This window comes from Mytilus californianus, unplaced genomic scaffold, assembly GCF_021869535.1.
Source record: "Mytilus californianus isolate M0D057914Y unplaced genomic scaffold, xbMytCali1.0.p SCAF_4, whole genome shotgun sequence".
Taxonomy (NCBI): Eukaryota; Metazoa; Mollusca; class Bivalvia; order Mytilida; family Mytilidae; genus Mytilus; species Mytilus californianus.
This window is the reverse complement of record NW_026262690.1, coordinates 98,649,975-99,643,760: the sequence shown is the minus strand read 5'-3', so window position 1 is coordinate 99,643,760 and position 993,786 is coordinate 98,649,975. Positions and strand designations below refer to the sequence as shown.

General features: G+C 33.4%; 3 protein-coding genes and 12 long non-coding RNA genes across 23 annotated transcripts; 4 read left to right on the top strand and 11 right to left on the bottom strand.

Moving 5' to 3' along the window:
• Positions 1-69,956: 69,956 nt before the first annotated feature.
• On the bottom strand, positions 69,957-281,198 carry LOC127698983 (alpha-soluble NSF attachment protein-like). 2 transcript variants are annotated; one of them, XM_052202774.1, is made up of 9 exons: positions 281,013-281,198; positions 272,449-272,528; positions 222,375-222,491; positions 197,103-197,149; positions 156,197-156,274; positions 148,059-148,114; positions 104,678-104,762; positions 89,881-90,054; positions 69,957-71,588 (listed from the first exon to the last, which is right to left on the bottom strand). In XM_052202774.1, exons 1-9 carry the CDS (start codon positions 281,102-281,104, stop codon positions 71,442-71,444), a joined length of 876 nt encoding a protein of 291 aa, XP_052058734.1. In that variant the 5' UTR covers positions 281,105-281,198; the 3' UTR covers positions 69,957-71,441. The 2 variants fall into 2 exon arrangements, with proteins under 2 accessions (XP_052058734.1, XP_052058735.1); XM_052202775.1 differs by lacking the exon at positions 281,013-281,198 and adding an exon at positions 275,561-275,749.
• On the bottom strand, positions 82,022-82,866 carry LOC127699007 (uncharacterized). The gene is made up of 2 exons (XR_007980992.1): positions 82,722-82,866; positions 82,022-82,196 (listed from the first exon to the last, which is right to left on the bottom strand). It is a non-coding gene; the product is annotated as an uncharacterized LOC127699007 (long non-coding RNA).
• Positions 117,877-120,586, bottom strand: LOC127699027 (uncharacterized). The gene is made up of 2 exons (XR_007981018.1): positions 119,307-120,586; positions 117,877-118,116 (listed from the first exon to the last, which is right to left on the bottom strand). It is a non-coding gene; the product is annotated as an uncharacterized LOC127699027 (long non-coding RNA).
• Positions 178,938-197,096, bottom strand: LOC127699008 (uncharacterized). The gene is made up of 2 exons (XR_007980993.1): positions 195,466-197,096; positions 178,938-179,312 (listed from the first exon to the last, which is right to left on the bottom strand). It is a non-coding gene; the product is annotated as an uncharacterized LOC127699008 (long non-coding RNA).
• Positions 249,587-564,519, top strand: LOC127699011 (uncharacterized). Of its 3 annotated transcripts, none has more exons than XR_007980998.1 (3): positions 249,587-256,782; positions 358,742-358,837; positions 563,469-564,519. It is a non-coding gene; the product is annotated as an uncharacterized LOC127699011 (long non-coding RNA). The 3 variants fall into 3 exon arrangements; XR_007980997.1 differs by lacking the exon at positions 563,469-564,519 and adding an exon at positions 525,633-526,607; XR_007980996.1 differs by lacking the exon at positions 563,469-564,519 and adding an exon at positions 447,823-448,021 and having other exon boundaries at positions 358,742-359,328.
• LOC127699051 (uncharacterized) lies at positions 301,479-309,901 on the bottom strand. Its single transcript, XR_007981051.1, has 2 exons — positions 309,574-309,901; positions 301,479-302,246 (listed from the first exon to the last, which is right to left on the bottom strand). It is a non-coding gene; the product is annotated as an uncharacterized LOC127699051 (long non-coding RNA).
• Positions 320,030-589,915, bottom strand: LOC127698964 (adenylosuccinate synthetase isozyme 1-like). Of its 3 annotated transcripts, none has more exons than XM_052202747.1 (13): positions 589,679-589,915; positions 552,448-552,550; positions 548,988-549,101; positions 530,326-530,383; positions 515,302-515,347; positions 472,865-472,926; positions 441,045-441,126; positions 434,996-435,119; positions 414,685-414,839; positions 379,519-379,643; positions 357,076-357,173; positions 329,411-329,560; positions 320,030-322,619 (listed from the first exon to the last, which is right to left on the bottom strand). In XM_052202747.1, exons 1-13 carry the CDS (start codon positions 589,829-589,831, stop codon positions 322,561-322,563), a joined length of 1,329 nt encoding a protein of 442 aa, XP_052058707.1. In that variant the 5' UTR covers positions 589,832-589,915; the 3' UTR covers positions 320,030-322,560. The 3 variants fall into 3 exon arrangements, with proteins under 3 accessions (XP_052058707.1, XP_052058708.1, XP_052058709.1); XM_052202748.1 differs by lacking the exon at positions 589,679-589,915 and adding an exon at positions 573,627-573,688; XM_052202749.1 differs by lacking the exons at positions 320,030-322,619; positions 329,411-329,560 and adding an exon at positions 349,098-349,309.
• LOC127699021 (uncharacterized) lies at positions 341,717-344,409 on the bottom strand. 3 transcript variants are annotated; one of them, XR_007981009.1, is made up of 2 exons: positions 343,751-344,409; positions 341,717-343,584 (listed from the first exon to the last, which is right to left on the bottom strand). It is a non-coding gene; the product is annotated as an uncharacterized LOC127699021 (long non-coding RNA). The 3 variants fall into 3 exon arrangements; XR_007981010.1 differs by having other exon boundaries at positions 341,717-343,418; XR_007981011.1 differs by having other exon boundaries at positions 343,917-344,409.
• LOC127699043 (uncharacterized) lies at positions 406,234-408,393 on the bottom strand. The gene is made up of 2 exons (XR_007981040.1): positions 408,014-408,393; positions 406,234-407,429 (listed from the first exon to the last, which is right to left on the bottom strand). It is a non-coding gene; the product is annotated as an uncharacterized LOC127699043 (long non-coding RNA).
• Positions 505,010-512,989, top strand: LOC127699033 (uncharacterized). Its single transcript, XR_007981028.1, has 2 exons — positions 505,010-505,074; positions 512,051-512,989. It is a non-coding gene; the product is annotated as an uncharacterized LOC127699033 (long non-coding RNA).
• Positions 518,091-518,953, top strand: LOC127699032 (uncharacterized). Its single transcript, XR_007981027.1, has 2 exons — positions 518,091-518,664; positions 518,827-518,953. It is a non-coding gene; the product is annotated as an uncharacterized LOC127699032 (long non-coding RNA).
• On the bottom strand, positions 540,011-542,147 carry LOC127699024 (uncharacterized). The gene is made up of 2 exons (XR_007981014.1): positions 541,238-542,147; positions 540,011-540,578 (listed from the first exon to the last, which is right to left on the bottom strand). It is a non-coding gene; the product is annotated as an uncharacterized LOC127699024 (long non-coding RNA).
• A 55,964-nt stretch (positions 589,916-645,879) lies between the features above and the next one.
• On the bottom strand, positions 645,880-991,724 carry LOC127698940 (acetyl-coenzyme A synthetase 2-like, mitochondrial). 2 transcript variants are annotated; one of them, XM_052202708.1, is made up of 14 exons: positions 991,338-991,724; positions 963,016-963,112; positions 946,862-947,061; positions 927,531-927,706; positions 913,865-914,017; positions 841,497-841,644; positions 836,479-836,616; positions 832,420-832,512; positions 814,939-815,051; positions 793,855-793,981; positions 742,419-742,546; positions 713,980-714,043; positions 686,777-686,898; positions 645,880-647,818 (listed from the first exon to the last, which is right to left on the bottom strand). In XM_052202708.1, the coding sequence occupies exons 1-14, from the start codon at positions 991,672-991,674 to the stop codon at positions 647,633-647,635; spliced, it is 2,082 nt and encodes a 693-aa protein (XP_052058668.1). In that variant the 5' UTR covers positions 991,675-991,724; the 3' UTR covers positions 645,880-647,632. The 2 variants fall into 2 exon arrangements, with proteins under 2 accessions (XP_052058668.1, XP_052058669.1); XM_052202709.1 differs by lacking the exon at positions 686,777-686,898 and having other exon boundaries at positions 647,603-647,818.
• On the top strand, positions 673,321-722,132 carry LOC127699042 (uncharacterized). The gene is made up of 2 exons (XR_007981039.1): positions 673,321-673,473; positions 722,017-722,132. It is a non-coding gene; the product is annotated as an uncharacterized LOC127699042 (long non-coding RNA).
• On the bottom strand, positions 948,221-950,430 carry LOC127699020 (uncharacterized). Its single transcript, XR_007981008.1, has 2 exons — positions 950,283-950,430; positions 948,221-950,146 (listed from the first exon to the last, which is right to left on the bottom strand). It is a non-coding gene; the product is annotated as an uncharacterized LOC127699020 (long non-coding RNA).
• Positions 991,725-993,786: the final 2,062 nt, after the last annotated feature.

Genomic DNA, 993,786 nt, shown 5'->3' with positions numbered 1-993,786 from the left:
CCGAAGGCCACCAATGGGTCTTCAACACAGCGAGAAAATCCCGCTTCAGCTACGTGCGATACCAGAATACCCCAATCCCCTACTCTTTTCTGTCACACTCATAAGGGTCTACGGTATAAGTGCTATAGACCATTTTAGAGGCCATACCTACCTTTATTCTGGTACCACGGTCCACACGAATTATGTCTTAGTTTGGCCAGCGGAAAATAGTAGAGTTGGACTTTGAGCCATACCAGGTTACCCCAACCCCCACTCTTTGCCCTCAAATGCTAATGTATAATTGCTTTGGGACATGCCTACCTCTACCTCTATTACCATGGCCCACGTGAAAAATCTCTTAGTATAGACAGAAATTATAAAATTTGGACTACTAGTATGTGACACCCTCTTCTGACTGATGGAATTCCGAAGAACTCAAAAAGAAGCTAGATCGGATGTGTCAATGAATCAACAACCGAATAACATAATGACTACATAATATCATCTAGACTTTTATATATAGTCTTTTAAAATATAGTATTGACTATAGGACATTTATAGAGTACCATCTATGACTATATAGGACATTCAACAAGTACCTGATAAAACTTAATGACATTCAACAAGGACCTGCTATAACTATAGAACATTCAACAAGTTCCTACTATAACAATAGGAAATTCAATACGTACCTGCTATATCTATAGGACATTCAACAAGTACCTACTATACCAAAAGGAGATTCAACAAGTACCTGCTATAGCTATAGGACATTCAATAAGTACCTGATATGACTACAGGACATTCAACAAGTATCTGTTATGATTTTAGGACATTCATCGCGTCCATGCTATAACTATAGGACATATAAAAACTTCCTACTATAAAAATAGGAAATTCAACACATTCCTGCTTTATATATAGGACATTCAGCAAGTACCTACTATACCAATAGGATATTCAACAAGTACCTGCTATAGATATAGGACATTCGACAAGTACATGCTATAACTAGAGGACATTCAACAAGTTCCTACTACAACAATAGGAAATTCAACACGTTCCTGCTTTATCTATAGGACATTCATCAAGTAACTACTATTTCAATAAGATATTCAACAAGTACCTGCTATAGATATAGGACATTCAACAAGTACCTGCTATGAATTAAGGACATTCGTCAAGTACCTGCTATAACTATAGGACATTCAACAAGTTCCTAGTACAACAATAGGAATTCAACACGAACCTGTTATTTCTATAGGACACATTCATCGAGTGCAATATATAACTATAGGACATTCAACAAGGACTTGCTTTAACTAAAGGACATTCAACAAGTTCCTACTATAACAACAGGAAATTCAGCATGTACCTGCTTTATCTATAGGAAATTGACAAGTACCTACTATACCAATAGGATATTCAACAAGTACCTGCTATATGTAAAGGGCGTTCATTTAATACCTACTTTAACCCTAGGACATTCAACAAGTACCTCATATGACCACAGGACATTCAACAAGTACCTGATATGACTATAGGACATTCATCGAGTACCATCCATGACTAAGGGACATTCAACAAGTACCTACTATACCATTAGGATATTCAACAAGTACCTGCTATAGAGATAGGACATTCAACAAGAACCTGCTATGAATACAGGACATTCAACAAGGACCTGCTATAACTATAGGACATTCAGCAAGTTCCTATAAGGTATAACAACAGGAAATTCAACACGTACCTGCTTTATCTATATATTTCCGACTATAGGACATTCATCGAGTACCATCCATGACTATAGGACATTCAACAAGTACCTACTATACAAATAGGATATACAACAAGTACCTGCTATAGAAATAGGACAGTTAACAAGTATCTACTATATGTAAAGGACGTTCATTAAGTACCTACTTTAACCCTAGGACATTCAACAAGTACCTGATATGACTACAGGACATTTAGCAAGTACCTGCTATGACTATAAGACATTCATCGAGTACCATCCATGACTATAGGACATTCAACAAGTACCTGCTATAACTATATGACAGTCAACAAGTACCGGATATGACTACAAGGCATTCAACATGTACCTGCTATGACTATAGACATTCATTGAGTACCTGCTATGACTATCGGACATTCATCGAGTACCATCAATGACTATAGGACATTCTTTAAATTATGGACATTCATCAAGTACCTAATATAACTATAGGACATTCAACAAGTTCCTACTATAACAAAAGGTATTCAACAGGTACCTGCTATATATCTATAGGACATTCAACAAGAACCTACTATACCAATAGGATATTCAACAATTTAGTGCTAAAGCTATAGGACATTCAACAAGTACCTGATAAATGTAAAGGACATTCATTACGTACCTAGTATAACTATAGGACATACAGCAAGTATCTGCTATGACTATAGGACAGTCAACAAGTACCAGATATGACTACAAGGCATTCAACATGTACCTGCTATGACTATAGACATTCATTGAGTACCTGCTATGACTATCGGACATTCATCGAGTACCATCAATGACTATAGGACATTCTTTAAATTATGGACATTCATCAAGTACCTAATATAACTATAGGACATTCAACAAGTTCCTACTATAACAAAAGGTATTCAACAGGTACCTGCTATATATCTATAGGACATTCAACAAGAACCTACTATACCAATAGGATATTCAACAATTTAGTGCTAAAGCTATAGGACATTCAACAAGTACCTGATAAATGTAAAGGACATTCATTACGTACCTAGTATAACTATAGGACATACAGCAAGTATCTGCTATGACTATAGGACATTCATCGAGTACGTGCTATAACTATAGGACATTCAACAAAAACCTGATATGACAAAAGGACATTTAACAACTACCTGCAATAAATTAAGGACATTTATCAAGTACCTGATATAACTTTAGGAAATTCAACACGTACCTGTTATAACTATAGGACATTCATCAAGTACAATCTATGGCTATATGACATTCAACAAGGACCTGCTATGAATACATGACATTCAACAAGGACCTGTTATAACTATAGGACATTCAGCAAGTACCTACTATACAAATAGGATATACAACAAGTACCTGCTATAGATATAGGACAGTCAACAAGTATCTACTATATGTAAAGGACGTTCATTAAGTACCTACTTTAACCCTAGGACATTCAACAAGTACCTGATATGACTAAAGGACATTCAACAAGTACCTGCAATAAATTAAGGACATTTATCAAGTACCTGATATAACTTTAGGACATTCAACACGATCCTTATATCACAATAGGAATTCAACACGTACCTGTTATTACTATAGGACATTCATCGAGTACAATCTATGGCTATATGACATTCAACAAGGACCTGCTTTAACTAAAGGACATTCAACAAGTCCCTACTATAATAACAGGAAATTCAACATGAACCTGCTTTATATATAGGATATTCGTCAAGTACCTACTATACCAATAGGATATTCAACAAGTACCTGCTGAAGATATAGGACAGTCAACAAGTACATGCTATATGTAAGGGACGTTAATTAAGTACATACTTTAACCCTAGGACATTCAACAAGTACCTGATATGACCACAGGACATTCAACAAGTACCTGATATGACTATAGGACATTCATCGAGTATCATCTATGACTAGGACATTCAACAAGTACCTGCTATAACTATAAGACATTCAACAAGTACCTGATACGACTACAGGGCATTCAACATGTACCTGCTATGACCATAGGACATTCATTGAGTACCTGCTATGACTATAGGACATTCATTGAGTACCTGCTATAACTATAGGACATTCAACAAGTTCCTTGTATAACAATAGAAAATTCAACACGTACATACTTTATCCATAGGACATTCAACAAGTACGTACTATACCAAAAAGATATTCAACAAGTACGTGCTATGACTATCGGACATTCAACAACTACCTGCTATATCTATATGACATTCAACAAGAACCTACAATATCAATAGGATATTCAACAATTACCTGTTATAGCTATAGGACATTAAACAAGTACCTGCTATATGTAAAGGACATTCATCAACTACCTGCTATAATCATAGGACATTCAACAAGTACCTGTTATAACTATAAGACATTCAACAAGTTCCTACTATAACAATAGGAAATTCAACACGTATCTGCTATATCTATAGGACATTGAAACCAGTAACTACTATACCAATAGGATATTCAACAGGTACCTGCTAAAGATTGAGGACATTTAACAAGTACCTGCAATACGTAAAGGACATTCATTAAGTACCTAGTATAACTATAGGACATTCAACAAAAACCTGATATGACTAAAGGACATTCAACAAGTACCTGCAATAAATTAAGGACATTTATCAAGTACCTGATATAACTTTAGGACATTCAACAAGTTCCTTATATAACAATAGGAATTCAACACGTACCTGTTATTACTTTTGGACATTCATCGAGTACAATCTATGGCTATATGACATTCAACATGGACCTGCTTTAACTAAAGGAAATTCAACAAGTTCCTACTATAACAACAGGAAATTCAACATGAACCTGCTTTATCTATTGGATATTCGACAAGTACCTGCTGTAGATATAGGATAGTCAACAAGTACCTGCTATATGTAAAAGACGTTCATTAAATAGATATAGGAAGATGTGGTATGAGTGCCAATGAGACAACTCTCCATCCAAGTTACAATTTTTAAAAGTAAACCATTATAGGTCAAGGTACGGCCTTCAACACGGAGCATTGGCTCACACAGAACAGCAAACTATAAAGGACCCCAAAAAATTACTAGTGTAAAACCATTCAAACGGAAAAACCAACGGTCTAATCTATAAAAAAACGAGAAACGAGAAACACGTATGAACTACATAAACAGACGACAACTACTGTAATCAGATTCCTGACTTAGGACAGGTGCAAACATTTGCAGCGGGATTAAACGTTTTAATGGTACCAAACCTTCTCCCTTTTCTGAAACAATAGTATAACATCACAACATAGAAAAACACACTATAAAATATCAACTGGAAGGCTTAACTCAATCAAAAAACGTAAATTAACACACAATGAACGAATAAATTTGACCTGTGACACCTGAATGCAAATATACAGTTAATAAAAAATTACAAGGGATAAATAATTAAAGTCAAAAGTAAATAAACAGGTTTAAACAAAGTTAAAGTATGATATCACTGTGAAATGTCAAACAATTTTTAGAAAATCATCACTTTTGAAGAAACCTGCGTCATATTATACACAGGTAAATGAAAACAATTTTGTTGTTAAGTATACTTCTTCTTCTGTGTGTATAAAATCTTCCGTTTAGGAATACCAAGAAATTTCTTTAATATCAATAAAACTAATCTAACACTTGGTACATATAGGGTGAATATCAACAATAAAACTATACCATTAGTGCTAGATAAAACTTCCTGTACAGGTCCAAGAACAGCATCCAAGGAAAAATGAAATAATTTTGATGTTCATAGTATGAAGAAGTGAAAATTTGTAGTAATACCAAATAATCAAAGCTGGTATATAGACAAGATCTATGTTAACATTAAATAACAAAAAAGCATTACAAATAGTATCAACAGGTCAAATTAAAAAGAAAGTACAATTTGAAAGTACTCGCAGTTACTGACAGCTAGTTAAAAGCCAAAACAATTAATAATAAAAAATCATGCATCAGAGACTAAAATCAACTAAAATACATACCAGGGATACATACTTTAACCCTAGGACATTCAACAAGTACCTGCTATGACTATAGGACATTCATCGAGTACCATCTAAGACTAAGACATTCAACAAGTACCTGCTATAACTATAAGACATTCAACAAGTACCTGATACGACTACAGGGCATTCAACATGTACCTGCTATGACCATAGGACATGCATTGAGTACCTGCTATGACAATAGGACATTCATTGAGTACCTGCTATAACTATAGGACATTCAACAAGTTCTTACTATAACAATAGGAAGTTCAACACGTACCTGCTTATTTTCATAGGACATTCAACAAGTACCTGCTATATGTAAAGGACATTCATTAAGTACCTAGTATAATTATAGGACATTCAACAAGTATCTGCTATGACTATAGGACATTCATCGCGTACGTGCTATAATTATAGGACATTCAACAAAAACCTGATGTGACTAAAGGACAGTCAACAAGTACCTGCAATACATTAAGGACATTTATCAAGTACCTGATATAACTATAGGACATTCAACAAGTTCCTTGTATAACAATAGGAATTCAACACGTACCTGTTATTACTATAGGACATTCATCGAGTATAATCCATGGCTATAGGAAATTCAACAAGGACCTGCTTTAACTAAAGGACATTCAACAAGTTCCTACTATAACAGGAAATTCAACATGTACCTGCTTTATCTATAGGATATTCGACAAGTACCTACTATACCAATAGGATATTCAACAAGTACCTGCTGTAGATATAGGATAGTCAACAAGTGCCTGCTATATGTAAAGGACGTTCATTAAGTACATACTTTAACCCTAGGACATTCAACAAGTACCTGATATGACAACAGGACATTCAACAAGTACCTGCTATGAGTATATGACATTCATCGAGTACCATCTAAGACTAAGACATTCAACAAGTACCTGCTATAACTATAAGACATTCAATAAGTACATGATACGAGTACAGGGCATTCAACATGTACCTGCTATGACCATAGGACATTCATTGAGTACCTGCTATGACTATAGGACATTCATTGAGTACCTGCTATAACTATAGGACATTCAACAAGTTCTTACTATAACAATAGGAAATTCAACACGTACCTGCTTTATCCATAGGACATTCAACAAGTACCTGCTATATGTAAAGGACATTCATTAAGTACCTAGTATAATTATAGGACATTCAACAAGTATCTGCTATGACTATAGGACATTCATCGCGTACGTGCTATAATTATAGAAAATTCAACAAAAACCTGATATGACTAAAGGACATTCAACAAGTACCTGCAATAAATTAAGGACATTTATCAAGTACCTGATATAACTATAGGACATTCAACAAGTTCTTTGTATAACAATAGAAAATTCAACACGTACCTGTTATTACTAGAGGACATTCATCGAGTATAATCCATGGCTATAGGACATTCAACAAGGACCTGCTTTAACTAAAGGACATTCAACAATTTCCTACTATAACAACAAGAAATTCAACACGCACCTGCTTTATATATACAGGATATTCAACAAGTACCTTCTATACCAATAGGATCAAGTACCTGCTAAGAGTAAAGGACATTCATTAAGTACCAACTTTGACTGTAGGACATTCATCAAGGACCTACTATAACTATAGGAATTCAACAAGTTCCTACTATAACAATAGGAATTCAACACGTACCTGCTGTATCTATAGGACATTCAAAAAGTACCTACTATACCAAAAGTACATTCAACAAGTACCTGATTTAACTATAGGACATTCATCAAGTATAGGACATTCATCTAGTATCATTTATTACTATACTATAGGACATTCATCAAGTAGATGCTTTAACTATGGGACATTCAACAAGTACCTGCTATATGTATAGGACTTTCATTTTTTACCTATTATAACTATAGGACATTCAAGACAACAAGTACCAAATATGACTACAGGACATTCAACAAGTACCTGCTATAACTATAAGACATTCAACAAGTTCCTACTATAACAATAGGAAATTCAACACGTACCTGCTATACATATGATATAGGACATTGAAACGAGTACCTACTATACCAATAGGATATTCAACAGGTACCTGCTAAAGATTGAGGACATTTAACAAGTACCTGCTATATGTAAAGGACATTCATTAAGTACCTAGTATAACTATAGGACATTCAACATAATACATACACTTTTTTCTGAAGAAAATTGTTTAATTTGTCCAAATTTAGAAGAAATTTACTTTTTTTAATTGTTTGCTTCCAGCCAACAATTCGCCGACATGTTTTCCGTATGCAGTTACCTCAGCGTGACCTTTCTCGTAAAAATCCGTTGATCGCAATACGCAAGTGCGAAGGGGGAAAACCAAATTGGCAGAGAGAGTCAACAAACGTAAACATCGTTCCGTCATCCAAATAAACTGGGGCCAGTTTCACGAAGCTGTCTTGGGACTAAGAAATGTCTTAGGATGGTTTTACGACATATCTTAGACCTAAGTGGGTTTCACAAAGTGGTCCTTAATTAGGACATCTCTTGAAGTTGGTCATAAAGTTAGGACTACACGAGAGGTGTCATATGATGGTCTTAGGATAGTCATAAGTTTATTTATATAAATAACACTCATTTTTTATATTAATTTAGCAATTTATCTTATTATTATACTAATTATCTATTCTCCTTTTCCTGCTTATAACTAAATCTTTATAGGTTTATGAATTATAATGATTTGTCAACAATGAACATTCGATGTATTGATATCAAGAATGCACGATTTTATCCTTTAACCTTATTACAATCGTACCGATATAGTAAACAAATTGAATTCAACTCACTTGTACAAAAAAGGATGTCATCATTTTCTTCTTTTTTTTTCTTCTCAATTTTGTATTTAAAGTTTCATATGTATATTGGTGTATTATTTAGATTATTTTTAAATAAATAAATTACACTTATTTTTTATATTAATTTTGCAAAGTATCTTATTATATTAATCAATACGTTTAATTATTTATGGGAAAGACATACTTGATTTTCATAAATTTTTCCATAAATCCATGTTAAAATTTGAAAATTTAAAGAACTTGCGACAGGTTTAGGATATCTTTGTTATGATAACCATAAGACAGCTTCGATGCGAGGTCTGAGATATGTCCTACGATAGTCATAAGAGGACTAAGATATATCTTATAACAGGTCTTAGGATAGCTTCATGAAACCGGCCCCTGTATCTTATTGTACATGTTATACACGTGCTTACCTGAATATCCATGCTTCTTTGTTGATTGTTTACAAAGGTGACAATCGGTAAACTTCGTTTTCAAAAACACGACCATTAATTAGCTGCCATATTTTCACAACAACACTGACCAAGTGAAATATTTTTTTGACGATAATACGATATGGATACGTAAAAAATGAAAAAATCGTGCACAGAAGATGAAGTTTATGATAAATGCATGCATTGGTTCAAGAATTGGATTAACATTATTTTTCACCAGTCACTCGTTTCATATGACTTTAAAGAAAAAAAATGTTTTTGAATATAAACTGCCAAAATGTGTGGATGACGCTTTAGTTATTTGCGTCCATGTCACCTCCTTCTAAAATTTAATAACTGTGTTTGAATACTAATATCAAAGTTTTAATACTTCAAAAAGTCGAAATTTCAAGGTTTCAGAAGACAAAATTTCGGGATTTCAAAAGTTAAGAATTCGAAATTAAAGTCGAAATTTTTAGATTTTGAAATGTCCAAAGTTTGACTTCGAAACAAATGTGCACATTTTATTTTTTACTATGTCCCTATATTTTTCTCATTGTTGATGGACGCACAGTTGCCTATATTTGCATACACCAACTTCATTTGAACTTTGGTGGGATAGATGTCGTATTGGCAATCATAGATTACCACATATCATCTCCTTATTCTTTATATTGCTACGAAGAAATATCGTGTCACTGTAATACTAGTTTAACCTAGACACGTCAATTTTTTTTTGATAGGAGAAACAAGGTAACTGTATGCATGGGACTAATAGTTTGAGGGAAATCGTATTACAAAAATTTGAATGTAAAAAATGGAAGGATGGAAATTCCGTGTCTTATTTGACTAATAAAAAAAATACCTACAAATCGCTTATGCGGCGACCCAAGTAAAAGAAATCGATCCGGAATTTAGACGGTGGTAAACATGAATGTGACACACTACGTTTTGATTTTTTCCTGAACTTTAATACTGATATGAATAGATCTTTTCAAAGCTCTGATAGGGGCAATGCAGAATATTTAACCACGTGGCTATCGCCAGAAGAGTAAAAATTTTAAATTCAGTGGTATGATAAATTCCACAACGGCTTGCCATACGAAACAGTTGCTTAGTCTATATGTTTGCCTCTGGGGACCTACAAATGTAGGTCAATGCCAATTTGTTTTGTCCCTAATACGCTTCCGTAGGATTGAGTCCATTCACATGGATCAAATTATTAATTTGAAATTATTTTGGCAAATTCAGCAACATTTAAAAGATATTTTAATTCAAAATTCAATATTAAATGGTTTATAATTATTAAATAGTTCAAACTTTCTTTAAATACTTGTCTGGGTCGATATAAGATGGTCCGAGTTGACTGAACATAGCCGGTCCAAAATTTCTCCGGACCGACTTGTCCAATGATCATCATTAGAGCATTTGGCAGATATTGATTGGTTTGCCTTATATTAAACGCTAAGGTAACATTGATGTTGATTTTTTAATGTTAAAAAATCAGCATATTATTTGATATTAAAAAATCAGCATATTTTTTAATATTAAAAAATCATTTACATGATTAATATTAAAAACTCCGAATGAATATTTAATATTAAAAAATGATTTTTTAATATTAATAAAAAAATTAATGATTATTTAATATTAAAAATTCATTTATTAATATTACATAAACTGCTTCGCTGAGCGCAGCTGGATAAGCCCGCAGAGGTCCAACGATGAACAGTTGGGGCAAAAATGGACACAACATTCAAGATTGATACAGGTCTGAATTAGGATTGTAACTAAACATTTGATATATTACATGTTTCTGAATAAATGTAGTCAAAGAACTTGAAATTGGTTATATGAAAGATTTCTTGCTGTTGTGCAATACGCAATACTTAGTAAATCTGTTGTCAGACTATAAACAAATAAAATCTTTTAACTCGGAAACATAAAATCGAAAATTTATAAAAATCAAAAGGGAGCTTACAAAAATAGATATGTACAATTTACCAAAGTTTCATAAAAAATGCTGAAAGCATTTTTGAGTTATTATCCGAAAACTGGAAAATCCCCCTTTTTGAAATGAATAAAACCCCATAAATCTGAAACGTATAGTCTGAAATTTATAAAAATCAAAAGGGAGCTCATGTCGATAGAAATAAACAATTCACCAAAGTTTCTTGCAAATTGGTGAAATTGTTTTTGAGTTATTGTCTAAAAACTGGAAAATCCCCCCTTTTTTAATGAATAAAACCCCAAAACTCGGAAACGTTAAATCCGAAATTTATAAAAAAAACGAAAGGGAGCTCACGTCAATAGATATGAACAATTCACAAAAGTTTCATGCAAATTGGTGAAATTGTTTTTGAGTTATTGTCTGAAAACTGTAAAATCCCCCCTTTTTTAATGAATAAAACCCCAAAACTCGGAAATGTTAAATCTGAAATTTATAAAAAAACGAAAGGGAGCTCACGTCAATAGATATAAACAATTCACCAAACATATCATCATGCATATTGGTTTAAGCGTTTTTGAATTAATGTCCGACATGTTGACGACGGACGGACGGACAGACGGACGGACAGACGGTCAACGGTATACCATAATACGTCCCGTAAACGGGCGTATAAAAATCACAGGATATTCAGTATTAAAAATTCGATTTATTAATATTAAAAAATGATTTTGTAATATTAAAAAATGATATTAACAAATGATTTTTTAATATTAATAAATAAGGAATAAATTCCACAACAGCTTGCCATAACAGCTCCCTTTATGCCTAAAGGAACATATTTCTTTGCAAAAAAAAAAGAAATTTATAATTTTATTAAAAAATATGCTTACCTGTTCCAATTGGAAGGACTAGTCCATGAAGTGTATTTATAGTTTCCACATTAGACAGGGACAGTTCTCTGTCAGATCTTCTTTTAGCATGAGACTGTTCATGTGAGTTGATAAAAAACGGAACTTTACATAATTTTCTCCTTTTTTTTTTCATTTGTTTCCAAATACTAAGAAACATGGCTTGAACATATTTTCAAATTACATGTCATGATGAAGGCGACGGGAGCAGACCACATTCTGTACAAACAGCAACTTGTTCATCGTAGTAATGTTCCCTTAAGTTAATTATGTCCTCTGGACATTGTAAAGCCTTATCATTGTTATAAAATTGGCAAGCCATCATGAAACATGTATATAGATATATTTAAAATTAGATATAAAGTGTAAAAGATATTGATTAAAAGTAGAAAAAGTTGTAGCAGACGTCTGTCTCCATTGTTGTGTAGATAAAAAATTAACTTTTTCTATTTTTATTCTTAGGTGAGTTCTTAAAAGGGAAATAACTCTTGTAGAATTCAGGCAATTTTTTGCACTTTCATCCCATTTTTATAAAAAAAAATCTTAATTAGACCCAAAAATGTTTTTGCATTGATAATAATCTTTATTGTCATATAAACAAATTAAAAACATGTTTGTGACAAACTAAAAAAAAAAACCAACATACACTCATACATATAATACGAAATACGAAATATTTTATTAAAGAAAGCTCAATTATGAACATAATCATTAATAGCATAGATACAACAAAGAATAACATTGAAACGATCTAGCTAAAATTAATACTACACAAGTGTCAAAATATTATGTGTTCCAGGGGGAGTAACTCTAGTAGAAAAAAGATAAGTACATTATCAAATGAAAATATTTCACACTTTTATTCTAAGTAAAAAACACATGTTAAGGTACTTAGCTATACTTTTGCATACATCAGTGTCTTCATTACTTAACAACCACATAAACTGGGAATTATTGTTTGTAGTATTAGTAATGTTTTTATTTAAACAGTTGTACACTAACTCCTTGTTTAAATGAGAAAATTTTGGACAGTTTAATAGAAAATGTAACTCATCTTCCACCAAATTTATATTACAGATCTTACAAATCCTGTTATCTATGGGAGTTTTTGGTAAAGTGTATCTACCAATTTCAATATGAAGTTTATGACTGCTGGTTCTGAACCTTGACATACTTACTCTATCATTATCATTATTTACAACAGATAAATATTTTTCAAATTTACAAATATTCTTAAATAATCTATAAGTTCTCAATTTATCACTAGTTTGTAGTTGCTGAGACCACTGTTTTTCAAATTTACACTGAAGACTCGTTCTTACCACTAACAAAAAATTATAATATATGAATTATATATACATATATATATATATATATATCAATTGTTGCAAAGTATATAATATAGTGACAAATCAAAATACAAATTACAACATATTATACCACAAAACTTTTAACCATCGGTAAATCAAGAGTACCCTGTCCTCAGTTCCACTGACTGTTTTAAAAAGGAACCTAAACTTTGTACCTGTTGAACATTTGATGGATTGAGTATATATTGTAGTTTTTTTTTTGTTAGTGCAACTCATAAAGCCAGTATTTTGAGAAGCAATTTCAGAGAAATATATTCGCAATGAAAGAAGAAATGAAATTCATCATCTATATCTTTAATAGGGCTTTTAGCTGCCAGTATGGTTCAATTTTGTCAAAATAAGCTAAGAAACATTGATAATGAATTATTCACTTGCAAGTGAATAATTCGACCTCATTGAATCCGTATTCATGTGAACTTTAATTTAACCCCTTAGCTAGAGATGAATAACGCATGAATCGTGTGTGATCAGTTATTTAAAGGAAAAGAATGTCAACATTGTAAGTGAAACAAAGGTAAATCATTTGATTGACTGGTTCGATCCACAAAAAATCATTCTTATACAGGTAAAAACGACGATTAACATATATTTTTAATCTATAATAAGAAATTAAATAGACCTAGAAAAATCCAATTGCACGAGTTCGCCTAATCTATTTATATCTATATTTATGTTTATATCGCTTATATGATAGTCGGAGGTCTTCGGAGGTCAACTCGATAGTTAATTAGATGACGTCTAGAATAAAATATTCAGAAAACGAAGCTACATATTATCGAGCCCATGCCCTGTAAATTGTTTATTTTAGAATTTTAATAATTTGGATAAATGTTTTACATTGTTATAAATCAAATATGAGAATTTGAATCAAATCGGTGAACATGAATTTGACAGCTAGTGCCCCTTTAAGTAACTGAAAATATTTTTGTTTGAGGTTAAGATTAAATGGGTTTCGTCTTAAATCTTGTCCTACCCTATTAATAATACTTTTATGCTTTTTCATTGAATCATCAGACCAATTATTCCTCTTATATGTTTTATTTTTTAAATTTTTCACTAATTTCTTTAATTTACAAGATTTTTCTGTAATTTTTGATAAAATATCTGTTAAATCAGTACAAGCTTCATCTAATCCTTCTTGGCAGAGAGAAAATGGTTTAAATTCAAAATCAATAATATTATTCCGTAATGCATCAGTTTCTAGACTCTGTAAATAAAGGCAACAGTAGTATACCGCTGTTCGAAACTCATAAATCGATAGAGATAAAAACAAATCCGGGTTACAAACTAAAACTGAGGGAAACGCATCAAATGTTAGAGGAGAACAACGACACAACAAAAACACAACATTAAAATGTAACACACACAGAAACGAACTATAATATAACAATGGCCATTTTCCTGACTTGATACAGGGCATTTTAAGAAAAAAATTCGTAAGGGTTCCACGGAACCCAGTGTCTCGCCTACTTTTGCTGTTAATCGCAGGCTCAACAAAAATGAGAAAAAATTAATAAAAATATTCCTCTCTATACTATCTTTTGATTGTAAGTAGCTTCTGTCCAAGTTTGGTAAAAATCCAGGATAGTTTATGAATCTAATAAATGTTTTTAAAACTTAAACTGCAGACTGTATGTAATGTTAACTGGAAGAAAAACTAAGTCCATCTATAAGTAAAATACGGAAAAAATGGAACAAAATTTAAAAAAAATTTCCTTCTAGATACTAGCTTTTAATAATAAACAAGTTTCTGTCCAAGTCTGGTACAAATCCAAGATAGTTTAAGAAAGTTGTTAAAATTTTAAAAACTTTAACCACAGAGTGAATGTTATGTTAACTGGCAGAAAAACTAAGTTCATTTATAAGTAAAATACGGAAAAAATGGAATTTTTTTTTTACAAAATTTACTTCTGGATACTATCTTATGATCATAAACAAGCTTCTTTCCAAGTATGGTAGAAATCCAGGATAGTTTAAGAAAGTTATTAAAATTTCAAAAACTTTAACCACAGAGTGAATGTAATGTTTCCTGGCAGAAAAACTAAGTCCATTTATAAGTAAAATACGGAAAAAATGGAATTTTTTTTTACAAAATTTACTTTTGCATATTATCTTATGATCATAAACAAGCTTCTGTCCAAGTTTGGTAGAAATCCAGGATATTTTAAGAAAGTTATTAAAATTTCAAAAATTTTAACCACAGAGTGAATATTTGTGGACGCCGCCGCCGACGACGACGACGACGCCGACGGAATGTAGGATCGCTATGTCTCGCTTTTTCGACAAAAGTCGAAGGCTCGACAAAAATGGTGGGTTGAACCTGGTTTTGTGGCATGCCAAACCCTAAGATTTCTTGTTCCACTTGTATGATAAAATATCTGTAAAATCATCTGGTAATTTGTGTTTTCAAGTTTCAACTGAGAAGAAGAGACTCTCACTTACAACTGCATAATCAACTGTGCTATAACCATTAGGAGTAGTACATGTAAAGTATCCTAATGAATCTCCAATGAATCTTCCATTTAATATTCTAAGTCTTGCAGACATATATATATCCAGTAAATTTTGACCCTGAATATTTAGAACTGGGTCCTCATTGTTTCTAGGAATAACTTGATCGACATGATAATCTTCTGGGAGTAAATTAATCATATTTAAATCATTTAAATCTAGAGAATCATTTTCAATAAAGTCTGCAGATTTTGCCATCCTTGAATTAAAATCTCCAATAAGTGCAATTTTTCCAAGATTAGAAAATTTACTAATTTCAGACTGTAGATATTCATAGTCATTGTCATAGTGTGTGGAATTTATTGGTGGGATATATATAGCACATATAAAAATATCAAACTGTAGTCCAAAAAAAGTTTTATCAAATTTGAGCCAAGCTCTATTATTTGATGATGACCCATTTTTTTCATAAGACACCCCTTTAGCAATGTTTTTATTAATGTATATCAATATTCCACCACTATGACATTTAGCTTTTTTATTCTTTTTTTCTAATTTTTGAAAAGGAAATGTAACCTGGAATTTGTGTTTCTTTACTATCCCCTTTCCATGTTTCCAGTAATATATTAATATCACTTTTAATCTTTTTTGTAAAAAAATCATCATCTATTTTGTCTGCAAGACCACGAACATTCCAAGACGATATGCTAATTTTATTACAAACAGTGTATCTATTTATATAATGTATTGTAAACATAGGGATATTAAACCCATAAGCATATCCAATTTGTCTTTAAAGCAAGAATGTATAACCATATATTGGCTTAACATATCTATTATGTCTATTCAAATAAGCATTTAATTTAAAAAAATTTGAGAAAAAAAAGTAATTCAGTGAAGAAATAAACATCTTGATTTATTTGCTTGGCAAAACTCACTGTTTAACAAACAACATTCTTTTACTTACTAAAATTTATAATTTTATAGCTATAAGTTCGTTACCATCATAAATTCTGAGTATACCCCAACTGCGTCATAAGGTCAGATGGAATATCCCCGACTAAAAATAAACGTACTATCACTGGTCCGGACATATACCCCTGTGTACCCATATTCTCCCATTCAATTACCATCTGCGACATTGGTCACACGTGTATTTACTATTACAGATTTAACAGAGAAGAATTTTGTAATTGGAAAGTTTTTGAATTGCTTAATTGCTTTTCAAATTTATATTGTGTATTATTGGAAATTATTCCCTTGTTTAGTATTAATTTCTAGACAAATTATTTTTTTTGACTAAATTTATTATGGACTTTAAATTGAATAGTCCTTTCGTCACTATTCCTGGTTCGGACTATCTCCTGGATGGGTCACTACCTTTAAGTCCCCCCTTACTACCAGTACATTAACCGGAGTTTCGACAACTGTGTCTGGTAATGCTAACTGTCCGACCCTTTTACAAGGTTCGGCATTTTTTTTTGGGGGGGGGGGGTCCCTACGTCAACTACGGTGACTCATACCTTATCTAGGCCTGTTAATTCATCGGGTACTATTCGTTCTGTCCCAGGTACAGCTATGGGCTTGAACTTGCCAGGTTCTAGACCCCTAGTACCGGTATCCTATTGTGGGTAAATGCTTCCAAACTCGGACACCCAACCTTTACCCTCATGGTCTCAGCCACCTTGGCCACATTCTTACCCTTATGGTGAGTTTATGTCAAACCAACCTGGTTTTGGCCTAACAGGGACAATTTCTATGGTCCCCCTTCTGGGGTAGCTACTGCTCCACCTTTAGCTCCTGCTCCACACCTGTAGCAGTATCTTTGACTCCTGCAGTACCCCCGTACCTGACTCTCGAGCTTAGTCTTCTAGCTCTTCTCATGGTACTCAGGGTTCTGATTCTGCACCATCCTTAGATGGTTTTCAGAAGTTACTTTTGGACTTTGGTGAGTCTTTCAAGGCTGAGTTTAGTACTCTATCCAGTCGTATGTCTCACTGGAGAATAGAGTTTCTTCTCATCAACCTTCTCCAGCTTAGTCTGTAGAATATGATGAGAGGGAGGATGACGAGCTTTCTGTTTCCCAAGAGAGTCAAGAAAGGGCTTTCCTCACTGATGAGGATGATGAGAGTTCTTCTTCTCCCAAGGTATCGAAGACGGCCCCTGAGCCTTCTTATAAGTCAGCTCGCCAACCTGCCACCAAGGAGACTGAGGATCCTTCTTCATCTTTGAAGGATCTTAAGGACAAGGTGTATACCTTGATGAGGGATGAAGCACATATCCCTTTTGCCTCTCCTCCCAAGCCGAAGAGACTTTCTTCAACTTTTGAAGCTTCCTGTGGTATTTCTCAGGATTCTGTGACTTCTCACAATTCTTTTCCTGAATCTGGCCATATGGCATTTGCTTTACAAATTATCAATGAAGGTATTGCTAATTCTGCTAGTGAAAAGGTTGCTAATAACCAAATCTCTGGTTTTGGTATGTCTTCCTTTTCTGATCAATTCAAGTACAAAGATTTTGATATCTTTGATTCTTCGTTGGATAGACTTGTTCCCACTTGTGACAAATCTTTTTCATCTTTATTGGGAACAAAGCCAGTTGATGGTCTTCGTTTCACTCAGCCTGTTCGGGCAAAGACTGAGAATCTCCTTCGTAGTGCTTCTCAAGTTCTTGGCACAGCCGAACATTTTCTAGCTGCAACCGGACAATTGCTTAACAGCGAAGATTCGGTTGTTCCAGCGGAAGTACGATCTTTCCTACTTCAACTGGATAAAGCTCTAGGTTCATCTCAGTTGCTTTTAATGAGTTCTATTGTTAATTGCACCCTATCTAAAAGAGCAGAGTTTCTTGAAAAATACTTCTGTTGCTGAGTCTTTAAAAGATTCTTTACTGAAATCTCCACTTTCTGACAAGATTTTTGGTTTACCCGTACAGCGGGTTCAAGAGGAACTCAGTAAAAACCCTCCTCCCGTCAAAGTTAATGTACAAGTTAACAATTGCAAGAGGTCGGTTAATGCTACCTCTAGTTCTACTAGTACTTCTGCTTCTGGTGGTCCTCCTTCTTCTGCTAAGAAAAGGAAGAATCACTACGGCAAACCTCAGAATAAATCCCTTAACTCCGGTAAAAGCTCAGGTAAGTCTTCTGGTGGTTTTAAGGGCCCCAAGAAATCTGGGTCTAGTACCTAGGTTCTTGCCCCCTCGTACGTTATTGACAGCTTACCCAGGGGAAAATTTACAACAAATTCCTCAAAAATCCAGTAGGGGGGAGATTAGGTTTTTCCTAAATCAGTGGAAGAAAATAACCTCAGACTGTTATGTGCTGTCAATAATTCGAGGGGGATTAACACTTCAGTTCAAGAACCCACCTCCTCTGTCTGCAGTTCCGATAAGTTTGTCTCATACTCAAGACCCAGTCAAGTATCAACTTCTATCAGTAGAAGTAGACACAATGTTACAAAAATCTGCAATAGAGGAGTTGTCGCTCTTAACTCTGTCTCCGGGATTTTATTCCCGTCTCTTTCTGGTTCCAAAGAAGACGGGAGGAATGAGGCCGGTCATAGACCTATCTATTCTGAACAACTTTCTTATTGTTCCCATTTCAAAGTGGAAACCAACAGATCAATCAGGGCTTCAATCCTTCCAGGAATGTGGACTACCTCTCTGGATCTTTCAGATGCTTATTTCCACATTCCCATTTCCCATACTTACAGGAAATACCTTCGCTTCGTTTGGAACAAAGTTTTCCAGTTCAAGGCTCTCCCTTTTGGCCTATCGACAGCCCCTTTGGCTTTTACTAAAATCATGCAGGCAGCTATAGCTCACCTACATTCCCTGTCTATTCAGATTCATTGCTACCTGGACGATGCCCTTCTCAAGGAATTTTGCCCAATCAAATTGAGGGTTCAGACATATTTGGTCATCAATTGCTTTCTGTCCCTAGGCTTCCTAATTTCCTGGGAAAAGTCAGAGATAGTTCCTTCTCAAGACTGTTTTCCTGGGAGAACATTTCCTAACCAATCTAAGCCTAGTTCTCCCCCCCCCCCCCCCCTGAGGAAAATTTTACAAAACTATGTCAGAAAATACATCTATTCCTGACTGTTCAATCAGTCACAGGACGTCAATTCTTGCAACTTCTGGGTCTATTGAATTCTCTGGCAGATGTAATTCCATTGGGACGCCTTCACATTCGTCCTCTTCAGTTTTATCTGCACAAGTTTTGGATTCCAGCTTCACATGAATGGGAAGCATTGATTCCACCCTCTGTTGGGGAGCTTATCTGGAGGGGCTTACAATCTCGGGAGTCTGGACTCCAGATCTTTTGGAAGAGCACATCAATGTATTGGAAATGAAAGCAGTTCTGTTTGCACTGAATCATTTCCAACTGTATCTAAAGAATCAGTCTGTCATTCTGGCCACGGACAACACAACAGTTGTAGCTTAGGCATGGACCATTTGTCTTTCGGGGGGGGGGGGGGGGGGCGGGGGGGCTGGGTTTTTATATCAAGCCAGACTTTTTTTTATCATGCAAACCGAGCAAGAATATTTTATTTTTTTTCAGTCAATCCAAAGCAAAAATATTTTTTTTCAACATTTGTAAAGACAAAGGAATAGGACATGAAGCCATTTTTTTTAGCAACTGAATAGGCCAGAGTATTTTTTTTGTCAAAATAGAGGCCAGATTATTTTTTTTTCAAAAAAAACCCAGCCCCCCAGAAAGTCAAATGGTCCATGCCTCATCGCAAGAATCAGGGAGGAACTCTCCTTCTCTTTATCAGATAGCCAGAGACATTCTCCTTCTGTGTTTTCAACTCCAGGTTCATCTAGTGGTGAGACATATTGCGGGGCACCTCAATATTCTAGCCGACACTCTATCCAGATCCCTTGCTCCAGTAAACACGGAGTGGGAACTACTTCAAGTAGTTTTCAAAGCTGTGACTCTTCATTAAGGTCACCTCAGATAGACCTGTTTGCGACCAGTCTCAATCACAAACTTCCCACATTTGTGTCTCCGGTTCCAGATCCAAAATCGTTTGCGGTAGACACAATGAGCCTATCTTGGAAAGGAATGTTCGGGTACGCCTTCCCTCCTTTCAGGTTTCTCTCCCCAGTACTTCAGAAAATAGCAAAGGAGAATTGCAAGATCATAGTTATTGCTCCAGCATGGCCCAAACAGTCTTCGTTTCCAGACCTTCTCTACCTATCAGGTGCTTGTCCTCTAGTTCTTTCTCTGAGACCAGACCTTCTGTCTCAAATCAAGGGCAAGGTTCTTTATCAAAATCCAGAAAAACTTCATCTACACGCCTGGCTTCTCTCAGGGTTAGCCTCAGAAAGAGAGGTTTTTCTGAAGGAGCAACCAAGCATCTCACAAAGTCTGTCAGAGACTCCACTAGCCTTGTCTATGATGCAAAATTATCAATCTTCTCAGATTGGTGTAGTGAGCGGGAAATCGATCCTTTCCAAGTCACTGTACAACAATTAGCAGACTTTCTAGTTTTTCTTTTTGAATCCAAAGGTTTATGTCCCTCTACTATTAAGGGATATAGATCAGCTATTTCAAGAACTATTCATATTTCTGGTGGTCAAGATTTTGGAAACAATGAGCATATTTCTCTTTTGGTTCGTAGTTTTAGTCTTGAAAGACCAAGACAAAAAAACTTTAGTTCCTAAGTGGGACCTTAGACTAGTTTTATCCTTTTTAAAACTTTCTCCTTTTGAACCAGCAGAAAAAATAGATTTAAGGTTTCTTTCCTATAAATGCTGTTTTCTTGCAGCTTTGGCTTCTGGGCAGAGAAGGAGTGAAATCCATGCCTTCTCTATTTCTGATGCTTACCTTCGATTTAACAGGGATAAATCTTCCGTTACTCTTTTAACTGATCCTGCTTTTTTGGCAAATACCGGTATTGATGAGTTTGTACTGGCTTCCTGTAATCATTTTAATTATGTTCAGATCTTTCTGAAAAATATAAATCTTTTTGAATAAAAGCTATTGTTCTTTTTATTCAGGAATGGCTGCGTTTCTGCATAAATTATGAAGAAAGTTAGTACATAATTGCATTAGAATATCCTCAAATTCATACTACTAACCTAGATTTAAAGGGTGTTGTATATCAGAAAAAAGGGTAAAACTTTCATTGAACAAGTATTTAACAAATTTTGATATGATACAAACTGCAACAAACATATTTTTTTCTACATAAGTAGCAAAATTCATCTATTTTCTACATTTCAAAGCCTGTTGCCATGGTAACCATAAACAATTCAGGGTGACATGTACAGACTTTTTTTCATATTTAGGTCTTTCCACTTTTCTGTGGAAAGACCTATTGTTGTTTTTTAGGACTTTCCACTTTTCTGTGGAAAGACCTATTGTATTTGTTCTGATTATTAGGTCTTTCCACTTTTCTGTGGATAACCTTTTGGTTTTCTTCTGATTATTAGGTCTTTCCATTTTTCTGTGGAAAGACCTATTGTATTTGTTCTGATTATTATTATTTTCTTCCGCCAAATTTTGTTCTCGCGTAAAATTTTTGTTTCGCAAGATGTCGCTTAGATATTTCTTATATAGTATCATACAGTTTATGCGCTTTTTATTTTCACCCATTCAAAGCCGAACAATTTTCTTTGTATGAGTTATCTCTCCGAACACTGTTTTCCTTGTGATTGCATCTCCTCTGTAACCGTAAAAGAAAGCCACAAATTTATTTTATAAAATTGCTTGTTATATCCTTTGCATGATTTGTCCTATTTTGACCGAAGTGATATGAATATTCCATATGAGAGTTATTTCCCCTTATGCATTTGATATAAGTGATATGCATTTCTATCTTGTAAACCATAAGTGATAGAGACCTAGGATCTTTTGATTTGAGGTCCTTGATCCAAAAATAAGAAAATTAGGTCAAGGTCAGAGATCAAGGTCATATTTTAAATTCTGATTTTGGCTTATTTTCAATTCTTTTCAAAAACCGTATAAGATATCGACAACATATTTTTACTAAATTGTAAGTTGCGACATGTCGTAACACATAAATTTTTGTTAAAAGGGTACGCTAACATTAAATTGGAGTTTTCTCCCCTCTTTTATTAAAAGTTAAGCATATAGTGATATAACTCATTAACCATATATAATTAAGACCTATAGTCTTTTGATTTGAAGCCCTTGGTTTATGACCTTGAAATTGAGCTCAAGGTCATAGGTAAAATTGATGTTCTAGATTTTGACCTTTGCTTTTACCTCATATGTATACATGATAAAGCCATGGGACTTTTTGCATTACGTGGCAATCCACTTGACTATGGAAAAGCCAACCGGAAGTAACCTGGTGTAAACCGGAAGTAGCTATTTTTTGTACTTATTTAATGTAAAAGTATATTGAACCATATATTTTTGGAATCAGTATCAAGTAAGCTATCAAATAAAACCCCAAAACATCAAACGAAAAGGGATATAATGAATATGGAATAAGCATTGAAAGAGCCAGTAAAATACGAAATGCATTCATTATATCAGCTGGTGATTTCAACCTACCAGGCTGGGATTAGACTAACAAAGAGATCAAGATGCACACCCAATGTGCAACAAATCATGAAAAATTTGCTGATATATTGGATGATAATGGGATGGCACAGCTTGTAAATAAACCAACCAGAGGACCCAATACTCTTGATCTTGTTGTAACAAATCATCCTGAAAGCTTCATGAGAGTTGAAACCTTACCTGGGCTCTCCGACCATGAAATCGTTTTCACAGAAGTTAATCTAAACCCCCGGAAATCTATTCAAAAACCAAGGATTATACCGTTATATAGAAAAGCAAATTGGGAGAATATGAAAATAGATATGAATAATTTACACCATGATATCACCCTAATGAATGAACAAAAGGCAGGAGTAAATACATTATGGACACACTTCCAAACCAAACTTGAAGAGAGCATAGAAAAAAATGTACCGAAAAAGACCGCTAGGAAAAAGGATGGTAGTCCCTGGATCACATCTGACATCAAGCGTCTCATACGAAAAAGAGACAGATGGTTCAAAAGAATGAAAAAATCGGGTAATGGAGGAGATAGAGACAAATTTAAAGAACTTAAGCGTCGTACACAGAGAGAAATTAGGAAAGCTTACTGGAATTACATCGACAGTATAGTTTCACCACCAGACCTAATTAAACCTCAAGAAAGACCAAACTGTATGAAAAGGTTCTGGACCTTTATAAAACACAAAAGGTCAGATGGGAGTAAAATACCACCTCTAAAATCAAATGGAACTTTACATTCAGGGCCAACAGAAAAAGCAGACATACTCAATGGCCAATTTCAGAAAGCCTTTTCAGACAAAACCACCATAACAGAAAAAGAATTTCAAGAACAGTGTAACATGTCCGGAAACTTTGAACAAATCTTGGACATCAATATAACAGAAAATGGTGTGTACAAACTACTAAATAACCTTAATCCAAATAAGGCAGCTGGGCCAGACAATATAACACCAAGAGTCTTAAAGGAACTTGCATTACATATAGCACCAATACTGACAACATTATTCCGCTGCTCATATCAGACAAGCGAAGTACCTTGTATTTGGAAATCTGCAAACGTCTGTCCAGTGTATAAGAAAGGGAAGAAATACGATCCGATAAATTATAGGCCTGTCTCTCTCACTTGCATAGCATGTAAACTAATGGAGCACATCATAACTAGCCATATCATGTCTCATGCAGATACTCACAACATCATGTATCCACTTCAACATGGGTTTCAAAGGGGATTATCATGCGAATCACAACTGATTGAATTTATTGATGATGTAACTAAAAACTTAGATCAGGGGAAACAAACAGATTGTCTCATAATGGACTTCTCCAAGGCATTTGATAAGGTTAGTCATAGCCTTCTCATCCACAAACTGAAGCATTATGGGATAACCGGTAAAACAAATGAGTGGATAAACAACTTCCTCAGTGATAGAATACAGTCAGTAGTTGTAGAGGGTGAAACATCGACCTCCATACCTGTAGAGTCCGGCGTACCACAAGGATCCGTCCTGGGACCTAGCCTATTTTTGTTTTATATAAACGATATGCCCCAGGGGATTCAATCAACTGTACGACTGTTTGCTGATGACACTATTGCTTATCTCACCATCTCATCCAATGCAGATGCCGCAAACTTACAAAAGGACCTTGACCAACTGGCTGTATGGGAAACAACATGGCTTATGAAGTTCCATCCAGACAAATGTAATGTACTCACCATCTCCAAGAAGCGAACTCCATCAAAGTACAATTACACACTACATGGCCATAACCTCGAACATGTAACATCAGCTAAATACCTGGGATGCACTATTTCATCAGATCTTAAATGGGGGAAACACATAAGCTCCATCTGCTCCAAAGCCAACAACACCATGCTTCTTAAAAAGGAATGTTAACATCTCAAACAAGTCAATTAAAGAAAAAGCATACATGTCCCTCGTCAGGCCTACTTTAGAATATGCTAGTGCAGTATGGGATCCATACCAACAAAACGACATCCACAGATTGGACATGGTGCAAAGACGGGCAGCAAGGTATGTTACTAACAGATATCACAACACCTCATCTGTTAGTAGCATGCTTGAACATCTTGAATGGTCTACCCTACAAGAACGAAGGAAACATAGCCGCTTAATAATGATGTATAAGCTACAAAACAACTTTGTCAAAATCGATACATCCAGTAAGCTAATACCGAATGAACGCCTTCCAGAAATAATAACGAAAAGGCACTTAGAATACCATCGTGTAAAACAACTGTACGGAAGGAGTCGTTCTATCCCAGAACAATCAGAGAGTGGAACACCTTGCCCAACTCTACTGTCTCCGCCCTGAGTCCTGAATCCTTCAAGGCTCAGCTCCGTCATTAGATTAAATGCCATGTTTTTAATTGCACCTGTATATATATTAAATTGCACCCATTCTCTTTTTGTTTAATAAATTTCAAAAATATTTCATGCGCTCACTCCAAAATGTGGCAGAATAGTCAACCAGTTGACGGTGGCCGCTTACCGGAAGAAGAAGAAGTAACAATTTATCTCCCTTATTTAGAAAAAAATGTATAGAAACCATATATTTTTGGAATCAGTGTACAATAAGCTATCACTTTACGCTGGATATGATATATCTAACTGAGTTTTAATATTTCAATATCAAAATTGATCTTTATGGGTGGAAAGACCTTCAATTGGTCTCTGAACAATTGGTTTTTAATTTTTTTTTTTCTTCCACCAAATTTTGTTCTTGTGATAAATTTCTGTTTCGCAAGATGTCGCTTAGATGTTTCATATATGATATCAAACAGTTTATGCGCCTTTGAAATTGACCCTGCTTAACCGAATACTTTTCTTTGTAGGAGTTATCTCCCCGAACACTGTTTTCCTTGTGAGTGCATCTCCTCCGTGACCGTAAAAGAAAGCGACAAATTTATTTTACCAAATTGCTCGTTATATCCTCAGAATGTTTTGTCTAATTTTGACGATACGTAAACTCCAAATGAGAGTTATTTCCCCTTCTGTATTTGACATAAGGGATATATAAATGTATAGCATGAATGGTAAGTGATAGAGACCTAAGGTATATTGATTTGAGTTCCTTGGTTCATTTAAATGAAATTGAGGCCAAGGTCAAAGGTCAAGGTCATATTCTAAATTTTGACTTTTCTTTGTTATTTGATCTCCTCTGTCACTTTTAAAATTACAAATTAAAGAACTAGTGAAAAATGTTTGCTTAATTGTGATTGAGATATGATACATTTGGTCTGAAACAATCCAATGATATTTTATAGGAGTTATTGTCCCTGAAATGATACAATTAAAGGTTAATTGATTATTACTCCAACTTGGTACATGATAAAGCCAAAGGGTCTTTTGCAAACTGTTGGTTGACATATGACCTTGAAAAAAGTTAACCGGAAGTGACCTTGAGTGAACCGGAAGTAGTATTTTTTGCACTTATTTCATGGAAAAGTACCTAGAAACCATATATTTTTTGAATGATCATAGGTTAACCTATCATTTGAGACCGGAAGTGACATTTTATAAACCGGAAGTAGCATATTATCTTCCTTATTACAGGCATAAGTATATACAAACTATATATTTTTGGAATCAGTGTGAATAAAGCTATCATATGAGACCGGAAGTGACATTTTCTAAACCGGAAGTTGGCAATTATCTCCCTTATTTCAGGCAAAAGTATATAGAAACCATATATTTATTGAATCAGTATGAAGAAATCTATAATTTGACGCTATAAACAACTTTGAGTAAACCAGAAGTAGCTTCCTATCAATTATTTAGAAAATTGATGTGGAAAGACCTTCAATTGTTCTTTGAACAATTGGTTTTTAATTATTATTTTTTTTTTTTTTTTTCCGCCAAATTTTGTTCTTGCGATAAATGTTTTTTTTCGCAATATGTCGCTTAGATATTTCTCATATTGTATCGTATAGTTTATGCGCTTTTAAATTTCACCCTGCTAAGCCGAACCATTTTCTTTGCAAGAGTTATCTCCCTATTCACTGTTTATCATCTGTGTGCATCTCCTTCGTAACAAAAAAAGATATCGACAACATTCTTTTTCTAAATTGTTTGTTACATCCTCAGGAATTTTTTCCTAATTTGGATAGAAGCGATCAAGTGAGATCTTAAAGGAGTTATCTGCCTTTACCAAATAAATTTGTCGCTATGTTTTTGTAACACGTAAACCGTAAGCTGTATAAAAAATTTTTGACCAAAATGTTAGTCGCGACATGATATAACTGGAAAGTTTTTGTCAAAATGGTTTTAGGGGTTCCATGCCAATGAAATAGTAAAATGTACAAAATGAACTAATTATAGCCTCAAACTTTGCAGCTATCATGATGTATACATGCATCTTATCTTAATTTATCAACCAAGGTCCACCATCCTCCACCTCTCCCCCCCCCCCCCTTTTTTTTTCTTCTACTTTGAGGAATCCCATTTCGCCTTGAAGTTCAGTCCTGTACATTTTACTGTAAAAATGCAATCCTTCTGATGTACAAACTTGTTAAATAGAAATTCAATCCTGCAAAAATCGGCTCCAATTCATGTTCCCGTTAGACGCGGTCCGCTTGATTGAGAAATAAAATTCAATGACGTAGAAAAATCGTAAATATTGCTGAAATCCTACAATCAAATTTTTTAATCATGCATTAAAATACAAATCTGTGCTCCCGTAAACATGTGTACGTAAGCTGCATGCATGATTCGTCATCAATGACCTGTAAATAATAAAACCAATAGTGATCATGTTTGTCCGATCAGTACACATGTGATCTGTTCAACGGTCTCCCCTGAAAAGAAATTAATATTACTCCAGACATATATATTCGAGGGTCACGTGACTTCACAACACCATCTCTCGCGCGGACCTAAATTTAGAATAAAACATTCCATATCCAAATAAGGAAAATAAAACTTCCAAGATAAAATTTACTCCGTTTTCCTACAAATTCAATCAAAATGCATACACAACAAATAGATGAAAAATGGAAGTCCGAGGTAACATAGAAACTAGAGAAAATTTATAAACGAATGATGCTAGGATCAATTTTTATGAGGACATCTCAGGCGTCCATTTGGCTGTGCGGAATGTATAAGTACGCAGCCACGTTCGGTCAGAATATAGGCGTTATTTAAGTTAGCTGCGTCGCACAGAGAAAGTGCCATGCAATCAATCAATCAATCAATCAATCAATCAATCGACCAACCAACCAACCAACCAACTAACCAAAAAACCAATTAATCATGTTTCGGAGGGGAAAGACCGTTTAACAATTGTTTTTAAAACAATTGATTTATATTTTTTTTTTCCGCCTAATTTTGTTCTTGCTATAAATATTTGTTTCGCAATATGTCGCTTAGATATTTCTCATATTGTATCGTATAGTTTATGCGCTTTTAAATTTCACCCTGCTAAGACGAACAGTTTTCTTTGTAAGAGTTATCTCCCTATTCACTGTTTATCAAGTGTATGCATCTCCTTCGTAACAAAAAAAGAAATCGACAAAATTCTTTTTCTAAATTGTTCCTTTCATCCTCAGGAATTTTTGGCTAATTTGGATCGAAGCGATTCGATGAAATTTTATAGGATTATCTACCTTTACCAAAAAAATTTGTCGGTATGTTTTTTTTAACTCATAAACCTTTAACCGTATAACCCTGGAATGTTTTTATTTGAGGCCCCTAGGTCCTAACTTAGAATATGAAGTCAAGGTCAAAGGTCAAGGTCAAGTTCTAAATTTTGACTTTTCCTTGTTTTTGCATTTTCTCTGACACTTTTAAAGATATATATAAAAGAACAAGTGCAAAATGTTTGCTTTATTGTAATGACGATATGTTACATTTGGTCTGAAACAATCTAATGACATCTTATAGGAGTTAGTGCCCCTGAAATGTCTAATTATAAGGTTAATTGATCATTACTTCAACTTGGTTCATTATAAAGTCATGACCTTTTATAAAAGGTTGGGTGACATATGACCTTGAAAAATGACAACCGGAAGTGACCTTGAGAAAACCGGAAGTAGCCATTTTTGCACTTTTTTCATGGAAAAATACTCGGAATCCATATATTTTGTAATTTTAATACATTAACTTATAACTAAAGACAAGAAGTGACTTTCGAAAAACCGGAAGTGGCCAATTATCTCCTTGTTTACAGGCAAAAGTATATATAAACTATATATTTTTGGAATCAGTGTGAAAGAAGCTATCATATGAGATCGAAAGTGATATTTACTTCACCGGAAGTAGCACATTATCTCCCTTATTTCACTCAAAAGTATATAGAAACCACTTATTTATCGCATCAGAATGAAGAAACTTATGATTGGATGCCAATTTTAACTTTGAGTAAACAGGAACTAGCTTCTTTTCAATAACTTTGAAAATTAATATGGAAAGACCTTCAATTGTTCTCTGAACAATTGGTTTTTAATTAGGTCTTTCCACTTTTCCGTGGAAAGACCTATTGGTTTTGTTCTGAGATTTTATTTTTTTCTTCCACCACATTTTGTTCTTGCGTAGTATTGTGGTTTTGCAAGATGTCGCTTAGATTTTTCGTATATGATATCGAACAGTTATTGCGCTTTTGGAACTGACCCTGTTAAACCATACACTTTACGTTGTAAGAGTTATCTCCCCGAACACTGTTTTTCTTGTGTCCACTACTCCTTCGCATCCGTAAAAGATTACGACAAATTTATTTTACCAAAGTGCTTCCTATATCTTCAAGATGATGAGTCGGTTTGCACCAAAGTTCTCCGGAGTCTCCATATGAGAGTTATTTCCCCTTATGAATTTGATATAAGTGATATGCATATAAACTCATAAACCATAAGCCGTATAAACCTAGAGTCGCTTTATTGAAGGTCCTTGGGTCCCAACTTAGAAAATTATGTCAAGGTCAAAGGTCAAGGTCATGTTCTAAATTTTGACATTCACTTCAAACTGCTTTTACTCAGAAAAAAGTTCGGGGTAAAATTGAAAAAAATGTGAGCAAAATGTTAGTCGCGACATTATTTATGTCGTGAATATTTGGCGAAATAATACGCGTAGTATTTTGGGGGTTTTCATGCCACTGAAATGGAAAAATCAACAAATTGACTAATTATAGCTTCAAACTTTACAGCTCTCATGATGCGTACATGCAATTTATCTTTGTAAATCATCCAATGCCCACAACTACCCTCATCTGGATTGAGAAATTAAAATCAATTACGTAGAATTTCCTCCAAAGTTCGTAAATAGTAGTAAAATACTAGAATCAAATGTCTAAACATGCATTAAAATGAAATCTGTGTTCCCGTAAATATGTGTACGAAAAAAGCATGCATGATCAGACTTCAATGACCTGTAAATGAAAGAAAATTAAATCCGTTTGCACATTCTTTAAACATAGGTGTGGTCAGAACGACGTCTCTCTCTGCAACCAAATTAAATAAACATCTTTCTTTGTATATCAATCAGCTTGGTGACGTCACAATCATGTCAACCATCCGGTGCAACGTCTGCTACCTAAAATAAAATAGGGGTTTCCCCCTTTTCGGAAAGAATTAATAACATAGGTTAAAAACAAAAGATCCATGCAGGTCAGGTCGGGCCATTTTAAATACAAAATTGAATATAATGCACACACAATAAGATCAATAAGTAAAAAATAAGACACAAATTCAGGGAAGCACTATAAAAAAAAAGAACATTTATAAAAGAAGATGCAAGGATATTTTTGAAGGCTTGTTTAAATCCTTGCATGTTCCTACAAATATCATAACTTGAATATAACTAAAATGTTGCACGGACCCGTTTTCGTGTGCTCCTAGAGCCTAGGTCTCAAGTGTTTGAACACGGGCACTAGGCTCTCAATGCCTTTTTCACGTGTTTCTAGAGGCTAGGTCTCAAGTGTTTAAAAACGGGCACTAGGCTCTCAATACCTTTTTCACGTGTTCCTAGAGGCTAGGTCTCAAGCGTTTAAACACGGGCACTAGGTTCTCAATGCCTTTTTCACGTGTTCCTAGAGGATAGGTCTCAAGTGTTTAAACACGAGCACTATGCTCTCAATGCCTTTTTCACGTGTTCCTAGAGGCTAGGTCTCGAGTGTTTAAACACGGGCACTAGGCTCTCAATGCCTTTATCACGTGTTCCTAGAGGCTAGGTCTCAAGTGTTTAAACACGGGCACTAGGCTCTCAATACCTTTTTCACGTGTTCCTAGAGGCTAGGTCTCAAGCGTTTAAACACGGGCACTAGGCTCTCAATGCCTTTTTCACGTGTTCCTAGAGGCTAGGTCTCAAGTGTTTAAACACAAGCACTAGGCTCTAAATGCCTTTTTCACATGTTCCTAGAGGCTAGTTCTCGAGTGTTTAAACACGGGCACTAGGCTCTCAATGCCTTTATCACGTGTTCCTAGAGGCTATGTCTCAAGTGTTTAAAAACGGGCACTAGGCTCTCAATGCCTTTATCACGTGTTCCTAGAGGCTAGGTCTCAAGTGTCTAAACACGGGCACTAGGCTCTCAATGCCTTTATCACGTGTTCCTAGAGGCTAGGTCTCAAGCGTTTAAACACGGGCACTAGGCTCTCAATGCCTTTTTCACGTGTTCCTAGAGGCTAGGTCTCAAGTGTTTAAACACCAGCAATAGGCTCTGAATGCTTTTTTCACATGTTCCTAGAGGCTAGGTCTCGAGTGTTTAAACACGGGCACTAGGCTCTCAATGCCTTTATCACGTGTTCCTAGAGGCTATGTCTCAAGTGTTTAAAAACGGGCACTAGGCTCTCAATGCCTTTATCACGTGTTCCTAGAGGCTAGGTCTCAAGTGTCTAAACACGGGCACTAGGCTCTCAATATCTTTTTCACGTGTTCCTAGAGGCTAGGTCTCAAGCGTTTGAACACGGGCACTAGGCTCTCAATGCCTTTTTCACGTGTTCCTAGAGGCTAGGTCTCGTGTTTAAACACGAACACTAGGCTCTAAATGCCTTTTTCACGTGTTCCTAAAGGCTAGGTCTCGAGTGTTTAAACACGGGCACTAGGCTCTCAATGCCTTTATCACGTGTTCCTAGAGGCTAGGTCTCAAGTGTTTAAACACGGGCACTAAGCTCTAAATGCCTTTTTCACGTGTTCCTAGAGGCTAGGATTCGAGTGTGTAAACACGGGCACTAGGCTCTCAATGCCTTTTTCACGTGTTCCGTGTTTAAACACGGGCACTAGACTCTCAATTCCTTTTTTGCGTTGTCCTAGTGGATCGGCCCCATGTGTTTAACCAACCAACCAAACCACCCACCTACCAACCAACCATCCATTACATGCTTGTTGTGGTCCCTTGTGTTTAATACAGGTCCAAGATTTGTTTCGTGTTTGCTTGTTTCAAGCGACCCTATCCTACGTGTGTAATCAATCAATCAATCAATCAATCAATCAATCAATCTATCAATTAATCAACCAATCAATCATGTTTCGGAGGGGAAAGACCGTTAACAATTGTTTTTAAAACAATTGATTTATATTTATTATTAGGTCTTTCCACTTTTCGGTGGAAAGACCTATTGTATTTGTTCTGATTATTAGGTCTTTCCACTTTTCGGTGGAAAGACCTATTGTAATTGTTCTGATTATTAGGTCTTTCCACTTTTCTGTGGAAAGACCTATTGGTTTTCTTCTGATTATTAGGTCTTTCCACTTTTCTGTGAAAAGACCTATTGTATTTGTTCTGATTATTTTTATTATTATTAGGTCTTTCCACTTTTCTGTGGAAAGACCTATTGTATTTGTTCTGATTATTAGGTCTTTCCACTTTTCTGTGGAAAGACCTATTGCATTTGTTCTGATTATTATTATTATTATTATTATTAGGTCTTTCCACTTTTCTGTGGAAAGACCTATTGTATTTGTTCTGATTATTATTATTATTATTATTATTATTATTTTTTTTTTTTTTTTTTTTCCGCCAAATTTTGTTCTTGCGATAAATATTTGTTTCGCAATATGTCGCTTAGATATTTCTCATATTGTATCGTACAGTTTATGCGCTTTTAAATTTCACCCTGCTAAGACGAACACTTTTCAATGTAAGAGTTATCTCCCTATTCACTGTTTATCAAGTGTATGCATCTCCTTCGTAACAAAAAAAGATATCGACAAAATTCTTTTTCTAAATTGTTCGTTACATCCTCAGGAATTTTTGGCTAATTTGGATCGAAGCGATTCGATGAAATTTTATAGGAGTTATCTACCTTTACAAAATAAATTTGTCAGTATGATTTTTTAACTTATAAACCTTTAACCATATAACCCTGGAACTTTTTTATTTGAGGTCCCTAGGTCCTAACTTAGAAAATGAGGTCAAGGTCAAAGGTCAAGGTCAAGTTCTAAATTTTGACTTTTGCTTATTTTTGCATTTTCTCAAACACTTTTAAAGGTATATATAAAAGAACAAGTGCAAAATGTTTGCTTTATTGTAATGAAGATATGTTACATTTTAGTCTGAAACAATCCAATGTCATCTTATAGGAGTTACTGTCCCTGAAATGTTTAATTATAAGGTTAATTGATTATTATTTCTACTTGTTTCATTACAAAGCCATATGACCTTTTACAAAAGGTTGGGTGACATATGACCTTGAAAAATGACAACCGGAAGTGACCTTGAGGAAACCGGAAGTAGCCATTTTTGCACTTTTTTCATGGAAAAGTACTCAGAATCCATATTTTTTATAATATAGATACATAAACTTCTCACTAATGACCACGAGTGACTTACGATCAACCGGAAGTGGCCAATTATCTCCTGTTTTACAGACTAAAGTATATAGAAACTATATATTTTTGGAATCAGTTCGAAAGAAGCTATCATATGAGACCGGAAGTGACATTTACTTCACCGGAAGTAATTAATTATCTTCCTTATTTCACTCAAAAGTAAATAAAAGCCACTAATTTATCGTATCAGAATGAGGAAACTTATGATTGGATGCAAATTTTAACTGTAAGTAAACAGGAACTAGCTTGTTTTCAATAACTTTGAAAATTGATGTGGAAAGACCTTCAATTGTTCTCTGAACAATTGGTTTTTAATTATTGTTATTTTTTTTTTTTCGCCAACTTTTGAAATTTTTGTTTCGCAATATGTCGCTTAGATATTTCTCATATTGTATCGTATAGTTTATGCGCTTTTAAATTTCACCCTGCTAAGCAACACAATTATCTTTGTAAGAGTTATCTCCCTATTCACTGTTTATCAAGTGTTCATCTCCTTCGTAACAAAAAAAGATATCGACAAAATTCTTTTTCTAAATTGTTCGTTACATCCTCAGGAATTTTTGGCTAATTTGGATCGAAGCGATTCGATGAAATTTTATAGGAGTTATCTACCTTTATCAAATAAATTTGTCGTAATGTTTTTGTTACTCATAAACTCTAAGCCGTATAAACCTATAGTCTTTTTATTTAAGGTCCTTGGATCCTAACTTCGAAAATGAGGTCAAGGTCAAAGGTCAAGGTCATGTTCTGAATTTTGTCTTTTGCTTGTTTTTGCATTTTCTCCGATATTTTTAATGTTATATATTTAAGAACAAGTGAAAAATGTTTGTTATATTGTGATAAAGATATGATACATTTGGTCTGAGACAATCCGGCGTCATCTTATTGGAGTTATTGCCCCTGAAATGTTTTATTTTAAGGTAAATTGATATTACTTCATATTGGTACATGATAAAGCCATAAGATCTTTTGCAAAATGTTGGGTGACATATGACCTTGAAAAATGTCAACCGAAAGTGACCTTGAGTGAACCGGAAGTAGTCATGTTTGCACTTATTTCATGTAGAAGTACATAAAAACCATATATGTTTTGAATGTCATACATTTATCTATCATTTGAGACCAGAAGTGATATTTTATAAACCGGAAGTAGCATATTATCTCATTTTTTACAGGCAAAAGTATATATAAACCATATATTTTTGGAATCAGTGTAAATAAAGCTATCATATGAGACCAAAAGTGACATTTTCTAAACCGGAAGTAGCCAATTATGTCCCTTTTTACAGGCAAAAGTATATATAAACCATATATTTTTGGAATCAGTGTAAATAAATCTATCATATGAGACCGGAAGTGACATTTTCTAAACCGGAAGTAGCCAATTATCTCCCTTTTTACAGGCAAAAGTATATATAAACCATATATTTTTGGAATCAGTGTAAATAAAGCTATCATATGAGACCGGAAGTGACATTTTCTGAACCGGATGTTGACAATTATCTCCCTTATTTCAGGCAAAAGTCTATAGAAACCATGTTTATTGAATCAGTATGAAGAAACCTATGATTGGACGCCAATAGTAGCTTTGAGTAAACCAGAATTATCTTCTCATCAATTATTTAGAAAATTTATGTGGAAAGACCTTCAATTGTTCTTTGAACAATTGGTTTTTAATTTTTTTAATTTTTTTCTTCCGCCTAATTTTGTTCTTGCGATAAATATTTGTTTCGCAATATGTCGCTTAGATATTTGGTATATGATATCGAACAGTTTATGCGCCTTTGAAATTTACCCTGCGAAACCAAATAATTTTCTTTGTAGGAGTTATCTCCCCGAACACTGTTTTCCTTGTGACTGCATCTCCTCTGTAACCGTAAAAGAAAGCGACAAATTTATTTTACCAAATTGCTTGTTATATCCTCAGGATGTTTTGTCCAATTTTGACCGAAGCGATACGTAAACTCCATATGAGAGTTATTTCCCCTTCTGTATTTGACATAAGGGATATATAAATGTATAGCATGAATGGTAAGTGATAGAGACTTAAGGTATATTGATTTGAGTTCCTTGGTTCATTTAAATGAAATTGAGGCCAAGGTCAAAGGTCAAGGTCATATTCTAAATTTTTTGTTATTTGATCTCCTCTGTCACTTTTAAAGATACAAATTAAAGAACAAGTTCAAAATGTTTTCCTAATTGTGATTAAGATATGATACATTTGGTTTGAAACAATCCAATGACATCTCATAGTAGTTATTGTCCCTGAAATGATTCAATTTAAGGTTAATTGATGATTACTCCAACTAGGTACATGATAAAGCCATAGAGTCTTTTGCAAACTGTTGGTTGTCATATGACCTTGAAAAAAGTCAACCGGAAGTGACCTTGAGTGAACCGGAAGTAGTATTGTTTGCACTTATTTCATGGAAAAGTACCTAGAAACCATATATTTTTTTAATGATCATACATTAACCTATCATTTGAGACCAGAAGTGACATTTTATAAACCGGAAGTAGCATATTATCTTCCTTATTACAGGCATAAGTATATACAAACTATATATTTTTGGAATCAGTGAATAAAGCTATCATATGAGACCGGAATTGACATTTTCTATTTTGGAAGTTGGCAATTATCTCCCTTATTTCAGGCAAAAGTATATAGAAACCACATATTTATTGAATCAGTATGAAGAAACCTATACTTTGACACTTTTAATAGCTTTGAGTAAACCAGAAGTAGCTTCCTATCAATTATTTAGAAAATTGATGTGGAAAGACAATTGGTTTTTAATTTATATCAATGTTTGTTGTCAGAAAGTTTCAACAAAATCGTTGACCACCCGTGCCAAACTTTGGTTGATGGTTTCAGAGAATGGGTGTTAAATGTGAAAAGGACATCCAGGGGTTATGTCCTTATGTACACATAAAGCAGAATTATTTGAGTAACATTTTACTCATTGTACAAATATTGTATTAAATTAACCCAATTTTACACTGCATATTTATCAAGTCAGTGAACAAAATTCTGTGCTCTTTGAGCAGTTAAAATGCATTGACTGGGCAACTATTTCAGTTTTTTGAAAAATATTTATAAAAAAAAAAAACAACAACAAGAAGAAAATGGAGCTATATCTAAATTTTGCCAAATTTTTGAGGTGTTATCTATTGAAAAATATTTCATTCATGAAAATGTTGTTATTATGAATTTCAGAAGTGAACATCTTACTGCTAGTATTAAAGAACACATTATTTGCCACATTTTTATGTAATTGTTTGACTGTTAAAAATAAGGTATAAACGTGAGAATGAAAATGGGGAATGTGTCAAAGAGACAACAACCTGACCAAAGAGCAGAAAACAGCGTAAGTCCACCAATGGGTCTTCAACACAGCGAGAAAATCCTGCACCCGGAGGCGTGCTTCAGCTGGCCCCTAAACAAATATGTGTACTAGTTCAGTGATAATGGACGTCATTCTAAAGTTCGAAATATATATATGAACTAAAATTAAAAATCATACAAGACTAACAAAGGCCAGAGGCTCCTGACTTGGAACAGGCGCAAAAATGCGGCGGGGTTAAACATGTTTTGGGAGATCTCAACCCTCCCCCTATACCTCTAGCCAATGTAAAAAAAAAACAAACACACAGCAATACGCACAGTAAAACTCAGTTTAAAAGAAGTCTGAGTCCGATGTCAGAATAGGTAACAAAAGAAACTAAACAAAATGACAATGATACATAAATTAACAAAGGACTACTAGCAGTTACTTTGTACCTTTTACTTTGTTCACAAAGAGTTGTTAAAACAATGGGAGATAACTCCATTTATGCAGGAATGTAAATATTTTACTTCCAAAAAAGAGCCAAAAAGGGGATAACCAGTTCCTATGAAACAGCAATGAAAAGAACCCATGTTCTGTACATTATGTGCTAATTGTAAATTTAAAAGATAAAGGAAACAGTGTAACTGATCATGCATTTTCTTTTATAAAAGGTAAAAATATTTCATGTAACTAATTAAAAAATTGAAAATATTTATAGATTATAAGAAATTATATGCATATTGTATGTTAATTCCATTGATGTTACATGTACCAGAAACCAGCTTTTTATAAACAACTCTAAAAGAAAGGTTTACTGTGGACTGTTATATATCAAATATCACCATAAACCAAAGGTGGAATTATATTTGAAAAAATAATGATGGATTGGACAAATGCTATAGCATTTTTTAATTAAGAATACCTGTCATAAAAATATGGAGATGTGGTAAGATTACCAATGAGACAACTCTCCACCAAAGTTCAAAAGAAGTAGATGTAAGCAATTATTGGCAACCATATAGCCTTCAACAATGAGATAAACCCATACCTTATAATCAGCTATAAAAGGTCCCGCTTGAAAAATAAATTGAGAAAACTAACTGCCTTGTTTATATCAAAACAATTTAAAAAAAAAACAAATATGAGAGACATCAACCAACGACAACCACTTAACTACAGGCTCACGACATGGGACAGGTACATAAAGACTGTGGTGGGGTTTAACCAACATGTTTGCTGGTATCAAACCCTCCACCTAACCGGGGAAAGTGGTGTAATTATCAAGTACAACATACAATGTAAGAACAATCTACAAAAATCAGATGAAATATCTTCACTCATCAGATCAATACAAAGAAAAAAAAACAAGTACCTGTAACAAAAAAACAAACTGGACCTGGCAGGGAATTTATACATCCCTCACAACAAAAAAGACACAAAGTACAGACTTGATAGTCATTATATTAAGTTTAGTTCCCATTTAACTTTTCTGGTATTGATCCAATTATGACATCAAGGTTTTGAACAACAGATGATGAAATTTCTCCAATAGATGAATGTTTCCTACCGGGTTGACTATGAAAAGGTCTTAAATCTCTTAAATCTGACAGAATAGCCAGTTCATCTGCCTTAGAGGATTTGTCGGAATGTTTTTTTTGGAGCTTATAATTACCCCTAACTGTTTGTCAAAATTTTCTGAAATTTCATGAATTCCAGATATTGCCCTGGTATGATTTGAAATGTTCTATTCTGTTTTGTTGGAGTACATATGCTTAACATGTTGTTTTACTTCTTTGACAAGGTACTCCATCCTTCGGTCAGCAGGAATATGTGTGTCAAATTTGCCACTAGTATTAACAAACATGGAGTAGAACTTCTAATTGGACCCTTTCTCAGACAAAGTGCATAGTTGATGGACCAGAAGTCTGGGTATTTCTAAGGCGTACTTAGATAAATTATCATAAACTTTGAAATACATCATGGCCAGTTTTAACAAACGTATCCCTCTTACTCTTTCAGGCATATGTATCATGGCAATCCTAGCTGAAGTATTTGATTTCCATAATTACTAATTATTCACCTTTCTTTGACTTAGATATTGTTTTCTTCATGAATGTAATGGTTTTCCCATTTTCAAAAACTAATTGGAAACACTGACCATCAACTGTAAAGAAATAGTTTTCAAAATTAGATATATATTTTAAATCAATATCACAATCATATTTGAAAAAGATGACTACCCAATAATTTTGCATTTAAGATTTGAATGCATGTCTTGTTAGTTCTTTAATAGACTGTAAAAGTGTAAATTAAATAATATATGTATGTGGGGCAGCAAAGGGTATAAATAAAACTGTAAGAAGTTATCTCTCCAAGCCAGAGGCGGATTTAGGGGGGGGAACGGGGCCCCCCCTTTTGAGGGAAAAATTTTGTTGATTATATAGGGAATCACTGAAGCATGACTGGAGCGGGCCCCCTCTTATGAAAATTTCTGGATCCGCCACTGCAAGCTTCTGAAAGACCAAAATAAGTGTTTGTCAAACTGCTAATATATCCAATAAAATTATTCCTAGTTGTTAGATGAAAAACAGAAATCTACTTCATATACATTAGATATATATCTTTGCTAAGATTTCAAACTCCTCTGTGATTTAAAGCAATCTTTAGAATTGCGAAAATGAGGTCCATGTCCATCAAAGGTTACATTACCATTTATAACATGTTTTTTATGTTTATATTTGTAATTCTTCAATATCTGTATTAGATATGTTTGTATTTGTGTTTACTTGACCCATATGGGTGTATTTTGCAAATAAAATTATTATATATTTGTGAAAAAAATGACCCCCTTTTTAGAGAACTTCAGTAGGCATAAAACGTGATCACCCATGCATTCAAATTGGATTCCTTTTGGTCGGTATTTGTTGTTAGAGGTATATAATGTTCTATTATCTAAGCACCAAGTGATAGCGTCAATATTTTCCAGGGAGATTGTGAAGACCACTTTGAACAGTTTGAAAACGGATGTTGACAACTTGAGTGGGTATAATATTTCCGGAGACAAGGGCGGATACCCAAGACCGAAATCCGAATCTAATTCACCAGTGTTGGGTGTAATCAGTGGATTCAATATATGATAGGAAATGATGAAAAATGGGATTTCATGTTTCATATAATTTTACACTTAGTTTTTGCCGTTTAAATCATTTCTTCGGATCACACTTATTTGAAAATAATGGGAAGGTCTATTAACAGGACAGATAAAACCAGGACAGTTATTTTCATCTGCAACTTTTGTTTTACTCAACATATTGTTAAAATTTAAACTGTATAATAAAGAACAGGGTATTTACTTACATTGTTTGTAAAAAAAATTAAAATAAAAAATTAAGAAATCCGCCAGTTAAATTTTAAGAAAAAAATGGCTGAAATTGCCAAGAAAAATTTACTTATAATTGAAATAATTTCTCCAAAACAACTGTCTAGCATAATATTTTTATGCAATTATAAAGTTTAGGGAATAATCATTCTAAAAATTTATAATTCAATATTTATTTCGTCTTTTACAGGTAAAAAAAACTGCCAGGACAGTAGCCTATTGCGTTAGAAATTTTGTTGAAATTAGCTCAAAATCAAAGTATAACGTTAAATATCTTCTTCAAAATGAATGTCTGGTAAGCGAATTTTGGTTCATTGGAAAGTTTAAAATATAATCTTTAAGAAAATGTAAAAAAATATGGACTTTTATTTCATTAACACGAAAAAAATCTGCCAGGACAGTAGCCTTTTGCGTCAGAAATTTAGTTGAAATTCTCTCAAAATCAATGGATAAATTTGAATATTTTCTTCAAAATGCATGTCTGGCAAGAACATTTGTGTTCATTGGAAAGTTTGAATTATCAGCTTTATGAAAATATAAAATTTTATGAACTTTTAGTTTGTAAACATAAAAAAATCTGCCAGGACAGTAGCCAACTACCGGTATGTTAAACTTTTGTATAAATGGCGGAAATCAACGTAATTTTGTAATTATAAATGAAATAGTATCTTTATTACCATTGTCTGGCATATTTTTTTGATATTATTATAACGTTAAGACCAAATCATTCAAAAAATCTATAAATTTATTTTTTAGTCATTTCTCTAAGTACAACAAATCTGTCAGGACAGTACTTTATTACATTGGAACTAGTTAAGTATTTGTTTCAAATTTAACAAGAGGCTGTCAGAGTGACAGCAAACCGGATTTTCCTGCAGAGGTCGAACCCTGAACAGTTGAGCAAGTATGGACACTACATTTAAGCTTAAAACAGCTCTGAATTTGGATTGTGATTGAATATTTGACACAGCATAGGTTTGTGACACAAAATGAATGTGGTCAAAGAACTGAAATATTTGAAATTGGACATTTAAATACCTATTATGGTCCAATATCCAAAATCTAAGTACATATTAGAATCAGCATATCAAAGAACCCCAAGAATTCAATTTTTGATGAAATCAGACAAAAGTTTAATTTAGGACCCTTTGGACCTCAATGGGGACCAATTTGATAAAGGAGCCCACAATCCAAAATCTCTCAATACATGGTTAGATTCAGCATTTCAAAGAACCCCATAAATTCAATTTTTGTTGAATCAAACAAAGTTTAATTTTGGACCCTGATTTGGACCAACTTGAAAACTGGGCCCAAAAATCTAATATTTAAATACAGGTTTAAATTCAGCATTTGAAAGAACCCTATATATATTTAATTTATGTTGAAATGAAACACAGGTTAATTTTATCCATAATATTTTCTGTGCAAAGGGAAATAACTCAAACTGGATAAATAGTTCTCTAAAATAAGATATGATGCAATTTTTCAAATTATAATCAATAATATAATAACAACAACCAGTGATGACTAAGTTCTCTAAAATTAGATATGATTTAACACTCAAACATTGTTAGAATCAGAATATCAAAGAACCAAAGAATTCAATTTTTGATGAAATTAAACAAAAGTTTAATTTAGGACCCTTTGAACCTCAATGTGGTATTATCTTATTAATAATGAAAAGAAATACAGGTTTAGATTGAGCATTTCAAAGAACCCTATATATATTCAATTTATGTTGAAATCAAACACAGTTTAATTTTGGACCCCGATTTGGACCAACTTGAAAACTGGGCCCAAATTCAGAAATCTAAATATATGTTTATTAATAGACAATATAAGCTTAGTTTTTAAAGGAGTTCACTTCATAAAAAAAAAATATATAGCATTCAGAAAATTAGTTTTTACAGAATAACAAACAAACTTGCCACAAAATTCTTCAAACAATTTACCAAAGAAAAGAAGAAAAAAATCCAAAATTTTATGTATCATTAATACAATGTCTTTTCAAAATTTATAAAACTTATAAGTAACAAGAAATAATTGTAACAGAATGCTGTTACGAAGTCTCCCAAACAAAGCTCCAATAATTCGTCATTCCCATGGCATTTGATTTGTTTTATTGTCCCATTCAAGAATATATATGGTTTAGGGGTGGGGATCTCGACCGTTTACAAGTTATAAAAAAGAGGGGGGGGGGGGTTTACCACCATGGACTTCCCATATATTTCATTTGATTTGTTTTATTGTCCCATACAAGAATATATATGGTTTAGGGGTGGGGATCTCGACCGTTTACAAGTTCTCAAACAGGAGGGATGGGGGTGACCCCAGGGGACTCGCCTTTGATTTCATTTGATTTGTTTTATTGTCCCATACAAGAACATATATGGATGGTTTCGGGGTGGGGATCTTGACTATTTACAAGTTTGCAAAAAGAAGGGGGTTGGGGGTGACCCCCCTGGACTTCCCCTAAATTTCATTTAATTTGTGTTATTGTCCCATTCAAGAATATATATGATTTAGGGGTGGGGGTATCGACCGTTTACAAGTTATCAAAAAGAAGGGCCCAGGGTGAGGGTTACCCCCATGGACTTCCCCTATATTTCATTTGATTTGTTTTATTGTCCCATACAAGAATATATATGGTTGAGGGGTGGGGATCTCGACCGTTTACAAGTTATCAAACAGGATGGGGTGGGGGTGACCCCAGGTGACTCGCCTTTTATAACATTTGATTTCTTTTATTGTCCCATACAAGAATATATATGGTTTCGGGGTGGGGATCTCGACCGTTTACAAGTTCTCAAACAGGAGGGGTGGTGAAAACAAATCATCACAACGTTTTCATGTTATTGAAGAGACACTGTTTGGTAGCCGCCCGTCCGCCCGCCCGACCGCCCGCCGTACATCCCCAAATCAATAATCGATATTTCCTTCGAAAATCCGGTTAAAAATTATTTTCATAGAATGATTTTTTTATTTTATTCAAAGTTTGCAGTTTAAGCTTTATCAGTGTTAGAATCATTAAAGTGAATATATTTAGAAAACATAATTGTTGGTGTGTTCATTAAAAAAAATTTTACTTAAGGGAGATACCATTTGATTTTTATGGGGGCTAGGATGAAATTTGAAAAAAAGGCAGGACATGAGTTTTGAGTTAAAAAAAAGGCAGGATGAGCAACTTAGCAAAAAAAGGCAGGATGACAATTTAGGTAAAAAAAATCAGGATAAACTAATGAAAAACAAGAGGCTCTCAAGAGCCTGAATCGCTCACCTGTATTTCAGAGGAGAAGATTTTTAAATGTTAGCAAACTTGATGAACAAATTGTGTTAAATTGTCTTTAAAGGGCAATAACTCCTTAAGGGGTCAATTTACAATTATGGTCATATTAACTTTTTTGTAGATCTTACTTTGCTGAACATTATTGCTGCTTACAGTTTATATATATATATAATAATATTCAAAATAATAACAAAAAACTGCAAAATTTTGTTAACAACTACCAATTCGGTGGCAGCAACCCAACAATGGGTTGTTGGATTCGTCTGAAAATTTCAGAGCTGATAGATCTTGACCTATTGAACAATTTTACCCCATGTCAGATTTGCTCTAAAAGCTTTAGTTTTTGAGATATAAGCCAAAAACTGCATTTGACCCCTATGTTCTTTTTTTAGCCATGGCGGCCATGTTTGTCGATGGATCAAAACTTCGGATTCAATTTATAAACTAGATATCCTAAGGAACATTTAGTTAAAGTTTGAAGGTATTTGGCCCAGTAGTTTCAGAGGAGAAGATTTTTTAAATAGTTTACGACGACAGACGACGACAGACGGACGACGACGGACGCCAAGTGATGGCATAAGCTCACATGGGGCCCTTCGGGCCCCGGTGAGCTAAAAAGGCAGGACCGAATAGAGTGAAAAATAAAAAGGCAGGACAGAGATTACAACTGAAAAAAAAATGCAGGACAAAATTTTTCATCCTAGCCCCCCCCCCCCCCCCCCCCCCATAAAAATCAAATGGTAGCTCCCTAATTAATTTGATCTCTTTCAGTTTATTAAAGGCAGCAGACAAGTCATTGAAAAGGCATGGGCTTATATTTTATTAGTCAAAAACATTTTTTACACATACATATATATAAATAATCACACAATACAATAAAAAACACACAAATGTTAAAAACTGCAAAATTGTTTTTTATCGGAAGCAAAATCTTAACAAATTAAGTCAGGTAAATTATGTTTTGACAGTAATAAAAACCTCAAAGTCACCGATTGAGGTCAAATCTTTCAAAAGGTGTTTATTCACTAATTAGTTATGTGTTTAGAGCACAGGAATGTGTCATCTTCTTTTATCCCCGTACACGAAACGTGTTTCCAAATGTTGCATTTTTTAACTCCTTTCTGCCATTCACACCCTAACATGTCTTCTACTGAATCACTCAATCACATTTGCCACACTCACAATTACATTCCACCACACTAGTTTTATATTTCGGTTTACCTTTCATGCTATTTTTTTTCTTTGGAAATGGAATAAATTCACCTTTTTCCAAACAAATCACAAGATGTTCTCTATTGTCATATTCTACATGTATCCCACCTGAAAAACTTGTAAAACAAAATTCTCCAGCATTTGCAATTGCAAACAACCATGCACAATCTGTGGAATAAGTTTGTTTCTGAACTTCTGGTATCTTGACCAACAAACGTTTTTTATCATTTGGATATATTTGTGAAAGTTGTATTTCTGAAGATGTTGTTGGTGTGCTGTACATGCTGTCCAATAGATAAACATCATTTGATTGTTTGGTTAAGAAGTGACCCAGTGTGAATGCCCTGTATGATGAATTTGTACAGCTGGGCCCTGTGAAGGTGTAAAACTTGTTTCAGAAAACCATTTTTGTTTGTTGATTGCAGTACACTGGAGCACGGTACGTCTAAACACTGATAAGGACTCCTTAGTGCACTAAGGACTTATGATATGCCACTAAGGACTAGAAGGGGTGCTGTTACATGTACATGGTTTTCATATTATGGTAGAGATTGATATTTAATACATAAATTCCATATTTTATAGAAAAAGAACCACAAATAAATGAGTCATTGAACAATGTTTAGGCACGTTATTCTTTGATATTGCTGAAAATCAGTGAACCGATAGACACGAGCCAACTTACATAACAACTGATTATACAATCATTATCTTTTTATTTTAAGTAATTAACAATTGTAAAATAATATATTGTTAAATATGTATAATCAAATGTTTTGTTATCATTTACAAAGATACATATAATGGCAAATGTTGTATCGACTGTTTGCTTGTTTATGGCAGTCAGGCCTCTGTCTCTAAATCTCTACAATGATATGAAATTTGTTTACATGTAATAGCACCCCTTCTAACCCGAATAATTCAGTCGTTATATTCCGCTGATCTACGATGGCTGCATTCGCGTGGAAGAAAATCGGACACGGAGAGGGATTGAATTATTCGAGTTACACCCCTTCTAGTCCTTACTTACAGTAGGACAACCGGATGTGCCTTTTTGGCCAAAATGTGATTCGGCGGCGCTCAGTAGTCCTACGCGCAAAATTGGACTATTTTGCGTCGGCCGACATCAAGTGAAAAATGGCGCGCTTTTGTTATTATTTTTCATTCGTTCACGGCAAAGTACCGACGGTAAATATTGTTTAATTTTGCTCTCGTATACATTTCTGTTTTTAATATCTTCGGATTTTCCGATCTTTCTTGAATTTGGTACTTCTGTTCCTTTTCAAATATATAACTCAAATCCGAAGATATTAAAAACAGAAATGCAAACAAAATTACTACTGAATGAATACCACATATCTAGAATTTTCGAAACATAAGGCACGGTTCAAAAAATTATCTGGTGTTTATCAGGAAGTTTAAATTATGTTTAATGTAATGGCAACCATCCAAGCGAAAATATCAAAAGGATTGTAAAAAAATAAAAAATTTGCAAATTTTAAAATTTCACATCTTTCTCGTTTTTAATTGTCAAATGAATGCCTATAATATTTTCAATTAAGCAATAAATATTAGGTAACATGACGTGTTTTGAGAACATATATAATTTTTTTGAATCTTCAATTGTTATTCATATGTATAATAAAAATAACATAATTGTTAAAATAGTTAAAATGTTAAAATGTATAAATTTGTAAGGTCGAACCCCGAACAGTTGGGGCAAGTATGGACACAACATTCAAGCTTGATACAGCACTGAATTTGGATTGTGATTAAATATTTGACACAGCATAGGTTTCTGACACAGAATGAATGTGGTCTAAGAACTTAAAATTTTTTAATTTACCTATTCAAACCATATCATTATTATTTGCTTTTATATATAAATCAGAAATAACCAATTTAAAATGGAAAATTTTAAAGAAAAAAAAATCCCTCCCCCAAATTTTTTGAACCCCTTATGATTCATCACCCCCAAAATCAATCCCAGTCTTTCCTTTGTGGTATGGTACCTTGCAGTACAATTTCAGAGAGATCCATACACTTGAACACAAGTTATTGTCTGGAAACTAGAAAAATGCTTATTCATGGCCCCTTTTAGGCCCCTTATTCCTAAACGTTTAGGGCAATTACCCCCAAACTCAAACCCAGCTTTCCCTTTGTGATATGGAACCTTGTAGTACAATTTCATAAAGATCCATACACTTACACACAAGTAATTGTCCTGAAACTAGAAAAATGCTTGTTTTTTACCCCTTTTTTGGCGCCTAATTCCTAAAATTTTGAGGCAGTTACCCCAAAATCAATCCCAGCATTCCCTTTGTGATATGGAACCTTGTGGTACAATGTCAGAGAGATCCATACACTAACACACAAGTTATGTCTAGAAGTTACACAAATGCTTATTTTTGGCCCCTAATTCCTTAACTGTTGGTACCATAACCCCCAAAATCAATCCCAACCTTCCTTTTGTGGTATTGAACCTTATGGTAAAATTTCATAGAGATCCATTCACTTAAACTAGAGTTATTGTGCGAAAACCAATGTGTCTTCGGACGACGACGACGACGACGCCAACGTCATACCAATATATGACCGCAAATTTTTTTTGCGGTCGTATAAAAACTTTACAAGCTTATTTTTTATGAATTTGATTTGAATGAAAGGACGTTTTTTCATTTATTAAATATTGTATTCGAATTTTTAAGCGATATTAGGAAAAAAATATTTATTTCACTGAAACCAACTTATTTTTTCAAACAAATTCGCATAATTTATTAATAAAGTGGGATTTGTGACACATAAATAATTGCCTGAAAAAAAAAAATTGAATTGGTCTGGTGATAAAAAATAAAGTTTTTGCGCGAAAAGCCTCTGTTTCAGAATTTATTAAGTTAAATTGGTTTGTTACTAAGTTATCAAACTTCACACACTACAAAAGTATCAATCATTATTATTTCTTCTATTTGAAAAACATTTTTTAGACTTATTCTTACTTTTGAACTGAGTAAAAGTTGCAACGTCTAATGATGGTCGTTGTCAACGACATTGCATCAAAACAAATAAGGGAATTCGTAGAAGATTTTAATTTTAATGTTTTCCTTATTTCTTACTTGATTTCCATAAAAAAAGGGTCAATGATAGCTCTACGGGAGAATAAATTATAAATTAATTAAATCAAACATGTATTTGCTATTTGATTCAATTTAAATATAGTTTTTCAACTATGAACATAATTTGAAAAATATCAAACTTTTTTTTACAGTATTGACAAATATGCATAGTGTTTTGTACTTGGAATTCTTACTGATTTTTTTTATCAATCCCGGATTCATTGTACTCATCTTTCCAAATTTATGATATTCCGGCACGAAAGTTTAACAAAAGTAATGCAGTCTGAACGTTTTAACCTTTGACTGTACGAAATAATATCCAAATAGTATTTTCTATAAAAAAATAAAAACAAATACATTTTATCTGTATAATCCAGTTGATTTCAATTTAAATGTTTCTCAATTTTGATGATAATGAACTATCTGTCCAAATCATTATAATATAAAGAGATGTAGTGTGATTGCTTATGAAACTAACTGTCTTTTAGAGTTCAAATGACGTTGGTGGTCACTAAACGTCCATCATCAATGAGAAATTTTGCAAATTTTCCATTGAGGTTACATGAAAGTTGATTAGGTGACGATGTAAAATAATCCAAAATGTTACTACTTGTATTTGATGTCAAAAGAGGTCGTTAACGAGCAGTTAAAGAAACAGATTCTGGGCCGATGCCCAAATATTCCAAATAATCGATTCAGATTCAAAATGCAAAATGCAAAATAGAAGACCAGCATTATTCCATTCTAAATAATGATATTTTCAAATGGGAAAATGCCAGTCCTAAAGGACCATGTTGACCCGGGGTGTGAATCTTTTGAACATGAAAGATATGTTGCGTCTTGATCTTTGTCGAGTAACTATCTCTAAACAATTTCTCATTATTGTTAAATATATATAAATTGGAGCATTCATTATCTGGACAAGTTACCAATTATTATTATAAAAAAGCCTAAGATCTCTGAACACATACATATCGGAATTTGTATAAAGACAAATGAATCCTTTAGCAAAGCTCAGTTCATCCCCAACTTGCTTCAATTGCCTTCTCAACTTAAAATCAGGTGCTTGCCTATCAAACTTAACATGGAACATAATTTTTCAGCATCATAATGTCCAAATTTCCGTTTATCTGTTTAATATTTACATAAACTGTTATCACAGAGATATGTCTCGCCTTTTTGTAATTTTGATAATGCAAATGTTGAAATTAAAATAGCAAATACTTTAACATGTAAGTTATGCAAAATTTTAAAGTCGATGAACCATGACTGAAGGAACATGGCTAAACAATCTCCATGGAATGAGATGTGCCAATGCTAATACAACTGCATACCAAATACTATTGACTTATTATAAGTCGTTCCCTTTAAACAAACCTAAACACAAACATTAACTTGTAAACTATGTAAAAGTTTCAAAGTCAATGAACCATGATCAGGGGTGGGTCTATATAATCTCCATGGAAGTGATACTTGCAAATGCCAATGAATTTGCATACCAAATATCATTGACTTAACATTAGCAGTTCATCTTAAACTGATCTAATCACAAACTAATACATGTAAACTAAGCAAAAGTTTCAAAATAAATAGACAATGACTGAGGGGGCGGGGCCAAATATTCTCCATGGAAATGAGATATGCCAATGCTTATACAACTGCATACCAAATATCATTGACCTATCACTAGTGGTTCCCTATAAATTGACCTCATCACAAACTAATACATGCAAACTATGAAAAGTTTCAAAGTCAATAGACCTTGACTGAGGGAGCGGGGCCAAATAATCTCCATGATAATGAGATGTGCCAATGCTAATACAACTGCATACCAAATATCATTGACCCACTACTAGTGGTTCACCATGAACTAGACCTAATCACAAACTAATACATTGTTGACGCCGCCGTCGCCGTCGCCGCCGACGCCGGAAACAGCACACCTTTGTCTCGCTTTTCGACTCCGTCAAGGCGAGACAAAAATGGCAAATCAATCGAAAATCGCACTTTCACTAACAAAAAACGTTTGTCTCTTTCATTGACCTAATATACGCACTTACACATCAGTGTAGAACTAGTATATCATCTTAAGAGATACTTCAGTTGGAATCAAATAATGGACTTATAGGACAATCATTTGTTGAAACATAATAATTTTTGTCCCAAGTCGTTAGCTTATTAAAAAGTAAATTAAATAAAATTAAAAACCAATTGTTCAGACAACAATTGAAGGTCTTTCCACTTCTAAAGATTTATTTTGATATGAAAATATTAAAATTCGGTTAAAAATGACATTACCAGTGTCAACTGATAGCTAATTGTTGCTGATTTCCGGTATTATTTGATAGTTTATTTGAAACTGCTTTCAAAAATATATTGTTCTATATACTTTTACATGAAATAAGTACAAAAAATAGCCACTTCCGGTTTGCTTTTTCAAAGTCATATGGCTTGTAACCTAATGCACAAAGTCCTATGGCTTTATGATGTATAAATATGAATTTAAAGCAAAGGTCAAAATCTAGAACGTCAAATTTACCTATGACCTTGACCTCAATTTCAATGTCATGAACCAAGGACCTCAAATAAAAAGACACTAGGTCTTTATCATATATGGTTATATCATCATACGCGTAATTTTAAATATAATAGAGGAGAAAACTCCCATTTAATGTCAGCGAACCTTTCAACCAAAATGTATGTGTAACGACATATCGCAAATAACAATTTAGTAAAAACATGTTGTTGCGATATCTTATATATGGTTTTTGAAAAGAAGTGAAAATAAGCCAAAATCAAAATTCAGCATATAAACTTGACCTTTGACCATGACCTAATTTTGTTTTTTTTGGACCAAGGACCTTAAATCAAAAGACCCTAGGTCTCTATCACTTATGGTTTACCAGTTGGAAATGCATATCACTTATATCAAATGCATGAGGGGAAATAACTCTCATATGGAGTCTACCGGATAGCATCGGTCCAAATGGTCATCCTAATTCTGAAGATGTAACGAGCAACTTGGTAAAATAAATTTGTCGTAATCTTTTACGGTTGCGAAGTGTGGACACAAGAAAAACAGTGTTTGGTGAGATAACTCTTACAACGTTAAATGCTTGGTAAAGCGGTGTCAGTTTTCAAAGCGTATAAACTGTTCGATATCATATATCAAATATCTAAGCGACATCTTGCGAAACAAATATACTGCGCAAGAACAAAAATTAGGCGAAAAAAAAAAAAAAAAATGAAAAACCAATTGTTTAGAAAACAATTGAAGGTCTTTCCACCCGAAACGATATCTTTTGATACGAATATATTAAAATCCAGTTTAAAATATATGGTTTCTATACACTTTTGTTTGAAATAAGGAATATAATTTGTTACTTCCGATCTGAAAAATGTCACTTCGGTATTATTTGATAGTTGACACTGATTCAAAAAATATCTTGTTCTATATACTTTAACATTAAATAAGTACAAAAAATAGCTACTTCCGGTTTACGTAAGGTCATTTCCGGTTGGAATTTTCAAGGCCATATAACTTGCAAACTGATGCAAAAAGTCCAATGGCTTTATCATGTATAAATATGAAGTTAAAGCAAAGGTCAAAATCTAGAACGTCAAATTCAACTTTGACCTTGACCTCAATTTCAAGGTTATAAACCAAGGACATCAAATCAAAAGACCCCAGGTCTTTATTATATTTGGTTAATGAGTTATATCACCATACCGGTAGCTTTGAATATCATTGGGAGAAAAGTCCCATTTAATGTCAGCATACCCTTTCAACCAAAATGTATGTGTTACGCCATGTCTCAACTAACAATTTAGTAAAAATATGTTGTCGATATCTTAAAAAGAAGTGAAATTAAGTCAAATCAAAATTTAGAGTATGACCTTGACCTTTGACCATGACCTAATTTTCTTTTTTTTTTACCAAGGACCTCTAATCAAAAGACCCTGGTCTCTATCACTAATGGTTTACCAGTTAGAAATTCATATCACTTATATATAATGCATTAGGGGGAATAACTCTCATATGGAGTCTCCGGATAACTTCTGTCAAAATTATTCTCAACATCCCGAAGATATAAAGAGCAATTTGATAAAATAAATTTGTCTTAATCTTTTACGGTTTCATGTGAAGGAGTAGTTGACACAAGAAAAACAGTGTTGGGGGAGATAACTCTCACAATTAAAAGTGTTCGGTTCAACTGGGTCAGTTTTAAAAGCGTATAAACTGTTCGATATCATATTTCAAAAATCTTACCGACATCTTGTGAAATAATAATACTGCGCAAGAAAAAAAATTAGGCGGAAGAAAAAAAAAATTAAAAACCAATTGTTCAGAGAACAATTGAAGGTCTTTCCACATTACATTTCTAGATAATTGATAAGAAGCTACTTCCGGTTAACCCAAAGTTACTATTGCCATCCAATCAAAGGTTTCTTCATACTGATTCAAAAAAACATATAGATTCTATATACTTTTGACTTAAACTTGGGAGATAATTTGCTACTTCTGGTTAAGAAAATGTCATTTCCGGTCTCATATGATAGCTTACTTTCCTCTGATACCAAAAATATATGGTTTCTATATACTTTTTTTCAAATAAGGGAAATAATTAGCTACTTCCGGTTTTCAAAAGGCGACTTTAGGTGTCATTAAATAAATAAAATAAATAAAAAAATAAGCTTTATTTAGAGTCGGCAAGGTATACAAACAGAGACAACATAAGCTCTAATGAACTTTAAATAATTAAAACGTTATTGTATGTTGATTTTAAAAATATGTAGTTTTTGAGTATTTTTCCCGTGAATTACTGCAAAAATAGTTACTTCCGGTTTGCACAAGGTCACTTCTGGTTGACATTTTTCAAGGTCATATGTCACTCAACACTATGCAAAAGACACTATGGCTTTATTATGTACCAGCATGAAGTTTTATTCGATTTACCTTAAATTTTAACATTTTAGGATAAAGATAACTCTTACAAAGAAAATTGTTCGGCTTAGCAGGGTTAAATTTAAAAGCGCATACACTGTACAATACAATATAAGAAATATCTAAGCAACATATTGCCAAACAAAAATTTATGGCAAGAACAAAAATTTGGCGGAAGGAAAAAAAAATAAATTAAAAACCATTTGTTCAGAGAATAATTGAAGGTCTTTCCACTTCTTACGATTCATTTTGATATGAAAATATTAAAATACGGTTTAAAATGTCATTTCGAGTGTCAAATGATACCTTAATGTACGCTGATTCCAAAAATATATGGTTTCTATACAATTTTGTTTGAAATAAGAGAGATAATTTGTTACTTCCGGTCTGAAAATGTCACTTCCTGTATTTTTTGATAGTTTACTTGACACTGATTCCAAAAATATATGGTTCTATATACCTTGACATCAAATAAGTACAAAAATAGCTACTTCCGGTTTACACAAGGTCATTTCCGGCTGGATTTTTCAAGGTCATGTAGCTTGCAACCTAATTAAAAAAGTCTTAAGGCTTTAGCATGTATAAATATGAAGTTAAGGCAAAGGTCAAAATCTAGAACGTCAAAATCAACTTTAACCTTGACCTCAATTTTAAGGTCATAAACCAAAGACCTCAAATCAAAATACCTTAGGTCTTTATTAGATATGGTTAACAAGTATATTACCATACACATAATTTTACATATAAAAGGGGAGAAAACTGCCATTTCATGTCAACGTACACTTTTAACTTAAATTTAAGTATTACGACATGTCGCAACTAACAATTTAGTAAAAATATGTTGTTGTTATCTATACAGTTTTTTAAAAGAAGTGAAAATAAGCAAAAATCAAAATTAAGAATGTGACTTTGACCTTTGACCTTGACCTAATTTTGTTTTTTTTGGACCAAGGACCTCAAATCAATGGATCCTAGGTCTCTATCACTTATGGTTTACCAGTTACAAATGCATATCATTTATATCCAATGCATAAGGGGAAATAATTCTCATATGGAGTCTCCGGAACGTTTCGGTCCAAACCAATCTCAACATCCTGAGGATTTAACGAGCTAATAGGTGAAATAATTTTGTCGTAATCTTTAACGGTTGCGAAGGAGTAGCAAACACAAGAAAAACAGTGATCCGGGAGATAACTCGTACAAAGAAAAGTATTCGGTTAAGCAGGGTCAGTTTTGAAAGCGCATATACTGTTCAATATCATATACCAAATATCAAATCGACATCTTGCAAAACAACCAAACAGCGAAAGAAAAAAAAGTTGGCGGAAGAAAAACAAATATATATAATTTTCTAAATTATTGACGAGAAGCTACATCCAGTTTACTCAAAATTACTATTGGCGTCCAAGCTTTGGTTTCTTCATACTGATTCAATTAATATATGGTTTCTATATAATTTTGCATGAAATAAGGGAGATTATTGCTAACTTCCGGTTTAGAAAATGTCACTTTCGGTCTCATATGATAGCTTTATTTACACTGATTCCAAAAATATATGCTTTATATATACTTTTGCATGTAAAAAGGGAGATACTTAGCTACTTCCGGTTTAGAAAATGTCACTTCCTGTCTCATATGATAGCTTTATTCACACTGATTCCAAAAATATATAGTTTGTATATACTTTTGCCTGTGATAAGGGAGATAATATGCTACTTCCGGTTTATAAAATGTCACTTCCGGTCTCAAATAAAAGGTTAATGTATGTCCATTCAAAAAGTATATGGTTTCGAGGTACTTTTCCATGAAATAAGTGCAAAAATGGCTACTTCCGGTTCACTCAAGGTTACTTCCGGTTGATATTGTTCAAGGTCATATGTCAACCAACAGTTTGCAAAAGACCCTATGGCTTTATCATGTACCAATTTGGAGTAATAATCAATTAACCTTAAATTGCATCATTTCAGGGACAATAACTCCTATAAGATGTAATTGGATTGTTTCAGACCAAATATATCATATCTTAATCACAATTAGGCAAACATTTTGCACTAGTTCTTTTAAATATATCTTTAAAAGTGACAAAGGAGATCAAATAACAAGGAAAAGTCAAAATTTAGAATATGACCTTGACCTTTGACCTTGGCCTCAATTTCATTTAAATGAACCAAGGACCTCAAATCAATATACCTTAGGTCTCTATCACTTACCATTCATGCTATATATTTATATATCCCTTATGTCAAATACAGAAGGGGAAATAACTGTCATATGGAGTTTTTGTATCGCTTCGGTCAAAATTGGACAAAACATCCTGAGTATATAACGAGCAATTTGGTAAAATAAATTTGTCGATTTCTTTTACGGTTATGGAGGAGATGCACTCACAAGGAAAACAGTGTTCAGGGAGATAACTCCTACAAAGAAAAGTATTCGGTTAGGCAGGGTCAATTTCAAAAGCGCAATAACTGTTCGATATAAAAAATCTTAGCGACATCTTGTAAAACCACAATACCCTGCAAGAAAAAAAAGTGGCGAAAGAAAAAAAATAAATTAAAAACCAATTGTTCAGAGAACAATTGAAGGTCTTTCCAAATCAATTTTCAAAGTTATTGAAAAGAAGCTAGTTCCTGTTTACTCAAAGTTAAAATTGGTATCCAATCATAAAATTCTTCAAACTGATGCGATAAATGAATGGTTTCTATATACTTTTGAGTGAACTAAGGGAGATAATGTGCTTCTTCCGGTGAAGTAAACGTCACTTCCGGTATCATTTGATAGCTTTTTTTACACTGATTCCAAAAATATATAGTTTCTATATACTTTTGCATGTAAAACAGGAGATTATTGGCCACTTCCGGTTTATCGAAAGTCACTTTTGGTCTTTAGTGATAAGTTTATGTATTTATATTACAAAATATATGGATTCTGAGTACTTTTCCATGAAAAGTGCAAAAATGGCTACTTCCGGTTTTCTCAAGGTCACTTTCGGTTGACATTTTTCAAGGTCATATGTCACCCAACTTTTATAAAAGGTCATATGGCTTTATAATGAACCAAGTTGAAGTTATGATCAATTAACCTTATAATTAGACATTTCAGGGGCACTAACTCCTATAAGATGTCATTAGATTGTTTCAGACCAAATATAACATATCTTCATTACAATAAAGCAAACATTTTGTACTTGTTCTTTTATATATATCTTTAAAAGTGTTGGAGAAAATGCAAAAACAAGGAAAAGTCAAAATTAGAACTTGACCTTGACCTTTGACCTTGACTTCATGTTCTAAGTTAGGACCTAGGGGCCTCAAATAAAAAGATTCCAGGGTTATACGGTTAAAGGTTTATGAGTAAAAAAAACAAACTGACAAATTTTTTTGGAAAAGGTAGATAACTCCTATAAAATTTCATCGAATCGCTTCGATCCAAATTAGACAAAAAAACCTGAAGATGCAACGAACAATTTAGAAAAAGAATTTTGTTGATATCTTTTTTTGTTACGAAGGAGATGCACACACTTGATAAACAGTGAATAGGGAGATAACTCTTACAAAGATAATTGTTCGGCTAAGCAGGGTGAAATTTAAAAGCGCATACACTGTACAATACAATGTAAGAAATATCTAAGCGACATATTGCAAAACAAATATTTATCGCAAGAACAAAATTTGGCGGAAGAAAAAAATAATAATAATTAAAAACCAATTGTTCAAAGAACAATTGAAGGTCTTTCCACATCAATTTTCTAAATAATTGATGAGAAGGTAATTCTGGTTTACTCAAAGCTACTATTTGCGTCCAATCATAGGTTTCTTCATACTGATTCAATAAACATATGGTTTCTATAGACTTTTGCCTGAAATAAGGGAGATAATTGTCAACATCCGGTTTAGAAAATGTCACTTCCGGTCTCATATGATAGCTTTAGTTACACTGATTCCAAAAATATATGGTTTATATATACTTTTGCCTGTAAAAAGGGAGATAATTGGCTACTTCCGTTTAGAAAATGTCACTTCCGTTCTCATTCGATAGCTTTATTCACACTGATTCCAAAAATATATAGTTTGTATATACTTAAGCCTGTAATAAGGGAGATAATATGCTACTTCCGGTTTTAAAATGTCACTTCCTGTCTCAAATGATAGGTTAATGTATGACCATTCAAAAATTATATATTTTCTATGTATTTTTACATAAAATAAGTGCAAAAATACCTACTTCCGGTTTACTCCAAGTAACTTCCGGTTGATATTTTCCAAGGTCATATGTCACTTTACATTTTCTAAAAGACCGTATTGCTTTATCATGTACCTATCTGAAGTAATAATCAATTTACCTTAAATTAAAACATTTCAGGGGCAATAACTCCTATAAGATGTCACTGGATTGTTTCAGAAGAATGTATCATATCTTCATCACAATACAACAAACATTTTGCACTAGTTCTTTTATATATATAACGTTAAAAATATCAGAGAAAATGCAAAAACAAGCAAAAGACAAAATTGAGAACATGACCTTGACCTTTGACCTTGACCTCATTTTCTAAGTTAGGCCCCAAGGACCTCAAATAAAAAGACTATAGGTTTATACGGCTTACGGTTTATGAGTTACAAAAACATAACGACAAATTTATTTCATAAAGGTAGATAACTCCTATAAAATTTCATCGAATCGCTTCGATCCAAATTAGTCAAAAATTCCTGAGGATGTAACGAACAATTTAGAAAAAGAATTTTGTCAATATCTTTTTTTGTTACGAAGGAGATGCACACACTTGATAAACAGTGAATAGGGAGATAACTCTTACAAAGAAAATTGTTCGTCTTAGCAGGGTGAAATTTAAAAGCGCATAAACTATACGATACAATATGAGAAATATCTAAGCGACATATTGTGAAACAAATATTTATCGCAAGAACAAAATTAGGCGGAAGAAAAAAAAAATAAAATAAAATATAAATCAATTGTTTTAAAAACAATTGTTAAACGGTCTTTCCCCTCCGAAACATGATTGGTTGGTTGGTTGGTTGGTTGGTTGGTTGGTCGATTGATTGATTGATTGATTGATTGATTGATTGAAAGTTTGCATGACACTCTCTCTATGCGAGGCATCGGACTTGACGTTCATATTCTGACCAGGCTGCGTACTTGTACATCCCGCACTCCCAAACGGACAGCTTCAGGATTTCCTAATAAATAAAAATCCTAACATCTTTTTTTCTAATTTTCTCTATTTGCTACGAGAACTGATACTTCATGGTTTCTTTTATGTGTTGTGTGTACATTTTGTTTCAACTTGTAGGAAGAAAAAAAATGAGTAACATTTTGTCTTGGAAGTTTCACTTTCCATATTTGGATATGGATCTCGAATGTTTTATTCTAATTTTAGGTCCGCGCGCGTGATGATGTTTTGAAGTCACGTGACGCTCGAATATATATGAGGGGAGACCGTTGAACAGAGCACATGTGTACTGATCGGACAAACATGATCACTATTGGTTTTATTATTTACAGGTCATTGATGACGGATATCATGCATGCATCTTACGTACACATGTTTACGGGAGCACAGATTTGTATTTTAATGCATGATTAAAAAATTTGATTGTAGGATTTCAGCAATATTTACGATTTTTCTACGTCATTGAATTTTATTTTTCAATCAAGCGGACCGCGTCTATCGGGAACATGAATTGGAGCCGATTTTTGCAGGAATGAATTTCTATTTTAGAAGTTTGTACATCAGAAGGATTGCATTTTTACAGTCAAATGTACAGCACTGAACTTCAAGGCGAAATGGGATTCCTCAAAGTAGAAGCAAAAAAAAAAAAAAAACCATTTTGACAAAAACTTTCCAGTTATATCATGTCGCGACTAACATTTTGGTCAAATTTTTTTTATACAGCTTACGGTTTACGTGTTACAAAAACATAACGACAAATTAATTAGGTAAAGGCAGATAACTCCTTTAAGATCTCACTGGATCGCTTCGATCCAAATTAGGCAAAAATTCCTGAGGATGTAACAAACAATTTAGAAAAAGAATTTTGTCGATATCTTTTTTTGTTACGAAGGAGATGCACACAGATGATAAACAGTGAATAGGGAGATAACTCTTGCAAAGAAAATGGTTGGGCTTAGCAAGGTGAAATTTTAAAGCGCATAAACTATACGATACAATATGAGAAATATCTAAGCGACATATTGCGAAACAAACATTTATCGCAAGAACAAAATTTGGCGGAAGAAAAAAAAAAAAAATATTAAAATTAAAAACCAATTGTTCAAAGAACAATTGAAGGTCTTTCCACATCAATTTTCTAAATAATTGATGAGAAGGTAATTCTGGTTTACTCAAAGCTACTATTGGCGTCCAATCATAGGTTTCTTCATACTGATTCAATAAACATGGTTTCTATAGACTTTTGCCTGAAATGAGGGAGATAATTGTCAACATCCGGTTTAGAAAATGTCACTTCCGGTCTCATATGATAGCTTTATTTACACTGATTCCAAAAATATATGGTTTATATATACTTTTGTCTGTAAAAAGGAGATAATTGGCTACTTCCATTTAGAAAATGTCACTTTCGGTCTCATATGATAGCTTTATTTACACTGATTCCAAAAATATATGGTTTATATATACTTTTGTTTGTACAAAGGGAGATAATTGGCTACTTCCGGTTTAGAAAATGTCACTTTCGGTCTCATATGATAGCTTTATTCACACTGATTCCAGAAATATATGGTTTATATATACTTTTGCCTGTAAAAAGGGAGATAATTGGCTACTTCCGGTTTAGAAAATGTCACTTCCGGTCTCATATGATAGATTTATTTACACTGATTCCAAAAATATATGGTTTATATATACTTTTGCCTGTAAAAAGGGAGATAATTGGCTACTTCCGGTTTAGAAAATGTCACTTACGGTCTCATATGATAGCTTTATTTACACTGATTCCAAAAATATATGGTTTATATATACTTTTGCCTGTAAAAAGGGAGATAATATGCTACTTCCGGTTTATAAAATATGACTTCCGGTCTCAAATGATAGATTAATGTATGACCATTCAAAAAATATATGGTTTCTATGTACTTCTACATGAAATAAGTGCAAAAATGACTACTTCCGGTTCTCTCAAGGTCACTTCCGGTTGACATTTTCCAAGGTCATATGTCACCTAACATTTTGCAAAAGATCTTATGGCTTTATCATGTACCAATATGAAGTAATAAACAATTCACCTTAAAATAAAACATTTCAGGGACAGTAACTCCAATAAGATGTAGCTGGATTGTCTCAGACCAAATGTATCATATCTTCATCACAATATAACAAACATTTTGCAATTGTTCTTTAATATATAACACAAAAAATATCGGAGAAAATGCAAAAACAAGCAAAAGACAAAATTCAGAACATGACCTTGACCTTTGACCTTGACCTCATTTTCGAAGTTAGGATCCAAGGACCTTAAATAAAAAAATTATAAGTTTATATGGCTTACAGTTTATGAGTAACAAAAACATAACGACAAATTTATTTGATAAAGGTAGATAACTCCTATAAAATTTCATCGAATCGCTTCGATCCAAATTAGCCAAAATTTCCTGAGGATGTAACGAACAATTTGTAAAAAGAATTTTGTCGATATCTTTTTTTGTTACGAAGGAGATGCACACAGATGATAAACAGTGAATAGGGAGATAACTCTTACAAAGAAAATGGTTGGGCTTAGCAGGGTAAAATTTAAAAGCCCATAAACTATACGATACAATATGAGAAATATCTAAGCGACATATTGCGAAACAAACATTTATCGCAAGAACAAAATTTGGCGGAAGAAAAAAAAAAAAATAATAATAATAATAATCAGAACAAATACAATAGGTCTTTCCACAGAAAAGTGGAAAGACCTAATAATCAGAACAAATACAATAGGTCTTTCCACAGAAAAGTGGAAAGACCTAATAATCAGAACAAATACAATAGGTCTTTCCACAGAAAAGTGGAAAGACCTAATAATCAGAACAAATACAATAGGTCTTTCCACAAAAAAGTGGAAAGACCTAATAATAATAATTAAAAACCAATTGTTCAGAGAACAATTGAAGGTCTTTCCATATTAATTTTCAAAGTTATTGAAAAGAAGCTAGTTCCTGTTTACTCAAAGTTGAAATTGGCATCTAATCATCAGTTTCTTCATACTGATGAGATAAACAAGTGGTTTCTTTTTACGTTTGAGTGAAATAAGGGAGATAATGTGCTACTTCCGATGAAGTTAATGTTACTTCCGGTCTCATATGATAGCTTCTTTTACACTGATTCCAAAAATATATAGTTTCTATATACTTTTGCCTGTAAACCAGGAGATAATTGGCCACTTCCGGTAACGAAAGTCACTTCTGGGCTTTAGTGATAAGTTTATGTATTTAAATTACAAAATATATGGATTCCGAGTACTTTTCAATGAAAAATTTGCAAATATAGCTACTTCCGGTTTCCTAAATGTCACTCCCGGTTGTCATTTTTCAAGGTCATATGTCATCAAACCTTTTGTAAAAGGTCATATGGCTTTATAATGAACCAAGTTGAAGTATTAATCAATTAACTTTATATTAAGACATTTCAGGGGCACTAACTCCTATAAGATGCCTTTAGATTGTTTTAGACCAAATGTAACATATCTTCATTACAATAAAGCAAACATTTTGCACTTGATCTTTTATACATATCTGTAAAATCGTCAGAGAAAATGCAAAAACAAGGAAAAGTCCAAATTGAAAACATGACCCTGACCTTTGACCTTGACCTCATTTTCTTAGTTAAGACCCAGGGGCCTCAAATAAAAAGGTTCTAGGGTTATACAGCTTACGGTTTATGAGTTACAAAAATATACCGACAAATTTATTTGGTAAAGACAGATAACTCCTACAAAATTTCATCGAATTGCTTCGATCCAAATTAACAAAATATTCCTGAGGATGTAACTAACAATTCAGAAAAAAATATTTGTCGTTACCTTTTTTTGTTACAAAGAAGATACACTCACAAGATAAACAGTAAATGGGGAGATAACTCTTACAAAGAAAATTGTTTGGCTTAGCAGGGTAAAAATTTAAAAGCGCATAAGCTGTATGATACTTTGCAAGAAATATCTAAGCGACATATTGCGAAACAAAAATTTTACCCGACAACAAAATTTGGCGGAAGAAAAAAAAAAAAAAAAAATAATCAGAACAAATACAATAGGTCTTTCCCTAGAAAAGTGGAAAGACCTAAAAATAATAATCAGAAGAAAACCAATAGGTCTTTCCACAGAAAAGTGGAAAGACCTAATTAAAAACCACTCTGAACAATTGAAGGTCTTTCCACTTGTTACGATTTATTTTGATATGAAAATATTAAAATACGGTTTAAAGTGTCATATACAGTGTCAAATGATACCTTAATGTACGCTGATTCCAAAAATATATGGTTTCTAAACAATTTTATTGAAATAAGGAAGATAATTTGTTACTTCCGGTCTGAAAAATGTCACTTCCGGTATTATGTGATAGTTTACTTGACACTGATTCCAAAAATATATGGTTCTATATACTTTAACATCAAATAAGTACAAAACAAAGCTACTTCCGGTTTACACAAAGTCATTTCCGGTTGGATTTTCAAGGTCATGTAAATTGCAACCTAATGAAAAGAGTCCCATGGCTTTATCGTCTAAATATGAAGTTAAAGTACAGGTCAAAATCTGGAACGTCAATTTCAACTTTGACTATGAGCTCAATTTCAAGGTCATAAACCAAGGACCTTTAATCAAATTACCCTAGGTCTTTATTATACTTGGTAAATAAGTTATACCACCATACATGTAATTTTAAATATAAAAAGGGAGAAAACTCTCATCTACGGTCAACGTACCCTTGCAATCCAAATTTACGTGTTACGACATGTCACAACTAACAATTTAGTAAAAATAATTTGTCGATATCTTATACGGTTTTTGGAAAGAAGTGAAAATAAGCCAAAATCAAAATTAAGAATATGACCTTGACCTTTGACCTTGACCTAATTTTCATTTTTTTGGACCAAGGACCTTAAATCAAGAGACCCTAGGTCTCTATCACTTATGGTTTACCAGTTAGAAATGCATATCACTTATATCAAATGCATAAAGGTAATAACTCTCATATGGAGTCTCCCGATAGCTTCGATCCAAATGGTAATCCTAATTCTGAAGATGTAACAAGCAATTTGGTAAAATAAATTTGTCGTAAACTTTTACGGTTGCGAAGGAGTAGAGGCCACAAGAAAAACAGTGTTTGGGGAGATAACTCTTACAACGTAAAGTGTTCGGTTAAGCAGTGTTAGTTTCAAAAGCGTATAAACTGTACGATATCATATTCCAAATATATAAGCGACATCTTATAAAACAAGAACACAACGAAAGAAAAAAATTAGGAAGAAGAAAAAAAAAATAGTAATCAGAACAAAATCAATAGGTCTTTCCACGGAAAAGTGGAAAGACTTAATAATCAGAACAAAATCAATAGGTCTTTCCACGGAAAAGTGGAAAGACCTAAAAAAAAATAATAATCAGAACAAATACAATAGGTCTTTCCACAGAAAAATGGAAAGACCTAATAATCAGAACAAATACAATAGGTTTTTCCACAGAAAAGTGGAAAGACCTAATAATAATCAGAACAAAATCAATAGGTCTTTCCACGGAAATGTGGAAAGACCTAATAATAATAATCAGAACAAAAGCAAAAGGTCTTTCCACGGAAAAGTGGAAAGACCAAAAAAAATCTTGATATCTATTAATTCAAGATTTTATCTATGCTTCCATCAGCTTATCTCTTCTTTGCTTCACTTCTAAAACACCGTTTTAGTGTCCATAGTGTCAACACGTTGTTCCTAGTGCACCAAGAAAACCTTTGCTTTATTTCTATATCATACCTTATGAATGTTCTTCTTCTTTATGTACAGAAAACCATAAACATTTTGAAGATTACTTTCCGGCGCATGCCTGAGTGAGGTTGCTTTAAAGTTAATTTCAATTTTTCTTTTATTTATAAACTTTACAATTTTTATTTAACTTTTAATTTTACATTTTTTATATTTATTTTCATATTAAGATAAAAACAATAGTAATTTAATTTAAGTGAGAAAAATGTTTTAAGGAGGACTTCATGAGTAAGTGCATCCTTAAAGTTGTCTGTAGAGGTTTGGTTTGAAATTTCAGGTGGTAATTTATTCCAATCTTTAATTGTTTGGCTGAAGAATGAGAATTTAAAACTGTCTTTGTTGCATGGGAGTTGTCTATATGTTTGTTAATGGGTAGATCTTGTTTTGAACTGGCTTTTTATGAGAATATCCTGCGATGGTATTGCAATTTCATTGTTTACAACTTTGTGGAACATTTGAAGTCTGGTTTTTAGCCTGCGTTCTTGTAAGGTTTGCCAGTTTAGATTTTGAAGCATTTCAGATACACTGCTGGTGTTTTGAAATCTGTTGCAAGTATATCGTGCAGCTCTTCGTTGCACTTGTTCCAGTCTGTATATGTTTTCTGAAGTGTGTGGATCCCAAACTGTGCAGCAATATTCTAATTTTGGTCTTACTATAGTTTGATATGCTCTTTCCTTTACTAATTTTGAACTAATTTTTAGATTTCGTCTGACGAATGATAAAGATTGATTTGCTTTTGCTGCTGATTGTTGTATATGTTTGTTCCATTTAGGATCTGAAGAGATTGTAATGCCTAGATATTTTGCTGATTGTACTTGTTCTAGGATATGGCCATGCATGTTATAACAAAAATGTATTTGTTTTCTCTTTGTTGAGACTCTTAAGATGTTACATTTGTCAGGGTGGAATGACATGAGCCAGTCTTGCTCCCATTTTATAGCTGCTTCTATGTCTTCTTGAAGCTTAAGCCAATCGTTTTGGCAGGTAATAGGCCGGTAAATAATGCTATCGTCTGCAAAGAGTCTTATTTAGCTGTGTTTAAGGTAGTCAGGTAAGTCGTTAATATAAATAAGAAAGAGTATTGGTCCTAGTACAGTGCCCTGAGGAACGCCTGATGTTACTGGAATTTTTTCAGATGTTGTGTTTTCGAGAAGGACTTTTTGAGTTCTGTTAGATAAAAATGATTGAATTGAATTTGTTGCCTGATCTGAGATGCCATAGTGTTTTAATTTATAAAGTAAGCATTTGTGTGGCACTTTGTCGAATGCTTTGGCAAAATCCATGATAACCAATTCAGTTTGTATATTTTTATCATTGTTTTGAGCTAGTTGGTGTATAAGAGATATTACTTGAGATTCGCATGATCTTTTTGCTCTAAATCTGTGTTGTAGTTCATATAGTATTTTATCTGATTCGAGGAGTTTCATCACGTTGCTAGCTAGTATATGTTCAAGTAATTTACATGAGATGCAGGTAAGTGAAATTGGTCTACAATTACCAGGATGATGTTTGTCTCCTTTTTTATATACTGGTGTAACGTTTGCATGGTTCCAGTCTGATGGTACTTTGCATGTTTCAAGAGATTTGCCGAAAATGATTGTAAGTATGTCTGAGGTTATTTCGATGTTTTCCTTCAGTATTTTGCCAGCGATAGTATCTTGTCCTGTAGCTTTGTTGGTGTTTATGTTTTTTATGAGTTTGTATACACCTTCCCGACTGATGTTAATTTGTTCTATTTTAGGGTGTGTACTAGATTCTTTCGTTGGTATTTCTGTATTAGTTTCTGATGTGAAAGCAGATTGAAATTACTTGTTTAATATGTTGGCTTTTTCAGAGGGGTTTGTATGGAGGGTACCTTCGCTTCTTGAAGATGCAATGCCGGTGTTTTCCTTTCTTTGGCTTTTTATATATGAGTACAGCTTTTTGGGTTGTTTGTTGACGCATTGCTGGTCTGCTTCTTTTATGTCGATATCAAAGATCATATTTTCAATGTATGCCCATAATGCTTTTCTCATCTCTTTTTGAAGTTTGGTCTTTATCTCTTTGTATTTATTTTTGTAAGAGAGTCATGATTTTTCTTTTAGTAGAGTTTGTTTTTCTTTCTGATGAGTCTTTTTAGGTCTCTATTTACGCATGGTAATTTTGATTTTTTCCCAATTACTTTAGTTGGTATACTTTTGTTGATGGTCTCTGTCATTTTGGTTTTAAAGGTGGTCCATAGATCATCGACAGTCATATTTGTCTTGTTTACTTTTAAATAATCATATGTTAGTATGAGATCTTTCTTTATGTTCTCCCAGTCTACTTTTTTGTATATAAGTGCTTTATGTGGTTGTTGTTTTGGTGTTGGTATAGCAAAGTTGATTTCACAAAAGACAATGTCATGGTCACTTCCTCCTATAGGTGGGAGGGTCTCAACTCTGTTTACAAAGGATGGATTTGTCATGCACATTAAATCTAAAGTTCTATCATTTCTGGTGTTCTTGTTAATTACTTGTGATAAGTTATTATCGTCCAGAATATTAAACCGTTGTTGGTGTGATGCTGGATCAGGTTTGTTTGGTAATACCAAGTGTTTTTCCCAGTTTATGTGGCCTAGATTAAAGTCACCACTTAGCCAGATGTTTGCATTTGTTTTCTTGCATGCAGTATTAAGAGAGATACCCATGTTTTCTAATGATTACCCTTTGTCTGAAGGTGGTCTATAGTATGCACCTAAGTATAGTGTTTTACTGTTTGGGGATGTTATTTTTGCCCAGATTATTTCACAGTCTGTGTCAAATTCATTTACTTGTGATGAGATGTATTTATTTGAGACTGCTAGTAGTACTCCTCCATATCCATCTTTTCTATTTTTGTTGTATACAGTGTATTTTGATGGTGATGTATACTCGTATGGTGATATTGCATTTGAGAGCCAGGTTTCTGTGCCATAAATTATGTCTGGTTCACAAGATTCGATTATTTGTTCTATTTCAGGTTTCTTGTTTTTCATTGACTGGAAATTAATGGTTAGTGTTCTCAGTGGTGTTATACATGTACCTGGATTAGGTTTATTTTTGTGATTTCTATATTTACTCTGGTTTTTTGATAATGGTGATGATGTAAAATTTGGTGGACCAATGTTTTCCACACCATTTGGCTCATTACTTATGTCTAATTCTGAATAACTGTTTGATGTCTCAATAGTGGTGTTGAAAAAGGTTGTGGAAAAATTTGGCATGCCACAGTTGATGCAATCCGATGAGTTGTTACTATTTCCTAATATTTCGTACATGGAGGGATTTATTTGTTGGCAGTTGATGTGATACCACTGTCCACAGCTGTCACAGCAGACAGCTTCTGTTTTCCATGTGACTGCATGTTTGCATGTTCCGCAAGGGTATTTTGGTGTACGTGGCCCTGGGTTTGGTTCAGGGGCATATGAGTTGGTAAGTAGCAGACTACACAAGTACATAAGTACTAGTTTGTCATATTTTATCAATGATTTCTTTGACTGTGTATTAAGCATAAATGTAGAAATGTTTGACTTACTTGGTTCTTGAGATGACAAAGTTACTGATTAAGATCGATCTGGAGCTTCACTGTTAAGCTGTACATGTGTGTTTTTTGCCATCACAGTGTTGCAGTTAGTATGCATATCTAAATTTAACGATTTTCCAATGCAAGTCGATAGAAGGACTGTTGCAAGTATAGTTTTAATTGTATTCATGTTGTTTGTGGCAGTTGGTAAAAGAATAGAAAATAGAAGGATGTAAATACAGGTAGACTTACAGAGTTAATCTTCGTCCCTTGGGCGACTCAAGGGTGAAGGTAACTGTCTCTTGGTTTAGCCTGTTTTGTTTTGGATAGAACGTGACAAGTTTGTTTACTTCCGGTTTTACGGTTTTTGATGGTCACATGATATATTTAGCGGTAGCAACTGTCAAATTTGACAATTTTTATAGTTTTGGATTTAAATAGATTTTAGCATTTAGTTTTTGACCAATATGTGTATTTTCTGAATTTACATTTATTACGATGATCTAGATAAAGAAAATGTCGTGATTTAAGTGAAAATTTATATTTTTTCGGAGAGCCCAAAGTTTGACCTACTTCCTCTTCCAGGCATGCGCATATTACGGACACTCGTATTAAGTTTTTGTTGATGATATACCTTTTTATGGACTCATTTAGTAGAACTCTATTCATTCGTGGTAGATATTTTAGTTTTTTTATAAGGATGTATGTTTAATCATTACAGTCCTATGTATATAAAACGTTTACTAGGAAAAGAATATCAGCAACCAACAATCAATCAATCTAAGGGAGCTACCATTTGATTTTTATGTGGCGGTGGTGGTGGTGGTGGTGGGGGCTAGGATGAAATTTGAAAAGCAGGACAGAAGTTTTGAGTAAAGAAAAGGCAGGATGAGCAACTTGGCAAAAAAAAAAAAGGCAGGATGACAAATTATGTATAAATTAATAAAAAAAAAGGCAGGACCGAATAAAGTGAAAAATAACAAGGCAGTACCGAGATTAAAACTAAAAAAAAATGCAGGACTCAATTTTTCATAAATCGAAATCTAAATAGAGTGTTAGATTCAGCATATGAAAGAACCCTAAGAATTCAATTTATTTTGAAATCAAACAAAGTTTTATTTTGGCCCCTTTGACCTTAATGTAGACCAATTTGAAAATGGGGTCCAAAATTTAAAATCTAAATAAATGGTTGGATTCGGTTTATCGAAGAACCCCAAGCATTCAATGTTTGATGAAATCATACAAAGTTTAATTTTGGACCCTTTGGACCTCAATGTAGACCAATTTTAAAACAGGGCTCAATATCCAAAATATTAATACATTTTGTACACGGTTAGATTCAGCATATTAAAGAACACCAAGAATTCAAGCCTTTGAATTGAAATTGGTCAAGAAATAAGCAATGTATACAAAGTATTAGAAAAGTATTGTTAGAGGTCCCTTTTTCCTTCTTCCTTAACAAACAGGGCCATAACCCCCAAAATCAATCCCAACCTTCCTTTTTTGGTATGATACCTTATGGTACAATTTCATAGAGATCTATAAACCTATACTCAAGTAATTGTCCAGAAACCAGAAAATCCCTATTTCTTGGCCCCTTATTCCTAAACGGTTTTGGCTATAACCCCCAAAATCAATCTCAACCTTCCTTTTATGGTATGGAACCTTTTGGTACAATTTCATAGAGATCCATACATTTTTACTCAAGTTATTATCTGGAAACCAAATGCCTTTGGACAATGACGACGACAACGTCATATTATTCAATTTTGCTGTCGTATAAAAACATTTCCCAACCTTCCTTTTGTGGTATGGAACCTTGTGGTACAATTTCAGAGAGATCCATACACTTATACTCAAGTTGTTGTCTAGAAACCAAATGTTTTCCGATGACGACAACAACATCATACCATTATTATACCATAAGGCCGCAAAATTGTTTGGTTGTATAAAAAAATGAATAGCTTATAAACCAAAGAGTATAGCCAAAATCGGGCTAAAACTGTTCTCTATCTATCATCTGGAATCCAAAAGTGTGAAGGAGGGAGGGACAGACATATTGACATGGGGATTACTATATACCTCAGACTCCATAATAAATATGAATAGATCTTGGTGAAAATTAATGAGATACCAACACATGTTAATTGGAAGGATTTTTCCTGAAAAAAAAACACCATACATTTTCAGTTGTATATACATTACTCAATAAATTGCTTCGCCGAGCGCAGCTGGATACGACCGCTGAGGTCCAACCCTGAACAGTTGGGGCAAAAATGGACACAACATTCGTGCTTGATACAGGTCTGAATTTGGATTGAAACTATATGTTCGACACATAATAGGTTTCTGACACAGAAAAACTGTAGTCAAAGAACTTAGAATTGGTTATATGATTTGAATTTATATTCCATTTTTTGCTTTTCTGCAATACACTATGCTGTTGCAAATTGCCCCCCCCCCCCCCAAAAAAAAAATATTTCTTTATACATAGTTTTAAAGCTGTGTAAGGGAGGTAATCTAAATTTAACATTGTACTTAAAAGTGATTGTCCATTAACAAGGAAACCCTTGTTTTTTCCACTAATTCCTAAACGGTTTGAGCCATTACCCCCCAAAGCCAATCCTAACCATCCCTTTGTGGTATGGAAAAATTGTTGTACAATTTCCGAGAGATCCATAAACCGTTCCACAAGTTATTGTCTGAAAACTAGAAAAATGCTTATTTGGGCCCATTTTTTGGCCCCTAATTCCTAAACTGTTAGGACCATAACCCATTAAATCAATCCCAACCTTCCTTTTGTGGTTATAAACCTTGTGTTTAAATTTCATAGATTTCTATTTACTAATACTAAAGTTATTGTCCGGAAACCAAATGTCTTCGGACGACGACGACGTGATACCAATATACGACCACAAAAATTTTTTGCGGTCGTATAAAAATTTAAATGTACATATGAAACTGAAGAAATAATTTGAATATATAATCTTTATCAGAACATATCAAAAGCCTGTCATTCTTAACATGAAGGGGGAATATACTTTTACAAAAACAGTGCATGTCTGTCTATATAAGGTTGTATGGGAGTTTTCTGCCATCTTGTATGTAAAATAGCAGAACACAATTCAATAAAGTCAGGTAATATGAATGCAGGAGTGCAACTACTAATAAGAATTTTTTAAATGATCAATTTAACTGATTCTATCTTAAAATAATTACTAATATTTTTACAAAGGTAGACTACTTTTGCTTGATTTCTTTTTTTCCAACTTAGCATATTAAGAACTGTACAATCTATAAAGGAATCTACATGGAATTTTTATATTTTTATTATAATTTTAAATATATCACAAAGTATAATACATTTTGGCAAAGTATGAAAAAATTCTATCATTTGATTGTTTATACTCCCATACTACCTTAATTTGAGATTTTCCATGCATTTCATATTTTTTTTAATCAAGTTATAAATCAAAAGAATGCTTTGACCATTGTGACACCAGTAATAAACAACTTATCATTGTAATCACAAAGTTCCATATAGTCACACATTTATGTATACATCATTATCACAAAAAAATTAACATAATTGCATGAATGATTAATGAAAAATTAGTAATGATATAAATTAACGCAAGTCTTCATCACTGACATTTTTCTTGATCCTTAGTAATATTGTTGTAGTCCACTGATCTAGTCGTGAAATACTATCATACTCTTTAACAGCATCTGTAAAAGCATCAGCATTTTCTTCTTCCACTGCTTCCATTAATTTCTAAACAATATAAATACAAAATCATAAAGTAAGGAAGGGTTTTTTAATTTGTTGTTTAATGGATCCGCCAACCCATTTTTCCAGATTTGCAAAAAAAAAAACAAATTCATTATCCCTGAACTATAAATACAAATGTGGATTGTGGACACATGTGGACACATATGATGCCCCCGCTTGCATATCATATAGTTATAAAGGGACATAACTGAAGAACGGTAAAAGTGACGCTAAATTTGAACTTGATCTGAGTTTTGTGTGTAAGTCTCATAATATTTGGTTGAGGCTAACTTAAGTAGAGAACAGAAACTAATAAATTGCTTCGCCGAGCTGGATACGACCGCAGAGGTCCAACTCTGAACAGTTGGGGCAAAAATGGACGCAATATTCGCGCTTGATACAGGTCTGAATTTGGATTGTAATTAAATATTTGACACATAAAAGGTTTCTGACACAGAATAACTGTAGTCAAAGAACTTAGAATTGGTTATATGATTTGAATTTATATTCAATTCTTGCTTTTGTGCAATACACTTTGCTGTTGCGAATTGACCCCCCCCCCCCTCCCCCCACAAAAAAAAATAAAAACTTTACCCCCATTTTTTTTGGTTTTGTGCAATACACTATGCTGTTGCGTATTAACCCACCCCCCTAACCACACACACACACTTTTTTTTGGCAAACAAAATAATATTTGAAGAATTTTTCTTTTTATTTCTGAAATCTGAAATCAGAAAAAATTGACCCCCCAAAATTTCTTTTTACCCCCCCCCCCCCACACCCTTTTTTCTCAAAAAAAAATTCTTTCCCTCAAGATATGGTCATAATCTCAATTCAAATTTCCAATGGAGTTTGCAACCATAATTACTTATTTTTAATTTAAATTTACCATAGTGCTAACTTAATCTATTTTATAATAAAATTTAAAATATGGTGTCAAATCTTTCATATGGATTTTTTTGTAAAAAAAAAAAAGATGCAACATTTGCAGATATTTTTACTGGTCTTCCTTTATAAATGTGCATTTCTTTAAACATAATTTAAAAGCAGTGTAAGGGAGGTAATCAAAACGTTGTATTTGGAGTACCTCCCTTACACTGCTTTTAAATTGTCTTAATTGTTCATTAACCATTACTTTATACATAATTTAAAAACAGTGTAAGGGAGGTAACTCAAATGATGTATTTGAATTACCTCCCTTACACTGCTTTAAATTATGTTTTGTACTAAAGTATTTGTCCATTAACCAGGACAACCTTGTTTTTCCCCTTTTTTGCCCCTAATTCCTAAACTGTTTGAGCCATAACCCCCCAAAGCAAATCCTAACCATCCCTTTGTGGTATGGAAACTTGTGTTATAATTTCAGAGAGATCCATACACCGTTCCACAAATTATTGTCTGGAAACTAGAAAAATGCTTATTTTTGGCCCCTAATTCCTTAACTGTTCGTACCATAACCCCCAAAATCAATCCCGACCTTCCTTTTGTGGTATTGAACCTTATGGTAAAATTTCATAGAGAAAACCAATGTGTCTTCGGACGATGATGCCGGCAACGCCAACGTCATACCAATATACAGCCGCAAAAATTCAGCAATTTTTCTAATTGTAAACACGCATAACTCTAGAACGGTTGTGTATATGTTTTATAACATTTGGTTGAGACAAACTAAAGTTTCAGCAATTTTTATGTTTATAAAGAGACATAACTCTAGAATGGTAAAAGTGACGCCACAAAATTTCGTACTTAATCTGTATTATGTAGTAATAAGCATTGTGTATAAGTTTCATAACATTTGGTTGAGGCAAACTAAAGTTAGAGAACGGAAACAAAAAAATTGTACTTGATCTTAGTTTTGTGGTAATGAATATTGTGTATAGGTTTCATAATGTTTGCTTGGGGCAAACTTAAGTTACAGAATGGAAACTAAAAATTTTGCAATCTTTCGATTTATAAAGGGGCATAACTCAATAATGGTTAAAGTGACACAACCCAAATTCAACTTGATCTGTGTTTTATCAGTGGAAGGCAAAATTAAACATTGCATTGTATAAAGCATTGATTTTATTTCATTCAGTTATAATCATGGACAAAGGAAGATAACTCCAAATTTAATAAAATGCTCCGCTGGGGCGCAGCTTGATACGACCGCAGAGGTCGAACCCTGAACAGTTGGGGCAAGTATGGACACAACATTCAAGTTTGATACAGCACTGAATTTGGATTTTAATTAAATATTTGACACAGCATAGGTTTCTGACACAGAATGAATGTGGTCTAAGAACTTAAAAATTTTTAATTTACCTATTCAAACCATATCATTATTATTTGCTTTTATATATAAATCAGAAATAACCAAACGGAAAATTTTAAAGAAAAAAAATGAAAAAAAAAATCCCCCCCTCCCAAATTTTTTGCACCCCCTTATGATTCATCACCCCCAAACTCAATCCCAGCCTTCCCTTTGTGGTATGGTACCTTGCAGTACAATTTCAGAGAGATCCATACACTTGAACACAAGTTATTGTCTGGAAACTAGAAAAATGCTTGTTTTTGGCCCCTTTTTGGCCCCAATTCCTAAACATTTAGGGCAATTACCCCCAAACTCAAAACCAACTTTCCCTTTGTGATATGGAACCTTGCAGTACAATTTCATAAAGATCCATACACTTACACACAAGTTATTGTCCTGAAACTAGAAAAATGCTTGTTTTTTTGCCCTTTTATGGCCCCTAATTCCTCAAATTTTGAAGGAATTACCCCCAAAATCAATCCCAGCCTTCCCTTTGTGGTATGGTAATTTGCAGTACAATTTCAGAGAGATCCATACACTTGAATACAAGTTATTGTCTGGAAACTAGAAAAATGCTTATTTTTGGCCCCTTATTCCTAAACGTTTTGGGCAATTACCCCCAAACTCAATTCCAGCTTTCCCTTTGTGATATGGAACCTTGTAGCACAAGTTCATAAAGATCCATACTCTTACACACAAGTTATTGTCATGAAACTAGAAAAATGCTTGTTTCTTGCCCCTTTTTGGCCCCTAATTCCTAAAATTTGGAGGCAATTACCCCCAAAATCAATCCCAGCATTCCCTTTGTGATATGGAACCTTGTGGTACAATGTCAGAGAGATCCATACACTTACACACAATTTATGTCTGGAAGTTACAAAAATGCTTATTTTTGACCCCTTTTTGGCCCCTTATTCCCTAACTGATGGTACCATAACCCCCAAAATCAATCCCAACTTTCCTTTTGTGGTATTGAACCTTATGGTAAAATTTCATAGAGATCCATTCACTTAAACTAAAGTTAGAGAGCGAAAACCAATGTGTCTTCGGACGACGACGACGACGACGACGACGACGCCAACGTAATACCAATATACGACCGCAAAATTTTTTGAAAAAATTTAAAAATTGCTTTAATTTATCAGTGAAAGGTAAAATTAAACATTGCATTGTATAAAGCATTGATTGTAGTTGATTCAACTATAATCATGTAAAAAGGAAGATAACTCCAACTTTAAATCTTTTGCAATTTTTCCATTTGTAAAGGGCATAACTCTAGAGCAGTACAAGTGACGGCACCAAAATTCTAACTTGATCTGTATATTGTGGTAATAAACATTGTGTATAAGTTTCATAACATTTGGTTGAGGCAAACTTAAGTTAAAGAACGGAAACGAAAAATTTAGCAATTTTTCCATTTGTAAAGGGGCACAACTCTAGAACGGTAAAAGTGAGTCACGCCACCAAAATTCAAACTTGATCTGTATTTAGTGGTAATAAGCATTGTGTACAAGTTTCATAACATTTGGTTGAGGTAAACTTAAGTTAGAGAACGGAAACAACTTTAGGACGTACGTACGGACTTACGTACAGACGGACAAGGGTAAAACTTAATGCCCCGTCCAATACGGCGGGGGCATAAAATCTGTGAAGTAGAATTCACCTCAAGTTACTGTAATTTGTGTTTGTTTTGATGCTGTTTCATCCTCATTTATGAAATGGACCCATCCAAACGGGAACGATGATAAGTAAAAAGTAAACAAGCATTCTGTGAGTATTGGCTGGCAATACATAGTCCCCTACCGGTTAAACATTCATTGTACTGGAACAAAATGCTAACTTGATTTATAACTTGTCATGGTGTAAACTATATAACAAATATCAAGTCAATATGTCTTCAAATATCTTCAAGCATGACGAAAAAAAATGTGGAAAATGGATTATTTGAGTGAATTTTCTAAGTCCAAGGAACATAACTCTGCACAAAATCATCAGACCGGAACAAATTCGAACTTGATCTGTAACTTGTCATGATAAAACTATATACCAATTATCAAATCAATATCTTCACGCATGACGAAAAAAAGTGCAGAAAACTGTTTATTTTAGTGAATTTTCTAAGACCAAGGAACATAACTCTGCACAAAATCATTAGACCGTAACAAAATTCGAACTTGATCTGTAACTTGTCATGATAAAGCTATATACCAATCATCAAATCAATATCTTCAAACATGACAAAAAAAAGTGCGGAAAACTGATTATTTGAGTGAACTTTCTAAGTTCAAGGACCATAACTCTGCACAAAATCGTCAGACCGGAACAAAATTCGAACTCGATCTGTAACTTGTCATAATTAAACAATACACCAAATATCAAATCATTATCTTCAAGCACGAAGAAAAAAAATGTGGAAAAATTATTTGCCAGACTGACGGATGGACAGACAGACAGACAGACAGATGGACGGAGTGCAAACATAATGTCCCTTTCAACTTCGTTGGTAGGGGACTAATAAGTTGTCAGACCACCAATTCAAAACCCCTATATAATCAACCAAATTTTTCAATTTTTACAGCTTTAAGTTTTTAACTTCATAGAAACCTACGGAAGCTGGTTAGTGTCAGGGTTTTGTTTTATTTGTAAGACGTTATTACGACTAAGCTTACCTAACTCGCTATAACGACTTTGCTAACTCATTAAAACATCTTAGCTAACTTGTTATAATGACTTAACTAACTCATTATAAGAACTTAGCTAACTCGTTATAACGAATTAGCTCACTCGTTATAACGACTTAGCTACTTTCTCAATTCCAGGACTTCAACTATACCCATCTTCCAATTTCTATTTCTAATTAATGCGCACTTATAGATGAAATTTAGAAATCTATAAATAAGACGACAATCGAAAAATAAATGAAGACCAAAATATAAGGGGGTATAGTTAAATCCTGGAATTGAGTAAGTAGCTAAGTCGTTATAAGGAGTTAGCTTAGACATTATAACGAGTTAGTAAAGTCGGTTAAAACGAGTTAGCTAAGTTGTTATAATGGGTTAGCAAAGTCGTTATAACGAGTTACTAAGTCGTTTTAACGAGTTAGCTAAGTCGTTATGATGTGTTAGTTAAGCTAAGTCATTATAATGAGTTACTAAGTCGTTAAAACAAGTTACTTAGTTGTTATAATGAGTTGTTAGCTAAGTCATTATGACGAGTAAGTTAAGCTAAGTCGTTTTAATGAGTTACTTGGTCATTAAAACAAGTTACCAAGTCGTTATAACCAGTTAGATAAGTCGTTATAACGAGTTAGCTTAGTCATTTTAACAAGTTAGGTAAGCTAAGTCATTATAACGACTTAAAAATAAAACTACACCCTGACACTAACTGGCTTCCGTGGAAACGGTATATTCTGAATTGTTCATGTATCACCTTTTTATACGCCAATGTTTAAAGTCTTGCAGTGAACAGCACCGTTTGGAAGTCAAGTGCTACTACAAATAACCCCTGGTTTTTCTGGAAATCTTGCATAAGTATACTATGGAACCCATTAATCCTCAATTTCTAACGCAAAATCATGGACAAGTAAATATTGGCTCAAAATGGTCTATAAATATCTATTTCACCAAAAGTTTCATTTCTGCAAATTTGTTTGTTAGTTTAAGTAAACATGACATCAAAAGCACTATTTTTTGTCAGGGAAGCACTTCTTTAACATATGTTCTAAATTGAAGTGGGTGAATTGGTGGTCTGAGAAAGGAAGATAAATACAAACAATTTTGAATTTTCTATGTCTCATAAGTTGTACGAAAATTTTTCCTTCATTTGGATATCAAAAGCGGGGTTGAATGGCAGAATCTTTCACATACAAAATCCGTAAACCAAAAAATTAAATAAACTGTTATCACAGAGATATGTCTTGCCTTTTATGTAATTTTGATTATGCCAATGTTGAAATTAAAATTGCAATACTTAACAAGTTAGGCTAATATTCAAAGTCAATAAACCATGACTGAGGTACATGACTAAACCATCTCCATGTAAATGAGATGCGCCAATGCTAATACAACTGCATACCAAATATCATTGACTTATTATAAATTGTTCCCTTCAAACAAACCTAAACACAAACATTAACTTGTAAACTATGTAAAAGTTTCAAAGTCAATGAACCATGAAGAGGGGGTGGAGCTATATAATCTCCATGGAAACGATACTTACAAATGCCAATAAATTTGCATACCAAATATCATTGACTTAACATTAGCAGTTCATCTTAAACTGATCTTATCACAAACTAATACATGCAAACTAAGCAAAAGTTTCAAAGTCAATAGGCCATGAATGAGGGGATGGGGCCAAATATTCTCCATTGAAATGAGATGTGCTAATGCTTATACAACTGAATACCAATTAACATTGGCCTACCACTAATGGTTCCCCTTGAACTGTCCTAATCACAAACTAATACATGTTAACTAAGCAAAATTTTCAAAGTCAATAGACCATGACTAAGGGGGCTGAGCCGAATAATCTCCATGAAAATGAGATATGCCAATGCTTATACAACTGCATACCAAATATCATTGACCTACCACTAATGGTTCCCCATAAACTGACCTAATCACAAACTAAAACATGTAAAATAAGCAAAAGTTTCAAAGTCAATAGACCATGACTGAGGGGGCAGGGCCAAATAATCTCCATGGAAAATGAGATGTACCAATGCTAATACAACTGTACACCAAATATGATTGACCTACAACTTGTGGTTCACCACAAACTAGACCTAATCACAAACTAATACATTGTTGACGCTGCCGCCGCCGACGCCGGAAACAGCATACCTATGTCTTGCTTTTTGACTCCGTCAAGCGAGACAAAAACCCTGTCCTAAGATGGTTGATTGACTATAGGACCATACCGAAAGAAAGGCTTAACTGATTGCGGCATGATACTACCACAACAACAGTAGAACACACTAATGTGAAACACTTTACATGGTACATTTGTTCAATATAACAAGAGGCTCCTAAGAGCCTGTTTCAATGCAATTTTTTGTGTAGATCTTGCATCAATGATTATTTTGCTGTTTAATGTATATTAATGCGTGTTTAAACATGCATTTAAAAGATTCTCTCTATCTATCATAGTTTCTGCAAAAAACTTTAAAAAATGGTAAAAATCCTCTTTCAAGGGCAATAATTCCTTTTAAGGAATCAATTGACATTTTAGTCAGGTTGACTAATTTTTGGTCTCACTTTGCTGAACATTTTTACTGCTAAATTTATCTTAATCTATAATAGTTTTCAAGAAAACAACCAAAAACTAAGAAATTTCCTAAAAATTATTACTTCTGGGGCACCTACTCCGAATTGGGTTGTCCGATTTGTCGGAAAATTTCCTCACTTATAAATCTTGACCTGCTGATCATTTTTATCCACCATGTCAGTTTTGCTCTAACTGTTTTAGTTTTTGAGATATAAGCCATAAACTGTATTTTACCCCTATGTTCTATTTTTAGCCATGGTGGCCATGTTTGTTGACTTACAGGAATAAAAAACACAAAAATTATACTAAATATCAAAAGGACCATTCCCACCATGTTTGGTTGAAATTGGTTCAGTAGTTTCAGAGGAGAAGATCTGTGAAAAAGTTTACGACTACGATGACAACGCCGGATGCCAAACGCCAAGTGATGGCAATAGCATACATCGCCCTGTGAGCTAAAATATGGAGATGTGGTATGATTGCAAATAATCAACTATCCACTAGAGTCCTAGTGATGTGGACTATAAAGCATTGTTTTAAGTTTTCAAATTCCATATTTGATGGCAACATTTGATCATAAGTAGAAGTATGTTTCAAAGGCACCCGTTGTTTGAGTTTTCCTCACATCAAATTTATTGTATTCCATGCCTTTCTTCAATCCTATTCAGTGGCGGATCCAGAAATTTTCATAAGGGGTGGGGGGGGGGGGGGGGGGGGGGGGGGGGGTGGGCACTGACTGCCTAAGAGGGGGCCCGCTCCAGTCATGCTTTAGTGATTCCCTAAATAATCAACCAAATTTTTCCTACAAAAGGGGGGGGGGAACCCTCTAAATCCGCCTCAGCTATTGTGGTCTTTTTTTATCTTATAAGTTCTGATTCATAAAGGTTTTTGAGTTTTTTTTTTATCACTTTTCATAAATTCTCTGTAAATAAAGGTAACAGTAGTATACCGCTGTTCAATAGTCATAATTCGATTTAGCAAAAACAAATCTGGGTAACAAACTAAACCCCAGAGGGAAACACATCAACTATAAGAGGAAAACATATGTTTATAAAAATAAATAAATAGGGAATGTATCCATGGGACACAGATGATACCACTGCTTGCATATAATGTTATAAAGGGACAAAACACAAGAAATGTAAAAGTGACGCTACCCAAAGGAAAAGGTACGATAAGGCCCGTTTTTGGCCCCCCTATTTTCTCATTTTTCAAATTCTGTTTTGGAAAGCTACTTATCACGTTAAAATATTCCCTTAGGTTTGAAGTTTGTTTGGATGAACTTCAAAACCATTTATTTCAGAAAATAGGTTAGTATAGGGGGGTCAAAGGGCATCAAAAACGCCAAAAGAAGGAAAAATTACGATTTTTGGTCATTGTTTCCTAAAATTGAATAGGGTGCGCCTACGTGACCCGGAGAACATTACGGCGATTTAGACAGCAAAAACAGTGCTTATGACATTGGAATAAAAAAATTCCTGGGTCACGTTGGCGCAGGCACTTAAAAACTAAAAATTCGTCGTACGGAACACCTGCAAAGTGAATAATATTGACAATATTTGAATAATAACAGAAAGTTTACCCCCCTCACCTCACCCAGTTGCTAAAATAAGTGGTTTTGAAGTTCATCCAAACAAACTTCAAGCATCTGGGAATATTTCAAAATAATAAATAGGTCTCCAAAACAGAATTTGAAAAATGAGTAAATAGGGGGGGCCAAAAACAGGCCTTATCGTACCTTGTCCTTTGTACTTGATCTTAGTTTTGTGGTAATAAGTATTGCGTATACGTTTCATAACATTTATTTGAGGAAAACTTAAGTTAAAGAACGGAAACAAAAAACCCAGCAAATTATACCTTTGTAAAGGGGCATAACTCTAGAACAGTAAAAGTGACGCCACCAAAATTCAAACTTGATCTGTGTTTTGTGGTACTTTGCATTGTGCATAAGTTTCATAACATTTGGTTAAGGCAAACTAAAGTGAGAGAACAGAAAGGAAAAAATCAGCAATTTTTCCATTTGTAGAGGGGCATAACTCTAGAACAGTAAAAGTGACGCCACCAAAATTCAAACTTGGGATGTGTTCTAAGGTAATAAGCATTGTGTATAAGTTTCATAACATTTGGTAAAGGCAAACTAAAGTTTGAGAACCGAAACGAATAATTTAGCAATTTTTCCATTTGTAAAGAGGCATAAATCTAGAAAGGTAAAAGTGACGCCACTAAAATTCAAACTTGATCTGTGTTTATTGGTAATAAGCATTGTGTATAAGTTTCATAACATTTGGTTGAGGCAAACTAAAGTAAGAGAACGGAAACCAATTTTGGGACGTACGGACAGACGGATGGACGTACAGACGGACAAGGGTAAAACTTAATGCCCCCTCCGCTACGGCAGGGGGCATAAAAAAATCATTATTTTACATTGGGAGGATCAAAGATGTATCAATCCATACATTTATGGATATGAATTTAATTAATTGCTGCGCCGAGCGCAGCTGGATACGACCGCAGAGGTCCAACCCTGAACAGTTGGGGGCAAAAATGGACACAATATTCGCGCTTGATACAGGTCTGAATTTGGATTGTAATTTAATATTTTACACATAGGTTTCTGACACAGATTAACTGTAGTCAAAGAACTCAGAATTGGTTATATGATTTGAATTTATATTAAATTTTTTGCTTTTGTGCAATACACTATGCTGTTTGGAATTGACCTTCCCCGTCCTTTTTTTTGGAAAAAAAAAAAATATTTGAAGAAATTTTCTTTTTAATTTCTGAAATCTGAAATGAGAAAAAATTGTCCCCCCCCTCACATTTTACCCCCCCCCCCCCCCCCCTCCCGAATTTTTTTTCACCTCCCCTTTCTAAAAAAAAAAAAATTCTTTCCCTCAAGATATGGTCATAATCTCAATTCAAATTTCCAATGGAGTTTGCAACCATAATTACTCATTTAAATACATCATAAAAGTCTTAAAATAGAAAATGACATACATAATCATGTCTAAAATTAATATTCCTTAATCAGCATTTTTAAATAGTAACTTCTATTGATAAATTGACAGCTAATCATCTCAAGACAATACAACATTTCGTTATACATAATTTAAAAGCAGTGTAAGGGAGGTAATCCATACACAACATTGTACTTTTTTTTAATTGTCCATTTACCAGGAAACCCTTGTTTTCCCCCTTTTTTGCCCCTAATTCCTAAACCGTTTGAGCCATAACCCCCCAAAGCCAATCCTAACCATCCCTTTGTGATACGGAAACTTGTGGTATAATTTCAGAGAGATCCATACACCATTCCACAAGTTGTTGTCTGGAAACTAGAAAAATGCCAATTTGGGCCCCTTTTTGGCCCCTTATTCCTAAACTGTTAGGACTATAACCCCCAAAATCAATCCCAACCTTCCTTTTGAGGTTATAAACCTTGTGTTTAAATTTCATAGATTTCTATTTACATTTACTAAAGTTATTGTCTGGTAACAAATTTTTTTTCGGACGACGACGACGTGATACCAATATACGACCGCAAAATTTTTTGCGGTCGTAAAAAAACAGATCAAAACACAATAAAATGCTCCGCAGGGCGCAGCTTGATACGACCGCAGAGGTCGAACCCTGAACAGTTGGGGCAAGTATGGACACAACATTCAAGCTTGATACAGCTTTGCATTTGGATTGTGATTAAATATTTGACACAGCATAGGTTTCTGACACAGAATGAAAGTGGTCTAAGAACTTAAAAAATTTTAAGTTACCTATTCAAACCATATCATTATTATTTGCTTTTATATATAAATCAGAAATAACCAATTTAAAATGGAAAATTCTAAAGAAAAAAAAAATCCCCCCCAAATTTTTTGAACCCCCTTATGATTCATCACCCCCAAACTCAATCCCAGCCTTCCATTTGTGGAAATTTGCATTACAATTTCAGAGAGATCCATACACTTGAACACAAGTTATTGTCTGGAAACTAGAAAAAATGCTTGTTTTTTGGCCCCTTTTTGGCCCCAAATTCCTAAACGTTTAGGTCAATTACCCCCAAACTCAAACCCAGCTTTCCCTTTGTGATATGGAACCATGCAGTACAATTTCATAAAGATCCATACACTAACACATAAGTTATTGTCCTGAAACTAGAAAAATGCTTGTCTTTTTGCCCTTTTATGGCCCCTAATTCCTAAAATTTTGAGGGAATTACCCCCAAAATAAATCCCAGTCTTCCCTTTGTGGTATGGTACCTTGCAGTACAATTTCAGAGAGATTCATACACCTGAACACAAGTTATTGTCTGGAAACTAGAAAAATGCTTGTTTTTTGCCCCTTTTTGGCCCCTTATTCCTAAACATTTTGGGCAATTACCCCCAAACTCAATTCCAGCTTTCCCTTTGTGATATGGAACCTTGTAGTACAATTTCATAAAGATCCATACACTTACACACAAGTTATTGTCATGAAACTAGAAAAATGCTTGTTTTTTGCCCCTTTTTGGCCCCTAATTCCTAAAATTTGGAGGCAATTACCCCCTAAATCAATCCCAGCATTCCCTTTGTGATATGGAACCTTGTGATACAATGTCAGAGAGATCCATACACTTACACACAAGTTATTGTCATGAAACTAGAAAAATGCTTGTTTTTTGCCCCTTTTTGGCCTATAATTCCTAAAATTTGGAGGCAATTACCCCCAAAATCAATCCCAGCATTCCCTTTGTGATATGGAACCTTGTGGTACAATGTCAGAGAGATCCATACACTTACACACAAGTTATGTCTGGAAGTTACAAAAATGCTTATTTTTGGCCCCTTTTTGGCCCCTAATTCCTAAACTGTTGGTACCATAACCCCCAAAATCAATCCCCACCTTCATTTTGTGGTATTGAACCTTATGGTAAAATTTCATTAAAATCCATTCACTTAAACTAAAGTTAGAGTGCGAAAACTAATGTGTCTTCGGACGACGACGAGGCCAACGTCATACCAATATACGACCACAAAAAATTGTTTGCGGTCGTATAAAAAACTGCAAAATTTTGTTAAAACTACCAATTCCGTGGGTTGTTCGATTCGTCTGATAATTTCAAGGCCGATAGATCTTGACCAATTAAACAATTTTACCCCATGTCACATTTGCTCTAAAAGATTTAGTTTTTGAGATATAAGCCAAAAACTGCATTTGACCCTTATGTTCTATTTTAGCCATGGCGGCCATGTTTGTCGATGGATACAAATTTCGGATACAATTTATAAACAAGATACCCTAAGGAACATTTAGTTAAAGTTTGAAGGTAATTGGCACAGTAGTTTCAGAGGAGAAGATTTTTAAATGTTAGCAAACTTGATGAACAAATTGTGTAAAATTGTCTTTAAAGCGCAATAACTCCTTAAGGGGTCAATTGACAATTATGGTCGTATTAACTTTTTTGTAGATCTTACTTTGCTGAACATTATTGCTGCTTACAGTTTATATATATCTATAATAATATTCAAAATAATAACAAATAAAAAGCTCTGCAGGGCGCAGCTTGATACGACCGCAGAGGTCGAACCCTGAACAGTTGGGGCAAGTATGGACACAACATTCAAGCTTGATACAGCTCTGAATTTGGATTGAGATTAAATATTTGACACAGAATAGGTTTCTGACACAGAATGAATGTGGTCTAAGAACTTAAAAATTTTAAATAGGACATTCACCTTATGGTCCAATATCCAAAATCTAAATACATGGTTAGATTCAGCATATCAAAGAACCCCAAGAATTCAATTTTTGATGAAATCAAACAAAGTTTAATTTTGGACCCTTTCGACCTCAATGTGGACAAAGTTGATAATGGGGCCCAAAATTCAAAAATCTAAATACATGGTTAGATTCAGCATATCAAAGAACCCCATATATTCAATTTTTGTTGAAATCAAACAAAGTTTAATTTTGGACCCCGATTTGGACCAACTTGAAAACTGGGCCCATAATCAAAAATCTAAATACATCTTTATATTCAGCATCTCAAAGAATCCTAAGAATTCAATTTTTGTTAAAATCAAACTAAGTTTAATTTTGGACCCTTTGGACCTTAATGTAGAGCAATTTGAAAACGGAACCAAAAATTAAGAATCTAAATACACAGTTAGATTCGGCATATCAAAGAACCCCAACAATTCAATTTTTGATGAAATCAAACAAAGTTTAATTTTGGACCCTTTGGACCTCAATGTGGACCAATTTAAAAACTTGGCCCAAAATCCAAAAACTTAATACACGGTTAGAATCAGCATATTAAAGAACCCCAAGAATTCAAGAATAAAACCCCATTGAAATTGGTCAAGAAATAAGCAATTTATACGAAGTATCTTCTTTTGCACAATACTGTGCAATTGAATATTTCTTGCAATTGCGCAATACTGTACAATTGACAATTTCTTGCTATTGCGCAATATTGTGCTATTGGATATTTCTTGCTATTGCACAATACTGTGCAATTGAAGATTTCTTGCTATTGCGCAATACTGTGCAATTGAAGATTTCTTGCTATTGTGCAATACTGTGCAATTGAAAATTTCTTGCTATTGCACTATACTTATTATATAATAATTTACACATCCTGTTTGGTGTGTATCTCTTACCATATCATTATTATTTGCTTTTAAATATAAATCAGAAATAACCAACTTAAAATGGAAAATTTTAAAAGAAGAAAAAAGGAAAAAAAGAAAAAAAAGGAAAAAAAAAAAAAATCCCCCCCAAATTTTTTGAACCCCCTTATGATTCATCACCCCCAAACTCAATCCCAGTCTTCCCTTTGTGGTATGGTACCTTGCAGTACAATTTCAGAGATATCCATACACTTGAACACAAGTTATTGTCTGGAAACTAGAAAAATGCTTATTTTTGGCCCCTTTTTGGCCCCCTATTCCTAAAAGTTTTGGGCAATTACCCCCAAACTCAATTCCAGCTTTTCCTTTGTGATATGGAACCTTGTAGTACAATTTCAGAAAGATCCATACACTTACACACAAGTTATTGTCATGAAACTAGAAAAATGCTTGTTTTTTGCCCCTTTTTTGGCCCCTAATTCCTAATATTTTGAGGCAATTACCCCCAAAATCAATCCCAGCATTCCCTGTGTGATATGGAACCTTGTGGTACAATGTCAGAGAGATCCATACACTAACACACAAGTTATGTCTGGAAGTTACAAAAATGCTTATTTTTGGCCCCTTTTTGGCCCCTAATTCCTTTACTGTTGGTACCATAACCCCCAAAATCAATCCCAACCTTCCTTTTGTGGTATTGAACCTTATGGTAAAATTTCATAGAGATCCATTCACTTAAACTAAAGTTAAGAGTTCGAAAACCAATGTGTCTTCGGACGACGCAGGACGAAGCCAGACGACGACGACAACGACGACGCCTTCATACCAATATACGACCGCAAACATTTTTTGCGGTCGTATAAAAACTGCAAAATTTTGTTAAAACTACCAATTCGGTGGCAGCAACCCAACAATGGGTTGTTCGATTCGTCTGAAAATTTCAGAGCTGATAGATCTTGACCAATTGACCAATTTTACCCCATGTCAGATTTGCTCTAAAAGCTTTAGTTTTTGAGATATAAGCCAAAAACTGCATTTGACCCCTATGTTCTATTTTTAGCCATGGCGGCCATGTTTGTCAATGGATCAAAACTTCAGATACAATTTATAAACTAGATACCCTAAGGAACATTTAGTTAAAGTTTGAAGGTATTTGGCCCAGTAGTTTCAGAGGAGAAGATTTTTGAAATAGTTTACGACGACAAACGACGAGAGACAACAACAGACGACGACAACAGACGACGACGATGGACGCCAAGTGATGGCAAAAGCTCACATGGGGCCCTTCGGGCCCAGGTGAGCTAAAAATCAGCAATTTTTCCATTTGTAAAGGGACATAACTCTCGAACGGTAAAAGTGATGCCACCAAAATTCAAACTCGATCTGTGTTTTGTGGTAATTAGCATTGTGGATAAGTTTCATAACATTTGGTTGAGGCAAACTAAAGTTAGAGAACGGAAACCAAGTGTGGGACGTACGGACGTACAGACGGACAAGGGTAAAACTTAATGCCCCCTCAACTACGGTGGTGGCATAAAAAATATTTATTTACAGAAATGTATGTTAAGGGGGTACCTAACACTTTGACTTAGATTTGGCTCGTTTAATTCTAATAAAATTTTGACAAAATAATTTCTTTGACCTGTTGACAAAAATATGAAAATTTAAAAATTTAAAAAAAATATGAACCACACAATTTAAAGGAATAATTTCATTGGATATATAAATAGCAGTTCAACAAACACTAGTTTTGATCATTGAGAAGTTTTTTTAAGTTCTGTACCAAATTTCAATTCTGTTTTTGTTTTCAATAGTTCATCCTTAAAAGATCTAAATCTTTGCAATATAGTGCGATTTTGAAAATTGTAAATGAATCCGGAGTCAACCCACATGAGGTTGGTAGTTTGACATCAGAATTCAACTACTAGTAACTTTAGATTGAGCATAGAATAAATATCTGTGATAAGTAAATGCATATTCTTATCCAGGATATCAGTGCCTATGCTTTCCATTTACTATGTCTTGTGCAAGAAAATATGTGCACGCATCAATATTAATTTCACTCGCTGCATTTTTTTATCTTAATTCAGCACTAGCCAGTAAGAGCTTGACAGCTGACTTTGAAACATGGTCATCATTAAGGTAGTCTGACCTCTAGTTGTTTCTCTTTTTTTCATATTTTTTTGAGTGACTGTCCTCTCATAAACTTTGAAATTTCGAAATACTAAGGATTTTCTACCCCAGGAATAGATTACCTTAGCTGTATTCGGCCTTTTGGAATTTTGGGTCCTCAACTTCATACTTTATTTGTTCTTTTTAACTTTTTTGATTTTAGCGTCACTGATGAGTCTTTTGTAGACGAAACGTGCGTCTAGTGTTCATAATTTTAATTCTGGTATCTATGATCATTTGACTTTACCAAACATATATTTTTATACAAATTGGTTCTTTTGGGACCATGTTCAGGTATTCATAAAACTTCTAAGAACCATAACTCCACACAAAATCATCGGAGGGAAAAAAAATTCAAACTTGATCCATAACTAGTCATGATAAAACTATATACCAAAAATAAAATCAATATCTTCAAGCATGACACAAAAAAAGGGTTGAAAACTGATTTGCCGGACTGACGGATGGACAGACAGACAGAGTGCAAACCTATAGTACCCTTCGACTTTGTCAGTAGGAGACTAATAATTGAAGGCATCTAAGAAACAAAATATGAAGATATGAAAGATAAAATAAATGCATATTATAATGCAAACTGAGTGCTGAAGTTTATATTGCAATTTGCATTAGATATCCGGTTTGCCTAAACTGGGAATTGCAATACTAAGGATAAAATAGTCAATTCTTAAAAGGTAAATTCAAATGGTAGCTGTTTACACTTTCTTCTATTTACAACTAAAATCCAACAGTGCTTTTAATTGACTTGCGCAAGAACCTACACACAATTACATGTTTTCAATAAAGGTGTTTTAACATCATCATTACCTTATTCTACTCTGTCCATTATTTCAAATCAAAAGCAAGTAAACAGCTGCGCCATGATACGCCCGTCGCATTTTTTACAAATAAAGTTCAATAACTTCTCAATGTCACAGAAACTTGTGAAAAACTAAAGGGAGGTTATCTTAATTGATATAAACCAGTCACCAAAGTTTAATGAAAACTGCCCAAAGCACTTTAAAGGTATTGACCGAAAACTAGAAAATCACCCCTTTTTTATGAATAAAATCCCATAACTCAGAAGTGTAAAATCTAAAATTTATAAAAAATTGAAAGGGAGCTTACATCAATAGATATAAACAATTCTCCAAAGTTTCATGAGAACTGCTGAAAGCAATTTTGAGTTATTGTCTGAAAACTGGAAAATCCCCCCTTTTTTTAATGAATAAAACTCCATAACTCGGAAACATAAAATCTAAAATTTATAAAAATCAAAAGGGAGCTCATGTCAATAGATATAAACAATTGACCAAAGTTTCTCGCAAATTGGTGGAAGCATTTTTGAGTTATTGTCCGAAAACTGGAAAATCCCCCCCCCTTTTAATGAATAAAACCCCAAAACTCAGAAACGTAAAATCTAAATTTTATAAAAAACGAAAGGGAGTTCACATCAATAGATATGAACAATTCACCAAAGTTTTATGCAAATTGGTTGAAGCTTTTTTAAGTTAATGTCCGACATGTTGACGACAGATGGACGGACAGACGGACGGACAGAGGTATACCATAATACGTCCCGTAAACGGGCGTATAAAAAAGTCAACAATCTTTTGGTGACCATTCAGAGGTCTCAGTTTCACATATTGCTTTTCTTTTTTTAAAGAAAGTAACTTGTTTTTTATTGTCAAGAAATTGATTAAAGAATTTCAAAATTAGTTAATACCATCTGAGAAACAAACTAAATCACCAAAACTTAACGTTGACCAATGAACAATGAAAATGAGGTAAAGGTCAATTGAACCTTGCAAGACATACATGGACCCCTTACAATCATTCAAAACACCAAATATAGTCGACCTATTGCCTATAGTAAATGAGAAATTGACCTAACCACCAAAAACTTAGCATTCATCACTGATCTATGAGATGAGGGAAGCTGTTAATGATCTCGTCTTACCTTTACTAGTTTATATTCTCTAGAATCTGCAAACTGTGGAAACATTTCCACATATTTTTGTGCAGCCTGCTGACCATTCAATAGATCTACACACAAGTGACATAACAGAGCTTTAAAGAAATGATCCTTAGCACTGTATTTCAGTAACTGATTATCCATACAGGAAATGGCGATCTGCAAGTTTGAAAGTAAACAAGTTATAATACCACTAAAAAATTTACTTCAATAATATTACAATCATGACCTATATATGTCTTTTCTTAATTTTTTGTGTCATTGGATTGCTTTCTCATTGACATAACCCCATAAATCTGTGTTTATTCCCTAAAACAGGTGTTATTCCATGACATTTATATTCTAAATGTTTTACACTGATAGTGGATGAACAAGGATTGTACATAGTGAATCTTTTGAATTATTTCCTCTCAACCCCATGGTTGTCAAAGATTGTTATTTATTTCTTACGTACTCACATTGATTATTTCCACTTATTTTCATAAAAGCTTCCAAGAAACCCTGTGTCTCGCCTGCTATTGCTGCTGTCAGTGTTTAAGTGTTATGATAACTGCCAACAAGATTGTTACCCTGTAGCTAAATTTCCTCTGCACTGTATAAACGAGGAATTAAATTGTGTGTCACAATGTGTCATTGTGGAAGGATAGTCAAAATATAGTAAAATCCCATAACTATACATGATTGCAAACAATCCAACCTAGTATGAGACTTTCTGTCAAATGGTATAAGAGGAGTTGTGTTTTCAAGGTGACACTATTACAATAATAGTTCCATAACTCAGGTAATAAATTGCTTCGCTGAGCTCAGCTGGATACGACCACAGAGGTCCAACCCTGAACAGTTGGGGCAAAAATGGACGCAATATTCGCGCTTGATACAGGTCTGATTTGGATTGTAATGAAATATTTGACACATAAAAGGTTTCTGACACAGAATAACTGTAGTCAAAGAACTTAGAATTGGTTATATGATTTGAATTTATATTCAATTTTTTGCTTTTGTGCAATACACTTTGCTGTTGCGTATTACCACCCCCCCCCCCCCCCACACACTTTTTTTTTGCAAAAAAAATAATATTTGAAGAATTTTTCTTTTTAATTTCTGAAATCTGAAATGAGAAAAAATTGACCCCCACAATTTCTTTTTACACCCCCTCCCCTTTCCCCCCAAAAAATTCTTTCCCTCAAGATATGGTCATAATCTCAATTCAAATTTCCAATGGAGTTTGCAACCATAATTACCCATTTAAATTTACCATAGTGCTAACTTAATCTATTTTATAATAGAATTTAAAATATGGTGTCAAATCTTTCATATGGATTTTTTTGTAAAAAAAAAGATGCAACATTTGCAGATATTTTTACTGGTCTTCCTTTATAAATATGCATTTTTTTAAACATAATTTAAAAGCAGTGTAAGGGAGGTAATCAAAATGTTGTATTTGGATTACCTCCGTTACACTGCTTTTTAATTGTCTTAATTGTTCATTAACCATTACTTTATACATAATTTAAAAGCAGTGTAAGGGAGGTAATTCAAATGATGTATTTGAATTACCTCCCTTACACTGCTTTAAATTATGTTTTGTACTAAAGTATTTGTCCATTAACCAGGACACCCTTGTTTTTCCCCCTTTTTTGCCCCTAATTCCTAAACGGTTTGAGCCATAACCCCTCAAAGCAAATCCTAACCATCCCTTTGTGGTATGGAAACTTGTGGTATAATTTCATAGAGATCCATTCACTTAAACTAAAGTTATTGTGCGAAAACCAATGTGTCTTCGGACAACGATGACGACGACGCCAACGTCATACCAATATACGACCGCAAAATTTTTTTGCTGTCGTATAAAAATGGTCTGATCAAAATGACGGAATAATATGGTCAACTACACATAATGGCAACCAATCTTACCAAATACCAGAGGTGTAAAACATTATCAGAGGAGTTGTTTTCAGAAGTTGTAGTTGTTGGATTACTCCAGCAATAGTCAAAGTCTCAACCCTTATACAAATGGTCAAATCAAAATGATGTTACAAAACTGCACATGATGGCAAACAATAGAACCAAGTATGAGAGCTTTCTTTCAAATAGTCTGAGATCAGATCTGTTCACAAGGTATTAGTATCACAATACTCCAAATAAAATGCTCCCTGGGGCGCAGCTTGATACAACCTCAGAGGTGGAACCCTGAACAGTTTTAGGCAAGTTAGGACACTACATTCAAGCTTGATACAGCTCTGAAAAGTTAAATCACAAAAATACTGAACTCAGAGGAAAATTCAAAACGGAAAGTCCCTAATCAAATGGCAAAATCAAAAGCACAAACACATCAAACGAATTGACAACAACTGTCATATTCCTGACTTGGTACAGGCTTTTTCTTATGTAGAAAATGGTGGATTGAACCTGGTTTTATAGCGCTAAACCTCTCACTTGTATGACAGTCGCATCAAATTCCATCAAATGAATTTTGATTGTGATTAATTATTTGACAGAGCATAGGTTTCTGACACAGAATGAATGTGGTCAAAGAACTGAAATTTTTTAAATTGGACTTTTACCTATTATGTTTCAATATCCAAAATCTAAATACATGGTTCAGCATATCAAAGAACCCCAAGAATTCATTTTTTTATGAAATCAAACAAAGCTTTATTTTGGACACTAAGGACCTAAATATGAATCAATTTAATAAAGGGGCCAAAAATTCAAAATCTTACTACACGGTTATATTCAGCATATCAAAGAACCCCATATCTTCAATTTTTGGTGAAATAAACAAAGATTAATTTTGGACCCCGATTAGGAACAACTTGAAAACTGGGCCAGAAATCAAAAATCTAAATACACGTTTAGATTCAGCATATCAAAGAACACCAAGAATTCAATTTTTATTAAATTCAAAATAAGTTTAATTTTGAGGATCCTTAGGACCTCCATGTGGACTAATTTGAAAATCGGGCCAATTCTCAAAAATCTAAATACTCGGTAAGATTCAGCATATCAAAGAAAAGTTCAATTTTGGACCCTTTGGACCTCAAATTCAATGTGGATCAATTTAAAGCCACATCAAAAACCTAAATACACAGTTAAATTCAGCATATCAAAGAACCCTAAGAGTTCAATTTTTGTTGAAATCAAACACAAAGTTCAATTTTGGACCATTTTGACCTTAAGGTGAACCAATTTGAAAACAACGCCCAAAATTAATAATCTAAATAATAAGTGAGATTTGGCATATCAAAGAACCCCAACAATTATATTTTTGATGAAATCAAACAAAGTTTAATTCTGGACCCTTTGGTCCTCTATGTGGACCAATTTGTTATCAGGATTTTAAATAAAAAATCTTAATACACAGCTAGATACAGCATATCAAAGAAACCCATATATTCAATTTTTGTTGAAATCAAACAAAGTTTAATTTTGGACCAACTTGAAAACCGGGGACACAAAATCAAAAATCTACATACATGTTTAGATTCAGCATATCAAATAACCCTGAGAATTCAATTTGTTTAAATGAAACAAAGATTAATTTTGAACCCTTTGGACGTTAATGTGGATCAATTTGAAAAAGGGGCCCAAAATTAAAAATCTAAATACAAATCTAAATTAAAAATCAAAATTAAAAATCTAAATACATGGTTCATTCAGCATATCAAAGAACCCCAATAATTATATTTTTGTTGAAATCACACTTAGTTTAGTTTTGGACCATTTGGACCTTAATGTGGACCAATTTAAAAACGGGGCCCAAAATCCCAAATCTAAATACACTGTTAGATTCAGCATATTAAAGAACCCCAAGAATTCAAGACTTTGATTAGCCCCATTGACATTGGTCAAGAAATTAGCAATTTACACAAAGTATTTGAAAAGCAGTGTTTTGGCCCCTTTTTCTGACACCAAAATCAATCCCAACCTTCCTTTTTTTGGTATAGAAGCTTGTGGTACAATTTCATAGAGATCCATACACTAATACACAAGTTATTGTACAGAAACAAGAAAAATGCTTAATACACGGTCAGATTCAGCATATCAAAGAACACCTTGAATTCAATTTCTGTTAAAATCAAACCAAGTAAACTTTAGACCCTTTGGACTTTAATGTAGACCAATTTGAAAAACCATCCAAATTCAAAAAATATATACACAGTTGGATTCAGGAAATCAAAGAACCCCATGAATTCAATTTTTCTTTAAAAATCAAACAAAGTTTAATTTTGGACCATTTGGACCTTAATGTGGACCAATTTGAAAATGGGCTCCAAAATTTAAATCTAAATACATAGTTAGATTCGGCATATCAAAGAACACCAATAATCATATTTTTGATGAAATCAAACAAAGTTTAATTGGACCCTTTGGTCCTCAATGTGGACCAATTTGTTAACAGGGTCTCAAATCAAAAATGTTAACACACAGTTAGATTCAGTATATCAAAGAATCCCATATGTTCAATTTTTGTTGAAATCAAAAAAAGTTTAATTTTGGACCAACTTGAAAACTGGGCACAAAATCAAAAATCCAAATACACTGTTAGATTCAGCATATCAAAGAACCCCAAGTATTCAAGACTTTGATAAATCCCATTGACACTGGTCAAGAAATAAGCAATTTATACAAAGTATTAGAAAAGTCGTGTTTTTGGCCCCTCTTTTTTTTACCACCAAATCAATCCCAACCTTCCTTTTTTGATATGGAAACTTGTGGCACAATTTCATAGAGATCCATAGACTTATACTGTTATACTAAGTTTAATTTTTGACCTTTTGGACTTAAATGTAGACCAATTTGCAAACGGGTCCCAAATCAAAAAATCTAGATACACAGTTAGATTAAGCATATCAATGAACCCCATAAAATTCAATTTTTTTTAATATCAAACAAACTGAAAGTGGTCAAGAAACTGAAATAGAGGCTCTAAAGAGCCTGTGTCACTCACCTTGGTATATGTGCATATCAAACAAAGGACACTCTCCAACATTGTAGAGGAGAATAGACTTCATGACAAAAATCTCTATTTTGTTGATCTTGCATTACTGATCTTTAAGTCTGTTTAGTTTCTCTCTATCATCTTTAGTTTTTGCTCAAAACACAAAAGAGGGTAAAAAAAATCCTCATTTAAGGGCAATCACTCCTATGAAGAGTGACAGTCTACTAACTATATAGGCAAAATTTGACTTTTTAATAGATCTTGCCTTGCTGATCAATTTTGTGATTTAAAGTGTTTATTTATCTATCATAATTTAAATCATATAAGGCATAACGGAAAAAAAAATGTTTCTCTCTAAATGTCATAGTTTTCATGATAATAGGCAATAATGAAAAAAAATGGTAAAAGTTGTCATTTATGGGCAATAACTCCTATAAGAATTTGTCTAACAGTTTTGACGTATATGGACAATTAGTAGAGCTCATTATTCTGAACATTTTGCTCCTTTCAGATTTTCTCTATTCATAACGGTTCAAAAAATAATAGACACAACTTGCATTTTACCCCCATGTTCTATTTTTAGCCATATTGGTTGGTATGCGGGGTCATAGGACACATTTTTAAAACTAGATACCCTTATAATGATTGTGGCCAAGTTTGGTTAAATTTGTCTCAGTAGTTTCAGAGGAGAAGATTTTTGTAAAAGATTACATAAATTTACAAAAATTCTTTAAAAAATTTTACTATAAAGGCAATAACTCCTTAAGAGGTCAATTGACCATTTTGGTCATGTTGACTTATTTGTAGATCTTACTTTGCTGAACATTATTGCTGTTTACAGTTTATCTCTATCTATAATAATATTCAAGATAATAACCAACAAGAAATGATTGTAACAGGATGCTGTTACGAAGTCTCCCAAACGAAGCTCCCATAATTCGTAATTCCAAGGGTCACCTGACATTGGGCAAAGTCCAGTAAAAATTGGTTTGGTCCAGTAAAGTTATATGCATTAAAGATGCCTGGGGACTAACCCTGTATATCATTCAAATCATCTTGGCATGACAAACCAGAATATATATGGTTTAGGGGTGAGGATCCAGGTCTCTACAATAACTTTTCTTTCAACTTGCCCAATAAGACAAGTACATACCAAAACTTACTTGTCCGAATGGAATTGTAACTTGTCCAAAAAAAACAACCTTTATATTAACCTATTTTTGCATTTTAGGTTAATTCAACATGTTCAATGAACAAAATGAATTAAATCAAGACAACATAATTTGATTTATATCTCTTGATATCCTTTTCAAAAATATGAGTCGAAAACAACTGAATCTAGTCATGTCTAGTCACAGGACTTAGGTTCTAGTTTTCATGAAAGCCAAAGTCTCATCAGACTCTGCACATCAGGCACAGTCTGGTAGGCCTGTCAGTCTACAATAATTAGGTTTGTATCCTGGTCTTTTATGCTGATAAAATATTGATTATTATGATAAATGCCTCACTACAATCAGCTTTGTTTTAATATCTTAAAATGTTTATTCAAACACAATCAAATATTGTTTGTCTAAATATGATCAAATATGATTTTCTGAATTATATGGTCAATAATTTCTTCATTTTTATTTTTAAAATATCTTTTTGAATAAAATTTATCATATATTTATTATAAAGCAACAGAATAAGGTAGAGACAAGGTACTGGTTTGTCTTTGTCCCGAAATGTCGCCAACAGTGCCGAAATGTCTATTAAACATGGAGCTGATTCGTTTCCGTGCCGGTGCCAAACTATCTTGTTACCTTATATACAAAGCGCACAGCTGATTCCGATTGGTAAGACTGGTTTCCGAGAATAATATGCCTTTTATCTGTTATAAGTATCTGACAAAGAACCAGTTTTAAACCCCTGGGGACGGACCCTATATGTCATTCAAATGTTCGAGACATGACGAACAGGAATATATATGGTTTAGGGGTGGGGATCTCAACCATTTACAAGATATTAGAACTTTCTCAAATGGCAGGGGGTCGGGATGACCCCTGGTGACTAACCCTGTATATCATTCAAACTATCTTCGCATGACAAACCAGAATATATATGGTTTAGGGGTGGGGATCTCGACCATTTACAAGATACTAAAACATTGGGGGTGGGAGGAACCCCTGGGGACTGACCCTATACGTCATTCAAATGTTTGAGACATGACGAACGGAAACATATATGGTTTAGGGGTGGGGATCTCAACCATTTACAAGATATTAGAACATTAGGGGGTGGGGGAAACTCCTGGGGACGGACCCTATATGCCATTCAAATGTTCGAGACATGACGAACAGGAATATATATGGTTTAGGGGTGGGGATCTCAACCATTTACAAATATTAGAACTTTCTCAAATGGCAGGGGGTTGGGATGACCCCTGGGGACTAACCCTGTATATCATTCAAACTATCTTTGCATGACAAACCAGAATATTTATGGTTTAGGGGTGGGGATCTCGACCATTTACAAGATACTAGAACATTGGGGTGGGGGGAACCCCTGGGGACTGACCCTATAAGTCATTGAAATGTTCGAGACATGACGAACAGGAATATATATGGTTTAGGGGTGGGGATCTCAACCATTTACAAGATATTAGAACTTTCTCAAATGGCTGGAGGTCGGGATGACCCCTGGGGACTAACCGTGTATATCATTCAAACCATCTTCGCATGACAAACCAGAATATATATGGTTTAGGGGTGGGGATCTTGACCACTCACAAGATATAAGAACTTTCTTAAATGGCAGGGGGTGGTGGTGACCACTGGGGACTAACCCTGTATTTCATTTGATGTGTTTTATCATGAGAAACCAGAATATATTTGGTTTAGGGGTGGGGATCTCGACCATTTACAAGATATTAGAACTTTCTCAAATGGCAGGGGGTCGGGATGACCCCTGGGGACTAACCCTGTATATCATTCAAACCATCTTAGCATGACAAACCAGAATATATAGGGTTTAGGGGTAGGGATCTTGACCACTTACACAATATTAGAACTTTCTTAAATGGCAGGGGGTGGGGATGACCCCTGGGGACCAACTCTGTAATTCATTTAATGTGCTTTATCATTTAGAACATTTTCAATAAAAAAGATTGTGTCTATCACAAACGGTTTTCAATTTATAATCATTTGAAAATTTTAAAAAATAAAATCCCATAGGGTTCTATAGTAAAACCCTCCTTTCTTTTTGCCCCTCAAAGTACCCCTTTATAAACCCCATTGCACAAACAAAAACCCTGATTGCACCACTAGACATGTTAGTCTAAGATATTGTGAAACCCTAAGTTAATCTGACAAGCGATTTTGGAGAACGGGTGCGGACAAGTTCAAATTTAAAAGCGGCGGAAGAAGAAGAAGAACTGAGCAAAAAGAAGAAGAAGAAGAAGAAGAAGAAGAAGAAGAAGAAGAAGAAGAAGAAGAAGAAGAAGAACTGAGCAAAAACAATAAGTCTTCCCAAACTTCGTTTGGGAGACTTAATAAACAGCTGCGCCATGAGCGCATGATAAAAATCGAAAGGGAGCTTTTGTCAATAGATTTAGACAATTCACCAAAGTTTCATGAGAACTACTGAAAGCATTTTTGAGGTATTGTCCGAAAACTGGAAAATCCCCCCTTTTTTTAAAGAATAAAACACCATAACTTGGAAACGTAAAATCTAAAATTTATCAAATTCGAAAGGGAGCTTACATCAATAGATATAAGCAGATATAAGAAGATGTGGTATGAGTGCCAATGAGACAACTCTCCATCCAAGTCAATTCACCAAAGTTTCATGAGAACTGCTAAACGCATTTTGGAGTTCTTGTCCGAAAACTGTAAACTACCCCTTTTTTTAATGAATAAAACCCCATAACTCAGAAACGTAAAATCTAAAATTTATGAAAATGGAAAGGGAGCTCATGTCAATAGATATAAACAATTCGGCAAAATTTCTTGCAAATTGGTGAAAGCATTTTGGAGTTATCGTCTGAAAACTGGAAAATCCCCCTTTTTTAATGAATAAAACCTCATAACTCGGAAAAGTAAAATCTGAAATTTATAAAAATCGAAAGGGAGCTCACGTCAATAGATATAAGCAGATATAAGAAGATGTGGTATGAGTGCCAATGAGACAACTCTCCATCTAAGTCAAAACAATTCACCAAAGTTTTATGCAAATTGGTTAAAGCGTTTTAGATTTAATGCCGACATGTTGATGACGGACGGACAGACGGACAGACGGACAGCCAGAGGTATAACATAATACGTCCCGTAAACGGACATATAAAAAACTGCAAAATTTCCTTAAAATTACCAATTCAGGGGCAGCAACCCAACAACTGGTAGTCTGAAAATTTCAGGGCAGATAGATCTTGACCTGATAAACAATTTTATCTATGTCAGATTTGCTCTAAATGCTTTAGTTTCAGAGATATAACCCAAAATATACATTTTACAACTATGTTCTATTTTTAGCCATGGCGGCCATCTTGATTGGTGGAAGGGATCATTGGACAATGACGACAAACGCTAAGTGATGAGAAAAGCACACTTGGCCTTTTAGGCCAGGTGAGCTAAAAATTTGAAATCGAAAATTTACCTATTATGGTCCAATTTCCAAAATCTAATAACATTGTTATCATAAGCATATCAAAGAACCCCACGAATTCAATTTTTGAATTGTTGATTAAATCAAACAAAAGTTTAATTTAGGATCCTTTGGACCTCAATGGGGTATTATCTAATTAATAATGAAACTAAATACAGGTTTAGATTCAGCTTTTCAAAGAACCCTATATATATTCAATTTATGATGAAATCAAACACAGTATAATTTTGGACCCCAATTTGGACCAACTTGAAAACTGGGCCCAAAATCAGAAATCTAAATATATGTTTATTAATAGACAAACTAATGGGCTTTACTCATTGTTGAAGGCCGTACGGTGACCTATAGTTGTTAATTTCTGTGTCATTTGGTCTCTTGTGGAGAGTTGTTTCATTGGCAATCATACCATCATACCACATCTTGTTTTATATAAGCTTAGTTTTTAAAGGAGTTTGCTTCATAAAAAAAAAATATATATATACATTCAGAAAATAAGTTTATACAGAATAACAAACAAACCAACCACAAAATTCTTCAAAACAATTTACAAAAGAAAAGATGAAAAAAAAAATCCAAAATGTCATTTATCATTAATACAATATCTATTAATAAGAGGCTGTCAGAGTGGCAGCAAAGCGGATTTTCCTGCGGAAGTCAAACCCTGAACAGTTGAGCAAGTATGGACACTACATTTAAGCTTAAAACAGCTCTGAATTTGGATTGTGATTGAATATTTGACACAGCATAGGTTTGTGACACAAAATGATTGTGGTCAAAGAACTGAAATATTTGAAATTGGATTTTTGAATACCTATTATGGTCCAATATCCAAAATCTAAGTACATATTAGAATCAGCATACCAAAGAACCCCATAAATTAATTTTTTTGTTAAATCACACAAAGTTTAATTTTGGACCCTGATTTGGACCAACTTGAAAACTGATCCAAAATTCTAATATTTAAATACAGGTTTAGATTCAGCATTTGAAAGAACCCTTTATATATTTAATTTATGTTGAAATGAAACACAGATTAATTTTATCCATAATATTTTCTGTGCAAAGGGAAATAACTCAAACTAGATAAATAGTTCTCTAAAATAAGATATGATGCAATTTTTCAAATTATAATAAATAATATAATAACAACAACCAGTGATGACTCAGTTCTCGAAAATTAGATACGATTTAACACTCAAACATTGTTAGAATCAGCATAACAAAGAACCAATGAATTCATTTTTGATGAAATTAAACAAAAGTTTAATTTAGAACCCTTTGGACCTTAATGTGGTATTATCTTATTAATAATGAAAAGAAATACAGGTTTAGATTAAGCATTTCAAAGGACCCTATATATATTCAATTTGTGTTGAAATCAAACACAGTTCAATTTTGGACCCTGATTTGGACCAACTTGAAAACTGGGCCCAATATCAGAAATCTTAATATATGTTTATTAATAGACAATATAAGCTTAGTTTTTAAAGGAGTTCACTTCATAAAAAAAATATATATAGCATTCAGAAAATTAGTTTTTTACAGAATAACAAACAAACTTGTCACGAAATTCTTCAAACAATATACCAAAGAAAAGATTTTGATTTTGTTTTTTGGGGTTTTAATGCCACTTTTAAGCACCGATTTTGAAATCTTAATATATGTTTATTAATAGACAATATAAGCTTAGTTTTTAAAGGAGTTCACTTCATAAAAAAAATATATATAGCATTCAGAAAATTAGTTTTTACAGAATAACAAACAAACTTGTCACGAAATTCTTCAAACAATGTACCAAAGAAAAGATTTTGATTTTGTTTTTTGGGGTTTTAATGCCACTTTTAAGCACCGATTTTGGGGTTTTAATGCCACTTTTAAGCACCGATTTTGGGCTATTTCGTGGCGGCCAGTTTTAATTGGTGGAGGAAGCCGGAGAGTGCCCAGAGAAAACCACTGACCTTCGATAGGAAAACTGACAATCCTAGTCAATTAAGATTGGAGTTGAGTGCATCCGCATGAGCGAGGTTCGAACTCACAACCGCAGTGTTGACTGGCTAGTGATTACAGTAGTAACTACTTAGACCACTCGGCCACCGAGGCCCCCCCCCACCAAAGAAAAGAAGAAAAAAATCCAAAATTTATTGGTTTAGGGAAGGGGGATCTCGACCGTTTACAAGTTATCAAAAAGAAGGGGGTGGGGTGGTGGGGGGTTGGGGTTACCCCCATGGACTTCCACTATATTTCATTTGATTTGTTTTATTATCCTATACAAGAATATATATGGTTTAGGGGTGGGGATCTCGACCGTTAACAAGTTCTTTAACAGGAGGGGGTTGGGGTGACCCCAGGGGACTCGCCTTATATTTCATTTGATTTGTTTTATTGTACCATACAAGAATATATATGGTTTCGGGCTGGGGATGTTGACCGTTTACAAGTTTTCAAAAAGAAGGGGGTGGGGGTTACCCCAGGGGACTTCCCCTCAATTTCATTTGATTTGTTTTATTGTCCCATTCAAGAATATATTTGGTTTAGGGGTGGGGATCTAGACCGTTTACAAGTTATCAAAAAGAAGGGGGATGGGGGTTACCCCCATGGACTTCCCCTATATTTCATTTAATTTGTTTAATTGTCCCATACAAGAATATATATGCTTTATGGGTGGGGATCTCGACCGTTTACAAATTCTCAAACAGGAGGGGGTGGGGGTGACCCCAGGGGACTTGCCTTTTATTTCATTAGATTTGTTTTATTGTCCAATACAAGAATATATATATTTTCGGGGTGGGGATATTTAGCGTTTACAAGTTTTCAAAAAGAGGGGTGGGGTGACCCCCTGGACTTCCCCTATATTTCATTTGATTTGTGTTATTGTCCCATACAAGAATATATATGGTTTAGGGTTGGGGATCTCGACCGTTTACAAGTTCTCAAACAGGAGAGGGTGGGGGTGACCCAAGGGGACTCGCATTTTACTTCATTTGATCAGTTTTATTGTCCCATACAAGAATATATATGGTTTTAGGGTGGGGATCTTGACCCTGTACAAGTTTTCAAAAAGAAGGGGGTGGGGGTGAACCTTGTGACTCTCCCAATATTTCTTTTGATTTGTTTTATTGTCCCATTTAAGAATATATATTGTTTAGGGGTTGGGATCTCGACCATTTACAAGTTATCAAAAAGAACGGGGGTGGGGGTTACCCCCATGGACTTCCCCTATATTTCATTTGATTTGTTTAATTGTCCCATACAAGAATATATATGCTTTAGGGGTGGGGATCTCGACCGTTTACAAGTTTTCAAAAAGGGGGGCGGGGGTGACCCCCCTGGACTTCCCCTATATTTCATTTGATTTGTGTTATTGTCCCATACAAGAATATATATGGTTTAGGGTTGTCCCATACAAGAATATATATGGTTGAGGGTTGGGGATCTCGACCGTTTACAAGTTCTCAAACAGGAGGGGGTGGGGGTGACCCTAGAGGACTCGCCTTTTATTTCATTTGATTAGTTTTATTGTCCCATACAAGAATATATATGGTTTAGGGGTGGGGATCTTGACCGTTTACAAGTTTTCAAAAAGAAGGGGGATGGGGGTGAAGCCGGGGACTCCCCCAATATTTCTTTTGATTTGTTTTATTGTCCCATACAAGAATATATATGGTTTAGGGGTGGGGATCTCGACCGTTTACAAGATAAAAGCACATTCTCAAATTGAAGAGGGGTGGGGATAAGAATATATATGGTTTAGGGAGACTTAATTATCTACAAAATGTCTAATAATGAACAGTAAATTTCAAACTTCATTTATACAGTCCTACTAGTAAATTTCAAACTTTATATATACAGTTCTACAGATCTTATCAGGAAACAGAAAATTTTCAAATAAATCTGTCACTCCAATTTTTATTGTGAGATAAGACATTTTGCTTAGTCCTAATATGATAACAAGAGAGAAAAATATTTAAAAATACCAATTTTGGATATTAAAAATGGCGATAACTCAAAAAGGAGATATACTAAAATCTTGAAAATTGAACTAGACCTTCATTAAGTCCCAGGAAACAACATATTTAAATTTGAAGAAAATTTGTTAAAGCGTTTTCATGTTATTGTGGAGACACTGTTTGGTGTCCGCCCGACTGCCCGCTGTACATCCCAAAATCAATAACCGATATTTCCTTCGAAAATCCGGTTAAAAATCTATAAAACTTATCTGTAATTATTTTCAAAATGTCTAATAATGAACAGTAAATTTCAAACTTTATTTATACTGTCCTACAGATCTTATCATCAACACTTAGGAAACAGAAAATTTTCAAATAAATCTGTCACTCTAATTATAATTGTGTGATAAGATATTTACCAGATGTTTTGTTATCTATTAACAGGTGAAAATTATTTAAAAACACTTAGTGTAATCAAACTTTATATATATAATTAATAGTTCCTAATATTTTTTCTTTGATTTATCACAAACTAATATAGATCTGCAACTTATCTAACAATGTCATCAATTTTATCTACACAATGTAATGTAATGAAATATATATTTTAATAAAAATAGATTATTATCTAATGAAAATGATATTGCAAATCACAATTTCTGTTCAAAGGGAAATAAGTCAATCATATAATAGTATATATTTGGACTTCTAAAAAGTTGAAAACTCAAAAACGAGAGAAGCTAAAATCGTGAAAATTGAACTTGGCCTTCATTTAGTCACAGGAAACAACATATCAAAATTTGATGCTGCTGTACATCCCCAAATCAATAACCGATATTTCCTTCGAAAATCCGGTTAAAAATGAAAATAAATATTTTCAAATATACTGAAATGTCTTTTGGTAATAAACTAACTTCTGTCCAAATTTCATAAAATTCCACGAAGGCTGGACAAAGTTATTGATGTCTAAAAAAACTTTAACCACATACCGAACCTAAATAATGACGACGCCGGCGGAATATAGGAATGCTATGTCTCCCTTTCGCGACATAAATGTGAGATTCATTATGCATGTAGTGTTTTCAGCATTTTGTAAATGAGATGCTTTGGAATTCTCCTAATCTTAACCTATCCACACATTCAGGAAATGGCCTTAATCAAAGTAGGTACAACACAGTTGTCTCACTGACAAATATATTAAACATATATATAACGTTCAAACATAAAAAATAATCATACTTATATGAGTTACCTGTTCATACAGCTCGATGGCCTTCTCATAATTTTCTAACTGTGCAGAAAAGTGTGCAACTTTCAAATAACATTTATTTGCTGAGCTGAAATAAAGAAGAAAAAAAATAAGACTATTCTTTTTCCTTTTTATCTGTAATTGTTCAAAGAAGAGTTCTTTTTTAAGGTCTTTCCTGTCAATAAATTTTCATATTTTTATTTAAACTATTGTTCATCAAAGCTCAATGCTTTTCGATATTTTAATTTTCTGATGGGTTATACTTTTTATTACAGGGACTTTTAATGTAAATAAAGAAAAAAATGCATGGAATTGTATCTTCTTATACCTTCTCTCTTCATTTTATGTAATGTCATTGACATTGACAACTCTTATTGTTGTATAACGCCAAGGGAATGAAATTATAGGACTAATAACATGTGTAATAGCCCAAAACACAGAAAGGGTTAAAATCATCAGTTCAGAAAAATAACTCCTATAAGGAATCAACTGACAATTTCAGTTATGCAAACATATTTGTTGATCTAACTTTAATTTACTTATCAGAATTTGCTGTATAAATTTTTTATCTATTTATCATTAAGTCAGAAAGCTGACCCTGGTTTGACCCCATTTTAAAAAGCAACAAAGACGTCATTGTCACCTTTTTTGGTTCACTTGAGACAAGTCAGTTACTTTCAAACAATCACCTCAAATCAATTCAAATCATTTTGTATGTTATACATGACACTCTCATGTATTTTTTATAATATTGATTAGGTTGGGTACACTACCTTATACCGGTATGCTTAATTTAGCATACAAATGTTGCCTCCAATATAATTGTTTGTTTACATTGACTAATCATGTCAATGAGTTGCAATGCATGATGGACTACTATGTGTTTACAATTTAGGGAAAACATGTGTTTTTTACTGACATACAACAACACAATTTTTCACACATTGCCCGAAAAACATTTACCTTTCTTTTTCTTTTTATGCGATTACTTTTACAGACCATGATATAAAGTATTAGTTCTATGCTCAGATTAACAAATAATTGTTTTTGTCCTAAGAAAATAAAGTTTGAAATGCTTGAACCATAGCCACCAATATTATGGATAAATAAACAAAGATTTCAGACAAAGTCACATTCGTTCATGAAACACCAAACAACAAGAACAAGAATGCACACGCTGAAATGTCTCGCCTTCTTTACTTATCATTGATATTATGTTGATAGTCCTAAATATAAAGCTTTATTACAACTGTCACATAAACTTAACATTAACCAAGTTAACTGAACATTGACCAATGAACCATGAAAATGATGTCAAGGTCAGATGAACCATGCTAGGCAGGCATGTACAGCTAACAATTCTTCCATACAACAAATATAGTTGACCTATTGCTTATAGTTTAAGAAAAACAGACCAAAACACAAAAACTTAACACTGAGCAATGAACCTTGAAAATGAGGTCAAGGTCAAATAAAACCTGCGTGACTGACATATAGATCATAAAATATTTCCATACACCAAATATAGTTGAACTATTGCATATAGTATTAGAAAAAAAGACCAAAACTCAAAAACTTAACTTTGACCACTGGACCATGAAAATGAGGTCAAGGTCAGATGACACCTGCCAGCCAGACATGTACACCTTACAATCATTCCATACATCAAATATAGTAGACCTATTGCATACAGTATAAGAAAAACAGACCAAAACACAAAAACTTAACTATAACCACTGAACCATGAACCTGAGGTCAAGGTCAGAAGACACCTGCCAGTTTGACATGTACACCTTACAGTCCTTCCATACACCGAATATACTAGACCTATTGCTTATAGTATCTGAGATATGGACTTGACCACCAAAACTTAACCTTGTTCATTGATCCATGAAATGAGGTCGAGTTCAAGTGAAAACTGTCTGACGGGCATGAGGACCTTGCAAGGTACGCACATACCAAATATAGTTATCCTATCACTTATAATAAGAGAGAATTTAACATTACAAAAAATCTTAACTTTTTTTTCAAGTTGTCACTGAACCATGAAAATGAGGTCAAGGACATTGGACATGTGACTGACGGAAACTTCGTAACATGAGGCATCCATATACAAAGTATGAAGCATCCAGATATTCTACCTTCTAAAATATAAACCTTTTAAGAAGTTAGCTAACGCCGCCGCCGTCGTAGGATCACTATCCCTATGTCGAGCTTTCTGCGACAAAAGTCCCAGGCTCGACAAAAACTGAAAAAGATAGTTTTACTTGCATTCAGGTTCTCAAAATGGGAGGCTCCTGAACTGTACAATTATCTCGTAAATTAATGGAAGCAAGTATCTCACTTAAGTATCCATAAAATGCACTCACAAATCTTTTTCTTTGGCACATAATATATTTTATGATATTTTACCTACTTCTGCTGTTGCAATGGTCAATAAAACACAATTAACTTTATAAAAAAGAATATTAAATCCAAATGCTGCACACCCTCAGAGATCATAAGAAAATATTTTCTAGTGTTACCACCTGCAATGAACATTGAACTATCTTTGTTTTATACTAAATACGTATTGTCTCAGTAATTGTTTAATAGGTTAATGAGAATATAATTCCATTCTTTAATCCCCAATTTTTTTTCTTACTTCTGGAGTCCCAACATGTTTACAAAGGCTCAACTGTTTGTATGAGATGAATATTAAACAACAATAAAAGTGCAGTTCTTTTTTTTCTTTTTTTTCCCTTTTGCACATCCAGATTTTCCTTTTCTTTTGCTGCATATTCTCCTATACGAGTATATGCTGTCATTTCATATGTTTTAAACTTGAAATTAAAAGAGATGTGGTATTTATGTCAATGTTACAGCTACCAAATGACAAAAATAACCAAAAGACAACTAGAGGGCAGCATAAAGTCTACAACAATAAACAGGTGTCACAGTCTATTTATATAACAAGTTATTAAGAATGATGAATTAAGACTAATAATTTAATGTTAGTAATTAAATAGCAGGTCTAGTCAAAAAGTCAACGCAAATTAAGTGCAGATAGATTCCATGTCTATCTTTTATCTCGTGGTGCTTTGTTGCCTGTTATGCTTGACATCATGTAGGACTTCCGTCCCATATTCTCTTTGCATTATGAAAGAGCATTGTTTTTGGAAAGACATAAGCAAACAGATTACTTAAATTCCTTAAGCAAATATTATCATGTTACCCACTACTTTAACTGGTTTTAAAGAGCTCAAAGGAGTTTTTAGGAATATGACAGTTGTTTTTCATTCGTTTGATGTGTTTGAGCTTTTGATTTTGCCATTTGATAAAGGACTTTCCGTTTGAATTTTCCTTGGAGTTCGGTATTTTTGCTATTTTACTTTTTACTGTACAATGAACACTTCATTATTGTTTCACGTGAAATGAATGCACAGGTACAGTGCATAACAATAGACAAAACCTGTTCTTACTTACTTTGACAAGACAAAAACAAATTGAAAAGTGAAGCTGTTGAACAATACTTTTAAAATCTGAGCATTCAAATTGAAGATTAATATGCCATTTACATTACATGTATTACAGAAGATGAACAAAATAAAATGCTCTGCCAGGCGCAGCGTGATACGACCACAGAGGTTGGACCCTGAACAGTTGGGGCAAGTATGTACACTATATTCAAGCTTGATACAGCTCTGAATTTAGATTTTGATTAAATATTTGACACAGCATAGGTTTCTCACACAGAATGAATGTGGTCAAAGAACTGAAAAATTTGAAATTGGACTTTTACCTATTATGGTCCAATATCCAAAATCTAAATACATGGTTAGATTCAGCATATCCAAGTACATAGTGAATTTAATTGATTAATTTATTGATGGACAAAATTAGCAAAATTTTTAAAGGGGTTTGCTTCATAAAAAAAAAAATTATATATAGCATTCTGCAAATGAATTTATACAGAATAACCAAAAATAGAATCCATCATTAATACAATGTCTTTAAAAAATCTATAAAACTTACCTTTATTTTTCAAAATATCTAATACTGAACAGTAAATTACCAAACTATATTTATACATAATTTCTTCTCTTAAATTAAAATTTGATGCTTCATCTATTTTTAACTATGAATCTACTTACAATTTCTATCAATTGTGCAATACAGCTCTGAATTTGGATTGTGATTAAATGTTTGACATAGCATAGGTTTCTGACACAGAATGAACGTGTTTTAAGAACTTTAAAATTTGAAATTTGACATTTACCTATTATAGTTTAATATCCAAAATCTTTTTTCAAGTTTTAAAGAATTCAAACAAAGTTTAATTTTGGACCCTTAGGATCGTAATGTGGATCACTTTGATAACAGGACCAAAATCCAAAATCTAAATACATGGTTAGATTCAGCATATCAAAGAACACGATATATTTAATTTTTCAAGAAATCAAACACAGTTTAATGTTTGACCCCGATTTGGACCAGTTTGAAAACAGGGCCCAAAATCAAAAATCTAAATACGTTTAGATTCAGCATATCAAAGAACCCCAAGACTTCAATTTTTGTTAAAATCAAACTAAGTTTAATTTTGGACCCTTTGGACCTAAATGTGGACCAATTTGAAAACCGTGGCCCAAAATCTAAAATCTAAATACATGGTTAGATTCAGCATAACAAGGAACAAAGAATCCCATATATTCAATTTTTGTTGAAATCAAACAAGAGTTAAATTTTGGAACCTTTGGACCTTAACGTAGACCAATTTGAAAACAGTCCCAAAATTTTAATTTATGTATTAAAGAACTTCAAGAATTCAAGACTTAAACCCATTGAAATTAGTCAAGAAATAAGCAATTTATACAAAGTATAGAAAAGTATTGTTTCATGCCCCTTTACTTAAACGGTCCAAAATCAATCCCAACCTTCCTCTTTTGGTATGGAACCTTGTGGTACAATTTCATAGAGATCCATAGACTTATAATCAAGTTATTGTCCAGAAACCAGAAAATACTAGTTTTTTGGCCCCTTATTCTTAAACTGTTTGAGCCATAACCCCCAAAATCAATCCCAACCTTCCTTTTGAGGTATGGAACCTTGTGGTACAATTTCATAAAGATCCATTATACCACCGCAAAAATTTTGCAGTCACATAAATGAAACCAACACATTATAAATTTTATGCATCCGAAAAGCTTTTCTGGATTTACCTTCGTAAGGCATGCTCTAAGCCGAATATTTGAAAGCCAAAGATGTATAAGAACTGAAACAGTTGAAGAGCTATATGAACAATAAATGGGTAATGTGTCCATGGGACACAGATGATGCCCCCGCTTGCACATAATATTATAAAGGGACATAACACAGGAACTGTAAAAGTGACGCTACCCAAATTTGTACTTGATCTGAGTTTTGTGGTAATAAGCATTGTTTAAAAGTTTTATAACATTTAGTTGAGGCAAACTTAAGTTAGGGAACAGAAACAAAAATTTCAGCAATTTTTCCATTAGTAAATGGGCATAACTCTAGAACGGTATCAGTGACGCCACTAAAATTCAAACTTGATCTGTGTTTTTTTGGTAATAAGCATTGTGTATAAGTTTCATAACATTTGGTTGAGGCAAACTTAAGTTAGAGAACGGAAACTAAAAATTTTGCAATTTTTCAATTAATAAAGGGGCATGACTCTAGAACGGTTAAAGTGACGCCACCAAAATTCAACTTGATCTGTGTTTTGTGGTAATAAGCATTGTGTATAAGTTTCATAACATTTGGTAGAGGCAAACTTAAGTTAGAGAACGGAAACTAAAAATTTTGCAATTTTTCCATTTATAAAGGGCATAACTCTAGAACGGTTAAAAGTGACGCCACCAAAATTTAAACTTGATCTGTGTTTTGTGGTAATAAGCATTGTGTATAAGTTTCATAACATTTGATTGAGGCAAACTTAAGTTAGAGAACGGAAACTAAAAATTTTGCAATTTTTCCATTTGTAAAGGGGTATTACTCTAGAACGATAAAAGCGACGCCACCAAAATTTAAATTTGACCTGTGTTTTGTGGTAAATAAGCATTGTGTACAAGTATCATAACATTTGGTTGAGGCAAACTAAAGTTAGAGAACGGAAACGAAAACTTCAGCATTTTTTTCATTTGTAAAGGGGCATCACTCTAGAACAGTAAAAGTGACCCCACAAAATTCAAATTTGATCTGTGTTTTGTGGTAATAAGCATTGTGTATAATTTTCATAACATTTGGTTGAGGCAAACTAAAGTTAGAGAACAGAAATCAATTTTTGAACATACGGACGTACAGATGGACAAGGGTTAAACTTAATGCTCCCTCCGCTACGGCGGGGGCATAAAAATATTCAGACAGGAGCACATGCAGGATTTTCAAAAGAGGGGAGAGTAATTCCAGACAACGGAATATACAAAAAAAATTTGGACGATTTTATGATAAATAAATGGGGAATGTGTCCAAGGGACACAGATGATGCCCCCGCTTGCATATAACGTTATAAAGGGATATAACTCAAGAACTGTAAAAGTGACGCTACCCAAATTTGTACTTGATCTGAGTTTTGTGATAATAAGCATTGTGCCTAAGTTTCATAACATTTAGTTGAGGCAAACTAAAGTAACAGAACAGAAACAAATATTTCAGCAATTTTTCCATTTGTAAAGGGGCATTACTCTAGAACGATAAAAGTGACGCCACCAAAATTCAAAACTGATCTGTGTTTTGTGGTAATAAGCATTGTGTATAAGTTTCATAACATTTGATTGAGGCAAACTTAAGTTAGAGAACGGAAACTAAAAATTTTGCAACTTTTCAATTAATAAAGGGGCATGACTCTAGAACGGTTAAAGTGACGCCACCAAAATTCAACTTGATCTGTGTTTTGTGGTAATAAGCATTGTGTATAAGTTTCATAACATTTGGTTGAGGCAAACTTAAGTTAGAGAACGGAAACTAAAAATTTTGCAATTTTTCCATTTATAAAGGGCATAACTCTAGAACGGTTAAAAGTGACGCCACCAAAATTTAAACTTGATCTGTGTTTTGTGGTAATAAGCATTGTGTATAAGTTTCATAACATTTGGTTGAGGCAAACTCAAGTTAGAGAACGGAAACCAATTATGGGACGAGGGTAAAACTTAATGCCCCCACTGCTACGGCGGGGGCATAAAAAGTGTGGTGTCTGTGAACCAGCTAAAACTATCCTAGTTATGGGTCAAATAGGTACAGTAATGGAAAGGTACAGACAAATATACTTTTCATGAAATTATGTATAAACAATTATCCTTTTATCCACAAAAAGTACGTTATTTTTAGAAAATTGGTGGAAAAAGTGGCCAGTGTGTAGTGATTCTAACCATCATCATTTCCTTTTTCCTAATAAAAGAACAGAGTTCCAATGTCCCCAGCATTGCACATATTTTATCTTTCCAAGATACAAGGGCAATAACTAAATAAAACACTTTTTTTTCTTTAAAACTTTTCATAAATATCTTAGAGAAATGAAGGCTTCAGAGCAAATGCAATGCGATTTCCATTATAATTAATATTTCCAAGGAGCATAACTCGTTGAAAATATTTTATCAGTACTTATTTTCGAAAGTGTCCAAGACATTGCTCGTATAAATATATGATATAAGTTTCATAAAATTCTGGCAAGAATTGTACACATGAGAGCGCTAACAATGCAATTTTCCATGTAATTAATATTTCCAAGGGGTATAACTCTTTTAAAACTAATTGATCGGCACTGATTTTCAAACTCATCAAAGACATTGCTGATATAAACCTATGATATAAGTTTTATAAAATTCTAACAAGAATTATACACATGAGAGCACTAACAATGCAATTTTCCATATAATTAATGTTTCCAAGGGCATAACTCTTTCAAATAAATGGAGAATGTGTCCCCATGGACACAGATGATGCCCCCACTCGCATACAACATTATAAAAGGACATAACTCAAGAACAATAAAAGTGATGCTACCCAAATTTGTACTTGATCTTAGTTTTGTGGTAATAAGTATTGTGTATAGGTTTCATGTTTGGTTGGGGCAAACTAAAGTTACAGAAAGGAAACTAAAAATTTTGCAATTTTTCGATTTATAAAGGGGCATAACTCAATAATGGTTAAAGTGACACAACTTCATACCAATATACGACCACAAAAATTTTTTTGCGGTCGTATAAAAATTACTTGAACAATGACATCATTGATATTTTTAGAAAAAAAATGAAAAATTTAGCAATTTTTCCATTTGTAAAGGGGCATAACTCTAGAACAGTAAATGTGACGCCACCAAAATTCAAACTTGATCTGTGTATTGTGGTAATAAGCATTGTGTATAAGTTTCATTACATTTGGTTGAGTAAAACTTAAGTTAGAGAACAGAAATGAAAAATTTTGCAATTTTTCCATTTATAAAGGGGCATAACTCTAGAACGATTAAAGTGATGCCATCAAAATTCAAACTTGATCTGTGTTTTGTGGTAATTAGCATTGTGTATAAGTTTGATAACATTTGGTTGAGGCAAACTTAAGTTAGAGAACGGAAACCAATTTTGGGACGTACGGATAGACAGACAGACAAGGGTAAAACTTAATGCCCCTCCGCTTCGGCGGGGGCATGAAAATAATTGATCAGCACTGATTTTCGAACTCATCCAAGACATTACTAATATAAACCTGTGATATAAGTTTCATAAAAATCTGGCATTAGTTGTACACATGAGAGTGGTAACGAGGCAATTTTTAATATAATTAATGTTTCCAAGGGGCATAACTCTTTAAAAATAAACTGCTTGCTGAGCGCAGCTGGATATGCCTGCAGAGGTCCAACCCTGAACAGTTGGGGCAAAAATGGACACACTATTCAAGCTCGATACAGGTCTGAATTTGGATTGTAATTAAATATTTGACACATTATAGGTTTCTGAATAAATGCAGTCAAAGAACTTGAAATTGGTTATATGAATAGAATTTTTATTCAATTAAAGATTTCTTGCTATTGTGCAATACACTGTGCTGTTGCGCAATACTTAGTAAACCTGTTGTCAGACTATAAACAAATAAAGTTCAATAACTTCTCAATGTTATATCAGAAATTTATAAAATAAATGTGGATAGTGTCCACATGTGGACACAGATGATGCCCCCGCTTGCATATCATATAGTTATAAAGGGACATAACTGAAGAACGGTAAAAGTGATGCTACCCAAATTTGAACTTGATCTGAGTTTTGTGGTAATAAGCATTGTGTGTAAGTCTCATAACATTTGGTTGAGGCTAACTTAAGTAGAGAATAGAAACTAAAAATTCAGCAATTTTTCCATTTGTAAACACGCATAACTCTAAAACGGTTGAATATAAGTTTTAAAACATTTGGTTGAGATAAACTAAAGTTAGAGAACGGAAACGAAAAATTCAGCAATTTATATGTTTATAAAGGGACATAACTCAAGAATGGAAAAAGTGTCGCCACCAAATTTCGTACTTCATCTGTATTATGTAGTAACAAGCATTGTGTATAAGTTTCATAACATTTGGTTGAGGCAAACTAAAGCTAGAAAACGGAAACAAAAAATTTGTACTTGATCTTAGTTTTGTGGTTATGAATATTGTGTAAAGGTTTCATAATGTTTGGTTGGGGCAAACTTAAGTTACAGAATGGAAACTAAAAATTTTGCAATCTTTCGATTTATCAAGGGGCATAACTCAATAATGGTTAAAGTGACACTAACCAAATTCAACTTGATCTGTGTTTTATCAGTGGAAGTCAAAATTAAATATTGCATTGTATAAAGCATTGACTGTAGTTGATTCAACTATAATCATGGACAAAGGAAGATAACTCCAATTTTAAAAATTACTTGATATTGAGAAGATAATAAAAATTTTGCAATTTTTCCATTTATAAAGAGGCATAACTCTAGAACGGTTAAAGTGACGCCAACAAAATTCAAACTTGATCTGTGTTTTGTGGTAATAAGCATTGTGTATAAGTAACATAACATTTGGTTGAGGCAAACTTAAGTTAGAGAACGAAAACAAAAAATTTTGCAATTTTTCCATTTATAAAGGGGCATAACTCTAGAACGGTTAAAGTGATGCCACCAAAATTCAAACTTGAACTGTGTTTTGTGGTAATAAGCATTGTGTATAAGTTTCATAAAATTTGGTTGAGGCAAACTAAATTTAAAGAACGGAAACCAATTTTGGGACGTACGTACGGACGGACGTACAGACGGACAAGGGTAAAATTTAATTCCACGCCGCTACGGCTAGGGGATAAAATTCTTAATTTTTTTTCAGGTAGTCACTGAACCATGAAAATGAGGTCAAGGACAATGGACATATGACAGATGGAAACTTCATAGCATAAGGCATCTATATACATAGTATGAAGCATCCAGGTCTTCTACATTGTGAACTATTAAGCTTTTTAGTTAACAGTGCTGCCGCCACCGCAGCCGGATCACTATATCTATGTCGAGCTTTCTGCGACAGAAGTTGAAGGCTCGACAAAAATCTAAATACACATTTAGATTAAGCATATCAAAGAACCCCAAGAATTTAATTTTTGATAAAATCAAAATAAGTTTAATTTTGGACACTCTGAACCTAACGTGGACCAATTTGAAAACTAGCCCCAAAATTAAAATTTTAAATACACGGTTAGATTCGGCATATCAAAGAACCCCAATAATTTAATTTTTGATGAAATCAAACAAAGTTTAATTTTGGACCCTTTGGACCTCAATGTGGACCAATTTAAAAATGGGGCCCAAAATCCCAAATCTAAATACACGTTTAGATTCAGCATGTTTAAGAACCCCATGAATTCAAGACTTTGAATTAAACCCCATTGAAATTAGTCAATTAGCTTTTTCCTAAATATTTAGGGCCATAACCCCCAAAATCAATTCCAACCTTCCATTTTTGGTATGGAACCTTATGGTTCAATTTTTTAGAGATCCATAGACTTAAAATCAAGTTATTGTCCTTAAACCAGAAAATCCTAGTTTATTTTCCCGTATTTGGCCTTCAAGTCCTAGATATAAAATGATAATAAAGACAATACCCATCAATTACCGCATGGTAAGAGTTTATTCTGGTCGACATGTTTCGCCATCAAGCGTGGTGTCTTCAGGACAATATTACATATGAAATCCAACAGTGAAGTACAAATTTTGTGGTTCATGCAGTTCGCCGGAAGTAATGTTACAATAATGGTTGTTATGGCGACTTTATAGATTTAAATAGAAAGTGAAATAAGAATGTAGTTAAGTTAAAAGTGAAAGTTAGTCAATAAAGTTATTAACGATGTGGTTAGCTGCTATTCACACACGTCTGTGTAGTTATTCTCATGAAGGTTTCTAGTGGTATTGTTGTAGAAATGATGAAAGTAGATCATAATAAAATGCTCCGCTGGGCGCAGCTTGATACGACCGCAGAGGTCGAACCCTGAACAGTTGGGGCAAGTATGGACACAACATTCAAGCTTGATACAGCTCTGAATTTGGATTGTGATTAAATATTTGACACAGCATAGGTTTCTGACACAGAATGAATGTGGTCTAAGAACTTAAAAATTTTGAATTGGACATTCACCTATTATGGTCCAATATCCAAAATCTAAATACATGGTTAGATTCAGCATATCAAAGAACCCCAAGAATTCAATTTTTGATGAAATCAAACAAAGTTTAATTTTGGACCCTTTTGACCTCAATGTGGATAAAGTTGATAATGGGGCCCAAAAATAAAAAAACTAAATACATGGTTAGATTCAGCATATCTAAGAACCACATATATTCAATTTTTGTTGAAATCAAACAAAGTTTAATTTTGGACCAACTTGAAAACTGGGCCCATAATCAAAAATCTAAATACATGTTTAGATTCAGCATATCAAAGAACCCTAAGAATTCAATTTTTGTTAAAATCAAACTAAGTTTAATTTTGGACCCTTTGGACCTTAATGTAGACCAATTTGAAAACGGAACCAAAAATTAAGAATCTAAAAAATCGGTAAGATTCAGCATATCAAAGAACCCCCAAGAATTCAATTTTTGATGAAATCAAACAAAGTTTAATTTTGGACCCTTTTGACCTCAATGTGGACAAAGTTGATAACGGGGCCCAAAAATCAAAAATCTAAATACATGGTTAGATTCAGCATATCAAAGAACCCCATATATTCAATTTTTGTTGAAATCAAACAAAGTTTAATTTTGGACCCCAATTTGGACCAACTTGAAAACTGGGCCCATAATCAAAAATCTAAATACATGTTTAGATTCAGCATATCAAAGAACCCTAAGAATTCAATTTTTGTTAAAATCAAACTAAGTTTAATTTTGGACCCTTTGGACCTTAATGCAGACCAATTTGAAAACGGAACCAAAAATTAAGAATCTAAATACACGGTTAGATTCGGCATATCAAAGAACCCAAATAATTCAATTTTTGATGAAATCAAACAAAGTTGAATTTTGGACCCTATGGACCTCAATGTGGACCAATTTAAAAACGGGGCCCAAAATCCAAAAACTTAATACACAGTTAGATTCAGCATATTAAAGAACCCCAAGAATTCAAGAATAAAACCCCATTGAAATTGGTCAAGAAATAAGCAACTTATAGGAAGTATCTTCTTTTGCACAATACTGTGCAATTGAATATTTCTTGCTATTGCGCAATACTGTACAATTGACAATTTCTTGCTATTGCGCAATATTGTGCTATTGGATATTTCTTGCTATTGCACAATACTGTGCAATTGAAGATTTCTTGCTATTGCACAATACTGTGCAATTGAAGATTTCTTGCTATTGTGCAATACTGTGCAATTGAAAATTTCTTGCTATTGCACAATACTTATTATATAAAAACTTACACATCCTGTTTAGTGTGTATCTCCTACCATATCATTATTATTTGCTTTTAAATATAAATCAGAAATAACCAACTTAAAATGGAAAATTTTAAAAGAAAAAAAAAAGGAAAAAAAGAAAAAAAAGGAAAAAAAAAAATCCCCCCCCCATAAATATTTTGAACCCCCTTATGATTCATCACCCCCAAACTCAATCCCATCCTTCTCTTTGTGATATGGAACCTTGTAGTACAATTTCAGAAAGATCCATACACTTACACACAAGTTATTGTCCTGAAACTAGAAAAATGCTTGTTTTTTGCCCCTTTTTTCTAAAATTTTGAGGCAATTACCCCCAAAATCAATCCCAGCATTCCTTTTGTGATATTGAACCTTGTGGTACAATGTCAGAGAGATCCATACACTAACACACAAGTTATGTCTGGAAGTTACAAAAATGCTTATTTTTGGCCACTTTTGGCCCCTAATTCCTTTACTGTTGGTACCATAACCCCCAAAATCAATCCCAACCTTCCTTTTGTGGTATTGAACCTTGTGAAAAATTTCATAGAGATCCATTCACTTAAACTAAAGTTAGAGTGCGAAAACCAATGTGTCTTCGGACGACGCAGGATGACGCCAGACGACGACGACAACGACAACGACGACGCCAACGTTATACCAATATACGACCACAAAAATTTTTTTGCGGTCGTATAAAAACTTAATACACGGTTAGAATCAGCATATTAAAGAACCCCAAGAATTCAAGAATAAAACCCCATTGAAATTGGTCAAGAAATAAGCAATTTATACGAAGTATCTTCTTTAGCACAATACTGTGCAATTGAATATTTCTTGCTATTGCGCAATACTGTACAATTGACAATTTCTTGCTATTGCGCAATATTGTGCTATTGGATATTTCTTGCTATTGCACAATACTGTGCAATTGAAGATTTCTTGCTATTGCTCAATACTGTGCAATTGAAGATTTCTTGCTATTGTGCAATACTGTGCAATTGAAAATTTCTTGCTATTGCACAATACTTATAATATAATAATTTAAACATCCTGTTTGGTGTGTATCTCCTATCATATCATTATTATTTGCTATTAAATATAAAACAGAAATAACCAACTTAAAACGGAAAATTTTAAAAGAAAAAAAAAGGAAAAAAAAAAAAAATCCCCCCCCAAAATTTTTTGAACCCCCTTATGATTCATCACCCCCAAACTCAATCCCAGCCTTCCTTTTGTGGTATGGTACCTTCCAGTACAATTTCAGAGAGATCCATACACTTTAACACAAGTTATTGTCTGGAAACTAGAAAAATGCTTATTTTTGGCCCCTTATTCCTAAACGTTTTGGGCAATTACCCCCAAACTCAATTCCAGCTTTCCCTTTGTGATATGGAACCTTGTAGTACAATTTCAGAATGATCCATACACTTACACACAAGTTATTGTCATGAAACTAGAAAAATGCTTGTTTTTTGCCCCTTTTTTGGCCCCTAATTCCTAATATTTTTAGGCAATTACCCCCAAAATCAATCCCAACATTCCCTGTGTGATATGGAACCTTGTGGTACAATGTCAGAGAGATCCATACACTAACACACAAGTTATGTCTGGAAGTTACAAAAATGCTTATTTTTGGCCCCTTTTTGGCCCCTAATTCCTTAACTGTTGGTACCATAACCCCCAAAATCAATCCCAACCTTCCTTTTGTAGTATTGAACCTTATGGTAAAATTTCATAGAGATCCATTCACTTAAACTAAAGTTAGAGTGCGAAAACCAATGTGTTTTCGGACGACGACGACGCCAACGTCATACCAATATAAAAACAAGCATTCTGTGAGTATTGCATGGCAATTCATAGTCCCCTACCAGTTACAAATTCATTGAAATGGAACGAAATTCTAACTTGATCTATAACTTGTTATGGTGTAAACTACATAAAAATATCAAGTCAAAATCTTCAAGCATTACGAAAAAAACCATAACTCTGCACAAAATTATCCGACTGGAACAAAATTCCAACTTGATCTGTAACTTGTTATGATAAAACTATATACTAATTATCAAATCAATATCTTCAAGAATGACAAACAAACCTACTACTAAATTCTTCAAACAATTTACCAAAGAAAAGGATAAAGATCCAAAATGTCATTTTGTCTTCTGAAAGTCTTTTAAAAAATGAGTTATTTCCCTTTGAACAGAAATCTACAAATTAATAAGTATTTCATCAAAAATTTAATTCTAGGGAAAGGGCTTTAACTAAACAAAGAGAAAAGCTAAAATCGTGAAAATTGAACTTGACCTGTAACTTGTCATGATAAATCAATAAACCAAATATCAAATCAATATCTTCAAGCACAAAAAAAAAAGTCTGGAAAACTGATTTGCCGTACTGACAGACGGACAGACAGACAGACAGACGGACAGACTGACAGACAGACAGACGGACGGAGTGCAAACCTAAAGCCCCCTTCGACTTCGTTGGTAGGGGACTAAAAATAAAAGAACATATTCCAATGTCCCCCGCATTGCACATATTTTATCTATCCAAGTTACAAGGGCAATAACTAAAATAAATGGGGAATGTGTCCATGGGACACAGATGATGCCCCTGCTTGCATATCATATAAGGTTATAAAGGGACAAAACTGAAAACGGTAAAAATGACGCTACCCAAATTTGTACTAGATCTGAGTTTTGTGGTAATAAGTATTATGTATAAGTCTCATAACATTTGGTTGACGCTAACTTAAGTTAGAGAACAGAAACGAAAAATTCAGCAATTTTTCCATTTGTAAACAGGCACAACTCTAGAACGGTAAAAGTGATACCACCAAAATTCAAACTTGATCTGTATTTTGTGGTAATAAGCATTGTGTATAAGTTTCTTAACATTTGGTTGAGGCAAACTAAAGTAAGAGAACGGAAACGAAACATTCAGCAATTTTTATGTTTATAAAGGGGCATAACTAAAGAAAGGTAAAAGTGATGCCACCCAATTTCAAACTTTTGATTTGTATTATGTGGTAATAAGCATTGTGTATAAGTTTCATAACATTTGGTTGAGGCAAACTAAAGTTACAGAATGGAAACGATAAAAATTCAGCCATTTTTATGTTTATAATTGGGCATAACTCAAGAACTGTAAAAGTGACCCTACCTAATAACGAACTTGATCTGTATTATGTGGTAATAAGCATTGTGTATAAGTTTCATAACATTTGGTTGAGGCAAACTAAAGATGGAGAATGGAAACGAAAATTTCAGTAATTTTTCCATTTGTAAAGGGGCATAACTCTAGAACGGTTAAAGTGACGCTACAAAAATTCAAACTTGATCTGTGTTTTGTGGTAATAAGCATTGTGTATAAGTTTCATAACATTTGGTTGAGGCAAACTAAAGTTAGAGAACGGAAACGAAACATTCAGCAATTTTTATGTTTATAAAGGGGCATAACTAAAGAAAGGTAAAAGTGATGCCACCCAATTTCAAACTTTTGATCTGTATTATGTGGTAATAAGCATTGTGTATAAGTTTCATAACATTTGGTTGAGGCAAACTAAAGTTACAGAATGGAAACGATAAAAATTCAGCCATTTTTATGTTTATAATTGGGCATAACTCAAGAACTGTAAAAGTGACCCTACCTAATAACGAACTTGATCTGTATTATGTGGTAATAAGCATTGTGTATAAGTTTCATAACATTTGGTTGAGGCAAACTAAAGATGGAGAATGGAAACGAAAATTTCAGTAATTTTTCCATTTGTAAAGGGGCATAACTCTAGAACGGTTAAAGTGACGCTACAAAAATTCAAACTTGATCTGTGTTTTGTGGTAATAAGCATTGTGTATAAGTTTCATAACATTTGGTTGAGGCAAACTAAAGTTAGAGAACGGAAACCAACTTTGGGAAGTTCGTACATTTGTACGTACGGACAGACGGACAAGGGTAAAACTTAAGGCCCCCTCCACTACAGCGGGGGCATAAAAAAAAAGCAATTTATACAAAGTATTGGTTTTGGCCCCTTTTAACTAAACCAATAGGGTCATATCCCCTAAAATCAATCCCAAACTTTATTCTATGGTAAAACACCTTGTGTCACAATTAAATAGCAATAAATAGACTTAAATGGGAATTTAATGTATTAAATTGGAGTTTATACATTTTTGTTCATGTCCTCATCATCTTTTACCCTGTCCCATCATGTGTTTAATATTAGCAAGACCTTTGATAAGTTATTTTTGTCTACATAGATAAAATAAGGATTTGACCAATCACATTATAGATATTGAAGGGATAGGTGGTCATTTTATAAAGCTTGTAGCAGTTTCAGCAGCCATATTTTGTTTCTCTGAGATTTAATTTGAATATTCTATTCTATTTGCTATTTGGAGTTATATATATACAGTATTCATATGTTTATTTTAAACTGACATTCGTTCACTACCAAGTCAGGAATATGACAGTTGTTATCCATTCGTTTGATGTGTTTGAGCTTTTGATTTTGCCATTTGATTAGGGACTTTCCTTTTTGAATTTTCCTCGGAGTTCAGTATTTTTGTGATTTTACTTTTCACTAAGTATATGTGTTTCGTTTCCAGTAATTCGGATTTACGTTTTTAAACAATTCAGAATAAGCCACAAAGGTACTTTTTTTTTTTAGTTTGTGCTTCATACTCATGATAGTGCATCGTTTTCTCCAGAGTTAGTAACTTTCAATTTATCATCAAGACGATTCTAAATTGGATTATATTTGTATTCTGCTTTAATTTTAAACCTCTGTGATTCGTCATCATGGGACCAATTCGTAAATCAATATCTTCAAGAATGACAAACAAACCTACTACTAAATTCTTCAAACAATTTACCAAAGAAAAGGATAAAGATCCAAAATGTCATTTTGTCTTCTGAAAGTCTTTTAAAAAATGAGTTATTTCCCTTTGAACAGAAATCTACAAATTAATAAGTATTTCATCAAAAATTTAATTCTAGGGAAAGGGCTTTAACTAAACAAAGAGAAAAGCTAAAATCGTGAAAATTGAACTTGACCTGTAACTTGTCATGATAAATCAATAAACCAAATATCAAATCAATATCTTCAAGCACAAAAAAAAAAGTCTGGAAAACTGATTTGCTGTACTGACAGACGGACAGACAGACAGACAGACGGACAGACTGACAGACAGACAGACGGACAGACTGACAGACAGACAGACGGACGGAGTGCAAACCTAAAGCCCCCTTCGACTTCGTTGGTAGGGGACTAAAAATAAAAGAACATATTCCAATGTCCCCCGCATTGCACATATTTTATCTATCCAAGTTACAAGGGCAATAACTAAAATAAATGGGGAATGTGTCCATGGGACACAGATGATGCCCCTGCTTGCATATCATATAAGGTTATAAAGGGACAAAACTGAAAACGGTAAAAATGACGCTACCCAAATTTGTACTAGATCTGAGTTTTGTGGTAATAAGTATTATGTATAAGTCTCATAACATTTGGTTGACGCTAACTTAAGTTAGAGAACAGAAACGAAAAATTCAGCAATTTTTCCATTTGTAAACAGGCACAACTCTAGAACGGTAAAAGTGATACCACCAAAATTCAAACTTGATCCACAAATGAGGACATGAACAAAAATGTATAAACTCCAATTTAATACATTAAATTCCCATTTAAGTCTATTTATTGCTAGCCACAAAGGTACTTTTTTTTTTAGTTTGTGCTTCATACTCATGATAGTGCATCGTTTTCTCCAGAGTTAGTAACTTTCAATTTATCATCAAGACGATTCTAAATTGGATTATATTTGTATTCTGCTTTAATTTTAAACCTCTGTGATTCGTCATCATGGGACCAATTCGTAGATCGGGGACAAGGACACACATGCATTACGATCCGGAAATGCCTGAAAACTGGACTTTAATCAGATTAAGACACGAACTAAACGCAAGAGGGATTAGAATTCCTCAAAATTCGAGGAGGATGGCATTGGTCAGGCTTTTGCGAGTCTGGAGAAAATGTTAATTCTGATGCGGGGAGAAACGCAGAGGACCACGCTGACACCATATTAGGTAGAGCGCGATCCCAGAATTCCACTGCCACAGACACCACCATCAACGACCACGTGCACGACACCTTATTAGGAATTGCGGCATCCCAAGATGCATTTGTAGAGACAAACAATAGAACTTAAATAAACATTGTTTCAAGGCTGTCTACCAAATTTCGTACTTAACCTGTATTATGTAGTAATAAGCATTGTGTATAAGTTTCATAACATTTGGTTGAGGCAAACTAAAGTTAGAAAAACAAAATATTTGTACTTGATCTTAGTTTTGTTGAAATGAATATTGTGTATAGGTTTCATAATGTTTGGTTGGGGCAAACTTAAGTTACAGAATGGAAACAAAAAATTTTGCAAACTTTCGATTTATATAGGGGCATAACTCAATAATGGTTAAAGTGACACTACCCACATTCAACTTGATCTGTGTTTGATCAGTGGAAGTCAAAATTAAACATTACATTGTATAAAGCATTGATTGTAGTTGATTCAACTATAATCATGGACAAAGGAAGATAACTCCAATTTTAAAAATTACTTGATATTCAGAAGAAAATAAAAAAATTGCAATTTTTCCATTTATAAAGGGGCATAACTCTAGAACGGTTAAAGTGACGCCACTAAAATTCAAACTTGATCTGTTTTTTGTGGTAATAAGCATTGTGTATAAGTTTCATAACATTTGGTTGAGGCAAACTTAAGTTAGAGAACGGAAACTAAAAATTTTGCAATTTTTCCATTTATAAAGGGGTATAACTCTAGAACGGTTAAAGTGAAGCCACCAAAATTCAAACTTGATCTGTGTTTTGTGGTAATAAGCATTGTGTATAAGTTTCTTAACATTTGGTTGAGGCAAACTTAAGTAAGAGAACAGAAACAAAAAATTTTGCAATTTTTCCATTTATAAAGGGCATAACTCTAGAACGGTTAAAGTGACGCCACCAAAATTCAAACTTGATCTGTGTTTTGTGGTAATAAGCATTGTGTATAAGTTTCATAACATTTGGTTGAGGCAAACTCAAGTCAGGGAACGGAAACCAATTTTGGGACGTACGTACCGTACGTACGTGCAGACGGACAAGGGTAAAATTTAATGCCCCCACCGCTACCGCGGGGGCATAAAAAGCGCTTAATTATTGATCTTTCAGCACTACATGAGGATGAGGACAATCCAAGTCTAAATGAACTGATAGATAAGGAAGAATTTTCTTTGCAGTATGTTTCTATTGATTATGCTACTCATATTATTAAGCAGTTAGGTAGAAAAAGTTGGCTTCTAAAAACAGATATTTGCGATGTGTTCAAAATTATCCCACTTAAATCAGAATAATGGCCTTATCATGGTTTACAGTGGAACAAAAAGTTTTATTTTTTTTAAGAGATTAGTGTTTGGGTGTAGATCAAGTCCCAAATTTTTTTATACACTATCCAGGGCAGTTTGCTGGATAGCTAGAAATAACTATGGTATTGTAAATATTTTACATTTGTTAGATGATTTTTTAATTATTGTACCAAGAGCAGATAATGCTCATCTAACTAGGAGCAATGTGTTAAAAATGTTTTCATTTTTGGGTATTCCTTTGTCAACAAAGAAAACTGAAGGTCCTTGTGTCATTTTAGAATATTTGGGCATTTTTCTTGATACTATAAAGATGGAGGCACGTTTGCCTAAAGAGAAAATTGCAAGAATTCAAATAACTATTGAATCTTTTTCTAAACGCAATACATGTACTAAAAGGAAACTTTTAAGTCTGCTAGGCCACTTAAATTTTGCAAGTAGAGTTATTTTACCAGGCAGATCATTTGTGTCTCACTTGATTAAGCTTTCAACTACTGTTAAAAAATTGTCACACCATGTACATATTAAGAATTGCAGATCTGATTTGGCAATGTGGTCTCAATTTCTTAAAATGAAATATCATTTTTCATTAATGACAACATTATTAAAGCTGCAGACATTCAACTTTACACAGATGCTACACATAAATCGTTCGGGGGATTCTATCAGGGAAGTTGGTTTCAAGGCGAATTTACACCAGAACTTTAAAATGAACAAACGTCTATGGCTTTCTTTGAACTGTACCCTATAGTGATGGCCTGTGCTCTATGGGGTCACAACTGGAGTAGAAAATGTATATTATTTTACTATGACAATTTAAGTACCGTAGAGATTATCTCCAAAGGAAGATAAAAAGTCCAGAGTATAATGAAACTTATGAGGAAGCTAACTTATCTTTCTGCTCTATATAACTTTGTCATTCATGCACAACATATTGCTGGTGTCGAAAACCTTGTAGCAGACTCTATTTCTCGTTATCAGATGAGGAAGTTTCGCTTACTACAACCACTGGCAGATCGAGAACCAACACCTTGCCTGAAGACATCCCAGTTAATGATGAGTTGATTTAACAAGTTGAGGAATTATGGGAAGCCTGCCTTTGTCAGAGTACAAAGCAGGCATATTTGACTGGTGTTAAATGTTTTCAAAACTTTATGGTTATGAATGGAAAAGACTGTTTTTTAAATGCATTGCCATATATAGATGAAAATTGTTTGATTTTTTTTTTTGCCTTTTGTAAAAATTCGTTAAAACTAGCACATTCAACTGTTAATTGTATTTAGCAGGTATAAGACACTATATTTTAAAACAGGGTCATTCAGACCCGCTTGCAAATACTGTTTGTTTGCAGTGCATTCTTAGAGTCTCAGTGTAATATACGTCCTAAACGAATGCCTATTACTTCTTCGATTTTAAAAGAACTATGTAATTTGTTAATATCTGGGGTATTTTCTCCATTGGTTGATTTAATGCTACAAAGCGCATTTAATTTAGCTTTTTTGGATTCCTCCGATGTGGAGAATTTACTTGTCTTAGTAAAGACTTTTCTAAGGATACCATTGTTTCAATTCAAGATATTTCTTTAGATGTGTCACTAAAAAATTTAGTTTTCCATTTACATTCTTCTAAGTGTGATCCATTCAGGCAAGGTGTAAATATTACTATCTTTGAAAACAATGTTTTTCACCCTGTAGCTACTTTGAGAAAATATATCAAATTCAGAACTGATTTAGGAGCTAAGCCTCAGTCGCCTTTGTTTGTTAACGATGACTATTACCATACTCCCTTATCAAGGGATCGCTTTATTTCTTTGCTGCAAGATTTACTTTTTAGACTTGGGTATAAATATGATAAATTTTGTGGGCATTCATTTAGAATAGGAGTAGCTACATCTGCAGCTGCTGCAGGAATTGAAGACCACATTATTCAAACTTTAGGTAGATGGTCATCTGATTGTTACATGCGTTATATTAGAACCAACCCTAAAACTATACATGCAGCTCAAGATAAAATGTGTTTTTAAGTGAACATTTCTCTTAGTAGATTTTATACATCATTTCATATTGTTTGTACATACATGTGAGGTTAAATATATGTATATGTACATATATATATAATTTGTATTTTTTTTTGTACTGAGCTGGTTTGTTGGTTTGGTTTTTTTTTACTTGTTTTATCTTATAAGATATATACAAGGATTTTTTTTATTTTTTTTTTTCAGTTACTATTATTCATAGTTTTTTTTTATCATATCTGATGTATCTTTTCTTGGGGACATTCACTCATTAATTTCGTTCATTTTGGCCAACATAATTTCAGGGAAATTATTTCCCCCAATTCATTTATACATATTTAAAACTATTAAGTACATTTGTACACCTGCTGGCATCTACCGCAGGATCTATTTTTATTCGCATTAGGTAACCTGCTGGCATCTACCGCAGGATCTATTTTTATTCACATTAACCTGCTCGGATCTACCACTTGTTCTCGAAATTAGTTTTGTCTGCTCGGATCTACCACAGGCATAAGTAATATATATTTTTTGTATGTTTTGTCTGCTCGGATCTACCACAGGCATTAGTAATATATATTTTGTGTATGTTTTGTCTGCTCGGATCTACTACAGGCATAAGTAATATATATTTTGTGTATGTTATTCGTCAGAAACTGTAATGAGTAGCCCCCTAGAAAGCCAAATGTTACATCAAGGTATTAATATGTAAATGTTTTACTATTTACTATGTTTTTTATATTATATGAAAATGTTTTAGTCCTAAGGGAGTTTTAGTTTTTTGTTTTAATAAATAGTTTACTTTTACATCTTATCTTTGTTATATACAGTTAGTAATTGTAGTTTTGGTATATGTTGGTTTGCCAAGATTATTCAGAACCACAAGCGACAGTACACACACTCTCATACATACTGGTGCCCTTAGTCGTAGGCGGAATTAATCTTATTGATGATATATTTTGGTTGTTTTTTATTCAATGATTAAGCTAATAGATATAAGAAGATTTGGTATGAGTGCCAATGAGACAAATCTTCATACAAGACTAAGTCCATCATAGTACCAAACATACAAACTCTAACAGAGTTCTGTTTAAGTGGGGTATTTTCTAATCTGGAAAATTATGTATAAACTCAAGTTATTGTCCAGAAATCAGAAAATCCTAGTTTTTTTTGGCCCCTTTTCATCCCCTTATTATTAAACAGTTTGGACCATGACCCCTAAAATCAATCCCAACTTTCATTTTGAAGTATGGAACCTTGTAGTAAAATTTCATAGAAATCCATACTCTGATACACAAATTAGTGTCTTGAAACATGAAAAATGCTTGTTTTTGACCCCTTTTTGGTCCTTAATAACGAAACAGCTACAACAATAACCCCCAAAATAAATCCCAACCTTCCTATTGTAGAATAGAAGCTTGTGCTTAAATTCAATACAGATCTTTACAGTTATACTCAAGTTATTGTCTGTGAACCAGATAAATAATCGTTTTTGTTAGGCCCTTTTTGGCCCCTAATTCCTTAACAGCTACTATAATAACCCCCAACCTTCCTTATTTTTGTGGTATGGAACATTGTGCTAAAATTGAATAGAAATCCATACACTTATACTCAAGTTATTGCCTGCAAACCAGAAAAATAGTTGTTTTCGGCCCCTTTCAACCCCTTATTATTAAACAGTATGGGCCATGACCCTCCAAAAGTCATTTTAAACTTTCCTTTTTGAAGTATGGAACCTTGTGGTAAAATTTCATAAAAATCTATACTCTTATACACCAATAATTGTCCTGAAACATGAAAAATGCTTGTTTTTGGCCCCTTTTTGACCCCTAATTCCTAATCAGCTATGACAATAACCCCCAAAATAAATCCAAACCTTCCTATTGTGGTATGGAACCTTGTGCTAAAATTTAATAGAGATCCATACACTTATTGTCTTTGAACCTGACAAAATATTGTTTTTGTTAGACCCTTTTTGGCCCCTAATTCCTAAACAGCTATGACAATAACCCCCAAAATTAATCCCAACCTTCCTATTGTGGTGTGGAACCTTGTGTTAAAATTTTGACCAAAGAAATATCTCTTATACTCAAGTTATTGTGCTTTGTGGTAATTGGCATTATGTATAAGTTTCATAACATTTGGTTGTGGGAAACTAAAGTTAGAGAACGGAAACCAATTTTGGGACGTATATACGGACGGATGGACGTACAGAACGACAAGGGTAAAACTTAATGCCCCCTTCGCTATGGCGGAGGCATAAATAATCCAAAATGTCATTTATCATTAATACAATGTCTTTTAAAAATCTATAAAACTTATCTGTAAGTGTAATCAAACTTTAAATATATAATTAACCATTTCTGTTCAAAGGGAAATAACTAAATCACATAATAAGTACCACTTTTGACTATTGGAAAGGAATATAACTTAACAACGAGAAAAGCTAAAATCCTGAAAATTGATCTTGACCTTTATTTAGTCACAGGAAACACCATATCTAAATTTGAAAAAATTTAGCAAAGCATTTTCATGTTAATGAACGGACACTGTTTGGCAGCCGCCCGCCCGCCGTACATCCCCAAATCAATAACCGATTTTTCCTTCGAAAATCCGGTTAAAAACTATTGCAGAAGTCAATATAGCAAGTTTTAAGTTCTGTTATAGGTGTACCAACACTAATTCGGGCCCTGTCAGTAAGAACATACCAGAAAATAGTACATTCAAAATAAAATAGTTTCTACCCATGGGTTGAACTTTCAAAATATGTAAAATATTTTGGTAATTTTGGTATCAAATGAAAGCTGAATTACTGGTGATCATTGTAGAACACTTTTTGACTTAAAACTTTGAATAATAAAAAAATTGTATGAAATTTAATAAGGAGGGTACATTTTGCTTGTTTTTCAGATCTGAAGTACCTGTTTTGATACTTCCAAAGTTCTCCCTGGGAACCAGTACTCACTTATATGCAATTAAAGGTATGTTGATTTTTTCAGTTCAAGACGCCATATGGTGTTGATTTGACATGCAATGTCAATCACTTTATTTGAACTTTTAAGACAAAAGAGCTTTGACTGCTTGAAATTGGGGAATTTAACGTAGAAAGCAATGGGGCGATAAATTTGTGGTGAATCTGATGAGGTCAAACATTGTAGGTGTATTGAGTGGTCTACCTTGTTATGTATCAACTCAACAGTTATGTAAATTAATCAATTATGATTGGTATCAAGAAGATGGGTCTATAAACAATTCCAATTATTGCCCCATCCATTGTGTTTAATTGTTCCTTGATCATGATAGTTGTCAATCATACTGACTATTATTCATGAAAAATGCTTGTACCTGTCCTAAGTCAGGAATCTGATGTTCAGTAGTTGTCGTTTGTTGATGTGGTTCATAAGTGTTTCTCGTTTTTTATATAGATTAGACCGTTGGTTTTCCCGTTTGAATGGTTTTACACTAGTAATTTTTTGGGGCCCTTTATAGCTTACTGTTCGGTGTGAGCCAAGGCTCCGTGTTGAAGACCGTACTGTGACCTATAATGGTTTACTTTTATAAATTTTGACTTGGACGGAGAATTGTCTCATTGGCACTCATACCACATCTTCTTATATCTATTGTAATCAAGATGTAACCAAATTTTTCACAGTTCATTTGTGCATATGTACACAGATATGAGAAAAATTGGGAACTATATGTTAGTCTGTATAGATTTTGTTACTGATTCGTTTGATGTGCTTGAGCTTTTGATTTTGCCATTTGATTAAGGGACTTTCCGATTTTAATTTTCCTTGGAGTTCGGTTTTTTTGTCATTTTACTTTTTTTATTAGCTAATCTGTCTACTTTCTGTTTGGGAGGCTGGTGCCTTAGGAAAGAATTTGGAACAATAGTTCCAATCTTTCCAAAAACCTGGTTACAAACCTAACTTTGACAAACGAACCCTGAAAATTAGTTCAAAGTCAGATAAACCCTGTATCATTTTATATTCAAAAATACTTCTCGGTCTTTCAAGAAAACCTATCAATTTGGCTCTCTATCCTAGAGGTAGTAAGAAAACTATAGTTTGTTATCCTCCCTAGTAACTATTCATTTATGGTTAGTTATGGAATAATTAGGGAAATAACACGTTTCCCTGATGTCATTTCTGTCATTATAAATATTGGTTTCAGAGATTATGTCCGGTACTTCAGCTTTCATTCTCTCCCTTTGCCCAGTCACATTTTGACTGGTCAGAGAGATATTGATCAATTTGCCAAAAAAATAATAAATAATTCTTTTTGTCAAACAAGGGCTCTCTTCCAGCCAGTGAAAGTTACCATTAACTACAAGGCTGTTTTAGTTTTGTAGACTTCAGTTGCTCAATGCATTACAAATAAAACAAAACATTATGATATAATATGATCCTTGTTTTTTGCCCCTTCTTGGCCCCTAATTCCTAAACAGTTTGGGTGATAAGCCAAAATCAAACCCCAACCTTTCTTTAGAGGTATGGAACCTTGTGGTAGATCCATACACTTATACACAAGTTATTGTCCTGAAACAAGCTTGTTTCTGCCCCCTAATTCCTAAAAAGTGAGGACAATAACCCCCAAAATCAATCCCAACCTGCCTTTTGAGGTATGGAACCTTGTAGTATAATTTCATAGAGATCAATACACTAATACTCAAGTTATTGCCCTGAAACAAGAAAAATGTTTTTGGCTTCTAATTCCTAAACAGTTAGTACAATAACCACCAAAATCAATCCCAACCTCCCTTTTGTGGTATAGAACTTGTACTACTTTCATAAACGGACAGACAGACGGACAGACACCGGACATTTGTATGCCATAATAAGTCCCGTCAAAATTTTGATGGGCGTATAAAAATCTCAAAAAAATCTGTTGTGTTTGTGAATTCTTAAAATAGGCAATCGAACAGATCTGGAAATGTTGTTTCCTCAAATAATTTTCTGAACAAAATCTTATGTTAATAGCCCTTTACACAAAGTTTGTTTCCTTTATTGTCATTATTCTACAAATTTTTTTCTGTCATCTAGATTTCAAAAGCTGGGTTAAGGCCTCAGACCATATTTATTTTTACCATTGGTTAAAATGCATTTCTTTGTAAAAGTCAAATTGAATTAAAAAAAATTGCATTGGTTCAAACATGAAATACATTTTACTGCTTATAGACCATTATCATTCTAATAAAATATGCTTGTCCCAGGATAATCCATTGCTGCTTTCTCTTTTGAGAGCCCTGAAAACATGCCAATGATAGTTTAATCTTGAATAAATGCCGCAGGCTAATTTCTACCCTACTTTCACTTGCAACAATAAATTTTTTCCACATGTAAAAATACTTATTTTGATATATATGCAACTTACAGGACCACTTAAATAGTAAACTTTTCATAGAAAACAGTAGCTTGAAAACTCTTGAAGAAATACCCCATATAATACTTGGGAACTATATTCCTAGACCAAGAAAAAAGGGAATTAATTGTGGTCTGAAGCCTTAAATGGCAAAAAGGACGAAACCAATATCCCCATCTGTCACATTGGACGGGTCTACTTCCTGAGTGGTTAACTACTTTATTTGAGTTTGGAATTCTATTTCACATGCTTCCAAGCACGAAGCTCATTATTCACTGTCTTTCGTGAAAATTGATAGAAAGCAACATATAGCTATTTTTCTTTCACCATGAAAGGACCATTTATCTCCCGTTTGTACATGCCCATAACTCCCCTTTTTACGAACTTTTCTGACTATGACAAACATTTTAAACAGTAGCGAAAAAATGTTTGGCACTAAAATAACACAAATATTGTTATAAAGCTGAAGTACAAAGTAATTATATACATAGTTGTGTGTAAAATATTTAATTTTTTCCCCCTGACCGACCTGAATCTTTTACATAAAAACTTGTAAACAAACAATTACAAAACACTGGACTTACTATCATTCCATACATAGTTGACATACTATTTACATAACTTTAACCTTGATCACTGATCCATGAAATGAGGTTGAAGTCATGTGAACCCTATCTTACAGACATGCAGACCCTGCAAGGATCCAACTTATTAAATATTAATTTCTATTACTCATAATAAGTGAAAAATTCACATTACAAAAAAATTGTACAGTATATATATAATTATTTAAAGCGTCTCTGAACCATGAAAATGAGATCAAGGACAATGGACATATGACAGATGGAAAAATTGTAACAGAAGGCATCTATATACTAGGTATGACGCATCCAGGTCTTCTACCTTCTGAATATAAAGCTTTATACATGTAGTTTATGCAGCCGCAACTGATGCTACCGCTGCCAGATTAGCATACCTGTGTCTCTCATTCTGCGATTTTTGTTGCAGGTGAGACAAAAATGCTGACAAGGTTTTGTTCAGTCAAATTTTCAATATTAAATGAACATAATTTGATATTATGTTGAACAAGAGGCTGTCAGAGTGACAGCAAACCGGATTTTCCTGCAGAGGTCGAACCCTGAACAGTTGAGCAAGTATGGACACTTCATTTAAGCTTAAAACAGCTCTGAAGTTGGATTGTGATTGAATATTTGACACAGCATAGGTTTGTGACACAAAATAAATGTGGTCAAAGAACTGAAATATTTGAAATTGGACATTCAAATGCCTATTATGGTCCAATATCCAAAATCTAAGTACATATTAGATTCAGCATTTCAAAGAACGCCATAAATCCAATTTTTGTTGAATCAAACAAAGTTTGATTTTGGACCCTGATTTGGACCAACTTGAAAACTGGGCCAAAAATCAGAAATCTAAATATATGTTTTTTAATAGACAATATAAACTTAGTTTTTAAAGGAGTTCACTTCATAAAAAATAAAATGCTTCGCTGGGCGCAGCTTGATACGACCGCAGAGGTCGAACCCTGAACAGTTGGGGCAAGTATGGACACAACATTCAAGCTTGATACAGCTCTTAATTTGGATTGTGATTAAATATTTGACACAGCTTAGGTTTCTGACACAGAAAGAATGTGGTCTAAGAACTTGATTTTTTTCAATTTACCTATTACGGTCCAATGTCCAAAATCAAAATACATGGTTAGATTCAGCATATCAAAGAACACCATATATTCAATTTTTGTTGAAATCAAACAAAATTTAATTTTGGACCCCAACTTGGACAAACTTGAAAACTTGGTCCATAATCAAAAATCTAAACACATGTTTAGATTCAGCATATCAAAGAACCCCAAGAATTCAATTTTTGTTAAAATCAAACTAAGTTTAATTTTGGACCCTTTGGACCTTAATGTAGACCAATTTAAAAAACGGGACCCAAAATTAAAAATCTTAATACACGGTTAGATTTGGAATATCAAAGAACCCCAATAATTCAATTTTTGATGAAATCAAACAAAGTTTAATTTTGGACCCTTTTGGCCTCAATATGAACCAATTTGATAGCGGGGCCGACAAATAAAAAATCTAAATACATGGCTAGATTCAGCATATCAAAGAACCCCATATATTCAATTTTAGTTGAAATCAAAAAAAGTTTAATTTTGGACCCCAACTTGGACCAACTTGAAAACTGGGCCCATAATCAAAAATCAAAACACATGTTAAGATTCAGCATATCAAAGAACCCCAAGAATTCAATTTTTGTTAAAAATCAAACTAAGTTTAATTTTGGACCTTAATGTAGACCAATTTAAAAAACAGGACCCAAAATTAAAAATCTAAATACACGGTTAGATTTGGAATATCAAAGAACCCCAATAATTCAATTTTTGATGAAATCAAACAAAGTTTAATTTTGGAACCTTTTGGCCTCAATATGAACAAATTTGATAGCGGGGTCCACAAATAAAAAATCTAAATACATGGTTAGATTCAGCATATCAAAGAACCCCATATATTCAATTTTTGTTGAAATCAAAAAAAAGTTTAATTTTAGACCCCAACTTGGACCAACTTGAAAACTGGGCCCATAATCAAAAATTTAAACACATGTTTAGATTCAGCATATCAAAGAACCCCAAGAATTCAATTTTTGTTAAAATCAAAAAAAGTTTAATTTTGGACCCCAACTTGGACCAACTTGAAAACTGGGCCCATAATCAAAAATCTAAACACATGTTTAGATTTAGCATATCAAAGAACCCCAAGAATTCAATTTTTGTTTAAATCAAACTAAGTTTAATTTTGGACCCTTTGGACCTTAATGTAGACCAATTTAAAAAACGGGACCCAAAATTAAAAATCTAAATACACGGTTAGATTTGGAATATGAAAGAACCCCAATAATTCAATTTTTGATGAAATCAAACAAAGTTTAATTTTGGACCCTTTTGGCCTCAATATGAACCAATTTGATAAGCGGGGCCCACAAATAAAAAATCTAAATACATGGTTAGATTCAGCATATCAAAGAACCCCATATATTCATTTTTTGTTGAAATCAAAAAAAGTTTAATTTTGGACCCCAACTTGGACCAACTTGAAAACTGGGCCCATAATCAAAAATCTAAACACATGTTTAGATTCAGCAAATCAAAGAACCCCAAGAATTCAATTTTTGTTAAAATCAAAAAAAGTTTAATTTTGGACCCCAACTTGAAAACTGGGTCCAAAATCAAAAATCTAAACACATGTTTAGATTCAGCATATCAAAGAACCCCAAGAATTCAATTTTTGTTAAAATCAAACTAAGTTTAATTTTGGACCATTTGGACCTTAATGTAGACCAATTTAAAAACAGGACCAAAAATTAAAAATCTGAATACACGGTTAGATTTGGCATATCAAAGAACCCCAATAATTCAATTTTTAATGAAATCAAACGAGGTTTAATTTTGGACCCTTTTGACCTCAATATGAACCAATTTGATAGCGGGGTCAACAAATAAAAAATCTAAATACATGGTTAGAATCAGCATATCAAAGAACCCCCTATATTCAATTTTTGTTGAAATCAAACAAAGTTTTATTTTGGACCCCAATTTGGACCAATTTGAAAACTGGGCCAAAAATCAAAAATCTAAATACTTGTTTAGATTCAGCATATCAAAGAACCCCATATATTCAATTTTTGTTAAAATCAAACAAAGTTTAATTTTGGACCCTTTGGACCTTAATGTAGACCAATTTGAAAACTGGACCCAAAATTAAAAATCTAAATACACGGTTAGATTCAGCATAACAAATAAATAAATGTGGTCAAAGATTTTACAAATCTAATGTGCCATACTGTGCAATTAAAGATTACTTCTTGAAATTTTTCAATATTTGAAATTTGAATAAAAAATAATATTTGAAGAATAATTCTTTTTAATTTCTGAAATCTGAAATGAGAAAAAATTGACCCCCCACAATTTCTTTTTACCCCCCCCCCCCTCCCTTTTTTCCCCCAAAAAAATTCTTTCCCTCAAGATATGGTCATAATCTCAATTCAAATTTCCAAAGGAGTTTGCAACCATAAATACCCATTTAAATTTACCATAGTGCTAACTTAATCTATTTTATAATAGAATTTAAAATATGGTGTCAAATCTTTCATATGGATTTTTTTTGTAAAAAAAAAAGATGCAACATTTGCAAATATTTTTACTGATCTTCCTTTATAAATATGCATTTCTTTAAACATAATTTAAAAGCAGTGGAAGGGAAGTAACCAAAACATTGTATTTGGATTACCTCCCTTACACTGTTTTAAATTATCTTAATTGTTCATTAACCATTACTTTATACATAATTTAAAAGCAGTGTAAGGGAGATAATTTCAATGATGTATTTGATTTATCTCCCTTACACTGCTTTAAATTATGTTTTGTACTAAAGTATTTGTCCATTAACCATGACAACCTTGTTTTTCCCCCTTTTTTGCCCCTAATTCCTAAACGGTTTGAGCCATAACCCCCCAAAGCAAATCCTAGCCATCCCTTTGTGGTATGGAAACTTGTAGTATAATTTCAGAGAGATCCATACACCGTTCCACAGTTATTGTCTGGAAACTAGAAAATGCTAATTTTTGGCCCCTTTTTGGCCCCTAATTCCTTAACTGTTGATACCATAACCCCCAAAATCAATCCCCACCTTCCTTTTGTGGTATTGAACCTTATGGTAAAATTTCAAAGAGATCCATTCACTTAAACTAAAGTTAGAGTGCGAAAACCAATGTGTCTTCGGACGACGACGACGACGACGCCAACTTCATACCAATATACAACCGCAAAAAATTTTGCGGTCGTATAAAAATATATAGCATTCAGAAAATTAGTTTTTACAGAATAACAAACAAGCATATCAAAGAACCCCAAGAATTCAATTTTTGATGAAATCAGACTAAAGTTTAATCTAGGACCCTTTGGACCTCAATGTGGACCAATTTGATAAAGGAGCCCACAATCCAAAATCTCTCAATACATGGTTAGATTCAGCATTTCAAAGAACCCCATAAATTAAATTTTTGTTGAATCAAACAAAGTTTAATTTTGGACCCTGATTTGGACCAACTTGAAAACTGGGCCTAAAAATCTAATATTCAAATAGAGTTTAGATTCAGCATTTGAAAGAACCCTATATATACATTTAATTTATGTTGAAATGTAACACAGGTTAATTTTATCCATAATATTTTCTGTGCAAATGGAAATAACTCAAACTGGATAAATAGTTCTCGAAAATAAGATATGATGCAATTTTTCAAATTATAATCAATAATATAATAACAACAACCAGTGATGACTAAGTTCTCTAAAATTAGATATGATTTAACACTCAAACATTGTTAGAATCAGCATATCAAAGAACCAAAGAATTCAATATTTGATGAAATTAAACAAAAGTTTAATTTAGGACCCTTTGGACCTCAATGTGGTATTATCTTATTAATAATGAAAAGCTCAACCATTTACAAGTTCTTAAACAGGAGGGGGGTGGGGTGACCCAAGGGGACTCACCTTATATTTCATTTGATTTGTTTTATTGTCCCATACAAGAATATATATGGTTTCGGGGTGGGGATCTTGACAATTTACAAGTTTTCAAAAAGAAGGGGGTGGGGGTTACCCCAGGGGACATTCCCTTAATTTCATTTGATTTGTTTTATTGTCCCATACAAGAATATATATGGATTAGGGGTGGGGATCTAGACCGTTTACAAGTTCTCAAACAGGAGGAGGTGGGGTGACCCCAGGGGACTTGTCTTTTATTTCATTTGATTTGTTTTATTGTCCCATACAAGAATATATATGGTTTCGGGGTGGGGATCTTGACCATTTACAAGTTTTCAAAAAAAAGGGGGGGTGGGGGTGACCCCCCTAGACTTCCCCTATATTTCATTTGATTTGTTTTATTGTTCCATACAAGAATATATATGGTTTAGGGGTAAGGATCTCGACTGTTTACAAGTTCTCAAACAGGAGGGGGTAGGGGGGAACCCAAGGGGACTCGCCTTATATTTCATTCGATTTGTTTTATTGTCCCATACAAGAAAATATATGGTTTCGGGGTGGGGATCTTGACCGTTAACAAGTTTTCAAAAAAAATGGGGGTAAGGGTTTCCCCAGGGGACTTCCCCTCAATTTCATTTGATTTTTTGTATTGTCCCCTTCAAGAATATATATGGTTTAGGGGTGGGGATCTTGACCATTTACAAGTTATCAAAAAGAAGGGGGTGGGGGTTATCCCCATTGACTTCTTCTATATTTGATTTGATTTGATTTATTGTCCCATACAAGAATATATATGGTTTCGGGGTGGGGATCTTGACTGTTTACAAGTTCTCAAAAAGAAGGGGGTGGGGGTGACCCCCATGGACTTCCCCTATATTTTCATTTGATTTGTGTTATTGTCCCATACAAGAATATGTATGGTTTAGGGGTGGGAATCTTGACTGTTTACAAGTACTCAAACAGGAGGGGTTGGGGTGACCCCAGGGGACTCGCCTTTTACTTCATTTGATTAGTTTTATTGTCCCATACAAGAATATATATGGTTTCAGGGTGGGGATCTTGACCGTTTACAAGCTATCAAAAAGAAGGGGGTGGGGGTTACTCCAAGGGACTTCCCCTCAATTTCATTTGATTTGTTTTAATGTCCCATTCAAGAATATATATGGTTCACGGGTGGGGATCTCGACCGTTTACAAGTTATCAAAAAGAAGGGGGTGGGGGTTACCCCCATGGACTTCCCCAATATTTCATTTGATTTGTTTTATTGACCCATACAAGAATATATATGGTTCAGGGGTGGGGATCTCGACCGTTTACAAGTTATCAAAAAGAAGGGGGGTGGGGTGACCCCCTGGACTTCCCCTATATTTCATTTCATTAGTGTTATTGTCCCATACAAGAATATATATGGTTTAGGGGTGGAGATCTCGACTGTTTACAAGTTCTCAAACAGGATGGGGTGGGGGTGACCCCAGGGGACTGGCCTTATATATCATTTGATTTGTTTTATTGTCCCATACAAGAATATATATGGTTTCAGGGTGGGGATTTTGACGGTTAACAAGTTTTCAAAAAGAAGGGGGGTGGGGGTGGTCCCGGGGACTCCCCCAATATTTCGTTTGATTTGTTTTATTGTCCCATACAAGAATATATATGGTTTAGGGGTGGGGATCTCGACCATTTACAAGATAAAACTCAAATTTATTTCCATGAACCAGTAACAAAACACCAAAATAATTCTCTAAAATTAGATATGACTTAACCACTCATAAATCTCTAAAATTAGATATGATTTTATATATATCAATTAAACAAATCACTTTTCAAAATAAATAACTCAAACTTATTTCCATAAACCAGTAACAAAACCAGCAAAATACTTCTCTAAAATCATATATGATGTTATATCTATTTCCATATTATAATCAAATTTAATTAATAGTTGCTAATATTGTTTCTTTCATGTGTCAAAAAATAATACAGATCTGCAACTTATCTATCAATGTCAAAAACTTTATCTCATATTAAAAATACATTATTATCTAATTAAAAACAAGTTCAGATTCAGCACTTGAAAGAACCCTATATATATTTAATTTATGTTCAAATATAACACACACAAACTGATTAATTTTCCCAGGGGACCTGCCCTTTATTTCATTTCATTTGTTTTATTGTAACATACAAGAATATATATGGTTTCGCGGTGGGGATCTTGACCATTTACAAGTTTTCAAAAAAAAGGAGAGTAGGGGTTACCCCAGGGGACTTCCCCTCAATTTAATTTGCTTTATTTTATTGTCCCATACAAGAATATATATGGTTTAGGGGTGGGGATCTTAACCGTTTACAAGTTTTCAAAAAGAAGGGGGTAGTGTTTACCCCCGTGGACTTCCCCTATATTTTATTTGATTTGATATATTGTCATATACAAGAATATAGATATAAGAAGATGTGGTATGAGTGCCAATGAGACAACTCTCCATCCAAGTCAAAATTTATAAAAGTAAACCATTATAGGTCACAGTACGGTCTTCAACACGGAGCCTTGGCTCACACCGAACAGTAAGCTATAAAGGGCCCCAAAAAATTACTAGTGTAAAACCATTCAAACGGGAAAACCAACGGTCTAATCTATATAAAAAACGAGAAACGAGAAACACTTATGAACCACATCAACAAACGACAACTACCAAACATCAGATTCCTGACTTAGGACAGCTGCAAACAAATGCAGCGGGTTTAAACGTTTTAATGGTACCAAACCTTCACCCTTTTTCCTGAAACATAGTGTAACATCACAACATAGAAAGACACACTATAAAATATCAACTGAAATAGCTTAACTCAATCAAAGGACATATTAACACCATTGAACATACACTGAACAAATAAATTTGACCTATGACACAATGTAAATACAAAATAAATAAACTAAGGGAAGAATAATAAAAGTAACATGTTATATCGGTAAGAAATGTTAAACAATTAAAGAAAAACAATATGCTCGAACAAAAATACCATCCATTTGCAATAACTTTAAACACAGGTAAATGAAAATAATTTTGTTGTTAGGTATACCTGTACAGTACCAATAGAGAAAGGAAATATATATGGTTTCAGGGTGGGAATCTTGACCGTTTACAAGTTATAAAAAAAAGGGGGGTAGGGGTTACCCCAATGGACTTCCCCTATATTTCATTTGATTAGTTTTATTGTCCCATACAAGAATATATATGGTTTAGGGGTGGGGATCTCGACCTTTTACAAGTTCTTAAACAGAAAGAAGGTGGGGATGACCTCAGGGGACTTGACTTTTATTTCATTTGATTTGTTTTATTGTAATATAAAAGAATATATATGGTTTCAGGGTGGGGATCATGACTGTTTACAAGTTTTCAAAAAAAAAAGGGGGTGGGGGTTACCCCAGGGGACTTCCCCTTAATTTCAATTGATTTGTTTTATTGTCCCATACAAGAATATATATGGTTTAGGGGTGGGGATCTCAACCGTTTACAAGTTTTCAATAAAATGCTCCGCTGGGGCGCAGCTTGATACGATCGCAGAGGTCGAACCCTGAACAGTTGGGGCAAGTATGGACACAACATTCAAGCTTGATACAGCACTGAATTTGGATTGTAATTAAATATTTGACACAGCAAAGATTTCTGACACAGAATGAATGTGGTCTAAGAACTTAAAATTTTTTAATTTACCTATTCAAACCATATTATTTTGATTTGCTTTTATATATAAATCAGATATAACCAATTTAAAATGGAAAATTTTAAAGAAAAAAAGGAAAAAAAATTCCCCCCAAATTTTTTGAACCCCCTTATGATTCATCACCCCCAAACTCAATCCCAGCCTTCCCTTTGTGGTATGGTACCTTGCAGTACAATTTCAGAGAGATCCGTACACTTGAACACAAGTTATTGTCTGGAAACTAGAAAAATGCTTGTTTTTTGCCCCTTTCTTGCCCCAAATTCCTAAATGTTTAGGGCAATTACCCCCAAACTCAAACCCAGCTTTCCCTTTGTGATATGGAACCTTGCAGTACAATTTCATAAAGATCCATACACTTACACACAAGTTATTGTCCTGAAACTAGAAAAATGCTTGTTTTTTTGCCCCTTTATGGCTCCTAATTCCTGAAATTTTGAGGCAATTACCCCAAAAATCAATCCCAGCCTTCCCTTTGTGGTATGGTACCTTTCAGTACAATATCAGAGAGATCCATACACTTGAACACAAGTTATTGTCTGGAAACTAGAAAAATGCTTATTTTTGGCCCCTTATTCCTTAACTGTTGGTACCATAACCCCCAAAATCAATCCCCACCTTCCTTTTGTGGTATTGAACCTTATGGTAAAATTTCATAGAGATCCATTCACTTAAACTAAAGTTAGAGTGCGAAAACCAATGTGTCTTCGGACGACGACAACGACGACAACTTCATACCAATATACGACCACAAAAATTTTTTTGCGCTCGTATAAAACGAAGGGGTCGGGATTTACCCCCGTGGACTTCATCTATATTTCATTTGATTTGATATATTGTCCCATACAAGAATATATATGGTTTCTGGGTGGGAATCTTGACCGTTTACAAGCTATCAAAAAGAAGGGGGTGGGGGTTACCCCAATGGACTTCCCCTATATTACATTTGATTTATTTTATTGTCCCATACACCGTTTACAAGTTCTTAAACAGGAAAAAGGTGGGGTGACCCCAGGGGACTCTACTTTTATTTCATTTGATTTGTTTTATTGTAATATACAAGAAGAAAAATGGTTTCAGGGTGGGGATCTTGACTGTTTACAAGTTTTCAAAAAGAAGGGGGTGGGGTTTACCCTCGTGGACTTCCCCTAAATTTTATTTGATTTGTTTTATTGTCAAATACAAGAATAAATATGGTTTAGGGGTGGGGATCTCAACCGTTTACAATTTCTCAAACAGAAGGGGGTGGGGGGTTACCACAATGGACTTCCCCTATATTTCATTTGATTTCTTTTATTGTCCCATACAAAAATATATATGGTTTAGGGGTGGGGATCTCGACCGTTTACAAGTTCTCATACAGACACGCTGGGGGTGACCCCAGGGGACTCACCTTTTATTTCATTTGATTTGTAACATACAAAAATATATATGGTTTCAGGGTGGGGAGCTTGCACATTTACAAGTTTTCAAAAAAAAGGAGGGTAGCTGTGAACCCGAGGACTATCCCAATATTTCATTTGATTTGTTTTATTGTCCCATACAAGAATATATATGGTTTAGGAGTAGGGATCTCAACCGTTTACAAGATAAAAGCACATTATCAAATTGAAGGGGGGGTAGGGGTAAGAATATATATGATTAACGGACACTTAATTATCTACAAAATGTCTAATAATGAACAGTAAATTCGAAACTTCATTTATACAGTAATACTAGTAAGTTTCAAACTGTATATATACAGTCCTACAGATCTTATCAGAAAACAGAAAATTTTCAAATAAATCTGTCACTCCAATGATTATCATATGCTAAAATATTTCAAAGATCTAATTAATAATGAAAAATCATTATCATATGCTGAAATATTTATAATATCTAATTAAACAGAACTATGGTTGTTTAACATAGTACTCTAACATAATTAATAATGTAATAATCTTCAAAATGTCTAATGATATAGCTTATAATCATTACCACTTAGGAAATAGATAATTTTCAAATAAATCTGTCACTCAAATTTTTATTCTGAGATAAGACAAATCATAACATAATAACACCAGTAAAATATTTAAAAATTCTACTTTTGGATATTAAAAATGGCGATAACTCACAAAGGAGATATACTAAAATCTTGAAAATTAATAGAGACCTTCATTAAGTCCCAGGAAACAACATATTTTAATTTGAAAAAAATTTGTTAAAGCGTTTTCATGTTATTGTGCGGACACTGTTTGGCAGCCGCCAAACCGCCCAGCCGCCTGCCGTATATTACCATTTTAATAACCGATATTTCCTTCAAAAATCCGGTTAAAAATCAGCTCAATATGTGAAGGCGTTTAGAAAAAAAAGTTTGTTTAACTGTTATTTTCAAGAAATTTTTAAGTCCAAAGCCCATAATTTCAGCAAAATTTAGCAGAGCGGAACCAAACATAAACTCGTTGTGTAACTCATCATAATAGACTCGCAATCTTAAAATCAGCTCAATATGTGAAGGCATTTAGACGATATGGCCCCGACCTAAGTCGGCGGGGCCATAAAAATATAGAGATGATGAAAACGCAAATTTTCTATGTAATCTATTTAAAACATTTTAAGCAATTGGTTAACATCTAAAAATGCAAAATACATCAATAAATAAAATGCTTCGCTGGGCGCAGCTTGATACGACCGCAGAGGTCGAACCCTGAACAGTTGGGGCAAGTATGGACACAACATTCAAGCTTGATACAGCTCTGAATTTGGATTGTGATTAAATATTTGACACAGCATAGGTTTCTGACACAGAAAGAATGTGGTCTAAGAACTTCAATTTTTTTAATTTACCTATTATGGTCCAATGCCCAAAATCAAAATACATGGTTAGATTCAGCATATCAAAGAACCCCATATATTCAATTTTTGTTGAAATCAAACAAAGTTTAATTTTGGACCCCAACTTGGACAAACTTGAAAACTGGTCCCATAATCAAAAATCTAAACACATGTTTAGATTCAGCATATCAAAGTACCCCAAGAATTCAATTTTTGTTAAAATCAAACTAAGTTTAATTTTGGACCCTTTGGACCTTAATGTAGACCAATTTAAAAAAACGGGACCCAAAATTAAAAATCTAAAAACACGGTTAGATTTGGCATATCAAAGAACCCCAATAATTCAATTTTTGATGAAATCAAACAAAGTTTAATTTTGGACCCTTTTGACCTCAATATGAACCAATTTGATAGCGGGCCCACAAAATAAAAAATCTAAATACATGGTAAGATTCAGCATATCAAAGAACCCCATATATTCAATTTTTGTTGAAATCAAACAAAGTTTAATTTTGGACCCCAATTTGGACCAACTTGAAAACTGGGCCAAAAATCTAAAATCTAAATACATGTTTAGATTCAGCATATCAAAGAACCCCATATATTCAATTTTTGTTGAAATCAAACAAAGTTTAATTTTGGACCCCAACTTGGACCAACTTGAAAACTGGTCCCATAATCAAAAATCTAAACACATGTTTAGATTTGGCATATCAAAGAACCCCAAAAATTCAATTTTTGTTAAAATCAAACTAAGTTTAATTTTGGACCCATTGGACCTTAATGTAGACCAATTTAAAAAACGGGACCCAAAATTAAAAATCTAAATACACGGTTAGATTTGGCATATCAAAGAACCCCAATAATTAAATTTTTGATGAAATCAAACAAAGTTTAATTTTGGACCCTTTTGACCTCAATATGAACCAATTTGATAGCTGGCCCACAAATAAAAAATCTAAATACATGGTAAGATTCAGCATATCAAAGAACCCCATATATTCAATTTTTGTTGAAATCAAACAAAGTTTAATTTTGGACCCCAATTTGGACCAACTTGAAAACTGGGCCAAAAATCTAAAATCTAAATACATGTTTAGATTCAGCATATCAAAGAACCCCATATATTCAATTTTTGTTGAAATCAAACAAAGTTTAATTTTGGACCCCAACTTGGACCAACTTGAAAACTGGGCTCATAATCAAAAATCTAAACACATGTTTAGATTCAGCATATCAAAGAACCCCAAGAATTCAATTTTTGTTAAAATCAAACTAAGTTTAATTTTGGACCCTTTGGACCTTAATGTAGACCAATTTAAAAACGGGACCCAAAATTAAAAATCTAAATACACGGTTAGATTTGGCATATCAAAGAACCCCAATAATTCAATTTTTGATGAAATCAAACAAAGTTTAATTTTGGACCCTTTTGACCTCAATATGAACCAATTTGATAGCGGGTCCACAAATAAAAAATCTAAATACATGGTTAGATTCAGCATATCAAAGAACCCCAAGAATTCAATTTTTGATGAAATCAAACAAAGTTTAATTTTGGACCCTTTTGACCTCAATGTGCACAAAGTTGATAATGGGGCCCAAAAATCAAAAATCTAAATACATGTTTAGATTCAGCATATCAAAGAACCCTAAAAATTCAATTTTTGTTAAAATCAAACTAAGTTTAATTTTGGACCCTTTTGACCTTAATGTAGACCAATTTGAAAACGGAACCAAAAATTAAGAATCTAAATACATGGTTAGATTCGGCATATCAAAGAACCCCAATAATTCAATTTTTGATGAAATCAAACAAAGTTAAATTTTGGACCCTTTGGACCTCAATGTGGACCAATTTAAAAACGGGGCCCAAAATCCAAAAACTTAATACTTGGTTAGATTCAGCATATTAAAGAACCCCAAGAATTCAAGAATAAAACCCCATTGAAATTGATCAAGAAATAAGTAATTTATACGAAGTATCTTCTTTTGCACAATACTGTGCAATTGAATATTTCTTGCTATTGTGCAATACTGTACAATTGACAATTTCTTGCTATTGCGCAATATTGTGCTATTGGATATTTCTTGCTATTGCGCAATACTGTGCAATTGAAGATTTCTTGCTATTGCGCAATACTGTGCAATTGAAGATTTCTTGCTATTGTGCAATACTGTGCAATTGAAAATTTCTTGCTATTGCACAATACTTATTATATAATAATTTACACATCCTGTTTGGTGTGTATCTCCTACCATATCATTATTATTTGCTTTTAAATATTAATCAGAAATAACCAACTTAAAATGGAAAATTTTAAAAGAAAAAAAAAAAGGAAAAAAAGAAAAAAAAAAGAAAAAAAAAAAAAATCCCCCCCCCCCCAAATTTTTTGAACCCCCTTATGATTCATCACCCCCAAACTCAATCCCAGCCTTCCCTTTGTGGTATGGTACCTTGCAGTACAATTTCAGAGAGATCCATACACTTGAACACAAGTTATTGTCTGGAAACTAGAAAAATGCTTATTTTTGGCCCCTTTTTGGCCCCCTATTCATAAACGTTTCGGGCAATTACCCACAAACTCAATTCCAGCTTTCCCTTTGTGATATGGAACCTTGTAGTACAATTTCAGAAATATCCAAACACTTACACACAAGTTATTGTCATGAAACTAGAAAAATGCTTGTTTTTTGCCCCTTTTTTGGCCCCTAATTCCTAAAATTTTGAGGCAATTACCCCCAAAATCAATTACAGCCTTCCCTTTGTGATATGGAACCTTGTGGTACAATGTCAGAGAGATCCATACACTTACACACAAGTTATTGTCTGGAAGTTACAAAAAGCTTATTTTTGGCCCCTTTTTGGCCCCTAATTCCTTAACTGTTGGTACCATAACCCCCAAAATCAATCCCAACCTTCCTTTCGTGGTATTGAACCTTATGGTATAATTTCATGGAGATCCATTCACTTAAACTAAAGTTAGAGTGCGAAAACCAATGTGTCTTCGGACGACGCCGGACGACGACGACGACGACGACAACGACGACGACGACGACGCCAACGTCATACCAATATACGACCAAAAAATTTTCAATTTTTGCGGTCGTATAAAAAATGATTTAAACACTACACTGTTGCTTTTATATGGAATTTGCTATTGCTTTATCTGAGGGTACCAATTTTGTATCAGAAACTCCTCCTTAACCCCTGATGACAATTTACTGAAATATAATGCTATGAACAATCTTATGTTGATGAGGACTTTAATTCAGTATGACAGCTTCAGACATACTATTTTTTTTCTACCTTTTTCAACTAAACCAAATCACTATTTTACCTTCAAATGCATTTCTCAAATTTTGATACTGAGTACTTTCATCTCCTTCTTGTTTTTTAAGACATACAACGTGAATATATTGGTAAGGTGTCTGAATCTTTTTTTAGGTGAAATACACACTAGGAACTATATCTGTAGACAATGAAAATCAAAGGTCAATAATTGTGGTTAAAGAGCAATTCCTATAAACAGAACACATATCTGCTATGCTACAAACCTGTTCGATTCTTCTCCTTTGAAGTAATCAGCAGCTTGTTCATAATTTGTTATTGCCTACAATAAAGATTAATTTACACATTATTACACTGATTATTTGAATTTCAGACTGGTTTGCACATGTTGATATTTTCCATGTCTGTAATATTTATCCTCCTGTCCCCTGAAATCAGCCATCTTTTAGAACCATGCTTTATACTTGACATTTGTTATCACTTAAACTGAACATTGTAAAAGACTAATGTAAATGAGGTCAAGGTCAGATGAACCCTGACAGACATACATTTGTATATACACCACAGATGAACACCTTACAATCCTTCTATACACTAAATATAGTAGACCTATTGCGAACAGTAACTGAGAAACGTATCAAATCATGAAAACTTAACCATGAAAGTGAGGTGAAGGTCAGATGAATCATGCCAGACAGATATGTACACCTTAAAATCATTCAAATGTTACCCAAATATAGTTGACCTATTGCTTATAGTATCCAAGAAACAGATTAAAACACAAAAACTTAATGCTAGCTAATGAACCATGAAAAATAGGTCAAGGTCAGATGGAACCTGCCAGAAGGATATGTACATCTTACGATCATTCCATACAAAAAATATGTATGATCTACTGCTTATAAAACTGAGAAACAACCTAATCACTAAACTATAACCTCGATCACTGATCCATGAAATAAGGTCAAGTTAAGGTAAACTCTGACATATAGACCTTCGAGGATCCCATATACAAATATATTATTATCCTATTACTCATAATAAGTGAGAAATTCACATGACAAAAAACTAGTTTATATAAGCAGTCGCTCAAGCATGAAAATGAGATAGTGGAAACTGGACATATAACTGACTTTGCAACATAGGGCATTTATAAGGTATGAAGCATCCAGGTCGTTTGCCTTTTGAAATATGAAGCTTTATACAAATAGTTAACACGGCTGCATGGCCACCTGATTAGCATCCCTATGTCTAAATTTCTGTGACTTTTGTTGCAGGTGAGAAAGCAGGCAAGAATAAGTTATGATAAATTTGACTGTTAACTGATGTTTTTGTTCATATAACTAGAGGCTCTAAAGAGCCAATGTGGCTCACCTAGGTCTATTTGCATCTTCAACAATGGACAGAAGATGCACATAGACCTTTCTCTAACATTGTGGACTAGAATAGAATTGATGACAAAAATAACGTTTTTGTTGATATTTTATTGCTGATGAATGAGTAAACAATGCAGGAATGAAGAATGTAGTAAAGTTCCAGTTGAAGTAGGGATATGTGCATGTTGATTCTATGGAAGAATTTCAGGACGTGTTTTTCGTCTGTATGTGGAGAGAAAATGCCTTATTCTTTATTTTGAAATAAACATTTAAAGGCTAAAATCAACGTTTATTGGTACTCATAATTATGTATGGTAGTAAAAACCAGTAATTCTAAATATTAGCTTGCTTTATATACATATTCAAGTTATGATTTCATGTCTAACCAAAAAGGATGTCTGTTGGTTGATATTAAACTTCATATGTACAAGGAAACCAGAGTGCATATGCTGAAATGTCTCGCCAGTTTAATTTTTTCCATATACCAAATATTGCTTGTAGTATCTAAATATAAAAATATCAGGAAAGCTTTACATGATCAAAGACTGTGAAATTGGGTATAGGGTCAGATGACAGATGTCAGACTATAAAGTTTTGTATTTTTGGTATATATCCCATATTCTGTCTACTTAGTACCTTCAGATGAATCCACAGAACAAATATCATCGACCTACCATGTATAGTTACTGAGAAACTGACCTAATCATAAAAACTATACCTCCTCACTGGACCGTGAAAATATGTCTAAGGATGGGTGACAGGTGACAAACTCATTGACCTTCCATGTACAGTTACTGAAAAACTGACCTAATCACCAAAACTTGCATTGTGTATAAGTTTCATAACATTTGGTTGAGGCAAACTTTAGTTAGAGAACGGAAACTAAAAATTTTGGAATTTTTCCATTAATTTAGGGGCATAACTCTAGAACGGTTAAAGTGACGCCACCAAAATTCAAACTTGATCTGTATTTCGTAGTAATAAGCATTGTGTATAAGTTTCATACCATTTTGTTTAGGCAAACTCAAGTAAGAGAACAGAAACCAATTTTGGGACGTACGGATGTACGTACGTACTTACAGACGGACAAGGTTAAAACTTAATGCCCCCTCCGCTATGGCGTGGGCATAAAAATCAGTTGAAAAAGGCTTAATCATCAGATGGATACATATAGAAATACATCTAACAATAAAATGCTCCGCAGGGGGCAGCTTGATACGACCGCAGAGGTCGAACCCTGAACAGTTGGGGCAAGTATGGACACAACATTCAAGCTTGATACAGCTTTGCATTTGGATTGTGATTAAATATTTGACACAGCATAGGTTTCTGACACAGAATGAATGTGGTCTAAGAACTTAAAAATTTTAAATTGGACATTCACCTATTATGGTCCAATATCCAAAATCTAAATACATGGTTAGATTCAGCATATCAAAGAACCCCAAGAATTCAATTTTTGATGAAATCAAACAAAGTTTAATTTTGGACCCTTTCGACCTGAATGTGGACAAAGTTAATAACGGGGCCCAAAAATCAAAAATCTAAATACATGGTTAGATTCAGCATATCAAAGAACCCCATATATTCAATTTTTGTTGAAATCAAACAAAGTTTAATTTTGGACCCCGATTTGGACCAACTTGAAAACTGGGCCCATAATCAAAAATCTAAATACATGTTTAGATTCAGTATATCAAAGAACCCTACGAATTCAATTTTTGTTAAAATCAAACTAAGTTTAATTTTGGACCCTTTGGACCTTAATGTAGACTTATTTAGAAACGGAACCAAAAATTAAGAATCTAAATACACGGTTAGATTCGGCATATCAAAGAACCCCAATAATTCAATTTTTGATGAAATCAAACAAAGTTTAATTTTGGACCCTTTGGACCTCAATGTGGACCAATTTAAAAACTTGGCCCAAAATCCAAAAACTAAATACACGGTTAGATTCAGCATATTAAAGAACCCCAAGAATTCAAGAATAAAACCCCATTGAAATTGGTCAAGAAATAAGCAATTTATACGAAGTATCTTCATTTGCACAATACTGTGCAATTAAATATTTCTTGCTATTGCGCAATACTGTACAATTGACAATTTCTTGCTATTGCGCAATATTGTGCTATTGGATATTTCTTGCTATTGCGCAATGCTGTGCAATTGAAGATTTCTTGCTATTGCGCAATACTGTGGAATTGAAGATTACTTGCTATTGTGCAATACTGTGCAATTGAAAATTTCTTGCTATTGCACAATACTTATTATATAATAATTTACACATCCTGTTTGGTGTGTATCTCCTACCATATCATTATTATTTGCTTTTAAATAAAAATCAGAAATAACCAACTTAAAATGGAAAATTTTAAAAGAAAATATAGGAAAAAAGAAAAATAAAATGCTCCGCAGGGCGCAGCTTGATACGACCGCAGAGGTCGAACCCTGAACAGTTGGGGCAAGTATGGACACAACATTCAAGCTTGATACAGCTCTGAATTTGGATTGTGATTAAATATTTGACACAGCATAGGTTTCTGACACAGAATGAATGTGGTCTAAGAACTTAAAAATTTTAAATTGGACATTCACCTATTATGGTCCAATATCCAAAATCTAAATACATGGTTAGATTCAGCATATCAAAGAACCCCAAGAATTCAATTTTTGATGAAATCAAACAAAGTTTAATTTTGGACCCTTTTGATCTCAATGTGGACAAAAATGATAACAGGGCCCAAAAATCAAAAATCTAAATACATGGTTAGATTCAGCATATCAAAGAACCCCATATATTCAATTTTTGTTGAAATCAAACAAAGTTTAATTTTGGACCCCGATTTGGACCAACTTGAAAACTGGGCCCATAATCAAAAATCTAAATACATGTTTAGATTCAGCATATCAAAGAACCCTAAAAATTCAATTTTTGTTAAAATCAAACTAAGTTTAATTTTGGACCCTTTGGACCTTTATGTAGACCAATTTGAAAACGGAACCAAAAATTAAGAATCTAAATACACGGTTAGATTCGGCATATCAAAGAACCCCAATAATTCAATTTTTGATGAAATCAAACAAAGTTAAATTTTGGACCCTTTGGACTTCAATGTGGACCAATTTAAAAACGGGGCCCAAAATCCAAAAACTTAATACACGGTTAGATTCAGCATATTACAGAACCCCATATATTCAATTTTTGTTGAAATCAAACAAAGTTTAATTTTGGACCCCGATTTGGACCAACTTGAAAACTGGGCCCATAATCAAAAATCTAAATACATGGTTAGATTCAGCATATCAAAGAACCCCATATATTCAATTTTTGTTGATATCAAACAAAGTTTAATTTTGGACCCCGATTTGGACCAACTTGAAAACTGGGCCCATAATCAAAAATCTAAATACATGGTTAGATTCAGCATATCAAAGAACCCCATATATTCAATTTTTGATGAAATCAAACAAAGTTTAATTTTGGACCCTTTTGATCTCAATGTGGACAAAGTTGATAACGGGGCCCAACAATCAAAAATCTAAATACATGGTTAGATTCAGCATATCAAAGAACCCCATATATTCAATTTTTGTTGAAATCAAACAAAGTTTAATTTTGGACCCCGATTTGGACCAACTTGAAAACTGGGCCCATAATCAAAAATCTAAATACATGGTTAGATTCAGCATATCAAAGAACCCCATATATTCAATTTTTGTTGAAATCAAACAAAGTTTAATTTTGGACCCCATTTTGGACCAACTTGAAAACTGGGCCCATAATCAAAAATCTAAATACATGGTTAGATTCAGCATATCAAAGAACCCCATATATTCAATTTTTGTTGAAATCAAACTAAGTTTAATTTTGGACCCTTTGGACCTTTATGTAGACCCAATTTGAAAACAGAACCAAAAATTAAGAATCTAAATACACGGTTAGATTCGGCATATCAAAGAACCCCAATAATTCAATTTTTGATGAAATCAAACAAAGTTAAATTTTGGACCCTTTGGACCTCAATGTGGACCAATTTAAAAACGGGGCCCAAAATCCAAAAACTTAATACACGGTTAGATTCAGCATATTAAAGAACCCCAAGAATTCAAGAATAAAACCCCATTGAAATTGATCAAGAAATAAGCAATTTATAAGAAGTATCTTCTTTTGCACAATACTGTGCAATTGATTATTTCTTGCTATTGCGCAATACTGTACAATTGACAATTTCTTGCTATTGCGCAATATTGTGCTATTGGATATTTCTTGCTATTGCGCAATACTGTGCAATTGAAGATTTCTTGCTATTGCGCAATACTGTGCAATTGAAGATTTCTTGCTATTGTGCAATACTGTGCAATTGAAAATTTCTTGCTATTGCACAATACTTATTATATAATAATTTACACATCCTGTTTGGTGTGTATCTCCTACCATATCATTATTATTTGCTTTTAAATATAAATCAGAAATAACCAACTTAAAATGGAAAATTTTAAAAGAAAAAAAAAAGGAAAAAAAGAAAAAAAAAAATCCCCCCCCAAAATTTTTTGAACCCCCTTATGATTCATCACCCCCAAACTCAATCTCAGCCTTCCCTTTGTGGTATGGTACCTTGCAGTACAATTTCAGAGAGATCCATACACTTGAACACAAGTTATTGTCTGGAAACTAGAAAAATGCTTATTTTTGGCCCCTTTTTGGCCCCAATTCCTAAACGTTTCGGGCAATTACCCCCAAACTCAATTCCAGCTTTCCCTTTGTGATATGGAACCTTGTAGTACAATTTCAGAAATATCCAAACACTTACACACAAGTTATTGTCATGAAACTAGAAAAATGCTTGTTTTTTGCCCCTTTTTTGGCCCCTAATTCCTAACATTTTGAGGCAATTACCCCCAAAATCAATTACAGCCTTCCCTTTGTGATATGGAACCTTGTGGTACAATGTCAGAGAGATCCATACACTTACACACAAGTTATTGTCTGGAAGTTACAAAAATGCTTATTGTTGGCCCCTTTTTGGCCCCTAATTCCTTAACTGTTGGTACCATAACCCCCAAAATCAATCCCAACCTTCCATTCATGGTATTGAACCTTATGGTAAAATTTCATGGAGATCCATTCACTTAAACTAAAGTTAGAGTGCGAAAACCAATGTGTCTTCGGACGACGCCAGACGACGCCGGACGACGACGCCAACGTCATACCAATATACGACCAAAAAATTTTCAATTTTTGCGGTCGTATAAAAAGGAGAAAAAAAAATCCCCCCCATCCCAAATTTTTTGAACCCCCTTATGATTCATCACACCCAAACTCAATCCCAGCCTTCCCTTTGTGGTATGGTACCTTGCAGTACAATTTCAGAGAGATCCATACACTTACACACAAGTTATTGTCTCGAAACTAGAAAAATGTGTTTTTTGGCCTCTTTTTTGCCCCAAATTCCTAAAATATTGAGGCAATTACCCCCATCATCAATCCCAGCCTTCCCTTTGTGGTATGGTACCTTGCAGTACAATTTCAGAGAGATCCATACACTTGAACACAAGTAATTGTCTGGAAACTAGAAAAATGCTTATTTTTGGCCCCTTTTTGGCCCCCAATTCCTAAACGTTTCGGCAATTACCCCCAAACTCAATTCCAGCTTTCCCTTTGTGATATGGAACCTTGTAGTACAATTTCAGAAAGATCCATACACTTACACACAAGTAATTGTCATGAAACTAGAAAAATGCTTGTCTTTTGCCCCTTTTTTGGCCCCTAATTCCTAAAATTTTGAGGCAATTACCCCCAAAATCAATCCCAGCTTTCCTTTTGTGGTATGGAACCTTGTGGTACAATGTCAGAGAGATCCATACACTAACACACAAGTTATGTCTGGAAGTTACAAAAATGCTTATTTTTGGCCCCTTTTTGGCCCCTAATTCCTTTACTGTTGGTACCATAACCCCCAAAATCAATCCCAACCTTCCTTTTGTGGTATTGAACCTTGTGGTAAAATTTCATAGAGATCCATTCACTTAAACTAAAGTTAGAGTGCGAAAACCAATGTGTCTTCGGACGACGCCTGACGACGCCAGACGACGACGACGACAACTACGACGACGCCAACGTCATACCAATATACGACCACAAAAATTTTGTTGCGGTCGTATAAAAACACAGAGTGGACCAAGTGTAACTTTTCGATCTCGAAAAGCTGATAACAATTTTCATCCATTAGTTGGTCTGGTAATCTGTACAGCTGATGTAGCTATGTTTTTTTATTTACAATTTCGACAATCTCCTATAATCATATTTGTGGATGTACTTTCTTGACAGAATTTGTATATGCTTGACAGACTTGAACCTGTATAAAATAAATGGGGAATGTGTCCATGGGATACAGATGATGCCCCCACTTGCATATAAGGTTATAAAGGGACATAACTCAAGTACAGTAAAAGTGACGCCACCAAAATTCTAACTTGATCTGAGTTTTGTGGTAATAAGCATTGTGCATAAGTTTCATAACATTTGGTTGAGGCAAACTAAAGTTAGAGAATGGCAACAAAAAATTCAGCAATTTTTCTATTTGTAAAGGGGCATAACTCTAGAGTGGTAAAAGTGATGCCACCAAAATTTAAACTTGATCTGTGTTTTGTGGTAATAAGCATAGTGTATAAGTTTCATAACATTTGGTTGAGGCAAAACTGCATGTTTAGTTAAGTATTTTTAAAGTTTGATAAATATTTAAACTATTAAATTTTAAAAGCACATTTCAGAATTTAAAAATTTTGATTATTTGGTAAAATTTGCAAAATTTAAAAAAAAAAAATTTTTTGAATTGTTAATTGTTACCTGCATCACCTATAATAATGCCTGTAGTTCAAACTCGCAATGTGATTTCAAAGAAGATGATGAAAATGTAATAAAGTGATGGTTATGGCTCAATAAGCTCTATTTGCCAGGTAGAGCCCAGATGACTTAAAAAGGGTCTTTGTATGAGGGTGTGTGAATAAAATAATATTATAGTTACCTTATCTATATCAACTAACTCTGTTTCATATATTTCTGCAACAGACATGTGATGTTTTGCTGCTATTGAAAATCTACCCTGAAAATACATAAAAATATTAACACAAATTATAGGCAAGTGCATACATGCATATATATAAACAAGCATAATACACCCTCATTGAAATAGTTGTAAGAATAAAATGTGATATTTAGAAGGCATTTAATCATAAGCAAATAAAACTGCTCTGTAGAAAAACATGCCAGAGGATACAGTTAGGCATAATAATATTGCTTCAAAGGTGTCTTCCCGATTGTCCCACTTTTTAAAATTACAGGTAAAAAAGTAGTGAAATGATATGGAACATTCAGGAAGATCACGGTAGGTATAGTGTCCAGCTTAGATCGTGTTTTTTTTAGTGAATATCAGGTTTTTTCGAGTGATATTGCATGCGATCAGATCAATTTACTGCTATTTCGCGACTTTAATACTTTTATTCATCTTATTCTGAATGCTATACATGTTATGATCACAAACGTTGCACAATTTCCTTGTAATTCACTTACAATTCAGTATTTTATATTGTCTGTGTTTTTTCGAGAGCAATATTTAAATGGTCAAGGTTTTTTAACAGATGTTCCTGTTAATAAAAAAGAAGACATTCTTGGGCTTGAAACTGACTTTTTCTAGTTTTTAACTGTAATTTAGCAATGGACAATTTTAGATATTCTTAAGTCCCAATAAAATGCTTCGCTGAGCGCAGCTGGATACGACCGCAGAGGTCCAACCCTGAACAGTTGTGGCGAAAATGGACACAATATTCGCGCTTGATACAGGTCTGAATTTGGATTGTAATTAAATATTACACATGATAGGTTTCTGACACTGAATAACTGTAGTCAAAGAACTTACGGTAGAATTGGTTATATGATTTGAATTTATATTAAATTTTTGGCTTTTGTGCAATACACTATGCTGTTGCGAATTGACCCCCCCCCCCCCCCCCCCCCCCCAAAAAAATAAAAAAATTACCCCCCATTTTTTTTGCTTTTGTGAAATACATTATGCTGTTGCGTATTGCCCCCCCAAAGAAAAATAATTTTTTTACCCCCCTTTTTTTTGCCAAAATAACTAGAGGCTCTCAAGAGCCTGTGTCGCTCACCTGTATTTACTGATGCTTTGGAAATCATGTAAAATAAGGTTAAAATCATAATTAATAGTATTAGATATTAGATATTATAATGATATCTAAGATATTAACAAAAAACTGCAAAATTTCTGTAAAATTACTAACTCAGGGACAGCAAGCCAACATGGGTTGTCGGATTCGTCTGAAAATTTCATGGCAGATAAATCTAAATCTGATGAACATTTTTGCCACCTGTCAGATTTCCTCTAAATGCTTTAGTTTCAGAGATATAAACCAAAAACTGCATTTTACCCCTATGTTCTATTTTTAACCATGTCGGCCATGATGGTTGGAAGGTGTGGTCATTGGACAAATTTTTTAAACTAGATACCCTAATAATGATTAAGGCCAAGTATGGTTAAATTTGTCTCAGTAGTTTCAGAGAAGAAGATTTTTTGTAAAAGATTACAAAAATTTACGAAAAATTGTTAAAAATTGACTATGAAGGGCAATAACTCCTAAAGGGATTGACTGACATTTTTGGTCATGCGACTTATTTGTAGATCTTACTTTGCTGAACATTATTGCTGTTTACAGTTTATCTCTATCTATAATAATATTCAAGATAATAACCAATAAAATGCTCCGCAGGCGCAGCTTGATACGACCGCAGAGGTCGAACCCTGAACAGTTGAGGCAAGTTTGGACACAACATTCAAGCTTGATACAGCTCTGAATTTGGATTGTGATTAAATATTTGACACAGCATAGGTTTCTGACACAGAATGAATGTGGTCTAAGAACTTAAAAATTTTAAATTGGACATTCACCTATTATGGTCCAATATCCAAAATCTAAATACATGGTTAGATTCAGCATATCAAAGAACCCCAAGAATTCAATTTTTGATGAAATCAAACAAAGTTTAATTTTGGACCCTTTTGACCTCAATGTGGACAAAGTTGATAACGGGGCCCAAAAATCAAAAATATAAATACATGGTTAGATTCAGCATATCAAAGAACCCCACATATTCAATTTTTGTTGAAATCAAACAAAGTTTAATTTTGGACCCCGATTTGGACCAACTTGAAAACTGGGCCCATAATCAAAAATCTAAATTCATGTTTAGATTCAGCATATCAAAGAACCCTAAGAATTCAATTTTTGTTAAAATCAAACTAAGTTTAATTTTGGACCCTTTGGACCTTAATGTAGACCAGTTTGAAAGCGGAACCAAAAATTAAGAATCTAAATACACGGTTAGATTCGGCATATCAAAGAACCCCGATAATTCAATTTTTGATGAAATCAAACAAAGTTTAATTTTGGACCCTTTGGACCTCAATGTGGACCAATTTAAAAACGGGGCCCAAAATCCAAATACACGGTTAGATTCAGCATATTAAAGAACCACAAGAATTCAAAAATAAAACCCCATTGAAATTGGTCAAGAAATAAGCAATTTATACGAAGTATCTTCTTTTGCACAAGAATATTTCTTGCTATTGCGCAATACTGTACAATTGACAATTTCTTGCTATTGCGCAATATTGTGCTATTGGATATTGCTTGCTTTTGCGCAATACTGTGCAATTGAAGATTTTTTGCTATTGCGCAATACTATGCAATTGAAGATTTCTTGCTATTGTGCAATACTGTGCAATTGAAAATTTCTTGCTATTGCACAATACTTATTATATAATAATTTACACATCCTGTATGGTGTGTATCTCCTACCATATTATTATTATTTGCTTTTAAATATAAATCAGAAATAACCAACTTAAAATGGAAAATTTTAAAGGAAAAAAAAAAGGGAAAAAAAAAAATCCCCCCCCCCCCCCAAATTTTTTGAACCCCCTTATGATTCATGACCCCAAAACTCAATCCCAGCCTTCCCTTTGTGATATGGAACCTTGTAGTACAATTTCAGAAAGATCCATATACTTACACACAAGTTATTGTCCTGGAACTAGAAAAATGCTTGTTTTTTACCCCTTTTTGGCCCCTAATTCCTAAAATATTGAGGCAATTACCTCCTAAATCAATTCCAGCCTTCCCTTTGTGGTATGGTACCTTGCAGTACAATTTCAGAGAGATCCATACACTTGAACACAAGTCATTGTCTGGAAACTAGAAAAATGTGGTTTTTTGCCCCTTTTTGGCCCCCAATTCCTAAATGTTTCGGGCAATTACCCCCAAACTCAATTCCAGCTTTCCCTTTGTGATATGGAACCTTGTAGTATAATTTCAGAAATATACAAACACTTAGACACAAGTTATTGTCATGAAACTAGAAAAATGCTAGTTTTTTGCCCCTTTTTTGGCCCCTAATTCCTAAAATTTTGGGGCAATTACCCCCTAAATCAATTCAAGCATTCCCTGTGTGATATGGAACCTTGTGGTACAATTTCAGAGAGATCCATACACTTGAACACAAGTTATTGTCTGGAAACTAGAAAAATGCTTATTTTTGGCCCCTTTTTGGCCCCTTATTTCTAAACGTTTCGGGCAATTACCCACAAACTCAATTCCAGCTTTCCCTTTGTGATATGGAACCTTGTAGAACAATTTCAGAAAGATCCATACACTTACACACAAGTTATTGTCATGAAACTATAAAAATGCTTGTTTTTTGCCCCTTTTTTGGCCCCTAATTCCTAAAATTTTGATCCAATTACCCCAAAATCAATCCCAGCATTCCTTTTGTGATATGGAACCTTGTGGTACAATGTCAGAGAGATCCATACACTAACACACAAGTTATGTCTGGAAGTTACAAAAATGCTTATTTTTGGCCCCTTTTTGGCCCCTAATTCCTTTACTAATGGTACCATAACCCCCAAAATCAATCCCAACCTTCCTTTTGTGGTATTGAACCTTGTGGTAAAATTTCATAGAGATCCATTCACTTAAACTAAAGTTAGAGTGCGAAAACCAATGTGTCTTCGGACGACGCCGGACGACGACGACAACGACAACGACGACGACGACGCCAACGTCATACCAATATACGACCACACAAATTTTTTTGCGGTCGTATAAAAACAGAAGGGAGCTCACGTAAGTAGATACAAACAATTCACCAAGAGTTCATGAAAACTGCTCAAAGCATTTTTGAGTTATTTCCGAAAACTGGGAAATCCCCCTTTTTTAGTGAATAAAACGCCATAACTCGGAAACGTAAATTCTAAAATTTATAAAAATTGAAAGGGAGCTCAAGTCAATGGATATAAACAATTCATCAAAGTTTCATGAAAACTGCTCACAGCATTTTGAGTTATTGTCCGAAAACTGGAAAATCCCCCTTTTTTAATGAATTAAACCCCGCAACTCGGAAACGTAAAATCTAAAATTTATAAAAATCGAAAGGGAGCTCACGTCAATAGATATAAGCAGGTCACCAAAGTTTCATGTAAATTGGTTAAAGCATTTTTGAGTTATTGTCGGACATGTTGACGATGGACGGACGGACAGACGGACGGACAACGGTATACCATAATACGTCCCGTAAACGGGTGTATAAAAATGAAAACAACACTTTATAAATTTCATGCGTTCGAAGCGCTTTTCTGGATTTACCTTCATCCGGAACGCTCGAAGCCGAATATTTTAAAGCCAAGGGTGTAGAAGAACCGAAACATTTGTAGAGCTTTATGACCAAAGGGACCTAAACAATAGCCAAATCCATCTAAGGTCAACTTTGCCTGATGGAATTGAAACCTTAGTTTCTTTATGATTTTTAAATTTATAAACGGACAATTTTTAATGATTGATTGTTGGTTGCTAAACGTCCAGTGGAAAAAATATTCAATGCATATTCAAGACGAGAACAAATTAATTATAAAGTAGGATCTGTAACAGAGGACGTGCAGGATGAAGGTCGGTAAATTTAGACTGTCACTGAAAATTAGGGTATATTGGATATGGACAGAAATTTTGCCTTGCAACAAGCCACCTATGGACCCCCTTAACGTGCAGTGAGCGTGAAACTCTCTCCACACGCCCCATTCTGACCGGACGTAGCTGTGTACTTGAACATCCTGCACAAACGGATGCCGCACTTTGGCAAGAGTTTTACTGCCAGTTGGAAGAGGACCTAAGTGACTATTTTTCTATTGCCCAGTCACCCTTGGAGATAAACAATTTTAGAAAGGTTTGTTATAAATCATATCAGTACCGAAATGCTAACTTGATCTGAAACTTGTCTTGGTAAACTATATACAAATATCAGGTCAATATCTTCAAGCATGAAGAGAAAAAGGGCAGAAAACTGATAACTTGTGTGAATTTTTTAAGTCCAAGGACCATAACTCTGCACAAAATCATCAGACCGGAACAAAATTCTAACTTGATCTGTAACTAGTCATGATACAACTATATAACAAATATCAAATCAATATCTTCAAGCATGAAGAAAAAAAGTGTGTAAAACTGATTTGCCGGACTGAGGGATCGACAGACAGACAGACAGACAGAGTGCAAACCTATAGTACCCTTTGACTTTGTCGGTAGGGGACTAACATCTAACCCCCTTGTTTTATTAATTTTGCATTTACATTGTGTCATAGATCAAATTTATTCGTTCAGTGTATGTTCACTTGTTTTTGTTAATATGTTTTTTGATTGAGTTAAGCCATTTCAATTGATATTTTATAGTGTGTCTTTCTATGTTGTGATGCTACACTATTGTTTCAGGTAGGGTGAAGGTTGGCGCCTATTAAAACGTTTAAACCTGCTGCATTTGTTTGCACCTGTCCTAAGTCAGGAACCTGATGTTCAGTGGTTGTCGTTTGTTGATGTGATTCATAAGTGTTTCTCGTTTTTTATATAGATTAGACCGTTGGTTTTCCTGTTTGAATGATTTAACACTAGTCATTTTGGGGCCCTTTATAGTTTGCTGTTCGGTGTGAGCCAAGGCTCCATGTTGAAGGCCGTACTTTGACCTATAATGGTTTACTTTTACAAATTGTGACTTGGATGGAGAGTTGTCTTATTAGCACTCATACCACATCTTCTTATATCTAATAAAACATATTACCATCAAGATACATAGTAAATGAAACATTTAAGATGTATTTTCTGTTAAAATAAATGGGGAATGTGTCCATGGGACACAGATGATACCCCTGCTTGCAAATAACCTTATAAAGAACTGTAAAAGTGAAGCTACCCAAAGGAGTAGGTCCGGTAAGGGCCGATTTTGGCCCCAAATTTCAGGTTCATCTGATGAAAGATTTTGGACACTTTTTAAACACTTAAGTGTCTACTTTAGTAGAATCAATTTATTTATGTGAAAGATTTGAACTGATTTAGTCATTAAAGACGTTCATATTCAAGCTTAAATGTTATAAATCTATCAAATATGCCAGAATATGTCACTTTTCAGATGGTTTTTGTCAAAAATGAAAGTGGCCGCATCCGTGTTCATCCTCAACCTTTATATATGGTATGTATTATCATCAAATACAACTTACATTTAAATATTAAGAATGAACACAAATGCGGCCACTTCCATTTAAGACGGAAACGCCTAAAAATTAACTCAAATGCAAAAATTATGAAGATTTCAGTAATTTAGCATGACTTAATGATGCTAGTACCCGATAAATATGCATTGTATTATCAAAAACAGCCCATAAGTATGTAACAGAAGTATTCTAATTTCCAATGAAAAGCTAAAAGTTTACATTTTAACAATTTTGTAAAACTGCTATATTTTGGGGCCAAAAAGGGGTCTTACTGAACCTACTCCTTTGTACTTGATCTGAGTTTTGTGGTAAAAAGCATTGTTTATAAGTTTCATAACATTTGGTTGAGGCAAACTTAAGTTAGAGAACGGAAACGAAAAAATTCAGCAATTTTTCCATTTGTAAAAGAGCATAACTCTAGAACGGTAAAAGTGACGCCACCAAAATTCTAATTTGATCTGTGTTTTAGTTTAAACATATTTTATTGTACAAAACAAATGGATTAGACACAAGTTTTTCAACTTAGTTCCGTCTTCTCTGTGTTTTGTGGTAATTAGCATTGTGCATAAGTTTCATAACATTTGGTTGAGGCAAAATAAAGTTAGAGAACGGAAACGAAAAATTCAGCAATTTTTCCATTTGTAAAGGGGCATAACTCTAGAACGGTAAAAGTGACACCACCAAAATTCAAACTTGATCTGTGTTTTGTGGTAATAAGCATTGTCTATAAGTTTCATAACATTTTGTTGAGGCAAACTAAAGTAAGGGAACGGAAACGAAAAATTCAGCAATTTTTCCATTTGTAAAGGGGCATAACTCTAGAACGGTAAAAGTGACGCCACCAATATTCAAACTTAATCTGTGTTTTGTGGTAATAAGCATTATGTATAAATTTCATAACATGTGGTTGAGGCAAACTCAAGTTAGAGAACGGAAACCAATTTTGGGACGTACGTTCGTACATACAGAAGGACAAGGGTAACACTTAATGCCCCCTGGGCATAAAAACATACATTTACCCTTTTTTCAAACTATCTTCTTTTTTTATATGTGTATGTATGTCTTAATCTAACATATCTGAGCTAACATAGAGATTGTTTACTTCACTAAATATTTACTGTATAAAATCCATTTCGGTACACTGTCACTAACATGAAGAATACAAATGAAGATAACTTTTATGAAATGTACGTGTTAAAGTAATACAGCATTATCAAACTGGTTTAATGCATTGTTTCGTGTTTTGAAAAGTACTTGATTTGGACCTTTTCATTTTTTTTAAAATATAAATGCACCGACATATTACATTTTAAGCCATAGGAATTTTTTTTTCACTCAATAAAACAAGGATGCACTCGAAAAAACACAGACTGCTCTCCAAAAAAACGTGGACATATCAAAATGAATTTACTCTCCAAAATGTCCTTTTCATTGCAAAAATAAGAATTTTTGTAAAGTGTCTGTATATCTAAGTATATATATATTCCATGTATCCGTTTCCATTGACATGTGTAATATATTTGCTATATAATAATACAATCCAGTTTCTATAACTAATTTATTAACAAGTACATCGTTTGATGGTCAGACTACAGAATGACAACATGTGTATAAGAACTTCAATTGATCTATTTAATTATGTTTATTCAAGAACGTGCAGACATGTGAGAGTTGCTGATCTGTCAATTATAATTACTGTAACAGATGATACTGTAATAAAGTGCGGTGAACTTTATAACACTTCTCCGGCCTTAGATTAAAACAAATTTAAAAACAAATTAACTCAATTACAGAAAATTAATGTCTTTTCACGGCTACTGATTGATAAGTCCATATCAGATTGAAAACAAATAAAAATGTCAGATCACAAAGATTCATTCGTTAAAGTTTGTCTGCACTGAAACTATAATGTCCTCCTAAGAAAATAAAATAAAAATGTTCGCACTGGTCTTGTTGTTATTTCTTACACTAAATGATATGTACACACATGCACTGCGAAGTACTTAATGCACTTCAAACGGTTGTGAGGATTATTATGCCTCTTTATAAATCAACAATTTAATTCAACACAAAATCCTTAAAATGCGATGGTTCTTTTCTTATTCTCTTCGGATAGCGTGGTTCCATTTGTTCATTCATGTTTGATGGTTTCTCGATTTGCGGTTGTTCGGTCTCAGGAGTACTTATCGGTATAGTTATTTCTGGCTCAAACAATTCACTGTCATTGTCACATTTTTCTTCATTTTCGTTGTTTGTGCAATCAAACTTTCGTACTCTGATGTGATCAATATGTCTACGAATGACACGTCCATCTGGCAATTTGATATGAAATGAGAGTGGTTCTGATTGTTTTATAACTTCTCCCGGAATCCATTTAATCTTTGAACCAATTGCGAAATTTCGGGCAAATACTCCCTGTCCTACATTAATTTGTCTGTTCACAGATTTCTTGTCGTGATAATGTTTTTGATTTTGTTGTCTCTCCTGAACTCGCTTCTCGATATTTGGAAAAACTAAATCTAGACGTGACTCGAGTTTCCTTTTCATCAGCAATTCTGATGGTGCCAATCCTGTCGTTGTTTGTGGCGTAATATGGTAGTTGAAAAGAAAACGGTTTAACTTTTCCTGGACAGTTCCTTCTTTGATTTTCTTCATACCTTCTTTGAAACTCTGAACTGCTCGTTCAGCACAACCATTACTAGCTGGATGCCACGGCGCGGAAGTGCGATGTTCAATTCCATTTGATTTCACATAATCGGCGAATTCCTTACTAGTAAATGCGGCTCCATTATCACTAATAATGAGATCACATAATCGGAAGCAAGTTAACTCGTACCATTGTTAACTCGTACCACGTAAGCTCGTACCAAAAAAGTTAATTCGTACCAACGTAAACTCGTACCACTGGGAAGTCGTACCAATCAGAACTCGTACCACTGCAAACTCGTACCATTAAAAATATTCAAAAATACGAATGTTTTATGATTTTTTTTTTTGGTAAACTAAATAAAAAAAGTTGAATTACTTGAATTTTATACTAGATTTTAATGAAAACTTAGACAAAAATACGAATGTTTTTATGATTATTTTTTTTTTAAGCTTTATACAAAAAATTAAAATATCTTTGAATTTTATACCAGATTTTAATGAAAACTTAGACAAAAATACGAATGTTTTTATGATTATTTTTTTTTTTAAGCTTTATACAAAAAATTAAAATATCTTTGAATTTTATACCAGATTTTAATGAAAACTTAGACAAAAATACGAATGTAATTTCTTAATTACCATGCTTATACATATATTAAATTCCTTTGATTGTGTGATTATTGGTTGATTATTAACTAATCAACTTGTTTAATCATATTAGCATGATCATATTCTGCTAAAATGTGCTGAATATTGTATAAAAATAAATTTCATACTTTCTAACTGTTGGTCATAAACAATTTTAAACCTTTAAAACACAATAAATAAATTCTTTCATTAAATAAAATTCCTTTTAGAACCAATAGAAAAATACTATTCAATGTTACTGATTTGGAATGATTAAAAATTAAGTCAAATAGTTGTCAGTAAAAGTTTAAAAAAGAGTCTATTCAAGGGAGACAACAGAGCCAATCTGCCACGGTTTTCTCTATCCAATTAGACAAGGAAAATAAGCTACAAATTGGTCATTGTAATTTCAAATTATATACATTTTACAGACTTAAGAGGTATTGAGTGAAATTAAAGTATATATTCATCATTAAACACCATTTGAATGCATTTAAATAAGTTGGTACGAGTTTACAATGGTATGAATTTACCGTGGTACGAGTTAGTAGTGGTACGAGTTTGCATTGGTACGAGTTTTTTTTAGTGGTACGAGTTGACATTGGTACGAGTTTACAATGGTACGAGATAACTATAATTCACATAATCCATGTGTTGCAAACGTTTGTTGAAGTTTTGCAATCGTAGCCTCGGATGTTGTAGAATTCATGACGTGTATGTCTATCCATTTTGAATACGCATCAACCATAATTAGAAATGATTTGTTCATGAATGGTCCTGCAAAGTCTATATGTATTCTTGACCACGAATGGCTCGGATAACCCCACGGATGTAACGGTGTAATGGTAATTTTCGGTTTTCCTGACAACTGTAACAGTTAACTACAGTTAATTCCAAGTCATTGTCCATTCCCGGCCACCATATATAGCTTCTTCCTAGACTTTTCATTCTAGAAATCCCTGGATGTCCTTGGTGTAATTCATTTAACATGGCCTCACGTCCTGGTTGTGGTATAATTATACTCTTCCTACCCACAATATGCATCCGTCCTGACTACACAGTTCATTTTTTCTACTATAATACGGTCTTATGTCTTCACTGGGACATTTTGACGGCCATCCATTCAAAATGTATCTAAGCACCATAGACAGTATTGTGTCTTTGCGTGTCCACTTTTGAATTTGTTTAGCATCAACTGGCGTAGTGGCTCAATGTTCCATTAATAATATAGTATCACCTGGCGTTGGTGTCTTTTCAATGTTTGTTTTCAGCGGTAGTCTACTTAGTCCATCCGCATTACCATTCAGACTCCCTTCTTTGTAAACAATCGTGTACTCATATGCAGCTAAAGTCAGTGCCCACCTTTGAATTCGAGATGCGGCCATTGTCGGTATAGGTTTAACTTCTCGAAATAAACCTATGAGCGGCTTGTGATCGGTTATGATTGTAACGGGGTGTCCATACAAATACTGATGAAATTTCTTGATACCAAATATTATGGCCAGACTCTCCTTCTCAAGAACGGAATAATTCTTCTCTGCTGATGTAAGTGTTCGAGATGTATAAGCTATTGGTTTGTCACTGCCGTCGTCCATTTTATGCGAAAGTACGGCCCCTACTCTATACGGAGATGCATCACATGCTAAGATTAATTTCTTTTTCGGATCGAAATGTACAAGTACTGATGCGGATTTCAACAGCTGTTTTGATTCTATGAACGCTTTTTCCTGTTCTTTTCCCCAACTCCATTTTGTGTCTTTCTGTAGAAGTACATGTAGCAGCTTTAATAAGTGAGACAAATTTGATAAAAATCTATTGTAATAGTTCAGCATTCCCAGATAAGCTTTCAATTCTGCCACGTTTGTCGGACTTGGGGCTTTATCTATCGCCTCAACTTTACTCTCCACTGGATAGATTCCGTGTTTGTTTATTTTAAATCCCAAATAAACAACTTCTTCGGCCATAAACACACACTTTTGTCTCTTTAACCGAATTCCTATTCTCTTGAATCTAGACAAAACCTCAGAAAGAGTACTTAGATGTTCCTCCCTTGTTTTACCCGTTATCAGTATATCATCTACTCGAACCAAAACATTTGAGATACCTTGAACAACATTTTCAAGTGTTCTCTGAAAAATACCTGGGCTGGACGCTACACCATACGGAAGTCTATTGTACCTGAATAAACCCTTATGCGTGTTTATAGTCACATACCTTTTACTGTCCTCATCAAGTTCAATTTGTTGGTATGCTTGATTCAAATCCAATTTTGTATATTCTTGTCCTCCTCCAAGCGTTGCGTATAAATCCTCAGTTTTAGGAATCGGATAATTATCCAACTTTGAAACGGCATTAACGGTTACCTTGTAGTCACCACAAATTCTAATAGATCCGTTCTCCTTAACTACAGGTACTATTGGAGCGGCCCAGTCGGAAAATTCCACTTGCTGAATTTGACCCTCCTTCTCAAGACTTTCAAGTTCCATCTCCACTTTATCCTTCAACGCATACGGCAAAGGGCGAGCCTTGAAATATTTCAGTACAGCACTCTCATCAACATAAATCTTGGCTTTCATGCCTTTTACAGTTCCAAGTTCATCTTTGAAAACCTCCTTATTTGCTTCCAAGATCACATTTAAATCACTCGGTTGATTATCAGTTCCAACGACGGAGAAAATATCCTTCCAATCCAGTCGGAGTTTGTTCAACCAGTCTCGGCCAAGTAAATTCGGACCTTTACGCTTCACTATCAGTATTGGCAATTTTGCGCTTTCCTTCTTGTAATTGACATTGACGATTGCACGTCCTATTACAGGAATCTGCTCTCCCATGTATGTTCGGAGTTTAGCACTTGTCGGTTCGATTCTGAATTTAGACTTGTATTCCTTGTAAGTATCCTCGCTCATGATAGAAACTGACGCTCCGGTATCTATCTCCATGGCTATTTCACATTCATTCACATTGATTTGCACTTTATATGCCTCATTAGATTTATTTCCAAAATGAAAAACTGAGTAAACTTCATTTTCACTTTCACTTTCGCTACTTTCATCCTGCTTCATGAAATGAGCACGTGGTTTAAAATGTGATTTGAACTCTCTGTGATTTTCACTTAAATTCCCATTGGCAGATTTGTTACGGCATTTTTGCGATATGTCCTTTCTTTTTACAACTGTGGCATTTTGCATCCTTAAACCTGCAATCGGCGGCTAAATGATTTCCTCCACACCGGTAACAATCTCCTTGTTTCGAATTTCCAGAGTTGTTTCTTGTATATGATTTTGAAACTTTGTTGACTTGTTTCTGAAATGTTGCATTTGTCCCACTCGCTTGGATGTCTTGTGCGTTCTTCTCAGCAGTCTCCATAGCGGTAGCAATTTCCAATGCCTTGTCAAAAGTTAAATTTGGCTCTGCTAACAGCCTTCTCTGTATGCGGTCACTCTTTATTCCGACAACTAACCTGTCTCGTAACATCGCGTTTAACGTGTCACCATAATTACAGTGTTCTGTCAGACTTCTTAGTGCTGCAATAAATGTCCTCACTGACTCATCGCTGTGTCTTGTTCTACTGTTAAATTTAAATCTTTGAATAATTTCTAATGGTACTGGATCTCGGTGGTCTTTCACTAGTTTTGTTAAATCGGCCAGTGATTTCGTTCCTGGTTTGGCTGGTGCTAATAAATCGCTTATTAATTTGTAGGTATTCTTCCCACATACACTTAAGAAAATATCCTTTTTCTGGTCTTCTTCGTCTATCTCATTAGCATTAAAATAATGTTCCATACGTTCTACATATTGTGTCCAATCTTCGGATTCATCAAAAGAGTCTAATTTCCCGTAAGTCGGCATTGTCACTTGTAGAAATTCACATTTATTTTAATATTCAGTTTTTTCCTCGTCGCCAAAATGTGTAATATATTTGTTATATAATAATACAATCCAGTTTCTATAACTAATTTATTAACAAGTACATCGTTTGATGGTCAGACTACAGAATGACAACATGTGTATAAGAACTTCAATTGATCTATTTAATTATGTTTATTTAAGAACGTGCAGACATGTGAGAGTTGCTGATCTGTCAATTATAATTACTGTAACAGATGATACTGTAATAAAGTGCGGTGAACTTTATAACAACATGTGTACAAAAAAGGCTTTAATCCATATTTTGGAATAAAGCATTGTAAAGCTAAATTAAACATTTTTAAAAGAAAATAATGTAGAGGTTGATAATATCTTTTTATCTCAAATACAAATTTACCTTCTATGATCTTGTATATAAGGTTCTAGCATCTTTTTTTACGTCTTACCAAAAAGGAAGTCTGTTTGTTTACATTTTTGATAATAATCACTCGAAAAAACATGGTCACGTACATGCACTTGATAAAACCCGATCAAATCACTCGAAAAAACACGATCCCAGCCAGACACTACACCTACTATTACAGGTAATTAATCATTGTAACTTATAAAATTTGAAATAAACATGCAGAAAAATTGGTATTTACATATTCTATTACATTTGTCATATTTTGTTAAACTACTGTTAAAATTAAGAACAATATAATACAACAAGAGTGCACACGCTGAAATGCTTTACTGACCATTGATTTAATGTTGATAGTCCTAAATATAAAGCTTTACTTCAAGTATCACATAAACTTAACATGATCCAAGAAAATGAGGTCAAGGTCTGATAAACCAAACCGAAAATACATGTACGCCTTACAATCATTCCATACACCAAATATAGTTGAGCTATTGCTTATAGTTTCCAAGAAACAAACTTAACCAGGGAAACTCAACATTGACCAATGAACCATGAAAATGAGGTCAAGGTCAGATGAACCATGTCAGACAGACATGTACACCTTTCAATCAATCTATGCATTAACTATAGTTGACCTATTGCTTATAGTATCTAAGAAACAAACTTAACCATGAAATATAAACATTGACCAATGAACCATGTAAATGAGGTCAAGGTCAGATGATAACTGCCAGACAGACATATACACCTTACAATCATTCAATACATCACATATAGTTGACCTATTGCTTAAAGTCTCAAGAAAAACAGACCAAAACACAAAAACTTAACACTGAGCAATGAACCGTTAAAATAAGGTCAATGTCAAACAAGAGGCTGTCACTCTGACAGCAAACTGGATTTCCTGCAGAGGTCGAACCCTGAACAGTTGAGCAAGTATGGACACTACATTTAAGCTTAAAACAGCTCTGAATTTGGATAGTGATTGAATATTTGACACAGCATAGGTTTGTGACACAAAATGAATGTGGACAAAGAACTGAAAAATTTGAAATTGGACATTTACCTATTATGGTCCAACATCCAAAATCTAAGTACAGTGTTAGAATCAGCATATCAAAGAACCCCAAGAATTCAATTTTTGATGAAATCAAACAAAAGTTTAATTTAGGACCCTTTGGACCTCAATGTGGACCAATTTGATAAAGGAGCCCAAAATCCAAAATCTCTAAATACATGGTTAGATTCAGCATTTCAAAGGACCCCATAAATTCAATTTTTGTTAAAGCCAAACAAAGTTTAATTTTAGACCCTGATTTGGACCAACTTGAAATCCAATATTTAAATACAGGTTTAGATTCAGCATTTGAAAGAACCCTATATATATTCAATCTATGTTGAAATGAAACAGTTTAATTTTATCCATATACTTATTAATTTTCTGTTCAAAGGGAAATAGCTCAAACTGAATAAATAATATAAAAAATAGTTATCTAAAATCAGATATGATGTTATTTATATCTGTTTTCAAATTATAATCAAAAATAGTTCTCTGAAATAAGATATGATTTAACCACTAAAACTTTGTTAAAATGAGCATATCAAAGAACTCCAAGAATTCAAGTTTTGATGAAATTAAACAAAAGTTTAATTTAGAACCCTTTGGAACTCAATGTGGTATTATCTAATTAATAATGAAAATAAATACAGGTTTAGATTCAGCATTTCAAAGAACCCTATATATATTCTATTTATGTTAAGGCGAAGTGTACGTAATTGCACGCCTCTAGCGGAATTCGGGATACAAAACGTGCATCGTTAGTTACGCAAGTTATCTCCCCTACTCCAAGAACGGGAAATGGGCACATGAAAGAGAAATCATCATTTTAATGACTTTATGCGGTCTATCCTGAACCCAAACAAGTATTCCTGTGCTATGTCAAAATTTCAAAGAAATTAGCGGACTCCAACCAGAAATCTTTTATAGTAGCCTATTGGGTGTTAGTCTGCAACTGTTTTTGTTTTAGCCTCAAGCAGGAGCGGGTACATAATACCGCTCGTATTTATTTCAACAGAAATCAAAAATAAATAAATAAACTAGTGACAATTCTGCTTCTAGTCGTATCATACTCGTTAAAATCAATCCAGAATTGACCCCACAATATCATTTGAATGAATAGTTACCTGTAAATCGCATGTAAATATGTATGTTGAACTAGAAAGGCGTTGGCATGTCCCGTTTTTTAAGCAATTGAAAATTTTAGGATAATTTAAATTTGTGTGAAAAGTATAAACGATACTAAAGGGTAATCGACCACACGTGAAACATTTTTAACATGTATACATAAGTGGAAGGACAAAGCTTACAGAAAAAAAAACGAACACAAAAATCAGATTCCGTCTACAAAACATTACACAGAAACTAAGAATTTAGCACTGTGACATTTATCTCAGAATAAGTAAATCATCTATCTCATCCGAATCTCAGTTCTCAAAGAGCAGAAAATAAACAGGTGTCTTCTATTCCGTCCGCATTTTTTTGGGAAAGTAAAATCTAAATTTAGAACCATGGTTGAAACTGAAACTACACATGTATGATAAAAATAGAACATGCAGTTTTTTTCTTGATCAAATTCCAATTTCGAAAGGATAGAGAAATTTGCATTCTTGTGTTGTTCTTTTGTGTATCATTCAGAAGTAGAGAATACAATTTTGAAGTAATTTTTCTTCTCAAGTCTCAATATTGAAGATTACTAGTATTATAGAATTATAGAGTATAAGGTATAGGGAAGAAGGGAGAGGGTGAAGAAAATAATGTTACTATGTCGGGGCCTTTTATAACCGACTAAACGTTAGGGATTTTTCTCATGGTTGATGGCTTTATGGTTGCCTATTATAATTGCTTATATCCACTTCATTCAATAAGGCAGCTGGGGTGTCAAAATTTTCGGCGATAAATGTTTCGTCAGCTTCTGTAAAAGACTTTTCGGTCAAAGTAATTTCAAATTTCAGTATAAAAACTGGGGATCGCAGACCTTGTTTTTTCGTAACAATACATTGAAAGTAACCACATTCAGGGTATTTTATTTTGTTTATATAGGGGAAACTTAAGTTTTCTTTATTGAAGAAACATTAAACGATAGAATTGTCTAAAATTCGAAGAGATAATCTCATTAATTAATACTTCTGAAATATATAATTATATATATATAAAAAAAAGGGGGGAGGGTCACGGGCCTAATTTTTCTTGAAAACAAATATTGATAGTTCAATCTTTAAATTTCAAGTTGTAGGTATTTTGTTGTATATTGAATGATACTTGGTAAACTATTTGTAAAACAAATAAGTAATTTTGCAACATGACCAGAAAGGACGCTCAGAAAAAATACACCCGATAGATCTACCTTAAACTGTGGCAAATAGTTGTCCAATTTGCAATGATACCACATCTCCTTATTTCTATATCACATTAAAAAACCCAATTTATTTGCATTAGATACAGGCACAATACGCAAGGAAAACTCATATAGCATTATATTATGAAAAGTCTCCTTGCCAACTTCCGAAGCAAGGTTGTCGGCTCTCCGAACTTTCTAGAGGTCCTGATTTTATTGCCGAGTTTATGAGCTTGGATTCTTGCTTAGAAGTGGTCTCCTTACATTATACTGGATACAATCTAATGAATTTACACTAGAAACATTTTTAGCATCATACTGGATGATTACATTATCATAACATCGCCCTTGGTACATTCGTATAGCATTACATACATACATTAGTATAGCATTACATACGTACATTCGTATATCATTACATAGGAACATTCGTATAGCATTACATACGTACATTTGTATAGCATTATATACATACATTTATTTCATGACACCAGTTCATTTATATCATGACACCAGTACATTTATATCATGACCGTGTGACCAGCAAATTTACAGCATATAACTATAATACACAAAGCTTTAGACTTAGACTTAACAATACCGCTTTAGCATTACAATATACCCAATGCTAAGGCATAACACAGGCAGTGATCTATGCAACGGGAAGTTAAATAAAAAAAAAACTCCGATCTGTTTTATTTTGTTGAAATTCATATACGGGTTCTTCTTTTGATAATATTCTCAAGATAATATGCATTTGCGGATTTCTTATTTTTTATGAGTCGTACATGTGGAAATTTAAGAAATAATGGTACAAGAAATTATTTCCTTTGTTAATGAATCTCCAGCAAACATTATATCATGTATAAAATCTTGTCGTGTAGTTAAAGAAAAGGGAAATCTATCGAGACAGGAAATTTTCAAGAAAAATTGTAGAATCACGTGCATGTGTGTGAACTTGACAAATAGAATGGGTTGTGTATGCAATACCTCGCATAGTTCCGGAAATGGTGAGGATGAAAAGAAGCGATCCCAATATTATAACCGAATTTTTCAAATATGTATAGAATCATTCTGTACTAATCTGGACAACTCGATATTTTATTTAAAATTATTAGAACAACACATATATTTAAAAGAAAAGATGTGGAACCCTGTCTAATCAATAAAAGATGGAGTTAAAGTCTATACAGTCACTTTCTTTCACTTGCAGTATATTTATTTGCCAATTTGCATTATTTTGGCAGCAGAAATATCCTTAAACATTTTTCAGTTTGTATCATTATCAACCATGTCAACCGATTACGCTTTTATTTTTTTGGAGCATTTCCAATACTTAGGAAAATGTGTTACACACACTCACGATTTGTATGACAATACTGTACAGTACAATGGGTATACTAGCGTTATAGAGTAGAATTTGCGGTGATGTTACAGCAGACATCAATAACGTTGCCGAATATTTTATAATTTCCCGCTTAAAAAAATACTTCAAGAGAATATAGCTTGAAAACTAGCATGGTTGCTAAGGACTTTCTTTGCACCAATGGATTCAACGTTTATTTTTGAATCGCATTTCAATTTAAAAAAAATTCTGTTGACCAACGAATTAGAAAATCATGATAAAGTAAAAATATCATGATGTTAGTTTTAACAGCTTGTATCTGAAAAACGAAAAAGGTTACACCCTTTTTTTATTTTATATTCTGATGTAATTTTACAAGCAGAATCCACATGTAAAATATAAAAAAATTCTGTGGAGTAGTTATATTACGTACACTTCGCCTTAAAATCAAACACAGTTTAATTTTGGACCCCGATTTGGATCAACTTGAAAACATGGCCCAAAATCAAAAATCTAAATATATGTTTATTAATATTTGGACCAACTTGATAACTGGGCCCAAAATCAGAAATCTAAATATATATTTATTAATAGACAATAAGCTTCGTTTTTAAAGGAGTTCACTTCATCAAAAAATATATTTTTTGGTCTTTTGGAAAATGTTGTTTGTGCTGTATTTAGACCCCTCTACCAAGAAATTTGTTTTGCATGTACACGTATAAAAATTGCGGTTTTTATCCAACGCAATCATAGGTTTGAACGTCGTTTTCAATTTAGACTTGTTTATATTTTTCGTTTGGGCTTGTATTATATTTTCCTTCGGGTTTATATGATCCGTTCATCCTATTTCGACTCTTTAAAATTCAAGATTCTATCCTAAATTGAGGTAAATTTTATGGCCTTCCAAATACTGTTTCGATCCCTAACATCACTGAAGAGACATTAATTGTGGAAATCCGGATATGGTGTACTAATTTTTGCACCTTTTGTTTGCGGTATACCATCTTTTCCGCAAGTTTATTGTTTTCTGTTTGGTATTAGATTATTAATTTTTAAAGATCCATTTTGTTACATCTTGTGATCCGTTTATTTGGCAATCGCCAATGGCAGTCAGCAGGGTTTAAGAACATCAGTTGTTCGACCTGTTAGTCAAATGCGTTTTGTTAAAATATACTTTTTCACTTTTTTGGTCTTTTGGAAAATGTTGTTTGTGCTGTATTTAGACCCCTCTACCAAGAAATTTGTTTTGCATGCACACGTATAAAAATTGTGGTTTTTATCCAACACAATCATAGGTTTGAACGTCGTTTTCAATTTAGACTTGTTAATATTTTTCGTTTGGGCTTGTATTATATATTTCCTTCGGGTTTATATGATCCGTTCATCCTATTTCGACTCTTTAAAATTCAAGAGTCTATCCTAAATTGAGGTAAATTTTATGGCCTTCCAAACACTGTTTCGATCCCTAACATCACTGAAGAGACATTAATTGTCGAAATCCGGATATGGTGTACTAATTTTTGCACCTTTTGTTTGCGGTTTACCATCTTTTCCGCAAGTTTATTGTTTTCTGTTTGGTATTAGATTATTAATTTTTAAAGATCCATTTTGTTACATCTTGTGATCCGTTTATTTGGTAATCGCCAATGGCAGTCAGCAGGGTTTAAGAACATCAGTTGTTTGACCTGTTAGTCAAATGTGTTTTGTTAAAATATACTTTTTCACTTTTTTGGTCTTTTGGAAAATGTTGTTTGTGCTGTATTTAGACCCCTCTACCAAGAAATTTGTTTTGCATGCACACATATAAAAATTGTGGTTTTTATCCAACGCAATCATAGGTTTGAACGTCGTTTTCAATTTAGACTTGTATATATATATATATATAGCATTCAGAATAGTATAATTTATACAGAATAACAAACAAACCTACCACAAAATTCTTCAAACAATTTACCAAAGAAAAGAAAAAGAAAATCCAAAATTTCATTTATCATTAATACAATGTTTTTTAAAAATCTATAAAACTTATCTGTAATTATCTTCAAAATGTCTAATAATGAACAGTAAATTTCTAACTATATTTATACAGTCCTACAGAGCACACAGCTTATAATCATCAACACTTAGGAAACAGAAAATTTTCAAATAAATCTGTCACTCCAATTATAATTCTGTGATATTTACTACATGCTCTATTATCTGATAACAGGTGAAAATTATTTAAAAACACTTAGTGTAATCAAACTTTATATATATAATTAACAATTTCTGTTCAAAGGGAAACAACCCAATCACATAATAAGTACCTTTTTTGGCTACTAAAAAGTGCTTAAATTCAACAACGAGAAAAGCTAAAATCGTGAAAATTGAACTTGAGCTTCATTTAGTCACAGGAAACAACATATCTAAATTTGAAAAGATTTCGTCAAAGTGTTTTCATGTTAATGAATGGATACAGTCCTTCGAAAATCCGGTTAAAAATCATCTTTAAAGGGCAATAACTTCAATCACAAGTCGACTGAAGATTTCAGCTATGATGGCTTATTTGTAGATCTTGTTTTGTTGATCATTTTGGCTAATCAATGTTTTAATCTATCTATTACAGGTTTTAAGATATTAGGTAAAAACGAAAAAAAAAAATGGTAAAAATCGTTATCAAAGAGAAATATCTCCAATAAGGAGTTGTCTGACCATTTAAGTCATGTTGACTTATTTGTAGATCTTGTCTTGCTGATCACTTTTCTTAATTGAAGATTCTATCTATTATAGTTTTCAAAATAATAAGCAGAAATGAAAAAAAATGGTAAAATTTGACATTTAAAGGCAATAACTCCTGTATGAAGTCGTCTTTATCTACTATAGTTTTCAAAATAATAGGCAAACATTAAAAAAAAATGCACATGCTGAAATGTCTCTACTGACTGGCTTTACTGACCATTGATTTTATGTTGATAGTCCTAAATATCAAGTTTTACTACAAGTATCACATAAAATTAACATGATCCAAAAAAAAAAAGGTCAAGGTCAGATAAACCAAGCCTAGACAGACATGTTCACCTTACAATCATTCCATACACTGAATATAGTTGACCTATTGCTAATAGTATACAAGATACAGACCAAACCATGAAAACTTTATATTGACCAATGAACCATGAAAATGAGGTCAAGGTTAAATGATACCTGCCAGACAGACTTATACACCTTACAATCATTCCATACAACAAATATAGTTGACCTATTACTTATATTTTAAGGAAAACAGACCAAAACACAAAAACTGAACATTGAGCAATGAACCATGAAAGAGAGGTTATGGTTAAATAAAACCTGCCAGACTGACATGTACATAGTAAAATATTTCTATACACCAAATATAGTTGACCTATATTGCATGCAGTATTAGAATAAAATGCTCCGCTGGGGCGCAGCTTGATACGACCGCAGAGGTCAAACCCTGAACAGTTGGGGCAAGTATGGACACAACATTCAAGCTTGATACAGCACTGAATTTGGATTGTAATTAAATATTTGACACAGCATAGGTTTCTCACACAGAATGAAAGTGGTCTAAGAACTTAAATTTTTTTAATTTACCTCTTCAAACCATATCATTATTATTTGCTTTTATATATAAATCAGAAATAACCAATTTAAAATGATAAATTTTAAAGAAAAAAAATGACCCCCCCCCCCCCCCCCCCAATTTTTTGAACCCCCTAATGATTCATCACCCCAAAACTCAATCCCAGCTTTCCCTTTGTGGTATGGTACCTTGCAGTACAATTTCAGAGAGATCCATACACTTAAACACAAGTTATTGTATGGAAACTAGAAAATGCTTGTTTTTTGGCCCTTTTTGGTCCCAAATTCCTAAACGTTTAGGGCAATTACCCCCAAACTCAAACCCAGCTTTCCCTTTGCGATATGGAACCTTGCAGTACAATTTCATAAAGATCCATACACTTACACACAAGTTATTGTCCGGAAACTAGAAAAATGCTTGGTTTTTTGCCCTTTTATGGCCCCTAATTACTAAAATTTTGAGGGAATTACCCCCAAAATCAATCCCAGCCTTCCCTTTGTGATATGGTTCCTTGCAGTATAATTTCAGAGAGATCCATATATTTGAACACACGTTATTGTCTGGAAACTAGAAAAATGGTTCTTTTGGCCCCTTATTCCTAAACTTTTTAGGCAATTACCCCCAAACTCAATTCCAGCTTTTCCTTTGTGATATGGAACCTTGTGATACAATGTCAGAGAGATCCATACACTTACACACAAGTTATTGTCATGAAACTAGAAAAATGCTTGTTTTTTGCCCCTTTTTGGCCCCTAATTCCTAAAATTTGGAGGCAATTATCCCCAAAATTTATCCCAGCATTCCCTTTTGGCCCCTAATTCCTTAACTGTGGGTACCATAACCCCCAAAAACAATCCCCACCTTCTTTTTGTGGTACTGAACCTTATGGTAAAATTTCATTGAGATCCATTCACTTAAACTAAAGTTAGAGTGCGAAAACTAATGTGTCTTGGGACGACAAGGACGACGCCGGACAACGACAACAACGCCAACGTCATACCAATATAGGACCACAAAAATTTAGTTAGTCAATGCCGCCATCACCACCGCCACAGGATCACTATCCCTTTGTCTCGCTTTCTGCAAAAGTCGCAGGCTCAATAAAAAATTGTAAAATTTGACAAATAAGGGCAATAACTCCTATAAGAAGTTGTCTGACAGTTTTGATGTAAATGGACAGCAGGTAGATCACAACATTTTGAACATTTTTGCTACTTTCAGATTTTCTCTATTCATAATGGTTTCAAGATAATAGAAAAAACTTGCATTTTACCACTATGTTCTATTTTTAGCAATGTGGGCCATGTTGGTTGACAAGTTGGGTCATCGGACACATTTCTCCACTAGATACCCAAATGATGATTGTGGTTAAATTTGGCCCAATAGTTTCAGAGGAGAAGATTTTTGTAAAAGTTAACGACAACGATGCAGTGATCTCCCCAGGCCGTTTGAGCGTCGCTGTCCCGTGATGCTATAATTTTTTACCGTGACGCTATAATAATTTCCGCGACGCTATAATTATTTTGAGGACGCTATTTTTTCTTGCCGCAATATCGATGTCCTAAACTTCGAACTTTCATCGAATTGCCGCTTGTGATCATAAAAATTATATCACCTTTAATTGTAATCCCTTCAAATCGGACATAAGAGGCAATTAAGATTGATTAAATAGGTGTTAATTGCCCTTTGGGTGATAACTGTTTGGATACAAATACCCCAAGCTGACACTTATGACATGACTGATAACACGTGGCCCAATTGCAAAATTTTGACATCGAGAAAATGGTAAACAATTCGAAATCTACGTTTGAATCAAGGCAAATTCGTCTCCTAAGGGAAGAAAAAAAACCCAAAAAAAACGAGCGAACTTAACAGGCTGGTCGTTTGTTATTTCAAACTAACAACTTGGCAAAGAAGTGTTTTCTTTCCATTCCGGTACTTGAGAGCGTACATAAAACATTTCGATTCTGGGCAAAATAAGTTCTATACTTCATTAGAACGTGATGAAAATTGCTTTTAGGTAATGTTTCATCTATTTATTACAGTAGGCCACAGACCACAATTAAATTCCCCTATTAGTTCTTTATAACGTTTTGTTTCATTAAAAAAATTGCACCTTGCATTTTTGTCAAATCTTTTGTGTGTGTAATGTATAGTACTAGTCCAAAAATATATCCAAAATTCAGAAAGATTGAACCAATGACTCTTACAAATTTAGCCAATACACATCCATACCCCTATGGACAAGTCAAGAGATGTTCCGAAAACTGTAAATATCACCTTTTTGCACCTGGCCTAATCACTCTTTCCATATCAAAATCAGTTAAAATACAACATCCAAAAGTTTATTTCACCTCTCTTCTTTTATTTCCACCCACAAAAAACTAAGAAATGAGTGAGGAAGGGAAAGAAAAAAAAATAAGAAAAAATACACTCTAATTAAAAGGAACTATATTCGTGGACAACGAAAAGCGGGATCATTAATTGTGGTCTTGGGCCTATTAGGGGTCTAAAACTTGACCAATTCTAATAAAACTTGGCATGATTTAAGCTTAGTGTATTATAAAACAGTTTACAAAGCCATATGATACCAATTATAAAAAATGTGGCATTTTTTATATCTGAACTTCGGGTGCTGAATTGTGGCGTTGAATTAGAACAATTTCAACTATCAAATTTGGGCTTCTAAAAACCAAAATATACCAAAACTTACATTTTTTAATGTTTCTATGTATAAGTTATCACCTATTAAAAGCAACAGATAGCATACTTCATGTTTCAGACTTATCAAAAATGGCAAGCAGTAAATTTTATATGAGCCTGTGCCAAAAAATAGAGGTTATCAAATGAAGTGAGGCCTTATATAAAATGTAATATTTTTCACTTACCACAATTTTCTGAAGTTGTTAAGTTATAAAAAAACCTTTTACATGTTATAAATGTATTTTTAATGGAAATATAAGTTTCAAATAGCATAACACATGTGAATAAAATTGTCTTCAGCAATGTCAAGCTTAAAAAAACAGGTTGTCAATTTAGGTCGTTCCTCACATTTGCATATTAAAAAGCATATAAATGATATGGTAGATAGAGATATGCTTCTTTTTGCTCAAATCTTTGTTTAGATATGATAAAACATGGAGCCTGGATGTAACATGACTGTCACTTTCAACTATATATGTAGACAGTATGATTTGATGCAAAGTTATTTACTTTACTTTTTAAAACCGGCATGAAATTTCAGCCTCAAAAGGCCAATATTTTAACCACTAGCTATCAAACAAAAGAAAATAAAGGTAGTCTGTGAAACAAACAAGGTCAAACAACCAGTAATAAGTGCTTTTGATACAGATTCAGTGAAATCTGCTAAAAGGAATTCAACTTGTATGTGCATAGAACCTCATTTTTCACTTGCTTCATACTGACCGTTAGACTAAGACTATTAAAGCAGCACATTTTGCACTCTTATTCTGATTTTATCTACTTTTTTTGTGTTCAGTGTTCAAAAATGAGTTAAACATCTACATTAGATACCACAAACACAAATAGAAAACCAGAAAAATCTGTCAGAGAGAAAGTAAGCATGCTACTTTTGTAAAAATATTGAAACAACTGAAAAAGTTCAATTTTGGGCATGTAGGCTGAAATGTCACTTTTTTACAAAATTTCTATCAAATAAAAGTGGAAATCATTTATTCTCATGTAGTTTGACAAATTAATACCAATCGATCATTCAGGGAAGTTGTCAAAGTACAAATTCAATATTTCCTGAATTCACCTCTTAGGCCACAGACCACAATTAAATTCCCCTATTAGTTCTTTATAACGTTTTGTTTCATTAAAAAAATTGCACCTTGCATTTTTGTCAAATCTTTTGTGTGTGTAATGTATAGTACTAGTCCAAAAATATATCCAAAATTCAGAAAGATTGAACCAATGACTCTTACAAATTTAGCCAATACACATCCATACCCCTATGGACAAGTCAAGAGATGTTCCGAAAACTGTAAATATCACCTTTTTGCACCTGGCCTTATCACTCTTTCCATATCAAAATCAGTTAAAATACAACATCCAAAAGTTTATTTCACCTCTCTTCTTTTATTTCCACCCACAAAAAACTAAGAAATGAGTGAGGAAGGGAAAGAAAAAAAAATAAGAAAAAATACACTCTAATTAAAAGGAACTATATTCGTGGACAACGAAAAGCGGGATCATTAATTGTGGTCTTGGGCCAGTAAAATCGTGATATATTCATCCAATTGGCTTCTCAAACATTGTTTATTTTCGTAAATTTTTCTTCGACCGCCATTGATATTTTTGTACTAATTACGGATTGGAAGCGGACCAGCTATGATCATAATCCGCATTTTAACGTTAATAACTACAGACGCAGAAACGGCACAGCTGACAGAATAATAATGATCCCAATAGGGAAAGCTACTCATTCCACATGAATTTACAGACTATTTGTTAGATCTCCTTGCAAAATATATTTATTTCTAAGTAAACGCATTGTTTTAATTAATTTACTGATTAAAGTAGTTTAACAAAGTTAAAAACATATATCTGTTTGAAACAACTGGGACTGATACATTGAGTCACAGGAAATAATGAATTTCATAAACATGATAAACAGAATAGTTTTTAATTGAAATGGTATTACTATATGATACTTTCTTTTCCTTTTTGATATAAAAGAAGTTCTCTTTTGTACTAGATTTTTAGTTGGTAATTAGTTTCTAACAAGAAAAATATAATTCTGTAACTATAAATGAGTATTAAAGAAATAAACTAAAAGAACAGTTATACTTTAATTGTATTCTCAGTTATGAATTGAAAAAAATCAACATAACTTAAAAGAAAGAGAGCATCGCCGCGACGCAACAAATGACATTAAAAAATAAATACAATTTTTTTTTACGCCAAATGTGATGCTATCCAAAATTCCTGGGGAGAACACTGCGATGGACGACAGATGATGGACCAAGGACGCCAAGTGATGAGAAAAGCTCACTTGGCCTTCCATACAGGTGAGCTAAAAAACAAAACCTATAAATTGAAACTCAAACATATTTGAGACATAATTAATTAAGTTATAGTTCCTAAATGTCAAAATAAATGGCAAGAAAGTTTTGGGTACGATTTTAATTGGAAACAAGTATGGGGCAATCTGAAAAAACTAACATTGGCAATTAGATAAAAGAATTTCAATGGAAATGCATTCACAATATTATATATAAGGAAAGTAGGCTTCAAAAAAAGAGATTGTCAAAAGTAAAATGTCATCTTTGCACAATGGTAAATAAAACTGAAAATTTGCAATATTTATTTTTCACTTGCAGTACAACCAAAATAATCATCAACAGATATTTTCAATTAAATTATGAATAAAATGCTTCGCTGGGGCGCAGCTTGATACGACCGCAGAGGTCGAACCCTGAACAGTTGGGGCAAGTATGGACACAACATTCAAGCTTGATACAGCTCTGAATTTGGATTGTTATTAAATATTTGACACAGCATAGGTTTCTGACACAGAAAGAATGTGGTCTAAGAACTTGAATTTTTTTAATTTATCTATTATGGTCCAATGTCCAAAATCAAAATACATGGTTAGATTCAGCATATCAAAGAACCCCATATATTCAATTTTTGTTAAAATCAAACAAAGTTTAATTTTGGACCCCAACTTGGACAAACTTGAAAACTGGGCCCATAATCAAAAATCTAAACACATGTTTAGATTCAGCATATCAAAGAACCCCAAGAATTCAATTTTTGCTAAAATCAAACTAAGTTTAATTTTGGACCCTTTGGACCTTAATGTAGACCAATTTAAAAAACGGGACTTAAAATTAAAAATCTAAATACACGGTTAGATTTGGAATATCAAAGAACCCCAATAATTCAATTTTTGATGAAATCAAACAAAGTTTAATTTTGGACCCTTTTGACCTCAATATGAACCAATTTGATAGCGGGGCCCACAAATAAAAAATCTAAATTCATGGTTAGATTCAGCATATCAAAGAACCCCATATATTCAATTTTTGTTGAAATCAAACAAAGTTTAATTTTGGACCCCAACTTGGACCAACTTGAAAACTGGGCCCATAATCAAAAATCTAAACACATGTTTAGATTCAGCATATCAAAGAACCCCAAGAATTCAATTTTTGTTAAAATCAAACTCAGTTTAATTTTGGACCCTTTGAACCTCAATGAAGACCAATTTAAAAAACGGGACCCAAATTAAAAATCTAAAAACACAGTTAGATTTGGCATATCAAAGAACCCCAATAATTCAATTTTTGATGAAATCAAACAAAGTTTAATTTTGGACCCTTTTGACCTCAATATGAACCAATTTGATAGCGGGGCCTACATATAAAAAATCTAAATACATGGTTAGATTCAGCATATCAAAGAACCTCATATATTCAATTTTTGTTGAAATCAAACAAAAAAGTTTAATATTGGACCCCGATTTGGACCAACTTGAAAACTGGGCCCATAATCAAAAATCTAAATACATGTTTAGATTCAGCATTTCAAAGAACCCCATGTATTCAATTTTTGTTGAAATCAAACAAAGTTTAAATACTGGACCCTATCTTGGACCAACTTGAAAACTGGGCCCATAATCAAAAATCTAAACACATGTTTAGATTCAGCATATCAAAGAACCCCAAGAATTCAATTTTTGTTAAAATCAAACTAAGTTTAATTTTGGACCCTTTGGACCTTAATGTAGACCAATTTAAAAAACAGGACCCAAAATTAAAAATCTAAATACACGGTTAGATTTGGAATATCAAAGAACCCCAATAATTCAATTTTAGATGAAATCAAACAAAGTTTAATTTTGGACCCTTTTGACCTCAATATGAACCAATTTGATAACGGGGTCCACAAATAAAAAATCTAAATACATGGTTAGATTCAGCATATCAAAGAAAACCATATATTCATTTTTTGTTGAAATCAAACAAAGTTTAATTTTGGACCCCAATTTGGACCAACTTGAAAACTGGGCCAAAAATCAAAAATCTAAATACATGTTTAGATTCAGCATATCAAAGAACCTCATATATTCAATTTTTGCTAAAATCAAACAAAGTTTAATTTTGGACCCTTTGGACCTTAATGTAGACCAATTTGAAAACTGGACCCAAAATTAAAAATCTAAATACACTGTTAGATTCGGCATAACAAATAAATAAATGTGATCAAAGATTTTACAAATCTAATGCGCCATACTGTGCAATTAAAGATTTCTTCTTGAAATTTTTCAATATTTGAAATTTGAAAAAAAAATAATATTTGAAGAATAATTCTTTTTAATTTCTGAAATCTGAAATGAGAAAAAATTGACCCCCCACAATTTCTTTTTATCCCCCCCCCCCTTTTTTCCCCAAAAAAATTCTTTCCCTCAAGATATGGTCATAATTTCAATTCAAATTTCCAATGGAGTTGGCAACCATAATTACCCATCTAAATTTACCATAGTGCTAACTTAATCTATTTTATAATAGAATTAAAAATATAGTGTCAAATCTTTCATATGGATTTTTTTGTAAAAAAAAAAGATGCAACATTTGCAGATATTTTTACTGGTCTTCCTTTATAATAGGCATTTCTTTAAACATAATTTAAAAGCAGTGTAAGGGAAGTAACCAAAACGTTGTATTTGGATTACCTCCCTTACACTGTTTTAAATTATCTTTATTGTTTATTAACCATTACTTTATACATAATTTAAAAGCAGTGTAAGGGAGATAATTTCAATGATGTATTTGATTTATCTCCCTTACACTGCTCTAAATTATGTTTTGTACTAAAGTATTTGTCCATTAACCAGGACAACCTTGTTTTTCCAACTTTTTTGCACCTAATTCCTAAACGGTTTGAGCCATAACCCCCCAAAAGCAAATCCTAACCATCCCTTTGTGGTATGGAAACTTGTAGTATAATTTCAGAGAGATCCATACACCGTTCCACAGTTATTGTCTGGAAACTAGAAAATGCTTATTTTTGGCCCCTTTTTGGCCCCTAATTCCTTAACTGTTGGTACCATAACCCCCAAAATCAATCCCAACCTTCCTTTTGTGGTATTTAACCTTATGGTCAAATTTCAAAAAGATCCATTCACTTAAACTAAAGTTAGAGTGCGAAAACCAATGTGTCTTCGGACGACGACGCCGGACGACGACGACGACGACGACGCCAACGTCATACCAATATACGACCACAAAATTTTTTTGCGGTCGTATAAAAACTAGAACATTTTATGCTTTTGGGAGATAAAAGTGGTCAATCGAACCAAAATTTAATCGTAAATCTCATTTTTATTTTGACGAAATGGTCCTTCTGGAAAATAAGAAACAAATAAATGGGGAATGTGTCCATGGGACACAGACAAGGATCCGGAAATTTTTTCACACAATTTCGGTCATTTTGAGATGACTTTAAAGTTGGTGCCCTTTTTTCAAATTGTCGTAATCACACATAGCATCAACTAACTTGTATCGACTGTTTCATCGCATTTACTTCATGAATTTTCTTACCATTTTTCTAAAAACGTTCAAGAACAGTTTAGGGAAGGCAACAGTTTAAAATTGAAATTATTTTAATGACTCAAAATGGTAAATTTCTCAGACATCTCTAACGTTTCTTTCGATTTTGAAGACGAAATTAAAACCGGAAGTTTTGAGACAATACTTAAAGTACGAGTAATTCCGGATTCATTTCCGGGATTCGTTTTGTTTATCAAATTGACAGGAAATCACCGACTTTTTTAATTTATTACCTTTAAAAGTGTTTGAATATTACAGATAATAGCTGCATTCGTATAATTTATCATGAAATCATTTTGCATTTTACGATTAAGTGTCTCATCTACTGAAGACAATATGCACGCATGTGTATTACACAGTTAATAAAGCAAATGTGTAACTCGTGAAAAATTACTTTTTTCTACGTAAATTAAATTAAGTGTTAATATTGAAATCAGAATTGACAAATGTCTTTGCTGAAGTCTAGGTTAGTCTATGGAAAGGTATATACTATGAAATTTAGAGCGAGGGGCTTACCCCGAGCTCTTAATTTCATAGTATATACCTTTTCATAGACTATCCAATTTAGCACATATTTACAACTCGAGTAATCTTTTAATTGGTCTATTGATAGTTTATTTTGGCTGACTACTTGTATCACAGGTGTTTGTAAAACGCAGCTCATTAACGAAGTTTTGTAAATCTACTCACTAGTATCAATGTAAAATATGTGATTTCAAAAGGCCCTCGACTCCAGAATGAAAAGATGGTAGCTGCTGGTGTAAGTATATTTATTGGTATAAAGCGGTGTTTTACTATACATGTACTTCTTTACATGGTAAGATGACAAAATAAATTGACCAAAAGTAGGCAATAATTAAATTGCAGTGGAAGCTTTAAATGTCTTGAAAACATTTTTCAATTTCACAGTAAAACTAAAGCTATAATAAATTTGAAACATATAGATAGTATGCAGTGGCGGATCCAGGGAGGTGGTTCCGGGGGTTGAAAGTTTCCAACTTTGAAACCCCCTTTTTTGGATGATCAATGCTTTTGAATGGGGACGTATGGTTGGAACCCCCCCCCCCCCCCTTTATCCTGAGTTGAAAACCCCTTTTAAAAAAGGCTGGATCTGCCCCTGGTATGTCCCCATAGATAGTCTAGCGGATAGTCATTAAAAAGCAACTACCAATAGATCAAAGATATAGGGTTTATGTTTTTTTTCGAAGTAAAAACTAAAAGATGTATCAGAACATGTATATACATAAATACATGTATATAGGTGGCACATTCTCTTCAGACATTATTACGGGATTTCAATTCATGACATTACCTGAACATGCATGAAATATTTGCCACTGGACATTAAGCAACCAATAATCAACAAATCAATCAATTTATGACGAAATAGATCAAGTTACCTTAATTTCCCTTCACAAGGTTTCATAGTACACACTTTTTTGTGTACAAAGTAATTGCATGGATGATAAATCATAATTTTAAGATGGCGTTGTTCTCTAATCAAGGTATAAAGAGCAATATATGTTACTCTTTATTTAAATGAAAGAAACTTGCAATCGTCAAACACTTTTTTTTTTAGAACTAAAGGTATTTAAAAATCAATGTAAAAACTAATTACAAACTATGTTATTTAATTTGGAACACAGCATTTAATTCAAAATAGCCAGTGGCAATTTTTGTTTTAATATCTTGATTACGATACAATGAAATCTTACCCCTGTGGTCATTCATGCGTATTAACTTAGTACACGGAAAAAGTATGTACTATGAAAATTAGAGGGCAAATTCAAGCAATTTGAATCGACGAGAAGTTGTAAGTATGTGCTAAAAGTAATTAAATAATGAAGGCATTTGTCATGGAATTTTAATTTCTTTATGATTAAATTAGTTGTGAGCTTGTGGTCAATGTCAGGTGTGAATTTAAAACACAGGTAAAAAGTGATTAGCGATCATAAGCCAATATTTCCTGCAGGCATTAATATAGTTATTAGGAGGGCCCTCAGGATTATCATACTATACTGGAGTGGCAGTTTTATTACAGGAAAGGGATTACAAAACAAAAACAAGTGTAAAATGGCGATTAGTAAACCCGATCTCAATGAAATGACCGAAATTATTTCTGTAAAAAAATAAAATTTGTCCTAAATCCCAATCTGCCGTTTAGGACAAATAGCTTCCAGTTTAGGTCGTGACTGGCAAATATGACCGTTTCCGGACCCTTGGACACAGATGATGCCCCCGCTTGCATATCATATAAAGTTATAAAGGAACATATCTGAAGAACGGTAAAAGTGACGCTACCCAAATTTCAACTTGATCTGAGTTTTGTGGTAATAAGTATTGTGTATAAGTTTCATAACATTTTGTTGAGGCAAACTTAAGTTAGAGAACAGAAACGAAAATTTCAGCGATTTTTCCATTTGTAAACAGGCATAACTCTAGAACGATAAAAGTGACACCACCAAAATTCAAACTTGATCTGTTTTTTGTGGTAATAAGTATTGTGTATAAGTTTCATAACAATTGGTTCAGGCAAACTAAAGAAAGAGAACGGAAACAAAAAATTCAGCAATTTTTCCATCTGTAAAGGGGCATAACGGTTAAAGCGACGCCGACAAAATTCAAACTTGATCTGTGTTTTGTGGTAATAAGCATTGTGTATAAGTTTCATAAATTTTGGTTGAGGCAAACTTAAGTTAGAGAACTGAAACCAACTTTGGGACGTACGGATGGACGTACGGACGGACAAGGGTAAAACTTAATGGCCCCTATGCTACGGTAGGGGCATAAAAATCAAATATGATGGGATAAAAATGCCATCTACATACAGATATTTTGAATCTTTGGAAATCAAACAATATTAACAATCTGAAATCTGTACCCAGCTATATATCTAATAATACAATAGACAAAGAAAAATTAAACACATTCGTAGGTTTCATATTGAGTGAGAATTGGATATCGATTAATATCAACCAGCTGATATCAACTCCATCTATTTAATTTCAATATAATAATAAACAAGCCTTCAACCAGTTTGTTATTACTATTTAAATTAAATAACGAGAGTTGATATCAAGCGATATCCAATTCTCAAGAGTTGTTAAACCTATTTCTCTTATGTGCAATACTCTCATTGTGTTAAATTAAAATACAGCAAATCTTTGATCTAGTCTTTTGCACATACTAGTATGATGTCATATGTCCTGTTTCGGCGTCGAACTTTAACATCGAACATTTTAAAACTTTTTGAACACTTCAGAATGTAATAAAATTTGACAAAAAGAATATTTTCAAGTAAAAAATGTGAGTGTTTTGTATATTTTTGAAGAAATCATATATGTTCGATGCCATTGTTGAAAAGTACATCGTCTTAACCTTTGTAAGTCATCATTGACTTAACAAATAGCCAATGGAAATGTTGTAATATCGTCTCATGATGCTGGATAAGATAATCAAATTAACGCAGTTTTTGTATCACACTCCATGCAGTGTAATACGAGAAATATCTCTTCATGCAAGAAATAGATAACAGGCCACAATCATAAGAGAATTATTAATTATATATATATAACTAACCATAAAGGAGAGAACAGTCACGTTGTTAAGTGGTCTGCCTTTTATGTACTCATTAATTTGTATTAGGTAGTCCATTGCTCAGCGGTGCACTTGCTTATGTTATATCATTTAGTATTACTACCTAGAAACCTGGTTTTTTTTATTGATTGTCATATAATAGAATATTTATTATTATTATTATATTAATTTTTCATGTAATAAATAGTGAATTTGTTTTATTTTAAAGAACAAAGTGGACTTTTTTTAGCCTCCTGCTTCCCGGGCAGTTGGTTTAATTGTAAATAGGGATCCTTAGTCTGCATCCTGGCCAACTGAGGAAATTTTTAACATAAACAAGTAAAAATAAAATGCTCTGCAGGGCACAGCTTGATATGACAGCAGAGGTCGAACCCTGAACAGTTGGGGCAAGTATGGACACAACATTCAAGCTTGATACAGCTCTGAATTTGGATTGTGATTAAATATTTGACACAGCATAGGTTTCTGACATAGAATGAATGTGGTCTAAGAACTTAAAAATTTTAAATTGGACATTCACCTATTATGGTCCAATATCCAAAATCTAAATACATGGTTAGATTCAGCATATCAAAGAACCCCAAGAATTCAATTTCTGATGAAATCAAACAAAGTTTAATTTTGGACCCTTTTGACCTCAATGTGGACAAAGTTGATAACGGGGCCCAAAAATCAAAAATCTAAATACATGGTTAGATTCAGCATATCAAAGAACCCCATATATTCAATTTTTGTTGAAATCAAACAAAGTTTAATTTTGGACCCTGATTTGGACCAACTTAAAAACTGGGCCCATAATCAATAAACAGCTGCGCCATGAGCGCATGATACACCTGTCGTCTTGTGTGTGAATTTTTATGCAATAGGCATAAATAGTTTCTGACAAACGGCGTGACATGCGAAAACCCCCCTTTTTTTTTAACAAAAAACTCAATATCTCTAAAATAAAATTTTGAATCAAAACCAAAAAGTATACAGATCTTAAGATTAATATAACTAAAAAGTGTGTAAAATTTTAAGCAATTATCATAAATCGTTTTTGAAATACAGCGCGACATGTGAAAACCCCCCTTTTTAAAAAAAAAAAAAAGTCAATATCTCAAAATTAAAATTTTGAATCAAAACCAAAAAGTATACAGATCTTTAAATTAATATAACTAAGAAGTGTGTAAAATTTTAAGCAATAATCATAAATCATTTTTTGAGATACGGCGCGACATGTGAAAAACCCCTCCCCCTTTTTTTACAAAATACTCAATAACTCAATTTAAATAAAATTTTGAATCATCATCAAAAAGTATACAGATCTTGAGGTTAATATAACTAAGAAGTGTGTAAAGTTTTAAGCAATAATCATAAACTGTTTTTGAGATACGGCGCGACATGTGAAAAACCCCTCCCCCTTTTTTAACAAAATACTCAATATCTCTAAAATAAAATTTTGAATCATCACTAAAAAGTATACAGATCTTAATATTAATATAACTAAGAAGTGTGTAAAGTTTTAAGCAATAATCATAAATTGTTTTTGAGATACGGCGGGACATGTGAAAATAAAATGCTCCGCAGGGCGCAGCTTGATACGACCGCAGAGGTCGAACCCTGAACAGTTGGGGCAAGTATGGACATAACATTCAAGCTTGATACAGCTTTGCATTTGGATTGTGATTAAATATTTGACACAGCATAGGTTTCTGACACAGAATGAATGTGGTCTAAGAACTTAAAAAGTTTAAATTGGACATTCACCTATTATGGTCCAATATCCAAAATCTAAATACATGGTTAGATTCAGCATATCAAAGAACCCCAATAATTCAATTTTTGATGAAATCAAACAAAGTTTAATTTTGGACCCTTTTGACCTCAATGTGGACCAATTTAAAAACGGGGCCCAAAATCCAAAAACTAAATACACGGTTAGATTCAGCATATTAAAGAACCCAAAGAATTTAAGAATAAAACCCCATTGAAATTGGTCAAGAAATAAGCAATTTATACGAAGTATCTTCTTTTGCACAATACTGTGCAATTAAATATTTCTTGCTATTGAGCAATACCGTACAATTGACAATTTCTTGCTATTGCGCAATATTGTGCTATTGGATATTTCTTGCTATTGGGCAATACTGTGCAATTGAAGATTTCTTGCTATTGCGCAATAATTTATACTGTGCAATAGAAGATTTCTTGCTATTGTGCAATACTGTGCAATTGAAAATCTTGCTATTGCACAATACTTATTATATAATAATTTACACATCCTGTTTGGTGTGTATCTCCTACCATATCATTATTATTTGCTTTTGAATATAAATCAGAAATAACCAACTTAAAATGGAAAATTTTAAAAGAAAAAAAAATAGGAAAAAAAGAAAAAAAAGGAAAAAAAAATCCCCCCCCAAAATTTTTTGAACCCCCTTATGATTCATCACCCCCAAACTCAATCCCAGCCTTCCCTTTGTGGTATGGTACCTTGCAGTACAATTTCAGAGAGATCCATACACTTGAACACATTATTGTCTGGAAAATAGAAAAATGTGTTTTTTGGCCCCTTATTCCTAAACGTTTAGGGCAATTACCCCCAAACTCAAACCCAGCTTTCCCTTTGTGATATGGAACCTTGTAGCACAATTTCAGAAAGATCCATACACTTACACACAAGTTTATATTGTCCTGAAACTAGAAAAATGCTTGTTTTTTGCCCCTTTTTGGCCCCTAATTCCTAAAATATTGAGGCAATTACCCCCATCATCAATCCCAGCCTTCCCTTTGTGGTATGGTACCTTGCAGTACAATTTCAGAGAGATCTATACACTTGAACACAAGTTATTGTCTGGAAACTAGAAAAATGCTTATTTTTGGCCCCTTTTTGGCTCCCAATTCCTAAACGTTTCGGCAATTACCCCCAAACTCAATTCCAGCTTTCCCTTTGTGATATGGAACCTTGTAGTACAATTTCAGAAAGATGTATACACTTACACACAAGTTATTGTCATGAAACTAGAAAAATGCTTGTTTTTTGCCCCCCTTTTTTGGCCCCTAATTCCTAAAATTTTGAGGCAATTACCCCCAAAATCAATCCCAGCATTCCTTTTGTGATATGGAACCTTGTGGTACAATGTCAGAGAGATCCATACACTAACACACAAGTAATGTCTGGAAGTTACAAAAATGCTTATTTTTGGCCCCTTTTTGCTTTACTGTTGGTACCATAACCCCCAAAATCAATCCCAACCTTCCTTTTGTGGTATTGAACCTTGTGGTAAAATTTCATAGAGATCCATTCACTTAAACTAAAGTTAGAGTGCGAAAACCAATGTGTCTTTGGACGACGCCGGACGACGACAACGACGACGACTACGCCAACGTCATACCAATATACGACCACAAAAGTTTTTTTGTGGTCGTATAAAAAACACACACCTGTTTTAGTTACTAAGTCCCGTAAATCAAAAAGTTTTAATCTTATTTTCACCAAAAAGTATACAGATCGTTTGACCATCATAAGAAAAAACTATGTTAAGTTTCATGAAATTTCGATAAGTCATTCTCAAGTTACGGTGCGACATGTTTACACCAGACAGACAGACGGACAAAGGACGGATGGACACCGGACATTGTATACCATAATACATCCCGTCAAAAATTCACGGGCGAAAAAAATCTAAATACATGTTTAGATTCAACATATCAAAGAACCCTAAGAATTCAATTTTTGTTAAAATCAAACTAAGTTTAATTTTGGACCCTTTGGACCTTAATGTAGACCAATTTGAAATTGGAACCAAAAATTAAGAATCTAAATACACGGTTAGATTCGGCATATCAAAGAACCCCAATAATTCAATTTTTGATGAAATCAAACAAAGTTTAATTTTGGACCCTTTGGACCTCAATGTGGACCAATTTAAAAACGGGGACCAAATTCCAAAAACTTAATACGTGGTTAGATTCAGCATATTAAAGAACCCAAAGAATTCAAGAATAAAACCCCATTGAAATTGGTCAAGAAATAAGCAATTTATACGAAGTATCTTCTTTTGCACAAGAATATTTCTTGCTATTGCGCAATACTGTACAATTGACAATTTCTTGCTATTGCGCAATATTGTGCTATTGGATATTTCTTGCTATTGCGCAATACTGTGCAATTGAAGATTTCTTGCTATTGCGCAATACTGTGCAATTGAAGATTTCTTGCTATTGTGCAATACTGTGCAATTGAAAATTTCTTGCTATTGCACAATACTTATTATATAATAATTTACACATCCTGTATGGTGTGTATCTCCTACCATATCATTATTATTTGCTTTTAAATATAAATCAGAAATAACCAACTTAAAATGGAAAATTTTTTAAAGAAAAAAAAAAGGAAAAAAAAAAAAAATCCCCCCCCCCAAAATTTTTTGAACCCCCTTATGATTCGTCACCCCCAAACTCAATCCCAGCCTTCCCTTTGTGGTATGGTACCTTGCAGTACAATTTCAGAGAGATCCATACACTTGAACACAAGTTATTGTATGGAAACTAGAAAAATGTGGTTTTTTTCCACTTTTTGGCCCCAAATTCCTAAACGTTTAAGGCAATTACCCCCAAACTCAAACCCAGCTTTCCCTTTGTGATATGGAACCTTGTAGTACAATTTCAGAAAGATCCATACATTTACACACAAGTTATTGTCCTGAAACTAGAAAAATGCTTGTTTTTTACCCCTTTTTGGCCCTTAATTCCTAAAATATTGAGGCAATTACCCCCATCATCAATCCCAGCCTTCCCGTTGTGGTATAGAACCTTGCAGTACAATTTCAGAGAGATCCATAAACTTGAACACAAGTTATTGTCTGGAAACTAGAAAATGCTTATTTTTGGCCCCTTTTTGGCCCCCAATTCCTAAACGTTTCGGGCAATTACCCCCAAACTCAATTCCAGCTTTCCCTTTGTGATATGGAACCTTGTAGTACAATTTCAGAAATATCCATACACTTACACACAAGTTTATATTGTCATGAAACTAGAAAAATGCTTGTATTTTGCCCCTTTTTTGGCCCCTTAATCCTAAAATTTTGAGGCAATTACCCCCTAAATCAATTCCAGCCTTCCCTTTATGATATGGAACCTTGTGGTACAATGTCAGAGAGATCCATACACTTACACACAAGTTATTGTCTGGAAGTTACAAAAATGCTTATTTTTGGCCCCTTTTTGGCCCCTTATTCCTTAACTGTTGGTACCATAACCCCCGAAATCAATCCCAACCTTCCTTTTGTGGTATTGAACCTCATGGTAAAAATTTCATAGAGATCCATTCACTTAAACTAAAGGTATAGTTCGAAAACTAATGTGTCCTCGGACGACAACGACCATGACGCCAACGTCATACCAATATACGACCGCAAAATTTTTGCGGTCGTATAAAAAGAAGAAAACAAGCATTCTGTGAGTATTGCATGGCAATACATAGTCCCCTACCGGTTAAAAATTCATTGTATTGGAACAAAATTCTAACTTGATCTATAACTTGTCATGGTGTAAACTATATAATAAATATCAAGTCAATATCTTCAAGCATGACGAAAAAAAGTGTTGAAAACTGATTATCTAAGTGAATTTTCTAAGTCCAAGGACCATAACTCTGCACAAAATCATCAGACTGGAACAAATTTCGATCTTGATCTGTAATTTGTCATGATAAAACAATACACCAAATATCAAATCAATATCTTCAAGCATGAAGAAAAAAAAGTGTGGAAAACTGATTTGACCGACTGACGGATGGACAGACCGACAGACAGACAGCCAGACGGACGGGGTGCAAACCTAAAGTCCCCTTCGACTTCGTCGGTAGGGGACTAAAATTCAAATAGTTTACGCTGCCGGTGCTGGATTATAATCCCTATCTTGCATTCTGTGCAAGCTACTGCTCACTGATGATACCCCCGCCCAAATACTTGACGGTAAACAGGAAGTTGTTGAGTGATGAATCTGAAAACACATCATACGGTATGGCTGACTTATATAAACCCTGAAACCAAATTTCAGAAATCCTTGTAGTGTAGTTCCTGAGAAAGATTCGACGAAAATATTCATGGGACGGCTGGATGGACCGACGGACGGATGGATGGACGGACGGACAGACAGAGGTAAAACAGTATAGCCCACTTTTTTAAAGCAGGGGTCTAATAAAGATGAGAAACACAATAAGGTCTCACCTTTGGGAACAAGAAAAACTTTGATTATAGCATTTTATAGATACATGCCATTGCTTACCATATCTGTAAATATTTCTATGGCCTTAAGTAAACAATTCACAGCCTCTGTAAAAAAGAAAAATAAATTATGTTGAAATCAACAAACTGTACAGCATTTTTACATTTTGCCTTCAACTGCAAAATATATAGCAAACTTAATCGTTAAAATGCACAAATATAAGCAAACTTACTTCTATATTAAGCAAAGGTCATAACTATTCATCTTTCATCCAAATATATGGAATTTGTGAAAAAAACTGTTACAAAATTATATAAAATGCTCCGCTGGGCGCAGCTTGATAGGACCGCAGAGGTCGAACCCTGAACAGTTGGGGCAAGTATGGAACATTCAAGCTTGATACAGCTCTGAATTTGGATTGTAATTAAATATTTGACACAGCATAGGTTTCTGACACAGAATGAATGTGGTCTAAGAACTCAAAAAAATTTTAATTTACCTATTATGGTCCAATATCCAAAATCTAAATACATGGTTAGATTCAGCATATCAAAGAATCCAAAGAATTCAATTTTTGATGAAATCAAAAAAAGTTTAATTTTGGACCCTTTTGACCTCAATGTGGACCAATTTGATAACGGGGGCCCAAAAATCAAAATACATGGTTAGATTCAGCATATCAAATAACCCCATATATTCAATTTTTGTTAAAATGAAACAAAGTTAAATTTTGGACCCCAATTTGGATCAACTTGAAAACTGGGCCCATAATCAAAAATCTAATCACATGTTTAGATTCAGCATATCAAAGAACCCCAAGAATTCAATTTTTGCTAAAATCAAACTAAGTTTAATTTTGGACCCTTTGGACCTTAATGTAGACAAATTTAAAAAACAGGGCCCAAAAATAAAAATCTGAACACATGGTTAGATTTAGCATATCAAAGAACCCCAATATAAGCGGGGCCCACAAATAAAAAATCTAAATACATGGATAGATTCAGCATATCAAAGAACCCCATATATTCAATTTTTGTTGAAATCAAACAAAGTGTAATTTTGGACCTCGATTTGGACCAACTTGAAAACTAGGCCCATAATCAAAAATCTAAATACATATAATAGATTCAGCATATCAAAGAACCCCAAGTATTCAATTTTTGTTAAAATCAAAATAAATTTAATTTGGGACCCTTTGGACCTTAATGTAGACCAATTTGAAAACGGGACCAAGAATCTAAATACACGGTTAGATTCAGCATATCAAAGAACCCCAATATTTCAATTTTTGATGAAATCAAACCATATCATTATTATTTGCTTATATATAAATCAGAAATAACCAACTTAAAATGGAAAATTTTAAAGAAAAAAAAAAAAGGAAATTAAAATGTCAATTGTTCTTGAACAATTGAGAGGTCTTTCCTTTTCATTACGTAAAATGTATGTTTAAATAAACGTATAATGCATTGAAAAGCTCTAAAACACACACAAAACCCTTAAAATATGGTCAAAAACACATAATTCCAAATTTTGGACATGACCTTGACTTTTGACCTGATGACCTTTGTCAAGGTCATTGGTCCACGATGTCACAAAAAAAGACCCCATTGGTCTAGGACCTTTAGTTCATGAGTTTAAGCTTATTTTGTCTTTTCTAAAACAGTTAACAGGGGTTATGCCCCTTACAGATAGGTCAAATCTGTCAAGGTCATTGGTCCCAAATGTAAATGTTGACGACCCCATGGGTCTAGGACCTTTGGTTATATAGTAAAAGCTGATTTTGTCTTTTCAGAAACCTAAAACAGGGGTTATGCCCCTTACAGAAAGGTCAAATCTCTTCGGTCGAAATGTAACAAAGTTGCGCCTTAATGACCCAAACATTTTCCACTATTCAAAACTTCTGTAAGTATGATGGTTTCTGAGATTATCCCATAACAAGGTGTAAGGTCAAAGGTCAAGGTCAACATACAAATTTGACCTTGAGGCATTTTCAAAGTCACATGAATTGATGATCATTGGTGAAAGATCCTAGGTTGCTACGACTTACCGTTTCTGAGTTTTGGTGGCCAACCGACACCAGTTAATTTTCAAAGGGGCATAACCCTACCAATGAGTCGCTGAATCTTTTCGATCCAAATGTAGCGAAGAACTGGGGTCTGGTCCTGAACAAATTTCACCCTTTGCTTTTTTTCTACCTATTACAGTTACGGTGTTTGAATGATAACAAGGTTTTTAGGTTTCGGAGGGATAACTCCGGACCGACAAAATTTTTCGACTCACAGGGTGAGTTCCGGTTAGGTATTTGTGACACCGATACAAAGTGTGAACCTGAAAGCGACATGGCTTACGGTTACGGAGGGAAATTTTGTCAAAGTTTGGCGGAACAAAAAGAATAATAATAATAATAATCAGAAGAAGAAATACAGTAAGGTCTTTCCCTTTTGGAAAAGGAAAGACCTTAATAATAATAATAATAATCAGAAGAAATACAGTAAGGTCTTTCCCTTTTGGAAAAGGAAAGACCTTAATTAAAATGTCAATTGTTCTTGAACAATTGAGAGGTCTTTCCTTTTCATAATGTAAAATATATGTTTCAATAGGTGTAGAATGCATTGAAAAGCTCTTTAACACACTTAAAACCCTTAAAATATGACAAAAAACACAAAATTCGCTATTTGGGACATGACCTTTACTTTGACCTTATGATCTTTGTCAAGGTCATTGGTCCAGGATGTCATTACAAAAGACCCCATGGGTCTAGGACCTTTGGTTCAAGAGTAAAAGCTAATTTAGTCTTTTCAGAAACAGTCAATTGGGGTTATGCCCCTTACGGATAGGTCAAATCTCTTTGGTCATAATGTAAAAAAGTTTTGCCTCTATGACCCAAACATTTTTCACTATTGACGATTTCTGTAAGTATAATCGTTTTTGAGTTATCCAACTAGAGGCTCTCAAGAGCCTGTGTCGCTCACCTGACTCTACTTTGGTTTTAGAAATCATGTAAAGATAGATAAAAATCATAACAGATACCCAAATAATGATTGAGGCCAAATTTTGATTAATATTGGTCCCGTTATTTAATAAAATATCCTGGTGGCCATCTTGAACAGTAAATCGGCAACAAAGTAGCAACACTTGGTCAGCACTTCATAAGGAACATTCATGCCATGTTTGGTTTCATTCCATTCAGTGGTACTCTAAAAGAAGACATTTGTATGTATTTCCCAAAGGGTCCTATGTTAAACTAAGCCCCCCCCCCCCCTAGCGGCCATCTTGGATGATGGATCGACTGCAAAGTAACAACACTTGGTCAGCAACTCATAAGGAACATTCATGCCATGTTTGGTTCAATTCCATTCAGTGGTTCTCTAAAAGAAGACAATTGTATGTATTTCCCATAGGGTCCTATGTTAAACTAAGTCCCCCGCTGTCGGCCATCTTGGATGATGGATCGGCTGCAAAGTAACAACACTTGGTCAACATCTCATAAGGAACATTCATGCCATGTTTGGTTCCATTCCATTTATTGGTTCTCTAAAAGAAGACATTTTTATGTATTTCCCAAAGGGTCCTATGTAAAACTAAGTCCCCCGCTGGCGGCCATCTTGGATGATGGATCGGCTACAAAGTAACAACACTTGGTCAGCATCTCATAAGGAAGATTCATGCCATGTTTGGTTTCATTCCATTCAGTGGTTCTCTAAAAGAAGACATTTGTATGTATTTCCCATAGGTCCTTTGTTAAACTAAGTCCCCTGCTGTCGGCCATCTTGGATGATGGACCGACTGCAAAGTAACAACACTTGGTCAGCACCTCATAAGGAACATTCATGCCATGTTTGGTTTCATTCCATTTAGTGGTTCTCTAAAAGAAGACATTTGTATGTATTTCCCATAGGGTCCTATGTTAAACTAAGTCCCCCGCTGGCGGCCATCTTGGATGATGGACAGACTGCAAAGTAACAACACTTGGTCAGCATCTCATAAGAAACATTCATGCCATGTTTGGTTCCATTCCATTCAGTGGTTCTCTAAAAGAAGACATTTTTATGTATTTCCCATAGGGTTCTATGTTAAACTAAGTCCCCCGCTGGCGGCCATCTTGGATGATGGATCGGCTACAAAGTAACAACACTTTGTCAGCACCTCATAAGGAACATTCATGCCATGTTTGGTTTCATTCCATTCAGTGGTTCTCTAAAAGAAGACATTTGTATGTATTTCCCATAGGGTCCTATGTTAAACTAAGTCCCCCGCTGTCGGCCATCTTGGATGATGGATCGGCTACAAAGTAACAACACATGGTCAGCACCTCATAAGGAACATTAATGCCATGTTTGGTTTTATTCCATTCAGTGGTTCTCTAAAAGAAGTCATTTGTATGCATTTCCCATAGGGTCCTATGTTAAACTAAGTCCCCTGCTGGCGGCCATCTTGGATGATGGATCGGCTACAAAGTAACAACATTTGGTGAGCAACTCATAAGGAACATTCAAGCCATGTTTGGTTTCATTCCATTCAGTGGTTCTCTAAAAGAAGTCATTTGTATGCATTTCCCATAGGGTCCTATGTTAAACTAAGTCCCCCGCTGGCGGCCATCTTGGATGATGGATCGGCTACAAAGTAACAACACTTGGTCAGCACCTCATAAGGAACATTCATGCCATGTTTGGTTTCATTCCATTCAGTGGTTCTCTAGAAGAAGTTCAAAATGTAAAAAGTTAACGCCGACGACGGACGACGCCGGACGACGGACGACGGACGCCAAGTGATGAGAAAAGCTCACTTGGCCCTTCGGGCCAGGTGAGCTAATAAAAAGTGGTTAGGTCAAAGGTCAAGGTCAACCTTAAAAAGCTTTAAAACACACTGAAAATACTTTAAATAAGGTCAAAAACACATAATTCGTTATCTGGGACATGACCTTGACCTTTGACCTTGTGACCTTTGTCAAGGTCATTGGTCCCAAATGTCATTGCTGAAGACCCCATGGGTCTAGGACCTTTGGTTATATAGTAAAAGCTGATTTTGTCTTTTCAGAAAGCTAATACAGGGGTTATGCCCCTTACAGAAAGGGCTAATCTCTTCGGTCAAAAAGTAACAAAGTTGCGCCTTATTGACCCAAACATTTTCCACTATTCAAACTTCTGTAAGTATAATGGTTTCTGAGATTATCCCACAACAAGGTGTAAGGTCAAAGGTCAAGGTCAACATACAAATTTGACCTTGAGGTTTTTTTCAAAGTTACGTGAATTGATGATCATTGGTGAAGTTCCTAGGTGTCTACAACTTATGGTTTTTGAGTTTTGGTGGCCAACCGACACCGTTTAATTTTCATAGGGGCATAACCCTACCAATGAGTCGTTGAATCTTTTCGATCCAAATGTAACGAAGAACCAGGATCTGATCCTGAACAAATTTTACCCTTCGGTTTTTTTCTACCTATTACAGTTACGGTGTTTGAATGATAACAAGGTTTTAGGTTTCGGAGAGATAACTCCGGACCGACAAAATTTTACGACTCACAGGGTGAGTTCCAGATAGGTATTTATGACATCGATACAAAGTGTTAACCTGAAAGCGACATGGCTTACGGTTATGGAGGGAAATTTTGTCAAAGTTTGGCGGAAAAAAAATAATAATTTAAATGTCAATTTTTCTCGAACAATTGAAAGGTCTTTCCTTTTCGTAATGTAAAATATAAGTTTCAATAGGCGTAGAATGCATTGAAAAGCTCTAAAACACACATAAAATCCTTAAAATATGGGAAAAAACACATAATCAGCTATTTGGAGCATGACCTTGACTTTTGATCTTATGACATTTTTCAAGGTCATTGGACTACGATCTCATTGCAAAAGACCCATTGGGTATAGGACCTTTGGTTCAAGAGTTAAAACTAATATTGTCTTTCCAGAAACCGTTAATGGGGGTTATGCCCTTACGTATCGGTCAAAACTCTTCAGTCAAACTATAACAAAGTTGCGCCTTAATGTCACAAACTTTATTCACTATTTAAGATTTCTGTAAGTATAATGGTTTTTAGATATCCCATGAAAAGTTGTTAGGTCCAAGATCAAGGTCAAACATAAAAAGCTTTAAAACACGCCTAAAACCATATAAATAGGTCAAAAACACATAATTCATTATCTAGGACATGACCTTGACCTTGTGACCTTTGTCAGGGTCATTAGTCCCCAATGTCATTGCTGAAGACTCCATTTATGTAGGACCTTTGGTTTAATAGTAAAAGCTGATTTTGTCTTTTCAGAAACCTAAAACAGGGGTTATGCCCCTTACAGAAAGGTCAAATCTATTCGGTCTAAATGTAACAAAGTTGCGCCTTAATTACCCAAACATTTCTCACTATTCAAAACTTCTGTAAGTATAACGGTTTCTGAGATTATCCCATAACAAGGTGTTAGGTCAAGGTTAACATACAAATTTGACCTTGAGGCATTTTCAAAGTCACATAAATTGATGATCATTGGTGGAGACCCTTGGTGGCTACGACTTACGGTTTTTGAGATATCCAATGAAAAGTGGTTAGGTCAAAGGTCAAGGTCAACCTTAAAAAGCTTTAAAACACACTGAAACTCCTCTAAATGAGGTCAAAAACACATAATTCGTTATCTGGACCTATGGTTATATAGTAAAAGCTGATTTTGTCTTTTCAGAAACCTAAATCAGGGGTTATGCCCCTTACAGAAAGGTCAAATCTCTTCGGTCAAAATGTAACAAAGTTGCGCCTTATTGACCCAAACATTTTCCACTATTCAAAACTTCTGTAAGTATAATGGTTTCTGAGATTATCCCATAACAAGGTGTAAGGTCAAAGGTCAAGGTCAACATACAAATTTGACCTTGAGGTATTTTTTAAAGTTACATGAATTGATGATCATTTCTGAAGATCCTAGGTGTCTACGACTTACGGTTTTTGAGTTTTGGTGGCCAACCGACACCGGTTAATTTTCATAGGGGCATAACTCTACCAATGAGTCGTTGAATCTTTTCGATCCAAATCTAACGAAGAACCGGGGTCTGATCCTGAACAAATTTCACCCTTCGGTTTTTTTCTACCTATTACGGTTACGGTGTTTGAATGATAACAAGGTTTTTTGGTTTCGGGGGGATTACTCTGAACCGACAAAATTTTTTGGCTCACAGGGTTAGTTCCGGATAGGTATTTATGACACCGATACAAAGTGTGAACCTGAAAGCGACATGGCTTACGGTTACAGAGGGAAATTTTGTCAAAGTTTGGCGGAACAAAAAGAATAATAAATATAAATCAATTGCTTTAAAAAGCAATTGTAAACGGTCTATCCCCCTTCTGAAACATGATTGATTGATATATGTGTTTGTTTGTTTGTTTGGTTGGTTGTTTGTTTGTTTGTTTGTTTGTTTGTTTCTTTCTTTCTTTAAAGGGTCCATATTAGAGTGTTTGGTTAAGTTTCTATATTTAGTTTGGAAAGTTTATATTCTATTTCATGGTCCGCACGCGTCTTTGTCTCGCGCCAGGTTGTGGCGTCACGTGACGAGGCTTTATATTAGCGAAAACTTAGTATTTTTATTTCTTTTTAGGTGGGGACATTGGACAGACAACATGTATAGCGACGGAATACACACAATGTATTTCTTTTGTCATTGTAGGTAATTGACGTTTCGATCACAGTTCACGAGCAGTGCATGCTTTGGATTTAATTGATCCTGTGTAACTTTAAAACACGTTTATCGATTATTTTCATACAATGTACATTTTTCAGCAGCAGTTTGTAACACAGATTTGTATTTCAATCTAGGAGCAGACATTTTATTATAGGATTTCACTGAGATTTACGGAGCTAGCAAGCGATTTTTACGGCATTGCAATTTCTTTTCTCTACGAAAATTCTTGGAAGGTAGCTGCACCACGTTGTTCTATAAGAAGTAATACATGTATACCCTACTGACTGCAAATTTTGAGGTCAATTGAAGATGTAGTTTCAGAGAACATCTGATAACAAGCATGTGGATTTTTTTTTTCAGAACAGATGTAAGAACAATATTAAAATGTCAATTGTTCTTGAACAATTGAGAGGTCTTTCCTTTTGTGATGTAAAATACATGTTCCAATAGACGTAAAATGTACTGCAAAGTTCTTAAACACACAAAAAACTGTTAAAATATGTTAATAAAATGCTTCGCTGGGCGCAGCTTGATACGACCGCAGAGGTCGAACCCTGAACAGTTGGGGCAAGTATGGACACAACATTCAAGCTTGATACAGCTCTGAACTTGGATTGTGATTAAATATTTGACACAGCATAGGTTTCTGACACAGAAAGAATGTGGTCTAAGAACTTCAATTTTTTTAATTTACCTATTATGGTCCAATGTCCAAAATCAAAATACATGGTTAGATTCAGCATATCAAAGAACCCCATATATTCAATTTTTGTTGAAATCAAACAAAGTTTAATTTTGGACCCCAACTTGGACAAACTTGAAAACTGGTCCCATAATCAAAAATCTAAACACATGTTTAGATTCAGCATATCAAAGTACCCGAAGAATTCAATTTTTGTTAAAATCAAACTAAGTTTAATTTTGGACCCTTTGGACCTTAATGTAGACAAATTTAAAAAAGGGACCCAAAATTAAAAATCTAAAAACACAGTTAGATTTGGCATATCAAAGAACCCCAATAATTCAATTTTTGATGAAATCAAACAAAGTTTAATTTTGGACCCTTTTGACCTCAATATGAACCAATTTGATAGCGGGCCCACAAATAAAAAATCTAAATACATGGTAAGATTCAGCATATGAAAGAACCCCATATATTCAATTTTTGTTGAAATCAAACAAAGTTTAATTTTGGACCCCAATTTGGACCAACTTGAAAACTGGGCCAAAAATCTAAAATCTAAATACATGTTTAGATTCAGCATATCAAAGAACCCCATATATTCAATTTTTGTTGAAATCAAACAAAGTTTAATTTTGGACCCCAACTTGGACCAACTTGAAAACTGGTCCCGTAATCAAAAATCTAAACACATGTTTAGATACAGCATATCAAAGAACCCCAAAAATTCAATTTTTGTTAAAATCAAACTAAGTTTAATTTTGGACTCTTTGGACCTTAATGTAGACCAATTTAAAAAACAGGACCCAAAATTAAAAATCTAAATACACGGTTAGATTTGGCATATCAAAGAACCCCAATAATTCAATTTTTGATGAAATCAAACAAAGTTTAATTTTGGACCCTTTTGACCTCAATATGAACCAATTTGATAGCGGGCCCACAAATAAAAAATCTAAATACATGGTAAGATTCAGCATATCAAAGAACCCCATATATTCAATTTTTGTTGAAATCAAACAAAGTTTAATTTTGGACCCCAATTTGGACCAACTTGAAAACTGGGCCAAAAATCTAAAATCTAAATACATGTTTAGATTCAGCATATCAAAGAACCCCATATATTCAATTTTTGTTGAAATCAAACAAAGTTTAATTTTGGACCCCAACTTGGACCAACTTGAAAACTGGGCCCATAATCAAAAATCTAAACACATGTTTAGATTCAGCATATCAAAGAACCCTAAGAATTCAATTTTTGTTAAAATCAAACTAAGTTTAATTTTGGACCCTTTGGACCTTAATGTAGACAAATTTAAAAAACGGGACCCAAAATTAAAAATCTAAATACACGGTTAGATTCGGCATATCAAAGAACCCCAATAATTCAATTTTTGATGAAATCAAACAAAGTTAAATTTTGGACCCTTTGGACCTCAATGTGGACCAATTTAAAAACGGGGCCCAAAATCCAAAAACTTAATACACGGTTAGATTCAGCATATTAATGAACCCCAAGAATTCAAGAATAAAACCCCATTGAAATTGATCAAGAAATAAGCAATTTATACAAAGTATCTTCTTTTGCACAATACTGTGCAATTGAATATTTCTTGCTATTGCGCAATACTGTACAATTGACAATTTCTTGCTATTGCGCAATATTGTGCTATTGGATATTTCTTGCTATTGCGCAATACTGTTAAATTGAAGATTTCTTGCTATTGCGCAATACTGTGCAATTGAAGATTTCTTGCTATTGTGCAATACTGTGCAATTGAAAATTTCTTGCTATTGCACAATACTTATTATATAATAATTTACACATCCTGTTTGGTGTGTATCTCCTACCATATCATTATTATTTGCTTTTAATTATAAATCAGAAATAACCAACTTAAAATGGAAAATTTTAAAAGAAAAAAAAAAGGAAAAAAAGAAAAAAAAAAAAAAAAAAAATCCCCCCCTCCAAATTTTTTGAACCCCTTATGATTCATCACCCCCAAACTCAATCCCAGCCTTCCCTTTGTGGTATGGTACCTTGCAGTACAATTTCAGAGAGATCCATACACTTGAACACAAGTTATTGTCTGGAAACTAGAAAAATGCTTATTTTTGGCCCCTTTTTGGCCCCCAATTCCTAAACGTTTCGGGCAATTACCCCCAAACTCAATTCCAGCTTTCCCTTTGTGATATTGAACCTAGTAGTACAATTTCAGAAATATCCAAACACTTACACACAAGTTATTGTCATGAAACTAGAAAAATGCTTGTTTTTTGCCCCTTTTTTGGCCCCTAATTCCTAAAATTTTGAGGCAATTACCCCCAAAATCAATTACAGCCTTCCCTTTGTGATATGGAACCTTGTGGTACAATGTCAGAGAGATCCATACACTTACACACAAGTTATTGTCTGAAAGTTACAAAAATGCTTATTTTTGGCCCCTTTTTGGCCCCTAATTCCTTAACTGTTGGTACCATAACCCCCAAAATCAATCCCAACCTTTCTTTTGTGGTATTGAACCTTATGGTGAAATTTCATGGAGATCCATTCACTTAAACTAAAGTTAGAGTGCGAAAACCAATGTGTCTTCGGACGACGCCGGACGACGACGACGACGACGACGACGACGACGACGCCAACGTCATACCAATATACGACCAAAAAATTTTTAATTTTTGCGGTCGTATAAAAATCAACAAATTCGCTTTTTAGGAGATGACCTTCACATTTGACCTTGTGACCTTTGAGAAGGTCACAATGTCATTGTAAAAGACCCCATGGATCTAGGACCTTTGGTTCAAGAGTTAAAGCTAATTCTACCTTTTCAGAAACCGTTAATGGGGTTATGCCCCTTAAGAATATGTCAAATCTCTTCGGTCAAAATATAAAAAAGTTGCACCTTAGTCACCTAAACATTTTTCACTTTTTACTATTTTTGTAAGTAAAATCGTTTTTGAGATATCCAATAAAAAGTTGTAAGGTCAAAGGTCAAAGTCAACCTTAAAAAGCTTTAAAAGACACTAAAAATCCCTTAAATAGGTCAAAAACACATAATTCGCTATCTGAGACATGACCTTGACCTTTAACCTTGTGACCTTTGTCAAGGTCATTGGTCCCAAATGACATTTGGTTATATAGTAAAAGCTGATTTTGTCTTTTCAGAAACCTAAAACAGGGGTTATGCCCCTTACAGAAAGGTCAAATCTCTTCGGTCAAAATGTAACAAAGTTGCGCCTTAATGACCCAAACATTTTCCACTATTCAAAACTTCTGTAAGTATAATGGTTTTTGAGATTATCCCATAACAAGTTGTAAGGTCAAAGGTCAAGGTCAACATATAAATTTGACCTTGAGGCATTTTCAAAGTCACATGAATTGATGATCATTGGTGAAGATCCTAGGTGGCTACGACTTACGGTTTCTGAGTTTTGGTGGCCAACCGACAGGTTAATTTTCAAAGGGGCATAACCCTACCAATGAGTCGTTGAATCTTTTCGATCCAAATGTAACGAAGAACCGGGGTCTGGTCCTGAACAAATTTCACCCTTCGTTTTTTTTCTACCTATTACGGTTATGGTGTTGGAATGATAACAAGGTTTTTGGGTTTTGGAGGGATTACCTCGAACCGACAAAATTTTTCGACTCACAGGGTGAGTTCCGGATAGGTATTCATGACACCGATACAAAGTGTGAACATGAAAGCGACATGGCTTACGGTTAAGGCTGCTAACTTCGTCAAAGTTTGGCGGAAAAAGAATAATAATAATAATAATAAACAGAAGAAATACAGTAAGGTCTTTCCCTTTTGAAAAAGGAAAGACCTTAATAATAATAATAATTAAAATGTCAATTGTTCTTGAACAATTGAGAGGTCTTTCCTTTTCATTATGTAAAATATATGTTTAAATAAGCGTATAATGCATTGAAAAGCTCTAAAACACACACAACCCTTAAAATATGGTCAAAAACACATAATTCTGAATTTGGGACATGACCTTGACTTTTGACCTTATGACCTTTGTCAAGGTCATTGATCCATGATGTCATAACAAAAGACCCCATCAGTCTAGGACCTTTTGTTCATGAGTTAAAGCTTATTTTGTCTTTTCTAAAACAGTTAACAGGGGTTATGCCACTTACGGATAAGTCAAATCTCTTCGGTCAAATGTAAATTGATTGAATATTCGACATAGCATAGGTTTGTGACACAAAATGAATGTGGTCAAAGAACTGAAAAATTTGAAATTGACATTTACCTATCATGTAACATGTACCTATTGGTATGTTTCAATATCCAAAATTTAAGTACATTGCTAGAATCAGCATATCAAAGAATCCCAAAAATTCAATTTTTGATGAAATCAAACAAAAGTTTAATTTAGGACCCTTTGAACCTCAATATGGACCAATTTGATAGAGGAGCCCAATATCCAAAATACATGCATGGTTAGATTCAGCATTTCACAGAACCCCATAAATTCAATTTTTGTTGAAATCAAACAAAGTTTAATTTTGGACCTTGATTTGGACCAACTTGAAAACTGGGCCCAAAAATCCAAAATGTAAATACAGGTTTAGATTCAGCATTTGAAAGAACCCTATATATATTCAATTTATGTTCAAACGAAACACAATTTAATTTTTGACCCCGATTTGGACCAACTTGAAAACTGGGCCCAAAATCAAAAATCAAAGAACCCCAATAATTCAATTTTTGAATTGTTGATGAAATCAAACAAAAGTTTAATTTAGGACCCTTTGGACCTCAATGGGGTATTATCTAATTAACAAGCATTCTGTGAGTATTGCATGGCAATACATATATATATAGTCCCCTACTGGTTAAAAATTCATTGTATTGGAACAAAATTCTAACTTGACCTATAACTTGTCATGGTGTAAACTATATAACAAATATCAAATCAATATCTTCATGCATGACGAAAAAAAGTGCTGAAAACTGATTATTTGAGTCAAGGACCATAACTCTGCACAAAATCATCAGACCAGATATAATGAAAATAAATACAGGTTTAAATTGAGCATTTCAAAGAACCCTATATATATTTAATTTATGTCGAAATCAAACACAGTTTAATTTTGGACCTCGATTTGGACCAACTTGAAAACTGGGCCCAAAATCAGAAATCTAAATATATGTTTATTAATAGACAATATAAGCTAAGTTTTGAAAGGAGTTCACCTAATCAAAATAAAAGTGTTGCCACCTAATTTTGTACTTAATCTGTATTATGTAGTAATAAGCATTGTGTATAAGTTTCATAACATTTGGTTGAGGCAAACTCAAGTTAGAGAACTGAAACAAAAAAATTGTACTTGATCCTTACTGAGTTTTGTGGTAATGAATATTGTGTATAGGTTTCATAATCTTTGGCTGGGGAAAACTTCAGTTACAGAATGGAAACTAAAAAATTTTGCAATCTTTCTATTTATAAAGGGGCATAACTCAATAATGGTTAAAGTGACACTACCCAAATTCAACTTGATCTGTGTTTTATCAGTGGTAGTCAAAATTAAACATTGCATTGTATAAAGCATTGATTGTAGTTGATTCAACTATAATCATGGTCAAAGGAAGATAACTCCAATTTTAAAAATATATTATATAAACTTGATATTTAGAAGAAAATAAAAATTTTGCAATTTTTCCTTTTATAAAGGGGCATAACTCTAGATCGGTTAAAGTGACACCACCAAAATTCAAACTTGATCTGTGTTTTGTGGTAATAAGCATTGTGTATAAGTTTCATAACATTTGGTTGAGGCAAACTTAAGTTAGAGAACGGAAACTAAAAATTTTGCAATATTTCCTTTTATAAAGGGGCATAACTCTAGATCAGTTAAAGTGACGCCACCAAAATTCAAACTTGATCTGTGTTTTGTGGTAATAAGCATTGTGTATAAGTTTCATAACATTTGGTTGAGGCAAACTCAAGTTAGAGAACGGAAACCAATTTCGGGACGTACGTACGTACGTACGTACGTACAGACGGACAAGGGTAAAACTTAATGCCCCCTCCGCTACGGCGGGGGCATAAAAATATATATAGCATTCAGAAAATTAGTTTTTACAGAATAACAAACAATTTACATTTTACCAAAGAAAAGAAAAAAAAATCAAAAATTTTATTTATCATTAATACAATGTCTTTTAAAAATCTATAAAACTTATCTCTAATTATCTTCAAAATGTCTAATAATGAACAGATAATTTCTAACTATATTTACTACTGTATAGCTTTTAATCATCAACACTTAGAAAACAGAAAATTTTCAAATAAATCTGTCACTCTAGATAAGACATTAACCATATGTTTAGTAAACTGATAACAGGACATATAAGCAGGTGAAAATTATCTTTAAAGGCTTAGTGTAATCAAACTTTATGTATATAATTAACAATTTCTGTTCAAAGGAAAATAACTCAATCACAAAACATACCACTTTTGGATATTAAAAAGGGCGATACAAACGAGAAAAGCTAAAATCGTGAAAATTGAACTTGACCTTCATTTAGTGGCAGGAATTAACATATCTAAATTTAAAAACATTTTGTCAAAGCGTTTTCAAGTTATTAAAGAGACACTGTTTGGCAGCCGCCCGTCTGCCCGCCTGCCCGCCGTACATCCCCAAATCAATAACAGATTTTTACTTCGAAAATCTGGTTAACAAAATGGCATATAGACAAAGCACATAAGCAAAAACGAATGACAAGAATACAATAAATTGCTTCGCTGAGCGCAGCTGGATACGACCACAGATGTCCAACCCTGAAAAGTTGGGTCCAAAATAGACACAATATTCACGCTTGATACAGGTCTAAATTTGGATTGTAACTCAATTTTTGACACATAATAGGTTTCTGACACAGAATAACTGTAGTCAAAGAACTTCAAATTGGTTAAATGATTTGAATTTATATTCAATTTTTTGCTTTTGTGCAATACACTATGCTGTTGAATATTAACGCCCCAAAAAAAATATTTGAAGAAATTTTCTTTTAATTTCTGAAATCTGAAATGAGAAAAATTGCCCTTCCCTCCAATTTTTTTCACCTCCCCCCTTTCCCTTATTCCCAAAAAAAAAATCTTTCCCTCAAGATATGGTCAGTATCTCAATTCAAATTTCTAATGGAGTTTGCAACCATAATTACCCATTTAAATACATCATAAAAGTTTTAAAATATAAAATGACATACATAGTCATGGCTGAAATTAATATTAATTAATAGTAACTGCTAATAAAATGCTCCGCTGGGCGCAGCTTGATACGACCGCAGAGGTCAAACCCTGAACAGTTGGGGCAAGTATGGACACAACATTCAAGCTTGATACAGCACTGAATTTGGATTGTGATTAAATATTTGACACAGCATAGGTTTCTGACACAGAATGAATGTGGTCTAAGAACTTAGAAATTTTTAATTTACCAATTCAAACCATATCATTATTATTTGCTTTTATATATAAATCAGAAATAACCTATTTAAAATGAAAAATTTTTAAGAAAAAAAAAGGGGAAAAAAAAAAATCCCCCCCCAAATTTTTTGAACCCCCTTATGATTCATCACCCCCAAACTCCCAGCCTTCCCTTTGTGGTATGGTACCTTGCAGTACAATTTCAGAGAGATCCATACACTTGAACACAAGTTATTGTATGGAAACTAGAAAAATGCTTGTTTTTTGCCCCTGTTTTGCCCCTAATTCCTAAAATTTTGAGTCAATTACCCCCAAAATCAATCCCAGGCTTCCCTTTGTGGTATGGTACCTTGCAGTAAAATTTCAGACAGATCCATACACTTGAACACAAGTTATTGTCTGGAAACTAGAAAAATGCTTATTTTTGGCCACTTATTCCTAAACGTTTTGGGCAATTACCCCCAAACTCAATTCCACCTTTCCCTTTGTGATATGGAACCTTGTAGTACAATTTCAGAATGATCCATACACTTATACACAAGTTATGTCTGAAGGTTACAAAAATGCTTATTTTTGGCCCCTTTTTGGCCCCTTATTCCTTAACTGTTGGTACCATAACCCCCAAAATCAATCCCCACCTTCCTTTTGTGGTATTGAACCTTATGGTAAAATTTCATAGAGATCTATTCACTTAAACTAAAGTCATTGTGCGAAAACCAATGTGTTTTCAGACGGCGAAGACGATGCCGATGCGGATGACAACCCCAACGTCATACCAATATATGACATACATGTGATGGACTGTGAAACTCAGATCAGGAGATTGGGAAATTTTGGTCAGGAGATAAGGACTCAGATCAGGAGGTTTTTAATCGACAAAAATTTTTTGGCGGTCATATAAAAATTGCAGAAAAAGGCTGCAAGACTAATTTTAGATGCTGATCCACTTTCAGCATCAGCACCTCTGTTTAAACAGCTTGGGTGGATGACAGTAGAGAACAGAATCTCATACCATCAATCTGTTTTGATGCATAAATGCATTAAGAATGAAGCCCCTGTATATTCAACTGAAAAATTCAAAAGAAATGCCAGAAATAAACCAATATTATTTCAGGAATACATCTTGCAAATAAAATGCTCCGTAGGGCGCAGCTTGATACGACCGCAGAGGTCGAACCCTGAACAGTTGGGCAAGTATGGACACAACATTCAAGCTTGATACAGCTTTGCATTTGGATTGTGATTAAATATTTGACACGGCATAGGTTTCTGACACAGAATGAATGTGGTCTAAGAACTTAGAAATTTTTAATTTACCAATTCAAACCATATCATTATTATTTGCTTTATTTTAAATTGGACATTCACCTATTATGGTCCAATCTCCAAAATCTAAATACATGGTTAGATTCAGCATATCAAAGAACCCCAAGAATTCAATTTTTGATGAAATCAAACAAAGTTTAATTTTGGACCCTTTCGACCTCAATGTGGACAAAGTTGATAACAGGGCCCAAAAATCAAAAATCTAAATACATGGTTAGATTCAGCATATCAAAGAACCCCATATATTCAATTTTTGTTGAAATCAAACAAAGTTTAATTTTGGACCCCGATTTGGACCAACTTGAAAACTGGGCCCATAATCAAAAATCTAAATATATGTTTAGATTCAGCATATCAAAGAACCCTAAGAATTCAATTTTTGTTAAAATCAAACTAAGTTTAATTTTGGACCCTTTGGACCTTAATGTAGACCAATTTGAAAACGGACCCAAAAATTAAGAATCTAAATACACGGTTAGATTCGGCATATCAAAGAACCCCAATAATTCAATTTTTGATGAAATCAAACAAAGTTTAATTTTGGACCCTTTGGACCTCAATGCGGACCAATTTAAAAACTTGGCCCAAAATCCAAAAACTAAATACACGGTTAGATTCAGCATATTAAAGAACCCCAAGAATTCAAGAATAAAACCCCATTGAAATTGGTCAAGAAATAAGCAATTTATACGAAGTATCTTTCTTGCTATTGCGCAATACTGTACAATTGACAATTTCTTGCTATTGCGCAATATTGTGCTATTGAATATTTCTTGCTATTGCGCAATACTGTGCAATTAAAGATTTCTTGCTATTGCGCAATACAGTGCAATTGAAGATTTCTTGCTATTGTGCAATACTGTGCAATTGAAAATTTCTTGCTATTGCACAATACTTATTATATAATAATTTACACATCCTGTTTGGTGTGTATCTCCTACCATATCATTATTATTTGCTTTTAAATATAAATCAGAAATAACCAACTTAAAATGGAAAATTTTAAAAGAAAAAATAGGAAAAAAAGAAAACTAGAGGCTCTAAAGAGCCTGTGTCGCTCACCTTGGTATATGTGCATATTAAACAAAGGACAAAGATGGATTCATGACAAAATTGTGTTTTGGTGATGGTGATGTGTTTGTAGATCTTACTTTACTGAACTTTCTTGCTGCTTACAATTATCTCTATCTATAATGAACTTGGCCCAGTAGTTACAGTGGAAAATATTTTGTAAAAAATTTACAAAAATTTACAAAATTTATGAAAAAATTGTAAAAAATTGACTATAAAGGGCAATAACTCCTTAAGGGGTCAATTGACAATTTTGGTCATGTTGACTTATTTGTAGATCTTACTTTGCTGAACATTATTGCTGTTTACAGTTTATCTCTATCTATAATAATATTCAAGATAATAACCAAAAACGGCAAAATTTCCTTAAAATTACCAATTCAGGGGCAGCAACCCAACAACGGGTTGTCCGATTCATCTGAAAATTTCAGGGCAGATAGATCTTGACCTGATAAACAATTTTACCCCATGTCAGATTTGCTCTAAATGCTTTGGTTTCAGAGATATGAGCCAAAAACTGCATTTTACCCTATGTACTATTTTTTAGCCATGTCGGCCATCTTGGTTCACGGGCCGGGTCATCGGACACATTTTAAACTAGATACCCTAATGATGATTGTGGACAAGTTTGGTTAAATTTGTCTTAGTAGTTTCAGGAGAAGATTTTTGTAAAAGATTACTAAAATTTACGAAAAATGGTTAAAAATTGACTATAAAGGGCAATAACTCCTTAAGGGGTCAACTGACCATTTTGGTCAAGTTGACTTAATTGTAGATCTTACTTTGCTGAACATTAGTGCTGTATACAGTTTATCTCTATCTATAATAATATTCAAGATAATAACCAAAAACGGCAAAATTTCCTTAAAATTACCAATTCAGGGGCAGCAACCCAACAACTGGTTGTCAGATTCATCTGAAAATTTCAGGGCAGATAGATCTTGACCTGATAAACAATTTTACCCTGTGTCAGATTTGCTCTAAATGCTTTGGTTTCAGAGATATAAGCCAAAATCTACATTTTACCCCTATGTTCTATTTTTAGCCATGGCGGCCATCTTGGTTGGTTCGCCAGGTCACCGGACACATTTTTTAAACTAGATACTTGAATGATGATTGTGTTTAAGTTTGGGTGCATTTGGCCCAGTAGTTTCAGAGGAGAAGATTTGATGAGAAAAGCCCACTTGACCTTTCAGGTCAGGTGAGCTAAAAAAGGAAAGAAAAAAAATCCCCAACCCCAAATTTTTTGAACCCCCTTATGATTCATTACACCCAAACTCAATCCCAGCCTTCCCTTTGTGGTATGGTACCTTGCAGTACAATTTCAGAGAGATCCATACACTTGAACACGAGTTATTGTCTGGAAACTAGAAAAATGTGTATTTTTGGCCCCTTTTTGGCCCCAAATTCCTAAACATTTAGGGCAATTACCCCCAAACTCAAACCATCTTTCCCTTTGTGATATGGAACCTTGTAGTACAATTTCAGAAAGATCCATACACTTACACACAAGTTATTGTCCTGAAACTAGAAAAATGCTTGTTTTTTGCCCCTTTTTGGCCCCTAATTCCTAAAATATTGAGGCAATTACCCCCATCATCAATCCCAGACTTCCCTTTGTGGTATGGTACCTTGCAGTACAATTTCAGAGAAATCCATACACTTGAACACAAGTTATTGTCTGGAAACTAGAAAAATGCTTATTTTTGGCCCCTTTTTGGCCCCTAATTCCTACACGTTTCGGCAATTACCCCCAAACTCAATTCCAGCTTTCCCTTTGTGATATGGAACCTTGTAGTATAATTTCAGAAAGATCCATACACTTACACACAAGTTATTGTCATGAAACTAGAAAAATGCTTGTTTTTTGCCCCTTTTTTGGCCCCTAATTCCTAAAATTTTGAGGCAATTACCCCAAAAATCAATCCCAGCATTCTTTTTGTGATATGGAACCTTGTGGTACAATGTCAGAGAGATCCATACACTAACACACAAGTTATGTCTGGAAGTTACAAAAATGCTTATTTTTGGCCCCTTTTTGGCCCCTAATTCCTTTACTGTTGGTACCATAACCCCCAAAATCAATCCCAACCTTCCTTTTGTGGTATTGAACTTTGTGGTAAAATTTCATAGAGATCCATTCACTTAAACTAAAGTTAGAGTGTGAAAACCAATGTGTCTTTGGACGTGTGGTTATAAACCTTGTGTTAAAATTTTATTGATTTCTATTTACTTATACTAAAGTTATTATCCGGAAACCATCTGTCTTCGGATGATGCTGACGACGATGCCGGACGACGACGACAACAACGTGATACCAATATACGACCAAAAAATTTTTCATTTTTGCGGTCGTATAAAAACTGACCACAGCACAACAACACAATGGCGGGATGCATAAGTACGGAGCCATGCCAAAAAGGATATTACCAAAAATGGACTAAACAGTAAAGGTTAATAATTTACAAAGACCAATAAAAGAACACTATTACACGTAATTAAGATGATAAACAACGTCAGTACCTAGAATCTATACTTCAAGACCATCATGTATTATTTTTGAAGTTGATACTGAATATTTATCAACAAGGTCTTGGTATCTTCCGATGAACTTTTTTAGAAAAAGGACGAGACATTCTTTGACATAACCCTGGTTCATCAACCTTCTGCTCAGACACTGGTGATGTTTCATAAAGTCTGAGTAGCAGCTGCAAGCTCTTGAATACTGAATGAGTTAGGAAATGTATATCCCATATACAGGTGAAGTTGGTATATTGCTACTAAGGTGGGAAAAATTGATAATTTAAATGTTAAAATCGTCTCGTTTGTCATAGATTCTGGTACTGAGATGACCGCTTATGTCAAATTCGAGGTATAAGCCAAAAAATGAGGCAGAGAAAGCTCTGTGTGTTGTTTCTTTAATTTCTAGTTCTGGAGGATATATTAATGGAACCCATTGAGAAAAGTTTGGATTGTTAATGGAAAGAACATCATCAATATATCTGAATGTAAAATTAAATGATCTGGCTTCTTTGATCTTCTTGTTTTTGACAAGTGTCTAAAGGAACTCTGACTAATATGAAAATAAAAAGAGGTTGACAAGGAGAGGCGCACAGTTCCTTCCCATAGGAATGCCAACAATTTGTTGAAAAAAGTCTACCTCCAAATTCAACAAATATGTTGTCAATATGAAACTCCAGCATTGACTGATCACTTGTTCCTCTGTGAAGAATGATTTACCTTTTTGTTCACTATTAACAAAATATGCCGTATTGTATCCCAAAGTAATAAATTTATAGCATATGCATTGAAAAGCTTTGTGGATTATTTCTTTTAGATGATTTTTCAATTTCACATGGGGAATGGTGGTCTACAGGGTGGAAAAATCAAAAGTTTTGATAGAATTAATTTCGGAGAAAGATCAAGATTTAAAATTATCCAGAAGTTCTTTACAGTTTTTTAGAATCCACATTGGTTATTACCACTAGTACTACGCATGTAAACAGTTTCAAAGTATTTCTGAAGATCCTCTTTCACTGCGGACAGAATTTTTGTCAATCTAATGGACAATTCCTTAGTAGAACATGCAGATGAGCAGGCAATGTACCGTTGTTTGTATGGAATTTTGTGAAGCTTAGGTATCCAATACAAACAAGATAAGTCCTCAGATTTGCTGTTCAATGTAATGTTCATTGAAGCCATGAAGGACTTATGATTCACCAAAATCTCATCCTTGTAAAACGATGTTTTTGTATGTGGGACTACCTGGAAAGAGCTATGCCCATGAGAAGGATATTTACAGGACTTGTATGTTTATCAAGCACAATTCAGTTTAAGAAGTCGTTCCATGTTATTTCTAAAACAAATAAATAATTACGACCGCAGAGGTCCAACCCTGAACAGTTGGGGCAAAAATGGACACAATATTCACGCTTGACAGAGGTCTGAATTTGTATTGTAATTAAATATTTGAAACATAATAGGTTTCTGACACAGAATAACTGTAGTCAAAGAACTTAGAATTGTTATATGATTTGAATTTATATTCAATTTTTAGCTTTTGTGCATTACACTTTGCTGTTGCAAATTGCCCCCCCCCCCAAAAAAAAATTTTTTTTTTACTCCCCCCTCCCTTTTTTTGCAAAAAAAAAAATATTTGAAGAAATTTTCTTTTTAATTTCTGAAATCTGAAATGAGAAAAAATTGTCCCCCACAATTTCTTTTTTACCCCCCCCCCCTCCCAATTTTTTTTCACTTCCCCCTACCCCCTTTTTCAAAAAAGAAAAATGTTTCCCTCAAGATATGGTCATAATCTCAATTCAAATTTCCAATGGAGTTTGCAACACATCATAAAAGTCTTAAAATAGAAAATGACATACATAATCATGGCTAAAATAATATTCCTTAATCAGCATTTTTAATAGTAACTTCTAAAAATAAATTGACAGCTAATCACATCAAGACAATACAACATTTCTTTATACATAATTTAAAAGCAGTGTAAGGGAGGTAATCCAAACATAACATTGTACTTTTAATTGTCCATTAACCAGGAAACCCTTGTTTTTCCCCTTTTTTTGCCCCTTATTCCTAAACGGTTTGAGCCATAACCCCCCAAAGCCAATCCTAACCATCCCTTTGTGGTATGGAAACTTGTGGTCTAATTTTAGAGAGATCCATACACCTTTCCACAAGTTATTGTCTGGAAACTAGAAAAGTGCTTATTTGGACCCCTTTTTGGCCCCTAATTCCTAAACTGTTAGGACCATAACCCCTAAAATCAATCCCAACCTTCCTGTTGTGGTTATAAACCTTGTGTTAGATATAGAAGATAATTTTTACATTGTTTGATGATTTATCCCTTAATTCAGACGACAACGGAATGTAGGATCGCTATGTCAACAAAAATGGGGAAAAAATTATTAAAACTTTTCCTCTAGATACTATCTTTTGATTGTAAGAAGCTTCTGTCCAAGTTTGGTAAAAATCCATAGATTTCTATTTACATATACTAAAGTTATTGTCCGGAAACCAAATGTCTTCGTACGACGCTGACGATGACGACTACGTGATACCTTTGCGGTCGTATAAAAACTTGAAGGTAAGATAAATGTTTACATGGGGTTTTTACCATTTTTGAAGAATTGGGATGCTTAATTAAATCTCATGCTTGCACACATGCGCACACTTGTACTGGTTCAAATAACCTGGTTCTGTCAATTTTTTGAGGGAAACATCTTTTACTCCCTCTATTTATTTACTACCTAATTACTTTTTATAGATATATTTGAAAAAAGGCTGATAGATGTCCTGTACAAAATATTCTACCCATGGCCTTAAGAGGTAAATTTCAGCTGTCAGATATATAGTAATTAACCTTGATTGTTACATTTGTAATGATGGGTATTATAGCAGGTTTTGCTTTTAGAGTTCTTATTTATCATGTCACAGAAACTTGAATTGTAGCTGATTAAGGCTTAAGTTCAGGTCAAATAAAAAGCTGTTTACTTTTATTATCTTTTTTTCCTCGATTTTTTGTTTATTTTAAAAAAAAATCATAATAATTAAGGAATTTGACTTTCATTTCAGTTTTTTATTGAGTTTGTATTTTGCCTTTTTTTTACATATGCTAACCATGTGTAACATCTTGAAGAGTCAAGATACATTAATTGGACATTTACCTATTATGGTACAATACCAAAATCTAAGTAAATAGTTAGATTCAGCATATCAAAGAACCCCCAGAATTTAATTTTTGATGAAATCAAACAAAGTTTAATTTTGGACCCTTTGGACCTCAATGTGGACCAATTTAAAAACCAGGCCAAAATCCAAAATCTAAATACTGGATTAGATTTAGCATATTAAAGAACCTCAAGAATTCAAGACTTTGAATTAAACCCCATTGAAATTGGTCAAGAAATAAGCAATCTATTCAAAGTATTAGAAAAGTATTGTTTTTGGCCCCTTTTTCCTAAACGGTTAGGGTCATAACCCCCAAACTCAATCCCAACCTGCCTTTTATGGTATGGAACCTTATGGTACAACTTCATAGAGATCCATAGACTTTTTTTTTTACATATGCTAACCATGTGTAACATCTTGAAGAGTCAAGATGCTTCAATAGTATGAATGCCCCATATAATAGAGGATTAATACAATTATTTAAAGGCCTTGCCTGTTTATTTACTTTTGACTTTAAATATTTATCCCTTGTAATTTTTTATTAACTGTGTATTTGCATTCAGGTGTCACAGGTCAAAGTTATTCGTTCATTGTGTGTGTTAATTTACGTTTTTTGATTGAGTTAAGCCTTCCAATTGATATTTTATAGTGTGTTTTTCTCTGTTGTGATGTTATACTATTGTTTCAGAAAAGGGAGAAGGTTTGGTACCATTAAAACGTTTAATACCGCTGCAAATGTTTGCACCTGTCCTAAGTCAGGAATCTGATTACAGTAGTTGTCGTCTGTTTATGTAGTTCATATGTGTTTCTTGTTTCTTGTTTTTAAGTAGATTAGACCGTTGGTTTTTCCGTTTGAATGGTTTTACACTAGTAATTTTTTGGGGCCCTTTATAGCTTGCTGTTCGGTGTGAGCCAATGCTCCGTGTTGAAGGCCGTACCTTGACCTATAATGGTTTACTTTTATAAATTGTAACTTGGATGGAGAGTTGTCTCATTGGCACTCATACCACATCTTCCTATATCTACTTGCCGTATATAACAAACTTTGAATCTTTATTTTTCAATTCTAAAAGATGATGGCCTCATACTATAATGCATTATAAATAATTTGACACAACAATTATTATCTTAATGTCATTTCTGTGAAAACTGATATTACCAATGCGTTTTGAATATTTGTGTATATATATGCAAATGTATCAAGTTTGTATGTTTTCATTTTCAAAATCCTTTTGATACGACTACAAGGCTAAATTTTTGTACACCTTTATCATGTTCATAATTCCTACAGAAAAGAATGAAATCAGAATTGTAACATGCATCTGATACATTAATAAATTTTGGTTGTCTTTTTAAAATGTTGTTTTCTTCATGATTAGTGCCACAATGAGGCAAATTTTATATTGTACTTAATTCAAGGTGAAGAGAAATGATTGTTCTTAGGAAATTTTTCTTACCATTAGGATCTCCTTTTTTATAACAGGTAGAGGCATTCACATATTCTGAGGCAGCTTGGTGTTTGCTTTGTAGTTTAATCTGTATTACAGCTGCCTTACAAAAACACTGGCCTGCCTCTGTAACATAGAAGAACAATACAGTAATCTGTCAACACTAAAAAAATAAAATGCTCTGCAGGGCGCAGCTTGATAAGACCACAGAGGCCCAACCCTGAACAGCTGAGGAAAGTATGGACACAACATTCAAGCTTGATACAGCTCTGAATTTGGATTTGAAATTGTACATTTACCTATTATGGTACAATACCAAAATCTAAGTAAATAGTTAGATTCAGCATATCAAAGAACCCCCAGAATTCAATTTTTAATGAAATCAAACAAAGTTTAATTTTGAACCCTTTGGACCTCAATGTGGGCCAATTTAAAAACCAGGCCAAAATCCAAAATCTAAATACAGGATTAGATTTAGCATATTAAAGAACCTCAAGAATTCAAGACTTTGAATTAAACCCCATTGAAATTGGTCAAGAAATAAGCAATATATTCAAAGTATTAGAAAAGTATTGTTTTTGGCCTCTTATTCCTAAACGGTTAGGGTCATAACCCCCAAACTCAATCCCAACCTTCCTTTTATGGTATGGAACCTTATGGTACAATTTCATAGAGATCCATAGACTTATACTGAAGTTATTGTCCGGAAACATGAAAATCCTTGTTTGTTTGCCCCTTTTTGACCCCTAATTCCTAAAAGGTTTGGGCCATAACCCCCAAAATCAGTCCAAACCTTCCTTTTGCGGTATGGAACCTTGTGGTAGAATTTCATATATAGAGATCCATACACTTTTACACCAGTTATTGTCCTGAAACAATAAAAATGCTTGTTTTTGGCCCCTTTTTCCTAAACAGTTATGACAATAACAGGGATGGGGTAATTGAAAATGTAAAGGTTATTAAGTGTAATGCATTACAATTTTCCATGTAATTGAATGTAAGGTGTAATTGAGCATTTTTTTAATTACATGTAATGGTAATTTAATTAATTACAACGAAAAAAGCATGTAATGCTAAATTACTTTTGAATTACATTTCAATTACATGTACTTTTATGGTGTTAATGATAATAAATTATGGTAATATAGTATTTAATTGATATACAGAAATGTTTGCTTAATAGTCTTATAACTTTAAAAAATATGAGAATCATATATTAGTGTTGTTCAGTTTTTAAGAAAGATCTTTATCTAAATAGATTGATAACATGTATATATACATTCCATCAATACATGTATTTATGGTCAATCAAATGTGTAACTCTTTCTTAGACAGTTCATTTAGAATTTTAAATCACTGCACAAAATCATTTTGTCAAATTAGTATACACAAATGGATTATAGAAATAAAAATTCGTAAGGGTTCTGCGGAACCCAGTGTCTCGCCTACTTTTGCTGTTATCTATGTTTTCAGTGTGATAGGGGAATGCACATAATAGATTTACAGTTAATGAAATAAAACGTTTGAAATGTATGAAAAAAGTTATGCTTGTAAAAATGAATACAGTATGGAATCAAATCTATAGATTTATAAAAGAGATTGAATGAACAAATGATAAAGAAGATAATTTTTACATTGTTTGATGATTTATCCCTTAATTCAGACGACAACGGAATGTAGGATCGCTATGTCAACAAAAATGGGGAAAAAATTATTAAAACTTTTCCTCTAGATACTATCTTTTGATTGTAAGAAGCTTCTGTCCAAGTTTGGTAAAAATCCAGGATGGTTCATGAATCTAATAAATGTTTTAAAAACTTTACCTGCAGACTGTATGTAATGTTAACTGGAAGAAAAACTAAGTCCATTTATAAGTAATATACGGAAAAACAGGAAATAAATTTTTACAAAATTTCCTTCTAGTTACTAGCTTTTGATCATAAACAAGCTTCTGTCCAAGTTTGGTACAAATCCTGGATAGTTTAAGAAAGTTATTAAAATTTTAAAAACTTTAACCACAGAGTGAATGTAATGTTAACTGGCAGAAAAACTAAGTCCATTTATAAGTAAAATACGGAAAAACAGGATTTTTTTTTTCAAAATTTACTTCTGGATACTATCTTATGATCATAAACAAGCTTCTGTCCAAGTTTGGTACAAATCCAGGATAGTTTAAGAAAGTTATTAAAATTTTAAAAACTTTAACCACAGAGTGAATGTAATGTTAACTGGCAGAAAAACTAAGTCCATTTATAAGTAAAATAGGGAATAACTGGAATTTTTTTTTTACAAAATTTACTTCTGGATACTATCTTATGATCATAAACAAGCCTCTGTCCAAGTTTGGTAGAAATCCAGGATATTTTAAGAAAGTTATTAAAATTTCAAAAACTTTTAACCACAGAGTGAATATTTGTGGATGCCGCCGACGACTACGACGACGCCGACGGAATGTAGGATCACTATGTCTCCCTTTTTCGACAAAAGTCGAAGGGTACAAAAGTTATCAGCTGTAAAAACAAACAGCAATTAATCAGATTAAAATGTGTAATAAAACAGCCTAGGGACAATGCCAATATTACAATGTATTCTATCTAATTAGCAAAATAGTGCTGATATTTAGACAATACACACTGTTTGTACTAAAAAATAGTTTCAATATTGTGACAAGCATACTTTTGAATATTTGTAAAGTAAAAAAACATGAAGACATTTTTAATTTATTTATAATTTTTTTATTTATATTATGTTGAATTAAATGACTTCATTTCTGAGTTGTCAAAATACCCCTTAATTTATTGACAAGTTGATAGGAACACATTCCCTCTTCCATCAACACATCTTATGATCTAGCAATACCAGCCACATCAGCTCTTGTCCAAACAAAGTGTAACGACCAGAGAGATGTAGACTAAATGACAAAACATTAAAACTTCTTATGATGATCAAATGCAATGCTAAAACTATGTTGTAAGCTTACATGAATATTTTACACATGCTATATATACATGATATATATTGTAAACAATGTTTAAAAAAAATATGATAAAATGTAATGTGTAATTTAATTAATTACTTTAGTAAAGTAATTGTAATTTAATTAATTACATTTCAAAAACTCTGTAATGGTAATAAGTGTAATTGATCATTTTTGCAATGTAATGTGTAATTTAATTAATTACATTCCAATGTAGTTGACCCCAAGTCTGGACAATAACCCCCATAATCAATTATAACCTTCCTTTTGTGGTATGGAACCATGTGATACAATTTCATAGAGATCCATACATTTATACTCAAGTTATTGTCTGGAAACCAAATGTCTTTGGATGACAACGGCCAAAACATATAAAAACAAAGTTAGAGAATATGCAATGATTTCTTTTAGGCTATGATTCTGATAAATAAGCATTGTTGTGATAAAAAGTGTTTTTTACAAATTTATCAATTTGAATAATTGTTAGTATAGATTGCGCAGGTGTCTCTGTTATGTTTAAAAAGGGTCTGGATTTTGTGGTACATAATTCTATTATTGATGACAATGGTCGTTACATTATTTTAGATAGAACTATTTTTTCACAAAGATTTAGTTTTGCATGTTTGTATGGTTATAATACAGATGAACCTTCATTCTTTGACACAATAATGCAGAACATTTTAATCTTTAAAAGTACCAGTATTTTATTATGTGGTGACTGGAATGTTGTATTAGATAAATTTATGGATACATATAATATCAAACATAATAGAAACCCTAACTCCCGTAAAAAAATTGATGAAATCATTGATGTTTTTGAACTACTTGATCCTTGGCGTACATGCTATCCAAAAGACAGGAAATATACCTGGCGTCAGTCCTCACCCATAAAACAAAGTCGCCTTGATTATTTTTTAATTTCAGAAGACCTTTTTTCACTTATGAAAAATACCATTATCATACCGGGTTATAGAACAGACCATTTGGCAATTCTTTTCACCTTCTCAGCTTGTTTAGAGAAACGGGGCAAAAGTTATTGGAAATTTAACTCTCAGCTACTCAGAGATGCAGATTATATACAAAGGGTTAAATCCTGCATTAAGGATACTACTTTAGAATATCATCTGTCAGGTGATATAGAAGATCTTCTTTCTGTTGAGTTGTCATGTAATGATCAAACATTTTTTGAAATATTGAAAATGAAGACTAGATCCTTGTCCATAAATTACAGCATAAATAAATCCAGAGAGGAAAAAAATGTCACTCTCAAACTTGAAAATGATATTTTATATTTTGAAAGTATTATGAATCATTCTCCAAATGATGAGGTTCAAAAATCTTTATTTGAAAAAAAACTTGAACTAGATTTTGTAGACAAAAGAAAGTTGAAGGCTTGCTGCTTAGATCCCGAGCTAACTGGCATGAGAATGGTGAAAAGTGTACAAATTATTTTTGTAAATTAGAAAAGAAAAATTTTATTAAGAAAACCATAACAGAACTAATAGATGATAAAGGTCAACATATTTCAGAGCAATCCAAAATTCTGATGGAAAAACAAAATTTTTATAAAAATTTGTACTCAAGCAAAAAATTAGATTGCAATGATACATCATTTTTTAATCATAACATTAAGCTTACAGAAAAAAAAGTGATCTTTGTGAAGGAAATTTAACTTTTAAAGAATGTGCTGATTCTTTAAAATTCATGACAAATGGTAAAAGTCCTGGTTCTGATGGGTATTCTGTAGATTTTTATAAATTTTTTGGGAAAGATATTGGCCCTTTTGTCTCTTCACTTTGGATATGAGGGGGGAAAATTTTCTGATTTTCAGTATCAAAGTATAATAACTTGCATTCCTAAAGAGGGAAAAGACAGACAGTATATTAGTAACTGGCGTCCTATTAGTCTTTTGAATACTGATATGAAAACAGCTTCTGCTGTTATAGCTAATAGACTTAAACCTGTTTTACCATTTATCATAAGTGATACACAAAAAGGTTTCATTAAAGACAGATTTATGGGTGAGAACACACGTCTTTTATATGATTTGATGCACTATCTTGAGGAAAATAATAAGACAGGTCTTTTATTACTTGTTGATTTTGAAAAGGCATTTGATTCCTTGGAATGTTTATTTTTAAAAGATTCCTTGAAAAGCTTTAATTTTGGACCTTCGATATGTAGATGGTTTGAAACTTTATACTCAGGGGCATCAAGTTGTGTTATAAATAATGGACACATGTCTAAGTTTTTTCATTTAGAAAGAGGTTGCAGACAAGGAGATCCTCTTTCTCCTTATTTATTTATAATTGGTGTTGAATTATTATCTTTGAAATTAAAAGATAATCCTGACATAAGGGGAATTACTATCAATGATAATGAATCACTTTTAAGCATGTATGCAGATGACACATTTCTTATGTTAGATGGAAGGGAAGTATCGTTGAGGGAAACACTTTCATGTTTTGAATCTTTTTATAAAATTTCAGGTTTGAAAATAAATGCTTCAAAGACAAAAGCACTATGGGTTGGAAGTAAAAAATATTCGGATCTTATTTTATGTCCTGACTTAAAACTTCATTGGTCACATTCAAATTTTAAACTTTTGGGGATTGAATTTTCTTTAGATTTAAGCTGTATCACAGAAATTAATTTTGCTAAGAAAATTAAAGAGGTCTCTGCATATCTGAAGAGCTGGCAACATCGAAAACTCACATTATTGGGAAAAATTACAGTAATTAAATCACTTGCTCTTTCAAAGTTGGTCCATTTAATGACTGCATTACCAAACCTATCACACTCCAGGTTAACAGAGCTCACTTCATTATTTTATGATTTCATATGGAATGGAAAACTAGACAGAATTAAGCGAAACACACTTATTGGTGATATTTCACAAGGTGGACTTAATATGGTACATCTTCATTCCTTCAATATCTATTTGAAAATTAGTTGGATAAAAAGACTGCTGTCAAACCCCAGTGGTGGCTGGCAGCAGTTGTTACTGGCAGACCTTATGCGGTATGGGGGTGAAAGGGTTTTACATCTTCAGAAAGAAAAAGCTGATTGAGATTTCTAAAAGATGTAAAAATTCTTTCTGGAAGGATGTTTTATTATGCTTTTCCGCTGCAAAACCTATTGCTGAGATTTCTGTCAGTGACATTTTATCCTTAGATATTTTGAACTTTTCTTCTTTGGATGATTTCCTGTATTACATTCTATGGGAAAAGGGGGGTGTGCAGTCAGTAAGTGACCTTATTAATCATGAAAATATGAATTTTTACAAATTTGAGCAATTTCAAGAAAAAGTACAAACCAACAATTTTATCAAATATTATGATCTGATTTCAAAAATCCTTAACACTATGAAAAAATGCCTTAAAGAGAACTGTCTAAATAATGATTTTGATAAGTCTAACACTGGTGATACTTTCTTAAAAAAAATCATGTGTAATGTGAAAGCCAAATTTGTATATAAAAACTTAGTAGATGTAGTTATTCAACTACCAACAATCAAATTTTTGAAATGGGAAGAACTGTTAGTTATTGATACTATAGAATGGTCAGAATATTTCATGATAACAAAAAAGTCTTGTAGAGATGCTTATTTAACAACCTTTCAATATAAATTTTTGCATAGAATTATAGCAACTAATACCTTTTTGTACAAAATTAAATTAAAAGATAACAAGTTGTGTACTTTTTGTAAACTTGGAGAAGAAACCATTGAACGCCTGTTTTTTGAATGCCCAATAACTTTTCAATTGTGGCAGTCTTTTTCAAATATTGTGAAACTTTTTTTTGTAAATTTTGATCTCAACAAAGAGAATGTGTTTCTTGGTTGCAAACATGAAAGTTAATTATTGAATCTGCTAGTCATAATTACAAAGAATTATATATATAAATGTATATTAAATGAAACAAAACCAAATATGGTTGAGTTAAAGAATAAAATAAAGAAATACCAATTTCTTGAATATCATATTGCAAAGAAAAATGATAAAGTCCAAGTTTGTGAAAAATTTTGGTCTCCTTTACATGTAATATTTAACTAAGTGTTGTTTTCATATTATCTATGTTTAGTTAAGAGAAAAGAAATAAGTTATAAACTATGAGCAAATTTATGTCTGTCTTTAAAATAGTTGTATTAAAAAGTAAGTCATGATACATATTGTAGCAAAACAGATGAGTGAAGGTGTTGTATGTGAGAAAGTCAGAGAGAGAGAGGAGAGATTAATCAAATACAATTTATATGTAACCTAAACAATATACGACCAAAAAATTTTTAATTTTTGCGGTCGTATAAAAATTCTTATTGCTAAAAATTAATTAGTCAGAGATACATGTTGTATACTGTATTATTATTCTATATTTAACCCTTTGATACCATGGTCAGGTGGTAGTGTATTGGGAGTATGTAAAATTCTGACTATTGAAAAACAAATAAAAGATAAAAAAAAAAAAGAACATGAATCCCAACCTTCAAATCGAGGTATTGAATCTTGTGGTATAATTTTAGAGCAATCAAAATACTTTGTTTTGGGCCCCTAATTCCTAAACGGTTGGGACCATCACCCTCAAAAACAATCCCAACCATCCTTTTGTGGAATTGAAACTTTTGGTAAAATTTCATAGAGATCCATACACTTAAACTTAAGTTATTGTCTAGAAACCAAATGTCTTCGGAAGACAACAACGACGCCAATGAGTCAATGACGACACGATAGCAATATACGACCCCAAAATTTAAAAAAAAAATCCAAAACTTTATTTATCATTAATACAATGTCTTTTAAAAATCTATAAAACTTATCTGTAATGATCTTCAAAATGTCTTAAAATATAGCTTATAATCATCAGCACTTAGGAAACAGAAAATTTTCAAATAAATATGTCACTCCAATTATAATTCTGACATTTACCAAATGCTTTGTCATAATCTGATAACAGGAGAAAATTATTTAAAAATATTAGTGTAATCAGACTTTATATATAATTAACCATTTCTGTACAAAGAGAAATAACTCAATCACATTATAAATACCACTTTTAGATATTTAAAAGGGCACTAACTCAACTAGGAGAAAAGCTAAAATCGTGAAAATTGAACTTGACTTTCATTTAGTCACAGGAAACAACATATCTAACATAACTACATTGTACTGGTATTTAAAAGAGCCTCATTTTCAACAGAACAAGTAAAGGTCGTTTTTCAATGGCACTAACTGATAAAAGGCCTGTGTATGATTTATAGGTTTGAAGAGTAACCAGACCTTTACCTTTAAAGTGAATACCTATTCAGTTTAATTCCTGTCATAATTGAGTACTATTGGTTATCCCTAGATTCCCTACACTGCTTCAGCCAATCAATACACCTTGAACTTAATCAAAGTGATAGAAATCACTCATGGAAAGATTGGAAGAGTAGTTTGAATAATTTCAAATTATATTTAGGTATGGTGTGGACAAAAAAACTAAAATAGCACTAGTGCTGAAAATTGCATTAACTGTAGGTCTTTAGAAGGATAAGCACTTTTTCAGTAGATGAAATGAGCTAAATGTGAATCAATGATGGCAGGTCCGTAGTTTGCACAAAATTTGCATGTAAATTGCAATTTCATATCTTAACCAAATAACCTTCCCTGTTACATGTTACACCTTTTATGTTTTATCTTTAGAAACAGAAGAAATTACCAAATAAAGATACATCTAATAAAGTTTATCAATTATCTTTGTAGGACATAGGTCCAAAAGATAGACTTGAAACTAAGATCCAAAAGATAGACTTGAAGCTAAGATCTTTATAGTCTCAAAAAAAAAATAATCTGAAAAGGTTGTTTTGGGGGCATTTTGTAAGTTGAAACATAGCTATATTATCATTATTATTAATTGCTTATTGATTTTGAAAACAATTATCATGATTATATATATTATAGTTGTAGAGTGTATTTTAATTCAATTTTAATTTAACAATTTACGGAAAAGGGCATTGAATATATGAACTTTTTCAACGTGAACAAAATAAATAAATGGGGAATGTGTCCATGGGACACAGATGATGCCCCCGCTTGCATATCATATAAAGTTTTAAAGGGACTTAACTGAAGAACGATAAAAGAGACCCTACCCAAATTTATTATTGATCTGAGTTTTGTAGTAACAAGTATTGTGTATAAGTTTCATATCATTTGGCTGAGTCAAACTTAAGTTAGAGAACAAAAACAAAAAATTCAGCAATTTTTATACGACCGCAAAAAAATTTTTGTGGTCGTATATTGGTATGATGTTGGCGTCGTCGTCCGGCGTCGTCCGAAGACACATTGGTTTTCGCACTCTAACTTTAGTTTAAGTAAATGGATCTCTATGAAATTTTACCACAAGGTTCAATACCACAAAAGGAAGGTTGGGATTGATTTTGGGGGTTATAGTACCAACAGTTAAGGAATTAGGGGCCAAAAAGGGGCCAAAAATAAGCATTTTTGTAACTTCCAGACATAACTTGTGTGTTAGTGTATGGATCTCTCTGACATTGTACCACAAGGTTCCATATCACAAAAGGAATGCCGGGATTGATTTTGGGGGTAATTGCCTCAGAATTTTAGGAATTAGGGGCCAAAAAAGGGGCAAAAAACAAGCAATTTTCTAGTTTCATGACAATAACTTGTGTGTAAGTGTATGGATCTTTCTGAAATTGTACTACAAGGTTCCATATCACAAAGGGAAAGCTGGAATTGAGTTTGGGGGTAATTGCCGAAACGTTTAGGAATTGGGGGCCAAAAATAAGCATTTTTCTAGTTTCCAGACAATAACTTGTGTTCAAGTGTATGGATCTCTCTGAAATTGTACTGCAAGGTACCATACCACAAAGGGAAGGCTGGGATTGATGATGGGGGTAATTGCCTCAATATTTTAGGAATTAGGGGCCAAAAAGGGGCAAAAAACAAGCATTTTTCTAGTTTCAGGACAATAACTTGTGTGTAAGTGTATGGATCTTTCTGAAATTGTACTACAAGGTTCCATATCACAAAGGGAAAGCTGGGTTTGAGTTTGGGGGTAATTGCCCTAAACGTGTAGGAATTTGGGGCCAAAAAGGGGCCAAAAAACACATTTTTCTAGTTTCCAGACAATAACTTGTGTTCAAGTGTATGAATCTTTCTGAAATTGTACTGCAAGGTACCATACCACAAAGGGAAAGCTGGGATTGAGTTTGGGTGTGATGAATCATAAGGGGGTTCAAAAAATTTTGGGGGGGGGGATTTTTTTTTTTTTTTTTCCTTTTTTTTATTTTTTTCCTATTTTTTCTTTTAAAATTTCCATTTTAAGCTGGTTATTTCTGATTTATATTTAAAAGCAAATAATAATGATATGGTAGGAGATACACACCAAACAGGATGTGTAAATTATTATATAATAAGTATTGTGCAATAGCAAGAAATTTTCAATTGCATAGTATTGCACAATAGCAAGAAATATTCAATTGCACAGTATTGCACAATATCAAGAAATCTTCAATTGCACAGTATTGCGCAATAGCAAGAAATATCCAATAGCACAATATTGCGCAATAGCAAGAAATTGTCAATTGTACAGTATTGCGCAATAGCAAGAAATATTTAATTGCACAGTATTGTGCAAATGAAGATACTTCCTATAAATTGCTTATTTCTTGACCAATTTCAATGGGGTTTTATTCTTGAATTCTTGGGGTTCTTTAATATGCTGAATCTAACCGTGTATTTAGTTTTTGGATTTGGGCCAAGTTTTTAAATTGGTCCACATTGAGGTCCAAAGGGTCCAAAATTAAACTTTGTTTGATTTCATCAAAAATTGAATTATTGGGGTTCTTTGATATGCCGAATCTAACCGTGTATTTAGATTCTTAATTTTTGGTTCTGTTTTCAAATTGGTCTATATTAAGGTCCAAAATTAAACTTAGTTTGATTTTAACAAAAATTGAATTCTTAGGGTTCTTTGTTATGCTGAATCTAAACATGTATTTAGATTTTTGATTATGGGCCCAGTTTTCAATTTGGTCCAAATCGGGGTCCAAAATTAAACTTTGTTTGATTTCAACAAAAATTGAATATATGGGGTTCTTTGATATGCTGAATCTAACCATGTATTTAGATTTTTGATTTTTGGGCCCCGTTATCAACTTTGTCCACATTGAGGTGGAAAGGGTCCAAAATTAAACTTTGTTTGATTTCATCAAAAATTGAATTCTTGGGTTTCTTTGATATGCTGAATCTAACCATGTATTTAGATTTTGGATATTGGACCATAATAGGTGAATGTCCAATTTAAAATTTTTAAGTTCTTAGACCACATTCATTCTGTGTCAGAAACCTATGCTGTGTCAAATATTTAATCACAATCCAAATGCAAAGCTGTATCAAGCTTGAATGTTGTGTCCATACTTGCCCCAACTGTTCAGGGTTCGACCTCTGCGGTCCTATCAAGTTGCGCCCTGCGGAGCATTTTATTCCATTTGTAAAGGGGCATAACTCTAGAACAGTTTAAGTGACACCTCCAAAATTCTAACTTGATCTGTATTTTATGGTAATAAGCATTGTGTATAAGTTTCATAACATTTGGTTGAGGCAAACTTAAGTTAGAGAACGGAAACAAAAAATTCAGCAATTTTTAATTTTGTAAAGGGGCATAACTCTAGAACAGCTAAAGTGACACCACTAAAATTCAAACCTGACCTGTATTTTATGGTTATAAGCATTGTATATAAGTTTCATAACATTTAGTTGAGGCTAACTTACTTTAGAGAATGGAAATGAAAAATTCAGCAATTTTTCCATTTGTAAAGGGGCATAACTCTAGAATGGTTAAAGTGACACCACTAAAATTCAAACCTGACCTGTATTTTATGGTTATAAGCATTGTATATAAGTTTCATAACATTTAGTTGAGGCTAACTTACTTTAGAGAATGGAAATGAAAAATTCAGCAATTTTTCCATTTGTAAAGGGGCATAACTCTAGAACAGCTAAAGTGACACCACTAAAATTCAAACCTGACCTGTATTTTATGGTTATAAGCATTGTATATAAGTTTCATAACATTTAGTTGAGGCTAACTTAATTTAGAGAATGGAAATGAAAAATTCAGCAATTTTTCCATTTGTAAAGGGGCATAACTCTAGAATGGTTAAAGTGACAACTCCAAAATTCAATCTTGATCTGTATTTTGTGGTAATAAGCATTGTGTATAAGTTTCATAACATTTGGTTGAGGCAAACTAAAGTTAGAGAATGGAAACCAATTTTGGGACGTACAGACGGACGGACAAACGTACAGACGGACAAGGGTAAAACTTAATTACCCCTCCGCTACAGCGGGGGCATAAAAACTTCTTTTATTGAAATGGGGATTCGTTCTTAATTGCAAAAATACACTTCCTGTATTCAAATGACTATATTGTTAAAGGGAAAATTCGCGATTTTTTACTTTTCATCATATTATGTTCATAATACCATAAAAAACATATTTACCCAGTTTTATCTGGATATGAACACTAATAAAGAAGAAAATTGGGAATTAATAATTTAATTTATTCCAACTTCCTGACTTATGTGACGTAGTTTAAGTCTTTTTGCATGCCGGGAGTGAATAAATCTCATTGTAAGTCTTGTTCGTTAATCATCTAATAACGCGATTTAAAGCGTATCGACGACTTTTGCCGTAGCTATTAACCAACTAATAATTAAGAAAGTAAAGTGATCAGCCGTGCAACTTTCAAAATTAAAATATACAATTTATATTTAAAGGATTTCTGATATGATTATAGTAATAAAAGTAAATCATACAATAGAATATATTTTTATGAATTGTTTTTCCGACGGATATTTTGAACAAACATATATAACTGATATTGTTTTACAAATGCATGTTTGTATTCTCACCTGAAGGCTTTTACTTCAGTCTAGCAAACATTTCCCACTAGTACTGTGTAAATACAATGTGTATTGTACTGTGACACTTAGTGAATACCTGTTGAATGCGTGGTTAAATTCAAGGTAATTAAAAGATTAGCATTCTGTAATTCTATTCTTTTGATCTTCACTCAGTGAATTTTAGCCAACACGGTTCACCGTTACAGGTGTGAACAACATTTCGTATGAATGATAAAAACATTAATTATTTGGGGAGGAATATGGTGGCAAAATACCTGAATCGCCGTTATATACATGTATATCTTTTATATTTTGCGTAAGCTTAATTTTAAAATAGATAGGCGAGTATTTTGTTGTAACATTGAAATTCTGAATTACTTTCAATTAAATAATTTTGTAAATAAAATGGCCCACGTAAACGAACGTATAAACCAAACACTGTACTTACTTTTTCAAATTATCATGGGTATTAACCTTGAATATTTCAATGTTTAGAGAAAATTATCACGGTTACATGATTAATATAGCTTGGTCCGTCCACAGCGATCTACATTTACCTAATCGGGAATGTCCTTATTAAAATATTTAAAATCTCACAACGTATACATACTTAAGCTATTTGACCAACGATGTTTAAAAAAAAATAACAGAATCAATCTAACGTCAACTTTCCTTTTTTGAATAAAGACAGACCGGCGGAATCAATTTTCAATGTCCTTTATATCTTGTACCTTTGCAAGACTTATCATTCATTCATAAACCCACTATATACCAGAGACATATATGTCAGTCTTAACTGACAAGAATACACCTAAAGCGGACAAGCAGTATATTCTTTAAGTTTCTGTGATTTAATACCAAGAAAGAAAAAAATCCCGAAATTAATTTGATACTTTGATACTCAATATTTTTCGTGGAAAATATTCACATCCTCGTTTAGTCTGAAAATAAGATAAGAATTTGGTATACAGAACATGCAGAAGTGTGAATGTCATAAAACCTTGTTATATCAGAAACCATTATAAATGTGCACCTGTATACGTAAGACCTCATGGGACGTCACCTAACCACATACATGTAATATACAAGTAGCTCTGTTATACCCGGAAATGTCAAGGTAAATCACTACCGATACAGAATGTACCAATGCAAAGAAAATTCTGATGATTGTGAAGCATGACCATTCATGATTTTAGAGGAGTCTTAGGTGGAAATTGCCGGTACGATTTAAATTCTGACTAGATTTTTTTCTCTCAATTTAAATCACTGAACTTAAAAAAAAAAAGAAACCTACGCCCAAGATCAGAATTCTTCATGTAAATTCATAAATACAACGTTCTTATTTTGTAACTTTCGATATACTTCACCTCCAACCACCGCCCCCTCCCAACCTGGGAACAGTATATCTAACATTACAATGTATGTGTACCTGTCCAAATCAAAAAAAAAAAGAAGAAAAAAAAAGAAAGAGATGAATGGTAAGTCACATAAGATTCAAATATTTATATGGTTGATTGTCGTTAACTAGAGATGTATAGTAACATGTCTCTGCGTTAACTTATAAGAATGACAGGAAAGTATATACTTGAAATAGATTTATGATGAATAATATGCAACTGCAGCACCCCTTTTTATCAAAGTGTACATGCATGTATTTTAATGACTGTCCGTTATTTCGATTAAGAATGACAATTGTACGTGAAATTCTATAGTTGCCAGTGAGACTTTTTTTTTACCAGATATGCGACTTTTCGCATTTATATTTTCTCTTATATTACTCTCATTTAATATTTTATGCATAAGTGCAATATTAGGAATGGTTTATCCCCTCTCCCTTTTAAGCTAACTAAATAAATTAATCAACCCTCTAGCTGACCAGATGTTAATACATCTACTATCAGTCTATTCGGAGTGAAGTTTCTTTATTTCTTCAAATAAGCTTTTTGGGGATCATAAGTGTACGTCCAGTGGCATATATATTACATGCAAGTCGGAACAGGAAAATTGACATGAGGTACTACCGGTATAATAGAACCATGTTCACATTATTACATTATTATACATAATACACAACCATTGAGATGATGACGACTTTCTAAAACTGTTCAAAATAATCTAATTGAAATAAAAATCTGTGATTTTACTATGTGCATAACTTCGATGAACCAAAGCAAGTTAGATATCGACCTGTATTTAAATCAGGTTGGTTTTGGATGTTTCTCACGTATATTCAATATACATGTATATATTCTAAATTTCGACTACCTATAGTTCCGTAACCTTCTATCTAGGCGTATAATCCAATGATCGACAAAGTGCGTACATTTTGTTAAATCAATATTTGTACGTTTCAAAATGTCCATAATTGTTGACAACGAGTAATTACTTACATTTTCCCCAATTTACGTTTGGAAAATATGTAAATATATTTTTATTTTATCAAGTCTTTTTTTTGGAATTATTTAGATTTTCATAAATATTCTTTACACCATAAATGTTATTTATAAACAAGCGTATGAGTTTAGTCATATATATAATGGCTATTATATCTATGGTTTAGTAAAGACTAGCATATCACTATCGGACACGCAAGACAAAGATGTATATTCACCTGATAGTTTCAAAATGGAAAGTTACAAGTTATCGGCCGTGTACACTTCTCAATACCCTCAGAGGTGAAGTGGTGCACGAACTTGCTTTATGTAATTGTGTAATAAGAGTTTTAAAGCCCGACAGGAAATCGCTTGAATACCTGGACGTGTCAACTCACAATACCTCTGGGAACAATTCCTTTAGCCATGCTGGTGATCAGATAACAGCTGGATAAGGGAAGGTCCGAATTTATTTAAATAAGATTATTACATAAATGAATTATGAACACACTAGATTTTCGAAAACATTTTTACACGGAACACTTAATTTATCACTTTGAACTTTTTAAATAATTTCCATTAAATTTTCTTGTTTCAAAAACTTAGTAAAAATAAACAGTTTTAAAACGACAGACCATAGTACTAGTTATTCAAAAAATTTATATATAATTACATTTTCCGTATCAAGTTAGTTAGGAAAGGTTGCATGCACCACCATGTCTATTATAATCTTTTTTTGTGACCCGGGAAACTGTTTAGGCTTTCCTTGTTGGGTAAAACAACCGTACGCTTGACAAGATATCGACACTCAATTACGACTACGTTTGGTTACTGCTTGTTTTGGTCCTTTGTGGTTTATAGATACATCATGGTTTCTATTCAGGGATGATGTCAAAATGGCCGCACGCGGAGAAGTGATACTCTAAATTTAAAATCGATGGTGATCTCTTATCTAGCAGAATTAAACTTTAATATTTATGAATTTGTGGTTTTTTATACATAATCAACATAATATCATTTTTTTATTTTTTTGCGAAGTATCCCTTTAAAGAAAATTGATGGGGAATAAATTTAAAAAAATGGGGAATGTGCCCATGTGACACAGATGATGCCCACGCTTGCATATAACGTTTTAAATGGACATAACTCAAGAACAGTAAAAGTGAAGCTACTCAAATTTGTACTTGATCTGAGTTTTGTGGTTATAAGCATTATGTATAAATTCATAACATTTGTTTGAGGCAAACTTAAGTAGGAGAACAGAAACTAAAAATTCAGCAATTTTTCCAATTCTAAAAGGGCATAACTCAAGATAGGTAAGAGTGATGCCACCCAAATTCAAACATGATCTGTGTTTTGTGGTAATAAGCATAATGTGTACAAGATTCATGACATTTTGGTTGAGGCAAACTTAAGTTAGATATAGGAAACGAAAAATTCAGCAATTTTTCCAATTCTAAAGGGGCATAACTCAAGAACGGTAAAAGTAACACCACCAAAATTCATACTTGATCTGTGTTTTGTGTTAATAAGCATTGAGTATAAGAATCATATCATTTGATTGAGGCAAACATAAATTAGAGAACGGAAAAGAAAAAATCAGCAATTTTTCCATTTGTAAAGGGGCAAACACTTGAAAGGTAATAGTGATGCCACCCAAATTCAAACTTGATCTGTGTTTTGTGGTAATAAGCATTTTGTATAAGTTTCATAACATTTGGTTGAGGCAAACTAAAGTTAGAGAACAGAAACCAATTAAGGTACGGACGGATGAACGGACATACAGACGGACAAGGATAAAACGTAATGCCCTTCCACTACGCCAGGGGCATAAAAAATATCAGATTACTCAGGTTAAGAGTATTGAAATTTTACTTACTGTTTCAAGCCAATCACTGATAAGTGTAACCTAAATTCTTGATTAATTACAGATGAGGATTGCACAGATCAAGTAAAATACAGACCTTACTTGAATAACTTTTTTACATCTAGATTTCATATTTTTTCCTCTCTTTTGAAAAAATATATATTGTTAATCCTTAATCATTTATCTTTCAGACATAATTTATAGAATCACTTTATGTAGTGTAGATCAAAAGTATTAATAGGCAATGAATAAATCTATCATTTCTATATATATATATATATACATTTGTGTATTCAATAATGAGGTCAAGTATTTTTGTATTGAGATGTATAATGAAGGGTCTGTTTAATTATGTAAGACTGAGGATGATTAGTAATTTGGTTAATATGATTGGCATTAAAGGAGGTGGGACATTGTAATTAAGGCCCCACCTTGTCTCTGATTGTTTAGTGATCACGGCAGTTGTCAATCAAACTGTGTATTGTATCATTACTCTTACCTAATTAAAATGACAAAATAAATGTGGATAGTGTCCACATGTGGACACAGATGATGCCCCCGCTTGAATATCATATAGTTATAAAGGGACATAACTGAAGAACGGTAAAAGTGACGCTACCCAAATTTGAACTTGATCTGAGTTTTGTGGTAATAAGCATTGTGTGTAAGTCTCATAACATTTGGTTGAGGCTAACTTAAGTAGAGAACAGAAACTAAAAATTCAGCAATTTTTCTATTTGTAAACACGCATAACTCTAGAACGGTTGTGTATAAGTTTTACAACATTTGGTTGAGACAAACTAAAAAATTCAGTAATTTTTATGTTTATAAAGGGACATAACTCTAGAATGGTAAAAGTGTTGCCACCTAATTTCGTACTGAATCTGTATTATGTAGTAATAAGCATTGTGTATAAGTTTCATAACATTTGGTTGAGGCAAACTCAAGTTAGAGAACTGAAACAAAAAAATTGTACTTGATCCTTACTGAGTTTTGTGGTAATGAATGTTGTGTATAGGTTTCATAATCTTTGGCTGGGGAAAACTTCAGTTACAGAATGGAAACTAAAAAATTTTGCAATCTTTCTATTTATAAAGGGGCATAACTCAATAATGGTTAAAGTGACACTACCCAAATTCAACTTGATCTGTGTTTTATCAGTGGAAGTCAAAATTAAACATTGCATTGTATAAAGCATTGATTGTAGTTGATTCAACTATAATCATGGTCAAAGGAAGATAACTCCAATTTTAAAAATATATTATATAAACTTGATATTTAGAAGAAAATAAAAATTTTGCAATTTTTCCTTTTATAAAGGGGCATAACTCTAGATCGGTTAAAGTGACACCACCAAAATTCAAACTTGATCTGTGTTTTGTGGTAATAAGCATTGTGTATAAGTTTCATAACATTTGGTTGAGGCAAACTTAAGTTAGAGAACGGAAACTAAAAATTTTGCAATATTTCCTTTTATAAAGGGGCATAACTCTAGATCGGTTAAAGTGACGCCACCAAAATTCAAACTTGATCTGTGTTTTGTGGTAATAAGCATTGTGTATAAGTTTCATAACATTTGGTTGAGGCAAACTCAAGTTAGAGAACGGAAACCAATTTCGGGACGTACGGACGGACGTACGTACGTACATACATACGTACAGACGGACAAGGGTAAAACTTAATGCCCCCTCCACTACGGCGGGGGCATAAAAAGCCTGCAAATTGACATAACTTAAAAGATATACATACTTCAATGAACTGTTCCAAAGATATAACACAAACTTTTCACGGTTCATATGTGCATATGTACACCGACATGAGAATTATAGGGAACTATATTTCAGTGTGTTTATACATTTTGTAAATTTAGTAGCAAACCTGTGCTACATTTTGCACTTCTTGTTTGGTAATTTGGTGCCTTAGGAAAGACTTGGAACAATAGTTCCAATCTTTCCAAAAAGGAGAAACAATGTCATTGATTTTGTAACATTTAATTGGTTAACAGCACTTGTGGAAGGTTATATACAAATTAAAAATTTTAGCCTGCAATCAGCTAACCCAAATCAGTCCTTATATTCCGCTGATCTACGATAACTACATTTACACCTGAATGCATAGACAATGAAAAATCTTCAATCAATCATTCGGAATTAGTGAAGGATTTCCAATCTCGATAAAATTGAGCGGCTTGGTCACCTTTTCTACAGGGCACCAATCAAAATCCAGGATTCATGAAGAGTTTTTAGCATGTCAGGAATTCAGGCCCTCGCAAGTAGGAGAGATCGATTACAGGAGGGACTGAATTATTTGGGTTAGCAATCAGCCAACTATTGTACAAATTAAATAACCTTTGTTCACACTCACATACCCCACTACCCCACATTGTCTTTGGGCAAACAAAATCTCACCAGATTCCTAAGTTCATATGTTCATCTACAAATTATGTCCTTATTATCTACAAAGTTTCATACAATTCTGTTGTGTTTTTTCAGAGGAGTTGCAATGACAAACGGTTGCAGTAGTATATTTCGGCCAAAATTTAAGTTCAAAGGGGCATAACTCATAGATAAAAAAAACTTAATCTTAATTTCCTGCTGATATGCAGATCTACATAGTATGTCCTTACTAACTACAAAGTTTCATGAAATTCTGTTGTGTGGATTCAGAGGAGTTGCGATGGAAAATTATTGCAGTAGTATATCTAGGCCAAAATTCTTAGTTCAAAGGGGCATAACTCCTAGAAAAAAAGTTGAATCATAATTTCCTGTTGATATGCACTCATCTACATTCATAGTATGTCCTTATTAACTACAAAGTTTTATGAAATTCTCTTGTGTGGTTTCAGAGGAGTTGCAATGACAAACAGTTGCAGTAGTATACTTAGGCCAAAATTCTAAGTTCAAAGGGGCATAACTCCTAGAAATAAAATGCTCCGCAGGGCGCAGCTTCATACGACCGCAGAGGTCGAACCCTGAACAGTTGGGGCAAGTATGGACACAACATTCAAGCTTGATACAGCTTTGCATTTGGATTGTGATTAAATATTTGACACAGCATAGGTTTCTGACACAGAATGAATGTGGTCTAAGAACTTAAAAATTTTAAATTGGACATTCACCTATTATGGTCCAATATCCAAAATCTAAATACATGGTTAGATTCAGCATATCAAAGAACCCCAAGAATTCAATTTTTGATGAAATCAAACAAAGTTTAATTATGGACCCTTTTGACCTCAATGTGGACAAAGTTGATAACGGGGCCCAAAAATCAAAAATCTAAATACATGGTTAGATTCAGCATATCAAAGAACCCCATATATTCAATTTTTGTTGAAATCAAACAAAGTTTAATTTTGGACCCCGATTTGGACCAACTTGAAAACTGGGCCCATAATCAAAAATCTAAATACATGTTTAGATTCAGCATATCAAAGAACCCTAAGAATTCAATTTTTGTTAAAATCAAACTAAGTTTAATTTTGGACCCTTTGGACCTTAATGTAGACCAATTTGAAAACGGAACCAAAAATTAAGAATCTAAATACACGGTTAGATTCAGCATATCAAAGAACCCCAATAATTCAATTTTTGATGAAATCAAACAAAGTTTAATTTTGGACCCTTTGGACCTCAATGTGGACCAATTTAAAAACGGGGCCCAAAATCCAAAAAATAAATACACGGTTAGATTCAGCATATTAAAGAACCCCAAGAATTCAAGAATAAAACCCCATTGAAATTGGTCAAGAAATATTCAATTTATACGAAGTATCTTCTTTTGCACAATACTGTGCAATTAAATATTTCTTGCTATTGCGCAATACTGTACAATTGACAATTTCTTGCTATTGCGCAATATTGTGCTATTGGATATTTCTTGCTATTGCGCAATACTGTGCAATTGAAGATTTCTTGCTATTGTGCAATACTGTGCAATTGAAGATTTCTTGCTATTGTGCAATACTGTGCAATTGAAAATTTCTTGCTATTGCACAATACTTATTATATAATAATTTTCACATCCTGTTTGGTGTGTATCTCCTACCATATCATTATTATTTGCTTTTAAATATAAATCAGAAATAACCAACTTAAAATGGAAAATTTTAAAAGAAAAAAAAAAGGAAAAAAAGAAAAAAAAGGAAAAAAAAAAAATCCCCTCCCCCCAAATTTTTTGAACCCCCTTATAATTCCTCACCCGCAAACTCAATCCCAGCCTTCCCTTTGTGGTATGGTACCTTGCAGTACAATTTCAGAGAGATCCATACACTTGAACACAAGTTATTGTCTGGAAACTAGAAAATTGTGTTTTTTGGCCCCTTTTGGGCCCCAAATTCCTAAACGTTTAGGGCAATTACCCCCAAACTCAAACCCAGCTTTCCCTTTGTGATATGGAACCTTGTAGTACAATTTCAGAAAGATCCATACACTTACACACAAGTTATTGTCCTGAAACTAGAAAAATGCTTGTTTTTTGCCCCTTTTTGGCCCCTAATTCCTAAAATATTGAGGCAATTACCCCCATCATTAATCCCAGCCTTCCCTTTGTGGTATGGTACCTTGCAGTACAATTTCAGAGAGATCCATACACTTGAACACAAGTTATTGTCTGGAAACTAGAAAAATGCTTATTTTTGGCCCATTTTTGGCCCCCAATTCCTTAACGTTTCGGCAATTACCCCCAAACTCAATTCCAGCTTTCCCTTTGTGATATGGAACCTTGTAGTACAATTTCAGAAAGATCCATACACTTACACACAAGTAATTGCCATGAAACTAGAAAAATGCTTGTTTTTTGCCCCTTTTTTGGCCCCTAATTCCTAAAATTTTGAGGCAATTACCCCCAAAATCAATCCCAGCAATCCTTTTGTGATATGGAACCTTGTGGTACAATGTCAGAGAGATCCATACACTAACACACAAGTTATGTCTGGAAGTTACAAAAATGCTTATTTTTGGCCCCTTTTTGGTCCCTTATTCCTTTACTGTTGGTACCATAACCCCCAAAATCAATCCCAACCTTCCTTTTGTGGTATTGAACCTTGTGGTAAAATTTCACAGAGATCCATTCACTTAAACTAAAGTTAAAGTGCGAAAACCAATGTGTCTTCGGACGACGCCGGACGACGACGCCAGACGACGACGACAACGACGACGACGACGACGCCAACGTCATACCATAAAAAAAACTGAATCATGATTTCCTGTTGATATGCAGATCTACATAGTATGTTCAAATATACTACAAAATTTTATGAAACTCTGTTGTGTGGATTCAGAGGCGTTGTGATGACAACCTATTGCAGTAGTATATCAAGGCCAAAATTCTAAGTTCAAAGGGGCATAACTCCTAGAAAATAAACGTGGATAGTGTCCACATGTGAACACAGATGATGCCCCGCTTGCATATCATATAGTTATAAAGGGACATAACTGAAGAACGGTAAAAGTGACGCTACCCAAATTTGAACTTGATCTGAGATTTGTGGTAATAAGCACTGTGTGTAAGTCTCATAACATTTGATTGAGGCTAACTTAAGTAGAGAACAGAAACTAAAAATTCAGCAATTTTTCTATTTGTAAACACGCAAAACTCTAGAACGGTTGTGTATAAGTTTTATAACATTTGGTTGAGACAAACTAAAGTCAGAGGACGGAAACGAAAAATTCAGCAATTTTTATGTTTATAAAGGGACATAACTCAAGAATGGTACAAGTGTTGCCAGCAAATTTCGTATAGTAATAAGCATTGTGTATAAGTTTCATAACATTTGGTTGAGGCAAACTAAAGTTAGAAAACGGAAAAAAAAATTTGTACTTGATCTTAGTTTTGTGGTAATGAATATTGTCTATAGGTTTCATAATGTTTGGTTGGGCCAAACTTAAGTTACAGAATGGAAACTAAAAATTTTGCAATCTTTCGATTTATAAAGGGCATAACTCAATAATGGTTAAAGTGACACTACCCAAATTCAACTTGATCTGTGTTTTATCGGTGGAAGTCAAAATTAAACATTGCATTGTATAAAGCATTGATTGTAGTTGATTTAACTATAATCATGAACAAAGGAAGATAACTCCAATTTTAATAAAATGCTCTGCTGGGCGCAGCTTGATACGACTGCAGAGGTCGAACCCTGAACAGTTGGGGCAAGTATGGACACAACATTCAAGTTTGATACAGCTCTGAATTTGGATTGTGATTAAATATTTGACACAGCATAGGTTTCTGACACAGAATGAATGTGGTCTAAGAACTTAAATTTTTTTAATTTACCTATTATGGTCCAATATCCAAAATCTAAATACATGGTTAGATTCAGCATATCAAAGAATCCAAAGAATTCAATTTTTGATGAAATCAAACAAAGTTTAATTGTGGACCCTTTTGACCTTAATGTGGACCAATTTGATAATGGGGACCAAAAATCAAAATACATGGTTAGATTCAGCATATCAAAGAACCCCGTATATTCAATTTTTGTTGAAATCAAACAAACTTTAATTTTGGAACCCAACTTGGACCAACTTGAAAACTGGGCCCATAATCAAAAATCTAAACACAAGTTTAGATTCAGCATATCAAAGAACCCCAAGAATTCAATTTTTGTTAAAATCAAACTAAGCTTAATTTTGGACCCTTTGGACCTTAATGTAGACCAATTTAAAAAAACGGGACCCAAAATTAAAAATCTAAATACACGGTTAGATTTGGCATATCAAAGAACCCCAAGAATTCAATTTTTGATGAAATAAAACAAAGTTTAATTTTGGACCCATTTGACCTCAATATGAACCAATTTGATAGCGGGGCCCACAAATAAAAAATCTAAATACATGGTTAGATTCAGCATATCAAAGAACCCCATATATTCAATTTTTGTTGAAATCAAACAAAGTTTAATTTTGGACCCCAATTTGGACCAACTTGAAAACTGGGCCCAAAATCAAAATTTTAATACATGTTTAGATTCAGCATATCAAAGAACCCCATATATTTAATTTTTGTTAAAATCAAACTAAGTTTAATTTTGAACGCTTTGGACCTTAATGTAGACCAATTTGAAAACTGGACCCAAAATTAAAAATCTAAATACAGGGTCAGATTTGGCATAACAAATAAATAAATGTGGTCAAAGATTTTAGAAATCTAATGTGCCATACTGTGCAATTAAAGATTACTTCTTGTAATTTTTCAATATTTGAAATTTGAAAAAAAATAATATTTGAAGAATAATTCTTTTTAATTTCTGAAATCTGAAATGAGAAAAAATTGACCCCCCCCCCCCCAATTTCTTTTTACCCTCCCCCCCCCTTTTTCCACCAAAAAATTCTTTCCCTCAAGGAATAATCTCAATTCCAATTTCCAATGGAATTTGCAACCATAATTACCCATTTAAATTTACCATAGTGCTAACTTCATCTATTGTATAATAGAATTTAAAATATGGTATCAAATCTTTCATATGGATTTTTTTGTAAAAAAAAAAAAGATTCCCTTTGTGGTATGGTACCTTGCAGTACAATTTCAGAGAGATCCATACACTTGAACACAAGTTATTGTCTAGAAACTAGAAAAAATGCTTATTTTTGGTTCCTTTTGGGCCCCTTTTTCCTAAACAGTTTGGGCAATTACCCCCAAACTCTATTCCAGCTTTCCCTTTGTGATATGGAACCTTGTAGTACAATTTCAGAAAGATCTATACCCTTACACACAAGCTATTGTCGTGAAAGTAGAAAAATACTTGTTTTTTTCCCCTTTTTTGGCCCCTAATTCCCAAAATTTTGAGGCAATCACCCCCTAAATCAATCCCAGCATTCCCTATGTGAGATGGAACCCTGTGGTACAATGTCAGAGGGATCCATAAACTAACACACAAGTTATGTCTGGAAGTTACAATAAAATGCTTCGCTGGGGCGCAGCTTGATACGACCGCAGAGGTCGAATCCTGAACAGTTGGGGCAAATATGGACACAACATTCAAGCTTGATACAGCTCTGAATTTGGATTGTTATTAAATATTTGACACAGCATAGGTTTCTGACACAGAAAGAATGTGGTCTAAGAACTTGAATTTTTTAAATTTACCTATTATGGTTCAATGTCCAAAATCAAAATACATGGTTAGATTCAGCATATCAAAGAACCCCATATATTCATTTTTGTTAAAATCAAACAAAGTTTAATTTTGGACCCCAACTTGGACAAACTTGAAAACTGGGCCCATAATCAAAAATCTAAACACATGTTTAGATTCAGCATATCAAAGAACCCCAAGAATTCAATTTTTGCTAAAATCAAACTAAGTTTAATTTTGGACCCTTTGGACCTTAATGTAGACCAATTTAAAAAACGGGACTTAAAATTAAAAATCTAAATACACAGTTAGATTTGGAATATCAAAGAACCCCAATAATTCAATTTTTGATGAAATCAAACAAAGTTTAATTTTGGACCCTTTTGACCTCAATATGAACCAATTTGATAGCGGGGCCCACAAATAAAAAATCTAAATTCATGGTTAGATTCAGCATATCAAAGAACCCCATATATTCAATTTTTGTTGAAATCAAAAAAAGTTTAATTTTGGACCCCAACTTGAACCAACTTGAAAACTGGGCCCATAATCAAAAATCTAAACACATGTTTAGATTCAGCATATCAAAGAACCCCAAGAATTCAATTTTTGTTAAAATCAAACTAAGTTTAATTTTGGACCCTTTGGACCTCAATGAAGACCAATTTAAAAAACGGGACCCAAATTAAAAATCTAAAAACACGGTTAGATTTGGCATATCAAAGAACCCCAATAATTCAATTTTTGATGAAATCAAACAAAGTTTAATTTTGGACCCTTTTGACCTCAATATGAACCAATTTGAAAGCGGGGCCTACAAATAGAAAATCTAAATATATGGTTAGATTCAGCATATCAAAGAACCTCATATATTCAATTTTTGTTGAAATCAAACAAAGTTTAATTTTGGACCCCAATTTGGACCAACTTGAAAACTGGGCCCATAATCAAAAATCTAAATACATGTTTAAATTCAGCATATCAAAGAACCCCACATATTCAATTTTTGTTGAAATCAAACAAAGTTTAAATACTGGACCCTATCTTGGACCAACTTGAAAACTGGGCCCATAATCAAAAATCTAAACACATGTTTAGATTCAGCATATCAAAGAACCCCAAGAATTCAATTTTTGTTAAAATCAAACTAAGTTTAATTTTGGACCCTTTGGACCTCAATGAAGACCAATTTAAAAAACGGGACCCAAATTAAAAATCTAAAAACACGGTTAGATTTGGCATATCAAAAAACCCCAATAATTCAATTTTTGATGAAATCAAACAAAGTTTAATTTTGGACCCTTTTGACCTCAATATGAACCAATTTGAAAGCGGGGCCTACAAATAGAAAATCTAAATATATGGTTAGATTCAGCATATCAAAGAACCTCATATATTCAATTTTTGTTGAAATCAAACAAAGTTTAATTTTGGACCCCAATTTGGACCAACTTGAAAACTGGGCCCATAATCAAAAATCTAAATACATGTTTAAATTCAGCATATCAAAGAACCCCACATATTCAATTTTTGTTGAAATCAAACAAAGTTTAAATACTGGACCCTATCTTGGACCAACTTGAAAACTGGGCCCATAATCAAAAATCTAAACACATGTTTAGATTCAGCATATCAAAGAACCCCAAGAATTCAATTTTTGTTGAAATCAAACTAAGTTTCATTTTGGACCCTTTGGACCTTAATGTAGACCAATTTAAAAAACAGGACCCAAAATTAAAAATCTAAATACACGGTTAGATTTGGAATATCAAAGAACCCCAATAATTCAATTTTTGATGAAATCAAACAAAGTTTAATTTTGGACCCTTTTGACCTCAATATGAACCAATTTGATAACGGGGTTCACAAATAAAAAATCTAAATACATGGTTAGATTCAGCATATCAAAGAACCCCATATATTCAATTTTTGTTGAAATCAAACAAAGTTTAATTTTGGACCCCAATTTGGACCAACTTGAAAACTGGGCCAAAAATCAAAAATCTAAATACATGTTTAGATTCAGCATATCAAAGAACCTCATATATTCAATTTTTGCTAAAATCAAACAAAGTTTAATTTTGGACCCTTTGGACCTTAATGTAGACCAATTTGAAAACTGGACCCAAAATTAAAAATCTAAATACACTGTTAGATTCGGCATAACAAATAAATAAATGTGATCAAAGATTTTACAAATCTAATGCGCCATACTGTGCAATTAAAGACTTCTTGAAATTTTTCAATATTTGAAATTTGAATAAAAAATAATTTTTGAAGAATAATTCTTTTTAATTTCTGAAATCTGAAATGAGAAAAAATTGACCCCCCACAATTTCTTTTTATCTCCCCCCCCCCCCTTTTTCCCCCAAAAAATTCTTTCCCTCAAGATATGGTCATAATCTCAATTCAAATTTCCAATGGAGTTGGCAACCATAATTACCCATTTAAATTTACCATAGTGCTAACTTAATCTATTTTATAATAGAATTAAAAATATAGTGTCAAATCTTTCATATGGATTTTTTTGTAAAAAAAAAAGATGCAACATTTGCAGATATTTTTACTGGTCTTCCTTTATAAATATGCATTTCTTTAAACATAATTTATAAGCAGTGTAAGGGAAGTAACCAAAACGTTGTATTTGGATTACCTCCCTTACACTGTTTTAAATTATCTTTATTGTTCATTAACCATTACTTTATACATAATTTAAAAGCAGTGTAAGGGAGATAATTTCAATGATGTATTTGATTTATCTCCCTTACACTGCTTTAAATTATGTTTTGTACTAAAGTATTTGTCCATTAACCAGGATAACCCTGTTTTTCCCCCTTTTTTGCCCCTAATTCCTAAACGGTTTGAGCCATAACCCCCCCAAGGCAAATCCTAACAATCCCTTTGTGGTATGGAAACTTGTAGTATAATTTCAGAGAGATCCATACATCGTTCCACAGTTATTGTCTGGAAACTAGAAAATGCTTATTTTTGGCCCCTTTTTGGCCCCTTATTCCTTAACTGTTGGTACCATAACCCCCAAAATCAATCCCAACCTTCCTTTTGTAGTATTGAACCTTATGGTAAAATTTCATAAAGATCCATTCACTTAAACTAAAGTTAGAGTGCAAAAACCAATGTGTCTTCAGAAGACGACGACGCCGGACGACAACGACAATGACGACGACGTCTTACCTATATAGGACCACAAAATATAAACAACTTAAAATGGAAAATTTAAAAGAAAAAAACCTAGAGGCTCTGAAGAGCCTGTGTTGCTCACCTGACTCTACTTTGGTTTTAGAAATCATATAAAGATAGATAATAAAATGCTCCGCTGGGGCGCAGCTTGATACGACCGCAGAGGTTGAACCCTGAACAGTTGGGGCAAGTATGGACACAACATTCAAGCTTGACACAGCACTGAATTTGGATTGTAATTAAATATTTGACACACCATAGGTTTCTGACACAGAATGAAAGAACTTAAAAAATTTTAATTTACCTATTCAAACCATATCATTATTATTTGCTTTTATATATAAATCAGAAATCAGAAATAACCATTTTAAAATGGAAAATTTTAAAGAAAAAAAAGGAAAAAAAAATCCCCCCCCCCAAATTTTTTGAACCCCCTTATGATTCATCACCCCCAAACTCAATCCCAGCCTTCCCTTTGTGGTATGGTACCTTGCAGTACAATTTCAGAGAGATCCATACACTTGAACACAAGTTATTGTCTGGAAACTAAAAAAATGCTTGTTTTTTGGCCCCTTTTTAGCCCCAAATTCCTAAACATTTAGGGCAATTACCCCCAAACTCAAACCCAGCTTTCCCTTTGTGATATGGAACCTTGCAGTACAATTTCATTAAGATCCATACACTTACACACAAGTTATTGTCCTGAAACTAGAAAAATGCTTGTTTTTTTGCCCTTTAATGGCCCCCAATTCCTAAAATTTTGAGGGAATTACCCCCAAAATCAATCCCAGCCTTCCCTTTGTGGTATGGTACCTTGCAGTACAATTTCAGAGAGATCCATAAACTTGAACATAAGTTATTGTCTGGAAACTAGAAAAATGCTTATTTTTTGCCCCTTTTTGGCCCCTTATTCCTTAACGTTTTGGGCAATTACCACCAAAATCAATCCCAGCATTCTCTTTGTGATATGGAACCTTGTGATACAATGTCAGAGAGATCCATACACACAAGTTATTGTCATGAAACTACAAAAATGCTTGTTTTTTGCCCCCCTTTTTGGCCCCTAATTCCTAAAATTTGGAGGCAATTACACACAAGTTATGTCTGGAAGTTACAAAAATGCTTATTAAGGCCCCTAATTCCTTAACTGTTGGTACCATAACCCCCAAAATCAATCCCCACCTTCCTTTTGTGGTATTGAACCTTATGGTAAAATTTCATTGAGATCCATTCACTTAAACTAAAGTTAGAGTGCGAAAACTAATGTGTCTTCGGACGACTTCATACCATTATACGACCACAAAATTTTTTTTGCGGCTGTATAAAAATCATAACAGATACCCAAATAATGATTGAGGCCAAATTTGGTTTAATATTGGTCCGCGTTATTTAATAATATTTCTTGGTGGCCATCTTGAACAGTAAATCGGCAACAAAGAAGCCTATAGGGTCCTATGTTAAACTAAGTCCCCCCTGGAGGCCATCTTGGATGATGGATCGGCTGCAATGTAACAACACTTGGTCAGCACTTCATAAGGAACATTCATGCCATGTTTGGTTTCATTCCAATCAGTGGTTCTCTAAAAGAAGACATTTGTATGTATTTCCCATAGGGTCCTATGTTAAATTAAGTCCCCCCTGGCGGCCATCTTGGATGATGGATCGGCTGCAATGTAACAACACTTGGTCAGCACCTCATAAGGAACATTCATGCCATGTTTGGTTTCATTCCATTCAGTGGTTCTCTAAAAGAAGACATTTGTATGTAATTCCCAAAGGGTCCTATGTTAAACTAAGTTCCCCCCCCTTGGCGGCCATCTTGGATGATGGACCGACTGTCAAGTAACAACACTAGGTCAGCACCTCATAAGGAACATTCATGCCATGTCTGGTTCTATTCCATTCACTGGTTCTCTAAAAGAAGACATTTGTATGTATTTCCCATAGGGTCCTATGTTAAACTAAGTCCCCCGCTGGCGGCCATCTTGTATGATGGACCAACTGCAAAGTAACAACACTTGGTCAGCACCTCATAAGGAACACTCATGCCATGTTTGGTTCCATTCCATTCAGTGGTTCTCTAAAAGAAGACATTTGTATGTATTTCCGATAGGGTCCTATGTTAAACTAAGTCCCCTGCTGGCGGCCATCTTGGATGATGGATTGGCTACAAAGTAATAACACTTGGTCAGCACCTCATAAGGAACATTCATGCCATGTTTGGTTTTATTCCATTCAGTGGTTCTCTAGAAGAAGTTCAAAATGTAAAAAGTTAACAACGATGACGGACGACGACAATGACGACGGACGCCAAGTGATGAGAAAAGCTCACTTGGTCCTTTGGGCCAGGTGAGCTAAAAAGATAAAAAAGGAAAAAAAAATCCCCCCCAAATTTTTTGAACCCCCTTATGATTCATCACCCCCAAACTCAATCACAGCCTTCCCTTTGTGGTATGGTACCCTGTGGTACAATTTCAGAGCGATCCATACACTTGAACACAAGTTATTGTCTGGAAACTGTAAAAATGCTTGTTTTTTGGCCCATTTTTGGCCCCTTATTCCTAAACGTTTAGGGCAATTACCCACAAACTCAAACCAAGCTTTCCCTTTGTGATATGGAACCTTGTAGTACAATTTCATAAAGATTCATACACTTACACACAAGTTATTGTCCTGAAACTAGAAAAAGGGTTGTTTTTTGCCCCTTTTTGGCACCTAATCCCTAATATTTTGAGGCAATTACCCCCAAAATCAATCCCAGCCTTCCCTTTGTGGTATGGTACCTTGCAGTACAATTTCAGAGAGGTTCCATACACTTGAACACAAGCTTTTGTCATGAAACTAGAAAAATGCTTGTTTTTGCCCCTTTTTTGGCCCCTAATTCCTAAACGTTTTGAGGCAATTACCCCCAAAATCAATCCCAGCATTCCCTTTGTGATATGGAACCTTGTGGTACAATGTCAGAGAGATCCATACACTAACACACAAGTTACAAAAATGCTTATTTTTGGCCCCTAATTCCTTAACTGTTGGTACCATAACCCCCAAAATCAATCCCAACCTTCCTTTTGTGGTATTGAACCTTATGGTAAAATTTCATAGAGATCCATTCAGTTAAACTAAAGTTATTGTGCGAAAACCAATGTGTCTTCGGACGACGACAACGCCGACAACGCCAACGTCATACCAATATACTTTTGCAGTCGTATAAAAATGAGTTAATTCCCTTTGAACAGAAATCTAGTAATTAATAAGTATTTCATCAAAAATTTAATTCTAGGGAAAGGGCTGTAACTGAATAAGGAGAAAAGCTAAAATCGTGAAAATAGAACTTGACATGATAAAACAATACATCAAATATCAAATCAAAATCTTTAAGAAGATAAAAAGTCTGGAAAACTGATTTGCCGGACTGTCGGATGGACAGACGGACTGATGGATGGACAGACGGACAGAACGGACAGATTGCAAACCTAAAGTCCCCTTCAACTTCGTCGGTAGGGGACTAACAACCAGTGATGACTAAGTTCTCTAAAATTAAATATGATTTAACACTCAAACATTGTTAAAATCAGCATATGAAAGAACCCAAGAATTCAATTTTTGATTAAACAAAAGTTTAATTTAGGACACTTTGTACCTTGATGTGTGGTATTATCTAACTAATAATGAAAATAAATACAGGTTTAGATTCAGCATTTCAAAGAACCCTATATATATTCAATTTATGTTGAAATCAAACACAGTTTAATTTTGGACCCTGATTTGGACCAACTTGAAAACTTGGCCCAAAATCAGAAATCTAAATATATGTTTATTAATAGACAATATAAGCTAAGTTTTGAAAGGAGTTCACCTAATCAAAATAAAATGCTCCGCTGGGGCGCAGCTTGATACGAGCACAGAGGTCGAACCCTGAACAGTTGGGGCAAGTATGGACAAAACATTCAAGCTTGATACAGCACTGAATTTGGATTGTAATTAAATATTTGACACAGCATAGGTTTCTGACACAGAATGAATGTGGTCTAAGAACTTAAAAATTTTTAATTTACCTATTCAAACCATATCATTATTATTTGCTTTTATATATAAATCAGAAATAACCAATTTAAAATGGAAAATTTTAAAGAAGAAAAAGGAAAAAAAAATCCCCCCCCCAAAACTTTTTTGAACCCCCTTATGATTCATCACCCCCAAACTCAATCCCAGCCTTCCCTTTGTGGTATGGTACCTTGCAGTACAATTTCAGAGAGATCCATACACTTGAACACAAGTTATTGTCTGGAAACTAGAAAAATGCTTGTTTTTTGGCCCCTTTTTGGCCCCAAATACCTAAACATTTAGGGCAATTACCCCCAAACTCAAACCCAGCTTTCCCTTTGTGATATGGAACCTTGTAGTACAATTTCATAAAGATCAATACACTTACACACAAGTAATTGTCCTGAAACTAGAAAAATGCTTGTTTTTTTGCCCCTTTTTTGCCCCTAATTCCTAAAATTTTGAGACAATTACCCCCATAATCAATACCAGCCTTCCCTTTGTGGTATGGTACCTTGCAGTACAATTTCAGAGAGATCCATACACTTGAACACAAGTTATTGTCTGGAAACTAGAAAAATGCTTATTTTTGGCCCCTTTTTGGCCCTTAATCCTAAACGTTTTGGGCAATTACCCCCAAACTCAATTCCAGCTTTCCCTTTGTGATATGGAACCTTGTGGTACAATGTCAGAGAGATCCATATGCTTACACACAATTTATTGTCATGAAACTAGAAAAATGCTTGTTTTTTTCCCCTTTTTGGCCACTATTTCCTAAAATTTGGAGGCAATTACCCCCAATTAAATCAATCCCAGCATTCCCTTTGTGATATGGAACTTTGTGGTACACTGTCAGAGAGATCCATACACTAACACACAAGTTATGTCTGGAAGTTACAAAAATGCTTATTTTTGGCCCCTTTTTGGCCCCCAATTCCTTAACTGTTGGTACCATAACCCCCAAAATCAATCCCCACCTTCCTTTTGTGGTATTGAACCTTATGGTAAAAATTTCATAGAGATCCATTCACTTAAACTAAAGTTAAGAGTGCGAAAACCAATGTGTCTTCGGACAACAACGACGGACAACGACAAAGACGACGCCAACTTCATACCAATATACGACCGCAAAATTTTGCGGTCGTATAAAAATATATATAGCATTCAGAAAATTAGTTTTTACAGAAAAACAAACAATTTACAATTAACCAAAGAAAAGAAGAAAAAAATTAAAACTTTTATTTATCATTAATACAATGTCTTTTAAAAATCTATAAAACTTATCTGTAATTATCTTCAAAATGTCTAATAATGAACAGTAAATTTCTAACTATATTTACTACTATATAGCTTTTAATCATCAACACTTAGAAAACAGAAAATTTTCAAATAAATCTGTCACTCAAGCTAAGATAAGACATTAACCATTAACCATATGTTTAGTAAACTGATAACAGGACATATAAACAGGTGAAAATTATCTATAAAGGCTTAGTGTAATCAAACTTTATGTATATAATTAACAATTTCTGTTCAAAGGAAAATAACTCAACCACAAAAAAATACCACTTATGGCAGATTCCAAATAAGAAAGTTGAAAAATTCCCAAAATTATATTTAACAAAATCAACACCAATAAGGTTCTGTTTTGGAATACATGTTATACTTATATAAGTAAACACTTTTTGACAAAAAATAGATCTATTCACATTATATTTTTTAAATAAAGGACACCTTAAAAAAATGTTGCTATCATAACAAAATTGACAGACATTTTGACGGAAAATTCTTATGTTAGCAACACAAGCAATCCTGATATCTTCAGTATTTTCAAGGTTTGGATGTATATCTTGCTTAAGTATGAAAGGCAAATTGGAATAAAATATTTCTTAACATCTGCACCAATAAAAAAGGAGTTGTAATAACTTTAAAAAATAAAATGCTCCGCAGGGCGCAGCTTGATACGACCGCAGAGGTCGAACCCTGAACAGTTGGGGCAAGTATGGACACAACATTCAATCTTGATACAGCTCTGAATTTGGATTGTGATTAAATATTTGACACAGCATAGGTTTCTGACACAGAATGAATGTGGTCTAAGAACTTAAAAATTTTAAATTGGACATTCACCTATTATGGTCCAATAACCAAAATCTAAATACATGGTTAGATTCAGCATATCAAAGAACCCCAAGAATTCAATTTTTGATGAAATCAAACAAAGTTTAATTTTGGACCCTTTTGACCTCAATGTGGACAAAGTTGATAACGGGGCCCAAAAATCAAAAATCTAAATACATGGTTAGATTCAGCATATCAAAGAACCCCATATATTCAATTTTTGTTGAAATCAAACAAAGTTTAATTTTGGACCCCGATTTGGACCAACTTGAAAACTGGGCCCATAATCAAAAATCTAAATACATGTTTAGATTCAGCATATCAAAGAACCCTAAGAATTCAATTTTTGTTAAAATCAAACTAAGTTTAATTTTGGACCTTAATGTAGACCAATTTGAAAACGGAACCAAAAAATAAGAATCTAAATACACGGTTAGATTCGACATATCAAAGAACCCCAATAATTCAATTTTTGATGAAATCAAACAAAGTTTAATTTTGGACCCTTTGGACCTCAATGTGGACCAATTTAAAAACGGGGCCCAAAATCCAAAAACTTAATACACAGTTAAAATCAGCATATTAAAGAACCCCAAGAATCCAAGAATAAAACCCCATTGAAATTGGTCAAGAAATAAGCAATTTATATGAAGTATCTTCTTTTGCACAATACTGTGCAATTGAATATTTCTTGCTATTGCGCAATACTGTACAATTGACAAATTCTTGCTATTGCGCAATATTGTGCTATTGGATATTTCTTGCTATTGCACAATATTGCACAATACTGTGCCATTGAAGATTTCTTGCTATTGCGCAATACTGTGCCATTGAAGATTTCTTGCTATTGCGCAATACTGTGCAATTGAAAATTTCTTGCTATTGCACAATACTTATTATATAATAATTTACACATCCTGTTTGGTGTGTATCTCCTACCATATCATTATTATTTGCTTTTAAATATAAAACAGAAATAACAAACTTAAAATGGAAAATTTTAAAAGAAAAAAAAAAGGAAAAAAAGAAAAAAAAGGGAAAAAAAATCCCCACCCCCAAATTTTTTGAACCCCCTTATGATTCATCACCCCCAAACTCAATTCCAGCTTTCCCTTTGTGATATGGAACCTTGTAGTACAATTTCAGAAAGATCCATACACTTACACACAAGTTATTATCATGAAACTAGAAAAATGCTTGTTTTTTGCCCCTTTTTTGGCCCCTAATTCCTAATATTTTGAGGCAATTACCCCCAAAATCAATCCCAGCATTCCCTGTGTGATATGGAACCTTGTGGTACAATTTCAGAGAGATCCATACACTTGAACACAAGTTATTGTCTGGAAACTAGAAAAATGCTTATTTTTGGCCCCTTTTTGGCCCCTTATTCCTAAGCGTTTTGGGCAATTACCCCCAAACTCAAACCCAGCTTTCCCTTTGTGATATGGAACCTTGCAGTACAATTTCATTAAGATCCATACACTTACACACAAGTTATTGTCCTGAAACTAGAAAAATGCTTGTTTTTTTGCCCTTTTATGGCCCCTAATTCCTAAAATTTTGAGGGAATTACCCCCAAAATCAATCCCAGCCTTCCCTTTGTGGTATGGTACCTTGCAGTACAATTTCAGAGAGATCTATAAACTTGAACACAAGTTATTGTCTGGAAACTAGAAAAATGCTTATTTTTTGCCCCTTTTTGGCCCCTTATTCCTAAACGTTTTGGGCAATTACCCCCAAAATCAATCCCAGCATTCCCTTTGTGATATGGAACCTTGTGATACAATGTCAGAGAGATCCATACACACAAGTTATTGTCATGAAACTACAAAAATGCTTGTTTTTTGCCCCCCTTTTTGGCCCCTAATTCCTAAAATTTGGAGGCAATTACACACAAGTTATGTCTGGAAGTTACAAAAATGCTTATTAAGGCCCCTAATTCCTTAACTGTTGGTACCATAACCCCCAAAATCAATCCCCACCTTCCTTTTGTGGTATTGAACCTTATGGTAAAATTTCATTGAGATCCATTCACTTAAACTAAAGTTAGAGTGCGAAAACTAATGTGTCTTCGGACGACGTCATACCATTATACGACCACAAAATTTTTTTTGCGGCTGTATAAAAATCATAACAGATACCCAAATAATGATTGAGGCCAAATTTGGTTTAATATTGGTCCCCGTTATTTAATAATATTTCCTGGTGGCCATCTTAAACAGTAAATTGGCAACAAAGAAGCCTATAGGGTCCTATGTTAAACTAAGTCACCCCTGGTGGCAATCTTGGATGATGGATCGGCTGCAATGTAACAACACTTGGTCAGCACCTCATAAGGAACATTCATGCCATGTTTGGTTTCATTCCAATCAGTGGTTCTCTAAAAGAAGACATTTGTATGTATTTCCCATAGGGTCCTATGTTAAACTAAGTCCCCCCTGGCGGCCATCTTGGATGATGGATCGGCTGCAATGTAACAACACTTGGTCAGCACTTCATAAGGAACATTCATGCCATGTTTGGTTTCATTCCATTCAGTGGTTCTCTAAAAGAAGACATTTGTATGTATTTCCCGTAGGGTCCTATGTTAAACTAAGTCCCCCGCTGGCGGCCATCTTGTATGATGGACCAACTGCAAAGTAACAACACTTGGTCAGCACCTCATAAGGAACACTCATGCCATGTTTGGTTCCATTCCATTCAGTGGTTCTCTAAAAGAAGACATTTGTATGTATTTCCCGTAGGGTCCTATGTTAAACTAAGTCCCCTGCTGGCGGCCATCTTGGATGATGGATTGGCTACAAAGTAACAACACTTGGTCAGCACCTCATAAGGAACATTCATGCCATGTTTGGTTTTATTCCATTTAGTGGTTCTCTAGAAGAAGTTCAAAATGTAAAAAGTTAACAACGATGACGGACGACGACAATGACGCAGGACGCCAAGTGATGAGAAAAGCTCACTTGGTCCTTTGGGCCAGGTGAGCTAAAAAGATAAAAAAGGAAAAAAAAATCCCCCCCAAATTTTTTGAACCCCCTTATGATTCATCACCCCCAAACTCAATCACAGCCTTCCCTTTGTGGTATGGTACCCTGTGGTACAATTTCAGAGCGATCCATACACTTGAACACAAGTTATTGTCTGGAAACTGTAAAAATGCTTGTTTTTTGGCCCATTTTTGGCCCCTTATTCCTAAACGTTTAGGGCAATTACCCACAAACTCAAACCAAGCTTTCCCTTTGTGATATGGAACCTTGTAGTACAATTTCATAAAGATTCATACACTTACACACAAGTTATTGTCCTGAAACTAGAAAAAGGGTTGTTTTTTGCCCCTTTTTGGCCCCTAATCCCTAATATTTTGAGGCAATTACCCCCAAAATCAATCCCAGCCTTCCCTTTGTGGTATGGTACCTTGCAGTACAATTTCAGAGAGGTTCCATACACTTGAACACAAGCTTTTGTCATGAAACTAGAAAAATGCTTGTTTTTGCCCCTTTTTTGGCCCCTAATTCCTAAACGTTTTGAGGCAATTACCCCCAAAATCAATCCCAGCATTCCCTTTGTGATATGGAACCTTGTGGTACAATGTCAGAGAGATCCATACACTAACACACAAGTTACAAAAATGCTTATTTTTGGCCCCTAATTCCTTAACTGTTGGTACCATAACCCCCAAAATCAATCCCAACCTTCCTTTTGTGGTATTGAACCTTATGGTAAAATTTCGTAGAGTTCCATTAACTTAAACTAAAGTTATTGTGCGAAAACCAATGTGTCTTCGGATGACGACAACGCCAACGTCATACCAATATACTTTTGCAGTCGTATAAAAATGAGTTAATTCCCTTTGAACAGAAATCTAGTAATTAATAAGTATTTCATCAAAAATTTAATTCTAGGGAAAGGGCTTTAACTGAATAAGGAGAAAAGCTAAAATCGTGAAAATAGAACTTGACATGATAAAACAATACATCAAATATCAAATCAAAATCTTTAAGAAGATACATTTTTTTTGTAAAAAGTCAGGAAAACTGATTTGCCGGACTGTCGGATGGACAGACGGACTGATGGATGGACAGACGGACAGACGGACAGAGTGCAAACCTAAAGTCCCCTTCAACTTCGTCGGTAGGGGACTAACAACCAGTGATGACTAAGTTCTCTAAAATTAAATATGATTTAACACTCAAACATTGTTAAAATCAGCATATCAAAGAACCCAAGAATTCAATTTTTGATTAAACAAAAGTTTAATTTAGGACACTTTGTACCTTGATGTGTGGTATTATCTAACTAATAATGAAAATAAATACAGGTTTAGATTCGCATTTCAAAGAACCCTATATATATTCAATTTATGTTGAAATCAAACACAGTTTAATTTTGGACCCTGATTTGGACCAACTTGAAAACTTGGCCCAAAATCAGAAATCTAAATATATGTTTATTAATAGACAATATAAGCTAAGTTTTGAAAGGAGTTCACCTAATCAAAATAAAATGCTCCGCTGGGGCGCAGCTTGATACGAGCACAGAGGTCGAACCCTGAACAGTTGGGGCAAGTATGGACAAAACATTCAAGCTTGATACAGCACTGAATTTGGATTGTAATTAAATATTTGACACAGCATAGGTTTCTGACACAGAATGAATGTGGTCTAAGAACTTAAAAATTTTTAATTTACCTATTCAAACCATATCATTATTATTTGCTTTTATATATAAATCAGAAATAACCAATTTAAAATGGAAAATTTTAAAGAAGAAAAAGGAAAAAAAAATCCCCCCCCCAAAACTTTTTTGAACCCCCTTATGATTCATCACCCCCAAACTCAATCCCAGCCTTCCCTTTGTGGTATGGTACCTTGCAGTACAATTTCAGAGAGATCCATACACTTGAACACAAGTTATTGTCTGGAAACTAGAAAAATGCTTGTTTTTTGGCCCCTTTTTGGCCCCAAATACCTAAACGTTTAGGGCAATTACCCCCAAACTCAAACCCAGCTTTCCCTTTGTGATATGGAACCTTGTAGTACAATTTCATAAAGATCAATACACTTACACACAAGTAATTGTCCTGAAACTAGAAAAATGCTTGTTTTTTTGCCCCTTTTTTGCCCCTAATTCCTAAAATTTTGAGGCAATTACCCCCGTAATCAATACCAGCCTTCCCTTTGTGGTATGGTACCTTGCAGTACAATTTCAGAGAGATCCATACACTTGAACACAAGTTATTGTCTGGAAACTAGAAAAATGCTTATTTTTGGCCCCTTTTTGGCCCCTTAATCCTAAACGTTTTAAGCAATTACCCCCAAACTCAATTCCAGCTTTCCCTTTGTGATATGGAACCTTGTGGTACAATGTCAGAGAGATCCATACGCTTACACACAAGTTATTGTCATGAAACTAGAAAAATGCTTGTTTTTTTCCCCTTTTTGGCCACTATTTCCTAAAATTTGGAGGCAATTACCCCCAAAATCAATCTCAGCATTCCCTTTGTGATATGGAACTTTGTGGAACACTGTCAGAGAGATCCATACACTAACACACAAGTTATGTCTGGAAGTTACAATAAAATGCTTCGCTGGGGCGCAGCTTGATACGACCGGAGAGGTCGAACCCTGAACAGTTGGGGCAAGTATGGACACAACATTCAAGCTTGATACAGCTCTGAATTTGGATTGTTATTAAATATTTGACACAGCATAGGTTTCTGACACAGAAAGAATGTGGTCTAAGAACTTGAATTTTTTTAATTTACCTATTATGGTCCAATGTCCAAAATCAAAATACATGGTTATATTCAGCATATCAAAGAACCCCATATATTCAATTTTTGTTAAAATCAAACAAAGTTTAATTTTGGACCCCAACTTGGACAAACTTGAAAACTGGGCCCATAATCAAAAATCTAAACACATGTTTAGATTCAGCATATCAAAGAACCACAAGAATTCAATTTTTGTTAAAATCAAACTAAGTTTAATTTTGGACCCTTTGGACCTTAATGTAGACCAATTTAAAAAACGGGACTTAAAATTAAAAATCTAAATACACGGTTAGATTTGGAATATCAAAGAACCCCAATAATTCAAATTTTGATGAAATCAAACAAAGTTTAATTTTGGACCCTTTTGACCTCAATATGAACCAATTTGATAGCGGGGCCCACAAATAAAAAATCAAAATTCATGGTTAGATTCAGCATATCAAAGAACCCCATATATTCAATTTTTGTTGAAATCAAAAAAAGTTTAATTTTGGACCCCAACTTGGACAAACTTGAAAACTGGGCCCATAATCAAAAATCTAAACACATGTTTAGATTCAGCATATCAAAGAACCCCAAGAATTCAATTTTTGCTAAAATCAAACTAAGTTTAATTTTGGACCCTTTGGACCTTAATGTAGACCAATTTAAAAAACGGGACCTAAAATTAAAAATCTAAATACACGGTTAGATTTGGAATATCAAAGAACCCCAATAATTCAATTTTTGATGAAATCAAACAAAGTTTAATTTTGGACCCTTTTGACCTCAATATGAACCAATTTGATAGGGGGGCCCACAAATAAAAAAATCTAAATACATGGTTAGATTCAGCATATCAAAGAACCTCATATATTCAATTTTTGTGGAAATCAAACAAAGTTTAAATTTGGACCCCAATTTGGACCAACTTGAAAACTGGGCCCATAATCAAAAATCTAAATACATGTTTAGATTCAGCATATCAAAGAACCCCATATATTCAATTTTTGTTGAAATCAAACAAAGTTTAAATACTGGACCCTATCTTGGACCAACTTGAAAACTGGGCCCATAATCAAAAATCTAAACACATGTTTAGATTCAGCATATCAAAGAACCCCAAGAATTCAATTTTTGTTAAAATCAAACAAAGCTTAATTTTGGACCCTTTGGACCTTAAAGTAGACCAAATTAAAAAACAGGACCCAAAATTAAAAATCTAAATACACGGTTAGATTTGGAATATCAAAGAACCCCAATAATTCAATTTTAGATGAAATCAAACAAAGTTTAAATTTGGACCCTTTTGACCTCAATATGAACCAATTTGATAACGGGGTCCACAAATAAAAAATCTAAATACATGGTTAGATTCAGCATATCAAAGAACCCCATATATTCAATTTTTGCTAAAATCAAACAAAGTTTAATTTTGGACCCTTTGGACCTTAATGTAGACCAATTTGAAAACTGGACCCAAAATTAAAAATCTAAATACACTGTTAGATTCGGCATAACAAATAAATAAATGTGATCAAAGATTTTACAAATCTAATGCGCCATACTGTGCAATTAAAGATTACTTCTTGAAATTTTTCAATATTTGAAATTTGAAAAAAAAATAATATTTGAAGAATATTTCTTTTTAATTTCTGAAATCTGAAATGAGAAAAAATTGACCCCCCACAATTTCTTTTTATCCCCCCCTCCCACCTTTTTTCCCCCAAAAAATTCTTTCCCTCAAGATATAGTCATAATCTCAATTCAAATTTCCAATGGAGTTGGCAACCATAATTACCCATTTAAATTTACCATAGTGCTAACTTAATCTATTTTATAATAGAATTAAAAATATAGTGTCAAATCTTTCATATGGATTTTTTTGTAAAAAAAAAAGATGCAACATTTGCAGATATTTTTACTGGTCTTCCTTTATAAATATGCATTTCTTTAAACATAATTTAAAAGCAGTGTAAGGGAAGTAACTAAAACGTTGTATTTGGATTACCTCCCTTACACTGTTTTAAATTATCTTTATTGTTCATTAACCATTACTTTATACATAATTTAAAAGCAGTGTAAGGGAGATAATTTCAATGATGTATTTGATTTATCTCCCTTACACTGCTTTAAATTATGTTTTGTACTAAAGTATTTGTCCATTAACCAGGACAACCTTGTTTTTCCCCCTTTTTTGCCCCTAATTCCTAAACGGTTTGAGCCATAACCCCCCAAAGCAAATCCTTACCATCCCTTTGTGGTATGGAAACTTGTAGTATAATTTCAGAGAGATCCATACACCGTTGCACAGTTATTGTCTGGAAACTAGAAAATGCTTATTTTTGGCCCCTTTTTGGCCCCTAATTCCTTAACTGTTGGTACCATAACCCCCAAAATCAATCCCAACCTTCCTTTTGTGGTATTTAACCTTATGGTCAAATTTCAAAAAGATCCATTCACTTAAACTAAAGTTAGAGTGCGAAAACCAATGTGTATTCGGACGACGACGCCGGACGATGACGACGACGACGCCAACGTCATACCAATATACGACCACAAAATTTTTTTGCGGTCGTATAAAAATGCTTATTTTTGGCCCCTTTTTGGCCCCCAATTCCTTAACTGTTGGTACCATAACCCCCAAAATCAATCCCCACCTTCCTTTTGTGGTATTGAACCTTATGGTAAAAATTTCATAGAGATCCATTCACTTAAACTAAAGTTAAGAGTGCGAAAACCAATGTGTCTTCGGACAACAACGACGGACGACGACAAAGACGACGCCAACTTCATACCAATATACGACCGCAAAATTTTGCGGTCGTATAAAAATATATATAGCATTCAGAAAATTAGTTTTTACAGAAAAACAAACAATTTACAATTAACCAAAGAAAAGAAGAAAAAAATTAAAACTTTTATTTATCATTAATACAATGTCTTTTAAAAATCTATAAAACTTATCTGTAATTATTTCAAAATGTCTAATAATGAACAGTAAATTTCTAACTATATTTACTACTATATAGCTTTTAATCATCAACACTTAGAAAACAGAAAATTTTCAAATAAATCTGTCACTCAAGCTAAGATAAGACATTAACCATTAACCATATGTTTAGTAAACTGATAACAGGACATATAAACAGGTGAAAATTATCTATAAAGGCTTAGTGTAATCAAACTTTATGTATATAATTAACAATTTCTGTTCAAAGGAAAATAACTCAACCACAAAAAAATACCACTTATGGCAGATTCCAAATAAGAAAGTTGAAAAATTCCCAAAATTATGTTTAACAAAATCAACACCAATAAGGTTCTGTTTTGGAATACATGTTATACTTATATAAGTAAACACTTTTTGACAAAAAATAGATCTATTCACATTATATTTTTTAAATAAAGGACACCTTAAAAAATGTTGCTATCATAACAAAATTGACAGACATTTTGACGGAAAATTCTTATGTTAGCAACACAAACAATCCTGATATCTTCAGTATTTTCAAGGTTTGGATGTATATCTTGCTTAAGTATGAAAGGCAAATTGGAATAAAATATTTCTTAACATCTGCACCAATAAAAAAGGAGTTGTAATAACTTTAAAAAATAAAATGCTCCGCAGGGCGCAGCTTGATACGACTGCAGAGGTCAAACCCTGAACAGTTGGGGCAAGTATGGACACAACATTCAATCTTGATACAGCTCTGAATTTGGATTGTGATTAAATATTTGACACAGCATAGGTTTCTGACACAGAATGAATGTGGTCTAAGAACTTAAAAATTTAAATTGGACATTCACCTATTATGGTCCAATATCCAAAATCTAAATACATGGTTAGATTCAGCATATCAAAGAACCCCATATATTCAATTTTTGTTGAAATCAAACAAAGTTTAATTTTGGACCCCGATTTGGACCAACTTGAAAACTGGGCCCATAATCAAAAATCTAAATACATGTTTAGATTCAGCATATCAAAGAACCCTAAGAATTCAATTTTTGTTAAAATCAAACTAAGTTTAATTTTGGACCCTTTGGACCTTAATGTAGACCAATTTGAAAACAGAACCAAAAATTAAGAATTTAAATACACGGTTAGATTTGGCATATCAAAGAACCCCAATAATTCAATTTTTGATGAAATCAAACCAAGTTTAATTTTGGACCCTTTGGACCTCAATGTGGACCAATCTAAAAACGGGGCCTAAAATCCAAAAACTTAATACACGGTTAGAATCAGCATATTAAAGAACCCCAAGAATTCAAGAATAAAACCCCATTGAAATTGGTCAAGAAATAAGCAATTTATACGAAGTATCTTCTTTTGCACAATACTGTGCAATTGAATTTTTCTTGCTATTGCGCAATACTGTACATTTGACAATTTCTTGCTATTGCGCAATATTGTGCTATTGGATATTTCTTGCTATTGCACAATACTGTGCAATTGAAGATTTCTTGCTATTGCGCAATACTGTGCAATTGTAGATTTCTTGCTATTGTGCAATACTGTGCAATTGAAAATTTCTTGCTATTGCACAATACTTATTATATAATAATTTACACATCCTGTTTGGTGTGTATCTCCTACCATATCATTATTACTTGCTTTAAAATATAAAACAGAAATAACCAACTTAAAATGGAAAATTTTAAAAGAAAAAAAAAAGGAAAAAAAAAAAAAATCCCCCCCCCCAAATTTTTTGAACCCCCTTATGATTCATCACCCCCAAACTCAATCCCAGCCTTCCCTTTGTTGTATGGTACCTTGCAGTACAATTTCAGAGAGATCCATACACTTGAACACAAGTTATTGTCTGGAAACTAGAAAAATGCTTATTTTTGGCCCCTTTTTTACCCCTTTTTCCTAAACGTTTTGGGCAATTATCCCCAAACTCAATTCCAGCTTTCCCTTTGTGATATGGAACCTTGTAGTACAATTTCAGAAAGATCCATACACTTACACACAAGTTATTATCTTGAAACTAGAAAAATGCTTGTTTTTTGCCCCTTTTTGGGCCCCTAATTCCTAATATTTTGAGCAATTACCCCCAAAATCAATCCCAGCATTCCCTGTGTGATATGGAACCTTGTGGTACAATTTCAGAGAGATCCATACACTTGAACACAAGTTATTGTCTGGAAACTAGAAAAATGCTTATTTTTGGCCCCTTTTTGGCCCCTTTTTCCTAAACGTTTTGGGCAATTACCCCCAAACTCAATTCCAACCTTCCTTTGTGATATGGAACCTTGTAGTACAATTTCAGAAAGATCCATACACTTACACACAAGTTATTGTCATGAAACTAAAAAATTGCTTGTTTTTTGCCCCTTTTTGGGCCCCTAATTCCTAATATTTTGAGGCAATTACCCCCAAAATTAATCCCAGCATTCCCTGTGTGATATGGAACCTTGTGATACAATGTCAGAGAGATCCATACACTAACACACAAGTTATGTCTGGAAGTTACAAAAATGCTTATTTTTGGCCCCTTTTTGGCCCCTAATTCCTTAACTGTTGGTACCATAACCCCCAAAATCAATCCCAACCTTCCTTTTGTGGTATTGAACCTTATGGTAAAATTTCATAGAGATCCATTCACTTAAACTAAAGTTAGAGTGCGAAAACCAATGTGTCTTTGGACGACGGCGGACGACGCCAGACGACGACGACGACGCCAACGTCATACCAATATACGACGGCAAAAATTTTTTGCGGTCGTATAAAAATGCTTATTTTTGGCCCCTAATTCCTTTACTGTTGGTACCATAACCCTTAAAATCAATCCCAACCTTCCTTTTGTGGTATTGAACCTTCTGGTAAAATTTCATAGAGATCCATTCACTTTAACTAAAGTTAGAGTGCGAAAACCAATGTGTCTTAGGACGACGCCGAACGACGACGACGATGACGATGACAACGTCATACCAATATACGGCCGCAAACATTTTTTGCGGTCGTATAAAAAGGATTATCTTGGAGTTGCTAACATAAGATTTGACAGACATGAACAATGCTGCTAACATAAGATTTGACAGAAATGAAGTTGTTGCTAACATAAGATTTGACAGACTTTTTTGTTGCTAACATAATATTTGACGGACTTTTTTGTTGCTAACATAATATTTGACGGACTTTTTTGTTGCTAACATAAGATTTGACGGACATTATTGTTGCTAACATAAGTTTTGACAGACTAAATAGTGTTGCTAACATAAGATATTGACGGACTTGTTGCTAACATAAGATTGTGCTAACATAAATAAATTTGACAGCCAATATATATTTGAGATTTTTAACTACCGTAACATTGGAGATCTTATCCTAGTTGAAAGTCATATTTAGAACTCCTGCAAAATAACGCCGCCTGACATTTAACAAGATTTCAACCCAGGACAGATAACTCTTACCGGGTAATTTGTAGCACATCCAAATGTTGCTAACATAAGATGACAAGTTTGACAGAACTTATGTTAGCAACAGATTTGATAAAACTATTGATTGAATAAAGTAAATTGAAAGATCCAAAATGTGTTTGATTAATGTACATTATATTATGAAATACAATTTTAACAGGCTTATATAAGTACCTACAATGATGTGGCAAGATTTTATGAACATGTTGCTATCATAACATTTATTGACAGACGAGCATCTAATAAGCAAGGTGTTTGAAATTGAAAAAAATATATATAACAGATGTTTTTAACAAAAGATAAGCAAAAGATTTGGAAACAGGGATGTTTGAATAATCAGACTACACTAATAAAAACCATTATACCAGTGTCAATTTAAAGCATTGTAACACATAAACCTTGTGTCAATAAATGGGAAGTAATTTCCGTCAAACATTTCACATTTTTCAACTTGTTTTGATCATTTCTACTTTTAATGGAAACAATCATATCCAATAATTGGTTTTCTTGCTTTATTTAACATTACTATTCAATAAAACATTCACATATTATCATTCAAATAACAGTTAGTATTATTTTTATTAATTTGTTCTTTTTGACGGAAATTTTCTTTTCTTTATGGAATCTGCCTTATGGATATTAAAAAGGGTGATAACTCACAAAAGAGAAAAGCTAAAATCGTGAAAATTGAACTTGACCTTCATTGAGTCGCAGGAAACAACATATCTAAATTTTGTCAAAGGGTTTTCATGTTATTGAAGAGACACTGTTTGGCAGCCGCCTGTCCGCCCGCCCTGCTTACATCCCCAAATCAATAACCAATTTTTACTTCGAAAATCAGGTTAAATATCCTTTGTAATTCGAATAAAATGCTCCGCTGGGGCGCAGCTTGATACGACCGCAGAGGTCAAACCCTGAACAGTTGGGGCAAGTATGGACACAACATTCAAGCTTGATACAGCACTGAATTTGGATTGTAATTAAATATTTGACACAGCATAGGTTTCTGACACAGAATGAAAGTGGTCTAAGAACTTATAATTTTTTAATTTACCTATTCATACATGTGATGGACTGTGAAACTCAGATCAGGAGATTAGGACTCAGATCAGGAGGTTTTTAATCGACATAAATTTGTCGTAAATGTAACCGTGTGCTGTAAAAATGGTCTTTTAAAGTGTGTTTTCTTCAACTTTCCATCCAATTTATTATGTTATAGTACCCTTGTACTTATAAAGTTTCTCCATCTTTATATTTTACATGTTCAATCTAACATTTATTTTTTTCAGTATGTTCTTTAAATTTTTTACTTCATATTCTATAAAACATTTATTGCAACCAGAACATTTGTTTAACCATCTGCAAATAGCTTTTGTTTGCATACTCAGAAAATCGTTCTAACTGTTAAACAAGGGTCATAGTTAATATATAAATTTCAATTTAAGCCTTGAAAGGAAGTATAGAATCCTCAAATAATTTTCAAATTATTATTTTTTTATTTGTCCTAAGACATTTAAAATCATTTATTTACCATCCTTTTATGATTATTTGTTCAATTTATATTTTATTTATATTCTTTTAAAAATTTTCATTATTAAAAGGAAAGTAACTTAAAACAGGATAAATCAAGGGAAGTAACCCAATAAATACACAGTTTTTGTTACACAACGGCAGTTAGCCTGAGGTAAAAAATCATTGATTACCAGTATGTTTGACACCCAAGCTGACAAGTGAAGCCATATAATTATGCATGTTAATTGATTTACAGGTAAAATATAACTTCAGGTAATGTGAGTTACACCAGATGCCTGAGATGATATGTTGGGCAGAAATTTTTCATTCATGAAAAATTTCATACACAGGATTATAATTTTCCTCTTCAACCGGAGGTCGGGAGGAGACTCCTGAAAACAGGATTATTGTACTCCTGTCGGGAGGTTCACATGTATGCTATTCAAACCATATCATTATTATTTGCTTTTATATATAAATCAGAAATAACCAATTTAAAATGGAAAATTTTCAAGAAAAAAAAGGAAAAAAAAATCCCCCCCCCCCCAATTTTTTGAACCCCCTTATGATTCATCGCCCCCACACTCAATCCAAGCTTTCCCTTTGTGGTATGGTACCTTGCAGTACAATTTTAGAGAGATCCATTCACTTGAACACAAGTTATTGTCTGGAAACTAGAAAAATGCTTGTTTTTTTGTCCCTTTTTGGCCCCTAATTCGTAAACGTTTAGGGCAATTACCCCCAAACTCCAACCCAGCTTTCCCTTTGTGATATGGAACCTTGCAGTACAATTTCATAAAGATCCATACACTTACAAACAAGTGATTGTCCTGAAACTAGAAAAATGCTTGTTTTTTGCCCCTTTTTGGCCCCTAATTCCCAAAATTTGGAGGAAATTACCCCCAAAAATCAATCCCAGTATTCCCTTTGTGATATGGAACCTTGTGATACAATGTCAGAGAGATCCATACACTTACACACAAGTTATTGTCATGAAACTAGAAAAATGCTTGTTTTTGGCCCCTTTTTGGCCCCTAATTCCTAAAATTTGGAGGCAATTACCCCCAAAATCAATCCCAGCATTCCCTTTGTGATATGGAACCTTGTGGTACAATGTCAGAGAGATCCATATACTTACACACAAGTTATGTCTGGAAGTTACAAAAATGCTTATTTTTGGCCCCTTTTTGGCCCCTAATTCCTTAACTGTTAGTACCATAACCCCAAAAATCAATCCCCACCTTCCTTTTGTGGTATTGAACCTTATGGTAAAATTTCATTGAGATCTATTCACTTAAACTAAAGTTAGAGTGCGAAAACTAATGTGTATTCGGACGACGACGCCGGACGACGACGACGACGCCAACGTCATACCAATATACGACCACAAAAATTTTTTTGCGGTCGTATAAAAATGCAAAGTTTTCTAAACAGTTATCTTATAATTATGAAATCATCATTAGTATAGACATTTTGTACAAGTTATTTATATAATAACACCCACTTTCTTTTCTAAGGTAATGCAAGTTTTTATTCATTAACTAACCAGCTTAATGTTTTTCTCCCAAATTTATATACTTCAACCTAACATCCAGCACTGCACTCTATCCAAAAAATCCTACAAATGAGAACACTAGACATGGTTGGATTCTATTCATTTTTTTTCCCACTCACACCAGATTACAAGACCTTAAATTATTTCATTACTTTCTTAAAATTTTGTTGCAGTTTATGTAAAAGACTGTACATAGCAAATAGTCATGCAAATATGTTAGTGATAAGCTAAATCAAAAATATGCATATTCTCTATATGTGTATTTTACTTACCTGCCCACTTTTTACTCATTTTAAATGCATTTGCTGCTCTCACATAAAGCTCACAAGCTTCTTCTGTTTTACTGGATGATCTAGATAATAGAAACATGGGTAATCCTTGGTTAATAAGTTTGCCTTGTTCTTGGTAATGCAGTAAAATCTAATTTCAATACTAACATGTACAGGATTGATGATGATAAATTGCTGTTAAAGTTTCAGTGACAAATGGGATTTTGATACCATAAATTACATTAACTTTTTCTAAAGTCACTCATAGATTCAAATATTTGAATTGAAAGTTTGACTGTACCATCAGAAACATATAACATCACATACAGCTTGATGTTTTACTCGCAAATTCATATACTTTAACCTAACATCCAGAATTGCACTTTATCCAATAAACCTAAAAATAAGGACACTACTGACTAGACATGGTTGGATTCTTCTTTTTTCTTCACTCACAACAGATTACAAGACCTGCTGGTTAACAATGTAGCAGTCTGTAAGAAGACATGGCAGCTTACCCCAACACATTAATCTGAATCCAAGCAGACCAGTCTTTGCTCTTACTCCTAAATGCTGTGTGCTAAATGACAGCAAATACCAATTTTCAAGTCCAGCTGTAGATCAATCAAATTTGCACATTCATAGAACAAGAATGGTAAGGTCATGTCTGATGACCATTTGATATTTGGAAAAAGGAGGAGGGGGGGGGGGGAGGGGGGGAGGGACAGAAGAATTTTTTAGTTCATTATCACTCTGCGTGCAATAAATTTGTTTTACATTTTACTACTGACCCTCTACAGATCCAAATTTGCCTTAAGCCTCAACCCCTATGGATTTTACTAACCTTCTATGGATCTGTAGTGGGTCAGTAGCAAACCATATAACTTATAGTATAACTGGAGATATAAGAGTAGTCTAACTGATTGAGTTAGGAAAGATCTTCTTTAGCTCACCAGCAGGTCATTAGGCTTAAATCAAAATATTGTTTGTTTGCAGTTTACCGACCGACCATGGAAAATCCGCCCGACTGTGAAAATTTTATTGCTTTTAATTTGAAGAAATTATTTTTATTTTTCTATTGACGCAATCCGGAACTTCTGGTCGTTTCCGGAATTAATTTAAAGTCTGGGTCGATTACACGTTTCAAGTTCGGTTTTTATTACCTTCTTGTCAAGCGTACATGGGACCGTTTAATAATAAAGCACATGGAGATTGTTTACAGGTATTGATGAAGACATGGAGTGGTAGGTCTTTTCACCACCGAACACCACCGCACACCGCCGAACACCACCGAACACCCCAAAAATTATTTTTTTTTAACTCTTATTGTTATAAATGTGACCTAAATATAATATTTAAGTTATTAATTCAACAAATAATAAGGTTAAGAGAACAAATATCTACATCGAACAAAAAAGGAGAGTCTATAACACTACAACTCTGCAAACCACCACTGGACACCTCAAATAATTTTTTCTTCATTTTTTTTCTTCTTTTATAAAATAGTTGTATCAATAACAAGAAAAGAGACATGAACAAATGTTAAATATTTCGGGTAACTAATATCCTTCATCAGTAATTGATGTCAAATGATTCTTATACACAAACAATGTAATCCAGAAAAATAGTGATGAATCCGGAGACGTTTTTCTTTACATGTATATGGATTATATTGATAATCGACTTTAACAGAAAAATGATGCATATAAACGTCTAAAAAATTGTTAAATTAGACGTAATTTAATTGATTTTACCGATTTATTGTAAAAAATCACTAATTTTCTCAGTGGTTGATGGTTTTTTTGGGTGTTCGGCGGTGTTCGGTGGTGTGCGGTGGTGTTCGGTGGTGAAAAGACCCACCCGACATGGAGGAGTACTTTGCGCTGTCGTTTTCTGTCAACTTTAAAACAAATAACAACCAAAAAAGTTTAATAGTAAACTGTTTATACAGATTCAGACAGATATCATTGACGATTTGAGAACGCATGATGCAGCGGATATTCATAAAACCGACATGATAACCGTTTCCATCTCAAACAGATCGGGTACAGAATCTCTTGAGCCTGACTTTATGGAACCAATATCAGTGGTTAAACAATTTGACAGCAGCCTGAAGTATGCCATAGTTTCCATAAAACCTCGTGAAGACAACAAGGATGAAACCACTTCTCCATGACTTCATGGATATCTGTAAACACGCCAGGAAGGGCGCATTTGAAATTTATAATCGATAGACAATGCCAAATCTATAAGAAGCCACAGAAACTACACAAAGATGTAAAGAAAATGAATGGTTGGCTTGTAAAAATAATATACTTTCTCTATGTTAATTCTATCTTCTATTGCAATGAGTATGCTCCTTTAGGATAAGGGGAGCTACCCCACTCATTGCAATTCTTCTCCCTCTTACAATATTAAATATACCCAAACAGTGTGGCTTGTGTGAATTGAATTAAAACATGTCCTTAGGAGCTATGCTGCCAATTTTTTATGCAGTCAAAACATTTCAGTACAGACCATTTACTTTTAAAGGGGTGCCATTGATTTCACCCTGAAGTCTAAGATTTTTTTTGGTTTTAATTAAAGCCTGATCCCATCAACATATCTTTCAAAATATAACCTTATTACATATAATTAAATATTGTTAGATTTATGAAAACAGTCAGATGTCAAATATATTTTTTCAAGTTTCCTTTTTTTTTTAATTGAGAAAGATTCAATGGTTAATTTCTTTTATTGATAACACTCTTACATTGTCTTATGAATCTTTGATATCTTCATTTTCCTAATGAAAATACTCTACTCATGAAAATGTTCTAGTAAAGAAGCATATGTCAGTGAACAATTTCTTTAAAACAATTCTAGTCATTCCTTGTTTATAAGATCTTATAAGTGTTCCAGTACTAGTATTTAATAATGTCATAAATTGGATAATCACACCATATTATAGTTTCAATTTTGGTTGAAAAGTTTTTATCTGAAAATGCCTGTTCATTTCATGTTGGTTTTCAGTGTTTGTTGTTTTAAAAAAAAAATTTCACAAGAAACTTGGTTTGTGTAACTGCTTGTTTAAACTTCATTTTGGCTGATAAAATAAAATATTTTTCCTACCTACCGACCCTTCAGTCTGAAGGTACAGTCGGAAAACTGCAAACAAACATATTTTTAAGGTTGGCCTTAAGTATGATAGACCTCATGGAACTGGCCAGTGGGTTTCCGAGTGAAAGACTCAGGAGTTGACAACTTGTCCAGCAGTTGATCTGTGAGCTGCTTGGATGGATGGTACGCAGACCGGAAAAAGAAAAGAGAGAAGAGTGTTGTATAACTGGAGATATAAGAGTAGTCTAACTGATTGAGTTAGGGAAGATCTTCTTTGGCTCAGCTGGTTAGAGCACTGCCTTTAAATCCCGAGTTTGAGGGTTCACATCTAGCTGGTAACATCCAAGTATTTTCACATAAACATAACAACAACACAATGTAAGATCATGTAAACATAGACACAAACATTGTTGTTAAGTCCATAATTAATCAGTTCCCAATCCTACTTTGCATTCCGCCAATTAGTCTTAAACGTTACAATAATTTTTCATTATTGTTTACATTTTCAATGTAATCGTTAAGTCAGGAAGCAAGTTAACTCGTAACACTAAAAGTCAACTCATACCACTGCAAAGTCGTTCCATTGGAAAGTGTAAAATACGAATGTTTTTAAATTTTTTTTTTAAATAACATGGATTTTCTTTATACATGAATTAATTACTGTATTGACCTAACTTAATTATCGTAGACCTTTTAGTTAAATGAAATGATTTTTATCTCCTACATTTCTTTCTATCACCATTCTCATTCATAAAGTAAATTCTTTTAATTGTGTGATTATGTTTTTCGTTAAATAAGGAAGCAAGTCAACTCGTACCACTTAAAGTAAAAAGTCAACTCATACCAATGAGATGAGAACTCATACCATTGCAAACTCGTTGTATTAAATATATACAAAATACAAATGAATGTTTTATGAATTGTTTTTGCAAATCTTTATAGAAAAAATATCAATTTTCTTGAATTTCTTAAGACTTAAATTGAATTGTTTGTTATCTTTACATTACTTTCTATTACCATTCTTATTAATAATCTAATTCCTTAAATTGTGTGATTATGTCTGTACCAGGAGGTTGTATGTCATACAACCTCCTTGGTCTGTATTTAACTAATCAAATTATTAAATTTTGGGAGACAGATTTATAAAAGTTTTTCCAAACTTGTTTCCAAATCCCATATTTGAATTTAATGTATAATTGTACTACTTCATTGTTATGATTTTTCATAAATAAATACTGTATATACTAAATTATGATTGTTTTTATCCTGAAGACACCGAAACATGTCGATCTCATTAAATTACTGCAGCAATTCCTAAAGTGTTGTTGTTATAACTGCTTTCACATTCAAAATTTAATTAATTCTATAATGTCTATTATCAAATACAATTCTTCATTATCAAAACAAAAGCTGATATGAGTCGTCTCAAAGCCACATTTTTCACACTTTTGTGATATAAACATTCAGTGTATGTTATAAAAAAAATTATAATAATATTTGATGTTTTGCTGATTTTATATACAAGTATGTAAATGAAATGGTAGCCAATAAAGAATCAAAATTAAACTTTATTTTTTGTTATGTTCTCATGCCTACTAGTCAAGATACAATTAGACACAACACAAAAAACATATCAAAACAAACTTAACTATTTGTTTTCTTCAATCTTCCAATTAGCCAAGGAACAATCAGCTACAAATTGGTCATTGTGACTTTGAACATTTAACACCATTTGAGAACATTTAGATAAGTTGGTACGAGTTTGCAATGATACAAATTTACTGTGGTACGAGTTAGCAATGGTACGATTTTGCAGTGGTATGAGCTTTCTTTTAGTGGTATGAGTTTTCAAAGGTACGAGATAACCATAATCCGTAAAATAATAATTATCAAAACACAAGCTGATATGAGTCGTCTCAAATCAACAGAACACAACAATTTAATTAATTCTATTTTGTGCCAATAGATGACTTAGACATTAAGCGCTTTAGTTTTATGTTTGAAAACATGTTAAACTCTTTAATGCTAGATGATGGTTGAAAACATGTTAATATTCATTATGTAATAAATATAATTTGATATGTAATATGTTGATGAAAATGTGGACATTAAACCTAAATAAGCTGTATGTGTTGGAAAGTATGATAATATTTGATGTTTTGTTGATTTTAATATGTATGTTGATGAAATTATGGACAATAAAGCATAAAAAAAAAACTTAATCTATGTTGGTATCAGATCGTTCCGGCCCAAAAACCAATCTCGCCCAAAGTCCAAGTCCATTCAACCCAAGTCTTTTCATGGTACATTTTGTAAGTGGAATTTGCACATTGAACATTTGTGTTAATCTCGACAATGTACTCATTTTGGGTGATAAATTGATTTGAATATAAATATTTTACAATAAACAAGCATTCTGAGAGTATTGCATGGCAATACATAGTCCCCTACCGGGTAAAAATTCATTATACTGGAACAAAATACTAACTTGTTCTATAACTTGTAATGGTGTAAACAAAAAGAAAATATCAAGTCAATATCTTCAAGCATGACTAAAAACAGTGGGGAAAACTGAATATATGGAGTGAATTTTTTCAAGTCCAAGGACCATAACTCTGCACAAAATTATCAGACCGAAACAAAAATTTGAACTTGATCTGTAACTTGTCATGATAAAACTATATACCAATTGTCAATCAATATCTTCAAGCATGATGAAAATAAATGTGGATAGTGTCCACATGTGGACACAGATGATGCCCCCACTTGCATATCATATAGTTATAAAGGGACATAACTGAAGAACGGTAAAAGTGACGCTACCTAAATTTGAATTTGATCTGAGTTTTGTGGTAATAAGCATTGTGTGTAAGTCTCATAACATTTGGTTAAGGCTAACTTAAGTAGAGAACAGAAACTAAAAATTCAGCAATTTTTCTATTTGCAAACACGCATAACTCTAAAATGGTTGTGTATAAATTTTATAACATTTGGTTGAGACAAACTAAAGTTAGAGAACGGAAACGAAATATTTAGCAAATACACTATGCTGTTGCATATTGACCCCACCCCCACCCCCCCAAAAAAAAAATTTTTGCAAAAAAAAAAAATATTTGAAGAAATTTTCTTTTTAATTTCTGAAATCTGAAATGAAAAAAATAAATTGCCCCCCACAATTTCTTTTTTACACCCTCCCCCCTTTTCCGAAAAAAAATTCTTTCCCTCAAGATATGGTCATAATCTCAATTCAAATTTTCAATGGAGTTTGCAACCATAATTACCAATTTAGATACATCATAAAGGCTTAAATAGATAATTTAAAAGCTGTGTAAGGGAGGTAATCCAACATTGTACAATTTTGTTTTTGGATTACCTCCCTTACACTGCTTTTAAATTGTCCATTAACCAAGAAGGCCTTGTTTTTTCCCCTGTTTTGCCCCTAATTCCTAAACAGTTTGAGCCATAACCCCCAAAAGCCAATCCTAACCATCCCTTTGTGGTATGGAAACTTGTGGTATAATTTCAGAGAGATCCATACACTTGAACACAAGTTATTGTCTGGAAACTAGAAAAATGCTTATTTTTGGCCCCTTTTTCCTTAACTGTTGGTACCATAACCCCCAAAATCAATCCCAACCTTCCTTTTGTGGTATTAAACCTTATGATAAAATTTCATAGAGATCCATTCACTTAAACTAAAGTTAGAGTGCGAAAACCAATGCGTCTTTGGACCACGACACTGACGACGCCATACTAATATACGACCGCCAAATTTTTTTGCGGTCGTATAAAAATACATTGGTATTGTTTGCATTGATTTCTACACAAGTTGTATTGAAATGTTCTTAAAAAAGAAGAGAAAACAAATGAAAAAACAATCTAGGTTGGTAAATAAGAGTAGTTCATTTTGAGTATTCATCATTTTTGTCTGTCCTTGTTCTTCCAACACCTAGCGTTGGTACTCATAAAGTTATCTTTCCTTTAATATTTATTGAAATTTTAAAGATTTTCCTACAATTTCAGCACATTCATTTAAATATTCATGCAATTTGAAAAAGCGGCATTGAATATCAATTTTTCATTTATTTGCGAAGTTTCCCTTTGAATAAGTTGGTAAGATTTTGTAGTGATACTAGTTTTCAACAGGTTGGGACCAAAGCCCCTATATGTTGATAATACATGTACCTGCATAGAGTGATTACCCTCTATAGAGGGATATATTTGTTTAGACTGGATTTAAAGCAGGAAGATGGCAAAAGTGCATTTTCTAGTTATATTGGCTATAATCTATAGCATTATAGGTATCAATTATTGCACTTTTCTAAAAATTGGGCTATGGCATGTGCAGTTTTCTTCTAAAATGACAGAACTTGCAATCTATTGTGTACCTATCTGAACACCTGATCAACAACAATATGTCAATAGGGACAGCTGATCTTTAAATTTTATGTTAAATCTAACACTAAAAATCTGTTCATTGAAGCATAACTGAGTGGAATTTACCGGATCATCAAAGCTTTCAATTTGGATGAACAATAGATTGTATATTCAGTCAGTTTAGCAGTAAACTAGACATGTGCATATTCAATTAAGTACATCAATTGGTGCATCCAATGTTGCAGGTTACTGCCATATGTATGTATGTTCGGGTTGATACCTCCGTTATTCAGAGCTCCCCTCGAAAGCTGCGAACAGTAGTATCCATGAACTCTCCCTAACAGGATTAATCATGTTAATGGAGATGTGTCACTAACATATGTACAACCCACCACCAAGGACAATTCCTCAACCCAACACCACGGGAGTGATAGGAAACCAGGAAGTCTGTTATTATGGTAAAGGAAGCCGAAGTACGAGAAAATCACCGGGCATCAAGGCGGGAACAGACAAACCGAAGAGATATCTGAAGATTGATCTCCTGGTCAAAGTCAGGGCCAGTTTGACCAACCGAGGCCCCCAAAGTACACATTCTAGTTTAAACTCCAGTATGGGTACCAGAGATGTGTGGAGGGTGAAAATCACCCCTCTAAATCTAATGTACTAAAATTTCCAGCACCCTGAGTCAGGATTGAACCGGGACCTTCAGCACTGTAGTCATCAGTCTTAACCACTAGACCACCAACCCCCATAATAAGTAGAAAATGCGCATTTCCCATGTTCTGCTTTAAATCCAGTCTAAACAAATATATCCCTCTATAGAAGGGCAATCACTCTATAAAGGTATTATCACCATATATAGGGGGTTTGTTCCCAAAATGTTCAATGATACGAGTTTGCCGTGGTACGAGTAGACATTGGTAAAAGTTAACTATAATATATCGTAGCTACTTTGATTGAATTCAGACTAACAATACGGCAGTATAGTAGTTCTTTTCTTAACTCTAGAACAAAAGTAACACTTTTTCGAGATAAAAAAATTATCATAATTTAAGCTCCCATTATGAATTACACGCCAAGGGTATATTTACCCAAACAATGATCCCAAAAAACCTTGAGCAGACTTCTCTTTCTTCTCGGCCTCACCAACTAACTGTCGAGCTTTTTGTTCGTTATCTGCCATGATTTTATTTATATTCTTTACGTGTATTTGTTAGTGAGTCACACCACTATTTACGTTTTGACATCACTGATTTTCTTGCTCAACAGAACGCTTCAAAATGGAATATGGCCAACTCGGACCAAGACTATGGTGTCCCATTTGATTCAAATGATATATGTATTAGTTATTCACTATAACTTGCCAGAATATTCATCATGTTGAATGTGGGCAGTATTTGGAAGAAGACTAAAATCTGGGACTATTATACTACAACTAGAACACACATACACATCCGCAACATCGCGGATTCGTGACTGAATTTAAGTACCTATGCCTTATTTTTAGTCTGGATTTTTAGTATTCGTATATTGTGATCTAATAAAGTCTACGTTAGTGCCTGTTTGTTTCGGTACTTTGTAACTATGTGATATCTATAAACCACAATCATGCTGATTGTAAGGTGCAAGGTTTTTCGGCTTTGCTTTCAAAATCTTTCTGTTTGAACCCTTCCTGGTTTTCTAACTACAATAAACTTACTATCATAAGATAATATAATAAAGGCAATAGTAGTATACCGCTGTTCAATAGTCGATTTAACTGAAACAAATCCGGGTCACAAACCAAAACTGAGGGAAACACATCAACTATAAGAGGAAACAAAACGGAACAACAGAAACACTGAACTGCTACAAAAACAAACGGCAACATACATAGAAACGGGCTATGTAATAACAACTGCCATATTCCTGACTTGGTACAGGACATTTTAAGAAAAAATGGTGGGTTGAACCTGGTTTTATGCCGGGCTAGCCAATCCTCCCGCTTATATGGCAATGTTAACTAAATAATCATGCGCAACTTGCCAGAATATTCATCATGTTGAATGTGGGCAGTATTTGGAAGAAGAAGAAGAAGAAGAAGAAGAAGAAGAAGATGAAGGAAGAAGAAGAAGAAGAAGAAAAATACCGCTAAAATGACAACATTACGTGACAGGAATACAGTACAAAGAAATGCAAGAACATCTAGGACAGATAAATACATAAGTAAATAATAGAATTATAGTCCATTTCAACTGAATGGAAGACTGAATAGAAGACTGGAAAAAAGCTCTGGACGACAACAAATTTATTCCTGCAATTCTAATGGATCTATCTAAAGCATTTGATTGTTTCAAGTTACCGCACGATTTACTTTTACTAAAATTGGAAGCATACGGTCTGTCTAAAAATTCTCTAAAATTATTACAAAGTTATTTAGAAAACAGAAAACAACGTATTAAAATTGGAAGTTCCTACAGCATGTACAATGAATGGGATCGTATGTTTAAAGTTGTACCACAAGGGTCAATTCTTGGTCCAGTTCTTTTCAATGTCTTCTTAAATGACATATTTCATTTTGTATAAAATAGCACCATTTACAATTATGCTGATGGTAACATTGTATCATATAGTGATTGTGATATAGATAAAGTTGCTAAAAGTTTAGAAACTGATAGTTTAAAACTAATAAAATGGTTTTCGATAAATTTAATGAAGGCTAATCCTGACAAGTTCCAGGCTATAGCCATTGGAAAAAAACAAATAAACATAATTTGATATTCAATTCAAATGGAAACAATTTTTTTTGCGAGAAAATTTTAAACCTATTGGAATAGCTATAGATGCGGACTTAAACTTTAACAATCATATATCTGAAATATGCAAAAAGGCATCAAGACAATTAAATATTCTAAAACGAATGGGTCAATATTCAAAAAGGCTAGATAGGTTAACAGCATACTATTCATTCATTCTTTCGAATTTTAACTATTGTCCAGTAATTTGGCACTACTGTCTTCAACATTAATGTTGAAAGTAGACAATTCCTCTTTCACTAATAGGCCAACACCTCCTGAGCCTTCTTTAAACAAATGCTAATGAATTTTTTGATACACTTAAGTCTCAAATATACTCTATTCCGAATGGATGTCAATTTTACATATGTGGTGCTTTTAACAGCATGATTGGAGATATAGTGGATTATATTCCAGGGGTATATAATTAGCCAGAGCGTGCATTTATTGATTTTAAGGCAAATAGTTACGGAGAAATATTTTGTGAATTTTTATTTAATGTTAATTGTTACGTATTTTAAAATGGTCGTTATCAAATAAGTAACGACTACACATGCATATGCATCAACACGAGGATCATCAGTGGTTGATTATTGTATCGCCACATTTGAAAAAATAAATAGTTTAAAAAATTTTGAAGTCGTTCGTGCAAGTGTGTTAGCAAATAAAAGATTAACAACAGGATCAAGTGAGCCAAAACACATACCTGAGCATTCAGTTCTATGCTGGGAATTGAAAAGTGCAGTATGTGAAAATATCAATAAGCAAAGTTTAAATAGTTGTGATAACAGAATTAATCATGTTGTCTATAATGTGAAAAATATTCCTGATACATGGATGAATGATGAAAATATAATAAATCTTATTAATTCATGCATTGCAAATTTAGAATCTTGTAATGGTGTTCAATCTGAATTAGACAATATATATCGTGAATTTGTTGATATTATGCATTATGAGATGAATGTTAAATTAGACAAAAAGATAAATTTTTTTGAACTGTGTTAATAACAAAGAACGACGTTTAAAAAAAGATGGTGGAATGATGAACTAACTGTAAATTGGAATCAGGTATGCCTAGCTGAAAACCAGTATTTACATTGCTCAAAAATTAACAGACAAAAATGGAAGGACAGTTTTCATAGTTTGTTGAATACCAATATAGATAACAATAAGAATTATGGTGTAGAAACATTAATTGTAAAGAATGATATATTTTGTAATGATTTAGATGCTTATATCTCTTTTGAAGAAGTTTATAAGGTATCTATGTCAGCCGAGAATGGGAAAAGCCCAGGTGAAGATTGTATCATCAGGCAGATACATGTAATAAATGCAGTAATATATAAATACAAAGGGATTCGGAAACAAGGGAGTAATTATTACACTCAAGCAGAAAATGCTTACTGCTCTCGATTCTGTCGCAAGTACAGTTCTTACTTTCTACAAGATTTCTCTCAAATAAATGCTCATTTAGACTACTGCAATCCATCCGAAGTCTGGCATGAAGTATTTGTCCCTTCCTTTCTCCACAAAGATAATAAATTGGTATTTTACTTAAGTTTTGATTTAGGTAACTTTTAAGTTTAAACTTAGATGGACTTAATCTGATATCTTCCAGAATATCGTTCCAAGATCGAATAACTGATGGAAGAAAAAAATTCTGATAAAATGCTGTTCTACGGTTTATATGTTGCGTGTCAGTCGTTCGCCTTGTGTCAAAGTTATGAATATTAAACAAATGTTGGGGATAATACCGGTGGTTTTATTGTGAAACTTTTTATGTTTTCTGCGTCTTTCTGATAGTAACTACCACCCCGTTTCGTCGTACAATTTGTTTTTGGATGATAGCTTGGTACCATCAGTAACTATCCTAGCTGCTTCTTGCATATTTTCTAGTTTAAGTCTGGAATATTGTCCCAAATAATATCTGCGTATTCAAATAAAGGTCGGATAAAACTTAAATATATAGTTTGTAAATGCTTTCTTTTCAATTTGAATTTTAATGCACGAAATAAGTTCAATCTGGGTGTTAACTTTTCAATTATTTTATTGAGATGAGACTGCCACAAACCATCCTCATGAAAAATGAAACCAAGGTGTTGTACTGATTTCTTAGAAATTGTCATAGCTTCAGTCTTTTTTGTATTGAAGTTTACTAGCCATTGGATTGACCAATTGTTGATAGTCTCTATGTCAGAATTATGTTTGCTCGCTGCTGCATATTCATCTTCAACAACTATGAAAAGGGACGTATTGTCAGCATATAGTTTTATATTACAGTCTATGTCGCATACAATGTCATTTGTATATACAAAGAAAAGTAAGGGGCCTAATATTGATCCTTGAGGGACGCCAGCATTTACTCTAAAATTATCCGAGGATTGACCTGAAATAACAACTTTTTTTCCGATTTGAAAAATAGCACATAAGCCACTGTAAGTGTGTCTTCCTCCATCTTGGATTTTGAAAAGCAGATAACAATCGGTCTAGATCTTTAATGAAATGTGCAAATTTCGAGAGTAGTATGTAATTCATGTGCAAGACTTTTTGTGTTAATATAGAAAATTATTTGTTTTATGATATTTTACGGCTGTATTTTACAAAAAAACAGAATTTTTTTTTTTCTATTTTTTTCAACTGTGCCACATAAGGGGAGATAATTTAGATAAAGTAACTTTTATAATAGAATGTGTTATGAATTTACCTATTCTATGATGTAACAAGAAAACGAGTTCGGTGACCCCACATTTTCTGTTTCTTATCTGAAAGCATATTATTAGAGCTATATATCTTCTCATATTTCATCTTAAAATTCTATGGTTTAGTTTTCTTTTTATCACAAAAAATTGTGTTTCCCATGCATAATCTACACAACCTGTAGCTCGAAAAAAAGCCCGGTGACCAATACTTATATTATATTTTTGAAAAAAAGCATGACATAAACTACTTTTTGACAAATTATTAAAAAATTCTATGGATTTTAATTTAGACCCCCATCTACCTTATTAGGTTTCCTCTTATACCAAAATTTTTAAGTTTATAGATAAGACCTTCATGTCAGACTCGATCGAAAGCACGACTTATATATAAAAAAAAAGATAACACGAATCTCTTTTCCTGAGTCAAGAGCTTTGCCATATAAATCTGATATGTGTAAAAGTTGGTTAATTGTAGAATCTCCAGGCATGAAAACTGGCATTTTTTTATTAGATTATTTTTTGTTAAAAAGTTAAAGAAATGCTTAAAAACACAACGTTCCATACTCTTACCAATGATATATAGACAATAGTGATATCGGCCTATAGTTTGACACCAGTGATCACCAGTCCCCTATCACCACTCTTGAATACTTATATAACGCCCGCTTTTCTGGATAAACATCTTCCCGTAAAGATTTAGTGAAAAGCTGAGCCAGGGGCCAACTTAACTCACGAGCAGCATACTTCAGTAGCCTACAACTAATTTCACCAGGGCCCGTCGCTTCAGTGAAATCTAGCGTAGACAAGTGATCAAAAACTTCCTCTTCTGTTATTATAATATTGTTTAAGATTGGTAAATCATCGGACAGGGGGTATTAGGAAATGACGCTTCAGAATCATCCACGGTCGGTTGCTGACAAAAGAAGAATTAAATGCATTTGCTTTTTCATTATCGTCTTCTATATATTCATTATTTACTAACAGAGGGGGGTAATTTGATGCTTTCGAAGGCTGCCCAGATAGGTTTCTCAAAAGCTTCCACCAATTCTTTACATTTGTTTCTGGATTCTCTAATATATTTACTTGCTTGTTTAAAAGTCAGGTTTAGCTGTTTTGATTAAATTTATGCACTGTTTCCTAACATATCGAAATTGCCGCCAAGAATCAGTAGTATTCTTTTTCTTTGCCATTTTATGAAGTCTTTTTCGACGCCGAATTAGTTTCTTTATATGACCAGCTAGCCATGGCGGGTCTTGAGATCTAACTTTGACAAATTTGAAAGGTATATGTTTTGCAGCTATTTTTAATAAAGTTTCTGTAATGTTTGTCACGGCAACATTTACGTCATTATTGTTAATAATATTATCCCAATTGACTTCACTTAGATCACTTTTGTAATCAGTAAAGCATGATCCCAAATCTTCCTACTAAAAACCTTATTTGGTGTTTTTTAATGTTTATAATGCCACTCACGGGACAGTGATATCTTACGTTAGCTTCCAAAATGTTATCACCGACTTCAGTGAATAAAAGTATGTCAGTATCATTTACTAAAATTAAATCCAGTAAAGATGAACTGGTTTCGCAAAAAAATGTAAGATTTTCAAATGCTTGATTAAGACAGTTTTGCAAGATAACATTTGTATAGAGTCGTGTGTTACGAAAATTCAATATCATCCCAGTATTGCGCATTAGAATCAGGGGGTCTGTAAAATACTCCAAACAGACATTTACATTTTTTTGTGTTATTTTTCTATCCAAAGACACTCAAGCTGTTGTCTTTCAAGATTATGACGTTGTTTATTTGGTATATTTTCTCAGTTTACATAAACTAGGACCCTACCACCTATTCTGTCTCCATCCCGGCCGATCCTTTCGATACGGAGTCTTAAAATTACATAATTTTAATTTCCTATCAGCAATATCGGACTTTAGCCATGTTTCGTGTTTCGGTAAATCAGATTATGTCCCTGTTCTCCACCTCAGCTTCAACTATTGATTTTTAGGGAGAAGACTTTGTACGTTCAAGCAAGGAATTGTATATTTAATATACAATTCCTTGGTTCAATACTTCCATGGTTCAAGCATGAAAAAGTCAAAAGATTTTTATCTAAATCTAAATCCAGGCCCAACACTCGACTCACCAGATAACTGCTATCGTTATAAAAATCCAACATATCAGTTGAACTATCATTATGCAAGCAGTTATCTGGTGAGTCGAGTGTTGGGCCTGGATTTAGTTCGATATCACTTGCCGCATAAATAATAAGAAATAGATATATAATTGTCAAATCACTAGGCAAGTGTCATAAATATATTCATATCTACCCAACAAAGGAATTTATTTTTGGTTTCTAAAAACCTCCTGGTGCTTATTACATACGAATTTAAACTTGAGAGCAAACATGTTGAACAACTCGGATTTTCTAAATTTGTTCAGTAATTGAATGTGGTTTAGGTAGTCTCCCTTTAAATGTTTCAGAATAGTATTTTCTTAATTAAATGTTTATTTTATGTATAATTTGATCTAGACAGGCTAAAATACAAAGTAGCTTTAATAATTTAACTATTAAAGAATTTAAATTTCATATTACTTTATATATTTGATGAATATTAATTCATTCAAGTTTTCTTCAATACCATATTTTTATTTATATCTTTGAAATTCATAAGATTTTCCTTATCACATGAGTAGGTGTTGCTGCGGTGGGTTTGAACAAAAAAAAAAAAAAAACAACTCTCCTCACGTATATATGAGCCGGCAGTGTATCACTGCCACCCTTCTCTATATACCAGCTCGCCGGACTGAATCATTCCATTCGAGTTAATCAACAGCAACTACAATGGCATTAATTTGTTACGATTTTCTAAATTCTAAAACACAACACGAAGTATACAGTTACTTTTTTATCTAAGTTTTTGATTTGAATAACTATTTTATTTTCATTCATTTGACCGGAAATACTTTTCTTTTCCATTTCATATTTGAAATAGTATTCTTTTTCATTTTATTTGACTGTTCTAATTGAATGTTGTACATTTGTAAATAAATTGTTGAGTTCTATTTGATTTGTGTCTCTATTCTGCCAAAATCTGATATCAGGTATCCGGAGGATCGAATAGGGACGAAGTACTAGCCACTACACGTCACGGAAGGTGTCGTCACCGACTCCCTCCTGTTACAAATGGTGTCGTGACCAGGATATCTGATCCCTCAGTTTTGGTTTGAATATTTTTGTTTTAAATCTATTTTGGATTTTGTTTAAATTTTGATTTTTCAAATGATTAGGTTTGAAAAGAAACCTTGTACTTTTGATGGTTCTAATGTTGATGTACAAGATTATTCTATTCAGTTCGAGGCAGTAAGTTTATGGAACAGTTGGAATTCAACTGAAATGGCTTGTCAGTTATATAAATTTAAGACGAGAAGCACAAACGCTTTTACTTGTACTTATATTATAGAGAAGTTTTCATTTAATATTCTTCAAAGTTTGAAATATAATGTATACATAGTTTAGTTGCACTTGTCCATAGATAAATGTCCATGTATAAAGTTTTATAGACCATGTACAAATTTAGCCAGTGGGGTTTATGATGTAAGTAAACACTCGATTCAGATTACTAAATGACCATGTTGCGTAAACCCCATTACACATGTTACTTTTAAGTGTATTGGGAAGGTTAAGAGTTTAAATAAGGGTATTTCAACGGTCACTTCAAAGATGCAAAATTTTAGTACCGACGTTTATTACTTTATTTGATTAATGGGATAATTTTTGCGGGTACTATATAAACAAGTTTGTTCAGTTGGTGTACTATCTGTGTATTCCAACTGAACAGAACTTTGTGTTTTTATTTTAAAGGTTAGTAGACTTTACACATTTTTTGGAACGACTTAATCATTTAAATTGGGAAAGTATTTATGGTTAAGAGTTTATTTTTAAATTCATTTATTTTTATACATGTACTTTTATTTTAAGAAAAGTGACAACATTAGTTTTCTATTTTCATGCTTAGAATACAATATAATGAAAAGTAATACTCTGGATTTAATTTTCAAATATATTAAAGTATTTTATGTATTTTGTGTATATTCAATCTATGTATTGTTTTTAAAGTTCAAAATCAAATTTAACATATTATTAAAAGTTTTTAAAATGAAATACTAATTAGATTTATTTTTCAGGTAACTTAATACTTAATTCATTTTCAGGAAATGAACAATATACATGAACAATAATTTTTAATGGAAAGCTTAAATTATTCAATGTTATTTGATTTATTTACAATTTTATTGCATTTGTTAATTATTACTTTGATAATTTGTATTTCAATTTGATGTGTAGTATTGTACAATAATAAACAAAACAGATCTGTGTATTCCAACTGAACAGAAATTTGTGTTTTTATTTGAAGGTAACCTAATAACCGGACAATTTCAGAAACCCTAGTGGTATGATAAAAGTCCTAAAAACACAAATAGCAAACAGTTACTTGTCGTCTACATATCCCTACAAGTTTCATCCATCCTCTCACCACACCAAGTCGAGTATAGTCTCACCCCAACCAACACCAAACCAAATATAAAAAGTGGTGCCCGGGTCCTCCGCCATTTTTTATATTTGGTTTGGTGTTAGTAAACCAGATAAGGTTAAAAGAAATACCATGATAAAGGCATACGAAGAAGGGGGGTTACAAATGATCGACATACAAAGTTATTTTATGTCTCTGAAAGCATCTTGGGTAAGTAAATTCATTAGTAATGATATTTCAAACTGGAAGTTGATTCCATTAAAATATCTCAGTGTGGTGGGTATTAATCGGTTGATTTTTAAGATGAATTTTGAAAAGAAGAAAATTCTAGAATATATAAAACACATCCCTGAATTTTATAGAGAAGTATTTAAATGTTGGGTAATATCAGGTGGTGGACAGACAAAAAAACCTACCAACTTCACAGAAATAAGAAAACAGGTAATTTGGGGGAACAAACTGATTAATTTCGAAAATAAAACCATTATTTTTGAAAATTGGATTAAGAGTAACTTGATATTTGTCAATGATATTATAGATGACACTGGTAATATATCTCAACATTTTATTCTGCAAAAATTAGACTGCAAGAATAATTGGATTGCAGAAATAAATATTTTAAAAAAGGCCATCCCAAAAGACTGGCTTCAGATGTTAAAGTCTGAAAATTCTATTAAAAGTATTGTAAATATTCCTAGACAGAAACTGATCTGGAAAGGAAATTACATTGAGGCTTCAAGCTTTTCAACAAATATATTATATAAGTCAATTTGTAAAGATAAAATTGAACCATCAATTGGTGTTAGCAAATGGATGCGTATTTTACAAATTAATGAGAACCTTAGTATTAACCAACTATATGTTTTCATGTTTCATTATTTAGAAGAGAATAAGTTAAAAATATATAGATGGAAACTTTTACAATTCATATTACCAACAAAACACTTATTGTTTAAATGGAAACAGAAGAATGACGGTCTATGTAATGTATGTAACGAAGAAGAAGATTATAACCACTTTTTTATTTCTTGTCGATTTTTAGAAAAATTTTGGAAAAGTATTTATGAGTTAATGATAAAATCAAATTTAAATTTTAGAATATCGTTAAAGCAATTAGTCTTCGGATATAAAATTTTTGACAAAAATTATTTTGGTCTGAATTATTTCCTAACAATTTTAGGTTTTTCTATTTATAAATCATATTATGTATCTAATCAGAAATTGACAAATGTAAATGTTTATCAAATTTTTGTTCAAGAATACATTAAAAGATATAACGAAAACAGAACAATGAAATTTAATCCATTACTTAAGTCACTAAAAAGAAGTTTAGACGATTGAATAGAATAAAACATAATGCATTAAAATGTTGTAAAATTGTATTTCAAGAAATTTATACATATTATTATAATATATACATATATACCAGCAGCTGACTACTAACCTGGGTAATCAGTGGAATATAACAGGATACATCAAGAAATGCTTGGTTTCTTGGTGTAACAATGTAACAAGCATATTTGGTGAATAAATATATAATGTCGTTAAAAAAAAAAAAAAAAGTTCTGTTCAGTTGGAATACACAGATCTGTTTTGTTTATTATTGTACAATACTACACATCAAATTGAAATACAAATTATCATAGTAATAATTAACAAATGCAATAAAATTGTAAATAAATCAAAAAACATTGAATAATTTAAGCTTTCCATTAAAAATTATATTGTTCATGTATATTGTTCATTTCCTGAAAATGAATTAAGTATTAAGTTACCTGAAAAATAAATCTAATTAGTATTTCATTTTATAAACTTTTAATAATATGTTAAATTTGATTTTGAACTTTAAAAACAATACATAGATTGAATATACACAAAATACATAAAATACTTTAATATATTTGAAAATTAAATCCAGAGTATTACTTTTCATTATATTGTATTCTAAGCATGAAAATAGAAAACTAATGTTGTCACTTTTCTTAAAATAAAAGTACATGTATAAAAATAAATGAATTTAAAAATAAACTCTTAACCATAAATACTTTCCCAATTTAAATGATTAAGTCGTTCCAAAAAATGTGTAAAGTCTACTAACCTTTAAAATAAAAACACAAAGTTCTGTTCAGTTGGAATACACAGATAGTACACCAACTGAACAAACTTGTTTATATAGTACCCGCAGAAATTATCCCATTAATCAAATAAAGTAATAAACGTCGGTACTAAAATTTTGCATCTTTGAAGTGACCGTTGAATTACCCTTATTTAAACTCTTAACCTTCCCAATACACTTAAAAGTAACATGTGTAATGGGGTTTACGTAACATGGTCATTTAGTAATCTGAATCGAGTGTTTACTTACATCATAAACCCCACTGGCTAAATTTGTACATTGTCTATAAAACTTTATACATGGACATTTATCTATGGACAAGTGCAACTAAACTATGTATACATTATATTTCAAACTTAATATTTAATGAAAACTTCTCTATAATTATATCACTACATCAAGTCGAGTATAGTCTCACCCCAATCAACACCAAACCAAATATAAAACTTATTCCAACTCAGTTGCAAAGTTACAATTTTTTGAAAAATTTATTAATGCAACGTTTTAATCCTAAGGAGAGAATAGATTTTCATAAATTTCAATTGAAAAGTTGTAAAATTATGCAAGATGAATCGGTGACTGATTTTGGACATCGATTTAAATTTTTGTGTCATCGCGCATATCTAGAACATTTTCATCAATTAGAATCCTATTTTATTGATCTTTTTATTGGTAAATTGGATAAAGAAATGGGAAAATATGTCCTTTTCAAGCATCACAATACTTTAAATGATGCTATATATTTGGTAACAGAGTTTGAGTCTGTGAATATGTCTATTGACAATGTTGAAAGTAAAGTTGAGGATAGCAAAGCAGATTCTTAAGTTAGTTGTTTGAAATCTGGTTTTGAACAAATTTTTAAATTGATAAAGAAATAAGTAAACAAGAGATCCAAGGCTAAAAGATGTTTTAATTGTTCGGTATTTGGCCATATCAGAGCTAATTGTCCCAATAAGATTTGTAAACGTGTCAATTTTGTTCATGTTGTTCAACCAGAAAGACCAGTTTCTGCTACAGTTAAAAAGAATGTAAAAAAAAATCATGCAAAGTTGTCAAAAGAGTTCAAAGTTTATTTCCATCTGATTTGGATGACTGTTTTTCTGATAATTTGAAAACTACAGTGTATGAATTTTCTTGTTTGGGGAATAAGCTAGTTGAAGTTTGGATATAACAGTTTTTATGCGTTTTAATTTGTATGTTTAGTGAATTGTTTTAATAGTTTAATTTGTTTAGTATATCTGCTTTCATGGTTTAAAATAATTTGTCGTGTATAGTGGTCTCGTTATTGAGCCGGCATAGTATCAATGCCACTTCTTAATGACGATGTGTTAAGGGTATTTGTTTATTTCTTTTCATGTTGGTATGTTCAGTTTGTTGATTAGTTTCTTTGATTGAATTGGTTTATTGATGGGTTTGTCCATTGGTTTAAGATTTTTAACCCTTCTGAACAAAATGTCTTTGTTTAGTGTGGTTATGGTATTTCCTATATTGTGACTTTAATTAGTGATGGCAGAAACCAGTAGTTTGGCAGCTAGATGGGAGACGAACATGACCAGCTGATAAAGTAAGCCGTTCTTGAATCGAGAACACCTTTCTTACTTTTGGTACAACGATGGATCTCATAGAATCCGAAAACACACGCTAAATGTGTTGTAGTGATATTTACAATGGTGGACATTGCCTGGTACAACGATGAATCACATAGAACCCGAAAACACATGTTCAAAGTGTTTTTGTGAGATCGACAATGGTGGACAATACCTGGTACAGCTTTAACTATGCAGATAGACCGTTACATTCTGTTTCCGTTTAAAGGAACTTCCTTATTTATTTCTGTATATATATGTGTCCGTTTACCGTTGGAATATATTCAATGGATGCCCGTACTGTTTAATTTGTGCCGTAAAATTAACTCTTGGAGGATGATATACAGTGATGAACTTTACCGGTAAATGGACTACTTCTATGTGTTTATTGGTGAAGTAACATTAACATTATATTTGCATTTTTTTTATTGTGTTTCGATATAATAAAACATTCATTTTAAATATTTTCTTTTATCCAAATGATTAACTTCATTAACATTTGTCCTTAAGGGGGAGGAATGTAATAAATGTGGTTTAGGTAGTCTCCCTTTAATTGTTTCAGATTAGTATTTTCTTATTTAAATGATTATTTTCTGTTTAATTTGATCTAGACAGGCTAAAATACAAAGTAGCTTCAATTTCATATTACTTTATGTATTTGATGAATATTAATTCATTCAATACCATATTTTTATTTATATCTTTGAAATTCATAAGATTTTCCTTATCACTTGATCAGGAGTTGCTCCGGTGGGTTTGAACACCACTCCCCTCACGTATATATGAGCCGGCAGTGTATCACTGCCACCCTTCTCTATATACCAGCTCGCCGGAATGAATCATTCCACTCGAGTTATTCAACAGCAACTACATTTTAAAATACTTTTCTTTTCCATTTCATTTTTGAACTCAACTGTTAAATAGTATTCTTTTTCATTTTATTTGACTGTTCTAATTGAATGTTGTACATTTGTAAATAAATTGTTGAGTTCTATTTGATTTGTGTCTCTATTCTGCCAAAATCTGATATCAGGTATCCCGAGGATCGAATAGGGACGAAGTACTAGCCACTACACGTCCCGGGAGGTGTCGTCACCGACTCCCTCCTGTTACAGTATAAACATATTGTAATAGACTTTGTGCCAATTTGAACAATGCATATTAACTAATTTAACGGTATCTAAGTCGATCAAGTGAGACAGTCGAGTAGACCTGAAATAGTGTAGCTCAACACGTGTCCTATATGTATTTAGGTCACTTCCCATTGTTTACATCCCGGCGGCGTAAGAATACATATAGTACAAGTCAGAACACATGTTGGGAGCACTACAATAATAATTGTACTGGTAAACAAAATATAAGTACAACACTGATTCACACAACCGACGCCGGGACAACAAAAAGAAAACAAATAAACTGTAAGTAACAAAATGTAATTATATATACAAGTTTCAGCATTTTCTTTGAGAGTTCCACCCATGACAGGAAAATAAATAGTACACAAATTATAATGCAGGGTAAACAAATATAGGTGCACATTAATTCTAATGGGCCTTATCAAAAGGAAGAGTAACCCTTGATTAAGTAATGACTGATTGACTGGTGATTATCATTTAGAAACGACCATCTCAAATAGCCACTCCCAAAACCACCCGTCCACCTCTACACGCACACACACACCTCTCGTTCTCACAGAACCCCGGCACCACTTAATAGAAAGAGAGAATAAGATTAATTTGATTTTGAAATATCTTATATGTATTCCCGATCGCCATTTTACAAAGGACTTCCGAAAATTAGCCCTATGGTTATTTGGAGACAAAAATACAACATTTAAACACACCGACACACCGACACACATTGTATATACAAATTCAAAATTCAATAAGGAAAACATACAATGGTTATTATAATGTAACAAGTAATATTATTAGCAGAAAGCTTAAAAAAAAATGAGAAAAAGTCAAGCTGAACATGGATAATTTTATTAGCGTCCATCGTTTCCAACATCCCCGTTATTGACAGACATGGCACCATCATCATTTGTTGCTAAGCGTTCTCTATCGTCACCTTTGGCTTCATCCGTTTGTTCGGACCATTCAATTGGGGTTCGATTCCAAGCTCATTTAACATTTCACAGAAATCATCATTATTTCGAATAATGTGTTTGTCATCTTTGGTGTCTGTAATGTATATTTTGCCGTCGACCACCCATGTTGATTTCAGCTTCTTGCCTCGTACAAAAAATCTTGCATATTATGCCAGTTTACTTCTTAGTCTAGTTAATTCTTGATTGATGGAGATGTTAGCAAGATACGGTTTCTTTTTAATGTATCTGCTCAGGCGAAGAAGAGATTCCCTAACCCCGGGACTGGCTAGACGTATGATAATTGGGCGCGGACGATCAGGTTGTTGTTTTCCAGTGCGGTGACTTATTACTATATCACTTTGCAACATTGGGATTCATTTTGCTTGCAATTTGTAGTGGGAAATCTAGTGACAAAATATTACCTCCCCTGTAAACCTTCTCAATGTTTGTCCAATTTAGCAAGGACGCTATCAATTATGAATTCACGGGAAAACGTTCTGGTAAATAGTAAAAATAGAGATAAGTTGAAATTAAAAGTTCGATTTAATGTTATCACTTCCCTCCTTAAGTAGCAAACGACGAGTACAGCAGGCTATAGGAGCTTGATGTAAAATTGGTTTAAAATGTTGCTATGCGAATAATTTCCTGTAGCACCAACTTCAATTTATTTTTCTACTGGCTGTATACCTCTGTGGAACATGCTAATCATCCTTATATATATACACTAGATCAGAGAAAGTCAGGGAAATAATTCCAAAGGAATCGATAGTTATGCAGCAAAGATTGGCACTTTTGAAATTAAGCTACTAAGCAAATTCAAACGGACCTTATCTCGATATAAACATCGAATGTGAATAGATCGAGAATACCGCAAATGCATGTACAAAAATCGAGACGACCTTTTCTTAAAATTGTATAAAAATAGTAGAAAGGTACTTACTTTATAAGAATAGTTATCTTTTATTTCTTAACCTGCACAGACAGACTTTAAAATTTTATATTCACGAAAAGACAATATTTCTCTATTGAATGTACATGTGACAAGAGCTGACCGGTGTGCTCGAAAACTTCGGTGTGAAAAAATGAGTATACTTTTGGGAAATTGTAACATGCTAAGGACTTTGTGGAACACTCCGAAAATTAGTGACCCGAAAGATCTTTAGATTTTGTATGTACATGATTTTTTCCAATTTGTATTATCAATATGCAGCAAAGATTGGCATTTTTTAAATTTCAATTTCACAAGCTTCTAATGCAATTATCTCGATAAATACTGAACATAAAACATCGTGTATTTGCATGTATATTTCTAATAACACAGTTTAACAAATAATTTCTCTAATATGTACAATTATTATTTAGAAATAACTTTTGATCAGTATCGTCACCGTCATTGTTTTATTATTGACTTTCTCGACGGTATCATAAGAAGAGTGAATTTTCTTTTGTTTTCGTTCACTGTGTAGTATTTTATGGTCAGTGGTTTCTCCATAAGCCGGGTACTCCTATAACACGGACCATTTGTTTCCTGCTATGCTGCTCTATGTCATCGCTTTTTTCGCAGAAATTTTATTTCTGCCTTTAAATTGTTGCTGGCCTCAGAACTTTCATGAACAGTAATAATTTCCTGAAAACTTTCTTTTTTTTGGTCAAGGTTGGCATATTTGATTTTTAACTTTGTTAATTCACGTAGAATAGGTTTTTGTTTTCTTCAACTAGAGTATGTAGGTCACCAATGAGAATTTCTTTTACAGTTTGGGCTTTCTTACAATGTCTTTCTGGCTAATGCTGACTACAGGCGCTGTGGGATTCCATAAACACTGTCACACTCTTCTTCTGATAACAATTTATCTGATACAAGCATGAATTAAATTGTTTGAAATTTTTTTTTAATTTTGCAAAGTTCCAAATATGTGGAATAAAGGTATAATAATTCCTATGCCAAAATGTGCAACTGCAGATCCTAGAGATCTTTTATCATACAAAGGTATTATGTTAGCACCTTGTGCGTGGTTAGATGAAAGGGAGATAATAAATGATGAACAAAATGGGTTTATTAAAGGCAGCGTGAAGTACAATAGATCATATCAGCACGGTACATTAACATCTGTTATTAAAACTAGAAAAAAATGTAAATTGTCAACTTTTGTATCTTTCATTGATTTTACGAAAGCTTACGATTTTTTTCGACTACCAATTAATGGCAAAAGCTGTAACCAGGTCAGCAAGTAGGCTATTAGGGTTACTTATAGTTAAATGTAAAGTACATGGAGGTTTTCACCACAATATCTACACAAAGCTGTTTGATACGATGGTTTGGTCGGTCATGAATTATGGCTCATCTATCTGGGGCACCAGAAATTTTTATACCCCCAGACGATGCTGTGTCAAGTGATATGGGTTGGAAGCCACCTTGTGTTAAACAGTGGACAAATATTTTTAGACACTGGTCCAGATGTACAAATATGGAAAATAATATAATAAATTGTAAGGTTTTTAAATGGTCAGTGACGAGGGGCAGTTGTTAATTGAAAAATTGTAACAAAGATATGGAAATGTTGAAATCTTTTGATTTTGAAATATGTTGTAAAATAAATGATGATTTTTTTTTATAGTTATAGTATATCTCAGTTAGAAGAGAAAATGTTTGATAGATATAAAAGAGACTGGTGTACAAGAATCTTATCATATAGCACTGTTAGTAAATTGAGAACATATAAACTTTTTAAACATATTTATAACACTGAGGAATATTTGCTACAGAAAATGCTACTACGTCATCGCAGTGTTTTTTTCAAGATTTAGATGTGGTGTAACACCATTAAAAATTGAAAATGGTCTGTATGAAATGAAAAATCTTCACGACAGAGTTTGTTTTAACTGCAATATTTTAGAGGATGAAAAGCATGTACTTTTAAATTGTCCATTATATGAGGATCTAAGGAATGCTATGTTTATTGATATATTGTATTATAATGATATGTTTTTAAATTTGTCTGATGAAGAAAAAAATATATATCGTTTTAAAAATATCAATATTTGTAATATTGTTGCCAAAACCTACAATAACATTTTAACAAGGAGAAACAGTATTTCATATTATTAATTGCTATTTGTAGTATTTTTAATTTAAATTGGTATAGATATGTATTTAAATAGTCTCTCGTAATTCTTTTTAAGAATGGCACATACATATATTTTACTTGTTTTTATATATGTTTACTGTATATTTTTATTCAAGACTTGAAGAGTCAGTCCTAAATTGAGGTAAATTATATGGCCTTCCAAATACCGTTTCGATTCCTAACATCACTGAAGAGACATTAATTGTCGAAATCCGGATATGGTGTACCAATTTTTGCACCTTATGTTTGCGGTATACCATCTTTTCCGCAAGTTTATTGTTTTCTGTTTGGTATTAAATTAATAATTAAAATCCATTTTGTTACATCTGGTGATCCGTTTATTTGGCAATCGCCATGACAGTCAGCAGGGTTTAAGAACATCTGTTGTTCGACCTGCTAGTCAAATGCGTTTTGTTAAAATATACTTTTTCACTTTTTTGGTCTTATGGAAAATGTTGTTCGTACTGTATCAAGACCTCTCTACAAATAAATTTGTTTTGCCTGCACACGTATAAAATTTGCGGTTTTTATCCAACGCAATCATAGTTTTGAACGTTGTTTACAATTAAGACTTGTTAAATAATGTTAAATTATATTGCAACAAATGGCAACTCTCTTTAAATACAAACAAAACAAAATCCATGATTTTCAGTCAGTCCAAACAAAACGGTGAAACATCACATATTTACTATGAGAATGAAGCCATAGAGAGCGTATCAGAATATTCATTTTTGGGAATGTTGATAAAATGTAATGGAAATTTATCACAAAGTACCTTAGAGCTGACAAATAAGGCAAAAAAAGTATTTTTTGCAATAAAATCCAATACTAAATCATTGATTAATCTACCTATAAAAGTAGCAAATAACCTTTTTGATTCTTTAGTAAAACCAATTATGACCTATAGTTCAGAAGAAACATATTTGGATACATATATTTCTTTTTATAGAGCCAAAAACAGAGCCTTATCTTCAGGAAAACAAATTAATCAACTGGATTTTACAGACAAAACCCCTATTGAAAATATGCATCTTAAATTTTGTAAATCTACTCTAGGAATAAGAAAAAATGCATCCAATTTAGGAGCAAGAGTTGAATTAGGAAGATTGCCTATAGAATATTTTATTAAAACACAAACCCTTTTATATTATTTTAATAATAATATTAATCCATTGATAAAGGAAGCTTTTTCTCTAGCACAGTCTCTAGATTTGACTGGAACTTATTCATGGTATACATATGCAAAAAATATTGTTGAAGAGACTAATATTGACCTTAATATTTTTTTCTAATTGTAAGGACATAAAAGATGTAAATAAAATAAAAAACGATATAAAGTTAAAAATGAAAATTAGATATGAAGATTTAATTGAAACTAAATTTGAAAACATTGATGACAAAAGTAAATTTTATCTATATACAAAACTTAAAAAGGATTGCAAACTAGAATCTTATCTAAATATATCTAATTTTCAGATAAGGAGATTGATCACTAAATTTAGACTAAGTGATCACTCCCTCTTAATTGAAAAGGGGAGATATTTTAAAATCCCAAGCGAGGAACGACTTTGTCATAAATGTAAAATACTAGAGGATGAGAAACATTTTTTACTCTATTGTGATTATAATAAAACACTAAGAAATGCCTTTTTTGAACACATATGTACTGAAAATAATAACTTTAATAATTTAAATGAAGAAGAAAAAAATCATTATTTACTAAATCCATCAACGCCTTTACAACCAAATAAGTTAGGATCCTTCTTGAAAAAGTCATTAGAACTGAGGGCAGGGGACTCTTAACAACATGTTTGTTTTTATAAATTTTGATGCTGTTTTTATTGTGTTTGTTTGATATGTATGTATATATGTTTCTTGTGTTAAGGTCGCACTACAGTCAGAATTTTCTGACTCCAACCAACAGTCTTTACAGATTAATTTCTCCAAAACTACCTGATGGATTTTTAAAATCTTTAACTCATTTTAAAGCTGAAATATTACTCTTTCTTAATCTATAGATAAATTTATTTTTGTTATGATAAATCTCAAAATATAGCTCATTAATTGCCAAAAAAGTGGTCTTCCTACTTGGATGAAAATGGCACATTCAGGTCAAATGGTAGTAAAAATTTGTTTTCATCCCTTTAATCAACCATATACAAGCTACAAAACCGTGTCTCAGATTTTTGATATATGCTTCCAGTAAGAAGATATATTGATTTAACTGCTGGGTTCCAAACCTCATTTCACCTTTCATCTTTGGAGACCTATAAATTCATTTAGAAACAAATTATCCAAAAACTGGGACACGGTATTGTAGAAAATACTCCCTTTAATCACATATATCAAAGTCAAGCCAAAGGGGGTACCCATAAAGTTTATATTTTCATTTTTTCTTAACAAATCTCACGAAAAATTGTTCTGAGAAATGACCTAAAAACGGAATTTCCCCCTAAGAACCCCTATAAATGCAACATAAATACAAAAATTCCACTGAAAACACCCCAGGGGTGTTCTGACACCATTATTTTATCAATAGAACCACACACTTTGTGTCTTTGATGCTCTGATGCTGTAAATTTTGCATTAATCAAAGAATCAAGTTTCAGGCAAAAACATAACAAACAAATAATTAATGTGGAAATAACGGCCACAGTTCACTTTGAATGACGAGGTCTGACATGATAACAGAATGCCGACATGATTGATTTAACTGACAAATCTGTGCACCATTGGTAGCAATGGATGCTCAAGTTCCTCAAGGTTTATCCTAAAGAGAACGAGGGTTATGATCCCCAAATACGTCGGGTCTTATTCGCATCACCCCCTGGTTTCAGGGGAGTAAAGATTAACAGTTTCTATATCATAAAACTCTATATGCACGCTGAATACATAGTCCATACTATGTATCATAAAACAGTCAAGCTCGAACTGGTACCAATTCAGAACCGGCCACTCAGGGTAGACATGAGATGGTCTCAACAGAACTTCCTGCGGTACCGCAGGAAAGTAAAAACCTAATATGATCCGACGTACAATTACGGGAAACGATCATAACCCCTTAATCTTGCCAGATCCCGACATCCTTTTTGACTGTGACGAATGATTTTATTACAAAATAATGGACAATTAGAATCAAGTAATCAAGATAAATGCTGATCTTTATCCAAATAAAGTCAAAAGTTAAATGCATTCCAGGCGAAGAACTAATAGCAGGTATTGATAATTCTATTTTTACACTGCTGGTGTCTGAATATGTAGATAAAAGTGGTAGCCATTCATGAAAATTAGCATTAACATATATAGTTCTCGAACGTATGATTCAGCAAGCAAATCCATCGGCTTGTTTGTCTCCTCTTTTTTGTCCAAAATGTTATAGATCCGGCCTATTCTGGTCATTCTGAAAAGATAAATAAAACAGCAGCAGACAAAAGAATTGTTATTAGATGGAAGATTGCAGGGGAAGGTGGGTGGGTTTTTGAAACTTTTACATATCTACAATAGTGCCTAGTTCAATGTAATGCTGAAGAGTCATGTGACGTTGATTATCGGGAAACGAGAACCGGATCCTAATGACGCAGTAATCATTTCTCTTTCATTAAATTGGTTTATCTTATAAATGAGATAAACCGTATTAATCAAAGAATCAAGTTTCAGGCAAAAACATAACAAACAAATAATTAATGTGGAAATAACGGCCACAGTTCACTTTGAATGACGAGGTCTGACATGATAACAGAATGCCGACATGATTGATTTAACTGACAAATCTGTGCACCATTGGTAGCAATGGATGCTCAAGTTCCTCAAGGTTTATCCTAAAGAGAACGAGGGTTATGATCCCCAAATACGTCGGGTCTTATTCGCATCACCCCCTGGTTTCAGGGGAGTAAAGATTAACAGTTTCTATATCATAAAACTCTATATGCACGCTGAATACATAGTCCATACTATGTATCATAAAACAGTCAAGCTCGAACTGGTACCAATTCAGAACCGGCCACTCAGGGTAGACATGAGATGGTCTCAACAGAACTTCCTGAGGTACCGCAGGAAAGTAAAAACCTAATATGATCCGACGTACAATTACGGGAAACGATCGTAACCCCTTAATCTTGCCACTTGAGTGTGTCTATACACACTCATCAGAATCCCCCCCCTTTTTCCACAACCTAAAAGTCCATTTAAGTGAACTAGCTAAGAAGGCATTACTCTTTGTTAATACGTTTGAAACTTGGACAATAATATTTTTCCTTTTGTAATAGCTTTGTTATAATGGGGCTGTTATCCTTCCATAATATCCCCTCAGCAAAATTTGTTTTGGACGATATCACTTCTCTTGTTGTATTATCCATGTTATATATATATTTAATATCATCATAAAAACGCAATATTTTAGCAGTAATACATCCACTGATAAACCGATCATGAATTATCAGGAAGTTTTCTTCATAGAGATAAACAGTCTAATCAATAACATTGAACATCTGTCTACAAATTCGGAGATTTGGGTAACAACTAGACTGATTGTTCACTGCAAAAGTACAATCCAAGATGGTGGTATAATACCATGAATCTACCTAATTGCTTTGTTAATCTGCAATATGCACTATTAGATTTGCAAATCTATGTTCCTCTACAAAGTTTACGAAAATGCATTACCTGTATATATAATTCATGCTATCCAGGCACCCCTTCGAAGTCGTGTACATTTGTATATATTTAATTTTTATTTTCAACAAGTATCGTGACCAATATTTTAAAACCATGGGTGTATAACGTACACTTTAAAAATTAATTTATTCGTATCAATCAATATATAGAAAGTACCAAACTTCCTGTACTAAATCGACAATCACATGCATTCCTACTAGTACTTAAAATTCGGATACAGCTAAGCAGTCCGTGCAGCTTTTTGGAAAGTTCAAACTTGAATAGTTTTACGTCGAATATATTTTGTGACCTAAAAGAACTAGGTGCTAGAGTGAAATTCCATGTATTACTCTAAGTAATGGGTGTATATAGATGCATAGTTGATTAATTCCGACTAGAATTAAAAAGAAAGAGTCCATCAGCTCTGTGAATAGATAGGAATGCTAAATGTTCCTTTTAATAGAAGGAAATAGATCAAGAGTATTTGAAATAAATTTAAAAATTCATTGAGGCTCCCATCTGGATAATATACGTGTTTGTCTGTAAAAGTCCGTAACTTATATACCACATATTTGTTTTGTTTCTAAAAATAGTTGTGGGAAAGCCCATAGTTCGTGCTGACATGTAAAAGAAATGTGATAGTAAAATACAAAGGTATCCTCAATGTTCACATATCCGTGTTAGATGATGATGACAATCAAAAATATTATAAACAATACATGTATATATACAATAACATTATCGCACTTCAAAGAAAAGAGGATATTGTGTACCATGCTCTGTCTGCTGCTTCGTGAGTTTATAAAGTAATTTAATAATTGTGTCAAAAGTGCAGATAATTCACTTATTTGCTCTAAGTTGACTTGTTGATAAATTAATTGACCTGTCCATAGTTGCCTATTAACTACTGGTTTGAAGAAGACGTAGTTTATCTTGTGAACTGATTAAAGTGTGAATTTTGGCAAGGTATATTCTGATCGTATTAAATTCATTCGTAGCATGTTATGCTGTTGTTCTGGAAGTCCAGTGTCTGTTGTGTATATATATACTATCAAGAACAACGGTAAATGAGTTTTAGTGAGCTATCTGAATAACCTATACCAATAGTAATAACATATCATATGTTGAGGTCTTTTTTGAAAATATCAACTCAGCTTAATTGCTTGTTTAACTATATTTGCTTGTATAACTATATTAACACTATTTGCGTAAGTAAGAAAATTTAGGGTCGGGCATAATACATGTATGTATGATTCAACAACGTAAACATGAGCTCTGTAGATCTCTCAACTGACTTGATATTTAATATAAAAATCAAATATCAAATTATAAGCATATTATACAACAAGAACACATGCATATAAATGTAAATAGCTAGGCAAACATGCATAAATTAAAGCAAGCAAGCTAACAAGAAAAGAAACGGAAATTGAAAAGTATATATATATACATGTAACTGAGTAACTCACTCATGTAAAAAACCAAATGGCAAAGAAATCAACAAGAAATGATTGTAACAGGATGCTGTTACAAAGTCTCCCAAACGAAGCTCCCATAATTCGTAATTCCCAGGGTCGCCTGACATTGGGCAACGTCCAGTGAAAATTGGTTTGGTCCAGTACAGTTATATGCATTAGTGATGCCTGGGGACTAACCTTGTATATCATTCAAATCATCTTGGCATGACAAACCAGAATATATATGGTTTAGGGGTGGGGATCTCGACCATTTACAAGATACTAGAACATTGGGGGTGGGGAGGAACCCCTGGGGACTGGCCCTATACGTCATTCAAATGTTCATTACATGACGAACAGGAATATATATGGTTTAGGGGTGGGAATCTCAACCATTTACAAGATATTAGAACATTGGGGGTGGGGGGAACCCCTGGGGACTGACCGTATACGTCATTCAAATGTTCGAGACATGACAAATAGGAATATATATATGGTTTAGGGGTGGGGATCTCAACCATTTACAAGATATTAGAACTTTCTCAAATGGCAGGGGGTCGGGATGACCCCTGGGGACTAACCCTGTATATCATTCAAACCATCTTCGCATGACAAACCAGAATATATATGGTTTAGGGGTGGGGATCTTGACCACTTACAAGATATTAGAACTTTTTTAAATGGCAGGGGGTGGTGGTGACCCCTGGGGACTAACCCTGTATTTCATTTGATGTGCTTTATCATGACAAACCAGAATGTATATGGTTTAGGGGTGGGGATCTCGACCATTTACAAGATATTAGAACTTTCTCAAATGGCAGGGGGTCGGGATGACCCCTGGGGACTAACCCTGTATATCATTCAAACCATCTTAGCATGACAAACCAGAATATATATGGTTTAGGGGTGGGGATCTTGACCACTTACAAGATATTAAAACTTTCTTAAATGGCAGGGGGTGGGGGTGACCCCTGGGGACTAACCCTGTATTTAATTTGATGTGCTTTATCATGACAAACCAGAATATATATGGTTTAGGGGTGGGGATCTCGACCATTTACAAGATATTAGAAACTTTCTCAAATGGCAGGGGGTCGGGATGACCCCTGGGGACTAACCCTGTATATCATTCAAACCATCTTAGCATGACAAACCAGAATATATATGGTTTAGGGGTGGGGATCTTTACCACTTACAAGGTATTAGAACTTTCTTAAATGGCAGGGGGTGGGGGTGACCCCTGGGGACTAACCCTGTATTTCATTTAATGGGCTTTATCATTTAGAACATTTTCAATTAAAAAGATTGTGTCTATCACAAACGGTTTTCAATTTATAATCATTTGAAAATTTAAAAAAATAAAATCCCATAGGGTTCTATAGTAAAACCCTCTTTTCTTTTTGCCCCTCAAAGTACCCCTTTATAAACCCCATTGCACAAACAAAACCCTGATTGCACCACTAGATATGTTAGTCTAACATATTGTGAAACCCTAAGTTAATCTGACAAGCGGTTTTGGAGAACGGGTGCGGACAAGTTCAAATTTAAAAGCGGCGGAAGAAGAAGAAGAAGAAGAAGAAGAAGAAGAAGAAGAAGAAGAAGAAGAAGAAGAAGAAGAAGAAGAAGAAGAATAATAATAACAAGAAATGATTGTAACAGGATGCTGTTACGAAGTCTCCCAAACGAAGCTCCCATAATTCGTAATTCCCAGGGTCGCCTGACATTGGGCAAAGTCTAGTGAAAATTGGTTTGGTCCAGCAAAGTTATATGCATTAGTGATGCCTGGGGACTAACCCTGTATATCATTCAAATCATATTGGCATGACAAACCAGAATATATATGGTTTAGGGGTGGGGATCTCGACCATTTACAAGATATTACAACTTTCTCAAATGGCAGGGGGTCGGGATGATCCCTGGGGACTAACCCTGTATATCATTCAAACCATCTTAGCATGACAAACCAGAATATATATGGTTTAGGGGTGGGGATCTTGACCACTTACAAGATATTAGAACTTTCTTAAATGGCATAGGGTGGGGGTGACCCCTGGGGACTAACCCTGTATTTCATTTGATTTGCTTTATCATGACAAACAAGAATATATATGGTTTAGGGGTGGGGATCTCGACCATTTACAAGATATTACAACTTTCTCAAATGGCAGGGGGTCGGGATGACCCCTGGGGACTAACCCTGTATATCATTCAAACCATCTTAGCATGACAAACCAGAATATATATGGTTTAGGGGTGGGGATCTTGACCACTTACAAGATATTAGAACTTTCTTAAATGGCATAGGGTAGGGGTGACCCCTGGGGACTAACCCTGTATTTCATTTGATTTGCTTTATCATGACAAACCAGAATATATATGGTTTAGGGGTGGGGATCTCGACCATTTACAAGATATTAGAACTTTCTCAAATGGCAGGGGGTTGGGATGACCCCTGGGGACTAACCCTGTATATCATTCATACCATCTTAGCATGACAAACCAGAATATATATGGTTTAGGGGTGGGGATCTTACCACTTACAAGATATTAGAACTTTCTTAAATGGCATGGGGTGGGGGTGACCCCTGGCGACTAACCCTGTATTTCATTTCATGTGCTTTATCATGACAAACCAGAATATATATAGTTTAGGGGTGGGGATCTCGACCATTTACAAGATATTACAACTTTTTCAAATGGCAGGGGGTCGGGATGACCCCTGGGGACTAACCCTGTATATCATTCAAACCATCTTAGCATGACAAACCAGAATATATATGGTTTAGGGGTGGGGATCTTGACCACTTACAAGATATTAGAACTTTCTTAAATGGCATGGGGTGGGGGTGACCCCTGGGGACTAACCCTGTATTTCATTTCATGTACTTTATCATGACAAACCAGAATATATATGGTTTAGGGGTGGGGATCTCGACCATTTACAAGATATTACAACTTTCTCAAATGGCAGGGGGTCGGGATGACCCCTGGGGACTCACCCTGTATATCATTCAAACCATCTTAGCATGACAAACCAGAATATATATGGTTTAGGGGTGGGGATCTCGACCATTTACAAGATATTAGAACTTTCTCAAATGGCAGGGGGTTGGGATGACCCCTGGGGACTAACCCTGTATATCATTCAAACCATCTTAGCATGACAAACCAGAATATATATGGTTTAGGGGTGGGGATCTTGACCACTTACAAGGTATTAGAACTTTCTTAAATGGCAGGGGGTGGGGGTGACCCCTGGGGACTAACTCTGTATTTCATTTAATGGGTTTTATCATTTAGAACATTTTCAATTAAAAAGATTGTGTCTATTACAAACGGTTTTCAATTTATAATCATTTGAAAATTTAAAAAAAATAAAATCCCATAGGGTTCTATAGTAAAACCCTCTTTTCTTTTTGCCCCTCAAAGTACCCCTTTATAAACCCCATTGCACAAACAAAACCCTGATTGCACCACTAGACATGTTAGTCTAACATATTGTGAAACCCTAAGTTAATCTGACAAGTGGTTTTGGAGAACGGGTGCGGACAAGTTCAAATTTAAAAGCGGCGGAAGAGGAAGAGGAAGAGGAAGAATAATAATAATAATAATAAGAACTGAGCAAAAACAATAAGTCTTCCCAAACTTCGTTTGGGAGACTTAATAAGAACTGAGCAAAAACTAATAAGTCTTCCCAAACTTCGTTTGAGAGACTTAATAACAATAAGTCATCGTACTGCCTTCAACAATGAGCAGGGCCCATACCGCATTAATAACAATAAGTCATTTTACTGCCTTCAACAATGAGCAGAGCCCATGCCGCATTAATAACAATAAGTCATTTTACTGCCTTCAACAATGAGCAGGGCCCATACCGCATTAATAACAATAAGTCATTGTACAGCCTTCGACAATGAGCAGAGCCCATACCGCATTAGTGAGTAATTAAAAAACCCCAAAAGAAAAATGTTAAATAAGTCAAACGAGAAAACTGTAGGCATAAATTATGTACATTTTATTTATAGTAATGCCGATTTAAGTGTATCAAACAGTATTAGGAAATATTTAAGACTGTTCAAAGAATTTGCACGTGTAAATACTTTAATCGAAGCCATCGACTCTGATTGGATTTATTCTAACGCTATAGCGTCATCCGCCACAAAATTTGTCATTTGTCTTCTAAATCTCATATAGTGTATTTCATTTACTACGTCAGCTGAACCATCTAACACATAGTGTATAATTGTGTATAATAAGTGGTATAATGTTATTAATAGATAAAGGTTGACGAATTTGCACTTATTGCCCTCGTGTGTATCTTGTGTGTAATAGCGCTAGGTGCGTCTTTCAAACGACTGCATGCTGATATAACATATTGTACATTGAAGCAGAGACATGTAAAACTTACATATTATGTCTCTGATTAAAGTCTCAGTGCGATCATATTGCTCATGTGAAATTCAAATTAAATATATGACATCAAATAATAATAATAAATAATCCTTTCAGTAATCTTATGTTTATCACTATCAGATTAATCTTATTCGTTATGAGATAAATTTCAATTAGAATAATTATACGCCGCAAAACATCAACTTTTTTATAAATTCAACATACCAAGATTAATGTTTGACGAAATCTGCAAACCGCTGGAACCAGGTTATGAATTCTTTGGATCAGTGGTTCTCCTATTCTTTTGAATCGTGTTTTCCTTGTGCATGTTGTGTGTGCCGTGTGGAATTATAAATGGGGGCTCCTGGTGTGAAGATTTTGTTCTGCCATTAAATTGATCACCGGTCCATGAGCCACTGACAAATTGGAAGCTGTCCCTGTCATTGGTGCATTGTATAATTTTTATGGCGAAGATACATTAATTAAATTGTTCTATGATCTTTACACATCCATACAATGTCGAAAGAAACTGGAGGTGTTCCTCGTGTTGATGGCATCGAGTTCGGTTTACCTTTTAATTTCGTCATTTGCTGGCCCTTGCAAATGAAAATCCTTTCTTGGAGAATTACCTTGTCTCTTCGATAGTTTCATATCAAAATATTGTAATATGACATGCGGATGTCAATGATTTTTTACGATTGCATTTTTGAAACTTTTACATATCTACAAGAGTGGCTAGTTCAATGTAATGCTGAAGAGTCATGTGACGTTGATTATCGGGAAACGAGAACCGGATCCGAATGACGCAGTAATCATTTCTCTTTCATTAAATTGGTTTATCTTATAAATGAGATAAACCGTATTATGTGTGGCACTGTGCAACACTAACTTGGCATTTAGCGGGAGTTTGACGTCACAGATTTGACCAACATCTGTGATGTAGTAATTAAACAGAGACAAAGCTCCACCTCTGTCCAGACAGTCTAAGATAAGAGAATAACAAGATTGACCAGCTGCATATAATCAATATTTAACATCATTATTCTCACTATAAAGAATAATTTTCATTTGTATTTTAAAAAGAAATATACTATTACTGAAATTAGCTAGAACATTAAAATTGTGCATCAAAAGACATCTTCATAAAAAGATCCAAGACCATCCCCTTCTTTTGAGTTTTATGGAATAGAAAAATTTCAAATAAACTTAAAATTGGTTAAAATGCCTAAAACTGTATTTAAATGTAGAAGACCAAATAGAAGAAATTTATACAGGTAGTCGCAGGTTTTCAAAGATACTTTCACACTATTTTCCATATTTTTTTTCATTTTTGGTAGATTTCTTCCCTTTAGATTTTTCCTTTTCATATCTTTTTCTTTTTCTCTGTTGATAAACATGTTATATAAATTACTTTTGTTGCAATACAATGAGATAAGACCACAATATTTATCTTGTGGTCAGGGATTAACAGCTGGACACTGGTATCAACAGATGATTGACATATTAGCCCCTCCTAAATGCATATATATTTAGATTAATTACCATGTGCTTTTATTTACATAAGTTCATTATCAATTTACTCCCTGTTGTGATATGAGAATGACTTTGGGATTTTTACAAACTGTGCAGAATAATACTTAATTCAAAATTATGTGATAAAAAAAATATCTTCAAAAAATCATTGTTAGACTGTAGTGCTACCTTAAAGGTTTTTAGAAGGGTTTATAGAGCATTTTGACCATTTTTGCATTGTTTCCATGGTAACGGCAGCCATTTTGGAAATTCCAACGCCAAATGCCACATCTACAAATACTGCTCATCATTACTGTGAAGTTTCATCAAGTTTGAAGCATTATGAAATTTTTGAAACTTTTGCTGCAGTTTCCATGGCAACATAGAAGTTCCGATCATTGTCAAAATCATCCAAAACCTGTATATAGTGTACAACTACATTGATTCAAAATTTGAAGATTTTAAGTTCAAGCATACCCAAATAATTCACCAAACCCTAAAATTTTATTTTTTCACCTTTTTTCGGTTTCCATGGTAATAGCAACCATCTTTTAGTTCCAAAGTTGCACTGCAACTCTAAAGTTGGTGTTCCTTGTTATAGTGAACAATCATTTAGATTGGTTCCATTGACTCTGAGAAAACTCCCGGACAAAATTAGGTGGAATAATAATACTGAAAAAGAAACAGAGGAAAAGCAATATGTCACCCGAAATTGTCGATCGGGTGACATAACTAGATTTGCCATTGCAAGCAATAGCGGATGTCACCCTTCCCCCATTGACACTAAGCCGCAGCCATTTCGAAAATTTTAAACAGTTATGCACATATATGCATTGCTATACATATTTCTGTAAATTTTCAGTACATTTAAAGCATTTTGGAATTTTTCACATTTCTGTCGATTTAATGGCAACGGCAGCCATTTTGGAAATTATAAAGTCAAAAATCTCAACTATACTTGCCAGTTAACAATTGTATTTAGTTTCATTAAGTTAGAGCAGATTGTTACCCCTCGAAAAGAAATTGTCAACCTTGGCTTCGCCTCAGTTGACAATGTTTTCTCGGGGTAGCAATCTGCTCTATCACCCTCTCAGCTATGTTTTATTTATATAATATAAACTCTTTAACTAAGCGTCTTTTTCAACATTCGCCGCTCCACTACTTTAACCGACTGATATATATAGTAACATAAACAGGATCAATCTTTCAAAATTACAATATAAACAAACACTTTCAAAGCAATGCAAAAAAAAAGAAGAAAGACGCTTTTAGAATTAAATAAAACTTAAATATTTAGCTAATACGCATACCAAAACTCAGATTACTGTATCCGCAGCTGGTAAGAATAGTCATTTCCAACAACAACAAAAATACAAATAAAACAAGAAATTAGATTAACTTTCAATTTCATATAATAAAAATGCATTTTTTTTACATTAAAATTTAGTTGTAACTCAGATTTTGAATTGATTGATTTGAACTGCAAATAAATAATAAAAAAAAAGAATTCCTCACTAGCATATTACATAGTAACATGCATACTCACAATTAGAAACTATAACAAATTTCTACCATTTCATCGTACTGATGTGGGAATCTAATGTCTAAAACACAATTTATTACAATTTCCCAAATCAGAAAGTCCGTACATCACTAAGAATGATCCATAAATGAAATGCCTAATAAGGGAGTTGCATTAATTATAAACATTGCACTGACAATGAAAAGAATTCTTGATTAAAACCAATCTTCTACTTCTGGAATTCTTCTGTCCACGTCAGGACAACCCTAAATGAGTAGGTATATTTCGGTTATCTCTATGAACATTAAATCCTCCACCATATTAAAACTATCACCATATATACACTAAAAGCATCAGGGTTGATCTATTAGTAATTGTTCATGGCGCAGTAGCAATGTAGTAAAGTTTTATAACAGTTATTTCTTCTTGATATCTAAAGTTCTATATCTAGCCACATGAAGAGCATATACCATATGTCTTGATATGTCTTCTTTTCGTTGGAGTAAGTGAATCTCTCTTGTATACCGGGAAAGTAGCACGGAGCAATCCAAAATTATTTGTATTTGGTCATCGGTGGGTATGTCTCTTATTCTGATGTTTAAGCAGTCGGAAATTAGTTCATCAATTTCGTTGAGATATTTTTCTCTAATGTATTGAAGTATTTTACAATTTAGTAAAAAGTGAGAGCGATCTTCGATATCTATATCACATAGTTTACAGATATGGGTTTCGTTCAGGTTATATCTTGATCTACGAGATTGTAGAATGTAAGTATCAGTAATAAGTTTTAATTTCACGTACATACAGACAGCCTCTCTGGTTGGGTCACTTGTATTACCAATGGATAATAAAGTATGACATTTTCCTGGGCCATAAAAAAGAATATGTTTGTTTGCCCTAACAATACCTACCCAGAAAATAGCTGCCTACTCAAAATCTTTTATTGCCCTGATGTGAAAAAGTTTTTTTTTTATCAAGATAGGCATGAAGACTAAAAAACATCTGACACTTCAATTTCTCTTTGCCAAAAAAAAAAGAAAGAAAATACCTACCTACCTACCTTTGAGTAGGGTTTGGGCAAACCAAATATTTTTAAGTGTGGCCCTGGTGATAAGTTAAATGTTCCAAGGTATTTCAATGAAATATAAGTACGACTTTTTTTGTATTAGTAGATTTCTCCAATAGCGGTCGATTGCAATACGGACGGATTTCTTCCATGAATGTTTCGTTGGTGGATCATTCAGAAGTAGGATTGGTGATGGGAATTCGTATTTGAACAGTATTCTCTTGATCGCTATGAACCAGCTGTTACTTTCTTCACTTTTAGTAATTAGTTGCCTTCTTGCTATTTTCTTTTCCAAATTTTCCTCATTTTGGTTACATATGTTATTAAATAGATTTAATTTAATGATTTCTGATCGATTTGAGCTTCATTAGGTTGGATACCAGATAGTATGTAAATACTAGGATCTGGAGCAGATATTGGTACAGATAATATTTGTTTTAATAGTTTCTTCTGAAATTTTCCCAATTTAAGTAGGTTTTGAGATGTTGGTAGTATAACTTCTAGACCATATGTTAGGATAGGTTGTATAAAAGTTCTTACTAGTTGTATAGCAGTTAGTACTAGGATCAAGGCCGTTTTCTCCATGCATACCAGCTGACATTAAACTGTAGGCGGCTCTTCTTGATTTTGTGAGTATTTTGTTCGACAGTAGCATCTTATGTTTTTTGATTCGTTGTTGATCTTAAGATGCCAAATTGTGGAGATTTTTTCAGTAACTGGCATAGTATTATTATTTATACATATGAGTACCGGATCGTCGGTTTTTTGCGATTTGAAGGTTGTACTTGTAGGACTACACTTTTCAGAGGTTGTAAAAGGTAGCGATGGTTTTCACTGTATTGTACAGCTATATTCACTAGATATTGTAATTCATGTGGATATTCACTTACGATAGCTACATCGTCAGCACATGCTACTGCATTTATCAGTGTTTCACCTATCTCACATCCAGATGTAGTATTTTTAAATGTATTGAGCTGATCTTCAATATATACTTTATATAGATCGGCGCTTAATATTCAGCCCTGTTTAACGCCTTGTAGGACTGGAGATTTCAGTTGACCATTTTATGCGAGGTTCTGTGTTCCTATGAATTTCCTCAATAAGGAGCCATGTTGATGGATCGGTGCCTGATATATATATACTTTTCTTAGCAGCATTTTTACTACGACTACATCGAAGGCTGATTTTGCATCCACTAGGACTACATAAAAAGGTGATTTTCTTGTCCATACTTCTAAAATGATGGCAGCATTTAATGGTGAAGTATTTGCCGTAAAGCCTTTTTGTAGGATAGACTGTAGCTTTAAAGAACCCGATCTTAATTCTATTCGTAAGATGAATTCAATGATCTTCAGTAGTATGGGAAGAACTGTAATTCCATGATATTTTTTTGCATCGTTTTGTCTCCTTTGTCCTTAAATACGGGTGAAAATAAACCGGTTTTGATGATGTCTGGGAGTAATTTTTTTGGAACATAAGATTAATCAGCTTCTGTAAAAATGTTTTAAACTGATGTCCAGCAAATAGGAAGTTTTCAATAGATATTTCAAATATATCGTCAGCTTTTCCTCTTATGGTTTTCTCAATAGTATCTAGATCTACGCGTTTGGTAATATAATGCTCACTTATCCTTTCTTTTTTAAAGAGTAATTATCCAGTTCGCATAGAGTTAGGTGTTGGTAGTTAAAGTCCGGGTGTTCTGAAGGAACTGCTTGTTTGTTGAAGTGTTGATTCCAGCCGTTTATTATATTCTATCTTTCAAAGACTTCGTTGTCAACATGTAAGTCATTTATGAATGTGTTCCCCTTTTGTCTTTGTTTGCGTATTAGTTTGAAAAATTTCTGTTTGTCGTTCTGATTTTAATTGATGATGTCATTTCTTTCATTATGCTTCCTTTTAATTTCTTCGTTTCTAATGGCTGTCCTGAAAGATTTACGGGTGAGTTTCTTCTCCTTTAAGAGTATATTATCTATATTGGTAGGTCTACCAGCTGTTTTCCAGTTTTTATATGCTAATTCGTTTGCTGCTAAAGATTCCGAAATTTCTTTGTTCCAGATATTGAGTTTCAATTTATTTTTGCCATACGTTTTCTGCGGGTCCAGCTGTTTCGCAGTGTTATTTAAGAGGTCCATTGCCTGTAGGATGATCAATTCTATATTGATGTCATCAGTGTTCAACATTTCAACATAATCTCCAATCTCTCTTCTTATAGTCACTTCTTATCTAGATTTATCTACTTTATCCCATTTAACTTTCCGTTTTTGTTTTTCAGGATTCTTTGATTGTTGTTCTTGTGCTATGTTGCATTTAATTATCAGTGATATAGGATGATGAAGATCAAGAGATCATTTGAGCCTTGAGCACTTTACAATATTCTTGATTCAGATTCAGATCCAATAGGTTATCAAAGTCGCACCTTGCAACAATGAAGCCAGTTAACCTGATTAATGCTCCAAAACAAAAACCATTATTTTGTTTTTTAAATTCCCCATGTTTATTCATGAATTTGGAGATTTTTTTATAAAAATTAGGGCGGACTCTATAGGCGAACGGACTCAGGGCAAACGGACCCAGGGCGAACATGTAATTAGGGCGAACGGACCCGATACCAGTCGGACAGGATATCATACTTACCTATTACAGCCATCCACCAAAGATTGTTGGAAATGGTCCTTCTTCATAAATACCGCCAAGGATTGGAACAAATTGCCGCCAGATATCGCCACAGCAAAGTCTCTTGAGATATTAAAGTTTCAAGTGACCAAAACCTCTAACTAACTCAACTCAACAATTTGTTCAACATTATTATTCAATCAAATTATGTCGAAACTGTTTGTTTGGGTATAATGGGGTATGTTGGGGTATATTGGGGTAAAAAGTCACGCCGGTTTTGAATCATGCGCAACTTGCTAGAATATTCATCATGTTGAATGTGGGGAGTATTTGGAAGAACTTGCTCTTGTTTAAAACACTTTCTCACATTTTCTGGAAATCAGTACCATCGTTTGAGCTTACATTTGGTCGTCTGGATTTTCTTCAAGTTTTTGGATGAATTGTTTCTTTTCTGTTGTTCCCGGAAATTCCTATAGCTTGTTTTTATTCCTAAAAGAGAGGATGGTTATCTTTTGGTCTCACAGCATATTTCATATGAGAAGCTTTTTGTTTGGATCCCTGCCTTAATTCAGTAATTCTTGAAGGTTCATCTGTTTAAGTATCTTTATGTAATATTTCCATAAACTGTTATCACAGAGATATGTCTCGCCTTTTTGTAATTTTGATAATGCAAATGTTGAAATTAAAATAGCAATACTTTAACATGTAAGTTATGCAAATATTTAAAGTCGATGAACATGACTGAAGGTACATGGCTTAACAATCTCCATGGAATGAGATGTGCCAATGCTAATACAACTGCATACCAAATATCATTGACTTATTATAAGTCGTTCCCTTTAAACAAACCTAAACACAAACATTAACTTGTAAACTATGTAAAAGTTTCAAAGTCAATGAACCATGATCAAGGGTGGAGCTATATAATCTCCATGGGAACGATACTTGCAAATGCCAATAAATTTGCATACCAAATGTCATTGACTTAACATTAGCAGTTCATCTTAAACTGATCTAATCACAAACTAATACATGTAAACTAAGCAAAAGTTTCAAAGTAAATAGACCATGACTGAGGTGGCGGGGCCAAATATTCTCCATGGAAATGAGATGTGCTAATGCTTATACAACTGAACACCAATTAACATTGGCCTAACACTAATGGTTCCCCTTGAACTGACCTAATCACAAACTAATACATGTTAACTTAGCAAAATTTTCAAAGTCTATAGACCATGACTAAGGAGGTGGAGCCAAATAATCTCCGTGGAAATGAGATATGCCAATGCTTATACAACTGCATACAAAATATCATTGACCTACCACTAGTGGTTCCCCATAAATTGACCTAATCACAAACTAATACATGTAAACTATGATAAATTTCAAAGTCAATAGACCTTGACCGAGGGGGCGGGGCCAAATAATCTTCATGGTAATGAGATGTGCCAATGCTAATACAACTGCATACCAAATATCATTGACCTACCACTAGTGGTTCACCATGAACTAGACCTAATCACAAACTAATACATTGTTAACGCCGCCGCCGCCGTCGCCACCGGAAACAGCATACCTATGTCTCGCTTTTTGACTCCGTCAAGGCGAGACAATAAAACGGTTGGCTTATCATCAACTGTTGTTTCATGGGTTGGTAGCTATTGCAGATATTTGTCAAGTTCATTTATATTTAGGTCTGGATCTATTTTTTCCCATATCAGTAATTTATAGGCTGCTATATAAAAATAAGATGTGGTATGATTGCCAATGAGGCAACTCTCCACAAGAGACCAAATGACACAGAAATTAACAACTATAGGTCACCGTACGACCTTCATCAATGAGTAAAAACCAGAAGTCCATTACTAGAGCCCTAGTAATGGACTTCTGGTAAAACCCATTCCGCATAGTCAGCTATAAAAGGCCACGAAATGACAAATGTAAAACAATTCAAACGAGAAAACTAACGGCTTGAATTATGTACAAAATAATGAACGAAAAACATACATGATATACAGCAACAAATGAGAACCACTGAATTACAGGCTCCTGCCTTGGGACAGGCACATACAGAATGTGGCGGGGTTAAACTAGTTTGTTGGCGCCAAACTCTCCCCTAACCTGGGACAGTGGTGTAACAGCACAACATAAGAACAAACTATGCAAAACAATAAACGAAAAAAAAAAAGCTATGTCTGTTTTTCTGTCCTGTCCTTGTATATTTCTAAATTCAGATTTGTACACTTAGGGAGCTACCATTTATTGGGGGGGGAGGGGATGAAAATTTTGTCCTGCATTTTTTTTTCATTAGTTTATCCTGACTGTTTTTACATTAATTGTCATCCTGCCTTTTTTTCTTTTGCCAAGTTGCTCATCCTGCATTTTTTTTCAAATTACATCCTTGCCACCCCATAAAAATCAAATAATAGCTCCCTCATATTAGTATGTGCGCTGAGGTTCAAACAGCAATTGTACTGTTATTGCTGAGGTTCAAACAGCAATTGTACTGTTATTGTTGAGGTTCAAACAGCAATTGTACTGTTATTATTGAGGTTCAAACAGCAATTGTACTGTTATTGCTGAGGTTCAAACAGCAATTGTACTGTTATTATTGAGGTTCAAACAGCAATTGTACTGTTATTGCTGAGGTTCAAACAGCAATTGTACTGTTATTGTTGAGGTTCAAACAGCAATTGTACTGTTATTATTGAGGTTCAAACAGCAATTGTACTGCTATTGTTGAGGTTCAAACAGCAATTGTACTGTTATTGTTGAGGTTCAAACAGTAATTGTACTGTTATTGTTGAGGTTCAAACAGCAATTGTACTGTTATTAGTACTTTCATCTAGTTCATGCTCACCTGTGACGTTAAAAGTCCATTAACACCAGAAATACACAACTGGACAATGTTCAAAATCAAAAGGGAGCTTCTTTTTATCTCAACACCTTTGTAAAGCTTGAGAAAGTTAATCCATACTAATGTATGATAAGTGAATAAGAGTGCACATGCTGAAATGTACACCTTACAATCATTCCATACCCCAAATATAGTTGACCCATTCCTTATAGTATCTGAAAAACAAACCAAATCACGTTAAAAAATAACATTGACTAATGAACAATGGAAATGAGGTCACAGTCAGAAGAAACATGCCAGACAAACATGTCATTCTATACAACAAATAAAGTTGACCTACTGCTTATTGTATCTGAGAAACAGAACTAATCATTTAACTTTAAACCTGGATCACTGATCCATGAAATGAGGTCGAGGTTAAGTGAACACTGTCTGACAGACATGTAACCTTGCAGGGATCCCATATACCAAAAATATTATTAGGTAAGAAATTGATATGACAAAACAAAACAGTCACTGAATCATGAAAATGAGGTCAAGGACAAAGGACATATGACAGACAGAAACTTGGTAACACAAGGCATCTATATACAAGGTTAAGCATCCAGGTGTTTTCCCTTCTGAAATATAAAGCTCTATAGAAATAGTTACGCTGGTGCTGACGGATTACTTCCCTATGTCTCGCATTCTAAGTCCCACAACTCTGGAAAAACAAAAGTGAAAATCATGAAAATGGACAGGGAGCTACTTTGATAATTCTAGCCTTGTGATAAGATTTCAGTAAAAAGTATCACAGCAAAGTTGAGTTATTGTACACATTAAAAAAAGATTCCAATTTCAAATAAATAAAGACCCATAACTCTGGAATGATGAATTGGAAATCATGAAAGTCAATGGAGCTTTCTTTTATCAATCCTAATGTTGTGATAAATTTCATGAGAATTGGTTGAAACATATCTGAGTTAGGGTACAAATGGTTTACATATGGTCTACTGAACACCATAATACATCCTGTCTAAAATGGTCGTATAAAAAGGAACAACCTTAGGGGTCCTACAGATGTCTCAACTACAAAGAACTTTTTTTAATTTATATGATTTCTCAAAAATTAAATAGCTTAGTATTTTATTGAAGAAAGTAGAGACATGATTGATACCACATACATATACTATCATGATATTAAGGTAAAAATAAAATAAAACTGGAAAACTTATGATGCTTGCACATAAACAAATAATTAATTCTGATACAAACAAACCAATACATTTAATAGGGTTTCAAGTTTCATAAATCTTGAACTGACTATGATATCATTATGTATTAGGGCAGCCATTTCAGAGATGGTGGTCGATGGGTAATTTTTGACACAGGAAATCAATTTGGAATAGCATCTTTTACATATAAAAATTTTCATTGAAATCTTAGAACAAAAAGATGTTTCTCAAAATTTGTGATTTTTAACAAATATAAAAGTTTTTACTTAAAACTTGACACTACTAATTGATTTCGAATAGCATTGTGTACCTTTAAAATAATTTTCGTTGCAATCTAAGCAATCAAATATGCTTTTCAAAGTCTGAGATTGATTTAAGCAAAAACTATTTTTACTGTAAAAAGGAGAAGGTTCAGGAAGGGATAAAACTGACCCCAAGATATTTTTTCTCTTTTAATCAGGCCAAAATACTACAAATTTCACGTAGATAGAGTTATGTAGATAGAGTTGTGATGTTACTATTAATACAAAATAAGTTCTTTTGGCAACTCACATTTTAAAATATAAAGTTATGACCCCTTAATTATGCATTATATTTGTTGTAACATCAGTTTTGGTCCCATTTTCCCGTAATTTTAATATGACAGTTTTAATCATAATCAACTTTGGCTGCCATACCTGATCCAGAAAATGTTTGTTTTTAGAATTCAATATAAACATTGGCACCTTTTGTTGCAGAACATTTTGGATCATGGGTTGTGACCAAGGTTTTCCAAAAGCTTTCAGGTCCGAAAAATGCACAAAATCATTGTATTTTGACAACTTCTCCATTATGTGCTGACTTTGGAGCCTATACTTTTATGATGAAATTTGATTTACCTAGCATTTAAGCTTTTGAAATGACTCTATTTAAGAACCAAATTGCAACCTTTGTGATATTTTATGATGAAGTTGAAATTCAGGCCATATTTTGCAAAAAATGTGCTTCGCCAAGTGCAGCTGGATACGACTGCAGAGGTCCAACCCTGTACAGATTGGGCAAAAAATGGACACAATATTCAAGCTTGATACAGGTCTGAATTTGGATTGTAATTAAATATTTGACACATTATAGGTTTCTGACACAGAATAAATGTAGTCAAAGAACTTGAAATTGGTTATATCATGGAAGTAAAATAATACTTCCATGGTTATATGATTTGAATTTATATTCAATTGAAGATTTCTTGCTATTGTGCAATACACTGTGCTGTTGCGCATACTTAGTAAATCTGTTTTCAGACTATATATATATATAAATAATTAGAAAAATAAATTGTGCCTCCCAATTTTTTTTGTGTGGAAAATTGATAATTTCTTAAATCTTGAGGAAAAAAAATTGACCCCCCCCCCCTCCACCAAAAAATAATTATATTTGAAGAAATTTTCTTTTTGTAAAATGTGGTACAATTTAAGAGACATCCATACACTACACAAGTTATTGTCTGAAAACTAGAAAAAATTGCTTGTTTTGGCCCCTTTTTCCTGAACGGTTTAGGCAATTACCCCAAAAATGAATCCCAACCTTCTACTTGTCGTATTGAACATTGTAGTACAATTTCCAAGCAATCAAAATACTTATACACAAGTTATTGTCCTGAAACTAGAAAAATGCTTGTTTTGGGCCCCTTTTTGGCCCCCAATTCCTAAACGGTTGGGACCATTACCCCCAAAAACAATCCCAACCTTCCTTTTGAGAATTTGAACCTTTTGGTTCCATACACTTAAACTAAAGTTATTGTCCTGAAAAAAAATGTCTTCGGACGACGACGTGATAGCAATATACGAACGCAAATTTTTTGCAGTCGTATAAAAAGTGAACCTTGTCCTTTGAAACTGGGAATCAATTTGGAATACCATAGTTTACCTTAAAATCAATTTTCATTGCAATCCTAGCACATAATAGTACTTTTTGTGATTTTTTTTTATTTAGACAAGACAAAAATAGTTAACTGCAATTCTCCCCCTCCCATAAGGGAAACAAAAAAGAATCAATTTTTTATTGACATCCTAGCACAAAAATGTGTTTCTTAAACTTGAGATTGGTTAATAATGTCACAGTATTTCCAAAACTAATGGCCTGATTTTCACCAAAAATGATATGCACATTTACGTTATATGCAAAAACCAGTGCAAAATTTCATTGACCTCCTACCAATTCTTTTGGAGTATTTGAGTTTACAAACATTGTTGATAGATGGACAAAGTGAAAACTATAGGGCTCCAACATCCTTGTGCAGGGCCCTTATTACAGAGTACAAGAAAGCAAAATACAATATAAGCATCTCAGTCATAAAAACCTCCAAAAAATTTATTAAAATATATCAGAACTAATTGGAGTAAAACCCTTTATAAAAATAACGATTTCTTTCATCAGATTAACTCTGTTATATCTGATCTACTTCTATAATGGATTCTCTGGCTTGTCCTACACCAATCCATTTAACTGAAAAAAACAAAGAAATATTTTCAAAAACAAACACCTCATACATATAATATTCCTTAAAATCATTTTAAAGTTCTTATACATTTCACATAAAAACAATTGGCTCCCAAGATAAATACTGCCATTTTGATATGTTTAATTATTTAGTGGCATTTTTGTAGATTTTGTATTGATGATGATTTTCACTTTTTACAGTTACTACCTATCTATCAACATTTTTGAGATAATTTTGGCCATACTGACTTGTAGATCTTATTTTTTGCTCTTTCAAGTTTCTAATACATCTATAACTTGAACAAAAATACCAAAAAACAGTAAAAATCATCATTCAAGGGCAATTGATCATTTGCCAAGTTAGTTGACATTTTTGGCCATGTTGCTTTCAGGGTGTTCACTTCATTCTATTTTTTAGGGTATGTTATGTTTGCCTAATTTTAAATCTTATATAGTGACATTTTTGTAGATTTTGTATCTATCAATTTTTCAGAGGTCAATAAATCCTACATTTTCAGAGAGCAATAAATCCTATAAAGAGTCTGACAATTTTGGCCATACTGACTTGCTTGTAGATCTTATTTTGCTCTTTAATGTTTTTTCTAAATCTTCAATAATTTAAACAAAAATGCCCCAAAAAACGGTCAAAATCATCATTCAGGGACAATTTATCCTATAAGGAGTCAGTTGACAATTTTGGCCATGTTGCTTTCAGGGTTTTCCGTTCATTCAATTTGAGGGGTCCAATATCATTTTAAAGGCCTTTAATTTTTTTTGGGGGGGAGGGGATATTACCCCCTAGGATTTTTTTAAAATCTTGCATTCTAGTGCATTCTTAGCATTAGAAGTAATGCTTGAAAATGTCAGTTCTGGAATTTTTTTACAGTATGTAGTCATGTAAGTGCTACTTCATGCATTGAATTGTTGAATCAAATTGTTTGTAATTAATTGTAAAATAAACTTGTTAATTTAGATGTATTTTTTGTTTGTTTTTGTTCAATAACTTGGTGTGTTCTTTTCATCTTTTAGGTTATGTAAATGATCGTCACGTTTAATATGTCCTTTTCATTTTTTTTTCTAATATTTATAAATATTACTTTTAAGATAATATCTGCAGATTGATGTTTACCCATCAACTATATCCACTCTCATGTACCTTTACCATATGTATTTATAATAAAAGAACAGAGTTCCAATGTCCCCCTACGATGCATATATTTTATCTGTCCAAAGCTAATAACTAAAAAAATAAACAGCTGTGCCATGAGCGCATGATACGCCCGCAAAATTTTCAAAGAATAAAGTTCAATAACTTCTCAATGTCATATCAGAAAGGGAGGTTATCTTCATAGATATAAATCAGTCACCATAGTTTAACCAAAACTGCCCAAAGCACTTTAAAGATAATCACAGAAAACTAGAAAACACCCCTTTATTATGAATAAAATTCCATAACTCGGAAATTTAAAATCGAAAATATTTAAACATCAAATGGGAGCGAAAGACAACAGATATAAACAATTTACCAAAATTTCATGAGAACTCCCGAAGGAGTTTTTGAGTTATTGTGCGAAAAATGGAAAATCCTCCCTTTTTTAATGAAGAAAACCCCATAACTCGGAAACGTAAAATCTAAAATTTATAAAAATCAAAAGGGAGCTCACGTCAATAGATATGAACAATTCATCAAAGTTTCATGCAAATTGGTTAAAGCGTTAATGTCCGACATATTGACAATGGACAACGGTATACCTTAATATGTCCCGTAAACGGGCGTATAAAAAACCTTAAATCAATCCCAACCATTCTATTGTGGTATGGAACCATTGTCTAAAATTTCATAGAGATCCATACACTTATACAAGTTGTTGTCTGCAAACCAAACTGTCTGACGCAGACATCGCCATAACATAATACGAACACAAAAAATTTTGCGGGTGTATAAAAATGAAAATAACAACCATCAAATATCAAATAAACAGGCTTTCAGGCATTTAATACATTAAAAAATAAAATGCTTCGCCATCGCATCCTGATACGACCGCAGAGGTCAAACCCTGAACAGTTGGGGCAAGTTTGGACACACTATTCAAGCTTGATACTGTCTGAATTTGGATTGTGATCAAATTTTTGACATAATATAGGTTTCAGACACAAAATAAATGTGGTCAAAGATCTTAAAAATTTGAAATGGGACATTTAATTTACCTAGTATGGTCTGATATCCAAAATCTAACAACATGGTTAGATTCAGCATATAAAAATAAACTGCTTCGCTGAGCGCAGCTGGATACGCTTGCAGAGGTCCAACCCTGAACAGTTGGGGCAAAAATGGACACAATATTCAAGCTTGATACAGGTCTGAATTTGGATTGTAATTAAATATTTGACATATTATAGGTTTCTGAATAAATGTAGTCAAAGAACTTGAAATTGGTTATATGAATTGAATTTATATTCAATTAAAGATTTCTTGCTGTTGTGCATAGCTTTGCTATCCATCTATACACTAAACAAATACATACTGGTAAGATATAAGTATCTTATTCGAAACCCAGATGGTGTAGCTGGGGACGGTGGGTGGGATAGCCGATTAAAAATGTATACCAGTTCAGCTTGTTACTTTATAATAAGGTCATCAAAACACATACCCCCTCTAGGATTAATCGCTAATTGTTAAGCCTAATCACACATTTTTTGCAAGAACTTTTGTCAATTATTCAAAAAACTTGATTATTTACAATCTTTAATATATACTTTCACATCCAACTAATACAGGGGGAGGTACCATTTATGGTCACAACAGCCATTCAGATGTCATCTACAGTAACCTTCACAGATATACATATGCTTGACCAAGAGGAACATTTTTAATCTATATCTAAAGTATGTTTTATATAATTGTTAATAGAACTCCTGATCAGTTGCTGTCACAGTTAATGCATTCACTTCATTGTCTTATATTTACCACGACGACATATTTTTAACTTAAGACCTTATTGACAACTTTTTCTTTCTTAAAAAATTTAACGATTAATTTAAACCCGATTCCTTTTATAGCTTACCAGCTGAGACAAATATTACATGTGAGTTTGTAGATTAATATTTGTAAGCACTACATAAAGATACTCTTCAAAATAAACACTGTAATTAAACAAGAGTGCATACAATAAAATGTCTCACCTGCTTTACTGACCATTGATGTTATGTTGAAAGTCTTAAAGATAAAGGTTTTACTACAAGTATCACATAAACTTAACATTTTCAAAGATCCATGACAATGAGGTCATGGTCAGATAAATGCTGTCAGACAGACATGTACACCTTACAATTATTCCTTACACTAAATATAGTTGACCTACTGCTATTAGTATCTGAGAAACAGACCTAATTACGTTACTTTAACCTTGATCACTGATCCATCAAATGAGGTCAAGGTTAGGTGAACCCTGTCTGACGGACATGTAGACGTTGCAAAGAACCCATATACCACATATTATTATCCTATTACTCATAATAAGTGAGAAATTCACATGAAACAAGAGTGCATACAATAAAATGTCTCACCTGCTTTACTGACCATTGATGTTATGTTGAAAGTCTTAAAGATAAAGGTTTTACTACAAGTATCACATAAACTTAACATTTTCAAAGATCCATGACAATGAGGTCATGGTCAGATAAATGCTGTCAGACAGACATGTACACCTTACAATTATTCCTTACACTAAATATAGTTGACCTACTGCTATTAGTATCTGAGAAACAGACCTAATTACGTTACTTTAACCTTGATCACTGATCCATCAAATGAGGTCAAGGTTAGGTGAACCCTGTCTGACGGACATGTAGACGTTGCAAGGAACCCATATACCACATATTATTATCCTATTACTCATAATAAGTGAGAAATTCACATGACACAAAAACTATAATTTTTTTCAAGTAGTTGCTGAACCATGAAAATGAGGTCAAGGACAATGGACATATGACAGACCAAAACATTGTAACATACGGTATCTGCATAGAAGGTATCACTAGGAAGCATGCAGGTCTTTTACCTTCTGAAATATAAAGCTTAATACAAATAGATTACACCACCACCGCTGCTAGATAGTAATCCCTATGTCTTGCAAAACTGAATTTATAATAACCTCACTCAAATGGACAATACCTGTTATGGTGTCTGTAACATGTAAAAAAGTTGTCAGCTTAATGGAGATGGCTTAACAGGAAGACAGTAACAATATAATATTGAACTAGAGGCTCTCAAGAGCCTGTGTGGCTCACCTGATTCTACTTCGGTTTTGGAAATCATGTAAAAATAGATTAAAATCATAACAGATACTCTCATAAAGAGACCAAATTTGGTTTAATATTGGCCCAGTAATTTAAAAAAAATCCTGGTGGCCATCTTGATCAGTAAATCAGCAACAAACTAGCAACACTTCATCAGCACCTCATAAGAAACATTTATGCCATGTTTGGTTTCATTCCATTCAGTGCACCTCTAGAAGAAGCATTTGTATGTATTTCCCATAGGGTCTTATGTTAAAGGAAGTCCCCCCGCTGGCAGCCATCTTGGATGAAGGATCAGCTTCAAAGTAACAACACTTAGTCAGCACCTCATAAGGAACATTCATGCTACGTTTGGTTTCAATCCATTCAGTGGTTCTCTAAAAGAAGACATTTGTCTTTATTGTCCATAGGGTCCTTTGTTAAACATTGTCCCAAGCTGGCAGCCATCTTGGATGATGGATCGGCTTCAAAGTAACAACACTTGGTCAGCACTTCATAAGGAACATTCATGCCATGTTTGGTTTCATTCCATTCAGTGGTTCTCTAAAAGAAGACATTTGTATGTATTTCCCATAGGGCCATATGTTAAACTAAGTCCCCCGCTGGCGGCCATCTTAGATTATGGATCGGCTTCAAAGTAACAACTCTTGGTCAGCACCTCATAAGGAACATTCATGCCATGTTTGGTTTCATTCCATTCAGTGGTTCTCTAAAAGAAGACACTTGTAAATATTTCCCATAGGGTCCTATGTTAAACTTAGTCCCCTGCTGGAGGCCATCTTGGATTATTGATCAGCTTCAAAGTAACAACACTTGCTCAGCACCTCATAAGGAACATTCATGCCATGTTTGGTTTCATTCCATTCAGTGGTTCTCTAAAAGAAGACATTTGTATGTATTTCCCATAGGGTCCTATGTTAAACGAAGTCCCCCGCTGCGGCCATCTTGGATTATGGATCGGCTTGAAAGTAACAACACTAGGTCAGCACCTCAAAAGGAACATTCATGCCATGTTTGGTTTCATTCTATTCTGTGGTTCTCTAAAAGAAGACATTTGTATGTATTTCCCATAGGGTCCTATGTTAAACTATTAAAGTCTCCCGCTGGCGGCCATCTTAGATTATGGATCGGCTTCAAAGTAACAACACTTGGTTAGCACCTCATAAGGAACATTCATGCCATGTTTGGTTTCATTCCATTCAGTGGTTCTCTAAAAGAAGACATTTGTATGTATTTCCCATAAGGTCCTATGTTAAACTAAGTCCCCCGCTGGCGGCCATCTTGGATTATGGATTGGCTTCAAAGTAACAACACTTGGTCAGCACCTCGTAAGGAACATTCATACCATGTTTGGTTTTATTCTATTCAGTGGTTCTGTAGAAGAAGTTCAAAATGTAATAAACTGCTTCGCTGAGTGCAGCTAGATACGCCCGCAGAGGTCCAACCCTGAACAGTTGGGGCAAAAATGGACACAATATTCAAGCTTGATTCAGGTCTGAATTTGGATTGTAATTAAATATTTGACATATTATAGGTTTCTGAATAAATGTAGTCAAAGAACTTGAAATTGGTTATATGAATTGAACTTATATTGAATTAAAGATTTCTTGCTGTTGCGCAATACTTAGTAAATCTGTTGTCAGACTATAAACAAATAAAGTTCAATAAATTCTCAATGTCATATTAGAAATTTATCAAAATAAAAAGGGAGCTTACATCAATAGATATAAACAATTCACCAATGTTTCATGAGAATTGGTGACAGCATTTTCGAGTTATTGTCCGAAAACTGGAAAATCCCCCCTTTTTTAATGAATAAAACCCCATAACTCAAAAATGTAAAATGTAAAATTTATAAAATTCTAAAGGGAGCTTACATCAATACATACAAACAATTCACCAAAGTTTCATAAGAATTGCTGAAAGCATTTTTGAGTTTCTGTCTAAAAACTGGAAAATCCCCCCTTTTTTTATGAATAAAACCCCATAACTCGTAAACATAAAATCTAAAATTTATAAAAATCGAAAGGGAGCTCATGTCAATAGATATAAACAATTCACCACAATTTCTTGCAAGTTGGTGAAAGCATTCTTGACTTATTGTCCGAAAACTGGAAAATCCCCCTTTTTTTAATGAATAAAACCCCATAACTCGGAAACGTAAAATCTAAATTTTATAAAAAACGAAAGGGAGCTCACGTCAATAGATATAAACAATTCACCAAAGTTTTATGCAAATTGGTTAAAGCATTTTTGAGTTAATGTCTGACATGTTGACGACGGACAGACGGACGGACAGAGGTATGCCATAATACGTCCCGTAAACGGGCGTATAAAAAGTTAACGACGATGACGAGGGACGCCAAGTGATGAGAAAAACTCACTTGGCCCTTTGGGCCAGGTGAGCTAAAAATGGGGCTGTTTAATCACATTGTCAACACCATCTTGTTTTCTCTGATAAATGAGAACTATTGAAAGCTCTGTTTCTATAAACTCACCTGGTACATTCATTAACTCCTGTATTTTCCTGACATAAGCCTGAGCATTAGGAGGAAGATCACTAAATGATCTAGCTTTTGAAGTGTCCAGATTCCAACCAGGAAGGGTGATATACTCAACTGTTACATGCTTTAAGTCTTCCGCTAGAGCTATAAAAAAATAGACATACTATAAGAAACTAATCATCAATATAAACCACAACTTGCATATATCATATGTATATTTATCAAGTACACCATCAAATTCAAATTGTTGAATATGCATCAGCACGAATAACACTAATAACAAATTCAAATGTAATATATGGTCTATACCTATTTTCTGATTATATTTAATTTTATCCGTACTGATATGATTTATAACCTACTTTCTTCAACTATTCATTGATAAATTTAGAAGTTATTAAAAAACTTTCCTTGGGTAAAGTTGACCTTTGGCGATTATTATTAGATTCCTTTGAGGCATATATAGCTCTCATGTATTCAGATATTCATACATCCTTGGCTATCAAACATTTGGGTTTGAGAGTTCCTGAAGAAGGTAAATCAAGAAAAGCGCTTCAGTCACACCAAATTTAGAAACACATTTTATTTTCATATATTAAAGTTTTATGAAAATCCTGACCCATATATTCTCACATTGGTACAAGTGGATTATCTGATTTATCCAATCGAGATAGTTAAATTATCGAGTTTTAAAACTTGAGCATTGGCGAGGACTTTAAAACTCGATAATTGAACTATCAAGATTGGATAAATCCTATAATCCACTGGTATTATGTAAGAATCTGTTTCTCTAATATAATGATTATTAAATCAATTTTCATTTTTAATAAAATAAAATCCACTTCCAATGCCATCCACATTCTGAATTTCTATGTGATTCAAATGTTAAGATGTCAATTTTTCTAACACCTGTTAGCACTTTTCCTTTCATCCAGGGAGCTGATAAAGGTTTGTGACCTTTTAACTTAGCCGATCATCTTCTGACATTATCGGCAACCACACGTTGATTAACTTTTTTTAATCAATGGATTCGGAAAGGGTGAAATTGCCAAAAAATTAGAGAAATAATTAAAACCCAATTGTTCTGAGAACAATTGAAGGTCTTTCCACATTACATTTCTAGATAACTGATGAGAAGCTTCTTTTGGTTTACTATTGGAGTCCAATCCTAGGTTTCTTCATACTGATTCAAAAAATATATGGTTTCTTTATACTTTGTCTTAAATATGGGAGATAATTTGCTACTTCCGGTTAAGAAAATGCCATTTCCAGACTCATATGACAGCTTTTTTTGCACTGATTCTAAAAATATATGGTTTCATATACTTTTGGTCTCAAGTATGGGGATAATTTGCTACTTCCGGTTAAGAAAATGTCATTTCCGGTTTCAAAAGATAGCTTATTTTCCACTGATTCCGAAAATATATGGTTTCTATATACTTTTCTTTGAAATAAAGGACTTATAAGCTACTTCCAGTTTAAAGAAGGTGACTTCTGGTGTTATCTAAAAGGTATGCTGATTTTAAAAATAAATAGTTTATTTAGTATTTTTTCCTTAAATGAGTGCAAAAAAACCTACTTCCGGTTTGCACAAGTTCACTTCCTGTTGTTATTTGTCAAGGTCATGTGTCAACTAACCTTTTGCAAAAGTCACTATGACTTCATCATGTACCAGAATGAAGATATATTCGATTTACCTTAAATTTCAACTTTTAAGGGGCAATAACTCCTATAAGGTATAATCAGATCGCTTCAGACTAAATGTACCATTTGTTCGTCTCAACAACCCAAACATTTAGCATCAGTTCTTTTATATGTAGCTTTTATAGTATAAGATAAGATGCACACACAAGCAAAGGGCAAAATTTAGAAAATGACCTTCACCTTTGACCTTGACACAATTTTCATGTTGGTGTACCAAGGACCTCAAATCAAGATACCCTAGGTCTCTATCACTTACGGTTCATGAGTTACATTCATATATCACTTATGTCAAATACAAAAGGGGAAATAACTCTCATATGGAGGCTCAGTATCGCTTTGGTTAAAATAGACTGAGGCATCCTGAGGATTTAATGAGCAATTTGGAAAAATAAATTTGTCGACTTCTTTTACAGTTGCAAAGGAGAAGGAGTAAACTGCTTCGCTGAGCGCAGCTGGATACCCCCGCAGAGGTCCAACCCTGAACAGTTGGGGCAAAAATGGACACAATATTCAAGCTTGATACAGGTCTGAATTTGGATTGTAATTAATATTCGACATATAGGTTTCTGAATAATTGAGTCAAAGAACTTGAAATTGGTTATATGAATTGAATTTATATTCAATTAACGATTTCTTGCTGTTGCACAATACTTAGTAAATCTGTTGTAAGACTATAAACAAATAAAATTTATAAAATTCTAAAGGGAGCTTACATCAATAGATATAATAAATTCACCAAAGTTTCATAAGAATTGCTGAAAGCATTTTTGAGTTATTGTCTGAAAACTGGAAAATCCCCCTTTTTTAATAAATAAAACCCCATAACTCGGAAATGTAAAATCTAAAATTTATAAAATTCTAAAGGGAGCTTACATCAATAAATATCAACAATTCATCAAAGTTTCATGAGAACTGCTGAAAGCATTTTTGAGTTATTGTCCGAAAACTGGAAAATCACTGTTTTTTTTATGAATAAAACCCCGTAACTTGGAAACAGAATTTAAAATTTATAAAAATCAAAAGGGAGCTCATGTCAATAGATATAAAAAATAACCAAAATTTCTTGCAAGTTCGTGAAAGCATTCTTGAGTTATTGTCCGAAAACTGGAAAATCACCCTTTTTTTAATGAATAAAACCCTTGAACTCAGAAACGTAAAATCTAAAATTTATAAAAAACAAAAGGGAGCTCACGTCAATAGATATAAACAATTCATCAAAGTTTTATGCAAATTGGTTAAAGCATTCTTGAGTTAATGTCCGACATGTTGACGACGGACGGACAGACGGACAACGGTATACCATAATACGTCCCGAAAACGGGCGTATAAAAACAGTGTTCAGGGAGATAACTCTTACAAAGAAACTAGTTCAGTTTAACAGGGTCAAATTTAAAAGTGCATAAACTGTTCTATAACATTTACCAAATATCTAAGCGACATGTTGCGAAACAAAATTTACACGCAAGAAACAAATTTGGCGGAAGAAAAAAAAAAATTAAAAACCAATTGTTCAGAGAACAATTAAAGGTCTTTCCACATTACAGATAATTTATTCATAGTAAGCAGCCATTTTTGATGGTCTTTTGTAACATAGTCTCACTCAAATTTAAAAGAGACCACAAAAAAGGGACCTAATAAACAATTGCTCCTTGTATGCATTCTGACCAATTATGCACGCTATCCCACGTGAATATCAGATATTTATTTGAAGTTACCCAAGCTATATTATTGTGCCAGATAGTTTTGTTTCATATTTATTTCAGTTTTCATAGAAAACAAACATTTGTTCTGGTTGAATGTCACGGACAGTATACACCATGCCCTCTCATGGCGTCGTAATTTTTATTTTAATTGAAGAAATATTGAAAAGCTTATTTAACCACTGTTCAATATGATATCAAAATTCTCTAGTGGTTTCTTCTTATGTCCTACGATTTTCTACGTATGTTATTTTCATAGTTCTGTAATTTATTTACACCATCTGTAGTAATTATTTAAAATGTTAACTTGGCATGCCATACATGATAGAAAATGCGGATGTGAAAGAAAGCACTTTATCAAAGCGTCAACATGAGATTACATTCCGCAGAGGTTACATTTCGACGATTTCGTCTTTAAAAAACAAAATACATGTATCTAAAAGGACATTTGTACTAAATTTTTATGTTGACACCCATATCGATCTGCTGGATGTAGAATTTTACGGAAAAAAACTACGACTCTTATTTAAAACTGTCATATTTTTGTTTGCATAGCACATACCGGGCTAATTATTAAAAAATAACGTGAAAATGAACTTTAAAATAATTTGCAAATTCATAATTTTTATTTCCACCAATTTGTCTTGTTTTCTAATAAAAACAGTTATGTCTTATGAGGACGTATCTATCTGTGTTTAAAAACCTCTCCGGATCGGTGGTTAACTAAGCTTCGCTAAAAACAAAGACTTGTTATTCCATTTTCTTCTTTTTTGTTTGTTATAAATAAGAAAATAATAAATTATAGAATTTCTTCTATTTATAGCAATTTCACAAGTTCTTGGCAGTGGCGGATCCAGAAATTTTCAAAAGGGGGGGGGGCCTACTGACTGCCTAAGAGGGGGCCCGCTCCAGTCATGCTTCAGTGATTCCCTATATAATCAACCAAATTTTTTCCACAAAAGGGAGGGCCCGGGCCCCCTGAAAAACCCTCTAAATCCGCCTCTGCTTGGTACAGTTATTTCGTCACTGAGAATCTATGAGGGGCCTGATGGGTTATTTTCGTTTTTCGTGATCGGCACATTTTTCGCTATCGTGATCCGTTTTTCTACAGATTTTTTTTTTTTTTATATTTTCGTGATCCGTGATCATGGAAATTTATTTTCTGTGAATCGTGATTGACAAAAAAATCAACTCGTGAATCGTGATGAGACCCCCCCATCAGGCCCCTCATCTATCGTACCTCGGAAATGGTGGCGTTGAATCAGGATTTGCTTGTTAGCAAAAGTTAAATTTTCGATGTGGCCACAGGCCTGGACCACGCTAAATATTGTTGCAAACTGAGTCAAAGTGTCAAACAATCAAAATAAGAGTAAAATTACTTAGGTCGACGCCTGTGGCCAATGCGAAAGTTAACCAGGAAGTGTGAAATTCTTTAAGAATTTGGACATTTTGAGCGTTCCGGTTTGATTCCGGGTATTAAGTCACATTAATGATGTCACAAAAATACTATTTTATACTATAATAACAAATAACGATATACGTAGATATGTTTTAGCAATAAAGGATCCACCTTGTTTCTCTTTTATTTTTTGTCACCTCACAGGGCCAATATCGGCACTTCGTGGTCATACTCCTAACTACACCCAACTGTCACTATCTTTCTCTGCTTCTGTAGCTAAAACTGCTCAGTTTATATGTGTTTTCAAATGTAAAGAGAATATATTTTTATTGAACATAAACATGAAAGGTCAGAGAGCCAGAATTTACATCTTGGGAAGAAAGAAATAAAAAATTGTCAAAAACAGTGTACCACTGAAAAACGAGCACAATTTGAATGTTAAAAGTCTCAAAGTAATTTACAGTTTGTTATAAATTCCCATGGTTATAAACCAGATCGTTTCACAATGGTTCAGGTTGTCTGAAGTTGATCATGGTCACAAAGGCAGTAAACCATGGTTGTCAAATTGACCATGGTCACAAAGGCAGTAATCAATGGTTGTCAAATTGACCATGGTCAACCACAGTTGATTAGAGCATGTTAAGTGAAAGAAGATGACGTTTGTAATAATTATTTACTCTGATGTTTTGATATTTGAAATATGTTAATTGTCATTCAATAGAAGATAAATTATTACTACACAGCATTTTAAAAAAGGACATGAAATAAACATATCTTTATATCATGCATTATTTTTATTGCTTTAATTGTGTAATCCAAGATATATTTTATATTCATGGATTAAAGAAGAAAAATACACAAAATTCAGGTTTTTCACAGTACTTTATATCCAGGATATATTTTATGTTTCCAGGATTATTTTTTTTTAAATTTCACACAAAATTCTGGTTTATGTTTTCCCGTTTCAATTAGAATGGGATCCCGGCTTCAGACAGTTATCCCGAATGGGATCCCAGTTTCAGATATTTATCCCGAATGGGATCCCGACTTCAGATGCTTATCCCGCCAATTTCACCGGGATTTCATTGGGATCCTGATGGATCCCGTCTTCATTTTCTCTTGGGTATTCATTAAAAAAAGGGGGATTTTCCAGTTTTTGGACAATAACTCAAAAATGCTTTAAGCAGTTTTCATGAAACTTTGGTGAATTGTTTATATCTATTGACGTAAGCTCACTTTCGATTATTATAAATTTTAGATTTGACGTTTCAGATTGATTCATAAAAAAGGGGGGATTTTCCAGTTTTCGGACAATGCTTTGAGCAGTTATCGTGAGACTTTGGTGACTGGTTTATATCTATTAAGATAACCTCCCTTTAGTTTTTCATGAATTTCTGGTATGACATTGAGAAGTTATTGAACTTTATTCTTTGAAAAAGCGATAGGCGTATCATGTGCTCATGGCGCAGCTGTTTATTAATATTGTAATTACAATTCTTCTGGAAAAAAAATGACCACAGGCAAGTTATGTGATCTACTCTGAAACTACATGTCCAATTAACCTCAAAATTTGCAGTCAGCATGGTATACATGTATTTCATCTTCATATAACAACGTTGGGCAGCTACCTCCCAAGAATTGTCTTAGCGGGAACAAATTTCAATGGTGTACAGTTTTTCTCGGAAAAAATGGACCAAATTCTTGTGTCCGCTACTTCACTAAAACTACATGTCCAATTGACCCCAAACTTTGCAGCCACAAGGATATACATGTAATTCATCTAATTTTCACAATGTTGTGCAGCTACCTCCCAAGAATTTTCGTAGAGAAATTTCAATGCCGTAAAAATCGCTTGCTAGCTCAGTAAATCTCAGTGAATCCTACAATAAAATGTCTGCTCCTAGATTAAAATACAAATCTGTGCTACAAACTGCTGCTGAAAAATGTACATTGTATAAAAATAATCGATAAAAGTGTTTTAAAAGTACACAGGATCAATTAAATCCAAAGCATGCACTGCTCGTGAACTCAAATCACCTAAAAAGATATAAATATGCTAAGTTTTCGCTATTATAAACCACCCTCTCAACCACAATCTGGCGCAAGAGACGCGCACAGGACCTGAAATAGAATTAACTTTCCAAACTAAATATAGAAACTTAACCAACACAATAATATGGTCCCTTGTATGAAAATGAGGACTTGGGTCCCTCCCCTCTTTTTATTAAGGGGGTAATATTAAACCTGTTTCTTTCTGTTACTTGTGGTTTTTTCTCTTTCTCTCTCCTTGTAATGTGAACAATTGACTGGTAGACGTTAAAACATTCATTGAACAAAACAAAAAAACATACATACATTACATACACACACACACATACATACACACACAAACAAACAAAGCAATCAATCATGTTTCAAAGGGGAAAGACCGTTTACAATTGCTTTTTCAAAGCAATTGATTTATATTTAGGTCTTTCCACTTTTCTGAGGAAAGACCTATTGTATTTGTTCTGATTATTATTAGGTCTTTCCACTTTTCTGTGGAAAGACCTATTGTATTTGTTCTGATTATTATTTTTTTCTTCCCCCAAATTTTGTTATGGCGTAAAATTTTTGTTTCGCAATATGTCGCTAAGATATTTCTTATATATAGTATCATACAGTTTATGCGCTTTTTATTTTCACCCACTCTAAGCCGAACAATTTTCTTTGTAAGAGTTATCTCCCTATTCCCTGTTTATCAAGTGTGTGCATCTCCTTCGTAACAATAAAAGATATCGACAAAATTCTTTTTCTAAATTGTTCGTTACATCCTCAGGAATTTTTGGCTAATTTGGATCGATGCGATTCAATGAAATTTTAATGGAGTTATCTACCTTTACCAAATAAATTTGTTGGTATGTTTTTTTAACTCATTAACCGTTAACCGTATAACCCTGGAATCTTTTTATTTGAGGTCCCTAGGTCCTAACTTAGAAAATGAGGTCAAGGTCAAAGGTCAAGGTCAAGTTCTCAATTTTGACTTTTCCTTGTTTTTGCATTTTTTAAACACTTTTTAAGATATATATGAAACAACAAGTTCAAAATGTTTGCTTTATTGTAATGAAGATATGTTACATTTGGTTTGAAACAATCTAATGGCATCTTATAGGAGTAAGTGCCCCGGAAATGTCCAATTATAAGGTTAATTGATTATTACTTCAACTTGGTTCATTATAAAGCCATATGACCTTTTACAAAAGGTTGGATGACATATGACCTTGAAAAATGACAACAGGAAGTGACCTTGAGAAACCGGAAGTAGCCATTTTTGAACTTTCTTCATGGAAAAGTACTCGGAATCCATACATTTTGTAATTTTAATACATTAACTTATCACTGAAGACTAGAAATGACTTTCGATAAACCGCAAGTGGCCAATTATCTCCTGGTTTACAAGCAAAAGTATATAGAAACTATATATTTTTGGAATCAGTGTAAAAGAAACTATTATATGAGACCAGAAGTGACATTTACTTCACCGGAAGTAGCTAATTATCTCCCTTATTTCACTCAGAAGTATATAGAAACCACTTATTTATCGCATCAGTATGAAGAAACTGATGATAAGATGCCAATTTTAACTTTGAGTAAACACGAACTAGCTTCTTTTCAATAAATTTAAAAATTGCTGTGGAAAGACCGTCAATTGTTCTCTGAACAATTGGTTTTTAATTTTTTTTTTTTTTCTTCTGCCAGATTTCGTTCTTGTATGTAATTTTTGTCGCAACATGTTGCTTAGATATTTGGTATATGTTATCGAACAGTTAATGCGCTTTTTATTTTGACCCTGCTTAACCGAACAATTTTCTTTATAAGAGTTATCTCCCTAAACATTGTTTTTCTTGTGTGCGCATCTCCTTTGCAACCAAAAAAGAAAGCAACAAATTTATTTTTCCAAATGGCTCGTTAAATCCTCAGGATGCTTCGAGGTCCTTGGTCCACCAAAAAGAAAATGGTGTCAAGGTCAAAGGTCAAGGTCATTTTCTAAATTTTGTCCTTAGCTTGTGTGTGTCTCTTATCTTATACTATAAAAGCTACATATAAAAGAACTGATGCTAATTGTTTGGGTTGTTGAGATGAACAAATGGTCTGAAGCGATCTGATGATGTCTAATAAATAAGAGTTATTGCCCCTTAAATGTTAAAATTAATGGTAAATCGAATATAATTTCATTGCGAGCGTCTTTTGCAAAGAGTTGGGTGACACATGACCTTGAAATATATCAACCGGAAGTAGCTATTTTTGCACTAATTCGAGGGAAAAATACATAGAAACCATATATTTTAAAAATCAGCATACAATAACCTTTTATTGACACTGGAAGTCACCTTATGTAAACAGGAAGTAGCTAATTATCTCCCTTATTTTAAATAGAAGTATATAGAAACCATTTATTTTCGGAATCAATGTAAAGTAAGCTATCTTATAGCACCAGGTGTGACCTTCTGTAAACCGGAAGTGGCTGATTATCTGCCTTATTCCAAGTAAAAGTACATACAAACTATATATTTTTGGAATCAGCGCGTAGCAAGCTGTCATGAGGCCGTTAGTGCCATTTTCTTTACTGGAAGTTGCAAATTATTTCCCTTATTTCAGAAATTAGTATATAGAAACCATATATTTTTTGAATCAGTATGAAGAAACCTATGTTTAAATGCCAATAGTAAATTTAAGTAAACCGGAAGTAGCATCTTATCAATTGTATTTATATTTAATGTGGAAAGACCTTTTTTTTTCTTCCGCCAAACTTTGTTCTTGCGATAAATTTTTGTTTCGCAATATGTCGCTTAGATATTTTTTTTAATGTATCATATAGTTTATGTGCACTAAATTTCACCCTGCTTAGCCGAAAATTTTCTCTGTAAGAGTTATCTCCCGATTCACTGTTTATCTTGTGTGTGCATCTCCTTCATAACAAAAAAGAAACTGACAAAATTCTTTTTCTGAATTGTTCGTTACATCCTCAGAAATTTTTGGCTATTTGGATCGAAGCAATCCAGTGACATTTTACAGGAGTTATCTACCCGTAACTATTTATTATATCTGTATGTCAGTGTAATTCATTAACCGTTAGCTGTAAAGACCTAAGGACTTTTGATTTGAGATCCTTGAGTCATAACTTGGAAAATCAGGTCAAGGTCATATTCTAAATTTTCCCTTTGATAGTGTGCGCATCTCCTCTCAAACTATGAAAGCTAGATACAAAAGAATTGATGCAAAATGTTTGGGTTGTTGAGAGGAAGAAATGGTATATTTGGTCCAAAGCTATCTGATGATATCTTATTGGAGTTATTGCCCCTAAAATGTTAAAATTTAAGGTAAATTACTTCATTCTGGTACATGATAAAGCCATATTGTCTTTTTCAAAGGGTTGAGCAACATATGACCTTGAAAAATATCAACCGGAAGTGACCTTGTGCAAACCAGAAGTAGCTATTTTTGCAGTAATTCATGGGAAAAATACTATATATTTTTAAAATCAACATACAATAACCTTTTAATGACACCTAATGTCGCCTTTTGAAAACCGGAAGTAGCTAATTATCTCCCTTATTTGATAGAAAAATATATAAAACCATATATTTTCGGAATCAGTGGAAAGTAAGCTATCATATGAGACCAGAAATGACATTTTCTTAACCGTAAGTAGCAAATTATCTCCCAAGTTTTAGTCAAAAGTATATAGAATCTATATATTTTTTTAATCAGTATGAAGAAACCTATGATTGGATGCCAATAGTAACTTTGGAATTATATATTTTTGTCGCCTGTATATGTTCATGATGTTGTATGATTTTATTGGTCATATGATTCTCTATTGCTGCAATTTTTTGTTTCCTGTTTGAAATAGATTCTCTAAATTGTCCTCCGTCATAAATATGAATGAAGTATTTGCCACTGGACGTTCGTCAAACAACTATCAATCATAACTCCTCTAAAGTTACAGTACAATTATGACTTTAAACATGATTAAATAAATGATTAAACATGTTCAAATCTTTTGAGAAGATATTTACGCGTCTATTATTTCACTTTTTGGGAAAAAGGACAAAAAAAGGATAATTAATATCAAAGAAACGCAACATTTTACTACATGAGTTGTTTGTCTCATGATGATGGATGACTGTTTAACGTCCATTGGCATGTTAAATGCATATTCCGGACGAGAACATGCTAATTTGCGCACATTGCCTCTAGACTCTGGTATCTAGAGTATACAAGACATAATCTGGACATCACACATGGAGTCCAGAATTGAGGAGCTTCTCTTGAAGATGCAGCATTTATCCCACATGCCATGGACGAAAGTGACAGTGAGCAGAGTGTAGTTGAAGAATAGAATATTAATTTTATCATTGTTAGGTAGCTGTCACATTGAAGTTTATCTCAGAATTCCTCTTGTTCATCTTTTTGAAACCTATTTGTTTATATCGTACTTTTTGTAACTAAGCAAACTTTTTGAAAACTCTTAAAACATGTTTACAGGTTAATATAACATATCCATGAGAAATAGTTCATATTTCATTTCACTTTAAAGAAAACAAACATTGTGGAGAGTTGTCTCATTGGCAATCATACCACATCTCCTTTTTATATATAGAGGAAAATAATTGATCTTGTATATTAATTATAGTCATAGATAATACATTACTTGAATGGACGCAGCTTACATACACTTATATTGTTACAATCAACGCCAAATAAAAAAAAACTGATATTCATAGATTTGTATTAGTTTTAAAATGAATCCATGCACGTCATTCGGTATCTGGTTGAAAGTTGTCTTCTTTGCAATAATATCACATCTTCTTTTTTTCATACGGATTGAGGCATGAATCTGTTTAATTTGACCAAATGATGATAAAAATAATAACAAAGTACACTCGAACTTTTTTCGAGATAGAATGATAGTTGTATGTGGAATACCGGAACACTTTAACCACGAGCAAGACTAGTTAAGATTACACGATAAAAACTAATTAAGAATAAATTGACTATTGTGAAAACCTTGAAAAAGAATTTCAGTTTAAAACTTAAAGGGGCTTTAGCTGTCAAATTCATGTTCACTAATTTGACTCAAATTCTCATATTCGACTTATAACATACTACATGTATGCATAAAAATAAAATCTCAAATTGTTTAAACTATGCTGTAAAAAAAAAAAGAAAGACAAAAATCTCATAGCATATCAATATGAGAAAAAACGTTATACAGTCTAAAAAAATCAATCACATAGCTTCAAAATCAAAAATGTTTAAATTAAATTTAGTTTTGAAATAATAGTCAGTTTTGAATTGCATATCTGTAAACAAAATCTTTTTTTTTTACTGGCATGCTAGCTTCCACTTACCGAGAGTTGGCAAAATAGCATATTTTCAATTTAGGCAGCACCGGCAAAATAGCCACTGCCTTTAAACTATTACTTTGTCTAGTAAAAAAGTTCTGGGAAAATAAAACTAGAGGCTCTCAAGAGCCTGTGTCGCTCACCTGACTCTACTTTGGTTTTAGAAATCATGTAAAGATAGATAAAAATCATAACAGATACCCAAATAATGATTGAGGCCAAATTTTGATTAATATTGGTCCCGTTATTTAATAAAATATCCTGGTGGCCATCTTGAACAGTAAATCGACTGCAAAGTAACAACACTTGGTCAGCAACTCATAAGGAACATTCATGCCATGTTTGGTTCCATTCCATTCAGTGGTTCTCTAAAAGAAGACAAATGTATGTATTTCCCATAGGGTCCTATGTTAAACTAAGTCCCCCGCTGGCGGCCATCTTGGATGATGGACCGACTGCAAAGTAACAACACTTGGTCAGCACCTCATTAGGAACATTCATGCCATGTTTGGTTTCATTCCATTCAGTGGTTCTCTAAAAGAAGACATTTGTATGTATTTCCCATAGGGTCCTATGTTAAACTAAGTCCCTCGCTGGCGGCCATCTTGGATGATGGATTGGCTGCAAAGAAACATCACTTGGTCAACACCTCATAAGGAACATTCATGCCATGTTTGGTTCCATTCCATTCATAGGTTCTCTAAAAGAAGACATTTTGTATGTATTTCCAGTAGGGTCCTATGTTAAACTAAGTCACCCACTGGCAGCCATCTTGGATGATGGATCGGCTGCAAAGTAACAACACTTGGTCAGCACCTTATAAGGAACATTCATGCCATGTTTGGTTTCATTCCATTCACTGGTTCTCTAAGAGAAGACATTTGTATGTATTTCCCATAGGGTCCAATGTTAAACTAAGTAACCCGCTGTCGGCCATCCTGGATGATGGAGTGACTGCAAAGTTACAACACTTGGTCAGCACCTTATAAGGAACATTCATGCCATGTTTTGTTTCATTCCATTCAGTTGTTCTCTAAAAGAAGACATTTCTATGTATTTCCCATAGGGTCCTATGTTAAACTAAGTCCCCCGCTGGCGGCCATCTTGGATGATGGACCGACTGCAAAGTAACAACACTTGGTCAACATCTCATAAGGAACATTCATGCCATGTTTGGTTCCATTCAATTTATTGGTTCTCTAAAAGAAGACATTTTTATGTATTTCCCAAAGGGTCCTATGTAAAACTAAGTCCCCCGCTGGCGGCCATCTTGGATGATGGATTGGCTACAAAGTAACAACACTTGGTCAGCATCTCATAAGGAACATTCATGCCATGTTTGGTTTCATTCCATTCAGTGGTTCTTTAAAAGAAGACATTTGTATGTATTTCCCATAGGTCCTATGTTAAACTAAGTCCCCTGCTGTCGGCCATCTTGGATGATGGACCGACTGCAAAGTAACAACACTTGGTCAGCACCTCATAAGGAACATTCATGCCATGTTTGGTTTCATTCCATTCAGTGGTTCTCTAAAAGAAGACATTTGTATGTATTTCCCATAGGGTCCTATGTTAAACTAAGTCCCCCGCTGGCGGCCATCTTGGATGATGGATCGGCTACAAAGTAACAACACTTGGTCAGAACCTCATAAGAAACATTCATGCCATGTTTGGTTTCATTCCATTCAGTGGTTCTCTAAAAGAAGACATTTGTATGTATTTCCCATAGGGTCCTATGTTAAACTAAGTCCCCCGCTGGCGGCCATCTTGGATAATGGATCGGCTACAAAGTAACAACACTTGGTCAGCACCTCATAAGGAACATTCATGCCATGTTTGGTTTCATTCCATTCAGTGGTTTTCTAAAAGAAGACATTTGTATGTATTTCCCATAGGGTCCTATGTTAAACTAAGTTCCCCGATGGCGGCCATCTTGGATGATGGATCGGCTACAAAGTAACAACACATGGTCAGCACCTCATAAGGAACACTTATGCCATGTTTGGTTTTATTCCATTCAGCGGTTCTCTAAAAGAAGTCATTTGTATGCATTTCCCATAGGGTCCGTTGTTAAACTAAGTCCCCCGCTGGCGGCCATCTTGGATGATGGATCGGCTACAAAGTAACAACACTTGGTGAGCACCTCATAAGGAACATTCATGCCATGTTTGGTTTCATTCCATTCAGTGGTTCTCTAAAAGAAGACATTTGTATGTATTTCCCATAGGGTCCTATGTTAAACTAAGTCCCCCGCTGGCGGCCATCTTGGATGATGGATCGGCTACAAAGTAACAACACTTGGTGAGCACCTCATAAGGAACATTCATGCCATGTTTGGTTTCATTCCATTCAGTGGTTCTCTAAAAGAAGTCATTTGTATGCATTTCCCATAGGGTCCTATGTTAAACTAAGTTCCCCGATGGCGGCCATCTTGGATGATGGATCGGCTACAAAGTAACAACACTTGGTGAGCACCTCATAAGGAACATTCATGCCATGTTTGGTTTCATTCCATTCAGTGGTTCTCTAAAAGAAGTCATTTGTATGCATTTCCCATAGGGTCCTATGTTAAACTAAGTTCCCCGCTGGCGGCCATCTTGGATGATGGATCGGCTACAAAGTAACAACACTTGGTCAGCACCTCATAAGGAACATTCATTCCATGTTTGGTTTCATTCCATTCAGTGGTTCTCTAGAAGAAGTTCAAAATGTAAAAAGTTTACGCCGACGACGGACGACGCCGGACGACGGACGCCAAGTGATGAGAAAAGCTCACTTGGCCCTTTGGGCCAGGTGAGCTAAAAAGGATTCATTGAACCATATGAAAGGATTATATTTCAATTTTTACAGATGACTACATATTTCATGCGCTTTAGGTACAATTAGAGATAGCAGTACTATGTAATGTGGTCAGTGAAGTATGAATGACAGTATTATATGAAACTATTGTTCATTGAAGTGTTTAATTCTGAATGTTGCTTTGAGGGTAAACATGTAATCCCCCGGAATGAGAATGACGTTTTTGAGTGCACGTGTGGTTCTGGTGTCTGGTGATTTTTGTACAATTGTAATGTGTTCTATGATTATTGAAGTACATGTAATGATATTTACTGTCTATACACAATGTTTATCTTTATCTGTGTTTTCATCTTTTACTTCTTTACTAGAAAATAAAGTGTGTTTAAGTGAATCACGGTTTTCTTTCCAAATACACATAAGATGATGTGGTGTGATCAACTATCCTCATACTTTTTTACGACTGTACTTTGCTCGCCAAGATATTTTACAGCTTTCAATCTAAATTTCTTCTGCCCAATAGAAGACATTCATTGCTTACGTTTTAAAATCCTTAATTTAATCTATCTTATAGAATTATGTTTGTTTGCATAGTCTCTGCAATTTCTATTTCGTGAATATCAATACAGAAAACGAGTATTCGGGCCACTTATACACAATTTAATTGAAGCGCTTATGTGCAGCTTAAATCTTAATATTAGTAAGTTTCTGTTAATAGAACTTTAAAAAAAAAACAAGATATATGGACGAGATTCACGAAATATTTTGTGAAAAAACATCTTGATTATAAAGTTACTAGAACCTTAGTGAAAACAATTGTAACGTTACACGCAAATGGCTGAAATGCCATTGTACCTATGTCTTTACTGACGCCCTGGAAAATTATACAAACACAGTTACAAGTCTAATGGTGATCGTTTTATGAACTACACTAGTTAGTGATCCTTCTGCAGTAATTTCATCAATTTCTGAGACAGGGCCGTTTTAACCCTTTGTGGCCCTACTCCTTTGGGACTTTTACAAACTGAAAGTTGGAACTTACTTTCAGTATTCAATTTCTACTAGTTTTTTAACAGTGGTACACTGTCAAACTATTATTCATTTCTTTCAAAGACGTAATTTCTGACTCTCTCTCCAAGTTCATAAATCTGCCTTTCTTTATCATTATACGGCATATTTTAAGAACTTGAAAACATTTCAGATTAATGATAATGATCCTGTTGTTGTTTTGTCACCGGAACACATGCGATGTCATGGTCAATTATTATCACCAACCATTAACTAGGATTCACTCAGAGTGAAACATTTAAATGACTTGGAACAAAAGCCACGTGATGTGACAAAATGTTATTTCGCGCTTAAAGTTCAAGTGAAGAGATTGATGTCCAGGATTGTCAGGTAAAGCAGATTTGTTATCAGATAAGTATAGTTACAGGAAATCTGTTTGATATTTTGTTTATAAGATATGAAAATTGTTACGGTATTTGATATGGCTTTCATTAATTGCACGCATCAGAAAGTGGTCTTTGTCTGTCAGCATCTTGATGTCAGCATAAAAAATAAACTGCTTCGCTGAGTGCAGCTGGATACGCCCGCAGAGGTCCAACCCTGAACAGTTGGGGCAAAAATGGACACAATATTCAAGCTTGATACAGGTCTGAATTTGGATTGTAATTAAATATTTGACATATTATAGGTTTCTGAATAAATGTATAGTCAAAGAACTTGAAATTGGTTATATGAATTGAATTTATATTCAATTAAAGATTTCTTGCTGTTGTGCAATACACTGTGCTGTTGCGCAATACTTAGTAAATCTGTTGTCAGACTATAAACAAATAAAGTTCAATTAATTCTCAATGTCATATTAGAAATTTATGAAAATGTAAAGGGAGCTTACATCAATAGATATAAACAATTCACCAAAGTTTCATGAGAACTGCTGACAGCATTTTTGAGTTATTGTCCGAAAACTGGAAAATCCCCCCTTTTTTAATGAATAAAACCCCATAACTCAGAAATAATAAATGAAAAATTTATAAAATTCTAAACAGAGCTTACATCAATAGATATAAACAATTCACCAAAGTTTTATGCAAATTGGTTAAAGCGTTTTTGATTTCATGTCCGACATGTTGACGACGGACGGACAGGGCTCCGTAACAAGTAGACGATCTGTTTCAAGATAATTGAAGATTGTAGGAAACATGCATGGTTGAATATGGTAGGAAGCATAGTTGACCATGGTTGGACATTTAACGTTTTTAACATGATAATTCCAGTATATCCTGCTGGGATTTATTTCGGGATCCCCCCTTTTTTTCCAGGAATCCCAGTAAATTCCAATCAAAATCCCACAATATCCCAGTATATTTCCACTGGGATTTATTTCAGGATCCCGATTTTTTTCTGGGAATCCCAGTATATTCCAATCAAAATCCCACAATATCCCAGTGGGATCCCAGTATATTTCCACCAGGAATCCGCTTCTTTTGCGGGAATCCAAAAATTTTATCCCAGTGGAATCATCCCATCAGAATTCCAGTGGGATCCCAGATTTATTTTCTCTTGGGTAAAACCCAATAACTCAGAAACGCAAAATCTAAAATTTATAAAAATCAAAAGGGGGCTCATGTCCATATATATAAGCAATTCACCAAAGTTTCTTGCAAATTGGTCAAAGCATTTTTGAGTTATTGTCCAAAAACTGGAAAATCCCCTTTTTGTAATGAATATAACCCCAGAACTCAGAAACGTCAAATTCATAATTTATAAAAAACGAAAGGGAGCTCAGGTCAATAGATACAAACAATTCACCAAAGTTTCATGCAAATTGGTTAAAGCGTTTTTGAGTTAATGTCCAACATGTTGACGACAATTTTTGCTGATTTCAATGTTTATGGTCAATCTACTTTTTTTTTTTTTTTTTAGGTCAAAGGTCAAAGCCACAATGACTTAATCTTACTGACAAATCACCTTCCCATAATGCATCTGCACACTTAGTTTGGTTAACCTTAGTTCTCAAGAGAACTGTTATGCCTAAAACACAAATAGCTATAAATAAAGGTCAATGTCAGATTGACTGGATTTTGCTATTGGACACTTCTAAATACAGTTTTGTCAATCTAAGTACTGTTATCCACTTTACAGGTTGCATTTCTGAAAATTTAGACAATGCAATTTCCCATAGGAACTCCATTTGCAGCTAAAACTGTGCCACTTTTACTATGAAGTTTCATAAAAAATTATATCCTAGAATGGAAAGTTGATATGCACTACTATTTAATTCAAAGGTCAAAACATAGCGCTGTGCGGCATATTTTCAACATTTAAATGCCCCGAACTTGTTAGAGTTTAAACTTATACTAAAATTCTGTACTACCCCTACCTTCACGTTGTGCCTACTTCAGAACTCAATTTTCACCGCAACAATATGTTTTTATACTGGTAACATTCCCAAGTTATGTCTCTATGAGATGAAACATAGAGATCATATCTGGGAACCAGTACGTAAACAAACCGAAATATCTATGAATATTATATATCTCCCCAAAAGAGCTGTATTTTTAAAGTGCAACCTACACAAATCACACATTGTTTTACTATTAAAATCAAGGTCAGATTGGCTTACTTTCATGAAAGACCCACCCCTGTCCCATGATGCATACCAAGTTTGGTCAACCTAAGTACTATGGATCAAAAGTTATCCACTGTACAAAAATCAGACAATGTTTACTATCATCGGGGCAAAAGGTCAAATTCAAGGTCAAGTGACCTGACTTGGTATACGACACCCCCCAATCCCATGATGCATCAGCATATTTAGTTTGGTCATCCAAATTTCTATAGTACCAAAGTTATTTGCAGGACACTAATCAGAGTTTTGCTATCAGAGTGACCCGACTTTGGTATATGACACATCCCCAGCACATGATGAAACAGCATGCCAAGTTTGGTTAACCTTAGTTTTTATGGTACAAAAGTTATGAGCGGAACATGGATTGGACAAGGATTTACTTTAATAGGGGTCATAGGTCAAAGTCATGGTCAGACTGACCTGACTTTGGTATAATATGATATCCCCCAGCCAATGATGCATCTGCATACCAAGTATAACCAACCTGCATTCAATTTTTAAAAGTTCAGATTTTTTTCAATTTGCACATTTTCTTGAAAATGAACCTTTCAAGTGCATATCCAATTTTTTTTATAAGGGAAAATTTATGCGTGACTTGTGTTTTAGACCACCTCTATGCTGGTTATTTCCACCTTTTCAATTATTTCTTCTTAGTGAATGTTTCTCTTAATATAAACAACTATTTCATAAGCTGTTGACATGCCTGCCAACTTTTGAAAATTCCCATGGGGTTTTTAGTGCATGACACAATTTTCAAAGGTTACAATTTTTGGCGGCATTTTTGTGTGCACTGTTTTGTACTCCATTTACATAAATGGTGTCATATCTTTTTATTTTCTTATGGTATACTGATGATAACTTAATAAACCCTTTTCTTCTTTTCATTTGCCTGATTCTTGTACTTATATTATTGTGTATAAAATAAATTACATGAAACTTAAGCTCAGCTAGAATACCAGTTTAAAAATATGGACAAAGAAGGATATTTATCTGATTCCCTGTGAAAATTTAAAGACAGTACTTTCAATTATTTGATAATTTAATAATAGGAATGACAACAAGATAAACATTCCTTGCATGCTTTGATTTGTCATTCAGGCAATCATGGTCAGTGTTCTGCACTCTATTAGTCTATATTGCAGACTTCACAAAAGGCATGTGATATACCCATCAATGAATTTGTCAATCTGCCACACTTTTCTTCTTAAGCTGCATAAGAACCTTCTTGCAGATGAAAATTTGTCAACCATAGTCACGATTTTTACAATTCTGAAATACAGACAGAGTATTACAACTCAAAAGTTCCAAACAAGTTCAAATTGTTTCCATGTTTGTAATGCCACATAATCATGGGAAACATCGATTTTGATTGGCTGATAATGATCATCTCCCTTGGGAAAAGTTTAAATCGGGAACTAACAAATTTTACATGTAGAATTTCACAAAAACTGTGTTTGAAAGCTTTTTTTCAAATCACTATCGTGCAATCAGAACATGGAGTCAAAGTCCTGTAGTTCACACCTAAATTGTGAAGGTTGGCAGGTAAGTGTTGGAAATCTTTTCTATTGGTATGATTTAGTATGAAATTCCCCTGGAATATATTACTTTGTATATCAATTTAACACACTGATGTATTGTGCCGCATGAGAAGATAAAATTTAGTGTCCTAAAACTGAACCTTTTTACAAAATTCTAGGCAACAAATTATAGACCAATTTCTGTACTTCCTGTTTTATCAAAACTTTTAGAAAAGCATGTTTCAAAACATTTGTATGATTATCTAAAAAGACTTAATCTTTTACACCTAGCACAGTCTGGGTTTAGACAAGAACACTCTTGCCAAACTGCCCTTATCAATATCATAGATAAATGGGTACAGGAGGTGAATGATGGTAATATCAACTTAGCAGTCCTATTGGATTTTAAGAAAGCCTTTGATGTAGTACATCATGATATTCTCTGTAAAAAACTTTAAATTTATGGATTTGGCAATGCTGCTGTTTCTTTTTTCAAATCCTATTTGAATGAAAGAACTCATCAACTACAAGTTGGTAATGCTCATTCTGAAAAACTTAATATCAAGAATAGTGTCCCAAGGCTCCATATTAGGGACTCTTTTGTTTTTTTTTATACATAAATGACCTTCCTATCAATATGAAAAATTGTCACACTGACTTATGTGCTGATGATTCAACTTTACATATTTCTGGTAGTTGTTATCAACTCTGCAGTCAAAGGTACAAGAAGATTTGCATGGTGTTGACAATGGTTGAGGAATGGTGTAATGATAACAATATGTTCATCAATAAAAATAAAACAAAATATATGATTATTGGAACAAAGCAAAAAGCAATGCCACATTACAGTGAAAGTTGTTTAACTATTAACAATCAAGTGACACAATCTTCCACGTATGCGAAAATTTCTTAGGCATTAAAATTGACCCTTCCCTCACATGGACAAACTAAATTGATTTGATCTGCTCAAAAATTATATCTAGGCTATATCTACTATTAAAGATTAAGAAATTTCTAAATCTAGACTGCAGAAAATTATTTTATAATGGTAATATCTTACCACTAATTGATTATTGTTGTATAGTGTGGAGTAGTTGTAGCAGTGAGGGTTTAAAAAGGATATTAAAATTACATAAATGTGGATAGTGTCCACATGTGGACACAGATGATGCCCCCGCTTGCATATCATATAGTTATAAAGGGACATAACTGAAGAACGGTAAAAGTGACGCTACCCAAATTTGAACTTGATCTGAGTTTTGTGGTAATAAGCATTGTGTGTAAGTCTCATAACATTTGGTTGAGGCTAACTTAAGTAGAGAACAGAAACTAAAAATTCAGCAATTTTTCTATTTGTAAACAGGCATAACTCTAGAACGGTTGTGTTTAAGTTTTATAACATTTGGTTGAGACAAACTAAAGTAAGAGAATGGAAACAAATAATCCAGCAATTTTTATGTTTATAAAGGGACATAACTCAAGAATGGTAAAAGTGTCGCCACCAAATTTCGTACTTAATCTGTATTATGTAGTAATAAGCATTGTGTATAAGTTTCATAACATTTGGTTGAGGCAAACTAAAGTTAGAAAACGGGAAAAAAAAATTTGTACTTGATCTTAGTTTTGTGGTAATGAATATTGTGTATAGGTTTCATAATGTTTGGTTGGGGCAAACTTAAGTTACAGAATGGAAACTAAAAATTTTGCAATCTTTCAGTTTATAAAGGGGCATAACTCAATAATAGTTAAAGTGACACTACCCAAATTCAACTTGATCTGTGTTTCATCAGTGGAAGTCAAAATTAAACATTGCATTGTATAAAGCATTGATTGTAGTTGATTCAACTATAATCATGGACAAAGGAAGATAACTCCAATTTTAATAAAATGCTTCGCTGGGGCGCAGCTTGATACGACCGCAGAGGTTGAACCCTGAACAGTTGGGGCAAGTATGGACACAACATTCAAGCTTGATACAGCTCTGAATTTGGATCATTATTAAATATTTGACACAGCATAGGTTTCTGACACAGAAAGAATGTGGTCTAAGAACTTGAATTTTTTTAATTTACCTATTATGGTCCAATGTCCAAAATCAAAATACATGGTTAGATTCAGCATATCAAAGAACCCCATATATTCAATTTTTGTTAAAATCAAACAAAGTTTAATTTTGGACCCCAACTTGGACAAACTTGAAAACTGGGCCCATAATCAAAAATCTAAACACATGTTTAGATTCAGCATATCAAAGAACCCCAAGAATTCAATTTTTGCTAAAATCAAACTAAGTTTAATTTTGGACCCTTTGGACCTTAATGTAGACCAATTTAAAAAACAGGACTTAAAATTAAAAATCTAAATACACAGTTAGGTTTGGAATATCAAAGAACCCCAATAATTCAATTTTTGATGAAATCAAACAAAGTTTAATTTTGGACCCTTTTGACCTCAATATGAACCAATTTGATAGCGGGGCCATCAAATAAAAATTCTAAATTCATGGTGAGATTCAGCATATCAAAGAACCCCATATATTCAATTTTTGTTGAAATCAAAAAAAGTTTAATTTTGGACCCCAACTTGGACCAACTTGAAAACTGGGCCCATAATCAAAAATCTAAACACATGTTTAGATTCAGCATATCAAAGAACCCCAAGAATTCAATTTTTGTTAAAATCAAACTAAGTTTAATTTTGGACCCTTTGGACCTCAATGAAGACCAATTTAAAAAACCGGACCCAAATTAAAAATCTAAAAACACGGTTAGATTTGGCATATCAAAGAACCCCAATAATTCAATTTTCGATGAAATCAAACAAAGTTTAATTTTGGACCCTTTTGACCTCAATATGAACCAATTTGATAGCGGGGCCTACAAATAAAAAATCTAAATACATGGTTAGATTCAGCATATCAAAGAACCTCATATATTCAATTTTTGTTGAAATCAAACAAAGTTTAATTTTGGACCCCAATTTGGACCAACTTGAAAACTGGGCCCATAATCAAAAATCTAAATACATGTTTAGATTCAGCATATCAAAGAACCCCATATATTCAATTTTTGTTGAAATCAAACAAAGTTTAAATACTGGACCCTATCTTGGACCAACTTGAAAACTGGGCCCATAATCAAAAATCTAAACACATGTTTAGATTCAGCAAATCAAAGAACCCCAAGAATTCAATTTTTGTTAAAATCAAACCAAGTTTAATTTTGGACCCTTTGGACCTCAATGTAGACCAATTTAAAAAACAGGACCCTAAATTAAAAACCTAAATACACAGTTAGATTTGGAATATCAAAGAACCCCAATAATTCAATTTTAGATGAAATCAAACAAAGTTTAATTTTGGACCCTTTTGACCTCAATATGAACCAATTAGATAACGGGGTCCACAAATAAAAAATCTAAATACATGGTTAGATTCAGCATATCAAAGAACCCCATATATTCAATTTTTGTTGAAATCAAACAAAGTTTAATTTTGGACCCCAATTTGGACCAACTTGAAAACTGGGCCAAAAATCAAAAATCTAAATACATGTTTAGATTCAGCATATCAAAGAACCTCATATATTCAATTTTTGCTAAAATCAAACAAAGTTTAATTTTGGACCCTTTGGACATTAATGTAGACCAATTTGAAAACTGGACCCAAACTTAAAAATCTAAATACACTGTTAGATTCGGCATAACAAATAAATAAATGTGATCAAAGATTTTACAAATCTAATGCGCCATACTGTGCAATTAAAGATTACTTCTTGAAATTTTTCAATATTTGAAATTTGAAAAAAAAATAATATTTGAAGAATAATTCTTTTTAATTTCTGAAATCTGAAATGAGAAAAAATTGGCCCCCCACAATTTCTTTTTATCCCCCCCCCCCTTTTTCCCCCAAAAAAATTCTTTCCCTCAAGATATGGTCATAATCTCAATTCAAATTTCCAATGGAGTTGGCAACCATAATTACCCATTTAAATTTACCATAGTGCTAACTTAATCTATTTTATAATAGAATTAATAAAAATATAGTGTCAAATCTTTCATATGGATTTTTTTGTAAAAAAAAAGGATGAAAACATTTGCAGATATTTTTACTGGTCTTCCTTTATAAATATGCATTTCTTTAAACATAATTTAAAAGCAGTGTAAGGGAAGTAACCAAAACGTTGTATTTGGATTACCTCCCTTACACTGTTTTAGATTATCTTTATTGTTCATTAACCATTACTTTATACATAATTTAAAAGCAGTGTAAGGGAGATAATTTCAATGATGTATTTGATTTATCTCCCTTACACTGCTTTAAATTATGTTTTGTACTAAAGTATTTGTCCATTAACCAGGACAACCTTGTTTTTCCCCCTTTTTTGCCCCTAATTCCTAAACGGTTTGAGCCATAACCCCCCAAAGCAAATCCTAACCATACCTTTGTGGTATGGAAACTTGTAGTATTATTTCAGAGAGATCCATACACCGTTCCACAGTTATTGTCTGGAAACTAGAAAATTCTCATTTTTGGCCCCTTTTTGGCCCCTAATTCCTTAACTGTTGGTACCATAACCCCCAAAATCAATCCCAACCTTCCTTTTGTGGTATTTAACCTTATGGTCAAATTTCAAAAAGATCCATTCACTTAAACTAAAGTTAGAGTGCGAAAACCAATATGTATTCGGACGACGACGCCGGACAAAGACGACGACGACGACGACGCCAGCGTCATACCAATATACGACCACAAAATTTTTTTGCGGTCGTATAAAAATTACTTGATATTTAGAAGAAAATAAAAATTTTGCAATTTTTCCATTTATAAAGGGGCATAACTCTAGAACGGTTAAAGTGACGCCACCAAAATCCAAACTTGATCTGTGTTTTGTAGTAATAAGCATTGTGTATAAGTTTCATAACATTTGGTTGAGGCAAACTTAAGTTAGAGAACGGAAACTAAAAATTTTGCAATTTTTCCATTTATAAAGGGGCATAACTCTAGAACAGTTAAAGTGACGCCACCAAAATTCAAACTTGATCTGTGTTTTGTGGTAATAAGCATTGTGTATAAGTTTCATAACATTTGGTTGAGGCAAACTCAAGTTAGAGAACGGAAACCAATTTTGGGACGTACGTACAGACGGACAAGGGTAAAACTTAATGCCCCCACCGCTACGGTGGGGGCATAAAAATAGAGCTGCTAGAATAATACTAGAAACAGACCATTTCGCTCCTTCTGAGCCCTTATTTAAATTGGATGACAGTTGAACAGAGAATAAAATATCACAAGTTTGTGATGACATTTTAGTGCATCAAAAATTATGCCCCATCATATCTTACTAGCAAGTTTCATTATGTTTCAGACAGAAATCCATACCCCTTGAGAAATGCTGTTCAAGGAAACCTCATACTCCCTAAACCAAAAATAGAATTGTTCAAGAAATCTTTTATGTGTTCTGGACCATTCTTGTGGAACAATTTGCCTATATTTTATGAAGCATTACAAATGTTAATACACAATGCTTATTACCACAAAATGTTAATCTTTCAAATACAAAATAATCACTTATTGAAATTAACCAGTTGAAAAAATATTGAATATTAATTATTTCATCATGTTTATTTTTTCATAACATTTTATGCAGTTGTATTGAACATTATCATACTTGACTTTTATACTAATGTATGCCATGTATATGTTTGCATTTTTCATTATGCTTTTTCTATGATAAGGGCCTGAGGGAAGATTAGTTATATAGCTAACTGTGTAACTCTCTTAAAATAAAGAACAGAGTTCCAATGTTCCCCATGTTGCACATATTTTATCTATCCAAGGTACAAGGGCAATAACTAAATAAATTGGGAATGTGTCCACGGGACACAGATTATCTTGAGGGTTATTAACTTTGTTAGACTTGTGAAAGAAAATAACATCTTGCTAGTTGAGATGCTTTATGATTCGTAAGATAAATAGATACGTAACAATAGCGATACGTTACATTACAAAAGTGTGCGCGAAAGTACAGGAAACAATTACATAACATAACATACTAAAGTCTCTTGGACTATATTCACGACACAGATGATGCCCCATTTGCATAAACGTTACAAAGGGACATAACTCAAGAACGGTAACAATGACGTTACCCAAATTCGTACTTGATTTGAGTTTCGTGGTAATAAGCATTGTGTATAAGTTTCATAACATTTGGTTGAGGCAAACTCAAGTTAGAGAACGGAAACTAAAAATTTTGCAATTTTTCCATTTATAAAGGGGCATAACTCTAGAACGGTTAAAGTGACGCCACCAAAATTCAAACTTGATCTGTGTTTTGTGGTAATTATCTTTGTGTATAAGTTTCATAACATTTGGTTGAGGCAAACTCAAGTTAGAGAACGGGAACCAATTTTGGGCCGTACGTACGTACAGACGGACAAGGGTAAAAGTTAATGCCCCCTCTGCTAGGGCGGGGGCATAAAAAATAATTTCATCTATATTGAGAATATGTTCGACTTATTTTGAAGACCCCTTTAGATCATTACTTCATCATCCTCTCGTTTTACTTATCATTATTACTAGTGTCTTTACTGAAGATGGACAAGTAATGGATTTAAAAATACACCCACAAAAGAGGAAAGGTTTGCCCTTGCTGTTTTTTTGTCACAATTCTTCATCGACTCCTTCTTTTCCCTTTTCCCTTGTTGTTTGTCAGTCCCCCCCCCCCCCCCCCCCCATGATACTATGAAAGCACTTTTGAGATCCAGGTTTCTGATCAGAATCATCACAGTGTTTGTAAAACACGTGGTTTTCAATGTATTAAGTACCATCATTGTTTTTGTTTCTTTCCCCTCCTCAAAAAGTACCTTTCATGTTTAAAATGTCTGACAATAAAAAAGTCCGAAAAATATACTTGAATAAACTGTACAGTAAAGACAGCAAAAAATCTGGGATTTGTTGACAAGTAAAATTTTATGAAATTCCTAATTTTAAAAAAAATTTTGACTAGCCCGTCTGACTACTGTGATGAAAACTTTACTAGCCCTCCCTAAATTTAACTAGCCTCGGGCTAGTGTCGAACCCTGATAACAAGGCGTAGATTCTTTAATTCAGTCACGGACCCGCGATGTCTCGGGTGTGTTCTAGTTTTACAGATGGAAACATCATAACATTAGGCATCTTCATACAATAGTATGAGGCATCCAGGTCTTCTAACTCCTAAAATATTAAGCTTTTTACAAATAGTTTATGCTACAGTTGCCCCTGTATTAACATACCTATGTCTCGCATTTTGCAATTTTGGTCGTAGACCAATCAAAAAACCATGCATGCCATAACTTGAAGGTTAGTCAGACCTGTCTGTTTATTTCTGCAAGGATTAATGTAACATAAAAATGGCTCTTTTAGCAATTTTCATCCAATGCAAGACAAATATGACAAAAAGTTCGTTTTTATGGAGCAGGGCAAATGCGTCATCTCTTAAGTGCCAACACACAGAAATTATGCTATAAATTTACCTGGGAAACTTTCCAATTTTTTACCATTCAGATAATAACCTATCCCAATCTTGATCTCTTTAAAGATGTCCAAAATGTCAAGCTTTGTTATGGCAATCCTGAAATAAAATAAAAAGATCCTAGTAGGTTACATTGCTCAGTTTTCATTTTCATTTCAAATTTTCATCAAAATTCAAATATTAATTCATTGAAATACCATTTTCCCATTTAGTTTTCATAAAATACATCAATTATGCAACAATTAATCTATCTATAAAAGGTAGATTAATTTTATCAATTTTCTTCTTCTGGAATCTCCATTTATTTGAAAATTGCCCCCCTTCTTTCAGAACAATTGTAAGTTCCTGAGTTTTCTTTCACAAGCTGGTTACATTCAGGTGAGTACACGTCATATTTTTTTGTCATTTAAAAAAAAAAAGAAGCCTTTCTTTTCAGAACCAGAAAGGACACACACACAAAAAAAAGAGAAATATTCCTGTAAATATTACCCAGTATGGACAAAAGCTTTCGATTGTATACGGCCAAGTGGTGCGAAATAGCTCACTGCAATTTATGCAAGTTTAAGATTTTGTCAAAAGTAGCTTAAGCTTGCCTTTAGTTACCAGTCAGTAATGCAGAATTTGAAAGGATAATTTCAACATGAAAAAATAAATTGCTTCACCGAGCGCAGCTGGATACGACCGCAGAGGTCCAACCCTGAACAGTTGGGGCAAAAATGGACACATCACGCTTGATACAGGTCTGAATTTGGATTGTAATTCAATATTTGACACATAATAGGTTTCTGACACCGAATAACTATAGTCAAAGAACATTTTGCTTTTGTGCAATACACTATGCTGTTGCGAATTGACCTCCATCCCCCTTTTTAAAAAAAAAAAAAAATTTGAAGGATTTTCTTTTTGATTTTTGAAATCTTGAGAAAAAATTGTCCCCCCCCCCCCAATTTTTTTACCCCCCCCCCAATTTTTTTTAACCTCCCCCTCCCCTTTTTCCCAAAAAAAAAAATTCTTTCCCTCAGTCATGGTCATAATTTCAATTCAAATTTCCAATGGAGTTTGCAACCATAATAACCCAATTAAATACATCATAAAAGTCTTAAAATAGAAAATGACATACATAATCATAGCCAAAATTAATTTACCTTAATCAGCATTTTTAAAATTATTAAAATAATAACTTCTAAAAAAAATTGACAACTAATCACCTCAAGACAATACAATAATTCTTTATACACAATTTAAAAGCAGTGAAAGGGAGGTAATTCAAAGTTGTGTTTGAATTACCTCCCTTACCCTGTAATTTGTACTTAAGTGATTGTCCATTGACCAGGACACCCTTGTTTTTCTCACTTTTTTGCCCCTAATTCTGAAACGGTTTGAGCCATAACCCCCCAAAGCCAATCCTAACCATCCATTTGTGGTATGGAAACTTGTGGTATAATTTCAAAGAGATCCATACACCGTTCCACAAGTTATTGTCATGAAACTAGATCTAGAGGATCTCAAGAGCCTGTGTCGCTCACCTGTATTTACTGATGCTTTGGAAATCATGTAAAATAAGGTTAAAATCATAATTAATAGTATTAGATATTAGATATTATAATGATATCTAAGATAATAACAATGAAATGCTCCGCTGGGCGCAGCTTGATACGACCGCAGAGGTCAAACCCTGAACAGTTGGGGCAAGTATGGACACAACATTCAAGCTTGATACAGCACTTAATTTGGATTGTGATTATATATTTGACACAGCATAGGTTTCTGACACAGAATGAATGTGGTCTAAGAACTTAAAATTTTTTAATCTACCTGTTCAAACCATATCATTATTATTTGCTTTTATATATAAATCAGAAATAACCAATTTAAAATGGAAAACTTTAAAGAAAAAAAATGAAAAAAAATCCCTCCCCCAAATTTTTTGAACCCCCTTATGATTCATCACCCCCAAACTCAATCCCAGCCTTCCCTTTGTGGTATGGTACCTTGCAGTACAATTTCAGAGAGATCCATACACTTGAACACAAGTTATTGTCTGGAAACTAGAAAAATGCTTGTTTTTTGGCCCCAAATTCCTAAACGTTTAGGGCAATTACCCCAAACTCAAACCCAGCTTTCCCTTTGTGATATGGAACCTTGTAGTACAATTTCATAAAGATCCATGCACTTAAACACAAGTTATTATCCTGAATCTAGAAAAATGCTTGTTTTTTGCCCCTTTTTGGCCCCTAATTCCTACAATTTTGAGGTAATTACCCCCAAATTTAATCCAAGCCTTCCCTTTGTGGTATGGTACCTTGCTGTACAATTTCAGAGAGATCCATACACTTGAACACAAGTTATTGTCTGGAAACTAGAATTTTTTTTATTTTTGGCCCCTTATTCCTAAACGTTTTGGGCAATTACCCCCAAAATCAATTCCAGTTTTCCATTTGTGATATGGAACCTTGTAGTACAATTTCAGAAAGATCCATACACTTACACGCAAGTTATTGTCATGAAACTAGAAAAATGCTTGTTTTTTGCCCCTAATTCCTAAAATTTTGAGGCAATTACCCCCAAAATCAATCCCAGCATTTCCTATGTGATATGGAACCTTGTGGTACAATGTCAGAGAGATCCATACACTAACACACAAGTTATGTCTGGAAGTTACAAAAATGCTTATTTTTGGCCCCTAATTCCTGATCTGTTGGTACCATAACCCCCAAAATCAATCCCAACCTTTATTTTGTGGTATTGAACCTTATGGTAAAATTTCATAGAGAGACATACATTTAAACTAAAGTTAGAGTGTGAAAACCAATGTGTCTTCGGATGACGACGACGACAACGCCAACATCATACCAATATACGACCGCAAAATTTTTTTGTGGTCCTATAATAAACAGCTGCGCCATGAGCACATGATACGCCCATCGCTTTTTCAAAGAATAAAGTTCAATAACTTCTCAATGTCATATTTAGAGAAATTTATGAAAAACTAAAGGGAGATTATCTTAATAGATATAAAGTATTAAACCAGTCACCAAAGTTTCATGAAAACTGCTCAAAGCACTTTAAAGATATTGTCTGAAAACTGGAAAATCACCCCTTCTTTATGAATAAAACCCCATAACTCGGAAACGTAAAATCTAAAATATATAAAAATCGAAAGGGAGCTTACATCAATATATATAAACAATTCACCAAAGTTTCATGAAACTTGCTGAAAGCATTTTTGAGTTATTGTCCGAAAACTGGAAAATTCCCCTTTTTTTAATGAATAAAACCCCATAACTGGGAAACGTAAAATCTAAAATTTCTAAAAAAAGACGTAAAAATAAGATAGGGAGGGAAACTAAAACATCAGCTTTTTTATTTAGACTATAGACTCAGTTTAAGTATTTGTCATGAACTGGTTTACGAGCATGAGGAATAAAACTGATATTATTTCATCTCTATGAAAAATAAGAGATATAATCATATACAGAAAACATAATTGTCTTTCTTGGTATTATGATATTTTTTGGTTGCTGCCACATTGTTATTTAACCAACAAAGCCAAACATGGCATCAAAAACTGGACATAACAAGATACAGCTTTCAACACTGAGCTGGTGCCAATATGAAAAGCTCAGTAGAACAGATAACATGAAATTAGGTAAAATATTGCAATTTTTAAAATTTTAGACTGTTCATTCAGAAATTTCTGGGTGCATTTATTATTGGGATCAATTATACTCATAATGTTGTTAACAATTAAAATAATGCTATGGAAATTTAAAATGCAACATTAACTATTAAGATTTCAGGAAATGTTATATTCAAATAATGCCATCAAAATTTACAATGCAAGTTTTAATTTTAAAATTAAGAAATCTTTTCTTTTGCAATTTTCAGGCAATAATAAAAACATCACAAAAAATTCTGAATTCACAGTTATACAAAATAAAAAAGAAACTACATATGTTACAAGGTCTATCAATACATAATATTAACAACGAAAATATAATCAAAGAACAAATATAATAACATTTTTGTATACTCATTTATTTTTACAAAAGATTTTTTAAACAAAGCATTTTATACAACATGTTTTGTTTCATCACAAAAAGTTAATTTCAGTGGATATATGGGGCCATTATCCAAATTAATTTGATTAACAGCTTGAAAATATTAAATACAAAATATACTGATGTAACAGACCTTGAATATTGAATGCATTAATTAATAAATGGAAAATTAACAATAAAAATCTTATTCTGCAATCAATTTTATTAAGTTCGTCTAAAAACTTTATGTGTTCTATTAAATAAGAAAATTACACAATATAAAAATCTGCATAGATTTATTCATAAATAAAATGCTTCGCTGGGCGCAGCTTGATACGACGGCAGAGGTCAAACCCTGAACAGTTGGGGCAAGTATGAACACAACATTCAAGCTTGATACAGCTCTGAATTTGGATTGTGATTAAATATTTGACACAGCATAGGTTTCTGACACAGAAAGAATGTGGTCTAAGAACTTGAATTTTTTTAATTTACCTATTATGGTCCAATGTCCAAAATCAAAATACATGGTAAGATTCAGCATATCAAAGAACCCCATATATTCAATTTTTGTTGAAATCAAACAAAATTTAATTTTGGACCCCAACTTGGACAAACTTGAAAACTGGGCCCATAATCAAAAATCTAAACACATGTTTAGATTCAGCATATCAAAGAACCCCAAGAATTTTTGTTAAAATCAAACTGTTTAATTTTGGACCCTTTTGACCTCAATATGAACCAATTTGATAGCGGGGCCAACAAATAAAAAATCTAAATACATGGTTAGATTCAGCATATCAAAGAACCCCATATATTCAATTTTTGTTGAAATCAAAAAAAGTTTAATTTTGAACCAACTTGAAAACTGGGCCCATAATCAAAAATCTAAACACATGTTTAGATTCAGCATATCAAAGAACCCCAAGAATTCAATTTTTGTTAAAATCAAACTAAGTTTAATTTTGGACCCTTTGGACCTTAATGTAGGCCAATTTAAAAAACGGGACCCAAAATTAAAAATCTAAATACAGGGTTAGATTTGGCATATCAAAGAACCCCAATAATTCAATTTTTGATGAAATCAAACAAAGTTTAATTTTGGACCCTTTTGACCTCAATATGAACCAATTTGATAGCGGGGCCCACGAATAAAAAACCTAAATACATGGTGAGATTCAGCATATCAAAGAACCCCATATATTCAATTTTTGTTGAAATCAAAAATAGTTTAATTTTGAACCAACTTGAAAACTGGGCCCATAATCAAAAATCTAAACACATGTTTAGATTCAGCATATCAAAGAACCCCGAGAATTCAATTTTTGTTAAAATCAAACTAAGTTTAATTTTGGACCCTTTGGACCTTAATGTAGACCAATTTAAAAAACGGGACCCAAAATTAAAAATCTAAATACAGGGTTAGATTTGGCATATCAAAGAACCCCAATAATTCAATTTTTGATGAAATCAAACAAAGTTTAGTTCTGGACCCTTTTGACCTCAATATGAACCAATTTAATAGCGGGGTCCACAAATAAAAAATCTAAATACATGGTTAGATTCAGCATATCAAAGAACCCCATATATTCAATTTTTGTTGAAATCAAACACAGTTAAATTTTGGACCCCAATTTGGACCAACTTGAAAACTGGGCCAAAAATCAAAAATCTAAATACATGTTTAGATTCAGCATATCAAAGAACCCCATATATTCAATTTTTGTTGAAATCAAACAAAGTTTAATTTTGGATCCCAACTTGGACTAACTTGAAAACTGGGCCCAAAATCAATAAAATGCTTCGCTGGGGCGCAGCTTGATACGACCGCAGAGGTCGAACCCTGAACAGTTGGGGCAAGTATGGACACAACATTCAAGCTTGATACAGCTCTGAATTTGGATTGTTATTAAATATTTGACACAGCATAGGTTACTGACACAGAAAGAATGTGGTCTAAGAACTTGAATTTTTTTAATTTACCTATTATGGTCCAATGTCCAAAATCAAAATACATGGTTAGATTCAGCATATCAAAGAACCCCAAAAATTCAATTTTTACTAAAATCAAACTATGTTTAATTTTGGACCCTTTGGACCTTAATGTAGACCAATTTAAAAAACGGGACCCAAAATTAAAAATCTAAATACACGGTTAGATTTGGAATATCAAAGAACCCTAATAATTCAATTTTAGATGAAATCAAATAAAGTTAAATTTTGGACCCTTTTGACCTCAATATGAACCAATTTGATAACGGGGTCCACAAATAAAAAATCTAAATACATGGTTAGATTCAGCATATCAAAGAACCCCATATATTCAATTTTTGTTGAAATCAAACAAAGTTTAATTTTGGACCCCAATTTGGACCAACTTGAAAACTGGGCCAAAAATCAAAAATCTAAATACATGTTTAGATTCAGCATATCAAAGAACCTCATATATTCAATTTTTGCTAAAATCAAACAAAGTTTAATTTTGGACCCTTTGGACCTTAATGTAGACCTATTTGAAAACTGGACCCAAAATTAAAAATCTAAATACACTGTTAGATTCGGCATAACAAATAAATAAATGTGATCAAAGATTTTACAAATCTAATGCGCCATACTGTGCAATTAAAGATTACTTCTTGAAATTTTTCAATATTTGAAATTTGAAAAAAAAATAATATTTCAAGAATAATTCTTTTTAATTTCTGAAATCTGAAATGAGAAAAAATTGACCCCCCACAATTTCTTTTTATCCCCCCCCCCCCTTTTTTCCCCCAAAAAATTATTTCCCTCAAGATATGGTCAAAATCTCAATTCAAATTTCCAATGGAGTTGGCAACCATAATTACCCATTTAAATTTACCATAGTGCTAACTTAATCTATTTTATAATAGAATTAAAAATACAGTGTCAAATCTTTCATATGGATTTTTTTGTAAAAAAAAAGATGCAACATTTGCAGATATTTTTACTGGTCTTCCTTTATAAATATGCATTTCTTTAAACATAATTTAAAAGCAGTGTAAGGGAAGTAACCAAAACGTTTATATTTGGATTACCTCCCTTACACTGTTTTAAATTATCTTTATTGTTCATTAACCATTACTTTATACATAATTTAAAAGCAGTGTAAGGGAGATAATTTCAATGATGTATTTGATTTATCTCCCTTACACTGCTTTAAATTATGTTTTGTACTAAAGTATTTGTCCATTAACCAGGACAACCTTGTTTTTCCCCCTTTTTTGCCCCTAATTCCTAAACGGTTTGAGCCATAACCCCCCAAAGCAAATCCTAACCATCCCTTTGTGGTATGGAAACTTGTAGTATTATTTCAGAGAGATCCATACACCGTTCCACAGTTATTGTCTGGAAACTAGAAAATGCTTATTTTTGGCCCCTTTTTGGCCCCTAATTCCTTAACTGTTGGTACCATAACCCCCAAAATCAATCCCAACCTTCCTTTTGTGGTATTTAACCTTATGGTCAAATTTCAAAAAGATCCATTCACTTAAACTAAAGTTAGAGTGTGAAAACCAATGTGTATTCGGACGACGACGCTGGACGACGACGCCAACGTCATACCAATATACGACCACAAAATTTTTTTGCGGTCGTATAAAAATCTTAACACATGTTTAGATTCAGCATATCAAAGAACCCCAAGAATTCAATTTTTGTTAAAATCAAACTAAGTTTAATTTTGGACCCTTTGGACCTGAATGTAGACCAATTTAAAAAAAAGGACCCAAAATTAAAAATATAAACACATATTTAGATTCAGCATATCAAAGAACCCCAATAATTCAATTTTTGATGAAATCAAAAGAAGTTTAATTTTGGACCCTTTGACCTCAATATGAACCAATTTGATAGCGGGGTCCACAAATAAAAAATCTAAATACATGGTTAGATTCAGCATATCAAAGAACCCCATATATTCAATTTTTATTGAAATCAAACACAGTTTAATTTTGGACCCTTTGGACCTTAATGTAGACTAATTTGAAAACTGGACCCAAAATTAAAAATCTAAATACACGGTTAGATTCGGCATAACAAAGAACCCCAATAATTCAATTTTTGATGAAATCATACAAAGTTTAATTTTGGACCCTTTTGACCTCAATATGAACCAATTTGATAGCTGGGCCCACGAATAAAAAACCTAAATACATGGTTAGATTCAGCATATCAAAGAACCCCATATATTCAATTTTTGTTGAAATCAAAAATAGTTTAATTTTGAACCAACTTGAAAACTGGGCCCATAATCAAAAATCTAAACACATGTTTAGATTCAGCATATCAAAGAACCCCAAGAATTTTTGTTAAAATCAAACTGTTTAATTTTGGACCCTTTTGACCTCAACATGAACGAATTTGATAGCGGGGCCAACAAATAAAAAATCTAAATACATGGTTAGATTCAGCATATCAAAGAACCCCATATATTCAATTTTTGTTGAAATCAAAAAAAGTTTAATTTTGAACCAACTTGAAAACTGGGCCCATAATCAAAAATCTAAACACATGTTTAGATTCAGCATATCAAAGAACCCCAAGAATTCATTTTTTGTTAAAATCAAACTAAGTTTAATTTTGGACCCTTTGGACCTTAATGTAGGCCAATTTAAAAAACGGGACCCAAAATTAAAAATCTAAATACACGGTTAGATTTGGCATATCAAAGAACCCCAATAATTCAATTTTTGATGAAATCAAACAAAGTTTAATTTTGGACCCTTTTGACCTCAATATGAACCAATTTGATAGCGGGGCCCACGAATAAAAAACCTAAATACATGGTTAGATTCAGCATATCAAAGAACCCCATATATTCAATTTTTGTTGAAATCAAAAATAGTTTAATTTTGAACCAACTTGAAAACTGGGCCCATAATCAAAAATCTAAACACATGTTTAGATTCAGCATATCAAAGAACCCCGAGAATTCAATTTTTGTTAAAATCAAACTAAGTTTAATTTTGGACCCTTTGGACCTTAATGTAGACCAATTTAAAAAACGGGACCCAAAATTAAAAATCTAAATACAGGGTTAGATTTGGCATATCAAAGAACCCCAATAATTCAATTTTTGATGAAATCAAACAAAGTTTAGTTCTGGACCCTTTTGACCTCAATATGAACCAATTTAATAGCGGGGTCCACAAATAAAAAATCTAAATACATGGTTAGATTCAGCATATCAAAGAACCCCATATATTCAATTTTTGTTGAAATCAAACACAGTTAAATTTTGGACCCCAATTTGGACCAACTTGAAAACTGGGCGAAAAATCAAAAATCTAAATACATGTTTAGATTCAGCATATCAAAGAACCCCATATATTCAATTTTTGTTGAAATCAAACAAAGTTTAATTTTGGATCCCAACTTGGACTAACTTGAAAACTGGGCCCAAAATCAAAAATCTTAACACATGTTTAGATTCAGCATATCAAAGAACCCCAAGAATTCAATTTTTGTTAAAATCAAACTAAGTTTAATTTTGGACCCTTTGGACCTGAATGTAGACCAATTTAAAAAACAGGACCCAAAATTAAAAATATAAACACATATTTAGATTCAGCATATCAAAGAACCCCAATAATTCAATTTTTGATGAAATCAAACGAAGTTTAATTTTGGACCCTTTGACCTCAATATGAACCAATTTGATAGCGGGGTCCACAAATAAAAAATCTAAATACATGGTTAGATTCAGCATATCAAAGAACCCCATATATTCAATTTTTGTTGAAATCAAACACAGTTTAATTTTGGACCCTTTGGACCTTAATGTAGACTAATTTGAAAACTGGACCCAAAATTAAAAATCTAAATACACGGTTAGATTCGGCATAACAAATAAATAAATGTGGTCAAAGATTTTACAAATCTAATGCGCCATACTGTGCAATTAAAGATTACTTCTTGAAATTTTTCAATATTTGAAATTTGAAAAAAAAATAATATTTGAAGAATAATTCTTTTTAATTTCTGAAATCTGAAATGAGAAAAAAATTGACCCCCCACAATTTCTTTTTAACCCCCCCCCCCCCTTTTTTCCCCCAAAGAATTCTTTCCCTCAAGACATGGTCATAATCTCAATTCAAGTTTCCAATGGAGTTTGCAACCATAATTACCCATTTAAATTTACCATAGTGCTAACTTAATCTATTTTATAATAGAATTTAAAATATAGTGTCAAATCTTTCATATGGATTTTTTTGTAAAAAAAAAAGATGCAACATTTGCAGATATTTTTACTGGTCTTCCTTTATAAATATGCATTTCTTTAAACATAATTTAAAAGCAGTGTAAGGGAAGTAACCAAAACGTTGTATTTGGATTACCTTCCTTACACTTTTTTAAATTATCTTAATTGTTCACTAACCATTACTTTATACATAATTTAAAAGCAGTGTAAGGGAGTTAATTTCAATGATGTATTTGATTTATCTCCCTTACACTGCTTTAAATTATGTTTTGTACTAAAGTATTTGTCCATTAACCAGGACAACCTTGTTTTTCCCCCTTTTTGCCCCTAATTCCTAAACGGTTTGAGCATAACCACCCAAAGCAAATCCTAACCATCCCTTTGTGGTATGAAAACTTGTAGTATAATTTCAGAGAGATCCTTACACCGTTCCACAGTTATTGTCTGGAAACTAGAAAATGCTTATTTTTGGCCCCTAATTCCTTAACTGTTGGTACCATAACCCCAAAAATCAATCCCAACCTTCCTTTTGTGGTATTTAACCTTATGGTAAAATTTCAAAGAGATCCATTCACTTAAATTAAAGTTAGAGTGCGAAAACCATTGTGTCTTCGGACGACGACGCCAACGTCATACCAATATACGGCTGCAAAAATATTTGCGGTCGTATAAAAACTGCAAAATTTCTGTAAAATTACTAACTCAGGGGCAGCAACCCATCAACAGGTTGTTGGATTCGTCTAAAAATTTCAGGGCAGATAAATCTAAATCTGATGAACATTTTTGCCACCTGTCAGATTTGCTCTAAATGCTTTAGTTTCAGAGATATAAACCAAAAACTACATTTTACCCCTATGTTCCATTTTTAACCATGTCGGCCATGATGGTTGGAAGGCGGGGTCATCGGACAAATTTTTTAAACAAGATACCCTAATAATGATTATGGCCAAGTATGGTTAAATTTGTCTCTGTAGTTTCAGAAGAAGATTTTTGTAAAAGATTACAAAAATTTACGAAAAATTGTTAAAAATTGACTATAAAGGGCAATAACTCCTAAAGGGGTCGACTGACAATTTTGGTCATCACGACTTATTTGTAGATCTTACTTTGCTGAACATTATTGCTGTTTACAGTTTATCTCTATCTATAATAGTATTCAAGATAACCAAAAACTGCAAATTACCAATTCAGGGGCAGCAACCCAACAACGAGTTGTCAGATTTGTCTGAAAATTCCAAGGCAGATAGATCTTGACCTGATAATCATTTTACCCAAAGTCAGATTTACTCTAAATGCTTTGGTTTCAGAGATATAAGCCAAAATCTACATTTTACCCCTATGTTCTATTTTTAGCCATGGTGGCCATCTTGGTTGGTTGGCGGGGTCATCAGACACATTTTAAAAAAAATTCGTAAGGGTTCCGCGGAACCCAGTGTCTCGCCTACTTTTGGTGTTAATCGCAGGCTCAACAAAAATGAGGGAAAAAATTAATAAAAATATTCCCCTCTATACTATGTTTTGATTGTAAGTAGCTTCTGTCCAAGTTTGGTAAAAATCCAGGATAATTTATGAATCTAATAAATGTTTTAAAAACTTAAACTGCAGAATGTATGTAATGTTGACTGGAAGAAAAACTAAGTCCATTTATAAGTAAAATACAGAAAAAATGGAACAAAATTTTATCAAAATTTCCTTCTAGATACTAGCTTTTGATCATAAACAAGCTTCTGTCCAAGTGTGGTACAAATCCAGGATAGTTTAAGAAAGTTGTTAAAATTTTAAAAACTTTAACCACAGAGTGAATGTAATGTTAACTGGCAGAAAAACTAAGTCCATTTATAAGTAAAATATGGAAAAATGGAATTTTTTTTTTACAAAATTTACTTCTGGATACTATCTTATGATCATAAACAAGCTTCTTTCCAAGTTTGGTATAAATCCAGGATAGTTTAAGAAAGTTATTAAAATTTCAAAAACTTTAACCACAGAGTGAATGTAATGTTTCCTGGCAGAAAAACTTAAGTCCATTTATAAGTAAAATACGGAAAAATGGATTTTTTTTTTTTTACAAAATTTACTTCTGGATACTATCTTATGATCATAAACAAGCTTCTTTCCAAGTTTGGTAGAAATCTAGGATAGTTTAAGAAAGTTATTGAAATTTTAAAAACTTTAACCACAGAGTGAATGTAATGTTAACTGGCAGAAAAACTAAGTCCACTTACAAGTAAAATACGGAAAAAATGGAATTTTTTTTTTACAAAATTTACTTTTGAATATAATCTTATGATCATAAACAAGCTTCTGTCCAAGTTTGGTAGAAATCCAGGATAGTTTAAGAAAGTTATTAAAATTTCAAAAACTTTAACCACAGAGTGAATATTTGTGGACGCCGCCGACGACGACGACGCCGACGGAATGTAGGATCGCTATGTCTCGCTTTTTCGACAAAAGTCGAAGGCTCGACAACTAGATACCCTAATGATGATTGTGGCCAAGTTTGGTTAAATTTGGCCCATTGGTTTCAGAGGAGAAGATTTTTGTAAAAAGCTAACGACGAAGGACGAGGACGAGGACGGACGCCAAGTAATGGGAAAAGCTTCGGGCCAGGTGAGCTAAGAATGCTTATTTGGGCCCCTTATTCCTAAACTGTTGGGACCATAACCCCTATAATCAATCCCAACCTTCCTTTTGTGGTTATAAACCTTATGTTTAAATTTCATAGATTTCTATTTACTAATACTAAAGTAATTGTCCGGAAACCAAATGTCTTTGGACGACGACGACGACAACATGATACCAATATACGACCGCAAAATTTTTTGCCGTCGTATAATAATTCAAATTGGCAATGATACAATTTGTTCACTAGGCGAGGGTTTTTTAATTTGTTGGTTTATGGATCAGACGACCCTACTTTTCCAATTTTCAGAAAAAATATAACTAGAGGCTCTAAAGAGCCTGTGTAGCTCACTATGGTTTATGTGCATATTCAACAAAGGACACTCTCCAACATTGTAGATGAGAATAGAATTAATGACAATAAAATGCCTCGCTGAGCGCAGCCTGATACGACCGCTGAGGTCTAACCCTGAACAGTTGGGGCAAATTTGGATATAATATTCAAGCTTGATACTATCTGAATTTTGATTGTGATCAAATTTTTGATATAATATAGGTTTCTGACACAAAATAAATGTGGTTAAAGATCTTACAAATCTATTGTGCAATACTGTGCAATTGAAGATTACTTCTTGAATTTTTTACAAAATTTGAAATTTGAAAATTTTTGAAAAAAATATGAATTCCTTAAAAAAATTGGAACCCACCCCCCTCCCCACGCCGCGACTTTTGGAATTCCCCCTTGGAGCAATTACCCCAAGACTGGATCCAATTCTTTCCTTTGTAGTATGGAACCTTGTAGTACAATTTCAGAGAGATCTATACACATCTAACACAAGTTATTGTTTGGAAACTAGAATAATGCATGTTTTTGGCCCCTAATTCATACATGTTGAGGCAATTACCCCCAAACTCAATCCCAGCCTTCCCTTTGTGATATGGAACCTTATGGTACAATATCAGAGAGATCCATACACTTACACACAAGTTATTGTCCGGAAACTAAAAAAATTGTTGTTTTTGGCCCCTTTTAAGCCCTCAACTCCTAAACTGTTTGCCCCATAACCCCTAATATGATTCCCTACCTTCTACTTGTGGTATTAAACATTGTTGTACAATTTCAGAGCAATCGAAATACTTATACACAAGTTATTATCCTGAAACTAGGAAAATGTTTATTTTGGGCCCCTAATTCCTAAACGGTTGGGACCATCATTCCCTAAATCAATCCCAACTTTCCTTTTGTGGTATTGAACCTTCTTAAAAAATTTCATAGAGATCCATTAACTTAAACTAAAGTTATTGTCCGGAAACCAATGTGTCTTCAGACGACGACGCAGATGACGACGACATCATACGATCCCAAAATTTTTTTTGCGGTCGTATAAAAATCTCTGTTTTGTTGATCTTGTATTGCTGATCATTAGGTCTATTTAGTTTCTCTCTATCTTCTTTTGCTCAAAACACAAAAGAGGGTAAAAAAAAAATCTCATTTAAGGGCAATCACTCCTATAAAGAATGAGTCTACTAGCTGTATTGGCAAAATTTGTTAGTAGATCTTGCCTTGCTGATCATTTTTGTGATTTGAAGTGTATATTTATCAATTATAATTTTTAAAATATAAGGCAAAACGCAAAAAAAAAAGTGGTAAAAATTTTTGTGGTCGTATATTGGTATGACGTTGGCGTCGTCCGAATACACATTGGTTTTCGCACAATAACTTTAGTTTAAGTGAATGGATCTCTATGAAATTTTACCATAAGGTTCAATACCACAAAAGGAAGGTTGGGATTGATTTTGAGGGTTATGGTACCAACAGTTAAGGAATTAGGGGCCAAAAAGGGGCCAAAAATAAGCATTTTTGTAACTTCAAGACATTAACTGGTGTGTTAGTGTATGGATTTCTCTGACATTGTACCACAAGGTTCCATATCACAAAGGGAATGCTGGGATTGATTTTGGGGGTAATTGCCTCAAAATTTTAGGAATTAGGGGCCAAAAAAGGGGCAAAAAAAAAGCATTTTTCTAGTTTCATGACAATAACTTGTGTGTAAGTGTATGGATCTTTCTAAAATTGTACTACAAGGTTCCATATCACAAAGGGAAAACTGGAATTGAGTTTGGGGGTAATTGCCCAAAACGTTTAGGAAAAAGGGACCAAAAAGGGCCAAAAAACAAGCATTTTTCTAGTTTCATGACAATAACTTGTGTGTAAGTGTATGGATCTTTATAAAATTGTACTACAAGGTTCCATATCACAAAGGGAAAGATGGAATTGAGTTTGGGGTTAATTGCCCAAAATGTTTAAGAAAAAGGGGCCAAAAATAAGCATTTTTCTAGTTTCTAGACAATAACTTGTGTTCAAGTGTATGGATCTCTCTGAAATTGTACTGCAAGGTACCATACCACAAAGGGAAGGCTGGGATGGATTTTGGAGGTAATTGCCTCAAAATTATAGGAATTAGGGGCCAAAAAGGGGCAAAAAACAAGCATTTTTCTAGTTTCAGGACAATAACTTGTGTGTAAGTGTATGGATCTTATGAAATTGAACTACAAGGTTCCATATCACAAAGGGAAAGCTGGGGTTTGAGTTTGGGGGTAATTGCCTAAATGGTTAGGAATTTGGGGCCAAAAAGGGGCCAAAAAACAAGCATTTTTCTAGTTTCCAGACAATAACTTGTGTTCAAGTGTATGGATCTCTCTGAAATTGTACTGAAAGGTACCATACCACAAAGGAAAGGCTTGGATTGAGTTTGGGGGTAATGAATCATAAGGGGGTTCAAAAAATTGGGGGGGGGGGATTTTTTTTCTATTTTAAGACTTTTATGATGTATTTAAATTGGTAATTATGGTTGCAAACTCCATTGAAAATTTGAATTGAGATTATGACCATATCTTGAGGGAAAGAATTTTTTTTGGAAAATGGGGGGAGGGGGGTAAAAAAGAAATTATGGGGGCAATTTTTTTTTTCATTTCAGATTACAGAAATTAAAAAAAAAAATTCTTCAAATATTTCTTTTTGCAAAAAAAAAAAGGGGGGGGGGGGGGGGGGTCAATTTCGCAACAGCATAGTGTATTGCACAAAAGCAAAAAAATTAATATAAATTCAAATCATATAACCAATTCTAAGTTCTTTGACTACAGTTATTCGGTGTCAGAAACCTATTATGTGTCAAATATTTATTTACAATCCAATTTCAGACCTGTATCAAGCGCGAATATTGTGTCCATTTTTGCCCCAACTGTTCAGGGTTGGACCTCTTTGGTCGTATCCAGCTGCGCTCAGCGAAGCATTTTATCTCTATCTATTATAATTTTCAAGATTAATAGGCAAAAAACAAAATCGGACACATTTTTTAAACTAGATACCCCAATGATGATTGTGGCTAAATTTGGTTAAATTTGGCCCAGTAGATTCAGAGAAGATTTTTGTAAAAGTTAACAACTAAGGACGAAGTTGACGGACCAGGTGAGCTAAAAATTGACATTTCATGTTTTTTTTTTTATTCCTACTAACCCTTACAAATACATTATCCCTGAAATATAAAAAATACCAAGTGAAACTGCGAGCTACTGCTCACTAATGATACCCCCGCCCAAATACTTGACAGTAAACAGGAAGTTGTTGAGTGATGAATCTGAAAACGCATCACACGATAAAGCTGACTTATATAAACCCTGAAACCAAATTTCAGAAATCCTTATGATGTAGTTCCTGAGAAAGATGCGACGAAAAATATTCATGGGACGGATGGATGGGCAGACAGAGGTAAAACAGTATACCCCCACTTTTTTAAAGCGGGTGTATAATAAATATCTGCATTGTAGCATTTTCCTAAAATTAAATGCATTATTTTAACATGTTAAATGATTACTCATTGTGTTCTTAAAATTAAAAATTTACAAAATAATCTGTAGATAAGATAAGATAAGATAAGATATTTTTATTAACAAATCATGGTGCCAAAAATTGGAGCAATACAATCAAATGAATTATTACACAAATAAATGGGGAATGTGTCCATGGGACACAGATGATGCCCCCGCTTGCATATCTAATAAAGTTATAAAGGGATATAACTGAAGAACGGTAAAAGTGACACTACCCTAATTTGTACTTGATCTGAGTTTTGTGGTAATAAGTATTGTGTATAAGTTTCATAACATTTGGTTGAGGCAAACTAAAGTAAGAGAACGGAAACGAAAAATTCAGCAATTTTTATGTTTATAAAGGGGCATAACTCAAAAACAGTAAAAGTGACACCACCCAATTTCAAACTTGATCTGTATTCTGTGGTAATAAGCATTGTGTATAAGTTTCATAACATTTGGTTGAGGCAAACTAAAGTTAGAGAACGGAAACGAAAAAATTCACCAATTTTAATGCTCATATAAAGGGGCATAACTCAAGAACAGTAAAAGTGAGACCACCCAATTTCAAACCTGATCTGTATTATGTAGTTATAAGCATTGTGTATAAGTTTCATAACATTTGGTTGAGGCAAACTAAGGTTAGAGAATGGAAACGAAAAATTCAGCAATTTTTATGTTTATAAAGGGGCATAACTCAAGAACGGTATAAGTGATGCCACCCAATTTCAAATTTGATCTGTATTATGTGGTAATAAGCATTCTGTATAAGTCTTGTAACATTTGGTTGAGGCAAACTAAAGTTAGAGAGCGGAAACGAAAAATTCAGCAATTTTTATGTTTATATAAAAGGGGCATAACTCAAGCACGGTAGGAGTGACGCCACCCAATTTCAAACTTGATCTGTATTATGTGGTAATAAGCATTGTGTATAAGTTTCATAACATTTGGTGGAGGCAAACTAAAGTTAGAAAATGGAAACGAAAAATTCAGTAATTTTTATGTTTATAAAGGGGCATAACTCATGAATGGTACAAGTGAAGCCACCCATTTTCAAACTCGATCTGTGTTTTGTGGTAATTAGCATTGTGTATAAGTTTCATAACATTTGGTTGAGGCAAACTAAAGTTAGACAACGGAAACCAGCTTTGGGACGTACAGACGGACAAGGATAAAACTGAATGCCCCCTCCGCTGCGGCGGGGGCATAAAAAGCCAAGTAAATGATTTGATTGGAGTACATTTAAACGAAAACAAGTAACACATTTAAACAAAGTTACATATAAACAATGTCATTGACAAAACATTAAGTCTGATGAAAGCCAATGTGACCTGGAGAAAATACGTTTTCTTATTCAATTCATAGGCAGACTGATTTTTTTAATCTTTTTTCCAAACATGTATTTTACCCCTATGTTCTATTTTTAGCCATGTCAGCCATGTTGGTTGGCAGGCAGGGTCATCTGACATATTTTTTAAACTAGATACCCCAATGATGGTTATGGCCAAGTTTGCTTAAATTGGACCCAGTATTTTCAGAGGAGAAGATTTTTGTAAAAGTTAACAGTGACGGACAACAACGACGGACGAGGGACGCCAAGTTATGAGAAAAGCTCAATTGGCCAATTGGGTCAGTTGAGCTAAAAATAAACCTAATGAGAAAGATTACTATTATCAAGACTTTGGCAATTGGCAATCATTATTATTGAAAACCCTTGATCAGTATGGTGGCATTTTCAGAAGGAGAAACTTTAAAGAAAATATCTTTGATCTATCACAAGTAGTTCCTATCAAACTAACTTAAGCAGAAAACTTAACATTGAAAGTTGTTAATTAATTCAGTCACTGGAACATGACCAGGGGCAGGGCCAAAAATAGTTAACAAACTGATATCTACAGATAGTAATGCAACTTCATACAAAATATCATTGATCTATAATGTGGTAGATGATAATTAATTCAAAGTCACTGGACTATGACCAAGGGGCAGGGCCTTAAAATAGTCATCTAATTGATATCTACTGATAGTAATGTAACTTTATACAAAATATCATTGATCTATCACAAGTAGTTCAAAATAGTCGTAAAACTGATATGTATTAATAGTAATGCAACTTTTCACAAAATATCATTGATCTATCACACGTAGTTCCTATCAAACTAACTTAAGCAAACAAACCTGAAATTGAAAATTGAAAATTAATTCAAAGTAATTGGACCATGACCTACGGGGCAGAGCCTCAAAATGGTCGTCAAACTGATATGTACTGATAGTACTACAACTTTATACAAAATATCCTTGATCTATCACGAGTAGTTCCTATCAAACGAACTTAAGCAAAAAACTCAATGCCGCCGGAAAAGCAATACCTATGTCTCACATTGTCGCAGGCTAGACAACAAAAAGGACAAATTTATATAAAAAGATCTTGTTGACAGATTTGTGCAACTGCCAAAAGAAAAGTTCTTGCAATGGGAGGAATTACTAGGTATAGAAATTGCAGAATGGTCAGAATATTATATTATTTTAAGAAAATCATGAAAATTTTTCAATATAAATGTTTGAATAGAATAATTGCAACTAATACTTTCTTGTATAAAGTTAAACTTAAAGATTCAAAGCTTTGTACATTTTGTAAGGGTTCTAATGAAACCATGGAGCATTTGTTCTATGAACATCCAATACCACATCTTATATGAGAATCCTTTTCACGAAAAATGAAACAAAATTTTGTGGATCTTTATATTATAAAAGAAACAACATTTTTCTTGGCCTTAAAAATGAGAGTCTACTTTTGAATTTGATGATTATAATTGCGAAGAACTATATATACAAATGCAAATTGTATGAAAAGAAACCAAGTCTTATAGAGCTAAAAGCAATAAATTGCTTCGCCGAGCGCAGCAGGATACAACCACAGAGGAAAAATGGACACAATATTCACGCTTGATACAGGTTTCTGTAGTCAAAGAACTTAGAATTGCCATTGGTTATATGATTTGAATTTATATTCAATTTTTTGCTTTTGTGCAATAAACTATGCTGTTACGAATTGACCTCCCCCCTCTTTTAAAAAAAAAAAAAAAAAATTGAAGGATTTTCATTTTGATTTCTGAAATCTTAAGGAGAAAAATTGTCCCCCCCCCCCCCCCCCCCCCGGCCCCAAATTTTTTTTTTACCTCACCGCCCCCCACCCCCACCCACCCCTCTTTTTCCAAAAAAAATTCTTTCCCTCAGTCAGGGTCACAATTTCAATTCAAATTTCCAATGGAGTTTGCAACCATAATAACCAATTTAATAAAATCATGAAAGTCTTAAAATAGAAAATGACATACATAATCATAGCTAAAATTAATTTACCTTAATCAGCATTTTAAAAATTATTAAAATAGTAACTTCTAAAAATGAATTGACAGCTAAACACCTCAAGACAATACAATAAAATGCTCTGCCGGGCGCAGCTTGATACGACCGCAGAGGTCGAACCCTGAACAGTTGGGGCAAGTATGGACACAACATTCAAGCTTGATACAGCACTGAATTTGGATTGTGATTAAATATTTGACACAGCATAGGTTTCTGACACAGAATGAATGTGGTCTAAGAACTTAAAGATTTTTAATTTACCTATTCAAACCATATCATTATTATTTGCTTTTATATATAAATCAGAAATAACCAATTTAAAATGGAAAATTTTAAAGAAAAAAACAGGAAAAAAAGGAAAAAAAAAATCCCTCCCCCAAATTTTTTGAACCCCCTTATGATTCATCACCCCCAAACTCAATCCCAGCCTTCCCTTTGTGGTATGGTACCTTGCAGTACAATTTCAGAGAGATCCATACACTTGAACACAAGTTATTGTTGTCTGGAAACTAGAAAAATGCTTGTTTTTAGGCCCCAAATTCCTATACATTTAGGGCAATTACCCCCAAACTCAAACCCAGCTTTCCCTTTGTGATATGGAACCTTGTAGTACAATTTCATAAAGGTCTTCGGACGACGACAACGCCAACGTCATACCAATATACAACCGCAAGGTCGTATAAAAATTCTTTATACATAATTTAAAAGCAGTGTAAGGGAGGTAATTCAAAGTAGTTTTTGAATTACCTCCCTTACACTGTAATTTGTACTTAAGTAATTGTCCATTAACCAGGACACCCTTGTTTTTTCTCACTTTTTTGCCCCTAATTCTTAACGGTTTGAGCCATAACCCCCCAAAGCCAATTCTTACCATCCCTTTGTGGTATGGAAACTTGTGGTATAATTTCAGAGAGATCCATACACTGTTCCACAAGTTATTGTCATGAAACTAGAAAAATGCTTATTTGCACCCCTTTTTGGCCCCTAATTCCTAAACTGATGGGACCATAACCCCCAAAATCAATCCCAACATTCCTTCTGTGGTTATAAACCTTATGTTTAAATTTCATAGAGATCCATTCACTTAAACTAAAGTTATTGTGCGAAAACCAAGGTGTCTTCGGATGACATTATATATACATTTGTATAGCAAATAAAAATGGTACCACACATATTTTTTATCTTTACTCATTAGTAATAGTTACTAATAGTTCAAACTATATATAAAAGAAAAAGATCTTACAATTTATAAAGGGAAGATCTTTACAAAGACAACATTTTTCTTTGCAATATACAAGTTGATGTATGCTATGTAAATGCAAGTGCAAGAGTGTGTGTATGTGTTTGTAACTGTTCTTGTCCCTTTTTGTTATAATGTTGATATATATATTCACAGTAGTAGAAAAACTGTAATCAATTATTTAATTTTTGTTTTATTAATCAAAACCCTTAACACCATAGCCATGTGGTAATGTGAAGGGATTGTAAAAGCCGGACTACTGAAAAAACAAATTAAATAAATGGAGAATGTGTCCCCATGGACACAGATGATGCCCCCGCTTGCATACAACATTATAAAGGGTCATAACTCGAGAATGGTTAAAGTGACCCCACCAAAATTCAAACTTGATCTTTATTTTGTGGTAATAAGCATTGTGTATAAGTTTCATAACATTTGGTTAAGGCAAATTTAAGTTAGAGAACGGAAACTAAAAATTTTGCAATTTTTCCATTTATAAAGGGGCATAACTCTAGAACAGTTAAAGTGACGCTACCAAAATTCATCCTTGATCTGTATTTTGTGGTAATAAGCATTGTGTATAAGTTTCATAACATTTGGTTGAGGCAAACTCAAGTTAGAGAACGGAAACATAAACAACACAATAGTCAATAAGCTTTATAATTAATTGATTTTTTTTTTCGGACGGACTAAAATCTGTTCGGTCAGACAAAACCTACAACACTGTCTGACCAAATGTCAGACAGAAACCAAAAGAGCTTGGCACAGACTGCTAGGGGTATCTAATTTAACATCCCAAAACTAGAAATGACTACATACTTATTCATCCAGCAAAGCAAAAAGACTTAACCTCTTCATTAAAGGTCTTACTACCATTCAAAAGAAGTCATGATAACCCTATCTATATGTAGAAATAAGAAGATGTGGTATGAGTGCCAATGAGACAACTCTCCATCCAAGTCACAATGTGAAAAAAGTAAACAATTATAGGTCAAAGTACGGCCTTCAACACGGAGCCTGGGCTCACACCGAACAGCAAGCTATAAAGGTGTCAATCACCATTTGCATGTCATCATATAAACTTACCCAGTAAATCCACTTATCATATTTGAAAAGTTTAACATCACCATATCTAACCATCCGACACGTCTTTTTCTACCTGTAGTTACACCATATTCGTGTCCTCTATTAACCAACAAGTCTCCAGTCTCCTAAAAGTAGTTTCAGGAAAGAAGTCTAACTTTATGCATATGTTCAACAACAGACTCTCTCCACCATTAAAGAAAAGTATATAAGGAATGACTAAGATCTCATTTTTGTTGATCTTCTTTTTTCTGTTTTCATTTTCTCTCTTTCAACTTGATTTCCCCCCCAAAATATAAAAAAAGCGTTCTGAGAGTATTGTATGGCAATACATAGTCCCCTACCTGTTAAAAATTCATTGTACTGGAACAAAATGCTCACTTGATCAATAACTTGTCATGGTGTAAACTATATAACAAATATCAAGTCAATATCTTCAGGCATGACGAAAAAAAGTGTGGAAAATTGATTATTTAAGTGAATTTAAGTCCAAGGACCGTAACTCTGCACAAAATCATCAGACCGGAACAAAATTCGAACTTGATCTGTAACTTGTCATGATAGAACTATTAACCAATTATCAAATCAATATCTTCAAGCATGATGAAAATAAAATGCTCTGCTGGGCACAGCTTGATACGACCGCAGAGGTCAAACCCTGAACAATTGGGGCAAGTATGGACACAACATTCAAGCTTGATACAGCACTGAATTTGGATTGTGATTAAATATTTGACACAGCATAGGTTTCTGACACAGAATGAATGTGGTCTAAGAAGTTGAAAATTTTTGATTTACCTATTCAAACCATATCATAATTATTTGCTTTTATATATAAATCAGAATTAACCAATTTAAAATGGAAAATTTTAAAGAAAAAAAAGGGGAAAAAAAATCCCCCCCCCCTAATTTTTTGAACCCCCTTATGATTCATCACCCCCAAACTCAATCCCAGCCTTCCCTTTGTGGTATGGTACCTTGCAGTACAATTTCAGAGAGATCCATACACTTGAACACAAGTTATTGTCTGGAAACTAGAAAAATGCTTGTTTTTTGGCCCCAAATTCCTAAACGTTTAGGGCAATTACCCCCAAACTTAAACCCAGCTTTCCCTTTGTGATATGGAACCTTGTAGTACAATTTCATAAAGATCCATACACTTACACACAAGTTATTGTCCGGAAACTAGAAAAATGCTTGTTTTTTGCCCCTTTTTGGCCCCTAATTCCTAAAATTTTGAGGCAATTACCCCCCAAATCAATCCCAGCCTTCCATTTGTGGTATGGTACATTGCAGTACAATTTCAGGGAGATCCATACACTTGAACACAAGTTATTCTCTGGAAACTAGAAAAATGCTTATTTTTGGCCCCTTATTCCTAAATGTTTCGGGCAATTACCCCCAAACTCAATTCCAGCTTTCCCTTTGTGATATGGAACCTTGTAGTACAATTTCAGAAAGATCCATACACTTACACACAAGTAATTGTCATGAAACTAGAAAAATGCTTGTTTTTTGCCCCTTTTTTGGCCCCTAATTCCTAAAATATTGAGGCAATTACCCCCAAAATCAATCCCAGGATTCCCTTTGTGATATGGAACCTTGTGGTACAATGTCAGAGAGATCCATACACTAACACACAAGTTATGGCTGGAAGTTACAAAAATGCTTATTTTGGGCCCCTTTTTCCTTAACTGTTGGTACCATAACCCCCAAAATCAATCCCAACCTTCCTTTTGTGGTATTGAACCTTATGGTAAAATTTCATAGAGATCCATTCACTTTAACTAAAGTTAGAGTGCGAAAACCAATGTGTCTTCGGACGAAGACGACGAGGCCAACATCATACCAATATACGACCGTAAAGTCGTATAAAAAGTGAGGAAAACTGATTATTTGATTGAATTTTCTAAGTCCAAGGACCATAACTCTGCACAAAATCATCAGACCGGAACAAAATTCGAACTTGATCTGTAACTTGCTATGATAAAACAATACACCAAATATCAAATCAATATCTCGAAGCACAAAGAAAACTAGAGGCTCTCAAGAGCCTGTGTCGCTCACCTGTATTTACTGATGCTTTGGAAATCATGTAAAATAAGGTTAAAATCATAATTAATAGTATTAGATACTAGATATTATAATGATATCTAAGATAATAACAAAAAACTGCAAAATTTCTGTAAAATTACTAACTCAGGAGCAGCAACCCAACAACAGGTTGTCGGATTCGTCTGAAAATTTCAGGGCAGATAAATCTAAATCTGATGAACATTTTTGCCACCTGTCAGATTTGCTCTAAATGCTTTAGTTTCAGAGATGTAAACCAAAAACTGCATTTTACCCCTATGTTCTATTTTTAACCAAGTCGGCCATGATGGTTGGAAGGCAGCGTCATCGGACAAATTTTTTAAACTAGATACCCTAATAATGATTATGGCCAAGTACGGTTAAATTTGTCTGAGTAGTTTCAGAGAAGATTTTTGTAAAATATTAAAAAAATTAATGAAAAACTGTTAAAAATTGACAATAAAGGGCAATAACTCCTAAAGGGGTCGTCTGACCATTTTGGTCATGACGACTTATTTGTAGATCTTACTTTGCTGAACATAATTGCTGTTTACAGTTTATCTCTATCTATAATAATATTCAAGATAATAACCAAAAACTGCAAAATTTCCTTAAAATTACCAATTCAGGGGCAGCAACCCAACAACAGGTTGTCAGATTTGTCTGAAAATTTCAGGGCAGATAGATCTTGACCTGATAATCAGTTTTATCCTAGTCAGATTTACTCTTAATGCTTTGGTTTCAGAGATATAAGCCAAAAATTTACATTTTACCCCTATGTTCTATTTTTAGCCATGGTGGCCATCTTGGTTGGTTGGCGGGATCATCGGACACATTTTTTAAACTAGATACCCTAATGATGATTGTGGCCAAGCTTGATTAAATTTGGCCCAGTGGTTTCAGAGGAGAAGATTTTTGTAAAAAGCTAACGACGACGACAACGACGGACGCCAAGTGATGAGAAAAGCTCACTTGGCCCTAAGGGCCAGGTGAGCTAAAAAGTGTGGAAAACTAATTTGACAGACTGACGTATGGACAGACAGACACAGACAGACAGACGTACGGAGTGCAAACCTAAAGTCCCCTTTGACTTCGTCGGTAGGGGACTAATAAATGGAGAATGTGTCCATGGGACACAGATGATGCCCCCGCTTGCATATAACATTATAAAGGTACATAACTCAAGAACGGTAAAAGTGACGCTACTCAAATTCATGCTTAATCTGAATTTTGTGGTAATAAGCATTGTGTATAAGTTTCATAACATTTGGTTGAGGCAAACTTAAGTTAGAGAACGGAAACAAAAAAATTCAGCAATTTTTCTATTTTTAAAGGGATATAACTCTAGAAAGGTAAAAGTGACGCTACCCAAATTCCTACTTGATCTGAATTTTGTGGAAATAAGCCTTGTGTATAAGTTTCATAACATTTGGTTGAAGCAAACTTAAGTTAGAGAACGGAAACGAAAAATTCTGAAATTTTTCTATTTGTTAAGTTAGCTTGATACGTACGCAGAGGTCAAACCCTGAACAGTTGGGGCAAGTATGGACACAACATTCAAGCTTGATACAGCACTGAATTTGGATTGTAATTAAATATTTGACACAGCATAGGTTTCTCACACAGAATGAAAGTGGTCTAAGAACTTAAAAAATTTTAATTTACCTATTCAAACCATATCATTATTATTTGCTTTTATATATAAATCAGAAATAACCAATTTAAAATTGAAAATTTTAAAGAAAAAAAAGGCAAAAAAAAATCCCCCCCAATTTTTTGAACCCCCTTATGATTCATCACCCTAAAACTCAATCCCAGCTTTCCCTTTGTGGTATGGTACCTTGCAGTACAATTTCAGAGAGATCCATACACTTGGACACAAGTTATTGTCTGGAAACTAGAATAAAATGCTTCGCTGGGCGCAGCTTAATACGACCGCAGAGGTCGAACCCTGAACAGATGGGGCATGACATTCAAGCTTGATACAGCTCTGAATTTGGATTGTGATTAAATATTTGACACAGCATAGGTTTCTGACACAGAAAGAATGTGGTCTAAGAACTTCAATTTTTTTAATTTACCTATTATGGTCCAATGTCCAAAATCAAAATACATGGTTAGATTCAGCATATCAAAGAACCCCATATATTCAATTTTTGTTGAAATCAAACAAAGTTTAATTTTGGACCCTTTTGACCTCAATATGAACCAATTTGATAGCGGGGCCCACAAATAAAAAATCTAAATACATGGTTAGATTCAGCATATCAAAGAACCCCATATATTCAATTTTTGTTGAAATCAAACAAAGTTTAATTTTGGACCCTTTTGACCTCAATATGAACCAATTTGATAGCGGGGTCCACAAATAAAAAATCTAAATACATGGTTAGATTCAGCATATCAAAGAACCCCATATATTCAATTTTTGTTGAAATCAAACAAAGTTTAATTTCGGACCCCAATTTGGACTTGAAAACTGGGCCAAAAATAAAAAATCTATATACATGTTAAGATTCAGCATATCGAAGAACCCCATATATTCAATTTTATATTAAAATCAAACAAAGTTTAATTTTGGACCCTTTGGACCTTAATGTAGACCAATTTGAAAACTGGACCCAAAATTAAAAATCTCAATACACGGTTAGATTCGGCATAACAAATAAATAAATGTGGTCAAAGATTTTACAAATCTAATGCGCCATACTGTGCAATTAAAGATTACTTCTTGAATTTTTCTCAATATTTGAAATTTGAAAAAAAAATAATATTTGAAGAATAATTCTGTTAATTTCTGAAATCTGAAATGAGAAAAAATTGACCCCCCACAATTTCTTTTTACCCCCCCCCCCCCCCTTTTTTCCCCCAAAAAATTCTTTCCCTCAAGATATAGTCATAATCTCAATTCAAATTTCCAATGGAGTTTGCAACCATAATTACCCATTTCATAAGGATTTTTTTGTGAAAAAAAAAGATGCAACATTTGCAGATAATTTTACTGGTCTTCCTTTATAAATATGCATTTCTTTAAACATAATTTAATAGCAGTGTAAGGGAAGTAACCAAAATGTTGTATTTGGATTACCTCCCTTACACTGTTTTAAATTATCTTAATTGTTCATTAACCATTACTTTATATACAATTTAAAAGCAGTGTAAGGGAGGTAATTTCAATGATGTATTTGATTTATCTCCCTTACACTGCTTTAAATTATGTTTTGTACTAAAGTATTTGTCCATTAACCAGGACAACCTTGGTTTTCCCCCTTTTTTGCCCCTAATTCCTAGACGGTTTGAGCCATAACCCCCCAAAGCAAATCCTAACCATCCCTTTGTGGTATGGAAACTTGTAGTATAATTTCAGAGAGATCCATACACTGTTCCACAGTTATTGTCTGGAAACTAGAAAATGCTTATTTTTGCCCCTTTTTGGCCCCTAATTCCTAAAATTTTGAGGCAATTACCCCCCAAATCAATCCCAGCCTTCCATTTGTGGTATGGTACCTTGCAGTACAATTTCAGGGAGATCCATACACTTGAACACAAGTTATTCTCTGGAAACTAGAAAAATGCTTATTTTTGGCCCCTTATTCCTAAACGTTTCGGGCAATTACCCCCAAACTCAATTCCAGCTTTCCCTTTGTGATATGGAACCTTGTAGTACAATTTCAGAAAGATCCATACACTTACACACAAGTAATTGTCATGAAACTAGAAAAATGCTTGTTTTTTGCCCCTAATTCCTAGACGGTTTGAGCCATAACCCCCCAAAGCAAATCCTAACCATCCCTTTGTGGTATGGAAACTTGTAGTATAATTTCAGAGAGATCCATACACCGTTCCACAGTTATCGTCTGGAAACTAGAAAATGCTTATTTTTGGACCCTTTTTGGCCCCTAATTCCTTAACTGTTGGTACCATAACCCCCAAAATCAATCCCAACCTTCCTTTTGTGGTATTTAACCTTATGGTAAAATTTCAAAGAGATCCATTAACTTAAACTAAAGTTAGAGTGCGAAAACCAATGTGTCTTCGGACGACGACCCCAACGTCATACCAATATACGACCGCAAAAAAATAAAAATGCTTGTTTTTTGGCCCCAAATTCCTACACGTTTAGGGCAATTACCCCCAAACTCAAACCCAACTTTCCCTTTGTGATATGGAACCTTGCAGTACAATTTCATAAAGATCCATACACTTACACACATTGTTAAGTTATTGTCCTGAAACTAGAAAAATGCTTGTTTATTTGCCCTTTTATGGCCCCTAATTACTTAAACTTTTAGAGAATTACCCCCAAAATCAATCCCAGCCTTCCCTTTGTGGTATGGTACCTTGCAGTACAATTTCAGAGAGATCCATACATTTGAACACAAGTTATTGTCATGAAACTAGAAAAATGCTTGTTTTTTGCCCCTTTTTGGCCCCTAATTCCTAAAATTTGGAGGCAATTACCCCCAAAATCAATCCCAGCCTTCCCTTTGTGATATGGAACCTTTTGGTACAATGTCAGAGAGATCCATACACTTACACACAAGTTATGTCTGGAAGTTAAAAAAATGCTTATTTTTGGCCCCTTTTTGGCCCCTAATTCCTTAACTGTGGGTACCATAACCCCCAAAATCAATCCCCACCTTCCTTTTGTGGTATTGAACCTTATGGTAAAATTTCATTGAGATCCATTCACTTAAACTAAAGTTAGAGTGCGAAAACTAATGTGTCTTCGGACGACGACGACAACGCTGACGTCATACCAATATACGACCACAAAAATGTTTTTGCGGTCGTATAAAAATTTGGTTGCTGAATCTTTATGTTAAGTAGTGATTTGGTCCAGTTAAAAAAAGGTCAAAAACTAATATATATAAAAAAGAAGATGTGGTATGATTGCCAATGAGACAACTCTCCACAAGAGAACTATAACAACTAGAGGCTCTAAAGAGCCTGTGTCGCTCACCTTGGTCTATGTGCATATTAAACAAAGGACACAGATGGATTCATGACAAAATTGTGTTTTGGTGATGGTGATGTGTTTGTAGATCTTACTTTACTGAACATTCTTGCTGCTTACAATTACCTGTATCTATAATGAACTTGGCCCAGTAGTTACAGTGGAAAATATTTTGTAAAAATTTACAAAAATTTACAAAATTTATGAAAATTGTAAAAAATTGACTATAAAGGGCAATAACTCCTTAAGGGGTCAATTGACAATTTTGGTCATGTTGACATATTTGTATATCTTACTTTGCTGTACATTATTGCTGTTTACAGTTCATCTCTATCTTTTTGCCCCTATGTTCTATTTTTAGCCATGGCGGCCATCTTGGTTGGTTGGCGGGGTCACCAGACACATCTTTTAAACTAGATACCCCAATGATGATTGTGGCCAAGTTTGGTTAAATTTGGCCAAGTAGTTTCAGAGGAGAAGATTTTTGTAAAAGTTAACGGACGACGGACGCCAAGTGATGAGAAAAGCTCACTTGGCCCTGTGGGCCAGGTGAGCTAAAAACTAGTATGTCTGAAGCTGTCAAACTGAATTTTAGACCCCCTTAACATAGAATTGTCAATATTTTGAGTTAGAACTGGTAGACTTTTCTATAATTTTGATATTATTTGTCCCAATAGTAGTACACTACACTGTAAAAATCTTTTTGAGACAGAGCAGGTGCGATTTTTTTTAATTTGACTTTATTGTCTAAAAGAAATACACTACGAAATAACTGTGTTCTCAGGCCGACTGATCAATTTTGCTGCTTAGTTTCTCTTAATCTTTAATCTTTACCTAACATAAAAAAAGAGTTAAAATAAATGTGGATAGTGTCCACATGTGGACACAGATGATGCCCCCGCTTGCATATCATATAGTTATAAAGGGACATAACTGAAGATCGGTATAAGTGACGCTACCCAAATTTGAACTTGATCTTAGTTTTGTGGTAATAAGCATTGTGTGTTAGTCTCATAACATTTGGTTGAGGCTAACTTAATTAGAGAACAGAAACTAAAAATTCAGCAATTTTTCTATTTGTAAACATGCATAACTCAAGATTGGTTGTGTATAAGTTTTATAACAATTGGTTGAGACAAACTAAAGTTAGAGAACGGAAACGAAAAATTCAGCAATTTTTATGATTATATAGGGACATAACTCAAGAATGGTAAAAGTGTCGCCACCAAATTTCGTATTTAATATGCATTATGTAGTAACAAGCATTGTGTATAAGTTTCATAATATTTGGTTGAGGCAAACTAAAGTTAGAAAAAGGAAACAAAAAATTTGTACTTGATCTTAGTTTTGTGGTAATGAATATTGTGTATAGGTTTCATAATGTTTGGTTGGGGCAAACTTAAGTTACAGAATGGAAACTAAAAATCTTTCGATTTATAAAGCGGCATAACTCAATAATGGTTAAAGTGATACTACCCAAATTCAAAATTAAACATTGCATTGTATAAAGCATTGATTGTAGTTGATTCAACTATAATCATGGATAACTCCAATTTTAACTAGAGGCTCTCAAGAGCCTGTGTCGCTCACCTGTATTTACTGATGCTTTGGAAATTATGTAAAAATAAGGTTAAATCATAATTAATAGTATTAGATATTAGATATTATAATGATATCTAAGATAATAACAAATAAAATGCTTCGCTGGGCGCAGCTTGATACGACCGCAGAGGTCGAACCCTGAACAGTTGGGGCAAGTATGGACACAACATTCAAGCTTGATACAGCTCTGAATTTGGTTGTGATTAAATATTTGACACAGCATACGTTCTGACACAGAAAGAATGTGGTCTAAGAACTTCAATTTTTTTAATTTACCTATTATGGTCCAATGTCCAAAATCAAAATACATGGTTAGATTCAGCATATCAAAGAACCCCATATATTCAATTTTTGTTGAAATCAAACAAAGTTTAATTTTGGACCCCAATTTGAACAAACTTGAAAACTGGTCCCATAATCAAAAATCTAAACACATGTTTAGATTCAGCATATCAAAGTACCCCAAGAATTCAATTTTTGTTAAAATCAAACTAAGTTTAATTTTGGACCCTTTGGACCTTAATGTAGACCAATTTAAAAAACGGGACCCAAAATTAAAAATCTAAAAACACGGTTAGATTTGGCATATCAAAGAACCCCAATAATTCAATTTTTGATGAAATCAAACAAAGTTTAATTTTGGACCCTTTTGACCTCAATATGAACCAATTTGATAGCGGGCTCACAAAATAAAAAATCTAAATACATGGTAAGATTCAGCATATCAAAGAACCCCATATATTCAATTTTTGTTGAAATCAAACAAAGTTTAATTTTGGACCCCAATTTGGACCAACTTGAAAACTGGGCCAAAAATCTAAAATCTAAATACATGTTTAGATTCAGCATATCAAAGAACCCCATATATTCAATTTTTGTTGAAATCAAACAAAGTTTAATTTTGGACCCCAACTTGGACCAACTTGAAAACTGGTCCCATAATAAAAAATCTAAACACATGTTTAGATTCAGCATATCAAAGAACCCCAAAAATTCAATTTTTGTTAAAATCAAACTAAGTTTAATTTTGAACCCTTTGGACCTTAATGTAGACCAATTTAAAAAACGGGACCCAAAATTAAAAATCTAAATACACGGTTAGATTTGGCATATCAAAGAACCCCAATAATTCAATTTTTGATGAAATCAAACAAAGTTTAATTTTGGACCCTTTTGACCTCAATATGAACCAATTTGATAGCGGGCCCACAAACAAAAAATCTAAATACATGGTAAGATTCAGCATATCAAAGAACCCCATATATTCAATTTTTGTTGAAATCAAACAAAGTTTAATTTTGGACCCCAATTTGGACCAACTTGAAAACTGGGCCAAAAATCTAAAATCTAAATACATGTTTAGATTCAGCATATCAAAGAACCCCATATATTCAATTTTTGTTGAAATCAAACAAAGTTTAATTTTGGACCCCAACTTGGACCAACTTGAAAACTGGGCCCATAATAAAAAATCTAAACACATGTTTGGATTCAGCATATCAAAGAACCCCAAGAATTCAATTTTTGTTAAAATCAAACTAAGTTTAATTTTGGACCCTTTGGACCTTAATGTAGACCAATTTAAAAACGGGACCCAAAATTAAAAATCTAAATACACGGTTAGATTTGGCATATCAAAGAACCCCAATAATTCAATTTTTGATGAAATCAAACAAAGTTTAATTTTAGACCCTTTTGACCTCAATATGAACCAATTTGATAGCAGGTCCACAAATAAAAAATCTAAATACATGGTTAGATTCAGCATATCAAAGAACCCCAAGAATTCAATTTTTGATGAAATCAAACAAAGTTTAATTTTGGACCCTTTTGACCTCAATGTGGACAAAGTTGATAACGGGGCCCAAAAATCAAAAATCTAAATACATGGTTAGATTCAGCATATCAAAGAACCCCATATATTCAATTTTTGTTGAAATCAAACAAAGTTTAATTTTGGACCCCGATTTGGACCAACTTGAAAACTGGGCCCATAATCAAAAATCTAAATACATGTTTAGATTCAGCATATCAAAGTACCCTAAAAATTCAATTTTTGTTAAAATCAAACTAAGTTTAATTTTGGACCCTTTTGACCTTAATGTAGACCAATTTGAAAACGGAACCAAAAATTAAGAATCTAAATACACGGTTAGATTCGGCATATCAAAGAACCCCAATAATTCAATTTTTGATGAAATCAAACAAAGTTAAATTTTGGACCCTTTGGACCTCAATGTGGACCAATTAAAAAACGGGGCCCAAAATCCAAAAACTTAATACACGGTTAGATTCAGCATATTAAAGAACCCCAAGAATTCAAGAATAAAACCCCATTGAAATTGATCAAGAAATAAGCAATTTATACGAAGTATCTTCTTTTGCACAATACTGTGCAATTGAATATTTCTTGCTATTGTGCAATACTGTACAATTGACAATTTCTTGCTATTGCGCAATATTGTGCTATTGGATATTTCTTGCTATTGCGCAATACTGTGCAATTGAAGATTTCTTGCTATTGCGCAATACTGTGCAATTGAAGATTTCTTGCAATTGTGCAATACTGTGCAATTGAAAATTTCTTGCTATTGCACAATACTTATTATATAATAATTTACACATCCTGTTTGGTGTGTATCTCCTACCATATCATTATTATTTGCTTTTAAATATTAATCAGAAATAACCAACTTAAAATGGAAAATTTTAAAAGAAAAAAAAATGGAAAAAAAGAAAAAAAAAAAATCCCCCCCCCAAATTTTTTGAACCCCCTTATGATTCATCACCCCCAAACTCAATCCCAGCCTTCCCTTTGTGGTATGGTACCTTGCAGTACAATTTCAGAGAGATCCATACACTTGAACACAAGTTATTGTCTGGAAACTAGAAAAATGCTTATTTTTGGCCCCTTTTTGGCCCTAAATTCCTAAACGTTTCGGGCAATTACCCCCAAACTCAATTCCAGCTTTCCCTTTGTGATATGGAACCTTGTAGTACAATTTCAGAAATATCCAAACACTTACACACAAGTTATTGTCATGAAACTAGAAAAATGCTTGTTTTTTGCCCCTTTTTTGGCCCCTAATTCCTAAAATTTTGAGGCAATTACCCCCAAAATCAATTACAGCCTTCCCTTTGTGATATGGAACCTTGTGGTACAATGTCAGAGAGATCCATACACTTAGTTATTGTCTGGAAGTTACAAAAATGCTTATTTTTGGCCCCTTTTTGGCCCCTAATTCCTTAACTGTTGGTACCATAACCCCCAAAATCAATCCCCACCTTCCTTTCGTGGTATTGAACCTTATGGTAAAATTTCATGGAGATCCATTCACTTAAACTAAAGTTAGAGTGCGAAAACCAATGTGTCTTTGGACGACGCCGGACGATGACGACGCCAACGTCATACCAATATACGACCAAAAAATTTTCAATTTTTGCGGTCGTATAAAAACTGCAAAATTTCTGTAAAATTACTAACTCAGGGGCAGCAACCCAACAACGGGTTGTCGAATTCGTCTGAAAATTTCAGGGCAAATAAATCTAAATCTGATGAACATTTTTGCCACCTGTCAGATTTGCTCTAAATGCTTCAGTTTCAGAGATATAAACCAAAAACTGCATTTTACCCCCATGATCTATTTTTAACCAAGTCAGCCATGATGGTTGGAAGGCGCGGTCATCGGACAAATTTTTTAAACTAGATACCCTAATAATGATTATGGCCAAGTATAGTTAAATTTGTCTCAGTAGTTTCAGAGAAGAAGATTTTTGTAGAAGATTACAAAAATTTACGAAAAATTGTTAAAAATTGACTATAAAGGGCAATAACTCCTAAAGGGGTCGACTGACAATTTTGGTCATGATGACTTATTTGTAGATCTTACTTTGCTGAACATTATTGCTGTATACAGTTTAATTCTATCTATAATAATATTCAAGATAATAACCAACAAGAGGCTGTCAGAGAGACAGCAAACCGGATTTTCCTGCAGAGGTTTAACCCTGAACAGTTGAGCAAGTATGGACACAACATTTAAACTTAAAACAGCTCTGAATTTGGATTGTGATTGAATATTTGACACATCATAGGTTTGTGACACAAAATGAATGTAGTCAAAGAACTGATATATTTGAAATTGGACATTTAAATACCTATTATGGTCCAATATCCAAAATCTAAGTACATATTAGAATCAGCATATCAAAGAACCCCAAGAATTCAATTTTTGATGAAATCAGACAAAAGTTTAATCTAGGACCCTTTGGACCTCAATGTGGACCAATTTGATAAAGGAGCCCACAATCCAAAATCTCTCAATACATGGTTAGATTCAGGATTTCAAAAAACCCCATAAATTCAATTTTTGTTGAATCAAACAAAGTTTAATTTTGGACCCTGATTTGGACCAACTTGAAACTGGGCCTAAAAATCTAATATTTAAATAGAGTTTAGATTCAGCATTTGACAGAACCCTATATATATATATTTAATTTATGTTGAAATGAAACACAGGTTAATTTTATCCATAATATTTTCTGTGCAAATGGAAATAACTCAAACTGGATAAATAGTTCTCTAAAATAAGATATGATGCAATTTTTCAAATTATAATCAATAATATAATAACAACAACCAGTGATGACTAAGTTCTCTAAAATTAGATATGATTTAACACTCAAACATTGTTAGAATCAGCATATCAAAGAACCAAAGAATTCAATATTTGATGAAATTAAACAAAAGTTTAATTTAGGACCCTTTGGACCTCAATGTGGTATTATCTTATTAATAATGAAAAGCTCAACCGTTCTACAAGTTCTTAAACAGGAGGGGGGTGGGGTGACCCAAGGGGACTCACCTTATATTTCATTTGATTTGTTTTATTGACCCATACAAGAATATATATGGTTTCGGGTGGGGATCTTGACCATTTACAAGTTTTCAAAAAGAAGGGGGGTGGGGGTTACCCCAGGGGATTTTCCCTCAATTTCATTTGATTTGTTTTATTATCCCATACAAGAATATATATGGATTAGTTGTGGGGATCTCGACCGTTTACAAGTTCTCAAACAGAAGGGGGTGGGGTGACCCCAGGGGACTCGCCTTTTATTTCATTAGATTAGTTTTATTGTCCCATACAAGAATATATGTGGTTTCAGGGTGGGGATCTTGACCATTTACAAGTTTTCAAAAAGAAGGGGTGGGGGTTACCCCAGGGGACTTCCCCTCAATTTCATTTGATTTGTTTTATTGACCCATACAAGAATATATATGGTTCAGGGGTGGGGATCTCGACCGTTTACAAGTTATCAAAAAGAAGGGGGGTGGGGGTGACCCCCTGGACTTCCCCTATATTTCATTTGATTAGTGTTATTGTCCCATACAAGAATATATATGGTTAAGGGGTGGGGATGTCTACTGTTTACAAGTTCTCAAACAGGATGGGGTGGGGGTGACCCCAGGGGACTCACCTTATATTTCATTTGGATTGTTTTATTGTCGCATACAAGAATATATATGGTTTCAGGTAGAGGATCTTGACCGTTTACAAGTTTTCAAAAATAAGGGGGGTGGTCCCGGGCACTCCCCCAATATTTCGTTTGATTTGTTTTATTGTCCCATACAAGAATATGTATGGTTTAGGGGTGGGGATCTCGACTGTTTACAAGACAAAACTCAAATTTATTTTTCATGAACCAGTAACAAAACACCAAAATAATTCTCTAAAATTAGATATGACTTAACCACTCATAAATCTCTAAAATTAGATATGATTTTATATCTATCAATTAAACACATCACTTTTCTAAACAAATAACTCAAACTTATTTCCATAAACCAGTAAAAAACCAGCAAAATACTTCTCTAAAATCAGATATGATGTTATATCTATTTCCATATTGTAATCAAATTTAATTAATAGTTGCTAATATTGTTTCTTTCATGTGTCAATAAAATGCTTGATACGACCGCAGAGGTCGAACCCTGAACAGTTGGGGCAAGTATGGACACAACATTCAAGCTTGATACAGCACTGAATTTGGATTGTAATTAAATATTTGACACAGCATAGGTTTCTGACACAGAATGAATGTGGTCTAAGAACTTAAAATTTTTTAATTTACCTATTCAAACCATATCATTATTATTATTATTTGCTTTTATATATAAATCAGAAATAACCAATTTAAGATGGAAAATTTTAAAGAAAAAAAAAATCCCCCCCAAATTTTTTGAACCCCCTTATGATTCATCACCCCCAAACTCAATCCCAGCCTTCCCTTTGTGGTATGGTACCTTGCAGTACAATTTCAGAGAGATCCATACACTTGAACACAAGTTATTGTCTGGAAACTAGAAAAATGCTTGTTTTTTGGCCCCTTTTAAGCCCCAAATTCCAAAACGTTTAGGGCAATTACCCCCAAACTCAAACCCAGCTTTCCCTTTGTGATATGGGACCTTGCAGTACAATTTCATAAAGATCCATACACTTACACACAAGTTATTGTCCTGAAACTAGAAAAATGCTTGTTTTTTTGCCCTTTTATGGCCCCTAATTACTAAAATTTTTAGGGAATTACCCCCAAAATCAATCCCAGCCTTCCCTTTGTGGTATGGTACCTTGCAGTACAAATTCAGAGAGATCCATACACTTGAACACAAGTTATTGTCTGGAAACTAGTAAAATGCTTATTTTTGGCCCCTTATTCCTAAACATTTTGGGCAATTACCCCCAAACTCAATTTCATAAAGATCCATACACTTACACACAAGTTATTGTCATGAAACTAGAAAAATGCTTGTTTTTTGCCCCTTTTTGGCCCTTAATTCCTAAAATTTTGAGGCAATTACCCCCAAAATCAATCCCAGCATTCCCTTTGTGATATAGAACCTTGTGGTACAATGTCAGAGAGATCCATACACTTACACACAAGTTATTGTCATGAAACTAGAAAAATGCTTGTTTCTTGCCCCTTTTTGGCCCCTAATTCCTAAAATTTTGAGGCAATTACCCCCAAAATCAATCCCAGCATTCCTTTGTGATATGGAACCTTGTGGTACAATGTCAGAGAGATCCATACACTAACACACAAGTTATGTCTGGAAGTTACAAAAATGCTTATTTTTGGCCCCTAATTCCTTAACTGTTGGTACCATAACTCCCAAAATCAATCCCCACCTTCCTTTTGTGGTATTGAACCTTATGGTAAAATTTCATAGAGATCCATTCACTTAAACTAAAGTTAGAGTGCGAAAACCAATGTGTCTTCGGACAACGACGACGCCAACGTCATACCAATATACGACTGCAAATTTTTTTTTGCGGTCGTATAAAAAATAATACAGATCTGCAACTTATCTATCAATGTCAAAAACTTTAGCTCATAATAAAAATAGATTATTATCTAATTAAAAACAAGTTCAGATTCAGCACTTGAAAGAACCCTAAATATATTTTATTTATGTTCAAATATAACAAACTGATTAATTTTCCCAGGGGACCTGCCCTTTATTTCATATGATTTGTTTTTTTGTCCCATACAAGGATTTATATGGTTTAGGGGCGGGGATCTCGAACATTTACAAGTTCTTAAACAGGAAGAAGGTGGGAATGACCCCAAGGAACTCACCTTTTATTTCATTTCATTTGTTTTATTCTAACATACAAGAATATATATGGCTTCGCCGTGGGGATCTTGACCATTTACAAGTTTTCAAAAAAAAAAGGAGAGTAGGGGTTACCCCAGGGAACTTCCCCTAAATTTAATTTGCTTTAATTTATTGTCCCATACAAGTACATATATGGTTTAGGGGTGGGGATCTCAACCGTTTACAAGTTTTCAAAAAGAAAGGGGTAGGGTGGACTTCCCCTATATTTCATTTGATTTGATATATTGTCCCATACAAGAATATATATGGTTTCTGGGTGGGAATCTTGACCGTTTACAAGTTATCAAAAAAAAGGGGGGTAGGGGTTACCCCAATGGACTTCCCCTATATTTCAATCAGAAAACAGTAAATTTTCAAATAAATCTGTCACTCCAATGATTATCATATGCTAAAATATTTCAAAGATCTAATTAATAATGAAAATAAATCATTATCATATGCTGAAATATTTATAATATCTAATTGAACAGAACTATGGTTGTTTAACATAGTACTCTAACATAATTAATAATGTAATAATCTTCAAAATGTCTAATGATATAGCTTATAATCATTACCACTTAGGAAATAGATAATTTTCAAATAAATCTGTCACTCCAATTTTTATTCTGAGATAAGACAAATCATAAAAAGATAACAACAGTAAAATATTTAAAAATTCTACTTTTGGATATTAAAAATGGCGATAACTCACAAAGGAGATATACTAAAATCTTGAAAATTAATAGAGACCTTCATTAAGTCCCAGGAAACAAATTTGAAAAAAATTTGTTAAAGCGTTTTCATGTTATTGTGCAGACGCTGTTTGGCAGCAGCCAGAGCCGCCCGCCGTATATAACCATTTTAATAACCTGTTAAAAACTGCAAAATTTCCTTAAAATTACCAATTCAGGGGCAGCAACCCAACAACAGGTCAGATTTGTCTGAAAATTTCAGGGCAGATAGATCTTGACCTGATAATCAATTTTACCCAATGTCAAATTTACTCTAAATGCTTTGGTTTTAGAGATATAAGCCAAAATCTACATTTTACCCCTATGTTCTATTTTTAGCCATGGCAGCCATCTTGGTTGGTTGGCAGGGTCACCGGACACATTTTTTAAACTAGATACTTGAATGATGATTGTGGCCAAGTTTGATTAAATTTGGCCCAGTGGTTTCAGAGGAGAAGATTTTTGTAAAAAGCTAACGACGACGGACCAGGGATGGGGTAATCGTAATCTGTAATCGATTGTAATTGATTACATTTTTTCCAGTAATCGACAGTAATCTGTAATCGAAGACATTTTCGATTACATGTAATCGTAATTTAATCGATTACAGCAAAATCATGATGTAATCATCGATTACTTTCGATTACATTTCGATTACTTTAGTAAAATAGTTTGATGAAATATAACCTATTTTAAATGAAAACATTTATGTATTCATCACTTTGAAGTACTGAAATGACTTAAGAGTTTATCAACTGCCTTTATATTTCTATCTATTGTCTCAAGCTGCATTATGATCAACCAGATCCCCTACCATAATTTACTTTATATCTAGCTTTTGAAACAAATGGATTTATGTGCTTGTCAATAAATCAACACCTTTTATGTTAATATAAGAAAATAGATTTGAAATAAGAAAATAGATTTAAAATAAGAAATGACTGTCTTAAGTTAAGTTCTGTACTTCCTTAAAGTAGTAAGCTTATTTGTATTAAATTTCCTAAAAGCATACTTTTCAATAAGATTTAAGCTTAGAATAGATAAACAGTTGATTTCTTATAATGTTATGATATACATGTATATAAAAAATAAGTACACAAAATCCTTTTAACAGTGAATCAATGCCTATGCATTGAAATTCTTTTCAGAAAAAGATACATGTATCCCTCGTTGACACTATAAATATATACTGTTTATAATTTTATTATAGAATAAAAAAATCTTAACAAACTTCTTGTCTTTACTAATCAGATGATCAAAGTCTTCTAATCACTATATAAGACACATACTTTGTTTTTATTTCAATTACTGCTTGTCTAATTAAGATGGAGATTTACAATGTTTTGCCCCAGGTTATAAATTGTACTCCATTGGCAGTTTTATAACCTATAATTAAGGTGGTTTTCCAACAAAAGGATTAAATCATGTTTGTCATTATAATTATAAATTTTGATCCTTAAAATTAGCTGAACTAATTAATAATTCTACTTTTTTATACTTTCTTCAGAGAAAACTTCAAACATTAAAATATACCTGCTTTTAATGAATAAAAACAAAAAAGCTACCTTAAGTCAGTACAAAAGCAAAATTATTGAAAAAAAACCTTAAACATATATATAAGTGATTGATGGAATGCAATGTCATCTCTAATTCATGTTGAAAGTCAAATTTCAAGATTTTTAAAAATAATTCTGATCCTCAGTAAGAGATTCCATCTAGATAACAACTGTCAACTTACAATTTGGAAACAATGATTTAAATGCTGTTTTTTGGTAAAGTTCTAAATATCTACTATACAAACGTTGATCAACATAATAGTTTTTAACTTACTTTTTTTTTGTTTTAAATTTTGAAGCATGTAATTGACAGTAATCGAAAAGTAATGTAATTACTTTTGATAAAGTAATCGATTGCAATCGATTACATACAAAAATCTGAGTAATCGATTATTAATCGATTGCACAAAATACCTAAATGTAATCGATTATTAATCGATTACATTTGTCAGTAATCGTGCCCATCCCTGCGACGGACGCCAAGTAATGAGAAAAGCTCACTTGGCCCTTCGGGCCAGGTGAGCTAAAAGTTACTTGATATTAAAAAGAAAATAAAAATTTTGCAATTTTTCCATTTATAAAGGGGCATAACTCTAGAACGGTTTAAGTGACGCCACCAAAATTCAAACTTGATCTGTGTTTTGTGGTAATAACCATTGTGTATAAGTTTCATAACATTTGGTTGAGGCAAACTTAAGTTAGAGAACGGAAACCAATTTTGGGACGTACGTACGTACGTACAGACGGACAAGGGTAAAACTTAATGCCCCCACAGCTACGGCGGGGGCATAAAAAGCATTTTTAAAGCCATTTAAGGGCAATTACCCCTCAAAGATGTCAACATATAATTTTGATAGTGTTGACTCATTTGTAGATCTGGTCTTGCTTATCATTTTGCTATGAACAGTTTTTCTTTATCTATAATAGAATTTATAGTTTTTGCTTAGTATGCACCAATTATAGCCTGTAAGAAATCGACTGACAATTTCAGTTATGTTGACAAATTAGTAGGTCTTGTTGATCATCAAGATGATTTGTTGCTGATAACAATATTCCTTTATCTACCATATTTTTGGAAAAAAATACAAAACTGTGAAAATAAACTGTTGACACAGAGATGATGTCTCGCCTGTTGGCATAAAATTCAGAAAAAGACTATCTGATGGACAGCAACATTGGTAATTAATTCAAAGTCGCTGGACCAACTAGTGGGTAGGGTCCCGAAATCGTTGACAAACTGAGATGTACAGACAGCAATGTAACTCTAAAGAAAATATTGTCTATTGTAAGTAGTTCCTATCGAACTAACTTAATCAGAAATTTAACATTGAAAAATGTTAATTGATTGAAAGTCACTAGACCATGACCTAGGAGGCAGGGCCTTGAAATAGTCGTCAAACTGATATGTACTGATAGTAATGCAACTTTATTGAAAATATCATTGATCTATCGCAAGTAATTCATATCAAACTAACTTAAGCAGAAAACTTATCAGTGAAAATTGCTAATTAATTGAAAGTCACTGACCCATGGCCTAGGGGGCAGGGCCTCAAAATAGTCGTCAAACAGATATGTACTGATAGTAAATATCAATGATCTATCACAAGTAGTTCCTATCAAACTAACACTCAATCAGTAAACTTATGATTGAAAATTGCTAGTTAATTCAAAGTTGCTGGACAATGACCTAGGGAGCAGGGCCTGGAAATAGTTGTCAAACTGATATGTACTGATAGTAATGCAACTTTGAATTAAATATCAATGATCTATGATCACATGTAGTTCCTATCAAACTAACTTAAGCAGAAAACTTAACAATTGTTGACTCCACCACTGCCGCAGCCATCTCAAGAAAAGCAATCCTTTTACGGACAATTACTCCTATAAGGGTCAACTGACGATTTCTGCCATGTTAAACAAATTTGAAAATCTGGTCTTTTCAAGACAATATTAGACTAGATGTGTCGGAACAACATGAATGGCCCCGCTCACAAAAAAAGCTCAAGCCATTTTTAGAGTGGAAATTTGAGAAGAAAAGTCAGTATAATTGTTATTTTCACAAAATTTTCAAAGTCCAAAGCCCGTAATTTCAGCAAAAATCAGCAGATTGTACAAACTTAAATTCGATCTGTAACTTATCATGGTAGACTCACATACTAAAAACAGCTCAATATGTGAAGATGTTTAGAAAAAAAGTCTGTACAACTGTTATTTTCACGAAATTTTCATAGTCCAAAGCATGTAATTTCGACAAAAATCAGCGGAGCGGAACCAAACGTTAACTTGATCTGTAACTCATCACAGTAGACTCACATACTAAAAATCAGCTCAATATGTGAAGGTGACTCTTCGAAAAAAATTCTATAACTGTTCATTGTGGAATGACGGATGAGGATAACATTATATGGCCCCGACCTAAGTCGGCAGCGCCATAAAAGTACACAAAAAAAAAAAAAATGTGTCTGAAGACACAAATGCCCCCACTCAACCTTGCTTATAATACGTGAAAATAACGTCCAAAGCCCGTAATAGTAATAGAAGTTAAGTGAAGATTGTTAAGTGAAGATCACACTTTTTGTCCTCTGGTTTATTTTCCTCCATTTTGATATTATAAAGGTTGTTATTCACCAAATACATAAAAGCTATTTCATTGAAACAAAATAATCATAATATGATGGTCACATTAAGAAGTCCCAAATTCAGCAGTGTCTTGTAGCTGCAGTAAGAAAATAAACTGTTAACACAGAGATATGTCTCGCCTATTTGTTATTTTGATAATGCAAATGTTGAAATTAAAATAGCAATACTTTAACATGTAAGTTATGCAAATATTCAAAGTCAATAAACCATAACTGAAGGTACAGGGCTAAACAATCTCCATGAAAATGAGATGTGCCAATGCTAATACAACTGCAAACCAAATACTATTGACTTTTCATAAGTCGTTCCCTTTAAACAAACTAAACACAAACATTAACTTGTAAACTATGTAAAAGTTTCAAAGTCAATGAACCATAATTAGGGGGTGGGGTTATATAATCTCCATGGAAATGAAACTTGCAAATGCCAATACATTTGCATACCGAATATCATTGACTTAACATAAGTGGTTCATCTTAAACTGACCTAATCACTAACTAATACATGTAAACTAAGCAAAAGTTTCAAAGTCAACAGACCATGACTGAGGGGTAAGGACCAAATATTCTCCATGGAAATGAGATGTGCTAATGCTTATACAACTGCATACCAATTATCATTGACCTACCACTAACAGTTCCCCTTAAACTGACCTACTCACAAACTAATACATGAAAACTAAGCAAAAGTTTCAAAGTCAATAGACCATGAATGAGGGGGCGGGGCCAAATAATCTCCATGGGAATGAGGGGGCGGGGCCAAATAATCTCCATAGAAATGAGATATGCCAATGCTTATACAACTGCATACAAAATATCATTGACCTACCACTAGTGGTTCCCCATAAACGGAAACAGCATACCAATGTCTCGCTTTTTGACTCCGTCAAGGCGCAACAACAAGATCTATCATTGTTCCTGATATGGTTGTAGGTTTTGAAATCAACTGTTCATATTTCTAAACACCAACATTTTGGTATAACTGATTGAATGCTATTTTCATGTTATCTGGATCAATGTTAAAATCACAAAGAAAAAAAATACAATTTTCCAAGTTATAAAGAGCATATCTCTATAACAGTAAGTGATTTACTGCCCAAATTCAAACTCTCTCTGCGAGTTTTGGTTCTTAGTATTATGTTTGAGTTTCATTAAATTTGGATGAGGAAAACTTTTATAAAAGTTAGAGTGCGGAAACCAAAATGGGACGGACAGAGGATCAAGGGGAATACTCAATGCCCCTTGGCCTTACAGCGGGGCATAAAAATTGGAAATATCGTTATTTGTGGACAATAACCCCTATAAGGATTCGTCTGATAGTTTTGATGTAAATGGACAGTCAGTAAAACACATTGTGTATACAATGCAGATTAAGCAAAGGGAATACGTACTGGTAATAATAAAAGCATCATTTTGAACTATCAGCACTTATCCAACAATGTGTATCAGACGTGATCCTATAGCAATGTAATGCATCGATCAAGTCTAGAATACCCTTAATATTAGTTTATTCAATATGGATTCTGATTTTCAATGCATAAGTCCAACTAAATTTAATTAGATTTTCATCCAGATTTTTGAAAAAAATGGGGCAGGTGGGAGGATTTTATTTTTTAAATTTTATTTCATATGAAACACTCTTCTGATGTGTTCTTCATACATGCAAGTGTAATAATAAGCTAATATCATGTATATACATGTAGAAGGAATCGTACATTTTTTTTAAAATTCTTAAATAAATATCTCTGATTGGCAACCACTGTTCTACATGCAATTGCCGCTTTAGAAACCTATTAATAGTATACAACAACAACAACGTGGATAAATATGCTCTCTTCAGTTGGACTGCCTACACCAAATTTATTTTGCTTTCCAAGCTACGGTTTGTAGTCCCCATAAAATGAAGCAAATGCATTGGTATGCAACACAAGTATTATGAGTACAGTCTGAGAGTAAAATGAAAACTCAAACAGTGTTGAAAAAAATAGGGTTGGTGCTTATTCAATATGCAAATATAATATTACAATGTAAAACATGAACTTAACAAAAAAAAAGTTGTTTAATGACTCTACTGAGGGTATAGGGACAGAGGGTGTTTGCTGTTGTCAACAAAAAAAGACAGCCATGTGTAAATTTTAAGGGCTTTGTTGACTTTTTGAACACAATATATGGTCATAAATCTAACAACTTCGTGCTTGTGTCAATTTCTTTAATCCAGTCATGTTTTTTGTACCAATGTGTTCCACGATTCTTGCACTTTGGATATCATTCACAGTCCAAATTTCCTGACACAAAGTCATTGTATAAATACAAAAAATCCACGGTTTTCTAATCATAGAAATTTGTGAAATACCGTGATTTGCATTCTTAGACACCGCGTATTACTGGTAACCCGAATATTTCACGCCCTTCTCATAATCAATCTCTATTCTCAGTAGATGATCATATGGTGTAAAGGCAGTTAATTACAGGTTGTGTGTATTTTTAGTCCAGTTATATCATTATCTTGCATAGTACATTGTACTTATCAGAGGTGGCTTTCAGTATTTAAGATTTAGAGTTCTCTAATGATATTGAACAAGTTTTATGAATGTCATATTCTGAGCACTATATGAAGGCGATTGTTCTCATTTGTTTATGAACTAGTGCATTATGTCCAGTTTGTACCTTTTTTATCTATGTTTATAGTCAAATACTGTTAAAAATAGTTTGGCATTTTCTTTTTAGTAATAAGTAAATGTTATCAACTGTATTTTATTCAACTTTGCAAATGTGGTTTGTTACTGGTAAGTACAATGTATGGGTGATAGTTGTTTCATTGGCAATCATGACACATCTCCTTATTTATATAATGATCTATATTCAACGACCTCAGGTACAAAAAAAATGTATGTAACTAAACTATGATGGGAAAACTTTGACTTCTTTCTTTTATATAAACTTTTGATTTGGTACCATAAAACTATGTAGAATAAATGTACATTGCAACATGTCAACTCTTTCAATGACAATACTTTTTTTAGAAACTATAACTCCAAGCAAAATTATATTTCCAAGTATAATGTAATTTATGAATGAAACAAGAGTGCACACGCTGAAATGTCTTGCCTTCTTTACTAATCATTGATATTATGTTGATAGTCCTAAATATAAAGCTTTATTACAACTGTCACATAAACTTAACATTAACCAAGTAAACTAAACATTGACCAATGAACCAAGAAAATGAGGTCAAGGTCAGATGAACCATGCTAGGCAGGCATGTACAGCTAACAATTCTTCCATACAACAGATATAGTTGGCCTATTGCTCATAGTTTAAGAAAAACAGACAGAAACACAAAAACTTAAAACTGAGCAATGAACCTTGAAAATGAGGTCAAGGTAAAAAAAAACCTGCGTGACTGACATATAGATCATAAAATATTTCCATACACCAAATATAGTTGAACTATTGCATATAGTATTAGAAAAAAAGACCAAAACTCAAAAACTTAACTATAACCACTGAACCATGAAAATGAGGTCAAGGTCAGATGACACCTGCCAGCTAGACATGTACACCTTACAATCATTCCATACACCAAATATAGTAGACCTATTGCATACAGTATAAGAAAAACAGACCAAAACACAAAAACTTAACTATAACCACTGATCCATGAAAATGAGGTCAAGGTCAGAAAACACCTGCCAGTTGGACAGTCCTTCCATACACCGAATATACTAGACCTATTGCTTATAGTATCTGAGATATGGACTTGACCACCAAAACTTAAACTTGTTCACTGATCCATGAAATGAGGTCGAGGTCAAGTGAAAACTGTCTGACGGGCATGAGGACCTTGCAAGGTACGCACATACCAAATATAGTTATCCTATTACTTATAATAAGAGAGAATTTAACATTACAAAAAATCTTAACTTCTTTTTCAAGTAGTCACTGAACCATGAAAATGAGGTCAAGGACATTGGACATGTGACTGACGGAAACTTCGTAACATGAGGCATCCATATACAAAGTATGAAGCATCCAGACCTTCCACCTTCTAAAATATAAAGCTTTTAAGAAGTTAGCTAACGCCCCCACCGGATCACTATCCCTATGTCGAGCTAGGCTCGACAAAAAGGAGTTCTTAATTAAGAAATAAACTGATTCGCTGAGCGCAGCTGGATACACCTGCAGAGGTCCAACCCTGAACAGTTGGGGCAAAAATGGACACAATATTCAAGCTTGATACAGGTCTGAATTTGGATTGTAATTAAATATTTGACATATTATAGTTTCTGAATAAATGTAGTCAAAGAACTTGAAATCGGTTATATGAATAGAATTTATATTCAATTATAGATTTCTTGCTGTTGTGCAATACACTGTGCTGTTGCGCAATACTTAATAAATCTGTTGCCAGACTATAAACAAATAAAGTTCAATTTCTTCTCAATGTCATATTTGAAATTTATGAAAATCAATAGGGAGATTACATCAATAGCTATAAATAATTCTCCAAAGTTTCATGCGAACTGCTTAAAGCATTTTTGAGTTGTTGTCCAAAAACTGGAAAATCCCCCCTTTTTTAATGAATAAAACCCCAAAACTCAGAAATGTAAAATCTAAAATTTATAAAATTCTAAAGGGAGCTTACAGATTGATAATTTAGTCTTAGATGCAAGATTTTTTTATCAGTTGTTAGTGGCTTTGAACTAGCTGTCAGTAAATGCGAGTACTCTCAGATCTGTACTTAGTGTCTTGTAGTTGTTTGGATGTACAACTACCCGGCCACGTCCACTTGTATTTGTATTTATCCATCTGATGAGTTAAGCCTCTTTCAACTGATTTTTATAGTTCGTTCTTATATTGTACTGTTACACCACTGTCCCAGGTAAGGGGGTGGGTTGGGATCCCGCTAACATGTTTAACCCCGCCACATTCTGTTTGTACATGTATGTGCCTGTCCCAAGTCAGGAGCCTGTAATTCAGTGGTTGTCGTTTGTTTATGTGTTGCATATTTGTTATTTGTCCATTTTTTGTACATAAATTAGGCCGTTAGTTTTCTTGCTTGAATTGTTTTACATTGTCATTTCGGGGCCTTTTATAGCTCACTGTGCGGTATGTGCTTTGCTCATTGTTGAAGGACGTACTGTGACCTATAGCTGTTAATTTCTGTGTCATTTGGTCTCTTGTGGAGAGTTGTCTCATTGGCAATCATACCACATCTTCTTTTTTATATTTACATCAACAGATATAAACAATTCACCAAAGTCAAACTTAGTTGTAAGATCTCTGAAATTTTTTACACGGTACAAGTTTTTCTTATTGTTGGAGATTGTACGGTGACAGTAACACCTGTAACTGCTTAACCCATTTCTTATGCACTTTGGTTCAATAAACTCACTGAATATCATACCACATCTCCTTATTTTTTAATGCATTACAATTTACATGTGCATGTAATTGTAAATAATATTTATATATATATATCAGAACAAACTTCATTGCGTCACTTTTATTTATGCATCCTTTGGCACAATACAAGTTCTAAAATTACACAACATAAAACAACTAAATGTTATTTCAGATGAAAGTTTTGTTTCAGTTCCATTCATAGGATTTATTAGAATTTTGTATGTTTTGCCAAGTTCAATAATTAGCTCTATGTGCACGTGTTAATTGGAGACTTTTCTATCCCGTATAAGAGTTTTGGAACTTATTCTGTTTCTTTTTTTGAAAAAAGTGAGCAAACAAATCTTGCACATTTAAACCTTTGTCTGCCATCACACTGTCACCTGGATCACATAATTGAACTACACATGTATTCTACATATTTCAACTATATCACAGTCACTGGTACAACCAACATATGCATTAGAGACATACATTTTTGTAGTTGACTAAACCACCAGGTGTCGAACATACAAGTATTTTCAGTGTTTCTATTTTTATATGATGAAAAGGTTACCTGAGCTCTAGGATCTTTATGTTTTATCACGGGATATTCTGTGCTGTCAATAATAATCCAAGTTGTAGGAAACTTTACTTTGAAGTTGGATGGCGAAAAATAACTGACTAAACCACTAAATGGCCAAGTGTTAGCCTCACGCCACTGTTTAGACATAAAAACAATCCATGGTTACACAATATTCTTAACACTAGTTTCAATCTAGAATCTAGACAGTTCAAAGTTGGTTGTATAATGCCTCAATTTCCTCAAAGTCATAAAAAAAATGATTTTCAAATGACACCCTATCAATTTGAAAATATATGTATCTCAAACAATGTGCTGCTGGACCAAGTGTGGTCAAAACAAATAAAAATTTAGTATACAACTCTAAACTGGTATAAAAATGCATGGCTGTGTCACGTGTCTTCATTTCAAAATTCTCTGCTGAAAATATAGGCATTGATATGATGGTGTTTGCGTAATTCCATCTGTGAAGCTTAACATTAGCTCGGCAGTTGGTGGTGGACAGTCATAAATCCTGTCTGCAGTATGAATGACTTCTTCAGGAAAACCAACTTTACAATCAAAACTTTCCTCTAGATTTCTACTACAATATTCATCAAGTTTAGTTCTTTTGTTTTCACAGGAAACTGCCCTGATTTTTTTTTTTGCGGACGATTCAGTCTCTTGCTTGATCCAGGAAAATAGGCTGGGAATGGCAGTAGACTTAAGTCTCTGTATGGAGGGTTTGCGCTCTGAAAAAGGTTATAAAACATTAGTTTTTTGATAATTAAATGAACTTCCATTAGCAATGCATACTTTGTACTACCTGGCAAAATATTAACTAGATTTATTCATTACAATCTGGATAAAACTATGTTAGCCTGATTCAATGTACATCAAAATGTATGTTATGTAAATCCAAAGGACAAACAATGAGAGACGTATGCAACGAACATACATTGTTTGTACCTAAATAACTATAATATAGATGAGAGCATGTCATTGTTTTGTTCCTGTTAACATTGTCATTGATATTTTTCAAGAAAGTCTATGAGGCATAGCTTATGCATTCCTGTCGATACTACATTAGCATAATTACTGCTAAAATAATTCTCAGTATGATATACCTCTTGTAAGAAATCATTATAATTGTAGCAAGCACCAAAAAATCTCAAACAGATGATCCATTGAATCGTAATCCAAAAAATTATGACGTCTTGAATTAACCACCCCCTTTTATTCTAAAACGATAATTGCGGTTGTAAACAGACTTTGGTTTATTTGCATGGCGATTACATATATAACTATATATTTTAAAAAGAAAATAGAGTTTTACCATGAATAGTTTCCTGCAGGTAGTCTTTTTCAGTAAAATGTGCCTTGCAAACAACAGCTGGTTGAGATGGACTCCACGATTTCACCGTGTTCTCGTCCAATCTGCGTATGGGCCATGGCGTTGATCCAACTTTTCCTTCTTTTTAAGACATTTGGAAATGCATGTCCTCCTCTTAAATGACATCCAGGTACACAACAACAAGTACTTGGCATCGTTAATTAAAAATGCAACTGTAATAGTTGCACAGTGCAGAAACCGGAAGTTGAAGAACAGGATTGGCTACCACGGCGCCACCTATTCAGGAACGATAATTTGCTACTTTATATAACTGCGAAATAACAATAACGTTAGACGGCTTCGCGTGCATAAACAGAAATGCGCTTTAAATTGTATAATATAATTCATGTTCAGTCGACCTTTAATCATTATATCAACGACTGAAATGATTTATAAACATCTAGATTGCAGATAACACTCGAAATTAACCCGACCTCTTTACACACGGAATTCAAATAATTCTAGTTTGTCAATCGGTTGACTGCTTATAATGTAAAATACAAATATATCAAAAGTTTTTAAAACTAACAAAACAAAATGATCGTTTCTCTATTTCCCAATGTAAATGAAATGAAACAAAAAACATTTTATATCACAATAAGAAGAGGAGAGAATCAACATTTTCCGGATCTACTTGGAGTCTAATGACCCCCCACGTAGATAAGTTGGATATTGCGGAAAGAAAGATTAACACGGCAACTAGAAAGGCATTAAAGCACTGCTTTTAAAAACATATGTATGCATTTTTTAAATGGAGAAAACTTAGAATTGACTGAAGCAATTGGTGTGAAATTTTCAGAGGATGTAATGAGATCATATATGTTTGATAAGTATAAATATGTACATGTATATATAAACATGTGGCAGGGTATTTATACATCCCAAAATACAAAAATAGACACAAAGTACAGAAACGAGAGTACTCCCAGTTACGGACTGTTAGTTCAAAGTAGATAACAACTAATAAAATTAAATGCTCAGTAGAACGCAGCTTGATACGACTGCAGAAGTCAAACACTGAACAGTTGGGGCAAGTATGGACACAACATTCAAGTTTGATACAGCTCTGAATTTGGATTGTGATTAAATATTTGACACAGCAAAGGTTTCTGACACAAAATGAATGTGGTCTAAGAACTTAAAAATTGGAAATTGGATATTTACCTACTATGGTCCAATATCTAAAATCTGTATACATGGGTAGATTCGGCATACATATATCAAAGAACCCCAAGAAATCAATTTTTGATGAAATCAAACAAAAATAAATGAAAAATGTGTCCATAGGACAGATGCCCCAGCTTTTAAATATACAACAAATTCAGCAATTTTTCACAAAGGGATGTCACATAGCATCGAGAACAATGAAAACGACACCACTAAAATTAAAACTTGATCTGTGTTTGGTGGTAATAAGCATTGTGCATAAGTTTTATAACATTTGGTTGAGGCAAATGAAAGTTAGATTGCTGAAACAGCAAATTTGTCAAATTTTCCTTTGATAAAGGTACATGTACATAACACGTGAACGGGGAAAATGAAGCCACCCATATTCAAACTTGATCTGTGTTTGGTGGTAACTAGCATTGTGTATAAGCATGATAAGTTTTATAAAATTTGGTTGGGCCAAACTAAAGTAAGAGTGCAGAAATGGCAAATTAAGTAATTCTTCCCCCTTTGCCATGGCAGGGGTGTAAAAAATTGGCATTTTATGGCTATGTTCTATTTTTAGCCTTGTCAGCAATGTTGGTTGGCAGGCGGGTTGACCACATTTTAAACTAAATACTGCAAGAATGACTGTTGCCAAGTTTGGTTCCAATTGGCCCTGTAGTTTCAGAGAAGATTGTTGTAAAAGTTTAAGGAGGACAACAGACGTCAAGTGATGAGAATAGCTCACTTGGACTTGTGGGTCAGGTGACAGAATTATTGATGTCTAATAACCCCACATACACTGTATTATAATGTTCATTGCTAAAAAAATCTAACATGACTTACAACTGGTCATGCTTCTTTGTCATTTGGTCCATTGTGGAGATTTGTCTCATTGGCAATCATACCACATCTTCTTATTTTTATATTGTAGATGTGATCAAAACTATTTCAGTTATTCTCTTATTAAAAGGGGCATTACATGTAGCTACAATTTAGACAAAATTTAAAATACCATTCTTTTTGTTTCAAGTATTAATTAAAAGCGGAATTTGAAATAATATTTCACAGAACGGACAGACGGACGGGTCAAAAACATTATACCCTCCGCAACTCGTTGCATGGGGTATAATAACCTCAAACCATTGCTGATGTATTATTGACTTGTAATAAGTAAGCCTCATTTCAATCCATATTAATGGGACCTTTAATTTAACCCCTTAGCTGGAGATTGGACACGCTTGCACTAGGCGTGTTCAGCTACATGTATTAAAAGGAAAAGAATGTCTACACTGAAAGTGAAACAAGGGTGAACTATTTTGTTTACTGATTCGATTCCCAAAAAATCATTCTTAGGTAAAAACGATGATTATCATATTTTTTAACCTATAACATCTGTCTGTGATGTTAGCCACTACTACTAGCCCAACGCCCCAGATTAGTAAATTTCAGCTCGGACTAGTAAATTTCATTTATCACTAGCCCGACCGGACAAGAAAGAAAAATAAAGTCCTTTCTATGTTATTTGAAATTTTGATCATATTTGAAGTTCAAATTGACAAGTAATGCAGAAAAGATAGTCAAATTAATGTGCAAAGTCTATACAAATCGTGGTCAATGCTTCATACATTTATCCTGAGATAGTGTAACCCCACAGAAACAAGTTGCGAGATTTACGGTTTTTCGATCCTTCTTATTACCAAAAGTATGCCAACACAGTCAAAATAAATTTTCCAATAACCAAAACAATTGTTTATAAAACAAAAAGACTATCATGTTATTTTCGATCCATTACATATCTTAAATGTTTAAATCATGTTTGAGTTTTACTTCACATGATTAAATTTATGAGTTTATCGTGAAAATATCATGCTGTTACCCATCAGGCTTTTTGGTATTAAGAACCGAAGACCATGTGAGCGTGCTATATCTTGTGATCAAATTGCTCTGGTGAAAAGACGGGGCAAAGCCAGCAAAGGCTTTAAAAAGAATAAAAGAACAGAGATCCAATGTCCCCAGCGTTGCACATATTTTATCTATCCAGGGGCAATAACTAAAAAAAAAAACTTTTTTTTTGTTGTTCTTTAAAACAATTTATAAATAAAAAGCGTGCGCGGGGGACAAAAAAGTTTTTTTATTGCATACTAAATATTTCAAACAGACCTTCAAGGGCATTACTTATAGTATACTACAAGTTTTATAAAAAAAATTATAAACTGACATAACCGAAGAACGGTATTAAAATGTGACCCTACCCAAATTTGAACTTGATCTGATTTTTGTGGTAATAAGTATTGTGTATAAGTTTCATAAATTTTGGTAAGGGAACGGAAACGAAAAATTCTGCAACTTTTCCATTTGTAAAGGGGCATTACTCTAGAACGGTTAAAGTGACACCACCATCATTCAAACTTGATCTGTATTTTGTGGTAATAAGCATTTGGTTGAGGCAAACTAAAGTTAGAGAACGGAAACCAACTTTGGGACGTATGGATGTACGTAGACGGACAAGGGTAAAACTTAATGCCCCCTCCGCTATGGCAGGGGCATAAAAATGTATAATTAGTTACCCTTTAGACCTCAATGTGGACCAATTTGATAACAAGGCCCAAAATCCAAAATCTAAATACACGGCTAGATTCAACATATCAAAGAACCCAATATATTCAATTTTTGTTGAAATCAAACAAAGTTTAATTTTGGACCCTGATTAGGACCAACTTGAAAACTGGACCATAAATCAACAAGAGGCTGTCAGAGTGACAGCAAACCTGATTTCCTGCAGAGGGTGAACCCTGAACAGTTGAGCAAGTATGGACACTACATTTAAGCTTAAAACAGCTCTGAATTTGGATTGTGATTGAATATTTGACACAGCATAGGTTTGTGACATAAAATGAATGTGGTCAAAAAACAGAAAAATTTGAAATTGGACATTTACCTATTATGGTCCAATATCCAAAATCTAAGTACATTGTTAGAATCAGCATATCAAAGAACCCCAAGAATTCAATTTTTGATGAAATCAAACAAAAGTTTAATTTAGGACCCTTTGGACCTCAATGTGGACCAATTTGACAAAGGAGCCCACAATCCAAAATCTCTAAATACATGGTTAGATTCAGCATTTCGAAGAACCCCATAAATTCAGTTTTTGTTGAATCAAACAAAGTTTAATTTTGGACCTTGATTTGGACCAACTTGAAAACTGGGCCCAAAAATCTAATATTTAAATACAGGTTTAGATTCAGCATTTGACAGAACGCTATGAAACACAGTTTAATTTTATCCATATAATTTTCTGTTCAAAGGGAAATAACTCAAACTGAATAAATTATAACACATAGTTCTATAAAATTAGATATGATGTTACACAATGTATATCTACTTTCAAATTATAATCAAATATAATTAATAGTTCAAAATATTTTTTCTTTCATTTGTCACAAACTAATAGAGACCTGCAACTTATCTATCAATGTCAACAACTTTATCTACACAATGTAATGTAATGAAATATATTCTGTAATAAAAATAGATTATTACCTAATTAAAGGAGTTCACTTCATCAAAAAAAATTTATATATATAGCATTCAGAAAATTAGTATATCATGTTTATACAGAATAACAAACAAACCTACCACAAAATTCTTCAAACAATTTACCAAAGAAAAGAAAAAAAAATCTAAAATGTCATTTATCATTCATACAATGTCTTTTAAAAATCTTTTAAAAAATGAGTTATTTCCTTTTGAACAGAATGGAGTAATTAATAATAATTTCATCAAAAATTGAATTCTTGGGAAAGGGCTATAACTCGACAAGGAGAAAATTTTACCTTCATTTAGTCACAGGAAACAACATATCTAAATTTGAAAAAATTTTCGTCAAAGCGTTTTCATGTTAATGAACGGACACTGTTTGGCAGCCGCCCGACCGCCCACCCGCCTGCCCCAAATCTATAACCGATTTTTCTTTTGAAAATCCGGTTAAAAACCAAAACTCATGTTTACATATAGCATACCAAAGAACCCCAGGAATTCAATATTAGTTAAAATCAAACAAATTTTAATTTTGGACCCTTTGGACCTAAATATGGACCAATTTGAAAACCTGGCCCAAAATCCAAAATCTAAACACATGGTTAGATTCAGCATATCAATGAACCCAAAAAATTCAATTTTTGATGAAATCAAACAAGTTAAATTTTGGACCCTTTGGACCTCAATGTGGACCAATTTAAAAATGCGGCCCATATCTAAAATCTAAATACACTGTTAGATTCAGCATATTAAAGAACCTAAAGAATTTAAGACTGAGAATTAAACCACATTGCATTGAAATTGGTCAAGAAATAAGCAATTTATACGAAGTATTAGAAAAGTATTGTTTCTGCCTTTTTGGCCCCTAATTCCTAAACGGTTTAGACCATAACCCCCAAAATCAATCCCAACCTTCCTTTTGAGGTATGTAACCTTGTGGTACAATTTCATAGAGATCCATAGACTTATACTCAAGTTATTGTCTGGAAACTGAAAATCCTTGTTATTGGCTTCTTTTCCCTAAACAGTTACTAATAACAATAACCCCCAAAATGAATCACAACCTTCCTTTTGTGGTATGGAACCTTGTGGTACAATATCATAGAGATCCATTCAATTCTACTCAAGTTATTGTCTGGAAACCAAATGTCTTCCGAATGCGACTACATCGCCATACCATTATATGGCCACACAAAAATTTTGCAGTCGTATATAAAACATGTATCTAAGACTAAAATATCAATCAGTACACATCCAACATCCAATGGATTTAGTGTAAAGACGTTATTAACAGTCTGAGAAAAAATATGTTGTTTGTTATGAGGGTATCATGTTACCAGAGTATATATAACAAAATCGCAAAATGAGTTAATTTTATCATTGTTTTATGGCTTGGGTTCCAGCTTGGGTTGAAAACATCACAAGTGTGTTTCTTACTTTTAAACATTTTCTACTGACTGCATATAATGTCGTGATTAGGGAAAATAACTTTCAATCAGTTGTACATCAAAGGGCTTTGCATACCTTATAAAATCGACAAGAAATTATAAATTGTAAAACAAACAAATAATTAGTTGCCTTTGTACCCGCTGGTAATCAAAGTTTTAAATGAACATTTTAACATAGAATGACCAAGTAAGGATTTTGAAGATTCAAAAAATTTTCATTATTCATCAAACAGGGGTCCATGAATTTATGTATCTGAAACTTTTTTATTTTATTTTTGAAACAGTGATCCACGATTTTAAGTATCAGACGAAATGTCTTTTTTTCTCTATCCACGAAAATTGATACCCACAAAAAATAAAGGAATCCACAGTATTTCTTAATTTAATGAAATAGGAACCCCACATATATTTTCATTTGGCCTAATGAACTTTTTAACTTCAAATAAAGCATAGTTGTTACTCAGTTATATTTACATTGATAAGTTCAGTTGGGAAACCTCCTCGTCCAACTCGTGTGAGATAAGCCTTGACCACTCCATACACTTCACCAAGGACATGAGGTGGTATACCTAGTCCTGTACAAACACCCCCAACACTGCAGTTAGATGATGTCACAAATGGATAAAGACCTGTAAAAGTAAGGAAGCATCCAAGATTAGTTAGACAATTTTTATTTGTTCATTAAATTTTAAATCAGGCCATCAGGTATAAAATTGCCTGTTGTACCTTCTCATCATAATTTTTTTTTTATATCTGAAATCGGCATCCTAAAACAAACATTTAGAAGCATTTTAATACACTTTGAAATAAATTGCATGATAACAAGTTTTTTTTACATGTACTTGCAATATTCTTACATGCAAAACACAATGTCTTTATAAAGCATGCAATTGAACAGTCCAGTTGTTGTGTACCATAAATCACATATAATTGAAAATTCTGTAGCTCGTCAACAGCAAAATGAGGTTTATGGGATCTTTTTGACTTGACCTTTTGCCTTAAACAGCCTTACATTTCCAGTCATAAAAGTGACATGATGAATAATTACTATCAAAACAAACCCTCAGGGATGATTCCAGGTGTTTTCAAATGGGTCCCTTGACTATCAAATTTGGGAATTTTTATCCCAATTGGGAATTTTTTTATGCATAAAATCTTAGACGAAATAACATTATTTCCTATAAAAAGGGAAAATGTATTAAGTTTTACCTGTACACTGCTTTACGAAGTTGTAACATTTGGAATAATCCTGGACAGGCTATTGATTATGATATACATATGATTACCAGATCACTTGGCATTTAGTGGATTGAGACGAGGGAAGTTGTTACATGAAAATCATTACACATGATGCACTATCTTTTGAAGGCATGCATCTTAGTTAGGTGTTACCTTTTACATATAAAGCAGCTAAGATATACCACTGAAAAAAATCATCCATTGGGAATTTTTTTCAACAACAGGTCATCTTTATAAATTTACCTTGGTGTAAATGGATTTCAAATTGAAATGGACAACTGTTAAATTCAGCAGACAAGTAATTACAGGGTACAAAAGTTTTAGTACATAATTGATAAGATATATTTTTGTGATTTTTGCTTGCTGTTTAATATGTAGGAGGTTGCCATAGTTTTACTCTGGGATTATTATACTAATGTCCCAGTTTAACCTTAGGTGTAACTCTAAGAAACAGGAAATTTAAGCATTGAACCATTGTATATTATAATATTATTTGGATCATCTTCACAACTTTTGAAACAGTTCCTCAATGTGTCGACATCCTATTTCATGAATAATCTATCAACATGTAATTTCAAAAAAAGTTCAGACAGTCAGACTTTTGTCTTGAGGAAATAGAGCCAGAAAAATATCAAATATAAAACGTTTCCATCATATTACATAACCGGTTCTGCTGGGCGATCTGCTTTTACAAGTTCGGCACCCATTAAATTCATCAATGTTATATCAAAATTTAAATTTTGCTCTTTGCCAAGGTCTGCTTTTACGAGACCCATTTTGACAAAAATCATCTTTTTTATCAACCTGCTTGGCGATCTGCTTTTAAGATAGTCTAAATAATTATGATGTCTTGAAAGGCTATTTAATTGTTTTTGCTGTCGTAGTAAGGCGTTACAGCAAAAAAATACAAGCATTCTGAGAGTATTGCATGGCAATACATAGTCCCCTACCGGGTAAAAATTCGTTATACTGGAACAAAAAGACAACTTGTTCTATAACTTGTCATGGTGTAAAAAAAAAAGAAAATATCAAGTCAATATCTTCAAGCATGACTAAAACAGTGTGGAAAACTGATTAAATGAGTGAATTTTTCAAGTCCAAGGACCATAACTCTGCATAAAATTATCAGATCGAAAAAAAATTTCGAAATTGATCTGTATAACTTGTCATGATAAGACTATATACCAATTATCAATCAATATCTTCAAGCATGATGAAAAAAAGTGTGGAAAACACTTTAACATTAGATATGATTAATAGTTCTCTAAAATTAGATATGATGTAATACAGTGTATATCTATTTTCAAATTATAATCAAATATAATTAATAGTTCCAAATATTTTTTCTTTTATTTGTCACAAACTAATATCTATAAAATGTCAACAATTTTTATCTACACAATGTAATGTAATATATACATTAATTTTGATTATTATCTAATTAAAGGATTTCACTTCATAATTTTTTTTATATATATATATAGCATTCAGAAAATTAGTTTATACAAAATAACAAACAAACCTGCCAAAAAATTCTTCAAATAATTTACCAAAGAATGTCTTTTAAAAAATGAGTAATCTCCCTTTGTACAGAAATATGGTTTAACATAGTACTCTAACATTAGATAGGGTCCAGAGTTATGGTCCATAACTCTGGACTAAATCATCAGACCAGAACAAAATTCGAACTTGATCTATAACTTGTCATGGCAAAACTATATACCAAATATCAAATCAATATCTATAAGAACGAAGAAAAAAAGTGTGGAAAACTGATTTGCCGGACTGACGGATGGACAGACGGACGGACCGACAGACCGACGGACAGACAGAGTGCAAACCTAAAGTCCCATTCGACTTCGTCGGTAGGGGACTAAAAATTGACCTTTCAAGATGTCATAATTATTTAGATTACTTTTACGAGATCAAATACTCCCATATTGTATTTTCGTCAATTGAATATGAGGGGTCTTATTCCGCTGCATGTTTACCACATGTTGAAATAATTGAATCATTGTTAATAAAATGCGATTGTTGACACCATTCTTATCTGGATTTTAAAATGCTTTGACGACAAAATTAGAAAATTATAGTTGCCTAAATTCCGAAATTATCAAATTTTATTTCTTTTCTTGAATTGGGAATTTATGTTTGCATAAATTTTTTTGGGGCCGCCAGCCGACTTTAGGGCCGCTAAGCAGCCCTAATTTATATTGTAGAATCATCCCTAAACCCTAGTTTAACACCTTCTCATTACAATCAAGGTTCATTAGTTATCTGACAGCTGAAATTTATCTGTTCAGGCAACAGATAAACTATTTTGTACCGGACAATGATCGGACTATTTAAAGTTATTTTCATAAATTTCAGCGGTTTGCATCTAATCAATTTAGTCAAAAAGATTTAGATTATCAGAAAAACGTATATAAATATAATTTGATGAAAAATTTAAAAAGATAGTGATAAAAGTGTTAAGCGAAAAATCATCAGAACCACGTTGTTTAAAATAGTACAAGTGTGCACATGTGCCCAGGTGTGAGATTTGATTATGCATCCAAATTTCAAAAATGTGAAAAAATTATCATTGATACCTTTATCTAATGTTCATCTTGAGTATTTTCCTGAAGAAATAATGTGGAAAGAGCTAGTTAAACTCAATCGTGCTTTGTTAACGTACACACATTTTACGTATCTGTCTCTGTTCCGTGTTTTAGCATTGTAATATTAGAAAAATGTTTTTAAAAATGAAAGTGAAGATGTTGACAGCGTATTTTTGCACAAATAAAGAGTCTAAGGCAGATATTAGTATGCTGATGTTGCACACTTCGAATGATGCAGTCAATTTAATAGTTTACGCCAGAGCATCGAATTTAAATCAAAAGTCAAGTTTAATATTGTTTTGATGTCAATCATCCTTTATAAGATGCCCAACTGATTGCCTTTTGTTACCCAGTCTTAAGGGATTAAAATCGGAATAAGACAAAATATGTCTGGCTGGCTCAAATATTTTTTGAAAGCCCTGTGTAAAACCCAATAAATTCAGGAGCTTGATGGTGAAAAACCCAAACTTAATAGAAACTTCACTGATCTATCACAAGTACATGTAGTTCCTATCAAACTAACTTAAGCAGAAAGCTTAACATCAACAAGACAAGAGTGCACATGCTGAAATGTCTCCCCTTCTTTACTTACCATTGATTTTATGTTGATAGTCCTAAATATAAAGCTTTACTATCACATAAACTTAACAAGACCCAAGAAAATGAGGTCAAGGTCAGATAAACGAAACTGGAATACATGTACACATTTCAATCATTCCATACACCAAATATGCTTTGAATAAAGCTGACCTATTGCACATATTATTTAAGAAACAAACTTGACCAGGAAAACTTAACATTGATCAATGAACCATGAAAATGAGGTCAAGGTCAGATGTACCCTGCCAGACAGACATGTACACCTTACAATCATTACAGGCTTTAAATATAGTTGACCTATTTCATATAGTATGTAAGAAACAAACTTAACCAGGAAAACTTAAGATTGACCAATGAACCATGAAAATGAGGTCATGGTAAGATGATAATTTCCAGACAGACATATACACCTTACAATCATTCCATACACCAACTATAGTTGACCTATTGCTTAAAGTACAAGAAAAACAGACCAAAAACAAAAACTTAACATTGAGCAGTGAACCGTAAAAATGAGGTCAAGGTCAAATAAAACATGCCAAACTGACATGTACATTGTAAAATATTTTCAAACACCAAATATAGTTGACCTATTGTATACAGTGTTAGAAAAACAGACGAAAACACAAAAACTTAACTATAACCACTGAACCATGAAAATGAGGTCAATGTCAGATGACAGCTGCCAGTTGGACATGTACACCTAACAATCATTCCATACACCAAATAAAGTAGACTTATGGCATACAGTATTAGAAAAACAGACCAAAACACAAAACTTAACTATAACTGCTGAACTATGAAAATGAGGTCAATGTCAGATGACACCTGCCAGTTGGACATGTACACCTCACAATCATTCCATACACCAAATATAGTAGACCTATTGCTTTAAGTATCTGAGAAATGGACTTGACCACGAAAAATTTAACCTTGTTCACTGATCCATGAAATGAGGTCGAGGTTAAGTGAAAACTGTCTGACTGGCATGAGGACCTTGCAAAGTACGCACATACCAAATATAGTTATCCTATTACTCATATTAAGAGAGAAATTAAGAATACTAAAAATCTTAACTTTTTTTTCAAGTAGTCACTGAAACATGAAAATGAGGTCAAGGACAATGGACATATGATGTACAGAAACTTCCTAACATAAAGCATCTATATACAAAGTAGGAAGGATCCAGGTCTTCTTCCTTCTGAAATATTAAGCTTTAAAGTAGTAAGCTAACGCAACCGCCGCCGGATCACTATCCCTATGTCGAGCTTAGGCTCAACCAAAAATTGCTTATTAATAGAAAGTCGCTGGACCATGACCTAGGGGGCAGGGCCTCGAAATAGTCATCAAACAGGTATGAACTGATATTAATGCAATTTTATAGAAAGTATCACTGATCTATCACAAGTACTACCTATCAAACTAACTTAAGCAGAAAACTAAACATCGAAAAAAGCTAATTAATTCAAAGTTACTGAACCATGACCTAGGGGGCAGGGCCTAAAAATTGTCGTCAAACTGAAATGTACTAATAGTAATGCAACTTCATACAAAATATCATTGACCTATCACAAGTAGTTCCTATCAAACTAACTTCAGCAGAAAACTTAACAATATTTAAGTCTGTTGTTGATGGAAAAGCAATACCATTGTCCTACCTGTCAACTGACCTGTATCCTGCGGGCAACACCCGTAAATTTCACCCCCTCCTGGGATTTTGTAACTACCTGTCAAGTCTTCAAATAACTTAGGAATTCGGAAACATTCATAAGGGTTCCACGGAACCCAGTGTCTCGCCTACTTTTGCTGTTAATCACAGGCTCAACAAAAATGAGGAAAAAAATCAATAAAAATATTCCTTTAGATACTATCTTTTGATTGTAAGAAGCTTCTGTCAAAGTTTGGTATAAATCCAGGATAGTTTATGAATCTAATAAATGTTTTAAAAACTTTTAACTGCAGACTGTATTTTATGTTAACTGGAAGAAAAACTAAGTCCATTTATAAGTAAAATATGAATAAACAGGTACAAAATTTTAACAAAATTTCCTTCTAAATACTATCTTTTGATCATAAACAAGCTTCTGTCCAAGTTTGGTACAAATCCAGGATAGTTTAAGAAAGTTATTAAAATTTTAAAAACTAACCACAGAGTGAAAGTATTGTTTCCTGGCAGAAAAACTAAGTCCATTTATAAGTAAAATACTGAAAAAATGATTTTTTTTTAACAAATTTACTTCTGGATACTATCTTATGATCATAAACAAGCTTCTGTCCAAGTTTGGTACAAATCCAAGATAGTTTAAGAAAGTTATTAAAATTTTTAAAACTTTAACGACGACACCGACGGAATGTAAGATCCCTATGTCTCGCTTTTTCGACTTAAGTCGAAGGCTCTACAAAAATGACCCGTTTTCACCTGGATTCTTGAACCTTTAGTTCAATGCAAATTTAATGCAAATACATATCAGAATATTACTTTCAATTTTTTTTCTACCTTAGGACAATTAAAAAATTAATATTTCAAAATTATTTTTTTCATCTATACTTCCTTTAAATGCTTAATTTTTTTTATTATATGTATTCCAATATCAACTACTAACATGGAATTCAATATACAGCTAATTATACTGAGTAACATGTGGCTTGTGAAAGATTTAATTCTTAGAATGAAACAATAAGAGGGGGTATGGCTTGGCTTGAATATTGATATAGTATAATACATTAATATTACAATGGCCTATTAATGCAATGTAAAAATAAAATTAAAGTTTTAAATTATTTTCAGTTAATACTTGATCATGTGAACATGATTTGGAAACTGTTCGATTTAAAATATAAAAAAATGTCTCCTAAATACTTAAATTCAGCTGAAAAAAAGTTTGTACACGTTAAGACCTGAGATTTTCTTCTTCAATGCAAGTCATGACCTGCATTTTCATTTTCATAGGTTGACAGGTATGAACCTTCCACGACAGTCGTCGCAGGCGAGACAAAAAATGGTGGGTAGAAACACCCAATTTGTAAATTCTTATCAGGAGCTCTGAGTAAGACTAAAATTTTAACTCATATTCATCGAAAGCAAAACTAGCACAAGATTTTTATTCTGATTAAAGCCATAAAATACAGTTCATGTGTGTGCCAAATTTTGTGGGTGCAATTCACTGTGAAGAAATTAGCAATTGAAAACACATCAAGTCAACACTTTTGCATTGTTTCAACACAGGTATTTTGACCCCGGGGTCATTTTTCCAATATGGTATTTTAACTCCTGCCATGGTATATTGAACCCCCTACGCCAGTGTATTGTATTGATTACATGTATTGATTTGTATTATCTCCCTTACTCCATGTGTCATATACATGTATGATTATTGATGGGTTATTTCCCTTTATTGTTTACCGCCTCAAGATCATTATTAAATGTGCCTTTCTAACGATCACATGTGTTATAGTTTTCTCTGCTTACTGGTGTGGCGGCAGCGGTTTAAGAAACCCACATCTCAATTAACTCAAGAATTTGAACATTATTCCACTTTAGAAGTAAAAGGTGAGCAGGAAAAATTGTCATTTATTTTGACTAACACGACAACATTTTCTATTGTTGGACTTAACTGATCTTTACAAAATGGCAGGCACACGTGCTCCAAAACAATGGTCACTCTCAAAAGTTGAAACAATAACATCGTTTGAAGCGTGGAGACAAAACTTACAATATACCTTGTCCCTTGATCAAAACTTCGCAGCGTTCCTTGTAGATGGATTTACATGGCTGAACAAAAAACCAACGCCAATCCTTTGCGTGGCATTGCTGACGATGGTGAGGAGGTTGCCGAAGCTAACCGACGAACAGCAGCCCAAAAGTGCACACATTTGGACCTTATGCTTGGTCAAATAGCAAATTACTGTCCGATTATTTCAAGAAACACTATAATTAAAAATTCAACATCAATTAATTTTATTTGGCAGTCAATACGTCTACACTACGGATTTCAGTCTACTGGTGGACACTTTCTTGATTTTAATAGCATCTTTTTGGAACAAAATGAGCGTCCTGAGGACTTATTTCAGCGATTGGCTAGTTTTATTGGACAATTTGCTTCGTGCCGGTGGCAATATCCATCACCACGGAGAAGTACCTGAAGCCGACGAAGAACTATCGCCTTCTTTGGAAAACCTGATTGTACTTACTTGGTTAAGACTTATTAATCGTGACCTACCCAACCTAGTGAAGCAGCGATATGGAACTGAATTACGGTCAAAAACATTAGCTTCTTTGAAACCTGAAATTTCACAGGCACTTGATAGTTTACTTGACGAAATTCATTCAGCCACTGATGCCAAGGTTTTACGGGCGTCAATAAAAGACAAACATTTTGACAGAAGTGCAAAGAAGACAGGTAGTATAAGAACTGGTCGTCAAATAAAGTGTTGTGTTTTATGTAAGCAAGCAGGTCGTCCGTCCCAACATTTTTTAAGTACTTGTAAATATTTACCTGATGAAGACAAACAATATATGTCCAGAGTTAGGCAATCTTATTGTACAGAAGTAGGTGATAGTGAGTCTGAGGACAATGTTGATAATGAACAAGTCTCATTTTTAAATGCTAATGTAGGTCCTAGTAAGCTTAGAGTTGTATCTGCTTTAAGACAGTGAGCACTAAACAGTCCCCTTACTTTAGTTTAAGGCCTTTTATAAAAATTTCCCGCTTGAGCTAACACTAGACACGGGTGCTGAGGTGAGTATGATAAAAGCTTCTTCCGCGGATTAAAACATAAAATCGTCATACGCGACAAGGTAACTGTTATGTATGGTAGCCCAAACGAGGAACTTAACTCTAGTAATACTCGCGTACGTAGAACACAAGCCTTTCTTATCTGGGCTCCATCAGCAAGTTCAGTAGTTTGGCCAGGATGTTACGGCGAATACGACATCCCGTCGGAAATAGAATCGGATTGCATTCTCGCGATCGAGCCTCACACTGACGCTTCTCGTACGAAAGATTGGCCCAGTCCGCAAATTGCTCAGTCTGTCGCAGGCAAAATACGCATCGTGAATAACACGTCAGTACCGCAATTCATACAACGAAATGAACATTTCTGTCGAGTACGACTTACGACTACCGTAGACAACGCACCAGAGGCTCCCGACAATATCCGTGACCTAAAAACAACAAACTACATAGACACAACACATACTTCCCACTTTTTCAAACAAGTCTCTGTAGACCCAGATAATTTACTTAGTCCAGATCTCCAAACCAATGAACTGCGAAAGTTCAGTGAAGTTTTTAGTCCTAATTTTGAAGGGTATAATGGGGCAATAGGTCCCTTTGAAGCATCTGTTAATATGGGTCCTGTCCAGCCTCCCCAAAGGAAAGGTAGAATGCCACAGTATTCAAAAAATAATTTGGTAGAACTCCAAAACAAATTTGACGAATTGGAAAGTAAAGGAGTGTTCCGTAAACCCGAAGACGTCGGAATTTCAGTCGAGTATATTAACCCTTCATTTCTTGTCAAAAAAGCAAAAAGCTTCCGGTGGTTTCCGACTTGTAACGGCATTTGCCGATGTTGGCAGATATAGTAAGCCGCAACCCTCTCTTATGCCCGACGTGGATTCCACACTCCGTACGATCGCACAGTGGAAATATATAATCAAGTCTGATCTTACAAGCGCATTTTACCAAATCCCCCTGGCAAAAGATTCGATGAAGTATTGCGGAGTCGCGACCCCTTATCGTGGAGTTCGCGTATATACACGTTGTGCGATGGGAATGCCTGGTTCCGAAACGGCTCTTGAAGAACTAATGTGTCGTATTGTGGGGGATTTCTTACAAAAGGGTTGCGTAGCTAAATTGGCAGATGACTTATTTTGTGGCGGTAATACCCCGGAGGAGCTTTTATACAATTGGGAATGCGTTCTTCAGTCGCTACAAAAATCAGGAATATGTCTATCACCTAGCAAAACTGTTATTTGCCCAAAATCGATAACAATCCTAGGTTGGATTTGGTCACAGGGTTCAATTTCCGCTAGCACACACAGAGTAGCAACACTAGCCTCGTGTCCCGTACCAGACACTGTGCGGGGTCTTCGATCATTTATCGGTGCTTACAAGATGCTAAGCCGCGTTATACCGAATTGTTCCAACTTAATAGCCCCATTAGAAGAGAAAATAAGTGGTATGAAATCAGCTGACAAAATTATTTGGTCCGACATGCTAAGAGAACATTTCGAGTTTGCCCAAAAGTCTCTGAGCTCCTGTAAAGCCATCACGCTACCTAAATGCAGTAATCAACTGTGGATAGTCACAGACGGATCTGTCACTAAACGCAGTATCGGAGCGACCCTATACATAAACCGTGACGGTAAAGTGTCCTTAGCAGGATTTTTCAGTGCTAAGTTGCGTAAACATCAGGTGTTGTGGCTACCGTGTGAAATCGAAGCGCTTTCCATTGCCGCTAGTGTCAAACATTTCAGTCCCTTTTTATTATTCAGTCAAAACTGCAAGCTAATGTGTTGACAGACAGTAAACCATGCGTACAGGGCTTTGAAAAACTAAGTCGTGGTGAATTTTCGGCCAGTCCGCGTGTCACATCGTTTCTTTCCGTTGTAAGCCGATACCAGGTCAGCGTCAATCATTTATCTGGTCGTGCAAATATTCCATCCGACTTTGCAAGCAGAAACGCACCCGTATGTACAGAGCCTAATTGTCAGGTTTGTTGCTTTATATCGCGTACCGAAGATTCTGTCGTACGAGCCGTAAGCATTCAAGACGTTCTCAATGACGAATTTCGCCTACCTTTCACCACCAGGTCGGCCTGGATTAATATTCAATCAGAATGCCCTGATCTTAGGCGCACTCACGCTCATCTAAAACAAGGCACTCGGCCCTCCAAAAAACTGACAAACATCAAAGACGTCAAACGTTACCTAAATGTTGCATCAATCGCCAAAGACGGTTTGTTAGTTGTTCGGCGTTGTGATCCTCTTGCTCCACCCAAAGAATTGATCATTATTGATTAGATGTAAAGAGAGAGAGAGAGAGACTTTAAAGGAGAAAAGAAGTTGCGCCAGTGTATTGTATTGATTACATGTATTGATTTGTATTATCTCCCTTACTCCATGTGTCATATACATGTATGATTATTGATGGGTTATTTCCCTTTATTGTTTACCGCCTCACGATCATTATTAAATGTGCCTTTCTAACGATCACATGTGTTATAGTTTTCTCTGCTTACTGGCGCTATAGCTACTTTAAAAAAAAGTCATAGCCAACAAATTGTAAATTAGATAATCTGCAATACTATTTATCTAAAACAGGCTATGGTGGGGTTCAAAATATCATATGGGAAAAATGACCCCGGGGTCAAAATACCATGCAGTATAATGACCCCAGGGTCATTATACGGCATGGTATTTTGACCCTAGTTTCACTTTTTAGGAGGTTCAAAATACCATATGACACTGGTACGACAATATCGTAATGTTAATTGTTGGGGAAAATATTTTATGTTATTATATCTTCCGTATATTTCCTATAATTCTATACATAGCCAAATCTGCAAACAATTACCTGGTATAATTTGACAATACCACTATATAATTTTTACTTAATTGTCAATTTTCTGAAACGGTTAAGAAAACACAACATGGATTTTTATTCACACATATCATAAATATGCCAGGCTATTACTGATTAGACGCTGTTATTGGTAATTAGAATATCAAAACTCCTTGTAATCCTTTATCTTCAATTAATTAACATGTACTGCCAGAGGCATAAGGATTAAATCGTCAAAAGATTAACATGTACTGCAATAGAGAGGACTAAAATTTATTTCATATGATATTTGTAAATGAAGAACGGTAAAAGTGACGCTACCAAAATAAGCATTTTGTGTAAGTCTCATAATATTTGGTTGAGGCAAACTTAAGTTAGAGAACGGAAACTAAAAATTTAGAAATTTTTCCATTATAAAGGGGCATAACTCTAGAACCATTTAAGTGATGCCACCAAAATTCAAACTGGATCTGTGTTTAATGGTAATAAGCATTGTGTATAAGTTTAATAACATTTGGTTGAGGCAAACTTAAGTTAGAGAACGGAAACTAAATATTTTGCAATTTTTCCATTTATAAAGGGGCATAACTCTAGAATTGTTAGAGTGATGCTACCAAAATTCAAACTTGATCTGTGTTTTGTGGTAATAAGCATTGTGTATAAGTTTCATAACATTTGGTTGAGGCAAACTTAAGTTAGAGAACGGAAACTAAAAATTTTGCAATTTTTCCATTTATAAAGGGGCTAACTCTAGAACGGTTAAAGTGACGCCACCAAAATTCAAACTTGATCTGTGGTTTGTGGTAATAAGCATTGTGTATAAGTTTCATAACATTTGGTTGAGGCAAACTCAAGTTATAGACTAAAACCAATTTTGGGATGTACGTGCGTACAGTTGGACAAGGGTAAAACTTAATGCCCCCACTGCTAAGGCGGGGGCATAAAAATCCTATTTTTGATTTTTTATATATCTCGTAGCTAGTGCCCCTTTAACAGCTGAATACATGCATAACCCATCTCCAGCTAGGTGGTTAAATTGAAGGTCACATGAATATTGATTCAATGAGGCCGAATCATTCACTTGCAAGTAAATAATTCATCTTCTTTTGACAAAACTGAACCAAATTGGCTGCTAAAAGTGAATTATTATTTTACTATTTCACTTTCATTAATGATTGAAGAAAAAAAAGTTCATATTTTAATTTTTTTTATGTCTCGTAGCTAATGCCCATTTAAACAAGACAAATACCGGGTCTGGACCTGCATCGCTGCATGCAACTGATTAAGGTAACATTTATACTGGAGCATAACTGATTAAGCCATAAAAACTTTGATTTAAATTTTCCTTATACAATGAATGTTGTAAAATTTCAAACTATTGGCAAACAGGAAGTGGCTACAAGAGAGACGAAAAAATTGTTAATTAGCTACATCTCAAAATTATTAAAACAAGCGTTGTTTTTAGATTTCCCTGTAAAGCATCAAACATTCTTTCAAAATTGTCTTCTTAAACTTGATTTAATTGATCAATTCAACCCATTTTCTTTCTGTGAAAAAAAATGTATGCTCTAACATCATTTTTGACAACTGCACTTAAATGTCTCTGACCTCTTAAATTGTAATAAAATGCTCCACAGGGTGCAGCTTGATACTTCCGCAGAGTTCGAACCGTGAACAGTTGGGGCAAGTATGGACACTACATTCAGCTTGATACAGCTTCAATTTGGATTGTGATTAAATATTTCACACAGCATAGGTTTTTGACAAAGAACGAATGTGGTCAAAGAACAGAAAAAATTGAAATTGGACTTTTACCTATTATGGTCCAATAACCAAATCTAAATACACGGCTAGATTCAGCATATCCAAGTACACCAAGAATTTAATTTATTTATTAATAGACAATATTAGCTAAGTTTTTAAAGGGGTATGCTTCATCAAAATATATATATATATATATCATTCTGAAAATTAATTTATACAGAATAACAAACAAACCTACCACGAAGTTTTTCAAAAATATTTACAAAAATAAACTGTTGGCACAGAGATATGTCTCGCCTATCGGCATAAAATTCAGAAAAAGACAATCTGATGGACAGCAACATTGCTTATTAATTCAGTCACTGGACCATGATCTAGTGGGCAGGGCCTGAAAATGGTCGACAAACTGAGATGTACATACATTAATGTAACTTTATAGAAAATTTCATTGTTTATTGTAAATAGTTCCTATCAATATAACTTAATCAGAAAAACTCAACATTGAAAATTGCTAATTAATTCAAAATAACTGGACCATGTCCTAGGGGGCAGGGCCTCAAAATAGTCGTCAAACTGATATGTACTGAAAGTAATGCGACTTCATACAAAATATCATGGATTTATCACCAGTATATCCTATCAAACTAACTTAAGCAGAAAACCAACAATTGTTGACGCCGGTGCCGGAGCCTTGGTCGTCGCGGGAAAAGCAATCCCTATGTCTCACTTTCCACGACCTTTGAGACAAAAATGAAGAAAATAATTTCCACAATATTATTTCTCATTAATAAAGTCTTTAATAAAGAGCTGCGCCATGAGCGCATGATACGCCCATTGCCAACTGGACAGTTTTCGACAATTTTCAACTAATAAAGTTCCATAACTCCACAATGTCATATCAGATATTTATAAAAAAACAAAAGGGAGCTGATTCCAACAGATATAAACAAGTCACCAAAGTTTCATGATAACTGCTAAAAGAGTTTTTGAGTTATTGTCCGAATTACTGGAAAATCACCACTTTTTTATGAATAAAGTCCCAATACTTCAAAACCTTAAAATCAGAAATTTTTTTAAAATCGAAAGGGAACTATGTCAATATATATAAACAATTCACCAAATTTCATGAAAATTGTTCAAAATATTTTTGAGTTATAGTAATAAAATTGAGAATGGAAATGGGGAATGTGTCAAAGAGACAACAACCCGACCATAGAGCAGACAACAGCTGAAGGCCACCAATGGGTCTTCAATGCAGCGAGAAACTCCCGCACCCGGAGGCGTCCTTCAGCTGGCCCCTAAACAAATATGTATACTAGTTCAGTGATAATGGACGTCATACTAAACTCCAAATTATACACAAGAAACTAAAATTAAAAATGATACAAGACTAACAAAGGCCAGAGGCTCCTGACTTGGGACAGGCGCAAAAATGCGGCGGGGTTAAACATCTCAACCCTCCCCTTATACCTCTAGCCAATGTAGAAAAAACAAACATACAACAGTACGCACAGTAAAACTCAGTTTAAGAGAAGTCCGAGTCCGATGTCAGAATAGGAAACAAAAGAAAATAAACAAAATGACAATAATACATAAATAACAACAGACTACTAGCAGTTACTGACATGCCAGCTCCAGACCTCAATTAAACTGATTGAAAGATTATGTCTTCATCATATGAATATCAGGCACAATCCCTCCTGTTAGGGGTTTAGTATTATACCATCATAAAATATATGAGAAGAACATAACCTGTGTCATGCCAGCAACTGGTTTTAGAATAAATATATTTAATTCCGATGCAAAGACCCTATAAGTGAATCAATATTAAAGCCAAAATATGCAATCTTTAATGACCTGACAGTATCGTAACTATATCCCTTCTTAATAAGTCTGTTTAAAGGTTTTGTTAGCTTTTGAGGTGAATACTGACATTTTTGTGCTTTGTAAAGAATATTACCATAAAAGATTGGATGTGAAATACCCAAACGTATACAATGTCTGCATGTTGAGTTATATTTACGAATAAAATCCCATAACTCGGAAACTTACAACTCAAATTTATAATTAACAGCTGCGCCTTGAGCGCATGATATGCCGTCACATTTTTTAGGAATACAGTTCAATAACTTCTCAATGTCATATCAGAAATTTGTGAAAAACTAAAGGGAGGTTATCTTAATTGATATAAACTGTTAACACAGAGATATGTCTCGCCTATTTGTTATTTTGATAATGCAAATGTTGAAATTAAAATAGCAATACTTTAACATGTAAGTTATGCAAATATTCAAAGTCAATGAACCATGACTGAAGGTACAGGGCTAAACAATCTCCATGGAAATGAAATGTGTCAATGCTAATACAACTGCAAACCAAATACTATTGACTTTTCATAAGTCGTTCCCTTTAAACAAACCTAAACACAAACATTAACTTGTAAACTATGTAAAAGTTTCAAAGTCAATGAACCATAATTAGGGGGTGGGGTTATATAATCTCCATGGAAATGAAACATGCAAATGCCAATACATTTGCATACCGAATATCATTGACTTAACATAAGTGGTTCATCTTAAACTGACCTAATCACTAACTAATACATATAAACTAAGCAAAAGTTTCAAAGTCAATAGACCATGACTGAGGGGTAAGGACCAAATACTCTCCATGGAAATGAGATGTGCTAATGCTTATACAACTGCATACCAATTATCATTGACCTACCACTAACAGTTCCCCTTAAACTGACCTAATCACAAACTAATACATGAAAACTAAGCAAAAGTTTCAAAGTCAATAGACCATGAATGAGGGAGTGGGCCAAATAATCTCCATGGAAATGAGATATGCCAATGCTTATACAACTGCATACCAAATATCATTGAACTACCACTAGTGGTTCCCCATAAACTGACCTAATCACAAACTAATACATGTAAACTAAGCAAAGTTTCAAAGTCAATAGACCTTGACTGAGGGGGCAGGGCCAAATAATCTCCATGGTAATGAGATGTGCCAATGCTAATACAACTGCATACCAAATATCATTGACCTACCACTAGTGGTTCCTCATAAACTGACCTAATCACAAACTAATACATGTAAACTAAGTAAAGTTTCAAAGTCAATAGACCTTGACTGAGGGGGTGGGGCCAAATAATCTCCATGGTAATGAGATGTGCCAATGCTAATACAACTGCATACCAAATATCATTGACCTACCACTAGTGGTTCACCATAAACTAGACCTAATCACAAACTAATACATTGTTGATGCCGACGCTGGAAAAAGCATACCTATGTCTCGCTTTTTGACTCCGTCAAGGCGAGGCAATAAACCAGTCACCAAAGTTTAATGAAAACTGCTCAAAGCACTTTAAAGGTATTGTCTGAAAACTGGAAAATCACCCCTTTTTTATGAATAAAATCCCATAACTCGGAAGTGTAAAATCTAAAATTTATAAAAATCGAAAGGGAGCTTACATCAATAGATATAAACAATTCTCCAAAGTTTCATGAGAACTGCTGAAAGCATTTTTGAGTTATTGTCCGAAAACTGGAAAATCCCCCCTTTTTTTAATGAATAAAACTCCATAACCATGATAACTAGGAAACATAAAATCTAAAATTTATAAAAATCAAATGGGAGCTCATGTCAATAGATATAAACAATTCACCAAAGTTTCTTGCAAATTGGTGAAAGCATTATGAGTTATTGTCTGAAAACTGGAAAATCCCCCTTTTTTTAATGAATAAAACCCCATAACTCAGAAACGTAAAATCTAAAATTTATAAATAACGAAAGGGAGCTCACGTCAATTGATATGGACATTTCACAAAAGTTTTATGCAAATTGGTTGAAGCATTTTTGAATTAATGTCCGACATATGAAGGCGACGGACGGACGAACGGACAGACAACAGTGTCCCGTAAACGGGCGTATAAAAATAGAAAGGGAGCTTATGTCAATAGATGTAAACAATTCACAAAGTTTTATGAAAATTGGTGAAAATGTTTTTGAGTTATTGTCCGACATGTTGAGGACGGACAGACAACTTAATACCATTATATGTCCCGTAAACGGTCATATAAAAAAATCTATAAAACTTACCGTTAATTGATTTCCAAAAAACTCTTGTAATGAACAGTAAATTTCAAACTATATTTCTACATAATTTTTTCTCCAAAATTAGATTTGATGCTGTATCTATCATTAACTATGACTTTACTTACAATTTATATTAATTGTGCATTACAGCTTTGAAGTTGGATTGTGATTAAATATTTGACAAAGCCTAGTTTCTGACACAGAATGAATATAGTCTAAGAACTTAAAAATTTTAAACTGGACATTTACCTTTTAATGTCCAATATCCAAAATCTAAATACATGGTTAGAAACAGCATATAAAATAACCCCAAGAATTTAATTTTTGATGAAATCAAACAAAAAAGTTTAATTTTAGACCCTTTGGACCTCAAGGTGGACCAAATTGATAACAAGGCCCAAAATTCAAAATCTAAATACACGGGTAGATTCAGCATATCAAAGAACCCCATGTATTCAATTTTTGGTGAAATCAAACAAAGTTTCATTTTGGACCCTGACTTGGACCAACTTGAAAACTGGGCTCAAAATCAAATATCTAAATACATATCTGGATTCAGATTATCAAAGAACCCCTTCAATATAATTTTCATTAAAATCAAACTAAGTTTAATTTTGGACCCATTGGACCTTAATGTGGACCAATTTGAAAACCATTCCCATTATCAAAAATCTAAGTACATGGTTAGATTCAGCATATCAAAGAACCCTAAGAATTACATTTTTTTTTAAATCAAACAAAGTTTAATTTTAGATCCTTTGGACCTTAATGAGGACAAATTGGAAAATGGGCCCGCAAATTAAATACAAGGTTAGATTCAGCATATCAAAGAACCCCAAAAATTAAATTTTTGATAAATCATACCAAGGATAATTTTGGACCTTTGTGGACTAATTCAAAAACGGGGCCCAAAATCCAAAATCTAAATATGCAATTAGACTCAGCAGATTAAAAAAATTGAAATTGGTCAAGAAATAAGCAATTTATACAAAGTACTAGAAAAAGTATTGTTTTTGGTCCCTTTTTCCTAAAATGTTAGAGCCACAATCCCCAAACTACCTTTTTTTGGCATGGAGCCTTGTGGTACAATTTCATAGAGATCCATAGACTTACACTCAAGTTATTGTCCGGTAACCAGAAAATCATAGTTTTTTAGCCCCTAATTGCTGAACGGTTTGGGCCATAACCCCCAAAATTAATCCCAACCTTCCTTTTGAGGTATGGAACCTTGTGGTACAATTTCAAAGAGATCTATACACTTATACACAAGTTATTATCTTGAAACAAAGTCATTAAATAAACTGTTAACACAGAGATATGTCTCGCCTTTTTGTAATTTTGATAATGCAAATGTTGAAATCAAAATAGCAATACTTTAACATGTAAGTTATGCAAATATTCAAAGTCAATGAACCATTACTGAAGGTACATGGCTAAACAATCTCCATGGAAATGAAATGTTCCAGTGCTAATACAACTGCATACTTAATACCATTGACTTATCATAAGTCGTTCCCTTTAAACAAACCTAAACATAAACATTAACTTGTAAACTATATAAAAGTCTCAAAGTCAATGAACTATGATGAGGGGGTGGGGCTATATAATCTCAATGGAAACGAGACTTGCAAATGCCAATAAATTTGCATACCAAATATCATTGACTTAACATTAGCTATCTTAAACTGATCTAATCACAAACTAATATATGTAAACTAAGCAAAAGTTTCAAAGTCAATAGACCAGGACTGAGGGGGCCGAGCCAAACAATCTCCATGGAAATGAGATATGCCAATACTTATACAACTGCATACCAAATATCATTGAGCTACCACTAGTAGTTCCCCATAAAGTTTTGTGGTCGTATAGAAACACTTTAAGTGTGTGAAAATCCTTATTTAAGGGCAATAACTCTTTTAAGGAGTAAACCAAAGGAGAATGTCCGGTAAGGCCCGATTTTGGCCTCAAATTTCAGGTTCATCTGATGAAAGATTTTGATCACTTTTTAAACACTTAAGTGTCTACTTCAGTCGATTCAATTAGTTTATGTGACAGATTTGAACTGATTTTATCATTAAAGACACTCAGATTCAAGCTTAAATATGAAAAATCTATCAAATATGCCATAATATGTCACTTTTCAGATGGTTTTGTCAAAAATGAAAGTGGCCGCAACCGTGTTCACTCTCAACCTTTATATATGTTATGTATTATCATCAAATACATCTTGCATTTAAATATTAAGAATGAACACAAATGCGGCCACTTCCATTTAAGACGGAAACCGTCTAAAATTTAACTCAAATGCTAAAATTGTGAAGATTTCAGTAATTTAGCATGACTTAATGATGCTAATATCCGATATATATGCATTGTATTGTCAAAAACTGCCCATATTTATGTAGCAGAAGTATTCTACTATCCAATAAATAGCTAAAAGTTTACATTTTAACAATTTTGTAAACCTGCTATATTTTGGGGCCAAAAAGGGGTCTTACTGGACCTACTCCTTTGTGGTTGAAATGGAATGGGTTTAGTTAATCTTAACATTCTTATATTTTTCACCAAGGCAAATTTCCACTATCTATTGCAGTTTTCAAGTAAGACAATTGATACAACCTACCAAAATAAATATTTAATATTGTAGACTGTGCCCCTACAATCAAAATGCATTTTTTTCAATTATTTTTCATAATTTCTGTTCTCATTTTATGTAGTATGTCAACTTTGCTATGTTACTGACTTCACATCGACTGGAACATTCTAGGTTTCTGCACTTCATAACCAAGACTATACCAAACAATTTATTTAACAGTAAAATGAATATAATGTTTTTAAAGAATAGAAGAGTTTCAATATATTCACAAAAGATTACAATGTCAATCCATTTTGATACAACAACATACCAAAATCAATATCTAATATTGTAGACTGAGCTCCTTCTATCAAAATGTGCTTCCCATCTTTGATTGCTTTGTGAAGGAATGGAACAGTATCTCTGACTAAAGGACTAACTCTTTCTCTGTACACCTGTCAAAAATATTCATAAATATCATATTTAATGTTTGTAATTCACAATTCTAAAAAATTAAATAAAAATTTGAACAATTGAAAGTCTACCACCTATTTCAAATTCATGTTATAAGAAAACTTGAATGAAAAAACGCCTTGTGCAACACTTCCAGTGTCAGAATAAAGCTTATAATTATCTTACACCGATCTTAAATATAAATAGTTAATACTTTTTAATCAAATACACCCTGTCTAAACTACCTGGTAATTTTTTAAGGACTTAATAGTATCTAATATCCATTACCATGACAAACCACTTACAGACAGAGAAATGTAAGGATTTATGTTTATTCATTTGAATATGAATAAAAGAACAGAGTTCCAATGTCCCCCTTGTTGCACATATATATTATCTATCCAAGGTACAAAGGTACAAGGGCAATAACAAAAACAAAAGGTGTTTTTTTTCTTTTCTTTTAAAAACGTTTTATACATATCTTAGAGATATGAAGGCTTCAGAGCAAATGCAAAGCAATTTCCGTTATAATTAAAATTTCAAAGAATTGTACACATGCGAGCCCTAACAATACAATTTTCCATATAATCAATATTTCCAAGGGACATAACTCTATTAAAAACAAGCATTCTGAGTGTATTGCATGGCAATACATAGTCCCCTACCAGTTAAAAATTAATTGTACTGGAACAAAAACTTGATCTATAACTTGTCATGGTGTAAACTATATAACAAATATCATGTCAATTATTTTCAAGCATGACGCAAAAGAGTGCGGAAAACTGATTATTTAAGTGAATTTTCTAAGTCCAAGCACCATAACTCTGCACAAAATCATCAGACCGGAACAAAATTCGTACTTGGTCTGTAACTTGTCATGATAAAACTATATACAAATTATCAAATCATTATCTTCAAGCATGATGAAAAAAAGTGCGGAAAAAAGAATATTTGAGTGAATTTTCTTAGTCCAAGGACCATAACTCTGCACAAAATTATCAGACCGGAACAAAATTCGTACTTTGTCTGTAACTTGTCATGATAAAATTATATACCAATTATTAAACCATAATCTTCAAGCATGATGAAAAAAAGTGCGGAAAAAAGAATATTTGAGTGAATTTTCTTAGTCCAAGGACCATAACTCTGCACAAAATTATCAGACCGGAACAAAATTTGAACTTGATCTGTAACTTGTCATGATAAAACAATACACCAAATATCAAATCAATATCTTCAAGCATGAAGAAAAAAAGTGTGGAACACTGATTTGCCGGACTGACGGATGGACAGACAGACAGACCTAAAGTCCCTTTTGACTACGTCGGTAGGGGACAAATAATTGATCAGATCAGCACTGATTTTCGAATTTGTCCAAGACATTGATAATATAAACCTATAATATAATTCTCATAAAAGTCTGGCAAGAATTGTACACATGAGAGCGCTAACAATGCAATTTTCCATATAATCAATATTTCCAAGGGGCATAACTCTTTTAAATATAATTGATCAGCACTGATTTTCAAACTCGTTAAAGACATTGATGATGTAAACCTATAATATAAATCTCATAAAATTCTGGCAAGAATTGTACACATGAGAGCGCTAACAATGCAATTTTCAATATACTAAATATTTCCAAGGGGCTTAACTCTTTTAAATATAGTTAATCGGCACTGATTTTCGAACTCGTTAAAGACATGGCTGGTATAAACCTATGATATAAGTTTCATAAAATTCTGGTAAGAATTGTACACATGAGAGCGCTAAGGATGCAATTTTCCATATAATTAATGTTTCCAAGGGGCATAACTCTTTTAAAAAAAATTGATTGGCACTGATTTTCGAACTCTTTCAAGCCATTGCTGATATAAACCTATAATATAAGTTTCATAAAAATCTGGCAAGAATTGTACATGTAAGAGCGCTAACAAGATCGGACGGATGCCCTGTATTTCAATGTCCCCCACAACACTTTGCTCGGGGGACAATAAACATATACCATTTTCAATTGTAAGAAGTAATAATTTCTATAAATATTCTAGATTTATGAGAAATAAATAAAAATGCACTGCAACAAGATGAATAGAGAAATTTGAAATTAGACATTTACCTATTATTGTGGTCCAATATCCAAAATCTAAATTCATGGTTATATTCAGCATATCAAAGAACCCCATATATTCAATTTTTGTTGAAATCAAACCAAGTTTAATTGTGGACCCCCATTTGGACTAACTTGAAAACTGGGCCCAAAATCCAAAATCTTGATACAAGGTTAGATTCAGCATATTAAAGAACCCAAGAATTCAAGACTTTGAAATAAACACCATTGAAATTGGTCAAGAAATAAGCAATTTAAACAAAGTATTAGAAAAGTATTGTTTTTGGCCCCTAAAAATAAACGGTTAGGGCAATAACCTCCAAATCAATCCCAACCTTCCTTTTTGGTATGGAACCTTGTGGAACAATTTCATAGAGATCCATAGACTTTAATATACTCATTGACAAGTTATTGTCCGGAACCGTAAAATACTTGTTTTTTGGCTCCTAATTTCTAAACAGTAAGGGCAATAACCCCCCAAATCAATCCCAACCTTCCTTTTGTGGTATGGAACCTTGTGGTACAATTTCATATAGATCCATTCACCTATACTCAAGTTACTGTCTGGAAACCAAATGTCTTCGGACGACAAGGAAGAGGAAAACAACGACAACATCGCCATACCATTATACGGCCGCAAACTTTTGCAGGCGTATAAAATTGACATAGTTTCAGGTTATCAATAATAAAAACTTGCATCCATAATCTCATTAGTGATTTTCCTTCTCAAATTTTTTTGCAATCGCATTAATTAGAACTCATATTTTTACCAATAACAGGGTTCAACATTAATTTTTATACCAACTTGTCCAGTTGGGCAAGTGCCCTATTACTTTTATTTGTCCGAAAGTGAAATCTGCATGCCCAAACTTTTACATGCTATTTTTGTGGTTGTAATGTAGTACATGCAGATAAAATATAGTTATCATGTATATGGGGTGTAAATTGATTATGGAGTATAAATATTGATGAATTGAGAGGTCAATAATATTTCCAGAATCCCCTTCTTGATAAACTGACAACAACTGACAAATTTGTTAAAGTTTAATTTCATTTTCTCTTTCAAGCTTTTACGTTTTTCCATCTTAGGGAAATACACATCCGATGTCAAATTCTAAAGTTAGAACAACGAAAATAGACCTCCGCTTTCCATTGGTCTGTGGGAATAACACATGCGTCGGAAACGCCCGAGTGGTGTCCCGATTGATAACAATAATGACGAAGCAACGCCGCCTGATTGGCCAATATTTTTAAACGTGATCTATTTTTGGTAAAATGGGGAATTCAGTGCGAACAAATGACGAAATATACGCATTGAAGGGGGGTTAAGCGCACTTTACTCGACCGTGCAGTATTATCACTGAGTTATCTATGGACAAAACAACAGACTCTATTGATTTTGTGAAATTTTAATCATATAACACTTTTTTTTCACTTGCCCGATCATACAACTAAGATGATGTTTTTACTTGTCCGAATACGGCATTAACTTGCCCTGGGGAATCGGACAACAGTAAGTGTCGGACCCTGAATAATCAGTCATTCGCCATAATAAATGCACATTAATTTCTGAATATACAGTATTTGTATTTCTATTCATAGAACAAAAGAAATTGGCCATGTCAAAATGGAAGGACCTGGTTTTGTCGGTTTACAGGACCTGGTTGTTTTCCCCTTTAAAACCCAAATTTATGAAAAGAAACAAAGATCTGAACATTTTCTGTCGAAAGGAATTCTATATATTTTATTTTAAAACAAACACGTCATGTTAAGATTAATTTTCCATGGTAACTTTTCGAAATAGGAAGTAAATTAAGGTGACAGTAGTTAACCAATGTTCAAATCTCGTAAACTGATAAAAGACATATCAAGGTAACAAACGGGCCTGTAAAAATCATCAGCACAGGCCAACAGAGTCTAACTAAAATTTTCCGGGCCTGTAGATTTAAAAGTTTATCGTGAAGACTGAATAAGTGAGTATTTCACTTGACAAAATAAAAGAAGAATGTGTCTGAGGATACAAATGCCCCCGCTCAAGCTTGCTTATAATACGTGAAAATACTTTTTGAGAGCATTTGATGTCAGTGCCAATTTTTAAAGAGTTCAATTGATCTAGTCTTAGGTATTTATGTGCATGTGTTATTTTCATATTTTCACGGTTTTGTTTTTATTTCTTATGTAAAAAGTTTTCTGATATGTTCCATTGTGTCCATTTCTGGAATAATGCTTTGGTTCTTATACTTATAATCTCTTTGTTAGCTTTACTTGTTTATTTGGTAAACTAAGCATTTATGACCTTAATAGTAGTTAATAGAAGATCACACTATTTTTCAACTGGTTTATTTTTATGCATTAAGATATTATAAACATTGTTATTTACTAATACATAAAAGCTATTTCATTGAAACAAAATATGAAATTTTGATGGTCCCATTAGCAGACTGCTGCATTCATTTCTATTGTACTTTTGTGTATTGCTGAATAAATTTTTAATCACTGATGAAATAAACATGTTAACTTATAATTGCTATATCTTTGTAAATATTGAGTATTCATCAATAAAAGTTATATAAAAAAGTATTGTTAGTTTCTGTATTTTTTATTTCTTTTTATATTTTGTTTGTCTTCGTACATTTTTTACCTGTACAGGTGCAAATAGAGGTAAACAAAGGTATATTTAAAAATTTTTATGTTTTATTAACGAATCCATCAATGTAAAAACTTTACAAAAGTATCCATCACTTTAGAATTGGACCAATATAGTTGAAAATCTGTTTAATGAACTAGTTCCATTGTGATTTTATGAGACTATTTTCCTTCCGACTTTCACTGTGCTGACGTTTACTTCCATGTACAAATAAGTTTAACCAACAGGTTCATTGATAAAGGTTTCGTCACTAAATAATCTAAAACAAAGAAAAAGTTCGTAACTAACGATGTCTGTGATCAATTTTGTTTCACAGTTGAACGGCACAAGGATAAACATCACAATCCTGTCTCATGTCCATCTGTTTCGTACATCGTCTGGGAAATCCCAGTGGCAGTGGTTCTCGCATGAAAAGTATTGTTGGCAGATTTGCTAGGATGTTTCTATTTCCATTTATCATATCTTATGTTCTCATCCGAATCCTTCAAATCGGCCGCCACTGTCACGTCATTTTCATTGAAATAATTCTGAATTTGTTAGCCATCACTCCAAACAATATCTGCCATTTTGTTACTTTATTTTATCAAAATTTTTCACTTTCGGTTTTATCGCTTATACCTGATTTAAAGTCAAGAGAAACTCGAAAAAATGCTGAATTTTAACCAATCGAAAGTGCTGAAACGAAAAAAATTGCAATTTTCCAAGTTAAAAAGGGGCATAACTCTAGAACTACGGGTAAGTGACTCGCTGCCAAAATTTAAACTCTGTGAGTTTTGACTCCCAGCATTGTGTATGAGTTTTGCAAAACTTGAATGAGGCAAACTTAAAAGTTAGAGTGTGGAAACAAAAATGGGGGTGTTGTCGCATTTCAAATGAAAGGTCATAAAGAGTACATTACAAATATCAGACTTTTAAAGGACAGACCTTTCAATTGTTTTACAAACAATTGAGATACTAGTTTGTTAATGTTATCTTTCTTGCTAGTAACATTATATTAAATTTTACCAAGTATCTGAAAATGTTTTGATAAATTTAAATGTATGTCTCTATAGACGTTGCATTGTACATACTAGATTAACATATGAATATTTTAACAAACTGAACAAAAACTTGAATGTATTTTATATTGCAATTGCATATCATGATATTTTGTGTTCAAGGTCTGTAAGTTACCTTTAGTTTTTTAAGATCTTCTTCCACATTTACTCTGATATCAGGATGATGAGATGTATAATAATCTATAAGTTTTTGATACCTGAAATAAAATTTGAAACCATATTTTTACATTTATATATATGCAAATTTGGCTCTGTTTATAATTTGTACTGATAATTTTTTTTATCTGTTACAAATATATGTTGAGTTGCACACCATATCCTACAAAGTATATCACAATTTTTTGTTGTGAGACATTCATAAAATAAAAGAAAAATGTGTCGGAGGGCATGAATGCCCCTGCTCAAGCAATTTTCCAAGTTAAAAAGGGGCAAAACTCTAGAATGGTAAATGCCTTACAACCCAAATTTCTGTCTACATGTTGTAGTTCCTATCATTTTGTATGAGTTTCATAAAATTTGGATGAGACAAAGTTGGAGTGCAGAAATGAAAAAAATTGTAATTTTCCTAGTTATAAAGGTGCTATAACGGTATGTGACTCACTGCTCAAATTAAGATAGAGTGCAGAAACGAAAATGGGACAGACGGTAAAGGGTAACACTAAATGCCCCCGTTCCAAGTTCAATGGGCAAGATTAAAATTGAAAGTGTACTGAATGCAAGTAAAACAAATTACCAAAGGACAAATGGACAGTCAAAAACTTTAACCACAGACTGGTCATATAGCTCCTCAAGTATAAGTATTTAATATACATCACTGGCTTTCAAATTTTTGGTCTGGAGTGTTCCTGATGAAGGCTAATTCAGAAAAGCACTACCTTTGCACCAAAAAGTGTTATTTTTATTAATTAAAGTCATACATGTTATAAGTACTCTTTCTATCATATATTTTGTCTTTTCTATTATAGTCATTATAACTTAGGGTCAACATCAAAAGATTGATGTAGGATAAATAAACTGCTTTACCGAGCGAAGCTGGATACGACCGCAGAGGTCCAACCCTGAACAGTTTGGGCAAAAATGGACACAATAATCAAGCTTGATACAGGTCTGAATTTGGATTGTAATTAAATATTTGACACATTATAGGTTTCTGACACAGAATAAATGTAGTCAAAGAACTTGAAATTGGTTATATGATTTGAATTTATATTCAATTGAAGATTTCTTGCTGTTGTGCAATACACTGTGCTGTTGCACAATATTTAGTAAATCTGTTTTCAGACTATATACAAAGAATTAGCAATTTTTTTTGAGGGGAAAATTGATACATTTTGTAATTTCTTAAATCTTGAGGGGAAAACCCCCCCCCCCCCCAAAAAAAAAAATTTTGAAGAAATTTTCTTTTTGTAAAATGTGGTACAATTTAAGACCATACACTTAAACACAAGTTATTGTCCGAAAACTAGAAAATTGCTTGTTTTGGCCCCTTTTTCCTGAACGGTTTGGGCAATTACCCCTAAAATGAATCCCAACCTTCTACTTGTGGTATTGAACCTTGTGCTACAATTTCAGAGTAATCAAAATACTTATACACAAGTTATTGTCCTGAAACTAGAAAAATGCTTGTTTTGGGCCCCTTTTTGGCCACTAATTCCTAAACGGTTGGGACCATCACCTTTTGGTTAAATTTCATAGAGATCCATACACTTAAACTTAAGTTATTGTCCGGAAACCAAATGTCTTCGAACGATGACAACGACGTGATAGCATTATAAGAACGCAAATTTTTTGCGGTCGTATAAAAACCTAATTCACATAGTTAGGGGTGGGGGTCAAACTGGCTGCAAGTTTTGTTATCCTACATTGATTTTTTCGAGGTTAAAGAAATACATATGAAAGTTCCATCTCAAATGTGTTTGGACCTATCATGCAAATAAAATGTAATAAATCATATAGAATCGTCATTTTGGGGGCAAAAAAACTCACAAGAAATACCAGGGTACTCCAAAAGAGTGTTTCATTAAAATGAGAATCAGTGGTGCTCTAATCAAAGCAGTTTGAAGGCCAACTAGAATATGAAGTTGAAGAGCATTAAAAACAGAAAAGTTCAATACTTATAATTAAATGGTAATTCTAAATCTCAGTGAAACATACATGTAATACTGATCAAAACAGAATTGTCTCACTTAATGAAACAAGAGTGCACATGCTGAAATTTCTCCTGTTTTACTGACCATTAATTTTATGTTGAAAGTCTTAAAGATAAAGGTTTCTACAAGTACTGTATAGCGGGTTATTTTCGCGGGGTGTTTATTTTTCGCTTATTTTGGTGGATAAATGAAAATCACGAAAATAAATTCCGCCAAAATTTATGCATACATTCGGTACATTCTAATAGCTATATATCGTTTTGTGAATTATCTATTTTTTTCTGGTCGGCAGGTCAATAACGGTATGTGTTTGTTTGAACAACATTAATGCCAAAGGGCACTATACATACAAGTATTTTATAAAAGGACTTCATGAGAGCTAATTAAACAATGCATATGTATACTCTTTTTATTTTGTGTCAAATAATATAAGAGAGTAAGGTACTCTCAGACTGTTAGGTATTTTACCCTTCTTAATTAGTGTCTAATTATATAAGAGTTGTACGTGTAAGTCACTCATGATAATTTTATAACCTAATTAGTACATCAAAGGTCCCGTCAATTTCATAACTAATCAACCCTAACATTTACAATACGTTTGTACACCTGTGACAAATATCTATGTCACTGGTATTTTATTGAATAACTGTATCTGAATATATTCAATAAATAAGACGTCATTCAGCAAAGATATGTTTAACTCTTTTCTGCCTGCCACTTTTTTACAACTTTTTAATAGCAACCAATTCAGTATCCGCCAAAATATTTAATTGGAAATTAAGAATCCGCCAAAATAAAAACCGAAATTTTTTTTCGTATACTTTGTTGCCCCTAAATCACGAAATTTTACACCCGCGAAAAAAAAACCCACTATGCGGTATCAGATAAACTTGACATTTTTAAAGATCCATGACAATGAGATCAATGTCAGATGGAAACTGTCACACAGACATGTACACCTTACAATTATTCCATACACCAAATATAGTTGACATATTGCTTTAAGCAATATGGTAATTGAAAAACAGACCAAAACACAAAAAACTTAATGTTAACCAATGAACCATGGAAATGAGGTCAAGGTCAGATGATACTAGCTAGACAGACATGTACACCTTACAATCATTCCATACACCAAATATAGTTGACAAATTGCTTATGGTAATTGAAAAACATACCAAAACACAAAAACTTTATGTTAACCAATGAACCATGGAAATGAAGTCAAGGTCAGATGATACTGGCTAGACAAACATGTACACCTTACAATCATTCCATACACCAATTATGGTTGAACTATTCTATTATTATTTGAAAAACAGACCAAAACACAATAAACTGTTAACACAGAGATATGTCTCGCCTATTTGTTATTTTGATAATGCAAATGTTGAAATTAAAATTACAATACTTTAACATGTAATTTATGCAAATATTCAAAGTCCATGAACCATGACTGAATATACAGGGCTAAACAGTCTCCATGGAAATGAGATGTGCCAATGCTAATACAACTGCAAACCAAGTCATTCCCTTTAAACAAACCTGAACACAAACATTAACTTGTAAACTATGTAAAAGTTTCAAAGTCAATGAACCATAATTAGGGGGTGGGGTTATATAATCTCCATGAAAATGAAACTTGTAAATGCCAATACATTTGCATACCGAATATCATTGACTTAACATTAGTGGTTCATCTTAAACTCACCTAATCACTAACTAATACATGTAAACTAAGCAAAAGTTTCAAAGTCAATAGACCATGACTGAGAAGTAAGGACCAAATATTCTCCATGGAAATAAGATGTGCTAATGCTTCTACAACTACATACCAATTATCATTGACCTACCACTAATGGTTCCCCTTAAACTGACCTAATCACAAACTAATACATGTAAACTAAGCAAATGTTTTAAAGTCAATAGACCATGACGGAGGGGGTGGGGCCAAATAATCTCCATTGAAATGAGTAATGCCAATGCTTATACAACTGCATACCAAATATCATTGACCTACCACTAGTGGTTCCCCATAAACTAACCTAATCACAAACTAATACATGTAAACTAAGCAAAGTTTCAAAGTCAATAGACCTTGACTGAGGGGGTGGGGCCAAATAATCTCCATGGAAATGAGATGTGCCAATGCTAATACAACTGCATACCAAATATCATTGACCTACGACTAGTGGTTCACCCTGAACTAGACCTAATCACAAACTAATACATTGTTGACGCCGCCGCCGCCGGAAACAGCATACCATGTCTCGCTTTTTGACTCCGTCAATGCGAGACAAAAACTTAACATTGACCAATGAACCATGAAAATGAGGTCAAGGTCAGATGACACCGGCTAGACAGACATGTACACCTTACATCATTCCATAAACCAAATATAGTTGACCTATTGCTAATAGTACTTGAAAAACAGACTAAAACACAAAACACTTAACATTAACCAATGAACCATTAAAGTGAGGTCAAGGTCAGATGAAACCTGCCAGTCTGACATGTACCCCTTACAATCATTCCATACACCACAGATAGTTGACCTGCTGCTTGTAGTATCTGAGAAACGGACCTAATCACGTAACTTTAACCTTGATCACTGATCCATGAATTGAGGTCAATGTCAGGTTAACCCTATCTGACGGACATGTAGACGATGCAAGGAACCCATATACCAAATATAGTTATCCTATTACTCAAAATAAGTGAGAAATTCACATGACAAAAAAACTGTAATTTTTTTCAAGCAGTCACTGAACCATCTAAATGAGGTCAAGGACAATGGGAATATGACAGACGAAAAACTTCGTAACATAAGGTATCTGCATACAACGTATGAAGCATCCAGATCTTCTACCTTCTGAAATATAAAGCTTTATACAAATAGTTTACGCCGCCGCCTGCCGGATAGTAATACCTATGTCTCGCATACTGCGAGACAAAAAACTGTGCTAAATAAAAAATTTAAAAGTCATAGAAATTCTGGGAACAGATGAAAAATATGTTATAGGATATAGATTTAAACTATATGACCATGACCACTCTCCATATATAGTGGGCACAATTGCACAGCCCACTCTAATAACTAGAGGTTCTTTAGTAGAGCCTGTGTTGCTCACCTAGGTCTATGAGCATCTCTAACATTGTGGACTAGAATAGAATTCATGACACAAATCTTTTTTTCCGTTGATCTTGTATTGCTGATAATTTTTTTGTTTACAGTTTCTCTCTTTTTCGGCAAAATTTTACTTATTTGTAGATCTTGTCTTGCTGATCATTTTTTGCTGTTTTCAAGATATTAGGCAAAAACGTAAAATATTGGTAAAAATCGTCATGAAAGAGCAAGAACTCGTACAAGGAGTCGACTGATGATTTCTGCTATTTGACTTATTTGTAGATCAAGTCTTAATGATCATTTTTGCTTATCTAAGTTTCTATCTATCTTAGCATTACAGTTTTTCTGATAGTAGGCAAAACGCAAAAAAAAATGGTAAACATCATTATCAAAGGGCAATAACTCCAATAAGGGGTTTTCAGATGATTTAATTATTTTAACTTATAAGTAGATCTTGTCTTGCTGATCACTTTTGCTTATTTAAGTTTCAATCTATCTATACTAGTTTTTCAGATAATTGGCAAAAACACAAAAAAATTGATAAAACTCGTCATTAAAGGGCAATAACTCCAATAAGAAGTTGTCTGACGATTTCCACATTGGGGGACTTACTTGTAGATCTTGTTTTGTTGATCTCTTTTGGTGTATAAAGTTTCTCTCTATCTATTATAGTTTTTCAGATATTAGGCAAACATGAAAAAAATCAGTAAAATTTCAGGGCAAAATTTCCTACAAGATAAACAAGATACCTAATGATGAATGTGGCCAAGTTTGGTTAAATTTGGCCCATTAGTTTCAGAGGAGAAGATTTTGGTAAAAGGTTAATGACGACGATGGACAACAGATGCCAAGTGATGAGAAAAGCTCACTTGGCCTTTTAGGCCAGGTGAGCTAAAAATGGGTCCCTACTTTAATTTTAAGCTACACATCTATTAAACAATGAATTTGTTTAAATAATCTTTTTTTAAGAAATAATAAAATGCTCCGCTGGGGCGCAGCTTGATACGACCGCAGAGGTCGAACCCTGAACAGTTGGGGCAAGTATGGACACAACATTCAAGCTTGATACAGCACTGAATTTGGATTGTAATTAAATATTTGACACAGCATAGGTTTCTCACACAGAATAAAAGTGGTCTAAGAACTTAAATTTTTTTAATTTACCTATTCAAACTATCATTATTATTTGCTTTTATATATAATCAGAAATAACCAATTTAAAATGGAAAATTTTAAAGAAAAAAAATGAAAAAAAATCCCCCCCCCCCCAATTTTTTGAACCCCCTTATGATTCATCACCCCCAAACTCAATCCCAGCTTTCCCTTTGTGGTATTGTACCTTGCAGTACAATTTCAGAGAGATCCATACATTTGAACACAAGTTATTGTCTGGAAACTAGAAAAATGCTCGTTATTTTGGCCCCTTTTTGGCCCCAAATTCCTAAACGTTTAGGGCAATTACCCCCAAACTCAAACCCAGCTTTCCCTTTGTGATATGGAACCTTGCAGTACAATTTCATAATGATCCATACACTTACACACAAGTTATTGTCCTGAAACCAGAAAAATGCTTGTTTTTTTGCACCTTTTTGGCCCCTAATTCCTAAAATTTTGAGGAAATTACCCCCAAAATCAATCCCAGCCTACCCTTTGTGGTATGGTACCTTGCAGTACAATTTCAGAGAGATCCATACATTTGAACACAAGTTATTGTCTGGAAACTAGAAAAATGCTTATTTTTGGCCCCTTATTCCTAAACTTTTTGGGCAATTACCCCCAAACTCAATTCCAGCTTTCCCATTGTGATATGGAACCTTGTAGTACAATTTCATAAAGATCCATACACTTACACACAAGTTATTGTCTGGAAACTAGAAACATGCTTGTTTTTTGCCCCTTTTTGGCCCCCTAATTCCTAAAATTTGGAGGCAATTACCCCAAAATCAATCTTAGCATTCCCTTTGTGATATGGAACCTTGTGATACAATGTCAGAGAGATCCATACACTTACACACAAGTTATTGTCATGAAATTAGAAAAATGCTTGTTTTTTACCCCTTTTTGGCCCCTAATTCCTAAAATTTGGAGGCAATTACCCCCAAAATCAATCCCAGCATTCCCTTTGTGATATGGAACATTGTGGTACAATGTCAGAGAGATCCATACACTTACACACAAGTTATGTCTGGAAGTTACAAAAATGCGTATTTTTAGCCCCTTTTTGGCCCCATAATTCTTTAACTGTGGGTACCATAACCCCCAAAATCAGTCCCCACCTTCCTTTTGTGGTATTGAACCTTATGGTAAAATTTCATTGAGATCCATTCACTTAAACTAAAGTTAGAGTGCGAAAACTAATGTGTCTTCAAACGACGACGCCGGACGACATACCAATATACGACCACAAAAGTTTGTTTGCGGTCGTATAAAAATCCAATATAGTTAAAATAAAAGAACAGAGTTCTGATGTCCCCCGCGTTGCACATATTTTATCTATCCAAGGTACAAGGGCAATAAATGGTTCTTTAAAACTTAGAGAAATGAGGCCACAGCAATTTAATTTCTTGTTCTACGGATTTTTCCACTCCAGAAATTGGGGCAAACAAGCGATTTGAAAATTTTAATAAATTTTTTTTTATAAATTTGCCAATTTTTGAGGTGAAGCTTGAAAAGTAAAGGCGAGCGATTATATTTCTTTTTGTAAGCATAAAATCATAGGTTCTGACAATATTGTTTAAAACAAGATGGTATGAAACTTGATTTACCCCTTGGACTTTGATATTTCTTTAATTTATCAACTGCTGAAGTGTTTTTTTTTTTTCCTTTTTCACCAAGACATGTAATACCCACTTTGAATTGCAGCATATTTATGACTTCTTGTATTACTGTTACTTTCTGAGGACATCAGATCTTCAACTAATTAATTGAAAAATTATTTCAACTGTCTTAAATGATCTCCATTGAATTGTAATCGATGTCTTTCCTCCTTCACTGGGCATAACTTATAAATGGCAACATGGCGGGTGTCTTGCAAGATGCAGGAACAGCTCATCCTTCCGGAACACCTAAGTTCATCCCCAGTTTTTAGGGGTTCATGCTGTTTGTTGATGTGTGTACTTTTTAGTTTTTTGTGTTATATGTTGGTTGTCTGTGTCTCCACCGTTTTGGTGTTCTCATTTCTGTTCTTTGTCTTTTTGGCACTTTGTATATAAATAAGATGTGGTATGAGTGCCAATGAGACAACTCTCCATCCAAGTCTCAATTTATTTAAAGTTAACAATTATAGGTCAAAGTACGGCCTTCAACACGGAGCCTTGGCACATACGGAACAGCAAGCTATAAAAAGCCCCAAAATGACTAGTGTAAAATAATTCAAACAGGAAACCCAACAGTCTAACTGTCTAATCTATATACAAAACAAGAAGCTGTCAGAGTGACATCAAACCGGATTTTCCTGCAGAGGTCGAACCCTGAACAGTTGAGCAAGTATGGACACTGCATTTCAACTTAAAACTGCTCTGAATTTGGATTGTGATTGAATATTTGACACAGCATAGGTTTGTGACACAAAATGAATGTGGTCAAAGAACTGAAATATTTGAAATTGGACATTTACCTATTATGGTCAAATATCCAAAATCTAAGTACATTGTCAGAATCAGCATATCAAAGAACTCCAAGAATTCAATTTTTGATGAAATCAAACAATAGTTTACTTTAGGACCCTTTGGACCACAATGTGGACCAATTTGATAAGGAACCCACAATCCAAAATCTCTCAATACATGGTTAGATTTCAAGGAACTACATAAATTCAATTTTTGTGAATCAAACAAAGTTTAATTTTGGACTCTGATTTGGACAAACTTGAAAACTGAGCCCAAAAATTTAATATTTAAATACAGGTTTAGATTCAGCATTTGAAAGAACCCTATATATATTTAATTTAAGTTGAAATGAAACACAATTTGATTTTATCCATATATTTTCTGTGCAAAGGGAAATAACTCAAACTGGATAAATATATATGATTATAATCAATAAACCAGTGATAATTAAGTTCTATAAAATTAGATATGATGTTATTTTTCAAATTATAATCAATAATATAATAACAACAACCTGTGATGACTAAGTTCTCTAAAATTAGATATGGTTTAACACTCAAACATTGTTAAAATCAGCATATCAAAGAACCCAAAAATTCAATTGTTGATTAAACAAAAGTTTAATTTAGGACCCTTTGTACCTCGATGTGGTATTATCTAACTAATAATGAAAATAAATACAGGTTTAGATTCAGAATTTCAAAGAACCCTATATATATTCAATTTATGTTGAAATCAAACACAGTTTAATTTTGGACCCCGATTTGGACCAACTTGAAAACTGGGCCCAAAATCAGAAATCTAAATATATGTTTATAAATAGACAATAAAGGCTTAGTTTTGAAAGGAGTTCACCTAATCAAAAAAAATATATATAGCATTCAGGAAATTAGTTTTTACAGAATAACAAACAAACTTACCTCAAAATTCTTCAAACAATTTACCAAAGAAAAGAAAAAAAAATCAAAAAATTTATTTTTCATTAATACAATGTCTTTTAAAAATCTATAAAACTTATCTGTAATTATCTTCAAAATGTCTAATAATGAACAGTAAATTTCTAACTATAATTACTCCTATATAGCTTTTAATCATCAACACTTAGAAAACATATAATTTTCAAATAAATCTGTCACTCCAATTATAATAGTGAGATGGCCCAAGACCACAATTAATGATCCCGCTTTTCGTTGTACACGAATATAGTTCCTTTTAATTAGAGTGTATTTTTTCTTAATTTTTTTTCTTTCCTTTCCTCACTCATTTCTTAGTTTTTTTTTGGATGGAAATGAAAGAAGAGAGGTGAAATAAACTTTTGGATGTTGTATTTTAACTGATTTTGATATGGAAATAGTGATTAGGCCAGGTGCAAAAAGGTGATATTTACAGTTTTCGGAACATCTCTTGACTTGTCCATAGGGGTATGGATGTGTATTGGCTAAATTTGTAAGATACTCGGGAGCAATCTTTCTGAATGTTGGATATATGTTTGAACTAGTTCTGTACTTTACACACACAAAATATTTGACAAAAAGATTCGGTGCATTTTTTTTAAATGAAACAAAACGTTATAAAGAACTAATAGAGTCTGTGGCCTAAGAGAGGTGAATTCAGGAAATATTGAATTTGTACTTTGACAACTTCCCTGAATGATCTATTGGTATTAATTTGTCAAACTACATGAGAATAAATGATTTCCACTTTTATTTGATAGAAATTTTGTAAAAAAGTGACATTTCAGCCTACATGCCAAAAATTGAACTATTTCAGTTGTTTCAATATTTTTACAAAAGTAGCATGCTTACTTTCTCTCTGACAGGTTTTTCTGATTTTCTATTTGTGTTTGTGGTATCTAATGTAGATGTTTAACTCATTTTTGAACACTGAACATACAAAAAAAGTAGATAAAATCAGAATAAGAGTGCAAAATGTTCTGCTTTAATGGTCTTAGTCTAACGGTCAGTATGAAGCAATTGAAAAATGAGGTTCTATGCACATACTAGTTGAATTCCTTTTAGCAGATTTCACTGAATCTGTATCAAAAGCACTTATTACTGGTTGTTTGACCTTGTCTGTTTCACAGACTACCTTTATTTTCTTTTGTTTGATAGCTAGTGGTTAAAATATTGGCCTTTTGAGGCTGAAATTTCATGCCGGTTTTAAAAAGTAAAGTAAACAAGCATTCTGAGAGTATTGCATGGCAATACATAGTCCCCTACCGGGTAAAAATTCATTATACTGGAACAAAATGCTAACTTGTTCTATAACTTGTCATGGTGTAAACAAATAGAAAATATCAAGTCAATATCTTCAAGCATGACTAAAAACAGTGTGGAAAACTGAATATATGAGAGAATTTTTTCAAGTCCAAGGACCATAACTCTGCACAAAATTATCAGACTGAAACAAAAATTTGAACTTGATCTGTAACTTGTCATGATAAAACTATACACTAATTGTCAATCAATATCTTCAAGCATGATGAAAAAAAGTGTGGAAAACCTATAACACTCTAACATTAGATATGATGTAATACAATGTATATCTATTTTCGAATTACAATCAAATATAATTAATAGTTCCAAATATTTTTTTCTTTCATTTGTCACAAACTAATATAGATTTGTAACTTATCTATAAAATGTCAACAACTTTTATCTACACAATGTAATGTAATGAAATATATACTTTAATAAAAATAGATTATTATCTAATTAAAGGATTTCACTTAAAAAAAATAATACATATATATATACATGTAGCATTCAGAAAATTAGTTTATACAAAATAACATATAAACCTGCCACAAAATTCTCAAACAATTTACCAAAGAAAGTCTTTTAAAAAATGAGTTATCTCCCTTTGTACAGATATATGGTTTAACATAGTACTCTAACATTAGTTATGGATTTTTTTTATGGACCATAACTCTGGACTAAATCATCAGACCGGAACAAAATTCGAACTTGATCTATAACTTGTCATTATAAAACTATATACCAAATATCAAATCAATATCTTCAATAAGTAAGAAAAAAAGTGTGGAAAGCTGAGTTGCCGGACTGACGAACGGACAGACGGAAAGAGTGCAAACCTAAAGTCCCCTTCGACTTTGTCGGTAGGGGACTAATAACTTTGCATCAGATCATACTGTCTACATATATAGTCGAGAGCGACAGTCTTGTTACATCCAGGCTCCATGTTTTATCATATCTAAGCAAAGATTTGAGCAAAAAGAAGCATATCTCCATCTCCCATATCATTTATATGCTTTTTAATATGCAAATGTGGGGAACGACCTAAATTGACAACCTGTTTTTTTAAGCTTGACATTGCTGAAGACCATTTTATTCACATGTGTTAAGCTATTTGAAACTTATATTTCCATTTAAAAGTACATTTATAACATGTAAAATGTTTTTTTATAACTTAACAACTTCAGAAAGTTGTGGTAAGTGAAAAATATTACATTTCATATAAGGCCTCACTTCATTTGAAAACCTCTATTTTTTGGCACAGGCTCATATAAAATTTACTTCTGGCCATTTTTTATAAGTCTGAAACATGAAGTATGCTATCTGTTGCTTTTAATAGGTGATAACTTATACATAGAGACATTAAAAAGTGTAAGTTTTGGTATATTTTGGTTTTTAGAAGCCCAAATTTGATAGTTGAAATTGTTCTAATTCAACGCCACAATTTAGCACCCAAAGTTCAGATATAAAAAATGCCACATTTTTTATAATTGGTATCATATGGCTTTGAAACTTTGTAAACTGTTTCATAATACACTAAGCTTAAATCATGCCAAGTTTTATTATTAGAATTGGTCAAGTTTTAGCCCCCTAATAGGCCCAAGACCACAATTAATGATCCTGCTTTTCGTTGTCCACGAATATAGTTCCTTTTAATTAGAGTGTATTTTTTCTTAATTTTTTTTCTTTCCCTTCCTCACTCATTTCTTAGTTTTTTTTGGATGGAAATGAAAGAAGAGAGGTGAAATAAACTTTTGGATGTTGTATTTTAACTGATTTTGATATGGAAAGAGTGATTAGGCCAGGTGCAAAAAGGTGATATTTACAGTTTTCGGAACACCTCTTGACTTGTCCATAGGGGTATGGATGTGTATTGGCTAAATTTGTAAGATACTGGAGAGCAATCTTTCTGAATGTTGGATATATGTTTGGACTAGTACTGTACTTTACACACACAAAATATTTGACAAAAAGATTCAGTGCATTTTTTTAAATGAAACAAAACGTTATAAAGAACTAATAGAGAATTTAATTGTGGTCTGTGGCCAGATAGGACATTAACCATATGTTTAGTAAACTGATAACAGTACCAAGGCTTCCAAAACGGTTATATATTCCAGACATTTGTATAATGTCCGGTAAAAGTCCGGCTTGGCAAAGCATGAAACAGTCATCTACTTTTTAGTTTTCAAGGCTTTCTTAAGAGACGGTCATTTTTACATAATTCCCGATCTTTTTTACCCAACCTTTTGCCTTTAACAGCCACACATTTCCGGTCATAAAAGTGACATGATCATTAAGTACTATCAAAACAACCCCTACTTTAATACCTCTCATTTTAATCAAGGCTAATTAGTTGTCGAACAGCTGAAATTTACCTGTTCAGGTGACAGGTAAACTATTTTGAACCAGACATTGATCGGTCTATACAAAGTTATTTTCTTACATTTCAGCAGTTTGCATCTAATTAATTTAGTCAAAAAGATTTAAATTATCAGAAATACATTTACAAATATGATTTGAGGAAAAAATTAAAAATCGTCATAACCACGTTGTTTGAACCAGAGACATGTCTCTGTTTGAACTAGTACACATGTGCGAATGTGTGAAATTTAATTATGCATCCTAATTTCTTCAAAAAATGCTTAAATTGTCATTGACGTTTATTTCGAATATTTTCTTGAAGAAATAACGTAGAAAGAGCTACGTTCACTCATTTATGCTTTGCAAACGTACACGGAATTTACATATCCGTCTCTGGTCCATGTTTTACCATTGTCAAGATAACATCCGGTTTAAGATTTAAAACGAAACTAAAGTAGTAAAGTTTTTGACAACGTTATTTTGCACAAATAAAGAGTCTAAGGCAGATATAAGTACGCTGATGTTGCACACTTCGAATGGTGCACTGCCAATTTAACAGTTTACGTCAGAACTTCGAATTTGAATCAAAGAAAGTTTAATATCGTTTTTTTTTTTTAATATCAATAATTGGGATGGCCAACTCGGCAACTGAATACCATAATTACCTTTTGTTTATTTAGTCTTAAGGGATTAAAATCGGGATAATATATAAAATGTCCGGCTGGCTAAAAATAATTTTGGAAGCCCTGAACAGGACATATAAACAAGTGAAAATTATCTATAAAGGCTTAGTGTAATCAAACTTTATGTATATAATAAACAATTTCTGTTCAAAGGAAAATAACTCAATCACAAAAAAATACCACTTATGGATATTAACAAGAGGCTCTCAAGAGCCTGAATCCCTCACCTGTATTTCAGAGGAGAAGATTTTAAAATGTTAGCAAACTTGATGAACAAATTGTGTAAAATTGTCTTTAAAGGGCAATAACTCCTTTTAAAAGGGGTCAATTGACAATTTTGGTCATATTAACTTTTTTGTAGATCTTACTTTGCTGAACATTATTGCTGCTTACAGTTTACATATATCTATAGTAATATTCAAAATAATAACAAAAAACTGCAAAATTTTGTTAAAACAACCAATTCGGTGGCAGCAACCCAACAATGGGTTGTTCGATTCGTCTGATAATTTCAGGGCCGATAGATCTTGACCAATTAAACAATTTTACCCTGTGTCACATTTGCTCTAAAAGATTTAGTTTTTGAGATATAAGCCAAAAACTGCATTTGACCCTTATGTTCTATTTTTAGCCATGGCGGCCATGTTTGTCGATGGATACAAACTTCAGATACAATTTATAAACAAGATACCCTAAGGAACATTTAGTTAAAGTTTGAAGGTAATTGGCCCAGTAGTTTCAGAGGAGAAGATTTTTAAATGTTAGCAAACTTGATGAACAAATTGTGTAAAATTGTCTTTAAAGGGCAATAACTCCTTAAGGGGTCAATTGACAATTATGGTCATATTAACTTTTTTGTAGATCTTACTTTGCTGAACATTATTGCTGCTTACAGTTTATATATATCTATAATGTTCAAAATGATAACAAAAAACTGCAAAATTTTGTTAAAACTACCAATTCGGTGGCAGTAACCCAACAATGGGTTGTTCGATTCGTCTGAAAATTTCAGAGCTGATAGATCTTGACCATTTGAACAATTTTTCCTCATGTCAGATTTGCTCTTAAAGCTTTAGTTTTTGAGATATAAGACAAAAACTGCATTTGACCCCTATGTTCTATTTTTAGCCATAGCAGCCATGTTTGTCGATGGATCAAAACTTCGGATACAATTTATACACAAGATACCCTAAGAAACATTTAGTTAAAGTTTGAAGGTATTTGGCCCAGTAGTTTCAGAGGAGAAGATTTTTTAAATAGTTTACGACGACAGACGACGACAGACGACAACAGACGATGGACGCCAAGTGATGGCATAAGCTCACATGGGGCCCAAAGCCCCGGTGAGCTAAAAAGGGTGATAATAGAAGCTTATATTACTTATATAAGCGTTGTTTATTAAAGAGTTATCATAGTATGCACGTGTGTAGCACATGTTTGCTACTGACATGCCTCTGGCTGCATGAGCACTCCTTATTTGGTCATGAGACATTGCCCCTTCTCAAATTTCCCAAGGAAGCTAGGTAGTTGTTCAGTTTGAGTTTTGTTGCTGACAGGGAAAGTCATGCATACATTAGTTATTGTAAAAGTAACAAAATATCGTTTTCAAGTGATACTAACTATTTGTTTAATATCGTTGGCTTATTGCTTTCAATCATAGGACTTATGCGTTTGTCCGTTATATATATGTGAGTACGAACCAAAGGAAACTTTGTGCTTCAAACTATTTTTATTTCACGATTATACAGAAATTCCACGGATAATTTGTTTAACGTTACCGAAAAGTTTTGAAAAGATATTGAACATTCATCAATTATGACTTCCAGACGCAATTCCAAGGAACCATCCATATTCAAACAGGAATTTAGACTTAAACAATCCAGAAAATTGGACGTCTCAACAATTAAGAGAGAAACTAGAACAGTTGGCGATCGTTGTGCCTAAAAATGTTTCGAAGTCCGTTTTGAAAAATTTCTATATGGAAAACAAAGATCGTCAAAACAGTCACAGGAGCACAAGCCAGACCGAGGACCAGAATAATTAACCAGAAACATTCGTGAATCCCGCCGCTATTCCACTACAACATGACATTGCTCCCAACAGACCCGCAATAGCGTCAGAAGATTTACGTAATCCTGTAGTTGGAGAAAATAGTCCGCGGATGAATACAAATGTTTTGACCGGAAATACACACGAAAGCGTTGGTGACAACAACATGGCCGCCATCATACAGTCGTTCAGCATGGTGTCACAGTCGGTAGCCCAATGTGCTTCTGGTATACAACAGACAGTTAACCTCATCGCAAACCAAAAAGCTCCAGAAAAGGACCATACCAGGAAATTTGATCTGGCCCAGTGGTATCACAACAGAAACGCAGATGATGCACCACTCTTCGGGAATGGAGCCATACAAAACATAATAAATTTTTTTTTTTGGAACTGAAAGCAGCTTTTTTGACATTAAAAGTCTTTTGTGACAGAACTCGTAATGAACATGTACAATTATTTCTTGATAATACAAATGCCATTAAGTATTTGAATAAAATGGGAGGAAGAAAAGAGGCATTAAATAATTTAGCTAAAGAGATATGGTTGTGGTGTATACATAAACAAATTTGGCTTAGTGTATTTCATATACCAGGAAAGTTAAATATAAAAGCAGACCCATTAAGCAGACACAAGTCAAATTCAGATATGGAATGGATGATTATTGATAGTATTTTTGAATGTATTATGAATAAACTTGGTCCATGTGATATTGATTTATTTGCATCAAAACATAACAACAGATTAGAACAATATGTATCATTTGGTCCGGATGTGAATGCTTTGGCTGTAAATGCATTCTCTTTAACTTGGAATATATTTTATGCTTATATATTCCCTCCTTTCAGTGTGATCAGTGCAGTGATACAGAAAATTTGTCAGGAAAAAGCAACCACATTAGTTATTACACTTTTATTTTCAACACAGCCTTGGTTTCCTCAGCTACTACAAATGATTTGCGATCAACCATATATTTTGCCAAAAGTGGAAACGATTCTAACGAATCCCAAAACAAATCAAACTCATCCTTTGAAAAACATGAGATTGGCGGCTTTCAAGATCTTCGGAATAAAATGTGTGAGGGAGGAGTATCAGCAGAGGCTGCAGACATCATCATCAATTCATGGAGAGATTCTACCAAAAAAAACAGTATGGGACATACTTCAAATAAACTGCTCGCTGAGCGCAGCTTGATACGCCCGCAAAGGTCCAACCCTGAACAGTTGGGACAAGAATGGACACAATATTCAAGCTTGATACAGGTCAGAATTTGGATTGTATTAAATACTTAACATATTATAGGTTTCTAAATAAATGTAGTCAAAGAACTTGAAATTGGTTATATGAATTGAATTTATATTCAATTAAAGATTTCTTGCTGTTGCGCAATACTTAGTAAATCTGTTGTCAGACTATAAACAATTAAAGTTCATTGAATTCTCAATGTCATATTAAAAATTTATGAAAATGTAAAGGGAGCTTACATCAATAGATATAAATAATTCACCAAAGTTTCATGAGAATTTCTGACAGCATTTTTGAGTTATTGTCCAAAAACTGGAAAATCCCCCCTTTTTTAATGAATAAAACCCCACAACTCAGAAATGTAAAATGTAAAATTTATAAAATTCTAAACGGAGCTTACATCAATAGATATAAACAATTCACCAAAGTTTCATAAGAACTGCTGAAAGCATTTTTGATTTTTTGTCTAAAAACTGGAAAATCCCCCTTTTTTTTATGAATAAAACCCTGTAACTCGGAAACTGTAAAATCTAAAATATATAAAAATCAAAAGGGAGCTCATGTCAATAGATATAAACAATTCACCACAATTTCTTGCAAGTTGGTGAAAGCATTCTCGAGTTGTCCGAAAACTGGAAAATCCCCCTTTTTTTAATGAATAAAACCCCATAACTCGGAAACATAAAATCTAAAATTTATAAAAAAACGAAAGGGAGCTCACGTCAATAGATATAAACAATTCACCAAAGTTTTATGCAAATTGGTTAAAGCGTTTTTGAGTTAATGTCCGACATGTTGACGACGGACGGATGGATGGACGGACAACGATATACCATAATACGTTCCGTTAACGGGCGTATAAAAATGGCTGCTTTTTTGTGACAAAGAAAAAACAGATCAATTTGATCCATCTGTAAATAGTGTATTAAAATTTTTGTTAGAATTGCATATGAATGGGTTAGGATATAGTGCCGTTAATACTGCTAAATCAGCAGTATCTAGTTTTGTTTACTTAATTACTAATGTGCAAATTGGAAAACATTTTCATGTAAAACAATTTATGATGGGAATATTTAACAATCAAAGTGCTGGATAGCACCTGTGGAAAGTTTGCAACGGTAGATGTGTAATATTTCAAATAGGTTTCAAATGTGTAGATTGGGTGTTTAACTTTTTTCCGACTTTAAAAAAATTTATTTAATACAAGAAATAATTGTAACATGATGCTGTTACGAAGTCTCCAAAACAAAGCTCCCATAATTAGTCATTCCCAGGAATGGGGTGGGAGTGACCCCAGGGGATTCGCCTTTTATTTCATTTGATTTGATTTATTGTCCCATACAAGAATATATATGGTTTCGGGGTGGGGGTGACACCCAGGGACTCCCCCTATATTTCATTTGATTTGTTTTATTGTCCCATACAAGAATATATATGGTTTAGGGGTGGGGATCTCGACCATTTACAAGTTTTCATAACGAAGGGGGGTAAGGTGACCCCCGTGGACTTCCTCTATATTTCATTTGATTTGTTTTATTGTCCCATACAAGAATATATATGGTTTCTGGGTGGTGATCTCAACCGTTTACAAGTTCTTAAACAGGAAGGGAGTGGGAGTGACCCCAGGGGACTCGCCTTTTATTTCATTTGATTTGTTTTATTGTCTCGTACAAGAATATATATGGTTTCGGGGTGGGGATCTTGACGGTTTACAAGAACTCAAAACAGGATGGGGTGGGGGTGACACCCAGGGACTCCCCCTATATTTCATTTGACTTGTTTTATTGTCCCATACAAGAATATATATGGTTTAGGGGTGGGAACCTCAACCATCTACAAGTTCTCAAACAGGAGGGGGTGGGGCTGATCCAGAGGGACTCCCGCTATATTTCATTTGATTTGTTTTATGATCCTGTGATCATTACTGAAAACCGTGTGTGTCTATCACTTCCTGTTTTCAAGTTATAGTCATTTGAAAATTAAAAAAAAATAAATCCCATAGGGTTCTATAGTAAATCCCTCCCTTCTATTGGCCCCAAAATACCCCTAAATAGACCTCAAGAAGAAAAATAATAAGAACTGAGCAAAACAATAAGTCTCCAAACTTTGTTTGGGAGACTTAATAGCAAGTAGTATAATTACGAATTTTGTTATAGTCCGATTTTCTGATGCCGATTATGTAATAGGCAGAGTTTATTATAGTCCGAGTTTGTTGTGGGCCGAGATGAGATACCGAGATACTTTCGATACACTCGGGCTTTTACGTCTTTAATAAACATTGTAAAAATTGTTGTAAGTCGAAAAATGTTCATTCATGAAATATTTTAAACATGGTATTTATTTTCTCTTCAACCGGAGGACGGGAGGATACCCCTGAAACCGGGATTATAGTACTCCCGTTGATATGGATCTCAGGCATGTCTGGGGAATACCAATAAAAGCATAACGTAGAAACTGCTGTCTCGTGTAGATGTGTATTGATTTTACTTTCCGCACAGTGCAGATCCGCGAAGTAGTGTTTGTGATAGCCATTTTCAAAATGAAGTTGAGTTATTTGAATTATCGATGAACATTCAGGACATTTTAATTCAAACTGTAAGCTAATCAAAATAGAATTAACTCAAAATTTCAAAAACATCTTCCTAGAATTAGTTGTCAAACACCAGTACTTCATTATCTAGGAGTAGAACACACATCCTAAAGTAAGATAGTCTGTCACTTCTGGTTTGAGGCCGATGCCTTAGGAAAGTTTTTGCTATAGCAAGCTATAGCAAACTTTCCAAAAAACCGGTCTTACCTAAATATAATTGTACTTGGAATGTGGAAACTGTTTTAAGTCTATTAAAGACTTGGAAACCAGTTAAAGATATCACTTCAAAAAAGTTAACATTTAAATTGGCCATGTTATTAGCATTGACAACAGGTCAAAGAATGCAGAGTATTTTCTTAATAGATATTAGAAATTTGGAACTTGATACATGCTCGGTTAAAATTAGATATTGAGACTTGCTTAAGCAAACTAGACCTGGATATCAGTTACCAGAGATATTTATAGAAGCATTTAAGTAAGATTTAAAGATTTGTGTGGTTTATACGTTACATGAATATTTAGAACTCACAAATAAGTTGAGACTTAATAATACTCAATTGTTTTTGAGTTTTCAAAAACCTTATAAACCTGTTAAAAAGGGTACCATTGCTAAGTGGATAAAACAAGTTTTAATTTTGGCTGGAATAGAAAGAAATCTTTACACCTCATAGTACAAGAGGAGCTGCTTCTTCCTATGTTAGTGGACAAATTCCAATAGCTACTATTCTTCGCACAGCTGGGTGGAGGAAAGATAGTGTGTTTAGAAAATTTTACCAAAGACCAATTACTAATGACAGCTTCTTCAGTAAAGAAATCTTATTGGCCAAAGGAAAATAAGATAGTTTTGTGTATATATTATATGGATGTATATAAATTTCCAAAAATTTAGAATTATTAGTGTTTTCAAGTAGTGAAAGTATGTAGTGTTTATAGTATAACTGTTGCTACTTTTTAGATTTTTACTGAAAGTGCAGAAACTGAACTCTAAAGACTCATGTGATTCTATAGGTAGATTGGACTTATTAAATTAACAAATTAAACAAAACTTACCTAAGTTGTAGTTTGATGTTAATTTGGTAAGATCCAATCTACCAGAATCAAATGCCCGCCTGAGTTGTGATTTGTGCCCTCCCTTATTGAAATATGGAAATTTCAGTTCCTGACTTTCTTCAATCTGAAGTCTGATTGCATCATGTGATCATCTGTTCACTCATGTGATTCTGGTAGATTGGACCTTACCAAATTAACATCAAACTACAACTTAGGTAAGTTTTGTTTAATTTGTTAATTTCATAAAAATCTGGCAAGAATTGTACATATGAGAGCACCAACAATGCAATTTTCCATATAATTAATGTTTCCAAGGGGCATAACTCTTTTAAAAATAATTGATCGGCACTGATTTTCGAACTTGTCAAAAACATTGTTGATATAAACCAATGATATAAGTTTCATAAAATTCTGGCAAGAATTGTACACATGAGAGCACTAACAATGCAATTTTCCATATAATTAATGTTTCCAAGGGGCATAACTCTTTTAAAAATAATTGATCAGCACTGATTTTTGAACTCGTCCAAGACATTGCTGATATAAACCTATGATACAAGTTTCATAAAAATCTGGCAAGAATTGTACTAATGAGAGCGCTAATGCAGCAATTTTCCATATAATTAATGTTTCCAAGGGGCATTACTCTTTTAAAAATAATTATTCAGCACTGATTTTTGAACTCCTCAAAGACATTGCTGATATAAACCTATGATACAAGTTTCATAGAAATCTGGCAAGAATTGTACATGTGAGAGCGCTAACAAGACTGGACAGACAGTTGGACGCCCAGTATTTCTATGTCCCCCGAATGTGTGACAAAAAAAACAACATTCAAACTCTATGCAATTGCCCACAGTGGGCACATAGAAAATGCAGGTTCCTAACTGACTGTAGTGTAGGTAAAAAAAATTATTCACATTACAAGTATAATTTTTGATGCATCAGCATATGCACATCAATATTTTCAGTCATATATGCCAAAATTCAATACAGACAGAAGATACCATTCACTGTTGAGGAACCACAAAGGTGATTGGGGAATAGGCAATGGTCAAACTTTGTCTTCTTCTGACTGGCAGCAAAATCCTTGCAAAAGTGGGGCTTCCATTTGGTTGTGTGGTATGTACAAATTCGCAGCCACGGCCGATCAGAATGGGTATGTTAAATCCAATACCTCCTGTAAAGAGATTGCCATGCTCTTTTCATGTTTAGAACCCTTAAAACAACTGTTTCAGGGGTGTAGGTGGCCTGTTGCTAGGCTAAATTTTTGTCACTATTCAGTTTTTCACTCGAATTCTAGTAGCAGTAAAAATTTCCAACCCTTCATCCCAGTTGACCCTTATTACAGAACCTACCTTTTGTATCACTGGTAGACCTATTTGGCAAATGTGCCCTATTTTTGCAAATCTATGATGTCCGTGGCGAATCTGCGAAAAACGAATAATTATTATAGGTTCTTCATAGATTCACGGTGTCAAAGAAGATTAGGATTGTCATCCCGAGATTTACCATGTCCACAGGAATTAGCCGTTTGTCCGATAAAACTGGTGTGTATGAGTCATCAATAGAACCAGTGATGCGTGAGCGACGGTTATTAATAGATTGTTGAATTGTGGTACAGATATATAGATGTTTACAGAATCTGTTAAAAACAAAGTAACTATAATCGTTTGAGATAAACGCTATTTTCGAAAATATATTATATAATTTATCTGTAAATTTAGACAGAAACAGATTATATATATCTCTGGATTAGATGGTTACTTTTTTAATCAAAAATAGATTAATAAAGAACTATAAAACTTGATGTTGTTGAGAGTGTTAATTATTTTCATATAAAGCTATTTCAGGGATCAATATTTTGTATTTGACCGAGGCCTCAGATCATTTAAATTTCATTTGCAATTTGGAATTTTTAATACGATCTGGTTTACCTGTGTGGTCCATTAATATGATTGCAATTGTGAACAATGTTTTCATCGTAATTACTTCAGAAATTCAAATTGCTTCAAGAACCGTTTATCAGAACAAAAATAAACAATCTGTTTATTTGGTACAGGTGTCAACATTGAATAAAGCTTTACATTTCTGACGGCCAATGGAAAGTTTTAACCTTAGTTGATATCCAGGGTCAACGGGTAAAGCAGTATTTTGGTAATACACGGACCCGTCTTTGCATAATATATATATATGTATTTACGCACAATGCAGTGCATGCAAACTCGATTTCGCAAACTCGTGGGTTGTCTTTTGGACAAAAAAGTTCCATTTAAAAGATATGAAAGTTGTGTACATGTATACCTCAATCCACATCTTGTAAACTAATGTGTTACATTTTGGAAAAATAAAGAAGTTCTATTTTAAAGATTGAAAGGAATTTCACATGAATAAAAGTTCTTTCGATCATTATTGTTTTTTTAATTATTTTTGAGAATGCGATCTTTAAACTATAAAGTTTGTCCTGACATGCATGGAATATTTGCCACTGGAAGTTAAGCAAGCAACAATCAATCATCTAAAAATAATTAAATATGCCTGAGCGATAATATTCTTTTAAATTTTAATGTGAAAAGACAATTCCACCATTTATTAGATTGCACTTTCAAATATAATAGTAGGTGTTGTAAGTGGTCTAATGTGAAAGTGTATAAAAATTCCGGGATGAGATTAATCTAGTATTTGCAAAAAAAAAAAAAATGCTTCGCTGAGCGCAGCCTGATACGACCGCAGAGGTCGAACCCTGAACAGTTGGGGCAAATTTGGATATAATCTTCAAGCTTGATACTGTCTGAATTTTGATTGTGATCAAATTTTTGACATAATATAGGTTTCTGACACAAAATAAATGTGGTAATAGATCTTACAAATCTATTGCGCAATACTGTGCAATTGAAGATTACTTCTTGAAACTTTTACAAATATTGAAATTTGAAAATTTTTGAAAAAAATATGAATTCCTTAAAAAAATTGGAACCCCCTCCCCTCCGGAGCAATTACCCCAGTAGTACAATTTCAGAGAGATCCATACACATCTAACACAAGTTATTATTTGGAAAGTAAAAAAATGCATGTTTTTCGCCCTTTTTTGGCCCCTAATTCCTACATGTTTGAGGCAATTATCCCCAAACTCAATCCCAGCCTTCCCTTTGTGATATGGAACCTTATGGTACAATATCAGAGAGATCCATACACTTACACACAAGTTATTGTACGGAAACTACAAAAATTGTTGTTTTTGGCCCCTTTTAGGCCCTTAATTCCTAAACTGTTTGCCCCATAACCCCTAATATGAATCCCAACCTTCTACTTGTGGTATTAAATATTGTTGTACAATTTCAGAGCAATCGAAATACTTATACACAAGTTATTATAATGAAACTAGAAAAATGTTTGTTTTGGGCCCCTTATTCCTAAACGGTTGGGACCATCATCCCCAAAATCAATCTCAACTTTCCTTTTATGGTATTGAACCTTCTTAAAAAAATTCATAGAGATCCATTAACTTAAACTAAAGTTATTGTCCGGAAACCAATGTGTCTTCGGACTACGACGCAGACCACGACGACATCATACCATTATACGATTCCAAAAATTTTTTTGCAGTCGTATAAAAAATTGATGTTACGTTTCTTTTAATAAAAATTTAGAAATGTATGTATTTAACAAATGTAGATTTGACTTTTAAAGGACATTTTAATAATGAAATAATGCACGTGATTTATATATCTGTAATCAACTTGATCTCTAACTTGACTTCGCTCACAATAGAGAATGTTAAAAATAGCTGACATCAATTGTGTCGACTGCACAAGATTTTCCTACGGCGGGAAATATCATGTAACTGTAAACACAGGTGATGTTACTGACCATTGTGGAATGTCAATTCAGGGTTAAATTTGATGTGTTATGATTGACATTATTGTGCGTTAGTGTTGAGGCTCTAGAAGGTTCATTTCATTTGATTTCCAAGAATCTAAAATTAAGTCTTTTTTTTTCGAATCAATGTTTAAGTTTTGGATTTTGTGGGAGGGAAAGTTTATTTGTTTGTTTTTTAGGGGTCAAAAGGGGGGGTTACCATAAAAGTCTATAGGAAAGTTGAATAAAACAATTTCGAATGGTCACAACTTGTAAACTAATGAAAATAATGATAAGGCGTCTTTAGTAACTGTTTAAAGATTACAATTAGATGACGTGGGTTTTTTGTTTCGGGAGGGGGAGTGAGATTACCTTATACTTGAGATGTTCCTTTTTCAGCATTATTCAGTTTTTGTTCTCAGTGGCAGATCCAGAATTTTTTATAAAAGGGGTGGGGGGGGGGGGGCACTAACTGTGACTGATTGTGGTCAAGCAGATGACAAAAAAATATTCGGAATCCAGATTTTTTCCCATACTTAATAGGGTGCCCAGGTCCCTCCTTATGAAGCTACAATTATGGTAAATTCAGACTTTTAATTACTTGTTCCACTTTTACCCAAATAATTCAGTCGTTATATTCCACTGATCTACGATTACTTCATTAACAAGTATATGAGAGATTGATTACGGGGAGAGACTGAATTATTCGGGGTTAGTTCCACTCCGACGTTGTTTAGTTTGTACAATATAGCAGGTCAATTTAATCCATTTTCCCAGCTGTTTTAGTAATATAGCACTTTCGTCATACTTAGGCTAGGTCTCAAAGAGTGGGTCATAAATATGAACCTGTCTAGAAAAAAGCCGGGACAGGTAATACCTTGGATGCCAACTAATAAACTTGTCAACGCGGTACCACAGGTGTCCTTGTGTAATGAAATTGCAAGGTATTGGTGCATGGTCAAGTGGTTAACTTAGATAATCAATGAGCGATAATTAATGGCTATTCTCTTAGTTAATCATAAGATTATGTTGATTGAACTTTTTTTATTATCAAATAATGAAATCTTTTTCAGATATATTTATAGGGAGTGACGGACAAAGTTTGAACTCTAAACGAAAGTGTTCTTTAATTCATAAAAAAAACAACATAAAATTAAAGGCATTTTAGGCCCTTCTGTCAAACTGGAAAGATGCGCATGAAAAATTAGTGACTGGGTACGAATTAATTTTAATAGTAGTTCACCAAGAAGACAGAATGTATAAATAAACATTATATTTTTGAAAGTGTTACTGGAATAGTCTGCTAGCTAATACAGGATATATTCTTTTTACTTCTTTCATTTTTTTTGAATCCTTGGTCCATCTATGTGAAATAATCTAGCTTCATCAGGTACACTTGCAGAGAACAAATATTTCAAAGTAAATAGATATAGGAATGAGAGAGAGAGTTTCATTCCAATCATCAGTACCGATATATTTATTACATGTATATGTCTTCTTGGAAGCTGGTATCCCTGGGGGGATTAATAGATTGAACTCGTGTGTGCCGGAATATCTTGATAATGAAATCGAAGGATAATAAATATATTTCATTTTACAAATTTAATGATTATTAATCAACTTTTGGTACGGTAATAACTGTTATTTTTCATTTTCCTTTTTTTATTTCAATTTGAAGTTTTCCCTCGTTCTGTGAACAAAATAACACTGCTACACATTTCAAGACAAAACACAATTATAGTTCGATAAACACTTGGACTATTATACTAACTTAGTATAATCAGAGACATATAAATTGTATTATATGTCTCTGGTATAATAAACCCAGATAAACGTGATGCATGCTTCTTTAAAATCATTTCAGATATTCTATGGAATTTTTAATTCACCAGTAAATCAGAAATGTCCAACTTTAACATTTCTTTTTCATTTGATGTGTGTTATATCATTTTAAATATCTAGCAATGCACATAAAAAAGTATCAGATTTTTTCATTGTCCAATATCATGTGCCGCTGTCTGCGTAGCTGGTAGATACTACATGAATTACAGCATTTTGATTATCTTGGAAATCACAAGTACACTCACAAGTGGCGGTTTTTTACACATTACATACAATATATGACTTACCTGGGGCAATTTATACTTCCGTTTATTGTTCCTTAAACTAGTCACGATGTAAACGGCCTAATCTCTGGCTCCATTGACAGACTCCTATATAGTCGAGTGTGGAACCCCGGATTTAGAAAAAAGGGAGTGGGATTACGAAAAGACAACGTTAGAAATTGGACTTGTATTAAGTTTATATGCATTTACCATCAGTGTTCTAGCTACAAAGTTTGAACAGGGCGCAACGCCCACCCTTTTTGGTGACGCCCGTGCCTTTTTTCTGCCGTTTCTCTGGTGCAGTGTCATTTTTATCGCGAAATTTGCTTTTTCTCGGATGAGTTTTGTCGAAATGTTCTTTGCTAATTTTTTTCCTTGTTGACAATGCGTAACGTGCCACCTATAACTAATTATATGTAGCATAAAAATTTGCATAAAAAGTGTTTACCTTGACTATCGATCAATTTCGTGATTAGAACTAAACTGAGAACTTAATTAAGTCCAAATAAATTTTAAATCATTATTTTCCAATACCAACTCGAGATAGACGCCTGAAAGGTGAAACCAAAAAGAATGCTAGCCAAAATAAAACTTTGACATCGTTCTTTACAAGTGGAAATTATTTTTAGAAAAAAAAGTTTATCATTTTGAAATCTTTTACGTCGCTTAACTCCACCAAATTAAAATAAATTGCTTCGCCAAGCACAGCTGGATACAACCGCAGAGGTCCAACCCTGAACAGTTGGGGCAAAAATGGACACAATATTCGTGCTTCATACAGGTCTGAATTTGGATTGAAATTAAATGTTTGACACATAATAGGTTTCTAACACAGAATAACTGTAGTCAAAGAACTTAGAATTGGTTATATGATTTGAATTTATATTTATGTTTGATATTTTTTGCTTTCGTGCAATTCACTATGCTGTTGCGAATCCCCCCCCCCCCCAAAAAAAAAAATTAATTTCAGCCCCTTTTTTTTTTTGGCAAAAATTTTTTTTTTCACCCCACCCCTTTTTTTGGCAAAAATATTTGAAGAAATTTTCTTTTTAATTTCTGAAATCTGTAATGAGAAAAAAAAAATGTTCCCCCGCCCCAATTTTTTTTCACCTCCCCTCCACCTACCCTTTTTCCCCAAAACAATTTTTTCCCTCAAGATATGGTCATTATCTCAATTCAAATTTCCAATGGAGTTTGCAACCATAATTACCCATTTAAATACATCATAAAAGTCTTAAAATAGAAAATGACATACAAAATCTATGTCTAAAAATAATGTATCTTTAATCAACATTTTTATTAGTAACTTCTAAAAATAAATTGACAGCTAATCACCTCAAAACAGTACAAAATTTCGCTATACATAATTTTACAGCAGTGTAAGGGGGGTAATCCAAATTTAACATTGTACTTCAAAGTGATTGTCCATTAACAAGGAAACCCTTGGTTTTTTCCCCTTTTTTGCCCCTAATTCCTAAACAGTTTGAGCCATTACCCCCCAAAGCCAATTCTTAACCATCCTTTTGTGGTATGGAAACTTGTTGTACAATTTCAGAGAGATCCATACACCGTTATTTATTACACAAGTTATTGTCTGAAAACTAGAAAAATGCTTATTTGGGCCCCTTTTTTGGCCCCTAATTCCTAAACTGTTAGGACTATAACCCCTAAAATCAATCCCAACCTTTCCTTTGTGGTTATAAACATTGAGTTTAAATTTCATAGATTTCTATTTACTAATACTAAAGTTATTGTCCGGAAACCAAGTGTCTTCGGACGACGACGACATGATACCAATATATGACCACAAAAATTTTATGCGGTCGTATAAAAATGAAAGATATTTACATTTTTTTGTAGAAGAGAACCACTTCAGGCGAATGTCTCATCAGTTAAAAGAAAATTACCCTAAATTAGCCAAACTAAAACAGAATCTCCGCGTAAAAGGCACAACAGTGGCCATAGTTTAGGCTTTGATAGGAGTTGGCAAATCGGCAGAAACTGGTTACAATGTGTTGATGATACCATGAAATGTTCACAGCAGGTGTTAATTACAATAGGACAACTGTCGGACCAGTCTGACATATTGCCGGATTAAGGCATCCATAGTAATAAGACTCTACCAGCACTGTTTCTGATTTTTTTTTCTAAACATGACAATTAAAGACAAATTTTATTTGGTGAGAACAAAGTTTCACATTTTGACCCAAACTATCGGTTCACATTATGGATCTATCATAAATAGTAGTTTAATTTACATTTTTTTTAACGTAAAACGACTTCCATTCATATAATAAATAATAAGCATTGTGTATAAGTTTCATAACATTTGGTTGAGGCAAACTAAAGTTACAGAATGGAAACTAAAAATTTTGCAATCTTTCGATTTATAAAGGGCATAACTCAATAATGGTTAAAGTGACACTACCCAAATTCAACTTGATCTGTATTTTATCAGTGGAAGGCAAAATTAAACATTGCATTGTATAAAGCATTGATTGTAGTTGATTCAACTATAATTATGGACAAAAGAAGATAACTCAAATTTTAATAAAATGCTCCGCTGGGCGCAGCTTGATACGACCGCAGAGGTCGACCCTGAAAAGTTGGGGCAAGTATGGACACAACATTCAAGCTTGATACAGCACTGAATTTGGAGTGTGATTAAATATTTGACACAGCATAGGTTTCTGACACAGAATGAATGTGGTCTAAGAACTTAAAATTTTTTAATTTACCTATTCAAACCATATCATTATTATTTGCTTTTATATATATATCAGAAATAACCAATTTAAAATGGAAAATTTTAAAGAAAAAAAATCCCTCCCCCAAATTTTTTGAACCCCCTTATGATTCATCACCCCCAAACTCAATCACAGCCTTCCCTTTGTGGTATGGTACCTTGCAGTACAATTTCAGAGAGATCCATACACTTGAACACAAGTTATTGTCTGGAAACTAGAAAAATGCTTGTTTTTAGGCCCCTTTTTGGCCCCAAATTCCTAAACATTTAGGGGAATTACCCCCAAACTCAAACCCAGCTTTCCCTTTGTGATATGGAACCTTGTAGTACAATTTCAGGAAGATCCATACACTGACACAAAAGTTATTGTCTGGAAACTAGAAAAATGCTTATTTTTGGCCCCTTATTCCTAAACGTTTTGGGCAATTGCCCCCAAACTCAATTCCAGCTTTCCCTTTGTGATATGGAACCTTGTAGTACAATTTCAGAAAGATCCATACACTTACACACAAGTTATTGTCATGAAACTAGAAAAATGCTTGTTTTTTGCCCCTTTTTTGGCCCCTAATTCCTAAAAATTTGAGGCAATTACCCCCAAAATCAATCCCAGCATTCCCTTTGTTATATGGAACCTTGTGGTACAATGTCAGAGAGATCCATACACTGACACACAAGTTATTGTCTGGAAGTTACAAACATGCTTATTTTTGGCCCCCTTTTGGCCCCTCATTCCTTAACTGTTGGTACCATAACCCCCAAAATCAATCCCAACCTTCCTTTTGTGGTATTGAACCTTATGGTAAAATTTCATAGAGATCCATTCACTTAAACTTAAGTTATTGTGTGAAAACCAATGTGTCTTCGGACGACGACGATGACGCTAACGTCATACCAATATAAAAATGACTTGATATTTAGAAAAAGTATATTGTGGTTATAAGCATTGTGTATAAGTTTCATAACATTTAGTTGAGGCAAACTTAAGTTAGAGAACGGAAACGAAAAATTCAGCAATTTTTCCAAATGTAAAGGGGGATAACTCTAGAACTATTATAGTGACGCCACCAAAATTCAAACTTGATCTGTGTTTTGTGGTAATAAGTATTGTGTATAAGTTTCATAACATTTGGTTGAGGCAAACTAAAGTTAGAGAACGGAAACCAACTTTGAGAAGTACGGACGAACGTAGACAGACAGACAAGGGTAAAACTTAATGCCCCCTCCGCTATGGCGGGGGCATAAAAATTATATATTTGTAGTTGAGTATTGCAAAGTTACCACGTGTATTCATCCTGTCCATTGGTCGTATTAAAATAGATTTTTTTTATTGACCAATGACAAAATTCGATAATTTAATTTGGCAATTAATCAGGAAAGCCATGCTTAAAAACGTTTTGTATTTCTATTTCGATGTTTCCCCTTAATTTGAAACTTGAAACACTGAAAAAAGAATCTAAGAAAAATATTTAATCATCTAAACCACACATATAAATAATCTGTTTCTGTCTTAATTTACAAGTAACTATATTATCAAAAACACCGTTTATCTCTACAGAAAAGGAAATAAGACAGTTATTTTCATCCGACTGTAAACATTGTATATATCTGTACCCATTACAACGATCTATTAATAACCGTCGCTCACGCATCACTAGTTCTATTGATGACTCAATACACACCAGTTTTATAGGACAAACAGCTAATTCCCCTCAAAAATAGCGCACATTTGCCAAATAGGTCTACCAGTGTATGTATTGTTAATTTGTCCTCATCCTGAACATGAATGAAATATTTGCCACTGGACTTTAAACAAACCCTCATAAAACTTGCAAGCTAAAATACATTTAAAGACATTCTTTCAATGCATATGCATGTAACGTTAATCAATATTTTCCAAATCAAGTTACAAGGTGGGGGGTCCAGGAATGATTGATCTATGTGAATTAGTCCTACATATATTGAACTTTTGATGTGGTCCCTTATAGAATATATAATTACATGAACTTCCTTTGTTAGCCATATATAAGTTGAAATATGTGTGGTCAATCAAAGTTTTTAAATCATTGTCACTTGAGTTGGTTTTAACTGAGCCCTGTTTACGTACTTACTTGTCTGAAAAAAGTGTAAAATCACCCAATAAATCACACATTCGTAAACCATTTCTTGTTGCCTGAAAAGAAACAATGTCACTGAATCATCTTCAATTCATTCAATGATTACAACTTAACTATTTGATTCATTGTTACTTGTTCATGACCTTGTGACTGCGCTTGGATCAAATTCTCAATTGTTATGAGTATTAGGTCAATCATATTTGGGGTACAGAATTGTTACATCAAGTTTAGTGATTAGATTAGTTCCTGAATTACTCTATAAATAAGATCCAATATCTATACTTGCATTTTACAACTATGCTTTATTTTTAGCCATGTTGTTTGGCAGTCTGGATCATCAGACACAATTTTCAAACTAGATGCAGCAGTGTGTGAAACCTCTGCTCGCCAACTCACCAAAGGCCAGTACGAAACATATATGGCAAGCACTGATACTTGGGAAATTGCAAATGTGGCAAGTGACATTTATCTCCCAAGTTGAAGTAATTTGACAGTTGCAAGGCCTTAAAATTCATGAATTTCAAGTCTTTTGAACTAATTTCAATGTTACTAGTAATTATATTCCTAGCTCCTAAACAGTTTATTTATTTATCGCGATTGACAAACTAAAACATTATTATGACAACCTTGACACTTCAGCATGTTAAAACCTTTCATACGATCCCTATCTAACTGGTTTTAATTTCTTGACATGACTAAAATAAATGTATTATGCATACAGTGGGGGTATGAGTGGATTACAAATAAAACATTTCATAATGTTTTACCTTCCTATGGTCCATGTATGTTTTTTCTTATCAAATTTCAGGATTGACATTACATTTCTTGACCAGATTTGAAAGCCATTCTTTTATACCTCTCTGAATGTTAAACAAGTTAGATCTGGAGGCAAATAGAAAAGATTTTAGCCAAATTAGGGCTAAATAATTTAAATAAAATGCTCCGCTGGGTGCAGCTTGATACGACCGCAGAGGTCGAACCCTGAACAATTGGTGGAAGTATGGACACAACATTCAAGCTTGATACAGCTCTGAATTTGGATTGTGATAAAATATTTGACACAGCATAGGTTTCTGACACAGACTGAATGTGGTCTAAGAACTTAAAAAATTTTAATTTACCTATTATGGTCCAATATCCAAAATCTAAATACATGGTTAGATTCAGCATATCAAAGAATCTAAAGAATTCATTTTGATGAAATCAAACAAAGTTTAATTTTGGACCCTTTTGACCTCAATGTGGACCAATTTGATAATTGCTTTTATATATAAATCAGAAATAACCAACTTAAAATGGAAAATTTTAAAGAAAAAAAAAAGGAATAAAAGGGGAAAAAAATCCCTTCCCTCAATTTTTTTAACCCTCTTATGATTCATCACCCCCCAAACTCAATCCCAGCCTTCCCTTTGTGGTATGGTACCTTGCAGTACAATTTCAAAGAGATCCATACACTTGAACACAAGTTATTGTCTGGAAACTAGAAAAATGCTTATTTTTGGCCCCTTTTTCCTAAATGTTTTGGGCAATTACCCCCAAACTCAATTCCAGCTTTCCATTTGTGATATGGAACCTTGTAGTACAATTTCAAAAAGATCCATACACTTACACACAAGTTATTGTCATGAAACTAGAAAAATGCTTGTTTTTTGCCCCTTTTTTGGCCCCTAATTCCTAAAATCAATCCCAGCATTTCCTTTGTGATATGGAAACTTGTGGTACAATGTCAGAGAGATCCATACACTAACCAACAACTTATTGTCTGGAAGTTACAAAAATGCTTATTTTTGGCCCCTAATTCCTAAACTGTTGGTACCATAACCCCCAAAATCAATCCCAACCTTCCTTTTGTAGTATTGAACCTTATGGTAAAATTTCATAGAGATCCATTCACTTAAACTAAAGTTATTGTGCGAAAACCAATGTGTCTTCGGACATCGACGTCATACCAATTTTTGTGGTCGTATAAAAATTTGTAAGGGATTCCACTGCTGTCAGTCCTTTTTTCAGTAAAATACAGAATTAAAACAAAACAACTTTTTCTTTAGAACTATCTATGCTATTTCCTTGGGCTTGAAGATTAGCTTCTGTCCAAGTTTCACAACAATCCATGAAGATTTACAAATTTATCATGTCTAAAAAATTTAATCCCAGACTGTTTGTATTGATTGATTGATTTTTGGTGTTTTAACGCCACTTTTAAGCACCGATTTTGGGCTATTTCGTGGCGGCCAGTTTTTATTGGTGGAGGAAGCCGGAGTGCCCGGAGAAAACCACCGACCTTCGATAGGAAAACTGACAATCCTAGTCAATTAAGATTGGAGTCGAGTGCACCCGCACGAGCGGGGTTCGAACTCACAACCTCAGTGTTGACTGACTAGTGATTACAGTAGTAACTACTTAGACCACTCGGCCACCGAGGCCCCTGGGAAGACTGTTTGTAAATGTTAACTGTAATAAACTAAATCCTGAAAATGAAAATATATTATCAAAAGTTTGCATCAGACATTATCTCTTAATCAGAAAAAGCTTCTGCCAAAGTTTCATAAAATTCTATGAAGGTTTGACAAAGCAATTGATGTGTAACAAACTTTATCTACTTGTTAACAATAAACAACATCAAGTCCATTTATCAGTAAAATACAGGAAAATGAAAATAAATATTTTCAAAATTTGCTCTGGATACTGTATTTTGGTAATTAAACAAGCTTCTGTCCAAATTTCATAAAATTCCATGAAGGTTTGACAAAATCATTGACGATTGAAAAACTTTAACCTCAAACTGAATTTGAATGTTAACTGTAAAAATAGTAAGTTCATTTATCAGTAAAATACGGAAAAAAGAAAATAAAAATTTTCAAAATTTTGCTCTGGATACTGTATTTTGGTTATAAACAAGCTTCTGTCCAAATTTCATAACATTTCATGAAGGTTTGACAAAGTTATTGATGTCTAAAAAAACTTTAACCACAGACTGAACCTAAATGTTGACGCAAACGATGTAATCTTTGATCGCTATGTCTCGCTAAAAATATGACAATTATAATAGAAGAGGCCGCTCAATAACTCCAGCATTTGTACTAAGATTAATCCATAATCATTGGAATAAGGAAATCTGGTAATGACATAAAAATAACTTTTGAATTGTCAGTTTCGGTAAAAATCTATTTGATACCCCTCCCCCTCGGTAATCGAAAGATAAGTTCGACTGCTACTGATATAACTGAAACTACTATAGAGAAATAGTAATTTAAATTGTCCAGTAACCAGTTATAGATTTCAAAAAATATACACAAGTACAAACATTTAGTAAGTGGACTTGGAATAATATCTTTTAATAACTATGTATGAAAAAGACAGCGAGTCCCAAAAGTAAGTCATTCGCCAAGCTGGCAAGTGGAATTTCAATTTGGCCAGTTGAAATGAAAATTCGTAAGGGTTCCGCGGAACCCAGTGTCTCGCCTACTTTTTCTGTTAATCGCAGGCTCAACAAAAATGAGGAAGTAAATCAATAAAAATATTCCTCTTGATACTATCTTTTGATTGTAAGAAGCTTCTGTCCAAGTTTGGTAAAAATCGAGGATAGTTTATGAATCTAATAAATGTTTAAAAACTTTACCTGCAGACTGAATGTAATGTTAACTGGAAGAAAACAAAATTTCCTTCTAATTACTAGCATTTGATCATAAACAAGCTTCTGTCCAAGTTTGGTACAAATCCAAAATAGTATAAGAAAGTTATTAAAATTTTAAAAACTTTAACCACAGAGTGAATGTGTTGTTTCCTGGCAGAAAATCTAAGTCCATTTAAAAGTAAAATAAGGAAAAAATGGATTTATTTTTTTACAAAATTTACTTCTGGATACTATCTTATGATCATAAACAAGCTTCTGTCCAAGTTTGGTACAAACCCAGGATAGTTTAAGAAAGTTATTAAAATTTTAAAAACTTTAACCACAGAGTGAATGTAATATTTCCCGGCAGAAAAACTAAGTCCATTTATAAGTAAAATACGGAAAAAATGGAATGTTATTTTTACAAAATTTACTTCTGGATACTATCTTATGATCATAAACAAGCTTCTGTCCAAGTTTGGTAGAAATCCAGGATAGTTTAAGAAAGTTATTAAAATTTCAAAAACTTTAACCACAGAGTGAATATTTGTGGACGCCGCCGACGACAACGACGACGCTGACGGAATGTAGGATCGCTATGTCTCGCTTTTTCGACTAAAGTCGAAGGCTCGACAAAAAGCTGCGACAATTTGGCGAGCAAGAAAAAAATAAATGGGGAATGTGTCCATGGGACATAGATGATGCCTCGCTTGCATAGAAAGTTATAAAGGGACATAACTCAAGAACGATAAAAGTGACGCTACCCAAATTCATACTTGATCTGAGTTTTGTGGTAATATGCATTGTGTATAAGTTTCATAACATTTGGTTGAGGCAAACTTGAACAGAACGGAAACGAAAAAATTCTGCATGTGAATGGGCATAACTCTAGAACAGTAAAAGTGACACCACCAAAATTCAAACTCGATCTGTGTTTTGTGGTAATAAGCATTGTGTATAAGATTCATAACATTTAGTTGAGGCAAACTAAAGTTAATGAACGGAAACTAAAAATAAAGGAATTTTTCTATTGGTAAAGGGGCATAACTCTAAAAAGATAAAGGTGACGCCACCAAAAATTCTAACTTGATCTGTGTTTTGTGGTAATAACCATGCATAAAAGTTTCGTAACATTTGGTTGAGGCCAACTAAAGTTAATGATCGGAAACAAAGGGTTCACGCATATTTATTAGTTAGAAATATAGTCTATGGAGGAATATTCGGAAGCTAAATTATTGTTCATTCGGAACACCTATTCATCTTATCTGTATTAGCTTCCTGCAATTAAAAGCACCTCCATACGGTGTATCTAAGATTTTTAAAACATGGCAATTAAGAATTTTCACAGATCGCTAATTCACTTATCTGATATATGATAATAAACAATCTATAGATCCTTTTCAAACATGTATATTTATTGTAAAGCTACATTTTTTGCATTGCAAGGGTTTACTGACTTGAGCAAAGTTGATAGTTGTACCCTTTGATAAACAAGTGAAAGTTAAATGGTCAAGATTTTATTATAACGACCTATGGTATCAAACATCTGTGTCTAGATATTCACAGAGAGATATTTTAAAATAGTGCTGTGGTTTCTACATAATGAGTTATGGTGGGCTTTGGGATTTGATTTGTAACAATAAAATCATTATGCACACTTGTCATTTTGACAAATCAGATAAAAAAAATCTGTTTCAAATGAAAATAAAACAATTAAATAAAGACTGTTCGTTAATCTACATTTTTACAACTTTTACTGTTTCCTTTTTATAGTATTCTCTATCAATTAAGTTATCTTGTAAGTTAATAAAATGTTTATTTAATTCATTGATGTCACTATTATTTCAGTGACCACTGCAGAAAGTCTTGACTCATTCAAGAGACTACTGCATGCACATTAAATTTCAAGTCCCATGTTTTTATTTGCACCATGTATAAATGTTATGTACAGCACAAATTATTTTCTTTCTGTTAAAATTATTTTTGGACTTGTTAAGTATGCAAGCGCACACCAAACAGTGACAGGATAGTCAACCAAATGAAGGTGGTCACTTAGTGGTAGAAGTAGAAATTTCTTATATTATTCACACACTGTAATGCTCTTACTTTTATGTCTGTTTTGGATGTGCACTAGTGATTGGTAAATATTGATACGTTTCTGTGTTTTTAATATATGTGATTTAACATCAAGAATACCATTTTTATGGAATCATTCACTTTTGTACACATTGGTATCTAAATAGAGGGTGGTAAAAGGGAGGGTCTGAACACGGAAACACGAGAAACAACAAATCGTAAAAACGTTGCACGGAAAAAAAACACTCTGGAAAAACGAAGCCAAGGAATAAAATCGTAAATATTAAGGAAAAAAGTACAAAAAGTTATTACTCAGCCGTTCTTGGAGATCATGCAGTCATTATAAATGGACATGGCGCCCCTGCATGTGGTCACCTTTTAGCGTCCGTTAGTTGCATCCGATTTATCATAGTAATACAATACGCTATAAATAAATAATTTGGGACCAGTTAATTAGTTTTTAATTTAAAACAATATTTGGGCTGACTTTGAACTAGTCCCGGTTTACTTTTTAATCAAATGCGGGACAAGCACGAGAAAATAAGAGTACCGAAACGAAACACGGAAAATAATTAAGGGAAAACACGAAACACGCACATTGAACCAAACACGAGAAAACGGGAAATAAAACGTCGAAACACGGAAACACGTGAAATAAAAAGGCCGAAAACGTTGCACGAAAATAACCCTTTACCACCCTCTAAATAGGCCATACTAGATGTCGACACCTCATATTAGAACTTAAGTAGATGGTCAATTTCGTTTGCAAGGTTAAATAAATCTTCAACTTGCTCTAATTTGCCTGTGAAGACCATAAAACCGTCATCCCTATTGACAGTGTAATTTGATGTTTTCTCTCCATTGGAACTTATCTAAGATTTTAATGAATATGACAGACAGATGCAGATCTGTGCATGTTGGTGACAATGGGCGCTCCTATAATGTGTTTGTAAAACAGTCCATTAAACTCAAATTCATTGATTCTAAGAATTAATTTAACAAATGCAGTTAAATCTATTTTGTTGAGAATCTTTAAAGTATATTCTCCTGTGTGTCATTAAATTCTAATGCATTGATAACAGTTTCTTCTAAATTATCAATGATCATATTTGTGTACATTGACGTACATCATAGGCAATAAGAATGCATACTTTTTTACCTCGTGTGACTCTATTTTATTAATGTTTTTTTTTGTACCTTGAATGTAAAAGTTATGCCTCTTCAATAACTGGATGTTGGATGTAAACTAATTGATAATTTAGTCTTAGATGCATGATTTTTTTTAATTAGTTGTTAGTGGCTTTGAACTAGCTGTCAGTAACTGCGAGTACTCTCAGATCTGTACTTAGTGTCTATTTGTTTTTGGGATATACAAGTACCCAGCCACGTCCACTCTGTGTAGTATTTCTGTTCGTATCCATCTGATGAGTTAAGCCTTTTTCAACTGATTTTTATAGTTCGTTGTGGCCTAAAAAAATGCCCAATAATCTTAAGGATTCCAGGCATTTTTGCCAAAAATAAATTAATACAACACAGCAAGATTATTTGATGAAAAAGGTCGGAAGGCTTTGACATTCTGAGCAGTTTTGGTCCCATCAGATTTTTTCTACAAATGTTTTCAAGACATTATACGACATTTAAGGGTGTTATACCCCAACTAATGAAAGAACAGAGTTCCAATGTCCCCCGCGTTGCACATATTTTATCTATCCAAGGTACAAGGGCAATAACTAAAATAAGCACTTTTTAAAACTTTTTATTAATATCTTAAGAGAAATGAAGGCTTCAAGCAAATGCAAAGTGATTTCCATTATAATAAATATTTCCAAGGGGCATAACTCGTTAAAAATATTTGATCAGAACTTATTTTCAAAAGCATCAAAGACATTGCTGCCATAAACCTATAATATAAATTTCATAAAAATCTGGCAAGAATTGTACACATTTGAGTGCTCACAAGGCAATTTTTCACATAATTAATATTTCCAAGGGGCATCACTATTTAAAAATTATTGATCAGCACTGATTTTCGAACTCATCCAAGACATTGCTGTTATAAACCTTTGATTTAAGTTTCATAAATTTCTGGCAAGAATTGTACACATGAGAGCGCTAACAATGCAATCCTCCATATAGTTAATGTTTTCAAGGGCATAACTCTTTGAAAAATAAATAAAAGCACTGACTTTCGAACTCCTCCAAGACATTGCTGATATAAACCTATGATTTAAGTTTCCAATTTCGAACTTGATCTGTGTTTTGTGGTAATAAGCATTGACTAGAAGTTTAATATCATTTGGTTGAGGCAAACTAAAGTTAAGGACGGAAACGAAAAATTCAGCAATTCTTATGTTTATAAAGGGCATAACTTATGAACTGTAAAAGTGAGGCCACCCAATTTAGAACTTGATCTGTGTTTTGTGGTAATAAGCATTGTGGATAAGTTTTATAATGTTTGGTTGAGGCTAACTGAAGTTAGAAAGCCGAAACCACTTTTGGGGACGTACGGGACAGACAAGGGTAACACTTAATGCCCCCTCCCCCATGGCAGCGATAAAAAAGAGAAGCAATAAGTGAAGATTGCTGACTAGTCACCAAAAAATTGTTTCTGAATTTTTTTGCTTTTGATTTGAAATAATTTACTGTGAATAGAATAAGGTAATGAAATGATGTTAAAACACCATTATTGAAAATATGTAATTGTGTGTACATTCTTGCAAAAGTCAATTGAAAGCAATGTTGGATATTAGTTGTGAATAGAAAAGTGTATATATACAGCTACTATTAGAATTTATTTTTTAAGGCTTGACTGTTTTATTTATTACTTGGGAGTGCACATAATTTTTTCTTAATCCTATTGCAAATCCCAGTTTCTGCAAACCAGATGTCTAATGCAAATTGCACAAACCAATCGCAATATAAATTTAAGCACTCAGTTTGCTTTATAATCTGGATGCATTTATTTAATCTTTCATATCTTCTTATTGTTTCCTGGATGCCTTCATTTATTCTTATACTTGTTATTGAAACTGTCCATACTCATGAGTCATGGTAGATGTTGTTTAGATAAATTTAAAGTCCAATTTTCAAGTGAAGTGAAACCCTGTATGCAACTTTCGTATATTTTTCTTGAGAGTAACACAGAGGGACCTCTTATATACTGCCAATTATTTTGATCTAATAAAACATCTCAAATTTTAAGGATTTCCTGAAGTTAGGGAGCTACCATTTGATTTTTATGGGGGGCTAGGATGAAAAATTTTGTCCTGCATTTTTTTTTACTTGTAATCTCTGTCCTGCCTTTTTATTTTTCCCTCAATTCGGTCCTGCCTTTTTTTTAAAAGTTTATCCTGACTTTTTTTTACCTAAATTGTCATCCTGACTTTTTTTTTTTGCAAGTGTCTCATCCTGCCTTTTTTTTTTACTCAAAACTCCTGTCCTGCCTATTTTTTTCAAATTTCATCCTAGCCCCCCCATAAAAATCAAATGGTAGCTCCCTTACTTCAATCAAAATATTCCACAGGAAAACTTGGTTTTGAAGAATATCTTATTTTCATAAGTTTTAGGAATACCTGAACATACTCTCAAAAGAACCAATTTATATAAAAAGTTATGTAGATGAATTAAAATGTTGTACACCATATACAAGTTTAGTCTACAAAAGACTCATCAGTGACGCTCGAATAAAAAAAAAGTTAAAAAGGCCAAATAAAGTACGAAGTTGTAAGACATTGAGAACCCAAAATTTAGAAACAAAGGTTTTGCAGAATACATCTTAGGTATTCTATTCCTGGGGTAGAAAATCCTTAATATTTCAAAAATTTCAAAGTTTACAAAAGGACGGTCGCTCAAAAAAGAAAAAGAAAAGAGGAACAGATAGAGGTCAGAATACATTAAGTAATGATGACCATGTTTGAAAGTCACATGTAAAGCTCTTACTGCCTTGTCCTGAATTTAGATAAGAAATGCGAAAATTCACATTACCGAGTGAAATTAATATTTATGCATGCACGTGGTTTTCTTGCTTAAGAAACAGTAAATGGAAAGCATAGGAACTGATACTCTAGATAAGGATACGAATTTGCGTCATCACATATAATAATCTAGGCTCGAATCTAATGTTTAATAGTTGAATTCAGATGTCAAACTACCTACCTCAAGTGTTTTGACTCCGGATTCATTGCCATTTAAGCCAGAATTTGTGTGAACGCAAAGGGTCGTTTATAATGTAAATGAACCAAGATATAGGATACCTGGTCAACACAATGAATACAATTTTCAAAATCGTACCATAATGCAAAGATTTAGATCTACATGTATAAGGTTTAACAATAAATGGGGAATGTGTCCATGGGACACAAATGATGCCCCCGCTTGCATATCATATAAAGTTATAAAGGGACATAACTGACGAACAGTAAAAGTCACGCTACCCAAATTTGTACTTGATCTGAGTTTTGAGGTAATAAGTATTGTGTATAAGTTTCATAACATTTGGTAGAGGCAAACTTAAGTTAGAGAACGGAAATGAAAAATTCAGCATTTTTTTCATTTGTAAAGGGGCATAACTCTAGAACAGTAAAAGTGACACCACCAAAATTCAAACTTGATCTGTATTTTGTGGTAATAAGCATTGTGTATAAGTTTCATAACATTTGGTTAAAGACAGGGTCTGACCTAAAACTTTTACATACATGTGATTCTTCCGGCGGGAGTCAAAATCTCCCGCATTTCAGACCCTCTTCTGTCCCTCCCGTTAAAATTTGAAATCTTCCGCTTTTTGAAAATGTCAACCTCGTAAAATTTTCATTAGACATTTTTGTTTACAAAATCGATACGGACAGAGAAAAAGTCCGAGAAACTCGAAATTGATATGGGAAAAGTCCGAGAAAAACGGAAGTTTCCTGTAATGGATTTTGTGTCAAAAGTTAAAATAGGTAAAATTAGCCTGAGGTGTTTAGGATTAAACTGTATATACAACAATAAATAAAAGATAATAGGCAATTACCTAGTGATCAACTAGCTAGTTTAAGACACAAGCAAGGTTGATTAAAAGTGAAATACTGACAAAGGATTAAATTGTACAAGTTGTATAAACAACAATTTAATTTGATGCTGTTGAAAACATGGAACGTTTACTGAACCTCAAAGACAAATGAAATCAACTCAAATATGATATTTATGGCTTGTTTTCTATCCAAGCCAATGGAATACCTATATAAGTACAGTTGTCTTGGACTATTCTAAAATTTTAGAATTTGACAAAATGCAAACCGTATTTTTATATCACCAAATACCCCAGCAGCAAATAAAAGAAGACCAAGTATCTAGCCAAATTCAACTCTGCCTGGAGATCTGATTTCAAATGATGCAGATCCAGTACCAAGGGTCAAGACCATGCTTACTACACTTCATGCAAAGCTGACTGTGGTGGCCCTAATGATTTGACCAAACTTATGGGGACAGCTACCCACCAGCAAGCCTACAACTCTATCAATTAACACCTTCTGTTACAAGCATGTTCAGTAGTAGTACCAAAGTTGACAATGTAGCTGAATCAGGGGTACTTTTTGCCAACTCTGTATGATGGCTGATCGCTTTATCTTGAATTATATATAATGAATAAATATTTGAAACCCCTTATCTTCTATTTCTATCAAGTAAAAATGAATATGGAGTTGTTGAAAGGTATGGAATTATTGTTCTTTTAACAAACAAAAAAGAAGATATGCAGTTTAAACACACAAAAAACCATTGCGTACGTCGATAAATAGGTCGATAAAAAATCTCCAGTTATGAAGCCCAAACTCCAGCTGAAAATTTCCAAATCTCCAGTTGTGGCTTGACAACTCTGTCACATGTCTGCTTTTACCAGGTGGTAAGTGATTAAGCCAATATGGAAATGAGGCAGAGCTTGCCAGTGTGTTATCATAATCTGTGTTAAAAATAGTTTGTTTATGTGCAGAGCACATGGCTTATCAATTTAAGTGAGAAAGAGATTTATACTCTCGTTTATACTAACCATTCATTTAATGCAGTACTATTTGTTAAATCCAGACTGACAATAGGTATAAAATAAACACTTAAAATCATCCAGTTATTAAAAGTAAAAGTAGAAAATAAAATAAATTCAAACATTAAATGTGCAATTTTGATGATATATCATATAGTTATACATATTTAAGAACTAATTCCTCCTGGTTCTTTTCCTTGAATATACAACATTTACAAAAGTTTTCCATATATTTCCTCGAAATTTAAATGTTTACTGTTTATAATTTTTCTTGCCTCTTACACTTCTAGGGGTTCTAGGATTTCGCGAATTTGAAATAGAAGTGAAGTCCCTGTCAACATTTTCATTCCATTGACAAACTGCCAAGTTTGAACGTGCATTGTACTGTTTGTCACCAAACGCAATACGCTTATCCTGATAAATATTTATAACGTTGTTGAAACTTTCAACATAAAATGCGTCTTTTCCTAAAACATAATCCTGAGGATATTTAAAAATGTTGGAATTTAAAAAGTACTCCAAGTAACAGTTTTTCAGCCACTGGATCAGTCAAAACAATTCTTGATGGTTCATAATTTTTATCATATTTACATCTAGAGGAAGGATCACAAGATAAATGTCTGTTTTTGTAATGGTCAACTACATTCAGAATTGATGACTTTAATTTCTCTGAATCATTGTTACAATTTCTGATTGCCCAATGAATATGAGTTGATACAGGTTCCACTTTATCACTTAGTTGAAAGGACCACGTTTTTCTTTCAGATTTTGCTGTTCCAGATGCAACTTTTTTCAGATCTGTTTTTACTGCTTTAACACAATGCCATGTATCGTTTTGATTAATTGCATCATTTTCTTCACGAATGTATTTGTTAATAGATAGGTTCCTGTCATGGCAATGGACACCTACAGCAACCTCCTTTTCAGCCAAATATGTATATACCCTATCAGTACCAATACGTTCGTGTCTTTGAGACACAACATCGTCAGCTTTGGTTACATGTTGACAAGATAAAACTTTGTGTGTTTTCTCACCAATCGCAACAATACTTGCATCTTTAGCGTTTTTACACCAGCCATGCCTTGCGTCAGTTAAAATATCTATTTCTCCAAATTTGTCATCATAATATGAGGCTGATTCTTCAAACAAGGCTGTTGTTGTAGACTTGTGGTATTCTGTTTGAATGTGGTTTTCATATGAGTTGAAGAACTTGTTTCGTTTTTCCTTATTAATTTTACCGATTCCAGCACCATCTACAAACTTGGTATAATGTGATGGCAACATTCCACTACAGATCAGACCATGTTGCACTTTGTTATTCACCAAGTATTCCTTGTTCTGCATGTATGGCGAAGAAGACCACAGAAAAGTGTTAGAGGATTCACATTTCATTCTTGTCATAATTAAATGTCTTCTTGTTGTCCATTTTTCTATAAGGTTGTGTTTACAGTACCTGGAATGAGCTTCCACCACTTGTTTGTAACGTTTTAGTGAGTCCTCAGCACACATGAATATTTTTTGGTTAACATCTTTTTTCCTAGCTTTAACGTAGGTACTTATTATTGGATCTGGTACATGTATAGATTGTTCATCAGATGCATTCCCTACTTCCTGACTAGACCACATCTCCAATAAAGTTTCTAAAACTTGCAAATTTCCTGTAGGTTTGTTTAACCTTTGAGTTAATATGTTCCTAATTTTCCAGTATTTTACCAAGAATTTCTGCCTTCTTTTCATCACTTCCTGAAAACTCCATTCTGAAACTTGGGGTTCTTTTTCGTTTTTTTTTGTGTGGACTAGCCATAATTTTGTCTTTATAGATTTTTATTAATATTGAAATGACCAAGCAGTTGAGTTCCCATACAGATTATGGATGAGTTTATATTGTAAATTGGGTGAAAGGGGAGTGGTGGATAATATATATGACAAAAAACATAATTATAATCTAAAGATTATGTCTGTATCTTATTTTTATATTTTATTTCAAAGATACATGTATAAGAATTCTTTTTTTATGAAGTATTAATGACTAATGACAAAAACAAATAATATGTAACAGGATAAGATTACATTCTCCATCCCTTTTTGTAGATTGCACTTGTCCTGAAATATAATATCACACAAACATACACATAAGTAAACAGTTCCCGCCAAAATAGTGGAAATTCTTTGAGAGATAATTTATGATGCTGGGGTTTATCATTACTTGAGGTTCTTTCAGGATTTATTACCTCAGTAGAACAGCATGTAAACAAATAAATAAAAAAAAATTTATTGGAAAAAATTATTTTATCTAAAACAAAATAAAAAGCAGTTACAAACATTAATTAGTACCTTTTACTTAAATAAATGTGGAGAGTGTCCACATGTGGACACAGATGATGCCCCCGCTTGCATATCATATAGTTATAAAGGGACATAACTGAAGAACGGTAAAAGTGACGCTACCCAAATCTAAACTTGATCTGAGTTTTGTGGTAATAAGTATTGTGTGTAAGTCTCATAACATTTGGTTGAGGCTAACTTAAGTAGAGAACAGAAACTAAAAATTCAGCAATTTTTCTATTTGTAAACACGCATAACTCTAGAACGTTTTATGTTTATAAAGGGACATAACTCAAGAATGGTAAAGTGTCGCCCACCAAATTTCGTATTTAATCTGTATTATGTAGTAATAAGCATTGTGTATAAGTTTCATAACATTTGGTTGAGGCAAACTAAAGTTAGAAAATGGAAACAAAAAATTTGTACTGGATCTTAGTTGTGTGGTAATGAATATTGTGTATAGGTTTCATAATGTTTGGTTGGGGCAAACTTAAGTTACAGAATGGAAACTAAAAATTTTGCAATCTTTCGATTTATAAAGGGGCATAACTCAATAATGGTTAAAGTGACACTACCCAAATTCAACTTGATCTGTGATTTATCAGTGGAAGTCAAAATTAAACATTGCATTGTATAAAGCATTGATTGTTGTTGATTCAACTATAAAAATGGACAAAGGAAGATAACTCCAATTTTAATAAACTGCTTCGCTGTTCGCAGCTGGATACGCCCGCAGAGGTCCAACCCTGAACAGTTGGGGCAAAAATGGACACAATATTCAAGCTTGATACAGGTCTGAATTTGGATTGTAATTAAATATTTGACATATTATAGGTTTCTGAATAAATGTTGTCAAAGAACTTGAAATTGGTTATATGAATGAATTTATATTCAATTAAAGATTTCTTGCTGTTGTGCAATACACTGTGCTGTTGTGCAATACTTAGTAAATCTGTTGTCAGGCTATAAACAAATAAAGTTCAATTTCTTCTCAATGTCATATTTGAAATTTATGAAAATCAATAGGGAGATTACATCAATAGCTATAAATAATTCACCAAAGTTTCATGACAACTGCTGAAAGAATATTTGAGTTATTGTCCAAAAACTGGAAAATCCCCCCTTTTTTAATGAATAAAACCCCATAACTCAGAAATGTAAAATCTAAAATTTATAAAATTCTAAAAGGAGCTTACATCAACAGATATAAACAATTCACCAAAGTTTCATGAGAACTGCTGAAAGCATTTTTTAGTTATTGTCAGAAAACTGGAAAATCACCCTTTTATTTATGAATAAAACCCTGCAACTTGGAAACGTAAAATCTAAAATTTATAAAAATCGAAAGGGAGCTCATGTCAATAGATATAAACAATTCACCAAAATTTCTGGTAAGTTGGTGAAAGCATTCTTGAGTTATTGTCGGAAAACTGGAAAATCCCCACCTTTTTTAATGAATAAAACCCCAAAACTCAGAAACAGTAAATCTGAAATTTATAAAAAAACGAAAGGGAGCTAACGTCAATAGATATAAACAATTCACCAAAGTTTCATTCATATTGGTTAAAGCTTTATTGAGTTAATGTCCAACATGTTGACAACGGATGGATGGACAGATGGTCAATGGTATACCATAATACGTCCCGTAAACGGGCGTATAAAAACAACTTGATATTTAGAAGAAAATAAAAATTTTGCAATTTTTCCATTTATAAAGGGGCATAACTCTAGAACGATTAAAGTGACGCCACCAAAATTCAAACTTGATCTGTGTTTAGTGGTAATTAGCATTGTGTATAAGTTTCATAACATTTAATTTGGTTGAGGAAAACTTAAGTTAGAGAACCGAAACTAAAAATTTTGCAATTTTTTCCATTTATAAAGGGGCATAACTCTAGAACGGTTAAAGTGACTCCACCAAAATTCAAACTTGATCTGTGTTTTGTGGTAATAAGCATTGTGTATAAATTTCATAACATTTGGTTGAGGCAAACTCAAGTTAGAGAACGGAAACCAATTTTGGGACATACGGACGGACGCACAGACGGACAAGGGTAAAACTTAATGTCCCCTCCGCTACGGGGAGGGCATAAAAATATGATTTATTTCCCCCAAGTAGTTCCTTTTATTTTCAATTTCTCTTGGAGCATTTGGTTCACATTTATGGAGGGCAAAGTTTCTGGTCATATCTATGCTATCAAATGACAAGAGGCTGTCAGAGTGACAGCAAACCGGATTTTCCTGCAGAGGTCAAACCCTGAACAGTTGAGCAAGTATGGACACTTCATTTAAGCTTAAAACTGCTCTGAATTTGGATTGTGGTTAAATATTTGACACAGCATAGGTTTGTGACACAAAATCAATGTGGTCAAAGAACTGAAATATTTGAAATTGGACATTTATTTAATTACCTACTATGGTCCAATATCCAAAATCTAAGTACATTGTCAGAATAAGCATATCAAAGAACTCCAAAAATTCATTTTTCAATGAAATCAAACAAACGTTTAATTTAGGACCCTGTGGACCACAATGTAGAACAATTTGATAAAGGAGCTCACAATCCAAAATCTCTCAATACATGGTAAGATTCAGCATTTCAAGGAACCACATAAATTCAATTTTTGTGAATCAAACAAAGTTTAATTTAGGACCCTGATTTGGACCAACTTGAAAACTGGGCCCAAAAATTTAATTTTTAAATACAGGTTTAGATTCAGCATTTGAAAGAACCCTATATATATTTAATTGAAGTTGAAATGAAACACAATTTAATTTTATCCATATATTATTTTGTGCATAGGGAAATAACTCAAACTTGATAAATGATTATAATGAATAAAGTGATGACTAAGTTCTATAAAATTAGATATGATGTAATTTTTCAAATTATAATCAATAGTATAATAACAACAACCTGTGATGACTAAGTTCTCTTAAATTAGATATGATTTAACACTCAAACATTGTTAAAATCAGCATATCAAAGAACCCAAGAATTCAATTGTTGATTAAACAAAAGTTTAATTTAGGACCCTTAGTACCTCGATGTGGTATTATCTAACTAATAATGAAAATAAATACAGGTTTAGATTCAGCATTTCAAAGAACCCTATATATATTCAATTTATGTTGAAATCAAACACAGTTTAATTTTGGACCCTAATTTGGACCAACTTGAAAACTGGGCCCAAAATCAGAAATCTAAATATATGTTTTTTAATAGACAATCTAAGCTAAGTTTTAAAAGGAGTTCACCTAATCCAAAAAATATATATAGCATTCAGAAAATTAGTTTTTACAGAATAACAAACAATTTACAATTTACCAAAGTAAAGAAAAAAAAAATCAAAAATTTTATTTATCATTAATACAATGTCTTTTAAAAATCTATAAAACTTATCTGTAATTATCTTCAAAATGTCTAATAATGAACAGTAAATTTATAACTATATTTACTACTATATAGCTTTTAATCATCAACACTTAGAAAACAGAAAATTTTCAAATAAATCTGTCACTCAAGATAAGACTTTAACCATATGTTCAGTAGAGGATTACAGGACTTATAAACAGGTGAAAATTATCTATAAAGGCTTAGTGTAATCAAACTTAATGCATATAATTAACAATTTCTGTTCAAAGGAAAAAAACTCAATCACAAAAAGGACCCCAGGGGGACTCGACTTTTATTTCATTTGATTTGTTTTATTGTAATATACAAGAAGAAAAATGGTTTCAGGGTGGAGATCTTGACTGTTTACAAGTTTTCAAAAAAAAGGGGGTGGGTTTTACCCCAGGGGACTCACCTTTTATTTCATTTGATTTGTTTTATTGTCCCATAAAAGATTATATATGGTTTAGGGGTGGGGATCTCAACCGTTTACAAGTTTTCAAAAAGAAGGGGGTGGTGTTTACTCTCGTGGACTTCCCCTCAATTTCATTTGATTTGTTTAATTGTCCCATACAAGAATATATATGGTTTAGGGGTGGGGATCTCAACCGTTTACAATTTCTCAAACAAAAGGGGGTGGGGGTAACCCCAATGGACTTCCCCTATATTTCATTTGATTTGTTCTATTGTCCCATTCAAGAATATATATGGTTTAGGGGTGGGGATCTAGACCATTTACAAGTTATCAAAAAGAAGGGGGGTGGGGGTGACCCCCATGGACTTCCCCTATATTTCTTTTGATTTGTTTTATTTCATTCAAGAATATATATGGTTTAGGGGTGGGGATCTTGACCGTTTACAAGTTATCAAACAGGAGGGGGTGGGGGTGACCCCAGGGGACTCACCTTTTATTTTTTATTCGATTTGTTTTATTGTCCCATACAAGAATATATAAAATTTCAGGGTGTGGATCTTGACCGTTGACAAGTTTTCAAAAAGAAAGGGGGTGGGGGTGACCCCCATGGACTTCCCCTATATTTCATTTGATTTGTTTTATTGTCCCATACAAGAATATATATGGTTTAGGGGTGGGGATCTCGACCAATTACAAGTTCTTTAACAGGAGGGGGTGGGGGTGACCCCAGGGGACTCACCTTGTATTTCATTTGATTTGTTTTATTGTCCTATACAAGAATATATATGGTTTCAGGGTGGAGATTTTGACCGTTTACAAGTTTTCAAAAAAAAGGGGGTGGGGGTGATCCCAGGGGACTCCCCCTCAATTTCATTTGATTTGTTTTATTGTCCTATTCAAGAATATATATGGTTAAGGGGTGGGGATCTCGACTGTTTACAAGTTATCAAAAAGAAGGGGGGTGGGGGTGACCCCCATGGACTTCCCCTATATATCATTTGATTTGTTTTATTGTCCCATTCAAGAATATATATGGTTTAGGGGTGGGGATCTCAACGGTTTACAAGTTCTTAAACAGGATGGGGTGGGGTGACCCCAGGGGACTTGCCTTTTATTTCATTAGATTTGTTTTATTGTCCCATACAACAATATATATGGTTTCGGGGTGGGGATCTTGACCGTTTACAAGTTTTCAAAAAAAGGGGGGTGGGGGTGATCCCAGGGGACTCCCCCTCAATTTCATTTGATTTGTTTTATTGTCCTATTCAAGAATATATATGGTTAAGGGGTGGGGATCTCGACTGTTTACAAGTTATCAAAAAGAAGGGGGGTGGGGATGACCGCCATGGACTTCCCCTATATTTCATTTGATTTGCGTTATTGCCCCATACAAGAATATATATGGTTTAGGGGTGGGGATCTTGACCGTTTACAAGTTCTCAAACAGGAGGGGGTGGGGGTGACCCCAGGGGACTCGCCTTTTATTTCATTTGATTTGTTTTGTTGTCACATTGGTTTCAGGGTTGGGATCTTGACCGTTTTCAAGTTATCAAAAAGAAGGGGGGTGGTAGTTACCCCAATGGACTTCCCCTATATTTCATTTGATTTGTTTTATTGTCCCATAGAGAATGAAAACCAATTTTGGGACATACAGCATAGGTACTTACAGACAGACAAGTGTTAAACTTAATGCCCCCTCAACTACAGCGCAGGCATAAAAGTGTGGCAAACTGATTTGCCAAACTGAAGGACAAACAGACAGAGAGACAGACAGACACACAGCCTACCAAAAAAGTTTCAAACAATTTACCAATGATATTTCGCCAATAACTCAAATTTATTTCCATGAACCAGTAACAAAACACCAAAATAATTCTCTAAAATTAGATATGACTTAACCACTCATAAATCTCTAAAATTAGATATGATTTTATATCTATCAATTAAACACATCACTTTTCAAAACAAATAACTCAAACTTGTTTCCATAAACCAGTAAAAAACAAGCAAAATACTTCTCTAAAATCAGAGATGATGTTATATCTATTTCCATATTATAATCAAATTTAATTAATAGTTGCTAATATTGTTTCTTTCATGTGTCAAAAAATAATACAGATCTGCAACTTATCTATCAATGTCAAAAACTTTATCTCATAATAAAAATAGATTATTATCTAATTAAAAACAAGTTTAGATTCAGCACTTAAAGAACCCTATATATATATTTAATTTATGTTCAAATACTACACACACAAACTGATTTATTTTTCCAGGGGACCTGCCCTTTATTTCATATTTGTTTTTTTGTCCCATACAAGGATATATATGGTTTAGGGGCGGGGATCTCACCCATTTACAAGTTCTTAAACAGGAAGAAGGTGGGAATGACCACAAGGAACTCACCTTTTATTTCATTTCATTTGTTTTATTGTAACATACAAGAATATATATGGTTTCGCGGTGGAGATCTTGACCGTTTACAAGTTTTCAAAACTAGAGGCTCTAAAGAGCCTGTGTCGCTCACCTTGGTCTATGTGCATATTAAACAAAGGACACAGATGGATTCATGACAAAATTGTGTTTTGGTGATGGTGATGTGTTTGTAGATCTTACTTTACTGAACATTCTTGCTGCTTACAATTATCTCTATCTATAATGAACTTGGCCCAGTAGTTACAGTGGAAAATATTTTGTAAAAATTTACAAAAATTTACAAAATTTATGAAAAAATTGTAAAAAATTGACTATAAAGGGCAATAACTCCTTAAGGGGTCAATTGACAATTTTGGTCATGTTGACTTCTTTGTAAATCTTACTTTGCTGTACATTATTGCTGTTTACAGTTTATCTCTATCTATAATAATATTCAAGATAATAACCAAAAGCTGCAAAATTTTCTTAAAATTACCAATTCAGGGGCAGCAACCCAACAACGTGTTGCCTGATTGGTCTGAAAATTTCAGGGCAGATAGATCTTGACCTGATAATCAGTTTTACCCCATGTCAGATTTGCTCTAAATTCTTTGGTTTCAGAGATATGAGCCAAAAACTGCATTTTACCCTATGTACTATTTTTTAGCCATGTCGGCCATCTTGGTTCGCGGGCGGGGTCATCGGACACATTTTTTAAACTAGATACCCTAATGATGATTGTGGACAAGTTTGGTTAAATTTGTCTTAGTAGTTTCAGAGGAGAAGATTTTTGTAAAAGATAACAAAAATTTACGAAAAATTGTTAAAAATTGACTATAAAGGGCAATAACTCCTAAAGGGGTTGACTGACAATTTTGGTCATGACAATTTATTTGTAGATCTTACTTTGCTGAACATTATTGCTGTTTACAGTTTATCTCTATCTATAATAATATTCAAGATAATAACCAAAAACTGCAAAATTTCCTTAAAAATACCAATTCAGGGGCAGCAACCCAACAACAGGTTGTCAGATTTGTCTCAAAATTTCAGGGCAGATAGATCTTGACCTGAAAAATCATTTTTCCCCTTTGTCAGATTTACTCTAATGCTTTGGTTTCAGAGATATAAGCCAAAATCTACATTTTACCCCTATGTTCTATTTTTAGCCATGTGGGCCATCTTGGTTGGTTGGCGGGGGTCATCGGACACATTTTTAAAACTAGATACCCTAATGATGATTGTGGCCAAGTTTGGTTAAATTTGGCCCAGTGGTTTCAGAGGAGAAGATTTTTGTAAAAAGCTGACGACGACAGACGACGATGGATGCCAAGTGATGAGAAAAGCTCACTTGGCCCTTCGGGACAGGGGAGCTAAAAAGGGGTTGGGGGTTACCCCAGGGGACATCCCCTAAATTTCATTTTATTTGTTTTATTGTCCCAAAAAAAGATTATATATGGTTTAGGGGTGGGGATCTCAACCGTTTACAAGTTTTCAAAAAGAAGGGGGTGGGGTTTACCCTCGTGGACTTCCCCTAAACTTTATTTGATTTGTTATATTGTCAAATACAAGAATAAATATGGTTTAGGGGTGGGGATCTCAACTGTTTACAATTTCTCAAACAGAAGTGGGGTTACCACAATGGACTTCCCCTATATATCATTTGATTTCTTTTATTGTCCCATACAAAAATATATATGGTTTAGGGGTGGGGATCTCGACCCTTTACAAGTTCTCAAACAGACACGCTGGGGGTGACCCCAGGGGACTCACCTTTTATTCCTTTTGATTTGTAACATACAAGAATATATATGGTTTCAGGGTGGGGAGCTTGCACATTTACAAGTTTTCAAAACTAGAGGCTCTCAAGAGCCTGTGTCGCTCACCTGACTCTACTTTGGTTTTAGAAATCATGTAAAGATAGATAAAAATCATAACAGATACCCAAATAATGATTGAGGCCAAATTTTGATTAATATTGGTCCCGTTATTTAATAAAATATCCTGGTGGCCATCTTGAACAGTAAATCGGCAACAAAGTAGCAACACTTGGTCAGCACTTCATAAGGAACATTCATGCCATGTTTGGTTTCATTCCATTAAGTGGTACTCTAAAAGAAGACATTTGTATGTATTTCCCATAGGGTCCTATGTTAAACTAAGCCCCTCCCCCTAGCGGCCATCTTGGATGATGGATCGACTGCAAAGTAACAACACTTGGTCAGCAACTCATAAGGAACATTCATGCCATGTTTGGTTCAATTCCATTCAGTGGTTCTCTAAAAGAAGACAATTGTATGTATTTCCCATAGGGTCCTATGTTAAACTAAGTCCCCCGCTGTCGGCCATCTTGGATGATGGATCGGCTGCAAAGTAACAACACTTGGTCAACATCTCATAAGGAACATTCATGCCATGTTTGGTTCCATTCCATTTATTGGTTCTCCAAACGAAGACATTTTCATGTATTTCCCAAAGGGTCCTATGTAAAACTAAGTCCCCCGCTGGCGGCCATCTTGAATGATGGATCAGCTACAAAGTAACAACACTTGGTCAGCATCTCATAAGGAAGATTCATGCCATGTTTGGTTTCATTCCATTCAGTGGTTCTCTAAAAGAAGACATTTGTATGTATTTCCCATAGATCCTTTGTTACACTAAGTCCCCTGCTGTCGGCCATCTTGGATGATGGACCGACTGCAAAGTAACAACACTTGGTCAGCACCTCATAAGGAACATTCATGCCATGTTTGGTTCAATTCCATTCAGTGGTTCTCTAAAAGAAGACATTTGTATGTATTTCCCATAGGGTCCTATGTTAAACTAAGTCCCCCGCTGGCGGCCATCTTGGATGATGGATCAGCTACAAAGTAACAACACTTGGTCAGAACCTCGTAAGGAACATTCATGCCATGTTTGGTTTCATTCCATTCAGTGGTTCTCTAAAAGAAGACATTTGTATGTATTTCCCATAGGGTCTTATGTTAAACTAAGTCCCCTGCTGGCGGCCATCTTGGATGATGGACCGAATGCAAAGTAACAACACTTGGTCAGCATCTCATAAGGAACATTCATGCCATGTTTGGTTCCATTCCATTCAGTGGTTCTCTAAAAGAAGACATTTTTATGTATTTCCCATAGGGTCCTATGTTAAACTAAGTCCCCCGCTTGCGGCCATCTTGGATGATGGATCGGCTACAAAGTAACAACACTTGGTCAGCACCTCATAAGGAACATTCATGCCATGTTTGGTTTCATTCCATTCAGTGGTTCTCTAAAAGAAGTCATTTGTATGCATTTCCCATAGGGTCCTATGTTAAACTAAGTCCCCCGCTGGCGGCCATCTTGGATGATGGATCGGCTACAAAGTAACAACACTTGGTCAGCACCTCATAAGGAACATTCATGCCATGTTTGGTTTCATTCCATTCAGTGGTTCTCTAAAAGAAGACATTTGTATGTATTTCCCATAGGGTCCTATGTTAAACTAAGTTCCCCGATGGCGGCCATCTTGGATGATGGATCGGCTACAAAGTAACAACACTTGGTCAGCACCTCATAAGGAACATTCATGCCATGTTTGGTTTCATTCCATTCAGTGGTTCTCTAAAAGAAGTCATTTGTATGCATTTCCCATAGGGTCCTATGTTAAACTAAGTTCCCCGATGGCGGCCATCTTGGATGATGGATCGGCTACAAAGTAACAACACATGGTCAGCACCTCATAAGGAACATTCATGCCATGTTTGGTTTTATTCCATTCAGTGGTTCTCTAAAAGAAGTCATTTGTATGCATTTCCCATAGGGTCCTATGTTAAACTAAGTCCCCCGCTGGCGGCCATCTTGGATGAGGGATCGGCTACAAAGTAACAACACTTGGTGAGCACCTAATAAGGAACATTCATGCCATGTTTGGTTTCATTCCATTCAGTGGTTCTCTAAAAGAAGTCATTTGTATGCATTTCCCATAGGGTCCTATGTTAAACTAAGTCCCCCGCTGGCGGCCATCTTGGATGATGGATCGGCTACAAAGTAACAACACTTGGTCAGCACCTCATAAGGAACATTCATGCCATGTTTGGTTTCATTCCATTCAGTGGTTCTCTAAAAGAAGTCATTTGTATGCATTTCCCATAGGGTCCTATGTTAAACTAAGTCCCCCGATGGCGGCCATCTTGGATGATGGATCGGCTACAAAGTAACAACACTTGGTCAGCACCTCATAAGGAACATTCATGCCATGTTTGGTTTCATTCCATTCAGTGGTTCTCTAAAAGAAGTCATTTGTATGCATTTCCCATAGGGTCCTATGTTAAACTAAGTTCCCCGATGGCGGCCATCTTGGATGATGGATCGGCTACAAAGTAACAACACTTGGTCAGCACCTCATAAGGAACATTCATGCCATGTTTGGTTTCATTCCATTCAGTGGTTCTCTAGAAGAAGTTCAAAATGTAAAAAGTTTACGCCGACGACGGACGACGGACGCCAAGTGATGAGAAAAGCTCACTTGGCCCTTCGGGCCAGGTGAGCTAAAAAAGGAGGGTAGGTGTGAACCAGAGGACTATCCCAATATTTCATTTGATTTGTTTTATTGTCCCATACAAGAATATATATGGTTTAGGAGTAGGGATCTCGACCGTTTACAAGATAAAATCACATTATCAAATTGAAGGTGGGTAGGGGTAAGAATATATATGATCAACGGACACTTAATTATCTACAAAATGTCTAATAATGAACCGTAAATTCCAAACTTCATTTATACAGTAATACTAGTAAGTTTCAAACTTTATATATACACTCCTACAGATCTTATCAGAAAACAGAAAATTTTCAAATAAATCTGTCACTCCAATGATTATCATATGCTAAAATATTTCCAAGATCTAATTAATAATGAAAATAAACCATTATCATATGCTAAAATATTTCTAATATCTAATTGAACAGAGCTGTGGTTGTTTAACATAGTACTCTAACATAATTAATAATGTAATAATCTTCAAAATGTCTTATGATATAGCTTATAATCATTACCACTTAGGAATAGATAATTTTCAAATAAATCTGTCATTCAAATTTTTATTCTGAGATAAGACAAATCATAACATGATAACAAGAATAAAATATTTAAAAAATTCTAGTTTTGGATATTAAAAATGGCGATAACTCACAAAGGAGATACACTAAAATCTTGAAAATTTATACAGACCTTCATTAAGTCACAGGAAACAACATATTTAAAATTGAAAAAAATTTGTTAAAGCGTTTTCTTGTTATTCTGCTGACAAGCTGATTGGCAGCCGCCCTAGATCCGCCCAGCCGCCTGCCGTATTTCACCATTTTAATAACCGATATTTCCTTCGAAAATCCGGTTAAAAATGGACGACAGTATAAATCAAGGAAAATCTATCTTGGCTCTTGAAGTTACAGAAGAACAAAAAGAAACTATTTATAATTTATTTGCTCACCATAACTGGGATTATAAAGAAATTGAAATTAATGAAAATTAATGAAAACAAAGATGAAAATAAAGACACAAATGGGGTAGGAAATTCAGAAAATTTTGATAGAGCACAAGAGTGCACACACTGAAATGTCTCGCCTTCTTTACTAACCATTGATTTTATGTTGATAGTCCTAAATATAAAGCTTTACTACAAGTAACACATAAACTTAACATGATCCAAGAAAATGAGGTCAAGGTCAGATAAACCAAAAGAGAAATACATGTACACCTTACAATCATTCAATAAACCAAACATAGTTGACCTATTGCTTATAGTTTCTAAGAAACAGTCTTTACCAAGAAAACTAAATATTGACCAATGAACCAAGGTCAGATGATACCTGCCAGTCAGACATATACACCTTACAATCCTTCCATACAACAAATATAGTTGATCTATTGCTTATATTACTAGAAAAAAAAGACCAAAACTCAAAAACTTAACTTTGACCACTGAACCATGAAAATGAGGTCAAGGTCAGATGACACCTACCAGTTGGACATGTACACCTTACAATCATTCCATATACCAAATATAGTAGACCTACTGCTTATAGTATCTGATATATGGACTTGACCACATAAACTTAACCTTGTTCACTGATCCATGAAATGAGGTCGAGGTCAAATGAAAATTGTCTGACGGGCATGAGGACCTTGCAAGGTACGCACATACTAAATATAGTTGACCTATTGCACATAGTATTAGAAAAAAAGACCAAAACTCAAAAACTTAACTTTGACCACTGAACCATGAAAATGAGGTCAAGGTCAGATGACACCTACCAGTTGGACATGTACACCTTACAATCATTCCATATACCAAATATAGTAGACCTACTGCTTATAGTATCTGATATATGGACTTGACCACGAAAACTTAACCTTGTTCACTGATCCATGAAATGAGGTCGAGGTCAAATGAAAATTGTCTGATGGGCATGAGGACCTTGCAAGGTACGCACATACTAAATATAGTCGACCTATTGCACATAGTATTAGAAAAAAAGACCAAAACTCAAAAACTTAACTTTGACCACTGAACCATGAAAATGAGGTCAAGGTCAGATGACACCTACCAGTTGGACATGTAAACCTTACAATCATTCCATATACCAAATATAGTAGACCTACTGCTTATAGTATCTGATATATGGACTTGACCACATAAACTTAACCTTGTTCACTGATCCATGAAATGAGGTCGATGTCAAATGAAAATTGTCTGACGGGCATGAGGACCTTGCAAGGTACGCACATACTAAATATAGTTGACCTATTGCACATAGTATTAGAAAAAAAAGACCAAAACTCAAAAACCTAACTTTGACCACTGAACCATGAAAATGAGGTCAAGGTCAGATGACACCTACCAGTTGGACATGTACACCTTACAATCATTCCATATACCAAATATAGTAGACCTACTGCTTATAGTATCTGATATATGGACTTGACCACATAAACTTAACCTTGTTCACTGATCCATGAAATGAGGTCGAGGTCAAATGAAAATTGTCTGACGGGCATGAGGACCTTGCAAGGTACGCACATACTAAATATAGTTGACCTATTGCACATAGTATTAGAAAAAAAGACCAAAACTCAAAAACTTAACTTTGACCACTGAACCATGAAATTGAGGTCAAGGTCAGATGACACCTACCAGCTGGACATGTACACCTTACAATCATTCCATATACAATATTATCCTATTACTCATAATAAGAAAGAAATTAACATTACAAAAAATGTTGACTTTTTTTTCAAGTAGTCACTGAACCATGAAAATGAGGTCAAGGACAATGGACATATGACAGACGGAAACTTCGTAACATAAGGCATCTATATACAAAGTATGAAGCATCCAGGTCTTCTAGCTTCTAAAATATAAAGCTTTTAAGAAGTTAGCTAACGCCGCCGTATCACTATCCCTATGTTGAGCTTTCTGCGACAAAAGTTGAAAGCTCGACAAAAATGATAATTTTGAAGAATGTCAGTACTGTTTATGCATAACACATGAACATAACAGACAAATGGGGTGGGAGAGTGAAATACAAATGGCACATATAAGAAATTCTTCCTTGAGAAAAACGGACTATAAACGTTTCTGGACAAATCTTTTCCATAGAAGTGTATGGCAGGATCCTAGATATCTAGAAAGAAAACGTGCAGCTCTCCGTCAGGATCCCAGAAAAAGGAACTATGTTTATCATAGGCGAGACTTGATGCCAAAATGTGTCATTGAATTAGTAAGATCATGGTTGCCCAATTTACCAAATGTACCATACATGGGCCACATGTGGTATTCTGTAACCTCATTGGTCATTTTATAAAGATTGTTTAATTATATTCTTAATCTGTTTATGCGTTCCTGACCTAGGAGGATTATTCATCGTTAAACCGTATAGAATGTCAAAACATCGTATCATTGTTACCTTTCCCTTTCTTACACGTACCTCGAACTGAATACCGCAAGGTCATCTCAGTACCGGAGAACATTCTGAGGACAAACATCATATAGGACACAATTCATGGCTAACCACAGAGTGAGTTACATTTACACACAACTTTGTATTTGATGCCTTCAAATCGTTCTTCACATAATTGAATTCTTTTATTCGTGATATACTGGAAACTTCACCTTTAATAACTGCAGCTTTATTTCGCATTCTATGGACTTTTCTATTGTCTACACTTGACATTCATACATTATAACATTAATTGAACACATTGTAATATTGTATTTTATTTTGTATTTTCAGCTTTTTACCATTTGTTACATTGGTTTGAGAATAAATTGTCATCACCTGATAGTCTTATTGCTTGAGCCAAATCGTGGTTATACTTAATGGTCAGGCCATTACAGTAAAAAGTCTACAACTTGCCTGTTGTGTCTCACAGATAACGCCACTCCACGTCAGTTCTACAGCTACAACCTGCCTGTTGAGCCCTGCAAGAACGCGTCATCCCTTGACGTACAGTAAATTGACGACAACCTGTCTGTACATATCCAGACAAGGAATGACAACGTAGCATCGCTCGTACCTGTTACATCGACAGTACGCAACACAGCTTGTGTGTACCAGGCAGCAAACCACCAACGTTGGCAACAGTTTGTTTTAATCTTACTATCCGTTAGTAACTTTGATTAAAAAACATGGATCCTGAACACGCAGAACGCCAAGACGACCCTGAGCATCAAGAAACAGAACTTCAAGCAAGAGCGAAACTGCCTATAAATGCCAGACAGCCTGTCGATACTCCGTCTGACGTTGCACACCTAGAGGAATTTCCCGAGACTAGGCGAGTACGTGAACTCACGGATAAAGGTTAAGGAGCATACACCGAAAAACGTGACAAGTTATATCAAGAACTAGAGGCCCTCTGGTCAAGTATTGAATTCCAGTTATTAGAAGTGGCCACGCCTCCTAGCGAGCTGCAGCAATTGCTAACAGCACAGGACAAAATCGTACAAGCCTGTACTAATTATCGCAGGCTCATAGACGAGTACCTGATATTTCTGAAGAATACCAAAACATTGGATAGTCTTAAAGACATTGATACATGTAACCTTTCAACAGATATTCGTCTGTCGAAAGTGGACCTGGTCATGGAAACATTACACGAGCACCGCCTCGCCCTGACAAAGGCTAAATCCACTAAAACGAGGACTTCCAAGAGTAAGAACACCTCACACAGCGGAAGCTCCAATGTCTCTGATATGTCAAGCCTAGCACGGAGGAAGCGTGCCAAAGCAGAGGCTGCGAAGTCAAAAATAGCCTTTGCCGAAATACATGCCTTGATCATTTAACAAGAGGCATTATTGGAGGAACAGGCTCTGTTCAGACAAACTGAAATCAAAGCCGAAATGGAGCAACAAGCCATTCAAGCAACACAGGAAGCCTTACGTAAAAAAAATCAAATGGAACAAGAGGCTGCACAAAGAAAGGTTCAAATGGAACAAGAGGCTGCACAAAGAAAAGTTCAAATGGAACAAGAGGCTGCACAAAGAAAAATTCAAATAGAACAAGAGGCTGCATACCTGAAAACTCAAATACCTGAAAACTCAAATGGAACAGGAGGCAGCACAAAGGAAAGCTCAACAAGAACAAGAGGCCATACGCAGAAAAGCTCAACTGGAACAAGAGGCTGCACGTGTAAGCCGGGAAAAGGCTGAATTAAAGGCCAATTTGAACCTTCTCGCAGCACAGAGAGAAGCTGCAGCTGCAGAAGCCGAGGCTCGTATCCTGGAATACGACGGCAGCCAAGCATTTAGCGATCTCCCTGACAAAACGGAAGACCTGCTGCAGCGTGTGCAAGATTTCGTCAATCAACATCCTGTACCAACTGCTGTACAGGAAGTAGCAGGACCTCAAAAGATAAAACAAATTCCTGTTAAGATTGAGCTGAGTCATGAAGCACCAGCGTTCGTGCCATCCGTGGCACTGAACTTGCCGTCACAGACATCTGCTGTCTTGCCTTGCGATACTAAGTCTACGCAAGTTACCTTAATCCCAGATCTGGGAATAGTAACCGGCATACAAAAACTAGGCCTTTCAGAGGAGATCCCTGCTGAACACCAAAAACAGGGTGTTAAAGAAGAGATCCCTGCTACACACCTGCAACCAATTAATCCTACATCAGAGATAACTAGATTTCTTCTACGCAAAGACCTACTATTCTCCCGGTTAACAAGCTTTAATGACCGGGCAGAATCCTTCCATACATGGAAAGCAAGCTTTAAAAACGTGACAGACGAGTTACAAGTTTCTGACTCGGAACAGATTGATCTTCTGATCAAGTGGCTCGGTCCAGAGTCTGCTAAACATGCCATCAGCATAAGAGCGTCGAACACAAATAATCCTACAAAAGGCATACAAAGATTATGGAAGAGGCTTGACGAGCGATATGGTGCTCCAGAAATGTTGGAGGCTTCTCTCACTAGTAAACTCGTCAATTTTCCTACCTTGACAAATAAAGACAATGCACGTCTCTATGAACTGTCTGATATTTTATCAGAAATAGAATATCACAAGGAAAATCCCAAGCTGGGATGCCTGCTGGCTTATTTCGACTCACCGTCTGGAATAAACCCTATCATTGAAAAACTACCCTATGGACTTCAAGAAAAGTGGATAACTAGGGCATCTTGATATAAATCGAACCACGATGTTGCCTTTCCGCCTTTTACGGAGCTATCTGCATTCATCAGTGAAATAACCAGAATTAAAAACGACCCTTGGTTTATCTTTGGGTCAAAAGCCACACCTAATACAAAAGGTGCTGCACCTAGGTTAACGTCTCACCCCAAGACTAAAGTTGGTGTTCATAAAACAGCGGTTGAGCAGCAATCTGGAGACGCCAGCAAACAAGATCTTTGTATTCTGCACAATACAAAGCATTCTTTAAATGAATGTCAAGCGTTCCGAGCCAAGTCAATAGAGGAACGCAAAGGTCTTTTGAAACAAAATAATGTCTGTTACAAGTGCTGCGATTCCACCACACACAGAAGCCGGGAATGCAATGCACGCATAAGTTGTAAAGAATGTGGAAGTAAACAACACACTACTGCACTTCACATCACTAAACCACAGCAACCTGCAAGTTCTCAGTCTAGCCCGCCCAGGCAAGCCTATGGCGGGGAGCCAACAGAATCTGCTGAAACTAAGTCAACCTCAGTAAACTCTACCTGTACTGAGATCTGCAAGGATATATATAGTGGGAAATCTTGTGCTAAAATACTACCTGTGAATGTTAATCACAAGGAATAAACAGGACAACGTTATCCGGATGTACGCCATCATTGATGACCAAAGCAACCGGTCACTAGCATCGCCCAAATTCTTCAATCTTTTCGACGTAAAAGATAAACCAGAGAACTATACCTTATCAACATGCTCCAGCAGAGTAGTTACTTCCGGGAAAAGGGGAAGAGGTTTTGTCATGGAATCAATAATGGTAATGACAAATTTGACCTTCCGGTACTAATAGAATGTGATCATATTCCCAACAATAGGGACGAAATACCTACTCCTGAAGTCACAATGCATCATCTTCATTTAAAAGAACTCATCAGAAGTAGCATTCCACCAATAAATGAAAATTGCCAAATTCTTCTCTTAATTGGCAGAGACCTTATAGAGGCACACCACGTCCTTGACCAGCGCAAAGGACCACCCAGAACTCCATATGCACAACAATTGAAACTGGGTTGGGTAGTGATAGGAGAGATTTGCAATAACAAGCAGCACGTGCCCTATGAATTAAACGTCAAAATAACTAACATTTTACCTACAGGACACCCATCAACTTTTCAACCATGCACAAGCAAGTTTGACATCTGGGAAAATTTAACAGACCCTGTAAAGAAAGATTTACAATCGTCACTCTTTGAAATAAAATGCTCCGCTGGGGCGCAGCTTGATACAACCGCAGAGGTAGAACCCTGAACAGTTGGGGCAAGTATGGACACAACATTCAAGCTTGATACAGCACTGAATTTGGATTGTAATTAAATATTTGACACAGCATAGGTTTCTGGCACAAAATGAATGTGGTCCAAGAACTTAAAATTTTTTAATTTACCTATTCAAACCATATCATTATTATTTGCTTTTATATATAAATCAGAAATAACCAATTTAAAATGGAAAATTTTGAAGAAAAAAAATCCCCCCCCAATTTTTTGAACCCCCTTATGATTCATCACCCCCAAACTCAATCCCAGCCTTCCGCCTTCCCTTTGTGGTATGGTACTTTGCAGTACAATTTCAGAGAGATCCATACACTTGAACACAAGTTATTGTCTGGAAACTAGAAAAATGCTTGTTATTTTGGCCCCTTTTTGGCCCCAAATTCCTAAACATTTAGGGCAATTACCCCCAAACTCAAACCCAGCTTTCCCTTTGTGATATGGAACCTTGCAGTACAATTTCATAAAGATCCATACACTTACACACAGTTATTGTCCTGAAACTAGAAAAATGCTTGTTTTTTTGCCCCTTTATGGCCCCTAATTCCTAAAATTTTGAGGGAATTAACCCCAAAATCAATCCAAGCCTTCCCTTTGTGGTATGGTACCTTGCAGTACAGTTTCAGAGATTTCCATACACTTGAACACAAGTTATTGTCTGGAAACTAGAAAAATGCTTATTTTTGGCCCCTTTTTCCTAAACGTTTTGGGCAATTACCCCCGAACTCAATTCCAGCTTTCCCTTTGTGATATGGAACCTTGAAGTACAATTTCATAAAGATCCATACACTTACACACAAGTTATTGTCATGAAACTAGAAAAATACTAGTTTTTTGCCCCTTTTTGGACCCTAATTCCTAAAATTTGGAGGCAATTACTCCCAAAATCAATCCCAGCATTCCCTTTGTGATATGGAACCTTGTGGTACAATGTCAGAGAGATCCATACACTTACACACAAGTTATTGTCATGAAACTAGAAAAATGCTTGTTTTTTGCCCCTTTTTGGCCCCTAATTCCTAAAATTTGGAGGCAATTACCCCCAAAATCAATCCCAGCATTCCCTTTGTGATATGAACCTTGTGGTATAATGTCAGAGAGATTCATACACTAACACAGAAGTTATGTCTGGAAGTTACAAAAATGCTTATTTTTTACCCCTTTTTGGCCCCTAATTCCTTAACTGTTGGTACCATAACCCCCAAAATCAATCCTCACCTTCCTTTTGTGGTATTGAACCTTATGGTAAAATTTCATAGAGATCCATTCACTTAAACTAAAGTTAGAGTGCGAAAACCAATGTGTCTTCGGACGACGACAACGTCATACCAATATACTTGCGGTCGTATAAAAACAAGGGACGATGATAAGCCTGGAATGTCATATGAAGACAAAATGTTCATGAAGCAGATGGACAACGAATTTGTGAGGGACTCTGAAGGAAGTTGGGTAGCACTGTTACCGTTCCGAGTGCCAAGACAGCCATTGCCAAGCAACAGACCACAAGCTCTTCATCGTGCTAATATGTTAGACGCCAGTCTGAATAGAAACCCAGTAAAGCGGGAACACTTTCTTACATTTATGAGTAAGATCCTAGACAAAATCATGCAGAGCTCGCTCCACCGTTAGACGACCATGAAGAGTGCTGGTATTTCCCATTGTTTGGTGTCTATCACCCAAAGAAACCCTATCAGATTAGGGGTGTGTATGATTCTTCCGCAAAATGTAACAGAGTCTCGCTTAACAGCGTCCTGTTAACAGGTCCCGACTTGACCAAAGATCTCTTAGGAGTATTGCTGCGTTTCAGGAAAGAAATGGTCGCAGTAACTGCAGACGTCCAACACATGTTTCACTGTTTTGTAGCCAGAAAAGACCACCGAAATTATCTGAGATTTTTATGGCATAAAGACAACGACCTAAAAGAGAACCTTGTCGAATACCGCATGAGACTTCATGTTTTCGGAAATAGTCCGTCACCTGCCGTTGCTACGCTTGGTCTCAGAAAAGCAGCTCAGGCATCAGAACAAGAGTTTGGCAGTCACGTGACTAGCTTTGTTACAGGAGATTTCTATGTCGATGACGGTCTTACGTCATGTCCTACAAAGGAGGAAGCTGTAAAGCTCATGAAGGACACACAGCAAGCATTAGCAAAATATGGAAACTTAAGGCTTCACAAGTTCGCCTCTAATTGTGCAGAAGTTATGTCTGCGTTTCATGCCAGTGATTTGCCTTCAAATCTAAAGGATCTAGACTTAGAATCCGACAGCAAACCCTTACAACATAGTCTTGGGCTCAGCTGGGACGTCAACACTGACAACTTCTTATTTCAATTATCATCAGAAAACAAACCGATCACGCGGAGAGGAATTTTATCAACGATAAACAGTCTCTACGACCCTCTTGAATTTTTGGCTCCGGTGATTATACAAGGGAAACTCCTACTAAGGAAGATAGTATCAGAAACCGTCGATTGGGACCAACCTCTCTCTGATGAGACAGCAATTGAATGGAATTTTGCTAGTTACATTTATAACTTTGTATTTGATGCCTTCAAATCGTTCTTCACATAATTGAACTCTTTTATTTGTGATATACTGGAAACTTCACCTTTAATAACTGCAGCTTTATTTCGCATTCTATGGACTTTTCTATTGTCTACACTTGACATTCAATACATTATAACATTAATTGAACACATTGTAAAATTGTATTTTATTTTGTATTTTCAGCTTTTTACCATTTGTTAGATTGGTTTGAGAATAAATTGTCAGCACCTGATAGTCTTATTGCTTGAGCCCAATCGTGGTTATACTTAATGGTCAGGCCATTACATGTGGGAATAATTATATATATACAAATTAAGTTTGTGAAAAATATCATTAAGCCAATCTACACATTTTCAAACATATTTTGAGAATTTCTTTAAACTATAAATATTCTGAGGAGGTATATTGTATTTATGAAGGAATTAATCTAGTTGCAAATATTCTTGGATCTATGTGAGGATTGTATTTTGTCTGTGCAAAAAGGTAGGGTTTTCATTTATTTTTAGACTGTAGCATGTGCATGCTGTTGTGTTTACAAACATTAGAAGGCTCCGCCTCAAGTGAGTCAATCAAACCATTTGAAATTCAAAATATTGACCACTTCTGAATTTTATTTTACAATTACATAAAAACTAATTTATCAAATCACTTTGTTTTAACTTATATTTTTTCAAAAGTATGTACTGCACTTATGAGAATAATATCAAGTGAAACTTTATATTATTTATTTAGTAAAACACAAAAATGCTTCCCAATCATGAAACCTGCAAAGAAACTTGAATTTCCCTTCATTTTTCTTATTGGCTGCTATTTATACTCCAGACCCGGTCTGGAAGGCTAACTTAAATTAGAGAACGGAAAAGAAAAATTCAGCAATTTTTCCATTTGTAAAGGGGCATAACTCTAGAACAGTAAAAGGGACATGACCAAAATTTAAACTTGATCTGTATTTTGTGGTAATAAGCATTGTGTAAAAGTTTCATAACATTTGGTAGAGGCAACTTAAATTAGAGAACGGAAACGAAAATTTCAGGAATTTTTCCATTTGTAAAGGAGCATAACTCTAGAACAGTTAAAATGATGCCACCAAAATTCAAACTTGATCTGTGTTTTGTGGTAATAAGCATTGTGTATAAGTTTCACAACATTTGGTCGAGGCAAACTAAAGTTAGAGAACGGAAACGAAAAATTCAGCAATTTTTCCATTTGTAAAGGGGCATAACTCTAGAACGGTTAAAGTGATGACACCAAAATTCATACTTGATCTGTGTTTTGTGGTAATAAGCATTGTGTATAAGTTTCATAACATTTGGTTGACGCAAACTAAAGTCAGACAACGGAAACCAACTTTGGGACGCAAGTACACGGACAAGGACAAAGGTAAAACTTAATGCCCCCTCCGCTTCGGTGGGGGCATAACAAAAAAAGAAATGAAATTTAATTAACATATATTCCTGATAATGAATCTTTTTCGAAAATTTAAAATATAATATCAATAAACACAAATGACATGCATTTTCTGATGGATATTTTATTTATCAAATCAATCTTTTCTTAAAGTCTAACTTTCTATTATATGAATATATTGATATACAAAATATAAGCAAAGATTTATAATACCATACTAAAACAGTATAAAATAATTAACATAGTAATTTTTTTATGATTATTGTAAAACATTAATTAAGTTTTTTGTGAGATGCAAGGATTTAAATTCCTTGTGAATTGAAACTACGAAAGTATTTTTTCATTCACTATATACCGTTTAGATACTAACTTATGTGTACGCATCTCTGCTCATTGGTGCTCATATATGTTGCATATAATTTTCATAAATGTATTCATTGTTCAAACCTCTTCGACCTAATACAATGTTATGATGTATAACAATTTTAATTATATTCTATTAAGGATAAATTTAGTCCAGTAATAACTTAATAATTTTGATGAATATTCTCTTGGTCTGTTAGTATCTATTAATGAAATTAATTTTTTTTGACAGAAAAATCCTTTTGTTTAAGTATCTTTCTGCTTTCCAACCACTGTGTTTCCGACCTAAGATAAATATTTATAACAGAAATATTGTTTTGTTAATTTTCTTCTTCATGCTTTCCGATATTTTCCCAGGCTATGATTGAGATACAAAATATCACGTAGTAAACGTTCAGAAATAATCAGTTTACTCTGGGACATTATATATTAATAAACTATTCCCAGGTTTATTGTCACAATGCACAATAGCACGTTGTATTAAATACTACACACACAACGCGTACAGGGACTGTCTCAAAACATGAATAATATAATTGCGTTATCATTATACTTGATATTCAATAAACATTCGCATTATTAACAAAAGGCTCTCAAGAGCCTGAATGGCTCACCTGTAATATTTTGGCTTAAATCTTTCATCAATGATTATTTTTGCTTTTCAATATATATTAATGAGTGGCTTAATAAAAGTGCTGGATAGCACCTGTGGAAAGTTTGCAACGGTAGATGTGTAACATTTCAAATAGGTTGTAAATGTGTAGATTGGGTGTTTCACTTTTTTTCCGACTTTAAAAAAAATTTACTTAAAACAAGAAATAATTGTAACATGATGCTGTTACGAAGTCTCCAAAACAAAGCTCCCATAATTAGTCATTCCCAGGAAGGGGATGGGAGTGACCCTAGGGGATTCGCCTTTTATTTCATTTGATTTGTTTTATTGTCCCATACAAGAATATATATGGTTTCGGGGTGGGGATCTTGACCGTTTAAAAGTTCTCAAAACAGGATGGGGTGGGAGTGACATCCATGGACTCCCCCTATATTTCATATGACTTGTTTTATTGTCCCATACAATAATATATATGGTTTAGGGGTGGGGATCTCAACCGTTTAAAAGTTCTCAAACAGGAGGGGGTGGGGCTGATCCAGATAGACTCCCGCTATATTTCATTTGATTTGTTTTATGATTCTGTATCATTACTGAAAACCGTGTGTGTCTATCACTTACTGTTTTCACGTTATAGTCATTTGAAAATTTAAAAAAAAAATAAATCCCATAGGGTTCTATAGTAAATCCCTCCCTTCTGTTGGCCCCTCAAAATACCCCTAAATAGACCTCAAGAAGAAAAATAATAAGAACTGAGCAAAACAATAAGTCTCCAAACTTTGTTTGGGAGACTTAATAGCAAGTAGTATAATTACGAATTTTATTATAGTCCTTGATGCTGATCATGTAATAGGCCGAGTTCATTATAGTCCGAGTTTGTTGTGGGCTGAGATGAGATACTGGGATACTTTCGATACACTCGGGCTTTTACGTCTTTAATAAACATAGTAAAAATCATAGTAAGCGTCGAAAAATGTTCATTCATGAAATATTTTAAACACGGTATTTATTTTCTCTTCAACAGGACGGGAGGAAAAGCCTGAAACTGGGATCATAGTACTCCCGTTGATATGGCAGCCTGGCATCCTGACCCAATCTAATACTTTGTCTACTGTCAAGCAGCTGGCCAGGATCCCAGGCTAGTTGATATGGATCTCACGCATGTCTGGGGAAAACCGATAATAGCATAACGTAGAAACTGCTGTCTCGTGTAGATGTGTATTGATTTTACTTTCCGCGCAGTGCAGATCCGCGAAGTAGTGTTTGTGATAGTCATTTTCAAAATGAAGTTGAATTATTTGAATTATCGATGAACATTCAGTACATTTTAATTCAAACTGTAAGCTAATCAAAAATAGAGGAAACTCAAATTTCAAAAGCATCTTCCTAGAATTAGTTGTCAAACACCAGTACTACATTATCTATGAGTAGAACACACATCCTAAAGTAAGATAGTCTGTCACTTCCGGTTTGAGGCCGATCCCTTAGGAAAGTTTTTGCTATAGCAAGCTATAGCAAACTTTCCAAAAATGCCATTTAAATGTTCTTTGTATCTGTGTCATATTTTCTTCAAAATCAAAAATATGCATTTTACCCCTATGTTCCATTTTAGCCATAGTGGCTATGTTTCTTGACGTACAAGGTTATAAAATACATCATTTATACTAGATACTCTGAAACTCATTCAGTCCAAGTTTGGCTGAAATTGATTCAGCAGTTTCAATAGAGAAGATTTTTTAAAGTAAGCAAACTAGATGAACAAATTGTGAAAAATTGTCTTAAAAGGACAATAACTCCTTAAGGGGTCAATTGACCATTTTGGTCATGTTGACTTATTTGTAGATCTTACTTTGCTGTACATTATTGCTGTTTACAGTTTATCTCTTTCTATAATAATATTCAAGATAATAACCAAAACCTGCAAAATTTTCTTAAAATTACCAATTCATGGGCAGCAACCTAACAACGGGTTAATAAAATGCTCCGCTGGGGTGCAGCTCGATATGACCACAGAGGTCGACCCTGAACAGTTGGGGCAAGTATGGACACAACATTCAAGCTTGATACAGCACTGAATTTGGATTGTAATTAAATATTTGACACAGCATAGGTTTCTGACACAGAATGAATGTGGTCTAAGAACTTAAAATTTTTTAATTTACCTATTCAAACCATATCATTATTATTTGCTTTTATATATAAATCAGAAATAACCAATTTAAAATGGAAAGTTTTAAAGAAAAAAAAAGGGAAAAAAAATCCCCCCCCCCAAATTTTTTGAACCCCCTTATGATTCATCACCTTCAAACTAAATCCCAGCCTTCCCTTTGTGGTATGGCACCTTGCAGTACAATTTCAGAGAGATCCATACACTTGAACACAAGTTTTTGTCTGGAAACTAGAAAAATGCTTTTTTTTTGGCCCCTTTTTGGCCCCAAATTCCTAAATGTTCAGGGCAATTACCCCCAAACTCAATTCCAGCTTTCCCTTTGTGATATGGAACATTGCAGTACAATTTCATAAAGATCCATACATTTACACACAAGTTATTGTCTAGAAACTAAAAAATGCTTGTTTTTTTGCCCTTTTATGGCCCCTAATTCCTAAAATTTTGAGGGAATTACCCCCAAAATCAATCCCAGCCTTCCCTTTGTGGTATGGTACCTTGCAGTACAATTTCAGAGAGATCCATACACTTGAACACAAGTTATCGTCTGGAAACTAGAAAAATGCTTATTTTTGGCCCCTTTTTGGCCCCTTATTCCTAAACGTTTTGGACAATTACCCCCAAACTCAAGTCCAGCTTTCCCTTTGTGATATGGAACCTTGTAGTACAATTTCATAAAGATCCAAACACTTGAACACAAGTAATTGTCATGAAACTAGAAAAATGCTTGTTTTTTGCCCCTTTTTTGCCCCTAATTCCATAAATTTAGAGGCAATTACCCCCAAAATCAATCACAGCATTCCCTTTGTGATATGGAACATTGTGATACAATATCAGAGAGATCCATACACTTACACACAAGTTATTGTCATGAAACTAGAAAAATGCTTGTTTTTTGCCCCTTTTTGGCCCCTTTTTCCTAAAATTTGAAGGCAATTACCCCCAAAATCAATCCCAGCATTCCCTTTGTAATATGGAACCTTGTGGTACAATGTCAGAGAGATCCATACACTTACACACAAGTTATGTCTGGAAGTTACAAAAATGCTTATTTTTGGCCCCTAATTCCTTAACTGTTGGTACCATAACCCCCCAAATCAATCCCCACCTTCCTTTTGTGGTATTGAACCTTATGGTAAAATTTCATAGAGATCCATTCACTTAAACTAAAGTTAGAGTGCGAAAACCAATGTGTCTTCGAACGACGCCAACATCATACCAATATACGGCCGCAAAATTTTTTTGCGGTCGTATAAAAACTGCATTTTACCCCTATGTTCTATTTTTAGCCATGGCGGCCATGTTTTTTGATGAAACAGAAAATAAAACACAAAATTTATTCTAGATACCCTAAGGACTATTCAGCTTAAGTTTGGTTGGAATTGGTTCAGTAGTTTCAGAGGAGAAGATGTTTTTAAAGTTAGAAAAAATGATAAACAAATTGTGTAAATTTGTCCTTAAATGGCAATAACTCCTTAAGGGGTCAATTGACAATTTTGGTCATTTAAAGCTTATTTGTAGATCTTACTTTGCTGAGCATTTTTGCTGTTTACAGTTTATCTTTACCTATAATAATATTCAAGATATAACCAAAAACTGCAAAATTTCCTTAAAATTATCAATTTAGTGGCAGCAACCCAACAATGGGTTGTTAGATTCATCTGAAAGTATCTGATAGAACTTGACCTATTGGACATTTTTACCCCATGTCAGATTTGCTCTAAATGCTTTAATTTTTGAGATATAAGCCAAAAACTGCATTTTACCCCCATGTTCTATTTTTAGCCCTGGCGGCTATGTTTTTTTTACGAAACAGTAAATAAAACAAGCTTTATTCTAGATACCCTATAAGGATCATTCAGCTTAAGTTTGGTAAGAATTGGTTCAGTAGTTTCAGAGAAGATGTTTGAAATAGTTTACACCGAAGAGACGATGACGACTGACGCCAAGTGATGGCAAAAGCTCACATTTGCTCACATTTCCTTTGGAAAGGTGAGCTAAAAACACATATGTTTCGTCAAAAGGCAAATAGGTTCCAAAAATCATAAATATAAATGATTTTTTGACTGCAATCTAGTCCTTATTTTTTTTCACTTTTCAATTTACAAATGAACTGTGTTGAAATATACCAAGTCACGTGGTAGCCTATCCATAGAGGGACTGTATCAAAGACAGAAAACTACCTGTATAAATGATGGAAAATTTTAGAGAGATTCCAATCTTGTTTCCAAAGATATCCGAATGACCCATAGAAGCTACCAAAACTCACCAATATATAGACATGAACTCCTCAGGGGTTCAATAAGACCACATTATTTTTCTTGTGGTCAGAGATTAACACTGGACACTTGGTATCAACAGGTGATTGAATGATTAGCTCCTCCCATATGGTCTTATATATAAAGTATTGACCATGTGCTTTTATTTACATAATTTAATTATTCATTTACTCCCTGTTGTGACATCTTAATGACACTGGGATTTTTACAAAACGTTCAGATGGATAAATACTTTAAAATAATGTGATAAAAAAAATTTCACCAAAAAAACTTCATTAGACTGTAGTGATACCTTAATGAAACGTAAGGGTCATTGACATATCTTGACAGGTATGTATCAACTACAAAAACTTTTTTATCAGCGTCTGTCAGTATACTTACTACATGTATAAACAAAAATAAATTTTTGTTAGCATCTTTGTCAAATTTACTAACAACTGCAACACCTTTTATGTTAGATTTATTTGTATGTTTGTTTGATTTTTTTGTCAGTTATGATTATGTATGTTTATACAATTTTGGCTGCTGGTCCCAATTATTGCCACATAAACCTATAATGTCTGTTCGGGTTGCTCACCCAATTTTGTCAATATAATGGAACTATAAACAACTGTCATATAAGTAGGAGGTTTAGCTAGCTATAAAACCAGGTCTAACCCACCATTTTCTTTGGAAAATACCTGTACTAAGTCAGGTATATGACAGTTGTTTTTCACTCGGACTTCCCCTTTTTCAATTTACCTTGGAGTCTGGTATTTTTATTATACTTTTTTCCTTATTAAACAACAGATTCTCTTAATTAAGGGTATGATGTGCATACCTTACATGAATATGTTGGACCAATTCCTTTCTTTGTGGTTCCAATACTGAAAAAGAAAAAAGCATTTTAACTTTTCAAGTTTTCACCCTCATGTCCTTTAAACAAAATTTAAAAGTTTTAATTGGAAATATGTTCCATTTCTTATACTTCCTGGTCAGATCTTTGCAAAACTTAAATTGACTGATTTCAATTTCCTTAGTGCATGCATCTGAAATTAGAACAGCAAATATTTAATCAGTCCAAAGGAAACAGGAAACAGGTTGAACTGTGAGAAATTGATACCTTAAACAGGAAGTTGATAAGTAAAAACACATCAAACAGTATAGCATGCTCACAAGAATCCTGCTTTAAAATTTAAAGTAGTTTCTGTGGAAAAATTAGACTTAAAATTTCAAACATGAGCCAAAATGTGTAGGAATACTAAGTATTTGGTTAACAGGAAGTTGATGAGTGATGAATAATAAATAAACGAGGAATGGATGGACACAGATGGTGTCCAAGGGACACAGATGATGCCCCTGCTTGCATATCATATAAAGTTATAAAGGCACATAACTGAAGAACGGTAAAAGTGACACTACCCAAATTTGTACTTGAACTGAGTTTTGTGGTAATAAGTATTGTGTATAAGTCTCATAACATTTGGTTGAGGCTAACTTAAGTTTGAGAACAGAAACGAAAAATTCAGCAATTTTTCCATTTGCAAACGGGCATAACTCTATAAACGTAAAACTGACATCACCAAAATTCAAAATTGATCTGTATTTTGTGGTAATAAGCATTGTGTATAAGTTTCATAACATTTGGTCGAGGCAAACTAAAGTTAGAGAACGGTAAGGAAAAATTCAGCAATTTTTATGTTTATAAAGGGGCACAACTCAAGAACGGTAAAAGTGATGCCACCAAATTTCGAACTTTATCTGTATTATGTAGTAATAAGCATTGTGTATAAGTTTCATTACATTTGGTTGAGGCAAACTAAAGTTAGAGAACGGATATAAAAAATTCAGCAATTTTTAACTTTATAAAGGGGCATAACTCAAGTAAAGGGGCATAACTCAAGAACTGTAAAAGTGACGCCACCCAATTTCAAACTTGACCTGTATTATGTAGTAATAAGCATTGTGTATAAGTTTCATAACATTTGGTCGAGGCAAACTAAAGTTAGAGAACGGAAACGAAAAATTCAGCAATTTTTCCATTTGTAAAGGGGCATAACTCTAGAACAGTTAAAGTGACGACACCAAAACTCATACTTGATCTGATCTTGAACGGAAACCAACTTTGGGACGTACGGACGTATGGACGTACAGACGGAAAGGGTAAAGCTTAATGCCCCCTACGCTACGGCATGGGCATAAAAACTCATTATAATGCATGCTCATATGAAACTGGCTACCAAATTTCAAAAAGCCCTGATCTGTTCCAGGCAACAAAATAAACAGCTGCGCCATGAGCGCATGATACGCCCGTCGTCTTGTGTGTGAATTTTTATGCAATAAGCATAAATAGTTTCTGACATACGGCGTGACATGCGAAAACCCCCTTTTTTTTTTACAAAAAACTCAATATCTCTAAAATAAAATTTTGAATCAAAACCAAAAAGTATACAGATCTTAAGATTAATATAACTAAGAAGTGTGTAAATTTTTAAGCAATAACCATAAATCGTTTTTGAGATACGGTGCGACATGTGAAAACCCCTCCATTAAAAAAAAAAAAAAAATCAATATCTCAAAAATAAAATTTTGAATCAAAACCAAAAAGTATACAGATCTTTAGATTAATATAACTAAGAAGTGTGTAAAATTTTAAGCAATAATCATAAATTGTTTTTGAGATACTGCGGCGACATGTGAAAAACCCCTCCCCCTTTTTTTACAAAATACTCAATAACTCAAAAATAAAATTTTGAATAATCACCAAAAAGTATACAGATCTTAAGGTTAATATAACTAAGAAGTGTGTAAAGTTTTAAGCAATAATCTTAAATTGTTTTTGAGATACGGCGCGACATGTGAAAAACCCCTCCCCCTTTTATAACAAAATACTCAATATCTCTAAAATAAAATTTTGAATCATCACCAAAAAGTATACAGATCTTAAGATTAATATAATTAAGAAGCGTGTAAAGTTTTAAGCAATAATCATAAACTGTTTTTGAGATACGGCGCGACATGTGAAAAAAAACACACACCTGTTTTAGTTACTAAGTCCCGTAACTCAAAAAGTTTTAATCTTATTTTCACCAAAAAGTATACAGATCGTTTGACCATCATAAGAAACAACTATGGTAAGTTTCATGAAATTTGGATAAGTCATTCTCAAGTTACGGTGCGACATGTTTACGCCGGACAGACAGACAGACGGACGGACGCTGGACATTTGTATACCATAATAAGTCCCGTCAAAAATTAAACGAGCGTATAAAAATCATTACTGATATTCAAACTTTTCACAAACATTACTAATAAAATACTTTTGATATAAATTTCCTTAAAATCTTATCTAATAAAATGCACCGCTGGGCGCAGCTTGATACGACCGCAGACGTCGAACCCTGAACAGTTGGGGCAAGTATGGACACGACATTCAGGCTTGATACAGCTCTGAATTTGGATTGTGATTAAATATTTGACACAGCATAGGTTTTTGACACAGAATGAATGTGGTCTAAGAACTTAATTTTTTTTTAATTTACCTATTATGGTCCAATATCCAAAATCTTAATACATGGTTAGATTCAGCATATCAAAGAATCCAAAGAATTCAATTTTTGATGTATTAAAAACAAAGTTTAATTTTGGACCCTTTTGACCTCAATGTGGACCAATTTGATAACGGGGCCCAAAAATCAATAAACAGCTGCGCCATGAGCGCATGATACGCCCGTTGCCTTGTGTGTGAATTTTTATGCAATAAGTATAAATAGTTTCTGACATACGGCGTGACATGCGAAAACCCCCTTTTTTTTTTTTACAAAAAACTCAATATCTCAAAAATAAAATTTTGAATCAAAACCAAAAAGTATACAGATCTTTAGATTAATATAACTAAGAAGTGTGTTAAATTTTAAGCAATAATCATGAATCGTTTTTGAGATACGGCGCGACATGTGAAAACCCCCCTTTTAAAAAAAAAAAAATCAATATCTCAAAAATAAAATTTTGAATCAAAACCAAAAAGTATACAGATCTTTAGATTAATATAACTAAGAAGTGTGTAAAATTTTAAGCAATAATCATAAATCGTTTTTGAGATACGGCGCGACATGTGAAAAATCCCTCCCCCTTTTTTTACAAAATACTCAATAACTCAAAAATAAAATTTTGAATCATCACCAAAAAGTATACAGATCTTAAGGTTAATATAACTAAGAAGTGTGTTAAGTGTTAAGCAATAATCATAAACTGTTTTTGAGATACGGCGCGACATGTGAAAAACCCCTCCCCCTTTTATAACAAAATACTCAATATCTCTAAAATAAAATTTTGAATCATCACCAAAAAGTATACAGATCTTAAGATTAATATAACTAAGAAGTGTGTAAAGTTTTAAGCAATAATCATAAATTGTTTTTGAGATACGGCGTGACATGTGAAAAAAAACCACACACCTGTTTTAGTTACTAAGTCCCGTAACTCAAAAAGTTTTAATCTTATTTTCACCAAAAAGTATACAGATCGTTTGACCATCATAAGAAACAACTATGTTAAGTTTCATGAAATTTGGATAAGTCATTCTCAAGTTACGGTGCGACATGTTTACGCCGGACAGACAGACGGACAGACAGACAGACGGACGGACGCCGGACATTTGTATACCATAAAACGTCCAGTCAAAAAATTGACGGGCGTATAAAAATCTAAATACATGGTTAGAATTAATACACGGTTAGATTCAGCATATCAAAGAACCCCAAGAATTTAATTTTTGTTAAAATCAAACTAAGTTTAATTTTGGACCCTTTGGACCTTAATGTAGACCAATTTGAAAATGGGACCAACAATTAAGAATCTAAATACATGGTTAGATTCAAGCATATCAAAGAACCCCAATATTTCAATTTTTGATGAAATCAAACCATATCATTATTATTTGCTTTTATATATAGATCAGAAATAACCAACTTAAAATGGAAAATTTTAAAGAAAAAAAAAAGGAAAAAAAGGGAACCCCCCCCCCCCAAATTTATTGAACCCCCTTATGATTCATCACCCCCAAACTCAATCTCAGCCTTCCCTTTGTGGTATGGAACCTTGTAGTACAATTTCATAAAGATCCATACACTTACACACAAGTTATTGTCCTGAAACTAGAAAAATGCTTGTTTTTTGCCCCTTTTTGGACCCTAATTCCTAAAATTTTGAGGCAATTACCCCCAAAATCAATCCCAGCCTTCCCTTTGTGGTATGGTACCTTGCAGTACAATTTCAGAGAGATCCATACACTTGAACACAAGTTATTGTCTGGAAATTAGAAAAATGCTTATTTCTGGCCCCTTATTCCTAAACGTTTTGGGCAATTACCCCCAAACTCAATTCCAGCTTTCCCTTTGTGATATGGAACCTTGTAGTACAATTTCAGAAAGATCCATACACTTACACACAAGTTATTGTCATGAAACTAGAAAAATGCTTGTTTTTTGCCCATTAATTCCTAAAATTTTGAGGCAATTACCACCAAAATCAATCCCAGCATTCTCTTTGTGATATGGAACCTTGTGGTACAATGTCAGAGAGATCCATACACTAACACACAAGTTATTGTCTGGAAGTTACAAAAATGCTTATTTTTGGCCCCTAATTCCTTAACTGTTGGTACCATAATCCCCAAAATCAATCCCAACCTTCCTTTTGTGGTATTGAACCTTAGAGATCCATTCACTTAAACTAAAGTTATTGTGCGAAAACCAATGTGTCTTCGGACGACGATTACGACGCCAACGTCATACCAATATACGACCGCAAAAATTTTTTGTGGTCGTATAAAAAACTTTCTATGTCTCCTACTATGCATGTCACCGGGTAAAAATCGGAGGCAAATCAAAGGCTCAAATTGAAAACTTCCCAGAATTTGCAGCATTTGTTAGATGTTTTTCTGCTTTGTATCTATCTGATGAGTTAAGCCCTTATCAACTGACTTTTATAGTCTGTTCTTATGTTGTATGTACTGTTACACCACTGTCCCAGGTTAGGGGGCGGATTTGGCATCAGCAAACATGTTTAACAAAAATCAACTTAAAACTTTTAGTCATCAACAAGAAGTAATTTACAGTATCAATGCACATGTTTCTCCACTGGGGGTTCATTTTAGTAAAGGATACATTAAATCTTGGTTTAACAAATCAATTAAATCACTAAAATGTACAAATAAAAGGTAATTTTGATTACTGGCTACACCATTTTTCAAGAAAGGCACTGAACTTAAACAAAAGAAACAGGGCTCGACATAACCGCTTTTCCAATTGTCCAGAACAAGTGGGCATAAGTGTTGAACACATGTTAATCACACCATTTTATATATCAAAGAGGCAATCAGCATATATAAAACAAAAGAGTTCTTTACAAAGTAACTAGAGTTATCTTTCTTGACACATTAATTTGGTCATCAACATTAATCAAAATGTCTTCTTTTGTAACATGAATCAGTCTTTATGATATTACACAGTTCGGTAGCTGAATATACATGATAAAATAATAAAATATTTTTGAAGTGACCATCATTGGATTAGACTATCCTCAGGTCACAGGGATTATTCTGCCCCATTTCAGAAAACAAAGAAGTCAAAATATATTTTTGAAGTGATCGTCATTGGATTAGACTGTCCTCAGATCATGGTGATTATGGCCCTTTTCCGAAAAAACAATTGAAATTAAAAATGCAAAAGTAAAACTGTCATTTTGTTTCAGTGCTTTCACACAAATTCTTCTGGCATTTTTCCTTTCTGCAGCACATTTAAAAGTTCCAGAAGCTCCTCTTTTGGTCATAGAATTTGCAAGCTGAACTTTCCCTGGACACCATTTTACCTCAACATAGTTATTTTGTATCATTTCACATATAGCTGCAATATCTATTCTTAACCTTTTGTCCTCTATCAAAATGGTTGATTTTAGTGCCACAGTAACACTTTTGTTGTCAATAAAAGCTGTAATAGGTATAGTTCGTTGCCCAACTCCACAAATGTCTTAAATGATTTTACGAAAATATAAAGCCATTTCCAATCCATCTTGTAAACTTCCGCTGCTATAGTAGAATGAACTACCCTTTTAATCTTGTTGGCTTGCCATGTAATTGGACAACAAATTCCAATTCGATCTTTTATCCAAACAATGTGAGCTCCTGTACTCCCTTTAACAACAACAATACTTTATTTTAAGAGGGTTACACAGTTAGCTATATAACTAATCTTCCCTGATGCCCTCATCATAGAAAAGCATAAACAAAATGCAAACATATGCATGGCATACATAAGTATAAATGTCAAGTATGATGATAATGTTCAATACAACTTGATAAAATGTTATGAAAAAATAAACATCATGACATAATCAGTATTCAATATTTTATTTTTTTTTTCAACAGGCTGATTGCAATAAATGATCTGTTATTTTGTATTTGAAAGAATTAACATTTGTAATATTTCTTAACGGTATTGACAAATTATTCCACAAGAATGGTCCAGAATACATAAAAGATTTCTTAAACAATTCTATTTTTGGTTTAAGGAGTATGAGGTTTCCTTGAACAGCATTTCTCTTTATCATCATTAATACTTCCTAATGCAGCATCACTAAAAACAAAAATTTCCCAGTCTTCTGTTACATTTCCTTTTAAAGTGATTGGGAAAAACTGAATAGGCCTTATGTCCTTTAACTTTCCAATGTTTTTAATAGCACATAGAAGATCACATACTAATGCACTTTTCAGTTTAGTACTTAAATCAAGTTCAAAAGCTAAATCTGGTCTTGATCCTTGCACTGCCCAGTTCAATTCCCCTACCATACTGCGATAATCTTTCTGCTCTTCTTGGGTAAGTTGTTTCAATTTCTGAAATGCACGCTGTGGCTCTATGTGTTGGTGATCTAGTTTTTCCATGTATATTGAATGATATATTTGTATACCTTCATTGTTTTGCTTTATCATGAAACCAACATAACGAAAATCCTCTTATTCAATTTTTCCTGCTATGAACCTCTTCCTTAATTTTTCCATCAGTTTCTCAAATTCTTCATTTCCTGCATGGAGAAAGTCATCTACATGGCAACAGAAAATACCTTGGACAGATCCCTTAACTGGGTCAATATCCCTAATGCGCCTCAAAATGAGGAACTCAAAAGTTGTGTGTAAACAAAAAATTTCTGTGTAGTGATATATGACACGTTTCTATGATAAACAAGTGACTGAGCTTATCCATTTGTGTTGATTTAAAAAGTAGGGGAACATAGAATAAATGTGTAAAAAAACTATGGAGCTATTAAATGTGTTCAAAGTATTAAATTTTCAAAGAACTTATTGTGTTAAAAAAGGGATTTTTTACGACGAGGCGCCGCATCATGAAAGGATTTTTTCGGGGTTTGCTAATTTACGGAAAAAGTAATCTCACTTCGTACCCCTAAAATTTAACCACATATGTGAAAATGTCTCAGCTTCGAAACAAGCCATCATACATATCCAAGTTAACGATATGGACTGAGCAACAGAAGAAAACGTTACCATTACCGCCTATGGAGAAACAATTGCGAACATTGACCCAACTGTCAGGATAAACGAAGCAGGATCAAGTTTACATTGTCTACATCCTAAATTTAAGAGTTCATCTTTAACACTTATATAGAACTACCTAGCTCCATCCTTTAGTCCATACAATCCATGTTTTAGTTTCCAAATGAATTCTTTTGGTGTATCACTTTCAACTGGAGGTTTAATATGGACATCATGATCTAATTTCTTTCCTTGTAAGAATGCTGATTTTATATGGGTAGTTTGTATTGTCCATTTCTTGCTTTCCCATGGCTTTATCATGTATACATATGAGGTAAAAGCAAAGGTCAATATCTAGAACGTCAAATTTACCTATGACCTTGAGTTCAATTTCAAGGTCATAAACCAAGGGCTTCAAATCAAAAGACCATAGGTCTTAATTATATATGGTTAATGAGTTATATCACTATATGCCTAATTTTTAATATAAGAGGGGAGAAAACTCCAATTTAATGTTAGTGTACCCTTTCAACCAAAATTTATGTGTTACGACATGTCGTAACTTACAGTTTAGTAAAAATATGTTGTCGATATCTTATACGGTTTTTGAAAAGAATTGAAAACAAGCCAAAATCAAAATTTAAAATATGACCTTGACCTTATTTTCTTTTTTTTGGACCAAGAACCTCAAATCAAAAGATCCTAGGTCTCTATCACTTATGGTTTAAAAGATTAAAATGCATATTCACTTATATCAAATGCATAAGGGGAAATAACTCTCACATGGAGTGTTCGTATGGTTTCGGTCAAAATTGGACAAATCATGCGAAGGATATAACGAGCAATTTTATAAAATAAATTTGTTGCTTTCTTATACAGTTACGGAGGAGATGCAGTCACAAGGAAAACAGTGTTCGGGGAGATAACTCCTACAAAGAAAAGTATATGGTTACGCAGGGTGAATTTCAAAGGCGCATAAACTGTTCGATATCATATACCAAACATCTAAGCGACATCTTGCGAAACAAAATTTATACGCAAGAAATAAAAGTGGCGGAAGAAGAAAAAAAAAAAGAACAAATACAATAGGTCTTTCCACCGAAAAGTGGAAAGACCTAAATAGATGTAATAGCTTGGTTCTATAATAGGGATTAACCGGGGAAAAAGAGGGGAATTTCAACAGTCACCAGCTGAAAATGTGGGTATAATGGATAGGGCATGAATTTTCTCCCTTGCATCAGGCTACCCACGGGGTCATATGGGTCATAGCTGCAACTTAGGTAGATTGTTACAAGTATGCACATGTACATTTGTACCACAACAATGAAGAAAATAGCATACTTTACCAAAACCAATAAAATTGAGAATGGAAACGGGGGTGGCCAAGGAGACAACAACCCGACCAAAGATCAGAAAAAAGCCGAAGACTACCAATGGGTCTTCAACACAGTTAGAAAATCTCGCACCCGGAGGCGGGCTTCAGCTGGCCCCTCAATAATAATGTATACTAGTTCATCGAAATGGACACCACACTAAACTCCAAAGTAACGCTCCTTCTTGTATTTCAGATACAAATCATTTTAGTTATTTTAAGGATGTCTTTCAATGCAAAATTTTGAATATCATTTTATAATATTTTGTTTATACATACTGTTTTAAAACTGTCCCCTATAACAATATATAGCACAGAATAACCTTTTGAATTAATAGATAGATATGTGTAAAATTGTTTGTAAAATCTTCAATATGTATTGGTTTAGACTCTAGAATACTTCAGATTTGTAACCTCCAAGTAAAAAAACTTGTTGAATAATAAGATGTTATTTTTTTTCAATATTTAATCGAAATATTACAATGCATGTATTTGAATAAATCCGTGTGGTGGTGGTGGATGAAAACGACAACTATTTCACATGAAGGAGTCAAACCAGCTAAGAAACTCTTATTCATCTGTAGATTGATCTTTATACATGACACGATATGGGGTTTATAATTATAATTAACTTAATGTCCAGTGGCAAACATTTCATTTATGCTCAATAAGTAAACAAATCAAATTATTCATTTATTTATGGTCTTCAAAAATAGACGATCACGGAAAGAAGGGCAGGAAATTAAGACTTCAAACATTATAGCGGGATTGTTAAGTATGTGTGTGGCCTTGCAGAAAGATAAATGCTCTCCGCAAACAAGGCTTTAAATTTAAAGTTGACATACTGTTGCTTCATATTTATGCATCCGATATACCAAACAGCTAAAGTACAGCCACCTCAATAAGGGTCTTACATCCGAAAAACCTGGGCCAACAATTTGGTTTGGAAAAGGGATAGTATAGGCATGCATATTTTTAATTCAAGTTACAAAATGTTCAAGCTTAGAAACATTACATCTGGATTAAAAACAGCTAGATTCAATACAACTTTCTTTAATTTATATATAATATATATAATTTGAAAGGAACTTTAAGATTTTCAGGGATATATAGTTTTAACAAAATGCTCCGCAGGGCGCAGCTTGATACGACCGCAGAGGTCGAACCCTGAACAGTTGGGGCAAGTATGGACACAACATTCAAGCTTGATACAGCTCTGAATTTGGATTGTGATTAAATATTTGAAACAGCATAGGTTTCTGACACAGAATGAATGTGGTCTAAGAACTTAAAAATTTTAAATTGGACATTCACCTATTATGGTCCAATATCCAAAATCTAAATACATGGTTAGATTCAGCATATCAAAGAACCCCAAGAATTCAATTTTTGATGAAATCAAACAAAGTTTAATTTTGGACCCTTTTGATCTCAATGTGGACAAAAATGATAACAGGGCCCAAAAATCAAAAATCTAAATACATGGTTAGATTCAGCATATCAAAGAACCCCATATATTCAATTTTTGTTGAAATCAAACAAAGTTTAATTTTGGACCCCGATTTGGACCAACTTGAAAACTGGGCCCATAATCAAAAATCTAAATACATGTTTAGATTCAGCATATCAAAGAACCCTAAAAATTCAATTTTTGTTAAAATCAAACTAAGTTTAATTTTGGACCCTTTTGACCTTTATGTAGACCAATTTGAAAACGGAACCAAAAATTTGGAATCTAAATACACGGTTAGATTCGGCATATCAAAGAACCCCAATAATTCAATTTTTGATGAAATCAAACAAAGTTAAATTTTGGACCCTTTGGACCAATTTAAAAACGGGGCCGAAAATCCAAAAACTTAATACACGGTTAGATTCAGCATATTACAGAACCCCATATATTCAATTTTTGTTGAAATCAAACAAAGTTTAATTTTGGACCCCGATTTGGACCAACTTGAAAACTGGGCCCATAATCAAAAATCTAAATACATGGTTAGATTCAGCATATCAAAGAACCCCATATATTCAATTTTTGATGAAATCAAACAAAGTTTAATTTTGGACCCCGATTTGGACCAACTTGAAAACTGGGCCCATAATCAAAAATCTAAATACATGGTTAGATTCAGCATATCAAAGAACCCCATATATTCAATTTTTGATGAAATCAAACAAAGTTTAATTTTGTACCCTTTTGATCTCAATGTGGACAAAGTTGATAACGGGGCCCAACAATCAAAAATCTAAATACATGGTTAGATTCAGCATATCAAAGAACCCCATATATTCAATTTTTGTTGAAATCAAACAAAGTTTAATTTTGGACCCCGATTTGGACCAACTTGAAAACTGGGCCCATAATCAAAAATCTAAATACATGGTTAGATTCAGCATATCAAAGAACCCCATATATTCAATTTTTGTTGAAATCAAACTAAGTTTAATTTTGGACCCTTTAGACCTTTATGTAGACCAATTTGAAAACAGAACCAAAAATTAAGAATCTAAATACACGGTTAGATTCGGCATATCAAAGAACCCCAATAATTCAATTTTTGATGAAATCAAACAAAGTTAAATTTTGGACCCTTTGGACCTCAATGTGGACCAATTTAAAAACGGGGCCCAAAGTCCAAAAACTTAATACACGGTTAGATTCAGCATATTAAAGAACCCCAAGAATTCAAGAATAAAACCCCATTGAAATTGATCAAGAAATAAGCAATTTATACAAAGTATCTTCTTTTGCACAATACTGTGCAATTGATTATTTCTTGCTATTGCGCAATACTGTACAATTGACAATTTCTTGCTATTGCGCAATATTGTGCTATTGGATATTTCTTGCTATTGCGCAATACTGTGCAATTGAAGATTTCTTGCTATTGCGCAATACTGTGCAATTGAAGATTTCTTGCTATTGTGCAATACTGTGCAATTGAAAATTTCTTGCTATTGCACAATACTTATTATATAATAATTTACACATCCTGTTTGGTGTGTATCTCCTACCATGTCATTATTATTTGCTTTTAAATATAAATCAGAAATAACCAACTTAAAATGGAAAATTTTAAAAGAAAAAAAAAAGGAAAAAAAGAAAAAAAAAAATCCCCCCCCAAAATTTTTTGAACCCCCTTATGATTCATCACCCCCAAACTCAATCTCAGCCTTCCCTTTGTGGTATGGTACCTTGCAGTACAATTTCAGAGAGATCCATACACTTGAACACAAGTTATTGTCTGGAAACTAGAAAAATGCTTATTTTTGGCCCCTTTTTGGCCCCCAATTCCGAAACGTTTCGGGCAATTACCCCCAAACTCAATTCCAGCTTTCCCTTTGTGATATGGAACCTTGTAGTACAATTTCAGAAATATCCAAACACTTACACACAAGTTATTGTCATGAAACTAGAAAAATGCTTGTTTTTTGCCCCTTTTTTGGCCCCTAATTCCTAACATTTTGAGGCAATTACCCCCAAAATCAATTACAGCCTTCCCTTTGTGATATGGAACCTTGTGGTACAATGTCAGAGAGATCCATACACTTACACACAAGTTATTGTCTGGAAGTTACAAAAATGCTTATTGTTGGCCCCTTTTTGGCCCCTAATTCCTTAACTGTTGGTACCATAACCCCCAAAATCAATCCCAACCTTCCTTTCATGGTATTGAACCTTATGGTAAAATTTCATGGAGATCCATTCACTTAAACTAAAGTTAGAGTGCGAAAACCAATGTGTCTTTGGACGACGCCGGACGACGACGACGACGCCAACGTCATACCAATATACGACCAAAAAATTTTCAATTTTTGCGGTCGTATAAAAATGATATTATTATGAATGAACGCTGTTACATGTAAATCTAAATCACATTAATATAAACTGTATCGTAATTCAACTTGAAAAATGTTGTTAGATTTTAAACATATACATGTAACACTTTGACATACGCTTGGTTCAAATAAGTGCAGCAATTTTGCAATTTCGAAATGAATTTAGTGAGTGGTTTAGTGTTTTCTGATTGGAAGCATTTATGTAACTTTCTAATACCCTGTTTACACTTGGAAAAAAGATCGATCTAAAAAATCTTAAATCTGACTTAAAAAGTCCACCTCCAGAGGTGGTTTTAAAAAGATCGATCTGATTTGAATCTATCTTTCTTCAAGTGTAAACGCTAAGATCGATCGCGATTGATCTTTCTTCAAGTGAATGTTATATTTAGATATGAAAATAAATCTGTGCATATTCGGCGGCAAAAACTCGCGTGTTTAAAAACGATGGATGGGAAAAGATTCCGCAGTTTTTGGATCATTCTTCTGAATCGATAAATCAGTCTAGTTCTTTGCTGCAAATCCTCATCTTCAAAGGCATTGACAGTTTGTTTTTAAGTGATAGTCTTCTCGCATTTCTTTGTTTAATGACTTGTGACGTGTGAACCAAAAAGATAATTGATAACTGCATACGAAATTCCAATGATCCAACTATTTTCTCCATAATTTTGCAGTGTGTGATAGTCCGCGCGAAATGCACTCGTTATTATTCAATTTTATTTTTACGATTATTTGTTTACGAAATGTAAAGTAATCAGGTCAGACCGGTTCTGTTTATGTTGCAGTGTAAACGCACTAGATTAAACAAGAAATGATTGTAACAGGATGCTGTTACGAAGTCTCCCAAACGAAGCTCCCATAATTCGTAATTCCCAGGGTCATCTGATATTGGACAAAGTCCAGTGAAAATTGGTTTGGTCCAGTAAAGTTATATGCATTAGTGATGCCTGGGGACTAACCCTGTATATCATTCAAATCATCTTGGCATGACAAACCAGAATATATATGGTTTAGGGGTGGGGATCTCGACCATTTACAAGATATTAGAACTTTCTCAAATGGCAGGGGGTCGGGATGACCCCTGGGGACTAACCCTGTATATCATTCAAACCATCTTAACCTTTTTTGCTTTACTTTTAACAAAGAATTCATCAGGATTTATAGCTGGGATCAAACCCTCAACCACCTTGTACAGTCTTGCTTGTTCTTTTGGACTGCAGGTTGTCTAATTCTAAACTCAGTAAGGATTTTGATGACCTATCCCTCTTCTCTTGATTTATAGTCCCCTGTAATAAATGTTGCAGCTCTACGTTGGATCCTTTCTAGCTAGTTCATGTCGTTTGATGTATATGGATCCCATACTATTTGTTTCGATATTTCGTACCGCTAGCAACATGTCCGCAAAGTAATGTTTTTGATACACATTTTAATTACCTTGAATTTTGGTAAACATTCAGTTCATTTTTGTCAAAGCAATTGATTATTTCAACCATGTTCACTTATTTGTAGATCTTTTTTTGCTGAACATTTTTGCTATATTTTGTTCTCTTTGTTTCTACAAAAAAGTCACAAAAAGGGTACATGGGGTAAAAATGGTCATTCAGGGGCAATAATGGAGTCAGTTGACAATTTCTTCCATGTTGCATTATATGTAAATCTTATTGTACATTACATCTTTGCAATTACAATTTCTCTCTGTCTATAATAGTTTCTGGAAAAAATGAAAAAAAATGATGAAAATCTTCCAAGGGCAATAACTCCAATAAGCAGTCAATTTGGTCTATTTGTAGATCTTATTTTGCTGAACACTTTTGCTTTTTACAATTTCAATCAAAACACAAAAAATAAGTTAAATTAGTCTTTCAAGGGCAAAAGTTATGCACAAGACACAAACCGGGAGTGATAGATAGATGGAAGGACAGACAGACAGATGGACAGTGGTATTCCTATTTACCCCCAAAGTTTGTTGCAGGGGAAATAATTATGTATTGTAATTATGGTATTAACACTATTGCTTCTACATCCTATCAAGACTCATATTATAGCTTTGCACAAGTAATTTAAATAAAACTTAATTTTCTTCAATACAACTGAACATTGTTCAAACTTACACATGTTGGCCTCTTCCAGACTCCTGTATTCCATCAACTATCTGATGTATATCAAATACTGAAATAAGAAAAGAAAAACTGATTACAATATAAAAGCAGAAGGCCACCAGGAGCTTTTTGCTAAAAATAAATTGATACAATGCAACAACATTATTTGGTGAAAATAGAAGGTAGGTAGATATTGACATTCTGATCATTTTTTCCCCTGTCAGATTTTCTCCATCTCTATTATGGTTTTCAAGATATAAAACATCTAATGAATTTTATCCTTAAGTTCTATGATTAGCCATTGCAGCCATGTTTGCTGACTGTTGGAAGAGGGGGGGGGACACAAGCTTCAAAGTTTAGTTAAAATTGGTTCAGTAGTTTCAGAAGGTGAAGATCTTTGAAAAAGTACATGACAGTCACAAAAATTGTCTTTTAAAAGCTATAACTTCTTAGGAAATTGTCCAATTGTTTAGGTTGTACTGGCAGCTTTGGAGATCTTGTATTTCTGATTATTTTTAGTTTCTACCTATCTATAATAGTTTTCAGATTAATAGGAATAAAACCACTTTTGCATAGGGCCATTGCTTTCTATGCTAAATTCTGCAATTTCAAGCAAGCATAGCTATTTTGTCTTAAAATTCAAATAAAGTGAGTCATTTCAATTCGAAACTTTACCTTATCCTAACTTCCACTGAAAAATTCTATATTCCTTTGATTCCTCAATTGCATATTAGAGGGCACAGGTTGCCTGATGTTTTGTACTACAAAAACAGATACTTTTGATCTTAGCAACAGGCAAGTTCATAATTTTTTTGATTATTCAAAAGAAACTTCCCATAAGAGTTCTACAGTGATGCTAAGTAATTTTAATATACATGATGATGTTCAAGAAGATTTATACAGGGTTGAAGAGTGGTGCAAAATGAATAACATGTTCATTAATGCAAATAAAACAAAATGTTTGGTTACAAGTATGGACACAACATTCAAGCTTGATACAGCTCTGAATTTGGATTGTGATTAAATATTTGACACAGCATAGGTTTCTGACACAGAAAGAATGTGGTCTAAGAACTTGAATTTTTTTAATTTACCTATTATGGTCCAATGTCCAAAATCAAAATACATGGTTAGATTCAGCATATCAAAGAACCCCATATATTCAATTTTTGTTGAAATCAAAAAAAGTTTAATTTTTGACCCCAACTTGGACCAACTTGAAAACTGGGCCCATAATCAAAAATCTAAATACATGTTTAGATTCAGCATATCAAAGAACCCCATATATTCAATTTTTGTTGAAATCAAACAAAGTTTAATTTTGGACCCCAACTTGGACCAACTTGAAAACTGGGCCCATAATAAAAAATCTAAACACATGTTTAGATTCAGCATATCAAAGAACCCCAAGAATTCAATTTTTGTTAAAATCAAACTAAGTTAAATTTTGGACCCTTTGGACCTTAATGTAGACCAATTTAAAAAACAGGACCATAAATTAAAAATCTAAAAACACGGTTAAATTTGGCATATCAAAGAACCCAAATAATTCAATTTTTGATGAAATCAAACAATGTTTAATTTTGGACCCTTTTGACCTCAATATGAACCAATTTGATAGCATGGTCCACAAATAAAAAATCTAAATACATGGTTAGATTCAGCATATCAAAGAACCCCATATAATCAATTTTTGTTGAAATCAAACAAAGTTTAATTTTGGACCCCAATTTGGACCAACTTGAACACTGGGTCCAAAATCAAAAATCTAAATTCATGTTTAGATTCAGCATATCAAAGAACCCCATATATTCAATTTTTGTTAAAATCAAACAAAGTTTAATTTTGGACCCTTTGGACCTTAATGTAGACCAATTTGAAAACTGGACCCAAAATTAAAAATCTAAATACACGGTTAGATTCGGCATAACAAATAAATAAATGTGGTCAAAGATTTTACAAATCTAATGCGCCATACTGTGCAATTAAAGATTACTTCTTGAAATTTTTCAATATTTGAAAGTTGAAAAAAAAACAATAATTGAAGAATAATTCTTTTTAATTTCTGAAATCTGAAATGAGAAAAAAATTGACCCCCCACAATTTCTTTTTACCACCCCCCCCCCCCCCCCCCTTTTTTCCCCAAAAAAATTCTTTCCCTCAAGATATGGTCATAATCTCATTTCATATTTCCAATGGAGTTTGCAACCATAATTACCCATTTAAATTTACCATAGTGCTAACTTAATCTATTTTATAATAGAATTTAAAATATAGTGTCAAATCTTTCATATGGATTTTTTTGTAAAAAAAAAAGATGCAACATTTGCAGATATTTTTACTGGTCTTCCTTTATAAATATGCATTTCTTTAAACATAATTTAAAAGCAGTGTAAGGGAAGTAACCAAAATGTTGTATTTGGATTACCTCCCTTACACTGTTTTAAATTATCTTAATTGTTCATTAACCATTACTTTATACATAATTTAAAAGCAGTGTAAGGGAGATAATTTCAATGATGTATTTGATTTATCTCCCTTACACTGCTTTAAATTATGTTTTGTACTAAAGTATTTGTCCATTAACCAGGACAACCTTGTTTTTCCCCTTTTTTGCCCCTAATTCCTAAACGGTTTGAGCCATAACCCCCCAAAGCCAATCCTAACCATCCCTTTGTGGTATGGAAACTTGTAGTATAATTTCAGAGAGATCCATACACTGTTCCACAGTTATTGTCTGGAAACTAGAAAATGCTTATTTTTGGCCCCTTTTTGGCCCCTAATTCCTTAACTGTTGGTACCATAACCCCCAAAATCAATCCCCACCTTCCTTTTGTGGTATTGAACCTTATGGTAAAATTTCAAAGAGATCCATTCACTTAAACTAAAGTTAAGAGTGCGAAAACCAATGTGTCTTCGGACGACGACGCCAACGCCAACGCCATACCAATATACGACCGCAGTATAAAAAGGAAAGGGGGATGGGGTAATCAAAAACACAATATCTACAAATGTATTTCAATATTAAATATAATAAAAGTGCAACTTTTTCTGTTTCTGTTAATGCATTATGTATAAAAATGAAGTACATATTTTACTTCACGTCGGAAAATGAAAGGTGAATCTGCCTTATATCGAGCACTTAACACAGTCCTATAAAAAAACTCTAGGGCCAACACTGCACTATTGTAAAAAACAACACATTAAGACACAAATGTAGGAAAAGTTTGAGTACTATAACTGCATATATTATTTGGAAAGAACAAAAACTACATATAGGATATTAGTATATGAAAAGTTCATTCAAGTTTTATTAGTATAAAAACTGGTTGAGCAACTTAAATTTCAACTGGGCCCCTGAAAAAAAAATTTGGGGGCCCAGCTGGCCCCTGGACAAAAAGAGTTAAGTTTAGTCCCTGAAATATAGTCACAGAACTTGAAACTGGTTATATGAATTGAATTTATATTCAATTAAAGATTTCTTTCTGTTGTGTAATACACTGTGCTGTTGCGCAATACTTAGTAAATCTGTTGTCAGACTATAAACAAATAAAGTTCAATTTCTTCTCAATGTCATACTTGAAATTTATGAAAATCAATAGGGAGATTACATCAATAGCTATAAATAATTCACCAAAGTTTATGAGAACTGCTGAAAGCATTTTTGAGTTATTGTCCAAAAACTGGAAAATCCCCCCTTTTTTAATGAATAAAACCCCATAACTCAGAAATGTAAAATCTAAAATTTATAAAATTCTAAAGGGAGCTTACATCAACAGATATAAACAATTCAACAAAATTTCTTGCAAGTTGGTGAAAGCATTCTTGAGTTATTGTCGGAAAACTGGAAAATCCCCCTTTTTTAATGAAATAAACCCCAAAACTCGGAAACGGCAGGGCTCGTCATTACCGTTTGTCCGATTGTCCTGGTCAAGTGGACATGGGCGTTGGGCAAGTAGATTCACCATACTACTTGTCCGATGGGACAAGTGCCGTGAAAAATCGAGGTCAGATGTAAAATAGGTCAAATTCAAGACTTATACATTCCCAAAAATATGAATGATTGTTTTATCAGTCTGGTTTTATTGATCATACAAAATGAAATAAATATTCATTGATTGTACCAGAGACATATAATACTTGTATTTTATGTCTGTGATTGAACATATTTGAACATGCTGGCAGCCATTGACCAGGGGAATATAAGTAAGGGGGAAAGAAACCAATGTTAATGCTTCTTTTTAGTATAAGCCTCCTTGAATTAGGAGCACCTCCATATGGAATTTTACCTTAAGTTTAAAATTTTAAATTAAAGTATGTTTCATTTGATTTTGCTTTTATGCATAACAATACATTAAAAGAGGTTTTATTGAATAAGATCTATATATTAAAAGATGTAAAAATTAAATAAAATCTAAAAAGACAGATTTTTTAGTGAAATGTTTTATGTACTTCATGATCATATATCAATGTATATAAAAATCAAAATAAATTGTAAAAGATTCTTTTGACACCATCAATAAATTAGAAAGGTTTAATTATATACAAGGTGGCCAGGTGTATTTACATCCTTGGTTTAACCCATACCACTACCACAGAATGATTATAGGTCCATAGGAGAACCTAGTGATTTGGGATTAGAGATGATAATTTAATGATCGACACATGATAGTGACATTGAGTCAGAGAACTCAGTCTTGTAAATAATCTTTCAGTCTGAAATAATAAAATTTATTTTGATGTGGTATTCATATAACAAAACAAAATGCTCCCTTTATTAGGTACAATCAAAGCGCAAGTGTTATTATTGCATATCATCAGTATGTAAGATTTTCAATTATGAATTCGGACAAGTGAGTTAAGAGTTCGGACAAGTTGATTTTCTTGCAACTTGTCCGAAGGGATAAGTTAGAAAAAATGATAATGTAGAGGCCTGAACGGTAAATCTGAAATTTATAAAAAAAACAAAAGGGAGCTCACATCAATAGATATAAACAATTCACCAAAGTTTCATGCATATTGGTTAAAGCTTTTTTGAGTTAATGTTCGACATGTTGATGACGGACGGATGGACAGACGGTCAACGATATACCATAATACGTCCCGTAAACGGGCGTATAAAAATGCTTATTTGGGCCCCTTTTTTGGCCCCTAATTCATAAACTGTTAGGACCATAACCCCCAAAATCAATCCCAACCTTCCTTTTGTGGTCAAGTGTCTTCGGACGACGAAGTGATACCAATATACGACCACAAAAAATTTTTGCGGTCGTATAAAAAACATCTATTTTAGATATATAATAATGTGTATATGATATGGCCAATTCAATATCACACACCGTATCAACCCTCAACCAATACAATCCCTCAAGCAGAGATCTTGGGATTATATTAGTGTCTCAGGTTGATACGGATGTGATATTGAAAAAGCCATATAATATTCACTATCTACACACCCTGTTTGGTGTGTATCTCCTGCCATATCAGTATTTGTTGCTTTTATATATAAATCAGAAATATATAAATCAGAAATAATCAATGTAAAAATGGAAAAATTTTGGGAAGAAAAACCCAAAAAATTATGAAAAAATAAATCCCCCCAAAAAAATGGCCCCTAATACCTTAACAGTTAGAACAATAACCCCCAAAATCAATCTCAATCTTCCTGTTGTGGTCTGTAACCTTGTGGTACAATTTCATAGAGATCCATACATTTATACTCAAGTTATTGTCTGGAAACCAAAGGTCTTCAGACGACGACGACAACACTGACAACATGTTAACATTATACGAACAAAAAAATTTTGCATTCCTATAAAAATTGCTTACTCACTACAACTCAACATTATCAAACTGCAGATCAAATTTTAAATCATTCCAATGAGTGTTGCAAAGTTTCAAACTATCTAAAAACAGTAAGTGGCTACACAGCACATGTAAAAACTGCTTACTTGCTACAAAAATAAATGTGGATAGTGTCCACATGTGGACACAGATGATGCCCCGCTTGCATAGCATATAGTTATAAAGGGACATAACTGAAGAACGGTAAAAGTGACGCTACCCAAATTTGAACTTGATCTGAGTTTTGTGGTAATAAGCATTGAGGCTAACTTAAGTAGAGAACAGAAACAAAAATTCAGCAATTTTTCTATTTGTAAACACGCATAACTCTAGAACGGTTGTGTATAAGTTTTATAACATTTGGTTGAGACAAACTAAAGTTAGAGAACGGAAACGAAAAATTCAGCAAGTTTTATGTTTATAAAGGGACATAACTCAAGAATGGTAAAAGTGTTCTCACCAAATTTCGTACTTAATCTGTATTATGTAGTAATATGCATTGTGTATAAGTTTCATAACATTTGGTTGAGGCAAACTAAAGTTAGAAAATGGAAACAAAAAATTCGTATTTGATCTAAGTTTTGTGGTAATGAATATTGTGTATAGGTTTCATAATGTTTGGTTGGGGCAAACTTAAGTTACAGAATGGAAACTAAAAATTTTGCAATCTTTCGATTTATAAAGGGGCATAACTCAATAATGGTTAAAGTGACACTACCAAAATTCAACTTGATCTGTGTTTTATCAGTGGAAGTCAAAATTAAACATTGCATTGTATAAAGCATTGATTGTAGTTGATTCAACTATAATCATGGACAAAGGAATATAACTCCAATTTAAAAAAAAACTTGATATTTAGAAGAAAATAAAAATTTTGCAATTTTTCCATTTATAAAGGGGCATAACTCTAGAACGGTTAAAGTGACGTCACCAAAATTCAAACTTGATCTGTGTTTTGTGGTAATAAGCATTGTGTATAAGTTTCATAACATTTGGTTGAGGCAAACTTAAGTTAGAGAACGGAAACTAAAAATTTTGCAATTTTTCCATTTATAAAGAAGCATAACTCTAGAACGGTTAAAGTGACGCCACCAAAATTCAAACTTGATCTGTGTTTTGTGGTAATAACCATTGTGTATAAGTTTCATAACATTTGGTTGAGGCAAACTTAAGTTAGAGAACGGAAACTAAAAATTTTGCAATTTTTCCATTTATAAAGGAGCATAACTCTAGAACGGTTAAAGTGACACCACAAAAATTCAAACTTGATCTGTGTTTTGTGGTAATAACCATTGTGTATAAGTTTCATAACATTTGGTTGAGGCAAACTTAAGTTAGAGAACGGAAACTAAAAATTTTGCAATTTTTCCATGTATAAAGGAGCATACCTCTAGAATGGTTAAAGTGACGTCACCAAAATTCAAACTTGATCTGTGTTTTGTGGTAATAAGCATTGTGTATAAGTTTCATAACATTTGGTTGAGGCAAACTTAAGTTAGAGAACGGAAACTAAAAATTTTGCAATTTTTCCATTTATAAAGAAGCATAACTCTAGAACGGTTAAAGTGACGCCACCAAAATTCAAACTTGATCTGTGTTTTGTGGTAATAACCATTGTGTATAAGTTTCATAACATTTGGTTGAGGCAAACTTGAGTTAGAGAACGGAAACTAAAAATTTTGCAATTTTTCCATTTATAAAGGAGCATAACTCTAGAACGGTTAAAGTGACACCACAAAAATTCAAACTTGATCTGTGTTTTGTGGTAATAAGCATTGTGTATAAGTTTCATAACATGTAGTTGAGGCAAACTCAAGTTAGAGAACGGAAACCAATTATGGGACGTACGTACGTACAGACGGACAAGGGTAAAACTTAATGCCTCCACCGCTACGTCGGGGGCATAAAAAGAATCTGATGGACAGTCACTTCTAATTAATTGAAAGTCCCTTGACCATGAATTAGTAGGCAGGGCCTCAAAATGGTCTACTAATGTGAATTTATGGAAATATCATTGTCTATTGTGAGTAGTTCCTATCAAACTAACTTACTTAAGCAGAAACTTTAATTCAAAATGGGTAATTAATTCCAAGTCACTGGACCATGACCTAGGGGGCGGGGCCTCAAAACAGTCGTCAAATTGATATGTACTGATTGTTATGAAACTTCATACAAAATATTATTGATCTATCACATTTAAATAAAGAATTTATTATTATTATCACAAACTAACTATTGTTGACGCTGCTGTTGCTGGAAAAGCAACACCTACATCTTGCCTTCTGTGACTGCTAGGGGGTTGGGGGCGAGGGGGGAATGGATGCCCACCCAGAAAATATTAAACTGGAGACTCTAAAGAGCCTGTGTTGCTCACCTGCATCTTCAACAATGGCCACTTTTAAGTATAAATCATCATAAAAGGGGAATAACTCTATTAAGAGTTAACTGACAATTTCAGTCATGTTTACATGTTTGTAGAAATTATCCTGCTGATAATTTTTCCTTTACAGTTTTTATTGTCAGACTATTATAGTTTTCAAGATAATAGCCCGGTGACCCGAGTCAGAATGTTCAAAATTTAATCGTCAAAACTACTACACGACTATATTATATATCATTCGATTCGAAATGTGTGTACTTTAAAATTAATTTGGACGTCAAAAGAAAATATTGTGCAGTTTTTCAGAAATCAAGATCAAAAGTCACTGACCATTTTCATGGGAAAATCAAAGTGATGGAAATCACTTATGGAAAGATTGGAAGAGTAGCTTGAATAATTTCAAATTATATTTAGGTATGGTGTGCACAAAAAAGAACATTTATATAGCACTATTGCAGAAAATTGCATTAACTGCAGGTCTTTAGAAGGATAAGCACTTTTCAGTAGGTAAAATGAGTGAATCAATGATAGCAGGTCCCTTAACTTGCACAACAATTTCATTTAAATTGCAATTTCATATCTTAACCAAATAATGTTCCCTGATTAGGGACTTTCCGTTTTGAATTTTGGAGTTCAGCTTTTTTGTTATTTTACTTTTTACATGTTTCACCTTTTGAGTTTTATCTTTAGAAACAGAAGAAATTACCAAATAAAGATTCTTCTAATGAAATTTATCAATTATCCTTGTAGGACATGGGACCAACATGCAGATAGACTTGAAACTAAGATCTTGATTGTCTCCAAAAATTTATCTAAAAAGGCTGTCTTGAGGGCATTTTGTAAATTGAAACATAGGTATACTATTTTTCTCCTATAAGAATTGCTTATTGATTTTATAAAACAATTATCATTATTTAATGACACAGAAGATTTAGAGTTGTAGGGTGTAATATTTTCAGAAAAAGGCATTGAAAATGTACTTTTTTTTAACATAAACAAATTTAAAAACTTATTTTTATTGAAATTGGAGTTTATTCTTCCTTGCAAATAAACACTTCCTGTATTCAAATGATTAACTTTGCAAAAATAAATTTTATGGAGAATAAACTAAAAACTAGACAAAGTGATGCCCCCCGCTCCACTCTGAACTTGAAGTAACTGTACGTGTATTATAACATAGTCAATGTAGGACTTTCATTGAGATTTTATATTGTGTCTGGGAGACACAAATGATGCCCCCACAGATGCAAAGTGTTATTCTAAAATACACAAAGTTGAGCATGGGAGCACATAGGTCTATGGTTCACTGTAGGAGGAGTTATCTGGAAACGCTATGCACCTCTTATGCAAGTATATACTCCAAACATGACAAAGTTCAACTATCTCCTAAAAGAGCAAATATTAATAAAAATTCGTAAGGGTTCCGCGGAACCCAGTGTCTCGCCTACTTTTTCTCTTAATTACAGACTCAACAATAAAATGCTTCGCTGGGCGCAGCTTGATACGACCGCAGAGGTCGAACCCTGAACAGTTGGGGCAAGTATGGACACAACATTCAAGCTTGATACAGCTCTGAATTTGGATTGTGATTAAATATTTGACACAGCATAGATTTCTGACACAGAAAGAATGTGGTCTAAGAACTTCAATTTTTTTTAATTTACCTATTATGGTCCAATGTCCAAAATCAAAATACATGGTTAGATTCAGCATATCAAAGAACCCCATATATTCAATTTTTGTTGAAATCAAACAAAGTTTAATTTTGGACCCCAACTTGTACAAACTTTAAACTGGTCCCATAATCAAAAATCTAAACGCATGTTTAGATTCAGCATATCAAAGTACCCCAAGAATTCAATTTTTGTTAAAATCAAACTAAGTTTAATTTTGGACCCTTTGGACCTTAATGTAGACCAATTTAAAAAACGGGACCCAAAATTAAAAATCTAAAAACACGGTTAGATTTGGCATATCAAAGAACCCCAATAATTCAATTTTTGATGAAATCAAACAAAGTTTAATTTTGGACCCTTTTGACCTCAATATGAACCAATTTGATAGCAGGCCCACAAAATAAAAAATCTAAATACATGGTAAGATTCAGCATATCAAAGAACCCCACATATTCAATTTTTGTTGAAATCAAACAAAGTTTAATTTTGGACCCCAATTTGGACCAACTTGAAAACTGGGCCAAAAATCTAAAATCTAAATACATGTTTAGATTCAGCATATCAAAGAACCCCATATATTCAATTTTTGTTGAAATCAAACAAAGTTTAATTTTTGACCCCAACTTGGACCAACTTGAAAACTGGTCCCATAATCAAAAATCTAAACACATGTTTAGATTCAGCATATCAAAGAACCCCAAAAATTCAATTTTTGTTAAAATCAAACTAAGTTTAATTTTGGACCCTTTGGACCTTAATGTAGACCAATTTAAAAAACGGGACCCAAAATTAAAAATCTAAATACATGGTTAGATTTGGCATATCAAAGAACCCCAATAATTCAATTTTTGATGAAATCAAACAAAGTTTAATTTTGGACCCTTTTGACCTCAATATGAACCAATTTGATAGCGGGTCCACAAATAAAAAATCTAAATACATGGTTAGATTCAGCATATCAAAGAACCCCAAGAATTCAATTTTTGATGAAATCAAACAAAGTTTAGTTTTGGACCCTTTTGACCTCAATGTGGACAAAGTTGATAACGGGGCCCAAAAATCAAAAATCTAAATACATGGTTAGATTCAGCATATCAAAGAACCCCATATATTCAATTTTTGTTGAAATCAAACAAAGTTTAATTTTGGACCCCGATTTGGACCAACTTGAAAACTGGGCCCATAATCAAAAATCTAAATACATGTTTAGATTCAGCATATCAAAGTACCCTAAAAATTCAATTTTTGTTAAAATCAAACTAAGTTTAATTTTGGACCCTTTTGAACTTAATGTAGACCAATTTGAAAACGGAACCAAAAATTAAGAATCTAAATACACGGTTAGATTCGGCATATCAAAGAACCCCAATAATTCAATTTTTGATGAAATCAAACAAAGTTAAATTTTGGACCCTTTGGACCTCAATGTGGACCAATTTAAAAACGGGGCCCAAAATCCAAAAACTTAATACACGGTTAGATTCAGCATATTAAAGAACCCCAAGAATTCAAGAATAAAACCCCATTGAAATTGATCAAGAAATAAGCAATTTATACGAAGTATCTTCTTTTGCACAATACTGTGCAATTGAATATTTCTTGCTATTGTGCAATACTGTACAATTGACAATTTCTTGCTATTGCGCAATATTGTGCTATTGGATATTTCTTGCTATTGTGCAATACTGTGCAATTGAAGATTTCTTGCTATTGCGCAATACTGTGCAATTGAAGATTTCTTGCAATTGTGCAATACTGTGCAATTGAAAATGTCTTGCTATTGCACAATACTTATTATATAATAATTTACACATCCTGTTTGGTGTGTATCTCCTACCATATCATTATTATTTGCTTTTAAATATTAATCAGAAATAACCAACTTAAAATGGAAAATTTTAAAAGAAAAAAAAAAGGAAAAAAAGGAAAAAAAAGAAAAAAAAAAATCCCCCCCCCCAAATTTTTTGAACCCCCTTATGATTCATCACCCCCAAACTCAATCCCAGCCTTCCCTTTGTGGTATGGTACCTTGCAGTACAATTTCAGAGAGATCCATACACTTGAACACAAGTTATTGTCTGGAAACTAGAAAAATGCTTATTTTTGGCCCCTTTTTGGCCCCCAATTCCTAAACGTTTCGGGCAATTACCCCCAAACTCAATTCCAGCTTTCCCTTTGTGATATGGAACCTTGTAGTACAATTTCAGAAATATCCAAACACTTACACACAAGTTATTGTCATGAAACTAGAAAAATGCTTGTTTTTTGCCCCTTTTTTGGCCCCTAATTCCTAAAATTTTGAGGCAATTACCCCCAAAATCAATTACAGCCTTCCCTTTGTGATATGGAACCTTGTGGTACAATGTCAGAGAGATCCATACACTTACACACAAGTTATTGTCTGGAAGTTACAAAAATGCTTATTTTTGGCCCCTTTTTGGCCCCTAATTCCTTAACTGTTGGTACCATAACCCCCAAAATCAATCCCCACCTTCCTTTCGTGGTATTGAAGTCGAACCTTATGGTAAAATTTCATGGAGATCCATTCACTTAAACTAAAGTTAGAGTGCGAAAACCAATGTGTCTTCGGACGACGCCGGACGACGACGACGACGACGCCAACGTCATACCAATATACGACCAAAAAATTTTCAATTTTTGCGGTCGTATAAAAAAATGAGGAAGTAAATCAATAAAAATATTCCACTTGATACTATCTTTTGATTGTAAGAAGCTTCTGTCAAAGTTTGGTAAAAATCAAGGATAGTTTATGAAATTAATAAATGTTTAAAAACTTTAACTGAGACTGAATGTAATGACAAAGTTTGGTACAAATCCAAAATAGTATAAGAAAGTTATTAAAATTTTAAAAACTTTAACCACAGAGTGAATGTGTTGTTTCCTGGCAGAAAATCTAAGTCCATTTAAAAGTAAAACAAGGAAAGAATGGATTTATATTTTTACAAAATTTACTTCTGGATACTATCTTATGATCATAAACAAGCTTCTGTCCAAGTTTGGTACAAACCCAGGATAGTTTAAGAAAGTTATTAAAATTTTAAAAACTTTAACCACAGAGTGAATGTAATATTTCCCGGCAGAAAAACTAAGTCCATTTATAAGTAAAATACGGAAAAAATGGAATTTTATTTTTACAAAATTTACTTCTGGATACTATCTTGTGATCATAAACAAGCTTCTGTCCAATTTTGGTAGAAATCCAGGATAGTTTAAGAAAGTTATTAAAATTTCAAAAACTTTAACCACAGAGTGAATATTTGTGGACGCCGCCGACGCCGACGGAATGTAGGATCGCTATGTCTCGCTTTTTCGACTAAAGTCGAAGGCTCGACAAAAATCAAAACCCTGACCACATGCACACCTTCAATATATGTACAAACAGCCAGCAAAGTGAAAACTTCCAAGCATTCAAACTGTAGGAGGAGTTATCCGGAAACGCTATGCACCTCTTATGCAAGTAAATACTCCAAAAAATGACAAGGTTCAACTATCTCCCAAAAGAGCAAATATTAATAAAAATCAAAACCCTGACCACATGCACACCTTCAATCTATGTACAAACAGCCAGAAAAGTGAAAACTTTCTAGCATTCAAACTGTAGGAGGAGTTGTCCGGAAACGCTATGCACCTCTTATGCAAGTAAATACTCCAAAAACTGACAAAGTTCAACTATCTCCCAAAAGAACAAATATTAATAATCAAAGCAGTGTTGATGTTGTGATTCAGCCATATTCATAGCTAGTCTGATATTCTTTCTGACCATACTTTTTTCTAAATTTTTTCTCTTTTCATTTCCAATCTTACTGTAAAATTTCTCTGTTATTGTCCAAAGGTAGGGAATTTCGCAATATTGATGCAAATATAAATATATATACTGATCTTTCAATTTTAGACTGTGTCAGATTTTATTTTTGACAAGAATGGAAAGGAAAATCGTCAAACAAGTAATATATTTTTTATATGCCATTAATAATGACAGGTTTAATAATTTCCAGAAAGAGGCCTTATAAATGCACTTTCTCAACAACAAATGTTAAAAAAAATAAAACTATTTTTTATCTAAATTGGTGTTCATTCTTCATTAACCCTTTCGCCGATGAGTCCTAGTTTACCGGGAATCACGCTTCAGACAGCTGACGATGAGTCCCGTTTTACCGGGATCGGAATACCTCTTTTATATTTCCCGCTCAAAACAGTGCAAACACGAGTTATCTTTGTTTGTTGAATACCCGGATGAAAGTGTAAACATAGCGCTTCCATTTGTTGAAAACCGTGTCAAAATCAGAGGAAATTTACGGAATTTACGAGAATTTAAAATGAGGGAACATTTTTTTTGAAAGTATATGGAAAAATTGAAGCCAAACTAGTATACTTTTTTGACATAAAATGTCGTTTTATGTACAAAACACTTGGAATGGACATCGTTCAGTGTAAGGAATTTGTACAGCCTCATTAAATTTTTCAAAATTTTGCCGTTTTGGGTTTAAAAATTACGATTTTGGGTCAAAAAGTAGAATTTTGAGAATTTCACCTAGATAATGCCGAAAATTTGAAAATTTGAATATTTTATGAAGAAAAAATTATCAAAACATGAACAAAACTGTGAACATGGTGTTAGTGAATGAAATAAAGACACAAAATACTACAGACAAGTTTTTATTGACATTTATTATGAAGATCTCCCACTTGAGTAATAGTAGCCAGGGAAGCCATCGTCTCAGAGTAGCTTCTGTCTGGGCAGCTATCGGTGAAAGGGTCAAGAAAAATACATTTCCTGTATTCAAATCTGAATGTACAAATACCTAATGCTGAGATATTTCCAATTAATGTTAAATAGCAATATAATGGGATATAAATGTAAAACAAACAAATAAATTTTATTGCAGAAAATGTTCAGGTAAGAGTTATGCCATTTTGTTTTATATTTCAACAAAATTTCTGATAATAATTGTAACTAATTAATTAGAACATGATTATTGACTTATGCCAGATGATAATGGCACTGATTTTACAAGTAAAATAAAAATTGCTTGCATTTTTTATACATATTTTTTTCATTTTAAGTGTTTTCTTTGAAAAAAAAACCCACATCAGATTAATTATTCAGCTAGCTAGCAAAATTAACAGAATATTTTAATGTAGTGTAGATCAAAATAAATAATACATTTGTAGGTTTACTATTGAGGTCAAGAATGTGTGTATTCAGTTAGGTGTGTAATAAATTGTGTCTATTTAATTATGTAACAGGTCATGAGATATTAACTGTTTTGAATTAAGCCTGGGGTTGTTTCCAATTAATACTTAATTGAAAATCATGACAGTTAATAATCATTCTGACTCTTACTTGCCTATGGAAAGAATTGGAGTAATACCATTTAAAATAAAATGCTCCGCTGGGCGCAGCTTGATACGACCACAGAGGTCGAACCCTGAACAGTTGGGGCAAGTATGAGCTTGATACAGCACTGAATTTGGATTGTGATTAAATATTTGACACAGCATAGGTTTCTGACACAGAATGAATGTGGTCTAAGAACTTAAAATTTTTTAATTTACCTATTCAAACCATATCATTATTATTTGCTTTTATATATAAATCAGAAATAACCAATTTAAAAAGGAAAATTTTAAACAAAAAAAAGGGAAAAAAAATCCCCCCCAAATTTTTTGAACCCCCTTATGATTCATCACCCCCAAACTCAATCCCAGCCTTCCCTTTGTGGTATGGTACCTTGCAGTACAATTTCAGAGAGATCCATACACTTGAACACAAGTTATTGTCTGGAAACTAGAAAAATGCTTATTTTTGGCCCCTTATTCCTAAACGTTTTGGGCAATTACCCTCAAACTCAATTCCAGCTTTCCCTTTGTGATATGGAACCTTGTAGTACAATTTCAGAAAGATCCATAGACTTACACACAAGTTATTGTCATGAAACTAGAAAAATGCTTGTTTTTTGCCACTTTTTTTGCCCCCTATTCCTTAAATTTTGAGGCAATTACCTCCAAAATCAATCCCAGCTTGTGGTACAATGTCAGAGAGATCCATACACAAACACACAAGTTATGTCTGGAAGTTACAAAAATGCTTATTTTTGGCCCCTTTTTGGCCCCCAATTCCTTAACTGTTGGTACCATAACCCCCAAAATCAATCCCGTCTTTCCTTTTGTGGTATTGAACCTTATGGTAAAATATCATAGAGATCCATTCACTTAAACTAAAGTCAGAGTGCGAAAACCTATGTGTCTTCGAACAGCGACGCGGACGATGACACCAACGTCATACCAATATACGACCGCAAAATTTTTTTGCAGTTGTATAAAAAGTGTTGGAATCAACTTAGATATATTAATACACATGTTGACCTACATTTCATTGAAAAATAATTTACACAAGCACAAGATACTAATATAATACTTTCAAAATTCTTATCAACTGATTCAATTGATGTACAAATACTTTTTCAAATTAATTCATAAATAGTAAATCATCATAAATTTTGATTTAGAGAGGAACTATATGCAAGTGTATATCTAAAATAAAGTCACTATTCAACCAATCTTTTCTTATACAAATATATGACAAATAAGATGTCAAAAGTTTGCAGTTGATGATTAAAATGGTGAAGAAAGTTTCTGCAAGTCATAAAAACACATAATTAGTTTCATGATATGTCTTCAATTTAGTATTCTGCACCATCTCCAAAACCAGAGTGATCGCATAGATCCAGCATGGCTGAATCAAAAATCAAAACCCTGACCACATGCACACCTTCAATATATGTACAAACAGCCAGAAAAGTGAAAACTTCCTAGCATTCAAACTGTAGGAGGAGTTATCCGGAAACCCTATGCAACTCTCTTCTGCAAGTATATATTCCAATAAATGTGCTTCTCCGAGCGCAGCTGGATACGACCGCAGAGGTCCAACCCTGAACAGTTGGGGCAAAAATGGACACAATATTCAAGCTTGATACAGGTCTGAATTTGGATTGTAATTAAATATTTGACACATTATAGGTTTCTGACACAGAATAAATGTAGTAAAAAAAACTTGAAATTGGTTATGATTTGAATTTATCAATTGAAGATTTCTTGCTGTTGTGCAATTCACTATAAACTATCCCTCCGACCCCCCCCCCCCCCCAAAAAAAAATTAAATAATATTTAAGAAATTTTCTTTTTAATTTCTGAAATCTTGAGAAAAAATTGTACCCACCCCCCCAATTTTTTTTTACCCCCCACCCCAATTTTTGTTTAACTCCACCCCCCCCCCCCCCTTTTTTCCAAAAAAAAATTCTTTCCCTCAAGATATGGTCATAATTTCCAATGGAGTTTGCAACCATAAAAACCCATTTAAATACATCATAAAAGTATTAAAATAGAAAATGACATACATAATCATGGCTAAAATTAATATACCTTCATCAGCATTTAATACTAACTTCTAAAAATAAATTGACAGCTAATCACCTCAAGACAATACAACATTTCTTTATAACAAAACCATTGTAAAGGAGGTAACTCTTAATGCTAAAAAAACAAATGATATTGATCACAAACAAACAAATTTATTACCACTGAACCCTTCGATATACACTATTATATTATATATACTTCCATCACTGTATTTGATGTTTCTAGAATCAGCTAATAAATAGCTTCGCTGAGCGCAGCTGGATACGACCGCAGAGGTCCAACCCTGAACAGTTGGGGCAAAAATGGACACAATATTCGTGCTTGATACAGGTCGGAATTTGGATTGTAATTAAATATTTGACACATAATAGGTTTCTGACACAGAATAACTGTTGTCAAAGAACTTAGAATTGGTAATTTGATTTGAATTTATATTCATTTTTTTTGCTTTTGTGCAATACACTATGCTGTTGCGTATTGCCCCCCCCCCCCCCCCCCCCCCCCCTAACCAAAAAAAATTATTTTACCCCGGTTGTTTGCTTTTGTGCAAAAAAAATACTATTTGAAGAATTTTTCTTTTTAATTTCTGAAATCTGAAATTAGAAAAAATTGACCCCCCACAATTTCTTTTTAACCCCCCCCCCCTCCTTTTTACCCCCCAAAAAAAATCTTTCCCTCAAGATATGGTCATAATCTGAATTCAAATTTCCAATGGAGTTTGCAACCATAATTACCCATTTAAATACATCATAAAAGTCTTAAAATAGAAAATGACATACATAATCATGGCTAAAATTAATATTCCTTAATAGTAACTTCTAAAAATAAATTGACAGCTAATCATCTCAAGACAATACAACATTTCTTTATACATAATTTAAAAGCAGTGTAAGGGAGGTAATCAAATCGTTGTGTTTGGATTACCTCCCTTACACTGCTTTTAAATTGTCAAGTAATTGTCCATTAACCAGGACACCCTTGTTTTTTCTCTTTTTTGCCCCTAATTCCTAAACGGTTTGAGCCATAACCCCCCAAAGCCAATCCTAACCATCCCTTTGTGGTATGGAAACTTGTGGTATAATTTCAGAGAGATCCATACACTGTTCCACAAGTTATTGTCATGAAGCAAGAAAAATGCTTATTTGGGCCCCTTTTTGGCCCCTAATACTAAACTGTTGGGACCATAACCCCAAAGAATCAATCCCAACCTTCCTTTTGTGGTTATAAACCTTATGTTTAAATTTCATAGATTTCTAGATACCTGCACTTTCTGGCTTATACTAGAAATATATGATATAATTATATATTGTACACAAGCTCATGTATTGACATACCTAGATGTGCCCTGTCAGATATGATCAGTCTGTTTTTCCAATCTTCTAGTCCTTTTTGAACATTTTTTTCAATTTCTTCAAATAAATCTGGTAAATGAACAACAACACCATTTCCTGCAATACAAGAGTGGCAGAATTGCCTATCAGCATAATCATTTTTCAGATACAAACAAGCTAGATTTCCAAGAAAAAATGGAATATTTTAGGGTCAATACTTGGATAATAAGTGAGAAAACTATTGCATACAATGGATATGGCATAGACTGTCCTTGAAACCAATGTTATTGTCATGACTACTGGAGGTCAGTTGTCAAAATATCAAGTCATTATAGCAATTTTACTACCAATACTATTATAATATATTCTAATGAGTATCTTGATTTAACAAACGGATCAGGATTTCAAATTTCTGCTTTGGAAAATAGCGTTTAAAATACCATATGACTGCAGTATCATATTTCTTTTTTATTTGGCCTTACTTTAGAAGCACCACTAATAATAGGTATCTACTCTCCATAGATTTTATTAGTTACACAGTGATCTACATGTTATACAATATATATGGGGTCAGTAAATTCCATATGGGGCAAGAGTGAGAAGCTCGAGCCCCATATGGACCCTGTATATACCGTATTAGGTCACTATAGTACACTGTGTAATGAATTATCTTAATATGGGGAATTTAGACGAAAGTTGTCAACCTTGATATCACAATTTTACTTTCAATCATTTCCAGTGAGAAAGCCCTCTCTAAGACATGTTTTTGTCTAAAAGTATGAAAAAAATATAACTATGTATGTTTACAATACTAGCCTTTGTTAGTCTTGTGTTTTTTTTATTTTGGTTGATTTGTATATTTTGGAGTTTAGTGTGGCTTTTATTTTGCTGAACAAGTATACATTATTGTTTAGGGACCAACCAAAGCCTGCCTCTGGGTGCTGGATTTTCTCCCTGCGTTGAAGACCCCTAGGTGGCCTTGGGCTGTTTTCTGCACTTTGGACGGGTTTTTGTCACTTTGACACATACCCTGTTTCCATTCTCTTTTCTTGACTGGTATGTTAATTTAATAACACTGTTTTGGTTTTTTTTAAAAGAAACGTAATTCTACTACTAACCGTGTACCTAAAAGAAACCAGGCCGACTGACCAAATATTAAATAAACACAGTTCCCATGTGTTCCCTTTTAACCAGTAAATTCCTTGAAGTGTATATGAGGTAAGATAATATGGTACAACATGATAGTGAGTCAGTCCATCCATTCACCTGTCCTTTCGTCGGTTCAACATTTCACACAATAACTCAAATTTGCTTAAAAATCATCAATTCTCATGCAATTTTAACACAGACTAAAGATTGGCGGAAGAAAGCTCCCTTTCAATTTCAGAAATTTCTGTTGTTCCATTAGATTTAAGGCAATTTTTCACATATCAGATTAACTCCGGTATGCCTGGATTGATTGCCTCAAAACTACATTATGTTGGGATTGATAAAAGGTAGCTCCCTATTAGTTTTTGAAATTTTTGAGTTTGTTATTCCAGAGTGACAGGATTTCCAATTGTCAGATTTATGCTAATATTTCACATGTTGAACCATAACTTCAGTTTGTTTGGATTGATTGACTTGAAACTTTACATAATTGTTAGAATTGGTGAACACAACAAACCATTTTATTTAAAAAGTTAGGGGTAAATTAAAGGCATTTTTTAAATAGTCATATTGAAACTTCATTTTAATTGCATTATTTAAATGTATATATTAATTACGTTATGTAACTTTAGAACAACATTAATAAAGATCATGAGCTCTTCTTAATTAAATCGGACTGTTAAAGGGCCATCGCTATCTGAGGGATTATAGGAAAAAGTCGAATTTGCCGAACGGAAAGACGATAATTAGTGAAAACGGCGAAAGATAGCGCCAGACAGCTAATTTTGAATACGAAAGCTAATAAAGATGCATAAAGTCAAAAAAGTTGATCTTTTCACTAAAGAGCGTGTTCCGCTCGGCATTATCGATAAGCGGGCGTTTTCAGGATTTTGTTTTTCTAGTGCATGCACTAGCTCTAGTATGCTTGAATCACTACAAACTTAAGGCTGAGATTGGATGAATGGCTTTTAAAGGTCCAGTGGCAAATTAACTGCATATTCAGGACGTGAACATGATTATATGATACGAGTATAAACTTTGCTTTGTACTAGACTAACACACTGAGCTGGGTTGTGGTTGGGATTGGTGAATGTAGGTTTTGACTTTGAATATTTTCTGGCTTGTCTTTCCAGAGTAATGGGACTTTTAACAATCATATCCGACACAATATTTATAGGACTTAGGATATCCTCATGCATGTTGTTCTACAGATTCTTTTAAATATTACATTTTATTCATGCAACAATTTCAATATGCACAATAAGGGCATATCATTGGATCTTTAAACATTGTAATCAGAGCTCCAGATAAGAATTCACAAATTGGGGTCAGAGGCGGATCCGCCCCTGGGATTTTTTACCCACCAATTTTGATGTAATTGAGTGAAATAGTTTTTTCAATTGCATTAATTCCAATTCACCCCTCATGCAAATAAATATCAAATTGGGTTTTTTCACCACCTAGCTCCTGAATGTATTTGTCTATTTTCATTGATCTTAATATTGAATTGAGGCATATGTCATAATGTAATCATATCAAACAAAGTTATCTTAAATATCTTTCTTTCAAGTATGTATGTGATAGTTGTTTTATTTGGTTTCAACACTGACAAGCAATTTTTTTGTTGTTGTTTAATTTGTGTCTAGTTTGTTTCAACTGTTCTGCCAGTTTTGTATTTTCTGTCAATTTATATAAACTGGTGTTACTAGTGGGGCAGTAACTGATTACCTTCTAGAGCACATACGATCACCCCTTGTTTTTGTTGGGGTTATATATCATAACAATCCCTTGACATTGCTTGTCAGCATGTTATTTTTTCCAAGTATGGTAAATAGTTTTGAATAAAATGTTTTCATGATTTATAAGAGTGAAGTGTGAGTCAGACTCTGCTTCATTATCATCACATTCAATATCAGAGGCAACTTTGGCAATTTGTAAATTTTTATTGATGATATCTGAGACTACTATAACACAGACATGTCCCAACAGGGACCCAGATCAGATATTTGATGTAACGCTCTATTTTAAGAACGAAAGTAGATTTCCTAATATTACAAAAATAGATTTACGTGACAATAATTTATCAATTAGGGTAATTAACACACACAATAGAGACAAATAGGATTGAGAATGCATAGTTTTGACATAACATTGGGTTTTTCTATGCATGAATTGGGTTTTTGAACGCTGCAATTGTCAATTGAATTGGGTTTTCATTTGTTTTTATTGTGTAATCACGCAAATATGCAGCTTATCTGGAGCTCTGATTGGTAAAGCATTGTTTATTTTTCAATAGAACCAGTATATCTATTACCAATGACAGCTGTACAGTCGGGGTTAACAATTCCACTTGGCAGAATATGAAAATCATACATTTTCTCTTCAACTACAACTGTATGTCCAGCATTGTTTCCTCCCTGAAATGAAAATGGATAAAAATTTACAAAGTACATGTACAAAAATATTATTGACATTGAGGTTTCAATTTTTTAACTGGTCTGTGTATATTTGCGTCCATTTGTTTTTCATTAATAGATATAGATAAATCAAACACAAAAAAAAAAAAAAAAAAAAATTCAATTTCATTAAGAGGCACACCTGTGCCTGTATCGCTCACCTGGAAGGGGGGCTTGGCTTATTAGGAATTTTATATGAACATACTATAGTTTACTTTTTGTGTTGCTGATTATTTTTGCACTTTACAAGTTTAACCTTAATAGCTCCTATACAGCAGGGTTCTCACTAGGACATTTTGAGTGAATCCAGAGGACAGTAACTCAAACAGTTCCTATCTGACCATCTTACTTGGCCAAGTTGACTTTCTCCAATATTAATGGAACGATCTTTTATAACACTGGATTAGACAAGTTTATATGACATACATGTATATGTAGGACTAGGAGGGGGGATGGCCTGTAGACCCGGCCTGAAGTGCGATGGTCACACTGAAATGCGATGGTCTGCACCGAAGTGTGATGGTCCTTTCGCTGATGTGCAATGGTCTATTAGACACATGATTACTAGTTTAAAATCTACAGATATCCAATTGTTATGAGAGTTTACATTTTTTATAGTTAGTACAGTATATATAAATACTAAACATTCAACATTTTCTCCAATTGCAGTAAAAACGATCTACTGGGTGATCTCTCTCATTTCTTGTTCTCATTCACAGCAGCCATATATATATATATGTTTTGTGTATTTTGTTCCGTTCGGCCTATTCAAGTAGTATTTTCATTTTAAACAACTACCACGTTTTCAGTCATTGTAATTAGTACTGGTTGTAAAGGAAAATAACCTTTGTATGTAGCTTCTCTAGTGGTAATTTCTGAACGGTTGTATGAACGACTGCATTTTTTTGTTTATCTACGTTATTTACTAAGTACGTTATACTACAACGTTACAGTTAGGACTGGAGATGCCATGACTGTTTTAAATTAAATGTTTTCCTTTAATCAAAGTGCTGGATAGCACCTGTGGAAAGTTTACATCGGTAGATGTGTATTATTTCAAATATGAATTTAATCACAGCTTTGATGTTTGGTACTAAATCATTGTCTCATCAGCAATCATCAAAATTCACTTTTATTTTATATGTTTATCATGTAAAATTTTGTAAAATTTTGATATTGCAACCTTCAACTGTAGATTTAAAATAATTCAGTACTCAGAAATCTGTTACATTCTTTAAAGTGCCCATCCCATGTCAGGGGCCTATCATTTCTGTCATGTCCTTCATATTTGTTTTTTGTAAATTGTATTGTTATTAATTAATAAGCCGTTAGTTTTCTTGTTTGAATTGTTTCACATTTTTAATATCAGGGCCTTTTATAGCTGACTATATGGTATGAGTTTTTCTCATTGTTGAAGACCTGTATGGTGACCTATAATTGCTTATATATCATCCTCCTTTGAACTCTGGTGGATAGCTGTTTCATTGGCAATAAATGACACATCTATTTTTAATAAAACAGCAAACTTAAAACCAATACAACCGTAGTAAAAGTGAATTTATATGAAAGTATTTAATCAACAATGGCAATATGTAGACAGAATAAAAAGTTAATATCCACTAGATTCGTAGAGGTACTTATAACCCTGTAATACATTTTAGTTGCTGTTGTGAAATTCAGCATTGAGGCAATGACATTTTGAGATTTTTGGTTTTCAGCCATTCATTTTATATAATCATTGCCTCTGTGTTGAATTGACACGTGGACATTGTTAATTATAGGCAAATCTGAAAGACTCTTACTGACCCAGGAACAAAGTGTGAGGTTTGCATACTGTAAATTCTGAAATTGAATGTCAAGGTCAGTATGATGCTTCTGCGTACAAAGTTTTCTTAATTTTTTAAGTGCTACAGTACAAAAGTTATGCACCAAACACAAATCAGAAACTGTTTAACTATCATAGGGATCAAATGGGAAAGGTCCGAATGATCTGACTTTGGTATATGACATACCCCAAGTCCATAATGCAACTGCATACCATGTTAGGTTAACATGGTTAACCAAAATTTTAAGGTACAAAAGATATGATCCAGACACGAATTGGACAAGGTTTTACTAACATAGTATCAAATGACAAAGTCAAGGTCAGAGTGATCCGACTTTGGGATATGACACCTCCAAAGACCATGATGCAACTGCCTATCAAGTTTGATAAACCAAAGTTTTAAAGTACAAACTTTATGAACCAGACACAAATTGGATAAAGTCAACTATCATAATGGTCAAAATAAAAGTCAAGGTCAGAGTCGACTGACTTTAGTATGTTTTACAGTACAAAAGTTATGAGCAGGACACGAATTAGACATGGTTTTACTATCAAAGGGGTAAAAGTCAAGGTCAGAGCAACCTGACTTTAGTATGACACACCCCAGCATGACATCTTGTGTATTTAAGAAGACTGCGACTCTTTTCACAAAAAATCTTACGATTAAAATTGATCGTAAGTTATACTGAAATGTGTATGACTTACAAGTATTTTTACTCTTAAGATATTTTGTGAAAAGAGACGCTGGTTATTAGAACAACTTCGATGACTGGTTATTGTTTTAAGATATTTTGTGAAAAGAGACGCTGGTTATTAGAACAACTTCGATGACTGGTTATTGTTACTGTTATTTATATGAAGAAGTGGTATCAGTTAATCAGCTGTTTATAAATATGGCTTCAATGTTGAGGTGGTCAGATAGTGCGAGACCAGAAAAGGTGGCAAAAAGGCTGTCAGCAAATTGAAAATAAAATGCTTCGCAGCCTGATACAACCGCAGAGATTGAACCCTGAACAGTTGGAGCAAGTTTGGACACAATCTTCAAGCTTGATACCGTCTGATTTTGGATTGTGATCAAATTTTTGACATAATACAGGTTTCTGACACAAAATAAATGAGGTCAAAGATCTTAAAAATCTTTTGTGCAATACTGCGCAATTGAAGATTTCTTCTTGAAACTTTTCAATACATTTGAAATTTCAAAAATCTTACAACAAATGGAAGTTTTTAACGACCTTGACTGGCTATACAGCCCTTGCGCGGTCGGCCTAAAAAATCTTGAAGAAAAAAAAATATGAACCCCCCCCCCCCCTTGGAGTAATTACCCCAAACTCAATCCCAGCCTTCCCTTTGTAATATGGAACCTTGTAATACAATTTTAGAGAGATCCATACACTTAAACACAAGTTTATTGTTTGGAAACTGCAAAAATACTACTCTTTTTTGGCCCCTTTTTCCTGCATGTTTGGGGCAATTACCCCCATACTCAATCCCAGCCTTCCCTTTGTGATATGGAACCTTGTGGTACAATTTCAGAGAGATTCATACACTGACACACAAGTTATTGTCTGGAAACTACAAAAATGCTTGTTTTTGGCCCCATTCCTAAACTGTTGGTACCTTCCTTTTGTGGTGTTCGACGTTTTTGTAAAATTTCATAGAGATCCATTCACTTTAATTAAAGTTATTGTCCGGAAACCAAATGGACAACATCATAGCATTAATTATACGAACCCAAAAAAATTTTTGCGGTCGTATAAAAATTATGAACAATTATGAGGAATAAAATATTGAATGATTGATATGAGCTTTCTTCTTTTCTTGGTCTGCAGCAGAAAGGATTATCTCTTAAACCATGTAAACTGAAGTCAAATTTGAATGAGAAATTAATTCAAACAAAATGTAGCAAAGAGTATAATATATACATTTAATTTACATGTACATGAATGTTTAAAATTCAAAGAAAAGAGCCTTGAACAGCCTTGTCAACAGTTCTGAAAAGATTTTTATTAAGGAAAGGAGAAGTTTTCATCTGACCTGCAGAAAAAAACAACATCATAAGTTATATACACTTCCAGATACAAAAATGTAACCTCAGAATGCAGGATTTATGTCTAATTGTCCAAAATGTTTTTTGGGGTGGGGCATGCCCAAACCCCCTAGCAGGTTCGGATCATGAAACCCGTGACCGTGCACACAGATCGATAGAAATGAAAACTTCCGGGTAAAATGTTTACTCTGAAGTATGTTCAAGGGGCTATCCCCGGTAAGCCCTTGAAATGTAACGTGACTGACGAAGGAAGCAATCATGACAAAAAGCTCAAATATGAGGAGCACAGACCAGATAGAAAATTCAATAATGAATGGAAGGTTAAAAGACCATGGCTGAAGTTCGACGACATAAAGAACCTGATGTCATGTGCAGTTAGCACAAATCATTATGGTAACAGCGCAAATGTATCTAAAAATTTGAGAATCCAAAACACTTAAGCTTTCATCACAGGCTGCTCTAATTTTAAAATGTTCCTGTTCGAGTCATAAAATAAACTCTAATATATACATTCAAATATTTAATAAAATTTATCAACTGCTTTCTGAAATGCAATTTTGCCATGAATATCATCATAAAACAACACAGTACATTTAAAAACATAAACAACACAATAAGCTTAATTAATTGATTTTTTTTCGGACAGACAATAATCTGTTCGGTCAGACAAAACCTATAACACTGTCTGAATGTCAGACAGAAACCAAAAGAGTTTGGCACGGACAGCTGCTTCGGATAGTTTTATTTTTATTCCACCAGCCCTATGGGCAAGTGCTTCAATAAGTTTTTGGCACAGACTGAGAAGGATATAGACAGATCTTGAGTTGGTCTATCAGTATTGAGAAAAGGATAAATTTGAGTGATCTTTCTTGGAACAGAGGTGCTCCTACCGGCGGAGACTTATACACAGTAGAAATGAATACAAATGGCGTCGATCAGAATTGGACAGAAGCACATCTGATTTTTAAAATTATAACTCATGTCAAGATACACGATGTTTCCTAATGAGTTCATAACAGTTTTCGTCTTTCAGTTAATTACATTTGTACAATGTACATGTATCATGAAACTGTTGCAAATAGTGATTGTATGATTGATTAAAATTGAAAATGCTGATGGACCGATTCTATTTACAAATTATTTCCTATCGGAATTATTTCCTATCCGATAGGCAGTTTACCTGTAACAACAAATTATGACACCTGTTGCGACTGTTGATTAGCTTTGGGGTCGTAAACTTGTCATAAAAATGTTGCCAGGTAAAATTGTAGATTTTTGTAAGAATATTTCCTTTTTTACTTTTACAAATATATTAGTGAAGAAATGGATCAAAAAAACCTTTGTCATTTAGAAAATCATTTTGTAAATGGTGAAAATGACAAGCGCTGATTTTTGCTTCAAGATCGGTACTTCAAAGGGCTGCTTGTATTGTTAAAAGAATACATTCACAAACTGTAAGTTTATATCAGCCTGAACTCAGCTTGGGTCCTGGTAGTTATCAAAAAGCATAATTAATACTTTAGTTTTATCAAAGAAATGAAAATAAAAAATTAACAAATGATCAGAGGAATCATTATTCTGTGTTAGCAGTAGTCAAAAAGTGACAAAGTGGCTAATCAAATTTTTTTGCCTAGCCACTTTTCCTATGAGTAGCAACAAATTTTGTGTCACCGGTGAGGATCACGTAGTAGACCGAACTTGCTAGGGGGGTTTGGGGGCATGCCCCCCACCCCCACCCCCAAGAAAATTTTGGAAAATTAGATGTTAAATCCTGTTCTGATGATACATATTTATACGACTGCAAACAAATTTTTGCGTTCGTATCATGCTATCATGTCGTCATCGTCCGAAGACACATTTAGTTTCCGGACAATAACTTTAGTTTAAGTGAATGGATCTCTATGAAATTTTACCAGAAGGTTCAATACCACAAAGGAAAGTTGGGAGTGATTTTGGGGGTTATGGTACCAACCGTTTAGGAATTAGGGGCCAAAAACAAGCATTTTTGTAGTTTCAGAATAATAACTTGTGTGTTAGTGTATGGATCTCTCTGAAATTGTACCACAAGGTTCCATATCACAAAAGGAAGGCTTGGATTGAGTTTGGGGGTAATTGCTCCAAACGTTCAGGAATTAGGCAATAGGGACAAAAAAAGCGTCCAAAAACAAGCATTTTTCTAGTTTCCAGACAATAACTTGTGTTTTTAAAGTGTATGGATCTCTCTGAATTTGTAATAAAAGGTTCCATACCTCAAAGGGAAGGCTGGGATTGAGTTTGGGGGTAATTACTCCAAGGGGGGGATCAAAAAGTTTGGAGGGGATTTTTTTGGGGTTCATATTTTTTTTCTTCAAGATTTTTCAAAATTTCGCAATAGCACAGTATTGTGCAATATCGCAGTATTGTGCAATAGCAAGAAATCTTCAATTGAAAATAAATACAAATCTTTTAACCAATTTCAATGGGATTAATTAAAATTCTTTAATTTTGGGGGATTCTAACCTTGTATTACTATTTTGGATATTGGGCCCCATTTTTAAATTGGTCTAAATTTAGGTCCAAAGGATCCAAAATTAAACTTTGTTTGATTTCATCAAAAACTGAATTATTGCAGCTCCATGATATGCTGAATCCTATTGTGCATTTAGATTTTTTATATTGGGCCCTGTTTTCACATTAGTCCATATTATGGTTTGAAGGGTCCATAATTCAACTTTGTTTGATTTCAACTAAAATTAAATTTTTGGTGTTTTTTATGTGCTGAATATAACCATGTTGTTAGATTTTGGATATCAGACCATACTAGGTAAATTAAATGTCCCATTTCAAGTTTCTTAAGATCTTAGACCACATTTATTTTGTGTCAGAAACCTACATGTATATTATGTCAAAAATTTGATCACAATCCAAATTCAGACAATTCAAATTCAAGCTTGAATATTGTTTCCAAACTTGCCCCAACTGTATAATTTAAAATTTTATCTGAAATGTCGAATGATACGAACCGGCACTAACAACAGTCTCTAAAATTTGGAGTGAGGTGAGAGTGTTTGCTCTGCGTTAAAATCCTCACTGTAACTTTGATATGAAGATCAGCAATGAAAGTGCTGTTCCTTTGCTCTTTTTATTTTTCCTGTTCATGTACTGATCTTGTGTCATGACGATGGGTAAACCATATCCGATGTCTCTTTGTATTGCTTTAAGTGAGTTAGTGATGTCTTCGTATCATTGAACCATATCCGTTCTTTTTGTTTTTCATAATGTAAAATGAACAAACACCCATTTGAAATTATGTAACACTTTATCAAACTACAGAATCAACAAATTTAAAACAGTTTATCAATTGACTAGACAATGAATACAGTAATTTTAACTGTAAAAGTACTTGATCTGAGTTTTGTGGTAATAAGCATTGTTTATAAGTTTCGTAACATTAAGTTGAGGCAAACTTAAGTTAGAGAACAGAAACATTTTGCCATTTGTAAAGGGGCATAACTCTAGAACGGTAAAAATGACGCCACCAAAATTCGCACTTGATCTGTGTTTTATGGTTATTAGCATTGTGCATAAGTTTCATAACATTTGGTTGAGGCAAACTCAAGTTAGAGAATCGAAACGAAAAATTCAGCAATTTTTCCATTTGTAAAGGGGCATAACTCAAGCACGATAAAAGTGACACCACCAAAATTCAAACAGTGAAACTTGATCTGTGTTTTGTGGTAATAAGCATTGTGGATAAGTTAGAGAACGGAAACCAATTTTGGGACGTACGTACAAACGGACAAGTTGAAACCTCTGCAAAGAGTCACAAGTGCTTCTGGTGGTGGAACAAGTAACTGTGAAGATGGTTCCTCAACCTCCAATTCCAAAGATGATCGTCCAAGGGGTGTACCGATGAATTATACTCACCATGACTCAATTGATGACATTTATGATGCATTAAGTGATGTAATTCAGTCAAATATTTTGTCTTCAGTGAAGTCATCCTGGTTTTTTTCAATTCAAATTGACGAGGGCACTGACTGTTCAAACAGAACAACTCTAATGATTTTTATTCGATATGTTGATATTCATGGTAAAATTCAGTCACATTTTCTAGCTGTCAAAGAATTGTCTGGGTGTACATCAAGTGAAATCTATGATAGCTTACAGTCTGCGAAATCTAATAGGACATGTGCAGAAGCAATGGTGATTGCCCCATCGGTCTAGTGAACATTTGAAATCGTTTGGGAACTTGTAGCCGGTATTTTATTGCATCTATGAGAACAAGTTACAAATTTGTCGTCGACCTTGTTTTCATCCGTTTACTGGTATCCCTAATTTATTATATACGTTTTCATCCGTTTACTGGTATCCCTAATTTATTATATACGTTTTCCAGGTATCGGGTCCGTTTGTGCCCAAAACACGTTCGCACCCCACACAATTGCCCCCTGGATCCGTTCGCACCCTTTTTTTTTTATTCAAAAACCTGATGAATTATTAGATGTTTTTTAGATGTTTATATCAAAATATTTTTGATTAATGATTATATGTTAATTATGTATGATTACTGTTAATTATATGGTGTTTACACAGCTAAATTTGGTGTTATTGTTATGTATTTGAAAATCGTGATTGTGGTTTTAACTAGCTTTGATGTTAATTCTGCATGTAGTAAGCATGTATTAAGCTTGGTATGAGTAAAAACAATGAAGATTCAAAATGTTATTGTTGTTGAGTGAAATAGCGGTTTGGTATCTTAACATTAAAAAAACATTCAACACAAAAAAATCTTTTTAGAAAGTCACTTTTTAAACCAAAACAAGATTAAATAAAATGCTCCGCTGGGCACAGCTTGATACAACCGCAGAGGTCGAACCCTGAACAGTTGGGGCAAGTATGGACACAACATTCAAGCTTGATACAGCACTGAATTTGGATTGTGATTAAATATTTGACACAGCATAGGTTTCTGACACAGAATGAATGTGGTCTAAGAACTTAAAAATTTTTAATTTACCTATTCAAACCATATCATTATTATTTGCTTTTATATATAAATCAGAAATAACCAATTTAAAATGGAAAATTCTAAAGAAAAAAAAAGGAAAAAAAATCCCCCCCCCAAATTTTTTGAACCCCCTTATGATTCATCACCCCCAAACTCAATCCCAGCCTTCCCTTTGTGGTATGGTACCTTGCAGTACAATTTCATAGAGATCCATACACTTGAACACAAGTCATTGTCTGGAAACTAGAAAAATGCTTGTTTTTTGGCCCCTTTTTGGCCCCATATTCCATAACATTTAGGGCAATTACCCCCAAACTCAAACCCAGCTTTCCCTTTGTGACATGGAACCTTGTAGTACAATTTCATAAAGATCCATTCACTTACACACAAGCTATTGTCCTTAAACTAGAAAAATGCTTGTTTTTTGCCCCTTTTCGGCCCCTAATTCCTAAAACTTTGAGGCAATTACCTCCAAAATCAATCCCAGCCTTCCCTTTGTGGTATGGTACCTTGCAGTATAATTTCAGAGAGATCCATACACTTGAACACAAGTTATTGTCTGGAAACTAGAAAAAATGCTTATTTTTTGCCACTTTTTGGCCCCTTATTCCTAAATGTTTTGGGCAATTACCCCCAAACTCAATTCCAGCTTTCCCTTTGTGATATGGAACCTTGTAGTACAATTTCAGAAAGATCCATAGACTTATACACAAGTTAATGTCATGAAACTAGAAAAATGCTTGTTTTTGCCCCCTTTTTAGCCCCTAATTCCTAAAATATTGAGGCAATTACCCCAAAAATCAATCAAAGCATTCCCTTTGTGATATGGAACCTTGTTGTACAATGTCAGAGAGATCCATACACTAACACACAAGTTATGTCTGGAAGTTACAAAAATGCTTATTTTTGGCCCCTAATTCCTTAACTGTTGGTACCATAACCCCTTAAATCAATCCCAACCTTCCTTCTGTGGTATTGAACCTTATGGTAAAATTTCATAGAGATCCATTCACTTAAACTAAAGTTACAGTGCGAAAACCAATGTGTCTTCGAACGACGACGCCAACGTCATACCAATATACGACCACAAAATTTTTTTGCGGTCGTATAAAAATTATTTCAACACACAAATAGTTTTTAGAAAGTCACTTCATTTTGAAACAATGAACAAAAAAATATTTATAGCAATACACTAACCAAAAAACGATTGACACTATATTTAACACAAAACCAATAAAAGGGGTGAGAACGGACTCGGGGTGCGAACATGAAAGGGGGCGAACGTGAATGGGAGCGAAAGTGTTTTTGGGCGATTTCCAGGCCTTCTCTTATCAAAGGGACCCAGTCGTCAACGCGATATAACTAATTACCAACGAAATCGAGAACGAGGCTCAACCATGTGTTTGCAATAAACACAATCTATAAATACTACTCAATGCAAACCAACAATCAAGGATTCCATTTTATATTATTATATTTATGCTGAAATGGTAACAGGGGGCTTATCCCAGGTAAAACATTGAAAAGTTGAAAATGCATACACGAATATCCAGAGAAGTTTCGAGTTGAAAAAAGCTATGCTGAAAAACGATCTAGGTATTTTTATTATTTCAAACAAAATTATGGAGAGTGAAGGAGGGTGTTGATAGGGGTTTATAGAATAGAGAATGTTTGGCAAAAAACATAAAGAATATTTGTTTTAGAGAAAAATTGACCAAAAAATAAAGAATTGAGAAAAATGAAGTGTTAAAATATAAAGAATGGAGAAAAATGGCATAAAAAAATAAAGAATACAGAAATGAAGGCCCCCCCCCTTCCAGGGAATTAACTTAAGACCAAGGATTTGTATTATACAAATCCTTCTTACGACAAAAAAAATAAAATGCTCCGCAGGGCGCAGCTTGATACGACCGCAGAGGTCGAACCCTGAACAGTTGGGGCAAGTATGGACACAACATTCAAGCTTGATACAGCTCTAAATTTGGATTGTGATTAAATATTTGACACAGCATAGGTTTCTGACACAGAATGAATGTGGTCTAAGAACTTAAAAATTTTAAATTGGACATTCACCTATTATGGTCCAATATCCAAAATCTAAATACATGGTTAGATTCAGCATATCAAAGAACCCCAAGAATTCAATTTTTGATGAAATCAAACAAAGTTTAATTTTGGACCCTTTTGACCTCAATGTGGACAAAGTTATTAATGGGGCCCAAAAATCAAAAATCTAAATACATGGTTAGATTCAGTATATCAAAGAACCCCATATATTCAATTTTTGTTGAAATCAAACAAAGTTTAATTTTGGACCCCGATTTGGACCAATTTGAAAACTGGGCCCATAATCAAAAATCTAAAAACATGTTTAGATTCAGCATATCAAAGAACCCTAAAAATTCAATTTTTGTTAAAATCAAACTAAGTTCAATTTTGGACCATTTGGACCTTAATGTAGACCAATTTGAAAACGGAACCAAAAATTAAGAATCTAAATACACGGTTAGATTCCGCATATCAAAGAACCTCAATAATTCAATTTTTGATGAAATCAAACAAAGTTAAATTTTGGACCCTTTGGACCTCAATGTGGACCAATTTAAAAACAGGGCCCAAAATCCAAAAACTTAATACACGGTTACGGGTAGATTCAGCATATTAAAGAACCCCAAGAATTCAAGAATAAAAACCCCATTGAAATTGATCAAGAAATAAGCAATTTATATGAAGTATCTTCTTTTGCACAATACTGTGCAATTGAATATTTCTTGCTATTGCGCAATACTGTACAATTGACAATTTCTTGCTATTGCGCAATATTGTGCTATTGGATATTTCTTGCTATTGCGCAATACTGTGCAATTGAAGATTTCTTGCTATTGCGCAATACTGTGCAATTGAAGATTTCTTGCTATTGTGCAGTACTGTGCAATTGAAAATTTCTTGCTATTGCACAATACTTATTATATAATAATTTACACATCCTGTTTGGTGTGTATCTCCTACCATATCTTTATTATTTGCTTTTAAATATAAATCAGAAATAACCAACTTAAAATGGAAAATTTAAAACTAGAGGCTCTAAAGAGCCTGTGTCGCTCACCTTGGTCTATGTGCATATTAAACAAAGGACACAGATGGATTTATGACAAAATTGTGTTTTGGTGATGGTGATGTGTTTGTAGATCTTACTTTACTGAACATTCTTGCTCCTTACTATTATCTCTATCTATAATGAACTTGGCCCGGTAGTTACAGTGGAAAATACTTTGTAAAAATTTACAAAAATTTACAAAATTTATGAAAACTGTAAAAAATTGACTATAAAGGGCAATAACTCCTTAAGGGGTCAAATGACCATTTTGGTCAAGTTGACTTATTTGTAGATCTTACTTTGCTGAACATTATTGCTGTTTACAGTTTATCTCTATCTATAATAATGTTCAAGATAATAACCAAAAACGGCAAAATTTCCTTAAAATTACCAATTCAGGGGCAGCAACCCAACAACGGGTTGTCCGATTCATCTGAAAATTTCAGGGCAGATAGATCTTGACCTGATAAACAATTTTACCCCATGTCAGATTTGCTCTAAATGCTTTGGTTTCAGAGATATAAGCCAAAATCTACATTTTACCCCTATGTTCTATTTTTAGCCATGGCGGCCATCTTGGTTGGTTGGCCGGGTCACCGGACACATTTTTTAAACTAGATACCCCAATGATGATTGTGGCCAAGTTTGGTCAAATTTGGCCCAGTAGTTTCAGAGGAGAAGATTTTTGTAAAAGTTTACGGACGACGGACGCCAAGTGATGAGAAAAGCTCACTTGACCTTTCAGGTCAGGTGAGCTAAAAAGGAAAAAAAGAAAAAAAAAGAAACCCCCCCCTCCCCCAAGTTTTTTTAACTCCCTTATGATTCATCAACCCCAAACTCAATCCCAGCCTTCCCTTTGTGGTATGGTACCTTGCAGTACAATTTCAGAGAGATCCATACACTTGAACACAAGTTATTGTCATGAAACTAGAAAAATGCTTGTTTTTTGCCCCTTTTTTGGCCCCTAATTCCTAAAATTTTGGTGCAATTACCCCCAAAATCAATTACAGCCTTCCCTTTGTGATATGGAACCTTGTGGTACAATGTCAGAGAGATCCATACACTTACACACAAGTTATTGTCTGGAAGTTACAAAAATGCTTATTTTTGGCCCCTTTTTGGCCCCTAATTCCTTAACTGTTGGTACCATAACCCCCAAAATCAATCCCAACCTTCCTTTCGTGGTATTGAACCTTATGGTAAAATTTCATGGAGTACCATTTACTTAAACTAAAGTTAGAGTGCGAAAACCAATGTGTCTTCGGACGACGACGACGACGCCGACGACGCCAACGTCATACCAATATACGACCAAAAAATTTTTAATTTTTGCGGTCGTATAAAAATGAAATATTAGGAATAAACAGGTTGGGGACATCCATTAAATAAGGGAATTTCCCCCCAAAATAGTAACAATCCCTAGGTTGAGTAATAATTTACTAGTGCTAAAAATGTCTTTTTACTTGAAATGGTAGTACAAGTCTATAGAAAAAAGACTTTTTTTTTTTGGCAAAATAACTATATTAATTTTCTATTGGAGAAAATGAGAATTTTTCATTTGACCTGGAGAAAAAAACAACATTTTTTGATAAGTTATATATATTCACTTCCAGATACAATAAAATGCTTCGCTGGGGCGCAGCTTGATACGACCGCAGAGGTCGAACCCTGAACAGTTGGGGCAAGTATGGACACAACATTCAAGCTTGATACAGCTCTGAATTTGGATTGTTATTAAATATTTGACACAGCATAGGTTTCTGACACAGAAAGAATGTGGTCTAAGAACTTGAATTTTTTTAATTTACCTATTATGGTCCAATGTCCAAAATCAAAATACATGGTTAGATTCAGCATATCAAAGAACCCCATATATTCAATTTTTGTTAAATTCAGCATATCAAAGAACCCCAAGAATTCAATTTTTGCTAAAATCAAACTAAGTTTAATTTTGGACCCTTTGGACCTTAATGTAGACCAATTTAAAAAACGGGACTTAAAATTAAAAATCTAAATACACGGTTAGATTTGGAATATCAAAGAACCCCAATAATTCAATTTTTGATGAAATCAAACAAAGTTTAATTTTGGACCCTTTTGACCTCAATATGAACCAATTTGATAGCGGGGCCCACAAATAAAAATTCTAAATTCATGGTTAGATTCAGCATATCAAAGAACCCCATATATTCAATTTTTGTTGAAATCAAAAAAAGTTTAATTTTGGACCCAACTTGGACCAACTTGAAAACTGGGCCCATAATCAAAAATCTAAATACATGTTTAGATTCAGCATATCAAAGAACCCCAAGAATTCAATTTTTGTTAAAATCAAACTAAGTTTAATTTTGGACCCTTTGGACCTCAATGAAGACCAATTTAAAAAACGGGACCCAAATTAAAAATCTAAAAACACGGTTAGATTTGGCATATCAAAGAACCCCAATAATTCAATTTTTGATGAAATCAAACAAAGTTTAATTTTGGACCCTTTTGACCTCAATATGAACCAATTTGATAGCGGGGCCTACAAATAAAAAATCTAAATACATGGTTAGATTCAGCATATCAAAGAACCTCATATATTCAATTTTTGTTGAAATCAAACAAAGTTTAATTTTGGACCCCAATTTGGACCAACTTGAAAACTGGGCCCATAATCAAAAATCTAAATACATGTTTAGATTCAGCATATCAAAGAACCCCATATATTCAATTTTTGTTGAAATCAAACAAAGTTTAAATACTGGACCCTATCTTGGACCAACTTGAAAACTGGGCCCATAATCAAAAATCTAAACACATGTTTAGATTCAGCAAATCAAAGAATCCCAAGAATTCAATTTTTGTTAAAATCAAACTAAGTTTAATTTTGGACCCTTTGGACCTCAATGTAGACCAATTTAAAAAACAGGACCCAAAATTAAAAACCTAAATACACGGTTAGATTTGGAATATCAAAGAACCCCAATAATTCAATTTTAGATGAAATCAAACAAAGTTTAATTTTGGACCCTTTTGACCTCAATATGAACCAATTAGATAACGGGGTCCACAAATAAAAAATCTAAATACATGGTTAGATTCAGCATATCAAAGAACCCCATATATTCAATTTTTGTTGAAATCAAACAAAGTTTAATTTTGGACCCCAATTTGGACCAACTTGAAAACTGGGCCAAAAATCAAAAATCTAAATACATGTTTAGATTCAGCATATCAAAGAACCTCATATATTCAATTTTTGCTAAAATCAAACAAAGTTTAATTTTGGACCCTTTGGACATTAATGTAGACCAATTTGAAAACTGGACCCAAAATTAAAAATCTAAATACACTGTTAGATTCGGCATAACAAATAAATAAATGTGATCAAAGATTTTACAAATCTAATGCGCCATACTGTGCAATTAAAGATTACTTCTTGAAATTTTTCAATATTTGAAATTTGAAAAAAAAATAATATTTGAAGAATAATTCTTTTTAATTTCTGAAATCTGAAATGAGAAAAAATTGGCCCCCCACAATTTCTTTTTATCCCCCCCCCCTTTTTCCCCCAAAAAAATTCTTTCCCTCAAGATATGGTCATAATCTCAATTCAAATTTCCAATGGAGTTGGCAACCATAATTACCCATTTAAATTTACCAGAGTGCTAACTTAATCTATTTTATAATAGAATTAATAAAAATATAGTGTCAAATCTTTCATATGGATTTTTTTGTAAAAAAAAAAGATGAAAACATTTGCAGATATTTTTACTGGTCTTCCTTTATAAATATGCATTTCTTTAAACATAATTTAAAAGCAGTGTAAGGGAAGTAACCAAAACGTTGTATTTGGATTACCTCCCTTACACTGTTTTAGATTATCTTTATTGTTCATTAACCATTACTTTATACATAATTTAAAAGCAGTGTAAGGGAGATAATTTCAATGATGTATTTGATTTATCTCCCTTACACTGCTTTAAATTATGTTTTGTACTAAAGTATTTGTCCATTAACCAGGACAACCTTGTTTTTCCCCCTTTTTTGCCCCTAATTCCTAAACGGTTTGAGCCATAACCCCCCAAAGCAAATCCTAACCATCCCTTTGTGGTATGGAAACTTGTAGTATAATTTCAGAGAGATCCATACACCGTTCCACAGTTATTGTCTGGAAACTAGAAAATGCTCATTTTTGGCCCCTTTTTGGCCCCTAATTCCTTAACTGTTGGTACCATAACCCCCAAAATCAATCCCAACCTTCCTTTTGTGGTATTTAACCTTATGGTCAAATTTCAAAAAGATCCATTCACTTAAACTAAAGTTAGAGTGCGAAAACCAATATGTATTCGGACGACGACGCCGGACGACGACGACGACGACGACGACGACGACGCCAACGTCATACCAATATACGACCACAAAATTTTTTTGCGGTCGTATAAAAATGTAACCTAAGAATGCAGGATTTTACGTCTAATTTTCCAAAATTTTCTTGGGGGGCATGCCCCCAAACCCTCCTGGGAGGTTCCGATCACTTCGTGATCCTCACCGGTGACACAAATTTTTTCAGGTCTAGTAAAATGAAATTCGGGCTAGGATTTTTTAGTGCTTCAAAAAGTTTTTGGCACAGACTGAGCTTACAGTCAGCTTTACATGAAAAAGGAATGGATATGTCTAAAATGATAGGATTTGCATCTGATGGTGCTTCAGTCATGACTGGTGTGAAGAAAGGTGTTACAACACTTGCAAAAAATGCAAATACTCTCATTTTTACTGTTCATTGCCTTGCTCATAGACTTGTTTTGGCCAGTGATCATTATTTTAAGCCTTTAATATAGCATTTTTTCCAACAAATTTAATTTACAGATAAATGATTGCATCAAAGGCATAAACCTTGCTACTTAAAAGTAGCAAAAAGTCCATGTCTTTTTTCAATTCTACTAACAATTAGAAATAATCTAAACCTGTGTGTTTAAAATTTTGGTAAAACTACAAATTCACAGAATTTATACTTAAATTCCCCTGACTGGTAATAAAAATATCCTACTGTATATTGCTCATATTTAACTTTATTTCTTTGAGTATTGTGTATTTTCACTAAAAACTTGCATGTTTTATAATAATTATTGTATTACAATGTTTATGTATCTTTCCCGACGAGGGCCCATCATTGGTAAATAAAATAATGTCTGTCTATAACATTAATAAATGTATTTTTCCATTAATTTATTTTTTAACGTCCGTTTCTAAAATCAATTATATTTTCCTCCCTTTATAACAAAAAAAACCATGGCTGTATGGACTTTACAAAGTATGGCAGAACTGGCAATATAGCTGAAACAACTTTGGGCGAACTGGCAGTGTGGCCAAAATGTCTTGAATCGCTCTGTGTGACCCCAAAGCATGCAAAGGGAGCATTAAAGGGAAAATCCGTGATTTTTATACGACCGCAAAAATTGAAAATTTTTTGGTCGTATATTGGTATGACGTTGGCGTCGTCGTCGTCGTCTGGCGTCGTCCGAAGACACATTGGTTTTCGCACTCTAACTTTAGTTTAAGTGAATGGATCTCCATGAAATTTTACCATAAGGTTCAATACCACGAAAGGAAGGTGGGGATTGATTTTGGGGGTTATGGTACCAACAGTTAAGGAATTAGGGGCCAAAAAGGGGCCAAAAATAAGCATTTTTGTAACTTCCAGACAATAACTTGTGTGTAAGTGTATGGATCTCTCTGACATTGTACCACAAGGTTCCATATCACAAAGGGAAGGCTGTAATTGATTTTGGGGGTAATTGCCTCAAAATTTTAGGAATTAGGGGCCAAAAAAGGGGCAAAAAACAAGTATTTTTCTAGTTTCATGACAATAACTTGTGTGTTAGTGTTTGGATATTTCTGAAATTGTACTACAAGGTTCCATATCACAAAGGGAAAGCTGGAATTGAGTTTGGGGGTAATTGCCCGAAACGTTTAGGAATTGGGGGCCAAAAAGGGGCCAAAAATAAGCATTTTTCTAGTTTCCAGACATTAACTTGTGTTCAAGTGTATGGATCTCTCTGAAATTGTACTGCAAGGTACCATACCACAAAGGGAAGGCTGGGATTGAGTTTGGGGGTGATGAATCATAAGGGGGTTCAAAAAATTGGGGGGGGGGGGTTTTCTTTTTTTTTCTTTTTTTCCTTTTTTTTTTCTTTTAAAATTTTCCATTTTAAGTTGGTTATTTCTGATTAATATTTAAAAGCAAATAATAATGATATGGTAGGAGATACACACCAAACAGGATGTGTAAATTATTATATAATAAGTATTGTGCAATAGCAAGAAATTTTCAATTGCACAGTATTGCACAATTGCAAGAAATCTTCAATTGCACAGTATTGCGCAATAGCAAGAAATCTTCAATTGTACAGTATTGCACAATAGCAAGAAATATTCAATTGCACAGTATTGTGCAAAAGAAGATACTTCGTATAAATTGCTTATTTCTTGATCAATTTCAATGGGGTTTTATTCTTGAATTCTTGGGGTTCTTTAATATGCTGAATCTAACCGTGCATTAAGTTTTTGGATTTTGGGCCCCGTTTTTAAATTGGTCCACATTGAGGTCCAAAGGGTCCAAAATTTAACTTTGTTTGATTTCATCAAAAATTGAATTATTGGGGTTCTTTGATATGCAGAATCTAACCGTGTATTTAGATTCTTAATTTTTGGTTCCGTTTTCAAATTGGTCTACATTAAGGTCAAAAGGGTCCAAAATTAAACTTAGTTTGATTTTAACAAAAATTGAATTTTTAGGGTACTTTGATATGCTGAATCTAAACATGTATTTAGATTTTTGATTATGGGCCCTGTTTTCAAGTTGGTCCAAATCGGGGTCCAAAATTAAACTTTGTTTGATTTCAACAAAAATTGAATATATGGGGTTCTTTGATATGCTGAATCTAACCATGTATTTAGATATTTGATTTTTGGGCCCCGTTATCAACTTTGTCCACATTGATGTCAAAAGGGTCCAAAATTAAACTTTGTTTGATTTCATCAAAAATTGAATTCTTGGGGTTCTTTGATATGCTGAATCTAAACATGTATTTAGATTTTTGATTATGGGCCCAGTTTTCAAGTTGTTCCAAATCGGGGTCCAAAATTAAACTTTGTTTGATTTCAACAAAAATTGAATATATGGGGTTCTTTGATATGCTGAATCTAACCATGTATTTAGATTTTTGATTTTTGGGCCCCGTTATCAACTTTGTCCACATTGAGGTCAAAAGGGTCCAAAATTAAACTTTGTTTGATTTCATCAAAAATTGAATTCTTGGGGTTCTTTGATATGCTGAATCTAACCATGTATTTAGATTTTTTATTTGTGGACCCGCTATCAAATTGGTTCATATTGAGGTCAAAAGGGTCCAAAATTAAACTTTGTTTGATTTCATCAAAAATTGAATTATTGGGGTTCTTTGATATGCCAAATTTAACCGTGTATTTAGATTTTTAATTTTGGGTCCCGTTTTTAAATTGGTCTACATTAAGGTCCAAAGGGTCCAAAATTAAACTTAGTTTGATTTTAACAAAAATTGAATTCTTGGGGTTCTTTGATATGCTGAATCTAAACATGTGTTTAGATTTTTGATTATGGGACCAGTTTTTAAGTTGGTCCAAGTTGGGGTCCAAAATTAAACTTTGTTTGATTTCAACAAAAATTGAATATATGGGGTTCTTTGATATGCTGAATCTAAACATGTATTTAGATTTAAGATTTTTGGCCCAGTTTTCAAGTTGGTCCAAATAGGGGTCCAAAATTAAACTTTGTTTGATTTCAACAAAAATTGAATATATGGGGTTCTTTGATATGCTGAATCTTACCATGTATTTAGATTTTTTATTTGTGTGCCCGCTATCAAATTGGTTCATATTGAGGTCAAAAGGGTCCAAAATTTAACTTTGTTTGATTTCATCAAAAATTTAATTATTGGGGTTCTTTGATATGCCAAATCTAACCGTGTATTTAGATTTTTAATTTTGGGTCCCGTTTTTTAAATTGGTCTACATTAAGGTCCAAAGGGTCCAAAATTAAACTTAGTTTGATTTTAACAAAAATTGAATTTTTGGGGGTTCTTTGATATGCTGAATCTAAACATGTGTTTAGATTTTTGATTATGGGACCAGTTTTCAAGTTTGTCCAAGTTGGGGTCCAAAATTAAACTTTGTTTGATTTCAACAAAAATTGAATATATGGGGTTCTTTGATATGCTGAATCTAACCATGTATTTTGATTTTGGACATTGGACCATAATAGGTAAATTAAAAAAATTGAAGTTCTTAGACCACATTCTTTCTGTGTCAGAAACCTATGCTGTGTCAAATATTTAATCACAATCCAAATTCAGAGCTGTATCAAGCTTGAATGTTGTGTCCATACTTGCCCCAACTGTTCAGGGTTCGACCTCTGCGGTCGTATCAAGCTGCGCCCAGCGAAGCATTTTATTTACTTATCATCTAAATATGTTCATCTTAACATAAAAAACACATTCACAAAGTTTTAAATTTGTATTCCTTCTAATAACGGAGAAAATCGAGTATTTGTAACTTTTTTGGTTGACATACATTAGTGGGTTGTGACGTTTTAACCCGATTTATTGAATGCTGGGAAAAAATTAAATCTGTTAAAGTCTTAATTGCTTATCGATATTTTACGTAATTAAAAGCGCACAAATGACCATTTCTCGTAGCTAACATGGCTAATGACCACAATATAAGAATGAAAGAAAATGAACACACGTGTACCGTTTTGCATTGATTGAATAAAACTTCCTATATGAAATATATAATTATTTCCGAATTAATTTCATAAATTGTTGTTGAGATTTTTGCATAAAATATCTATTGAACATTTTTACTGATGTTGAACTGAAAATATTTTCAGCTTTTATTTTCCTTAATAATTTCGGCAGAGACATGTAATATATATATGTCTCTGATTTCGGCAACCATTTCAAAGCAAAATCTGTGTGAAAAGAGAGTGTATATTATTTTGTAAAGTCATTGTCTATTTCTCGATTTGAGGACAATTTGTTTGAACTTTACCTTGGAGCAATTTAGTCTCAAGCCATACACAGGTGTGAATGTTGTCATTTTGAATGGATTAACAGAAAGATCTAGAGTATGGCGTGTTTAATACACCAAGATCGAATAACCGATGACAATAGAGATACAATAATAAAATTGTATAAATTATTTGAAAATAACATTCAACTTTTTAATTCCGGAAGTGTATAAAATTAAAATGAAACAATTTTTGATTACGTTCTATGCAATTAGCATAAAGATTCAAATATGAAGTTAAAAGAATAGTACTTTTAATCTTAACTAGAGGCTCTCAAGAGCCTGTGTCGCTCACCTGACTCTACTTTGGTTTTAGAAATCATGTAAAGATAGATAAAAATCATAACAGATACCCAAATAATGATTGAGGCCAAATTTTGATTAATATTGGTCCCGTTATTTAATAAAATATCCTGGTGGCCATCTTGAACAGTAAATCGGCAACAAAGTAGCAACACTTGGTCAGCACTTCATAAGGAACATTCATGCCATGTTTGGTTTCATTCCATTCAGTGGTACTCTAAAAGAAGACATTTGTATGTATTTCCCATAGGGTCCTATGTTAAACTAAGCCCCCCGCTGTCGGCCATCTTGGATGATGGATCGACTGCAAAGTAACAACACTTGGTCAGCAACTCATAAGGAACATTCATGCCATGTTTGGTTCAATTCCATTCAGTGGTTCTCTAAAAGAAGACAATTGTATGTATTTCCCATAGGGTCCTATGTTAAACTAAGTCCCCCGCTGTCGGCCATCTTGGATGATGGATCAGCTGCAAAGTAACAACACTTGGTCAACATCTCATAAGGAACATTCATGCCATGTTTGGTTCCATTCCATTTATTGGTTCTCTAAAAGAAGACATTTTTATGTATTTCCCAAAGGGTCCTATGTAAAACTAAGTCCCCCGCTGGGGGCCATCTTGGATGATGGATCGGCTACAAAGTAACAACACTTGGTCAGCATCTCATAAGGAAGATTCATGCCATGTTTGGTTTCATTCCATTCAGTGGTTCACTAAAAGAAGACATTTGTATGTATTTCCCATAGGGTCCTATGTTCAACTAAGTCCCCCGCTGGCGGCCATCTTGGATGATGGATCGGCAACAAAGTAACAACACTTGGTCTTACCTCATAAGGAACATTCATGCCATGTTTGGTTTCATTCCATTCAGTGGTTCTCTAAAAGAAGACATTTGTATGTATTTCCCATAGGGTCCTATGTAAAACTAAGTCCCCCGCTGGCGGCCATCTTGAATGATGGACCGACTGCAAAGTAACAACACTTGGTCAGCATCTCATACGGAACATTCATGCCATGTTTGGTTCCATTCCATTCAGTGGTTCACTAAAAGAAGACATTTGTATGTATTTCCCATAGGGTCCTATGTTCAACTAAGTCCCCCGCTGGCGGCCATCTTGGATGATGGATCGGCAACAAAGTAACAACACTTGGTCAACATCTCATAAGGAACATTCATGCCATGTTTGGTTCCATTCCATTTATTGGTTCTCTAAAAGAAGACATTTGTATGTATTTCCCATAGGGTCCTATGTTAAACTAAGTCCCCCGCTGGTGGCCATCTTGGATGATGGATCGGCTACAAAGTAACAACACTTGGTCAGCACCTCATAAGGAACATTCATGCCATGTTTGGTTTCATTCCATTCAGTGGTTCTCTAAAAGAAGACATTTGTATGTATTTCCCATAGGGTCCTATGTTAAACTAAGTTCCCCGATGGCGGCCATCTTGGATGATGGATCGGCTACAAAGTAACAACACATGGTCAACACCTCATAAGGAACATTCATGCCATGTTTGGTTTTATTCCATTCAGTGGTTCTCTAAAAGAAGTCATTTGTATGCATTTCCCATAGGGTCCTATGTTAAACTAAGTCCCCCGCTGGCGGCCATCTTGGATGATGGATCGGCTACAAAGTAACAACACTTGGTGAGCACCTCATAAGGAACATTCATGCCATGTTTGGTTTTATTCCATTCAGTGGTTCTCTAAAAGAAGTCATTTGTATGCATTTCCCATAGGGTCCTATGTTAAACTTAGTCCCCCGCTGGCGGCCATCTTGGATGATGGATCGGCTACAAAGTAACAACACTTGGTCAGCACCTCATAAGGAACATTCATGCCATGTTTGGTTTCATTCCATTCAGTGGTTCTCTAGAAGAAGTTCAAAATGTAAAAAGTTAACGCCGACGACGGACGACGGACGCCAAGTGATGAGAAAAGCTCACTTGGCCCTTCGGGCCAGGTGAGCTAAAAATATAATGTTACATTTTCCCAATTTAATAGAGCGATACCATTGCATATCTGTTTAATTTACCGGAATTCTTTAACTTGTATTTAAATCTTTGACGAATTATTTGTGAAAAGAATGACAATTATCATTTATTTCATTAATGGATTCACATTCATTATAAATCTACACTGTGTATCATCGCCACCGGAAATTGGGTACTAACGAAGCGGAGAGAAATGGAAAAAAAGGTAAACAAGGTAAGAATTCATTCAATTTAAAGCATTTCTGCTGATTTGACGAGGGTACCGTTTAAGAAATGATTTTCTGATATATAATTCTTTTAAGTATTAGGCCGATAAGTACAAAATTAAGACAAGATTTTGTGTTATACTCAAGAACTTGCCACTTAGTACCTGAAAATTTCGAGGTCGATCGTCCTCTGTCGCCCCATTGGCAAGATATTCAACTGTTTTTCATTATTTTTCCAGACACTTTTTTAGATTATTATAGTGTGGCATCATATTTACTGAAATTTGTTGTCAAAATGAACGTTTTTAAAGAATATAGACCATAAAAAATAAAGTCTAGGGTACGGCAACTTGCTCATGTTGACAAATTTACTGTATGGCAACTTGTTTTCAACTGTATGGCAACTTGCTAATTTCAAAATATTTATTTGCCGTCTTTTTAAAGAAAATAAAGTATTAGGTTCAAATATCTAATTATGCATTTGATAAAAATACAATTCGCTTGACACCATTTAAGATGTATACACAATATAAGGCTTGAAAACAGTCCTATTACATCTTTTACATACCTGATGTATACAATATGAATACGGCATATACAAAAGCTGGCAAATGTTGTAACTTTTGGAAAGGCATGTCACTGTTTTACTGACCTGTTGTTCTGCCCTAACGTAGCGTTAAATGTTACCCATGTCCGTCCGACCCGTCTCTCCCGTCCGTCCAGAAAGTCCCAATAATTGGTTTCCGTTCTCTAACTTTAGTATGCCTTAACCAAATGTTTTAAAACGTACACGAAATGCTTATCACCACAAAACACAGATCAAGTTATAAATTGGGTAGCGTCACTGTTACCATTCTTGAGGTATGCCCTTTTATAAATGAAAAAAAGCTAAAGCTGTCGTTTCTGTTCTCAAACTTTAGATTGCCTCAACCAAATGTTTTAACCATACAACATTAGTCAGCATTTGCATATAAGTGATTAACATTTCGGGAATGGGTTGTGGGTGGAGGGAAGGAAGGAGGTAATGGCAGGAGAATTTTTCCGCATTGAATATTTAGAACCATTAAGTGAATGAATTCTCTTTCAACTTTCAGATAAAATGAAATATAAATGAATTATCATTCTCTGCAAAAAAAAATGTTGTATTGCTACACCACGGCACCATGTCAAGGGAGGTTTGAGTGCTCACAAACATGTTTAAGCCCGCCTCAATATATATGTGTCTGTCCCTGGTCAGGAACATGTAATATAGCGGCTGTCGGAAGTTGCTGCCTGACATATTTGTTTTATGATTTTGTCATAAATCAGGCAATTTTGATACGGTATGGGTTTTGTTCATTGTGAAGTGTATAGTAACCAATAGTTGGTCAAATCTATTTCATTTGGACTTTGTTTGAAAGTCCTCTCAGTGAAAACCATTCCACGTCTCCTTTTTCAATTAATGTTATTGTCTTATTTGTAAAAGGCAGATACAGCCAATATATTAGAATAAAGAACATTAATTTTCTAAAAAAAAAAAACTTCATCTCTATATAGTAAGAAATGAACAAGCTCGGTGGCTAACACTGTTTAAATTTAAACAAAATATTAACCTTAGATTAATCATTTTTGGAAAGAATGAAAGAAGAATCCGATACAAGGGATGTGGCTACGGCATAAACTATTTATATAAACTTTCTACTTGAGAATAAAGATGACCTTGTATGAAGTTTTTTTTGGTTGTCATCTTAATATTATATACTTAATAATACAATTCACAAAAGCTAGCATCTTCGACTTGTAAGTTTAAAGAATTATAATGAAATAACATCTAATAAGGACAGGTTGAAATATTTTGAATCCTGATGGTGCATACTCATAAATTCTTTTGGAAAAATCCACGTAAATTTATATGTTGAATTGATAGCGTTCATTTATTTATTTGCCCTCGTAAACAGTTTTGTTAAATACCGAAATCGGTAAATTCTTATCGTGAACGAATAAGTCGGGTACACCTTTTTACATTCAGGCGTGCTTAAGTTGCACTTTTTTCTTCGTATTAAGAAAAATGATTTTAATTTTAGCATCTATCTAAAGATTAGATTATTTACACACACACAAAAATAGGGCTTACTGTTGATTTTGAAACTCTATGAATTCACATTTATATTCAACCAAACAGATAGGCCGAGATCCGTACCTTTATAAGTTTCAAAACAGAGAAGGTGTGTTTGAAAACAAATAGTCACGTACTGCTATATCTTTTAAGGCAAATGCAAGTCTTACTTGTATTAATTATATAATTTTAATTGGCACAATATCACATTAAAATTTACTGAGAAATATTATACATAGTAATCATGAAAATGTACTGCTGTAACAATGAAAATTCGGACGAATACACTCCTTTTCACTACCCCTCCATCTACTCATTTAAGTTTATGCAAAACAGCCTTAGCAACAGTCTTTTATTTTTTTTTCCCTGTAAATAAAAAGATTGATTGAATTTACTGAAACTAAAAAAAAATACAATCTTATTTTCAATAAGAAACAAAAAATTTAATTCGAAACACAATTCATGATTTATTTCTCCCAATTTTCAATGAAAACAAAGTATTTTCTTCACTTTTCTTTTAACAAATTATTCATTTCAGAAATTTAAAAAATAAACAATAAACAATGTTGAAGACCGTACCTTGACCTATAATGGTTTAATTTTATAAATTGTGACTTGGATGTAGAGTTGTCTCATTTGCACTCATACCACATCTTCCTATATCTATTTAACCCAGCACATTATTTCTTTATGTGTCTGTCCGAAGCCACGAGCCTGTAGTGGTGGTTGTCGTTGGTTCATCTCTATCATATTTGTTATTTTTCGTTAATTGTTTTGTTATGAGTTAGGCCGTTAGTTTTCTTGTTGAATCCTTCCACAATTTTCATGTCGGGGCTTTTTATAGCCGACTGTAAGGTACGATTTTTCGTTGTTGAAGGCCAAACGATAGCATATAATTGCTTACATACACTTTGTTTGACCCTGGTGGATAGTTATCTTATTTGCAATCATACAACATCTCCACTGTTTATATTTAAAAAAAAAAACAGCGCCAACAAAAGATGAATGGTCGTTTTTTTTTATTGAACTTACAAAATTTCACCTTGACAACAAATAAGACAACAATCGTTAGTAGTATAACGATATATGAATGTATTTAGGATAATATGGTTGAAAAAAACCTTTTTGTCTTTAAAAACACAAAGTCAAATAGAGGTACGCAACGACGACTTCTGAACGAAATTAACGGCATATATTTTATAATATTTGATAAGTAGTTTATTTTGTATATTTGTAAGCCGGTAAAGCTTTGATACAGCCAAAATTTCGTCACTTGATATTATCTAAACAGTGATTAATTTCATCTTTAAATTACAATATATAGCAAGACGCCGTACAGACAAAAGTTGTTATTTTGCAATTCGCCGTACAACGTTCTGCAATTCGCCGTACAATAAACAAACAATGTTTTGGTCCATATTCTTTAATAACATCTTTATGACAACAGATTTCAGTCAATATGATGTCACACTATCATAATCTAAAAACGTGTCTAGAAAAATAATGAAAAACAGTTGAATATCTTGCCAATGGGGCGACAGAGGACAATCGACCTCGAAATTTTCAGGTACTAAGTGGCAAGATTTGGAGTATAACACAAAATATTGCCTTAATTTTGTACTTATCGGCCTAATAATTTAAAGAATTATATATCAGAAAATCATTTCTTAAGCGGTACCCTCGTCAAATCAGCAGAAATGCTTTAAATTGAATGAATTCTTACCTTGTTTACTTTTTTTTCCATTTCTCTCCGCTTCGTTAGTACCCAATTTCCGGTGGCGATGATACACAGTGATCTAAGCTAATAAATTAATTATTTATTTTGTATGATGATTTTTTACAAGTTAATTCGAGATCAAAGGAGACTAATTTCCCAACAAATGAACTTTTACTCGCTTATTTCCATTCTCAATTTTATTTTACTCGCTTATTCGTTTTCTTATAATCTTTTTTTATGTGGTGTTTACTGTTATAAATGTCTTTAAGTTTGAGAACATGAAAATTAAATATAACCATTTTTATATTCTATGATAATTTAGTGCAATGCTTTACAAGGTAGCCGTCATTAATCCAAACTAGTAATAGTGGCAATTAAAGACATAGCTTAGTAATGTATTTCTGATATTGACGATTTTCGTCTCAACCTCATTGTTCTTGAAACAAGCCTTTCCTAGTATAAGTTTACTTTATATATATATATATATATATATACATACTGTTCCTGGAGTAACTGACGGACTTAACAATGATCTACAGACATCAACCTCTAATTCTTGATATTATAAACAGCATGCATGTACGTTTATGAGAGTGATTATTTATCTTGTGCCTGACGAAAACTAAATGCCTGCATGGTTATATCTTGCCATACGTTTTTATTGGTTTGGTGGAAGTTCACTCAAAATCGTATTTCGATCAAAAATAATGTTTGTGAGATGTAGATTCAATACCGAAGTTCGTATATATATATATATATATATATATTTCACAGGTGTATACCACGGAGAAGCTCCGATTGTAAATAACTCCTAATATTTGTAAACAGCAATATTTGATGAATCAGATAACGTGGTATAAAGAAATATGAGCGTCATGATTTTTTTTCCAATACAGTAGACTCCACCTAATCGGATATCGGCTAAACGAATATATCGGCTATTGTAATATTATTTCAAAACACCAAACCCTTCCCTATATGTTTAATGTTAATTTTATCGTGTAATCGAATATCGGATATAAAAATATATCGGCAAATCGGATAAGAATATTCAGGTCATTTTGTTCAAAACCATGCACAATCGGATATTTTCAATGTTTTTCTGACAGGAAATGGACCCGGAAGTTACGAATTTACAATCTTGCAGACAAGAAGATTTTGTTTTTACTTAATAAAAGGAACTGTTTCTTAATATTGTTGTCTTTAATCATTGTCTTCCTTTGTCATATGAATTAGATGCCCTTTTACTTCAAATGGTTTGAATTTATTTATAAAATATACAAGACTCAGTTGACAAGTTGACGACAATGACGTTGCTGTTTGGAGAATTTTGATTAAACTCTAAATGTTCACAGAATCAGAAATATAATCTAAACTGAATGTACCTCCTTCTGAATAATTTATTGCAATATAAATATAAATCCCTTTTGACAAGAGAAATCTGACTTTTGTCAGATATATTTGTTTCACATGTGCAAAAGTAACCACATGTCATGGACGCCATTTTGGTTGTTTACAAATTTGAGAGGAAGCCTCTAGAACTATGACCTAAATATAAATAGTCTTCAGAAAACGTAAACTTTATGCAATAATATTTTATCAATCATGATTATTTTCATAAATTTAAATTTGATTATTTAAAGAAATAAAATTATAACAAATACGATTTTAGTTTGGAGATTCTACACAGACATGCTTAGATCTATTTATAGCCAAATTAGTTTACCTGCGTGATAATGTAAATAATGGATATTAATTTGCTTACAAAACAAATAAAGACAAACTATGGATGGTAGATAATAATTCACATAAATATTTCAGGACATTTCATTTAATTTAATAAATAAAGGATTTAAAAACTGCAAACAAATTTTATCATTACATAATCAGCTGATAATTTTTTACACAAACATCGTGGTGATGTAACTGATAAAAATCACTCCATCAATCCTCCAGCCCTTTCACATATTTAGCAATTGTCAGGGTTAGTAACATCTCAGGATTATATCTACTCATTATTGCAGAATATTCAATGAATATACATTCATCGTCTAATTGAATATATCGGGTAATCGGATATTTTTAGCTGACATTTTCGGTATCCGATTTGCCGGAGTCTACTGTACAACCATATTGAGTAGGAATTTGTACATGCTATACTCACGAGTACAAGTATTACAGGGTTCTCATGTCATTTGACTCCGACACACATCTTTTACTTTAAGAGGTATGAAAGGTTCTATATACATTGTATATACCACTAATCAAACTCCTAGGCAATAACTAAACGAGTTTGAAGTTTTCATGTATACAGATTTATTCTTATTTACACAATCATTAACAAACTAATTAAATTTAACACAGTGAAACTACGATATAACAAATGAGATGCATAATTATTTTGCTATGCAGAAACTTAACACATCAAGTGTAGTGCATGTGAACACCAATTAGGTACACGATGTGTGATTTTGTATAACAAAAAATATATAATCGAGAAATAACTTTGTCAAGCAAACATTTTTTTTCACAATGCCTCTCTTTATCTCCGCTTCCTTACAATCACTATCTCCCCTTTCTTCTCACATTCTCTATATTGTTCTCTATTCGCCGGTTAATTTATTTTTTTTCACTATGCCACACTTTATCTCCGCTCCTTTACAATGACTATTTCCCCTGTCGTCATAATCCTTATAAAGATAGGGACATTACACATGGAAGGGGCTCTCTAATCTTCGATAGTGATGATAAGTGCTGCATTTCTTTATATCTGCATGTTTGCCAATTGACAATTTTTAAAGGTCATGTCTATAATTTTGTTTTTTACTTATTATCAGCAAAAATAGTGGATAATTAATATCAGAATATCATTCATTAACAGGTGGAATTTATAATTTCAATCACGCACACGATTAACATCGTTCATTATGCCTTTTCAGACACAAATATATAAATTGTGCGCATGATGTATATTACAGCTGATAGTTTTATGGTTCTATAACACACTGCCGGGTACCTCAATAGAGAGGCCATGCATGGACCTGTATTATTTAATTGTGTAATACGAATGTTTAGTCGACAGGATGTCACTGGCCATGGAATACCTACCTGAATGTGTCGCTTTGACACGACCTCAATCAATAATTCATTTAGTCTGACATGCCGATTATCAATTCGGGAGGAAGCCAAAACATTTATAAAAAGATAACGTAAATAAAATTTAAAAGAAAAAAAACCTAATAATTTTACATCGAACATACCAGATAGGGTCACACGTTAAACAATTTAAACCTGTAAAGCATCTTTCTAAGTGACCGTTCTGAACTGATCCCGTATCAATTTGATATCATATAAAGCTTAGTTAAAAAAAAATAAAATGCTCCGCTGGGGCGCAGCTTGATACGACCGCAGAGGTCGAACCCTGAAGAGTTGGGGCAAGTATGGACACAACATTCAAGCTTGATACAGCACTGAATTTGGATTGTAATTAAATATTTGACACAGCATAGGTTTCTGACACAGAATGAAAGTGGTCTAAGAACTTAAAAATTTTCAATTTACCTATTCATACATGTGATGGACTGTGAAACTCAGATCAGGAGATTGGGAAATTTTGGTCAGGAGATTAGGACTCAGATCAGGAGGTTTTTAATCGACATTAATTTTGTTGTAAATGTAACCGTGTTCTGTAAAAATGGTCTTTTAAAGTGTGTTTTCTTCAACTTTCCAACCAATTTATTATGTTTATAGTACCCTTGTACTTATAAAGTTTCTCCATCTTTATATTCTACATGTTCAATCTAACATTGTTTTTTTCCAGTATGTTCTTTAAATTTTTTACTTCATATTCTATAAAACAATCATTGCAACCAGAACATTTGTTTAGCTGTCTGCAAATAGTTTTTATTTTTTTTTTTTTTCTCTTGCAAATAGTTTTTATTTGCAAACTCAGAAATTCATTCTATCTGTAAAGTTAGGGTCGTAGTTATTATATAAATTTCAATTTAAGCCTTAAAAGGAAGTATAGAATCCTCAAATAATTTTCAAATTATTATTTTTTTATTTGTCCTAAGACATTTAAAATCATTCAATAACCATCCTTTTATGATTATTTGTTCAATTTATATTTTATTTATATTCTTTTAAAAATTTTCATTATTAAAAGGAAAGTAACTTAAAACAGGATAAATCAAGGGAAGTAACCCAATAAATACACAGTTTTTGTTACACAACGGCAGTTAGCCTGAGGTAAAAATCGTTGCTTACCAGTATGTTTGACACCCAAGCTGACAAGTGAAGCCATATAATTATGCATGTTAATTGATTTACAGGTAAAATATAACTTCAGGTAATGTCAGTTACACCAGATGCCCGAGATGTTATGTTGGGCAGAAATTTTTCATTCATGAAAAATTTCATACACGGGATTTTTTCAACGGGAGGGGGGGAGGAGACCCCTGAAAACGGGATTATTGTACTCCCGTCGGGAGGTTCACATGTATGCCTATTCAAACCATATCATTATTATTTGCTTTTATATATAAATCAGAAATAACCAATTTAAAATGGAAAATGTTAAAGAAAAAAAAGGAAAAAAAAAATCCCCCCCCCCAATTTTTCGAACCCCCTTATGATTCATCGCCCCCAAACTCAATCCCAGCTTTCCCTTTGTGGTATGGTACCTTGCAGTACAATTTCAGAGAGATTCATACACTTGAACACAAGTTATTGTCTGGAAACTAGAAAAATGCTTGTTTTTTGGCCCCTTTTTGGCCCCAAATTCCTAAACGTTTAGGGCAATTACCCCCAAACTCAATTCCAGCTTTCCCTTTGTGATATGGAACCTTGCAGTACAATTTCATAAAATCCATACACTTGCACACAAGTTATTGTCCTGAAACTAGAAAAATGCATGTTTTTTTTGCCCTTTTATGGCCCCTAATTACTAAAATTTTGAGGGAAAACCCCCAAAATCAATCCCAGCCTTCCCTTTGTGATATGGAACCTTGTAGTACAATTTCATAAAGATCCATACACTTACAAACAAGTTATTGTCATGAAACTAGAAAAATGCTTGTTTTTTGCCCCTTTTTGGCCCCTAATTCCTAATATTTGGAGGAAATTACCCCAAAAATCAATCCCAGTATTCCCTTTGTGATATGGAACCTTGTAGTACAATTTCATAAAGATCCATACACTTACAAACAAGTTATTGTCATGAAACTAGAAAAATGCTTGTTTTTTGCCCCTTTTTGGCCCCTAATTCCTAAAATTTGGAGACAATTACCCCCAAAATCAATCCCAGCATTCCCTTTGTGATATGGAACCTTGTGGTACAATGTCAGAGAGATCCATACACTTACACACAAGTTATGTCTGGAAGTTACAAAAATGCTTATTTTTGGCCCCTTTTGGCCCCTAATTCCTTAACTGTTAGTACCATAACCCCCAAAATCAATCCCCACCTTCCTTTTGTGGTATTGAACCTTATGGTAAAATTTCAATGAGATCCATTCACTTAAACTAAAGTTAGAGTGCGAAAACTAATGTGTATTCGGACGACGACGCCGGACGACGACGACGACGACGACGACGACGACGCCAACGTCATACCAATATACGACCACAAAAATTTTTTTGCGGTCGTATAAAAACACTTAATAAAACACACCATATATGATAAAAGTTGAGATGTCCGATATTCCGACATTTATATACAGGGTTGGACACTAACGCTAGTCCGCTAGCCCGAGGCTAGTAAAAATTAGGGAGGGCTAGTAAAGTTTTCATCACAGTAGTCTGACGGGCTAGTCAACATTTTGTTTATAACTAGGAATTTTACAAAATGTTAATTGTCAACAAATCCCACATTTTTTGCTGACCTTTGCTGTCTTTGTTGTACAGTTTATTCACATATATTTTGATTATCAGACATTTTTAACATGAAAGGTACTTTTTGGGGAGGGGAAAGAAACTGAAACAATGATGGTACTTAATACATTGAAAACCACGTGTGTTACAAACACTGTGATGATTCTGATCAGAAACCTGGATCTCAAAATTGCTTTCAGAATATCAAAATAATAACATGACAACGAAATTTACATCCATTACTACCGATGCCATCACTGTTTGGGAAAATTGTACAACTTATTGGGAGGAATTTTAAGCCATTTTTTTTAGTAAATGGGAATTTTCTTTAGGGGAAAAAGCTGTATTTCGGATGTAATTTGAGGCAAACAATATCACTGACTAAATTATTGTAAGGACTCTGGTAATATACAGATTTTTAGGAATAAAATTTCGTCCTGCAAAAAAAAAAACAACTGACAAACAACAAGGGAAAAGAAGATGTCCATGAAGAATTATGACAAAAAACAGCAAGGGCAAACCTTTCCTCTTTTGTTGGTGTATTTGTAAATCCCTTACTTGCCCATCTTCATTAAATACACTAGTAATAATGATAAGTACAATGAGGAGGATGATGAAGTAATGATCTAAAGGGGTCTTCAAAATAAGTTAAACACATTCTTAATATAGATGATTAAAATATGAAATTTGTTTTTTTTTTGGTAATTTTTATTAGCAAACCAGTGAAATTTCATGAAACAAAACATGTTCAAAACCCTCTGGAAATGCTCCAGAACACAGGATTTTGCTTCATTTGTATCAAAATTTTCTGGGGGCATGCCCCCAAACCCTCCTAGATAGGGTCGTGCCAACGGAGGGCTAGTGATTTGATAAGAGGACTAGTACATTAATAATTTCACTAGCCCTGCAGGCTAGAACATACATTAAGTTAGTGTCAAACCCTGATATATCCTGGGAATATTATACTATATCAACATGTTATGTCCCAGCTTAAACCTCTTCCTAACACTGCTCCTTGTTATTAGCTGTTAATTATCATAATAAAAAAAATGTTATTCATCCGACGTATAACTTTATTAATTAAAAAAATCTTGTATAAATATGGAATTATCCTATATATGACAAGACATTTTGACACTGAATGACGACTACGGTAATCCCCGATTGATGATGGGAGTTTTTAATGCACGGTCGGTAAATCCCCGATTCTTTTGGTACTTTGTGGTCTATAGATATCTCGTGAGTTTTTAAATCGGGGATGCCGACAAAATGGCGGCATGTCGAGAACTGATAGTCAATTTCAAAAATCGATTTTGATATCTTTACCAAGAGAATATAACTTTTTTATTTATGAACATGTGATTTATTATGCTTAAAGAACAAAATATCAATTTTTCATTTTTTTATGGAGTTTCCCTTTAAGGAAATCTCAAATACCGTAGAAAGGCTTGTATAGTCCGCGGTTTTATTCTCCAAAATTGGACCTTCCAGACGGGGTGCGGACTATAGAGTACAATAAGCAAGAAATAAGAGAAAAATTTCAATTTCGCGGGCGAGGTGGTTTGTTTACGTTCCGCCATCTTTGTTATTTATATTGTAGAGGCCGCTCTTATCATTTTTCAAACTAATAATTTTAACTCATCCATATTAATAAGTTATTTCTATTCAATATCAAATTAATACTGAAAAATATAAAAACTAAATCTTTCATTACAAATTTCTCGTTTCTTTTCAATGCATTGGTTGAAATAAACTGGTATCTACTTGATTGAAACGATACAAACATAGTAAAAAAGACAACCGTAAACCAGCTTAGAATTTGTAAACTACAAAACGTAATCGGTTATTGTTCGTTCCGTTTTGGTGTTCATACTGACTAATATGGTTTGTATTAGCTTAAGACCCTTCAAACATTAATGTGATAGATATATTAAAGACTGTTTTACAAAAGGATGGAACTGTTTTACTTTCAAAGTCGTATTATAGTGATATCTGTTATGTACGGATTTCGACTCTCACCGGTTAATTTCTTCTTTTACACGTGCTTTTGAAACTTCCTGTTTAAACAAACACAAGTTTCTAAATTGTTTTTTAAGTGAATTAAACTTATTTTAACAATCATGAAGCGTTCTAGAATCATTTACAAGCAGTTTCAGCTTCTGTTTGATGATGGAAAACAGGTTTTTCCAAGAAAATACCGCAAACGACCGCACAGGATTTGAAATTAGACCTTTTCTAACAGTTACAAAAAGTTTTTTTACCTAAAATTTCGTGGGGAGAAGGGGGTGCGGACTATGTACCAGTGCGAACTATACAAGCCTTTCTACGGTATACTTTTATCAAGTAAAAGTGACATATATATCGGAAGCCTTTAATATCGATATAAGCAGTATTACACTATATATACAAGTTTTCGACTAATGTCTATCAGTTCAACTTCATTGGTTTTAATCAGTTTTTGGGAGTTTTTCAGGATATCATACTACCATGACCGGGGAAAAAAATAAAATTATGAATATATATCAACATATAAATTTGGTGGTCTGTGGAATATCTGTGGTAGTCTAAATAATAATGACGTCTGGAAAGTCTATTTTATTTTTTGGCTGCGGTCTCACTAATTAGCGACAAGAAGACTATTTAGCGACAAGAAAACATTTTTTTTTATTAAAATTACTTATTCCAAATAAATATTAAAAGAATATGCAAAAGAAAACAATTTTAGCGACAAGAAAAATAATATTCTATCAATAAATAGATAGAAAAAAATTTTGAAACATAGATCTAATTGCGACATTTATTTGTGTTAGATATTTTATTATTTATTATGTATAAAGCAAGTATAACGTTTACCCTGTCGTATTATGATATTAATTTTACTTGTGTTTTAGAACAATAATATATTTATCTTATAATTTGTTTTTAAAACTCTCTTTGTACAATATATAATAAACTTGCAAAATGCATTATTTGTGCATCATTGTCCAGAAAATACAGACACAAATTGTGAAATACAAAGAACTGAAATCAAACAAGAGGAAAACATAATTAAGATGTGAATATTTTTCATCATTTTATTTTGTGTATTGCCTCATTTAACAATATTTATCATGTTTATGCTTAGTTTAATGTTGATTGAAGATTGAAGGAAAATAATGACAATCTTGAGTTTTCAACAGGTGTTCACTATTTACAATGATTGTATATTCTGTCGCGTGTAATTGTATAGTCTGACGCGTGTACAAAGTTGAAGGTGTTACATTTTGTAATTGGATGTTATTGTAGCGATAAAACAAGGGACACGGGCCTCGTTATCCCATTCTTCCTCACAAATGTTTAATTTCTTCATCTATCAATATAATAATAAAAACTACATAATCCCTTTCTTCCTCACAAATGTTTAATTTCTTCATCTCTCAAAAAAAAATAATCAATTTATTTCTGCCCATATATTAAAAAAAAATTAAATGCATAATTTTTAATATTTATTTGGAATAAGTAATCTTAATAAAAAAAATATGTTTTCTTGTCGCTAAATAGTCTTCTTGTCGCTAAAATTATGCTTCTTGACGCTTCTTGTCGCCAATTAGTGAGACCCTTTGGCTGTGATGCCATCGTCACAGCAAAAAATTAAAATAGCTTATTTGTGGTAACAAGACAAACCTTTGCAACTAGCGTAATGACCTTTCCAGACATTTTGTTTACCAAAGGCTCCAGTCGAATTATTAGATGTGTTAGGGAAAAACATTTGAGCAGCATAAAAAATAAGCCAATATTCAATTTCTTTTCATGTGACCTTGCGAAAACAGTAACATGAGTATTGATAAACTGCAAAAAAACGCACCTGACAACGACAACAGATATCCGCATCTGATGCAAGCATGTCGACAATCTTTCCCTTTCCTTCATCTCCCCACTGAGTACCTAAAACAACAGTCACTGGCTTTTTCGCTATCAGTCGTTGTTTCTTGTTAGGAACTAGCCCGTTCTGTTCCATATTTGCACAGTCAACTGTTACCTTTCATTTGGTATACATGACGTCAGATGTTGGCGGGAAGGCCTAAAATGATATATCTTAAAACCCAAATTGATTTAGTAAAGATAATGTAAATTGACGGACTAAAATTATTATGCCCCACCTACGATGAGGGTGGTAAAGGGTTATTTTCGTGATCGCCGTTTTTTATTTCACGTTCAACGTGTTTTTACTTTTTTATTTGACATTCAGTCGTGCAAGACAGGTGCCTCGTTCAACGTGTTCTGCTTATTTAATTTTACAATTTTTCAAATGCTTATTTTGCGTGCTCGGTATTTTTCAAATAAAATTCAAATACTTGGCAGGGATCGTTAAGAAAAAAATGGATTCAATTTTGTTTTTTGATAAAGCGGAAAGGCCTTTGGTGTTGTTCTTTATCGATTTTGGAGCTCCCAAGATATACTGTACTGGCCAGTTTGGCCTAACTTATTGTTCATAAAGTATTAAGTAACTACTCACACTGACATTTTATTGTCTAAACAAATTTGTAACGGGCCATACATATTTATTTTTGTCGTATTCTTTCGATTTGATTCAGTTTGCGATAAGTTCAAAATCGTTGTACCACTGACTGATATGCTACTATAGTCCTCTGGTATGAATATGTTGATGGATTGCTGTATTGCCATATATGTCTCTAGTTCATGATTGTAATGTAAGAAAACATAAAAAAAATAAAAGGACTAATGAGACCTGCATGGTATGAATTACTAGGGAAAGCTGTAGGATTAGGGATATATTACAATCAACTTGTGCTTCATTTCGTGGGAGCGTCTTTTTACCACAGAACACCACAGAATACCACAGAACACCACAGAACACCCAAAATCTACCTCAGAACTTCGAAATAATGATACTTCAGACATTATTATCGTGTTATTGTTCATTCTTTTTATAATTTGACAATTATTATTCAAATAAATTTATTTTTTTTATTTAGGGTCGACTCACTAACGCTACGCCCCCAACTGAATAGCCAATATAAATTGGGATCATACCGCAAACCCCTAGCTTTTAAAACCATAATATATTTATATTTGTGACATTTATATTTTAAATACATTTTAATCTTTTTTTGTAATTTTAATTCATTTTATACGCCCGTTTGCGGGACGTATTATGGTATACCGCTGACCGTCTGTCCGTCCGTCGTCAACATTAATTCAAAAATGCTTTAACCAATATGCATGAAACTTTGGTGCATTGTTTATATCTATTGACGTGAGCTCCCTTTCGTTTGACATAAATTTCGGATTTACCGTTTCTAAGTTTTGGGGTTTTATTCATTAAAAAAGGGGGCGTATCCAGCTGCGCTCAGCGAAGCAGTTTATTGAAAATGTTTAGATGCATTACGTAATTATTTGTTAAATTTATTTTGTTTTAGCAGGTGTTTTTTTTGGTCACTTTTTTATGAATTCTATGTTAAGAGTTGTTACAATAAATAATCAAAATGGTTAATGTGACATTTTATTGAAGTTGTTGTCAACAAATAATTAAACTTTATTAAAGTGATTAATGAAGTAATTTGTTAAGCTGATATCTAGAGTTGTTAATACAATTGGCTAATGTTTGTACATCAAAGTTTTCTCCATTTATAGAGTTATACATAAAACTTCAAAAAGATATCTAAAGTTGTTGTAGGACAGTAATATTTGAGTTGACTTATAACATATTATAAGTGCGTCTTTTTGATTGTCAATTAAAAGTTCAAGCTCAATGACTGTTTTTGGAATCTTATGTTGTGTGTGTATCTTCTCCAATCATTTAACAATATTTCGGATTTTTACCAAATTTTGTATGCATTTTGAAATTGTTGAACTGAAACTTTATATCGAAAAAAAAAAACTGGTATATATGTAGCATTTACAAATATATTCTTTATTTTTTAGTCCAAAATTAATGTTGACCATAGCAAGTTCACCGACACAATTAAAGTACCGAATGTTAATTAGATTAACCAATTTTGACACTTGTGGTAATCACCAATCAAGCCAATTAATATGTCATTTAAATTATCACACCTGTGACATCAAATACATTTAATTGAAATACCTTATATAATCAGGTGGCAACTTGAATCCGAACAATGAAGAATTTTGTAAATATTCAATTATTGATGATAGTATATTATATCAAATAGAATATTGAAAGCAGTCTTCCTGTTCTAATTATTGTGAAGTCATTTCAAGAATACAATTTTTATGATAATACAAATTTAAGATTAAAATGTGAACCGATGATCACCATCATTTTAGTAGAAAAATTAAAATTATTGTCTTATAGGTTTATTAATTTCACAGAATAAATAGTTACATATGAGAAATATTAACTCTTTCATAATTTCACGAAAAAATATTGTAACACAAAAGAGATATTAACACTTTTTATCGATCAGTTCGATATATTCAAAGCGTATATTGATCAGCGACTGAGAAAACCGTACTGTATTTTTTTTTTTTTCTTTCTAAAAACTCTTTTTTTTAATGTTTATTTTAGATTTTCATTATTACAATGCATTAGTTTAGTGTCTCAAAGGTCTCCAAATGTAAACAAAATATGCCAAATAACAAGAAAGTTATGATCATTTTTCTCTCATCCAGTCAATCATCATGTCATTGGTGTAACCCGAATTAAAGAAATAATATAATTCTGAATTATTAGATTGGCGTTTTATAAAGTAATTTAACTGTTCTGTGGCAAACTTTAGTAGTTTTGTTGTAATTTGTGTAGTTCTGTGGTACATTTTGAGTGTTCTGTGGTACATTTTGAGTGTTCTGTGGTATTCTGTGGTGTTCTGTGGTAAAAAGACGCTCCGTCATTTCGTCAATCCAACAAATATTTCCGTCAGATTTTTTGAAGAAACAACTTTACATAATGACTTCTTAAGTTCAAATCTGATATGTTTTTAACTTGTGAACAACTTTCGGATCTCCTAGATACATGCTGCCTCATTGCCGATTCTTTGCGGAATTTTTCAAGTTGGTAAAATGAAAAGAATGACTTTAAATAGAATCGACTTTAACGTGTTTGCACTTTCCATCATCTGTCAGTTCAAACTTCCTATTTCTGATACTTTTAACCACGAGTCGTGGTAGGCATGGATAACATGACAACGAGTTTATTCTTGTTAATAAAGACAATGAAATAGATCAAGAATACACTTTCGTGTCTGTGGTATATTTGCATTTTAAAAGTTAAGAAGATCGTTATATACTTTTTTAAAAGCCGTAAACCATTTATATTATAAATGTGTATACTAAATCGGGAATATCAAGTAAAACAGAGTTTATAGATACAAGAAGACAGTAACTCAGTCACATAAGGTTCACATCAAAGTCTTTATTTTTCGTGCAACGTTCATGACAGAAATTATTTCACGTTCAACGTGAAATTATGTCTTATTTCACGTTTTTTCCGTGCAAGCACCCCCCTTTACCACCCTCTACGATAGTAGTAGGAATATTATGTTTTCTGGTCTGTGCGTCCGCCGTCCGTTCGTCCGTCCGTCCGTCTGTCCCGCTTAAGGTTAAATTTTTTGGTCAAGGTAGTTTTTGAGGAAGTTGAAGTCCAATCAACTTGAAACTTAAAATTGAGAATGGAAATGGGGAATGTGTCAAAGAGACAACAACCCGACCATAGAGCGGACAACAGCCGAAGGCCACCAATGGGTCTTCAATGCAGCGAGAAACTCCCGTACACATGTTCCCTATGATATGATCTTTCTAATTTTAATGCCAAATTAGAGTTTTGACCCCAATTTCACGGTCCACTGAACATAGAAAATGATAGTGCGAGTGGGGCATCCGTGTACTATGGACACATTCCTGTTTTACGTATATCTTACATTTCTAGTTTCCAGGATTTCAATATTTCCCAGTAAGACATATATTCAGACAAAATTTTTGAACAGTAGTCGCATATTCTTCGTCTTCTCCGAGGGTCTTAACTGTCTGGAATCATGCAAAGGACAAAGGAGTCGGAGCAATTTATATATTCTCATTTTGTGCACTGAATATCCAATTTTCTATTCATTTTTTATACAACATACTTAACATTTCTTAGCTCTTGAACAACCCCTTATTTCACTGTCCATGCTTTAAAAAAGCTTATAGTATTTAAAAAAAACGGCGGCAAAGATGGCCCAGTGACAATATATAGCTTCTATGTTATTTGGAATATTTGTACGTCTAACACCAACTAGCTAGTGACTATATATATACAATTATTGCTTTAAAACATGAACTGCAAGAAAATCTCGGCTACTATTCATGTACAAACAACAAATGTAGGTAAATACAATTTGTTCTACTGACAAAAGCTTTTCCGAATGAACTCGATTACTCAATATGGCCGACCAACAACAACTATGATACAACGTAAAGTACAAAATCCATCTAAGTATTTTTATAATTTTATCAATTTTATTGAGCGGTGATATTCATCAAAATGCAGATCCAATTAAACATCCCTGTATCGATTGTAATAAGCCGATCAAATGTATCCAGACCTGACCTCTGGACTCATTAAATGATGTAATCCTTACAAACAAGCCTAAAAATTGCCAAAATGTAACAAATTTTAACTGTGGCTTGAGTGATGTCCACAACTTAATATCAGTACAGATAAAAGGACAAGCCTCCAAGATAAAAAATGAACCTGTTAAATATAGAAGTTTTAGAAATTTTGATCATGACAAATTTTTGGAGGATCTTAAATCAGAACAATTAGAAATTATAATTGAACATGCTGACACTGATACGTCATATGAAAATTTTGAAAAATCTTTTTTTAAAAGTGGTCAATAAGCATGTCCCCTTAAAGACAAGAAAATTTATACCAAATCCTGCCCCTTTTATGAACAAAACCTTACGACAAGCAATTTACAAAAAGAAAATATTGCATAATAAATTTTTAAAACATAGATCGAGTAAAAATTGGGAGAATTACAGGCAGCAAAGAAACTTGGTAACAAAAATTAAAAAGAAATCGGTGCAAAATTATTTTTTTGAACGATGTATTGGCGGACCAAAATCAATCGATTTCTGGCCTACTATCAAGCCATTTTTGTCTAATAAGAGATCTCGATCCGTAAACTGCATTACAATCTGCGAAAATGATGAAATCATAAATGATCCACATAAAGTATCTGAGGTATTTAACAACATCTTCATTTATGCGGCAAAAAATATTGGTAATGTAAATACAGTCATTGATTAAAATCATCCTAGTATTAAGTTAATTAAACGCTGTAAACATGAGGGCGAAGAACTTACTCTCCAGCCTGTGACAGATGACTTTGTCAGAAAGCAAATACATGTAGATAAGCTTAATGCTAAAAAGGCTACAGGGTATGATGGTATTTCGGCTAAAATGCTAAAATTGTCAAAACCTATAATTACTAGTCCTATTAAAACACTAATCAATAAAAGTTGTAAAACTTTAGTTTTTCCAGATAAGCTAAAGGTGGCCCAGGTTAGACTACTATTTAAGAAAAACAATATGCTGGACAAAGGAAATTATCGCCCAGTTATTGTGTTGCCAAGTATATCCAAATTTACGAACGTGCTATTTTTGATCAACTAGCTGAGTTTTTTGAAAAACACTTTAACCCCCTGTTATCTGCATTCAGATCAGGATATGGGTGTCAAACTGCCCTCCTTAAAGTTATTGAGGATTGGAAGAAGGCACTGGACGATAACAAATTTGTCGCAGCAATATTGATGGACTTATCAAAGGCATTCGACTGTTTGCCGCATGAAATATTATTATTAAAAATGAAAACTTATGGTTTATCAAATAGTTTTATAGATTTATTACAGAGCTACTTACAAAACAGAAAACAATGTGTAAAGATTAATAATATTTGTAGTAATTTTGAAATTATGTTCAAAGGTGTTCCGCAAGGTTCCATACTTGGACCTATGTTTTTTTTAATATATTCACAAATGACATTTTTGGTGTAGTTGACAATAGTACTATATATAATTATGCGGATGACAACACCTTATCCTATGCTGATTTTGATATACAGAATGTCATAAAAAATTTAGAAAGTGATAGTCTTAAAAAGTTCGACTGGTTTGACTACAATTTAATGAAAGCTAATCCAGATAAATTTCAAGCTCTGGCAATTGGCAAAAAAACTTCTAATCATGATATTGTTTTTAATCTTAAAGGAAATAGAATAGAATGTGAAAATGATATAAAGCTACTGGGAGTCACACTAGATTACAGATTAAATTTTGATAAACATATATCTGAGATTTGTAAGAAGGCCTCTCGTCAACTTAGTGTTCTTAAACGTATTGGTAGATCTGAATAGACTTGGTCGTCTAACAATTTATTATTCTTTTATTTTGTCTAATCTTAATTATTTTCCAGTCACCTGGCATTTTTGTAGTGAAAAAAACACAGTTAAGATGGAAAAAATCCTAGAGAGAACCTTGAGATTTGTTTATGAGGATTATAATAGCTCCTATGAAGATCTTTTACACAAGTCAAAATTTCCATCTCTTAAAGTCAGAAGATTACGAGCAATAGCTATAGAAACTTTTAAAATTATACACAAAAAGAGTCCATCTTATTTACATGATTTGATTTATATAAAAAATCACAAATATTCCTTCAGATATAAAAATACAGTTGAACAGCCCCAGGTGAGAACAACAAGCTATGGCATCAATTCTTTTAGTTACACAGCTGCAAAATTTTGGAATGAACTACCCCAGAGTTTTAGATATGAAAACAATTTTAACCAATTTTCTAAACTTATTGTTACCTGGAATGGTAGTTCATGCCAATGCAATGCCTGCAAATAATTAATGCTTTATTTTTTAGTGCTTTTTTTCTGCTTAATGTGCAAGAATTGCTTATGTGTTTTAAAGTGCTTTATATGTTTTTAATATTGAGTTGCTTATTGTACTTTTAATATTTCCGCATGGTATTACATACTTAACTTCTTCATGTCATGTATACTGTATATGTATGCTTCAATGTAATGATTTGCTTTGTGTAGCTTGTGTGTGTGTAGCATGCATGCTTTGTTTTAAACGTGCACGTTTTAGATGTTTTGTTTGTAACAAGACGATATGAAAGCTCAATAGAGCTTATTTTTTCTGTATAATGATCTCGTCTATTAAAAAAGCTTTTGAACTTGAACTTGATGTAAGAGTAGACATGTAATATGTTAATCACTTCTCCCGATTTCATTAGTAACTTAACGGGAAATATTTATTATACAAAATCTTTTGAGCCTCACGAACACTGTCGTTTACGGAATTGAAAGTACTTTGTGTGGGCTACTTTATGTTGGTGAAACTCGACAAACTTTGCGTAAAAGGATGAATCAACATCGGTCTGATAAAAAGGTGCTTCAGGGTTCTTTAAAGCCATTGTAATCAACCGGACCATGATCCTTCTTTATCTGTGAACCATCATCGAGAAAAATTATCATCACACCAATAGCCCTATTCTAAGTACTCCTTTCCGAAAAGATAGAGAAAATTTCTGGATAAGGGAACTAGGTACTGCAATGCCATATGGTTGCAATGATAACATCAAAGGAGTAGGAAATTTGTCAAGTCCAGCCTGCAGTGATGTAAATGTAATGAGCTTATTTTATACTACCTCAAGACCCCAGCGTAGTCATGGACAAAAACATTACCATCGGCCCAATGTAAAAAAGTCTTTCAAATCTAGATCGCCCTCTGGGAGCTTCGATGACCTTCTTTCACATCTTCATCAGCTGCTAGGGTTACATTACATTAGAACTATTATTTTTTCACTGCCTGTTAATTTTCTAAAATGTTTGAAAGATTATGCACTTGACAAGGGATGCATAATATACATTTTCTCCAATATACAGACTGAAAAATCTCTTGATTCTTATTTAAATAAATGTATGAATGTTGTGGATATTCGAATATCACATTTTGAAAATACTTCAGAAATGAAGAAAAAGAGTACATAATACACCTATTTCTAGAATAAGAAACAAACTTCAAGTACTTTCAAAGCGGTGTGTGTTTGTACCGACCGACAAAGCAGCCAACAATGTGGTGGTGGTATGCCGTAAATACTACACGGACGTTCTTAAGAATGAAATTTTAAATCTTCTACATTCAAGTCCGTGCGCTCCACAGAGAGTCATATAGTAAACAAACATATCATAATCACATCACAGCTTAAGGCTTCTTCTGAACATTTGAAGGTCCCTTCTATGTATTGGTTACCTAAACCACACAAAAAACCAGTAAAATATCGTTTTATCTCGGCCTCTAGTAAGTGTTCTACAACTAATCTTTCAGTGTTTTAACTATTTCTTTAACTACTGTTTTAGATAAGTTACGTGCTTTTGATGGTCCTTATGATTCTTTTGACAGTTTTGACTTTTCAACTCTTTGCACTACACTTCCACCCAATCTTATCAAACAAAAGTTTTCCTATTTAATTAAATGGTCGTTTGGTAAATCTGAATGCAAATATATTTGCTGCAACTCATTTAAAGCCGTCTTCTCTAACGAGAAAGGTAAATATGCTAGATATACTTACTGGAGGTGTGATGAGTTGATTGAAGCTGTTAATTTTCACCTTGATAATATTTATGTACGTTTCGGCAATAAAGTTTATGGACAGGTTGTAGGTATTCCTATGGGCACCAATTGCGCCCCTTTAGTAGCAGACTTGTTCATGTACTGTTATGAATCACATTTTATGACCAAACTCAGTAAAGACCCGTCTAAAAAACCGATAAATTCAACAACACTACTTACCGTTATCTTGATGATTTTTTTTTCAAGAATTTTCTAAATATACTGCCGAAATTTACCCAAAGGAACTTACTTTAAATAAATCAAATATAAACGGCAATAACTGTCCTTTCCTAGATTTAGATATTTCAGTTTTACACGGGAAACTTTACACTAAAATTTACGACAAAAGGGACGATTTTTCGTTCCCTATTGTTAATTTTCCTTTTTTGGACGGTGATGTTCCTTTGGCACCATCTTACAGTGTTAATATATCACAACTCGTTCGCTATTCCCGTGTCTGTTGTGACGTTTTGGATTTCAATGAACGTTATCTATGTATTACTGGTAAATTATTAAGTCAGGAATTTCGTTACCACAAATTACTTAAAACCTTTACTAAATTCTTCCATAGATATAAAGATTTGGTTTTGAAGTTTGGTTGTACCTGTAGAAAACTTATTTCAAACGGGAAAGCACATCCTCATTTTCTAAAAGGTTACCAATTCAACACTATGATTAGATCTTTGAATATTGTTTTTATTGGTATTAATATTGATTTTGTTATCAGTAAATTAAAATCAAGCTAAATATTATTTTTATATACACATGCACATTCTTGGCTCTACAATCTGTCGATACCTGTATCTTGGCATTGCACTAAGTCATGTTTTTCTCTGACTGTTTATGTCGTCTTTACACTAAATCCATTGGATGTTGGATGTGTACTGATTAAGAAATAATTCTTTCGTGCCATGCTTTATGCTCATTTTAACATGCATGGTATGCATTATATTTGTCAATATCTTTATACCGAGCGTTAGCGAGGTGTAAAATATTTACAAATGTAATGCCTACCCATGTTGAAATTAGCATAAAGCATGACATGATAGAATTATTTCGATTCTAATAGGAATATTAAGAACTTTTGTACTTCGAAGCGGACCTATAATACACATTCGAAAGGCAGCCATTTTGATTTGATGAACCAAAAACGTTATCGAAAATGAACAGTTAAAAAAAATAAACATGTATACGTAAACTTACTTTTAGAATGATTTTATTTAATTTCCTAGCGAGCAACACCAACAAAACTGTCCATTTCGACCTCCGGTGTTGTTCAAAATACAACTGACGTTGCAATTTCAATAGTGACGTCAATCACGTGCAGCCCATGTTTTATTGTAATTAGAACCATGTAGGACAACCGGATGTGCCTTTTTGGCCAAAATGTGATTCGGCGGCGCTCAGTAGTCCTACGCCGAAAATTGGACTATTTTGCGTCGGCCGACGTCAACTGAAAAATGGCGCGCTTTTGTAATTTTTTTTCATTCGCTTACGGAAAAGTACCGACGGTAAATACTGTTGATTGTAAGCATATCTATAAGAGAAAAATATATGAGTTTACATATTATTTTCATTTTCGAACATTAAAATAAAAGGAAATCTTATTTTTTTATATCTGAACATAGAATTTCGGATTTAGATTTTATGCACTGTAGAAGTAAATAGCGATATTAAAAATGGGAACAAAAAAATACATATCTTTCGATTTTCTAAAAATTTTTACATCCTATTCTCGCTAGTTTTTGGCATCGAAATTCGTAAAGAACAGGGGTGTTCAAGCCAGAACAAAAATTTGTACTCATTTTAAAGTAGGGTCTCAATTTTTTATTGGTTTTTCCTTGCAAAGTCGATAGATTTAGAAATTGGAACAGTTTCAGTTTTTAAAGGAAATATTCATTCAACTGTCATGAAAAGGTGAATCCTTAGATATTTAACCCCTTTGAAAATAATAAAATGTGTCCATAAACAGTAGGACAACCGGATGTGCCTTTTTGGCCAAAATGTGATTCGGCGGCGCTCAGTAGTCCTACGCCGAAAATTGGACTATTTTGCGTCGGCCGACGTCAACTGAAAAATGGCGCGCTTTTGTTTTTTTTTTTTTCATTCGCTTACGGCAAAGTACCGACGGTAAATACTGTTGATTGTAAGCATATCTATAAGAGAAAAATATATGAGTTTACATATTATTTTCATTTTCGAACATTAAAATAAAAGGAAATCTTATTTTTTTATATCTGAACATAGAATTTCGGATTTTGATTTTATGCACTGTAGAAGTAAATAGCGATATTAAAAATGGGAACAAAAAAATACATATCCTTCGATTTTCTAAAAATTTTTACATCCTATTCTCGCTAGTTTTTGGCATCGAAATTCGTAAAGAACAGGGGTGTTCAAGCCAGAACAAAAATTTGTACTCATTTTAAAGTAGGGTCTCAATTTTTTATTGGTTTTTCCTTGCAAAGTCGATAGATTTAGAAATTGGAACAGTTTCAGTTTTTAAAGTAAATATTCATTCAACTGTCATGAAAAGGTGAATCCTTAGATATTTAACCCCTTTGAAAATAATAATATGTGTCCATAAACAGTAGGACAACCTGATGTGCCTTTTTGGCCAAAATGTGATTCGGCGGCGCTCAGTAGTCCTACGCCGAAAATTGGACTATTTTGCGTCGGCCGACGTCAACTGAAAAATGGCGCGCTTTTGTAATTTTTTTTCATTCGCTTACGGAAAAGTACCGACGGTAAATACTGTTGATTGTAAGCATATCTATAAGAGAAAAATATGTGAGTTTACATATTATTTTCATTTTAGAACATTAAAATAAAAGGAAATCTTATTTTTTTATATCTGAACATAGAATTTCGGATTTTGATTTTATGCACTGTAGAATTAAATAGCGATATTAAAAATGGGTACAAAAAAATACATATCCTTCGATTTTCTAAAAATTTTTACATCCTATTCTCGCTAGTTTTTGGCATCGAAATTCGTAAAGAACAGGGGTGTTCAAGCCAGGGTAAAAATTTGTACCCATTTTAAAGTAGGGGTCTCAATTTTTTATAGGTTTTTCCTTGCAAAGTCGATAGATTTAGAAATTGGAACAGTTTCAGTTTTTAAAGTAAATATTCATTCAACTGTCATGAAAAGGTGAATCCTTAGATATTTAACCCCTTTGAAAATAATAATATGTGTCCATAAATTGTAAAATTATAGATTTTTTTCGAAATTGAAGAAGGCGCCATTTTCGTCTATTTTTCTATTACGTCTATTGGTCTGCTATAATTATTAGATGTTTCTAAAAAAAATCTCCGCCTCGATTTTTTTTATACTTTCATATAATAATCTTTGGTACATAATGTATATGTTATGAAAAAATTAGGCATTTCTATCGAGTAGAAATGGAGAACGGTCATCTTTATTTTGTATGTCCCCACTATGGGGGCGTGGTCCTCCCTTAACCTTGTTTGATAGCTATTCTTCTCTCGAAAATAATTATCAACTAAAAATTATTGAAACATAACAAATATATTTTAAGACATCAATAAGTTTTAAGTGCTAGTGATTTTTTGAAGCAGAATTGGCGGAATCGACCTCATCCGAAGTTGTGTCAGTACATAGATCAACGTTGTCAATTTCCGGCGCCGAAAATGTCAACGTAAAATGTAATTGATAGTTGGATTCTTCTTTTCTTTGTAGCAATTTTGTTTATCTTAATGTCATGTTTATGTAGGTCTAAAGCTGTTATTTTACCAAGCTCGGCCTTTTTTGGTATAACGTTGATATGGATTCAACATATCGCATGACTTCCTTGATAAACCATACATATATCTTTGACCTCGTACTTCGTGTATCCATATTTATTTCGTGAATATTGTTATCGGCCGATGAGTCTTTTATGAATATCTACTCTGAATAGGTTTATAGATAAGCTATCTTTTTTTCATTATTTTCCTTTCGTTATTGTTATGTGTTGTGTTTTGTTTGTATTTTGAAAAGGGGGGGGGGGGGTCACTTTTTAAATTTTAATTCAAGCTGAGACTAGTAGTCTTAGATTCAGGCAAAGGCGTGTGTCATTTTTAGGGGCTCGAAATTCTTAATTTCTGGTTGACAGTGTAGGTTTTAAACTCTTCATGACTTTACTTTTTTTTAAAATCCATGTGCAGTTTCTTAGGGCATGACTATTAATATATATATGCATAGGGGGCACGACCATTTGCTATACACCTTATCGCTAATCCCGCTTGACCCGAGAATCAATCCCGCTCGAACTTTTGACGTCATACAACAATCACTTTTCCATTGTGGCGTCAGATATTTTCTATTATGACGTCAAAATTTTACGGGAACTTGTGTGATGTCCAGTAATGGCGGACAAATAGCGATAAGGTGTATTCTATGTAGGTGGTGGGAGGGGATTCCTGGTCCGTTCGCACTAGTACCTGTTCGCCCTGGGTCCTTTTGCCCTTATACACATTAGGCCTGTTATTTTATTTTATTTTGATGTCTTGTTGAATGTAAATTATTTGAATGAAGTATGTAAAAGTTAGTTGACAATTTCGTGAATAAAACGCATAAGCCATAACGTTGGAGGTAGAAGAATCTTTTCTGGATAAACTATTTATTTGCATCCATTACTACACATGCTTTTATTTCGAAATATATTTTTATTTATCCTATTCATGTTATTTAGACCTTTTATACATGAAGCTTACTATGCAGTATTGGTTCTGTTCATTGTTGAAGGCTGTCAGAGACCTATACTCATTAACCTTTTCGTCATTTGGTATCTGGTGGAGAATTGTCTCATATGCAATCAAACCCCAACTTCTTATTTTTATATTGGAACTGTTTTCGAACTGAATGAGAACTGTAGTACCTTTTAAAAAATAACTACATGTACTTTCAAACAAGAGTGCACACGCTGAAATGTCTCGCCTTCTTTACTAACCATTGATTTTATGTTGATAGTCCTAAATACAAAGCTTTACTACAAGTAACACATAAACTTAACATGATCCAAGAAAATGAGGTCAAGATCAGATAAACCAAACGAGAAATACATGTACACCTTACAATCATTCAATAAACCAAACATAGTTGACCTATTGCTTATTGTTTCTAATAAACAGTCTTAAACAAGAAAACTTAACATTGACCAATGAACCATGAAAATGAGGTCAAGGTCAGATGAACCATGCCAGACAGACATGTACACCTTACAATCAATTTAGGCATTAAACATAATTGACCTACATGTATTGCTTATAGTATCTAAGAAACAAACTTAACCATGAAAACTTAACATTGACCAATGAACCATGAAAATGAGGTCAAGGTCAGATGAACCATGCCAGACAGACATGTACACCTTACAATCAATTTAGGCATTAAACATAGTTGACCTATTGCTTATAGTATCTAAGAAACAAACTTAACCATGAAAACTTAACATTGACCAATGAACCATGAAAATGAGGTCAAGGTCAGATGATACCTGCCAGACAGACATATACACCTAACAATCCTTCCATACATCAAATATAGTTGATCTATTGCTTATAGTTGAAGAAAAACAGACCGAAACACAAAAACTGAACACTGAGAAATGAACTGTGAAAATGAGGTCAAGGTCAAATAAAACCTGTGAGACTGACATGTACATCATAAAATATTTCCATACACCATTTATAGTTTACCTATTGCATATAGTATTAGAAAAAAAGACCAAAACTCAAAAACTTAACTTTGACCACTGAACCATGAAAATGAGGTCAAGTCAGATGACACCTACCAGTTGGACATGTACACCTTACAATCATTTCATATACCAAATATAGTAGACTTACTGTTTATAGTATCTGATATATGGACTTGACCACGAAAACTTAACCTTGTTCACTGATCCATGAAATGAGGTCTTGGTCAAATGAAAATTGTCCGACGGGCATGAGGACCTTGCAAGGTACGCACATACTAAATATAGTTATCCTATTACTCATAATAAAAAAGAAATTAACATTACAAAAAATGTTGACTTTTTTTTCAAGTAGTCACTGAACCATGAAAATGAGGTCAAGGACATTGGACATATGACAGACGGAAACTTCGTAACATAAGGCATTTATATACAAAGTATGAAGCATCCAGGTCTTCTAGCTTCTAAAATATAAAGCTTTTAAGAAGTTAGCTAACGCCGCCGCCACCGCCAGATCACTATCCCTATGTCGAGCTTTCTGCGACAAAAGTCGCAGGCTCGACAAAAAACAATTACACATAAAAAAATCAATGAAATATTTCAAAGGATACAATGTAACTAGCCATGTGAAATATTTTTTGTATGATTTGCACCTCTTCTCCTTTCGTTGGCAGGGGCTATGTTGTATGGTTGGCTGTATCATAACTTGTGATAGAATATATATATATATATATATATATATATGTGTGTTCCTGGATATAGTTATGCAGTGTTGAATGCTGGTCCCGATGGCACCCCCAAATTGATAGGGATAAAATAATTAAATTCTTTCACTCAATTTCAACAACAGGGCAAAAGTGAAGGAAATTAATCTAAGCATACTAGATTTTATTTAATTATGTGATAAATACTCAAAAGTGAGCTTATTTGATCAAATCTAGCCTTGTGATACAATTTCTTAAAAAAGTATCAAAGCAAATTTGAGTTCTTCTACAACATTTGGGTAAATGTCTAACTTTCCATGAATAAAGTCCAATAATTCTGGATTGACAAAACTTGAATTCGCCAAAAGCAAAAGGGAGCTTCCTTTTTTTTATTACACTTATGCAAAATAAAAGGGAAACACTTGAGGCCAGAGGGAAGATATATTCGGTTGTTAAAAGTACACAATAAAACGTATGGAATCTTATTAATCATGTTGATTATATAAAAGTGATATTGCTTTGATAATAACTTTCATGAAAACAACTGAGTTAATTATCTGATTTTTTTACAAAATATTGTTACATTTCACTTATGCACATTTTAATGTTGATGAGTCTCACATATTTAAAATTCCTCTATTTACAACACTTTAAAGTTTCATTTATTAAATTTTGCATTAGTTCAACAAAAATGTCTGCTAATAATCACTTGAACCAAGTTCAACTGGGTTATCTGGTGGGGTTTTCCACTCTGTACGTGAATATATCTCTCTTTACAAATTTCATATAAATTGCTGATTCCAGGTATTAAAATTTGTATCCTCCAGTAAAATTATTCTTCTGATGTGTTGTGTACTGAAATTTAGAAAATATTTTGTTATTAAACAAGTGTGGACACATATCAGTGTGGATAGTATGATTGGATGTTTGACAGTGTTTTATATGACAAAAGGAGTTCTATGTTTTATGTTTTCTATGTAATAACTGTGTTGCACAATGACAACCAACATGAGCATTAGGGGTGTTGTTTATGTAATATTTAGTTTTTTATGTTCAAATCGGGCATGGAAGAGATACTAATTGCATTAATTACCAAATGATTAAGATAGAATATATATGTTCCACATCTTTGATTTGGATACATTTTGTAGCTAGGAGAGGAACACATAATAGGTTCATTTTTTTCTTAATGTGATTTTTTTTATATGGGAGATGGTATCTGAGAACACGTATTTGCTTACTATTTGTATGGTTCTATTTATATTACTTTGTGGGGGATTGTCAGTATCATAAGTAAAAGATTTCGGTTAAATGTGGAAATTGTTTCTCAGTTTAGAAGACATTTAATGGTTTTTAGTAATGACAATGCCTGACATGATGATTGGGGCTAGATGAGCTAGAAAGTGAATTTCTGTGTTATTTTTTATTAATTCTTTGAAAATATTTCCTCCAAAGCTGGTCAAAGCAAAAAAAAGTTTTGACCAGTATCATGCTTCAAAGACTCATAACTAACTACAGAAGTCATATGATAAAATGTCAAGTGGATATTATGAACATCTACTTAATATGTCTAAATTTCTAAAAAGTTTTAGTATTCAATATGAAAAAGCTATTGCAAAAGTATTCTCTTTTCAGTTTTTTTTGTTATATGGAAACAAATATGAGTGATACCAATATAGTAAGGCAGTTTTGTTATGGTATGAAAGTGTAGTAATTAACATTTACTGTTAATTCACACAAATTAAGAAATAAACAAATGGATGATAAATGTTGAACATGTACAATGAAATATATTTTAGAAATCAATTAGGCCAGATAGGCCTTATAAATTTTGGTCTTTTTCTTAACATACTGAATGACCATTTACTCAGGACTGAGTCGCCAGTAGGCAGTACAAATGTAAAAAAATAAAGTATAATAAAAGAACCTAGCATCATATTGCTAGTAGCGCCAGTAGCATTGTTTGGTGAATTTGTGCTTTTTTTTTTTAGTTTGGCTAATGGACAAAAAATGTTTGGTTCAAATCTAAATAAAATGCTTTTATCTCACTATTACTTACATTGTACATAGAATGGATACTACTTTGACAATTCCTTGTACATGAGAGTTGTCTGTCAAATCTTTATTATACAAAGAATGAATTGCATAACAATGAACTGAGCTCAAAGCAAAGCACTTTAATAATACACTTAGACAATGAGCTCAATCCAGTGATATACTTTGTACTACAGGTCCTTCATGAACATCCTACTGGCCAAAACCATATCTCACAAACATGCCATACTACTTTATTAACATATTTTAAGTATATACACCGGTTAAAACTTTAACAAATTTGTGGTAAAATCATTCAGTATCTAGCAACTATCAATCGCTTCATGCACACTTTGATATAGGTTGAGTACCACTCTGTCAGAAATAAGAACATACCTCCACCTAATTTTAGTTAACTGATGAAGAAACATTCAAAACTATAAAATGTTATCTAATAGACTAGCTGCAATGAAATCCCAGTTTTCTAAAATGGTAGGCGGAACCTAAAACTCAAAAGATTTTAAACTATGCATTTTAAATATTGCAAATATACATGCAATAATAATAATTCTCAAAAATTCGCTACATTATTCCTTATTTTGTCTTTTGTTCGAGACTGTATATTGACCTCTAGATGTCTTTCAATTACATCCAGTTTGGCGTGGGTTGATGTTTGATTGTTGTACATGTTATATATCGACGTGGGATTTGTTTATATAAATTAGGCGTGAAATAATTTTGGTTAACTGAAATCCTTTAACTTACTTCCAAATTAATGTTAATACTGAGGGAAAAAATTACATTGCTAAATAACCACTTTAAAACACATGCAAACTTTTTGAGAGGAAGTCATAATGCATGTAACATCTTTTAGATCTTTTTTAAACCATTCTAAACTACTGAAAAGTGATAAAGTTTGTTAATTGTTACTTACCTTCAAAAAGGGGGTTGCATTCACTTTACTACATATACATATAAATATAATCAACAATACTGAGTGCAACACCTAGGATAAATAGAGGATTGTTTTGTAAGAATAGTTGCTGAAATAAGCAGGCAATATTCATAGTAGAATAAAAAATATTACAGGACTGTGTTTTAAAGTAATAAGCATTGTGCAGGGCTCACATTACCATGCTACTGGGGCGACAAAGTCGCTTTCCCCGGTCGCCACTTCGCTTTGACCGACCTTCAAAAGCGAAATCTAGCGGCCCTGTTGTTTACGATACTCAAATTCAGTCACTTTTGTCATCGGCAATATTCAACATTTACCAAGTCGATGAAACAGCAATTTTTCATTTGAAAGTAAAGAAATTCAAAGACATAAACGATTTATTTTCTTTAGGAGGTTAAAGCATTGATTTTAAAGTTGGTTGCATGTTATTTTCATAAAGACAATTTTTTTATCACTTCTGGTACTTGTTACTCAAGCTTAGATCAAATCATTCTTTCGGCAAAATAAGCTTGTTACTTCATTAGAACGTGATGAAATTAAAGATTTCTTACTGTTGTGCAATACACTGTGCTGTTGTGCAATACTTAGTAAATCTGTCGTCAGACTATAAACAAATAAAGTTCAATTAATTCCCAGTCATATTAGAAATTTATAAAAATGTAAAGGGAGCTTGCATCAATAGATATAAACAATTCACTTAAGTTTCATGAGAATTGCTAACAGCATTTTTGAGCTATTGTCCGAAAACTGGAAAATCACCCCTTTTTTAATGAATAAAACCCCATCAATCAGAAATGTAAATGGTAAAATTTATAAAATTCTAAACGGAGCTTACATCAATATAGATATAAACAATTCACCAAAGTTTCATACAAACTGCTGAAAGCATTTTTGATTTTTGTCCGAAACTGGAAAATCCCCCCTTTTTTCATGAATAAAACCCTGAAACTGAGAAATGTAAAATCTAAAATATATAAAAATCAAAAGGGAACTCATGTCAATAGATTTAAACAATTCACCACAATTTCTTGCAAGTTGGTGAAAGCTTTTATTGTCCGAAAACTGGAAAATCCCCCTTATTTTAATGAATAAAACCCCATAACTCAGAAAAGTAAAATCTAAAATTTATAAAAAAACGAAAGGGAGCTCATTTCAATAGATATAAACAATTCACCAAAGTTTTATGCAAATTGGTTAAAGCGGTTTTGAGTTAATGTCCGACATGTTGACGACGGACAGACAGACGGACAACGGTATACCATGGTATGTCCCGTAGACGGGCGTATAAAAATGACAGGGTGTCATACCACACCAAAACCTTCTGAAGGAAACACCAAGTTAGCAAACAAATTTTTTTTTTTCATTGACAACCCTTTATAACCTTGCAGCAGCATCGAGTCTACATGCATTAGGGAGCTACCATTTGATTTTTATGGGGGGGCTAGGATGAAATTTGAAAAAAAATAGGCAGGACAGGAGTTTTGAGTAAAAAAAAAGGCAGGATGAGACACTTGCAAAAAAAAAAAGTCAGGATGACAATTTAGGTAAAAAAAAGTCAGGATAAACTTTAAAAAAAAAAGGCAGGACCGGATAGAGTTAATAATACGTCCCGTAAACGGGCATATAAAAATGAAAAGGCAGGACAGAGATTACAACTTAAAAAAATAATGCAGGACAAAATTTTTCATCCTAGACCCCCCATAAAAATCAAATGGTAGCTCCCTTACCTTGTATATTTCATGTACATTGAACTTAAAAATATGTGGTCATTGTCAAAGTTAGTTATGTCAGTTATAATTTACACATTTACTGAAACATGCCAGAGAAGTGCATGTACAAACTTTTGAATTTGATCTGCAAACTGGGAAAGCTATCCTTTTTTATGAATAAAATTCCACAATTTATTAAATTGAAAGGGAGCTTGCATCAATAGATATATATAAACAATTAACCAAAGTTTCATGACAAATGACAACTGCTTAAAGCATTTTCAAGTTAATATCCGAAAACATGGAAATCCCCCTTTTTGAATGAATAAAACCCCTTACATTGTAACTGGATAATGTAAATTCTAAAAAATTCCAAAGCAATCTAAAGGGAGCTCACATCAATACATGAATACAATCCCATATAACTCTGAAACGGGAAACCTAAAATTTATAAAATAATCAATTCACAACAGTTTCATGCAAATTGGTGAAAGCGTTGAAGATTTAGTGAACAAAGCATTTTTAGAGTTAATGGGCAAACACCCTCTGAAGGAAACACTATAAGGGAGCTTCCTTTCCATTTTTATGGGGGGAAAAGGGGGGGCTAGGATGAAAAATTTTGTCCTGCATTTTTTTTTTTCAGTTCGAGATGTAATCTGTCCTGCCTTTTTTTCTATTAGTTTATCCCGACTTGTTTTTACATAATTTGTCATCCTGCCTTTTTTTTCATATTGTCTCATCCTGCCTTTTTTTTTCAAATTTCATCCTAGACCCCCACCCCCTAAAATCAATTGGTAGCTCCCTAAGTTAGCAAGGGAAGCAAATGCTCTTTAAATTATGCATGTTTCAAAAATTGGGGAAAAATTAAACAGAGAAATTGAGTCTTTTTATATTCATTAAATAATGACTAATGTAGACGGTATCGGGTCCGTTCGCGCCCTATACACGTTCGCACCCTACACGTTCGCACCCCACACGTTCGCCCCCTGGGTCCGTTCGCACCTTTTTTTTTTATTCAAAAACCTGATGAATTATAAGATGTTTTTTAAGATGTTTATCTCAAAATAAAGAAAAATTCGGCAATTTTTAAATTTTTTAAATGAAATATTGTTTTAAATTGATTTGATGATTAATTATTATATGTTAATTATGTATGATTACTGTTAATATATGGTGTTTACACAGCTAAACTTGATGTAAATTCTGCATGTAGTTAGCATGTATTTAGCTTGGTATGAGTAAAAACAATTAAGATTCAAAATGTTATTGTTGTTGAGTTTAATAGCGGTTTGGTATCTTAACATTCAAATAATATTCAACACAAAAAACCTTTTTATAACTTTGAGTCACTTTATTTTGAAACAATGAAAAAAATAAATAAATATAGCAATACACTAACCAAAACACGATTAAAAAAATATTCAACACAAAAAAACGTCACTTTATTTTGCATGTTTTGAAACAATGAAAAAAAAACTTATTTATAGCAATACAATAACCAAAACACGATTAAAAAATTATTCAACACAAAAATCGTTTTTAGAAAGTCACTTCATTTTAAAACAATGAACAAAAAAATATTTATAGCAATACACTAACCAAAATACGATTGAAAAATTATTAAACACAAAATCAATAAAAAGGGTGCGAACGTGTAGGGTGCGAACGGACTCGGGGTGCGAACGTGAAAGGGGGCGAACGTGAATGGGCGCGAACGGTACATTTAACTCTTTCAAGTTTATCTTCATAAACATGATGAATTACAAGGTTTTTTTGTAACATTTTCTAATTCTATAAAAAAAAATTCACAACTACTGAACAGGAACAATCATGGTACTTTTTTGTCTATGAAATTACACTATGACATCTGATCTGCAAAACCTACAAACAGACACAGAAATATCATCAAATAGTGAAATATAATATTGATTGCACCTTGTATGGATAGTTCCGACACGTGTTACATGGGGAGCCCGTTTGTTTACAAATAATAATGTCACGTGATCACGCACTGACCGTCACAAATTTTTATCCTCCGCCATTATTCATTACACAATATTACTGCACTTACACGGACATGCAATGGGAATGTGCACGGTTATCAAAAACTACAAAAAAATTGCATGTACAGTTAATGAAGAAGTTATTTCATCAAATAGATAAGATTTTCGCTCATGACACAAATCGACTGGGTGTCGTCGCCATCGGGGATAATTGATAAATGGGATTAAATTGACCGCCAAGAAGATGTAGAGAACCACCTCTGGAGAACCTTAACATTAATAAGTAATACTCACCAAAGTTTCTCTATAATTAACGCTATTTTCTGTGTTGGAAAATTTCAGAAAGATGCTGATAAACTTATTTTGTGACACAGATTATTTTCTTGTTTTGGCGCGAAATATATTCTTACTCTTAATGCTTGACGTAACAAAATTTGTATAGAATTATATTTAACTAAAGCTCAGTGTAAATATGCAGAAGCATGACAATACATTAATGATAAAATGTGTAAATATTTCTGTAAAAGAATATAATTTTACTTTACCAGTATACTTCACTTAGAATTACATTTGAGCGCAAGAAAATCTCTATGTGATTCGGCTGAAGGTTACCTCGGCTGAATCCCGGGGTCGAAGTTCAACATATCAACGGAAATTTTTGCGTGTGCTTGATCGAGGCCACAGTTATTCAACCAATCGGGGAATGTTTACTTGGGGCATACATCTATTTTTACTGCAGGTTTCGACATGTTTAAATCGGGATTATAGAAAAATGGAATGTTGTTGGTAGATACAAAACAGAAAATGATGAACACTTTTAGCAAAAGATAAAGTGGATCGGGGGTCTGTGAATTCACATTATTTGTACAACTCTCCTTACTCTTGGGAAGCGTGTGCTTTACATCGAGGCTTGCGTTGCTTTACATCGAGGCTTGCATTGCTTTACATCGACGCCATAGTAGTTCAACCAATCGGGGAATGTTTATTTGGGGCATACATCTATTTTTACTGCAGGTTTTGGCATATTTTAATCGAAATTAGAGAAAAATGGAATGATGTTAGGAGATATAAAACAGAAAATGATAAATATTTTTAGCAAAAGATGAATTGGATCGGGGTTCTGTGTATTCACATTATTTGTACAACTCTCCTTACTGATGGCAAAAAATGGAATTTCCGTGACCTAAATGGTTCGCGAAAATTAATATTTTTATATATATATAGTAATTAAGTTTGTTAATTCAATCAAAAAGTAATGAAGAATGATAGTTATAATATACTGTATTTCATTGTTATGGCCATCTATGACAACAATATGGTGTGCTTACGTCATTCTCTTATCTTAAAAAAATGATCAAACTTATTAAAACTCTTCATCAGTGATTATCAGGATATGATGCACATTATGTAAGAGTTACTTCCCTTATATTATTTTTGATCATATAAATTAATTTTAAATTACTGTACCCTTCATTCTTGAAATTAGGTTTTAAATCCAAATGAAACAATATTGACATTTATACAGCATAGATAATAGAATAAAATCTTTAAACTATTAAAAGTATACAATTTGGCCTTAAAGTCTGTGTAGGATTACTTGACCTACATGTATATGCAACATAAAATATTGTCCCCCATGAAATATTGTCCATCAGACAAAATTCCATATAAAATAGTGTCCCTGTCTATGAAATTCTGTCCATGACAATATTTCCCTTTGAAATAGTGTCCACAGACAATATTTTATATAGAATTTTGTCCATGGAGGACAATATGTTTACTATGAAATACTGTCCATGAAAACATTTCTCAATCAAATTATTATAAAATTAAAAACCTTACACAGGCATGCAGCATGCTCATTTTTAAATTTATATAACTGAAATTATTTTGTAAAGCAAGTACAGTACATTTAACTCTTTCAAGTTTATCTTCATAAACATGATGAATTACAAGGTTTTTTTGTAACATCATTTGTTTTCTTGTCAAAACATTTGGAATAAATATCATTATTTTGTAAACAAAATGAATTAGCCTTTCTTCTGATTTATTTAGTACAATGAATGTAGTCTATTCTGATTTTCAGAAATTCCTTCCCGTACAACTTTATGACTGAGATACTCGAAAAATGTTTTGTATTCCTTTAATACCATCCATGATAAGCAAAAATAGTTTTCTGTTAATATATCAATACCTGTATCTATTTATTAATTTGTGTTTATTTGTTATTATCAATCAAATAAACCACTTTAATGATATCATTATCCAACATGATATATGTTGATAACCTCCCCTTCATGAGACAAAATTTCATGACAATCTGTCTATGAAATATTGTCTCAATACAACAAATATTTCCTCCATTTATCAGGACAACATTTCATTGTATGCATCTGTATATTTCATGTCTGACTGTTAAAGCAGAATATTTTCAGTCTGTTTCCTTATGAAAAAAGTTTGAATACCATGTATATTATATTTTGTTATATATTTTGAGGATTGAAATCATAGCACATTGTAAATAACCTGCTTTTGTAATTACCCTAAACAGACACTTTTGGATTACTCACCCCTAATTAGTAATATATTGTAGTCCTATTGTTTTCTATTAACAAAAATAATTTTGCTTTCAACATCACATCCATTAAAGAGGGGCCTGATGGGGGGTCTCATCACGATTCACGAGTTGATTTTTTTGTCAATCACGATTCACAGAAAATAAATTTCCATGATCACGGATCACGAAAATATAAAAAAAAAATCTGTAGAAAAACGGATCACAATAGCGAAAATGCGCCGATCACGAAGAACTAAAATAACCCATCAGGCCCCTCATTAAAATGTGTGGTTGCAATCACATAGACATTCAATTTGATTAACTGTTGTACAAGTATTTTTGTTTATATATAAAAGTCCTCTGTTTTGAATTTTTGATCCATAGTGAACATCTTTCTCCATCCTGTAACATGTGTAAATATAAAGCAAATATACATACAATTACTAAATGTATAAAACTAAATTATTGAAAGCAAAATTAAACTTTGTATTGTTGTCATCAACACATGAATACAAATTTGCCAAATAAATTACCAAGAAAATACATGTACATGTATTTATTAAGTATTATAAATAAATAAAGATCATAACATGTCCATCGTACAATGCATACTGGAATTTTATACATTTTGGGGTCACTCACAACCCTTTTTTTTTTAAATCCTGGAACCACCACTGTCGAGGAGACCGTATTGACAACTTAAATTTGATAATATTAATGAAGTTTGAGAAAGTAATATTGTCAATGGATTTTCATTTCTAATAAATTTGATTGTATATATAATTATTGGAAGAATATAACATGTCAGATATAAAGAAATTGTACAGACAACAGGCATTTTAAATTTGTTAGATTTTGGGGATACATTGTACATGTAATGCATGTGTAAGCTTTCAAATGGATGGGTGTCAGATTGGTTAATAACAGGAGTCTTATGGTAATGAATATTCTGATCTGGTACATGTCCATGTTATTATAAAACTGAACATAAAATAAACATTACTCAAGATTGCTGACACAGTATGAAAATGAATATTCTGTCATAAAATGCGGGAAATAATTGTGTAAAGATTGAAAATAAATTATTTTATATTAATAGTCATAATAGCAAAATAAGAAAATGAATAAATGGGGCCTATATGTCCCTTAAAAATTCCTCCTACCCACCCACATAAAAATTAATTTTACGAGTATGAATTGCGAACAATGACAGAAACAAGTGCCTGTGATAGCTTTTCCTTTGTAAAAAAAGCTAAGTATACAATGTGTCACTCAGAGCAACTACAGTACCTAGCTGAAACAAGCTAGCACAAAGAGACCAGTTGTGTCAAACTATATATTGATCTTAGACTTAGGAACTTGATCAGGATCAGGATTGTATTTTATGTTCATTGAAGTTTTTACCCTTGTAACCTGACTTCCCCATGCATGTAACCATTGTAACCTGCTTTCCCATGCATGTAACCATTGTAACCTGATTTCCCATGCATGTTGTCACGGAATAGAAGTTCCTTCATAATATAAGTTCCAAATGGAAACAATATTCTGGAATATTATTTCCACTGGAATAAGTATTACAGTAAATGTTCCTAACGGAATAAATGGTATAGAATAATTGTTCCAACAGGAACAGATATTATGACATTGTTTATAACAAAGTTTCCAGTGGAACTTCTGTTAGGCGGAACAAATATACGTTGACCATTGTAACCGGACTTCCCCATGCATGTAACCATTGTAACCTGATTTCCCATGCATGTAACCATTGTAACCCTCAATCCCCATGGATGTAAGCATTGTAACCCTAAATCACCTAAACTATTGTAACCAGACTGACTTATGTAACCTCACAGCGATGAATAAAGGGGTTGCCATGGTAACATGATGGCATAAAGGATTCTTGCATGTGTGTAACCAGTGTAACCAATGTAACCATTAGGTAAATGGAGGTTACAAATGTACCAGGATTTGAGAATTTCTGATTATATGATGATTTATGATAGTTTGTATGAGTGTAACCATTATGTCAATGGGGGTTACAAAACAAGGTAACTTAATTCTGGTGCACATTTTGTGCCTTATATGACTTACAGTGAGTCGGCATGAAACGTGATCGTCCTTGCATTCGATTTTGATTCATTTTGTTCCGTATTTGCTGTTAAAGGTTTACAATGTTCTATTATCTGAGCATGAAGTGATGGCGTCAATATTTTCCACGGAGATTGTGAAAAACACTTTAATTTGAGTTTCACTTTGAACAGTTTGAAAACGGATGTTGACAACTTGTTTGGGTATAATATTTCCGGAGACAAAGGCGGATACCTAAGTCCGAAAATCCGAATGTAATTCATCAGTGGTTGGTGTAAGTAGTGGATTCAATCAGAGACATGTATTTATATGTCTCTGATTCAATATATGAATAGGAATTGTCAAATGATGAAAAATGGGATTTCTATTTGCCTTTTGAATTATTTCCTGGGATCACACTTATTTGAAAATTATTAACTGAATATCTGAAATAAGCGTTTACCTTTTAAGTTGTGTGGCATAAAGTTTGAGCATCCAAGAATGTGATAAATGCAACTTTACAACGTGGAATCCCAAATCCAACGGCAAACAATGGCCGCCATTACGTGTTGACAACGTCGTATAGTGAACCGTATCACTGAGCACCGAAATCCTTACTCAGACGCTTCCAAAGCGAAAGAAGGACGCCATATTAGAATATTGATATTTTAGTCTTAGATGCATGTTTTTTTTTATTAGTTGTTATTGGCTTTGAACTAGCAGTCAGTAACTGCGAGTACTCTCAGATCTGTACTAATTGTCTTTTGTTGTAGGGATGTATAAGTACCCGCCCACGTCCACTCTGTTTTTGTTAGATGTATTTTTATTTGTTTCCATCTGATGAGTTAAGCCTTTTTCAACTGATGTTCATAGTTTGTTCTTATGTTGTACTGTTACACCACTGTCCCAGGTTAGGGCCATAGGGGTAGGGTTGGCGCCTTCAAACGAGTTTAACCCCGCCACATTCTGTATGAGCCTGTCCCAAGTCTGTGGTTGTCGTTTGTTGCTGTGTAACATATTTGTTTTTCGTTCATTATTTTTTACATAAATTAGGCCGTTAGTTTTCTCGTTTGAATTGTTTCACATTTGTCATTTCGGGGCCTTTTATAGCTGACTATGCGGTATGGGCTTTGCCGGGGGCTTTGCTCGTTGTTGAAGGTCGTACGGTGACCTATAGTTGTTAATTTCTGTGTCATTTTGGTCTCTTGTGGAGAGTTGTCTCATTGGCAATCATACCACATCATCTTTTTATATATATGGTCAGTATAACTTGTGATGTAGCTCTTTTCCGTCTTTTTAAACCAGTAAGATCGGAACCATTACATAGTGAAAAGAGGAAATTCCTTCTAATTCAGTTTTCGAATAAAGGAATTGATGCTTTCAACATCAGCAACGTTCTTCATCACAAAGAGGTAACATCTTAAATTCCACTTTATTTTCAAAATCAGTCTGTTCCTATTGTATCCTAAAGTTACACCAAAACCATTGCACCTAAAGTATTTAACTATAAGCAAGCATGGAAGGACCTTGATTTAGAAGAGTACCTAAAAAAAAAAACCTCTGACATGTGACTGTTCCCACTCGCCTTATATTTACAGCCCCTCTGGCCATGTTATTACTGGGGATCTAAACATAATTCAACATAAACATCTCCGAAAGGTGATATCTCATGGTCATAAGTTCAGAGAACCCCACACATCAATTGGAACCATAACTTCAAAATAATGATGGATTTCATTGAGGTCTACATCAGAGCATGGGCTAATCGAGAAGAAGCTGAACTGGACACTTTGTCAGAATGGGTAAAATCGACCAGGTCTCTGTTAAAACGTTGAAGTCATACGTTGAAAAACTGTGTGAATGATCGACCAAAGTCCGTTTTTAGAGACAAAGAAGCTGTGAAATGTCTATCATCTCTTCACGAAAAATATGTTATTGTTCCTGCGGACAAAGCTTCAAATAATATTGTTTTTGTATGTAAATCGTACTACTACGAGTGTCTTGTAAAAGAATTAGGAATAAATGAGCACTCAGGTAATCTCACATACAAAAACATCATTTGACAAGGATGAGTTTTTTTGCGAACCATTAGTCCTTCATGGCTTCAATGAACATTACATTGAACAGCAAATCTGAGGACTTACCTTCTTTGTATTGGGTACCCAAGCTTCACAAAATTCCGTACAAACAACGGTACATTGCCGGCTCATCTGCATGTTCTACAAAGGAATTGTCCATTAGATTGACCAACATTCTATCTGCAGTGGAAGAGGGTCTTCAGAAATACTGTGAAACTGTTTACTCGCATAGTGGTATTAACCATATGTGGATTCTAAAAAACTCTAAAGAATTTCTGGATAATTTTAAATCTCGATCTTTCTCTGAAACAAATTGTATTAAAACTTTTGATTTTTCAACCCTGTATACCACCAAATCGTCTAAAAGAAATAATCCACAATGCTTTTCAATATAAAAATGGTAGCATACGCTATAAATTTATAGCTTTGAGATACCATACGGCATATTTTGTTAATAGTGAACAAAATGGTCAAACATGCTACACAGAGGAACAAGTGATCAGTATGCTGGAGTTTCTTATTGACAACATATTTGTTGAATTTGGAGGTAGACTTTTTTTTTTAAATTGTCGGCATTCCCATGGGGACGAACTGTGTGCCTCTCCTTGCCGACCTCTACTTATTTTCATACGAGTCGGAGTTCCTTCAGACACTTGTCAAAAACAAGAAGATCAAAGAATCAAGATTATTTAATTTCACATTCAGATATATTGATGATGTTCTTTCCATTAACAATCCAAACTTTTCTGATTGGGTTCCATTAATATATCCTCCAGAACAAGAAATTAAAGAAACAACAGACACGGAAGATACCAAGACCTTATTGATAATTATTCCGTATCAACCGTCGTGGCATATGCACCAGACAAAAGGTGTTTTGAAATACAAGGAAACCCCAACATATCAACGAAGAAGGGCTTCTTGTGCTGTGCATAAGATTAAAACTTGTCACCGGGTCTTCAGCAATCGGCTTTTTAATATTCATTTACACTGACAACACATTCATCATATAACAGAAACCAACATTCAATGTGTTGTAAGCGTTACATTTTTTCACAGAAGAACATTTTTAACAGTGTATTTCTAAAATGACCGAGATACAACTTACATGTGTTTTGTATTGCACCATTAAGTAATTAAAAAAAAAAACATATATATAGAAAATGACAAATTAAAAGAACAAACAAAAAAACAGAAGCTGCAAATTAAACTATCTATACATAGATAACACTGATCAATTTACTTCCATGGTCAAACTAAAGAGCGAGGAACACGATTCCCTAAAAAAAAATGATTTGAAAGATTTTTTGCATTAGTTTTCGCGTTCTCAAATTTGTTTTAATAGTTCCACCACATTGATGTAATGTCATTACAGGGTGATCCTTCCACAACAAACCGTGCATACATTCATTACATGTACATATGTCACCAATTAACACAAGTTGTATTGTATCAGATTCAATTTAATAAAACAAACAGAGGCATCCTGTTGAGCATATATAAGACATCGTAATTGGAGATAGAAAAGACAATCAAGCAACAGGGTGCCTGCTGATAATAAAATTCATTTGACAATATATCAATTTCTAACTTTTTTAATATACCACCTTTTCATTTTCTTTAAATATTATCGAAATACAAATGATGGAAAAATGTTTTACGGGTGACAAAAAAATTGAACAGCGAATCGTTTAATATTATTTAAATGTAAATGTATACTTTATCATTTATCCTTGCATACGTTTCACCAAATATGAATAAAAAATATCTTTATAGTCTCTATTATATGAAATTATACGAACTATGAACTATCATGAACAAGAACCCTTACAGTAAAACTCCATTATGTCCTTTGAACAGATGAGTTATCCCGACGAATACAATTTAATATAATTAAATATAATTTTATTTTGTATTCAATATTTATCGTTTCTATTTGAACAATAAAAAATAGCCGCAGTGAACAATTTGAATTTGAACTTATTATGTATCATTTCATTTATTTAAGAATAACTGGAATTTATTTTACTTGTATAACAGTATGATCTCGCTAATGTACGTTGTTTTCGTATATTACATTTGTGTTGATTATTTTTTTCAAAGACAACTTTTCAAAACGCCGGAGACCTCAGAATTTCTTGATTTAAACTGACTTTTTTGACATCAAAATATAGCTTATTGACAGGAGTATTCAACAGTATGTGTTAATAGTATTTCCTCCGCATATTAAGTGTGCTTCAATTTTTTTAGTTACTGCTGTCTCGTTTCTTTTGAGATAATTCATCGATATTTACTGATGTGAGTAAGGGAATTTAGATAATGAAATTTCAAAAAATCGGAGACCTAACAATGAGATAAGATAAACTGAATTTTTTAATACCACCAGAAAGGTAAATCTATGTAGAATTCGGTCGTATGTGTTAATAGGAATTTAGATGGTTAATAAAAATAATATGAAGAATTAATGAAGGGTACCTATTTATTTTACTTTACTTTCTATGTTAATCGAACATTATTAAAAACATTGCACCCCGGGTGTCGCTGATAAGGGTAAGCGGCCATTATAGTGTCCTTCATTCTTGGGTATGAGGAAATGCCTGTACCAAATCAGGAATATGACAGTTGTTTTCCATTCTTTTGATGTCTTTGAGCTTTTGATTTTGCCATTTGATAAAGTACTTTCCGTTTTGAATTTTCCTTGGAGTTCAGTATTTTTGCTATTCTACTTTTTAAAATGTACAAATTTATCTTTACCAGAATACACAACATTCTATCAAAAACGATGACTATTATTATTGTGAATGCTGCACAAACCGACAACCAAATTTTACAGACTTGTACTTTGAATTATCAACATCACCTTGTAACACATCAGTAAGTTCAGAATGTTGATGTCAGCATTGAGGACGTTGAACAAAACATATTTGAGCTGAAAGGTGTTCGAATCAAACACACCAATAATTTCCACTGTGCATATCTTAACATCCACAGTTTCTGAAATAAACTTTGTTCAATAAAAGAATTGTTAAATGGCAATTTAGTTGACAAAATTTAGCATCGACATAATGCAAGTCTTCCAGAATGACAGCAAAAATTTTCATAAACTTATTTTAAACAACAAAGATCGAAACATGATACAAACACAGATATACTTTAACCAAAAAATTGATGGAGAAAACATTCTATCAGCTTCGCAAACACACTTCAAAACACTTGGAACACCAAATTTTGATGAAAATGTCTTTGACTTAGAACGCTTAATACTCTCAAAAGTACAAAAAAAGATCATATCGGAACTAGAACTTCCAAATAAAGAAATAGCAAAAGCTACACCAATAGAGATTGAGTCTGCTATTCGGAAATTAAATACTGAAAAAGCTGCTGATGAGAACGTTTCACAAAAAATCGTACGACTAACTTAGATCTTACGTCTGTCGTAAGTCAAATAGTATGTTTTTGACCGTTTCATAAAAATTGTAAGAAGAATTTTATCGTAAGTTTGATCGTAATCTTACGAGTGGTACATGTAACAGGCAGTCGTAAGACAAATTGTAGTGGTTTAATCTGTTGATATTTCGTTAAAATCAACAACATTACATTATCTTACAGAAAAATTAAGTTCCATGGGATGAACAGAAGACATGTATCCATGTTATTTTGTCCCAATCACTAAATAACTAAAATTTAAATTCCTGAAATAATCGTAAATTTACCATTCCTAAATTTGAGTTTATGTTTATTGAATTAAAACGAGCGCCTTGCTCCCTAAGTTTCAATTCTTTGACCTTAAAAACTTAGAAGTGATTGAACTAGCACAGCACTAGGGACATTTGCTTTTAATCAAGGGGTACATTCCGTGTAACTTGGTACTAAATATTCTCAAAAAAGAAAATTTTAAACGTTTATTTACGAGTTCTTTAATGTCATATACAGCATTATACACGGTGGCTATAAAGTTAACAATAAATATATATGTCAAGCTAAAATTGCAATAATCCTATAGCTAGAATGCGTGTCCTGCAGTTATACACTACCGCGGAGGACGGTGCTCTTTATTTAATAGACTTTTTTTAATACAAATTTCGATTATTTGCAAACAAATACCAGTCCAGAAATTGCGAAAACAATATTTTATATAACGTTACATGCATGTCATTAATGTAGTGGTATAGTTGAATGTTATGAATGTTATGAATCCGTAGTTTCAATATAATTACACCAGTGCTATGCGCTTTAGGGAAAACGGTACTATTACATTTTCCCAGCATTAGGTTGGCCTTTTGTGTACCCAAGGCAGGTGAAGGAAGTCAAATTAGGAACGCTGTGATTGGATGTAAGGGTACAATATATTTTTTTATTTATCTATGAATAACTGCAGTGTGTATATTTACAATATAAATTTTAAACCCTATTGAAATATTTTCTAGAGAATTATTCGAAAAGCCTTCCAAAATTTCATAAATTTGGTGTAAAATGACGGTGGGCATGGATAACATAAACAAGCTCCGTTGGAAATTGGTCATGATACTATTTGGCTTCAATTTTTAAAATAGAATAATAAAGTTCTAACACCACACATAACTGTTTTATCCAGGTTTTTATTATAAAAAGTGGTAAATTTAGAAAATGTTAGTATTGTCGCCTATGGCAGAATAAATAGTACCGTTTTCCCTCTATGATCCTCTATCAGCTTCGCGTTTTCCTTTGAGGAATAAATTGATCGCTTCAATCCCGTACTCAATACCTGCTTTGTTCTTTTTTAATTAAAAACATTTCTATAATTCTAGGTTTATTTTGAAAAATATGATATTTCACTTTGCCATTGTGTGATTGTGTGTTTTAATACATATGAACATTTGTTTTCAAATTTACAATGTAGTTAGGTATAAAAAATGTAACTGAAATTTTCAAATCCTAAATATGTTTTCTTCAATTTCAAATTCTTGTTATACAGTAAAGGTGACGTTAAATTTGCGTTTACAATCAAATATCGTAGATATTTGGCGCGATTCTTATTATAAAGCATTCCAGTGGAAAATAAGATTGATTAAATGCAGCAATTCATCCAAACAATGTAAGGAGAAAATAGCTATGAAAAATACCAACTAAAGTACAACTGATAATTTACCAAGGCAGCCTCTATTTTCTCCCTGTATGTTATTGTAGTCTTAATATCAGCTCGAACTAATATTCATTTTGCTATTGCTCGTGTATTCCGTTATTAAAATTGCTGTAATGAAAATATTTTTCGGAGAAGTTTTGTTAACTTAATGTAAAATGAAATGGAAAAGCACTGTTTCTTGGCTTTTTGTGCGTTTTTTTTTTTTTTTTTTTACTGTGCACAACAATAAAAGCGCTGTTGCTTTGCGTTTTGTTTTTTAGCAAGGGACACATACATAATAAATACAACTAAAACAAGAAGTTCTTTAAAATTGAAATCATAACGATGCTGCTTTTTCATTGAAACAAATTTGTTATGTTTGGTCGACGTGTTGTATGTTGCAGGAAATACTGTATGATTGATTGATTGATGTTCCGTGTTGAACATACAGTGGTAATATTTTATGTAAACGAAAACAAAATATGTCAATTCTCCAAGGTATAGGTCGGCAAGTAAAAATGCCTCTTTTAAAAGTTAGCGTGTTGTGTAAGGCAGAAATTTTGCCTTGCAATAGGCCACCAACAGACCCATAATGGCGATATTACATGGCTTATTTAAAGTGCAAAGTGTGTGGAATTCGCAGTCAGGAGCATCGGCTGTAACGTATCCATTCCGAGCGGACGTGGCAGCGTATTTATACATTCAACACATTCGAACTGACGAACATTTCAGCGCGAGGGTTTACTTCGTGACGAGAGAAGATCAGGCAGTACAATATTTGCCTATACCAGTCAATTCATCGGGATTGAAAGAGAGAACGTATAGTAGTTCATATACATTATATCATAAATGTAAAAGTGCAAAAGTATACACCTCATGTATGAAAAAACATTTTACGGACTCATCCTATAGAACGAGACAATATGTGTAAATATTATTTAAAGAATACCTATGGCGTAGATGTACACGCTTATGAAAAAAATAAACGATGATAAGCTAAATCGCCATGAAAACAAGGGATATATTGTATTCCACAAAAGACTCTTTATGTTCAATGTGTTACATTGATTGATTAATTGCTGATGTTTAACGCCACTTTTATTACTATGTGCTATATCGTGGCGAATACAAGTTAGTTAAGGTCAGAGTACGGCGAATACACCTGCCACGAGCGGGTTCGAACTCACAACCTCAATGTTTACAGGATAGTGATCGCTGTAGTTGAATACTTAGACAACTCGTCCATCGAGGCCCCTATTACGTTACAAAATACTCTTGAATATTAGTTACTTGTCTATAGTTTTGTTTGTTGATTGTATTAAGATTTTTTACTATCTTTGACATTTTCCTTCGAGATACATCATCCAAAGTACTTCACAATCTTTTCCTTGTCATCTGGAAAGAAGGGGACATACCATCAGACTGGAGCAAAGGCCTCATTGTGAAATTACCATAGAAAGGTAAGCTACGCAACTGTGACAACTAGAGAGGGATTACATTACTTTCTGTCCCTAGTAAAGTATTCTGCAAAATTCTTCTAAAAAGAATTGATAAAATCGTGGATGAAAAGCTTAGAGAAGAACAAGCAAGCTTTAGACGAGGGAGAGGATGCATTGACCAAATTTTCACACTCAGGAACATCATTGAGCAATGCATAGAATGGAACACACCACTTTTCATTAATTTTATTGACTTCAAAAAGGCTTTTGACAGTATACATAGAGAAACTCTTTGGAGAATTGTAAAATCATATGGAATTCCACCTAAAATTTTGATGCTTATAAAAGCCTTCTACAATAGGTTTGAATGCAGTGTCATCCTTGATAGCTCTATCTCAGACTCATTTGAAGTTAAATCTGGTGTAAGACAGGGATGTATTATGTCACCCATCCTGTTTTTATTGGCCATTGACTGGATACAAAGGCATACAACATCAGACAAAAGAAGGGGCATCCAGTGGACCATGTTTAATCAGCTAGAATACCTTGATTTTGCTGATGACATAGCCATATTATCAACAACAAGCGAACACCTCCAAGAGAAGACCAACATACTAAACAACTATGCAAAGCAAACTGGTCTGAATGTAAATGCCAAAAAAGACCAAGGTTATCACAATTAACACCAGAAATACACCAAATACAATCAATGATCTGCCAGTAGACAGTGTTGAAGTCTTCACTTACCTTGGAAGCATCATAAGTAAAGATAATGGGGCAGGAAAGGATATAAAGGCAAGGCTATCTAAGGCACGTGCAACATTTGCAAGACTTCATACAATCTGGAAGTCTAACCAGTACAGTTTAAGGACCAAACTGCGAATCTACAACAGCAATGTAAAATCTGTTCTACTGTATGGTTCAGAAACTTGGCGTGTTTTAGTAAGTGACCTTCAAAAAGTAGATGCATTCCATACTAGCTGCCTAAGAAAGATCAATAGAATATTCTGGCCAAATAAGATTAGCAACAAGAGCCTTTTGGAGAAATGTAATGCTAAGAGCATAACAGCCGAAATCAAACAACGAAAATTAAGGTGTGTAGGCCATGTGCTGAGAATGCCACAACACCGCACACCTAAAACAGCTCTATATTGGACACCACCAGGAAAAAAGAAAACAGGGAGACCAAGAATCAGCTGGCGAAGAACTGTAAAGCAGAACTGGAAGCAATGGGTTACACCTGGGGTCAAGCCCAGTACATGGCTAAGGACAAAGAGGAGTGGAGGCAGTTTGTTGTGGCCTTATGTCCCACTGGGGATGAAGAGGATAAGTAAGTAAGTTGTACATTTCGGTGAAGTGCTTTGAGGACTGTTGTTTGTCCGTCCTAACTTAATCGCTTTGATCATGGTGTTATATGGTCCGAGTACACAGTTATCGTCCTTTGATTTTCGTTGTCCACGAATTAAGTCCCTAGTGTGGACAGTGTGTTGCTTGCCAATTTTTTTAGTACCCCTTCCAAATGTATTCCTTCATGTTTTATGCCTCAAATAGCAAGTAGGGGGATGAAATTACACTGTAAAAAAATTTGGGTCATGAATTGTAAAGTAAAGTAGTGATTTGGTCCAGCTGAAAAAGGTTAAAAATTAGCACTTCGGAAGCTGTCAAAAGATTTCAAGACCCCCTTAACATAGAATTGTCCATATTTTGAGTTAGAGCCGATGAAGTTTTCTATAATTTTGATATAATTTGTCCCAAAAGTAGTACAACACACTGTAAAAATATGATTGAGAAAGCGCAGGTGGGATTTTTTTTATTTTCATTTATTGTCTAAAAGAAATGCACTACGAAATAACTGTGTACTCGGACCTAAGAGGCGAAATCAGTAAATATAGAATCTGTACTTTGGCAACTTCCCTGAATGATTTAATGGTGTCAATTTGTCAGATAGCATGAAACTAAAGGATTTAAACTTTTATTTGATAGAAATTCTGCAAAAATTACCCATTTTGGCATTATATGGTCAAAATAAGCATTTCAAAGCTTTTTCAATTTTGATGCATAAATGGCATTCTGACTTTCTATGTGACAGGTTTTCCTGTGTCAATATTTGTGTTTCTATGCTTTAACCCAGTTGTATTACTCATTTGTGAACTCTGAATCTACAGAAAATAAGATTATCTCAGACAATATGTGCAAAATGTGTTGTATAAATGACCCTCGTGTAACGGCCTGTTTGGATCAAGTTAAATGTGAGGACCTAGGTACATAAAAGTTGAAGTCCATAATAAAGATTTCACTAAATTTGTATTAAAAGCACTTCACAATGTCTTTTGTACCTGTTTCATTTCACATAGTATCTTTCTTTTCTTATGTTAAATAGCAAGTGGTTCAAATATAAGCCTGCTGAGGCTAAAATTGCATGCGAGTTTTTCACTAAAAAGTGAAAAATCTTTGTATCAGACCATACTGTCTGCAAAAAAAGTAGAATTCAAGAGTCCCTTTATTCTTAGATTTATTGTATCATGTAACCTGAGTATAGAAATTATAAAAGAGACACAAATTTTTATTTCCTATAGCTTCAGTATGCATTTTTAAATGTAAATATGTGCTACGGCCTAAATTGACCCTAAATTATTTTCAGTCTTACTTGGCTTAAGACCCTTTTATACTAATATGGTATGCTATTTGTAATTTTTCTTTCCATTTAAAGTACATTTAATACATATGTAAGGATTATTTATAACCAAAAAACTCCACAAATTTAAAATTGCTGGAAAATAATACATCTTCATGTAAGGCCCCCCTTCATTGGAAAACCTCCATTTTTTGGCACAGGCTCATATAAATTTGACTTTTAAATAATTGTGATAAGTCTGATAAATCAAATGAGTATTCTATTGCTTTAAATACATAATATGTCATATATAAAGCCCTTTAAAATGTAATTTTTTGCAATATTTTAATTTTTAAAGCCCCAAATGTCGATAGTTGAAATTTTTCAATTTAAACGTCAAAATTTAACACGCGAAGTTGAATATAGAATTTATCATATTGTCTATAATATATATCCTATTGCCATGAAACTTTGTCAGCAGTCTCATAATTTATTAAGCTTTAGTCATACCAAGTTTTATTAAGATTGGTCAAATTTTTCTATCCTATTAGGTCCGAGTACACAGTTATCGTCCTTTGATTTTCGTTGTCCACGAATTAAGTCCCTAGTGTGGACAGTGTGTTGCTTGCCAATTTTTTTAGTACCCCTTCCAAATGTATTCCTTCATGTTTTATGCCTCAAATAGCAAGTAGGGGGATGAAATTACACTGTAAAAAAATTTGGGTCATGAATTGTAAAGTAAAGTAGTGATTTGGTCCAGCTGAAAAAGGTTAAAAATTAGCACTTCGGAAGCTGTCAAAAGATTTCAAGACCCCCTTAACATAGAATTGTCCATATTTTGAGTTAGAGCCGATGAAGTTTTCTATAATTTTGATATAATTTGTCCCAAAAGTAGTACAACACACTGTAAAAATATGATTGAGAAAGCGCAGGTGGGATTTTTTTTATTTTCATTTATTGTCTAAAAGAAATGCACTACGAAATAACTGTGTACTCGGACCTAAGAGGCGAAATCAGTAAATATAGAATCTGTACTTTGGCAACTTCCCTGAATGATTTAATGGTGTCAATTTGTCAGATAGCATGAAACTAAAGGATTTAAACTTTTATTTGATAGAAATTCTGCAAAAATTACCCATTTTGGCATTATATGGTCAAAATAAGCATTTCAAAGCTTTTTCAATTTTGATGCATAAATGGCATTCTGACTTTCTATGTGACAGGTTTTCCTGTGTCAATATTTGTGTTTCTATGCTTTAACCCAGTTGTATTACTCATTTGTGAACTCTGAATCTACAGAAAATAAGATTATCTCAGACAATATGTGCAAAATGTGTTGTATAAATGACCCTCGTGTAACGGCCTGTTTGGATCAAGTTAAATGTGAGGACCTAGGTACATAAAAGTTGAAGTCCATAATAAAGATTTCACTAAATTTGTATTAAAAGCACTTCACAATGTCTTTTGTACCTGTTTCATTTCACATAGTATCTTTCTTTTCTTATGTTAAATAGCAAGTGGTTCAAATATAAGCCTGCTGAGGCTAAAATTGCATGCGAGTTTTTCACTAAAAAGTGAAAAATCTTTGTATCAGACCATACTGTCTGCAAAAAAAGTAGAATTCAAGAGTCCCTTTATTCTTAGATTTATTGTATCATGTAACCTGAGTATAGAAATTATAAAAGAGACACAAATTTTTATTTCCTATAGCTTCAGTATGCATTTTTAAATGTAAATATGTGCTACGGCCTAAATTGACCCTAAATTATTTTCAGTCTTACTTGGCTTAAGACCCTTTTATACTAATATGGTATGCTATTTGTAATTTTTCTTTCCATTTAAAGTACATTTAATACATATGTAAGGATTATTTATAACCAAAAAACTCCACAAATTTAAAATTGCTGGAAAATAATACATCTTCATGTAAGGCCCCCCTTCATTGGAAAACCTCCATTTTTTGGCACAGGCTCATATAAATTTGACTTTTAAATAATTGTGATAAGTCTGATAAATCAAATGAGTATTCTATTGCTTTAAATACATAATATGTCATATATAAAGCCCTTTAAAATGTAATTTTTTGCAATATTTTAATTTTTAAAGCCCCAAATGTCGATAGTTGAAATTTTTCAATTTAAACGTCAAAATTTAACACGCGAAGTTGAATATAGAATTTATCATATTGTCTATAATATATATCCTATTGCCATGAAACTTTGTCAGCAGTCTCATAATTTATTAAGCTTTAGTCATACCAAGTTTTATTAAGATTGGTCAAATTTTTCTATCCTATTAGGTCCGAGTACACAGTTATCGTCCTTTGATTTTCGTTGTCCACGAATTAAGTCCCTAGTGTGGACAGTGTGTTGCTTGCCAATTTTTTTAGTACCCCTTCCAAATGTATTCCTTCATGTTTTATGCCTCAAATAGCAAGTAGGGGGATGAAATTACACTGTAAAAAAATTTGGGTCATGAATTGTAAAGTAAAGTAGTGATTTGGTCCAGCTGAAAAAGGTTAAAAATTAGCACTTCGGAAGCTGTCAAAAGATTTCAAGACCCCCTTAACATAGAATTGTCCATATTTTGAGTTAGAGCCGATGAAGTTTTCTATAATTTTGATATAATTTGTCCCAAAAGTAGTACAACACACTGTAAAAATATGATTGAGAAAGCGCAGGTGGGATTTTTTTTATTTTCATTTATTGTCTAAAAGAAATGCACTACGAAATAACTGTGTACTCGGACCTAAGAGGCGAAATCAGTAAATATAGAATCTGTACTTTGGCAACTTCCCTGAATGATTTAATGGTGTCAATTTGTCAGATAGCATGAAACTAAAGGATTTAAACTTTTATTTGATAGAAATTCTGCAAAAATTACCCATTTTGGCATTATATGGTCAAAATAAGCATTTCAAAGCTTTTTCAATTTTGATGCATAAATGGCATTCTGACTTTCTATGTGACAGGTTTTCCTGTGTCAATATTTGTGTTTCTATGCTTTAACCCAGTTGTATTACTCATTTGTGAACTCTGAATCTACAGAAAATAAGATTATCTCAGACAATATGTGCAAAATGTGTTGTATAAATGACCCTCGTGTAACGGCCTGTTTGGATCAAGTTAAATGTGAGGACCTAGGTACATAAAAGTTGAAGTCCATAATAAAGATTTCACTAAATTTGTATTAAAAGCACTTCACAATGTCTTTTGTACCTGTTTCATTTCACATAGTATCTTTCTTTTCTTATGTTAAATAGCAAGTGGTTCAAATATAAGCCTGCTGAGGCTAAAATTGCATGCGAGTTTTTCACTAAAAAGTGAAAAATCTTTGTATCAGACCATACTGTCTGCAAAAAAAGTAGAATTCAAGAGTCCCTTTATTCTTAGATTTATTGTATCATGTAACCTGAGTATAGAAATTATAAAAGAGACACAAATTTTTATTTCCTATAGCTTCAGTATGCATTTTTAAATGTAAATATGTGCTACGGCCTAAATTGACCCTAAATTATTTTCAGTCTTACTTGGCTTAAGACCCTTTTATACTAATATGGTATGCTATTTGTAATTTTTCTTTCCATTTAAAGTACATTTAATACATATGTAAGGATTATTTATAACCAAAAAACTCCACAAATTTAAAATTGCTGGAAAATAATACATCTTCATGTAAGGCCCCCCTTCATTGGAAAACCTCCATTTTTTGGCACAGGCTCATATAAATTTGACTTTTAAATAATTGTGATAAGTCTGATAAATCAAATGAGTATTCTATTGCTTTAAATACATAATATGTCATATATAAAGCCCTTTAAAATGTAATTTTTTGCAATATTTTAATTTTTAAAGCCCCAAATGTCGATAGTTGAAATTTTTCAATTTAAACGTCAAAATTTAACACGCGAAGTTGAATATAGAATTTATCATATTGTCTATAATATATATCCTATTGCCATGAAACTTTGTCAGCAGTCTCATAATTTATTAAGCTTTAGTCATACCAAGTTTTATTAAGATTGGTCAAATTTTTCTATCCTATTAGGTCCGAGTACACAGTTATCGTCCTTTGATTTTCGTTGTCCACGAATTAAGTCCCTAGTGTGGACAGTGTGTTGCTTGCCAATTTTTTTAGTACCCCTTCCAAATGTATTCCTTCATGTTTTATGCCTCAAATAGCAAGTAGGGGGATGAAATTACACTGTAAAAAAATTTGGGTCATGAATTGTAAAGTAAAGTAGTGATTTGGTCCAGCTGAAAAAGGTTAAAAATTAGCACTTCGGAAGCTGTCAAAAGATTTCAAGACCCCCTTAACATAGAATTGTCCATATTTTGAGTTAGAGCCGATGAAGTTTTCTATAATTTTGATATAATTTGTCCCAAAAGTAGTACAACACACTGTAAAAATATGATTGAGAAAGCGCAGGTGGGATTTTTTTTATTTTCATTTATTGTCTAAAAGAAATGCACTACGAAATAACTGTGTACTCGGACCTAAGAGGCGAAATCAGTAAATATAGAATCTGTACTTTGGCAACTTCCCTGAATGATTTAATGGTGTCAATTTGTCAGATAGCATGAAACTAAAGGATTTAAACTTTTATTTGATAGAAATTCTGCAAAAATTACCCATTTTGGCATTATATGGTCAAAATAAGCATTTCAAAGCTTTTTCAATTTTGATGCATAAATGGCATTCTGACTTTCTATGTGACAGGTTTTCCTGTGTCAATATTTGTGTTTCTATGCTTTAACCCAGTTGTATTACTCATTTGTGAACTCTGAATCTACAGAAAATAAGATTATCTCAGACAATATGTGCAAAATGTGTTGTATAAATGACCCTCGTGTAACGGCCTGTTTGGATCAAGTTAAATGTGAGGACCTAGGTACATAAAAGTTGAAGTCCATAATAAAGATTTCACTAAATTTGTATTAAAAGCACTTCACAATGTCTTTTGTACCTGTTTCATTTCACATAGTATCTTTCTTTTCTTATGTTAAATAGCAAGTGGTTCAAATATAAGCCTGCTGAGGCTAAAATTGCATGCGAGTTTTTCACTAAAAAGTGAAAAATCTTTGTATCAGACCATACTGTCTGCAAAAAAAGTAGAATTCAAGAGTCCCTTTATTCTTAGATTTATTGTATCATGTAACCTGAGTATAGAAATTATAAAAGAGACACAAATTTTTATTTCCTATAGCTTCAGTATGCATTTTTAAATGTAAATATGTGCTACGGCCTAAATTGACCCTAAATTATTTTCAGTCTTACTTGGCTTAAGACCCTTTTATACTAATATGGTATGCTATTTGTAATTTTTCTTTCCATTTAAAGTACATTTAATACATATGTAAGGATTATTTATAACCAAAAAACTCCACAAATTTAAAATTGCTGGAAAATAATACATCTTCATGTAAGGCCCCCCTTCATTGGAAAACCTCCATTTTTTGGCACAGGCTCATATAAATTTGACTTTTAAATAATTGTGATAAGTCTGATAAATCAAATGAGTATTCTATTGCTTTAAATACATAATATGTCATATATAAAGCCCTTTAAAATGTAATTTTTTGCAATATTTTAATTTTTAAAGCCCCAAATGTCGATAGTTGAAATTTTTCAATTTAAACGTCAAAATTTAACACGCGAAGTTGAATATAGAATTTATCATATTGTCTATAATATATATCCTATTGCCATGAAACTTTGTCAGCAGTCTCATAATTTATTAAGCTTTAGTCATACCAAGTTTTATTAAGATTGGTCAAATTTTTCTATCCTATTAGGTCCGAGTACACAGTTATCGTCCTTTGATTTTCGTTGTCCACGAATTAAGTCCCTAGTGTGGACAGTGTGTTGCTTGCCAATTTTTTTAGTACCCCTTCCAAATGTATTCCTTCATGTTTTATGCCTCAAATAGCAAGTAGGGGGATGAAATTACACTGTAAAAAAATTTGGGTCATGAATTGTAAAGTAAAGTAGTGATTTGGTCCAGCTGAAAAAGGTTAAAAATTAGCACTTCGGAAGCTGTCAAAAGATTTCAAGACCCCCTTAACATAGAATTGTCCATATTTTGAGTTAGAGCCGATGAAGTTTTCTATAATTTTGATATAATTTGTCCCAAAAGTAGTACAACACACTGTAAAAATATGATTGAGAAAGCGCAGGTGGGATTTTTTTTATTTTCATTTATTGTCTAAAAGAAATGCACTACGAAATAACTGTGTACTCGGACCTAAGAGGCGAAATCAGTAAATATAGAATCTGTACTTTGGCAACTTCCCTGAATGATTTAATGGTGTCAATTTGTCAGATAGCATGAAACTAAAGGATTTAAACTTTTATTTGATAGAAATTCTGCAAAAATTACCCATTTTGGCATTATATGGTCAAAATAAGCATTTCAAAGCTTTTTCAATTTTGATGCATAAATGGCATTCTGACTTTCTATGTGACAGGTTTTCCTGTGTCAATATTTGTGTTTCTATGCTTTAACCCAGTTGTATTACTCATTTGTGAACTCTGAATCTACAGAAAATAAGATTATCTCAGACAATATGTGCAAAATGTGTTGTATAAATGACCCTCGTGTAACGGCCTGTTTGGATCAAGTTAAATGTGAGGACCTAGGTACATAAAAGTTGAAGTCCATAATAAAGATTTCACTAAATTTGTATTAAAAGCACTTCACAATGTCTTTTGTACCTGTTTCATTTCACATAGTATCTTTCTTTTCTTATGTTAAATAGCAAGTGGTTCAAATATAAGCCTGCTGAGGCTAAAATTGCATGCGAGTTTTTCACTAAAAAGTGAAAAATCTTTGTATCAGACCATACTGTCTGCAAAAAAAGTAGAATTCAAGAGTCCCTTTATTCTTAGATTTATTGTATCATGTAACCTGAGTATAGAAATTATAAAAGAGACACAAATTTTTATTTCCTATAGCTTCAGTATGCATTTTTAAATGTAAATATGTGCTACGGCCTAAATTGACCCTAAATTATTTTCAGTCTTACTTGGCTTAAGACCCTTTTATACTAATATGGTATGCTATTTGTAATTTTTCTTTCCATTTAAAGTACATTTAATACATATGTAAGGATTATTTATAACCAAAAAACTCCACAAATTTAAAATTGCTGGAAAATAATACATCTTCATGTAAGGCCCCCCTTCATTGGAAAACCTCCATTTTTTGGCACAGGCTCATATAAATTTGACTTTTAAATAATTGTGATAAGTCTGATAAATCAAATGAGTATTCTATTGCTTTAAATACATAATATGTCATATATAAAGCCCTTTAAAATGTAATTTTTTGCAATATTTTAATTTTTAAAGCCCCAAATGTCGATAGTTGAAATTTTTCAATTTAAACGTCAAAATTTAACACGCGAAGTTGAATATAGAATTTATCATATTGTCTATAATATATATCCTATTGCCATGAAACTTTGTCAGCAGTCTCATAATTTATTAAGCTTTAGTCATACCAAGTTTTATTAAGATTGGTCAAATTTTTCTATCCTATTAGGTCCGAGTACACAGTTATCGTCCTTTGATTTTCGTTGTCCACGAATTAAGTCCCTAGTGTGGACAGTGTGTTGCTTGCCAATTTTTTTAGTACCCCTTCCAAATGTATTCCTTCATGTTTTATGCCTCAAATAGCAAGTAGGGGGATGAAATTACACTGTAAAAAAATTTGGGTCATGAATTGTAAAGTAAAGTAGTGATTTGGTCCAGCTGAAAAAGGTTAAAAATTAGCACTTCGGAAGCTGTCAAAAGATTTCAAGACCCCCTTAACATAGAATTGTCCATATTTTGAGTTAGAGCCGATGAAGTTTTCTATAATTTTGATATAATTTGTCCCAAAAGTAGTACAACACACTGTAAAAATATGATTGAGAAAGCGCAGGTGGGATTTTTTTTATTTTCATTTATTGTCTAAAAGAAATGCACTACGAAATAACTGTGTACTCGGACCTAAGAGGCGAAATCAGTAAATATAGAATCTGTACTTTGGCAACTTCCCTGAATGATTTAATGGTGTCAATTTGTCAGATAGCATGAAACTAAAGGATTTAAACTTTTATTTGATAGAAATTCTGCAAAAATTACCCATTTTGGCATTATATGGTCAAAATAAGCATTTCAAAGCTTTTTCAATTTTGATGCATAAATGGCATTCTGACTTTCTATGTGACAGGTTTTCCTGTGTCAATATTTGTGTTTCTATGCTTTAACCCAGTTGTATTACTCATTTGTGAACTCTGAATCTACAGAAAATAAGATTATCTCAGACAATATGTGCAAAATGTGTTGTATAAATGACCCTCGTGTAACGGCCTGTTTGGATCAAGTTAAATGTGAGGACCTAGGTACATAAAAGTTGAAGTCCATAATAAAGATTTCACTAAATTTGTATTAAAAGCACTTCACAATGTCTTTTGTACCTGTTTCATTTCACATAGTATCTTTCTTTTCTTATGTTAAATAGCAAGTGGTTCAAATATAAGCCTGCTGAGGCTAAAATTGCATGCGAGTTTTTCACTAAAAAGTGAAAAATCTTTGTATCAGACCATACTGTCTGCAAAAAAAGTAGAATTCAAGAGTCCCTTTATTCTTAGATTTATTGTATCATGTAACCTGAGTATAGAAATTATAAAAGAGACACAAATTTTTATTTCCTATAGCTTCAGTATGCATTTTTAAATGTAAATATGTGCTACGGCCTAAATTGACCCTAAATTATTTTCAGTCTTACTTGGCTTAAGACCCTTTTATACTAATATGGTATGCTATTTGTAATTTTTCTTTCCATTTAAAGTACATTTAATACATATGTAAGGATTATTTATAACCAAAAAACTCCACAAATTTAAAATTGCTGGAAAATAATACATCTTCATGTAAGGCCCCCCTTCATTGGAAAACCTCCATTTTTTGGCACAGGCTCATATAAATTTGACTTTTAAATAATTGTGATAAGTCTGATAAATCAAATGAGTATTCTATTGCTTTAAATACATAATATGTCATATATAAAGCCCTTTAAAATGTAATTTTTTGCAATATTTTAATTTTTAAAGCCCCAAATGTCGATAGTTGAAATTTTTCAATTTAAACGTCAAAATTTAACACGCGAAGTTGAATATAGAATTTATCATATTGTCTATAATATATATCCTATTGCCATGAAACTTTGTCAGCAGTCTCATAATTTATTAAGCTTTAGTCATACCAAGTTTTATTAAGATTGGTCAAATTTTTCTATCCTATTAGGTCCGAGTACACAGTTATCGTCCTTTGATTTTCGTTGTCCACGAATTAAGTCCCTAGTGTGGACAGTGTGTTGCTTGCCAATTTTTTTAGTACCCCTTCCAAATGTATTCCTTCATGTTTTATGCCTCAAATAGCAAGTAGGGGGATGAAATTACACTGTAAAAAAATTTGGGTCATGAATTGTAAAGTAAAGTAGTGATTTGGTCCAGCTGAAAAAGGTTAAAAATTAGCACTTCGGAAGCTGTCAAAAGATTTCAAGACCCCCTTAACATAGAATTGTCCATATTTTGAGTTAGAGCCGATGAAGTTTTCTATAATTTTGATATAATTTGTCCCAAAAGTAGTACAACACACTGTAAAAATATGATTGAGAAAGCGCAGGTGGGATTTTTTTTATTTTCATTTATTGTCTAAAAGAAATGCACTACGAAATAACTGTGTACTCGGACCATATGGGTGTTTATCGGAAATTTAGGAATCACTTGTCCCTATGCCCATTTGCTTTTGATTTTTCCATTTATATGTCCATCCATTAGTCTAACAAAACTTTGTAATGAGCAATACTCCTCATACATCGCTTGGTAAATTGTACATGAAGGCATTTTATTCATGACAAACACATTCAAATAGAGTTCAAATTCCCATTTACAGTCCTGCTTTTAAGCTATCTCATTTTTAACGCTTGTTTTTCTCACATTTAAACATAACGATTTTGTATGTTCTTTTTTTTTATGTCAACTAATATCAGACACTTATTGCAGTTATGAGGTCTTCGCAACATTAGATACGCTCTTAACACAGCGATATGTCTCGCCTTTTTGTTATTTTAATAGTACAATGCAAATGTTGATATTAAAATAGCAATACCTTAACATGTAAGTTATTCAAAAATATTTAAAGTCAATGAACCATGACTGAAGGTACAGGGCCAAACAATCTCCTTAGAAATGAGATGTGTCAATGCTTATACAACTACATACCAAATATCATTAACTTATCATAAGCGGTTCCCCATAAAATGACCTAATTACAAACTAATACCTGAAAAATAAGCAAACGTTTCAGTCAACAGACCATGACTGAGGGGGCGGGGCCAAATAATCTCCATGGAAATGAGATGAGACAATGCTAATACAACTGCATACCAAAATATCATTGACCTACCTAAGTCTCGCTTTTTGACTCCGTCAAGGCGAAACAAATACTAAACGAACAGATACAGCATGGAAAGCATTGGAATGTAAACAAAAACAATTTTAGTTATTCATGTTATCGTTCGGATAAAGTTTTCGGGGTTTTCTTTATAATTTAGTTTTGGAAAAGACAATTATAAATTATTCTTCAAACCAACTTATTTTGGCAACCAATCTATAAACGCGACTTTTGTGATTAGAAAAATAACACGAATAGAATTGAAGTCGTTCTTCTCTAGTATGAAAATAAACTGTGAAAATCACCAAAAAATAGCTGCCAGGTCAACAACAAAGGGCTTAACGCAGCAATATGAAAAGTGCTATGTTTTGTCAGAGGTTGCCTACTTTTACAAATCGTTCTTGATGATGAATGGTTGAATTGTTAGTGTAACACCTACCCAGTTATTTCTTTCTTTATAGCTATTTATTCTATATGTAATAATTCAACTATTTAGGAAGCCTAATTATAACTATTATTATTGCGAATTGCTTGAATTTTCAAATCAAAATATATAGACTGCAAGTTGGTGTAAACAAACTCCTCATAAACACCAGGCTTAAAGTGCAGTCAGATGCGCGTTTCGTCTACAAAAGACTCATCAGTGACGCTTGTTTCAGCAGAAGTGCTGATAACTAAGTACTTGGCTGGTGATACGCTCGGGGAGGAATCATTCACCAGCAGTGGCTTCGACCCAGTGGTTGTAAATAAACTCAGCATCTATACCAGGCTTACATTTTGTACGCAAAACGCGTGTTTTGTCTATAAAAGACTCATTAATGACGCCCGTATAAAAAAAAAGTTAAAAAGGCCAAATAAAGTACAATGTTGAAGAGCATTGAGAACCCAAAATTCCGAAAGGTTTTGCCAAATACAACATGTAACTGCAACATGTCAATTTATTCAAGAAAATTGCGTAGATTGATAGGGTTTCCTTCTTCGGAAAGGCACAGAGAACGTTTGCAGTGTCTAGAATATAACAGTTTTTACTTTTTTCGTCAATGAACGATGCAGTTGAAGCAAAAAGAAAACGAATTTTCTAATTTGTATAAGAGAAATATTTGAAATTCAACTTTTCATTAATTAACTTAATAGCTATGTAATTATCTATTTATGTATGTAGTTTTTTAGGGCTAGCTGAATATTTATATATAAAGTCCTTTATTTCTTTTAATAATAATCATTATATTACAAACAAAATAACAATAAAAGACAAGAGTTTTTATCAGGCCGGCAATTAAGCTACATATTGAAATAATAAAATTTTAACTCTATAAATTCCCCATAAAATCATGATAACATTTATGTAAGTTTCGGCAATAAAGTGTATCGACAGGTTGTAGATATTCCTATGGGCACCAATTGTGCCCCTTAATTAGCAGACTTATTCTTGTACTGTTATCAATCACAGTTTATGATCAAATTCAATAAAGACCCGTCTAAATTGCATTTAATTGATAAATCTAACAACACTTATCGTTATCTTGATAATATTTTTTCGTTAAATAATCAATAAAATTGAGAATGGAAATGGGGAATAGAACTTTCTAAATATACTGCTGAAGTGTACACAAAGGAACTTACTTAAAATAAAGCAAATATAAACGGTCATAACTGTCCTTTCCTAGATTTAGATATTTTAGTTTTACGCGGGAAACTCTATACTAAATTTACGACAAAAGGGACGATTTTTCTTTCCCTATTGTTAATTTTCCTTTTTTGAATGGTGTTGTTCCTCAGGCACCATCTTATGGTGTTTATATATCACAACTCGTTCGCTATTAGTACTGCAACTGACCTCGAAAAAGACGCTTAGTTAACGAGTTGAATGTTCCGGATTAACACACGGCTGGAAATTGTTTTAAATGATAGAATAATATCTCTATTTTAATTTCCGTCTGGTCGTAAAAAGTTTCTTTGTTCACATTTTTGTGTTTAAGTCGTTTAATGGGATACCCCTAAATTTACAGTTTTGGGTAGTCACCTTAAAATCCAAAAAATAATTATTTTTGTTAAATTTCAGGCTCTGTTCGTAAATATTTTCGATGCACATATCATCAAGGATCATGGGAATGATGAAGATATAAATTTAATACCATCCCCGAATAAAACTTTCAAACTTAAAGTTAGCAGTTTTATTTATGGAAATTTAACGCATTTTTCTTTGAAAACTAGAAAACATGTGATTAAAAAACAATATTGGACATTTGAGAGGACGCAGTATATTATTGTGATGCTGCATTCAAATTTTGATAGGCAAATTCCAAACAATTCTGTCGAAAACTCAAAAATAAAAACATCACTTGTACCTTTTTTATTACGGAAATTTCATATCCGTCAATTAGCTCCATCATTTACTTTTTCCACCACAAGGAATTTGATAGTTATGATTGAATTATGTACATTTTCGTTGATTAGTGAACTAATTTTGAGGTTTTTTTAAGTGTGATTTGATTATATATAGTAGTTCTTTCGTGTATTTTCTGTAAATAAGTTATAATTATAGTGATTAAATTTTGACTTTTATAAAAGTTAACCAAATCCTTCGGATAAGATGTTTTTTCCGGATAATGACTAGCTATGGATTTACTCCTACTGGTCCCAAAAGGAGAAAGAATGATATTGCGTGGAAAAAATACATTGTATGTCAATTTTCAACCTCAGAGCAATTAATATGCATGCGCGCGGTCGGGAAAAAAGTATTATTGAAGTTTCGCAGAGATTTGGTGTGCAATAGGGTGATGCAACAACTAACTTCTCTTGATATTCTACTTTCCTTGGAGGAAAGAGTTGAGTGTCATCAGTGATTTTACAAGACTTACACCAGAAGGCAAAATTGTAGCGTCTTTAAATTAGAAACAGAAAGCCAAATATGTGATCAATATGATCCACATGTATCCTCACAACTTGACACCTTTTTAAGCTCTCTCGCTCAGTTTCCTACTTGTAGTTTGGATAAGAAAACATGGGTTTTTTTTGCGTAAAAACCAAACCTTATGGGACAGATAACTACACAAAATCGAGTCGCATGAACGTGTTGACAGTCTTTTGGGGTGCGCTAATATGAGTAATCATTATGATGAGTTTATTTATCCCTGGTAAAGATAATCATGAGTACAGATTTATTTTCAAATGCAGTCTACCTTTCAGCATACATTACCAATTACTTATTGAAGTCATCACCTGTGCAATCAGGTAAAACAGTTACAGAAGAATTAGAATATGAACTTGCTTTCAATTCATTGATAAAGATTGTTAATGATGATATGTTCTTCCATAACATGGCCTTTCTCATATAGCACATCCTCAACATATACCGATCACTTTTACCCAAGAATGTCTCTGACAGTTGTACCCAACTTCCAGACTCCAGAACAAACTAATTAGTTATTATGGCACCTTACAATTCAGACACAGCGGGAACAAGGGATGTCAAATATAGAGTTTAGCTCTGAGCTCACTATAGGGGATGCCATATCTGCTGCAGGGAAATTGAAGTCTATGTTAAGACTTTCAGCATTACTCAAAGGTGTGTCTGCAGATATCAAGGATACAATAAAAGAAGATCAATTACTTCACTCTGCCATAAGCGCTCTTATGCGCGATATTGAAAACCTCGCTATTTCCTCTGAGGACTACTCTATTGTCAATAAAGCCTCGTTTGATGCTTCTATGGAAATGATTCCAGCATCGCGTCTAAAGTTCATTTGTTGGTTGATTGATGAAAAATCACACAAAGGCGCTTCTGAACTGTATGTTGTCCCTAAAGATAAAACTGGTAAATGCTTGGCTATTACAAAATCAATCGTTTCTGTAGCAAAATCAACATTCACCCCATTTGAGACTGGTCGTGCAGTTATATCATGAATATGGGAATATTAGTCACGAACATTGATAGAAAATTTGTATTCACACGGCTTTTGTGTTTCCTATACAGAGGTAAGACTATACACCTTATCGCTATTTGTCCGCCATTACTGGACATCACACAAGTTCCCGTAAAATCTTGACGTCATAATAGAAAATATCTGACGCCACAATGGAAAAGTGATTGTTGTATGACGTCAAAAGTTCGAGCGGGACTGATTCTCGGGTCAAGCGGGATTAGCGATAAGGTGTATACCTGACAAGCATTGCCATGCACGAGTTTGACCAATTCAAGACGGTATTGACGTTCCAGATGGCATTGTTTCAAAACACCGAGGGTGGTGTTTGATACAGGAAGGTGTCGACAGTATAGGCCGCAACACGGAGACAATTGATATTCTAATGCAATTATTTTGTATCAATGGTTCTGATTGGATGACAGTAAGCGTAAAATTCTCTATCTCCTTGTCTGTAACTAAGGAAGCCGATATTTTGAATTGCGGAATGTATTGACATGTAATTTCTACAATAGTAAGCAAAAAACTCACATGTTGCACCTAGAAATCTTTTTATCAAATTTTATTACATTCTGAAGCGATCAAGAAACCAGAAAACGCCTGACGCCGGAAGCATACCTATGACGTCACTTAGTTTAGGGTCCAAAGAAGATAACATCTTTTCGCGGATTTTTTTTTAATGAAAATTTTACACTGAAATAATGATTGAAATTGAATTATGTACTTGTTTTGCATTAGAATAGAGATAACTGTATTGTATTTGAAGCTTTGCGGACGTCCATCGGTAGTTTTACTGTCGGTCGCAAATACCCGTTTACCTGTCTCCGCTACGCGTCGCCAGGTAAACTAAATTTGCGACAGTAAAACTACCGATGGACGTCCGCAAAGCTTCAAATACAATACAGTTATCTCTTAAGTAAGGATAACGTTACATTTAATGGCACCAGCAGTTTAACAGGTTTGTCAAACCACAATTGATTAGAGTTTGCGTTATAGATGAAAGTGAAAAGAGGTCAAGATAGCACGTTTCAGTTGACTGAAGGAAAGGGAAGTGTGTTGTAATGCTTATACGCGTACTGAATCCGCAAACGATGACGAAGAGATTGACCCATATCCCTATTTAATGAAGACAAGAGCTATTGTATTTAGTTTTTTAAGACAAGTTATATAAGAGTCTTGACCATGTTGACCGATTTTAAAAAACAACATTTACAAATTGGCATTACATTGTATTTTCCCTCACAAATTGATGAGTCTACATTATGTTACCAGGATAATCCCACTAGGACAATGTTCATGCACCAAACTTAGTTTGTTTTACACTTAACCAACCTATAAATCAGGGAAAATCACATATATGATTTTTCTCTAACCTCGCATTCGCCTCGGTTGACTATGATATTTTTTGTGTTATAACTGATCTGTCCGGACTTTGCAAATACACAATATTTAGTTATCTATAAAATAAACAGCCTTTTTGATGCAAAATTAAAAATATTGTTTCATCGCTTGGATTTTGTTTTTTTCAAAGATAGAAAAAATATTGAAATATTTTGATAAACTGGTGGTTTACAGTTTAGAAAATAATTCTGTAATATACTGAAGCAAAAAATGATAAGCAATATGAAAGTAAATGGATATGAAAAGGTCAAGGCCACTTCTACTTTTGCTATGTCATAAATGGGAAAAATTCAGAAGGTTCAAGATCAAAACCATTTTGTAATAGCAGCTCTTCATATAAATAGTTAAATTTGTCGTTTTGACATCATTAGCAGCATATGATTGTGATTGAATCGTTTTTGTAGCATTTTAATTAATAAATATCAGAAAATTTATCCTGTTTTCCCTTGTGGTTGAAATATTGATATTTTAAGGCCTGACCTTTGACCCCAATTTCACAAAAATGTGACCATTCTGGGTTTTTACGACCAACCTTTTCTTATTGTACACGTTTTTCTCTTTCCATCGATATATAATTTAGGTGTGTGTTCTTCCGGAACATTAAAGTTTTAAAAAATGAACTCTGGTTGCAGTACTTATATGCCCGTGTCTGTAGTGACGTTTTGGATTTCAATGAACGTAATCTATGTATTACTGGTAAATTATTAAAGTCAGGGATGTCGTTACTACATATTTCTTAAAACCTACTGAGTTCTTCCATAGATACAAATATTTGGTTTGGAAGTTTGTTTGTACCTGTAGAAAACCTATTTCAAACGGGATAGCACATCCTAATTTTTACGGAGATTTTATTTACCGAGCCCGGAAATTTAGATATGATCCGGGTAAACTAATCGATCCTTTAAATAAACTTATTCTAAAAGGTTACCAATTCAACATTGTAATTAGATCTTTAAATATTGTTTTATTGGTATAAATATTGTTTTGTTACCAGTAAATTAAAACCAAACTAATAGTATTGTTATATTCACTTTCACGGTTCTACAATTTGCCGATACCTCTATTTTGGCATTGCACAAGGTCATGTTTTTCTCTGACTGTTAATGACGTCTTTACACTAAATCCATTGGATGTTTGATGAGTACTGATTGATACTTTAGTTTAGGTACATGATTTTTTTATCACTTGTTATTGGCTTTTAACTAGCTGTCAGTAACTGCGAGTACTCTCAGATCTCTACTTAGCGTCTTATTTGTTGTAATGATGTATAGATACCCTGCCACGTCCGGTTTGTGTTTTTGTTACTTGTTTTTCTGCTTTGCCTCGATCTGATGATTTAAGCCCTTTTCAACTAATTTTCATAGTTTGTTCTTATGTTGTTCTGTTACACCACTGTCCCAGGTTAGGCATGGGTCGGGCGCCCGCTAACATGTTTAACACCGCCACATTATGTATGTGCCTGTCTCAAGTCAGGAGCCTGTAATTCAGTGGTTGTCGTTTGTTGCTGTATATCATATTTATATTTTGTTCATGGTTTTTGACATAAATCAGACTGTCAGTTTTCTCAATTCAATTGTTTCACATTTTTCATGTCGGGGCGTTATGTAAATAGAGAATATCATATGGCTTTTTCAATATCACATCCGTATCAACCCGAGACACCAATATAATCCCAAGAGCTCTGCTCGAGGGATTATATTGGTTGAGGGTTGATACGGTGTGTGATATTGAAAAAGCCATATCATATACACTTTATTATATACATATACCTCACGTAGATGTTTTTTTATGTGACATGACGTCATACAGGTAAGGAGGTTTGAAATGACGTCATACAGATTATAGGTTTGACATGACGTCATACAGATTATGGGTTTGATAAAGCCTTTGCAACAGTGACTGTAATCGATGACGTGACGTCATACAGATTAAAGGTGTGATAAAGCCTTTGCAACCGTGCTGATATCGATATCATCACGGGTGGCTGATAAAGCACGCTTGCCAATGATTGTATTACACATACAATTTATCTGTATTTACTAAGTATATAATAAATGACTATATAAGTACGGTGACCTATAATTGCTATTATCTTCGATCTTAGAACTGTGGTGGATAGTTTTCTCATTGGTTATCATATCACATCTCCTTATAAAAATAAATAGTCTGTTCTCACATCAATATTGTTTCATCATGAATATTTACTGTATTGAATCCATTTCGAAACACTAACATGAAGATTGTTCACATCACGTTAAATTACTATATGGAATCGACATCGATAAACACATGTTTGGCTACAGGCGTCGACTTGTTGGATAGGTCCAACATGTTTACAGGAGTGTGGGTTGAATACAGTGGACGTGTATGATGTGAACCGTCTTTATTTTCGCACAGACATGTTAGATCTATCCCGATATAATTATACCGGTGTCCATGTAATTTATAAGATATGGCAAACAATAATACATACAAATGAACGGTGATTTTTATGAAATATACGTGTTACTTAATACATCATTATCAAACTGGTTTAATGCACTGGTTTCGTGCTTTGAAAAGTTTATTTTTGAAACGGAAATGTACTGATGTATAACATTTAAAGCCATAGAAATTTTGTTTATTCACTCGGTAAAAACCTGGACCACACTCCAAAAACCCGGACTGATCTAAAAAAAAACCCGGACATATGAAAATGAATTTATTTTAAACATGTCCTTCACAATGCATTAACAAGAATTTTTATAAAATATCTGTATATCTACGGATATATAGATTCCACATATGCATTTCCTTTGACATTTGCATTGGTATGTGTATATAAGTAGCTTTATTCTATATTTTGGAATAAAAGCATTGTAAAGCTATATCAAACTTTTATAACACAAAATAAGTAGGGTTGATAATATCTTTTTATCACAAATACTAACAACTAACATTGTATGATCTTGTAAAGTAAGTTTAAGCAACTATTTCACGTCTTACCAGAAAAGAAGTCTGATTGTTTACAATTTTTATCATATTCACTCGAAAATCCCGATCAAATTACTTTAATAAACACGATCCAAGCCAGACACTTTACCTACTGTAATATCGCAAGACCTGACATACTCCTAAATATGAGAACAAGTATAATAAAGTTTAAAAACGGAAGACATTCAATCATAACAGCAACTGTAAGATTATTTAAAAAACAAATAAACTGCATGATTACATCCTCATGCTACATTTTAATACTAGTAATCATTTATTTTGAGGTTCATCAATAACAACAATTTATAAGCTTAATGATTTCTTTTATAGCAAAAATGGACTTAAGTTTAAAGTCTAAGCATGGGCAATTTTACATACCACATTTCTAAGAGCAAAAAAAAATAAAAATTCTTGTTATCATCTCTCTTAAAAATCTATATCAAGTCTACTTATTGATTTATTAATTTTTTTCCTTAAAATTTTTTACAGTTAATTTCTTAACAAGGATTTAAATGGTTTATTTATGATGTTAAAAATATATATTCATATGAATTAAACTAGATGTGAGGGTTTAAATCACCAGTCATCAACGCGTGCTTAATTTGAAAGACTATGTACAAGAACGGGGATTGACTAGAGATAACAACACATGACCAATATATTAGTATGTTACAATTAAGTATATAGGATTAATGCATTGAACATTTTTTTAAAGTTTATATTGATCTTTTCGAAAACCCCAAAACCAGAAAACAATTCAGGTTATGTTCTACGTAAATGTAAATTTTCTCTTAAATCCGAGCACTATTAATTTGTAACTGTTTAGTATGTATTTTGACATTCATCTAGAAAATGGTGGCCAATGGATATGCCAATTGATAAATTTTCATTGAAATTCCAGCACAAAAAGACGTTTCACAAAATTTGTGATTGTTTAATATAAATTTAATTTTTACAGCAAATTTGACACCTGGAATCAAATTCGAATAGCATATCATACCTGTATATCAATTTTCTTTGCAATCCTAGAACAAAAAGATGTTTCTCAAAATTTGCAATTTTTTTTAACAAAACTTAAGTTTTTATGACAATATTTTTCCAATTTCAAAACCATTCTTGTCTCCGGGAATAATAATAGTTATTATATCTATTTTTCGATTCTCGTTGACATCCAAGCAAAAAAAGAAGTTACTTAACATTTGTGATTTTTTTTTACAATACATAAAAAAAAAGAGTTCCGCTGTCTCGCGTTGCACTTATTTTATCTGTCCAAGGGGAATAACAAAATCAAAACTTTTTTTTGTTATTTAAATTTTTTATAAACATCTTCAAAACGTTTATTGTTGAATTACTTTCTTATTGATTTTAATAATTTAAAACCTTGAATATGAATTCCTCATTACGAAATATATCTGCAGAAATTAAAATTACGTATACTAGTAATACATGTATAAAATACTTTAACTTGTTAGAAAGGCAGTTCATATTCAGCTTCCATGAACTTTTCGCCATGTCTTTTGACAATTGCTTCTACTATTGATGGATCAAATAATGTTGAAACGTCACCAAGTTCATTAGGTTTGTTGGCAGCAATTTTGCGTAAAATTCTTCTCATTATCTTTCCTGATCTGGTCTTTGGTAGTCCTGGTGAGAACTGAAATTTGTAAAATTTAAATGAAGAATGGAGTGAAGAGAGAAGTCATACGTTTTATTGAATTAAGGTAAAAGACTTAAATTGCTTGGGCTGAAAAAAGATCATGCATATTTATTTGCTAACAACATAAAAGTATGTAGCTTTACTGCAACTTTACTTAATTAAAAGCAAAAAACAAAACAAAACAAAAAAAAACAAGTGCTTGATGGTTATCAAATTTGACGAAAAAATACAGAATTTCATTTTTTACAGCCAAATTAACATAATCTGCGATTTTGTTGTAATAGTAAAACATTCACTTTATTAAACAATGTAAAAAGAAAAGGATGTCTGTTGGTAGCATATATTCATGGTGATAGAAACGAAAATCTTTAAATCTGTTTAACTGCCTATACTTGTTTGTCCTTTTTGGTTTATCAGCTCATCATTTTTTAGTAAGCTTTGGATCTTCAAATAGTTTGGCCTCGAGCATCACTGAAGAGACATGTATTGTCGAAATGCTCATCTGCTGCGGAAAAATTGGTAACGTCAATGTTATTGAGAAACATCCTGACAGTATAACAGAAATTATGATATTTTGTTTTAAATATCACATAAATATGGATACTAGAAAAAATGCTATCAATCATTCATTGGTATCTGTTGTGTATGTATTTAGAATTGTGTCTTATAATCCACTTATATGTTATATCTTATAAAGCATACGCTGAAAAATCCAAGCTGTTGTTCAGCCATTTTTTTGACGATATTTTTAATATTTGATTTTCAATGAATTATCTCCTAAAACATTTTAAGACAGCCATCATAACGTTCGATAAGTGATTGGGCCCAAAAATGTAAATTTTTGTTTAGACACAATTTTTTATTTTGTTTTTTAAAAGGGAGAAAAGATACTAAGGAGCAATCGAAATTCATATTTCCTATAAAACAAAAAGCAAACGTGCCTTTATCGGTCAGTTTGCTAATAATGACTTTTATATACAAATACTAATAACCCTCCCTTGCAATTTACATGTTTAACTTAGCTCCTATATTTTTTTTTTTTTAGATACAACCAAAACTACCAAAAACATTGAAAATACGGGGCATTAACTCAAAAACTGCTTGTAAATTTTTTAGAGTAGATAGATCTTGTCATGCTGATCATTTTTGAAGTTAACACTTTTAACCTAGATCCTATATTTTTTATCTTCAAAATAACAGAATAATTTGAAAAAAAAAGGGAAAATTTTTCAAAAATTTAAACTTAAAGGGCAAAACGAAAAAAATGGGTGACAGATTTTTCTGAAATTTTCAAAAATAATATATCTTGTACTAATCATTTTTGCAATAATTGAAGTTTACCCTTTTAACCTAGCTCCTAGATTTTAAGAAATGGCAAGGCAATGCCAAAAAACTTAAAAATCATCTTTTCAGGGACAATAGCTCTAAAACAGGTAGACAGATTTCTCCAAAATTTTCAGCGTAAATAAACTTGTTATGCTAACCTTTCTTACCCTGTCAGATTTTCAATAATTATAATAGTTTTAGAGATGTTAGCCAAAATCACTTCCAGCTCTCAACAGAAAGGTATTTTCGACAATCAAAATATTTGAATCACTGATGGAGAAAAATAAAGAGTTGTGCGAATAATTCTAAATCATATTCACAGGTATAGCGGTGAACAAAAAAAAGATACAACTCGAATGCATCAAGTTAAGAAAGATAATTTTTTTTTCAGTTGATAAAATGAGACTTATGTTTGGCAATGTCAGTTGGTCACTACATTTGCGTAACAAGTTCTTTTCAATTGCAATTCAATATTTCTATCAAATTATGTTCACAGTTTCATGTTTTTAAGATACAGAAGAAATTATCAAATAAATAATCATCGTAAAAAAAGGTACAACCTTGGACCAAAAGATAACGAGACTTAAAATTAAAATATTTGTCTCCATAAGCTGAATGGTTGTATGGTGGCATAGGGTTATTTTCATTTATAAATTGTTTTATTCTATTGCACAAAGATGGAGAATTTCTCAATAGCGATGCAAAAATCATTAAATATTTCAATTGTAGAAGGTACGGTGATTTAGCATCTTTTTTTAATAACATTTATTCAATTTAATGATTTTGTTATGGATGGAAAAGGGAATCTTCAAATGAAGATATAGAATATTTTGTTGTTGAAGCGACTAAATTATTTCCCAAAAGAGGCAATGAAATGGACTTTTTGGACAACAACAAAATGTTAGTTATCTAAATTTGGGTTCATTCTTCATTGGAAAAATACATTTCTTGTATTCAAATATACACTGTTATCTATTCTAACATCGGACTCGGACTTCCTTTAAACTCGGTTTTACTGTACGTTTTGTGGTATATTTTTTTATTCAACATTGGCTAGTGGTATAGGGGAGAGTTGAGGTCTCACAAAACATGTTTAACCCGCCGCATTTTTGCGCCTGTCCTAAGTCAAGATTCTATAGCTTTTGTTAGTCTGTTTTTGTGTGTTTTTTAATTTTGGTTCATTTGTATGTTTAGTAGTTTAGTGTGGCGTCCATTTCGCTGAACTAGTATACATTATTGTTTAGGGGCCAGCTGAAGCCCGCCTCCGGTGCGGGATTTTCTCGGTGCGTTGAAGACCCATTGGTGGCCTTGGTCTGTTTTCTGCTCTTTGGTCGGGTTGTTGTCTCTTTGACACATTCCCCCGTTACTATTCTCTATTCTACTAAATATTAGATCTTGTGCATTGTTTATTATATAAAATAGCAAATGAATTGATAATAAATAACAGCAAATAATTAAGATCTGATACTTGTGTTTGTATCAAAGGCTTCTTTTGGTACTGGTAAGTTATACATTATGATTATGATTTTTTAACCCGATATTAATGTTATATACATAAAAGAACAGAATTCCAATGTCCCCCGCGTTGCACATATTTCATATATCCAAGGATAATAAATAGATTATCTTTTATCTTTAAAACTTTTTTGATGAATTTCTTAAGAGAAATGTAGGCTTGGGAGCGCTTAATGCATTCCAACTTTCCATTAATAAAATGCTCTGCGGGGCGCAGCTTGATAAGACAGTAGAGGTCGAACCATGAACAGTTGGGGCAAGTATAGACACTACATTCAAGCTTGATCCATATCTGAATTTGGATTGTGATTAAATATTTGACACAGCATAGGTTTCTGACACAGAATGAATTTGGTCAAAGAACTGAAAAAAAATTGAAATTGGACTTTTACCTATAATGGTCCAATATCCAAAATCTAAATGCACGGTTAGATTCAGCATATCCACATACATCAAGAATTTAATTAATTTATTTATTAATGGACAAAATTAGCTAAGAATTTAAAGGGGTTCGCTTAATTTTGGTTAAATTTGGCCCAGTAGTTTCAGAGGAGAAGATTTTTATAAAAGTTAACGACGACGGACAACGACGGACGACGGACGCCAAGTGATGAGAAAAGCTCACTTGGCCCTTCGGCCCAGGTGAGCTAAAACGCAAGGAACACATGTTCATGTCAAAATGTTATTATATTAACCATGACATGACATGACATGAACCGTTGGGACAAGTATGGATACATTCAAGCTTGATACAGCTATATTTTTGGATTGTGATTAAATATTTGACCCAGCATAGGTTTCTGACACAGAATGAATGTAGTCAAAGAACTGAAAATTTTGAAATTGGACTTTTACCTATTATGGTCCAATATCCAAAATCTAAATACACGGATCGCTTCATCCAAATAAATATATATATATATATTTTTGTCATGCATCCGATTTCACCTTGAGAGATGCACACGCCTGATGAAGCTAGTTTGTCTAGCGAAATATTGCGTATTTCTATTTAAAATCTAATAGAACTTTTTAATGTATCAATTAGCGTGTTTAAGTTATATTCTTAGACATTTATATAATTTTAATTCAGTAACTGTATCAGTTTATTTTCACAAACTGATCCACGCCTAAATAGATTGGATGTTGATTGTTGCTATTTCTAGACATTATATATATATATATATATATATATTTATATATAATTTTTTGGTCTTTTGGAACATTTTGTTTGTGCTGTATTTAGACCCCTCTAACAAGAAATTTGTTTTGCATGCACACGTATAAAAATTGCGGTTTTTATCCAACGTAACCATAGGTTTGAACGTTGTTTTCAATTTAGACTTGTTTATAATATATAAACAGTCTAAATTGAAAACAACGTTCAAACCTATGATTGCGTTGGATAAAAACCGCAATTTTTATACGTGTGCATAAACAGTCTAAATTGAAAACAACATTCAAACCTATGATTGCGTTGGATAAAAACCGCAATTTTTATACGTGTGCATGCAAAAATTTCTTGTTAGAGGGGTCTAAATACAGCACAAACAACATTTTCCAAAAGACCAGAAAAAGTGAAAAAGTATATTTTAACAAAACGCATTTGACTAACAGGTCGAACAACAAATGTTCTTAAACCCTGCTGACTGCCATTGGCGATTGCCAAATAAACGGATCACCGATGTAATAAATGGATCTTAATTATAAATTTAATACTAAACAGAAAACAATAAACTTGCGGAAAAGATGGTATACCGCAAACAAAAGGTGCAAAGGTTTTTGTACACCATATCCGGATTTCGACAATTAATGTCTCTTCAGTGATGTTAGGAATCGAAACGGTATTTGGAAAGCCATACAATTTACCTCAATTTAGGATAGACTCTTGAATTTTGAGGAGTCAAAATAGGATGAACGGATCATATAAACCCGAAGGCAAATATAATACAAACCCAAACGAAAAAATACAAACAGTCTAAATTGAAAACAACGTTCAAACCTATGATTGCGTTGGATAAAAACCGCAATTATTATACGTGTGCATGCAAAACAAATGTCTTGTTAGAGGGGTCTAAATACAGCACAAACAACATTTTCCAAAAGACTAAAAAAAGTGTAAAAGTATATTTTAACAAAACGCATTTGACTAACAGGTCGAACAACAAATGTTCTTAAACCCTGCTGACTGCCAATGGCGATTGCCAAATAAACGGATCACCGATGTAAGAAGGGGGGCAAGGGGGGTTCCAATAACAGCAAAACAGTAAACTGATTTGGCTTAAAACACATAACAAGGAATTCAAAAGGGACAATAACAGATAACAGTAAATGAAATCTTAAAATCAGTCCGGTCAAGGACCAATACAGTAGATCTTATTATATAACTGGTTGTATGGACCTAGCTAGGCCTTAACAGAGACATATATATTCATTTTAATTATGATCCTCATCAGGTATCCTTGGCCATATGTTTTCCTTTTTGTTATTTTAATAATTGATTTGAATTTAATATACATGTACGCATGGGGGTACAAGGAACATCATCCCCATATATACGTAAAATTCAAATTCGAACAATTCTTAATATTACAAAAAAGGAAAACATATGGCTAGGGATACCTGATGAGGATAGGCCTAGGTCCATACGACCTTAACAGAAACACGTTTTGTATATATTGTGTACAAGTTTTGATTTTGTGCAAATTATGATTTGTACCAAAAAAATGTACAAATTATTATTTTTATTTTTACTTTGTACAATTGTAATTTGTAAAAATACAAATTGTAATTTGTACAAAAAAATCCATGTACAAATTTCTACTTAAATTCACTTCAAACTGAACAAAATTACTAGTTTCTGTTTTTGTTTAAGGAATATTTAAAAATCAAGAGCATTTGATAGATAAATTTTTGTGGTTTTCTTTTTTTTTTTAATTTTTCAAGAAAATGAAGCCAGTGACACCTTATATTAATTTGATATTAAGAACATTTTTTTCTAAAAAGCGATTTTCTCGTGGGGATTTTGTTATAGAAAAAAACATTGATGCACACTATAGAATTTTTATTCAATGACCGCATAATAAACCTTAGTTCATGTAGTTATAAAACAAAAAATACCCAGATGGAGACAGGAAATGTAATGCATACAGTTAATTATGATAATATAATAGAAATTGGCTCAAGTGACTATTCTGATAGCAGAATAGAAATTGGTCCGAGTGACAATTTGGATGACACCAAGTGAACACCAATCATGCATCTAATGTGAAATTATGGAGTATGGAGAATTTGGGTACGGCATTGGAACAGCTGTTGGATTTTTAAAAGGATATTTTGTTGAGAAATTAAATTGAAGCTGTTAAAGACACATCTTTATTTGCAGCAACAGTTTCTGAGCTTCAACTTTCACTATGTGAAGCAGTTAAAAAGCTTTTATAAAATTGATAGTCAGGGTTCTCTTTCGTGTAAATACAAAGAGGAGGAGTAGCACTTCTAAAAGTGAATGCTAAAAGCAAAAGATGTGTAATTCCCAAAGGCAATATTTCACTCACATATTCAAACAAATGATACCTAATTATTTTTGTATTTTGTAAATAAGTATAAAAGGAGATGTGGTATGATTGCCAATGAGACAACTCTTCAAAAGAGACAAAAAGACACAGAAATTAACAACTATAGCTCATCATACCGCCTTCGACTATGACTAAACCCATACCGCATAGTCAGATATAAAAGGCCTTGAAATGACATACGATAAACAATTCAAACGAGAAAACTAATAGCCTAATTTATCTACAAAATAATGAACGAAAAACTTAGCAACAAATAACAACTACTGAATTACAGGCTCCTGACTTGGGACAGGTACATACAGAGTGTGGCGGGGTTAAACATGTTAGTTGGCGACCTACCCTCCCCTAATCTTGGACTGTGGTGTAACAGTACAACATAATTAGACAATATACGTATAGTGTCTTGAAATATGAAATTTATTTGTATGAGGCTAAGAAACGGGGGGAAATGCGAGGTTTACCGAGCATTTCCCCCTGTTTCGTGCCGAATACAAATAAATTTCATATTTCAAGACACTATACGTATATTGTCTTTATACTGCAATCGATAAAAAATATAAAAAATAAAATAAAATACGTAACAAATTTATTGTTGAAAAAAAGTGTTTGGAATTTCCCTCTTGGGGTACCATTATTGGGTATTTCCCTATAAGCGTAGTAACTCATAAAGTCCTGGCGATAAGACATTGACATTTTTAGGAATAAGAAAGAGAAAATAAACTTATTTAATAATATTTAATAAATATGGTATGTAAATTACGAATTTCAAGACATAACAAGTTTAAATTTACAAAAGTTTGACAATTGTTACTACACGTTGTCATGGTTGTGACGTGACGTTGTTGATGAAATACAGTAGTTCCGGTAAGTAGGCGTGGCTAATAGGTTAGTTGAGGTCATTGACGTATAAAGCTAACGTTTATACGTATAGCTTTATCTGTATAGTAAAATAGCTGATTGCAGTATAAGGTTTATTATGTGCTCATTGAATTAAAATTCTATACGGTGTACCAATGCTTTTTTTATAACAAAATCCATACGATAAGTTATTGTAAAAGTTATAAGTGAATTATAATTTGTACAAAATTATACATCTAAAAACATGTTCACTGACAATGGAATTTATTACAAAGAATAGTAATAATGTATACTGGAATGGTCCTGGACCCGACTGTTTTTAATATGTTTATGTGATGTACTGGAATCTTCTGCAAATGCGAGACCTCCATATCACCAGTGGAAAGACCACAATAGATATAAGTAGATGTGGTATGAGTGCCACGGGCAATGAGACAACTCTCCATCTAAGTCACAATGTTCAAGTATCTTCAATTTCTATTTAAGATTGGCTGTCAAAATGCTAACATTCCAATTTTCAATAACAGAGGGGGTAGGACCTTTATCGGGACTCCGGGATCGGGTGTTTTTAAGCTCGGGATTTCGGGATTGATCCTTTCGGGATCCGGGAATTCTTTTTTCGAATTTCGGGATGTCGGGATTTAAATTTTTTTAAATTCGGGACCTCGGGATTCCATGTTTTTAAGCCCGGGATTTCGGGATCAGGACCCCTCCTACCCCCCCCCCCCCCCATAACAGTTAACAGCAAACACAATCTCACAATAACAGATAACAATAAAAATAATAGTCCTATAACAGCTAACAAGGAATAAGACAATAACAGCTAACAGCAAATATGTTTTCAGAATAACAGATAACAAAGAGTTAAATTACCCCATAACAGCATAACAGTTAAACCCCTTGCCCCCCCCCCCATGTAATAAATGGATCTTAATTATAAATTTAATACTAAACAGAAAACAATAAACTTGCGGAAAAGATGGTATACCGCAAACAAAAGGTGCAAAGGTTTTTGTACACCATATCCGGATTTCGACAATTAATGTCTCTTCAGTGATGTTAGGAATCGAAACGGTATTTGGAAAGCCATACAATTTACCTCAATTTAGGATAGACTCTTGAATTTTGAGGAGTCAAAATAGGATGAACGGATCATATAAACCCGTAGGCAAATATAATACAAGCCCAAACGAAAAAAAATAAACAGTCTAAATTGAAAACAACGTTCAAACCTATGATTGCGTTGGATAAAAACCGCAATTTTTATACGTGTGCATGCAAAACAAATTTCTTGTTAGAGGGGTCTAATTACAGCACAAACAACATTTTCCAGAAGACCAAAACTAGAGGCTCTCAAGAGCCTGTGTCGATCACCTGTATTTACTGATGCTTTGGAAATCATGTAAAATAAGGTTAAAATCATAATTAATAGTATTAGATATTAGATATTATAATGATATCTAAGATAATAACAAATAAAAACTGCAAAATTTTTGTAAAATTACTAACTCAGGGGCAGCAACCCAACAACGGGTTGTTGGATTCGTCTGAAAATTTCAGGGCAGATAAATCTAAATCTGATGAACATTTTTGCCACCTGTCAGATTTGCTCTAAATGCTTTAGTTTCAGAGATATAAACCAAAAACTGCATTTTAACCCTATGTTCTATTTTTAACCAAGTCGGCCATGATGGTTGGAAGGCGGGGTCATCGGACAAATTTTTTAAACTAGATACCCTAATAATGATTATGGCCAAGTATGGTTAAATTTGTCTCAGTAGTTTCAGAGAAGAAGATTTTTGTAAAAGATTACAAAAGTTTACAAAAAAATGACTATTAAGGGCAATAACTCCTAAAGGGGTCGACTGAAAATTTTGATCATGATGACTTATTTGTAGATCTTACTTTGCTGAACATTATTGCTGTTTACAGTTTATCTCTATCTATAATAATATTCAAGATAATAACCAAAAACTGCAAAATTTCCTTAAAATTACCAATTCAGGGGCAGCAACCCAACAACAGGTTGTCAGATAGATCATGACCTGATAATCAGTTTTACCCTATGTCAGATTTACTCTTAATGCTTTGGTTTCAGAGATATAAGCCAAAAACTACATTTTACCCCTATGTCCTATTTTAAGCCATGGCGACCATCTCGGTTGGTTGGCGGGGTCATCGGACACATTCTTTAAACTAGATACCCTAATGATGATTGTGGCCAAGTTTGGTTAAATTTGGCCCAGTGGTTTCAGAGGAGAAGATTTTTGTAAAAAGCTAACAACGACGGACGACGACGACGACGACGACGACGACGACGGACGACGGACGACGGACGCCAAGTGATGAGAAAAGCTCACTTGGCCCTTCGGGCCAGGTGAGCTAAAAATGGGGAATTTTTTTTTTTTAATTTTCTTATAAATACTATCTTATGATTGTAAGAAGCTTCTGTCCAAGTTTGGTAAAAATCCAGAATGGTTTATGAATCTAATAAATGTTTTAAAAACTTTTACAGACTGTATGTAATGTTAACTGGAAGAAAAACTAAGTCCATTTATAAGTAATATACGGAAAAACAGGAAATATATTTTTACAAAATTTCCTTCTAGATACATGATATATAAGGCATGAAGATGGAATTGTTACAGATCAGCTGAATTATCTATTGTAAAGGATCCAACAAATTAATGTAAGATGCAGTCACAGAAATAATTATATTATAAGTATATATATACATAATTACTCTAAATATCAGCACAACAATGTTAAATCTGCAAATTTGCAGAAAAAAAATTTTGTTCTTCCCTAGCCGGGATTCGAGATATCGAGACAACACCGCCTGCACTGTGTCCAGCGCTCTAGACTACTCGGCCACCTAGACTGAACTAAAAATTCAGCTTTCGGTGGCCTAGTGTTACCTTTCCTCGTCTGTAGAATCTAGATTTGTAACACAGTACATAATATATTAGGCATGAGGATGGAATTGATTGCAGATTAGCTAAATTATCTATATATAACATTCTGAAAATTAATTTATACAGAATAACAAACAAACCAACTACGAATTTTCTTCAAAAAATTACAAAAATAAAATGAAATTTTTTTTTCCAAAATATCATTCATCAAAAATACAAAGTCTTTAAAAATCTATAATCTTACCTTTCAACATTTTCAAAATATCTAATAATGAACAGTAAATTTTAAACTATAGTTATACATAATTATATAAATAATATATAAATAATCCGGGCCCAAAATCAAAAATCTAAATACACGGATTCAGCATATCAAAGACCCCCCAGTTTCAATTTTCGTGGAAATCAAACAAAGTTTAATTTTGGACCCTTTGGACCTTAATGTGGACTAATTTGAAAACGGGCCCTAAAATTAAAAATCTAAATACACGTTAGATTCGCCACATTAAAGAACCAAAATACTTCATTTTTTTTATGAAAAAAAGTTATATAAAAAAAATACCGAACTCCAAGCAAAATTCAAAACGGAAAATCCTTTATCAAATGGCAAAATCAAAAGCTCAAACACATCAAACGAATGGAAAACAACTGTCATATTCCTGACTTGGTATGTAGGCATTTCCTTATGTAGAAAATGGTGGTTAAAGCTAGCTAAACAAATGAAATCAAACAAAGTAAAATTTTGGACCATTTGGACCTCAATGTGGACCAATTTAAAAACGGGTCCCAAAATCTAAAATCAAAATACACAGTCAGATTCAGCATATTTAAGAACCCTAAGAATACAAGACTTTGAATTAAACCCCATTGAAATTGATCAAGAAATAAGTAATTTATACAAAGTATTAGAGAAGTATTGGTTTGGCCCCTTTTTCCTAAACGGAAAGGGCCATACACCCCCAAAATTAATCCCAACCTTCCTTTTGAGGATGGAACCTTGTGGTACAATTTCAAAGAGATCCATACACTTATACTTAAGTTATTGTCTGAAACCCAAATGTCTTCGGACGACGACGCCACAACATTATACGACCGCAAAATTTTTGCGGTCGTATAAAAATAGTTGATCGGCAAGTTATTGTCCTGAAACAAGAAACATGCTTGTTTTTGCCCCTTGTTGGACCCTTATTCATTAACAATAAAGACTATTACCCCCAAAATCAATCCCAACCTTCCTTTAGTGGTATGGAACCTAGTGGTACAATTTCATAGAGATCCATACACCTTTAGTCAAGTTACTGTCTGGAAACCAAATGACAACGACGACACTGACAACGTCATAACATTATACGACCTCAAAATTTTTGCGGTCGTATAAAAAATGAATGTTTTGTTCAGGGCCAGGCTCTCTTTGTAAATATTTTCGATGCACATATCATCAAGGGTCCTCGGAATGCTGAAAACATATATAAAATACCATTCTTGAACACAATTTTATAACTGATAGTCGGCAGTACTTTAGTGAGGAATTTACGGCATTTATCTTTGAAAACAAGAAAATATTATATGATTCGAAAACAGTATTTTATGTTTGAGTGACAAAAATATATTGAGTTACTGCATGCCAATTTAAATGGTTAAACTCTGAATAGTTTTGTTAAAAACACAGAAATCAAAACTCTCTCATGCCTCTTTTTTCATTACGAACATAAAAACGGTCAATCAGCTCCAATTTTATAGTACTCATTAATCAAGTTCAAGGTAACTTTGTTCAACAGTTAATTTGATAGTTTCGAGGTAATCTTTTACATGATCTGTGATTTTTCTTTTATATTTTTGAGTGGTTGAAGTGTGTTTTTAGCACATGTCGTTGTTGATTTGTTTTATTTTCTGTTCATAAGATGTTTTTGTTGCTTAAAGTTTGACTTTTTATAATTGTTTAACCGAATCCTTGTGATAAGATTTTTTTTCCCAGATAATGGCTACTTTTGGTAATCCTTTTAAAGTTTATTCCTATACAAAGTCCCGAAAAAAAAAGGAATGAAGTTAAAAATTTGTACTGGAACAAAATGCTAACTTGATCTATAACTTGTCATGGTGTAAACTATATAACAAATATCAAATCAACTTCTTCAAGCATTACGATAAAAAGTATGGAAAACTGATTATGTGCGTGAATTTTCTAAGTCCGAGGACCATAACTCTGCAAAATAATCATCCGAACTAAACACAAATCAAACTTGATCTGTAACTTGTAATGGTAAAACTTTTTACCAAATATCAAATCAATATCTTCAAGTATAACAAACAAAAAATAGGGAAAACTCCGAACAAAATTCAAATTTGATCTGTAACTGGTCATGGTAAAACTATATACCAAATATTAAATCAATATCTTCAAGCATGATAAAAAAAAATGCAGAAAACTGATTACTTGCATGAATTTTCTAAGTCCAATGACCATAACTCTGCACAAAATCATCCGACCGGAACAAAATTCAAACTTGATCTGTAACGTGTCATGGTAAAACTATATACCAAATACCAAATCAATATCTTCAAGCATGAAGAAAAAAAGTGCGGAAAACTGATTACATGCGTGAATTTTCGAAGTCCAAGGACCATAACTCTGCCCAAATATATCATAAATATCAGACCAGAACAAAATTCAAACTTGATCTGTAACTGGTCAATTTAAACTATATACCAAATATCAAATCATTATCTTCAAGCACGAAGAAAAAAGTGGAACATTGATTTGCCGGACTGACGGATGGACAGACAGACGGACTGAGTGCAAACCTATAGTCCCACTAATATGTGGTCTACCAATCAGCATGCATTAAGAAGCATATATTGAAATTAACACCTGTGCAATCGGGCAATACAGATACAGAGGAATCTGAGCATGAACTTGCCTGTAAGTCTTTTATTACAACTGTTAATGACGACCTGTGTTTCCATACGAAGGTTGTTTTTATGTTGCACATTCTCGACACCTACCGATAAAGGACAAGGTACGATAAGCATCAGAGAACGGCCCCCAATTTTCGTTCAAATTAAAGAGATATGCCATAAATTATAATACTTTCAAAAACCCCATGAGGAGGCTCGTTAAAAATTAAAAAAAGGTGAAAAAAATTGTCGTAGTTTTCATATCATCGAAATATTTAAACGAACTGCGGACCGGAGATGATTTCCGGTATTCACTGAATCCGACGACAGACTTTTCTTCGTGCTATAATGGCTTGTTTCTTTATGACGTAAATTTTATATCTACGAAAAAGGAACACAGGATATCCCTGTATTTATTATTGTATGAATTTAAAATGAAATTTTAGCAGACCGTCGAGTTTTGACACAAAATCAGAAGGAACTGTGACAAACTTCAGAGAAATTTTGGGAATGTAATTGAAACCAAAGTTATTTAATAAATGGTGCATACTCAAACAGTTCCTTTTAGACTAAATTACAATATTTAGAGCACTGTGACACAGACGTTAATTGTGGATTGGCATGTCGAAGCATAAATATGTCTTTTGTAGCGTAAAAACTGCAAAGAGTTGTTAAGCATGTAATCTCCGTGGAATGGTGTATTCTAAACAAAAACATATTTTGAATATAAATTCTAAACTCAACAGATCGATATTGGTGTAAACATTGAATTTTAATACAACTTTACCCTTCAGAAACACGTATTTTGTTTTATAAATGACGAAATCGTCGCCCTGTTCAGAATGCATTAATGTCCGTTGACGCTTTTGGGAAAAGTGCTTTCTTTCACAACCGCATTTCTATCAAGTATGGCATGCCAAGTTAACATTTTAGGCAATCATTACGGATGGCGAAAATAAAGTACAGAACTGTGAATAATAACATACATTGTAATTCATACGACATAAGGAGACACCATGTGACAATTTTAATTATTTAATTGTGTAAGTGTAATAGTAATACAGATCAAACCAAACTCTCCAACACTATTGTGTATGTTGAGTAATTTTTTGGTCATAGTGTTGTTTGTATTTATTGGACTTATGATTTATAATTGTCCCCAGCCTTCCTGTCGCTCTTTTTCAACGACAACGCGTGCCACTACGTATTTCTTGTCTGAAAATTATTCTCTACATTACTTTCCGTCATAAATATGCGTGAAGTATTTGCCACTGGACGGCCAGAAAACAACATTCAATCATATATCTCCTCTTAAATTGCAGTACTGTAATGACTTTAATCATATTGAAATAAATAAAAGATTCGTTTTATTTTTTAATCAGATATTAACACGTCAAAGAAAAAAAAACCGAATATTGAATATCAAAGGAAAAAACACATCATAGTCAAAGATATCATGCTTGTAATTTTGTACGCAAGCCGTGTGTTTCGTGTACAAAAGGTCGATTAAAAAAGTCATAAGACCACAAAAGGCTCAAGATTCCGAAACGTTTTGCCAAATACAGCTAAGGTTATCTATTCCTGAATAGAAAATTCGTAGTTTGTCAAACAATTCAAAGTTTTGTAAACTGTTAATTTATAAATTTGACCATATCAATGATAATTCATGTTTCCTCTTGTTCCACGTATGTATTGTGTCTGTGTGATCAAATAAAAGTTGTTCAATGTTAACACAGAAGTGCTGACTCCTGCACAGCGTGTTACTGCATGGATTGTTTGTGTCACTATTTTTAATGTGGTAGCTCATAAGGTTACTGTCCGCAGGAAGACATACCACCCTAACTGGACACTATATATTCTGACTTCGACCCAACTAGTCTTTGATCTTATCCCTTAATGCCAAGTGATACGGAAAATCAGCAAATACAAATTTTAAAGTCCCGGCCGGGGTAAGAACCCACGATATACGACACTCGAGGAGAAGACGCTTCCACGAGACAACCGAGGTGGTGTTTGTCTCATGAGTTTTACGCTTAGTGGGAAAATGACAACCAAGCGAAGCTGTGCACCAAAATGTGCATGGTGTTTTAAACGAAGAATATTTAATATTGGCAAATTAACTGCAATAGACAAATGTGATTATAAATGTTTTATATTTCAAACTTTGAAAAAAATACTAAACATATCATCACTTTTATTCTTAGCTGTATGTTTATGCGCATATAATTAGTGGACTTATTAAGAATCAAATACTTCTTTTTGTTACTGGGGTGTTAAAGCGATGACCGAAGCACATTTTGGATGAAGCGCGGAGGTTACAAAAGAGGCATTCAAACCATTATTACATTTAAATGCTACAACCATGAAATTAAGAGTTTTATCAACTGTTTCGTTTGTTTTCCTATGCATTCTTGTGACGTTGTTAAGGAAAGTACGTGCTGTCATAAATGTTGCATTTTTATGGAAATAACGTCTGATTTTGAAATGCCTCTCAATTATTGTCATCCAATCAAAATCTTATGAGACAAACGTGTAATGTAATTATTGATAATAAAAAAGATGAGATAACCAAATATCATTCTATTACAACTTTAAAAATTGTGCGTTTTGATAAAACATTAAATGTGCAGTCAGTTTTGACAAGATTTTGAATCGTTTTAATTCATTTATTCTATTTATTTAATTGTACAATGACTTAAATGAAGGGTGCTTATATAGTAAGAATTCTTCTTATTAGTATAAATCCTCGCTTAAACATACGCATCCACCCAAAGAATTGACTTCTGCATTCATAAACTCTTATTAGTAACTTACATGTCCAAGTATAATTGATCATTTTGATAAACAAATTATAAAAACACAAAAACACAACCCCAAAATACAAAATGCAAAATAAACACCAACTATGAATTTTACATGATATTTCACGAATCAATCGACAACGACAGGAAAAAAGAGAAACCATTTTTCGTCATTGCCAGTATCCACATCATAATTACAGATAAAAAAATCGTTCCATATTTCATTTCATCGTGAAAGAAACAGCATTTTATTCAGTACTCAGCTCTCACTTTTCTTTATCATGTTTCCCTGGCTTCCAAGAAGAAATGAATGGATACATTATGCTTAACTTAAGTATTCTTCTTCTTTTTATGGATTTTATTCTCATAGATATAAGAAGATGTGGTATGAGTGCCAATGAGACAACTCACAGGCAAACAACCCATAATCAAAAAATATAAGGGCATACACCACAAGCACGGGGACACATTCTACTGCATTCACACAGCACGAGCAACAAACCCTGCAGTAAATAGATATAAGAAGATGTGATATGAGTGCCAATGAGACAACTCACAGGCGAACAACCCATAATTAAAAAATATAAGGGCATACACCACAAGCACGGGGACACATTTTACTGCATCCACACAGCACGAGCAACAAACCCTGCAGTAAATAGATATAAGAAGATGTGGTATGAGTGCCAATGAGACAACTCACAGGCAAACAACCCATAATTAAAAAATATAAGGGCATACACCACAAGTCATACACACTTGCCCGAGCCGACACTTATTTAATTTTTTGACGTTGACTTATGATATTTGGCATAAAGTGTATAGCCATGAGATATGAGTTTAGTATCATTATGACCTTTACCGTTGATCTCAAGGTAAAAATAATTGATGTTTTGTTCTTGACCTTTGACTTTCAATGTAAAATAATCGAGTTTTAAATGTCCAACCCTAAAAACATATATATTCTTACAAGCTATATCAATTTCTTTTTACTACACTGAAGGAATAATTCATTGAGGTCAAAATCCCGTTATATAATGAATCGTAAATTATCTCCAAAATGGTTTATATCCCAACCCATTGCCTTGATAAATCATTTCTAATTCATCATAGGTTTTTTTTACCTAGGGACACATTCACATCCCCACCCCTACATCATATTAAATATTGCCTGTATTAGACATTTTATTCCAGACGAGGTCTGTTTGTGGTACAAGCCACGTCTCTTTCATTTCATTAACTGTTAAATATCTTTAAAAACTGTTCAGACCCATCCCTAATTATTAAATCCTTTATGTTCTTGTTTTCATGAAAAGACCTTCCCATTGAAACATAGGTTTTGAAGTTGTCTTTAATTTTAAAAAAAAATGTTTGCTGTTGCTAACCAACATGCGAGTTTCTATGCTCGATATGGAATTCGTCAAAAAAAGATTAATGATACTCTAGATGTTTGTATTATAGTGTTACACCATATGATAAAGTACATTCTTCCAAAATTACTAAATTCATACTTCAGATGACATTAAGAACTCATTTTTGAACGGTTGCTATGCATTATGTAGCAAATTTGTTGATAAGCATCAAGTGAACTACAATTGAACTAACTTTTCATTTCTAACTAAAAGTTGTTTATCAACAGACAATCTTCATTACATTTAATTTAATTTGTCTAATAAAAAGACTAATTGATTTGTAGTTGTCTTTAATTTCCAACATTTTTTTGGGGCGTTGCTAAGCAAAATTTGTGTTAAATAAGAAATTTGTTCAGAATAAAGATGTATATGAGAGTATATGGAAATGAAACACCATATGGAAAAGAAAAATCTTCAAACAACTGCTAAAGGCATATTCAGAGGGAGAAAACACTCATTTTTTAACCGTTGCTAGGCAACATTTCTGTTGCCAGGTTGTTTTCAAGCACATCGTAAACGAGATCAAAGGGACTTTTCATTTGTGACTTCAAGTTCTTCTTGGACAAACAATAAAATAATTATCTTTTCAAGTTTCTATACTAAGACCATCAATTATATTAGTATATATTTATTTGGAGAGGGGGCCAAAAACGCCCCTTATCGTACCTTGTCCTTTTGCCCTAGAATGTCTCCGATACGTATTCGTCTGCCAAACTTCAGAGAAAAGTAATCAGTTATAAAGTCAGCTAAACTACATTTCAGGCGCAGCGTGACCAAGAGAGGTTATAAAAGTGTTTAGCTCTGATCTTTTTACAGGTGATGCCATCGCAGCCACTGGAAAATTGAAGTCTTTGTCATTGCCAATGCTGCTATACTTGTTGATGTCTTTGATAGATACGACAACACACTGTCTATAAAATCTGACGCACATACTTAATGTTTCCATGCGGCATAACTCTTTTTAAAATAATTGATCGGCACTGATTTTCAAACTCGACTGAGACATTGCTGATATAAACCTATGCTATACTTTTGATAAAAATCTGGCAAGAATTGTACACATGAGAGCGCTAACATTGCAATTTTGCACATAATTAATGTTTCGAAGGGGCATAACTCTTTTTAAAATCATTGCTCGGCATTTATTTTTAAACTCGTCCGAAACATTACTGATATTAATCTACAATATAAGTTTCATAAAAATCTGGCAAGAATTGTACACATGAGAGTGCTAACGATGCAATTTTTCATATAACTAATGTTTCCAAGGGGCATAACTCTTTTAAAAATTATTGATCGGCACTGATTTTCGAACTCGTCCGAGACATTGCTGATATAAAGCTACAATATCAAGTTTCATAAAAATCTGGCAAGAATTGTACACATGAGAGTGCTAACGATGCAATTTTTCATATAATTAATGTTTCCAAGGGGCATAACCCTTTTAAAAATTATTGATCTGCACTGATTTTTTTTGAACTCGTCCGAGACATTGCTGATATAAACCTATAATATAAGATTTATAAAAATCTGCCAAGAATTGTGTACATGTGAGAACGCTTACAAGACCGGACGGACGGACGCCCGGTATTTCTATGTCCCCCCCGCAACGCATTGCGCGGGGGACAAAAAGACCAACCAGCAAATTTAATATGTACCGAATCGTCAGGAAAAGGCGATACTGCGTAAACATAATAAAACAATTATAAAGGTCTAAAGATTTGTGCAACCGTACTAATATAAAATGGTAATATACGAAGATGATATTATAAAAATCGTGTTGACAAATATTTCTGCTGAACAAAAAGCCTTTGACAGTGTCAATAATTTACATTACCATCTTATATTAGTACCGTTGCGCAAATCTTTAGACTTTTAAATACATATATATATTTGATGTGACGGCATGATAAGTAAAACTATCATCCTTTAGGACAGACAAAAAAAAAAAACCCCAGCTGATCTGCAAGGTAAACCCATCTACTTGCCACCATACATCATCATGTACTGTGTTTCAACCCTAGTTAAAGCCGACGAGAAAAGGTATTAATCGACTAACGAAAGCTATATTTAAGGTCTTTCCACTACGTTGGGAAAGACCTTATTGTTTTTTAGGTCTTTCCCCTACGTGAGGAAAGACCTTATTGTTTTTCTAATGTTTTTTTTCTTCCAAAATATTTTTGACATGGCCTCCCCCCGTTTCTATTGAAGTTATCATGATCAAATTTGGACCATCGATATATCATGAAGTATTACCAGATGAACCTGTGTGGGAGGATTTAATCATCCCCTTTAGAAGTTATCTCCCTTTTATTGTTTTTTTTTCCGACTTGGCCCCCTCGTTGTTTTTGTAGATACCATGACCTTATTTGGACAATAGGTAGATCTCATCATGAAGTATTACAAGATGCGTAGGATTTCATCATCCCCTTGAAACAATTTCTTGTATTTGCATATATCTTTAAAATTGTTACAGATAGAATCTATCTGAAAATGGCAACACGAACAGGAACAGATGGCAATATCAATAAAAATAAACAATTATTTTTGTTATCAACCCTTATAAGAGTTATTTTCCTTGAAATAGTAAACACAATTTTTGAAAAAGTATATTTCGAGAACCGAAAGTCGTAGAGACATGGGACCTTCTCCAATAATCTTTAGTTCATGTGACCTTTCATTTGCACCCAAGGTCAAAGGTCATAGAGTGCAAAAAAATTTAACGCTTCAAGTTCAAGCTTCAATGTTAAGAAAACGTTAAGAGATAGCTGCATACACACATCGTATAAAAAGTTCCTCTCGAAGAGCTATACATTAAGACCAAAACTGTCCGACCATCCGTTCAAAAGTTACGAGGAGATAATTTTTTAAAGTAGTTTTTTTTGTGTATATCTATGAACAGGTAACAGATATCAACCTACTATAAACTGCAAAAATGATCAGTATTTTAAGACCTTCAATTTGAGGTCAATGTCAAGGTCATGAGGAAATTTCATCTTGACCTTGTGACCTTTTGAAAGGTCAAGTAGTCCTGAGTTGAATGCTGGTAGTCCCATGTCTCTACAACTTCCTGTTCTCAATAAATATAAGAAGATGTGGTATGAGTGCCAATGAGACAACTCTCCATCCAAGTCACAATTTGTAAAAGTAAACCATTATAGGTCAAAGTACGGCCTTCAACACGGAGCCTTGGCTCACACCGAACAGCAAGCTATAAAGGGCCCCAAAAATGACTAGTGTAAAACCATTCAAACAGGAAAACCAACGGTCTAATCTATATAAAAATTCGTAAGGGTTCCGCGGAACCCAGTGTCTCGCCTACTTTTGCTGCTAGTCACAGGCTCAACAACTAGAGGCTTTCAAGAGCCTGTGTCGCTCACCTGTATTTACTGATGCTTTGGAAATAATGTAAAATAAGGTTAAAATCATAATTAATAGTACTAGATAAAAGATGTTATAATAATATCCAAGATAATAACAAAAAACTGCAAAATTTCTGTAAAATAACTACCTCAGGGGCAGCAACCCAACAACAGGTTGTCGGATTCGTCCGAAAATTTCAGGGCAGATAAATCTAAATCTGATGAACATTTTTGCCACCTGTCAGATTTGCTCTAAATGCTTTAGTTTCAGAGATATAAACCAAAAACTGCATTTTACCCCTACGTTCTATTTTTAACCATGTCGGCCATGATGGTTAGAAGGCGAGGTCATCGGACAAATTTTTTAAAACTAGATACCCTAATAATGATTAAGGCCAAGTATGGTTAAATTTGTCTCAGTAGTTTCAGAGAAGAAGATTTTTGTAAAAGATTACAAAAATTTACGAAAAATTGTTAAAAATTTACTATAAAGGGCAATAACTCCTAAAGGGGTCGACTGGCAATTTTGGTCATGATGACTTATTTGTAGATCTTACTTTGCTGAACATTATTGCTGTTTACAGTTTATCTCTATCTATAATAATATTCAAGATAATAACCAATAAAATGATCCGCTGGGCGCAGCTTGATACGACCGCAGAGGTCGAACCCTGAACAGTTGGGGCAAGTATGGACACAACATTCAAGCTTGATACAGCACTGAATTTGGATTGTGATTAAATATTTGACACAGCATAGGTTTCTGACACAGAATGAATGTGATCTAAGAACTTAAAATTTTTTAATTTACCTATTCAAACCATATCATTATTATTTGCTTTTATATATAAATCAGAAATAACCCATTTATAAAATGGAAAATTTTAAAGAAAAAAAAAATCCCTCCCCTAAAATTTTTGAACCCCCTTATGATTCATCACCCCCAAACTCAATCCCAGCCTTCCCTTTGTGGTATGGTACCTTGCAGTACAATTTCAGAGAGATCCATACACTTGAACACAAGTTATTGTCTGGAAACTAGAAAAATGCTTGTTTTTAGGCCCCTTTTTGGCCCCAAATTCCTAAACGTTTAGGGCAATTACCCCCAACCTCAAACCCAGCTTTCCTCTTGTGATATGGAACCTTGTAGTACAATTTCATAAAGATCCATACACTTACACACAAGTTATTGTCCTGAAACTAGAAAAATGCTTGTTTTTTTTCCCCTTTTTGGTCCCTAATTCCTAAAATTTTGAGGCAATTACCCCAATAATCAATCCCAGCCTTCCCTTTTGTGGTATGGTACCTTGCAGTACAATTTCAGGGATATCCATACGCTTGAACACAAGTAATTGTCTGGAAACTAGAAAAATGCTATTTTTGGCCCCTTTTTGGCCCCTTATTCCTAAACGTTTTGGGCAATTACCCCCAAACTCAATTCCAGCTTTCCCTTTGTGATATGAAACCTTGTAGTTCAATTTCAGAAGGATCCATACACTTACACACAAGTTAGTATCATGAAACTAGAAAAATGCTTGTTTTTTGCCCCTTTTTTTGGCCCCTAATTCCTAAAAATTTGAGGCAATTACCCCCAAAATCAATCCCAGCCTTCCCTTTGTGGTATGGTACCTTGCAGTACAATTTCAGGGAGATCCATACACTTGAACAAAAGTAATTGTCTGGAAACTAGAAAAATGCTATTTTTGGCCCCTTTTTGGCCCCTTATTCCTAAACGTTTTGGGCAATTACCCCCAAACTCAATTCCAGCTTTCCCTTTGTGATATGGAACCTTGTAGTTCAATTTCAGAAAGATCCATACACTTACACACAAGTTATTATCATGAAACTAGAAAAATGCTTGTTTTTTGCCCCTTTTTTGGTCCCTAATTCCTAAAATTTTGAGGCAATTACCCCCAAAATCAATCCCAGCCTTCCCTTTGTGATATGGAACCTTGTGGTACAATGTCAGAGAGATCCATACACTAACACACAAGTAATGTCTGGAAGTTACAAAAATGCTTATTTTGGCCCCTTTTTGGCCCCTAATTCCTTAACTGTTGGTACCATAACCCCCAAAATCAATCACAACCTTCCTTTTGTGGTATTGAACCTTATGGTAAAATTTCATGGAGATCCATTCACTTAAACTAAAGTTAGAGTGCGAAAACCAATGTGTCTTCGGACGACGACGACGACGCCGGACGACGACGACGACGACAACGACGACGACGACGACGACGACGACGACGACGACGCCAACGTCATACCAATATACGGCCAAAAATTTTAAATTTTTGCGGTCGTATAAAAACTGCAAAATTTCCTTAAAATTACCAATTCATGGGCAGCAACCCAACAACGGGTTGTCAAATTTGTCTGAAAATCTCAATGCAGATAGATCTTGACCTGATAATCAGTTTTACCTTTGTCAGATTTACTCTAAATGCTTTGGTTTCAGAGATATAAGCCAAAATCTACATTTTACCCCATATGTTCTATTTTTAGCCATGGCGTCCATTTTGGTTGGTTGGCGGAGTCATCGGACACATTTTTTAAACTAGATACCCTAATGATGATTGTGGCCAAGTTTGGTTAAATTTGGCCCAGTAGTTTCAGCTGAGATTTTTGTAAAAGCTAACGACGATGGACGACGACGACGACGACGACGACGACGACGACGGACGACGGACGACGGACGACGGACGCCAAGTGATGAGAAAAGCTCACTTGGCCCTTCGGGCCAGGTGAGCTAAAAATGGGGAATTTTTTTTTTTTAATTTTCTTATAAATACTATCTTATGATTGTAAGAAGCTTCTGTCCAAGTTTGGTAAAAATCCAGAATGGTTTATGAATCTAATAAATGTTTTAAAAACTTTTACAGACTGTATGTAATGTTAACTGGAAGAAAAACTCAGTCCATTTATAAGTAATATACGGAAAAACAGGAAATATATTTTTACAAAATTTCCTTCTAGATACTAGCTTTTGATCATAAACAAGCTTCTGTCCAAGTTTGGTACAAATCCAGGATAGTTTACGAAAGTTATTAAAATTTTAAAAACTTTAACCACATAGTGAATGTAATGTTAACTGACAGAAAAACTAAGTCCATTTATAAGTAATATACGGAAAAACAAGAAATATATTTTTACAAAATTTCCTTCTAGATACTAGCTTTTGATCATAAACAAGCTTCTGTCCAAGTTTGGTACAAATGCAGGATAGTTTAAGAAAGTTATTAAAATTTAAAAAAACTTTAACCACAGAGTGAATGTAATGTTAACTGGCAGAAAAACTAAGTCCATTCATAAGTAAAATACGGAAAAAAAGGATTTTTTTTTACAAAATTTACTTCTGGATACTAGCTTTTGATCATAAACAAGCTTCTGTCCAAGTTTGGTACAAATCCAGGATAGTTTAAGAAAGTTATTAAAATTTAAAAAACTTTAACCACAGAGTGAATATTTGTGGACGCCGCCGGTGCCGACGACGACGTAATGTAGGATCGCTGTGTCTCGCTTTTGCGACAAAAGTCGCAGGCTCGACAAAAAATGAGAAAGGAGAAACATTTATGAACCACATCAACAAACGACAACCACTGAACATCAGGTTCCTGACTTATGACAGGTGCAAACAAATGCAGCGGGTTTAAACGTTTTAATAGGCGCCAACCTTCACCCTACCTGAAACAATAGTGTAACATCACAACATAGAAAGACACACTATAAAATATCAATTAAATGGCTTAACTCAATCAAAAGACATATTAACAAAAACAAGTGAACATACACTGAACGAATCAATTTGATCTATGACACAATGAAAATATAAAATTAACAAGCATTCTGAGAGTATTGCATGGCAATACATAGTCCCCTACCGGTTAAAAATTAATTGTACTGGAACAAAATGCTAACTTGATCTATAACTTGTCATGGTGTAAACTATATAACAAATATCAAGTCAATATCTTCAAGCATGACGAAAAAAAGTGTGGAAAACTGATTATTTAAGTGAATTTTCTAAGTCCAAGGACCATATCTCTGCACAAAATCATCAGACCGGAACAAAATTCGAACTTGGTCTGTAACTTGTCATGATAAAACTATATACCAATTATCAAATCAATATCTTCAAGCATGACGAAAAAAAGTGTGGAAAACTGATTCTTTGAGTGAATTTTCTTAGTCCAAGGACCATAACTCTGCACAAAATCATCAGACCAGAACAAAATTCGAATTTGATCTGTAACTTGTCATGATAAAACAATGTACCAATAATTAAATCAATATTTTCAAGCATGACGAAAAAAAGTGCGGAAAACTGAATATTTGAGTGAATTTTCTATGTCCAAGGACCACAACTCTGCACAAAATTATCAGACCGTAACAAAATTCAAACTTGATCTGTAACTTGTCATGATAAAACAATATATCAAATATCAAATCAATATCTTCAAGCACGAAGAAAAAAAGTGTGGAAAACTGATTTGCTGGTCTGACGGATAGACAGACAGACAGACAGAGTGCAAGCCTAAAGTCCCCTTCGACTTCGTTGGTAGGGGACTAATAAAACAAGGCAAGTTGGGTTTCTTTAGCGTTTTAGATATATTGCAGTTTAAAAGTTGTTTGGGGGGGGGGGGGGCGCATATATTTCTGAATAAACCACAGTTAGCCACCTGAAATTTTCAGAAATTGAAGAGTTTAACATGGTTATATGTTTGACTAATTACCAGAAATATTTGATAAAAAAACAAAGAAAAATTAGCAGTTTGAAATTTTCATATTCACATAGACTTTGTTAGTTTCATCTATACTATTAAAATAACGAGGTCCAATTTATTAGCTGGCATGACGTAATAAATTGCTTCACCGAGAGCAGCTGGATACGACCGCAGAGGTCCAACCCTGAACAGTTGGGGCAAAAATGGACACAATATTCGCGCTTGATACAGGTCTGAATTTGGATTGTAATTAAATATTTGACACATAATAGGTTTCTGACACAGAATAACTGTAGTCAAAGAACTTAGAATTGGTTATATGATTTGAATTTATATTCAATTTTTGCTTTTGTGCAATACACTATGCTGTTGCGAATTGACCCCCACCCCCCAAAAAAAATAAATATTTGAAGAAATTTTCTTTTTAATTTCTGAAATCTGAAATACTTTTAAGTAATTGTCCATTACCCAGGAAACCCTTGTTTTCCCCCTTTTTTGCCCCTTATTCCTAAACGGTTTGAGCCATAACCCCCCAAAGCCAATCATAACCATCCCTTTGTGGAATGGAAACTTGTGGTCTAATTTCATAGAGATCCATACACCTTTCCACAAGTTATTGTCTGGAAACTAGAAAAATGCTTATTTGGGCCCCTTTTTGGCCCCTAATTCCTTAACTGTTAGGACCATAACCCCCAAAATCAATCCCAACCTTCTTTTTGTGGTTATAAACCTTGTGTTTAAATTTCATAGATTTCTATTCACATATACTAAAGTTATTGTCCGGAAACCAAATGTCTTTGGACGACGCAGACGACGACGTGATACCAATACACGACAGCAAAATTTTTTGCGGTCGTATAAAAACGACGAATTAAAGAATTCAACTTCATATATAACTAAAATAGTACTATGGTGTTGTTTAAAAATTACACCATTCCAGGCCCATTTGTTTTCCACATAATTAATATAAACAATAATTAACAAGATCCGGGTCGAATCTGATACCGATACCAATAGTATATGTCACATTTAGTTTCCGCTGTTACCTTCTGTAGGTGGCACTGTAGTATTTCCTGGCCCATAAGGGATAATGATACATGTAGCCTTTTTAGAATTTTCACCACTTTCTAACACTGCCAAAAATTCTACATTCACAGTTAACTGAAGTACTTTCATTTTACTATTCAGAAATGAATTTGAATATGTATCATGACCGTTTACATTTTTTGCTATCTTTAAGAACCTAAGGCCACTAGTGCTTTTAGGTCTTTTATCGTGCAGTGAATACAAAATTCAAAATAAATCTCAAAAATTCATTTTCATCTATATGTAAAATAATTTCATATTTTTCTACACCTGATTCATCCCTCAGTTTGGGAAAGTATGTTCAGTTGATACTGTAATTTTTGTCCAATCATAATGTTCAGTTACATCGAAAAAGAGGGACGAAAGATACCAGAGGGACAGTCAAACTCATAGATCGAAAACAAACTGACATCGCCATGGCCAAAAATAAAAAGACAAACAGACAAATAATAGTACAGATGACACAACATAGAAAACTAAAGACTAAGCAACACGAAGGCCACCAAAAACTGGGGGTGATCTCAGGTGCTCCGGAAGGGTAAGCAGATCCTGCTCCACATGTGGCACCCGTCGTGTTGCTTATGTTATTACAAATCCGGTAAATAGTCTAATTCGGTAAGTCACATTCGTGAAAAGGGAAGGGTATTGTAGTTACGACATAAGGAACATATCCGATATCATATGTGAAACGGTTATTCCATAACGGTTAACCTACTCGTGATGGCGTCCGTAAAATTTACGAAGGGATGATTTCAACTTCACCATTTGGAACTCTTGGCTTAATAGCTTCCTTGTGAGCAGCAATCCTCTATCAAGGAAATCATGATAGGAAACATAAGCCCGGGAATATCGTATCAATTGGGAGATATATACTCCGTATGCAAACGCTGCTGGAATGTTGCTACATAGAAATGGAAAGTTCACAATTGGGAAGCTGAAATCATCTCTTTTGTCGTAAAGTTTTGTTTTCAACCGACCCTCATTGTCAATTTCTAGATGTAAGTCAAGATATGAGGCAGACTTAACTGTATCTGTAGTATCCTTTATCTCTAGTTCGATGGGATAGATTCGTTCAACATAGTCACCAAATTTTGTATTATTTAGTGAGAGAACATCATCTATATAGCGGAACGTAGAGTTAAATGATATTGCTAACTTCTTATCTTTCTTCCTAAGAAGTTCCTGTATGAAGTCAGCCTCATAATAATAAAGAAACAAGTCGGCAAGAAGAGGGGCACAATTGGTTCCCATTGGAATTCCGACAGTCTGTTGAAAAACACGTCCTCCAAACGTAACAAATATGTTGTCAATCAAGAAATCAAGCATCTTGATAATGTCAGTTTCAGAGAATTTTTTGTTTGAATCAGAGTGATTCTTTACAAAGTAGGATTTATCCCTCCCCAAGACAAGATACTTGTATTTACGTTCGCCATTCTTTTTAATGAAACAAAGTAATACCAACTCTTTCAATTTGTCTTTTAGTTTGGAATGGGGAATACTTGTGTAAAGTGTAGAAAAGTCAAATGTTTTAATACTATTGCAAGATGAGAGAGTCTTAGATTGTATGTACTCTAAAAGATCTTTGGAATTTTTTAGTATCCACATTTGATTCACGCCACCTCTAGAATAGGCAGTTTCACAATAACTTTGGAACCCGGCTTTGATTGCTGATAAAATAGATGTTAATAATTTAGAAAGAGGTTTCGTGGAGCACTTGGAAGACCCAGCAATATACCGTTGTTTGTAAGGACATTTATGTAGTTTAGGTATCCAATACAGTGATGGAAGATCCAGTTCTTCATCTTTGGTTGAAATTCCAAAGGAACATAGAACAGACCTATGATTATCCAGGATTTCCTCTTTGGTAAGTGTCGTGAGGGTATATGTTGAGTTTTCAAGTGAATTGTCAATACCTAATTCATTTATCAAGCAGTTTATGTAATGATATTTACACACAAAAACGATGTTGTTTGGAGTTTTAACTGCGGGGACAACAACATATTTGTCATGGAGGTAGGACAAGTGTTTTGCAACATTTGGGTCTTTAAAAATTGATGTAGCGTGGGTATTGATATGCCCATTTAGTTTCTTAATTCGAATTTGTATCAACGACCTCACAGCCTTAATCCATTCGGAAGGAGTATCTTCGTCTTCTTTCTAGCGTTTAGTCCATTGCCTGGCATAATCCTCGACTGAATCCATCAGTATTTTGAAGTTGTATTTCCAATTGATGGATTTAGGCTCACGATATTTCGGACCTTTGGATAACAAATTTCGCAGGGAAGTGTTATTGACAATGTTGAGGTCTCCGGTAATAACGTGGCCAGCCGGATTATATGTGAATTGGGAACTAGCACAGGTGCAATCAGGAGGTTTAGACTTGAAGTCGTCAATGTTGAGATCCTGCAAAACGTGTTTGTAATTGAAAATTTTAGTTGCAATTGGTTTGGTATAGGTATAAGAAATTATTGGTACAGACTGATCTTTAAAATACTGAGGTATTTTTGACTGAACTAATTTATGATGAAGGATATTGCCTAAGTTGACGCCATCGAGACCTTTATTGGCAAAGGAAAGTTTAAGAAAAGATCTTTTCTCTTTTTCATCTTTTCCAATGCGAACTGGTTTGAAAAGTCTGTGACTTGCAATATCCGAAATGATAGCTGTAAGTTTGTATTGGTTTGAATGAGGGTTTGTAACAGTGATTTCCAAACATAAATTGAACAGAGAATGAAGTTTTGAAAGGGGTAATGAATACAGTTTCGTGCGAATGTGATGAATACCTAACGGCTTTTGTATAAATGGCAGCAAGTCATTAATAGAGACATCATGCAAAGTAGGTGATGTATAATGACGATGACCATGACTGCGTCTACGTCGAGGAGTACAGTTGAAAATATTCATCACATTCACCGAGCTACAGGAAGGACTAGATAGAATACCTATACCATCAATTTTGTCATTGCAACCATATGGTGTCGCAGTTCCCAATTGTCGAATCCAGTAGTCCTCTTTTTGTCTACGGAGAGGCGTTGGAAGTTGAGGATTGTAAGTCTTGTGGTATATTTTTTCGATTATACGAACTGCCATAGAAACGATGGAATGATCAGGCTGATTAAAATGCTGGTACAGAATGTCGTTTGCATTGAGGTTGATATTTGATCTATGGCCGTTTGTTTAGCCTTCCTTTCGTTTCACCGACGTAAACCAATCCACAAAGGTTACACTTTAATCCGTAGACGACATTTATAGATTTACAATTTAGATCATCGTAACTTCTAGTAAAGTAAGACTGTGTAGTTAAATTGCTAGTGAATTGAGCGTCTGTTATTAAAATTTCACAAGTTTTGCAGCCATTAGTTCCACATTTCGAAATGAGACAGTGTTGTTCAGTCATCAAAATCCAAAATGTCTTTAAGGAGAACTGAACATGGCTGTGTATGTGTACTTTTGCTATTGTCACTAGTATGATGATCTGAATGAGTCATGTTTGGGATATTTGTCATGTCTGGTGATGAGGGGACACCTGCCTTATCAGACGACACCGTGTCCATGGTGACGTCTGTTTCGGACCTTTTTATACTGGGCGACGTCCGAGCCGGAAACCATGTTAGATCTTCGTAAATTCATGCAATTTTGCTACTGGGCGGATGATGTCCTCGGGGACAAAATGTCCACCAGCAGAGACATCGACCCAGTGGTTATAAAAGAGGGACGAAAGATACCAGAGGGACAGTCAAACTCATAGATCGAAAACAAACTGACAACGCCATGGCCAAAAATAAAAAGACAAACAGACAAATAATAGTACAGATGACACAACATAGAAAACTAAAGACTTAGCAACACGAAGGCCACCAAAAACTGGGGGTGATCTCAGGTGCTCCGGAAGGGTAAGCAGATTCTGCTCCACATGTGGCACCCGTCGTGTTGCTTATGTTATTACAAATCCGGTAAATAGTCTAATTCGGTAAGTCACATTCGTGAAAAGGGAAGGGTATTGTAGTTACGACATAAGGAACATATCCGATATCATCTGTGAAACGGTTATTCCATAACGGTGAACCAACTCGTGATGGCGTCCGTAAAATTTGCGAAGGGATGATTTCAACTTCACCATTTGGAACTCTTGGCTTAATAGCTTCCTTGTGAGCAGCAATCCTCTATCAAGGAAATCATGATAGGAAACACAAGCCCGGGAATATCGTATCAATTGGGAGATATATACTCCGTATGCAGGCGCTGCTGGAATGTTGCTACATAGAAATGGAAAGTTCACAATTGGGAAGCTGAAATCATCTCTTTTGTCGTAAAGTTTTGTTTTCAACCGACCCTCATTGTCAATTTCTAGATGTAAGTCAAGATATGAGGCAGACTTAACTGTATCTGTAGTATCCTTTATCTCTAGTTCGATGGGATAGATTCGTTCAACATAGTCACCAAATTTTGTATTATTTAGTGAGAGAACATCATCTATATAGCGGAACGTAGAGTTAAAGGATATTACTTACTTCTTATCTTTCTTCCTAAGAAGTTCCTGTATGAAGTCAGCCTCATAATAATAAAAAAAACAAGTCGGCAAGAAGAGGGTCACAATTGGTTCCCATTAGAATTCCGACAGTCTGTTGAAAAACACGTCCTCCAAACGTAACAAATATGTTGTCAATCAAGAAATCAAGCATCTTGATAATGTCAGTTTCAGAGAATTTTTTGTTTGAATCAGAGTGATTCCTTACAAAGTAGGATTTATCCCTCCCCAAGACAAGATAATTGTATCTACGTTCGCCATTCTTTTTAATGAAACAAAGTAATACCAACTCTTTCAATTTGTCTTTTAGTTTGGAATGGGGAATACTCGTGTAAAGTGTAGAAAAGTCAAACGTTTTAATACTATTGCAAGATGAGAGAGTCTTAGATTGTATGTACTCTAAAAGATCTTTGGGACCTTTTAGTATCCACATCTGATTCACGCCATCTCTAGAATAGGCAGTTTCACAATAACTTTGGAGCCCGGCTTTGATTGCTGATAAAATAGATGTTAATAATTTAGAAAGAGGTTTCGTGGAGCACTTGGAAGACCCAGCAATATACCGTTGTTTGTAAGGACACTTATGTAGTTTAGGTATCCAATACAGTGATGGAAGATCCAGTTCTTCATCTTTGGTTGAAATTCCAAAGGAACATAGAACAGACCTATGATTATCCAGGATTTCCTCTTTGGTAAGTGTCGTGAGGGTATATGTTGAGTTTTCAAGTGAATTGTCAATACCTAATTCATTTATCAAGCAGTTTATGTAATGATATTTACACACAAAAACGATGTTTTTGGGGCTTTATCTGCGGGGACAACAACATATTTGTCATGGAGGTAGGACAAGTGTTTTGCAACATTTGGGTCTTTAAAAATTGATGTAGCTCGGGTATTGATATGCCCATTTAGTTTCTTAATTCGGATTTGTATCAACGACCTCACAGCCTTAATCCATTCGGAAAGAGTATCTACGTCTTCTTTCTAGCGTTTAGTCCATTGCCTGGCATAATCCTCGACTGAATCCATCAGTATTTTGAAGTTGTATTTTCAATTGATGGATTTAGGCTCACGATATTTCGGACCTTTGGATAACAAATTTCGCAGGGAAGTGTTATTGACAATGTTGAGGTCTCCGGTAATAACGTGGCCAGCCGGATTATATGTGAATTGGGAACTAGCACAGGTGCAATCAGGAGGTTTAGACTTGAAGTCGTCAATGTTGAGATCCTGCAAAACGTGTTTGTAATTGAAAATTTTAGTTGCAATTGGTTTGGTATAGGTATAAGAAATTATTGGTACAGACTGATCTTTAAAATACTGAGGTATTTTTGACTGAACTAATTTATGATGAAGGATATTGCCTAAATTGACGCCAACGAGACCTTTGTTGGCAAAGGAAAGTTTAAGAAAAGATCTTTTCTCTTATTCATCTTTTCCAATGCGAACTGGTTTGAAAAGTCTGTGACTTGCAATATCCGAAATGATAGCTGTAAGTTTGTATTGGTTTGAATGAGGGTTTGTAACAGTGGTTTCCAAACATAAATTGAACAGAGAATGAAGTTTTGAAAGGGGTAATGAATACAGTTTCGTGCGAATGTGATGAATACCTAACGGCTTTTGTATAAATGGCAGCAAGTCATTAATAGAGACATCATGCAAAGTAGGTGATGTATAATGACGATGACCATGACTGCGTCTACGTCGAGGAGTACAGTTGAAAATATTCATCACATTCACCGAGCTACAGGAAGGACTAGATAGAATACCTATACCATCAATTTTGTCATTGCAACCATATGGTGTCGCAGTTCCCAATTGTCGAATCCAGTAGTCCTCTTTTTGTCTACGGAGAGGCGTTGCAAGTTGAGGATTGTTGGTCTTGTGGTACATTTTTTCGATTATACGAACTGTCATAGAAACGATGGAATGATCAGGCTGATTAAAATGCTGGGACAGAATGTCGTTTGCATTGAGGTTGATATCTGATCTATGGCCGTTTGTTTAGCCTTCCTTTCGTTTCACCGACGTAAACCAATCCACAAAGGTTACACTCTAATCCGTAGACGACATTTATAGATTTACAATTCAGATCATCGTAACTTCTAGTAAAGTAAGACTGTGTAGTTAAATTGCTAGTGAATTGAGCGTCTGTTATTAAAATTTCACAAGTTTTGCAGCCATTAGTTCCACATTTCGAAATGAGACAGTGTTGTTCAGAGTCATCAAAATCCAAAATGTCTTTAAGGAGAACTGAACATGGCTGTGTATGTGTACTATTGCTATTGTCACTAGTATGATGATCTGAATGAGTCATGTTTGGGATATTTGTCATGTCTGGTGATGAGGGGACACCTGCCTTATCAGACGACACCGTGTCCATGGTGACGTCTGTTTCAGACCTTTTTATACTGGGCGACGTCCGAGCCAGTATCCTGTTGGATCTTCGTAAATTCATGCAATTTTGCTACTGGGCGGATGATGTCCTCGGGGACAAAATGTCCACCAGCAGAGACATCGACCCAGTGGTTATAAAAGAGGGACGAAAGATACCAGAGGGACAGTCAAACTCATAGATCGAAAACAAACTGACAACGCCATGGCCAAAAATAAAAAGACAAACAGACAAATAATAGTACAGATGACACAACATAGAAAACTAAAGACTAAGCAACACGAACCCCACCAAAAACTGGGGGTGATCTCAGGTGCTCCGGAAGGGTAAGCAGATCCTGGTCCACATGTGGCACCCGTCGTGTTGCTTATGTTATTACAAATCCGGTAAATAGTCTAATTCGGTAAGTCACATTCGTGAAAAGGGAAGCGTATTGTAGTTACGACATAAGGAACATATCCGATATCATCTGTGAAACGGTTATTCCATAACGGTCAACCAACTCGTGATGGCGTCCGTAAAATTTACGAAGGGATGATTTCAACTTCACCATTTGGAACTCTTGGCTTAATAGCTTCCTTGTAAGCAGCAATATTCTATCAAGGAAATCATGATAGGAAACACAACACAAACACGGGAATATCGTATCAATTGGGAGGTATATACTCCGTATGCAGGCGCTGCTGGAATGTTGCTACATAGAAATGGAAGGTTCACAATTGGGAAGCTGAAATGATCTCTTTTGTCGTAAAGTTTTATTTTCAACCGACCCTCATTGTCAAACTTAATTACTTTATTACTTAATTGACTTAAGTAGGGTACACAAAAGAGCAACCTAAATTCTGGATTGCAAATACTACCGTGCTACCTTAAGCAAGACATGTCAAACTTGAAATCAGTCATGACACCTATGATGCATAGCCTTCTTACTATGTAACATATTACAATAAAGAATACTAGTCTGCACTTATTTCTTACCCAAAAAAATTGAAAGATTACACGCCTACCCCAGCTGGCAGATTTTCAATTTTTTATCATCTTACCATTTTTACTTAAGGAGTGAACAAAATCCAAATATATGATGTTTCAAATCAACACAGAAGTCAAACATGGTGATTCAGGAGGAATTATTGGATTGCCAACTCTATTTATAGTTAATCTGACTGAAAGAAACAGTTTAAGCACCAAATCATAAACAAGAGTGCACACGCTGAAATGTCTCGCCTTCTTTACTAATCATTGATATTATGTTGATAGTCCTAAATATAAAGCTTTATTACAACTGTCACATAAACTTAACATTAACCAAGAAAACTAAACACTGACCAATGAACCATGAAAATGAGGTCAAGGTCAGATGAACCATGCCAGGCAGACATGTACAGTTAACAATTCTTCCATATAACAAATATAGTTGACCTATTGCATATAGTATTAGAAAAAAAGACCAAAACTCAAAAACTTAACTTTGACCACTGAACCATGAAAACGAGGTCAAGGTCAGATGACACCTGCCAGCTAGACATGTACACCTTACAATCATTCCATACACCAAATATAGCAGACCTATTGCATACAGTATAAGAAAAACAGACCAAAACACAAAAACTTAACTATAACCACTGAACCATGAAAATGAGGTCAAGGTCAGATGACACCTGCCAGTTGGACATGTACACCTTACAGTCCTTCCATACACCGAATATACTAGACCTATTGCTTATAGTATCTGAGATATGGACTTGACCACCAAAACTTAACCTTGTTCACTGATCCATGAAATGAGGTCGAGGTCAAGTGAAAACTGTCTGACGGGCATGAGGACCTTGCAAGGTACGCACATACCAAATATAGTTATCCTACTACTTATAATAAGAGAGAATTTAACATTACAAAAAATGTTAACTTTTTTTTCAAGTTGTCACTGAACCATGAAAATGAGGTCAAGGACATTGGACATGTGACTGACGGAAACTTCGTAACATGAGGCATCCATATACAAAGTATGAAGCATCCAGGTCTTCTACCTTCTAAAATATAAAGCTTTTAAGAAGTTAGCTAACGCCGCCGCCGTAGCCGCCGCCGGATCACTATCCCTATGTCGAGCTTTCTGCGACAAAAGTCGCAGGCTCGACAAAAATGATATTAAAGTCCATTCCACATTTAACAGCATGCCTTACATTACTTTAAGCATTTCCAGATTATGAAGGCAACACAACAAGATTATTTAGATGGCAGTTAACTATTATTCTAAAATCGTTTTGACAATACATGTACTAGAATATATCTCTTAGTTGACTGTTTGTCTATTTCTCATGTATGCATTAAGTTAAATTATGTCCCCTTACATAATCATTTTACCTTTATTGTGCTTTTCATTGTCAGAAAATCAAAACAATTAATGACATTTGCATGGAAATGAATAAACTATTTAATCTTGCTGATAAACAATCATAATTACATTCTTTGTCAAAAAAAATGTCTTGTCAGTGTAAAGAAACCCCTATTGCTATCTCTATTTCAGCCAAATATGAGGGCTTAATGAATAAGTAAGGACCCCTTAACTACTTGCTGGTTCCAAAAAAGCTCATACTGGTGTCATGTTACCACAGAACTACAAATTAAACCTAAAGAAAACTAGTAAAGCTGTACTTGTGTGGAAAAAAATAAGAAATTATGCAATTTATTTATTTCGGTGAAAACAATAGGATGTACAGGCAAATAAAATATGTCGCGTATCAAATTCCAGTGGTTTCACATGTGTCAGACACTGCGAAAAGTTAAAGCGAGCATTTATAATTAAAAATGTATTGCAAGTTACATAAAAATAATGAAGTTCTACTTTCTAGGTAAATTTTTACTTTATTACCCACAGATCAGGCAAAATTTGCTGAATCAGCAATTTTCACTCCCAGGGGTGGAATTTAAGGGTTGTTTTTATCATAGTTGCCCTTAAACAACTTTTTATTGATAAACTTACAAATTGCATAGGTAAACAAAAATCCTTCATTGATTTAGTGTAAACATGTATATCCCCCTTAACCAAGACATATCAAATTTGAAATCAGTCATGACACCTATGATGCATAGCCTTCTTACTATGTAACATATTACAATAAAGAATACTAGTCTGAACTTATTTCTTACCCAAAAAAATTGAAAGATTACACCCCTACCCCAGCTGGCAGATTTTCAATTTTTTATCATCTTACCATTTTTACTTAAGGAGTGAACAAAATCCAAATATATGATGTTTCAAATCAACACAGAAGTCAAACATGGTGATTCAGGAGGAATTATTGGATTGCCAACTCTATTTATAGTTAATCTGACTGAAAGAAACAGTTTAAGCACCAAATCATAAAAAATGATATTAAAGTCCATTCCACATTTAACAGCATGCCTTACATTACTTTAAGCATTTCCAGATTATGAAGGCAACACAACAAGATTATTTAGATGGCAGTTAACTATTATTCTAAAATCTTTTTGACAATACATGTACTAGAATATATCTCTAAGTTGACTGTTTGTCTATTTCTCATGTATGAATTAAGTTAAATTATGTCCCCTTACATAATCATTTTACCTTTATTGTGCTTTTCATTGTCAGAAAATCAAAACAATTAATTACATTTGCATGGAAAATGAATAAACTATTTAATCTTGCTGATAAACAATCATAATTACATTCTTTGTCAAAAAAAATGTCTTGTCAGTGTAAAGAAACCCCTATTGCTATCTCTATTTCAGCCAAATATGAGGGCTAAATGAATAAGTAAGGACCCCTTAACCACTTGCTGGTTCCAAAAAAGCTCATACTGGTGTCATGTTACCACAGAACTACAAATTAAACCTAAAGAAAACTAGTAAAGCTGTACTTGTGTGGAAAAAAATAAGAAATTATGCAATTTATTTATTTCGGTGAAAACAATAGGATGTACAGGCAAATAAAATATGTCGCATATCAAATTCCAGTGGTTTCACATGTGTCAGACACTGCGAAAAGTTAAAGCGAGCATTTATAATTAAAAATGTATTGCAAGTTACATAAAAATAATGAAGTTCTACTTTCTAGGTAAATTTTTACTTTATTACCCACAGATCAGGCAAAATTTGCTGAATCAGCAATTTTCACTCCCAGGGGTGGAATTTAAGGGTTGTTTTTATCATAGTTGCCCTTAAACAACTTTTTATTGATAAACTTACAAATTGCATAGGTAAACAAAAATCCTTCATTGATTTAGTGTAAACATGTATATCCCCCTTAACCAAGACATATCAAATTTGAAATCAGTCATGACACCTATGATGCATAGCCTTCTTACTATGTAACATATTACAATAAAGAATACTAGTCTGAACTTATTTCTTACCCAAAAAAATTGAAAGATTACACCCCTACCCCAGCTGGCAGATTTTCAATTTTTTATCATCTTACCATTTTTACTTAAGGAGTGAACAAAATCCAAATATATGATGTTTCAAATCAACACAGAAGTCAAACATGGTGATTCAGGAGGAATTATTGGATTGCCAACTCTATTTATAGTTAATCTGACTGAAAGAAACAGTTTAAGCACCAAATCATAAAAAATGATATTAAAGTCCATTCCACATTTAACAGCATGCCTTACATTACTTTAAGCATTTCCAGATTATGAAGGCAACACAACAAGATTATTTAGATGGCAGTTAACTATTATTCTAAAATCTTTTTGACAATACATGTACTAGAATATATCTCTAAGTTGACTGTTTGTCTATTTCTCATGTATGAATTAAGTTAAATTATGTCCCCTTACATAATCATTTTACCTTTATTGTGCTTTTCATTGTCAGAAAATCAAAACAATTAATTACATTTGCATGGAAAATGAATAAACTATTTAATCTTGCTGATAAACAATCATAATTACATTCTTTGTCAAAAAAAATGTCTTGTCAGTGTAAAGAAACCCCTATTGCTATCTCTATTTCAGCCAAATATGAGGGCTAAATGAATAAGTAAGGACCCCTTAACCACTTGCTGGTTCCAAAAAAGCTCATACTGGTGTCATGTTACCACAAAACTACAAATTAAACCTAAACAAAACTAGTAAAGCTGTACTGAAATTATGCAATTTATTTATTTCGGTGAAAATAATACCATCTTACCATTTTATCTCTTATATCTCTAAGTTGACTGTTTGTCTATTTCTCATGTATGCATTAAGTTAAATTATGTCCCCTTACATAATCATTTTACCTTTATTGTGCTTTTCATTGTCAGAAAATCAAAACAAATAATGACATTTGCATGGAAAATGAATAAACTATTTAATCTTGCAGTCTGTATTCAGGATTTTTCAAGATGTTTATACTGGGCAAGGTAATTTTCAAGTGAAATCGTTTATACTGACTCAATCAATGCCATTTTGGTATCTTTGATGTATAATCATATTTATGAATAAAATATGTTGTGTTTAAATGTTTTTGTTTAATTATATATTTTCTTTTGGCAAACAAAGATGTTCTTTGTTAGCAAATAATCTTCCATTATCTTTCTATTCGAAGATAAACATACCAATATTTTATCTGGTTGAGCAAAGCCGGTAATCTTTGTTTTAACCATTTTCCTGAGTTCTTCTTCAAGTTCCTCTTCATTATGTTTACCGTCCTCCATTAACACTACGTAGGCATAGATTCCTTTAAGAATATAATGTATAAAGTTTGCCTCATCCCTAATCTGACTTGAAAAACGTTACATGATAACAAGAAATAATATGTTAGAATGCTAGCACAAAAGTATCCAAAACCCATGCTTGAATGAATAACCGATAATTCAAAACAAATGCCCAGGCTGTATCCTAAATATGAAAAGTCAGTAAACCAGATTTGAACAAACATGATCTGTTATTCCATCTTTATACTCTTACCAGGTTTGTACTTACATGAGCAACACCACGGGAGCCACATGTGAACCATGGATCTACTTAACCTTCCAGAGCAGCTGAAATCATCCCCGGTTTTTAGTGGGGTTCGTGTTGCTCAGTCTTTAGTTTTCTATGTTGTGTTTTGTGTACTGTTGTTTGTCTTTTGGTCTTTTTCTTTTTTTGCCATGGCGTTGTCAGTTTATTTTCGACTTATTAGTTTGAATGTCCCTTTGGTATTTTTGCCTCAATTTTACAGTTACTTTAAAAAATCAGCTGCACATCTGCATGCATTCCACACAAAATAACGTTCAGACAATTAAAAACTTTATTCTGTGAAAAATCGGTCAACCGAAATGAATTTGATTTGTAAATTATCGTTATACAATGTACCAAATATCAGCTCAATTTCTGTAGGCATTACGAAACGTTTTTCAGACAACTGTTTATTTTCAAAATGCAAAAGAACGGGGTGCGTCTGCCTCTTAATCGCTTTGGAATTAAAAAAAAAAAGGGCAGAGGTTTCGTGACTCGGTAAAACTGGTCTATCGGCATTTGTACGATAATAGTACTGAAAAGTGAACACTTTTGTATAAATAATTTTTTTTTGTACATTAACTTACATGAAATCATGGTTATTCACCAATTCATATCACTAAAATATTACAAAACTAGACAAATATGGGATCGATGTTAAACAATTAAATAACAGTTATATTTACCACAGAAGAATGCATCATAAATGCTTTTTTCTTAATTATGTAATGACAAAGGTCATCTACTTATTATCTTCGACTTTTGAGTTTGAATATATCTTTGGTATCTTCCGCCTTTCTTTTTCTGTACTCCTCAAACATAATTTCACAAAAAAATGCCGAAGAAATCGAATTCATAATAATATGCACTCTTTTAATATGTGTACACACAATCTGCTGAATGTTAAAATAGCTATAGGATTTAATCAGAAAAACCATCTATGTACCCTGCATTCATACTTTTAGGAAAAATTGACAAAGTTCAACATCCCGTCATTTGAGGAAAGTTAATGAAAAAGATAATTCTGATAATAAGCACAACAATTGTGTACGTGCTAACATCCTGCACAATAAATCAGTTCTAGTTTGAAAACTGGATGGAGTCCTATCCATCCTATTTGCGATCAACAAAGGAGTACATAGAAATAACAACATGCCGGGAAATTCACACAACTGAAATGTACGAATCTAGGAGTAGACCTTTTTGAACAAAGTCAATTTTACCTGAAGAAAATAGAAACCGACTTTAAATATAACTAGGATTATATACTAAGACCAGCAGTTCAAGAAAGGAGAATGCAAGAAAGCTGGCTTAGCACAAGATATGGAGAGAAACCATTACAGCAAAGGTCAATTAGATCCATAGCCTGCCTTACAGTTCCACGGCAGTTACTGCAAACCAAAGCTACCAAGAACTGCTGCAAACTGAGAGACCAGATCCACAAATAGACCATCAGGACCACTCAAATATTAAATAAGAATCTAAAGTTTTTGTACATAAATCAGTCCAAATTTGACACTGCCCATTATAGCCAGGTGCAAGGTTATCAATCATTTTTTGTCTATATTTTAAAAAAAAAATGCATCCATTTTGAAGATGTGATGTTTTGAAAGAAAATAGAGTAGTAACATATTCCAAAAATTAAAACAATGTTAAAAAAGAAGACAGAATAAAAATAATATTAATTTAGCAAAACAGTGAGTCTCCAAAACATTGATCGGAGATTATGCCTCCATATTTTTGGGGAGGTAAGGATCGGAATGAAGGTCACTCACCCACGTTTCGCCTACATTTGACTAATCAGATAGTCAGAAAGCCATATCAATACGAACTTGAAGAACATTGCGAACCGAAAATAAAATTGTACATGATACGGCTAAGGCCTAATTCTTATGGATAAAGGTTTTCTAGAAGTATCACATCAACTTAACATTATCAATGATCCATGACAATGTCTGATATACCCTAGCAGACATACATGTACACCTTATAATCATTCCATACACCAACTATAGTTGACCTTTTGCTAATTGTATCTAAGAAACAGACACCCAGGCAAACTAAACATTGACCAGCGAACCATGAAAATTAGGTCAAGGTCAGATGAACCTTGCTAGACAGTACCTTTAAAACCATTCCATGCACCAAATATAAATTACCTATTGCTTATTGTATCTGAAAAGGGGACCGAATTTTGGAAAGTTAACATTGACCAATGACAAAATGAACCATAAAAATGCGATCATGGACAGATAATACTAGTACCTGCCAGATAGACATGCAAACCTTAAATTCATTACATACACCAAATAAAGTTAACGTATGGCTAATAGTATTTACAAAACAGACCAAAACACAAACAAGAGGCTGTCGAGTGACAGCAAACCTGCAAAGGTCGAACCCTGAACAGTTGAGCAAGTATGGACACAACATTTAAGCTTAAAACAGCTCTGAATTTGGATTGTGATTGAATATTTAAAATAGATTATTATCAAGTTAATAATGAAATTGATATTTGCAAATCTCAATCCCCAAACAGGATCATGTAAAAATTAAACATTGACACACACAACAAAAATAAAATACCACAAAACAACTGTGACATCTAACTTCATAACACACATGACTTAAAAAAAAATAGTCATAAAGAAATTTTGACAACTAATGACTAAAATTAATTGAACAGAATCCATATACTTATGTTATCATTACTGGTTCATGGAATAAGTTTGAGTTATTTCCCTTTGAACAGAAATGGTTTAACTAATAAAACATACATAGTTCTCTAAAATAAGATATGATTTAACCACTAAAAGTAGTTCTCTAAAATTAGATATGATGTAACACAATGTATATCTATTTTCAAATTATAATCAAATATAATTAATAGTTCCAAATATTTTTTCTTTCATTTGTCACAAACTAATATAGATCTGTAACTTATCTATCAATGTCAACAACTTTATCTACACAATGTAATGTAATGAAATATATCCTTTAATAAAAATAGATTATTATATAATTAAAGGAGTTCACTTCATCAAAAAAAAATTATATATAGCATTCAGAAAATTAGTTTTATACAGAATAACAAACAAACCTACCACAAAATTCTTCAAACAATTTACCAAAGAAAAGAAAAAAAAATCCAAAATGTCATTTATCATTACTACAATGTCTTAAAAATCTTTTAAAAAATGAGTTATTTCCCTTTGAACAGAAATGGAGTAATTAATAAGTATTTCATCAAAAATTGAATTCTTGGGAAAGGGCTATAACTCAACAACGAGAAATGCTAAAATCGTGAAAATTGAACTTGACCTTCATTTAGTCACAGGTAACAACATATCTAAATTAAAAAAAATTCGTCAAAGCGTTTTCATGTTAATGAACGGACATTATTTGGCAGCCGCCCGCCCGCCCGCCCGCCCGCCGTACATCCCCAAATGAATAACCGATTTTTTCCCCTCGAAAATCCGGTTAAAAACTTAGGATCGACATATGAAACATGACAATGAGGTCAAGGTCAGATTTTTATTGTGCATCAAAACGAGTTTTCCTTAATTACTAATAAATACATCAGTTTGTCTGTATAATAATTAGAATTGAAAGCAAACTTTTGAAAAAAAAATGTTTGTCCTTGGATAATTGATCATGCAGAATATCATGCTTGTGGAAAACAATTTACTTGATTCGGAACAAAATTGAAAGAAACATGTCATAAAATATGACAGACTCATTACAATTAGAACTAACCAATAAAAATAAGTAAAAGATTAAAATTGGATCTGAACAAATTGCGGCAAAGGAGAAATATGAACAACACGTATGTTCAACGATTTGTTTGATGTACAATCACTTGAGTATTATATATCAACTTATCTTTGTAAATATCAGGTATGTACAGTTTACTCCGTCTCATTTTTTAATGAAATGCAACACTTTAGGGAACCAATTGGATTGAAACTTTACACACATCATGATCTTCCACCTCTACAGAAGATGAGAGGCGGAAGATACCAAAAGGATATTCAAACTCAGAAGTCGAATACAAACTGACAATAGACTGACATAAACCATACAATTTCATTTTAAATGCACCTAACTTATATACCATTCGAAGGCATAATATCTGAACTTTTGCCCGATACCATTCGAAGGCATAATATCTGAACTTTTGCCCGTTCGTCAAATATTCGATCGGTACAATTTTCGTCACATCACAAACAAAGGTCAAGGATGGACATTTTTTTTTTCCAAAATGGCTGTTTGGTGTGGGCCAAGGCTCCGTGTTGAAGGCCGTACTTTGACCTATAATGGTTTACTTTTACAAATTGTGACTTGGATGGAGAGTTGTCTCATTGGAACTCATACCACATCTTCTAATATCTATATACATCATTGCATATTTTGTTTTTTCATTATTAAAATTATGTATTAAAAAAGGAAAACATGTTTGAATAAAGAATAACAGTCACATATCAAACGCACTTTAAAATATCAATGGCCTGCGACATTAATGTCGCGAAAGCGAGACATAGCGATCCTAGATTCCGTCGTCGCCGCTGTCGTCACCAGTTAGGTTCAGTTTGTGGTTAAATTTTATAAGACATCAATAATTTTAACAAACCTTCATGTAAATTTATGAAATATGGACGGAATCTGGTTTATGACCAAAAGACAGTGTCCACAGCAACATTCTTAAAATATCTATCGTATTTTACTGATAAATGGACTTCGTTTATTTACAGTCAACAATCAGATTCAAACTAAAATTAAAGTTTATAAGCCATCAATAGCTTTGTCAAACCTTAATGGAATATTATGAAATTTGGAGAGAAGTTTGTTTTTGACCAAAGGACAGTATCCAGAGCAAAATATTGAAAATATTTTTTCTGTATTTTCCTGAGAAATGGACTTTAGTTTTTACAGTTAACGCGTAGATACAATCTGGGGTTTAAGTTTTTCTTATATCAATTATAGATGTAAAACCGACATAGAATTTTATGAAACTTTGGCAGAAGCTTTGGAAGAGAAGAGTTAATTTACGTGAAAACCAAAATATTTCTTTTTGATTCAAGCGTTTATCACCTAAAACCAAATAAAGCATTATATTTTGGGTTAAGGAAGTTTTTGACACCATCATTTCACTACAACACGTACGCATTTTGCTAATTTAACAGCCAATAATAACAGTAGCTCATCATATGCTCAAAATACCACAATCTGCAAAAAGATTTAGCTGTTGTAGGTTAAAAAAATTGTCTGTAGTCAATACAATGTTGAGGAACACAATTTTGAATAAACAGTTGGCACGGAGAAATGTCTCGCCTGCATGTAACTTTCATAGCATAAAGCAAATGTTGAAATCATTACCGTATCACCATGGTGATACGGTCTGATTAGTCAGAGGCTGGACGTCTGGAATGTGGTAAATCTGTTAACGGTATCTCATTGGTTATAAATAACATTAAATGGCTGCATCTCAGCTGCTTCCGGGCTGCTTCTGGGGGAAGTGAAGGATATCTTAACGTCTGATTGGCTATTATTGAGTTGTATGCATTATATGTCAACGCGTCCGTGAGTGGGGTCGGATAAAAATCATTATAGTAGGTCATCGGTAGAAACTATAATGAAGTGTTCAATTGCTATCATAATTTAAGCCAAATTTAGTTCACGAAGCCCTGTCAATTTGAGCAAATAATATCATTCTGTGATGATGAAATTTATGTTATCTTGAAATTGTGTTGCAATTTTTGTACAAAGTTGTGTATTTATGGATAATAATGTTCTTTCAAAAACAAAACAATAAGACATCTAATCTTCACTTTGTAGTGCGTATTGAAACATATTTTGCTATATTTCTTCATAGACTATAATTTTAAAAAGTAAATACACAAAACGTGTGCTCTATGATTAAAAATGTTATCCTAATATTTTTCAATGCTTGAACATATTGATTAGAAAATATTCAAATCACGGAATTTACCGTATTGATACGAAGATGTCCTTTCGTTTCCCCGCGCATTCACCGCTTCGTTGATTTCTGATGTAAACAAAACAGACAATTGCCGATAAACAGCTGATTAGAAGAATAGAAAACAAACAAGGTGAGTAACATGGTTGCGTATGTGCAAGGATGCAAACACCAAGCATCACGGTTTAGTTATGGGCAAGGGTTTCAGTGCACTATAGTTTGTTTAATGACCCCTCTAGCTGGACGTCTACGACTGTAGACTGTAGTATAGATAGATGATATTAAAAAAGGCAGCAATGAGCAATTTGAATTAATATGCCTGAAAACCCAAGATACTTGCAACACAGCGAGGTCCCAAATGATGTTCGCATGTGGGGTAGACAGTTTAATGTACTCGTACATGATGATTTATTCTGTGGAGTCGTTGTACACCCAACGCGGATCCAAAAAGGAGGGGGGGAGGGGGGGGGGGCTGGGCTGGGGGCCGCCCCTCCACTTGGTTGATTATATAGGCCCCCCTTTTATTAAATCTGTACACAGTGGCGCTCAGCAGTCATTGTTTATTGATATATCAACAGCACTGAGAACTGCATTTGATAAAGATAAATCCAATTCTAATTTGTTCACATTACAATGTATCAGGGTCTTACAATAAGTATATTTTGTCGTGATGATAATTACTATTTGCTTTGATTCATATGCTCGAGATAATAAAGGTTACCCATTTTCAGATGGTGCTGCTATTTTGCTAACATTTTCAAATCTGAATGAGCTGATACTATATGTATATAAATCATCAATATACGATGGTGCTGAGTTTAATCTATCGGCTGTATTTGTATAAGTATTTGTAATATGTGATATTGGCAGATCGAACTGACTATGTAAAGGCTCTAGTTTATGACTTGGATGCGTTAACAATGATGGTAGTTGATAAGGAAATCCAGATCCAGGATGTTAATCCAAAACAGAACTGGTATTTTACGTATATATATTAGAATTCATCCTCCTGAACATAGTACCCATATATAATAACCATACACCTAATCGCTTTATGGAATTCTGTCCCAGCTGATAAGAGAATCTATCCCGCTTCAACCATTGACATCATACAACAATCACTTTTCCATTGTGGCGTCAGATATTTTGTATTATGACGTCAAAATTTTACGTGAACCTTTGTGATGGCCAGTAATTGCAGACAAATAGCAATAAGTAGGATTCAAAGCAATCTTTAATAAATCAACTCTTATGAAATATTCTTATATGTATAGATGATCACATGACATCATGAACATAGACATCGCTTTACTAGTGCCGAAAATAAATTTTTCAAATGCATCTATTGAAAATAAATTATTGCATGCCTTTCATAAGTTCTGCTTTGGACATAACTGAATAACAATGCCGAATATAATGGAAGCATACATTAAGGTAAATTTCTTTATTTTTCACAAAGCATCTGACAGCATTGAATGATACGATATGAATCAGCAGATTTATCGTTGTTTTAGAAGTTCAACGAGAAGTTATATATTTTTACTTAGTTGGGCGGATAACATAACATTTATCTTGTCATTATAATATAAAAAAAGAAGATGTGGTATGATTACCAATGAGACAACTCTCTAAAAAAAAAAAAAAATTACACAGAAATAAACAACTATAGGTCGCCTTATGGCCTTCAACAATGAGCAAAGCCCATACTGCATAGTCAGCTATAAAAGGCCCGAAATAACAATGTTAAATAATTCAAACGAGAAAACCAACGGCATAATCTATGTTTGCTCAGCATTCATCATGAAAATGATCACATAACAAATCATTTTAGGAAAGCACTGTGTAAGCAGACATTTCAGGAAGCAACAAGTCTGTATGCTGACTGTATATTATCTGAACAAGTTCATTTCTTGTCAACTTCATAATTATTTCAAACATTTTAATAGATGTCATCCAAATTTGGTCTATTTCTTTTAGCTTAATATTCTTGCTTTTTCAAAGTCATGTTCATTTATTTTTCAACCGCGCCCAGAAATATGCAGTTACCTTTAATTTCAGAAAAGGATTTAGGGAAAGGCGATCTGGGTCCTCCTTTTAAAACCTACATTTAATGTTAATGCAGACATATTACTTGTTCCAAACCAAACCTTGTCAAGTTTGGGGCCCCCGGGTACCCCTTCTTTCTATAATTCATCCTACATCTACTTTTGAATTTGTTGCTTATTTGTTGTTTGGTCTGAATATCTGTCTATATATTGATAATGAAACCACATCTTGATGGTTCCACAAAAATGTTGAAAATGTGTACATTTCATTTTTTTTCTAGCTCCTCTCATATGATAGCAGTACCTTTTTGGTCACTTTTCTGTGTTGCGTCTAAATATTAATTGTAACACTTTAAAGTGACTGAACAGGTAAAACAAATACTTCTCAAGAAACAGAAAAAGAAGACTACTTGGAACAGCACCAGACTATGTATGAATAAAAACTCAGATCGGAATAGCATGGATGATATATTTATACATTTTGTACATCATTGTGAATAAGCAAGGAAAGCTATTAATAATAGTGCATTTTTTAAAAGTTTATTGGGTTTTTTATTCATATTTTGTTCGAATTTTAACACAATCTGTCAAAAAGGCAAAACTAACTATACTGAAACTTTCAAACAATATAAGAAGTGTTTCATTCTCCAAAACACTCTTGCGATTCTGCAAAAAAAAAAATCATGCATGATTTTGTGAATGAAAGGGGAAAGAAGATCCTGACACAGCGCACCTGAGCATGTCAATTGCGAACTGACCCAATAATTTATATATCACGACCAGTCAACTGATACTGACATTATCAGAGAGTACACATCAAAGGAAAAATGCACAAATTACCGATAAATTGTTAAATATGATATCATAGAATTAAATATGTTTTATTACAAAAAAATGTGTTCTCAATCTTGTCAATAGATATAACAGAATGTCATATCAGTACCAAAGACAACTCTCCATCCAAGTCACAATTTGTAAAAGTAAACCATTATAGGTTGAAGTAGGGTCTTCAACATGAAGCCTTGGTTCACACCAAACAGCAAGTTATATAGTCCATATCAATCATGACAATAAACATAAACAAACAAAACAACTATCGCTTACTAATAATCCTGACTATATGTATTACATGAACTTGTTGCCATCAGAAATGAAAATATAAATATTCCAACTAACAAAAGCATATGCTTACACATGCAACCAAATATAAAGTACTAAATGATAATACCAATATGAAGCTCTCATCTATAGAACTTACAAAAAAAATGTCAAGATTATAAACCACAACAAAATAATAAAAAATATAAGAAGCCAGCTGACAACATGTTCTAGAAAATTATTTGCAATTAATATTTCATTCCAAATCCATTACATGTACCACAAAACATCTTCTTACAGCTATACTACATCTGGAAATTAGTACAATAACAACACTTTAACAACACTTAACCTGTACCTTCAAAACTAATTGCTTCTTCTAAGACAAAAGCCAGATGAGATATTCATCACTTGAAGTGCTCCAGCTAGAAATAGAAAGGGGCAGGGTGCCAGTGAAGGGCAGGGCACTTTTTTATGATAGGAAAAGGCACTTTGTCTACGTTTCTGTGTGTATCACGAGTTCACTTTTTTTTTTACAATATATGTTGTTAATAAAGATGCATAAGTTGTTTTGATTATTTATTCTATAAAATTTGCATTAGAAAAGTCATTCATACTACATGTTCATAAAACATGGCAATACACATTCATACATCAGATCACTATTAACCAAAAGTAGCGAAATAAACTTACTATTCTCCCCCCCCTTGGAAAAAGGTGTCAGGGAGGGGCGCAATTGAAGGCACCCAGGGCGTGGCTAAGGGCACCCAGGGTGCGGTGCCCTTCTAATTTGGGCTAAAGAGACCACTGTCTTCTATACATATAAGATGTAATATTCTCATATTGGAACGGCCAACTATAGTAGTCAGAGGAGGATTTAGAGAGTTTTTCAGGGGACCCCCCCCCCCCCCCCCCCTTTTCTTGGGAAAACTTTGGTTGATCATATACATGTAGTGAATCACTGAAGCATGACTGGAGCGGGCCCCCTCTTATTAAAATTTCTAGATCTGCCACTGGTAGTCCATTTTGTCTAGCAGTAATCCTCAAAAGTAAATAATACGTTTTTCTTATCAACTTGAATATAACCTTGCTAACTATTACATAACTGTCAACAGTTATGCATGTTAAAACTACTTGCATTTTCATAAAGAGTAAACAATCATATTCCACAAAACAAACAAAAAAGTGTTTGTATCGTTACTCTAGCTATTACAAACCATATATATATATTATCATATGTGACTATCAAGCCTCCTTCAATGATAACCCTGATTCACCAACACTACAACTAAAATCAAAAACCAGGAGAAAAAAAACACTATATATATTCTAATGCTTGGAGTGCAAGATTCCAATAAAAAAACCTATACCCACAAACCACCGATCTCAATACATGTATAAGCAGCTAAAATACGGCAAGCTTTTTAGAAAAGCTATTACTTGTAATGTAGAATTGTCAACTAACAATACAGGTAAAAATAACGAGAAACAATAAACCTGCTAAAATCTCTGACCTTAACCCTATTTGCGTTATGAAGCATACCAGGTCATTAACGACGCTCGTGGAGGAAGGTAATGTGTACAGTGGATCATATAGACGGTTGATAAATTACATATAAGGTTATTTTTGGTGCAAAATTTAGTACATCATATACGAAACACTGAAAGACTAGCCGTAGCGTTTCATTAATTTACTTAGGCACGCAAGAAAATGTTGCTGAACACAGCCAAAACCTTTATGAACCGTTCAACTGTATTTAAAAAAATATATATCAAAACAAATAATATAAGTTTTGCTTGCATAAAGAACCTGGCTGGCATTTATTTATTTGCATATGTTATTAATCTTTGTATGAATATCTATACCGCATATATAGATTTGTATTTGTTTGATGGCCTACACCTGAGCCTCGTTCACAGTTTTACCTTTAACCCAAAACGACATTTTAGCCAATCACTTGCAGGTTAGTATATTATTTTTGCAATGCTATTGATACGAAACCAGCCAATAGTTTCAAACAGTCATAGCCAAATTTTATTTAATCCAACCAAATTACAAATTGTTATTATATAATAACCAATTCTGTTCTCAACCGCACATTTTCATCTTTCAAACATAGAACTTGCGTCAGTGATCAGTTGTTTTGAAAACTGACAGCATTTTTTATCGTCCTTGGAGTTCGGTATTTTTGTTATTTTACTTTGTTTCACCACTTCCCCCTTTTCAGTTTTTAATTTTTATGATGATTGATGTATTGTTTTATTGTTGTTATAGTTTAGTTATTTGTTTGAGAACCACAGTTTTGTTAATCTAGCTTTTGTTTTTTTCTCAGTTATGATAATACTTATTATCTTAGTTGGGATTTAAATTTGCATAATAAACTGTGCTAAGTTTGCCTAAACCTGAGTAAATTTTCATTTGATTACTATCTATCCTGCCTTATGTTCTTATTGGCCGCTGTTACTTTTGGGATGTGTGAGGGAAATATGACATTACACTTCAAATGTTGGCAGGGAGGCTGATAAGAGGCCGGATTGTCCACCTTATTTAAGTGTCAATATTACTTCAGTCCCTTGGACTGACTTAGTGAAACTATTTCCCTTGGGTAGGGTAATTCATGGGTTTAGTAGGTGAACGCCATACATGAGATTAATAAAACCAATGCGTATTTCTTTCCTTTGATGTTGTATTTGAGCAGTTAAAGAATCATTAACAAAACTAAAAAAAATAACAATTTTTTTAACAAGAAATAATAATAAAATGCTTCGCTGAGCGCAGCCTGATACGACCGCAGTGGTCGAACCCTGAACAGTTGGGGCAAATTTGGACACAATATTCAAGCTTGATACTATCTGAATTTGGATTGTGATCAAATTTTTGACATAATATAGGTTTCTGACACAAAATAAATGTGGTCAAAGATCTTACAAATCTAATGCGCAATACTGTGCAATTAAAGATTTCTTCTTGAAACTTTTCAAAAATTTGAAATTTTGAAAATTTTGAAAAAAAAATATGAACCCTTTTAAAAAAAATTGGAAACCCCCCCTTCCCCCCAAACGTTTTGAATCCCCCTTTTAGCATTAACCATCAAACTCAATTGCAGTCTTTCCTTTGTAGTATGGAACCTTGTAGTACAATTTTAGAGAGATCCATACACTTAATCACAAGTTACTGTCTGGAAACTAGAAAAATGCTTTTTTTTTTAACCATAAAAGCCCATTTAAAATTTTGCGGTCGTATAAAAAGAGGAGTACAAATATATTAAAATGTTTTATAAAATATCAGCTTCAACTCATATATGAAGCTTTTTATGGAGATAATTGAATGAGCATACACAAAAGAAATGCACGATTGACATTTAAGATCAATAACAGTTAAGTCCATTTCCATATAAATGTTGTTATTAAGAAGAGTTACCGATACAACTTTTATTTATCATTCTTTTTATACAAATCAAGATAACTGCTTAATATTAAATCAATATCTTTATAACATTTGTGTAGAAGATCAACTTAATAACCCAATAATTCAATTTTCATTCGTATTTCAGGAACTCATACTTTCATTTGATATGCCTATACTATGGCAATACTTCAAACAATAAAAAATATGCAAACTATTCAGTCCATGAACCATAACTGAAGGTACGGGGACAAAAAATCTCCGTAAAAATTGAAATATATTAATGCTAATACAACTGCACTCCAAATATTGTAGACTATTTATTAGTGGTTCATCTTAAACTGATCTAATCACAAACTTTAACATGTAAACTATACAATTATTCAGTCAATAAACCATGACTGAGGGGGCTGGACCAAATAATTTCCTTGGAAATGAGATGTGCTAATGTTGATACATCTGCATACAAAATATTATTGCGCTACCACAATTGGTTCCTCTTAAACTGACCTAATCACAAACTAATACATGTAAAATTAGCAAAAGTTCAAAGTCAATAGACCATGACTTGAGGGGCGGGACCAAATAATCTCCATGGCAATGAGATGTGCTAATGCTTATACATCTGCATACCAAATATATGTGACATTCCACTAATGGTTCCCCTTAAACTGACATAATCACAAACTAATACATGTAAACTAAGCAAAAGTTCAAAGTCAATAGACCATGACTGAGGGGCGGGACCAAATAATCTCCATGGAAATGAGATGTGCCAATGCCAATACAACTGCATCCCAAATATCATTTACCTACCACTAGGGGTTCCCCATAAACTGACATAAGCAGAAAGTTATACATTGTTGACGCCGCCGCGACCGCCAGCGCCGGAAACAGCACGCGAGAAAATTACAACTAAATTAAATTGCTTCGCCGAGCGCAGCTGGATACGACCGCAGAGGTCCAACCCTGAACAGTTGGGGCAAGATATGGTCATAATCTCAATTCAAATTTCCAATGGAGTTTGCAACCATGATTACCCATTTAAATACATCATAAAAGTCTTAAAATAGAAAATGACATACATAATCATGGCTAGTATTAATATTCCTTAATCAGCATTTTAATAATAACTTCTAATAAACAGCTGCGCCATGAGATCATGATACGCCCGTCGTCTTGTGTGTGAATTTTTATGCAATAATCATAAATAGTTTCTGACATACAGCCTGACATGCGAAAACCCCCCTTTTTTTACAAAATACTCAATAACTAAAAAATAAAATTTTGAATCATCACCAAAAAGTATACAGATCTTAAGATTAATATAACTAAGAAGTGTGTAAAGTTTTAAGCAATAATCATAAACTGTTTTTGAGAAACGGCGCGATATGTGAAAAAAAAAACCACACACCTGTTTTAGTTACTAAGTCCCGTAACTCAAAAAGTTTTGATCTTATTTTCACCAAAAAGTATACAGATCGTTTGACCATCATAAGAAACAACTATGTTAAGTTTCATGAAAATTTGGATAAGTCGTTCTCAAGTTACGGTGCGACATGTTTACGCCTGACAGACAGACGGACAGACGGATAGACGGACAGACGGACAGACGACATTTGTATACCATAATACGTCCCGTCAAAATTTTGACGGGCGTATAAAAATTAATTGACAGCTTATCACCTCAAGACAATACAACATTTCTTTATACATTATTTAAAAGCAGTGTAATGGAGGTAATCCAAACATAAGATTGTACTTTTAAGTAATTGTCAATTAACCAGGAAACCCTTGTTTTTCCCCCTTTTTTGCCCCTTATTCCTAAACGGTTTGAGCCATAACCCCCCAAAGCCAATCCTAACCATCCCTTTGTGGTATGGAAACTTGTGGTCTAATTTCAGAGAGATCCATACACCTTTCCACAGGTTATTGTCTGGAAACTAGTAAAAATGCTTATTTGGGCCCCTTTTTGGCCCCTAATTCCTAAACTGTTAGGACCATAACCCCCAAAATCAAACCCAACCTTCCTTTTGAGGTTATAAACCTTGTGTTTAAATTTCATAGATCTCGATTTACATATACTAAAGTTATTGTCCGGAAACCAAATGTCTTCGGACGACGCGGACGACGACGACGACGTGATACCAATATACGACCGTAAAAAACACAAAAGACACAGAGTACAGATCTAAGAGTACCCCCAGTTACTGAAAGCTAGTTCAAAGCCAATAACAACCAACAAAAATAAAGAGCTGCGCCGTGGCGCATGATACGACCGTCGCTCTTTTAGCTCGTTATGCTTAAAATAAATTTATGTGATCAACCAGAAATACTGTGAGCATTGCTCAAATAGACCCCCACCCCTCAAAAAAAAGCAACAAACAACATGCACACACTTAGGTATCCATTGACACAAAACATGAATAATTTGGGACTAGTAAGGATACCTAAAGTTTACATAAGTTTGTGGCCTTGATTTTTGAACTATTAAAATTCTATAAGTCCGCAATGTCATATCAGAAATTGATAAAACACAAAAGGGAGCTTATTTCAATAGATATAAACAAGCCACTAAAGTTTAATGAAAACTGCTGAAGGCGTATTTGAGTTATTGTCCAAAAACTTGAACCCCCTTTTAATGAATAAAGTCCCAATTCTCTAAAACGTATATTCAGAAATTTATAAAAATCGAAAGGGAACTTATGTCAATATATATAAACAATTCACCAAAGATTCATGAAAATTGTTCAAAGTATTTTTGAGTTATAGTCAGAAAACTGGAAAATCATTAATTTTTTATGTATAAAATCCCATAACTCGGAAACGTAAATTCTAAAACTTATTAAAATCGAGAAGGGAGCTTACGTCAATAGATATAAACAATTCACCAAAGTTTCATGAAAACTGGTGAAAGCTTTTTTGAGTTGTTGTCCGAAGTGTTGACGACGGACGGACGGACAGACGGACAACGGTATACCATAACATGTCCCATAAACGGGCGTATATAAATCATGTCTCTTAGACTAAAATATGAATAAGTTCACATCCAACATTCAATGGATTTATCATTTAGTGTAAAGACGTCATTACCAGTCAGAGGAAAAACATGATCTTGTGCAATGCCAAAATATAGGTATCGACAGATTGTAGGACAGTGAATGTACATGCATTTATAACAATAATCTTTAGTTTGGATAACAAAATCAATATTTATACCGATAAAAACAACATTCATAGAACTAATTACATTGTTGAATTGGTTACCTTTTAGACAAAGTTTATCTAAAGGTTCCATAAGTTTACCCGCATCGCATCTAAATTTACGGACTCTGTAAACAACATCACCGTAACAATAAGGAAATGATATCCTGTTTGTAATACGTTTTTTACAGTTACAACCAAACTTACATACCAAATCTTGCTATCTATGGAAGAATTTAGTAAAAGTTTTAAGTAATTTGTGGTAACGAAATCCTTGACTTAATAATTTACCAGTTATACAAAGATTACGTTCATTGAAATCCAAAACGTCACTACAAACACGGGTATAGATAACGAGTTGGGATATATAAACACTGTAAGATGATGTCATAGGAACATCACCGTCAAAAAAGGGAAAACTAACAATAGGGAACGAAAAATCGTCCCTTTAGTGGTAAACTTTTGTGTAGTTTCCCGTGAAAACTGAAATATCTTAATCTAGGAAAGAACAGTTATTGCTGTTTATATTTGATTTATTTGTAGTAAGTTCCTATGGGTAAATTTCAGCAGTGTATTTGGAAATTCTTAATTTTTTAACGAAAAAATATCATCAAAATAGCGTTAAGTGTTGTTGAATTTATCAATTAAATGAAACTTTTACTGAGTCTGGCCATAAACTGCGATTCATAACAGTACAGGAATAAATCCGCTATTAAAGGGGCGCAAGTGGTGCCCATAGAAATACCCACCACCTGTCGATAAAATTCATTGCAGACACAAACATAAAGGTTGTCAAGGAAAAAAAAACTACAGCTTTAATCATATAATCACAAATCTAGTAAGTATATCTAAAATACTTACCTTTCTCATTAGAGAAGAAGGCTTTATATGAGTTCACCGTGTAGAACGCCACATGCAGGGTGTTGGCTATGTTTGACACGGGGTGGCGGTTTTGAAGCGGAGAAAAAGCGATCAAGGTAAGTAAAAGTATCAGTATTTCTTTTTTGTGAATTGTAAGCACTAAATAATGTATTGCACGGAAGGAACCACACCATAATCTATTTCCAGCAAGCAGATGCAGACGTTTCCAGTGCTCGGTTTTCGCAAACCCCATTTCCTAGTTTTCCGTGTTGCAGATTTTGAGACTTCATATCCAAATTTCAGGATAAAAAACTACTTTTGGCGATTTTTTCCGAATGATTTATATACAAATGAATTCCTATCATAGAATTTAACCAAACGCCAGCTTCCTAGTCAAAATTTGTTGTTTTTAAAGTAAATTTTTCATCGAAATGTAATGTGTCGCTCGGGGTGTCAGATTTTGCGTCTCAAGGGGGTGAGGCTTCTATTGAAACAAGAATAGATTTGCCTATAAATCGGTCTTTATCTGATAGTTTGTAATTCAAACACACATACTCTGTTATAATGACTGAGTACAAACTGAAGGTATTTCATTCGGCCCATATTTTAGTTGTTTAAGGAATGTGCATTTTTAATGTTAGAAACAGAGAAAAAGCCTCAAAGTGTTTTGTTTTATTACGGAACATGATTTGTTTTCCTTTCCAGTTACAATCATGGTCAGGAAGAAGTCACGGCTATGGCTCAATGCACCCAAACACAAAATCACAGAGCAGGATTCTATATAAGATTTGCACGAAGCCGAAGCAATCAACACCTACACTTCATCAAATTTCTTCACCAGTTTCCACTACAAAGCACACCACAAAAAAGGACTTACTCCGAATTATAGTATTGAGCTTAGAGATATGTGCAAATCATTTTCTGTCTTGATTATACATTTTCATTGACAACATTGAAAAAGTCACGGAAAGATAAAATATTGATATGTTCAAGGGATTAACTTGCATCTCTTCATCAGATCACTTTAAAAAAAAATTATAATGAATCGGGTACACCCTTTTGCATTCATACGTGTATTATTCGACTGTTTTGTGTTTTATACGTATAAAACAAAAACAAATGACACATCAACTGTCTTCATACACCAATATTTGTTAACTTTGAGGCTTTTTCTCTATTTCTAACATTAATGACATAATAACAATGTCGTAAATGAAAATTTATATATTTAAGATAGAAAATGATTTGCGAATACTTTTTTTTTAATCATTACTATCATTTATGTATGAATAACTATGACAGATAATGCAAGTATTAAAATATGCAGCTGCATTTTATTTTTAAAGACCATAGAAACAGATTTATGCCAACGTGATCTATCTTTATACTTTCTTTAAGTAAACTAAGAAGATAGATATTGTCTATTGGAATTTTGTTTTATTTTACAATTTGGATGAATGAAAGAAAATCAATAGCCAGGTTATGTTCTTCTTAATTTTTTATTGCTGCTTTGAATAAAGGCAATAGTAGTATACCGTTGTATCAAAGTCATAAATCGATTGAAAGAAAACAAATCCGGGTTACAAACTAAAACCGAGGGAAACACATCAACTATAAGAGGAAAACAAAGGAACAACAGGAACACTGAAGTGCAACAAAAACAAAAGCCAACATATATAGAAACGAAATCGTTTAAAGTCAATTTCTTCAGGTCTTATTTAAGCTTTATTTTTATTTGTAAATATTGATGCGGGTGTGTATTTATGTGGACTGAGTAAGCGAATTCGTTTCGGAGTAAGTCCTTTTTGTGGTGTGCTTTGTAGTGAGGAGTTGGTGGCTTCACCTTCAGGCAAATCTTATATAGAGTCCTACTCTGTGATTTTGCTCCATGTTTGGGTGCATTGAGCCATAGCCGTGACTTCTTCCTGACCATGATTGTAACTGGAAAGGAAAACAAATCATGTTCCGGTATAAATCAAAACACTTTGAGGCTTTTTTCTCTATTTCAAACATTAAAAATGCACATTCCTTAAACAACTAAAATATGGGCCAAATGAAATACCTAAAGCTTTTAATGAGTCATCGTAATAGACTATGTGTGTTTGAATTACAAACTATCAGATAAAGACCGAATTATAGACAAATCTATCCTTGTTTCAATAGAATCCTCACCCCCTTAATACGCAAAATCTGACACCCCGAGCGACATATTACATTTCGATGAAAATTTTACTAAGAAGCTGGCATTTGGTTGAATTCTATGATAGGAATTCGTTTGTATATAAATCATACGGAAAAAATCGCCAAAAGTAGTTTTTTATCCTGAAATTTGCATATAAAGTCTCAAACTCAGCAACACGGAAAACTAGGGAGAGGTGTTTGCAAAAACGGAGCACTGGAAACGTCTGCTTTTGCTTGCTGGAAATAGATTATGGTTTGGTTCCTTCCGTGCAATACATTATTTGGTGCTAACGATTCACAAAAAAGAAATACTGATACTTTTACTTACCTTACTCGCATTTTCTCTGCATCAAAACCGCCACCCCGTGTCAAACATGACCAAAACCCGCATGTGGCGTTCTACACGGTGTGAGTTGCAGCAAATAATTTTGCAATCAGATTTTTGAAACGACCATTTAATTAAATAGGATTTTTTTTAGACAAGATTGTGTGAAGTGTAACGTAAGGAGTTGAAAAGTAAAAAATGTCAACCGAATTAAAAAGACCATCAAAAGTACGTAATTTATCTAACACATCCAAAGAATTTTTTAACACTCAAAATATATTTAATTCCACTATCATGTTTAATTTCAAACGTTAATGATAAGTTCTAGGATAGAAGTTAAAGAACTAGTTAAATGCCCTGAAAGATTAGTTGTAGAACACTTACTAGAGGCCGAGATGAAACGATATTTTAAGGTTTTTTTTGTGTAGGTTAGGTAACTAATTAATAGTAGGGATCTTCAAATGTCCAGAAGAGGCCTTAAGCTGAGATGTGGTAATGATATAATTGTTAACCATATGAATCTCTGTGGAGCGCACGGACCTGAATGTAGGAGAATTTATAACTACTTCAATGCCACCACCACATTATTGGCTGCTTTGTCGGCCGCTACGAACAAAACCCGCTTTCCGAGTACTTCAGATTTGTTTCTCTTTCTAAAAGTAGGCGTATTATGTACCCTTTTTTATTTCTAAATTACTTTCAAAATGTGATTCTTGAAAATCAACAATCTTCATTCATTTACTTGAATAAGAATCAAGAGATTTTGTATAAGATTTTTCCTGTTTACACCAAATTTTACAATACGACGAATGAGTGTCTTTAATGTCCTGACGACACCGTTTCCAATCTATTTTAGATGAAGGCGATATTTTGGTCTTGAACGATTTTGAGGTCCCCCGTAATAACATGGCCAAAGGGATCATATCTAAAATTCGATGATTCAGTCTCAAGTTGAAGTAGCAATATTTTCTAAACTGACATCTGATGTAATTACGTATAATTAAAAATTAAACTTTTACTGTTTTTTTTGTATGTGTACAAAATAATAAGCGATTCTATGTTATCAAAATAGGGAGGTATAAAGTTTTGAATGGTAGAGTCATTAAATATTAATATTGTGTAGATAAGTTGATAAAACCAATACCTCTGTATATATATATTGAATTTTCATGTAAGCGGGAACAGTCTATGGTAACAAAAAGCTGTAATTATACGCGTACTTTTACAGTGGCCTGAAAAACGAGATTGTGTCACAGTTTTTGAAATATTAAGTAATTTACTAATTGGTATTTGACCAAGTTTACATAATATTGATGCCTACCATTGTTTTTAAATATAGATAGGAGATCGTCAAGTATATAAAATATGAAAACACGGTAAATAATTTCATGCGTCCGAAGCGCTTTTCTGGATTTACCTTTAATTTATACGATGTTCAGTTTGTTGATTCCAAGACAGTTAGATAATTTCACAGGAATTTTCAAATTGTTTAACCGATTGTCTTTGTTGTTTCTGGATCGTTTTAAGTGGTTGAAATTCTATAAATTTAATATGGTGATTGTGTTTCCCTAAATATTGGTAAATTATACCTTTGCATTTCTAAGGTTTTCGGAAGTTGTATAGATGTTCCTGTGTTGTTCTAAAAAATTTCCGTCCTGTTTGTCCTTTACATTGTATACCACACTTTGGCTTGGTTCGAAGACATTGCTAATATAAACCTATGATTTAAGTTTCATTAAATTCTGGCAAGAATTGTACACATTAGAGCGCTAACAATGCAATTTTCCATACATTTAATGTTTCCAAGGGCATAACTCTTTTAAAAATAAATGATCGGCACTGATTTTCGAACTTGTCCAAGACATTGCTGATATAAACCTATGATATAAGTATTATAAAAATCTGGCAAGAATTGTATACGTGAGAGCGCTAACAAGACCGGACGGACAGACGGACAGACGGACGGACGGACGCCCGGTGTTTCTATGTCCCCCGCAACGCGTTGCGCGGGGGACAAAAAGAGATAGAAAGAAATATAAAAATTAGGAGAAGTGGTATGATTGCCAATGAGACAACTATCCACCAAAGTTCAAATGAAGTGGATGTAAGCAATTAAAGGCAACCGTGCGGCCTTCAACAATGAGAAAAACCCATACCGTACAGTCGGCTATAAAAAGGCCCCGACATAAAAAAAAAATACGAGCAAATTCAATTGAGAAAACTAAAGTCCTAATTTATAACAAAACAATTTACGAAAAACAAATATGACAGACATGAACCAACGACAACAACTGAACAGGCACATAAAGAATGTGGCGGGGTTAAACATGTTTGTGAGCGCTCAACCCTCCCCTAACCTGAGACAGTGGTGTATCAGCACAACATAAGAACAAATTATAAAAATCAAGTGAAAAAGGCTTAACTCATCAGATCGATACAAAGCAGAAAAAAACATCAAACAAAAACACAGATCGGACAGGGTATTTATACATCCCTCATCCCTAACAACAAATAGACACTAAGTACAGATCTAAGAGTACTCACAGTTACTGACAGCTAGTTCAAAGCCAATAACAACTAATAAAATAAATGGAGAATGTGTCCCCATGGACACAGATGATACCCCCGCTTGCATACAACATTATAAAGGGACATAACTCAAGAACGATAAAAGTGACGCTACCAAAATTTGTACTTGATCTGAGTTTTGTGGTAATAAGTATTGTGCATAGGTCGCATAATGTTTGGTTGGGACAAACTTAAGTTACAGAACGGAAACTAAAAATTTAGCAATTTTTCGATTTATAAAGGGGCATAACTCGATAATGATTAAAGTGACGCCACCAAAATTCAACTTGATCTGTATTTTGTGGTAATAAGCATTGTGTATAAGTTTCATAACATTTGGTTGAGGCAAACTTAAGTTAGAGAACGGAAACTAAAAATTTTGCAATTTTTCCATTTATAAAGGGGCATAACTCTAGAACGGTAAAAGTGACGCCACCAAAATTCAAACTTGATCTGTGTTTTGTGGTAATAAGCATTGTGTATACGTTTCATAACATTTGGTTGAGGCAAACGCAAGTTAGAGAATGGAAACCAATTTTGGGACGTACGGACTGACGTACGTACGTACATACGGAGGTACAGACGGACAAGGGTAAAACTTAATGCTCCCTCCGCTACGGCGGGGGCATAAAAATCATGTATCTAAGACTGAAATATCAATCAGTACACATCCAACATCGAACTGATTTAGTGTAAAAACGTCATTAACAGTCAGAGAAAAACATGACCTGGTGTAATGCCAAAATATAGGTATCGATAGTTTGTAGTACCGTTAAAGAGCAAATGTGTACAAGGCCAACTAAAATTAGTAGATTTTCATCCAGATTTTTTTTTTAAATGGGGCGGGTGGGAGGATTTTATTTTTTAATTGTTATTTCCTGCTAAACCCTTTTCTGACGTATTGTTAATATACAAGGGTAATAACAAGCTTATATCATGTAAATATAAGGAATTCTACATTATTTTTCAAATTCTTTAATTAATATTTCTGATTGGCAACCACTGTTCTACATGTAATTGCTGCATTTAGAAACCTATTTTTAGTAAATAGTAACAAGAGTGCACACGCTGAAATGTCTCGCCTTCTTTACTAACCATTGATATTATGTTGATAGTCCTAAATATAAAGCTTTATACAACTATCACATACACTTAACATGATCCAAGAAAATGAGGTCAAGGTCATATAAACCAAACAAGAAATACATGTACACCTTACAATCATTCAATACACTAAATATAGTTGACCTATTGTTTATAGTTTCTAAGATACAGACTTAACCAAGAAAACTAAACATTGACCAATGAACCAATAAAATGAGGTCAAGGTCAGATGAACAATGCCAGGCAGACATGTAATACAGCTTGCAATCCTTCCATACAACAAATATAGTTGACCCTATTGCTTATAGTATTAGAAAAACAGACCAAAACACAAAAACTTAACACTGAGCAATGAACCGTGAAAATGAGGTCAAGGTCAAATAAAACCTGCAAGACTGACAGGTATATCATAAAATATTTCCATACACCAAATATAGATGACCTATTGCATAAAGTATTAGAAAAAAAGACCAAAACTCAAAAACTTAACTTTGACCACTGAACCATGAAAATGAGGTCAAGGTCAGAAGACACCTGCCAGCTAGACATGTACACCTTACAATCATTCCATACACCAAATATAGTAGACCTATGGCATACAGTATAAGAAAAACAGACCAAAACACAAAAACTTAACTATAACCACTGAACCATGAAAATGAGGTCAAGGTCAGATGACACCTGCCAGTTGGACATGTACACCTTACAGTCCTTCCATACACCGAATATACTAGACCTATTGCTTATAGTATCTGAGATATGGACTTGACCACCAAAACTTAACCTTGTTCATTGATCCATGAAATGAGGTCGAGGTCAAGTGAAAACTGTGTGACGGGCATGAGGACCTTGCAAGGTACGCACATACCAAATATAGTTATCCTATTACTTATAATAAGAGAGAATCTAACATTACAAAAAATCTTAACTTTTTTTTCAAGTAGTCATTGAACCATGAAAATGAGGTCAAGGACATTGGACATGTGACTGACGGAAACTTCGTAACATGAGGCATCCATATACAAAGTATGAAGCATCCAGACCTCCCACCTTCTAAAATATAAAGCTTTTAAGAAGTTAGCTAACGCCGCCGCCGCCGCCGCCGCCGGATCACTATCCCTATGTCGAGCTTTCTGCGACAAAAGTCGCAGGCTCGACAAAAACGTAGAGAAATTTTCTCTTTTACACTTACCTAGATCAAATTTATTTTGCTTTCTAAGCTATGATTTGTAGTGCCCATAAAATGAAGCATATGCATTGGTATGCAATAAAAATATTATGAGTACAGAGTGAAATTAAAACTCAAACTGTGTTGACAGTACTGATGCTTTTAAGATTCTTACATGTATGCAATGTGCAAATATAATTACAATGTAAAACATGAACTGAACCAAAAAGAGAAAGTTGTTTAATGACTCTATTGAGGGGCAGCGGACAGAGGGTGTTTGCTGTTTTTCAACAAAAGCGACAGCCTTGGGGTAAATCTAAGGGCTTGCTATAATACTTTTTGTACGTTGGCCGACTCTTTGTACTCAATATACGGTCATAAATCGCACAAGTTCGTGCTTGTGTCAATTATTTTATTCCAGTCATATTTTTGTACCAATATTTTCCACGATTTTTGCGCTTTGGATATCATTCACAGTCCAAATTTCCTGACATAAAGTCATTGTATAAATAAAATAAATGTGGATAGTGTCCACATGTGGACACACCTGATGCCCCCGCTTGCATATCATATAGTTATAAAGGGACATAACTGAAGAACAGTAAAAGTGACGCTACCCAAATTTGAACTTGATCTGAGTTTTGTGGTAATAAGCATTTAGTGTAAGTCTCATAACATTTGGTTGAGGCTAACTTAAGTAGAGAACAGAAACTAAATATTCAGCAATTTTTCTATTTGTAAACACTCATAACTCTAGAACGGTTGTGTATAAGTTTTATAACATTTGGTTGAGACAAAACTAAAAAATTCAGCAATTTTTATGTTTATAAAGGTACATAACTCAAGAACGGTAAAAGTGTCGCCACCAAATTTCGTACTTAATCTGTATTATGTAGTAATAAGCATTGTGTATAAGTTTCATAACATTTGGTTGAGGCAAACTAAAGTTAGAAAACGGAAACAAAAAATTTGTACTTGATCTTAGTTTTTTGTGGTAATGAATATTGTGTATAGGTTTCATAATGTTTGGTTGAGGCAAACTTAAGTTACAGAATGGAAACTAAAAATTTTGCAATCTTTCGATTTATAAAGGGCATAACTCAATAATGGTTAAAGTGACACTACCCAAATTCAACTTGATCTGTGTTAAATCAGTGGCAGTCAAAATTGAACATTGCATTGTATAAAGCATTGATTGTAGTTGATTCAACTATAATCATGGACAAAGGAAGATAACTCCAATTTTAAAAATTACTTGATATTTAGAAGAAAATAAAAATTTTGCAATTTTTCCATTTATAAAGGAGCATAACTCAAGAACGGTTAAAGTGATGCCACCAAAATTCATTTTTGATCTGTGTTTTGTGGTAATAAGCATTGTGTATAAGTTTCATAGCATTTGGTTGAGGCAAACTAAAGTTTAAGAACGGAAACTAAACAATTTGCAATTTTTCCATTTATAAAGGACGGTTAAAGTGACGCCACCAAAATTCAATCTTGATCTGTGTTTTGTGGTAATAAGCATTGTGTAAAAGTTTCATACATTCGGTTGAGGCAAACTTAAGTTAGAGAACGGAAACTAAAAAATTTGCAATTTTTCCATTTATAAAGGGGCATAACTCTAGAACGGTTAAAGTGACACCACCAAAATTCAAACTTGATCTGTGTTTGGTGGTAATAAGCATTGTGTATAAGTTTCATAACATTTAGTTGAGGCAAACTCAAGTTAGAGAACGGAAACCAATTTTGGGACGTACGTACGTACGTCATACGCACAGACGAACAAAGGTAAACCTTAATGCCCCCACCGCTACGGCGGGGGCATAAAAATCCATGGTTTTCTATTCACTGAAATTTGTGACATACCGCGATTAGCGTTCCTGGACACTGACTATTACTCGTAACCCGAATATTTCATACCCTTCTAGTAATCAATCTATATTCTCAGAAGATAATGTTCTCATCATTGACCAGAAGAAGATGTCGACTTATATTACTCGAAGAAATACGAAAACCGAAACTTGAAACAGGAAGTTTTGAATGAAACGAAATGGAATGGGGACCTAATTATTTCCCCCATTACTTCAATGCAATTTTATCCAAATTGAGGGGCAGTTTTTTTATTCCCTATATTAGACTGCAAAATTTCAGTTACTTTCTCATACTAGTAGCCCCCTTCATTGTTTCTTGGAGAATTCTTAGAGGGTCATGACCGGCATTTAAGAGAGCAATACTGTTTTGAGTATTAATAGGGTCATTCTATTAACTTCCTGGTTAAAAGCGAAAATAAAATTTGGACCATTTACTCAGACAATCATTTCAGAATCACTTAAAATTTAACAGAAGTTGAAAGTTTAATGCATACCCTTTAGATATACTACAATTTTAAGCATCTTTACATAATTTTCATCTCGGTACAATATCTCATTTAAAAGATGGTAGATTAATTAAGGGACATCATTCGTGGGTACTGGACTGGTATCCTGTAACTGGAATCCTATTCCTATCAGACCAGATAATCATCTCAAAAAGAAGAAAATCATGTTATTTGCTGAAAGAAATCATTTATCTTCCATTCAATCCGGAAATCGCAAATTTCTAAAATTAAAAAAATCGGGGCGGGACAATTTCAGAGGGGCGGGCGTGGATGAAAATCTATCAATTCATTTTAATTGGCCTTAGCAAGTATATCTAATTAACATAGAAACAATCCTTTCAAAACTTATTTATTTTTTCCACTAAATGACAAATTATATGTGAAAAATTGAGGAGAGATGATTATAGTTATGTTTCATATTTCCTGCAACTCTTCCACACTTCTTTTATTCAGAATCGTGGCATCGATGATTAAGATTAAACGACTCAAAAATTGAAATTAAATTACCTTCACCCTTTATTTCATGAGGAAATCCTACAACTGCTGACTCTGCAATTTCTGGATGATCATCCTACAATTTAAGTTATAGAATTCTAAAAAATCTGGTTTTATTTAAATACATACGATAACCTTACATATTAATCAACATGTTAAAAAAATACTATGAATAAGACTTACCACGCAGTATATGATTCTTCAGCGCGGAATAAAGAACCTGTAGAATTAGTTCTCACTGATTTTTTTAAAATTCGTAATCACACAATTTTAAAGTTGAAAAAATTGTGATCACAAATTTTAAAAGTCGTTACGACGTACCTAATCCGATTGAAAACATTTCTCAAATATGATTTGAACTCGAGATCACAAATTAAAAAATTCGCGATAAAGAAAAAAAAATCGTTATCATCAGTTGTATAATTTGTTATGGCGGATTAAATCCGTGGTAAAGAATAATAAAATATATGATGATGATTTTAAAAGTTTGTGAATAAGGAAATTTAATTGGTCGTTACAAATTATAACAATCTGTTATTACGACTTTTATCCGTGATCACAAATTATAGCAATTTGTGTGAATAGTTCCTCGGAATAATTATTACGAATTTAATTTATGATTATAAATTAAACAATTCGTGATCTCGAAATCAATTTTTTAGGGAGGTCCTAAATTTGCTTCCATGCTTGCTTCAGTTTTTTGATTTTCTGAATAGTTCACAATTAAAATACGTATGTCTATTGCTTGTTAGACAGTTTTCTCTCTTTGTTTTGAACTATCTTTTTTTAGCGTCTCGAATTAGACATATAAGATGTGTCTGTGGTCTTACTCAAACAGACATGTTTTCGCAGTTTTTGATCTAGGGAAATGAGAATTTACCAATTTTGTTCATTTCCATATTGTGACTTTTCTTACCGAGTCTGGATGCATAGCACAAGACCATACACTGTTTCACTCTTAACATCCGTTTGCAGTTCATGCGATTTGATTCCCTTAGGTTTTTGTCTTTTTGGTTCGTATATTCATATAAGCATGACGAAAAAAAGTTCGGAAAAATAGATTACTTGCGCGAATTTTTGAAGACCAAGGACCATAACTCTGCACAAAATTATTAGACAACAAAATTCAAAATTGATCTGTAACTGGTCATGATTAAACTATATACAAAATATCAAATCAATATCTTCAAGCACGAAGAAAAAAGTGTGGAAAACTGATTTGCCGGACTGACGGATAGACAGACAGACAGACGTCGTGCAAACCTTGAGTTCCCTTCGACTTCGTCGGTAGGGGACTAAAAACCATATATATAATACATTACAACATTATCTTACTATCAGAAAATGCTAAAAAAAAAATTAAAAAAAACAAACCCTGTTGACTTCTATTAATAATCACATAAAAGGGGTAATTCTACTCTAAATGAATTTAATTATGCAATAAAGAGAAAATTCCTAAAAATATAGGAAGCCAAGTTTACCTGAACCAAGAAAATGCGAAAATGAAATAAAAAATTTATTTGGCAAATCTAACCTTTTGCAAAAGATATTAATTCTTAGGTAATTTTGTAATGCCTTTGATTTCCATCGGCACATTTGTTGTATGACTGATGAAGATGTTGCTCTAGCTGCCTCACTTAATTGCAGTACCTTTTCTGAATCCCTTGTGAAGCTTTTGGCTTAGGCATTTGGAATTTAATATGGACTTCAGCGAGGAGTTAAAGTAAGCATATATACTGTTGTATCGCACGGGATTTGAACTAGAAGCTCTATAGACATGTGTACGCTCACCTGCATCTTCAACAATGGCCTCTTTTTAGTTAAAAAAAATCACCATTCAAGGGAAATAACCCATTAAGACTTAACTGACAATTTCCGTCAAGTTGACGTATATTGTAGATCTTATCCTGCTGATCATTTTTCCTATATAAAGTTTCTATTTATCTATTATAGTTTTCAAGATAATAGGCAAAATATCAAATGAAAAATGGTAAAAATTATCATTAAAGGGCAATAACTCCATTAACAAGTCCACTGAAGATTTCGGCCATGACCGCTTGTTTGTAGATCTTGTCTTGTTGATCAGTTTTGCCTCTACCTTTCTATTATAGTTTTCAAGAAAACAGGAAAAAATGCAAAATACTCGGAAAAATCGTCGTTAAATAGCATTAACTTCAATAAAGAGTCGACTAACGATTTCGGTCGTGCAGAATTATTTGTTCATCTTGGCTTCTGATTATTTTTTTCTATCTATTACAGTTTGCAAGATAAAAGTAAACTAGAGGCTCTAAAGAGCATATGTCGCTCACTTTGGTCTATGTGCATATTCAACAAAGGTGTCGCTCACTTTGGAGTTAGCAATATCCTTTAACTTTACGTTCCGCTATATAGATGATGTTCTCTCACTAAATAATACAAAATTTGGTGACTATGTTGAACGAATCTATCCCACCGAACTAGAGATAAAGGATACTACAGATACAGTTAAGTCTGCCTCATATCTTGACTTACATCTAGAAATTGACAATGAGGGTCGGTTGAAAACAAAACTTTACGACAAAAGAGATGATTTCAGCTTCCCAATTGTGAACTTTCCATTTCTATGTAGCAACATTCCAGCAGCGCCTGCATACGGAGTATATATCTCCCAATTGATACGATATTCCCGGGCTTGTATTTCCTATCATGATTTCCTTGATAGAGGATTGCTGCTCACAAGGAAGCTATTAAACGAAGAGTTCCAAATTGTGAAGTTGAAATCATCCCTTCGTAAATTTTACGGACGCCATCACGAGTTGGTTGACCGTTTTGGAATAACCGTTTCAGAGATGATATCGGATATGTTCCTTATGTCGTAACTACAATACCCTCCTTTTTCACGAATGTGACCTACCGAATTAGACTATTTACCGGATTTGTAATAACATAAGCAACACGATGGGTGCCACATGTGGAACAGGATCTGCTTACCCTTCCGGAGCACCTGAGATCACCCCCAGTTTTTGGTGGGGTTCGTGTTGCTTAGTCTTTAGTTTTCTTTGTTGTGTCATCTGTACTATTATTTGTCTGTTTGTCTTTTTATTTTTGGCCATGGCGTTGTCAGTTTGTTTTCGATCTATGAGTTTGACCGTCCCTCTGGTATCTTTCGTCCCTCTTTTGGTCTATGTGCATATTCAACAAAAGACACTCTCAAACATTGTAGACGAGTATAGAACTCGTGAAAAAAATCTCTTTTTTGTTGATCTTGTATTGCTGATTTTGTCTGTTTAGTTTCTCTCTATCTTCTTTAGTTTTTGCTAAAGACACAAAAGAGGGTAAACAAATCTTCATTTAAAGGCAATCACTCCTATAAAGAGGGACAGTCTACTAACTATATCGGCAAAATTTGACTTCTTGCTGATCATATTTGTTTTTCAAAGTTTCTATTTAATATATTTGATTTTTAAGATATATGGCAAAACGCAAAACAAAATGGTAAAAATCGTCATTAAAGGACAAGAACTCCAATTAGAAGTCGTCGAATAATTTCCTTCATTTTTGTTTTAATTGTAGATTTTGTCCTGTTTATCATTTATGCAATTTAACGTTTCTCTCTGTCCATTATAGTTTTCAAGATAATAGGCAAAAATGGGAAAAAAATGGTAAAACTCGTCATTTAAGGGCAATAACTCCTATAAGAAATCGCCCGACAGTTTTGACGTAAACGGACAATTGGTAGAGCTTAACATTCTGTACATTTCTGCCTCAATCAGATTTTCTCTATTTATAAGGGTTTCAAAATAATAAACAACCCCAATGTTCTATTTTTAGCCATATCGGCCATCTTGGTTGGCATGCAGGATCATCGGACACATTTATTAAACTAGATACTCTAATGATGATTGTGGCCAAGTCTGGTTAAATTAGGCCCAGTAGTTTCAGAAGAGAAGATTTTTGACGGACGACGACGATCGACGACGGACTCCAAGTGATGAGAAAAGCTCATTTGGCCCTTTGGACCATTTGAGTTAAAAACGAAAAAAAATCGTCATTAAAGGGCAATAACTTCAATAAAGAGTCGATTTACGATTTCGGTCATGTTAACTTATTTGTTGATCTTGACTTGAACATAATTTTTTGCGATTTAAGTGTCTTTCTATCTATCATAATTTTCGAGATCATAGGCAAAAATGCAAAAAATTGGTAAAACTTGTCGTTTAAGGGCAATAACCCCTGTAAGAAGTTGTCTGACAGTTTTGATGTCACAAAAGTTAAATCCCTCATCATTCTGAACATTTACGACCATGTTAAAGGGGCATTAGCTACGAGATATATAAAAATAAATGGAAAATGTGTCCCCATGGACACAGATGATGCCCCCACTTGCATACAACATTTTAAATGGACATAACTCAAAAACAATAAAAGTGACGCTATCCAAATTTGTACTAGATCTGAGTTTTGTGGTAATAAGTATTGTGTATAGGTTTCATAATGTTTGGTAGGGGCAAACTTAAGTTACAAAACGGAAACTAAAAATTTTGCAATTTTTCGATTTATAAAGGGACATAACTGAATAATGGTTAAAATGACGCCACCAAAATTCAACTTGATCTGTGTTTTGTGGTAATGAGCATTGTGTATAAGTTTCATAACATTTGGTTGAGGCAACTTAAGTTAAAGAACGGAAACTAAAAATTTTGCATTTTTTTTTCATTTATAAAGGGGCATAACTCGAGAATGGTTAAAGTGAGACCCACCAAAATTCAAACTTGATCTGTGTTTTGTCGTAATAAGCATTGTGAATAAGTTTCATAACATTTGGTAGAGGCAAACTTAAGTTAGAGAACGGAAACTAAAAATTTTGTAATTTTTTCATTAATAAAGGGGCATTACTCTAGGACAGTTAGAGTGACGCTACCAAAATTCAAACTTGATCTGTATTATGTGATAATAAGCATTGTGTAGAAGTTTCATAACATTTAGTTGAGGCAAACTTAAGTTAGAGAACGGAAACTAAAAATTTTGGAATGTTTCCATTCATAAAGGTGCATAACTCTAGAACGGTTAAAGTGACACCACCAAAATTCAAACTTGATCTGTATTTTGTGGTAATAAGCATTGTGTATAAGTTTTATAACATTTGGTTTAGGCAAACTCAAGTTAGAGAACGGCGGGGGCATAAAAATGAAATATATTTTTTTTTTGGTTCAATCATTAATGAAAGTGAAATAGTGAAATAATAATTAGCTTTTAGCAGCCTGTTTGGTTCAATTTTCTCAAAAATAAGCTAAGGAACATCGCTGATGAATTATTCACTTGCAAGTGAATAATTCGACCTCATTGAATCCGTATTCATGTGACCTTCAATTTAACCCCTTAGCTAAAGATGGGTTACGCATGAATTAGGTGTGTTCAGTTATTAAAAGGAAAAAAGTGTCATCATTGAAAGTGATACAAGGGTAAACCATTTGATTGACTGATTCGATTCACAAAAATTCATTCTTATACAGGTAAAAACGATGATTAACATATATTTTTAACCTATAATATGAAATCAAACAGACCTAGAAAAGTCCAATTGCACGAGTCCGCTATCTATTTATATATTTATATCTATATTTATGTTTATATCGGGTTATATAACCGTCGGCAGTCTTCGGAGGTCACCTCGATGGTTAATTAAATGGCGTCTAGACTAAAATACACACGAAATGCTGATACATTTTATCGTGCCCATGCATTGTTAATTGTTTATTTTACACTTTTATAATTTAGATAAACGTTTTAGTATGTTATAAATCAAATATGAGAATTTGAGTCAAATCGGTGAACATGAATTTGACAGCTAATGCCCCTTTAAATATCTATCTATAGCGGTTTTCAAGAAAATAGACAAAAATTGCATTTTACAACTACGCTCTATCTTTAGCCATGTCAGCCATTTTTGTCGTCTTGCAGTGTCCAAAATCTAAATACACGATTAGATTCAGTATATCATAGAACCCCAAGAATTTAAAGTTTTGATGAAATCAAACAAAGTTAAATTTATGACCCTTTGGACCTCAATGTTGACCAATTTGATAACAAGCCCTAAAATAAAAAATCGAAATACACTAATAATCTAGATTCAGCAAATCAAAGAAATAAAAAAAAAATTTGGACCCAGATGTCAACCAACTTGAAAGCTGGGCCCAAAATCAAGAATCTAAATACATGGTTATATTCAGCATATCAAAGAACCTCACATATTCAATTTTTGTTAAAATCAAATAAAGTTTAACTTTGGACCCCAATTTGGACAAACTTAAAAACTGGGCCAAAAATAAAAAATCTTGATACATTTTTAATTCAGCATATCAAAGAACCCCTTGAATTCAATTTTTGTTAAAATCAAACAAAGTTTCATTTTGGACCTTTTGAAATTTAATGTAGACCAATTTGAAAACCGGTCCCAAAATAAAAAATCTAAATAATTTAATTTTTGAAGAAATTAAAGTTTAATTTCAGACCCTTTGGACCTTAATATGGATCAATTCAAAAACAGGACCCAAAATCCAAATTCTAAATACCCAACTAGATTCAGCATATAAAAGGACCCCAAGAATTCAAGATTTTGAACTAAACCCCATTGAAATTGCTAAAGAAATAAGCAATTTATACAAAGTATTACAAAAGTATTGTTTTTAACTGAACCGTTAGGGTCATAATCCCTAAAATCAATCCCAAACTTTATTTTATGGTATAACACTTTGTGACACAATTAAATAGCAATCCATAGACTTATACTCGAGTTATTGTCCGGAAACCAGAAAATTCTAGTTTTATTTACCCCTTTTTGGCCCCTAATTATTATACGGTTTGGGCCATGAACCCCAAAACCAATCCCAACTTTTATTTTGAAGTATGGAACTTTGTGGTAAAATTTGATAGAGATCCATATTCTTATACACAAACCATTGTCCTGAAACATGAAAATGCTTGATTTTGGCCCCTTTTTGGCCCCTAATCACTAAACAGCTACGAAAATGACCCCGAAAACAAATCCCAACCTTCCTTTTGTGGTATGGAACCTTGTGCTAGAATTTAACAGAGATCCATACACTTATACTCATGTTATTGTTTGTGAACCAGAAAAATAACTGTTTTTGTTGGTCCCTTTTTTGCTTTTAATTCCTAAACAGCTATAGCAATAACCCCCAAAATTAATCCCGACCTTCCTATTGTGGTGTGGAACCTTGAGTCTAGATTTAATAGAGATATATACACTTATACTCAAGTTATTGTCTTAAAACCAGACAAATAATTGTTTTTGGCCCCTTTCTGGCCCCTAATTACAAAACAGCTAAGACAATAACCCCCAAAAACAATTCCAACCATCCTTTAGTGGTATGGAACATTGTGCCAAAATTTCATAGAGATCCATACACTAATACTCAAGTTATTGTCTGCGTACCAAAATGTCTTTAGACTCGGACGCAGACATAGCCATAACACAATACGAACGCAAAAATTTTGCGGTCGTATAATTAGTAACGTCATGTGTGTAGATAGATATGTCAATTTTTAATAAATTGCTTCGCCGGGCGCAGCTGGATACGACCGCAGAGGTCCAACCCTGAACAGTTGGGGCAAAAATGGACACAATATTCGCGCTTGATACAGGTCTGAATTTGGATTGTAATTAAATATTTGACACATAATAGGTTTCTGACACAGAATAACTGTAGTCAAAGAACTTAGAATTGGTTATATGATTTGAATTTATATTCAATTTTTTGCTTTTGTGCAATACACTGTGCCTGTGCGAATTAACCCCCCACCCCCCCAAAAAAAATAAATAAAAATTAACCCATTTTTATTTTTTTGCTTTTGTGCAATACACTATGCTGTTGTGTATTGAACCCCCCCCCCTTTTTTTTGCAAAAAAAAAATAAATTGCTTCGCCGAGCGCAGCTGGATACGACTGCAGAGGTCCAACCCTGAACAGTTGGGCCAAAAATGGACGCAATATTCGCGCTTGATACAGGTCTGAATTTGGATTGTATTTAAATATTTGACACATAAAAGGTTTCTGACACAGAATAACCGTAGTCAAAGAACTTAGAATTGGTTATATGATTTGAATTTATATTAAATTTTTTGCTTTTGTGCAATACACTGTGCCTGTGTGAATTGACCCTCCCCCCCCAAAAAAAAATAAAAATTAACCCATTTTTTTTTTTTTGCTTTTGTGCAATACACTATGCTGTTGCGTATTGAACCCCCCCCCACCCTTTTTTGCAAAAAAAAATAAATTGCTTCGCTGAGGGCAGCTGGATACGACCGCAGAGGTCCAACCCTGAACAGTTGGGGCAAAAATGGACGCAATATTCGCGCTTGATACAGGTCTGAATTTGGATTCTAATTAAATATTTGACACATAAAAGGTTTCTGACACAAAATAAATGTAGTCAAAGTACTTAGAATTGGTTATATGATTTGAATTTATATTCAATTTTTGGCTTTTGTGCAATACACTTTGCTGTTGCGAATTGACCCCCCCCCCCCTTCCCCCCTCCCCCATACACACACACTTTTTTTTTTATTTCTGAAATCTGAAATGAGAAAAAATTGACCCCCCACAATTTCTTTTTACCACCCCCCCTTTTTTCCCCCAAAAAAATTATTTCCCTCAAGATATGGTCATAATCTCAATTCAAATTTCCAATGGAGTTTGCAACCATAATTACCCATTTAAATTTACCATAGTGCTAACTTAATATTTTTTATAATAGAATTTAAAATATGGTGTCAAATCTTTCATATGGATTTTTTTGTAAAAAAAAAAAAGATGCAACATTTGCAGATATTTTTACTGGTCTTCCTTTATAAATATGCATTTCTTTAAACATAATTTAAAAGCAGTGTAAGGAAGGTAATCAAAACGTTGTATTTGGATTACCTCCCTTACACTGCTTTCATTATGTTTTGTACTAAAGCATTTGTCCATTAACCAGGACACCCTTGTTTTTCTCCCTTTTTTGCCCCTAATTCCAAAACGGTTTGAGCCATAACTCCCCCAAAGCCAATCCTAACCATCCCTTTGTGGTATGGAAACTTGGGGTATAATTTCAGAGAGATCCATACACTTAAACACAAGTTATTGTCTGAACACTAGAAAAATGCCTTTTTGGGCCTCTTTTTGGCCCCTAATTCCTAAACTGTTAAGACCATAACCCCCAAAATCAATCCCAACCTTCCTTTTGTGGTATTGAACCTTATGGTAAAATTTCATAGAGATCCATTCACTTAAACTAAAGTTATTGTGCGAAAACCAATGTGTCTTCGGACGACGACGCCAACGTCATACCAATATACGATCGCAAAATTTTTTTGCTGTCGTATAAAAAGTGTACAAAATATTTTCAATTTCATATCCTGAACTTAAAAAGTATATTTTTCTTTTGATCAAAAATATGTTATAATTATGATAACAGATTGCAAAAGTAATGAACGCATCTTTTACTTTTAATATGTTTATACGTTTATCTTAATGTTGCTGCTAGCCTTGACAACGCCATCCATCCCAATCCTGGTCCTCATGAATTTGAACGATCTATTTTTCATCTGAACACTAGAAGTGTTCGAAATATGATATCTCATATAAAAGATATAGCATCTAAATCATCTTTCATTTGTAAAACTGAAAGTCACTTAGATAATAATGTTTCAAATTCTGATATAGTTATGGACGGCTTTTCAAGTGACAACTTTAGGAAGGATCGGAGCTGTTTTGGGGTGGAGTTCTTGTATATGCATCTCAGTATATTTGTGTAAAACGAAAACAAGATCTAGAATTTGGAGCAGTCGAATAATATGGTTTGAAGTCTTAATTCCAAATTTCAAACTACTAACTTGTGCTGTATATAGACCACCTGGAAACGGAACCGACTTCTGGAATAACTTTGATTATTCAATGGAACAAGCCTTAAATTTTACTAGCAACGTCGTGATTACTGGCGATTCTAACGTGAATCTTATTACTGAATGCAACCACAGACTTAATCAGATTATTCAGTTATGACCAACCAGATCCGGGGCACTTCTACATCCAATTTTGATCTCTAATGTTAACATATTTATAGATGCAGAAGTAATCCAGGTAGATAGGGATCTCAGTGATCATGATGCAACACTAGCACACCTTAAAATACCATTCCTTAACAAAAAGTCCTATACTAGAAATGTATGGTTATATAAACATGCAGATTGCATATCATTAAACGAAGAAATTAATAATTACGATTGTGGAGTATTACTGAATTCAACTACAGATGTAGATGATATGTCTGAAAGATTTACACACAATTATCTTGAAATGATACGGAAACATATACCGGCAACTGTCCAACCTAACGATAAACCTTGGTTTAATTCGGAAATCAGAATCCGGAATCGTCTTCATTCTGTGTTTAGGAAAAATAAAAACCAACCATACTCTTATTAAGTACAAATTTCAGCGAAACAAAGTTAATAATATGATAAAATACGCCCGCGAGCAGTTTTTCTTAAGTGCCAATGAACTTGTCGACTCTATATCGAAAACCGACTCAAAGTCTTATTGGTCTCTTATTAAAAAACTTATAAAGAGAACAAATAATAATTATAATATTCCACCACTATCTGATTGTAATTAAAACGAAATGGTATATACAATAATAAAGACATAGCAAATCTTTTAAACGAATAATTTTGCTCAATTTCATCTGTTGACGATACTAACCATGATACAGCAACTATAACACCCAGAACTTTGTCTGATATGGTAATAAATGAGCAAGATATTAAAGATATACAAAAAAAAATAAAATAGGCAAAGCATGTGGTAATGATTTAATTAGCCATCAAATGCTGAAAGGCACCGCTGATTCTGTTTAATCAACCTCTATTGATTCTATTCAATAAATCACTACAAGGTGGTAAGTTTCAAACAAAATGGAAACTTGCCAGAGTTATGGCTTCTTTTAAATAAACTGCTTCGCCAAGCGAAGCTGGATACGACCGCAGAGGTCCAACCCTGAACAGTTGGGGCAAAAATGGACACAATATTCAAGCTTGATACAGGTCTGAATTTGGATTGTAATTACATATTTGACACATTATAGGTTTCTGACACAAAATAAATGTAGTCAAAGAACTTGAAATTGGTTATATGATTTGAATTTATATTCAATTGAAGATTTCTTGCTGTTGTGCAATACACTGTGCTGTTTTCAGACTTTATACAAAGAATTAGCAAAATAAATTGTGACCCCCAATTTTTTTATGGAAAATTGATAATTTCTTAAATCTTGAGGGAAAAAAATTGACCCCCCCAAAAAAAAAGAATTCACCCTCCCCCCTATTCCAAAAAAATTATATTTGAAGAAATTTTCTGTTTGTAAAATGTGGTACAATTTAAGAGACATCCATACACTTATTGTCTGAAAACTAGAAAAATGCTTGTTTTGGCCCCTTTTTGGCCCCTAATTCCTGAACGGTTTGGGCAATTACCCCCAAAATGATTCCCTACCTTCTACTTGTGGTATTGAACCTTGTGGTACAATTTCAGAGCAATCAAAATACTTATACAAAGTTATTGTCCTGAAACTAGAAAAATGCTTGTTTTGGGCCCCTTTTTGGCCCCTAATTCCTAAACGGTTGGGACCTTCACCTTCAAAAACAATCACAACCTTCCTTTTGTGGTAGTGAACCTTTTGGTTAAATTTCATAGAGATCCGTACACTTAAACTAAAGTTATTGCCCGGAAACCAAATGTCTTCGGACGACGTCGACGTGATAGCAATAAATGAACACAAATTTTTTGCTGTCGTATAAAAAATACAACTAGAAGCTGCAAGGATAGCAACAGGGCTTACAAAATTTTCAAGTTTAGAATCCTTACATTTTGAAACGGCCTGGGAAACTCTAGTAGAAAGGCGTAGACAACGAAAATTTACAATTTTCTATCAAATGCATAATAAATCTTGTCCCCAATATTTAATCGACTGCCTACCTCCAGTTATATCTGATGTCAGTCGATACAACATAAGAGATAATGATAACTATAAACCCCTAAGATGTAGACTAGTCATTCGTACCATCTACTGTCAGAATATGGAATAATTTAAATCAAACAAGAAATGATTGTAACAGGATGCTGTTACAAAGTTTCCCAAACAAAGTCCCCTCAAGTATAAACCCTTAAAGACTCTCCCTATTATTCATTCAATTCATCTTGCAGAAATTATATGCTTTGCCCCCAAAATGATTCCCTACCTTCTACTTGTGGTATTGAACCTTGTGGTACAATTTCAGAGCAATCAAAATACTTATACAAAGTTATTGTCCTGAAACTAGAAAAATGCTTGTTTTGGGCTGCAGATCTTATCCATTCACAAGGTATAAGAACATTCTCATATGACAGGAGAGGGGATGACCCCTTGGGACTTCTTTTATATTTCATTTGATGTATCTTTTCATGTCAAACCAGAAAATATTTGACTTAAGGGTGGGGATCTCGACCACTTACAAGATATTTGAACATATTCAAATGACAGGGGATGGGAATGACCCCTGGTGACTGAACCTGTATATCATTTAAATTATATTTCCATAACAAACCAGAACATATATGGTTTAGGGGTGGGGATCTTCACCATTTACAAGATATGAGAACTTTCTCAAATGGCAGAGGGTGGGAGTGACTCCTGGGACTCACCTTTTATTTCATTTGATATGCTTTATCATGACAAACCAGAATATATATGGTTTAGGGTGGGGATCTTGACCACTTACATGATATTAGAACTTTCTCAAAAGACAGGGGTTGGGGGTGACCCCTGGGAACTAACCCTTTATTTCATTTGATGTGCTTTATAATGTAGAATATTTTCAATTAAAAAGATTGTGTCTTTCACTAACAGTTTTCAAGTTATAATCATTGGAAAAAAAAAAAAAAAAAAAAATCCCATTGCACAAACAAAACCCTGATTGCACATCTAGACATGTTAGTCTAACATATTGTGGAATCCTAAGTTAATCTGACTAGCGGTTTTGGAGAACGGGTGCAGACAAGTTCAAATTTAAAAGCGGCGGGAGAGGAAGAGGAAGAGGGAGAAGAAGAAAAGGAAGGAGAAGAAAAAGAAGAAGAAAAAGAAAAAGAAGAAGAAGAATAATTAAAAACCAATTGTTCAAAGAACAATTGAAGGTCTTTCCACATTAAATTGTTAAATAATTGATAAGAAGCTAAGCTGTGGTTTACTCAAATTTTCTATTCGTGTCCAATCATAGGTTTCTTCATACTGATTCAAAATATTCATGGTTTTTATACAATTTGTCTGAAATAAGGGAGATAATTTGCTACTTCCGATTTGGAAAATGTCACTCCCAGTCTCATATGATATCTTGAGTATTACTGATTCTAAAAATATATGGTTTCTATATAATTTTGCTTGAAATAAGGGAGATAAATTGTAACTTCCGGTTTAAATTTTTTTTACTTCCGGTACCAACTGATAGGTTACTTCACACTGATTCCAAAAATATATGGTTCTAGGTCATTCAAAATTAAATCAGTGCAGGAAATAGCAACTTCCAGTTTAAAAAAGGTCACTTCCGACTTACCTTTTCAAGGTCATATATCTACCAACCTAATGCAGAAGACCCCATAGCTGTATCATGTTTAAATATGATATTAATGCAAAGGTCAAAATCTAGAACATCAAATTTACCTTTGACCTGGACCTTAATTTCAAGGTCATCAAGCAAGGACGTCAAATCAAAACATCCTAGGTCTTTACTATATATGATTGATGATTTATATCACCATACAGCTTATTTTAAATATAAGAGGGACAGCTTATTTTAAATATAAGAGGGGCGAAAACTCTTATCAAATGTCAACGTATCCTTTCAACCAAAATTTATGTGTTGCGACATGTCGCAACTAACAATTTTGTAATATATTTTGTAGATATCTTATACGGTTTCTGAGGAAAAGCCAAAATGAGCCAAATTCAAAATTTGAAATATGACCTTGACCTTATTTTCATTTTTATGGACCAAGTACCTCAAATCAAAAGACCCTAGGTCCCTAGCACTTATGGTTTATGAGTTACTATTACATTTCACTTATATCAAATACAGAAGGGGAAATAACTCTCATATGGAGTCTCCGGATCACTTCGGTCAAAATTTTTTTTTTACCACCTGAGGATGTAACAAGCAATTTGGAAAAATAAATTTGTCGGTTTTCTTTTACGGTTGCGAAAGAGTAGCAATAACAAGGAAAACAGTGTTTGGGGAGGTAACCCTTACAAGGAAAAGTGTTTAGTTAAACAGTGTCAGTTTCAAAAGCATATAAACTGTTTGATATCATATACAAAATATCTAAGCGACATCTTGCGAAACAAAATCTTCTCGCAAGAAACAAAAGGGCGGAAGAAGAAAAAAAAAATAACAATAATAATCATTAAAATTCAATTCTTCTTGAACAATTGAGAGGTCTTTCCTTCCAAAATTTTGTTTAATATACTGTCATACACTTGTCGCACCAACATGCTGGTGTTGTCCCTTGATTGGGGGAATTTAGTGGTGTATCTATAACTAACGCTAAAATCACGTAACACTCCCTTACATCATAGGTCCCAAAGTTGTTTACTTCATTTTACCGGGAAGTTTTTGAGACCTTGCAACTGTGGTTTAAGAGTTAAATCTATTTTTTTCTTTACGAAACCATTAAGGAGGTTATGCCCCTTACGGAAAGGTTATATTGCTTCGGTCTAAATTTAACAAAGTTGAGCCTTAATGACCCAAATATTTTTCACTATTCACGATTCCTGTAAGTATAAGGATTCCTGAGATATCCCTTATCAAGTAGTAAGGTCAAAGGTCAATGTCAACCTACAAAAGCATTAAAACACACATCAAACCCTTTAAATAGCGTCAAAAACACATTATTAGCCTTTTTGGACCATTGACCTTGTGACCTTGGTCAAGGTCATTGGTCCACAATGTCATTGCAAAAGACCCTATGGGTCTAGGACCTTTTTTTTAAGAGTTTTACCTAATAATGTCTTTTAATAAACCGTCAGTGGGGGTTATGTCCCTTACACAATGGTAAAATCAATACAGTCATAATGTGACAAAGTTGCCCCTTGTTGACCCAAACATTTTTCACCATTTAAATTTTCTGTATCTATAACCATTCAAGAACAATAGGGAAGACAAAGAAATGTCAAAATCTAAAATATGACCTTGACCTTTGATCTTGACCTTTATTTTCAGGTTTTGGTCCAAGGATCTCATATCAAAAGACCCTAGGTCTTTACAACTTACGGTTTATGACATTCCTCTGCATACCGAAAAAGTAAAATATTCAAGGGGAGATAACCCCTATAAGAAGTCAATGGATTGCTTCGGTTAAAATTATTTAAAGTTGCGACTTGTGGCAAGGAACATTTAAAATAAAACCATTTGTCGCTAACTCTTATAGTTTATGAAGAGTAGCAATAACAATCTTTTTGTAATAGGGAAGATAACTCTTATAAGGTAAATAGTTCACTTTGGTGCCCCTACCACAAGGAAGATTTTATTAACCCGATACTTGGTACAAAAGATCATTTTGATATGTCGCGTACTTTTTTTGACTTTAGACTTTGAAATTCGGCGGAGGAAAAAAAAATAAATATAAATCAATTGTTTTAAAAACAATTGTTAACGGTCTTTCCTCTCCGAAACATGATTGATTGATTAATTAATTGATTGGTTGGTTGGTTGGTTGGTTGGTTGGCTGATATAGTAATTAAACACATGGGATAGGGTCTCTTGGAACAAGCGAAAAAGAAACAAATGAGATCTTTGGCCCCGTATTACACAGATTGATTGACTGGTTGGTTGGTTGGTTGGTTGATTGATTGATTAGTTGATTGATTGATTGATTGATTGAAAGTTTGCATGGCACTTTCTCTATGCGAGGCATCGGACTTAACGTTAATATTCTGAGCGAACGTGGCTGCGTGTTTGTACATCCCGGACAGCCAAACGGACAGCCAGGATTTCCTTATGAATAAAAATCCTTATATCTTCATTTTATAAATGTTCTTTTTTTTCTACGGGAACTCTGACTTCATTTTTTTTTTTTATTTGTTGTGTGTGCATTTTTTTTTGAGCTTGTAGGAAAACTGAGAAAATTTTGTCGTGGAAGTTCCATTTTCTTTATTTGGATATGGAATTTTTTATTCTAAATTTAGGTCCGCGCGCGCGGTGGTGTTTGTGAAGTCAAGTGACGCTCAAATATATATGTCTGGAGTTAGAATACTCTGGGGAGACCGATGAACAGAGCACATGTGTATTGATCAGAGAAACACGATAACTATTGTTTTTATTTTGTACAGGTCATTGATGTCGGATCATGCATACATATTACGTACACATGTTTACGGGAGCACAGATTTGTATTTTAATGCATGTTTAGAAGTATGATTGTAGAATTTCAGTACTATTTACGAAGTTGGGAGGGATTTCTACGACATTGATTTTAATTTCGCAATCAAGCGGACCGCACGTGTCTCATCGATTAATTTCAGAAAATACATGAATTGGAGCAGATTTTTGCAGGGATGGATTTCTTTTTCAGAAAAAATTTGTACACAAGAAGGATTAGCATTTTACAGTTTAATGTACGGGACTAAAAGCGATTTTCTTTTCATACAAATGAGATAACTTAAAAAAAAAATCAGTTGAAAAAAAAGGGGGGGGGGGAGTGTAATGGTAGACTGTCGTTGATAATTGAGATAAGAAACATTTACAACATGATAGCTGCAAAGTTTGAAGTTTTGATAAGTAATTTGTTGATTCGACCATAACAGGGACATTGACCCTGCAATAAAATGACGCATAACATTTCGACAAAAAATTTCTAGTAAACACGTGTCGTGACAAACTTTTTGGTTAAATTGTTTTGTAGATATCTATAACTCTTTCTAGGAAGAAGCGATATGAACTTAATGTAAAAAATCACAGCATGACCTTGACCTTTGACCTTGACCTAGTTTTCTATTCTTTAGGACCAAGTACCTCAAATCAACAGACCCTAGGTCTCTATCACTTATGGTTTACCAGTTACAAATGCATATCACTTATTTCAAATGCATTAGGGGAAATAACTCTCATATGGAGTCTTCGTATCGCTTCGGTCAAAATAGGACAAATCATGCAAAGGATATAACGAGCAATTTTATAAAATAAATTTGTTGCTTTCTTTTACGGTTACGGAGGAGATGCAGTCACAAGGAAAACAGTGTTCAGGGAGATAACTCCTACAAAGAAAATTGTTCGGCTTAGAATGGGTGAAAATAAAAAGCGCATAAACTGTATGATATTATATAAGAAATATCTTAGCGACATCTTGTGAAACAAAAATTTTATGTGAGAACAAAATTAGGCGGAAGAAAAAAAAAATAATAATAATTAAAAACCAATTGTTCAGAGAACAATTGAAGGTCTTTCCACCCATAAAGATCTATTTTGATATAGAACTATTCAAATTCGGTTTAAAATATCATATCCAGCGTCAAATGATAGCTTATTGTACACTGATTCCAAAAATATATGGTTTCTATAAAAACAAATTCTAAATAAGGGAGATAAATTGATACTTCCGGTTTGAAAAATGTCATTTCCGGGTTTTTTTTATAGTTTACTTGATCCTGATTTCAAAAATATATCTTTTAATATACTTTTACATTAAATAAGTACAAAATAAAATGCTCCGCAGGGCGCAGCTTGATACGACCGCAGAGGTCGAACCCTGAACAGTTGGGGCAAGTATGGACACAACATTCAAGCTTGATACAGCTTTGCATTTGGATTGTGATTAAATATTTGACACAGCATAGGTTTCTGACACAGAATGAATGTGGTCTAAGAACTTAAAAATTTTAAATTGGACATTCACCTATTATGGTCCAATATCCAAAAACTAAATACATGGTTAGATTCAGCATATAAAAAAAACCCAAGAATTCAATTTTTGATGAAATCAAACAAAGTTTAATTTTGGACCCTTTTGACCTCAATGTGGACAAAGTTGATAACGGGGCCCAAAAATCAAAAATCTAAATACATGGTTAGATTCAGCATATCAAAGAACCCCATATATTCAATTTTTGTTGAAATCAAACAAAGTTTAATTTTGGACCCCGATTTGGACCAACTTGAAAACTGGGCCCATAATCAAAAATCTAAATACATGTTTAGATTCAGCATATCAAAGAACCCTAAGAATTCAATTTTTGTTAAAATCAAACTAAGTTTAATTTTGGACCCTTTGGACCTTAATGTAGACCAATTTGAAAACGGAACCAAAAATTAAGAATCTAAATACACGGTTAGATTCGGCATATCAAAGAACCCCAATAATTTAATTTTTGATGAAATCAAACAAAGTTTAATTTTGGACCCTTTGGACCTCAATGTGGACCAATTTAAAAACGGGGCCCGAAATCCAAAAACTAAATACACGGTTAGATTCAGCATATTAAAGAACCCCAAGATTTCAAGAATAAAACCCCATTGAAATTGGTCAAGAAATAAGCAATTTATACGAAGTATCTTCTTTTGCACAATACTGTGCAATTAAATATTTCTTGCTATTGCGCAATACTGTACAATTGACAATTTCTTGCTATTGCGCAATATTGTGCTATTGGATATTTCTTGCTATTGCGCAATACTGTGCAATTGAAGATTTCTTGCTATTGCGCAATACTGTGCAATTGAAGATTTCTTGCTATTGTGCAATACTGTGCAATTGAAAATTTCTTGCTATTGCACAATACTTATTATATAATAATTTACACATCCTGTTTGGTGTGTATCTCCTACCATATCATTATTATTTGCTTTTAAATATAAATCAGAAATAACCAACTTAAAATGGAAAATTTTAAAAGAAAAAAAAAAGGAAAAAAAGAAAAAAAATTTTTGGGGGTTATGGTACCAACAGTAAAGGAAATTTTTTGAACCCCCTTATGATTCATCACCCCAAACCCAATCCCAGCCTTCCCTTTGTGGTATGGTACCTTGCAGTACAATTTCAGAGAGATCCATACACTTGAACACAAGTTATTGTCTGGAAACTAGAAAAATGTGTTTTTTGGCCCCTTTTTGGCCCCAAATTCCTAAATGTTTAGGGCAATTACACATAAACTGAAACCCAGCTTTCCCTTTGTGATATGGAACCTTGTAGTACAATTTCAGAAAGATCCATACACTTACACACAAGTTATTGTCCTGAAACTAGAAAAATGCTTGTTTTTTGCCCCTTTTTGGCCCCTAATTCCTAAAATATTGAGGCAATTACCCCCATCATCAATCCCAGCCTTCCCTTTGTGGTATGGTACCTTGCAGTACAATTTCAGAGAGATCCATACACTTGAACACAAGTTATTGTCATGAAACTAGAAAAATGCTTGTTTTTTGCCCCTTTTTTGGCCCCTCATTCCTAAAATTTTGAGGCAATTACCCCCAAAATCAATCCCAGCATTCCTTTTGTGATATGGAACCTTGTGGTACAATGTCAGAGAGATCCATACACTAACACACAAGTTATGTCTGGAAGTTACAAAAATGCTTATTTTTGGCCCCTTTTTGGCCCCTAATTCCTTTACTGTTGGTACTATAACCCCCAAAATCAATCCCAACCTTCCTTTTGTGGTATTGAACCTTGTGGTAAAATTTCATAGAGATCCATTGACTTAAACTAAAGTTAGAGTGCGAAAACCAATGTGTCTTCGGACGACGCCGGACGACGCCAGACGACGACGACGACGACGACGACGACGACGCCAACGTCATACCAATATACGACCAGAAATTTTTTTTTGCGGTCGTATAAAAATAGCTACTTCCGGTTTACACATGGTCACTTCCGGTTGGCTTTTCTATGTTCAAGTGGCTTGCAACGTAATGCAAAAAGTCCCATGGCTTTATCATGTATACATATGAGGTAAAAGCAAAGGTCAATATCTAGAACGTCAAATTTACCTATGACCTTCAGCTCAATTTCAAGGTCATAAACCAAGGGCTTCAAATCAAAAGACCAGCGGTCTTAATTATATATGGTTAATGAGTTATATCACTATATGCCTAATTTTTAATATAAGAGGGGAGAAAACTCCAATTTCATGTTAGTGTCCACTTTCAACCAAAATTTATGTGTTACGACATGTCGCAACTTACAATTTAGTAAAAAAATGTTGTCGATATCTTATACAGTTTTTGAAAAGAATTGAAAATAAGCCAAAATCAAAATTTAAAATATGACTTTGACCTCTGACCTTGACCTAATTTTCATTTTTTTGGACCAAGGACCTCAAATCAAAAGCACCTAGGTCTCTATCACTTATGGTTTACCAGTTAGAAATGCATATTACTTATATCACATGCATAAGGGGAAATAACTGTCATATGGAGTATACATATCGCTTCGGTCAAATAGTACAAATCATGCGAAGGATATAACGAGCAATTTTATAAAATAAATTTGTCGCTTTCTTTTGCCGTTACGGAGTAGATGTAGTCACAAGGAAAACAGTGTTTGGGGAGATAACTCTTACAAAGAAAATTGTTCGGCTTAGAATGGGTGAAAATAAAAAGCGCATAAACTGTATGATACTATATAAGAAATATCTTAGCGACATATTGCGAAACAAAAATGTTACGCCAGAATAAAATTTGGCGGAAGAAAATAATAAATTAAAAACCAATTGTTCAGAGAACAATTGAAGGTCTTTCCACCCATAAAGATTAATTTTGATATAGAACTATGAAAATTCAGTTTGAAATATCATATCCAGCGTCAAATGATAGCTTATTGTACACTGATTCCAAAAATATATGGTTTCTATACATTTTTTTCTAAATAAGGGAGATAAATTGTTACTTCCGGTTTGAAAAATGTCACTTCCGGTTTTATTTGATAGTTTATTTGATACTGATTCCAAAAATATATGGTTCAATATACTTTTACATTAAATAAGTACAAAAAATAGCTACTTCCGGTTTACACCAGGTCACTTCCGGTTGGTTTTTCCATGGTCAAGTGGCTTGCAACGTAATGCAAAAAGTCCCAAGGCTTTATCATGTATACATATGACGTAAAAGCAAAGGTCAAAATCTAGAACGTCAATTTTACCTAAGACCTTGAGTTCAATTTCAAGGTCATAAACCAAGGACCTCAAATCAAAAGACCCTAGGTCTTAGTTATATATGGTTAATGAGTCATATCACCATGCGCATATTTTTAAATACAAGAGGGGAGAAAACTCTAATTTAATGTTAGCACACCGTTTAAACCAAAATGTATGTGTTACGACATGTCGCAACTAACAATTTAGTAATAATATGTTGTCGATATCTTATACGGTTTTTGAAAAGAAGTGAAAATAAGCCAAAATCAAAATTTAGAATATGACCTTGACCAAATTTTCTTTTTTTTGGACCAAGGACTTCAAATAAAAAAACCCTAGGTCTCTATCACTTATGGTTTACCAGTTAGAAATGCAAATCACTTACATCAAATGCATAAGGGGAAATAACTCTCATATGGAGTCTCCGGAACGCTTTGGTGAAAACCAAACTCACCATCCTGAAGATACAGCGAGCAATTTGATAAAATAAATTTGTAGTAATCTGCTACGGTTGCAAAGGAGTAGTGGACACAAGAAAAACAGTGTTTGGGGAGATAACTCTTACAACACAAAGTCTTCGGTTCAATGGTGTCAGTTTTAAAAGCGTATAAACTTTTCCATATCATATGCGTAATATCTAAGCGACATCTTGTGAAATAACAATACCCTGCAAGAACAAAATTTAGGCGGAAGAAAAAAAAAATAATAATCAAAACAAAAACAATAGGTCTTTCCACAGAAAAGAGGAAAGACCTAATAATAATAATAATAATCAGAACAAATACAATAGGTCTTTCCACAGAAAAGTGGAAAGACCTAATAAACAGGCGAAATACAGTAAGGTCTTTCCATTAAGAAAGGAAAGATCTTAAAAATCAGAACAAAATGTATAGGTCTTTCCACGGAAAAGTGGAAAGACCTAATAACAAGCAATTTGAGAGAATTGCATGTCAATACATAGTCCCCTACCGGTTAAAAATTCATTGTACTGAAAGAAAATGTTAACTTGATCTATAACATGTCATGGTGTAAACTTTATAACAAATATTAAGTCAATATATTCAAGCATGACGAAAAAAAATTGGAAAACTGATTATTTGAGTGAATTTTCCAAGTCCAAGGACCCTACTAACTCTGCACAAAATCATCAGACCGGAACAAAATTTGAACTTGATCTGTAACTTGTCATGATAAAATTATATACAAACTATCAAATCAATATCTTCAAGCATGACAAAACTAGAGGCTCTCAAGAGCCTGTGTCGCTCACCTGTATTTACTGATGCTTTGGAAATCATGTAAAATAAGGTTAAAATCATAATTAATAATATTAGATATTAGACATTATAATGATATCTAAGATAACAAAAAACTGCAAAATTTCTGTAAAATTACTAACTCAGGGACAGCAACCCAACAACGGGTTGTCGGATTCGTCTGAAAATTTCAGGGCAGATAAATCTAAATCTGATGAACATTTTTGCCACCTGTCAGATTTGCTCTAAATGCTTTAGTTTCAGAGATATAAACTAAAAACTGCATTTTACCCCTATGTTCTATTTTTTACCATGTCGGCCATGATGGTTGGAAGGCGGGGTCATCGGACAAATTTTTTAAACTAGATACCCTAATAATTATTATGGCCAAGTATTGTAAAATTTGTCTCAGTAGTTTCAGAGAAGAAGATTTTTGTAAAAGATTACAAAAATTTATGAAAAATTGTAAAAAATTGAATATAAAGGGCAATAACTCCTAAAGGGGTCGACTGACAATTTTGGTCATGTCGACTTATTTGTAGATCTTACTTTACTGAACATTATTGCTGTTTACAGTTTATCTCTATCTATAATAATATTCAAGATAATAACCAAAAACTGCAAAATTTCCTTAAAATTACCAATTCAGGGGCAGCAACCCAACAACGGGTTGTTAGATTTGTCTGAAAATTTCAGGGCAGATAGATCTTGACCTGATAATCAGTTTTACCTATGTCAGATTTACTCTAAATGCTTTGGTTTCAGAGATATAAGCTAAAATCTACACTTTACCCCTATGTTCTATTTTTAGCCATGGCGGCCATCTTGGTTGGTTGGTGGGGTCATCGGACACATTTTTTAAACTAGATACTCTAATGATGATTGTGGCCAATTTGGTTAAATTTGCCTCAGTGGTTTCAGAGGAGAAGATTTTGTAAAAGCTAACGACGACGGACGACGACGACGGACGACGGACGCCAAGTGATGAAAAAAAGCTCATTTGGCCCTTCGGGCCAGGTGAGCTAAAAAAAGGCGGAAAACTGATTATTTGGGTGAATTTTATAAGTCCAAGGACCATAACTCTGCACAAAATCATCAGATCGGAATAAAATTCGAACTTGATCTGTAACGTGCCATGATAAAACTATATACCAAATATCAAATCCATATCTTCAAGCATGCAGACCTAAATAAGATAAATGAAGTGAATGATTCTAAATGCTACTGCAGTTCTCTTGTTGCAGATACCATCCATTACTTTCAAGAATGCCAATCATATCACAACCAAAGAATACCTCTGGTTAATGATCTTACAAATATGAATTATACACATTTATATTGAAACGCTGTTGTTTGGAAAAGATGCATATAATTACGAAACTAACTCTAAAATGTTTGATAAAGTTCGTTGTTTCATTAAACAGTCAAAAAGATTTTAACATACCAAGTCAGCAGTTTTGTCTTTGTCATTTTTCTTTTCTGTTCTATTTGCTTTTTTTTAAAGTTTTTTTTTCTTTTGCCATACCAATGTGTGACTCCTTCCTTTATTTTCTATAACTGAAGCTATATTATTTATGTGTTTGCTGTCATCACATATGTGTATTGTACATGTAAGGAGATGACTTAATATAAGTTGTAACAACTTGTGTTAAATCCTATTGCTTGATTAATGCAATAAAATATTATTAAATTAATAAAAAATAGATATGCCTGTAATGAAGTAAAATTGTTGGGCACAAAAGTGTTCGTATGCTTTAAACATCCTATTGCAGATAATAATGATGCTTGCAATAATTTATCGTCATAGACTCAAAAGATGATGAGGCACTGACACTGGAGTAAGACTTCACCAATGCACCTACGTTGTCGGAATCATTCGTAGCAGGCCTCCTACGTATGTCAACTGTAATTATTTCGTCTTTTCAAAGCCCTTTGGAAATACTAATCTCGCAGTGAATGATTTATTATAAAAAGTATTTACCGAAAACCTGTTACTTTTTCTCTGAATAGATCTTATCATCCAGATAGTAAATTTGTAAAAGATTCCGTGAAAAAAAACCTAATAATTGTTATTTGAGGTATGTCTGATGAGTTACGAGTTTCTATTTTTAGACTTAAATTTTCCCATTCCATCAATGTCATTCAGACTCTCTCTGGACTTTACATATAAAATTGATATAACTCCAAAACACATTTATTTTTAGCAATAAGTTTTGACCAATCGGAAGATATGTATAAGAGAAGGGAAACATACCAAAGGGACAATCATAATTAACAATTTACTGCGAGATTAATATTTACATAGGGCTGTTAGAAGACAAATAATTACGGTTGACATACTTAGGAGGCCTGCTACGAATGATTCCGACAACATAGGTAGGCATGTCATACACCGTTGTGTAGATAAATCAATGTATATTTACGGCATAACACGTTTTAATGGGGTAGACAACCGAGGAATCGAAATATAACGAAAGTTCGCGACCGATTGTCATTTTTCAAAAATACGAGTTAAGTACCTTGTGTTATATTAAGGCATATATGCATTTTTTTTTCAAAGACAAGTGCTTGTGGATTCAGCATATCAAAAAACCCATATATTCAATTTTTGATGAAATCAAACAAAGTTTAATTTTTGACCCTTTGGACCTCAATGTGGACCAATTTAAAAACGGAACCCAAAATCCAAGCTCTGAATTTATGGTAGAGAGCTGTCTCATTGCCATTCATACCACATCTTCTTATTTTTATATAGACTTCATTTATGGTAAGACGTGAAAAAGATGCTTGACCTTAATATACAAGATCATACAAAGTAAGATTATGGAACGCCACAGCTGTCGTATTTGGTATACTGACATAACGTTATGGGGTTTTATTATTGCTTATTGATATTTTGTCTTTACATAATATGGGTTCGACATTACTTAATGATGTTTTCAAATTACTTAATGATGTTTTGATATTACTCAATATGGTATAAAGTAATGACAAAACCATATATATCAAGTCAATACGAAACCATATCATTTAATATGATTTCAACAATACTTAATGTCGTTGTGTCATTAGGCAATGTGGTTTTAACATTACCTGATGTGTATGTGGGTTACCGCAATGTAGTTGTTTCATTACATGATGTGGTTTTGTTATTTCGTAATGATGATTTGACAATTCTTTGACGATTACACTACATGATGCGTTCATTCCAGTATTTGATGTGGTTCCGTCATTCTTTGAAGTTGTTAACACATTACTTGATGAAACAAGAGTGCACACGCTGAAATGTCTCGCCTTCTTTACTGACTATTGATTTTATGTTGATAGTCCTAAATATAAAGCTTTTCTAAAAGTATCACATAAACTTAACATGATCCAAGAAAATGAGGTCAAGGTCAGATAAACCAAACCGGAAATACATGTACACCTAACAATCATTCAATACACCAAATATAGTTGACCTATTGCTTATAGTTTCTAAGAAACAGACTTAAACAGGAAAACTAAATATTGACCAATGAACCATGAAAATAAGGTCAAGGTCAGATGAACCATGCCAGACAGACATGTATACCTTACAATCAATCTATGCATTATATATAGTTGACCTATTGCTTATAATATCTAAGAAACAAACTTACCCATAAAAACTTAACATTGACCAATGAACCATGAAAATGAGGTCAAGGTCAGATGATATCTGCCAGACAGACATATACACCTTACAATCATTCCATACAACAAATATAGTTGACGAAAACACAAAAAATAAACACTGAGCAATAAACCGTGAAAATGAGGTCAAGGTCAAATAAAACCTGCCAGACTGACATGTACATTGTAAAATATTTCCATACACCAAATATAGTTGACCTATTGCATATAGTATTAGAAAAAAAGACCAAAACACAAAAACTTAACTTTAACCACTGAACTATGAAAATGAGGTCAAGGTCAGATGACACCTGCCAGTTGGACATGTACACCTTACAATCATTCCATACACCAAAAATAGAAGACCTATTGCTTATAGTATCTGATATATGGACTTGACCACGAAAACTTAACCTTGTTTACTGATCCATGATATGAGGTCGAGGTCAAGTGAAAACTATCTGACGGGCATGAGGACCTTGCAAGGTACGCACATATCAAATATTGTTATCATATTACTCATAATAAGAGAGAAATTAAAATTACAAAAAATCTTCACTTTTTTTTTCAAGTAGTCACTGAACCATGAAAATGAGGTCAAGGACAATGGACATATGATAGACAGAAACTTCATAAAATAAGGCATCTATATACAAAGTATGAAGCATCCAGGCCTTCCACTTTGGAAAATATAAAGCTTTCAAGAAGTTAGTTAACGCCGCCGCCGGATAACTATCCCTATGTCGAGCTTTCTGCGACAAAAGTCGCAGGCTCGACAATAAAACCACGTGACCAATTGGGAAACAACTAGTTCTTTTTTTTTAACCGATGTCCATGTCGTTTGTTTAATGTGCCTCAGATGAGTGTAGTATCTATCGAGTTAAAGTTCAAATTCAAGTTCGAGTTGCAGTTCATAGTTATTTGATATGAAAAAGGGACTGAGGGGCATGCGTATCTTATGGGGACCGGCAGCCAAAAATGAAAAACAAGAGGCTCATGAGAACCTGATATCGCTAACCTGTAATTTCAGTTTCAGGCATTTGACTTATTTGTAGATCTTACTTTGCTGAACAATTTTGTCATTTACGCATTCTCTCTTTCTATAATAATATTAAAGATAATACATAACTCAAAACTGTAAAATTTCCTAAAAATTAACTATTTCTGGACAGTAACCCAACAATAAGTTGTTCTATTGGTCTGAAGATTACTTGACAGGTAGATCTAAACCTGTTTAACACTTTCACCTATGTCAGTTTTGCTCTTACTGCTCTAGTTTTTGAGATGACAGACAAAAACTTCATTTGACCCCTATGTTCTATTTTTAGAAACTGCCGTCATATTTTTAAATGGATCAAATCATAGCAGATATATCTTGACTTATTCATCACTTTAACTATTATCACTTTTGCTCTAACTGCTACAGTTTTTGAGATAAAAGCCAAAAACTGCATTTGACCCCTATGTTCTATTTTTAGCCATGGCGGCCATGTTTGTTAATGGATCAAAACAACGGATACAATTTATAAACCAGTTACCTTAAGGGAATTCAGTTAAAGTTTAGAAGTATTAGGCCCAGTAGTTTCAGAGGAGAAGATTTGTAAATGTTAGCAAACATGATGAACAAATTGTGTAAAATTGTCTTTAAAAACTCCTTAAGGGGTCAATTGAAAATTTTGGTTATATTTACTTTTATTGTAGATCTTACTTTGCTGAACATTTTTGCTGTTTACAGTTTATCTTTATCTTCAATAATATTCAAGGTTATAGCCAAAAACTGCAAAATTTCCTTAAAATTACCAATTAAGTGGCAGCAACCCAACAATGGGTTGTTCGGTTCGTCTGAAAATTTCAGGGCTGATAGATCTTGACCTATTGAACATTTTTACCCCTTTGTCAGATTTGCTCTAAATGCTTTTGTTTTTGAAATAGTTTACGACGACGACGACAGATGACGACGAACGCCAAGTGATGGCATAAGCTTACATGGCCCTTCGGGCCAGGTGAGCTAAAAAGTAATAAAAATAACAATATTTCGGACATAATGGTGATATACCCTACCCATGTGTTCCGCCCGTTTTTCCCCATAGCTCTTAAATGGAAGCAGTATTAAAGTAAAAATTCGTTAAGGGTTCCGCGGAACCCTGTGTCTCGCCTGAGATTGACCCCTATTTTTTATTTAGAGTAAGAGACTGTTTTAGTAAAATATTCTATATTTTTCAAATTGAAATGGAGTTTTATCGTGGAAAAAATGTGGGTAAAAATTCCGAACAACTAACAATACTGTTTCTTGGATAAGTTTTCAAGTTAAAGTTATCATTAAAAACTGAATAAAAACTTGACATACAATTACGTCTTCAATTTCAGCCGTTCCTAATCTATGACCACTAACATTCAGTACATCATCCATTCTTCCTGTTATTCGGTAATAACCTTTCTTATCTCTGACTGCTCCATCACCACTGAAGTAATAGCCTGTTCAGAAAAGAAAGTTGTTTTACGTTGAAATTGCAAAACTACATACATGTATATTCAACCCTTAACAGATAGTTAATTCCAAAAGAACAGTCCAAAACCAACAAAATTTTGTCTTAGTACACTCATGCCAACAAGAAAACACCATATATGACGTATGCCTGTGGTGTTTACTATGAAAAAAAAAACATTTAATTTAAATCTTACACTTTAAGTATCAATAACTATTGGCAGCCATCTTTGTTGTAGGAACCAATCTATAAATAAGTACTTAAGTAGTTTTATTCAAATAAAGACCAACCATTGCTAACTTTTCAATAACAGCATAAATATATATAACAATCACAACAACCCAAGGGGCTGTCAAAATCACAGCTAACAATTTTGTTCTTTTATTTATTAGTGTAATTATTATCGCAATAAAAGACCGTACAGTACCTCAACAACGGAAGAGTACAACAAGAGTGCACACGCTGAAATGTCTCGCCTCCTATACTGACCATTGATTTTATGTTGATAGTCGTAATATAAAGTTTTACTACAAGTATCACATTAACATTTTTGATCCAAGAAAATGAGGTCAAGGTCAAATAAACCAAGCTGGAAATACATGTACACCTTTAATACAATCATTCCATACACCGAATATAGATGACCTATTTCTTATAGTATAAAAGAAATAGACCAAACCATGGAAAATTTATATTGACCAATGAACCATGAAAATGAGGTCAAAGTCAGATGAACCCTGCCAAACAGACATCTACACCTTAAAATCATTCCATGCATCAAATATAGTTGCCCTATTGTTTATAGTATCTAAGAAACAAAGTTAACCAGGAAAACTGAACATTGACCAATGAACCATGAAAATGAGGTGAAGGTCAGATGATACCTGCCAGACAGACATATAAACCTTACAATCATTCCATACACCAAATATAGTTGACCTATTGCTTAAAGTTAAAGAAAAACAGACCAAAACACAAAAACTTAACATTGAGCAATGAACAATGAAAATGAGGTAAAGGTCAAATAAAACATTGGCAGACTGACATGTACATCGTAAAATATTTCCATACACCAAATATAGTTGACCTATGTATATGAAGACTTTGCTGTCAGTCTATATCTATAACTTACGATCATTCTATAAATTCTATAAATCGAATTAGTTGAAACAAGAGGCTCTCAAGAGCCTGAATCGCTCACCTGTAATTTTTTGCTTAAATCTTTCATCAATGATTATTTTTGCTTTTCAATATATATTAATGAATGGCTTAAAGCTTCCATTGAAATGTTCTTTGTATCTGTCATATTTTCTTCAAAATCAAAGAAATGCATTTTACCCCTTTGTTTCATTTTAGCCATAGTGGCTATGTTTCTTGACGTACAAGAAAATAAAATACAAAATTTATACTAGATACTCTGAAACTCATTCAGCCCAAGTTTGGCTGAAATTGATTCAGCAGTTTCAAAGGAGAAATTTTTTTAAAGTAAGCAAACTAAATGAACTAATTGTGAAAAATTGATTTTAAAGGACAATAACTCCTTAAGGGGACAATTGACAATTTTGGTCATACGAACTTATTTGTAGATCTTACTTTGCTGAACATTTTTGCTGTTTACAGTTTATCTTTATCATTAATAATATTCAAGATAATAACCAAAATCTGCAAAATTTCAATAAAACTACCAATAAAGTGGCAGCAATCCAACAATGGGTTGTTAGATTCATCTGAAAATTTCAGGGCTGACAGAGCTTGGCCTAATAAACATTTTTACCTCTCATCAGATTAGCTCTAAATGCTTTGGTTTTTGAGATATAAGCCAAAAATTGCATTTTTCCCCTACGTTCTATTTTTAGCCATGACGGCCATGTTTTTTTACGAAACAGAAAATAAAACACAAACTTTATTCTAGATACCCTTAGAATCATTCAGCTTAAGTTTGGTTGGAATTGGTGCAGTAGTTTCAGAGAAGAAGATTTTTTAAAGTTAGAAAACATGATAAACAAGCATTCTGAGAGTATTGCATGGCAATACATAGTCCCCTACCGGGTAAAAATTCATTATACTGGAAAAAATGCTAACTTGTTCTATAACTTGTCATGGAGTAAACAAAAAGACATTATCAAGTCAATAACTTCAAGTATGACTAAAAACAGTGTGGAAAACTGATTATATGAGTGAATTTTTCAAGTCCAAGGACCATAACTCTGCACAAAATTATCAGACCGAAACAAAAATTCGTACTTGATCTGTAACTTGTCATGATAAAACTATATACCAATTATCAATCAATATCTTCAAGAGCGATAAAAAAAAAGTGTGGAAAACACTTTAATATTAGATATGCTTAATAGTTATCTAAAATTAGATATGATGTAATACAGTAAAATTGAGAATGGAAATGGGGAATATGTCAAAGAGACAACAACCCGACCAAAGAGCAGACAACAGCCGAAGGCCACCAATGGGTCTTCAATGCAGCGAGAAAATCCCGCACCCGGAGGTGGTCCTCAGCTGGCCCGTAAATAAAATTGTGTGTGTATTACTATTTTCAAATTATAATCAATAGTTCCAAATATTTTTTCTTTCAATTGTCACAAACTAATATAGATTTGTAACTTATCTATAAAATGTCAACAATTTTTATCTACACAATGCAATGTGATGAAATATATACATTAATAAAAATAGATTATTATCTAATTAAAGGATTTCACTTCAAATTTTTTTTTTATATATATAGCATTCAGAAAATTAGTTTATACAAAATAACAAACACACCTGCAAAAAAAATCTTCAAACAATTTATTAAAGAATGTCTTTTAAAAAATGAGTTATCTCCCTTTGTACAGAAATATGGTTTAACATAGTACTCTATCATTAGATATGGTCCAGAGTTATGGTACATAACTCTGGACTAAATCATCAGACCGGAACAAAATTCGAACTTGATCTATAACTTGTCATTATAAAACTATATACCAAATATTTAGTGGCAGCAACCCAACAATGGGTTATCAGATTCAACTGAAAATTTCAGGGCTGATAGAACTTCACCTAATAAACACTTTAACCCCAAGTCAGATTTGCTCTAAATGCTTTGGTTTTTGAGATATAAGCCAAAAACTGCATTTTTCCCCTAGGTTTAGGTCATAGCAAATGTATAGCTATGAAACCAATTCAGAAATCTGCTCGGGTCGGCCAGTTTAAAATGGCCGTCAGAAAATTAACAAAAAAACATCATAAAAAATTATGAAAAATAAATCTAAAAATTTACATAATCAAGAAAACGAGATCACGGTCAGGTTAAAATGATCGGATGGACATGTACACCTAACAATCATTCTACCCATTAGGAAAGTTGACCTATAAAATATAGTATCTGAAATAACCAACCTTATAATGAAATATTGATATAATTAACCAATGAACAATGACATTTAGGACACCAAAGACCGAATGAAGTACATATAAGCAACTATAGACAACCGTTTCGCCTTCAACATTGATCACAAGAGTGCACATGCTGAAATGTCTCGCCTGCTTTAGTAACCATGGTTGATTAATTTTGATAGTCATGAAGGTAATGTTTTACAACAAGTATCACATAAACTTAACATTATCAATGATTTATGAAAATGAGGTCAAGGTCAGATAAACCAATCCACAGATATGAAACCTTACAATCATTCCCCTAGGTTTAGGTCATAGCAAATATGGTTGATCTTTTGCTTATAGTATATAAAAACAGACGTAACCAGGAAAACCTAATATTGACCAATGGACCATGAAAATGAGGTCAATGTCATATGAACTCTGCCAGACTGACCTGTACACCTTATAATAATTTACATAATAAATTACAGTTTAATTTAAAATTACTTTTTTTTCAACCAGTTGCTGAACCATGAAAATGAGCTCAAGGATAACGGACACATGACAGACGGAAACTTCGTCACATAAAGCAACTGTATACAAGGTATGAAGCCTCCAGGACTTCTACCCTCTGAAATATAAAGCTTAATAGAAGTAGTTTAAGCAGCCGCCTGATTGTAATCCTTATGTCTCGCATTCAGCGACGTTCGTCGCAGGCGAGACAAAACCCCATATCATAAAAATTTCTCCGAACTGACAAAATGAAAAATAACTAGAGGCTCTGAAGAGCCTGTGTCGCTTACCTGTATCTTCAACAATGGCTACTTTATTGTAAACTCATTATGAAAGGGGAATAACTCTATAAAGACTTAACTGACAAATTCAGTCATGTTGACATATTTGTAGATCTTGTCCTAATCATTTTTGCTTTTTAAAGTTTCTATCTACATTTGTATCTATTAAACTTTTCAAGGTTATACAATCTGAGAAATGGACATAATCACGAAAACGTAATATATGTACACTTTACAAATATACCAAATATAATTGATCTATTGCTTATAGTATCTGTGAACGGAACTTGTCGTGAAAACATAACTTTATCTGCAATTATGAAACGAATGAACAGTAGATAAACTAGGTCTAACAGAAACTTTTACCGTTTTATACCCAAATATAGTTGTCCACTTAGTTATAGCTAAAATTAAGCTGGTGATGATAAATGTTCATTGAACCACTAAAAATAGTCGAGGACAATAGACATATGCCAGACGGAAATATAATGTATCTGTATATCATATATGGATAATCAGCTCTTCTATTTTTTTTTAAATATAAACATAACTCTTTCCAAAGAACTTATGCTGCTGGTGGCGCTAGATTAACAACAATAGCTCGCATATTGCAACATAAATCTCTTCGCAGGCAAGACAAAACTAAACAAAGATTTGTGTCCATATGCCCCAATGCTTTGCTAGCACTAATACATTTGGCATATACTTTAAAAACGTTCATATCATAGTTGATTAGAATTTTTCTTAATCGATTATAGTTTTGGCCAAATATGCCAAACATGGGTAAATATCATAATTAAAGGGCAATAACTCATATGAGAATTCAACCGACAATTTCTGTCATTTTGACAAATATGTTTATCTTGTCCTGTTGATAATTTATGCTGTTTACAGTTTTTCTTTATCTATATCTGGGGGGGCGGGGGGGGGGGGGGGGGGGGGGGGGGGGGGGGGGGGGAATGTGCTTCGCCGAGCGCAGCTGGATACGACCGCAGAGGTCCAACTCTGAACAGTTGGGGCAAAAATGGACACAATATTCAAGCTTGATACAGGTGTGAATTTGGATTGTAATTAAATATTTGACACATTATAGGTTTTTGACACAGAATAAATGTAGTCAAAGAACTTAAAATTGGTTATATGATTTGAATTTATTTTCAGACTATATACAAATATTAGCAAAATAAATTGTGACCCCCAATTTTTTGTTTTGAAAATTGATAATTTCTTAAATCTTGAAGAAAAAAAATTGTCCCCCCCAAAAAAAAATATTTTTTTTACCCCACTCCAAAAAAATTAATGGAAAATTGATAATTTCTTCCTTAAATCTTGAGAAAAAAAAATGACCCCTCAAGAAAATTTTTATGTACCCACCCCCCCCCCCCCCCCCCCCCCCCCCCCACCCACTTTTTTTTCCAAAAAAAATAATATTTGAAGAAATTTTCTTTTTGTAAAATGTGGTACAATTTAAAAGACATCCATACACTTGAACACAAGTTATTGTCTTGAAACTAGAAAAATGCTTGTTTTGGGACCCTAATTCCTAAACGATTGGGACCATCACCCCCAAAAACAATTCCAACCTTCCTTTTGTGGTATTAAACCTTTTGATTAAATTTCATAGACATCCATACACTTAAAAAAAACTTGCAGGCAATTTTAGTCTCAACAGGCTTATATTTGAACCACTTGCTATCCTACAGATAAAAAGAAAGATATTATGTGAAATGAAACAGGTACAAAAGACATTGTTAAGTGCTTTATATACAAATTTAGTGAGGTCTTTATTATGGACTTCAACTTTTATGTACCAAGCTCCTCACATTTAACTTGATCCAAACAGGGCGTTAGACGAGGGTAATTTATACAACACATTTTGCACATATTGTCTGAGGTAATCTTCTTTTCTGTAGATTCAGAGTTCACAAATGAGTAATACAACTGGATTAAAGCATAGAAACACAAATATTGACACATGAAAACCTGTCAGATAGAAAGTCAGAATGCTACTTATGCATCAAAATTGAAAAAGCTATGAAATGCTTATTTTGACCATATAATGCCAAAATTGGTCATTTTTGCAGAAATTCTATCAAATAAAAGTTTAAATCCTGTAGTTTCATGCTATTTGACAAATTGACACCATCAAATCAATCAGGGAAGTTGCCAAAGTACAGATTCTATATTTCCTGATTTCACCTCTTAGGTCCGAGTACACAGTTATTTCGTAGTGCATTTCTTTTAGACAATAAATGAAAATTAAAAAAATCCCACCTGCGCTTTCTCAATAATATTTTTACAGTGTGTTGTACTACTTTTGGGACAAATTATATCAAAATTATAGAAAACTTCATCGGCTCTAACTCAAAATATGGACAATTTTATGTTAAGGGGGTCTTGAAATCTTTTGACAGCTTCCGAAGTGCTTATTTTTAACCTTTTTCAGCTGGACCAAATCACTACTTTACTTTAAAATTCATGACCCAAATTTTTTTACAGTGTAATTTCATCCCCCTACTTGCTATTTGAGGCATAAAACATGGAGAAATAAATTTGGAAGGGGTATAAAAAAAAATGGCAAGTAACACACTGTCCACACTAGGGACTATATTTGTGGACAACGAAAATCAAAGGACGATAACTGTGTACTCGGACCTAATAGGAATGAAAAAGTTGACCAATCTTAATAAAACTTGGTATGACCAAAGCTTAATAAATTATGAGACTGCTTACAAAGTTTCATTGCAATAAGATATACATTATAGACAATATGATAGATTCTATATTCAACTTTGCGTGTTAAATTTTGACGTTAAAATTGAAAATTTTCAACTATCAAAATTTGGGGCTTTTAAAATTAAAATATTGCAAAAAATTACTTTTAAAAAGCCTTAATATATAATATATCATGTATTAAAAGCATTAGAGTACTCATTTGGTATATCAGACTTAGCATAGTTATTCAAAAGTCAAATTTATATGAGCCTGTGCCTAAAAATGGAGGTTTTCCAATGAAGGGGGGCCTTACATGAAGATGTAATATTTTCCAGCAATTTTAAATTTGTGAAGCTTTTTGGTTATAAATAATCCTTACATATGTATTTAATGTACTTTAAATGGAAAGAAAACTTACAAATAACATATCATATCAGTTTAAAAGGGTCTTAGGCCAAGTAAGACTGAAAATAATTTAGGGTCAATTTAGGCCGTAGCACATATTTACATTTAAAAATGCATATTGAAGCTATAGGAAATAAAAATATGTGTCTTTTCTATCATTTCTATACTCAGGTGACATGATACAATAAATCTGAGCACAAAAAGACTCTTGCATTCAACTTTTTTTGCAGACAGTATGGTCTGATACAAAGATTTTTCACTTTTTAGTGAAAAACTTGCAGGCAATTTTAGTCTCAACAGGCTTATATTTGAACCACTTGCTATCCTACAGATAAAAAGAAAGATATTATGTGAAATGAAACAGGTACAAAAGACATTGTTAAGTGCTTTATATACAAATTTAGTGAGGTCTTTATTATGGACTTCAACTTTTATGTACCAAGCTCCTCACATTTAACTTGATCCAAACAGGGCGTTAGACGAGGGTAATTTATACAACACATTTTGCACATATTGTCTGAGGTAATCTTCTTTTCTGTAGATTCAGAGTTCACAAATGAGTAATACAACTGGATTAAAGCATAGAAACACAAATATTGACACATGAAAACCTGTCAGATAGAAAGTCAGAATGCCACTTATGCATCAAAATTGAAAAAGCTATGAAATGCTTATTTTGACCATATAATGCCAAAATTGGTCATTTTTGCAGAAATTCTATCAAATAAAAGTTTAAATCCTTTAGTTTCATGCTATTTGACAAATTGACACCATCAAATCAATCAGGGAAGTTGCCAAAGTACAGATTCTATATTTCCTGATTTCACCTCTTAGGTCCGAGTACACAGTTATTTCGTAGTGCATTTCTTTTAGACAATAAATGAAAATTAAAAAAATCCCACCTGCGCTTTCTCAATAATATTTTTACAGTGTGTTGTACTACTTTTGGGACAAATTATATCAAAATTATAGAAAACTTCATCGGCTCTAACTCAAAATATGGACAATTTTATGTTAAGGGGGTCTTGAAATCTTTTGACAGCTTCCGAAGTGCTTATTTTTAACCTTTTTCAGCTGGACCAAATCACTACTTTACTTTAAAATTCATGACCCAAATTTTTTTACAGTGTAATTTCATCCCCCTACTTGCTATTTGAGGCATAAAACATGGAGAAATAAATTTGGAAGGGGTATAAAAAAAAATGGCAAGTAACACACTGTCCACACTAGGGACTATATTTGTGGACAACGAAAATCAAAGGACGATAACTGTGTACTCGGACCTAATAGGAATGAAAAAGTTGACCAATCTTAATAAAACTTGGTATGACCAAAGCTTAATAAATTATGAGACTGCTTACAAAGTTTCATTGCAATAAGATATACATTATAGACAATATGATAGATTCTATATTCAACTTTGCGTGTTAAATTTTGACGTTAAAATTGAAAATTTTCAACTATCAAAATTTGGGGCTTTTAAAATTAAAATATTGCAAAAAATTACTTTTAAAAAGCCTTAATATATAATATATCATGTATTAAAAGCATTAGAGTACTCATTTGGTATATCAGACTTAGCATAGTTATTCAAAAGTCAAATTTATATGAGCCTGTGCCTAAAAATGGAGGTTTTCCAATGAAGGGGGGCCTTACATGAAGATGTAATATTTTCCAGCAATTTTAAATTTGTGAAGCTTTTTGGTTATAAATAATCCTTACATATGTATTTAATGTACTTTAAATGGAAAGAAAACTTACAAATAACATATCATATCAGTTTAAAAGGGTCTTAGGCCAAGTAAGACTGAAAATAATTTAGGGTCAATTTAGGCCGTAGCACATATTTACATTTAAAAATGCATATTGAAGCTATAGGAAATAAAAATATGTGTCTTTTCTATCATTTCTATACTCAGGTGACATGATACAATAAATCTGAGCACAAAAAGACTCTTGCATTCAACTTTTTTTGCAGACAGTATGGTCTGATACAAAGATTTTTCACTTTTTAGTGAAAAACTTGCAGGCAATTTTAGTCTCAACAGGCTTATATTTGAACCACTTGCTATCCTACAGATAAAAAGAAAGATATTATGTGAAATGAAACAGGTACAAAAGACATTGTTAAGTGCTTTATATACAAATTTAGTGAGGTCTTTATTATGGACTTCAACTTTTATGTACCAAGCTCCTCACATTTAACTTGATCCAAACAGGGCGTTAGACGAGGGTAATTTATACAACACATTTTGCACATATTGTCTGAGGTAATCTTCTTTTCTGTAGATTCAGAGTTCACAAATGAGTAATACAACTGGATTAAAGCATAGAAACACAAATATTGACACATGAAAACCTGTCAGATAGAAAGTCAGAATGCCACTTATGCATCAAAATTGAAAAAGCTATGAAATGCTTATTTTGACCATATAATGCCAAAATTGGTCATTTTTGCAGAAATTCTATCAAATAAAAGTTTAAATCCTTTAGTTTCATGCTATTTGACAAATTGACACCATCAAATCAATCAGGGAAGTTGCCAAAGTACAGATTCTATATTTCCTGATTTCACCTCTTAGGTCCGAGTACACAGTTATTTCGTAGTGCATTTCTTTTAGACAATAAATGAAAATTAAAAAAATCCCACCTGCGCTTTCTCAATAATATTTTTACAGTGTGTTGTACTACTTTTGGGACAAATTATATCAAAATTATAGAAAACTTCATCGGCTCTAACTCAAAATATGGACAATTTTATGTTAAGGGGGTCTTGAAATCTTTTGACAGCTTCCGAAGTGCTTATTTTTAACCTTTTTCAGCTGGACCAAATCACTACTTTACTTTAAAATTCATGACCCAAATTTTTTTACAGTGTAATTTCATCCCCCTACTTGCTATTTGAGGCATAAAACATGGAGAAATAAATTTGGAAGGGGTATAAAAAAAAATGGCAAGTAACACACTGTCCACACTAGGGACTATATTTGTGGACAACGAAAATCAAAGGACGATAACTGTGTACTCGGACCTATTTAATAGGAATGAAAAAGTTGACCAATCTTAATAAAACTTGGTATGACCAAAGCTTAATAAATTATGAGACTGCTTACAAAGTTTCATTGCAATAAGATATACATTATAGACAATATGATAGATTCTATATTCAACTTTGCGTGTTAAATTTTGACGTTAAAATTGAAAATTTTCAACTATCAAAATTTGGGGCTTTTAAAATTAAAATATTGCAAAAAATTACTTTTAAAAAGCCTTAATATATAATATATCATGTATTAAAAGCATTAGAGTACTCATTTGGTATATCAGACTTAGCATAGTTATTCAAAAGTCAAATTTATATGAGCCTGTGCCTAAAAATGGAGGTTTTCCAATGAAGGGGGGCCTTACATGAAGATGTAATATTTTCCAGCAATTTTAAATTTGTGAAGCTTTTTGGTTATAAATAATCCTTACATATGTATTTAATGTACTTTAAATGGAAAGAAAACTTACAAATAACATATCATATCAGTTTAAAAGGGTCTTAGGCCAAGTAAGACTGAAAATAATTTAGGGTCAATTTAGGCCGTAGCACATATTTACATTTAAAAATGCATATTGAAGCTATAGGAAATAAAAATATGTGTCTTTTCTATCATTTCTATACTCAGGTGACATGATACAATAAATCTGAGCACAAAAAGACTCTTGCATTCAACTTTTTTTGCAGACAGTATGGTCTGATACAAAGATTTTTCACTTTTTAGTGAAAAACTTGCAGGCAATTTTAGTCTCAACAGGCTTATATTTGAACCACTTGCTATCCTACAGATAAAAAGAAAGATATTATGTGAAATGAAACAGGTACAAAAGACATTGTTAAGTGCTTTATATACAAATTTAGTGAGGTCTTTATTATGGACTTCAACTTTTATGTACCAAGCTCCTCACATTTAACTTGATCCAAACAGGGCGTTAGACGAGGGTAATTTATACAACACATTTTGCACATATTGTCTGAGGTAATCTTCTTTTCTGTAGATTCAGAGTTCACAAATGAGTAATACAACTGGATTAAAGCATAGAAACACAAATATTGACACATGAAAACCTGTCTGATAGAAAGTCAGAATGCCACTTATGCATCAAAATTGAAAAAGCTATGAAATGCTTATTTTGACCATATAATGCCAAAATTGGTCATTTTTGCAGAAATTCTATCAAATAAAAGTTTAAATCCTTTAGTTTCATGCTATTTGACAAATTGACACCATCAAATCAATCAGGGAAGTTGCCAAAGTACAGATTCTATATTTCCTGATTTCACCTCTTAGGTCCGAGTACACAGTTATTTCGTAGTGCATTTCTTTTAGACAATAAATGAAAATTAAAAAAATCCCACCTGCGCTTTCTCAATAATATTTTTACAGTGTGTTGTACTACTTTTGGGACAAATTATATCAAAATTATAGAAAACTTCATCGGCTCTAACTCAAAATATGGACAATTTTATGTTAAGGGGGTCTTGAAATCTTTTGACAGCTTCCGAAGTGCTTATTTTTAACCTTTTTCAGCTGGACCAAATCACTACTTTACTTTAAAATTCATGACCCAAATTTTTTTACAGTGTAATTTCATCCCCCTACTTGCTATTTGAGGCATAAAACATGGAGAAATAAATTTGGAAGGGGTATAAAAAAAAATGGCAAGTAACACACTGTCCACACTAGGGACTATATTTGTGGACAACGAAAATCAAAGGACGATAACTGTGTACTCGGACCTAATAGGAATGAAAAAGTTGACCAATCTTAATAAAACTTGGTATGACCAAAGCTTAATAAATTATGAGACTGCTTACAAAGTTTCATTGCAATAAGATATACATTATAGACAATATGATAGATTCTATATTCAACTTTGCGTGTTAAATTTTGACGTTAAAATTGAAAATTTTCAACTATCAAAATTTGGGGCTTTTAAAATTAAAATATTGCAAAAAATTACTTTTAAAAAGCCTTAATATATAATATATCATGTATTAAAAGCATTAGAGTACTCATTTGGTATATCAGACTTAGCATAGTTATTCAAAAGTCAAATTTATATGAGCCTGTGCCTAAAAATGGAGGTTTTCCAATGAAGGGGGGCCTTACATGAAGATGTAATATTTTCCAGCAATTTTAAATTTGTGAAGCTTTTTGGTTATAAATAATCCTTACATATGTATTTAATGTACTTTAAATGGAAAGAAAACTTACAAATAACATATCATATCAGTTTAAAAGGGTCTTAGGCCAAGTAAGACTGAAAATAATTTAGGGTCAATTTAGGCCGTAGCACATATTTACATTTAAAAATGCATATTGAAGCTATAGGAAATAAAAATATGTGTCTTTTCTATCATTTCTATACTCAGGTGACATGATACAATAAATCTGAGCACAAAAAGACTCTTGCATTCAACTTTTTTTGCAGACAGTATGGTCTGATACAAAGATTTTTCACTTTTTAGTGAAAAACTTGCAAGCAATTTTAGTCTCAACAGGCTTATATTTGAACCACTTGCTATCCTACAGATAAAAAGAAAGATATTATGTGAAATGAAACAGGTACAAAAGACATTGTTAAGTGCTTTATATACAAATTTAGTGAGGTCTTTATTATGGACTTCAACTTTTATGTACCAAGCTCCTCACATTTAACTTGATCCAAACAGGGCGTTAGACGAGGGTAATTTATACAACACATATGCACATTTTGCACATATTGTCTGAGGTAATCTTCTTTTCTGTAGATTCAGAGTTCACAAATGAGTAATACAACTGGATTAAAGCATAGAAACACAAATATTGACACATGAAAACCTGTCAGATAGAAAGTCAGAATGCCACTTATGCATCAAAATTGAAAAAGCTATGAAATGCTTATTTTGACCATATAATGCCAAAATTGGTCATTTTTGCAGAAATTCTATCAAATAAAAGTTTAAATCCTTTAGTTTCATGCTATTTGACAAATTGACACCATCAAATCAATCAGGGAAGTTGCCAAAGTACAGATTCTATATTTCCTGATTTCACCTCTTAGGTCCGAGTACACAGTTATTTCGTAGTGCATTTCTTTTAGACAATAAATGAAAATTAAAAAAATCCCACCTGCGCTTTCTCAATAATATTTTTACAGTGTGTTGTACTACTTTTGGGACAAATTATATCAAAATTATAGAAAACTTCATCGGCTCTAACTCAAAATATGGACAATTTTATGTTAAGGGGGTCTTGAAATCTTTTGACAGCTTCCGAAGTGCTTATTTTTAACCTTTTTCAGCTGGACCAAATCACTACTTTACTTTAAAATTCATGACCCAAATTTTTTTACAGTGTAATTTCATCCCCCTACTTGCTATTTGAGGCATAAAACATGGAGAAATAAATTTGGAAGGGGTATAAAAAAAAATGGCAAGTAACACACTGTCCACACTAGGGACTATATTTGTGGACAACGAAAATCAAAGGACGATAACTGTGTACTCGGACCTATTTAATAGGAATGAAAAAGTTGACCAATCTTAATAAAACTTGGTATGACCAAAGCTTAATAAATTATGAGACTGCTTACAAAGTTTCATTGCAATAAGATATACATTATAGACAATATGATAGATTCTATATTCAACTTTGCGTGTTAAATTTTGACGTTAAAATTGAAAATTTTCAACTATCAAAATTTGGGGCTTTTAAAATTAAAATATTGCAAAAAATTACTTTTAAAAAGCCTTAATATATAATATATCATGTATTAAAAGCATTAGAGTACTCATTTGGTATATCAGACTTAGCATAGTTATTCAAAAGTCAAATTTATATGAGCCTGTGCCTAAAAATGGAGGTTTTCCAATGAAGGGGGGCCTTACATGAAGATGTAATATTTTCCAGCAATTTTAAATTTGTGAAGCTTTTTGGTTATAAATAATCCTTACATATGTATTTAATGTACTTTAAATGGAAAGAAAACTTACAAATAACATATCATATCAGTTTAAAAGGGTCTTAGGCCAAGTAAGACTGAAAATAATTTAGGGTCAATTTAGGCCGTAGCACATATTTACATTTAAAAATGCATATTGAAGCTATAGGAAATAAAAATATGTGTCTTTTCTATCATTTCTATACTCAGGTGACATGATACAATAAATCTGAGCACAAAAAGACTCTTGCATTCAACTTTTTTTGCAGACAGTATGGTCTGATACAAAGATTTTTCACTTTTTAGTGAAAAACTTGCAGGCAATTTTAGTCTCAACAGGCTTATATTTGAACCACTTGCTATCCTACAGATAAAAAGAAAGATATTATGTGAAATGAAACAGGTACAAAAGACATTGTTAAGTGCTTTATATACAAATTTAGTGAGGTCTTTATTATGGACTTCAACTTTTATGTACCAAGCTCCTCACATTTAACTTGATCCAAACAGGGCGTTAGACGAGGGTAATTTATACAACACATTTTGCACATATTGTCTGAGGTAATCTTCTTTTCTGTAGATTCAGAGTTCACAAATGAGTAATACAACTGGATTAAAGCATAGAAACACAAATATTGACACATCAAAACCTGTCAGATAGAAAGTCAGAATGCCACTTATGCATCAAAATTGAAAAAGCTATGAAATGCTTATTTTGACCATATAATGCCAAAATTGGTCATTTTTGCAGAAATTCTATCAAATAAAAGTTTAAATCCTTTAGTTTCATGCTATTTGACAAATTGACACCATCAAATCAATCAGGGAAGTTGCCAAAGTACAGATTCTATATTTCCTGATTTCACCTCTTAGGTCCGAGTACACAGTTATTTCGTAGTGCATTTCTTTTAGACAATAAATGAAAATTAAAAAAATCCCACCTGCGCTTTCTCAATAATATTTTTACAGTGTGTTGTACTACTTTTGGGACAAATTATATCAAAATTATAGAAAACTTCATCGGCTCTAACTCAAAATATGGACAATTTTATGTTAAGGGGGTCTTGAAATCTTTTGACAGCTTCCGAAGTGCTTATTTTTAACCTTTTTCAGCTGGACCAAATCACTACTTTACTTTAAAATTCATGACCCAAATTTTTTTACAGTGTAATTTCATCCCCCTACTTGCTATTTGAGGCATAAAACATGGAGAAATAAATTTGGAAGGGGTATAAAAAAAAATGGCAAGTAACACACTGTCCACACTAGGGACTATATTTGTGGACAACGAAAATCAAAGGACGATAACTGTGTACTCGGACCTATTTAATAGGAATGAAAAAGTTGACCAATCTTAATAAAACTTGGTATGACCAAAGCTTAATAAATTATGAGACTGCTTACAAAGTTTCATTGCAATAAGATATACATTATAGACAATATGATAGATTCTATATTCAACTTTGCGTGTTAAATTTTGACGTTAAAATTGAAAATTTTCAACTATCAAAATTTGGGGCTTTTAAAATTAAAATATTGCAAAAAATTACTTTTAAAAAGCCTTAATATATAATATATCATGTATTAAAAGCATTAGAGTACTCATTTGGTATATCAGACTTAGCATAGTTATTCAAAAGTCAAATTTATATGAGCCTGTGCCTAAAAATGGAGGTTTTCCAATGAAGGGGGGCCTTACATGAAGATGTAATATTTTCCAGCAATTTTAAATTTGTGAAGCTTTTTGGTTATAAATAATCCTTACATATGTATTTAATGTACTTTAAATGGAAAGAAAACTTACAAATAACATATCATATCAGTTTAAAAGGGTCTTAGGCCAAGTAAGACTGAAAATAATTTAGGGTCAATTTAGGCCGTAGCACATATTTACATTTAAAAATGCATATTGAAGCTATAGGAAATAAAAATATGTGTCTTTTCTATCATTTCTATACTCAGGTGACATGATACAATAAATCTGAGCACAAAAAGACTCTTGCATTCAACTTTTTTTGCAGACAGTATGGTCTGATACAAAGATTTTTCACTTTTTAGTGAAAAACTTGCAGGCAATTTTAGTCTCAACAGGCTTATATTTGAACCACTTGCTATCCTACAGATAAAAAGAAAGATATTATGTGAAATGAAACAGGTACAAAAGACATTGTTAAGTGCTTTATATACAAATTTAGTGAGGTCTTTATTATGGACTTCAACTTTTATGTACCAAGCTCCTCACATTTAACTTGATCCAAACAGGGCGTTAGACGAGGGTAATTTATACAACACATTTTGCACATATTGTCTGAGGTAATCTTCTTTTCTGTAGATTCAGAGTTCACAAATGAGTAATACAACTGGATTAAAGCATAGAAACACAAATATTGACACATGAAAACCTGTCAGATAGAAAGTCAGAATGCCACTTATGCATCAAAATTGAAAAAGCTATGAAATGCTTATTTTGACCATATAATGCCAAAATTGGTCATTTTTGCAGAAATTCTATCAAATAAAAGTTTAAATCCTTTAGTTTCATGCTATTTGACAAATTGACACCATCAAATCAATCAGGGAAGTTGCCAAAGTACAGATTCTATATTTCCTGATTTCACCTCTTAGGTCCGAGTACACAGTTATTTCGTAGTGCATTTCTTTTAGACAATAAATGAAAATTAAAAAAATCCCACCTGCGCTTTCTCAATAATATTTTTACAGTGTGTTGTACTACTTTTGGGACAAATTATATCAAAATTATAGAAAACTTCATCGGCTCTAACTCAAAATATGGACAATTTTATGTTAAGGGGGTCTTGAAATCTTTTGACAGCTTCCGAAGTGCTTATTTTTAACCTTTTTCAGCTGGACCAAATCACTACTTTACTTTAAAATTCATGACCCAAATTTTTTTACAGTGTAATTTCATCCCCCTACTTGCTATTTGAGGCATAAAACATGGAGAAATAAATTTGGAAGGGGTATAAAAAAAAATGGCAAGTAACACACTGTCCACACTAGGGACTATATTTGTGGACAACGAAAATCAAAGGACGATAACTGTGTACTCGGACCTAATAGGAATGAAAAAGTTGACCAATCTTAATAAAACTTGGTATGACCAAAGCTTAATAAATTATGAGACTGCTTACAAAGTTTCATTGCAATAAGATATACATTATAGACAATATGATAGATTCTATATTCAACTTTGCGTGTTAAATTTTGACGTTAAAATTGAAAATTTTCAACTATCAAAATTTGGGGCTTTTAAAATTAAAATATTGCAAAAAATTACTTTTAAAAAGCCTTAATATATAATATATCATGTATTAAAAGCATTAGAGTACTCATTTGGTATATCAGACTTAGCATAGTTATTCAAAAGTCAAATTTATATGAGCCTGTGCCTAAAAATGGAGGTTTTCCAATGAAGGGGGGCCTTACATGAAGATGTAATATTTTCCAGCAATTTTAAATTTGTGAAGCTTTTTGGTTATAAATAATCCTTACATATGTATTTAATGTACTTTAAATGGAAAGAAAACTTACAAATAACATATCATATCAGTTTAAAAGGGTCTTAGGCCAAGTAAGACTGAAAATAATTTAGGGTCAATTTAGGCCGTAGCACATATTTACATTTAAAAATGCATATTGAAGCTATAGGAAATAAAAATATGTGTCTTTTCTATCATTTCTATACTCAGGTGACATGATACAATAAATCTGAGCACAAAAAGACTCTTGCATTCAACTTTTTTTGCAGACAGTATGGTCTGATACAAAGATTTTTCACTTTTTAGTGAAAAACTTGCAGGCAATTTTAGTCTCAACAGGCTTATATTTGAACCACTTGCTATCCTACAGATAAAAAGAAAGATATTATGTGAAATGAAACAGGTACAAAAGACATTGTTAAGTGCTTTATATACAAATTTAGTGAGGTCTTTATTATGGACTTCAACTTTTATGTACCAAGCTCCTCACATTTAACTTGATCCAAACAGGGCGTTAGACGAGGGTAATTTATACAACACATTTTGCACATATTGTCTGAGGTAATCTTCTTTTCTGTAGATTCAGAGTTCACAAATGAGTAATACAACTGGATTAAAGCATAGAAACACAAATATTGACACATGAAAACCTGTCAGATAGAAAGTCAGAATGCCACTTATGCATCAAAATTGAAAAAGCTATGAAATGCTTATTTTGACCATATAATGCCAAAATTGGTCATTTTTGCAGAAATTCTATCAAATAAAAGTTTAAATCCTTTAGTTTCATGCTATTTGACAAATTGACACCATCAAATCAATCAGGGAAGTTGCCAAAGTACAGATTCTATATTTCCTGATTTCACCTCTTAGGTCCGAGTACACAGTTATTTCGTAGTGCATTTCTTTTAGACAATAAATGAAAATTAAAAAAATCCCACCTGCGCTTTCTCAATAATATTTTTACAGTGTGTTGTACTACTTTTGGGACAAATTATATCAAAATTATAGAAAACTTCATCGGCTCTAACTCAAAATATGGACAATTTTATGTTAAGGGGGTCTTGAAATCTTTTGACAGCTTCCGAAGTGCTTATTTTTAACCTTTTTCAGCTGGACCAAATCACTACTTTACTTTAAAATTCATGACCCAAATTTTTTTACAGTGTAATTTCATCCCCCTACTTGCTATTTGAGGCATAAAACATGGAGAAATAAATTTGGAAGGGGTATAAAAAAAAATGGCAAGTAACACACTGTCCACACTAGGGACTATATTTGTGGACAACGAAAATCAAAGGACGATAACTGTGTACTCGGACCTATTTAATAGGAATGAAAAAGTTGACCAATCTTAATAAAACTTGGTATGACCAAAGCTTAATAAATTATGAGACTGCTTACAAAGTTTCATTGCAATAAGATATACATTATAGACAATATGATAGATTCTATATTCAACTTTGCGTGTTAAATTTTGACGTTAAAATTGAAAATTTTCAACTATCAAAATTTGGGGCTTTTAAAATTAAAATATTGCAAAAAATTACTTTTAAAAAGCCTTAATATATAATATATCATGTATTAAAAGCATTAGAGTACTCATTTGGTATATCAGACTTAGCATAGTTATTCAAAAGTCAAATTTATATGAGCCTGTGCCTAAAAATGGAGGTTTTCCAATGAAGGGGGGCCTTACATGAAGATGTAATATTTTCCAGCAATTTTAAATTTGTGAAGCTTTTTGGTTATAAATAATCCTTACATATGTATTTAATGTACTTTAAATGGAAAGAAAACTTACAAATAACATATCATATCAGTTTAAAAGGGTCTTAGGCCAAGTAAGACTGAAAATAATTTAGGGTCAATTTAGGCCGTAGCACATATTTACATTTAAAAATGCATATTGAAGCTATAGGAAATAAAAATATGTGTCTTTTCTATCATTTCTATACTCAGGTGACATGATACAATAAATCTGAGCACAAAAAGACTCTTGCATTCAACTTTTTTTGCAGACAGTATGGTCTGATACAAAGATTTTTCACTTTTTAGTGAAAAACTTGCAGGCAATTTTAGTCTCAACAGGCTTATATTTGAACCACTTGCTATCCTACAGATAAAAAGAAAGATATTATGTGAAATGAAACAGGTACAAAAGACATTGTTAAGTGCTTTATATACAAATTTAGTGAGGTCTTTATTATGGACTTCAACTTTTATGTACCAAGCTCCTCACATTTAACTTGATCCAAACAGGGCGTTAGACGAGGGTAATTTATACAACACATTTTGCACATATTGTCTGAGGTAATCTTCTTTTCTGTAGATTCAGAGTTCACAAATGAGTAATACAACTGGATTAAAGCATAGAAACACAAATATTGACACATGAAAACCTGTCAGATAGAAAGTCAGAATGCCACTTATGCATCAAAATTGAAAAAGCTATGAAATGCTTATTTTGACCATATAATGCCAAAATTGGTCATTTTTGCAGAAATTCTATCAAATAAAAGTTTAAATCCTTTAGTTTCATGCTATTTGACAAATTGACACCATCAAATCAATCAGGGAAGTTGCCAAAGTACAGATTCTATATTTCCTGATTTCACCTCTTAGGTCCGAGTACACAGTTATTTCGTAGTGCATTTCTTTTAGACAATAAATGAAAATTAAAAAAATCCCACCTGCGCTTTCTCAATAATATTTTTACAGTGTGTTGTACTACTTTTGGGACAAATTATATCAAAATTATAGAAAACTTCATCGGCTCTAACTCAAAATATGGACAATTTTATGTTAAGGGGGTCTTGAAATCTTTTGACAGCTTCCGAAGTGCTTATTTTTAACCTTTTTCAGCTGGACCAAATCACTACTTTTCTTTAAAATTCATGACCCAAATTTTATTACAGTGTAATTTCATCCCCCTACTTGCTATTTGAGGCATAAAACATGGAGAAATAAATTTGGAAGGGGTATAAAAAAAAATGGCAAGTAACACACTGTCCACACTAGGGACTATATTTGTGGACAACGAAAATCAAAGGACGATAACTGTGTACTCGGACCTAATAGGAATGAAAAAGTTGACCAATCTTAATAAAACTTGGTATGACCAAAGCTTAATAAATTATGAGACTGCTTACAAAGTTTCATTGCAATAAGATATACATTATAGACAATATGATAGATTCTATATTCAACTTTGCGTGTTAAATTTTGACGTTAAAATTGAAAATTTTCAACTATCAAAATTTGGGGCTTTTAAAATTAAAATATTGCAAAAAATTACTTTTAAAAAGCCTTAATATATAATATATCATGTATTAAAAGCATTAGAGTACTCATTTGGTATATCAGACTTAGCATAGTTATTCAAAAGTCAAATTTATATGAGCCTGTGCCTAAAAATGGAGGTTTTCCAATGAAGGGGGGCCTTACATGAAGATGTAATATTTTCCAGCAATTTTAAATTTGTGAAGCTTTTTGGTTATAAATAATCCTTACATATGTATTTAATGTACTTTAAATGGAAAGAAAACTTACAAATAACATATCATATCAGTTTAAAAGGGTCTTAGGCCAAGTAAGACTGAAAATAATTTAGGGTCAATTTAGGCCGTAGCACATATTTACATTTAAAAATGCATATTGAAGCTATAGGAAATAAAAATATGTGTCTTTTCTATCATTTCTATACTCAGGTGACATGATACAATAAATCTGAGCACAAAAAGACTCTTGCATTCAACTTTTTTTGCAGACAGTATGGTCTGATACAAAGATTTTTCACTTTTTAGTGAAAAACTTGCAAGCAATTTTAGTCTCAACAGGCTTATATTTGAACCACTTGCTATCCTACAGATAAAAAGAAAGATATTATGTGAAATGAAACAGGTACAAAAGACATTGTTAAGTGCTTTATATACAAATTTAGTGAGGTCTTTATTATGGACTTCAACTTTTATGTACCAAGCTCCTCACATTTAACTTGATCCAAACAGGGCGTTAGACGAGGGTAATTTATACAACACATTTTGCACATATTGTCTGAGGTAATCTTCTTTTCTGTAGATTCAGAGTTCACAAATGAGTAATACAACTGGATTAAAGCATAGAAACACAAATATTGACACATGAAAACCTGTCAGATAGAAAGTCAGAATGCCACTTATGCATCAAAATTGAAAAAGCTATGAAATGCTTATTTTGACCATATAATGCCAAAATTGGTCATTTTTGCAGAAATTCTATCAAATAAAAGTTTAAATCCTTTAGTTTCATGCTATTTGACAAATTGACACCATCAAATCAATCAGGGAAGTTGCCAAAGTACAGATTCTATATTTCCTGATTTCACCTCTTAGGTCCGAGTACACAGTTATTTCGTAGTGCATTTCTTTTAGACAATAAATGAAAATTAAAAAAATCCCACCTGCGCTTTCTCAATAATATTTTTACAGTGTGTTGTACTACTTTTGGGACAAATTATATCAAAATTATAGAAAACTTCATCGGCTCTAACTCAAAATATGGACAATTTTATGTTAAGGGGGTCTTGAAATCTTTTGACAGCTTCCGAAGTGCTTATTTTTAACCTTTTTCAGCTGGACCAAATCACTACTTTACTTTAAAATTCATGACCCAAATTTTTTTACAGTGTAATTTCATCCCCCTACTTGCTATTTGAGGCATAAAACATGGAGAAATAAATTTGGAAGGGGTATAAAAAAAAATGGCAAGTAACACACTGTCCACACTAGGGACTATATTTGTGGACAACGAAAATCAAAGGACGATAACTGTGTACTCGGACCTATTTAATAGGAATGAAAAAGTTGACCAATCTTAATAAAACTTGGTATGACCAAAGCTTAATAAATTATGAGACTGCTTACAAAGTTTCATTGCAATAAGATATACATTATAGACAATATGATAGATTCTATATTCAACTTTGCGTGTTAAATTTTGACGTTAAAATTGAAAATTTTCAACTATCAAAATTTGGGGCTTTTAAAATTAAAATATTGCAAAAAATTACTTTTAAAAAGCCTTAATATATAATATATCATGTATTAAAAGCATTAGAGTACTCATTTGGTATATCAGACTTAGCATAGTTATTCAAAAGTCAAATTTATATGAGCCTGTGCCTAAAAATGGAGGTTTTCCAATGAAGGGGGGCCTTACATGAAGATGTAATATTTTCCAGCAATTTTAAATTTGTGAAGCTTTTTGGTTATAAATAATCCTTACATATGTATTTAATGTACTTTAAATGGAAAGAAAACTTACAAATAACATATCATATCAGTTTAAAAGGGTCTTAGGCCAAGTAAGACTGAAAATAATTTAGGGTCAATTTAGGCCGTAGCACATATTTACATTTAAAAATGCATATTGAAGCTATAGGAAATAAAAATATGTGTCTTTTCTATCATTTCTATACTCAGGTGACATGATACAATAAATCTGAGCACAAAAAGACTCTTGCATTCAACTTTTTTTGCAGACAGTATGGTCTGATACAAAGATTTTTCACTTTTTAGTGAAAAACTTGCAGGCAATTTTAGTCTCAACAGGCTTATATTTGAACCACTTGCTATCCTACAGATAAAAAGAAAGATATTATGTGAAATGAAACAGGTACAAAAGACATTGTTAAGTGCTTTATATACAAATTTAGTGAGGTCTTTATTATGGACTTCAACTTTTATGTACCAAGCTCCTCACATTTAACTTGATCCAAACAGGGCGTTAGACGAGGGTAATTTATACAACACATTTTGCACATATTGTCTGAGGTAATCTTCTTTTCTGTAGATTCAGAGTTCACAAATGAGTAATACAACTGGATTAAAGCATAGAAACACAAATATTGACACATGAAAACCTGTCAGATAGAAAGTCAGAATGCCACTTATGCATCAAAATTGAAAAAGCTATGAAATGCTTATTTTGACCATATAATGCCAAAATTGGTCATTTTTGCAGAAATTCTATCAAATAAAAGTTTAAATCCTTTAGTTTCATGCTATTTGACAAATTGACACCATCAAATCAATCAGGGAAGTTGCCAAAGTACAGATTCTATATTTCCTGATTTCACCTCTTAGGTCCGAGTACACAGTTATTTCGTAGTGCATTTCTTTTAGACAATAAATGAAAATTAAAAAAATCCCACCTGCGCTTTCTCAATAATATTTTTACAGTGTGTTGTACTACTTTTGGGACAAATTATATCAAAATTATAGAAAACTTCATCGGCTCTAACTCAAAATATGGACAATTTTATGTTAAGGGGGTCTTGAAATCTTTTGACAGCTTCCGAAGTGCTTATTTTTAACCTTTTTCAGCTGGACCAAATCACTACTTTTCTTTAAAATTCATGACCCAAATTTTATTACAGTGTAATTTCATTCCCCTACTTGCTATTTGAGGCATAAAACATGGAGAAATAAATTTGGAAGGGGTATAAAAAAAAATGGCAAGTAACACACTGTCCACACTAGGGACTATATTTGTGGACAACGAAAATCAAAGGACGATAACTGTGTACTCGGACCTAATAGGAATGAAAAAGTTGACCAATCTTAATAAAACTTGGTATGACCAAAGCTTAATAAATTATGAGACTGCTTACAAAGTTTCATTGCAATAAGATATACATTATAGACAATATGATAGATTCTATATTCAACTTTGCGTGTTAAATTTTGACGTTAAAATTGAAAATTTTCAACTATCAAAATTTGGGGCTTTTAAAATTAAAATATTGCAAAAAATTACTTTTAAAAAGCCTTAATATATAATATATCATGTATTAAAAGCATTAGAGTACTCATTTGGTATATCAGACTTAGCATAGTTATTCAAAAGTCAAATTTATATGAGCCTGTGCCTAAAAATGGAGGTTTTCCAATGAAGGGGGGCCTTACATGAAGATGTAATATTTTCCAGCAATTTTAAATTTGTGAAGCTTTTTGGTTATAAATAATCCTTACATATGTATTTAATGTACTTTAAATGGAAAGAAAACTTACAAATAACATATCATATCAGTTTAAAAGGGTCTTAGGCCAAGTAAGACTGAAAATAATTTAGGGTCAATTTAGGCCGTAGCACATATTTACATTTAAAAATGCATATTGAAGCTATAGGAAATAAAAATATGTGTCTTTTCTATCATTTCTATACTCAGGTGACATGATACAATAAATCTGAGCACAAAAAGACTCTTGCATTCAACTTTTTTTGCAGACAGTATGGTCTGATACAAAGATTTTTCACTTTTTAGTGAAAAACTTGCAAGCAATTTTAGTCTCAACAGGCTTATATTTGAACCACTTGCTATCCTACAGATAAAAAGAAAGATATTATGTGAAATGAAACAGGTACAAAAGACATTGTTAAGTGCTTTATATACAAATTTAGTGAGGTCTTTATTATGGACTTCAACTTTTATGTACCAAGCTCCTCACATTTAACTTGATCCAAACAGGGCGTTAGACGAGGGTAATTTATACAACACATATGCACATTTTGCACATATTGTCTGAGGTAATCTTCTTTTCTGTAGATTCAGAGTTCACAAATGAGTAATACAACTGGATTAAAGCATAGAAACACAAATATTGACACATGAAAACCTGTCAGATAGAAAGTCAGAATGCCACTTATGCATCAAAATTGAAAAAGCTATGAAATGCTTATTTTGACCATATAATGCCAAAATTGGTCATTTTTGCAGAAATTCTATCAAATAAAAGTTTAAATCCTTTAGTTTCATGCTATTTGACAAATTGACACCATCAAATCAATCAGGGAAGTTGCCAAAGTACAGATTCTATATTTCCTGATTTCACCTCTTAGGTCCGAGTACACAGTTATTTCGTAGTGCATTTCTTTTAGACAATAAATGAAAATTAAAAAAATCCCACCTGCGCTTTCTCAATAATATTTTTACAGTGTGTTGTACTACTTTTGGGACAAATTATATCAAAATTATAGAAAACTTCATCGGCTCTAACTCAAAATATGGACAATTTTATGTTAAGGGGGTCTTGAAATCTTTTGACAGCTTCCGAAGTGCTTATTTTTAACCTTTTTCAGCTGGACCAAATCACTACTTTACTTTAAAATTCATGACCCAAATTTTTTTACAGTGTAATTTCATCCCCCTACTTGCTATTTGAGGCATAAAACATGGAGAAATAAATTTGGAAGGGGTATAAAAAAAAATGGCAAGTAACACACTGTCCACACTAGGGACTATATTTGTGGACAACGAAAATCAAAGGACGATAACTGTGTACTCGGACCTATTTAATAGGAATGAAAAAGTTGACCAATCTTAATAAAACTTGGTATGACCAAAGCTTAATAAATTATGAGACTGCTTACAAAGTTTCATTGCAATAAGATATACATTATAGACAATATGATAGATTCTATATTCAACTTTGCGTGTTAAATTTTGACGTTAAAATTGAAAATTTTCAACTATCAAAATTTGGGGCTTTTAAAATTAAAATATTGCAAAAAATTACTTTTAAAAAGCCTTAATATATAATATATCATGTATTAAAAGCATTAGAGTACTCATTTGGTATATCAGACTTAGCATAGTTATTCAAAAGTCAAATTTATATGAGCCTGTGCCTAAAAATGGAGGTTTTCCAATGAAGGGGGGCCTTACATGAAGATGTAATATTTTCCAGCAATTTTAAATTTGTGAAGCTTTTTGGTTATAAATAATCCTTACATATGTATTTAATGTACTTTAAATGGAAAGAAAACTTACAAATAACATATCATATCAGTTTAAAAGGGTCTTAGGCCAAGTAAGACTGAAAATAATTTAGGGTCAATTTAGGCCGTAGCACATATTTACATTTAAAAATGCATATTGAAGCTATAGGAAATAAAAATATGTGTCTTTTCTATCATTTCTATACTCAGGTGACATGATACAATAAATCTGAGCACAAAAAGACTCTTGCATTCAACTTTTTTTGCAGACAGTATGGTCTGATACAAAGATTTTTCACTTTTTAGTGAAAAACTTGCAGGCAATTTTAGTCTCAACAGGCTTATATTTGAACCACTTGCTATCCTACAGATAAAAAGAAAGATATTATGTGAAATGAAACAGGTACAAAAGACATTGTTAAGTGCTTTATATACAAATTTAGTGAGGTCTTTATTATGGACTTCAACTTTTATGTACCAAGCTCCTCACATTTAACTTGATCCAAACAGGGCGTTAGACGAGGGTAATTTATACAACACATTTTGCACATATTGTCTGAGGTAATCTTCTTTTCTGTAGATTCAGAGTTCACAAATGAGTAATACAACTGGATTAAAGCATAGAAACACAAATATTGACACATGAAAACCTGTCAGATAGAAAGTCAGAATGCCACTTATGCATCAAAATTGAAAAAGCTATGAAATGCTTATTTTGACCATATAATGCCAAAATTGGTCATTTTTGCAGAAATTCTATCAAATAAAAGTTTAAATCCTTTAGTTTCATGCTATTTGACAAATTGACACCATCAAATCAATCAGGGAAGTTGCCAAAGTACAGATTCTATATTTCCTGATTTCACCTCTTAGGTCCGAGTACACAGTTATTTCGTAGTGCATTTCTTTTAGACAATAAATGAAAATTAAAAAAATCCCACCTGCGCTTTCTCAATAATATTTTTACAGTGTGTTGTACTACTTTTGGGACAAATTATATCAAAATTATAGAAAACTTCATCGGCTCTAACTCAAAATATGGACAATTTTATGTTAAGGGGGTCTTGAAATCTTTTGACAGCTTCCGAAGTGCTTATTTTTAACCTTTTTCAGCTGGACCAAATCACTACTTTACTTTAAAATTCATGACCCAAATTTTTTTACAGTGTAATTTCATCCCCCTACTTGCTATTTGAGGCATAAAACATGGAGAAATAAATTTGGAAGGGGTATAAAAAAAAATGGCAAGTAACACACTGTCCACACTAGGGACTATATTTGTGGACAACGAAAATCAAAGGACGATAACTGTGTACTCGGACCTATTTAATAGGAATGAAAAAGTTGACCAATCTTAATAAAACTTGGTATGACCAAAGCTTAATAAATTATGAGACTGCTTACAAAGTTTCATTGCAATAAGATATACATTATAGACAATATGATAGATTCTATATTCAACTTTGCGTGTTAAATTTTGACGTTAAAATTGAAAATTTTCAACTATCAAAATTTGGGGCTTTTAAAATTAAAATATTGCAAAAAATTACTTTTAAAAAGCCTTAATATATAATATATCATGTATTAAAAGCATTAGAGTACTCATTTGGTATATCAGACTTAGCATAGTTATTCAAAAGTCAAATTTATATGAGCCTGTGCCTAAAAATGGAGGTTTTCCAATGAAGGGGGGCCTTACATGAAGATGTAATATTTTCCAGCAATTTTAAATTTGTGAAGCTTTTTGGTTATAAATAATCCTTACATATGTATTTAATGTACTTTAAATGGAAAGAAAACTTACAAATAACATATCATATCAGTTTAAAAGGGTCTTAGGCCAAGTAAGACTGAAAATAATTTAGGGTCAATTTAGGCCGTAGCACATATTTACATTTAAAAATGCATATTGAAGCTATAGGAAATAAAAATATGTGTCTTTTCTATCATTTCTATACTCAGGTGACATGATACAATAAATCTGAGCACAAAAAGACTCTTGCATTCAACTTTTTTTGCAGACAGTATGGTCTGATACAAAGATTTTTCACTTTTTAGTGAAAAACTTGCAGGCAATTTTAGTCTCAACAGGCTTATATTTGAACCACTTGCTATCCTACAGATAAAAAGAAAGATATTATGTGAAATGAAACAGGTACAAAAGACATTGTTAAGTGCTTTATATACAAATTTAGTGAGGTCTTTATTATGGACTTCAACTTTTATGTACCAAGCTCCTCACATTTAACTTGATCCAAACAGGGCGTTAGACGAGGGTAATTTATACAACACATTTTGCACATATTGTCTGAGGTAATCTTCTTTTCTGTAGATTCAGAGTTCACAAATGAGTAATACAACTGGATTAAAGCATAGAAACACAAATATTGACACATGAAAACCTGTCAGATAGAAAGTCAGAATGCCACTTATGCATCAAAATTGAAAAAGCTATGAAATGCTTATTTTGACCATATAATGCCAAAATTGGTCATTTTTGCAGAAATTCTATCAAATAAAAGTTTAAATCCTTTAGTTTCATGCTATTTGACAAATTGACACCATCAAATCAATCAGGGAAGTTGCCAAAGTACAGATTCTATATTTCCTGATTTCACCTCTTAGGTCCGAGTACACAGTTATTTCGTAGTGCATTTCTTTTAGACAATAAATGAAAATTAAAAAAATCCCACCTGCGCTTTCTCAATAATATTTTTACAGTGTGTTGTACTACTTTTGGGACAAATTATATCAAAATTATAGAAAACTTCATCGGCTCTAACTCAAAATATGGACAATTTTATGTTAAGGGGGTCTTGAAATCTTTTGACAGCTTCCGAAGTGCTTATTTTTAACCTTTTTCAGCTGGACCAAATCACTACTTTTCTTTAAAATTCATGACCCAAATTTTTTTACAGTGTAATTTCATCCCCCTACTTGCTATTTGAGGCATAAAACATGGAGAAATAAATTTGGAAGGGGTATAAAAAAAAATGGCAAGTAACACACTGTCCACACTAGGGACTATATTTGTGGACAACGAAAATCAAAGGACGATAACTGTGTACTCGGACCTAATAGGAATGAAAAAGTTGACCAATCTTAATAAAACTTGGTATGACCAAAGCTTAATAAATTATGAGACTGCTTACAAAGTTTCATTGCAATAAGATATACATTATAGACAATATGATAGATTCTATATTCAACTTTGCGTGTTAAATTTTGACGTTAAAATTGAAAATTTTCAACTATCAAAATTTGGGGCTTTTAAAATTAAAATATTGCAAAAAATTACTTTTAAAAAGCCTTAATATATAATATATCATGTATTAAAAGCATTAGAGTACTCATTTGGTATATCAGACTTAGCATAGTTATTCAAAAGTCAAATTTATATGAGCCTGTGCCTAAAAATGGAGGTTTTCCAATGAAGGGGGGCCTTACATGAAGATGTAATATTTTCCAGCAATTTTAAATTTGTGAAGCTTTTTGGTTATAAATAATCCTTACATATGTATTTAATGTACTTTAAATGGAAAGAAAACTTACAAATAACATATCATATCAGTTTAAAAGGGTCTTAGGCCAAGTAAGACTGAAAATAATTTAGGGTCAATTTAGGCCGTAGCACATATTTACATTTAAAAATGCATATTGAAGCTATAGGAAATAAAAATATGTGTCTTTTCTATCATTTCTATACTCAGGTGACATGATACAATAAATCTGAGCACAAAAAGACTCTTGCATTCAACTTTTTTTGCAGACAGTATGGTCTGATACAAAGATTTTTCACTTTTTAGTGAAAAACTTGCAAGCAATTTTAGTCTCAACAGGCTTATATTTGAACCACTTGCTATCCTACAGATAAAAAGAAAGATATTATGTGAAATGAAACAGGTACAAAAGACATTGTTAAGTGCTTTATATACAAATTTAGTGAGGTCTTTATTATGGACTTCAACTTTTATGTACCAAGCTCCTCACATTTAACTTGATCCAAACAGGGCGTTAGACGAGGGTAATTTATACAACACATATGCACATTTTGCACATATTGTCTGAGGTAATCTTCTTTTCTGTAGATTCAGAGTTCACAAATGAGTAATACAACTGGATTAAAGCATAGAAACACAAATATTGACACATGAAAACCTGTCAGATAGAAAGTCAGAATGCCACTTATGCATCAAAATTGAAAAAGCTATGAAATGCTTATTTTGACCATATAATGCCAAAATTGGTCATTTTTGCAGAAATTCTATCAAATAAAAGTTTAAATCCTTTAGTTTCATGCTATTTGACAAATTGACACCATCAAATCAATCAGGGAAGTTGCCAAAGTACAGATTCTATATTTCCTGATTTCACCTCTTAGGTCCGAGTACACAGTTATTTCGTAGTGCATTTCTTTTAGACAATAAATGAAAATTAAAAAAATCCCACCTGCGCTTTCTCAATAATATTTTTACAGTGTGTTGTACTACTTTTGGGACAAATTATATCAAAATTATAGAAAACTTCATCGGCTCTAACTCAAAATATGGACAATTTTATGTTAAGGGGGTCTTGAAATCTTTTGACAGCTTCCGAAGTGCTTATTTTTAACCTTTTTCAGCTGGACCAAATCACTACTTTACTTTAAAATTCATGACCCAAATTTTTTTACAGTGTAATTTCATCCCCCTACTTGCTATTTGAGGCATAAAACATGGAGAAATAAATTTGGAAGGGGTATAAAAAAAAATGGCAAGTAACACACTGTCCACACTAGGGACTATATTTGTGGACAACGAAAATCAAAGGACGATAACTGTGTACTCGGACCTATTTAATAGGAATGAAAAAGTTGACCAATCTTAATAAAACTTGGTATGACTAAAGCTTAATAAATTATGAGACTGCTTACAAAGTTTCATTGCAATAAGATATACATTATAGACAATATGATAGATTCTATATTCAACTTTGCGTGTTAAATTTTGACGTTAAAATTGAAAATTTTCAACTATCAAAATTTGGGGCTTTTAAAATTAAAATATTGCAAAAAATTACTTTTAAAAAGCCTTAATATATAATATATCATGTATTAAAAGCATTAGAGTACTCATTTGGTATATCAGACTTAGCATAGTTATTCAAAAGTCAAATTTATATGAGCCTGTGCCTAAAAATGGAGGTTTTCCAATGAAGGGGGGCCTTACATGAAGATGTAATATTTTCCAGCAATTTTAAATTTGTGAAGCTTTTTGGTTATAAATAATCCTTACATATGTATTTAATGTACTTTAAATGGAAAGAAAACTTACAAATAACATATCATATCAGTTTAAAAGGGTCTTAGGCCAAGTAAGACTGAAAATAATTTAGGGTCAATTTAGGCCGTAGCACATATTTACATTTAAAAATGCATATTGAAGCTATAGGAAATAAAAATATGTGTCTTTTCTATCATTTCTATACTCAGGTGACATGATACAATAAATCTGAGCACAAAAAGACTCTTGCATTCAACTTTTTTTGCAGACAGTATGGTCTGATACAAAGATTTTTCACTTTTTAGTGAAAAACTTGCAGGCAATTTTAGTCTCAACAGGCTTATATTTGAACCACTTGCTATCCTACAGATAAAAAGAAAGATATTATGTGAAATGAAACAGGTACAAAAGACATTGTTAAGTGCTTTATATACAAATTTAGTGAGGTCTTTATTATGGACTTCAACTTTTATGTACCAAGCTCCTCACATTTAACTTGATCCAAACAGGGCGTTAGACGAGGGTAATTTATACAACACATTTTGCACATATTGTCTGAGGTAATCTTCTTTTCTGTAGATTCAGAGTTCACAAATGAGTAATACAACTGGATTAAAGCATAGAAACACAAATATTGACACATGAAAACCTGTCAGATAGAAAGTCAGAATGCCACTTATGCATCAAAATTGAAAAAGCTATGAAATGCTTATTTTGACCATATAATGCCAAAATTGGTCATTTTTGCAGAAATTCTATCAAATAAAAGTTTAAATCCTTTAGTTTCATGCTATTTGACAAATTGACACCATCAAATCAATCAGGGAAGTTGCCAAAGTACAGATTCTATATTTCCTGATTTCACCTCTTAGGTCCGAGTACACAGTTATTTCGTAGTGCATTTCTTTTAGACAATAAATGAAAATTAAAAAAATCCCACCTGCGCTTTCTCAATAATATTTTTACAGTGTGTTGTACTACTTTTGGGACAAATTATATCAAAATTATAGAAAACTTCATCGGCTCTAACTCAAAATATGGACAATTTTATGTTAAGGGGGTCTTGAAATCTTTTGACAGCTTCCGAAGTGCTTATTTTTAACCTTTTTCAGCTGGACCAAATCACTACTTTTCTTTAAAATTCATGACCCAAATTTTTTTACAGTGTAATTTCATCCCCCTACTTGCTATTTGAGGCATAAAACATGGAGAAATAAATTTGGAAGGGGTATAAAAAAAAATGGCAAGTAACACACTGTCCACACTAGGGACTATATTTGTGGACAACGAAAATCAAAGGACGATAACTGTGTACTCGGACCTATTTAATAGGAATGAAAAAGTTGACCAATCTTAATAAAACTTGGTATGACCAAAGCTTAATAAATTATGAGACTGCTTACAAAGTTTCATTGCAATAAGATATACATTATAGACAATATGATAGATTCTATATTCAACTTTGCGTGTTAAATTTTGACGTTAAAATTGAAAATTTTCAACTATCAAAATTTGGGGCTTTTAAAATTAAAATATTGCAAAAAATTACTTTTAAAAAGCCTTAATATATAATATATCATGTATTAAAAGCATTAGAGTACTCATTTGGTATATCAGACTTAGCATAGTTATTCAAAAGTCAAATTTATATGAGCCTGTGCCTAAAAATGGAGGTTTTCCAATGAAGGGGGGCCTTACATGAAGATGTAATATTTTCCAGCAATTTTAAATTTGTGAAGCTTTTTGGTTATAAATAATCCTTACATATGTATTTAATGTACTTTAAATGGAAAGAAAACTTACAAATAACATATCATATCAGTTTAAAAGGGTCTTAGGCCAAGTAAGACTGAAAATAATTTAGGGTCAATTTAGGCCGTAGCACATATTTACATTTAAAAATGCATATTGAAGCTATAGGAAATAAAAATATGTGTCTTTTCTATCATTTCTATACTCAGGTGACATGATACAATAAATCTGAGCACAAAAAGACTCTTGCATTCAACTTTTTTTGCAGACAGTATGGTCTGATACAAAGATTTTTCACTTTTTAGTGAAAAACTTGCAGGCAATTTTAGTCTCAACAGGCTTATATTTGAACCACTTGCTATCCTACAGATAAAAAGAAAGATATTATGTGAAATGAAACAGGTACAAAAGACATTGTTAAGTGCTTTATATACAAATTTAGTGAGGTCTTTATTATGGACTTCAACTTTTATGTACCAAGCTCCTCACATTTAACTTGATCCAAACAGGGCGTTAGACGAGGGTAATTTATACAACACATTTTGCACATATTGTCTGAGGTAATCTTCTTTTCTGTAGATTCAGAGTTCACAAATGAGTAATACAACTGGATTAAAGCATAGAAACACAAATATTGACACATGAAAACCTGTCAGATAGAAAGTCAGAATGCCACTTATGCATCAAAATTGAAAAAGCTATGAAATGCTTATTTTGACCATATAATGCCAAAATTGGTCATTTTTGCAGAAATTCTATCAAATAAAAGTTTAAATCCTTTAGTTTCATGCTATTTGACAAATTGACACCATCAAATCAATCAGGGAAGTTGCCAAAGTACAGATTCTATATTTCCTGATTTCACCTCTTAGGTCCGAGTACACAGTTATTTCGTAGTGCATTTCTTTTAGACAATAAATGAAAATTAAAAAAATCCCACCTGCGCTTTCTCAATAATATTTTTACAGTGTGTTGTACTACTTTTGGGACAAATTATATCAAAATTATAGAAAACTTCATCGGCTCTAACTCAAAATATGGACAATTTTATGTTAAGGGGGTCTTGAAATCTTTTGACAGCTTCCGAAGTGCTTATTTTTAACCTTTTTCAGCTGGACCAAATCACTACTTTTCTTTAAAATTCATGACCCAAATTTTTTTACAGTGTAATTTCATCCCCCTACTTGCTATTTGAGGCATAAAACATGGAGAAATAAATTTGGAAGGGGTATAAAAAAAAATGGCAAGTAACACACTGTCCACACTAGGGACTATATTTGTGGACAACGAAAATCAAAGGACGATAACTGTGTACTCGGACCTATTTAATAGGAATGAAAAAGTTGACCAATCTTAATAAAACTTGGTATGACCAAAGCTTAATAAATTATGAGACTGCTTACAAAGTTTCATTGCAATAAGATATACATTATAGACAATATGATAGATTCTATATTCAACTTTGCGTGTTAAATTTTGACGTTAAAATTGAAAATTTTCAACTATCAAAATTTGGGGCTTTTAAAATTAAAATATTGCAAAAAATTACTTTTAAAAAGCCTTAATATATAATATATCATGTATTAAAAGCATTAGAGTACTCATTTGGTATATCAGACTTAGCATAGTTATTCAAAAGTCAAATTTATATGAGCCTGTGCCTAAAAATGGAGGTTTTCCAATGAAGGGGGGCCTTACATGAAGATGTAATATTTTCCAGCAATTTTAAATTTGTGAAGCTTTTTGGTTATAAATAATCCTTACATATGTATTTAATGTACTTTAAATGGAAAGAAAACTTACAAATAACATATCATATCAGTTTAAAAGGGTCTTAGGCCAAGTAAGACTGAAAATAATTTAGGGTCAATTTAGGCCGTAGCACATATTTACATTTAAAAATGCATATTGAAGCTATAGGAAATAAAAATATGTGTCTTTTCTATCATTTCTATACTCAGGTGACATGATACAATAAATCTGAGCACAAAAAGACTCTTGCATTCAACTTTTTTTGCAGACAGTATGGTCTGATACAAAGATTTTTCACTTTTTAGTGAAAAACTTGCAGGCAATTTTAGTCTCAACAGGCTTATATTTGAACCACTTGCTATCCTACAGATAAAAAGAAAGATATTATGTGAAATGAAACAGGTACAAAAGACATTGTTAAGTGCTTTATATACAAATTTAGTGAGGTCTTTATTATGGACTTCAACTTTTATGTACCAAGCTCCTCACATTTAACTTGATCCAAACAGGGCGTTAGACGAGGGTAATTTATACAACACATTTTGCACATATTGTCTGAGGTAATCTTCTTTTCTGTAGATTCAGAGTTCACAAATGAGTAATACAACTGGATTAAAGCATAGAAACACAAATATTGACACATGAAAACCTGTCAGATAGAAAGTCAGAATGCCACTTATGCATCAAAATTGAAAAAGCTATGAAATGCTTATTTTGACCATATAATGCCAAAATTGGTCATTTTTGCAGAAATTCTATCAAATAAAAGTTTAAATCCTTTAGTTTCATGCTATTTGACAAATTGACACCATCAAATCAATCAGGGAAGTTGCCAAAGTACAGATTCTATATTTCCTGATTTCACCTCTTAGGTCCGAGTACACAGTTATTTCGTAGTGCATTTCTTTTAGACAATAAATGAAAATTAAAAAAATCCCACCTGCGCTTTCTCAATAATATTTTTACAGTGTGTTGTACTACTTTTGGGACAAATTATATCAAAATTATAGAAAACTTCATCGGCTCTAACTCAAAATATGGACAATTTTATGTTAAGGGGGTCTTGAAATCTTTTGACAGCTTCCGAAGTGCTTATTTTTAACCTTTTTCAGCTGGACCAAATCACTACTTTTCTTTAAAATTCATGACCCAAATTTTTTTACAGTGTAATTTCATCCCCCTACTTGCTATTTGAGGCATAAAACATGGAGAAATAAATTTGGAAGGGGTATAAAAAAAAATGGCAAGTAACACACTGTCCACACTAGGGACTATATTTGTGGACAACGAAAATCAAAGGACGATAACTGTGTACTCGGACCTATTTAATAGGAATGAAAAAGTTGACCAATCTTAATAAAACTTGGTATGACCAAAGCTTAATAAATTATGAGACTGCTTACAAAGTTTCATTGCAATAAGATATACATTATAGACAATATGATAGATTCTATATTCAACTTTGCGTGTTAAATTTTGACGTTAAAATTGAAAATTTTCAACTATCAAAATTTGGGGCTTTTAAAATTAAAATATTGCAAAAAATTACTTTTAAAAAGCCTTAATATATAATATATCATGTATTAAAAGCATTAGAGTACTCATTTGGTATATCAGACTTAGCATAGTTATTCAAAAGTCAAATTTATATGAGCCTGTGCCTAAAAATGGAGGTTTTCCAATGAAGGGGGGCCTTACATGAAGATGTAATATTTTCCAGCAATTTTGAATTTGTGAAGCTTTTTGGTTATAAATAATCCTTACATATGTATTTAATGTACTTTAAATGGAAAGAAAACTTACAAATAACATATCATATCAGTTTAAAAGGGTCTTAGGCCAAGTAAGACTGAAAATAATTTAGGGTCAATTTAGGCCGTAGCACATATTTACATTTAAAAATGCATATTGAAGCTATAGGAAATAAAAATATGTGTCTTTTCTATCATTTCTATACTCAGGTGACATGATACAATAAATCTGAGCACAAAAAGACTCTTGCATTCAACTTTTTTTGCAGACAGTATGGTCTGATACAAAGATTTTTCACTTTTTAGTGAAAAACTTGCAGGCAATTTTAGTCTCAACAGGCTTATATTTGAACCACTTGCTATCCTACAGATAAAAAGAAAGATATTATGTGAAATGAAACAGGTACAAAAGACATTGTTAAGTGCTTTATATACAAATTTAGTGAGGTCTTTATTATGGACTTCAACTTTTATGTACCAAGCTCCTCACATTTAACTTGATCCAAACAGGGCGTTAGACGAGGGTAATTTATACAACACATTTTGCACATATTGTCTGAGGTAATCTTCTTTTCTGTAGATTCAGAGTTCACAAATGAGTAATACAACTGGATTAAAGCATAGAAACACAAATATTGACACATGAAAACCTGTCAGATAGAAAGTCAGAATGCCACTTATGCATCAAAATTGAAAAAGCTATGAAATGCTTATTTTGACCATATAATGCCAAAATTGGTCATTTTTGCAGAAATTCTATCAAATAAAAGTTTAAATCCTGTAGTTTCATGCTATTTGACAAATTGACACCATCAAATCAATCAGGGAAGTTGCCAAAGTACAGATTCTATATTTCCTGATTTCACCTCTTAGGTCCGAGTACACAGTTATTTCGTAGTGCATTTCTTTTAGACAATAAATGAAAATTAAAAAAATCCCACCTGCGCTTTCTCAATAATATTTTTACAGTGTGTTGTACTACTTTTGGGACAAATTATATCAAAATTATAGAAAACTTCATCGGCTCTAACTCAAAATATGGACAATTTTATGTTAAGGGGGTCTTGAAATCTTTTGACAGCTTCCGAAGTGCTTATTTTTAACCTTTTTCAGCTGGACCAAATCACTACTTTACTTTAAAATTCATGACCCAAATTTTTTTACAGTGTAATTTCATCCCCCTACTTGCTATTTGAGGCATAAAACATGGAGAAATAAATTTGGAAGGGGTATAAAAAAAAATGGCAAGTAACACACTGTCCACACTAGGGACTATATTTGTGGACAACGAAAATCAAAGGACGATAACTGTGTACTCGGACCTAATAGGAATGAAAAAGTTGACCAATCTTAATAAAACTTGGTATGACCAAAGCTTAATAAATTATGAGACTGCTTACAAAGTTTCATTGCAATAAGATATACATTATAGACAATATGATAGATTCTATATTCAACTTTGCGTGTTAAATTTTGACGTTAAAATTGAAAATTTTCAACTATCAAAATTTGGGGCTTTTAAAATTAAAATATTGCAAAAAATTACTTTTAAAAAGCCTTAATATATAATATATCATGTATTAAAAGCATTAGAGTACTCATTTGGTATATCAGACTTAGCATAGTTATTCAAAAGTCAAATTTATATGAGCCTGTGCCTAAAAATGGAGGTTTTCCAATGAAGGGGGGCCTTACATGAAGATGTAATATTTTCCAGCAATTTTAAATTTGTGAAGCTTTTTGGTTATAAATAATCCTTACATATGTATTTAATGTACTTTAAATGGAAAGAAAACTTACAAATAACATATCATATCAGTTTAAAAGGGTCTTAGGCCAAGTAAGACTGAAAATAATTTAGGGTCAATTTAGGCCGTAGCACATATTTACATTTAAAAATGCATATTGAAGCTATAGGAAATAAAAATATGTGTCTTTTCTATCATTTCTATACTCAGGTGACATGATACAATAAATCTGAGCACAAAAAGACTCTTGCATTCAACTTTTTTTGCAGACAGTATGGTCTGATACAAAGATTTTTCACTTTTTAGTGAAAAACTTGCAGGCAATTTTAGTCTCAACAGGCTTATATTTGAACCACTTGCTATCCTACAGATAAAAAGAAAGATATTATGTGAAATGAAACAGGTACAAAAGACATTGTTAAGTGCTTTATATACAAATTTAGTGAGGTCTTTATTATGGACTTCAACTTTTATGTACCAAGCTCCTCACATTTAACTTGATCCAAACAGGGCGTTAGACGAGGGTAATTTATACAACACATTTTGCACATATTGTCTGAGGTAATCTTCTTTTCTGTAGATTCAGAGTTCACAAATGAGTAATACAACTGGATTAAAGCATAGAAACACAAATATTGACACATGAAAACCTGTCAGATAGAAAGTCAGAATGCCACTTATGCATCAAAATTGAAAAAGCTATGAAATGCTTATTTTGACCATATAATGCCAAAATTGGTCATTTTTGCAGAAATTCTATCAAATAAAAGTTTAAATCCTTTAGTTTCATGCTATTTGACAAATTGACACCATCAAATCAATCAGGGAAGTTGCCAAAGTACAGATTCTATATTTCCTGATTTCACCTCTTAGGTCCGAGTACACAGTTATTTCGTAGTGCATTTCTTTTAGACAATAAATGAAAATTAAAAAAATCCCACCTGCGCTTTCTCAATAATATTTTTACAGTGTGTTGTACTACTTTTGGGACAAATTATATCAAAATTATAGAAAACTTCATCGGCTCTAACTCAAAATATGGACAATTTTATGTTAAGGGGGTCTTGAAATCTTTTGACAGCTTCCGAAGTGCTTATTTTTAACCTTTTTCAGCTGGACCAAATCACTACTTTACTTTAAAATTCATGACCCAAATTTTTTTACAGTGTAATTTCATCCCCCTACTTGCTATTTGAGGCATAAAACATGGAGAAATAAATTTGGAAGGGGTATAAAAAAAAATGGCAAGTAACACACTGTCCACACTAGGGACTATATTTGTGGACAACGAAAATCAAAGGACGATAACTGTGTACTCGGACCTATTTAATAGGAATGAAAAAGTTGACCAATCTTAATAAAACTTGGTATGACCAAAGCTTAATAAATTATGAGACTGCTTACAAAGTTTCATTGCAATAAGATATACATTATAGACAATATGATAGATTCTATATTCAACTTTGCGTGTTAAATTTTGACGTTAAAATTGAAAATTTTCAACTATCAAAATTTGGGGCTTTTAAAATTAAAATATTGCAAAAAATTACTTTTAAAAAGCCTTAATATATAATATATCATGTATTAAAAGCATTAGAGTACTCATTTGGTATATCAGACTTAGCATAGTTATTCAAAAGTCAAATTTATATGAGCCTGTGCCTAAAAATGGAGGTTTTCCAATGAAGGGGGGCCTTACATGAAGATGTAATATTTTCCAGCAATTTTGAATTTGTGAAGCTTTTTGGTTATAAATAATCCTTACATATGTATTTAATGTACTTTAAATGGAAAGAAAACTTACAAATAACATATCATATCAGTTTAAAAGGGTCTTAGGCCAAGTAAGACTGAAAATAATTTAGGGTCAATTTAGGCCGTAGCACATATTTACATTTAAAAATGCATATTGAAGCTATAGGAAATAAAAATATGTGTCTTTTCTATCATTTCTATACTCAGGTGACATGATACAATAAATCTGAGCACAAAAAGACTCTTGCATTCAACTTTTTTTGCAGACAGTATGGTCTGATACAAAGATTTTTCACTTTTTAGTGAAAAACTTGCAGGCAATTTTAGTCTCAACAGGCTTATATTTGAACCACTTGCTATCCTACAGATAAAAAGAAAGATATTATGTGAAATGAAACAGGTACAAAAGACATTGTTAAGTGCTTTATATACAAATTTAGTGAGGTCTTTATTATGGACTTCAACTTTTATGTACCAAGCTCCTCACATTTAACTTGATCCAAACAGGGCGTTAGACGAGGGTAATTTATACAACACATTTTGCACATATTGTCTGAGGTAATCTTCTTTTCTGTAGATTCAGAGTTCACAAATGAGTAATACAACTGGATTAAAGCATAGAAACACAAATATTGACACATGAAAACCTGTCAGATAGAAAGTCAGAATGCCACTTATGCATCAAAATTGAAAAAGCTATGAAATGCTTATTTTGACCATATAATGCCAAAATTGGTCATTTTTGCAGAAATTCTATCAAATAAAAGTTTAAATCCTGTAGTTTCATGCTATTTGACAAATTGACACCATCAAATCAATCAGGGAAGTTGCCAAAGTACAGATTCTATATTTCCTGATTTCACCTCTTAGGTCCGAGTACACAGTTATTTCGTAGTGCATTTCTTTTAGACAATAAATGAAAATTAAAAAAATCCCACCTGCGCTTTCTCAATAATATTTTTACAGTGTGTTGTACTACTTTTGGGACAAATTATATCAAAATTATAGAAAACTTCATCGGCTCTAACTCAAAATATGGACAATTTTATGTTAAGGGGGTCTTGAAATCTTTTGACAGCTTCCGAAGTGCTTATTTTTAACCTTTTTCAGCTGGACCAAATCACTACTTTACTTTAAAATTCATGACCCAAATTTTTTTACAGTGTAATTTCATCCCCCTACTTGCTATTTGAGGCATAAAACATGGAGAAATAAATTTGGAAGGGGTATAAAAAAAAATGGCAAGTAACACACTGTCCACACTAGGGACTATATTTGTGGACAACGAAAATCAAAGGACGATAACTGTGTACTCGGACCTAATAGGAATGAAAAAGTTGACCAATCTTAATAAAACTTGGTATGACCAAAGCTTAATAAATTATGAGACTGCTTACAAAGTTTCATTGCAATAAGATATACATTATAGACAATATGATAGATTCTATATTCAACTTTGCGTGTTAAATTTTGACGTTAAAATTGAAAATTTTCAACTATCAAAATTTGGGGCTTTTAAAATTAAAATATTGCAAAAAATTACTTTTAAAAAGCCTTAATATATAATATATCATGTATTAAAAGCATTAGAGTACTCATTTGGTATATCAGACTTAGCATAGTTATTCAAAAGTCAAATTTATATGAGCCTGTGCCTAAAAATGGAGGTTTTCCAATGAAGGGGGCCTTACATGAAGATGTAATATTTTCCAGCAATTTTAAATTTGTGAAGTTTTTTGGTTATAAATAATCCTTACATATGTATTTAATGTACTTTAAATGGAAAGAAAACTTACAAATAACATATCATATCAGAAAATCAAAGGACGATAACTGTGTACTCGGACCAGTAATATACTAACACAAATTTGTTGCGGTCGTATAAAAAGTGGTAAAAAATAAATCATCATTGAGGGGCAATAGCGCCGATAAGAAGCCGGTCATCCATTTAAGGCTATTTGACAAATATATAGATCTTGTCCTAATGATAATTTTTTGCTATCGGAAGTTTTTTTCTTATCTATAATAGATTTAAAGATAATAATCCAAAACGCAAAAAGTAGATAAAAATCGTCATTTAGGGGCTTAAACTCCTATAAGCAGTCGATCCACGATTTCGACCCTACTGACTTATATGTATACCTTGTTTTGCTGATCCTTTTTGCTATTTAAAGTTTTACACTATCTATAATAGTTTTTGTCGAGCATGCGAAATTTATTTCGCGAAAGCGAGACATAGCGATCCTAGATTCCGTCGTCGGCGGCGTCGACATTAAGGTTAAGTCTGTGGTTAAAGTTATTTAACACATCAATAACTTTGTCCAACCTTCATGGAATTTTATGAAATTTGGACAGAAGCTTGTTAATGACCAAAATACAGTATCCAGAGCAAAAATTTGAAAACATTTATTTTCATTTTTCCGTATTTACTGATAAATGGACTTAGTATTTTTTACAGTATCATTCAGATTCAGTCTGAGGTTAATTTTTTTTCTGTCATCAATAATTTTGTCAAACCTTCATGGAATCTTATGAAATTTAGACAGAAGCTTGTTTATGACCAAAATACAGTATCCAGAGCAAAATTTTGAAAATATTTATTTTCATTTTTCCATATTTTAATGATAAATGGACTTAGTTTTTTTACAGTTAACAAGTAGATACAGCTGGGGTTAAAGTTTGTTACACATCAAATACTTTTTCAAACCTTCATAGAATTTTATGAAATTTTGGCAGAAGCTTTTTTATGATTAAGAGATAATGTCTGATGCAAAGTTTTCAAAATATACTTTCATTTTCATTATTTTTCTGATGGATGGACTTAGTTTTTTACAGTTAACAGTCAGTCTGGGATTAATTTTTTTTGACATGATAAATTTGTAAACCTTCATGGTTGTTATGAAACTTGAACAGAAGCTAATCTTCAAGACCAAGAAATAGCATCTTAAGAAAAAAATTAATTTTTTAAAAATTCTGTATTTTACTGATAAATGGACTCACTTTTTAAGTCAATATTACACTTTAGCACTGACAGAAGCAATCGCAGGCGAGATACAGGGTTCCGCGTAATATAATAAATAAACATATAAGTGGTTGGTAAAATCGTCATTTTAGGGCAATAACTCATAAAAGAAGTCGTCAGACAGTTTTTGTGTAAATGGAAAAAAATTATATTTTAACACTGTGAACATGTGTGCCAGTCAGATTTTCAAGATAATAGACAAAACTTGAATTTTACCCCTATGGTCTTTTTTTTAGCAATGTCGGCCATGCTGGTTGGAAAGCGGGATCATCAGGCATTTTTTTTTATTCTAGTACTAAACACCGCAAGAATGACGGTGGCCATGTTTGGTTCCAATTTTCCTAGTAGTTTCAAAGGAGCAGATTTTTTGGTCACATGAGCTAAATATATGAATGAATTCAAAAGAGAATACCAATTTCCTCTTCCATGCGAAAACTAACAAACGAGAAAACAAGGCAGACAGTAAACAACGATAACCACTTAAGTACAGGCTCCTGACTTAGGATGGGCACATTAAAATTAGTTTAAAAAGGCTTCATTCAAATTAGTTTAAAAAAGCTTAACTCATCAGATCGGGACTTCCACACAAAAAATCTTACAAAAAAAAGTACTAATCTACGCGTATTGGCATTTTTTGACTGAATGCATGTTCAAAGCTAATTTCATGTACTAAATAAACCATGTTTTCAACAAAAAAGCACACGCTGTCATGTCCCGCCTGTTCTACTGAACATTGATTTTATGTTGAAAGTCTTAAAGATAAAGGTTTTACTACAAGTATCACTTTAACTTTTTTAAAAATCCATGACAATGAGGACAAGGTTAGATTAATCCTGTCAGACAGACATGTTCACCTTACAATTATTCCATACACCAAATTTAGTTGACCTACAGCTTATAGTAATTGAAACACTGACCAAAACACAAACTAGAGGCTTGCTCTAAAGAGCCTGTGTCGTTCACCTTGGTCTATGTGCATATTTAACAAAGGACACTCTCCAACATTGTAGATGAGAATAGCATTGATGACAAAAATCTCTGTTTTGTTGATCATGTATTACTGATCATTTTTTAGTCTGTTAAGTTTCTCTCTATCTTCTTTAGTTTTTGCTCAAAACACAAAAGAAGGTAAAAAAAAAATCCTCATTTAAGGGCAATCACTCCTATAAAGAGTGACAGTCTACTTACTATATCGGCAAAATTTTACTCGTTAGTAGATCTTGCCTTGCTGATAATTTTTGTGATTTGAAGTGTCTATTTATCTATTATAATTTTTATCATATAATGCAAAACGCAAAACAAAAAAAATGGTAAATATCGTCATTAAAGGGCAATAACTCCAATAAGGAGTCGTGGGACGATTTCCTTCAAAATTGTCTTAATTGTAGATCCTGTCTTGCTGATCAATTTTGCTTATTTAAGTTTCTATCTATCTATTATAAATTTTAAGATATAAGGCAAAAACGCAAAAAATTGGTAAAAATCGTCATCAAAGGGCAATAACGCTAATAAACAGTCAATTTCGACCATGTAGACTTATTTGTACAACTTGTCTTGCTTATCATTTTTGAGATCTAAAGTTTGTTTCACTCTATCTATCATAGTTTTCTAGATAATAGGCTAAAATGGAAAAAAAATGGGAAAATTTGTCATTTAAGGGCAATAACTCCTATAAGAAAGAGGGACGAAAGATACCAGAGGGACAGTCAAACTCATAGATCGAGAACAAACTGACAACGCCATGGCCAAAAATAAAAAGACAAACAGACAAATAATAGTACAGATGACAACATAGAAAACTAAAGACTAAGCAACACGAACCCCACCAAAAACTGGGAGTGATCTCAGGTGCTCCGGAAGTTGTCCGACAGTTTTGACATATATTGGCAATTGGTAGAGCTCAATATTCTAAACATTTTTGTTTTTGTCAGATTTTCTCTATTTGTAACGGTTTTCAAAATAATAGACAAAACTTGCATTTTACCCCTATATTCTCTTTTTAGCCATGTCGGCCATTTTGGTTGGCAGGCGGGGTCATCGGACATATTTTTTTAAACTAGATACCCCAATGATGATTGCGACCAAGTTTGGTTAAATTTTGTCCAGTAGTTTAAGAGAAGAAGATTTTTGTAAAAGTTAACGAGAGGGACGACGACGGACGCCAAGTGATGAGAAATGCTCACTTGGCCCTTCGGGCCTAGTGAGCTAAAAACTTAACATTATCCAGTGAACCATGAAGATGAGGTCAGATCAGATGAAACCTGCCAGACTGACATGTTCCCGTAACAATCATTCCATACACCACATATAGTTGACCTACTGCCTATAATATCTGAGAAACGGACCTAATCAAGTAACTTTAACCTTGATCACTGACCCATATAGTGAGGTCAAGGTCAGAGAACTCTATCTGACGGACATGTAGACGTTGCAAGGAACCCATGTACCAAATATATTGTCCTATTACTCATAATAAGCGAGAAATTCACATGACAAAAAACTATAATTTATTTTTAGCAGTCACTGAAGAATGTAAATGAGATAAAGGACATTTGACATGACATATGGAAAGTTCGCAACACAAGGTATCTGCATACAAAGTATGAAGCATCCAGGTCTTCTACCTTCTGAAATATAAAGCTTTATACATATAATTTACACCGCCGCCGGATAGTAATCCCCGTCTCATATACCGCGACTTTCGTCGCTGGCGAGACAAAAACAAAAAATTCAATAAGTACACAGCTAATGGTTTTTTTTCAAGACGTCATAAACATTATAAGAAAAGCATGGCATTAAGCAATGCCAATATATAAGTATCGACAGGATGTAAGACTAAAAGAGTTCATAACTGTATAACAATATATATTTATAAATCTAATAATGTTTGAACTTATTGAAAAACAAAATCAATGTCAGTACCGTTGAGGACACTTTTGATTTATAACCTTTCAGATCGATTTTATTCTAAGGATTGATAAGTGTACTTGGATCGTATCTTATTTGACAAGCTCTTTATATATCACCGTAAAATAAGGATGTGATATCCCATTTGTAATAAGATTTCTACAGGTACAGTCAAACTTCAAAACCAAATCTTTGTATCTATGAAAGATTTTATGTAATTGTGGTTACGCATCACCGACTTAATAATTTACCAGTTATACAAAGACTACGTTTATCAAAATTTAAAACGTCACTACAGACATGAGCATAGTGACAATTTGGGAAAACCGTTGAAAAACATGCAATAGGAAACGAGACACCCTCTCTTATGTCGTAAATTTTAGTAAAGAGTTTCCCCTGTGAAACTGAAATATCCAAATCTAGAAAAGGACAAGAAGAGACATTTATTGTCGAAATGCGCCTCTGGTGCTATAAAATTGGTACCGCAAATGTTATAACTACCACTGGTCGATACATCTGCTGATGCGCTGTTTCTTCCAGAGGGCTATAAAGCCCTGTAACCAGTACTTCGGTGCAGTCATAAACTAGAGGCTCTAAAGAGCCTGTGTCGCTCACCTTGGTCTATGTGCATATTAAACAAAGGACACAGATGGATTCATGACAAAATTGTGTTATGTGTTTGAAGATCTTACTTTACTGAACATTCTTGCTGCTTACAATTATCTCTATCTATAATGAACTTGGCCCAGTAGTTACAGTGGAAAATATTTTGTAAAAATTTACAAAAATTTACAAAACTTATGAAAATTGTAAAAAATTGACTATAAAGGGCAATAACTCCTTAAGGGGTCAATTGACAATTTTGGTCATGTTGACTTATTTGTAGATCTTACTTTGCTGTACATTATTGCTGTTTACAGTTTATCTCTTAGTATCTATAATAATATTCAAGATAATAACCAAAAGCTGCAAAATTTTCTTAAAATTACCAATTCAGAGGCAGCAACCCAACAACGTGTTGCTTGATTGGTCTGAAAATTTCAGGGCAGATAGATCTTGACATAATGAACAATTTTATCCTTTTCAGATTTGCTCTAAATGCTTTGGTTTCAGAGATATGAGCCAAAAACTGCATTTTACCATATGTACTATTTTTTAGTCATGTCGGCCATCTTGGTTCGCAGGCTTGGTCATCGGACACATTTTTTAAACTAGATACCCTAATGATGATTGTGGACAAGTTTGGTTAAATTTGTCTTAGTAGTTTCAGAGGAGAAGATTTTTGTAAAAGATTACAAAAATTTACGAAAACTGGTTAAAAATTGACTATAAAGGGCAATAACTATTTAAGGGGTCAACTGACCATTTTGGTCAAGTTGACTTATTTGTAGATCTTACTTTGCTGAACATTATTGCTGTTTACAGTTTATCTCTATCTATAATAATATTCAAGATAATAACCAAAAACGGCAAAATGTCCTTAAAATTACCAATTCAAGGGCAGCAACCCAACAACGGATTCTCAGATTCATCTGAAAATTTCAGGGCAGATAGATCTTGACCTGATAAACAATTTTACCCCTTCAAGATTTGCTCTAAATGCTTTGGTTTCAGAGATATAAGCCAAAATCTACATTTTACCCCTATGTTCTATTTTTAGCCATGGCGGCCATCTTGGTTGGTTGGCCGGGTCACCGGACACATTTTTCAAACTAGATACCCCAATGATGATTGTGGCCAAGCTTGGTCAAATTTGGCCCAGTAGTTTCAGAGGAGAAGATTTTTGTAAAAGTTTACGGACGACGGACGCAGGACGACGGACGACGGACGCCAAGTGATGAGAAAAGCTCACTTGGCCCTTTGGGCCAGGTGAGCTAAAAACTAATGTCTATTTAAAGGTGTAGGTTCACGAAGGGTCCATATTTGTCCTAAATTTCTGTGAAATTTAACATTAGTAATAAAAATAAACATTTGATGAAAAGATATGTTTAGATATCTAACAAGTACAAATATAACAAGCTCTGACCCAGTAGAATAATTCTGATGTCATTTTGACGTCATAATTTTGACGTTTGACTTATTTTTTGCCTAAATTCTAACAATTTTTGCTTCAAACGACATTGGCCACATGAAAAGACAACCATTATTTTTTGTACGGATGTGTATCTGACTAAAACATCTATTTCTAACAATTTTATTTTGGTCGAATGGTTTATGAATGATTTTCAAACGGAAATGGACCTTACAATAGCATAATCACCTGCATTTTGGCTAACTCTTGTAAAATATCTTACTTTTGAAGTTGTCAAGATTATTTAAACGAATAGCCGTAAACACAAGTGTTTAGTGTACCTTAATTTGCTATTACAAAATTATGGAAATAATTGTCAATATATCTCCCTCATGCAAAGCTCTGATTCCTTGCACAGCTTTGGCTATAATGTTTGTCCTTTTATGTTTATAACCTCTTCATTTTTTAATAAGGTTTCGATTTTAAATATTTTGGCCTCCATCATCCCTGACGAAGAGACATTTATTGTCGAGATGCACAGAAAAATTTGTGCCATTTATGTTATTATGAACCATGAGTTTACCTTTATGCACTGACTTTCTCACTTAAATTCACCATCAAGAGAACAATCGTCATAATCAAATCATTATTGACGGTCTCCAAGTATCCGTTATAGCAATTCATTTACTGCATTAAAGAGAGTTCCTGGTGCTTGGGCATGAACCATGTATCTCCAGTCCAAAAATGTTAAGGTTTACTATATATCAGGTGAGGGAAACCCGATCGCATACTTCCTGACCCGAATTCAGCACCAAGGGAACAACATAAGCATCGACGCATTATAGACGGACTCGAAGCATTAATCAAAGCACCAATTCACTTCAAACAAGACGTTCTCCAGTTTGGTTATAAAAGTCAGTGTTCACTGGCTAGTACAGTGCAACAAATCTGACGTTGATATACCAAGATAAGTCATAACAAAACAAGTATCAGCAATTTTAAAAAGCAATAACCGATGCAGTTAAACAGTACCGTGACGTAGACACATTGGTTCTTCGCACAGAAACAATCGTGCTTGCACAAGGTAGCACCAAAACAGCTCAACATGAAGATGAAGAAGCAACAAGTGAAAGTGTGAGCTACTGCTCACTGATGATACCCCGACCAAATATTTCGGTAAACAGGAAGTTGTTGAGTGATAAATCTGAAAACGCATCACACGGTGAAGCTGACTTATATAAACCTTGAAACCAATTTTCAGAAATCCTTGTATTGTAGTTCCTGAGAAAAATGTGACGAAAATTTTCTACTTGGCTATCATGTGTAAAATGATACAAGTGTTCGGTAAACAGGAAGTTGTTGAGTGATGAATCTGAAAACGCATCACACGGTATAGCTGACTTATATAAACCCTGAAACCAAATTTCAGAAATCCGTTTGATGTAGTTCCTGAGAAAGATGCGACGAAAAATATTCATGGGACGGACGGACGGACGGACGGATGGACAGATGGATGGACTGACGGACGAATGGATGGACAGACAGAGGTAAAACAGTATACCCCCACTTTTTTTTAAAGCGGGGGTATAATAAGAGCAGTACAACATACCTCAAGACAGACAGAACCCTGATATATTAGTCAAAGAATCTAATCATTACATTATATCTAATGAAGCAGTGTTTCGTCATTTTTATCCAAGAGGGAATGATACTTATCAGACAGGGTCATCAAAAAAGTATCAACAAAAATACCGAACTCCAAGGTAAATTCAAAAATGGGATGTAAAAAAAACCTGACAAAATCAAACCATCGATTATATAAATCAACGGAACGAATGGAAAACAACTGTCATATTTCTGACTTGGTCATGCATTTTCTGAAGAAAATGGCGGGTTAAACCTGGTTTTCTAGCTAGCTTAACCTCCCATTTGTATGACAGTTGTTTATATTTTTGTTATATTGACAATTAAAATAGTTGGGATACAGCAGCCAAAACTGTAAACACACATCAAAGACACATAAACACAACTGACTCAAACATTCAAAGTAACATACAAATAAATCTGACAAAGACGCCAACAACTAGAGAAAACTGACATGTCTGCATATTATGCGCAACTATGCCAAAATTCATTTGCCTACTTACTCTTTTAGAGTTTTTGCGTTTACAAAAGACATTTCAAAATATTTTTGAATTTTATAAAACAAAAACAGTTTTTTTTTCCAAATTAGAGAGCCGAGTTTCATCAAAATATCATATGCACAACAACTGTACAAAATTTCATCTTGTTTCGTCTACAAAAGACTCATCAGTACCAAATAAAGTATGAAGTTGAAGAGCATTGAGGACCCAAAAATTCGGAAAGGTTTTGCCAAATACAGCTAAGGTGATCTATTCCTGGGGGTAGAAAATCCTAATTATTTTCATATTTTTAAAATTTTTATATTAAAAAAAAGTACGTTTTTGCAGGAATTTGTTTTGCTTATCCACTAGAAGAGCAAATAATTTAACAAATATAGCTTTAATAAAGAAATCTTTTCAATCTAGTACACAGTATAAAACAACAAGGCAGCAGTTGAAACTAGCAACATTTTAAACTCTTTACCATATATTACAAAACATAATGTAACCTACATACGTTAAAACAATATATTTTATTCATGATTTTGAATAAACGAAACGATATGCAAATACTTGAGTAATCTTTAAACATCTGAAAAATAGTTTTTGTTCAACTTCAATATTCTGTCAATGCCAATTTGCTAATTAAATATACACTTTAACTCTATATAATCTATATACTGACTTATTTTGTTACCTTTGAAGGGATTAAAATATGTATCTATAAAACGCTGATGGTCCCCGTATATAGTCCTTGCCATCCCTGGCCAACAAGAATTGATACATAAAGCTCCCATCACATTATTTCCATGCAGTTCAATTCCCTAAAATAATCATTTAAATCATAATTACATTCATAGATAAAATACACATGCGTCTGATACATTTTTCAAGTATGGACTATGTTTTGCAGGAAGAACTGCTTAAAAGAAATTGCCTTCAAAAGCAGAGAAAACGACTAATTCAATTTTATACAGGTATACAAAAAACTAGACAAAAGAATGCTCTCACACAGGCAAGTGGCGAAGAAATTGGATAAGTGAATGTTTGACCTGCAACTATCCTGTGTCTGTAAGACACGAATACATACCCTGCATGCTTCAAGTCATACATAGTTGAATTAGTACTCCAGACGCACTTTTCGTCTATACAAGAATCATCAGTGGCACCCAAATTGAAACATTTCGGAAGACAAATCAATTACGAAATCTACGAGCTTTGAAAACCAAAACTTAATAAGTATTGCCTATTGCTGACAATATGCACACAAACTACATACAGATTAATGCTACTTCACAAATCAGTAGGATACATAATCCTTAAAGTATCAATTAGAATTCCTAATACTTCTACTAGATACTGAAATTCTCAATTGTACTTATTTAAAATATCCAGTTCAAACAAGCACTGAGAGTATTGCATGGCAATACATAGTCCCCTACCGGTTAAAAATTCATTGTTTTGGATCAAAATGCAAAAAAAAAAACTGATTACGTGCATGTATTTTCTAAGTCTAAGGACTATTACTTTGCAAAAAAATCCTCTGATCGGAACAAAATTCGAATTTGATCTATAACTTGTCATGGTTAAACAATATAACAATAATAATGCACAAAATCTTCAGACCGGAACACAATTCAAACTTGATCTGTGAGTGGTCATGATAAAGCTCTAAATATAAAATCAGTATCTTCAAGCAAGAAGAAAAAAAAATGTGGAAAACTGATTTGCCGGACTGACGAATGGACAGACAGACAGACCAAAAGTCCCCATCGACATCATCGGTAGGGGACTAATAAGAATTCCAATCTTAACAAGTAGATAAGAATTGGTACTAAATTTTTACTAGGGTCACTGAAAACTTTATTAAGTATGATTGCAGATAAACTCATCATAGATACCGGGATTAAGATTTTGTACGCCAGACGTGCGTTTCGTCTACAAAAGACTCACCAGTGACGCTCGAATAAAAACAGTTAGAAAGGCCAAATAAAACACGAGGCTTAAGAGCATTGTACTGGATAAGTAATAGAGCAATCGGTTAGTACTTTTTAACCAACCAAAGTTTAATAAAACAGATTTGTACATCTGACATCAATATTTGCGGAAATTTTATTCTAAACAATATTAAGATTTCTTAGTTTTAATTCAGCCAGATATTGATTATTAGCTTATTTTATAGCCATTTCAATTTAGAATATAAATCTATAAAATAAGCAATGACAAGAGGCTGCCAAAGTGACAGCAAACCGGATTTTCCTGCAGAGGTCGAACCCTGAACAGTTGAGCAAGTATGGACACTACATTTAAGCTTAAAACAGCTCTGAATTTGGATTGTGATTGAATATTTGACACAGCATAGGTTTGTGACACAAAATGAATGTGGTCAAAGAACTAAAATATTTGAAGTTGGACATTTACCTATTATGGTCCAATATCCAAAATCTAAGTACATATTAGAATCAGCATATCAAAGAAACCAAAGAATTCATCTTTTGATGAAATCAGACAAAAGTTTAATTTAGGACCCTTTGGACCTCAATGTGGACCAATTTGATAAAGAAGCCTACAATCAAAAATCTCTCAATACATGGTTAGATTCAGCATTTCAAAGAACCCCATAAATTCAATTTTCGTTGAATCAAACAAAGTTTAATTTTGGACCCTGATTTGGACCAACTTGAAAACTGGGCCCAAAAATCTAATATTTAAATACAGGTTTAGATTCAGCATTTGAAAGAACCCTATATATATTTAATTTATGTTGAAATGAAACACAGAGAAATAAGATATGATGCAATTTTTCAAATTATAATCAGTAATATAATAACAACAACCAGTGATGACTAAGTTCTCTAAAATTAGATATGATTTAACACTCAAACATTGTTAGAATCAGTATATCAAAGAACCAAAGAATTCAATTTTTGATAAAATTAAACAAAAGTTTAATTTAGGACCCTTTGGACCTCAATGTGGTATTATCTTATTAATAATGAAAAGAAATACAGGTATAGATTAAGCATTTCAAAGAACCCTATATTTATTCAATTTATGTTGAAATCTAACACAGTTTAATTTTGGACCCCGATTTGGACCAACTTGAAAACTGGGCCCAAAATCAGAAATCTAAATATATGTTTATTAATAAACAATATAAGCTTAGTTTTTAAAGGAGTTCACTTCATAAAAAAAAATATATAGCATTCAGAAAATTAGTTTTTACAGAATAACAAACAAACTTGCCACAAAATTCTTCAAACAATTTACCAAAGAAAAGAATAAAAAAATCCAAAATCTCATTTATCATTAATACAATGTCTTTTCAAAATCTATAAAACTTATCAGTAACAAGAAATAATTTTAACAGGATGCTGTTACGAAGTCTCCCAAACAAAGCTCCAATAATTCGTCATTCCCATGGTCACCTTACATTGGCCAAAGTCCAGTACAAATTGGTTTGTGATATGCATAAGTAACGCCTATGGATTGACCCTGTATGTCATTCAAATCTTCTTGAAATGACGAACAGGAATATAGATGGTTCTTTAGGGTTGGAGATCTCGACCGTTTACAAGTTCTCAAGAGGGGGTGTGTGATCCCCAGTGGATTCCCCCTAAATTTCATATGATTTGTTTTTTTGTCCCATACAAGAATATATATGGTTAAGGGTGGGGATCGCGACCGTTTAAAAGTTCTTAAACAGGAGGGGGTTGGGGTGACCCCAGGGGACTCGCCTTTTATTTCATTTGATTTGTTTTATTGTCCCATACAAGAATATATATGGTTTCGGGGTGGGGATCTTGACAGATTACAAGTTATCAAAAAGAAGGGGGTGGGGGTTACCCCCATGGACTTCCCCTATATTTGATTTGATTTGTTTTAATGTCCCATACAAGAATATATATGTTTTAGGGGTGGGGATCTCAACCGTTTAAAAGTTCTCAAACAGGAGGGGGTGGGGTTGACCCAAAAGGACTCGCCTTTAATTTCATTTGATTTGTTTTATTGTCCCATACAAGAATATATATGGTTTCAGGGTGGGGATCTTGACTGTTTACAAGTTTTCAAAAAGATGGGGGGTGGGGGTGAACCCGGGGACTCCACCAATATTTCATTTGATTTGTTTTATTGTCCCATACAGAATATATATGGTTTCGGGGTGGGGATCTTGACCGTTTACAAGTTTTCAAAAAGAAGGGGGTGGGGGTTTCCCCAGGGAACTTCCCCTAAATTTCATTTGATTTGTTTTATTGTCCCATTCAAGAATATATATGGTTTAGGGTGGGGATCTCGACCGTTTACAAGTTTTCAAAAAGAAGAGGGTAGGGGGTGACCCCCATGGACTTCCCCTGAATTTCATTTGATTTGTTTTATTGTCCCATACAAGAATATATATGGTTTCGGGTAGGGGATCTTGACCGTTAACAAGTTATCAAAAAGAAGGGGGTGGGGGTTACCCTCATGGACTTCCCCTATATTTCATTTGATTTGTTTTATTGTCCCATGCAAGAATAAATATGGTTTAGGGGTGGGGATCTCGACCGTTTACAAGATAAAAGCGCATTCTCAAATTGAAGGGGGGTGGGGGTATGAATATACATGATTTAGGGAGACTTAATTATCTACAAAATGTCTAATAATGAACAGTAAATTTCAAACTTCATTTATACAGTCCTTCTAGTAAATTTCAAACTTTATATATACAGTCCTACATATCTTATCAGGAAACAGAAAATTTTCAAATAAATCTGTCACTCCAATGATTATCATATGCTAAGATATTTCCCAGATCTAATTATTAATAAAATCATTATCATATGCTAAAATATTTCCCAGATCTTATTGAACAGAACTATGGTTTAACATAGTACTCTAACATTACATATATAAAAATTAATAATGTAATAATCTTCAAAATGTCTAATGATATAGCTTATAATCATTACCACTTAGGAAATAGATAATTTTCAAATAAATCTGTCACTCCAATTTTTATTGTGAGATAAGACAAATCATAACATGATAACAAGAGTAAAATATTTAAACATGTATAGCCTTCTTTACTGATCATGATTGAATTGCTTGTTAAGGAAATGCCTGTACCAAGTCAGGAATATGACAGTTGTTTTCCATTCGTTTGATGTGTTGAGTTTTTAATTTTGCCATTTGATGAGGAACTTTCCGTTTTCGATTTTCCTTGGAGTTCCGTATTTTTGTTATTTTACTTTTTGTTAAAAGTATTTGAGATGAAGGTTCTACTATCGGTATCACATAAACTTAACACAATCAATGATACATTAAAATTATTTCAAGGTCAACAGACTCCTCGTAAATGGACATGTATACCTTACAATCATTCCATACACCAATAAACAGCTGAGCCATGAGCGCGTGATACGCCCGTCGCTTTTTCAAAGAATAAAGTTCAATAACTTCTCAATGTCATATCAGAAATTATAAAACAAGTGAAACTTCGAGCTACTGCTCACTGATGATACCCCCGCCGCAAGTGGATAATTTTAATAGTGTAAAAAATATGTAAGTGTTCGGTAAACAGGAAGTTGTTGAGTGATGAATCTGAAAACGCATCACACGATAAAGCTGACTTATATAAACCCTGAAACCAAATTTCAAAAATCCTTGTATTGTAGTTCCTGAGAAAAATGTGACGAAAATTTTCAACTTGGCTATCATGTGTAAAATGATACAAGTGTTCGGTAAACAGGAAGTTGTTGAGTGATGAATCTGAAAACGCATCACACAGTATAGCTGACTTATATAAACCCTGAAACCAAATTTCAGAAATCCTTGTAATGTAGTTCCTGAGAAAGATGCGACGAAAAATATTCATGGGACGGACGGACGGACAGACAGAGGTAAAACAGTATACCCCCACTTTTTTATACAAACTAAAGAGAGGTTATTTTAATAGATATAAACCAGTCACCAAAGTTTTATGAAAACTCCTCAAGGCACTTTAAAGATATTGTCCGAAAACTGGAAAATCACCCCTTTTTTATGAATAAAACCCCTAACCCGGAAACGTAAAATCTAAAATTTATAAAAATCGAAAGGCAGCTTACAACAATATATATAAACAATTCACCAAAGTATCGAGAAAACTGCTTAAAGAATTTTTGAGTTATTGTCCGAAAACTGGAAAATCCCCCCTTTTTAATGCATAAAACCCCATAACCCAGAAACGTAAAATCTAAAATTTATAAAAATTGAAAGGGAGCTCATGTCAATAGATATAAACAATTCACCAAAGTTTCTTGCAAATTGGTGAGAGTGTTTTTGAGTTATTGTCTGAAAACTGAAAAATCCCCCTTTTTTAATGAATAAAACCCCATAACTCGGAAACGTAAAATCTAAAATTTATAAAAACCGAAAGGGAGCTCACGTGAATAGATATAAAAATTTAACCAAAGTTTCATGCAAATTGGTGAAAGCATTTTTGAGTTATTGTCCGACATTGACGACGGACGGACAGACGGACGGACAACGGTATACCATAATAAAAAATGAAAATTAGTTCAAGGTCAAGTGAACCCTACCAGTCGAAACATATACATACACGTTACGATAATTCCATACAACAAATATAGTTGACCTATTACTTATAATTTCGAGAAAAAAACCTTAAAACGAAAACTTGACCAATGAATTTTAAAAATGAGGTCACTGGCAGATGAATCCTGCCAGACATTTACACCTTTCAATCATTCGATAAACCAAATATAGTTACTTATGGTATCTGACTTCTGACTTGATCACGAAAACTAAAGTTTGTCCACGTATCCACGAAATGAATTTAAGTTCAAGTGAACTCTGTCTGATGGACATGTAGACCATGCAATATTTCTATACACCAAATACACATAATATTGATTGATTGATTGATTGGTTTGTGTTTAACGCAACTTTCAGCACTGTTGGCTATTTTGTGGCGGCCAGTTATTATTTGTGGAGAAAGCCTGAGTGCCCAGAGAGAACCAGCGACTTTCTATAGGAAAATGACAATCCTAGTCAAGTAAGATTGGAGTCGAGCGTATAATACTCATTGTAAGTCAGAAAATTACATGATATGAAATATTAAGAATTTTAAGCAGTTGCTAAACAATGAAAATCAGGTCAAAGACAACGAATATAATGCAGACAAAAACTTTGTAACAAAGGGAATCTGTATACCAGGTATGATTATCCAGGTCTTCTGAAGATAACGCTTTCTACAAATATTTCACGCAATATTTTGTCAGATTAGCATCCCTATTAGTATGTCTATGAAAAAAATCCCTATGAAAAAGGACGATACATAGAAGTGATGAATGTGTCTAATAAACGGTTTATTAAAAGAATACAAATATGAAAAGGGTATTTATCTAAATGTTTCTGTTCTTAAATAGTTATCAGGCATGTTATTTATTATAAGAATTGTTTTGCTTTTTTTCCAGCTTTGGGGACTTACATTTCTAACATACAATAAGAACTATAGCCAAAACTTTCTGAAAAAAAAAAGCATCGGTCGGTCCAGTTTTTTTATGTGAAAAACTCATAAATAAAAATATGTAGATATGGTATGATTGCCAAGGAGACAACGCTCCACCAGAGACCAAGCGACATAGAAGTTAACAACTATAGGTCACCGTACGGTCTTTCAGCAATGAACAAAACCCATTCCGCATAGAAAGCTATAAAAGGCCCCGAAATGACAAATGTTAAACAATGCAAACGAGATACAAACGGCCTGGTTAATGTACAAAACAATACACGAAAAAAAACAAATATGATATACAGCAACAAACGACTACAACTACATCACAGGCTCCTTACATGGGACAGGCACATACAGAATGTGGCGGGGCTAAACATATTTCCTATTGCCAAAGACTCCCCCTAACCAGGGACAGTGTATTAACCGTACAACATAAGAACAAACGATGAAAATCTAAATTTTCAAGGTAATCGGGGAATAAATTGGTTACAAGGAATGAAGTGTCAATTGACATCAAACTGGGTTTTCTTTGGTTAGAAAGGCGTTATCAGGCTTTTTTTACCTGCTCTATTCTATGCATATTTTCTATTTACTTAAGGACCATTACTCCTCAACGACAGAAAATAAAATCGTCAATATCATACATGACCCATCAATTTGTCATCGGTAACAGCATATTAAAATTTAAGAGCATTGGTTGAACGATTCGTAATTTATTGAATGGAAACTACATAAAGTTCCATTTCCCATATATCAAGGACTATAACTCCTGAACGGTAAAAGTGATAATCGTCAATGTTGAACTTGACCTCCATTTTTCGTTAGTAACAGCATTTGATTAACTCACGATTACAGCCGTTGCAGATTTGAACATCTTATATTGCTGATTTTTAATGCAATTTAAAGTTTCTCTATCTATTATAGTTTTCAAGATAATAGGCAAAATTACAAATGAATGGTAAAAAAACTCGTCATTTAAGGGCAATACCCCTATGAAAAGTCGTCTGACAGTTTTGGAATAGGTAGATCTTAACGTTCTTAACATTTCTGCAACTATCAGATTTTCTCTTTCTGTTGCGGTTCTCTTATCCCTATGTTCTTTTTTCACCCATGTTGACTGGAAGGCAAAGTCACTTGACACATTTTTAAAACAAGAAACATGTTCCAATTGACCCATTTTTTTCAGAGGAGAAGATGTTTGCAAACGTTAACGGACGATGATAGACGACGAACGCAAAGTGATGAGACAGCTAAGTTGACCCTTTGGGTCAGGTGAGGTGAAAAGGGGTGAACTATGTAATCGCGCACAACATAGGTTTCACCTATCAAAATATTAAATTCTCTCTATCTACTGTATCTACTATATCCAATAAAGAATAATGGAAAACAATTGTTATTCAAGGGCAATCTTTTATGAGTCGATTGATGGTTTTCTTGACTTATTTGTAGATCATGTTCTGCTGATGAGTTTTTCTGTTATTAATTATCCTTATCTACTATCGTTTTTGAAAACTAGAGGCTCTAAAGAGCCAGTGTCGCTCACCTAGGATTATGTGTTCAACATTGGACTCTCTCCATCATTGTAGACTAGAATAGAATACATGAAAAAAATCTGTTTTTTTTTTTTATCTTGTATTGCTGATAATTTTTTCTGTTTAGTTTCTTCTATCTTCTTTAGTTTTTTTTGCCCAAAATAGAAAAGGGGGTAAAAAAAATTGTCATTTAAGGGCAATCACTTTTATGAAGAGTCTACTAACTATTTCAGCAAAAGTTGACTTCTTTGTAGAAATTGTCTTGCTGATGATTTTTGTTATTGAAAGTTTCTATCCGTCTTTTCTAGTTTTCAAGATTATAGTCAAAAACGCCAAACATTTGTAAAATCGTCATTAAAGGGCAAGAACTCCCATAACGGGTCGACTAACAATTTCAACCATTTTCACTTATTTGTAGATCTTGTTTTGCTGACCATTTTTGCTGTTTAAAGTTTCTATCTATCTATTATTGTTTTCAAGATAATTGGCGAAAACACTAAAATTTGGTAAAAATCATCATTAACGAGCAAGAACTCCAATAACAATCGACTGAAGAATTCGGCCATTAGACTAATTTGTAGATCTTGTCTTGCTAATCATTTTTGTAGTTTAAAGTTAATCTATATCTACAATTTTCAAGATATTAGACAAAAACGCAAAAACTGGTACACATCGTCATTAAAGGGCAATAACTCTAATAATGAGTTGTCTGACGATTTCGGCCATGTTGATTTATTTGTAGATTTTGTCTTGCTGATAATTTTTGCTAACAAATGTTTCTCTCTATCTCTAATAGTTATCAAGATATTAGGCAAAATGATAAAAAAGGGTAAAATTCGTCATTTAAGGGCAATAACTCCTTTAAAACTGATAGGTCTGACGTAAACAGGTAGATCTCAAAATTCTGAACAATTTTGCCTTTCAGATTTTCTCTATTCATAGCGGTTTCCAAAATAATAGACAAAACTTTTATTTTACCCGAATGCTCTGTTTTTACTCATGTCAGCCATCTTGGTTGGCAAGCGGTGTCATCGGACACATTTTTAAAACTAGATACCCCGATGGTGATTGTGGCTAAGTTTGGTTAAATTTGGCACAGTAGTTTCAGGAGTGAAGATTTTAGTAAAAGTTAACAGACGTAGACAGTATCGAACATGTTGATTTGTTTGGTAAAATTATTCATCTGGTCATTATGGTAATTTCAGTTTCCCTCCATCTACTATAGTTTCCAACAAAATATATATACATACATTTGTAGATTAGTTAAATTATCATAATTCGAGGGCAATAACTTTTTAAGGAGTCGACTGACTATTTGTGACTTATTTATGGATCTTGTCCTGCTGACAACTGTTTTTGTTTTTATATCTATATACATTTTTACGAAATAAAATTAGAAATGGTCAATTAAGGGCAATAACTCCTATAAGGAAGTGCCTGACAGGTTTAGTTCTAGACATTCTGGAATTCTGCCTGTCAGAAATACATAATACCCAAAGATGTTGGTTGGTAGACCCGTTTGGCTCCAATTCGCCAAGTTGTTTCAGAAGACATTTTTGTGAAAGTTCAAGGATGACATATTGTTTGCCTTAGAACGATCCGGTTACCATGTTTTCCCCTTTCAAATATTAAGGATTATTATCTATTTCAGGTTTAAATTTCTGATCTGTGAACAGCGATGATTCGATTCACATACATTTCGATAGAAGTAAATATTTGTAATACAATGTATTTCATTACATTTCAAATTGTCATCAATTGAAGCTGTTTAGATATATGGCATACAGGGATATAGAATCTGCATCTAAATTATACTTTGCTTCTTTTTTTTTTTAAAGTTTTTATATTTTTGTTAAACGTTTATCTTAAATTTTGTAAAAACATTACAGCAGTAGTAAATTAGGATGAGAATATTCACATTGCAATTTTTCACAGCACTAATATCTTAATAGGAGACAGTATTATAAGGCTCCTTTTTTAACCCTTAAATATAAAAATCAGAATGTATATTATAGCTGTCAATTAACATCTTCAAATGTTCAGTCAGGGGAGTTTTTTTTATTTAATTTTACCAATTAAAATTGTAAAAATAAACATCTTTTAGCTAAGCCTTGCCTCCTACCTGTTTCTTACTTTGCATAATTGGAAACACTTCTTTAACTCAGTGCAAAGCATCACGTATATTTTTCTATGGTTTTCTCTGACTTATGAAAAGTCGTGTCATCAGTACATAAGTATGTTTCTTAATAATGTGACTAATATAACAATTGATTCTATAGGCTCGAATTGCTAATATAATTGATACTGAAGATTAGAATCAGGATGAATAAAATGAACCCGGTCAATGGCTTACATAGCTTTATCAACAAAGTTATAGCAACACATTCACCGAACTGGTCTCCAAATACCCGTAATGTTTTATCATAAATCCATTTTATTCTCTGTACCAAACACAATCCTTCCAGCCAATATAATCCATTGTTTTATAGGTCTTTAGGAAGCAAATCATTACTGTTTATTTTAAGTTATAAATATCTGTGCCATCATTCCAATTTTGAAAGAACTTGTGGTATTTGAATGAATTTTTATAACTTTAAATAAGATTTATGAAAAAAATTAAAGACAATCATTATAGATATTTCATATGTATAAACTATCCAACATTCCTGTGTAACAAACGCCTGCATTTGAATCTCTAAAATCATTTTATTTTTAATTGTATATCTATATATATATTGCTGTGAATATACAATATAGATTTTTATTTTTTTCAAGTAATTAAATGTATTACTATTGTTACCTTTCTTGTTAGCCCCCCCCCCCCCCACCCCCCCACGGAACAAGGTTATTGTTGTTAATTTTTGTGTCATTTGGTCTCTTGTGTGGAGTGTTGTCTCATTGGCAATCATACCGCATCTTCCGAGTCTTATTTTTATATATAAAAGGATTACCGTACATTTCTTCGTAAATTATATTTTGACGAAATATCTTTGTTTTAAAACTACAAATTTTACGATAGAAACCAGCGATCGTTGATTAGATGATAGTTTTCTTACATTATATGAAATGTAATTAATCTAAACAATGGAAGGACACTTGATGTAAATACCTCTGATATCATTTTAGTATTTGGCCGTCAAAGTCATCATGGATATTTCTATCCTTAATTCCAAGCAAGAAATCATCAGGTAAGATGTGTTTACCTTAAGTCCCACATTGTAAGGCAACAATGCAAACTTAATTATACGAGACAAGTTTGGTAAAATTAATGATTTTGTAAGTCTTGCGTGTTTTTTAAATTTTGGTTCATTTATATGTTTCGGTGCTTAGTGTGGTATCCGTTTCGCTGAACTAGTATACATTATTGTAAGGGGCCAGCTATAGCCCGCCTCCGGGTGCGGGATTTTCTCGCTCCGTTGAAAACCAATTGGTGGCCTTGGGCTGTTTTCTGATCTTTGATCGGGTAGTTGTCTTTATGACACTTGCCCCGTTATCATACTCAATTTTATTGATAGCACAATTAATTAACTAAAAGACGGATACCTAGAAATTGAATATTTTGTACACGATCATGGCAAAATTATTCGTGTCATAATGGATTTCGTTATTCATTTCTATCCTTGCCTCTCAAAATCATACACGAGGACTAAGCGGTAGCACTCCACAGTCAGGCATGTGATTTTGCATTTTGACCCCGTTGAAGTTTATTAATATGAAACTTGTTGTGTTATAAAATTGATTTTTTTGATAACCGAAGAATAATTAAGCCTTCAAAATGGATTAAAATGAACACCAAGGTTGTTTGAGTATTTTTTTATACGCTATTTTCTTATTAAAAAATGGTGGATTAAACCTGGTTTTATAGCTAGCTAAACCTCTCACTTGTATAATAGTCGCATAAAATTCCATTATATTGACAACAATGTGTGAACAAAACAAACAGACATAATAGGTAAAAATGTCAAAAATAGGGGTACAGCAGTCAACATTGTTTTATAATCTTAATCACTATAAAAACAAACAAATATGTCAACAAAGAAAAACAAAATGGAATATAGACAAAGCAAATTACCAAAATGAAAGACAAGAATACAAAAAATGATCATATCATAATAACACAATGGCGGGATGTATAAGTACCGGGCACGCCAAAAGGATATTACCAAAAATGGACTAAACAATAAAGGTTAATAATTTACAAAGACAAACAAAAGAACACTATAACACGTAATTAAGATGATAAACAACGTCAGTACCTATAGAATCTATACATCAAGACCATCGTGTATTATTTGTGAAGTTGATACGGAATATTTATCAACTAGGTCTTGGTATCTTCCGATGAACCTTTTTTTAGAAAAAGGACGAGACGTTCTTAGACGTAACCCTGGTTCATCAACATTCTGCTCAGACACTGATGACGTTTTATAAAGTCTGAGTAGCAGCTGCAAGCTCTTGAATACCGAATGAGTTTGGAAATGTAGATCCCATATGCAGGTTAAGTTGGTATATTGCTACTAAAGTGGGGGAAATTGATAATTCATTTCGTTTGTCATAGATTCTGGTACTGAGATGACCGCTCATGAAGACATTTAAAACATCTAAATTTGGTCCAGAAATTATTTAAATTTTTCTTTCCCATTTATTTACACAAATATTGGGGTGCATTTATTTAAATGAGGTGAAAAGCAATGTTTTTAGAAACTATGTCAATCAAAGGAATTAAAAGTCTACTCAGGACCTAACTTTGGTGACAAATTGGACATTTTCAAGCCCCTTATGCCATATTTAAAATTAGTACCGTTAATGTTGTTAAGGTTGCTAGGGTGTTTTCCTCCATCTTGGATTTTGAAATAGCAGATAACAATCGGTCTAGATCTTTAATGAAATGTGCAAATTTCAAGAGCAGTATGTAATTCATGTGTAAGACTTTGCATGTTAATATAGAAAATTATTAGTTTTATCATAGTTAACGGCTGTATTTTACAAAAAAACAAAATATTTTTGTTTGATTCAATTTTTTTCAACTTTGCCACATAAGGGGAGATAACTCAGATAAAGTAACTTTTATAATAGAATGTGTTATTGATTTACCTTTTATAGTATGTAGCGAGAAAACGAGTCCGGTCACCCAATTTTTTCTTTTTCTTATCTGAAAGCATATTATCAGAGCTATCTTCTCGTGTGTGTTATCTCAAAATGCTATGCTTAAGTTTTCTTTTTATCACACAAAATTGGGTTTTCCATGCATAATCTTTACAACATCTGACAATTTTGCACAACCTGTAGCGTGAAAAAAAGCCCAGTGACCCATACTTTTTTATTATATTTTTGAAAAAAGCATGAAATAAACTACATTTTGACAAATAAGTAAAATATTCTATGGATTTTAATTTAGACCCCCATCTACCTTTAGGCAAACTAATGCAAAATGTTGCAAAAGATATACAAAAAAAGAAATAATACTTGACAACTTTTAACTATTTAAAATCAGATCTATGAATGTACTGATCATATACATGTCACACGTGTATGACACTAACCGTTAAGCTTAATTTGCAAGAAAGACAGGAATAGAAGATGGTAAAAAATTCTTGAGGATCAATGTTATTTGTATCGCCTAAAAAGTACCGAACTCCAACCTAATTCACTGTGGATTGCAACCTAAGTTTGACTTATGTGACACGTTTGGAGTTTTTGTATGTTTAAAATGAAGTATGATTAAAAACTTGAAAACAAGAGTGCACTCATTTAAATTTCTCGCCGGCATAACTTATCTATGATCCATGACAATGTGGTCAAGGTCCGATAAACTCTGCATGACAGACATGTACACATTACAATCATTGCATATGCCAAATATAGTTCATCTATTGGTTATAGTATCCAACAAACAGACCAATCCATGAAAACTTAACATTGACAATGCATCATGAAAATTAGGCCAAGGTCAGATTATACATGCAAAACAGATATGTACACCTTACAATCATTCCCTCCACCAAAATACAGTTGATTTTAGCTTATAGTACCTAAGAAACAGATTAAGCCAGGATAACTTCACATTGACCAATGATCCATGAGAATTATATCAAGGTCAGATGAATCATGCCAGACAGACATGTACACCTTACAATCATTCCATACACCAAATACAATTGATATATTGTTAATTATAAATAGTATTAATTTCAAGCGACTTCAAGTCTTTCAAATCAAGTAATGTTCTTGAAAAAAAGTATGTGGACAGATCACCAAACTACAGACTCATAACATTGATCAATGAACCGTTAACATGAGGTCAAGGACAACTGAATATGATACCTGCAAGACAGACAGACCTTACAAATATTCCATACACCAATTATAGTTGATTTGTTGCTAATAAAATCTAGAAACAGACCAAAACACGAAATCTTAGCATTGACCAATGAACTATAAAAAAGAGTTGCAGGTCAAATGAAACTTGCCAAAGAGACTTCTAAACCTTACAATCATTCAAAACACCACATATAAGTGACCGTCTGCTTATACTATCTGAGAAACCTGACTTTATTACGTAATTTTAACGTTGATAACTTACCCATGAAATGAGGTACCCTGGCTAAAGGACATGTAGACCATGCAAGGAACCCATATACCAAATATAATTATCTTATTACTCATAATAAGTGAGAAATTCAAGCGACAAAAAAAAACAATTTTATTTAAGCAGTCGCTGAACCATGAAAATGAGGTGTAGGACAATATAATGGACATATGGCAGACGGAAACTTTGTTTCAAAATCTTCTACAAACAGAAATATAAAGCTTTATACAAATAGTTAACGCCACCACCGCCGGATTGTAATCCCTATATCTCGCAAAAACACATAATCTTAGCATTGACCAATAAACCATGCAAATGAGGTCAAGTTCAGATGAAACTTGCCAAAGAGAGGCGAAAGATACCAAAGCGGCATTCAAACTCGTAAAGTCGAAAATAAACTGACAACGCCATAGCTAAAAAAGAAAGAGACAAAAAACAGTACACAAAACACAACATAAACATAAAACTAAAGACTGAGCAACACGAACCCCACCAAAAAACTGGGGGTGATATCAGGTGCTCCGGAAGGGTAAGCAGATCCTGGCACCTGTCGTGTTAGCTATTGTTAGTCCAAACCCTGTGATAAGTCTAATTCGGTAGGCCACATTAGGGGAAAAGGGGACGGGATTGTAGTTACAACAATTAGAACATATCCGTTGTCATCTGTGAAACGGATATTCCATAACGGTCAACCAACTCATGATGGCGTCAGTAAAATTTACGAAGATACGATTTCATCTTTACCGCTTGGAGCTTGGTTTAATAGCTTCCTTGTGAGCAGCAATCCTCTATCAAGGAAATCATAATAGGAAATACAGGCCCTGGAATATCGTATCAACAGAGAGATATATACTCCGTATGCAGGCGCTGCTAGAATGTTGCTACATAGAAATGGAAAGTTCACAATTGGGAAGCTGAAATCATCTATTTTGTCGTAAAGTTTTGTTTTCAACCGACCCTCATTGTCCATTTCTAGATGTAAGTCGAGATAAGAGGCAGACGTAACTGTAGGTTACAAGTGCGCAATTATTTGTTTACATTTTACCGGCAAGTTTTTTACCCAAGATGGCACTCAGAATAGAATCTTGTACGGCTTCTGATTGGTTTAAAAAATCCAGAAAATCAAATTCACATTTTACAAAGTATAGAAAATATTTTCAATATATGCACGTCGGAGCCATTAAAATTCTGCCTTTTTCATTAAGCGAAAAAAATAGACGATGTTTTTCAACTGCATTTTAAGTCAATTTTTGCCGCATGACCATATATATTTGTTTGGTTGTTATGCAACACTGACATTTTTTCCTAGTTGGTGTAGTCTTCGAGAAAAAATATGGAACACCACTGGTACCCTATGGAAAATGCATTACCAATAATTGCGCTCTTGTAACCTGTATCTATTGTATCCTTAATCTCAAGTTAGATGGTATAGATGCGTTCAACATGGTCACCAAATTTTGAATTATTAGGGAGAAAACATCATCTATATAGCGGAAGGTGAAGTTAAAGGATACTGTTAACTTCTTTTTTTTTCTTCCTAAGAAGTTTCTGTATGAAGTCAGCCTCATATGAATTAAGGAACAAGTCGGCAAGAAAAGGAACACAGTTGGTTCCCATGGGAATGTCGATTGTTTGTTGAAAAAAAAGTCCTCCAAACGTAACAAATATGTTGTCAATCAAAAAATCAAGGATCTTGACAATTTCAAGAATTATACGAGTTATTTTTTACTATTTGCGATTTATTCCTCCCTAAGACAAGATACGTTTTATGTTGGCCATTCTTTTTTATGAAACAAAGCAGAACCAACTCTTTCAATTTGTCTTTTAGTTTGGTATGGGGAATACTTGGGTAAAGTGTAGAAAAGTCAAATGTTTTAATACTATTGCTAGATGAAAGAGTCTTAGATTGTATGCACTCTAAAAGATCTTTGGAATTTTTTAGTATCCACATCTGATTCACGACACCTCTAGAATATGTAGTTTCACAATAAATTTGAAGCCCTGCTTTGATTGCTGATAAAATTGATGTTAATAATTTAGAAAGAGGTTTCGTGGAGCACTTGGAAGACCCAGCAATATAACGTTGTTTGAAAGGACACTTATGTAGTTTAGGTATCAAATACAGTGAAGGTAAACCCAGTTCTTCATCTTTGGTTGAAATTCCAAAGGAACATAGAACAGACCTATGATTATGCAGGATCTCCTCCTCGGTGAGTGTCGTGGGGGTATATGTTGAGTTTCAAAGTGAATTACCAATACCTAATTCATTTATCAAGCAGTTTATTAAATGTGATTAACAAACAAAAACGATGTTGTTCGGGGATTTATCTGTGGGGACAACAACATATTTGTCATGTAGGTACATGTAGGACAGGTGTTTTGCAACATTTGGGTCTTTAAAGATTGATGTAGCATGAGTATTCATATACCCATTTAGCTTTCTAATGCAGAGAAGTGTTTTGACAATGTTTAGGTCACCATTTATAACGTGGCCAACCGGATTATATATGAATGGGGAAGTAGCACAGTTGCAATCAGGAGGTTAAGACTTGAAGTCGTCAATATTGAGATCCTGCAACACGTGTTTGTAATTGAACATTTTAGTTGCAATTGGTTTGGTATAGGTATAAGAAATGATAGGTACAGACTTTATCTTTAAAATAGAGAGGTATTTTTGAGTGAACTGATTTATGATAAAGGATATTACCCAAGTTGATTGCATCAAGACCTTTGTTGGCAAAGGACAGTTTTAGAAAGGATCTTTTCTCCTTTTCATCTTTTCCCATGCGAACTGGTTTCAAAAGTCTGTGACTTGCCAATTGACATGTAAACCTTACAATCATTCAATACACCGCATGTAGTTGACCTACAGCTTACAATATCTGCGGATCTTATCACGTAACTTTAACCTTGATAACTCAATTAAATGAGGTAAGAGTTCTGTGTACACTATCTGACGGACATGAAGACTTTGTAAGGAACCCATTTACCAAATATATTTATCTTATTACTCATAATGAGTGATAAATTTACGCAACAAAAATAATTTTTTAAGCAGTCTTCTTAAATCTGAAATATGAAGCTTCATACAAATAGTTTACGCCACCGCCGGCGGATTGTAATCCATATATCTCAGGTTTTTTACTTCTTCGCAGGGGAGACAATAATGTGAATACATTTTAAAATAAAATGCTCCCCGCGCGGCGCAGCTTGATACGATCGCAGAAGTCGAACCCTGAACAGTTAGGGCAAGTAAGGACACTAAATTCAAGCTTGATACCTGTTAGTCAAATGCGTTTTGTTTAAATATACTTTTTCGCTTTTTGGTCTTTTGGTAAATGTTGTTTGTGCTGTATTTAGACCCAAAACAAATTTCTTGGTAGAGGGGTCTAAATACAGCACAAACAACATTTACCAAAAGACCAAAAAGCGAAAAAGTATATTTAAACAAAACGCATTTGACTAACAGGTCGAACAACGGATGTTCTTAAACCCTGCTGACTGCCATTGGCGATTGCCAAATAAACGGATCACAAGATGTAACAAAATGGATCTTTATTATTTATTTAATACCAAATAGAAAACAATAAACTTGCTGAAAAGATGGCATACCGCAAACAAAAGATGCAAAAATTAGTACACCATATCCGGATTTCGACAATTAATGTCTCTTCAGTGATGTTAGGAATCGAAACGGTATTTGGAAGGCCATATAATTAACCTCAATTTAAGATAGACTCTTGAATTTTGAAGAGTCGAAATAGGATGAACGGATCATATAAACCCGAAGGCAAATATAATACAAGCCCAAACGAAAAAATATAAACAAGTCTAAATTGAAAAACAACGTTTAAATCTATGATTGCGTTTGATAAAAACCGCAATTTTTATACGTGTGCATGCAAAACAAATTTCTTGGTAAAGGGGTCTAAATACAGCACAAACAACATTTTCCAAAAGACCAAAAAAGTGAAAAAGTATATTTAAACAAAACGCATTTGACTTACAGGTCGAACAACGGATGTTCTTAAACCCTGCTGACTGCCATTGGCGATTGCCAAATAAACGGATCACAAGATGTAACAAAATGGATCTTTATTATCAATTTAATACCAAAAATATTTTATATATATATATATATATATATATATAGCATTCTGAAAAGTAATTTCTACAGAATAACAAACAATTCTTTCACGAAGTTCTTCAAAAAATTTACCAAAAAAAATAAAAAAAACAATTTCCATAATATCATTCCTCATTTATACAGTCCTACTGTTATCCCCAAGAAATGATGATGGATTTAAAATCAGCTTATCAGCCAGACCACTTAGAAAACACAAAATTTTAAAATAAATTTGTCACTCCAATTATAAGTGTTTTATTTGATGAATACCACATGTTTTGTTTTCTTGATAATAGGTGGTGAAAAGTAAAATAACAAAAATAATTGTGCATGAATGAATCAATAGTAAATACACAACACTTATCCATATTCATAAATGACTCCAAACAATGTAAAATCTAATTGACTACAGCTTTTGTCATAGATGGAGATTTCACGTTATGACAAACTAAGAAAGAAAGTAGAAAAGTCAATATTTTCCTGATTATCAATTGTATTCTTTTACAAACAGGTTGTTCATATAACACAGAAATCTTAATCATGGAATCTAAAATCTGGACGTCGTGATTCAAATACGAAAAAATGTAGGGTGGGAGGTGGCTGATTCCTAAGTCAAGACAAAATAAGATTGGTATTTGCTGCTTCTCTGCTAAGCACAAAGCATTAACGAGTTACTGCAAATACTGGTCAGATCAGAATTAGAATGTTGTTTCTAATATGACTAAATAATAAATTAACAATTAAATTTGTCCTGAAATATTATCAAGGGGTGTGTTTGTGTGGAAAGGGGGGGGGGGGGGGGGGGATTCTGCTAGAGCCTTGGTGAAATGTTCGAAAAGAATAAATTGTGAATCCTGATATTTATGGATTTTTTATTCATTTCTAAAATTTAAATGAAAATTTTATTTAAATTTTTCAACCCCCCTTTTTTTGTTCTTCAGTTTAGTAACTTGAATTGTGTGATACATGTAAGTGCAAAATAACTTAAAAGATGAATTTTGAAAATGCAAATTGTCATACAGATGTGAAACATATATGTTCAATTGTAAAATTCTATCTTAATACTTTTAAAATGTTCTTATTTGTTAAAACTGGTTGAAATGTTTATACCAAACAGTTACTTTCTGTTGATTTTTTTTTCATCGCTAACAAAAAGTAATGAAATTCTTTTATGTATATTATGTGTATTATATATACACCTGAAATTATATTTCACAAAAACAATGCCATCTATGACAGTTTTATCACAAAGGATGCAGAAATTATCACCGTAGCTAGTAAGATATCTGAACCAAACCTGTGTAATGTCAATTTTACAGATAAAATTACAAATTTGACAAATTTCATTAAATGAATGTTCACAGCCACTTAAGTTTTATGTTGGTTTTATCTCAACAGTAGTTGTCTAAAACTTTTCAATTTGAGGGATGTGTGTAGGTCTGAATAATCAGTTAATTACAAATGTAAATATGTGATACAAATTGTGTGTAGTTTTTTATAGGAAGAAAAATAAAAATTTACCTTTTTTTTAAATAATAATAATAATGATAATAATAATAATAATACATGTAATAATAACTCTTTATCTAAAGAGGGTTACACAGTTAGCTGACACAACAATTCGAACTTGGTCTGTATTTTGTGGTAGTAAGCATTGTGCATAAGTTTCATAACAATTGGTTAAGGCAAACTAAAGTTAGAGAACGGAAACGAAAAATTCAGCAATTTTTCCATTTGTAAAGGGGCATAACTCTAGAACGGTTTAAGTGACGCCACCAAAATTCAAATTTGATCTGTGTTTTGTGGTAATAAGCATTGTGTATAAGTTTCATAAAATTTGGTTGAGGCAAACTTAAGTTAGAGAACGGAAACCAACTTTGGGACGTACGTACGGACGGACAAGGGTAAAACTTAATGCCCCCTTCCGCTACGGTGGGGGCATAAACAAATTTTCATTTAAGATGTTCCGTTGCACCATGCTTGAAGTAAGAATTACACTGTGTAAAGATAATCCAATTACAGGAGAGCAAACTTACATTTTTATCAACAAGGGCAGGTTTGATACCAAAGAATGGTCTCATTGGCATAGCAGGTAATATTTCAGCTCCTTCCTCTGATGGTCTAGGTGATATAGCAATTCCACCAGTCTCTAGTTCGTGAAAAAAAAGGAAATATATATACAACATGCAGAGACATATACAAGAAAACAACATGTACAAAATTCTTTTATGATTTGCATATCTTCAAATACTGGAGTGTGATTAGAAAGTTGGAATTTATTTTCTTGGTCTAGATTTCAATAGACCATGTTGCCGAAACTTCTTTAGTTACCATGCAAAAATATCGTTGATTTCACTGTGAGATATTCATGTGCAATATACATGAATGAAAATACTTGGGATCTAAAAAAGGTGAAATTTAAAGAATGTTTTGGTTTGGAATTCCTCGATTGTGAAATAATCGAATGAGACAAATCTACCGATTGTTAGAATAATGAGACAAATCTACTGATTTGTATCAGCAACATGTCGAGTGTCACATGTGGAACAGTAACAGCTTACCCTTTCGGAGCACATAATTTATTTTTGGTGGGGTACATGTTGCTCAATCTGTTTTATTTATGCTATGTTTTGTGGACTCGGTCGTCTTTTCATCGTTTTCCGTATAAACTTATGAGATTCGAACGTCATCTGGTAATTTCCACCTCTTTTCTTTCATAAGAACAAGATTTCTACGCTGCAGCCAATTGTCTCCAACACTGTAAAAATGAGTAATTAAATTGGGTGCCCAATGTTTCATTGTGGTACGAAAGTCAAAATATGGCCAAAGACCCAGAACTCCCAAAATAATGGTCAAATCAAAATGACAGTCCAACATGGTCAACTTTACGTGGATGCATACAATCCTATCAAGTATGAGAGCTTTCTGTGAAAGAAGAGTTGCGTTCAGAAGGTGACACTATAACTATACTCCAACTCCTCTTTATCCTATATGTTTGGGTCGAAATGACGGTATGATATGGTCAAACACACATGATGGTAACCAATACTACCAAATATGAGTGGTTTCTGTAAAAATGTCGTAGAGGAAAAGAGTTCACCACATGTAATTGTCACAATACTCCGAAAAATGGTCACAGTCCAATATCTTCTGTAATCAAAGTGATCTGAATCTTTAATGGAAAGATTGGAGGAATTATGGGTATAATTTCCATCGTATGTTACTCTCTCATTGCAGCGATGGTGGACAAGAACAACTTGCAATAGCACATTGCATATTTGTTAATTGCATAGCTACAGATCTTTAGTAAGATAAGCAATTGTTTAGTGGATAAAAAAGCTTAATAGAGGTCAATGTCGGTGGGTCACTTAATTTTCATTATAAATTCTTTTAAATTGCAACTTAATATCTATATTTTTTTTTCTGAAGAAATTACCTAATTAAAAAAAATAATCATTGCAGTTTCTCAATAACCCTGGGACTAATGGAAAACGTGACTTGAAGCTATAAAAATAAGAAGATGTGGTATGATTGCCAACGAGACAACTCTTCACAAGAGACCAAATGACACAGAAATTAACAACTATAGTTCACCGTAAGGCCTTCAACAATGAGCAAAACCCATACCGCATAGTCAGCTATAAAAGGCCCCGAAATGACAAATGTAAAACAATTCAAACGAGAGAACTAACGGCCTAATTTATGTACAAAATAATGAATGAAAAACAAATATGATACACAGAAACAAACGACAACCACTGAATTACAGGCTCCTGACTTGGGACTGGCACATTCAGAACGTGGCGGGGTTAAACATGTTAGCGGACACCCAACCCTCTCCCTAACCTGGAACAGTGGTGTAACAGTACAACATAAGAACAAACTATCAAAATCAGTTGAAAAAGGCTTAACTCGTTTGAAATAAGTTTTCTACAGGTACAACCAAACTTCAAAACCAAATCTTTATATCTATGGAAGAATTTAGTAAAGGTTTTAAGTAATTTGTGGTAACGAAATCCCCGACTTAATAATTTACCAGTAATACATAGATTATATTCATTGAAATCCAAAACGTCACAACAGACACGGGCATAGCGAACGAGTTGTGATATATAAACACCGCAAAATGGTGCCGAAGGAATATCATAGTCCAAAAAAGAAAAATTAACAATAGGGAACGAAAATCGGCACTTTTGTCGTAAATTTTAGAATAGAGTTTCTGGTGTAAAACTGAAATATCTAAATCTAGGAAAGGATAGTTATTACCGTTTATATTTGATTTATTTAAAGTAAGTTCCTTTGGGTAAATTTCGGTAGTATATTTAGAAAATTCTTGATTATTTAACGAAAAAATATCATCAAGATAACGGTAAGTGTTGTTGAATTTATCAATTAAATGCAATTTAGACGGGTCTTAACTGAGTTTGGTTATAAACTGTGATTCATAACAATACAAGAACAAGTCTTCTTTAAGGGGCGCAATTGGTGCCCATAGGAATACCTACAACCTGTCGATAAACTTTATTGCCGAAACGTACATAAATAATACCGAGGAGAAAATCAACAGCTTCAATCATCTCATCACACCTGCAGTAAGTATATCTAGCATATTTACCTTTCTCATTAGAGAACAAGGCTTTAAATGTGTAGCAGCAAATATATTTGCATTCAGATTTATCAAACGACGATTTGATTAAATAGAAAAACTTTTGTTTTGATAAAATTGTATGGTAGTGTAGTGTAAAGAGTTGAAAAGTCAAAACTGTCAACAGAATCAAAAGGACCATCAAAAGCACGTAATTTATCTAAAACATTTAAGAATTTTTTACACTCCAAAATTAGTTATTTCCACTATTTTGATATATTTTATTACAAAAGTTAATATAAAGTTCTTGGATAGTAGTTAAGGAACTAGTTAAAAGCACTGAAAGATTAGTTGTAGAACACTTACTAGATGCAGAGATGAAACGATATTTTACTGGTTTTTGTGTAGTTTAGGTAAATAAAGGCAACAGTAGTATACCGGTGTTCAAAAGTCATAAATCGATTGAGAGAAAACAAATCCGGGTTACAAACCAAAACCGAGGGAAACACATCAACTATAAGAGGAAAACAAAGGAACAACAGGAACACCGAAGTGCAACAAACACAAACGCCAACACACATAGAAACGAACTATTTGATAACAACTGCCATATTCCTGACTTGGTACAGTACATTTTAAGAAAAAATGGTGGGTTGAACCTGGTTTCATGGCATGCCAAACCTCCCGCTTTATGACAATTTTAAAAAATATCGCTAAAACACTACGTGACAGAAATACAGCACAAACACACGCAAGAACATTCATAACAGAGAAACGCACAAACAAATAATATAATAGTCAACACAACATGCAAACCACAGAACAACAACGAACATATTCCATCAACGAATGAAAGAACCTTAGTGAGCGCGCTCACATACCCCACGTCCCCACATTGTCATTGGAGAAATAAAATAAGTGTAAGAAAAAAAAATTGTATCAGAAAAAAAAATTGAATCATAATTTCCTGTCAATATGCAGATCTACATAGTATGTCCTTATTATCTACACAGTTTCATGAAATTCTGTTGTGTGGTTTGAGAGGAGTTGCGATGACAAAAGGTTGCAGTAGTATATTGGGCAAATAAGTTCAAAGGGGCGTAACTCCTGGAAAAAAAATTGAATCGTAATTTCCTGTCGATATGCACATCTACGTAGTATGTCCTTATTATCTGAAAAGGTTTCATGAAATTCTATTGTGTGATTTGAGAGGAGTTGCGATGACAAAAGGTTGCAGTAGTATATTGGGCAAATAAGTTCAAAGGGGCGTAATTCCTGGAAAAAAATTTGAATCGTTATTTCCTGTCGATATGCACATCTACGTAGTATGTCCTTATTATCTGAAAAGGTTTCATGAAATTCTGTTGTGTGGTTTGAGAGGAGTTGCGATGACAAAAGGTTGCAGTAGTATATTGGGCAAATAAGTTCAAAGTGGCGTAACTCCTGGAAAAAAAATTGAATCGTAATTTCCTGTCGGTAAGCACATCTACGTAGTATGTCCTTATTATTTGAAAAGGTTTCATGAAATTCTGTTGTGTGGTTTGAGAGGAGTTGCGATGACAAACTGTTGCAGTAGAACATTAAAGTAAATAAGTTCAAAGGGGCGTAACTCCTAGAAAAAAAATTGAATCGCAATTTCCTGTCGATATGCACAACTACATAGTATGTCCTTATTATCTAAAAAGGTTTCGTGAAATTCTGTTGGGTGGTTTGAGAGGAGTTGCGATGACAAGAAACAGGACTGACGGACGGTAGTATATTGGGCAAATAAGTTCAAAAGGGCGTAACTCCTGGAAAAAAATTTGAATAGTAATTTCCTGTCGATATGCACATCTACGTAGTATGTCCTTATTATCTGAAAAGGTTTCATGAAATTCTGTTGTGTGTTTTGAGAGGAGTTGCGATGACAAACTGTTGCAGTAGTACATTAAAGTAAATCAGTTCAAAGGGGCGTAACTCCTAGAAAAAAAATTGAATCGCAATTTCCTATCGACATGCACAACTACATAGTATGTCCTTATTATCTAAAAAGGTTTCGTGAAATTCTGTTGGGTGGTTTGAGAGGAGTTGCGATGACAAGAAACAGGACTGACGAACGGACGGACTGACACTGACACTATGTCCTTTTTTCATATCTTCCAAACTTAACCTGTGAATGATTGTTCTTTGGGGGGGATTTCTATGTTTAGGCATGTAATACTTATGTTCTCACTCCTAATGATGTTTTTTTTTTATTTTTATACAAAATATTATATATGAAACTGGGTAATTTTCACACCAATTAACTTAATAGAATTTGTTTATTCTATTGTCATAAGATTTAAGAATTATAATTTTTGAGGCAAATTCTTTTCATAATTTAATTCTAGAAAGTTCCCTGATTTTTAAAATCTAATGACATAATGGAAAGAAAGAGGAATGCTCAAAGGATTTTCAATGAATTGTAGTGTGAATCAAAAGTTATATATAGGTAAAGGATTAAATCTATCATCTGCATATAATTTTAAAGAAATGGACATTTAATTTTTATGTTAAACAAATGTAACAATTACACATGAAGATATACGTATCAAACATCTATCTGATACTAATGAGGTCAAGCATTGTGCATTTAGAGATCTGTCATGTTATGCATTACCTCGATTGTTATGTAATGTGGTCAATTATGAGAATTCTGTAAAACAGAACCAGAGAAGTTGCGTTCACGAGGTGTCATTGTTACAATAATTATAAAACAAAGTTACATACTAAGTAAATGCCGTAACAAGAGTGCACACGCTAAAATGTCTCGCATTCTTTACTAACTATTGATATTATGTTGATAATCCTAAATATAAAGCTTTACTACAACTATCACATAAACTTAACATGATCCACGAAAATGAGGTCAAGGTCATATAAACCAAACGAGAAATACATGTACACCTTACAATCATTCAATACACTAAATATAGTTGACCTATTGCTTATAGTTTCTAAGAAACAGACTTAACCAAGAAAACTAAACATTGACCAATGAACCATGAAAATGAGGTCAAGGTCAGATGAACCATGCCAGGCAGACATGTACAGCTTACAATCCTTCCATACAACAAATATAGTTGACCCATTACTTTAAGAAAAACAGACCAAAACACAAAAACTTAACACTGAGCAATGAACCGTGAAAATGATGTCAAGGTCAAATAAAACCTGCGAGACTGACATGTACATTATAAAATATTTCCATACACCAAATGTAGTTGACCTATTGCATATAGTATTAGAAAAAAAGACCAAAACTCAAAAACTTAACTTTGACCACTGAACCATGAAAATGAGATCAAGGTCAGATGACACCTGCCAGCTAGACATGTACACCTTACAATCATTCCATACACTAAATATAGTAGACCTATTGCATACAGTATTAGAAAAACATACCAAAACACAAAAACTTAACTATAACCACTGAACCATGAAAAGGGGGGTCAAGATCCGATGACACCTTCCAGTTGGACACGTACACCTTACAGTCCTTCTATACACCAAATATACTAGACCTATTGCTTATAGTATCTGATATATGGACTTGACCACCAAAACTTAACCTTGTTCACTGATCCATGAAATGAGGTCGAGGTCAAGTGAAAACTGTCTGACGGGCATGAGGACCTTGCAAGGTACGCACATACCAAATATATCCTATTACTTATAATAAGAGAGAATTTAACATTCCAAAATATCTGAGCTTTTTTTTCAAGTAGTCACTGAACCATGAAAATGAGGTCAAGGACATTGGACATGTGACTGACGGAAACTTCGTAACATGAGGCATCTATATACAAAGTATGAAGCATCCAGGTCTTCCACGTTCTAAAACATAAAGCTTTTAAGAAGTTAGCTAACGCCGCCACCGCCGGATCACTGTCCCTATGTCGAGCTTTCTGCGACAAAAGTCGCAGGCTCGACAAAAATGGTTAAATCAAAATGACGATATAGCACCGCCATGAGAATATGGCGACACACAAAACTACCAAGCACGAAAGCCTTGTATCAAAAGGTCTCTGCGAATAATGGTTTTCAAACTTGGAATGCATTTCGCATCGTGTGTAGGAAAAGGTTCTGTAATTTTAGAAATTATCTGAAACTCCTTTGAATGTCAACTTGTGTAACTATATAGCAAATGCAATCATGTTAGTGGCTGTCGCAACTTACAGTTCATACTTTTTCATGTATTTGTCATCTGAATGGTTTTGTTTGTCCTTAGAAGATGGTTTACACTCAAGTCTAGTTTTTATTCCCTGAATGGATGTTTTAAGTGAATATTGCACTAAATGTTATCGCAAAATTTTGTCCAAAATTTATTAGGGAAATAAAATAACCAAGAGTGCACATGCTATAATGTCTCGCCTGCTTTATTTATCATAATTGAATTTATGTTGATAGTCTATAATATGAAGATTTTAAAACAAGTATCACATACAGTCACCATTATCAATGATCCAGGAAAATAAGGCCAAGGTCAGATGAACCGCGCCTGACAGACATGTAAAATCACTCCAAACACCAATATAGTGGCCCTAGTGCTTACACTACTAGAGATACAGACCAAACACAAAAACTCCACACTGATCAATGAAGCATGAAAATAAAGAGGTCAAGGTTATATTACCACTGCCAGACAGACATGATCACCTTTCAATTATTCCATACACCAATATAGTTGAACTATTGCCTATAGTATCTTATAAACTGACAAAACCACAAAAAGCTTAACATTGACAAATGAACCATGAAAATGAGGTCAATGTTATATGAACCTTGCGAGACAGACATGTACACCTAACAATCATTCCATACAACAAATATAATTGACTTATTGCTTATAGTATCTGATAAAATTACAAAACCATGAAAACTTAATATTTACCAATGAACCATGAAAATGAGGTCATGGTCATATGAAACCAGACAGACAAGTGCACCTTTCAATAATTCCACGCACCAAAAATATAAACCATATTGCTTAAAGTATCTGAGAAAAAATACAAAACCACAAAAAATAAACATTGTCTGTATACGAATGTGTCCATAGTACACGGATGCCCCACTCGCACTATCATTTTCTATGTTCAGTGGACCGTGAAAGTGGGGTCAAAACTCTAATTTGGCATTTAAATTAGATAGATCATATCATAGGGAACATGTGTACTGAGTTTCAAGTTGATTGGACTTCAACTTCATCAAAAACTACCTTGACCTGAAGCGGGACAGACGGACGAACGGACGGCCGAACAAACGAAAGGACTCACAGACCGAAAAACATAATGCTCCTCTTCTATCGTAGGTGGGGCATAAAAATCGAGACGACCTATTCTTAAAATTGTAAACAAATTAGTAAAAATCTTTGAACAAAAAAACCTTCTTTTTAAAAATTTTATCTTTTAATTTTTTAACCTGTACAGACACAACTATAAGTTCGTTATATTCACGAAACGATAATATTTCTATATTGAAAGTTCACGACGTGATAAAAGCAGACCTGCTAACTTGAAAACTAAGATGTGGAAAATAGGTATTTGTTGGGAAATTGTAATATGCTAAGGACTATGTGGACCACTCCAAAAAATGGTGATTTAAAAGAGCTCCAGATTTTTTATGTACATGAATTTTTCCAATATTTGTATGCAACAAATATTAACATTGTTTAAATGTCAGTTTCACAAGCTTTTAATTTAATTATCTCAGCAAATATTGAAATAAAACATATTTATTTGCATGTAAATTTCTAATAACACAATTTAACAAATACTTTCTTTAAAATGTACGATTGTTGTTTCGAAATAATTTTTAATGAATATCGTCACCGGCATTATTTGACTATTGGTTTTGTCGACTTTTTATAATAAGGGTAATTTTTCTGTTGTTCTTTTGTCATCGGTTTTGCTACTGTTATCTATTATAGTTTCTGCCAATAAATAAAAATAAATGAAAAATAGTTTTTCAAAGGCAATAACCCTTATAATGGGTGAATTAACGATTTCAGTTATTTATTAGATATTACTTTGCTGAATATATTTGCAATTCCAGCATTAAGAAATTTTTGTTTACTTCCTTTTTTGTTATTTTGCTGTTTACACTTTCAAATTTGTGCATTTTCCCGTTCATTTCTAATATCACATTGCTTATGTTATAACGACTCAATAAGAGCTGATTGTTCAATGACGTAACTTTCGCCGAATGACATCGTTTCAACCGGTGTAAGTCAATCATAAAAAGAGCTCAAAATGGTCTAAACAAGTAAATAGACAAAATTTGTTAAAATGGTAATGTAAGGGAAATGAAAGAACCTTAGTGAGCGCGCTCACATACCCCACGTCCCCACGTTGTCATTGGAGAATTAAATAAGTGTAAGAAAAAAAAATTGTATCAGAAAAAAAAATTGAATCATAATTTCCTGTCAATATGCACATCTACATAGTATGTCCTTATTATCTACACAGTTTCATGAAATTCTGTTGTATGGTTTGAGAGGAGTTGCGATGACAAAAGGTTGCAGTAGTAAATTCGGCAAATAAGTTCAAAGGGGCGTAACTCCTGGAAAAAAAATTGAATCGTAATTTCCTGTCGATATGCACATCTACGCAGTATGTCCTTATTATCTGAAAAGGTTTCATGAAATTCTGTTATGTGGTTTGAGAGGAGTTGCGATGACAAAAGGTTGCAGTAGTATATTGGGCAAATAAGTTCAAAGGTGCGTAACTCCTGGAAAAAAATTGAATCGTAATTTCCTGTCGATATGCACATCTACGTAGTATGTCCTTATTATCTGAAAAGGTTTCATGAAATTCTGTTGTGTGGTTTGAGAGGAGTTGCGATGACAAACTATTGCAGTAGTACATTAAAGTAAATAAGTTCAAAGGGGCGTAACTCCTAGAAAAATAATTGAATCGTAATTTCCTGTCGATATGCACAACTACATAGTATGTCCTTATTATCTAAAAAGGTTTCGTGAAATTCTGTTGTGTGGTTTGAGAGGAGTTGCGATGACAAGAAACAGGACTGACGGACTGACGGACGGACGGACAGACAGACGGACGGACAGACGGACGGACAGACGGACGGGTCAAAAACATTATACCCTCCGCAACTCGTTGCGTGGTGTATAATAACTGATATAAGGAATCATTTTCTAGTTTCTGTTATAATTGCATTTTTGTAGATATTACACTGTTTATCATGTTTGACCTTTACAATTTCTCCCTTTTAATAGAGTTTTCGAGATAATAGGCAATACTAAAATTTATCAAAATCGCCATTTCGCAGTTATCATCTCCTATAAGAAGTCAGCTGCTCAATTGGGTAGATTAAAAAGCGGTTAGAACTTGAAATTTTGAGAATTTCCTGTTAAGCCTTCTCAATCTATAAATTTGTCAATTTATTAGGAAAGTACTTGCATTTTATCCCTATGTTCTATTTTTAGCCATGACGGCCATGTTGATTGGTTGGAAGGTTACAAAAAATACAAATGTTTTAACAAGTACCATAACCATCATTATGATTAATTGGGTGGAAATTGGTCCAGTTGTTTCAAAGGAGAGAATGATTTGAAAGGGTTAAGACGTTGAAGGTGGAGGACAATACCGTATGAAAGACGACACATGGCAAGTGAAGGTAACAACACCCATGGCGTATAGGGTCAAAACATCACCATTGTATTTTTTTAACGAAATCAAATATGTTTATTCAAGCAATTCCTGATATATAAATACCTAATTAGCACCAGTTGCATACTTAAGTACCCCTGTATATTTAACAGTCTCACTTGACCAGAGAAAATATCAAATGAGTTTAAAGGGAAACTTCGCAAAAAAATAATAAATTGATATTATGTTTATTTTGTATATAAAAGCACAAATTCATAAATATTAAAACTTTATTCCCCTAGATAAGAGATGAGCATCGATTTTAAATTGAAATTATCAATTCTCTACATGTCGCCATTTTGACGGCTTGCCGATTAAAAAACCACGTGATATCTATAAACCACAAAGTACCAAAACAAGCAGGGACTACCGCAGTTGTAATTCAGTGTCGAAATCACTTGTCAGGCGTACGGTTGTTTTAAACCGACAAGGTAACAGTGGCGGATCCAGAACTTTTCATAAGGGGGGCCCGCTGACTGACCTAAGGGGGGGGGGGGATCCCGCTCCAGTCATGCTTCAGTGATTCCCTATATAATCAACCAAATTTTTCCCACAAAAGGGGGGCCCGGGCCCCCCAGGCCCCCCCCCCCCCCCCCCTGGATCCGCCTATGGGTAATGACAAAAGCAATCGCAGTTTCCCGATCAAAAAAAAAGTGAATTATACCAAACATGTTGTACTACCTATCGGCAAATTTTTTAAACTAACTTGATACGGAAAATGTTTAAAAAAAAAGGTTTAAGAGTCGGAAAAGTCGGCCGATTGGACATTTTTCTTTCTCTTAAATAACTATGGTCTGTCGTTTTTAAACGTTTATGAAACAAGTAAATATATAGGGGAATTACTTTAGAGCAATTACTTTTCTGGATTCTCTCAAATATTAAAGTCATAATTAACTAGCGGTGTTCCGTATAAAATTGTTTTCAAAAATCTAATTTGGTCATAAGTCTTTTATGCAATACATTTATTCAAGTCTGTCCTTTAATTTCATCATCAGCATGGCTAAAGGAATTATTGCCAGAGGTATTGTGAGGTGACATGTCTAGGTATTCAAGCGATTTCCTGTCGGGCTTAAAACACTATGTTACACAATTACATAATGCAGGTTCATACATCGCTTCACTAGTTCCTGATGAAGGTAAATCCAGAAAAGCGCTTCGGACGTATGAAATTATTAAACGTGTTGTTTTAAATTTTTTCACTACTGACCATATCAATGTACACGGCCGGTAACTTGGGACTTTCAATTTAAAAACTATCATATGTAATATACATCATGTGTACATTTTTTGTCTTGATTCCGACAGTGATATACTAGTCATTGCTAAACTCATATGTGTATACAATTCTACAACCACTTGTTTATGAATGACATTTCTGGTGTAAAGAATGATATATATGAAAATCCAAATGATTCCAGCTGAAGATTTGAGGAAATAAAATCTATTTAGATACTTCCTAGGGTAAAATTTGGAATTATGTAAATATATACTCGTTGTCAGTAATTATGGAAAATTTGAAACATAGCCTATATATATTTTTCACAAAAATGTATGCACTTTATGGTTTATACAGATAGAAAGTTACGGAACTATAGATAGTCACAATTTAAAATATATATTGAAAATATGAGAGAAAAGAATCATATAAATTGCATACATTTAGCATATTTCTGTACATATAAGGAACGGGTATACGAAAAATTTCTCAAATGTTGTTGGGGAAAAATACACACATTTGGTATATAAATATAAAAAATACACACATTTGGTATATAAAAATAAAAAATACACACATTTGTTATCGTATAGTTTGTTTCTGTGTATGTTGCATTGTCGTTTGTTGTTTGTTCACTTCAGTGTTTCTGTTGTTTCGTTGTCCATATGTACTATATTGTATTGCTTATTTGCGTAATTCTCTGTCTGTAATGTTGTACTGTATTCATGTCATGTAATGGTGTCATTTTAGTGTTATATTTAACATTGCCATATAAGTGCGAGGTTTGGCTAGCCACAAAACCAGGTTCAACCCACCATTTTTTTCTTAAAATGTCCTGTACCAAGTCAGGAAAATGGCCATTGTTATATTATAGTTCGTTTCTGTGTGTGTTACATTTTAATGTTGTGTTTCTGTTGTGTCGTAGTTCTCCTCTTATATTTAATGTGTTTCCCTCAGTTTTAGTTTGTAACCCGGATTTGTTTTTTTCTCAATCGATTTTTGAATTTCGAACAGCGGTATACTACTGTTGCCTTTATTTGGCAGGGGCTGCTCTGGCTCCAAAAAAAATTGAGCCAGAAAAATCGCCAGATGCTATATTTTGTCGCCAGTTTAGAAAACTTGGAGCCAACTTTAGAGCCAGCTAGAGTCTTGATTTCCTCTACCAAAATTGAAACCATGTTCAATTTAAATTTCTTATGCATTGTATAGGAATAAAAATATAACAATAAAGATTAAAACAAAGCAGCTGTTTTCCCACAAAATAGCATATTGTATGTTTTTAATTGAATGTTTATGTCTCCAAACAGTGACTAATGGGACTTAAATAATGACTCCATATAATTGATCAATGTTCCTGTCCTTATAATTAGCTTAGGTCTGTATATGCTACAGAATAGAGAAAATGTTTTAAATTAAAAAATAAAGAATAGAAAAAAAAAATGGGAATTAAAGGAAGAAAAGAGAAAAATGGGTGTTTAGATATACAGAATAGTGAAAATTTGTATAAAAAATAAAGAATACAGAAAATGATGACCCAGGCACCCTACCCATCCTGCTACCAAGACCCTCTTAACTTTGCCAATAACTCAAAATACCTCCTAAACCTATAAATTCTAAAGTCAGAAGTATGAAGACATATTTTGAGTAGGTATCTCAATACTAGGAAAAAATAAAATTGAGTTATCTTTCTTTATTCGGGTGTGCTCTTTTTTCGGAGTATTATACACAGTAGTCAGTAGAAGTGAATACGATCAACAATGGCTGCCGGTTTTTGTTATTTTCGTATCAAAAGTGAGGGCAGGCAAAGGCAAATTACGTCTGAATTTACCATTTTTTACGGAATACAAGTAAAACAATGTTTTTTAGCACGTTTATTATGGTTTTTGTCTTTCTGTCAATTATGTTTACTTCATGAAACTACTGTAAACGTTGCAAAATGTGTGGCCGTATGAAAATTTCTTCAAATGAAATGACAAATGCCGACTGACCGATTCTATTTGAATGAACTAATGTTGATGATCATAAATGACCCATCGATAAACGGATTACCTGTAACAACAGATTATGACACCTGTTGTAACCGTTGATTAGCTTGGGGTCGTAAAAAAAGTCATAAACTTGTCGCCAGGTAAAATTTCGTTCAATTTCTTTTTTTACTTTAACCATTTTAAATGACGATCGATAATATTACCGTTACAGTAAAAAATTTAATTGACATAGGAAAATTTTGGCGCCAGAAATATCGTCATCAGCCGTATTTTGTCACCAGATGAAATCAAATATCGCAATTTGCGACATTGGCGAAGCCCACCGCTGTCCCTGCATTTGATATATAAATATAAAAAATACACACATCTGGTAGAAAATAAAGTCTCACCAACTACAGCATTTCATATATAATTGTCATTCTTGGTTGAAATGATGAAAGGAGTCATAAAAAAATGTGCATGTACGCTGTGATACGTAGGGGTTATCCAACTCCCTAGAAAATGTGTATAGCCGCAGTTGCATAGTACACACCATAAATCTATTTCCAGTTTATTTGTCATTTTTATAGGTTAAGTCAGAAACATATATATATCTGGTTAACAACAAAATTATATTTCAATTTTTGAATTTGATGTGACTTACCGTTCATCTTTTTTTTCCTTTGGGGGAGGGGAAAGGAGGGTTTACGTTTAATTGTAGAGTCAGTTTATGATTCTAACTTGACTAAAAAATAAAAATCACTGTTCCAAAAGGGAATTTAAAAAAACAATTCGCTTCTATCGAAAGTTACAGATGAAAAATGTACATTTACAACAACAAAAATAGTTCCTATATGTAATTTAAAAACTAAATTTTAGGTGAGTAAAAATTGTTTAGTCAGAATTTAAACCATTTAACCCACCTAGGATACCTTTTAAAAGATGACTGGTGATGCTTTACAAACGTGATAATTTCTGTGACATTGTACATTCTGTTTAGGTAGTGATTTACCTTGACATTTTCGGGTATTACAGCGGAACTTCATGTATATTACCTGTATATGTCAAGGTACCGTCCCATGACGTCTCACGTATATACAGGTTTATATTTATATTGGCGTTCAATACCTATTTATGATAATAAGGTTGTATGACATTCACAATTCTGCATGTTCTGTATACCAAATTCATATTTTATTTTCAGACCGAAAGAGGATATGTAATTTTTGAAGGAAACATTGACTATCAAATTAATTTCAGTGTTTTTAACTAGAATTAGATTATCGAAATTTAAAAATACTGCTTGTCCACTAAATAAATATAACCCTTTCGAATCATGAAAACTTCCGATTTTATAAACTCCTCATTTTGAAGTTGATTGTAATACAGTTACAGTGGGTTTTTTCTTAAACAATGCGATCTAACAGTTCTGAATCATAAAAGATTTCTGAAATCAAAAACAGTTTGTTCTATTGGATAAAAAAACTATAGGCTCTAAAGAGCCTGTGTCGCTCACCTGTATTTACTGAGGCTTTGGAAATCATGTAAAATAAGGTTAAAATCATAATTAATAGTATTAGATATTAGATATTATAATGATATCTAAGATAATAACAAAAAACTGCAAAATCTTTGTAAAATTACTAACTCAGGGGCAGCAACCCAACAACGGGTTGTCGGATTCGTCTGAAAATTTCAGGGCAGATAAATCTAAATCTGATGAACGTTTTTGCCACCTTGTCAGATTTGCTCTAAATGCTTTAGTTTCAGAGATATAAGCCAAAATCTACATTTTACCCCTATGATATATTTTTAGCCATGGCGGCCATCTTGGTTGGTTGGCGGGGTCATCGGACACATTTTTTAAACTAGATACCCTAATGATGATTGTGGCCAAGTTTGGTTAAATTTGGCCCAGTGGTTTCAGAGGAGAATTTTTTTGTAAAAAGCTAACGACGACGGAAATCGACGACGACGACGACGACGACGGACGACGGACGCCAAGTGATGAGAAAAGCTCACTTGGCCCTTCGGGCCAGGTGAGCTAGAAGGAAGATCGTTAGCTGAAGTAGCCTGAAGAACGGACAGATACAGCCACGTTCCACCAAAAGAGATCCCGTTAATAATCTAAAACTTACTTCGGTGTTAAATGATTTTGTGTGATTTTTTTTCACCGTGTGAACGAGATTTTATACATGTTTATATATGAATGTTTTATATGTGTGAATATTTACATTGAAGCAAAAGTATTACAAATTTTCCATGGCGAACCATGTATTTTTATGGTTCCATTCGTCATAAGCAAAGTTGACTTTAGATGGTTTCCGAAATTGCTTAAACATCTTTTGGCCAGGTAACACATACCAAGATTTTAAATATTTAGATTAGTGTGTTTCCGTACATTTTTAACCGTATAAGGTAAATCAAAAGAGCTTTAGATACACCAATTTTAAAAATTTAGGTTTTTTTTCATTCCCCAAGATTATTTCTTCGATTTTAAACTGATCAAATATAAAAATCATTTTGATTTTAATAATTTCTCCTTTAGATTTCATTTGAACATTATTTATCATTTTTATAGCATCGGATTTATTTATCCTACATGTATATTAAATACAAGTTCAATATCATGATTTGGCTAACAACGGACCTAAACCTAAATTCAATTTAATATTCCACGGCGATCTATTTGTATTTGCCACCACCTTTAATATGTATTTTAACTTTGTGCATTAAACTCGACCTTCTGTCTTATAATCCATTTGAAATGACATTCACACCTGGCACGGTGTGCCCTGGAGACATGGCTAAATACCGATCTGCAAATTACCTTGATTTTATATCAAGCCTTCCACGGGTATTGCCAGGGAATAATACACATTGTATTAACATAGTCCTAGCATAGAAATGTTTGCTTGAATTAAGGGTCAAAACGTACCGTGACTTATTGTCCTTACAGTTAAAGTTATATTCTCTAATTTTTTTCACCATATTCGTTGGAAAAGAAAATTAAAAAAAAAAAAAAAGATTTACTTTTTCCGCTGTCAACATGTCAAAAATCGAAATATATACGGTAAACATAGAAAATGTTATCTCATGAATGTAAAAAGTTGCATGTCTGTTCGTTTTTTTTTCTTACTATCGGATGGTAATTAGCTATCAAAATTTGTCATCGGCGCGCTTATGATTACGTTAAAATATGATTAAAGACCAAGACTTTAAATGATTGTACTTTAAATCCCGGCATGCAATACCAGGAGTTAATGTCACGTATTACAGGAAGCAGTCAATAAAAAAATTATTAATTATTGATTTTCTTCTTTATTACTGCACATATAGCTATAAAACTTTGTGAATATGTATTTTATGTTATAATGAACATATTTAAACTATAAGTAAAAAATCACGAATTTTCCCTTTAAACTCCTATAGTTTTACATATAGGTATTTAAATAACCAGTACAGTTGTTTTTTATCTCTTAAGCATCATTGTAATACACATTCATTACCATATATCCGATTCACTGACTAGCATTGATTTAACATTGAAAATTATATATAAGATTGATACAAATAACAGTTAAAATTTTGTGACTTTTTAAAGTGTGTTGAACATCATTTTTTTTTTTATTTAATTTGAAAGTGTTTGTGGTATGGAATTTTTAATTCGCGAGTATTCCGAAATACAGTTACGTTTATCTGTTAGTTGTTGGTATATTTCATTGTATGATTCAAAATTTTTGGTATTATTGTCCCATATATCACCAATAGTTTTTTTTTGACTTTTTGAGAAAGATGAATAAAACAAAGATTTGCTCTTAAATAAAACATTTGAGTTTCCAAATTATCGCAGTTTCATTACATCTCTTTTGTTTAACAAAGCCTGCATAATCCTTGTCAATTTTGACCACGATTGTAAAGCGCTTTTGTAATACTGTGATAGGGTTTTGACATGAAAGGTCAGAACACCTACAAAGAAAAAGTTTAACGGCAAATTTCTTATCATATTTTTTTAACCAAAATTCACCATTGTATTTAAAACGGGGCACTTATTCATATACCTGTCTGCCACCATGTGTCAACAACATCTGCTTTCTTGTCACCAACAACAACATTGTACCAATCAAAGGCTTCACGATTCAATGGTTCACCGACTGAAAATATAAATGAACGTTCAATTTAAAATATTACAAGCAAACACCTGATTCTCATTCATATGTCTCCAACACATCTCTTTATTTCACAATATTAAGCATTCTTGACAATGACTTAAGGTTTGATTGCTGCAACATATTAGACATTTTTAAATAATTATATACTGTGGATTCATTTATTTTCGTGGATACCTATTTTTGAAGAATGAAAAAAAAATGTATTTTCGTGATTATTTGATTTCGTGGATTTTCTAAAGTATGCATAGAAGCCTATAGAAAAATTGTACTTCGTTGCAAAATAAAATTCCTTAAAAATATCCTTAACATTGATTTTATTTATATGAGCCTTTCTTTTATATTATTGTTGATTTTTTTTTCCTTTTTCAAATTATTGAGTGGTAAAAATTAGATTACCTCCAAGATTTTTTTTTTAAGAAGGAATAATTAAGACAATTAGTTTAGAGTAAGAATAATGAAAAATTAAACAAAAATCAAACTTTTTTCTTCAGATGCTTTTTCTTGATTATGGAAGCATGGTTTCATAATATTCAATGAAAGTTATACAAACTTACTGATGTCTGTCTACAAATTATTGATATTTGAAATTCCAACTTTAGATTGTATCTAAATAGTAACTGCAAGCAAAAACTAGAGGCACGAAAGAGACTGTTCTTCTCACCTAGGTCTATGTGAATCTTCGACAATAGAAACTCTCTTACAATGCAGACTAAAACATAATTTATGACAAAAATCTCTTTTTTGTTGACAGTGTACTGCTGATCATTTTTCTGTCGTCATTTACGAGCAATCTCTTCTATAAAGAGTCTACTTACGATTTTCAGAAAAATGTGACTTATTTGTAGATCTTGTTCTGCTGATCAATGACAAAAAATTGGTAAAAAATTTCAGTAACGACTAAGAGCTCCAATAAGGTGTCGACTGACGATTTCAGCCATGTTAACTTATTTGTAAATCTTCCCTTGCTGATATTTTTTCTTTTATAAAGTGCCTCTCTATATATTATACTTTTCAAGATAATAGACAAAATAAATTGCTTTGCAGAGCGCAGCTGGATACGACCGCAGAGGTCCAACCATGAACAGTTGGGGCAAAAATGGACACAATATTCGCGCTTGATACAGGTCTGAATTTGGATTGTAATTAAATACTTGACACATAATAGGTTTCTGACACAGAATAACTTTAGTCGAAGAACTTAGAATTGGTTATATGATTTGAATTTATATTCAATTATTTGCTTTTGTGCAATACACTATGCTGTTGAGAATTGACCACCCCCAAAAAAAATTCTTTTCCCTCAAGATATGGTCATAATCTCAATTCAAATTTCCAATGGAGTTTGCAACCATAATTACCCATTTAAATACATCATAAAAGTCTTAAAATAGAAAATGACATAAATAATCATGGCTAAAATTAATATTCCTTAATCAGCATTTTTAAATAGTTACTTCTAAAAATAAATTGACAGCTAATCACCTCAAGACAATACAACATTTCTTTATACATAATTTAAAAGCAGTGTAAGGGAGGTAATCCAAACCTAACATTGTATTTTTTTTTAATTGTCCATTAACCAGGAAACCCTTGTTTGTCCCCCTTTTTTGCCCCTAATTCCTAAACGGTTTGAGCCATAACCCCCCAAAGCCAATCCTAACCATCCCTTTGTAGTACGGAAAATTGTGGTAAAATTTCAGAGCGATCCATACATCGTTCCACAAGTTATTGTCTGGAAACTAGAAAAATGCTTATTTGGGCCCCTTTTTGGCCCCTAATTCCTAAACTGTTAGGACTATAACCCCAAAAATCAATCCCAACCTTCCTTTTGTGGTTATAAACTTCATAGATTTATATTTACATTTACTAAAGTTATTGTCCGGAAACCAAATGTCTTCGGACGACGACGACGTGATACCAATATACAACTGCAAAATATTTTGCGGTCGTATAAAAACTAAAAATAGGTACAAATCGTCATAAAAAGCAATAACTTCAGTAAGGAGTCGACTGGCGATTTCAGTCAATAGACTTACTTGCAGATTTTGTCTTGCTGATCCTCCAAGGGTGACGAGGAAATAGAAATATGGTCACTTTTGGTCTTTTTCCGACTGGCAGTAAAACCCTTGCTAAAGTGGGGCGTTCATTTGGTTGTGCGGGATGTACAAATACACAGCCACGTCCGGTCAGAATGGGGATGTTATATCCGATGCCTCGTGTAAAGAGAGTGACATGCTTTTTGGACATTAAGAACCCTTGACACAACTCTTTGAGGCCTAGGGGTCCGTAGGTGGACTGTTGCAAGACAAATCCCATCCAATCCGATATACCCTCATTTTCCAGTATCAATCCAAATTTTCTTGACCTTTATCACGGACGACCGCTATTTCAGGACCTACCTATTGTACTTATTGTTAATTTGTTTTCGTCCTGAACATGCATGAAATATTTGCCACTAGAAGTTAAGCAACCAAAAATCAATCAATCAATGTCTTGCTGATCAATTTTGCTACTTCAAGTTTTATCTATCTATTAAAGCGTTTAAAATTATAGGCAAAACACACAAAAAATCAAAATCAAAAGGGGAATAACTCCAATAAGAAGTCGTCAGATGATTTTGGCCATGTTGGCTTATTTGTAGATTTTGTCTTACTTATCAATTGTGCTATTTACAGTATCTATATACTAGTATATATAATAGTTTCCAAGATAATAGACAAAAGTATTAAAAAATGGTTAAAAATCGTCATAAAAGAGCAATAACTCTACTAAGGAGTCGAGGGATGATTTCAGCAATGTTAACTTATTTTTAGGTCTTGTTCTGCGGATAATATTTGCTAACGCATGTTTTTTTTCTATCTATTAAAGTTTATATATATAAGATATAAGACAAAAACGAAAAAAATGCTTAAAATCATCATTATAGGTCAATAACTCCAACAAGGAGTCGTAGGAGGATTTCGGCCATTAAACATATTAGTAGATTTTGTCTAGCTGAGAATCTGTTCTGTTTAAGGTTTCTCTCTATCTATAATTATTTTCAAGATAATGGGCAAAAATGAAAAAAAAAATAATTCGTAAAATTCGAAATTATAGGGCAATAACTGCTATAAGAATACGTTTTTTTTTTTGGACAGTTTGTATGTAAATAGACAAAAGGTAGATTTCAACATTCTGAACATTTTTGTCTCCGTCAGATTTTATCTTTTATAGTGGTTTTCAAGATAATAGACAAAACTGATTTTCGGTACTGTTAAATGAACACCAATAGAAAAGGGAGATACCAAACATGAGGATTTAAAATTCAATTATATATATATATATTACCGCAATATGTCTTGACAACAGACAGCAATTTCTCAATCTTAAAGATAAAATAATTCATTCTAAAAAAAATTAATGAACACTCATTGTTGACTGAGTTCATCATGTTTTTAAATATTCAGCAAGTGCCAAATACTTGATCAAAAGTCAATTAAACTATGCTGTATATTTACATGTTATTTTGCAATTAACTATGCAAAATATTTTCTCAATTGTTATAATTCATTTGTATAATGCTAAGAAACAGGTAGAATGTGAGGCTTTACCAAACATTTTTATCCTGTTTTGTGTCCATTACAAACGAATTATTTTTAGACAATTCATTGTTGTTCTTTTAAACTATTACTCTAAAAGTGGTTTCAAATGAACTATTTTGGGTAAAATAAACAATTATGAATTTGAGACGGATAACGTAAAAATTCTGCAAATTTGCACCTTTCATGAAGCCGTACATTAAACTGTACAGAAACAAATTATGAATTTCACAAACAAGTCTTCATAAGGTCAGTGACTGTATAAAGCCAAAGTTTATACTGCAAATACATTTTGACTGCACAAGTAGCACAGTTGCAGTTAATATAGTAATTCTTAAGATATACTTTGGTAGAAGTAAGACAGTCTTACCACATCCCAACTTTCTTAATGTTGATCTGTCATATTTTGTGACCCAAGATCTTCCTTCCTTTAGCAACATACGTAGTGCCGTAGGTGCTAAATATATATGTTGAAGTTTAAGACGTTCTACCATTTCCCAATATCTTCCTGTAAATAAAAAATACTTTCAAATGTTAAAGACAATTACTCTGCAACAAATAATAAATGTGCTTCGCCGAGCGCAGCTGGATACGACCACAGAGGTCCAACCCTGAACAGTTGGGGCAAAAATGGACACAATATTCAAGCTTGATACAGGTCAGAATTTGGATTGTAATTAAATATTTGACACATTATATGTTTCTGACACAGAATAAATGTAGTCAAAGAACTTGAAATTGGTTATATGATTTGAATTTATATTCAATTGAAGATTTCTTGATGTTGTGCAATACAATTTTTATTTCTGGAAAACTGATAATTTCTTAAATCTTGAGAAAAAAAAATTGACCCCCCCCCCCCCAAAAAAAAAAATCCCCCCCTCCTTCCAAAAAAAATAATGGAAAATTGATAATTTCTTAAATCTTGAGGAAACAAATTGCCTCCCCCTCCAAAAAAAATAATATTTGAAAAAATTGTCTTTTTGTAAAATGGATTTAAGAGACATCCATACACTTAAACACAAGTTATTGTCTGAAAACTAGAAAAATGCTTGTTTTGGCCCCTAATTCCCGAACGGTTTGGGCAATTACCACTAAAATGAATCCCAACCTTCTACTTGTGGTATTGAACCTTGTGGTACAATTTCAGATTAATCAAAATACTTATACACAAGTTATTGTCCTGAAACTAGAAAAATGCTTGTTTTGGGTCCCTTTTTGGCCCTTATTTCCTAAACGGTTGGGATCATCACCCCCAAAAACAATCCCAACCTTCCTTTTGTGGTATTGAACCTTTTGATTAAATTTCATAGAGATCCATACACTTAAACTAAAGTTATTGTCAAGAAACCAAATGTCTTCAGACGACGATGAGGACGTGATAGCAATATACGAACGCAAATTTTTTGCGGTCGTATAAAAATTATAAAAAGCAGCTTAGAAGTTTCCATTTGATGTATTATAAGTTTATTATTATTATGTTGGTACCCAAGAAATAAGGATTCATGAAGACAAGATATTTTGCAGGAGATGGTGTTACATCAAAATAATCCATTGATAACACTTTATAAGTGTTCTCTTCTCATCCATTCTTAACCTGGAATAATGACTGCTAATGCTGATGCAATAAATACATACACTACAAAATCATAATGGCTTCAAACAAGGGAGTTCTCAGAATCTTCATCTATGCTGACCTATTGGCAGATCTTCTCTTGCTGATCATATTTGCTTTTCAAAGTTTCTATGTTTCTATTATAGTTTTCAAAATAAATGGCAAAAACGCAAAAACAAAAGGTAAACAATGCCATTTAAGGCACAATCTTCTTCACAAAAGATTTTAACAATATCGACTCATTTGTAGATAACATTTTAAAATGGAAAAAAATCGTCATTTAATGCCAATTATTCCTGGAAGGAGTCACTTGACGATTTCGGTAATTTTACTTATTTGTAGATCTCGTCTTGCTGATCATTTTTGCTTTTTCAAGTTTCTTTCTGTCTATTATTCTTTTCAAGATATGCAAAATCGCAAAAACTAGTAAAAGTCGTCATTAAAGGGCACATGCTGCTATAAAGAGTTGACCAAAAAGTTCAGCAATATCAACTTATTTGTAGATAATGCCTTGTAGATCATCTTGCTGTTTGAAGTTCAATATCTATCTATTAAAGTTTTCAGGATGCTACTCAAAAAAGCAAAAAAAATATGGTAAAAATCGTCATTAAAGGGCAATAATTACAATAATGGATCGACTGACGATTTAGGTCATATAAATTTATTTGCTGATCTTTTTTTATATTTAAAGTTTCTCTCTATCTTTTATAATTTTCACGATGATAGGCAAAATGGAATAAAATGCTCCGCTGGGGCGCAGCTTGATACGACCGCAGAGGTCGAACCCTGAACAGTTGGGGCAAGTATGGACACAACATTCAAGCTTGATACAGCACTTAATTTGGATTGTAATTAAATATTTGACACAGCATAGGTTTCTGACACAGAATGAATGTGGTCTGAGAACTTAAAATTTTTTAATTTACCTCTTCAAACCATATCATTATTATTTGCTTTTATATATAAATCAGAAATAACCAATTTGAAATGGAAATTTTAAAGAAAAAAAAAAGGAAAAAAAAATCCCCCCCCCCCAATTTTTTGAACCCCCTTATGATTCATCACCCCCAAACTCAATCCCAGCCTTCCCTTTGTGGTATGGTACCTTGCAGTACAATTTCAGAGAGATCCATACACTTGAACACAAGTTATTGTCTGGAAACTAGAAAAATGCTTGTTTTTTGGCCCCTTTTTGGCCCCAAATTCCTAAACCTTTACGGCAATTACCCCCAAACTCAAACCCAGCTTTCCCTTTGTGATATGGAACCTTGCAGTACAATTTCATAAAGATCCATACACTTACACACAAGTTATTGTCCCGAAACTAGAAAAATGCTTGTTTTTTTGCCCTTTTATGGCCCCTAATTACTAAAATTTTGAGGGAATTACCCCCAAAATCAATCCCAGCCTTCCCTTTGTGGTATGGTACCTTGCAGTACAATTTCAGAGAGATCCATACATTTGAACACAAGTTATTGTCTGGAAACTAGAAAAATGCTTATTTTTGGTCCCTTTTTGGCCCCTTATTCCTAAACTTTTTGGGCAATTACCCCCAAACTCAATTCCAGCTTTCCCTTTGTGATATGGAACCTTGCAGTACAATTTCATAAAGATCCATACAATTACACAAGTTATTGTCATGAAACTAGAAAAATGCTTGTTTTTTTCCCCTTTTTTGCCCCTAATTCCTAAAATTTGGAGGCAATTACCCCCAAAATCAATCCCAGCATTTCCTTTGTGATATGGAACCTTGTGATACAATGTCAGAGAGATCCAGACTTTTACACACAAGTTATTGTCATGAAACTAGAAAAATGTTTGTTTTTTGCCCCTTTTTGTCCCTAATTCCTAAAATTTGGAGGCAATTACCCCCAAAATCAATCCCAGCATTCCCTTTGTGATATGGAACCTTGTGGTACAATGTCAGAGAGATCCATACACTTACACACAAGTTATGTCTGGAAGTTACAAAAATGCTTATTTTTGGCCCCTTTTTGCTTAACTGTAGGTACCATAACCCCCAAAATCAATCCCCACCTTCCTTTTGTGGTATTGAACCTTATGGTAAAATTTCATTGAGATCCATTCACTTAAACTAAAGTTAGAGTGCGAAAACTAATGTGTCTTCGGACGACGTCATACCAATATACGACCACAAACATTTTTTTGCGGTCGTATAAAAAGGTTAAATCGACAATTAAGGACAATAACTCCTATAAAAAATCGCCTGACAGTTTTTATTTAAATGGACAGTTGGTAGACCTCATTATTTTGAACATTACTATCCCTGTCAATTTTCTCTATCTAAAGCGGATTTTAAAGTCATATGAAACGAGTTTCTTAAGATTATAATGTTATCGAAATAATTGAACCAATGCATCCATCTATACTAAACTAAGTCCTGTATGCACGTTTTTTACATTTATTACGAATCTATAATGTATTATCGAAAAATAATATTTCATTCGGTGATTGTTGATCGCAAGCTAATTAACTTTGGAGTTTGATGCCGAAATTTACCATATTGTGCCATTGATAAACAATCAACACAGAGCACGTTGGAACATGTGAAAAATAAGTGAATTATTAGAGCCATGATATTATTTATTTATATTTTCCATGCGTTCCCATTTGTTAATTGAACTTTTCCTTAACAGTTGTTATACGATTTGGTGTGTTTAATTTGTTCTTAAGAATCGGTTATTACTTTTTACCTACAAGTCCACGTTTGTATACATTCTTTCATCATGGTTTTTCACTCGCTCTTGCGCTGTGCGGTGGCCAAAGTTCTGACGAGAGGTCTCGTAGTTAAGGTCACTGCATACGGGAAAATATCAGTGAATTAGTGTACAGAAAGACAATAGTGGTACATTTATGAAGATTTTGATAAGATAAAGAATGTTCTTTTACAAGAAAGTTCACGTACACTTGTTTTATAGTCAAACTTGGCCATTCAAGTATGTAAAACATATTTACTTTTTAAATTTGAAGTTTCATATGACTAAGATAAAAGACAAAACTTTCATTTTACCCTGTATATTCTTTTTTCGACCATGTTAGTTAGCAGACACTCACAGGGTCATTGAACACATTATTTAAACTTGATACCCTAATATTGTTTTTAGCCAAGTTTGGTTCAATTTGGTTTAATAAATTGAGAGAAGATTTTTGTAAAAGTTAATTGACAACGACGACGGAAGACGGACGACAAATGATGAGGAAAGCTCACCTGGCCCAAAGTGCTAAGTGAGTTTTTCTCATCACTTGGCGTCCTTCGTTCGTTAACTTTTACAAATATCTTCTCTGATAATACAACTGGGTCAAATCTAACCAAACTTGAATACAATCATCATTGGGGTAAAGAAGGTAATTGACAACACAGTATCCTTCAAATAGTACTTATGAAGTGGAGCCTCGGTGTGTAAAAATATTTGTAACTTTTCCACTTATTTAATATGCATGGAGTCTGCTACATCTCCCTCAGTGTTTTAATTGAATAACTTTTTTCTCCAGTTCCAGGCCTCGTTATTGGATATAAAATTCTATTCAATATATATTGTTTAATAGCAATAACAGTTTGGTTTAATTGGTTTATAGGAATAGCGTTTTATATATCATATCATCCAATTTATTCCTGAATTACCCTATGTTCCACAATGCTTGTGGACAAAAACATTAACATTAAACAATCTCTTCAGCTAGTACATTCCTAATTTACAAATTTTATGACACAGCATATCCGAAATTAAAACTAAATTCCATTTTTCACCTACCAGGATCTGGGTAAACAGGTGTACTTTCAAATAAAACAGTTGTTCCACCATTGAATAAAGGTCCGTACACAACATAACTGTGACCTGTTATCCATCCAATATCAGCAACACATCCAAATCTTTCTCCTTGTTTATAGTCAAAAACGTACTGAAATTTATTCAACAAAACTTAAATCATTCAACTATCATGATCTACCTTTTGATTTAAAAAAGAAATTGCATTTAAAACATGAATGTTCATTTACTTAGCGTCATATATTCAATTTTCATGAATTATTGTCGAAATATTGTTTCAATATATAACAGGTTAACAAAAGTTAGGTCGAGCACAATATACTCTGACTTTTACTCTACTTGTAAGCAACAGTGGGTAACTAGTGTGGTGATTTTTGCAAGATTTTCTATTATTACGTTGACCAATAAGCGGCACTTGAGTTCAGTCACTATATGATATAACATTTACACTTTATCAGGACATAAATGTTACATTTCGCTATTAAATAGCAAGGAGAAAAGACGGTTTGTCAAATAATTCAAATACATTTCATTCGGCAATCAGTTTGAAAGGTCTTCTTCTTTATCTACATCTAATCTTAATACGAATTTATGCAACTTGAAATCAACAAGTTATATTGCATTGAAAAGCAATATAAAGTTTAATTTGAAATCTGTATTTAATTCTTTTCAAATACAGTGCCGAACTAACAAGCTTAGATATCGCTCACCTGCATCTTCAACAATAGCCATTTTTTCGTGTAAATCATCATGAAAGGGCAATTACTCTATAAAAAGTTAACTGACTATTTCAGTCATGTTGATATATTTGTAGATCTTGTCATGCTGATAATTTTTGCTTTTTAAAGGTTGCAATTCTGTAAATGTAGACTATGCAATTTCCCATAGGAACTCCCTTTGCGGCTAAAACTGTGCCACTTTTACTAGGAAGTTTCGTGAAAAATTATATCCCAGAACGGAAAGTTGATATTCACTACTATTTTATTCAAAGGTCAAAATATAGGGCTGTGCGGCATATTTTCAACATTTATATGCCCTGAACTTCTAAGAGTTTTAACTTATACTAAAATTCTATATTACCCCTTCCTCCACTTTTGGACCTCCTAAGAATTAAATTTTAGGCGCTACCATTTTTTTCTATACTGGTAACATTCTCAAGTTATGTCTCTATGAGATGAAACACAGGGATCATATCTGGGAACCAGTACGTTAACAAATTAACATATCCTGAATATTATATATCTCCCCAAAAGAGGCGTGGCTTGTGAAACAGCTGTATTTACAAAGTGCAACCTTTAGTTTCTATCTACATTTGAATCTATTACACTTTTCAAGATAATAGGCAGTTACGTGTCGACTTAAGATTTCAGCAATGATGACTTATTAGTAGATCTTGTCTTGCTGATAATTTTTGCTATTATCAAGTTTCTATCTATCTATTATAGTTTTCAAAATAATAGGCAAAAATGGAAAAAAAAATTGTAAAATTTGTCATTAAAGGGTAATAACTTCATTTAGGAGTCAACTCACGATTTTGGTCAAGTTGACTTATTTGTAGATCTTGACTTGTTTACTATTTTGGCTTTTAAAGTTTCTTTCATCCAGTTTATAAGATACAAGGCAAAAACGCAAAAATGGTAAAAATCGTCATTAAAGTGATATAACTCAAATAAGGAGTCGTCTGATGATTTGAGCCTTGTTGACTTATTTGTAGATCTTGTCTCGCTTATAATTTTTCCTAATAAAAAACTCTCTGTATCTATTATAGTTTTCAAAATAATAGACAAAAATGAAGAAAAACAAGCATTCTGAGAGTATTGCATGGCAATACATAGTCCCCTACCGGTTAAAATTTAATTGTATTGGAACAAAATGCTAACTTGAGCTATAACTTGTCATGGTGTAAACTATATAACAAATATCAAATCTTCAAGCACAAAGAAAAAAGTGTGGAGAACTGATTTGCCGGACTGACGGATGGACAGACAGACAAACAGACAGACAGATGGACGGAGTGCAAACCTAAAGTTCCCTTCGACTTCGTCGGTAGGGGACTAATAAATGGAGAATGTGTCTATGGGCCACAGATGCCCCCGCTTGTAAATATGTATGAGTCAACTTCCATATACAGATGCAGGATTCACGTAGTTAAGACCGTTTTGTGATTATAAGCATTGTGTATAAGTTTCATAACATTTGGTTAAGCAAACTAAAGTTAGAGAACAAAAACGACAGATTTAGCAATTTTTATACGACCGCAAAAATTGAAAATTTTTTGGTCGTATATTGGTATGACGTTGGCGTCGTCGTCGTCGTCGTCGTCGTCGTCGTCGTCGTCGTCTGGCGTCGTCCGGCGTCGTCCGAAGACACATTGGTTTTCGCACTCTTACTTTAGTTTAAGTGAATGGATCTCCTTGAAATTTTACCATAAGGTTCAATACCACGAAAGGAAGGTTGGGATTGATTTTGGGGGTTATGGTACCAACAGTTAAGGAATTAGGGGCCAAAAAGGGGCCAAAAATAAGCATTTTTGTAACTTCCAGACAATAACTTGTGTGTAAGTGTATGGATCTCTCTGACATTGTACCACAAGGTTCCATATCACAAAGGGAAGGCTGTAATTGATTTTGGGGGTAATTGCCTCAAAATTTTAGGAATTAGGGGCCAAAAAAGGGGCAAAAAACAAGCATTTTTCTAGTTTCATGACAATAACTTGTGTGTAAGTGTTTGGATATTTCTGAAATTGTACTACAAGGTTCCATATCACAAAGGGAAAGCTGGAATTGAGTTTGGGGGTAATTGCCTGAAACGTTTAGGAATTGGGGGCCAAAAAGGGGCCAAAAATAAGCATTTTTCTAGTTTCCAGACAATAACTTGTGTTCAAGTGTATTGATCTCTCTGAAATTGTACTGCAAGGTACTATACCACAAAGGGAAGGCTGGGATTGAGTTTGGGGGTGATGAATCATAAGGGGGTTCAAAAAATTTGGGGGGGGGGATTTTTTTTTCTTTCTTTTTTTTTCTTTTTTTCCTTTTTTTTTTCTTTTAAAATTTTCTATTTTAAGTTGGTTATTTCTGATTAATATTTGAAAGCAAATAATAATGATATGGTAGGAGATACACACCAAACAGGATGTGTAAATTATTATATAATAAGTATTGTGCAATAGCAAGAAATTTTCAATTGCACAGTATTGCACAATTGCAAGAAATCTTCAATTGCACAGTATTGCGCAATAGCAAGAAATCTTCAATTGCACAGTATTGCGCAATAGCAAGAAATATCCAATAGCACAATATTGCGCAATAGCAAGAAATTGTCAATTGTACAGTATTGCACAATAGCAAGAAATATTCAATTGCACAGTATTGTGCAAAAGAAGATACTTCGTATAAATTGCTTATTTCTTGATCAATTTCAATGGGGTTTTATTCTTGAATTCTTGGGGTTCTTTAATATGCTGAATCTAACCGTGTATTAAGTTTTTGGATTTTGGGCCCCGTTTTTAAATTGGTCCACATTGAGGTCCAAAGGGTCCAAAATTTAACTTTGTTTGATTTCATCAAAAATTGAATTATTGGGGTTCTTTGATATGCCGAATCTAACCGTGTATTTAGATTCTTAATTTTTGGTTCCGTTTTCAAATTGGTCTACATTAAGGTCAAAAGGGTCCAAAATTAAACTTAGTTTGATTTTAACAAAAATTGAATTTTTAGGGTTCTTTGATATGCTGAATCTAAACATGTATTTAGATTTTTGATTATGGGCCCAGTTTTCAAGTTGGTCCAAATCGGGGTCCAAAATTAAACTTTGTTTGATTTCAACAAAAATTGAATATATGGGGTTCTTTGATATGCTGAATCTAACCATGTATTTAGATTTTTGATTTTTGGGCCCCGTTATCAACTTTGTCCACATTGAGGTCAAAAGGGTCCAAAATTAAAATTTGTTTGATTTCATTAAAAATTGAATATATGGGGTTCTTTGATATGCTGAATCTAAACATGTATTTAGATTTTAGATTTTTGGCCCAGTTTTCAAGTTGGTCCAAATTGGGGTCCAAAATTAAACTTTGTTTGATTTCAACAAAAATTGAATATATGGGGTTCTTTGATATGCTGAATCTAACCATGTATTTAGATTTTTGATTTTTGGGCCCCGTTATCAACATTGTCCACATTGACGTCAAAAGGGTCCAAAATTAAACTTTGTTTGATTTCATCAAAAATTGAATTCTTGGGGTTCTTTGATATGCTGAATCTAACCATGTATTTAGATTTTTTATTTGTGGACCCGCTATCAAATTGGTTCATATTGAGGTCAAAAGGGTCCAAAATTAAACTTTGTTTGATTTCATCAAAAATTGAATTATTGGGGTTCTTTGATATGCCAAATCTAACCGTGTATTTAGATTTTTAATTTTGGGTCCCGTTTTTAAATTGGTCTACATTAAGGTCCAAAGGGTCCAAAATTAAAGTTAGTTTGATTTTATCAAAAATTGAATTCTTGGGGTTCTTTGATATGCTGAATCTAAACATGTGTTTAGAATTTTGATTATGGGCCCAGTTTTCAAGTTGGTCCAAGTTGGGGTCCAAAATTAAACTTTGTTTGATTTCAACAAAAAATGAATATATGGGGTTCTTTGATATGCTGAATCTAAACATGTATTTAGATTTTAGATTTTTGGCCCAGTTTTCAAGTTGGTCCAAATTGGGGTCCAAAATTAAACTTTGTTTGATTTCAACAAAAATTGAATATATGGGGTTCTTTGATATGCTGAATCTTACCATGTATTTAGATTTTTTATTTGTGGGCCGCTATCAAATTGGTTCATATTGAGGTCAAAAGGGTCCAAAATTAAACTTTGTTTGATTTCATCAAAAATTTAATTATTGGGGTTCTTTGATATGCCAAATCTAACCGTGTATTTAGATTTTTAATTTTGGGTCCCGTTTTTTAAATTGGTCTACATTAAGGTCCAAAGGGTCCAAAATTAAACTTAGTTTGATTTTAACAAAAATTGAATTTTTGGGGTTCTTTGATATGCTGAATCTAAACATGTGTTTAGATTTTTGATTATGGGACCAGTTTTCAAGTTGTTCCAAGTTGGGGTCCAAAATTAAACTTTGTTTGATTTCAACAAAAATTGAATATATGGGGTTCTTTGATATGCTGAATCTAAACATGTATTTAGATTTTAGATTTTTGGCCCAGTTTTCAAGTTGGTCCAAATTGGGGTCCAAAATTAAACTTTGTTTGATTTCAACAAAAATTGAATATATGGGGTTCTTTGATATGCTGAATCTTACCATGTATTTAGATTTTTTATTTGTGGGCCGCTATCAAATTGGTTCATATTGAGGTCAAAAGGGTCCAAAATTAAACTTTGTTTGATTTCATCAAAAATTTAATTATTGGGGTTCTTTGATATGCCAAATCTAACCGTGTATTTAGATTTTTAATTTTGGGTCCCGTTTTTTAAATTGGTCTACATTAAGGTCCAAAGGGTCCAAAATTAAACTTAGTTTGATTTTAACAAAAATTGAATTTTTGGGGTTCTTTGATATGCTGAATCTAAACATGTGTTTAGATTTTTGATTATGGGACCAGTTTTCAAGTTGTTCCAAGTTGGGGTCCAAAATTAAACTTTGTTTGATTTCAACAAAATTGAATATATGGGGTTCTTTGATATGCTGAATCTAAACATGTATTTAGATTTTAGATTTTTGGCCCAGTTTTCAAGTTGGTCCAAATTGGGGTCCAAAATTAAACTTTGTTTGATTTCAACAAAAATTGAATATATGGGGTTCTTTGATATGCTGAATCTTCCCATGTATTTAGATTTTTTATTTTGTAGGCCCGCTATCAAATTGGTTCATATTGTGGTCAAAAGGGTCCAAAATTAAACTTTGTTTGATTTCATCAAAAATTGAATTATTGGGGTTCTTTGATATGCCAAATCTAACCGTGTTTTTAGATTTTTAATTTTAGGTTCCGTTTTTGAAATTGGTCTACATTAAGGTCCAAAGGGTCCAAAATTAAACTTAGGTTTGATTTTAACAAAAATTGAATTCTTGGGGTTCTTTGATATGCTGAATCTAAACATGTGTTTAGATTTTTGATTATGGGACCAGTTTTCAAGTTTGTCCAAGTTGGGGTCCAAAATTAAACTTTGTTTGATTTCAACAAAAATTGAATATATGGGGTTCTTTGATATGCTGAATCTAACCATGTATTTTGATTTTGGACATTGGACCATAATAGGTAAATTAAAAAAATTGAAGTTCTTAGACCACATTCTTTCTGTGTCAGAAACCTATGCTGTGTCAAATATTTAATCACAATCCAAATTCAGAGCTGTATCAAGCTTGAATGTTGTGTCCATACTTGCCCCAACTGTTCAGGGTTCGACCTCTGCGGTCGTATCAAGCTGCGCCCAGCGAAGCATTTTATTTCATTTATATAGTGGCATAACTCAAGAACGGTAAAAGTGACGCCACCCAATTTTAAACTTGATCTGTGTTTTGTGGTAATAAGCATTTTGTATAGGTTTCATAACATTTGGTTGAGGCAAACTAAAGTTAGAGAACGGAAACGACAGATTTAGCAGTTTTTCCACTTATAAAGGGGCATAATTCATGAATGGAAAAGTGACGCCAACATAGCTGTCAACTGACCCGTATTCTCTGGGTTATACCTGAGAATTTCCCCCTCACACAGGATTTTTAAATACCAGCCAGGTATTCAAATAACCCGGGATTTCAGAAAATGACCTGTTTTCACCAGTATTTCTGACCGCTATTGTTTCCGGTATTTAGAAGTCAAATATACTTTCGATTTTCTCGGCGTTTTTCCTTTTAAAAGGTAAACAATTGAACTTAGAATTTGCTTATTTACCGTGCAAATGACAGCTATCAAAACATTACATTTGATTGAAAAGTAACAATTCGAGGATTGTTTGTTAATTGTACACCAGAAAGTTGAAGCCAGTCAAGCTTGACATACAATTCTATGTCCTGATTAAAAGATTTGCCGTTTGCAAATATCAAATATCCTGTAAAAATCATTTCAAAACAATTTGAACCTTTTAATACATTTCTGTTGGAGAAAATAACTTTGTTATCACTTAAATGTAAAAGCTTTAAATCAAATCCATATTCTCTAGATTTTAAACTGAAGGAAACACACTAACTTCTTACCATTTATCTTCCTCCTGTGTATAGGAGCACATTAGCTATAATTGATTTCTAATTACATGTATAGCTGGGGTTTATGACATTCATTAATAAAAAGAAGTAAACTTGTGTGAATAAAACAATAAAAGGGCATTGCTTAAGAAAGACATTTAATTAATGATAAATATTTATATACTTAACAAATACAAAAGTGATTATTTTTAGGAAACTCAGTGGTACATGTATATGTTATAGTATATATAAAAATAAATGTGGATTGTGTCCACATGTGGACACAGATGATGCCCCGCTTGCATATCATATAGTTATAAAGGGACATAACTGAAGAACGGTAAAAGTGACGCTACCCAAATTTGAACTTGATCTGAGTTTTGTGGAAATAAGCATTGTGTGCAAGTCTCATAACATTTGGTTGAGGCTAACTTAAGTAGAGAACAGAAACTAAAAATTCAGCAATTTTTCTATTTGTAAACACGCATAACTCTAGAACGGTTGTGTATAAGTTTTATAACATTTGGTTGAGACAAACTAAAGTGAGAGAACGGAAACAAAAAATTCAGCAATTTTTATGTTTATAAAGGGACATAACTCAAGAATGGTAAAAGTGTCGCCACAAAATTTCGTACTTAATCTGTATTATGTAGTAATAAGCATTGTGTATAAGTTTCATAACATTTGGTTGAGGCAAACTAAAGTTAGAAAACGCAAACAAAAATTTGTACTTGATCTTAGTTTTGTGGTAATGAATATTGTGTATAGGTTTTATAATGTTTGGCCGGTTGGGGCAAACTTAAGTTACAGAATGGAAACTAAAATTTTGCAATCTTTCGATTTATAAAGGGGCATAACTCAATAATGGTTAAAGTGACACTACCCAAATTCAACTTGATCTGTGTTTTATCAGTGGAAGTCAAAATTAAACATTGCATTGTATAAAGCATTGATTGTAGTTGATTCAACTATAATCATGGACAAAGGAAGATAACTCCAATTTAAAAAATTACTTGATATTTAGTAGAAAATAAAAATTTAGCAATTTTTCCGTTTATAAAGGGGCATAACTCTAGAATGGTTAAAGTGACGCCACCAATATTCAAACTCGATCTGTGTATTGTGGTAATAAGCTTAAGCATTGTGTATAAGTTTCATAACATTTGGTTGAGGCAAACTTAAGTTGGAGAACGGAAACTAAAAATTTTGCAATTTTTCCATTTATAAAGGGGCATAACTCTAGAACGGTTAAAGTGACGCCACCAAAATTCAAACTTGATCTGTGTTTTGTGGTAATAAGCATTGTGTATAAGTTTCATAACATGTGGTTGAGGCAAACTTCAGTTAGAGAACGGAAACTAAAAATTTAGCAATTTTTCCATTCATAAAGGGGTATAACTCTAGAACGGTTAAAGTGACGCCACCAAAATTCAAATTTGATCTGTGTTTTGTGGTAATAAGCATTGTGTATAAGTTTCATAACATTTGGTTGAGGCAAACTCAAGTTAGAGAACGGAAACCAATTTTGGGACGTACGTACGGACTGAAAAGGGTAAAACTTAATGCCCCCACCGCAACGGCGGGGGCATAAAAACTCTCAATACTAAAATTGGACCGAAAAAGTTCGTACACGTTATGACCTGACATTTTCTTCTTCAATGCAGGATATGACCTGCATTTTCAGTTACAGAGGTTGACAGGTATGCGCCACTCAATTTCAAGCTTGAACTGTGTTTTGTGGTAATAAGCATTCTGTATAAGTTTTTATAACATTTGGTTGAGGCAAACTGAAGTTAGAGAACGAAAACGACAGATTAAGCAATTTTTCCATTTATGACTTCACTTGTTCTAGACAAATTATATAGCGTGGTTATATCTAATACCAAATTAATGTCTCTTTCATTTTACCCATACCACTCTTTAAACACAGAAATGATATTTCTTGCCTTGAGTTGCTGTCTCATATGCATAAACCCAAACCTCAATTTCTAAAAGACACATGTCTGCAGTTTGTAATAAACTAAGTGTGATGAGAAGTATACTCATGTTTACAAAGACTAAGTATTAACTATTATTTATTCAAGAATATAAAACATGTAAATTTATTTACAATATGGCAACTGGGGACTTATACAACTGCATAGTAAAAACCAATAATGTATAATGTTCTATCTCCATATGCAAAGGGAGATAACTCTAGCTAAATCTTGAAACTTGGAATTGAGATAATTTTTTTGTAGATTGACAAAAAAATTTGTACCGAAATAGCCATTCATAAAATAAAGAAAAAAGTAAGATTTTAACCAACAAATATAATAGGTTAATAAGTACATTTTGTTCCAACAATAGCAAAGTCTAAACCATACATAGAATAGTATAAAAATAATAACAAGATGCTTAAGCCATACGTCAGTATGGTATCAAAATGAGATGCTTAGACCATACGTCAGTATGGTATCAAAATGAGGTGCTTAAACTATACGTCAGTATGGTATCAAAATGAGGTGCTTAGACCATACGTCAGTATGGTATCAAAATGAGGTGCTTAGACCATACGTCAGTATGGTATCAAAATGAGGTCCTTAGACCATACGTCAGTATGGTATCAAAATGAGGTGCTTAGACCATACGTCAGTATGGTGTCAAAGAGGTAATTTAAACCATGTCATTATGGTGTCAAAATAAGGAATTTAGACCATACGTCAGTATGGTGTCAAACATCTTCGCTAGCCAAGGGTTACGATCCACTTCCCTCCTCTCCACCCTTGGCAGATTAAGCCAACATTTGTGATAACAATGTTGCGCCATCTATCGGTAGATTAAAGTCACGCCCATTCCGAATACATTATTCCTGACCAATGGTAGCACTTGAACTCTTCAATTTGGAGGGAAAAACACGGAAGCGTCTAGATTCTACACACTGGCTTGGTACAGCAGGAAACGAAAATATACGTTGACATTCATGCATTTGTGCAAGAAACATACACAGTAACTTCTATTAATTGATTAAAAACATTCAAATTGTCACTAAATATAGTCGTATGTTTAGGGATGTCAAAGAAAGGTACTCAGGCCATACGTCAGTATGGTATTAAAAATAAGTTACTGGTACCAAGAGGTAAATTAAACCATACGTCAGTATGTTGTCAAAATGAGGTAACTAGACCATACGTCTGTATGGTGTCAAAAAGAGGTACTTAGGACCATACGTCAGTATGGTGTCAAAATGAAATACTTAGACCATACGTCATTTATGGTGTAAAATGAGGTACTTAGACCATACATCAGTATAGTATCAAAAATTAGTTCCAATGGTTAATATTTTTTATGTCATTACAGTACAAAGAAAATAAAAAAATCTTAATCAAATAAAATAATGACAAGCAATTGTAAAAAATCTTACAATAGAAGTTCATATTTTACTTGCAGACACATATCATACACAAACATCGTGTCAAGTAATGACGTTGCAAAATTAGATTAGAATTGAATGTGCACTGTGACGTCATAGACCGTGTGCAAAGATAATTAACTGCCCAATAGAGTGAGATGACAAGTTCTTAATAAACTCCAATTATTTAATTTTATGACTTCACATGTTCTAGACCAATTATATAGCGTGGTTATATCTAATATCAAATTAATGTCTCTTTCATTTTACCCATACCACTCTTTAAACACAGAAATGATAATTCTTGCCTTGAGTTGCCGTCTCATATGCATTAATCCAAACCTCAATTTCTAAAAGACACATGTCTGCAGTTTGTAATAAACTTAGTGTGATGAGAAGTATACTAATATATACAAAGACTAAGTACTAAACTATTATTTATTCAAGAATATAAAACATGTAAATTTATTTACAATATGGCAACTGGGGACTTATACAACTGCATAGTAACAAGAGTGCACACACTGAAATGTCTCGCCTTCTTTACTAACCATTGATATTATGTTGATAGTCCTAAATGAAAGCTTTACTACAACTATTACATAAACTTAACATGATCCAAGAAAATGAAGTCAAGGTCATATAAACCAAACGAGAAATACATGTACACCTTACAATCATTCAATACACTAAATATAGTTGACCTATTGCTTATAGTTTCTAAGAAACAGACTTAACCAAGAAAACTAAACATTGACCAATGAATCGTGAAAATGAGGTCAAGGTCAGATGTACCATGCCAGACAGACATGAACAGCTTACAATCCTTCCATACAACAAATATAGCTGACCTATTGCTTATAGTTTAAGAATAAAAACAGACTGAAACACATAAACTTAACACTGAGCAATGAACCGTGAAAATGAGGTCAAGGTCAAATAAAACATGCGAGACTGACATGTACATCATAGAATATTTCCATACACCAAATATAGTTGACTTATTGCATATAGTATAAGAAAAAAGACCAAAACTCAAAAACTTAACTTTGACCACTGAACCATGAAAATAAGGTCAAAGTCAGATGACACCTGCCAGCTGGACATGTACACCTTACAATCATTCCATACACCAAATATAGTAGACCTATTGCATAAAGTATAAGAAAAACGGACCAAAACACAAAAACTTAACTATAACCACTGAACCATGAAAATGAGGTTAAGGTCAGATGACACCTGCCAGCTAGACATGTACACCTTACAATCATTCCATACACCAAATATAGTAGACCTATTGCATACAGTATAAGAAAAACAGACCAAAACACAAAAACTTAACTATAACCACTGAACCATGAAAATGAGGTCAAGGTCAGATGACACCTGCCAGTTGGACATGTACACCTTACAGTCCTTCCATACACCGAATATACTAGACCTATTGCTTATAGTATCTGAGATATGGACTTGACCACCAAAACTTAACCTTGTTCACTGATCCATGAAATGAGGTCGAGGTCAAGTGAAAACTGTCTGACAGACATGAGGACCTTGCAAGGTACGCACATACCAAATATAGTTATCCTATTACTTATAATAAGAGAGAATTTAACATTACAAAAAATATTAACTTTTTTTTCAAGTAGTCACTGAACCATGAAAATGAGGTCAAGGACATTGGACATGTGACTGACGGAAACTTCGTAACATGAGGCATCCATATACAAAGTATGAAGCATCCAGGTCTTCCACCTTCTAAAATATAAAGCTTTTAAGAAGTTAGCTAACGCCGCCGCCGCCGCCGCCGCCGCCGCCGCCGCCACTATCCCTATGTCGAGCTTTCTGCGACAAAAGTCGCAGGCTCGACAAAAACCAATAATGTATAATGTTCTATCTCCATATGCAAAGGGATATAACTCTAGCTTAATCTTGAAACTTGGAATTGAGATAAATTTTTTATAGATTGACTAAAAAATTTGTATCGAAATAGCCAAATACAGATGCTTGCAGCTGTAGCCCCAAGTTGAATAATGAGAAAAATAAAAATCAATCCACTCCTTGCTGTCAGTACAAATTTCAATTGTTCAAAGTAGAGGTCATTTGAATTTGAGCTTGTCTAAGTATATCTGGAGATGTATGAATATATTTGGTATAACAATCTGAGGACCATCGTCCAAAAGTTTGAATAAGATGATCTTCCAGTCGTGCTTTGTGTGCAGTAGTTGCAGCACCACTTCTGAATGAATGACCGTTATACTTTTCAATAGATAATCCTAATTTATCTAATGTACATTTTACATGAGAAATGAAAAAATTTCTTGACAATGGATCAACTTTATTAGTAATGAAAAAGGACTCAGAATTGCTAAAAATACTCATTCTGAGTCTATAGTATTTTTGAAGTACAACTACAGGACATATATCTGAAGAGTTTTTAAACAAAGGAATAGTAATACCATACCTAAAAGGATCAGTCTTAGATTTCTTTAGGTGCACAAAAATACAGTCATTTGATATTTGAACATCACTAAGACACAAATTTGATTCAGGATTAATTTTTTTGGTATCATGAACAGAAAATTCACCACATCTTAAAAGCCCGAAAAAAGCTGTTACACATGCAGCTTCTATTAAAACATCTTTAAAACTATCAAAAATACAATTGCGTAGTAAAAAACACATTCTGTGTAAAATATCAAAAGTTAAAGGTAAACGAATTCTCTTAGGCATAATGGCATGCTTTTTTTTCAAACCTTCTAATACTGATTTTAATTTTGGTAATGGTTTACCGACAATGTTCTCTAATGGATTAACGCCCCCTTTTAGTAAGTAAAAGAAACGTATGCCACATAGGTAGGATTTAATGGTGGAATATCTCAGATGCTTATGAGTTTCGCAAAAGGCTATAAAACGCATCAACAAGTTTTCAGAAACAGGTGGTAACTGGAAAGTTGACAAAGTTGATCCTTGTAGTTGTAAGAACTTAAGATAATGTTCATATCCAATGTTGTACAAAGATTTGGTTAAATCTGCAACAGCGAAATTTTGTAAATTTTCTACTACGATGTCCAAATAATCTCTTCCAGGGTTGGACAAGGAGTTGCTGCTTTCTCTGCCTCTGGTGCTAACTGATGAAATTTGTTCATCTGTAAACGAGATGAAGAGTCCGCAATTAAGTTCATTTTTCCCGGCACATGTTCGCTGTAAAAAGCAAAGTTAAATTTTGCTGCACACATAACAAGACGTCTCATCAGTTTCATGATTATAGGATCTTTTGAACGACCTTTAGTCAGAATAATAACAGTCGCTAGATTGTCGCAGTGAAATAAAATACGCTTTGTAGACCATCCTTTTCCCCATAAAACAGCTGACACCACGATAGGATATAACTATAAAAAAGCAATAGATAGAGTTTTATCTGAAATAGTTGGAAGGTCTTTTGGCCAAGTGTCCCATTTCCCTTGATAAAAACCTCCAAAACCAATGGTAGATGAAGCATCCGTATATAAATGCATGTCCGCTGCAGAGGTTAAATGAGATTCATAGAACATGTTCATTCCATTCCACGTTGACAAAAATTGTAGCCACATTGGCATTTTGGAATACTTGTGTGTTGCAATACCCAATGGACTTACTCTATAACTTTTAAAAGGGGGTTGAGAAAAAGAGCCCTTTAAAAAACCTTTATCAACCTCCTGCTGTAATAAATTTGTGACTACTTCAGGATTTTCCTGGCAGTTAAAGAATTTTTACATTCATAAATAGGTAAATTAACATGTGAAACTAACATATGAAATCCATTACGAAGGCTGTTACATAAAAAGTTCACAAAATGCCTATCGGGATGATTTAAAAGTTCCCTTTCTATTTGGTCAATGTTTATAGGTGTTGATGGAACGTCTTTTGTATCAATAAAATCTATTCATTTTGATTTAGTGTTGAGCTGTCTAGCTGGGCATGATTTGTTTTGTTCCTGTTGTTGGGTTCCTGTCATAGCTTTATTTATGGAACATTCAAACTTTCCATGGGTTTTCTTGCAGATTTTACACACGTGGGCATATCGGTAATAAGGTTTGACACAACCTTTTGGTTGATTAAAATTATTGCAAATTTGCATTCCATCGTGAACCAAAATATCTCTTCCATATTTGTCTTGATACGGAGGTTGAATTTTAGAATTCTGATATCCCCTGCTATTTGGACACATAGATCATTTGTGTAGTGTTGATGAACAAAAATTACACATATATACTGTTGAGCCAGCACAAACCATTTGCCTCAACTCCAATTCACCCCTAGACTAGTCAATTTTAATGTTGTGTTCTTGTAACATAATTGAACATTTAGCACTAAACATTTTGTGGTATTCAAAAAATTTTGCTGGCCACACATTAGCGGTTTCGATGATTTGGGATAGGTAAGAATCTAATTCTTCTGCCCTGTTTGGAAATACTTGACACATTATATTTTTGTATCTTCCAAAAGCTATAATATACTCGTCTAGTGTTAAATTTCGTTTTAAACGGTCATCGTTTTCTTTAAACTTTTGGCTATTGGGTGTTTCATAATTCTGAAGAAGAAGAATGTTTAAGTTGATGTCTTTACCCGAGATAATTTAAGTGCGAATCTCTGGAGATACCATATCAACACCGGAAAACGCTGTGGCGGGATATCCATGTTTTGACATTTGCACTTGATGGTTTTGCATGGCAAAGATTGGAACTTGTGGTCCGAAACTGTTCGGGAAATTCATCTGGCTGGGGTTTACAAATTCTCCCAATGTAGGGTTTTGAACACCAAATGTATTTTGGTTAACGGGAAATGTTGATCCAGGCCCAGGGTTAAAGTTCATGGCAGAATGTAAGTTGTATTTATTAGTCTGTTTAGGAACTCCGGCAATAACTTGCTGACACAGTTGTAAGGTGTTATTACCAAGAGCATAGTCAAGCGTATTGAGATCAGCCCTGGGCGGAAATGAGTTGTTTTGATGCGCAGAAGCACCTACTACTGGTAAAGGCGTAAGCTCCACTGTATTCATCCGCGAGGTAGATGCTGACGGAATTTGGCTGGAAAGTTCGGAATTTTGCGTATTTGAAGGCGATAGAATAACGTCATCTTCTACATTTGATGACAGAGAAGCACTCAAAGTTGCACCAGTGTTGGTTGTTTCATTATTTCCACTGTCGGAATTTTACGGACTACTTTTGTTATTATCAAAGAAAATACGTCTTAATTGTTTATTAGTAAAGTTTTCGGATATTTTGATTCTTAGCGAAGCTAATTTATCTTTCGGTCTGTCGATGTCCAATTATTCGGATTATTTGGGTCTAGTTCTGGACCACGTGTTCTTTTCCTAGTATCCCATGTTTTCAATTACATAGCGAGTGAGAAGGAAATGAAGTCCAACTACTGGTTATTGTGAATATCTAACATCCCCCCTTTCTGACATTTAATAAAAAAAATAAAGTCCAAATACATGGCATTTTGAGAATATTTGAAAAAAAAATCAAAACCCCGTGGACCTCTATTATGTGTAGAAACATCCTACAAAATGTTAAAGCTGTAGTTCAAAAACTGTAGGAGGAGATAGCCAGACAAACCATGATCTCTTTATGCAGCTAGCACCAAAAAATAACTTAGTCCATATACCTGGCATTTTGAGAATATTTGAAAAAACCGGTGGACATGCACACCTCTATTATGTATTTATATCTGGATGGACAGGGGTAAATTAATATGCCCCTAGACATTTTGTAGCGGGGGCATAAAAATCGTCATTTAGGTACAATACATCCCATTATGGAATCTGACAATTTGTAAACATTATCTTTCAGAGGGAACAACTCCTAAATAGAGCCGGTTGACTATTTCGGCTATTTTGGTTAATTGTGCTACATTTTTGCTATTAACTGTCTTTCTCTTTCTATATAGTTAAAACACAAAAATGGGTAAAAAAACATCTTTCAAGTTTTTCCCACAAAAAAATCTTTCCCTCAAGATATGGTCATAATCTCAATTCAAATTTCCAATGGAGTTTGCAACCATAATTACCCATTTAAATTTACCATAGTGCTAACTTAATCTATTTTGTAATAGAATTTAAAATATGCTGTCAAATCTTTCATATGGATTTTTTTGTAAAAAAAAAAAAAGATGCAACATTTGCAGATATTTTTACTGGTCTTACTCTATAAATAAGCATTTCTTTAAACATAATTTAAAAGCAGTGTAAGGGAGGTAATCAAAACGTTGTATTTGGATTACCTCCCTTACACTGCTTTTAAATTGTTTTAATTGTTCATTAACCATTACTTTACACATAATTTAAAAGCAGTGCAAGGGAGGTAATTCAAATTATGTTTTGTACTCAAGTATTTGTCCATTAACCAGGACACCCTTGTTTTCCCCCTTTTTTTTGCCCTGATTCCTAAACAGTTTGAGCCATAACCCCCCAAAGCAAATCCTAACCATCCCTTTGTGGTATGGAAACTTGTGGTATAATTCCAGAGAGACCCATACACCGTTCTACAAGTTATTGTCTGGAAACTAGAAAAATGCTTATTTTTGGCCCTAATTCCTTAACTGTTGGTACCATAACCCCCAAAATCAATCCCAACCTTCCTTTTGTGGTATTGAACCTTATGGTTCAATTTCATAGAGATCCATTCACTTAAACTAAAGTTATTGTGCGAAAACCAATGTGTCTTCGGACGTCGACGACGACGACGACGAAGACGACGCCAACGTCATACCAATATACGACCGCAAAAAAAATTTGCAGTCGTATAAAAACTGGTAAAAATCGTCATTAAAGATTAAAGAACAATAACTTTTATATGGGGTCAATTGATGATTTCGTTCATGATGACTTACAAGTGAATGTATTCGTTTATCTTATTGTTCTGGTCATTTTTACTGTATAAAATTTCTCTTTTCGATAATAGTTTTCAAGATTATAACCAAAAAGTTCAAAATAAGCAACAACAAAAATACATTTGAGGGGCAATAACTCAAAAATGGGTTTTGTCCTATATTTCTTAAAATAACAAATGAGATTTTCACCCCTGTCAGTTTTGCTGTTACGGTTTATGTTTTTGAGATATAAGCAGAAAACTGAACTATTCTAAAAATTGACATTTCAGGGGCAAAAGCAAAAACTAGAGGCTCTTAAGAGTCTGTGTCTTCTTTGTTAATCTTGTCTTGCTTATTATTTTTTCTGTTTACAGTTTCTGTCTATCTTCTCTAGTTTTTACCCAAAAAACAAAAAGCGTTTAAAAACTCGACATTTAAGAGCAATAACTCTTAAAAGAAGACAACTGACGATTTCGACCATGGCATTTTTTTGTAGACCTTGTCTTGCTGATCCTTTTTGCTTTTTATATTTCCATCTTTTTGTTATAGTTTTCAAGATAATAGGAAAAAACGCAGAATCAAAGAGCTTGGAAGCTCTGAGGGAAAAGACGGCCATTGTTTCTATTTTTTTGGGTATCAATATGTAGAGAAAAATGCAAGAACAGTGAAGCTAGCCACTGTGAAATATATTGAATTTCAATATTTACGAGGTCAGATTATAAAAATGTTTTTGTGAAGGCAACTTTATTTATACTCACAAATTACTAACTTAATAAAATGCAACTAAAATGACAGCAAGAGTGCACATGCTGAAATGTCTCGCCTGCTTTACTTGATTAAATTAAATTTCATACCATATACCAAATAAAGTTGGCCTATTGCATATACTCAGATACTGTAAACCACAGACATGTACACCTTACAATCATTCCTTACAACAATATAGTTGACCAATGGCTTACAGTATTTGATAAATGGACAAAACCATGAAAACTTGCCAGACAGACATGTCTACCTAACAACCATTCCATGATATATACCAAATATAGTGGCTTATAGTATCATAGACATGATAAAAAGAGCCCAAACAGGAAAAATTTAAAACATTGTCCAATGAATCCAAAAAAATGGTCAAGTTCAGATGAAACCAGTCAGACGGACATATACACCTTACATTCATTCCATACACCAAATACAGCTAATCTTTTGCCTATAGTATCTGAGAAACAGACCAAACCACAAAAACTTAACATTGACAAATGAATCATGAAAATGAGGTCAACATGTACACCTTTCAATCATTCCACACACCAAATAAAGTTGATTTATTGCTTATAGTATCTGAGATACTGACTTGACCACGAAATCTTAACATTGACCACATGAAATGAGGTTGAGGTCAGGTGAACCATGTCTGATGAATATATGTAGACCCTGCAAGCATCCAATATACCAAATATAGTTACCCTATAACTCATAATAAGAGAGTATTTCACTGCGACAAAACAACTAAAACAAGCATTCTGAGAGTATTGCATGGCAAAACATAGTCCCCTACCAGTTAAAAATTCACCATAGATACAAACTGTAAAATTAACTTTCATTATATTAATGACACTTGTCACATGTCAGGAACAAATACTTTCGATTTTCTTTCCATCGTAGCAAATTTTTACTTACGTTTTTAGTTTATAATACATGCTACAAAGGGAGAAGGTTTGGTACCGTTAAAACGTTTAATCCCGCTGCAAATGTTTGCACCTGTCCTAAATCAGGGATCTGATTACAGTAGTTGTCGTCTGTTTATGTAGTTCATACGTGTTTCTCGTTTCTCGTTTTTATATAGATTAGACCGTTGGTTTTTCCGTTTGAAAGGTTTTACACTAGTAATTTTTTGAGGCCCTTTATAGCTTGCTGTTCGGTGTGAGCCAATGCTCCGTGTTGAAGGCCGTACCTTGACCTATGATGGTTTACTTTTATAAATTGTAACTTGGATTGAGAGTTGTCTCATTGGCACTCATACCACATCTTCCTATATCTATCAATCATTTTTTCTCTTTTTAATCATAAGTGATTCCAAATAAACATTACGCCAACATTGAACGAACTCAATTTTAAATAAAGTCTTACATAACAGCCACAACTAATTCTTCACAAATACTCTTCTGACAGTTAAAAAGAATAAAAAAATATCACCATTATATGGAAATGATATGTATAATACTCTCTATGATTGAAACAATATTTTGCTAGAGAAAAAAATTACATTCAAAATTTTCATTCCAGATTTAAAGCTCGAAACCCGTTTTATTAATATTTACCGTTATTACTTTCGTATTCCCCATCACTAGTCACAAGCCAAATAAGAGGACTACAAATACAAGGTTTTAAAAGAACTACCAAGAACACTTAAACAAGAGAGCTTCAAATACAGGGTTTAAAAATAATCACCTGGAATACCAGAATATGAGAACTGCAACATCAGGGTTTAATCAAAGTGCTTGTAAGCACTGAAGGGTAAAGATAGTCAAGAATAAATTAAGAGGCAAACTAAGTTTTTCAGTTGCCTATTTGAAAAATTGGAATCCGAAAAAAATCTGGGATGGCCGTTGAAACTTGGCTTTAACATTTCATAGAAGTATACATTAAGTTTAATCCTTTAAATTGTGAATTAACCAGAAAATAGTAGTGGGTCAGTTTTTTTAATTTATCACTAACAGTAAATCGCGGTATGTTGACATACTTGATAGGTGTCAAAATGAAATAAACTTGAAATTGATGATCATTGTGACTGTCAAGTATTTTGTCGCTATTCTTTCACGGAATGTAACTAATGTTACCTTTGTAACGTCAACGCGTTTGTTACGTTGTTGTATTCATACAAGCAAGTAGAGTCATTAAAAGCAATTAGAACTGTTCACACGTATTCTATTTACACAAGCGAAGTACTAACCAACTAAACCCAAACATTGGTGCCGTGACTCATGGAGAAGCTGAGAGCAATTCGTGGTGGACACAGAAGCGCCGTCACAAGACTAATCAACGGGACTAACGAGAAAATTTCAGAAAATGACATCGAAAATCAAGAACTATCGGCAGCCACAGAAACACTGAAGAAGAGGAGCTTACTCGAAACTTTGGACACACAGATTTTAGATGGAACAGAATTCGGAGATATGGAACAGGAAATTTTGGATAGTGATGAATTCAATTTACATTTGGAAGTGTCAATTCACAAATTCAAGGACATTACATCAAACTCAGGAGCTAGCGTTCTTAAACCTACGATGAGTGATTTTTTAAATCAAGGTCCAGCAGCACATATTTCAACACTTCCAACAATCAACCGTACACCAGAACCCTGCTCTTACAAACATACAAAAGTTTAGTTATTTAAATTCACAACTCCATTACGAAGCAGCATAGTGTATTGCAGGGTTAGCCCTCACCACCGCAAACTATGACCAAGCAATTAATTTACTGAAGGATCGTTACGGTCAACAACAGAAAATTATCAACGCACACATGCAAAATCTTCTTGATTTATCAAGTCCTTCATTTTCCCTCAGTAGTATTAAGTCATTTTATGACAGATTGGAAGCGAAGATCAGGGGACTTGAATTCCTAGGTCAGACGCAAGATACATATGGATCCCTTCTTGTACCCATAATTTTCGGGAAACTACCCGCATAAATGAGGAAAAACTTAACACGGGAACACGGAAAAAATTGCTGGGATATAATATCGCTGCGTGAAGCTTTAGCAAAGGAGGTGTATGTACAAGAGGCTGGTAATGTTAATATGTCCGATAATATGTCATCAACTGCGTCTTTTCACACGGGAGCTGTTCCTACGACAAGCACAAATAAACAACAATTTAGTAGGGGAAATCAGAGCAAGACCATGAATACACGCTTGACAACTTAACCATGTGGATATTGCAAACAGTCGCATTCGTCAGTAGATTGTACATTGTAGACCATGAAAAACGTTTTACCATTGTTAAACAGAAAAACCTTTGTTTTATTTGTCTCGGAAATCATAAAGTTTCAGAATGCCGTTTTAAATTTAAATGCCGTAAATGTAAAATCAAACATAACACAAGCCTATGTAATAAAGACAAGACACAATTACACGATGAGCAGACAACCGCATCTGTAAATACAGTTGATATTGAAGAGGGAAATAGTAACACATCTATATTTTACACTTCGTCAACATTGCCCATGCAATCTAGAACTGATGTACTACTGAAAACAGCAATTTCACCAGTTTGGACAGGAAACCAGACCGTATCCGCAAATATACTGCTAGACGAAGGTTCACAGAAATCTTTCATTTCAGAATATTTAGCTACACAATTACAAATTACAACAAAGGGAACCACCACAGTCAGTCTAGCTGCATTTGGAGACTCAAACAGGAACGTGCGTAACCTTGATAAAGCGGTAATTGAGTTAGAAACCCAACAAGGAGAAGAATACCAATGAAAGTGCTTATTGTACCCACAATAGCTGCCCCTTTACAGAATCGAATGAATTACGAAGCAACCAAACTTCCTTATTTACAAGGTTTAAGATTAGCACATCCCGTATGGGAAGAAGATAAATTTGAGATTTCTATGTAAATAGGCGCGTACTACTATTGGGACATTGTGGAAAACAATATAATCCGTGGAAATGGTCCAACAGCTGTGAAATCAAAAATTGGATATTTATTATCAGGACGATGATCAACACAACAGGTAATACAGTTGCAGCTTCAATGATTAATATTTTGGTGCAGCATAAGAAAGAGGAGATTGATTTAGAGCGTTTTGGGAACATATCAGAAATCTAGTATTATGTACAAAGATAATCGATATATTGCCAAATTACCGTGGAAAGACGATTTTCAGGACTTACCAACTAATTACAATATAACAAAACGTCGTACAGAAAATTTAATAAACAAGCTCAGTAAGGACCACGACATGCTAAAAATATACGGAAATATAATTAAAGATCAAGAAAAGCGTGGATTTGTTGAGAAGGTTAATGAGGAAACCGACAGAAGTACAAGAATTCATTACATTCCACATCATGCTGTTAAAAAAGACTCAACAACAACCTCCATACGCATAGTTTACGATTGTAGCTTTAGAGAATCACCGGACAAAACCAGCTTGAATGATTGTCTCATGTCAGTACCACCACTTATGAATGATTTGACAGGAATTATCACAAGATTCAGACTACACAAGTCTCAGTAACAACGGATATCGAGAAGGCGTTTTTACAGATTCAATTAGACGAAGAAGACCGAGATGTAACAAGATTTCTTTGGTTGAGTGATCCGAGCGACCCTACTAGTCCACTAATCACCTATCGTTTCCGAGAAGTTTTATTTGGAACAACTTCTTCTCCATTCAAGTTGAATGCCACAATCATGAAACATCTGAATAATAATTTGTCAGATACTGCTACAGTATTGAAGAGAGACCTGTATGTGGACAAAGTTTTGTCGAGCTTTCATAGCGAGGAGAATTTACTATCGTTTTATAAAGGATCACGTCAACATTTATCCAAAGGAGGATTTAATCTTAGGTCTTGGACATCAAATAATATGAAACTACGCAATATGGCACAGACGGAGAATTGCATGGACAAGGACAAAACTATCAAAATTTTGGGACTTCGATGGAACGAATAATGGACACAAGGACCAAAGTTGATTATCAACGAAATTGAATGGCCTACTTGGAACGGAAACAAAACGGCATTGCTAACAAAACCTGAATATGACATTGAGCCAATTTTGTCACTACTCACATCAACACAGAATCAGACTGAAGAATCGGGACTTCACCGGATTATTGATTTAGACCATTTTAGTAGTTTAAGGAGACTTTTGAGAATTACCGCGTATATACTTAGATTTATCCAGAATTGTAAACTACGAAAGAATGAAAGGAAAACATCAGCACTAACGGTAGAGGAAATTAACCATTCAACATTATTATGGCAGTCAGGATTCTACTTCGTCAAAATTATCTCCCCATTACGCCAGTTCATTTTTACAATCGTAAAAATGGAAGCCATTGTAGGGATGACGCGCTGCCAATTTAGCTCTTGAAAACCGATAAATTTATCCGCATAGCACCATTACGATCCTTATATGCCAGTTGTATTTTAAAAGACAAATGTATCTACTAGCTAACGAGCATCAGTTAATGTACTTGTCTGCATTCAGTCAACTTAAAACTATTGTCTGATCGGTTGTCAGGTGGAATTTTCGAAAATGCATAAACATTTAAAAAAATTCTAATTCAATATTTCGTGGAAGGGCAGACTAAAAATTTTCAGTGGTTGAAGACTATAAACCCAAGATATCACACACAAAAAAATGAAGTTTTTTCGAAGATATGCATTTTTAAGATCCAACTTAAAAGTCTGTCGTCAAGTACTTTTAGTAAAAATGTGCTATTCGAACACACCTACTCTGCTTTTATATGATTCATTAGAAAGGTATTTCACTTGACCTATATATTTCATTTTTTTAGTACTGTGAATTTTCGATGTTATAAAGTCAACCTGTAGCCTTGATATATAAAAATGATAGAATCTGAAGCGAGATGATGTATCAAATACTTTTGCTTTTTACGTTTTCAAGACAAAATATTCAACTCAAACACGCCCTAACAAAAAAAGGTGCACTCGATTTTCTCTTTTCGATGCAATTGTTACCCATTTTTTGGAATTTTTTCTTGAGTCACATAATGGAAGGGCAGAAACGAAAATTAAGGAACAAATAGATTGATATGTTCTCCGTCCGTGGTAAATTTTTTTGAAAAATCGGAGGTTATGCATTTTTTTTATCCAACTTAATAGACACCCATGTCGTCGACTTGATATCTAATTGTTCTGCTTAATTAAGTAATAGATACATTGAAAACTTATGCAAATTGTGTTTTTATGATAAAATATTTCGTAATTTAGCAAAAAACAGTCATTTTATTTGTTTCTATTAACTTTTAAAATTTTTGTTACTACAGTAAACAGTGAGCGTATGATTGGACTAACCAAAACAACTTTAAAGAAAGTAATAGGGAGTAAATGCATACGCATGGAAACATTACAGACAGTCATCACTGAGATTGAATCTACATTGAACGACCGACCAATCACGTACGTTTCATCACATGTCAACGAACCTGAACCATTGACACCTTCTCATCTTCTTTGTGGCCGGAGAATAAGATGTTTACCGTATCCGTCTACAAACATGAACAATTGGATGAATTTTGAACACATAACAACTTAAATCAACGTCTACAGAATCAGCACAACATCATTCAAAGTTTTAGACGAAGATGGAATAAACTGCTTCGCTGAGCGCAGCTGGATACGCCCGCAGAGGTCCAACCCTGAACAGTTGGGGCAAAAATGGACACAATATTCAAGCTTGATACAGGTCTGAATTTGGATTGTAATTAAATATTTGACATATTATAGGTTTCTGAATAAATGTAGTCAAAGAACTTGAAATTGGTTATATGAATTGAATTTATATTCAATTAAAGATTTCTTGCTGTTGTGCAATACACAGTGCTGTTGCGCAATACTGAGTAAATCTGTTGTCAAACTATAAACAAATAAAGTTCAATTTCTTCTCGATGTCATATTAGAAATTTATGAAAATGTAAAGGGACATCAATAGATATAAACAATTCACCAAAGTTTCATGAGAATTGCTGACAGCATTTTTTTAGTTATTGTCCGAAAACTGGAAAATCCCCCCTTTTTTAATGAATAAAACCCCATAACTCAGAAATGATAAATGAAAAAATTTATAAAATTCTAAATAGAGCTTACATCAACAGATATAAATAATTCACTAAAGTTTCATAAGAACTGCTGAAATCCTTTTTGATTTTTTGTCCGAAAACCGGAAAATCCCCCTTTTTTTATGAATAAAACCCTGTAACTCGGAAACGTAAAATCTAAAATATATAAAAATCGAAAGGGAGCTCATGTCAATAGATATAAACAATTCACCACAATTTCTTGCAAGTTGGTGAAAGCATTCTTGAGTTATTGTCCGAAAACTGGAAAATCCCCCTTTTTTTAATGAATAAAATCCCATCAACTTGGAAACGTAAAATCTAACATTTATAAAAATCGAAAGGGAGCTCATGTCAATAGATATAAACAATCACCACAATTTCTTGCAAGTTATTGAAATCATTCTTGAGTTATTGTCCTAAAACTGGAAAATCCCCCTTTTTTTAATGAATAAAACCCCATAACTCGGAAACGTAAAATCTAAAATTTATAAAAAACGAAAGGGAGCTCACATCAATAGATATAAACAATTCACCAAAGTTTTATGCAAATTGGTCAAAGTGTTTTTGAGTTAATGTCCGACATGTTGACGACGGACGGACAGATGGACGGACGGACAGACGGATGGACAGACGGACAACGGTATACCATAATACGTCCCGTAAACGGGCGTATAAAAATGAATATCTTACATCATTAAGGGAATACCACACGACTTTAGGACACAATAATCAGACTATCAAAGTTGGTAATGTGGTTCAAATACATAAAGATTCGCCTAGAATTAATTGGAAGCTAGCCATTGTAGATGAACTATTGGTTGGCAAGGATGGACTCGTTAGAGCAGTGAATTTGCGTACAAACAATGGACATACAAATCGTCCAATTTCAAAGTTATATCCGATAGAGGTTTCTTGCGATTTGTTTCAATCAACACTCGACACCAAAAAAACGTAAATCGAACAAGGACGCCAGGGAAAAGATTCGCCAATTGATGTCTTAACTTTATACTTATACAGACTTTAATTTTTCAAATAATTTTTATTTTCTACATACATTGACTTTAAGTTAAACTGTGAATATTTGCGATATCTATGTATTTATTAAGAATTTTTATCATTTTCACTTCTCGGCGCCCCCAGTGTCTAGTATTTTGTCGCTATTCTTTCACGGAATGTAACTAACGTTACCTTTGTAACGTCAACACGTTTATTACGTTGTTGTGGTCATACAAGCAAGTAGAGTCATTAAAAGCAATTAGAACTGTTCACACGTATTTCATTTTACACAAGCGAAGTACTAACCAACTAAACCCAAACAGTGACTTTGGTTCATTCGATAATATACCAAAGGAAAATTTGGAAATTGTTTATTCTAGAGGTCGATGCGAATGATAAACAAATGAATTCAAACATAACATAACGGTCTTTACAGCCCTCGTCCAAATTTGAACTAATTGTGCAAGCCTACCGTCCGACTTGGTTGTTTTTTGTATACATATAAAGCAGAATTCATACAGAATGTGATCCGTACATGTCCAACTATAGTGGTCGAAATTAGGAGAGGTAACTACAGACGACATATCGTCGATATGTACCCAGTTATGTTATTACAATTGGTTGTTAAATTGCCAGTAACATAAATGTAATTTTTATTAAAAACGAACAATTCAACTAATTTTTAAAACTGTATAAAATACAACATAATGTAACAAAATTAAACATTTTTATAATAGATATAAAGTTTTTTAGTCCTAAGCGTGCATGACTTTTTTTTATGAACGAAGCAACATGACCAACATGTTACAATATTATCATATTTTTATTTTCTTATACATTAAAAGAAAAGGTGGTTTTTTTTTGCACCTCCCTTTGAATTTCCAATATAAAATCACTTATTTTATCAATTTTTTCTTCTTCAATAAATGTGGTGAGATAAAATATTACTAGTATTTATAGTTAAAGTACGTAGGTTACTATTGTTTGTCTGTTGGTCTTTTTCTTTTTTAGCCATGGCGTTGTCAGTTTATTTTCGACTTATGAGTTTGAATGTCCCTCGGGTATCTTTCGCCTCTCTTGTAAACATCGTCAATTAGCAATAAAGATTAATCTGCGTACAGGTAGATCTAATAGCTTATAAATGATGTTCAGTTCATTAACATTCTGCTAGAAAATTGTCAATTGGATATACTGTCCCGAAGTGTCAAGGTATTTCTTGATACGATGAACACATTGTTAACAGTATACGAACTAGCACAGAAAGGTATATACTATATGAAGTAACAGAGGAATTGGAAAACTAATAATTTTCATGTGTATTTGATCGGAGAAATCAGCAATTCAAGTTTTGTCAGAAGCATTTAGGAAATAAATACACTAAGGTATGCAAAATTGTAAAAAAAAAATAATTTAAGTGACATTTAACATGGAGGTGAACGCTTGCATATCATATAAAATTATAACGGGACATAACTGAAGAACGGTAAAAGTGACGCTACCCAAATTTGTACTTGATCTGAGTTTTGTGGTAATAAGCATTGTGTATAAGTTTCATAACATTTGGATGAGGTAAACTTAAGTTGGAGAACGAAAACGAAAAATTCAGCATTTTTCCATTTGTAAACGGGCATAACTCTAGAACGGTTAAAGTGGCACCACCAAAATTCAAACTTGATCTGTATTTTGTGGTAATAAAATAAGCATTGCGTATAAGTTTCATAATATTTGGTTGAGGCAAACTAATGTTAGAGAACGGAAACCAACTTTGGGACGTAAGGACGTACATTTTCAAATACTATACACGGTTCTATCCAGTCAACAGGTTAACGTGGATGGCGATAAAGTCACGTGATGGCATATACAGCTGGGTATGATGGTAAGCAGCTTCTGCTCCGCATGACACCTGTGTGTTGCTGGTGTAAAACAAATTCGGTCATCATGGTCATATGTACACAGTTACAAGGAAGGTCACCATCATGAATTCAGTTATCTATCTGTATCTGTATCTGTATTGTTACGTCGAAGGTACTAATTCTGGCTTTAACTCGACGGGAGAGAGATAACCTATTGACGGTGTTGGAGAGCTGATTTCAAGCTCTCAACTGACTTGGCGCACATATATCTTCTTCCAGCTGGTTCCAATGGATCACAGTCTTAATGAAGAATGAGTTCTTAAATTACTCGATTTTGCAATTTGTTGTTTCAATTGCCTTTGAGTTGTTCTTGACCAAGTTATTTACTATGTTAGTGCTTTCAAAGTCTTCAAAGCGTTTCGGTTTGATAATTCTTCTGCTCCTGCTTTTTACCAAAAATTCTTCAGGTTTGATAGCTTGGACCAAACCCTCAACCACTTTGTACAGAAATACCAGTCTTTGGCTTGTTTTTCTGGACTGCAGGTTTTCTAGTTCCAGTACGGTAAGCATTTTGGTGACCGATCCTTCTTCTCTAGATTGATCCAGTATTTATTGACTTTTGGTATATAATTGCAAGTCCTGGTGCTAGTTGTTTAGAGCATTCCTTGAGGATTCTGTTTGGTATGCCGTCTTGTCCTGATGTTTTTGATGGATTTAGTTGTCTAAGCAGTTTTTCGACACCTTCATGTTTTATTTCAAGTGATGGGATTGATTTTTTTATGTATTTTGATGTTTTAGGCAGTGTTTTGTCGTTGTCTCTGGTGAATACTGATTTGAATTGTTGTATCATTAAGCTTAACCGTGACTCAACTCACTAGCAACATCTTTTCGCTATTTAAATATCTAAATACTAAGTACAAGATCAGATCTGTAAGTTTTGAACGTTATTTTTATGGTTTATAACCATCTAAAGGAAAAATAGAGAAAATGGATAATTTATTTCATTGTAGTTTTAAAATCTATAGAATTCCTTGACAAAGGATCATCCAAAAACATCTCCCAGTTTGTCCGTTTAACTTATTTTGGTAACTCAGAAAAACACAATTTAAATCCTTTTACTAAAAATATGCCGAAACCTAGTTCTTCTGAAAACAACATCAACATTGGCATGTGGAATATTCAAGGTTTAAATACACTGTAAATAACAGGTTACTATTTGATTATTAAAAATGTTAGTGGTTGAATCTCTTAGCGCAGGTTACATGTGCTATTAAACAGTACACTGGATGTACTTTACCCTTAATGTTAGAAATATAATATAAAAGAAAAAAAAACTTCTTGAAATAGACACAGGTTATTTCGCATTACTTGTCAAGCCAGAATTGTACCATTTAAATTGTTGGAACTTTGTACTGTATCTGTATCCACTAGATTAAATAGTTCTTGTGTTTACCTATAAAACAGTCCATTTTAAAAGTACAGTAAATATGTTTATCATGTGGAAATCTATACGTCAGTAGTCCTAGGCTCGACAAAAATAAATCAGATTGAATTATTTGATTGGTTTAAATTTGTTGTGTTGCCAATCTCCCTATCTTGGTTTATTTTATCTTTCAGAGTGATAACGCAACATGTCCTGGTGGAGTAATATCTCCACATATAATTACTCACAAGAGAACAGAACTAAGCCAGTTGTATGGATTGATGGAAAAAGACATAAAGATGAATTCTGCAGCAAATGTTAAGGACTACAATGACAATGATCAGCATCAGTTTTCGTGTGGTAAAATATGTATGGATATATAAAGCTGACATCACATATAATTACTCACAAGAGAACAGAACTAAGCTTGTTGTATGGATTGATGGAAAAAGACATAAAGATGAATTCTGCAGCAAATGTTAAGGACTACAATGACAATGATCAGCTTCAGTTTTTGTGTGGTAAAAAATTTGTATGGATCAGCTGATATCACATGAATTTATGTGCGGTATGCGGAATGAATTTGAAAGATTGCGCATTAATTTTATAATGGGGATTTTGTATAAGTTGTATAACTATTGCCGTTAACCGGTTTGGCGATCAGTATAAAAGGTAATTGCACGGGCTTTTTGGTTATCGAGGACTGGGTAGTGACCACACAATCGCACGTCATATATATAGGTAGAAGTTTGTTTTTTTTTGTATACAAAATATTTGTATTTAAGTTTTATATTGAACAGTATTTAAATGTGTTGTATTTATTTTGTAGATTATTTTGTTGCAGAACATATTGTCCAAGATTCTGTCAGGCAGTGTATCTTGTGTTTTTGATGGACTTTATTATTTTAGTTTGATGGACTTAACCAGATCAGATACATATTGTATTAGGAAAATAAAATTTAAGGTGGTCACTGCGCCATTCAGTATCCAAACTTGTGTTTGTTCTATTGTATTTAGAAAGTAAAGGCTAATGTTGAAGTGTACATAATTGCATGTGCTCAATTATGTACACATATGTTCAAAATAGATGGAGCATTTTAGCACATAAATACTTTATGTTTGGTTAAACAACGTGCATTAAAACATAAATATAATTACTCACAAGAGAACAGAACTAAGCCAGTTGTATGGGTTGATGGAAAAAGACAAAGCTGAATTCTGTAGCCAATGTTAAGGACTACAATGACAATGGTCAGCATCAGTTTTCATGTGGTAAAAAATTTGTATGGATAAGCTGATATAAAGAATTTTTTTAAGTTATTACATAGTCTCGTTATGTGCTGAGAGTGATTTTATTCTATGTGTTTAGGTTAAAGTGTTATATTTGGCATAGGAAGATGTACATACATTATCAAGTATAAACTTTGAAATCATAACGGTTCTCAAGATATAGAGCGGACATGATCTGTACCATAGGACATGGGGTTAAAAACTTTTCAACTGAAACCAAAGTTTTTGACCTTGACCTTTGACCTAGGAAGTTGTACATACATTATGACGCACCCTCTGGTGTTGGTTAATATACATATTAAGTATAAACTTTGAAATCATAACGGTTCTCAAGATATAGAGCGGACACAATTTGTCATGGACGGACGGACAGACTGATCACTATAGGGCGACCCGCCACTAGGCGGGGACCTAATTAACATACGTAGCTAGCTACAACCGCAGAGGTCAAATCCTGAACAGCTGGAGAAAGTATGGACACTACATTCAAGCTTGATACAGCTCTGAATCTGGATTGTGGTTAAATATTTGACAAAGCATAGGTTACCAAAATGAATGTGGTCAAAGAACTGAAAAATGTGAAATTGGATTTTACCTATTATGATCCAATATCCAAAATACACGGTTAGATTCAGCATATCCAAGTACACCAAGAATTTAATTTATTTATTTATTAATGGACAATATTAGCTAAGTTTTTAAAGGGGTTCGCTTCATAAATATATATAACATTCTTAAAATTAATTTATACAGAATAACAAACAAACTTACCACAAATTCTTCGAAAGAGTCAGAAAAAAAATGAAAAAAACAATTTTCAAAATTTCATTCATCATTAATACAATGTGTTTAAATAAAATGCTCCGCAGGGCGCAGCTTGATACGACCGCAGAGGTCGAACCCTGAACAGTTGGGGCAAGTATGGACACAACATTCAAGCTTGATACAGCTCTGAATTTGGATTGTGATTAAATATTTGACACAGCATAGGTTTCTGAAACAGAATGAATGTGGTCTAAGAACTTAAAATTTTTAAATTGGACATTCACCTATTATGGTCCAATATCCAAAATCTAAATACATGGTTAGATTCAGCATATCAAAGAACCCCAAGAATTCAATTTTTGATGAAATCAAACAAAGTTTAATTTTGGACCCTTTTGACCTCAATGTGGACAAAGTTGATAACGGGGCCCAAAAATCAAAAATCTAAATACATGGTTAGATTCAGCATATCAAAGAACCCCATATATTCAATTTTTGTTGAAATCAAACAAAGTTTAATTTTGGACCCCGATTTGGACCAACTTGAAAACTGGGCCCATAATCAAAAATCTAAATACATGTTTAGATTCAGCATATCAAAGAACCCTAAGAATTCAATTTTTGTTAAAATCAAACTTAGTTTAATTTTGGACCCTTTGGACCTAAATGTAGACCAATTTGAAAACGGAACCAAAAATTAAGAATCTAAATACACAGTTAGAGTCGGCATATCAAAGAACCCCAATAATTCAATTTTTGATGAAATCAAACAAAGTTTAATTTTGGAACCTTTGGACCTCAATGTGGACCAATTTAAAAACGGGGCCCAAAATCCAAAAACTTAATACACGGTTAGATTCAGCATATTAAAGAACCCCAAGAATTCAAGAATAAAATCCCATTGAAATTGGTCAAGAGATAAGCAATTTATACGAAGTATCTTCTTTTGCACAATACTGTGCAATTGAATATTTCTTGCTATTGCGCAATACTGCACAATTGACAATTTCTTGCTATTGCGCAATATTGTGCTATTGGATATTTCTTGCTATTGTGCAATACTGTGCAATTGAAGATTTCTTGCTATTGTGCAATATTGTGCAATTGAAGATTTCTTGCTATTGTGCAATACTGTGCAATTGAAAATTTCTTGCTATTGCACAATACTTATCATATAATAATTTACACATCCTGTTTGGTGTGTATCTCCTACCATATCATTATTATTTGCTTTTAAATATAAATCAGAAATAACCAACTTAAAATGGAAATTTTTAAAAGAAAAAAAAAGGAAAAAAAGAAAAAAAAGGACCCCCCCCCCCAATTTTTTGAACCCCCTTATGATTCATCATCCCCAAACTCAATCCCAGCCTTCCCTTTGTGGTATGGTACCTTGCAGTACAATTTCAGAGAGATCCATACACTTGAACACAAGTTATTGTCTGGAAACTAGAAAAATGTGTTTTTTGGACCCTTTTTGGCCCCCAATTCCTAAACGTTTCGGGCAATTACCCCCAAACTCAATTCCAGCTTTTCCTTTGTGATATGGAACCTTGTAGTACAATTTCAGAAATATCCATACACTTACACACAAGTTATTGTCATGAAACTAGAAAAATGCTTGTTTTTTGCCCCTTTTTTGGCCCCTAATTCCTAAAATTTTGAGGCAATTACCCCCAAAATCAATCCCAGCATTCCCTGTGTAATATTGAACCTTGTGGTACAATTTCAGAGAGATCCATACACTTGAACACAAATTATTGTCTGGAAACTAGAAACATGCTTATTTTTGGCCCCTTATTCCTAAACGTTTCGGGCAATTAGCCCCAAACTCAATTCCAGCTTTCCCTTTGTAATATGGAACCTTGTAGTACAATTTCAGAAAGATCCATACACTTACACACAAGTTATTGTCATGAAACTAGAAAAATGCTTGTTTTTTTGCCCCTTTTTTGGCCCCTAATTCCTAATATTTTGAGGCAATACTCCCAAAATCAATCCCAGCATTCCCTTTGTGATATGGAACCTTGTGGTACAATGTCAGAGAGATCCATACACTAACACACAAGTTATGTCTGGAAGTTACAAAAATGCTTATTTTTGGCCCCTTTTTGGCCCCTAATTCCTTAACTGTTGGTACCATTACCCCCAAAATCAATCCCAACCTTCCTTTTGTGGTATTGAACCTTATAGTAAAATTCATAGAGATCCATTCACTTAAACTAAAGTTAGAGTGCGAAAACCAATGTGTCTTCGGACGACGCCGGACGACGACGACGACGACGACGACGACGCCGCCAACGTCATACCAATATACGACCTCAAAAATTTTTGCGGTCGTATAAAAATCTATAAAACTTTCCTCTAATTATTACCAGTTAATAGACGACAGACGCAAAATGATGAGAAAAGCTCACTTGGTCTTCTGGGCCAGGTGAGCTTAGAAAAAACACAGGCCGAAATGATGAACATGATAAAAATTTATTAGTAACACATTTATTTTAAAACCAGTTGTTGGCATGATACGGGCTATGTTCTTCTCATATATTTTATGATGGTATGATACTAAACCCCTAGCGGGAGGGATTGTGCTTGATTTTCATATGATAAAAACATAATCTTTCAATCAGTTAAATTGAGGTCTGGAGCTGGCATGTCAGTAACTGCTAGTAGTCCTTTGTTAATTTATGTTATCATTGTCATTTTGCTTAGTTTCTTCTGTTACCTATTCTAACATCAGACTCGGACTTCCATTAAACTGAGTTTTACTGTGCGTATTGCTATGTGTTTGTTTTTTTTCTACATTGGCTAGAGGTATAGTGGGAGGGTAAAGATCTCACAAAACATGTTTAACCCAGCCGCATTACTAGTATTGTGCCTGTCCAAAGTCAGGAACCGCTGGCCTTTGTTAGTCTTGTATGTTTTTTTTTAAATTTTAATCCATCTATGTTTCGGAGTTTAGTGTGACGTCCATTTTCTCTGAACTAGTACACATTTTTGTTTAGGGGCCAGATGAAGCCTGCCTCCGGGTGCAGGATTTTCTCGCTGTGTTGAAGACCCATTGGTGGTCTTGGGCTGTTTTCTGCTCTTTGGTCGGGTTGTTGTCTCTTTGACACATTCCACGTTTCCATTCTCAATTTTATAGATATCAAAATTAAAAGTGATTCGATTCTTAGAGGCACTAGTTTGGAAATAAACTCATCATAGATACCAGTATTCATTTGTGTACACTAGACGCGTATCAAGACCTGTAATCAGACAAGTCCACGCATTTCGCAAATTTGAAGAAATTACTGATCAGCATCGTAAATGACAAGTATAGGTCAAACTCATTTGACGTGTTTTGCAATAATATGTTGGATATTATAAGATTTATATTTAACTCGTTTTATTTCATTCATAAAGATTTAGATCTGTTTTGTGTTGAAAACGATGTTTAAATGAAACAAGAGACTCCTGAGAACCTGAATCGCTAACCTTGCGATTAGTGTAGATCTTGGTTGTTTTGCTGTTTAATGTATATTAATGCATGTTTAAACATGCCATTTAAAGTGTCTCTCTATCTATCATAATTTGTGTAAAAAACTAATTTTAAATTGAAAAAAAATCATCTTTTAAGGGCAACAACTCTTTAATATAGGATAGTTGACAATTTGGATATTTGGCTTGTTTGTAAATTTTACTTTGCTGAACCTTTTTATTGCCTTTCTCTTTCTCTTTCTTTCTATCAGTGTTTCTTAAATTTATAAAAATCGGTAAAAAAATATAACCGAGGCCAGTACTATGACAATTCCTGACCTGTTTATTCATAATGTTAGTTTGGGGGAACTAGCTGGTTTCTTCCTTACGAATTCATGCTAACGTAACACAGATTTAAAGTTGTATTTGTAAATGTTTGTTATAATCAGGATTCAGTATTCAACAAAAACAATCACATAGGATCATGAGAAATGTAAGTAACATCATATTTATCAACTATCCAACAACTAACTGCCCTCAACTACATGGACAACTCATAATATATTGTTTCTTTCATTATTCAATTATACATAACACTAAAACTCAATATCTTTAATTTACATAATAAAACTAATTTATCTATTTTCCCAAACATCAAGTCTTTGTGACATAATCAAAAACAAGAATGTGTCCATAGTACACGGATGCCCCACTCGCACTATCATTTTCTATGTTCAGTGGACCGTGAAATTGGGGTCAAAACTCTAATGTGGCATTAAAATTAGAAAGATCATATCATAGGGAACATGTGTACTAAGTTTCAAGTTGATTGGACTTCAACTTCATCAAAAACTACCTTGACCAAAAACTTTTACCTGAAGCGAAAAAGATGGACGGACGGACGAACGGACGAACAGACGCACAGACCGAAAAACATAATGTCTCTCTACTATCGTAGGTGGGGCATAATAATCTTAAAAGTAAGAAATCTCTTTCTATCTAACACTTCCCTAATCTTTAATTCTATATTGTCATTTAAACCTCAGTGGATTATATAATAATTTACTCTACACCTATCTAAAATTGTGAAGATTTATTTTAATCATATATCAACTAAATATTTTCTTAAGCTATGGTTAAATATCTTCACAAATACTGAAATATAAGAATTATTAGAATTAACATTCTGACATTTAAAATATACTTTTTATACCCTTATATTTGTTAAGATATTAAAAAAATACTGCAGTATCAGATATTAGAATTTTTTATATTAACATTCTGACATCTAAAATATACAGGTCATAAAAAATCATCTTTCAAGGGCAAAAACTCCTATAAGGAATCAGTTGATAATTTCGATCGTGTTGGGGAATTATTTGTATGTCTTACTTTGCTGAATACTTTTGCCCAATACAGTTTCTCTTTATCTATGATAGTTTCTGCCAACGAAACCCAGAAAAAATCGTAAAAATCATCTTTAAAGGACAATAACTCCTAAGAGGGATCAATTGACAATTTCTGTCATCTTCGACTTATTTTTATGTCATTCTTTACTGAACCTTTTTGGTGTTTTAAGTTTCTCTCTACCTAACATAATTTCTGCTAAAAAATTTAAGAAATTAACAAAATTGTCTTTCAAGGATAATAACACCTATAAAGGTTAAATTGACAATTTCGGCCATGTTGACTTATTTGTAGGATTTTTTTGGCTAAACTTTTTTGCCTTTCAAAGTTTCTGTCTATCTAACATAGTTTCTGCTTTAAATTTTAAGAATTGTCATAGTTTCCGAAAAAAAACCTTTAAAAATTTAATAAAAAATAGTCTTTTAAGGGCAATAATTCCAATAAGGAATCAATCTAAGAATTCAGTCCTCATACTTTTATTGGTAGATCTTACTTTGTTGAACGTTTTCACTGTTAAAATTTCTTTTTACTCATAATAATTTTCAAGATAATAACCCAAAATTTCTGCCAATAACTCTAAATTGGGTTGTACGATTCGTCTGACAATGACTGACGCCAGGTGATTGCAATACCTCACATGGGCATTTGGCCCTTTAAAAAATTCAAATGCAGGGCTGACACAATATTTTTGAAGTGTAAATTTGGAACTGGATGCAGGCAGACCCACTTTTGATATGAGTTTTAATAATAATGTTTCTTCTTGTTAATCTTTTACAACACAATGGGAATCCGATGAACAAGGTATTCTTGACAAAGATAAAATGAGCTAAATGTCCATCAATGAAAGAAAGTCACTAAATTGTCATAATTTCTTTTAATTTGAAAATTGATATTTTTGATCAAATCAAGCTCAGTTTTATGTTTTAATTTTTTCCTACAGAAGAAATCGTGAAATAAAGATCCCTCTTAACAAGCAGGGACTGTGTTCATCTTTTTTACTCCAGTAGAAAACATTAATGAAACCAATTGTACAACCTAGGATGCACATTTTGACACTTGATGTCAAAAAAATGACTTGCATGTTCTATATTATTGTCACTGATTTTCAAGCATTTGTAAAATATTTGACAGAAAGAGTCAGATTACTAAAATATTGTTTTTAATTTTTTAGTAATAGTGATGGACGTGGCCACCTGATGGCAAGTGGATTTATTAGCCATCATTCTTAAAGGGGTCATAAATATACAATTTTATAGCAAAAATGGCCTATGAGCATGGTTATCAGACATAAAAATCAATATAAAACCCCTATGGATATTTAAATAGAAGGGAAGCTTGCAAGTGAATAATTTGACCTCATTGAATGCATATTCATGTACCCTTCAATTTAACTCCTTAGCTAGAGATGGGTTACCCATAATTTAGGCGTGTTCAGCTATTAAAAGGAAAAGAATGTCAACATTGAAAGTGAAACAAGGGTACACCATTTGGTTGACTGATTCGATCCCATAAAAAAAAAACTTATTCTCATACAGGTAAAAACAATGATAAACATATAATATGAAATCAAACAGACCTAGAAATATCCAATTGCACGTGTTCGCTATCTATTTATATCTATATTTATGTTTATATCGGGTCACCTTGATGGTTAATTAGAGGGCGTCTCAAAATATGCAAATAACAAGGAAAAAAAGTCATTCAGGGACATTTACTCAAAAATACATCCAATTGACAGTTTCAGTAAGGTGACTGTACTGTATACATTTTACTGCTGTTTACAGCTTTTGTCTCAGAAAGTTTTCAAGATAAAAGGCAAACACAAAATATGGTCAATAATTATTCATATCAGTAATTCTTTCAGTCTTAAATAAATGGGGAACGTGTCCATGGGACACAGATGATGCCCCCGCTTGCATATCATATAACATTATAAAGGGACATAACTGAAGAACGGTGAAAGTGACGCTACCCAAATTTGTACTTGATCTGAGTTTTGTGGTAATAAGCATTGCGTATAAGTTTCATAACATTTGGTTATATCGGGTCACCCCGATGGTTAATTAGATGGCGTCTAGACTAAAATATACACGAAACGCTGATACATTTATCGATTCCATGCACTGTAAACTGTTTATTTTAGACTTTTAATAATTTGGATATACGTTTTAGTATGTTACAAATCAAATATGAGAATTTGAGTCAAATCGGTGAACATGAATTTGATAGCTAATGCCCCATTAAATGTAACCAACAAAAAAATCATTATTGTCACGTTTTCAGTGTAATCGTAGCCAGTGCGCAGAGGCGTATCCAGGATTTTAGGTTAGAGGAGGGGCGCAAACTTAAATGTTTCGCCAAGCGAAGAGAGAGGGAAAACTTTTTTTGAGGTAAAATTATCTAAATATTCTTTAAGCTGAGGACAACCCATGCTTTGCAAATTTTAGGGGGGCGCACGCCCACCACATCCCCGCCTGAATCCGCACCTGGTGCCAAAATAGAAATTAGGATCAAAACTATCTAAAAACTTTCGAATGCCGCAATTGCCAGAATTACCATCTACAACAGTTTATCTGAATATTACTATACGACTATTTGCATTTTAATCATGGTCTTTAACTTGGTCATGGCAAACATTTTGGTAAAGATTTAAAAATTCAATATTTAGACAGATTACGAATCATTCATGTCAAGCTTGGTTTATCTTGGTTCAGTATATACGATGATGAAAATGTTTCAAAATATGCAAATAACAAGGAAAAAAAGTCATTCAGGGACATTTACTCAAAAATACATCCAATTGACAGTTTCAGTAAGGTGACTGTACTGTATACATTTTACTGCTGTTTACAGCTTTTGTCTCAGAAAGTTTTCAAGATAAAAGGCAAACACAAAATATGGTCATTAATTATTCATATCAGTAATCCTTTCAGTCTTAAATAAATGGGGAACGTGTCCATGGGACACAGATGATGCACCCGCTTCCATATCATATAACATTATAAAGGGACATAACTGAATAACGGTAAAAGTGACGCTACCCAAATTTGTACTTGATCTGAATTTTGTGGTAATAAGCATTGCGTATAAGTTTAACATTTGGTTAAGGCTAACTTAATTCAGAGAAAGGAAATGAAGAATTCAGCAATTTTTCCATTTGAAAAGGGGCATAACTCTAGAACAGTTAAAGTGACGCCGCCAAAATTCAAACTTGATATGTGTTTTGTGGTAATAAGCATTGTGTATAAGTTTCATAACATTTGGTTGAAGCAAACTAAAGTTAGAGAACGGAAACCAACTTTGGGACGTTCTGATGTACGTACGGACGAACAGACGGATGTACAGACGGACAAGGGAAAAACTTAATGCCCCCTTCGCAACGGCGGGGGCATAAAAATGTATATTTTTTTTAAATCTTTTACATTTTTACTGTTTTCCTGTAATTAGAAAAAGCCTAATAAAAATGTCATAAACAATTGAAGAAATATTTCCTTTTCATAATATCTGTGTAGAAATAACAAGAGATATTGTTCAGGTGCAAAATGTAGGTTAAAGGGATCAAATTGTTCCAGAAACGTATTGCGCAATAAAAGAAAATTATATAATGACATATTTGTTAAATTATTAATATGAATCCCAGAGAAATATTCATAAACGCAAAGGCAATTTTGTTTACTATATCATCCAACTCATAATCTCTAAAAATAACCATTTTACTACATTTATAAGAACACCTTTGAACTCTTTTTTTAACAGTTTCTTTAGAACACATATTCCAATCTATTCATATTCTTTTTACTTCAAAACTATTTCTTAAAGGGGCACTAGCTATGAGATATATAAAAAATCTAACATATGATTATTTTTTAATTCTATCATTAATGGAAGTGAAATAGTGAAATAATTATTCGCTTTTAGCCGCCAGTATGGTTCAATTTTGTCAAAATAAGCTAAGAAACATTGATGATGAATTATTCACTTGCAAGTGAATAAATCGACCTCATTGAATCCGTATTCATGTGAACTTCAATTTAACCCCTTAGCTAGAGATGGATAACACGTGAATTGTATGTGTAAAGTTATTTAAAGGAAAAGAATGTCATTTGATTGACTGATCCGATCCACAAAAAATCATTCTTATACAGGTTAAAACGATGATAAACATATATTTTTAATCTATATTATGAAATTAAACAGACCTAGAAAAATCCAATAGCACGAGTTCGCTTAATCTATTTATATCTTTATTTATGTTTACATCGCTTATATGGTCACTGGATGACTTTGGAGGTCAACTTGATAGTTAATTAGATGGCGTCTAGACTAAAATACACATGAAACAAAGCTACGTGTTATCATGCCAATATCCAATTAACTGTTTATTTTAGACATTTAATAGTTTGGATAAATGTTTTACATTGTTATAAATCAAATATGAGAATTTGAGTCAAATCGGTGAACATGAATTTGACAGCTAGTGCCCCTTTAACACAGTTAAATAATAACAATCTTTTAAATGTGAAAGATCATTAATATGTATCAGACAGAAACAAGCTTTTTTTAAATATCCTTACATATCTTGTGATCTCTCTTAACTGTGGAATACAACAATACAACAATTTGAAATCTAATGATGCTTTACTACCAAAGCCGAGAAGGATCATTCAAAATTCAGAATTCAAAATTCAAAATTCAAAATTCAAAAATCCTACATCAATCTATCCTGTTTCCCCGCGCTTACGAAAGCCAACAAAGATATCAATTTAATATACTACTGAAAACTATTTTATAAAGTTTGTTAAAAACACGAACCCATTAAAACAAGGCAAAGGGTCCGTAAAACCTTCATAAGGATGCATCTAACTTCATTCGAAACTCTTGGTAAAACAGCGTCCTTGCAAGCAGGTACCCTCTATCAAGAAATATAAGAAAGGAAACGCAAGCCCTATACTATCGTATCGTATCGTATATATATCCAATGTGCAGGCACAGCTGGAATGTTGCTTCACTGAAATGGAACGTTCACAATGGAACAATCATTGCTTTTTCGTAAAGTTTTAGATGTCAACCGACCCTTGTTGTCGAAATTTCTTAATGTTATACAGACTTTGATGTACCTGTGGTTTCCTTATATCAGGTTCATTGATATAGATTAAAATAACCTAAGTCGAAGAACCCTTGCAACAACTTTTAAGGGGTCTTGTTGCAAGGCCAAATTTCTGTCCTACCAATAAATCCTTATTTCCAGTGGTATTCCAAATTTCTCGCCCCCGGTCGACCTCTTATTACAGGACAGATCTTTTGTATACATTGTTATTTTTCTCTCGTCATGAATATGCATGAAATATTTGCCACTGGAGGTTAAGCAAACAACAACCAATCTCTCTTCAAGACCTGATTTTCCAAAGGAAAATTATAGTTATCTATATAGGTTTGTATATACAGAGGCTAAGCGTTCAAATTTTTAATGGTACGGCAGGAAATCTAATGGGTGGCGAAGCGACTAATCGCGCCTTGCAGAGGCGGTTATTCGGCAGGGGAACGGGGCCGCTCAAGGTCCTGAGAAATTTTGGAATAAATGGTGAAAAATCCTGCATTCTGACCCTCTTCTGACATTTAAATTTCACTCCTGAAAACCCCATTTTCATTAGCAACGATTTGACATATGACACTTTTTTTTAAAAGTCAACTTCAAAATTTATGACAAAAGAGATGATTTTTACATCGCGATGACCTTGGGGTCATTCAGATGTATTGCTATCGCCTAGATTTCCATTATGTAAATTAGTTTTGGGTTTGTAACCGATCTATAAACATGGTAAATATGCGCACATAAACGAATGCAAAATAACATTCCTTATCGTTTGATATAAATACATCTCTTCAATGAATACTGATAAAAATATTTTTGTTTACAACATAAATTAATAATATGAAAATGTTTTGTAGTTAGATATATATATATAAGTAAAAAATCATTGATAATATCAATGCAGACGTACCGAAAAATTGTGTTAAAGCATGCGGAAGAATATCTCAGAGAACTTTTTGCGAGGACCGGTAACTCTGTAATTGTTTTTGCGGGAAAATATGAATGCCTACTCGTATCCAATCTTAGAAAAATCGAATTTTTACAGAAAAGTGTCCACCATGTATACTGATTTGTATCACTACAATAGAATAGTTATTACGGTGAAGTTGAATTTCCTGTCATTTATTCATCATCCACGCACGAACTTGTCTCAGAAAAAAAATATATCTCTGTACATTAACCTCAGTTTCAGGTAAAGAGATATGTTGTTTTTTTCTGAGACAAGTGCTTTTGACCATCCTCAAGAACTTGTGGTCATCCGATGTTCAGTACTTCAGTACTTTGATTCATTTCCTATTGTTAATTATCCATTTTTAGATGGTGACGTTCCCTTGTCACCATCTTATGGTGTTTATATAACTCAACTTGTTCGATTCGCTCGTGTATGTAACAACGTATTTGATTTCAACGAAAGAAATCTCTGTATTACTGAAAAATTATTACACCAGGGTTTTCGATATCACAAACTAGTCAAAACATTTACTGAATTTTATCATCGGTACAAGGAAATCATTCGTAAATATAAATTAACATGCAGACATCTTATACATTCAGGTATTTCACATCCAATCTTTTATGGTAATATTCTTTACAAAGCACAAAAATGTCCACATTCACCTCAAAAGATAACCAAACCTTTAAACAGACTTATTTGGAAGGGATATAGTTATGATACTGTTGTCAAGTCATGAAGGATTGCATATGTTGGTATTAATATTGATTCACTCATAGGGTCTTTGCATTGGAAATAAACACATTAATTCTAAAACCAGTTGTTGGCATGATACGGGTTATGTTCTTCTCATATATTTTATGATGGTATGATACTAAACCCCTAACGGGAGGGATTGTACTTGATTTTCATATGATGAAGACATAATTTTTCAATCAGTTTAATTGAGGTCTGGAGCTGTTATGTCAGTAACTGCAAGTAGTCCTTTGTTAATTTATGTATCATTGTCATTTTGCTTAGTTTCTTTTGTTACCTATTCTGACATCGGACTCTGACTTCTTTTAAACTGAGTTTTACTGTGCGTATCGCTGTGTGTTTCTTTATTCTACATTGGCTAGAGGTATAGGGCTAGGGGAGGGTTGAGATCTCACAAAACATGTTTAACCCCGCCGCATTTTTGCGTCTGTCCAAGTCAGGAGCCTCGGGCCTTTGTTAGTCTTGCATCTTTTTTACTTTTAGTTCATTTAAATATTTTGGACTTGAGTATGACGTCCATTTTCACTGAACTAGTACACATTTTTATTTAGGGGCCAGCTGAGGACCACCTCCGGGAGCGGGATTTTCTCGCTGCGTTGAAGACCCATTGGTGGCCTTCGGCTGTTATCTGTTCTTTGGCCGGGTTGTTGTCTCTTTGACATATTCTCCATTTCCATTCTCAATTTTATTCAAAATATAGAAAAAAGAATTTGAAACATGGAATGTGTCAAAAAAGACAACAATCCAACTAGATAGAAAAAGTGAAATATCCTAGCTAAAATTGATACTTTCAATTTGTGTCGGACACTTTACTAGGCGTCTTGGTATGCTCCTGCTTGGATATTATTAGAAAGAAAAAATATAAATGCGTGCAATTCTGTATAGCAGTTGCGGGAAATTAAGAAACTAATTTTAGACTATCAAATCTTCGCTAAATGTAGTCAGGGTAAAAGGAACTATGGTCAGAACAATGAACAGATTATCAAAATTCCTTGTACAATTTAAAGACCGAGAAATAAATGACCTGCGGAATTTCTCAAATATTGTCAAGTCTGGGTAAGACAAATGAGGAAAACTATGACACTGCTTACAAATCTATTTTCATTGCTTGTGAATATGTTTACACTGTCATAACGATCAATGAATTCATGATGACAACGCTAGAACTATTAAAGTGATAGATATAAAACGATGTGGTATAAGTGCCAATGATACAACTATCTATCCAAGTCACAATTTGTAAAAGTAAACCAATATAGGTCAAAGTACGGCCTTTAACGCGGAGCCTTGGCTCACACCGAACAGCAAGCTATAAAGGGCCCCAAAAATGACACTTATGTACCGCATCAACAAACGACAACCACTGAACATCAGGTTCCTGACTTAGGACAGGTGCAAACAAATGCAGCGGTTTTAAACGTTTTAACAGGCGCCAACCTTCACTCTAACCTGAAATAATAGCGAAACATCACAACATAGAAAGACACTCTATAAATTAAAATATCAATTGAAATACAGCAACATACGAATGTTCAAACAACTTAGAACAAACGAAGTTAGAATATTTTCAGCTGATCCAGAGAGGGACATCCCAAATTCACCATCATTTCTAAAGGCATCGTGATTAGTGTATAAAATGCATTCACATAAATTTCAGCTGCACAAAGATATCGTAAATCGTAGGCTAATGTTTCATTATCTACATAAAAAATAATAAAATAAAAATAAACAAATAACAATGCAGATAAAGGTAATTTTTTATCAAATAGAAAAACAGATTTCAGGAAAAAAAAGTTGGTTTTGGGAAAGAAATGCAAAGAGATGGATGCTTTTAGAGACTTTAATGGAATAGCATTTTCCTATAGCGTTAAACGGGTGTGTAACTCGTATAAGATCAGCCCTTGCTTCAGCGACTCATTTTTTGATTTTTGTTTATTTTTTTGCTGTCAGTGACAACAAAAAAAAACAAAAAAACAAAACAAAAACAAAAATAGAAATGAGTCACTGAGGCCAGGGCTGGTCTATCATTTTATACCATTCTAATGATCAGGCAAAGGGAGCAATTAATCGACTATGTGACTGCTGGACTAATATCCACGGCGTATATTCGTAACGCTTGGTTTCAGATTTTTTCGACACGGAACGCTCACTTTCAGCCTTCTTTCAATATCACACAGTAGATTGTAAATTTGTATAGGGTGAAACTCCGATTTTACAGACAAAAATACACAACCAAGTGCCTCACGGAACTTTTGCATATTTGCTCTTTTTTTCATTAAATTTACCTTACACACGTGTAAAAATCTACTTAAAGTTTCACACATTTTGTTAGATGACGAAAAATTCGTAAATTTTCACTCCCATTCTGTATTTCGTGTGTTTTGTTCAAAATGCAACTTTCTTTGCGAAAACGCCTTAAACAGTGGAGTTGAAGAGTTATTTGTTAACTTTAGTTCTTCCATGCCCCTAGCTGAGTCATAATATTCATACATAAAAAGTCATTTAATTGTTCTGAAATGTTTATGCCAGAACAATTGTAGAAGGCCCTAGATGATGCTTTTGATTGTGCTATGACTGTTCATGACCATAATCTATCAAAATCTTTTGTTAGATTAGATTTAGATTCTATAAGTAAAACAATGCCGTACTTTGATTAATACCAGGTTATGTTCGTTAACTCGTTTACACCTGACCTAAGTCAGGAGCCTGTTGTTCATTGGTTGTCGTTTGTTGATGTTCATAAGTGTTTCTCGTTTCTCGTTTTTTATATAGATTAGAGCGTTGGTTTTCCTGTTTTGATTGTTTTACACTAGTCATTTTTGGGCCTTTTATAGCTTACTGTTCGGTGTTAGCCAAATCTCCGTGTTGAAGGCAGCACTTTGACCTATAATTTTTTTACTTTTTTACACATTGTGACTTGGATTGAGAGTTGTCTCATTGGCACTCATACCACATCTCAAATTTATATTTCTATTGAACCGGTATTAATGAATGTATACCGTATATTGCTTATCACTCATAAATGGGATTTTCTATCTTTGTTATTTCCTATTAAAACCTTGTTTTCTTTCTTATTCCCGTGCAAAAACCTGTTTTTTTTATATTTTTTATATAAATTTTAGGTACGGCATGCCGTACCAAAGACAATTATTGGTACGGCATCTGCCGTACATGCCGTACCGGCTGCTACGCCCCTGATATACAACAGACAGATTTTGTGCATCCTTTATCAAATTTTTATAATTTTGTGTTGTTATATCAAAAACAAGTAAAGTTTTTGACGATTTTCATTTATGTTGTTTAGGAGTCACGGTCTGTGATTGATTTTCATTAACAATACAATACAATATTTTATTGGCACAAACGCATTTACAATAAATGGTAATGACCGAATGGATAAACATGGAAGTAAAATGCAAACAATTATGTGAATATAAAAATACATGTATAATGATAATCTATTGCAATAGATTACTTCCCGCATTTAAACAATTTGTTACGAAAGAGGGAGATAAGTTTTAGTGCCGTGTAAGATTTATTATTTAGTAATAGCTTTATTTTATATTTATCGGACAAAGGGGTTATACGTTTTTTGTAATTTTGGACATTTTGAATTGAAAAGTCTCTCTGATACTGGAGTACCCTCTACAGTGTAGTACTCAGCATGTGCTGTTCATTTTCAATTTCGTCACTTTTGCATATTTCATAAATTCTTTGACCCCTGGGCACTTTTAAATATCTTCCTCTTTCAATGGCAAGGTTATGAGCACTTACTCTTAATATTTACATAATGAGGATCGAGCTGATCTATTTCTTAAAGCATGAACATAAGCTGCACGATCACTCATTTTGTAAACACTCTGGAAAAATGTTAATTTTGGAGATGCTGAAATATTTGCATGTTGTTCTTGAAAATCCTGGTCAATTATTCTTTGTTGAGTCAGTTTCTTAAGTCAATATTAACTTATGTAATTCAATTTATACATTCATAAAGATAAGTATTTAAATAAAATCGAATGAAGTCTAGGGATTGCCCATGATCGGTGAATATTATAGAAAAGTTCAAACAAAGCACACAATTCATATATAATAATTTCATAAAATTGTCACATGTACAAAGTTTTCTAAAAATAAATGCAAACAATAAACACTGTAAATATTGAAATCGACAAGCCAGGACACTCGGTTGTTGACCTCGGTTGATTTGAGAATGCAGATCAGTAGCTAACAAATAATTAGTCGCCAATGAGAGGGCAAGTGAGGTGCCTCGATATGATATACTAAAATTGTTATCATAAATATATGATATACGATAAAAAATGCACAAAAAGCAGCAATAATAAAGTTTGTACTTCCCCCTTCTGGACACTCGCATGACCGACATACAGTAAACAAACACATATGGGGCGAAGAAAAGGGCTACCACACAGTTAAATTTCAAATAAACATGTATACACATATATGACAATAACAAAGTGTGTTTCAAAATACTCGATAAGTATTTAATTTACAACAGTTTACATATACATGTATAAGATATAAAGGTAATGTTGAACGTTTTTTTTAAAAAATCACCCACTACGTATACTGAGGATGCAAATCTTATCGTCCAATCCCCTCATCTCCACCCTTGGCGGATTAAGATAGAATTTCGAATCTACGAGGTAATGATATTCATTGGTCGCAGTTGTAACTGGCTGCATCCAATCAAAAAGCACCTTTAAGATGATCACTTGTAAATGTAGAAAATGTAAATAAACAGGGGTTGGGCTATATAATCTCCATGGAAACGAGACTTGCAAATGCCAATAAATTTGCATACCAAATATCATTGACTCAACATTAGCGGTTCATCTTAAACTGATCTAATCACAAACTAATACATGTAAACTAAGCAAAAGTTTCAAAGTCAATAGACCATGACTGAGGGGGCAGGACCAAATATTCTCCATGGAAATGAGATGTGCTAATGCTTATACTATTGCATACCAATTAACATTGGCCTACCACTAATGGTTCCCTTTGAACTGACCTAATCACAAACTAATACATGTAAACCAAGCAAAAGTTTCAAAAGTAAATAGACCATGACTGAGGGGGCAGGGCCAAATAATCACCATGGAAATGAGATATGCCAATGCTTATACAACTGCATACCAAATGTCATTGACCAACCACTAGTGGTTCACCTTAAACTAGACCTAATCACAAGCTAATACATTGTTGACGCTGACGCCGCCGCCGCCGCCGGAAACAGCATACCTATGTCTTGCTTTTTGACTCCGTCAAGGCGAGACAAAAATGATGTAGTTGGAATGGGCGTGACTTTTATCTACCGGTAGATGGCGCAGCATTGTAATCACAATTGTTGGCTTAATATGCCAAGGGTGGAGAGGAGGGGATTGGATCATAATCCTTGGCTAGCGAAGATGGGGTTTTCTTTGAAACCGCTGAAACAATTTATACATTTAGCAGTCTATTGAAATTGTGTAGATAAATATTATCAGAATGTCAAGTGTGAACCCATTGAAATCCAAATATCAAACTGATTGGAACAAATGTTGCCATTGTCAAACAGTCAAGAAAAAAGAAGTTCTAAAATCTCCACCAACTCACTATTCGTGCAGCAAGGAAAATGATGGCTACTATATGATCGCAACAAACTATTTCCCCTCTTTGAAGCCATCAACCAACTTCCAATTATTTTTAGATCCTATCAGATTAGATGAAAGTGACAGATTGAGACGGAACAATGCCAATTATCACCAGAACTGAAGGTTATTCTTAAAAAAAAAACCTAGCTAGACAGGACAAAGAAGAGGGCAGCTAGTAGTAAGAACTCTCCAGATGATGGACAAAGCAAGGTTAGAAGAAACAGTATTGAAATAAAATTGAGAATGGAAATGGGGAATGAGTCAAAGAGACAACAACCCGACCATAGAGCAGACAACAGCCGAAGGCCACCAATGGGTCTTCAATGCAGCGAGAAACTCCCGCACCCGGAGGCGTCCTTCAGCTGGCCCCTAAACAAATACGTATACTAGTTCAGTGATAATGGACGTCATACTAAACTCCAAATTATACACAAGACACTCCGCTGGGCTTGATACGACCGCAGAGGTCGAACCCTGAACAGTTGGGGCAAGTATGGACACAACATTCAAGCTTGATACAGCTCTGAATTTGGATTGTGATTAAATATTTGACACAGCATAGGTTTCTGACACAGAATGAATGTGGTCCAAGAACTTAAAATTTTTTAATTTACCTATTATGGTCCAATATCCAAAATCTAAATACATGGTTAGATTCAGCATATTAAAGAACCCCATATATTCAATTTTTGTTGAAATCAAACAAAGTTTAATTTTGGACCCCAACTTGGACCAACTTGAAAACTGGGCCCATAATCAAAAATATAAACACATGTTTAGATTCAGCATATCAAAGAGCCCCAAGAATTTAATTTTTGCTAAAATCAAACTACGTTTAATTTTGGACCCTTTGGACCTTAATGTAGACCAATTTAAAAAACGGGACCCAAAATTAAAAATTTAAATACACGGTTAGATTTTGCATATCAAAGAACCCCAATAATTCAATTTTTGATGAAATCAAACAAAGTTTAATTTTGGACCCTTCTGACCTCAATATAAACCAATTTGATAGCGGGGCCCACAAATGAAAAATCTAAATACATGGTTAGATTCAGCATATCAAAGGACCCCATATATTCAATTTTTGTTGAAATCAAACAAAGTTTAATTTTGGACCCCAATTTGGACCAACTTGAAAACTGTGCCCAAAATCATAAATCTAAATACATGTTTAGATTCAGCATATCAAAGAACCCCATATATTCAATTTTTGTTAAAATCAAACTAAGTTTAATTTTGACCCCTTTGGACCTTAAAAGAGGGACGAAAGATACCAGAGGGACAGTCAAACTCATAGATCGAAAACAAACTGACAACGTCATGGCCAAAAATAAAAAGACAATCAGACAAATAATAGTACAGATGACACAACATAGAAAACTAAAGACTAAGCAACACGAACCCCACCAAAAACTGGGGGTGATCTCAGGTGCTCCGGAAGGGTAAGCAGATCCTGCTCCACATGTCGCACCCGTCGAGTTGCTTATGTTATTACAAATCCGGTAAATAGTCTAATTCGGTAAGTCACATTCGTGAAAAGGGAAGGGTATTGTAGTTACGACATAAGGAACATATCCGATATCATCTGTGAAACGGTTATTCCATAACGGTCAACCAACTCGTGATGGCGTCCGTAAAATTTACGAAGGGATGACTTCAACTTCACCATTTGGAACTCTTGGTTTAATAGCTTCCTTGTGAGCAGCAATCCTCTATCAAGGAAATCATGATAGGAAACACAAGCCCGGGAATATCGTATCAATTGGGAGATATATACTCCGTATGCAGGCGCTGCTGGAATGTTGCTACATAGAAATGGAAAGTTCACAATTGGGAAGCTGAAATCATCTCTTTTGTCGTAAAGTTTTGTGTTCAACCGACCCTCATTGTCAATTTCTAGATGTAAGTCAAGATATGAGGCAGACTTAACTGTATCTGTAGTATCCTTTATCTCTAGTTCGATGGGATAGATTCGTTCAACATAGTCACCAAATTTTGTATTATTTAGTGAGAGAACATCATCTATATAGCGGAACGTAGAGTTAAAGGATATTGCTAACTTCTTATCTCTCTTCCTAAGAAGCTCCTGTATGAAGTCAGCCTCATAATAATAAAGAAACAAGTCGGCAAGAAGAGGGGCACAATTGGTTCCCATTGGAATTCCGACAGTCTGTTGAAAAACACGTCCTCCAAACGTAACAAATATGTTGTCAATCAAGAAATCAAGCATCTTGATACTGTCAGTTTCAGAGAATTTTTTGTTTGAATCAGAGTGATTCTTTACAAAGTAGGATTTATCCCTCCCCAAGACAAGATACTTGTATCTACGTTCGCCATTAATATAGACAAATTTGAAAACTGGACCCAAAATTAAAAATCTTTTAATACACAGTTACATGTAGATTCGGCATAATAAATAAATAAATGTGGTCAAAGATTTTACAAATCTAATGCACCATACTGTGCACTTAAAGATTACTTCTTGAAATATTTGAAATTTGAAAAAAAAAAATATTTGAAGGATAATTCTTTTTAATTTCTGAAATCTGAAATGAGAAAAAATTGACCCCCACAATTTCTTTTTATCCCCCCCCCCTTTTCCCCCAAAAAATTCTTTCCCTCAAGATATGGTCATAATCTCAATTCAAATTTCCAATGGAGTTTGCAACCATAATTACCCATTTAAATTTTCCATAGTGCTAACTTAATCTATTTTATAATAGAATTGAAAATATGGTGTCAAATCTTTCATATGGATTTATTTGTAAAAAAAAAGATGCAACATTTGCAGATATTTTTACTGGTCTTCCTTTATAAATATGCATTTCTTTAAACATAATTTAAAAGCAGTGTAAGGAAAGTAATCAAAACTTTGTATTTGGATTACCTCCCTTACACTGTTTCAAATTGTCTTAATTGTTCATTAAACATTACTTTATACATAATTAAAAAGCAGTGTAAGGGAGGTAATTCAAATGATGTATTTGATTTATCTCCCTTACACTGCTTTAAATTATGTTTTGTACTAAAGTATTTGTCCATTAACCTGGACAACCTTGTTTTCCCCCCTTTTCCCCCCTAATTCCTAAACGGTTTGAGCCATAACCCCCCAAAGCAAATCCTAACCATCCCTTTGTGGTATGGAAACTTGTGGTATAATTTCAGAGAGATCCATACACTAACACACAAGTTATTGTGTGGAAACTAGAAAATGCTTATTTTTGGCCCCTTTTTGGCCCCTAATTCCTTAACTGTTGGTACCAAAATCAATCCCAACCTTCCTTTTGTGGTATTGAACCTTATGGTAAAATTTCATAGAGATCCATTCACTTAAAGTAAAGTTATAGTGCGAAAACCAATGTGTCTTCGGACGACGACGACGACGACGCCAGCGTCATACCAATATACGACCGCAAAATTTGTTTGCGGTCGTATAAAAAGAGAAAAGATCCTTTCTTAAACTTTCCTTTGCCAACAAAGGTCTCAATGCCGTCAACTTGGGCAATATCCTTCATCATAAATTAGTTAAATCGAAAATACCTCCCTATTTTAAAGATCAGACTGTACCAATCATTTCTTATACCTATACCAAACCATTTGCATCTAAAATTTTCAATTACAAACACGTGTTGCAGGATCTCAATATTGACGACTTCAAGTTTAAACCTCCTGTTTGCATCTGTACTAGTTCCCCATTCATATATAATCCTGCAGGTCACGTTATTACCGGTGACCTCAACATTATCAATAACACTTCCTTGCGAAATGTGTTATCCAAAGGTCCGAAATATCGTGAGCTTTAATCCATCAACTTCAAAATACTGATGGATTCAGTCGAGGATTATGCCAGGCAATGGTTTAAACGCGAGAAAGAAGACGTAGATACTCTTTCCGAATGGATTAAGGCTGTGAGGTCGTTAATACAAATCAGAACTAAGAAACTGAATGGGCCTATCAATACCCATGCTACGTCATTTTTTAAAGACCCAAATGTTGCAAAACACTTGTCCTACCTCCATGACAAATATGTTGTTGTCCCCCCAGATAAAGCCCCAAACAACATCGTTTTTGTGTGTAAATCACATTACATAAACTGCTTCATAAATGAATTAGGTATTGACAATTCACTTGGAAACTCAACATTTACCCCCACGACACTTACTAAAGAGGAAATCCTGGATAATCATAGGTCTGTTCTATGTTCCTTTGGAATTTCACCCAGAGATGAAGAACTGGATCTTCCATCACTGTATTGGATACCTAAACTACATAAGTGTCCTCACAAACAACGGTATATTGCTGGGTCTTCCAAGTGCACCACGAAACCTCTTTCTAAATTATTAACATCAATTTTATCAGCAAACAAAGCCGGGTTCAAAGTTATTGTGAAACTGCCTTTTCTAGAGGTGGCGTGAATCAGATGTGGATACTAAAAAATTCCAAAGATCTTTTAGAGTACATACAATCTAAGACTCTTTCATCTAGCAACAGTATTAAAACATTTAACTTTTCTACACTTTACACAATGCTTATTACCACAAAACACAGATCAAGTTTGAATTTTGGTGGCGTCACTTTTACCGTTCTAGAGTTATGCCCCTCTACAAATGGAAAAATTGCTGAATTTTTCGTTTCTGTTCTCTAATTTTAGTTTGCCTCAACCAAATGTATGAAACTTATACACAATGCTTATTACCACAAAACACAGATCAAGTTTGAATTTTGGTGGCGTCACTTTAACTGTTCCAGAGTTATGCCCCTTTATAAATGGAAAAATTGCAAAATTTTTATTTTCTTCTAAATATCAAGTGATTTTTTAAATTGGAGTTATCTTCCTTTGTCCATGATTATAGTTGAATCAACTACAATCAATGCTTTATACAATGCAATGTTTAATTTTGAATTCCACTGATAAAACACAGATCAAGTTGAATTTGGGTAGTGTCACTTTAACCATTATTGAGTTATGCTCCTTTATAAATCGAAAGATTGCAAAATTTTTAGTTTCCATTCTGTATTTTAAGTTTGCCCCAACCAAACATTATGAAACTTATACACAATATTCATTACAACAAAACTAAGATCAAGTACAAATTTTTTGTTTCTGTTTTCTAACTTTAGTTTGCCTCAACCAAATGCTATGAAACTTATACACAATGCTTATTACTACATAATACAGATTAAGTACGAAATTTGGTGGCAACACTTTTACCTTTCTCGAGTTATGTCCCTTTATAAACATAAAAATTGCTGAATTTTTTAGTTTGTCTCAACCAAATATTATAAAACTTATACACAAACGTTCAAGAGTTATGCGTATTTACAAATAAAAAAATTGCTGAATTTTTAGTTTCTGTTCTCTACTTAAGTTAGCCTCAACCAAATGTTATGAGACTTACACACAATGCTTATTACCACAAAACTCAGATCAAGTTCAAATTTGGGTAGCGTCACTTTTACCGTTCTTCAGTTATGTCCCTTTATATCTATATGATATGCAAGCAGGGGCATCATCTGTCTCCACATGTGGACACTATCCACATTTATTTATTTATTTATTTTCAATTCAATTTAAGTAAAATTTCTTATTTTTTTCGGTACTTTTACTTATTTTTCCCCTTTTTAACGTATTCTTGCTATTATCGTTTGATTTAACAATAAGAATATTGTATGACCAATGCCCCTGTATTCCAATTTTAAATTAATTTTCAAAAATGAAATTGAAAATAAGGGCCTAATCTTCTAAGCATTTGTGATTGGAGATCTTGTAGAATTTGGGAATTATAAGAAAGCACATAAAAGAAGGGAATCACATTTTCTTAAAATTTTATTATTTTTACAATTTGAAAACATTATTAATTTTCAAACAATCTCAAATACGTTTGTCATACTAATACATCAGAAGCTGTTCTGGTAATTTTTAACCGGATTTTCGAAGGAAATATCGGTTATTAAAATGGTGATGTAAGGCGGGCGGCTGGGCGGGACAATGGGCGGCTGCCAAACAGTGTCAGCACAATAACATGAAAACGCTATAACAAATTTTTTTCAAATTTAAATATGTTGTTTCCTGGGACTTAATGAAGGTCTAGTTCAATTTTCAAGATATTAGTATATCTCCTTTGTGAGTGAACGCCATTTTCATATCCAAAAGTGGAATTTTTAAATATTTTACTCTTAATTGTTATCTTTTTTTATGACTAAGCATAATGTCTTATCTCACAATAAAAATTGGAGTGACAGATTTATTTGAAAATTATCTATTTCCTAAGTGGTAATGATTATAAGCAATATTATTAGACATTTTGAAGTTAATTACATTATTAATTATTAATTAGATCTGGGTTATATCTTAGCATATAATATCATTGGAGTGACAGATTTATTTGAAAATTTTCTGTTTCCTGATAAGATCTGTAGGACTGTATATATAAAGTTTGAAATTTACTAGTAGGACTGTATAAATGAAATTTTAAATTAACTGTTCATTATATGACATTTTGTAGATAATTAAGTCTCCCTAAACCATATATATTCTTACCCCCACCCCTTTCAATTTGAGAATGTGCTTTTATCTTGTAAACGGTTGAGATCCCCACCCCTAAACCATATATATTCTTGTATGGGACAATAAAACAAATCAAATGAAATATTTGGGGAGTCCCCGGGTTCACCCCCACCCCCCCTAATTTTTGAAAACTTGTAAACGGTCAAGATCCCAACCCTGAAACCATATATATTCTTGTATGTGACAACAAAACAAATCAAATGAAATAAAAGGCGAGTCCCCTGGGGTCACCCCCACCCCTCCTGTTGAAGAACTTGTAAACGGTCGAGATCCCCACCCCTAAACCATATATATTCTTGTACGGGACAATAACACAAATCAAATGAAATATAGGGGGAGTCCCTGGGTGTCACCCCCATCCCATCCTGTTTTGAGAACTTGTAAACGGTTAAGATCCCCACCCCGAAACCATATATATTATTGTATGGGACCATAAAACAAATCTAATGAAATAAAAGGCGAGGCCCCTGGGGTCACCCCACCCCATTCTGTTTGAGAACTTTTAAACCGTCGGGATCCCCACCCCTAAACCATATATATTCTTGAATGGGACAATAAAACAAATCAAATGATATATAGGGGAAGCCCATGGGGGTCACCCCCACCCTCCTTCTTTTTGATAACTTGTAAACAGTCGAGATCCCCACCCCTAAACCATATATATTCTTGAATGGGACAATAAAACTAATCAAATGAAATTGAGGGGGAGTCCCCTGGGGTCACCCCCACCCCCCTTTTTTTGAAAACTTGTAAACGGTCAAAATCTCCACCCGGAAACCATATATATTCTTGTATGGGACAATAAAACAAATCAAATGAAATACAAGGCGAGTCCCCTGGGGTCACCCCCACCCCCTCCTGTTGAAGAACTTGTAAACGGTCGAGATCCCCACCCCTAAAACATATAGATTCTTGTATGGGACAATAACACGAATCAAATGAAATATAGAGGAAGTCCATGGGGGTCACCCCACCCCCTTTCTTTTTGAAAACTTGTTAACGGTCAAGATCCACACCCTGAAACTATATATATTCTTGTATGGGACTATAAAACAAATCAAATAAAAAATGAAAGGCGAGTCCCCTGGGGTCACCCCCACCCCCTCCTGTTTGAGAACTTGTAAATGGTCGAGATCCCAACCCCTAAACCATATATATTCTTGTATGCAATAAAACAAATCAAATGAAATATAGGGGAAGTCCATGGGGGTGACCGGCACCCCCCTTCTTTTTGATAACTTGTAAACGGTCTAAATCCCCACCCCTAAACCATATATATTCTTGAATGGGACAATAAAACAAATCTATATTGTCTATTAATAAACATATATTTAGATTTCTGATTTTGGGCCTAGTTTTCAAGTTGGTCCAAATTGGGGTCCAAAATTAAACTGTGTTTGATTTCAACATAAATTAAATATATATATAGGTTTCTTTGAAATGCTTAATCTAAACCTGTATTTCTTTTCATTATTAATAAGATAATACCACACTGAGGTCCAAAGGGTCCTAAATTACACATTTGAATAATTTCATAAAGAATTCTTTGGTTCTTTGATATGCTGATTCTAGCAATGTTTGAGTGTTAAATCAAATCTAATTTTAGAGAACTTAGTCATCACTGGTTGTTGTTATTATATTATTGATTATAATTTGAAAAATTGCATCATATCTTATTTTAGAGAACTATTTATCCAGTTTGAGTTATTTCCTTTGCACAGAAAATATTATGGATAAAATTAACCTGTGTTTCATTTCAACATAAATTAAATATATATAGGGTTCTTTCAAATGCTGAATCTAAACCTGTATTTAAATATTAGATTTTCCCTTTTCAAAAATTATTTATGGGGTTCTTTGAAATGCTGAATCTAACCATGTATTGAGAGATTTTGGATTGTGGGCTCCTTTATCAAATTGGTCCACATTGAGGTCCAAAGGGTCTTAAATTAAACTTTTGTCTGATTTCATCAAAAATTGAATTCTTGGGGTTCTTTGATATGCTGATTATAATATGTACTTAGATTTTTGATATTGGACCATAATAGGTATTTAAATGTCCAATTTCAACTATTTCAGTTCTTAAACCACATTCATTTTGTGTCAGAAACCTATGCTGTGTCAAATATTCAATCACAATCCAAATTCAGAGCTGTTTTAAGCTTAAATGTAGTGTCCATACTTGCTCAACTGTTCAGGGTTCGACCTCTGCAGGAAAATCCAGTTTGCTGTCACTCTGACAGCCTCTTGTTAACATTTGAATGTTTTCATTTTATCAGTTTTATGCATGAAACAGATTATAACGACTTTGATATGTTAACAATAAGATTTGCATCCTCAGTATACGTAGTGGGTGATTTTTTAAAAAACGTTCAACATTACCTTTATATCTTATACATGTATATGTAAACTGTTGTAAATTAAATACTTATCGAGTATTTTGAAACACACTTTGTTATTGTCATATATGTGTATACATGTTTATTTGAAATTTAACTGTGTGGTAGCCCTTTTCTTCGCCCCATATGTGTTTGTTTACTGTATGTCGGTCATGCGAGTGTCCAGAAGGGGGAAGTACAAACTTTATTATTGCTGCTTTTTGTGCATTTTTTATCGTATATCATATATTTATGATAACAATTTTAGAATATATTATATCGAGGCACCTCACTTGCCCTCTCATTGGCGACTAATTATTTGTTAGCTACTGATCTGCATTCTCAAATCAACCGAGGTCAACAACCGAGTGTCCTGGCTTGTTGATTTCAATATTTACAGTGTTTATTGTTTGCATTTATTTTTAGAAAACTTTGTACATGTGACAATTTTATGAAATTATTATATATGAATTGTGTGCTTTGTTTGAACTTTTCTATAATATTCACCGATCATGGGCAATCCCTAGACTTCATTCGATTTTATTTAAATACTTATCTTTATGAATGTATAAATTGAATTACATAAGTTAATATTGACTTCAGAAACTGACTCAACAAAGAATAATTGACCAGGGTTTTCAAGAACAACATGCAAATATTTCAGCATCTCCAAAATTAACATTTTTCCAGAGTGTTTACAAAATGAGTGATCGTGCAGCTTATGTTCATGCTTTAAGAAATAGATCAGCTCGATCCTCATTATGTAAATATTAAGAGTAAGTGCTCATAACCTTGCCATTGAAAGAGGAAGATATTTAAAAGTGCCCAGGGGTCAAAGAATTTATGAAATATGCAAAAGTGACGAAATTGAAAATGAACAGCACACGCTAAGTACTACACTGTAGAGGGTACTCCAGTATCAGATGCCGTACCAATAATTGTCTTTGGTACGGCATGCCGTACCTAAAATTTATATAAAAAATATAAAAAAAAATAGGTTTTTGAACGGGAATAAGAAAGAAAACAAGGTTTTAATAGGAAATAACAAAGATAGAAAATCCTATTTATGAGTGATAAGCAATATACGGTATACATTCATTAATACCGGTTCAATAGAAATAAGAATTTAAGATGTGGTATGAGTGCCAATGAGACAACTCTCAATCCAAGTCACAATGTGTAAAAAAGTAAAAAAATTATAGGTCAAAGTGCTGCCTTCAACACGGAGATTTGAATAACACCGAACAGTAAGCTATAAAAGGCCCCAAAATGACTAGTGTAAAACCATCAAAACAGAAAAACCAACGCTCTAATCTATATAAAAAACGAGAAACGAGAAACACTTATGAACATCAACAAACGACAACCAATGAACAACAGGCTCCCGACTTAGGTCAGGTGTAAACGAGTTAACGAACATAACCTGGTATTAATCAAAGTACGGCATTGTTTTACTTATAGAATCTAAATCTAATCTAACAAAAGATTTTGATAGATTATGGTCATGAACAGTCATAGCACAATCAAAAGCATCATCTAGGGCCTTCTACAATTGTTCTGGCTTAAACATTTCAGAACAATTAAATGACTTTTTATGTATGAATATTATGACTCAGCTATGGGGCATGGAAGAACTAAAGTTAACAAATAACTCTTCAACTCCACTGTTTCGTCATCTAACAAAAAGTGTGAAACTTTAAGTAGATTTTTACACGTGTGTAGAGTAAATTTAATGAAAAAAAGAGCAAATATGCAAAAGTTCCGTGAGACACTTGGTTGTGTATTTTTGTCTGTAAAATCGGAGTTTCACCCTATACAAATTTACAATCTACGGTGTGATATTGAAAAAAGGCTGAAAGTAAGCGTTCCGTGACGAAATAATCTGAAACCAAGCGTTACGAATATACACCGTGGATATTAGTCCAGCAGTCACATAGTCGATTAATTGCTCCCTTTGCCTGATCATTAGAATGGTATATAATGGTAGACCAGCCCTGGCCTCAGCGACTCATTTCTATTTTTGTTTTTGTTTTGTTTTTTTGTTTTTTTTGTTGTCACTGACAGCAAAAAAATAAACAAAAATCAAAAAATGAGTCGCTGGAGCAAGGGCCTAAACAAATATGTATACTAGTTCAGTGATAATGGACGTCATACTAAACTCCAAATTATACACAAGAAACTAAAATTAAAAATGATACAAGACTAACAAAGGCCAGAGGCTCCTGACTTGGGACAGGCGCAAAAATGCGGCGGGGTTAAACATGTTTTTTGAGATCTCAACCCTCCCCTATACCTCTAGCCAATGTAGAAAAAACAAACGTACAACAGTACGCACAGTAAAACTCAGTTTAAGAGAAGTCCGAGTCCGATGTCTGAATAGGAATCAAAAGAAAATAAACAAAATGACAATAATACATAAATGAACAAAGGACTACTAGCAGTTACTGACATGCCAGCTCCAGACCTCAATTAAACTGATTGAAAGATTATGTCCTCATCATATGAAAATCAAGTACAATCCCTCCCGTTAGGGGTTTAGTATCATACCATCATAATATATATGAGAAGAACATAACCCGTATCATGCCAACAACTGGTTTTTTGGAATAAATGTGTTTAATTCCGATGCAAAGACCCTATAAGTGAATCAATATTAAAGCCAAAATATGCTATCTTTAATGACCTGACAACAGTATCGTAACTATATCCCTTCTTAATAAGTCTGTTTAAAGGTTTTGTTAGCTTTTGAGGTGAATATGGACATTTTTGTGCTTTGTAAAGAATATTACCATAAAAGATTGGATGTGAAATACCCGAACGTATAAGATGTCTGCATGTTGAGTTATATTTACGAATGATGTCCTTATACCGACCAGTCTGCTTAAGTCATTCTCTTATCTGAAAAAATGGACAAATTCATTAAAACACTTCATTAGGATATAATGCACATCTTGTAAGAGTTACTTCCCTTATATTGTTTTTAATCATTTAAATTAATTTTAAATTACTGTACCCTTCATTCTTGAAATTAGGTTTTAAATCCAAATGAAACAATATTGACATTTATACAGCATAGATAATAGAATAAAATCTTTAAACTATTAAAAGTATACCATTTGGCCTTAAAGTCCGAATGATTCCTTGGCCTATATCCTATAAATTTTAAGTTCCAGTCCCAATTTATTCCATTGGCAACTTTTATGTCTGACTTTTAAATGCAGAATATTTTCAGTCTGTTTCCTTATGAAAACAGTTTAAATACCATGTATATTATGTTTTTGTTTCATATTTGGGGGGATTGAAATCATAGCACATTGTCAATAACCCACTTTTGTAACCTTGAACAGACAATTTTGAATTACTTATATTACCCTTAATATATTGTAGTCCTATTGTTTTCTGTTAACAAAAATAATTTTGCTTTCAACATCACTGGACATTCCATTTGATTATTTGTTGTATGTACAGAATATCATACATTTACAATTATTTTTGTTTGAATAAAAAGGTCCTCTGTTTTGAATTTTTGATCCATAGTGAACATCTTTCTCCATCCTGTAAGTACATGTAAATGAAATATAAAGCAAATTTACATACAATTACTATTAATGTATATATACTAAATTATTCAAAGCAAAATTAAACTTTGCATTGTTATTATCAACACATGAATACAAATTTGCCAAATAAATTACCAAGAAAATACATATACATGTATTTATTAAGTATTATAGATAATTATGCCCCAGCATTTTTGCTCAATACATGTACATAAAAGTTTCAGACAAAGAAAACATTTCAAAAGTCTTGAAAAATAATTTTTAGGTTTAACAAGGAGCAAATTTATGTTATACCAAAATTAAACCTTTTGATAACATTTTTATATTTAATAGTTTGCATAAACATCATAAGATCATAACATGTCCATTATACAATGCAAGCTGAAATTTATACATTTTGGGGGCACTCACAACCCAGTTTTATTTTGATTTAAATCCTGGAACCACCACTGTCATGACTGTATTGTCACTAAATTGACACCTTGAATTTGACAATATTAATGAAGTTTGAGAAAGTAATATTGTTAATGGATTATCATTTCTAATTAGATTGTGTATATAATCATTGGAAGAATATAACATGTCAGATATAACATGTATTGTAAATTGTAAATTAATTAGTTTCTGGGGATTCATGTAATGCAAAGCAGCATGTGTACAAGCTTTTCAAATGGGTGGGTGATTGGTTAATTTCAATGTGTAAATTTCTTTTATAATTTCAGAGATATGATTTAGAGGATGGCTATATTAGTTAATTTTTTATGGGAAAGATCTGGTACATGTCCATGCAATCATGGTAATAACCGAACATAAAATAAACATTGCTCAAGAGTGGTGACACAGGATGAACATGATTATTCTGTCCAATAAAAAGGAAAGAACAATTGTGTACAGATTGAAAAAAAATTAATAAGCCATAATAGCAAAATAAGAAAATGAATATAATGACCCCTTAAATTCCTCCTACCCACCCACCCACATAGAAATAAAAATTTTCGTACGAGTATGGATAGTGAACCCCCCATTGTCAGAAACAAGTGCTTGTGATTGATTTCCCTTTATATTATGTTAATGTAATAATGAAAGTTTTTTTAAATATTAAATTTTGGTGTATATGAAATGGGATGAGTCTATTAATATTAGACCAGCTATAAAATAGCCAACAGTTGAAGTGAATATGTCTTACATTCTAACGATTTGCAGTGGCGGATCCAGAAATTTTAATAAGAGGGGGCCCACTAACTGCCTAAGAGGGGGCCCGCTCCAGTCATGCGTCAGTGATTCCCAATATAATCAACCAAATTTTTCCCACAAAAGGGGGGGGGGGTCTGGGCCCCCTGGCCCCCATTAAACCTGCCTCTGATTTGATAATGGACTTTTGAGTTGAATTTGAGACGGTCAGCAAAATTCATGTGTCTTTGGGGGAGAAATTACCCCCTTTTTAGAGAACTTACAGTCGGCATTACACGTGATCATCGGTGATTTCAAATTTGATTAATTTTGGTCCGTATTTGCTGTTAGAGGTTTACAATTTTTTATTATCTGAGCACGAAGTGATAGCGTGAATATTTTCCAGGGAGATTGTGGAGAACACTTTGAACAGTTTGAAAACGTATGTTGACAACTTGTGTGGGTATAATATTCCCTGAGACAAGGACGGATACCTAAGACCGAAATCCGAATATAATTCACCAGTGGTTGGTGTAAATAGTTTATTCAATATATGAAAAGGAAATGATGAAAAATGGGATTTCAATTTTCATGTTTCATATAATTTTACACTTTATTTTTGCCATTTAAATCAATTTTTTGGGATCCCACTTATTTGAAAATAATTAACTCGGTATATCTGAAATAATCCTTTACCTTTTATGTTGTGTGGCATTAAGTTTTAGCATCCAAGAATGTCATAAATGCATCTTTACAGCGTGGAATGCCAAATCCAACGTCAAACAATGGCCGCCATTACGTGTTGACAACGTCGTCTAGTGAACCGTATCACTGAGCACCCAAATCAATACTCAGGCGCTTTCGGTTGTCCTACTGGTTAAGAAATAGTTTTGAAGTAAAAAGAATATGAATAGATTGGAACATGTGTTCTAAAGAAACTGTTAAAAAAAGAGTTCAAAAGTGTTCTTATAAATGTAGTAAAATGGTTATTTTTAGAGATTATGAGTTGGATGATAGTGAACAAAATTGCCTTTGCGTTTATGAATATTTCTCTGGGATTCATATTAATAATTCAACAAATATGTCATTATATAATTTTCTTTTATTGCGCAATACGTTTCTGGAACAATTTGATCCCAGTACGTCTCTACGAAAGCCGAGAAGGATCATTCAGAATTCAGAATTCAAAATTCAAAGATAATCCTGTTTTATTGCAGTTGAAATTAAAAACACAACAAATATCCTCTTAATCTTATCACTGGATCTTATACATACCGTAGAATAATAATATAGGTGTCAGACCATCAATTCAAAATCCCTATCTATTCAACCAAATTTTGCAATTTTCACAGCTTTCTAAATATTTTACCTTAAGTTTAACTTCATAGAAACCAGGTATATCCTGAATTGTACATGTATCACCTTTATACATGCCAATTTTCAACCCATGTTTAAAGTCTTCTAAGAAAAAAATGCCCTTCACATAATAAGTTCTACTAAAAATAACCCCAGGTTTTCTGGAAATCTTAAATTAGTATATACTATGGAGCACATTGATCCTCAATTTTTAATGCAAACTCGTAGACAAGTAAATTTTGTCTCAAAATGGTCTAAATATATTTTTCTTTCACCAAAAGTTTCATTTCTGCAAACTTGTTGGTTAGTTTAAGTAAACAATGACATCAAAAGCACTATTAGTAGGCCCGGGCTACTGTGCACAAACAAGCAATGAAACTTTTGAAAGGATATGTGCCGACATTATGTCAGACAAGTGAAACATTTCTTGTTATCACTTATACTCGGGGAGCGTGGGATATCGAGTGTCACTCCTTAGAATAAGAATTTAGAGGACTTTATTTTGACGCAAAATAGGCTCTTTCTTTTTTAAGGGGGGGAGGGGTTGGGGGGGGGGGGGGGGGGAGTGCCAGGTACACCTGGCTTAGGCGAAAAATGTAATGCCTCCACTGAGGTTACCAATGGATGGAGACCGTAGCGATGTTTTTTTGTTCACACAGGGAGCAAATTGAGAATTCTATGCTGTAAGAAATCAAGCATTTCGCATTGTGTCAGAAAAGACATTTTTTTTATATTGTAGAGGACATGGTTACACAATTTTGACATACTATATTTGATTGTTTTATAAAACTGCAACTATTTTTTAGTCCCCTACCGACGAAGTCGAAGGGGACTTTAGGTTTGCACTCCGTCCGTCTGTCTGTCTGTCTGTCTGTCCGTCTGTCTGTCTGTCTGTCTGTCCTTCTGTCAGTCCCGCAAATCAGCTTTCCACACTTTTTTTCTTCATGCTTGAAGATATTGATTTGATATTTGGTATATTGTTTTATCATGACAAGTTACAGATCAAGTTCGAATTTTGTTCCGGTCTGATAATTTAGTCCAGAGTTATGGACCATAACTCTGGACCATATCTAATGTTAGAGTACTATGTTAAACCATATTTCTGTACAAAGGGAGATAACTCATTTTTTAAAAGACATTCATTGTTAAATTATTTGAAGAATTTTTTAGCAGGTTTGTTTGTTATTTAGTATAAACTAATTTTCTGAATGCTATATATATATATACAGAAAAATTTATGAAGAGAAATCCTTTAATTAGATAATAATCTATTTTTATTAATGTATATATTTCAATACATTACATTGTGTAGATAAATGTTGTTGACATTTTATAGATAAGTTACAAATCTATACACTACAAACTGCTCAGAGTCTGAAAAGACCAGTTTTTGTGCTCGACCAGTAAAGTCGAGCACAGATTTTACTCGACTTGTCTCGACAGTACTTAACTGTACTCGACTTTGGTCTCGACTTTACTTAATAAGTCTGATTCAGTAATTGATGATCTTGGTGTAGTCTGAAATGGTCTCGACCAAGGCTAGACCTGTCTCGACTCAGTCTCGACCAGTCTCGACTAGTCTTGACCTTCAAGTTTAGTCTCAACTGGTCTGAATAAGCCCATCTAACTAAATTAAATATTGATCTTACAAAATTCCAGGTTATTTGGTAGTTGGTTCATTGCTGGGAAATTAAAGAAGTAAATTGATAGGTAAAAAAAAGCAAGAATTTTCAGTTTTGACTAAATTCAGATAGTCGTCTTTAATTATTTCTATAACTTTTTCAAATCAACTTGGATTTTCATAAAACTAAGCATTTTTACCTGGTAGGGGACTATGTATTGCCATGCAATACTCTCAGAATGCTTGTTTAAAATAATTATTTACTGATTTATTTCTGTTATTTATTTAACCCCGAAATCGCCTTTGTAAAGGGCGAAAATGTTTTGCAATGTTCCAGGATATCAATTTTACCTAGGGCTTCCGGATTTTTTCATTGCATGTGAACACTGCTAGTGAGAAATCTAGTGTATGATACTAAACCCCTAACGGGAGGGATTGTACTTGATTTTCATATGATGAAGACATAATCTTTCAATCAGTTTAATTGAGGTCTGGAGCTGGCATGTCAGTAACTGCTAGTAGTCCTTTGTTCATTTATGTATTATTGTCATTTTGTTTATTTTCTTTTGTTTCCTATTCAGACATCGGACTCAGACTTCTCTTAAACTGAGTTTTACTGTGCGTACTGTTGTACGTTTGTTTTTTCTACATTGGCTAGAGGTATAGGGGAGGGTTGAGATCTCAAAAAACATGTTTAACCCCGCTGCATTTTTGCGCCTGTCCCAAGTCAGGAGCCTCTGGCCTTTGTTAGTCTTGTATCATTTTTAATTTTAGTTTCTTGTGTATAATTTCGAGTTTAGTATGACGTCCATTATCACTGAACTAGTATACATATTTGTTTAGGGGCCAGCTGAAGGACGCCTCCGGGTGCGGGAGTTTCTCGCTGCATTCAAGACCCATTGGTGGCCTTCGGCTGTTGTCTGCTCTATGGTCGGGTTGTTGTCTCTTTGACACATTCCCCATTTCCATTCTCAATTTTATGTATTGGGGTCATAGATGGCCATAACAATGAAATACAATACATTATAATTATCATTCTTCATTACGTTTTGATTGAATTAACAAACTTAATTTAATAACAAAATATTTTCTTTTTTTCAGTACACAACACATCATATCAGAACAATAATTTTACTTGAGGATAAAAAATTTAATACCTGGAATCAGCAATTTACAAAATGTATATGAAATTTATTAAGAGAGATATATTCATGTACAGAATGGTAACCCCACCAAATAACCCAGGTGGTTCAAGTGAATATTAGCAGATATTTTTGTTGAACTAATGGCCACAGACCACAATTAATTCCCCCTATTAGTTCTTTATAACGTTTTGTCGCATTAAAAAAAATTTACTTCTTTTTTTTGTCAAATCTTTTGTGTGTGTAATGTACAGTACAAGTCCAAAAATATATCCAAGTTTCAGAAAAATTGAACGTTTACATCTTACAAATTTAGCCAATACACATCCATACCCCTATGGACAAGTCAAGAGATGTTCCGAAAACTGTAAATATTACCTTTTTGCACCTGGCCTAATCACTCTTTCCATATCAAAATCAGTTAAAATAAAACATCCAAAAATTTATTTCAGCTCTCTTCTTTCATTTCCACCTTATAAAAACTAAGAAATGTATGAGAAAAGGAAAGAAAAAAAAAGAAAAAATACACTTTAATTAAAGGGAACTATATTCGTGGACAACGAAAAGCGGGACTATTAATTGTGGTCTGGGGCCTAATGCAGGATTAAATAAATGAAGCTTTAGCAGACTATGGGCTCCAAAGTGTAGTAAAAAGAGGATTTTTAAATATGTGAGACTCATCAACATTAAAATGTGCATAAGTGAAATGTTACAATATTTAGTAAAAAATTCAGATTATTGACTCAGTTGTTTTCATGAAATTTTTTATCAAAGCAATATCACTGTTATATAATTAATAAGATTCCATGTTTTATTTTATACTCTTGACAACAGAATATATCTTCCCTCTGGCCTCAAGTGTTTCCCTTTTATTTTGTATGAGTGTAATTTACAGAAAGCTCACTTTGCTTTTGGCGAATTCAAGTTTTGCCTTAACAGAATTATTGGACCTTATTCATGGAAAATTAGACATTTACCCATATGTTGTAGAAGAACTCAATTTTGCTTTAACACTTTTTCAAGAAATTGTATCACAAGGCTAGATTTGATCAAATAATCTCACTTTTGAATATTTATCACATATCACATACTTAAATAATCTAGAATGCTTAGATTGATTTCCTTCACTTTTGCCCTGTTGTTGAGATTGAGTGAAATAATTTAATTATTTTATCCCTATCAATTTGGGGTGGGGATCTGTGTCCCATCGGGACCGGCATTCAAAATTGCATAACTATATCCTATCACAAGTTATGATACAGTCAACCATATAACATAGCCCCTGCCACTGAAAGGAGAAAAGAGGTGCACAACATACAAAATAAATGTGGATAGTGTCCACATGTAGACACAGATGATGCCCCCGCTTGCATATCATATAGTTATAAAAGGACATAACTGAAGAATGGTAAAAGTGATGCTACCCAAATTTGAACTTGATCTGAGTTTTGTGGTAATAAGTATTGTGTGTAAGTCTCTTAACATTTGGTTGAGGCTAACTTAAGTAGAGAACAGAAACTAAAAATTCAGCAATTTTTCTATTTGTAAACACGCATAACTTTAGAACAGTTGTGTATAAGTTTCATAACATTTGGTTGAGACAAACTAAAGTTAGAGAACGGAAACGAAAAATTCTGCAATTTTTATGTTTATAAAGGGACATAACTCAAGAATGGTAAAAGTGTCGCCACCAAATTTCGTATTTAATCTGTATTATGTAGTAATAAGCATTGTGTATAAGTAACATTTGGTTGAGGCAAACTAAAGTTAGAAAACGGAAACAAAAAATTTGTACTTGATCTTAGTTTTGTGGTAATGAATATTGTGTATAGGTTTCATAATGTTTGGTTGGGGCAAACTTAAGTTACAGAATGGAAACTAAAAACTTTGCAATCTTTCGATTTATAAAGGGGCATAACTCAAAAATGGTTAAAGTGACACTACCCAAATTCAACTTGATCTGTGTTTTATCAGTGGAAGTCAAAATTAAACATTGCATTGTATAAAGCATTGATTGTAGTTGATTCAACTGTAATCATGGACAAAGGAAGATAACTCCAATTTTAAAAATTACTTGATATTTAGAAGAAAATAAAAATTTTGCAATTTTTCCATTTATAAAGGGGCATAACTCTAGAACGGTAAAAGTGACGCCACCAAAATTCAAACTTGATCTGTGTTTTGTGGTAATTAGCATTGTGTATAAGTTTCATAACATTTGGTTGAGGCAAACTAAAGTAAGAGAACGGAAACGAAAAATTCAGCAATTTTTCCCTGTGTAAAGGGGCATAACTCTAGAACGGTTAAAGTGATGCCACCAAAATTCAACCTTGATCTGTGTTTTGTGGTAATTAGCATTGTGTATATGTTTCATAACATTTGGATGAGGCAAACTAAAATTAGAAAACAGAAACGAAAAATTCAGCAATTTTTCCATTTGTAGAGGGGCATAACTCTAGAACGGTAAAAGTGACGCCACCTAAATTCAAACTTGATCTGTGTTTTGTGGTTATGAGCATTGTGCATAAGTTTCATAACATTTGGTTGAGGCAAACTAAAGTTAGAGAACGGAAACGAAAAATTCAGCAATTTTTCAATTTGTAAAGGGACATAACTCTAGAACGGTATAAGTGACGCCACCTAAATTTAAACTTGATCTGTGTTTTGTGGTAATAAGCATTGTGTATAAGTTTCATAACATTTGGTTGAGGCAAACTAAAGTTAGAGAACGGAAACGATAAATTCAGCATTTTTTTTCATTTGTAGAGGGGCATAACTCTAGAACGGTAAAAGTGACGCCGCCAAAATTCAAACTTGATCTGTGTTTTGTGGTAATAAGCATTGTGTATAAGTTTCATAACATTTGGTTGAGGCAAACTAAAGTTAGAGAACGGAAACGAAAAATTCAGCACTTTTTCAATTTGTAAAGGGGCATAACTCTAGAACGGTAAAAGTGACGCCACCAAAATTCAAACTTGATCTGTGTTTTGTGGTAATAAGCATTGTGTATAAGTTTCATAATATTTGGTTGAGGCAAACTAAAGTTAGAGGACAGAAACCAATTTTGGGACGTACGTACGTACAGACGGACAAGGGTAAAACTTAATGCCCCCTCCGCTACAGCGGGGGCATAAAAATATTTCATATGGCTAGCTACATTGTATCCTTTGAATATTTCATTGATATTTTGTATGTGTAATTTTTTTTTGTAAGTAGTTATTTATTAAAGGTAATACAGTTCCCTTTCAGTTTGCCTGCTTAAGACTTGATTACAGTTCCAATTTAAAAATAAGAAGTTGGGGTATGATTGCCAATGAGACAACTCTCCACCAGATACCTTATGACGAAAAGGTTCATAAATATATGTATAGATCTCTGACAGCTTTCATCAATGAGCAGAACCAATAACGCATAGTAAGCTACATGTATAAAAGGCCCCTAAATAACATGACATAATACAGGCTGAAAATGAATATTCTGCATCAGTGAGTATGCAAAAGTGAAAATATATTTAGAAAGAAAAGCATGTGTAGCAATGGATGCAAATAAAAAGTCAATCCAGAAAAAAAATCCTACTACCTCACACGTTATGGCTTATGCAGTTTATTCACTAAATTGTCAACAAACTTTTACATACTTCATTCAACTAATTTACATTAAACCTGGGAACAGTATATCTGTCAATATATATGTTCGTGATTAAAGAAGACAAAATAAAAGAAAAGAACAGGGTGAAAGGACCCAGAGCGAACAAGTACTAGTGCGAACAGACCAGGATTCCCTACCCACCACCTACCTAGAATAGCAAATGGTCCTCCCCCTATGCATAGATATATTAATACTAGTCTAATAGTCATTATACATGTTACATGTATATCAATGCCCTAAGAAACTGCACATTGAATTTTTAAAAAGTAAAGTCATGAAGAGTTTAAACCAACACTGCAAACCAGAAATTAAGAATCATGAGCCCCTAAAAATGACACATGCCTTTGACAAAATTACCCCCCCCCCCCTTTTTCAAAAAAGAAACAAAACAAAACACATAACGATAACTGTATTAACGAATGGAAACTTATGGAAAAAAAAAACAATAGCTTTTCTATGGCCTATTCAGATTAGATGTTCATTAAAAACTCATCGGCCGGTAACATACTAACAATATTCACGAAATAAATATGGATCAACGAAGTACGATATCAACAAATCAATCCCATGATGATGTAGGCCTAAAACTGTTAGTTTACCAAGCTCGGCCTGTTTTGGTATAACGTTGATATGAATTCAACATATCGCATGACTTCCTTGGCATTCAGATAAACAAAATTGCTACAAAGAAGTAAAGAATCCAACATTTAATGACATTTACTTTGACATTTTCGGCGACGGAAATTGACAACGTTGGTCTATATACTGACACAACATCGGTTGAGGTCGATTCCGGCAATTCTGCTTCAAAAAGTTCTAGCAGCTAAAGAATTTATTGATGTCTTCAAATATATTTGTTATTATGTTTCAATAAATTCTAGTGGATAATTATTTTTGAGAGTAGAATAGCTATCGTGTACTTCAGAAACAAGGTTTAGGGAGGACCCCGCCCCCATAGTGGGAACCTGAGACTAATATATGTGTTATAGTAGTCTCAGTGGGAACATACAAAATAAAGATGACCGTTCTCCATTTCTACTCGATAGAATTGCCTAATTTTTTCATAACATATACATTATGTACCAAAGATAATTATATGAAAGTATAAAAAAAATCGAGGCGGAGGTTTTTTAGAAACAGCTAATAGTTATAGCAGACCAATTGACGTAATAGAAAAAAAGACGAAAATGGCGCCTTCTTCAATTTCGAAAAAAATCGATTATTTTACAATTTATTGACACATATTGTTATTTTTAAAGGGGTTTTATATCTATTAATTCACTTTTCCATGAGAATTGAGTTAATATTTACTTTAAAAACAGAAACTCTTCCAATTTCTAAATCTACCAACCGTGCAAGGAAAAACCTATAAAAATTTGAGACCCCTACTTTAAAATGGGAACAATTTTTTGCCCTGGCTTGAACACTCATGTTCGTTACTAATTTTTATGCCAAAAACTAGCGAGAATATGATGTAAAAATTTTTAGAAAAAAGAAGGATAGGTATTATTTTGTTCCCATTTTTAATATAGCCATTTTATCCAACAGTGCAGAAAATCAATATCCGAAATTCTATGTTCAGATATAAAAAAATGAGATTTCCTTTTATTTTAATGTTCAAAAATGAAAATAATATGTAAATTCATATATTTTTTTCATATAGATTTGCTTACAATCTACAGTATTTATCGTCGGTACTTTGCCGCAAATGAATGAAAAAAAATATACTAAAGCGCGCCATTTTTCAGTTGACATCGGCCGATGCAAAATAGTCCATTTTCGGCGTAGGACTACTGAGCGCCGCTGAATCACATTTTGGCCAAAAAGGCACATCCGGTTGTCCTACTGAACACAGTTAAATAATAACAATCTTTTAAATGTGAAAGATCATTAATATGTATCAGTCAGAAAAAAGCTTTTTTTGATACCCTTACATATCTTGTGATCTCTCTTGACTGTGGAATACAACAATACAACAATTTGAAATCTAATGATGCTTTACCTTTTGTGTCATGCCAGCATAAAGTAGATAACCAGCTGTTGAATGAGCTAATCCCTTCGGTTTACCAGTAGAGCCAGAGGTATACAACATAAACAGATAATCTTCACTATTCATTTCTTCTGGTTTACATTCACTTGATTCTGATTGCATTTCCTTTTAAAATAGACACAATAAAAATGAAGTATTTAAACATTCTAAACAGTAAGCTGTTCTCTAATACCACTGTAGCAGGTATTATCTTTCAATTCCACCCTTTCCAAAAAAATCAGAAAAAAACATAGTTACCATGTTTTTCTTTAAATAAACAAAGAAGAAAAAGTAAGAGTGCATACACTGAAATGTCTCGACTGCTTTATTGATAATGATTTATTTTATGCTGAAAGCCTTTCATTTGAAGGTTTAACTACTAGCCCGGCAGATTAATTAGATATAAGAAGATGTGGTATGAGTGCCAATATTCAGAAAAATCGTTGTTTGTGGTACAAGCATAAAAATTTGCATGGGTACTCCCCTTATGATACTTGTTTGAAAATATCCGTTAGCCACCTTTTTTCTCAAAATGGCGGCCATTATCCCAATTGAAAAAGAAATATTCTTAACATAAAAGTTGACTTAGTAGTTCCATCTTAGTGGTTTGGGGTCGAATAGTACATTTGGTTTTTAAAGAGAAGCCAAATATATAAAATTAAAATTTTTTGAAGCTCCCAATATCATGCACCTATAGACACAGCTTCCTCTGCCTCATTTTTTATTTTATATATCTGAATTTTCAGTTATATTGTATATTCATTATTTTATTTGTCACAAGCTTACTGTTCACAACTCATATGGCAATACCATTTAATTTGTATATATTTCAAGATTATTTTTAAATTTTATCAAAAATACGTCATAACCAGCTTTTTCAAATTTTAGCTCTACAAGTTTAACTTTGTTTCGACTCTTCTACTTAGAATTTGATTTTCATATATTTTGGCCTGGAACATCACTTTTTTATTAGACATTGTTGGTCGAAAGCACATTTTTGTGCAGTTTGAAAAGAACTGTTGGGGTTTTCTCATCTTCGCTAGGGTGGAGAGGAGGGGATTGGATCATAATCCTTGGCTAGCGAAGATGGGGTTTTCTTTGAAACCGCTGAAAGAATTTATACATTTAGCAGTCTATTGAAATTGTGTAGATAAATATTATCAGAATGTCAAGTGTGAACCCATTGAAATCCAAATATCAAACTGATTGGAACAAATGTTGCCATTGTCAGACAGTCAAGAAAAAAGAAGTTCTAAAATCTCCGCCAACTCACTATTCGTGCAGCAAGGAAAACGATGGCTACTATATGATTGCAACAAACTATTTCCCCTCTTTCAAGCCATCAACCAACTTCCAATTATTTTTAGATCCTATCAGATTAGATGAAAGTGACAAATTGAGACGGAACAATGCCAATTATCACCAGAACTGAAGGTTATTCTTAAAAAAAAACCTAGCTAGACAGGACAAGGAAGAGGGCAGCTAGTAGTAAGAACTCTCCAGATGATGGACAAAGCATGGACAATGGGTCTTGAATGCAGCGAGAAACTCCCGCACCCGGAGGCGTCCTTCAGCTGGCCCCTAAACAAATACGTATACTAGTTCAGTGATAATGGACGTCATACTAAACTCCAAATTATACACAAGACACTCCGCTGGGCTTGATACGACCGCAGAGGTCGAACCCTGAACAGTTGGGGCAAGTATGGACACAACATTCAAGCTTGATACAGCTCTGAATTTGGATTGTGATTAAATATTTGACACAGCATAGGTTTCTGACACAGAATGAATGTGGTCTAAGAACTTAAAAATTTTTAATTTACCTATTATGGTCCAATATCCAAAATCTAAATACATGGTTAGATTCAGCATATTAAAGAACCCCATATATTCAATTTTTGTTGAAATCAAACAAAGTTTTATTTTGGACCCCAACTTGGACCAACTTGAAAACTGGGCCCATAATCAAAAATATAAACACATGTTTAGATTCCGCATATCAAAGAGCCCCAAGAATTTAATTTTTGTTAAAATCAAACTAAGTTTAATTTTGGACCCTTTGGACCTTAATGTAGACCAATTTAAAAAACGGGACCCAAAATTAAAAATTTAAATACACGGTTAGATTTTGCATATCAAAGAACCCCAATAATTCAATTTTTGATGAAATCAAACAAAGTTTAATTTTGGACCCTTTTGACCTCAATATAAACCAATTTGATAGCGGGGCCCACAAATGAAAAATCTAAATACATGGTTAGATTCTGCATATCAAAGAACCCCATATATTCAATTTTTGTTGAAATCAAACAAAGTTTAATTTTGGACCCCAATTTGGACCAACTTGAAAACTGTGCCCAAAATCATAAATCTAAATACATGTTTAGATTTAGCATATCAAAGAACCCCATATATTCAATTTTTGTTAAAATCAAACTAAGTTTAATTTTGAACCCTTTGGACCTTAATATAGACAAATTTGAAAACTGGACCCAAAATTAAAAGTCTTAATACACAGTTACATGTAGATTCGGCATAACAAATAAATAAATGTGGTCAAAGATTTTACAAATCTAATGCACCATACTGTGCACTTAAAGATCACTTCTTGAAATATTTGAAATTTGAAGAAAAAAAAAATATTTGAAGGATAATTCTTTTTAATTTCTGAAATCTGAAATGAGAAAAAATTGACCCCCACGATTTCTTTTTATCCCCCCCCCCCCCTTTTTCCCCAAAAAAATTCTTTCCCTCAAGATATGGTCATAATCTCAATTCAAATTTCCAATGGAGTTTGCAACCATAATTACCCATTTAAATTTACCATAGTGCTAACTTAATCTATTTTATAATAGAATTGAAAATATGGTGTCAAATCTTTCATACGGATTTATTTGTAAAAAAAAAGATAACCCCCCAAAGCAAATCCTAACCATCCCTTTGTGGTATGGAAACTTGTGGTATAATTTCAGAGAGATCCATACACTAACACACAAGTTATTGTGTGGAAACTAGAAAATGCTTATTTTTGGCCCCTTTTTGGCCCCTAATTCCTTAACTGTAGGTACCAAAATCAATCCCAACCTTCCTTTTGTGGTATTGAACCTTATGGTAAAATTTCATAGAGATCCATTCACTTAAACTAAAGTTATAGTGCGAAAACCAATGTGTCTTCGGACGACGACGACGCCAGCGTCATACCAATATACGACCGCAAAAATTTTTTGTGGTCGTATAAAAAGAGAAAAGATCCTTTCTTAAACTTTCCTTGCCAACAAAGGTCTCAATGCCGTCAACTTGGGCAATATCCTTCATCATAAATTAGTTCAATCGAAAAATACCTCCCTATTTTAAAGATCAGACTGTACCAATCATTTCTTATACCTATACCAAACCATTTGCATCTAAAATTTTCAATTATAAACACGTGTTGCAGGATCTCAATATTGACGACTTCAAGTTTAAACCTCCTGATTGCACCTGTACTAGTTCCCCATTCATATATAATCCTGCAGGCCACGTTATTACCGGTGACCTCAACATTATCAATAACACTTCCTTGCGAAATGTGTTATCCAAAGGTCCGAAATATCGTGAGCTTAAATCCATCAATTGGAAACACAACTTCAAAATACTGATGGATTCAGTCGAGGATTATGCCAGGCAATGGGTTAAACGCGAGAAAGAAGACGTAGATACTCTTTCCGAATGGATTAAGGCTGTGAGGTCGTTAATACAAATCAGAACTAAGAAACTGAATGGGTCTATCAATACCCATGCTACGTCATTTTTTAAAGACCCAAATGTTGCAAAACACTTGTCCTACCTCCATGACAAATATGTTGTTGTCCCCCCAGATAAAGCCCCAAACAACATCGTTTTTGTGTGTAAATCACATTACATAAACTGCTTCATAAATGAATTAGGTATTGACAATTCACTTGGAAACTCAACATATACCCCCACGACACTTACTAAAGAGGAAATCCTGGATAATCATAGGTCTGTTCTATGTTTCTTTGGTATTTCACCCAGAGATGAAGAACTGGATCTTCCATCACTGTATTGGATACCTAAACTACATAAGTGTCCTCACAAACAACGGTATATTGCTGGGTCTTCCAAGTGCTCCATGAAACCTCTTTCTAAATTATTAACATCAATTTTATCAGCAATCAAAGCCGGGTTCAAAGTTATTGTGAAACTGCCTTTTCTAGAGGTGGCGTGAATCAGATGTGGATACTAAAAAATTCCAAAGATCTTTTAGAGTACATACAATCTAAGACTCTTTCATCTAGCAACAGTATTAAAACATTTAACTTTTCTACACTTTACACAAGTATTCCCCATTCCAAACTAAAAGACAAATTAAAAGAGTTGGTATTGCTTTGTTTCATAAAAAAGAATGGCCAACGTAGATACAAGTATCTTGTCTTAGGGAGGGATAAATCCTACTTTGTTCAAAATCACTCTGATTCAAACAAAAAATTCTCTGAAACTGACATTATCAAGATGATTGATTTCTTGATTGACAACATATTTGCTACTTTTGGAGGGCGTGTTTTTCAACAAACTATCGGCATTCCCATGGGAACCAACTGTGCCCCTCTTCTTGCCGACTTGTTCCTTTATTGTTATGAGGCTGACTTCATAGAGGAACTTCGTAGGAAGAAAGAAAATAAGCTAACAGTATCCATTAACTTTACTTTCCGCTATATAGATGATGTTCTCTCACTAAATAATTCCAAATTTGGTGACTATGTTGAACGCATCTATCCCATTGAACTTGAGATAAAGGATACAACAGATACAGTTAAGTCTGCCTCATATCTTGAATTACATCTAGAAATTGACAATGAGGGTCGGTTGAAAACAAAACAAAAGACAAAAGAGATGATTTCAGCTTCCCTATTGTGAACTTTCCATTTCTATGTAGCAACATTCCAGCAGCGCCTGCATACGGAGTATATATCTCCCAATTGATACGATATTCCCTGGCTTGTATTTCCTATCATGATTTCCTTGATAGAGGGTTGCTGCTCACAAGGAAGCTATTAAACCAAGAGTTCGAAATGGTGAAGTTGAAATCATCACTTCGTAAATTTTACGGACGCCATCACGAGTTGGTTGACTGTTATGGAATATCCGTTTCACAGATGATAGCGGATATGTTCCTAATGTTGTAACTACAATCCCGTTCCCTTTTCACGAATGTGACCTACAGAATTAGTCTATTTACCGGGTTTGTACTAACATGAGCAACACTACTGGTGCCACATGTGGAGCAGGATCTGCCTACCCTTCCAGAGCACCTGAGATCCCCCCCCGTTTTTGGTGGGGTTCGTGTAGCTTAGTCTTTAGTTTTCTATGTTGTGTTTTGTGTACTATTGTGTGTCTGTTTGTCTTTTTCTTTTTTAGACATGGCGTTGTCAGTTTATTTTCGATTTATGAGTGTGAATGTCCCTCTGGTATCTTTTGCCCCTCTTTTGCTGCTCATTATGATAATTGTAAAACACGCTTCAATGAGTTCCTGAAAGAGCTGGATACAGATGAGTATTTTTTTTATCAGCCAATCTAGAAGAACAAGACAGATTTCTTTCGGCAAAAGCCAGAACTGAAAACGGGTGATTCAAAGGAAAAAAAAATCAGCAATTTTTCCATTTGTAAAGGGGCAGAACTCTAGAACAGTTAAAGTGACGCCACCAAAATTCAAACTTGATCTGTGTTTTGTGGTAATAAGCATTGTGTATAAGTTTCAAAACATTTGGTTTAGGCAAACTAAAGTTAGAGAACGGAAACCAACTTTGGGACGTACGGAGGGACGTACAGATGGACAAGGGTAAAATTTAATGCCCCCTCCGCTACGGCGGGGGCTTAAAAACGGCTGTCATCTGTTCTCAACACTTTTCATATCCTGTCAGTCTAGAAATTGTGACCTGAAGGAATTTTTCTGCTGACTAAGTGATAATGGTAATCTCAACAGCTGTCAGAAATCGCAGCTTGCGACAATTCTTAAGACTCACTTTACTCCTGCAGCTCCTTGGTCGCATTTGGTCAATGACAAAACTTGAGGTGGATTCCTATACATGATATAAGTACATCAATTAGTCTTCTACTTTTCCACATTTTACTGGCTGATGTCATATCTGCATTCCGTGGTACATGAGTATGAGTTTGAGTGCATGGCAAACATGGAATGTATGCCCTGATGCATCTACTGTTTTTATAAAACTCAGTCAATACCCACCAACAATTGACAAAGGAGATCATTATATTCTTGAGAGGTTCCTAGTCACTTTGTTTGACAGATCTAGTGCCACTGATAGTACTGATTGAAGCAAGACTGGAACTGTTTGCTCGAACACAACACAACACAAGCAGCTCTTATTCAACACGTTAAGTGTGATGCATACCGAGCAGGTTGCATATGGGGCCAATCAACTATATGTCAGATGGAAACCGAAAGCCCTGCTGACTGGGGTTGTAAAAAGCAAGATGACATGTGGCAAATCTTTTGGACAGCACTTCCGCCAATTGCTCAGAGTTGCCAACAGCTGACGAAGTGTGGCTGCACAACTGAATGTCACAGCAGGTGCAAATGTAATCGATTTAGTCTCCCTTGTGCAGCTGTGTAATTTGCAGGTGTGAAGGCTAGAATTTATTCATAGACAGGACTTGTTCTTTAATTTGAGAGATGTAAAGAGAGAAAAAACTAGAGGTTCTCAAGAGCCTGTGTCGCTCACCTGATTCTACTTTGGTTTTGGAAATGATGTAAAAATAGATTAAAATCATAACAGATACCCTAATAATGAGCGAGGCCAAATTTGGTTTAATATTGGCCCTGTAATTTAATAAAAAATACTGGTGGCCATCTTGAACAGTAAATCGGCAACAAAGTAGCAACACTTCATCAGCACCTCATAAGAAACATTTATGCCATGTTTGGTTTCATTCCATTCAGTGCACCTCTAGAAGAAGCATTTGTATGTATTTCCCATAGGGTCTTATGTTAAAGGAAGTCCCCCCGCAGGCGGCCATCTTGGATGAAGGATCAGCTTCAAAGTAACAACACTTAGTCAGCACCTCATAAGAAACATTCATGCCATGTTTGGTTTCAATCCATTCAGTGGTTCTCTAAAAGAAGACATTTGTATGTATTGTCCATAGGGTCCTTTGTTAAACATTGTCCCCAGCTGATGGCCATCTTGGATGATGGATCGGTTTCAAAGTAACAACACTTAGTCAGCACCTCATAAGGAACATTCATGCCATGTTTGGTTTCAATCCATTCAGTGGTTCTCTAAAAGAAGACATTTGTATGTATTGTCCATAGGGTCCTTTGTTAAACATAGTCCCCAGCTGGTGGCCATCTTGGATGATGGATCGACTTCAAAGTAACAACACTTTGTCAGCACTTCATAAGGAACATTCATGCCATGTTTGGTTTCATTCCATTCAGTGGTTCTCTAAAAGAAGACATTAGTATGTATTTTCCATTGGGTCCTATGTTAAACTAAGTCCCCCGCTGTCCACCATCTTGGATTATGGATCAGCTTCAAAGTAACAACACTTGGTTAGCACCTCATAAGGAACATTCATGCCATGTTTGGTTTCATTCCATTCAGTGGTTCTCTAAAAGAAGACATTTGTATGTATTCCCGTAGGAGCCTATGTTAAACTAAGTCCCCCGCTGGCGGCCATCTTGGATTATGGATCGGCTTCAAAGTAACAACACTTGGTCAGCACCTCATAAGGAACATTCATGCCATGTTTGGTTTCATTTAATTCAGTGGTTCTCTAAAAGAAGACATTTGTATGTATTTCCCATAGGGTCCTATGTTAAACTAAGTCTCCCACTGGAGGCCATCTTGGATGATGGATCGGTTTCAAAGTAATAACACTTGGTCAGCACCTCATAAGGAACATTCATGCCATGTTTGGTTTCATTCCATTCAGTGGTTCTCTAAAAGTCACAATGTCAATTTTGGTGCTTGTACAACCAACAATGTGAACAATCTTTTCACTAATCTGCCGGGCTATACAAGTATTACATAAACTTAACATTATCAATGATCTATGTAAATGAGGTCATTGATGTTCCTGCAGGGGCATAAACACACTTATAATTACCTAGAATGGCTGACATCTTGAAAAAATTGGCCGACATTTTAAATTTCCATTAGCTAACGGAATTTTCTGAATAAGTAGACCAAAGGAGTCACAATGTCAATTTTGGTGCTTGTACAACCAACAATGTGAACAATCTTTTCACTAATCTGCCGGGCTATACAAGTATTACATAAACTTAACATTATCAATGATCTATGTAAATGAGGTCATTGATAGATAAACCCTGCCAGACATACATGTACACTTGTAAATCACCAAAAATAGTTGACCTATTGCATAAAGTATATAAGAAACCAACAAAACCATGAATATGTAACATTGGTTCATTGGTCAGTGAACCATGAAAATAAAGTCAAGGTCAGATGATAACTGCAACACATGTACAGATATGTACACCTTTCAATCATTCCATAAACCAAATAAAGTTGACCTATTGCTAATAGCATCTGAGATTTAAACATTAATAATATAAAAGGAACCAATTGTAATGCACTAGATGCGACAATCAATGTCTCTTCAGTGATGTGTGATGCCAAAATATTTGAAAATCCAAAACCTAATACAAATGCTGAAAAGCTGAAAAGCTGCGCAACTAAAAGAACCTAAAGATAGCCAAAACCGGACGAGTAATCATAGCTTTGCATACTAATGAATCATGAAAATAAGGTGAAGGTCAGATGAACCCTGCCTGACAGATACCTTACAATCATTCCATGCACCAAAAATAGTTGACATATTGCTTATTGTATCTGTGAACCAGACCAAAACATGAAATCTAACATTGACCAATGAACTCTGAAAAGTAAGTCAAGGTTAGATGAACTCTATCAGACGGGGATGTACACCTTATGATAATTTCAAACACCAATTATTTGAGGGGTCCATATGTGGCATGTCGCAACGGCTAAATTCCTGTCCCTCGCTAATAAACCCTCGTTTTCCAGTGACATTCCAAATTTCATGTCCTTCATTTCGGTCAAACCTTATTACAGAACCTATCTGTTGTATGGATTGATTATTTGCTCTTGTCCTGAACATGCATGAAATATTTTCCACTCAATATAAAGCAAACAAAATATCAAGCATACACCAAATCTAGTTCATCTACTGCTTATAGTATCAAAGAAGCAGACCTTATCACCTAATTTTAACCTTGATGACTGATCCATAAAATGAGGTCGAGGTCAGATGAACCTTGTCTGACAGACATGTAGGCTTTGCAAGTGTGATGAATTTGTTAACTTTCCTGTTTCTTGTTTATTTAATAATCCAATTGTAAAGTCCAACTGAAAGAAATGTCATTGACATACCCTTGATTTATTCACCCATTCTTTTACTTTCAATTTCGATTTGTTTACAATTTTTACTAGGTGTTCAGTAATTGTTTAAGGGGGTCAGGAATTGACCTACAAATCCGGAATTCCTGCGATCAGTTGTTACAAAGAATATAACCGTCACAATGAAAGAACCTTAGTGAGCGCGCTCACATACCCCACGTCCCCACATTGTCATTGGAGAAATAAAATAAGTGTAAGAAAAAAAAATTGTATCAGAAAAAAAATTGAATCATAATTTCCTGTCAATATGCACATCTACATAGTATGTCCTTATTATCTACACAGTTTCAGGAAATTCTGTTGTGTGGTTTGAGAGGAGTTGCGATGACAAAAGGTTGCAGTAGTATATTGGGCAAATAAGTTCAAAGGTGGCGTAACTCCTGAAAAAAAATTGAATCGTAATTTCCTGTCGATATGCACATCTACGTAGTATGTCCTTATTATCTGAAAAGGTTTCATGAAATTCTGTTGTGTGGTTTGAGATGAGTTGCGATGACAAAAGGTTGCAGTAGTATATTGGGCAAATAAGTTCAAAGGGGCGTAACTCCTGGAAAAAAAATTGAATCGCAATTTCCTGTCGATATGCACATCTACGTAGTATGTCATTATTATCTGAAAAGGTTTCATGAAATTATGTTGTGTGGTTTGAGAGGAGTTGTAGGTATGTTGCAGTAGTACATTAAAGTAAATAAGTTCAAAGGGGCGTAACTCCTAGAAAAAGAATTGAATCGTAATTTCCTGTCGATATGCACAACAACATAGTATGTCCTTATTATCTAAAAAGGTTTCGTGAAATTCTGTTTTGTGGTTTCAGAGGAGTTGCGATGACAAGAAACAGGACTGACGGACTGACAGACGGACGGACGGACGGACGGACGGACAGACGGACGGACGGACGGACGGACGGACAGACGGACGGACGGGTCAAAAACATTATACCCTCCGCAACTCGTTGCGTGGGGTATAATAATGCTTTGTAATCTTATATATGCTAAGGTGTTGTAAAACGTTTTAGTGATAAAGTCGTTTTTGGACTAGTCTATTGTATGGACGAGTCTACAATTTACATTATATACCAAGATTTTCACAGTTCACATATTGTTCTGAGTATAGAATTCAAGAAGACCAGTTCGATAATATAGACGCACACTAAAGGTGAGATTAGGTATAATTCTGAATAAGAATTATAAGCAGTGTACCTGAATAAGGAACCAAGTGTTTAATTAATTATAGCTGCTGAAGAAACAGTGACTTCAGTGAGAAGCATTGGCTGTATACAATTTGAAGCATTTCTGGACGGTGAAGCATTGGATACAAGCAAAGTAGTGACTCAGACCAAATAGTTTAACAAGCACTGGCCCACATGTAGATATTAAGCAGTTACCACAAGTAAAGCACTGGCCCAGACCAAGCAGATATAAAGCAGTGGCCACAAGTAAAGCACTGGCTCAGTACATAGTTGATAAGAAGTTGCTTTTAGAAAGCACTGGCTAAGCAAAAGTAGATAAAGATGTTAATTAAAGCCTCGCACCAAACAGGGACGTCATTATAATTATCATCCTTGACATTTATCGTCTAATACCCAAAGCCTACTTAACCTGGACGCCCATCATCTAAATAAAGAGTACCCGAATATTCAGTTTATAAAGTAACGCTACCAATTGTTAAGCCTTGACTGTATCCAGAGAAACTACTCTTGTATGAAACCCAGAGTAGAGCAGTTGTGTAGCCCCGGTACGTGACACAAGTATGCTATACACAAATATTATTATCCTATTACTTATAATAAATGAGAAAAAAAAAATACAGTTTTATAAACAATTGCTGAACCATGAAAATGAGATCAAGGACAGTAGGCATATGACAGGTGGAAACTTGGTAAGATAAGAAATCTATTTATAAGATATGAACATTCAGGTCTTCTACCTTCTGAAATATAAAGCTTTATACAAATAGATTACACCGCCACCATTGCCAGATTTCGTTGATGGCGAGAGAAAAAATAGAACTGTGCGGTTCAACTAATACCATCTTCACCTGGATTGTTGTTTGAGAATGCTAGTGGCTTATAAACCGGGATTCAAAAGAAGTTGATAAAATAAATTAGGAATTTCAAGTGTTTTATTTGAGGTCTCAGAAGCATGTACATCCTACATACATGCACATGTGTATATCAGAATCTAACATTATATTAGGTTTTTCATATAAATATAATGAACCAACTTTTACGAGTTGTGATAACAAGGTAGATTCTGGGCAAGGCCAAAATTCAAGTTCAAAAGGGTATTACTCTTGACAAACTCAATGGACTGGAATATCCCAACCACATGCAGATCTGTATGTAAGACATTATACCAGCTTAAATATGATCAGTAGATGTCATTGTAAAAGTGTAATGTTGATCCCCAAAATTTAACACAAGCGAAATTGGTATAACAACACCGTTCAATGGCAATAACTCATGTAAGCAGTAGATCAATATTTTTGGTCATGATGACGTATTTGTTACTCTTGAGCTGCATCCTTGTTACTGGTTACTGTTTCTCTCTAACTTTAATAGTTTAATGCTTTAAGGAGTCAATTAAAAATTCAAGTTTCTTTTACTCTTTTGTAGATCTGATCTTGCTGATCATTTTCCCTCTTCACTGTTTCTCTATATCTACTATGGATCTCAAGACAAAAGCCAAAAACACAAAAATGGGTGAAAATTAGTAAAGGGTTCTCAAAACCCGGTGTTTTACTTGTGATTGCTGCTGTCAGTGTTTAACGTTGATTGTAAAAAAGTTATTCCATTTATCACTAAAAAATACAGAATTTTAAAAAAATTCAACTTTTTCTTTTGATGCTGTTTCTTTATCTTGAAGATTAGCTTCTGTCCAAGTTTCATAACAATACATGAAGGTTTACAAAGTATCATGTAAAAAAAAAATTAATCTGTTTGTAAATGTCAACTGTTAATAAAATGCTCCGCTGGGCGCAGCTTGATACGACTGCAGATTTGATTTTGATTGTTTAATGGTGTTTTAACGCCACTTTTAAGCACCGCTTTTGGGCTATTTCGTGGCGGCCAGTTTTTATTGGTGGAGGAAGCCGGAGTGCCCGGAGAAAACCACCTACCTTCGATAGGAAAACTGACAATCCTAGTCAATTAAGATTGGAGTCGAGTGCACCCGCACGAGCGGGGTACGACCGCAGAGGTCGAACCCTGAACAGTTGGGGCAAGTATGGACACAACATTCAAGCTTGATACAGCTTTGAATTTGGATTTTAGATTAAATATTTAAACTAAAGTTATTGTCCTGAAACCAAATGTGTCTTTGGACGACGACGACGACAACGACGATGACATAACATTATACGAAAGCAAAGTTTTTGCGGTCGTATAAAAACAGACCAAAACACAAAAACTTAACTTTAACCACTGAACCATGAAAATGAGGTCAAGGTCAGATGACAGCTGCCAGTTGGACATGTTCACCTTCCTTCATTCCATACACCAAATATAGTAGACCTATTGCTTTAAGTATCTGAGATATGGACTTGACCAAGAAAATTTAACCTCGTTCACTAATCCATGAAATGAGGTCGAGGTCAAGTTAAAACTGTCTGACAGACATGAGGAAGTTGCAAGGTACGCACATACCAAATATAGTTATCCTATTACTCATAATAAGAAAGAAATTAAGATTACAAAAAATCTTTATTTTTTTTTTCAAGTATTCACTGAACCATGAAAATAAACTCATCATAGATACCAGAATTGAAATTTTGTATTTGCACCAGACGCGAGAGAATGAGGTCAAGGACAATAGACATATGAAAGACGGAAACTTCATAACATAAGGCATCTATATACAAAGTATGAAGCATCCAGGTCTTCTACCTTCTGAAATATTAAGCTTTTAAGTAGTTAGTTAACGCTGCTGCCGCCGAATCATTATCCCTATGTCTCGCTTTCTGCAACTGAAGTCGCAGGCTCGACAATAAATCAATCCAAATGTCAAATCTTGGTTTATCGTCAGAATGCACAATTTCTGCACTTATTTCAGCATAATTTCAGTAACTATGAACTTGACATATTGAGTTCAAAATTGATAAGGATGTTTCTCTTATTATATGTGATTCAATTATACATTTTGAATCTCTTGTTATATATGACCAAATTATACCTTTTCTAGGTCAAAATCCACATCTGTCATGGGTACATCTCTTCTTGTCCTACGATACACAAAAACTCTTTTCACACATCCACTAAGTTTTACTGCTTCATCAACTACTGCTTTTAATGGAATAGTCTTACCTCCCCTGATTGCCTCATCTGCCGTTATAACTGTTTCTGCTTTAGCTGAAACAACAGACAAAAATGCCATATTTATAAAATGATCCATATTCACAAGTGTTATATGAAAAGAGTGCACACGATGAAATGTCTCACCTATTTAACTTATCGTTGAATTCATGTTGAAAGTCTGTAATATGACGGTCTTACTACAAGTATCACATAAACTTAACATTATCAATGTTCTACAAAAATGAGGACATTGTCAGATGAACCATGCCAGACAGACATTTACACCTTACAATCATTCCATACACGAAGTAGATCTTATAGTATCTGAGAATTAGACCAAACCACAATAAAATGCTCCGCAGGGCGCAGCTTGATACGACCGCAGAGGTCGAACCCTGAACAGTTGGGGCAAGTATGGACACAACATTCAAGCTTGATACAGCTCTGAATTTGGATTGTGATTAAATATTTGACACAGCATAGGTTTCTGACACAGAATGAATGTGGTCTAAGAACTTAAAAATTTTAAATTGGACATTCACCTATTATGGTCCAATATCCAAAATCTAAATACATGGTTAGATTCAGCATATCAAAGAACCCCAAGAATTCAATTTTTGATGAAATCAAACAAAGTTTAATTTTGGACCCTTTTGATCTCAATGTGGACAAAAATGATAACAGGGCCCAAAAATCAAAAATCTAAATACATGGTTAGATTCAGCATATCAAAGAACCCCATATATTCAATTTTTGTTGAAATCAAACAAAGTTTAATTTTGGACCCCGATTTGGACCAACTTGAAAACTGGGCCCATAATCAAAAATCTAAATACATGTTTAGATTCAGCATATCAAAGAACCCTAAAATTCAATTTTTGTTAAAATCAAACTAAGTTTAATTTTGGACCCTTTGGACCTTTATGTAGACCAATTTGAAAACGGAACCAAAAATTAAGAATCTAAATACACGGTTAGATTCGGCATATCAAAGAACCCCAATAATTCAATTTTTGATGAAATCAAACAAAGTTAAATTTTGGACCCTTTGGACTTCAATGTGGACCAATTTAAAAACGGGGCCCAAAATCCAAAAACTTAATACACGGTTAGATTCAGCATATTACAGAACCCCATATATTCAATTTTTGTTAAAATCAAACAAAGTTTAATTTTGGACCCCGATTTGGACCAACTTGAAAACTGGGCCCATAATCAAAAATCTAAATACATGGTTAGATTCAGCATATCAAAGAACCCCATATATTCAATTTTTGTTGAAATCAAACAAAGTTTAATTTTGGACCCCGATTTGGACCAACTTGAAAACTGGGCCCATAATCAAAAATCTAAATACATGGTTAGATTCAGCATATCAAAGAACCCCATATATTCAATTTTTGATGAAATCAAACAAAGTTTAATTTTGGACCCTTTTGATCTCAATGTGGACAAAGTTGATAACGGGGCCCAACAATCAAAAATCTAAATACATGGTTAGATTCAGCATATCAAAGAACCCCATATATTCAATTTTTGTTGAAATCAAACAAAGTTTAATTTTGGACCCCGATTTGGACCAACTTGAAAACTGGGCCCATAATCAAAAATCTAAATACATGGTTAGATTCAGCATATCAAAGAACCCCACATATTCAATTTTTGTTGAAATCAAACAAAGTTTAATTTTGGACCCCGATTTGGACCAACTTGAAAACTGGGCCCATAATCAAAAATCTAAATACATGGTTAGATTCAGCATATCAAAGAACCCTATATATTCAATTTTTTTTGAAATCAAACTAAGTTTAATTTTGGACCCTTTGGACCTTTATGTAGACCAATTTGAAAACAGAACCAAAAATTAAGAATCTAAATACACGGTTAGATTCGGCATATCAAAGAACCCCAATAATTCAATTTTTGATGAAATCAAACAAAGTTAAATTTTGGACCCTTTGGACCTCAATGTGGACCAATTTAAAAACGGGGCCCTAAATCAAAAAACTTAATACACGGTTAGATTCAGCATATTAAAGAACCCCAAGAATTCAAGAATAAAACCCCATTGAAATTGATCAAGAAATAAGCAATTTATACGAAGTATCTTCTTTTGCACAATACTGTGCAATTGATTATTTCTTGCTATTGCGCAATACTGTACAATTGACAATTTCTTGCTATTGCGCAATATTGTGCTATTGGATATTTCTTGCTATTGCGCAATACTGTGCAATTGAAGATTTCTTGCTATTGCGCAATACTGTGCAATTGAAGATTTCTTGCTATTGTGCAATACTGTGCAATTGAAAATTTCTTGCTATTGCACAATACTTATTATATAATAATTTACACATCCTGTTTGATGTGTATCTCCTACCATATCATTATTATTTGCTTTTAAATATAAATCAGAAATAACCAAATTAAAATTTTAAATTTTAAAAGAAAAAAAAAAGGAAAAAAAGAAAAAAAAAAGAAAAAAAAAATCCCCCCCCCAAATTTTTTGAACCCCCTTATGATTCATCACCCCCAAACTCAATCTCAGCCTTCCCTTTGTGGTATGGTACCTTGCAGTACAATTTCAGAGAGATCCATACACTTGAACACAAGTTATTGTCTGGAAACTAGAAAAATGCTTATTTTTGGCCCCTTTTTGGCCCCCAATTCCTAAACGTTTCGGGCAATTACCCCCAAACTCAATTCCAGCTTTCCCTTTGTGATATGGAACCTTGTAGTACAATTTCAGAAATATCCAAACACTTACACACAAGTTATTGTCATGAAACTAGAAAAATGCTTAATTCCTAACATTTTGAGGCAATTACCCCCAAAATCAATTACAGCCTTCCCTTTGTGATATGGAACCTTGTGGTACAATGTCAGAGAGATCCATACACTTACACACAAGTTATTGTCTGGAAGTTACAAAAATGCTTATTTTTGGCCCCTTTTTGGCCCCTAATTCCTTAACTGTTGGTACCATAACCCCCAAAATCAATCCCAACCTTCCTTTAGTGGTATTGAACCTTATGGTAAAATTTCATGGAGATCCATTCACTTAAACTAAAGTTAGAGTGCGAAAACCAATGTGTCTTCGGACGACGCCGGACGACGACGCCGGACGACGACGACGACGACGACGCCAACGTCATACCAATATACGACCAAAAAATTTTTAATTTTTGCGGTCGTATAAAAACTAAACATTGTCCAATGATCCATGAAATTGAGGTCAATGTCAAATGAAACCTGCCAGTTGGACATGTACACCTTACAATCATTTCATACACCAAATATAGTTAACATATTATTGCTTATAGTATCTGGTAAACTAAAAAAATTATCATTGACCAATGAACCATGAAAATGAGGTCATGGTAATATGAACCCTGACAGGCAGACATGTACACCTTACAATCGATCAATACAACAAATATATTTGACCTATTGTTTATAATATCTGAGAAAAAGACCAAACCACAATAAATTGTCACAGAGATATGTCTCGCCTGTCGGCATAAAATTTAGAAAAAGACAATCTGGTGGACAGCAACATTTGATTATTAAATTCAGTTGCTGGACCATGATCTAGTATGTAGGGCCTGAAAATATCACTGATCTATCACACACAGTTCTTATCAAACTGACATCAGCAGAAAACTTCAAATTGAAAATTGAAATTTATTGAAAGTGGCTGGACCATGACCTAGCTATAGGGGGCAGGGCCTCAAAATAGTCGCCAAACTGATATGAACTGATAGTAATGTAACTTCATACACAGAATCATAGATATATCACAAGTAGATCCAATCAAACTAACTTAAGCAGAAAACTAACATTGAAAATTGCTTATTAATTCAGTCACTGGACCTTGTCCTAGGGGACAGGACCTCAAAATTGTGGTCAAACTGATATGTACTGATAGTAATGCAACTTCATACAAAATATCAATGATCCATTACAAGTAGATACTATCAAACTTCCTTAAGCAGAAAACTTAACATTAAAAATTGCCAATTAATTCAAAGTCACTGGACCATGACCTATGGGGCAGGGCCTCAAAATAGTGGTCAAACTGATATGTACTGATAGTAATGCAACTTTATATTAAATATCAATGATCTATCACAAGTAGTCCTATCAAACTAACTTGAGCAAAAAACTTCGTTAGCAATTGTTGATGCCGTCGTCACCTAAGCCGTCGCCGTCCCAAGAAAAGCAATCCCTATGTCTCGCTTTCCGCGACTTTTGTCGCAGGTGAGACAAAAACTAAACATTGTCTAATGAACCATGATATGAGGACAAGGTCAGATGAAACCTGCTAGATGGACATTAACACCTTACAATCATTCCATACACAAAATATAGTGCCCTATTTCTTATAGTAACTGAGAGGCGAAAGATACCAAAGGGACATTCAAACTCATAAGTCAAAAATAAACTGACAACGCCATGGCTAAAAAAGAAAAAAAACCAACAGACAATCAACAGTACACAAAACACAACATAGAAAAACTAAAGACTGAGCAACATGAACCCCACCAATAGACCAAACCACAAAAACTAAATATTGTCCTATGAATCATGAAATTGAGGTCAAGGTCAAATGAAACCTGCCAGTCTTTACAATCATTCCATACACCAAATATAGTTGACCTTATACTTATAATATCCAAGATAAGGACTTGACAACGTAACATTAACCTTGATCACTGATCCATGAAATGAGGTCGAGGTCAGGTGAACCCTACCCCACAGATATGTAGACGTTGCAAAGAACCCATACACCAAATATAGTTATCCTATTACTCATAATAAGTATTTCACTTGACAAAAATGTGCTTCGCCGAGCGCAGCTGGATACACCCCAGAGGTCCAACCCTGAACAGTTGGGGCAAAAATGGACACAATATTCAAGCTTGATACAAGTCTGAATTTGGATTGTAATTAAATATTTGACACAATATAGGTTTCTGACACAGAATAAATGTAGTCAAAGAACTTGAAATTGGTTATATGATTTGAATTTATATTCAATTGAAAATTTCTTGCTGTTGTGATGGCTGATTCAGACTATATACAAAGAATTAGCAAAATAAATTGTGATCCCCAATTTTTTTGGGAAAATTGATAATTTCTTAAATCTTGAGGAAAAAAAAATTAACCCCCTCACCCCTCCCCCCCCCCCCCCCCCCCCCCCCCCAATAAAAAAACCATGCTTATTAAATTCTACTAATATAAAAATCAAAAACACAACTTTATTCAGAGGACTTTGCTTGAAATTAGACAGTGCTAAAGACAGCTGAGAAAAAAAAACATTAACCTCAATTTTTTACTGAGAATTACAAAACAATAATTATGATGTAGTCATCAGCCAATTGATTAATTACTCTAGTTTGTATCTTAATTTCATTAATCAAAGGTTGCAGTAAATAAGAAATCATCACCCCAAAAGCTTAATATATGTGACCACTATTTGCTAGATTTACTCATAATCATGGAATTTCTCCAAATAACACCCCTTTTTGATGTCTTAGGTAGGTCAGAAACTAACACCTGCTTTGGAGCACCCCAATTCTTTCCTAACACTTAGAAAATGGTTCCTTGTTACAATAAGGGGCTACACAAGTAATATCATCATACATCTGAAGCTTCAACAAAAATTGAAACTGAATAAAAGAAAAGAGTTCCAATGTCCCCAGTGCACTTTTTTTTGTTCTTTAAAACTTTTTATTAATATCTTAGAGAAATGAAGGCTTCAGAGCAAATGCAATGTGATTTCCATTATAATTAATATTTCAAAGGGGCATAACTCATTAAAAATATTAGATGAGCACTTATCTTCCAAAGTGTCAAAGACATTGCTGATATAAACCTATAATATAAGTTTCATAAAATTCTGGCAATAATTAAACACATGAGAACACTGACAATGCAATTTTCCATATAATCAATATTTCCAAGGGGCCTAACTCTTTTAAAAATAATTGATCGGCACTGATCTTTGAACTCGTCGAAGACATTGATGATATAAACCTATAATATAAATTTCATAAAAATCTGGCAAGAATTGTACACATTAGAGCACTCATAAGGCAATTTTCCATATAATCAATATTTCCAAGGGGGATAACTCTTTTAGAAATAATTGATCGGCACTGATTTTCGAACTTGTCAAAGACATTGCTGATATAAACCTATGATATAAGTTTCATAACAATCTGGCAAGAATTGAACACATGAGAGTGCTAACGATGCAATTTTCCATATAATTAATGTTTCCAATGGGCATAATTCTTTTAAAAATAATTGATCGGCACTGATTTTCGAACTCGTCCAAGACATTGCTAATATAAACCTTTGATATAAGTTTCATAAAAATCTGGCAAGAATTATACAAATGAGAGTGCTAATGATGCAATTTTCCATATAATTTATGTTTCCAAGGGGCATAACTCTTTTAAAAATATATGATCGGCACTGATTTTCGAACTTGTCAAAGACATTGCTGATATAAACCTATGATATAAGTTTTATAAAAATCTGGCAAGAATTGTACACGTGAGAGCGCTAACAAGACTGGACAGACAGACGGACGGACGGCCGGTGTTTCTATGTCCTCCGCAAATGCCAAAGCATTGCGCGGGGGACAATAAGCAGATGAAATGCAGTGATTTGCTTAACACAGTATCCAGCATGCTGATGTTATCAATAAGTTTCAGAGAACATTTTATGTGAGTGGATTGTTTTAAAAGTCAAGTTTGCCAGTGAATTCCTTAAACAACACATTTGTATCTAACCTGGGATTACAGTTGTTTGGTGGTTATTCATCTATTTCATCACAAAAATATTCAAATGCATTTCTTATACTAGTAATAAAAAGTAGAGAATAAAGGTGTAAAATGTAAAAGAATATCTTTGCAAAATTTAATAATACCAATTATCTAAATTGAGTTGAAAACATGCCTAAATTGGTAAATGGCTGATGACGTTCCATGTGCACACAGTTGAGAGTTCAGATTTACTAGCAGTGTATGCCAGTGGATGCGATTCAGAAAATAAGCATCACATTAAAGACATTTAAACTATAGGCTCTAAATAGCCTTTGTATCTCACCTACATCTATGTGTATTCTCAACATTGAGGAATAGAATATATTTCAATTCTTGGATCTCTTTTTGGGTCATCTTGTGTATTGCTCATTTTTCCTGTTTTGATTATTCCATATCTAAAACAGTTTTTTGCAAAATTTGCAAAAATAATGTGAAAAGCATATTTAGAGGGTAATAACTCCTATAAGGAGTCGTATGATAATTTTGGTCATGATGATATATATATATTTGCAAATCTTGTCTTCCTAGTCACTTTTGGTATATACAGTTTCTGTATCTACTAAAGTTTTGGTAAAAAAATGTAAAAAAAAAAGCTAATTATTGTAGTTTAGCGGTAATAACTGATGCAAGGAGTCTGTAAAAAAATCTGCCGATTTGACCTATTTGTAGATCTTGTCTTGCTTATCATATTTGTTTTTTAAAGATTCTATCTATTCACTGTAACTTTCTAAATATTAGGTAGATACTCAAAAATTGATAAAAAAATATCATTTAAGGACGATAACTCCTCCCAAGATACCCCAATGATGATTGTGGCAAAGTTTGGTTCCAACTGGCCCAGTAGTGTCAGCAGAAAAGATTTTTGTAAAAGTTAATTGTCAACGCTGACGACTACAAGACAAAAGACACTAAATGATAAAGATAGCTCCCTTTAACCTTTGGTCAGGCCAGCTAAAAATAGATGATCTTTAGGGATATGATGAAAAAGGGTTTTTAAAAAAAATAATACCATTGTTTCACCAGGACTAAATATGTAATTTCAAAGGACCAATTGGAATTATAAGGCATTATTGCCACCAAATGTATGCCATTGAATGTGCACAAATTTAGGATTCTTTGTAGGTCTCCTGGACATCATTTATGCAAACCTCAAATAGATTGTATTTAAGAGAAAAAGCATATTTGAAAATTGACCATGTAGAAACAAGACCTCCTCTGGTATCGATTTTTATTTTATGTTGAATTGGAACATACGCAGAGGTTTTTAATACAAGTCCTTCCATATATTACTAGGGCCTCGGTGGCCAAGTGGTCTTAGTAGTTGAACTATAAGCTACTGTATGATATAGACTGTCAACACTGAGGTTGTGGGTTCGAATCCCGCATGTGGCAGGTGCGCTTGACTCCAATCTTAATTGACTAGGATTGTCAGTTATTCAACCGAAGGTCAGTGGTTCTCTCCGGTCACTTTGGCTTCTTTCACCAATAACAAAATGCTTTGCAGAGCGCAGTCTGATACAACAGCTGAGGTCGAACCATGAACAGTTGGGGCAAGTTTGGACACAATATTCAAGCTTGATACTGTCTGAATTTAGATTGTGATCAAATTTTTGACATAATATAGGTTTCTGACACAAAATAAATGTGGTCAAAGAACTTAACAATTAGAAATGGAACATTAAACTTACCTAGTATGGTCTGATATCCAAAATCTAACAACATGGTTAGATTCAGCATATAAAAAAACACCAAAAATTTATATTTAGTTGAAATCAAACAAAGTTTCATTTTGGACCCTTCAAAACTTAATATGGACTAATTTGAAAACAGGGCCCAAAATAAAAAAATCTAAATGCACAATAAGATTCAGCATATCATAGAGCCGCAATAACTCAGTTTTTGATGAAATCAAACAAAGTTTAATTTTGGACCCTTTGGACCTCAATGTAGACCAATTTAAAAATGGTGCCCAATATCCAAAATAGTAATACAAGGTTAGAACCCCCAAAAATAACAATTTTAAATTAATCCCATTGAAATTGGTTAAAAGATTTGTATTTATTTTCAATTGAAGATTTCTTGCTATTGCGCAATACTGTGCTATTGCGCAATACTGTGCTATTGTGCAATTGAAGATTTCTTGCTATTGCGCAATACTGTGCAATTGAAGATTTCTTGCTACTGTGCAATACTGTGCAATTGAAGATTTCTTGCTATTGCGTAATACTGTGCTATTGTGCAATACTAATATAATACTTAGTTAATCTGTTATATATAATAATTTACACACCCTGTTTGGTGTGCATCTCCTGCCATATCAGTATATGTTGCTTTTATATATAAATCAGAAACAATCAATGTAAAAATGGAAAATATTTAGGAAAAAAAAACAAAAAATTATGAAAAAAAAAATCCCCCTAAAAAAGTTTTTTTGAAAAAATTTGAAATTTTGAAAAATCTGGAAGAAAAAAAGTGTGAACCCTCTCAAAAAAATTGAAAAAAAATCCCCCCACACTTTTTGAACCCCCCCTTGGAGTAATTACCCCCAAACTCCATCCCAGCCTTCCCTTTGTGGTATGGAACCTTGTAGTACAATTTCAGAGAGATCAATACACTTAAACACATGCTATTGTCTGGAAACTAGAAAAGCTTGTTTTTGACCCCTTTTAGTCCCTAATTCCTGAACGTTTGGGGCAATTACCCCCAAACTCAATCCCAGCCTTTCCTTTGTGATATGGAACCTAGTGGTACAATTTCAGAGAAATCCATACACTCACACACAAGTTATTGCCCGGAAACTACAAAAATGCTTGTTTTGGCCCCTTTTTGGCCCCTAATTCCTAAACTGTTGGTACCATAACCCCCAAAATCAATTCCAACCTTTCTTTTGTGGTATTGAACATACTGGTAAAATTTCATAGAGATCCATTCACTTAAACTAAAGTAATTGTCCAGAAACCAAATGTGTCTTCGGACGACGACGACATGATAGCATTATACGAATGCAAAAAATTGTTTGCGGTTGTATAAAAACCAACCACCACGAAATAGCACAATAGTGCTGAAAATGGCGCTTAACATCAATCAATCCATATATTACTCCTGCCAATGTGCAAGTTTATATTTCCTTTACTAGGTAATTCTTTATAAATTCTCCGCTGGGCGCAGCTTGATACCACCGCAGAGGTCGAACCCTGAACAGTTGGGGCAAGTATGGACACAACATTCAAGCTTGATACAGCACTGAATTTGGATTGTGATTAAATATTTGACACAGCATAGGTTTTTGACACAGAATGAATGTGGTCTAAGGGAGCTACCATTTGATTTTTATGGGGGGGGGCTAGGATGAAATTTGAAAAAAAAAGGCAGGACAGGAGTTTTGAGTAAAAAAATAGGCAGGATGAGATTATTTGCAAAAAAAAGGCAGGATGACAATTTATGTAAAAAAAAAAGTCAGGATAAACTAAAAAAAAAAAGGCAGGACCGAAAAGAGTGAAAAATAAAAAGGCAGGACCGAATAGAGGGAAAAATAAAAAGGCAGAACAAAATTTTTCATCCTAGCCCCCCCATAAAAATCAAATGGTAGCTCCCTAAGAACTTAAATTTTTTTAATTTACCTATTTAAACCATATCATTATTATTTGCTTTTATATATAAATCAGAAATAACCAATTTAAAATGGAAAATTTTAAAGAAAAAAAAAGGAAAAAAAAATCCCTCCCCCAAATTTTTTGAACCAGAGTTGAGCAATTTTAATTTATAAATTGAAACAATTCATATAATGGAAATATATATATTAATCAAGTAGATCTAACCAAAAGTATGTTAATGCGCGTGGAATGCGTAATTTTTCCTTTTGGGATCAATATTCCTCTGTCAGCTGTGCCATTCGTTCTTCAGTAGTCATTATCGTAAGAATCCGGATTTCGGTCATAGCTGGTCCGGTTCCGATCAGTAGTTTAGTACAAATATTTCAATAGCGGACACGCTATTTGGCAAGGAATATGACGTTTTAAATGAAATTATTTAAGAAATATACATAGTCTTTCTATTTTTTAAACGAACATGTCTTTTTTGGTGAATAGCCTATGTTGGTCAGGTCAAGTTTTTTGGTCTTTTGAATACTTGTTTTCTTTTTATTTCTTTTTATTTCTTTGTTAAATGTCGAAATCAAATCAAATGGATTTAGCTCCCTAAGAACTTAAATTTTTTTAATTTACCTATTTAAACCATATCATTATTATTTGCTTTTATATATAAATCAGAAATAACCAATTTAAAATGGAAAATTTTAAAGAAAAAAAAAGGAAAAAAAAATCCCTCCCCCAAATTTTTTGAACCAGAGTTGAGCAATTTTAATTTATAAATTGAAACAATTCATGTAATGGAAATATATACATTAATCAAGTAGATCTAACCAAAAGTATGTTTTTTGGTCTTTTGAATACTTGTTTTCTTTTTATTTCTTTTTATTTCTTTGTTAAATGTCGAAATCAAATCAAATGGATTTAGCTCCCTAAGAACTTAAATTTTTTTAATTTACCTATTTAAACCATATCAATTTGTAAAGAAATTCAAAGACATAAACAATTTATTTTCTTCAGAAAAGAGGTTAAAGCATTGATTTTAAAGTAGGTTGCATGTTATTTCATAAAAATCATTTGATTTGATTTCGACATTTAACAAAGAAATAAAAATTTGGGGGAGGGATTTTTTTTTCCTTTTTTTTTCTTTAAACCATATCATTATTATTAAATCAAATGGATAACAAATTTACTTCAGGCAAATTTCATCACGTTCTAATGAAGTAACAAACTTATTTTGCCGAAAATTAGAATGATTTGATGTATGCTCTCTAACAAGTACCAGAAGTGATAAAAAATTGTTTTTATGAAATAACATGCAACCAACTTTAAAATCAATGCTTTAACCTCTTTTCTGAAGAAAATAAATTGTTTATGTCTTTGAATTTCTTTACTTTTTACTGAAAAATTGCTGTTTCATCGACTTGGTAAAAATTGAATATTGCTGATGACGAAAGCAACTGAAAGCGGGTTACACTAATGTCCTGACAAAGTCCTGACGGATATGAAAATGCTAATTACGTTTTCATTATTTGAAGGATTTACTTTAAATTTGGAACCAAGCAAGATGACAACGTTTATTTAATAAATAAAAGAAAAAAAATTTAAAAAAATATTTTTAAGAGTTAGAAAACTTGACCTGACCAACTTCGACTTTGAAATCACTAATGTCCTGACCGATATGAAACGGCTAAATACTTTTTTTATTATTAACAGGATATACTTCAAATTCGATATCAAGGAAGATTAAAACGTTTAATACAAATATATAAGAAAAAAATGAAAAAAAAATAAAATTTAGAGTTAGAAAACTTGACCTGACCAACTACGACTTTGCCGCGACTAATGTTCGGACCGATATAAAACTGCTAATTTCTTTTTTATCTTTGGAAGGATTAACTTCAAATTTAGTAGCAAGGAAGATTTCGACATTTAACAAAGAAATAAAAAGAAATAAAAAGAAAACAAGTATTCAAAAGACCAAAAAACTTGACCTGACCAACATAGGCTATTCACCAAAAAAGACATGTTCGTTTAAAAAATAGAAAGACTATGTATATTTCTTAAATAAATGTCTTTAAGTTTGATAAATATCAATATTTTATTAAATATTTCAATGACAAAATGAAAAAAATGTGAACAAATATTGCAAGGGTAAAAAAATATTGACCTGACATTGTCGAACTTGTCCTGATCAATTTTCTAACTGAAAGAAAATGTTAACCTCTTACCTTAAATTATTGAAATTAAAAATATCCGATCACAATGATATTACAACATTGAACGCAGAAAGATACTGTTGAAATGAAACGAAAGAGAAATATTAGAACCAGTTGCTGAATGTAAGTATTGTTTATGCAGGTTAACTTTCTGTTATTGCTCTTAATTGTTAATCTGATTAGGGGCTTGTTATGATTAGATTAATCACCTACTTGTTAATCCAACTAATTAATTATGAACGTGAACTGTTACCAGCTATCATTAAGACTGAGGTCCATATCATGTATATATCCTTTTAAATTTACTGATGGTGACAAAACAAGCTTCTATTACTTTATTATGATTTTTATATACATTGATCATGAAGTACATATAACATTCCACTGAGAAAACCTGCCTTTTAATGTATCTTTTATGCATATTAAAAAGCAAATTCAAATGAAACATATTTTTAATTATAAATAAAACTGAGATACATACATACATGTAAGTGAATCTACTTGTATGGTAGATTAATTTATAACAAAAAGGTCCATGTAAATATGCCTTGCATGACACTTTTATTGTTTATTTATATGTGCTGTACATATGTTGGAAAAAGAACATTTTTGTTTTATCCTTTTAAATTTTAAAGTTAAGGCAAAACTCCATATATATTAGGAGGTGCTCCTAATTAAAGGAGGCTGATACTAAGAAGAAGAAGACTGATAATTTATGATAAACAATATATTGGTATTTATGGGCTTCTACAAGCTTTGGTGATTGCTTTTTAAAAGTGAACATTAGTTACTTACAGTTATAAATATAATACATATTTCGAGTCAGTAACTAGTACTCATATTTCCCCTATCCTTTCATTTAACAAAATTTATTTGCTTTGGATGTTGTGTTTTATGGATAGGATAAATATAAATTCAATGACAATATAAGGTAAGAACTAAAAACGTTTTTGTTTGTGTATTAAGTTTAATAAATTGAAGGTGGTTAGGTCAAGTTTTTATTTTATTTCCAATAACTTTATAACAAGTATAAAAAAAAAACGTTATAATTTGACTTGGTTTCAAATAAGAACTCAATCATACCAACAATGTTACAAGTATTAGCACTTTTATATCGGTCAGGACATTAGTCACGACAAAGTAGATGTTGGTCAGGTCGTTTTTTTTTACCCTTAAAGTATTTTTTTCCCAATTCTTTTCAAATAAGTATTAAATCAATGTTACTTTCTTGTCTGGTGTGAAATTTGAAGTCAATCCTTCCAAAGATAAAAAAGAAATTAGCAGTTTTATATCGGTCCGGACATTTGTCGCGGCAAAGTCTAGTTGGTCAGGTCAAGTTTTCTAACTCTAAAAATTTGTTTTTTAAATTTTTTGTTATATTTTTGTATTAAATGTTTTAATCTTCCTTGATATCGAATTTGAAGTATATCCTGTTAATAACAAAAAAGTATTTAACCGTTTCATATCAGTCAGGACATTAGTGATTTCAAAGTCGAAGTTGGTCAGGTCAAGTTTTCTAACTCTTAAAAATATTTTTTTTAATTTTTTTTTCTTTTATTTATTAAATAAATGTTGTCATCTTGCTTGGTTCCAAATTTAAAGTAAATCCTTCAAATAATGAAAACGTAATTAGCATTTTCATATCCGTCAGGACTTTGTCAGGACATTGTCAGGACATTGTCAGGACATTAGTGTAACCCACTGAAAGCAAGTATTGTAAACAACAGGGCGACTAGATTTCGATTTTGACAGTTGGGCAAAGCGAAGTGACGGCAGGGAAAGCGACTTTGTCGCCCCAATCGCATGGTAGCGTGAGCCCTGAACCCCCTTATGATTCATCACCCCCAAACTCAATCTCAGCCTTCCCTTTGTGGTATGGTACCTTGCAGTACAATTTCAGAGAGATCCATACACTTGAACACAAGTTATTGTCTGGAAACTAGAAAAGTGCTTGTTTTTAGGCCCCTTTTTGGCCCCAAATTCCTAAACATTTAGGGCAATTACCCCAAACTCAAACCCAGCTTTCCCTTTGTGATATGGAACCTTGTAGTACAATTTCATAAAGATCCATACACTTACACACAAGTTACTGTCATGAAACTAGAAAAATGCTTGTTTTTTGCCCCTTTTTTGGCCCCTAATTCCTAAAATTTTGAGGCAATTACCCCCAAAATCAATCCCAGCATTCCCTTTATGATATGGAACCTTGTGGTACAATGTCAGAGAGATCCATACACTAACACACAAGTTATGTCTGGAAGTTACAAAAATGCTTATTTTTGGCCCCTTTTTGGCTCCTAAATCCTTAACTGTTGGTACCATAACCCCCAAAATCAATCCCAACCTTCTTTTTGTGGTATTGCACCTCATGGTAAAATTTCATAGAGATCCATTTACTTAAACTAAAGTTAGAGTGCGAAAACCAATGTGTCTTCGGACGACGACGCAATACATGTACCAATATATATGACCGCAAATTTTTTTTGCGGTCGTATAAAAACATGGTAAAAAAGTGATTAACTACATGTTTCAAAAAGAAATTAACATGTGGCATCATTGCTGGAATGCATTCCACTTAACAGGAAATATTGAACTTTGTAAAAGGTTTCCCAGACTTAATTTCAATAAACTTTTAACAGATTTCGTCTTGTAGTTCTTAAACTTAAACCAGAAGTGACACACATTGTAGTGCTAACAAGAAGTATGCATTTGACAGGTCCAAAATGTGCTCCGGCAACATCTCATTACTGTCAAGCTACTGACTTAACAACATCATTATGTTCAGTAGTACTGGAGAAATGTGTGTCAAAATTTTTTAATTCATTCAACGTATTGAAAAAAATTTTAAAGTATCTGAAACAGGATGTAGGTGTCTAACATATCCCTTAAAGCCATAAGAAAATTGATGTATTTAACCAAGAATTCCATCTGGCTGCAACGCTTATTTGCAATCTGAACAAAATGAACAAAATCTCTGCCAAAGTATGCTTTAGAGAAGGTAGCCACCTGCAAAATAATTTCTAATTTTTGTTTTTTTCAATATTTTTTAAACAGTAACAGCCAGGTTGGAGGCAGATTGGGTCAATAATCATAATTCTTTAAAGAAACAGGATTTATGATTTTTACAAAAAAATCAGGTTGAACATTATTTTCAACCATTTGTTACATTTCGTCTGTAGAATACGAATGAACGATATTTTGGTACCCGACTTAACAATCTTTTCATGATAATTCATCTTTTTTTTGGGAAGTAGAATTTTATCGGCACACCAAGAAATTGTTCAAAAACCTCCCCATATTGATATAACATCAATACACAGCCGTTATAAAGTTCTATTGAATTAAAAACCTGTCTTCTAAAGCAAAAAATGGAAGTGTTGTAGACTGACAACTTTAACAATTCAACTCGAAAAAGAATCAAATACAAATCTTAGTGAGATATTCTAGGACCATGATATATATTGGGATAAAACATGACTGGTGGATGGGTTTGAAGGCCTCAATGAACTTGGATACATATGTCAAAGTTGTAAAAACCATACTTGAGGGAGGATTGATTTATTCATTTAACAATGGGTTTTAGCCAATAACATTTGAAATTTCATCTAGGCTATATCTACTATTAAAGATTAAGAAATTTCTAAATCTTGACTGCAGAAAATTATTCTATAATGGTTATATCTTACCACTAATTGAATATTGTTGTATAGTGTGGAGTAGTTGTAGCATTGAGGGTTTAAATAGGATATTAAAATTACAAAAGAGAGCTGCTAGATTAATACTAGAAACAGACCCTTTCGCTCCTTCCGAGCCCTTATTCAAACATTTAAACTGGATGACAGTTGAACAGAGAATAAAATATCACAAGTTTGTGATGACATTTAAGTGCTTAAAAAATGACGCACCATCATATCTTACTAACAAGTTTCATTATGTTTCAGACAGAAATCCATACCCCTTGAGAAATGCTATTCAAGGAAACCTCATACTCCCTAAACCAAAAACAGAATTGTTCAAAAAATCTTTTATGTATTATGGACCATTCTTGTGGAATAATTTGCCAATACCGTTAAGAAATATTACAAATGTTAATTCTTTCAAATACAAAATAACAGATCATTTATTGAAATCAACCTAGCTGTACAAAAAATATTGAAAACTGATTATGTCATCACGTTTATTTTTTCATAACATTTTATCAAGTTGTATTGAACATTATTATCATATTGTCTTTTTATACTAATGTATGCAATGTATATGTTTGCATTTTGTTTGATTTCTGAGGGCCTCAGGGAAGATTAGTTATATAGCTAACTGTGTAACCCTCTTAAAATAAAGTAGTGTTGTTGTTGTTGTTGTTATTTGCCATAAACTATAAATAACATACAACACAAAAAATAATGATTCTGCTCTCAAATAAGTTCATTAGAGTACCCCAAATGACAATAAACATATTTGTTCATTATATCTATAACATTGCCACTTGTGCGAGGCGTTACTGTTTTCACCTAAAAAACTACCTTTGGAAATAATATCTCTTTTAAAGGATTATAAATGCATTATTCAACATAACTTTGTATTAGCAATTGCTCTTTCACAAGTTTTTTTTAGAAAGTTATGTTTAGTTATTTTCGTCTTTTGTTTTCATTTTTAGTTACAAAGGCTGTTATGTTTGATGACAGAAAGGCTGATCAACTGAAATTTGTAAATTTGTTGTTTAGGATTTAAAAGTGTTGTAGATATTGTACATGATAACCTTTTGTTGATTTTTACCAACAGTAGCAACAATGATTTGACAACATAATTTTTTAAGTAGTAATTTTTTAGTGATGATGCAGTACAAGGTTGGTCTGATTGGAAGTGTTGTAGACTGACAACTTTAACAATTCAACTCGAAAAAGAATCAAATACAAATCTTAGTGAGATATTCTAGGACCATGATATATATTGGGATAAAACATGACTGGTGGATGGGTTTGAAGGCCTCAATGAACTTGGATACATATGTCAAAGTTGTAAAAACCATACTTGAGGGAGGATTGATTTATTCATTTAACAATGGGTTTTAGCCAATAACATTTGAAATTTCATCTAGGCTATATCTACTATTAAAGATTAAGAAATTTCTAAATCTTGACTGCAGAAAATTATTCTATAATGGTTATATCTTACCACTAATTGAATATTGTTGTATAGTGTGGAGTAGTTGTAGCATTGAGGGTTTAAATAGGATATTAAAATTACAAAAGAGAGCTGCTAGATTAATACTAGAAACAGACCCTTTCGCTCCTTCCGAGCCCTTATTCAAACATTTAAACTGGATGACAGTTGAACAGAGAATAAAATATCACAAGTTTGTGATGACATTTAAGTGCTTAAAAAATGACGCACCATCATATCTTACTAACAAGTTTCATTATGTTTCAGACAGAAATCCATACCCCTTGAGAAATGCTATTCAAGGAAACCTCATACTCCCTAAACCAAAAACAGAATTGTTCAAAAAATCTTTTATGTATTATGGACCATTCTTGTGGAATAATTTGCCAATACCGTTAAGAAATATTACAAATGTTAATTCTTTCAAATACAAAATAACAGATCATTTATTGAAATCAACCTAGCTGTACAAAAAATATTGAAAACTGATTATGTCATCACGTTTATTTTTTCATAACATTTTATCAAGTTGTATTGAACATTATTATCATATTGTCTTTTTATACTAATGTATGCAATGTATATGTTTGCATTTTGTTTGATTTCTGAGGGCCTCAGGGAAGATTAGTTATATAGCTAACTGTGTAACCCTCTTAAAATAAAGTAGTGTTGTTGTTGTTGTTGTTATTTGCCATAAACTATAAATAACATACAACACAAAAAATAATGATTCTGCTCTCAAATAAGTTCATTAGAGTACCCCAAATGACAATAAACATATTTGTTCATTATATCTATAACATTGCCACTTGTGCGAGGCGTTACTGTTTTCACCTAAAAAACTACCTTTGGAAATAATATCTCTTTTAAAGGATTATAAATGCATTATTCAACATAACTTTGTATTAGCAATTGCTCTTTCACAAGTTTTTTTTAGAAAGTTATGTTTAGTTATTTTCGTCTTTTGTTTTCATTTTTAGTTACAAAGGCTGTTATGTTTGATGACAGAAAGGCTGATCAACTGAAATTTGTAAATTTGTTGTTTAGGATTTAAAAGTGTTGTAGATATTGTACATGATAACCTTTTGTTGATTTTTACCAACAGTAGCAACAATGATTTGACAACATAATTTTTTAAGTAGTAATTTTTTAGTGATGATGCAGTACAAGGTTGGTCTGATTGGTCATTGATTTCATAAAAAAGTTAATCAACTGACCACAGACACCAACTGATTGAAATGTGAGACAGTGGCTAATTTTAAAAAGAAGGATAAACTAAGAAAAGTGACAAATGAAAATTCCTTGTGTATTAACATAAAAGAGAAATAACTAGGTACGTATTTCATTATTATATATGTGTAATAATGACCTATATATATTTCTTTATTATATTTTAGAAAACCTTACCATCTTTGATTCTGTCAGATAATGATCCAGCACTAAAACCGGCAAACACCACATTGTGAATAGCACCAATTCTAGCACATGCTAACATGGCCGCTACTGCCATGGGAGTAGTGGGCAAATAAATTGCAACAGGATCACCTTTTCCTACTCCATGCCTTTTCAGTACATTGCTAATCTTGTTTATCATTACTGATAATTGTCTGAATAAAAAAAGTTAGATATGAATCTTACCTGGTTTTCATTTTAGCCATTGTTTAGTCATTGTTGTGACATGTATGTTTATTATAGAAATAAGAAGATGTGGTATGAGTGCCAATGAGACAACTCTTCATCCAAGTCACAATGTGTAAAAAGTAAACAATTATAGGTCAAATAACGGCCTTCAACACAGAGCCTTGGCTCACACCGAACAGCAAGCTATAAAGGGCCCCAAAATGACTAGTGTAAAACCATTAAAACAGGAAAACGAACGGTCTAATCTATATAAAAACGAGAAACGAGAAACACATCAACAAACGACAACCACTGAACAACAGGTTCCTGACTTAGGACAGGTGCAAACAAATGCAGCAAGTTTAAACATGTTAACAGGTGCCAACCTTCACCCTAACCTGAAATAGTAGTGTAACATTACAACATAGAAAGACACACTATAAAATGTCAATTGAAATGGCTTAACTCAATCAAAAAAACATATTAACAAAAACAAGTAAACATACACTGAACGAATAAATTTGATCTATGACACAATATAAATACAATATTAAATAAAAAAGGGGAGATGTAAAACAATGTCAAAAAGACAACTATAACCTTGGACAAAATGGCGTTAAATAAAATAACGTACACAGGTCAATTTAAATATAATAATTTTGTTGTTAGGAGTAAGGAAATATTTTTTACAAAATAAATAAATTTGTTGTTCATAGTACGAGAACAGAAGTGAAAATTTATCGTCATACTAAATACTTATCAAAAGTGGTACATATTAACTAGAGGCTCTTAAGAGCCTGTGTCGCTCACCTTGGTCTATGTGCTGCAGTGCATATTAAACAAAGGACTCTACAACATTAAAGACAAGAATAGAATTCATGACAAAATTCTCTGTTTTGGTGATGGTGACTTGTTTGTTGATCTTACTTTACTGAACATTCTTGCTGTTTACAGTTATCTCTATCTATAATGGACATGGCCCAGCAGTTTCTGAAGAAAAGATTTTTGTAAAAGATTAAAAAATTTACGAAAAATTGTGAAAAATTGACTTTAAAGGGCAATAACTCCTGAAGGGGTCAATTGACAATTTTGGTCAAGTAGACTTATTTGTAGATCTGACTTTGCTGAACATTTTTGCTGTTTGCAGTTTATCTCTATCTATTATAATATTCAGGATAATAACCAATAAAATGCTTCGCTGGGCGCAGCTTGATACGACCGCAGAGGTCGAACCCTGAACAGTTGGGGCAAGTATGGACACAACATTCAAGCTTGATACAGCTCTGAATTTGGATTGTGATTAAATATTTGACACAGCATAGGTTTCTGACACAGAAAGAATGTGGTCTAAGAACTTCAATTTTTTTAATTTACCTATTATGGTCCAATGTCCAAAATCAAAATACATGGTTAGATTCAGCATATCAAAGAACCCCATATATTCAATTTTTGTTGAAATCAAACAAAGTTTAATTTTGGACCCCAACTTGGACAAACTTGAAAACTGGTCCCATAATCAAAAATCTAAACACATGTTTAGATTCAGCATATCAAAGTACCCCAAGAATTCAATTTTTGTTAAAATCAAACTAAGTTTAATTTTGGACCCTTTGGACCTTAATGTAGACCAATTTAAAAAACGGGACCCAAAATTAAAAATCTAAAAACACGGTTAGATTTGGCATATCAAAGAACCCCAATAATTCAATTTTTGATGAAATCAAACAAAGTTTAATTTTGGACCCTTTTGACCTCAATATGAACCAATTTGATAGCAGGCCCACAAAATAAAAAAATCTAAATACATGGTAAGATTCAGCATATCAAAGAACCCCATATATTCAATTTTTGTTGAAATCAAACAAAGTTTAATTTTGGACCCCAATTTGGACCAACTTGAAAACTGGGCCAAAAATCTAAAATCTAAATACATGTTTAGATTCAGCATATCAAAGAACCCCATATATTCAATTTTTGTTGAAATCAAACAAAGTTTAATTTTGGACCCCAACTTGGACCAACTTGAAAACTGGTCCCATAATCAAAAATCTAAACACATGTTTAGATTCAGCATATCAAAGAACCCCAAAAATTCAATTTTTGTTAAAATCAAACTAAGTTTAATTTTGGACCCTTTGGACCTTAATGTAGACCAATTTAAAAAACGGGACCCGAAATTAAAAATCTAAATACACGGTTAGATTTGGCATATCAAAGAACCCCAATAATTAAATTTTTGATGAAATCAAACAAAGTTTAATTTTGGACCCTTTTGACCTCAATATGAACCAATTTGATAGCGGGCCCACAAATAAAAAATCTAAATACATGGTAAGATTCAGCATATCAAAGAACCCCATAAATTCAATTTTTGTTGAAATCAAACAAAGTTTAATTTTGGACTCCAATTTGGACCAACTTGAAAACTGGGCCAAAAATCTAAAATCTAAATACATGTTTAGATTCAGCATATCAAAGAACCCCATATATTCAATTTTTGTTGAAATCAAACAAAGTTTAATTTTGGACCCCAACTTGGACCAACTTGAAAACTGGGCCCATAATCAAAATAAAAAAAAACATGTTTAGATTCAGCATATCAAAGAACCCCAAGAATTCAATTTTTGTTAAAATCAAACTAAGTTTAATTTTGGACCCTTTGGACCTTAATGTAGACCAATTTAAAAACGGGACCCAAAATTAAAAATCTAAATACACGGTTAGATTTGGCATATCAAAGAACCCCAATAATTCAATTTTTGATGAAATCAAACAAAGTTTAATTATGGACCCTTTTGACCTCAATGTGGACAAAGTTGATAACGGGGCCCAAAAATCAAAAATCTAAATACATGGTTAGATTCAGCATATCAAAGAACCCCATATATTCAATTTTTGTTGAAATCAAACAAAGTTTAATTTTGGACCCTTTTGACCTCAATGTGGACAAAGTTGATAACGGGGCCCAAAAATCAAAAATCTAAATACATGGTTAGATTCAGCATATCAAAGAACCCCATATATTCAATTTTTGTTGAAATCAAACAAAGTTTAATTTTGGACCCTTTTGACCTCAATATGAACCAATTTGATAGCAGGCCCACAAAATAAAAAATCTAAATACATGGTAAGATTCAGCATATCAAAGAACCCCAAGAATTCAATTTTTGATGAAATCAAACAAAGTTTAATTTTGGACCCTTTTGACCTCAATGTGGACAAAGTTGATAACGGGGCCCAAAAATCAAAAATCTAAATACATGGTTAGATTCAGCATATCAAAGAACCCCATATATTCAATTTTTGTTGAAATCAAACAAAGTTTAATTTTGGACCCCGATCTGGACCAACTTGAAAACTGGGTCCATTATTTAAAATCTAAATACATGTTTAGATTCAGCATATCAAAGTACCCTAAAAATTCAATTTTTGTTAAAATCAAACTAAGTTTAATTTTGGACCCTTTTGACCTTAATGTAGACCAATTTGAAAACGGAACCAAAAATTAAGAATCTAAATACACGGTTAGATTCGGCATATCAAAGAACCCCAATAATTCAATTTTTGATGAAATCAAACAAAGTTAAATTTTGGACCCTTTGGACCTCAATGTGGACCAATTTAAAAACGGGGCCCTAAATCCAAAAACTTAATACACGGTTAGATTCAGCATATTAAAGAACTCCAAGAATTCAAGAATAAAACCCTATTGAAATTGATCAAGAAATAAGCAATTTATACGAAGTATCTTCTTTTGCACAATACTGTGCAATTGAATATTTCTTGCTATTGTGCAATACTGTACAATTGACAATTTCTTGCTATTGCGCAATATTGTGCTATTGGATATTTCTTGCTATTGCGCAATACTGTGCAATTGAAGATTTCTTGCTATTGCGCAATACTGTGCAATTGAAGATTTCTTGCAATTGCACAATACTTATTATATAATAATTTACACATCCTGTTTGGTGTGTATCTCCTACCATATCATTATTATTTGCTTTTAAATATTAATCAGAAATAACCAACTTAAAATGGAAAATTTTAAAAGAAAAAAAAAAGGAAAAAAAGAAAAAAAAAGAAAAAAAAAAATCCCCCCCCCAAATTTTTTGAACCCCCTTATGATTCATCACCCCCAAACTCAATCCTAGCCTTCCCTTTGTGGTATGGTACCTTGCAGTACAATTTCAGAGAGATCCATACACTTGAACACAAGTTATTGTCTGGAAACTAGAAAAATGCTTATTTTTGGCCCCTTTTTGGCCCCCAATTCCTAAACGTTTCGGGCAATTACCCCCAAACTCAATTCCAGCTTTCCCTTTGTGATATGGAACCTTGTAGTACAATTTCAGAAATATCCAAACACTTACACACAAGTTATTGTCATGAAACTAGAAAAATGCTTGTTTTTTGCCCCTTTTTTGGCCCCTAATTCCTAAAATTTTGAGGCAATTACCCCCAAAATCAATTACAGCCTTCCCTTTGTGATATGGAACCTTGTGGTACAATGTCAGAGAGATCCATACACTTACACACAAGTTATTGTCTGGAAGTTACAAAAATGCTTATTTTTGGCCCCTTTTTGGCCCCTAATTCCTTAACTGTTGGTACCATAACCCCCAAAATCAATCCCCACCTTCCTTTCGTGGTAATGAACCTTATGGTAAAATTTCATGGAGATCCATTCACTTAAACTAAAGTTAGAGTGTGAAAACCAATGTGTCTTCGGACGACGCCGGACGACGCCAGACGACGACGACGACGACGACGACGCCAACGTCATACCAATATACGACCAAAAAATTTTCAATTTTTGCGGTCGTATAAAAACTGCAAAATTTCCTTAAAATTACCAATTCAGAGGCAGCAACCCAACAACGGGTTGTCTGATGCGTCAGAAAAGTTTACAGCAGATAGATCTTGACCTGATGAACATTTTTACCCCCATGTCATATTTGCTCTAAACGCTTCAGTTTCAGAGATATAAGCCAAAAACAGCATTTTACCCCCATGTTCTATTCTTAGCCACGGCCACCTTCTTGTTTGATGGACGGGGTCATCGGATACATTTTTTAAACTAGATACCCTAAGGATGATTTAGGCCAAGTTTGGTTTCATTTGGCCCAGTAGTTTCAGAGGAGAAGATTTTTGTAAAAGTTAACGGACGACAACGGCGGACGATGACGATGGACGACAACGACTGACGCCAAGTGATGAGAAAAGCTCACTTGGCCCTTTTGGGACAGGTGAGCTAAAAAAAGTGAGACGAGATATAACATAAAATAAGTAAATATTGAATAAGAAAAATGCATTGCAAATTGTGTGGCAACAGGTCAAATTAACACGAAAGTACAATATGAGAGTACTCGCAGTTACTGAAGCTAGTTAAAAAAGATAAAAACAATTAAGAACAAGTGAATCTTTGAGCTACTGCTCACTAATGATACCCCCGCCCCACTAAAAGTATAAGGCAAACAGGAAGTTGTTAAGTGACGAATCTGAAAACGCATCACACGGTATAGCTGACTCATATAAACCCAGAAACCAAAATTCAGAAATCCTTGTAATGTAGTTCCTGAGAAAGATGTGACGAAAAATATTCATGGGACGGACGGATGGACGACAGAGGTAAAACAGTATACCCCCACTTTTTTAAAGCGGGGGTATAATAAAAAATCATGCATCAGAGACTAAAATCAACTAAAACACATCCTAGGGATTTAGTATTTTAATGCCATGGACAGTCAAAGGAGACATGACTTGTGCAATGCCAAAATAAAAGTATCGACAGGCAGTAGGATAGTTAGGATTTAACCTTATAATAAATATGTATAACTTAACTAAGAATCCAGTGATTATTTTTTTTCACTTAGTTTCTTGATCTTTTTACGCTGATTCCAAACATGCAAAAAAGGGGGTAATTCGGTTTTTTTTTCAATTTTTCTACATTGGCTAGAGGTATAGGGGGAGGGTTGAGATCTCAAAAAACATGTTTAACCTCGCCACATTTTTGCGCCTGTCCCAAGTCAGGAGCCTCTGGCCTTTGTTAGTCTTGTATCATTTTTAATTTTAGTTTCTTGTGTATAATTTGGAGTTTAGTATGACATACATTATCACTGAACTAGTATACATATTTGTTTAGGGGCCAGCTGAAGGATGCCTCCGGGTGCAGGAGTTTCTCGCTGCATTGAAGACCAATTGGTGGCCTTCGGCTGTTGTCTGCTCTATGGTCGGGTTGTTGTCGCTTTGAAACATTCCCCCATTTCCATTCTCAATTTCATAATGTTATATATAGATAAAGCAATCTCTATATAGAAAATGAACGTGGATGTGTATTTATACATCCCAAAAAAAAATTCGAAAATAATACAAATTTAGTTATGTTCTAATTTGTTGATGACAAAATCGATATTTGTGCCAATGTAAACAATATTCAAACATCTTATTATTTCAACTTGGAACTATTTTTAATTATGTAATTTTCATAATTTCTTCTGCTTGAAATTTTTAATAAATTCCATGTTTATTCTGTATTATAATGTTTTGAGAGGTGCATAACACTTTCCATACAATGTATTTTGTATAGATAGTGTTGTGCGCCGCACAGTACATCCTATTGAAAATGTACTATCTTTGTAATAGAAAGTGTTGTGCGCCGCACAGAACATTAAAATATAGAATAAACATGGAATTTATTAAAAATTTCAAGCACAAGGAATCATGCAAATTCCATAGTTAAAAATAATTCCAAGTTGAAATAATAGCCTGTTTATTACAACATTAATAAGATAACCTTTACTAATAAGTTTGTTTAAAGATTCAATGAGTTTACACGGATCACATAGTGATTTCCGCGCTTTTAGTACAATATTACCGTAAAATTTAGGATGTGAAATACCGTTTTTAATAAGTTTTCTACAGGTACATATGCATGTATTTCGTTATGTGTACTGGCAAAGATGTACATACTGTTGTCACACAATGCAGTCTGATTCCTTTTATTCTTATCAACAAAGTTAAGTCAAATATAGGCTTACCTTTCTTGATGCTTAACTAAGAATCCAGTGATTATTTTTTTTCACTTAGTTTCTTGATCTTTTTACGTTGATTCAAAACATGCAAAAAAGGGGGTAATTCGTTTTTTTTTTCAAATTAATGCTAAATGTGCTGAATGTGCCATAAGACCCTATTTTCAATCTACTTTTTGTTCAGTCTTTCAACAATAAGGGCTACATCTAATGCTAATATTTTACAACTATGTCAATATGATTATTTTGTGAATAGCAATTAAAATTCCAAATTTAAACTTTCTTCCGGTTGTTTTTCACTTTAATGCATTTTTTGAAAATTCTGTCGGAAAGGGCTAAACTCATCAGATTGGTACTCACAAAAACAACTAGCAACAAATTACAAAGGACACAAAGCACCGATCTAAGACAACTAAAAAGTTTATTCTCTTTTAAAAGTTTATTCTCTTTCACCTATGGCACCATATAGTTATGTATTGTACGTATTACTTAAAGAATTTTTTGGGAAAAAATAGTGTCTGCAGGAAAATATTCATGAAAAGCTGAACAATGCCCATAAAACCAATGGAATCTTTCCTGAACAATGCGTGAACTCTACCTCAAATCTTCTGAACCCTTTCTGACAAATATCTAGGCAATAGCTTACTATGATCTGAACTCTTCCTGAACAAAAGATGAACATTGTCTGAAAAGCAATTTGTATCTTTTGATTTTCTTCATACAAAGAATTAGCCAAAGAAAAGCTAGAAAGATTCACAATATTGAAGTATATTTTTGTTACATGCAATTTCATTTCCTTAGTCAAGAATTCATAAATGAGTCAATTTGAACAAATGGAAGAGATCAGCACCTCCAAAATCAAAATATTGATAAAAGTTGATAATTAACAAGCATTGTGTGTATTGCCTGCCAATACATAGTCCCCTACCGGTTAAAAATTCATTGTACTTTAACAAAATCCTTACTTGATCTATAACTTGTCATGGTGTAAACTATATAACAAATATCAAGTCAATATCTTCAAGCATGACGGATGAAAATGTGGAAAATTGATTATTTGAGTGAATTTTGTAAGTCCAAGGACCATAACTCTGCACAAAATCATCAAACCGGAACAAAATTCGAACTTGATCTGTAACTTGTCATGATAAAACTATATACCAATTATCAAATTAATATCTTCAAGCATGATGAAAATAAATGTGGATAGTGTCCACATGTGGACACAGATGATGCCCCCACTTGCATATCATATAGTTATAAAGGGACATAACTGAAGAACGGTAAAAGTGACGCTACCCAAATTTGAACTTGATCTGAGTTTTGTGGTAATAAGCATTGTGTGTAAGTCTCATAACATTTGGTTGAGGCTAACTTAAGTAGAGAACAGAAACTAAAAATTCAGCAATTTTTCTATTTGTAAACACGCATAACTCTAGAACGGTTGTGTATAAGTTTTATAACATTTGGTTGAGACAAACTAAAGTTAGAGAACGGAAACGAAAAATTCAGCAATTTTTATATTTATAAAGGGACATAACTCAAGAATGGTAAAAGTGTTGCCACCAAATTTCGTTCTTAATCTGTATTATGTATTAATAAGCATTATGTATACATTGTAAGTTTCATAACATTTGGTTGAGGCAAACTAAAGATAGAAAACGGAAACAAAAAATTTGTACTTGATCTTAGTTTTGTGGTAATGAATATTGTGTATAGGTTTCATAATGTTTGGTTTGGGCAAACTTAAGTTACAGAATGGAAACTAAAAATTTTGCAATCTTTCAATTTATAAAGGGGCATAACTCAATAATGATTAAAGTGACACTACCCAAATCCAACTTGATCTGTGTTTTATCAGTGGAAGTCAAAATTAAACATTGCATTGTATAAAGCATTGATTGTAGTTGATTCAACTATAATCATGGACAAAGGAAGATAACTCCAATTTTAATAAAATGCTTCGCTGGGCGCAGCTTGATACGACCACAGAGGTCAAAACCCTGAACAGTTGGGGCAAGTATGGACACAAAATTCAAGCTTGATACAGCTCTGAATTTGGATTGTTATTAAATATTTGACACAGCATAGGTTTTTGACACAGAAAGAATGTGGTCTAAGAACTTGAGTTTTTTTAATTTACCTATTATGGTCCAATGTCCAAAATCAAAATACATGGTTAGATTCAGCATATCAAAGAACCCCATATATTCAATTTTTGTTGAAATCAAACAAAGTTTAATTTTATACCCCAACTTGGACCAACTTGAAAACTGGGCCCATAATCAAAAATCTAAACACATGTTTAGATTCAGCATATCAAAGAACCCCAAGAATTCAATTTTTGTTAAAATCAAACTAAGTTTTATTTTGGACCCTTTGGACCTTAATGTAGACCAATTTAAAAAACGGGACCCAAAATTAAAAATCTAAATACACGGTTAGATTTGGCATATCAAAGAACCCCAATAATTCAATTTTTGATGAAATCAAACAAAGTTTAATTTTGGACCCTTTCGACCTCAATATGAACCAATTTGATAGCGGGGCCCACAAAAAAAAATTTAAATACATGGTTAGATTCAGCATATCAAAGAACCCCATATATTCGATTTTTGTTGAAATCAAACAAAGTTTAATTTTTGACCCCAATTTGGACCAACTTGAAAACTGGGCCAAAAATCTAAAATCTAAATACATGTTTAGATTCAGCATATCAAAGAACCCCATTTATTCAATTTTTGTTGAAATCAAACAAAGTTTAATTTTATACCCCAACTTGGACCAACTTGAAAACTGGGCCCATAATTAAAAATCTAAACACATGTTTAGATTCAGTATATCAAAGAACCCCAAGAATTCAATTTTTGTTAAAATCAAACTAAGTTTAATTTTGGACCCTTTGGACCTTAATGTAGACCAATTTAAAAAACAGGACCCAAAATTAAAAATCTAAATACACGGTTAGATTTGGCATATCAAAGAACCCCAATAATTCAATTTTTGATGAAATCAAACAAAGTTTAATTTTGGACCCTTTTGACCTCAATATGAACCAATTTGATAGCTGGGCCCACAAATAAAAAATCTAAATACATGGTTAGATTCTGCATATCAAAGAACCCCATATATTCAATTTTTGTTGAAATCAAACAAAGTTTAATTTTGGACCCCAATTTGGACCAACTTGAAAACTGGGCCAAAAATCAAAATCTAAATATATGTTTAGATTCAGCATATCAAAGAACCCCATATATTCAATTTTTGTTAAAATCAAACAAAGTTTAATTTTGGAACCTTTGGACCTTAATGTAGACCAATTTGAAAACTGGACCCAAAATTAAAAATCTAAATACACGGTTAGATTCGGCATAACAAATAAATAAATGTGGTCAAAGATTTTACAAATCTAATGCGCCATACTGTGCAATTAAAGATTACTTCTTGAAATTTTTCAATATTTGAAATTTGAAAAAAAAATAATACTTGAAGATTCTTTTTATTTGCAGATATTTTTACTGGTCTTCCTTTATAAATATGCATTTCTTTAAACATAATTTAAAAGCAGTGTAAGGGAAGTAACCAAACGTTGTATTTGGATTACCTCCCTTACACTTTTAAATTATCTTAATTGTTCATTAACCATTACTTTAAAAATAATTTAAAAGCAGTGTAAGGGAGGTTATTTCAATGATCTATTTGATTTATCTCCCTTACACTGCTTTAAATTATGTTTTGTACTAAAGTATTTGTCCATTAACCAGGACAACCTTGTTTTTCCCCCTTTTTTGCCCTAATTCCTAAACAGTTTGAGCCATAACCCCCCAAAGCAAATCCTAACCATCCCTTTGTGGTATGGAAACTTGTAGTATAATTTCAGAGAGATCCATACACCGTTCCACAGTTATTGTCTGGAAACTAGAAAATGCTTATTTTTGGCCCCTTTTTGGCCCCCAATTCCTTAACTGTTGGTACCATAACCCCAAAAATCAATCCCAACCTTCCTTTTGTGGTATTTAACCTTATGGTAAAATTTCAAAGAGATCCATTCACTTAAACTAAAGTAAGAGTGCAAAAACCAATGTGTCTTCGGACGACGACGAAAACGATGACGACGACGACGCCATCGTCATACCAATATACGACCGCAAAAATTTTTGCGGTCGTATAAAAATTACTTGATATTAAGAAGAAAATACAAATTTTGCAATTTTTCCATTTCTTAAGGGGCATAACTCTAGAATGGTTAAAGTGACGCCACCAAAATTCAAACTTGATCTGTGTTTTGTGGTAATAAACATTGTGTATAAGTTTCATAACATTTGGTTGTAGCAAACTAAAATTAGAGAACGGAAATTTTTCCATTTGTAAAGGGGCATAACTCTAGAACGGTAAAAGTGATGCCAAAATTCAAACTTGATCTTTGTTTTGTGGTAATAAGCATTGTGTATAAGTTTCATAACATTTGGTTGAGGCAAACTAAAGTTAGAGAACGGAAACCAATTTTGGGACGTACATACGTACATACGTACAGACGGACAAGAGTAAAACTTAATGCCCCCTACGCTACGGCAGGGGCATAAAAAGTGAGCAAAACTGATTATTTGAGTGAATTTTCTAAGTTCAAGGACCATAACTCTGCACAAAATCATCAGTCCAGAACAAACTTCAAACTGATCTGTAACTTGTCATGATAAAACAATACACCAAATATCAAATCAATATCTTCAAGCATGAAGAAAAAAAGTGTGGAAAACTGATTTGCTGGACTGACAGACGGACAGACAGACAGACAGACAGACAGACAGACGGAGTGCAAACCTAAAGTCCCCTTCAACTTCGTCGGTAGGGGACTAATAATTATGCTGGGCAAGATGAGTTCATGAATTTGGAAGCATATCGTTTTTTCATGTAAAGATTATTACTCAGTATATGGTACAAAATTGAAGAGCATTTCACAAATGTGGAAATTGGAAGCAGTGAAAACACTGTCTAAACAAATGGTTTGATTCAATAACTGTCCAAAAGATACCAAAGGGACATACAAACTCACTCACTGTGACAGCTTTGAGATATGACAGTTGATGTGACTTGACTTTTCACTGCAGATAACCATTATAAATGCATTATTTGTATATAGATATGTTGAGTGAACACATTCAGTATATCAGTATACAATGGTATATATATATAAGAGTAGTTAAACAAGTCTAAATTGAAAACAACGTTCAATCCTATGATTGCGTTGGATAAAAACCGCAATTTGTATACGTGTGCATGCAAAACAAATTTCTTGGTAGAAGGGTCTAAATACAGCACAAACAACATTTTCCAAAAAGGTGTAATACCACCAAATCATAGTACGTCACATCCGGTTGCATATGAAAATAGGTCGAAAAAAAATATTCCCTTGAATTTGACAGTTGTAGGTAATTGATCCTACATCTCATTGCAGTAAAACATTTCTGGGTCATAAACATATATCTTGGGTATTTCAAAGCACCATTATTTTTTTATTTGGGGTTTCTATAGAATATTTTGGAAACTTGAGGTTACATGGTTACTAAAGCTTGTACACAGGTTAAAAAAGGGGGAAAATTTGATTGGTTAACTTCCAGTGATGGTTATTTTCTTATATGCAATGAAATGTTATGTGAAATTTTTTCTATAGTACTGGACAGGATAAAACTTTACTCATGCCAAGTATTTCTTTATTTAAAACAAAGATCAATTCTGCACAATTTTTTGAAAAGTGCAAATTTAACAAAGACTAATAGGGGAAAATCAATGGTGGTATTACAACAAAAACCAAAAAAGTGAAAAAGTATATTTTAACAAAACGCATTCGACTAGCAGGTCGAACTACAGATGTTCTTAAACCCTGCTGACTGCCATGGCGATTGCCAAATAAACGGATCACCAGATGTAACAAAATGGATCTTAAATATTAATTTAATACCAAACAGAAAACAACAAGCATTCTGAGAGTATTGCATAGTTCCCTACTGGGTAAAAATTCATTATACTGGAACAAAAAGCTAACTTGTTCTATTACTTGTCATGGTGTAAACAAAAAGAAAATATAAAGTCAATATCTTCAAGCATGACTTAAAACAGTGTGGAAAACTGATTAAATGAGTGAATTTTTCAAGTCCAAGGACCATAACTCTGCACAAACTTATCAGAGCGAAACAAAATTTCGAACTTGATCTGTATACCTTGTCATGATAAAACTATATACCAATTATCAATCAATATCTTCAAGAATGATGAAAAAAAGTGTGGAAAACACTTTAACATTAGATATGATTCATAGTTCTCTAAAATTAGATATGATGTAATACAGTGTATATCTATTTTCAAATTATAATCAAATATAATTAATAGTTCCAAATATTTTTTCTTTTATTTGTCACAAACTAATATAGATTTGTAACTTATCTATAAAATGTCAACAATTTTTATCAACACAATGTAATGTAATATATACATTAATAAAAATAGATTATCATCTAATTAAAGGATTTCACTTCATAATTTATTTTATATATATATAGCATTCAGAAAATTAGTTTATACAAAATAACAAAAAACCTGCCAAAAAATTCTTCAAATAATTTACCAAAGAATGTCTAAAAAAATGAGTTATCTCCCTTTGTACAGAAATATGGTTTAAGATAGTACTCTAACATTAGATATGGTCCAGAGTTATGGTCCATAACTCTGGACTAAATCATCAGACCGGAACAAAATTCGAACTTGATCTATTACTTGTCATGGCAAAACTATATACCAAATATCAAATCAATATCTTCAAGAATGAAGAAAAAAAGTGTGGAAAGCTGATTTGCCAGACATACGGATGGACAGACAGAGTGCAAACCTAAAGTCCCCTTCGACTTCGTCGGTAGGGGATAAATAAACTTGCAGGAAAGATGGTATACCGCAAACATAAGGTGCAAAAATTGGTACACCATATCCGGATTTCGACAATTAATGTCTCTTCAGTGATGTTAGGAATCGAAACGGTATTTGGAAGGCCATATAATTTACCTCAATTTAGGATTGACTCTTGAATTTTGAAGAGTCAAAATAGGATGAACGGATTACATAAACCCAAAGGCAAATATAAAACAAGCCCAAACAAAAAATATAAACAAGTCTAAATTGAAAACAACGTTCAAACCTATGATTGCGTTGGATAAAAACGGCATTTTTATACGTGTGCATGCAAAACAAATTTCTTGGTAGAGGGGTCTAAATACAGCACAAACAACATTTTCCAAAAGACCAAAAAAGTGAAAAAGTATATTTTAAAAAAACGCATTTGACTAGCATGTCGAACAACAGATGTTCTTAAACCCTGCTGACTGCCATGGCGATAAGAGTAATTAAGTATATATATATATATAAATAGTTTTAATACACTCTATTAGATCACGGACAGCATCATTGGAAATGTATATTCTGGTTTGAAATAAAGCACTTGTACTGTTAATATTAGCTTTTGCTAATAATCTTCACCATGCCCTATATCTTTATTAAAGACCATTATCAATCTATTCAGATTTTAATCAACACAGGAATAATTATATATAAACACATCTGATGATTATTAACATGTTAAATGAATTTGACTTTACATTTGATCAACAGCAGAGACATATATGTCAGTGCAACAAGTGTTATGTAGTTTCTTAATGCTTATAATATGGAAGACTCCATTTGGTCTGAGGGGGTTTAGACGATGTCAACTGTGGCACTGTCCGTTTCTACTTATCTGTTTACAAAGAGACTTGGGCACCAGTCAAAATTATTTGTTGAAAATGAAATCGGAATTTATAAAACTTTTATTGGATGTAATAGATAGAAATTGATACAGAACAAAGGGTCCGAGATGATAGGTATGTCGGTCATGTCATACAGGTGATGATGTTGAACAGCTCTGATTTTCAATAAGTTTCAGATGGATATTGATAGTTTAGGCGGATTTCCATTTTTTCAACATACCAAATGTTCTGATGAGAAAAAGAAAAATAATCTGATTCCAGTACTGCCTTTAAAAATAATGCTTTTGAAGTCATTGTTTACTTATTTACTTAAACTAACAAACAAATTTGCAGAAATGAAACTTTTGGTGAAAGAGAAATATATGTAGACCATTTTGAGCTTAAATTTACTTGTCCATGATTTTGCATAACAAATTGAGGATTAATGTGCTCCATAGTATACTTATTTAAGATTTCCACATAACCAGTGGTCATTTCAGTAGCACTTGACTTCTGAACCGTAGAATTTCACTGCAAGAGTTTAATTTGGTTGATTATATAGGGGTTTTGAATTGGTGGTCTGACAACTTATGTTCATACATTTTCTGGGTGCGCAATTTTCTTGCTGCAAAGAAGACCGATTGGTGGCCTTAATTGGTCTGTTTTCTGCTTTTTGGTCAGTTTGTTGTCTCTTTGACACATTCCCCATTTCCATTCACTATTTTATTTTCAAAACCAATGAAAATATAAATCATTTAACTGTTTAAATTCCTAGATCTAAATTGAGTATTTATAATTGTCTAATCTGGAGCTCTGTTCATAACCTCATACAGAAAACACAAATCTATAGGTTCAGTCAAATTCATAATGAGGCATAAACAAAATTGCTTTCAAGACCCTTGACCCATGTGAAATATAACTGTAATGACTTTTAACATGGGAAAATTTATCTGCTCCATTATCATTTTTGCAAGGCATAAAAACATTTTTTGATTCCTGATTTATAGGAGTCACTTTTGAATTCAATTAATCCATGATCAAATCAACTTCTATCAAAAATAATCATAAGCTATCAAATTTCCAAATCTTACCTGTTTCATACATTGTAAATGTTTCATTCTATTCAACATAAGTGTTCTACCTGTATGTAATAAATTCTTCTGTGCCAGGTTCATCTTTTTCCCATATTATGGCTACATTATCACCAATCTTTTCTAAATGTCTGTCAACACAATTAACTAAAAGATATGAAACAATGTTACAAATAAGTATTTAGAAATAACAATTATGCTGTGAATTTTTTGTTTTTTTAACAAAATCAAACACACCATGTGTAGAATAAACGAAACTAAAGGATCTAGAGAGCCTATGTCTCTTACCTAGGTCTATGTGCATCTTCAACAATAATCACTCTCCAACATTGTAGAGTAGAATATAATTCATGACTTAAATCACATTTTTGTTGAACTTGTATTGCTGATCATTTTTTATGTTTCCAGTGTCTCTCTTTCTTCTCTGGTTTTTGCCCAAAACTCTTAACAAATAGTCGTTTAAGAACAATAACCCCTATATAAAGATAACTGACAAAATGTGGACCTATTTGCAGATGTTGTCTTGCTGATCATGTTTGCTTTTTGAAGTTTCCATGTATCTATTATAGTTTTCCAAATAATAGACAAAAACGCAAAAAAGTCAAGGATGGCAAAAACTGGTCAATACCTAAGTATTAACCGGACTGGCAGTAAATACCACTAAATACCAAAAAATACTGGTCAATTGACGTCTATAAAAAAGAATAGTGCTTTATTTATTTCCTTATGCAATATATGCATGTATAAATTTGATTCATAAATTATATAAATTATGTTTGCAATAAAAGAAAACTTTATCATATATTGGTGAATTTATATCATAATCATTTAGAAACTGATGAATTATTAAGACACCTTTATAAATGAATGCCATTGTTTTGTCATTAGTTGTATTTTTATTGAATCGATTGAATTGATATCAAATTATTGAGAAAAATTATCTGATTTATCTATTATTTATCAAAACAAATAAAAATGGAGTTACAAAATGAATACCTGAATATATACAAAACACAGATAAACTATATACCTATAAAGTTGGAACAAACTATACAAGTGTATGCTTATTAAACCTTTTGTCTTATTTGTTTTCTTTACTAATAGATAATTGGTATAATTAAATGTGGCAAACCAGGAGTAAACCATGTTGCTTAGCACCACGAAGCCATTTTAAAAGTACTAAGCCACTTTGACAAATTGTTTTCTTAACAATTATTTGATCATTTTTGATTTTTTTTGGAATAAATTTTGTTTACAAAGTTGCTTTATATAAATGTATAAAAGTTCAAGAAAAATTTGAAAAAGTTCTTAACAATAAGTGTTTTCTTATATATAGAAAAATTATCTCAAAATGGGCTTGTTATGAGTTGTTTTTTTATGATTGTCGAAAAATTTAGGGTTTCAATATGTTCTAAGTGTGTATTTAAGATTAATATTTAATAGAAAATGGCAATTAATTTCTCATTTGAATATAATCATGTCTCAGAGACATATATTTCCACAGTGTGACATGTATATAAGTTGTGAATTATTTGATTACCAAGAAAATCCCTACATGTTCTAATGAGATTAAATTGACACCTTGTACACCGGAAGTTGAATGGTAACTACACCCCAAGAGTTCAGACTCTTTGAAAACAATTAAAATTCCCAATGTGAAATAAAATAAACATAACACTTTAAATTTCAGTCAGGATTCTACATTGCCAAAATTATCTCCCATTATGCCACTTAATATTTTCAATCGTGAAAATGGAAGCCATTGTAGGGATGACGCTGTCAATTCAGCTCTTGAAAACCGATGAATATATCCACATAGCATCATTACGATCGTTACATGACAGCTGTTTTTCAAAAGACAAAAGGACCTAATAGCCATCAAGCATCATTTAATGTACTTTTAGGTTTTTTATCAAGTTAAAACTATTGTCTGATGGGTTGTGTGGAATGGCAGACTAAACATTTTCAGAGGTTGAAGACTAATTACCCTAGATAACACACATATTTTTTTTTTAAATTATGCATAAGAAAGATCAACAAGTATGTAGTCTGTCAATGGCTTTCAGTAAAAAAAATTAAAAAGTGTTAGTGAACAGCTTCATACTGTAATTTTAGTATAAACACGTATATACAACACACAAAATCCCAAATCATGCACCTACATCAATCTTTTAAAGCCCATAGAAACAGATTTAAAAACAATTCAAATAAACCAAATTGGCCATTTTTAATACCTTCTCTAATAGAGTTCCATTTCTTTTGATTAAAGTCAACTGGATATCAGCCTAGTTTGTATAGATAAGGTTTTATCAAATGGAGGGGCTTGATTATATCAGACATATAATACAATATATGTATTATTATGTCTCTGATTATATGAAGTATAACTTGTTTCCTCAATGAAAATAAATCTTACAGAAAAAACAAATTCTTGCAAAAAAAAAAAGTTTTAATTGTTTCTTTAATAAGCCATCTAATATAATAAAATACCATTACCAATAATAGTTCCTGTAACCATGTGGTTTGAAAACAGTCCGTGATGGCTCTTCTTGAAGTGATAATTCATATAAGGTACTGGCAGCCATACATTTTACTTCAAATTGACGTCAAATACTTGTTAATGACTATTGAATTTGAAATTGGTACAAATAAAATGAAATCTGTGAAGACCACATATAACAGAACTTTTCAATGGGCTTTGTAGTTTCTGCTAATAAGACCTTAATATAAGCCCAGTGGCATGATAAATTTTTGACTATCGAATCTGATATTAACAAGCATTCTGAGAGTATTGCATGGCAATACATAGTACCCTACCAGTTTAGAATTCATTGTACTGGAACAAAATGCTAACTTGATCTATAACTTGTCATGGTGTAAACTATATAACAAATATCAAGTCAATATCTTCAAGCATGATGAAAAAAAGTGTGGAAAACTGATTATTGGAGTGAATTTTCTAAGTCCAAGGACCATAACTCTGGACAAAATCATAAGACCGTAACAAAATTCGAACTTGATCTGTAACTTGTCATGATAAAACTACATACCAAATTTCAAATCAATATCTTCAAGCACGAAGAAAAAAATTGTGGAAAACTGACACTATTCTGACTACTTCGACTTCGTCGGTAGGGGACTAATAATTTCTGAATAAGACCATCCAATGAACATATTTTCTATTTGGTCCAATGTCCATTGCAAGTATTATGGCCTACAAAATAATATGTGTGTTAGGATAATGATGTTGGATGGCTGTTTAACATCAAGTGACAAATTAAAGGCATATTCAGGACTAGAACATGTCAATGTGATATGCATAAGAACCCTGATTTGTACTAGACCAACAAGTTGTGCCAGTTCACAAGGTAACCATTTGCAGGAAGACATGATACCCTAACGGCCTAACCAAACACACTATTCTGACTCATGGCCGACCAGTCTTTGCTCTTTCTACTAACTTTTGCATGCTTAGCAGAGAACCAGCAAAGATAAATTTCAGTCTTTGGCTTGACAAGGATGGAACCACCGACCTCTAGTACTTGTTGTGAGCATGCTACGACGAGACCAATGGGTCCGTATATATGTGTGTTAGGTGTGTATTTTTTTCACAGATTATATAGGGTCATACTAATATTTGGTAAATAGATGAAGTCACAAGTTTGGTAGGAAAAAAAGGAACAAATTTGATAAATATATGGAAAAAATGTTACAAATCTGACAGGAAATAATGTCCATTTTTGTACAAATGTTTAACAGAATTTCATTTCTTTTCTCTTCTTTTAGTATGGAACTTTCAATGGTAAATAAATGACATTTATATTATTAAAAATTACAAATCCTGAAAAGTGAACATTTAGAAACTTGCGCTGGATGAAAAAATCAAATTTTTCCCGTTTTTTAAGTGCCCAGTCTCTTCAGAGGATTATAGAAAGGGACTGTGTCAACAATGACATTTGATCACAGACACATAGTATTCCCTTAACAACGTTGTTCATGACAACATTATTGATTCGACAAGCCCCAAGATGGACAATTTAAGATATCAATACTCTTTAATTCCTTTCTTTATACAGTGAATAGTTTGAGAAAAAAAAGGTCTTAACAAGTAAGTTTTTTCGATGAATTTCTTAGTCAAAGAAAATATTCTCTCAAAACAGAATTGTGACTTTCTGTCCTGTGACATTTTGCATTACATTCAATTACTGTTATTCATGGAAATATGACCAATACCAGCCTTTTTTTTATTATATAATTTGAAATTCTACATGAACACATGATGGACAGTGATCAATAGAATAATCATTAAAGAAAAGATAATAAAATGCTCTGCTGGGCACAGCTTGATACGACCGCAGAGGTCGAACCCTGAACAGTTGGGGCAAGTATGGACACAACATTCAAGCTTGATACAGCACTGAATTTGGATTGTAATTAAATATTTGACACAGCATAGGTTTCTGACACAGAATGAATGTGGTCTAAGAACTTAAACATTTTTAATTTACCTATTCAAACCATATCATTATTATTTGCTTTTATATATAAATCAGAAATAACCAATTCAAAATGGAAAATTTTAAAGAAAAAATAGGGAAAAAAAATCCCCTCCCCCCAAATTTTTTGAACCCCCTTATGATTCATCACCCCCAAACTCCATCCCAGCCTTCCCTTTATGGTATGGTACCTTGCAGTACAATTTCAGAGAGATCCATACACTTGAACACAAGTTATTGTCTGGAAACTAGAAAAATGTTATTTGCCTTTTTCAACAAGTCATGTGCTACTACAGGTAGTTCAACTGTTACAGAGATTTCTCAATCTGGTGGTTTAGCCACACAGAGAGAACAAAGTTTGGATAACGTCCCAAGTGCAAGGGAGTGTAGACCGTTAATATCTTTGAAGGCAAATCTTCATGAGGATTTGGGAAGTCCTAGAATTAGAAATGTAGATTTTGACAATAGGTCATAAATTTCTCTACATCCAGACAGTCGTGAACAGGCTGATTTACTTGGTCTATGTTCATCAGAGGAGGAAGAATCTCGTGGAAGAAGGCTGGTAATAAATCTAAAAATGTTGATAGATTTAGCCAATATTTACATGCTCAACCTATTAGTAACAATGTTGATAATCTGTCAAATCAGAGACAAACATGTAACATTGATAATAATAACAATAAAAGAACAGAGTTCCAATGTCCCCCTCGTTGCACATATTTTATATTTCCAAGGGGCATAACTCTTTTAAAAAAAGTCGATCGTCCACCATTATAGAACTTGTCCGAGATATTGCTGATATTAACCTTTAGTATAAGTTTTATAAAATCTGGCAAGAATTGTACCTGTGAGAGCGCTAACGAGGCCATCTTCCTTAAATTTAATATTTCCAAGGGGCATAACTCTTCTTAAAAAAGTTGATCATCCACCATTATAGAACTTGTCCAAGATATTGCTGATATTAACCTTTAGTATAAGTTTTATAAAAATCTGGTAAGACTGTACCTGTGAGAGCGCTAACGAGGCCATTTTCCATAATTTAATATTTCCAAGGGGCATAACTCTTTTTAAAAAAGTCGATCATCCACCATTATAAAACTTGTTTGAGATATTGCTGATATTAACCTATAGTATAAGTTATATAAAAATCTGGCAAGAATTGTACCCGTGAGAGCACTAACAAATCCATTTTCCATAAATTTAATATTTCCAAGGGGCATAACTCTTTTTTAAAAAGTCGATCGGCCACCATTATCAAACTTGTCCGAAATATTGCTGATATTAACCTATAGCAAGGATCCGGAAATTTTTTCACACAATTTCGGTCATTTTGAGATGACTTTAAAGTTGGTGCCCTTTTTTCAAATTGTCGAAATCACACATAGCATCAACGAACTTGTATCGACTGTTTCATCGCATTTACTTCATGAATTTTCTTACCATTTTTCTAAAAACGTTCAAGAACAGTTTAGGGAAGGCAACAGTTTAAAATTGAAATTATTTTAATGACTCAAAATGGTAAATTTCTCAGACATCTCTAACGTTTCTTTCGATTTTGAAGACGAAATTAAAACCGGAAGTTTTGAGACAATACTTAAAGTACGAGTAATTCCGGATTCATTTCCGGGATTCATTTTGTTTATCAAATTGACAGGAAATCACCGACTTTTTTTTATTTTATTACCTTTAAAAGTGTTTGAATATTACAGATAATAGCTGCATTCGTATAATTTATCATGAAATCATTTTGCATTTTACGATTAAGTGTCTCATCTACTGAAGACAATATGCATGCATGCGTATTACACAGTAAATAAAGCAAATGTGTAACTCGTGAAAAATTACTTTTTTCTACGTAAATTAAATTAAGTGTTAATATTGAAATCAGAATTGACAAATGTCTTTGTTGAAGTCTAGGTTAGTCTATGGAAAGGTATATACTATGAAATTTAGAGCAAGGGGCTTGCCCCGAGCTCTTAATTTCATAGTATATACCTTTTCATAGACTATCCAATTTAACACATATTTACAACTCGAGTAATCTTTTAATTGGTCTATTGATAGTTTATTTTGGCTGACTACTTGTATCACAGATGTTTGTAAAATGCAGCTCATTAACGAAGTTTTGTAAATCTACTCACTAGTATCAATGTAAAATATGTGATTTCAAAAGGCCCTCGACTCCAGAATGAAAAGATGGTAGCTGCTGGTGTAAGTATATTTATTGGTATAAAGCGGTGTTTTACTATACATGTACTTCTTTACATGGTAAGATGACAAAATAAATTGACCAAAAGCAGGCAATAATTAAATTGCAGTGGAAGCTTTAAATGTCTTGAAAACATTTTTCAATTTCACAGTAAAACTAAAGCTATTATAAATTTGAAACATATAGATAGTATGCAGCGGCGGATCCAGGGAGGTGGTTCCGGGGGTTGAAAGTTTCCAACTTTGAAACCCCCGTTTTTGGACGATCAATGCTTTTGAATGGGGACGTATGGTTGGAACCCCCCCCCTTTATCCTGGGTTGAAAACCCCTTTTAAAAAAGGCTGGATCTGCCCCTGGTATGTCCCCATAGATAGTCTAGCGGATAGTCATTAAAAAGCAATTACCAATAGATCAAAGATATAGGGTTTATGTTTTTTTTCGAAGTAAAAACTAAAAGATGTATCAGAACATGTATATACATATATATATAGGTGGCACATTCTCTTCAGACATTATTATGGGATTTCAATTCATGACATTACCTGAACATGCATGAAATATTTGCCACTGGACATTAAGCAACCAATAATCAACAAATCAATCAATTTATGACGAAATAGATAAAGTTACCTTAATTTCCCTTCACAAGGTTTCATAGTACACACTTTTTTGTGTACAAAGTAATTGCATGGATGATAAATCATAATTTTAAGATGGCGTTGTTCTCTAATCAAGGTATAAAGAACAATATATGTTACTCTTTATTTAAATGAAAGAAACTTGCAATCGTCAAACACTTTTTTTTTTAGAACTAAAGGTATTTAAAAATCAATGTAAAAACTAATTACAAACTATGTTATTTAATTTGGAACACAGCATTTAATTCAAAATAGCCAGTGGCAATTTTTGTTTTAATATCTTGATTACGATACAATGAAATCTTACCCTTGTGGTCATTCATGCGTATTAACTTAGTACACGGATAAAGTATGTACTATGAAAATTAGAGGGCAAATTCAAGCAATTTGAATCGACGAGAAGTTGTAAGTATGTGCTAAAAGTAATTAAATAATGAAGGCATTTGTCATGGAATTTTAATTTCTTTATGATTAAATTAGTTGTGAGCTTGTGGTCAATGTCAGGTGTGAATTTAAAACACAGGTAAAACGTGATTAGCGATCATAAGCCAATATTTCCTGCAGGCATTAATATGGTTATTAGGAGGGCCCTCAGGATTATCATACTATACTGGAGTGGCAGTTTTATTACAGGAAAGGGATTACAAAAGAAAAACAAGTGTAAAATGGCGATTAGTAAACCGGATCTCAATGAAATGACCGAAATTATTTCTGTAAAAAAATTAAATTTGTCCTAAATCCCAATCTGCCGTTTAGGACAAATAGCTTCCAGTTTAGGTCGTGACTGGCAAATATGACTGTTTCCGGACCCTTGACCTATAGTATAAGTTTTATAAAAATCTGGCAAGAATTGTACCTGTGAGAGCGCTAACGAGGCCATTTTAAGATTTCCAAAGGGCATTGTTAACTATTTAGTTTAGTAGTTTAGTTATTAAGTTTAGTCTTTAGTCTTTAGTTCTATTTGTATGTATCTTTGTATTTACAGTTTGTAACTTGGTGGGTTTAGATTAAAGTTGTACAGAGAACATTTAAGTCATTTACAGTTAATTAACAGTGGTAGCAGAGCTCACAACATCCGGCGAGATGGCGACGGCTCTGAGTTATAAGAAACTACCAAGCTTGACAACAGAGAAATCATATCAGCAATGGAAGAATGAAGTGAAGATGTGGCAACTGGTTACAGAATTGGACAAAAAGAAGAGAGGCTTAGCACTTGCGTTGTCGTTACAAGGAAAACCAAGAGAAGTAGCATTAGAAATAACACCAGCTAGAGGATTTGAATGTTGATGAAGGAGTTGACAAGTTAATAACAGAATTAGATAAATTGTTTGAAAAGGACAAGATAGATCAAGCTTATGCAGCATATACAGCTTTTGATAAGTATCACAGGGAGTCTTCGATTAAAATGTGTGACTATATAATTGAGTTTGAACAGAAGTATAACAAATGCAAGAAATATGACATGGCACTTCCTGATGCAATTTTAGCATTTAAACTCTTAGATAATGCAGGACTTGGTCAAAGTGACAGACATTTAGCTCTAACTGCATGTTCGGATTTAAAATTTGATACCATGAAGGCAGCCCTTAATAGGATATTTGCATCAAAATCACAAAGTGATAATGATATAGTTACTGTTAAAGAAGAATCTGCATTTGTAGGAGAACATCGTTTAAATAGAGGGCGTAGTTCAAGGAGATTTGGTGCACGCAATCGCATAAATAGATCATTTGATCAAAGAAATGCTCAATCCAGACTTAATCCAACTATCAATGGCAGCATATCTCGTTGTAGATGTTGTGATTCAAAATATCACTGGTTCGGGGATTGTCCACATAAAACATATGATGTTAAACTGACAGAGGAACAAACAGACACATCTGAAACTGTAAACATTACTCTATTTACAATTTTACAACAAAACATTACACCTCAAGAAATTTTTGTAGCCGAGGCATTTAATGCTGCAGTTGTAGATACAGCATGTACCAAAACAGTTTGCGGGTCTAAATGGTTACATCAGTTTTTAGACACTTTCGACTCTGCTAATGAAGAAATAAAATGCAAGGAAAGTCATACACCTTTCAAATTTGGTGATGGTAAAACAGTGTATTCTTATCAGTCTGTAAAGTTACCTGCCACAATTGGGTCTTTAAACTGTTACATAGAAACAGAAGTAGTTGACTGCGAAATACCTCTATTATTGAGCAAAGCTTCTTTGAAAAGGGCACAATCAGTTCTTGATCTCCATAATGATAAAGTGACAATGTTCGGAAAACCAGTCGATGTTCATTTCACCTCAAATGGTCATTTTTGCATAAACATTAAAGACAGAAGAACTGGGCAGAACGATACTGTAGTGATTGAGGAGGAAATCCTGAAGGTTGATTCTGGATTCTCTAAGAAAAGAAAGAGGGATATTATATCAAAACTGCATAAACAATCATGCCTCATCTGAAAAGTTGTTATCTCTATTGAACAGTGCAGGCTCAGTTGACTCAGATACAAAGGCAATAGTGAATGATGTTTGCTCAAAGTGCATTGTCTGTTTCAATTTTCAACGTCCAAAGCCAGTAGTGGGATTTTCCCATGCAAATGATTTCAACCAAATTGTTGCTAAGGATTTACATGAAATTGATCACAATTTCTACTATTTGCACATAATTGACTTGTTTAGCCGTTTGAGAGCAGCAGCCATTATCAGGAGAAAAGACTCACAGTTAGATGTTGACAAGTTCATGCAGATATGGGTTAGTGTATATGGTGCTCCTGAAGTTGGAGTATACACTGACAATGGTGGGGAATTCAATTCTCAAATTTTTCGTGATATGGCTGAAAATCTAAACATGTCAGTTAAGACGACAGCAGCATACAGTCCCTGGTCAAATGGAATTGTAGAACGACATAATGCAACTCTAACTGAAACAGTTAACAAAATCACAGAAAGTTCAAACCTATCTTGGGAAACTGCAATTAGCTGGGCTGTGAATGCCAAAAATAGTCTTGTAAATGTGTATGAATATAGTCCTTATCAGATTGTGTTTGGAAGAAATCCTAACCTGCCATCAACACTAGTCAATAAACCTCCAGCTCTTAAAGGAGAAACAATGAGTAAAACAATGGGAAAACACTTAGTTGGTCTTCACGAGGCAAGGAAAGCATTTGTAGCATCAGAATCCTCTGAGAAAATTAGACGTGCTCTTCGAAAGCAGGTTCGTCCCTCAGGTGAGAAATTCAAAAATGGTGATAAAGTATACTTTCTTAGAGACAATCAATGGAAAGGACCTGGTACAGTTATTGGACAGGACAATGTTGTTTTGTTTATAAGGTATGGAGGAACTTATGTAAGAGTACATGAATGTAGGATTTTAAGAGGTTTTGATGAACAAAAAGCTAAGAAAAACAAACAACAGGAAAAGAGGGTAACATTGAAAGAAAGTCTCAAAACTCAAAACTTTGAAAAGAATAAGGCTGAGCACGAAGTCCTTTATTATGATAGTGATGAAGAGGAAGACTCGCAGGCCAATAATCAGTCAGACAATGAACATGGTGAAAGTGACGATGAAGTAGAAGCACATGAATCTGAGTTAAGAAGTCAGGCAGGTGACTCTGAACTAGACAGTGATAATCCTATGAATCAAGGGCATGAATCTTATGAGGAAAGTCGATCAGGAGGTGACTCTGAACTTGAAAATGATAATCATGAAGATACTCCAGTGAGAGAACAGAGCAATGAGCAAGCAATTTCTCTAGTGCACAGTAGAAGTGTTGATTCTAAGTGTAATAAAGCTATACTTTTAAAAAAGGACCAAAAAGTGAACTTTAAAATGCCAGGTGATGATACTCCACGAGAAGTAGTTGTTCTGAGTGGAGCTGGTAAAGCATTGTCAAATGAAAAGAATTGGTACAATGTAGAATATAGGAAACCTGAAGACCTTAGAGGTAACAAGCTGTCAATAGACTCAAGTACAGTTACAGTTAATGAATTGGAAGTTGTAAAATCTGACACAGATCAGGATAAAGAGGATGACGAAGAATCAGAAGAAGCATTCTTCAATGAGATTGACTTTTGTGATGCCCGTAAAGCTGAACTTGAGAATTGGAAGATACATCATGTTTATCAAGAAGTTGAAGACTATGGTCAGTCATGTGTATCCACTAGATGGGTATATACTATAAAAGAAGCTGATAATGAAATACACCGGAAAGCAAGACTCGTTGCAAAAGGTTTCGAAGAAGATTGTTTGGATGAAATACAGAAGAACTCTCCTACATGTGACAAACAATCTCTTAGACTCATTCTTTCAATAATAATGCAAAAGAAATGGTCCATTAATTCCATTGACCATTAAACTGCCTTTCTGCAAGGAGAGAAAATGCAAAGAAAAGTTCATCTTCGTCCACCTAAGGAAGCTAATGCTAATGGAAAAATCTGACTTTTAGAGAAATATGTGTATGGTCTTGCAGATGCTTCTTTGAAATGGTATGAAAAGGTTAAGAAAACCCTAAATGAATGTGGAGGTACTGAATCTAAAGTTGACCCAGCAGTATTTTACTGGCATAATTCCAATGGTCTGGCTGGTGTACTAGCAGTTCATGTTGATGATTTTTTGTGGGCAGGAACTAATTTGTTTGAAACTGAGGTTATATCAAAAATAAGAGAGAAATTCAGTGTCGGAAAAGAAGTTTCAGAATCTTTTCAAATATTTAGGACTGGGTCTAAGTCATGCTGATGATAAAATTATACTGAGTCATACAGATTATGTTGAAGTGTTAAAGACAGTCTCAATTGATAGAAAAAGGCCAAATGATTCTCAACTTTCATCAGTCGAACAAACTGTTCTAAGATCAAAAGTAGGACAACTGTTGTGGCTTGCAAAACAAACTCGTCCCAACATCGCTTTTGACATTGCTATGATTGCATCAAGGTTAAAGACAAGTACTATTGAAGACCTGAAAAGAGTGAACAAGCTTTTAAGGAAAGTTAGAAATGATCCAGTGTCCCTTCATTTCAAGGAACTTGGAGAACATGTAGAACTTTTATTATATACTGATGCTTCTTTTGGAAATCTTCCAGATGGGGGAAGTCAAGGAGGGTTTGTGATTATGGTACTTGGAGAAAATGGGAAAATCAATCCAGTTACATGGCAATCCAAGAAAATTAGAAGGGTCGTTAGAAGTACACTAGATAGCGAAGCTTTAGCTTTAGCCGATGGTATTGACTGTGCTACATCACTAGCTACTTTGTATAATGAACTAATTTTCAATAAATGTACTTCAGAAAGAGGTATTCCAGTTCGATGTGTGATTGACAATAAGGACCTTTTTAAGGCCGTACATTCAAAGAAAAATGTATCTGAAAAGAGACAGAGACTGGAAATTAGTTGCATCAAGGAGATGATCCAAAAAGGAGAGTTAATCGTTCATTGGATTGAAACAAATGAACAGATAGCTAATGTGTTGACCAAGCATGGTTCCAGCGCACAGAACCTTTTACATTGTTTTGAAACTGGACTTGTTAATACCGTTTTCATGAAGTAGCTTTAAATTGATTATGTGACACTTACAGTAGTGATATATATATTCTTGAACCGTAGTTAAAAAAAAAAAACAAACAGGAAGAGAGATTAGTTATGATGTGACTAGTAATATCTATAAAACTTTTTTATTTTCATTTTATAAACTTTACATCTACTTAAGAAAGAGAAAGGATCAGATTGTTAACTATTTAGTTTAGTAGTTTAGTTATTAAGTTTAGTCTTTAGTCTTTAGTTCTATTTGTATGTATCTTTGTATTTACAGTTTGTAATTTGGTGGGTTTAGATTAAAGTTGTACAGAGAACATTTAAATCATTTACAGTTAATTAACAGGCATAACTCTTTTTAAATAAATGTGGATAGTGTCCAAATGTGGACACAGATGATGCCCCCGCTTGCATATCATATAGTTATAAAGGGACATAATTGAAGAACGGTAAAAGTGACGCTACCCAAATTTGAACTTGATCTGAGTTTTGTGGTAATAAGCATTGTGTGTAAGTCTCATAACATTTGGTTGAGGCTAACTTAAGTAGAGAACAGAAACTAAAAATTCAGCAATTTTTCTATTTGTAAACACTCATAACTCTAGAACGGTTGTGTATAAGTTTTATAAACATTTGGTTGAGACAAACTAAAGTTAGAGAACGGAAACGAAAAATTCAGCAATTTTTATGTTTATAAATGGACATAACTCAAGAATGATAAAAGTGTTGCCACCAAATTTCGTACTTAATCTGTATTATGTAGTAATAAGCATTGTGTATAAGTTTCATGACATTTGGTTGAGGCAAACTAAAGTTAGAAAACGGAAACAAAAAATTTGTACTTGATCTTAGTTTTGTGGTAATGAATATTGTGTATAGGTTTCATAATGTTTGGTTCGGGCAAACTTAAGTTACAGAATGGAAACTAAAAATTTTGCAATCTTTCCATTTATAAAGGGGCATAACTCAATAATGGTTAAAGTAACACTACCCAAATTCAACTTGATCTGTGTTTTATCAGTGGAAGTCAAAATTAAACATTGCATTGTATAAAGCATTGATTGTAGTTGATTCAACTATAATCATAGACAAAGGAAGATAACTCTAATTTTCTTGATATTTAGAAGAAAATAAAAATTTTGCAATTTTTCCATTTATAAAGGGGCATAACTCTAGAACGGTTAAAGTGACGTCACCAAAACTCAAACTTGATCTGTGTTTTGTGGTAATTTGCATTGTGTATAAGTTTCATAACATTTGGTTGAGGCAAACTCAAGTTAGAGAACGGAAACCAATTTTGGGACGTACAGACGGACGGACGTACGGATGTACGTACATACGTACGTACGTACAGACGGACAAGGGTAAAACTTAATGCCCCCACCGCTACGGCGGGGGCATAAAAAGTCGATCGGCCACCATTATAAAACTTGTCCGAGATATTGCTGATATTAACCTATAGTTTTATAAAAATCTTGCAAGAATTGTACCTGTGAGAGCGCTAACAAGACCGGTAGGTCGGACACACAGACGGACGGATGCCTGGTATTTCCATGTCCCCCACAACGCGTTACGCGGGGGACAATAAAACTGTAGACAAACAGTCAGATAATTTAAATTTATTGTCCAAACTGTTTAAGGAAGATATTCCTTCAGAATCTTCTGATAATTCTGGTGGCTTGATTATTGACGAAGCACAAGTTAGAATTTTAAAACGTTCATGGAGTTCTAAAAATCCAGAGAAACTTACAGCATTTAAAGATGAATACTGTTGTTGTTTTCCGGTAAATAATAAATCCAAAAATATTTTGCAAGTCCCCAGTTTGGATGACTTATTAGAACGAATGATAAGAACTGTTCATGGTACAAATAGTGTTAAGTCATGGGATAAACACAAGCAATTGGTTACTCAACCATTAAAACAGATATAAAGGTTAGCTTATCAAGGGCAGGTTACTTCACGTATGGGTATTATATCGGTGTTGTATATGCAACAAGCGTTAGCAACTTTATTAGAGAAGGTTGAAAATGAAAGTGTTAGTAATGAAACTTGTCAAATGGTTAAATAAAGGCAACAGTAGTATACTGCTGTTCAAAAGTCATATATCGATTGAGAGAAAACAAATCCAGGTTACTAACTAAAACCTAGGGAAACACATCAACTATAAGAGGAAAACAAATGAATAACAGAACACAGAAGTGCAACAAAAAACAAACAACAATGCACAGAAGTGCAAAAAGACTTATTTGCAATTTCAACAAAGTCTCTTGATCAGGTAGGACGCACAGGTGCGTTTAACCATATGATATGCAGGAAAGCTGCAGCGACTGAGTCTGGTTTGAATAATTTGAAGATATACAGTCCAAAGTTTTGTATTTACCTCTTTCTAATGAGGGTGTATTTGGTAAATGTTTGGAAGACAAACTTGAGAAACGTAAAGTGCAATAAGAACAACTGGACAATCTGTTACCAGAATATAAAAACAATAATATGAGAAAGTTTGATTCTAGTCAGGTGCGCCAAGATTGGCAAAATAAAGCTCCTAGATATAATTCTAATAGTTTTAACAATAAAAATGCTAGTTCAGCTGATAACAAACACTCAGGGTTTAGTTATAATAAATCTTCTGTGAGATCTGCTCCTAGGAAGTTTCAGAGGGACAATAAGACTGATGACTATGGGAAAAAAGATAAAGAAAAGAAAACAGGTGGAAACTGGAATTCTTTTCGGATCCCCAAGAAAAACAGTAGCTGACTCAGAGTTGAAGGTAATAATTTATCAGAATCAGTCCGAGATACCAGTTTGGGGTCATCTAAGATTTTTTCTGGAGAATTGGGAAAAAATAACAGACCATCAATGGGTCTTGTCAGTAATAACAGAGGGTTACAAACTAGCGTTTCTAGAAATGCCATTTTGGACAGGCATACGGAAAATCTCTGTGGCATTAAAAGACTCGGATATTTCAATCCAAGAAATAAATACTCTTATAGAAAAAGACACTATAGAACCTGTTCGCCAGCAAGATGCAGCAACAAGTTTCTACAGTACTTTTTTCCTAGTCCCCAAAAAGAACAGGACAATGAGACCAGTAATAAATCTCAGACCCCTCAACAGGTGTCTCAAGAAAATACATTTCAAAATGGACACTCTCACAAAAATATTAAACTTAGCAAAAATAGGAGACTGGGCCATTTCTTTAGATCTAAGCAATGCTTATTTACACATCCCAATATTTCAATAACATCGCAAGTTTCTCAGATTTTCTTTTCAAAACCAGTGTTATCAGTGGAAAGTCCTCTGTTTCGGACCAACTTCAGCTCCGAGAGTCTTTACAAAAATGTTTTCAGTATTAGCAGCTTTTCTGAGAACTCAAAATATAAGACTAGCAGTCTATCTGGACAACTGGTTAGTAGTCGATCAAAGCAAGAATCAATTATATCAAGATCGAAAGAAATGTCTCGATCTCCTAATTTCACTAGGTTTTCTTATCAACAGAGAGAAAAATCAAGTCTTGTACCCACTCAAAAATTGGTACATGTATATCTAGGGGGACTGTTTCATTTGGACAAGGGACTAGTTTGACCAACTCAAGAGAGAATAGACAAACTGAATATAGCAGTATTGATTCTTTCAACAGGGAATGCAGTGTCAGCATTTCACTTCCTACAATTATTAGGCATAATGGCATCTTGCATAGAATTAATTCCGAATGCACGCTTGTTCATGAGACCCATTCAACTACATCTCTCATTTTGGAGACCAAATTGTCAAGATCTTTCCATAAAGATTCCAGTTACTCCACATCTGAAATCACATCTCAGATGGTGGCAAAATTCAGCAAACACACAGAGAGGCCAATCTTTTCAACTGGCCCAAACTTCTGTCACCATAACAACAGATGCTTCAAAACAGGGTATGTGGGTTTTATGAACATTCAAATCTTTCAAGGGGAATGGTAAGAAATACAGAGCAAGAGACATATAAATCATGTAAATTCCCTAGAATTGGAAGCAGTGTTTTTAACACTGAAACACTTCCTAAATCAGTTGAAATATCAAAATGTTCTGATAAGGTAGCAACACACAGTTAGGAGTGTAGATTAGCATTTTGGCCATGGTAGATTTTTCAAATATGAAAGTTATTGTGCAATAAAATTCAGTTTCAGACTGCTGATGACTAATTAAGCCTTCAATGTGGGTTTATAAGAACATCAAGATTATTTTTGACATGTTTTTCGGGCTGTTTTCTGTTTGACTGTCCGTATTTTCATAGCCAGACCGGCCATAGGTCCAGAAATTGTTGTAATGTTTACAAACACTTTTTTTTCAAACAAACTTTTTGACACAATTTTACAAAAAAATGAGAAAGACATATGACTTTTATTTGATCTCATGATAGATATATGTAAACAGTTTCAGAAAAGGTATCACTCCAAGGGATTGAAATTCTACTTTCGGCCAATTTTTGGGGAAATATGTGACATCTTTACCCCCCTTTTTGCAATATTTTATAGCAATTAAAAACGAATTGTTGCCATGGATACACCAAAAAGAAATTTTATTTAACCATTTTAACTACGTATACTGGAAATCAAATCTTTGGAAGGTACTGATTACATACATATGCACATATATGACACAAACAGTAGGCTTAATTTGTAAGAAAGCAAGGAAAAGGGGATGGTAAAAGTTATCAAGGTAAATTTTTATTTTTTTTCCTAACTGTATATTGCTACCTTATGGCATACTTGGAAATCTCAGAATAGCATAATTTAAGACTATTCATACCACAAATCTATTAAGATTTAGATTCTAAATCAATTTCTGAGGAAATAAAGTGTTTTAGAATGACAATACATGTCAATTTTATTGTTTATTTTCCTTAGCAACCAAAAATAGACATTTTGACTTAAAGCTTATTTTTGTACTCAATTCGCTTAACCCTTGCTACCAAATGATTGCGCTGTATTTGATAGCCAAAGTATTGAACGCTTTGTATTTTTTTTATGTGAATACATCAAATTATTATTTTTAGCAAGGTTTCATGTTACATTTTGGCTAAAATTAAATGTATAGTTTGGTTTTACTGTTAGAAATTGATTCCCTATTAGCAAGTTTCATAATCAGGGCTTTGGTATGCAATACATATAAAAATTAACATTTTGTGCTTTCAATTGGTTAATTTTGTACAATTTTGCATCTTCAGAGATCTTATTATGATTTGCAACATTAAAAAACAAATACAAGAGGTATAGTTTTTAAAATTTAACCAAAAATTGGGGCAGAAATGAGATTTTACACTTTGACTTGGCACTTTTCTTTAAATCATTTTTTGTCGCGTTTCAGTGTCAACTGCTAACCTTCATAAAATATTTATTACTCAACCAATTTTCAAAAATAAAAGGCCAATTTACTCGTTTAAGCTAGCAGAACACAGAAAATTGATTAAAAGGGGGAATTTAAAAAACATATTTACTATTAACAAATGATTAAGGTAGCAACACACAGTTAGGAGTGTAGTTTCGCATTTTGGCCATGGTAGATTTTTCAAATATGAAAGTTATTGTGAAATAAAATTCAGTTTCAGACTGCTGATGACTAATTAAGCCTTCAAAGTGGGTTTATAGGAACATCAAGATTATTTTTGACATGTTTTATGGGCTGTTTTCTGTTTGACTGTCCGTATTTTCATAGCCAGACAGGCCATAGATCCAGAAATTATTGTAATGTTTACATACACTTTTTTTCACACAAACTTTCTGACACAATTTTACAAAAAAATGAGAAGAAAGTCATATGACTTTTATTTGATCTCTTGATAGATAGATATAAAGAGCTTCAGAAAAGGAATCACTCCAAGGGATTGAAATTCTACTTTTGGCCAATTTTTGGGGAAATATGTGACATCTTTACCCCCCTTTTTGCAATATTTTATAGCAATTAAAAACAGATTGTTGCCATGGATACACCAAAAAGAAATTTTATTTAACCATTTTAACTACTGGAAATCAAATCTTTGGAAGGTACTGATTACATACATATGCACATATATGACACAAACAGTAGGCTTAATTTGTAAGAAAGCAAGGAAAAGGGGATGGTAAAAGTTATCAAAGTAAATTTTTATTTTTTTTCCTAATTGTATATTGCTACCTTATGACATACTTGGAAATCTCAGAATAGCATAATTTAAGACTATTCATACGACAAATCTATTAAGATTTAGATTCTAAATCAATTTCTGAGGAAATAAAGTGTTTTAGAATGACAATACATGTCAATTTTATTGTTTTTTCCTTAGCAACCAAAAATAGACATTTTGACTGAAAGCTTTTTTTTGTACTCTATTTGCTTAACCCTTGCTACCAAATGATTGCACTGTATTTGATAGCCAAAGTATTGAACGCTTTGTATTTTTTTATGCGAATATATCAAATTATTATTTTTAGCAAGGTTTCATGTAACATGTTGGCTAAATTAAATGTATAGTTTGTTTTTATTGTTAGAAATTGATACCCTATTAGCAAGTTTCATAATCAGGCTTTTGTATGCAATACATATAAAAATTAACATTTTGTGCTTTCAATTGGTTAATTTTGTCCAATTTTGCATCTTCAGAGACCTTATTATGATTTGCAACATTTAAAAACAAATACAAGAGGTATAGTTTTTAAAATTTAACCAAAAATTGGGGCAGAAATGAGATTTTACACTTTGACTTGGCACTTTTCTTTAAATCATTTTTTGTCGCGTTTCAGTGTCAACTGCTAACCTTCATAAAATATTTATTACTCAACCAATTTTCAATAAACTGCTTCGCTGAGTGCAGCTGGATACGCCAGCAGAGGTCCAACCCTGAACAGTTGGGGCAAAAATGGACACAATATTCAAGCTTGATACAGGTCTGAATTTGGATTGTAATTAAATATTGGAAATATTATAGGTTTCTGAATAAATGTAGTCAAAGAACTTGAAATTGGTTATATGAATTGAATTTATATTCAATTAAAGATTTCTTCTGTTGTGCAATACACTGTTCTGTTGCACAATACTTAGTAAATCTGTTGTCAGACTATAAACAAATAAAGTTCAATTAATTCTCAATGTCATATTAGGAATTTATGAAAATGTAAAGGGAGCTTACATCAATAGATATAAACAATTCACCAAAGTTTCATGAGAATTGCTGACAGGATTTTTGAGTTATTGGCCGAAAACTGGAAAATCCCCCCTTTTTTAATGAATAAAACCCCATAACTCAGGAATGATAAATCAAAAATTTATAAAATTCTAAAAGGAGCTTACATCAATAGATATAAACAATTCACCAAAGTTTCATAAGAACTGCTGAAGTTATTGTCCGAAAACTGGAAAATCCCCCCATTTTTAATGAATAAAACCCCATCAATTCAGAAATGATAAATGAAAAATTTATAAAATTCTAAACGGAGCTTACATCAATAGATATAAACAATTCACCAAAGTTTCATAAGAACTGCTGAAAGCATTTTTGATTTTTTGTCCGAAAACTGGAAAATCCCCCTTTTTTTATGAATAAAACCCTGTAACTTGGAAACGTAAAATCTAAAATATATATAAAAAGAAAGGGAACTCATGTCAATAAATATAAACAATTCACCACAATTTCTTGCAAGTTGGTGAATGCATTCTTGAGTTATTGTCCGAAAACTGGAAAATACCCCTTCTTTTTAATGAATAAAACCCCATAACTAGGAAACGTTAAATCTAAAATTTACAAAAATCGAAAGGGAACTCATGTCAATAGATATAAACAATTCACCACAATTTCTTGCAAGTTGGTGAAAGCATTCTTGAGTTATTGTCCGAAAACTGGAAAATACCCCTTTTTTTAATGAATAAAACCCCATAACTCGGAAACGTAAAATCTAAAATTTATAAAAACGAAAGGGAGCTCACGTCAATAGATATAAACAATTCACCAAAGTTTTATACAAATTGGTTAAAGTGTTTTTGAGTTAATGTCCGACATGTTGACGACAGACAGACGGACGGACAGACGGACAACGGTATACCATAATACGTCCGGTAAACGGGCACATAAAAATAAAAGGCCAATTTACTTGTTTAAGCTAGCAGAACACAGAAAATTGATTAAAAGGGGGAAGTTAAAAAACATATTTACTATTAACAAATGATTAAGGTAGCAACACACAGTTAGGAGTGTAGATTAGCATTTTGGCCATGGTGGATTTTTCAAATATGAAAGTTATTGTGCAATAAAATTCAGTTTCAGACTGCTGATGACTAATTTAGCCTTCAAAGTGGGTTTATAAGAACATCAAGATTATTTTTGACATGTTTTATGGGCTGTTTTCTGTTTGACTGTCCGTATTTTCATAGCCAGACCAGCAATAGGTCCAGAAATTATTGTAATGTTTACAAACACTTTTTTTTTACACAAACTTTTTGACACAATTTTCCAATAAAATGCTCCGCTGGGCGCAGCTTGATACGATCGCAGAGGTCGAACCCTGAACAGTTGGGGCAAGTATGGACACAACATTCAAGCTTGATACAGCACTGAATTTGGATTGTGATTAAATATTTGACACAGCATAGGTTTCTGACACAGAATAAATGTGGTCTAAGAACTTAAAAAAATTTTAATTTACCTATTCAAACCATATCATTATTATTTGCTTTTATATATAAATCAGAAATAACCAATTTAAAATGGAAAATTTTAAAGAAAAAAAAAGGAAAAAAAGGAAAAAAAAATCCCTCCCCAAAATTTTTTGAACCCCCTTATGATTCATCACCCCCATACTCAATCTCAGCCTTCCCTTTGTGGTATGGTACCTTGCAGTACAATTTCAGAGAGATCCATACACTTCAACACAAGTTATTGTCTGGAAACTAGAAAAATGCTTGTTTTAATGCCCCTTTTTCAAGTTTTTGGCCCCAAATTCCTAAACGTTTAGGGCAATTACCCCCAAACTCAAACCCAGCTTTCCCTTTGTGATATGGAACCTTGTAGTACAATTTCATAAAGATCCATACACTTACACACAGGTTATTGTCCTGAAACTAGAAAAATGCTTGTTTTTTGCCCCTAATTCCTACAATTTTGAGGCAATTACCCCCAAAATGAATCCCAGCCTTCCCTTTGAGGTATGGTACCTTGCATTACAATTTCAGAGACATCCATACACTTGAACACAAGTTATTGTCTGGAAACTAGAAAAATGCTTATTTTTGGCCCCTTATTCCTAAACGTTTTGGGCAATTACCCCCAAACTCAATTCCAGCTTTCCCTTTGTAATATGAAACCTTGTAGTACAATTTCAGAAAGATCCATACACTTACACACAAGTTATTGTCATGAAACTAGAAAAATGCTTGTTTTTTGCCCCTTTTTGGCCCCTAATTCCTAAAATTTTGAGGCAGTTACCCCAAAAATCAATTCCAGCCTTCCCTTTGTGGTATGTTAACTTGCAGTACAATTTCAGAGACATCCATACACTTGAACACAAGTTATTGTCTGGAAACTAGAAAAATGCTTATTTTTGGCCCCTTTTTGGCCCCTTATTCCTAAACGTTTTGGGCACTAACCCCCAAACTCAATTCCAGCTTTCCCTTTGTGATATGGAACATTGTAGTACAATTTCAGAAAGATCCATACACTTACACACAAGTTATTGTCATGAAACTAGAAAAATGCTTGTTTTTTGCCCCTTTTTTTGCCCCTAATTCCTGAGGCAATTACCCCTAAAATCAATTCCAGCATTCCCTTTGTGATATGGAACCTTGTGATACAATGTCAGAGAGATCCATACACTAACACACAAGTTATGTCTGAAAGTTACAAAAATGCTTATTTTTGGCCCCTTGTTGGCCCCTAATTCCTTAACTGTTGGTACCATAACCCCCAAAATCAATCCCGACCTTCCTTTTGTGATATTGAACCTTATGGTAAAATTTCATAGAGATCTATTCCCTTAAACTAAAGTTAGAGTGCGAAAACCAATGTGTCTTCGGACGACGACGACGCCAACGTCATACCTATATACGACCACAAAATTTGTTTGTGGTCGTATAAAAAATGAGAAGAAAGACATATGACTTTTATCTGATCTCTTGATAGATATATGTAAACAGTTTCAGAAAAGGTATCACTCCAAGGTATTAAAATTCTACTTTTGGCCAATTTTTGGGGAAATATGTGACATCTTTACCCCCCTTTTTGCAATATTTTATAGCAATTAAAAACAGATTGTTGCCATGAATACACCAAAAAGAAATTTTATTTAACCATTTTAACTACTGGAAATCAAATCTTTGGAAGGTACTGATTACATATATATGCACATATATGACACAAACAGTACGATTAATTTGTAAGAAAGCAAGGAAAAGGATGGTAAAATTAATCAGGGTAAATTTTTATTTTTTTTTCCTAACTGTATATTGCTACCTAAGGTCGGACAATACCACAGTTGTCCAATATACAAACAAACAAGGGGGGACAAAATCACCCACTCTTTGCTACCAAACATTGGAATTATGGAATCTTGCAATTCAGAACAATATTCGCTTGAAGGCTGCTCATATAACTGGAAAATTGAACATTTTAGCAGACCAACTCAGCTGAACCAAAATTCAACATACAGAATGGTCTTTGAACAAATATGTAGTTCAAAATCTATTTCAAATCTGGGGAACTCCTTTGATAGATTTATTTGCCTCAATAGACAATCGTCAGACAGAAATATTTTGTTCATGGAGCCTACATCAGAAAGCTTTAGCTCTAGATGCTCTAACAATTTCATGGGAGAGAATGTACGCTTATGCATATCCCCTAGTTTGTCTGATTCGGAAAGTCCTACAATATATGAGGCAGTACCATTGTCAGATTTTGTTGATAGCTCCCCGAAGGCCACAGAGACATTTGTATCCAGAACTGCTTTAATTATTGATAGCAGTTCCCATCAGGATACCAGTAATTCCAGAATTGTTATGTCAGCCGAAAACTCTGATTTATCATCCCAATCCACAAGTTTTCAAGCTGACTGCATGGATTCCATCAATGAATGGTTTACAACAGAAGGCTTTTAAAAAGGAGCTAGAGAGTTACTCTCCACCTCATGGCGGAAAGGAACTCAAAAAGATTACTGCTCAAAATCCAAAAGTTCAATAGCTGGTGTTGTACAAGGAAAGTTGAGCTCCATAAAAGATATTTTATCTTTTATCTTTAAGTCAGATAGCTGATTTTTTATCATATTTATTTGATAGTGGCTTGCAATACAGAACAATTGCAGGATATGCTCAATGTTTTCCACAGTATTACCTCTAATAGATAATTTCCAAATAGGACAACATCCTCAAATAACTCGATTAATTAAGGGTGTTTTCAATACTAGACCACCAGTTGCTAAGCTACTACCAAAGTGGGATTTGCACTTAGTATTAAGAATGTTAGAAAATAGTCCTTTTGAACCTATAGAACAAATGAGTTTAAAAGATTTGACTTTGAAAACTGAATTTTAACAGCCATTACTACTTTCAGGAGATGTAGCGATCTGCAGGCACTAAGAACAGATGAAAGCTCCATGAGAATACAAACTAAAGGAAATACTTTTATAAGACATGGCCTAGCCAAGCAGGATAGGGAGAAACATTTTGGAGCAAAAATTTTTGTACATTGTACCTACATATACTGAAAATACTTCTTTAGATCCATGGAAATGTTTATTACAGTATTTAGATAAAACAAAACAGTTGCGGAGAAAATAACAACAAGACCAAAGAGGGAAATTGTTTTTAGCTTTATGTGAACCTCATAGACCAGTTACTTCTCAAACCATTTCACATTGGATTGTTCAAATTATAAAACAGGCTTATTCTGACTCTGAATCATCAAGGAAACGGAAAATACATGCACATGCAACAAGACCTATTGGCCTTACTTGGGCATTCTTTAAACGAGCGTCAATTAATTTGATCTTAGAATCTGCAGATTGGAGCTCAGAATCTACCTTCAGTAGATTTTATTTGCGTGAATTAGATGTAAATGTGTTACAGAAAATAGACTAAGTTTATATTTTCGGCGAGTTGCTCAGCATGTTTTTGTTACTTATTTGAAATGTTAATGGTGGAAGCATTTTAAATGGTGGAAGAATTTTATGTGTTTTTAACTATGAACTACATTTGAACTAATTATGAAGTTAGAAATGACTTAGAATCACAGAGAAGTTTTCTGTTAGATGTGTTTTCAGGTGAGATAATTTATTTATAACACTCCTCCTAGGGTTCAGACTGCTTTGAAATCAGCAGTAATCCTAAAGTATATTCCTTGACTGGTAAGTAAAATATATATGGTATAAAATTGAGAAGTTGTTTTCAAGTTCTAATTTTATGAATTATTTTTACTTACCAGTCAAAGCTCCCACCTCCTCCCAAGTTATAAATAATTTTGGTATATGGAATATTTTGTTCCCGCCGATAAACTGAGGAGGACTGACACACGGATGATCAAGGTTAGGTAGATGTTTGAAATCATCCTGGTGATGCGAGTTACGAGAACGTTGTAAGGGAGATAATCTTAATGTATATTCCTTGACTAGTAAGTAAAAATCAATTCATAATATTAAAACTTAAAAACAAATTCTCAATTTCCCCAATCAACCAATTTTTTACAGGAACGTCTAAACACCGTTCAGGGCTCCTGGGTGCACTCAGGACATGTAATTAAATTCAACATGAAAATAAAAGTACATCATTCGATAGAAAATTTTATTTCTTAAGGTGGATTAATTAAATTAAATTAAATTAGTCTTAATTAAAATCCATAGAATTTTTTAATAATTTGTCAAAATGTAGTTTTTATCATGTTTTTTTCCAAAATATAATAAAAAGTATTGGTCACCGGACTTTTTTTCACGCTACAGGTTGTGCAAAATTGTCAGACTTTGTATAGATTATGCATGGAAAATCCAATTTTGTGTGATAAAAAAAAAAATACACCATAGAATTTTAAGATAAAATGTGAGAAGATAGCTCTTATAAAATGCTTTCAGATAAGAAAAAGAAAAAATGGGGTCACCAGACTTGTTTTCTTGCTACATATTAAAAAAGGTAAATTCACAACACTTTCTATTATAAAAATTACTTTATCTGGGTTATCTCCCCTTATGTGGCAAAGTTGAAAAAAATTGTGTTTTTTAGAAAATACAGCCATAAATATGATAAAACACATAATATTCTATATTAACATGAACAGTCTTACACATGAATTACATACTACTCTCAAAATTTGCACATGTCATTAAAGATCTAAACCAATTGTTATCTGCTACTTCAAAATCCAAGATGGAGGAAGACACCCAAGCCACCTTAAATTGAAATGTTTGTTTTAAGATTATCAAAGAAATATTTATAAAGTTATGCAGGTAGTTTTCAGCAAGTGTCACACTTCAGGGATATTTCATGTGTGACCAATGTTTATTCTAGTATTTATGGTCATGTTGATTAGAATTATCTAAGTTTTGAAGATGAAATAATAACAATGTGCATATAAATGGACTTGCTTTTTTCCTAAATTAATTTTAGCTATCAGCTATGGTCTTAAAATGTTGAAGAAAAATAAACTTTAATAAAAGGATTCATAACAGTTACTTTTATGTGTATTGAAAATTTCAAGTGTTATGAAATTTGAAGAATTACACAATAAGAGCATTAATTAGGAGAAATTTCCTTATTAAAGTTATATTTCATTTGAGTAAATTGTACTTAAAAATAGTATAAGCCCAGACCTTTAAAAATTTTGCTTAAAAACAAATTGTTTAGGGGGCTAGATAAGTCCACCCCCACAAAAAAGAGAAGGAAAAAAAAAAAGAAAAAAAATGTACATGTGTACATCAACTAGATTATTGTTATAAAAAGTGACATCCTTTGAGGCTATCTTAACCTCGAATGAATTTGTCACTTTTGTTGTCTGTCCAATATAGTTTGGTCGTTAATATGCATGTAATATTTGCCACTGAACATTAAGCAAACATATATCAAACAATTCATCTACAATTGCACTAGCCTATCATCTATTTAATAACATTCATTTTGGTACAACATAACAACATGTTTGGTACTTTATTCTCTAAATAAATTTCGTGTTGTAAGATTTTGTTCTGCATTTAACCAGAGACATTATATACTCTATTTATCTTATTTCCTATACGTTTCTAGGAATATGATTGGTTAAAAGCCACCGTGTGGAGACAGTGTATATTTCATATGGGGTTAGTAGGCGGGGGTTTATTTCAATACCCGGTTAGTAGTGGTGTTACATCCCTTTATAAAAACAACACGGTGTTGATGAAAAATCTGAAAGGTTTCACCAGACGAAGAAATTGATGATGAACGATTGAAATAAATTCATAAAACACATTTAAAGCTAGCAAGTTGTTATTGTTGGCATTTGTTTTTGTATAGACCAATGGAAGTAGGTTCTTAATACTAATGGTATTGAAGACTTGATCACTTTGATAGGCCACTAGTCCAAATACCACATGTTGAGATAGTCGGTAAGATAAATTCGCAACACAGAGTGCTAGTGACCTAATACGATATATATAGGGTCAGTAAATTCCATATGGGGAAGTCACTAGCACACTATGTAACTAATAATATGTCTCTGTTTAAATAATTCTTCTCCAGTATTACATTGCTTGAACAGGTTTAAATGAAAACTAAATTCTATAAACTAATTTGTTGCAGTAGTTTTCTGAGACACATTTTTGCACACTTTAGCAAAATCTAGTATACACTCGTTTTGTGCACTGTTTGAAAGTGAAAATATTTTTTTTGCTAAGTTGTCAATTTACAAATTTAGTGATTTGAATGTTATCGTTATAGAAATTAAAATAGATTTATTTAAGGTAGCACTACAGTCTAATAATGATTTTTTAGTGAAATTTTTTTTTATCTCATTATTTTAAAGTATTTATCCAATTGAACATTTTGTAAAAATCCCAGGGTCATTATGATGTCACAACAGGGAGTAATTTTTAAATAATTAAATTATGTAAATAAAAGCACATGGTAAATACTTTGTACATGTATATAAAAACATATGGGAGGAGCTAATCATTCAATCATCTGTTGATACCAAGTGTCCAGCTGTTAGTCTCTGACCACAAGAAAAATAATAAAAGTAACAGACTTGGGAATTAAGGATTAAGTTTTTCAGTTTGGAAAAAAATGCTTTATTTTTTCAGAAATTCAGGATTCAGCATTTATTTTTCTGAGAATTTAGGGATGACAACCTGCCAACCCCTCCTCTGATATATTACATACAACTGTAGGTGTTTGAAATTCAGATGATGAAAAAAATCTGTAAGATAAAGAATTTTTTTTTTTCTTTTTCCTGGCAACGAAATGTGGTTCGAAATGTAACCACATTATTTAGCTGCAGCAAGACTGAAGAGGGTTAAATTTCCAAACTCCGGCGGATAATTTGTAACATACCTGAAGCATTCAGTTGTCCATCCATAAACCATCTTATCTTTCCTTCATTGATGTTGCAATCACTGACCTGGGAAAATTCCTTCGACCATTTCAGTCTGGACCTTGCAAGTGTGGCCCAGAATGTTTCTGAACTGTTAATACTGTAGTCGTACAGGTTCTGGTGTATATCTAAAGTATTATCTTTCTCAAATTCGGGGAACGAGGTAGTTGTCACTCCTTTCGTAGAGAATAGATTGGAACTACTAAGTGAAACATATCTTTCTGACAGCTTATGGAGTTTTGCTACAAATATTCTTGCCTTCGTCAACGAAAAAGTTCTCTGTTGTGTCGAAAACATATTTAGGTCAGGACATCTACCGTCTAGGGGAAAGCAACTGGTCTTGTCTTTTCTTGTAATAATATATTTCCTTCTACAGGAACACATCCTATTATCAGATTATTTTAAACATTTAAAAGATAAATCAATTAGTTTGGATAAAAGGTAAACATTATAATGCACATTACACGGTTACAACCGGAGACATATAATACAACGTAGTATATGTCTCTGTTACAACTAATAAGTTCTCAACTAAAATTTAAAATGTTTTTATAACTTATACGCTGGCCTAGGAATGATTCCATTCAGGTGCGAGACAAGTCGGCCCGGAGACAACTCGGACCATCTACAAAAAGACAACTCGGACCGTCTATGAAGACAACTCTGACTAAGTGTGAAATTAGAGTTTTGACGAAAATATGATTTAATGCTGAAAAAGACTGTGTCTGAAAAGAAGTCTCTAATAAATATTTGCCACCGATTTTGAGTATATAAATGACGAAAAAGACAACTCGGATCGTCTATGAAGAGAAGAGACGTCTTTAATATAGACAATTGAATGACGCTCCCTGGATTTTTTTTATTTCTGTTGTTTGAAAGCTGTATGAGTAAATAACGTTTGTAACGTTTTGGTAGATTCTTCTTTTTTTGTATGATATATGTTATATCCTAGATTATTTTAAAGTACTGTGGTATTAGTCCAAACATACTCTTATTTCAAAATAAAACTATAACTATAATATATATAGATTTTATTCAAAATATAGAATTACCATGGTCAAGTAGAAATAAGAATCTACACTTAAGGACACTTTGATGTAAAATATAATTTGTTATCATATAAATAGCACAAACTCTATGTCTATTCTTTGTTAGAGTTGGCATTGTAGACGGTCTGAATTGACTTTAAAACAATAAATAAAGAATTCAACAAATAAATAAAACAAATTCAACCTAGCCTTTTTTTTTTCTTTTTTTTTTTTTTTTTTTGCTTTAATTAAGTTTTATAATAAATTGATAAAGAGAATTAAAATTTTGAATTCACATCATATACATTTTTTTTTTTCTTTTTTTTTTTTTTTGCAAATTCAGCAACATGCAAATGATAGTTGTCATATAAAATATAACATTTAATAATTTATAATCATTTATATAGTTCAAATCCTCTCAGTTTAATACATTATAGACGGTCCGAGTTGACTTATTGACGGTCAGAGTTGTCTTCATAGAGGAAGACGGTCCGTCTTGACTTAGAAGTCGGTCAGATTTGACTCGGTCCGACTTGTCTCCGGGCCGAGTTGTCCCGCATGATTCACTTGGTCAGTACACTGACTTCTTCTTCTCTGGATCTTTACACCCTTTATAGGGAAATCATACTTACGTATGTCGAACAGTTCCACCACCAAAAAATAAACGAAAAATAAACTAACAATCATAACACAACAAAATTATATACACTATTTACATTAGATGAATTTGGCTATTTTCTAGGTATTTTTGTCATATAGCTCTTCAACTGTTTCGGTACTTATGCATCCTCGGATTTCAAATGTTTGGCTTTGAGCGTTCCTGATGAAGGTAAATCCAGAAAAGCGCTTCGGACGCATGAAATTATTAAACGTGTTGTTTTCATTTTTTTTAGAATTTTTAAGATTTTTTGCTTCGAGCAGTCTAGATTATTTTGGTCTACTGATATTTAATGTAATAACATTTACAGATTAAATCACATGTTTACTTTTTAGTATTTCACAAAAAGAAAAAAGACAAAATTTATGGTCTGTGACCTTTAAGAATTCACCTTTATATCTTTAAAGTTAATTTGACACTAATTTATTTACTGTGTATTATGAGAGTAAATAGAAAAGTTATGTTTTTAAAACTATTTAAAGTTAATTCGCAGAATATTTATTAACCGAGACTTTAAGATTTAATAAGAAGAGTTATACTTTTTAAAAATTGTATTAAATAGACTAGATTTTCAATTATTTATTTAATTATTCATTGCTGCCCCTCCCATCCTTGCAACCACTCTCAGGCATCCTATTTCTTTGCTTGGTCTTTCATCACCAGTTGATATCGTGCATTGTGTATGAGGAACACTAGCCTTCTTGATTGGAGTTCTATTTGAGA

Coding starts and splice junctions, on each gene's coding strand:
- LOC127698983 (XM_052202774.1), bottom strand. CDS start 281,104: ATGGCAGATAACGAACAAAAAGCTCGACAGTTAGTTGGTGAGGCCGAG. Junction 222,492..272,448: donor AATGAGTAAAAAGTGGGCAG/GTAAGTAAAATA, acceptor TCTATGTTACAG/AGGCAGGCCAGTGTTTTTGT. Junction 71,589..89,880: donor GAGAATATAAACTAGTAAAG/GTAAGACGAGAT, acceptor TATATTGTTTAG/AAATTAATGGAAGCAGTGGA.
- LOC127698964 (XM_052202747.1), bottom strand. CDS start 589,831: ATGGAACAGAACGGGCTAGTTCCTAACAAGAAACAACGACTGATAGCG. Junction 414,840..434,995: donor AATATTAGATATTGATTTTG/GTATGTTGTTGT, acceptor TTACTTTTACAG/GTCTTTATCCATTTGTGACA. Junction 322,620..329,410: donor GGAGTTAATGAATGTACCAG/GTGAGTTTATAG, acceptor TGTTTTTTTCAG/TTAAATGGATTGGTGTAGGA.
- LOC127698940 (XM_052202708.1), bottom strand. CDS start 991,674: ATGTTTTCGACACAACAGAGAACTTTTTCGTTGACGAAGGCAAGAATA. Junction 914,018..927,530: donor TGGATTTTGACCTAGAAAAG/GTATAATTTGGT, acceptor CTATTTTAAAAG/GAAATGCAATCAGAATCAAG. Junction 686,899..713,979: donor TCATGAAATAAAGGGTGAAG/GTAATTTAATTT, acceptor ATATTCTTAAAG/GAATCTATGCCTACGTAGTG.